The sequence below is a fragment of the Orcinus orca genome, chromosome 8 (genome assembly GCF_937001465.1).
Source record: "Orcinus orca chromosome 8, mOrcOrc1.1, whole genome shotgun sequence".
NCBI classification, from domain to species: Eukaryota; Metazoa; Chordata; class Mammalia; order Artiodactyla; family Delphinidae; genus Orcinus; species Orcinus orca.
The window spans coordinates 16,322,635-17,403,319 of NC_064566.1; the positions used below are offsets into that span (position 1 = coordinate 16,322,635).

The window sequence follows — 1,080,685 nt, forward strand, 5'->3', positions numbered from 1 at the left end:
CAGGTGAGGGGGAGGGCGTGAGATATTGGGCAAGGGGGAGGGGGGGTTCAAGAGAGCGACCTCTCCCAACACGACCGAAGCCAGAACATTCAGACGTAAAATGACAGGCCAAGATGAACATAAAATATACCCAAACTGCACGCTAGCAGCCTATTTCTAGCAAAATGAGGATGTCTCAATCCCACCCCCAAAAGTTCTGAATGCCCAATAGGAACGGTGAAGCTCCTCCCCCCGTAGCCTCCCCCAAACCCGTCTAGATGTTGTGTGTGGCCCACTTGCCCCGTGTGCCCTTTAATTGCTGCAGCCGCCCCCCCCCACTCCCTACCCATTCTGCAGAATATTGAGGGGAAAAACAAGAGGCGAGCCCCTCACTGACCGCCGGCTCCCACAACGTCGGGAGATTCCAGCCTCTGCAGGAAGAAGCAGAGGGGAGGGGAAGGGAGACTAGGGTGGAAGGAGGAGGGAGATCTCTTTCCTATGTTATCCCTCCTTCCCTCTTCCCTCTCTCCCTTTAGGCCCCCTCCGCCATCCAATGTATCCAAACTTTGAGGGGTTGCCCTTCTTCCCAGTGCAGCGCCACCCTTCCCCTCTCCTGTCTTCCTCCCCTCACCCCTCCCCCCGCTCCATCGTCCGAGAAGGGTTTGAGCAAAGGAACGTTCGGACCACCTCCCTCCCTAACGGTAGCCCCCGGTGGGGAAAAATTCAGTCTAAGAAGGATGCTGCAAACATTGCAAGAACTTGGGCCGGGGGGGTGGGGGGTGGGGAAAGTTGCCATATTTGTTCTTTGCCACCCTGGAATCGACGTGCTGGCGGGCGCGGGCGCACACGCACACTCTTGTTCAGCTTGCCCAGAGAAAACATATCTAGACTGTCTCCAAGTCTCTGTCAGCCCATCCCCTCCGCGCACCCATCACCCTCCGGCAGCTCTATTACCCACCCACCCTCCCACGGCATCCCCTCAGCTCGGCGACCGACAGACGCACGCACACACCCTCCGAGCGTCGGCGCGTCCGCCGCGCCAGAGGGGGCTCCACAGTCCGCGACCGCCGCCGCTGCGGCGCGGGCCACTGGGGAAAAAAAGTTCTACTCAGCCGACCGTTGAGCCTACCGACCGCCGGCCGACCTGTGCACCAAGCCCCTTCTCCTTACCTGGGTCCCGAAGGCCCTGGAGCGCGCCGGTCCGGTCCACACTGCAGCCAGCTTGAAGGAGCCCTCTCCAACCGGCCCGCTCCCTCCCGCCCTACCCCGCCCCCCACGGGTGTTGGCCCAGCGGCAAAGCAGGCTCTTCCAGGTAAGTATATAAGTTACTGTACTGTGTGGGAGGGTCACGATCTTGGTAATTGCGGCTTTCCGAGCTTAACCCCTGCGTTCCTGCCTTCCTCCAACTTGTTGAGGACTCGTCGGGTAGCGGGAGAGCGAGCGAGCGCGCCGGCCGGGAGGGGGCGGAGAGAGGTGCACCGGGCCGAGAGGGGAGGGCCAGACAGCGAGCGGCGGAGTTCAAAAGTCCCCCTGGCCGCGGTTTTCATTGGATAGGTCTTTTCCCCCCACCTCCGTCCCCAGTGGCTTGCCCCCCCGCCCCGCCGTCTCCCTTGTAGGGGACGTCTCCAGGCGAAGTCACGATTCCTTCTCAGTTCGGAATGAACTGTGACTAGAGCCATGACGCAGCCAGCGCGCATTACTCACTTTTTGCAGTCACGACTTGGGAATCCGTGCTGGTTCCAACCAAAATTACACCGCTACCATTGAATTATTTAATAGGATCCAGTTCGAGGGTAAACTTGTGCTTTGTGCCAAGCTATGAGGAGGGGGGACGGGGGGCAGTGAGGACAAGGGGCGTCCTCCCTTCCCCCTTAATGACCCTTGGACCCCCCTTCCCACCACTCCACGTGTTGCAAATGTGTTATTGCGCTGCCATCCCTCCAACACCCCGCCCCCCAGCTCTTGCCTTTGCAAATGTGGCAGAATTTGTAAACACAACCACGCAACTTGTGGGGCTGAGAGGGGCGAGGCTTGGGAAAGGGAATGAGTGGGTCCGGGTGAATGATGAGGAGGCCGAGGGGTGGACCGAGAGGCTGCGAGCAGCTTTGGTTTGAGCTGAATTGTCAAGACAAAGTGTGGGTTGCAGTTACTTGCGTTATTCTCCGCAACATCAGTAACAGTCCTTGTTACTATTATGAGTTGACGAATACTCAGTCTCAGCGAGGGAATCTACCCAAAGAGGGACTGCTTCTGAAGTAAAAATAACTCAATCCCCACCCCGCACCTCAGGACTGCGCCTCGGGTGCCCTGAGTGCGGGGTCAGGTCACTAAAGCCATAGGCTGTTAGCGGACTAGGATGGGGCAGAAGGAGCAGAGAGTACTGGGCTCTCCTCTTTCGCTTGAAGGCTACCCCCCGCAGATACTCACCTCACCGTCCTTTTTTTTTTTTTTTTTTAGTTACTATTACAGGTATATAGAAAATATCCCTGAATGTGCACAAGCTTACTGCAGCTCTACAAGACTACCTCATTCCCCCCCTCCCACTGTCTACAGCCCACACTTCTGGGCCAATTTGAGGGTGCATTTTTATTATTTCTCCCCGAGGAGTTAATCAGCATGAATGTCTTTGTGTGCGCGCGTGATGTTCATCCCCCCCTCTGGCCTCTGATAACCTTCCTCCCTCATCATCTGTCTGGCTACAGGTTTGGCCAAAGTATCAGGAGCTGACTGCAATGAGTCTCACTCTGGGTCAGACCCATAACCCCAGGGAGTTGATGGGCTCTCCAATAACATTTGGGAACTTGGAGAAGAACCCCCCCTCCCCAGTTTCCTTTAGAGCCGGTTTTCAGAAACCCTTTGGCTTGTGGCTTTACGGCGCCGTGCGATGTTCCCAAGCCTGGATTTTCTGCGCATCGCACCAGCAACTCCTGTGTTTTGGCTTCGAATTCATTCGTTCCACCAACTCATTTGGGGCTCCTATGACTAGGACGCGAAGGAGGGGGAATAGTAAGAAAAATGCCATAACGCACAGACACATCCTTACACACCTCCCGGGAACTGCAGAATGTGGGAACGTGGGGGCATGAAGTGGCAGCTACGAGGGTCCGAATACAGCAACCTATAGTCTCTTATTTTGAAAGTAACCATCGCTGGAGAGAAATCTTTCAAACCCACTGGCGGGAAGGTGCGGGCGCCTGGGAATGGAGACCCAGATAGTGCCTGGCCTCTGCGGAGAAAGCCGGTGAACCACCGGCTTGCGGTTCCTGGAGCGCTGGGCCTTGGCTCATCCTCGAATCTAACACTTTGCTCCCCCTCCTTTATTTTTTTTCCTTTCCTTCCCACTCACCCCTCCTTTTCCCCCAAAGCTCTCGCCGAAGTCACGACTATCCCCTTTGAACATCCTTAACCCTCTCCTCTCCGTATCCCTCTTCTGCATTCAGGGCGGGGCTGTCCGCAGCTGGCGCCAACCCCGCCCCCTGGCGCTCGGAGCTGAACTCGCCGAGGACCTAGGAATTTTTCAGCACCTGCCTTCCATGGACAGCTACCGCACCCTGGGCCAGCCGGGATCAGCCAGGGTCGCGGTCCTTGGGCTCCCGGACCGGAGCGAGCAGGGAAGTTTGTCAAAGGAATAGGGATTTTTCCTTCTCTTTATCTCCCAGCCCCATCCATGCAATTTTAATCTATATCGTATCGTCTCCATTAATCTCGCAGAGAGATGGCCCATTAAGTCGTATCTGGACACCCTTTAAGACAGAGAAAATGGGGAGGGAAGGGGGGCAGTCGAGAGAACTGGGCTCAACAGCGCCGACCCATAAAGAGAGAGAGAGTTGCAGCTATTGATTCAGAGATTGGTCGGGGTGATTCCCGGCTCAGCAAGAATTTCCCCTTTCAGTTCCTTTTCATGCAGCCCAAAATTCATTATGCACAAACACAGCTATACCCCTCACCCCCTACTCAGTCCCACCCTTCTCTTTAGAAAGGGGTGAAAGGCAGCCAGAAAAGAACCCCAGAGCAAGCACAAAGTCAGCCTCAGCTAATACTCACGGTCTGCGGCATGCACATGACATAATATTACTTACCCAAACGGGAACTCCTTAAGAGAGAGAAAGAGAAACATAGGGGGAGGGAAGAGAAAGTGGAGAGAGAGAGGGAGACAGGAGAGAGGAGAGGAAAAATCCAACAATTAATTTCCAGACATAGTTGGGGGCGGGGGGGGGGGAATGCGGTGATGTCCAGGTTTTCTTCCACCCGCGCTGGCTTTTTATCCCAGTGCAGCCCTCGGTCTATTTCTGGAACACGATCAAACACTGATGCTATTTTTAGCAAGTACTGAAAAAACCTCCACACACAAAGGCATTTCGCTGGAACGTTACGTCCAAAACATTAAATGTGCATTAAGCGCCCCCTCCCCTCCTCAGCACACTCACTTGCATTACTGCAGATGATGTTTTTCAAAGCAGAAAAATACTCAAATATTGCTTATATTCTCCCTCCCTCCCATTAACTCCCATCTGCCTCTGCCTGTTGCAAGCTCCTCGCTGTCTCCCTGAGCAGAAGGCTTTGGAGTGGATGTATTCTTTTAGAGCTTCATGTCTCCATTGACCAGATTCCCTACATGCTGGGGAAAAGGGGGGGTGGTGCTTAGGCCCCTTCCCCAGAGGAGCGTCCCAAGAAAGCTCTAGGGTCTAACGCTGTCCACGCTGGAGATTCCCAAATGAGGAAGGAAAATAAAAATTCCTCCATACCCTTCCCACATTTCCCACCCATGCTTTGCAAAATCGCGCTGTGTTTGCAACACACCGCCTTTGGAAATGTATATTTTGAAGGCTGCGTGTGTGTGTGTGTGTGTGTGTGTGTGTGTGTGTGTGTGTGTTTGTGCGTGTGTATGTATGTATGTATGTGTGTTGCGTTCTAGTAATTCACTACGAAGGGGTTGGAGAAAATAGACTCATGAAGGCAGCGCGGAGCAGCCGCCTTGAGTCTCCTTTGCCAGTCTGCGTCAGTCATCAGCTACTGACGTCACGTGCAGATTCTCCTCTTTGGTGGGTCTGGTTCAGCCGAGAAGAGGCTTCTGCTCGGAGACAGCGCTTTGTGTTCGGCGCAGCCACTGAGCAAGCGAGGCGGGCGCCACCCGAGGCTTGGGCTGGGCAGCTGCAGAGGAGGCTGCAGCCTGGTGTGCACCAGGCGTGCGGGGCCCCGAGGGTTTGCCCAGCAGGACAGCCCCCTCCCCAAACGCCCGGCGCAAACTCGGCTCGGCACAGACGCGGAGCGAGCGTCCTTTCCCCGCCCTTTCGCAGCTGGCCGCTGTAGCGGAGACAGCTATGGCTATAACTCGGATTAATTCTGTGTTTGTCGGTCAGATAGCCCCGGCTCCTCGAGTGACGCAAGTAACAGATTCTAAGGCTCCCGCTCTCTCTCCTGCTCCCTTTTTCTCCCTCCCTCCTTCTTTTCCCTCTTCTGTTTCCTGCGCCCACGCATCCTGCTCGGTCGCCCACGGAATCAGACAGCTACAGCTTCCCAGAGAGCAACCATCCAAGTTACAGACAGACAGACTCCCAGAGCAGGAAAAAATAAACGTGCAATTAAACACACACATACACACAGCCTTTTGCAAATGGCCAGCAGCGTTTAGGGGCTCCCCTGTGTGGGGGAGGGGAAAGCTGATTCACAAATCCACCGGCCTCCAGTCAGTGCCTCAGGCAGGGCGCGGGGAGCGGAGAGCGGACGGAGAGACGACGGACAGGGAGGGCTTGCTGCTGCAGCTTTGCCCTCGCGCCACCACCCGGAAAGGAAACCCACCTCTATAAATGCCCAGATGGCAGGGTATTAGCGAATAAACAACTTTTGTTGAAAGGTAGAAGGAGAAAATTGAACAAAGACTGCAAAGGCTTAGTCTCTAGCGACATTATCAGGACTTTTTAAGACTAGGTGACACTTTACCCTTTCTACCTCTCACAGACCAGGGGATCTTCTATTTTTCTTCTTAAAATAATGCCCCTGAAAAATGAGCTGAATGGATTAGTGCTATTTTAAAACCAGTTTGAAAGGAGCTTGTTTCATGAGAGTGACGAAGTGTGTGTGTGTGTGTGTGTCTGTCTCAGTGTGTGTTGTATCTGAATCTGAGATTTTCAGCAGAAGACATGCCACATCTCAGCATGACAGAGGGTTTATTGATTGGGGATGTGATGGAGGTGGGAAGAATTCTTGCAGATTGGAAGGTTTGAACAAAATCACATACACAGATCACCCTCCCCAAACATACACAGCATCCCAGATCCACCTCACATAACTTCTGCCTCGAGAAGTGGGAAAACCGGAAAGCAGAGAGCTATTTACATCGTGCCCTCATGCCCGGTCCATCTCCTTTATCAACGTTCCCTGTCAATGATTTTCCTTATGCCAATAAACAATTTTCCAGAGGTTACCGCTAGGATTTGGGGCACAAGGCCTGGGAGAGAGTGGTCATGGGGCTGACCTTTAATCAGTGTGATCTTAGAGATTTTGGTTTAAGCTTAAGCCCGTCCTGTATGCTCAACTCCTGTCTGTGACTTAAGCTTTGCCTACAAAAGGGAGACAGAGGACGGCTGCTCCGCACGGAGGACACCCTCTGGCAGCCCATCAGCAGCTGTTTATCTTTAGTTCCATGAATGCATGTATGTATACACATGAGAATGTCGCTGCAGTGGGGAGGTGGGCAGTCAGAAGAAACATCAATGAGACGGAGTCTGCCGGGGTTCTTGCACTGAACATGGCTTATCACATGGGATCATCAGATGTGGCCGGATGGACAGGAAAGCTTCCCCATCATGTGTTTCAGTGAAGTCTTTTTGGATTAATGAAAGTGTCAGGCCAAGTATGGTTTTAAAGGCACAGAGTAGGTATGTTTTTAGAGATATGAGCATAAATTCATGTGACCATACATTTTCTCTGTAGACTACATAAACTATACAGAGAAGAGACACTTTAGCATTGTGGGACCTGCTTTCTGTTTCTATGCTTTGTATGGTGGTTGGGTGCTATGGTGTCCAATGTCGAGGCCAAGGCAGCCTCATTCAAGATCACTTTGGGGGCCCCTAACAGCTTTCGGAAAACCCTGTATGTAACCCTAACAAAAGAGGCAGAGTTGGAAATAGAAGAAATGTGCTCAGACCCTGCATCTCAAAACTTTTGAGAGCGGCAGCCAAAATTACACTAACCCAGCTTTGGCGACCTGCTGGACTCAATGTCTGTGCTCCTTCCCACGTGCCCCCAGAAGGGGACCCCCTCTTTCCTGTCCCTGTCTTGCTACTCTAATCAAGCTGACTGGTTACACTGGGGGCCAGGAGGTGCCTAGGAAGCTCAGCAGAAATATTTGCAGAAAGTTAGTCCTCCACAGACAGCATCTGCAGTTTCCCTACACATCAGTCAGGTCTTCTGGTACAGGCCTGGACTGGAGCTGGTGACCTTGGCTTTTCAAGCTGTCCCGCCAGTCTTTGCTAAGGGTTGTGGTGCCCAATTCCGGTCTGAGCAACCAAGCTAAGGACCCAGGGAATTAATAGACTGACATGGAACCTGTCCAAGATGCAAACCGCCTTCTGCACTGCCAACCCGTCCCTGGGCACCCCAAGCATGAGAAGGACTCATTTCCCCTAATGCTCTCCCAGAGGGCCTATGGGGTAGGCTGCTGTCACGAAGCCCTTGAAAAGAACTGAGTCTCCTCTCTTTCAGGGTCAGTGAGGGCAAGAAATGTCCTGCCTGTGTCTCTTGTCTCCTCTCTGAGCACCAAGAAAAATGCCAGTAGGTAAAGTACTGGGTTTGCAAGAGGGAAAAAAAAAAAAAAAAAAAAATCGAGCTCTCAGGAAATCAACCAAGGGGAGACTATCAGGGAAGACGTCCAGGAAAGAGATTCCTCTTGGCCTAAAGATGTCTCCATCAGGGAAAAGAACTATTTTGGCCTAAGTAAGGGACAGGGTAGGGGGAGAATAAGCCAATAGTTTTTGAGCACCTATTATGTGCCAGACACTACACTGGATACTTTTACATGAATGATCTTATACTTAAAGGGCAATTTTATGGCTATCGTTATAGTAAGGTTACCTACCCCATTAGGTTGTTGAGCACATAAATCACTCCCAGAATATTAGTGGGTTTTTTTTTTCCATTTTAAAGCTAAGGAAATGGAAAGCAGACAATGTAAGCAACTTGTGCAAAAGTCTTAGAGCTTGAAGTTGTAGAATTAGGGATCTCTCCGATCGTATTCATAGCTGTGTGGCTCCCATACTCAGGCTCACATCACTCTATCATGTTGCTTCTATTCCAATCTCTGGTCTTTTATGTACCAGTTCTAGGCTCCATCATTAGGAATTAGAGATGCCTGGGACTTTCTCAGCAGTGACCTAAATAATGAAATTGATTTATTCCTCCAATATGACACCCCCTCCCACCCTGGTGAGGCTCTCTGCCTATGAAAAGAGACTCCCCACTCTCTACCAACAAAAGCCCCAGCCTGTTCAGCCTCACCAAAACTCAAGGGATTTGTCTGAAGCCAGCCAGTGTGAAGTAGACATGCAATGAACTTTCTGTCCATCCAGGCCGCTACACCCAACCATGTTTCCCCCCTCCACTGAGGAAGCCCCATGGGTGGTACCAGGAAGGAGTTAGGAACTCCCCAGTCCAGTCTCCCAAGAAAGCTGTTTGAAGGTGAGAACAGCAGTAAACCTGCATTTGGATTGGCTAGTCATCCGGGTCCTCCTTCACACCTTTAGAAACTGGCATCCCTGATCATTTTCCTGATTCTGAAAACTTTAGAGACGAAGCCATTAGCACGGTGGGGGAGAGAAGCCACAGCATGCATAATACAAGCTATTCCACCAACCCCTTCCTCTGTTAAGTACACGTTTCATCACTTACCCCGAACAAGAGGTACATTTGGTCCTGGAAAACACTTCTTACAAGCCAGCACATTGGGAGGTTTGAGGGTGATATGTTTAAGGATCACTTGCATGCTGAAAGAAAGTGACTAGAATTCCAGCCCCTCCCTTTCCTCTTGTTGCCATCAGCACTCAAAAGTCTCAACTCTCTATCTACCTGAAAGCCATGGCAGTGTTCAATATCAGAACAGTTAAGACAATATCTGCTCTTCGCTCTTTCAAATGCCCTCCTCCCCACCCTACGCCACTCTAACTGCTTGGAGAACCAGATGATAGGTTTTCCCCTGCCTCACCGGATGAAAAGCACGTTTGGGAGAATGGGGACCTAGAGGGTCACCCAAGAGTATCTAGAGTGGGTTACATGGTGAGGATCTAAGCAAAGACAAGGAAACCAGAGCAAGCACATGTTAGGGGGCTGCGGCTGAAGCAGTTGGGTGGGGTGGGGCTCGGGATACCGGAGTGCTTTAGTTTAGCAGAGGCTAAATAGAAAAGGATCAGAGCTTTGGATCACGGGGAGAAAGGAATCATGTGAGGGGTGCTTCAAGATAGCTGCGTGAGTCTGGCTTTAATCTTGTGGTTGATGGACCACCCACCTGAATTCAGTGGGCAGAGAGACCTCAATCACAGATTCATTTCGGGGGTGGGGGGGTGTCTAGTGGATCTGAATTAGCTGAACTTTTTATCCTTTCACTATTAAAGCAGCCTTAAATTAGCTGCTGGTCTGCTAGGCTTGGATCGCTATATCTGATAGTCCAACAGTAAAAAATGGGTATTGCATCTCTAATTCCTTGTCCAATAAATATAGGCAGTGGAACAGTGGAAGAATGGACTAACATGTCTGCTGATTGGCCAGTCTTTTTGTACTTATTGGCAAGGCTATGAGTTAAGTAATGAATTGAGTCTGAATCTTTTCATGAGAAGAGACCTTTAGCTCACATGTGAAAACCTGGCATCTTCCATTGGTTCTAGCTTACCCCTAAAAGTGGAAATAAAAGTAGGGGAGAGAAAATATACTTTCTAGGTATAGTGGGTTTTCCAAGAACCACGCTTTTTGAAGTGATTGTGAGAAAGAGAGCACTCTGACCTCAACAAATTCTGATTGGGTTAATCCTGGGGTCTGTTTTGTTTTGTAGTCCAGATTAACACTGTGAGACTGGACCAATGTCTGTGTCAGGGCTGGGATCCCCAAAGGGCATTCAGGTCAAAAGGAAGCAATAAATGACAAATCTTAACAAACCTAACAGGGTAGATCTATTTCATGAGCACTGGGTTTCTGAGATCATTACCAATCATCCTAGACAGGGCTGGTAAATGTCACTTACCTCACCATACAGGAACCTGTGGCTCAGAACCCATGAAGAAAAGCCTTGGATCTCAAATGAAAATGTCTAGAGTGAAGCCATAGCAATGTGGTAGGATGAAATGCAAATTTAACTGGAGAAAAAAAAATCTAGATGATTCCATCCTGTATTCGGGGGGCAATCCAATTCTGAGGATCTCTTTCTCTCCTCCTTACCCCGCATATTCTCAATCAGTCCTAAGTAAGCTCTTTCACTGTATGTGACTGGGATTAAGGGATTTCTGGTCTCTCCATCTGGTTTCAATTACATCACTCTCAGATACCTCGGGTACCTTCATTGAGTGTGACTGCTCTGGTAGAGAGTCTTGCAGCTTCATTTTGGAAGAGGTAGGATTTGCTGTGGTTTTCCTGACCTGGGGGCTGAGTGCTGGGCTGATTCTGGCATGAGGCAGGGGGAGGAGAGAGGGAAACTAATGTCAGCCATCTGGGTATAACTCAGAGAGGAACTTGCCAAAGAGAGAGCAAAGCCACTGCCCCTGTGAGGGGCACCTCAGAGAAAGAGCTGGGTGGGCAGTGAATGGAGGAAGGATGGTGATCAGGAAAGGGTGATGATGGCGAGGGTTGATAGGAAGGTGAATGCGAGCAGCAACATTGCAGAAAGCACGAGGCAAAGGATGAGGTGTGTCCTGGGTGTTTGAGGACTGCTTTGAAAACTCATCTGGTCTCCTCTTGGTCGCTGGCGCTCCTACAACAGCAAGAATGAAAGGGAAAGGGTGTCAGCAATCTACATTCCGTCACTCACAGCTCCCTGGGAGCACTCAGTTCCAGGCTCTCCCCTCCTCTCCTTTAGTGGTATCATTTTAGTTTCTCAGATCCTGGCAGGGACACAAGGGCCAGATGCTCAAGGCTACAGTTAGGTAAAGGGATGCTCAGCCTTACCAGCAGGTGGCCAAATAGTTCACTCCAAATTGGCAGATCTGAACCAACTATTCACCAAGAAGTCACATTTCTGGCAAAGCACAGTTTGTGATATTAACAGGTCAAATCAGAGAGAGATGCTTCCATTGGTAGCTGAGGGCCAGGAGGTTACATTATGGACAAATGGGTTTAACCCAACCACTCTGTTTAAGACAGGGACAGCCCAATTGCTCAGGAGGTGCTGCAGAAAGCCTGCTCTTGTATCTCCTGTGTTATTATCATCAGGTACCATTCTGGTCCCATTATGACATCACTCTGCCTATAGGGAAAGGATTAGCTAGTAGGACGTCTTGGGACAGGGGTGGGGAAGTAGGTAATATCCCATGTGACCGCTGTCCCACTGTGTAGATTTAGAGACACTGAAGTGAAACTGGAAACCATCACCCAGCCCAAAGAGAAATGGGAATCCTATGACTTACCCGTATCTCAAATCCCCAGGAAGAACCAATGTGGAAAAATGTTTTTAAGGTTCTCCTGCATGAAGTGAAAAGGATTACACCTTTGCATGGTACAGGAGAGTTGAAATAATATGTGAGATTCTTCCAGGGACCTAGATACCTTTAAAATGTGGGCTGGTGAGAGACCAACTTTACAAAGATAAGTGGCTTGTGTTAATTCCCAATTCTCAAATGACTTTGTATCAAGGGAGCTCAATTATGAACCAACCTGAAACAGGGAAAGGAGTGACTCAGGACAAGATCTGTGTGCAAACCAAGGAGGTGTTTTCACAATCTTTATTATCTGTGGTTAAAAAGCCCAACTGAGACCTCAATTTCAACCAACACCAACCATAAAGTCAGAACTTAAGCTGAGAGTGAAGATTCTGGTCTTGACTCTGCCATTTGCTCCTAACCGAAATCTGGCCACAGCACTCAGTATTTTAAATCCTCAACTTACAAAATGTGCGTACTGCTACCTGCCCTACCTACCTCATAGGATTTTATTTTTAAGAACATCGGTGTGAACATGTTCCACAAATTAAAATGGCCTCATCTCCATAATGGAAATTCTTCTTAGCCACTGTGGCAGTTACTCTGTTTTCTTCAGTCTGGGCTTCAGAGAGCACAGATTGGACAAGCATTGCTATGTAAGTAATTGCCTTATGTACTGAATTTAAAAACAAAAACAAAAACAGGATTGAAATGCTCTAGGATCCAGGAAGTTTATGGAGAAATCTTAGAACCAGATACGACCTATTTAAGTTAGGTGATAAGAACACGTTTCACTTCCAATTTCATGTTGTCCCTTGGTCCTTGCTTCTCTTGAGTTCTCTCTCTCTCTCTCAGGAAAATTCTAAGAACTATGAAGGTCACTGAGGGGCGGGCGTCTGCTAGTCTCTGGTGATGCCAGCAACTTATTTAATCTCCCCAGGTCTTGGCTTCATGCAGTTGTAGTATTTAATCAGATCATGCAAGTAAGATGCTTAGCACTGTGTTGGCACCCAGTAAATGTTAAATGAAATTATGAAGGAGGCAGAAGAAACCAGTCTTTGGAGTTTCATGTCCCTTGATGACTCAGGACATCTTATTTTCTCCTTGGTTCTAGGCACCAAGAAGCTGAGATGCCTCAATTTGCTACCCACAGGCCAGGGCAGAATGACTGCTATGGAATTTCTATCAAAGAGCCAGTAGAGGGAGCTCCTCAGTAAAACTACTCTGGTCTACATTTCCTTCATTTCTGTATAAGATAAATCTCTGCCCGGAGGCCCGGGACTTTTTCTCTACCAGAAATCTTTTACTTAGAGAAAACTGGAGCCCTCGTCCAAAGACCTGGACCCAGTCCTGCTTTCAGAGAACCCAGGGGTTCTTGTACTTTAGAGACAGCTTGAGTCCCATGCCAAGGTTCAGCTCTTGGGCTACGGTGGCAAGTTGGAATAGAAAGTTCCTATTGGGGCTGGATCCAGAAGATGTGGGGCTGAGACTTTTGAAGCTAACACTTCTCTGGCCCGTGGAATTTTGAGTATGCTCTAGCTTTAATAACCATCCTCTCCCCACAAAAATCTAGACTCACAGTCCCTAAAAGACCTTGTTGCAAATTTGTTATAAGGCAGTCGTGGAACCTGGATGCTGTGAAGCAGCAGAGTGAAGGGAATAGTCCTTGTCTGCTCTGAAGAACCTTTAAATGCAAGCCTCTGCGAAACTCAATGATGGCCGTGAAATCCTTCTCAGATAAAAGACCTAAGATGGCTGCCAAGAGGTGGCAAGACAGACTCTACTGAGGCTCTGAGCCATGTTTTTCCACAGTTCCTTCTCTGCTCAGATTCCTCAGGTCAACCAGGGGGCCCACTATCAGGGGACAAACTTTTATCCCCCACACTTATTTTCTGGTTCACAGTTAATCAGTGTCGTAGTCGGAGCCCCAAGAGACGGTGGGAGATCTTTCCAGTCTGTCTTACAATTAACATTTGCTCACAGTCTGGTTTTGATTAGCAGTGGCCTCCTTTCTTTTAGGGTACCCAAGGGGCTCTGTGCCTCACCTACTTCCAGGATGATGCATAGCTCAGGAGGAGCCCAGAATAAGATGAAGACTTGCCACTCAGGGAGCTTAAGAACATATGAGCGCTATTCTCCCTCCCCCTGCTGGTACAGTATCAAGAGTAACAACAGCTGAGATTTACTGAGTACTGACAAGCCTCAGGTGCTGTGCTAAGAGGTATGTATACATTATCCCATGTAGTCCTTACAGTAACTCAGTGAAATAGTTCCTTTACAATTTCCATTTTCAAGTTGAAAAGCTGGGCCTTGGCGAGGCTAATAACCTGGCCTAAGCCAGTGTGTTAGCTGTATTCTGAAATACAGAGCAGCCCCTCTTTGAGCCCTAGCCAGGTTCTCCAGAACAGACAATAGTGGAGTTCCCTTCAGCCTTAGGGGCTGTTTCCAAGGGTAAGAGGAGCCTGGGCAGTGGCCCACACCTTGTTAAGTCCCACCCAGGCCCAATGGAAACATCTGATGTTCCTTGTCATTCCATTGTCTCATTTCCATAGGGTAAGTGCAACCTGCCTTGGGAGGAAAAAATTACCACCATGATGAAGCTCTTTACCTCCTTTTCTATCTCTAAGATAGTCCCTCTAACACCTGGCCAAGCCACGGAGAACAAAAGGGACTCATTATATCTTTGGAAATTTCATTGGATTCAGAATTTGGGGATGAGCTGGAAGACTGATAGCTGGGGACCTAGTTCAAGAGTAGAATTCTTTAGGCCCTATGCTAGAAAAGAAAAGACTCTTTGGGAACTGTCACTAAGAATAATCTGGGGGCCAGGGGTAGGTAATGGATGTTAGCAGCAGCTCTCAAGCTATGACTCCATCTACCCTGATTTGTAACTTTGCTTGGCTCTGTTCACCCAACCCTGGCTAAGGGTCAGTGTTGGCTCCTTTGACATAGGGGCTTGGACCAGGTAGGAAAAGCAGAGGCTGTACAGCTAACACCAGAGGAGGCACTTCTCCTTAATCATAGATGATGAAGGCCCTGCCTTCAATCACTCCATGAGCTTGACCCTCCTACTACCCTCCACTCCTGAAGTCAACAGAGGGAAGCTGTCCAGTGAGAAGGTAGGTTTCTGATGACCAGAAGGAGAAAAGCCGATACCACCTTGAAGAGCCTGAGAACCACGGGCTACAGGAAGAAGGCCCAAGCTTGTCCCAGGTCCCTCCTACCCTGTCTTCTCATCCCCTCGTCTCTAGGGCTGACACCAAATGTTTTGACTCACAGAATAACTTGCTGCTCTGGGCCAACAGTATTAGCAAATTGGTTCCAATGGGTTTGAAAAATGTTCAGTTACAAATGAAGACAAAACTTTGGTCTGGGTTGTAACAGGAGAATGACTAATGTTTTGACTATGTCTGGAGGTCATGCCTATGAAGAGTTCATTCTGATTGGGGACTTGTGGCCCAGTTCACTTGAACACATAGGCGCCAGCCCTCAGCGGGGACCAGCTTTCATCGCGCTGCGGCTTGCCTTCTCTGCATCCTGGTTAGAGCCCTCCAGCGTCAAACGGGCTACAGGGTATTTATGTTTTCCTTGAAATCCTCTTCAAATGCATGACAGTCTCCCAAGGGACCCAAAGGGGTGGGGTATTAGGGACAGAGATGCCTTAAGAAAGGGGGAAACACTAATAATAATAGAAAGCATTCAGTGAACACTTGTTATACACCAGACAGTGTCCTAAAGCACTTCGCACATCTTCGTTTACTTCTTGTAGTAACCCTAGGAGGGGGTACTAGTATTATTCCCATCTTATAGATGAGGAAACAGGGAGGTGACCGAACTTGTCCAAGGTCTCAGAGTCTATTAAATAGGCAGGATTTTCATCCAGGCTATCTGGCTCATGCTCTGAGCCCTGTGCTAGATTCTCTCCTCTTCATGGAAGGATCTCCAAGGTGCTGGCAGGAGACTGGGCATGTATAGATCCCAAATGAAAAGGGATCCACATTCAGTCTGGTGTTATATTTGCTGTGGATAGTCTGCGGAAGGCCAGACATCACAGGGACTGATGGGCCCAGAGAAACCTGTTGCCTGAGGCCTGAGGAACCCCTGATCCCTCCATTCCAGGGCCATAGAAGAAGACTGTGATAACAGTACCTTTAACACATACATGCCCACTCCTCCAAACACCCGAGGAGCTCCTTACGGAAAAGAATTATTCAACTTGCTCTGAGCAACAGTCATGAGATTGCATAAATTACAGAGCGGGTGGACTCTGACCCCTTGTTTTAGAGATGAGGTCAAAAGAGGCCAAGTGAATTACCGACGTCCACTGGGTTAGGGCAGCAGAGCCTGGACTAGAACCGAACTGACTCCTGGTTCAGTCAGGCTTTCTGATCACAGCGTGTCAGATAAGAGAATACAGTGGTTGCTGATGCAGGAGGCTACTAGTACTCAAGACCCCACCTTCTAGAAAAGAAAGGGAGGTGTTTTTCTAATCTGTGTCGGGAACTAAAGCCGGGAGGGAGAGTCAGCTTGCACCAGCTCACAGGGCAAGTTAGGGAATGAGCTCATTGATTTCTGTTCCCAAATATGCAGCTCACCAGCTACATAGGTGGTGGGTGGTTAGCCTTTAAAAGTCTGAGAGCTTATACATCAGTAGGTTAATGTAGAGCAGGAGAAATCCTGTTGTCTTGGAGGAGGTGGCTGAAGAAACGTTTTTAGGGAGGGATAGTGCCTGTTTTGCTCTTTTCTCTTACATCACCTCCCTGAACGATTTTGTTTTCCAAATCTAAGTGAATTCAATGTAGAAAAATAAGTAGAAGCAAATCACCCTCGGAGTGAATTGGGATACTAACTGCTGCCCTAGAGTGAGGGTAGGTGAAGCCACTCCCCTCTCAGACTTGGTCATTCTTAATAGCCAAGATATGGTGGTATGGGTAAGTCCTATAATTCCGGGACCCAAGAACCCTAACATAATCAGCCTGTGAGCTTGCAATAGGATGAACTGCCATAAAAACCTGGCATCATCCCCCAATACTACCAAGTCTCTGGAACTAGAACCTGGATCTTAACGGATGAACTTTTTTCTTTCCACCTGGTACATCCACACCCCTCAACACGCTCATATAAACTCATGGATGAAAGGATTCCTGATATAGTGGGACACAGGACATACAAGTTGGCAACAGGGAAAGGAAGCCTATGGTGGCTTATTGGCCAGGCAAGGGCTTTATAAGTTCATAAGAAATCAGGGTGGGTGTAGGGCTTACTGAAAGAAGAATGTGGGCTGCTAAAGGCCTCTTTCACCTTTTGGACTATGAGTACCATGGTGGCAAGCAGGATCCATGTCTCATCTCTGAATCTGCAGAGACTAGTATATGGCCTGCTATCTAGTGGACCCTTCATGATGTTGATGAGGCCATGGGGACTGGGTAAGTTACTACTTTCTTCTGTTCTCTATTAGAGAATGAGGTCATTGAAAATCAAGACCTGGATGAGGAGTAGATAGTCATACTTGCCCCCAAGGAATCACTGAGGGACTCTCACAATGTCCAAGGAGAACTTGGAACATCTGCCCCAGTGGAGAGGAGGAGACTTGAGTCTTGTCCCTCGGCTCCAGTGAGTCAGACGCAGATGATCTTCTTACACCCATACTCTTGAGGTCCAGACTTGTGCTAAGTATTGACTAGGCCCCTTTCTACTTACCTGGGTGTCTCCAATTTCAGGACTGCGAGCTTCTGGGAGAAAAGGGTTATGGGCTGTGAGCTGAAGGGAAAGGTCCAGGAAAGCTTCCCAGGCCTGTCCCTTGCTTGGCAGGGTCAATGAGAATAGTTCCCTTGACTTTCAGTAGGGTAAGGAGAGGGGAGGTAGATTTTACCCAGCAACTCCCAAGAGGAGTACCTGAGTATGTGAAAAGGTCTAAGAACAACTCTTCTAGCTTCAGAAAAGGAAGAATCTACCCAGGAAAGAAAGGCATATGGTGGAAATGCCATCCCACAACATGCCATGAGAAGATGCTCCCAAGTCACTTTTCTGTTGCTTCCTTGGGCCCGTCAGTGGCCAGAGGTATAATCATCAAGACAACAATAACAAATATTAGTAATACATCAGATACTTGGTGTATGCCAGGCACTGTGCCAAGCCCTCTGCAAATAACTCAATAAATCATTATAAGAACTCTTTGAGGTGGGTACTATTATTACTCTCATTTTAAGTGTCAAGAAACCAAGACTTAGAGAGTTTAAATAACTGGTGAAAAGTTACATAACCAACCAAACACAGGAGTCAAGATTTGAGCCCAGCTATGTGTGGCTACACAGCCCGAACTATTCATCGCCATACTCAGGACGCTGTGAGAGTCTAGCCTATCAGAGACCTATGTCTACCTCTACGGCTGAGTGATGTGAGACAGACAGGAAGGCAGGGTTTTAAAAAATTTAACATCTTCCTCTGTGCACGCACATATGTGCAGACTCATGTATCACGTATGTAGAAGGGTGCTTTCGGATAAGCCACCTCATTTCCCATTTCATTCTCAATAGGCATTATAATGTGAATACTCCCACTTTTTAGGTGAGGTTAGCAGGTCACAAAGAAGCTACATAATTTGCCCGAGATCATACATCCACTTGGTTTCTTGAATCTGTGTGGTTTGATACCAAATCCCTGGCTCTTTCACTATAACATATTGCCACAATAATGAGACATACTCAGAGTCAGCTAGCATTTATTAAGCACCCAGCATGGGTTAAGCACTGTGCTAGGCTCATTCATAAACAGTAAGTAATCATTCATTGATTGGTCTTTCAATCCATTAACTTGGGCTGTCACTGCAGCAGCCTCGAAGTCTAGTCAAGGTTATATAAAAGAATAAATAAGAGTAACTCCTTTTCCTCTTTTCTCTAGGTATTCTCAGTAGCTAAGTCCAAGATAAATATTTCACAAAAGGGTGTTGCTGTCACCTGAAGGACCAGGAAGAAAGAAAAACTAGATTAAGGTTGAAAAACTCAAGTCTTAAAGTCCCCGATTCAGTGATGGAGGGTCCATAGTGTCTTTGTTCTCCATGTTGGATGCATTTTTAATGCCATCCTATTTCCATTCTAGTCCACCTCACATTCTGAGGCGCCCTCTAGCTTTGCTCCTTCGAGGTTAAGAAGTAGGGAGGCAGTTGATGATGGAAGAAAACATTCCCTTTCTTCTGGGGTCCATCAGGAATATAGGACTGTCTTCCTCCTGACCCTTTCAGTCTCAAACCCTAATTCTTCCATGTCGACATCAATTGAATGTAGTGCCAAAGTCATTGCTGAGAACCTATCATCCTAGACCAAGAGATCCCTGGGCAGACTTTGGAGCAGTGGTGAGATAAATAACAATTAATAAGTACTAAGTAATTAGCAAAATTACTCACAAAGCAAGCTAAGTATTTTTTGTATTTGTTTGTAGATGGTGAAACCTAAGTACCTATCAGGCAGAAGAGCTGCTTGATGGAGCCAAGCTCGAAAGTGGTGGGTGGGGATTGGATAGATGCTTCATTTCCAAGGCCCAGACTCTAACCCAAGGCTTCAGCAGACCAGGGAGAGATCTGCAGATGAATCCTCTCTTCAGAGCTGTGACACCCTCACCCGCAAACGGTGGACTTTTCACCGAGTGAGACTTAGTTAGAGGAGAAGAAAACCCCAGTGGATGAAAACTGGAGACTGCTGAAGTTTTTTGCTGCAGATGGGTTATTTGCTTGATGAGGGAAAATGAGCAACAGTGTTCTCAGTCTGGGATCTGGGTTACTTTTCACCTCTTCCTGCCTAGGCTGGCTTCATGGGTGTGCGACATGTGTACTCACATATGGCCCTGTGCTCAGAAGGGCCGAGTACTTGGTTTAATCCTCTGCTGTCATTGTCTTGAAATTCTTAATAATTTTATCTTTGCACTTGTGTTTTATAAGTAGAGTCTCTGGGACAATGGAGAATGCACGAGTAGAGAAGACACAAGCCATATATGTGTTTACCGTTTCTTGCTGCCCCATTGGTTTGGCAGTACCCCAAGAGCACAGAATTCCAGTGGGAGCCCAGTAAGATGCAAAGCAAGTCAAAGGTGAGTCTATGAGAAAGTGGGGCCATAGACAGCACCAAGAGGTCATGCTGTTGAAACCAGAACTTGCTTAAATGTAGAAAGAAGGCAGTGGGGGTTCTATGAAACACTAATGACCAAGGAACCCTACCCTATCATTTCTTACTCATGTTCCTTCCCTCTATTTGCCAACCACCTATGCTGAAAAGGATGACACGGAAGCAAAGGGCAGGAGAGAGCAGCCCATAGTTCCTTTTCCTCTCAGTCCTTCCTTACTCATAAGCAAGGTGAAGTCAGAGATGCTGGTAGAACGTTCACATATTCGAAGTCAGATAAAAGCAGTTGAGTTCATTTTGTTCAACGTGTCCATTGTTCTGCTAAGGACTGAATACGTATGCATGTATAACCTATGAAATACAAATTGTGTGATTTTGGTGACTCTGCAAATGAATTAAATGCTCTTACATTTGCATTTAAAACTAGCGTTGCACAATATAAAAATGGATGGTAAAATTCATGCTAATAATTGGAAATTTTTATTTTTATTTAGCATGACATTAAACAGCAAATAAAAAACATCATGACAAGATGAGAGAGAGAGACTCAAGGAAAAAAGCTTTATATTTTAGTACCTTTAACATCACTTTTTTCCTGCGTTTTGAACAAGGGGCCCTACATTTGTATTTTATACTGGGCCCCATGAATTATGTAGCTGGCCCTGCTCCTACCCTTATTTTTCTTTTGAGAAACAGAGGCGAAGCACTAGAGCTCATCCAAGGCAATGAAGGGAAAACTTGGACTTGATTCTCCTCCTAAGCGGGTGAGCATCTGCTTGCAGTAATGGCCTCCAACGTTGAGCGAAGGGGGAACTGACACTCCTGAATGAATATGAGGAAACCCCAGGCAAATTCAGGTTCACCACATACACTCAGGGACGTCAGATCCACCCCTAAACTGGAAGTGGCCTTTCTCCGTTGGCATCTTCACACTTGACAGAGATGAAGAGTCCAGTCTTTTGTGTGCTGTTCGTGAGCTCATGTGTGGAGAGAACTCTGCACACACACACACACACACACACACACACACACACACACACACACGCACATGCACATGTGGGTGCTGTTGTGGTCTTGGCACACACATGTGCATGTACATGCACATAAGTGTTTGCATGTGATGTGCGCTTGGGCACCTGGTAGAACCTGAGAGAGGCAGTCTTTACACGGATCTCTGGGACGGGGGTGGGGATAAGGAGGGTTGGCTGACCGACACGAAACACCTTTGAGGCTGGGGTGACGATGGTGTCTTTCTGGAACCTGGTCCTCAAGAGACCACAGCTAAGAGTGGAGAGCTATCCTGATGGGTTTGGGGGACTGTGGGGGACACATGGCTCTATTTCCAGGACAAGTTTTTCTTGTAACCACTCTCCTCTCCCTTTATATCAGAAGAAGACAAACACTTGTTGACTTAGGTAAAGAACAGAAACAATTTTGACTTCCTTCTGAAAGGAGTGACACAGTGACCCCACTGCCTCCTAGGCTGTGAAAGACTATTCCCTTCCACTACTGGACAGAAAATGAGGGGAGAGTCTCATGAACGAGGCACTTAAGTGATGTGGACAGTGGATGTTGGGCCTGCTGGCCTGCTTTTACTCCATACCAGCAGGTCCATAAGGATGGAGTCGCCATCCACTCTGCTTTCTTTAGCTTCATACCAACAGCAGGCTCAGTGCCAGTCTGTGCCCCCATCTCACCTCCAACCCCATTTCTTTGCCTTTGGGTTATTCTAGCTCTGGAGCCATGCGGTGACAAAGCCATTGCTGATTCTAACTTCCAAGTACCCTCCCCAGATCTCCCATCACCTCTGCTGAACAAGATTCACTTCTCATGTTAATTTGGTAACCCAGCCAGCTCCCCACGAGGAAAAAGCCACTAACTCACAGCTTCAGAATCACATCCCCATCTGGGTGGTCTTCGCCACCACCAGCCCACCACAGTATCTTTGCCTCTTATCTTTCCCATATTTCCAAGTGCATTTTAATCAGACATTCAAATGGCACCCCAACGTCTATATGTAAAGGCCATGGGGGGAGTGGATTCTCCCCTCTAAAGACACTTGTGTTCCACCTCCCAGAAGTGGCTGCTCATCGGAGTGGAGTTGATTCCGCTTTCCTAGAAGGTCATTTGCAGGGGAGAACACAGTACTACTGCTGAGAGTGCTGCCTGCTTCCCTAGATTAAAAAAAAGCCAAAAAAAGCCCTGCTCTCAGACACATGGAATTCCCATCGAGGACGTTTGACCGACACCGGGCGCAGAATTTTTCCCATTAAACTTAAAGCTCAGGATGAAAGATATGGGGGTGGGAGAAGGGGTACCGGTTCAGCATTTTCAGCCCTCTGGAGGATTTGAACTCTGGCCCCCAAAGTCAAATGGCTGATGTTCTAAAGTCCCCTCTCTCTGTCCCTCCACCTCTCTTCCCCAAGCTCCCTCCTAACAAAGAATGACTCTCTTTGCTACACACAATAAAGCCCTGGTGGATTTACCCAGATTAGAGAACCCCTTGAAGTCTGTCAAAACTAATCTTCTCAGGAGAAACACTTGTTGGTAACCACCCTGCTTTGTGCAGCAGTAGGGAAACCAGGGCTCTGCTGGAGAAACCGGCCTCTGACCCCGCCATCGCCACATGGCACCAGCCACCACCCAATCCCTGACCTCGCAGAACGTCCTCTCCCGCCCCCAGCACTACTACACACGCCCTGCAAGCCCGCGCCCCCATTTATTGACATTCTCCACTTCAAGCTGGGCCCATCCCAGCACCAGCCCCCCAAAGCAAGGAAGCCAGCACCGTGGCTTCCTAGACTCTGAGAGGCCCTGGCTGCGTGCCAGCCTCTCCCTCCGCCGCCGCCACGATTTAACCCTCCACCCTGCGGAGTTCAGCCTCTCTTGTCTTCAAGCTGCAAAGTTTGCCAGGCGCCTTTTCCGGCGGATTTTCTCCACACAACCGGCCCTAAGAAATCATGCACAGAGATTTCCCTCTACAGGTGGTTGTGAGCTGTAGCAGTTTTTGCTCTTGCAGTAGAAACGTGGTGTGTTTTTGTCTTTAATTTCATTTTACCCGCTGTTAAGGGTTTAAAACAATTATTTTCCTTGCACCCACTAAAGACTTAGCATTTCTCCAAATAATGGGAAGAGAGATTAAATTCTCTATGCAAGAAATGTTACCACTAGCATCACCACCACCATGCCCTGACTCTCTCCATCTCCCCTCGCTCCCCCACTTTGCTCTGACTTCACGAAGCCTTTTCGGAACTAAAATTTCATATGCAAAATAATTACAAGAATGAAAACACTTAGTGAATGAGAATCCATCCAAAATACGACAAAGTGGACAAATTGCCCACGACAGAATCCCCCTCCATCCCTCCACCACAAAACAGCAGGGTGGGGGGAGAGAGACACCACAGGATTGTCTTCCAGCTGGCATGACTCCTGCAAAAACCACACACACACCCAACCCCAGCAAAGCCTGCTCAAGAAGTCAAGGCGATTTGTACAATATAATTGTTCAATGAAAGAGACAGTAATCATGGCCAGTCATACAGCTCTAGTCCTCCAAACATCCATCAACTGACATCATAAACTTTGCAAAAGCCAAACACAAGACAGTGCACGGTATAACCTACCTTGGCGAGCTCCTTCACTTTTTGTGCAAATGTTTTCCCCTCCGCACGCTTCACAGAGATTTCTAGGGAAATTTGGAAGGACTGGTGAGGGGGTGGGAGAGGTGAGGGAATGAGGGTAATATAAATAAGGAAGCGTTTTAAATGCACCACGCAAAAAAGCTCGGGATTTCACGTTCTGTGTCTGCACTCTTCCCGGAGCAAAGCAAAACAGTTCGCGTTCAGTGCCAGACTTGGAGGGAGAGGGAGAAGAGAGAGGGAGGGGGAGAGAAGGAGAGGAGAGAGGGAGGGGGAGAGTAAGAAAGAGGGTGGGGGAGACTGGAGGAGAGAGGGAGAAGAAGAGAAAGAAAGGAAGTGAGGGAGAGATAGAGGGAGAAGAGAGGGGAGGTAAGCAGGGAGGGAGGGGGAGAGAGAGAAAGAGAAGAAAGGAGGGGGAGAGCCGGAGGAAAGGAGGAGAGAGAGGAGGCAGCCCCCTTCCCACGCTCCCACCCCCATACATTCAGGCACCTCCTGAGTAACTGATCAGAGCAAGAACTCATCACCCACGTTCGAAAACCCCGTTTGGGGACCAAGTCCCGATGCACACACTCTCGGGGGCTATATATAGACAGACCCTAATGATATGCATTGCATTCTGAGCGTAAATGTGTGTGTGTGTATTACATACGGTTCCTTTGACAGGTATGATTTTTTTTAAATTTTATTTATTTATTTATTTTGCACTGCAGTGCGTCTGATTATATCTGTTTGGATTTTTTTTCCTCTTTTTTTTCCATCAGGAAAACATGCATCAATTTTGAGGGCGTTCGGTAAAAATGGTGGGGGTCTCAATGCCTACCAAACCCTGGCTTTTTTTCCCCCTGCAAAGCTGGGATATTTGCAGAGTTGGGGCTGTTTGAAAAGGCTCCAGCTCTGGCTCGGTGTAGCACGCCCAGTTCCAGCAGTGTGTGCTATTGACCTGCATTGACGTCAGTGTGTCATTAGGTCTCCCTTAGAAACACTGACTTTCAAAAATAGTATCAAATTAATTCAGCTGGAGCCTGGTGAAGAAAGGCTACTAGCTGGAATCAGCCATAAAACTCCAGAATTTTCAGCCCTAGATCTCTTCTTTTTCTAGGAGCCAAATAGAAATCAGATTGTATGGAAAATGCCATTGATGGGATTTTTTTTTTCCTTAAGAAAAGAGACTAAATTAGATTGCAAAAACCCAGAACTGCTTCTCTTTTTTTTTTCTTTCCTCTCTTTTTTCTGATCTAAAAATAACCCCTTGCTTGAGCTGACTGCGGTATCTTTTGTGTTGCAGCTCTCTGCTTTCAGCAGTGTGGTCCTGGTGAAGGGTGGAACACAGTGCAGATATCGATCTATTGATATTTGCAAAGCCAGGAATTAATTTCAATGAAACAGGTGCGCCTCAGTGGTGGTGGGTAATAAAGAAGAGGGGGTGCCCAGGGGAGATTTATGCCATTCGCACTGTACCCTTTCATTTTTTCCAGTTCACCTTTTTAAGATATAATTCCCATCCCACGTGTCTCACGTGGCCTCTGACCAGCACATGTAACCCCCATTCATACAAACACAGAGCACCAAGGCATTCACACTTAGCAGAGACAGCACATTCATAAGCAAAGGCTCTGGGATCTTCCCTCCTCTCAGGGTTGCTTGGCAGAAAAGGCATAGCAGCCACCCACCGAAACAGGTTGAAGTTTAATTGGGGGGATTTAAATATTCAATCTGATAATTAGATTATATTATTAAAATCTGCATGTATTAAAAAATCTGCTTTTTATAGGGGAGCAATCGCCCCCCTCACATAGCTCACGATACAGTTCTAATTGGTCTATTTTACAACTATACAGTTTTCGACATACCTATGAATTATATACAGGAGTATAGAGAGGGCCTCCCCCATAGAAGCAAGGTGGGTGATAGATGCCACTCTCAAAACTCTGGGGAGGGGCATATTGGATTTCTCTATTTTCAGAGGAGGCAATTTACAGTAGTTTCAGAGTCTTCATTGCCCACATTTCTTGCTTCCCAACCCTCTCGCCCTGACCCACTCTCCTCCAATGTGCTGCACTTGTGCCTCTGAGTGAAAAAAGAATTCGGTTTCTCTGACCCATTCAGTCTTTGGCCTCTGCTGAGACTGTTAATGAGGGGACTAATTAGGGCCATTGTGTACAGGGGCCCTCCTGGGAAGCATCTGGATGACAAGGGATGTGGGGGGCCTTGGGTGGAGAAGAAGCAGCTTCCATGATGTACTTAAATAACGTGACAAAATTAAGAGGGCCCTCAATTTTTTTTGATACACCCACAAGGTCAGGTTTCCCATTCATCATCACCCGATCATTTGTGCTTATCACTATGTCCTAAAAGAATGAGGCCGTTCCTTTCATTCCCTGATATCTAGTCGAGAGAGAGACTGGGTAAGATCTTGTCATTCTCAACATTTTCAAACAAGGACAGAAAATGCATAATTCTATTATGCCAGGCTAGTAGGTCAGGGGAGTGCAGGGCAGAAAAAAACCAAACCCCATCTGCCCTTTGTCAGCCCCAAGGAGAAGCATTGAGGGCTAGTAGGGCTAAAGTTTATCTAAGGACAGTTTCTGGTTTTTGGAGGAAACTTCAACTGAGGACAGACTGACCATGTGATTTTCCTTGTCTCTTCCCCTCTTTCCTCTCTGAGGGGTCAGGGAGGACAAGACAATTGCCAATGGTTTGTGCTGCCACAGCAGCAGCAGCAGCAGCAGCAGCAAAAGGGAGATGCTGTGAGAAAACCCAGTGTTCCTCTCTCCCCCAACCCAGCACTTACAGACTTTGGTAAAGACACTGATCATGTGGATGCTTCCAGCCAACCAGGCACCTGCAAACCACTACCCCAGCTTGCAAAGGCTCCCAGACGCCCTTCATCACAAATGCACTCATTCACAGAAACTTACAGTCATTCGTGCACCTGCACACAACAACATTCATTCATATTTTAGCCGCAACTGCAGTCTCACGTTTGCCTGCAAAGGCTGAGCAAGTGTGCACAGCAGGAACGTGCCTTTAGAAGGCTGCATTCTACCCCTCCCTTCTTGCGTGCACGCACGCGCACACATGCGCGCTCACACACACACACATATACACACCGTCACTCCCGGCCCCACTTCCTTCCCTGAAACAGACACATTTCTGCTATTCAGACGGTTGAATCCCCAGCCTGTATAAAGACCTATTGACCTCGGAGGAGATGCCCAAGTGCTGGCAAAGCTGCAATTGCCTACGTGGATGAGGGGGCCAGTTCTTTTCCTGGCCTGGTTTCCCTCCCTTGGCAGCCTGGTGAACAAAGAGAGGGCCAAGGGAGGGGCTTGCAGTGTGGCCCAAGACTGCACAGTGCCCCACTTGGCCCGTTCAGATCTTGTACTCTGGGGAGAGGTGAGAGTTGTGGAGGGCTGTCAAGTCCTGCAGGAGCCAAGATTTGGCATTCCCAGGCTCTGGGACTCCGTGTTGGTCTGGACACTGAGGTTGGGGAGCTGGGGATTCTCCATTTGGCCCTCCAGAGGCATTTGGCAATTTCTCCCTTCTGTTCTGTGCCCCTGGAGGTTGACCTACAGGGCCCCCATGGACTCTGGATCTCTGGTTCAACCACTGGGGGGCCCTGCCAGGGAAATCTGAAGACGGAAGAACAGCACCATCTTCCTCCCTGCCAAGCTATGGGCTGTCTGTGGCCGTGTTCCTCTTTGGCAAGGCAAAAGTCCCCGACTCCACATTCCTCACTGGTTCCTACTGGCTACTGAAAAAATCTCCAGTCGGAAGGCTGGGTAAGTAGTACTTGTTTTATGGACAAAGAAAAGGTGAGCTTTTTCAGTTAAGTTCATTAAATTAAACAACATATGCTGCTGGAGATATTGTAGCATAGCAGTTAAGGAGAGTGCTGAAAGTGGACCATCAGCCCAACTGTTTACTGCCTTTGTGATCATGGGCAAGTTGCTTAATTTCTCGAAGCCTCAGTTTCCTCCCCTGTAAAATGGGAATAATAATGATAACAGCATCCTGCCCTTAGAATTGTTATAAGAACTGCATAAGGTAATGTATGTGAAAGTGTGTAACACACTGCCTGGCATAGAGTTAACCCACAGTAAATGTTAGCTATTTAACTATTAAGACTATAAGCATACATTCTACAGATGACCATCTATGGGGCATCTAGAACTTTCAAAGTTTTGGCCCATGGCCAACAGTAAGATTTTCATTTTATATCATAACCTGAAGATAACACACACAAAGCTGAAAGATTATAATACTTAGCCTTACAACTTGCGATGCACTCTGATATTCCTTCATTTGCTCTATTTCATCACACACAGACACAAAATGTGGGTCCCAACTCATCAGTGGAGAAACAGTGATCTGGTGGATATTCCGGGGGTCAATGCTCTGTCCTTAAAGGTGACAGAATAGGTAAAGACCATATCCTCATGTCTTCTAAACAGGTGTAGTCACATTAATGGGGGAAAAAAAAATCAGTTGGCGATACTCTCTACAGTATCTGAAATTCACTCAATGAGCATTTGAGTGGACTTACATGTACAGAAGCCAGGAGTTGGGGAAGGGGACCCAAGTATAAAACATGGTGCTTGCCCTCAAGGAGCTTATAGTTGAGTACCAGTTAAGATCCATTCACTCATTCATTTAACAAACTGAGCACCTACTATGTGCGAGGAAGCACTGTTCCGCATCAGTGAACAAGACAAGTTCCTGCCTCACCAATCTTATCTTCTCATGATAGTGCCAGACAATAAACAAATAACCAAAGAAGCATAATATGGTGCAGACAGTGGTAAAGGCTCTTAAGAAAAGGTAAGAAAAAAAAATTAAAAAAGCAAAGGTAAGGAAATGTAGAGTGACTGATAGGAAGTCCTATTCTAGATAAGGTAGTCAGGGAACACCTCTAAGAAAAAGGTATTTGACCAGAAACACGAAGTGAGGGAGTGAACCCTGTAAATTCTAAAAGAAAGACACTCCATTAAGAGGGGCCAACAAGAACAAAGGCTCTGAGGCAGAAATGGAATACTCCAGAAACAGGAAGAACAAGGTGGCTAGAAATCAGGGAGCCTATGAAAGGTAGATGGGGCCAGATGACGTAGGGTCATGAAGGTCATGTTAATCTTAAGTTACATCTGAATGTGATGGGGAACCATTGTAGACTTGGGGGCAGGAGAGTAACATGATCTGGTTTATGTTTTAAAAGGATCACGCTGCTGTGTGGAAAACCGACTGAAGAGGGCAAGAGGAAAGCAACTGAACGGGTCAGGAGGCTATCATGGCAGTCAAACAAGAGATGATGGTAGCTTGGGTAAGACTGACATTGATGGAGGTGGCAAGAAGTGGTGGGATCAGCAGCACCTAATCTGAAAGTCGCTGCCTCTCCATATCCGTAATACAACGTAGAACGTGAGGTGCCAAGATAGAGTACACTGTGTTGTGGGAACTCAGATGAAAATTACATCTGGCTGTGGGATGAGCTGGCACTTGAGCTGTGTCTTCAAGGATGAGTGGGTAGAAATGGCAAGGGAGGAGAAGACATTCCAAAGAAAGGGAAAAGCATATGAGTAAAGGCACAAAACAGGGAAGGCAGAAGGCGTGTTTGAGGCCCCGGGGCAGTTCTGTGGATTATGGCAGGCCTGAAAGGGCAGAATGGGAGGTAAGATTGAACAGGTTTGTTTGGGATAAGTCACAAAGGGCCCGGAGTGCCATGATAGAGTGTGGGCAATGGAGAGCCATAGCATGTTCCTAATGAGGGCTTTATGTGATCAGAGCTGAGCTTTAGTGTATTGGGTTAACGAGAGGCTGCAGGGGAACCTATAGTTTCTGCTTTGGGCCTCTGTAGATTCATTCATTAAGGCAATCTTTGACTTTAATCCTAAATCTTTTGTTCCAGCCAGACCAGCCTTCTCCCTGACCAGTGGGCTGCCCACAACCATCCCTTCCTCCTTGCCTTTACTCATGGAGTTCTCAGCACCTAGGACACCTTCCCCAGCTCCTGTCCATTTATTCAAAACCTCCCCATTCTTCTCTGGCTTCTTGGCCTCTACTGCTCTCCCCCTTCTATCAAAGCACTTGTCTACACCACTCATGTTGGCTCTTAACCTCATATAGTCACTCACATTTCCTGAAGTATGTATTTCAAGAATGTAGGGTAGGCCTTTCCCTAAGAGATGTAAACTCCTTTCAGTCAAGGACATTACCTGGCATTCCCTTTGGCTTCTCCACAGTGCCTGGCACTCAGTAGCTATTCAATTATATTGACCACCCTCATACCTAATAGTGAGTGTTGAGAGCCAAGTGGCCTCCTTAAAAGCCAAGAGTAGAAAGGCAATTGTCCAGATACACTGACATTTAGACACACAGCCCAAGGGGACCTATCTCCTTGTCTCCAAATGTCTTCCATTCCCTGATCATCCCAGAAACGAACACATTAAGAACTGGACACACTTAGGTTTTGCCTTCCATAAAAGAACCGTCCTGGGGAATTACCTCTGCTCTAGAGACTATAATCCACATTCAAGAGAACACACCAAGCCCATGATTTCCCACAGGGAAACAGGGAAGTGGGCCTGGGTCAGACGCAGGTCCTCTCCTCTCCCCCTCACACCTCTGCCCCTCCTCCAGCGCTTGGTGGTTTCCCTGCATCCGGCTCCCACCCTCTGGGCCACATCATCCATCACTTTTCCCTGAGATGGTTTACTTTAGGGATTTCCACTCTAGAGCCACCCTCCCACCCCGTTTCACCGGGCACGGGAACTAGCAAGCAGTGAGACACAAGTTTCAAGACAGCAACAAGCCCGCATGGACTCTCTCAACACCTGACACCCTGCAGGAACATGGGTCACTTAAGGACACCACGCAAAGGCACAGATGATGGGTTTCCTTCTGTGTTGCTGTGGACACTCAATTCGGTGCGTGCCCTGTCCTTGGCCTCCAGGGCTCACTGGTTCTCCCCAGGTGCTCGTCTGCCATTTCCGGGAGGGGTTTTGGGGCCGGGGGAGTCAGCGAGGTCACCGACCCGGGAAGGAGGCAGATATTACATTCTCGCCCGTGGGCGGAGCTCGGTGCTCGGCACAGGATCCAGTAAGCCAGGGCACCTGACCCAACCCAGCTCAGAGTCTGGCGGTCGAGACCAACCGAGGCGTCTACGCCACAGCGTCGGCACGGTAACGGAGGCCAAAGAGGGCTGCGGGCTCCCCCTCATTTCAAAACCTCTTCTCCCCGCCTCCCTCCCAAGCCAAGCTTAGGTTTAAATCTGGAACCGTCTCTTTCCTTACAGAAGAGTCCCCCTACTCTGCCTCCTTCTTGCATCCCTGAAACTCAGGGGGGTGGGGGTTAAGGAAGGGAGACCTCCTTTCACCGAGTTCCATCCCCTTCCCCCACAACCGGGCTAGCATGGAGCTCAGCAACCCTGGCCGGCAACCCTGGTCTCCAAGTCCGGGACAGAGAAGGGCGGCGGTGCCGGGGCCTCGGGCGGGGACGTGGCTGCACGACGCAGACTTCCCCTCCGCCTGCTCAGGCCGGCCCGCCCCCACCGCGGCGGCCTCCCTCCCACGCGTGGGAGCCGAGCAGCGGCGGCGGCCGGGTGGAGCCTGCCGGTCACGCGGGCGGCACGCGGCGCTGCGCCCCGGGCACGTGAGGGGGCGGGGCCTGCGCCCAGGATCCCCTCTCGCGGCTGCTTGCGTAGGAGCGCGGCGCCCGCCCCCGCCCGCGCCCGCGCCCGCGCCCGCGCCCGCGCCCGCTCCGCCCCGCCCGGCGCCACCGCCCTCGCGCCGCTTAACGCGCCGCCTCCGTCCCGAGAGCTCCCGCGCGTGGGCGAGCCCCGGAGCCGGGGGAGCTGGAGCTGTGCGACTAGGAGCTAGGGGAAGCGGGGGGGTCGGGGGGGGGAGGAGAGGGAGGCACGTGGGTAGGGGCTGGCGCCCGGCGCTGCACTAGGCCCTCCGACGGGGCAAGCCCCCTCCCCCAGTCCCTCCAAAGGCTCTCCCGTACCCTCCGGGGTTTTCCTACATTTGGGGCGAGGAGAAGTAGGGATGCGGAATACAGCTGCCGGCTGGTGGAGGCGAGCGATGCGGTCAGATGCGAGGATACCCCCTTAACACCCCGCCCCCCCATCCACCCACGCGCGCGTGTTCTCCCAGCGCTGATGATGCCCTGCCCGCTCCGCTGCTCTGGCTCGGCTCGTGACTCTGCTTCGTGCTGGCAAAATTCCGCAGCGTGCACTTGGGGGCGGGGGCGGGAGGTTGGCTCCCAGCCTTGCCCCTTGAGCTTGCCGCCCTCGGGCCTGCCCAACTGCCAGGCACCCCACTTACCTCCCTTCACCCCGCCTCCAATGACTGTGGCTTCCCACACCAGGTCATTGCCAGGCCCAGACCCCGTGTCCCCGTCCACCCTATGGGACATTCTTGTGTCTCCATCCTGCACCTGGTTGCCCTTGATGGCATTGAAATCTCCCATGTTTTCCTCAGGGCCCCACAACCCCACCTCCGGAGTCCACATGGTTGCTGGCGGCAGAGGGGGAGTAGGGCGGCCCACAGGCTATCCACACGGCCCCTGTGGTGTACACCCTCTTGGAACAGGGCAGTGGAAAAACAAACAGGAACTCCGCAGGAGGAGAGGGATCCTAAACACCAGCTCATTTCCACTCTTTGTTGATCACCCAAGCACGTGTCCCTCCCCCCCTCCCCGGAAGTAAATATTGTGGTTTGGTTCCATTCAGCACCGAAGAATACGCCTTCGCTGCCCCTGCTAACTGGGCAGCAAGGCCTAGCCCAGGTTTCTCTCCTCTGGGTTGCAGTGCGTCTGACGCAAGGTCTGAGGTAAGGTGGTGTGTGTTGGACACAGAGGTAGGGTGAGAAATAAATATGAAAGGCGAGAGATACCCAGAAGTCAGGTCCGGCCCTCGCCCAGTTGTTAACACCCTGCCCTGGAAGGTGTGGGCTCGCTTCTCTGAGGCCCGTCCCCTAGCTGGAGGATGATTCTGGATGTTGCGCTAAGAGACAGACCTGGGGCCCTCGCTTCCAGGTGGCGGTTGCCTGGGCTAAAGTTTCACCAAGAGAGAGGCAGCAGGGCTGGGGGTTGCAATTCCAGGTTCCAGCGTTACCTGCTAAGAGCTTGCCCTGGATGGGCTCTTGAAAACTGCCTTGTAAACAAGCTCTTTCAGACCCCAAAGAGAAGTCTGAGTGGACGGTTCAGTGTCCCCTGGGCCCTCTTCTGCTCCAGTCTACTGGGGTTGTTGAATCCGGTTGCCTTGGACATTAGAAACTTGAGGACGTCCTTCAGCAAGCCCTCTACGCTCCAGGTCAAGCTCCTCAGAATTCCTGTTATTCAGGATAGCAGTTTCATACAGTTTAGCAGCAGCTTGTTCTTTGAGTTAATTTTGTCACCAGGTATCACCTTGAAAACAGAGGTTTATGTGCAAACACGCAAAAGGCCTCAGGAGAGGGCTGCACTCCTGGAGGAGCAAAGGGCACTGCCGAGCTTTAGGAGTCTTTGACCATTTATTTACTCGTTCCTGTTTCTTGAGGGCTTACTGTGTTCTGCGCCTTACGCAAGGCACTGGGGAAACCTAGTTAAAATGACATGGCCTCTGTTGATGAGGAGTATTGGGTCCACTGAGAAGACAGTAAATGATTTTATCCCAGTGAAATGATATAACTGGATTGCTCATGAGATACAAGGGTAACATAAGGGGGAAGCTGCTGAAATCTGCACTGGGGAGTGTATCTGTCAGCTTGGGCTACATCATGTTGCAGTAACAATTGACTCCAATGGCTCAAGTAGCTAAAAACAATCGAGGTTTTTATTTTCTCACATGCATGTCCACCAGAGGTCTCCTGCGATTTTGCTGCATGCTCCCTTCATTCTGGAACCAAAGGTAAAGGTGCTGTCCCTACGTGGGTCTGGCTGGTCTTAATGGCAAAGAGAAAATAGAGATGGCAGAGCCGTGTAATGGCTTCTGCTCCAGAGTCGTATATGTCACTCTCACTCATGCCACATTGGCCAAAGCAAGTCATGTGATTAAGTTGGCCATAAATAGAGCAGAAAGTATAATCTTCCTACAGGGTCAGGTGGGGTGGTGACTATCTGGACCAATAATACAATCTACCACAGCTTTCCAGAGGTGGTGATGCTTGGACCGATTGCAAAAGTAAATTAGAACTTGGGCAGGCAAGCAGACAAGGCAGGGAAGGATATTCCTATAGAGAGAACCTCATTGGCCACAGTCATAGAGGCATGAAACTGGTACAACAACCTTTCCCCCTAAGTCTGCATAGTGTGGGGCAGCATTCCTCATCCACTGTCCCTTTCCATGTATGAATCTCTTTTTAGGGGCCTGCCTCCAGCCCTGTTTCAAAGGGTTGTCAGTGGGGGAAAGATGCTGATTGGTTGTTGTATGTCTTCCCAGAGGAAATGGACCCAAGTTACCCCAAAAGCCTCTTGTCCTCCATAAATACTGGAAAACAGAACAGCGACAAAAACAAATCAGCAAATTGCCATGAGATTCTTGTCATCTTGGAGGCTTGATAGTGATGGGTCTGGACAGCCATGCCTGGGAGGGGGTGCTGGGGGCTACCAGAGCGCCCCTGCAGGTGTCAAGCCTTCTAAGATTTCAGCCTTTGTTCATGGAGGAGTTTCAGGGGATGTCTCTAGATGGTTCTTATAGTCACCTGGGTCTCTGCAACCCTGCCTCTGTCTCCTGGTGAGCCAGATCAATAAAAGCCTCATTCCCACCCACTTCTTTCATTTTCTATCTTGATTTAAGTGTTAAAAGAGGGACCTGTTGGACTTCCCCAGTGGCGCAGTGGATAAGAATCCGCCTGCCAATGCAGGGGACGTGGGTTCAATCCCTGGTCCGGGAAGATCCCACATCCCGGGGAGCAACTACGCCCGTGGGCCACAGCTACTGAGCCTGTGCCCTGGAGCCCGTGAGCCACAACTACTGAAGCCTGCGTGCCTAGAGCCCATGCTCCACAGCAAGAGAAGCCACCACGAAGAGTAGCCCCCGCTCGCCACAACTAGAGAAAGCCTGTGCACAGCAACGAAGGCCCAAGGCAGCCAAAAATAAATAAAATTAAAAAAAAAAAAAGAGGGACCTGTTGACCAAGATGCCTAGGTGACAAACACACCGTCAGATGCTGCTAAGCAAGAACAAATGCATGTTATTGATTTCCAGAAGGATTAGGTAAACCTTTTGTAGTGGTTTGGCTTTTCCTTTATGGTAGTCTAGATGCTTGGGGGGCAGTGCTCAGGGCCTGATTCTTTTCCCCTCTGTAACCCCTAGAGCAGTATTTCCCTGAGTACCAGAGCCTTACCCAAGGGAGATTTGTTTCTGGGTTGATTCGTTGGAAGGCAACCCTTCTAAAGAGAGTCAGGAATATTTCAGTTGCAAGTAACTGAAAATTCAGCCTAACCAGCTTAATTTAAAGCGGATTTTTAATTTTTTTCGTTCACATAACTGGAAAGTACATAGGGCAGTGTCACCCTCAGGCGTGGCTTCGCGTAGGGGCTTAAAGCAGACATCTGGTTTCATTCTCTCTCCCTGTCTAGGCTCTGCTTTCTCCTGTCTCAGATAGGCTCCTTCAGTCTGGTTGTAAGATGGCTCCAGAACTTCCAATCTTGCACCTACCTGGATTCACGTCCATTGGGAAAGAATGTCTGTGCCTTTCCCAGCATTCCTGGCACAGGTCTCTCCTAAACCAATCGTGGTTTTGGGATTGTGATGCTCCATTGATAAAGGCCAAAGGCACATATATTTTGGGTGAGTTTCACCCCACTCAAAGCACGGGACTGAGAGATGGAGAGGAATGGTTCTCAGGAGGCATCCAAAGGTGGTGACGAGAGGAAAGGTGAATGGCAGGTGGGTGACAAAAACAGCAGATGTTCAATTCATTAACAGTAGTCTGTATCCGCCAGCTATTGCTACAGTAACGCTGTATAACAAACCACCCCAAAACTCAGTGGTTTACAATATTTAGCATTAACTTTTTTTCTCATTCACGGGGTTGTGGAGTGGTTGGCTCATTTCTGCTTTGGGCTGCAGATTGACTAAGCTTGGCCCCAGGATGTGGACTGGGTTCAGGTTTAGTCTATTTCCTCTCATCTTCCTGGGAACAGGAGCCACCTCGGGTATGTTCTTCTTGTGGTGAACGGCAGAAACACACCGCGCCTTTTAAGACCTTGGCTCAGAACTGGCACGCCTATTGGCTCTGCCCATATTCCTTTGGCCAAAACAAGTCAGGAGGCCAAGCCCAACATCAGTGGGGCAGAGAAATATACTGAAAAATAATCCAGTTCATCACAGTGTTGGAAAAAGTGAGCTCAGCAATAGGATTAGAATGGGCTGCTCCAGATTTCCCAAACTCCATCCCTGTGGCTTTATTGACAGTTGTCCCATGTTCACATGGACATGTGTGAAAAGTTTCTGCTGAGAAAATCATGTATCAAGTTCTTTTGTCTCCCTAACTTCCCTTTCCCCTGGCCTCAGCCTTCAGTCTGCCGCTAGATTTTCCTGCACCAACTATCTGTGATTCACTTCACCTCTTTTAGAGGCTGTGAGGGCTGATACAAGAGCTATGGTGGGTGAGTGTCAACAGCAGGTGAATGCCCACCTGTCTGGAACATTGTGGAAAGATTTCTTGCCGTGAGTGGGAGATTGGATAAGAAGAGATTACTTCTTGAGCCCTTTCCCACACTAAGATACTCTGATTCTGGGTATCCTATGTGTGGGTTTTACCCCACAGGCCTGTAAGTCTTGTAGTTGCCCAACCTAAAGACTGAAGAAAGAGCCCAGAGACAGTGACAGAGACATCAGTGATTTATTGGACAGAGGCTCTTACACAAAGGGTCCTGGAGTGACACCCAACCGTACACGGCAGATGGTGGGCAGGAGGTGGCATCAGTCTTCACTACTCATGGGAGAAGGAGGCTACCATTAATAGGGGGAGTTGACAGCCAGGTGGGCTCATCAGTTACCAGGGACTAATTAAGCCCTATAATTAAGAGGATTACATAGTCATGTGAGAGAAGCAGGGACTGGTTGAGCAGGGGATGTACAGAGAGCAAGAGAACAGCCATCTTGAATAGCCTAACCATACACTGTGTCAATTTCTGACCTGTGTAGTTGTATTTTAGGATACACGGTTTGACCTGTGAATCTTAGATCTCTTTGCCTCCAGCGTCCTCAGTCTGGGATCCATCAGGGCCTGAGACAATAAGCTCAAACACCCAGAAGACCATTATTCTGCCTCCTCTAGGGGACCCCATGAGGAAGAGGAATTGGAAGAAGGCAAGTTTCTCAGCAGCCACATTTCTTTATAAAGCTTTTCTTTGCCTCTGGATGGCTTCAGATGGAAGAGCCATCCGGAAACATTAGTCTCTCCCTCTCTCCCTCCCTGCCTTTCTTCCTTCTTTCCTTCCTTCCTTTCTTTTAAAAATGGATCTCCAAGAAACGAAGCACAACTTTTCATTCTGTATGCCAGGGGTGCAAAGGCCTCCACATCAGGAAGTTCTGCATAGTGTCTAACTTGATTCTCCATGGTTGGCCATCATTTCTCCCTTCTTATCTCTCACATCTTTGCGTATGGTGGAATCCATCTCTAACGTTGGTGTTATAGAGACCTGGTTCCAGAAGAAAGAACTAGTATTGTTTTCTTTTATTTCATGTCAACAGGCAATTGTTGAACGAGTGTGATTGTCTCCATAAACACTGCAGTGTTAAGGGCATCACCTTTGGAGTCAGACTGTCTGGGTTCCAGTTCTGGCTCTGCCACTTACTAGCTGTATGACCTTGGACAAGTTATTAATCATCACTTGTCCACAGTCTCCTTGTCTGTAAAATGTCTTTATGAGAGTGCCTCTCACAGGGTTCTCATGAGGGACAAGAGAGTTAACACATGTGGAGCACTTAGAATAGTGCTTCGGCTATATGTGTTCAGTAAACTTGGGCTGTTATTATCCTTACTTTGAGATGTAAGACTTAGTTGCTGGGGACTTCCCTGGTGGCGCAGTGGTTAAGAATCCACCTGCCAATGCAGGGGACACGGGTTCAATCCCTGGTCCAGGAAGATCCCACATGCCATGGAGCAACTAAGCCCGTGCACCACAACTATTGAGCCTGCGCTCTAGAGCCCGCGAGCCACAACTACTGTGGCCGCGTGCCACAACTACTGAAGCCCACGCGCCTAGAGCCCGTGCTCCGCAACAAGAGAAGCCGGCGCACCACAATGAAGAGTAGCCCCTGCTCACCGCAACTAGAGAAAGCCCGCACGCAGCAATGGAGATCCAACGCAGCCAAAAATAAATAAATAAATAAATAAATAAATAAATAAAAAATAAAGACTTAGTTGCTGTCCTCAAAGAACTAAAACTCCAGGGAAGAAAACTGCACTGATGACACTGGGGGGGTAGCTGTCCTCTTGTTTAAGATGGCAAGGGGACGTAGGTGGTTGTAGGAACAAAGTGAGAGAAAGTTACAAGGAGGTAGATTTTGTAAGATAAGATCTTCCTAACAATAGAATTGGTAAGTAATGAGCTCCCCTGTCATCAGAGGCATTCAGGCAAATCCTGAATAGACATCCAGGTAGATGGTATATGACTTTGCAAATGGGTAGTCCATGGGCTGGATGGATCTCACCTGCAAAGATGTATTATTTGGGTGGTCATGTATTTTTTAAAAGTTTCAATGAGTCGACAGTTGATTAGGAGAGAATTCTCTGGCAGTCCAGTGGTTAGGACCCCACGTTTCCACTGCAGGGGGCACGGGTTTGATCCCTGGTTGGGGAACTAAGATCCCGCAAGCTGCATGGTATGGCCAAATAAAAATTTTAAAAAATTAAAAATAAAAACAAACAAAAAACGATGGATTAGGAGATTTTTGTTAAAAAGTCTAGATTTTCAGCTTGTTTGTTTTTTGCAGAGTTGGAAGATCTGGCAACACTGAATCGACAGTCCTGCATATCAGTAATGCAGCTGAGCTGTGGCTACTCCATTAAGATAAAGCCTATTGTACATATATGTATGTCTTATACCCTCTTTTAGGGCCGCATCTCTCATTTATGGGAGACAACTGACTCCTGTGTATTTTTATTTTATTATTTTTTTGCGGTACACCGGCCTTTCACTGTTGTGGCCTCTCCTGTTGTGGAGCACAGGCTCCAGACGCACAGGCTCAGTAGCCATGGCTCACGGGCCCAGCCGCTCCGCGGCATGTGGGATCCTCCCAGACCAGGGCACGAACCCATGTCCCCTGCATCGGCAGGCGGACTCCCAACCACTGCGCCACCAGGGAAGCCCTCCTGTGTACTTTTAAATTTACAACACCTGTTGCAGAATGTCTGCATAGTGGGTGGGAGGCTAGATCAGATGAGATCACCTTTAGATCAGATGAGATTCACCTGATCCCAGATGAACTCCCTCCTAATTCTGAGAGCCTCTGTTCTGGATGCAAATCTGACCTCTGGCACAGCACCATTCATTAAGCGTACCCTGCACACCTACTCCTTGCTAAGCCCTATGATTCATACTAGAATACTAAACTGGCCTTCAGTGGGTCCTATTTTAAATATTGAAAGGAGAACACTTGTTTTCTTTATTCACTATTCACTGACTACTTCTTACACCAAATGTGTGTGGCTTTTTCCCCATCAAGCAGTTCTTCAACTCTTCAGACATCAGCTGGGTGTCCTACAGTTCAAACTCAATTCTGACAATAATGCCTGTAGTTCGCACAGGCCCCATGGGTTAAGGGCTCAGTTCCATGACTGCCCACCCTCCTCCCTCCCTTAGATGCCAGTCGCCAAGTCCAGGTTGTCACCTGTGCTTCTTACCTTCTGGCTATAAATTAGAGGCTCCCATGACCCCCTCCTTGGGTTTGATAGTTTGCTAGAACATCTCACAGGATGAGAGCTCAGGAAAACAGTTTACTTACTAGATAATTGGTTTATTATAAAAAGATACAACTCAGAACGGCCAGATCAAAGAGGTGCATAGGGCAAGGCATGTGGGGAAGGATGTGGAGCTTCCAAGCCTTCCTCTATGGTCAGGCCACCCGAGATGGCTGTTCTCTTGCTCTCTGTACATCCCCTGCTCGACCAGTGCCTGCTTCACCTGTACCCTACTCACATGACTGCCGGTACTACATACTTGCCTCCCACCCCAGCTAGAGATTGTTCTAACCTGACGTCACTGATTGATCCCACCTGACGTCAATTCCCTCTATAATTGATAACCTCCCACTCCCTCTGGGTAGTGAAGATTACCGCCCAGTCCAGCCCGCCTGTCTGCATCGTAGGGTGTTGCTCCAGGATCCTGCTTCAGACGCTTCAGATGTGTAAGCTCCCCCATTTATTAAACCATTGGCGTCTCTGTTGCTGACCCTAGGCTCTTTCTTCGGTCCTGAAGCTGGGCAAGTACAGGCACGGTAGGCCTGGGGGGTGCAGCCCAACAATTGGCGGCGCCTGCCAGGAGACCGAGGAAATTTCCGTGAGTGCAGAGATGTCGGGAGATAAGGAAGGGGAATGGAAAGTTGCGGGGCCATCCGCTAATATGTGGACCCAGGAGATCCCAGGGTGTCTGTCCACTAGTATGTGGGGTCCTGTGGTGGCTGTCCTTGAGGAAGGGGGGCTGCCAAGAGAGTATGGAAAACAGTGGCCCCTAATGGCTCTGCTATTGTGTCAAAGTGAGCCTTTGTCATTGGGTTGGCTTTTACCTTGGATGTGTGCATGGGCGCCTAGTACGTACGTGAGTCCAAATCCTGTTCTCTCTCTTTGGTCCTGACCTTCATTAAAAGGCCCTGGTAACTTGAATGCTGATTCATGTTTTTCTGAAGGTGAGGCAAGTGAATGTGAGGGAACGATATGTATTCTTGTCTACTGCTATTAATTGTTTAAACTGAGTTGGCTATTTAGAAACTGAAAATATAAATTCCTAAAGATGTCCTCTTTTGACATTCTAAAACTGTTTAAAGGGAGTTAGCTTCCTAGAAGGATTGGTATTTTTCTTGTGCCTTTGAGATGTAAATGACCTGCCTGGGCTCTCAGGAACGTTAATCACCTGGTCCCTGAGAGTGAAGAAAAAAAAAGAGGCCTTTTAGAACTCTATAGGAATAATTATGTTTTGGGAATGTCTGTCTAAAATTGTTTCTCCAGATTTTGGTAATTTGCAACTAAATTAAGTTAAATGAAGAGAATTCTTTGAAAATCTGGGTCATTTCAAATAGGATAAAATATTGGAACATTAATTGCTGGGGAGGTGTAAGTTTACCTACCTTTGCCTTTTTAGGAGAGAAAGACTAAAGCATAAGTTTTCCAATCAGGAAATGCTGGTAGGGCAAAAAGTTCACAATTACTTTCTTCTTGGTTTCTGCCAGAGATTAAGGTTGTTAAGGGTTAAGATTATAATCGGTCATAATCCTAGTTACTGTGACCAAGTTTCTTTATTGATTATGTTGTAATCAGGTGTTTAACAGTGCCTTTTTAGGTCTTTTGTGATTTATAGACGTATTGTTGTATTCTGATGCTTTTGCAAAAGTGCTTCATCTTCAAGAAGATTCATAGGAAGGAGCTTTTGACAAGTCCAGGTCTCTGATAAATTTCAGATCATACCACTGAACTGGGTAAGAAACTAAAGAATCCTAAGGGAAAAGCTGATGGCTTCATAAAAAGTTAACAAAAGGATTGGTTACTGAGTGAACTGGTAGATATGGTTATACTTTTTATGGTTTTTGTCTGGAATATTACTGGTTTTTGTGGGGTTTTTTTTGCGGTACGCGGGCCTCTCACTGTTGAGGCCTCTCCCGTTGCGGAGCACAGGCTCCGGACGTGCAGGCTCAGCGGCCATGGCTCATGGGCCCAGCCGCTCCGCGGCATGTGGGATCCTCCCGGACCAGGGCACGAACCCGCGTCCCCTGTATCAGCAGGCGGACTCTCAACCACTGCGCCACCAGGGAAGCCCTATTACTGGTTTTGATCTGTGTTTCCCAGGTCTAGGGAAGCCCTTCCCCTAAAGTTAGTTACGACTTACAACAATTTGGTAAACTACACCTGTGGGTAGAATTGAAACATTTTCTTCTCTCTGCCTGGTCGCTCCAGAAACTGGAGACTTTTGGGTTCTGAGCAGCCTTATCAAGTGAATGGGAAAGACTGTCTCCTGGCATGTGCAGGTATCTCGATATTTTGGGGACCTCTAGAAGAGAGAAATCCACTGACGTGGAGTCTGATGGCAGGCCCTTGGCATGGCTCTCCTGGCCTTGAGAGGTTTCCTGGGAATTCAGTCTGAGACTCCTGAGGAATTCTACCACAGCCAGTTTGGAGGAGCCTATGTGGTCAACTGACCAGACTTGTTTTGCAAACAAATTAGTTCTTCTTTGGCTGTGTTTGGTGGAGATGAGGGTAATTTCAGAGAGAAAAAAGGTTGTTTCAATAGATATTAAATTCTAGTTCTGCTAATTGAGGTCTGTATTTACGAAAGTTACTGTGTTAGCCATACTTTTGCCCTGATGTTCAGGCTGGAAAGAAAATTATCTAGTGAAGTTGTCCCAGAGTATAATTACTCAGAGTGTATCACTGCTTGCTTTATGTCTGCCGCTAAAAGCACATGTACAATGTTTGTGTAACACTTTGGTATAAGTAATAAAATGTATAGCCTATAAAATGTTTCCCCATACCTCTGAGCTTGTTCACAATATCTCATTAGTTTTCCCTCAAAGTGGACAACTCTACAAGCAAATAGGAAGGAGGCCTAGCACTGAGGCACGTGGTCTGGACCCAGGGTAGGCAGCGTTTACCCTGGCTCCCAGGAACATATACTTTGGTCTATCTAAAGATGTGCAGTCAAAAGGGGAAAATGATGGGAAAATCTTCATATATGGAGGTATGGGGAAGTCATTCTGGCTTATACGTGGTTTAATTTAAACTTTATGGACCAGCGTGGCCTGTTTGGTGGCCTGTCGAGCGTGAATTATGCATCTGCTTTGGCCATGTGGAGGGGAATGCATCTGAAAGTGAAAATGGAGTAGCTGTGGTTCAGACACCCAAGGTAAAACTGGGTGGCCATTGTTCAGAACTGTATTGCAGACCAGCACAAAAACCACAGACAGGTGTGGTATTATCTCAGAATGCAGGTACTGCTTGTATTTTGTTTAGTGGTCACGGTCACCCTTGTATTGTACCTGTTAGATGTCTTACATTTCGTCCCTAGCTTGAGCGAAGGGAATCTATTTGAGGACGGAACAGCAACACTGGCCTCACTACAAAATGAGTCTAATTGCTGGGTCAAGAGCGAGATGCCACTGTCATCTTCCTCTGGACTTCCATGAAAAACTGACCCAGCTAATGTGACCATGTGGGGATGACTGACAATGGGGCAGGGGAAGACTTTCACCATCTTCCTTTCCCATGGGCCAGTACATCAGAAGGACCCCTTTGGTAAATGTAAAAACCAAGGGTGGCCTTACCTTCCTTATAACTGGACAGGGCATTGCTGCCATTGACTCCATCTCCATTGACCTGGTAAGCGCTTGGCTCCAAAATTTGCCCACATCCTGGCAAACGACTGTTCTTAGCATACTAGGTATCTTACTGTTGACACTCTTTAGCTGCTGGTGTCTGTAGTGTATTTGTGGTATCTGGTGGCAATGCCCCTCTATATACCCAGGGATATCATGGAAGAGGGGTGGACCAAGACTGTAAGGGTCGTGCAGGGTCTGTAGGGGTGGAGTGTAAGGTCAGGCCCCCCAGGATGGCTGTTCTCTTGCTCTCTGTACATCCCCTGCTTCATACCAGTGCCTGCTTCACCTCTACCCTACTCACATGACTCGCCTTCCACCATACGTGCCTCTGCCCCCCAGCTAGTGATTGTTCTAACCTTTAGATCAGAACATCTCCACCATGACAGCTTATCAAAGGGGCAGTGAGGGGCATGCCCCTCAGCTGGTTTCCCTGGTAACCGATGAGCCAACCTGATGTCAATTCCCCCTGTAACCGGTAACCTACCCAACTCACTGCCGGCCAGGAGTGAAAACTGCCACCCTGCGTGGTACAGTGTTGCTCCTGGACCTTGCTTCAGACATGTAAGATCCCTCATCCGTTAAACCATTGATATCTCTGTCACTAACTCTGGACTTCTTGTTCGGTCTTCAAGCTGGGCAAGTACAGGCCTTGTAGGCCTGTGGGGTGCAGCCCAGCACTTACCCAGGTTCACCGCCCTCCCAGCACTTCTACATATTCTGCAACCTGGGAGCTCCCAGGACCCCATACTATTGCTTTTTTATGGAGACTTCATTACTTAGGCATGGTTGATCAAATCATTGGCCACTGGTGATTAATTCAACCTCCAGCCCTTCTCCCTTCCCTGGAGGTCAGGTCAGGGGCTGAAAGTTCCAACCCTCTAAATGGTTGGTTCCCCTGGCAACTAGGTGCCATCCTAAGAGGTTTTTCAAAGTCACCTCATTAACAAGCTCAGGTGAGGTTTATAGGGGCTTGTGATGAATAACAAAAGATGCTCCTTTCACCTTTATTCCTCTTTTAGGGAATTCCAAATGCTTTAGGAGCTATGTGCCTGAAGACCAAATACATATTATAAATCACAAGAGTACATATTTGAATTTTTGTGGTAAAATATACATAACATAAATTTATTATTTTAACTCTGTTTAAGTGTACAATGTATCGGCATTAAGAACATTAACGATGTTGTACAACCATCACCACTGTCCATTTCCAGAACTTTTCTGCCCCACACAGACTCTGTATCCATTAAAAAATAACTCCCGATTTCCTCCCCCGCCTCAGTCCCTGGTAACCTCCATTCTACTTTCTAAGAATTTGCTTATTCCAGAAACTTCATACAAGAGGAATCATACAAAATGTGGTTTTCTGTGTCTGATTTATTTAATTTAGCATAATGTTTTCAAGGGTTATCCATGTTAAACCATGGATATATCAGAATTTCCCTCCTTTTCATGGCTCTCATTGTACATATATACATTTCATTTATCCATTCCTCTGTTCATGGACACTTGGGTTACTTCCAGTTCTTGGCTATTGTAAATAATGCTGCTGTGAACAGTGGGGTACAATATCTGCTGGAGTTTCTGCTTCCAATTCTTTTGGGTATATATGGTCCTGTTATATTTTAATTCAAATTGAACAACGAACTTCCAGCTCTTTCTTCTTCTTGGTGGTCCGTAAGGCAATAGAGAACCTGGAACTTCCATTTTCCAGATGCAGAAACTGAGCAGGAGATTAAGGCTGCAAACTGGAACTGGAAACTAGATCCTTAGGGTGGAGTCTTTGGCACTAACATCCCCAAAGACAAGGTTTGTGCATCACCGATACATCCGCAGGACAAGTGGCCAGGAGGCAGTCCACATGGTGAAAGAATGGATGGATGTTTTTTGTGCTGACACTTTGAAGAGCCTCTCGAATAAGCTCCTGGTGTCTGTAACACTTCTTCCTCCCCTTTCCCAAATCTCACTCTCCATTTATTAGACACACTCCCCCCCCACTCCCACCCCACCCGCCCCGCCAAGGGACTTGGACAAACCAGCTGGTGCTGGTCCATATCTTAAGTCATAACAACTTCAGTCTCATTCAGGCCTGAGAGAGGTTGCTTTCCAAAGTGTTCTGTCCACAGTCCCAGGTGTACGTCTTTCCCTCCATCCTGTGTGGGGCTTCACTTGAGCTTCACCCCGAGTTCATTGCAATTCCCGAGCAACTGGTTCCTGGCTGCTGTGTGAGACCCACTGGGGGGCCCTCTGGCATAAGGTAGGGGTGGATTTGGATGCTTTCTAGTCAAGTTTTGTCAGAGAATCTCTAGCCTGCTGCGTGGTTGCAGGTCCTCTTATCTCGCCAAGCTGTCCTGGGGTTTTGGGAATCTCAACCCAAATTCCCTTTTGTCTAAAAATTGAGACAAATGTAATTTTAATGAAGTGGTGAAAATGCTTCTCTTGGTAAACTGTACTGTCGACTTGGCATTTGCTTTAGAAAATGGGGGCTCTGAAAGGATTCCCTGCTCTCTTCTCCTTGGAGGAGCCTGGCTTCAGGCTCTCAGAGGAGGTAAGGGGTGTGGCTTAAATCATCTGGGGTCCTTTGTCCACTTGCTTTCTGCCCACACGACAACAAAAGCTGTCACTAATGGCACAGAGATGGGATGCAGAAGGCGTGTGCCTGTCTCTCGCTATTGGGGAGAGTGTGTGTGAGAAAGAAGGCAAGTGATGGTGAGAAGCACACGCAAGGCATCCATTTCATGCCCCCAAAGTAGTATGGCTAAAGGTTCAGTTTCACCAGGGAAAATTCTCTGTCTGGTGGAGGAAGGAGGCACTGAGACAAAAGGTTTCGTGGTGAGGGTGGGGTGGAGATGAGCTCGTGCAGGTTTGGCAAAAATAGAGAACTAAATCCATCTATCTATAGCCCGACTACCGGCAAACAACCACCCATCTCCGCTGAAAGTGGGCGGGGCCGAGGGGAGCAGGGGAGGGAGCGGCCTCGCGGGCAGAAGAGGGTTAACCGCTCCGGGCGCCCAAGGACGTCAGAGCGGGTTCTTGTCTGCAGCTGGGATTGAGAGCTTTTATCCCTTGTTATTTTTCCTCCCGTCTTTGCTTTTTATTGTGTTAGGATTTCGGGATTTGGCTTTTTATTTTTTTAATGTTGAAAATATTTGGAAGGGGAGAAAAAAAAATCAATCCCAGTGAAAGGGTAGGAAGACAGCAGGCTGGAGGATGGGGCCATTGGGAGTCCGTGGTTCAGATCAAGAGCAGGGCAGCTACCCTTACGTGACCCCCTCCCATCCCTACATTCCCCTGAACCCCCAAAACCTCAACCTGGGCAAAGGGGCTTCCTGCTTTGGAGCCATTCATCCACAAGTCAGCTATGAGGCCCGCTGTTATTAACAGGGGCCACTGCCCCATGTGCCCTCCTCCTCGACACAGCCGTCCTTCCACCCAGCAGTCGTAGCCTGTGGTGGGCTGCGAGGTCAGGAGATGTCTCTGCAGCAGACTGTCCTCTGCTGACCCAGTGGGGAAGGGCATGGAGAAGGACACAATCTCTCTGAAAGTGAGGGGGGAGAATAGAGGAGATCAGGTTCCAGAAAGGAGGGAAGGAGTGGCATGCATTACTCAAGACAATTTAGAGCTGCTTAGATGTTTATAAGATACTTCTTTAGGAAGTTAATATGAAAACTCAGGGAGGCCATATTCAGCCGATGGCCATAGGGGTCAGAATTTTTCGTAGTCTGCAGGTTTCAGGACAGAGTTGTTGGTCTGAGGCAGAAGGTACTGAGCACAAAGGTCAGGCGAGAGAAAGGTAAGGTGGCCTGAGTGTGATGCCATGAAGCCAGAAATTGAGACAGAGATGTGGAGACAGAACCACTGAGCCCCAGGATCCTAGGGATGGAAAGGATGCCTGAGCATATCTGGGGGACCTGCTCCCCAGAGGAAGAATGATGTTGGCCCACATCCCTGATATGGAAGCCTCCAGTTGGCCTCCATGCTTTGGGTCCTAGGGAGACGACCCGGGAATGGGTATAGCTACTTCCCAATGGAACTTTGTCACTTGGTAGCCCTGAGAAGTTGCAGGAATTGCAGGGAGAGACGTGGGGACTCAAAGGGCAAGACCAAATAACCTTTGTCTCTTACTCTTGCTTATAGTCACACTGACAGAGAAAGCAAGCTGTGGGAAATGGTCACCTAGTGTTAAAGATCAGAACTGGGTCTTCTGAACTAAGACTTAACATTATAAAAGTGGACTTTCTCCCAAGGACAGAGTACATCTGAAGGGGATCATGACAATGGGGGTTGGCAGGAAAATCTCCCACCTGATCCAAATCACTTAAACTGAAACTTTGAGAGAAAGCGGGAGGGATAAATGTCCATCTGCAATGAAAACCGGGTATGGTGGAGAGTGAGCCTGGCCTCAGTGAAAAGTAGAAGCAAAGAAGTTCTTGGTTAAGTAACAGTGTTCGTGTGCTCTCAGATTGGGGCTGGAGATCTTTACTTTGTCCTCTCCACCCTGTCTTCAACATTCTGCCCCGAGTCCTGGAAGCCTGTCTTTATGGATGCATCAGTGGGCTCTCTGCTGGGTTCAGCCAATAAGAATCAACCAGTGGGAGACTGGAAGATGGGAGGAGAGTGAAGTCGGGATATTTATTTTCTGGCTCCCTCCCAGGTGGGTCTCCATGTGCTGGCTGCATCCCTCCTCTAAAAACCTCAGCTCTTGTCAGTGACGCGCTACAGCAACTCTGTTCAGATTCAGGTACCTACCTTTTCCCTTTGCCCCTCCAGGGCTTGGAATGGTAACAGATCCCCACCATTGTTAGCTCTATTCCTTGCTGGTTTCCCTTAACCCTGCTGACACTACTTAACCAGCCCCTTTATTAAACTCCGAATTACCCCATCTGAGATTGCCAACCACTTCCCACTGGGACCCTACCTAATACAATAATCTAATAAATGACATAAAGTTGAAACTGTAACATGAGGTTGGTATAAGCTCAATGTCATCAGCAACACTTGGTTGGATGAGGCTTATGATGTGAATTCTATGTTGGTAAGGATCCTATTTACCCAAATAAGTCTCATGGCAGTGGGTCAAGAACTCAGTTCATTTAATTATTTAAATAAATATTTATTGAGTATCTACTGCATGGCATGTACTACAGTAGGGACTGGGGAGTCAGTGATGGGCAAAACAAACATCCAGGTCTCAAGGTGTTTTCAATCTGGTGGGGGAGAAAGACATTAATCACACAGTCAGAAATATAAATATATAGGTAGAAACTGTGATAAATCCTTGGCAAGATAACTACATGTTTCTCTGAGAGCATCTAATAGGAGGTTAATAAGGGGTGGAGCATCAGAGAAAGTTCCTCTGAGGAAGTGACACTAAGCTTAGTCAGGCAAAGGGCAAGGGATGGGCAGAGGAGCGTAGTAAGCAGAGGGAATAGCACGTTCGAAGATTCTGAGGCTGGGGCTTCCCTGGCCATCCAGAGGTTGAGCCTCCGCGCTTCCACTGCAGGGGGCATGTGTTCGATCCCTGGTTGGGGAACTAAGATCCCGCACGTCACATGTGGTGTGGCCAAAAAATAAACTGTCAAAGATCCCGAGGCCGGAAGGGCCTTACAGGTGTTCAGTGAACCTGGGAGAGGCCGCTACAGCAAGTTGAGAGTTGGCTTTACGTGCAGTGGGGAGGCATCATAGAGTTTTGGGCAGGAGAACAGCATGACTTGATGTCACAAAAGCTGGTGATGGTACACCACGGGGAGCACTGGTGGGGATAAAAGGAGAAACAAGTGACGTTGCTATGGGAGGTCCCAACCACTGGCCTGGCTAACAGCGTTGTGATGCTCTCCTTGTCCAGGAAAGCCTCACTTGGAGGCAGTGAACTGGGCTGATGGGCACAACCATTGGGTGCCCTGTTCTTTCATAAGCATTGCAGTGATGCGGGGAGCTAGTACCTGGGATCTAATTCTGACTAGCAAGGAAGAACTTGTTGGTAAGGTAGAAGTGTCTGGAGGAAAAGGGGAAGTTCTTGGGAGAAAGGGATGGATGATCATATGATGTGTGTGTGTGTGTGTGTGTGTGTGTGTGTGTGTGTGTGTGTGAGTGTGTGACACAGACTGAGAAACAGAGGTAGAGAGATGTGCTAGAAAAGCAAATCTCTTGGACTCCAGAAAGAAAACAGGAGTTACTAGCTTATGGCTAGAGATTCAGACAAAGAAACTAGATTAACAGGCACAGGAAATCCTACTGTATTTATTTGCTTGGACTGCCATAACAAAGTTCCACAGACTGGGTATCTTAAATGACAGAAATTTATCATCATCTCACAGTTCTGGAGGCTAGACATCCAAAATTAAGGTGTCAGCAGAGTTGGTTCCTTCTGAGGATGTGAGGGAAGGAAGGACCTGTTCTAGGCCTCTCTCCTTGGCTTGTAGATGGCCATCATCTGCCTGTCTTTCTTCACATTGTCTTCTCTCTACTTGTGTCTGTCTCTGTGTCCAGATTTCCCCTTTTTATAAGGACATTAGTCCTACTGGATTAGGACCCACCCTCATGACCTCACTTTTCCTTGATTACGTCTGTAAAGATTCTATCTCCAAATAAGGTCACATTCTGAAGTACTGGGGGTTAGGACTCCAACATATTCTTTTTAGTAGAGCCAAGGGACCCATCACAACTACCAAATGAAATTCAAGCAGAACTTACTAATTCATCTATCAAACATGCACCAGATGCTTACTCTATACCAGGTACCTGCTAAGTGTGGGCTTGGCCCCAAAAGTACACTTGGTCTTGTGGTAGAATACGGACATTCAAAATATGTAATGCAGGTTAACAAGAGCTATGATAAGTATGTTTACTTCTAGGACACACTTGATATATGACACAGCTTAATGTAACATTACAGGGAAGCACAGGGGATACAAAGCATAGTGGTGGCACAAAGAGCAGAGTGGGGACTTCCCTGGTGGCGCAGTGGTTAAGAACCCGTCTGCCAATGCAGGGGACACGGGTTCAAGCCCTTGTCCAGAAAGATCCCACATGCCGCGGAGCGACTAAGCCTGTGCGCCACAACTACTGAGCCTGCACTCTAGAGCCCATGAGCCACAACTACTGAGCCCACGTGCCACAAGTGCTGAAGCCTGCATGCCTAGAGCCTGTGCTCTGCAACAAGAGAAGCCACCTCAATGAGAAGCCCGCGCACCGCAACGAAGAGTAGCCCCCACTCGCCACAACTAGAGAAAGCCCGCGCGCAGCAACGAAGACCCAACGCAGCCAAAAATAAATAAATAAAATAAATTTTTTAAAAAAAAGAGCAGAGTGGTCAGCGCTACTCAGGGGGGTCAGGGAAGGCTTCTTAGAAGAAGTGACATGACCTGAGTCTCTAAGGATGACAAAGGAGTGGCCCAAGGGGAGAAGAAGTGGAAGGGAGTTCCATGTGGAGGGAAATCCATAGAGTGAGTAAGTGCAGGTAGGTGTGGGTGAGAGTATGTCTGCAGGTCAGTGAAGGGAGATGAGGTTAGAGATGCCAGATCACGAAGGGCCTTGGGTCCAGGATAAGGAAAGTGAACTTACACATACACTTGACAAAGTTTTCAGGATGTGTGGGGAACATCATCTGGGAGATTTAAGGACAGAGTGGTATGATTAGATTTGGTTTTTGTGTGGAGGATGGATTGAGGGGGTTGTGAGGGGAGCCAGGGAGACTAGTGAGTGGGCAGAAGCAGAAATAAGAGAGTGAGAGGGAAAGAGAACAGAGGGCTGGACCAAGGCAGTAGGGATGGAGAGGGGAGAAACCATTATGCAGAGTCCTAGGGGTAGAATTGAAATCTGTTAGTGACAACTTAGTCGTGAGGGACAAGGGAGTAGGGAACTTAGGATGCTCCCTAGATATATGGTTTGAGTGTGAGTGGACAGTGGTGGCATTCACAAGACAGGGACTTCAGGAGGAAGAGTGGACGTTGGGGGAAGGTTAGTTCTGTTTTGGACATGTTGAGATTGAGATGTTTGTGGGACGTCAGGGAAGAGATCTGGGTTTGAGATATACATCTGGGAGCTGCCAGTAGTTGAAGTCATGGACTTAGATGAAGTTACCTGGAATGAACCTTTTTTTTTTTGGCTACACCATGTGACATGTGGGATCTTAGTTCCCCAACAAGGGATCGAACCTACACCCACAGCAGTGGAAGCACAGAGTCTTAAACACTGGGCTACCAGGGCAGGGAAGTCCCTAGCATGAACCTTTAGAGTGAAAAAAATGTAGGACTCAGGGACAAAACCTTGAGGAAAAGGAGAATGGTAAAGGTCAACCAGATGGTGCTGGAGAAGAGTCTGATGAACATCACAGAGGAGAGAGTTAACACCATTAGATGCCCCTCAGAAATCAGAAAAGAAAAAGGATGAAAGGGAAACTTTGGATTGGCTATTTGGTGGTCACTGACTACACCAGTGGGTCAGTTTTAGTGGAGTGAGTGCAGCAAAGTTTAAGTTGCATGGACAGAGGAATGAACAAAAGGGGAGGAAGTGGAGATGAATAGTGTGGGTGATTCTCTTAGAAAGCCTGGCAGTGAAGGGAAGGAGAAAAATAGACTGTAGCTAGAGGGGGACAGAGGATTTGGAGTTGCGTTTTTTTCCCCATGAGAGAGATTTTATGGTGTTTCTATAAAGAATGAGCAGAAGAGCAGGAGGAAGAGGTCAAATATACAGCGAGGAAAGAGAAGACTCCGGAGATGAAAAGGATGGATCCAGAGCAAAGGTGGTTGGGTTATCCTTGTAGGAAAGATGTAGTGGAGGTAGCAGTGAGTCTAGAAACCTTAGATGGATTGGCAGGAATTTAAGAAATTCCTCAATGATGTTGTCTTGTTTTTCCCCTAAAATGTAAGAGATGATTCATCTCTGGGGAGTGAGATGGGAGGTTATTGGATAGTAGAGATGACGCGGGGAAGAAAAACTTGAAAAGGGTGTATTAGTCAGAGTTCAGTTGCAGTTAACAATCCTTTGTAGCTATTTTAAGAAGAAGAGGACTTAATGCAGTGAATTGGGTGCTTACAAAAATCACTGGAAAGTCTAGAAGGCCAAACTCTAAACTGAGATTCCAGGAATGAATCCAGGGCATCTCATCACTAATCTTCCAGGGGGCCTACCATCTCTACCACAGTCAACAAATGGGGGAGGGACTTCCCTGGCAGTCCAGTGGTTAAGACTCCATGCTCCCACTGCAGGGGGCACAGGTTTGAAGTAAGATCCCATATGCTGCGCAGTATGGCCAAAAAAAAAAAAAAAAAAAGAATAAAAAGAAACTGGGGAGTTTGGAAGCCACTGCTGTTGAGCCTTGGAACACTTAGCTGTCATGCAGGGATCAGGAAGTTGGGACAGCAACTTTGGATACAGGGCCGAGTTCCCAAATTCAAGTCTTATCAAGTGTTACTTATTGGCAGAACCTAAGTCACAATCTAAAATCTAGCTGCAAAGCAGTCTGGGAAGTTTTTGGTTTTTCATTCTCTGCAGTATGGGAACATATACCCTTATCGCCACACTTAAATTCTAATAAACAACAGCAACAGCAACGTGCTCCCACCTAATATAACTATCCCTTCTTACAAAACACCATCCATCCATCCATGTTCAATTTCAGTTGAAATCAGATGTATGCCTAACATACAATTAAAGGATTTGATAAAGCTAATTAATAACAGTAGAATTTCATCCTTGAATAATATAATTGCCAAGATTCTCCATTTCAGTCTTGAGTATAGAAACCACCTAGTGTTAGCCTCTTCCATCTTTTAAGGCAGGGCACTGAAGTTTGCAGTGCTCTTTCACATATATGATTTCATTTGATTATCACATTTTGTGAACTGGACATTCATAGGGGTTACTGTTTTCATTTTACAGCTGACACAAAAGTCTCTATTGGCATAGTAGCATATAAATTTTAGTTATATTTATATTAACTGCAAAGGACTTTCGTATCCAAATGTATTTACAGTTCATCAAAGAGAATAAAGTTATGTATTATATTCACTAATAATACATGATGAACCGTACAGGTTATAGGTCAATTCAGTTTCATTGGACAGTGTGCTAATCTGTCTATATAAGACTGGAAGCAATTACCTTGACCTTGTTCATAATTATCTTTTTTCTTTTCAGCTTTATTGAGGTACAAGTAACAAATGCGAATGGTATATATTTAAGGTGTACAGCTTGATGTTTTGATTTAAGTATGCATTGTGAGATGCTCACCACAATCAAGCTAATTAACATATCCATCACTGTATATAGTTGCCTCTTTCTTCCTCCCTCCCTCCCTCCTTTCCCTCCCTCCTTCCCTCCATCCCTTCTTTCCAAATCTCAAGTAAATAGTGTATTGTTAACAGTAGTCACCATGCTGTACATTAGATCTCTAGAACTTATTCGTCTTGCATAACTGAAAATTTGTACCCTTTGACCAACACCTCCCCATTTCCACCCCACACCTACCCCCACCAACCTCCGTTCTACTCTCTGCTTATAGGAGCTCGACTACTTTAGATTCCACACATAAGTGAGATTATACAGTATTTGTCTTTCTGTGTCTGGCTTATTACACCATAATGCCCTCCAGGTTCATCCATGTTGTCACAAATGGCAGAATTTCCTTCTTTTTATGGCTGAATACTAATATTCCATTGTGTGTACCACATTCTCTTCATTCATTCATCATCGGATATTTAGGTTGTATCTTAGCTATTGTGAATAACACGCATTCATCTTCCATCATCCATCCATCCATCCATCCATCCAACCACAGTAGGCATCAGAAGCTGGGTTGATATGGTACAGTGAGTAGACCAGGTGTAGAACAGCAGCTGCAATTGAAATTACAGTCTGACCTTACATAATCTGTCATCATTCTCCAATTCCAAGGTACATCTGGTCAAGTCAAGTAAGTAGGTTAAATGAGGATGTGATGGAGATCACCTCTAGTTTGCTGGTAAACTGGCTCTCAGAAAGGACGAAAAAGCCCCGATTTGTAGCGTGTGCCAATTTCATGGTTTAAGTAGTCTCATCGTGGCCAATTTAAAGCTACCAAAGATGAGGTTTGGAGGTAATGTAAACAATCTTATATAATTCTTATGAATAAATGAGAACAATTCTCACCGATGGGTCACCAACCTTGCATTCTTCAAGTCTTCTGTGGTGATACTGAACTCCGTGATTCCCTAGAAATGTGGCATTGGTTTTGATTTACTATTTTGTTAAGGAGGGGCTCACCAGGAGTTCTCACTTGGTCCTTCCTGTCATGATGGCCCTTAATCCATAGGTCAGGCAGAATCCACTGGAGATTCTGCCTGTCGCTGAGTGTACATATTCCAACTGTACATTCAGGACCTGGAGAAACAACCACAGGGTGGATATGAATCTATTGGGCCCACTGTGAAATGGTTTGGGCCCAAACTCCATTTATTTTCTGACCTCCATTAATTTCATTTCAACCCATTCAACCCATTAGCTCAGCGCCAGTAATAAGCCCTGAAAAGTCTGCTATTTCTCTTTTCCCAGTGCATACTCACTCTACTAAATGACCACAATTCCCTTGGAGAAAAATCTGGAGGAAGATGTACAATATAAATTTGTAATATCATATGGTACAGAGTACACAGTTTTTCTACTCACCTGACTTAGGTCTGGGAATTTAGTGAAAACCTGTGACCCTCTGATGTCCTGCGACCTTGTCTGTCAGATCTTTAGAGCTCTAGTTTTTAAAAAAATTCTACAGATCTAGTAAGATGTTAATGCCGTGCTCTATATATTTCAGCCCCTGGTATCCATGATCACTTAGCCACCACGAAAGTTCCCTGTGTGTCACTCTATTCTGACTGTCATTCTGGTCCTGCTGCCTTCTTTTTTTTTTAGATGTTGGGGGTAGGAGTTTATTCATTTATTTATTTTTGCTGTGTTGGGTCTTCGTTTCTGTGCGAGGGCTTTCTCTACTTGTGGCAAGTGGGGGCCACTCTTCATCACGGTGCGCGGGCCTCTCACTATCGCGGCCTCTCCTGTTGCGGAGCACAGGCTCCAGACGCGCAGGCTCAGTAGTTGTGGCTCACGGGCCTCGTTGCTCCACGGCATGTGGGATCCTCCCAGACCAGGGCTTGAATCCGTGTCCCCTGCACTAGCAGGCAGACTCTCAACCACTGCGGCACCAGGGAAGCCCCCTTGCTGCCTTCTTTGTCCACCTTGCTTATGGTCACTAAGTGTCACTACAGAGCTGGGGTCTCATTATCACCATTAAAACCCAGGAACGTATTTCAATGGCATGTCTTCCATTATCACCCGGAACATAGAGAGGACTGCAGCTCTAGCACCTTTGGAGGAAGCTAGTGTTCTCCTCATCAATGAATTTCTTGATGTCTTGGTGAAGTGGGGAGTCCTCTGGTCCCTCTCAGGGGATGTCCAGATAGTACCTGACTTATAATGCTCCGAATTTAACAATTTTTTATTTTTATGGTGGTGCAAAAGCAATACATGTTCAGTAGAAACTATACCTCCAATTTTGACGTTGGGTCTTTTCCTGTGCTAATGGTATGCTTATGATACTCTCTTGTGATCCTAGGCATGGGTAGTAATCTGCAACCCCCAGTCAGCCACGTAATCATAAACAAGAGCGTAAACAGCTGATACACTTAACAACCATTCCAGTTTTTACTTTCAGTACACTATTCAATAAATTATGTGACATATTAAACACTTTATTATAAAATAGGCTTTGTGTTAGATAATTTTGCCCAACTGTAGGCTAACATAAGTGTTCTGAGCATTTTTTTAAAATTTTCTAATTTTATTTTATTTAGTTTTTATACAGCAGGTTCTTATTAGTCATCAATTTTATACACTTCAGTGTATACATGTCAATCCCAATCGCCCAATTCATCACACCACCATTCCCACCCCTGCCATGGCTTTCCCCCTTGGTGTCCATACATTTGTTCTCTACAACTGTGTCTCAACTTCTGCCCCGCAAACCAGTTCATCTGTTCCATTTTTCCAGGTTCCACATACATGTGTTAATATACGATATTTGCTTTTCTCTTTCTGACTTAATTCAGTCTGTGAAGTGGATCTAGACAGTCTCTAGATCCATCCACACCTCAACAAATGACCCAATTTCGTTCCTTTTTATGGCTGAGTAATATTCCATCGTATATATGTACCACAACTTCTTTATCCATTCATCTGTCGATGGGCATTTAGGTTGCTTCCATGACCTGGCTGTTGTAAATAGTGCTGCAATGAACATTGGGGTGCATGTGTCTTTTTGAATTATGGTTTTCTCTGGGTACATGCCCAGTAGTGGGATTGCTGGGTTGTATGGTAGTTCTATTTTTAGGTTTTTAAGGAACCTCCACACTGTTCTCAATAGTGGCTGTATCAGTTTACATTCTCACCAACAGTGCAAGAGGGTTCCCTTTTCTCCACACCCTCTCCGGCATTTGTTGTTTGTATATTTTCCGATGATGCTCATTCTAACTGGTGTGAGATGATACCTCATTGTAGTTTTGATTTGCATTTCTCTAATAATTAGTGATGTTGAGCATCTTTTCATGTGCCTCTTGGCCATCTGTATGTCTTCTTTGGAGTAATGTCTATTTAGGTCTTCTGCCCATTTTTAGATTGGGTTGTTTGTTTCTTTAATATTGAGCTGCATGAGCTGTTAATATATTTTGGAGGTTAATCCTTTGTCCATTGATTCGTTTGCAAATATTTTCTCCCATTCTGAGGGTTGTCTTTTTGTCTTGTTTATGGTTTCTTTTCCTCTGCAAAAGCTTTGAAGTTTCATTAGGTCCCATTTGTTTATTTTTGTTTTTATTTCCATTACTCTAGGATGTGGATAAAAAGACCTTGCTGTGATTTATGTCAAAGAGTGTTCTGCCTATGTTTTCCTCTAAGAGTTTTATAGTGTCCGGTCTTACATTTAGGTCTCTAATCCATTTTGAGTTTATTTTTGTGTATCGTGTTAGGGAGTGTTCTAATTTCATTCTTTTACATGTAGCTGTCCAGTTTTGCCAGCACCACTTATTGAAGAGACTGTCTTTTCTCCATTGTATATCCTTGCCACCTTTGTCATAGATTAGTTGACCATAGGTGCGTGGGTTTATCTCTGGGCTTTCTATCTTGTTCCACTGATCTATGTTTCTGTTTTTGTGCCAGTACCATATTGCTTTGATTACTGTAGCTTTGTAGTATAGTCTGAAGTCAGGGAGTCTGATTCCTCCAGCTCCTTTTTTTTTTCCCTCAAGACTGCTTTGGATATTTGGAGTCTTTTGTGTCTCCATACAAATTTTAAGATTTTTTGTTCTAGTTCTGTAAAAAATGCCATTGGTAATTTGATAGGGATTGCATTGAATCTGTAGATTGCTTGGGGTAGTGTAGTCATTTTCACAATATTGATTCTTCCAATTCAAGAACATGATATATCTCTCCATCTGTTGGTATCATCTTTAATTTCTTTCATCAGTGTCATATAGTTTTCTGCATACCAGTCTTTTGTCTTTCTGGGTAGGTTTATTCCTAGGTATTTTATTCTTTTTGTTGCAGTGGTAAATGGGAGTGTTTCCTTAATTTCTCTTTCAGATTTTTCATCATTAGTGTATAGGAATGCAAGAGATTTCTGTGCATTAATTAGGTTTACCAAGATAATTGATTAGCTCTAGTAGTTTTCTGGTGGCATTTTTAGGATTCTCTATGTATAGTATCATGTCATCTGCAAACAGTGACACTTTTACTTCTTCTTTTCCAATTTGTATTCCTTTTATTTCTTTTTCTTTTCTGATTGCCATGGCTAGGACTTCCAAAACTATGTTGAATAATAGTGGTGAGAGTGGACATCCGAGGCTTGTTCCTGATCTTAGAGGAAATGCTTTCAGTTTTTCACCATTGAGAATGATGTTTGCTGTGAGTTTGTCCTATATGGCCTTTATTATGTTGAGGTAGGTTCCCTCCATGCCCACTTTCTGGAGAGTTTTTATCATAAATGGGTGTTGAATTTTGTCAAAAGCTTTTTCTGCATCTATTGAGATGATCATATGGTTTTTATTCTTCAATTTGTTAATATGGTGTATCACATTGATTGATTTGTGTATATTGAAGAATCCTTGCATCCCTGGGATGAATCCCACTTGATCATGGTGTATGATGCTTTTAATGTATTGTTGGATTCTGTTTGCTAATATTTTGTTGAGGATTTTTGCATCTATATTCATCAGTGATATTGGTCTGTAATTTTCTTTTTTGTAGTATCTTTGTCTGGTTTTGGTATCAGGGTGATGGTGGCCTCATACAATGAGTTTGGGAGTGTTCCTTCCTCTGCAACTTTTTGGAAGAGTTTGAGAAGGATGGGTGTTAGCTCTTCTCTAAATGTTTGATAGAATTCACCTGTGAAGCCATCTGGTCCTGGACTTTTGTTTGTTGGAAGATTTTTAATCACAGTTTCAATTTCATTACTTGTGATTGGTCTGTTCATATTTTCTATTTCTTCCTGGTTCAGTCTTGGAAGCTTATACCTTTCTAAGAATTTGTCCATTTCTTCCAGGTTGTCCATTTTTATTGGCATGGAGTTGCTTTAGTAAACTCTTAGGATGGTTTGTTTTTCTGTGGTGTCTGTTGTAACTTCTCCTTTTTCATTTCTAATTTTATTGATTTGAGTCCTCTCCCTCTTTTTATTGATGAGTCTGGTTAATGGTTTATCAATTTTGCTTACCTTCTCAAAGAACCAGCTTTTAGTTTTATTGATCTTTGCTATTGTTTTCTTTGTTTCTATTTCATTTATTTCTGCTCTGATCTTTATGATTTCTTTCCTTGTGCTAACTTTGGGTTTTGTTTGTTCTTCTTTCTCTAGTTCCTTTAGGTGTAAGGTTAGATTGTTTATTTGAGATTTTTCTTGTTTCTTGAGGTAGGCTTGTATAGCTGTAAACTTCCCTCTTAGAACTGCTTTTGCTGCATCCCATAGGTTTTAGATCATCATGTTTTCATTGTCATTTGTCTCTAGGTATTTTTTGATTTCCTCTTTGATTTCTTCAGTGATCTCTTGGTTATTTAGTAACGTATTGTTTAGCCTCCATGTGTTTGTGTTTTTTACGTTTTTTTCCCTGTAATTCATTTCTAATCTCATGGCCTTGTGGTCAGAAAAGATGCTTGATATAATTTCAATTTTCTTAAATTTACTGAGGCTTGATTTGTGACCCAAGATGTGATCTATCCTGGAGAATGTTCTGTGTGCACTTGGGAAGAAAGTGTAATCTTATGTTTTTGGATGGAATGTCCTATAAATATCAATTAAATCTATCTGGTCTATTGTGTCATTTAAAGCTTTTGTTTCCTTATTTATTTTCATTTTGGATGATCTGTCCATTGGTGTAAGTGAAGCGTTAAAGTCCCCCACTATTATTGTGTTACTGTCGATTTCCTCTTTTATAGCTGTTAGCAGTTGCCCTATGTATTGAGGTGCTCCTATGTTGGGTGCATATACATATATATTTATAATTGTTATATCTTCTTCTTGGATTGATCCTTTGATCATTATGTAGTGTCCTTCCTTGTCTCTTGCAACATTCTTTATTTTAAAGCCTATTTTATCTGAGTATTGCTACTCCAGCTTTCTTTTGATTTCCATTTGCATGGAATATCTTTTTCCATCCCCTCACTTTCAGTCTGTATGTGTCCCTAGGTCTGAAGTGGGTCTCTTGTAGACAGCATGTATATGGGTCTTGTTTTTGTATCCATTCAGGAAGCCTGTGTCTTTTGTTTGGAGCATCTAATCCATTCACGTTTAAGGTAATTATCGATATGTATGTTCCTATGACCATTTTCTTAATTGTTTTAGGTTTGCTTTTGTAGGTCCTTTTCTTCTCTTGTGTTTCCCACTTAGAGAAATTCCTTTAGCATTTGTTGTAGAGCTGGCTTGGTGGTGTTGAATTCTCTGAACTTTTGCTTGTCTGTAAAGCTTTTGATTTCTCCATCAAATCTGAATGAGATCCTTGCTGGGTAGAGTAATCTTGGTTGTAGTTTCTTCCCTTTCATCACTTTAAGTATATCATGCCACTCCCTTCTGGCTTGTAGAGTTTCTGCTGAGAAATCAGCTCTTAACCTTATGGGAGTTCCCTTGTATGTTATTTGTCATTTTTCCCTTGATGCTTTCAGTAATTTTTCTTTCTCTCTAATTTTTGCCAATTTGATTACTATGTGTCTCAGCATGTTTCTCCTTGGGTTTATCCTCTATGGGACTTGCTGCGCTTCCTGGACTTGGGTGGCTATTTCCTTTCCCATGCTAGGGAAGTTTTCGACTATAATTTCTTCAAATATTTTCTCTGGTCCTTTCTCTCTCTCTTCTCCTCTGGGAACCCTATAATGTGAATGTTGTTGCGTTTAATGTTGTCCCAGAGGTCTCTTAGGTTGTCTTCATTTCTTTTCATTCTTTTTTCTTTATTCTGTTCTGCAGCAGTGAATTCTACCATTCTGTCTTCCAGGTCACTTATCCATTCTTCTGCCTCAGTTATTCTGCTCTTGATTCCTTCTAGTGTATTTTTCATTTCAGTTGTTGTATTGTTCATCTCTGTTTGTTCTTTAATTCTTCTAGGTCTTTGTTAAACGTCTCTTGCATCTTCTCGATCTTTGCCTCCATTCTTTTTCTGAGGTCCTAGATCATCTTCACTGTCATTATTCCGAATTCTTTTTCTGGAAGGTTGCCTATCTCTACTTCATTTAGTTGCTTTTCTTGGGTTTTGTCTTGTTCCTTCATCTGGTACATAGCCCTCTGCCTTTTCTTCTTGTCTCTCTTTCTGTGAATGTGGTTTTTGTTCCATTGGCTGCAGGATTGTAGTTCTTTCTTCTGCTGTCTGCCCTCTGGTGGATGAGGCTATCTAAGAGGCTTGTGCAAGTTTCCTGATGGGAGGGACTGGTGGTTCGTAGAGCTGACTGTTGCTCTGGTGGGCAGAGCTCAGTAATACTTTAATCCGCTTGTCTGCTGATGGGTAGGGCTGGGTTCCCTCCCTGTTGGTTGTTTGGCCTGAGGCAACCCAACACTGGAGCCTGCCTAGGCTCTTTGGTGGGGCTAATGACAGACTCTGGGAGGGCTCCCATCAAGGAGTACTTCCCAGAACTTCTGCTGCCAGTGTCCTTGTCCCCATGGTGAGCCACAGCCACTCCCCGCCTCTGCAGGAGCCCCTCCAACACTAGCAGGTAGGTCTGGTTCAGTCTCCCCTGGGGTCACTTCTCCTTCCCCTGGGTCCCAATGTGCACACTACTTTGTGTGTGCCCTCCAAGAGAGTCTCTGTTTCCCCCAGTCCTGTCGAAGTCCTGCAATCAAATCCCACTAGGCTTCAAAGTCTGATTCTCTAGGAATTCCTCCTCCCGTTGCCGGACCCCCAGGTTGGGAAGTCTGACGTTGGGCTCAGAACCTTCACTCCCGTGGATGGACTTCTGTGGTATAAGTGTTCTCCAATCTGTGAGTCACCCACCCAGCAGTTATGGGATTTGATTTTACTGTGATTGTGCCCCTCCTACTGTCTCATTGTGGCTTCTCCTTTGTCTTTTGATGTGGAGTATCTTTTTTGGTGAGTTCCAGTGTCTTCCTGTCAGTGATTGCCCAGCAGCTAGCTGTGATTCTGGTGTTCTCACAAGAGGGAGTGAGAGCACATCCTTCTACTCTGCCATCTTGGTTCCAGTCCCTGAGCATGTTTAAGATAGGCTAGGGTAATCTATGACGTTTGGTAGGTCAGATGTGTTAGAAGCATTTTCAACATATGATATTGTCAACTTACCATGGGTAAGTCAAGGAAGACCTGTAGTTAAAGCTTAGATAGACCAGTCACATGTGATAAATCCACTTCAACATACGTAGTTCCCTAAGTCTTTGGATTTCTCTTACATTATACCCAGAGACTTTTTGGCATGTCCGTTTCATTTGACTATCAGTGAGTCCAAATTTCAGTTTACCAACTGAAGTAACAATACAACTTTGATCAGATTCTTGAGCTGGTGCACCAGCTTCAGAATCTCTGGTAAGCAGGACATCCATACTGAAAAATTCAGCCAGATTTAAAACTACTCTCTCCTCTCTACTCTAGCGTGGTTCAAACCTATTCCTATGAATATTCCCCAGGTTTTCACTGATATATAAATTTGCACATTTTGGCATCTAAGCGTCTACTAGGCACACCTTTATAATTGGCTCCCTGGGTACATGCAGATTGTCTTTAGCCATGGATCTGGGACACATGTGAAGCTATGGGGGTGGGAGATGGTCATAGGATCATCAAGCAAGGCAAGACCAGCCTCCTTAGGGTCAGAGGAGTTGTTTCTACTGGTGAGAGAAGCCCGGTGGAGTTATGTTGTCCAGAGTCTTCAGATTTAACTGGATTCTCCTAAATATCACCATTCTAATACTTTGGGACTCTGGTCTTTCCTAATCATTGCCCTAAAATTTCACGTAAGAAATATGGTAGGCTGTGAATCCAGTCTATTTTGTAAATCAGCAACCAATAGGATAAGAATCTACACTTGACTACACTAGGCTACTCACTAGCTATGAGAGATAGGATATGATTTTAGGGTATTCATAAGACTGTTCTCTCAGGACAGTTATAGGAAGTCCTTGGTTCTCTGACTAATGAGCCATGAATTTAAAGCCCTGGGCTTGATATTCTATTTAAATTTTCTTGGATGGTGAGAAGCAACCAGCCTACCTTTTATTCCTCCTGACCGCCAAACTGTGCTACGGCCTTTGCCATTTGTTCTGTCAAAGCCATATCTTTAAAAATTCACTTTATGATCATAGATGACAAATTAGAACAGAAACTGCTCTATGAAGAGAGACTGAGGACAGAACTCCAGCACGACATTTGGTAGTAAAGGAAATAAGAGAGTTAGGAGATGGCATGACTCATGAAGGACTTTTTTTTTTTTTGGCCACACCGCACGGCATGTGGGATCTTTGTTCCCCGACCAGGGATCGAACACTCTCCCCCTGCAGTGGAAGTGCAGAGTCCTAACCACTGGACTGCCAGGGAAGTCCCATGAAGGACTTTTAGAATAGAGATATTTGTAGACTAAGGAAACAGCCTAATGGAAAGGAAGTGATGGAAGATGCAAAGAATATGGCAAGTAACGGAAGGAGCAAGTTCTTAGAGGTGGACTAAGTTTGAAAAGAAGAGCTTAAGTGAAGGACTGATACTGGTGCACGGTCTGGGGATGGAAGGAAAATATGAAAGTAAAGAGCAAGTTCAGATGGAGTGGGTGGATGATGGCAATGAAAGGCCCGGTCGTTATATAGGAGGGGGATGTCTGGAGCCTGAGACTCAGGGGCTGAGCAGTTGTGAAGGATGACACGGTCCAGATGCAGCCTTGCCTCCGGCTGGCTCAAGTGCAGTGTGGATGAGGCATCAATTCAAGCTGAGGCAGTGCAAGCTGAGAAGTCTTCCGCCTGGTTGTGGAAATCAGTGGAGGTGAGAACATGGAAAAGTGTGGGGCTGGAACCCATGAATGAGCCAGGTGTGCCCATTCTCGGGGAAGGTTGGGGTTGGAAGGGATCCTGCAGGCTGGTAGGTAACATGGAGGAAGCAGGGTGGTGGTGACGATGCAAGCAGGTGACCTGGTTTTGCTGGCAGAGGGGCCTGGAAGTAGCTATAGGAAACCAAGAAGTACCCCAGTCCTTCTTACCTCCTGCCCTGGGGCAAAAGGTGACCTCGGTTCGTGCGCTGTGTGAGCGAATGATCTCAGCAAGGGATTAAATGAAGATCACTTAGGACAGTGCCAAGCACATTGTCAGCACTCAGTAAATGTTGGCTCTGATTATTATTAAAGTCAGGGGCCAGTAGAAGAAATAGAAGATGGGCTGATGGGGGTGATAGAGAGAGATGGGGGTGATAGAGAGAGAGGTTAGATCTGACAGTAATAAGGGGACAGGAGGGAAGAGCGCTGACAATTCTTTCTCCATCACCAGGTTCGTGAAGAACCCCCTCCGCTTCTTCCTCCTCCTTATTCTTTCTCTCTCCCCCCATCCATAACAGCTTTATCAAAATATAACCCATATGTTATACAGTTCACCCATTTAAATTGCACACTTGATTTTTACTATATTCACATAGTTGTGCAACCAGCACTACAATCAATTATAGAACTTTTTTTTTTTTTTTTGCGGTACGCGGGCCTCTCACTGCTGTGGCCTCTCCCGTTGCGGAGCACAGGCTCCGGACGCGCAGGCTCAGTGGCCATGGCTCACGGGCCCAGCCGCTCCGTGGCACGTGGGATCTTCCCAGACCGGGGCACGAACCCGTGTCCCCTGTATCGCCAGGCGGGCTGTCAACCACTGCGCCACCAGGGAAGCCCTATAGAACATTTTAATCACCTCAAAACCCATATCCTTTCGCTATCAACCCAATCCCCCATCATTTCTGGCCCTGGGAAAACCACTCATCTACTTTCTGTCTCTGTGATTTGCCTGTTCTGGACATTTCATATACATGGATCAGAATATGCACAATAAGCAAATTCTCTTCTTAAATTCCTTTTACTTATAAGTTCAAAGGAATGAAGCACTAACAGTGGACTCTCAGGTACTAGCGATAGGTGTGTGTGTGGGGAGGGCGACAGGATTTGGAGACTCAGATCCTCCTTCCTCTGCATAAGTCTAGCCCGTTTGTTTTTCCTCTTATAACATGCTTGGAAAGGAAAATGTCAAAAGCCAACCAGCTACAGAATCCAGGAGGAGGCTGGCGCATCACTTCAGTGGCTGGTGCCCTGCTGAGAATTGCACAAAGGAAGGGCTGGGGGGATCTACTCCCTTGGGGAGACCGGCTGATTCTGCGGAGGCACCAGAGGGAACAGACCAGTCGGTGCTGAGGTGGCGGTGGCAGGTGGCGGGGGAGAGAGGGGATGCCATGGTGGAGCCCATAGCATTGCCCAGAGGGCTGCACGGGGAGGTCGTCCAGAAGCCCCTACTTTCCTTTAGTCCATGCAGCCCCTCCACGGGGACATAGTAATTCGCGCAGGGAGGGGCAGGACCCACCAGTGTGTGTCAAGTGCGGGCATAAATCCATGGTGCCTTAGATGACGTTAGGTGTTTCATGGCCCGCCAGCCCCTAAATAACGTTAAATCACCCACTAAGAAGGTTTCTCCCCTTTTAATTCTCTTTCAACCTTTTAAGTCAAAGAGAAGGCATCAACTTGGTGCCCATGTTTCCAACACCCTCACTGACGCTTGTGAATGTCCCTTTTAAGAGAGCGGGTCCTAGATCAGGGTCCCCTGGCAGCAACAGTGTCTCCCTAGAATTTAAACAATTTAACATTGTTTTGTTTACAATGAATTGACTTTCCCGTGGTCTTCCATGTCTGGTAGTGATATAAAGTTTCCATCTTACATAATCTTTTTAGAGCTTAATAAGAGAGTCAGTTTAAAGAAAGTTATTAGTGAAATAATGGCAAGTGATGTGTAGATATGGTAAACGTGGTGATGGTGGTACATGAAATGACCAAAGCGTAAGAACTGAACTAGAAGAATTTTATCATCTGTTTCTCTGCCTAGAGGGTCTGTGACTCGGTGATTCAGAAAATGAGAGATGCCGTTGCGGTCAGCCTGGCTTCCCCCGTTGTAGCTCTCACTCCACTGCACTGTAATGGGGAGTTTACTTGTCCGCCTCTCTCACCAGACTGGGAACCCGATATGTGTTGTTTCCCTTATGTCAGCAGTGCCCAGCACAGTGCCTGATACACAGAAGTCCTCAGTATTTATTTACTGAATGAATGTAAATGAATGAATAAATGAGTGAATGAACAGTTGCCCTTAGTACTCTGAAGAGAGTAGTTACTGAGAATCTGTTCATCCGTCCATCCACACGTGCCTTCCATACTTACTAAGCAAGACACTAAGATACCCTGCCATTAACTTCCTTGTAATGGCTTCATTTTTAGTTAATAATCAATCTACGTATTGTGCCCAGGGTAGTCAAGATACTGTCAGTGGTGGGGAGAATGTAATCTCTTATTCACTTAAAAGCAGCGATATTAGAGCCAGCCGGAGCTGAGATTAAATCGTGTCTCTGACACTTAATATTTCGGGCACTTTGGGCCATTTACCTCTTGGAGTAAGAGTTCTCCTTCTGTAAAGTGGTTTTAATAATATTGAAGTGGCCCTGAGTCAGCCCCAGGGAATGTTGTTGAATGAATGAGATAGAGCGAGTGAATGAGTGAATGGATGCGGACCACAGCCCCCAGCGCAGCCTGGGCGCCAGGACACAGCCTAGCTCCTCTCCCACAGCCCAGTCCCCGCCTGCCGGTGAAACTTCAGAATGGGTGGGAGAAAGCCTCAGCTCCAAGCTGTGCTTCACTGAGCAAAAATACAGCACACTGGGTGAAAAGCAGAGAGCTAGCGGAGTCTCTCCCACAGTGGACCCTGAGGCCTATGCTGGGCCAGCAGCAGGGGCCCTTGGCAGGTGACCCAAGGACAGACAAACCACTCCCTAGACTGCTGAATGTCGGAAGGCCCCAGCCCCTCCCCTCCCCCCAGGGATGTGGGCAATGTGTTGTTGGCATGGTGACCAGTCAGCCTGTCTCCCCCTCCTCTGCATCCTGCTGTGACAAAGAGGCCCTGAGGGGTAGAATGGGGCCCTGCGGGCTCCACTGGCTCAAGAACGGTAGGGAGAACCAGGTCCAGGAGCTAGGGGGGGCCTGCGTGCTGCCCTCCGGAGGCAGGAACAATGGAGCCGTTGCCCTGGCAACCAGGGGAGGCCTCTCCCTGGGCCTCCAGGCTGAGTCTGGGAGGAGGTGTCCTAAGAAAGGGAGGTTGGGAAGAGGGTGGGTGTGCCTGTTCTCAGAGCTGCCTGTCCCCCAAGGAAGGGCGGCAGGGGCTTCTTTCCAGAGAAGATGATCAGAGTCTCTGTGGACCCATTCTGCAGAGCCTCAGAGGGAGACAGGTGCGAGCAGTTTCCACCACACCAAGGCTGAGCGGGCCACGGACGCGTCACTGCAGTATCTCCTGAGCACCTTTCCCTAATGCCCACCTCTCCTCCTCTGAGGCCTCCTGAGGGCTGGTTTAGGGCAGGGACTGTGCAGTCAGGACAAGACGCTGATGGCCTGAGAGGCCCTCTAACCTTGGGGCTGTACTGCAAACTCTGGGATGTGTGTGATGCTGTGGGTGCAGGTGGGGCTTGGGGAGCTGGGCCACATTCTCCGAGCCTGAGGGCAGACCCTTGCCGTGAAAGGCCCCAGGGCTTTGTAAAGGCATCAGCTTCTGGAGCGAGACATCCCAGCTCCAGATCTGGGCTCCAGCAGCAGTTCACTGGCTGCGTGACCCAGAGGAAGTGATTTCGTCTGAGTCTCAGTTTCCCTAGCTGTAAAGCAGCACTGGTTAGCATGTGCGTATAGAATAGAGGAGATGGCTCCTGGGACGGACGTATGGGGTCACAGGGTGGCTCAGCGGGGATTAGCTTCCTTCCCTCCCCGGCCACGTGCTTCTCCCTCCAGGCACCTGTGGCTCGGAACCCTGGGGGTATCACCGGCTCTCCACAGACCGCTGAGTACCCCATCGACAAATGCACCCCCATTCTCCCTGAAAGGCTCCCCTATTCTTGTTACCCTCCTGAGGGTCCCAGGCAGGATGTACCTCTATCATGGTAACAAGGCTTGTCTTTGAGATGGGCTGGTGTCGGGTGTCCTTTGCTTGTCTGAATGTTCTCATTTTCCCCTTTGAGCTTGGGTTGCTTCTGCCATAAAGAAAAGAAAAATTTAAGAGAGGAGGAACCTTATAAAAGGTCTGAGAGCTCAGAGGCATTGGAAGTGGCTGTGTCCATTGCACCCACCTGGGTAGAAGCAGGTCACTGGGGGAGAATCTATCTCAGCCGGTGGCCACCTGCACCCCATGCTCTGTCCTCGCCTGCAGTCAGCACCTAACGCTACCCGGAGCCTGCGTGGGCGTCGGGGGATGAATGTGGGAGTCACGATCCCAGCCAGACGCCTGTCCTTTCAGGACAAATGGCTCCCTCTTGTGGCCACTAGGCCTCATGGCAGGCGTTTCCCGCCCCCGTGCCCTTGGCTGCTCAGAGCACCCTGACAGGTGCCTGAAGGGAGGGGCACCAAGGACACTGAAGCTGGTCTGGCCTGGCCCTTGAGCTCCCAAAGTAAAGCTCATTCCCAGCCTGGCCCCCCTGAACCCCTGAGTCTAATTGGAGCAGCAAGGCCCTTTCCTGCTTCTCCCCAAGCAAGAGCCTTGTGGAGGCTGAAACAGCCGTTCTGAGAAGGCTCACCACGCTCAGATGGCACTGCCGACCTGACAGGCGTTGAGGGGACAAGCTGGCCGCAGGGACCCCGCCCACAAAGATGATCTCAGAGTGAAGAAGGGCGTACCAGTAGTTCACATACTGTTTCTGGAGAATCTGTTATGTCCTGGGCCTGGCCTGGGCTCACTGTGAGGTGGGTAGGTAGAAACTAACAAACGAAGGAGACCATACTTGTTGCTCTCTGGTGCCTTCACACTAGTTAGTGTGTTCATTCCAAACAGAAGTTCTCACCTGGGATCCTTGGGTTGGCTTCAGGGGGTCCGTGGGCGCCCTGAAATTATATGCATGAAATGGGCATTTTTCTGGAGAGACGGTCTGGAGCTTTCGTCAGATTCTCAAAGGATTTAAAAGCATCAGAACCACAGCTAAAGTAAATGAGATGAAAACTTCTCATCCCATGGTGTATGTGGGCCCCTTCAATATAGTCACCTTGGGAGGAGGCTGACTGCTCAGATGACCGTTTTCTTTTCCACCTGGGCCTCCTGTGGGCTGTCCTCAGGGATAGCTTTGAAACTATGGAAAAATCTCAGGCTCATTTCTTCTTGATCACTTCTTTTTTTCCCCCCAGAATGACCCAGATTGATCACCCACCTTTGTCACCAGATTTGGATCTAAATGACTGTCAGCTGTTTCCAAAAATTCCATCCACCTTAACAAGGCAAAGATTTGTCACCCTCAGGAGTATTCAAGCGAACATGACAGCATTACTGCGGGAGTTCCTGAAACTTCCTTCAGAACTCAGGGTGGGGAAAGAGTATAGAAAAGTATAGTCTTTTGAGGTGACTGATTTGAATGCTCTGTCAGTAAAAAGACAGCCATGTGACTCTGTAACGATGAATTGTAAGCATAACAGATTAACCAGCAATAACCAGAAAATGAGATAAAGGGTGAAAATAATGTGTAGAGGAAGACAGAGAAGGGAGGGGTCATGGTGGCCAGGAATGTCCCGTCATTCACTCAGCGTTCAAGGGATGTTTATGGACATCCACTCTGGAACCTAGGTGAATAAGACAGGAGCACCCAGTGTAATAGAGGAGACAGACACACAACCCGCCAGAGAACCATGTGGGGTGTGTTATAACAGAAGGATAACTGCGGAAGTGACACCCCAAAAGCTCACCCCAACTGGCACTAAGTTCACCCCCAAAGTGACACATCCTTCCAGGGTTGTGTATCGAACAGAGCACAAAGCAAATATTCTGTTTATCTGGCCCCCTGAAGGTAAAACTTGGAAGAAGACTGTGGTAGGTTGTGTTATGGCCTCAATTCTTCACTCCTTGTATCCGTGTGACTTTGAGGGCAAGTTGTAATTCCCTGCCCGTGGACAGTGGATATTAGCAGACATGACACAAGCAGGGTATTTAAATGTGCTTGCATGACTGGGTTTGTTCTCTGGTGCTTCTGCCATTACCATGAGAATATTCTGGGTCCCAGGAAGAGGATGAGAGACGTGTGGAGCAGAGTTGCCCCAATGAAGGTGCCCAGCCAAGCCCAGCCTAGAGAACTACCCGCAAACCAACCTCTAGATACAGAAGTGACCCCAGTGAAGTCAGCAGACCCCTGAGCCCCATTTGAGCCCAGCCTTGATCAGCCTACTCTTAGTCAACCCAAAGACAGATAAGGTATGATAATAAGTAACTGTTGTTTCAGGCCACTGAGTTAGGGGTGGTTTGTTATGCAGTGATAGCTGACTGATACAAAGGCCCCTTTATCAGAGATTTCTGTAGATTTCCCCTTGACTAGTTTCCCCTTTCCCCCAGTCCCTGGAAGCCTCTATCTTCCTTTCTGCCTCTATGAATCAGACTATTCTAGGTATCTCACATAGGTGGACTCATACGATATTTTTCCTTTTGTGTCTGGCTTATTTTGCTTAGCATAACATCTTCAAGATTCATTCATGTTGTAGCAGGTATCAGAGTTCCATTCCTTTTTTTTTTTTGGATAATTTTATATATATATATATATATATACACATATATATATATATTTTTTTTTTTGTGGTACACGGGCCTCTCACTGTTGTGGCCTCTCCCGTTGCGGAGCACAGGCTCCGGATGCACAGGCTCGGCGGCCATGGCTCACGGGCGCAGCCGCTCTATGGCATGTGGGATCTTCCCAGACCGGGGCACGAACCCGTGTCCCCTGCATCGGCAGGTGGACTCTCAACCACCGTGCCACCAGGGAAGCCCCAATAATATATATATTTTTAATTGAAGTATAGTTGGTTTACAATGTCATGTTAGTTTCAGGTGTACAGCACAGTGATTCAGTTATATATAAATATATTTATTCTTTTTCAAATTGTTTTCCCGTATAGGTTATTACAAAATATTGAGTGTGGTTCCCTGTGCTATACAGTAGGTCCTTGTTTGTTATCTATTTTATATATAGTAGTGTGTATATTTTAATCCCAAACTCCTAATTTATCCCTCCTCCTTCCCCTTTGTTGACCATAAGTTTATTTTCTATTTTCATTCCTTTTTTAAGGTTGAATAATACTCCATCCTCTGTGTGTACCATATTTTATCATCCATTCATTTTTCAACGGACACTTGGGTTGTTTGCACCTCTTGGCTATTGTGAATAGTGCTGCTATGAACATGGATGTACAGCTGCTGCTTTGAATTCTTTTGGAAATTTAGTTCTAGAAGTGGAATTGCTGGGTCGAATGGTAATTCTCTGTTTAGTTTTTGAAGCTCTGACCCACCTCATTGCAGATGAGGCCATCAGAGGTTAAAGGCTGGCATTGAGAAGCATCCCATCAGCACTTTCCCATTGCTAGTCCCACTCCCGTCCGTTATGGGGCACGAGCTTTCCCGGTGCCCAGATGCCCTTTAAAAAGAGAGACAAGAGGAGGGGAATATGATGACACCCTGAATTACTGAGTATTTTTGTTAAAACTGCAGTCAAACTCTGAACTGCACAGTGATTGAGATAATATTTAAATTTATCTGAAAAACGCCTACTAAATTGGACCAACTGGGAGCACATTAGAACAGGGCCTTGAGAGCAAAGATGAATTCAATTAAAAGTTCAGCTGTGGGAAATCAAGTTGATTTTTCCTTTTGACATCAGGGTTGAAATGTACAAATTTTAAACTCGGCTACAGACACAGTGAAGATCATCGAGCTGGTGGTTAGTGCCATAGATACCAAGGAGCTGGACAAGGTACTGGGGTGGAGAGGCCAGAGGGGCCTGTTTTAAATCACATCATGGCCACGGGGAGTGCTTGGAGGAGGAGGTGACACTTGGGCTGAACATTGATGGACAAGCCCACCCGGAGGACAGCCATTGTGAGAGGGTTCCAGTCAGGAGGAAGTGCATGGAGGCCTGGAGGTAGGAAATAGCTCTATATGTTTGAGAAACAAAAGAAATTCCAGAGCGAATACAGCGTAATGATTAAGGAGAGAGCGTGACCTTTCATTCTTGATCATAACTTCCCACTCCTTCAAATTCTTTAACAATGCCTCATATGTTCCAAGGTCAAGTTTAAATTCTGTGGCCCTGAGCTCGGGCGCCTCGTAGATCTGGCTTCTCTGGCCTCCCCTTCCATCACTGCAGTGCGTCCACCTCCCATCAGCCGCGTTCTTTTCTCCACTCGGCCTTTCCTTCTGCCTGGGACACCGGTCTCCCTCTTCTCTACCCGTCTAATTCCCTTCCTGTGTTTAAAAAACCCCAGCTCCTGCCACCTCCTCCAAGCACCTTCCCCAGTCGAGGGGATCACCCCTCCTTTGCGCCTCCACTGTTCTGTGATGATTGTTTGTGTGCCTTTCTGTCTAAGTGACTGCGTGATCCTTGGGGGCAGGAACCCAGTCTAATTATTCATGTTTGTGTTCCCTGGGTTTACCTGGTAGGCACCTGTATCTACGCTGATGTCTCCCAAACGTTTTCTGCATCCTGGTCCTCTCTCTTGGGCTTTACACCCGTACATCTACCTGCCTACTAGATAAGTTCATGCAATTGGCCTCGAGCAGTGGCTCTGGGCCCACAGGTGTACCTCAGAACCCCCTGGAGCCAGTTCATACTGCCTGGGGGTGACAACTGCTGCATCTCTTCCCAGCTCTGTGTGGAGTGATGTCAGACGGGTGGCTTGAAATTGGCCATGGTGGGATTATTTCCACCGTTAGAACTGGCGAGTACTAAAATCAGGAATTCCTTCTCCCCAGGAGTGAGTTGTTACATGTTTCTCAGCCACCACTACTTGGAGGGCTAGAGGGTTTATTAAAGCCCAGATTGCTGGGCCCACCCGCCGAGTCCCTGATTTAGTAGGTCTGGGGTAGGGCCTGAGAAATTGCATTTCTAAAAGTTCCAGGGATGCTGAGGCTACTGGTCTCAGAGAATCAGAGGCCTACAGGCACCTCAGAGTCATGTCCAAAACAAAAGTCATCATCTTTCCCTCAAACCCACGCCTCCTGTGTTGTTTGTAGGGAATGGCAGCAGTACCACTGAGTTTCCTTAGCCAGGAATCTGGGATCATCTCCCTGGGCTTCCGGGGCTCAGTGACCACCAGGTCCAGGCAACCCTCCTTCATCAGCTCTCCTCTGACCCTTCACCTTCTGCCTGGGGCCTGGGCCCTGCCTGATTCACACCCCGTCTCTCCTTGTCTATTCCCACACCAGCCTCCAGGGTGGGCACCTGCTTCCATCCTCATCCGCTCTGTCCTTTCTCCACATCACCTTCAGCGTGATGAGATGTCAATCCCATCACATGATTCCCAGCGTGAAAGGTGTCAATGGTTCCCCATTCATGTCTTCAGGAGCGCTTCTGTCTGGAGTCTTCCTCCCTCCCTCGGCCTTCAGCACTCACCTTAACTCCCCCCACCCCATCCAGGCTGGGCGGCTGTCTCTCCGCAGGGAAGCCCTGCCCCCTCTCCTGCCCCATCACAGTGCTGTTCACGCCACCATCTCCCAATTGCCTCTTCACCCACCGGCTTCACCCATGTCACTGCAAGCTTACAAGGAAGGAACTGAATTTGTTTTATCAAATCTCTTTTCCCCTGTGCTTACCACTGAGTCTGGCACACGGTAGGCCCTGGTCTCGGCTTGCCTTGCGGGAAGGAGACTCTGAGAATTTTAGTGCAAGCCGTTTATTTGGGAAGTGATCTGAGGAAGCACCAGTAGGGAGTGAGGGGCACGATGGGGTGTCGGAAAGCCAGTAAAAGGCGTCTCTTCAGGCCAGTTGCCCCTGGGGACCCCACTGAAGCTCAGTCCTCTGGGGATTCTGGGAGCAAGTGTAGAAAAGGCCTCAGAGTCATCTTACTCGAGGGGTATCTATCCACCAACACCCCATCTGTTGGGGCATTAACTCTCCAGCACTGCCTGCCCGTGCAAGGGCCAAATGGCTCCCATAGCCAGGACAGTCCCCAGGCAGTAGCTGTGGGCACGTTGAAGCAGTGCTGAGGGCATATGGGCGGATACCGACAGCCCCGGCACAGTGCTCACTGTTTGGTACATAGACGTGAAGAAGAGAGCATCCCAGCATCCCGGGGAGAGGTGACAGCATGTTCAAAGGCACTGAGGCCTGAAGGAGCCTAAACCATCCCAGCTTAAGGAGAAATAATTATTTCCCAAGAAGAAAGGAGGGGGGAGCTGGATGAAGATGGTCAAAAGGTACAAACTTCCAGTTTTAAGATAAAAATGTACTGAGGATGTAACGTACCACACCGTGGCTATAGCTAACACTGCCGTGTGGTGGGTCTGAAACTTGTTGAGAGAGTAGATCCTAAGAGGTCTCATCACAGGAAAAAACCCGTTTTTTCTTTTCGTATCTATATGAGGTGATGGATATTCACTAAATTTATTGTGGTAATTAATTCACAATATATGTAAGTCAAGTTGTTAAGCTGTACACTTTAGACATATAGTGCTGTATGCCAATTGTATCTCGATAAAACTGGAAAGGAATAAAAAAGAAGGAGGTGAGGAGGGGTCTGCGTTAAGGACCTACTCTGGGGCCTTCTGAGTGGACGTTCTCTGGGGGTGATGCAGACTTGGCTGGTGTCTGGGTGTTACACACTTGGGGTGGGCTGGAGCTCACTGGCTGGGGCAGCGCTCCCCCTGGGACTCTGCTGATGGAGATGTTTCATATCTGTGCTGTCCAATACAGAAGACCCATGTGGCTGCTGAGCATTTGAAAATGTGGCTGGTGCAACCGAGGCACTGAATCTTTAATTTTATCCCATTGTGATGAATTTAAATGTCAGTGTCAGTGGGCAGGTTGGTTACTGGCTACCGTCGTGGACAGTGCGGGTCCTCCACCACCCTCTTGCCTCTCCATCCTCTGCAGCTAGGACTCCGAGCTGCCCTGATCAAGAGTATCCCTGCGCCTGGAGTGCCACGTGGTCCCGCCTTCGTTTGGTCCTCAGATCCTCAGCCTTGTGTCCGGCTGCCACCTGCAGGATTTGGAGAGCAATGGGCAGGAGCTGGCCTGGTCCCTTATCCCTGGGTCCCCTGATTTTCACTAGCCTCACCCCAAGGCATGTGACTATAGAGAGAAGGCTTGGTGAGAATGACTCTGGACACATTCTCAGAACTCTTGGAGAGGCCTTAGTGGAGAAGCTCCAGGTTCCCGTCTGCCATCTTTATGAAGTTAGCATGTGGTAAGGGTCTGGCTGGGCCTTACTTTCACTACTGGTCTGGGCTTGTTTTCAAATTATAAAAGGTACCTCCCTAATGCAGCTGGGTATTTTCAGAGAGGGTGGGCTTTCCGTGATAGGCCCTTGCAGAGATTTTGGGGTTGGAGGGCATGGAGGAGGTAAACTCTAGACAAAATGGGAGTCTGCTCTGAAGCCAGAGTGTCTGGATGCCCTTTCTATTTCATCCTGTATGAAGGATAAAATTCATGTCTTTCTGTAGCAATGCCTCTCACACAGGGATTCGTGTGCCCCAGGGGAAGGTTCCAGGTTTCTTGGAGGTAAGGTCATATGTAGCGTAGAGCTGGCCTCTCCAAACGTCCAGCCATGTTGGCCTATGGAACACACACACTGGAATCCTGCACCTCCAACTCCAGCGCATACAAAGGCACGATATGATATTTTAGAATATTGAGCAAACTCAAAATCAAGAAATTACCAGGTGCCAATGATGGAGTGGGAACTGGCACTGAGAATTCCTACAGGCCTGAAGAACTGTGGTCTTGGGTCCCCCGCAGGGACAGGGATAAGCCCTCATGGACAGTTGATTGATGGAACTGGGCTCTGTCTAAGGCCAGGAGCAGGGACAAGACCCAGATCAGACAGCCCCTGTCCACCAGGTAAAACTATTAGGACCTTGAGCCTCCTACCTGTGGGAAGGTAGGGTCCTAACTCACACCCTCCATACAGTGTGGAAACCCCAACTTCAGAAGCTAACAAACGTGTTGACCTTATGGGGTTTCCAGTAGAGGCCACTTCAAAAACTTCTGCGGAGGGAGGCGTCTTCAATCCCAGGTACTTGTGGGATTACCTCGAATGTTAACTCCTGCTAAATAAGGACAAAAAATATAAAATATATGAGGAAGTCTAGCATCACTCACTCGTTCATTCATCCATCCAGCCATTCATTCAGCAGTTTCCTCTGGACACCTACTCTGTACCAGGGGCTAGAGACACATCAGGGTACAAAACAGAGACAAGGGCTTCCCTGGTGGCACAGTGGTTGGGAGTCCGCCTGCCGATGCAGGGGACATGGGTTCGTGCCCCGGTCCGGGAAGATCCCACATGCCGCGGAGCGGCTAGGCCCATGAGCCATGGCCGCTGAGCCTGCGTGTCCGGAGCCTGTGCTCCGCAACGGGAGAGGCCACAACAGTGAGAGGCCCACGTACAGAAAAAAAAAAAAAACAAAACAGAGACAAATCTTGCATCGTTAGGACATATGTGTGGGAGTGACAGACAACAAATAACTTACACAGTAGACTCAATAATGGTAAGAGTTACTAGGAAAAGTAAAGCAGGAAAGGGGATTAGGAAATCGTGGAGGTAGATGTCACAATTTAAAATATCACGATTAGAGGAGCCTCCCAGGGAAGGTGGTGAGCCAAGTGGATATTTGGGGGAATTGAAGGTACGAAATTTCCATCACCCCGAAAGACTCCCTCACTCTGCCCCTTCGTAGTCAAACACCACCCTTAACCCTTGGCAACTGTTAATCTGTTCTCCCTATGGTTTTTCCTTTTCCATAATGTCATGTAAACGGAATTATACAGTCTATAGCTTTTTGAATCTGACTGCTTTCATTTACCATAGTGAACTTGAAATTCATCCGTGTTGTTGCATGAATCTGTAGTCCATTACTCTTTTTTTTTTAAGTTTTTATTTTATATTGGAGTATAGTTGATTTACAATGTGTGTCAGTTTCAGATGTACAGCAAAGTGATTCAGTTATATGTATACATGTATCAATTCTTTTTCAGATTCTTTTCCCATAAAGGTTATTATAGAATATTGAGTAGAGTTTCCTGTGCAATACAGTATGTCCTTGTTGACTATCTATTTTATATACAGTAGTTTGAAACTGCTAATCCCAACCTCCTAATTTATCCTCCCCCGACCTTTCCTCTTTGGTAACCATAGTTTGTTTTCTATGTCCGTGAGTCTGTTTCTGTTTTGTAAATATGTTCATTTATATCTTTTTTTTTTTTTAGATTCCACATGTAAGTGATATCATATATTTGTCTTTCTCTATCCAACTTACTTCACTTAGTATGGTAATCTCTAGGTCCATCCATGTTGCTGTAAATGGCATTATTTCATTCTTTTTTTTATGGCTGAGTAATATTCTGTTGTATAAACATACCATATCTTCTTTGTTCATTCATGTGTCAATGGGCATTTAGGTTGCTTCCATGTCTTGGCTATTGTAAATAGTGCTGCAGTGAACATTGGGGTGCATGTATCTTTTGGAATTGTGGATTTCTCTGGATATACGCCCTGGAGTGGGATTGCTGGATCATATGGAAACTAGTTTTTTAAGGAACCTCCATACTGTTCTCCATAGTGGCTGTACCAATTTACATTCCCATAATCCATTACTCTTTATTGCTGAGTAGTATTTCATCATTTATTCACCTGTTGGAAGACATTGGGATGTTTCTAGCTTTTGGAGATTATAAGTAAAGCTGCAATAGACATTCACATATTGATTTTTGTGTGCAGATAGGTTTTAATTTCTCTTGTGAAAATAATTCAGCCGTTGTTTTCCTGTTGTAAATGTATGTGTTGAGTTCTTGCTATGTTCCAAGATTATTCTAAAAGTTTCCCACTGGATAAAACTCATTGGAGCCTCACATCAACCCCACAGTGTAGGAGCTGCTGTTATTCTGATTTTAAGAATGGGAAAACCATAACTGAGATTAAGTAACTTGCCCAAGACAACAGCAGGGAAGCGTTGGAGTTGAGATCTGAGCCCAAGTAGCCTCGTTCTAGAGCCAGCACTCCCAAACACCATGCTATGTACATCCATTATCCCATTTAATCCTCCCAGCTACAAAATGAGATAGATGATGTTATCCCCATTTTACAGATAAGAGAACCAAGGCTCACAGGTGAAGTAACTGGTTCATAATCACACATATGTGGTGGAGTTCAGATTCAAACCAAGCTCAGATTTACCTAAATTAATGCACCAAGTTAGTGCTCTTAGCTGCTCTCCTACACTTCTTCCACATATAAATTATTTCTAGTAAGTACTTCATTCTTAACTGTTCTCTAGTTGCTTTCAGGTGTGTTGATCTTGTCTCTTCCATATGTGTTCTCCTTTGTGTGTCACATGTCTGTGCCTCCTAGCACTGAATGCAGCACCCAGTATGTAGTAAATACTTAGTAAATGCTGAATGAATGACAAACAGTGCAATTGATGTGTTCCTCTCCTTCCTGCTGTTGGAGTTTGGAGGGCTTTCCACCCATATCTCATGGTTTTTTAGGAAACCAATCTAAGGGAAACAAAATATCTTGCTTCTCTGCAATGGAACTTGCAACACACACACACACACACACACGCCTCAGACTCCCTACTCTCAATCTGGCTACTAGGCTGATAGAGGAAACCCAGTCTATTTCACTGCCCAAGAGCCCTGCACCACTAGTTAAGGAGAATGGGGCCAGTCTGGTGGGGCCAGCTTTGTGTGGATAATTCCTCTTTCCTGGATCCAGCGACTCTACTCAAGTCTATGCCTGTTGTTATCTTTCAAGCAGTGGATGAGCCAGCAGCAGGGGAGACTGGCTTCTAACTTCAGCTTTTGTGGTTCTCCTAACGGTCAGATCTAATCCCATGTTTTCCTTTTCTGTGGCGATGCAAACAGGCAAGTCCAGCTTTACCGACGAACATTTAATTCAGCACCTATTGATGTTCAACACTGTAAATGAGACATTATACATGGCTTCTTCCCTCAAGGAGTCACAGTCTAGTTAGAGATAAGACTGAGAGAATTAGGGGACACACAGTCTACTCCTGAATGTTGAAGACCCAGAAACAGAGGTCTCTGATGGATTCACTGTCCGAGTCCCCTAGGGTGGTGTAGCCTCTTCCAGGTGTACAAACCTTGGTTTGGACACTCCAAGCAGAGGCCCCCTGCCTGCCTTTCCATACTTTTCTTCTGCAACTCATTTCATATTCCACAAACATGTACTGAATACTTCCTATGTGCCAGGCACCGTGCTGGCCACTGCAGGTGATCCCATATGGTGGGAGGATAGAGTGCGGGTGGGGAAGGTGGTGAGAGATGAGGCAAGGTCCAGATCGTGAAAGTCATCATAAGCAGAGCCACGAACTTCGGGCTTTTTCCTGGTGGAAATGGAGAGCCACTCCCCAGCTTGCACTTGAAGCTACAACTTAGTGTTTCCCACATGCACAAAACTTCCCCATTTCCATGTCTGGGATTATGCTGCTGCCACTACCTGGATGCCAACTTCTCCCACTTCTCCCCCTTTTTTTCACTTACTTAATTCCACTGGTTTTCAGAGGCATTGTCCATGTGTCACACGATGCCACGTACCTACAGCACCTGTGATAACCCCTTTGGTGACACTCATCGCCTGTAGGGAAATGAGCTGACCATGTTTCTTTTTAAAAAAATTGAAGTAGGGGCTTCCCTGGTGGCGCAGTGGTTGAGAGTCTGCCTGCTGATGCAGGGGACACGGGTTCGTGCCCCGGTCCGGGAAGATCCCACATGCCGCGGAGTGGCTGGGCCCGCGAGCCACGGCCACTGAGCCTGCGCGTCCGGAGCCTGTGCTCCACAACGGAAGAGGCCACAACAGTGAGAGGCCCGCATATCGCAAAAAAAAAAAAAAAAAAAAAAATTGAAGTAGAGTTGATTTACAATGTATTATTTCTGGCGTACAGCAGAGTGATATATATATACATATATGTATTCTTTTTCAGGTTCTTTTCCATTATAGGTTATTACAAGATATTGAATATAGTTCCCTGTGCTATACAGTAGGACGTTGTTGTTTATCTATTTTAAAAATAGTGGTTCATATCTGCTAATCCCAAGCTCCTAATTTATCCCTCCCCTCCTCTTTCCCCTTTGGTTACCATAAGTTTGTTTTCTATGTCTGTGAGTCTGTTTCTGTTTTATAAATAAGTTCATTTGTGTCACTTTTTAGATTCCACATATAAGAGATATGATATTCGTCTGACTTCACTTAGTATGGTAATCTCTAGGTCCATCCATGTTGCTGCAAATGGCATTATTTCATTCTTTTTTATGGCTGAGTAATATTCCATTGTATATATGTACCACATCTTCTTTATCCATTCATCTGTCAATGGACATTTAGGCTACTCCATGTCTTGGCTACTGTAAATAGTGCTGCAATGAACATTGGGGTGCATGTATCTTTTTGAATTATGGTTTTCTCCAGATATATGCCCAGCAGTGGGATTGCTGGATCACATGGTAACTCTAGTTTTAGTTTTTTAAGGAACCTCCATACTATTTTCCATAGTGGCTGCACCAATTTACATTCCCACCAACAGTGTAGGAGGGTTCCCTTTTCTCCACACCCTCTCCTTTATCATTTGTAAACTTTTTAATGATGGCCATTCTGACCAGTGTGAGGTGATACCCCATTGTAGTTTTGATTTGCATTTCTCTAATAATTAGTGATTTTGAGCAACGTTTCACGTGCCTATTGGCCATCTGTATGTCTTCTTTGGAGAAATGTCTATTTAGGTCTTCTGCCATTTTTTGATTTTTAAATTTTTTTTGAGTTCTATGAGCTGATTGTATATCTTGGATATTAAGCCCTTGTTGATTGCATCATTTGCAAATACTTTCTCCCAGTCCCTAGGTTGTCTTTTTGTTTTGTTTATGGTTTCCTTTGCTGTGCAAAAGCTTATAAGTTTGAGTAAGTCCCATTTATTTTTGCTTTTATTTCTATTGCCTTGGGAGACTGACGTAAGAAAACATTGCTACAATTTATGTCAGAGAATGTTTTGCCTATGTTCTCTTCTAGTTTCATGGTGTCATGTCTTATATTTAAGTATTTAAGCCATTTTGTGTTCTTTTTGTGCATATGGTGTGAGGGTGTGTTCTATCTTTGTTGATTTACGTGTAGCTAGCTGTCCAGCTTTCCCAACACCATTTGCTGAAGAGACTACCCTTTCTCCTTTCTCCATTGTGTATTCTTGCCTCCTTTGTCGAAGATTAATTGACCATAGGTGTGTGGGTTTATTTCTGGGCTCTCTACTCTGTTCCATTGATCCATATGTCTGTTTTTGTGCCAATACCATGCTGTTTTGATTGCTGTAGCTTTGTAGTATTGTCTGAAGTTTGGAAAGGTTATGTCTCCAGCTTTGTTCTTTTTTCTTAGGATTGCTACGGCAATTCTCAGTCTGCTGACCACGTATCTTGTCCAATCAGATGCTTAGCTCCGTGTCTAGTAAATGCCTATATCCCCCGCTCTTTCAACATATGGACCTGGTGCAAAACAGTTGCTTGATTAAAAAAAAAAGTTACTGAACTATTGAATTAATAATGGTGAACAGACCCAGCAATACCCTAAAGCTATAGAAGCATCAGGGAGAAGAGACTGGAAATTGCAAGAGAGAGGGAAGACTAAATCAGGGACAGCTCCAGAGGACATGTGAAGCTGTTCTCACTTAATCTACAGAGGTGCAGTCTGGTCTCTCAGCTCTGCCCGAGTCACCCATTTCTCCTGATCCATGTAAAACACTTTGAACAGGGACAGGCACACACCATGCAACCGATAGATGTTAGTTGTTCTTATTAGCAGAGGTCTTCAATCCTGCCACCAACTCTTTTCCCAGTTCTAGAAATACATTAAGAGTTGTATTCTGTTTCTGGACCCTGATTCAAAAGCTTGACTGCTTAAGAAAGTGAGTTCTAGCCTGGAAAATGAGGAGTTTGCCCTATGAGAGCATTTAATACAAATATTTGAGGAAAAGTTTGTCCTTCTGTTTTTTGCTTTGGTGGATTTCTTTCATTCTATCTTACAAGTCACTAACTCTCTCTTCAGCTGTGTCTAGTCTGTTTAACCTATCCATTGAGATTTTTATTTCAATAATATTTTTCACTTGTAGGAGTCCTATGTGGTTCTTTTTCACCATATCTACCTGCTCGTGTTTCTTTCTTTTTTTTGGCTGCCTTGGGTCTTCGTTGTTGCGCGTGGGCTTTCTCTAGTTGCGGCGAGTGGGGGCTACTCTTTGTTGTGGTGCGTGGGCTTCTCATTGCAGTGGCTTCTCTTGTTGTGGAGCACGGGCTCTGGGCATGCAGGCTTCAGTAGTTGCAGCACGCGGGCTCAGTAGTTGCAGCATGCAGGCCCTAGAGCATGTGGGCTTCAGTAGTTGTGTCTCGCGGGCTCTAGAGTACAGGCTCAATAGTTGGGGCACACGGGCTTAGTTGCTCAGCGGCATGTGGGATCTTCCTGGACCAGGGATTGAACCCGTGTCCCCTGCACTGGCAGGTGGATTCTTAACCACTGTGGCCCCAGGGAAGTCCCTAACCTGCTCATGTTCCATAATCTCTGTTATGTGGATGATAGTCTTTTAACTACTTGAACATTTTCAGCATTCTTACTTTTCAAATTGCTCTATTATTTCTTGTACATTAGGAATGAATTCTGTTGTTGGACATGTGAACTCTTTGACCCCATAACACTGGAATTCCCCAGTTCTGTCTTTAAATCTGTGCTCTTGTCTATATTCTCTCATGTCCTTAGTGATCTCATCCACTCTCATGGGTTCAAATACTATCCCCATGTCTGTGACATCCAAATTTATATCTCCAGCATAGATATCCTCTATTAACCCTAATTTATCCAACTGTCTACCAAATATCTTCACATAGTCTGTACAAAACTGAATTCCTTAATCTTCCCCACAAAACTCTTATCTAACTTTGGTCTTCCCATCTGAGTTAATAGCAACTCCCTCCTTCTAATTGCTCAGGTCAAAAAATCCTAGAGTAATCTTGACTCCTGTTAAAACAGGTCAGATCATGTTATTTCTCTGCTTAAAACCAGTGACTTGCAGTGACATATAAAGCCCCACAACAAAAATAAACAAAACAAACACCCAAAAAGCTACACAATCTGGTTCACCTCTCTGGCTTCATCTCCTATTATTCTTCCTCTTGCTTACACCTCTTCAGCCAAAGTGGCCTCCTGTGTTTTGAAACTTTCAGTATGCTTCTGCCTTAGAGCATCTACCTTTGCTGTTCCATAATGCCATGTAAATAGAACCATACAGTATATAGCCTTTGGAGTCTGACTTCTTTCATTTACCGTATGGGGGAAAAGGAAAAGCTATAGAAAGAACAGATCAGAGGTGGCCAAGGCTTAAGGGTGGTGTTTGACTACAAAGGGGCAGAGTGAGGGAGTCTTTTGGGGGTGATGAAAGTTTTGTACCTTGATTGTTGTGGTGGCTGTATGACTCTATGCATTTGTCAACATTCACAGAACTGTACACTGAAGAATGAATTTCACTGTATGTAAATTTTAAAAAAAGCAAAACAAAATCACAAACAACGGTTGCAAGTTTCAGGAAAAACTAAATGCAACATTGTGGAGAGGTGGGGAAGCAGGAAATACAATCAGACACACACAAGGATTCTCAGTGAAAAGAGGTTCACTTTATCCAGCAATGAATGAGCTGCTTCTCAAAATACATCTATCTGATATAAAACTGTTAGAAATTAGCTGGACTCTAGCTGAATAAAAGACAGAAGGAGAGTTGACAGGCATGTCTGATTGCTCACCTGCTTCTAAGAAATTACAGTCTCTGCTAGAACCAAATGCTCCAGGTTTAGTGACCCAGTATTTGAGATGACTGGTGTCTGATAATGTTCTAGGAAACCCTGTGTTCAGTGGAGTCCTGTCCCAAAGGGAATGCTCAGTTTCACACTGGTACAACTCTCCCCAAAGCTCCACGAAGCTTACTTCGACGAACTTTAGGATCAGGGCTCACTGGAGGGCTGCCTTTGTGGTTTAGATTATTCTTCCTTTCCCAGGAAGGTCAATTATCAACTCTGAACATCTGCTGACTGTGCATCTTTCCTGGTCAAATGTATTGTGTTAATGAAGTTCTTCAACCATAAAACCTAGTGATGGATTGTTTCTCCCCACACCTTGCTGTGGTGGAAAGAAAGAAAGATAAAGACAGCCTAGGACTTGAGAAAATCTGACCCAGAGTTAGAGTTAGGCTTCAGAGCTGTCCAAATGAGCCTGGTTCTATAAAGAACCACACCACAGACCTATTCTCATAAACAACTTTTATTTTTGTCCTCAGTATGTGCCCTTGAAGACTCCCAAATGCCTGGAGTTTCTGACTCTCCTTGGACCAGAGGCATAAGCATTGTACGGAACACTCAACCTTGGCTCCCCACTCTCCTGAGGGGCTAAGTCTGAAGGCCTCAGAGAGAGGGAGCTGACACTCATGCCTCATTCCAAGATGGGTAACACAGTGAACAAAGAATTAGTAAAACACAGACTCAGTCTGTAGAGGGCTTCAAATATACATATTCTATATATATAAACCTGTTATATAGGATTTCAACTTATTGGTTTCCTTGTGATTTGTAATTAAAGTACAAATGATATCGATGTTGTACACTGCTGATTTCCCCTTCTCAGCCCCCCTCCCTCCCCAACATAAATAACATCACAAAGGTCAGGTGATCCTAAGAGTTTTTGTTGTAAATATTTTGTTTTTAAAATCATTTCCCCTTCCTCCCCCGCAAACTACCTGTGAGAGTTTGGATCGGAGCAGCATGGAACGGACAAGGCTGGGGGCAGCATGGAGATCTAGTGGGGGGAGCGTGGAACATTGCTTCTCACTGACTGGCACCAGATGGGTTTCTGCATTTCCACTGACAACAGAGGCTACGACGGGAAGCAGAGAATGTGCGATGCGGTTTCGCCCTCCTCCGAATCGGAGGAGGTTGGCTGGACCACTGAGAAAAGCCCTAAAGGCATCGAGGTTTTGGAGACAGAGCACAGCTCCAGAAATGTCTTGGCTCAGTATTTACACAATATCTTTAGGCTGCATTTTCCTTTTAAGAAATTTATGTTTCAGGTTGGCTGGGGGAAAGAAGGAACTTAAAAACCAAAACAAACCAATTCCCACATATGTAAAAGTCCTGTTATATGTCTTACTCAGTTACTGTCATACACATCATTAGAAGTAGATACTGACAATGATTGGTTTCTTATTCCTTTTCTGAAGAGCATGAGAAAAGAGAGACAGGAGAGAAGGGAGGAGTGAGCTAAGGAGAGCGCCGGCCCTTCTTCAGGATTAAGTGACACTGGATGGTCTGGATTCGGTTCTTGGCTGGGACAAACTCGGGCTGCAGCTTCAGTGTAGATTCGTACCACACCAGTGCCTTTTCAAACTCTTCCTGTGAGGGGCAGAGGGACAAAAGTGAGAGGGGTACTACCACCAGACTAAATATATATGGTGACTTCTTTTTCTGTGAAAAGCACATCTGTGGTAGTGACAGTCCTGCAGTATTTTCTCAGTGGATCTAAATCTCTGAGGAAAACTCTAAGGTCTGGAGGAAACAACTACCTCCATCCCCAAGGTATGAAATAACAAAGAAAATTATGGCAGAGCCCAAGAACCAGAGGGAAAGGGGATATCAAGTTTATAGAGGTTTGGCCCAACAATAGGAGTAACTGTGGTGGCAACAGTAAGAACCAACATTACTGAGTACCTGCTGTGTGCCAGGCACAGTGCTAGGTGCTTTATGGAATCCCTTCCTTTAATCCTCACAGAAACCTCTAGAACTATGTCTGGCAAAAGCTTATTGTGCATCTGTCTGAATTTTCTACTGTTAACTGGAAAGATGGAAGTCATGTCAGGTATCTCAATTAGACTTGGAAATTCTGAAACAGTTTCTTCTTCTCCCTAACACTTGAAAATACGAACACGGTTTGGAAATGATCACTGCCATAGTGAAGGCGTTAATCTTTTACTTAGACTAATACTCTCAAAGAAGAGCGCAAATCTACTGCTTAAATGGCTCCTTCTGGCCAAACGAGAGGCAGAATTCCTCATTCACAGCAGCAAATTTTGCATTTACTGGGGATGAAAATAGATTCTTCAATTTTAAGAAGCAGAGAGGGAAATCTGCACATTCAGCAAGACCTACCTGGCCAAAATTATATTTCCTGCCTTTGAAGTCACGGGTAACACATAAAACTTAGAGCCTGAAGCTGCTCATTCTATTAACCTTTACTGAGAGTACCGTGGGAAGAGCCCCATGTGGGACCCCAAGCTTTGGATGAAAGTGCATGGCACAATTCCTGTTAAATTCGGCTATGACAGATTCTGGGGGACCCCTGGGACTTTAAGTTCTGAAATCGGTCCTCGTTCTGAACAAGATGGCTTTGCCATTTTATCTGTAAATGGTATCCCATGAAACTAGTGGCATTCCATCATTCATCAAAGCTTTGGTGAGCACCTACTATATGCCAAACCCTGTGAAGTGCTAGGAACAGGGAGATGAAGAGGAGTCTCTTTCTAAGGAGCTCCTGGTCTAGGGGGAGAGACTAATACTTGAAACAAAAATTATAAAACAAGGTGAAAGTACAAGAGAAATCTGCACAGGGCATCATGAGTGCAACCGTAGGGACCTAGCCCAACCTTGCAGTAAGAAAGCACGAGAGTGTGTCCGTCCACGTGGAGGGTTAGGTAAGGTTTTCTGGAACAGGTGACGTCTCTAGAAAACTGCAGGTAAATCTGACTCTATTACTGTTAAAAACTTAAGGTGCGGAACTACATAGTTGCAAATACGTGGATGAATTTCCTGTATTACTTTAAAAACTCACAAACCCCTTACCTATAAAATATACCTTTGGTGGAGAGCTAACAATTTTAGATGCAAAACTTACAGGAAACTGGAGGACACTGACACAGTCAAAGAGGGTTTGAAATCAAAGATGTGCCCGAGAGAAGGTGGCAGAGCTGGTGTGCTCCGCTCACAGGCCAACCTCACCATCGCCACGTAGACGTTGCCCAGTGTGAAGTGGTTCACAGCAAAGTGTGGCGCGATCTCCACTGCCATGGTGGCCACAATGACGGCGTCGTTCCAGAGCTTGGCGTTGTGCAGGATGTTGGCTAGGCTAATGAGGGGCACGTCCTGTGGGAGGAAGGAGAAGGCGAGAAGGGAAGAGCTTTCATTCTCGGCTCTGGTGATCGTAAGTAATGTGGTCAGCGTTTCCTGGTGAATGGCAGGGTCGTGCAACTCAGCGCGGGAGGCTGCTGTTTGCTACGGGTCTGTGATAGGGAAGGAGCACGCACCAGCCTATCCATGCAGTACTTCTTTCACTGAGTGAGACTTGCCTCAAAAAACAAACAAACATGTCAGCTGCGTAAAAACCTGCTGAGTGCGGTTGTTGGCTTCCATCCTGGTGCAAGCTCCTAGTTGCGCTGCAGCTTGGTAAGGGAAGTCGGTGGCCCGATGCTCTGCACAGCCCATGCTCTGGGGCATGCCGTCACAGAGCCAACGGGTTTTCTGCAAGGACCGCCGCACTGCCTGAGGCAGGGGCTGGCAAGCTGTGGCCCACAGGCCAGTCCAGCCTGCTGCCTGCTTTTGTAACTTTTTATTGGACCACACCATTCCCATTCCCTTAGGTATTTCTGTGGCTGTTTTCACGCTATCATGGCAGAACTGAGTGGCTGCAACAGAGCCTGTCTGGCCTCAGACCCTAAATTTGTACCACCTGGCCCTTTACAGAAAAAGTTCCCTGACCCCCTGATCCAGAGTCTTCGCCCTTCCCTATCGCCTAGCAGTACAGAGCACAGAATGATGGGTTGATCAAGTAGCAGTATTATTATCACAAATATTTATTAATATCACAAATATTTATTCCCTTTAAATGTGTTACCTGAGCAACTGCTATCTATATTGCATTGTTCTGCATCACTGGGTTCTTCTATAGGAGATACAGAAGAAACAGAAGAAATGACCCATCTTTGTCCTTGCTGGACACCCACAGAGTGCATGTCATTAATAGGGTCACAGAGGTTTAAGAATTTGCCTAAGATCACAAACCCAGTGAGAGGCAGAGCTGCATTTAGAACTCGGCAATGCCTGCGCCTGATGTAATGTTTTACGGTGATCTTGAAGCCCCTCCCTGATGTTCCATCTTGCTGAGGTAGGGAAGGCACAACAGTGGGTGTAATTCACAGGCTTGTGGTGGCACAAGTGGGGTCATAAGTTTTTCCGCCCTATCTTAGCCTTTTGCCATTTTCTTATAGGCTGAGCATGAGGAAGGTTGTTGAAACCTTAGAATAAACCACTGTGGGCAAAGGAAAGGACTGAGGGATGGAAATTCACACCTCTGAGTTCCACTCACCTTCATTTGGTGTGGAGCATAGTGCAGGGCTTGGCGTAGGCAGTCAATCGCCTTCTTCCCTTGGCCTTTCACTCTCCAGTAGAGGGCTGCCATGCTGGAAAGGACCCAGGACGTCTGGTTCTACAAAGGAATGGTCAGCTAAGGCTGATGCTTCTTAAGTAACACACTAATTTACCACCAAGATTAAGAACAGTAACACAAGTAACACAAGTTAATGACCAATTAACTGAGTACTTACCTGGTCCCGGCGGTCTGCTATACACTCATGTTCATCCTCTTATTAATCCTAATAGCAACCCTATAAGCTTGATTCTACTATTACAGTCTTTTTATAGATAAGAAAACTGTGATCCAGAGAGGTTAAATATCTTGTCCAAATCCACTCAATTACTAAGTAGCAGAACTATATTGCATGCCCATGTTCTTTTATATTTAAATTTACTTAGCTTTTTGAACAGGTAATTCATTCACGTTTCAAAAACCAGAAATTATATAAAGTTATACAGTGAAAAACCTCCCTGCCATCCTTGTCACTATTATACACAAGTAAACACTATTTTTAGTTTCTTATGTGACCTTCCAGGATTTCTTTATGCTTTATCTAAGCAACTACGAATGCAGACCTCCCCCCTGCTTTAGAAGCCTATACTTATGTAGGAGATAACATTCATCGGCACCTTGCTTTTTCACTGAACAGTACCCCTTAGAGATCCTTCTACATCAGTGTGCAGAAAGCCTCTTCATCCCTTTGTTATCAGCTGCACAGTATTTCATTGTTTGGAAGTACCATTATTTATTTAACTAGGTCCTTATTAATGAATATTCCTCTCTCCTCCAATTCTTCACTATTAAAAACAATGCTGCAAACATGACTTTGTATAGGTGTAATTTTGTGTCTGTGCAGCGCATCTGTAGGATACACTTTCAGTGTGGACATGCTATATCAAGGGGATACACGTTAGTTTGATAGAAATCATCACACTGCCTTCCATAGGACTATAGCAATTTAATATCCCACCAGAAATATACATATGTCCCTGTTTCTTTATTGCCTCACCAAGGAGTCTGTTATTAAACTCTGGGATCTTTGATAGGTGAAAATGCGGTTTAAATCTACATTTCCCTTCTTATGAATGGAGCTGACCATCCTTTCATGTTTGACAGCCTTTTGATTTCTTTTCTGTGAACGACCTGTTCTTATACTGTTAATTTTTCTGTGAGGTCTTTAGCTTATCTATATGAGAAAGCTCTTTAGGTATAAGGGAGATTAGTCCCTTGCCTGTATATGAATTACAGATACATTCCCCCAGGCTTCTCAAGTCTGCCTTTGGACGTATGTTGCTTTGTGTGATATAAAGGTTTTAATTTCTGCATAGTTCAGTTCATTAATCTATTTCTGATGGCTTCTGGATTTTCAGTTAGGAAGGTCTTGTTTACTCCAAGGTTATTAAGAATTTTTACCATGTTTTTTTTCCCCAGAACATTTGTAGTTTCATTTTTCACATTTTAACCTTTGATCCACTTAAAATTTAACTTGCTGTAAAGTAAAAGATATGGCTCCAATTTAATTTTTCTCCAGATGGCTACTAAGTTGTCTCGATAATAGTTAATGAGTTAATTCCTCTCTCCCCCACTGTGATGCTACCTTTATCATATACAAAACTTTAGTACTTAATTTAGGTCGAATATTGGGTTAATTTAGGTTTAATTTTGCATTTTCCTGTCTATTTCATTCTGATGGGTGGTCTCTAACTCCCAGCCATTACAGATGAGGCCATCAGAAAACTTACCCTGCTTCCTATCTTCTTTCTGTCTTCCAATCTATTTTTTGGGTAATTTTATCATTTTTCATTGTCAGGGCACATAGCATTTATATTCTGTTCTATCACCCAGTTTCCTGCCTTTGTTTTTGTATTGGTTCTACAGTTAAATATAGTCCTTGATCACTGACATTACTTTTGTGCGGCTTCCCTAGTCACCTCCTGGTTGGCTGAAGTTTATCTTCTAGTACTTTTCTTACGAAGGGCTGATGGGAAAATTATTCTCTGAGATTGTTGTTATGGGCTGAACTGTGTCTCCCCAAATTCATATGTTGACGTCTCAAATCTCTAGTTCCTCAGAATGTAACTATTTAGAAATAAAGTATTTAAAGAGCTGATTAAGTTAAAATGAGGCCATTATTGTGGGGCCCTAATTTAATATAACTGGATTTATGTGAAGGATTTATAGAAGAGGAAGAGATACATCAGGGTCGTGTGTGCAGAGGGATGACGGCGAGAGGTGCCAACAGGGTGGCCAACTGCAAACCTAGGAGCGAGGCCTCAGAGGAAAACAACCCTGCCGGCACCTAGATCCCCGACTTGTAGCCTCCAGAACTGTGAGAAAATAAATTTCTGTTGTTTAAGCCACGCCGTCTATAGTATTTTGTTATGGCACCCCTAGCAAACAAATACAATCATGTAAGTTCAAAACTTTCTGTCTCTAGCCTTTATGCCTGAAGCACAGCTGGCTGGATATAAAACCATGGCTCATTCTTTCTTTCCTTGAATAATTTGCTGGTATTGCTCCATTGCCTCTTGGTTTGAATGGGGGCTGCACAGAAATCTGAAGCTAGCCTGATGTGTTCCTCCTTCTTTATGACTTGATTCTTCTGACTGGCTTCCCACAAGGATCCTTTTTTTAAGAAAATAAAATTACCTTTCTTTAATGCCAATATCTGACACATACTGAAGAACATATTTATATATATACACATACAACAAATATGTAATTATATAAAATATACATGTATGCTGTAAAGCATAAAATAGTGACTATTCCAGAAACCGCTACCCTACTAAAGAATGAACCTGCTTCTCCTGTATGTTCTTGACGCTATGCCATCCTCTTGACTTTTCTCCAGAGGCACACGCTATCCCAAGTGTTGTGTTTATTATTCCATTGCTTTTTTTTTTTTTTTTTTTTTTGCGGTACGTGGGCCTCTCACTGCTGTGGCCTCTCCCGCTGCGGAGCACAGGCTCCAGATGCGCAGGCCCAGCGGCCACGGCTCACGGGCCCAGCTGCTCCGCGGCATGTGGGATCTTCCCGGACCGGGGCACGAACCCGCATCCCCTGCATCGGCAGGCGGACTCTCAACTACTGTGCCACCAGGGAAGCCCTCCATTGCTCTTTTTAAACACCGTTCTATCACTTACACACACATATTCGCTCCAACAATACAATACGTAGTTTACTTCTTCCTGTGCGTTATAAACATGGTGTAAGCGGTCTTCTGGGACTTGGTGTTTTTATTCGGCCCTCTAAGATTCATCCATGTTGCTATATGTAGTTTCAGTTCATTAAATTTCCTTGCTGCACAATTAAATGTCCATTAAGTGAATATACTATAACATATTTATACATTTTCTGTAAATGGGAGGGTTTGAGTTATTTCTTGTTTTTAAGTTAGCTTCCCGTTGCCAATAGATGTACAAAGAGGTTCTCTAGCCTAGATACCTAGGAGTGGAACTGCTGGGTCAGAGGATGCGCAAATGTCCAACATAACAAGAGAAAGCCAAATTGCTTCCTAAAGGTGTTATGACAAGTTTCAGTGCTATCAGAAATGTTTAAAAGTGCCTCTTGCTCTATATCCTTTCTAACTCTTGTTATTATCAGTGGGGATAAAACAGCATCTTACTGTAAGCCTTTATTTGCATTTCCTGATTATTAGTGAGATTGAGAATTGTTTCTTGTGTTTATTGGTCATACATATCTTTTTTCTGTGAAATGTCTGTTAATATCTTTTATACATTTTTCTATTTTATTATTTATCTTTCTCATCACTTTATTTACATGCTCTGCATATTAATCCTTGTAGGTTAAATGTGTTAAATGAATTTTCTCTCACTCTGGCTACTTTCACTTAAAAAATGTCTTTAATTAAAAACTTTTAACCTTTAATATAGTTGAACTTAATAACGTTCTCTTCTCTAGCTTATGCTTGTATATCTTCTTTACGAAATCTTTTTGTACTTCAAGGCCAGAGAGATCATCTCCCACAGTTTATTTTAATTTTTAAAGTTTTGTTTTTGATACTTGAGTCCTTAATTCACATGGAGTTCATTTTTTGTGTATGATGTGAGGTGAGGATTGAAATTAACTAATTGCCCCAGCAAGCTTTCTGAATAGTCCCTCGTCTCCCCATTGATCTTCCACAGCTCTGTGTACACTAGAGACTTTCTGGGCTTCCTATTTAGTCCCCCTCATTACTTTTGCTTATTCCTTGAGCAAATGGCATAATGTCTTGTAATTTTTCATAAAAGTAAGGCAATTCTCACAACCTATTCTTCTTTTCAAGAGTGTTATGTCTGTTCTTTACCCTTCCATATTAATGTAAAGATCTGCTTTTTAAGTGCCATTAAAAAAAAAACCTGTTGTTATTTTGATTACAATAGGATTGACTCTATAAATCTAATTGGGGAAAACTGACATGTTTATGGTGTGTGTCTTCTTATCCATGAACATTACATATCTTTGTTTATTTAGGTCTTTTAAAATGTCTTTCAATAAAGTTTTATCACTTTCTCACCTTAGTCTCACAACTTTTTTGTTAGATTTAGTAGGAACTTTATATTTTTGTAACAAAGTAAATACATGTTAAAAATTATGTTTTCTAATATTTACTGCTGCTGTATAGAAATGCAACTTATTTTTATTTATTGACTTCACAGGCAGCCACCTCGATAGAAACATTGTTATTTCTAAATATTTGTCTGTAGCTTCTTTTAGGTTTGCTATGTAGATAATCACATCATTTCTGAATAACATTTTTTTTCTTCCTAATACTTATGCCATTACTTTCTTTTTCTTGATTTACTATACTTGTTAGGACTTTTAGTACAATGCTGAAAAGAAGTGGTAGTGGTGGGCATTCTTTTTCCTGATTTCAAAGAATTATTTTAAATATTTCCCCCATTAACAATTATCTTTGATGAAGATGTTTTGTTGATTCTTCTCATCAGATTAAGGAAATACTTTTCTATTCTTAATTTGCATTAGGTTTATATCATGAATGTACTGAATTTTATCAGATGCAATCTACTAAAATGATTTCATAATTTTTCTCCTTTAATTTGGCTGATGAAATTTAAGATTTCCCTAAAGTTAGACTGTTTACATTTGTATTTCTGGGATAAACCCAACTGGTCAAGGTGCATCTTTTATATATATATATATAAAATAAGATATAAAAAATTCAAAATTACAGCTGTAGATTTCAACATACCTCTCAATAATTGATAGAAGTAGACAAAAAAAATCGGTAAATATAAAGAATATATAGAGAGTATTATCAACCAACTAACTTGACTTAAATGACATTTCTAGAACAGTTTAACAACAGCAGAAGATGCATTCTTTTCTGGTGCTTATGGAACATTTATCAAGACAGATCATATTCTGGGGCATAAAACAAGTCTGAATAAGTTTAAAATAATTCAAATCATACAAAGTATACTGATTTACCACAGTGTAATTAAATTAGAAATCAATTAAAGCAAGACATCTGGAAAATACCCAATAGTTTGAAACCACATAACACACTTCTAAATAATTTATGGGTCAAAGAGGAGATCAGAAGGAAAATTATAAATCATTTTAAACTGAATGAAAATGAAAATATGACAAATAAAACATGTGATATGCAGCTGACACAGAATTTAGAGGGAACTATTAGCACTAAACCCCTACATTAGAAAAGCAAGGGATCAAATTAGTAACCTAAACTTCCATACTGAGAAACTAAAAACAAAACAAACAAAAAACTTGTCAAATTAAATCCTAAGCAAGCAGAATACAGGAGGTAACAAAGATAAGAGCAGATACCAATGAAAGAGAAAACAGAAAAACAATAGAGAAAAATCCATGGATCCAAAAACTCATTCTTTGGGAAGCTCAATAAAAACTGATAAACTGGAGGGGGGGGGGGCGGCCAGGGAGAGAAAAGATACAAAGTCCCAAGATAAGAATTGAGAAGGTACATTACTACAAATCCTACAGATATTAATGGAATGATAAGGAACTATTATGAACAACTTTATGCCAATAAATTCAATGACTTAGATAAACTAGACAAATTAAAGACACAACTAACAAAGCTCACTCAAGAACAAAGGGCTTCCCTGGTGGTGCAGTGGTTGAGAGTTCGCCTGCCGATGCAGGGGACACGGGTTTGTGCCCCGGTCCGGGAAGATCCCACATGCCACGGAGCGGCTGGGCCCGTGAGCCATGGCCGCTGAGCCTACGCGTCCGGAGCCTGTGCTCCACAACGGGAGAGGCCACAACAGTGAGAGGCCCGTGTACCGCAAAAAAAAAAAAAAAAAAAAAAAAGAAGAAAGACAATTTGAATACTCTCATTAAAGAAATTGAGTTTATAGTTAAAAATCTCTCACAAAGAAAACTCCCTGTTCAGATGGCCTCTAAGGTGAATTTTCTATCAAACATTTAAGGAAGATATAATACCAATCCTCTACAATCTTTTCCAGAAAAATAAGGGTAGGGAACACTTCCCAACACATTACACACAGTCATTATTATCCTGATACCAAAACTAGATAAAATATTACAAGAAAATCACAGACTAGTATACTTATGAATATAAATTCAGACAGACTGAATGGCTTATCAGCAGTAGACAAAGGTGTGTGTGTTGGTTTGTCAATTTCTCATTAAATCAATCATTTTCTGCTTTATATATTTTGAGGTTATTTTTATTGCATATGTATAAGGTTAGAAGCAGTATATATTGTTTTTCTGGTGAATTAAAGCTTTATCATTATGTGCTCATTCTCTCTGACCCTAATAATTTTTTCTGCTTTGAAATATATATTTCCAGGTAATTAATATAACTATAGCTACTTCCTTTTGATAGTATATTCCTTTTTGATTAGTATTTTCCCATTAACATTTCTACTATGCTTTAGGTATGACTTAAAAACATGTAGCTCCTTTAAAAAGTTTCCAATTTGACATTATTGTGACTGTTATATTACAGATTTGTTTAAAGACTGTTTATCATATTTCTTGGTTTCTTTTTATCCTGATTCTTGAATACATTTTTTCCTCTTTCTTTTTTTTTTGTGCCATTTCTTGGATTGATTTCTTTTTTCTTTTTTGGATTTTTTTTTTTTTTTGGTCCTCCTGTTCTTACTTCATTATTTTACCCTCAGAGGTTTGGGAGTTTGCACAGTTTTTTTAAAGGTTACCCTTAAATCTCTACTTAATATTTAACTTAACAAAGTCCAAGTAATATATTAACTCACTCCTCCTGAACATTAAAAGAGCATTTGAATACCTTAACTATGATCATCCCACTCTCAAATGTACATTTCTCCAGTATTTCGGTTTAGCCACTCCTGAGACTGAACCAGAAAAAGATAGAAAACATAAACAGACCAATCACAAGCACTGAAATTAAGACTGTGATTAAAACTCTTCCAACAAACAAAAGCCTAGGACCAGATGTCTTCACAGGCAAATTCTATCAAACACTTAGAGAAGAGCTAACACCTATCCTTCTCAAACTCTTCCAAAATATAGCAGAGAGAGGAAAACTCCCAAACTCATTCTACGAGGCCACCATCACCCTGATACCAAAAGCAGACAAAGATACCACAAAGAAAGAAAACTACAGGCCAATATCACTGATGAACACAGATGCAAAAATCCTCAACAAAATACTAGCAAACAGAATCCAGCAGCACATTAAAAGGATCATACACCATGATCAATGGGGTTCATCCCAGAAATGCAAGGATTCTTCAATGTACGCAAATCAATCAATGTGATACACCATATTAACAAATTGAAGAATAAAAACCATATGATCATCTCAATAGATGCAGAAAAAGCTTTTGACAAAATTCAACACCCATTTATGATAAAAACTCTCCAGAAAGTAGGCATAGAGGGAACTTACCTCAACATAATAAAGCCCATATATGACAAACCCACAGCCAACAAGGTTCTCAATGGTGAAAAACGGAAACCATTTCCTCTAAGATCAGGAAAAACACAAGGTTGTCCACTCTCACCACTATTATTCAACACAAGTTTGGAAGTTTTAGCCACATCAATGAGAGAAGAAAAAGAAATAAAAGGAATCCAAATTGGAAAAGAAGTAAAGGTGTCACTGTTTGCAGATGACATGATACTATACATAGAGAATCCTAAAGATGCTACCAGAAAACTACTAGAGATAATCAATGAATTTGGTAAAGTAGCAGGATAGAAAATTAATGCACAGAAATCTCTTGCATTCCTATACTCTAATGATGAAAAATCTGAAAGAGAAATTAAGGAAACACTCCCATTTACCACTGCAACAGGAAGAATAAAATACCTAGGAATAAACCTACCTAAGGAGACAAAAGACCTGTATGCAGAAAACTGTAAGACACTGATGAAAGAAATTAAAGATGATACAAACAGATGGAGAGATATACCATATTCTTGGATTGGAAGAATCAATATTGTGAAAATGACTATACTACCCAAAGCAATCTACAGATTCAGTGCAATCCTATCAAACTTTCAATGGCATTTTTCCCAGAACTAAAACAACAAATTTCACCAATTGTAAGGAAACACAAAAGACCCCGAATAACCAAAGCAATCTTGAGAAAGAAAAATCGAGCTGGAGGAATCAGGCTCCCGGACTTCAGACTATACTACAAAGCTACAGTAGTCAAGACAGTATGGTACTGGCACAAAAACAGAAATATAGATAAATGGAACAGTACAGAAAGCCCAGAGATAATCTCACGCACATATGGTCACCTTATATTAGATAAAGGAGGCAAGAATATACAATGGAGAAAAGACAGCCTCTTCAATAAGTGGTGCTGGGAAAACCGGACAGCTACATGTAAAAAAATGAAATTAGAACACTTCCTAACACCACACACAAAAATAAACTCAAAATGGATTGAAGACCTAAATGTAAGGCCAGACACTAGAGGACAACATAGGCAGAACACTCTGTGACATACATCACAGCAAGATCTTTTTTGATGCACCTCCTAGAGAAATGGAAATAAAAACAAAAATAAACAAATGGGACCTAATGAAGCTTAAAAGCTTTTGCACAGAAAAGGAAACCATAAGACAAAAAGACAACCCTCAGAATGGGAGAAAGTATTTGCAAATGAAGTAACAAAGGATTAATCTCCAAAATTTACAAGCAGCTCATGCAGCTCAATATCAAACAGAAAAACAACCCAATCCAAAAGTGGGCAGAAGACCTAAATAGACATTTCTCCAAAGAAGATATACAGATTGACAACAAGCAAATGAAAGGATGCTCAACGTCACTAATCATTAGAGAAATGCAAATCAAAACTACAATGAGGTATCATCTCACACCAGTCAGAATGGCCATCATCAAAAAACCTACAAACAATAATGCTGAAGAGGGTGTGGAAAAAAGAGAACCCTCTTGCACTGTTGGTTGGAATGTAAATTGATACAGCCACTATGGAGAACAGTATGGCGGTTCCTTAAGAACTAAAAATAGAACTACCATACGACCCAGCAATCCCACTACTGGGCATATACCCTGAGAAAACCATAATTCAAGAAGAGTCATGTACCACAATGTTCATTGCAGCTCTATTTACGAAAGCCAGGACATGGAAGCAACCTAAGTGTCCATCGACAGATGAATGGATAAAGAAGATGTGGCACATATATACAATGGAATATAACTCAGGCATAAAAGGAAACGAAATTGAGTTATTTGTAGTGAGGTGGATGGACCTAGAGTCTGTCATACAGAGTGAAGTAAGTCAGAAAGAGAAAAACAAATACCATATGCTAACACATATATATGGAATCTAAAAAAAAAAAGGTTCTGAAGAACCTAGGGACAGGACAGGAATAAAGGCACAGACGTATAGAATGGACTGGAGGACACGGGGAGGGGGAAGTGTAAGCTGGGACAAAGTGAGAAAGTGGCATGGACATATATACACTACCAAATGTAAAATAGATAGCTAGTGGGAAGCAGCCACATAGCACAGGGAGATCAGCTCGGTGCTTTGTGACCACCTAGGGGGGTGGGATAGGGAGGGTGGGAGGGAGACACAAGAGGGGGGAGATATGGGAATATATGTATATGTATAGCTGATACACTTTGTTATAAAGCAGAAACTAACACACCATTGTAAAGCAATTATACTCCAATAAAGATGTTAAAAAAATAAAACATTAACAATAAATAAATTTTAAAAACCCACAAATTGTTTTCTACAGACAGTGTTTGGGTTTGTATACCTGTATAATTTTATTTGCTTAGTGAATCTTCCTTTGTCTCAGACAGTCCTTCTCTAGCTATCATATAGAACAGTTCCTTCAGGATGGGGCTCTTGGTAAACTTTTTCCAGTTCTTTAAGTGCCTTTATTCTTCCCTCCTTGTAGGGTGCAGAATTCTAGCGGGCCCAGTATACTTCCAAAACTGTCATCTGGCTTAGATAGCTGCTATGAAAAACAGGCTGTCATTTAAGTCATCTCTTCTCTATAGGTGATCTGTCCTTTCTGGCCCCATGAGGGCAGAGATCTAGGTCTAAAGTTTTCTTCACTGATTGATGCCAAGCACCTGAAAAGTATTTGGCACAATACTTTGCTACCTATTTGTTGAATGAATGAATAAATGAATGAAAGGCTGCTGTCATATTTCTTAAGCTATTTTCTCTCAGATGCAAATTCAAAATTCTATAATCTGCTTTGTGATACTGTGGCTGGAACTCTGCAAACCACATTTCTCCTTTCCTAGCTGGCTTCTTGTTAGGTTCTGCAAACATATGTGCTAGGGGATTGGAAGGTAAGAGGGAAAGGGACTTTTTCTGCCCGTTTGCATGCTGCTCCTGTCACTGTCATTGTGGCAACAGCACTTTGTGGGCAGCACTCTGGTCTCCAGCTTCTTCCAGCACTCCCAGACCCAGCAGCCAGCCCATGCTCCCTCCTCAGAAGCAGGAAGTCTAGCTCGCTCAGAGCTCTCTCCTGTGGACTCTAGATTTTGAAAATCTCAAATGCTTACCTTCTCATTCCCTACAATTAATATCTCTGGTTTACCTGTTTCCTTTTTTCTTTTTCAGCCCTCCACCACAAGGTACTGTCATGCCTCAGAGATACTGCGGGTTCAGTTACAGACTACCACAATAAAGGGAATATTGCAATAAAGCGAGTCACACCAACTTTTTGGTTTCCCAGTGCATATAAAAGTTATGTTTACACTATACTGTAGTCTGTCAAGTGTGCAATAGCATTATGTCTAAAACACAATGTACATATCTTAATTAAAAATACTTTCTTGCTAAAAAATGCTAACAATCACCTGAGTCTTCAGTGAGTGGCAGTAGTAACGTCAAAGATCACTGGCTACAGAATCACCGTAACACAAATGATAATAATGAAAAAGTTCGAAATATTGTGAGAATTACCAAAATGTGACACAAAGAGACGAAGTGAGCAAATACTACTGGAAAAATGGCGCAAACAGACGTGCTCAAGACAGGGCTGCTGCAAACCTTCAATTTGCAAAAAATGCAGCATCTGCCAAGCGCAATAAAGCGAAGCACAATAAAACTAGGTACGCCTGTACTCGGTTCTCTAAATTCAGTGTGCTCTTCTGAAACACCTAGTGTTGTTTCTGTTTTCCTGACAGTACCCTGACTGAAACAGATGCTTTTAAGATATCTTTGTCTTTGTTATAATGTATCTTGGCGTGGATTTCTTTTTATTTACCCAGCTTGGGATACATGGTACTTCCTGAATCTGTTGATTCCTTTACCTCCTTGTCTCTATAATACTCCAGGTAATTTTTTACACAAAGCTTGCAATTCACTAATTATTTAACTGTGTCTGAATCTATCTAACTCATCCACGGGGTATCTGACTTAATTACTTAAAGAAATATATTTTTAGTTTAAGACATATCAATTAAAAATATTTACCAAAAAAAAAATATTTACCTACTCATTTTCTATGTCATTTCTTTGCTCACTTTTGTGATTACATCTCTGAGGTATTTTATAATGAAAAATTTCAAATACATATACAACTAAAGGGAACAGTATAATGAACTCCATGTGCTCATCACCTAGATTCAACATTTATCAACAACTCATGGCCAATCCTATTTCATCTAAACCCTCATCCATGCTAATCTGAAGCAAATCCCAGACTCTATATAATTTCACAAGTAAGTTTTTCAGTGTTACCTCTAAAAGATACAACCTCATGTTTAAAAAATAAACTTGAAAAACTTTGGCCTAAAATATTGAAAATTATTCTTTAATACCATCAAGTATTCATCTGGTGTGCCTATTTCCCCCAACTGTCTTATAAAACTTTGCTTTCCTTTTACAGTTTTCATCATAATCTAACTAAAGTTCATACACTGCAAATGGCTAATGTATTCCTTAAGTCTCTTTTGATCTCTAGAGTCCACCACCTAATTTTTAAAGTTTATTTCTGTACTAGAAATACAGGGTATTTACCCTGTAGTTTCACACTGACTGGACTCTGCTTACTGCATCCTCATGGAACCATCTGACATGTTCCTCTGTCCCCTGTATTTCCCGTAAGTTGGTAGTTAGGGGCTTGACTGGATTCAGGATTGACTTTTTTGGGGAGGAGTGGGGGCAAAACTATTTCATAGGTGGTAGTGAGAACTTCCAAGAGTACACACATACTGTCGCTCTATTTGTGATGGTAGCAGCCAGTGGTAATCACTGCCATAACTTAATTAGGGGCTGCAATGATCATTCCTAGTTTATTAGTTGGAATACTCCTGTAAAGAGACTTTTCTCATCAATTATTTATTTATCCTAAAGTACTGTTCATTTAGAAAGGAAGGATACATGTTTATTATCATCTTCGTCTTTCCTAGAAGGATCTAGAAGGTCATTTTTAAAAACTGTAGTATAGAGGTCAACCTTTCAACCCTTTACTCTGTGGTAAACTGCACAAAGGTTTTGGCAAGGATATATGAGATCAAGATCCATTCCATATGGGAAAAGAGTCAAGGAAGGACAGTCGAATTAAATAAATAAATCAAGCCTAAAGCCTGGAAAGGAGGCAGAGTCAAGACGGCGGACTAGGAGGATGAGGAATTTGTGTCTCCGCACAACTAGGGCACCTACCAGGCACTGGTGGGGGACCATGGACACCTAAAGGGACGGGAGGAACCCCCAGCGACCGGGTAGAAAGTGGGGTGTGGGGGAGGGAGGGGGGAGAAGAACTGGAGGCGGGACAGGACTGGCGCCCCTGAGGGGTGGCTGGGGGAGGGGAAGTGATCCTACACCCGAAGGGGGAAACTGGGGGACAACTGGGAGGACAGAGAACCAGAAGGGAGAGTGGCCAGGTTTCCCCTGCCCACGTGGGCGCCCGGGAGCCTGCTGAGATCCGGGCCTGATCCTCTGCCCACCGAGGCCCCCTCCAGCCATGCGGGTCCTGAGGGAGTGGGAGGGAGGGAAGGGGGAGCAAAAGTAAAGGCTGGATCTATGGGTCCGGCCTCCCTGAGGGGCGGCTGGGGTAGGGGAGGACTTCCTACACCCAGCGGGACCCACCCACGGTTAGGGGTCCAGTGGGGATGGGGGAGACCCTGGGGGAGAGGGCGGGGGGCAGGGCACAGAGGAATGGAGAGGAACCAGCCAGCACTTTCCCTGTCCACTTAAGCACCAGAGAGCCTACTGGGCTCTGGGGCCTAATCCTCTGCCCTTGGAGTCTCCCTCCTGCCACGCAGAGCCCAAGCCCCACCCCTACACCCAGGGCCCTACCTCTGTAGTGGGAGACCACCTCCAACCGTGCTGGGCGAAAACCCCACCCATATACCCTCACCCAGGGACTTACCTCCAAACTCTGGAACTCCATACTCCAGAGGCACCCCTTTGGACGTGCTGCCTCTCTGCTTCTGGGCAGGTCCTAAGCAGAGGCTCCGCCCCACACTTGAATGTCGACTCCCCCCCCCCCACACACTTAGGGCCTGCCCCCCAAGGCCTTTTCTGCCTGTGAGGGTCCTGAACCAGGTGCGGGTCCTGAACCAGGCCCTGTCCCATGCTCAAACATCACCTGCACCCCCACCCCCCTGCATAGGTCTCGCCCCACCCTAAACCGGCCCCTGCGTAAGTTCCACCTCCACCTAAACTCTCGCCACCACAGACAAGACTTTTCTGTTTTCCTCTTGGGGTTCTGCTTTACCTTGTTGTTGAGTGGCAGGACAAATTTAAAATGATGAAAGGGAAAAAGCTACAATCAAGATTACTCTACCCTACAAGGATATCATTCAGATTCGATGGAGAAATCAAAAGCTTTACAGACAAGCAAAAGCTACAAGAATTCAACACCACCAGACCAGCTTTACAACAAATGCAAAAGGAACTTCTCTAAGTGGGAAACACAAGAGGAGAAAAAGACCCATAAAAACAAACTCAATTAAGAAAATGATAATAGGAACATACATATCAATAATCACCTTGAAGGTAAATAGATTAAATGCTCCAACCAAAAGACAAAGACTGGCTGAATGGATACAAAAACAAGACCCATATATATGCTGTCTGTAAGAAACCCACTTCAGAACTAGGGACATATACAGACTGAAAGTGAGGGGATGGAAATAAATATTCCGTACAAATGGAAATCACAAGAAAGCTGGAGTAGCAATTCTCATATTAGATAAAATAGACTTTAAAATAAAGACAGTTACAAAAGAAAAGGAAGGACACTACATAATGATCAAGGGATCAATCCAAGAAGAAAACATAACTATCATAAATATTTATGCACCCAACATAGGAGCACCTCAATACATAAGACAAATGCTAACAGCTATGAAAGGAGAAATCAACAGTAACACAATAATAGTGGGGGACTTTAACAGCCCACTTACACCAATAGATAATCCAGAGAGAAAATAAATAAGCAAACATAAGCTTTAAATGACACAATAGACCAAATCAACTTAATTGATATTTTTAGGACATTCCACCCCAAAGCAGAAGAATACACTTTCTTCTCAAGTGCACATGGAACATTCTCCAGAATAGATCACATCTTGGGTCACAAATCAAGCCTTGGAGGACTTCCCTGGTGGCACAGTGGTTAAGAATCTGCCTGCCAATGCAGGGGACACGGGTTCCAGCCCTGGTCCAGGAAGATCCCACATGCTGCAGAGCAACTAAGCACGTGCACCACAACTACTGAGCCTGTGCTCTTGAGCCTGAGAGTCACAACTACTGAGCCTGCATGCCACAATTACTGAAGCCCACGTGCCTAGAGACCCATGCTCTGCAACAACAGAAGCCACTGCAGTGAGAAGCCCGCGCACCGCAACAAAGAGTAGCCCCTGCTCGCTGCAACTAGAGAAAGCCCACGCACAGCAACAAAGACCCAACGCAGCCAAAAATAAATATAAATAAAATAATAAATGTATATAAAAAAACAAATCAAGCCTTGGAAAATTTAAGAAAACTGAAATCGTATCAAGCATCTTCTGACCACAATGCTATGAGATTAGAAATCAGTTACAGGAAAAAACAGTAAAAACACAAACACATGGAGGCTAAACAGTGCACTGCTAAATAACCAAGAGATCACTGAAGAAATCAAAGAGGAAACAAAAAAATACCTAGAAACAAATGACAACAAAAATACCTGGATCCAAAACCTGTGGGATGCAGCAAATCAGTTCTAAGAGGGAAGTTTATAGCAATACAATCCTACCTCAAGAAACAAGACAAATCTCAAATAAACAATCTAACCTTACACTTAAACTAGAAAAAGAAGAAGAAAGAAAACCCAAAGTTAGTAGAAGGAAAGAAATCATAAAGATCAGAGCAGAAATAAATGAAATAGAAACAAAGAAAGATGTTAAAAAAAAGATGTTAAAAATCTTCCAAAAACTAAAAGTCCAGGACCAGATGGCTTCACAGGCAAATTCTATCAAACATTTAGAGAAGAGTTAACATCTATCCTTCTTAAACTCCTCCAAAATTGGAGAGGGAGGAACACACCCAAACTTGTTCTACGAGGCCACCATCACCCTGACACTAAACCGGACAAAGATATCACAAAAAAAGAAAATTATAGACCAATATCACTAATGAACATAGATGCAAAAATCCTCAACAAAATTCTAGCAAACAGAATCTAACAATGCATTAAAAGGATCATACACCATGATCAAGTGGGATTTATCCCAGGGATGCTGGGATTTTTCAATATACATAAAACAATCAATGTGACACACCATATTAACAAACTGAAAAATAAAAAACATATGATCATCTCAATAGATGAGGAAAAAGCTTTTGACAAAATTCAACACCCATTTATGATAAAAACCCTCCAGAAAGTGGGCACCGAGGGAAACTACCTCAACATAATAAAAGCCATATATGACCAACCCACAGCAAACACCACTCTCAATGGTGAAAAACTGAATGCATTTCCTTGCATTTCCTCATGTTCCTTGATCAGGAACAAGATAAGGATGTCCACTCTCGTCACTATTACTCAACAGAGTATTGGAAGTCCTAGCCACATCAATCAGAGAAGAAAAAGAAATAAAAGGAATACAAATTGGGAAAGAAGAAGTAAAAGTGTCACTGTTTGCAGATGACATGATACTACACATAGAGAATCCTAAAGATGCCACCAGAAAACTACTGGAACTAATCAACGAATTTGGTAAGGTTGCAGGATACAAAATTAATGCACTGAAATCTCTTGCATTCCTATACACTAACAACGAAAGATCAGAAAGAGAAATTAAGGAAACAATCCCATTTACCATTGCAACAAAAAGAATAAAATACCTAGGAATAAACCTACCTAAAGAGGCAAAAGACCTGTACTCAGAAAACTATAAAACACTGATGAAATAAATCAAAGATAACATAAACAGATGGAGAGATATACCATGCTCCTGGATTAGAAGAATCAATATTGTGTAAATGACTATACTACCCAAAGCAATCTACAGGTTCAATGCAATCCCTATCTAATTACCAATGGCATTTTTCACAGAACTAGAACAAGAAATTTTACAATTTGTATGGAGACAGAAAAGACCCCAAATAGCCAATCTTAGGAAATGAAAACAGAGCTGGAGGAATCATGCTCCCTGATTTCAGACTATACTACAAAGCTACAGTTATCAAGGCAGTATGGCACCGGCACAAAAATAGAAATATAGATCAATGGAACAGGATAGAAAGCCCAGAGATAAACCCACACACATATGGTCACCTTATCTTTAACAAAAGAGGCAAAAATATACAACAGAGAAAAGATAGTCTCTTCAATAAGTGGTGCTGGGAAAACTGGAGAGCTACATGTAAAAGAATGAAATTAGAACACACCCTACCACCATATACAAAAATGAAGTAAATGGATTAAAGATCTAAATGTAAGGTCAGACACCATAAAACTCTTAGAGGAAAACACAGGCAGAACACTCTATGACATACATTACAGCAAGATCCTTTTTGACCCACCTCCTAGAGTAAGGGAAATAAAAAACAAAAATAAACAAATGGGACTTAATGAAACTTAAAAGCTTTTGCACAGCAAAGGAACCCATAAATAAGATGAAAAGACAACCCTCAGAATGGGAGAAAATATTTGCAAACAAAGCAAATGACAAAGGATTAATCTCCAAAATATACAAGCAGCTCATGCAATTCAATACCACAAAAACAAACAACCCAATCCAAAAAGGGGCGCAAGACCTAAATAGACATTTCTCCAAAGAAGATATACAGATGGCCAACAAATACATGAAAAGATGCTCAACATCACTAATCATTAGAGAAATGCAAATCAAAACTACAATGAGGCATCATCTCACACCAGTCAGAGTGGTCATCATCAAAAAATCTACAAACAATAATGCTGGAGAGGGTGTGGAGAAAAGAGAACCCTCTTGCACTGTTGGTGGGAATGTCAATTGATACAGCCACTATGGAGAACAGTATGGAGGTTCCTTAAAAAACTAAAAATAGAACTATCATACGACCCAGCAATCCCACTACTGGGCATATACCCTGAGAAAACCGTAATTCAAAAGGAGTCATGTACCACAATGTTCACTGCAGCACCGTTTACAATAGCCAGGACATGGAAGCAACCTAAATGTCCATCAACAGATGAATGGATAAAGAAGATGTGGCACATATATACAATGGAATATTACTCAGCCATAGAAAGGAACGAAATTGAGTTATGTGTAGTGAGGTGGATGGACCTAGAATCTGTCATACAGAGTGAAGTAAGTTAGAGAAAAACAAATACTGTATGCTAACGCATACATATAGATTTTAAAAAGTGGTACTGATGAACCTAGTGGCAGGGCAGGAATAAAGACGCAGACGTAGAGAATGGACTTGAGGGCATGGTGGGGAAGGGGAAGCTGGGATGAAATGAGAGAGTAGCACTGACATATATACACTACCAAATGTAAAATGGATGGCTAGTGGGAAGCTGCTGCAGAGCACAGGGAGATCAGTTCGGTGCTTTGTGATGAGCTAGAGGGATGGGATAGGGAGGGTGGGAGGGAGGCGATATAGGGATATATGTATATGTATAGCTGATTCACTCTGTTGTACAGCAGAAACTAACACAACTTTGTAAAGCATTTATACTCCAATAAAGATGTGAATAAAAAACACTACAGAAAAAAACTGACAGCTTTTAATAGAGCTGTTATGGTCATATTCCATGGGTTTCCTCATGGTTCAACTTGCTGCAATGTAGTAAAAATCAGTTAAGACATAAAATTAAAGCATTATTTCCCAGAAAAAGAAAAAAAAATTGAAGTACAGTTGATTTACAATGTTATATTAGTTTCAGATATACAACATAGTGATTAGATGTTTTTACACATCACACTCTATTTAAAGTTATTGGGGGACTTCCCTGGTGGCGCAGTCGTTAAGAATTCACCTGCCAATGCAGGGGACATGGGTTTGAGCCCTGGTCCAGGAAGATCCCACATGCCACAGAGCAACTAAGCCCATGCGCCACAACTGAGGCTGAGCTCCAGAGCCCACGAGCCACAACTACTGAGTTCGCGTGCCACAACTATTGAAGCCTGCGTGCCTAGAGCCTGTGCTCCGTAACGAGAAGCCACCACAGTGAGAAGCCTGCGCACCGCAATGAAGAGCAGCTCTCACTTGCCGCAACTAGAGAAAGCCCGCACAGCAACGAAGACCCAACACAGCCATAAATAAATAAATAAACAAACATAAAAAGAAATATAGTTATTCAGTTGGCCAAAATGTTTGTTCAGTTTTTTCCGTAAGATGGCTTTAGCAGCACTTAGTTGCCTTTAACCTCATTCGAAACAATTTTGTTAGATTGTATTGTGACAGCTGTCATATCAGCGTGCATTTTTAAAAAAACTTATCAAAATTGGTGAATTTTTGTGTAGCCATTTTAATACTGAAGATGGAAGAAAAAAGCAACATTTTTGGCCTATTATGCTTTTTAAAAAATTTATTTATTTACTTATTTATTTTTGGCTGCGTTGGGTCTTTGTTGCTGCGTGTGGGCTTTTCTCTAGTTGTGGCAAGCGGGGGCTACTCTTCCTTGCGATGCGTGGGCTTCTCATTGCGGTGGCTTCTCTTGTTGTGGGGCATGGGCCCTAGTGTGCATGGGCTTCAGTAGTTGTGGCACGCGGGCTCCGTAGTGGTGGCTCGCAGGCTCTAGAGCACAGGCTCAGTAGTTGTGGCGCAAAGGCTTAGTTGCACCACGGCATGTGGGATCCTCCCAGACCAGGGTTCGAACCCGTGTCCCCTGCATTGGCAGGTGGATTCTTAACCACTGCACCACCAGGAAAGTCCCAATTATGCTTTATTATTTCCAGAAAGGTAAAAATGCAACTGAAATGCAAAAAAAGATTTGTGCAGTGTATGGAGAAGGTGCTGTGACTGATTGAACGTGTCAAAAGTGGTTTGCGAAGTTTTGTGCTGGAGATTTCTCGCTGGACGATGCTCCACTGTTGTATAGACCAGTTGAAGTTATAGCAATCAAATTGAGACATTAATTGAGAAAAATCAAAGTTATCATACAGGAGATAGCCGACATACTCAAAATATCCAAATCAAGTGCTGAAAATCATTTGCACCAGCTTGGTTATTTAATCGCTTTGATGTTTGGGTTCCACGTAAGTTTAGCGCAAAAAACCTTCTTGACCATGCAATTCTCTACTTAAACGTAACAAAAACATTCTGTTTTTAAAACAAATTGTGATGGGCGATGAAAAGTGGATACTGTACAATAATGTGGAATGGAAGAGATCGTGGAGCAAATGAAATGTACCACCACCAACCACACCAAAGGCCGGTCTTCATCCAAAGAAGGTGATGTTGTGTATATGGTGGGATTGGAAGGGAGTCCTTTATTATGAGTTCCTTCCGAAAAACCATACGATTAATTCCAACAAGTACTGCTCCCAATCAGACCAACTGAAAGCAGCACCTGATGAAAAGCGACCAAAATTAGTCAACAGAAAATGCATAATCTCCCATCAGGATACCGCAAGACCATACGTTTCCTTGATGACCAGGCAAAAACTGTTACAGCTTGGCTGGGAAGTTCTGATTCATCCACTGTATTCACCAGACATTGCACATTCGGACTCCCATTTATTTTGGTCTTTACAAAATTCTCTTAGTGGAAAAAATTTCAATTCCCTGGAAGACTGTAAAAGGCACCTGGAACAGTTCTTTGCTCAAAAAGATAAAAAGTTTTGGGAAGACAGAATTATGAAGTTGCCTGAAAAATGGCAGAAGGTAGTGGAACAAAAGGGTGAATATGTTGTTCAATAAAGTTCTTGGTGAAAATGAAAAATGTGTCTTTTATTTTTACTTAAAAAACGAAGGAACTTTTTGGCCAATCCAATATTATAAAATATTGGCTATATTCCTTGTGCTGTACATTAAAATGTCGTATCTTATTTATTTTATACCTAGTAGTCTGCACCTCTTAATCCCCTTCCTCGTGCTGCCCCTCTGCCCACCCCTCACCTCCCTGGTAACCACTAGTTGGTTCTTTGTATCTATGCAACTGCTTCTGTTTTGTTATATTCATTCACTTATTTTTTTAGATTCCACATATAAGTGAAAACATGCAGTATTTGTCTTTCTCTGATTTATGACACTAAGTATAATACCCTCCAAGTCCATCCATGTTGTTGCAAATGGCAAAATTTCATTCTTTTTTATGACTGAGTAATATTCCATCGTGTGTGTGTGTGTGTGTGTGTGTGTGTGTGTGTGTGTCTTCTTTAACCATTCATCTGTTGATAGACACTTAGGTTGCTTCCATATCTTGAATTAGTGTTTCCATTTTCTTTGGATATATACCCACGAGTAGAACTGCTGGATCATATGGTAGTTCTATTTCTAATTTTTTGAGGAACCTCTATAATGTTTCCCATGACAGCTGTGCCAATTTACATTCCCACCAACAGTGAACTAGGGTTTCCCCTTTCTCCACATCCTTGCCAACACTTATTTGTTAACTTTTTGCAGATAGCCAGGTGTGAGGTGATAGCTCATTGTGGTTCTGATTTGCATTTCCCTGATGATTAATGATGTTGAGCATCTTTACATATGCCTGTTGGCCATTTGTATGTCTTCTTTGGAAAAACGCCTATTCAGATCTTCTGCCCATTTTTAAATAAGGTTATTTGTTTTTCTAATATTGAGTTGAATGAGCTTTTTATAAATTTTGGATATTAACCCCTTATCAGACATATCATTTGCAAATACATTTTCCCATTCAGTAGGTTGCCTTTTTGTTTTGTTGATGGTTTCCTTTGTTGTGCAAAAGTTTTAAAGTTTATTTAGGCCTCATTTGTTTAGTTTTGCTTTTGTTTTCCTTGCCTGAGAAGACAGATCCAAAAATATATTGCTAAGAATTATGTCACAGAATATACTGCCTGTGTTTTCTTCTAGGAGTTTTATGGTTTCCAATTTTCCATTTAGATCTTTAATCCATTGAGTTATTTTTATATATGACGTGATAATATGTTCTAATTTCATTCTTTTCATGTAGCTGTCCAGTTTTCCCAACACCACTTACTGAAGAGACTGTCTTTTCCCCATTGTATATATCTGCCTCCTTTGTCATAAATTGACAATATGTGTATGGGTTTATTCCCAGGCTCTCTATTCTATTCCATTGATCTATGTGTCTGTTTTTGTGCCACTACCATACTGTTTTGATGACTATAGCTTTGTAGTATAGTCTGAAGTCAGGGAACATGATACCTCCAGCTTTGCTCTTTTTTCTCAAGATTGCTTTGGCAATTTGGGGTCTTTTGTGGTTCCATACAAAATTTAGAACTATTTGTTCTAGTTCTGTGAAAAATGTCATGGATATTTTGATAAGGGTTAAACTTAATCTCTAGATTGCTTTAAGTAGTATAGACATTTTAACAATATTAATTCTTCCAAACCATGAACATGGGATATCTTTCCATTTATTTGTATCATCTTCAATTTTGTTCATCAGCATCTTACAGTTTTCAGAGTATAGGTCTTTCATTTCCTTGGTTAAAATTATTAAGTATTTTATTATTTTTGATGCAACTGTTTCCTTGCTTCCTCTTTCTGATAGTTACTAGTGTATAGAAAAGCAACAGATTTCTGTATATTAATCTTGTATCCTGCAACTTTACTGAATTCATTCGTTAGTTCTAATAGTTTTTTGGTGGAGACTTCAGGGTTTTCTATATGTAGTATCATGTCATCTGCAGACAGTGACCATTTTACTTCATCCTTTCCAATTTGGATGCCTTTTCTGTTTCTTGTCTGATTGCTATGGCCAGGTCTCCTAATACTATGTTAAATAGAAATGGTGAGAGTGGACATCCTTGTCTTATTCCAATTTTAAATGAAAAACTTTCAGTTTTTCACCACTGAGTATGATGTTAGCTGGGTTTGTCATAAATGGCCTTTATTATGTTGAGATCTGTTCCCTCTATACCAACTTTGTTGAGAATATTTATCAAGAATGGGTGCTGAATTTTGTTAAATGCATTTTCTGCATCTATTGAGATGATTGTGTGATTTTTATCCTTTGTTTTGTTAATGTGGTGTATCACATTGATTGATTTGCAGATACTGAACGATTCTTACATCTCTGGAATAAATCTCACTTGATCACAGTGTATGACCTTTTTGTATATTGTTGAATCTGACTTGCTAATATATATATATATATATATATTTTAAATATTTATTTAGGCTGTGCCACATCTTTTTTTTTCAAATTAACATATTTATTGGAGTATAATTGCTTTACAATGGTGTGTTAGTTTCTGGACTTGCTAATATTTCATTGAGGTTCTTTGCATTTGTATTCATCACAGATACTAGCCTGTAATTTTCTTTTTCTTTGTAGTATCTTTGTCTGATTTGGGTATCAGGATAATGATGGTCCCACAGAATGAATTTGGGAGTACTGCCTTCTCTTCAAGTTTTTGTCATAGTTTGAGAGGGGTAAGTATTAACTTTTCTTCATATGTTTGGTGGAATTCCCCCATGAAGCCATCTGGTCCTGGACTTCTGTTTGTTGGGCGTTTTTTTATTATTGATTTAATTTTAATAAAAGTATCTGGTCTGTTCAGATTATCTATTTCTTCCTGATTCAGTCTTAGAAGATTGTATGTTTCTGGAAATTTATCCATTTCTTGTAGTTTGTCCAATTTGTTGGCATATAACTGTTCATAGTATTCTCTTATGACTGTATTTCTGTGATATGTTTTAATTTCTCCTCTTTCATTTCTTTTTTTAAAAAATATTTATTTATTTATTTGGCTGTGCCAGGTCTTTAGTTGTGGCATGCGGGATCTTTATTTACAGCATGCAGAATCTTTAGTTGCAGCATGCAAACTCTTAGTCACGGCATATGGGATCTAGTTCCCCGACCAGGGATCGCATCCAGGCCCCCTACACTGGGAGTGTGAAGTCTTAGCCACTGGACCACCAGAGAGGTCCCTTTCCTCTTTCATTTCTTATTTTATTTGGGTCCTCTCTCTTTCATTCTCAATGAGCCTGACTAAAGTCTTATCAATTCTGTTTATCTTTTTAAAAAACCAGCTCTTGGTTTCACTGATCTTTTCTACTGTTTTGTTTTGTCTTGTTTGGTCTCTATTTTACTTCCTTTCATATCTTTACTATTTCCTAACTTCTTCTAATTTTAAGCTTTATTTTTCTTTTTCTAATTCCTTTAGGGGGTAGGTTAGGTTATTTGAGATTTTTCTTGTTACTTGAGGTATGCCTGAATTGCTACCAACTTCCCTCTCAGAACTGTTTTTGCTGTGCCCTATAGATTTTAGAAAGTTTTTTGTTTTCATTTGTCTCAAGGTATTTTCTGATTTCATCTTTGACTTTTTCATTGATGCATTGGTTTTTAAGCATCATGTTGTTTAGTCTCCACGTGTTTGTGTTCTTCCCATTTTTCTTTTGTAACTGATCTCTAGTTTCATACTGTTGTGGTCGGAAAAGATGCTTGATGTAATTTCTGTCCTCTTAAATTTATTGGGAGTTGTTTTGTGGCCTAGCATGTGATCTGTCTGAAAAGAATGTGTATTCTGCTGGTTTTGGATGGAACGTCCTGTAGACATCTATTAAGGCCAAGTGGTCTAACATGTCATTTAAGACCACTGTTTCCTCATTGATTTTCTGTCTGGATGATTTGTCCACTGATGTAACTGGGGTATTAAAGTCCCCTATTATTATTGTATTACTGTCAACCTTTAGGTCTTTTAATATTTGCTTTATATATTTAAGTGCTCCTGTATTAGGTGCATATATGTTTATTAATGCTATATCCTCTTCTTGTGTTGATCCTTTTATCATTATATAATGCCCTTCTTTGTCTTTTATTACAGACTTTGTTTTAAAGTGGAAAACAGTATCTAAAGATCACAATCTGGGTACTAAGGGTGCCTACTAATAGTGGGCTAGTCATAGATTCTAGTCTTTTCAGTAAAATAAAGCTAGGAGATGTGTAAATATATCAATAAAATAGTTCAAGAATTCTTACTAATACTTCCAATTCAAGACTAGAGATGTTTACTTATCATCATTCTCACATCTCTATGTCCTTTCACCTATACTCAAAATTCCAGTTTTCAACATCACCAACAAAATTACTCATTTATTTTGCAATACATACACCTACAATCTCAAAAGAATAACATCAATATTATTAATACAATAGTATTACTGAAAACAGTATAAGGTTTTCTTTTGTTCTTAGGGTAAATTCCATTAGGGATGTACAGCCAAATAACTGTGTTTTAAAGTCACTTGGAATTCTTCCTCTTGATGTGGTTATACTACCAATGGAATGCAAAGTTAGGCTCATTTAATTTTACTTTTAATTCGGAATTCTCTTATTTAAAAATTCTTTGTAATTATGCAAAATATTTATTTGGTTCCAAAGTCAAACAACAACAACAAAAAACCAATGTAGATTCAAGGAAATCTAGCTTCATTCCGTGCCTTTTCTATCCTATTTCTGTCTTCCTTCGATGGGACACCATTTAAATTTTTTTTTCAAATTTAGTCTTTCATTTTAAAATATCTATTTCTCTCTACATATAATTCCCCTCCCCACAAGTTGCTATTTTAAAGAGATAAAGAGTAACCTAAGACGTAATATTTTTCTACTGTTCTTTTTTTTATTTGCTATATCCTGGAGATTACTCCATATAAGTTTATAGAGATGGTCCTCATTCATTTTGACAGCTTCAGAAGTCTCCATTGTGTGGATGTTCACACACAATGAGCAGCCACATGGGACTTTTTATTCAGTCAACCCCCTACTACTGGGCATTTGGATTGTTTTAGTTTACTATTACAAATCAGGCTATAATCAACAGCCTTATTCACAGGTATTTTTGTCAGGTAATTTTTTTTGCCATTGTATTTACAGGAAAGATTCCTAAAAGCAGGATTGCTGGCTGGATGGGTAAATGAATGTATAATTTTGCTAGATATTGTCAATTTTCTCTCCATAGAGATTATTCCATTTTGCATTTCTACCAGCAGTGTATGACACTGCCAGTTTTCCCATGGTCTCACCAAGGGTATCCTATCCTATCAAACTTCTAAATTTTTGCCAATGATATGGGCAGGAAATATCTGTGTAATTTTGTTCTTTTTTTTAGCTTTTTGAGGTAGAAGCACAGATCACTACGTTTCAGTCATTTTTTTTTTAAACTAACATATCCATTTAGGGCTATAAACTTCCCTCAAGCATTGCTTTAGTTGCATCCCATAAGTTTTGATATGCCAAATCTTTATTGTCATTCATTTCAAAATATTTTCTAATTTTGCTTTCTTCACTGAACCCTGAGTCATTCAGAGGTGTAGTATAATCTCATCAAAATCATTGGGAATTTTCTATCCTTTTTTTCTGATTTTTTTTCTAGGTTAATTCCACCATCGTCAGAAAGTAAACTCTAAATTGCTTCAGTGGTTTAATATTTAATTGAGGTTTAATTTATGATTCAGCTTATGATCAATATGGTAAATGTTCCATATGCATTTTAAAAATAAGAATATCCTCACAGTTGAATGTGGCATTATATAAATATCAGTTATGTCAAGTTTATTAGTAAGATCTTCTATATCTTAATTTTTTGTCTGCTTAGTTCTATCACCTATTAAGAGGTATGTTAAAGTCTATTTTGGTTGTGGATTCATCTATTTCTCCTTTTACATGTCAATATTTAATGCTTGTCTATATAATGTGAAACTATGGCATTGGTTTCATATAGATTTACAACTTTCAATATCCTGGTGGACTGACCACTTTATCATTATGAATTGTCTTTATCTGTAGTAATGCTTCTTGCTTTAAATTCCACATTGTCTGATATTAGTATAGTTACACCAGGTTCTTTTGATTAATGTTTGTATGATGTATCTTTTTTCCATCAGTTTAATTTCGACTGTTTTGTATCTTATTATATTATTAACATATTATTAAGATGTGTTACTTTAAACAGCACATAATTGGGTTCAAGATTTTAACCTAGTCTGATAATGTTAGCACTCTAATTGGGGTACCTAGTCCTTTTATATTTATTATGATTACTGATATATTGGGTTTATCACTATCATCTTACCATTTGTATTCTATTTCACCCACCTGTTTTATAATCCTTTGTCTTCCTTGCCTCCTTTATGAATTAATCAAATGTTTTTTATTATTCCATTTTCCCTTAATTATACTTTAACTGTTCTTTTAGTGGTTAGCCTAAAAGTATAACATGCATCTTTGAATTATTACAGACAAAAAATATAAATTATTAATTTTATTACTTTCCTGAAATGTTAAAGCCTAACACTTTGTCTATGTGTATTCCTGGGAAATTAATCTCATGTTAACTTTTCAGCTAAGTTGCCCTGGAAACATAATAAAGGTAGAATGTCACCCACATTACTAGGCAACATTGTTTATGGTAAAGATGACCTGACTGTAAACTGCTAGTGGACTGTGATGATCTGGTAGGAAGCCACAGCTCTGAGCTTTCCCCAGTGTGATGTTTCTTGTCCCTTGTTGGAACTCTTGGGCTCTAGGCCCATAGGACTGGTAAAGAGGCACTGGTTCTTACATGGAACTTGAGACTTCCAGGCCAGGGTGGTTCCCACACTCATCCATGTGGTCTTGATCCTTTATCCCTGAGCTATCAATTGGGTGGTTGGAGCAGAGAACAGTCCCCAAGACTGCTGCCAGAGAGCTATGGGGACTCCTGGAGAAATACATGAAAAGCTTCCCTGCTGGCCTGCTGTATGTCCTGTTCTATATCCTCCTGAGTGAAGGCAAGAAAGGTGCCCTACTGAGGTGTGCAAGTATGAAATATCTATCAAGCTGGTCTTAAAACCACAAACAGTGGGCACTGCAGAGCAGCAGTAGCAATGAAACAGACTTTCATATCCTTGGTTCAATATGGCCAAGGCACCAGGACACAAAGGGAATGGAGAGGAAGATGCTGATAAGACTGAAGCCTCAGTGGGGGCCAACTTGCCCCCAGTCTGATGGCAGAAGCTTGACACTGTGTGACAGGGGATAAAGCTTCCCCTTGTAGGAATGGATGAAAGCTGGAGACAAACTTATGCCGAGAGAAAATGCCCCACTGTCCATGAAATGGAGCTGACCAGAAACCTAGTTACAAATGGGCTGACTGGCAAGAATGATATTGCCTTGGTGTAGTTGATGCATTTGAGCCAAAGTAGGCATTGATGCCTGACAGGGGGCGGGGAGGAGACAAGCACATGAGCTTAAGACTCTATGTTTGTAACTAGGTCTGGATCAGAAAAGGAGGTGGAGCAGCTTGGTTCTGACCCAAGTTGGGTTGGCTGTAGATCTAACCAGCACAAAGTAGTGCCCACAAGCCACCACCTGAAGACCTGGGGAGACAAAAATGGGAGAACTATTTCTGCACTAGCCCACAAGGTCAAACAGGACAACGTGGCAACCTGGCATACAAACCAGCTGCGGGGTCAATGGTGGCAGCATGGTGTGCATCTGGGGCCAGAGGTGAGACCTCTGCAGAGGCTACCACGTGTGGCGAGTAACCTCAGCTGCAACCTGGGCAGCTTTCTGAGGGTTCTGGTAGTGCATAATGATTTAACCCTGAAATGGAGTCTGACCAATGTCATCTGCTGACACTTAGTGATAATTATGGTAATGCAAACTAAAAACTCCCTAAAGAGACAACTACAGATGGGCTCTTCAAGAAATAATAAAGGATAACGACTGAGCATTTTAAAAGTTGGAGCAGAGAGGATATGGAGATCCTTGTTTTCTGAAAGGTAAATGGGAAGGGCTGCTTCTGCTTTGTTATCACTGCCATTTTCTAAGTGTGGTCCTCAGATCAGCAGCATCACTCAGTATCAGCTGTGAACTTACTAGAAATGCAAATTCTCAAGCCCGGCCCTAGACCTACTAACTAAATCAGTAAGTCCTGTCATAGAAGCCTAGCAATCTGTTTTAACAAGTCCTCCAGGTGACTGTGGTGTACCCTAAAGTCTGAGAACTACTGTACTAAAGTTAATAACTCAAGGTCATGGAGGTCAGTCTGTGAGCCCACAATGGAAACTGATGTTGGATTACCTTCTAGCCCTATTTCCCTGAAGACCTAATAAAGGGGGAATGTTAGCTGTCACTAGGCAAGACAACTTACAGTAAAAATGGCCTTGGTTGGTAAACTGTATCTGGACTGATAAGACTGGGAAAAAACTATAAACACCAGGTAGGAAGCTTGGAGCCTCTAAGTGCCATGGTTCTTGTAGCTAGCCGTGTCCCTTTCTAGCACTCTATGCCCATGTGGCTATTACAAAAGATACTGGTTCTCATATGGAACTTGGAGCATCTAAGCCAGGGTAGTTCCCACACTTAATCATTTGATTTGTTCCCGAGCATGTGAACAGTCACTTGGCAGGAAAGAAGGGTGGGCAGAGAATGGTCCCTGGCCTAAGTGAGTGCTCATTCTGGAGGTATATGACTGATGCTGCTGTGGTGTCCTAGCCCCTTATCCTTCTGGGTGAAGCCCACTCTAAGTGAGGCCAATTACATGAGTGTGAAATGTCTAATTGGACCTGAGACCATCTACAGTGATCAGTGCAATTCCTTTCTGCCTTTTGTGTTGCTTTTGTCATGACCTGTAACCTCAGAAGACACTACTTATTATTTTGTACTGTCATACTCATTTACATATACTCTAATATTTTCTCTTTCTGTTGCTCTTCACTCTTTCTTGTATTTCTGAGTTTCTACCTGGAATAGTTTTCCTTCTGCCTGAAAAAATCCCTTTAGTGATTTTTAATGCAAGTCTGTTGATAACATATATCTTTCAGTTTCTTGTGGTCTAAAACCGTTATCTAAACTTCATTTTAAAAAAATCAAGGTATAATTTAAATACAGAGAAACGCTCAGACCTTAGGTATAACATTCCGTTTTGACTATTGCTTAAAGACACAGAAAACTTCCAACACTCCAGAAAGTCCTTTCAAGTTGCTTCCCAGTCAACCGCTTCCCCCCACAAAGCAATCACTGTTCTGATTTCTATCACCATAGGTTAGTTTTGCCTGTTCTAGAATTTCATATAGTTGAGATCATACACTATACACTTTTTTTGTGTCCAACGACTTTTATTAGCAATAATATTTTTGAGATTCATCAATATGGATATAGGGTCCTTCTTGCAGAATAGTATCCAGTGTATAAATATAACACTGTTTATCCCTTCTTCTACTGATGGGCATCTTACTGTTTCCAGATTTTTGGATGTTACGAATAAATCTGCTGTGAACATTTTTTTTTTTTTTTTTTTTTCGGTACACGGGCCTCTCACTGTTGTGGCCTCTCCCATTGCAGAGCACAGGCTCTGGACGCGCAGGCTCAGCAGCCATGGCTCACGGGCCCAGCCGCTCCGCGGCATGTGGGATCTTCCCGGATCAGGGCACGAACCCGCGTCCCCTGCATTGGCAGGCGGACTCTCAACCACTGCGCCACCAGGGAAGCCCCTACTGTGAACATTTTTTAACAAGTATTTTGTGGACATAGTTTTCATGTCTCTTTGATAAATACCTAGCAGTAAAATTACTGGGTCATATATGCTTAACTTTTTAATAGACTACCAGACTGTCTTCCAAAATGACTGTACCATTTTATACTCTCACCAGCAATGTATCAGAGTTCTGGTTTCTCCATATCATCTTGAACATCTGTATCATCAATCTTTTTCATTTTAGCCCTTCTAACTCTCATAATGTTTCTTGCTTCAAAGTTGTTTTTTTTTTAAAAAAGAGTGTAGCCATATCTGCCTTTTTTATTGTTTGCATGGTATATTATTTTCCATCTTTGTACTTTCAACCCTTCTGTATTCTAATATTTGAAGAATTTCTCTTATAAGCAGCATATAGCTGGATTAAAAAAAATCCATTCTATACAAAATGCTTAAATTATAAATCTTTTTTGTAGTTAACTACTGATATACTTTATTTACTATTTTACTATTTGTGTTCTATTTTTATGTGACTCTACCTTTCTCGATTTTCTTTGGATTAATCAAATGTTTCACATTACTCCATTTTCTTTCCACTGAATTATATTGTAAAACCATTTTTAGTAGTTAGCCTAGAGCTTAAAACATACATTCTTACTCATTACAGTCCAATGCAAATTATTTCTTTTACTACTTGGCTGATACCAATTAAACCTTAGAACTTTTAAACTACATTTATTTCCCTCCCATCATTTATGTTACTGTTACCATGAATTTTAGTTATATATAAAGGTGAAGCTCCTCAGGGCAGTACAGTTATCATTTTGTACAATTACTCTTCATTTATATTTTCTTTCCAGTGTTCTTCTTTCCCTCTGGCATGTCCATATTTCTATCTGGGATCGTTTTTCTGAAGAACTCCCTTTAATTTTTATTTCAGTGCAGGCCTACTGATGCCTAAGTCTCTGAATTTTATTGGTTTAAACACATCTTTACTTCACCTTAATTTTTGAACAGTATTTTTGCTGGTATAGAATTTTAGGCTTGCAGTTTTCTTCTTTAGTACTTTAAAGATGTCATTACATTGGCTTCTAGTTTCCATCATTTCCACTGAGAAGCTGTCAGTTTTATTGTTGCTCCTTTTAAAGGCACTGCGGTAGATAAAAGATAGGCCATAGTCTTTGCACTGCCAGCAGGCGGAGGATACTTCCCCTGCCCTGGGACTTTGCTTTGACAGATAGAAGGGGTGAAAGTGGTGCTGTTCCACCTCTGTGCATGGACTCTAAGCTTCTGCTTTCACCCTCTTGGAGCCCTGAGCCACCATGTAAAAAGGTCCAGCTTCTCTGCTAGAGAGACTACTTGGAGAGAGACGATATCCAACTGTGTCCCAGCTATTCCAATTGCTCCAGCCTTCTTTGGCGACCAGCCCCACTTAGGTCTCCCCATGTCTATAGTTGCATGAATGATTCCAAGTCAGATCAGAAGATAGTCCAGCTCAGGTTGTAGAATCTTGAGCAAATAATAGTTTTGTTTTAAGCCAGTAAATCCTGGCATGATTTATTAGGCAAAAAGATAACTGGAAATAGTATTTGGCATCAAGAATGGAGTGTGGCCGCAACAGAAACTTAAAGCATGTGACATAAGTCTGGGGAACGGGTTGAGGACACTTGACGAAGGAGCAGCAACGAGACCATTAATGAAGGTTGGAAGAGCACTGGGGATACTGCTACTGGACCCTGGAGAAGCGGCATTATAATCTATTGGCAAAACAAATAGTGTGGCTGTATCTTGGAATATAGGAAAATACCTAACAAAGCTGTGGATCTGGCCAGGAAGACCTCTAGGAAGAGCGCTAAAAGTGACAAATGGTTTTTTAAAAATCACCTATAATTTTTTTAGGTATTAAAAGAGAGAGGAGACCTAAACAAGGAACTATGCAGTTTTCAAGCAAAATTTAGAGAAAATGCTTCCAACCTGGGACTTGCAGGGTTAGAAAATGAAACTTTCTCAATTGCCAGCTTCTCTAGTCAGCACAAGGTTTCGACAAAAAGTCAAATCCAGGTGCTACCAGTAAAACTATGGCCTCAGGATTAAGATCAAATCAAAAGCACGGCAGTAAGACACTTTGTTACTACCACCTCAGAAAGATCTGAGTCTAGATTTAAGCCTCAGAGACTCTCCGTTAGACCAAAGGTGTCTAAGAATCTTAAAGGTATTGCCCTGGACTCATGTTCAAAGGAGACAGGGGCCTTCTTGAAGAGATCTGTGGGTGTGGCTTTTGTCTGATGGGATGGCTTATAATTTGAAAGTCCACAAAGTTTTTCCAAGAAGTTGTGCCAAGGATAGAGACAGGCAGCAAGCTGAGTAAGCTATTCAGCTACAAATACAGGACACTCCTAAGGAAAAGGAAAGACAGCTCAGAGAGAAGAGCTGAAAGCTGAGAAACAGATTAGGAAACCAACCCCAGGGAACCAAAACAGGCCCTATTCAAGGAATATATCCTTGGGCTTCCCTGGTGGCGCAGTGGTTAAGAATCTGCCTGCCAATGCAGGGGACACAGGTTAGAGCCCTGGTCTGGGAAGATCCCACATGCCGCGGAGCTACTAAGCCCGTGTGCCATAACTACTGAGCCTGCGCTCTAGAGCCCGCGAGTCACAACTACTGAAGCCTGCATGCCTAGAGCCCGTGCTCTGCAACAAGAGAAGCCACCGCAATGAGAAGCCCGCGCACTGCAATGAAGAGTAGCCCCCGCTTGCCGCAACTAGAGAAAACCTCTCACAGCAACGAAGACCCAATGCAGCAATAAATAAATAAATTAATTAATTAATTAAAAAGGAATATATCCTACCCTGGAATTGGGGGAACCGGTGACATATGGCCAGATGAATTTCAGAATTCTCATGGAATAGTGATTGCTGAGTGCCTTCCACTTCCTCTCTTTTAAACTGATGCGATTATCCTATCCCTACCTACTAGAAGTGGAGTCGACCCTTTTAATCACTATTTTATGTTACCTCTTCAATATCATTATAATAATAAAGTGGAGAGATTCTTAACCATAAAATAATTAAATTAAAATTTAAAAACTTCCTCTTTATACAAATATCACACAGAGGCAGATGAACAGTCTTAGAGACTCTTAATTATATTTTCTGTAGGCTGTATGAAAATATAGTTTTGCAAATATTTTTCATGATTTCAAAGAAAAAAAGATATTTCAAGATGTGATTCCCACCCACCATCCAAAATACCAAATATTCTTTATCACCAAAAAAGGAACACCTGACTTATTTCCCATACCTAGATTCCATAGTTCACAGTGGCATCACCTGAATATATCCACGCTGGACTATAAAAGAGAAAACTGACCATGTAAAGTTTAAGCACAGAAGGTCAACAAAGCAGCAAAAAAGAATACTAACCAACTGATGGAAAAAGTAATGGAAAAGTGATTGAAACATTTCATGTCATCCCTTCGGTACCAAGTATTAAGTAACTAACAGAACAGGTCAGAGCCACAGAGTGGCAAATAATCGGGAAAAGTTAGAAAGTGGGCAATAGTTTAGAGCTTTCCTACAGAGTGACTTACCTTTTCCAAAACTTTGGCAATTCGGGTGCCAATTTGTTCAAGTGACTGTTGTGGATATTGGTCTTTGCCAAGATTTTGCAATACCTGGTATAGGGAGAAAGATGGTAGATTAGAGGAATGAAAATGAGGTGAGGTCTGGTGACACTGCTGACGCTGAGTTGGGCACTGTACCACAGGTGCAGACTGCTTCTCTGGGGTACCTGCTGTGGTCCTGTTGGTAAAGCATTTTGTGGAAGATACACTGAAGGCCATTTTACCATCCCCTCAGCCTTCTCTCACTTAACAAAAATTATGGACATGTAAAACACATTCATTACAGTATTACAGAATATAGAGTAAGTAAAATAAAAAGCACTTGTAATCCTGTCACCCAGACACAACCACTGTTGATATCTCTTATGTATCTTTCAGATATTTTTCTATATACACATATATTATTTCTCTCACAGACTGTATACCATGGGATCACACTGTAAACGATTACCTACATTTTCACATAATATATTCTAAAAGTTTCTTCATGCCAATACATATATTTCTACTACATCTTTCTTAATGGCTCTTATTGTACACTATCTCACATCTATACCAGAACTTAGTTAACAAATCCTCTACTTATTTAACATGCCTCTGCTGTGGCATGTTTTCCAATTATTCTTCTATGTATATGCTGGGTCTGTCCTCTTTCCCTTCCTTCTTAAGAATGTCAATAGGAGGATTATCTGCCCCAAATATTTCTCACGAAGAGTCTCTGTCTGATGGCAAGCAGAATGCTACCCACCTCAAGGAATAAATCAGAATTAAAATTTCCTGCTCATAAAAAAAAGCATAAGCTCAGTCACAGGGCCTGAAAGAAATCAGGCTTTGCCTAAGCCACCTAGATGACAGCCATCTGAAAACAGGCAAAAAAATACGGCCTGGCTGCTTGTGCTTTCTGCTATCAGTTGCATCATGACTGTGGGACTAAAAACCACAGAGAGGCTGAATAACGCCGAGCACTCACCTCTGTTAACTGGCTCTCGCCCGTGTAATGGAGGCTGGCTCGGTTGGAAACCCCCTGCAAGTGGTCCAGGGTGTGCATGCTCGTGGGGAGATTGCCATTGCAAACAGGTTCCATGGCTGGCTGCTGTATTGGGGTGGCAAAGTCTATGTGTTCTGTGATGCTGAAAAATGGAGAGGACCACCTTAGCCGTGGAAAAATTGAGTGGGTGGGGAGAAAGAGTATTAATAATCAGCTGACCATAACTTCAACATATGCTTAGAAGTGTCTGGAACCACAGAATCTCACAATGGAAGAGACTTCAGAAGTTATTTAGCCTGATCTCTCATTTTACAGGCACAAGGACTCCAGTGCCTGGTAATGACCATCTGTTGAATGTATGAATAGACATCGTACCCCGGGTCAAAGCAGCAGTGTTGGGATCTGAGTCTTGAACTCAGTATTTTCTCAGTCTCCTCAAGCTGCCTCCTTTCTATGCACCGTGATGTCTGATTTCCTTACTGCTGCTTGGCCACTTTTTCTCACCGGGGAGGTTTTAAACCAGGTGGGTTTTCTTCTAGGACTTCTTCTTCCAGGGTACAGATAGTGATAAATACCCACAGGTGGTTCTTATCTTTTACTTTCCCTCTATGCACAAGTACACTTGTCCCCACAGAAAAAGTTAGCTAAAGTTTAGACAGTAAATGTCATACAGATCCAGCTATTCACTGTATCTATGTATAAGATATAAGTACTTCCCTTCATGGTTCCAAAGGGGTCATTTTCCTGCTATAGACAGGCTAAATGTTATACCCTATCATATATATATCATATATACTGATGTGGCAAATTGGCACTGCCAAATTTTGTTATAGCTACTTAAAAAGTTTAACACATATTATGCAAACATTCATTCATTCATTATTTATTCACAGCCTATTACACGTCAGATATCAGGGTTATAATAATTAACAAAACATACCCAGTTCCCACAGTTATGATGCTCATAGTCTTGTGATAGTCGGTTATTACAGGTGTGATGAATTGTAAAAGATAAAAACACAGTGCAATGTCAGTTTACTACAGGAGGGTATATATTTCCTCCATGCTGATGGAGGAAGGAGGTGGTTAATGAAGGACTTCCTGCGGAAGAGGTTTAAGTGGAGACCAGAAGGAGAAGTATGAATTAACCAGGAAGGGAGAAGGTGCTGAGAACACAGGCAAGGGAGATACTACATGTGAAGGGAGGGAGCGGGGAGGGCAGAGCTGAAGATGGAAAGACACGCAGGGAGCAAATCATGAAGGGCTCTGTGGGCCACTGTGAACAGCGATATTTATGTTACTAGAGTATTTTAAGAATTATTTGACTTATATTTGAGGAATAACGCTGAGTACTGTGGACAGCATGGACTGAAGAGATGCAAGAATGAATAAACCAAGAGGACCAGCTAGGAGGCCACTGAATGAATCTAAGCGGAGATGACGGTACTCTGGTTTAAGGAGGCCGCAATGGGGATGAAGAAAAGCAGGTGGTTTTGAAAAATATTCAAAAGTTCTGGGAGTAGAGCAGTCTGACTAGGAGTGATTGTAAAATAAGAAGGCTTAGTGGTAAATCTTGGGGAACTCCAATACTTAAAAGGTAGAAAAGGGGCCAACAAAAGAGACTGAGCATCCAGGCAGGAAAAAGCAGCTACAAGAGAGGCAACCTTGCTCGCCTGGGTCCCGGGAGGTGCTTGTAAATCTGGATTTGCTCTGGCTCCCTTTGTAAGCACACCATGTCAGGGAGGTTTTGTGCTTTGATTGAGAGAGATCCAGTCTTTAATTCAAACTAAGTAAGTTAGCCGTGACTTCTAGATAGCTTAGAAAGTATGGGTGAAGGCACTGAGAAGGGGGCACATCGACTGTTTCAGTACAATGGGCTGAGTCCAACTGTGGTATCCTCTGAACCACCAACCCTAGAGAGGACGACTCTTCTAGTAGCTGTTGACAAAGAAGGGCAGCCATGAGGTCAGCTGGGGCCCAGTGGGGTCACTGGTCACAAATGCCATGAAGGAGGGAGAGGTTTAAGATACTCACTCAATGTTTTTTGAAGAAACTGCAAGCCAGGTACTCACGATGGCCGTCAGCTCTACCCAGCGGAGTTTGAGGCACTCGTCTGGGCTGGGCCATCCCAGACTCTGGTAGTCACGCTTTTTTCCTGGAAGGAAAGTATGTCATCAGTCGACACGACTGCAAAGGAACAGAACGTATAGTGTCTTATGCCCTGGTGATTACTTCATCCAGATTGGTGTATTGGAGGTGCCAGTCATTCTTCTAGTCTAGAATTTCTACCACCTAGAGAACTAACTAAAATCTTGTCATTCACAGCTATGGGAATAACAATCATCTTTGAGTAAAGCCTTGTTTTCAAAGACACATGATGAAGTAAAAATAAATGTGCCCTTTATGGATTTCAGACTGAGATAAGGGTCAAAATACTGTTCAATGTTAACATTTTACCAACCTTAATTTTTACCTTTCTATTGCTTTCTATTCAAAATCAATACATTTTGATTTTATAGAGACAACTCTTAAGTCAGGAGAAACATATATCTCTAAAGCAGGGTTTCTTAAGCTGGTACTACTGACACTGTGAGAGCTGTCCTGTGTACTGGAGGAAGTTTGGCAGCATCCCTGGCCTCTACCCAACAGATGTCAGCAGCACCCTCCCTGACATAGGACAACCAAAAATGCCTCCAGATACTGTCAAATGCTCCCTGGGAGGGCGACATCACTCCTGGTAGAGAGCCCCTGCTGTAAAGAAAAGCAGTAGGTTAGAGAATAATGATGATAATGAAAGGTTATCATTTATTTCCAGAGTACTTACCATGTGTTCAGGTCCTGTGCTAAGGGCTTTATATCTGTATCCTCATGAGGCAGATTTTAATCCTCATTTCTCAGATGAGAAAACAGAGGCTCAGAGAAATCAACTGACTTGCCCAGGGTCACCTGCCTACTAGGTGGCAGAAATGGGATTCAGATCCAGGTCTGTTTGACTCTAACGTGCACGTTCCCAATCATGCTATTTAAGGCTTTACTGGGCTTTGAAAGCTCTGTTTATGGTACCCTTCAAAGGTACTACCTTTTGGGTGTAGGCCCTTTACTTAAATCAAGTCCCCAAGAAAAGAGCAGAATTAAGTCCTATCTAGGAAGGATTCTTCTGAAGAAATTCGACTGGAATGGACAGGAAGGAGAACTTTGGTTCTGTATAGCTCTTTTTATACTGTAGGAATTTACCAATGATAGAAAACTGTTTAAGACACAGGCAGGGCTTTAGAACAGAATAGAAAAAAACAGTTTGGAAGAGTTTCAAATGAACCCTGTTTAAATGAATAAGTTAAAGAGTTGAACCATAGGTTTCACAATAAGGATTATTTTTCTTTTATGTTTAAGAAATTCACTTGAAAAATGTTTATTGAGCATCTGTTATAAGAGACTGGGAACTGTGTTAAGACACTAGGGATACAGAGAGGAATAATAAAAGGGCCTGCCCTTGAGCTCACAGTCTACTGAGGAAGGTAAACAAACAAATTATTAGAACACAATAGGGTTAAGTGCTAGAGTGAAGGTACAGAACAGCTGCATAGAGGAGACAGCAACTAATGCTGCCTGAAGGTACCAAGGAAGAGATGGCATTGGAGTTTGAAGTGTAAAGATGAGTGACATTTTAGCACCGCTGAGGTGGCAGAAGGGCATTCCAGGCAGAGGGAACAGCATGTGCAAAGACAAGGAGGTAAAACAAGAGCAGGGTTGGTTCAGAGAATGGTACTGAAGGGGAGAGAAAGGCTGGGCTGTAAACAGTCTTGTGCACCACACTAGAAAGTTTGGCCTTTATGCTGCAGGCACTGGGGAGCCTTTGAGCACACCACTCTCCACCTTGTTCACAAGGATATCATAAGACACTCTGTTAAATGCTTTGCTTTAATCTAGTTACATTATGTCTGTGACACTTTCCTGGCCTTCCAGTCTACTAGCCCTCACCAAAGTAGGAAATGAAATTAGTTAGGCATTATTAATTTTATTAATTCTTAGAAAATCTACAATGGCCCTTAATGATCCCTACTCTTCCCCCATGGGCTCACAAAGTACTGGTTTAATAATTTGCTTTAGAACTTTGTCAGAATTTATCACAAACTCCTTATCATTTGGTAGTGGACAGAATCCATACTTATTGGAAAATTGGGATACTGAACCTCTCCAGTCTTCTCTTGCTTTAGAACTTTTCACTTTAGTGACAGTGACACTTTAGTTCCATGATCTCATTTGCAAGTATATTCAGTGCCCTACCCAGGCCCACCTCCTTGAATCCATTTAAAATTGTCTAAGTGCTCTCCTGTCATCTCAACCACCCTGAGCTTTAATTTTCACTTTTACAAGAAATTTTTAGTTTTTGTTTGTTAAAGTAATATAGGCTTATTACAAAACATTTAGAAAACGGAAAAGAATGTAGAAGAAAACAGAAAATCACCTGCAGCCCTATGAGCACCCAGAGATGATAATTTATGACATTTTAGTGTGTTCTCTCCTACACTCGTTTCTATGTGCTTGTTTATTTTAGCATATTTCATCAAATCTAAGATGTCATCAACTGTAAGGTACACATTATTTTACATGATTTAAGAAAGAAAAATGTTGCCAATTATTAGTTAAGATACTGTCAATTGTAAGATCTCAATTTCAGAGATACTGAAATGTGGAAAAAAAAGTAGTCAAAATATAGTATATTTACTATTTTACAAAAATTGAAGTATTCTCTCTATATGCTAGTCTATAAGCTGCGTTTGTTCACCTACTAAATTATAAACATCTTGGCTGCACAGTACATGGCAAGAACATGCTGTCATTTACTTAGGCAACTATCATCATTTAGGCATTTTTCAAATTTTTATTATGATAAGCAGCATGATGATCAATCTCTGTACTTCTATCTTTCACACTTGTAAGATTATTTATTTAGGGTAAATTACTAGAAGTAGAACTGTTGGCATTTTTAAAAATTTTCTGATACATCTAGTCAAACTATCCCAAAATTCACTTTATTAACTCTCACTGTGTATTACACAAATAATTTGACAAGCAAAACTGGCGGATCACATTTTATGTTTGCACTTCCTTGACTGCTAGCGAGGCTGAACATTTTATCACGTTTAGTGGCTGTGTGTGTGTGTGTGTGTGTGTGTGTGTGTATGTGTGAGTGTGTATGTGGTGAATTGCCTATGTACTTTGTACATATTTTATTGAAATGCTGTATTTTTTTCTATCAATTTGTAGGTGTTCTTTAAATGATGTTGATATCCTTTGCTTACCATATATTCTGTAAATATATATAAACATTCTGCAAAAATACTGTTTCAATCCTTTGTCTTTCTATTTTGTAGTGTTTTCTGATGCCAGAATTATTTTATTTTTCTTTTTCTCTCTGCTTTAGAAAGTCCTTTTTCACCTTAAAAGTATATAAATATCCATTTGAATTTTCCTCTTTTATGTTTTTATTACATTTACTACTTAATCCATTGAAAGTTTCATTGCTATAATCATGTTTTATAGTTTGAATATCTTCTTCCTTGCTACTGCAGACAGACCTACTAGAGGAAGTGTTGCTTTCTTTCCATAACATGTTAGCACATGCTCTTTTTCTTAAACAGTAAAGCTACTTCATACTTTCAACTCTAGTCATGACAAAGTATCCTTTTTGGTGTCCTTAGTACTTTTCTCAAATCACAGATCATTCTGGGATTTAGCCAAGTTGACCTCATTCTTTTTTTTTTTTTTTTTTAAATTATTTATTTTTGCTGTGTTGGGTCTTCGTTTCTGTGCGAGGGCTTTCTCTAGTTGTGGCAAGCGGGGGCCACTCTTCATCGCAGTGCGTGGGCCTCTCTTGTTGTGGAGCACAGGCTCCAGACATGCAGGCTCAGTAGTTGTGGCTCACGGGCCTAGTTGCTCCACGGCATGTGGGATCCTCCCAGACCAGGGCTCGAACCCGTGTCCCCTGCATTAGCAGGCAGATTCTCAACCACTGCGCCACCAGGGAAGCCCTGACCTCATTCTTTACATTTTATTATGTGTCCTTTGCTTTCAGCTTTGGTAAATACAACTTAAATAAGACACATTTTCATGAACTTACCTTGAATTTTTGAAGTCTAAGACAGTGAAAATATCCTTTTAAAAAAGGAGACTTCTTTTAAAAAAAGAAATTCTATCACCATTATTTCATTGTTGGAAAAGAAAGTCAACTGGACTCATGGCAATGGCCCGGAACCTGGAGTCCAAAGATAGACTTCGGGACAACTATGAACCCTGAAAGTACATGCCAAATTTTGATGTAAATGCATTTTTTTTTCCTGGGGAGTAGTTCCAAAGCATTTATCCAATACTTAAAGAGACATCTGACAAACAAAATGTTACTAAATAGTTAATACTTATCGAGTCCTATGTGCCCAGTTCATTTAAAGCACTTTACATGTATAAACTCATATAATACTCACAACCACCCTATAAGACAGATGCAATTATCGCCATTTTATAGATAAGGAAAATGAGGCACAGAGAACTAAATGGCAAAACTGGTGTGTGAAGCCAGGGAGTCTGTCTCAAACTTACAGTTTTACATATTAAACTAGACTGTTAGGAATTAATAGGATATTTAAGTTCAAGATGGTAAGATTGTAAGTCAAATGGCCAATGGTAAAAAAAAATCAAGTATATGTCAAACAAAACTTTTTATATCGATGACTGATTTCTTGCTCACTTGGTTCAATTACGTTCACATCTGATTTACTTCAAGCTGCAAACACACCCTTTGTGAGAACTGAGACAGTGAAATCTGAAAGAAGAAACTGGCATATTAAATATTCAAATTTACCTTGTGGCCCAGGAGATGCCACCTTTGGGCCAGTGATCTCCAGGTTTGCTTGGTTACGATGTACATTTTCTGCCTGATTCAATTCTACCTTTTTCCCAGGAGTTTTCTTATGATCTCCTTTGGGTTTCTTTACACGTTTGACTTGGAATGTGATCTGGGAAATGAAAACATGTTAGGGACAAATGAGACCAGTTATCACTTCTGTCCATGGCTGTGGGTATTGGTGGCTTTAAGAATAATCAGCCTTGTGCTAGGGTTAAGTTCTTTCCTTCAGTTTAATTCTTAAAGATCTAGATGAAAAATGTTTAGTGAAATAAATAAAATAACCTAGCCTTGAAGGGTATAGAGGAAACTGAAAAGTAAGATGTCTGAACTGGACTGTTCCCAAGTCTGCAGGCTTTGAGTGTGGTTTCACACCCATCCCACTTCCTTTGCCTCCTGGAAGAGCCAGCGATACCTAAGTAACATGAAATGCTTCTGGCAGTACAATTCCCATGTGAAGGCTGACTGGAACGTGGAGTAAAGTAGAGCCACTCACCCAATAGAACCCTTACACTTTGCAAACTAGAAGCACCTCCCATACCCCCAAAGACCTGGGCTACAGTTTGATAAGAATTGAGTTAGCAAACACTTACCCACTCTGTTGCTTCATCATCTTCACTTCTGCAGTCTCCATAGCAAGAGCTTCTGGCCACTCCATCCTGGGGACCTTTCTTCAGTACTCGTATCCCCTGTAAGTCCAGACGCCGTCCTTTCATCTCTAGTGCTCCCCCAAAGCCTTCCAGAGGCCATGCCTGTTGAAATTCATCCACCAAAGCTAAAATCTCTTCTGACATTTTTGTTTCATCTGAATTCTCCATCTCATCAGAACCATTGCTTTCCTCAACCACTGTACCTGCAATTCAAGTGCCAGCATGTTATTAAAAATTACAATCATTCAAGTACTTGAGGGACTCCAAGCATGCTTTCTGAGAGAAGTTCTGGCTCTGTTCAGAGGCACTTCTATAGTCCATCTTCATAAAAATACCATTCAACATCCTCAAAATTCATAATATAATATCATCTTTGTCATCTAGCTTTTGTAAAAAGCCTGGCTGAGCACAATGGCAGCAGCTAGATGGCAGGAGGTCATAGATTATGTCACTAGTGAGCACGAAGATGGCCATTTTTTAAAAAATTATTTTTAAAATAAATTTATTTATTTATTTATTTGGGCTGTGTTGGGTCTTCATTGCTACACGCAGGCTTTCTCTAGTTGCAGCGACCGGGGGCTACTCTTCGTTGTGGTGCGCGGGCTTCTCGTTGAGGTGGCTTCCCTTGTTGCAGAGCACAGGCTCTAGGTGTGCGGCCTTCAGTAGTTGTGGCACATGGGCTCAGTAGTTGTGGCTCGTGGGCTCTAGAGTGCAGGCTCAGTAGTTGTGGCGCATGGGCTTAGCTGCTCCGCAGCATGTGGGGTCTTCCCGGACCAGGGCTCGCACCCGTGTCCCCTGCGTTGGCAGGCAGATTCTTAACCAATGCGCCACCAGGGAAGTCCTGAAGATGGTTATTTTATATGTGTATTTTTTTGGGAAAAAACCCAACTTGCTCTAGACATGAGACAGAGATGGCAAAGATGAAGTTTATTATGAAATATTATTTACTAAATATATATATAGGATTCTTCAAGCTTTATTCAAATAGCATATGAAATATCATAGCTGTTCAGACCATACAGTCTGCCTCAACTGAACAATGATTTGTTTAGTGGAAAATTATCCTAATTCCACATGAAGGCTCCCATTTTCACTAATGGCTAATATAAGAAATAGCAATATACTAGTGTAATTTTTTTCTAAAATGGTTATCAAGATATTTATTACATTGCTCATGCTTCTTATATAAAGACTCTCATGGATGTTTCTCAGTGCAATGGCCTAGTAAAAATTCTCTCTTGAGAAGTCAATATGTTTCCATTATTATACACTGCAGGTTACACAACCTTACAAGCTCCTCTCTATGCTTACCTAGAAAGCTTAAGGCAAAATTAGTCTAAGTTTCTTAATAGAATGCCTTCCTTTCTTAAAAAAATTCTTTACTATTTAACTTTTGCTATTTTGAATTAATGGCTCAATCTTATATTGTGTGTTCTGTGAAAGTTATCTTCAATCCTTTTTGGAAGTGTACAGGGTATAAAAACAAACAACAAAATGGAATGCCTCCTTCTGTAATATGTACCCACTGGACAACCTGAGAGCTTGGGGTTGATTGTTCACAAAATGCCAGTCTACGTTATCCCAATAATCTTCAATTGGTAATTCTGGCTCGTTCAGTGATGTAGAACATGGCATTAATAAGGCCAACGTCAGGAATCTCATAACCATATCACCAGACCTATAGCCATAGTGAGTAACCCATTTTAGAAATGCATAGTTTTAGTCTCTGAGGAGGCTTGGGGTAAGAAAGATGGCTGATTACCATGGCTAAAAACAAAGCTTTGAGCCCCTCTCACAGAAGGTCTGCAGCGTCACCCTTAGCTCTCTGGTGGCATCTCTTACCTCCTATCCCACTTTCTATTCCAGAATGTGGGAAGGTCATTGCCAGGCTGAGAGTCCTGCAAGAAATCTCTTGTCATTCTTGAAAAAGCTATAGGGCTCTTCCGTTTGTTAACAGGTGACTACAAAACGTACTGCTGCCCTTTCAAGTAAGTTTCTTTTAGGTTTTCTGAGCCAATCTGCTAGATTCTATTGCTTAACATTGTCATTAATGTTCTGAAACAAGAATAAAGTAAAATAGGGGTGTGTAAAGTCTTTTTCTTTAGGGTATTTAGATAAAAATGGTTGATTACTTGCCAAAATTATGTGGCCAGTAGTATAAGTAGGCTGGACAAAGAGTTTTTATCTTTAGTTTCTATCTTGTTTGCTACTATATTCCAAATGTCCAACATTGCACCTGGCACACAGCAGGCACAAATAGCTGTAGAATCAATTAATGGGAACTCAGGAATACTTTGCTTTGTGAGATCCTTGAGGATCTGCTGTTCCTCTTTCTGCCCTGTCCTGCTGGAAATTCAAGACGTTTTAAACTCTAAAAAGTGTCATCTGTTAAAGCACTGTCAACCCAGATGAAAGGTAAGCAAACAGAAAGGCAGGCACCATGTTTTCAGCATAGTGTCTGGCATACTACGTGACTTACAAACGTCTCAGTAGCTAATCCCGGAAAGCAGCTGAAAAGGATTGCTGTAGGGATCCCAAACAGGAACTTAATTAGAATTGCCTGGCAACTGAGCTGTCTCTAAGTACTCCTCATGTTATTTTAGCTTCTTCTCCTTCTTTCTCCTATGGCCATGGGGTTCCTTGCACCTGGTCCTGAGACAGAAGAGGATTTTTGATAGATTTGGCCATAGCCAAGAATACGGGTTTAAAGAAAAGTGGCTTTTGGTCAAAGGTAGACAGCAGGTAACTAATTCCCCAGTGTATAGTTAGAGCTGCATAGGGATGCTGTGTGTGGAAGCCTTATTTCCATTCAGTAACTACTACTATCTAGAAAGCATTCATGTTTTTTAGTTGCAGAGAGGTCCCAAAGGTTGATACTTCCCCGTGCCCTTACCATATGGTAATAGATATCATTACCAAAAAGTTCTTAGAGAAGGGGCCTTTCATTGATGAAAATCAGCATTCAACTGAGAGACTATGGAACTTGCTGCAGTCTGCTGCGGCTGGCAGCCATTCGGCCTTTTCCAAGGCTGCTGGGGTCGGGGTGATAGCAATTCTTAGAGAACACCACCAAATAAAGGTGAGGAATGGGGAGATCATAAATGTGCTACGAGTGAGAAAACATAAACCAGTCTTTATTTATTGAGACCCTATTACATGCCCATCTCCATGCTGGGAGCAAAAGGAATCTGGTCCCAAGGAATTAAAGATAATCAAGCTGGAGACACAAAACTATACATCAATACATTAAACAATGAGAGAACAATTACATTAAATTTTTTTCTCTAAAGGAAAAACACAATTGAATGTGGTCACAAAATGCTTCTTACAGGAGAGTAGACTACCTGAGGCAGGATTCAGACAGAATAGAGGTTCAGGGAGGGCACTCCCCGAGTGATGAAACTAAAAAAGCAGGTATGTATATACTCACATACCCATATACACCCATATAGATACAGGCATAAGGAAGGTATATGTGAAGGCACTACTAATTTTAAATTAACTAGAACAAAAAACATATACAGAGTATATCAGCAAATAAGATATTTGGGGAAGGTGGGTGACACTGAGAGTATCTGGGAAAGTCAGGAAGAAGATTCATTGTAAAGGGAGCCTCTAGTATGTTAAGCAAAGAATAACAAGATGAGAGCCACAATATTTATAACGGTTAGATTAGTAAATCAGCTGGTGATTTAGGAGTTAGGGGGTGGAGGACAGAAGGAAGACAGAACACAGGACAATTATAAAGGTGCTTCAACAATCTCTATAGGAGTTATATAAAGAGAAGGTGACAGGCTGGGGGTAAATGGGAGATTTTAGAAAGGGAGGGAAAGAGGTATGAAGAAATTTCAATGAAGAAAAATTAATAGAATTTGGTAATTATATGGATATAATGGCAAACAGAATAAATCCAAAGATGATGTCAAGATTTTTTTACTATGTGAAATTTTAGCATCTGTGAATATGAAAACATAATATTATTTACAAAGATGATGGAACTGGTAGAGGACAATAGGATAGTGTTGGGATTTCAGAAGCTTATTCATTCATTAATTCATTTAAACACCTGTTGTTATGTGCTTAAGAATATGCTGAGGGCTCAGGATATAACGACCCATGGAGCTATGGTCTAGGCTAGAATGGATGGAGGAACATATCTCCAGACATTGTCCAATAAGCAGCTGGAAATACAGAAGTCAGGTCTGGAGAAAGGTCTGGACTAGAGAGGGATCTCAGAAGATTTTAAGTTATACTTGAAGTAGGAAGAAAAAGTAAATATTAGACTGCTGCTTGCGGGGCAGATGCTATGATGAAAACTGGAAACAGAGAGACTGAGACCCATATCTTTATTTTTTCTTTATCTTCTTCAACATGTACCATTTTCAAACTGGAAAAAGGAGAATAAATATTGTGAAGTGAAGAGACTGAGCACTCGCAGTGAGGCTTGTATGAGTTCATGTTTTTTCACTTTGATGAATCTTATCTCAGGGTACTGGGAAAACTCACAGCTGAGTCTGTGAGGTAATCTGGCAAGAATCACAGGGACAAGGAGAAGTGTTGAGAGATGGAGAGAAGCGTATGTAGTTCTGATTAGAAAAAGAAAAAAACAAACAAAAATCAGAGAGAAAAAAGAAAGAAAAAAAAAGGAAGAAAAAAAGAAGTCCAGGGCTTCCCTGGTGGCGCAGTGGTTGAGAGTCCACCTGCCGATGCAGGGGACATGGGTTCGTGCCCCGGTCCAGGAAAATCCCACATGCCGCGGAGCGGCTGGGCCCGTGAGCCATGGCCGCTGAGCCTGCGCGTCCAGAGCCTGTGCTCCGCAACGGGAGAGGCCACAACAGTGAGAGGCCCGCGTACCGCAAAAAAAAAAAAAAAAAAAAAGAAGTCCACTATAACTTTGCAACATTCTAGACACACCTGGAAATTCATGGTCTGGGTATCACAGTTTAAGAGATTTTCAAAGTGGACCATATTCACAGAAAAGTGACTTGGTGAAAGTACTCAAAACCATGTTAAATGAAGAAGGACTGAAGAAATCAAGGGTGTTCCCGTAGTAGGAAGAGTAGCTGATATACTGTGCGCGCGCACATGCGCGCGCGCACACAATCAGACTTGAAAAATATTTTGCTAGAAAGATTAAAAAAAAAATTCCAGAGTGAGTACTTCAAGGATGCTGAAGGGACTAAAAACTATAATAAAGAGAAATTATTGAAGAAAGTGCAGACATTTAGCTAAAAGAAACAAAAACATGGGGGGTGGGTAGACAGGAACAATACTCATCTTCAAATATCTAAGGAAATGTGACATTAGTGAGAGGCAAGACTTTGTTAGCCTCAGAGGGCAGGACTAGAAACGAGAAGTCATATTTTAGCTCAATATTAGGAAAGACTTATGAATGGTCAGAACTGGAATGGGCTACCCAGGGAGAGCCTGAGCTGCCCATGCCTGGAGGAGAAGCAGAAGCCAGACTATGCTGGGAACACTACTGAGAGGGAGAGGACCCTCAGAAGGTGATTAAAAAAGGTGACTGTGTTTGATAAGAAGCAGTATTAATAATCTCGGAAGAGAGGTTTCAAGAAGCGTTTTAGGGAGTAGAGTCTGAAAAGATAAGTGCTACATTCAAAATGAAATAGATCGAGAATAAACTGAGGTAAAAGTCACACCTTCAAAGAAATGACCAGCAAGACAAAATCCTTCCTTCAAAGTTTGGACTCAAAACATCTCCTCCAGAAAGTCTTACATGATTAATATCCATTTACTATTAGACTGTGGTTTCTGAAGGCAAGCAGGCACATTCTACCTTTAAGGATATGTTCCTTTGTCTCACAAAATAGAAAGTATACTATGGAATTAGACAAAGTTGGTTTCAAATTAGGACTCCACCACCATAGGACCTTGGGCAATTCTGCCTGGAGTTCTAGTGCCTTCTCTGCAGCAACATGGATTGACGTGGAGAGCATTATGCTAAGTGAAATAAGTCAGTCAGAAAAGGCAAATACTGTATGACATCACTTACATGTGGAATCTAAAAAATATAACAAACTAGTGAATATAACAAAAAAGCAGCAGACTTACAGATATAGAGAACATACTAGAGGTTACCAGTGGGGAGAGGGAAGGAGGGAGGGGCAATATAGGAGTAGGGGATTAAGAGGTACAAACTATTAAGTATAAAATAAGCTACAAGGATATATTGTACAACACGGAGAATGGCCAATATTTTATAACAACTATAAATGGAGGATAACCTTTAAGAATCACTATATCGTACACCTGTAACACATAACATTGTACAGCAATGTACAAAAAAAAGGCAGTGATCTCTTCTTTGAAGTCAGAGTATAAACCTGTGGACTGAAGACTTAATGCATAAACAATGGCATAAAATTTCAAGCCAGTAATCAGAAGGCACAAAAGGCTTAGATTAAATTACTCAGACTAAGGTAGGCAGGGAAATGATTCACTTCTGAGAAGAAAACAACAATCATGAGTTTTCATTTGCACCAGTGGTGCTCTTCCTTCTTTTATCTGGGTTAGGATAGTTAAGAGACTGAGAATTTGGAGAAAATAACCTAGAAAAGCAAATAGGGAATTGTTCCTGTAATAACTCTTGAGCAAAAATGTCAGGGCCCCCTTTACTGACGTTCATTGAGCAGATACTGTGTGTATGTATTTGTGAGGACTTTAGCTCACAAGCAGCCTCTAGGTCGGGAAGCAGCAGAGTCACACCTGTGTTTGCATTGATAGAAATGAACATTTCCTGAGTTCCATCTGTGTGCTAGTCCATCTCTGTACTGGTAGAAATGTTTCCCTAAGTTATTTCATTTAAATATTCAAGAGCACTCTGAGGCTTTTTTTTTTTTGAGGTAAGGAAGGCTCAGCTTGCCCAAGATTTAACAACTAAGTAGGTGGCGGAGCCAGGACATGATAACAATATCTCTGACTACAAAACCTACGCTCCACAGATCAGGTTTCTGGGGCAGAAATTCTGGAGTATATGATGAGCTATTAAAGCAGTGGTTTTTAAAATGTTAATCAGCTACACGATTTTCACCAATCCTTAGCAAAGTGAGAAGCAAAACAAGAACATATATCTAAAGTTATAATACACACACACAACTTATGTCCATCCAGATACACACTTGTTGGTGTAAAGTTGCCAACTGTCCATTTTTGAGAAAGACTGACCTTTATTCTAAGATTGCCTTTGTACTTTTTTGATATTAAATTGTTGTTTTATAAAATAATGGTAATAGCAGATGCTGGTTTTCTTTAAAAATTACCTTACAAATTAAAAACTAAAGTTCTCATCTATCAAACCCCTATTTCTTTTTTTAAAAAATTTTACTTTATTTTTTTATACAGCAGGTTCTTATTAGTTATCCATTTTACACATATTAGTGTGTTTATGTCAATCCCAATCGTCCACTTCATCACACCACCACCACCAACCCCCGCCAATTTCCCCTCTTAGTGTCCATACGTTTGTTCTCTACATCTGTGTCTCTATTTCTGCCCTGCAAACTGGTTCATCTGTACCATTTTTCTAGGTTCCACATATATACATTAGAGACGATATTTGTTTTTCTCTTTCTGACTTACTTCTTCACTCTGTATAACAGTCTCTAGATCCATCCATATCTCTGCAAATGACCCAATTTCGTTCCTTTTTGTGGCTGAGTAATATTCCATTGTATACATGTACCACATCTTCTTTATCCATTCGTCTGTCGATGGGCATTCAGGTTGCTTCCATGACCTGGCTATTGAAAATAGTGCTGCAATGAACAATGTGGTGCATGTGTCTTTTTGAATTATGGTTTTCTCAGGGTATATGCCCAGTAGTGGGACTCCTGTGTCATATGGTAAATCTATTTTTAGTTTTTTAAGGGATCTCCATACTGTTCTACATAGTGGCTGTATCAATTTACATTCCCACCAACAGTGCAAGTGGGTTCCCTTTTCTTCACACCCTCTCCAGAATTTGTTGTTTGTAGATTTTCTGATGCCCATTCTAACTGGTGTGAGGTGATACCTCATTGTAGTTTTGATTTCTATTTCTCTAATAATTAGTGATGCTGAGCAGTTCTTCATGTGTTTCTCGGCCATCTGTACGTCTTCTTTGGAGAAACGTCTATTTACGTCCTCTGCCCATTTTTTGATTGGGTTGTTTGTTTTTTTAATATTGAGCTGCATGAGCTGTTTATATATTTTGGAGATTAATCCTTTGTCCGTTGCTTCATTTGCAAATATATTCTCCCATTCTGAGAGCTGTCTTTTTGTCTTGTTTGTAGTTTCCTTTGCTTTGCAAAAGCTTTTAAGTATCATTAGGTCCCATTTGTTTATTTTTATTTCCATTACTCTAGGAGGTGGATCAAAAAAGATCTTGCTGTGATTTATGTCAAAGCGTGTTCTTCCTATGTTTACCTCTAAGAGTTTTATAGTGTCCGGTCTTACATTTAGGTCTCTAATCCATTTTGAGTTTATTTTTGTGTATGGTGTTAGGGAGTGTTCTAATTTTATTCTTTTACATGCAGCTGTCCAGTTTTCCCAGAACCACTTATTGAGACTCTTTTCTCCACTGTATATCCTTGCCTCCTTTGTCATAGATTAGTTGATCATAGGTGCGTGGACTTATCTCTGGGCTTTCTATCCTGTTCCATTGATCTATATTTCTGCTTTTGTGCCAGTACCATATTGTCTTGATTACTTTAGTTTTGTAGTATATAGTCTGAAGTCAGGGAGTCTGATTCCTCCCACTCCAGTGTTCTCCCTCAAGACTGCTTTGGCTATTCGGGGTCTTTTGTGTCTCCCTCTAGTTCTGTAAAAAATGCCATTGGTAATTTGATAGGGATTGCATTGAATCTGTAGCTTGCTTTGGGTAGTATAGTCATTTTCACAATATTGATTCTTCCAATCCAAGAACATGGTATATCTCTCCATCTGTTTGTATCATCTTTAATTTCTTTCATCAGTGTCTTATAGTTTTTTGCATACAGGTCTTTTGTCTCCCTAAGTAGGTTTATTCCTAGGTATTTTATACTTTCCGTTGCAATGGTAAATGGGAGTGTTTCCTTAATTTATCTTTCAGATTTTTCATCATTAGTGTATAGGAATGCAAGAGATTTCTGTGCATTAATTTTGTATCCTGCAACTTTACCAAATTCATTTTTTAGCTCTAGTAGTTTTCTGGTGGCATCTTTCAGATTCTCTATGTATAGTATCATGTCATCTGCAAACAGTGACAATTTGTATTCCTCTTATTTCTGTTTCTTCTCTGATTGCCGTGGCTAGGACTTCCAAAACTATATTGAATAATAGTGGCGAGAGTGGACATCCTTGTCTTGTCCCTGATCTAGACGAAATGGTTTCACTTTTTCACCAATGAGAATGATGTTGCCTTTGGGTTTGTCATATATGGCTTTTATTATCTTGAGGTAGTTCCCTTTGTGCCCACTTTCTGGAGAGTTTTTATCATAAATGGGTGTTGAATTTTGTCTAAAGCCTTTTCTGCATCTATTGAGATGATCATATGGTTTTTATTCTTCAATTTGTGAATATGGTGTATCACATTGATTGATTTGCATATATTGAAGAATCCTTGCATCCCTGGAGTAAACCCCACCTGATCATGGTGTATGATCCTTTTAATGTGCTGTTGGATTTTGTTTGCTAGTATTTTGTTGAGTGATATTGGTCTGTAATTTTCTTTTTTTGTAGTATCTTTGTCTGGTTTTGGTATCAGGGTGATGGTGGCCTCATAGAATGAGTTTGGGAGTGTTCCTTCCTCTGCAATTTTTTGGAAGAGTTTGAGAAGGATGGGTGTTAGCTCTTCTCTAAATGTTTGATAGAATTCACCTGTGAAGCCATCTGGTCCTGGACTTTTGTTTGTTGGAAGATTTTTAATCACAGTTTCAATTTCATTACTTGTGACTGGTCTCTTCATATTTTCTATTTCTTCCTGGTTCAGTCTTGGAAAGTTATATCTTTCTAAGAATTTTTCCATTTCTTCCAGGTTGTCAATTTTATTGGCATAGAGCTGCTTGTAGCAGTAGTCTCTTAGGATGGTTTGTATTTCTGTGGTGTCTGTTGTAACTTCTCCTTTTTCTTTTCTAATTTTATTGATTTGAGTCCTCTCCCTGTTTCTTGATGAGTCTGGCTAATGGCTTATCAATTTTGTTTATCTTCTCAAAGAACCAGCTTTTAGTTTTATTGATCTTTGCTATTGTTTTCTTTGTTTCTATTTTATTTATTTCTGCTCCGATCTTTATGATTTCTTTCCTTCTACTAGTTTTTGGTTTTGTTTGTTCTTCTTTCTCTAGTTCCTTTAGGTGTAAGGTTAGATTCTTTATTTGAGATTTTTCTTGTTTCTTGAGGTAGGCTTGTATTGCTATAAACTTCCCTCTTAGAACTGCTTTTGCTGCATCCCATAGGTCAAACCCCTATTTCTGAGAACCACAGGCAAATGACACACAGTGTACGGAAGCTGAAGGCCTGAGGATGAGTTTTAGTTATACGTCACCTACTGAAGATGTGAGGCAAGGTACCTAACTACTCTGAGTCTCAATTTTCTCAGCTACAAGATGGGGTTAATATCTATTTCACAAGGTTAATACACAATTCATAACTTTGTAAGGTATAAAGTACCACAAAAGGTAGTGATTATCATAATAATTTATGGTTACTGGAGCGGGCTTAACTATTTGTATTTCTTTAAAATTTCCTACAAAAATAGAGTTTTTAAAAATTCTTTAATGTCTATGCTTGACTTTTATTATACCATACTCTTTATATTAAAAAACAGAGTCTTTCTGACTCCTAACCACATACCATGACTGTGGTCCCTGTGGACTTGTCAGTATCTCAGAATTTACACACAGTAAAAAAAAAAAAAAAAAGTTAGTAGCTAAGAGTAAAACTAGTAAGAGTCATCATTATACTATAATTAAATTAGCAATGTGAAAAGGAATGCACCCTAAGAGACAATTTGCATAATGTTGAAGGGACTTGGCAAACACCTAGCCCTAGCCAGGGCAACCATTCAGTGTTCCCAGTATGGGGATGGAATGGAACTATGTGGGAAACATGAAACTAAAGAAACTTAAACACTAGGTTATCTGCCTCAAGCAATGATGTATTTGGAAAATGAAGAGACAAAGAATAAGATTTTGGTTGGGTTTTATTCTGGATTGTCGTAGGAAAAGACTCTAATATGGTAGCCATGAGTATTCCACTCATTAAGGAGTTGTATTGGAATAGGAAGTTTCTGTAAACTGAAAAAAATACCCCAGGACTTCCCTGGTGGTTCAGTGGTTAAGACTCCATGCTTCCACTGCAGGGGCCATGGGTCTGATCCCTGGTCGAGGAGCTAAGATCCCGCATGCCCCGTGGCGTGGCCAAAAAAAAAAAAACCAAACCAAAAAACCCGAAAACCCCTTAACATTACTCAGTATCAGCCTCCCTTATGATGTTCATTTGGTTGTGTGGGTACCTGATGTCAGTAAGAGACATGAGGCTGCCAGGCACTAGAGAGGAGTAGACCCACTGTGAATGAACAAAGTGGCCATCTGGTTTAAAAGTCAATTTCTTTTGAGTTGGTAAATGGAAAATTAATTTCCTTAAAGCCCAATGATTTCTGGTAGAACGGATGAAACTAATTCCCTAAACCTGCAAAAGTGAAGGTCACAACTTCCTCCTTTGAGGTCTAGCTTGCTTCTCTTAGACATTGTTTTTCATACACAATACCACTTAGAAGGAAACACAAAATTTTGTAATTGCTAAATATGTTAATCCAATCTACACAGGAGGGCAAAGGACACATTTCATTACTCTAACAAATATTTACTATACACAGGAATATAACGTTATAAAGGACACAATATATAAGAAGCTCACAGTCTGATGCAACATAAGACATACAAGCAATTAATATTGTATAAAATATGCCTTGACAAAAAGTAGGAACAGGACAGCAAATGGAGTAACTAAATGCTTGGAGACCTTTGTGAATGCTTCACAGAGGAGATGACATTTGAGCTGGATCTTGGAGATGCATTGGAGTTGTCTATAAAAAGCACAGAACATGCAGGGGTCCTTCTCAGCCTATGCAAAGACACGGAGGCTCAAAGCAGCATGGCACGTGAGGGAAATAGTGAAAGGTCTGTACTTCCTGCTATGCAGAGTACTAGTAGATGGTACAGTTCAGCTGGAGACAGAATCAAGGGCTAAATTGCCTCATATCCCACATTAAGACATTTGGACTCTTCCGATAGGTAACAGCCACTGAAAACTTCAAACGTAGCAACTTACCAGATCAGGTCTGATTTCAGAAACAACTCTTTGGACACACAAGAAAGTGGTAACAGGGGTTGTTTCTGCTTTTTAAATTGTATACCAATTTCTATGTATTATCTCTCTTTTTCTCCCCTACACACATACACAACCCCTGCCTCTCTCGCACTCTCCATACATAGACCGAAGTAAAGGACTAGATATAGGGAAGCCAATCGTGAACCTACTACAACAGCCCTGGCAGAAATGAAGAAAGTCTAAATTCAGACAGTGCCACAAAGAATAGATTAGATGAAGAGATGATATATTTAACAGGTCTTAGGGATTGATTGGACATAGTGATGACTGGATGAGTTGTGCCATTAACAGGGAGCAGGAATATAGGAACTAGAAACAGTTCAGGAAGTAGGGCAAAACGAAGACAAGTTCAATTTTAGATATGTTAAGTTTGAAATGGCTGTGGCACATCCAGATAAAGAGACCACTAAAAAGGTCACAAAGTCACAAAGAATGTCTTAGCTGAAAATACAGATTTAGAGTCATTGGTATACTCCAAAGTATCTGAAACACCAAGAGATAACACATGGAGGACTAAGAAAAGAAGACCAAGGTTAAGATCCTGGGTAAAAAAAATAAAGGGCAAAGTAAAGAATAAGTGAATGAAATTGAAGAAAGATATTCTGAGGACAAGGAAAAGAACCAAGAACAAGTGATATCCCAGAAGCCAAGAGGAGAAGAAGGAGAAAGTTTCAAGCGAGGAGTCGTGCACAGTTCCAAAGGCAGAAAAGAGGTTACGCAGGATGAGTACTTAAAAGAAGTCACTGGGCTTCCCTGGTGGCACAGTGGTTGAGAGTCCACCTGCCGATGCAGGGGACATGGGTTCGTGCCCCGGTCCGGGAAGATCCCACATGCCGGCTAGGCCCGTGAGCCATGGCCAATGAGCCTGCGCATCCGGAGCCTGTGCTCCGCAATGGAAGAGGCCATGACAGTGAGAGGCCCGTGTACCGCAAAAAAACAAACAAACAAAAAATAGAAGTCACTCATTTTGGCAATTATAAATTGATAATCTTAAAACTTTTTAGAACAGCATAGCTCAAAATGTGGTCATAAAATGGAATTTTAGGAAAGGGCCTGGTAGGCATGCCCGTTATTTCAAATCTTTAAATTTTATTGGGTTAGTATAAATACAACTTGCTTTTTTTCCCAATGACTTACTCAATAGACTAATGACATTAAGAAGAAAGACTAGTACATAAATCAAATTTGTTCTAGCAAATGAAGATGTTGAGGTGGAGAAAACAGAAAGAAGTGTGCAGAGCATTTTCACTTTATAGCTTGCCTTCTGCCTCCCAATCTTGAGGGTCACCTTCATGATCTACAATATAGTAAGTGACTGTTAAAAGAAAGAACAAACGCTTGAGAGTAGAGAAAGCCTAAGCTTCAAGTCTGAGAGTTGATTTTACTCCAGAAGCACAGCTCAGGTCAAATCAACTTACTTTCAAGTCTAAGGACATCTGAGTCCCTCCCTGAATTCTCAACAGAGAGCACAGGGTCTTCCTCTGTTCCTGTCTCAGAGGGCTCTTCTTCAGCAGCATCCAGTGACTGTGAGTTGTCAAAATATTTCTGTTTGTCATGGCTGTTGTCCAGGGTTTTCGCATGACAATTACCTCAATGACAAGAGACACAGATAGAGCACATTAGAAACCTCTCTTGTGTAGTCCCATAGCTCAAGGTCCCCAACTATCAAGAAGAGCAAAAAGGTGACTGTCAGTTTTTCTCCAGCAGAACATGCACAAATCAGTGAGGTGGAGTGCCCAAAGGCAGACCATAATTGTGATTCAAGGTTTTGCACTGAAGTTCAAGTTTCACCTGTTAGGCTATTTTAAGTATTTGGGGAAAAAACTATAACAACAAAGTTCAAGTCCCAAGATCTCCTTCCATTCATAATGAATGATTGTGAAACACTTCTCTGAAAGTCAGAAACATCATAAAAAAGTGGTTTTCCTTCTATTTGCCTTTTGAAGGTGAGAAATGACAGATTAGTACCTGAATAAGTCTGGAGATAGATGAATTATAGCTGAAAAATATACCATTCTTGCATCATAGTTTAAAATGAAAGATATACCAAAAGGTAAAGGACTATAAATTAAAAACCAAGGACTTAGAGGGGGATAGTGGTGGCAGAGAATCCACATTTAAGACTGTCAGATCACACAGGTGCCTGTTTTTTTCTTTTGAAACACAAGTTCTGATCATGTAATAAAGATTTACCTAAGCATAAAATGTCACATCTTGAATGTAATCATAGCACTCTGTGATACCTTCTGATATGTATAGTGAGCATGACCTTTTGCTACAGTTTTGCCCAGGAGTCGAAGAGCTTCGACCTTATTAGGGATTGTATGTTAACAGGGATAAAGAGCCACTACCCAGCTCCACCTGATGGACGTTCTCTGGGTAGGAGAATGTGTTACTAGGCTGTTGTGTATGCTGCAGTGGGAATCTGGCTGGCTGAACAGGTCTCCTCATGTTCCATGTGCGTTGCTACTGAAGGTGCATGTTCAGTGGAAGCCTACATTCACATTATAGGACAATTCTCTGGGTAAGAGTGTAAAAGTAACTTTCCTTCTTTATCAAAACGTCCAAACATTCTCTACAAGTTTTTTTTATTTTTTAAGAGAATGTTGCCCCAAAGAGATGTATGTACCCAATCAGGCTGTCTCTGCGGCAATGGAAATACAAGAAGTCTCTTTCTGGATCTGATGACTCCCTTTCAGATTCCATAATTTTGGAAAGCATTTCTCAGGCCATTTTCCTTATTGTGCCAAGAAAACACAATGGACTCAAAACCTTTCCCAACTTCCTAGGTGAGAGAAAGGGGACTGCCTACTTAGGGATTTACTTCCCATTTTCCAGTTCTATATTACCACACATCTGAGGCTACCGTTTTCCAGTTATACACTATCACACATCTGAGGCTACCATTTTCAACAAGGCTATGTCAGAAGCTTTAGCTCTCAGGAAGCTTACAAGACAATGAACGCAAGACAACAAACAATAATGATGTAGTCTACTGTGCCAAGTAAGTGCTTCAGAGAATAAGTTTTGAGTAGGTAGAACTTGAATTTTGAAGAATACGTAGGACTTAAAAACACAGAACTTCAAAAGGGGGAATTACAAGGAAGGGAATCAATATTTATTGAGTACTTCGGTATTTTTTCTTCCACTTACTCCTCAAACACACCTTGTGAAATATTATTAATTTCACAGATAAGGAAACTGATTATCAGTGAAACTAAGTAACTTGCCTATGGTCAAACAATAAGTAAGTGGTAGATCTGGGATTTGAATTAATTCTATTTTACCACAAAGCTTCTTGGCTTTCCCCTAGTCAATACTACCTCTTTAGCAGAAAAAGTAGAGAAGGTGGCATTCTAGGCAGGGAGGAATAATGTGTTGAGCAAAGCAATAGGAACAGGAATTCTCATTTGTGTTTGGGAGACAACGAGAAGTACGATTTGACAGAGACGGAAGGTGTGGAGTGTGTGGGCCCTGGAGGGCTAAGAAAAGAAGCCATGAGCAATGGTAGTTGCTTTCTTTCTCCAGATTCTCCTGAGAGGACAGAGGTTGCCGATTTGCCTCTAATTCTGTCTTCACCACCTAGTACGTGCAATTAAGTACGGGGAAACCAAGCATAAGAGCATTAAAATAAAACAGAGCAATGACAACAACTACTCTACACACCCGACCGACTAAAATTCACTATGAAGAACAGCATGCTTTTCAGAGGCAATTCTGAATTGGGAAATAAATAAGCATGACTATTAAAAGCAGAGAGGAAAAAAAGCTGACAATGATACTGATAATTTTAAACATGTTTTCCTAGTGAATATCCTCTCTGCCTTCAGCTTTGGTGAATTTGCCTCTAAAGCATTTTTTATCTTGACACAGGTCAAGTAAAGCAAAAAGATAAACCTTTAACACTGGAACCCAGTGAAATTCTAGCTGTGTTTCCTGCAGTTGATTTCCTCCTCCAACCTTTGCCATCTCTTATTTTTCTCTCCCACCCTTTCTATTATAAAAATTTAATTGGTTTCATCTTTTAAAATGTCTGCAATATTTTAAAATGCTTCATAGGTAACTTATAAGATACGATGTGCATAAGATCCGGAAGCTAAAATTAGTCCTCTTGCATGACCTCAAGCCCAGACACCCTCTTGAAGCAAGCCTTCTGCATTCTAAGAATGTCTTGCCCTCCAACTCAGGAAATTGGGGCCAATACCTCTGAGGGAGAGGGCAGGAAAGGGGATCAGGGAGAACTGGGGGAATTAAAGGAAGCATAAGAAGTTTATGTTAGGATATTTCTTGGAAATAGGGTCAAAATGATCATGTAAAAACTACATGCTTTAAAATGAGAACTATTAATATGAATTTTCTTAGGCTGACAGTTAAAAAGAGACTGGTTTAGCATTCTGGTGTGATTTCCATGATTATCTAGGCTAATCATAGAAAGTCATACTGCCTAATTTTTGAATTACTCCTTCCAGTTGCCTGAGGGAGAACTGAAGAATTTCAGAAAAAATAAGTTTCTATTCTTTGGACTATAGTACAGGTCCAGGGCTTCCCTGGTGGCGCAGTGGTTGAGAGTCCGCCTGCCGATGCAGGGGACACGGGTTCCCGCCCCGGTCCAGGAAGATCCCACATGCCGCGGAGCGGCTGGGCCCGTGAGCCATGGCCACTGAGCCTGCACGTCGGAGCCTGTGCTCCGCAACGGGAGAGGCCACAACAGTGAGAGGCCCGCGTACCGCAAAAAAAAAAAAAAGCACGTATAGTATAGGTCTACTCTAGCTCAAAGGGGAACTAAAAAAAAGTTGCCTATGTAGAAAAATATTGCTTGTCTTCCCAGCAAAGGCAGAGATGATGTTCTTATTAAAGAAACACAAGAAAATGGAGAAGGAAAAATGGAAAGACACCTAAAAAGTAAAAAGTCATCTTCCGTGCATAAGGCTATTATTTTTTGTTAATGCAAAAATGAGGAGATTCTATGGCTTGGACTAACCTTGAGAGGTATGTTGTTGTTGTTGTTGTTGTTTTGGGAACTACATGATTTAAATGAAATGCTTTAGACAACAAGGTTCCAGGTGAAAATGGAAACACTTTTCTCTGCTTAATGCTCTATACTTGCTTGCAAAGCATTTAGCAATTCAAATCTTGGCAGTCTGATTTTTCTTAGAAGTAAGAGAATACAAGGCAAAACCAACTGAGCATGAAACTCCAAAGAGGGTATTTCTGATTCTGGAACTGCTATGAGATCTTAGACATATCAACATCCTTTTCTGTGGTTAGAGTATTGACTGCATAAGTCAATACTTATGCACCTCCCCTACAAGGGTGTTCTGGAAAACAACTAAATATTTAATATACCTTGTCAAAGCATAAGTCTCCTAAGGGAGAAAGGCACAATTATTCTGTGGCTAAACAGATTTTCAGAGTAAACTAAGTTCTCAGGAACTCCTACCATGACTAAGGTTAAAGAAATCTCCTATCTTCTCATATAAATCCTGTTTACAAAGGTCCTAGAAGAATATTTATTTTCTAACTGGAGTTGGGTAACCACTTACTTGTTAAAAAGAATTATTCTCTTCTTTTTTTAAGAATTCTTCTCTTCTGAATCTCATAAGTTGGTAGGAAATTCCTGGTTGGGTTAGGAATCCTTTAGGGTTAGTTATAAGAAAGGAATGCCACAAAATTGAGAGGACTCAGAACTTTGTAAGAGCCAAGCAACTAATTTCATATTTATTTCTCTAGTAGGATATGTATCTTTTAGGAAAAATAGTAATATAAATTGTGAAGTGAATAAAAGTGTATCTTTCAGTTGTGCACCATTGTTATGCAAGATTGCTTTAAATTAATACCAGGAAACTTTAACTGTGGGTGGCATGTGGGGCCTGGTACTACACAGAGAAATAGGTATACGTGAAGCAGTAAGAAACCTCACTGGGAAAAGATTCCTTTATGATTTCCACCTCCACAGGCTGTGACAAAGTTTTGTAGACCTTGTTCTAAGAGGAGTTAAATTCTATCCTGGGTAACACTCTCTTCACACATGGTGGGGGAATGTGATTTGCCCAAGAGTTCAGAGGTGCATTGGTTTCTATAGACCTGTACTCCCTGCCTTCTCTTAGAGAAGAAAAAAGAGAACCACCAATAAATCTGGCCTCTTTGTCTTGCCACGTGGCCATCACTTAAGTGACTAAAGCACAGGGAGCGAAGTCAGCACCAGTTGAGACACAGACACCATGACATGGAGACTGTGGAAGACATGACTCCAGTGATGGAATTCAAGCTCTCCACAGCTGTAACTTCCTCCAGAAATGTGAAAGATCAGGCTAGATGTCTAAACAAGGGAATTTAAACATTTACTGGAAGTTTTACTAGGAAAGATTTTCCCATGTAGAAACAATATTGAGAAAGAAAGAAAATTAACTGCCATAGCTGCTGTTGAATATTTTGTTATTACTGTTATTGTTATTGTTAAATTTAAATCTCTTACTTCAGCCTAGGGAAATTTGTTTCAAGCAAGAATGTTGGGGAAACAAATCCAATAGATTCTCACACTTACTGATTTACCCATAAATGTCAGTTTTTCAATGAGGGTCAACAAGGACATTTGTAACTTTCATTAAAAACAGAGCAGACAGGAGAAAATACAGGCTATCTATTAGATGTGTCATCTTCTAGTGGACACAAATGAGATAATTCCTTTTCTATTCCCCCTCCTATTGTGCGGGAGCTGCAGACCTCAAAAGAAGATCTATATCTGTATATGTATGTTGAGTGGGGGTCTGGTATAAAGCATTCTGGATAAACAGTGGGTGGGTATGAGTTAATTACCCTCTATTACTAAGTATTTTCAGTAGTTCAAACCTGAAATGCCATTAGCTAATTTGCAGTTTAAGTACATTCTATGGGCTAAATATTGGGAGGATGGTGTGGAATGCATAGTGGGCCATGGTATGAAGATGAAAAAAAGGATTGGTCCCTGCTCTCAATGAGCTAGAGAAGTCCTGTAGGAGAGTAGTGCTTGTACACAAGTAACTGTAATGGCAAGTCACAGGAGCTGAAGGAGAGGCGCAGGTGGCATGACTGGTCATGCATTACTTATAATTAAGGGATCAGTAAGGCATATAGCAGAAGTGGGCCTTGAAGGATGGGCAAGATTAGAATTTTTGTGTGGGGGGAGGGCAGGAGGGAGGGTTATGGGGAAGAGCTACTGAAAACAATATAAGCCGACACAAGGAACCAGGAAAGCAGGGTGTATGTGGTAAAGAAAACAAGTATTCCACAATAGCATCATCATATGTCATGGTTTGGTATAATTTCCATTGACTTTGCAAAAGACAGAATGATATTAAAGTCCTTATGTGGTCAGTGAGCTTAAATTAAGCATGTCTATTCGCATCAACCACATATTCTTGCAGTGAGTTGGCTTCATTCAATTCTTAATACCTAGAATAAGCCTATAAACAGAGGGTTGGGATGAGGCAACAGGGGAGGGCTTAGATTTCCTAGCTACTCACAACCTCTGGAGTTTATATTTACCTCTCCTTTCTCTTGCTGCAAGTGATTGGTCACCTGCTGATGTCAAGGAAAAAAATCTGGTAGAAAAATCAATAGATTTAACTCTGCTCCCCCTCCTCAAACTATAAATGGAGGCCCAGAGATATGCATAATGGGGAAGGGACCTTCCATCAGAAGCATTTACTGCCATTAGGCTTGCGCTTTTTCCTAAATGCAATTTCCTAATGCAAGGCCAAGGCTAATAAAACGTCAAAGGCTACTTGGTCTTTTTTACTCCTCAGACTAAGTGGATTATAAGAACAGTACCTTTAAATGAGAACACAAGAGCCTAGTTATTCCATGATTGTTAAGGACTTGAGCCCAGTAATATCTCATAGGACTTAGATATGAGGACAAAGAGGGTTAGGCATTGTCCTTTACACTGGTTGGGTAATAAGTATGATATTTAAACAAAGGTTAACAAAAAAGGCCACTGAAGTCCCTCTACCACAGAACGTTTTGAGCAAGGCCTTGTGGCTTTCAGTAAGAAAGTTCCCTAGCTGCCTGATATCAGACCCACTTTAGGGGTTTGGGATTAAGACAGGAACTTTGATTTGAGTATATCTACCTAAATCTAAGTACATATTATCAGTGCACTAAATCAAGTGAAAAGCATAGAAAAATAAATGATAGTATCATACTGTTTCCTTTTGCTTTATATCACCAAAGTTGCCTGGAGGCATTCACCTCAGTGGCCACTTTGCACGTAATAAATAACACGGTTTCTTGCTCTCTCCCAGTTTTTAACATTTATGGTACTTAGGCAGTGTACGGTGAGGGAGGTGGTGAATTGTTTTGTTCATGTTAGGTTTTCCTCTAGCTGTATTTCACATCATCAAGGGAAATTGGCTATATTACTACAGGTATACCAGGACTCAGAAGACTTGATCAACACCACATACCCTATCAGCTGCTACTGACCTCTAGTTCCTTCTCCTGAAATTTGATATGCTTGTTTTATTATTTTTTAAAATTATCATTTTAGATATTTGTGATTTGACTGGGTTATTAAGTAATGCCTGACAGCTAAAGCAGTTTAAACTGCTTTCAGAGTGGCAAATTTTGAATGGCAAATTTAGATTTGTTGTTATATCAATAAAAATAAACTAAATGAGAAGAGAAATCCGAAGCTGTGTTCTTTTCAACAGCTATGAAATATGATTTAAATTTCTCCTGTATTTTCAAGATCCTAACTAAATAAACTTTGGTGGTTAAGAAAAAGTAACAGACTACTGAGATTTTCTTGGTCAAAGATCACAATAGTTTAGTATGAAATAAATCCGACTATTGTAACAACCAACACTGAAAGAAAAAAGGGGGGGAAAACCCAAAACCAGCATATACACGGACACACAGATACATGCCAGGTATCCTCAGCCATATGTATTTTAAATCTCACTAATGCTCTTTTCTACTGATTATCAGGCTCAACTGCTTTATTTCCATCAGCCCATGGAACTGAGTTTTAAAAAAAAAATCATTCAATGATTAAATCTGTAAAAGGGTTGAAATACTTGGTGCTCACTGTTTTTTGTTTTTCTTTAATAAATTTATTTTACTTATTTATTTTTGGCTAAGTTGGGTCATCATTGCTGCGTGCGGGCTTTTAGTTGCGGCGAGCAGGGGCTACTCTTTCGTTGAGGTGCGCGGGCTTCTCACCGCGGTGGCTTCTCTTGTTGCAGAGCATGGGCTCTAGGGGTGTGGGCTTCAGTAGTTGTGGCACACGGGCTCAGTAGTTGTGGATCACTGGCTCTAGAGCGCAGGCTCAGTAGTTGTGGTGCATAGGCTTATTTGCTCTGGGGTATGTGGGATCGTCCTGGACCTGGGATCGAACCCGTGTCCCCTGCATTGGCAGGCGGATTCTTAACCACTGCACCACCAGGGAAGCCCCTATTTTCTTGGTTTGTTTTCCATTTATTTTGGCTGCACCTTGCAGCTTGTGGGATTTTAGATCCCTGACCAGGGACTGAAGCTGGGCCCACGGCAATGAAAGCACCACGTCCTAACCACTGGACTGCCAGGGAACTGCTGGTACTCACTGTTTCAAACAAGAACTCCAAAACTGGGAATTCATTTCAACTAGTTGGTTTGCAGTGCACGTAAAGAATTTTCTGAGGCATAGGTCACTTAAAAAAGAGCCCACTCTAATGTAGCATGGATTTGTGTGTGTGTGTGTGTGTGTGTGTGAGAGAGAGAGAGAGAGAGAGAGAGAGAGAGAGAGAGAGAGAGAGAGAGAGGGAGGGAGGGAGAGAGGGAGAGAGGGAGAGAGGGAGAGAGGGAGAGAGGGAGGGAGAGAGAGAGAGAGAGAGAGAGGGAGAGAGGGGGAGAGAGAGAGGGAGGGAGGGAGGGAGGGAGGGAGGGAGCGAGGGAGGGAGGGAGCGAGGGAGGGAGGGAGGGAGGGAGGGAGAGTTCTGCCAATTAGAATAATCTTTTTGAATGGGAAGGAGTCATGCAAATGCTTGCTATATGAGATAGCAAAGCTTAACATCACAAACTGAAATATCTCCAAAAACATCTGCAACAATGAATGGAAACTGAAGATGTAAAAAGATAGCATCCAATGAACTTGCCTAACTTACTACACACAAAGTATTTATAACTAGAAGTTAGCCCCCTTCAGTTCCTATCAGGAGACATGTACTACTGCAGTGACAAACCATATTTAAAATATCTTGCTCAATAATTAGTGGGGGCTAGATAAAACAGACCCCATCTTGCTCATCCTTCATTTTTCTTGCTGGTGTGTACAATCACTGTGACCTCAGTGATGTGAATGCAGGAAACCACAGTAAGTTCCTGATGCAGAATGGCGCCTATACACAAAGAAAGATGTCTCAGTATAACTTTCCAACCCTATCTGTAGGTTAAGTGTTCACAAAATATGATTAACGATGCCTTCCAGTGGGTGTCCCGTACTACATACAGAGCATAAAGGAAGCAGAACCATGATCTTAATTTACAAACTCAAAAGTATAACTCACTTCCTACTGGAGACTCAAGATAGTAACCCTAACACTGGCAAAGACCATTCGCACACCTGAAGTGTTAAGCTCTGTAACTCAGATTATAAATTTGCAACTTCTTCTTTTTAAGGTAATGAACAAAAGAATTCCGTAACTGAGTAACAAGCTGCAGTGCTAACCTCCTAGCTGACTTCAAGAAGTGCTACTCAAATATCTAGAGTGACTGCTTAGTTGCTGCCCTTGGACACAGTCCTCTTGCAGCATCACAACCAAGCTGCAGTGAATCAGTTCCAAGAGTCCCAGAGACAGAATAAAACCACTTGCTCTGTGTGTATTACATGCTGGGCCTAATAAATGCCTTACTTCTTCACTCAGCTGCCAAAGTTTTCTACTATTTTATTCCAAACACAAATTACTTTTTCATGTTTCTAATAAGTGGATTTTTTTAAAGTCTTCCTTATTTGTGTCCTATTATATATTATCTAAAGAATGATTCCTGGTATCATTAACTATTTGCTTTAAGGTTATTTTAGTTACACAGTGACAGGATGAAACAAAAGTTATACAGTTTAGAATCTATGCCAGAAACTCTAAAAGTAATTCAACTATACATAGAGAGCTCACTTTAATATTTCTATTTTCCTAAAATTTATTCTTGTTTTAGTATAGATATTTCCCCATTTTACAGAAAATACTTTTGATGAAATGAGGTCACCAAATGATTTTCTAAACTGTTAAACCCAGAGCTTCCCACACTATTCATTCGTCCACTACTGTCGTGATTTTCCCATAGGTACCAGTACCATTATTTATGCAATGTTCTTCTTTAAATGGAGTCACTGTTTAATCTTACATTAATTTATGTTAAAAGGGAAAATCAGTACCACTTTTCATGAATTACAGATTTGATGTGCTGGTTATTTATTTCTTCTAATGCCCATTAGAATAAGCCACAAATACTAAAATCAAAAAATGTTACTCTAAGTACCACCTAAAAGCTTGTGTGCCTCTGGTGATATTTGTACCCTACTTTAGGAACCAATATAGGACATGCTACTGTTGATTTCTTTTTCCTTCTCAAACTCTCTGTTCTTCTGACCTTCAAGACCCAGCTCCCTCTTGGTTCTCCCAATACCTCTCTTTACTCACTTTCACTGCCTCTGCTCCTTAAATGCTAGTATTTTCTAAGATTCCATTCTAGGACTTTTCTTCTCACCCTGAACAATCTGAGGGAACCAGTGGCATCTCTGTATGAACATGTCTATCACTGAACTTATTTTCCAGCCACACATGAAGGCATAGGTAATTTCTTTTCCATATTCCTTCTCTAAATTAATGACATTGACATGATCCAGTTACCAAAATTAGAAACCTCTCTATTCAATTCACCTTCTGAGTCCATTGTTTTCAGCCCTTCCTCTCTCATTGTATTTCTAACCTCCTCTGCCCCTCTTCACACTCATCTGACAACTGGCCTCTTACTTCACTGAGAAGTAATCAAAAGTCGCACCAACATACCTACATCTATACCTATAAATTGTACCTTCTCCTATTCAAGGACAACCTCTACACTACACTTGTGCCTTGGAGCCCATCCCCTTCTGTTTATTCAAGAGTTTTGCTTCTACAATTTTTTCTGCATCCTCAATTTCCTCCTCTTTACTGGATATTTCCTACAGGAACACACTGCAATACCTCTTATTTTTAGAACAATAAAGCCAAAACCAAATATCTTCGATCCCACATTCCCCCACAACTACAATCCCATTTTTCTGCTCCTCACTACAGCAAAACTCCTTGAAAGAGCTGCTGGCCATCTCCACTTCACCTACTTCACAAGCCATTTAATACAAACTTTTAGAAGACTGCCAACAACCTCCATGTTCAGAAATCCGATGCTTTATTCTCTGTCCTCATCCAACTCAAGCTTAGGATATATCCACGTAGCATAAGAATAACGATATAACTGACCACTCCTTGGAACACTTTCTTCGCTTGGCTTCTGGAACAGAACACTTGCCTGGTTTCCCTACTGTCTTACTGGCTACTCCTGTAATGTTCTTCCTCTTCCCAATCACTAAATGTTGGCTGGAATGCCCTAGTAATTGATCGCTGACCTCTTTTCTTTTTATACTAATCACTGAGGTAAGTTCATCCAATTTTGTGATTTTAAAAGACATTCATATGTCCATGGTTCACAAATTTTCATCTCTAGCCTGGGGCTCTTCCTTGACCATAATGACATTCATATATACCCAACTGCCTACCCAATACCATCACTTAAACATTTAGAAGGCAACTGAAACTTGTTTAAAACTTGTTTTTCTCCCTAAGTCTGTTCCTTCCTCAGACTTTCTCTCATTAAATAGCACCACTGGTTATTAAAAATCTCATTAAATAGCACCTAGTTGATTAGGTCCCATATTTAGGAGTCACCCTGACCCCTGCTTCTTTCATTTCCCATACTTCCTCTGGTAGTGTCTTATTGGTTCCACCTTCAAAAATATACCCCAAATATGATGATCACTTCTCACCTTCTCCCCTCTCACCCCACTGGTCCAAGGCAACATCATCCTTCACCTACATTTTTTTGTGTGTGTGTGTGTGTTATGCGGGCCTCTCACTGTTGTGGCCTCTCCCGTTGCAGAGCACAGGCTCCGGACGCGCAGGCTCAGCGGCCATGGCTCACGGGCCCAGCCGCTCCGCGGCATGTGGGATCTTCCCAGACCGGGGCACGAACCCGTGTCCCCTGCCTCGGCAGGCCGACTCTCAACCACTGCGCCACCAGGGAAGCCCCACCTACATTTTTGCAACAGCATCCTAACTGGTCTTCCTGCTTGTGCCATTACCTGACTACAATCTATCTTCAACAGAGCAGCCAGAAGAATCCTGTTAAAACGTAAATCAGATAATTTTCCTCTAATGCTCAAAACCTTCCAAATCATACATCTTTCTCTTAGAATAAAAGCCCAAATTATTAGAATGGTCTGCAAGGCAGTAAAGATGCGGTTCTACCCTCCTCCCGTTCGTCTGTGCTTTCATTTCCTCCAACACCACCAAACCACAGAAAAGCTCTCCTTGCATAAGCTTTTGCAACAACTACTTTCTCTGCCTGAAATGCTCTTATGCTGTATGTCTGCATGGTCCAACCCTTTACCTCCTTCAAATCTTTGCTCAAGTGTCACTTTCTCAATGGGGCCTCCCTTAACAATCCAATTTAAATATCACACCAACCCTCCTGCTCTATTTATTTTTCCCCAGAGCACTTATTTGCTAACATACTAAATAACTTCTTTCGTATGTTTATCATCTGCTCTGTTTCTCTTTACTAGAATGGAGCTCCGTAAGACTTGGAGTTTTTTGCTTGCTTGTTTGGTTTCTAGTTCCTAGAATAGTAGACATTAGTTGAATAAATGAATGAATAAATAAGCCATACTCAGGTCCCTTTGCTTGAAAGAAAACAAATACTCTATTGCTTTAGAAGGTTATATCCACTATCAAATTTCATTTTTCTTAAATATTATTTGGCCAGGTTAACAATCTATAATGACTGGAGGACAACTGTAGAAAGACCTTAAGCAGGGGCCAACAGGCTCATTCCTCAAAAGAAAACAATTTTTTTTGCATGCTGGACAAAAAATTCATGTTAAAAACCAAGAAGTATTTATATACATATTAAATGTCTTTCGGAGGCTGAAGTGTAAAACCACTGGTTAACAAAACCTGCGTAAATGTCTTAACTTCTTATGAAAACAAAAGGTAACCATTTTGCTCATGAAACCAAAATGCTGGGAATCCCAAAAGACAAATATTACCTACTGAGTGAATATTACAAGTACGGCTACCAGATCTTCTGTGTAAAATCCAATGCTTTACAGCAATCTAATGATGCAAATACAGAAGAGATCAAAGTGACACGCTAAACTGAAAGGGACCATTTTAGGTGTGCTTTTAGGGTTTATTATGGCTGTCCCCCATAATACAGTTCAGAGGCATGTTTTATATAGGGATGTATGTATCTCTTTTGAGGGATGATATACGAAGTGCAGCGATTATACTACTTTCATAAAATGACTCAAGAATCTACAAATATGAATTCTTTCAGTCTTGGCAGTGGAATAGTTTATGGCTTGAGAATAAAAGAATTACACATGAGAGCCACACTGGCCTTAGAAGACAGAGGACTCAGATTTCAGTCTCTGTGCTACCAATGACTGACTCTGTGACTTGAGTAAATCATAACTTTTGCTTCTAGATTCATAAAAAAGGCACTTTTCTTATCCCTTCTCTTACCGTCATATAGATGCTTATCAAAGGATTGTTTGTTAACCAATAATTAAAGCCCTTTAAGTAAAGAAGTATAAAAATTTATACATATTACATATAGAGAGGTACATCTAGCTTTGTTGCAGGATGCACCTGCACCTACAGGATTCTGAGCCTGTAGAAAGTTAACCAGTTTTCATTCTTCCAACAAAAATAAATGGAGGTAAGCTAACTAGTAGCATATTAAAAATGCTATTAAAAACTGTGTCTTTCAGACTGTATTTTCTTTCTTTTTTTTTTGCGGTACGTGGGCCTCTCACTATTGTGGCCTCTCCCGCTGCGGAGCACAGGTTCCGGATGCACAGGCTCAGCGGCCATGGCTCACGGGCCCAGCCGCTCCGCGGCACGTGGGATCCTCCCAGACCGGGGCACAAACCCGTGTCCCCTGCATTGGCAGGCGGACTCTCAACCACTGCGTCACCAGGGAAGCCCTCTTTCTTTTTTTGTAAAGCAGGTATCTTCACTAATTCTCATCAAGAATGTGATAAAGCAGGTCCTTAACTGCAGGTAGAATGTGTTGGATAGTCCACAGGAGGGCAGCAAAATGCAGGATTTCTTTTCCTTCAAAATCTGAACTCCATGTAAAATTGCTTTAAGCTACAAGCTATAAATCTACAGAAATTTGGGTTGAAGAACACAGACTAAAACCACAGGCAAGAAACAAGTTATAAAACGAGATAAGATTTAGGTAAATAGTATGTAGATGCTATAAATACAGAAACATTATAAAGACAACACAGGGGCTTCCCTGGTGGTGCAGTGGTCGAGAGTCCGCCTGCTAATGCAGGGGACACGGGTTCGTGCCCCGGTCCGGGAAGATCCCACGTGCCGCGGAGCAGCTGGGCCCGTGAGACATGGCCGCTGGGCCTGCGCGTCTGGAGCCTGTGCTCCGCAACGGGAGAGGCCACAGCAGTGAGAGGCCCGCGTACTGCAAAAAACAACAACAACAAAAAAAACACAAAAAACAAAACAAACAAACAAAAGACAACACAGGATAATTCTTCTGCACATTGGAACAGATATTAAAGCTCATGTATGCGATTTGGAAATTCTATTTTTTTCTATGGTGGTGAAAGCTCTGAAATACACTTTATAGAGAAATGTATATAAAATTCTAACCATACCTAGTTAAAGTCTGAGTTCTGTATAACATTTATTCATAATTTCTAAAGATCTGGGCCAATAATTTTAAGTGGGTAGGTGCCTCAGCGGATTAAGAAAAGACCAATGTTCAGCGATTGTGGGGCTGATGCTTAATTATACTCAGTTAATAACAATGCCATTGTTAGCAGCATACCTATACACATGCAATGAAGTCTAACAAATATAACCTTCCGTTGGTCTTATCTTTTCTAATGTAAGAAAAGTAATACTGAGTGAAGAATACTAAAAGTAAAATTATGCATATCAGAGACATAATAATAGAACAATGTATATTGCTTAAGTAGTAGAAAGCATCTTTTTTAGATGTAACTTTTTAATTTTCAAATCAGTGAAACTGAAGAATGAAAGTATGTAGAAAATACTCTTAAGTAATAAACACTTGGAAAATCCACTATCATGAATATTACAGATTTAATATCCACGTTTTGCTTATTATAAATTATTTTCCATTTTTCATCATTAGAGAATATAATCATTATTGCTTCATGAAATCCCATTTTCTGTGACACCCTGTTATTTTCAATTTTTAAAAAGTCCTTTTTTAGTGTTGAGCACTCAAGAGACCTTACTTATACTCAAAAGCATTGTAAGTTTATTTAACAGGTTCCATTTTACTTTTAAAAAGGCCAAGTATGTTGTTATTGAAAAATGAGTTTGTTCAAGTGGCCAATTCAGTTCTATTTAAGTTGAATTGTAAAATAACAAGCCAATAAATGTGGACAAAAAGTATGTATTTAAAAACTGCCAAAATAAAATGTTTAATCAAAACTGGAAGCACTAGCTTCTCTTTCACAGTCAACTTGAGAGCTGGCAATTAAAAAATCTATTATGTTTTCCTTCCCAGCATCCTTGAAACTGTAATGCTGATATAAAAATACCTATAAAAGAAAAGAATTTATTAAGTACTATTCAAAGGAGAGAGAGAGATGATGATAAGCAGTTTCTGTAAGAACAAATGCAACTAATAAATGGCAGTAAATAAGAGGATTATCTAGATTAATCAAAGTTTGGGAAAACTGTCAGATAAATGATTCTGCACTAATTGACACATTTTTAGCTATAAAGTCTTTCAAGTAAGAAAAGTTTGTGAGCATAATGATTATGTACTTCTAAGCTGAATGAATCAGTATTCACAGCTAAATACATTACCTGTGCATATACTCCAAGAAACATAAACTAAAAATCTGTGTGAAAAATTTCCAAGATTATATATGAAAAGCAATACTTACTGATGTTAAAAGACTACTGATAATTTTACCATTCAGTTCATACTATCCAAGACATTACACTATATTACAGTTGCTATAAAAACAGTGTCTAATGTGGATCTTTAAAGAAAATAATTTAGGGAAGGTTAACAATAGTGGTCAGAAAAGTTGTTTTTAAAATGTTTTCCAAGAGTATTTAACTATTTTTGATCTTGAAAAGCTTACCTGAAAAGCTTTTAAATTGGTAGCTTTTCAAACAGGCTTTCATAAGAGAATTTTTTAGGTTGGAAAAAGGGTGTATAAGGGCAGCTTAAATCTTGTCCAAAAAAACCCAATTACAATATTAATTCCTTAAAATATCACTCAGCCATAAAAAAGGAACAAAACTGGGTCATTTGTAGAGATGTGGATGGACCTAGAGACTGTCATACAGAGTGAAGTCAGAAAGAGAAAACCAAATATTGCATATTAATGTATATATGGTGGAATCTGAAAAAATTGGTATAGACAATCTTATTTACAAAGCAGAAATAGAGACACAGACATAGAGAACAAATGTATGGATACCAAGGGGGAAAGGGGGCACTGGGATGAACTGGGAGATTGGGACTGACATATATACACTATTGATACTGTGTATAAAATAGATAACTAATGAGAACCTACTGTATAGCATAGGGAACTCAACTCAATGCTCTGTGGTGACCTAAATGTGAAGGAAATCCAAAAAAGAGTGCACATATGTATATGTATAGCTCATTCACTTTGCTGTACAGCAGAAACTAACACAACACTGTAAAGCAATTATACTCCAATAAAAATTTAAAAAAAGACCCTCTGGACACCAAAGGCTGGGGTGTGCTCCCTTGGTTGGCAATACTCCACGTGTACTGTCACACATCATAGCTGGGAGGAGGTAATGTTGTCCATGACTCCATGGGACGAGGACAACCGGAGGTTCTGTATTTGTACCCCTCAAGGACTCTGCCTTGGCTGATTTTAACTAGTATCTTTTCCCTGTAATAAACTGTAACTATGAGTATTACAAAACAAATATGAATTCCTTGATTATTGGAAACAGAATCACAAGCTTGCTTCTTGAAACCTTTCTAAAGTCATAATAAAAACTTTAGAAAGATATGTCAAACAAGATAACTTATGAAGCTTCTTTCAATATTGCAAAAATGAAAAAGTAAAGGGCAGACAGAATCATCTGAAGGTACAGAAATGCTAATCATTACTCAGAGGTTTTGTCTCCTTCTTCATCAACCGTTTAGTAAAGCTCAGAGATAACTGGAGTAAATGCAACTGTTAGGTTTTAAAATGTAAGAAGTTCATGGTTTTGACAGAGGTGTCTGCTTCTTTCAAGTTTCAGCTTTTCAAAGCTGGAACTCAGCAAAACAACCGTCAATAAATAGGATTATTGTGGAAACAAGTAATGCAAAAACACTGTTAAAGAAAAATTTAATACTGAAATTAGTTCAGTATTATCAATGAGTTTTTAAACCTAGAAAATGCACTTATTTCCATTAGGGGTAACTATTTATTTAGGAGTTAGCTGACATTGGATTCTTTTCTAAACTAATTAATTACAATGTAAAAAGGGATAATGTTTTTTGTTTTTTTATACTGCAGGTTCTTATTAGTCATCAATTTTATACACATCAGTGTATACATGTCAATCCCAATCGCCCAATTCAGCACACCACCATCACCACCCCACCACACTTTTCCCCCCTTGGTGTCCATATGTCTGTTCTCTACATCTATGTCTCAACTTCTGCCCTGCAAACTGGCTCATCTGTACCATTTTTCTAGGTTCCACATACATGTGTTAATATACGATATTTGTTTTTCTCTTTCCGACTTACTTCACTCTGTATGACAGTCTTTAGATCCATCCACGTCTCAGCAAATGACCCACTTCCGTTCCTTTTTATGGCTGAGTAATAATATTCCATTGTATATATGTACCACAATTTCTTTATCCATTTGTCTGTCGATGGGCATTTAGGTTGCTTCCATGACCTGGCTATTGTAAACAGTGCTGCAACGAACACTGGGGTGCATGTGTCTTTTTGAATTATGGTTTTCTCTGGGTATATGCCCAGTAGTGGGATTGCTGGATCATATGGTAAATCTATTTTTAGTTTTTGAAGGAACCTCCATACTGTTCTCCATAGTGGCTGTATCAATTTACATTCCCACCAACAGTGCAAGAGGGTTCCCTTTTCTCCACATCCTCTCCAGCATTTGTTGTAAGTAGATTTTCTGATGATGCCCATTCTAACTGGTGTGAGGTGATACCTCATTATAGTTGTGATTTGCATTTCTCTAATAATTAGTGATGTTGAAGAGCTTTTCATGTGCTTCTTGGCCATCTGTCTTCTTTGGAGAAATGTCTACTTAGGCCTTCTGCCCATTTTTGGATTGGGTTGTTTGTTTCTTTAATATTGAGCTGCATGAGCTGTTTATATATTTTGGAGATTAATCCTTTATCTGTTGATTTGTTTGTAAATATTTTGTCCTATTCTGAGTGTTCTCTTTTCGTCTTGTTTAAAGTTTCCTTTGCTGTGCAAAAGCTCTGAAGTTTCACTAGGTCCCATTTGTTTATTTTTGTTTTTATTTCCATTACTCTAGGAGGTGGATCAAAAAGATCTTGCTGTGATTTATGTCAAGAGTGTTCTTCCTATGTTTCCTCTAAGAGTTTTATAGTGTCCGGTCTTACATTTAGGTCTCAAATCCATTTTGAGATTATTTTTGTGTATGGTGTTAGGGAGTATTCTAATTTCATTCCTTTACATGTAGCTGTCCAGTTTTCCCAGCACCACTTACTGAAGAGACTGTCTTTTCTCCATTGTATATCTTCGCTTCCTTTGTCATAGATTAGTTGACCATAGGTGCGTGGGTTTATCTCTGGGCTTTCTATCTTGTTCCATTGATCTATGTTTCTGTTTTTGTGCCAGCACCATATTGTCTTGATTACTGTAGCTTTGTAGTATAGTCTGAAGTCAGGGAGTCTGATTTCTCCAGCTCCGTTTTTTCCCCTCAAGACTGCTTTGGCTTTTTGGGGTCTTTTGTGTCTCCATACAAATTTTAAGATGATTTGTTCTAATTCCATAAAATATGCCATTGGTAATTTGATAGGGATTGCACTGAATCTGTGGATTGCTTTGGGTAGTATAGTCATTTTCACAATATTGATTCTTCCAATCCAAAAACATGGTATATCTCTCCATCTGTTGGTATCGTCTTTAATTTCTTTCATCAGTGTCTTATAGTTTTCTGCATACAGGTCTTTTGTCTCCCTAGGTAGGTTTATTCCTAGGTATTTTATTCTTTTTGTTGCAATGGTAAATGGGAGTGTTTCCATAATTTCTTTTCAGATTTTCATCATTAGTGTATAGGAATGCAAGAGATTTCTGTGCATTAATTTTGTATCCTGCAACTTTACCAAATTCATTGATTAGCTCTAGTAGTTTTCTGGTGGCATTTTTAGGATTCTCTATGTATAGTATCATGTCATCTGCAAACAGTGACACTTTTACTTCTTCTTTTCCAATTTGTATTCCTTTTATTTCTTTTTCTTCTGTGATTGCCGTGGCTAGGACTTTCAAAACTATGTTGAATAATAGTGTGACAGTGGACATCCTTGTCTCGTTCCTGATCTTAGAGGAAATGCTATCAGTTTTCATCATTGAGAATGATGTTTGCTGTGGGTTTGTCGTGTATGGCCTTTATTATGTTGAGGTAGGTCCCCTCTATGCCCACTTTCTGGAGAGTTTTTATCATAAATGGGTGTTGAATTTTGTCAAAAGCTTTTTCTGCATCTGTTGAATGATCATATGGTTTTTACTCTTCAATTTGTTAATATGGTGTATCACATTGATTGATTTGCATATATTGAAGAATCCTTGCATCCCTGGGATAAATCCCACTTGATCATGGTGTATGATCCTTTTAATGTGTTGTTGGATTTTGTTTGCTAGTATTTTGTTGAGGAGTTTTGCCTCTATATTCATCAGTGGTATTAGTCTGTAGTTTCCTTTTTTTGTAGTATCTTTGTCTGGTTTTGGTATCAGGGTGATGGTGGCCTCATAGAATGAGTTTGGGAGTGTTCCTTCCTCTGCAATTTTTTGGAAGAGTTTGAGAAGGATGGGTGTTAGCTCTTCTCTAAATGTTTGATAGAATTTACCTGTGAAGCCATCTGGTCCTGGACTTTTGTTTGTTGGAAGATTTTTAATCACAGTTTCAGTTTCAATGCTTGTGATTGGTCTGTTCATATTTTCTGTTTCTTCCTGGTTCAGTCTCGGAAGGTTGTGCTTTCTAAGAATTTGTCCATTTCTTCCAGGTTGTCCATTTTATTGGCATAGAGTTGCTTGTATTAATCTCTCATGACTCTTTGTATTTCTGCAGTGTCAGTTGTTACTTCTCCTTTTTCATATCTAATTCTATTGATTTGAGTCTTCTCCCTTTTTTTCTTGATGAGTCTGGCTAATGGTTTATCAATTTTGTTTATCTTCTCAAAGAACCAGCTTTTAGTTTTATTGTTCTTTGCTACTGTTTTCTTTGTTTCTATTTCATTTATTTCTGCTCTGATCTTTATGATTTCTTTCCTTCTGCTAACTTTGGGTTTTGTTTATTCTTCTTCCTCTAGTTGCTTTAGGTGTAATGTTAGATTGTTTACTTGAGATTTTTCTTGTTTCTTGAGGTAGGCTTGTATTGCTATAAACTTCCCTCTTAGAACTGCTTTTGCTGCATCCCATAGGTTTTGGATCGTCATGTTTTCATTGTCATTTGTCTCTAGGTATTTTTAAATTTCCTCTTTGATTTCTTTATTGATCTCTTGGTTATTTAGTAACGTATTGTTTAGCTTCCATGTGTTTGTGTTTTTTACGTTTTTTTCCCTGTAATTCATTTCTAATCTCATAGCGTTATGGTCCGAAAAGATGCTTGGTAAGATTTCAATATTCTTAAATTTACTGACGTTGGATTCTTTTCTAAACTAATTAATTACAATGTAAAAAGGGCTAATGTTTTTTCATTAAAAAAAAAATTTTAAAAATGAGCTCTCTGAAAGAACCAAAAATGGTATTCCCTCTTCCCAAGTCAAATTATTTTCTTTTATAGTTATTGTATCAGATTCAATAATATTCTTGGGGACTTCCCTGGTGGCGCAGTGGTTAAGAGTCTGCCTGCCAATGCAGGGGACACGGGTTCTAGCCCTGGTCCAGGAAGATCCCACATGCCACAGAGCAACTAAGCATGCGAGCCACAACTACTGAAGCCCGCGTGCCTAGAGCCCGTGCTATGCAACAAGAGAAGCCACCGTAATGAGAAGCCCACACTCTGCAACGAAGGGTAGCCCCCGCTCGCCGCAACTAGAGAAAGCCTGTGCGCAGCAATGAAGACCCAATGCGGCCAAAAATTTAAAAATTATTTAAAAAAAAAAAGTGAGCAGGAAAAAAAAATATTCTTGGAATAACCTGGACTATCAGATACTACAATTTTGAGAAAGATCTGTTTCAAGTTAATAGTTCCCTGGGCTAGTTGAGATTATGTTCCAGGGGAAAAAGAGCTTAAGACAACTGAATTTCCTCTCTCAACATCAGTGACATAAAATAACAATAAATTTCAAGAAACTAAAATACTAAGCAAAAGCATGTAAAACAAATACAAGAGAAAAGGCTTTTAGAAAAGGATCACTATATACATACAAAACCCTTCTTCCCAATAACAGAAAAGAAGAGAAGTGAGGGAGATGATAGTAAAGAAAATAAGAAATTCTATTAATATAAACAGCTCATTGAAAAAAAATGAAATCCTGTTTATAAGGCTGTCCTTAGATATAACCTACAAAACTTTAAAGACCACAACATATTTTCTAGTATTATATAAGAAGATAAAGATCCTTAACTTTAGAGTCATATTCTGTATTCATTATGAATTTCTAATGGCTTACTTTTACATAACACCTACTCTGTGACAATAATCTCATTTAATCCTCCCAAAAAGTATATGAAATTTTACTGTCTTTCATTTTATAGATTAGGACACAAATTACTTTAATGGGAACAGAAAGATAGTAATGGCAAAGCCAGGGCTCAAACATGAATCTGTATGACTCTAGAACTAGCCACCCCACTATACTGCCTTGCTAAAAAAACACTGTTAGGCCTTCAGCATTCATGTACGAATTCTAGTTTAGATGCTGCTCAACAATGATCTACAACTGAGCTATAGAGTCTGAGAGATTTTTCGTTTCTTCACTAAAAAAAGGGCTCTGATATTTAAAATGACTTCCTGCCTTCCATTAAAATCCTAAGGCAGTCTGGTATAGTGAATCAGTTTCGGTGCCAAATCTAGTAATTACTGACGTCTTTTAGACAAGTCACTTAATGAAGTGTGTATCACTTTTTTTCTTCTTCTAAATACCTGAAGTGAAGGAGCTGAGCTAGTCTTCTGGTTGAACATTATAATCTAATTTGAACATTAAACACAGCATCTACTGTGTGCTCTACAAAAGCAAGGTACTGAGGATTCACATGTATATAAACTGAACCACTTATAATTCAAGTTAAACTCATTTTTCTTCTTCCAGTGAAGGTTAAATAATAATCAAATATCGTGGAACTACTATATTCAATATCCTATGATAAACCATAAATAAAAAATATTAAAAAAGAATGTATTCCTTATATTCAATGTGCTCATACAATGTGTTCCTTTAAAAGCTAAAAATAAAATTACCATATGACCCAGCAATCCCACTACTGGGCATATACCCAGAGAAAACCATAATTCAAAAAGACACATGCACCCCAATGCTCACTGCAGCACTATTTACAATAGCCAGGTCATGGAAGCAACCTAAATGCCCACCAACAGACGAATGGATAAAGAAGATGTGGAATATATATAAAATGGAATATTACTCAGCCATAAAAAGGAACGAAATTGGGTCATTTGTAGAGACATGGATGGATCTAGAGACTGTCATACAGAGTGAAGTAAGTCAGAAAGAGAAAAACAAATATCGTATATTAACTCATATATGTGGCATCTAGAAAAATGGTACAGATGAACCAGTTTGCAGGGCAGAAACTGAGCCACAGATGTAGAGAACAAACGTATGGACACCAAGGGGGGAAAGTGACGGGGGGTGGGGTGGGGGTGAGGATGTGATGAATTGGGTGATTGGGATTGACATGTATACACTGATGCGTATAAAACTGATGACTAACAAGAACCTGCTGTATAAAAAAATAAAAATTCAAAGAAAAAGAATGTATAAATATGTATAACTGAATCCCTTTGCTGTACAGCAGAAATTAATACATTGTAAATCAACTATACGTCAATAAAAAAATATTGAAGAAAAAATATCATGGAACTCTTAGAAATTTACAATAGTTGAGACATTAACTCAAGTAGCTCTGACCCAGGTGGACACACTGCTGCACACGTGTGTATGTATACACATATGTACACATGCGTGGTGCCTGTGGGAGGAAGTGGAAGAATGCAAAGTAGATAGCAGCTTCACGTCGGACGACTGCCTGAAAGGTGCGGTGAAGGTCCACACCACCTCCACTCAAAGACAAGGGGCTGTACTTCGGTGAATGAGGATAGAAACACTGCTTCAAATCTCATTACACCGTTTGAATTTGTGGCAGAAAAAAAAATCTTTTACCATAAATATCAGTTGTTGTAGAACATCAGAGATTTGGGGGAGAGAAAAAAATCTCACAGCTTATCAATCCCAGTCGAATATACTTTGATCAGCCTTTCTCAAACTAGGGTTCTGGGAGAGAATTAAGCCCAATGCTCCAAGGCATGTACACAGCAGTTATTAATTAATTTCTTTCCTATGTATCTAGTATTACACTGGTTATGTAAAAACCTTGGAAAAATAAAATCATTTTCTGTGTTCTGTTGATCAAAACAGGAATCCTGATTGAACTCATTGTTTTGCCAGCATTTAACAGCTGCTTACCACTGCAAACAGAAGAGGTGATGTTGTACAGAAAAGGATAAAACTGCATACAGCGAATCAACTTCAGGCTGTTTTCACACTCTGGGCATTTGGTAGTTAATTTCAAAGCCTGTCTAAAGGCCTCAAGTGCCCCACTGATATTCTTCAGAGCAAGGTAAGCATTTCCCAGGCTCAAAAAGGTCAGGGGCTGAAAAGAAAGAAAAAAAAAAATCAGAAAATGTTAATGAATTAATATTTTCTGAGAGTTACAAAACCTTTACAGTATATGTCTTTTGGCTTTTTTTAGGTTACCTCATAAAAGTTACCCCAACTGTCCATTTTATTTACATCAGCTAAACTGTTTAATATAAATTTATTTTTTACCTTTTTACTAAGATAAAAAATACATAAAGTATGTAACATGTACTAGTCTTAAGCTTACAGCTCAATGAGTTTTTTTATATGTATATACCCCTGTAACCACCACTCATCTAAAGATACAAAACATTTGGAACATTTCTGGTGCCCCAAGAGGTTCCCCTGGGCAACCCAACCCCAACCCCAGAGGTAACACCACTTGATGTGATGTTGTGACTATCACCATAGATCAGCTCTGCCTTGCCTGTTCTTGAACTCCATATAAATGGAATCAAACAGTCTGTTCTCTTACGTGTATAATATGTACCCTTTTGTACCTGCTTTCACTCAACACAACATCTAATATTCAAGAAACCAGATGTTTTTTGTGTACTATTTGTTCATTCTTCTTAAAAAAAATTGATGTGTAATGTTTCATCATGTGAATACACCACAATTTATTCATCCATTCTCCTACTGATAGGGAGTTTTTGGATTGTTTGCAGTTTTGGGTTACTATAAATAAAGCTACTATGAACAGTCATGTAAATGTCTTTTGATAGACATATGCACTCATTTTCCTTGGGTATACACTTAGCAGTGGTTCTTAAGGTAGGCATACATTTAGTTTTATGAGATACAACGAAACCATTTCCCATTGGACATACAGACTTGCACTCCTACCAACAACTGTGAGAATTCACTGACTTGTTATTGTCAGTTTTTTAAATTTAGCTGTTTTAGTGAGATGCTTAAGTGGCATCTCACTGTGATTTTAATGTGCATTTCCTTGATTAGTAATAATGTTGAATATTTTTTCATGTGCTTACTGGCCCTCTGGGTACCCTTATTGCTGAAGTGCTGTTGTTTTCCCCATTAAAAAAAAATTGGGTTGCCTTTTTCTTATTGATTTGAAGGAGTTCTTTATATATACACTAGACATGAGACCTCTGCTGGAAATATTTATTGCAAATATCTTCTCCAAGTCTGTTGTTTGCCTTTTTATTCTCTTAATGGTATCTTCTGATAAACAGAAATTCTTAATTTTAATGAAGTTCAGTTATATATTTTTTTCTTTTATAGTTAGTGCTTTTTGAAATCTTTGCCAGCTATGAGGTAACAAAGACTTCCTCCTATGTTTTCATCAAGAAGCTTTATTGTTTTATCTTTCACATTTTGGTACATGATCCACCTCAAATTCATCTTGTGTATGACATGGAGTAGGAGTCAGGGTTCATTTCTTTTTCCATAGGGGATATCCAAGTAGTCCATTACTACCTACTGAAAAACCAAAAGCTCCCACACACACTGAACTAGTGTGCCTTTGTCATAAATCAGGTGACCATATATGCAGGGGCCTATTTTTAATTTCTCTATTGTGTTCCACTGATATATTTGAGTATCTTTGTGCCAGTACCATACTGATTTAACTACAGTTAAGTCTTGAAATCTGGTAATATAAACCTTCCAACTCTGTTTTTTTCTTCCCCTCACACCCCAATTTTTGAGCTATTCTAGATCCATTTTTATGTAGATTTTTGACTCTCCTTATCAATTTACACACACATATACATGCAATTGCTGGGAGTTTGGGATCACATTGAATCTATAAATCAATCTGAAGAGAACTTACATCTTAACAATATTGAATGTTTCAATCCATGAACATGATGTATATCACCATTTATTTAGGTTTTCTTTCTCTTAGCAATGTTTTGTAATCACGATAGAAATCTTGTGCATCTTCCTTTAGATTTACTTCTAGATATCTGATTTTTGGGATGCTATTGTAAATAGTCTTAAAATTCTATTTTCCAATTGTTTGTTGAGACTTTGTTTTTATACGCAGCCCGAAGTATTCGGTTTAGGTCATTTTAGCAGAAATATACCTATGCTTAGTATTTGCTGCATACAAACCATTTATTCTACAAACCATCTATTTACTTTATCATTAAAAATATTTTAAAAGATCTAAGAATGTTTTATTCTCAAATTGCACAGTATATCCCCGTGAAAAGCAATTATCTCCTATAATTTATCAGCTACTTGCTTTTGATTCAGGCTGTTAGGTCATCAGAAATATCTCTCTATAACCAAACCAAGGTGTACAAAATATTCCAGATTAAAGAGGCCTAATCTAGGTAGCACTCAGGTTACATTTAAAGTATTACTTAGTGGTTCTCACTAAGATATACAATTAAATTCCATACATAGATTTCAAAAATGTCTTTATATTTTCCATAAGGAAACGAAGTATCGTAATTATCCTTACAACTAGAATGAAGGAAACGAAGTATCATGATTATCCCTATGACTAGAATGATAGTTGTGCAAATATCTTGTATTGAGACGAACTGGTTAGCATTTTGGAAAAAAAGAATAATTTTCGTGAATTCATTCTGAAAATAATTACTGAGTGTTTACCATGTTTCAAATACTGGTTTTGACACTGGGGATACAGCAGAAAATAAGAAAGATAAATCCTTGCCTTAGTGGATCTCATAGTCTCGTGTCACACAATTGTGAGTAAAATGTGATGAAGGACAGCAGGGAAGAGACATAAATAGTACTAACCATAGGGAAGAGAGTGCCGTTACAAACAGAGTAGTAAGGGAAAGACTCCCTGAGAAGTTAGTATTTGTAAAAGATTTTAAGGAGATGAGGAGCAAGCTATGAAGAATCTTAGTGGGATGAAGCATTCCAAGCAGAGAGAATAGAAAATGCAAAGGTCCTGAGGAGGGAGCACAGCTAGCATGTTCAAGGAACTGCAAGGCGGCCAAGTGAGGCTAGAATAGAATGACCAAAGGAACGATCTCATGGAGATATGGTCAGAAAAGTAACAAGGTCATGTAGGACCTTCTACATCATTATAAATTCTTGTTTCTTACTGTGAGTTACATGGAGAGTCACCGCAGAGATATGAACAAATAACAACATCTGACATTGAAAAAAAATTACTAACTTTGTTTCTTGTATTTTTTCAATGTAGAAGGTAATTTTTCAACTCTGGCTATGGGAATGGAGAGAATTTAGGTGAAAGGAGAGGGGAAGCGGCTCCCTTTAAGCAATACTCTACAGCTTCCTAAAGCTAAGGAACAGCATATAAGTTTAGCATATGCTGAGCACTACAGGCATTGTATTTATTCATAATGCAATTTCTTTCTTTCTTTTTTTTTTTTTGGCTGCGCTGCGCGGCACGTGGGATCTTAGTTCCCTAACCAGGGATTGGACCCGTGCCCCTGCAGTGGAAGTGTGGAGTCTTAACCACTGGACCAACAGGGAAGTCCCTGACAACATCTGACTTTTAAGAAGAATTTCATTGACTGCTGTACTGTGAATAGAGTGTAGGGTGACAAAGGCAGAAAGCCAAGAAGCTAGTTAGGAGGCTACTGAAATAATCTAGATAAAAGACAATGATGGTGTGGATAAGATAGCAGTGGAGATGATGGTAAATAGTGAAATTCTGGGTATATTTTAAAAACAGAACCAGCAAGATTACTTAATAGATTGAATCTGCCCTGAGAGAAGGAGAAAGGTACGAAGGATGGCTCTAAGTTTTTGTCCTGAGATACTGGCTTTACTGTTTCCTGAAATGGGAAAGACTGAGAACAAATTAGAACAATGTTAAGGAGCTTAGTTTTGGCCTGTAGTTTTAGACCGTGTTTTAGACATTCAAGTGGAGGTGTCATGTTAGCTGTTGGATAAAGGAGTCTGGAGTTCAGAGCAAAGGTGATAAGTGACTCAATAAGGAAAGTGTAATGTTCTTGAGATATGGTCCTGGAACAATCAGATATCCATTTGGATATGAACTTTGATGAATGAACTTTGATCCCTACCTCACACTGCAAAGAAAATTTAACTTGAAATGGATCATAGGCCTAAATGTGAAACCTGAAACTGTAAAACATCTAGAAGACAACATAGGAAAAGACCTTTGTATATCTGAGAGTCAACTATTTAAAGACAAACCAGAGAAAACAAAATAGAACTATTTTTTTTTCAGACTTCTTATGAGGACACCTTAAATCTAACAATAGAAATCAAAAGGGAAAAGATGGAAAATTAAGGTAAGTTTTAAAAGCTAAGATAAAAAGGCAAAGAGAGAAAATATTTTTAACATATGATAGATGGAGTTAAAGACTTTATTGTATAAAGAGTTCATGTAAAATTAAAAAAAAAACAAATTCTAACAAAATGAGCAAAATGCCTACATAAACTTTTACTTTAAAAATACAATAAAATAGGGGACTTTCCTGATGGCACAGTTGTTAAGAATCCACCTGCCAATGCAGGGGACATGGGTTTGAGCCCTGGCCTGGGAAGATCCCACATGCCATGGAGCAACTAAGCCCGTGCACCACAACTACTGAGCCTGCGCTCCAGAGCCTGCGAGCCAAAACTACTGAGCCCACACGCTGCAACTACTGAAGCCCATGTGCCTAGAGCCTGTGCTCCGCAACAAGAGAAGCCACTACAATGAGAAGCCCGCGCACAGCAACGAAAACCCAACGCAACCAGAAACACAAACAAACAAACAATAAACAGTAAAACAGGGACTTCCCTGGTGGTCCAGTGGTTAAGGCTTTGAGCTCCCAATGCAGAAAGCCCGGGTTCAATCCCTGGTCAGGGAAATAGATCCTACATGCCGCAACTAAGAGCCTGCATGCCGCAACTAAAGATCCTACATGCCCCACCTAAAAAGTAAAAAATAAAAAGATCCCGCACGCTGCAACTAAAAAAAAAAAGATCCCACATGCTGCGAAGATCCTGTGTGCCGCAACTAAGACCCGGCATAGCCAAATAAATAAACATTTTTAAAAAATACAATATCCTTAAAATAAGATTAAGAAATTTATGTTACAACAGAGAAATGGAATTTTTTAAAGTAAATCTATTTTACAAACGTTAATACAGAAGCAGTGTGACTTGACTATAAAGGTGTGAACTCTAATGGCCACTCTCCCTGAGTTCAAATCCAAGCTCTATGACTTTCTGTAAATCCCTTTGGCATTCTTTTTCTATCAAATGGGTAAATCTTATCTCATAGGGTTGTTCTGAGGATTAAATGAGTTATTACATGTAAAGTGCTTAGTATGATGCCTGGCTCTAGTAAACAATCAATAAAAGTTAGCAGTTACTTCAACTGATTCTGGTGATAATACAAGCAAAATGAATATTTATAGATCTTGATTATGGCAATATATATTGGCCCAAATCTTTTTGTGGATTGTTTGGTATTTTGTATCAAAGCCATCAAAATATTCATTCTCTTACTGACTTAGTAATTTCACTGCTACTAGCAGTCTTTCCTAAGAAAATTATCTGGAAAACAGAAAAGGTCGTATCCAGAAAATCATTACTGATATTAGCAACCTAAACATCCAGCAACAGAGGAGTAAGTTCTAACATATCAATTCATCAAACCTTTATACAACCACTTAAATTGATGGCTATAAAAACTAGGTAGTAAAAATTTTTTTTTATATAAGTTTTAAAGATCACCAGTACAGTAAAGTTGCAACACTATGAAATATTTACATAGAAGGAAAGCTTATAAGGAAATATTTCCAAATGTTGACAGCTGGGGGTAGGGTCTGATTAAGGTGTATTTTGGGGTATCTACCCTGATTCACTGATTTGTATTTTTATTCTTGTTGCAGTACTACAGTATTTAGCTAAAATTTTAGTATAATTTTCAAATATGAAAAGGCAGGGCTTCCCCGGTGGCGCAGTGGTTGACAGTCCGCCTGCCGATGCAGGGGACCTGGGTTTGTGCCCCGGTCCGGGAAGATCCCACATGCCGCGGAGCAGCTACGCCCGTGAGCCATGGCCAATGAGCCTGCGCATCCGGAGCCTGTGCTCCACAACGGGAGAGGCCACAACAGTGAGAGGCCCACGTACTGCAAAAAAAAAAATGAAAAGGCAGCTAATCTCTAAAGGAGCTTTTTTTTTTTTTTCCCCCAGAAGAAAACTGCCTAATTGCCTTGGCTGGTGGCAGAAAAAAGTGAACCATGAGAAGTATCAAGGGAATGCAGCTGTGCTGAACCTTCCATTTGGGTGTTCATTTTATCACATCTCATATAGACCATCTGTTCTACTATAGCCACACCTGGCACACAGTAAACATTTGATTAATATTTGATGTACTTCTCTGGCAACTTGGCCTGTTGTATAACAGTGATTATAAAGTTTTACTTAAAATCCAGTTGTGAATTGGTGTATTTCAAAGGAAACTCTTAACAGGCAACATTCTCTTCTAGTACCGAAAAAATCAGTTTTGGGACACCTCGAATAAACCTAGGCCATTCATGCACACTTCTTCTAAAAGTTTCTTTGCATATAAAACTCAGAAACATTTAGACGCTAAGTATAAAAGCAATTTAACTGTACATTTATTATAACTGCATTCATCAAACCTAAGATGTCATCAATTATAACATGCATCCTTATTTCAGAGATGTTAAAATATGAAAAAAAAAAAGTAAGTGGTACTTTAGAAACAATGAAATAAAGTATTTAACTACAAAGCAGTGACACAACTCTATGGATTGCATGTGGGAGATTCAGGGCATGAATATCAACCTACTTATCTATCCTTATCAAAACAACCTTTAAACTGTGCTCTGGCTTGGTTGGTATAAAGGTATCTATAAATTAACGCTGTAAAACAGTATAACATTATGCAATGTGCACGCTGTAATGAGCAGGATAAAGTGAGAAGCAGATGTTTCAGACATAAAGATGTGGCAGTATATTTTTAGCAGCTATGTCATTCTTATGTAAATGTAAGTTTCTAAAAAATAACTGTATAATTTATAAACTTCATTCATTTAAAATAGATGAACACATCAAAAATAAAACAAAGCCGTCTTACAATATGCAAATTCTACTAAAAAATAAAACGAGTTTTTTTTTATGCCCTCTCTATAAAAATACATATTATACTCTGAATTTGAGTTATCACTACTTAGTTTATATTGCTACAAAGAAACATAAAACCTCACCTCAGAGCTATTGATGGCCAAAGCTTGAAGCAGTAGTTTAGTGGCATCAAGATGAAGGCCATAGTGAATCAAAAGGTTGGCCAAGTTCACAAGAGGAACATCCTGGTATTGAAGCGGAGCCAAATTCAAAGCCCTCTGAAGACAAGCAATAGCAAAGGTGCTATTTCCTACTGCTCTCCAGTAGAGTCCAGCTTCATTGAGTATCAGCCAGACAGGAGCATTTGGCTGAAAAACCCCAAATACTTCAGTTAATACAAGAATACAGTACTCATTCTAAAAAGGATTTTTTAATACATGCATTTTAACTTTTAATTACAATTACTAAATGTCAGATATCTGAGGTAGGCAACTCACCTTGTTAATAGCATGAAATAAGAAAGACCCAATTTCTTCTTCTGGGATAGTATAGTTATTAATACGGGAAAGCAAAATCTGAAAACATCAAAACGAAGATTGAATCAATTGAAAATAACAGGGAAGACATTTGAAAAGAATTTCTATAGACAACAGTCTTGAGCTCCTCAGGAACAGCTAACTTGAAGAGATATTTATAATTATATACATAACATGCAGTCATTGACATTACAACAGGTGTTACCCTGCTCATGTATGCCTTAGTTTCCTTTAATTAAAAAAAGTTAAAAACATATACACCACATACATATTAAGGTGATCTATCATTCCCCCGTTCAAGTCAACCTAAGTGTCCAGAACCAAATGAGAAATAATTCAGAGAGCAAAGCATGCAACACCTGATGCAATGAAAATCTGCTACCCTTCCTAGCTGGAAAAGCACCAGATCCTCAATTAGTCTACTTTATATTCTTGCAGCATTTATATAACTGTGAGCAACTCTAAGTTAGGGATCATGGTCTATTTTTCTTTGTATTCCTAGCACTCCAAACTGTGCCTGGAACATAATGTTTTTTGCCTCAGTAAATGCTGAATGTAAGTAGTAACTGCTCATAGTTTTAAAATTAAGTTAAAAAAAGGTCATGGTGATGGTCTGTTTTCTCTGTAAAAAGTAAATTTTTTCATTTGTACCTACGGAATGGTAACTAATATAGGATTTATATTCAGTAATAAAACATTCCTAGTTATACATAGCTAATAGGAACTAAAGAAAACAGCGTAACAGAACATATTTATAATGTTTGCAAAGTAGTTATCAAATTCATACAAATTCCTAAGGACCTCATATGAGTGCAAAACAGGGTTGATAAGGCCAAGGAAAGAGAATCTTCAAGGTTTCAATTTATACAAACTTCTGGAAGCTTGGAGAATGTAAAGCTAAACTGCAGTGGTCAGAATGGCCTCCACTAGGTAAACAGAGTTCTGTGTTACTCATCTTTGCAGCCCTCTTAGAGGAACACTGCTTGGGTGGTCTATGTATATAGCAACCCAGGGGAACACTTTACTGGCATTCCTTCAATAGCATGACTGACTTCTTAATTATTTCACCAAATCTTTAACTCTATGTTTCAGTTTCATAAACTTAAAGCTCAACAACTGCCTTCTATCAAATTTTTGCTCCACCTATGAGGCTTGCGAAGTCAACCAGAATGGACGGCAATAAACACCAGCCTAAGTGAGCCTTACTTTTCGTGCATGGTCATCTGGCATTTTGGCTTTCAGATCCATGCGGACCTCTAATTCTTTGACTAAGTAGGACAGAGTCTGGCTTTTTCTGATGTCAGTTATGGAACAGTCAGGGGTTTGGGCCTCTTCTTCTGAAGCATAATCATCACTGTTGAGTTCGTGGATCCTGGCACAAGAAAAAGGAACAAAATTCATATTTTCAAAGTTTGGGTGACTTCAAAATAAAGACTTAACCTTTCAAGTCCAAGGCTGGTGCTCTCAAAGAACCGCCAGATGATAATCATGCAGAATCAAGTGCTTTGCCAAATCCATCAGCACTTGCCTGAGTCCTTTGTTTTCCGGAGGCAGAAAATACGTTGGCAATTCCCCGCCAACAGGGACTCTAGGATAGCTTTCTGCACAATCTGCTCTTTTAGGCCACAGAATATGCTGTTTGTCCTAATAAAAAAGAAAGTTTATCATAAATTTCTTCAGATTCAATGCTTCAATATGCTAAATGAACTTTTAAAAGAACATAAATATACTAGGATAACCTAAAAACAGTTTAGTATTTTAAGATATAGACATTGTGGTAGACTCTATAATATTCTTTCTACTGCAGATTATTAGTCTAAGTCAGTAATTCTACCTGCTTTACCACAGACTGGTTCAGGGTTGGGCAGGCCTAACTCAGCTGAGCCAGTAAGACACAAGGAGAGGTCTGCCTGGGGCTTCCAAGAAAGAAAAGCCAGTCTTAGTCTCTTATGCCCCATAGGAGCAAAAACCATGTTGCTCCAGCTACTGCTGGCTGTCGCCTCAGTACCATGAGGAAGACAGGCTTTAGGATGGAACCAATACAGTGGATGGCAAATTAAAGAAAAGGAAAGGAATGGGTCACCGGGCCACTGAATCAACCAAAGCCAAAGTTTGCTCTATCTTTGGATTTCCCATAATATGAGGTGAATTTTCTTTTGTTTAAGTCAATTTGAGGTGGAGTTTGTGACTTTTACCTGGAAGCATACATGCACTTAAAAAACTGGAACAGAAAACTATTTTTCCCTTAACTAAGACTTTTCTTTGCCTATGCTGAAGTTTAACAATTATTATTTTATTTGTAAAATTTCATCTTTCTAAATATAAATAACACATACCAGAGGTTTACTAAACTTATAGCCTGAAGCTTTCAAACTTGGGAATTTATATTAGACATAATTAAATAATAAGTGGCCGTATTAATTTTGTTAGAATAAAAACACAATTAAATTCTGAAAATTTAATGTTGAATAAAAAATACATGTTTTCTGTCTTCATATGTTGCTATCCCCATTGGCTAACACACAATTATTTCTTAGGTAGGTTAGAAATACATATTTATTTACTTGTTTATTATCTGTATCTTCTGCTAGAATGTGAGCTCCAGCAGAGCAAGGAACTTGTGTACTATATTCATAGTATCAGCCTGGTATACAGTTGGAAGCTCAATAAAAGAATGCTGATTAAATAAGTGAAGTACATACAAGCACGCACTTAGGTCAAGTTTAGAAACTCGTGAGGGTTGGTGATTATACTCAGAGCTTTGAACTGAAATCAGGGTGTCCATCTGCCCCACCTGACTGCCAAGAACTCAAGACAGACCCTGTGTCTTACCACCTAGCAGAATGCCTTCCATTTAATATAAGCTTAACAAATGCTTGCTGAACTAAGCTGAACAGTGACTGGGGCCATATTAATCAGTGGGGTTGAGGGCCACTGCTTTAAGAAATCTTGTCTGTTAGAGAAAACTCCTTAATCATCCTCTACTAACTTACCCTATATGCATCAGAGTCCCTGCCCCAGATCCAGAGAACAGAATGGGCTATGGGAGAAGACTTGACCAAATCACTGATATCACTCTGATTTGCTTGAACATCAAAGTTCACAGACATCATACTGGAGGTTGATGAATCCTCACCAAACTAGAAAATGAAAAGAAAAGTTCAATCAAATTGAAAGCAGAAAAGGAGTTGTAAATAAGATTTAACTCAACCCAAAAATGTTAATGAATACTCAAAATTAGAAGAAAATCACAAAGTAGGTCAGTTAAAAGGCAATCAGATCTTTAATTTTCAGAACTATGCCCCAACAGTATTCTCTCACAGATAATGCATAGCTAGCAACTTTCAATCAACTATGCCATTGATGTGTGAGAAAACTAGTGTGGGTTGTTTTCCTGTCCCACTACTTCCTTTCTATGATTTAGTCTCTTATAGGTTTAGTGATTAGCTGATTTAGATGTTTGATTCATTATTCCTCTCCCCTACCTAGACTAAAATGATCACTATTCTATAAAATTAGTGTGCTTAAGGGTTCTTAAGAGTTTAATATAGCTATCATTTAGGCATTAAAAACCACTGGACAGTCAATTTCAAATATGTATAGCCTTCAATGGTGAAAAATTAAAACCATTTCCTCCTCTAAGATCAGGAACAAGACAAGGTTGCCCACTCTCACCACTCTTATTCAACATAGTTTTGGAAGTTTTAGCCACAGCAATCAGAGAAGAAAAAGAAATAAAAGGAATACAAATTGGAAAAGAAGTAAAACTGTCACTGTTTGCAGATGACATGATACTATACATACAGAATCCTAAAGATGCTACCAGAAAACTACTAGAGCTAATCAATGAATTTGGTAAAGTAGCAGGATGCAAAATTAATTCACAGAAATCTCTTGCATTCCTATACACTAACAATGAAAAATCTGAAAGAGAAATTAAGGAGACACTCTCATTTACCATTACAACAAAAAAGAATAAAATACCTAGGAATAAATCTACCTAAGGAGACAAAAGACCTGTATGCAGAAAACTATAAGACACTGATGAAAGAAATTAAAGACAATACAAACAGATGAAGAGATATACCATGTTCTTGGATTGGAAGAATCAACACTGTGAAAATGACTATACTACCCAAAGCCATCTACAGATTCAATGCAATACCTATCCAACTACCAATGGCATTTTTCACAGAATTAGAACAGAAAATTTTACAATTTGTATGGAAACACAAAAGACCCAGAATAGCCAAAGAAATCTTAAGAAAGAAACACGGAGCTGGAGGAATCAGGCTCCCTGACTAGACTATAATACAAAGCTACAGTAATCAAGATAGTATGGTACTGGCCCCAAAACAGAACTATAGGTCATGGAACAGGATAGAAAGCCCAGAGATAAACCACACATATATCGTCACCTTATCTTTGATAAAGGAGGCAAGAATATACGATGGAGAAAAGACAGCCTCTTCAGTAAATGGTGCTGGAAAAACTGGACAGCTACATGTAAAAGAATGAAATTAGAACACTTCCTAACACATACACAAAAATAAACTCAAAATGGATTAAATACCTAAATGTAAGGCCAGACACTATAAAACTCTTAGAGGAAAACATAGGCGGAACACTCTGTGACATAAATCCCAGCAAGATCCTTTTTGACCCACCTCCTAGAGAAACGGAAATAAAAATGAAAATAAACAAATGGGACCTAATGGAACTTAAAAAGTTTTTGCACAGCAAAGGAAACCATAAACGAAATGAAAAGGCAACCCTCAGAATGGGAGAAAATATTTGCAAATGAAGCAAATGACAAAGGATTAATCTCCGAAATATATAAGCAGCACATGCAGCTCAATATCAAAAAAACAAACAGCCCAATCCAAAAATGGGTGGAAGACCTAAATAGACATTTCTCCAAAGAAGACATACAGATTGCCAACAAACACGTGAAAGGATGCTCCACATCACTAATCATTAGAGCAATGCAAATCAAAACCACAATGAGGTATCACTTCACACCAGTCAGAATGGCCATCATCAAAAATCTACAAACAATAAATGCTGGAGAGGGTATGGAGAAAAGGAAACCCTCTTGCACTGTTGGTGGGAATGTAAATTGGTACAGCCACTATGGAGAACAGTATGGAGGTTCCTTAGAAAACTAAAAATAGAACTACCATATGACCCAACAATCCCACTACTGGGCATATACCCTGAGAAATCCATAATTCAAAAAGGGTCATGTACCACAATGTTCACTGCAGCACTATCTATAATAGCCAGGACATGGAAGCAACCTAAGTGTCTATCAACAGATGAATGGATAAAGAAGATGTGGCTCATATATTCAATGGAATATTACTCAGCCATAAAAAGAAATGAAATTGATTTATTTGTAGTGAGGTAAATGGATTTAGAGTCGTCATACAGCGTGAAGTAAGTCAGAAAGATAAAAACAAATACTGTATGCTAATACATATATATGGAATCTAAAAAAAAAAAAAAAAGGTTCTGATGAACCTAGGGGCAGGACAGGAATAAAGACGTAAACAAAGAGAATGGACTTGAGGACACGGGGTGGGGGGAAGGGTAAGCTGGAACAAAGTGAGAGAGTAGCACAGACATATATACACTACCAAATGTAAAACAGAGATAGCTAGTGGGAAGCAGCTGCATTGCACAGGAAGATCAGCTCAGTGCTTTGTGACCACCTGCGGGGGGGATAGGCAGGGTGGGAGGGAGATGTAAGAGGGAGGGGATATGGGGACATATGTATACATATAGCTGATTCACTTTGTTATACAGCAGAAACTAACACAACATTGTAAAGCAATTATACTCCAATAAAGATGTTAAAAAATATATATGTATAGCCTACCTCCAAACCAAGGTACAACAATATTTGATATTCTCACAAGATACCATATAGTTCCTGTGTATTTCTGAAACCTTGTTAGATAAGAGAATGGGACTAGGATGGGATGGAGTAGGAAAGCGATGAGAAAAAGGAATGAATATAATGAATTTGTAGCTCTATGCCTTTAATAACAGGAACAGATTCTTTCACTATATAGCGGTGATGAAATTTATGGATATATAATGTTGGAAGCTACACTCACACATGGCAGTCTTCCAAATGGTCTGTCTTGAGACCATTATGATATCTAAAAGTTACACTGGGTTTCGGTATATTTCATTTCTAAATATTCCCTTTTTCCCCTTAAAATGCTTGGATTTAAGACAGGGAGCTAGAGTCCCAGAGGGTGTAAGTCTGTTCTTCCTTTACTACTCTTGAAAACCAAACATGGGATATTGCTAGGAGCTGGCTCACAAAAATGATAGGAAGCTTTTGGTCTCTATTACTACTTCTCCTCCTAAATGGCCTCTTAATTTTTATTTCTTACTCTTTCCCAATGTAATCTGGGTTTTTCTAAATTAAAGAGTTCTAATTTTCCATGGTTTGTCTTCCTATAGAAGTTTTCCTGATCTCTTATTTTAACTGCTTATTGCTAGAAATTTCTGTATCTATGATTAAGGAACATGATGGGTTTTCTATGGGACAGGATAAATGTTATTTTATTTCCAGTATCCTTTTGGATGAAAATTGGACTCTGATTGTGTTTACTGTCTATATCAGCATCAGTTACATGCTATCTGGTATCATTATATTTATGTATTATTTCTTCCCAACTAGATAGGCTAGGATTTTATGTATGTGTATGACTGTGTGTATATGTGTATGTACCTGTGTGGACATATACAGAGACAGAAAGAAAGAAAAAACATGCACACAGCAATGTGCTTAATAAACGTTTTTTGTAGATGATCATTTTGATGACGTTTTTGGTTGAAGCAACATAACTGGACTGATGACTTCAGGAAAGAGCATGGCTACTCTTTCCCAAATTTTAAATTATAGGTCTTACTAAAGTAAGTTAAAAGGGGAGGTAAAGGCTTTAATTCTAGCTCTCTTGGTAAAGAAGAAAAGAATTAAACACATATGAAAAGAAAATACAGCCAGTACTTTGGGAAATAAAAATGTCATTCATGGAGTAACTGAGTACTCTCTATAAAATCTGACTTCATAAACATAACAGATACTCAACACCTTAAATGATGGTCACACATTTTAGAGATCAATTATATAAGGAATTAAGGGGGGGAGTGATATTACTCTTAGATATGTGCAAGTTTATAATAACTAGAAGAGACTAAGAAAAAGACCTGAACATAGTCCACATTTTCAAAGATATCACCACGATGGTAGCGCACAGGTTGGTCCCACTGGCAATGTAAACTATGCTGCTGGTTGACCAGACGGCATATCTGATGATTTCCTGGAATAAGAAAGGAAATTTAAATTGATGAAAAAGATCAGCAATGCCAACATGATTTTCTTAGTCTAAGTCATGTACTATCAACCCTGTACTCTTCAGAGCCTGGCAGAGTACTTACAGAAGGGATACTTATCCAGGGGAAATCTCATTAACGGTTAATTAAATTAAATCATTCTTAAGAAGCCTGTTTCTCCACCTATAAAACAAATGGGCTCCACTAAATAATCACTGAGGTTCCTTCTGGCAATTGCATTCTATGATTGTAAAATCTATTGATTAAATTGTTTTAAGACTTTGCCCATCTCTCTGGAGAGAATTTGCTTTATATACTTCATGACTCTTTTTCAAATATATATAAGCGCTCTGGTTGCACTTCAGTACAGATTGAGCAGCAAATAATCCCAAGGACTGAACATACTCTTTACAATCAAAATAGCAAAGAAGGGCTTCCCTGGTGGCGCAGTGGTTGAGAGTCCACCTGCCGATGCAAGGGATATGGGTTCGTGCCCCGGTCCGGGAAGATCCCAAATGCCGCGGAGCGGCTAGGCCCGTGACCCATGGCCGCTGAGCCTGCGCGTCTGGAGCCTGTGCTCCGCAACGGGAGAGGCCACAAGAGTGAGAGGTCCGCGTACCGCAAAGAAAAAAAAAAAAAAGCAAAGAAAACTTGTCAGGTGGATTGTAAAATGGACTGTAAACGTTCACAGCTAAGGGTCAAAGATCAAGAGGCTGTACAGACCAATATATTTACCAAGGGAGAAGGATGTAATATAAGGGATTCAATTCATTTATTCTTTGGTGTCAAGTTGTCATATCTGCTCCCACAGGGTTTAATCAGAAATGAAACATTCTGGATACAATCAAATCACTGATATCCTGTCAACCCAAGTTCCTTTAGACCAGTGGTTCTACTTTGGGGTCAGAGACTGTAAAAGATTTAATAAGAGCTACATACCATTTTACCAGGAAAAAAAAATGTGCATATACACAATACTGTGTATAATTTTGGGGAGGATTTCAGAACCCCCGAAAGTATTCCATTGATTACTTTCCTACTTGAGACAAAGTCTAGTCTAAAATCTTACTTCTAAAATAAAACATTTGTTTTTAATGGGGCAAAAAAAAGAGGAGAACATTTAGCCTTATTGCCACTGTTGGCTGAAAAGTGTGGATGTTTTGATTCTAGGGTGTGTCTAGCTTGCGTTAAATTGGTGTAGGGCCATGTTACAGTGTGTTTTCAGACTAGCAACAACAGGCATCAAATAGGAGCTTGTTAGAATAACAGAATCTCAGGCCCCAACCCAGACCTACTGAATCAGAATCTGCATTTTAACAAGATCTCCATTTTAACAAGAGATTGATACGCATACCAAAGTTAGAGAAGCATCAATGTAGGCCATAGAGGACAAACTGTTAAGACTCTTAGGATACAAAAGATTTGGTTTTTACTTTAAAATTTGGTTTTTAGTTTAAAAATTTGGTTTTTACTTTTTACTAAAAAAAAGTTAGAAGGATCAAACCAGCTCCTCAGGCCTGCTGGTATACCCGTAGTAACGATTTCATTTTAAGACTGAGAGAAGTCATAAGCACAATTTTATACTGCTTTATGGCTACATGAAAGTTATGAAAGTAAAGCACACTAGAAGTGAATTTCCTAACCTGTCTTCAATTACTTGGAATCAGTACTTACCTAATTGTGCCTCTTTTGCCATCTGTGTCTCATGGATGATATTTCTTAAGATTTGCTCTTCCTGAATCAGCTTATGTTTTTCTAGGATCTCCTGCTGTCTCAGGTAGTGGTCATGTTGCTTTTGATATTCTTTCAACTCATTCAGTGTTCGCTGGAGGGATCTTAACATTTTTTAATAACAGGAAGGAGTTACAGAGCTTTAAAGTTACGGATTTTTAAACCCACTGAAATACATAGATTTTCTGGTTCTCAGCAAAAATTGCTAGATTTTGACTTTTAACATACAATCATTGTATCACAAGTTCAAGAACAATGGGGCTAAATAAATACTATTGTTTTATTAAAATTTGGGGGAAAAAAGATGGATGTGAAATTCTTCCCATAAACACAACAATTAATGACATTAAAAGGTGTATTAGACTCTTCAGGTGCCAAAAAAGATACATAGCAATAAATACTACTATAAAGCTTTATACATTTAACAAGTCTATTTCCCTCCACAAAGACTGTCAGTTCCATGGACATTCAAAGCCTTTCTAGAATCTTCCTTTTCGCCTTTTCCTTTGATTCTACTTAAAGACAAGGTTAAGAGAAGAGGCCACAATGCCTTGCTCTTGCACTGTAGCTTCTTGGTTTACAGATTTTGGGAAAAAAACCACAGAAACTGCTTATAAAGGAATATTCCCTACCACCTGGTATCAATAAATCAGCTGCTTGATTATATTTAGTCACAAAAATCTTATTGCCTATTATACTGTTAACATATGGAGGTTTAATAGCTGCACAGATTGTATAAGAAGAGCATAATATTGGAAGAAACTCAGCCAGGGCAAGTTCTGATCAGGTATAACAAAGCCAGGTATAAACAAGCTGTCATTCTTTCCTTTTTACTACATTAGGCTTTTAAACAGATTGGAAAATAGGCAAAAGTTTAATGAAATCCAAATCCCCACTTAATTCTGTAATAATCAAAGTACACTCAAAACATTAAGGCTAATTCTATAAGAGATGAACAATTCACTTCTGAGTTATGTCAAGTTCCTTTACTGGCCCTATTATTTATAGAATTAAATACAGGATATTTTTTAAGTATACTACAAGGACCAAGTACAACAGAATTCCATTACTGTACAACTTACACAAATCTGATTAAAATGTGGGCCAAATAATCTCTCTCAACATCACTTAACCAACATAACAACAGCCCAACCTTAGAAGTCAAAGGAGAGAAAGCTCAAATGTAGCATGCGCAAGTGATTTTACTGACAGTGTATTCTATGGAAATAAAAATGTAATCAATAGAATTACTGAGCATCTGGCAGCACCCCCTCCTCCATCTGACTTCATACAAGTAATTGACTGTCAATATTGTTAAGATTTAGATGACGGCATTTACTGTAAATATTCTCTAGTTTCTGGAATCCTTTATACAACCACTGACTTGTGCTAAACCTCCTGATTGGAGAAAAAGGACAGGGCTAGCATTAATGAAAAGGTGTTTTTCTTAATTCTAATGAACAAATTAACACTTATATCACCCTACACAAGTCTAACCTAAGGTTCTACAGTGTTGGTGCTTCAGTAATTTTTTCTCCTAGTTACCTATGTTGAGCTTCCAGTTTCTGCTCGAGTTTTTGCTGACACAGGACAGCATGCTTCCTCTTTATAGCTTGCTCAAACCCAGGTTTAGCCTGTAAAGCATGGTCATAACAGAGCACTGAGTGGTTATACTCCCCAAGCATCTGAAGAGACAAAAACAAACACACACACATACACAAACAAAGGGGGGGAAATGGTTAGCCTGGTTGTATCCGTCCAAATCCCCTTACGATTTATGAGATCACACTAATCTCATACAGTGAATATTATTTCGATCAGTAGTCAAATCTCCATAACATGAAGCAATGCTATACAGCATGGTTCAACTGGAAGTACTGCTATTTTAAGAAGAGTACGCTAAAGGAAAATAATATTTGTATCAATTTGATTATTTTCTTTGTGAAGAGGCTAAAACACTTATGATTCATTATTGCTATGAAGTTTTTTTCCCTTAATTTCTTCCTTTCTATCCCCTTGTTTGGACCAAAAGAAGGGAAAAGGGTATTTTTTATTGGAAAAAAAGAAAGAAAGAAAGAAAACAGCAACTGGATTGGTTCACATAAAAAAAAGTTGTATTTACTGCATATATATTTCCTAAAGTGTAATAGCTAGTGAAGAAGTCACTGTCGTCCAGAGCTGCGTGGACCACGACAGCAGCATCAGCAGAGAAGTGTGCTCTGTGCAGAACGTTCGCCAAGTTGACCAGGGCAATGTCTTTATTGTGCCTAAAAGAGAAGGGAAGATGTAATTAGATGTCAGGAAAGAAGCATGTGCTCCACAATTGCCTATAACTACCTGACAAGGGCAAATTACATTCAAAGTTATTGAGCTTAGGAAAATAACTTTGAGTTTACTTACAGATGGGGAAAATAATTTAAGAAAATCCTAATGTTTAATTTTACATAATTGACGGTGCTTACTCAATCTGATAACTACAAATTTTGCCACAAAAATAAGATCTGGCAGAGATTTTATGCTTTTAAAATGTATTTAGGGCTTATATTTGCTTTGAGAATAATTTAATTTCTGATAGTTCCTCCAACCAATTTCCCTAGTTTCAAGTCTCAAGTGAATCAGAGGGCATCTACATTATATATTTTTCCTTAACAGAAATCAGAAGTATGTTATGCCATCATCACTTTGAACTCTTTGACATCTAACATTTTTGTGATGGGACTAATTGCAACAGGGATGGAGGAGAATGCAAGTATAACACAATGCTTCCTCTTCTTGTTTTTTATGTATTTTAACAGTCCTGAGTTACATGGAAAATCAGGAGGTCCAGAAGAGGAGGAATCCTACCTGGATGAGAAGTGAAGGGCTCGCATAGCACATTCCACTACTTGATACGGCTCATTCTTTATTCTCCAGTAAAATGAAGCCATGTTATATAGCACCCACGAGGAAGAGTTCTAGAAGTTAAACAAATAAAATGACAACCAAATATAACTCAAGATAGTTTCTTCAACTCAGAATGTTCAAAATGAGCACCTTTACACTCTGTCTGGTCTGAAACTGATGAAGAAAATCAAGACTCATTACAGTAGCGACAAAGCAGAGGACAAAGTACAAATAAACTATCCCTGTCAAGACAGCATTCTGATCATTAGTTGATCAGGTGTATTAAGGTGTGATCTAAACACAGGGACAGTCCAACCCCAGACTATCTTCCGAAGGGGAAATAAAGCCGAAAAATCCCACCAAGTGGTCACAACTTGGGCCTTGTTTCAGGACTTTAGAAGTCAGGATCTAACCTACTTAGAAATGCTAGTTGTTCTAACATGAAATTCCTGAAATTAACATATTGCAAAATTTCCTATTTATTTAACATCTGAATGAAGGTATGTATGTAAACAAATGAAAGGCTTATGCTTTTGTGAAAGGTAAACGTTTGTCATTTCCTCGTGTGTGTTCAGAAACTAACTCAGACCTTCACACTGCTAAAAAGTAAGTCTTTAGTATGTAGTAATAAGTGCATTATTTAGTCAAATTAAACAGAAGTTCAGACAGGTTTTCTCCTTTTGTGGCTTGCATTTTTTGTCCCCTAACATATACTAAATTTCAACCACACAGAGGTCATAAGACTAAACTGAATCATGTCAAAAACTCAATGTAAGTGTAAACCCAAGAAAGAAATATCAAATTCAGCATGGAAAAAAAGTCATAAAGTTTAAGATAAAATGGGAAAAACATATGACAGCCAACACTTAATGTGTAGCTACCTCATAAAAAATCTAAACAGAGAAACCAAAAACCAAAAGAACAAGGGCCAAAAACATGGACAATTCAAAAATATGAAACAATGACTACTTAGCAGGCGAAAAACTTAACAACAACAACAAAGGAAATAAAGAGCTACAAGTTTTCCTTTTAAAAATTAGCAAAGATTAGAAAGAATGCCAGTATTCACTATTGGCTACAGTGTACACTAACTTCAGATATTAAGTGTAGAAATATTGGGTTAGTACAGCATCGCTGGGGGACAATTTGACAATATGTATTTGAAAAGGCTTAAAAATGTGATTATCCTTTCATCCCAAAATTTCACTAAAAAAATTTATCCTATGAGAATAAAGTTTTAACTATAAAGATATGTAAAAATAAAACTCCAAAAATATATAAAACAGCAATTATCTCTGACTTTTTAAATTATAATTTTTAATTTCCTTTTACATTTTTATATAGCTTTTTTTTTTTTTTCAAGGACCAATTATTTTATTTTAAAAAGTTATCTTTAAGACTAAAACTAGTATGGGATTCTCTGGTGGTGCAGTGGATAAGACGCTGAGGTCCCAACGCAGGGGGCCTGGGTTCGATCCCTGGTCAGGGAACTAGATCCCACATGCATGCCGCAACTAAAACTTTGTATGCCACGATTAAGGAGCCCTGGAGCCACAACTAAGAAGCCCTGGGGCCGCAACTAAGGAGCCCACCTGCTGCAACTAAGACTTGGCACAACCAAATAAATAAATATTAAGAAAAAAAGATTAAAACTAGTATAATTCTTTACTAAGCATCCTTAAGTATTCTATCTTCAAGGAAAAAATATGATTCTTGAGTGCTGCAATGAAAGACTTTAGCACTAAGTGTAGCTGGTTACAGAATACTATATTCTTTCACACTTGACTTATGACTTAGGCTTCAGTTGCCTTTTTAGTAGCCTTTTGAGAAAGTTTTCCTTTAAATCAACAAATGATTTTTAATCTCTTATTTTTAAACCTTATACTGTGAATTGGGACAAAAAGATCAATTAAAAATTCTACATGATCTCCCTGCCAATGCAGGGGGCATGGGTTTGACCCATGGTCTGGGAAGATCCCACGTGCTTCAGAACAACAAAGCCCGTGCACCACAACGACTGAGCATGCACTCTAGAGCCTGCAAGCTACAACTACTGAAGCCTGCGTGCCTAGAGCCTGTGTTCCACAACAAAGAGAAGCCACTGCAATAAGAAGCCCAGGCGCTGCATTGAAGAGTAGCTCCCACTCACTGCAACTAGAGAAAGCGCACGCGCAGCAACGAAGACCCAACGCAGCTAAAAATAAATAAATAACTTTATTTTTAAAAATACATATATAAAAATTAAAAATTCTACATGAACTACTAAAAGCATCATGATAAGCAGAATACTCTACTCATCATAGTATATTCAAAGAGAAAAATAAATCTTTAAATAAAAATCTATAAGATTTCTTGCCCCTGGACCAGGGATCAAACCTGTGTCCCCTGCCTTGGCAGGTGGATTCTAAAGCACTGCACCACCAGGGAAGTCCCTAGATTAATTTAAAGAGAGGGCAGACAGCAGAAGCAAGAAGAACTACAATTCTGCAGCCTGTGGAAGGAAAACCACATTCATAGAAGGATAGACAGAATGAAAAGACAGAGGACTTTGTACCAGATGAAGGAATAAGATAAAACCATAGGAAAAAAACTAAATGAAGTGGAGATAGGCAACCTTCCAGAAAAAGAATTCAGAATAATGATAGTCAAGATGATCCAGGATCTCAAAAAAGAATGGAGGCAAAGATTGAGAAGATGCAAGAAATGTTTAACGAAGACTACAAGAATTAAAGAAGAAACACCTAGAAGAATTAAAGAACAAACAAACAGAAATGAACAATACAATAACTGAAATGAAAAATACACTAGAAGGAATCAATAGCAGAATAACTGAGGCAGAAGAATGGAGGAGTGACCTGGAAGATAGAATGGTGGAATTCACTGCTGCGGAACAGAATAAAGAAAACAGAATGAAAAGAAATGAAGACACCCTAAGAGATCTTGGGGACAATATTAAACGCAACAACATTCGCATTATAGGGGTCTCAGAAGGAGAAGAGAGAAAGGACCGAGAAAATATCTGAAGAGATTATAGTTGAAAACTTCCCTAACATGGGAAAAGAAATAGACACCCAAGTCCAGGAAGCACAGAGAGCCCCAGACAGGTTAAACCCAAGAAGAAACACACCGGGACACACAGTAATCAAACTGACAAAATTTAAAGACAAAGAAAAATTATTGAAAGCCTCAAGGGAAAAATGACAAATAACATACAAAGGAACTCCCGTAAGGTTAACAGCTGATCTCTCAGGAGAAACTCTACAAGCCAGAAGGGAGTGGCATGACTTATTTAAAGTGATGAAAGGGAAGAACCTAAAACCAAGGTTACTCTCCCCAGCAAGGATCTCATTCAGATTCAACGGAGAAATCAAAAGCTCTACAGACAAGTAGAAGCTACGAGAATTCAACACCAACAAACCAGCTCAACAACAAACGCTAAAGGAACTTCTCTAAGTGGGAAACACAACAGAAGAAAAGGACATACAAAAACAAACCCATAACAATTAAGAAAATGGTAACAGGAACAAAAATATTGATAATTACCTTAAACGTGAATGGATTAAATGCTCCAATCAAAAGACACAGGCTCACTTAACAGATACAAAAACAAGACCCATATATATAATGTCTACAAGAGACCCATGTCAGACCTAGGGACACATACAGACTGAAAGTGAGGGGATAGAAATAGATATTCCATGCAAATGGAAATCAAAAGAAAGCTGGAGCAGCAATACTCATATCAGGTAAAATAGACTATAAAAAAAAAGATTGTCACAAGAGACAAGGAAGGATACTACATAATGATCAAGGGATCAATCCAAGAAGAAGATATAACAATAACAAATATATATGCACCCAACATGGTAGCACCTCAATACATAAGGCAACTGCTAACAGCTATAAAAAAGTAACCTGGGCTTCCCTGGTGGCACAGTGGTTGAGAGTCCGCCTGCCGATGCAGGGGACACGGGTTCGTGCCCCGGTCCGGGAGGATCCCGCGTGCCGCGGAGCGGCTGGGCCCGTGAGCCGTGGCCGCTGAGCCTGCGCGTCCGGAGCCTGTGCTCCGCGACGGGAGAGGCCACAGCAGTGAGAGGCCCGCGTACCGCAAAAAAAAAAAAAAAAAAAGTAACCCGACAGTAACACAATAATAGTGGGGGATTTTAAAACCTCACTTACACCAATGGACAGATCAACCAAACAAAAAATTAATAAGGAAACACAAGCTTTAAATGACACAATGGAACAGATAGATTTAATTGATATTTATAGGACTTTCCATCCAAAAACAGCAGATTACACTTTCTTCTCAAGTGCATATGGAACATTCTCCAGGATATATCACATCTTGGGTCACAAATCAAGCCTTGGTAAATTTAAGAAAACTGAAATCATATCAAGCATCGTTTCTGACAACAACGCTATCAAATTAGAAATCAGTTACAGGGGAAAAAAACGTAAAAAACACAAACACATGGAGGCTAAACAATACACTACTAAATAACCAAGAGATCACTGAAGAAATCAAAGAGGAAATCAAAAAATACCTAAAGACAAATGACAATGAAAACATGATGATCCAAAATCTACGGGATGCAGTAAAAGCAGTTCTAAGAGGGAAGTTTATAGCAATACAAGCCTACCTCAAGAAACAAGAAAAATCTCAAATAAAGAATCTAACCTTACACCCAAAGGAACTAGAGAAAGAAGAACAAACAAAACCAAAAGCTAGTAGAAGGAAAGAAATCATAAAGATCAGAACAGAAATAAATGAAATAGAAATAAAGCAAACAATAGCAAAGATCAATAAAACTAAAAGTTGGTTCTTTGAGAAGATAAACAAAATTGATAAGCCATTATCCAGACTCATCAAGAAAAATCGGGAGAGGACTCAAATCAATAAAATTAGAAATGAAAAAAGAGAAGTTACAACAGACACCACAGAAATACAAACCATCCTAAGAGACTACTACAAGCAACTCTATGCCAATAAAATGGACAACCTGGAAGAAATGGACAAATTCTTAGAAAGGTGTAACCTTCCAAGACTGAACCAGGAAGAAACAGAAAATATGAAGAGACCAGTCACAAGTAATGAAATTGAAACTGATTAAAAATCTTCCAACAAACAAAAATCCAGGACCAGATGGCTTCACAGTTGAATTCTATCAAACATTTAGAGAAGAACTAACAACCATCCTTCTCAAACTCTTCCAAAAAACTGCAGAGGAAGGAACACTCCCAAACTCATTCTATGAGGCCACCATCACCCTGATACCAAAACCAGACAAAGATATCACAAAAAAAGAAAATTACAGACCAATATCACTGATGAATATAGATGCAAAAATCCACAACAAAATACTAGCAAACAAAATCCAAGAACACAATAAAACGATCATACACCATGATCAAGTGGGATTTATCCCAGGGATGCAAGGATTCTTCAATATACGCAAATCAATGTGATACACCATATTAACAAATTGAAGAATAAGAACCATATGATCATCTTAACAGATGCAGAAAAAGCTTATGACAAAATTCAGCACCCATTTATGATAAAAACTCTCCAGAAAGTGGGCACAAAGGGAACCTACCTCAACATAATAAAGGCCATATATGACAAACCCACAGCAAACATCATTCTCAATGGTGAAAAACTGAAAGCATTTCCTCTAAGATCAGGAACAAGACATGGATGTCCACTCTCACCACTATTATTCAACATAGTTTTGGAAGTCCTAGCCATGGCAATCAGAGAAGAAAAAGAAATAAATGGAATACAAATTGGGAATGAAGTAAAACTCTCATTGTTTGCAGATGACATGATACTATATGTAGAGAATCTTAAAGATGCCACCAGAAAACTACTAGAGCTAATCAATGAACTTGGTAAAGTTGCAGGATACATAATTAATGCACAGAAATCTCTTGCATTCCTACACACTAACAACGAAAGATCAGAAAGAGGAATTAAGGAAACAATTCTAATCACCACTGCAAGAAAAAGAATAAAATACCCAGGACTAAACCTACCTAAGGAGGTAAAAGACCTGTACTCAGAAAACTGTAAGACACTGATGAAAGAAATCAACGATGACAAAAACAGATGGAGAAATATACCATGTTCTTGAATTGGAAGACTCAATATTGTGAAGATGACTATACTACCCAAAGCAACCTACAGATTCAATGCAATCCCTATCAAATTACCAGTGGTATTTTTTACAGAACTAGAAAAAAAACCCTTAAAATTTGTATGGAGGAACAAAAGACCCTGAATAGCCAAAGCAGTCTTGAGGGAAAAAAACGGAGCTGGAGGAATCAGACTCCCTGACTACAGACAATACTACAAGGCTACAGTAATCAAGATAATATGGTACTGGTACAAAAACAAATACAGATCAATGGAACAGGATAGAATGCCCAGAGATAAACCCATACATCTATGGTCAACTAATCTATGACAAAGGAGGCAAGGATATACAATGGAGAAAAGACACTCTCTTCAGTAAGTGGTGCTGGGAAAACTGGACAGCTACATGTAAAGGAATGAAATTAGAACACTCCGTAACACCATACACAAAGATAAACTCAAAATGGATTAGAGACCTAAATGTAAGACCAGACACTATAAAACTCTTAGAGGAAAACATAGGAAGAACACTCTGACATAAATCACAGCAAGATCTTTTTTGATCCACCTCCTAGAGTAATGGAAATAAAAACAAAAATAAACAAATGGGACCTAATGAAACTTCAAAGCTTTTGCAAAGCAAAGGAAACTACAAACAAGACGAAAAGAGAACCCTCAGAATGGGAGAAAATATTTGCAAACGAATCAATGGACAAAGGATTAATCTCCAAAATATTTAAACAGCTCATGCAGCTCAATATTAAAAAAACAAACAACCCAATGAAAAAGTGGGCAGAAGACCTAAATAGACATTTCTCCAAAGAAGACATACAGATGGCCGAGAAGCACACAAAAAGCTGCTCAACATCACTAATTATTAGAGAAATGCATATCAAAACTACAATGAGGTATCACCTCACACCAGTTAGAATGGGCATCATCAGAAAATCTACAAACAACAAATGCTGGAGAGGGTGTGGAGAAAAGGGAACCCTCTTGCACTGTTGGTGGCAATGTAAATTGATACAGCCACTGTGGAGAACAGTATGGAGGTTCCTTAAAAAACTAAAAATAGAATTACCATATGATCCAGTGATCCCACTACTGGGCATATACCCACAGAAAACTATAATTCAAAAAGACACATGCACCCCAATGTTCCTTGCAGCACTATTTACAACAGGCAGGTCATGGAAGCAACCTGAATGCCCATCAACAGATGAATGGATAAAGAAGATGTGGTACGTATATACAATGGAATATTACTCAGCCATAAAATGAACGAAATTGGGTCATTTTTAGAGACGTGGATGGATCTAGAGACTGTCATATAGAGTGACGTAAGTCAGAAAGAGAAAAACAAGTATCGTATATTAATTAACGTATATATGTGGCATCTAGAAAAATGGCACACATGAACCAGTTTGCAGGGCACAAAGAGAGACACAGACGTAGAGAACAAACATATGTACACCAAGGGGGAAAGTGGCGGTGGGGGTGGGGGTGTGATGAATTGGGAGATTGGGATTGACGTGTATACACTAATATGTATAAAATAGATAACTAATAAGAACCTGCTGTATAAAAAATAAAATAAAATTCAAAATAAAAAAAAGATTTCTCATAAAATCTACACTCTAATCTATAAATGTTCAAATGTCACTATTAATTATTCTCTCTCTTTTGAACACATTTTTTCCCTTGGCTCTTAGGATATCACATCCTTCTGGACATCCTTTGGATCTTTTCTGCTGGCCCTTCACCCTCTGCTTGACAGATAATGTAGGAGGACCCAGGACTTCTTCTCAAACTTCACTCTTCTCCAGATGACCATATGTAATCCCACGGCTACAGATACTCCCTACTTAACAATTATTCTCTATCTACATACCCAGCTCTGACCTCTACTGGAATTCCAGACTCATATAGGTATTTCAGATTTAACTTGACCAAAACAGAACTCTATCTCATCTTCTCTCACCCCAACCCTGCTCCTCCAAGTTGCTCAAGCCAAAAATTAAGGAATTACCCTTGATTCCTCTTTTTCTCTCATTCCCCATATCTAATTAATCAGCTTCTAAACTTCTAAACATTTCCTGAAATAGTTTAACTTCCTCCATTTCCACTACCAATCCTTCTAGTCCAAACCATCTTCATCTCTCTCGAGTTACTGCACTAGCCTCCTAATGGTCTATTTCGAATTTTGGCCTCCTTTAGTCCTTTCTCCATATAAGTTTGAGAGTGCACCTTAAAAAGTACTAATTAAATTATGTTACTCGTCTGCTCCAGCTTCTCAGCACACTTGTAATAAAATTCAAAGTCCTAACTTTGGCTTTCAGAGCCCCACATAGTCTGGCCCTGGTCTACTTCTTTGGCTTCATTCCCTATCATCCTCCCTTTTCTCACCAAGCTCCAGCCATACTGACCTGAATTTAATTACATAACACTTGTTATATACTGAATGTGTTTCTAACCATTCATATATGGACGCCCTAACCCTCAACGTGACTATATGTGAAGATAGGGCCTCTGAAGAGGTGATAAAGGTTAAAAATCCAATAGGGCCAGTCCCCTTATAAGAGGAAGATTTATCTCTCTATCTCTCCCTCCCTCCCTCCCCATGTACACACTGAGAAGAAGCCATGTGAGGACACAGCCAGAAGGTGAGTCCTCACCAGGAACCAAATCAGCCAGCAACATGATCTTGGACTTTCCAGCCTCCAGACTGTGAGAAATAGATTTCTGTTGTTTAAGCCACACAGTCTGTGGTATTTTGTGATGGCAGCCTGAGCTAACTAATATACTACCAAGCTCATTAAGGTTTCAGGGCCTTTGTTCATTCTTCAGCCTAGAATGTTCTTCCTTGATCTTTGACTTTTGGTTCCTTCTTGTCATTCAAGTATCAGCTTAAAATTCATCTTTCCAGAGAGGATAACCCCAACTGCTCAACCTAAAGAAGCCACTCAATTACCCTCTATTTTAATTTTCTATAGAGCATTTACCACGATGATCTACTTTCAACTAACAATTCTCTGAACGACATCTTAAATCCCAGGCCAGTTTTTCCTTATTACTTATCAATTCTGGGGATGCAATATTTTACATTACCTTCAGAAAAACAATATGAAGAAGGTAACTTAGCTACAAAAATAATCCTATAATATATAATGCATTTGAATAAACATATAAATATATATTTGAGTAAACTGTATATAAATGTTACAATTACACATTTTACTTAGTACCACTATAATAGTGCCTAGAAACTAGCCTGCATTTTACAAATCTCCTTAGGCACAGAGAAGAGCAAAAACTATTTTCTAAATTCCCATATGTTATCCTGAATGATACCTTTAAATTCTTGGGTCCTGTTATATAATTCCCCATTTCATTATTTTACAGTAGATGTTCCCTTAAAATTACATGAAGATTTTATTGTTAGTGGTGATTCTTTTACCTGTTCAGAGAACAGTGATAATCTATGTATTTCCTGTGTGTAGACATATATCAAAGACACTAATGTGAATGTTCCTTCACACTCAAAATATATAATCTAGCTTATAAGCCCTGTTGCTTATATTAGTTTATAATTTGTTTTTTTGTGAATTAGTTTAAATAAAACTTTTCAGCATCTTGTCCTGAAGGGGACAAAGGGGACTGGATTATCAATGCTTCTCTCTAACTTTGAACTATACAGTTTATATTACTGTAATCATGATTTAAAATCACTCTCCAGACAAAAACAAGCTAGGTAGGTATTTTCTGAGAGAAAAATATCTTCTGTTCACACAGGGCCTCCGGGCTCTTTAAGTCATTTACGACTTACCTTCTGTAGGCCTTCATGAATGAGGTGACCTATGTCATCTATACTCCTTCCTAACCGTTTAGATAGATACGTGAAGATTGGATCTTCTTTAGGTAGTAGAGGTGCAGAAAGATTAACTCTCTCTTGTACACCCTGAAGAGAAGAAAAAATAGAAAAAAACAGAAAAAGGAGATTATAAGACAATAGAAATCACAAATAATTTGGTATCTTATGGCATTATTTTGAAGGAATTTTAAGAAATAGGAGACGTTTGTTAAATTATAAAGCTGTTTGGAAGAAGAGAAGAAAGAAAAAGAGTATGTATAAGCAAGAGATTAAAGAAAAAAATGAAAACAAACAAAACCCCCCAAATTTCTCTACTTACTCGCAAGTGCTGAAAAGCATGTATACTATATGGAAGTTCTAAAATTTTAGTACAATCAGGCTGCTCAGGGTCTGGAGGGACAGGAGATTCTGTGTCTATATAATCTTCAGGGCTAAAATATCAAGAGGCAAGAAGTAATGAATGAATGAAAAGTGAAGATATGTCCAATTTTTCCCTAATTAAATCATATTCTCAAAGCATCTCACTTTACAACCAATTTTAGTCAACATGCATACTTTTTTCATACAGCTGTTGTTAGAGCAAAATTTTCTGAGAGCTCAACTTAAAGGAGATATATCAAGAGTTAGGGAGGGTCCAGGGTTCGATCCCTGGTCAGGGAACAAGATCCCACATGCATGCCGCAACTAAAAGATCCTGCACACTGCAAAGATCCCGCGTGCCACAACTAAGACCCAGAGCAGCCAAATAAACTTAAAAAAAAAATGGTTAGGGAGAAAATAGTTAAGTCACAAACCGTTAAGACTGTGGACTCTGGAGTTCCCCGGTGGCACAGTGGTTAAGAATCTGCCTGCCAGTGCAGAGGACATGGGTTCGAGCCCTGGTCCGGGAAGATCCCACATGCTGCGGAGCAACTAAGCCTGTGTGCACAACTACTGAGCCTGTGCTCTAGAACTCGTGAGCCACAACTACTGAAGCCCGCATGCCTAGAGCCTGTGCTCTGCAACAAGAAGCCCGCGCACTGCAATGAAGAGTAGCCCCCGCTCGCCGCAACTAGAGAAAGCCCACGCACAGCAATGAAGACCCAACGCAGCCAAAAACAAACAAATTAATTAATTAATTTTAAAAAAAGACTGTGGACTTTTCAAAAGCTAATATAACACTGCTTAACCCTTTCTAGAAATGTTAAACCAGTTTACACTTCTATATAGTCTTTCTACATTTTTACCAGTTATTGATTTTTAAACATTTTTTTCAATTTGAGAGAAGAAAAATATGTCTTAGTATGCACTTATCTGATCATTACTGAGAAATATTTTTTCCACGTGTTTACTGGCCATTTGCATTTTTTTTTACCATAAATTGTTCAATTTTCTACTATGGTATTAAATACTTTTAATTGATTTGTAAGAATTCTGTACATACTACACATTTTGAACTTTCAAATTTCAATAAAGTCAACAGTGACTGAAGCTTTTTCTCATTAGAGAAATAATTTCTAATTGATTCGAGAAAGGTCTGTTCAGGAAGACGCACTTTATTTTTGGAAAGAGAATTTCTTTACCTGATATCTTTGCTCTCCAAAGTTATGTATGTGCCATCATACAGATCTAGGTCCCCTAAGGGTACCTTGGCTTTGATGCAGTCTGGATCCTCTTTATTATGTCTCTGTTCCAGTCCTGTATCTCTGTCCTCATTCTCTTCTATATGAATTTTTTGAGCAACTAACTGCTTCTGTTGAGAAGAAAATAAGAACACAAAAGGATTTTTCTAATATTTCAACCTACATACCATGTAAGAGAAAGGAGAATTTAATGTGTTGAACAAGTCAGAGAAATCAAAATATGCCCTGGGTTACGCTAGTTGACATAAATAAGCTTCTCGAAACAGGTGTCCATATACAGAAAGTAACAGAACATGACATTTATAATACTGGCACATGAGTGCCTTATGATATGATCTCTGACTATCTATAAAGCTACATCAATCAACTTAACTGGCACAGAATAGCTCAGCAATTAGAAGTACCTTGAATTGTCCAAACACATCATATTTCAGTCCTTGAAGACATCTAGCGCATTGATAGTGCTACCTGAAGTAACTAGTGTTCCAGGGGAATTCCTGCCACTGACATTTTTTCCCCAAACATACAGAGGAATTATTAACAGCCATGTTTCCACCACCCTATCTATCTTAACATTTGGCCATACTCCAGATTTTTCTACAAGAAAAAAAAAATAGTTGAAGCCCCTCTTAACTGCCTTTGAGATCCCTCTCTCACTTCCAAAAGTTACCACTATCCTGGGAATGCCCTTGTGGTCCAGTGGTTAGGACTTGGAGCTTTCACTTCCATGGCCTGGGTTCAATCCCTGGTTGGGGAACTAAGATCCCACAAGCTGTGCGGTGCAGCCAAGAGAATAAATAAATAAATAATTAATTAAAAGAACAAAAGTTACCACTATCCTGAATGTTTTATGCATCATTTTCATGTATATTTTTATAAAATATTACTATATTGCCCTACTTTTCTTAAAATATTACTTTATACATAGATATATTAACAGCTATATCTCCAAAATGAACATACAGCATTGCTTTGCAAATTTTGAAATTTTATATAAATACTGTCATACTGTATGTATTATTCTACAACTTTCTTTTTTTTTTTAACTTAATATTATGTTTTTGACATTTATCTACATTGGTCGGTAAAGCTCTAAATTTTTCATTCTACCGGATGTATAAAAATGTATTTATTTGGGGCTTCCCTGGTGGCGCAGTGGTTGAGAGTCCACCTGCCGATGCAGGGGACACGGGTTCGTGCCCTGGTACGGGAGGATCCCACATGCCGCTGAGCGGCTAGTCCCGTGAGCCATGGCTGCTGAGCCTGCACGTCCGGAGCCTGTGCTCCGCAACAGGAGAGGCCACAACAGTGAGAAGCCCGCATACCTCAAAAAAAAAAAAAAAAAAAGTATTTATTTTCCTGTAAACCATTAGGTTGCTTCTTTTTAAATATTTTTTGGTATTAAATGTGCTATGGTATTCTTATAAAACTGTCATTGTGTAAGAGTTCCAGTAGGAGAAAAATATGGGGCTGTATGGGATACATTTTCAGTTTATTTAGTCACCGTCAATCTGCTCTTCAAAGTGGTTATAAAAACTAGAATTCTACCAACAGATTAGGATAATATCCATCTCCCCATGAACTTACCAACATTTGGTTTTGTCCTACATTTTTAAAAAATATTTTTAATTTTTTTTACACAGCAAGTTCTTATTAGTCATCAATTTTATACATATCAGTGTATACATGTCAATCCCAATTGCCCAATTCAGCACACCACCACCACCACCCACCTGCAGTTTTCACCCCTTGGTGTCCATACGTTGTTCTCTACATCTGTGTCTCAACTTCTGCCCTGCAAACTGGTTCATCTGTACCATTTTTCTAGGTTCCACATACATGCGTTAATATACAATATTTTTCTCTTTCTGACTTACTTCACTCTGTATGACAGTCTCTAGATCCATCCACGTCTCAGCAAATGACTCAATTCCATTCCTTTTTATGGCTGAGTAATATTCCACTGTATATATGTACCACATCTTCTTTATGCATTCATCTGTCGATGGGCATTTAGGTTGCTTCCATGACCTGGCTATCGTAAATAGTGCTGCAAGGAACACTGGAGTGCATGTGTCTTTTTGAATTATAGTTTTCTCTGGGTATGTGCCCAGTAGTGGGATTGCTGGATCATATGGTAATCCTATTTTTACTTTTTTAAAGAAGCTCCATACTGTTCTCCATAGTGGCTGTATCAATTTACATTCCCACCAACAGTACAAGAGGGTTCCCTTTTCTCCACACCCTCTCCAGCATTTGTTGTTTGTAGATTTTCTGATGATGCCCATTCTAACTGGTGTGAGGTGATACCTCCTTGTAGTTTTGATTCGCATTTCTCTAACTATTAGTGATGTTGAGCAGCTTTTCATGTGCTTCTTGGCCATCTGTATGTCTTCTTTGAAGAAATGTCTATTTAGGTCTTCTGCCCATTTTTGGATTGGGTTGTTTGTTTTTTTAATATTGAGCTGCAGGAGCAGTTTATCTATTTGGGAGATTAATCCTTTGTCCGTTGATTCGTTTGCAAATATTTTCTCCCATTCTGAGGGTTCTCTTTTCGTCTTGTTTATGGTTTCCTTTCCTGTGCAAAAGCTTTGAAGTGTCATTAGGTCCCATTGGTTTATTTTTGTTTTTATTTCCATTACTCTAGGAGGTGGATCAAAAAAGATCTTGCTGTGATTTATGTCAAAGAGTGTTCTTCCTATGTTTACCTCTAAGAGTTTTATAGTGTCTGGTCTTACACTTAGGTATCGAATGCATTTTGAGTTTATTTTTTTCTATGGTGTTAGGGAGTATTCTGATTTCATTCTTTTACTTGTAGCTGTCCAGTTATCCCAAAACCACTTATTGAAGAGACTGTCTTTTCTCCATTGTATGTCTTTGTCTCCTCTGTCATAGATTAGTTGACCACAGGTGCGTGGGTTTATCTCTGGGCTTTCTATCTTGTTCCATTGATCTATGTTTCTGTTTTTTGCCAACACCAAACTGTCTTGATTGCTGTAGCTTTGTAGTATAGTCTGAAGTCAGGGAGTCTGATGCCACCAGCTCCGTTTTTTTCCCTCAAGACTGCTTTGGCTCTTCGGGGTTTTTTGTGTCTCCATACAAATTTTAAGATGATTTGTTCTAGTTCCGTAAAAAATGCCATTGGTAATTTGATAGGAATTGCATTGAATCTGTAGGTTGCTTGGGTAGTATAGTCATTTTCACAGTATTGATTCTTCCAATCCAAGAACATGATATATCTCTCCATCTGTTGGTATCATCTTTAATTTCTTTCATCAGTGTCTTATAGTTTTCTGCATAGAGGTCTTTTGTCTCCCTAGGTAGGTTTATTCCTTGGTATTTCATACTTTCTGTTGCAATGGTAAATGGGAGCATTTCCTTAATTTCTCTTTCAGATTTTTCATCATTAGTGTATAGGAATGCAAGAGATTTCTGTGCATTAATTTTGTATCCTGCAACTTTACCAAATTCATTGATTAGCTCTAGTAGTTTTCTGGTGGCATCTTTAGGATTCTCTATGTATAGTATCATGTCATCTGCAAAGGGTGACACTTTTATTTCTTCTTTTCCAATTTGTATTCGTTTTATTTCTTTTTCTTGTCTGATTGCTGTGGCTAGGACTTCCATGACTATGTTGAATAATTGTGGTGAAAATGGACATCCTTGTCTTGTTCCTGATCTTAGAGGAAATGCTTTCAGTTTTTCACCATTGAGAATGATGTTTGCTGTGGGTTTATCATATATGGCCTTCATTATGTTGAGGTAGGTTCCCTCTGTGTCCACTTTCTGGAGAGTTTTTATCATAAATGGGTGCTGAATTTTGTCAAAAGCTTTTTCTGTGTCTATTGAGATGATCATATGGTTCTTATTCTTCAATTTGTTAATATGGTGTATCACACTGATTGATTTGCATATATTGAAGAATCCTTGCATCCCTGGGATAAATCCCACTTGATCATGGTGTATGATCCTTTTAATGTGTTTTTGGATTCTGTTTGCTAGTATTTTGTTGAGGATTTTTGCCTCTACATTCATCAGTGATATTGGTCTGTAATTCTCTTTTTTTGTATCTTTGTCTGGTTTTGATATCAGAGTGATGGTGGCCTCATAGAATGAGTTTGGGAGTGTTCCTTCCTCTGCAATTTTTTGGAAGAGTTTTAGAAGGATGGGTGTTAGCTCTTGTCTAAATGTTTAACAGAATTCACCTGTGAAGCCATCTGGTCCTGGATTTTTGTTTGCTGGAAGATTTGTAATCACAGTTTCAATTTCATTACTTGTGATTTCAATATCATTACTTGTGATTATTTTCTATTTCTTCCTGGTTCAGTCTTGGAAGGTTATACCTTTCTAAGAATTTGTCCATTTCTTCCAGGTTGTCCATTTTATTGGCATAGAGTTGCTTTAGTAGTCTCTTAGGATGGTTTGTATTTCTGTGGTGTATGTTGTAACTTTTCTTTTTTATATAATTCTATTGATTTGAGTCCTCTCCCTCTTTTTCTTGATGAGTCTGGCTAATGGTTTATCAATTTTGTTTATCTTCTCAAAGAACCATCTTTTAGTTTTATTGACCTTTGCTAGTGTTTTGTTTCTATTTCATTTATTTCTGCTCTGATCTATATGATTTCTTTCCTTCTGCTAACTTTGGGTTTTGTTTGTTCCTTTTTCTTTAGTTCCTTTAGGTGTAAGGTTAGATTGTTTACTTGAGATTTTTCTTGTTTCTTGAGGTAGGCTTGTGTAGCTATAAACTTCCCTCTTAGAACTGCTTTTGCTGCATCCTCTAGGTTTTGGATCATCTTGTTTTCATTGCCATTTGTCTCTAGGTATTTTTTGATTTCCTCTTTGATTTCTTCAGTGATCTCTTGGTCATTTAGTAACGTATTGTTTAGCCTCTGTGTATTTGTGTGTTTTGCATTTTTTTCCATGTTGATTTCTAATCTCATAGCGTTGTGGTCAGAAAAGATGCGTGATATGATTTCGATTTTCTTAAATTTACTGAGGCTTGATTTGTGCCTGAAGATGTGATCTATCCTGGAGAATGTTCCATGCGTACTCGAGAAGAAAGTATAATCTGCTGTTTTTGGATGGAATGTCCTATAAATATCAATTAAATCTATCTGGTCTATTGCGTCATTTAAAGCTTCTGTTTCTTTATTTATTTTCATTTTGGATGATCTGTCCGTTGGTGTAATTGAGGTGTTAAAGTCCTCCACTATTATTGTGTTACTGTCAATTTCCTCTTTTATAGCTTTTAGGAGTTGCCTTATGTATTGAGGTGGTCCTATGTTGGGTGCATATATATTTATAATTGTAATATCTTCTTAGATTGATCCCTTGATCATTATGTAGTACCCTTCCTTGTCTCTTGTAACATTATTTTAAAGTCTATTTTACCTGATATGAGCATTGCTACTCCAGCTTTCTTTTGATTTGCACAGAATATCTTTTTCCATCCACTCACTTTCAGTCTGTATGTGTCCCTAGGTTTGAAGTGGGTCTCTTGTAGACAGCATATATATGGGTCTTGTTTTGTATCCATTCAGCAAGCCTGTGTCTTTTGGTTGGAGCATTTAATCCATTCACGTTTAAGGTAATTATCGGTATGTTTGTTCCTATGACCATTTTCTTAATTGTTTCGGGTTTGTTTTTGTAGGTCCTTTTCTTCTCTTGTGTTTCCCACTTAGAGAAGTTCCTTTAGCATTTGTTGTAGAGCTGGTTTGGTGGTGCCGAATTTTCTTAGCTTTTGCTTGTCTGTAAAGCTTCTGATTTCTCCGTCGAATATGAATGAGATCCTCGCTGGGTAGAGTAATCTTGGTTGTAGTTTCTTCCCTTTCATCACTTTAAGTATATTGTGCCACTCCCTTCTGGCTTGTAGACTTTCTGCTGAGAAATCAGCTGTTAATCTTATGGGAGTTCCCGTGTATGTTATTTGTCGTTTTTGCCTTGCTGCTTTCAATAATTTTTCTTTGTCTTTAATTTTTGCCAATTTGATTACTATGTGTCTCAGTGTGTTTCTCCTTGGGTTTATCCTGTATGGAATTCGCTGCACTTCCTGCACTTGGGTGGCTATTTCCTTTCCCATGTTAGGAAAGTTTTCGACTGTAATCTCTTCAAATATTTTCTCTGGTCCTTTCTCCCTCTCTTCTCCTTCTGGGACCCCTATAATGCGAATGTTGTTGCATTTAACGTCGTCCCAGAGGTCTCTTAGTCTGTCTTCATTTCTTTTCATTCTTTTTTCTTTATTCTGTTCCACAGCAGTGAATTCCACCATTTTGTCTTCCAGGTCACTTATCTGTTCTTCTGCCTCAGTTATTCTGCTATTGATTCTTCTAATGTAGTATTCGTTTCAGTTATTGTATTTTTCATCTATGTTTGTTTGTTCTTTAATTCTTCTAGGTCTTTGTTAAACATTTCTTGCATCTTCTCGCTTTGCCTCTATTCTTTTCCCGAGGTCCTGGGTCATCTTCACTATGATTATTCTGAATTCTTTTTCTAGAAGTTTGCCTATCTCCACTTCTTTTAGTTGTTTTTCTGGGGTTTTATCTTGTTCCTTCATCTGGTACACAGCCCTCTGCCTTTTCATCTTGTCCATCTTTTTGTGAATGTGGTTTTTGTTCCACAGGCTGCAGGACTGTAGTTCTTCTTGCTTCTGCTGTCTGCCCTCTGTGTCCTACTTTTTAATTTATGTCAATCTCATGGGTATGAAATGTTATCCTGTTATAATTATTGGGGTAGACTGTATTACTATTAACAAATTTGTGCCCCTCCTTACAAGAGAATTCTACATCACTGTTCTGCTAGACTCCAATGTGACCAATATGACTTCCTTTGGTCAATGTAACATGAGAAGCGTCATCTGAGCCTTCTAGAGGGAAGCATTTTTAGAGCCAGTGTATGCTTCACCATGTTCTTTCTTTTCCCTCAGGTACTGAGAATGGCAATATCGAGGCTGTTGTAGGTATATTTCTCATATGTACTATACAGCTAAACTAAATAAGAAATCCAATCTGATATTCCACGTTTTAATCAGTTTGTTTAATCTGTTTATATTTATTGCGATTGCTGATCTTATGGATTTATTTTCACCATATTATTTTGCGTTTTCTGTTTATCTTACTTTTTCTTTGCTGCTTTTTTCTCATTTCCTGCCTGATACATTTTTTTTTTTTTTTTTTTGCGGTACACGGGCCTCTGACTGTTGTGGCCTCTCCTGTTGTGGAGCACAGGCTCCGGATGTGCAGGCTCAGCGGCCATGGCTCATGGGCCTAGCCACTCCGCGGCATGTGGGATCTTCCCAGACCACGGCACGAACCCGTGTCCCCTGCATCAGCAGGCAGACTCTCAACAACTGTGCCACCAGGGAACCCCTGATACAGTTTTGATACACTTTCTACATTCCCTCCCCTCCTCCTGTAACTTCTCTTTGTTTGTAGGTTTGAAAACTATAGATTGCATTTCCATTATTTTGGTTACTGTCCTTACTCTTTTTTTGGTTAAGTTTTTCATCAGTAAATATTTCAGTATGATTCTGAAAGATTCTCTTTTAAGAAAAATAATACCACAACACCATTATCACATGCAAGAAATAGTAATTCCTTAATATTACATATCCAGTCTGTGTTCATTCCCAACTGTTTCTTCCCTCTTTATTTTAAAATACAATTTGTTTGAGTCAAAATTCAGTAAGGTACACACACACTGCAATTGGTTGATTTGTCTTTTAAGTCTCTTTTAATCTTCCGGTTACCCCTCTATTTCATTTTTTTTAATCCCTGTAATTTATTTGAGAAAGAAATTGGGTCACTTATCCTGTAGAGTTTATTACTCTACAAGATTTTACTGACTGCATCCCACAGGTTTAACATGTTCCTCTGTCCTCTGTATTTCCTGAATACTGACACCAGGATCCAGGGGTTCTTAACTTTTTCATGTCATGGACTTCTTTGGCAGTCTGATGAAGCCTACAAACCCTTTCTTAGAATAATCTTTTAAATACACAGAATATATAAAATGACAAAAGAAACCAATTATAGTGAAAAGCAAATTATACTGTGGTTTGATTAGATTTATATTTCTTTTGGCAAGACTTCTGAAAGGTGGCGAAATTCTTTTTTTTTTTTTTTTGATATTCTTAAATTTTTAATATGTATACCTATACATTTTCCAACAGGATTTTAATTTATTCAGTTATTTTTGCCTCCTGAACATAACAAAAGAGTTAATATGCTTTAAGTAATCATTGAGCATGCCCCAACCCACCTATAGACTGGTAATTTTATTTAGTTTTACCTTTTAAACACAGAAAATAAATAAATAAATTTAGCAACTTTTTCATCAATGTTTTTACTCACCATTACACACCCTATGCACTTCCACTGGATTTACTTTTCTTCTTGCAGAAGTACTTCTTTAATTTTTTTTTTTTAAGTGAGGGTCTGTGGTTAGTAAACTGTCTGTGTATGTCAGAAAACTGCTTTGTCCTCACTCTTGAATGATGGTTTAAGAGAATATAAAATATTATATTTAAAAGAATACAAAATTCTAGACTTAACACTTTGATGCTATTCCTCCACTGTCTTTTGGTATCTAAGAAGTCATCCAGTTGTCACTACTTTGTAGACAAACTGTATTACCTAGTCTAATGGCTTTATGTCTATGTCAAGGCATAACAAATTTATCTCTCTAGCTCAGACCTTTACCCAGGAGTCCACACTAGAAGAACCAACTCCTCACTCAGTGTCTCCACTTAGATGCCTAATAGGTATCTCAAACTTAATATACCAAAGCTAAACTCCTCCCCAGTCTACACCTCCTTCAGTCTTCTATATCTCAGCTAACACCAACTCCATCCAACATCAGTCGCTCAGGTCAAAAATCTTGGAATCAACCTTCACCCCCTCTCCCTATCTGTCTGTCTCTTCCCAACTACTCCATGATCATCTCCTGTGTCTAACAGTTTTGTAGTTGTTTCCAGGTTCTATCCAGATCCCAAGCCCAAAATTACATCACATAATTTTAGTTTAGAGTTCCTACTCCAAAGTAATATTCTACCCTGAAATGGTGTTCAGTAAATTGAAGATGCAATTATTGAACCACTGGATGGTTTGGTTTGTTTTTTGGTCATTAGGTTTTGTTTTTTCTTCCTGCTTTTTTTTTTTTTTTCCCACCAGACTCTTTTCAAGCTCCATCCTAGTCTTCGAGCAGAAGTGAATTTGGTTATCTTCCTTTATCTTGCACGAAATATTGTCATCTCCTTTATTCCATAGAAATGAACAACCAGACACCAGAGCCTGTTCCTGGCCTTTGAGACCAGCAGGTTTAGTTTCAGCTACATTCTCAACTTAGTGTTTTGTTCTATTTCTGGTCTATGGAGATATTTATGTTGTGTTTAGGCCTGACTATATTTTATTTTGATTTCTGTTCTGTTTTTTATCTGTCATTGCTATGTATATGAAGCAGAAGTAAAAACTAAGTACTAAGTATAGACTCATTACACTACCTTAACCAAAAATTGGTGGAGTCAATATTTTTCATTTGCATTTTCAGTGACTTGGTAAATGGCATTTTCCCCCTACACATACTCTAATTTAAGTCTCCTTTCTTTATATTAAATAATACTGCCACTTAGAGAGATAACAATAAACATATATAATGGTGTCTATGCATCTGAAAATAAAAACTACTTTCTGCACCACTGCATCTTTCTGAACACTGTGTTTAAGCTTCCAAGCATGAAGCCCAATAAATATATCTATTGTCTTTTTCCTAGTATTCATAAAAATCAACATTTCCAAATTTATAAGTGACAAAACTGGTAGGAACAAGGTGAGATACTATTTAAAAAATGGTGAGGTGTTCAAGTTTTATAAATATTCCTAAAGTGCTACTACCTATACACAGCTGGTTAGTATGTGCTAAAAGCTCCTCCTTCTTAATTTACAGAAATTTTAAAAATATACAATTATAACTACTGCTGTTGATAAATGTACCAGTTTGAATTTATGTAAGTGAAATTCAGAACTTTTACATTAACTAGAAAATGAAAGGCTACCTGGTTTTACCTTTGGTTTAAGTCAAGAGATAAGGCGTTTGCCTCTGGTTCTGCCATAACTTTTGTGAAAATCAGGCAATTCACTGTCTTTAGGTCTAATTGTTTCCTTGCTTCTAAAATGAGGATCACCTTTATGATTCCTTCTAGCGCTCAAAGACTCTGACTCTTATAATTCCCAATAATTTTCTAAATCTTATTTTGCAAATTGGGTTACTTTTTCTGCAACTTAAAGTTTCCTTAAAATTTGGATTCAATTTACACTGTAACTTTTAAGAACAGGTTTTATGAGAGAAAAAAGAAAATATTTTTTAAATAGTTAATACTCTTTGCTACTTTTGTTAATACTCTTTTCAGTGTATGAAAATCAATGATAGAAACAAAAGGTCAGATGATAGAAACAAAAAGAAACAAAGAAACAAAAAGGTCAATGATAGAAACAAAAAGGTCAGATTTTATTAGCACTAATAAATATCAAGTTTTCAAGGTGTGGGTAAAGAATTTGAAAAAGAACAGCTATATGTATATGTATAACTGAATCACTCTGCTGTACACCTGAAACTAACACAACATTGTTAATCAACTATACTCCAATATAAAATAAAAATGAAAAAAAAAAGTTTTCAAGATGCAAATTGATGAATGCTCTTCACCGCAATCATAAGAACACAAAATACCAAGACCCTAGTTTTTACTACCTGGGAATTAACAAAATTATATTTTTATGAGGTATTCAAACCATTCTTCCTTTTGATATTTTACGCAAATTCTCCTTCCAAGTATATCCTGAGATAATGCCTTTTCATACTTGATGGTAAAATTTATACATGGAAACTTTGTTCAAGGATATAGTAAGTCAAGAACGAGGCATAAAAGAGAAAAACAAATATCGTATATTAACACATACATGTGGAATCTAGAAAAATGGTTCAGATGAACCGGTTTACAAGGAAGAAATAGAGACAGATGTAGAGAACAAACGTATGGACACCAAGGGGGGAAAGTGGGGTGGAGGGGGGTTGGTGGTGGTGGGATGAATTGGGCAATTGGGATTGACATGTATATATTAATATGTATAAAATAGATAACTAATAAGAACCTGCTGTATTAAAAAAATAAACAAAAGGTAATCATAAAAAAATAAAACAAAAACGAGACATAAAACCCAGGCTCTGGTAGTCTGTTTCTCTTACTATTGCTCAAATGGCATTCTGATTTTAAAAAAAAAAAAAAAAAAGGACAATCTACAAGTTGAATATTCCTGTAAAAGTCAGAAGATTTAAGAAATAGCATGCTTTACTTGTTCTTTGAACACAACAGCTCCTGTGAAATGCAACAAGTATCAGCTGCATATGACATGTCCAGTTGCCTCACCTCCAGTTCTTTGAGGTAGTTAACTGTTGTTTCTTGTCTCATTAATATGACTAAGTCATGGGGATGCTTCAAGTTCATAGGTGAATCCACCTGCAAGCAAGCAAACAATAGATAAATAAAGCTCAGATTTCATTAACGTTTCTTTGGATATGCCTTAAATTATTGTTCGATCACCATTATAATCAGTGTTAGGTGCTCAGTAAACTCAAGGGGTATTTATCTCAAAAGTGATGACATGTAAATTTCGGCAAAGAGAATGAGAGGTTCAATAGCTGTCCCTTGAACTCCAACTTGAAAGAGCAAGCTTTCAAAGTGAATATTCTGATTTGACTAGTCATGTAAGAAATATTCAAGAAGAGAAGTATTTGGAAATGAATGATAAAGTAAATTCCTTAAAATATATTTTATATCTATACTAATAAAAATAGATTGCTTTGTCTTGATAGCACATTCCATATCTGAACAGGTCTGGCGGCAATAAAAAGAAAAGTACGAAAAGCATCTATTTTTCAGGCTATTTGCAGAAGCCGTAAATCAGAGATAATATAAAATAACCTTGAGACTTACAGTTTACAATTCCTGTTTCTGAATCATAAACAAGCAACTATGTTGTTGAATATGCAGGAAAAATGAACCCTCATATGCTGGTAGCAGGCTTATAAACTTATTATTTGGAGGGTTCTTTGACAACATATATCAAAATTTTTAAAGTACATATCCTCTGACCTAGGAATATAAATTCTAGGAAGCTATCCTATAGGCGTTCTTTAAATGGGCAAAGATATATACAAGGCTGCTCACTGTATTACCTTTAGCTGCAAAAAACAAACAAACAAAAGACCCAACAAACCTAAGTCCAGCAATGAGGGAACAGAGAAAGCCACTGTCCAGTGGAATGGGATACAGAAAAATGAGATCTACTATCATGGAAAGATGTTCACAATGTATAATTAACTAAAAGTAATGAAGAATAATAAGTATGCTATACTTTTTTTAAGAAATTACATTTTTATAGATATAAACATATACATGTCTGTATATGCACAAAACTAAGTTGGTTTACAGTGATTTCTTTGGGGAAGTGGGATTAAGAAGAGAGGCACATTTATATCTTTTACTTTATACACTTGTATTTATTTATTTATTTTGCGGTACACGGGCCTCTCACTGTTGTGGCCTCTCGCATTGTGGAGCACAGGCTCCCGACGCGCAGGCTCAGCGGCCATGGCCCACAGGCCCAGCCGCTCCGTGGCACGTGGGATCCTCCCGGACCGGGGCACGAACCCATGTCCCCTACATTGGCAGGCGGACTCTCAACCACTGTGCCACCAGGGAAGCCCTATAAACTTGTATATTTTTAAATTGTCTATAATACACACATAATATGTTTATAATAAGGAAAAAACAACACACACGGGGTTTTTTGAATTTCAAGAAAATCTAAGACAGTGGCCTTGGAGTCTAAGAGATGAAATGAAGTTCCTGCTATCCCTTAGTGTTAGACTGTCAAATTATAAACTAGCTCTTCAAGAAGTCCTACTTTGAGAAGAAACTACTGGGTTGGCCAAAAAGTTCATTCGGGGTTTTCCATAACATCTCTAAGAATCTTTCTATAATCTCTAAGACCTTGACATCAGCTCAATTAATTTTAGAACTAGCTTTTTAAGTGCAAAAGATAGCCTTGCTTAGACCTTGGTGAATGCAAGTCTATTTAAAAAACAAAAATTTAAAAAGAAGGAATGGGAATTCCCTGATGGTCCAGTGGGTAGGACTTGGTGCTTTCACTTCCAGGGTGCAGGTTCAATCCCTGGTTGGGGAACTAAGATCCTACAAGCTGTGCGGCATGGCCAAGAGAATACATAAATAAATATTTAAAAAGAGGGAATAAAAACAACATGAAATAAGTTCAATGGTTGCTTTAATAATATGCACAATAACACTGGGCGATGTTGGGTGACTGCATATAAAACTCATCTGCCTTTCCTCATTCTATCATCTCAGAGATGCCACAAGAAAAAGAGATGCTAGTCTGGACTAACTTCCACTCATACTTTCATTGCAATTGTCTGAACTACATAATCATCATTATGCAGTTATGGATAATTACAATCTCCCGTGGTCTCTCTTTTATGACAAAATCCCTTCAGTGCTTCCCCTGGCCTTCCTACTATACTGGAATTAACATTAAAACTGCAGTCTGAACTTAAAAGGCACTAAAAATATAATAGTAAGGCCTATAGTTGACCACTTGAGCTGTGAATCTCCTCTATCAAACAGTCAAACCTGGCAAAGGCCTACAAGCAAAACGCTAGGTGTTTCTCAATGAGGTGTGGAAGCTTTTGCTTCTCTTTTCATTGTATCTCAGACATCGAGAGGTAGTGATTTAATACATCTCTCTTTATTTATTTATTTATTTATTATTATTTTTTGCGGTACGCGGGCCTCTCACCATTGTGGCCTCTCCCATTGCAGAGCACAGGCTCCTAGCTGCTCCGCAGCATGTGGGATCTACACCAGGGCACGAACCCGTGTCCCCTGCATCGGCAGGTGGACTCTCAACCACTGCGCCACCAGGGAAGCCTCATCTCTCTATACTTAAATGAGGTTTTTAGAACAAAATTGGGGGAGGGAGAAGGAATGTGGGAGTATGACATTCCCATTCCAAAATACCCAACCAGTCTGATTACCTAACATTTGGAGAACTGCAAGAGGAATGACAGAATGAGACAAATGAAGATTTACATTAGATAAATACTTAATCTTAGCTTTAGATTAAAAAGATACTACATAACCAGCATGGGTCTGGCCCATATTCAATTGTGAGAAAGTACTTTTTCATTTCCTTGAAGCGTTTAGTTCAACAAAGATACAGTAGCTAGAGAAGGTATAAAGATAAAATTATTAGCAGAAGGAAGGGATTCCACTGACAGTTTAACAGCTGTTTCTCTTTTTGACTTGGCAGCAAATGGCATGGATCTCTGCCAGATTAGGGTTGGTTACAGAAGATTTATAGCATTCACATATTTTTATTGAGATACTTTCAAGTTCTTAAATTTCAAGACTTTATGCTAATTATCTTTGGCAAATGCCAATCAGCTTGAATTTCTCTCCTTTCAAATACCTCTCCTCCTTAGAAGATTACGAAAGATGTTTGACATGTCTGCTAAGATGTTTGACAACTCTGTAAATACTACCACATCCATTCAACTAATAAAAATTTATTAAGCCTCTATGAACCAGGCGCACTAGGAGTCCATATCTGGAGTGTATGTACTCCTATTTTATATACAATGTGAGAAGGAATGGTAATATCCCTTCAAAACCGTTAGCATTTAGAAGTGGCTGCTGTAAGTCCAAGGGCAAAGAGTGATAGAAATTACAGAGAGGTAGGTTAAAAATGATATAATGCATACACAAGATCTCAAAGCACTATATGGCTTTTTCACAAAGGACAAACAAACTTCCATTGCTGCACAGCACAATAAATGGTGCTTATAATGATCTGAATAAAAAAGAAAAAGTGAAATTATTTTCAATTTGCTGTACTTAAGGAGAGAAAGCATGAAATACATTTTAGAGCAAAATTTAAACTGCAGGGAAAAACTGACCATGTATTTGGAAATTAGCTATAATGGAATTCAACTATTCAAAATGATTCATTTTCTTAAGACTTCCAGGTAAACAAAGTTTCACTGTTATCATAGCAATTTATTTTAATAAAGAAAATGGCAAATTATGTAAGACAATTCAATTTTATTTTCCTTTTAATATATTATATAAGCACATGTACCCAATTGTATATAACAATAAATATCTTACTCATATCAAGTTCATTTTCATATGCTGTCATCTCTAACCAAGATATTGGTAGTTCCTGCACTTCTAATCTGGAGTTCTACCTCTGTGAATTCAGTAAAATCACATGGTAATGGATGGAAATGTCACTATATAAAGGTAATGATTTCACTGCCAAGTTAAACAAAGGCTGAACAAATTAAATTTAAAAAACCAATCTAGGGAATTCCCCAGCAGTCCAGAGGTTAAGACTCTGAGCTTTCATTGCCGAGGGCATGGGTTCGATCCCCGGTCGGGGAACTAACATCCCACAAGCCACACAGTGCGGCCAAAAAACCCACACCAAATATAAAATAATCAATCTAACGAAATACACATTTTTGAGTTCTACAAAATCAATCACTTTCCACTGGTCCTTCATGATAAGAAACTGAACTTTTCTATTGTAACATTAGTTCTACCCTTCATATGCAACTTATTCTTCACATATGATGAATATTTTTATCTGTTATTTTAAAAAAATGGTATCCAAATGAGTACATGAAAGCACTGTTAATGGGGAACTCACTCTATTCCCATCAGCAGTTTGAAACTGACTAATGAAATCTTATATTATGCCATAATCATTAAAAAAGAATTTCCCTTAGGTTAAAAATGTGATGGAATATTTAAATATTTTATTCAGAGTTTTAGTTTATTTAAATATTGAGACAATACGATGGAAAACATAAATAAAAATATTCAAAGCAACCAAGATTTCACCTCTACCTTAAATGACCCCACTTAGTATTTACAGTTTTTCCTATCCAGTATCAGCAATCTCCTTCTTGTGGCAAAATACCTGCTTTGCTTGGCTGGAAGCATCCTTCCCCACATGGGAAGCCTGATCAGTGGATTGCTTCCCCTTGGTATCTTGGTGATTATTTCTGAGAAGGGACATTAACCAAGTAGTTAGCTTATACTAAAGAGTCCCTAATCGAGAACTTTTGTTTGAGCTATTGGGGAATAGCCATCCTGTACCCACAGTGGGCCTGAGAATGGGGTAAAAGAAGTAAACAAATGAAGACAGAGAAAAACCTATCCTGGTTATACTGTTTGAGCCCTGTATCAAGCTGTATCTGTAGCACTTAGAATTTGTCCAGAGGGGAGGAGCAGCGCCTGGACCCTGCGCTCACTGAGTGCCCTCCAAGGAAACCTACACAACCCACTGGACCAACCTTAGCCACTGGGGACAGACACCAAAAACAACGGGAACTACGAACCTGCAGTCTGTAAAAAGGAGACCCCCAAAAAAGTAAGATAAGCAAAATGAAAAGACAGAAAAGCACACAGCAGATGAAGGAGCAAGGTAAAAACCCACCAGACCTAACAAATGAAGAAGAAATAGGCAGTCTACCTGAAAAAGAATTCAGAATAATGATAGTAAAGATGATCCAAAATCTTGGAAATAGAATAGACAAAATGAAAGAAACATTTAACAAGGACCTAGAAGGACTAAGGAGGAAACAAGCAATGACGAACAACACAATAAATGAAATTAAAAATACTCTAAAAGGGATCAATAGCAGAATAATTGAGGCAGAAGAACGGATAAGTGACCTGGAAGATAAAATAGTGGAAATAACTACTGCAGAGCAGAATAAAGAAAAAAGAATGAAAAGAACTGAGGGCAGTCTCAGAGACGACTGGGACAATATTAAACACACCAACATTCGAATTATAGGGGTCCCAGAAGAAGAAGAGAAAAAGAAAGGGACAGAGAAAATATTTGAAGAGATTATAGTTGAAAACTTCCCTAATATGGGAAAGGAAATAGTTAATCAAGTCCAAGAAGCACAGAGAGTCCCATACAGGATAAATCCAAGGAGAAACATGCCGAGACACATATTAATCGAACTATCAAAAATTAAATACAAAGAAAACATATTAAAAGCAGCAAGGGAAAAACAACAAATAACACACAAGGGAATCCCCATAAGGTTAACAGCTAATCTTTCAGCAGAAACTCTGCAAGCCAGAAGGGACTGGCAGGACATATTTAAAGTGATGAAGGAGAAAAATCTACAACCAAGATTACTCTACCCAGCAAGGATCTCATTCAGATTTGATGGAGAAATTAAAACCTTTACAGACAAACAAAAGCTGAGAGAGTTCAGCACCACCAAACCAGCTTTACAACAAATGCTAAAGGAACTTCTCTAGGCAAGAAACACAAGAGAAGGAAAAGATCTACAATAACAAACCCAAAATAATTAAGAAAATGGGAATAGGAACATATATATCAATAATTACCTTAAATGTAAATGGATTAAACGCTCCCACCAAAAAACACAGACTGGCTGGATGGATACAAAAACAAGACCCATACATATGCTGTCTACAAGAGACCCACTTCAGACCTAGGGACACATACAGACTGAAAGTGAGGGGATGGAAAAAGATATTCCATGCAAATGGAAATCAACAGAAAGCTGGAGTAGCACTCCTCATATCAGACAAAATAGACTTTAAAATAAAGACTATTACAAGAGACAAAAAAGGACACTACGTAATGATCAAGGGATCGATCCAAAAAGATATAACAATTGTAAATATTTATGCACCCAACAATAGGAGCACCTCAATACATAAGGCAAATAAATACTTACAGCGATAAGAAATTGACAGTAATACAATCATAGTAGGGGACTTTAACACCACACTTTCACCAATGGACAGATCATCCAAAATGAAAATAAATAAGGAAACACAAGCTTTAAATGATACATTAAACAAGATGGACTTAATCAATATTTATAGGATATTCCATCCAAAACAACAGAATACACATTTTTCTCAAGTGCTCAGGGAACATACTCCAGGATAGAACATATCTTGGGTCACAAATCTAGCCTTGGTAAATTTAAGAAAATTGAAATCATATCAAGTATCTTTTCTGACCAGAACGCTACGAGACTAGCTAGATATCAATTACAGGAAAAGATCTGTAAAAAATACAAACACATGGAGGCTAAACAATACACTACTTAATAACGAAGTGATCACTGAAGAAATCAGAGGAAATCAAAAAATACCTAGAAACAAATGACAATGGAGACACGACAAACCAAAACCTACGGGATGCAGCAAAAGCAGTTCTAAGAGGGAAGTTTATAGCAATACAATCCTACCTTAAGAAACAGGAAACATTTCAAATAAACAACCTAACCTGCACCTAAAGCAATTAGAGAAAGAAGAACAAAAAAAACCCAAAGTAGGCAGAAGGAAAAATATCGTAAAGATCAGATCAAAAATAAATGAAAAAGAAATGAAGGAAATGATAGCAAAGATCAATAAAACTAAAAGATGGTTGTTTGAGAAGATAAACAAAATTGACAAACCATTAGCCAGACTCATCAAGAAAAAACGGGAGAAGACTCAAATCAACAGTATTAGAAATGAAAAAGGAGAAGTAACAACTGACACTGCAGAAATACAAAGGATCATGAGAGATTAATACAAGCAACTCTATGCCAATAAAATGGACAACCTGGAAGAAATGGACAAATTCTTAGAAATGCACAATCGGCCAAGACTGAACCAGGAAGAAACAGAAAATATGAACATACCAATCACAAGCACTGAAATTGAAACTGTGATTAAAAATCTTCCAACAAACAAAAGTCCAGGACCAGATGGCTCCACAAGCGAATTCTATCAAACCTTTAGAGAAGAGCTAACACCTATGCTTCTCAAACTCTTCCAAAATATAGCAGAGGGAGGAACACTCCCAAACTCATTCTACGAGGCCACCATCACCGTGATATCAAAACCAGACAAAGATGTCACAAAGAAAGAAAACTACAGGCCAATATCACTGATGAACATAGATGCAAAACTCCTCAACAAAATACTAGCAAACAGAATCTAACAGGACATTAAAAGGATCATACACCATGATCAAGTGGGGTTTATTCCAGGAATGCAAGGATTCTTCAATATATGCAAATCAATCAACGTGATACACCATATTAACAAATTGAAGGAGAAAAACCATATGATCATCTCAATAGATGCAGAGAAAGCTTTCAACAAAATTCAACACCCATTTATGATAAAAACTCTCCAGAAAGTAGGCATAGAGGGAACTTACCTCAACATAATACAGGCCATATTTGACAAACCCACAGCCAACATCGTCCTCAGTTGTGAAAAACTGAAACCATTTCCACTAAGATCAGGAACAAGACAAGGTTGCCCACTCTCACCACTCTTATTCAACATAGTTTTGGAAGTTTTAGCCTTAGCAATCAGAGAAGAAAAAGAAATAAAAGGAATCCAAATCGGAAAAGAAGAAGTAAAGCTGTCACTGTTTGCAGAGACATGATACTATACATAGAGAATCCTAAAGATGCTACCAGAAAACTACTAGAGCTAATCAAAGAATTTGGTAAAGTAACAGGATACAAAATTAATGCACAGAAATCTCTGGCATTCTTAAACACTAATGATGAAAAATCTGAAAGTGAAATTAAGAAAACACTCCCATTTACCACTGCAACAAAAAGAATAAAATATCTAGGAATAAACCTACCTAAGGAGACAGAAGACCTGTATGCAGAAAATTATAAGACACTGATGAAAGCAATTAAAGATGATACAAATAGATGGAGAGATATACCATGTTCTTGGATTGGAAGAATCAACATTGTGAAAATGACTCTACTTCCCAAAGCAATCTACAGATTCAATGCAGTCCCTATCAAACTACCACTGGCATTTTTCACAGAACTAGAACAAAAAATTTCTCAATTTGTATGGAAACACAAAAGACCCCGAATAGCCAAAGCAATCTTGACAATGAAAAATGGAGCTGGAGGAATCAGGCACCCTGACTTCAGACTATACTACAAAGCTACAGTAATCAAGACAGTATGGTACTGGCACAAAAACAGAAATACAGATCAATGGAACAGGATAGAAAGCCCAGAGATAAACCCACACTCTTATGGGCACCTTATCTTTGATAAAGGAGGCAAGAATATCCAGTGGAGAAAAGACAGCCTCTTCAATAAGTGGTGCTGGGAAAACTGGACAGCTACATGTAAAAGTATGAAATTAGAACACTCCCTAACACCATACACAAAAATAAACTCAAAATGGATTAAAGACCTAAATGTAAGGCCAGAAATGATCAAACTCTTAGAGGAAAACATAGGCAGAACACTCTATGACATAAATCACAGCAAGATCCTTTTTGACCCACCTCCTAGAGAAATGGAAATAAAAACAAAAATAAACAAAAGGGACCTAATGAAACTTAAAAGCTTTTGCACAGCAAAGGAATCCATAAACAAGACCAAAAGACAACACTCAGAATGGGAGAAAATAATTGCAAATGAAGCGATTGACAAAGGATTAATCTCCAAAATTTACAAGCAGCTCATGCAGCTCAATAACAAAGAACCCAATCCAAAAATGGGCAGAAGACCTAAACAGACATTTCTCCAAAGAAGATATACAGATTGCCAACAAACAGATGAAAGAATGCTCAACATCATTAATCATCAGAGAAATGCGAATCAAAACTACAATGAGATATCATCTCACACCGGTCAGAATGGCCATCACCAAAACATCTAGAAACAATAAATGCTGGAGAAGGTGTGGCGAAAAGGGAACACTCTTGCAGTGTTGGTGGGAATGTAAATTGATACAGCCACTATGGAGAACAGTATGGAGGTTCCTTAAAAAACTACAAATAGAACTACCATACGACCCAGCAATCCCACTACTGGGCATATACCCTGAGAAAACCATAATTCAGAAAGAGTCATGTACCAAAATGTTCATTGCAGCTCCATTTACAATAGCCAGGACATGGAAGCAACCTAAGTGTCCATCAACAGATGAATGGATAAAGAAGATGTGGCACATATATACAATGGAATATTACTCAGCCATAAAAAGAAACAAAATTGAGTTTTTTGTAGTTATTTGTAGTGAGTCTGTCATACAGAGTGAAGTTAAGTCACAAAGAGAAAAACAAATACCGTATGCTAACACATATCTATGGAATCTAAGAAAAAAATAAAAATTAAAAAAAAGGTCATAAAGAACCTAGGGGTAAGATGGGAATAAAGACACAGACCTACTAGAGCATGGAATTGAGGATATGGGGAGGGGGAAGAGTAAGCTGTGAGAAAGTGACAGAGTGGCATGGACATATGTACACTACCAAACATAAAATAGATAGCTAGTGAGAAGTAGCTGCATAGCACAGGGAGATCAGCTAGGTGGTTTGTGACCACCTAGAGGGGTGGGATAGGGAGGGTGGGAGGGAGGGAGACGCAAGAGGGCAGAGATATGGGAACATATGTATATGTATAACTGATTTCACTTTGTTATAAAGCAGAAACTAACACACCATTGTAAAGCAATTATACTCCAATAAAGATGTTAAAAAAAAAAAAAGAATTTGTCCAAACATTCCAATGAAAATTTTCAAAACTGAAAGTCTTAATGGTATTGATAAACCTCTGCCTAATTTTTTTGAGGCCCCCCTGTCTAGGGTATCTTCTTTTTTTTAATTAATTCATTAATTGAATAATTTATTTTTTGGCTGTGTCGGGTCTCAGTTGTGGCGCGCGGGCTCCAGAGCGTGTGGACTCTGTAGTTGCAGCTCGCGGGCTTAGTTGCCCCATGGCATATGGGATCTTAGTTCCCTGACAAGGATCGAACTGGCATCCCCTGCATTGCAAGATGGATTTTTAACCACTGGACCACCAGGGAAGTCCCTGTTTAGGGTATCTTATCCTCTTGGCTCTTGTATGAGCCTCTGTGCCTTTGCACATGCTAATTCCTCTACTTGGATAGCTTTTCTCTTCTTATGTTTTTGATGAAAGCCAAGTGACTTGGCTCAAATGACATTTCTTTTCTGAAACCATCCTTCTCTTGAGCTCCCATAGTATTTTATACATATTTCAGTATTAGCATTTATTACAGTGTTTAATTATTGTATGGCCATCTTTCCAAAAAAAAAAATTGGGGGCTTCCCTGGTGGTGCAGTTGTTGAGAGTCCGCCTGCCGATGCAGGGGACACGGGTTCGTGCCCCGGTCTGGGACGATCCCACATACTGCGGAGCAGCTCTGCCCGTGAGCCATGGTTGCTGAGCCTGCACGTCCAGAGCCTGTGCTCCGCAATGGGAGAGGCCACAACAGTGAGAGCCCCATGTACCGGAAAAAAAAAAAAAATTTTTTTTTTTTGTATTCCTCTTTCTACCCTCAGTACTTAATGTGCTTTCAGGTACAAGTGAGGTACATAAAACACTGATGATTGTTTGATGAAAGTGTCTGATATCACACTGTTAGATTCTCTATCTCCTAAGGCATTATGGCTCACTAATGACTATCTGGAAAGGAGGTAAAGAGGCTAAGCCACCAGGAATCAGGAAAAAATAAGTCCTTGACAGGACTATGACCAGCTGTGTGACCTTAAGCAAATCACCTTCCCTGTCAGGGCTTCTGTTTCCTCATCTATAAACTGAGGGCACCCAACCTAATGACTTCTAAAAATTCCTTATACTTTTCAAATCCTACCTCTATAAAAGATTTAACACTATTATAAAAGTATCACTTTTAACCAGCCTAACCTATGACACTGAAGTAATGTGATATTCAAATGAATGAATTTATCATTCTTTCAATTTGCCCATATAAACTTGTACTCACTTTAGGCAAGGGACTATTTCCAAAGCTACAGTTAAAAGCTTCTTTTAAACAATCTGTCAAATTAAACCAAGGCTCCAATTAGCAGTGGCTACTTATTTCTGAGAGTTAAGTTGTTCATTGTATCATAGACAAAGTTAGCCCTCTCTGTCCTTTCATTGCTAAATTCCAAGAAAGTTCAACTTAAAAATAATCTTTTTTTCTGATTTACAAGCTAAATATGTTACTATAAAAACAAACACATTATAGACAATATAAAGAAGCAAGTTAAATTACTTGAAATCTCACTTTCAGATATATCTGCTGTCATATACATATATCATGTCAGGATAACTTCTCTGTATTTATCAATATATACATATATAGCTATGTAGATAAATATTTTTATAAAAATCAGATAATATATCTACTGTGTTGTATCCTTCCCCTCTCCATTCTTCCCTAAATTTTATCAGCCTTATTTACCAGTAAATACAGATTTACATGATCATATTTAGTAGGTAACATTATATTAAAGTCATTTACCCAGGTTCCTACTAAAATTTATGCTTTTTAACAATATTGTGATGAATATCCTTACACTTAATTTTTTTGACAGCCGTCAAATTATTTCCTTCCCAGAACAAGAACTGTTAGGTTAAAGGGACTGAACTTTTTTAAATTTATATTTTTTACTAGCTTTTCTCCAGAATAGTTGAATCAACTGAAATTCCTAACAACAATCACTGAGTTTCTATACACTCTTAGGGAAACAGAAGAGCGTGAATATATTTTAATCTCTTTGTTGGTCATATATATTTCTTCTTTTGTGTACTTTTTTTTTTTTTTTTGCGGTATGCGGGCCTCTCACTGTTGTGGCCTCTCCCGTTGCGGAGCACAGGCTCAGCTGCCACGGCTCACGGGCACAGCCGCTCCGTGGCATGTGGGATCTTCCCGGACTGGGGCAAGAACCCGTGTCCGCTGCATCAGCAGGTGGACTCTCAACCACTGCGCCACCAAGGAAGCCCTCTTTTGTGTACTTATAAGAAAATCTTTCTCTTTTTAAATCCATCTGACAGTTTATACATCATATTTTACGAATGGTGGTTTCTAGTTGGTGGGACTCCAGATGATTATTCTCTTCTGGTTTGTGTTTTCTGACTTCTTCTGCAGCGAACGTACACTTAAATTTACAAAGTATTTTTTTTAAAGTGCTATGAACAGGTCACCTTGTTAAAATGAAACTTTAGAGTGCTATGCAACATGCTTTATTGTATTTAAAAACAAATAAACAAACTGACAAGTATAAGCTCAGATCTGAGAAACAATCCTGCAGCTTTTCCTTATATACTCATAGAGAAAAAAATTCCTCTCACAGATATGGGTCCAGGCAAACACTCAAAAAGGCAACATCTATTGTATTTTCTTGTTCCTTTCTCACCTCAAATTTTTACCCTTATCGCAAATCTAGTTCACTGCCATTTTCAAATGATTGTCTAAGGAGCCCTTACCTTTGTGACCCCTGTCAGCCTAATACAGTGGCGAGCAAGATGAGTTTTAGAGGAACAGAATGAGAGGGGCAGAAAAGTCTGTGGCCTTGACTTCGCATGCAACTCTCTCTTCAGGATTCAAGTCTAACTATCATGGACTTGCACCTTCTTCCAGGTTTAGAGAAGTGTTAAGTTCACAAAATACCAGTTCAGCCTCAGCTCTTAAGAGGAACTTAGGTTGCTGGCTGTAATAATTGCCAAAACTTTAATATGTAACTTAAACAGACCTTTTACTAGAAAAATTTAATTGTATCAGATCAATAAAACACTATTGTTATGAACTGTCAAGATTTGGAAATATTTTTATTAAAGATGACTTTTTCACTCTTAGAGCACTTGTATAGTATTTTAGTGAAAAGTTAAAAACCAGTCTCAATTTTATAGAATACCAAGTTACCAAACTAAAATTAAACTTTAAATAAACAAAAATGTTGAATCCTGACCATCACATGAATTTTTAATGTCCTTATATATTTTCTAAAGTCACCCTCAATTAGATTTTACTTTCTCATTTTCAGTTCTTGGAAGACATAGTTGTAAATACTTAAACTCACATAAAATAATCCAGGAATCTGAAGTATATTATATAGCTATAATCTAGATTTGAACACGTACAGTGTTGCAGCCAATTTTATTAGAACATTCATGTCAAATAATCACCATTTCCCCAACTGATTAGCAAATAAGTAACCATTTTCAACATGAATAACTAAGGAACAAGTTCTTATAAAAGTGTTATCAGTCTACATTTTATGATTTATGTTGCCAAGAAATATACAAATAACATAATGAATAAAGCAAACAGTTTACAACTTTACAAGGAAAGAAAATGAAACAGGACACCAGAGTCATGAATACTTCTCATTTGTGTACTTATCATATTCTTGTAAACATACACAGAAAAAATGTAGCTGTACAGTTAGAGTGGATTTATATGTAACTCAGAAGTAATTTTCATTCCAGCAGCAAATACTGAACACAGAACAATGGCCCGACAAAGACGTCTATGTTCTAAACTCCAGAACATGTGAACATGTTAGGTTACATGGCAAAAGGGAATTAGGTAGCTGGAGACTGGACCTTTGGGAAGTAAATAGATTTAGATGAGGTCATGAGGTTGGGGCCCTCCTGATGGGATTGGTGCTCCTGTAAGAGAAGATACCAGAGAGCTTGCTTTCTCTTTTTCTCTACCATGTGAGGACACAGCAAGATGCAGTTGTCTGCAAGCCAAAAAGAGAGCCCTCACTAGAACCCGACCATGCTGGCACTCTGATCTTGTATTTCCAGCCTCCAGAACTGTGAGAAAATAAACATCGGTTCTTTAAATCACCAGTTTACGGCATTTTGTTACGGCAGCCCAAGCTAAGACAGATTTGTCAATCAAATGTTGGAAAAGGAACACTAAAATTAGTGCCAGGAATTAAACCTTAGTAACTTTATCATTATTCAGATGATGGCAAACTCAACAGCCAGTAAATTACTCTGCTATTTCGTACTGGAAATCGCTGCTCTACAAGAGACAACTGAATAAAGTTCAACTTGATTAGTCATCAAAACACTGGTAGTATCAACTGTGGGGGAAAAGAAATCAGCTTGACTAATCTCTTTTATTGCAGTCCCAACAAGTGTGAAATAAATGTTAATGACAAAGGTTTAATTTTTTTCTATGAAGATAAAAAAACTTAACTGAAGCTTCCTTTCTGTTCATATTTCTACTGATAATCACAACACTGTTTAGCTAAGGGCAACTGATGGAACAGAGGTCTTTTACTAGCATTGGATTATGAAAAACTTTTTGCACATTCCAAGCAATGCTGAGCATTTTCAAACACTCCTGATGCAGTCCTTTAGGACAACAATTTAGTAAACCTAAGAAAATTAAATATATGCATTTTTAGAAACAGGAAATTCCAATTCAAAGAATTCATCTTACACTCAATATAGGCATAGAAGCATGCAAAGATGAATGTATTAGCACGTTTACTCTCTGCAACAATGTTTGCGATAGCAAAAACAGAGAAACAATCTAAATGTCTGCCACTAGGGAACTGGTTAAATAAACTACAGAACACCCATACAACCCAATACTATGCAATCTTAAGGGAGAAGAGGGTAGCTTTCTTATTTCCGATATGGACAGATGTCTAAGTTTTATGAAGTGGATAGAAGATAACGGTGAGACAAAATGTTTCCAGTTGTGCGTTTAAAAATAAAGAATTATGGGGGCTTCCCTGATGGCGCAGTGGCTGAGAGTCCGCCTGCCGATGCAGGGGACACGGGTTCGTGCCCCGATCCAGGAAGATCCCACATGCCGCGGAACGGCTGGGCCTGTGAGCCACGGTCGCTGACCCTGCGCGTCCAGAGCCTGTGCTCCACAACGCGAGAGGCCAAAGCAGTGAGAGGCTCGTGTACCGCAAAAAAAATGAAATAAAGAACTATGTATTTGCAAATGCATAGACACTTTTGGGAAGAATACACAAATAATTCTAGTTGTTTCCAGGAAGAAGGGCTGTGGGTAGTTATGAAACTTTCACTTTTCATTTTATAACATACTAAATAGTGTGAAAATTTTTTTCAACTATTATCATATATTTTATAGTTTAATTCAATTTTAAAATTAAAAAAACATTTTTAAAATAAAAATTTTAATTTTTGATTAGTATTTGTTTTACAAATAAAACTACAGAAATATTTTTCTTTATGTTAGTAGCAATGTTTAGCACTGCAGAGAAGAGAACAGGGTTCAGAATCAGACCTCAGCTTGAGTTCACACTCTGCCACTTCCTACTTGCATGGCTTGGGCAAGGAGTTTAACTACATTCTGCCCAAATTTATTTGATAGAAGATCAATACCCACATCTTACTGAGTCTGTATGATGACCAAATGAGATAATGAACATGAAAACACTGGATAAAGTGTTCAGTGAATTACAGACATTAAATTGTTTTTATTACAATAAAAGTTACCTGTTGATATCCTAAATTAGAGTCACTTCCATGTATGACTGTATAAAACACAAACTCTACTAAGGCAGGGACTATATCTCCCTCACAGCTGTATTTCAAGTACCTAACACAGAAAGCATCCAAGTATGTACTGAAGGAGTGAGCTAAGCTTACCCAATGCAGTAATAGGCACACAAAAAGCACTCAGCAAATACTTGCTCTAATAAAAACGTTCCTGACTCCATTTGACCACTTTTGTCATGTGTTGATACTATTCTCTTGGGTTCTACTAAAGATTAATTACCCATCTCAACTCCCCACCAAGCAATTAGACTGAAGGTGGAAAGGCCTGACCTTTGGAGACAGGACCTCTTGCCAGTCACCTGATTTCAACTGAAATAACCAAGTTCCTCAGAGGGAAAATGAAGACTGAAAACGTTAGTTAAAAATACATAAATGAGTTCTTTTCAAAAGTTAGACTCATGGGACTTCCCTGGTGGCACAGTGGTTAAGAATCCGCCTGCCAATGCAGGGGACACGGGTTCGAGCCTTGGTCCGGGAAGAACCTACATGCCGCGGAGCAACTAAGCCCGTGCGCCACAACTACTGAGCCCGTGCTAGAGCCACAAGCCACAACTACTGAAGCCCGTGCTCCTAGAGCCTCTGCTCCACAACAAGAGAAGCCACCTCAGTGAGAAGCACACGCACCACAACGAAGAGTAGTCCCTGCACGCAGCAACGAAGACCCAACGCAGCCAAAAATAAAATAAATTTATTAAAAAAAAAGTTAGACTCATTACTAACTGACTTTACTACTGACTAAATAAATATGGGAAGCACAACAGTGTGAATTCCTAATAGTATGTCTTGAAAGCAAAATATAAAGTGACAACCTAAATTTATACAATATTCAATTAATTTAAATAAGGTCACAATCTCAAACATGAGTTCTTTGAACATACCATAAAAGGTACGCTGTAGAGGTAAAATATCCAAAACAGCCAGTAGGAAAGTAGATTATCTTAGGCACCATTTTACAACTCTGGTTAGAGATACCATGTTCTTAGAAAAGTCTTAGGCTGTCTAGACCTTTTATTGGTAACAGGGAGAATGAATGAATCAGCTTGCCCCCTTTAAAGTAAATGCACCTCCCTCCTGCAGACTATTAAAACAATGGTGGGGGCTTCCCTGGTGGCACAGTGGTTAAGAATCCACCTGCCAATGCAGGAGACACGGGTTCGAGCCCTGGTCCGGGAAGATCCCACATGCTGCGGAGCAACTAAGCCCGTGCGCCACAACTACTGAGCCTGCGCTCTAGAGCCTGCAAGCCACAACTACTGAGCTCACGTGCTTCAGGCAGATGCTTCAGGCAGTGCTTCAGGCAGATGAAGGAGCAAAAGCAAAGGTCTTGGTGAACCAAAAACAAGTGAACTTGGTGCTTTAAAAACCACCCGAAGGCCAGTATGGCTGAAACACAGCACACAAGAAGGAAAGTAGTATCAGCGCAGAGAGGTGGCCAGGAGCCAGGTCCCAGATCCTGCAGGGCCTTACAGGCCATGGTGAAAACTAGGTTTTATTATTTAAGTGTGATGGGAAACCACTGAAGGTTTTCTGATACTCTTTGCTTCCCTTCCCCCAAGACCCCTCAAGAAGTGGCATGACCAAAACTTATGTTTTTTAAAAGACTGCTTTGGCTAATCTGGGGAGAACAGACCCTGTGGAGCAAACGTAAAAGCAAAGAGACCAGTTAGGGGGCTACTGCATAGGTTCAGGAGAGAGATGAAGATAGTCTGGACCAGGGTTGTAAAAGTACAGGCGGAAAGACATGGCGGGATTCAGAATACATTTTGGAAGTTAAGTTGACAGGTTGCTGAGAGACTGGGTATGAGATGTGAGAGAAGGAAGAGTCAAGGAAGATACCAAGATGTGGGGCCTGAAAAACTTGGTAACAGGTGTGGTGGAGTGGGAAATCAAGAGTCAGTTTAGCACATGATGTACTCGTGGTGTCTATTAGGCAGTTAGGTGGAGAGGTTGAGTAGGCAGTTGGATATATGAATCTAGAGTTCAGGGAGAGACTGCAGATTTATATATTTTATGCCATGAAACTGCATAAGATTGTCTGGTGAGCCACATGTACAGAGGGAAGAAAAGGGGCACATCAATATTTAAGACTCACGAATCAAAAAGGAATTCAGCAGAAGAGAATGAGAGGCAGGGGATTTAGAAGGAAAACCAGGAGTATATGTTCAGGAAGTCATGTAAAAAAATAGTTCAATAGAGTATGAAGACAAATGCTGGGCTGCTAAGAGGTTAAGTAAGATGACTGAGAACTGAGCACTGAATTCAGCAATGTGGAAGGCCCAGGGTATCTTGACAAGAGTTGTGGGGATGCAGGACTGATTGCAATGGGTTTAAAATAGACCTATATGAAGAGAGGAAGGAGAGTCTGTGAGCACAGACAACTCTGCTGAGGTGTCTGGCTATAAAAGAGCCATAGGGTAGAGGAATTCCTTTCACTCTTGCCATCATGGAGCACAGCTGGGATGCAGGCACTGCTCACACCCAGCTCCCTACATTTCCGAGTGCAAAGCTGTTCTAATTTTTGACCCGACCTGCTGGCAAGCCCTCTTATTCCTGACTGTCAGAGCGCCTTCTGTTCACTTCCACCAGAGCTGCTTCTAAACTGCAACAACTGCTGAAGCCCACAGCTGATCCTAATCCCTCCTCAACAGTGCAGCTGCCAGCTCCCACCTACCTTGCCTCAGCCCTTTCCGATCCTTTTTCTGTTTCTCTTGTTTATCATTTTCCTGTCTCTTCTCCATACATTTTATGTCTGAGCAAGAGCTGACCTTTAGATATATAATGTCAGCAGCGACACGATGACTTCCCTGGCAGGCACAACCTGATCACAACAGAGAGGCAAGAGTAATCTCTGAAATTATGGCTGTCACCTGTGTACAGCATGGTTTCTGAAGGCCTCAGGGCTGACTCACTGATGGGTTACTCGGAGATTTGAAGATCTCCTGGAAGGTCTGAGGGTTCCTTTAGGCTAGTCCCTGATGACAACCACATTGGTGAGTATCGTAAGGCTTCATTCAGACAATGGTAAATTCCTAAAAGGTATCAATAGGAGTCATTTCTCATACTTCCTTATATCATCCATTCAACAGATATTACTGTAGCCTATGTGATTAAGCAATGTGAGAGATGTTGGAGTTGCAGAGAAGATGGACACAGCTGCTCCTTTCATAGAGCATAATGTAGTCTAGTAGGGCATTTACATAAGTAAACAGACACAACATGGTATGGCAAATGCTTTCATAAGGGAATGCAGGATGCTCTGAAGGCACATTGAAAGAACAGCTTATTCAAATCTGTGCATCATAGAAGCTTCCCTGAGAAAGTGATGTTTAAGTTATGAAGAGTATGAGTTAGCCAGATTAAGATGTTTTGGGGGAAGAACATGTACAAAGGCCCAGAAATAAGTGCGAACAGAGCATATTTGGGGACACTGACAAAAGTTAAGTATGACTAAGTATATTACGTGTGTATATTCTGAGGTGAGAGTGGGGCACTCAAGAATGAGCAGAGACAGACTAGAGAGAAGGAAGGGCCAGATCTCAAGACAGTTTAATGAATTTGGACCATATTCTGGGATATGTACCAATCTGTTAAAGGTAGTTTTTCCTGGGGAGTAAGAATGCGTAGAGGTAGGATGACTTCATTTTGTTACTTCAAATACTACCATAGTGTTAGGTATTTATTTTTACAGTGCCACGCATCACTTTTGTAATTCAAATTTTTTAATTAAACAAAAAAACACAGAAGGTTTTAAAAGATTACTCTGCACTGTGGAAAAAATGGACTAGAAGTAGGACAAGACTAGAAGCAGGGAGTGCAGTTAAGAAGCTACGGCAATTAATTAGGTGGTTGGAATTATGAGTAATGGTAGTGGCTACTGAAAGAAGCAAGATATAATTAGAAAGTAAAACTGAAAGCTGTTGGTAAGGAAGAGGGAGAAATTAAAAAGGACAACCAGACTTCTGATGTGGACCAATAAGCAGATGAAGTATAGTGGTGTCTTTCATAAAGTTTGGGAAAACAGGGCATGACATAGGTATAGGTGTAAAACTGAGTTTAGATTTGGTCATATTAAGCTTGAAGTACCTAGAGGACATTCACATGGATATTCACACGGAAGTCTTGAATTTATAACTCGTGGAGAAAAAAAACTGAGTTGTAGAAAGAAATGTAGGTATTCCCAGCATACATATGGTAACTTAAGTTTTGGGAAAGGATGACATTTCCCAGGTATACAAAGAGAGTAAGAATAGAAGCCTGCAACAAAGGCTGGAGGAAGAGCAAGATCTAAAACTGAATTTCTCATAATGATCTGTGACCCATCTGCATCACACTCTCCTGAGGAGTTTGATAAAAATGTGGAAACCTTGGCTCCACCAGCAACCTACTGAATCACTCTCAGTGACCTGGGAATCTGAATTTTAAGCAGGCATCCCAGATTATTTTTGTGCAAAGTTTGAGAACCACTGATCTAGAAGATAAGCAGAGGTGGAAGAGCCAAAACAAAAGACAAAAAGACCCAGAAGGTTAAGAAGGAGCTGTGCTCTGCTCACCCCTAAAGAAAAATGAGAATTTTGTGTCACAGTAGCCAGTGGAAAAGAACATACCCTTCAAAGCACTGTGGGTTGGTGAAAAGGAAGCCATCAATAGATATGTGTTCAATAAATAATTGGGAAAAGTATTTAAAGTTACAATTTATCTCTGTATATTTCCAAACTCCTATTACTACTCTACCATATAAACAAACTTAATACCTGGGTAATTTATAAGAAGAAAAATAATAGTGGGAAATATCTTAAAAAATGGATTGAATGAGAATCACTTTTGATGTCAACGTCTAGTATGAACTGCAGGTGCCTAGCTACTGAATAACCAATATGACCTCCAGGTCCAAGTAAATCCCTTAAGTGTATAAACATAGAAACATGCTCTATGTCAAAAGATGGGTTCAGTTTTGAAAAGCACCAAAATGAAGCTGTCAGCTTCACAGTACAATATGGAGGCTCTCTCCCAGATTAACCAAATCACTTAACATGAGACCAAAATTAAACCACTCCTTCACTTATAAGCTGTTAAAAATCAACAAATAAAGATTTAGCCAGTTTGTCCAACTAAATATGATAGCTGTTCCCTAGGTCATAGTTGCTGAAATAGTTGCTTATCAAACAGTTTTTGCCAAGTTTGCTAAGCTTCAGAACATTAGTTTTGTCAGAAATCTCATTTGTTCTGAGCAGTTAAACAGATCTGTACTCTGAAGACATCTGCTTGACAGGAGGCAAAATGATTAAGTGACCCCCAAATTAATTCACACCTATTTGGGACCCTCCCCCATCCACCCACCCCCAATTTAAAGTTATCACAAAACATTCTGCAAAAGTAAAGCAAACTGGAAAAGAGAAGACATCTACTTCATTTGGTTTTGTTTTTCTTTCTGTTCCTTCCTTTGTAGGTGTTAAGCAGATAAAAAAACGCACTTCAAACTTAGTATAAAGTGCTGGCTTACACATTACTGCAGATAAATACATTTTTACTTATTGTTACCACTAAATGCCATTCATTAGTTGTGTCTTTGGGTGACCCTCTCTCCTATGAGTCGCACCATATATTCTTTAAGAATTTTTTCCAAATCTAAAATGCCATGGTTCTAAGACTGGAGGAGAGGGAAACAGCAGCAAAGAAAATAAATAATATAATGTTATGAGAGAGTTGATAATCTAAATTTTCAAGTTTTAGACCTAACTAACATTTTTCAAGAGTTCATCTGTTAGCTGGTAAGCTGTAACATGAAGCGTACATTTTTCCAAAGAAATGATGTGACAGATAGGCTCTTAGGCTAATTCACAAAAGTTTATTTAACCTTCAGTGCAAGAAAACTGCTAGGCACTTGTGATTAAAATAGAAAACAGGTGTTGCCACAAGAGTAATTAAGCAAAAACAATGTCAAAATGAAACAAACAAAAATTTATCTTGAAGTCAAACAAAAGATCTAGTTACTGTAGATCTTCCTAGCAACTAGATTATAAAAGCTCATACCTCAAGTCCATGGACTCCAAGTTAAGGACTCTTGCTTAAATAAGGTGAGAGGATCTTACTAGTTTTCAGGTACAGGGACATTAGGGGTTCAGAAGTATGCCAAAGCCCAAAGCTGGGAGAACGGCACAGAGCTGGAGAGGAGAAAGAGAGGAGGGGCTTTTCTTAGACGTCCTCTGACTGCAGTGGGAAATGAACTTAGTGACTGGAGCATTCTCTTCACATCCCAGCTCCAGTATTCCCTGTACAACACTCCTGGGAGTTCAGTGGCAGCTCAGTAAACACAGAGCCTAAAAACATGGATGGCATGCTTCCTAGATGGAGCCGGGACTGTGGAAAGGAACAACTAACTCCCTGAGTCGCCACACCAAGTACTGGACACCTGCTACTGCCAGAAGCAGCTCAGCTTGGACTGCGAGGAGGCTGCCTGTAGCAATGTCTGCTTCCCTGCTCTGACTGAAAGGCCCATTTCAACCCCCCAAAGATCTAAGGCTTCCAATATATATGCGTGTTCACAAGTCTGCAGTCTGTAACTTGTGGGTGCCTATCTTTATCATCTGCTAAGGCTTGAAATAGGAAAGCCAAACGAATGTTCTCTTCTTCTGGGAAGGACTGCTTACTGTACTTAAAACTTTAACTATTATGATGGAAAATGTCCCTATCTAAGTCTGTATTTTGGGCAATTCAGATTTTTAATTCATAAGTACTTACCCACATTCACTCTGGAAAACAATGATCTATTACACTTAATTTGGATAGGTTTAAATATCAAGTGAAGGACGTCCCTGGTGGCGCAGTGGTTAAGAATCCGCCTGCCAATGCAGGGAACACGGGTTCGAGCCCTGGTCCGGGAAGATCCCACATACCACGGAGCAACTAGCCTGTGTGCCATAACTACTGGGCCTACGCTCTAGAGCCCACGAGCCACAACCACTGACCCCACGCGCCACAACTACCGAAGCCCAAGTGCCTTGAGTCCATGCTCCGTAACGAGAAGCCACCACAATGAGAAGCCCATGCACCGCAACAAAGAGCAGCCCCCGCTCACCACACTAAAGAAAGCCCGCACACAGCAACGAAGACCCAGCACAGCCAGAAATAAATTAATTAATTAAGATAAAAGTTAAAAAAAAATTAAAATAAATATCGAGTGAAGAGTTTCAAAAGCTATTTTCTAAGACCTGCTATTTCAGTTTGCCCTTAACCCTTTCCCTAATATTAGGCAACTTTAAAAATGAAATCGGGGGATTTCCCTAGTGGCGCAGTGGTTAAGAATCTGCCTGCCATTGTAGGGGACACGGGTTTGAGCCCTGGTCTGGGAAGATCCCACATGCCGCGGAGCAACCAAGCCCGTGCGCCACAACTACTGAAGCCCGCGTGTGTAGAGCCCGTGCTCTGCAACAAGAGAAGCCACTGCAATGAGAAGCCCGCACACCCCAACGAAGAGTAGCCCGGGCTCAACACAACTAGAGAAAGCCCGCGCGCAGCAACGAAGACCCAATTAGCCAAAAATAAATATATAAATAAACGTATAAAATAAAAAAAAATTTTTTAAAAATGAAATCAGGGAGCTCCCTGGTGGCCTAGTGGTTACGATTCCAGGCTCTCATTGCCGTGGCCCAGGTTCAATCCCTGGTCAGGGAACTGAGATCCTGCAAGCCGTGCGGCACAGCCAAAAGAATGAAATACTTCTGTTCTCACTCAGAAGTTATAACTAAAAACAAGGAGCAAGGGATTTGGTACGCCTGGTAAGACACAGTACATATACTAAATTTTACTTTATTTTTTTTATGTGGACCATTTTTTAAGTCTTTATTGAATTTGTTACAATATTGCTTCTGTTTTATGTTTTGGTTTTTTGGCGGTGAGGCATGTGGGATCTTAGCTCCCTGACCAGGGATCGAACCCGCTCCCCATGCATTGGACAGCAAAGGTCTAACCACTACACCGCCAGGGAAGTTCCTATACTAAATTTTAATTAGTTATGTTTCTGAAAGCATGAATAGATCTGCAGTACACCCAAATCCACATACTAAAGAGACCTTTCAATTCTTTAATAAGTATACCCAAATGTGATAATTAAGCACAATGTAAATTAAGGTTTGGATTCTGCCTGCAGTCAAATTACTGCCAGGAAGGGCTGCATGGGTAATGTATGCAGAGCTATCAGAGTGGAACTCAGAAGCTGACTGTGAGGTCCAACTCTCTTACTTTATTTACATGCGCTTTTCCCCTCAGATTAAATCCAACTTCCCTCCCCTGGCCTCTTGTTACACTGTAGTCACCAACTTTATTTCTTCTGGTATAAAATTTTGTAGTTGCCTGGACTTAACACTGTAAATGTTATGTAGCAAAGTACTGGAAAATTCACCAAAGAGGATCACTAAAAAGGCATGTAGGAAAGAAATCTTGCTTTCCTAACTCTAAGCCTAACTACCTACTGTAGGAGTGACTTGGAAGAGATCCAGAAGATTCTGTAGATTTCTCCCTTTCTCAAGCAAGTTTTTAGTAACCCCTACCTTTCCCCCACCAAAACATATGTACCCAATGTGCAAAAAGAAGGAATGTGTTAAAAAACAAAAACCAAATCAGATTCTACTTTCCCTTTGCAATGTTCAGCATATAAATACATTTCTACCAGCTTTCTACCACTTTTCAGGTGGGCTACTTTCTCAGCTGAGTAGCTGGACATCAAAATGAGAAGAAGTCAACGTCAGGGAATATAAATAGCTGTGACCCAAAACAATACTGCAAAAGAGCCAATAGGAGAAGGGCTCCCCAAAATGCAGCAGGACTTAACGCCACATCTCCCTTCATAAGGGCCTCAGGGAAAACCATCATCTGGAGAGAGAAGAAGGACAGAAGCAACCAGGATTCACACAAGATTTCCAATCTTTTGTTAGAGGTGAATTTGTAAGTGTTGTCTAGGGTTTCTGAAACACACATGTATATTTTAAATCTCAGCTGGTATGGCCATGAAAAGGAAATTTTTTTCTAATGTAACTTAGGTATAGAGAAATGCCACCCCACAGAGTCAGTCTTTTCTCAGATATACACTGAAAACCACTGACTTTTAAATTGCTTTACTCATTCATTATATTTAAGACAAAATCTGCCATCACGTGGTGAATCTAAATGTGAACCTCACTTTACACAAAGGTAAGCCTAGCATTGTGTTCCTATCACCATTCATTACATACAACCCAGTACTTTCACAGGACAATGGTTAATACATTGCAGATCGGTGGGCTCAATTAAATTGCATGGGGCACACAGATCACTTTCTAAATGTTTGCTGGACTTTATAGGATTGTTCTCAGGTGTTGGAAGTCATTAAGTTTATCAAGTTTCTGTAGCAGAATACACACTCACGCATTCTTTAGGCATCAGCAGCATTCACAAAATACAGGCCATCAGAAAGTTATGTAAGAAAAGCAGCCTCTCCTCTGAAGAATTAATTCAACCTGACAAGAATCCGGGAAATCGCATATCCTCCCTGAGGGGCTGGGTCACAGCAACTAGGTAAAGAAACAATGCAAAGAACACTGGGATACTAGGGCGGTTGACTGCTGAAAAGATGCAGGCAACGCCACCAGAGGCATCCTCAAGCATTCCTTCGCAAAGAGAGTGTGCGTGTTGTGTCTAATGAGCCCCTGCTGACCTGGGTAACGGTACCAGCTGAAACCACCACAGCTTGACACGAACGCCAGCATGTGGGACAGGAGACTGGGGGAAGTAGCATTAGGTGACACACTGCCTAGGGGTGCCGAAGCTGTCACCTCCCTAGGACTCGCGCACACCCGGGCGCTGCCACCTGCTTTCTACTTCCTCGGGGAGGGCTGGTGACGCGTGGGCCAGAGAGGCACCAGAGGAGGGATAATGAATCCGGGTTTTAAAGCTAGGGAGCCAGATAATGTCCCCAGGACCCGAACTCCCGGGGAGAGTCGCCCGGCCCCAGGGGTGGAAGCCTGAGAACTTGCAGGCAGCCGAGGCCAGGTCCAGGACACAAGTGGGAAGGGGACCGGTTGGAGGGCGGAGGTCGGCCACACCGCGACACCGGGACCGTGGGACTGCAGGCTGGGGGCGGGGCCGCCCGGAGCCAAACAGCCAGGGGCCGGGCCGGGCCGGGGAATCCCCCCCGGGCGAGGGCGGGCGCGGGCGGAGAGGGACACCCTGGCCGCTACCTGCTGCTGGATCTTCCCGTCCTCCGTGACGACCCAGTGCGTGGTGGCGAAGGCCCCTCGAGCTGCCACACTCAGCAAGGCGGAAAGGCTGAGGAACCAGCCTGGACTGGAGCACGGCGGCAGCTCGCACCGTCCGCGGACCCCTACTGCCGCCGCCATCTTGCCCCCCCTAGCCCGGGCGCTCACACCGGAAGCGGAAATGGACCCCCGCCGTTCGCCATGTTGGGGAGGTCGACGCTGGAGGAGGAGGAGGAGGAGGAGGAGGAGGAGGAGCCGAGGGGGCGCTGCCCGCTGACTACCGGCTTCCTCGGCCTCGGGCTCGGTTTAGGCGGTGGGGAAGCGCGGCCTCTGACGCTGGCCCAATTTGGCTTCAGGTCGGAGACCGCTTTCTCATTATTGTTTTCCTGTGCGCGATACGATCTCGGAGCGTGAGAACCAGAGGGAGAGAAAAGTAGTGTTCCAGTTGGAGCCTAAGCCAAAATGAGAGGGCTCAGAGTATATACATGCAACTCTTTGGTTTAAAAAAAAATTATTTTTATTTCTGATTGTGTCAAATGGTTGGAAAATAAAAGGTGTGCTTTCGAAACATCTAAGGGAAGGGATAGGTTCTCTTTTATTCTTAAAACCTCACAATAGGGGGAGCTTCAGAATTGGAAGTGTTGTTGGTCTAGGGCAGCGCCGTCCAGTAGAAACGTAACGCCAGCCGTGAACCACAAAAAAAAAAATGAAATAACATCTTATTTAACCCATTATATACAGTATATTATTAGTTCAGTGTGAAATCTATTAGATTATTATTAACATCTAATTATTATTAGAAATTACTGAGATATTTATTTTTGTACCAAGTTTTCGAAATCCGTTTGCATTTTACGCTTATAGCTCATCTAAATTCGGACTAGCCAGATTTCAGGGGCTAAATAGCCACGTGTGGCTGGCTAGTGGCTACCTTACTGAACATCACAGGTCTAGATCTGGAGACCAGCAGCATTGGCATCACCTGGGAGCTTATTAAAAAAGCACATTCTTGGGCTACCCTGGTGGCGCAGTGGTTGAGAATCCGCCTGCCGCCTCTGCAGGGGACACGGGTTCACGCCCCAGTCCGGGAGGATCCTACATGCTGCGGAGCGGCTGGGCCCGTGAGCCACGGCCGCTGGGCCTGCGTGTCCGGAGCCTGTGCTCCGCAGCGGGAGAGGCCACAACAGTGAGAGGCCCGCGTACCGCAAAAAAAAAAAAAAAAAAGCACATTCTTGGCTCTTCTGTCTCTTCCCATCAGATTCTACCTTTTAACTAGAGCCCCGGGTGACTGGTATGTCCATTAAAGTTTGAGAAGCACTTCCTTCTAGTGCATCAACACGCAGGCCAAGCGGACTAGCCTGGCTTCTAGGTTCTAGCTAGCTATGTCGTTTTAGGTGCGTCAGGGCTGCCTTCTAGCTATATGTGTCATTTTATGTTTAGATTCATTATGCTTTGGGGTTTTTTCTTTGGGAAAAGGAAGATGAGAATTATGCCTGACCACTTCCCTACTCAGGTGTATTGCAAGAAAACAAATAATTGCCAAGTGTTTAAATATCACTTCATGCTATGGAAGCCGTTACCACAGTACTGGCTTTTTGTGTCTTCTTAGAGCAGCTTTTCTTAGGAGTACTGAAGTGATGAGCATTACTTTCATTAAAAATGCATGGCTTACCTGCTTTTTTTGCCTGATACTCTGCTAGACCCTGGGTATGAAAATCTGACCACTGAGCAATCTGGTGGGATATTGGCAAGGTAACAATTTACATATAGGATATTGGGGGTGTGTAAGGGCTCATGTGTAGAAGAGACAGACCAACCAAGTGAAAGTCTTAGAGCAAAGGTGCTGTTTTAGGCAGAATAAGCGCTAAGCATGAAAAGGTGAAATTGGTGGCAAATTGCAAAGGTTTCTTGTATGTTCTCAGCATCTTATTTTTAGGCATAGAAGTAAACCCTACTTGTGTATAAAGCTACTAAATAATGACAGTCACCATCATCTAACATTGGTTGAGTGTTTAATACATACTGGGCACTGTACACACATAGTTCTAATTAATCTTCACTAACTTACCAGGCGTAGGCTAGTTAAGTAATTTGGCCAAGATCATACAGCTAATAAGCAGCAGAACTCAGATTTGCATTCAGGTCTACCTAACTTTAGAGCCTGAGCAAGGATGAAGGACGGTGAGGAGTTTGAAAGAAGCTCCGGCATCACCTCTTTTGGCCATCAGCAATTTCTTTGACATGCACAAGTTAACTTGCAAAGGGGCGGAATAGTAACTTCTATAGCTTTAACGTACCACCCACCTTCGTTTTCCTTAAATGATAACCCTTGTCCTTTGGGATCCTGTGTGTGTTTTCTGTTGCTATGTAACAAATTACCACAAAATTTAGCAGCTTAACATAGTTATTATCTCAGTTTCCATGGGTCAAGAGTCTGGCATGGCGTGTGTGGGTTCTCTGCTCAGTGTCTCACATGGCTTATACCAAGGTTGCAATCTCACCTGAGGCTCAGGAGCTTTTCCCAAATGCTTTCAAGTTTTTACAGAGTTCAGTTCTTTGCTGTTATAGGACCGAGGTCCCAGTTTTCTTGCTGGCTACTGACTGTCCTCATTCTCAACTCCTAGGTCACCCACCATGCCTTGCCATGTGGCTTTCTCAGCACGGCAGATGTTTCTTCAAGGCAAGCAGGGAAATGTCTCCATCACTTATATCTCTGACTTCTTCCATCTCTGATCTCTAGGCCCAGATTTTAAGCATACATGTGATTAGATAAGGTCTACCTGGATAACCTCTCTTTTGAGTAGCCCCATATGAACTGATTAGTAACCTTAGTGACATCTGCAAAAATTCCCTTTGCCATATAACATAAAACTGAGGAATGATATCATATTCACGCATTTTCCCCACTTTCAAGGGAGAAGATTTTATGAGGGCAAGGATCATTGGGGGGTCATCTTAGAATCCTGCCTGCCACAGATCCTGACTGCCTAGTTCCACACCTCTAGTCTTACTGAACTATGTTTTAAGCATCACACAGTAACACTTAGAAGTGCTCTTGCTCATCTTGTTCCTTGCCTAAAATCCCTCTCTTGCTCTTTTAAAATATATTATTTAAGGTATAGCTTAAATCCCAGATTGTAAAAAAAAATCTGTCAACTTCTATTTGCCTCCTCTGAATTCTGTAACACTAATAGGACAATTAATACCATGTTGCTTTGTGATATTACTTTGTACATTTTGAACAGCTAAACTCTTGAGTAGCTCTTTGTTTAACTAGTTAGACTGTTAGCATCTGAGGGCAGGAAGCATTTCCTATACTAATGTATTTTTATCTTCCATAAAGCTTCCATACTTAAGTGGTTAGTTTGTTTAGTATTTTATACCCCCAAAAGGTAGCTTTCCCATTTTATGTGACTAAAACAATGAAAACTTCTAATCCAAATAAAATTGTTGCTACCAATTTTCTACATCCAAATAGATCACCTGTTACCCTTCTTTTATTCTGTTGTTCTAAGACCTGATATTTTTTCCATTTTAAGTACATATTTTCTCTTCATGCTTACATAAAACCTGTAGAAATATAAGATGGTAGTTACCAAAATTGCTGATAATCTCTAAATTGTGATTCAATTCTTAGTTGAACAAATGATAGGAAAACCCATAACTGCATGTAATTTGGTCTTTCAGCATAAAGTATTTTAGCACATAGGTCCTTTAATTTATCACTATCATTATAGATTTTTTTTTTTATAGATTTTTTTTGAAGTTGGGAATTGGACAATGATAAAATGATCTTTCTGGATTATTAATTTCCTCTCTTGGGCCACTTTATTTGAATGTTGTGAAGGATTTCTATACTGTTTATTTCTTAGAGAAAATACTTAAGATATAAATATTCCTGAGAGAGTTAACACCCCGGTTTAAATTCTGTTAAATGATTATCTTTTGCTTCATAGTAAACCAACGTAAATCTTTGTGGATTAAATTTTAAGCTTTAAACCATGATTTATTATATATTTTTTGGCTGGACTCAGTTGGTGGTTCTGCCCCTCCTGCTGTTAGCTGGGGTCACTCATAAGGCTTCATACAGCTGGGACCCTGGCTGGGTTTGGAACGTTCCCAAATGGCTTCACTCATGCCTAGTGCTTACCAGGAGTGGCTGAAATGGCTAGGGGTGGCTGGGCCTCTCTCTCTCAGTCCCAGTAGTTAGTTACAGAGGTTTCTTACGTGGTGGCTCAGGGCTCCAAAAGAGTGAAAGTAGAAGCTGTCAGGCTCCTTGAGGGCCAGGCCCAGAAAAGTGTCACTTCTGCATTCTGTTGATCAAAGAAAGTAACAAGGCTGGCCCAGATTTCAGGGGAAATGGAAACACTCATCTTGATAAGTGAAGCAGCATGTTTGATTGGGAATAGAAGGAATTATTGGCAGCCTGCTACATATAGTTAATTCCTTCAGTGATTTTGAACTGGTGGAGGTTGAAAGGGTGGATAGGGAGGGAGGCTGGTTATGGCAGGAGGGGCTATCCAGGTGTATCTCCCCAGCAGCCATACACAAAGTGAAGAGGGTTTTCAAAGAAGAGACAGGGGATACCTAAATATTAATTTCATTAGAAATTATGAAACGTAGTAATTTCATTTAGAAATTGTTCGCCAGTAGTGTGGCAGTCTGAAGCATGAGGACTACTTTGGATGAGACCAAGTGTCAAATCAGCCCAGGATTCTAACTCACAGTGACACTAGGGCTGCTCTGAGGATAACATGATGGTCAGCCTCAAAAGACTTTTCCTGATACAGACTTACCAGCCATTAATTTATACAAATCTTTGCAGCTGTTAATACATTTGGGGGCGACAGTTTCTATGGAGTAATTGTATTGTGACTGTTCAGTCTGTAAGTAGCTACAGGTCATACCCACCCCACCCCCAGCTTTTACTCCCTCACATACACCCAACTTTCAGTATCCTGATTTTATGATTAAATCCAAGTTCATTCTATTCAAACCTTTTAGTGCGTTTGTGCTTTTTGATCTTATCCATCACTTTATAGCATACCAAGTTTTAGTTTTTCCTTCTAGAAATACCATTCCTTCATCTTTTATTTGCTCTTGTTTCCTATTCTTACGTATTTCTTGAAGAATACAGACTGGAACTGTATGTAGTAGTCTGTCTAGGCTTTGTCTCAGATCTTGTTTCTCTTATCAACTCTTTATGATGACCAGAATTTTACTTTCTTATTTGTGGCTATATTAGTTTTAAATGTACAACTTCTAGGAATAAATCTACAGTTTCTTAGGATTTTGATAAATTAGATTTCATTTGTTTTAGTTTCCATCACACTTGCTAGAATTAAATCCCACTTGCTGTTTTCTACCCATCAGAACTGATTTGAGTTCCTCCTATGGTTTCCAAAATGGGGAGGAAGGATAGTGAGCTGAAGGAGCACCCTGTACATGGTCCTGTGCCCAGCATGGGCGGAAAGGCTTCCCAGGGAGAGTGAAATCTAGTGTGACCTGAAGAAGGAATGTTAGTCTGATGAATGGGAGAGGGAGAGTCAGGGAACAAAGATTTTCCAGACAGAGGAAACATGCCCCAGGATCAGAAAGAGCATGTCCCCTTTGAGTTACTGAAAGTAGTTCATCGAAGGTGAGTTTAGGAGTTCTGGGGTCGAGATTAGGAACCTAAGCACTTTGAGAACTCATTCTTTAGCACAGCCTGGTATTCTTAAAGCCAAGGGTTCTGCACGTTTTGTTGCCTCCATTTCAAATGCCTTTCCTTGAGATCTTCACTAGGCTGGCTCCAAATCATCGTCCAGGACTCAGCTCAAATGAATTCCTCAGAGACTTTTTCTAACCATTCTATGTGAGCTCTTACAAATGATCACCTTAGAATGCTTCAGTGTCCTCATAACACTCCTCTCTGAAATCAGCTTATTAATTAGCCTCTGCATAATAGAATGTAAACTCCATGAGAGTTTGCCTGTCTTGTTTACCACTATATCCTCAGCATAAAACACTGCCTCCTACTTATTATTTATTGAAAGCTTACTATGTACTAAGCATTGTTTTAGATGTATGGGATTATCAATGAATAAAATGCAAAAATCCTTACCTTTGTGGCATTTTAGCCATGTTACATTCTACCAGGGGGAGACACTAAAAATATGGTAAATTATTGGGTTGGCCAAAAGGCTCGTCCATTTTTTTCCGTAAGATGGCTCTAGTAGCACTTGTCTTTAACTTCATTCGAAACAATTTTGTTAGATTGTATGTGACAGCTGTCATGTCAGCATTTAAAAAAAGACTTATCAAAATTGGTGAATTTTTGTGTAGCCATTTTAATATTGAAGTTGGAAGAAAAAAAGCAACATTTTTGGCATATCATGCTTTATTATGTCAATAAAGGAAAAAATGCAACCGAAACGCAAACAAAGATTCGTGCAGTGTATGGAGAAGGTGCTGTGACTGATTGAACGTGTCAAAAGTGGTTTGCGACGTTTCGTGCTGGAGATCTCTCGCTGGACGATGCTCCATGGTCAGGTAGACCAGTTACAGTTGATAGCGATCAAATCGAGACATTAATTGAGAACAATTAACGTTAAACCATGCAGGAGATAGCTGACATACTCAAAAAATCCAAATCAAGTGTTGAAAATCATTTGCACCAGCTTGGTTACGTGAATCGCTTTGATGTTTGGATTCCACATAAGCAAAACCTTCTGGACCGTATTTCCGCATGTGATTCTCTACTGAAACGTAATGAAAATGTTCCGTTTTTAAAACAAACTGTGATGGGCGATGAAAAGTGGATACTGTACAATAATGTGGAACGGAAGAGATCGTGGGGCAAGCGAAATAAACCACCACCAACCACACCAAAGGCCGGTCTTCATCCAAAGGTGATGTGTACATGGTGGGATTGGGAGTCCTCTATTATGAGCTCCTTCTGGAAAACCAAGTGATTAATTCCAACAAGTACGGCTCCCAATTAGACCAACTGAAAGCAGCACCTGACAAAAAGCATCCAGAGCTAGTCAACAGAAAACGCATAAATTTCCATCAGGATAACATTAAGTCTGCATGTTTCTTTGATGACCAGGCAAAAACTGTTACAGCTTGGCTGGGAAGTTCTGATTCGTCCGCTGTATTCACCAGCCATTGCACGTTCGGCTTTCCACTTATTTCGGTCTTTACAAAATTCTCTTAATGGAAAAAATTTCAATTCCCTGGAAGGCTGTATAAGGCACCTGGAACAATTCTTTGTTTCGAAAAGATAAAAAGTTTTGGGAAGATGGAATTATGAAGTTGCCTGAAAAATGGCAGAAGGTAGTGGAATAAAAGGGTGAATACATTGTTCAATAAAGTTCTTGGTGAAAATGAAAAATGCCTTTGTTTTTACTTAAAAACTGAAAGCAATTTTTGGCTAACCCAATATACAGTATAATTAGGATAGTATGTTAGAAGTTGGCAAATGCTCCAGAGAACATTGAGTAGGGTAAGTGGGTTCTGAAGTCTTGGCAGGGTAGAAAGGGGCATTGCGGTATTAAACAGGATTCTTGAGAAGGTGATCTTTGAGGAATCGAAGGGGTGGAGTCAGACAGGCAGATATGTGGCTAGAAGGAACAGCCAGTGCAGATTCTAAGGTAGGAGTGTGTCTTTGCCTAGCTGCATGAAGCTGACTGACTGGGGCAGAGCAGCAGCTGAGGTCAGAAACTTTTAAGCCATGGCAGTGTTTTTGATTTTTATTCTAAAACGAGGAGTCATTGAACAGCTTCAAGTAGAAGAGTGTATGTTTCTTTGCTGCTGTGTTTAGAACAGGCTATAGTCAAGTGTAATAGCTGGGAGATCAATCAGGAGGCTATTATGAAACTCCAGGCAAGAAAGGATGGACATAGACATTTGGCAGTCCTCAGCATGTAGATGGTATTACAGACATAGGACTGGATGTGATCACCAAGAGAATTTAGGTAACTTTTTCTGATCCATCCTTGGTGCTACTTCAGGAAAACAAATAAAGGCTGGGAGTCAAAATAAGAAGTTGCTTTACATAATAACTTGAGGGAAGAAATTATTTCATAATGATTTGGCAAGTATCTGATGTTTTGCTTTGACAGAAAGAACCAAATCCTTTTTTCAGAAGGGTATTAGCTTCTAAAAATAAATCCAAAAGGTTGAAAATGAAAGATAACTTGTAATACTGAACCCTTGAAAGCAGAGCAGTATTTTTTCCATCTTTATATTTTCATGGTCTAACACACTGTTTGGCACATGAGAAGCAATGAATAAATGTTTAATGAATATCCAGGAATCTGAAGTTATAATCGTAACACAAGACACAAAACAAAATTACAAAAGGAAATTTATTTCAAAAGCATAAGGGAACATTTACATTTGAACAAGGGGATATACAGGTGTCTTGCAAAAGAAAAAAAATTCGTGGCATGAAGTTTTTCGTTCAAAGTTTTGAAGCAGAAATAACCTAAGTTGTGCACTATTGCCTTAGGAAAGGGAAGGGGAACAATGAGGTGGTAAAGGAAGGAACACAGTCAACTTAATATCAAACTTTAGAAAGTAAAGTCACTTCTGCTCAGCTTTGAGTTTACAAATATTAAAAAGAAAAAGAGGAAAAATTACACTTAATGTTCAAATTTATATAACTGTCCCAAAACAGCATCTATACTTGAAATGGCTTTAGGCCACTGGCTGATCTGCCGTTGGGGTCCAGGCTACCTGGTCACAGTTTTCAAATGGAAATTCCATGTTCCTGTGTCTGCTCAGATTCCAAGGGAGCTTAGGTTCAGCTCACTGTCTTTTGGAATGTTTAGAGATTATTGCCACCACTCCATAGTCAAGCTGACCAACTTCTTTTGCTCACTCGTATCATTCTAGTCTTCAAAAAAATATTTTCCCCATATACATGTGCAGTAATTCTAACAAAGGGGTTTTGCCTATACCCCCAGTATAGAGGTAACAGTAATGAAGACACCTGTATTGGAATCACAAACTATGCCTCAAAAAAAAGGTCAAACTACTAGAAAATGTCACTCAGGCATTGGATTTGAATAGCAAACTTGGGGAGGGAAGATTAACTGTGGAACAAAAATATATGAAACATTCAAATGCAGAGCAAAGGGCCTATGCTACTAAAAATGCCCATGACATTAAACACTCCACAAACCCCCCATCTGTTGTTTTAACCTAAAGACTCTATTGACTAACTTATACAATAATTTTGATTAATAACCTGAGAAGTTAAAATCTTGAAAGTGGCAAAAGCAAACTGAGAGAGCATCCCTTACTTACTGGTACACCATGTTACCAAGTCACTTTTTCTGGGCTGCCCTGGTTATCAAATCCCCAAATTCTAAATTATTCTATCTCATCCTGTAGAAACCTATATGTACATCAGATTCAATATTCTGGCTGTATTTCTCCAACAGGGATCTCCAAATTTATCTTTGAAAATGCAGCCTTTGTTTATTTTTAGTTTTAAATAACAATAATCATGTAAGTGCAACTGACTCAAAAGCCCTCACTACTGGAAGGAAAACCTAGATAACAAGTTAATAATGGATTCAGCCTCAAAAGGATAATCACCGTGTCAAAGACTACCCGTTCCTGGAATTTTAAAAAATGACTCATGTTGTGTAGTCAAGTTTCGCAGCATGCATATATATATATATATATACACACACACACACATACACAGATATATGCTCATGTATGTATGTATATTATACATACACATTTCTATGCAAATAGTAAGATCCCATATTCAAAAATTTATATCACAACATATGGAGAAGAGTTAAGTAAGCAGTGCAAAGCAACTTACTTCCTCCTAAAAATGTAATGTCATTTCTACATTTTAAGAAAGCTGGTAAGTATTTTGCTTTACTGACAGAAGCCAGGAATGCTGCACCATTGCCTAGCGGCTTTATTAAATAACAATGAAAATAAAATGTTAAGACTGACCATTACTCTTCTCCATATGTTGGCTGGGGGCAAGACAGAGAGGACAGGAAAGTCAGTAACCTTTCAGAACTGATGATCTTTACCAGTTATCAGAACTAGACTGAATTTTATTACATTTTAGATTTGAATAGCTCTCAATAACAAATTATCAAGATGTTTAAAAGATTCACAATATGAAGTCTGAATCATGGTGATATTGCAAAAACAAGTCAAGATTGCAGACAAAGCATCCAAAAATATCGCTGTGGTTTTACCTTGGACACAACCATGGTCTATTACAAAAGTAGATCATACATACAAAGGTATAAAGAACATTAAGTTTTTAGCTGAAGGCAGCAGTCTTTTTAAAGGGACATCCCCGGCAATCCAATGAGTAGAGTAGTAGAATTTAAGTATATTAAGCTCAAGACAATGCTGAAGACTGTGACTTCTCATTCAGTAGAGTCTTCCCCGACTACGATTTCCTCGTGCTCCCCAACCTCGGCCACCTCTACTTCCCCTGAAGGCTCCTCTCTGCTCTACGAAAAAGCGAACAAGGGTTTAGGTCTTGTTCAGGACTTCACGGGACAGCACACACAGAAGTAATGTAGCTCGCAGCTCTGAATGCAGCAGTAGGCTCTATACAAACAGCATCGGTATTCTGCTAGTCCATCTACAAATTCAGTCTTCACATAAAACCAGGGCATCATATACGCCAAAGCACATATCGCAAGGTGCCTACATTCACAGTAGGTACTCAATTAAATGTATCCCATTAATAAAGATATTTCAAGGTGACAATGTTATAACTACATTGTTAGTTCTTTATTTTGGGGTCTATCACTACCAAAGATAATTAACAAAACTAGAAAAATTTCTATACTTAATATGGAATTAAAGCCACTGGCCTTCAAAAGTTAGTGCCATATATGTAAAATATCTTAGACTATCAATGATCAATTCTGAAAAATCAGGCTAGAATGAAAAATGTACCTTTCAAATGCAACAAACAGGCAATTTGTTTTGCTCACCATATTTCAAAATAATGTTGATACAAATTCCGACGGCTTTCCTCACTGCTTTTTCAGCTATGTATGAGCTGCTCAGAGTGCTGCCAAAAAGGTGATATGTATATATTACAGTGTTTGGGTTACTGATGTAAATTAAGGATATCTTTTGCTGAAAAATCAAGTTACTTGTGTCATATGGTAGATTGAGTCCTTGATTTATTGGTCAGTCTGTTTTACAGCTCCAGAGAAATATTCCTCAAAGGAGTCTTTCCAGTGAAGAAAACTGATTGAAGTTATCAGCAAGGCAGGACTTTTCATCATGTATAAGTTAGTCTCAAACTTCTAATTCTGGAGATAGAATCTCCTCATTGGAACTTTTCAAACTTCCTCATTGCAGCAATCTTGTTAGGAGCAATAAAAAGAATCTGGTGTTGCCATTTTTGATCCATAATACTGGAGGCTTGAAAAATTCCTATCAAGTCAGTGTTGCAATCCATTTTTTGCCATTATGGCTAGAAATATAGTTACTGTATTTGGGTGATGTTTTGATTTCTTCTTTTTTTTTTTTCCCTCCAGAAACTCTTGAGTTAGAAAACTAACTAGACCTTTCCCCAGCTTAGCCAACATTTACCTGTGTAACAGAACAGAATCTGATTCAAAGTCACCTCTCATGTCATGACACATTTTTCTAAGTTGATTGGTATGCAAACTGTTTAAACGAAACCATCGTGAGCCAACACGTTCAGAAAATCAGAGGTCGTCTGTGGGTAAGATACTCCCAGTGATAGATGCAATGACTGTGGTGCATTCTGGGAGCATAGCAACCTTAATACAGCAACTTCTTGATGCTGTAACTCCTGCATTTTTGACTGTTTAAGACTTGGCTTTACCCATGCAGATGTCTGCATATTTTCCCCCTATCATACTCATTATATAACCTTCATTTCTCAGTTTACATCGACACACTTAACAAATCAACACCCCCATAGCTATCATTATTAGCTATAAGCTAACAGACTACTAAAATCTACCCTTTCAATTGTTTTTCAATCAATTTTAATATGAAGAACTCAGTTACCCTCAATTGTTCAGTATATCTAATAAGTATATTAAAAACATAGTATGAAGGTATTATTTGCTGTGATTATCTTTTCTATATTGGCTATTTCTTTCTGATCTGCAACCGAGGCAGCCATTTCTACAGTACAGGGAGTCACCAAACTTTCTTTTTTCTTCATCCTGAGGGACTATTCTGCACTTTAATGATCTTTTCAATGGTTTCAAGCTTACTAACACTGCTTACAGTTAAAATTATACTTTAAAAATTATTTTTATATTCTAAAAAGGTAAAAGTTGAAGGATACAAGTCACAAAACGTAGAATTAGTACTTGTGGGTTACCAGGGAACTCTGTTCCGCATGAAGGAAAACTAAACATGGGTATATGTTTGCAAATAATTTGACTGAAAATGCACCAGGAAGCTGAACTAAGTTACGGGAACAAATGCCATTTGATAAAGCAAATAACAGAGACATTGGTTAGTAAAGTGATAAACTTGGATAAGGAAAGAAGTCTAAGTATGCCTACATGGACTCAAAGAACAATCACAAATTCTGGCTCCTTCTCTGTAGTGAACAAGTTCAGGCCCATGACACTGGCACAATCTATTTTCTTTGCAGTAGACTTGTTCACTGTAATAAGAGCGATATTAGTATTACCTGGTTCCCTATAACACAAAAGGAGTAAATTTCCCAACCCTTCAGTGTGTATGACTCTTCAAAAACAAAACAAAAAACCCCCCATGCAACCAAGTCTTCCTTGGAAAAATAAAATTGAGCTTGGCTGATATAGAGAAGTGGAATTATGATGTTTTTGCCAAATGTGGGTAATAAAATCTATGTATTAAAGACTCAAGAACACAAAACATTTTTTCCCTCCAACTTTGAGACAACTCTGACATCCCAGGAAAAAAAATCCAACAGTTTCTCCTTCTTCCTGACCCACTGTCAGTTCCCTAAGGAAAGGACATAAAAAAGGTAGAAAAAATTTGAGGTAGATTGGTCCACCAATTCTCATCTATAGTACCAAGAATGGTTTTCAACCGAATGGGTGAAAGAAATCCAGGGAAACTCTCTGAATTGTTACTATGAGAATACTTACAATCTGACACATTCAACTCCCCAAAATAAAAGTACTAGCAGAAATTTTGTTCCTACTTTCCAATAAGAACAATCAGAGTTTAGTTTGCTTTGTAATTCAATTTATGACAAGCACTCCAATTACAAGGTTCACCCCTATAGGAATATTAAAGTACAAGAATACCAGACACAAAAGACAACAGTTTTGTCTGTTCTGCCATTCTGTTACTTTGACGACTATGGAACAACTCAGGTTGTGACTCCTGGATTTTTTTTTTCTTGGCTGCACTGTGCAGCTTGTGGGATCTTAGTTCCCTGACCAGGGATCGAACCCCCCGGCAGTGAAAGTGTGGAATCCTAACCACTGGACTGCCAGGGAATTCCCTGGATATTTGTCCTGAGTAAAACTGCTTTTTTCACATTGATAATTTTTTAAAAATCACATACAACCTAAGGCTTTGCATTTTCCACATCTCTTTTCCACATGCATCACATCATCTGATTCTCCCTATCAGGCAGGTAATGAATTTCACAGGGCAAAATGCTTACGGAAATTCAGAGTAACTGACTTGCTTAAGTGAAAATAAATACAATTTAATTCTCTATGTATTGCCATACCTCTTGATTACTTTCATCTATATCAAATGAAGATAGTATCTGAGAGAATAGTTGATTTTAAGAATGGTTTTGATAAACACCACATTAAATCATACAAATGACAGAGGACAATATTTCGTGCAATGAAGTAACAGCATCGTTTCCATTTAAAAAATGCTTTTGCAAATATTTTTTGAAGTTTTTAAGCTCTATGTTATCCCTTTATTTCAGGTAGGAAAAGAAGCTAAGAGATGCACATTTACTTATTATTATATAAGTAAAAGAGTTCAGTGATCTTTTCTACACTAAAGTTGCCTCAAAGAGTCTGACTGGAGTAGAAGGGTTCATTTCACAATCTAAAATTGCCTTTCTATAATCTGTTTGCTCAGATATTAGAGGAATTTAGCTATCGTAGGAGGAATTTACTTAACGTCACAATCATCTCACCCTGGAAACAATTATAGAGAGCATATTCTTCAGAATGTACTTTTTTGGGAATAATTACTGCAGAATCAATTCTGCTTGGTAACCAAAACCAATCACAAGTATGTTTGGTTTTGAATATTAAACTTGGTCTTCTTAAGCAAGATTAAGAATCTGAGTCAGTGAAATTTTTGTCCATTTTTCTTTATAAGCCAGTGAGACAAACTTCACTTCTGATTCAACAGTCCTGGGAGAGACTGGACTAGTGGGAAGCTCTCCTTGCACTAATGTCTAAAGTTGAAAGGAGGACTGCACTCTGGGTAGTGGGGGAGACTGCAACAGGACACATCTTCTTTGCTAGATGATGCTTTAACATCTCACTCTACCTTCTAGAACTTCTCCTTTTGAAGTAGTGCAGAAGATGGGAGGACAAGCAGTAGGCTGACTAAGGCCAAGAAGGATCATTAATACCACATCTGCCAAGAATGGAAGCTATATACATTCTTGAGGGAGAATGCACAAAATGTCTTGCCTTGAAGCTAAAACAGGGAAAACCAGGAATAGATGGTTCATGCCATCTTCCTTCCTTTTTTTTTCTGTTGGCTCCTCTGAATACAAGAGGCACATTTTTCAGGTTCTCAGTGTTACATGCTCAATTCAGTGAGCCCACAAGGGTGAGTCAGAAAGGAATGGGTTAAGTTGTTTCCCCAACAGTTCAGGTTCCCCAAACTAACTCGAAAAGTCACCTGAAAGAACTATGATAGTCTATTTAATTAGTAATTAAAATCAAGTACAACACAATTTCTGCCTAATCTCTCATATTGCTTGTACCCAAACGGAAACGCTCACCATAATTAAAGTTGCCCAAATTGCTGCTATATTTCCCACTAGGAGGATTATAAATCTGCCTGGCATCCCTTTTTGGTCCTGCTGAAGATTTCTTGGGTGGTGAGCCTGAAGTTGTATCTTCATTGGCTCTCTTTTGCCTATAATGGTAGGAAGAACAGCAATTAAAAAAAATTCTTTTATACCAGAGGCTATCAATATATTTATTATATCTGTTACAAAAGACATCCAAAAGATGACAGTCACATCAGAAAAAAGGAAATAACATTCTGATGTCATCAAATTAACTGTGCTTTAGTTATGCAGACATTGTCAGAGGGGCATTTACAAGGCTTTACAACAATCTGAAATATGTAGCTTCACAGATTATACACAAGTGACTCATTTTATAAAACTTGTCAGGAAAGTCTTATTAAGTTACAGCAATACGGACAAAAGCTTGAAAATTCCAGAGTTGTATTCTACCAGTTTATTTTATAAATACTAGATTAGATTTTATATTTTAAGGCATGCTTTTAATAATCATAGTTTAACATCTTATTAAGAATCGTTTAACTAATAACGTACCATTTTGTACAGGAAATGTAAAATCTGAATTCAGATTTTTTCGTATTTGTAAATCAAATATTAGAACACTTTAATCCCTTTAAATATGTTTCTTACCCAATTTCAACCTTCTGTACAGGTTTCCAGGATAATGTTACTGTGCTCTTATAAGAAGGAGGAATGTGGAAGAGATCCTGAAGAGAAAAAATTAGAGATTTCTAATGTGTTTGGTGGTGCGGGGAGTGGTGGTAAGGGTAGGAAACAGGGAGACACATTTTAATTTTAGGACGGGAAACTAATTTATCCTTCTTGCTTTTGTGCTGATGACTAAAATAATAACCTAAAAAATAAACTGCAAGAGAAAAGTAAACAAGGACAATTTTGTTTACAAATTACATCTACTACTTCAATGTTATTTTGCACACATCACTTAAGAAACTGCAGCTAACTTTTTTCAAATGTCATTTCAAGTTATAGGACAAAAATATCAATATTTATCAACTTTAATCAAATCCACAAGTAGTTTCTTTTGCACAGGAGCAGTCACTGACGTGCTTTAAGGAAGATACAATGGTGCACTCTGCATTTGCTTTTGCAGGTTTTTAAGTGGTTCAAAACTAGAACAAAACTAAAGGTCTGGCTAATCATGTTTTTCTTCCCCTCAAATATCTATATATTACCAATAAGGAAAAAACCCACAAGATTTAAGTACTAAATTATTAATATAAAGTAATGCAAATATTTGCTGAATTTAAATGTTAACATAATCTAGAACTGAAATAATCTAACCTCATAATACCCTCAAAACTATGAATGAATTTCTAAATATATTTATTCTTGGTATTTTACCTAACATTTCTTACCAGTTTTACTCTAATTTTTATATACAGGCAAAATCTGATAAAAGTAAACTAAGTTTCTTTCACAGTTAAAATGAATATGTGAATAAAAATCACCTCCTACTATATAAAACTTAAGTCCAGGGTACCAGATAAATGCAGGGAATTAGCCAATATAAAGTCCTTTGAAACAAAAATGCTTGAGGTTTCTAGCTGGAGTGATTTAGCATATAATAATGTTATTTATTAAGAAAGTGTCAACAGGAAGAAGAAGGGGGAAGTCTTCAATTTTAAACATGTTAAATCTCAGGTGACAATGGGAAACTGGAGTATAGTTTGTGGATTCACTGAAATAGAAGTGAAGGTAAATTTTGGAATTAGATGCGTCTGGTTAGGTAGGAACTAAAGATGGCAAGCAGATGCCATGGATGGACCAAAGCACACCAGTTTTTCTTGTGATTTCCCTAAAACAAAGAATTATGTCATATTAAAAAAATATTTCAGAATTTTTTGGTCAGGTACCCTACACATTGGTTGCTGACCCTATTCATCATTCTTCCCCATGCAACTTCCTACTGCAGTCATCTTTAAATCACTATGGTTTCCTGAACAGGAAACTGTCTCATCTCCATGTGTTGGGTCATAGTATTTGCTAAGTTTAAAATGTTCTTAACATCATAGTATATCTTCAACTTTGACTTATAGCATCAGTTCAAATAAAGTCAAATCTCACATTTTAATGTATTAATCCACCATTTGAAATTATTTATATTTAAGATTTGAAATAAATGGTGGCTATGATAAAAATTTTCTTTGAGATGTGAGTCAGTATTCTTACCTCTTCTGTTGTTAATGCCTTTTCACTTTTCCTGTTGGCAATGATACTCATCCCTCAATGTCTCACTGTTTTCTCTCAAAAGCTTCCCTTTCTCTTCTGATAAAAAGTAAGTATTCCATGGGATTTTTACCAGATTAGTTTTAAGGCATATCACTAGCCCTGATTTTGTTGCTGTTAAGCTTTGTCCTATAAGTGTTACAAATATTTCTTTCTCCCATCTGGCTACAATACTATCAACTTATAACAGTACTGTTAACTTACAGTATCAAATGATGGCTACTTTGTTGTGATTCCTTTTTTGTTCTCTCAGGTCATTAGTTTTTTGTTTAGGCTAACAGATACTTGGGGAGGGTAAACAGAACTGAAGGATATTTATGGCTTAATGGTAAGTATAGAAAACTCTCAATTTATTACATAGACAAGTTAACAGAAAAGACCACAGGACAACATTTCATGTGCCACATAAGACTGTTCATTCTTCGTGTAAGCAAAGCAGGGTATTATTGGTCATTCAAAAGGACCCGATAGTATTAAGACTACAAGAACTTAAGTCAGTGAAATTTCTGAGTCTAAATGTATCTGCTCCAATGCTCTGGGTCAGAAAAACTCTGCATGCCTCCCTTTCTTTGCAGTATCTTCTGCAATAACTTTTAAATAAATAAAACAATGTATTATTCTATAATAGCTACAAAAACATCACTCGGTGTTATAAAAGGCATAAAGCTTTAAAAGGCCAAACGTCTGGAATGTAATGGCATCTCTCCTTAACCAGTACCATTGCAGACATAAAGACATACGGAAAACCTCTTGCACTAACTTTCTAGCTGGCTGGGATGACTTGATAAGAAAGGAAGACTTACCTTGATTAAAACATTGATATTATTTGTTATTTTCAATGCAACAACTTTAATCTTGTTCTGCAAAAGGAAAACAAAATTAAATTAAAATGCCAATAACTTTCATGATGTATATTTCATTCCCGTATAGAACTTGAATAATTCCACTTCTCTTTCAGAATCATTTCTACAGTTAGAGAATTCCTTGGTTTATATTTACTGATAATGCTCAATCCTATTTCTTGACTCTAAACCAAGTGTAGAGATGGCAAAGAAAGCAAATAATCTTTATCTTCCCTTGACAGGTTAGAAGTGTTATATCTACAATTTACTTGAAAAACGAGTAGGGGACAGATCATGGGCACATAGCAGTTGTTTTAAAAAAATATCAGTTTATGTTACAGGAAGACACAATGAAAACTTAAAATATTTCATTAGGACCAAAATGAAGATTGATCAAAATAGATGAGATCAGAGAAAACCAAAAATCCCAACATAAACACATATAGTTTGGTATAGAATTGGCAGTTTAATATTTTTTTCTAATGTAAACTAATATTTGGGCTTCAAAAAGGTGAAATTAAAAATATCACAATTGCTAATCAAATATTTAAACAAAATATGCTGCTAATGAGACCCTAGTGAAAGACTGGTATGCATCAACATTTGATAACATTGTTCACAAACACTGGAAACATTCAAGACATTTCAACAATGATAAAGTTATCTATATAACTTAGCATATAACTAAATATGTAGTCTTCTAACATTGTACCTTCAACTTAGAGTTGTATCATCCTTCAAATAAAGTCGAATGTTACATTTCAATATATGAATTCAGTCTGAATTTGTAATAAATGGTGGCTATTATAAAAATTTCCCAACAAGATGTAACTGAGTATTCTTACCTCTTCTGTTTTTAAGGCCTCGCCTGTTTTACCCTGGAGAGCCAAGCGAAGTTGTCTGATATACACCTGCAGGCCCCGTGCAAAGTACTGCAGCCTAAATGAAGAAGTATTTGCTAATTAAGAAATCATCACTTCAACTTTGCTTTTATACCTCAACTGTGTTTTTAAATTCAAAGAATACTATAGCTAAATGGCCTTTACCAATAAAGAGTAAATTTTGAGGGGAACTTTCTTTTAATTATCAATGTATGATCATAAGAGATACACAAATAAGTAAAATAAAAGCAGTTTTTCTTCGTCAAAAATTGGAATAGATCCACACTCAACCTGGCAAGGGAAACACTTCTGGCACTGTGCTAAGGAAGCTTGTTATGTTAACCTGCAAGGTATGTGTCTAAATTAGAAACAACCAGGAGCCAGGGACTAGAATCAGGTGGCCTGGGTTCTTCTCTTCCACTAGCCAAATGAAGGTCAAGTGACACAGACAAGTCACTTAATCTCTATGTTTACCTGCTAAGGAGGGACAGTGTTTGACCCATTTGCACCTAAGGGTCCAGTTTAAAAATAAAACAAAACTGCAGATTTTGTGAAGGATGTTGAGTAATCTCTTTTTCAAATTTGTTCCCAGTTAATATGTGAAGAAAGGTGGTACCGTAACTCCATCCTGCCGACTTCTAGGAACTCTACTTAACAACGTGGCATCGCTGTTTTTTTCACTTTCAGAGTAATTTCCTAAGATGCCTGCTTCTAGTCAAACGTTTCACCAAGTATTAAACCTCTGCCTTACCAAAGCATAGAGGACAATAACAGATGATACAGTGGCCAAGCATCTCAAAACTTAAGATGTGAATTTGTTCATGCAATGATTTAATACAAAGTATCTTCAGGAAAATGACTTATATTGATTTCTCCAGTGCTGCTCCTCCAGCTGCACTGTAAGATATTAATAACACTATAAGATAGTAATAGCAGATACAGTTTACTGAATACCCACTATGTGCCAGGCATTGTGCTTAAAGCTTTTCATCCATTGTCTCATTTAATTCTCACAACTCTATAAGGCAGGTACTATTATCAATAAATTTAACAGCTGAGGACAATTTGGGGTGTTAGAGAGGTTAGGGAACCTGCCCAAGATCATGAAGCAAGTAGGGAGAGCCAGAGTCCATTTTTGAAAAAGGTCATCTTCTCCCATGCATTTGCTATGCCACAATAGTTGTATGTTTATATACACTCCTGTTTTGTAGATCTTCCATTCTTTTGCACTGCAGTAAGGCAGGGTGGGGAAAAAGCTCTTATAAAATGAAAACAAAATCTAGGGAGCTTCAAGATAGCTTTCACCTTTGTCAAAGACTGGCCACTTCAACCATACATCACCTTATTTTGAAATCTTTGAGCTTTTCTGCATTCAGCTTGGCTGTTAAGAAATCTGGAAGTTTTCGGCCCAACTGGTGAAAGCTATACAACAAACATTCCACATAACTGAACTGCAGCTTGGGTTCTTCATTACCAGCGTTCTCCCCGTTTTCCGCTTCTTCTGGAGGGAGAGGCATATACTCCTAAGAGATGAAAATAGAGAGATGTATGCAATCTGCTCTAGACACTCTAATTATAAGCATATACTCACGTAATTATAAGGCACGCTTTGAAGACATGAAGCATTAAAAACTGCCAAGATCAGAAATTTAAGTAAGATATCCCTTTTACATATTGGATCAATAACCCAGCCTGTCAACATTCCATATTAACCTATAGTATAGCTGCTACTACTACTACCACTACTAATGACAGTGAAAGTGACTAATATTTATTAGGTACTAGGCAGATGAACAAACTGAAGTTCTGAGAGCTTAGGTAAGTTTCCCAAAGTTAATAAGCTGAAGAGACAGGATTCAACCTGGGTTTGACATCAAAAGCTGATGTTCTTAAAAGAGTATGGAGGTTCCTTAAAAAACTAAAAATAGAGTTACCATATGATCCAACAATCCCACTCCTGGGCATATATCCAGAGAAAAATCTAATTCAAAAACATACATGCACCCCAATGTTCACAGCAGCACTATTTACAATAGCCAAGATATGGAAGCAACCTTAATGTCCATCAACAGATGAATGGGCAAAGATGTGGTATATATATATATGTACACACACACACATACACACAAACACAATGGAATACGACTCAGCCATAAAAAGGGATGCAATAATGCCATTTGCAGCAACATGGATGGACCTAGAGATAATCATACCACATGAAGTATGTCAGACAGAAAAACAAATTATCTTATGTCACTTATATGTGGAATCTAAAATATGATACAAATGAACTAGTTACAAAACAGAAACAGACTCACAGGCATAGAAAATAAACTTATGGTTACCAAAGGGGAAAGGAGGGGGAGGGATAAAAAGGAGTTTGGGATTAGCAGATACAAACTACTATATATAAAATTAAGATAAACAGCAAGATCCTACCATATAGCACAGGGAACTATATTCAATATCTTATAATAAACCATAATGGAAAAGAATATGAAAAAGAATATATATAACTGGATCACTCTGCTGTACACCAGAAACTAATACAACATTGTAAATCAACTATACTTAAAACAAAAAAAAAGTTGATGCTCCTAGGAAAAATACTCCTAAAAGTTATATGGAACCAGAAAAGACCCCAAATAGCCAAAGAAATCCTGAGAAAGAACAAAGCAACAGGCATCACACTTTCTGATTTCAAGCTAGGCTATAAAGTTACAGTCATCAAAACAGTATAGTACTGGCATAAAAAAAGAGAAACAGACCAATGGAACAGAATCAAGAGCCCAGAAATACACCCAAGCATAGATGGTCAACTAATATTTGACAAGGGAGCCAAGAATATTCAATGGAGAAAAGACAGTCTCTTCAGTAGATGGTGCTGGGAAACTAGATATGTACATGTAAAAGAATGAAACTGGACCCATATCTTACACCACTCACAAAAATTAACTTGAAATGGATTAAAGACTTAAGTGTAAGACCTGAAACCATGAAATTCCTAGAAGAAAACATAGGAATAAAGCTCCTTGATGTGGGTCATGGTAATGATTTTTTGGATATGACACCTAAATCACAAGCCACAAAATAAAAAAAAACAAATGGGACTACATCAAACTAAAAAGCTTCTATATAGCAAAGTGAAAAGATAACCTGTGAAACAGAAAAATATATTTGCAAACTATGCATCTGACAAAGGGTTAATATCCAAAATATATAAATACACATACAGCCCAACAGCAAAAAACCAAATAATCCAATCAAAAAATGTACAAAAGAACTTTAACAGACATTTCTCCAAAGAGATATACGAAAGGCCAACAAGCACATGAAAAGATGCTCAACATCACTAGTCATTAGGGAAATGCAAATTAAAACCACAATGAGATATTGGCTCATACCTGTTAGCATGGCCATCATCAAAAAGATAAAAGATAGGGGCAGTTTTGGAAGTTTTAGCCAAGGCAATCAGAGAAGGAAAAGAAATAAAAGGGATCCAAATCAGAAAAGAAAAAGTAAAACTTTCACTGTCTGCAGATGACATGATACTGTACATAGAGAATCCTAAAGATGCTACCAGAAAACTATTAGATCTAATCAATGAATTTCATAAAGTAGCAGAATACAAAATTAATGCACAGAAATCTCTTGCATTCCAAACACTAAAAACAAAAAATCTGAAAAAGAAATTAAGGAAACATTCCCATTTACCACTGCAACAAAAAGAATAAAATACCTAGGAATGAATCTACCTAAGGAGACAAAAGACCTGTATGCAGAAAACTATAAGACACTGATGAAAGAAATCAAAGATGATACAAACAGATGGAGAGATATACCATATTCTTGGATTGGAAGAATCAACATTGTGAAAATGACTCTACTACCCAAAGCAAGCTACAGGTTCAATGCAATCCCTATCAAACTACCAATGGCATTGTTCACAGAACTAGAACAAAAAACTTTACAATTTGTATGGAAATGCAAAAGACACTGAATAGCCAAAGCAATCTTGAGAAAGAAAAATGGAGCTGGAGGAATCAGGCTCCCTGACTTCAGACTAAACTACAAAGCGACAGTAATCAAGACAGTATGGTACTGGCACAAAAACAGAAATATAGATCAACGGAACAGTACAGAAAGCCCAGAGATAAACCCAAACACATATGGTCCCCTTATCTTTGACAAAGGAGGCAAAAATATACAACAGAGAAAAGACAGCCTCTTCAATAAGTGGTGCTGGGAAAACTGGACAGCTACATGTAAAACAATGAAATCAGAACACTTCCTAATACTATACACAAAAATAAACTCAAAATGGATTAAAGACCTAAATGTAAGGCCAGATACTATAAAACTTAGAGGAAAACACAGGCAGAACAGTCTATGACATAAATCACAGCAAGATCCTTTTTGACCCACCTCCTAGAGTAACGGAAATAAAAACGAAAATAAACAAATGGGACCTAATGAAACTTAAAAGCTTTTGCACAGCAAAGGAAAACATAAGATGAAAAGACACCCCTCAGAATGGAAGAAAATATTTGCAAACAAATCAAATGACAAAGGATTAATCTCCAAAATATACAAGTAGCTCATGCAGCTCAACATCAAAAAAACAAACAACCCATCCAAAAATGGGCAGAAGACCTAAACAGACATTTCTCCAAAGACATACAGATTGCCAACAAACACATGAAAGAATGCTCAACGTCACTAATCATTAGAGAAATGCAAATCAAAACCACAATGAGGTATCACCTCACATCTGTCAGAATGGCCATCATCAAAAAAATCTACAAATAATAAATGCTGGAGAGGGTGTGGAGAAAAGGGAACTCTCTTGCACTGCTGGTGGGAATGTAAATTGATACAGCCACTATGGAGAACAGTATGGAGGTTCCTTAAAAAACTAAAAATAGAACTACCATACGACCCAGCAATCCCACTACTGGGCATATACCCTGAGAAAACCATAATTCAAAAAGAGTCATGTATCACAATGTTCACTGCAGCACTATTTACAACAGCCAGGACATGGAAGCAACCTAAGTGTCCATCAACAGATGAATGGATAAAGGTGTAGCACATATATACAATGGAATATTACTCAGCCATAAAAATAAACGAAATTGAGTTACTTGTACTGAGGTGGATGGACCTAGATAGAGTCTGTCATACAAAGTGAAGTTAGCCAGAAAGAGAAAAACAAATATCACATACTAACGCATATATGTGGAATCCAGAAAAATGGTACAGATGAACCTATTTGTAGGGCAGGAATAGAGATGAAGAGGTAGAGAACGGACATGTGGACATGGTGGCTAAGGGAAGGGTGGGACGAATTGGGAGATTAGGTTTGACATAAATAACACTACCATGTGTAAAAGAGATAGCTAGTGGGAACCTGCTGTATAGCACAGGGAGCTCAGCTCAGTGCTCTGTGATGACTTAAACAGGTGGGATGGGGGGCATTGGCAGGAAGGTCCAAGAGTGAGGGGTTTTATGTATACATATAGCTTATTCACTTCATTGCACAGTGGAAACGAACACAACATTGTAAAGCAATTATACTCCAATTAAAAACTAAAAAAGATGGCTTATTTTCTCCACAATTATGATTAATGACTTTATTTCCAGGTTGCTAAAGCCATTTGGCCTTGAGCAGCAACCTTGATGGTGATCTGGTGCAAACATTTAAAATATTTTGATAAAGGAATAGCAGAAAGACTTACTATATAAATCCTGTATTATATTTTGTCTAAAGCATCAACAACAGAAGAAATGCGTAAGATTAAAACAGATTTTATTTTTAAAGTAGACGTGTTGTCTGAGCAGCTAACAACACTACAATTATTATCTAAATCATTTCAAAATCTGGTTCTCTATAATCTAGAAATTAATACTACACTATTAGACTTTGGGGCTCTATACTGACTATGCCATAAGGAAAGAAAAAAGTTCTTACCAATAACTTATCAAACAGTTTCCTTAAATTTGTTTCTAGCTTTTCCATGTCACCACAAAATGAACTCATTTCAGCCAACAGTTTCAATACCTAAAACACACAATTCACTGTTATTAGCATTCTTTTTGAATGAGCAAGGGTTATAAAATAATAATTATTCTACATAACTATTTAATACTGCTTATTTTTCAGTTAGGCTTTTACAGAATCATAACATTTGAACTGGAAAAAAAATTTAGAGATGCAGCCCTATTTTACTGTTGAGGAAACTGAAGGTCAGAGAGATTATGTGACTTGGCAAAGTCACAACGTATGTGAGTGGCAGGGCAGACTCTAAAACCCAGATCTCATGACTCTCAATATATCTGTGAGAATTGGTAAGGAAAAGAATATACACTTTCTGCTACAGGTTAACAATGTATAAGAAAGAGACAATGAGCAAGAACTCTTAACAGCAAAGAATTATTTACTAACATTTAGGATGGGCCTCCTTTGCTATCAAACTTAGTCTCTGGATACTAACTCAAAGTATCAGTAATTGCCACTATTCTTTAGGTTCATCTCTGCTTTACTCAATTCCAGTCTGATAAGCCAAACCCAGGACATGTGAAGGAAACCACAGTGTAAGTGCACAGTGAGACTCTTCTCTATCCTAAAGACCCATGAAGGAAATGGCACATACATTTCCATATTTCAATTCAATAATCATTACTAGGTGCTCTTCAGAATTCTACATTAGATTCTGAGGATTCAGAGAGGAATAAGGTTAAATTGGGGAGAAAAATGTGAGTATTTTATATGCTGCAAAAAAAATGTATATGTACATCACAGTTGAGATATAAAGGGGATAGAGAGTAGTCAATTCTATTGGAGAACGGATAAAGGACGTTTTGTGTTAATCAGTTAAATCTGGCTCTATCAGTCATAGAGATAGGAACTGTCATAATTGAACAACGTATTTAAAAGTATTAAGGCTACAAAGGCAGAGACTTAGACTATAATGAAAACTATAGGTGGTGCTTTCCTACTGTAGCAAACTCTCAATGAATCCATAAAGCATTCCTATGTAATTAATCCTGGGAGAGGTTACTAGCTAGCCACCGCCAGGCCTTAAATCTCTTAGAAATCAGATCAAAGTTAGTGGTTTACATTTATGTTGAAATACGGGAATGACTTTTCAGTGCTAAAAGCAGAAATTTTCTCTTACCTCCAACTGTATATCAAGACCCTCCACTGGGGTCGTCAAGGAACTGAGGTTAGGGAGAACTTGCTCACAGAAATAAGTCACAAACCTTGTGGAATGAACATTTTTCTGTAAAAATCCAAAGAACACTGAATTGTCAAAAAAAATATATAGATATACATACATTATATTCTCCCAAACAGTAGAATGTCAATAGACAAATGCTCAGTACCAAAGCACCAAGTACTGTGGCTAAAATACAACAGAGTGCATACCCCAAAGCACCCCAGGAGTAACCTCAATAGACAATGTATACTTTGTTGCAAAGTAATCTGGAGCATTGGGACTTTTATACATCTTTCAACTCTTATTTGATTCTCAGGTCAAATTTCGGGGGAAACTTTAGTGCTGAATTTTAGACTGTACATTCTCCCTTTAGAAGGACAGCTCCTTTATTTATTTATTTAAAAAACATTTATTTATCTATTTGGCTGTGCCGGGTCTTAGTTGCGGCAGACGGGCTCCTTAGTTGCAGCTCACAGGCTCCTTAGTTGCAGCTCACAGGCTCCTTGGTTGTGGTATGCACGTGGGATCTAGTTCCCTGACCAGGGATCGAACCCAGGTCCCCTGCGTTGGGAGTGCTGAGTCTTAACGACTGTACCACCAGGGAAGTACCAGGACAGCTCCTTTAAATTGTGTTTTTCAAACTGTGCTAGGCACATCTCAGAAGATTCATGGCCAGAGGAAGCACAAAGCCAGAGATAAAGAGCAAATACACCTACAACAACAATCCAAAAAATTTAAGGAAAAAAAAAGTTAAATTACTAAACTAAGTGTTTTAAAAACTCAGTGAAACTATAAAGTATGATGCAAAATCTCAAGACTTTTAAAAAGTCCCTAAGCAAGACTATATAGAAATTTCTTGCTGCTTTGGGCTCTTCACCTAGGCCTCCATAAAATAAATAATAGCTCCATTGGGTTAATACTTTTATACAAAGGTTTGAGAAGAATGCTCAAGTGTGTATCTATAGAATTTTAAGCTAATAGAGTAATCAAAATACCAGGTATATAAAACAAAGAGCTCACAGAGAAGAGGGGTACCGCCTGCCGAGTGCACTGTAAAAGCCTGTCCACACAGTCAGGATCCGAGGGGTTGAAGGTTTGTTCCAGATCAGCCTGTTCAGCCACCAACTCTACCAGTTGTTGCCTTCCACTCACTGTCTGTAAGCTTTTTAACCCAGATAGTATCTTCATAAACAGGACAAATTCCTCACCAGTCACGTCTTCTAGGACCTGGAAAGAGACGATTCAGAACAGTTATTAGTATCTTTATCATTTGAATGGGAAAGAAACATCAATACTGAAACAGCACAGCATATTTGTTTTGCAAAGTCAGTTTGCTGCTAATGTTCCTGAAATACTGAAGAGAGGACAACTTCAAGCTTCAGTCAAGTTAGCTTCAGAATAAGCCACGCATTTTCAATGGTGCGCTACACTGTTTCCAATGGAACAAAATTTGGTTCTTGGAAAATTTTACTCTTCTTTTACATATAAAGCACAGATATACATACAGTACATAAACAGATATACAGTATATCTGTGGTATTAAAGTTTCATGGGATAGTGGCTAAGGGAAAAAATATCTAAAAAGGCTCTTCAGGGGGTGATAGCCAAAAAAAGATGGAGAAAATGTGGCAATAAACTGTTAAATCAGACTCAGTTCCCTATATTTAAAAGCAGCCTCATTCACATTAATATGGTAATTGTATACAAAACAGGAGACCATGCAAATTTTAAGCGCTCCATATCAGTAGGTCTAAGCCTTTCTGTTCACTGACCAAAGGAGCAAGCAATCATGACGTATCCCACCAGATAACTAGCTGGGACATAGGTGAAATATGCTGCTCCTTTCTCTCTCACTAAAGAAATCTTATCAATAAGCAAGTGAGTGGTGCTATTAGAGAAAATTTTGAATTTTCCTCAACACATAAAAATAAATTATTCCCAAACGTTGGCACTGTATGAATGAAAAGTTAATTGTGACGCACCTTTCAAATCTTAGCAACTGTAACTATGCCAGCGCTGGGAGCACAAATAAGCATGGTCTCTAGAGCTTATAGGGTCATGGGATAGGATGAAACAACAGGTCATTTCAAGGTGACTTCAGTTTCATTCTGAAATGATCCAGAATACTATGGGAGAATATCCTAAAATCAGGGAGGAAGGGCGGGAATTAGGTAAAAATTCCTGAAGGAAATGATTCCTTCCTGATGAATGCATAAATTTTAAGGATAACACCACAAAGGATTTAAATGTGATCAAACCCTTTAAATTAACACATTGATTCATCACTACAAGTGACCAAAGTGCAAAGCACAACATAAGAAAATCTTGAAGTTCTACGGTGGTTCTTATGGGATATATCACCTTATACACAAGCTACATACAGCACTGATGAATACGGCTAATTTCAAATATGTTCTTGTGCATTAGAGAAGTTCACTAAAAGATAACCGAAGCTTACCTTCTTGGATTCAGTTAGTATAAGTTCCTCTACTTCCTTTGTTAAGACTTCATCCGGTAAAGTCTTAAGTTTTGTAGAAAGGAATTTAATTGCTCTTTCTCTAACAATGTCCTCTCCTTGAAGAATTTGGCTGAACAAGCCACCTAAAGTCCCTGCAGAACAAAACAGTTGCATGTAGCAAGTCAATTCTATATAGGAATGAAATTTTTCAAGTTAATTTGAATTACAGTATTTCTTTTCAAGTGAATTAATAAACTTCCTGAATATCACTGATACTGGTTAAACTGTCTGAAATTTCTAAAGCCCCAACCATAAGAGTGACCATATGCTTTGTTCACGGATTCAGAATCAGCTTGAGCATGACTTTCCTTTTCTATCACTATTAATAATAAATAAACTCAGGTATTTTGGAAGAATTTCTTTAAAGTGGCAAAGGGAGTTTTTCCAACAGACTTCTAAGGGAAAAGTTTGATCTGTTTTTGCAATTATTTCTGCTGGTTTTTCGAGTCACAAACATCTTGAGCTAAGCTTTTTTTGGAGACTACTTAGAATTTTTATGAAACAGACGTCTGGGTGAATCCCAGACTTTATCCTTAATGAGTACTACCAAACTCCCCAATTTTTTAGGACATCAAACACAATTCAGAACAAAAAGTGGCCTTACCTTTTGCATCCATCTTAAATATACTTAATAGGGCATTGTTCACTAAGTTAAATTCTGCAGAGTCATCTGGATAGAAAAAGAGTGGTACAATGTATGAAATAAATGAAAAATATCATCTGCTTCATTTTCAAACTTAAGACTCAACATAGTTTCTCACAGATTACATTGAGAGGAGACATATAACTAAGCATTTCTCTCAAGTACCAAGAAAATACATCTTTCTTGTAAGGGTAGAGAACCTGATCTAGTGTACCTGTAAAGTTCTTATGTTAAGATGGTACAATTGAGAAACTACACGAAATTAGGGGGCGGGGGGGGATGGTGGTGAATAAAAATTCCCCAAAGAATCCAGTCATTATACCTTTATAAACAGAATTCAAAACAAAACCAGAAATTAGATAATCACAAGTCTGTAAGCTTCAAACTACTGAATAAAAAAGAGAATTTAAATTTCTATCAGAGGTAGCACCTTCAGAAAAAAAAAAAAAAGCTAAGAAAAACAGAGTCATTATTTCAGAGAGAATTTATATTTAGATAAAAGAGTATTAATAAAATTCCTTACCTGTCTGCAAAAGTTGGGTTAATATATCTGCCACTCGGGGAAGATTTTCTCCAGTGGCAAATTGAGGCAGCTCTTTAATTGCTTGCCGTCGAATCTGAACATAATTTCAAACAAAAAATTAACCAAATACTATCATAAATAAAAACAACCTCAACCTTTAAAGAAAACAAAAACCACAGACAAACCATATAGGGGCATATGAGTCGCAAAAATATGAGATTTTTAGCAGTTTTAGAAATAATTTACTCCAATTTAATATTCAAAGCTTCACAGAATACTAAAACAAAATGTGGTGGAAAGGGACATTAAATACAATTATCTGGAGTAGGCAGATTTGAGATGATAAACAACAGTTTATATGCTGATTATACACAACTGTTGGGTTTTTACTACCTGTGGGTACGTAATACTGTATCCCTCAAGAATGGCTACAGTGTCAATGTCATATCTAATAACTATTTACTTTAGAACTTTCAGTACTACTTAATACTTAATACATTTGTGAATACATTCTGTGAACTTCATTCCAAATATGCGATCGTGGCTTATCTAGTTTAACATAAAAGTGCAAGGGAGTTAAATCTAACAAATTATGCATGAAATCATGATTCAATGATTTCATTTGAAAAGCCAGGGGCTAATAGTTGAAAATTCTTAGGAACCTGTATCAGCAGCCAGAAATGCTAATGGTTAACTCTGTTCCAAGCAAAAACTATTTCTTTTTAGTCTAGTAATCACATACAATTTTTTCACAGGTAAATTATTTTTCTGCTATGCAAAATATTTAGGGGTGTTAAAACTATATTTTATGCTGCAATACTATTATTATTTTAAATATCCAAGCAAGCATAAATTGACTACAGACTAACACTAGTCTGATTTCATATGCACAATGCGTAATAATCTTAGGAAAAGATGTGAGCCACAACCATTTTCAACAGTGGATAACAAATAAGCAAAACAAAGTATTATGTGATTCTACAGATTTTTCACAGTTGAAAGAACTAATATACTTTCTTACATGTAGGTTTAAGCCTTGGTATGTTGTCACACCAGGCCACACTGCAGTATTTTATTGTTCACTGATATGATTGGTACTTCGGTTATATTAGGTACACGCAGAAAATATCTGAAAATGGCAAAAGCAACGTCTGAAAACTTGTTGAAAAGTGTCAAACGTAAACTTACTGATACGTCTTCATCCTCACAGAGGTCTAACTGTGCATTGATAGCAGAATCAGCCAATTCTGGAAAATGCTTAAAGAATTTTGGAATAAACTGAGCTGCTAATCTTTTTTCCTTGGTACCACCTTTGACACCATCCAGTATCACTTGATAAGCATCTTTATGCTGAAAGAAAGAATGAAGTAGAAAAGAAACACAATTTTGAAGGATGGGAAGCTAAACAAACTTCTTTGAGTCTCCTTTAAATTAGTTAAATTTTACATAGGCTAAGAAATGGGCTTATTTTTGGAGTTTTACTGCTTAAATTTGACAGCTACCTTCCTACTATCTGCTCCCTGTCCCCCATGTTATTATTTGTGAGTTGGGAAAGGAGAAGAATGACTCTAATATTAAGTGGAAAAAGCAAGTAAGTTTGTTATGTACCAACACTTCTTTATTCTATTGATTACTGACCCTAGCCTTGTGATTGTATTATGCTTTAAAAATTTGTAATGAATATAATAGAATTCTCAAAGAATTGTGTTACATTTACTTAAATATATTTATCTGTTTCCAATTACCACCTTGCAGAAGGTAGAGAGAATACACTCTTGAAATTAAGCAATACGAGGAAGGTTAGGAAGCTTTATTTTGCCTCACATTTTAGGATATAAAAACAGTAATTCATTCTATATGGCCAACCAATTTCGATGAAGATAGATGCTAATATCACATATTTAACTTTTCATTAAAATAATACATTCAAAGCTCATTTGTTTCCTTTAAAAAAAATTTCAGAAGTGCTGTCCCTCAGATACTCATAATGTGAAGAATCAACAAGTTCCCAATCCCCCCTACACACTTGCCTCCAAACCAGTCCTTTTATTAAATGGATCAAGCTGGCAAACAAAGTAATAAATATCACAGCTACACAATACTTTTAATTCCTGGAAAACCTTAAACATAATACAAATACCAAATACGTATTTACTCTGTATAAAGAAATTCTCTAAATGCTTTAGATAAGTGAGCTTGCTTTATGCCATCAAGAGCGGAAAACTAAAGAACAGAAAATGGATTAGAGAATTACCACAAATTTAGTTTTGTGATAATTCTTCTCATGGACAATATACTGTGTTAAGTGAAAAAATATATTGCATGATGAAAAGTTATTTAGGTTCAGTGGGATCTCAATTAAGGACATTATTATCATTATTTTTGGCCACCCTACACGGCATGCAAGATCTTAGTTCCCCAACCAGGGATCGAACCCGTGCCCCCTGCAGTGGAAGCTCAAAGCCTTGACCACTGGACCACCAGGGAAGTCCCAAGGACATTATTTTAAAAAAATAATCAGAAATAAAGTGCTCCATGTATCAAAAGGCTATGATCACAATTAGATCTTCTAAAGGTACACATTTTAATATAATCTGCATAATTACTAGATTACTTTAAAAGTTCATATATTGCCAACCTATCTAAAAAAACAAATTCTAAAAATTATTTCTAATAAACAAATTCCATCAAACCGATTAATGACAACTCCTTCTACTATCTTAAACATTAATACCACCCCCTAAATAACAGAAATTTCTGTGAATAAGGTTAGCTTCCTTATGAAATGCAGACACAAAATCAGTCTTCAGGAGTTACTACTTCAAAAGTGTATTATACACTTTTGGGCTTCCCTGGTGGCGCATTGGTTAAGAATCCACCTGCCAATGCAGGGGACATGGGTTCAAGCCCTGGGCCGGGAAGATCCCACATGCCTCGGAGCAACTAAGCCTGTGCGCCACAACTACTTAGTCTGCGCTCTAGAGCCCACAAGGCACAACTACTGAGCCCACAAGCCACAACTACTGAAGCCCGTGCGCGTAGAGCCCATGCTCTGCAACAAGAGAAGCCACGGCAATGAGAAGCCCACGCACCACAACGAAGAGTAGCCCCCATCTGCCGCAACTAGAGAAAGCCCACACGCAGCAATGAAGACACAACGCAGCCCAAAATAAATAAGTTTATATTTTAAAAAGTGTATTATACACTTTTTAGTGCAAAGGTTCAAAAAAATCATGGCTGACTTCTCTACCAATGTACACTCCTGTGGCTTGCTTCATAGCTTCTAGCAGACTTCATAAAACTGAAGTATTGAGCAGTCTGACATCCTTAGTTTTTGCAGAGTATCACAATCCAATTTTCTGTAACTCAAAACTTCAGACTTTACTTATAAACCCCTTTGAATTGTCTAAAATTCACTGTCTAAAATTAAATGAAGGATCCCTGCTTAAAACAACCATCCCCCTACCAAGGGAAAAAAATGTGGAATAGAATAAAAAGGGATTATTAGTAACACTTACTGAAAGCCTACATGGAACTGTGGAATGCCTTCTGTACGTGCCTCACAATAATCCTGAATTAGGTGTTACTATGCTTGTTTTTCAGATGAGAAAACCAAGTCTTAGAGAAGTGAAATAATTTGTCCAGAACCACATATAGTTAGTTAAGTAGCAGATCCAGGACCTGAACGTGGTTCTGATAGCCTTTTAAGTCAAGATCTGTGCCTAATACCAAGCTTCTTTAATTGGAATCTTTCAAATTAGTGTCCTGAGATCTTAATTAACAAAGGAGGAGAGAAAGAAAAGCTTGCCAGATGGAGGATTGTCAAAGGCAAAATTTGAGTCCTAAATACAGTCTCCACACAGGCATATAAATTGAAATGTAGTATATTAAACAGCAAGACCTGTGGAAAGTTAAGACATTTTAACATAGTCATAATAGAAATCAAAGTTTTTATCATTAATAGGCATCAGTTCTATCAAATAATTTCACAGACATTACAATAGACTTCAACTAATTATCCTTTATGAAATGCAAAATAAAATTATATTCTTCCTTGCCAGCTTTTTGAATTATGTCCTTTAACTGTAGTACAGGGACAGGACTTTTTAACAGAAATCTCCTTAAAGTAATTACTACTTCTGCTTTTCAAAGTAGGAAACAAGATATAAGTGATATTTGCAGTGATCATAGTGATTTAGTAACAAGTAGGAATGTAACCATAATAAAATGTTTCAAATACTACACAGCACTGTGTATCTTTGCTTTTCCAACAGTTGTATTTATATTTTAGCTGGATAAATTAATGATCCTAATTAGAAGCTTTTTTTGTTGTTTTTCTTTTTTTGTGGTACGCGGGCCTCTCACTGTTGTGGCCTCTCCCATTGCGGAGCACAGGCTCCGGATGCACAGGCTCAGTGGCCATGGCTCACGGGCCCAGCCGCTCCGCACCATGTGGGATCTTCCCAGACCGGGGCACGAGCCCATGTCGCCTGCATCAGCAGGCGGACTCTCAACCACTGCGCCACCAGGGAAGCCCAAGAAACTTTAATTGTAAATACTTTTAATGGATTTCTAAAGCTGTGTATTTATGTGTGATTTTAATTTCTAATTAAAGGAGAAAACTCTAGAGCAATCTCTAAGATATTTTCAAGTAAAAAAGTCAGTTACAATTTGATCCACATTCAGCAGACACATTCTAAAAGAAAAACCTTGCAATTATGATTGTCAAATCACAACTGATATGCATAAGTGGTCACTGACGTGCCGGGTAAGCGACGTTTGGGTCCAGGATGCAGCCTTCATGAAATAAAGCAGAAGAAGAGGGGATGAGAAGAAAGAGAAGACAGGATGTAGTTTCAACAAATTTCTCAAGTATGACATAAAAAGAAAATGGGTAAGCTAAGCTATACTACTTCCTTCCTCAGACTCAATTAATAAACTTAGTTTGAATTTAATGTAAGTGTTAAACTGTTAACACTTCTACATTATTTTTGAGTGATTATGAACTTGGTTGGTCTGTGATTTTAGCTTAAGCATACCAAAAAAAAGTACCAAAAGAATGCTATTTCATGAAATATAAGTCAGTAAAGCTTACACTCTTCCACACTTAGGAGCCAATATACTCCTGTATAAGAGAACACAGGAGGAAGGAGGAGCTTCAAGATGGCAGAAGAGTAAGACGTGGAGATCACCTTCCCCCCCCCCATAAATACATCAGAAATACATCTACATGTGGAACAACTCCTACAGAACACCTACTGAATGCTGGCAGAAGACCTCAGACCTCGAAAAGGCAAGAAACTCCCCACGTACCTGGGTAGGGCAAAAGAAAAAAGGAAAAACAGACCCAAAAGAATAGGGACGGGACCTGCACCAGTGGGAGGGAGCTGTGAAGGAGGAAAGGTTTCCACACACTAGGAGCCCCTTCGCGGTCGGAGACTGCGGGTGGCGGAGTAGGGGAGCTTCAGAGCCGCGGAGGAGAGCGCAGCCACAGGGGTGTGGAGGGCAAAGTGGAGAGATTCCCGCACAGAGGATCGGTGCCGACCGGCACTCACCAGCCCAAGAGGCTTGTCTGCTCACCCGCCGGGGCGGGCGTGGCTGCGAGCTGAGGCTTGGGCTTCGGTCGGATGCAGGGAGAGGACTGGGGTTGGCGGCGTGATCACAGCCTGAAGGGGGCTAATGCACCACGGCTAGCTGGGAGGGAGTCTGGGGAAAAGTCTGGAGCTGCCGAAGGGGCAAGAGAGTTTTTCTTGCCTCTTTGTTTCCTGGTGCGCGAGGTGAGGGGATTAAGAGCACAGCTGAACGGAGCTCCAGAGATGGGCGCGCGAGCCGCGGCTAAAGCGTGCACCCCAGAGACGGGCATGAGACGCTAAGGCTGCTGCTGCTGCCACCAAGAAGCCTGTGTGCGAGCACAGGTCACTATCCACACCCCCCTTCCGGGAGCCTGTGCAGCCCACCACTGCCAGGGGTCCCGTGATCCAGGGACAACTTCCCTGGGAGAACACATGGCGAACCTAAGACTGATGGAACACACTGGCCTCTGCCGCCGCAGGCTCACCCCGAACTCTGTACCCCTCCCTCCTCCCAGCCCGAGTGAGCCCGAGCCCCCGAATCAGCTGCTCCTTTAACCCCATCCTGTCTGGGCGGGAACAGACGCCCTCAGGTGACCTACACGCAGAGGCAGGGGCAAATTCAAAGCTGAACCCCAGGAGCTGTGAAAACAAAGAAGAGAAAGGGAAATGTCTCCCAGCAGCCTCAGGAGCAGTGGATTAAATTTCCACAGTCAACTTGATGTACCCTGCATCTGTGGAATACCTGAATAGACAACGAATCATCCCAAATTGAGGAAGTGGACTTTGGAAGCAACAATATATATATTTTTTTCCCTTTTTCTTTTTTTGTGACTGTGTATGTGTATGCTTCTGTGTGTGATTTTGTCTGTATAGCTTTGCTTTTACCATTTATCCTAGGGTTCTGTCTGTCCATTTTTTGTGTTTTTTTTTAGTATACTTTTTAGTGCTTATCATTGCTGAATTTGTTTTTTGGCTTGGTTGCTCTCTTCTTTCTTTCTTTTTTTTAAATTACTTAAAAAATCTTTTTTAATAATTATTTTATATTTTAATAACTTTATTTTATTTTATCTTATCTTCTTCTTTCTTTTTTCTCCCTTTTATTCTGAGCCGTGTGGATGACAGGCTCTTGGTGCTCCAGCCAGGTGTTAGGGCTGTGACTCTGAGGTGGGACAGCCAAGTTTAGGACATTGGTCCACAAGAGACCCCCCAGCTCCACGTAATATCAAATGGCAAAAACCTCCCAGAGATCTCCATCTCAATGCCAAGACCCAGCTCCACTCAACGACCAGAAAGCTCCAGTGCTGGACATGCTATGCCAAACAACTAGCAAGACAGGAACACAACCCCATCCATTAGCAGAGAGGCTGCCTAAAATAATAAGGCCACAGACAACCCAAAACACACACCAGACGTGGACCAGCCCACCAGAAAAACAAGATCCAGCCTCATGCACCAGAACACAGGCACGAATCCCCTCCACCAGAAAGCACACACAACCCACTGAACCAACCTTAGCCACTGGGGGCAGACACCAAAAACAACGGGAACTATGAACCTGCAGTCTGTGCAAAGGAGACCCCCAAACACAGAAAGTTAAGCAAAATGAGAAGAGAGGAAACACACAGCAGATGAAGGAGCAAGGAAAGAACCCACCAGAACAAACAAATGAAGAGGAAATAGTATGCCTGGAAAAGGATTCAGAATAATGATAGTAAAGGTGATCCAAAATCTTGGAAATAGAATGGGGAAAATACAAGAAGTGTTTAACAGGGAACTAGAAGAACTAAAGAGCAAACAAACAGTGATGAACAACACAATAAATGAAATTAAAAATGCTCTAGAAGGGATCAGTAGCAGAATAACTGAGGCAGAAGAACGGATAAGTGACCTGGAAGATAAAATACTGGAAATAACGACTGCAGAGCAGAATAAAGAAAAAAAAATGAAAAGAATTGAGGACAGTCTCAGAGAACTCTGGGAGAACATTAAACGCACCAACATTCGAATTATAGGGGTCCCAGAAGAAGAAGACATGAGCAAAGAAACTGAGAAAATATTTGAAGAGATTATAGTTGAAAACTTCCCTAATATAGGAAAGGAAATAGTTAAGGAGTCCAGGAAGCAGAGGAAGCACAGAAAGTCCCATACAGGATAAATCCAAGGAGAAGTCCAGGAAGCACAGAAAGTCCCATACAGGATAAATCCAAGGAGAAACACGCCAAGACACATACTAATCAAACTATCAAAAATTAAATACAAAGAAAAAATATTAAAAGCAGCAAGGGAAAAACAACAAATAACATACAAGGGAATCCCCATAAGGTTAACAGCTGATCTTTCAGCATAAACTCTCCAAGCCAAAAGGAAGTGGCAGGACATATTTAAAGTGATGAAGGGGAAAAACCTACAACCAAGATTACTCTACCCAGCAAGGATCTCATTCAGATTTGACGGAGAAATTAAAACTTCTACAGACAACCAAAAGCTAAGAGAATTCAGCACCACCAAACCAGCTCTACAACAAATGCTAAAGGAATTTCTATAGGCAAGAAACACAAGAGAAGGAAAAGACTTACAATAACAAACCCAAAACAATTAAGAATATGGTAATAGGAACATACATATTGATAATTACCTTAAATGTAAATGGATTAAACGCTCCAACCAAAAGATACAGACTGCCTGAATGGATACAAAAACAAGACCTGTCTATATGCTGTCTACAAGAGACCCACTTCAGACCTAGGGACACACACAGACTGAAAATGAGGGGATGGAAAAAGATATTCCATGCAAATGGAAATCAAAAGAAAGCTGGAGTAGCAATTCTCATATCAGACAAAATAGACTTTAAAACAAAGACTATTACAAGAGACAAAGAAGGACACTATATAATAATCAAAGGATCAATCCAAGAAGAAGATATAACAGTTGTAAATATTTATGCACCCAACATAGGAGCATCTCAATACATAAGGCAAATACTAACAGCCATAAAAGGGGACATCGACAGTAACACAACAATAGTAGGGGACTTTTACACCCCACTTTCAACAATGGACAGACCCAAAATGAAAATAAATAAGGAAACACAAGCTTCAAATGATGCATTAAACAAGATGGACTTAATTGATACTTATAGGACATTCTATCCAAAAGGAACAGAATACACTTTCTTCTCAAGTGCTCATGGAACATCCTCCAGGATAGATCATATCTTGGGTCACAAATCAAGCCTTGGTAAATTTAAGAAAATTGAAATCGTATCAAGTATCTTTTCCGACCACAACGCTATGAGACTAGATACAAATTACAGGAAAAAACCTGTAAAAAAATACAAACACATGGAGGCTAAACAATACACTAGTTAATAACCAAGAGACCACTGAAGAAATCAAAGAGGAAATAAAAAATACCTAGAAACAAATGACAATGAAAACACAACGACCCAAAACCCATGGGATGCAGCAAAAGCAGTTCTAGAAGGGAAGTTTAGAGCAATACAATCCTACCTCAAGAAACAACAAACATCTCAAATAAACAACTTAACCTTACACCTAAAGCAAGTAAAGAAAGAACAAAAAAGCCCCGAAGTTACCAGAAGAAAAGAAATCATAAAGATCAGATCAGAAATAAATGAAAAAGAAATGAAGGAAACGATAGCAAACATCAATAAAACTAAAAGCTGGTTCTTTGAGAAGATAAACAAAATTGATAAACCGTTAGCCAGACTCATCAAGAAAAAAAGGGAGAAGACTCAAATCAACAGAATTACAAATGAAAAAGGAGAAGTAACAACTGACACTGCAGAAATACAAAGGATCATGAGAGATTAATACAAGCAACTATATGCCAACAAAATGGACAACCTGGATGAAATGGACAAATTCTTAGAAATGCACAACCTTCCGAGACTGAACCAGGAAGAAATAGAAAATATGAACAGACCAATCACAAGCACTAAAATTGAAACTGTGATTAAAAATCTTCCAACAAACAAAAGCCCAGGATCAGATGGCTTCACAGGCAAATTCTATCAAACATTTAGGGAGGAGCTAACACCTATCCTTCTCAAACACTTCCAAAATATAGCAGAGGGAGGAACACTCCCAAACTCACTCTACGAGGCCAATGTCACCCTGATACCAAAACCAGACAAAGGTGACATGAAGAAAGCAAACTACAGACCAATATCACGGATGAACATAGATGCAAAAATCATCAACAAAATACTGGCAAACAGAATCCAACAGCACATTAAAAGGTTCATACACCATGCTCAAGTGGGATTTATCCCAGGAATGCAAGGATTCTTCAATATATGCAAATCAATCAATGTGATACAGCATATTAAAAAATTGAAGGAGAAAAATCATATGATCAACTCAATAGATGCAGAGAAAGCTTTCAACAAAATTCAACACCCATTTATGATAAAAACCCTCAAGAAAGTAGGCATAGAGGGAACTTACCTCAACATAATAAAGGCCATATATGACAAACCCACAGCCAACATCGTCCTCAATGGTGAAAAACTGAAACCATCTCCACTAAGATCAGGAACAAGACAAGGTTGCCCACTCTCACCACTCTTATTCAACATAGTTTTGGAAGTTTTAGCCACAGAAGTCAGAGAAGAAAAAGAAATAAAACGAATCCAAATCGGAAAAGAAGTAGTAAAGCTGTCACTGTTTGCAGATGACATGATACTATACATTAGAGAATCCTAAAGATGCTACCAGAAAACTACTAGATCTAATCAATGAATTTGGTAAAGTTGCAGAATACAAAATTAATGCACAGAAATCTCTTGCATTCCTATACACTAATGATGAAAAAATCTGAAAGTGAAATTAAGAAAACACTCCCATTTACCACTGCAAGAAAAAGAATAAAATATCTAGAATAAACCTACTTAAGGAGACAAAAGACCTGTATGCAAAAAAAAAAAATTATAAGACACTGATGAAAGAAATTTAAGATGATACAAACAGATGGAGAGATATACCATGTTCTTGGATTGGAAGAATCAACATTGTGAAAATGACTCTACTACCCAAAGCAATCTACAGATTCAGTGCAATCCCTATCAAACTACCACTGGCATTTTTCACAGAACTAGAACAAAAAATCTCAGAATTTGTATGGAAACACAAAGACCCCGAATAGCCAAATCAATCTTGAGAAAGAAAAACGGAGCTGGAGGAATCAGGCTCCCTGACTTCAGACTATACTACAAAGCTACAGTAATCAAGACAGTATGGTACTGGCACAAAAACAGAAATACAGATCAACAGAACAGGATAGAAAGCCCAGAGATAAACCCACGCACATATGCTCACCTTATCTTTGATAAGGGAGGCAAGAATATCCAGTGGAGAAATGACAGCCTCTTCAATAAGTGGTGCTGGGAAAACTGGACAGCTACGTGTAAAAATATGAAATTAGAACACTTCCTAACACCATACTCAAAAATAAACTCAAAATGGATTAAATACCTAAATGTAAGGTCAGACACTATCAAACTCTTAGAGGAGGGCTTCCCTGGTGGCACAGTGGTTGAGAATCTGCCTGCCAATGCAGGGGACACGGGTTCGAGCCCTGGTCTGGGAAGATCCCACATGCCACGGAGCAACTAGCCCCGTGAGCCACAATTACTGAGCCTGTGCGTCTGGAGCCTGTGCTCCGCAACAAGAGAGGCCGCGATAGTGAGAGGCCTGCGCACCGCGATGAAGAGTGGCCCCCACTTGCCGCAGCTAGAGAAAGCCCTCACACAGAAACGGAGAGCCAACACAGCCATAAATAAATAAATAAATAAATAAAATTAAAAAAAAACTCTTAGAGGAAAACATACGCAGAACACTCTATGACATAAATCGCAGCAAGATCTCTTTGACCCACCTCCTAGAGAAATGGAAATAAAAACAAAAATAAACAAATGGGACCTAATGAAACTTAAAAGCTTTTGCACAGCAAAGGAAAACATCAACAAGACGAAAAGACAACCCTCAGAATGGGAGAAAATATTTGCAAATGAAGCAACTGACAAAGGATTAATCTCCAAAATTTACAAGCAGGTCATGCAGCTCAACATCAAAAAAACAAACAACCCAATCCAAAAATGGGCAGAAGACCTAAATAGACATTTCTCCAAAGAAGATATACAGATTGCCAACGAACACATGAAAGAATGCTCAACATCATTAATCATTAGAGAAATGCAAATCAAAACTACAAAGAGATATCATGTCACACCAGTCAGAATGGCCATCATCAAAAAATCTACGAACAATAAATTCTGGAGAGGGTGTGGAGAAAAGGGAGCACTCTTGCACTGTTGGTGGGAATGTAAATTGATACAGCCACTATGGAGAACAGTATGGAGGTTCCTTAAAAAACTACAAATAGAACTACCATATGACCCAGCAATCCCACTACTGGGCATATACCCTGAGAAAATTGATACAGCCACTATGGAGAACAGTATGGAGGTTCCTTAAAAAACTACAAACAGAACTACCATATGACCCAGCAATCCCACTACTGGGCATATACCCTGAGAAAACCATAATTCAAAAAGAGTCATGTACCAAAATGTTCATTGCAGTTCTATTTACAATAGCCAGCACATGGAAACAACCTAAGTGTCCATCATCGGATGAATGGATGAAGAAGATGTGGCACATATATACAATGGAATATTACTCAGCCATAAAAAGAAATGAAATTGAGTTATTTGTAGTGAGGTGGATGGACCTAGAGTCTGTCATACAGAGTGAAGTAAGTCAGAAAGAGAAAAACAAATACCGTATGCTAACACATATATATGGGATCTAAAAAAAAGAAAAAGGTCATGAAGAACTTAGGGGCAAGACGTGAATAAAGACACAGACGTAGTAGAGAATGGACTTGAGGACACAGGGAGGGGGAAGGGTAAGCTGGGACAAAGTGAGAGAGTGGTAGTGTATATATGGACATATATACATTACCAAACGTAAAATAGATAGCTAGTGGGAAGCAGTCGCATAGCACAGGGAGATCAGCTCGGTGCTTTGTAACTGCCTGGAGGGGTGGGATAGGGAAGGTAAGAGGGAGGGAGACGCAAGAGGAAAGAGATATGGGAACATATGTATATGTATAACTGATTCACTCTGTTATAAAGCAGAAACTAACACACCATTTTAAAGCAATTATACTCCAATAAAAATGTAAAAAAAATGTTCTTCAATAGGCTATATAAAAAAGTAAGCAGATATTCCTAATTAAAAAAATAAAATAAAATAAAATAAAATAAAAGGAGTACTGACAGTAGCAGAGAGGGCACTCCCTTCAGTGGTGGCTCTGTGAGCAGCATCTGTGGTACACATCTCTTTTTTAAAAAGGGCGAAAATCAAAATAAACTTAGAAGCAAGTTCTAGACTAAGAAACTCAAATATGGTTTCAGAAGTGTCCAGATAGGTACCCGCCAGGAAATTTAAAGTCTTGACTGTAAATCTTAACAAGGTGACATGAAAATCTGGCTGTGCTACACTATGAATGTAAATATTTTTTTCTCTCCTTAAAAAAACGTGAATGGTGTCACTTCCGTTAAGTTGGCTCTTGCTTTTGTTAATTAAATTCACATGCAGTATCTTGACGCTTAATACACCTTTTTGGGTGAGCAGTTTTAGGAATTTTCTCTAAAAGGAAAGAAGTATTACACAATAGAGCAGAATTAGTTGGCATTACGGTTTAGTCTAGCTTCAGTTCTCCCAGAATTCACTGTTTGAGACTGAGCAAATCACAACCTTTCATCACCCGAAGATTTTTTTTCCTTATTTAGTTGCTTGACAATTGTCATTACAGTGTCATGAAGGTACTGATCTCCCATCACCTAAGGGAACCGTGCTAAAATTTTACTGTCCAGCACAGTCTGGTACATGGTAGGCACTCAAGAAAACATACTGAATAAATGAAATTGTGGGTCCTCATGAAAGTCTGCATAAAAGGGTCCCTCCTGTTTTTCACAAAATTCTGTCTCCTAAGCACTCTTCCTAAATTAAAAGCAGATTTTTGCCTTGAGAAACACTACTGACCTCTTGAGAGAGAACTCTGAATCTAAACTGGTATTTATAATTAAAGACAATATAAGAGGGAAATGAGAGCAACTCTCCATTATTCATAGAATATAAAAACTCCCATTTGGCTTCTATTTGCTCTAACATACTGTAAGTAGGTGGCTGTCAACCTTTATCCTACTCCAGCAAAAAATGAGGGTGGGGTTATGGGCCAGCACTCTGCATACAGTTTCAAAGTTTCCCTAGAAGATTCCTGAATCACCTCTTTGGGAGAGCACCATATACAAACTGACTTGAGAATCACTGTTGTACCTTTTATTCCATCCATCCATCTGCTGATGTGCAACAAAGTCAATTTCAGGGAGAACAATTGGCTACAATCTCCCCCAACTCAGTCATAATGAATGAAACTATCTTCACTACTAGTTCTCTATAGGAACAAGGACAACAAACTCAAACTGAGTGACCGTAAGTTTTTCCCACCTTGCCTTAATAGGCAGAAAATGCCTCCTTCACAGCCAACTTAACACACACACCCTACATACATCTACAACAGACTGACTGTCAGTATATATTTCTCATTGATGATGTCAAAATTTCCTACTGAAATGAAAACGTGCAGGGAAGGAAAACCAACATATCTGAAAATGGTATATTCACAATTCTAGATTAAGCTAAAATAAGGTCCCAACATCAAAATTTTTTTTTGTTCGGCTCAGAAAGGTTCTACCTGAATGTCTGGAAAAGGGGATGGGAGAGGTAAAGCCACAGCTTTGCTCATGTTATCAGACTCTAGGATCTGCCACTCACTACTCCAAGAGATGGGTGAGCAGAAGAATCACATGACGTTCTAGGCACTGAAACGATACAGCATGGGATTTCCAACAATGGTCAAGATTACCGCGGGGAGAGCCTGGTTCTTTTCCCAAGAAAACACACAACCACTTGTCAATTCCGCAACTTCAAAGGACTCCAGTACTTGAAAATTCACAAAGAAGCAATGGCTCGTACAGCCAATTCAACACTTGCCAGACAACTCTATTTAAAACTGCACTCTCCCCCAACCCCCCCTACGGCCCTGTTATATTTTCTTCACGACACTCTTCATTGGGGGAAGGAGGGGAAGCATCTCTCTTTCTTATTTATCGCTAGTCTCCCTCACTAAAGGTGCTTTCTGGGAGCGCATGTGTTTTTCTGTCTCGTACCTCCAGCGCCCGGCGCAGAGCCTGGTCCATGACAGGCGCTCAAAAAATGTACTGAATAATGAAATCATAAGCCCTCGTTAAAGTCTGGACGAAAGGGCCTTTCTGTATTTCACAAACTTCTGTCTCCCAAATTCTCTTCGTAAATTAATTGCAGATTTTTGCCTCGAGAAAGACATTTTTGACCTCTCGAGGACTCTCAATCTAATCTTCCAAGGGACTGAGCGCCACCGAAAAGGAGAAAAACTTCAGTGGAATCTGGAGGACAAGGCTTGGAAAGAGACTGAACGGGGCGGGGACGGGGGGGCTGAAGAGGCTGAGTTGGGAAACGCCACGGTAAGAAAAGGCTAATCAAGGGAGGCAGAGGAGCCTGGAACCCGGGGACCGCGCTCTCCCTGGTGAAGCCCGAGTCTGCATTCCCGGCGAGGGGCCCACCCCGACGAAACAGCCGGGGCGGCTGGGAGCCCGCGGGAGGGCGAAGCAGTAGCCCCCGCCGGCCCAGGGAGCGCTTTCGAAAGGCCGCAGAGCGCCGGGCCCCGCAGGCCGCTAGGGAACTCACTTGGCCCACTTGCTCCGTGGCATCGGCTAAGATGCCATAGTTGCGGTAAAGCTCCTCTACGGTCGGCATGGTGAACGACAAGCCCAGGGCCTGTTACTGCTGTCTTCGTCGTCGCTGGTGCCACCGCCGCCTCTGAAGTTCTCCTAGCCTGCGACCCGCACTATTACGGCTCCAGCTGCCGCCAGTGCCGCCGCCAGTCACCGCGCACGGGACAGCTCCTCCCCCAACGTCCACGTAAAGACGTGCGCGTCGGGAGCGGCCTTCTTTGACTGCCAATGCTCCACCTGCTGTTTTATTGCCCTCTAGCGGTGGGAGGTGCAAAAAGCGGCAAGGACGATTGAACTAGCTCATGCCTTTTTTTTTTTTGGAAGGACTGTGCCTGTCTAGGAGATCTTGGTGCGGGTTGGAGGAAAATACAAAGCTAATTGCGTTTCTGCCCTTAAAAGACCTCACGTTGGCCAGAAAAGTGATTTTACGGGGAGAAAAACAGAATGAGGAATGAGAGTGCAAGCTGTATGGGAAGTCATAAACTCTATTTACAACTGCCTCAAGGAAGGTAACACAAATCTGTGGCAATTGGTTCAGTGTTGCTTTTATTATTTTTTATTTTGGGTTTTGTGGTTTTTTTGAGCAAAAATCACTCAGTTGTCATTAAACAAACAAACAAACAAAACTCAACGTCCAAACAAAACAGAAAAACCCAAAAAACAAAAAAAACTTCTGTCCACCAGGCTAAACAGGTCTAGGAGTGAAATTTGCCCTACTGGAAAAGTTTATCTTTGCTTGCTGCCAGAGTAGAGTTTGGGCCACCTGATTGTGTCTAATAACCAAGAGGGTAATAAATAACTGAAACCATATATACTTACTGATAAGAGTCTGCAAGATACAAGTTTAGATGAAAAAAATGGAAGTTGCAAAACAGGTATAAAAAGATTACATTTTTATTATAAAAAAAACCCCAAAGCGTACAAAACAAAGTTATGTGCATGTGTGTTCATATTGAAATGTCAAGATTGAAACATCAGCTGTAATAGATGGTAAATTTCAAAGCCAGATTCACTCGTGCAGAATATATGCAGGCAATGGTTACAAACCAGTTCCTTGGGTCTTGTACTCCTCGTTTAGATTAAGGGTATTAAAAAAATTAGGTAGTAGAAGGAGAGGGATTGGTGAGGGTGTTTTTGGAGAGAGATCTTGTGCTTGTGAGCAGCTTGGGGCAACTGTGACCTCGTTCCCTCAAGCCTGGGACCATACTGAGGAGCCTGAAATGTAATCCCTGTAGTTGGAAGACACGAAGGGCTGGTGCCTGATGTATGCCTGAAAAAGCTTGAGTTACCTGTGGCAGCAGAGTGGAGGTGGCCATGTTGGGATCTACCTGCCATCCCAGACTTTTCCTGGAAACAAGGGGGTCAGAGGGATTCCCTTGTACCAGAGATAGGCTTGTAAAAGAGAGAGAGAGGGAGAGATTCTGGATCCATTCCGAGTCCTGCTTCAGGGGGCATCTGTCTGAGCATGAGAAATCCCCCACGACAGGAATCAGTGGCAACAGAAACTGTGTGACGTTTGAGGGCAGCACATGAGCACCTCATGGGGGTCACAGTTGGGGGTCACCTCTGAAGGTCCCACAGAGTGGCCTATGGAAAAGACCTAGTCTCTACCAACCTGAGAAGGCATGTAGTACTGCACATGTACTAACGTATCCTCTCTTCTCACATCCCCCTCACAAAGCATATGCCCAGGAGGGCTTAGAAACTGCTTACCAGGTGGGGTGGGGAATAGAGAGCAGAAAGGCAGGATGGGAAGCAGGTCCCAGATGGAGCAGAGAAGATATGATTGTAACTCAAGTTTAGAGTTTGGGTTCACCTGTGAGAATGGACATTTTAATTTCTGAATTGAGGACTATTTTTTAACTAAGAGCAAGCAGAAAAGTTATGGATCTGCCAGAATTTCTCTCTAGGATCCGAATGAGATTCCTCTACTTCAATAAATTTTAAAGAGATAGTGAAAGACAAATAACAAAGGCAAAGACAAATAACAAAGGTGTATTTGGATCACATCCGCTAAGTTAGGTATTCAATGAAGTGTTAGGTGTATGTGTAAAAATGGGGAAGTGGGGCTTCCCTGGTGGTGAAGTGGTTGAGAATCTGCCTGCTAATGCAGGGGACACAGGTTCGAGCCCTGGTCTGGGAGGATCCCATATGCCGCGGAGCAACGAGGCCCGTGAGCCACAGCTACTGAGCCTGCACGTCTGGAGCCTGTGCTCTGCAACAGGAGAGGCCGCGATAGTGAGAGGCCCGTGCACCGCGATGAAGAGTGGCCCCCACTTGCCACAACTAGAGAAAGCCCTCGCACAGAAACAAAGACCCAACACAGCCATAAATAAATTAATTAATTAATTTTAAAAAAATGGGGAAGTGATCTGGGGCAGGAAGTGAGGCTCTAGATTTCTTAACTAACTAGGGAGTCTGTAAGACTGAAAGAAATAATTGAGAATGCCTCCCTAAACTAAAGAAAGTCTGTTTCATCTGAAGTATAGCACCTCCTGCAAAAAGCTTTGTATGTACTCTATCCAGTGCAAAAATGTTTCATAAATACAGTCCACCCTTAATCATCAGGACGTTTACGAGTTTGTGAATAACAGTGATAAAGGTGCAGTGGAGGCTGAAGCTGGTCCCACCTTCCCAGCTTGGATTGATTGCCAACCCTTTAGGGTTTCTGTGGGTGGAGAGCCCAGGAGGGAGGGAGGGAGGGAGAGAGCAGCTGAGATGATGTAGCAGTCACGGCTGACGATAATGGTAATGAGAGCCACAAAAGTGATAGCTAACATATTGAGCACTTTCTCTCTGCTTTTCCTTGTGGGATCTCCCTCTCTCCCTTCTGGCTTGTGAAGAAAAGGTTTAATTCTGTGTCACATCAGAGAGGTCAGGAGGTTACATAAATTTCCCAGAGTTGCTCAGCTAGATTGGTAACAGAAGTGGGATTTGAACCCAGACCCATCTGACTTCAAAACCTGAGCTCTTGGACTCTACAGCTTTATATATCTTTCCCACCATCCTCCATTGCAGCAACCAGCTGAAGCCCGTGAAGAAAAGTCTTCCCTCCATTAGCTTTCCCTTCACGGACAATGAACAGATTCTGTGCTTCTTTATTCCCTCCATGTTCCCCATTCATTAATCAAAACAGGTAGAAATGACTACTGTGTGCAAAGTGATACAGTTGATATTGGCTTAATTTTGTCCAGAGAAGGAGAAGCAGTGGAAGAGAATGACCCCAGAATTCATTCACAACCTCAAAGGCAAAGAGATGTTTAAAAAAAGTACCAATGGTTTTTATGTCTATTTTTTATTACAAATGTAATAGATGTTCACTGAAGAAAATGGGAACTGCAAAGAAAAGCACAAAGAAGGAAATAAAATTCTCCTACTAGCCTGCCCTGAGAGACAAACTCTGTTAACATTTTGGTATGTTTGCTGAAAAAGAATTTTTTTTCTTATTTATAGGTAAACATACAAATTCTAGTTTATATAAAACACTGGATTTTTTGCTATGTGAAAAGAAAAAAAATAATCATCCTAATTTTTTTAATGTCATTTAATCAGGTCGTTTGTGACTGGCGGCTGAAAGCGTTCTGATTTCCCACCTAACAGATCCAACCACTGTTACCTCAGTTCATGCTCCTCAACATGTTGGTTCATTCATGGCTGCACTAGGCACTGAGGGTGGGGGGGATATAAAACAGTAAACACGGCAAGCGCTGCTCCTGTGGTCCTGGAGCTGACGATCACATAAACCGAGGAAAACAATACAAAAATTAAAAGTATTAGCAACTTGCCATGGATTGTGATAGGTGCTGTGACCTAGCATGACAGAGGTGGATAACAGTGCCTGGGGAGAGTCTCTGTGAAGACAAAATATTTGTGTTAGGACCTGAAGGAGAGGGAACCGGTCATTGGAAGAGGGGTCCACAAGGGGGAGCTGTTTGCATGGCCAACTTAACTCCTCGATGCCTCAGTTCATTCATCTGCAAGATGAAAATAAGAGTACAGAATTTAAAGGTAATATTATGAGGATTTAACGCGCTCATTGTGTAAAGTGCTACATGGTGGTTACTTTGGAAGTGTCAGCTGCTGTTGCAGTGGGGCTGAGGCTGGGGCTGGTGAGGCCTACAAATTCCCATGGGCTTGCAGTTCTCCTTTATGGCGCTCTCTGCCCGCCCCCGATCCTTGCCTGCGGTGGCACGAGCTGTCTCTACTCCTCCCAGTGTCAACCCGTGTCTTGCAATTCAGCCTCTTAAGACCCAGCTTCCACCGAAACAAACAAAATTTTTGAAAAGCCACAAAAACCACAGCAAACAAGTGAACAAGAAAGAAAAGCATATTCATAAATGATCAAAACAATTCCGTTCTCTCTAAGCATTCCTAAACGTTTGAAGTCCACTTTACTGAAGACTTGTAGAGGTCGCAGGAGGAGGAGTCACATTAGCATATGCACATCCCCAGCATCCTGTGGGTTCCCCCTTCCCTTTCTTTTCTGTATCTCTCTCTCTGGAGTTTCTTTCCCCATCGGACACATAGATGTTTAGCTTATCTTTTGTTGCTTGAGCGTGTCAGAAAGGCTCCTTCTTTGCACTGAGAGCATGTCAGGGTACTTTACCCAAACAGATGCGGTGCTGTTTCTAAGAAATCTGGTTTTGTTAGGCTGGGTTTTGTTATGCTGCAGTAACAAACATCTCCATAATCTCAGTGGATAAAACAAGAAAGCTTGATTTCTTGCCCATACTAAGTTTTTTGTAGGTTTGGGTGACTTTTTAGGGCAGCCATCCTGCATGTGATGCCTCAGGTTGCACTTTTTATCTACATGTGCTGTCAAAAGTGAAGAGTGAGGGCTTCCCTGGTGGCGCAGTGGTTGAGAGTCCGCCTGCTGATGCAGGTGGCATGGGTTTGTGCCCCGGTCCGCGAAGATCCCACATGCCGCGGAGCGGCTGGGCCTGTGAGCCATGGCCGCTGAGCCTGCGCGTCCGGAGCCTGTGCTCCGCAACAGGAGAGGCCACAACACTGAGAGGCCCGCATACCGCAAAAAAACCCCAAAAAGGTAAACGTGAAGAGTGAGGAGTAGTGTTGAGCACTGGCAATTTCATACTTCCACCTGGTCTCTTCTACTCATAGTTCATTGGCCAGAGCGAGTTATACGGCTACACTTAACTACAAGTGGCAGAGAAGTACAAACTTCCCTTGTGCCCCAAAAGAGAGGGAAACAGGATGTTAGCAAAACGTGTGAATAGTGAAAAATTGATCTTGACTTCAGTACATTGACACAAAGTGAGGTACTGGTAGAGCCAGGATGAGAATCTAGAACTCTGGCCCTCGAGTCCAGGACCCTTCCCTCTGGAGGTGGCACTACTATAAGGACAACTAAATGCCTATTAAGAGCTTGAGGTCTGAAGCACGACTGAAATCAACACCACCCATGCTACACATCTGTTAGGAGGATTGAAATGGAAGCAGTCTTGTTTAGGCTTCAGAGGCAATATTAGGCCTCTAACTGACTCGTGACCTTGCCTGGACTATGTGCCTGCTTGTGAGCTGCCGCCAGCAAGACCGGCAGCACTTAAGATGAAGAAGGGAGTGGACTGTGGAATTTCTTGAGCCTCGGGGACCTGGCGAGTTCCCGGGGGCCTAGAAATTCTTATGATACACAAAATGAGATAAATAGCATTGTTGAAGAAACCCAGAGCTGCACGTTTGCACGCAAATGGATGATATCAGTCTGCAGCCTGGTATTATAAGCGGGACTCCCCTAAACTGCAATTTGAAGTCTCACCCGCAGAGTGTACGCACCGCCCAGGACCTTTCCCAGTTGGGACTCCAGATTGCTGTTTTCGGGACTTCTCCGCGCTAAGTCTGGCTGTAGGTGTCGGCCCAGTCTGAGGGTGTACATGCTTTTACTTTTCTTTCCCTTTTCATTTCTATTTCTTTCTTTTTAATGATTTTCTATTAAAGTTAAGTTGAAATTGTCTACTGGTGTGATGAGTGGTGTCTTTTTGTTAACGAGTCCTTCGAACCTGTAACGAAAGTAAAACTTTCGGCAAAACGGCATCGTGGTAACAAATGGAGAAGCTCCCACTTCTTTCACATATGTTTTCATTTCATAAACTGGACACGATAAAGATACAATTACTTTGGGTTCCTTTTTGGGAGGCATGTCATTCGCATTGAACTGAATGTTCTTAGAATACATTAAAATGTTTACATACTAGGTAAAACATCTAAGCGCAATATGTCTTCACTGCAAGAGAATCAATACAAATTTAGCTTTTGTGAAAAATATATCACCGACTCACTTTCAGATAAATCGTTGGACCAATGCAATCGTTTAGATCAGGCCCGGTGTAGGGTAGGGGCTCATTAAATCTTTGCTGAATGAGTGAATGAATAAACACTACTCTTCAGCCAGACCTATTGCACTTATTTATTCAACCAAAAAATATTGAAAGCCAATGTGGTACATGGTGCCTTGGTGTCTCCTGATGACCCACCCCTTCCAGGGTTCATGATCGCAGTGTTCATACCCTTCCACTTTAACCCTGGGCTTCCTCAGGTGACTTGCTTTGCCCAGTGGAACATCAACAAGCATGACGCAGGCAGAGGCTTGATAAGCACTTGTGTGCTGGGGCTTGTGCCACCACCACGTGGGGGAACTTGGTCTGGTCTCCTTGAGGATGGAGACCCCCGGGAGACCGAGGCTCAGTGTTCCCAGCCGTCTCAGCTGAGCTCCTCTTCCAGCTATCCCTTCAGCTGAATGTGGTTGCCCGAGTGAGATGGGAGAAACCAGCACAGACTGCATTATTGTGAGATACGAAAAATTGTTGTCAGACCAGGGGTCATCCGACTTTTTTCTGGAAAAGGCCAGATAGTAATTATTTTAGGTTTCTTGGGTCATACAGTTTCTATCACAATGACTCAATTCTGCCATTATCGTGTGAAAGCGGCCGTAGATGACAGAGAAACGAATAGGTGTGGCTGTCTTCCAAACAAACTTTATTTTCAAAAACAGGTGGCGAGCTGAATCGGTCCACGCGATGAGGTTTCCTGGCCCTGTTTTAGGCCACTAAGTTTTGGGGACAGTTTGTTTTGTTGCAGTAAATAATGGAAACTACCTGCCATCGTCTCTTCTGAGTTCCAGGCATCCTCATTCCCAAGAACATTCCACCGTGTGACTTCATTCCCAATGGCTCCCTGAGGTGGAATGCCCTCCTTTCTCAGACCTGGCCCTAGGAAAATTAGAAAGTCATCAGCGTGTGTTTTTAGCTTCTCATCAAAAGGTTCTAGAAGGGCCAGAAAGAAATGGTTGTGGAAGTGCTCCTTTCCCTGGGAGTGAAGGGTGCCTACTCCTAAGTTTCGGGTGAGTGGGGGCCACTCTCTCCTCCCGCCCTGGGACCCTGAGGCTCCGTGGAGTCTGAGCAGGACGGCTTCACACTGCGTAAGGCGCAGTGAAGGTGGTAAAATGGAAGACTCCTAGCCTGATAGTCTTATTATATCACTAGAAAGGCTCAGCTGTCCCCATACAACGGTGGCTTCTGACCGACCCATCCACATATTGTTGCCCAGAAGTCTCAGATTTCCTGGGATTTCGACCAGAATTCCTAGAACTCTTAAGTAATGGTCTTCAAAAATCAGAATGATTGCATAAGGGAATTCCCTGGTGGCGCAGTGGTTAAGAATCCGCCTGCCGGGCTTCCCTGGTGGCGCAGTGGTTGAGAATCTGCCTGCCAATGCAGGGGACACGGGTTCGAGCCCTGGTCTGGGAAGATCCCACATACCGTGGAGCAACTAGCCCCGTGAGCCACAATTACTGAGCCTGCGCGTCTGGAGCCTGTGCTCCGCAACAAGAGAGGCCGCGATAGAGAGAGGCCCGCGCACCGCGATGAGGAGTGGCCCCCACTTGCCGCAACTGGAGAAAGCCTCGCACAGAAACGAAGAGCCAACACAGCCATAAATAAATAAATAAAATTAAAAAAAAAAAAAGAATCCGCCTGCCAACGCAGGTGGCCTGGGTTTGATCTCTGGTCCGGGAAGATCTCACGTGCCACGGAGCAACTAAGCCCGTGAGCCACAACTACTGAGCCTGCGCTCTAGAGCCTGCAAGCCACAACTACTGAGCCCACGTGCCACAACTACCGAAGCCTGCATGCCTAAAGCCTGTGCTCCGCAACTAGAGAAAGCCCGCATGCAGCAATGCAGACCCAACACAGCCAAAAATAAATAAATAAATAAATCTACAGATAAGAAAAAAAGAATGATTGCATAATCATCAAGGAAATAGCCCTGCCCTGTTACCTGGTGGAGAAGGGTGCCGATTCTGGAATCAAGCTGCCGAGAAGCAAATCCTGCCTCCCATCCACTCCCACCATTTGGATGATGCCCTTGGGCAAACCACTTAGTACTCTAAGCCCAAGTTTCCTCAATTATAAAAGGGTGATAATAATAGCATTCACCTTTATGATTTTTGTGACAATTGAATGACAAACCATGTAAAGTATCACAGTGCCTGGCACATACTAAACATTCAGCAAATTGTTGCTATTATTAACTCACTGTCAGTCAATTCTGTAGTTTCTTAATTCCTTCGATTTTTATAGATTATTTATATTTTTACATAAAGTGTTCTCACTTCTATATCTCATTGATGTGCCTAAAAATATATATAGCACAGTAATAATTAATGTCAATTTAAAGGGGAGGAAAGTGAGATTGAGGTGTTAGGTTTTTTGGTTTGTTTTTGTCCCAGTTATCTTTATTCTTGCCCAATGAAGCTGGTAAGAGACAAGTGTACTTGTTCCAGTTTACAGATGGGGAAGAAAGAGGCAGGGAGTTGGGGGACTGTAAGAAAGAACTAACACTGAAGTGTCATGGAGCAATTCCGCAGGAAGCGGACTCTGAGAAGATTTGCATGAAGCAAGTTCATTGGGAAGTGCTTTCTGAATGACAGCTGTGGGGAAGTGTAGGAAGCAGAAATGGGCAGAGGGGGGAGTTGGGGTGTGATTCAGCCGCCTCAGTCATCCCACGGGGAGTTCTGAAGCTGGAATAACCCTGCAGAGTGGACCCAAATGAAGCGAGTGGTTTGGACCTTTTAAACGTCAGTTTAACCCACAAACTAACCATTCGTTGGGTGTGGACCACCCTGGTAAGGGATGTGACCTTGGTCAAGGCTGCTGTCTTCAGTCTAGAACAATTTCCAGAGGGAGACTCAGCTGTGAGCTCTCAGTTATCACCACTCAGTGCTGATGGTTTTGGGGGGATCTGGGTGGCACCCCAGAGCATCCACAACATACAGCATCTACTGTGGACCAGGCACTGTGCGATGAGCTTTCACATACATCTTGCCATTCAAACCTGACAGCAAACCGGCAGAGTAACTAATGAAGAAAGCTATGATATGTTTAGTGGTTTCTATATGCCAGGTGGTTTACAAACTTTCATTCATGCCATTTTCTTAACAGCTCATCAAGGTTGGAGTTATTTGTTGCATCTGGTGGAAGAGAAATCAGGAGTTCAGAAAAGCCAAATTGGTGCTCAAGACATGAACCCAGCTCTCTCACATGGGAGCTGGCGCTCTGCCCACACTGGGCAGTACAGGCAAATTTTACTGATGGGGCAGTTGTGGTTTAATGAAGTTAAATGACTTCCATGAAGTTCAGAGCTAGTGGAGGGGAGAGTTCGGGCTTGAACTCAGGTGTGAGACGATATTTCCCAGGCACCAAGTTGTACACTGGGAGAGATGAGAAAGACCATGACGTGGTGGGGAAGAAAACAGCTCAGATGAAGCTTAACTTCTCGGAGCTCCATTAACTCTGTCCCTAATGCTTCAAGGGCCTTCGAGACATTTCCTGATAGTAGCAGTTTATGGGTTTTGAGCATTTTAGTAGGGCTGGCCGAGAAGGCTTTAGAAAACTACCTGTCTGTTTTGCTTTTTTCCTCCTCTTCTACTCCTACATCAGCCTCTAGAGCCTGGACATGAAGAAGTGGGCAGGAAGAGGCTAGAAGATCTTCTTTCTTGGGAATATTAAATTAGAAATGAAGTCCTGTGCCTTTGACTGTGCTGTTTGCTGTACTTGGCCTTCAGTTGGAGGCCACTAGATGGCGCTCACCCTCCATTCCTGAAACTTCTGTCTGCCAGGGGCTTATCTTCCTCCCTTCCCTCTGCACTTTAGTAACCCTATTGATAGCTAACAGTGTTATTCACGTGCCCAATGCACAGCGAGGCCAAACAGACCGAAATGTCGGAGTCTGGAGCAGAGAAAGGACCATACAAGGAGAGCAGGTGGCTCATCAAAAGACACAAACTCCAATGGGTTTCAGGGAAGAAGATTTTATAGGCAAAACGTATGGGGAGGGCTGCGGGGCTTGTAACTGTCCTGTGATAGGCTGACGGTGAGGTAACAGGGTGGTGCTCCAGGAATTTCCATGTCAGCCTTCTGGTTCCAGCCAGTCTGAGGTCTGGGTGCTTGGGCTCAGCCTGAACTTAGCCTCCTCCATCCGGGTGCGGGGCCTTAGCTCCTAAGGAAGAACTCAGAGATAAGTATCAAAATGTTAGAGGAGGAACCAGGCCCAGGCCCCTGTAACTGTTTGAATCTGCCCTTTGCAACTCAGGGAAGGTCTAGGAGACTGAAAGCCTTCTTCCTGCAAACAAGAAACCAGGAGCCGGGAAAGGTTTTTATGCCCTGGAGTTCCCCACAGGATCCTGCCTGGTTTTAACTGTTATTGAGAAGTTACTCTGTGCCTAGCAAGTTACTATGCTAAGCGCTTTACAGAAATTGTCTCATTTAATCCTTACTAGGACTCTAAGGTAGGCGTTGTTATCCTTAACTTACAAATGAGGATACATGACTTGCCCAAGAAACGAAGCTAGTGCTGGCTGGGTCAAGGCAGGATTTAAACTAGGTCAGCTGACTTAGAGCTTTGACATTGTCGGGGAGGAAAAACACTTCCTCTCCCCTTCTCGGTTCTTCTGGATGGCCTAAGAATTAAATTGACACGAGACAGATTAACAGAAGGGAAAATCAAATTTAATTACACACATACAGGAGTTCCATAAGAATATGGGTCCTAAGAACAAGTTAGTCAATTGAAGCTGGTATGCCATCTGAGGGAAGGAAAGCGGGTAGAGGTTAGGACTGCAAAGGGAAGGAAGGCAAGTTACAGGAAAATGAACAAGAGCAAATGTTTGCTGGGCCATGCAGAGACCATGAGGTGGAGAGGACTTTGATGCCACAGGCCTTGCTAACTTTCCCCCGGATGACCACACCTGGTTCATATTATGCTTTAGTTACCCACGGTGATACTTCTTTTTCCTGAAACAGGCCCTTTATCTAAATTCTTCTGAACGGTTAAGGGGAGGAGGTAAAAGGGCTTGCTGAGCCTTTGTTTCTTAAAAACTATCAGTCTAAATTAATCCTCAAGCCAAAGAGACACATTTTGGGGTGGCAGGTTTTGTTCCCTTCTAACCTCTACCCATTCTACTGTCTCCCCAGCCATCCCATAATGATGACGACTGAGTGCTTACTATGGGTTAGACATTGTGGTAAGTGGTTCATAAAGTTTGCTTCATTTGAAACTCATAATGTTCTCACCAAAAAAAAAAAAAAAGATAAATACATGAGGTGATGAATGTGAAGGAATCCACATTTCAGTGGTGGGAATCCTTATGAAACAGGAGGGAAGGGGGGGCAGGGCACAACCTTTAAAAGAGTGACACAGCCATAGGACATGACAGAAACTGGTTAGAACCAACTAGGTCCAAGATGGTGGAAGCTTAGACTTCCAGTGGACCTTGAGCCTTGTTATACGCTCATTGTAATACATTAGCATATGCTAAATGTCACACCCACAGGCACCACAACAGTTCTGAGGCTAACCATCAAAGGTCAAAAAGTGCGTGGTGGCCCAGTCCCTGGAAATCTCCACCCCTTCCCCAAAATAGTTGGAATAATCCTCCCACCGGTTAGCCTAGGAAATTACCCAGCCCATAAAAACTAACCACGCCATACTTTGGGGTCTCTCACCTTTTTTTTTTTTTGCGGTACACGGGCCTCTCACTGCTGTGGCCTCTCCCGTTGTGTAGCACAGGCTCCGGACGTGCAGGCTCAGCGGCCATGGCTCACGGGCCCAGCCGCTCTGCGGCATGTGGGATCTTCCCAGACCGAGGTACGAACCCGTGTCCCCTGAATCGGCAGGTGGACTCTCAACCACTGCGCCACCAGGGAAGCCCCCTCTCACCTTTTGAGATGGCCCACACTGTGTCTGTGGAGTGTGTTTCTCCCAGGGCCGTTCTTACCTTTGGAGACGGACCCCGCATTCTGTCTATGGAATGTGTATCTCTCTAAATAAATCCACTTCTTACCTATCACTTTGTCTCTCCCTGAATTCCTTCTGCGATGAGACATAAAGAACCTGAGCTTCATGAAGTCCTGAGACCAGGTGTGTGATCTCAGTTAAAAGACTGTGGGTTTGGCACAGTGGTTAAGAATCCGCTTGTCAATGCAGGCTATATGGGTTCAAGCCCTGGCCCAGGAAGATCTCACATGCCTCAGAGTAACTAAGCCCGTGAGCCACAACTACTGAACCTGCGCTCTAGAGCCCGTGTGCCACAACTACTGAAGCCCACACGCCTAGAGCCCATGCTCCACAACAAGAGAAGCCACCACGATGAGAAGCCCACACACTGCAACGAAGAGTAGCCCCCGCTCGCCGCAACTAGAGAAAGCCCATGAGCAGCAACAAAGACCCAACGCAGCCAAAAATAAATAAAAATTAAAAACAAAAAAGACTGTGGGTTCAAGTCCCAAATCTGAGCTATGTGGTTTCACTTTCACACTATATATGTATACAAATCGTAACACAGTACACTTTAAATATCTTACCGTTTTATTTGTCAATTATCCCTATAAAAAAACAACCTCTTAAGACCCTAGGAGGTAAGTACGATTATTCTCCCTCACTTTAAAAGTGAGAAGATTGAGGGACAGAAAGGCTAAATTATTGCCAAGTTGCAGCTAATAAATAGTGGGAGTCAGACTAGAATGCAGATTTCCCAGGCTATGAATCCCGAGCAGGCTTACCTCCTGAGGGATGACGAAAAACGAGAATATTGGTCCACTCGGATTCAGTGGGGCCCTAGGATTCAGGAGCCACTGAAGATTCTCTCTGTCGTCACCTTCTGCCTCTTGGAAGAGAGCTCTTCTCAGTGGGCTTACACTGCTGGGAGGCAGCCCAGGCTTTGAGTCAAATCCAGCCTCTACTCCTGGCTCTGTGTGACGTCAACTTCCCTTCGGCATTACTTCTTTCCGCTTCTGCTCCCTCAGCTGTAAAAGTGCAGGTATCACAGTTCCAGTCCTGAAGTGTTGCTCTGAATCCAGAGTCCAGGCGGGAAAGGGGCTTTCAAGAAATGGTGTCCCCTTCCCCTCCCTCTCAGAGCCCCCATGTGTAAGGAGGCCCAGGAGGAGAATTGGGCACGACTTTTCCTAAGTGGGTCAGGGTTAGAGGCCCTTTAAGATTGACACCACCCTTTCTGGAGATGCTGAGAGAAGCAATTCTTGAATCCATTTATTTGTGGATTTGCTCACTGCCTCTCTCTCCTAGACCAGCATCCTCCAATAGAACATTCTGCAATAACGGCAATGTGCTATACCTGCACTGCCCAATGCAGTGGCCAAGAGTCACAAGTGTCTTTTGAGTACTTGGCTTGTGGCTAGTTAAACTGAGGAAATACATTTTAACTTTTATTTGGTTTCAGTTACTTTACATAGAAATAGCCACATGTAGCTAGTGGCTACCGGATTGGACAGCAAAGCTCTAGAGAGTGCAGAGTTCACTGCTGCACTGCCCAGAGGCTGGCATAGCATGTGCCCTTAGAAAATATTGGATAAATATCTTTCAAATGAATGAATGCGGATAATTCACTTTGAATCTTCCTAAACTACACCAGTAGGAAGAAATTCCTGTGCATGTAGGAAGGCTTGGTGTCTGTGATAGCCAGAGGACTGGTGAACACCATTTTCAGGAAAGACAGAGAAGAGGAGACCATCAGATTTGCAGGCATTGGACTTCCCTGGTAACACAGTGGTTAAGAATCCGCCTGCCAATGCAGGGGACACAGGATTGAGCCCTGGTCCAGGAAGATCCCACATGCCGCGGAGCAACTAAGCCCATGTGCCAAAACTACTGAAGCCCGAGTGCCTAGAGCCCGTGCTCCGCAACAAGAGAAGCTACCACAATGAGAAGGCTGCACACATGAAGAGTAGCTCCCACTCGCTGCAACTAGAGAAAGCCTGCATGCAGCAACGAAGACCCAACACAGCCAAAAATAAATAAATAAATAAATTTATTTTAAAACCCCAAGATTTTCAGGCATCCTCTAAGGGAGAGAGTCTGAAACAACAGACTGTGGTCTATGTCTGGGGGAAGTTGAGGAACAACTTATCTCCTCTCCAGTTTGTTGTATTTTACTTCTCCTTCAGAGATTAGGAATCAAGCCCTGAAAATGGAAAGGAAACTGTGGGCTTGATGGCAGAGACCCCAAGGAAGGAAGGAAGGAACTGGAGAGACTGTATCACTCATCACAGCAACCCTGAGCGAAAGAGACCCCAGGAGGTAGACCAGAAGGCAGGAAGACGACAGGGCCTTTGGGCTTGTGCAGGAAGGAAGGGAACAGAGGTGTCACCCTGGGGAGTTAACAGTCTGGAGACTCATCCAACTCAGTTACCGTCATAATCCCTACTTTGAAGTTAAAATCGGAGAACCGAGAATACTGACTCTTTATTTTCCTGCCTATGGAGTCTCTCTGGCCTAAGGCTCCAGCTGTTTCTCTCTTTCTCTTACAGGCCTAGTGTAAATTCATCATCATCATCAATATTTAGTGAGCAGGTACTGAGACCCATGGTCTCAATGGATTCCATCAGTTAATCCTTCAACAGAGCTCTGAGAGAGATGATCTTAGGTAACATTAGGTAACACTTATTGGCCATTTATTATGTGCCAAGCTCTGCTCTAACTCTTCAAATGTTCACAACCGCCCTGCTCCCCAATGGGTAGGTGTAATTATCATCCTCATCATTCCTCAATTTACAAATTAGGATCCTGTGACCTAGGAGTGTGGAGTAGCTTGCCCAAGACTGTAAAGCTAGTAAGCAACACAGCTGGGACTCAAACCCTAGGCAACTGGGCTTTAGAAATTACATCATACCGCCAGGTTCTGAGAGTTACCTTATACGTATTTTTTTTTTTTTTTTTTTTTTTTTTGCTGTACGCGGGCCTCTCACTGCTTTGGCCTCTCCTGTTGCGGAGCACAGGTTCCAGACGTGCAGGCTCAGCGGCCATGGCTCACGGGCCCAGCCGCTCCGCGGCATGTGGGATCCTCCCAGACCGGGGCACGAATCCACGTCCCCTGCATCGGCAGGCGGACTCTCAACCACTGTGCCACCAGGGAAGCCCTACCTTATATGTATTAACTCTTTTAATCTTCACAGTAAGCCTATGAGATGGACATAATTATTATCATACCCGTTTTATAGGTGAGGAAACTGATGTTTAACAAAGTTAGGTAGCTTGTCCCAAATTATACAGTAGGTTAGGGCTGGGGCCAGGATTTGAACCTAGGTAGTTGGACTTCAGTGGTCACTCTCAGTGCCACTAGGGTGGATCTACTGGGTTGAATGATACCCCCCTGCCCCACATCCCCATTCAAGTCCTTCCCAGAACCTCAGAATGTAACCTTATTTAGAAATAGAGTTGTTGCAGATGTAATTGGTTAAGATGAGGTTAAACTGGAGTGGCAGGGGGGCTTAATCCAACGTGACTGGTAATCTTATAAGAAGAGAAGTGACACACAGACACCCAGGGGAGACAGTCATGTGATGACGCAGGCAGATGGAGTGATGCATCTACTGGGTTGGCCAAAAAGTTCATTCGGGTGTTCCATGTTACCAAAGCCTGAACGAACTTTTTGGCCAACCCAATACAAACAAAGGAATGCAAGGATTTCTGGCAAACACGAAGCTAGGACAAGGCAAGGAAGTATCCTCCCCTAGAGCTTTCATAGGGAGCATGGCCCTGCTGATGCCTTGATTTCATACTTCTAGCCTCCAGAACTCTGACAGAATAAAGTTCTAAGTCACTCAGTTTGTGGTACTTTGTTAGAGCAGCCCTAGAAAACGAGTGCAGTGGGATATACATTCCAGGATGGAGAAGGTACTATTCTGTAGCTTGCTGACGAAAGAAGCCTCAGCTTTGGAGTGTTTCCAAAAACTAAGGTTAAGGATATAATTTGGTGATGATGGGGGAAGAGGTAAGAGAATAAAAGGGGGTTCCTGACTCCGCACTTTAGTGACTGTGCTTTCCCCACACAACCAGGAAGGCAGAGAGCCGGTTGGTCTGTGCCCGCCCTTAGTTATCTGTTAGGTTCAGACTTTGGAGCAAATACCTAATGCCTGGTGAACTTACATTTTTTAACTTCTCTAAGCCTCTGTTTCCTTCTCTGCAAAGGTGGTGATAACAGTATTCTTTAACTTGAGAGATGCTATGAGGATTAAATGAGATAATACAAATTATGTCCCCGGGTACCCATAGTAAGCCCTCAGTGAATTATAGCTGTTATTCTTCCCAGAATTGGCAAAAAGACTGAGGAAAGAGATGGCATCAGGCCTAGATGGTTTATGTTCTGGGATGAACTCAATGATTGGAGGGTTGAACCTACAGTCTCCAAGGTCTTTTCTGGTTTTATAATTCCCCTCCTTTTCCTGGCCCTTCTCAGATTTAAGAGCTGGGATCCGTGAAATATTTTACTATACATACCCTTACTTTTCTTTCCTCATCCAGTAGGTGGCGATAAGTCTCCATCATTTTTCTTAATCCAGCATTTACTCTTCAGCCCTGAGGCCGGCTGTGTTGTTCATGGGACCACCGGGAGCGGTGGAAACAATTGAGATTGAGGGGGCTCCCTTGGGAAAAATTCAGCGCCCCTCAGGGCACAAATAGGCATTCATTTCCAGGGGGACTTCTCTAGAGCTCTTCTGTTAGTGTTTATCCCCAACACAGTAAGCACAGATACAAAATTTGTAACAAAAGGCCTTCTATTTTGTTCCCAGAAGGAGGATACATTATTTCCCTAAATTCCAGAAGGTATGCAGTCCTAAGGGTCAACATGTGAACCCCATCTGACTGGTAAATCTCATGTCTCAGTGCATTTTGGGCCCACAGTGTGGTTATCAGTTGGGAGCTTCTTAGAAATGCAGAATGTCAGGCTTCATCCCAGACCTGTTGAATCAGAATCTGCAGTTTAACCAGCAACCCAGCTGACACATATACTCCTTAAAATTTGAGAAGTTCTGGCCTATAGACCTCAGAAGGAAACGATTCCTCCTGCCAGCCCCATAATTAGTTCTCTTTAATTCAGTGGAGAGTGAAAAGCTCTCATCGTTATCATGTGTCATATTTACAAAGAGCATTATTATTCCTAGAGTATATTTATACACATATATTGTCCTGTTTGATTGCAGCAATACTTTAGCTCAATCCCACTGATAGCTGAGGAAAGGAGGCTCAGAGGTGCAAGGATACCCAGGGGTAGAAATGAGAAGTGAGCTCAGGTTTTTCAAAGTCCATAGTGATTGGATTTCAAAGCAGTAATAGAAATAATAGCTCACCTTTAGTGCTCACTATGTACCAGGCTGTATGCTAAATGCTAAGTGCATTATTTCATATAATCCTCCTGGCAATTCTAAGGAGAGGGTACTATTATTATCACCATTTCACGAATGAAAAACTGAAGAGAGGTCAATACACTGGCCCAAGGCCACACAGCTGCTAAAGAAAGAACTGATTTAGAAGCCAGTATGACTCCAAGCCCCAGAGCTTAAACATGCAGTTTATAATCTCCCTGAGGGTTCTGTGAATTCCTTGTATATATGTCATTTTGAAACACTTGCCTATGATTATAATGTACATTTGAGTAAATCATTATTTTGAGCTTAAAATTAATAACTATACCAGAACAGTTTCTTCCCCAATATTTAGTTCCTTCTTTTAGCACCTATATTAGTTTCCTAGGGCAGCCGTAACAAAGTGCCATGAACTGGATGGCTTAAAACAACAGAGATGTATTCTCTCCCAGTTCTGGGGGCTAGAAGTATGCAATTAAGACATCTGCAGCACCATGCTCCCTCTGAAATCTGTAGGGGAGGATCCTCCCTCGCTTCGTCCTCGCCTCCAGTGATTGGCCGGTAGTCCTTGGAGTTCTGTGGCTTGCTGCAGCATAATCTCTGCCTCGGTCTTCACGTGGTGTTCTTTCCTCATGTGTCTTCTTTTAAGGACATCAGTCATGTTGGATTAAGAGGACTTCCTACTCTACAATGACCTCATTTTAACTCATTATATCTACAATGACCCTATACCCAAGAAAGGTCACTTTTTGAGGTACTGGGGGTTAGGACTTCAAAATCTTTTTTGGAGGGGACACAATTCAACCTATAACAGTACCTCGTAAAGTAGAACAGTGGCCAGGTGTGTGGGTTCCAGAACCAGAGTGCCAGGGTTCGTAACCTGGCTCTGTCACATAAGCTGGGTGATTGAGAGTAAGTTACTTAGACCATCTGAGCTTCATTTTGCCCCTCTGTAAGTCAGGAGAATCTCCTGGGATTGTCATGAATTCATACACCTAAAGCATCCGCCTAGAAAGGTGTTGTAGTATAAACCACTGGTGCCCCTCCCAGATCCTTCACTAGGTTGTGCACCCATTCTGATCCATGGCTAACAACTCCAACCTGTGAACTCCTGTGGAGAATTGTCTTTGGTTCCTCTTCTGACAGGAACCACCTTGTTGGAGATGCCTGGGAGGTTGACCTCTCTCCCTTCCCCCCTCCCCAGTTTACTGACCAAGCCTAGACTTCATCTGAGACCACATCCTTGCTCAGCTTTTTCCTATTGCCTCACTCCCATACGGGTCCTTCCTGAGCACATGGCCTCAACAAGTCACATGCATCTGAGTCCCTGCCTCAGGCTCTGCTTCTAGGGAACCCAACTTGACCCAAGTACCCAGGATAAAAGCATTAGATTGATGTTGCTATTATCATTTTCAAGGAGCCAGGACTTCACCTCCCAGTCTTCCTGCCTTTTCCATGATTTCGTACTGCGATTATGTCTTATTTTTCCTGCCATTTATCTTGTAATGCCGAGGATGGCAAAACTCTCCACACACACTGACTGATTTCTGGGCTGAGATCATCCCAGCTACACGCAGGGGAGGCTGCTTCTTCACGGCTCCTGGCCACCTCTGAGAGTGGAGTGCTTCTCTTCACTTTATCTCAATGCTGGATTGCTACAGGCTCTTCTTTACTTCACTATGACAGCCTATTCCTTAGTGCTCACTCCTCCGACGTTTGTATAGAGAACAAAGTCTGTTTTGTAATGGGATCAGGATTAGTAACTGTTGTTGGTTCAGGCTAACACTGTTCTACCTGTCTGTCCCCAGGTTGGCTGGGTACATGTTAGCCCTGCCCACATTATCATCATCATTATAATCACAGCTACCACTTAGAGAATGACTGTGCCAGTCAGGATATAGTATCCAATAAGTCCCCTACATACGGACATTCAAGTTGCAAACTTTCAAAAATGTGAACGTGGAGCTTACTAATCAAGACCTGATGGAATTGGAGGCCCAGAGAAAGGACGAAGAGAGACAAGAGGAAGAAGAAGTAACCGAAGAACCGAAAAGATTCACAACACAGGAAATAGCAAGGGCATTTTTCTTTATTTGAGGAGGCACTGATAGTTTTTGAGGCAAAGGACCCGAATGTAGAATGGTACACGAACGTTGCAGCTGCTGTTCAGAATGCAATCCAGTGCTACCGTGTCATCTATGATGAGAAAAAAAGAGCTACTACCCAGCTATCACTGGATCATTTTTTCAAGATGGTAGAACTGAATCCAGCAAGGAACCAGCATCTGTGCCATCCACGTCAGGCATGAGTGAAATTGCAGCTTGCCCTCCACCTCCTATTGCTGACGATCCTTCAGCTCTACCATCTCCCACCTCTTCTCCCTCCTCCAGTCAGTAACTCTTCTTGCCTGTTCACTTGATGCCAGCCCCTGTATGCCAGCTGTTGTACTGGACTACTGTACTTTTCAAGGTACTGTACTGTAAGATTAAAAATGGTTTTTTTTGGTTTGTTTGTATTTTATGTATTATTTGTGTGCAAAGTATTATCAACCTATTACAGTACAGTACCATATAGCTGATTGTGTTAGTTGGGTACCTAGGCTAACTTTGTTGGACGAACACATTGGACTTACATACGCACTCTTGGAACAGGACTCTTCGTATGTAGGGGACTTATTTGTGTATCACAATAACATGGATACTAGTTCTAACCCTCAAAATCTCCTTGGAGAGTGACATCTCGTTTTATTAATGAGGGGCAGAAGGTCAGAGAAGTTAGGTCACTTACCTGTGGTCACACAACGGTTGAGTCAGACCTTGAAGCACAGTCATGTGAGGGAACCAAGTGCAACTCTCAGGTTCCTTGTTGAAACTACATTCGCTGTAAGCACTCGAGCCAGGAACCCGCTGCTTTTGTCTCGGTGAATTGTACCTATTTTTGTTTCTTTTTTTATTCAGATATAGTTGAATTGCACTTTTTTTTTGCAGTACGCAGGCCTCTCACTGTTGTGGCCTCTCCCGTTGCGGAGCACAGGCTCCGGATGCGCAGGCTCAGCGGCCATGGCTCACGGGCCCAGCCGCTCCGTGGCATGTGGGATCTTCCCGGACCGGAGCACGAACCCATGTCCCCTGCATCGGCAGGCGGACTCTCAACCACTGCGCCACCAGGGAAGCCCTGAATTGCACTTTTAATAGCTGGTGTCCTAGTCCCTTTCCAGCAAGGTGAATTGATATTTTAACTCCTTGGATCTTTCTTTTCCTTTCCTCTCCAGCCTGATCTTGGAGTTTCCTCCAATCTTTTTACTTCTACCTGCCATCTGAAGCTTCTTTAAGCTTGTGCACCACCACCGCTGCTCCCCCTCCGATTCCTCAAGCCCCAGGAAAATTCACACATATTATTTACCCATTTCCTTTTGTCCCCAAGATTTCAGTTTCTCTAGCATTCCACTTATGTCACTCAAGTTCCATTAATCATAAAATCTGCATTTCAGACCTACATTTCAGTCAAAGCACATGAGGTTCTTGCTTGCCATAGACATTGAAAAGGGGGTTACAGTGGCCATGTCATTTATCGTAGTTTATTTATAATGATGCCTTGGGAAGGCTTCATTAATTAAGTTCCCAAACAAAGCCTCCTTCCTTCTCCTTCCTGGTAGCCCAACCACTCATTAGAATTAGATTATTTTGAAATCACCCCTTGGTAACAACCTGTGGTGGATATCTGAGTTACTTAACAAATCACAGGAATCCTATGAAATCGCACAGGAAAGGTTTTGCAAATGAAAATACTCACTAATGAACCTGCCAATTACAACAGTTCCCATCAGACAACCTTTCCAGATCCGCTCTGGTATCCTTCCTCTTGTATTACCCAATGTCTTTGTGGGTGGGTGTCAGGCTCTTGATGTTTTATGAAGGGTGAATATCTGATAACTGCAAAGCAAATTCAATGTAAGTCGACTGCAAAGTGAAACTGGAAATACCGTAAAAGGTGTAGGATATGGGCTTCCCTGGTGGCGCAGTGGTTGAGAGTCCGCCTGCCGACACAGGTTCGTGCCCCGGTCCGGGAAGATCCCACAGGCCATGGAGCGGCTGGGCCCGTGAGCCATGGCCGCTGAGCCTGCGCGTCCAGAGCCTGTGCCCCGCAACGGGAGAGGCCACAACAGTGAGAGGCCCGCGTACCGCAAAAAAAAAAAAAAAAAAGGTGTAGGATTTGATGAAGTCAGTGGAATTGAGGTTGGAAGGACATCTGAGTTGCATATATGCTGTTTGGCAAAACAAGACTGGGAAGAACCCTTAAAAATTAAAGCAGTCGACAAGGATAAGGACATCTGAGCTTCTGCAATAGACAGTGATTAGAATATCCAGTGCTTAAGAGAGTCCCTCGGGAAAAATGAGGAAGACTTTAAATATTTTTCAAAAATGATCCTCTCATTTGCTCTTGCTGTGAAAGTTAAATACGAAATCAAGAATGCCCTACTGTGCAGTCATACAATTGTGTGGAAAAATTATGCCAGAGGAATCAGCACATGATTTATTCTTGGTTCTGGAATAATAATGACCTAAATTTTATCAAATATACGCCAAAATAAATCAATTTTTATAACTTTCGATTTCAGTTTTTAATACAGAGCCTCCGATAAACCTGTTTTTCACTATTTACTATGACATTTTGTTCTCCTTTAAGTAGAGCCATTCCCTGGAGTCAGTTACCCTAGGAGATCAAGGGCCATCTAGGTACCAGAGTCCCTGCCCACAGGGAGCTTATGGTCTAACTGGCAAGGCTTCCCTAACACACTGGGGACAGGGCGGTGATGAGCGAGAGGGTTCCCTTTGCCACTTCCAGTCGAGATCTGCAGAATCTTTAGCCTTGTCCCGACCCCACCTGCTGCTGTCAGGGACATGTTGACAAGGCTCTTTTGTCGGCTTCCTGAGGGAGCTCGTGAAAAGCACATTGGGAATTCAGCAAAACACCGGGGCTCTCACTGTTCCTGAATGAGACAGAATTAGAAAATGGCTTCAAACTGAAAACTTAATTTTCAATTAGTGTACATTGGGGAAGGAGCAGGAGGGATTAAGGGATGGCAGCTTGTTTGGTTAACACGCTTTTTAGAAGACATGCTTGCGAGCTATTAGTGGGCTTCCTCTTTCCCTCCCCCCCCCCCACCGCCGCTCTCGTGCTGCTCCCTCTGTCATTTGGCAGTCCCTGTGGCTGGCCTGCTGCACCTCCGTCCCCGACTGACTCAGATGCAGATGGTAGCAGCAGCAGCCACAGGAAATGGGATGCAGGCTGTCACCTCTGAGGCTGGCTTATGTGTGTCATCCTCGCTGTGGACCCTGTGAGGCCACAGGTGAGCTTGTCACTTCTAAAGATGGATGGGCTCCTGATGGCTTTAAAAAACACATTCAGGGGAAAAAAATTTGTTTTCTCTCTCTCCAACATGTTGGATCCTGGTATGAGGCTCACCATGGGGCAAATCTACTCAGTGTGGCTTCAAACTGTGTGATGTGGGATGAGAGAGAGGGGCTGAAGGTGGGAAGGGTGAAGTCTGCAAGAGTGGGTGTGAAAAGGGTGGGAGGAGGCATGGGACGAATTGGGAGATTGGGATTGACATATAGACACTACCATGTATAAACTAGATAACTATAGACACTACCATGTATAAACTAGATAACTATAGACACTACTATGTATAAACTAGATAACTATAGACACTACTGTGTATAAACTAGATAACTATAGACACTACCATGTATAAACTGGATAATATAGACACTACCATGTATAAACTGGATAATATAGACACTACCATGTATAAACTAGATAACTATAGACACTACTATGTATAAACTAGATAACTAATGAGAACCTGCTGAATAGCACAGGGAACTCCACTCAGTACTCTGTGGGGACCTAAATGGGAAGGAAATCTAAAAAAGAGTGGATATATGTGTATATATATAGCTGAGTCACTTTGCTGTACAGCAGAAACTCACACAACATTGTAAATCAAGTACACGCCAATTAAAAAAAAAAAGAGTGGGTAGGAAGTTGGGTGGAGGAGATGGCAGAGGCTGCCCATGAAGGACAGGAGTGGCTTTATCTGTCCTCTGGCGCCTTCCTTCCCATCTTTAGATACAGTTCTCATCCTCTTCTCTCCCTTTCCCCCTTTTCCTAATGGGAAGCTCTCTTCCAGACTCAGTGTTATGGTACCCACAGCTGGTTCCCCTTGGTTAGCCCTTTCTCTTCCCAACACTTAGCTACCTGTGACGAGTTAGCCGTGGGGTCAGGGTCTCCACAATGTGGCCTCCGTTAACATGTGAACACGTAGCGCAGTGTGTTTACCAGCACCCTACCTGGAAATCATTAATTCAGCCAGCAGAGCAATAATTTCATTAGGGACTTCCTTCTGTCCTTAGGAGGCTAGAGAAAGTGCGCTGCAGTGATTAAACATGCCGTTTCCGATGTCGCAGGCAAGGCTGTGATCTGCTTGGCAGGCACCGTTCATCTTTTCATCTTCGTTCCCAGATACCGCGAAGCTGGCTGCAAGTGTTGGAAGCAAGTGGTTCATTTTTATAAGGCACGTGGCCGCTGGCTCTGCAGATCTGTCACTAGGGTTTTCCTGACTTCTTCCTCGACCTTGGCTCACATCCTGGCCTCAAGCTCCTGGTGACATCTGCTCCCCACAGATGGGCCTGAACAAATTCCAAGTGCCTTTCCTTAAAGCCCTCTGCCTCGCTGAGTGTAACCCTAGGCTAATTTCAGCAACCCTCTCTCAAAGGTACCAGCATCCTCAACCACCACAGGTGAAATCCTTCCCAAGGTTAAACTCCTCTCCAGAGAGGCAATCCCCACACGCTGTTTCTTCATTAGTCTTATTTCGCCAATGAGCTGCTCTTGTTAATCCTCTTTCTCCGTCATCTAAGCTGTAGCCTTCCAGCCAGTTTCCAGGAAGTGCTGGATTTAACTGAAGAAAGGATGAGTGAGAAAATTAGTGCTCAAATGCTAACACAAGCTTCCAGACTAACCAGAGGAGAATGGGAAGAAATTTTGAAAAACAACTTCTGCTAGACAGACACCTGTGAATCCTGATACCCCAGAAGCAGTTGACTTAGAGAAGTGAAACTGAAAGTTAGGAGCTTGAAGGAGTCTTAGAAGTCTTGTAATCTAATCCTTTTATTTTATGAATGCGGAAACCCTAGCTTAAATAGGCTAAAGGGCCTGCCCATGTTACTAGCTGGAGAACGGTGGAGGTAGTTCTCCAGCCCAAGGCCTGACACTCTTCCTCTTTCCTCCTTTATTCACCAAACCACACAGCCCGTCTCTTCTTTCCCTCGGTGAAAGCAATTGAGAAAGTTTTTGGTGAAGGTGTCAAAACCCACCTACATATGATTTTTAAAGATGACATTATGCTTCTTCTCAGGACTTAGGAGCAATCTAAAGAGAGCTCTTTTGGTTGCAAGAGATGGAAATAAAACTTATCAGAAAGGAGAATTGATTAGCCCATGAAATCTCAGGGAGGCTGGTTAATCAAATCCTAGAAATATGGGGAATAGAAAAGACTAGAACAAGGGCTGGAGCATCACCAGTCCTCTCTTTGTCACTGTGTCACCCGCATTCTTTCTCACTAGAAACTGCTTCTTTTTCTTTTCTTTTTTCTTTTTCTTTTTTTACAAAGGGAGGGGAAGCATTGCTGCCAGTGGTTCTAAGTTTTATGTCTTACAGCTCCTACCGCTGGAAACAACTTAATCACACAATCTATGGCTCAATCCTTAGAAAGCGCCTGATTGGCTGGGGGTGATAGGAGGAGTCAGGTGGCTTCCCCTGAGCCAATCAATTGCAGCCAGGTGGTTAGGATATCATCATGGCTCTGTTTGAGTCTGGGGCCCAATCTAAGACTAATCATTAGTGGTCTTAGGGTTGTGATCTGTAAGAATGTGGCTACTCCTATATAAACCTCATGGTTAGAGTTTGTATGTGGGGAGGGTGGGCAGGGAATGACATTCCCACCAGAAAGCAAAAGCTGGGTAGACAAAATGATAGCCATTCCACTGTAAAGCATAAACCTGTCCCCTCTCATTTAATGAATTCTGTTTCACCTTGATGTTCATCTCTATGGAGATTCTGAGATGTCACAATTTAAGACACAAATTTCTGTGTTTTTAGTGTTGCCAACCACCTTTCCAAATATAAGATAATAGAAGTTGGCAAAAATATAAGGCAAACAAAATACTCGTTGAAAGCGTTAGTACCACCACGAGGTGGGTGGTATAATCTCCATTTTAGTGAGGAAAAGAAGGCTTAGCTAGATTACATGATTGCCAAAGTCACAGGGAAATAAAGTGGGCAAGTCAGGATTTGAACCAGGCCTGCCTCACTCTCAGCATAGTGCTTGCTATCATACTTGCAAATAAAATGAATCTGTCAGATGCTTGCTGGTTGTCACCACAGGTTTAATAGGGAAGGAAGGTGGGAAGTCCATGACATTGGGTCCTTGCAGAGATCAAAGTGGGATCCCTTGAAAAATCTGAGGAGATTGGTGTATGAAGTACGAGAAGGGCAGATGTGAAAGGCTGTCCTAGAAAGTTCCAGTTCCCTCATTTTGCTGCCCAGAGAGAAGGGAAATATTTACTTAGCTAATATTTTTGGAAGGCTCTGGCAACTAAGGTGTTAATATTCTTTGTAGTCACAATTATGCTGTAACTATCAATTATGGGAAAACTCATCATTTTACTGTAATGTAATTACAGTAAACAGCACCAGTCATGTCACTGCAAAGACTGGGGCAGCCACTAATTATCTGCTGCGTCCAGACACCTCTGCCTGGATTAGAATAATTGGTGTGATGCAGTTTTGCCTTTCAGGGTTGGCCCCAGTTTTCCTCAGGAAAGGGTTTCTTGCTTGATCTTCCCTTGTGTGTGCAATTCAGCTGTGTTTGTGACCTGGAAGCAGATGAGATGTTAACATCCCCAATCTAGGTGTGACTCAGTATTTCCCTAAACAAGAAAGGATTTGGGAGGTACGTTTCTCTTCGTGAGCACTTTGAGGATCAGAAGTGTCTTTATTTGTCTCTCCTGTCACCGTTTCTCGGGACGGAGAATGAGAATAGATAACAAACATTGAGGGTCTCCCATATGCCAGGACTGTGCTAAATATTTTACATATGTTTTGTTATTAATTCCCAAAACAATTCTGTAAAGGAGATATTAAAATCCTCACTTAATAGAAGAGAAAACTATGGATCAGAGAGGTGAAGCAACTTGCCCAAAGCCATAGAAGTAGTAAGTCATAGAGCCCAGGTTCATTCTTTTTCCAAAGCCTGTGTTTTTTCCAGACCTCCCCACTCCTTCCCAGTAGGTGACTAATAAAAATTTATCGAATGAGGTTGGAGGAGGCTACACATTTTTGCATGTGTAGATGATCTTTTACTTTCTAGTCTTTTTCACCAACTTCTTCAGAATTAGATCCCTAGTTTGGTTAATTTCTAAAAAAATTCTTCTTTCCTTCCTACATGATAATCCAATACCAATTCTTTCCAGTATTTGGAGAGTGCCTTCCAGTGACACATGTGTGTGTGATGAATACATTTTTTTAAAAAGTCAGTCAGTTGTGAAGTTGATCTGAATAAATATCCTTAGGGAAGACCCAGGTCTTAGAAGGAAGAACTGAGCTGCTGTGGTGTGCAGAGGCCCAAAGGTATGAGAAAGCTCAAAAAGATCTTATTTTCTTCTTTCTTTGATGTTTGGATTTGGCAGTGATCTGATTTAAAAATCAGGGGAGTGCAGCAGATGGTATGATTTATAGTCACACATAAAATGCTTTCCCCAAGTGATTTGGAGGCCCTGGTGGGTTTTTAAGTTATAAGAGCTGCGATTATTTTATCGTATTTTATAGACACTTATGTAGTGTTTTGGTCATCCCTGACTGATTTCTTCCCCCAAAAAAAGCAGCAGAGGCAAGAATAATAGGCACCTCTATTTAAGAGATGGGGAAACTAGAATGGAAAAAACAGATTCACGGACTTCCTTGGTGACGCAGTGGATAAGAATCCGCCTGCCAATGAAGGGGACACGGGTTTGAGCCCTGGTCTGGGAAGATCCCACATGCCGCGGAGCAACTAAGCCCGTGTGCCACAACTACTGAGCCTGCGTGCCACAACTACTGAAGCCTGTGCGCCTAGAGCCCGTGCTCTGAAACAAGAGAAGCCACGGCAATGAGAAGCCTGCACACTGCAATGAAGAGTAGCCCCCGCTCGCCGCAACTAGAGAAAGCGTGCAGCAATGAAGGCCTAACACAGCCGAAAGAAAGAAAGGAAGACAGAAAGGAAGAAAGAAAGAAAGAAAGAGTACCCAAGCTGCTTTAACAAACTAACAAACAAAAGAAGAGATTCATCTCGGGAGGCATCAGCACAGGTCACCGCATCATGGACTGGGGCTCTGAGAGCCCAGCGTGATGGAATTTAGTTCCCTCTCCACAGAAACAGATATTATTACAGCGGAGGTAAGCACCCGGCATGTACCTGCTGCAGGATTGGGAGCTTCCTGCGGACTGATGGGCTTCACCTTTTCAAATGAATTTTCTTTGCTTATATGAAGTCTCCTCAGAGAGGCATTTTATTGGCCTCTGTGGAGTCAGAGAAGTTAGACTTTTCTGTTTGGACCTTAGGATAGTAAGTGAAGTGGCAACAGGACTCCTTAATTAATATCTAGAAGAGGGTATTGTTACTTTGGAAAATCCCTCAAGCAATTTCATGGAGAGGGTAAATTAGGTAAATGAGGATGCTGTGAAGTACCTACCCTTCTACCAGGAGAGGCTGAGGAGGACGGGCTGAGCTGGAGGCTGGAGGAGAAAGCATTTCGGGAAAATCCAAAACGTAAAGACGACCCCAATGGGAATGTTCTCAGCACTGCTGCGGACCCTGGAATAACCAGACATCTAGATAACAATGTGAAATTTTCAGAGTGAACAAAATTTTCTCTATATTTTGATCTTAATTCAAAAATTCTTATCTACTTTTTATTCTAACAATAATCAATGCTTATGATAAAATTCAAACAGTCACAAGGGATATAAAATAAAAGTGAGGGCTTCCCTGGTGGTGCAGTGGCTGAGAGTCTGCCTGCCTGAAACTAGCACAGGGGACACCGTTTCATGCCCCGGTCCGGGAAGATCCCACATAAAGCAGAGCGGCTAGGCCTGTGAGCCATGGCCGCTGAGTCTGCGCGTCCGGAGCCTGTGCTCCGCAACGGGAGAGGCCACAACAATGAGAGGCCCGCGTACTGCAAAAAAAAAAAAAAAAAAAAAAAAAGTGAGAGACTCCCTTCTTACCCCTTGTTCTTCCTTCACACCCTTTAGGACTAACACCTGTAAATAGTTTCTTGTGTTATCCATCTAAGATCATTAAAAAAAAAGCATATATTTATGAGTGTATAAATCATACTCACTTATTTCCACAGCTTGTTTTTTTTAACTTAACGCTATATCTTGGGCATTGTTCTATATCATTAACTATAGCTTTACCTTGTTCATTAAAAAATTATTACAAATGATTACTGTGCACGGATGTACCTTGATTTACTTCCGTTCCTTATCAAAGGGCATTTGGGTGATGGTCAGGGTTATTTTTTTTTAAATCATTTTTAAAAACAGTTGTTGTCATTGCAAACAATGTTACCCTGCACGCTTTTTTGTACCGGTCCATTTTAGAAAGAAAAAGAGGAGGAGGTCACATCCATGAGGAGTTTTCAGCGCGTTACATAGGAGCATCATTTCCCCATGTTTAGAAGCCTTCTTCTGTTTGGACTTCATTTTCTCCTAAATGTATTTTTCTGTGCTATAACTTTATTTTGAGTGCATTTCGATGGAGCCAGTGGTGCAGAAAGGAGAATTCACCTTTCCCCGACTGGGCTCCCACTCACCTCCTCTCACCCATCGCCTGCCACCTGCTCTTCATCCCGTGTGACACGTAATGAATCTCAATTGCACCATGTTTCATGTGCTGACTGCATTTACTTTCAAATTATTGTTTATTACTTGTAGAAACTTGCCTTCACTGTTCAACTGATGTATCATTCTATCTGTGCAAATTGGTTATCATTGGTTAGGATGCCGTATGTTCTATTTTTTTTCCATTAAAATTAATGAAAATATTCTTTTATTTAATGGTTTTTCACATAGAGGCAGGATTTTCAGGAGTAAATGAGAGTCGTTACGCAGGGGATGAGTGTGCTGGATCGTGGCCTGTTGAGCATGTCAGGGAATATGACTTTCCGTTTTTATATCAGTGGCCCTGTGTGCTAGCATGTAGTAGGCCTTCGGTAAATGTTTGTAGAATGAATAAACACATTCGTTTCACAGAACGGCAGGGGAAATATTTTCAAGTAGACATTGCAGAGATTGCATGGTACCATCTCTCATCTTCAAAATGGATATGGCTTTGGGCATTTCCTTATTTGAATTGGCCAGAAGCAATATTATTAAAAATGAACGTTAGAAATGCACATATTGGGGCTTCCCTGGTGGCGCAGTGGTTGAGAGTCTGCCTGCCGATGCAGGGGACGCGGGTTTGTGCCCCGGTCCGGGAAGATCCCACGTGCCGCGGAGCGGCTGGGCCCGTGAGCCATGGCCGCTGAGCCTGCGCGTCCGGAGCCTGTGCTCCGCAATGGGAGAGGCCACAACAGTGAGAGGCCCCCATACCGCAAAAAAAAAAAAAGAAATGCACATATTGGCTTTGCACTGGAATGGTTTAATGTTGCTCTGTGGTTTACTCAGGATTCTTGGGAAAGGAGAAGCATTGGGTGCCTCGATGGGTTGCTCCATGAGGCAGGTGAAAGAAATACTGGAGTGACTGGAGGAGGAGGGCTGGAGGAAGCCTGAGACCCTGGAGAACCGTTGTCAGGAGGGGCTAATCAAGGCTGCAGGGAGCAAGCACTGGAAAGCTGTGGAGCCTGAGAAGGGGAGCAAGGTCGAGGAGCAGGTCGGTGTGGGCCCCAGGAAGCCAGGAGCTGGTTCTGGATTTCTAGGGAGAAGGGAGAGGAGGGGTCAGAAAGGATGAACTTGTGGAGGTGTTGGGGGGCCGATGGAAAGGCGGCTCAGCCCCAACAGGAGGCAAGGTCTGGTCTTTGCTTTTCTTTCTTTCGTTTTTTTTCTGTAATTTTTTTTTTTTTTTTTTGCGGTATTTTTTTTTTTGCGGTATTATTAAAATTAAATATTTTAATATAAAAAATTAAAATTTTTTCTTTAATTTTTAGATTTTTTCAAGGCAAAATATATCTATATCTATTTTTTTTTCATATTGGAGTATAGCCGATTAACAATGTTGTGCTAGTTTCAGGTACAGCAAAGTGACTCAGCCATACATATACATGTATCCATTCTCTCCCAGACTCCACCCACCCACCCCCCATCCAGGCTTGGGCTTTGCTTTTCTAATGAGAGAGAAAAGTGGACACAGAGGAAATTAGAGACATGTGGAGAGGTAGGGACACAAAGAGGACAGAGAGCAAGAGATGACCAAGAGAGACCAAGAGAGAGAGAAAGAGACAAAAGGAGTGGGGGGAGGGAGGGAGGGAGAGACAGAGAGAGGATGAGAATAAAAGAAAGACAGAAAAAGAAACCAAACACAACAAAGACTGAGACAAAGAGACACAAGGAGTGTCAGAGAGGACGTCGCTTCTCTGATGAGAGCAGGATGTGATGGAACCAGGAAGTGAAGCCTATTAAGAACTTGATTAAACAGTGGGAGCCCCGCCAAACTTCATCTCCTAAAGAGGTTGTGTCCTTGTCCTCTAGCTGCCCGTTGGCCCTCGGATCTCTGCACACCGTGGTTACATGCTGTCATCCTCCAGCTGACTGACTGCGTAGACCCAGGCTAAAGAGCCGCAAGCCAAATAGAGGCACTTGAAAGAGGTGAAGGTGTGAGAAGCCAGGCAGCCGGGACCTTGCTCATAAGAAGGAAACACACAAGTCACCCGTCCACCCAGCCAGCCAACATCTGCTCCTTTGATGAGGTGGCAGGAAGTCCACAGCTGTGAAAATACCTCCAGAGCCCTGTGTGATGTTTCCCTGAATTTCTTTTTAAATTAACACCCACTATTAAGGCAGAGAGTTTCCTTCTTTCTGGGCATAGGTCAGGATGGGGATCTTCCTGTTAGATTTTGGGAGTTCAGATTCTTTCTTCTGCTTCAGCTGCTAACTGGCTGCCCTTTTCGCCACTCAATAAAAATGACAAATCAGAAACGCTCACAGGGAAAATCTAGTGCTTGACTTCATTAAAACGTGGCAGGACCCAGTGGTATGGAAGGCCCTGCTGCTCCCAGGTTCGGTGAGTGGGAAAAACATCCTGCCTCACCTGTCCTGCTGGTGACTCCATGACACTAGCCCAAAGCTCCTTCCATCCCAGCTGGAGACAGAGCTGCCCCGATTCTGGGGACAGTGGCACCAGCCCGCTCTCCAAATGGTTATGAAGAAATGTACCTCCCATCGCTCTGCCTCTCACGTCAGAGGAAGAATGGAGGATATTCGTAGGAATAAGCCATTTGTGGTTTTGTGAAAGTGAGTACTTCAGACGTGAAAGCTTATATTTTTTGGTGTATTCCTAAAAGTGGCTACAAACTGTTGGGTCTCATCTTTGGAGGTCAGCTGAGACCAAAAGGCCACAAAACACAGGCAAACATAAAACAAACATTTGCATTTTTGGCCTGAAAGTGGTGAAGGCTACTTTGTTTTGCACGGGCCAGAAATCATCTAAGGAAAGAGGCTTCACAGCCATTCACGTTTTTGTATCTTCAATTTCCATTATCAATGAAAAGACAGTAAACTCTTATCCTAAATAGAAGTGCAATTAGATCTAATAATGAAATCATCAAGTACTACTGAGGTGGAACTAGTCAGTAATTAGTTTTTTGATACATAAATACAATTTCCAAATGCAATTTGTCCCTAAGCCCAGGCTGCTGATTCAATTCACCGTGTCTGCTATTACAAGGGAATGTGCAGGGAGTGTATTCCGATTCCTCAGGGCTGTGTCTCTCCAAGGAGAACAGAGGGAGTTGGCTGACATCTGAAATTACTAGTCAGACATGGAGAGGAGGTGTTGTTTGTGTCTTCTGGGGATCAGGGGCATGGAGGTGTTTGCCCCCAGGATCTCATTGACACGCAAATCACTCTATCAGAAGGCAAGCAGATGCTCTCTGCCTGCCTTTTTTCCATGTCTGTCTGTCTCTCTCCCCTTTCTTTCTCTCCCTGATACTACTCCTTCATTCATCTATTTATGTGTTCCTTCATTCAATGATTATTGAGGGTCTACTGTACTGTGTTATGTGCTGGGATACAGCAGTCCACAAAGGAGACACAGTTCTTGGCCTCAAGGGACTGTTAGTCTAGTACTCAACATTAAAGAAATATTTGTTAGTTATAATTGTTGTAGTGCTATGAAGGTTCCTGTGAGAAAGTAAAAGAGGTCTCTATCCTAGTCTGAGGGTTCAAGGAAGATTTCCCTGAGGAACTGACAGCTGTGATCTGAAATATGAATAGGACTTAGGCAGAGAATCTAGAGAAAGCCATCCAGGAAGAGAGAAGTCCTAAAGGAAACTGAGTGCAGTAGAGAGACAGGGAGGATGCCAGGGAGGGAGGAGCAAGGAAAGGAGGAAACAAGTGGGCAGAGAGATGACCAGATCATTCAGGGCCTTGTAGCCCTTTTTCAAGGTTTTAAACTAGGAGTTCTTTGAATATTTTAAAAAGAGAGGAGCAAAATGATTCTCCTTTTTAGTTGCCAGTCTCCTTTAAAGTTCAGTAATGACATCCCTCTTAATTTGCAAGATCTCTTTGATCACTCTTCAAGTCAGTTTCCACCATCCCTCAGCATTTTCAGAGATTCCAGCTGGGAGGGAAGTATAGTGAGTGACAGACGTTCCATCAGTGCCTTGTGACATCAGAATTTCAACGTGCAGGTGCTTTGCAGCCCTAGCAGTCATAATCCAAAGTACTTCAGGCAAAGGTTAAAGATTCATGATGTGGATTCATCAGATAAGAAGAGTAGCAGCTTCTCGATGAATGAATATGTTTACAAAGTATAGGCAGAGAATGATACTTCCCCTCCCCACATTACTCTCTTCCTAACCCAAATCTACTCAGTAAAGAGTACTCAGATCATTGCTTTTTCTTCACTCTTAATAGAATATAATTGCTAGGTCAGTGGTTCTCAACAGGGGCAATTTTGCCCTGCAGGAGACATTTAGCAATGTCTGGAGATGTTTTTGGTTAGAGCTGGGGGAGATGTTACTGGCATCTAGTGGGTAGAGGGCAAGGGTGCTGCTTAACATTCTCCAATGCATAGGAAAGTTCTCCACAGCAAAGAATTATTCGACCCAAATATCACTAGTGCTAAGGTTGAGAATGCTGGCTTAGGTCAAGGTGATATTGGGGGTCTCTGAGGAATGAAGAAAAAGCGCTATGAGAGAAAGCCAGCTTTAAACATGTGCTAGGCTCAGAGAGCACAGAACCACCTGAGATGCATGCCAGTCATGTAGGAACATTCTTAGCCCCCTAACATCTCCTAACTGCCCTGCTCCACTGAGCAGAAATATCTTGAGATCTACTTGACAATTTATGCAGAGCATTATAAAAGGATAGAGGGGTGAAAAATAAAATAAAGTTGCTGATTACATTCCCTGGGCCCTGCTTGTTTTATATACCCGTTACCTTAACAGTTACTGAATAGCCACTGTAAAAGCTGGGGCTGTCCTAAATGTTATCTTATTTAATCAACAGAATTGAATAAAGCACATGTTTTTCTCCTAGTATTTGAAGTTGCATGATTCTTCTTACTTTACAGAGAGGAAACCAGGGCTTAGAGATGTGAAGTAACTTGACCAGATTGCATATCAAGGAAGGGCTGGGTGGTGGTATTGGTGATGGGGACAGAGCAGGAGGTGGTTTCAGTGATATCCATCTTGTTGAAACAGATTCATTTTCAGAACCCTGGAATCCTACAGAGAGAGTGCAGAGATCCCCAAAGTTAGACATCACAGTGTATTATTACATCTTCATGTCAGTGTGGTCAGCTAAGAGGGAGAGAACAAGAGTTTTTAATACGCTTCACGTCAACTGGCTCCAATAAATCATGTAGAGCCAATATTTTCAAGGTATGAGAATGTGGAGAGAGGAGTTAAGAGCTGAGACTTAATCCAAACCGGTCCCTCTGTGGCTGATTAAGTCAGACAGACGTATGCCCTTTCTCCTTGCAGGCCCACTGAAAGGCTTCTTCATGGCACTTTTTATAAACCTGCATTACAGCCTGTGTCACCTTGTTTTATAATAATTATTTTTCATGTTTTTTTCCTTGCCAGGTAGGTAAGCTCTTCAGACTGAGGCTTTTGCTTTATTTATTTTCATATCTGGTAGCACCTAATACATAGTAGATATTGGAATAAATAATTTATTGATCTAAAATCCCTGCCTTTAAAGAACTTACCATGTACATTGGGGAAACAGAAAAAAAGATAGTAGAAGTGGTATAATTTCTGTTTAAAGGTATGTATAAATCAGTCCATGGACCAAAAATAGTATCCGAAGAACTCTGCAGCAAGTGGTCACCTTTGTGAGGTCAGATTATGGGGGACTTTTTCTTTCTATGTAATGTATTTCTAGAAGATGTTGTAGAAAGCAGAAGTATTTTAGTCATTTAGTGCTTTAGTGTTCAGTCGGGGAAAATATTAGGTTATGAATAAGAGAACTGAAATTGTGTGTATAATGCAAAGTGTGTGTCATTAGGTTTAAAAATGAGTACAGCATGCAGCAAGGTAATAGGTGTTCAGAGGGAAATTCAGACCATGGACTGGGGTGGTCAGGGAAGCCTCCAGGAAAAGAACTTTGAATCTTACTCATTATTCTGGGCTTTGAAGTAGATTTCCAAAAAGCATCCAAATCCTGATATTCCCGTTTGATCTCAGGATCTTGTTGCTTTTAGAAAAGCCAATGCCGTCTGTTTTTGGAAGATGACACCCATATCCAGCTGCTAGTTGGTACTTCTAAACCATTTTAAAAATTGATGGCTTTATAAAGGTTTGCAACTCCCTCTTAAGAGTTTAATATCATGTTTATAGACTCAGTCCATGTTGAGTTCCAGCACATGGCAAATAATTTACAGTGTTGTCCTGCTCAGAGCTTAAATAATGTGGCTCCACAGCTGTGCAGATAACTTTTCCTATCGGTGGATGATAAAACTATAGTTGGCCCCATTTGCATGTGGGGAAATAGTCCAGATTTTAAAAGCTGCACTGGTGCAGCTGGGAGGGAACTTCTACAGCAATGGATTCTCTTACCTGGAAATTATCTCAATAGTAATAAGTACAGCCGGCCTCTGTGCTGCTAGTTATTATACCTAGGATGAGTGGGCTGGTCATGAAGTTTATGGCCCTTTGGTCTGACTGCACGAACACTTCCCTGAGCAGTTGCTAAATAGTTTGGAAAGTGGGTCAGCCAGCCCAGGGATCCTGAGGCAAGATCAGGAATGGCCAAATAGTTGGACTAAGGTTTGGGTCTGGGTCAGTTGCTCCATGAGGATAATTTGCGTCATGGGTATGTCTACATCTTTCACTTGTGCCTCAACATCTTAGTGATTTCTCAGTGTATTTTAGGATCCTGCAAACTAGCTCTGCTCTTCCCAACAAACCAAGTGTGAGGTTCTTGCCTTTAGGGTCATGAGTCCTGCACAAGACTACTTGCATCTTGAGAGCCCTAGTTATTGATACACTGACTCCATTGACAGCCTTTTGGATGAAGTACCAAGGGTGTTTGATGCTAAATTTAAATTGCAAACCTAGTTGAAAATTTGTTTTTAAATTTTTAAAAAATTAATTAATTAGTTAATTAATTTATTTTTGGCTGCATTGGGTCTTTGTTGCTGCTCACGGGCTTTCTCTAGTTGCAGCACGCAGGGGTTACTCTTTGTTGCAGTGCACAGGCTTCTCATTGTGATGGCTTCTCTTGTTGCGGAGCATGGGCTCTAGGAGCGTGGGCTTCAGTAGTTGTGGCACACGGGCTCAGTAGTTGTGGCTCGCAGGTTCTAGCGCACAGGCTCAGTAGTTGTGGCGCATGGGCTTAGTTGCTTCACGGCATGTGGAATCTTCATTGAACAGGGCTCGAACCCTTGTCTCCTGCATTGGCAGGCAGATTCTTATCCACTGAGCCACCAGGGAAATCCCCCTAACTGAACATTTTAGACACTGTTCTGTTCAGCCAGGGAGTCTGTGGTTGTTTTTTTATGGCGGTACGCGGGCCTCTCACTGTTGTGGCCTCTCCTGTTGCGGAGCACAGGCTCCGAACGCGCAGGCTCAGCGGCCATGGCTCACGGGCCCAGCCGCTCCGCGGCATGTGGGATCTTCCCAGACCGGGGCATGAACCTGTGTCCCCTGCATTGGCAGGTGGACTCTCAACCACTGCTCCACCAGGGAAGCCCAGGAGTCTGTGTTTTCACTATGATTTTTATTTGTTTTTGTCAAACATTGATTAATGAGTACCCACAATGTACTAAGGATGGTACTTGGTGTTAGGAATAAAATGTAAAAACAACAGCAATAACTGTCTTTGTTTATCCTGTTCTCTCAGCCTAGAATTCCCTCCCCACTCATGAAACTGGTACTTTGATATTGTATCCAGGACAAATCTAAGCACTGCTTTTATTTTTAAATTGTGTCCTGCAAGGTCCTGGTTTCTGATGAAGCATCTCAGGAAACACCATAGAAGGCAGGAGAGAGAAACCAGGTATCTAGAGAAGATTCTGGGCTGGCTTGTCCCAACCATCAACCAGGGCAGCTATAGCTCCTATTTTATATTTGGAGACTGATAGATTAGATTTTTGGGGAGCAAATATTCATTCCCTTACCACCTCTGCTTCTTGGGAGAAGAAGATTTACCCACACATTGATGTTGGGCCTGGCTCTATGACATGCATTGGCCAATGAAATGTGAGTAGAAGTGACAAGATACCTTTTCTGAACCTAAGCCTTAAAGAGGCATTGCTCTTTCTACTCACCCCTCCTGAGAGCTTTCAAATTCAGCTACAAGAAGAATATGCTCCAGGAAGCTGCAGCTCCTCCAGCCTGATGCCCAGAATGAGAGGCGTGAGGTATAGCCAGACACATGTTAATAAGAAACACATATTATTGTGTGACCCTGATACGTTTATGGTTATTTATAATGCAGTAGCAACTGACTGATACACACATCTAGCTAAGATCTCATTTGGAGTAAGGATTTATTCATTCATTTATTTATTCATTCATTCATTCATTTAAAAATACACTGAGTACCCTATATGTACCACGCAGAACACCACTGGAATAGGTGGATTTTAAAATCTGTTGGCTTTGCTTATCTTCTTGACTTCTACTCTTTATATTTGATGTAAAGGGGTTTATGGTCATATATATAAATATATATATATATATTTATATATATAGAATATAAGAAATAAAATCAAGACACAATCTCATAGGAAAAATAGTACCAAAAGATCAATTTGAGAAGTGACAAAGAACTGGCAACAAATAAATGTCAATTATGTCCCCCCAAAAAGGAAACCCTATGCAAATACAGGTAGCTCAAAACTATCTGTGGCAGAAGAGCTTCCCCAGGATGAGAAAACTGGCCACCAGGATCTACATTTCCAGTTCTTGCTCTGGGAATTGTGTGCCAAAGGAGTCCCTGACAGTCTTAGAGGCAAAGGGAGGCTCATATCAGAAAGCTAGCTTTCTTCTGCCCTGTGTGATGAGAGCCTATCTTTCAGGCCTGGGGAAAGTACCAGAGCTGGTCTGAATGTATTTAGAATGAATCTTCTTAATGATCTGTCAAGTTCAGTGAAATTGCCAGACCTGGGCTTTAATAACTTCCTTGTTTTTAGTACCTGAGCCTATAAAGATGATATACAGGCCACAGAGGATGGAGAGTGGCCAGGGTTTGGTGAAAAGGCAGGGTCAGGGGAGTTGGAGCTGCTATCAGAATATGTGGCACGTGTAAACTTATCCATCTGGGTCTCTTGGTTGCACACCTGTTTTTGCAGAGGGAGACAAGGGGATGGGGAGGGGAGAGGTGAAGCAACTAGGGACTTAATTAGGAAATATGGAAGCCCTCTGGCCTGCCTTTTTAAAAAGCTTCCTGAATCCTGCCTTCTCTTGTTTCCATACTCACTCCATTCTCATCCTCCTTCCAATCTATCCTACTTTCTTCTCTCAAAGGCACTGGTCTATCAGTTGTCTTATAAGTCACAGTATCTTAGGACTCAGTGGTGTTTCAGAGTTATAAGGACCAGCAGTCCAGACCCTTCATTTTATAGATAGGGAATCTGAGACCCCAAAATGGACTGACTTCAATTACATTGCCCAGCTGGTCACAGACCCAGGACTGGGTCTCTTGACCTCAGATGATGCTCTTTCCAGTACTCGAGTGGGAATTAATCTCTGTTAAAGACTTGAGACATTATCATCACCCTGAGACTCTTGAAGAAAAAAACATAATAATAGAGGTGCATCCTAGAGAAATGGAAATAAAAACAAAAATAAACAAATGGGACCTAATGAAACTTAAAAGCTTTTGCGCAGCAAAGGAAACCATAAACAAGACCAAAAGACAACCCTCAGAATGGGAGAAAATATTTGCAAATGAAGCAACTGACAAAGGATTAATCTCCAAAATTTATAAGCAGCTCATGCAGCTTAATAACAAAAAAACAAACAACCCAATCCAAAAATGGGCAGAAGACCTAAATAGACATTTCTCCAAAGAAGATATACAGACTGCCAACAAACACATGAAAGAATGCTCAACATCACTAATCATTAGAGAAATGCAAATCAAAACTACAATGAGATATCATCTCACACCAGTCAGAATGGCCATCATCAAAAAATCTAGAAACAATAAATGCTGGAGAGGGTGTGGAGAAAAGGGAGCACTCTTGCACTGCTGGTGGGAATGTAAATTGATACAGCCACTGTGGAGAACGGTATGGAGGTTCCTTAAAAAACTACAAATAGAACTACCATATGACCCAGCAATCCCACTACTGGGCATATACCCTGAGAAAACCATAATTCAAAAAGAGTCATGTACCAAAATGTTCATTGCAGCTCTATTTACAATAGCCCAGAGATGGAAACAACCTAAGCGCCCATCATCGGATGAATGGATAAAGAAGATGTGGCACATATATACAATGAAATATTACTCAGCCATAAAAAGAAACGAAATTGAGCTATTTGTAATGAGGTGGATAGACCTAGAGTCTGTCATACAGAGTGAAGTAAGTCAGAGAGAGACAAATACCGTATGCTAACACATATATATGGAATTTAAGGGAAAAAAAATGTCATGAAAAACCTAGGGGTGAAACAGGAATAAAGACACAGACTTACTAGAGAATGGACTTGAGGATATGGGGAGGGGGAAGGGTAAACGGTGACAAAGCGAGAAAGAGGCATGGACATATATACACTACCAAACGTAAGGTAGATAGCTAGTGGGAAGCAGCCGCATAGCACAGGGAGATCAGCTCGGTGCTTTGTGACCGCCTGGAGGGGTGGGATAGGGAGGGTGGGAGGGAGGGAGACGCAAGCGGGAAGAGATATGGGAACATATGTATATATATAACTGATTCATTTTGTTGTGAAGCTGAAGCTAACATACCATTGTAAAGCAATTATACTCCAATAAAGATGTTAAAATGAAAAAAAAAACTGGCAATCATGTTCTGAGCTTCTTTCCAGATGAATTATATGTTAAACTCTATTTCAATATTGATTTGTAATATACTTTAAAGCATGTTGATCTTCCTCTGGTCTCTTCTTACAGTTCTGAGCTACATGAATGCTAGAGTTCCTAAAGTTTGTGATTTTCTGAATGGCCATCTCTACTATGTCCACCAACCCAACAATAGTCACTGCTTGTTGCTAGACAGAAAAAAAAAAGTTAATAAATTTACAAGTGAAAAAAAAATAATAGAGGTGCAAAAGGATGAAAGTATAATCAAGAAATTTCAGGTTCCAAATATAGACAAGCAGAGAAGACATTTATGGAGTGAGGAGACCTCCAATCTCTCTCAAATTAAGCTCTGTCCACTCTCTCCTATTCTGCCTGGAGAAGAGGGGATCTCTTTAAATGAGAGAGCACCCAAATCTGCCTGTTGTGAAAGAGGGGCCATCTTTTCAGAAGTTCAATATGCACCAATACTTTGAGGGTTCTAGGCCATTATAGAAGTCCCATACTGGCAAATTCTACCATAGCAAATATGATTTGGGGAAATCATATATTCAAAACTATTTTGAAATGTTAAGGGAGATTTCCCCCTTCATCTCTTATTCCTTATATTCCTAGTCACCCCCATCCTCCCATTCATTCAGATAAGGCATTTCATGCTTGTTGCTTTAGTGAACGGCTAACCCATCAGAATTCAGTTAAAACAAGGAGTCTAGGTCTTGGGGGCCTAAATAATGAGTGAGGGCAAAATGTCTAGCCACAGCCTGGACAAGACCTTTTAGAACAGGAGAGAGGAAGACAGTTGGAGAGAAGAGAGGAAAATTTAGAAAATAACATTCCTTTGAGCTCTGCACCTTGTTCACACTTTACTGAGCTCTGGGGGCAAAAAAGTCCTATAGATAAGTTTGGAGTTCTGCCCAGAGAGATGAACTATAGTGTTATATTGGCTAACTAATGTTGCATAACAAAGTACCCCAAACTATGAGCATTTACTTAACTCAGGCATCCGTGGATTGGCTGGGAACTGGATGAAGCTGATTTGTCTTAGCTTGGTGGTTCTGCTGATCTCAGCTGGGCGTGTTTACTCACAGGTCTGGGTGTTGGCTGGGGATCAGATGATCTAAGCTGGACTCAGTGGAGAAGCTTGGCTCTGCCCCATATGTTTCTCATCCTCCTCAGGCCAGTGGTCTAGCCTGGGTATATTCTTCTCAGAGTGTAAGAGAGTGAGTGGAAACATGCACAGCCTCTTCAAGCCTATGCTTGGAACTGACACACTGTCCTTTTTATCTCATTCAATTCAAGGAAAGTCATGGGACCAAATCACAAATAAAGTACAGAGAAATATGATTGACTAAAGGAACTGCAAAGTCACTTGGCAAAAGATGTGACTACTGGGAGATATGAAGAATTGGGTCAGTCATGCAGCTTGACAGTATTCCCCTTTTGTGAGTAGAACCCAAAGAGAGGGCAAGACCTCAGCATGTCATGGGAGCAAGTAGTTGTATTATTTGTCTAGAAGATGGATAGGCTTTAAATAGTTTTACAATTTACTCATACCCCATAGGAATATTTTCTGTGATTTTGGCCATAGCATGGATGTGACACAAAGAGACTATTCAGTGGTTATAACCTTGTAATGACTCACTGAATTAAGGGATGAGGACCTCATGGAATGAGGATAGTCACAATGTGTGCCCATATGATTGTATGACAACCAAAGACTGGTTGCCCTCTTGCTCCACAGCCTTGGCACTATGACAACTTTCTGGAACTCAGATGTACTCTCTAGAAAAGAGGATGTGTACATGTGCATGTGCGTGTGGTTAGCTAGGGGGCTGGGGAGGCACGGATCCCAAACTGGCTAAAATTAAATTTTTTTAAACTTTGACATATACTAGAACATCTCACGATTCACCAGTTTTTAAGGCTCACTGAATAATTCGTTTGAGCGCTACAGCAACAAAGTCTTCCCAATAATATAGACCAGCACTATCCAGCAGAAATATAATGTGAGCCACATGTATAATTTTAAGTTTTCCAGCAGCCACATTAAAAATGTAAAAAGAGACAGGTGAAATTAATTTTAATAGTATTTTTTTAACTCAATATATCTACAATATTGTTTTTACCATTAATTGGAATTGGAGATTGAAATAGAAATTAAATTTAAAATCACATTTCTAGCATACCTGAGTTTCTGGTTTGCAATTGATCCCAGCTTTCTCTGCTCTTTAATTTATCCACAAGTTCTGTTTTCTGATGAAGTCATTGCTTTCTTAGATCTCTTTGTTTACAGCATCAGCACTAGTAGTTGGCTTTCTTGTTACTAGGCAGTATTTTTCTTTTCTAACTCCGTGAGAGTTACTGAATACAGAGCAGAAGCGGTGGCCTTGAGAGGCTGAGCTAGATGATCCATTAGGCTCACCCACTAAATGACTTGAGCCAGAACACCAGCTTTGTGACCCATGATTCAAATTCCGGCTGAATGGCCCTAAGAGTTATTCTACATTCTGGACCTTCTGGATTGCCCTCAAATATTAAATCCAGAAAATTCCAGAGTCTAATGTGCCATTTTTCTCCTTTGAGGCATCTCCCAAACCTCTACACTTCCCCCATCCCCTTCACAATGAAGAAATTCAAGGGTAGGTTGGGAAGATTTCAATGAGTATTGAAATATTGTTCCTTTTTTCCCTGCTTAAGGATGTTCTCAGTGCTAACATCGCACAGTTTCTAATGTGTTAATGCTAATATATCCTAATAAAGGAATCAAAAAATCGAATAAAACATTTCTTTGGACATTCTTTGTTTTCAAGTTTGTGAACAAGCTATCCTGTTTCACTCCTGGGACCACCAGGGTTGCCTTTTCTCCAACTCAAAAAGAAAAAGATATGCGTTTAGTTATAGATGGCATCACTTACTATCAGGGGGTAGGTCTGCTGAATTTAGTAGTTTCCTTGGTCATGGCAAAACTCAGGGTAGGTAATGTACAGATAAAGGAAGAAGATGTGAACAATCAAACAGACCTTGTCTCTTTGTCCCCTAGCTTATTCAAATCTTAAAAAGACCCTTTTAAGAGGGTCTTTAGGAGGAGGTCTTAAAAAGACACTTTTAAGGTGATGGGAATCCCCTGGCGGTCCAGTGGTTGGGACTCCGTGCTTCCATTGCTGGGGGCCCAGGTTCGATCCCTGGTCAGGGAACTAGGATCCTGCAGGCCATGCAGTGTGGCCAAAAAACAACACAACAACAACAAACACAGCAAAAAGGTGAAGGGACATAATTCTCTTTTGACAGCAACATTTACTAACCATTCTCACACTCGGGCGAGTTTCCTTCTAACAGAATTGGCTGCATTAAAACTTTGTAGGGAGACACCTACCTGCACAGGCTACGTGGACACCTGAGTAAGTCCTTGTGGAAATAGTCATCCATCATTCCTGTTGGGAGGACACCAGGCAAGGCTGCTACAGGGGGAACAGTTTTCCCCTTTCTTAGAGACTGGCTTTGATGGCAGGACTCATATGCCTACTATGAGTTCTCTGTTGAGTAAAAGTGGGCCAGTTGCCTGGCAAAGACTTCAGTCCAACATGGCCACTGGGCTCTCAGACCACACTCCTTGCATGTATATTGGGATGGGTAGTGGGAATGGAAGAGAGGCTTTCTGGAAAACTCTCCAGTATCAGACCAAACCACAGCAAACCACTCCAGATTGAGCGTGTTCCATTTCTCGCCTCCCTCCAAGTCCTCACGGTGCCCCAAAAGGAAAACCACACGCATTCTCTCTCTCTTGCAATTTCACGCACAATTGTGAACATCCCAAATCATTAGCACCTGGGGGAAAACCCCTCAATCTTAAAAACAAAATAAAAACTAAACAAACCTAAGACCATTCTCTTCGCTCCTAGAAGAAAAATATTTATTTCCTTCTGGAGGGAATAAATAGGGAGCAGTTAGGGAGAGAGCAGATTGCTCTTTTCTCATGACTAGGTTGTGCCACTATGAATGAAACAAAAATGAAGGAAGGAAAGTTCCCAAAGTTGGGTTTTCATAGTGAAACACTTTGGGTGGTCGTATCCTGCTGTGTTCCTTTTATGGAACTAAAATTGAAGCTCTCTGGTTCCTTGTTTACCCGAGATCCCACAGGGAGTAAGTAGCAAAATGTGGATTAAAAATTGGGGATTTTCTGATACTAACAGTCGTGATATTTCCATTGTACCAGAGCATACAGCTTTCAGGTCTGGCTCTAACTAATAAGTACAAATTGTGAGCAAAAGAGAAAAAAGGCCATTTAAATTTAACGCTGAGACTCGCTCAACACAGACATGGAGTGTGCTGTGCAGGAAGAAATAAATCGAAATGCCCTCTTTGTTCCTTACTCATGCCCCCTCCTCCCACATGAATGCTCACCCAGAGGTAAGGCCGTGGTTGGATTTGGGAGGGTTAAGGGGTGTTAACAAAAATGCTCAAGAAAAGATGGATTCCAATTTCATTAGCACTCAGCCTGAAAACACTTTCCTTCCTTTGTGGGAAGCAAAGATCAAGTGAAAGACAGTTGCAGGACACTTCACTTGTTTCCTGGAAGCTAGTGGACCACGACAGGAAGGATGTTCACATAACTCTAGACGCAGCCAAAGAAGGTGCTCTTATCTGCTGCTTGACGATTACAAATGTCTTTCTTTTATTATTTTATTTTATTTTAGGTTGTGCCGCATGGCATGTGGGATCTTAGTTCCCTGAACAGGGATCGAACCCGTGCCCTCTGCAGTGGAAGCAGGGAGTCCTAACCATTGGACCACTAGGGAAGTCCCGAAATGTCTTTCTTTTAAAACACACTTTGTCTGTGTGACCAAGTCAGGAATTTCAGAAGCCGGTTCCCTCCTTTTCTTCCAGCCTCCAGCTTTAGGCATGGGATTGATTGATTAATGGATTCATTTAATGGACAATAATTTATTAGCTCAGGAAGGAATTTCAGAAGTCAGTATGAGACCCTCCATCTCCCAGCTTGGTTCTTATTAGAGTCAGGCTCAGGGCTGATTGACTGATATACTCATACATTTATTCACTTGTTTTACAAATTGGCAAGTTTGTGTCCTTGGCATTGTACTAGGTTAATGCTTCCAAATATGTGGTTTGTATAACTCTTTTTTTAACATAGCACTAAGCTGAACATTATTTACTAACAGGGTATTAACTGTGTTAGAAAATTGTAGAACTATCACATCAAATTTTGAATTTCACGATTGTCATTTCTTAGAAGGTAGCAAAAATAGATAACTAAAAGAGGGTAAATTTAAAGAAAAAATTGAACAGTAATAGAGATGAGAGTACATGTCTGCCCATCAAATTGTGAGCCTTCACCATGTCTGTATTCTCCACGGTACCTAGCGCGGTGCCTGGCATACAATAGGTGCTCAATAAATGTTTCTTGAATAGACTGAGTTCCTATGCCTGGCAAACATACCACTGAGCTGGAGGGTCTCTTTGTTTAGTAGATCTGACTTTCCTCTCTGGCTTGTCACTGATCTCAAATTTGGAGCTGGGAACATTAGCTTATATTTTCTTGTAAGAATCATCAGAAGTTTAAAAGCTAACAAAAATAATAGTGGTGGTGATGATGATAATGAGATTTATTGAATGCTTCCTATTTTCTAGGCATCGTTTTAGGTGAGAACACATATCTCTTAATTTCTCATCTTCACTATGACCCTGTGATATGGGTTTCTGTTTACAGATGGGAAAATAGAGACTTGTTGGGGGGGAGGTGTTTAATATCACCCAGCTGCGTGTGCCAGAGCATGAAAAGGAATCCTGTGCGTCTGACAGCAAAGGAATTTGATTCTTCTGTGCAACACTGTCCATTGAGACTTTTTTCTCAAATGTGGCTAACAAAGCCATCCAAATGCTAATTTGTGCATCACTTATCTGATTACAGATCAGGACCGACTGCATCAGAATGGCAGTTCAAAATCGCTGAATTACCTTCCTGCTATAGTTGGGAAGACAGGAAATTGTGCTCATGCAGCCATCAAGCCTTCCAATTATATTTTTTCACTTCCTTCCACAAAAAAAAAGAAAAAAAAATCCAGTCAGCCTTGAGCTCTCTTGAAAAATCTTTGAACTGTGGATTTTACATTAAAGCTACATCTTGTAACTGAAGGGTGGGGCAATGGGAGAGGAAGGAGTGAGGAAAGATGCAGAGGTTTGTTAAAATGGGATCATGTGACCATCTGTTTGCCTGCAAGATAAGAAAAAAGGTAATTTAGAACTCTGTCCTTCTCCAAATTGTAATGACTTTGTGCTTGCATTTCTTTGTTATCCCAAGAGAGGGATAGTAAAGGTTGTGATCTTTCAGTAGGGCTCTGTAGGACATCCCTTGTCTACTAACCACTTCAAATCATCTCAAGCCTTTTATTCCAGCCATTGTGTGACAACCTGTTCTGCAGGCTGAGACCTGCTTCATGTGAGGGCAACCCAAGTGCTCCCCTCTCGTACTTCTTGCCATGGACCCCTCTGACTTAATGATGTCAGCCTCCTATGGGAGGATGCAACCCTCAAATGCAAAGGAGTCAATGCTCCCATGGTGCCCCTCATGATGAATTCGAGACAGAAACTGATAAATAAAATACTCCTCCTTTACTTTCCCGGAGGATGGTTCTGATAGGCACTTTGGTATGTGTCCAGGAAGGTTCTGGGGAAGCTAGTAACCAGTAGCGCATCGTGGTGGCCAACTCAAAACACATCTTTGTGTTGGTCTTCCCTTTTTTCCTATTATTTCACTTCCCCTGTCCCTTACTTCTTCCTGCTCTTAGGGATAATGTTTCCAAATAAACTATACACAGGTAATAAAACTTTGCTTTAGGCTCTTTCATGGGGCAACTCACACAAAGAAAGATTCTAAGAGTAATAATAAGGAATAACTCAAATTTGCATAGCATTTTATAATCCACTAAGCTTTTCCACACAATACCCCTTGTAGCTGCACAGCAACGAATTATACATACATATGCATACATGTGTGGTATGTAGGACATGGAGTATTATGGTTCTCATGTCCTAGATGAGACAACTGAGATTACAAGAGGTGAAGCACTTTACTCAAGGCCATCCAAGAGGCAACGGTAGAGCTAGAACCAGAATCTTGTCTCTGGAGCTCTCAATCCAGTGTTCTTTCTAATTTGACCTCATTCAGAGTCCTGGAACCACGTGTCTAGGATTTTGCAAACTGGAGCAGTATTGCAGAATTTTACTTTACTAGATTTCAATTGCCAGTATATTAAAGTTCACCGTATGTATCAATGAAATTAATCACCCAAATGATTAAACATGCCCACTTAAATACAGTGATATATTTCCTGAAAGTTTTCTTGAGCAAGTGCTCAGTTCCTTCCCTTCTGTAGGCTCTGGTTTGAGGCCAGCCTGTTGCATAAGCAGCCTCCCTCCTCAGAAAAACAGTAGGAGGAAGGTATGGTTCTAAATATAGCTACCATTTATTGAGAGCCAGCCAGGCTCTGAATGCTTTCTGTGGTTATCCTAATTGATTCTTAAAGATCCTGTGAGGCAGGTGTAAGGTCGGATCTTAACAAACGGCACCGCGAAACAGAGGAAAGCTTCAAGTGAGCTTTATTAGGGAGCGCTCCCGGGCGAGGTTCACTGGTCCGAAAGAAAGGGGCCAGAGAAGTCGCGCCCGGGCGAGGCTTTGGGCAGAATTTATAGGGGAAGAAGGGAAAGGGGTGTGGTGAATCCGGGAGGGCGCAGGTTATTCCTTATTTGGTGGTCTCTTCAGGTATCGCGCAATATCCGGTGCCGGTTGCATCAGTCTTGGGACCGTTAGTCCCGCCCCTCGAAAGGCGGGAAGGCTGGGCCGGGTGGAAAGTCCCCAGGTCAGTTCCTGGAACTGCGTGGTCCGGAAAGTCTCCAGGTCAGTTTCTGGAACTGGGTGGTCCGGAAAGTTTCGGTCTGATGCAACCTGTGAGTCTGATTGCGTTCCCCTGCCTCGGGCCAGTTGGCCTTACAGCAGGTACCATTAATATCTCCATTTTGAGATATGTGCACAGGGAAGTTAACTAATTTACAGGGTCACACAGCTAGTAAGTGGTGTAAGTCAGCGTTTGAACTCAGGCTGTCAGACTCCAGAGCCCGCTCTCTTAAATATTATACTGCCTGGGTGAAAAAGTGTGTTTAGTATTGCTCATTTTGTCATTTTGTATTAAATGATAACCCTACTGGACAGTTCTCCTGAGTCTGGGAGAGGGTCGTGAGAGGATATGTCTTTTGCTAGAATCCACTTCATCGACTCTGTTCTATAAAATATAGAATGTCATAACTAAATTGAAGTTATTCTGTGAAAAACACTAACATTTAACAAAGAACCAACGAGGAGGGTGAGTTGAGAAATGCTCAAATGTATAGAGTTTCTTATAGGTGATAGTATCTGATTTTATGAGAAAATATAGACATTGTGTTAAGAAATTAGTTCATCTCCTTTGAATCCTCATTAATGTGTATTAGAAGTTATTTCTAAAAAGGCTAATCATTTTTGGCTTTAAAAATTAAGCATCAAACTTCTTACGAACTAAAGTTTAAAAATTAAATGTAATTTTAGATTACACTTGTAATCCAATTTTGGATTAAATTTGTGTTTTTCCATTGCATTACATTGGATACGCCACTGGATTACAATAGATAAGAATTGTGGGATAGAGAAAATAGTAGAAAGTATATATGTATATATATATAGGCATACCTTGGAGAGACTGTGGATTCAGTTCCAGACCACTGCAATAAAGTGAATATCACAATAAAGTGAGAAGTTTTTGGTTTTCCAGTGCATGTAAAAGTTATGTTTACACTATACTGTAGTATATTAAGTGTGCAATAGCATTATGTCTAAAAAAAATAGACATCCCTTAATTAAAAGTAATGCTGTTGGGAAAATGGTGCCGTAGACTTGCTCAGTGCAGGGTTGCCACAGACTTTTAATTTGTACGAAACACAGTATCTGTGAAGGTCAATGAAGCAATATATATATATGCGTATATATATATGTATCTATATGTACATATATATGTATATATGTGTATATATGTATATATATGCATATATAGGTGTGTATATATATGTGTATATTCTGTATATATATCTGTATATATTCTGTATATATATCATTCTGTATATTCTGTATATATATCAGTGATTCTCGAACAGAGTTGGGAAAGAGGTAGATCAGAATCACATGGTAGATGGTGGCTCTTCAAGGTGATTATACCAATTTGTAATTTTTTTCAGTCACACGAAGGAGTTCCTACAGCTTCTGTAATGCTGGTGTTACCCAGACTATATAATTTTTCAAATCTGATAAATATGAAATGGTTCTCATCTCCATTCTAATATGGAATGTCTTAAATTAAGGAGTTTGGTTATAAAGTACCCTTTAATCTTGATAGCTTTATTGGTACTCCCACTTCTTTCCTTACATCCTGTCTGCCATTTAGGCTAAGCTGTGAGAGTTGGTGTTATGTGAGAGAAGAGAGGAAGGGCTGCCTGGGCAGCAATGTCCACAAAGTAAGAATGAAGGAAGGTATGATGTACGAGTAATTTCTACCCAATAAGAAGGGGAGGTAGAAGTCTTTCTTGTAGAGATTAGAGGGGACAGAGCAGAGAGGACAGAAACTCCTCTACTCCACTACTTCCTCAATCATTAATGGCATGGGGTCACCTAATATGATGCTACTTAATGTCCAATAAAGGAAAGCAAACTAATTATTTTTTTCTGTACATCTGATTTTCACTGTGTGAAAATGTTGCCCCATATCTCCAGTGCCAACATACCTGATTTCCATCTACTGAACCTCAGTGTCAGGTGCTATGCCAGCAAAGCACTTCATCTCTATTATTTCCTTTAATCATCCAAAACTATCCTATGGGAGGTGGGGCAATGTGATTTTTCCTCTTTTACATGTGAGGAAACTGAGGTTAGTGAGATAAAGGAGCCTGCCCAAAGGTGGAATTGCTATTTTAATCCAGGGGTGACTGATTCCAGACAGGCACACTTGACCACTGAATGGTCGAGACTCCATTTGGAGCACCTGTTGGTAATGACCTCACAGGAGACTGGTGGGCATTAGGAAGATAGGATACATGTGAATTCCGGCTCTGGACTTTGTGATCAGAAGAGCTAATGAGACCTTGAGCAAGATGTACTACCTTTTAGCAAGTGCTCCTATCATGATCTCCTGGATGGCAATAGCTGCTCTTGACAGAGGCAGGCAGTGGACTCAGGAAGCCATTATCCTTGGTGCATATTGAAGCTTGTTCTTCAAACATCTCTTCCTGAGATGGTGTGTCAGTTAGCTTCTGCTATGTAACAAACTACCCCCAATACACAGTGGCTTAAAACGACAACCATTTATTTACCTTATAATTCTATTGGTTGGAAATTTGGGCTGGGCTCATCTAGGTGGCTTTTCTATTCCCCGCTGGTCTCACTCATTTATCTTAACTGCCAGAATGTCCTGTGGCTGCTTAATTAGGATGGCCTCAGTGGGGAGAGCTTATCTCTGCTCCCTGTGGACTGTCATCCTACAGCAGATTAGCCCAGGCTAGCTCACCAGGCCTCTGGGTAAGATTCTGAGAGTTTGGCAGCTGCAAGGATTCTTAAGGTTTAGGCTCTAGAACTTACACAGTCTGTTCTGTGGCATTCTATTGATCAAAGCAAGTTTCAAGGCCAGCCCTGATTCGAGAGGTGGGGAAATAGAATCTACCTTTTGACAGAAGAACCTACAAAGGCACAATGCAAGGAGTGTGGATACAGGGAGGGGAGTAATTGAGACCATGTTTTTCAAGTAGTATTCCACAGACTGGAGAAGTCTTGGGACAGTTTTTCAAGCCAGTGGAGGCTGGGTCTCTGTGAGCCTGGGAAAAACACTAGACTTCATTTTTTAGAATTTCAAAATATAGCTTTAGAGTTTACCAGTCTCCATGGTACTGAGGGAAGTGCCCATTTTGTCACCAATTACCAATGCAATGCCCAATGCAAGTGCTTATGGAGCTGTGTTCCCATGGATGTTCTCTTTAGTTCTAATATCATTTCTGTTGCTTCTCTCAACCCACAACCAATACTGTGAAATATTGCCAAAGGACAACACATCCAAATCTTCATTACCTGTGTTTTGATTACATGTTTTGATTTATCTGTGGTAACTCAAGTGCTTGCTCTGTTGGTATTTCCATATTCGCTCTGTTAAAAAACAAAATTCATCCGAAGATCTAATTGGCTTTATGAATGATTCATGAATCGGGCAGCTTCCATATAGCAATTAGTAGGGTACTTGAGGGGTTGTACGAAAACGGAAAGGTTTATAGGAAGAAGGGGAGGGCAAGGGAGCTGTTAGCAAAAGGAAAGAAAGGGCTCTTTGAAGGCCAGGACATCTTTTTTGGGAAAGGGAAAGCAAGGGTTTTATCATGCAGATTACCTCTTCTTCTTCTGGGGGGATGGAGAAGGCTCAATTGATGTTATCTCATTGGTGCTGGCCAGAAAATTCCAAACTGGTTGATTAAGATTACGTTTCTGGGGATGTTTGAAACTGCAGTTAGGTTAGGTGTTTTTAACTGTAGGTTTGTTGTCCTGGTATTCAGCACAAGTGATCCCATTTTGGGCCTTTTCTCTTTAACAGTTCCATTTGCCCTTATCGTACATACAGATGTTATGCAGGGAATGAAGCTATCTCTATTGTTGGGGAAGTCTGAGTCAGTGAAGCCTGGCTTACACTGCTCTTTTTGAATCAGCTTCATTGAAGATCTGTTTAGTTCTTAGAGATGTAGGAAAATGCCATGGTCAGGCTGATTGTCCTGAGTCAGGATTTCGTATGGAAGACACATTAAAAATCCCTTTCCCCAAACACCACATGCATCTGAATTTACTGCAAATGTCAAGACAAACCTCGATGATTTTTCTAGATTACTCACTCTTTTGGAATGTCCCCATCTACTTTCTTTCCTTACATGAATTTTGAGAGTTGACTGCATAGTTCATGCATGTTTGCATATTTATGGGTTTTGATAGAGCCCCTTGAATCCTTCATTGTGCTTTATGAAACTCTAATCTACTCAGATTATAAATCTTCTCTTCTCATTTTTGGAGGCAGCTTCCTATAAGACTCAAAATGTAGCCAGTATTAAAATGGTAATTCCCTAAAAATATACTGTGGGGCTTAAGAGTTAATCTTCTAATAATAAGAGCCTACTATGAGACAGGCACTTCCACGGCACTTTAAATACATGAACACATAAATAAATTTTTCTCACTGTAACCCTTCCATGTAGTTTGATCATTCCTATTTCATATATGAGGAAACTAAGACTCATAGCAGTTAAGTAACTTACTTAGAAGAGCATGGAATCATTATGCCACTAAACCAGACTGGGGACCAAGGTCAGCCTGACTACAGAGCTAGTTCTTTGCATAATACAATGGGATTCTTAATGTGATAATGGCCTTTGACTGCTGAGTCACTGCTACTATCATTTGGAAGGAATGTACTACTTTTTCCTGGAAGCAGTAGGGATATTGATGCCCTCACTTCCCCATCATTATGATTTCATGGCATGGCTACAAGATAGAAGTCATCTTCTAAAAACTCACATGAGATTGGAATGATAGACATTGCATACACTTGGGGGAAAGGCACTGACCAAGTGAGGGATATGAAGTGGGTAGGAAGAATCAGAAAGGCGCTTCTCTGTTAATCTTGGAAGGGTGCAATTTCCTTAGAGGAGGAGGGATTTTGGTCCTTATTTAGCGTTGATTGGAAATGTCATGGCGTCAGCGCCTGATGGTTACTTCTTATTTGCAAGGCTAATTTTATTGTAATGAGAGCATAATGAGCAAAAGGTTACATTAAGATAATGGAGATTCCCTCGTTTTCCCACCTTTCTTTGCCTCCAGGACACTTGTCACCCCAAAATGTGTGGTTCCCTGTCAGTCCGGAGGTTCCTGCTTTTGTCTGCCCAAGGCCCCTCATTGTTTACAAGACATATGGTTTCCTGCCATTTGGCCCATGCCCTCCGCTCTCTGCTCATATCTAGCTATCTGCCTGCTCTAACGAAATTAAATACTTGATGATTATGAGCACGTAGTAGCCCCAAGACCTTCTGGTGCCTAAGGATTGACAATGTTAATTGCCTTGTTACCTCAACATCAATCAATGAGAGAATCGTGCATGAGGGGATCACATACCCTGGGGCATCCCTCCTCACCTTCCCTTTAAAAATGAATTGCTGAAACCCTTCAGGGAGTTCAGCGTTTTCTGGGACATCAGTCACCCGTTCTCCTCGCATGGCCCTGCAGTAAATCTTTCTTTGCTCCAAAGTCCGTCGTTTCTGTTTGTTTGGCCTCACTGTGTGTCAGGCACACTTGTGTTTGGTAACAATATCAGCCCAATGTAGGCAGTCCAGCTTCTCTCTGCCATGCTAATGCTTCTAGGAATGCCTTCACTCGAGAGGCACAAACTTGGCTTCTGTAGTTTAGTTCTCGTTGAAAATCATAGGTTTTGCGTCAAAGCTGTTTGGGTCCGGAACGACATTTCCCAAGGGTGTTCCAGAGCATCATTTCTCAACTGTAGTCCCAAGTCTGGAAAACTCTTGAAAAATAACACCATATTCTAGCTTATGAAGGGCTTGGAAAAATGCTGCACTTCACATACCTGATAAACTGTTTAATACTGGTAAGAAATCCAGAGCTCCATTTTGGACCTGTTACATTTGAATTGCTTAATATATATCTGAGTGGAGATGTCCAGGGAGCAAGTGAATCTGTGAGCCTGGCACTCAGGAGGAAGATGAGATTTAGGGGTAAATAAATATTAGGGAATTAGCAGCATATAGATACCATCTTTTAAAAAAATTATTATGAGGGGGAGGGAGACATAAATTAAGAGTTTGGGATTAATAGATACACACTACTATATATAAAAGAGATAAATAGCAAGGTCCTACTGTATAGCATAGGGAACTATATTCAATACCTTGTAATAACCTATAATGGAAAAGAATATGAAGAATATATATATATGTATAACTGAATCACTTTGCTGTACAACCAAAACTAACACAACATTGTAAATCAACTATACTTCAATTAAAAAATTATTATGATAAGAACATCTAACATGGGATCTATTCTTTTAGCAAACTTTAAGTCTACAATCCATTCTTGTTGACTATAGGTACAATGTTGTACAGCAGGTCTCTAGAACTTATTCATCTTAGCTGAAATTTTATGCCTGTTGATTAATAGCTCCCTATTCCCCCCTCCCCCTCAACTCCTGGTGACCATCATTCCAGCATTTGATTTTAGCATATAAACGTTTTCTAATACAATGAGTCTCTCCTTCGTGTAAATACAGAGAAGAGGGCTGAGCCTGAATCTGGAACACCTATGGGAAACAGATGGCTCAAAGTTATAATGAAGTCATATTAAATAATAGGGAAATCTTTAAAAAACACACATAAAAGGATTTACTAATTATGATTTAAAAACTTGAAAGTTGACCTAAATAATATTAATTTATATACAACTCTGCAAAATATTAAGTGCTTTTAATTTTGGACTTAATTTCAAAACAGTGACAGCTTTGTTGAAAATAATAATAATAATCTTAGATTAAATGTTTTTTATGCTTCTAATAGACCCTCGTCTCAACAGTCCATAAGATGGAATACACAGACCTCTTTTATTTATGGGTTCTTCTGTTTGGGCTGTCTGTGGAACCTCCAGAATTTTAGGTCTGGATAGGTGGCTTTGGCTTGAGAGGTTGAAAGGAAGACACAGGGCAGTAGAGGAAAGAAATAAAAATGCAACCTTAAATGCACAAGGGGACACGTTCATAGTCACACATACAAATGTAGAGGAAGTAGTGAGGTTACAATAATTAATACATTCATCATTGAAGAAAGCAATGTTAAAATACATTCATTGGGATCCACACTTGATGGGGGACAATTCATTATAATGGGTCATATCTATTGAAGATAGTCATGTCTTTTCCCTGATTTACAAAAACTGTGATTTTTAAGCAGTCCTATACAATGTTGGAAAAAATCTCACAACAAAAGATGTGAGCTGGGCTTTTCCGTTCTCTTCTCTCTATTTTTCAAATTCTTTTTCACATTACTTTCCCCAGGTTTCCAGATTCTTAATCTGCCTGATCTTCTCCACTAAAAAAAATTATACCGAATATATCATTCATTAATTTATTATTGGTTGATGATTAATTTATGCATGCAACAAATACTTATTGAATGCTTACTATGTGCTAGGCACAGTTCCATCTCTGAGAATATAAGTATAACCAAAATATATAAAGATTTATGCCTTCATGGAATTTATATTCAAGTTGGAAGTGGGGAGAAGGAGTTAGAAAAATAATTAAATATAAAAAAAAGGTGCACATGTGTCAGATGTTGGTAAGTGCTATGGAAAAATATAAAGCAAGAAAGGGGGGTTGTGGTAGAGTTGAATTTTAAATAGGGTCATCAGGGACAGTATCACTGACATTTGAGCAAAGATCAGGAGGTGAAGAAGAGAGTTGTGCAGATATCTTGGGGAAGGTACTCTATTATCTTTGCTTGAGAACTGGGGAGAAGGAAATCTTCAACTCGTAGAAATAAAATGTAAATAATGGCATTTCAGATGTCAATTAGGAAGATGGTTTTGGTGCAAAGACCTTCTTGGAGTCCTGTGAATCATGCCATGCACATCACTGCCAGAACTGCTAGTGGGAAAGGCCAACCTAGGAGAGGGGTTTTGAGTAGCTCTTCCAAAGGTGAAGGCTATACTACCTGGCAAGTGAGAGCCAATGAATGGATCTGCGGTAAAAAGTTGAAGGCTCCCAGGAACATGGTAGGATGCCAGAAGACATTTAAACATCAGGAAGAGAAAAAAAAAAAATCGACTTTATTTTACAGTCATCTTTCTAACTTTTAACTTGGCTTCAGCAATGTCTCTTTAGACCTTTGAATCTGTGCGGGGTCTGGGCATCATCTGGTTCTCTGTAAGTCTAATAATGATCCTATGTTCCCATGATTCAAACTTAAAAATAAAGGTTAGAAGTGTAACTAAGGAGGTCTCTCTGGGTTGATAGAGGAAGTGAGGAGGAACCATGAGTGGCTTCTAGTATTTCTTATATGATATCCTTACTTCTGGATGTCCAGTCTTTTTTTCATAAACTCTTGGTAATTATGTCTCTGACACCAAGGTGAGGGCTGGCATATTTCTTTGAACTATGTAGTGCTTGTAACTCTTAAGCTCTATCTGTCAACACTCATTGTCTGAATGCCCCCACTTGTTTCCCAGAGTGCCATGCCATTTCCTTAGTTCACTCTTTCTTCGTCTAATCTCCAGGACAATTAAATGTCCCCAGTCAGGGGCACCATGTATGCCGTGCAGATTGTACCACACACAAGGAGACCTAACCAAGGGTCAAGTGGGAACTAAACTTCACTCTCTGGTTTCCTTGCCAAGCCATGTTCCCTGTCATCGAGCAGTGTCCATCTGGGGAAAGAGATGTCCTTTTCTAATTTAGCCAGAAACAACTTATGTCAGTCAAGCCATGTTCCCTTGTGGCTGCAATCACCCAAAAGGGGCGCCTTTTCGAATTCACACAATGGAAACTTAGGGGCTAACAGTGGCCCAATTTCAGTTTTCAAGGCATATCTTCAATGAAAACCTCTCTCCCTCTATCTTTCTACATGCACAAGCAGACATACCCAAAAGATCTTGTGCATTTGTGTGGTTACAGGCACATTAAGAAAAATGTCGATCATTAAGAAAAACTCATTTTGTTCCTCAAATTTTGTTTCATCAACGCTGTGGGCTGTAATTATACTGGAAACAAGCCAAGGTTGTTGTCCACCGAAAGCACTTCAGAATGAGTAACTATCAATGAAGTAAAAGCAGGCCTGGTTTACACTCCCATTTTAATGTTGTCCAAATCTTAGGATTATAGGGACGTAGAGAGCCTTGACAGGTTATTCCACCTCTAGGAAGTGCTCTACCTAAATCATTACAAACAGGGTGGATTACTTTGCACAGGGTCAGAAAAAAATGGCTTGGCGTCAGAAACAGCGGTTGAGTCTGAAAGCCAGGCTCTGAGTGGTAGACATGAGGCAGGTTTGTTACAGAAACAGCTGGATTTGCTCCCATGGCAGTGAAGTGGGCTGCCTTCCACTTGTGTGAACTAGGAATTGTACTTAACTCATTGCTTTGCAGTTAAAAGCAAGGGCTTTGGAGCTAGATCTCTAAGATTCGAATTTAAATTCTACCTCTTTTTTTTTTTTTTGGCGGTACGCGGGCCTCTTACTGTTGTGGCCTCTCCCGTTGCGGAGCACAGGCTCCAGACGCGCAGGCTCAGCGGCCGTGGCTCACGGGCCCAGCCGCTCCGTGGCATGCGGGATCCTCCCGGACCGGGGCACGAACCCGTGTCCCCTGCATTGGCAGGCGGACTCTCAACCACTGCGCCACCAGGGACAGGGAAGCCCTAAATTCTACCTCTTACCTGCTGTATTAACTTGACCAATTCCCTTAACCGCTCTGTGATTCCGTTTTCTCATCACCATTGTTGACATCTTCTCCATCATCACCATAATCCTCACCCCCCTCATCACCATCATCTAATTCTTGCCCCTGTTCCTTCAGCAGCTTTCTCCTACAGCTGGACACTAGGCTGCTTTTGTCTGTAGTTCTTTTCCTTTCTATATATCACTGTACTTGCCAAGTTATTTCCAAGCACCAGATTGGGCTTTCCTCGGTGTCTGGGTTCCTCCTGAGTAGACATCCTGGATATCACCTGGATACAGACTGTTTCAATTCAATTGAATCCAAAGTTAACAGATGGTGTTCCCTACAGGAGGAGAGAGTTGGGGGTTTAAGGTGTTCAGAAAAATAGATTGGATGAAAAGAAAATATTACTCCTAACAATCTTTGTGAACTTATTTGGATTAGATTTAAAGAAAATATATAGGCTTTATGTGCATCATAAAAATGAGAGCTATCATTTTTTTTGAACAGACACTATGCACTAAGTACCAGGCTGGATTTTTAAAAATACAGATATTTTAGCTATCTTGCTGGATAAATATTCTGATGAGGAAATATGAGGAAACTGAAATGCACAGTAATGAGAGACTTATAAAAGCCAGTGCTAGTTCATGCTCTTTCTCTGACACAATTTTCTCCAGTATATTAGTTTGATCTTTTTTTCTGACCTCTGGATGCCCTAAACATGTGTATGAAGCATACCTCAGTCATAGATGATAAAGGAAGCTTTTTTCAGTTGACACATTTAATTATTTCTTACTATGAAAGTAATACATAATCAATATATGAAATTTTGAAACAGCAGATTTGTGACTTGCCTAAGGTCAGGCTGGTCTAATAAGTGGCACAGTCAAGGCTTAACCTTCCCTGAGAATCTGTGCTCTCAGCCACAGTTTTGTCTGAAACCATTTCCCTATGTTGGTCTCCTTTGGCTGACTCACATACAGGGTCAAATTCATTGTTATTTAACATACTGGCACATCTCAGTCCAGGGCATTTGTTTGTTTTGCACAGTTCCATCTGTCTTTAACATAGGTTAACAGTATGGAACTTCTCTTGGCCAAATAGGCAGCCAATAGTAGTAGTATTGGGGGATAGTAGTAACATCTTCATGATAGCAAATGTAACTGGAGAAGCCAGTGAGGCAAATGGAATGATACGTGATAAACTGTCTCCTTTCAGAGACTATCTAGTGATCTGAAAATGTATGTTTAGCTTGATGGCAATGCTGTCATATTATATGCAAATTAGTAAATTTTTGGTATACTGTTTGGCCAGGGGAGGTCCAAGGTCACCACCTCCTTTACTTGTGTTTCCCCAAGCTCTATTTCTGCTGATGGGGGTGTTTGCTTGCTTTGTTGAGAATCATACTTTAAGATGATGCCTGCATAAATACATCATCACATTAGTTTCCTTGGTAAATATTGGTTTACTTCTCTTTTTAGTTTACAATTAAGTTCAGAGTAAGCCCTATAAAGTGATGGAGAAAATACGTGTCAGGGTCTCAGCCCCTTCATCCATAATATTATGGGTTAGGTTAGATGATAACTGAAGACTTTTCCATCTCTCAGGTTTCTTAAACTTTCCATTAGTCACAACAGTGGAAGAAATTTCAGGACCTGGGATCACATTAACAATTTTTTTTTTCAGCAAATTTGGGTGTATTCCAGGAAATGTTGCTAGTTCATTTCCTGCCAGCTGCAGAGAGTGGAATTTGTGATTTTCATCAATTGATGAGTGTCAGGTAATATTCATGACAAACTGACATCAGGAGGGAAGCTGACTTTTAGTAAAAACATCAAAATGATAGGAGGTGAGGAACTGGACCCCATTTCTCATGTGTGAAGTGGAATAAAGTGAAATTAAGTTCTCTGCCACAAACAAGTTCAGTGAAGTATAAAAAAATCTCCAGTTACAATTCTGGCTTATAAAAATAATATTGCACTCCTTTCCTTTACTCTCGGAGCCTGAATGGAATGTAGACAGAATAATGACTGTCCAGTTAGGCGCCACAGCGGTTTTGAGGAGGTGTGGTAGGAAATGCACAGGTGGTAGATGCAGAGAGACTTCCTTAGGTTCTTGATTACCCCTCTTAATGGTGTGTGAGCTTAATCATGTTATTTAATTTCTCTGAGCCTACATTTTCTCATCTATAAAATGAAAATAATAAAATGCTCCTCAGAGGTTTTTTGAAAATATTAAATTTTAACATACAGGTGATGGTTACTGCTCAAACAGTCTAGGTCCACAGCTTCATACTCAAAATTTTGCAATCTAAAAGTTGTAAAAATTATTTTCTTGAAACCCCCTTGGTGGCAAAACCTCAACTGTCTGATCTGATTTCACTTGGTAGAAATTTTTACCTGATCATGTGAAGCTATTTACAGTCTTTACCTTACTCGGGGTGAATATTCATATACTTTACTGCATAAATATAAGTGTTTGATAATTTGTGCTGTCTCAGACCACTCTAGGGGGTATATAATGTACAATTTAATATCTTTTTAAAATTTAAAATTTGTTGAATTCTGAAATGTACATGGCCCCAAGGATTTCTGATAGGGGATTTTAGGCCTATATTTATTTCCTGCTTTCAGAATGAATGAATATGGAAACATTTTTGTATTGGCTTATTCTAGTTAATATCACATGTGGTCATTTTGGTAAAATAATCTCTAGGATTTTTTCCTATATTGTTTGAAGGAATATTTTCATATTATCTGAACTAAGATTTATGAGTAGAACCACATCAGAGGTCAAATTTGACAAAGACCTCAATACCTAGAACCCAGCGAGTCTTATGATAAGATAAAAAATATTCCACACTTTGGTTTAGTTTGACTAAGTTAACAAGGCATTGTTACCTATAGTAGTTGGTTAATTCACATTACCTATAGTAGTTGGTTAATAAACATTATTGAGAAGAGTTTAAATTCCAAAAAATATGCATGAACCTTATGATACTATGACAGTAGTTGGACAAATGAAATTTAATAGATTCTCAGCTTCTGGGAATATCTTTCAATTGGACATCTTTTCAAGAGAGTATAATTTCTGCAAGGCTTTTACATATTTGGCTCAGCTTTTGGTCTCTCTCTTTTTTTTTTATTTTAGAAAAGCTGCATTTGTTATTAAAAAAGGCAAATCAAGTACTCTCTTGACTCTTAAACTTCTTACTCACACCTAAATATTATTCTTACACTTAGTATTGAGTTTACACTTAGTATTGAGTTTCTGTATTTATTTATTTTTGCGGCACGCGATCTTCCCGGACCGGGGCACGAACCCCTGTCCCCTGCATCGGCAGGCGGACTCTCAACCACTGCACCACCAGGGAAGCCCAAGTTTCTGTATTTATTGCTAGAAGTTGTGGCAGCCTAAGAAAGCTATAGATATGGATATACAACCAAAGGTGGGAGCCAGGTTCTATCCATGGTATTGAAGCAGTCTTGTTCTGTTGCCAAGAGCAGAAGCCACAGGATCAAAACCAAAGGATCAATTGCCTGAAGTGCTCATAACTCATTTAAGACAAATTCCAGGTTTAAATGAGCCTGTATCAAATAGATTTTCCTGTATTAAGAGGATGTTTTTGTAGTTTAAGATGTGAAAGAGAGAAGACTATCAGTAATACTCCATATACACGGTGAACAGACCAGTATAATTCACAAGATACTAAAGAGAAATTATTTGTAGGCTACATAGTCACTGGGTAAAATGAAAGTAATGTATTTAATTATCCTTTGGAGGGCTCTTCACATTATTTTTATGAATGCAGTAGAAACATTGAAAAGCTGAAGAAAAAATAAGAAATTAACTTACACGAAAGTTGGCTTATTAATTGTCCTTTCATGTAGAAATGTGTTTTATTGTGTTTAGAACAATGTAATTTCAGAAGTAGTGAAAGTGTCTTAACTCATAAAAGGAAGCAAACAGAAATGGGATCAGAGAAAACATATTTTGAACCTTAGAAGAGATGAGAGTTTTGGCATGTCAAGGTGCTTGCTTTTTGTTCTCAGACCACTTTTGGTGCCATTCTCTTCTAAGACAGAGAAATGTACATGGTTAAAGGCACCAGGGTGAGAAGTGTGTTTTAATACCTCTACTTTATTCACCTTTTTTCTCCAATAGTGGAGAAAACCATCCTCAATTCTCTTCTCTCCCCTTTATGAAGCCAGCCCGCCCAGGTATGTTTTGAATTTGAAAGATTCCGTTGAATTATGGAATTAAAGACCTTTTTGTGTTTAACACGATTGCAGAAACTACAGATCAGGGGTTTTCTGAGCAAGAGGATTATCTTGGTGCCCATGAAGTCATTCAGTTGACTTGCTAAGAGCATCTCAGTTATGATATGGAAATTTTTGAGCTAATCGTTAGAAAATCTAGTAATGGCTGGAGTCTGCACCCCCTCTTGCCTTCCCAACACTCTATGTTACAGTGAGCCAGAGGAAGCTTTTAAAAATACAATTCATATTTAATTCTCTCACCTAGTTAAAACTGTTCAATGCTTTCTTTTACTCTCAGGAAAAACACAGAGGGTGGTAATATGGCTTACAAGGCTCTGTAATAACGTAGCCTCTGCGTACTACTCTCTAAACTCTGCAGTCCAGAAACACTGGCCGTGTTTTAGTTTTTTGGAAATTCCAGGATGGTAGACATTATGTTTCATTTATTTATTTATATTTTTTACATCTTTATTGGAGTATAATTTCTTTACAATGGTGTGTTAGTTTCTGCTTCATAACAAAGTGAATCAGTTATACATATGTTCCCATATCTCTTCCCTCTTACGTCTCCCTCCCTTCCACCCTCCCTATCCCACCCCTCCAGGTGGTCACAAAGCACCCAGCTGATCTCCCTGTGCTATGTGGCTGCTTCCCACTAGCTATCTACCTTACGTTTGGTAGTGTATATACGTCCATGCCTCTATCTCGCTTTCTCACAGCTTACCCTTCCCCCTCCCCATATCCTCAAGTCCATTCTCTAGTAGGTCTGTGTCTTTATTCCTGTCTTATCCCTAGGTTCTTCATAACACTTTTTTCCCTTAAATTCCATATATATGTGTTAGCATACAGTATTGTCTTTCTCTTTCTGACTTACTTCACTCTGTATGACAGACTCTAGGTCTATCTACCTCATTACAAATAGCTCAATTTCATTTCCTTTTATGGCTGAGTAATATTCCACTGTATATATGTGCCACATCTTCTTTATCCATTAATCTGATGATGGACACTTAGGTTGTTTCCATTTCCGGGCTATTGTAAATAGAGCTGCAATGAACATTTTGGTACATGACTCTTTTTGAATTTTGGTTTTCTCAGGGTATATACCCAGTAGTGGGATTGCTGGGTCATATGGTAGTTCTATTTGTAGTTTTTTAAGGAACCTGCATACTGTTCTCCATAGTGGCTGTACCAATTCACATTCCCACCAGCAGTGCAAGAGTGCTCCCTTTTCTCCACACCCTCTCCAGCATTTATTGTTTCTAGATTTTTTGATGATGGCCATTCTGACTGGTGTGAGATGATATCTCATTGTAGTTTTGATTTGCATTTCTCTAATGATTAATGATGTTGAGCATTCATTCATGTGTTTTTTGGCAGTCTGTATATCTTCTTTGGAGAAATGTCTATTTAGGTCTTCTGCCCATTTTTGGATTGGGTTGTTTGTATTTTTGTTATTGAGCTGCATGAGCTGCTTGTAAATTTTGGAGATTAATCCTTTGTCAGTTGCTTCATTTGCAAGTATTTTCTCCCATTCTGAGGGTTGTCTTTTGGTCTTGTTTATGGTTTCCTTTGCCGTGCAAAAGCTTTTAAGTTTCATTAGGTCCCATTTGTTTATTTTTGTTTTTATATCCATTTCTGTAGAAGGTGGGTCAAAAAGGATCTTGCTGTGATTTATGTCTTAGAGTGTTCTGCCTATGTTTTCCTCTAAGAGTTTGACAGTTTCTGGCCTTATATTTAGGTCTTTAATCCATTTTTAGCTTATTTTTGTGTATGGTGTTAGGCAGTGATCTAATCTCATACTTTTACATGTACCTGTCCAGTTATCCCAGCACCACTTATTGAAGAGGCTGTCCTTTCTCCACTGTACATTCCTGCCTCCTTTATCAAAGTTAAGGTGACCATATGTATGGGGGTTTATTTCTGGGCTTTCTATCCTCTTCAATTGATCTATCTTTCTGTTTTTGTGCTAGTACCATACTGTCTTGATTACTGTAGCTTTGTAGTATTGTCTGAAGTCAGGGAGCCTGATTCCTCCAGCTCCATTTATCGTTCTCAAGATTGCTTTGGCTATTCGGGGTCTTTTGTGTTTCTATACAAATTGTGAATTTTTTGTTCTAGTTCTGTGAAAAATACCAGTGGTAGTTTGATAGGGATTGCACTGAATCTGTAGATTGCTTTGGGTAGTAGAGTCATTTTCACAATGTTGATTCTTCCAATCCAAGAATATGGTATATCTCTCCATCTATTTGTATCATCTTTAATTTCTTTCATCAGTGTCTTATAACTTTCTGCATACAGGTTTTTTGTCTCCTTAGGTAGGTTTATTCCTAGGAACTTTATTCTTTTTGTTGCAATGGTAAATGGGAGTGTTTCCTCAATTTCTCTTTCGATTTTTCATCATTAGTGTATAGGAAAGCAAGAGATTTCTGTGCATTAATTTTGTATCCTGCTACTTTACCAAACTCATTGATTAGCTCTAGTAGTTTTCTCGTAGCATCTTTAGGATTTTCTATGTATAGTATCATGTCATCTGCAAACAGTGACAGCTTTACTTTTTCTTTTCTGATTTGGATTCCTTTTATTTCTTTTTCTTCTCTGATTACTGTGGCTAAAACTTCCAAAACTATGTTGAATAAGAGTGGTGAGAGTGGGCAACCTTGTCTTGTTCCTGATCTTAGTGGAAATGCTTTCAGTTTTTCACCATTGAGGATGATGTTGGCTGTGGGTTTGTCATATATGGCCTTTATTATGTTGAGGAAAGTTCCCTCTATGCCTACTTTCTGCAGTGTTTTTATCATAAATGGGTGTTGAATTTTGTCAAAAGCTCTCTCTGCATCTATTGAGATGATCATATGGTTTTTCTCCTTCAATTTGTTCATACGGTTTATCACATTGATTGATTTGTGTATATTGAAGAATCCTTGCATTCCTGGAATAAACCCCACTTGATCATGGTGTATGATCCTTTTAATGTGCTGTTGGATTCTGTTTCCTAGTAATTTGTTGAGGATTTTTGCATCTATGTTCATCAGTGATATTGGCCTGTAGTTTTCTTTCTTTGTGACATCCTTGTCTGGTTTTGGTATCAAGGTGATGGTGGCCTCGTAGAATGAATTTGGGAGTGTTCCTTCCTCTGCTATATTTTGGAAGAGTTTGACAAGGATAGGTGTTAGCTCTTCTCTAAATGTTTGATAGAATTCGCCTGTGAAGCCATCTGGTCCTGGGCTTTTGTTTGTTGTAAGATTTTTAATCACAGTTTCAATTTCAGTGCTTGTGATTGGTATGTTCATATTTTCTATTTCTTCCTGATTCAGTCTTGGCAGGTTGTGCCTTTCTAAGAATTTGTCCATTTCTTCCAGGTTGTCCATTTTATTGGCATAGAGTTGCTTGTAGTAATCTCTCATGATCTTTTGTATTTCTGCAGTGTCAGTTGTTACTTCTCCTTTTTCATTTCTAATTCTATAGATTTGAGTCTTCTCCCTTTTTTTCTTGATGAGTCTGGCTAATGGTTTATCTATTTTGTTTATCTTCTCAAAGAACCAGCTTTTAGTTTTATGGATCTTTGCTATCGTTTCCTTCATTTCTTTTTCATTTATTTCTGATCTGATTTTTATGATTTTTTTCCTTCTGCTAACTTTGGGGTTTTTTTCTTCTTCTTTCTCTAATTGCTTTAGGGGCAAGGTTAGGTTGTTTATTCAAGATGTTTCCTGTTTCTTAAGGTGGGCTTGTATTGCTATAAACTTCCCTCTTAGAACTGCTTTTGCTGCATCCCATAGGTTTTGGGTCATCGTGTCTCCATTGTCATTTGCTTCTAGGTATTTTTTTATTTCCTCTTTGATTTCTTCAGTGATCACTTTGTTATTAAGTGGTGTATTATTTAGCCTCCATGTGTTTGTATTTTTTACAGCTCTTTTCCTGTAATTGATATCTAGTCTCATGGCATTGTGGTCGGAAAAGATACTTGATACAATTTCAATTTTCTTAAATTTACCAAGGCTTCATTTGTGACCCAAGATATGATCTATCCTGGAGAACGTTCCATGAGCACTGGAGAAAAATGTGTATTCTGTTGTTTTTGGATGGAGTGTCCTATAAATATCAATTAAGTCCATCTTGTTTAATGTATCATTTAAAGCTTGTGTTTCCTTATTTATTTTCATTTTGGATGATCTGTCCATGGGTGAAAGTGGGGTGTTAAAGTCCCCTACTATGAATGTGTTACTGTCGATTTCCCCTTTTATGGCTGTTAGTATTTGCCTTATGTATTAAGGTGCTCCTATGTTGGGTGCATAAATATTTACAATTGTTATATCTTCTTCTTGGATCGATCCCTTGATCATTATGTAGTGTCCTTCTTTGTCTCTTTTAATAGTCTTTATTTTCAAGTCTATTTTGTCTGATATGAGAATTGCTATTTCAGCTTTCCTTTCATTTCTTTTTGCAAGGCATATCTTTTTCCATCCCCTTACTTTCAGTCTGTATGTGTCTCTAGGTCTGAAGTGGGTCTCTTGTAGACAGCATATATATGGGTCTTGTTTTTGTATCCATTCAGCCAATCTGTGTCTTTTGGTGGGAGCATTTAGTCCATTTACTTTTAAGGTAATTATCGATATGTATGTTCCTATTCCCATTTTCTAAATTGTTTTGGGTTCATTATTGTAGGTCTTTTCCTTCTCTTGTGTTTGCTGCCTAGAGAAGTTCCTTTAGCATTTGTTGTAAAGCCGGTTTGGTGGTGCTGAACTCTCTCAGCTTTTGCTTTTCTGTAAAGGTTTTAATTTCTCCATCAAATCTGAATGAGTTATTTGCTGGGTAGAGTAATCTTGGTTGCAGGTTTTTCTCCTTCATCACTTTCAGTATGCCACTCCCTTCTGGCTTGCAGAATTTCTGCTGAGAGATCAGCTGCTAACCTTATGGGGATTCCCTTGTGTGTTATTTGTTGTTTTTTCCTTGCTGCTTTTAATATGCTTTCTTTGTATTTAATTTTTGACAGTTTGATTAATATGTGTCTTGGCGTATTTCTCCTTGGATTTATCCTGTATGGGACTCTCTGTGCTTCCTGGACTTGATTAACTATTTCCTTTCCCATATTAGGGAAGTTTTCAACTATAATCTCTTCAAATATTTTCTCAGTCCCTTTCTTGTTCTCTTCTTCTTCTGGGACCCTTATAATTCGAATGTTGGTGCATTTAATGTTGTCCCAGAGGTCTCTGAGACTGTCCTCAGTTCTTTTCATTCTTTTTCCTTTATTCTGCTCTGCAGTAGTTATTTCCACTATGTTATCTTCCAGGTCACTTATCTGTTCTTCTGCCTCAGTTACTCTGCTATTGATCCCATCTAGAGTTTTTTAATTTCATTTATTGTGTTGTTTGTCATTGCTTGTTTCATCTTTAGTTCTTCTAGGTCCTTGTTAAATGTTTCTTGCATTTTGTCTATTCTATTTCCAAGATTTTGGATCATCTTTACTATCATTACTCTGAATTCTTTTTCAGGTAGACTGCCTATTTCCTCTTCATTTGTTAGGTCTGGTGGGTTTTTATCTTGCTCCTTCATCTGCTGTGTGTTTTTCTGTCTTCTCATTTTGCTTATCTTACTGTGTTTGGGGTCTCCTTTTCGCAGGCTGCAGGTTCGTAGTTCCCGTTGTTTTTGGTGTCTGTCCCCAGTGGCTAAGGTTGGTTCAGTGGGCTGTGTAGGCTTCCTGGTGGAGGGGACTAGTGCCTGTATTCTGGTGGATGAGGCTGGATCTTTTCTTTCTAGTGGGCAGGTCCACGTCTGGTGGTGTTTTTTGGGGTGTCTGTGGACTTTTTATGATTTTAGGCAGCCTCTCTGCTAATGGGTGGGGTTGTGTTCCTGTCTTGCTAGTTGTTTGGCATAGGGTGTTCAGCACTGTAGCTTGCTGGTCGTTGAGTGAAGCTGGGTGCTGGTGTTGAGATGGAGATCTCTGGGAGATTTTCGCCATTTGATATTATGTGGAGCTGGGATGTCTCTTGTGGACCAGTGTCCTGAAGTTTGCTCTCCCACCTCAGAGACACAGCACTGACTCCTGGCTGCAGCACCAAGAGCCTTTCATCCACACGGGTCAGAATAAAAGGGAGAAAAAGTAGAAAGAAAGAATTAGTAGAAGTAGAAAGAAAGAAAGAAAGGAGGGAAGGAGGGAGGGAGGAAGGACAGAAGGAAGGAGGGAAGGAAGGAAAAAAAGAATGAAAGAAAGAAGATAAAGTAAAATAAAATAAGGTAAGATAAAATAATTAAAATAAAAAATAATTATTACGAAAAAAAAATTTTTTTAAAAAAGGACGGATAGAACCCTAGGACAAATGGTGGAAGTAAAGCTATAAAGACAAAATCTCACACAGAAGCATACACATACACACTCACAAAAAGTGGAAAAGGGGAAAAAATCATAAATCTTGCTCTCAAAGTCCACCTCCTCTATGTGGGATGATTCGTTGTTTATTCATGTATTCCACAGATGCAGGGTACATCAAGTTGATTGTGGAGGTTTAATCCGCTGCTTCTGAGGCAGCTGGGAGAGATTTCCCGTTCTCTTCTTTGTTCTCACAGCTCCCGGGGCTCAGCTTTGGATTTGGCCCCGCCTCTGCGTGTAGGTTGCTGGAGGGCGTCTGTTGTTTGCTCAGACAGGACGGAGTTAAAGGAGCCGCTGATTCGCGGACTCTGGCTCACTCGGGTGGGGGGGGTGGGGGGGGTGGGGGGGGGTGGGGGGGGCGGGGGGGAGGGAGGGGCATGGAGTGCGGGGCGGGCCTGCGGCGGCAGAGGCCGGCATGACGTTGCACCAGCCTGAGGCACGCCGTGCGTGCTCCCGGGGAACTTGTCCCTAGATCCCGGGACCCTGACAGTGGCGGGCTGCACAGGTTCCCCAGAAGGGGGGTGTGGAGAGTGACCTGTGCTCGCACACAGGCTTCTTGGTGGTGGCAGCAGTAGCCTTAGCATCTCATGCCCGTCTCTGGGGTCCGCGCTTTTAGTCGTGGCTCGCGCTCGTCTCTGGAGCTCCTTTAAGCGGCGCTCTTAGTCCCCTTTCCTCGCGCACCAGGAAACAAAGAGGGAAGAAAATGTCTCTTGCCTCTTCGGCAGGTCCAGACTTTCCCGCGGACTTCCTCCCGGCCAGCCGTGCCGCACTAACCCCCTGCAGGCTGTGTTCACGCCGCCAACCCCAGTCCTCTTCCTGGGATCCGACGGAAGCCCCAGTCTCAGCTCCCAGCCCCGCCCTACCCGGCGAGTGAGCAGACAAGCCTCTCCAGCTGGTGAGTGCCGGTCGCTCTGTGCGGGAATCTCTCTGCTTTGCCCTCCGCACCCCTGCTGCTGTGCTCTCCTCCGTGGCTCCGAAGCTTCCCCCCTCCGCCACCCGCAGTCACCGCCCACGAAGGAGCTTCCTAGGGTGTGGGAAGCCTTTCCTCCTTCACATCTCCCTCCCACTGGTGCAGGCCCCGTCCCTATTCTTTTGTCTCTGTTTATTCTTTTTTCTTTTGCCCTACCCAGGTACGTGGGGAGTTTCTTGCCTTTTGGGAGGTCTGAGGTCTTCTGCCAGCGTTCAGTACGTGTTCTGTAGGAGTTGTTCCACGTGTAGATGTACTTCTGTTGTATCTGTGGGGAGAAAGGTGATCTCCGCCTCTTACTCTTCCGCCATCTTCCCGTCATCCTCTGTGTTTTCTTTACTGTTGTATTTCTGGTGCCTAGCACTGTGCCATGATTGACAAATATTTCTTAAATGAATGAATGAAAGAAGGAATGAGTGAAAATGTTGGTGCCATTCTAGTTAGTTTTGGTGAAACTTCCCCATTTCTGCTATTGTCCCTTATTACACAAAAATATATTGAGTACTTACTATGTGCCAGACACTGTGCTAGGCACTGCTAAACGACACTTACAATGTACAATAACCGAGCTGTTGAGAATTAAGGATGGCCTCAGAGTAGGTTACAGTTTCAGATAGATTTGGAGATCTAATATGCAGAATGGTGGAAAGTATAACTGTAAAACTCTACCTTTTTGCTGCTTTTAGACTAGACACAAGATTTAATTTCCAGGGAGGCAGAGATGCTTTATTATGTTTTAAAATTAATTAATTAGTTAATTTTGGCTGTGTTGAGTCTTCGTTGCAGTGTGCTGGCTTCTCATTGCGGTGGCTTCTCTTGTTGCGGAGCACGGGCTCTAGGCGCTTGGGCTTCAGTAGTTGCAGCACGTGGGCTCGTAGTTGCAGCACGTGGGCCCTAGAGGGCATGGACTTCAGTAGCTGTGGTTTGCGGGCTCTAGAGAGCAGACTCAGTAGTTGTGGTGCACAGGCTTAGTTGCTCCGCGGCATGTGGGATCTTCCAGGACCAGGGATCGAACCCGTGTCCTCTGCATTGGCAGTTGGGTTCTTAACCACTGCGCCCCCAGGGAAGTCCTAGAGATGATTTTAAAACAAAGGTGAAGCACAATGTTTACTAATGTCTGCCATATTCATGCTTGAAGAGTAGCATATGAAGAGATAACAGATGTCTGTGCTACCTTGAGGCTCTTAAGTGAAGAGATCTGAGACTACCCTCACTCATTTCCTGCCCCCTAATTTTTTTTATCTTGGGCATAAGAGGAATGAAACCATGGACTGTTATGAAAGCCTGTTCTAGGTCCGAAGGACTTTAGATGCTTCACTGTGTCATTTTATAAATGAAGTGCTCAAGTGTTCAAAGCTTCTTTGGCAAATAGTGGCAGAATTACCATCTCTTCTAGAGGGACCTGGTGTAGTAGAACAGAGGGGTATCTGGAAGAAGCTAAATTAGAACTGACCTATTCTGCAGAGGGATTATCATTGAAGAACAATTTACTGTTTCTTTTGTATCTGTTACATGATTTGATCCAAATTGGCTTTTGGGGAAAGTTTTTTATTCCCTCTTTTTTTTTTTTTTTGTATTGACAGCATGTACATGAAACAGGTAAATGTTTAGTAAATATATATATATTTACTGTTTGATTTGCTTCTTTATTTTTTTCTAAAAGACAACTAATTTGAGTGTGACTACCCTGAATATTATTTTCTGCTAATAACGGTAATAAATTGTCACAGGATTGGTCATTCACGCCAGACTTGTAACTTTATAACACCAATTTAAAAGTAGAGTTTTGAAATTTTAGGGAAGAAAAGTAGGGCTTAGGGTATGAGTGTTCCCCCATTCCCCCAGGAAAGGATAATTTGCATAGAAGTAACTTTATGATAAATCACCTCTTTTGTCCAATTCTTGAACTGCATGCAGTAGTCTCTCATCAAAGAGGCCTTCATTCTAGTGAGTTTTACAAAAAGAAGTCCAAGTTCCTCATCTGTATTAAGGGCTCTAATTGTCTGAACCTTTTAGTCAATCTCAGATCATTTCACATTATAGTAACAGTCTTTGAGGCTGTTCTCAGTTAAATTATCTTCTGTTTAAATATTATACTATCTCCACTTGACACATCAACAAACATTATGAGTCATAGAAATCATAAGTATGAGAGGCTTTTTAGCTCCCCTCCCCACTTTTCTTCTTTCTTTTCTTTTTCTTGTTTCTTTTTTGGTCAGTAAAGATGCCTTTTATCATCTGGTTATTACATCTACGATTAAACGCAAGCTTCAAGATAATAATTTTCTCTTTGAATCATGTTCAATTATTTCCCAGTGTTTCCTCAGAACAATTGAATAGAAACTTGCTCCATGTTAAAGGAATTTCCAAACAAGTTTTTATTTGGAAAATTCTGCATAAGATACCACCACTCTTGGAAATTCATAACAGGTGAACAGATTGGTCTCCAAGAAGTGCTTCAGTAAAAAAAAAAATAATTTCTTTAACCCAGGATTTCCTAAACTAAGTTGACCTTTGAACCACTTTCATTAATACCATATAGTATCCCATTATGGAAGTTGCTCTTTTAGTCCAAGCTATTGAATATAGGTTCTCCTAATACTCATAACTCAGCTTGGGATTTAATTCTGGGAATGAGAGTGTATGTCAGCTCATGATATCTGTGACCCTATGGATGACTTCCACTGTGGTTTGTTTCACTAGTCTGATAGCTAATGTAGATATTCTATTCTTTCTGCAATGCTTCAGGTACAACTTTCTATTCCACTGAGGAGGACAACTTTCTTAGAAGAAAACATTTCTTTGGAAAAAAGCATAAAATTGTTCTCTTTTCCTGCTAAAATCCAAATATGTTATTAGGCTCATTTTGGGAGAAACATGGAACTTTGATTCTGACATTTGTTCATAAGCTTGTTAGGAATGAATTGTTGTGATACCCTTGCCCAATAAGTGTCAAAGATTAGTATATTATAACATATAACATAATAGTATATGTTATACTATTATACTACAAAATATATACTATAATAGTATATATAGTATAATAATATCATATAATATAGTATAATGGTATAGTTAAAAGATAATCATGGTACAATTCTCAAGGAATAGTATAAGCACAGGACGTGATGACCCAGTGAAGGTTGGCTGGTTATAGTGGAGCTGGGGATCCATTAGCATGTGAACACTAGAGAAATTCTTTAAGACTGCTCTGGGTATGTTCTTACACATTTGTAGCTTGGCTTCACAATAGGTTGAATGTATTTACAGATCACTTGGTGAATTCATATAAAGCATTATCCTTTTCCAAAAAATGTCATCTTTGTTTTTCGTCTGTATCCCTGCCTGTCTTCACAATGTACCCTTATTTAACCTCATTTTTGTTCCCAGCGCTCCTTCCTCTGGCCTGATGAACTGTTTCTATAGTTTATGAAGGATGGAGAGTCACAATGAGCTTTCTATCAGAGTCTCAACTTCACTAGGTTTAAAGTACTCCTTGTGGTTTTAGTAAAATGGAAACAGTTGTTGCTTGCATAACTAATACAGATGAATCTGGTGCCACACCCTCCCCGGTCTTAGGTGCTGCTTGAACTCTACCAGAGGAGGAAGTGGTCAGCCCCTACGTCATGCTCTTCAAAATGCTTCTTAGAAAGATGCTTGACTCCTGTGCCAGTAAAGCCACCGAGGAACTTAAACAAACTGGTTTGGGCCTCACGGAGGAAGTAATCTGCACTGTCAAGGAAGAGAGAGAATGGCTTTCCCACAGGAAGGAGCTTGGATGGCATAAGGAAGATAAATTGCCCTGAATGAATGGGTGAATAAAACCCTCGACAGTTTGAATTCCTTTGGAGGAACCTGGGAGTTAAGCATTTTCTTTCTTCTCCCTTTATCTCTTGTCTGTCTCATATTTCAGTTTTATTGCCCCTCTTTCACTGCCCATGGTGCTGAATTATGATGAGACCCAGACTTCTAACCTTAACTATTTCCTGACCTCCACACCTTCTTTTAAGGTGGATAATGACTCAGTTTACTTCTTTCACTGCAGTCATGACTATTACTAAAATTTTTACAATAGTCACATCTAATTTCTTATTATGCTTCCCCTTCACCAATGCACTGGGTAATGTGTTTGGCAGGAAAAGTACAGGCAGTATCTCTGGCTAAAATAACATCAAAGGGCATAGCTAAGACCCAGTAAGTGTTCTTACTTAATCAGAGAAGTATGCTGGGATGGTTCAGAATGCTCATGGTTGGCCTTCTTCTCTGCAGAGACCAGCCTAAGCTGGACATGGGTTCCAATTCTCACTCTAAATTTACTAGTTATATTGCCTAAAGGCAATTACCTAATCTTAGTTTGATTTGCTCATCTGTCATTTGAGGGACTAACAATAGCTATCTCATAGGATTCTTCTGAGTATATGAGATAACATAAAAAGTTTAACACAGAGCCTGGCATAGATGTTCAATTAATGCTGTTTTCCTTCTCTTCTTTGAGTAGCAGTGGATGCTGTCTTAATGCTCCTGAGAGACATTGGTAATTCTTGATTACAAGGTTAGGAGTCTAGGTTCTTGTATTTTTTAAATGAAATTATTCCAAATTACAGCAGATCTAAGATCTGCTATTTGGGTTTTCTAAAGAAAGCATATAGTAGTGAGGGAACATTTTTATTTGAGAAAAAGCTCTATATCATCTGGGTTAAGAAACAAGGTAAGACAGCAGGTCAGGACTTCCCTGGCGGTCCAGTGGTTAGGACTCCATGCTTCCACTGTAGGGGGCACCAGTTCGATCCCTGGTCGGGGAACTAAGATCCTGTATGCCACATGTGGTGCAGCCAAAAATAAAATAAATTTTAAAAAAAGGCAAAAAGACATAGCAGGTCAAACAGTGGTGGCAGATACGAGCTGAATGACATCAGCATATGCTCAACAATGTAAGTGCACCTGAGATTGTAATGATCAGTCAGTCCCTGGTGGTGGTATTGGTGGTGTTTCTAAGAAGCAGCTACTCCAGTGACTGAGAGGGTTGAGACGGAGCTTGCACTTTGAACTAGGCCTAAATCAGTTTCTGTCTCCACCAAATAGGCTGATTTCTGGAGGAGCTCAAGTAGTTGGGAATATGGGTGCTGGGCAGAGGTGGGGGGCAGCAAGTCCAAGGCTGAGTTTCACAGACTGGGACAAACGCGCCTGTGTGGGGGTGTGTTGGAAGGATGTGAGCAAGTGCATATGCTTATGCCTCAGACATTCTAGAAATCTTCAGCACTCACAGGAAATACAGTGTCGTGGTTAATGGCTCCAGCACTGGAGATGGACAGACTGGTGTTCAAATCTCAGCTCTACCACTTGTTTTGTCAAATGCACTTAATAGGAAATCCACCTCAGATTGGATTTTTAGATAAGACTATTTATCGTCTCACACATCAAGAAATACAGAGGCAAGGTAGGCTGCAAGCCCAGTACGTCAGGACTCTGGCTCCACCTCTGTGATCTCTTTGTTCTGTCCTTCCCAAACAGTTGGCTTAATTTTCAAGAGGGTAGAAAGATGGCAGAAGTGATTCTGGGTACCACATCATCTCCAGAAGAAAAAGGCAGACTAGTTTATTTCTCTATCTCTTCTGTAGGAGTGATAACACCTTTCCTAAAAGCCTCAGAGTGAACTCCTCTTTTCATTCCACAGAATAAGCTTATATGCCCATTTCTAAACCAATCATGACAGGGGAACAAGATTACTGTGATGAACTTAGGCTAAAAATTTTCCCGTCTGGGAGCGTGAGATAAGGATCACACTGAGAAATTTGAGGGAGGAGTGGATACCTGAACAAAGTTGTTTCTGTGTTAGAAGAGACAGACAGCCAACAGTTTATGTTATAATTTGTTACCTCTTTTGAGTTTCAAATTTTCCATCAGTATCATATGCTTATGTCACATATTCAGAAAATATTAAATAAAATAATGTATGTAAAGCACTCAGCACAATACCTGTTTACAGAGTAAACATCTAGTAAAGTGACAGATGAACTTGGCAGTTGATATACCACAATTACTGGCTGCAAGATTGATTCAAAGCTCTTACTGCTTTACGTGACTCTTCCTGAGAAAACTTCTGAATTTGTCCTGACTGGTAATACACCAGAATAATCTTGAGATCCTAGACAAAGTTTTTAAATGACACCTTTTTTGAGTGTTGAGTCCAGATGGTAATGTCACTAAAGATGGCCTTTTCTCCATATCTTATGTAGGTATACTGAGTTTCCACTAACAACTAGGAAAATGGTTAAATACAATCACTGTGCCATTATGGTCGCGTGGACCTGTGTGTGTGCACGCACATGCACTGTGTATGAATATGTTCAGCTTTTATGTTGCTTCCAGCCACTTGGCTGAGCATTTCAAATATTTTTCAAGTACCAGTTAGGTGTGAGGAATATGGCAAGAAAGCAAGGTTGAACAAGGGGGTGTCAACAGGGTTGCCACACTCTACAGCTCCACGCAGTGCCATTCACATAAGTTAAAATGTGAACAGCATCCCCAAGGTTGTGTAGTACACAGCTTGTGCAGCTCTGTGTGATGGTCCTACATGCCAGTGACATTTATTTATTTATTTATTTTTAGGTTATTTTTACAATTTTATTTTTGTTTACAGATATGCTTAACAATCACACGTATATCCCCATATCCCCTCTCTCTTGCGTCTCTCTCTCCCCCTCTCTATCCCACCCCTCTAGGTGGTCACAAAGACTGATCTGCTCTCCCTGTGCTATGCAGCTACTTCCCACTAGCTATCTATTTCACACTTGGTAGTGTGTACATGTCAATGCCACTCTCTCACTTCATCCCAGCTTACCCTTCCCCCTCCCGTGTCCTCAAGTCCATTCCCTATGACAGGATCTTTATTCCTGTCCTGCCGCTATGTTCAGCAGAACCATCCCTCCCTTTCGATTGCATATATATATGTTAGCATATGGTATTTGTTTTTCTCTTTCTGACTTACTTCACTCTGTATGATAGACTTTAGGTCCATCCACCTCTTTACAAATAACGCAATTTCGTTTCTTTATATGAGTGAGTAATATTCCATTGTATATATGTGTCACATCTTCTTTATCCATTCATCTGTCAAAGGATATTTAGGTTGCTTCCATGTCCTGGCTGTTGTAAATAGAGCTGCAATGAACACTGTGGTACATGACTCTTTTTGAATTGTGGTTTTCTCAGGGTATATGCCCAGTAATGGGATTGCTGGGTTGTATGGTAGTTCTATTTGTAGTTTTTTAAGGAACCTCCATACTGTTCTCCATAGTGGCTGTATCAATTTACATTCCCACCAACAATGCAAGAGGGTTCCCTTTTCTCCACACCCTCTCCAGGGTTTATTGTTTGTAGATTTTTTGTTGATGGCCATACTGACTGGTGTGAGGTGAAATCTCATTGCAGTTTTGATTTGCCTTTCTCTAATGATTAGTGATGCTGAGCATTCTTTCATGTGTTTAATGGCTATCTGTATATCTTCTTTTGAGAACTGTCTATTTAGGTCTTCTGTCCATTTTTGGATTGGGTTGTTTGTTTTTTTGATATTGAGCTGCATGAGCTGCTTGTAAATTTTGGAGATTTATCCTTTGTTAGTTGCTTCATTTGCAAATATTTTCTCCCATGCTGAGGTTTGTCTTTTTGTCTTGTTTATGTTTTCCTTTGCTGTGCAAAAGATTTTAAGTTTCATTAGGTCCCATTTGTTTATTTTTGTTTTTATTTCCATTTCTCTAGAAGGTGGGTCCAAAAGGATCTTGCTGTGATTTATGTCATAGAGTGTTCTGCCTATGTTTTCCTTTAAGAGTTTGATAGTGTCTGGCCTTACATATAGGTCTTTAATCCATTTTGAGTTTATTTTTGTATATGGTGTTAGGGAATGTTCTAATTTCATTCTTTTACATTTAGCTGTCCAGTTTTCCCAGCACCACATATTGAAGAGGCTGTCTTTTCTCCACCTTATATTCTTGCCTCTTTTTTCAAAGATAAGGTGACCATATGTACGTGGGTTTATCTCTGAGCTTTCTATCCTGTTCCATTGATCTGTATTTCTGTTTTTGTGCCAGTACCATACTGTCTTGATTACTGTAGCTTTGTAGTATAGTCTGAAGTCAGGGAGCCTGATTTCTCTAGGTCCGGTTTTCTTTCTCAAGATTGCTTTGGCTATTCGGGGTTTTTTGTGTTTCCATACAAATTGTGAAATTTTTTGTTCTAGTTCTGTGAAAAACGCCATTGGTAGTTTGATAGGGATTGCACTGAATCTGTAGATTGCTTTGGGTAGTAGAGTCATTTTCACAATGTTGATTCTTCCAATCCAAGAACATGGTATATCTCTTTTGTATATATACAGAAGGTGTTTGTATCATCTTTAATTTCTTTCATCAGTGTCTTATAATTTTCTGCATACAGGTCTTTTTTCTCCTTAGGTAGCTTTATTCCTAGGTATTTTATTCTTTTTGTTTCAATGGTAAATGGGAATGTTTTCTTAATAGCACTTTCAGATTTTTCATCATTAGTGTATAGAAATGCGTGAGATTTCTGTGCATTAATTTTGTATCCTGCTACTTTACCAGATTCATTGATTAGCTCTAGTAGTTTTCTGGTAGCATCTTTAGGATTCTCTATGTATAGTATCATGTCATCTGCAAACAGTGACAGCTTTACTTCTTCTTTTCTGATTTGGATTCCTTTTATTTCTTTTTCTTCTCTGATTGCTGTGGCTAAAACTTCCAAAACTTTGTTGAATAAGAGTGGTCAGAGTGGGCAACCTTGTCTTGTTCCTGATCTTAGTGGAAATGGTTTCAGTTTTTCACCATTGAGGATGATGTTGGCTGTGGGTTTGTCATAAATGGCCTTTATTATGTTGAGGTAAGTTCCCTCTATGCCTAGTTTCTGGAGGGCTTTTACCATAAATGGGTGTTGAATTTTGTCAAAAGCTTTCTCTGCATCTATTGAGATGATCATATGATTTTTCCCCTTCAATTTGTTAATATGGTGTATCACATTGACTGATTTGCATATATTGAAGAATCCATGCATTTCTGTGATGAACCCCACTTGATCATGGTGTATGATCATTTTAATGTGCTGTTGGATTCCATTTGCTAGTATTTTGTTGAGGATTTTTGTATCTATGTTCATCAGTGATATTGGCCTGCTGTTCTCTTTCTTTGATATCTTTGTCTGGTTTTGGTATCAGGGTGATCGTGGCCTTGTAGAATGATTTTGGGAGTGTTCCTCCCTCTGCTATATTTTGGAAGAGTTTGAGTAAGATAGGTGTTAGCTCTACTTTAAATGTTTGTAGGTGTTAGCTCTTCTCTAAATGTTTGATAGAATTCGCCTGTGTAGCCATCTGGTCCTGGGCTTTTGTTTGTTGGAAGATTTTTAATCACAGTTTCAATTTCAGTGCTTGTGATTGGTCTATTTATATTTTCTATTTCTTCCTGTTTCAGTTTTGGAAGGTTGTGCTTTTCTAAGAGTTTGTCCATTTCTTCCATGTTGTCAATTTTATTGGCATAGAGTTATGTGTAGTAACGCATGATCCTTTGTATTTCTGCAGTGTCAGTTATTTCTTCTCCTTTTTCATTTGTAATTCTGTTGATTTGAGTCTTCTCCCTTTTTTTCTTGATGAGTCTGGCTAATGGTTTATCAATTTTGTTTATCTTCTCAAATAACCAGCTTTTAGTTTTATTGATCTTTGCTGTTGTTTCCTTCATTTCTTTTCCATTTTTTTCTGATCTGATCTTTATGATTTCTTTTCTTCTGCTAACGTTGGGGGTTTTTTGCTCTTCTTTCTCTAATTGCTAGGTGTAAGGTTAGGTTGTTTATTTGAGATTTTTCTTGTTTCTTGAGGTAGGATTGTATTGCTCTAAACTTCCCTCTTAGAACTGCTTTTGCTTCATCCCATACGTTTTGGGTTGTTGCTTTTTCATTGTCATTTGTTTCTAGGTATTTTTTTATTTCCTCTTTGATTTCTTCAGTGATCTCTTGGTTATTTAGTAACATATTGTTTAGCCTCCATGTGTTTGTATTTTTTACAATTTTTTCCCTGTAATTGATATCTAGTCTCACAGCTTTGTGGTCAGAAACGTTACTTGATATGATTTTAATTTTCTTAAATTTACCACTGCTTCATTTGTGACCTAAGATATGATTTATCCTGGAGAATGTCCCCTGAATACTTGAGAAGAAAGTGTATTCTGTTGTTTTTGGATGGAATGTCCTATAAATATCAGTTAAGCCCATCTTGTTTCATGTGTCATTTAAAGCTTGTGTTTCCTTATTTATTTTCATTTTGGATGATCTGTCCATGGGTGAAAGTGGGGTGTTAAAGTCCCCTGCTATTATTGTGTTACTGTCGATTTCCTCTTTTATGGCTGTTAGCCTTTGCCTTATGTATTGAGGTGCATCTATGTTGGGTGCATAAATATTTACAATTGTTATATCTTCTTCTTGGATTGATCCCTTGATCATTATGTAGTGTCCTTCTTTGTCTCTTGTAATAGCCTTTATGTTAAAGTGTATTTTGTCTGATATGAGGGTTGCTACTCCAGCTTTCTTCTGATTTCCTTTGGCATGGAATATCTTTTTCCATCCCCTTACTTTCAGTCTGTATGTGTCCCTAGGTCTGAAGTGGGTCTCTTGTAGACAGCATATGTACAGGTCTTGTTTTTGTATCCATTCAGCCAGTCGATGTCTTTTGGTTCGGGCATTTAATCCATTTACATTTAAGGTAGTTATCGATATGTATGTTTCTATTACCATTTTCTTAATTGTTTTGGGTTTGTTTCTGTAGTTTTTTTCCTTCTCTTGTGTTTCCTGCCTAGAGAAGTTCCTTTAGCATTTGTCATAAAGCTGGTTTGGTGGTGTTGAATTCTGTTAACTTTTTCATATCTGTAAAGGTTTTAATTTCTGCATCGAATCTAAATGAGATCCTTGCTGGGTAGAGTAATCTTGGTTGTAAGTTTTTCCCGTTCTTCACTTTAGATATGTCCTGCCACTCCCTTCTGGCTTGCAGAGTTTCTACTGAAAAATCAGCTGTTATGCGTTTGGGGATTCCATTTTATATTATTTGTTGCTTTTCCCTTGCTGCTTTTTATATTTTTTCTTTGTATTTAAGTTTTGATAGTTTCATTCGTATGTGTCTCTGTGTGTTCCTCTTTGGGTTTATCCTGTATTGGACTCTCTGCGCTTCCTGGCCTTGATTGACTATTTCCTTTCCTATGTTAGGGAAGTTTTGACTATAATCTCTTCAAATATTTTCTCAGACCCTTTCTTTTTCTCTTCTTCTTCTGGGACCCCTATAATTCTAATGTTGGTGCCTTTAGTGTTGTCCCAGAGGTCTCTGAGACCGTCCTCAATTCTTTTCATTCTTTTTTCTTTATTCTGCTCCCTGTCAGTTATTTCCACCTTTTTATCTTCCAGTTCACTTATCTGTTCTTCTGCCTCAGTTATTCTGCTGTTGATTCCTTCTAGAGTATTTTTAATTTCAGTTATTGTGCTCTTCATCACTGTTTGTTTGCTCTTTAGTTCTTCTAGATCCTTGTTAAATGTTTTTTGTGTTTTCTCCATTTTGTTTCCGAGATTTTGGATCATCTCTACTATCATTACTCTGAATTCTTTTTCAGGTAGATTGCCTATTTTTTTCTTCACTTTTTGGTCTTGCATTTTTTTACCTTATTGCTTCATCTGTAACAAAATTTTTTTGTCGTTTCATTATTATTATTTTTTTAATGGGTGGTGCTGTATTCCTGTCTTACTGGCTGTTTGGCCTGAGGTGTCCAGCACTGGAGTTTGCAGGCAGTTGGATAGAACCGGGTCTTGGTGCTGAGATTAGGACCTCCCGGAGGCCTCACTCCAATTAATATTTCCTGGGGTTTGAGGTTCTCTGTTAGTCCAGCGGAGCTTGGGCCCGACCTCCAGCCTGGGAACCAAGGTCCTGCAAGCCAGCTCCTGTGGGTTCCTCCCATCCCCTTAGGTATCTGTGGTTCCCCACTGGTGCCTGGTAGGTGCCAGGACGAATTCTGTGTCCTCCTAGTCCAGTATCTTGACTCCGCCCACCAGTGACTTTTAGAATAGGATACAAACTTTGCACAGATAGCATGGAAGAGCAGGGAGTATGGTTTATATACATTTGATTAGTTTTTTATAGTTAATTACTCCTTTATGAAATGTGTGGAATGTGGATTCATTCCTGCCTAGTAAAAGGCAGAATGAATCCCTATTTACCATTTATCTAGAGCAATTTTATCAGCACATAATGGGGACTGTGCTCTGATATTAACTGTCTCTTGAAGGACTTGGCTATTCTTACAATTAAAAGTCAAGCCTTACTCCTTTTTAAAAAATAAGTAGGACAATTACTTTTTAAAAAAGCTTTGCAGAGTGGTAGAATATTGTGGTGGCTGAATCCATTAATTCTAACAGAAGAGCGCCTTGATTCAAATACCAGCTACTCTACTATCTGTGCAACTTTTGCTGCCGTTAAATCACTTCCCTCCACCATAAAATGGAGATAGTCATAATGCTGACCTGGGGCTTTTTGGAAAATTAAATGAATTATTATATATAGTGCCTCAGAAAAAGCCTTGGGTCAAGGGAATCACTCCATTAGAGTTAGTTGTGATCAAGTGTTGGCAAAGATATGGAAAACTTGGAAGATGTACACACTGATTATGAGAATGCAAAATGGTGCAGCTGCTATGAAATACAGTATGGAGGTTCGTAAAAAAATTAAAAATAGAGCTACAATTTGATCCAGAAATCCCATTTCTGGGTATATATACAAAAGAATTGAAATCAGGATCTCAAAGAGATATTAGCACTCCCTTGTTCATTGAGGCACTGTTTATATTACCCAAGATGTGGAAACAACCTACATGTTCATCAACAGATGAATGGGTAAAGAAATGTGCTAAATACATACAATGGAATACTATTCCACCTTAACAAAGCAAGGAAATTCTGCAATATGGGACAACACGGATGGACCTTGAGAACATTATACTCAGCGAAATAAGCCAGACACAGAAAGACAAGTACCACATAACTCCCCTTACATGAAGTATCTAAAATGTAAAACTCATAAAATCAATGACTGGATGGTGATTACCAGGGGCTGAGGGAGAGGGAAGTGGGGAATTATTAATCAACAGGCATAAACTTTCAGTTAGGAAAGATAACTAAGCTTTAGAGATATGCTGTACAATGTTGTATATATGTTTATAGTCAACAATAATGTGTTACACATGAAATTTGTTAAGAGGATAGATTTCATGGTAAGTGTTCTTGCCACAAAAAAAAGAGTAAAAGTTATCTTAAACTCTATTTGTCAAATAAAGTAACAATGGAACATTTAAGGGAAGGGAGAGATATGCACTAAATTCATGTATTTTTAAAAAAGACTCCACCAAACAAATCAATGTTAATATCCTCCATCATAGAGGGAAAATAATTTCTATGAAGCATTTTCAAAAATTCTGATCATTTAACTTCAACTCATTATTGTTTTTGTTGTAACAAATACGTAGAGATATTCTTTATTTTTTATTAAAAATTTTTTTATTGGAGTATAATTGCTTTACAATGTTGTGTTAGTTTCTGCTGTACAACAAACTGAATCAGCTATATGTATACATATATCCCCTCCCTCTTCGACCTCCCTCCCATCCCCCATCCCACCCATCTAGGTCATCACACAGCACCAAGCTGAGCTCCCTGTGCTATACTGCATCTTCCCACTAGCTATCTATCTTACACATGGTAATGTATTTATGTCAAACCTAATCTCCCAATTCATCTCACCCTCCCCTTCCCCCACCATGTCCACACGTCCATTCTCTATGTTTGCATCTCTATTCCTGCCCTGGAAATAGGTTCATCTGTACTATTTTTCTAGATTCCACATATGTGCATTAATATATGATATATTTTTTTTTTTTCTGACTTAATTTGCTCTGTATGACAGACTCTAGGTCCATCGACAGCTCTACAAATGACCCAATTTCATTTCTTGTTATGGCTGAGTAATATTTCATTGTATATATATACCACATCTTCTTTATCCATTCATCTGTCAATGGACATTTAGGTTGTTTCCATGACCTGGCTATTGTAAATAGTGCTGCAGTGAATGTTGGGGTACATGTGTCTTTTTGAATTATGGTTTTCTCAGGGTATATGCTCAGTAGTGGGATTGCTGGGTCATATGGTAGTTCTATTTTTAGTTTTTTAAGGAACCTCCATAGTATTCTCTGAAATGGTTGTACCAATTTATATTCCTACCAACAGCTTACCAAGGTTCCATTTTCTCCACACCCTCTCCAGCATTTATTGTCTGTAGATTTTCTGATGATGGCCATTCTGTCAGGTGAGGTATTCTTTAAATGAAACAGTTAGCTGTGATCATCATTATTATCACATTACTCTCTTGTAGGCTTTTGGTATTTCTGGATATATGATGCCACTCAGATTTTAGTATCAGTATGACCTTTTATATTGAACTTCATATTTTTCTCAGCATTTTCGTATCTTTTCTTCTTTGTCCTTGCAGCAACCTGTCAGCTAGGTAAACTAATTACCTGCACCTCTATTATAGTAATTATTTAACTCTACAGCACTTTTCTAATGATTTGCCTACCTCCTCTACCAGTGGAAAACTCCCATGAGTGCAGTGTATCAGTCAGGAATGCAATTAGCTGTCAGTAACAAATACCCCAAGTAACAGAAGCTTAAATCATAATGATGTATATTATTTATTTAGTAAAAAGTTTTGAAGTAATATCCAGTGGCTCAATGATAGTATAAAAGGCCCAAGATTTTTCCATCATCCTGAATGGAATTGATTCATCATCCTTGTGTTTGTGACCTCATGGCCACAATATGGCTGCCACAGTTCCAGGTACTGTGTCTCTAGCATTCCAAGCAGGAAGGAGGGGAGTATGTGGGGAAAAGGTCTCCTTGTGAGTGAAGAAAATTTCTTACAGAAGCTCACTTGATGATCTCTTTTGCCTTATTTACAAGAACTGGATGATGTAGACACTGCTAGTTTCAAGAAAGGCTAGAAAAGAGAATATTGTGCAAAGGGGATGAGAATTGTCATGATTCGCGCAGAAAAAACCATGATTTGTCTTTTGGAGCTGGGTGGATTGATGCCTGAACAAAATAGGTTTTTTTCTGCCTCCCCCCCTTTCCTTCCTTCCTTCCTTCCTTCCTTCCTTCCTCCCTCCCTCCCTTTCTTCCTCTCTTCCTTCTTTTTTTAAATCTGGGAAGACTGTGGAGCAGAAAGGCCAGTGGTGGCAGGAAAGGAATCTAATAGTGTCATTCACAGGCATGGTAGTCCCTGATTCATTTTTTAGAAACTCATAAGTCTGACCAAAAAATCCATAAGTATTAGAATAAATGAAACTCTCTTTGACAGATAAACTGAGGCTCAGAGAGTAGAACATATATTTTTCCTAAGACCACACAACTAATTAGAATAAGTGGAACTTTAACTTACCTGTGCTGACTTCTGGCCTGGAGTTCTTCCTGGTTTTTTGTCTTATTACTTATAGAAAAATTAATGCAGCATGTTTTCTTTCTATTTGTTGGCTGTTTGATAGAATGGCTTAACTTAAAGAAGGTAAGTGTTTCTCCTGGAACTTAAGTGAGAAATAAAACATTTAAATGTTTCCCCTAATAAGAATCAATCGACGATGCCCCTCTTTGGATGATTTACAATTATGGAGTAAGATTACTGGCATGTAATAAATTGCAATTCAAAGCCACACTGACCTGTACTTTTTAATCTACTTACTAGTATTATTAAATACGAAGTAGAAATACTTTAGAACTTAAAGAACTGATATTGAGACTCATTATGTGCCAGACATAGAGCTAGCCATTTGAAATATAACTTAGATATTATTCTCTTCATTTTGCTGTTGAGGAAACTGAGGATTATGGAAATTGTGACTTGCTAAACATTGTAAAGCTATAAAGTGGCAGAGTTGGGATTCAAAGCTGGCAAAGCTGGACTTTAAAACTTGTGTTTTTCACACTGTCTCAAACTCCTGTCCAGTGCTTGGGTACTATAATAATTATATTTTAACCAGTACCCACTCTGTACTAAAAAGCCCTTAGTAGTTAGATAGGGAAATAATATATGTCTGAATAATTTTTTGCTTCTAAGTCATTTGGGAGTTAGCATTTTAGTATTTTGCATGTAAAAAATGTTTTATGTGTTTTATAGACTGAAAAGTTTCATATAACTATCGATTATCATTATCCTTACGTTAGAATTCAGGTTGCCTTCTTGGAATTTCAATGTAGGCCTTTAAAACAACTTTGTACGGCATTTTGAATTTTTCCACACTAACATAAAGAAGTAAAACATGCATTATAAGTTGTGTAAAGGTTCCAGCAGCTGTTATGCATCATAATGTGTACTGAAGTTAATTCTGAAGCATATCTATAGCTCATTTTATTGCTATGGTACCTTGTTTATAGTACAGTATATTTATGGCTTAGAATACCTTTAAATATTCTGGTCTTACGTAGTTGTTTTTTTCTTTCCTCATAAAATCTTAAAAGGACACTTTATGTTTTAAGAAACACTGCACTTGAGGTGCAAAGCTGTTTTATTATTTTGTTACAAGTTAGCTTTTTTCATAATCCTTAGTTTTTAGCTTGTAGATAGTTGGTTCACAAACTGGCCCCCGTACGTGGCGGGCAAGGAGAGACTGAAAAAAGAGGCAGGCCGCTCCAGATTGATAGGTGGAAGTTTTAATAAGCAAGGGAAATTACTTAGGAGGCTTGTCTTGGGCGTCCACAAGACAAGTAGATCTCTGCACCAGCCAGGCATCATCTTAAAAGTTTATATAGAGGCCTTAACTGGGTTCAGTCACACATCTGGTCCAGCCGGTCTCAACAACATCTTGTTGTCTCAAGGCAAGAGAGAGTGGGCAGAACATACATTGCAAGGACAGGGGAGGGGGTGGGAGGAGCTTCCAGTTACCTGGGTCCAGCTCTCCAGTCAACTAGCAGTCACGTCTTCTCAATGATCTCCCCCAACATAGGGGTTTATAGTAAGAATAAGATAAGTACTACATTAAATTTTAAAACTTTAAGTACATACTTTTATCTAACACATATAATGATTAGTCCTATGTACTGCTATTACACTGGGGTACCTCTTCACATATCGAAAGCTTCCTGTTAGGAGACAATTCTCCATAGGTCCCTTGCATTTCTGAAAATTTTATGAGCAAAAGCATTGGCTACCTTTGTCCTGGACTATCTTTTCAAGGATGCTTGTACAGTAAGTCCCCCACATACAAATAAGTTCCTTTCCGAGAACGCGTTCATAAGTCCACTTTGTTTGTAAGTCCAACAGGGTTAACCTAGGTACCCAACTACACAATCTGCTGTATAGTACTGTACTGTAATAGGCTTATAATATTTTCACACAAATAATACATAAAAAACAAAGACAAAAAATAAAGAAAACATTTTAAATCTTACAGTACCATACATTGAAAAGCACAGTAGTACAATACAACAGCTGGTGTCCAGGAGCTGACATTGAGTGAACAGGCAAGAAGAGTTACTGACTGGAGGTGGGAGAGGAGGTGGGAGATGGTAGAGCTGAATGATCATCAGCAATAAGAGACGGAGGGCAAACTGCAATTTCACTCATGCCTGACATTGATGGAATGTACGTTCGCATCTTTGAAAGCTTGCAACTTGAAGGTTCACATGTAGAGGACTTACAATATAGCAATCAGCCTTGGAGGATAGCTCTAACGTCTCCTTCTGGAGCAAGGGACAGATTTTCCTACAGACTTGGAACATAGAGATAGTATATAGAGCATGGGCCAAGCAGTCTTCTGCTCATTACAGAAAATTAGGGCTCCGTAAGTCAGTGTTAATCTCCTATAATACAACCTTCTTTTTATTGTCTTATGGGAACTAGGATTTTGGGAGCTGGCACAAGTGCTGATACTCTGGCTACTTTTATTATCATGAGTAATAAGTCCTTTATTTCTGACCCAGGAATCTCATGTGTTCTGTTAGCATACGTGAAACTGTGGCAGGCTACATTGTTAGCTTATAAATAGAATAAAATCTCAGACCCTTCATAGCTTTTGACTGAAGTATCCAAATTAAGTATCTTGGACCTACCACCTAGATTAGCAATTTTAATACATGGTAACTCACAGTTTTTTAAAATTTGAAGAGGATTTAAGCTTCAGAATATTCCAGACTAATATAGTAAAAAGCCATCAAAAATGTTAAAATGTCATCATATTTCCACCAGATTTAAAAAATAAAATGGTTGAAACATTACAAATAAAGTTGAATTCTACTTTGTCCTTTCTCAGAACACTGCTTTTCTCTTCTTTCCTGGAGGCAGTTACCATCTTGATTTTGGTGTGTGTCCTTACAGTCCATGATTTAATACTTTCACTATATATATGCAAAGATATGTAGTTCTAGTTTGTGTTTTTTAAAAAAGTTATATAATTTGTTTCATAGTGTAACGATCTTTTCTCGCTCAACATTGTTTTTAGATCTAGTCTTGTGGATGCATATTGATCCCATTTATTAATTTTCTTCTGCTTCACTATATGAATATAACATATTTTATTCATCTAAACATTACTGATTAGGCATTTGGGTTGTTTCCAGTATTTTACTATTGCAAACAATGCTGTGATGAACATCTTTATGTCTTGGGACAATGAGGGCACCTTTCTCTTGGATGAATAATAGAATGTGGCAGAATTGACATGGTGCCAGTCTGGGCCTAAGAAAACAAGGCAAGCTCTACTTTTGCTTTTTGGAGGAAGCCAGCTACTATGTTAGAGATCCAACCACTCTGAGACTGCCATGCTGTGAGGAAGTCCAATCTAGCTATGTGGAGAGGCCATGAGGAGAGATGTCCCTCTAGTCTCCCTGCTGTTCCAGCCATCCTAGCTGAAGTGCCAGACATATGAAGAAGTCACCTTTGACTTTCCAGCCATGGCAAGTGTCACAAGGAGTAGAGACAAGCTGTTTCCACTGGGGCCTGCCAAAATCGCAGACTCAAAAGCAAAGAAATGATGACTAGTTTTGAGCCACTAAGTTTAGATGATGAAAATACCCATTTTTCTCGTGGGCATTCTTTTCTTGTATTAATGAGAAAGTATTCTTTATATACTATGGATACACGTTTCTAGTGTTTTTGTGAGGAAACTTGACTCATCAAGGTATAAACTCAAATGCTTTTATTTTTTTCGTCAACTGCTACCAACTGTACTATGTTGAAGCCTCGTTTTCCACTAGGACAATATCTCAGCATCTGCATTCCTTTTCAGCCGCATTCCATTATTAGAAGACTCTTAACATTTTCTAAAATTTATTCCTGAGTGTTTTAAAATCAAAGTCTCTTATTCGATTAAAAAATTCTCTAGGAACTTCCCTGGTGGCACAGTAGTTAAGAATCTGCCTGCCAATGCAGGGGACACGGGTTCAAGCTCTGGTACTGGAAGATCCCACATGTCATGGAACAACTAAGCCCATGTGCCACAACTACTGAGCCTGCGCTCTAGAGCCCATGAACCACAACTACTGAGCCTGTGTGCTACAACTACTGAAGCCCACGTGCCTAGAGCCCGTGCTCCACAAGAGAAGCCAATGCAATGAGAAGCCCGTGCACCACAATGAAAAGTAGTCCCCGCTTGCCACAACTAGAGAAAGAGCGTGCAGCAACGCAGCCAATAAATAAATAAATAATCCTCTAGCTCTCCCTCCTAAATAGGTGAGACTTGCAGGGGGTAGGAGTTTGGAACAGTATGGGTAGGTGCGTATGGGACACGTGTAATCTCAACACACATGGGATGTTGGACAGGCAGGAGTGATGTGAGGCAGATTATTCCCTGCTTCATGCTCCTAAAGTGTTGAGGCTTAGTTCTTTCCTTGGTTGGCCTTAAATGGTGTTTGAGATTGATGTCTGTGGACTCCATAGGACAAGATAATGGTTCCCACAGATTCAGCTGATGATGGTCTCTTCTCAAGCAGCCTCTGAAGGCATTGTGGGTTCCTTTCATGATTGGCTATATCTTCCACTGATCCTCAATTGACAGCTTTACAGAATATTTTTTTGAACTGAGTCCCTGTTTGCTTTATGATGTAACCATCACCGGCAAGACTGTAGCCCCAAATCTGAGGAAACTGGAATGCAGGTTTGGGATCCAGGAGTCCTGAACTCCCTTCTTCTGCCCTGTGGGCTCCCACCGTGCCTTCACTCCCAATCGTCTCTTCTCCTACTCCACTAGTGCAAGGAAGATCATCAAGTTCAGTGGCTAAGTAAACATCCTACCAGAAGCAAAATATCAACATGACCTTCTTGCAGCCATCGTCAAACTACCAGTCATTGTCTTGAGTGTTCCCTTGGTTTGGGGGAGAGGAAGCCCCTCCTTCCCTTCCCTTAGAGAGAGGGGAAAGAAGGAAAAATAGCTTCTATTTACAAACAAAAGACAACTTATAACTTCCTTTCGTCCACATATCAGAGGTTTAGGGGAAAGGTGGTGTCAGTTTTGTTGAAACTGCGTCTCTGTACAAGCTCTGAAGGGAGTGACAGCTGGAGGTTTCTGATCTTGAATGTGTGTTTCTTGGATCTGTTTTTCTCAGCCAAGTATTGGTTTTCCTAACATCATCCTTTCATATAATTAACTCTTTGTTACATACGCTATAATGATCTATACCCAAACTGTGGGTTGACTTTTAATTTTGTTTATTGTGGCTTTGGTCTTACAGACGTTTTAATTTTGATGTGGTCAAGTTTATGTATAACCAAAGAAATACTTCCATAAAGTCATAGAAGCATGTATTTTCCTTAATAGCTGTAAAATTTTGCTTCTTTCATTAAGGTCTCTCATCCATCTGGAACTTATAAAAATTCATATATGATGTGATAAGGGGATATAATTTAATTTATATAGAAAGCCAATGGTTCCAACACAATTTATTGAATGTCTATTCTTTTCCCAGGAATCTGAAATACCAGTTTTGTCTTATATCACATTTCCATATGTGTATAGCTCTGTTTCTAATATTTTTGTTTCCTTAGTATATTGCTCCTCTTTGAAGCAAAACAGTACTGTCTTCATTACTATGGCTTTATATATCCTAAGATCTAGTAAGTCTCCCATCCTTTCTCCCAGAATAATTATGATTATTCTTGACCCTTTAGTCTTGCATATGAATTTTAGAATTGATATAAGTTCTGTAAAAAACTATGTTATGATTTTGATTAGCACTGTATTTGGATTTATAGATTAATTTGGGTATGAACGAACTCTTTAATGTAAAAAAAATGAAGTAGTTGCCTAGCAGTCTAAATCCATAAATGTTTCCATTTATTGTATAGCTAATATATCTTTCTTACTTGGCAATATTTTTATGCAAAGCTTTATCTATTGTCATGGTCAATGCCTAACACAAAGCTTCTCTCAATAAATATTTGTGGAATTAATGAATGAACCATGTAGACATTTGTGCTAGACATTTTTTAACTTAGAATGTGTTTTGGGAACTCTATGTCATTAGCTATAAATTTTCCAAATTACAAAAATGTCCTTCCTGATTTAGTTTGAGAATGTAGTCTCTCAACAAGAATGCCTAATTTGTAATTATTAAAGCTGCACTAAGTCTACATTTTGCATGTTGTGTGGTCCTATGTTAGTAATTATTGTATCATTTCTGCTTATTTGTTGAGGATGGTGGAGTGAGTTATATCTTCAGATTATATTTTTTAAACCCCTTATTGAAGTATGATTGATGTAAAAAATTTTTACATATTTAATATACACAACTTGATGAGTTTGGAGATATACATCGATAAAACCACCATCACAATATATGCCATAAACATGTCCATCACCTCCAAAAGTTTCCTTCTGCCTTCTTTATTTGTAATAATAGTAATAAAGGCTGTGTCAATTTACATTCCCTCTAACAGTGTACAAGACTTCGCTTTTCTCCACACCCTCCCAACACTTGTTATCTCTTGTCTTTCATAATAGCTATTCCAACAGGTGTGAGGTGTCTCATTGTGGTCTTGATTTGTATTTTCCTGATTAGTGGTACTGAGCACTTTTTCATATACCTGTTGGTCAGTTGTTTGTCATATCTATTCAGTTCCTTTACCCATTTTTAAATCAAATTGTTTTCTTTGCTATTGAGTAGTATGAGTTCCTTATATATTTTGGATATTAACCCTTTTTAGATATATTTTCTCCCATTTAGTAGGTTATCTTTTTATTTTGTTGGCTGATTCCTTTGCTGTGAAGAAACTTTTTAGTTTGATGTAGTCCACTTATCTACTTCTGATTTTGTTGCATGTGCTTTTGGTGTCATATCTAAGAAATCATCATCAAAATTAATGTCAAAACATTTCCCCCTTTGTTTTCTTCTAGGAGTTTTATGATTTCAGGTCTTTAATGCTTAAGTCTTTAATCCATTTTGAGTCGATTTTTGTGTATGGTAAGATAGGGGTCCAATTTCATTCTTTTGCATGTAGCTATTCAGTCTTCCAACACCATTTATTGCAAAGACTATCATTTCTCATTGTATATTCTTGGCTCTTTTGTTGTAAATTAATTGACCATATATGCATGGGTTTATTTCTGGGGTCTCTATTCTGTTCCATTGATTTTTGTGTCTGTTCTTATGCCAATACTATACTGTTTTGATTACTATAGCTTTGTACTATAGTTTGAAATCAGGACGTACAATGCTTCCAGCTTTGTTCTTCTTTCTTAAGATTGCTTTGCCCATTTGGGTTCTTCTGTGGTTCCATACAAATTTTAGATTTGTTAATTCTATTCTGTGAAAAATGCCATTGGAAACTTGATAGGGATTGCATAGAATCTGTGGATCACTTTAGGTGGTATGGAGGTTTTAACAATAATAATTCTTCTGATCCTTGAGCATGGAATATCTTTCCACTTATTTGTGTCATGTTCAACTACTTTTATTAATGTCTTGTTTTCAGTGTACAGATCTTTCACCATTTTGGTTGAATTTATTCCTAAGTATTTTATTCTATTGATCGTATTTCAAATGGGATTGTTTGCTTAATGTCTCTTTCTGATAGTTCATTGTTAGTATAGAAAAATGTGACTGATTTTTGTATATTGATTTTCTATGCTGCAACTTCAGTGGATTCAGGACTGTCATAACAAAGTACCAACAACTGAGTGGCCCAGAACAATAGAAATTTATTATCTCACAGTTCTGTAGGCTAGAAGACAGATTAAGGTGCTGACAAGGCCATGCCCTCTCTGAAGGTACTAGGGAAGGACTTTTTTTTTCCCCCCCAAAACAACATTTGATTTGAGAATAATGGGAAAATTAAGTAATGGGAATTGGACCCTCATCGGGGTCTTCTGGGAAATCAGAAGAACCACCGTCTTCTGCAGCTCTATGCTTCTTTACTTTAGCAATCAATTCTTTCGCTGGATGGAAGATGCCATTGGTCTGCTGGTCACAGACATAGCACGGGGTGGTACAGAAATGCTACAGTGCACAGCTCTCACAGAAATAATGCCTGTGTAAGGAACGGCACCAAAGACGGAGGAGAGCTTAAACAAGCTTTATTTGGGAACGCTCCCAGGCGAGGTTCACTGGTCCGAGAGAAAGGGGCCAGAGAAGTCGCACCCGGGCGAGGGTTTGGGCAGAATTTATAGGGGAAGAAGGGAAAGGGGTGTGTGAATCCGGGAGGGCACAGGTTATTCCTTATTTGGTGGTCTCTTCGGGTATCGTGGCAATATCTGGTGCCGGTTGCATCAGTCTTGGGACCGTTAGTCCCGCCCCTCGAAAGGCGGGAAGGCTGGGCCGGGTGGAAAGTCCCCAGGTCAGTTCCTGGAACTGCGTGGTCCGGAAAGTCTCCAGGTCAGTTTCTGGAACTGGGTGGTCCGGAAAGTTTCGGTCTGGTGCAACCTCTGAATCTGATTGCGTTCCCCTGCCTCGGGCCAGTTGGCCTTACATCCCGACATCTTTCGTGTAATGGGGCGGCGTTCTGATCTCTGGCTACTTCTTGCTGAATGGGGGCGTCGAAAGGGGAGTCGGGCGACCAGAGGTCCGAGGCTTAAGGGAGACCAGTGGGGGGTTCTGTAGGAAGCAAGGTGTAAGGGCCGAGGAGCATTTGGTTTGTGGCCACCCGAGAGACTTCCTCCATGCGCCTGCGAAGGCACCTAAGAAAACAGGGAGCAAGCATGAACAAGATACAGATGAGAATTAAGGGGGCTAAGATTGGTGTTAGCCAGGTATAGAGGGTGGATCGCCACCAATCGGGGGTTGGGGAGGCGGACTGTTGGTGTTTGCGTTGAAGTTCCTCTCTTAAGCGATGGAGGGCGTTTACGTTGTCTTCGACGAGTCCTGTTTCATTGATGTAATAGCAGCATTCCTCCCGTAGGAAGAGGCAGGTACCTCCTTTGTCGGCCGTCAGGAGATCCAGGGCTCATCGATTCTGGAGAGCGACTCGGGCTACTGAGGTGATCTGGCACTGGAGGGAGGTGATGGAGGCGGCAGAAGCCTCGATGGCTAGCTGGAGTTTCTGTTCTAGGTCACGGGATGTTGAGACACTGTGTGTTAGGGCTCCTCCCCCGATGCCCGCAGCAATGAGAGAGGAGGCGAGGGAAATGCCTGCAACCATAGGGAGAAAGATGGCCCTTTGGCCCTTAGAGAGGTCGAGGGCCCGCGTGAGTGCTATCAGTTCAGCCCTTTGAGAGGTTGTCCCTTCTGGGAGGCTGTTAGCCTCGATAATAGTTGAGATAGTTACCACCGCATAGGCTGCCCGTCGGCGTCCGTCAGGACCGAGTATTGAGCTGCTATCTACGAAGAGGGTGCGGTCCGGGTTTGAAAAGAGGGGTGTCAAAGAGTCCCTCTCTTGGCGGGCTGAGGGCCTCTACGACTTGGGGGCAGGAGTGGGAAGGGGAGGTCCCGGTATCGAAGATAGGCAAGAGGGAGGCCAGGTTTAGGCGGGGGGGAGAGGTCGAGGGAGATAGCAGGGCTTTCAATGAACAGTAGGTGGAACTCCTGGATGCGGGAGGGGCCCAGGAGGGAGAGAGACTTGTGGCCTAGAAGGTCGGCCAGCCGGTGGGAGGAAAACACGGTTAGTGGGTGGGCCAGAGTCAGTTTGAGTGTTTGGTCAGTTCGGCTGCGCTGCTAGGGCCCGAAGGCATGGTTGCCATCCCCGAATGGTTGGGTCTAGCTGTTGGGAGAGGTAAGCCACGGGGCGGTAGGAAGGCCCTACAGGCTGGGCAAGGAGTCCCGTGGCTATTCCGGCCCGTTCATCCACAAAAAGGTGAAAAGGTCGGTTTGGGTTGGGCAGAGAAAGGGGAGGAGAAGATATCAGAGCGTTACGGAGGGTGAGAAAGGCCTGTCGAACGGCGGAAGGAGAGGTGAGGGGTCCTTGAGGGGTTTCTTTAGCGGCTAGATATAAGGGTTTAGCGAGGAGAGCAAAGTTAGGGATCCAGTGCTGGAAAAATCCTATAAGGCCCAAAAAGGAGAGAACTCGTTCCGCTGTTTCCAGAGGCTGGAGTTCACGGATAATCCGGGTGCGGTCGGCTGTTAGACCTTTTGTGGTAGGCGTAAGGTGGAGCCCCAGGTAGGTTACAGAAGATACAGATAACAGCCTTGGCTGGGGAGACCCGATAACCGCGAGAGCCAAGGTAATTGAGGAGATCTGCAGTATGTTGTCTTGAGAGGTTGAGAGACAGGCTACAAAGGAGGAGGTCATCTGCATACTGAAGGAGTGTGCTGGGGGTAAGGGAGCAGGAAGTGAGGTCCCGTGCCAGCGCCTGACCGAAGAGGTGAGGACTGTCACGGAAGCCCTCGGGAAGAACTGTCCAGGTGAGCTGACTGGAAGTATGAGTATCCGGATCTGTCCAGGTAAAGGCGAAGAGGAAATAGGAGTCGGGATGTAGGGGAATAGTGAAAAAGGCATCTTTGAGATCCAGACCCGTAAAGTGGGTTGTGGATGGGGGGATATGGGAGAGCAAGGTGTATGGGTTTGGTTCTACTGGGTGGAGAGGAATTATGGCCTCATTCATTAGTCGGAGGTCCTGGACCAGGCAATAATCCCCAGAGGCCTTGCGGACAGGCAGGATGGGGGTGTTGCAGGGAGAATCAGTGGGGATAAGGAGTCCCTGGTTTAGGAGTCTGGTGATAATAGGTTGTAGGCCCCTAAGGTGAGTCTCAGAGATGGGAAATTGGGGCCTTGATGGAAATTTGGAGGGGTCCTTTAGGCAGATGAGGACGGGGGAATGGTATGTTCCTGTTATGGGCTTAGAAGTATCCCAAACTTGGGGATTAATTGGGTTCGGTGTGATTGGAAGAGGGGAATAGGAGGGGGAGGGTTCTAGAGACAGGCCGAGAAGAGGAAGCAGGAGTTGGGAGGAGGAGACCTTAGGGTCAAGTCTAACCAGCTGGAGGGAGGCCCCTAAGTGGAAAAGGACATCTTGGCCTAGCAAGGGAACTGGGCAGGATGGTATGACTAAGAAGGAATGAGTAAAAGGGACTCCTTCGATATGACATGGGAGTGGACCAGTCTGGAGTGGGAAGGATGGTTTGCCATCAATACCCATGACCGAGATCTGGGAAGGAGAAACTGGCCCGGAATAGGTAGGCAGGACCGAATAGGTAGCCCCCGTGTCCACCAGAAATGAGATGGACTTACCCGCTACCTGTAGCGTTACCCTGGGCTCGGCGAGGGTGATGGGGGTCTTCGAGTCCGGGCGCCGTCAGTCATCAGCCAATCCCAGCAGTTCGAGTGGTAATGCCATTGGGTCGGCCTGCCCCCCGCGTGGAGACGCTGAGGGAGGGCCAGTCGTAGGGCAGTCACTCTTCCAGTGGCCCGTTAGCCCGCAGCTGGGACAGGGCTTAGAAGGAGGTCGGGGATTGGGACATTGGCGAGCCCAGTGGCCTTCTTTTCCGCATTTGAAGCAGGCCCCCGGCGGGGTTGCCTTTTGCGGACCCCGTGGATGCTGTGATCCAGGGGAGATGGCCGGCCTTAGGGCGGCTACAAGAGCTTGGGCTTGGAGGGCCACCTTCTGGTGCATCCGAGCCTGTCGGCTGGATTCTGCCAAATCCTCACGGCCATTGTAGACTTTAAAGGCCATCTTTACCAGATCTCGAATAGGGGTCTGAGGGCCATCTTCTAACCGTTTTAATTTCTTTCGGATGTTCGGGGCTGATTGGGTAATAAAATGGGTGGCTAGGACCGTTGCCCCTGCCGGGGTGTCGGGATCCAGCCGGGTGTAGAGAGTTAAGGCCTCTGTAAGGCGATTGAGAAAGATAGCTGGATTTTCGTTAGGTTCTTGGGTTATCTCTTTTAGTTTTTCAAAATGGACTACCTTATGAGCGGCAGCCTGCATGCCAGCCAGGAGGCATTGGATCACGAGGTCGCGTTTACGACGGCCATCTTGGCCATCCTGATAAGTCCAGCCTGGATCGGTGCCAGGTATGGCAGTCGCTCCGACGGGCATGGAGTTGTCGGTAAGGGGAACCTGATCTGCATGGTTTCGGGCAGCAGTTTGAATTCTTTCCCTCTCGTCAGGGGTCAGTAGAAGATAGGATCACAAAGATATCGTGCCAGGTTAGGTCGTAAGCTTGAGAGAGGTAGCGAAATTCTTTGATGTAGCGGGAAGAGTCGGCAGAAAAGGAGCCTAATCGCTTTTCTATTTGAGAGAGACCTTGGAGGGAAAAGGGAACATGAACTCTAACTAATCCTTCTGCTCCTGCTGCCTCCCTCAGAGGGCAGAGGAGATTTGGATCTTGGGAGTCGTGAGAGCGTGTATGTGCACTAACTGGCGAAGCAAGGGGTATGGGAGGAGAAACCGTTGAGGGAGGCGGGGAAGCAGTTGGATGGGCCGGAGCAGGTTAGGGAGGAGGAGGGACCGCTTCAGGGTAGGGTGGAGGTTGGAGAGGAGCTCTGGAGGAGCTAGAGGCGAGAGATTCGGGTGGGTCGGCTAGTGGAGAGGGGTCATCGTCAAAGGAAATTAGGGCCTTGGATGTAGGAGATGTCTGTTTGGCAAGAAGGATCTGGGAAGTGGAACAATCGACGCAGAGGGAAGGCCGGGAGCGTAAATACCAGAAGGCCTGGACATAGGGGACCTCAGACCATTTACCCGTCCTGCGGCAGTAATTATCTAGATCACGGAGGATGTTAAAATGTAAAGTCCCTTCAGGAGGCCATTTGGATTGATTTTCTAGAGGATATTGTGGCCAGGCCACAGTGGAATAGAAAATAAGCCGTCGGAAACGGAGATCTTGGGAGAAGCCGAGGGCTGTAAAATTGGCTAGGAGACACCCCAGGGGCGTCTTAGGATCTGGTTTCGATTGTGAGGTTCCCATGACCTCTAGTCTGTCCCTGAGTGAATGGAGAGGGAGAGAGGCGTCCCTGGTCTCAGTCTCCAATTCACGGCAGGTCAGAGGGCGGTCAGGTGATTGGGACGTCTCCACAGTTGCCCGAGGCCCGGACAGAGGACGGAGGAGTCCCTGACGCGGCCGCGATTAAGGACAGGGAGTCCGGTGGGCAGGGACTCTGAGGGTCGGAGGGAACAAGGGAGGGGAACTTACCCTGTTTTCTGCCGGATCGGGTGGATGAGTAGAGGTTCCCTGGTTGTCTCCTGGGGGAGGGGAGGAGCGGCCCGCGCGGTAACCCGCGGGGCTTGGTACCCCTCCCGGGTTTCGGCACCAAATGTAAGGAACGGCACCAAAGATGGAGGAGAGCTTAAACAAGCTTTATTTGGGAACGCTCCCGGGCGAGGTTCACTGGTCCGAGAGAAAGGGGCCAGGGAAGTCGCACCCGGGCGAGGGTTTGGGCAGAATTTATAGGGGAAGAAGGGAAAGGGGTGTGGTGAATCCGGGAGGGCGCAGGTTATTCCTTATTTGGTGGTCTCTTCGGGTATCGTGGCAATATCTGGTGCCGGTTGCATCAGTCTTGGGACCGTTAGTCCCGCCCCTCGAAAGGCGGGAAGGCTGGGCCGGGTGGAAAGTCCCCAGGTCAGTTCCTGGAACTGCGTGGTCCGGAAAGTCTCCAGGTCAGTTTCTGGAACTGGGTGGTCCGGAAAGTTTCGGTCTGATGCAACCTGTGAGTCTGATTGCGTTCCCCTGCCTCGGGCCAGTTGGCCTTACAGCCTGCACTTGGTGACAACTGGGTTTTGGAAGGTCTGGCGACGGATGAAACACTTGAACGGTATTTACACCTCATCGCTTCCCACTTCATAGTTTTCATCCTTATGGACATCATAGCGACCCTTGTCAAGCTCACGTTCGATCTGCCAGCCATGTTTGTAATCTGAACGGTCATGGAGGAATTTGCAGCTGTCTCCAAAGCCGCAAAAGCCAGTCTCCTTGTAGTCCTTACAAACGTCGGGCTGGTAATCCCAGCGCACGGTGGCACGCAGATGCTCGGGAGCTCGGATGGGGCCTTTCCTCACCATCTTGGAGGAAGCATTGCCCATAGATGTATCCTTGGGTTTCATGTACTTCTGATAATTATTGATTCCCCGATAGATCTTGTCATCTTCCTTGTGCCTCAACTCCTCCTGGATCTTCTGGCTGCGCTCAAAGATGGCTTGTGCGTCGCGCTCCTTCTCTGTGTCTAGCTCGTAGACAGCAGTCGCACCCATATCCTCTGGCCCCACGGGTTTCCCTGAGCGAGTGGACTTATAGACCACGCCGAGACTCTCGGGCTCGTTCTCCTCCTCCTGGCTACTCTGGTCACCATAAGCTGCCTTCTGTTTACCACTGCCAGGGGTCTTCTGTATCATCGGATTGTGGGTCGCCCGCTTCTTTTTCCGGCTAACCACAGCGCTGCCTTCATCGCTGCTGCTGCTGCCGTCTCCGGACTCTTGGTGGCAGATCGGGCGCTTTCTGAGACCTGTAGCCCCTTTTCGCCCAGGCTTTTTGAAAAGAAAGGTGCACATCTGGTCTGTCATCTTTCCTGGAAAAAGTTGCTCTGCCGTTTTAAGAGTCTCGGGTTCCCAAACGGCTGTGGCCTGCTGGGTGGGGCGGGGCTTCTTCACGTCACTGCACGTAGTGCGCTCCACCGCACGTGCGTGCAAAATCGGTTGCGGAAAAAGGCGTGGCCATGGACACTGCGGGAGCACGAGTGGCCATAGTTCTTTGACTTGTGGTAACATAACTCCAGTGTTCACATGGCTTTCTCCCTGTGTGTTTGTTTGTCTTTTCACATGGTGTTCTTTTTATCAGGACAGCAGTCATATTGAATTAGGGACCCATCCTACTCCAGTTTGATCTCGTCTTAACTAATTACATCAGCAATGATCCCATTTCCAAATCAGGTCACATTCGGAAGTAATGGGAGCTAGGGCTTCAACATATAAATTTTGGGGGGGGTGGGCTCAATTCAACACATAGCACATCTGTTAGATCACCTGTTACAACTTACTATAATTAGTTTATTTATTTTTTATAATTAGTTTATTTACATGTCTTTATTCCTTAACTCCTTTGCAGAATATAAATTCTTTCAGGGATTCCTCATTAGTCATTAAAAAACAAAAAGAAAAAACTCCCAGTGCTTAGCACATAGCCTGATACAGAAGAAGGCAAAATACTAGTTGTATGGCTATTTTAAGTGGTAGACTCTGATAATCTAAGGTCTGGGATTTTTATTCTCCCTTTATTGTAATGACATCTAATATTTACCCCAAACTCTAGTTATTTGGTTGCCCCAAATAAGGTATTACTTATTTTTTTGGCAGGTAGTTGATACGGCTTTAATTAAATCTAATGGGACAATGTGATAGAGAGATTAAACCAGGCATTTCTTCATGCCATTTGGTGATCTGACCAAGGAAATCAGTCTTTAAAAATTCCTTAAGGCATTTTCATTTCATTTAATGATCAAATTAGATATTGATGTATTTAACCTCAATATCTTCTGTATTCTTACCTGCTTTAATTTGAATTTAGAAGTGATCAAACACAGGAGGTCATTAGATGCATGACTGCACATTCTGGTTTTGTGAATTCATGTTCAAGTCTGATGCTTGAAAATCAGTTCACTGTAAGCTTTGGATATGAGACTGTAGTATGTATTTATCTTTCCCTTATGGTTACCCATCAACTGACCCATTTTTTCTTATGTTTGGGGACTCTCCCTTGTTCCCATTCTGAGTCTTGTTGAGATGTTGAGATGCCTCCTACTACAGAAACTGAAAATGCCCAATCTTTACTTTCCTAGCCTTTACTGCAATTTAGGACTCTTGGGGAACTCTCTGGCTGCAGTGCTACAGGAAGATCAGAAACTGCGGTAATAATGGTGGCAGTCAGTGCTTGGTAATACAATGCTGTGTTTGGTGGAAGAACCAATGGTGTCTTCCCCAGGCCAATGATGTGGCATGTTTTGTATGTTGCTCCTGGCTGCAGATCTTCAACAGGGCAGCTGTGTTGCAATGCACACCATACATGGCTGGCCTTGAACCTGGTTCTTCAATCATCCTGGTGAGTCTGAGACATATGCTACCCTTTGAATAAATTCCTGGCCCCTATCATTCCCAGTCAATGATAACTTCTTCAATTTTCAGCTAAAATCCTTGACAAGTACAAGGATATTCAGTATTTAACTGATGTACCTATAATGAGATATTAGATGTGTAGACCAAAATAAGTTGTTCAGTCTTATGTTTGTCATGAAGATTAGTCTTGTACATCAGCTTCTATGCTGGCTTTGATTGATACTTTTTTTTCATTTTCTAAGTCTCATTTATTTTTCAATAAATGTTTTTTGAGTGCCTGAGTGTTAGTTCCTATGGCTACCATAACAAATTACCACAAACTTGGTGGCTTAAAGCAATATAAATTTATTCTCTTATATTTCTGGAAGCCAGAAGTCCAGAATCAGTTTCACTGGGCTCAAGTCAAGGTGTTGGCAGGGCTGGTTCCTTCTGGAAGCTCTAGAGAATGTGTTCCCTCATCTTTTCTAGCTTCTGAAAGCTGCCTGCATTGCTTGGCTTGTGAGCCCTTCCTTGCATTATTCCAACCTCTTGCTTTTGATGTCACATTGCCTTCTCGTATTACGTAGTCAAATCTCCCCTTGCCTTCCTCTTATAAGGACATTTGTGATTATATTTAGGGCCCACCCATATATCCAGGATAATCTTCCCATCTCAAGATCCTTAACTTAATCACATCTTTGGAGTTGCTTTTGCCATATAAGGTAACATTCACAGCTTCCAGGGATTAGGACCTGGGTATCCTTGGGAGCTATTAGTCAGCCTAATACACTATGCTATGCACTTACGCATTGAGAATATAAGGTGAAAAAGATAAATGTTTCTTCTGCCCTTATGAGGTTAGTGGGATACACACATTTAAGTAAAAATTACAGAAATAATTCTACAAGTTTACTTACGGTAAGTGCTCAAAGGAGAAATACAAGATGGGATGGGAGAATATAATGAACTAACCTGGCAAAGACTAGGGAGGTTATGGAAAATTTTTCTAAAAAATAATATTAGCTAACACTATGTGCTAGCACTTCGCTCAGTGGGTTACATATATTCATTAATTTAATCATCACCACTAACCTATGAGGCAGATACTTATACTACTATCTCAAGATTAATAAACTGAGACACAGATACTATAAATAGCCTGCTTAAGAGTCTGTGGCTACTAACTGGCAGAGGAAGAAACATTGAAGTGGTCCTTAAACGAAGTAGATTTCAGTTGTGTTGCCTGCCTACCATTATTGTGTAACTTGTGTCCTGATTTTCTTTGGAGAAATTTCTGTTCCCTCTTTGTACCCAAACACTCTGCCCTCCCCTAGTTAGGGGTGGGCACATGTCCTAACCTGGGAGTAACTCTCCAGAAAAACAAAACAAAACAAAACAAAAAGCTGAGGATGATCCCTTTTCCAGAATAGACTGCCCATCATTTCCTACCATCTTAATTGCTTAGGCTTCCTTGGCTTCTGTTATTTTCCAGTTGTGTCTTTAAAGTAATTATTATATTTTAAATTATTTATTTGGTTGCACCAGGTTTTAGTTGCCACATGCAGGCTCCTTAGTTGTGGCTCTTGGGCTCCTTAGTTGCAGCTCACCAGCTCCTTAGTTGCAGCATGCAAACTCTTAGTTTTGACATGCATGTGGGATCTAGTTCCCTGATCAGGGATCAAATCCAGGCCCCTTGCATTGGGAGCGTGGAGTCTTATCCACTGCACCACCAGGGGAGCCCCAAAGCAATTTTTTTTTTAATAGTCTTTGATTGTGTGAGCTACTTCCTACCTTTCCAATAAATTCATTTCCTGCTTAAGTTTCTGCTGGTGCCTGTTGCTTACAACCAGAGCATTCTAAGAACAAGGAGGAATTAGGCAGGTGAAGATGAGAGGGGGCAAACAATTCCAAGGTAGAGGGTAGAGTGTGTACCTGAGGTGATAAGCTACTTGTATTTCTAAAGCATTTTGAGAAAGCCATGTGGCTGAAGCTACTGTGGTAGAGAGTGGCATGAAATGAAATTCAAAAGCTTTGCAGGGGCCAGATACACAAACACATGCCATGTGAGGATTTGGGGCTTTATCCTCAGAGTAATATTTTGTTATTGTCTTATTTCATTTTTGTTTTTTTAAAGCGAGTCATTTATAACTAATGTATTTTGTCATCTGGACTCAGTAGGGTACAAGCGGAAAGCAAATTTATTCTTTCTTACCACTTTCTGTTAAACTTGCTCCATTAAGTCATTTTTTCCTAGATTCAGGATGAAATCTTGGCCAGGGAGCATGAGTTTTCTGATTCCTCTTAGAATGAATACATGTCTATCTCTTTTAGGTTATGAAATGTAAGGTTCAGTCTAATATCAGAACTCCACATTTTCATCCAATTATAAAATTCTCTCATTACCTTAGCCAAGGTCTAAGGCAGGCTTCAAACCTGCTTTAAGGGAAGGTGTGATCATCTGCTTCTTCACATAGCTTTTCTCCTCCCTCTCTTCCACTGAACGTGCCACCTCTGGCTCCTCCAGGGTTGCAGGTAGAGGAGGGATGAGGTTATCCCTTTCCTGGGAGGTTTCTGTAATGTACCTGCAATTTCTTTGTTGCCAACAGTGCTTCTCTTGCTGGAGGTTAATGATCTCCCCTACCCCTCTACTTCCAAGCCCTGACCTCTGCCAGTTCACATTCAGCTTCTTTCTGCTGGGCTTACCTTCACCCCTAAGTGGTCCTTTTCCAGGAGACTCAGGGCTGGTGGAGACAGCAGGCAGCCTGCAGCAGGAGGCAGGTTCACTGTGTCACTAAACTCTAGGAGTGTAATCATTTTTCAAACAGTCTCAACTACTCTCCACTCTGCCATTAGGCTGACCAAACTCTTGCTTTTAGACTTTTTTCAGGCATGTTTCCCATTAACTGTCTCTGTGTTATCCCAGACTCCAGGGGCCAGTGCCAAGCTCTCTAAATGCTTCTTCTGAAGCTCCCCCACGCTTGGAAATTGCCTGGGATTCACCAAAGTTTTCCTAATCACTCCTCAATTGGCCAGTCAACCTCATCGGGCCTATTGCAAGCCTTGTCTTGGACCATCATCTTTTCAAACCTAGCCCCTTGTTCTACAGTGTGAATGTAATTGACATCTATTATTCTTAGTTTGGAGGCTTCAGTCCAAACAGACAGTAGGAAAAGTGCCAGTTTAATATTCTCTTGCAAAGTGATATATATGATCAGATATTTATTATTCACATAATTTTAATGAATATAGTCTCCAGTCACATTACTTCCCCAGCCCCCATATAAGACAAACAAAACACTGATCATTCTTATATTTAAAAATCAGAATGTTTTCTAAATTGGACCAGATTTGAGTCCCTTTACCGTAGACAGTATTAAATTAGTCAAACAATGCCCTCCTCAGTATTCTGCAGGAAGTGGGAGCCCTTTATCTTCTTTTGGTTTGAAAAAAACTCAACTAGCTGTCAAACACTTGAATGTGGACCAAACATTTAAACATTCAGTGAAAATTTGGATGTGTTTCATACAGCACTAAGCAAAGTAGAGAGCCCTCTGACCACTTTCAAAATAATCCAAGCAAACAGCAATTAGGGATATATTCTACGTCTTTTTGCTCACAGCTCACCAGGACATAATGTGAGCTCCCATGCATATTGGGAGGGAAACGGAAGGCACTTAGGTTGTTCCGTACTTTGATATGTGACTGGCAGGGTTGCAAATAATGTGCCTGCAAAAGAAAGTTGCTTCCCTTTCTGACTTACTTCACTCTGTATGACAGACTCTAGGTCCATCCACCGTATGCTAACACATATATATGGAATCTAAGAAAAAAAAAAAAAAAAAAGGTCATGAAGAACCTAGGGGTAAGACGGGAATAAAGACACAGACCTACTAGAGAATGAATTTAAGGATATGGGGAGGGGGAAGGGTAAGCTGTGACAAAGTGAGAGAGTGGCATGGACATATATACACTACCAAACATAAAATAGATAGCTAGTGGGAAGCAGCCGCGTAGCACAGGCAGATCAGCTCAGTGCTTTGTCACCACCTAGAGGGGTGGGATAGGGAGGGTGGGAGGGAGGGAGACGCAAGAGGAAAGAGATATGGGAACATATGTATAACTGATTCTCTTTGTTATAAAGCAGAAACTAACACACCATTGTAAAGCAATTATACTCCAATAAAGATGTTAAAAAAAATAAAAATAAAGATAGGCCAAAGGAAAAAGAAAGTTGCTTCCTGGTGCACCTGAAGATGGAATTTAAAAAAATGTTTCTTCCTCCTTCCTTTTCTCTTTCCATTTACTCAGCATTACATGACCCTGCTTTTAAGCACCTGAGGAGAAAAAGCAGTTGTTTATGGTGGCCCCAGTGGGATGAGTCTGACCAAGAGAAAGTAGGCAACATAGCAAAGAAGTGTTTCCAACATTTATTTAGTATATATTTATTAAGCACCTATTGGGCACAAAGAACATAAAACATGGTGACTGCCTGCTAGAAACTTTTAATCTGGTTGTGAGGATAGGATATACACGCACCATAAGTTAAATTCAGTTTGTACTATCAAAGGCAGAGTCATCCCATACTGGGAACCTGCAAAAGGCAAAACTGCAGCGAAGAAAGTGGCAGAAGCTATAGAGAGAAAAGTCTGGGCTAAATGTAAGTTTCTAAAAGAACTGACCAAAGATAGGTTGGACCATCTTAAATAGAGGTGAGTTTAATGTCGAGCAAGGTATTTAAGCTAGTCTGAATAAGCACTCAGCAGGAGTGTTTGTAGAGGGTATTATTGCATCTGAGGAGTGGCTACCCTAGGTGATCTTTAAAATACTCACATGACTTTATGATGTCTTGATTCTGTGAGTGTTTAGGGCAGGGACCATGCATAGGCTCATAAAGTGACGAGGAAAGCGTTTGTTGAGGTTGAGGTATGAAAGAAGGAGCAGATGTGGGACAGAGGAAGGGAGGGAGGAGGGAGCTCCAGGCAGAGGGAATACTGTGAGACTAATGAAAAATCTGGGGCTTTTTCTTGACCATATATTGCAGGAGAAAGCTGTATTATCTCTAACCACATTTAGAGGAAGATTACACAGTTTAAGGAACAATATCTTAATGAACGTTTCTTCAGTGGCTGAAAATTTGCCAGAGTTGACCCATGAAGTCAAGCTTGAGGTATGGGCTAGGGAGTTTGTCTAGTTCACATAAACAATTTTGTTGAATTCCTACTGTGTTGTAGGCATCAGGAACTGGGAGTGCAGAGATGAAATGAGACACAATTTCTTCTCTTGAATAGCTTATTGTTGAGCAGGGGCAAAGATACTACAAAAAAAGAAAATTACAGACCAATATCACTGATGAATATAGATACAAAAGTCCTCAACAAAATACTAACAAACAGAATCCAACAACACATTAAAAGGATGATACACCATGATCAAGTGGGATTTATCCCAGGGATGCAAGGATTCTTCAATATATGCAAGTCAATCAATGTGATACACCATATGAACAAATTGAAGAATAAAAACCATATGATCATCTCAATAGGCACAGAAAAAGCTTTTGACAAAATTCAACACCCATTTATGATAAAAACTCTCTAGAAAGTGGGCATAGAGGGAACATACCTCAACATAATAAAGGCCATATATGACAAATCCACAGCAAACATCATTCTCAAAGGTGAAAAACTGAAAGCATTTCCTCTAAGATCAGGAAAAAGGCAAGGATGTCCACTCTCACCACTATTATTCAACATAGTTTTGGAAGTCCTAGCCACGGCAATCAGAGAAGAAACAGAAATAAAAGGAATACAAATTGGAAAAGAAGAAGTAAAAGTGTCACTGTTTGCAGATGACATGATACTATACATAGAAAATCCTAAAAATGCTACCAGAAAACTACTAGAGCTAATCAATGAATTTGGTAAAGTTGCAGGATACAAAATTAATGCACAGAAATCTCTTGCATTCCTATACAGTAATGATGAAAAATCTGAAAGAGAAATAAGGAAACACTCCCATTTACCATTACAACAAAAAGAATAAAATACCTAGGAATAAACCTACCTAAGGAGACAAAAGACTTGTAAGCAGAAAATTATAAGACACTGATGAAAGAAATTAAAGATGATATCAACAGATGGAGAGATATACCATGTTCTTGGATTGGAAGAACAATTATTGTGAAAAGGACTATACTACCCAAAGCAATCTACAGGTTCAGTACAATCTCTATCAAATTACCAATGGCATTTTTTTACAGAACTAGAATAAAAAATCTTAAAATTTGTATGGAGACACAAAAGACCCCGAATAGCCAAAGCAGTCTTGCGGGAAAAAAACGGAGCTGGAGGAATCAGACTCTCTGACTTCAAACTATGCTACAAAACTACGGTAATCAAGACAATATGGTACTGGCACAAAAACAGAAACATAGATCAGTGGAACAAGATAGAAAGCCCAGAGATAAACCCACACACGTATGATCAACTAATCTATGAAAAAGGAGGCAAGGATATACAATGGAGAAAAGACAGTCTCTTCAGTAAGTGGTGCTGTGAAAACTGGACAGCTACATGTAAAAGAATGAAATTAGAACACTCCCTAGCACCATACACAAAAATAAACTCAAAATGGATTTGAGACCTAAATGTAAGACTGGACCCTATAAAACTCTTAGAGGAAAACATAGGTAGAATACTCTACGACATAACTCACAGCAAGATCTTTTTTGATCTGCCTCGTAGAGTAATGGAAATAAAAACCAAAATAAACAAATGGGACCTAATGAAACTTAAAAGCTTTTGCACAGCAAAGGAAACCATAAAGACGAAAAGACAACCCTCAGAATGGGAGAAAATATTTGCAAACGAATCAATGGGCAAAGAATTAATCTCCAAAATATATAAACAGCTCATGCAGCTCAATATTAAAGAAACAAACAACCCAATCCAAAAATGGGCAGAAGACCTAAATAGACATTTCTCCAAAGATGGCCAAGAAGCACATGAAAAGCTGCTCAACATCACTAATTATTAGAGAAATGCAAATCAAAACTACAATGAGATATCACCTCATACCAGTAAGAATGGGCATCATCAGAAAATCTACAAACAACAAATGCTGGAGAGGGTGTGGAGAAAAGGGAACCCTCTTGCACTGTTGGTGGGAATGTAAATTGATACAGCCACTATGGAGAACAGTATGGAGGTTCCTTACAAATCTAAAAATAGAATTACCATATGATCCAGCAATCCCACTACTGGGCATATACCCTGAGAAAACCATAATTCAAAAAGACACATGCACCCCAATGTTCATTGCAGCACTATTTACAATAGCCAGGTCATGAAAGCAACCTAAATGCCCATCGACAGACGAATGGATAAAGAAGATGTGGTACGTATATACAATGGAATATTACTCAGCCATAAAAAGGAATGAAACTGAGTCATTTGTTGAGACGTGGATGGATCTAGAGGCTGTCCTACAGAGTGAAGTAAGTCAGAAAGAGAAAAACAAATATCGTATATTAACGCATGTATGTGGAACCTGGAAAAATGGTACAGATGAACCGGTTTGCAGGGCAGAAGTTGAGACACAGATGTAGGGAACAAATGTATGGACACCAAGTGGGGAAAGCCCCGGGGGGGTAGTGGTGGTGGTGTGCTGAATTGGGCGATTGGGATTGACATGTATACACTGATGTGTATAAAATTGATGACTAATAAGAACCTGCTGTATAAAAAATAAATTAAAAAAAAATAAAAAGCTCATCCTGGGGCTTCCCTGGTGGTGCAGTGGTTAAGAATCTGTCTGCCAATGCAGGGGACATGGGTTCGAGCCTTGGTCTGGGAAGATCCCACATGCTGCAGAGAAACTAAGTTTCTGCAGAGAAATTTAGTTTCTGCACTAAGCACAGGCTTAGTGCGCCACAACTACTGAGCCTGTGCTCTAGAGCCCGGGAGCAACAACTACTGAGCCCGTGCACCACAAGTACTGAAACCCGTGTGCCAAGAGCCCATGCTCCGCAACAAGAGAAGCCACCCCAATGAGAAGCCCGCGCACTGCAACAAAGAGTAGCTCCCGCTCGCCGCAACTAGAGGAAACCCATGTGCAGCAACAAAGACTCAACGCAGCCAAAAATAAATAAATTAAATAAATAAATTAAAATAAATAAATAAAAAGCTCATCCTAAAATGTCTCCTGATAAATACCTAGATTTAATTTCTCCAGTTTCATGACCACTCTAATAATAGCTATATTTATTGAGTACCTTCTAAGTGATAGATATGTTAGTCTCGTTCCAGTTCTCATGACAACCCTTCAGTGTAGGTCTCTTTTTTTTTAACATCTTTATTGGGGTATAATTGCTTTACAATGGTGTGTTAGTTTCTGCTTTATAACAAAGTGAATCAGTTATACATATACATATGTTCCCATATCTCTTCCCTCTTGTGTCTCCCTCCCTCCCACCCTCCCTATCACACCCCTCCAGGTGGTCACAAAGCACCGAGCTGATATCCCTGTGCCATGCGGCTGCTTCTCACTAGCTATCTACCGTACGTTTGTTAGTGTGTATATGTCCATGACTCTCTCTTGCCCTGTCACAGCTCACTCTTCCCCTCCCCATATCCTCAAGTCCATTCTCCAGTAGGTCTGTGTCTTTATTCCTGTCTTACCCCTAGGTTCTTCATGACACTTTTTTTTCTTAAATTCCATATATATGTGTTAGCATATGGTATTTGTCTTTTTCTTTCTGACTTACTTCACTCTGTATGGACTCTAGGTCTATCCACCTCATTACAAATAGCTCAATTTCGTTTCTTTTTATGGCTGAGTAATATTCCATTGTATATATGTGCCACATCTTCTTTATCCAGTGTAGGTCTTTTATTATCTCTGTTTTCCAAGGAGGAAAGCAAAGCTCAGAGAGACCACCTATATTGCCCAGCTATTAGTAAGTGGCTAATGGAAAATACAAAAGGTAGATAAATTAATGGAGTGGGTATCATGTCCTAGGCACTGCACTAGATGCAGGGCACACAGCATCTTATGGAATATTCTCATCACTGGAGAGGAGAAATACCACTGTCATCCCCATTTTATGGTCAGGATAACAGGCTCAGTAAAATTAAGCAAATCATCCAGAGTCTCACAGTCGGTGTTATGGACCGAACGCTTGTGTCCTCCCGAAATTCATGTGTTGAAATCCCATCCCCCAGTGTGCTGGTATTAAAAGGTCGGGGCATTTGGGAGGTGATTAAGTCATGAGGGTGGAGCTCCACTACTCCTTTATATCTTTTTTTTTTTTTTTTTTTTTTTTTTGGCGATACGCGGGCCTCTCACTGTTGTGGCCTCTCCCATTGCGGAGCACTGGCTCCAGACACGCAGGCTCAGCGGCCATAGCTCACGGGCCCAGCCGCTCCGTGGCATGTGGGATCTTCCCGGGCCGGGGCACGAACCCGTGTCCCCCCTGCATCGGCAGGCGGACTCCCAACCACTGCGCCACCAGGGAAGCCCCACGACTCCTTTATAATAGAGTCTCCAGATTGTTCTTTTGCCCTTTTGTGCCGTATGAAGATGCAGCCTGAAGTCAGCTATCTATGAACCAGGTTGCGGGCTCAACTTCCCAGCCTCCAGAACTGTGAGAGATACACTTCAGCTGTTCAGAAACCCCCCTAGTCTATGGTATTCTGTTGTAGCAGCCTGAGCTGACCAAGACAGTTAGTGTAGAGCAAGGATTCAGGCCCAGCCTGCTTGGCCCAAAAGCTGGTAGTCTTTAAATTTTTAAAAAATTTATTTGTATTTATTTTTATTTTTGTCTGTGTTGGGTCATCGTTGCTGTGCACGGGCTTTTTCTCTAGTTGGGGTGAGTGGGGCCTACTCTTCGTTGCGGTGCGTGGGCTTCTCATTGCGGTGGCTTCTCATGGCGGTGGCTTCTCGTTGCGGAGCACGGGCTCTAGGCATGCGGGCTGCAGTAGCTGTAGCACGCGGGCTCAGTAGTTGTGGCGCTCGGGCTTAGCTGCTCCGCGGCATGTGGGATCTTCCCGGACCAGAGCTCGAACCCATATCCCCTGCACTAGCAGGCAGATTCTTAACCACTGTGTCACCAGGGAAGCCCTAAAAGCTGACAGTCTTTAAAAGCTATGCTACCTTTCCTCTCCCCACTGTGTTGTACTAGGCAACAGCTTCACTCCAGCTCTGCTTTTCTCCTTGCTTAACCAGAAAACAGAGTGAATGACAAAACCATTTTGAGTATTTTCTTCAAAGGCCAGGAGTGAACTTGGCTGGAGGAGAAATTTCCATTAGAATTCTGAGGCTTGGTGTACAGCAGTGGCACCAGGAAGGAAAAAATGCCATGCTCATTAAGCAATTACTGAGACTCATGGTTAAAACATGAGGTTGCCTTTCTAAGAGAATCCCTGGAATAAGTGGTATTCTTCATTTTGCCTTGGAGCCTGGTTGATAGGTGTCTAAGAAATGCACCTTCTTTTACTGGAGAAGTAATGGGGAAGCAAGGACTGTTTCATCCATTATCTCTTTGGATCCTTACAACAACCCTTTGGAGACATATGGAGGATATTTGGTTTGGAATTTTAGTGGCCAGTTAATTAAGATCCATCCTGCTTTTGAATCCTGGATCATTTGCAAAATATATACAATAGTTAGGGATTCCAATTTCAGGTTTATCGCTTGGATTGGATCTCGTATCTTGGATCCAGATGCCCTTCCTCATTTACCCGCCAACACTTGCTGCAGCTAGACTTTGGGATCTGCATTTAGAAAGGGTTGGGCTGGTAGCCAACTGCCTCGTACCAGGTGAGTGCAGGGAGCCTGGGAGAGGAAGGTCTCCTAGGCGACACGTAGCAGGTTTGCCTTTCCCCAGTAGAGGTATATGGAGGACGGGATGTCTGTCTCTTACCACCTCCCATGTTAGATGAATCATTCCCTCTCCTGTGAGGAGAAACCAATGAAAGTACAGAGGGCAACAGTTTCTTACCAAATACATCTGAGAGGTGTTTTACTGGCTGAAAAATCATAGGGAGACGGAGCATATTTGTTTTCAGGGCACTCCCTGAGCTTGTTCTTTTAGTCCATTGCCCCCTCCTGATTTGACAGGTGGAGAATTTGAGTCTCAGAGAAGCTAAAGTTTTGAAAGTCACACTTTAATGACAAACATGAGGTTGTATCTCATAACGAGCTAGTGGATGGAAGCTTAGAGCTCAGGGGTTCAGAACTTTTATGTCAAAAATGTGCTAAGACCTTCACAGAGAAGACATGTGACTCACACAGGGTCAAAGTGGCAGGACTAGATATCAGGTCTTCGGACTCCTTCTGGCTTTTTCTAGTGTCTCACAGAAGTCTCCTTCGTAAGCTGGTGACATTTGTGCTGTTGGCTTGTAAGCATGGTCTTCTGGATACCTGGCACTATTCCCAAACCAATTAAATCAGAGTCTCTTGGTGGAGAAGCTCCATCATTGATGTATTTTTTAAAGCTCCCAAGGTATCCTGATCTACAGAAAGGTTGAAAGCCACAGCCTTGGTGATGTCACACTTTTGTTTCATCGCAGTGACACTTTCTTTGAATGTAGAGATGATGAGAAATTGCATTTCCAGGCAGATTATATGTTTATTAACATTTGAAACCTAAATCCAAGCCTCAGTAGGTCCCTGTGTGAGCTTCCTTAGCTTACTAACGGCAGTCCTTTACCTGCGGATAGGGCACAGGTATAAGGATAGACAGGGGCAGTTCTTGCCCTGTCTTGATGCCACTTGAGTTTTACAACAGCCCTGTGAAGTCAATAATTATTTACATCATGCACAAAATGAGAAAACTGGGTTCTTACCTAACCCTGCATGGAAGAAGGGTTCTGTGCTGGTCTTTAGAAAAGAGGTTCACACCAAGTGTGTTAGTAGCTGATCTTTATTCCCCACTCTAACAATGGCATCTTCCCATTTGAGAATTCATTGGGAAAACCCATTTTGATCTAGCAAGCTTGTTGTTAACCCCCAACCGGATCTGTGGTCAACGGTTATACAGTTTGTGCCCTATCCAACCCCAAGAAGTGCCGGTTGCTACAGTTTATGTGAATGGCATCCCTAGCTCTTAGGCAAATACCCTGGCTGGATAACTGTACAGGGTGAGCCTGCATATACTTAAAGAGGTGTTATCTTGCTCAGGAGGCAATCTCTCTAATAGGATGTAAAGGGTGCTGGAACAGCCCACAAATACTGCCCTTTCATGAGATAACATAAAATCAGTGGGTGGTCTATTTCTTAACACTATCTTCTCCAAGCTCTCTCATTTAAAATGCACATACTCAAAAAAATAAATAAATAAATAAAATGTACATACTCTTAGGAACAAGAAACTACTCTGAACTCTTAAACTGTTTTTCTCTAAGGTGTTAAGGATTGATAATTCGTATAGAATAGGGGGTTATGCTTTTCAAACAGCCTTCACGTTGTCTTCTGTGATGTAAGTATTATTATTCCCAATTTACATGTGAGCAAACTGAGATTCAAGAAAGATCACTGTCTCTCACAGATATAGGAGACAAACTTGTGGTTACCAAAGGGGAGAGGGAACGAGAGACAGATACAGTGTGTAAAATAGATAAGCAACAAGGTTATACTGAATAGCACAGGGAATTATAGCCATTATCTTGTAATAACCTATAATGGAGTATAATCTGCAAAAATAGTGAATTGCTATGCAGTACACCTGAAACTAACATGATATTGTAAATCAACTATACTTCACTTAAAAAAAGATCACTGTCTTTACCCACATTCCCAGTAATTAAGAGCTTGAACTCATTTTTTTTTGTCTCAAGATTTAAGACTTTTCCCACTATCCCCTACTAATGAGGATAAGGTTTTATTTTTATTCTCCTTGATTACGTGCTTTTAAGAAATGTGAGCATCAAAACAAACATTTGTTAGAGAAGTCTCAGAGGCTGTAGTCCTGTCAGCATTCAGCAGTATCCTTTGGGGTAATTTTTCCAGTTCAGATGCACCCTCACTTGAATCATTTATGCTATATTTTCTTTTTTTTTTTTTTAACATTGCAATAAAGCATTCATCAAGGAGTTATTAGAATTCTTCAAAGATGTTAGAATTCTTGGGAAACATTGCAAAACAAATATCCACAGGTTTGGAAATAGAAATTACAGTTAACCATTGTCAATGGAAAAAACCCACTATTTTTATGTGCACCACTTATTAATGAGGTATGCTCTATTTTCTAAGTAAGAAACTTTACATGATGGACAAGTTTCTTTTTTTAATTAGTATGGATGCTGAGGTAATAATGTATGTTAAACTATGTTGGTTTTCTTTGGAAAACTCATGTATCGAAACACGGCTAGACTATTTATGCAATTGGCTTCTCTTTGAAAATGATAGTCTCTGCTCAAAGAAAATAAGTATTTTTATTCATAGAATGTAGGCTATAGAGTAGAGGAAAGAGTATGCGCTTTGTTGTCAGACAGGCCTGAGTTCGAATACAGACTTCTCCTTACTGATGTCTTTGTGATTTGAAGTAAATTGCTTGTCGTCTCTTAGCCTCAGTTTTCTCATCTATAAAATGGGGGTAATGAGACTTGCATGATAATAAATCTAAAGCATATAGCACATAGAAATCCCTCAAAAATGTTCATTGATTTACATCCCTCTTGCGGTAAAAATCTACTATCCATTAGGTAATATAATTACCTATTTTTATTATTATATGAGAGGTTGGGAAAGTACATTCACCTAGCTTGCAGAAAAGAAAACCTCGATAGATGGGCTTTGGCAACGTTCATTCGTTTATTCATTTACTAATTCAGTCACACAGAGTAATTTCTTTAAAACACAAAACTTATTACTGGCTCCTCTACCTAAGACTGGTCAAAGGCTCCCTAGCCTCAGTCAGTTTCCTTATCTGAAATAGGACAAAACAATAGTATTTAAGAGAGCAGTTGGGCACATTAAATGTGAATCTTAATGTATATGAAGCACTCATTGTCTGGCACGAAGTAACTACTCAGAAAACTGTTGAGTGGTGTAGTTATTTATTATTTATTTTTTTGACCACGCCGTGTGGCATGTGGGATCTTAGTTCCTTGACCAGGGATCTAACCTGCGCCCCCTGCAGTGGAAATGCAGAGTCCTAATCACTGGACTGCCGGGGAACTCTGGTACAGTTATTTTTATTTTATTTTATTTTTTACATCTTTATTGAAGTATAATTGCTTTACAATGGTGTGCTATTTTTATTAAAAAAATAAAAACAATTATAAATATTTAAAAATTTTTTTTATCGTTACTGCAGCCAAAGCGTTTTCATATACATTAGCCTCATTTGTGCTTCACAGTAGTCCTATGTTATTTTTATTCTTCCTATTTTACAAATGAGAAATAAACTGATTTGAACAGGTCACAAGGTTAGCAGGTCATCAGACTTCAATTGGATGTTTTCCCTGCTACCATGGCTTCCTTTCTGATTCACGTACCTCTCAGGGACCCATCCCTGGGTCCTTGACAATTCCATCTCTTGGGTAAATCGTTCTTTTTGAAAGACTCCTGCTGAAATGTCTACCAAAGTGGAGTTAGTTACCTGCTATACCTTATCACCTATGAACACATCACAGCTTATTGTCAGAAGGGTTGGGTTGGGTTGTCAGGTGAGCTAGCTCATCCCTCACAGAGCAGAAGACAGTTAGTCAGTCCTGGTTGCAGTAGAGGAGATAAAAGAAGGTCCAGGAACTCTGGAATCCCACCCAGCAAAGGCAGGCTTGGGTGCAGTCTGCAGCAGGTAGGGAGGAGGGAGATTTCCCGCTCTTACCTATAAAATCGAGAGAATAATGGTTGCTTTACAGGGCTGTTGTGAGGATAAATGAGGTAACAGTCATAGCTCACATTTATTAAGCAAATGCCATCAACATGTATTACCTGAGTCCTCCCAACAAGTTTACTGAGCTCTAGTGTTATCCCATTTCTCAGAAAACTGAGGCAAAGAGAGGTTATTCTCCTAGCTGGTTCTCTGCCAGCTAGGTGAGTAAGAGCCCAGCCTCTGTTTTCTGAGATAGCATATGGAAAACCCCTGACCAGAGGGGGGATTAACTAGGAACTTGCCCTTTCAAGGCACGGAGTCTACTTTATATTCATAATTTTATAGCTTTTTTCTAAAAAAGGGTATCTGAAATCAGATAAGCTTCAAACCCGGGTCTGCCTGTGAGCCTGAGAGTAGTGGGTACTTAAAAGAAGTGAGCTGCCTTCTCGCCTAGATGGTGGAGTCTCAAAGCAGGAGAAAGTTGATGAGACAAAGTGTGACCTGGACCACTGGCGAGCAGTGGTCGGGAGTGGGGGGATATTAACCCCCTTCTTTTGCAGACCCTCTTTCTAACACAAGTTGTTACTCCCATCAAAGGGCGCTGTGAAAGCATGAACTGAAGCTTCTCTTCCAAGCAGTGCCTTGGGGCTGCCTGAAGGCTTCGCTGAGTTTTGCTGATTTTCTGGAGCTCAATTTATAGCCAGCCAGTGAGTGGAGCTAAAGCTTCATGAGAAGCTGCTAGTCCAGCAGACCTGCTTGGGAATTCTTGCCTGACCGTTTCCTCCATGTGTGTCCAGCTCCTTCCTCACCTCCCATAAACAGTCCTGCTGAGAAGCTTATCTCAGCCCAGTGGAGCGGAGTGTCACACTTCCAGATAGCCTCTTTGTGTCACATGCGGCCCACTCCTCCCCCACCCTGGTCTCCTTTCTCAGCCCCTGGCATTCTCAGGGCTAAATCCATGCAGTGTCTGCTGGGTTTTATTAAACTCCCTAGCCTGGAGAGAAGTGGAGCTGAAAAGATCCTTTCTCTTATTCTTGGAGTGAGCATACACAGGCATTTTAACTCCTTAAACTGAGCAGGTTGTTTAAACCGGTGGTTGCAAACTCAAATGCCTGGGGGGGCCAGGCAGGAAACATCCAGAGTGGTGAGCTGGGTGAAGACAATAGGGATGGGTAGGGACTATGGCTTTCTCTGCAGTTACCCAGCCCCAGTCGTTGTAGCCTGGTGGAAATGCAGGTTGAGGGTTGTCTGATTCTCTGATAGTCTAGGAGTAAGTGTAGAGCTGGATTTTGGGTGAAATTTCCCAATTTCTAAAACACTTTCTGAGTCAAACAAAATGCTTCTGTGGGCTTGTTTAGCGTATGGGCTGCTGGTATAAGAATGCTGATTTCAGCCATGAGGAGAAGTCCTGGCTTTGGCTACTTTTTCTTCACTTCTTGCTGCTGCTCTGCCCTATTTGATTTCAGTGCAAGTGGCTGTCAGCCAGGAGACCTTGCTGGGCTGAGGAGAAAGCTGTGTGGAAGGTGTTTGGATCTTTCTTGGTGAAACCTGAGCACAGCATTTGCTTGTTCTTTGACTCTGTCCATTCATTCATTCAATCATTCTTCAGCAAATACTGACGGGGTATTTTAGACTCATACTCTACTGTAGGGGTGCAGCAGTGAGCATGGCACTGCTCTCAAGGAGCTCACAGTCTCAGAGGAGAAGCCAGCAAAGCTGGTACTCTTTAATAATTCAGCGTGGTCTGGGCTTTAATAGCTGCCTTTGAGACACATAAGAACATGGACGACAGAATTCTAAGCTCCGCCTGAGGGAATGAGGAAAGAATCCTTGGAAGATGCAGGGAGGTGTGAAGGCGAAAGCAGGGCAGGACAGGGGCAATGGATCTGAAGGCTGACTGAACAGGTAGAGTAGGTATGGGGGGTTGGGAGGGCCTTCCCGATAAGGGGAGACAGGGTGAGCCGGGCTGAGTGGTGTGGTGGCGCATAGTACGTTGGGAAATATCAAGTGTTCAGTGCGGGGGATGCTGGTTTGGAGTGGCTGCAGAAGATGCTGGAAGGGTGGTCTGGGGCCAGGTTGGGAATGGTCCCGTGAGAATCTTAAGGACTCTACCTGGTAACCTCTGGGGAGCTACTGAAGTTGTATAAACAGGGAGTGCTGTGCCATATCTGTTTCAGAAAGATCATTCTGGTTCCAGTGAGAAGCATGATTTGGAAAGGCAGACTAGGGGAATTGTGGGCGTCATGGGATGGGATAAGAACTGGAGAAGGAGGAAGGTCAACATGTCAGGAGAGTGGTTCTCAGTCCTGGCTGCAACACCGACGGTTAAGCCCATCCCAGGCTAGGGAAATCAGAAGTTCTGGGTCCCAGCAGTGGGATTCAAAGTTGTCTGAGCGATTGGGTATCACTGAACTTGGAGACCATTGCCCGGTGTGGGGAACGTCTCCGGGAGAGAGCGAGCTGAAGTTACTTGGGAATCCTTTTGTCTCAGATGGAGCCCTTATTCAGTCCAATAGCTCAATTTGACAGATGAGCAATTGAAGTCCTAAAGAGGCATTTGCTGTTACATTAGATAAAAAAACTTTAAAAAAATTAAATAATTGATAAATACTTTGTGTAGGAAGGAGCCTGGGATTTGAATGGCTCTGTTTTAAATTCTGCCTGGGTTACTCATCAACTATGATAAGCTGGACAAGGCATTGACCTCTCAGTCTTATTTTCTCATCTATAAAACGGAATTATTAATACTTGCCTTTGAAAGTCATGGTGAGGACCCATTATCGTAAAACACGTAGCACAGTGCTTGGTCCACAGTGGTAAATGATGAATAAATGTTACTACTGTTCTGATGATTACAGTTATGAGAGATCAACTTCAGGTGTCAGCTGCGGTTTCTGGACTACTGTGCTAAAAAGCCTCCAGGGATAGGATGGTCAGAAGCAAGGAGCGGGGGAGTGTCAGAAAGAATTCTTAAGGGAGCTTTGTTATGAGCAGAGATTAAATGGAAAAAGCAGATTAGATTTAAATTCCCTTCCATAACTGATCCCCTACACTTAGTTTTCTAAAGTGTGTGCTATTAGTCATTATTCTATGCTGCCTCCTCATGCACAATTGCTTCTCTTTCTCTGAGACATAATATTAGTTTTGAAATAGTTTTAAGACTTACCAGAAGTTGCAAAAATGGTTATAGTTTCTGTGTACTTTTCACCCAGCTTCACCCTATGATAATATCTTGTATAACCATGGTTCTGCTTATTTATTTATTAATTCTTTTTACAGAACTGTACTCATACTACTATTGTTTCTTACTCCCCTCTCAACATAATAGTCTGCTCGCTTTCCTTTATCATAAATTCATGGTAAACATGTATTTCAATGTCTTGATGTTTCATCCTCTAATTTTCTTACTGTTGGACGGGTGATGCTATTCCAACCAATTACATAGGTCATGTCTGCTCTTTTGTCATAGTATTGCTGGTGAGCATCTTTGTGTATGAGGCTATTTTCATATTCAGGATTATTTCATTAGGATGGATTACTGAAGGTAGAATTGCTGGGTCAGAGAATCTGAATGGGTGAAAGTTTTGGGGTACATATTTATTGGTGGTTGCTGAAGAAGAGCTGCCTGGAACGGGCTCTCGGGGCTGCTGCTCCAGAAGCTGAGGGAGGGACTCCAGGAATGAGCTTGAACCGAAAAGTCTCTAAGTACGGGGGCAGTGAGTGACTGCAGCTGAAGCTTAGCAGGAACTGGAGCAGCAGATCCCTGCTGAGGCTCAGGCACGCGGCAGCCCCTCGACTCCTGGTTGAGAAGCCCAGAGCCCCTGAGGCTTTGCTCTTCTTGACTTGGCTGCCTGCTCAGTGCCATTGCTGAGACTGCCTCTCATCTCCTGTGCCCAAGCTCTGGGTTCTTTTTTCCTTACCCGTTTCAGACCATTTCACTGAAACGTGAGTAAATGATTGATCACTCTAAAGCAAGGAACAAATGGACTTGCTGGGCAATCAGACCTCCTTCCAGTCAGTGCATATTCGGGCACCCGGTGGTGGGTACAAGGTCATCAGCGTACGAGGGTTGGGATTTTCTACGTGGTGACCGGCAGAACGATCCCAGTGATTGGTCTGGGCTGCAGTTAAAGGCTGAACAGGAGCACTCTCAGGGTAGGGACTGGAAGTTTCGTCTCTTGTCAAGGGCTCAGAGTTCCCAGGCAGGAGGAGTGGGGGCCACCAGGAGCAAGTGCTGAGGTGGAGGAGAGCGTGAACTGAATTGATGGCTAAATTCCCTCCCACTGGCTAGAACCTGGCATTTACTTGTCTTCCATACAGCATATGATAATCTCTTACCCATGAATAGTGACAAACTGAAAATTACTACCAGCTCTGCCACATTTGCTGAGCACCTACTGTGTGCCAGGCTCTGTGATAAGTATTTTATGCGCATTAGTTCATATAATTGTACGTCAGTGTTTATCTCTTTTGGGAACAAGAAACCTGAGGCTCAGAGAAGGTGCCAGGGTTGATCAGGTCTACCTGTATTCTTGCCCTTGCTGCTTTAAGTTTGCTATTGCCCATGATAGGCTGATTGTTTCATGAATGCTCTTAAAAAAATGCAATGTATTTGTTTTTCTTTTCTTTTTTCCTTTAACATCTTTATTCAAGTATAATTGCTTTACAAGGTTGTGTTAGTTTCTGCTATATAACATAGTGAATCAGCTATATGCATACATATATCCTCATATCCCCTCCCTCTTGCATCTCCCTCCCACCTTCCTTATCCCACCCTTCTATGTGGCTGCAAAGCACCCAGCTGATTATCCAGTGCTATGCAGCTGCTTCCCACTAACTATCTATTTTACATTTGGTAGTGTATATATGTCAGTGTTACTTTCTCACTTCATCCCAGTTTACCCTTCCCCCTCCCTGTGTCCTCAAGTCCATTCTCTATGTCTGTGTCTTTATTCCCGTCCTGCCCCTAGGTTCTTCAGAACCATTCTTTTTTTTTTTTTTTTAGATTCCACAGATATGTGTTAGCATATGGTATTTGTTTTTCTCTTTCTGATTTACTTCACTCTGTATGACAGACTCTAGGTCCATCCACCTCACTACAAATAACTCAGTTTTGTGTCTTTTTAAGGCTGAGTAATATTCCATTGTATATATGTGCCACATCTTTATCCATTCATCTGTTGATGGACACTTAGGTTGCTTCCATGTCCTGGCTATTGTAAATAGAGCTGCAGTGAACATTGTGGTACATGACTCTTTTTGAATTATGGTTTTATCAGGGTATATGCCCAGTAGTGGGAGTGCTGGGTCTTATGGTAGTTCTATTTTTACATTTGTAAGGAACCTCCATACTGTTCTCCATAGCGGCTGTATCAATTTACATTCCCACCAACAGTGCAAGAGGGTTCCCTTTTCTCCACACCCTCTCCAGCATTTATTGTTTGTAGATATTGATGATGGCCATTCTGACTGGTGTGAAGTAATACCTCATTGTAGTTTTGACTTGCATTTCTCTAATGATTAGTGATGTTGAGCATCCTTTCATGTGTTTCTTGGCAGTCTGTATAGCTTCTTTGGAGAAATGTCTATTTAGGTCTTCTGCCCATTTTTGGATTGGGTTGTTTGTTTTTTTCATATTGAGCTGCATGAGCTGCTTGTATATTTTGGAGATTAATCCTTTGTCAGTTGCTTCATTTGCAAATATTTTCTCCCATTCTGAGGGTTGTCTTTTCATCTTGTTTATGGTTTCCTTTTCTGTGCAAAAGCTTTTAAGTTTCATTAGGTCCCATTTGTTTACTTTTGTTTTTATTTCCATTTCTCTAGGAGGTGGGTCTATGTTTCCTCTAAGAGTTTTATAGTGTCTGGCCTTACATTTAGGTCTTTAATCCATTTTCAGTTGTTTTTGTGCATGGTGTTAGGGAGTGTTCTCATTTCATTCTTTTACATGTAACTGTCCAGTTTTCCCAGCACCACTGATTGAAGAGGCAGTCTTTCCTTCATTGTATACTCTTGCCTCCTTTTTCAAAGATAAGGTGACCATAGGTGCATGGGTTTACCTCTGGGCTTTCTATCCTGTTCCATGGATCTATATTTCTGTTTTTGTGCCAGTACCATACTGTCTTGATTACTGTAGCTTTGTAGTATACTCTGAATTCAGGGAGTCTGATAACTCCAGCTCCATTTTTCTTTCTCAAGATTGCTTTGGCTATTCAGGATCTTTTGTGTTTCCATACAAATTGTGAAATTTTTGGTTCTACTTCTGTGAAAAATGCTAATGGTAGTTTGATAGGGATTGCATTGAATGTGTAGATTGCTTTGGGTAGTAGAGTCATTTTCACAATATTGATTCTTCCAATGCAAGGACATGGTATATCTCTCCATCTGTTTGTATCATCTTTAATTTCTTTCATCAGTGTCTTATACTTTTCTGCATACAGTTCTTTTGTCTCCTTAGGTAGGTTTATTTCTAGGTACTTTATCCTTTTTGTTGCATAGGTAAATGGGAGTGTTTCCCCATTTTTTCTTTCAGATTTTTCATCATTAGTTTATAGGAATGGCTGAGATTTCTATGCATTAATTTTGTATCCTGCTACTCTACCAATTCATTGATTAGCTCTAGTAGTTTTCTGGTAGCATCTTTAGGATTCTCTATGTATAGTATCATGTCATCTGCAAAAAGTGACAGTTTTACTTCTTCTTTTCCGATTTGGATTCCTTTTATTTCTTTTTCTTCTCTGATTGCTGTGGCTAAAACTTCCAAAACTATGTTGAATAGTAGTGGTGAGAGTGAGCGACTGTGTCTTTTTCCTGATCTTACAGGAAATGTTTTCTGTTTTTCAACATTGAGAACAATGCTGGCTGTGGGTTTGTCATATATGGCCTTTATTATGTTGAGGTAGATTTTCTCTATGCCTACTTTCTGGAGAGTTTTTATCATAAATGGCTGTTGAATTTTGTCGAAAGCTTTCTCTTCATCTGTTGAGATGGTCATATGGTTTTTCTCCTTCAGTTTGTTAATATGGTTTATCACACTGATTGATTTACATATATTGAAAAATCCTTGCATTCCTGGGAAAACCCCCACTTGATCATGGTGTATGATCCTTTTAATGTGCTGTTGCGTTCTGTTTGCTAGTATTTCGTTGAAGATTTTTGCATCTATGATCATCAGAGATATTGGCCTACAGCTTTTTTTTTTGTGATATCTTTGTCTGCTTTTGGTATCTGGGTGATGGTGGCCTCATAGAATGAGTTTGGGAGTGTTCCTCCCTCCGCTATATTTTGGAAAAGTTTGAGAAGGATAGGTGTTCGCTCTTCTCTAAATGTTTGATAGAATTCACCTGTGAAGCCATCTGGTCCTGGGCTTTTGTTTGTTGGAAGATTTTTAATCACAGTTTCAATTTCAGTGCTTGTGTTTGGTCTGTTTATATTTTCTATTTCTTCCTGGTTCAGTCTCAGAAGGTTGTGCTTTTCTAAGAATTTGTCTATTTCTTCCAGGTTGTCCATTTTATTGGCTTATAGTTGCTTGTAGCAATCTCTCAGGATCCTTTGTATTTCTGCAGTGTCAGTTGTTATTTCTCCTTTTTCATTTGTAATTCTGTTGAATTGAGTCTTCTCCCTTTTTTTCTTGATGAGTCTGGCTGATGGTTTATCAACTTTGTTTATCTTCTCAAAGAAACAGCTTTTAGTTTTATTGATCTTTGCCATTGTTTCCTTCATTTCTTTTCCATTTATGTCTGATCTGATCTTTATGATATATTTCCTTCTGCTAACTTTGGGGTTTTTCTTCTTCTTTCTCTAACTGCTTTAGGTGTAATGTTAGGTTGTTTATTTGAGATTTTTCTTGTTTCTTGAGGTAGGATTGTATTGCTCTAAACTTCCCTCTTAGAACTGCTTTTGCTTCATCCCATAGGTTGTGGGTTGTTGTGTTTTGATTGTCATTTGTTTCTAGGTATTTTTTGATTTACTCTTCAATTTCTTCAGTGATCTCTTGGTTATTTAGTAGCATATTGTTTAGCCTCCATGTGTTTGTATTTTTACAGTTTTTTTCCTGTAATTGATAACTAGTCTCATAATGTTTGGTTGGAAAAAATACTTGGTATGATGTCAATTTTCTTACACTTATCGAAGCTTGATTTCTGACCCAAAATATGGTCTATCCCGGAGAACATTCCATGAGCACTTGGGAAGAAAGTGTATTATGTTGTTTTTGTATGGAATGTCCTATAAATATCAATTAAGTCCATCATGTTTAATATGTCATTTAAAGCTTGTGTTTCCTTGTTTATTTTCATCTTGGATGATCTGTCCATTGGTGAAAGTGGGGTGTTAAAGTCCCCTACTCTTATTGTGTTGCTGTTGATTTCCCCTTTTATGGCTGTTAGCCTTTGCCTTATGTACTGAGGTGCCCCTATGTTGGGTGCATAAATGTTTACAATTGTTATATCTTCTTCTTGGATTGATCCCTTGATCATTATGTAGTGTCCTTCTTTGTCTTTTGTAATAGTCTTTGTTTTAGAGTCTATTTTTTCTGATATGAGGAGTGCTACTCTAGCTTTCTTTTGATTTCCATTTGCATGGAATATATTTTTTCATCCCTTCACTTTCAGTCTGTATGTGTCCCTAGCTGGGAAGTCGGTCTCTTGTAGACAGCATATATACGGGTCTTGTTTTTGTATCCATTCAGCCAGTCTATATCTTTTGGTTGGAGCATTTAATCCGTTTACATTGAAGGTAATTATCAATATGTATGTTCCTATTACAATTTTCTTAACTGTTTTGGGTTTGTTTTTGTAGGTCTTTTCTTTCTCTTGTGTTTCCTGCCTAGAGAAGTTCCTTTAGCATTTGTTGTAAAGCTGGTTTGGTGGTGCTGAATTCTCTTAGCTTTTGCTTGTCTGTAAAGGTTTAATTTCTCCATCAGATCTGAATGAGATCCTTGCTGGGTAGAGTAATCTTTGCTGTAGGTTTTCCCCTTTCTTCACTTTCAATATGTCCTGCCACTCCCTTCTGGCTTGCAGAGTTTCTACTGAAAAATCAGCTGTTATCCTCATGGGGATTCCCTTTTAAGTTTTTTTTTTTTTTTTTGCGGTACGCGGGCCTCTCACTGTTGTGGCCTCTCCCGTTGCAGAGCACAGGCTCCAGATGCGCAGGCTCAGCGGCTATGGCTCACGGGCCCAGCCGCTCTGCGGCATGTGGGATCTTCCCAGACCGGGGCACGAACCCACGTCCCCTGCATCGGCAGTGGGACTCTCAACCACTGCGCCACCAGGGAAGCCCCACCCCTTTTATGTTATTTGTTGCTTTTCCCTTGCTGCCTTTTATATTTTTTCTTCGTATTTAATTTTTGATAGTTTCATTAATATGTGTCTCGGTGTGTTTCTCTGGGTTTATCATGTATGGTACTCTCTGTGCTTTCTGGAGTTGATTGACTATTTCCTTTCCCATGTTAAGCACGTTTTTGACTATAATCTCTTTAAATATTTTCTCAGGCCCTTTCTTTTTCTCTTCTTCTTCTGGGACCCCTATAATTCGAATGTTGGTGCGTTTAATGTTGTTCCAGAGGTCTCTGAGACTGCCCTCAATTCTTTTCATTCTTTTTTCTTTATTCTGCTCTGTGGTAGTTATTTCCACCATTTTATCTTCCAGGTTATTTATCTGTTCTTCTGCGTCAGTTATTCTGCTATTGATTCCTTCTAGAGTATTTTTAATTGCAGTTATTGTGTTGTTCATCACTATTTGTTTGCTCTTTAGTTCTTCTAGTCCTTGTTAAATGTTTCTTGTATTTTCTCCATTCTGTTTCTGAGATTTTGGATCCTTTTTGCTACCATTACTCTGAATTCTTTTTCAGGTAGTTTGCCTATTTCATCTTCATTTATTTGGTCTTGTAGTTTTTTTACCTTGGTCCTTTGTTTGTAACCTATTTTTTTGTCGTTTCAATTTTTTTTTTTTTGTCTTTTTGTTGGGTGGTGCTGTGTTCCTGTCTGTTGTTTGGCCTGAGACGTCCAGCACTGGAATTTTCAGGCAGTTGGATAGAGCCAGGTCTTGGTGCTGAGATGAGGACCTCCAGGAGACCTCACTCTGATTAATATTCCCTGGGATCTGAGGTTCTCTGTTAGTCCAGCGGTTTGTACTCGGAGCTCCCACCACAGGAGCTCAGGCCTGACCTGTGGCCTGGGAACCAAGATCTTGGAAGCTTTGTGGCATGGTTAAAAAAAATTAAAGAAAAAGAAAGAAAGAGAGAAAGGAGCAGTACAATATCAAAGAATAAAAAAACAAAATAAAATTAGAAAGATAAAATATATTAGGAAAAATAAAACTCTAATTGAAAGAACTGCAACAAGGTAAAATAAAACCACAACAGAAAAAAAATGGTGGGAGGGTGGAACAAGCCCAAAGAAGAGAACAATGACAAAGTGTAAAGAGTAAAATTAAATTCGAAAAATAAAACATTTATTAGGCAAAATAAAAATATAAAAGAATCAACAACAATGAATCAACAAGGTTAAACAGAACCCCAATCTAAAAGAGGAAAAAAGAAAAAAAAGTCTTGGCTATGGGGGTGGAGTTTAGGTGGGATGGCACTTAGGCAGGGGTGGGGTTTAGGGAGGGGCAGGACCTAGGGAGGGTGAGGGGGTAATGTTTGAGCGTGGGGTGGGGCCTAGGTGGGGCGACATTCAGGCGTGTGGCAGGGCCTCTGCTTAGGACCTGCGCAGAAGGGGAGAGGCAGCATGTGGAAAGGAGGGCCTCTGGAGAGTGGGATTCCGGAGTTTGGAGGTAGGGCCCTGAGTGAGGGTTTGTGGGTGGGGTTTAGGCCCAGCTCGTTGGAGGTGGTCTCTGAGTGTAGAGGTAGGACCCTGGGTGGGGGTGTAGGGGCGGGGCTTGGGTTCTGTGCTGCGGGAGGGAGGCTCTGAGGGCAGAGGATTAGGCCTGGGAGCCTAACAGGCTTCTCAGTGCCTAAGTGGACAGGGAAAGCACTGGCCCCGTTCCCTTCTGTTCCTTTGTGTCCCTCCCCCACCATCTCCCCCAGGGTCTCCCCCATCACTGCTGGACCCCTAACCATGGGTGGGTCCCACTGGGTGTAGGAACTCCTTCCCTCCCCCAACCACCCCTCAGGGATGCCAGTCCTGTCCCACCTTCACTTCTCCTCCCGCTTCACTCCCCACCATGCCCCATGTCCTACCCAGTTTCTGGGGGTTCCTGCCATCCCCTTAGGTGTCTGTGGTCCCCCATTGGTGCCTGGTAGGTGCCCTAGTTGTGTGGAGATGTGAATTCCACATCCTCCTAATCTGCCATCTTGACCTGTGTTCTCTGTTCTTGAGCACACTGGTAGACTACATTTCCCAACTTCCCTTGCAGGTAGATGCACCCATGTGACTGAGTTCTGACCAATGGAAGATTGCACAAGTAATGTGCATCATTTCCAAGTTCTCTTCTCCTAGTGGCTAGTTGCCATGAAGATTTTCTTTGGGGGTGATGGAACCTACCTGTGAAAGAAGGCAGTCTGTGTCAGTGTAGTTCCCTGAATGACTGTGTGGAGCAGAACCTTAACCCACCTCCCCATCCCCACCCGACAATCCATTTACCTCCCTATACTGTTATGTAAACAGCATGTAAACTTCTTTTATGTTTAACCATCATACATTTTGGGTCTTTTTTTTTTTTTTTTTTTTTTTTTGGTACGCAGGCCTCTCACTGTTGTGGCCTCTCCCGTTGCGGAGCATGGGCTCCGGACGTGCAGGCTCAGCAGCCATGGCTCACGGGCCTAGCCGCTCCGCGGCATGTGGAATCTTCCCAGACCGGGGCACGAACCCATGTCCCCTGCATCGGCAGGCGGACTCTCAACCACTGCACCACCAGGGAAGCGCACATTTTGGGTCTATTTTTACATTTGTTAGGTTATCCACATAATACAGAATGCCAATGCCATTATCTTAAAAATTCAAGAGGACTCAGCAGGGCTGTTCCAAATACAGGTTGGGAGTGGTTCAAAGGGATTTGCAGATGGAAACAAAGCCTGTATACATGGCAAGGGATGGGTATCCTCCTGTCTCATTGCCAACAAAATTACTTAGTAGTTTTTGAAATGCATCTTGCTCTTTCTCACCTCCCTGTCTTTGCCCATGCTAATCCTCTTGCCTTTAACAGGCACCGTCTGCCCTGCCAAATCTCAATTCTCCTATGAACTTAAGTAATTTTTTGGCATTGGAAGCGGAGGAAATGAAGGCAACACTTTGTAATTATTGAATTTTTGTATCTATCTTGCTAGTGTTTGAGTTCAGGGATCATGCTTTGTATATCTTTATAAGCGGCTATCTGGAACAACAGGGGTTTCAGTAAGTTTTTGCTGAATGAATGAGAGTTGGCTGATGTTGAGTCACTGATATCTGCTGGTCTCAACTCTCAGAGCTGCTGGTCTGGGCTTCTCTAGTGGCGCAGTGGTTGAGAGTCCACCTGCCAATGCAGGGGACATGGGTTCGTGCCCTGGTCCGGGAGGATCCCACATCCCATGGAGCGGCTGGGCCTGTGAGCCATGGCCGCTGAGGCTGCGCGTCCGGAGCCTGTGCTCCACAACGGGAGAGGCCACAACAGTGAGAGGCCTGCGTACCGCAAAAAAAAAAAAAAAGCTGCTGGTCTGATGTTCAACCCTGTAGGCCCTCAAGACAGGATGGGCGTAGATTCCTCCATCTATGAAACAGCTGGAAGCTTATTTGCAAATGACAAGGAGGAACACTAAATATTTGATGCTTAAAAGTTAAATGTTATTATAAAAGTAATTTAATATAAATGGCTTTCAGCAAATCTGTATCAGTATTTCATGACGGCAGTCGGTGTCTGGGTTCGAATGTTTGTGAGTAATTAATTTTAATGGTTATATACCCTCAATTTCTCTCTATTTTTCTCCTCAGCAGACCCCTCAGGTCCATGAGGAAAGTGAAGAGCTATACGTCAGATGTCACTGTGGACTGAAAGAGACACAGAGCTCTGAGATGAGGTGTCCAAATGACAAGTTAATAGGCATTTGGGAGTTGCTAAGTGGTACCTAAGCAGTGATGTTGTAAAACTCTGAAGTGTGGTGCTGACTTGGTGACATGATGCCTTTATTGCCCCACTGAATAGTTGCCAGAGTTAGGTATACCCTCCTCTGTGATTCCATAGTACCTTCATGATATTCCCTTATAACAGTAATAATTATGATGATGACTGTCATTCATTGAGTACCTACTATGTGTTAGAAACCACAGTGAGGCTGTTATATTCTATTACAACAACCATGGAAAATTGACATTTTATTCTCCATTTATTCAGATGAAGAAACTGAGGCTTAATGGACGAAGCTGCTCAAGTTCATGTGGTCTATTGTTGCTTTTTGTCTCTTTGGATTGTGAGTTCTGTATCAATAAAGATCTCATCATATTCTCCCCTGTAACTCCAGTAGCACAGTGAAGAGGATAGGGTACTCAGGGCATGCTCAACGAATATTTGTTGAATGAATAAATGAACTGCAAATATTATCTTGGTACTTTGCAAGGGGTTTGGAGTGCAAAAGTGAGCCCTGTGTCTTCTGCTCTAGCTTTCAGCTTTCATAGAGTAGGAGTAGGGATACGGGATGCTGACTGATTTTCTTGATTTTTGATCTTCAACTCTGACCTTGGCTTCCCCTCCTTCTCACGATGACAAGGGTCGTCTTTTGATAGTATGGACTCCCCAGCTTTGGCTGTGATGGGGAGGAGGGCTGTAGAATTGCATGGTTTTCTAACAAACACTTGCATTGCATGTTGTGGGAAATCACGCTTATCTTTGGTATCGTGCATCTGCAACTTCTTTGCCTTGAATAAGTATATCATAGATTGATTCATAACATATGCAAAGTTATGCAAATATAGTCAGTCCTGTTAAATGAGTCACTGGGGTCACACAGACAACTTGCCCTTTGCAGTTTTCCACTGAGTGCCCTCAGTCGCCTAATAGGAGAGATCAATAAGGGTCAGTGTGGCTCTTGTTAGGGGAGGGGGGTGTTGGCTGAATACCAGAGCCCAACCCAAATTCCCAAATTATGTAACATATCCCGCTGGGAGGCCATACTGTTCAATTCAATGGACATTGACTGCTTACTTTGGTCCCAAATCTGTGCTAGGTGCTGAGGGTCTCTGGCTAAGATTTGAAGTGTTCCATTGTAAGATGGCCAGGGCAGGTAGCAGAGAGATGCAATGAATTTGAGATCTAATAACTCTTAGTGGAAAAAGTATGGGGGAGGGGAGAGCTGGGGTGGGCAAAAGACTCTTTACAGAGAGGGACCTGGGATTCAGAGAAGTTAAATAACTCACCCCAAGTCACGCAGCTTGTAAAGGGCAGGACTGGGGTTGAAACCTTGGTTTTTCTAAGGGACAGTGTTACAACTGCTTATAGATGAAGAACATGGGCTGTGGAATCATAAGATCTGGGTGTAGACCCTGAGCTGTCTCCTATTAGCCTTGGGACCTTGGATATCTTACATAACTTTTTATTTTATTTTATTTTGCAGTACGTGGGTCTCTCACTGTTGTGGCCTCTCCCGTTGCGGAGCACAGGCTCCGGACGCGCAGGCTCAGCGGCCATGGCTCACGGGCCTAGCCGCTCCGCGGCATGTGGGATCGTCCCGGACCGGGGCACGAACCCACGTCCCCTGCATCGGCAGGCAGACTCTCAACCACTGTACCACCAGGGAAGCCCTTACATAACTTTTTTGAGCCAGAGTTTTCTCAGCCTCTCTTGATACTGTTATTTCAGAGGGTGGTTATGATGGTAAAATGAAGGAATATTGGCAATGTATTGATGACCTTGCCGGGCATCTGGTAAGCACCAATTAAACGAAAGCTCTTAGAGTCTGCTGGAAGGTATGTATTCCTTTGTCAAAGCCCAACTTAGTGTGGACTGGGAAGCAGGAGGTCCCACAGGGTCCTAAACAAGGTAAACTGTGGCAGGTAAGACAGTGGGTTAGGGCCTGTGGTTCTCAACCCTGGCTGCCATTAGCATCCCTTGGAGAGATTTAAAAGCCTAATGGTCTCTGAACTCTACACACAGAGATTCTTATCTCTGCAACCTTAGTTTTTAAAAAGCTACCAGTGATTACAGCTGTGCCACGAAGTTGAGAATGGCTGGATTGGGTAGTCTTAGGAAGCAAACAGTTTTGATGGTGAAACACTGTCCACCCCTACATCTGTCTCAATGTGACTGAGTTCCCAGATAGTGGGTCACCAGTGAGTGTCCTGCAATGGCCACTGTTGGGAAATATTGATCATTTGAGAGTTCTGACAGCGGAGTCAGGGTGCTAACTAACCCAGGAGCCATGGACTCTGCCCTGCAGGGACCTGATCCAGTGGCATTGCTGGGGTCAGGCCCCAGGCTATGTGTGGTGGCAAGAGATGACAAATCCAGTAACAGGCTAGGAGAGGCCGGCAAAGCAGTCATACCTACAGGACCAAAAGGGCATGTGTGTAAACCCCAGGCTTCCTAGGTCTCTTCTTGGCCTGCCCCACCAGGGTAAATTTCTCCAGAGCAACTTTTTGGCAGTCACATGTCACAGCAGGCTTGTATGTCCTAATCAGTATGATTCATTTTGTTACTGTAATGAAGAACTCAGATTTGCAAGTGATTTATTTTAAAACATCATAATAATATATATCAGAATGAAATGAAGTTATCTCTAGTTTTCTTTTTTGCCTTTGTAACCAGCCAAGGACAAAGCATGAGCCGTCATCTAACTGCAACAGCCCCCTTACTGCTCTGTCACATCAAGTCTTGCCCTTCCTTTCATTCTCCACCCAGCAGCCAGAGTAATTTTCTTAACATGTAGATCAGATCGTGTCATTCTCCTGTTTAAATCTGCTGGTACCTTCCATTGTACTAAAAATAAAATGCAAAGCCCTTCCCCGAGCCTCAAGACCCTGCAGGAAATGAATGCACTTCTCTGCCGACTTCTCTTTCTCTCCCCCTGGACCACCACCCCTGAGCTCTAGAGAGTGCTGAACTCTTTCTTACCTCAGGGAGTTTGTGTTTTCTGTTCCCTCTGCCTCGAATTCCCAGCTCTTCATGGAATCTCAAATTTTACTTTATGGGAAAGGCCTTCCCTGACCGCCTGAGCTGAAATTCCTTCCACACTTCCTGCCCTGGGTCATTTTCTATCGCATCACTTCTAGGTTTCCCCCATAGCAATGATTACCATTCCTAATAACTAAATCTTACTTTTGATTGGTATATCAATGTACAGCAGCTATTCTCACTAGTATAATGGAACTGCCACGAGGCCGGGCCTGTCTAACTTCTTTACCATTTTATTGCCAGCACCTAGCACAGTACCTGACGTGTAGTAAACATGCAGTAAATATTTGTTGAAACAAAGAATGAATAGTTCGATAATTCTGTCACTCTTACACATTCTGAGATACTTTCTAGAGAGGGAAAGAAAGAGGGGGAAATGATAATTGACTTGCTGTAAGTTGTACATAAACTGAGTAAGCCTATGGAAACATTCCTTTATTCAGTCAACAAATGCATACAGAATATTTGCTCTGTCCAGACACTGTTCTAGGCAATGAAAATACAGGCAAAAGTAAGGCACCAAGTTCCCTGCTCTTAATAAGCTTTTAGCAAATATTAGCAAACAAATAAACAAGATTATTCCAGCAAGTAATAAATTCTATGAAGACATTCGTTAACAGGATGATGTGGTCAAGAATGATTGGGGGCTCTGGTCAGGGAAGGCTTCACCAAGGAAGGGGCATGTACGGAATTCCCCAGGCAATGTCGCCTCCTATATGGATATCAAATATCTTGTGCGTATGAAAAAAAGTAACTTTCAAAGTCACTGCTCTAGAAGATAGTACTCAAGTTTTAATTAGAATCCACTTAAGTCAGACACTAGTTTGTTCCCTAATAGTGATTAGCACTGTGTTGGGTAATTAACAGCTCTTAGATTTGGAGGGGAAAATACTTAATTATCTGCCTGACCTTGATTTTGTGAGTGCTGAGTCAAAAGGTACGAAAATGGCCAGTATCTAGCTGGGTAGTGGAGACAGATGTAGTCCAAGCTTAACCTGGGTATGAAAGAATCCACGGGGAAAATGGTGAATGGACTTTCTGAAGGGAGGTGAGATTCCAAGGACTGGGCTTGTTGGACTCTCTTTTTTTCACACTAGAAGTCATGGTCCAGACAGCTTTTCTCATGCTATTTCGGGTTTGACCTAGACCAAGAAATCTGCATGCGACTCATTGGCTTTGCTTGGTTCCCTCATGCCCACCCACTTTTCTAGAGACTGTAGCTAAGTCTAACTGTAGCTAAGCTCTTCTTCCCTTTAGCTTCCCTGGCTAAGGGAGGCTTGATCACAACCCGAAGCTAAGAGGTCCCCTTCTAATAGAAGCGACAATTTTCCACACCGTCATTTTCTCCTACTCATCATCTCAGTCTCTCCTTAGCCAAAGACAGACTCTGGAAAGTTGTGTATGAAAGAAACCGGCTTTTTCAATTACAAGTCAGGCAAATTAATGTGTGTTCTTTAATTTTTTTCCCTACTCCATGTCTACCTCGCCGTCCCTCTTCCCCTTCCACTTCCATTCAAGTCAGTTTTAGATTAGAGTTTCAGACCAACTTTCAATTCTCTTTCAGCAGATTTTTAATTCTCCTGAAGCCACGCTGAGAGGAGGCTGGTTCAGAGGCTCCAGGCAGCTTTGGTCACATCTGCAGAACACGTAGGTACAATCTCTATGGCAACTGACCCATGCTGGGTAGGAGCAAATAAAGCTCAGAACCAAAGGTTAATTGCTGTTTCATTTCTGCTTTTTTTCCCCCTTGCAATTCCAGCATTGTGGATGGAGGTTCTAATTAGAATCAAATTATCAGCAGATTGAACAACTTCTCTATTATTTCGGTGGCTGAAAAATTACTATGGCTGGCTTGGAAAAGGAAAGTGATAGATGGTTTTTATTGGCCTCGATGGCTCCTTTTCCCACCTCCCAGCGGGACAGATAGCTTACCTGATCCAGCGAAATGGCCTGGATCTTTGCAGCACCAAGAAGTAGCATTTTTCTTCATTCTTATGCTATTTTGACATTGATAATATTACTGATACTGTCAACCATTTATTGGGAATTTACTTGTGCCAGACACTCTGCTAAGCACATATGTACATGATCTCATTTAAACTGTAAAGCAATGCTAGGAAGTTGAGCTTCTGAACCTCAATTTACAAATGAGGAAATAGCCTCAGGGATATTAAGTAACTTGCCCATGGTCACGTAACTAGCAAGTTGCAGAGCTAAGGCTTGAACCCAACTTATCTAATTCTAAAGCTCTTAACCATTAGCCAGATACCACCATACGCTCTGTGCGGCTCTGACTTGGTTAGAGAACCAGGGAGATTCCTAGAGAAGGTAACTTGGCTCTCCTGGTTAGCTGTTCCAACTCAAATGTGCCCAGGGATTGGGCTAAACTCATTTTCTTCCCATTAGTGTTCTGAAACAGTAATTACAGAGTAAAGGTATCATGGTGCACATTAAATCTTATGTAGTTCCTCTGTTTCCCTAGAATTAAAAAAATCAATATAAGGTCTTTATTCATCCTCCCCAACACAGTACTGTTGTGCTCATTTCTTATTTTTATTTTGTTTTACATCTTTATTGGAGTATAATTGCTTTACAATGGTGTGTTAGTTCCTGCTTTATAACAAAGTGAATCAGTTATACATATACATATGTTCCCATATCTCTTCCCTCTTGTGGCTCCCTCCCTCCCACCCTCCCTATCCCACCCCTCTAGGTGGTCACAAAGCACCGAGCTGATCTCCTGGTGCTATGCGACTGCTTCCCACTAGCTATCTATTTTACGTTTGGTAGTGTATATATGTCCATATATACTACCACTCTCTAACTTTTTCCCAGCTTACCCTTCCCCCTCCCTGTGTCCTCAAGTCCATTCTCTAGTACGTTTGTGTCTTTATTCACGTCTTGCCCCTAAGTTCTTCATGACCTTTTTTTTTTTAGATTCCATATATATGTGTTAGCATACGGTATTTGTTTTTCTCTTTCTGACTTACTTCACTCTGTATGACAGACTCTAGGTCCATCCACCTCACTACAAATAACTCAATTTCATTTCTTTTTATGGCTGAGTAATATTCCATTGTATATATGTGCCACATCATCTTTTTGAATTATGGTTTTCTCAGGGTATATGCCCAGCAGTGGGATTGCTGGGTCGTATGGTAGTTCTACTTTTAGTTTTTTAAGGAACCTCCATACTGTTCTCTATAGTGGCTTTATCAATTTACATTCCCACCAACAGTGCAATAGGGTTCCCTTTTCACCACACCCTCTCCAGGGTTTATTGTCTGTAGATTTTTTGATGATGGCCATTCTGACTGGTGTGAGATGATATCACACTGTAGTTTTGATTTGCATTTCTCTAATGATTAATGATGTTGAGCATTCTTTCATCTGTTTGTTGGCAATCCGTATATCTTCTTTGGAGAAATGTCTATTTAGGTTTTCTGCCGATTTTTGGATTGGGTTGTTTGTTTTTTTGATATTGAGCTGCATGAGCTGCATGTAAATTTTGGAGATTAATCCTTTGTCAGTTGCTTCATTTGCAAATATTTTCTGCCACTCTGAGGGTTGTCTTTTTGTTTTGTTTATGGTTTCCTTTGCTGTGGAAAACCTTTTGAGTTTCATTAGGTCCCATTTGTTTATTTTTGTTTTTATTTCCATTTCTCTAGGAGGTGGGTCAGAAAGGATCTTGCTGTGATTTATGTCATAGAGTGTTCTGCCTATGTTTTCCTCTGTGAGTTTGATAGTGTCTAGCCTTACATTTAGGTCTTTAATCCATTTTGACTTTATTTTTGTGTATTAGGGAGTGTTCTAATTTCATTCTTTTACATGTAGCTGTCCAGTTTTGCCAGCACCACTTATTGAAGAGGCTGTCTTTTTTCCATTGTATATTCTTGCCTCCTCTATAAAAGATAAGGTGACCGTATGTGCGTGGGTTTATCTCTGGGCTTTCTATCCTGTTCCATTGATCTATATTTCTGTTTTTGTGCCAGTACCATACTGTCTTGATTACTGCATCTTTCTAGTATAAAGTCAGGGAGCCTGATTCCTCCAGCTCCGTTTTTCTTTCTCAAGAGTGCTTTGGCTCTTCAGGGTCTTTTGTTTTTCCATACAAATTGTGAAATTTTCTGTTCTAGTTCTGTGAAAAATGCCCATGGTAGTTTGATAGGGATTGCACTGAATGTGTAGATTGCTTTGGGTAGTAGAGTCATTTTCACCATATTGATTCTTCCAATCCAAGGACATGGTATATCTCTCCATCTGTTTGTATCATCTTTAATTTCTTTCATCAGTGTCTTATAATATTCTGCATACAGGTATTTTGTCCCCTTACGTAGGTTTATTCCTAGGTATTTTATTCTTTTTGGTGCAATGGCAAATGGGAGTGTTTTCTTAATTTCAGTTTGAGATTTTTTATCATTAGAGTATAGTAATGCAAGAGATTTCTGTGCATTAATTTTGTTTCCTGCTACTTTACCAAATTCATTGATTAGCTCTAGTAGTTTTCTGGTAGCATCTTTAGGATTCTCTACCTATAGTATCATGTCATCCGCAGTGACAGCTTTACTTCTTTTCTGATTTGGATTCCTTTTATTTCTTTTTCTTCTGTGATTTCTGTGGCTAAAACTTCCAAAACGATGTTGAATAATAGTGTTGAGAGTGGGCAACGTTGTCTTTTTCCTGATCATAGTGGAAATGGTTTCAGTTTTTCACCATTGAGGATGATGTCGGCTGTGGGTTTGTCATATATGGTCTTTATTATGTTAAGGTAAGTTCCCTCTATGCCTACTTTCTTTTTATCATAAATGGGTGTTGAATTTTGTCGAAAGCTTTCTCTGCATCTATTGAGATGATCATATGGTTTTTCTCCTTCAATTTGTTAACATGGTGTATTATTGATTGATTTGCATATATTGAAGAATCCTTGCATTCCTGGGATAAACCCTACTTGATCATGGTGTATGATCCATTTAATGTGCTGCTGGATTCTGTTTGCTAGTATTTTGTTGATGATTTTTGCATCTATGTTCATCAGTGATATTGGTCTGTAGCTTTCTTTTTTTGTGATATCTTTGTCTGGTTTAGGTATCAGGGTGATGGTGGCCTCATAGAATGAGTTTGGGAGTGTTCCTCCCTCTGCTATATTTTGGAAGTGTTTGAGTAGGATACGTGTTAACTCTTCTCTAAATGTTTGAGAGAATTCTCCTGTGAAGGCTTCTGGTCCTGTGCTTTTGTTTGTTGGAAGATTTTTAATCACAGTTTCAATTTCAGTGCTTGTGTTTGGTCTGTTCATATTTTCTATTTCTTCCTGGTTCAGTCTCGGAAGGTTGTGCATTTCTAAGAATTGGTCCATTTCTTCCAGGTTGTCCATTTTATTGGCATAGAGTTGCTTGTAGTAATCTCTCATGATCCTTTGTATTTCTCCAGTGTCAGTTGTTACTTCTCCTTTTTCATTTCTAATTGTATTGATTTGAGTCTTCTCCCTTTTTTTCTTGATGAGTCTGGCTAATGGTTTATCAATTTTGTTTATCTTCTCAAAGAACTAGCTTTTAGTTTTATTGATCTTTGCTATAATTTCCTTCATTTCTTTTCCATTTATTTTTGATCTGATCTTATGATTTCTTCCCTTCTGCTAACTTGGGTTTTTTTTTGTTCTTCTTTCTCTAATTGCTTTAGGTGTAAGTTTAGGTTGTTTATTTGAGATGTTTCTTGTTTCTTTAGATAGGGTTGTATTGCTATAACCTTCTCTCTTAGAACTTCTTTTGCTGCATCCCATAGGTTTTGGGTCTTCGTGTTTTCATTGCCATTTGTTTCTAGGTATATTTTGATTTCCTCTTTGATTTCTTCAGTGATCTCTTGGTTATTAAGTAGTGTATTGTTTAGCCTCCATGTGTTTTTATTTTTTACAGATTTTTGCCCGTAATTGATATCTGGTCTCATAGCGTTGTGGTTGGAAAAGATACTTGGTACGATTTCAAATTTCTTAAATTTACGAAGGCTTGATTTGTGACCCAAGATATGATCTATCCTGGAGAATGTTCCATGAGCACTTGAGAAGAAAGTGTATTCTGTTCCTTTTGGATGGAATGTCCTATAAATATCAATTAAGTCCATCTTGTTTAATGTATCATCTAAAGCTTGAGTTTCCTTATTTAGTTTCATTTTGGATGATCTGTTCATTGGTGAAAGTGGGGTGTTAAAGTCCCCTAGTATGATTGTGTTACTGTCAATTTCCCCTTTTATGGCTGTTAGCATTTGCCTTATGTATTGAGGTACTCCTATGTTGGGTGCATAAATATTTACAGTTGTTATATCTTCTTCTTGGTTTGATCCCTTGATCATTATGTAGCATGGTTCTTTGTCTCTTGTAATAGTCTTTGTTTTAAAGTCTATTTTTTCTGATATGAGAATTGCTACTCCAGCTTTCTTTTGATTTCCATTTGCATGGAATATCTTTTTCCATCCCCTCACTTTCAGTCTGTATGTGTCCCTAGGTTTGAAGTGGGTCTTTTGTAGACAGCATATATATGGGTCTTGTTTTTGTATCCATTTAGTCAGTCAATGTCTTTTGGTTGGATCATTTAATCCATTTACATTCAAGGTAATTATCGATATGTATGTTCCTATTACCATTTTCTTAATTGTTTGGGGTTTGGTATTATAGGTCTTTTCCTTCTCTTGTGTTTGCTGCCTAGAGAAGTTCCTTTAGCATTTGTTGTAGAGCTGGTTAGGTGGTACTGTATTGTCTTTGCTTTTGCTTGTCTGTAAAGTTTTTAATTTCTTTGTCATATCTGAATGAGATCCTTGCTGGGTAGAGTAATCTTGGTTGTAGGTTTTCCCCTTTCTTCACTTTAAATATGTCCTGCTACTCCCTTCTGGCTTCAGAGTTTCTGCTGATAGATCAGCTGTTACCTTAATGGGATTCCCTTGTATGTTATTTGTTGTTTTTCCCTTGCTGCTTTTAATATATTTTCTTTGTATTTAATTTTTGATAGTTTGGTTAATATGTGCCTTGGTGTGTTTCTCCTTGGATTTATCCTGTATTAGACTCTCTGTGCTTCCTGGACTCGATTAACTATTTCCTTTCCCATATTAGGGAAGTTTTCAACTATAATCTCTTCAAATATTCTCTCAGTCCCTTTCTTTTTCTCTTCTTCTTCTGGGACCCCTATAATTCGAATGTTGGTGCATTTACTGTTGTCCCAGAGGTCTCTGAGACTGTCCTATTTAAAAAGTTATTAAAATAAAAAACAAAGAATAATTATTAAAAAATATTTTAAATAATTAAAAAAAGAAAGAGGAGAACAACCAAACCAAAAATCAAATCCACCAATGGTAACAAGCACTGAAAACTATACTAAAAAAAATAAAAGAAACGGACAGACAGAACCCTAGGACAAATGGTAAAAGCAAAGCTATAGAGACAAAGTCACACACAGAAGCATATGCATACACACTCACAAAAAGAGAAAAATGGGGAAAAAAATATATATCATTGCTCCCAAAGTCCACCTCCTCAATTTGGGATGATTCGTTTTCTATTCAGGTATTCCACAGATACAGGGTACATCAGGTTGACTGTGGAGATTTAATCCGCTGCTCCTGAGGCTGCTGGGAGAGATTTCCCTTTCTCTTCTTTGTTCTCACAGCTCCCAGGGGCTCAGCTTTGGATTTGGCCCCGCCTCTGCGTGTAGGTCGCCTGAGGGCGTCTGTGCTTCGCTCAGACAGGACGGGGTTAAAGGAGCCGCTGATTCGGGGGCTCTGGCTCACTCAGGCCAGGGGGAGGGAGGGGCACGGAGGGTGGGGGGGGAGGGAGGGGCACGGAGGGTGGGGGGGAGGGAGGGGCACGGAGGGTGGGGGGGAGGGAGGGGCACGGAGGGTGGGGGGGAGGGAGGGGCACGGAGGGTGGGGGGGGAGGGAGGGGCACGGAGGGTGGGGGGGGGAGGGAGGGGCACGGAGGGTGGGGGGGAGGGAGGGGCGTGGGGGGGAGGGAGGGGCGTGGGGGGGGAGGGAGGGGCACGGAGGGTGGGGGGAGGGAGGGGCACGGAGGGTGGGGGGGGAGGGAGGGGCACGGAGGGTGGGGGGGGAGGGAGGGGCACGGAGGGTGGGGCGAGCCTGTGGCGGCAGAGGCCGGCGTGACGTTGCACCAACCTGAGGTGCGCCGTGCGTGCTCCCGGGGAAGTTGTCCCTGGATCACGGGACCCTGGCAGTGGCGGGCTGCACAGGCTCCCCAGAAGAGAGGTGTGGAGAGTGACCTGTGCTTGCACACAGGCTTCTTGGTGGTGGCAGCAGCAGCCTTAGCGTCTCATGCCCGTCTCGGGGGTCCATGCTGATCGCCGCGGCTCACGCCCGTCTCTGGAGCTCCTTTAAGCAGCGCTCTTAATCCCCTCTCCTCGCGCACCAGGTAACAAAGAGGGAAGAAAAAGTCTTCCCTCTTCGGCAGGTCCAGGCTTTTCCCCGGACTCCCTCCCGGCTAGCCGTGGCGCACTAGTTTCTTCAGGCTGTGTTCACGCCGCCAACCCCAGTCCTCTCACTGCCTCCGACCGAAGCCCGAGCCTCAGCTCCCAGCCCCAACCCGTCCCGGCGGGTGAGCAGACAAGCCTCTCGCGCAGGTGAGTGCCGGTCGGCCCTGATCCTCTGTGCGAGAATCTCTCCGCTTTGCCCTCCGCATCCCTGTTGCTGTGCTCTCCTCCGCGGCCCCGAAGCTTCCCCCCTGCACCACCCGCAGTCTCCGCCCGCGAAGGGGCTCCTAATGTGTGGAAACATTTCCTCCTTCACGGCTCCCTCCCACTGGTGCAGGTCCCGTCCCTATTCTTTGTCTCTGTTTTTTCTTTTGCCCTACTCAGGTACGTGGGGAGTTTCTTGCCTTTTGGGAGGTCTGAGGTCTTCTGCCAGCGTTCAGTCGGTGTTCTGTAGGAGTTGTTCCAAATGTAGATGTATTTCTGATGTATCTGTGGGGAGGAAGGTGATCTCCACGTCTTACTCTTCCACCATCTTGAAGCTCCCCTCCTGTTGTGTCCCTTTCTTTCCCGCTGCTCAAGTCTTCGCTCTCCTGGAATTCTCCTTCCCTTTCCATGTCTGTCATTTTATGCTTCTCAACCTTTAAAGCCCAGTTAAAAAAACCACAATATCCTATATGGAAAGTATCTTTTTATTTTTGGTAACTATGTTTCATATTTTTTCTTTTATCATGAATTCCTATAACCATTCATTTTCTGAATTGTGCAGTAATGGTTAACTATTTAGATTCCAACTTAGGTTTCCTGGATTTGAATCACAGCTCTGCCGTTGAATACTTCAGTGTTCCAGAGCTTCTGGAACTTCTCTGTGCTCAATTTCCTGTCTGTAACTAGAGACCATCGTAGAACCTATACCTTAAAGTGTTCTTGTGAGGATTAAATGAGTTTCTACAAGTAAAATGCCTAGAAGAATGCAGTGTTCATAGTAAGAACGACATAAGTGCTTGCTGTTGTTATGTCCTGTCTTGCTCATTAAGTGTTTTGCTTTATATTATTCAGGACAGAAATTCAACTCCAACACATGTAAGCATAGCAAGGGAATTTATTGGCCCATTAACTGGGAAGTCCATTGATAGACTAAACACCAGGGACTCAGTGATGTCAGTCAGCAATGTTCTTTTCTCTGTGCTGCTTTGATTCCCAGGCAGGTGCTCTATTTGTGGTGCCCCTCCAGCATTAGGCTTACATCCTTCCACTCCAGCAATTAGGTAGCACTTCTTTTCTGGTAGCCCCAGTAAAATTCTGGGGCTTGCTTTAATTAGCCTAATTCAGATTACATGTCTACCAGTGAGCCAAAGTTTGTAGCCAGGGGGATCCTCATTGGTCAGGCCCTGGAGGCAGAGCATAGTTAGCCCTAGTCAAACATTGTGGCCAAGAGGTTCCCCAAAGAGAAATCAGGGCATATGTCTATCTCAATGTCTGTCATCCCATTTTGATGATAAGCTCTATGGGGAGGAAAATGTTGGACTCCTCTTTTATGCTTAACATTGGGCAGAAGCTCAAAAATGACTTCGAAATGGGCTTATATGTGATGTCAGACCTAAGACTAGAAAGTGATCAGCATGAGAAACCTAGACTCATTCAAAGCTGTCTTCGAAAGTTAGCACTTGGGGAGGGAGGGAGAAGAATGAGGTGGATGGGGATGGGTGAATCCTTCATCTGCATTTGTAATGTTTTATTTTTAAGAATGAGGTGGATGGGGATGGGAGAAGCCTTCATCTGCATTTGTAATGTTTTATTTTTCAACAAAAGGATATGAAGCAAATATAGAAAGTTGTTCATATTGGTTAAAACTGAGAGATGGGAACTTTGGTGTTCTAATAGTCTTTGCCTTTTTCTGCATGTCTGATGTATTTCATTTGAAAACAACAAAGTGACAAAACAAAGCAAAAAGCAGTAGCTACTTAGCCAGGCAATGATTTTTTCCCCTCTGGGTCTCCTGGATACCAAAGGAGAGCTCAGCAATCACAGAATCCCTGGTGGTTTTCTGACGAATGTCATTCATGAAAATCAACCCTTCCTTCCTGCTCCCTCATCTGATAAAAAGCACAAAGTTCAGAGTCATCTCAAAGGGAAGTTCAGCAGCCTCCGGACATGGTTTCGAGAAAGAGCTTTACCTGAAACCCATATGAGAAGTAACACTGTCATACATAACGATCATAGTAATAATAGCCTTAACCCTTAAATAATAGCCTTAAACATAATTCCTTATTGAGGGTTATTTCTCAGGTATTATGCCAAGCACTTAGTATACATGATCTCATTTAATTCTCCCCACAGCCCTCTGAGGTGGGTAGTACTATTGTTCCTACACTGTAGATGAGGAAGCAGAGGCTCACACTGGTTAAGTCACTTGTCCAAAGTCACATAACTATAATTTGTGGAACTTGGTCTCTAATCCAGATCTGTCTGATTCCAAGGTCCGTCTCACCCCTTCTGTTTACCCTCCCCAAGGGGTGTCATTAAGAACATGGGCCCTGAAGCTCTGGACTGTGCTGCTTACTAGCCAGGTGACTCTGAGAAATCCCTAAAACTCTTTGAGCCTCAGTTGTACATGAATGAAATGGAGGGAAAGAAGCACTCACTTCAGAGACTTCCCTGAGGGTTAAATGAGACTGTGCATGTCAAATGCTCAGCACAGTGGTTAGCAAATAACAAGTGCTCAATAAATGTTAGTATTTTTTTCCATTAGGAAAAGGTGACACCTCGTAAGTCCATTCCACTTTAGTCTCTTTCATCACAATAGTATTTTGCAGCACTTAAAAAAATTAATTATCAACACACAATTCAATAAATTTAGATGGGTCTACAAGGTTTTTAATGGAAATGAGTAACCCCTTTCCCTATCCTTCTCCACCCTCAATATCTGCTTCTAAGAGTAAATCACTTTTGATTCTATTGGCTTGTTTTTTTGGGGGGGGGATTTTACCTCCTTATCTCTTTTAAGTTAAACTTTTTATTTTGATATACCTGTAGATTCACATACAATTTATTTCATATAATAAATAGTATAGAGAGGTCCTATGTACACCTTATCTGCCCCCCCCCAGTGGTAACAGTAGTACGATATTATGACTAGGATATTGTCATGGATGCAGTTAAGATATAGAACATTCCCGCCACCACAAGGATCCCCCATGTTGCCCTTTTATAGCCATACCCCCTTCCCTCCTGTCTCTACCTTCTCCTTAACCTCTGACTTCCACTAATCTGTTGTCCATTTCTATAATCTTGTGATTTCAAGCAGTTTGTATAAAAGGAATTGTATAGTGTGTAACTTTTGAGTTTGGCTGTTTTCAATCAGCCTAATTCTCTGAAGCTTGTTGTGTGTTTCAATAGTTTCCTTTTTATTGCTGGGCAGGGTTCTATGGTTAAGTGTACCACTCATTCTCAGCACTTTTTATATTAATGCTCAGCTATGTATTCACATGTGGTCCCTGCATTTAGTTTTAGGGCAAATACCACTTTTCTTTATTCTCTCCCTTCTCCCTGTCAACGCATGTTAGTCATCTTCAAAGTGATGCCTCCCAGCAGACTTACATGTTTGCGTCCTGCTTTTGCAACCCTTTGTCATTCTGACAACAATTCAAATTACCCTCTAAGAAAACAAGGAAGGATATCTACAAATGTCCTCATATATAATTTCCCCCTGGTAATGTTTTCATTGTCAGGTGCAGAAGTTATTTTGTACATTTGCGCAGAACATGTGAAGAATCATAAGTGACCCATGTTAGTGAAAAAACAAAAGGTTTGATGGGGTTAAAGCTCTGACTCAGAGATCATTAGCTACCTCGGTGCAGGCAGAGCCACGTCCTGAGCTCTATTGCCCAGAGAATCCTTTAGCTGCTCTCTCAAGGATGACATTATCGGTAACATCAGGAAATGACTTCCCTGCATAATTGCTTCTACCATTCACTTTTAGTTGTAAAACATCTAATAAAGTGTGTGAAGTGTCTGTGCCTGTGTGTGTGCGCGCATGTGTGTTTAGGGTAGAGGTAAGGAGGGAAATGGGTTTGCATGCACAAACAGTAGATTTTCTAAATTAGTTTGTCTTTCTCCTTCTCCATTTGGGTTCTTACTGCCTGTTTCTTTGCAAACTTCTCCTACCTAGCTTTATACAGAGTTCTTTTCAAGGCCATGGTAGCAGCAAGAATCAAAAAAGCCTTGTTTTCCCTATTGAAGATTGTAAACACTTTCAGGGAAAAGGACTACTCTTTCCCATTTTTAATTGTCTCCAGCATAGTGTCTTCCACATAGTAATAGCTCAGTAAATACTTTTTGGTTTGATGTATCGTTGAGTCATGAAAGTGTGAATTTAAATGATCCACCTTTTGGGTTAGGCTGTTTCTAGGGCTTTGAGAAGACATTTTTCATATTTGCCACTTTCTGTTTTTTTCTCTCTGACATTTTGCCAGATCTTGGTTTGTCCCCATACTTTCCATTCCTATAGAAGAATGGACTGGGAGTCAGAAAGCCTATTTTGAGTGTTGGATCCGTCATTTACTAACTGCAAGATTTTAAGCAAGTCAACTAATCTTTGTAAAATGGTATTGTAATGAATACTCAGGTCTGCTGGGGCAACCTAGAGATCATTCTGCCCAGAATTTTCTGATACAGTGTAAAATACTGTCATTGCCTATTTTGAGGGGGTGAAGGGAGTACAGGAGAGAGAGAACTCTTTCTATCTGTATATATAGAGATGGGTATTCCAAAAATGTGGACACTGACATTATTCCTCAGTGCATGGGTTTTAGGGCCCTTATTAACAGGTCTTTGATATCTTTCACTTCAGTTATCCCAAAAAGGTTTGCCATATATTTTCCCCTTTCATAAGGCAGAATCTCTTTATGTAATTTGTTGCAATTAAAAATTCTTTTGGCTTTCCGGCAGAGCTCTGGGGATATTGCTTTTTCTTAGAGATCTCAGTGGAGTGAATTAATCTACATTCAAGCAAGATTAGAGATTCAATTATATGATAACCTTTAAAAGGATAATTATGTTCTTAATGCCTTCAGCTTTTGTTGTCAGAGCCGATTTCTGAACATTCCTTTCCAGTTTGGCCTCTAACTGTATGTCCGAGGTCAGTGGTGATTCCCCTTTTGCGATATGTGGTTTTCGTAATTTGTAAGGCATAATTGCTACCCCCAGGAAGGCATTGGGACACCAAGATGGCTGAAACATTGGCCATTAACCTAGATACTTCAAGATGATGGATTGAGTAAGAGCAAGTATAAACAATGGCAACTAAGTAGAACTATTGTTGCTGAAATGTCAAACCAAGAGGAAGGCCAACTGGTCAACCATCACTTCTTGAAAATCAAATCACAGGGGAAAGAGACTAACATTTCTGCAAAACCTATCATGTGCTACACACTGGGCAAAGTGTTTGAAATATATTATTTCATTTATTTTTCACAACTAGTACCATTTTATAAACAAGGAATAGAGACTCAGAAATACTGATTCTGTAGCATGCACAAGATTGCACTTGTAAGGGGCAGATTTGAACACAAATCTCTGAGTCCAAAGCTGATGATCTTTCAGTAGGACCTGCTGCTTTGTGATGGAAGAAACAGGTTCACTAGGATGTAGGGTTGGATGAAGATGCTGATTGTAGAGGGGCTTCTGGAAAGATAGCAACATGAAACTCACCCTCTTTTCCTTTCAGTATCAATCAACTCCAATATATCTTCCACTTTTGAGTCAACTAGTTGGGCCTGAAGGTTGCTAGGTGGAAATGAGCCCATGGATTCTGTGGCAATCCCAGTAGAGAGAACTTGTACAGGGTTTTCTGCTCTGCAGGTTGGGCCAATGTCTAGCTACTGGTGACAGAGAGCCCTGAGGGAGGGGCTATAAAATGAGGATGCTATGAAGAGTTTGGCCCAAAGAGATGTGTGGATTTGGGGAAGAAGTTTGATGGCCCTCCATGTGTGTGTGCCAGGTTTCCACGACACCTGAGATGGCAAGGAATAGCCAAAAGTACAGGCTTAGTCCTCCCTGCCTTTGAGGAACAGGGAGGCTGCTACAGAGCAACATTTTGCCTTCCTCCACTGTGGACTGCTACCTTGTAGGATAGTCCAACAACAACACCTGAGTCTAAGTTATCCAGAAAAATCACAATGTATCCAAATCAGAGATAGCCAGATCCAGCAGAGCATACTGAATTCAGCCATAAATAGAACTGCTGAAGGAAACATGACAATATGGACAGAAAAGTAAGTGTATTTAAAAAGATTCAAGTACAGTTTGAAAGGACTTTTTAGAGCTAAAAATATACTTCCTACAGTCATAGCTGAGTTAAGGCAAAATGACCACTTTTAAGATGACACAGCAGGCATGGAAGAGCAAGTCCATTGACATGAAAAGTTCAAATTCAAATGTAAATTAGGAAAATGCAAATTAAAATAGCAATTGGATATCACTTTACAATGTTTTAAAAAAATTAAAAAGACAGATAACATTTAACGTTGGTTGGGATGTAAGAAATGGGCACTCCCATACATTGTGCTGGAAATGTAAATTGTTATGGCCATTTTGAGGAGCCATGGCAACATCTATTAAATTAAAAATACAAAAAGCCTTTGAGTCCAATATTCTAAACTTGGAACTCTATCCTATACAAATAAAATCACCACTACACAAGCACGTATGTATGAAATTATTTATTGCAACAACACGAGGTGGTGAAAAATTGGAAACCTAGTGAATTCCCATTAGTCAGGGACTGCCCCATATAAATTATTGTAGGTGCACATTATGGGGCTATTACATAGCTTTTGAGAAGCTTGGGAGAGAGCTGTACTATATCTCTCATTGTGGAAGAATTTACATGAAGTATGAGTAAAACAAGGTATGTGTGTGAAAGTATGTGTATTTGATTATCTCACCATGGAGAAAAATATACTAGGTTATTTACATGCATTATCTGAGTGGGTGTAGGGAAGAAGAGGGAGGTAGGAATCAAGAAAAGAAAAAGGAAAAGGAGAAGTAAAATATGGAACTAAAAAAATACCTAGTGCGTACATGAATTTATCTTGTTTGTGCATTTTTGAATACATATGTGTATATGTGAAAAGAAATAACAGAAAGGAAAAATATCAGATGCTGAATTTGAACAGTTAATGCCCTCCCTTTTCTCTGCTGCACTATGCTGTCCACTAGTTGCAGACTCCTTGGTTGCCATCTGACAGTTCAATGGAAGAATCCAGTGAAAAGTTCAGATGTCTGGGTCAGAGACAGCACAAAAGTTCAGCTTCAGCCTAGTCTAGGGGCAGGGATCAAAGGTTCTCAATTGTAGACCCCTGAGAGTTTTTAGAATATTACTCACAATTTAGTTCTGCTTTTTGCTTATATTTTTGGACTTGCCTTGTCTTCAAATGAATTTGTTCTTATCAGGTCCTTTTCTGCAGATCCATAGGACAACTAGAAAGGAGTCAGAGACCTGGGTTCGAGTCCTGACTAAGCCACTTACTTTTTGCTGTGAAACTCTGATAGAGCCAGTGGCTTACAAACTTGAGCATGCATTGGAATTACTTGGAGGTCTCGTTAATACACCGATTTCTGGATCTTACCTCCAGAGTTTCTGATTCTGTGGATCTGCAGTGAGGCCTGATAATTTGCATTCCTAATAATTTTGGTGTGATGCCGCTGCTTCTCCTCCAGGAACCATAACTTGGAAAGCATTTAATTAAGCTAGTTAATCTCTTGTAACTTCCTTCCCCCTCCCCACCCCATAGGAAGAGTGAAAATAATAATAGACTTAGGATCTGCTGGGATTTGAACGACCTTATGAATTCAACCCTCCCCCTTTTGTAGATGAAACTGAGGCTCAGACAAGTGAGACGGATGCTTTTTGGCAGAGCCAGGGTGAAAACCCACGTCTTTTGAGTTCTGGTGCAGTGTCTGTAGCGTCCAGCTATTTAATGCTGTCTGGGTCATAGTCTTGATGGGGGAGCAAATGAAATGCTGATGAAAGTGTCCCTACTGAACCCTTACAAAAGCAAAGGGTTATTATTATCATTTATTTATGTCCTAACCGTTGAGTGGCGGTGGGGCAGGGAGGTGTCTCTGAAGGGGTCTAATAAGCAGCATCCTTTTTTTCATGGCTCAGTTCTAAACCAATTGATAAATAACATAAAACACATGGAGGATGAAAATATCATTTCATTATTGACAAAGATCCTTTGAAGGATGAAGCTTTTATTTATTGGTGAAGGATTTCCAAATGTCAAACCCATGAATTAAAATGGGAAATAAAGGTTTTCTCCCTATTACCTATGTTTTAAAAAATAAATTTATTTATTTGTTTTTGGCTGTGTTGGTTCTTCACTGCTGCGTGCAGTCTTTCTCTAGTTGCGGTGAGCGGGAATTACTCTTCGTTGTGGTGCACGGGCTTCTCATTGCGGTGGCTTCTCTTGTTGCAGAGCACGGGCTCTAGGCACATGGGCTTCAGTAGCTGTGGCCCACGGGCTCAGCTGTTGCGGCTCACAGGCTTTAGAGCGCAGGCTCAGTAGCTGTGGCGCACGGGCTTAGTTGCTGCGCGGCATGTGGGATCTTCCCGCACCAGGGCTCGAACCCATGTCCCCTGCATTGGCAGGCGGATTCTTAACCACTGGGCCAGCAGGGAAGCCTGTCTCCCTATTACTTTTAATGAATCTCATTTAACCATTTCCATTGGCCAATGAAATAAATCATATTATTATCACCACTTTACAGCTGAGGAAACTGAGTCTCAGAAGGACTAAGTGATTTGGCCAAAGTGGAGTTTGGATTGGAACCAAAAGTTAATACCTTCAACAACTGTCTATGCTTAAATCATGCCAGTGTTTCCTTTTGTGAGCATTAGGTTTGCTTGGGAAACAGAACCTCTCTGAGTCATAGGCGATCAAGGATTTATTACTGGGATTAGGCTTTGCATGCTTGTGGAGCTGGAGAAGGGCATGGGAGGCTGTTGTCACCACCACTGGTGATGAGCCTGAAGCCACTATGGGTTGGGAGAGTGGGCAGCTGGGGAGAGAGAGGACAAACTGGAATCGTGTCTGTCTTTCCCCTCTACCCCACTGGTGATGTGGGTGACCGGCAGAAGTGGCTGGCATGTGTTCTGGCCTGAGACTCAAAGAAGCTGAAGAGTAGTCCAGACTACAACACCCAACAAATCAACAACCACGTGGGTGGGCTGCAGTGGTGCCTGGCACCCAATTGCTTCAGAGCCAATTGCTGCTGCTTCACTTTTTTTTTTGGGTGTCATGCCGCTTGCGGGATCTTAGTTCCCCCACCAGCCGTAGAATCCGTGCCCCCTGCAGTGGAAGCACAGAGTCCTAACCACTGGATGGCCAGGGAATCCCTACTTCACTTCTACTCTCCAAATCTCACACTAGCTAACCCAGGGCCAGGCAGGGACAGGAATTCTGAGAAACATAGTTCTAGCTTGGCTGAATTGATTGTACAAAACCACCACACACTTTGAAAATTATTTTGCATATATTCTTCATTTATCTTCAAAGCAACCTTCTAAGGCAGGACCTCCAGTTTACAGATGGGGAAACTAAGTTTGAAGAAGTTACATAATTTTTTAAAGGTATAAACTGTCTTAAGGTACATTCTAGTAAGTGTTTTGAACTCAGATCTGAGTGACTTTAAGCCCATGCTCTTACCCCCTGCATGACACTATCTGCTGATTTTCCTCTAAGTGTCCGTCTGTGCTACTCTTGTGGAAACTGATGTCACTGACATAAAGTAAGAGACTTCACACAGGACTCCTCCAGGCATATTTGGAGCCCCAAATGCTTTTCTCACCTTTCCTCATTCCCTAGACTAGGACTTCCTAGACTGGGAGCTTCTGTTAGAGGATAGGCCTGCTTGGGATGGGCTTGGGACAGCAGGAGGCCCAGGAAGGTCACCTCCAACTCTTAGCAACCTCATCTGTTTACCTCAGTGCGTGTCATGACTTCATGACTTGAAGGCTATGATCTCCCAGGATATGACTTGCTTCACAGGGAAGGAATTTGTTGGCCTCTGTGAAATGAACCTAAGAGAGGAATGGGGAGGACTTCTGAGCAGCCTGTTAAATGAGAGATACTGGCTAAAGGATGTGGAGGAGAAAGCCTTCATGTGACACTATCAGGGTCCCCGGTGGCAGCCAGGTGTCTTGGTTTTGATTTTCGTTTTATAAATATTTTTCCTACCTGTCAGTTCTCCAAATGGAGGCAAACTCACCTCCGTGGCAGCTGAAGCATAAGAGCCCCAGTGAATATGTCAGAGCTGAGGAGAAAGTTTCACTCTAAAACAGGCATAAAAGGAAGAAAAGATAGAGGTTCTCTTTTATCACAGAGTCTGGACAATACTAAGGGGGAAAATCACATAACAGGGTGTTAAGTAGAAAATGTCCTGCTCTTTCTGGAGCTTCAGTTGAGCCCCTGAAGCTGAGGACATTGGTTGATAAGTGCTCACACCTTCTACTAAGAAAGTTGTCAATCATATCTATGCAAGGCTTGCTAAGAGATGCCCACCAATTTCGGTCACTATTAGCAAGTGCATTTAAGAAGAGCCTAGAAAGTCATTGAGACAAAATAAAACCAAAATTCTCTCTTAGGTTGGGTTCTTTCAGAAGCAGACCCTGAACCAAAGATTCATGTACAAGTAATTTATTAAGAAAGTGTTCCCTGGAGAAACCAGCGAGGGAGAGGGAGGATGGACAGAGAGGGGAAGACCAAGGAGGGTGCTATTTCGGCTGAGTTCCCTGGGTCAGGCTGATCCCCGAGGGAACTCTAGAAAGTAAGTTACACGTCAGTGTTTGCTCTGTCTGGAAGCAAAGGAGCTGGGTTTCTGTACTCTCACACAGGGTCTGCTCTTAGCTCTCGGTGCCCAAGGCCATCCTCTGGAGGTCCCAGCTGCCCTATTAGCAGCAAAGCATTGCAGAAATTGGAGGATGAGCTGATAAAAGAGATCCCAAGGGACTTACTGCAGTGATGGCAGCAGTGTCTTCTACAGAAGGAATATTGGGGGGTAGAAGGAGGTTCTTCTCTCCACCACAGCACTTCAGGCCAAAAGAGGGGCCCTAGGAGAGCCAGTCATGGAGATCGGGGCTGCCTGCATTTGGAGAGCCTGGCTTCTCCCGCATCTCTGATCTAGTCTGGTGGGATGCTTGCTGAGCTGAAGGAGCTCCTCGGCTCACCTGACGCTGCCACTGGGCCAGAGTGGAGTGTGGTGAGAGTTCTGGGGACAACTTGATTTGTGCCTCCTAGACTTTGGCATCAAGGCTGGAGAAGCAACAAAGCAGCTGCAGCTCCCAAGGACATGGGGAGGAGCCAGGGCAGAAGTGGAGCATCCACACATAGTGGCAGCTGAATGGTGTGGTGGTCAAGGGTATGGACTCTGGAACTAAACTGCCCAAGTCTGAAACTTGTCTCTGCCATTTACTAGCTATGTAATCTTGAACAAGTTTCTTGACCTCTTGTGTCTCACTTTCCCCGTTAGTAAAGTGGGGATGATGCTATTACCTTCCTCGTGGGGTTGTTGTGATTATTAAAATCAGATTGGGCATATATATATTCACACACATATATATGTATGTATATACATATATACACATATATATACACAGACACACACATATATCTACATAAGTAAAATCTACTTTGTATATATCTACTATATATAAAATATATCTCACACATATATTATATATTATTATTAATATATTAATGTGTATTATATATATAACATATACTACCTATAATATATTACATATGAGCCATATTATATACATATAATATAATCTACTGTACATTATCATATATCTTAGATATTACTAAGTGATGGCTCGAAGTCATTCTATAAAAGCAGATCTAGGATTCAAACCAGGCATCTGACTCCAGAGCCTATAGTCTCAACCACTGTGCCATACTGATCTTGAATATACTTTATACTCTAAAGGTTAAACTGCTAGGGAGCTTTGAGGTCAGCCAGCTTGGATCTAAATCCCAGCTCTGCTATTACTGTTAACTGTGTGACCTTGGCAAATTGTTGAAACTTCCTAAGATTAAAACAGTATCTCCTTCATTGAATTGTTAGGATTAGATGAGGTAACACGTGTAAAGTACATAGCAGGGTGCTTAGCACAGAGTAAGTGCTCAATAAATTATTATTGTGTCATTTTCCCAGGCCTGTTTCTACATCTGCTTCCTGCCTGCATATTCATCCCTCACTTTTGGCTTTCTGTCCATGTTGAAGAGCTGTAGACTTGGGTTGAGGAGAAGGGGGAAAAGAGACAGCAAAGCCAGGCTAAGGAGGGCATCTCTCCATGACAGGGTCTAAGATTAAAAACAGAGAGAGAGGGCTTCCCTGGTGGCGCAGTGGTTGAGAGTCCGCCTGCCGATGCTAGGGGACGCGGGTTCGTGCCCCGGTCCGGGAAGATCCCACATGCCGCGGAGCGGCTGGGCCCGTGAGCCATGGCCGCTGAGCCTGTGCGGGAGAGGCCGCAACAGTGAGAGGCCGCAACAGTGAGAGGCCCGTGTACCGCAAAAACAAACAGAGAGAGAAAGGAATTGGCAGTGATGGAAATGTCACCGACTATGCATTAGTGCCTCAGGACTTTAAATATTAGTCATTTGACTTTCCTTTTGTGTTTTATTTATTTTTCTACACAGCATGATCAAGCCCCGAGTTAGGTTTTAAAATTGAATGAATCATCCCGTTATCCTTGAGAAACGCATCAGGGACAGGAAGTATTATTCTCATTTCACCAGTGAGAAGCTGATAAACAGAGAGGCTAAGTGATTGGTTCAAGGTCACAAAGCCAGAAATAGTATTTGTGGTCAGTGTTCTGGCCTTCAGATATTACTGTGTCCCCAGGTTACAGGACACTAGTTATGTCAGGAGATGAACAAGAAAGTGACTTTATGAACATGGAAGAGATGGGGAAAGAAATTATGTTGGTTGATCACCTACCCTGTGCTAGGTACTATGGGAGGCATTTTATATTAGTATTTTGTCAAATTCTCACAACTACCATACGAACCAACATGTGAATCATATTGGTGCTATAGTCCCAATTTATAGATGAGCAAACTGAGACCCATTTGGATTTGAACTAATGTTTCTGATTCCAGAATTTGTGTTGTTTCTCATTATGTCAAGCTGCTCCTGGATGTTTGGTTCTTGTTTCTATTTCATAAGGAACCTGAAGGCCAGTGGGGCTTCCTCCTGGACACCTCTCTCTATCTAAAGCCAATGCTCCCCGCTACTCTCCCAGATTCTATTCTGTAGCAATAGGATGCCCCCATTCCTATTTGATTGCTGCTGCTTCCTGTCCTCCCCCTTCCCCTCTCCCTAAAACCTGAGAATTGGAACCTTAGTGATGTTTTCTGGGAATGACAAACCCTGTGCAACCTCCGATAGTGGTTACACAATCCAATTCTTTTCTATAGATTGTTAGTGACTCCTTGCTCAGGCCAATATATTGTTAGATTTATTTCTTTATCTCTGGAACCTGGCAATAGCTCTGTTCTAGCATATACCTCAGTTCAAAGCAACTTAATGATGATGATATAATAATAATAATAATACTGTAAAGCAAATACAGTGGTTCCCACATTTCTCATTGACTCTCCAGAAGAATTCAGGGTATGGTTATGTTTATTTTCCCAGTTTTACAGATAAAGAAATGTAGAGTCAGAGAAATTAAATTAATTGTCTAGAGCCTCACACCTAGTAAGAGGAAAAGCTGGAATTTTGAACGCAGGCATTTTTTATTCCGAAACGTTTCCCTTTAATAATTTATCTCCTTGCTTCAGTTAGCATTTGCTGGGTAACAAACCATTCCAAAGCTTAGAGACTTAAAAGAATAACTTTTATTTAGCTCATGATTTTGTGTATCAGCTGGAAGGTTTTTCTGGTCTTAGCCATATCAGTGCATACGTGCCCTCCCATGCATCTGTGGTCAGCTGGTGGGTGGCTGGGAACTACGTGATCTAGGATGGTCTCAGTTACATGTCTGAAGGTTGACTGTCCATTTGTTGAGGCTCCCTGGTTCTCCTCTCCTTGGCTTCTCATCCTTCAGCAGCTGTTCTGGTCTTGTTCACATGGTGGTCTCAGGGTTCTGAGCTCTCTTGCAAGAGAGCAAGCCCCCACGCACCATCACTTTTTTGTTTACCCCTTCTTTCCTCCCTGTTAGCCAATGGCTTCTTGGCCAAAGCAAGTCACATGGCCAACCCAGATTCAGGGATAGAGAATTAGACTCCACCACTTGGCTGTGGAGGAGGTATTTGTAGCCAATTTTGCAGTCCACCACACTTATTTTCTGCTAGGTCACTCAGTCTGTGAGGTAGAGAGATAGGCAAACAGGTAAGTGACAGGGTATTTTCAGAACTGCTTGTAAATATAAAGACCGCTTATTTTATTGGCTTCTAAAATGCCCTGGGCAGCACGGAGCTTGGGGGTCTCCTCAAGTACAAGAGATTTCCTTGAGAAAAGAGCCAATACAGGTCCTGGACTGCCTGAGCACTGAGCAGATTCGGTGGGGAGAAGCTGTCATGGAGGTGGTGACCTAGCCTTGGAAACTTCGTTTTTTTCTGAGTAGGACTTTGCATCACTCCTGCATCATTGCCCCACGCCCTTCCCCTGCAGAACCTGGCACAGCTGGCAGTTCGGCTGGGTATCTGTTTCAGGAAACTCAAAATTAACTTTATGGCCAGGAAGTGCCAAGCATGGCTCAATGTAGTTTCTATCTACTTTGGATATTTAACAGCACCAGATCTAGTTCAGCTGTCTTTGATCATGTTTGGAAAAATGCTTCTTCATGGTTAATGCTCTTCAAGAGGCATTTTATTCCAGCTTGTTATGATATGTCGTAGGTTTTTCTGTAAGTGAACAAGGGTGGGTGGGACACTTATGGGAACTCAGGCTGTGACGGAGCCCTGATCGTCCCCTAGTTGGCTCCAGTTCCACTTGTCACTTCCCTTCCACTGTCAATGGAGGCAGAATAGTGTGGTTAAGTGTATGGACTCTGAGAAAGACTGGGTCCAAATCCTGGCTCAACTACTTACTCTGTGATTGGGGAAAATGACTGAAGCTTTTGTGTTTCAGTTTTTTTAATTGGTAAAATGAAGATGATAAAAGTAACAATTCATAGGGTTATTGTGAGGATTAAGTTAGTTAATGGCATAAAGTGCTTAGACCCATGCCAGGCACAGAGTAAGGCTAAATACATGTAGTTGTCATTGTTAATGACAACAAAAACTTATTAGTATTAGTACTGTTACTCGGCAATGGTTCTAAAACCTTAGCAGCATATCAGCTTTATCTCAGAGAGCTTATTAAAAATACAGTGCCATACGCTGGGAGATTCTATTTGTGGGACACTTAGGAATCCACACGTTTTACTAAGAGTCAGATGATTTTAAAGCTGCCAGTGCCCAGAGCAGCATGTGGGAATAACTGCTTACCGTATAAAGCTTGACACATTTTCTTCAACACTCAACACAAAGATATACTGAGATCACTTTAAGAGACTATTTGGAAAAAACATATATGTAAAAACATCTTTTCCTGTCCCTACAGATCCTGCATGCAAAATATACTCACCCCTTCTGCAAGAGAAAATCCAAGACACAGTCCTTGCCCTCTGTCCTTCCTAAAAGAATGCCGTAATGAGGAAATGATGTTTCTAATTACTGATAATAATAGTTTACATTATTGAGTACTTACTAAGTGCCAAGAATTACGCTGAGAAATTTACTTGGATTAGTGGTTTTAATTCCTTCAATAATCTGATGAAATAGGCACTATATTATGAGGAAACTGCAGCTTAGTGAGATGAATGTCTTTGCCAAGGTCACCCAGGGAATTGAGAGCTAATCCACATACTTAATTGCTATTCCATGACTCATACCCAGGCTCTCAGCCTGCAAGGCCTGTATCCTCAACTACCAATCTAAATTGCCTTTTAAATAGAGTTTGCTAGTTGTTTCTTATTATGTTTTCTCATTTAATTTCCATATTAACAGAACTCCAAGCTTTAGCTGGGCACTTTGCCACCCAAAACAAAGATAACATTTCCCAGCCTCCTTTGCAGGTAAGTGTGCATGTGGCTAAGTTCTGGCTGATGGGATATGAGTGGAAGTGACATATATAAATTCTGGGTCATGCCTCTAAAGGAAAGAAGTGTGACCTTCTTCTCCTTTAACTCTTCTGCTGGAGTGAGACCATCATGGTGTGCCATCCTGGAATTAAAGATGACAGTAATATTGTAGGGAATGTGGAGCAAAAACACAGAAAGCACTTGGGTCTCTGACACTGACAACTGCAATGGACTGCTTATGTAAATTCAGATTATTAAATGAGAGATAAATAAATTTTGGGTGTCAACAGCAACTGGATCCTAACTAATACAACCCTCTATCAACACATCGTTTTAAAAGGCTGCAGTTATGAGTGACCTGTACCTATTCTGGATCTCAAGCAAAGTTTTATAAAGTTTCTCTCCCCCCACCCCCGACTTGGTGAACTGATCTGCTGGGTTCTAGGAGATCTCACCTCCAGGATGCCCATAATGCTAGGTGCATTTGTGTGTGCAATTGTTTCCATGATCTATTTCAAGGTGTCAATAAAGTATCAACATTATAAGAAGTTGCAATTCCACAGTCTGAGTCTACTAACTGGGTTGCTGGACACTCTGGCCCCTAAAATCTCCTCTTTTGTCTGGCCAAAGTTGAAAAGGGAAGTTTCAGTGGTGTCATGCAAACTCTAATCTTGGCACTCAGGTACTGGTTATCAACTTCCCACTTACAGTGTCCTGTTTCTGTAGGTAACAGCTTCTGAGATGTTACAAGAGATACATTTGAAGTTGATAAGAGGTCCTTTCAACACTGTATATAGCCATCTCCTTACAGTTTTAGGTAAAGCTAAGTTTGGGGCTTATTCAGTGCTGGTTTTAGTTCTTGAGATGTAAGATACTGAGAACTCAACTCGTGGTGAGTATTTGAATAAAAGTATTACTTGATTTACATTTAATCAGAGTAAAAAGTAGTAATAATCATGATAATGACTAAATATAATGAGTGCGTAGTATGTATCAGTCACAATTCCATATGTTTACATACATTATGTCATTTAATTCTCACTGTAGCCCTACAAAAGAGGTAATACTCTTATCCCATTTTCCAGATAAGAAAATTGCTGTCCTACCACTGGGTTTCTATCCAATTCACTGAAGGCAGAGGAACCTGGTATAAAATCTATGACAATAGCTACTATTTTAAAAGTACTTCCCATGCATGTATGCATTGAGTCCTTTATTTTATTTTATTATCATTTTAAATTTATTTAATTTTTATTTTATTATTTTATTTTATTTTATTTTTACAACAGTCCTATGAAATAAATCTTAGTACTATGAAGGATATTAGGGCCTGGAAAAGCCAAATAACTTGGCCATGGTCACATGGCTTAGAAGTGTCATGGCCAGTATTCAAGTTCAAGTCTGACTTCAAGTCCTGGACTCATTAAACTATCCAAGCTACCTTGAACTTATACCATAAAAATGCTTCTGATTACCAGCATGCCGTTCCTAATAACATGTGATATTATGGTGGATTTTGTTTTTAGGGTTGTGTGATCCAGTATTATTTTGTATAAAGTGAAATTCTGTGGAGCTAAAGAGACTTTCTCTATATCCATTACATCTTTTAATTTCTACTGTATAAAATGTCATTTTTAGCGAAACATGGGAAAATATTAGAAAAGATCTAATTTGCTTAATAAATCGAGTACTCAGAAAATGCAAAACACATACACAGAATCCAACAAGAAAGAGGCAAGAATCTTCAAAATGGATAAATTAGGAGAGTCATGTGGAATTCTACAAACGTGATAAACACATTAGAAAAATGAAACTTAGACAGATGTGCCCTTAGACTAATTGGACAAAAATCCTTGAAAAGCTCAGTGGTAGGCATAACTGGAAAAGACAGCTGAATGAATGAATAGACAAAAGGGACTATACTCAATGTTTTGTATATAAAATTCATTGTATCCTTTAAACAATTAGGAGCCATATGATCTAAATGTGAAAATGCCCTCAGATAAATTGAGGAAATTTCCTTGAACATTGCAGAAGAAAAAAAAGAAACCTAAAAGAATGATCACTCTCAAAACGGGCTGAAAGTGTCACATCAGTTTTGAAATGTTGTTTTGTTATTTAGATTTTAGGCGAATGTATCATTATGAGAATTGGCTTCAGGTAAATCGTTTTGCTCCCCTTTTGCTTCTCAATCTCTCAAATTTGTCCCCTCCTTTCCACCTTGCCACTGTCAGTGTTAAAAATGCTCATTATTCTTAGAGCAGTAGTCTGCATGTCGCTTCCTCTCTTCTTATCTGTCTTCCTCATTGCACAATACTGACTTTTTTTAAAATGGGAGATTGATAGTGAAACAGGAGGGAAGGGGGCACAACACAACCTTTAAAAGAATGACATAGCCATAGGACATGACAAAAATTGGTTAGAACCAACTAGATCCAAGATGGCGGAAGATTTGCCTTCCAGTGGACCTTGAGCCTCATTATACGCTCATTGTAACACATTAGCATAAGCTAAGTGACACACCCGCCAGTGCCATGACAGTTCCGAGGCTGACCATCAAAGATCAAAAAGTAGGCTGTGGCCCAATTCCTGGAAATCTCCGCCCCTTCTCCAAAACAGTTGGAATACTCCTCCTTCTCGCTAGCCTATGAAATTACCCAACCCATAAAAACTAACCACCCCCATATTCTGGGGCCTCTCACCTTCTGAGATGACCCATACTCTGTGGAGTGTGTTTCTCTCTAAAGAAATCCACTTCTTACCTATCACTTTGTCTCTCACTGAATTTTTTCTGCAATGAGACATCAAGAACCTGAGTTTCATTAAGTCCTGAGACCAGGTGTGTGATCTAATAATTAGAAGACGGTGGGTTCAAGTCCCAATCTGAGTTACACAGTTTCAGTAGGACACTACTTTTCTTAAACTCCTATAATGGTTTCCCATCACCTTTGTGATAAAATCAACCTCCTTGGCTGTTGCCTATTTTCTATTCTCCTGGCTTGCTTCTTCCTCACATGTGACTTCAGTCCAGCCTTAATGAACTCGTATGAACGTCTATTTCCACTATAAAGACATGCTGCACACTCTGAGGGGGAAGTGAAAATATGCCAGATCCTGGATAAATTACAACAAATACATACTGTAAATGCACTGCTGGGCTCCAAGGGTTAAGAAAAAAAAGTGGGTTGAAATCTGAAGAGTGAAGGATTATCTGACATAGTTATTAATGGCACCTCTGTTTCATTCTCAGATATGTTCTAGTTTGGATAATAAACTATATGATCATTTTATTAATAGGCTATAGTATAACCAGTTGTTTCACAATCAAGGAACAAAGACACCAAATTCCCAGTTTGAGATCAATGGGTTCTCACTCGCCTTCTCTTTACTGTCTCTATCCAGCCAATTCCACACTTATAGGTTTATTACTTCCATAACTCCACTTTTGGTACCATATTCTGTATCTGTTGGGAAACAATATCAAAACTTACACTGTCTTAGATAATGATTTACTGACTCACATAGTAGGAAAATCCAGACACAAGTTTGGCTGATCTAGCAATTTAGTGCTGTTATTGAGGACCCAGTTTCATTCTTTCCTTTTTCTTCATTCTGCCTTTTACTATGTCAGCTTCATCCCACACTGGGCCTGCCACTTGATAGTAAAAAGGCTACAGCAGTTCCAGCCTTTGCATCTGCACACCAGGTCCCACCAGCATTCCAAGCAAGAATCCTGAAATTCACCTTCATAGACTTGTTTGGATCACATGCCCTCCTCCCTCATCCAGGCATTCTGGCCAGGATGATGGAATGTGCTGATTGGCTTGAGTAGTTTAGGGTTAAGCCCTGGAGCTGTGGGATGGAGTCAGCCTTTCCTCAAGTACATGGGCTACTTGGAGGTGTAATCAGGAAGAGGGAAAGAGGACTGGATACTGGATCAAAAAACAAGTTTTCAGACCATGGTAGAAGCCTTGGTGTTCCTACCAAACCAACCTAGCCATGTTATGAGAGACTCAAGCTTAACACTCACTGTGGAGGTTACACTACAATACAGTTGATTTGCAGCTATTTAGGCCATGAGAGGAGTTTGGGAGCCAAAGTGGTGAGTGGGTGTAAAGAGCATTTATTCTGTTCCTGAAGCCAAACAGAGCTGAATCTTGAATCTGGGTATGAACCTCTTAACTGGCTTTGAATCTGAGTCAAGATAATTACTTTTGATCCTCATTTTTCCTTATCTGCAATTTGGGGATAATTTTCCTATCTTAAAGATATTCAGTTTTGTGAGAAATAATGAGATTATGCGTATAATGTGCCCAGCATAGTACATGGTACAGAGTAGATAAGTTCCCTTTTAGTTTAGAGTCACTAAATTGACACTGAAATCATCAGCATTAATGTTTTTTTCTTGGGTCATTTAGTCCACTTGCCAAGCTGTGCCTGCTTTTTTGTACCTCCTTATATAGTAGGTGGAGGTAAACTGTGAGAAAACTTGGTCTCATTCTCAGTATCTCTTCTTTAAATAGTGGGAAAAACCTGATTTCTTGAAATAAGTAATAAATATATTTTAATATTAATAATAAACACTAAGCATACCCCGATCTTGCTGACCTAGAGTCATTTTCCTCTCATCCAGGAAGCTTCAACCATTGTATTTGGTCCAAGTGTTGATCCTTTTCTGATGCCTCAGGAAACTAGCTGTTCCTTCATTTCTCACCAAGACCAAAAGCTATTTTGCTCCAGGGGAGCCCATTAGCTCATTTGAATTAAGTTTCCAGATTCTAAGACAAGAATCTCAAGGTCGGAAGGCCAGGGAGCATCAGCAAGGTATCTGACTCATTCTTTTCTTTTTTTTCTTTTTTTTTAAACATCTTTATTGGGGTATAATTGCTTTGCAATGGTGTGTTAGTTTCTGCTTTATAACAAAGTGAATCAGTTATACATATGTTCCCATATCTCTTCCCTCTTGCGTCTCCCTCCCTCCCACCCTCCCTATCCCACCCCTCCAGGCGGTCACAAAGCACCGAGCTGATCTCCCTGAGCCGCTTTCATCACCGTATTCTGACAATGTTTATGTTCACTGCTACCCCTTTCCCCCAACCTATTATAAGCTGATTGGTCACCTCAGACTTGCAGGAAATAGCAGCATAAACAATGCTTCAGTGAACCCCTCCAAGCAGTCAAGACCACGAATATTTCATCAGCTTGCATTTGCTGTCTTTGCCCCGGTGGCCCCACACTGGGTTCCAAGTGACTAAGCTCTGGGGAAACCCTTTCCCCAGATGAGTGTTTCTTCAGCTCCACTGAATTAGCCTTCCTATTTTATTGTGCCCCTGGGTTACAGGAGCTTAAAAGTTATAAAACAGCAAATTATTGCTGAAGGCCTGCAGCATGTTATTCTGAAGCCCCCGCCACTATATGAATGGGGCTAAAGTCATCAGGGAAGTCTAGTCTGTGGCTTCATGTTTGGGGGATATTTAGCGTTTTTAATTTTCAAAGATAAAAATAGACATACTTCTTTCCAATCATAGAGATTATAAAGATAAATGTTTGCCTATCAAACAATATAGAAAATCATAGTGAAGAAAGCAAATATAATCCTAAATTCCAAGCCCAGAGATAATTATTGGTAGCAGTTTGCTGTATGTGGTCCAGACCTCTTACTCCCTTTTTCTCTTTCATTTTACATAAATGGAATCATATTCTAAATGCCATTTAACAGTTGCTGAGTATATCTTTTACACCCATAAATATAGGTCTGTATCATTATTTTTATGACTGAACAGCATCATGTTGCATTTGTATACCAGATTTTATTTACCCAATCCCCTGTTGATGAATACTCAGTTGTTTCCAAATTGTTCCTATTAGCAATAACACCGCAGTAGATGATCTTATACACTTTTGCATACATATCAGCTTATCTCCTCAGGATACATTTCTAAAAAGTGGAATTGCTAAGCACATCTGAAGGCTTTGGTTCATATGGCTAAATTGCTTCTCAAACACAATTTGCATGTTGACTAATCATACCTGAAAGCTGGCCAAAACGTCTGTTACAAGAAACCCACTGAGGAGATGGGCTTCCAGGTCCTAAAAATAAGCAAACCAGCATGGGCTTCCGGCAACGAACTCCAAAATCAACCTTAGAGAATCTATAGCTGGTAATTATCCAGGATAGTGGAATCTAGGAACAAACAAAACAAAGCGTGAGAAGCCCTGGGGAACTGAGGACTATCTTGAGTGGTGAGCCTAAGAGGTGGGTGGCTGTCTCGAGACGTAGGGAAGCCAGAGGCTGGAGAAAATCTTTGGGGTTCAGCTCCCCACACCCCACCCCCGACCTCCGCCTTAAGACAAATCAATGTCTAATTCTTCCAGTGCTAGGCTACTAGTGCTAGTGTCTGTCCTGCTGTGGTGAAGAATTGGTGGGAATAGGTGTGGACTGACTGATCTTGGGAACTTGCTCCTCCATTCCCCCCACCCTGGGGGCTACTATATAGCAAGAGAGGATATGCTTTCTCCCTGTGTTGCTTCTCCCTGTAGGGGAGGAAAAACTTTTACCTTTCTTGGTTCTTTGGCTGGTCTAATAGTCAAATTAACGTAGGATAGATTAACAGGGGAAAAATTAGTTACATACATATGGGGTCCCATAAGAATAGGGGATCCCTAGGCAGTCAGACAATTGAGGCTTATATGCCATTCTGAGCTAAGGAAAAGGGGATAGGGGTCTGAGACTGCAAAGGAGAGGAAGACAATTCACAGGAAGTTGGAAAGAGCAAAGGTTTGGTAAACAAATGTTTGCTGTTCCATGCAGAGACAATGGGACACAGAGACTTTGATCCTTAGGCCCTGCAGAGCTCCCCACCTTACAACACCTCACCCATGTTCTTCGTGGTTATTTCTGGAGATGGTTCTCTTCCCAGACAAGGCCCTCTATCTGAATTCCTTTAGGCAATTAAAGGAAAGGTAAATATCTCTTGCGGAGTCTTTTGGGCTTTCATAGACTTCAGCTTAAAGTAATCCACATGTTAAAGTGGCACATTTTGGCGTGAGGGGAGGGGAGAACTTGTTTTAAACTCCTTCATCCCTAACTAAGGATTTAAAGGGGAAAGTCTGGCTAGAGTTCTCTGGTGAGGTGGCAGCAATCAAGAGTGGTGCTTGTAGTACTGGGGTTCTCTACCCTGTGACTCATAATCTCCCCATCCTTAATCTTTGTAGTGACAAAGATAGGGCCTGGCTTTTGGACCTTTTTCAGTATGCATGGCCAGATGAGCTGGCTGATACCCCTAGGAGAACACAAGATCACCAGCCGAAATAACCAGACACCAAAGTAGAACAACTTCCCCAAATGAGAGATGACACAAAACTGGATAACCTTTACCAGCTGAAGCAAAATTATTCGCACAGATGGAAAGAAAATTTAACATAAGTATGAAAATATTAGATTTGAAAAAATATAAAAGTTGCAAAAAAGGGAAGCTATCACTAGCTTTTACAGCAGAACCTGAGTAAAGAGATTAAGGAGTGGGGAGAGGAGGAAAACCAGGGTAGGGAAACCAGGCACCACACAACCACTAATCCTTTTGTTGCCTCCTTCCAGGAGGTATACACACCAACCAGAGGTATTTTTCTTTTTTAACATCTTTATTGGAGTATAATTGCTTCACCATGCTGTGTTAGTTTCTGCTTTATAACAAAGTGAATCAGCTATACATATACATATATCCCCATATCCCTTCCCTCTTGCATCTCCCTCCCTCCCACCCTCCATAACCCACCCCTCTAGGTGGTCACAAAACACCGAGCTGATCTCCCTGTGCTATGCGGCTGGTTCCACCTAGCTATCTATTTTACATTTCGTAGAGTATATACGTCCATGCCACTCTCTAACTTCGTCCCAGCTTACCCTTCCCCCTCCCCGTGTCCTCAAGTTCATTCTCTAGTAGATCTGTGTCTTTATTCCCATCCTGCCCCTAGGTTCTTCATAACCATTTTTTTCTTTTAGATTCCATATATATGTGTTAGCATACAGTATTTGTTTTTCTCTTTCTGACTTACTTCACTCTGTATGAAAGACTCTAGGTCCATCCACCTCAGTACAAATAACTCAATTTCGTTTCTTTTTATGGCTGAGTAATATTCCATTGTATATATGTGCCACATCTTCTTTATCCATTCATCTGTTCACGGACACTTAGGTTGCTTCCATATCCTGGCTATTGTAAATAGAGCTGCAATGAACATTGTGGTACATGACTCTTTTTGAATTATGGTTTCCTCAGGGTATGTGCCCAGTAATGGGATTGCTGGGTCGTATGGTAGTTCTATTTTTAGTTTTTTAAGGAACCTCCATACTGTTCTCTATAGTGGCTGTATCAATTTACCTTCCCACCAACAGTGCAATAGGGTTCCCTTTTCACCACACCCTCTCCAGCATTTACTGTTTGTAGATTTTTTGATGATGGCCATTCTGACTGGTGTGAGGTGATACCTCATTGTAGTTTTGATTTGCATTTCTCTAACGATTAGTGATGTTAAGCATCCTTTCATGTGTTTGTTGGCAATCTGTATATCTTCTTTGGAGAAATGTCTATTTAGGTCTTCTGCCCATTTTTGGATTGGGTTGTTTGTTTTTTTGATACTGAGCTGCATGAACTGCTTGTAAATTTTGGAGATTAATCCTTTGTCAGTTGCTTCATTTGCAAATATTTTCTCCCATGCTGAGGGTTGTCTTTTGGTCTTGTTTATGGTTTCCTTTGCTGTGCAAAAGCTTTTAAGTTTCATTAGGTCCCATTTGTCTATTTTTGTTTTTATTTCCATTTCTCTAGGAGGTGGGTCAAAAAGGATCTTACTGTGGTTTATATCATAGAGCTGTCTGCCTATGTTTTCCTCTATGAGTTTTATGGTGTCTGGCCTTATATTTAGGTCTTTAATCCATTTTGAGTTTATTTTTGTATATGGTGTTAGGGAGTGTTCTAATTTCATTCTTTTACATGTGGCTGTCCAGTTTTCGCAGGACCACTTACTGAAGAGGCTGTCTTTTTTCCATAGTATATTCTTGCCTCCTTTTTCAAAAATAAGGTGACCATATGTGTGTGGGTTTATCACTGGGCTTTCTATCCTGTTCCATGGATCTATAGTTCTGTTTTTGTGCCAGTACCATACTGTCTTGATTATTGTAGCTTTGTAGTATAGTCTGAAGTCTGGGAGCCTGATTCCTCCAGCTCCGTTTTCCTTTCCCAAGATTGCTTTGGGGTCTTTTGTGTTTCCATACATATTGTAAAATTTTTCGTTCTAGTTCTGTGAAAAATGCCAGTGGTAGTTTGATAGGGATTGCACTGAATCTGTAGATTGCTTTGGGTAGTATAGTTATTTTCACAGTGTTGATTCTTCCAATCCAAGAACATGGTATATCTCTCCATCTGTTTGTATCATCTTTAATTTCTTTCATCAGTGTCTTATAATTTTCTGCATACAGGACTTCTGTCTCCTTAGGTAGGTTTATTCCTTGGTACTTTTTTCTCTTTGTTGCAATGGTAAGTGGGAGTGTTTCCTTAATTGCTCTTTCAGATTTTCCATCATTACTGTATAGTAATGCAAGAGATTTCTGTGCATTAATTTTGTATCCTGCTACTTTACCAAAATCATTGATTAGCTCTAGCAGTTTTCTGGTAGCATCTTTAGGATTTTCTATGTATAGTATCATGTCATCTGCAAACAGTGACAGCTTTACTTCTTCTTTTTGGATTTGTATTCCTTTTATTTCTTTTTCTTCTCTGACTGCTGTGGCTAAAACTTCCAAAACAATATTGAATAATAGTGGTGAGAGTGGGCAACCTTGTCTTTTTCCTGATCTTAGTGGAAATGGTTTCAGTTTTTCACCATTGAGGACGATGTTGGCTGTGGGTTTCTCATATATGGCCTCTGTGCCTACTTTCTGGAGAGTTTTTATCATAAATGGGTGTTGAATTTTGTCGAAAGCTTTTTCTGCATCTATTGAGTTGACCATATGGTTTTTATTCTTCAGTTTATTAATATGATGTAGCACATTGACTGATTTGTGTATATTGAAGAATCCTTGCATTCCTGGGATAAACCCCACTTGATCATGGTGTATGATCCTTTTAATGTGCTGTTAGATTCTGTTTCCTAGTACTTTGTTGAGGATTTTTGCATCGATGTTCACCAGTGATATTGGCCTGTAGTTTTCTTTCTTTGTGACATCTTTCTCTGGTTTGGTATCAGGGTGATGGTGGCTTCATAGGGTGAGTTTGGGAGTGTTCCTCCCTCTGCTATATTTTGGAAGAGTTTGAGAAGGATAAGTGTTAGCTCTTCTCTAAATGTTTGATAGAATTTGCCTGTGAAGCCATCTGGTCCTAGGCTTTTGTTTGCTGGAAGATTTTTAATCACAGTCTCAATTTCAGTACTTCTGATTGGTCTGCTTATATTTTCTAGTTCTTCCTGGTTTGGTCTCGGAAGGTTGTGCTTTTCTAAGAATCTGTCCATTTCTTCCAGGCTGTCCATTTTATTGGTGTAGAGTTGCTTGTATTAATGTCTTGTGATCCTTTGTATTTCTGCAGTGTCAGCTGTTACTTCTTTTTAATTTCTAATTCTATTGATTTGATTCTTCTCCCTTTTTTTCTTGATGAGTCAGGCTAATGGTTTATCAATTTTGTTTACCTTTCAAAGAACAAGCTTTTAGTTTTATTGATCTTTGCTATTGTTTCCTTCATTTGTTTTTCATTTATTTCTGAGCTGATCTTTATGATTTCTTTCCTTCTGGTACCTTTGGGGTTTTTTTGTTCTTCTTTCTCTAATTGCTTTAGGTGTAAGTTTAGGTTGTTTATTTGAGGTGTTTCTTGTTTATTGACTTAGGATTGTGTTGCTATAAACTTCCCTCTTAGAACTGCTTTTGCTGCATCCCATACGTTTTGGGTTGTCATGTTTTCATTGTCATTTGTTTCTAGGTATTATTTGATTTCCTCTTTGATTTTTTCAGTGATCTCTTGGATATTAAGTAGTGTATTGTTTAGCATCCATGTGTTTTTATTTTTTACAGATTTTTCCTGTAATTGATATCTAGTCTCATAGCGTTGTGGTCAGAAAAGATACTTGATTCAATTTCAACTTTCTTAAATTTACCAAGGCTTGATTCATGACCCAAGATATGATCTATCCTGGAGAATGTTCCATGAACACTTGAGAAGAAAATGTATTCTGTTCCTTTTGGATGGAATGTCCTATGAGTATCAATTAAGTCCATCTTTTTTAATGTATCATTTAAAGCTTGTGTTTCCTTATATATTTTCATTTTGGACGATCTGTCCATTGGTGAAAGCGGTGTGTTAAAGTCCCCTACTATGATTGTGTTACTGTCAATTTCCCCTTTTATGGCTGTTTATGTATTCAGGTGCTCCTATGTTGCTGCATAAATATTTACAATTGTTATCTCTTCTTCCTGATTGATCCCTTGATCATTATATAGCGTCCTTCTTTGTCTCTTGTAATAGTCTTTGTTTTAAAGTCTATTTTGTCTGATAGAGAATTGCTACCCCAGCTTTCTTTTGATTTCCATTTGCCTGGAATATCTGTTTCTATCCCCTCACTTTCAGTCTGTGTCCCTAGGTCTGAAGTGGGTCTCTTGTAGACAGCATATATATGGGTCTAGTTTTTGTATCCATTCAGCCAGTCTATGTCTTTTGGTTGGGGCATTTAATCCATTTACATTTAAGGTAGTTATTGATATGTATGTCCCTATGACCATTTTCTTAATTGTTCTGGGTTTGTTATTGTAGGTCTTTTCCTTCTCTTGTGTTTGCTGCCTAGAGAAGTTCCTTTAGCATTTGTTGTAAAGCTGGTTTGGTGGTGCTGAACTCTCTCAGCTTTTGGTTGTCTGTAAAGGTTTTAATTTCCCCATCAAGTCTGAATGAGATCCTTGCTGGGTAGTGTAATCTTGATTGTAGTTTTTCTCCTTCATCACTTTAAATATGTCCTGCCACTCCTTTCTGGCTTGCAGAGTTTCTGCTGAAAGAGCAGCTGTTAACCTTATGGGGATTCCCTTGTGTGTTATTTGTTGTTTTTTCCTTGCTGCTTTTAATATGCTTTCTTTGTATGTAATTTTTGACAGTTTGATTAATATGTGTCTTGGTGTGTTTCGCCTTTGATTTATCCTGTATGGGACTCTCTGCACTTCCTGGACTTGACTGACTGTTTCCTTTCCCATATTAGAGAAGTTTTCAACTATAATCTCTTCAAATATTTTCTCAGTCCCTTTCTTTTTCTCTTCTTCTTCTGGGATCCCTATAATTCGAATGTTGCTGAGTTTAATGTTGTCTCAGAGATCTCTGAGACTGTCCTCAATTCTTTTCTTTCTTTTTTCTTTATTCTGCTCTGTGGTAGTTATTTCTACTATTTTATCTTCCAGGTCACTTATCTGTTCTTCTGCCTCAGTTATTCTGCTATTGATTCCTTCTAGAGAAGTTTTAATTTCATTTATTGTGTTGTTCATCATTTTTGGTTTGCTCTTTAGTTTCTCTATTTCTTTGTTAAATGTTTCTTATATTTTCTCCATTCTATTTCCAAGATTTTGGATCATCTTTACTATCATTACTCTGAGTTCTTTTTCAGGTAGACTACCTATTTCCTCTTCATTTGTTTGTTTTGGTGGGTTTTTTTACCTTGCTCCTTCATCTGCTGTGTGTTTCTCTGTCTTTTCATTTTGCTTAACTTACTTAACTTTTCATTTGCTTAACTTACTGTGCTCCTTTTTGCAGGCTGCAGGTTCGGAGTTCCCGTTGTTTTTCGTGTCTGTCCCCCGTGGCTAAGTTTGGTTCAGTGGGTTGTGTAGGCTTCCTTGTGGAGGGAACTAGTGCCTGTGTTCTAGTGGGTAAGGCTGGCTCTTGTCTTTCTGGTGGGCAGTTCTGCCTCCGGTCGTTTGTTTTGGGGTGTCTGTGACCTTATTATGATTTTAGGCAGCCTTTCTGCTAGTGAGTGGGGTTGTGTTCCTGTCTTGCTAGTTGTTTGTCATAGGGTGTCCAGCAGTGTAGCTTGCTGGTCGTTGAGTGGAGCTGGGTCTTAGCGTTGAGATGGAGATCTCTGGGAGAGCTTTCACCATTTGATATTACATGGAGCTGGGAGGTCTCTGGTAGACCAGTGTCCTGATCTCAGCTCTCCCACCTCAGAGGCACAGGCCTGACACCCGGCCAGAGCACCAAGATCCTGTCATCCACATGGCTCAGAATAAAAGGGAGAAAAAAAGAAAGGAAGGAAGAAAAAAAAAAATTAAAAAGTTATTAAAATAAAGAATAATTGTTAAAAATTTTTAAAAAAGAAATAAAAGAAAGAAGAGAGCAACCAAATCAGAAAAAAAATCCACCAATGATAAGAAGTGCTAAAAACTATACTAAAAACAAACAAACAAAAAAAAAGGGCAGACAGAACCCTAGGACAAATGGTAAAAGCAGGCTTCCCTGGTGGCGCAGTGGTTGAGAATCTGCCTGCCAATGCAGGGGACACGGGTTCGAGCCGTGGTCTGGGAAGATCCCACATGCCGTGGAGCAACTAAGCCCGTGCGCCACAGCTACTGAGCCTGCGCGACTGGAGCCTGTGCTTCACAACAAGAGAAGGCCGCAACAGTGAGAGGCCCGTGCACCGTGATGAAGAGTGGCCCCCGCTCGCCACAAGTAGAGAAAGCCCTCGCACAGAAACGAAGACCCAACACAGCCAAAAATAAATAAATAAATAAATTTATTTTTAAAAATATGGTAAAAGCAAAGCTATACAGAGAAAATTACACACAGAAGCATACACATACATACTGACAAAAAGTGAAAAAAAAAAAAAATATCATTGCTCCCAAAGTCCACCTCCTCAATTTGGGATGATTCGTTGTCTATTCAGGTATTCCACAGATGCAGGGTACATCAAGTTGATTGTGGAGATTTAATCCGCTGTTCCTGAGGCTGCTGGAGAGATTTCCCTTTCTCTTCTTTGTTCGCACAGCTTCCGGGATTCAGCTTTGGATGTGGCCCTGCCTCTGTGTGTAGGTCGCCTGAGTGAGTCTGTGCTTCGCTCAGACAGGACGGGGTTAAAGGAGCCGCTGATTCGGGGGCTCTGACTTACTCAGGCCACGGGGAGGGAGGGATATGGAGTGCGGGGCGAGCCTGCGGCGGCAGAGGCCGGCTTGACGTTGCACCAGCCTGCTGCGTGCTGTGCGTTCTCCCGGGGAAGTTGTCCCTGGATCACGTGACGCTGGCAGTGGCGGGCTGCACAGGCTCCCGGGAGGGGAGGTATGGAGAGTGACCTGTGCTCGCACACAGGCTTCTTGGTGGTGGCAGCAGCAGCCTTAGCGTCTCATGCCCGTGTCTGGGGTCTGCGCTGTTAGCCGCGGCTCGCGCCCGTCTCTGGAGCTCCTTTAAGCAGCACTGTTAATCCCCTCTCCTCGAGCACCAGGAAACAAAAAGGTAAGAAAAAGTCTCTTGCCTTTTTGGCAGCTCCAGACTTTTCCCGGACTTCCTCCCCACTAGCTGTGGCGCACTAGCCCCCTTCAGGCTGTGTTCATGCAGCTAACCCCAGTCCTCTCCCTGGGATCCGACCTACGAAGCCCGAGCCTCAGCTCCCAGCCCCCGCCCGCCCCGGCGGGGCAGACAAGCCTCTCCGGCTGGTGAGTGCTGGTCGGCCCTGATCCTCTGTGCGGGAATCTCTCCTCTTTGTCCTCCGCACCCCTGTTGCTGCGCTCTCCTCCGCGGCCCCGAAGCTACCCCCTCTGCCACCCGCAGTCTTTGCCTGCGAAGGGGCTTCCTAGTGTGTGGAAAAGTTTCCTCCTTCACAGCTCCCTCCCACTGGTGCAGGTCCCGTCCCTATTCTTTTTTTTTTTTTTTTTTTTTTTGGTGGTACGCGGGCCTCTCACTGTTGTGGCCTGTCCCGTTGCGGAGCACAGGGTCCGGACGTGCAGGACCAGCAGCCATGGCTCACAGGCCTAGCCGCTCCATGGCATGTGGGAGCTTCCCAGACCAGGGCACGAACCCGTGTCCCCTGCATCGTCAGGCGGACTCTCAATCACTGTGCCACCAGGGAAGCCTGCATTATCCTTTTTTTAAACTCATAGAGGTTAAAATATTTGCCCAAGTTCATATAGCTAAGAAGAGGAAGAACTGGAGTTTGAAACAGTACTAACTAACTTCAAAGTCCATGTCCTTTCCTCTATGCCTTGCTTCAACCCAATAGCAGAGGCAAACTCACATGTGGCTATCGTCAAATGGGGTGAGAGCTCTGGGAAACATAAGTATGAAGTATTTGGGAACCCTAGGGGAACTCAGAGCGGGGTACCATTAACTGACCTCAGGAATGTTTGTTAAGGCTTCCCAGAGGGAAGGCTGATGTGCCTTGAAGGATGATTAGGAAAAAAAAAATTAAAACAGTGTCTATTCAGTGAAAAGTGGTCAAGTGTTCTTGTGGGGCCAGAGGTGCTTTTGTAAAAAGTATACAGAGCAGAGTAGATAGGACAGAAGCCTGGGCCCTGGGAACTAACAATCTGGGTTCAAATTCCAACTCTGTCACATACAAGCTTGTCAAGTGCTTGAAATGCTATAAACTTGTTTCCTCAGATGCAAAAGGAGAGCAACAATAGTTCATACCTCATAGGTATTAGAAGGAATAAATGAAAGGAGATGATGCATATAAAGCATTTAGCACACTGCCTGGTCCCAAGTCTTGACATTCCCCCCCTTCCCTCGCCCGGTTTCTTCCCCAGCTGCCAGGAATCAGAGCAGTGGGTCCCAAAGTGTGGTCTGTAAGCCAGCAGCCTCAGCAGAACCTGGGAACCTGTTAGAAATGCAGTCTCCTCTCTCCCCTACATCTACTGAATCAGAATATCTGGGGAGAGGGACAAAAGCGGGCTGAAATTTAATGAGCCCTCAGATAATTCTCAGGTATGCAAAAACCTGAGAAGCATTGCTTGAGTTCTTTCGAGGCTTAGTTAACACATCACTACGGAGAGGACGGTCACTGGCTGTCTGCAAGGTCCTCTTTTTCATTAGCCCACTGTAAAGACATTCTCCGAACAGAAAGTGTCATCCAGCGCTATAAACCACAGGACTAGAGCCTGCCCAGTGCCCCCAGGGGAAGTAACTAAACTACCCCGCAGGGTAAAAATTCGTCAAACTGAGCCGCATGCGCAGGCGCAGTGCTCCGCGGGGCGGGCTGGGGGCGGTGTTTCTAGGGCCTTGGCAGGAAACGGGAAGCGGAAGCTAAACGTCATCTGCTCGGAGGCCGCGGCACAGGCGGGGGAGAGCCGCAGCAGGTAAAGGACGCTCTTGTGTGGGGAAAGGGGAATTACCCCTGTGGTATCTAATTATTTTCCTCGTAGCCTTTCTGACTGGGTGTAAACTACTTTCCATGAACATAAACACTGCCGCTAGTGAGGCCTCCATAGATGTCAGTATAGTGTCAGAAGTGACAAACGTTCAGTTTGAGTTCCGAGAACTCTCTCGTCTCACCGGAGATGAGAAATTTCAGGAGGTAGTGAGGAAAGTGACAAAGTATATACATTCCCTGCCTGGGAAGAATGATGGGTTAGTGCCCATATTCATTTATACCAACAGTGGCTTCTTCCCTTCAGTGGATCTTCCCTCTTGGAACCAGAGCTCTGCTGAAGCGGTGGATCCAAGGAAGAAAGAAAGAAATTCAGTTGCTACACGACTATGTTGAAGCCGTAGAGGAATAAAAGAGCACCTGCTTCAGCAGTCTGAGCCCAGCAAGCTGAGTTTTGTGGGAAAGTTGTGGATGGCAAGTTCTGAGTCAAGATGCATTGAGTGTGTTTTTTGCTTGGGAACCGGGTGTAAGCTGTGGTCTGACCGCTGACCACATGGAGCTAGCTGAAGCCTTTATGGTGACCTGTTACTAGATGTATCATCAGTTTAGGAGTGGGGTGAGTCCAGAAATTTTGTACTTCAGCGTTAACCCCAAAGTTAGCCATAAGGCTATGGGGATCTGGCCTGAAGAGAATGTCAATCTGCTTTGACTGGAGACAGTGGAGAGTCTGTTCTGTCTGTACTGTTCAGTGGGGACAAGGAATACCAGGATCAGGGGTGGGAGATTCTGCAGTATTTCAACAGATATACCAACATCCAGTCAGGTGTCTATTTTTTTGTGTGGCTGCGTTGGGTCTTCGTCGCTGCGCGCAGGCTTTCTCCAGTTGCTGCGAGCGGGGACTACTTTTTGTTGCGGTGCGCGGGCTTCTCATTGCGGTGGCTTCTCTTGTTGCGGAGCACCGGCTCTGGGCGCGCGGGCTTCAGTAGTTGTGCCTCGCGGGCGCAGTAGTTGTGGCTCACGGGCTTAGTTGCTCTGCGGCATGTGGGATCTTCCCGGACCAGGGCTCGAACCCGTGTCCCCTGCCCTGGCAGGTGGATTCTTAACCACTCCGCCACCAGGGAAGTCCCCAGGTGTCTATTCTTCAATCAATAATGTTCAGAATCAAATCCCAAGAGACAAGATGAAAAGTTTCTCTCTATGATAAACTCTAGGTACATATATCTTCTCTTTTCAGATGACATGGCCTTCCTCAACCTTGACAAATATGTATTTAATATAGAGGGTCATCCCCTGGCCATCTGGACTTCAGCTTAAAAAGCTTGGAACAACACCCAATCGTGGGACTTTTCTGGATTGAACATCGTGTATAGTAGACTTTTCTTTTAAGTTATAGATAGGCAAGCCAATTGCTTATGCATAAAATGAGTCATCCGTTGACCTTTAGCCATGAGGATGTGCAGCCCAGTTGGCTACTGTGAGCCAGACAAATTCCAAATTCTGGGCTGAAGAGGTCAAGTCCAATGGGACAGCTGGGGTCCAGGACTCCTTGGAAGGCAAGGTACCTGTGGGTTTTTCAGGGCAGATGCTGGTGGTTTTGAATCTATCCTCATGTATTTCTTTAGGTGGTAATTCAGATTGACTTTAGGGTTTCTTTTAGTCTGTGCTTTCTAGATCAGGACCAATGTAAGAAGGAGGAATAAAGTCAGCAAAGTTCTGATTTATAGGAAACAAAACAAAAATCTACCAACAACACAAAATCCTGCCAAACAGCCTGATTTGTGTTGTCAATTAGCTCCTTTTGGGGGAAACTGCACTGCTGTTCGGAGAAGAGAGAGGCTTATAACTGGTGACGTAGTTGATGGACGCTGGCAATGGAGGCTAATAGGGAAGGCAGAGACAGACTAAATATGCCCTGTGGAAGGACAGGGCTCCTGTTGAGCTTGGTCAACTTGTGATTTAAAAAGATATTAAGGAAAAAATAATTGGTTGCAATTCCAGTGACACTTGCCAGTGTCATCCTCACTATTAATTGAGTTACCATACTGTGCCCAATAAAGTTTTAACAGAGCGAAGCATGGCGAATTTGTAGACCCAGCAGGTTGCTTATTGGGGCTGCACAGTCTGGCTTCTGCTATGAACATGGAAAGATGGGCTATCAACTTTACATTTACCCTCCAGCTGGGCTCTCTCAGCTGTTTGGAAGAGCCAAATATAGGCAGTAAGTAAAAGGAACAACCTAGGAACCCATGCAGTTAATGGTGAGAGAGAGGTTTAATAATGGTTATTTGGTTAGAGAGGTACTGTCTCAGAACAGTAGAGAAGCATTGTAGGACAGTGAATAAGAGCTTAGATTCTAGAGTCGGTGAGACCTGATTGGATAGTTTGAATTATTGTTCTGAAAATATTCCTCCTTCATACAGCACTGTGGAGTTCTATACTTCCCTTCTACACTGATGTTGGGTGTAGTCATGTGACCTGCTTTGGGATGTTAGCAGGGGTGATGGGAGCAGAGGCTTGAAATGTGTGAGGCTTGTGTGGTTGGCCTGCCCCCTTGTGCTTTGGTTATCCATCACAGGAAGGACGTGCTTCTGGTAGCCACTCTCCTTTCAGCCTGGGATCCAGAGTAAGATAATGGAGTTGACCTAACAATCTGCAGCTGAGGGTAACTTATCAGCTGAATCATAGTTGACCTGCGCATTCCTGAGCCTGAACATAAATGCTGTTGTAAGTCACTGAGCATGGGAGTGGTTTGTTATGTAGCTGGCCTAGACACTTGGCTACAAATACTCCCTCTGCTGCCTTCTAGTAGTACAGTTCTGGCAACATACCACTCTCTTTAAGCCTTAATTGTGTTATCTACAGTATGGGCAGTGTTATAACTATCACACGGGTAGCATTAAATGAACTAATACATATACATGTGTTTCATTATATCATGTACTTAATGAACATTAGGTATAGTTTAGAGCTATAAGTATAATAATCATGGCTACAATTTATTGAGCACTTACTACGCTATGCCTGAATCTAATTCAGATAATTTGCCTCTTTAATTTTTTGATTGATATTCCTTGCAACTCCAAGAGATAATTATCAATATTATGTTATCGATGTAGCATATTAATATTATTATTAATTCCCATTTTACAAATGAATGCTCAGAGAGGTTAAGTAACTTGCACAAAGTTGCATATATAGGAAATGGCAGAGTTGGGTTCTTTTCCTAGTCTGCTTTACCCTGTGGGTTATATTCTTTGCAGTGTGCTAAAATTTTTCATCCAAGTTTATGACTACAACTAATGTCAGTATAGTGCACCATGATTAATGAGGCACTTTGACATTATCACATGCAGTCCCTCCAATAGCAAAGGTGGACATACAGTGTTGTGGCCCCCAAGAAATGTTTTCTTCTTTCTGGCTGCCAGGAAATCACCTTGGAATCAACACATGGCAGATCCCCCTCATTCAGTAGGATGGGTGTGACCACTTTAATATCACGTAGGGAGCATCCTTTTAGAAGGATTAATGTGTTTAAAGCCACAGAGGCTAGTTCTACTTAGAATGGTGGGGTGTGCATTTCTCAAATCCCTGGGGAGCCACTCTTACAAGGGTAGACAAGCAGCCCCATATTCTGAAGGCAGAGGCTGTAATCAGACCTTGTTAGTTTTGAGGGCATCAAAAGAAAAGCAGCCTGTTCCCCTGGTCAGGAAAGAAGGTGGATAGGTGGTTTTGGATCTGAGAGGCAGAGGATAAACAAACAAGAGTGATCCAGTCCTCCTGGGGCCGGATAGTTCCCTGGAAAGTGGCTGTACACAGGAACTACAAGTGTTGGTCGTTAGATCTATAACTGGCAGAAGTCCAACTTTGGGGCTTTGTTGGTTGAGCCTGACTTTAAAGGGACTGAGACTCACTTCTTTCGAAGAATGACTGCAGGCTGTGCTGGAATCTGGAGCAGTGAAATATCACAGCAGTAGATCCACACAACTTTGGTAAAGAACCAGCTCCAGCAAAGAAACTAGAGCAGGCCTGTTGACTAATCAGACTCGATTTTCTATTTCCCTGGGTAAGAAAAAACCTTTTTATGGGTCTCTAAAGCCCTTGAATTTCTTGAATGATTCATGGGAATAAGGAGCTTCAAGAGGGAGACACTGGCTTTATTGCTAATAAAGCTAATAGAAGTGATATGACTGTATTTGTGTCTCACGTATGTGTAGCTCTTTGTATCTGTGATGTATAGTCAGGAAAACCAAAGCTTGGAGACATGCCCAGAGATTTACAGTTAAGAAGTGCTGGCACCAGAACTCAGATTCTGGTCTTTTGATTGTACTTCCTGCCCCTCCTGCCTGGTTCCCTCAATCTGCCTAGGTGGAGGAGCTCTGTACTTAGAGTTGCTGCCCTGCCTACGTAAGACTCACATAAGGCAATGTACAAGTTTAACAAGATTGATGCATTGAGGAGACATGAGAAGTTTATCAAAACAACTTCAAACTGAACATTGGATACCTCTGTTTATAATAGTTTTTGTTTTTCACGTTATAGGGTTTTTTCCACTGGCCGCTTTACCTCACTTGGTCCTCATATTCACACCATTTCCATACCCTCCTCCCCCCCCCCGCCCACTTATCTGTCCCTTCTTTTGCCTCTCCATTTCTCTCAAGAAGAAAAAACAAATTCCTCTTATCTCATGGTTTTCTTCTTTGTTCCCTTGGCTCTTGCTCATACCCATGTCCCCAAGGCTTCACCTTCTATCCCAAAGACTTATATCATTTTGCCAGCAAAGTCATTTCTCTTTCTAAGAGAGATACTGTCACCAGCTTTTTTTTTTTAACATCTTTATTGGAGTATAATTGCTTTACCATGCTGTGTTAGTTTCTGCTTTATAACAAAGTGAATCAGCTATACGTATACATATATCCCCATATCCCCTCCCTCTTCTTACATCTCCCTCCCACCCTGCCTATCCCAGCCCTCTAGGTGGTCGCAAAGCACCGAGCTGATCTCCCTGTGCTATGCGGGTGCTTCCTACTAGCTATCTATTTTACATTTGGTAGTGTATATATGTCCATGCCACGCTCTCACTTCATCCCAGCTTACCCTTCCCCCTCCCCGTGTCCTCAAGTCCATTCTCTATGTCTGTGTCTGTATTCCTGTCCTGCCCCTAGGTTCTTTAGAACCTTTTTTTTTTTTTTTTAGATTCCATACATATGTGTTAGCATACAATATTTGTTTTTCTCTTTCTGACTTACTTCACTCTGTATGACAGACTCTAGGTCCATCCACCTCACCACAAATAACTCAATTTCGTTTCTTTTTATGGCTGAGTAATATTCCATTGTATATATGTGCCACATCTTCTTTATCCATTCATCTGTCAATGGACACTTAGGTTGCTTCCATGTCCTGGCTATTGTAAATAGAGCTGCAGTGAACATTGTGGTGCATGACTCTTTTTGAATTATGGTTTTATCGGGGTATATGCCCAGTAGTGGATTTGCTGGGTCGTATGGTAGTTCTATTTTTAGTTTTTTAAGGAACCTCCATACTGTTCTCCATAGTGGCTGTATGTTACCAGCTTTTAAGACAGTTTATTCATGCATCAAGTGGTGCATGCATTTCCCTTATTGAGGAATTACTATGTGTCAAGGGCTGTTCTAGGTGTTAGGAATACACCAGCGAATGAAACAAAGTGTATGCTTTTATGGAGAGAAATAAACGAGAGCACTTTGGTATGTAATATGGTGAAAATATAAGGAAAAAATACAGCAAAGGGAAAAATAAAGCATGGTAATGGAGTAAGGAGTCTTGGGGGAGAGTAGTTATTTCATATAAAATGTTTATATATATATATATACACACACACACATATACACATATATGTATGTATATATATGTATCTATATAAACTGACATATCAGAAGGAAGTGAGGAAATGAGCCATACTGATACTTTAGAGAACAGCATTCCTGGAAGAGGAAGCATCAAGTGCAAAGGCCTTGAAGTAGAAGTCTGCTTAGCTGTTTCAAGGAAGAGCAGAGACCAATATGGCTGTATTAAAGCGAATGAATAGGAGTGGGGTGGAGTGTGACTGCTGTAATTCATAGTATTAAGAACCTTAAGGGTCATTGGAGGAATTACGGTCTTATTTGTATCTCTAGTATGTGTACTATTTGTATCTGTTATGTACAGCTGGGGACACCAAAGCTGTGAATGAAATAGGAAGCCATTGGAAGGTTTGGAACAGAGGAGTGAGCTGAACTGACTTATATTTCTAAAGGATCTCTCTGGTTGCTGTCTTGAGAATAGATGCTAAGAAGCCAAGGGCAGAATGGGGGAGCTAAGGTGGGACACAGAATAATCCATGCGAGAATTGAAGGTGCCTTGGTCCAGGGATGTTTGGTGGTGAGAGGGGTAAGAAGTAGTTGGAGTCTCTATATAGTTTGAATGTAATGCTGGAAGAATTTGATGATTGGTTACCTGTGGTAACCTAAGGCAGAAGTGATAAGGACGTCTGAAGCTTTTTGGATGAGCACTTTGAAGGATGGGGATACCATTCGTCAAATAGGAAAGACCATGGAAGGAACATGCTTGGTGGAAGGTGATCAGCAGCTTAGTTTTGGGCTTATGTAGCCTGGAGACATAAGCATGTAGATGTCAGTCAGGGAGTGGAACATTCTAGGCTCAAGTTCATTGGGGAGATCTGAGCTAGAGATATAAATGTTGGAAGCATCTGAAACTGATGGCTTTGAAAACCATGAAATTAGGTGACATCACCCAAGGAATGGTGATCATATTCAGAGAAGGAGAATGGAATGGAAAGGAGATGAGAAGACAGCAAAGGAATGGCCTCTTTTCTCCCCTAATTACCTACTTTAAAAATAGTCATTCATAAATATAAAAATGAACATATTATTCAGTCTATAAATGATTCTTGGTGCATATGTTGTTAGTAGAACTTTTATAATAACTGGAGGCATGTAGTAGACACTTAATAACTATTAGTTGAATGAAGAGCGAATAAAAGAATGACTGAATTACTTCATCATCTTTCCCACATTGTCTGAGGCCCACAGAAGTCTTTTTAGCATATGATTTTGGGGTGCTTATTGCCGCTTTCTGTGTGCACTGGAGTGTACCCCAGACTACTAGAGGAGAATATTGTCCCTGAATGGTGCACTTCCTTATCCCTGGCCTCTGTGGACATGGGGTGATCTGTTCAGGCAGAGCTCTTTGTGCGTCAAGAGCCCATTTAGAACTAGTAATATCACCACTTTGGGCAAATGCCAAGACAAATCACTCAGACCATAAGTAGAGAAGGAATTTTTTTGCAGGGGATGTTCAGGGAGTTGAGCTCTTTTGCTGAGAGCCCTGCAGCCTGCCCAAGACAGGGCAAATAGGCAGCTGCCTCACCGCATAGATTTCAATTTAGAAGCAAAAGGAAATTACAGTAGGATTCTTATTATATAGAGTTTTAAATATCACTGAACAGTCTCCCTCCTGCTCTCTGGCCCTGTTCTGACTTCGTTTGGAAAATAAGATTTTCATTTCTCTGTGGGTACTGGAAGCACAAAAGCCAGGGAGCTTCTGCCTCCAGTCCCTGGTCAATCAGTAGAGGGGAGCCCTTCTCTTTTTCAGCCCACATTTCTAACCAGCATGTCTGTTCCCTCTGAAGGGAGGGCCTGGTAGCATCTATGAGCCCCTATGGAGATACTAGAAGACTGTTTATTTCATATTTCACAAAGCCTACATGACTCCTTCCTGATAGTTCTACCTGGGGGTGAATCTAATTGTCCTCCTATGATACAGAGTCAAGTCCATTTATTTGTAAGGCCTCTTCAGAGAAACCTTTGAGTTACAAAGAAAAAAAAAATCCCCTTCGACTAGCTCAAGTGAAAGGGTAGTTTGAGGTAAAGATCCTGTGACAGCTCATGGAAATCCAGGGAAGGCTGAGCAAACATAGCTCAACAATAGCAGAAGCTGAAGTAGCTCTCTGTATCCATCGTCCCCTCAGCTTCCTGCTTGCCTCTTTCTCTCCTGAAGTCTCCTCATTTTTCACTTCTTTCCCAATCACATTTCCCTGAGTACCATTCCCTCAATAGTTGGTATGTATGTGTCCCCATAATGACCATCCCAAAGCAAATGTTACGTGACCTTTAAGTACAAATGCTACTGCTCCATGAATGTTTCCAGTTAGTGAAATCCTCCCTGGGTGACTATAGCCAGTGTCAAGGTTATAAAAAAAAATTGTTGGCATTGGAAGTCACAGAAATGTAGCACAAATCTGGAATTAGTGGTAAAATCATGTGTACTTTGTGTCAGAGACTGACTAGTTGTTCATGAAACCATTTTCCGTTTCCCCCAGAGCATAGCTAGACTACATCCCCAGCCTTCCATGCAGGTAAGTGGGGCCGTAGGACTGAGTTCTGGCCAATGGACTGTGGGCAGATTCTAGGCAAATCTAGGCTTGGCCCACCTCCTGTGAGTGATTCTCCATTCTTTGTCCCCAGTTTACAGCTGAACTGAGAGGATTCCAAGGACTTAGAGCACTGTGGAGCCCAAGATGGAAGGAGCTTGAGTCACTGAATGACCCATTTCCCTGTGGTTAACTCGTACTGGACTGTGGTATGAGAACTTGCCTATTTCTATGTTACGTTACTTACATTTTGGAGTCGTTACAGCATTAAACCTCCTCTGACTGATATTTAAGTGTTACAGGGGTGGTTATCAAAACCAAAATATTTCCCTCCTGACTGGTCTCCATAACAGACACACATGGGAATGTCATCTGTGCAAAAATAGGCCCAGGCAGACAAGATTATATTTAATGGGCCTTTTATTTCCTACAACAATCCCCTTTCATCCCTGATGGGGAAGGTTTCTGAGAGCAATTGATGGGGAAGTTTGCTAAAAGCAGTTTCCGTGGGCCCAAGGGAATGTTTTATGATTATAGCAAGGGGTTAGTGGGTACCTGTGCAAGTATGTGTGGGAGTGTGTGTGTGTGTGTGTGTGTATGTGTGGTAAGCACTGAAATAATCCTCTCCAACCATTATAAAACCTTCAACTCACCAACCTTTTCCTCCTTTCTTCCCCCTCCTCCTTCCTTTTCCTCCCTCCCTCCCTCCTTCCTAGATGCTTAATCTATGCTAGGCAATAGAATCTACTGGCTTAGAGTCTAGATGTTTCAAGCAACAGGAGCCCTTCCTGTTTTTACCAGTAATTATAGTTCATTGGAGTCATGAGATAAATAAGGTACTTATTTGGCAGATAGAATTTTAGGAGATCTTATTGGTACCATTTCCTAATCCAAGCTTGACTCAGAGAATAAGGCTTTCACAAGATTACATAAGCTTTAAAATTACAATAACTTCTCACACTCTCATCACAACACCATACCCATTCACATCCATATGTCAAGATGTGGGTGTCGGGAACATTATTTCTATCTCGTGAGAATAGCATCATCTCCGTTTTTGATATCCGGATAGGCTAGGATCAAACTCCCACAGCATTTTCACTCCCTCCATCCCCCTCACTATGTCATAGTGAGTCTCAATTATTTATATTATGGAGAGATAAATTAATTTTTGTAAGGAATACTGAGTACTGTATACTTATACTGTATAGATATTTAAAAAGTAAAGATTTGGAGCAGAGTAGTGACATGGTCTGATGTCTTCATTTTACAAATGAGGGAGGACACTCTCAGATAATATGAAGAGAGGTCACACAGTGAACAAGTTGCTTTTCTGGGTCTAGAACTCTGATCCTTGAGACAAAATAGTAGTGGATGTACATTGTCCCTTTATGTCCTTTTCCTTATTTGTAAAACAAAGACATCAGACCATGTCATTTCATTTCCCTGCTCAAAATCTTTTTCTTTTCCAATAGGTGTAACGTACTGATACATACACAGACCCTGACTGCCTGCATGGAGCAGGGATCCCCTCTGCCAATTAGGAACATCTGTTCTGAACTCCTGCTTGATCAAGAAAGAAAATTCTCTTCTGTTACGTTTCTGAGATTTCAGTGTTGTTATGATACCCTGTTACAAGGGTGTTACCTTTAATAATAAAGGTGGGCAGTCTCGACCCCTTCTGACTGACCATAGTGATTGATTCAAGGAGTGGTCACATGTTTTAAGCGTGACCAATCAGAGCATTCCAGGAAACTTGCTATGTGACACAACAGAGATATAGTATTTTAATTTGGGGGGGGAATCATAAGTTATAAAGGTAATATAAGCTGGAATTGCTGTGGCTATTCTTATTCCTTGTGAAAATAATGAAGCCAACCCAGAGAAAAGCAGAGATGAGTGATGGTAACAATGGACTGTGACACCATTTGAACACCTGGAATTATTTATGTCTAAATTCCTAGGCGTTGCAGCTATGTGAGTTAATTAATTTCTTTCTGTTTAAGTTAGTTTGAGTTGAGTTTCTGTGGCTTATAGCTGCAAGAGCCCTGGCTAATATAACCAGAAGCTAAAGTGGGAGTTGTATATAATTGCAATGCTTTATGAAGTCTTAGAGTTCTCTGACTTTTTACCCTTACATAATTTTTATTTAATTAGCTACAATGTGAAAGAGTGAGTAACTGCTCATGGGGGAACCTGATTTGGTAACCTCTGGGTAGATTTCATGAATCCCTTTCAATTTCTAAATCCTTGAAGGGCCTGCCTCAGTAGTAACTGGATTTTGTGTCTTGGTAGTTTGAGAGAACAAAACATTTCTGTATTTCCTTAAAATGATCTGAGCCATGTTACCACCCTTGCAATTTTCCTCTGAGCTTGCCTTCTCATCTTGTCAAGCCCTTGAAGCAGCAATAAATTAAAGTAAGCATCAATAAACATATTTCCCTTCAACTCTAGTTGCCGGAAGTCATTTCTCTTTGGTCTGTTGACAAGTAGCAGGCATGATTCCAGCATGGAATATACTGTAGAGTTATTGATTTTTCTGTGTTAATAGTAATAGAAACCTGTTAAACTATCACCCTCTACTGGGACCTCTGCCTTACTCACAAAGATTACTTTCCCTTAAGAAGCACTCCTAGGCTTCTTGTGAATATCCACACTAATTAAAGTCTAAATCCCTTAGCTTGTTTGAAGTTTAAAATTCTCTACAAGCTGACCTGCACCTTACCTTCCAACCTTATTCCTGTCTCTGTCCTTTAGTCAGATTGCATTGCTTGTGTTTCCAGTACATACTTCTTAAATTCCCATTACTTTGCTTTTATTCGTGATGTTTCTTTTGCCTGCAGTGCCCCTTCTCTGGTCTTCCTCCTTTTGTCCATATTTACTCATCTTTCCGGGTCAAGCTGGAATGCCGCATTTTCCATGAGGCCTTTCTTGATAGCCTCAACTGAAATGAACCCCTCCCTGCTTGGAACTTGGCAGCACTTTGTGTGTGCTCCCCTTTTTTCAGTCACCACAGTCATCACAGCGCTCGCACAACCCTAACCTCCGCAACCCCACGGTCAACCATCCCAATCTGATTCTCCCCAGTACAATGACAGCTGTCACCACTCTCCTCCCAGTAGCAACGCTGTGCAGTTCCAGAGGCAGAATTCAGCTTTAAGCTGTCTGAATCCCAAACTGGAGGTTTTTTTTTTTTTTTTTTGCGGTACGCGGGCCTCTCACTGTTGTGGCCTCTCCTGTTGCGGAGCACAGGCTCCGGACGCGCAGGCTCAGCGGCCATGGCTCACGGACCCAGCCGGTCCGCGGCATGTGGGATCTTCCCGGACCAGGGCACGAACCCGCGTCCCCTGCATCGGCAGGCGGACTCTCAACCACGGAGCCACCAGGGAGGCCCCCAAACTGGAGGTTTTAACCGCTGGGCTTTACTACTTTTTCCCATAGTACATAAATTGGTATTGATGAATATGTCTTATTTTCAAGATTGCATTATAACCTTCCAAAAAGCAGGGTCTTCATTTAACCTCGTGAATGCTTAGTGGAGGACCAGGCAAATGGTAGATGCTTAATAAATATTTGGATGGATGAATGGTGAAATGGAGATGTCCATTTCGGCAATGGTATTTTTTGCAGGAACTGAAAAATTTTTTTTCATTGGCTTTAGAATCCTGGGAGCAGTAGAAGAGTCTCTTTTCTAATTATATGTGATGTGGATATAATAATTAAATAATCTTCAACTGCGGGTTGGAGAAGAAAACTTAGAAGTACAGTGGGTATAAGAGGAAAAATAGTGTGAGAATAGTATTTGAAACCTAATCCATAGCCTGGATATGTAGTTAATTAAATTATTATGTGTTTATTTGAATTAATATATTAGAAGAGTGCATGGTGATATTAAATGATGTCATATATATTATATATATCTTGGTATCCTGGTTCAGGATAAATATCCCTTTCACTTTTTTCCCAAAGCTGGGAAAAAAGACTCCAAAGATCATTAATTCTCAAACTAATTTTCTGACATGACATCTATGCTGGATGATCCTCATGTGAACAATTTCTAGTGGGCAGACCATAATTCCACCCTTCTCCCACACAGCAAAATATGTCAGAAAGCTAACAATAAGATTTATACTGGGCTTCCCTGGTGGCGCAGTGGTTGAGTCCGCCTGCCGATGCAGGGGACACGGGTTCGTGCCCCGGTCTGGGAAGATCCCACATGCCACGGAGCGGCTGGGCCCGTGAGCCATGGCCACTGAGCCTGCGCGTCCGAAGCCTATGCTCCGCAACGGGAGAGGCCACAACAGTGAGAGGCCCGTGTACCGCAAAAAAAAAAAAAAAAAAAAAAAAAAAATTTATACTATTTTAATTGTTATAATGATGTTCACATTCATGAAAAAAGCAATTGGTGATTTTGGTATTTTAACTATTTTTTTTTTGTTTTTGTGTTTGTTTTTGCGGTAAGCGGACCTCTCACTGCTGTGGCCTCTCCCGTTGCGGAGCAAAGGCTCCCGACGCGCAGGCCTAGCGGCCATGGCTCACGGGCCCAGCCGCTCCGCGGCATGTGGGATCCTCCCGGACCTGGGCACGAACCCATGTCCCCTGCATCGGCAGGCGGACTCCCAACCACCGCGCCACCAGGGAAGCCCTATTTTAACTATTATTGATAACAAATGGATTGTGACTGTATCTTCACAAGAATGGGGACATACTGCATTTCAGAACTTCTACTCTCAGCATTTAAAGCCCAAGCATGGCACTTCCCTGGTGGTCCAGTGGTTGAGACTTTGCCTTCCAATGCAGGGGGTGCGGGTTCGGTCCCTGGTCAGGGAGCTAAGATCCCACATGCCTTGCGACCAAAAAACCAAAACATGAAACAGAAGCAATATTGTAAAAAATTCAATAAAGACTTTAAAAATGGTCCACATCAAAAAAAAAAAAAAAAAAAAAAAAGCCCAAGCAAGCAGTATCTACTTTTTTCCAGGAAGATTCCTGGCAGAGGTCATGGTTGTGCTGGGAAGTTTGGTGCATTTCCATTGACTGAGACTAAGTCTTAGAGCAAGATTTTGAAAAGTCTTTTCCTTCAGAGGTACAAAACTGATGAAGGGAGGGCATCATACAAGCTAAAGAACTAATGACAAATGAAATGTCCCATTGGATCAGATCAGTACATCATCTAGCCCAGAATTTTGCCCTAATGTGGATATCAAGTCACAGCTAGTAATTTTAGAATAGTTGCTCCTCATTATGGGTAACATGAAAATGATTATAAACATTTTAAGGGCAAGGGCTGGGCTTTATTATAATTTTGGAGTTTCACGTTACTACCTAGTACAGCTATGTACAATGGGAGCTAACACTTATTAAAATCCTACAATGAGATAAGCCTGTATTGGGCTATGGTTTCATGTAATTCTCTCAACAGCCCAAAGAGGCAAATGCTCTTTATCCACACTTTGAAGATGAAGAAGTTGAGGGTCCATAACAATTCCCCAAATTCCCACATCTAGGAAGTACATTGGATGAGAATGAGAGCTGTGTGGGAAGGATAGAGAGGAAGGAATCCAGCCTCTCTGGAAGTGCTAGGATATCCCAGGCATCTGTTTGAAGGTGTTTCTGGTGTGAAGAATAGGTTTTAAAGTCAGACAGACCTGGATAAGAATCACTCACTACCTGTGTGTCCTTTATGAGAACATAAGTCAAATACTTATTACAGTGCTTGACACACACTAAATCAATGTTAGCAATAGTAATTGTAATTATTATTGCTAACAAGACGAGATATTGGGTCGGTTTGGTTCTAAGGTCTGCACACTTTTGTATTATACTATGTATATACTACGACTCCCACATATTTGTTTAAATGATATTTAAATATTTGTTAAATTAGGATTCCCCCTAATTTCTTTTTAACAGTTTCTTTTAATCACTTAGCATGGCTGTATTCTCTGCGTATTTATCTACAGCTATAACCCTGGTGGTAGTAGAGCCTCAGCTGAGCCCTAGGCTCAGAGTTTGATTCCCCTCATTGCAGATGGTCTCTATTTAGTTTTGTGATGGGTGAATTTTATGGATTCCTGTAAAGGCTCCGTTTTAGAAACTGGATCACTGGCTGTCAGTCAGGAGCTTGAAAGTGGTCTCCTTGCTCACTTTTCTGCCTCTGTAAATGCAGTGACTTGCCAGTCACCATTAAGACATAATGAGTTTGGAGAATCTATTAACATAGTTTGCTGCTGATTCACACTTGTCAGTTTGCTTTTTTGTTCCCTGTCAGGAAGTTTAAAAATTTGTGGTCATTTATCTGGTATGGTAGTAAAACTTTGGTCCTCTCCCATATAGTCTCATGGGCTTTTATAAGTCAAACACCAATTAGATTTATAGGCTATAAAGACCCCTACTTTGATTCTTCCCCAAAGTAAAGCTAAGTTGATATTGGCTAGTCTAGACCTAGATTTGGTAGTTAGGAGAATAATATTCTTGGGTTATATTCTATATTTGAGCCTATCCAAAACATTTCTTGAACTTAAAGGGGATGGATGACTTTAAAGATCCTGTGTTTAATTCTCGATTATTGTTGATTGGAATACTTGCTTGGAAGAGAGAGTAAGCAAGAGACAATATGGTGTAATGACAAAGAGGAAGGATTTTGGAGTAAGACTGACCTAAGGTCTGATCCAGGGTCTGCCACTTAGGAGCTGGGCCACCTTAGGAAAGTACCTTAACCCATGGAAACTTGAGTTTTCTCATCTGTAAATGGAAATAAAAATAGTACTTACCTCATATGGTTAGCATGAAGATTCAATGAGAAATTCCTTGTAACTGGCTTATATTATGCCTGGCAGAAGATAGGTTCTCAATAATTAGAAGCTACTGTTATTACTGTGGAACAAGAGAGACCATTGTGTACCAATTACAATTGAGTACCAGTAACCCCTTTAAAATGAACAGTCATATCTACAAGGGTAGAAGCTAGGCCTTCAAGCAAGTGTTAGGTTAGTTTTGTTATAACCTAGCTTCTCTCCCCATGTGAGCTTTTGACCTTGGGAGTGTTTCCATAGGTAGTGTGACCAACTGTCCTGGTTTGCCTAGGACTGAGGGGTTTCCTGATATTTGGGACTTTCAGTAAACCGGGGGAAAGTTTGAGCTTGTCACTCTATCACAGGTTCTGTATCTCAGCTTTGCTGGATCTTGGTCTTAGTCTTGTTGCTCTTTCTGTATCTTGGTTTTCTTCTCCAACTTTACAACTTCCCCACAGACTTATATAGAAAAGGCAGGACAACTGCTTAATTTTTTCCTTTTATTTACCAGTTGTTAACAGAATGAGTTGGTTCTCTACCATTCTTTGAAAGTTACCCATGAACTTTTTTTGTGTAAAATTACGATCTCATGCATTTAAATGTATATGATGTGTCTAAAATAATTGCAGTTATTATCTTTGTTAATACTCAGATGGTCCCAAATTTGGACAGTGGAAGCTTATTCAAATTTGGTTCTTTAATCTTTTCAACACGATCCATGACAAAATCCATGTTTCCATGCCATGGAAATTCTTGTTTTCAATGACAAGATGGGAATTTTATGCCCTAGATCTAGATTCAGCCATTTCTCCAAGAATACCTGTTTTCTTTTAGTGGGAAAGTTTTGTGGGGCCACTGTGTGGATACTAGGAGTGCTCATTACTACCGGTTGGGCTGTTGCTTCTGGACCTTTATAGAAACTTAGGGAGTACATAGTTTAGAAAAAGTATTTCATAGTCTTGTATCGATTCTTTCAATTCAAATTTAGGATTACAGCATTTTTGCTTAATCTTATCAATTTTACATCTGTGTGTTTTCATCCAATGTGCAAATCCTTGTGCTCAATATCACCAATACAATAAGTTGTTAACTTTATCCTGCACTACACAGAAATCAGTCTCAGAATAACAGTACCAAAACTACTATCAATGATAGGATGACTCAAAATAATTTTAAAAATTATTTTTGTATATTTCCACTTGGAATGCACAGCAAAGTTACTATAATTTAAAGTCACTTGTAATTATTATTCTTTGATGGTTGTACCACTAATTGTGTATAGTTAGGCTAATTTATTTAATTAAATTTTAGGACTTGTTCTTAGTTTAATTTTCTTTTATAATTAGGTAAAATTTTTACACTATTCCAAAGTATAATCTGTAATACAACGTGTTTTCCAAGAATTCTAGCTTCAAATCCTGTCTCTTGCAGTCTATTCCTTCTCAACTCTATAAGTAATCTTTTAAAAAAAATGTTGACTTGAAAATTTTTTAACTTAAAAAATTTTTAACATAAGCATTTATATAAGTACATAAATAAGCACACACACGTATAAAGTGATTCATTATATGTTTAATTTTTTTACTCGATCTGTTTTGTCTCTTTTTTGGGGTAAGTTTTTCATTAATTTTGGGAGGTTTGTATTTTTGTTCTGACGGTAACCTTTTACTGAAATACATTTCTGTAATACTCCTAGTCTCCTCTTTCCTTGGTCTGTTTCTTATTTGTTCCTAACTATAAGCATTATTGATATCAGGTGGTAACCTTTTCTTTCCACTCCCCCTTTACATCAAGCATCTGATTTGAAGTAGTGTTCTTTTATTCTCACTTAATATCTATAAGACAATCAGTGGGTTTAATCTACTTTTCAAGCACTCTTTCCATTCTATGCTAGTTTTTGATAATTGTACTATGTCTACATTGTAAGAGCATATACCCATTATACTGTCTTCTTTATAAATATCGTTTAATCTTAGTTTTACAGGTAACTACATATTTATGCTCACCTTTAGGCCTTGGGTCCATTTATTTCTATCAATAGTTATTTTGATATCTGAATCTTAGTCCATAAGAGGTTCCTCAGGAAAGGATTAAAGGAACAGCATTCCCTTAATTATTGCATGTTCATGTAATTCTGTGTCTACCTTTATACTTAAATTGTTTTACTGAACATAAAAATCAATTTTTGACCCAGTGTTTTACCTTGCGAGTCTTAAATATGCCAGTTTTGTCATCTAGCAACCTGTTTTGCTATTGAGAAGTTTGATGCCTTCCTGAATCTCATTCCTCTGTAAGTGACACATTTCTTTCTGGAAACTTGTAGGATCATCTCTTTATGACTGATGTTTTGAAATTTCACACTAATGTGCCACGATGTAGATCTTTTGTCATTTACTGTGTTGGGCGCTCAGTGTGCCCTTTCAATGTGGAAACTCAAGTCTTCTTTGCAAGGGAGTGTGTGTGTGTGTGTGTGTGTGTGTTGGGGAGATTGACTATTCCGAATGCTGACATTTAGCCAATCTTCCTGTTTTCAGACCTGCAGCTCTTTGCTAACATCATTTGTATCTGTGACTCTCAGCTCTGACTGAGCCTCTCTGGGGTTCAGTGAAAAATCAGCCCTTTTAACCTCCACTTTTCCTTCTGCATGCACTTAAGCAGTGACCTCTTCCCCTCCTAACTTCCCTGTCTCTTCCTCTTTCTATCTTCCAGGAATTTATTGCACTATTATGTTTGGTGCTATCTCTCTTATTCTCTTTGTCATTATGAATTTATGTTTTTTGATTCCTTTACTATAATTTTGAGAGTCCTGAGAGAGACAGTAATTAAAGGTATGTTGCCAGTCCTCCATCGTTAGCTGCAAGTACTAGGGTTCTTTGGATTTATTTTGAAAGCCACGAGGAAGTCAAAACTCTTGAATGATGTTTATAGGTAAAAAAGCTTTTAACTTATATTAACTAAAATCTGGAAGAAAAGAGAGAACAGAATACAACTTTTAATCATTTGTTTAAAGAGAGAAAAACGGACATATGCGTTAGATTTCAGGAAGAGAGTGAGTAAGGGGGCAGGAGAAATGTAAGTCTGATTGTGTAAAATGACACTCATAATGCTGTGACTGCCTCCCAGGGAGATGAACTCTTGAGCAGTGAGTTTCAAGTCTGTGTCTGAAAACCAAGCCTGTTTCTTAATTTGGACTTAGTGTGTTGGTTGTTTATGTCAGGCATGTAGCAGTTGATGGTTCCATTATAGAATATTGATTGCACTTAATGAGCTTGAATGAATAGGCTCTGGCTCCATGGGACAATGAATAAAGTTCAATCCAGTTCAGTCTTGTTCTGTTGTGTCCCTGCTAATTTTCCACTCTCATAGCTGAGATCTATTGGGAAGTAGATTTTCTAAAAATGTAGTAGATTCATTTATCTGGCTTTCTTCTTTGCCTTTTTTTTTTTTTTTTCTTGCAGTAAACCTGTGTCAAGGCTTGGGACTGGGGAAGGAGTAGTAATAGGAGCCTGTTTTCCTTGAATGAGAATTTTCATGTTTGGCATTTTGGCAATTTTTAGGAACTCCACATCGGAGATCATAGGCTTTCTAGTAAGTACAACTAGGAATTCTTACAGCATGAGAGTACATTTATTTTGGAGGTAGGTTGTAGAGAGTTGGAGGGCATGTTCATATGTAAGAATGATTTAAGGTTGGTAAGACCTGGAATAAGTGTTTACTTTGTCCCTGCATGATAGCGAAGACAAACTAGAGGGTTTTTGCTTATTGTTTTCAAATTGTTGTTGGTCTAGACTAAGGGTGGGATGTGCCTTTTAGAGATGATTAGTGCTTTTGATGGAGGTTCATTCTTTAATGGGTTAACGTCTGATGGACATTTTAGAGATAAATAAGTTTTTAAGGACTTACATGTGCCAAGAAGTGTCCTAACCTTGAATACATTAACTAATTTAATCCCAAAGAAGGAGTTACCATTATTATTAGTCCCATTTGACAGATGAGGAAACTGAGATGTTGAGGATTTAAATAACTTGTCTAACACCTCATGGAGCTAGATTAGAAATGAGGAGGCCTGCCTCCAGAGCCTGTGCTCCTAAGCATTAGGAGCACCTCTCTAGCATCTGGAGATGGTAATTGCCTTAATGAAATGTTAGGGAGGCATTCACATCTTCTATCCTAAGGTGTTTTTATTTGACTCTAATGATGTTGTGAACTTCAGTAGAGGTTTTGGTTTGACAAACCTCCCTCTCTCTGTTTTATAATAGGGGAAGGTAAAATGGCAGGGTATATGTATTCATTAAAAATAGTCAAATATGCACAGATATTTATATGTATGCATTTATTATAATTGGTTATTAGAGTGAATAAGTACTCAATATACTTTAAAAAAATAAAGATGACAATGGCACTAAGAAATGAGCAGACTATAATAGAGGGCCAGGAGTGGTGCTATGGGGAGATAATATGGCACAACAGAGGTTGATTAACACTGTGACTTTGGATAAATGTCATTCTTCTCTTGGCCCTTGGTCTTATAGAATGAGGGGATTGGATTAGATTATTTACAACACTTGTCTTAAAACTGTTCTGTAGAGCTCCAGGGTTCTGGGGTAAACTTTTGTGGCTACAGGGAAAGAAAGCCATAGGGAAATTGAACAGAAAGAACTGTCTTCCCTTCCCCCAGTCCAGGACTCACTCAGGACAGTTCTGCTTTTAGTAAATTTATAAACTGAGATTATCTGTAGGATTCTGTATGACCAAAGAGTTTTGTTGCTAAAATAAGTTTAAAAACCACCAAATTCATAATTTATATGTTCTTCTAGTTCTAAAATGTTACAAATTTATGTTACCTAGACTGTGGTTGACAAAACTCATGTGGGCCTCCGTCTGCCCTTGCTTCCACAAATACACTTTTGTTATGACTTTCCTTTCTCTTTTGGGCATGGTTAATTTTTACCATTGTTTAGAATGGTGAAGTCAACAGTTACAAAAGAATTATTATCCTTGTAAATCTATCAGTTTACTTTTCCCTACACATCCATGAAAGAACTTGGCCAAATCTTTCATGGTTATTGTTATGTCTATTTTTAGATGAAAGAACTAAAAATAGAGAAAACTACTTTCCCACATTTATATTTCTAATGAGTTGTGAAGTTTGAACAGCAACACCATGCTGCATTTACTTATAGTGGGCCTTTGAAATAACCATGGTTTCTGGTCAGTGTGCCCTGTGTTTCTGTACTGCTTCTGGTTTTGTTGAAGTTCAAGTGCCTGCCCATTGGTGATAAATGGGACATTTTTACTTCATTTCTTATCACTTCTATCTTTTTATTTCATGAGCCTGAACCATCAAACTTCTTGAAGTTTTCTGAAACCTTCCATGCTGTTTCACTTCTCCATGTTGTCACATATACTGTATTTTCTGCTCTGAATTCACTTCCTCTCTCTCTACCACTTCATCTGCCTTTAAAACTCCTATTCATTCTTCAAAGACCTTGTGCTATCATCTTGTTCTTGATGGGACCACCACTGAAGTTGTACACATCAAAATGCACTGTCACTAGTTGGTTATTTGTCTGTGGCTGTTGAAAGGGCTTGAACTATTACCTGTACTCCTAGAACTTGGCATTCAATATGTGCTGGACAGATCGCTATTGGTGCATCCTTTTAGCTGAATGTAAAATCTCATAGTGGTATACATTCTCATTATTTTAAACACCATGTTTATGCTGGCAACAACCAAATTTATTTCTTCTCACTCTTAAACTCCAGATTCATATATCATCTGTTTACTTGACATCTACACTTGGGATGTCAGATAGACATTACAAACTTAACATGTCCCAAACTTAACATCCCCTGTAGGATGATCAACTGTCCTAGTTTGCCTGGAGCTGGGGAGTTTTGTGGGCCACAGGACTTTTAGTATTAAACCCAGGAAAGTCTCAGGTAAACCAGGGTGGTTGCACCCTAACTCCCCTTGGGTGTAACTTCTACTGTGCCATATTGTCTCTTCACAGCACCATTCATGGCCCTCTGCTAGAGTCTGCTCATTTCTTCATGTCATGTGGTCATATTTATTTTAAAAAAGCATACCGAGTACTTATTACTTCAAATAACCAGTTAGTAGTACATGCACATGTTTAGATACCTGTGTATATTTGACTGTTTTTAATGCATATGTATACCTTGCCATTTTACCTTCTTCCATTATAAAACAGAAATAGGGAGGTTTGTCAAACCAGAACCTTTACTGAGGTAATACAATGAAACATCCCTCAGAGCCAAATCACATCATAGAATGGAAGATCTGGATGTTTCCCTAACATTTTATTAAAGCAGCTGCCATCTCTGGATGCTAGGGAGGTGGTATAGCACACAGACACTCACCATCCAACTGGCACAACTTCCAGTCTTTCCCATCTCTATTGGTGGCAACTCCATCCTTGCAGTTGCTTAGGCCAGAAACTTTAGAGTCATTCTTAACTCCTCTTTCTCTCACATCTCATATCCACACACACAGACACTCACCATCCAACTGGCAATACTTTCAGTCTGTCCCGTGTCAATTGGCTGCAACTCAATCTTTGCAGTTAAACTGCTCAAGCCAAAAACTTTGGAGTCATCCTTAACGCCTCTCTTTCTCTCACATCCCACATTCAATCCTTCAGTAAATCTTTTTGGTTCTGCCTTCAAAATCTAGAATTCAATCTGGTTACACTGTTTAAAATTGCAACCAACAAACCATCTCCAGCTACCCCCTTCCCAATCTCCCTTACCTGGCTCTATTTTTATTTCTCTTTTGGGGCACTTACTACATGATTTACCTGTTTATTATGTTTATTATTTATTGTTTATCTCCCCAGAGATTTTCCAGGGGTCTTTTTTCTTCTCTGATGTATCTCAAGTGTCTAGAACACTTTCTGATACATATTGAGTGTTCAGTGCATATTTATTGAATTAATAGATAGTTCATAAGTTTTAAAGTCAGAGTTAAGGTTCCTTTTCTCTCTACTGTTTATTGAACACATTTTTCAGCCATTGTTCTAGGTGTTTTGTACATACATATATGTGTATATATATGTGTGTATATATATCTCTAATTTAATTCTCACAATAGTTCTCAGAGGTTGCTTTCATCTTCCTTCATGGAGATTAATTAACAGAGATAATAAGTGGTGAAGCCAGGCTTTGAACCTAGGTCTGTGACTTCAGAACACAGATGTTCAACCACTGTCATGTTGCCTAACACATAGGCCAGCTTGATCTGACCGGATAATTCTAGGATTCTGCTTCATTAAATCACAGTATCTTCTGTTGTTGCTTAAATCAACATGTTCTAATTAGAGGGCAGAATGGTGTCACTTACAAGATCTGTCTTTGTGAGGAACTATGGTGGATGGGAACCTGTTAAAATGCCATAGAGCAAACAGAATGCTTATTTGGAATAAGTTTCCAACTTACTAAATAGTACTGCTAATGAAAAAGAAAAAACACATTTAACAATTTTCACAGTAGTTTAAAACCTATTGAGCACAATAAGACAAGCATTTAGCTATATAGAGGGACAGCTTGAGCAGTGTTGTGGAAAGGGGAAACTATTTAAAAATATGACCATTTAAAAAATTTAGTTTGTCTCTCCTTCTCTTTTCCCATCAGTAATTAAAGTTCTTGACTTGTTTGAAAATGGCTCAGATATAATTTCATTTTGTTAAGCACCTCAATTTTTCAGCTCAGGAAAAAAGGCTATTAGCAATTTGCATTATCCATTATAACCTCCTTCATAGTATGAAATTTATATGGGAAATGCTAATTGGACATTCATCGTCGTAAAGATAATGATTTCTGTACTTTTGGTGGTGCTAATTAAGATGAAAGATGAAAATGATATGGGGTGAAAGTCAGATTTTTAAAAATTTTCCACTGGTTGGAGTCTGGGGAAGGCATTCTGTTCTTTGTTTCCGATGGGTTACAGTGGAGGGCAGAGCCATAGGGTCATGGAAGGGTATGTAAATTGGAACCGCCTTGATGTCTGGGAAGTCCTCAATTACCTAATCCCAGGCAGTTAATCCAGTACCAGATGAAAAAGGTGAGAAATGCTGTGCCTCTCAAAGACAGGTGTATCTGAAAATATCTCTTCTGTTTTAGCCTGTTGCTTTATGGATAAGAGTTGCACCGAGGTGCTCTCTCATCAGTCCTGTTCCTTGCTCAGTGATGGGAATAGATAGTTGAAATTGACTAACATTATTAAGAGTAATAAGCGTGACTCCAGTAGGCTTTTCTATCAAGCATCGTTGCGTCCCTTGGCTTGCCAACGTACTCAAGATTTACCTTTTGGAATTGACTCCTGATGAACAAGGTATGGTCAGGGTGGAAAAAGAACCTTGTTTTATTTGCCCATCACATTCCTAAAATGGTTTTAAGTGAAGCAGAAGTCACTGAATTTTCTATATGCAGGGAATTGGATGGGAGTTGTATTTATTGGAACTTGAGGAAAATGACACGGGCATTCTTTTAAATAGAATTCCATTCATAGGCTTTTCAACTAAATTGGCAGATGTTTATTGGGCATCTGCTATAGTCTAGGCACTGGCCTTGTGTAGGTATTATTGTACTTATTGTAGGTATTATTCTTTTTTAAATTTTATTTATTTATTTTTGGCTGCGTTGGGTCTTCTTTGCCGCATGCGGGCTTTCTCTAGTTGCGGGGAGTGGGGACTACACTTCGTTGTGGTGCGCAGACTTCCCACTGTGGTGGCTTCTCTTGTTGCACAGCACAGGCTCTAGGCGCGTGGGCTTCAGTAGTTGTGGCTCGTAGGCTCTAGAGCGCAGGCTTAGTAGTTGTGGCACACGGCCTTAGTTGCTCTGTGGCATGTGGGATCTTTCTGGACCAGGGCTCGAACTCGTGTCCCCTGCATTGGCAGGCAGATTCTCACCCCTGTGCCACCAGGGAAGCCCTAGGTATTATTCTTAATATTAAGGAGAATTATCTCCATCTACGAAACCATGATCGATTAAAATTCATTTTAAAGGTGTATAGCCAAGTGTTGATCTTACACCAATCACTTTGATTTCCTGAACTCTAGAAATAAACCATCAAGAAGAGACTCTGTACTTCTACCAATTGTAAGATAAACAGCCCCAAAGGGACAAATTAATAATTTCTTTAGGCTCTTTGTCTCCACACTGCAGTTTGTTCTAAGATTATTTATTCATTCATTTTTCAATAGATATTTGCTGATTACCTACCATGTATTCCAGGCACTGGGCTATGAAGCTGGTTTATGCTTAAAACTTAGCGAGAAGCACAACTCTTGAAACTCTCTAATATTTTCTTGATCTACTGGGGTCATTTTAAGTTGATACCATTTTATTTATTTATTTATTATTTATTTTTGTCTGCATCAGGCCTTAGTTGCACTTCTTTGAGGCACGTGGGATCTTTCGTTGCGGTGTGCAGGCTTCTCTCCTCTAGTTGTGGCTTGCAGGCTCCAGGGTGCATGGGCTCCATAGTTTCCAGCAGGTGGGCTCTGCACCTGGGAACCCACCAAAATTATTCAAACTAGTCAATCTTAAACTTGTCAAGCCTGCTTACTCTGCCTTGCCTATCTTTCCTGAGGAAACCACAGTAAAGGCTTTGGCGCACATTTTCCTACTGCTCCTCTGCCTCCTGACTGGCCCTGGTGCTACCCTGTGTGACCCTGCATGATGTGGCATGCCCCTTCCTCTTGGGAACTGTGAGTAACAGTCTTTTCAATGGCAGTGATCTCCTGGTCTGTTGATCCACCATACCTGACTAAACCCAAAGTCCTGGGAACATTTAACAGGGTAGCCTCCTTAGTTCCCTATATACGCTGCCCTGCCCTTTATAAATAGTCCCTTTAGTGAATACTCCTTTAATTATCTTATGTGATATGCAGCCTCTCTCCTACTATCACTCTGACTGGTGTACTGTGCATGTTTTCTTGACTTTGAGAGTCAATAAAAGGCATAGGGAAGACAGCCAGGTCCATACCAGGGGCTTATGTTTTGATGTACATAGACTCGACCCACTGTCCTCCTTTTACTGACCTGGACAAATAGTTAGTGCCTAGCACAATGCCTGGCACCCATTAAGTGCTCAGCAGATACTTGAATTAATATCTTCCCCTTGATGCCCTGCTCCATGCCACACTGGCTTGAATATATCACACTTAACTGAGTGTGATATATTTGTCATAATACTTTAGTGCTGGAAGGAATTTTAGAGAAATTCAACTCTCACTTTTTATCTTACTCCTCTAGTTTACAAATTTAAAGACACAGAAGGGAATGGCCTCAGATAAGAGGTAGAGCTGCAACTGGAATTTCAATTTCCTGATCAGTATTTTTATCACTGGTCAGTGATAGTAATTGTAATAATACTCTTCAAATTTAGTGCAAATAGACTTGTTCTAGGCCCCATGTTAAATTATTCTCATATAAATTTATTTAATCCTCACCCAACCTTCTTAAATACTTACTGGTATTAGCCTTGTCTTACATATGAGGCATAGAGAGGTTAAGTACTAATTCAAGGACATCCAGCTAGTAAGTGGTAGACGAGAGTGCAAATCAGGCAATCTGGCTGCAGTGTCTGTGTTATTAACTTTCCTGACCTATAAATTTATATTATGTATCCTTTTCGTTTAGCCAGTCTTTCTCTTTTACGCAAGAACTTGACACCAAGATCCTTTTTTCATGCACAGGGACTTAATAACTTAATATATTACATGTAGACACCAGGTGCTCAATTATTACTGACCAGTTGTTTGCACAAAATCCTCTGAGCTTCTCTGTTGAATTCTTGGATCCGGTCAGCAATCAGCCCTTATTTGGTGGCCCTTGTTTTTCTGTTGTTAACCACCAGCCCTGAGTAATGTTCACTGACTGAGTGGAAGAAGCCTCCCTGGAGTAGCGGGAAATCCAGCCAGCTGATCCGAGCATACACCCTCTCCCCAGGCTGCTGTCTGCCTTGGAGTCAAATGTGAACATAAGTAGAAGGGTTTATTTCCTCTTGCCAGAGACGGAGACTGGCATTTTTACTTGCCTTGTATTACAAAATTTGTTGCAATAAGGCAGTTTAATTAGCACAGCAGTTTGAGGTTTTAGTAGATACTATATTTAAGCAATTTCTCTGGCACTCCTACTGTTTTATGAGGCTATAATTTGGCTCCCAAATGGAGAAAAAATAAGGCCAAATAAAGCAAAAAGATGGCAGTGTTATTCTGGAGGTTAAGCTCCCGTACAGCCCAAGGCAAGGTACCAGTGAAGCAGGACAGCCATCTTTGCTGCGTCCAGCAAAGATGCCCTTGCTGCCTTGGAGCTTCCTCCAAGGACACTCTAACTGTTCAGTGTGTTTCATTGGGTCATTCGCTAAGAATTACATTGTGCAGCCACTGCATTCAAAGCTCAGGGATGATAAGGGGACTTGCTAGGAATTGAATCCAGGTTGGTTTGTCTCTATATAACCAAACAAGGCACGAATGTCAGCGATGATGCAAATGTAGGAACCGTCTGGTACCCATGCTTGTAATAGTAAAGTGAAGATGAAGTTAAAACTTAAAGTATCTTCCAAGTAATAGATGATAAAGGAGTGCTGGTTCCCTTCCCCCTCTGCTGCTTTGAGGTTCCGAATGCCTCTGCTTCAATATTTCTAGGTTATGTTGGATTTGACAAAATGCGGCTTCCATGCCCCTAGCACTTTTCTTAGGTTCTACTTTATCCTCATTTTCCAACCAAGACATCTAATGGCCTCAAACTTCACTTCTCCACGAACTCCACAGATTCCATTGAATCTGTGAAAAGGGTCTTTTTTCTTTTGGTAATTTGTGTTGTGTTAGGCAAATTTCTAAGATGTCCTCCAATGATCCCCACCTCCTGGTCCTTATTTCCTTTTATAATCTCCTTTCCTTGAGTGTGGACTGGATATAGTGACTTGTTTTAACCAACAGAATCTGGCAAAGGTGATGAGATGTCATTTCTGTGATTAGTTTACAGAAGATTATGACTTTCATCCTGTTAGCAGGCTCTCTATTACCTTTTCGTCTTGTACTTCAATGAAGCAAGCTGCCATGTTGGAGAAATCCACATGGCAGGGAATTGAGGTGGCTTCTAGCCAGTGGTCCTTGAAGAACTCAGTCCTGCCAACTGCCATGTGAGTGATTTTGGAAGATGATCCTGCTCTAGTTGAACCTTTAGATTACCACAGCTCAGTGGGCACTGATTGCAGCCTATGAGAGACTCTGAAGTGGAGGACCAGCTATGCTGTGTCCAGATTCCTGATCCACATAAACTCTGAGATGATAAATGTGTGTTGTCTTAGCCCCTCAGTTTTGGGGATAATTGCTCATAAGCAATAAATAACAAATACATGCACTTTTAAAATAGGGGACAAAAAATGTGTTAAAGGAGTCAATTTCTAATATTTAAATCTTTAAAAAAATTGAGATATAAATGACATATAACATTGTGTAAGTTTAAGATGTAGAATGTATTCACTTGATACATTTATACTAATATTTAAATCTTTAGGCATTAGCTGGCCATGTAGAAAAGTAGTTTTATTTTTTGTTTTTGTTTTGCTACTGCATGCTTTCAAAGAAGCCATACAGTTTTACTCTGAACCTCAATTAAGTTTCCACATTCCTGAATCTAACTCTGCTTTCCTGATCCACTGACTTTTCTTTGAATCAGGAGTGTCTTTGAGGATGGTCAGTATAACTAAAAGGCATACAAGACAGATAAATCTTATAATTTCAGTTCACTAACATACATTAAAAATAATCTTGATGTCCATGATGGTCATAAAACCAGGTATTTCTTTTCCTTTATGACTAAGTCACTTGGAAGCCACATAATAATCAGATGGTTCATTCACTGATTCACTTACTTGACAAATATTTGTTGAACACTGAGCAAGGCAGTGGGTATATAATGGTGAACTGAGCAGGCTGTATCTCAGCTCTGACGGAGCTTATACTGTAGGTTGCCTTGATAAGTTTGGAATTCAAGTATGAGGAAGTGATATGATCTTACTAATAGTCCCATGGGCAAGCTAGGTTCAGGTACTGTTCTACAGTGAGAGTTGTCTTAACTGAGGGGCCCGATACTTGAAACCATTGGCCAAGGCTTCATCTCTTCTGTGTTGTACTTGCTGAACCTCTATATCATTTTACCTTTCTGTATGTATTTTCTGTATGTATTTTCTTATCTTCTGTGGAAGCTTTTGTATTTCCTCAGATACACTATTATTGTCAATGCCATAGCTTGCATTCATTCATTTGAGAAATATTCTTTGAGTGTGTACTAAGGTTCAACACTGTTCTTGGTAGAGAGGGGTGTAGCGGTAAACAAGACAGATAATATCCTCCCCTTGTGGAATTTACATTGCAGTGGGTTAAATATGCTTTAATGTGGTAATTTTGCCCAATTTTGTCCACAGACTTCTTGTATCAGTCACGGTCTAGGTAGGAAAGGGATAGCACACTAAAATTGGATTATTTGAGAAAAGTTTGGTGAAGGGACTATTAGCAGAAGTGTGGAAAGGTTTAGATCAGTTGTCCTCAACTGGGGGTGATTTTTGTCCTCTAGGGGATATTTGGAAATGTCTGAATACATTTTTGGCTGTCATAGCTGGGAGGTAGGGTGTTACTGGCATCTAGTGGGCAAAGGTTGGGGATACTGCTAAACAGGACAGCCTCCCACAATTTTCTGCCCTAATGTTAATAGTACTAAAGTTGACAACCCTTGATTTAAAGAAATCAGCAAGGGATAGTACAGTACACTGAGGCTACCACCTGGAGATCCCTTATCACTCTTAGGCCTGGAGGGACAAGTGGAGGGAAGAGTTACCAGAATCAGGAGAGGGCTGCTTGGCAGGAGCTGTGACCTTCAGTAAAGCGGTAGCAAATCTGGTGCAGAGAAAAAGCCAGGGTAATAAATACCTTTACCTCACTCTCCTGCTGCCCTCTGATCGCTTGTTAGTTGATTCATCAAGGGAGCTTATTGATAAAGTTTATTCAGGTTGACCTCACAGGGAATAGGATAGGGTAGAGAAAGGTAGAGAATAGATCAGGAGGGGTGAGTGGAAGAAAGCTAGCAGGATGCTCCGTTTGGGTGTCTGAATTTAGATAATGCTTCTGTTAGTTACTTACAAATTTTTGTTTAAGAAGATGCTAACCACCCCCATGAAATATAAATTTCATAAGCCAATTTTGTTTTTTTTTACTTCCATGTTTTTATTTCTGAGTGCCAGTGGTGGACTTTTGGATCATCTCAGGTGTGGGTACAAATACAGTGAGAGTTTGGGATTTTAAGGTATCTGTTAGAAAGGTGGTTAGGATGTGAGAGGGTGCAGCAAAGACAGAAAAAGAAGTGGACAAGAGCCACAGATGGTTTGCTCCAAAATTTAGCTCTGGGCTGGACCTAGTCCTTCTCCGTATTATAAGGGTAAGCCAGCTAGTTTAATTCTTGTTGATCTGGCATAGGAGAGAGGTAGGGATGTCTGGGGTTAAATTAGACCAGACTCTCAAAGAATGGACCTGATACCAGCTGTCTATAGGAATCAAGAGGTAGGCACAGAAGTTTAGATGTTGGGCAAAGAGGTAGATTTATTTTTTACTTTGTGTTTCAGATTTAAGGTCATCTTGCCTATCTCTCTTCCAAGACTGATTAGGTTCCCTGACATGTGTTTACTTGCAGGTATTATATACTATGATACATGTTTTCATTGATCTTTTTGAGGGCAGGGATCATCCATGAGCCTTTGACCATTGTATCCTCAGTGAATGGAAATTGTAAATACTGTAGTCAATATATATTTGTTGAATGAATGGATAGAGGTATATCTGAGCCCGTTTCTAAACTAGGGAGAATGATGCGGGTCATTTATCTCCCCTTTTTCTCAGTGTGTATGAATGTCATTTTTGCTTGTTCAGCATCTAGCACTTTCTTCCTGTTAGTATCTATTTACATCTCCCTTCTGGGGAATTCCTCATTGTGTTGGTAGGATGGTTATTCCTGACATTGCCTGTCCCCTTTTTCTTTGGAAGCAAAGGAGGTCAGATCCTTCCTCTATGCATGTCCTTTATGCCAGGGGCAGGCATGTGCTCCAAGTGCTGTTAGATCTAGGGACACTGAGCCTTGAGTGAGGGACCTGCAGATGGAGGGAGATTGGAAGATCAGATTCACTGTGGTAGCATGGTACCCACTGTGTGACTCTTGTCAGTGCGTCCTGTTGTGAAGCCTGTAGCAATCTTGGTTCCTGCCTGGTTTTCAGGCCTGGACCTTAGAATCTCTAATTGACCCTTTCAATAAATTCCTTTACTTAAATGTTTAAAAGTGTCAGTTTCTTAAGTGTCAGTTTCTGCCACTTGCAACAAGAGCCCTTCCTAGTATGTGTTGGGAAAAACTTGAGGATGTGTGGAAGGATATTGAATGTATTATTTCCATGTGATGATAAGGATCACATAACTGATCTAATTTCCTTCCATAGATTCTGGAGAAGACTTAATACTTATGTTGAATAGAGGAGGAGAGTTAGAGAATTGGGTGCCTTGGTGTATCAGGCACCATATAAAAGCTCTGTAGTCTATGTCAACCATTCTAGCTCAGTAAGGTATTATTTCCATTTTTCTGTTGGGAAAACTGAGAGTCAATGAAAGCAAATATGTTACCCAAGTTCTCACAGACAATAGGTGTTAGAACAACAGATTTCAAACCAGGAAGCCTGTGCAAACTCCTCCCCTTGTATCATTCCAGGTGGACAGTCAGCTGCACCTCCCTCCTGTGTCCAGCAAGTCCTAGGTGAGACTGGGAGCCCTTTGGCCTCATGCGTGTCTTTGTGTGCCCTTATAAGCTGTAGCAGACTTAGTAGTAGACTTAGAAGTAGCAGAATTAGCCTCCATTCCCTTATTCTAATACGTAGCTATTTAAAAATTGTCATTCTGTGATAATGCCCTGTAGGTTTGCTGTGTCTTTTCTTCCCACTCTTGGTGGTGGTTAGTAATCCTCAAATAAATAAGAGATCATTTAGGATGAAAGAGGCATTTAAGACCCAGTTATCAAAGGTGCTCCGTGGTGGTGTTAATATTTCCTGGCCGAAACTTGGTCTCAGAGGAATGGCGGGTAACTGGATAAAACAGGATATTTTGATGCCAGTGTTTTGACACTTTATAAATGTTAGCTTTTGTGTAACTTTTTCTTCCTGAGAAAACAAAGATTTCTGATCTTTGTCAGTAATATTTGATGAAGGTTAATGGTACCAATTTCCATTTCTAGTAAAAAAAATAAATTGAAATATTTTTGGCACTGGTAGAATTATCTATTTTGTTATCTTAAAAAAGAACCCCCCCAAATTTCAGCTTTTGACAGCTGTCATGAGACATTTGCTGCCATCAGCAAAATAAGCACACAATATTGTATTTATTTTACTTAACAAACATTTGTATAGTGTTTATTATGTGCCAGGGCCTCTTCTCTGTTTATGCATTAACATTTGTTGACTCTTAATCTTCCCAACAACTTTATGAGTTGGGACCTATTATTATACCCATTTTACATAGGAAAAAAATTGAGGCACAAAGAAATGAAATAATGTGCCGCAGGTCATATATCTCCTAAATGGCAGAGCCAGGACTCAACCCAGTCAGTTTGTCTCCCGAGCTTATACTGCTAACACCATCCTTGGTTGCCTCTCTGATATGCCAAGAAATGATACAACACAAACTCCCTATAGCCAGAGGGATCTCTTCTTACATTACCAGAGCTGACCAACCAGATCATTCCTTTCATCTTGATTAGGATTCCCAGTTCGTGCTTAGCTGCTCTTGGTTGGTATGCTGTGTTCAAAGTGAGCTGAAGTATAAGGACGATTTGAATGAGTGAGCTCAGACGCTGCAGGCATTCTCAACTGCAGAGCTTGATGTTCTAGTAAAGTTAAATGATAAGTCCCATAGATGTCAGAATGGATGGGAAATTGGTTATGATCTAAAACAGGGCATAGAAGAACTGGTCACTATAAAGGTCTTTCTCTGGTTTGTTGATTTGACATGACTGAAAGGTGAGCAAAATATATAATCATCGCAGAGTCTGTTGAATTACAGTCAGAATGGCTGACCATGAAATGGTTGACTCAAAGAGGTAATGTGTAAACTATCTTGGGTCTAAGGAGGGAGGTGATGAATTGACAATGAGATTTGGCAGGACTGGAGTATAGGTTGTGGATATAGTGGGGAGGATGGCAAAAGGTGAGGCTGAAGAAGGGCAGTGAGGGAGGGTGAGTTAGGGTGGATTTTACCTTATGGGAGATGGGGAGCCACTGAAGGATCTTAAAGAGAAAGTGACATAATTAAGTATGGATTTTGAGGCATCCCTTCAGAGCCAGTGTTGGGGATCGATGATTTTCTAGAGACAGAAAATCAGGTGTTCTTTTCTGCACTCTGGTTTATTTTGTGACTGCACCTGGCTTGGTTTGCCCTTAAGAATCCTCTGGATAAAGATGGTAGATCCTAATCAGCCCTGCCTCCCACATTCCAGAAGGCCCCAGGTAATGCTGTTGGGAGGAATTCAGTATCTGAACAATGGTCAGTTTTTATCGATGTGATAATTTCCTGCCATTACAAAGCAATGTCTGTCGACCTTTGCGACTCACAGATGTGGTAAATCGGATTTGTTTGGAACCCCAGAATGCCGGGAGTCTGCCACAGAAATAATGAAGGGTCATTTATCCTGCTGAGAGCCTCCTTAAAGGGAATCAATAACCTTATTGTAAAAAAAAATTGCATTATTTCTGTGAGGCCCCTTTCCAGGTGAATAATGCTCTGTGGGTGTTTTTTAGCTGCCATTTATAGAATGCTTCCTCATGACAGGCCCTGACTACATGCTGATAGACAGGAGCTCATTTTATTTATGATGGGTTTTATTGCTCCCATTTTAAGATGAGGATATTGAGGCCAGCAAATTTAACAATTTGCCCATTATCACACAGTTAGTAAATGGTAGGGGATTTGAACCTGGGTTTATCAGACACAAAAGACCTTACACTTTACTGGTGTGTGTGTGTGTGTGTGCATATGGTCAGAAAAGGCTTCAGAGCAAATCATGAGTCAATACCAGACAATACTGCTAAAAACTATCGTGCCCACAAGGAAGCTGTCATATTTCTTAAGGTGGCAGGCTTTAGCAGGCTTAAAGGAGGTAAATAACTTGCTTTGGAGTGATCATTTGAATTGCGTATTGGGAGTAATTATTTGAAGAGTCAAATGTAATGAATTTAATTGATTATATGACATGATTTTGAAGCAGGTCAGAGTGATTGAGTCCCTCTAACCCTCAGCATTGACATATAAAAGTATCTAACACTTAAATGGTGCTTATTATGTGCCAGGCATTATTCTAAGTGCTTGGCATTTTTAAATGAACTCTTTTAATCCTTACAACACTCTTTGAAGTAGGCACTATTATTAAGCATCCTCATTTTACAGATGAGAAAACAGTCACAAGAGATGAAATAACTTGCCCAAGGTCATAAAATTAAGTGGCAGAGGTGAGATTCAAACCAGTGCAGTTTGGCCTCAAATCTGTGCTCTGTGCTGCCTCTGTTTATCATTCCCCCTCCCCCCCAAATCAGCACATCTAAGGTTCCCCCTTATCCTCTCTAGAACAAGGCCACAATCTTGAGCAGATCCATAAAGACTGGCTATAGGTACCTATCTCTAAGATGGTTCTTCTGCTGTTTTCTCTTTAACCACCAAGAGGTTAGCCCCGTGACCCCTGGAGCCTGGGACTGCCTAGGCATATAGTTGTTGTGGAGGATTCCTGACACCCAGGGGGTGGGCCATCTTTCTGCCTTCATTTCTTTTCACCAACCTGGATTCCAGATCTAGGTTGATGGTAATAAATTCGAAGTGACTTACTGGCCATTCCTTTGCAGTGACTAATGTGTTTAATGGATGGAGAAGAGCTGGTGGCTAAAATGGAGTGCCCACTGAGGATTTAAGCTGTACTGTATCCACAGATCACAGGTGGAATTTGAGGTGACCCTGGCATGCCTTGTCTTCCATTAGAATATAAGTCGCTGGAGGGCACGGATGGCATCTGCCTTGCATTTGTGTGTCAACGTCTCAAGCATAGTGCTCAGCTCGTAGTAGATATTTTATACATTACTTATTTGATCCATCAGACTTTTGCTGGTCCTTTAAAAAACCCAGAACGTCATCATTCTCTGTAGGTTTTCCTGATCTCTCATACTTCTACTCCATCTTTGCAGAACTAATTGTTCCTTCATCTAGGTTCTCAATACTATGAGACTTTTGGCAAACGGTATTACTTGTCTTTGTCTTAGTATCTTTACCCATAAGTTGGGGATAAAAGTGCTATTTATCTCTCATGGTTGTGAACATTTTAATGAAATTATATGAAAAGTATTTTGTTAACTTTAGCATGATACAGAAATGATAATAATTTTTATCTATTAAATAGTGAGTTTCCTAAGGGATAGGGACCATTATTTTACATTTCTGTATCTACATATCTTTGCCTTAAATAACTCTAAAAGAGACTTACAAGTTGAAGGTATAACTAATTTGATTATTTTAAGGGAAATAATGGCACAAAGACTCTGTGGTTCTAGAGACATTTTAATAATTCCTCAGTAATTTTCTATCAGCTGAGAAATATGAGTAGCCTAAGAAGACTCTGAAAAGGTTAATCATAAAGTAAGTGCTTCTGTTCTCACATTGCCAAGTCAGATCAAGATACACTTTCTCTTGGCTAATTCTGAGGGCTGGTTAATTTAGTGACACTAATGGTTTGAATAACAATCCTAAAGTTGAGGTTCCCAGACTCCCTACTGAGGAAGGCAGAGACCTAAGAAATCATTTACCACTCCAGGTGAGACCTGTAACATTCTTGGCCATGTAATTAGGGAATTTGCATATTAATTCTCAAACTGGGGGATTACTGTAGGCTGCAGAAATGATGTCTGATCTGGAGGAAGGGGCGTGAAGAAGGAAGAAGCTGTGTGCCTATTGCCTTTGTTGGTTGAATCTTTTAGAAATTGCCCTGAGGTCATTCTGAAAAAAGAAATCCATTCTCATCCTTGATGCCTTGACCTTTTTGCCTCACATTTAAGCAGGACACACACACCAGTTTGGTGGAATAGCCTTTGTTAATAAGACTGATAATGGCTACCATTATTTAGAACAGCTGGGATCATTTAAAAAGGCTTGCATTAACCCTTGGGCTTGCTCTCAGCATGCATGGCTGATCTTTAGAATTTTGGTCTGGCTCTTCCCATCAGAGGAAATAGCAGGAGAAAGATTGAAGATGGGAAATAAGCATCGTGCTAGCTTTAATTACACAAGCTAAATATTGTCTCTGCAGAATTTCAACTTGGGGAAGTTTTGTAAGCAATTTTATGTGACTATTCTTTAAGCAAATCAGCCCCAGTTTAGCAGAGGAATGTATTGGATGAGGGAGAAAATATTCTAAAACTTTTCAGTGTATCTGAGGTTGTAGACCTTTGGGTTATCTTATCCCAGCATCACTATAATCAGAGAAGTAGGTATTAACTTTCATTAACAGGGGCTCAGAGGTGAAGAGACTTATCCAGCATCCCATGGCTGGTAAACCAGGCTTGGAACACAGGTCCCTCTCTGATCTTTTCCACTAGGCTCTGTTGGGAGCTTGGAGTTCTGGGAGGTACATTAAGCTCCTCCCCTCTCACTACTTTTCCTTCCAGCCTAGTGGATGTGGAAAGATGGGAAGGGCTCAGAGTGGAGAAATAGCAGACCCATCCTCCCCAGCATCTGAGTGCTTAAGACCAGTGGAGGGCTGTTTCATCTGCAGGTAACTGTCGACTGGTGTCTCTTCAGATGATGTTCAAGTGAAGTGTCAGTACAGTTAGGAGTTTTTGCTCTCTGATGCTGTGCACTTCCAAGCGCAGGTTCTGCCTCTGGGTTCATTGTTGCCTTTCTTTCATTACTCCCCATCACAGGGGAGCTGGAGTGCGTAAACACTGCAAGTGTCTTTTCATAGGCATTAGCTGTGTGTTTGGAGAATTAATTTATGTCCTCTAAAGGGGTATTGATTTGAGTTAGGTGATTAAAAGCACTCCATAAAGAACCTGCTCCACCTATTCACCTGTGTTCCATTGAGTATGGAAACGGCTTTACCAATCTTTTCTCATCAAACAACTCTTCCTTTGCCTAAACCCCTCTTCTGTTCTGCTGCTCTAGGACATTCAGTTAGGCTAAGAGGCAGAATTCTTTGTCTCCTGAGTAGATGTGGAAAGGAGGAGCAGTAGTGCTGGGTGCTCTGGAAAGCAGAAAGAAGAAATGGCTTAACCTTTTAACTAGCTGTATAAGTTTGGAAAATAATAATTCCAGCCCCCGTCGTCTTCCTCCTCTTTCTCATCTAATCATTTTCCAATGCTACATCCAAAATATTTTCCAGATTGACTCTTTTTCCTTCCTTGCTTCTGCTGCTGTCCTGGTTCAGGTCCTGATGGTTCTGCCTGAACTACTGCCATAGCCCCTTAACTGACCTTCCCACCTCCAATCTCCCCCATCCCTCCAGTCTCTCCTCCACCCTGCCACTGGGTGTCTTTTCAAAATCAAGTTCTGGTGATATTTGGGATAACTCTTGCTCCTCTCTTTGGAATCTATCAGCCTCCTCATTGCCAACAGGATGAATTCTGAGCTTATCAGTAAGGTCCGTAAGGCTTTTCATAACCTGAACTTCACTTAGAGGACCGATTTTGTCCTCAGCCACCCTCACACATGCTGGGTTCTAGTCATACTGTAAGATGTGTCATTCACTGAAGAGACCATTTACTCTGGTACTTCTGCATCTTTATCTTTTCTCTGGGAAACTCATATTTATCTCTAAATTCTACCTCAGACACTCAAACGTAAAGCCTTTGCTGGTTCTCTCAGCTCAAGAAGCATTAGACTCCCTCATTTGTCCCCCTTCTCACATAGTATTTTGGATGGACCTTTACTTAGCAGTTTTAACATTGTCTTTTTAGTACTATTTTTTTTCCTGAAATGTGAGTTCCTTGAGGACAGAAATCATGACTTATTCATTCTGGTATTTCCAGAGTCTGCTGGAGAGTCTAATGCATATTAAATGATAGACTAGAGTATTTTTTAGTAAAAGTTTGCCTTCATTGTTTCCTTCTGGGGGGAGGTGCTATATACTTTTTGCCTCGCTGACTTTGAGCTTGACAGTGTGACTTCCTTAGCCAGTGGGATGTGAGCAGACATGATGTAAGCAGAGATTTTAAATGTGCCTGGATGGCTTGGCTTGTCTTCTTTTGCTCCTGTAATCCCCTGAAGCTACTAGTCCAAGGCAACTGGAGGCACACATGGAGCAGAATTGAACAAGATCAAAAGCTTGACCCAAGTTCAGCCAATTTGAGGATCTGTGAGCAAGAAATAAGTGCTGTTGCTTTCAGTCATTGGGTTTCAAGGTAGATTGTCACTCAGTATTATTACAGGGATGGCTGACTACTACAGGTACTCAAACGTTTTAACTAATACATGGATGAGTAATACAGAGTTAAATAGGATGATGCTATGGTCTGAATGTTTGTGTCCTCTCCAGATTCATATGTTGAAATTCTAACCCCCGAAGATGATGGTGGAGCCCTCATGAATGGGATTGGTGCCTTATAAAAGAGGCCCCACAGAAGTCCCTAGTGCCTTCCACTAGAAGGCACCAGCTATGAACTAGGAAAAGAGCCCTTATCAAAATGTGACCATGCCGGTGCCTTGATCCTGGATTTGACAGCCTCCAGAACTGCGAAAAAGAAATGTTTATTGTTACCCGTCTGTGGTATTTTGTTGTAGTAGCCCAAACAGACTAAGCAAGATGAGTTAAAAGGATGAGAGAAGAAGAGCTCAAATGTTATGAGTTGAATCCCTGTGCATTTATTTCTTGGGAAAGCATGACATTAGGAACCCCATGAAACTCATCATCCGTGGGATGTTCAGGATGGGATCATTTGAAGTTGTGGTAGTATCGTAGACTTTAGTGAAAGACGTTTTCATCTTAGTTTTATAAGCCAGGCATAGAGGCTGAAGCTTACAATTTTTAAAACTTTTAAGATAGAAATTAAGTTTCTCACTTGAATATTTTTCATGGAAAACATAATCAGAAGGCAAATCTTCTGGTAAGAAGGTCACATAATGAATTCCAAATCCTAATAGAAATTATTATTGGGGATTGTAAACTTTTTCAGATTAACCATACCACTGTTCCTCTTCATTAAAAGTGTGGATAATTAAAAGCTAACAGTGTATCATTTCTTGATATATATGGATATTGCTGTACAAATGGTGTGATTGGTATAGTCTATGACTAGTTATTTTCTTTAGTTAGGGCATTCAGTTAACGAGTTCAGTACTAGAGTACCGAGACGTAAATGGATCTATTAAGTCTTCATAGTCTCAAATGCATGCCAGTGAAAACGTGTGACTGAACAAACGTAGCACTTATTTTATCTACAGAAATCATGTAGCATCTAACACATAGTAGGAATTAAGTGTTCATATGAAAGAGAGATTCAAATTATATAGAATAAGAGAAATGAAAGACGGAGAACTGAATCGGCACTTGCATGTGGGGTAGTTCTTGAGTTCACAGGCCTCTATTCCTGGCAGTGAGTCTGGCAGGAGAAATTAGGTTTGACCACCCACCCTGGGAGAACTCATGATGTAGTGAGGTGACTAATGAATCACAATCTGTCCTGCATTGTGTTTCCTGCCGCAAAGGACCCAGGGTTCTTGAACCCTGCAGGGCTAAGTTCTTGATTCTTGAATTCAGGGTCGGAAATTAAGTTGCCTGCTTGAATATTAATCTTTCAAATGAGAAAAATGTCACAAGTTGTTGGTTTGATTTGGATTAATAGGGTCATGTTTGTATTTTGAGTAGAGAAAATTGCATGCTTGAAGGTGTAAATTTGTTCTTTCTGTTCTTAGCTTGTTGAGATATTGTGACATTAGGAATTGGGCTAGTGTATCATTTGACCTGTTGACCTCCACTTCTCACTGTGAGGCTATTGCATCTCCTCTCGAGTTGGCCTGCTCTTAACTTAGGGCATAAAAGTTGTCATATGGTACTACCATGATGTTTCCTCCATAGCAGTTGCTCCTGTGGCTCTCTCTTCTCTGTCCACCTAGCCCATCTCCCCAGTAACCCTGAGCAGCTCTTTGGTCACTGGAAACTCCATTAGAAACTTCAAGAAAACTTTACTGAAGTCTGGGGAAGATGGTGCCTTTGGTAAAATAGGGTTTCTTCCACTTGAGAGCCTAGTACTTATCCCATTCCATGAAGATACTCCCCCAAAGCATAATCTCCACAGAGCGTTTAAGTTCCCACTCCTTAACAGCTTCAGAATATGTACATCATTCAATCAAGTGCTGGACAGAGGTGCATTCACACATGACTTAGTAATTACCTAAAACATTGGCTGTAATACAGAGAAGATTATTATGCAACAGCACAACTGGATTCTGTAATGTGTCTCTAATAGGAGCTCTGTTCCTCATCTGCTTTCCTGGGTTGCTGTAAACAGGATAGACCTGGTGTATAGTATAGGTTGTAAGAAAATGGCCCCAATAAGGCATCACACAACAAACATGTTCAAATGCTGAGGTACAGAGGCTGAAGATAGAGAGAGCCTCCTGGAAAAAAGTTAATTCTTCATCCTTGGGCAATTAGTCAGGGAAAGAATCTAGAGAAATCTGAGCTGATGGAAGAAGGAGTTAGCTTCTTACATCTCATTACAGAAATTCTTTGATATCTTCTTTTTTTTTTGGCACTGTTGGAGGCCGGATACCATTCTCTTAGTATATGCAGAACATCAAAAGAGAGTAAACAGCTCTTCCACTGGCCTAAGGTATTTATAAAGAGATCTGGAGAAATGAACTAAAATAAATACCTATGCAGTTGTTATTAATGCATGAGGACCATAAATTCCTTTTTAAGTCTTTTATTGTCAATTTCAGCATAAGTTATGGTTTGTCTGAAGCACTTTGAAGTCTGGTTATACTAATAATTGTTCTGTTGCTAAATACATTATCCCTTGCATTATCTCCCTCTCCTTCCAGATTTCATGAATTTTAGAATCACTCCTGACTGGTTGAAGGAGGCGATAAAGAGTTTCCTTTTGAGCCTGAATGATGGTGGTGAGGATAATGCTGTCATTGCCTTTGAATGACCACTTTGATGTATAAATTTCAGTCTTCCAAGTAGAGACAGCTAGACATGTCTCTCTGGTATCTTGTTCTGTTTTCATACGAATCCAGATCCTCACATATAACCACTCCTTTGAGAACAAGTTTCTTCATATCACAAACTTTGTATTTGCTTTTTTATCTTTTTTGCGTTATAGAAAAACCAGTCTCTATTTGCACACCCATATTCATGGCAACATTATTCACAATAACCCAAAGGTGAAAGCAACCCAACTATACACTGACAGATGAATGGATAAAGAAAATGTGGTATATACTTATGATGTAATATTACGCAACCTTAAAAAGGAAGGAAATCCTGTCACATGCTACAGCATGGATGAACCTCAAGGATATTATGATAAACAAAATAAGCCAGTCATAAAAGAAGACATACTGTTCTTTTACTCATACTGATATAAACCATTTATATGAAGTATCTAAAGTAGTCACAATGATAGAAACAGAAAGTAGAAAGGTGGTTACCAAGGGCAGGGGGATGAGTGTTTAATACGTATAGAGTTTTAGTTTTTTTTTTTTTTTTTTTTTTGTGGTACGCGGGCCTCTCACTGTTGTGGCCTCTCCCGTTGAGGCGGAGCACAGGCTCCGGACGCACAGGCTCAGCAGCCATGGCTCACGGGCCCAGCCGCTCCGCGGCATGTGGGATCTTCCCGGACCAGGGCACAAACCCGTGTCCCCTGCATCGGCAGGCACTCTCTCAACCACTGCGCCACCAGGGAAGCCCGAGTTTTAGTTTTTAAGATGAAAAAGTTTTAGAAATCTATTGCATAACAATGTAAATATACTTAACACCACTGAATTGTACACCTAAAAGTGGTTAAGATAGCAAATACAATGTTATGGTTTTTTGCCATTAAAAAAAAAGACTTAACAAAAACAAACAAAAAAATAGTCTCTCCTCTGATGATAGTATAACCCTTGAAATCCCTCCCCTTGATTTCCCTGCTGCACATGGCTGAATTGGTACAGTCCTTGTTCATAACATGCATCTGGATCTTCACCCTATCCTCTCTTGAATCTCGCATCCTTTAATTACACCATCCTCTTTGCAACCTTAGTGATGTCGGCTGTTCACCGCCAGGACACTCTTCTCCCATTCCCTCTGTCTTAAGTGGCTGCCCCAACCTTCCTTGCCCATACCTCCAGCCAGTGTATAGATTATTTTACCTCTACCAAAATAATGCATTTGTCATTTAGAAAAAGGATAAACAAAAGGAAGAAAAATTTTAAAAATGGATTTACAGTTCAGAACTGACCACCGTTAGCAAAAGTGGGATCACACTCATCTCCTGCCCTGTAAATTATATGTTACTATTCAGCAACATTCCAGGACCATCTTCCCACATGGCTTACTTTTCTGCTTTATCAGGTTTGGCCTTCTCCATTCCAGGGGGATCTCTGCATTTGTTTGACCATATCTTTGACCTCCTCCGCATCGCATCACAGTCAATCTTCTTTCCCCTCATCGCAACCTTCTGTCGTTTCCTTTGCCTCATAATCTCACCCCTGCGTGTCCCACTTAATCTGACCAAAGAGAAAGAAGGCTGGGCTTGCTGCCTTATCAGGGCTTCCTTCACTGGGCACAAGGTCTCAGCGGCAGTATTGGGATATGACATGGCTTTCCCCTCTGTATTCCCAGGCGTGAGTTTAGTTCAAACCCTGGTAATATGGGTAGTGGTTATGTACGTCGACTCTGGATCAAATATCTCAGACTGAGTTCCAGCTTTTCCACTCAACAGACATTTCAGTGTCCTCGTCTGCTCTTTGGTTGCTGTAAATGACAAACACATTAATACCCAGAAAGCACTTGAAACAGGGCCCAGCATACAGCAAGCAGTTAGTGAACATTGTTAGCTAATATCTTCATTTAAATAGAGACTTAGAGTTGACTATGATTCCTTAACACCACTCAGATCTGTATGTTCCACCCTCACTGACATTATCTTAGTTCAGATGCCTTGTCTCCATGGCAGCCTCATAACTGCTCCTGTCTGCACTGTTTATGCCTCTGCTTCGTCCTTCATACTGCGGTCAGAGTGAGTTTTCTACAGTACAGATCTAATTAGGATCCTCCTCGGGCTGAGACCCTTCAGTGGAACGTACTTCTACTCTTTCTCTGAGGCCCCGTGAATGGCCAGCTACACATCTGCAAGACGCAGAGGAAGCTCTCACCCTCTCCGGAATTCTCCCCAGAACCTCTCCCTTCCCCCCTGAAGCCTGGGTTAAGTGCCCACCCAGGCGCTTGATAGCATCCTGTGCTTGCCTCTTCCTTGGCAGGTACTGCATTGTATTGTGATGTCCTCGTTTGTCCCGCCCCCCAACCCCGGCAATCTGCAAACTTCCTGACGGCAAAAGACAGTTGTTTTCCATCCTTAACATCTGGTATAGCAGCTGGACTGTGATCTTTGATAAGAATTAAGTTCATTTCTCAGATTCTTTTTTTTTTCCATTTGGCTGATCTTACTTCTTACAAGTTGACTTTTGATAATTTCAGTCTCAGAGGGTGGATTTTTGTGGACCACCTTGTCCCCACATTCTACTCCACTGTCCCTCTTTTCTGCTACCTTTATGTTCAGAACCTTCCATCTGTTCCCTTTGTTCTCTTCTCTTACAGTACTCTGTCTCCTTCCCTATAATTATACTTATCACCCTCTAGGCAGAGATTAGTGAATTGTTCCGGTATTTCCCCTTGGGGTTGTGAGCAGCTTGTGAGCAGGGACATTGCTTCTTGGCCTCCTATCTTCTATAGCGCCTGGGTTTACAAGGATTTTGGTAAGTAGTAGTCAACTTAAATCCAAAGCTTTGAGGAGGGAGATCAGAGAAACACATTTTTTAGGACTCCCCTCTCTGGAAGCCCTTTATTAATGCAGTAGTGAAATCGGCAATTGTAGGAGAAATCTTATATAGAAAAAGTGCCGAGAAGACGTTGACCCTTTGGGTAGAACTGAGGGAGGTCACTTCCTTCCCATGTAGACCTTTGTTTAAGTTTTAAAGCTGGTAAGTATCCTGTGTGACTTTTTGTAGACTGGGGAGGTAGAAACTGGACTGTGTCTAAGGTCTAGGTAAAGCTCAAATGTGTAATGAAAGTTTAATATATATTTTGGTGTTGCATGAGGATGATGAGGGTTGGTTCTGGAGGACAGCTTCTCTTCTAGATTCTTCTTCTGTAAAATGGGTATAATAATAGCCCCTACCACATAAGGTCGTTGTGAGGATTATGTAGGTTAATTCTTACGAAGCACTTAGAGAAACAGCTGGCACGTAGTTAGCATTAAAAAAACGATTAGCTGTTATTACTCTATGGCAGTTGTTTTATGTGCAGTATCTTACTTATCCACATACTAACTCAAGGTGTTGCCCCTCAGTTTTCTGAAGCTCACGAATGTCAAATAACTGCTTTAAGATCACACAGCTATAGGAACTTCCCTGGTGGTCCAGTGGTTAAGACTCCGTGCTCCCAATGCAGGGAGCCCGGGTTCAATCCCTGGTCAGGGAACTAGATCCCACATTCCGCAACTAAAGATCCTGCACGCTGCAACTAAGACCCGGCGCAGCCAAATAAATAAATAAATATTAAAAAAAAAAAAAGATCACACAGCTCTAAAGTGGCAGAATTGGAGTTTGAACTCAGTATTATTTGACTCCAAGTCTGTGTTCTTTTCATTATGCTGCCCTTTTAGAAGGACAGCAGCATGGTGAAGGTTGACATTGTTTTGAACATGAATCTCTGGATAAAATTGTTCAGTCTTGTCTTTGTGGCTCCCAGTCTTCACAGATTTTTGTTACCTGCAAACCCATGTATCAGAACCTGACTTTGTGTTAAGAATGTGATTCTCATCCGCCTAGAGCAGGGTTTTGCATCCTCAATGCTACTGATATTTTGGGCTGGATAATTCTTTGCTGTGGAGGCTGTCCTGTGCATTGTAGGATGCTTAGCAGTATCCTTGGTGTCTATGCGCTAGATACCCATAGCAACTTCTCTCCACCAGGTGTGACAACCAGAAATGTCTCCAGATGTTGCCACATGTCTCCTGTGGGTCAAAATTGCCCCTGATTGAGGACCATTAAGACCAGAAGTATAAATGTAATATTCATTATGTCATCTGTCCCCAGTACGTTTGTATGTAAGAGGGGACAAGCCCTCAATGAAACAATCCTAAAGAGCAGCTATTTTCAACTTTTACCAGTCTTTCTAAGCTCAAGCAACTGCCACTGCTGCTTCCCTTGACTCTCACATCACATCATCTTCTAAGTCACTAAGAAACCTTGCTCTGCCCACCCTGAATTAGCTTTCTAGGGCTGCCATAACAAAATACCACAAACTGGGTAGATTAAACAACAGAAATGAGTTTCATTACAGTTCTAGAGGCTGGAAGTCCAAGATCTGCCTGGAAGAGTTGGTTTCCTTTTGAGTATTCTTTCCTGGGCTTGCAGATAGCTGACCTCTTGCTGCCTCTTCACATAGTTGTCCCTCTGTGCATGCGTACCCCTGTGTCTCTTTGTGGGTCCAGCTTTCCTCTTCTTCTAAGGATGCCAGTCAGTTTGGATTAAGGCTCACCCTGTTGGCCATATTTTAAGTTCATCACCTCTTCAAAGGCCCTATCTCTGAATACAGTCACATTCTTAAGTACGGGGGGTGAAGGCTTCAACGTACAGAATTTGGTGGCACAGTTCAACCCGTACTCCCACCCACGGAACCCATCTGTCCATCTCGGTATCCACCCTTCTTTCCTCCAGTCTCAGAAGATGAACCATATCTCCTGCTAGTTTTAGTCACGACCAAATCCGCCTCTAAGCTCCCAATCCCCAGTCTCCTCTGAGACCTTTCTCCAGCAGTTACCTCCCACTACTCTGAAACGCCATGTCCCCTACATCTTCATCCTCTCTCTCATCACTGGATCTTTTTCTTCTCTTTTTTTTTTAATGGCTCTTTCTTCTTTGTTCAATAATATGCTCCTGTCTTCCATTCTTGGCCACGTTGCCCTGGGGTTTTTGCTCTTCTGTCTTCTTCTGTCGCGACTGTTCCCGGGGATCCAAAGGTTCTTATCTCCTCACAGAAAGAATTCAGAAATGAGACAGGGAGATCAAGAAAGTAAAGTGAGGATTTATTTAAGCAAGAATACGCTCTCAGAGGGAGAGTGGGCAGACAGGTGAGTAGCTGCCCTGGGTTTCTTTGGCAAGCCGGTTATGAGGGGCAGACAAATGAAGGGGCCAAATATTGATTGGGAAGGAGGAACTTGGGGGTCATATTCCCTGATTTTCATCCCAGCTCCACCTTCCCAAGGGAAGGAGGGATTTCTGTCCTTATTTAGCTTTGATCGGAAGTGTCATAGCGTTGGTACATTATGGGTACTTCTTATCTGCAAGGCTAATTTTATTGTAATGAGAGCATAATGAGCAACAGGTTACATTCAGGCAGAAGAGATTCCCGCCTTTCCCCACCTTTCTTTGCCTCCATGACACTTGTCAGCCCAAAATGTGTGGTTTCCTGTCAGTCTGAAGGTTCCTGCTTTTCTTCGTCTGCCCATGGCCTCCTGCTGTTTACAAGATGCGGTGATTTCCTGCCACCTGGCCCGTGACCCCCTTTCTCTGCTCATATCTAGCAACCTGCCTGCTGTAACACAACTATATTGCTTTTTTTTAAGAAATACACTTTCTTAAATAAATTTAAGAAATTTGCTATTTCCACCTTTTCACTTTCTGTTCTTTCCTTGCTTCATTTCAGTTTTGGTTTCTACCTCTACCATCCTTCATCATTATCATCAGATAAGCTCCTTTTGGCTAAATTCAGTGGAAACATTTTGGCCTCTATTTTATTTGATTTCTTTCCTAATTGATAAAGTCGAACATTCTTATTCATTTGATATCTAGATCTATATATCTATCGATCATCTGTTTATATCAAACTTGTACTTGTGTGTAGCTTAAAATCAAATGATTTGAGTCCTGTATTGAAAAGGAGCAGTCTATATGTTAACACTCTTTAGCTGCAAGCCACTGTCAATTGAAATTAATACTCTGACTTTTAGCTTTTTCATCAGTTTTTTTGTATGTACTTTTTAAACAACAAGCTTATACAAATATTTCTTGATTTTTTTCATTTTAAATGTTATTTACTCTTTTGCTGTTGAAGATGGGGATTTAGTCTCTTACACCCTATTCTATTTCACACAATACTTATCCTCCCTAACCTTCCCAATATTGTAATACCATAATAATTATGCTTATATTTATTTCTTACATTATTGTAACTATGTATTAATTTCCTATGACTATTTCCTTTCTTGGGACATTTCTTGTTTTACCAGAGCCTTTATTTTGCTTGGTTTTCTATGTGCACACGCACGCACGCACACACACACACACACACACACACACACACACGCATGCACACACTTTCCAAGCCTCTCTCTCCCTTTCTCTTTCTCCTCTCTCCCTGTCTCCCTCCCCCTCTTGCCCCCACTTTCTCCTCACACCTCTAATCCTCCTTTCCTGTCCTCACCCTCAGATGATGACCTTGCTTCCTATTTCCCTGAGAATGTGGAAGAAATTAAAAGAGAATGTATTCACTCTCTATCACTTTGAATAAACTCTTTGCATCTGTTGTTTCTTTCTTCTCCTTCTGGTATCCCCATTATGCATATGTTACACCTTTTGTAATTATCCCATAGTTCTTGGGTTTTCTGTTCCATCATTTTCATTTGTTTTTCTCTTTGCATTTTAAGTTTGCAAGTTTCTATTAACCTTTTCAAGCTCACTGATCTTTCCTTAACTGTGTCCAGTCCATTGATAAGCCTATTAAAGGCAGTCTTCATTTCTGTTATAGTGTTTTCTATTTCGAGCATTTTCTTTTGATTTTTTTCTTTTGATTCTTTTCTAACATTCCATTTCTCTCTTTACATTACATCTCTGTTCTTGCACATTTTCCACTTTCTCCCATTATAGCCCTTAGCATATTAATCATAGTTGTTTTAAATTCTTGGTCTGATAATTTCAAAATCTCTGAGTTTCGTTCTGATGCCTGCTCTGTCTACTCAAATCATGTTTTTGTGTTTTAGTATCACTTGTAATTTTTTGTTGAAAGCTGGGCATATTTACTGGGTAAAATGAACTGAGGTGGCTACGCCTTTAACGTGAGGTTTTATGTTTATCTGGCTTGGAGTTAGGCTGTGTTTATTGTGTGCTGTAGCTATAGGCGTCACAGGTAAAATGTCCTCTGAAGTCCTTGATTTTGTCTCTCCTAGTGCCTTTGAGTTTTCCTAGAAACTTCTTCTTAAATGAGAGCTGAGATGTGCAGTTCTTTCTGTTGTATTTCTCTGTTTTATCCAGGAGCCCTGCTGATGTGCCAGTAAGGTGTCAGGGTAGGAGAAGTGTTCTATAGTTCTGTGATTAGGTATGTCTTTTAGTGAGCTGTGTCCCTAGGTTGTGACCTTCAAAACTGCTGCTCAGTTTTTTTTTTTTTTCTCCCTTAGGTGAGACAGGAAGGATATAGGGGGCTGGAGTTGGGTATTTCCCTTGCCTCAAGTGGTTTAGGTTCTGGTAAAATAGTTTCCCTTGAGGGAAAGCCTTGTTAAGAAAAAAATGTTCTGAGCATATTTCAATATGGTTACTTTTCCCTTCTCACTGCCAGAAGCACAGGACCTTGTAGGGCTTCTGTCGGCAAATCACGTGAACGATGGGGGCATCTTAAGTGTGGGCCCTTCTGGGGTTTTTAACTCCCAGCCTAGTCCACACAGAGTTGCCAGCATTTTGTCACTTACAGTTTAAGTTTCTCAATCCTGTTACTGGTTCCAGTGATTTCTGCTTCTGGGTTCTGCTTTGGTAAGCTGTGATTCTCTGTATCTACCTATCTGTCTCCCCAGTTTTGGGGACAGTGGTTTGCCCTCCGACCTCAGTTCTCTGATGGACCCAAGAAGAGTTGTTGGTTTTCAGGTTTTTTTCAGCTTTTTTCCTGTCGTGAGGACAGGAGTGATGACTTCCAAGCTACTTACATGCTGGACTGGCAACCAGAAGTCCCTGCATCTGTATCACATACTCTAACTTCCCTTTTGCTACTAAAAACTATCTCTGTTCCTATCTAAGGACAGCCCTCCTCTTGTGCATTACATCTCATCCCCTTTCCACTATCACAGGATATTACTTCAGCAAGAGTCCCCTCTTTCTCCTACATCATAACATTTCCCTTTTCCTGAGTCATTCGCATCGACTGAAAAATGCTCTAAAAGTTCCTATCTTAAAACAACAGACAAAACAAATACACAAAACAAAGCCCACACCTTCACTTGAGCACACATCTTAAACCAGCTACTGATCTAGGGTGACCATGGTATGCAGCAACTTGAAGTCGGATCTCAGTTCCCTGTCCGGGAATCAATCCCGAGCCGTGGCAGTGAGAGTGCTGAATCCTAACCATTAGACCACCAGGGACTAGTGGCTAGAAGCGGGACCCTGGCTCTTGTCTTCTTTACAAAAAGAATTTTAACAAAGTGATGGAAACTAGTGAAATGGGTGAAGTGTTTATTAGAAAAGTACCTGCGGATAGACACATGGGCAGGGCTCAGAGAAAGAGTCGAGGGCAACGGGGGTGGCTTAGATTGCTCATATAGGGGCAGTTTTCTGGGTCTTTGATTTTCTCTGGCCAATCATCTCGCTTCGTTCCCGTATCTGATCTGACTCAAGGCCCTCCCCTGTGTGCACATGCACATCTTTTAGCCAAGATGGACTCCAGCACATGGGTCTTGGGGAGGTTGACAGGACATATTATGGGCTAGTGCCCCCTCCTCTGAGGAACCTCTCTGTGCATGTGTAGTCTGGGAGGTCTCCTTGACCCCAAGAATGAGAAATATGTGGCCTCCTAATCTTTTACCTAAGCAGGGCTTAGCTCCTGTGTGCTCCTGCCATTACCATTACCTTGAAGTGTCCACAGGAGACAAAGTCCAGCTGCTTTTCCTGTTCCTGTTATTATCTTTGTCTCAAATCATAAACCGGAAGCTAGTTGTAAATGTCTAACCTAGGGCCCATCTATCTTCTGCCTCACTACCGCCCCATTTATGTCCTCTCCTTCACCACAGAATTGTCTAGAAGACTTACCCATGCTCACTGTCCAGTCCCTCCTCACCCAGGCTTTCATCTTCCTTTCTTCCTGGAAAATTCTTTTGTGAAGTGCAGTGGTGATCTCTGTGTTGTTATATTCAATACTTGGTTTTCATTCTTCATCTTACCTGACCTATTATCAGCATTTTGTAAATGTTGATCTCTATTTGCCTAGAAAAGCTGTCTTCGCTTTGCTTCCGAGAGCCCTTAACTTCCTCGATTTTTCTCCTAACTCACCTTTGTTTCTTTTAGGTCTCATTTGCAGATCCCTCTTTACCTTCCTGACCTTTAAATTCTGGAGTGCCCCAGGGTTCAGTCTTCAGATGTCTTCTTAATCTCTAATTATTCCAGTAACCTCCTAACAAGGCTCTGCTTTGACCATTGCTTCCTTTAGTCTATTCTTGGTACTGCAGCAAGAGCAGATTTTTTAAAAGGTAAGGCAGATTATATAAGTCCTTTGCTCAAAACCTTTTCATAGCTGCTCTGCCCAATTAGAGTAAAATTCAAAGTCCTAAGGTATTCCTGGATCTTCCCCCTCTAGTCCTCTGACCTCACCCCTTCTCACTCTGCCTCTGACCAGTCTGTTCTGACCACGCTGGCTTCTGTACTGGACATCAAGCATGCCAAGAACACTTCCATCTCAGGTCCTTTGCACTTGCTATTCTCTCTGCTTGATATCTCTCTCTTTTTTTTTTTTAACATCCTTATTGGAGTATAATTGCTTTACAATGTTGTGTTAGTTTCTGCTGTATAACAAAGTGAATCAGCTATATGTATGCATATATCCCCATATCCCCTCCCTCTTGCGTCTCTCTCCCACCCGCCCTATCCCACCCCTCTAGGTGGTCTCCATAAAGCTCACTCCCAAATTTCCTTCTGATCTGCAATCTTAAGTCACTTTATGAATAAGTTCCGTACATAATAGGTCCTCAATTAATGTTTGATACATGAATAAACAGATGACATGTTTTATCTCTGGAATTTTTTAGGCTCTATTCTGGTATTCTGAAATTTCACAGTGATGTACTGATGTACCTTAGTGTGGTGATTCTTTTTTTTTTTTTGGCCACGCCAGGCGGCTTTCAGGATCTTAATTCCCCAACCAGGGACTGTGAACCCAGGCCCTGGCAGTGAAAGCGCTGAGTCCTAACCACTGGACCACCAGGGAATTCCCAGATTCTTTATGCTTTGTGCTGGGCACTTGGTGGACCATCTCATTCTGGAAGCTCATGTCCTTCAGTTCTGAAAAGTTTTTTTCATCATTTTTTGGTAATCTCTCTTGTGTTTCCTTAGTTCTCTATGTCTGGAAGTTTTTGTATTTTGGGTTATTTTTCTACTGTCACAGAGACTTTATTTACTTCAACTTCTAATTCGATCTCATACATTTTAAAATTTCTTCCATCATGTGTACTGTTTTCAGTTACCATTTGTTTTATTAATAAGAAACCACATTGTTCTTGCGTCACAGGTGAAGTATCTTCTTTCATCTTTTGAAGATACTAATTATATCCTTTAAAAGCTTTGCTGCGTTGCCTCTGTTTCCCCCAGCATACCTTTTAAAAACACTGTTTAGACCCTGTTTTTTTACATTAGGTGCTTTCCTCTAGTGTGTGGTGATCACTGACTGCACATTCCAATTATGGAAAAGTGCTTGGAAGTGACTGGAAGTTCCTGTGAATAGCAGAGGTTCAGTGAAGGCTGATAAGGTGATGACTTGGCATTTTCACTGGTGCATCTCCAATTATCAGTATGTATAATTCTTTTCTCCTATGCAGATCAGTTTCTCACCAAAGAAGAGTCTTCCATCTCCTGCCTGAGATGTGGCAGGTATGTGTAGGGGGTGGAGGTGAGGAAAGCTGCCAGCATTCTGGGAGCCAGGGAAGAGAGGAAGATAGGAGTCTTGATGTTCAGTACTAGAGTTCTACTGGTTTGTCCTCTTTGCAACGATTCCTTGCTCCTACTCGCATCTGGACCTGATGACCCTCAGACCAGAAGCTCTCTTGTTCAACCTCGCCAGAGGTCCAGTCTTGGGTTGGGGTTGGGCAGGGCAGTCATCAGCTATGGGGCATAAATTTAATTCTTCTTTATACACATTTTCAAGCTATCTTTCCATTTCAGCCCAAAAGTACTTGCTTTGCAAGCTAAGTGTCCATCCACAGATGAATGGATAAAGACGATGTGGCACATATATACAATGGAATATTACTCAGCCATAAAAAGAAATGAAATTGAGTTATTTGTGGTGAGGTGGGTGGACCTAGAGTCTGTCATAGAGAGTGAAGTAAGTCAGAAAGAGAAAAACAAATGCCGTATGCTAACACATATATATGGAATCTTAAAAAAAGGTCTGAAGAACCTAGGGGGAGGACAGGAATAAAGACACAGATGTAGAGAATGGACTTGAGGACATGGGGAGGGGGAAGGGTAAGCTGGGACGAAGTGAGAGAGTGACATGGACATATATACACTACCAAATGTAAAATAGATAGCTAGTGGGAAGCGGCTGCATAGCACAGGGAGATCAGCTTGGTGCTTTGTGACCACCTAGAGGGGTGGGATAAGGAGGGTCAGAGGGAGATGCAAGAGGGAGGAGATGTAGGGATATATGTATAGCTGATTCACTTTGTTATAAAGCAGAAACTAACACACCACTGTAAAGCAATTATACTCCAATAAAGATGTTAAAAAAAAAGTACTCGCTTTCCAGTTCTTGACCATGCTATAGAAAGAGAGTTTTTTTCTCTATTTTTTGAACCCCACCCCAAAACTCTTGTAAACCTGTTTTCGTTTTTTTCCAGTCGGCTAAGTCATTGACACTTGTTTTAGTTTCCAAAACTTTGTCAACATGTCCAATCTGCTGGTATTTCCTAGTCTGTATTTTTGTGCATTTATAAGTTAAAAAACATTTTCATGGTCCTTTGTGTGTGTGTGTGTGTGTGTGTGTGCATGTGCGTGCATGTGTTTTGAGAGGGAAGTGGTAAATATCTGTATGTATATATGTGGGATTTGCTTTGTTTTTCCACAAATCCATTCTTATTCCTGCAACTCTGAACCTCCCTAGTTTCTATTCTGTCCCTCTCCCCTGATTTATCTTCCTCTGGCTCTGTCTGTTCCTCCTCTCTGCTTTTCATGCACTGCCCTTATCTTGCTTTCCCCTTCAGTAGTGGTCTTTCCCAGCCATCCCTCCCTGGTTCTACTCCTATTCTTGTGTTATACATTTTGATAAAGTGAACTGCACATTGTCTCACGGTTTTAATAACTCCTGTAGGTGAATAACTCACACCCTTCTGTCTCCTGCCTGACCTCTTCCCCCAGTTCCACATTCCAATAACCAATTATTGTCCAGACATATCCACTGAGTTGTCCCATAGTGTCATCTAAAACACGGTGTGCACAAAACGGGACATAGTATCTATTCTCCTCCTCATACCAACTCCTTCTTCTATATTTGCATCCATAGTCACAGAAGTCACAGACGTGGGAGTCTTCTTAATCTCCTGCTTCTTTTTCACTCCATAGATCCAGATAATCACCAAACCCTGCCAGTTTTCCTCCCACATTTTTTCTTGAATCCATCTCCTTCTGCCTCCATGATAACTGCCTGCATCACTTCCTTTCTGCTCTGTTGCCACAGCCTCCTAACTGACAGCTTCTTCTATCTTTTCCCTCTTAAATTCATCCGTTGCTCAGGTACCAGAGTGACCTATCCAAAGCATAAATCTCATCATATACCTTCAACTGCTCCCCTGCGTGGAATAAAATCTATGTTCCTTGGCATGGTATACAAGGGCTTCTACGACCTGGCCCTAGTTTGTCTCTCTTGCTTCATCTGATTTCACTCTTGGCCTCACATGTTCACTCTTGTGGTACAGAACTGCCTTTTTTTCCCCCTCCCCTTAGTTTTCTTGCTTCTGCACCTTTCCTCCTGTGAGTTCCTCTGCCCTCTTCCTTTTTTTCACATGACTAAAAAGGATCTTACACATCCTTCAGTATATAACGCATCATGTTTATTCTTCACAAGGAAGCAGCTCCTAATTTCTCTGATTTTGTGAAGTGTCCCTTCCCTGTGCTCCCATGTATCCATCTATGCACACCATTATCCTAGCATTTAACATATGTATACGTCCCTGAAACATTCTATATATACATATATATATATACACACACACATTATATACATATACACACATTATATATATACACGCATTATATATATATACACACATTATATATATACACACATTATATATATACACGCATTATATATATGTGTGTGTGTATATATATATGATTTGTCTTCATGACCCTGCTGCACTGCAGGTTTCCCCAGAGAAGGGATTCTTCCATGCTTTTGGTGTCCGGCACATAGTTGGTATTCAATAACTAGAGACTGAATGGAAATGAACTGGCTTATGAATTACTTCTTGGTGGCTTGGAATCAGCAACAGCTCAGAACTCATGAAGAGTGTGGCAAGAAGCATTGGTATTACAGTTATTATGGGAGCAGATTGTGAGTCAAAGGTGATTATTTGGCCTTTGTTTCTCTTGCTACTTTGAGTTTTTCATGTGGTAAATGTTGGGGAAAGGCGTTTCCTGATCTCGAGGTGAGGGATGGCAGGGTAGAGAGAAAAAGTCAGAGACAGTTCTTATTCCAAGTTAATGAGCTGAACGTGCAAAGAAAAGCTGGATATGACTTGGGTCATCACCATGGGTTAAAACATAAGATTTTACACTGTCAACTGATCTAGAAGAGGTATAATGAAGGGTGGGTCCTACACGTGCCTGGTGAGTGAGAGTGGATTGGTGGAGAGGCAGGCAGGTTGAAATAAATGAAAAGTGACATCTGCTTTCACCTTCCTCACATATCACAGTTCTCCTGGTCTGTTCCCAAATGTCTCTGGGCCATGTCCAGTTTGCACATGGTAGTGGACATCCTAATGTTGCATGTGGGCTCTTCAAGACAAGCTCTCATAAATAGTTCCCATGCCCTGGGAGGTGTGCCAAAACACATTTCCATGGTGACTGCAAAGATACTTGCTAAAAAACAAACAGCACATTAGTGGCCTTCTGAGTTCTTGTGCAAATAGAGTGTGAAACTGGCTTGATGCTGCAAAGCTATACTTTTTTGTCTCGCTGATGATGATTAAGAGAAGTCCGGTTTGATTTGATAGGGAGGGTGTACATGGGTGGAGGTGTGGCGAGTCAGATGGGCAGCGAAAGAATGACTAGTGAAAGGGAAGGAGAGGAATGCACATACCCGCTTCAACTCAGTGCTTCAATTGACCTTCAGGAAATTGGAATAGAGATCACATGACTTAACGTTTGCCTGGAAATGAACTGCCTCTGTTTGTTCCAGGGCCTGGGATTGATGAGAGAGTCTGGGGATTCTGACCATAGAATTATAATAAGAGGAATTGTCTCAAGCAATTATTAAATATTTAAAGAACTACCTCAACACTAACTTATCAGATGAAATGAATGAAATTGAAATGATTTTTTTTTTTTTTTTTTTTTTGCGGTACGCGGTCCTCTCGCTGTTGTGGCCTCTCCCATTGCGGAGCACAGGCTCTGGACGCGCAGGCTTAGCGGCCATGGCCCACGGGCCCAGCCGCTCTGCGGCATGTGGGATCTTCCCGGACCAGGGCACGAACCCGTGTCTGCTGCATCGGCAGATGGACTCTCAACCACTGCGCCACCAGGGAAGCCCTGAAATGATTTTTAAACATTATTTCCAATGCAATGGATAGAAATTCAGGGATGAAAATTACTCTGTGCCATAAAGAAAATACTTTTAGTTTGCTTTTGTAACATGGTGTTTCTGTATCACCTTTCATCCCAAATGTTAATTAAGGAACAGTGTGCCCAGGAGGTGGATCAAATGAGGAATCCAAAAGAAAAGGACATGGTCAAGGTTTTTTTTCTTTTCCTTTGCAGTATTATTAAACAAAGGTATGCAGAGGACAAGGGGACATTAATCCCCAGGGCAGTTGAGATATTCTCTATCAAAGTAAAGGGAAACAAGAGTTTTGTTTACAGTTGCTTTTCTTGTCTAGACGGGACAATATAAGATGAATAGGTGGTAAAATAAAATTATTCATCAGAGACGCTATAGAGGTTTTTCTTCACTGGATATATAGTAAGTATTGCAGATCATCTACCCAGTCCTCATTCCCTCTTTCTTTTGATCAAAACCCTGATTTTGTTCAAGGATCCACCTCCGGCAGAGACTTCTAGTTGCCTACCCAATGTCAATTTTCACTTATTCATAGTAATTTGACTGTAAGAAGTAAAAATGCCCAGCTATTTTTCTGCCTCCCTTTTTCAAGCTTCTTTTTAAAAAATTGAAATACATTTGATATATAATATTTTGTATACTTAAGGTGTACAACATGTTCATTTGCTACATTTACATACTGTAATATGATTTTCATTGTAGCAACAGTTAGCACCTCTATCAGGTCAGGGAATTACATTTCTTTTTTGTGGTGGGAATAAGATCTAATCTCTTAGCCTGTTTGACAACTATAATAAGATATTGTTTTCCGTGTTCAGTATATGTGCCCTAGATCTCCAAGACTTATTGTCTACTACTTGCAAGTTTGTACCCTTAAACAACATCTCTCCTATTCCCCCATCCTCTAGCCACTAATAAACACCGTTTTACTCTGTTTTTATGAGTTTGAATTTTTTATTTTATTTTTTATTTTTTGCGGTACGTGGGCCTCTCACTGTTGTGGCCCCTCCCGTTGCGGAGCACAGGCTCCGGACGTGCAGGCTCAGCGGCCATGGCTTACGGGCCCAGCCACTCCGCAGCATGTGGGATCTTCCCGGACCGGGGCACGAACCCGTGTCCCCTGCATCGGCAGGCAGACTCTCAACCACTGCGCCACCAGGGATGCCCCGAGTTTGAATTTTTTAGAGTCCACATATAAGTGATGTCATACAGTATTAGCCTTTCTTTGTCTTACTTATCTCACTTAGCATAATGTCCTCAACATCCATCCATGTTGTAGCAAATGGCAGAATTTCCTTCCTTCTCATGGCTGAATAATAGTCTATTGTGTGTGTGTGTGTGTGTGTGTGTGTGTATGTGTATCTCACATCTTTATCCATTCACCTGTTGACAGGCACTTAGGTTGTTTTCATATCTTGGCTATTGTGAGTCATGCTGCAATAAACATGGGCATGCCTGTTTCTCTTTGATATCCTGTTTTCATTTCCTTTGGGTATATACCAGACGGTGGAATTGCTAGAACATGTGGTAGTTCTATTTTTAATTTTTTGAGGAACCTCCATGTTGTTTCCATAGTGGCTGAGCCAGTTTCCATTCCCACCAGCAGTGCACCAGGTTCTCTTTTCTGTACATCCTCCCTGACATTTAGGTCTTGTCTTCTTTATGACAGCCATTCTAACAGATGTGAGGTGATATCTCATGGTTTTGATTTGCATTTTCCTCATGATTAGTGATGTTGAACACCTTTTCATGCACCTGTTGGCCATTTGGATGTCTTTTTTGGAGACATGTCTATTTAGTTCCTCTGCCCATTTTTCATTGGGAGTATTTATTCTTTTTCTTATAGAGTTGTATGTGTTCTTTATAAAATTTGGATATTAATTCCATATCTGATATATGGTTTGCAAATATTTCCTCACTTTCTGTAGGAAAGTTGATTGTTTCTTTTGCCAGGCAGAAGCTTTTAAGTTTGATGTAGTCCCGTTTGTTGATTTTTGCTTTTGTTGTTTGTGCTTTTGCTGTTATATCTAAGAAATCATTGCCAGTGTCAAGGGGCTTCTTCCTTATGTTTTCTACTAGGATTTTTTTGGTATCAGGTCTTATGTTTAATTTTTGGATCCATTTCAAGTTCATTTTCATGAGTGGTGTGAGATAAGGTTCTAATTTCATTTTTCTGCATGTGTTTATCCAGTTTTCCCAACAAGATTTTTTGAAGAGACAACTTTCCCCATTGGGTGTTCTTGGATGTCTTGTCAAATATTAGTTGAGTGAATATGTCAGAGTTTAATCTAGGCACTTTAATCTATTCCGTTGAGGTATCTTTTTGAATGCCAGTACCACACTGTTTTAATTACTATAGCTTTTTAGTGTAGTTTGAAATCAGGAAGAGTGATGCCTCTGGCTTTGTTCTTTCTCAGTAATGCTTTGGTTATTTAGGGTCTTTTGTGGTTTTACACAAATTTTAGGGTTTCTTTTTTCTATTTTTGTGAAGAACACCATTGGAATTTTGATAGGGATTGCATTGAATCTATAGATGGATTTGGGTCATATGGACATTTTAAAAACATTAATTCTTCCAATACTTGAGCATAGAAGTCTTTCCATTTGTTTGTGTCTCCTTCAATTTTTTTTCAAAGAAGTATTATAGTTTTTATTGTATAGATCTCTCACTTCCTTGGTTAAATTTATTCCTAGGTAGTCTGCTGTTTTTGATGCAGTTGTGAATAGGATAGTTTTCTTTTTTTTCAGATGTTTCATTATAACTGTATAGAAATGTAGCTGATTTCTGTAAGTTGATTTTATATCCTGCAACTTAACTGAATTCATTGCTTAGTTCCAACAGGTTTTTTTGGGGGGTGGGGTGGGTTGAGTCTTCAGATTTTCTATACAGAAAATTATACCATTTGCAAAGAATGACAATTTTACTTCTTCCTTTCCAATTTGGATGCCTTTATATTTCTGTCTTGCCTAATTGCTCTAGCTAGGACGTCCAGCGTTATATTAAATAAGAGTGGTGAGAGTGGGTGCCCTTGTCTTGTTCCTGATCTTATAGGAAAAGCTTTCAGTTTTTCACTGTTAAGTATAATGTTAGCTGTGGGTTTGTGGTGTATGATAGGGGCAATCATGGAACATAATTCTGGCCAGTGAGAAGAAAGGGAACTCGTTATGTGGGATTCTAGAAAAGCTCTTAAAAAGGGAGGAGAGTCATTGGCCTTTTTCCCCCTTTTTCATTCTTCCTCCATAAATTGTGGATATGATGCATGGGGCTTCAGAAACCACCTTGTGACAGATGGTTAGGTAAAGACTAAGAGAAATGCAGCCTGTTGGGTGTGAGAAATGCCCAATGTCTGTTGGGCATTATAGTTTTAAGCCTTTGAACCAGTCCTGAATCTCTTTTGGACTTCTTGTAACATGAAAGAATAATGGGCTCTACTTCAGGTCAGTGTGATTTGGGTACTATGTTACACAAAGCCAAGCCCAGTCCCTGAGAGATACTTCACCTGTGACAGCACATCTCCATCTCTAGCTCATTTGTAAACTGATTAGTCTAAGCCATATAAAATTGCAGTCTCTTGAGTGATTGGTTTAGGCATGAGCATGTGATGGTAGCTGATGAAATTTGACGAATGAGATATGAGGAGGAATATGCTTTCCCCCAGACAGAAAAGCTTCCCCACTCTTGAAAGAATATCAGAAGGGATATCTTCTTTTGTGGACACTGTCTAGGTCAGAATGTGATGCCTATAACCACTATAGCCATCTTGTAACTATGAGGGGAGCTGGTCTGGGGATAAAGCTGATACAGTGAGGATGGCATAGTGGATACTGGGAAAGAATCAGATCGTTGATGACATCATTGACCTGCCAAACCAACCAGTCCTGTAGTTGCCCATCTTTGAGATTCTGGCTTTGTAAGTTAATCTACTTTTGTTGTTGTTTAGACCAGGAGTTGGCAAATTTTTTCTGTAAAGGGCCACACAGTAAATACTTCAGGCTTTGCAGTCCAACTCTGCCACTATAGTGTGAAAGCAGGCATAGATAATATGTAAACAAATGAGCATGTCTGGCTTCCCATAAAACTTTACTTACAAAAACAGGCAGATGGCAGTATTTGTCACTCAGGCAGCAGTTTGCCGAGCCATGGTTTAGACATTGAGTTGAGGTTTTCTGCTTCTTAACTGATCTATATCTTACCTGCTACTCAGTTGGAGGGTAGAATGCATAAAATCTAAGGCCTCTCTCAGCTCAGAGATTGGATGATTTGGAGAATGACATAAGAAAAGACCAGAAAAGAGAGAAACAAGTTAAAAGTAGGAATGATGAAAGACACTCATAAAAGAGCTAGAGGTAAAGCAGATTGAAAAGTTACACCTACCTCAGTTGAATAGGAAAGGAGGAAATATCCAGTCCGTAGCAGAAGCCTGCTAGAAGAAGAAAGTCCACAGATGTAGATGCATTAAATTTTTAAAATTTTAAATTTCTAGCACTTTTAGCTCATAAATAAAAAGTTAGGAATGTATTTAAAATATGTGCTTATTATCCTACTACCCAGACACAAGTCTTGTTATAAAGATATAAATATAAACTTTTCCGTTTTATAAAAAGGAATTGTACTACATATACTGATTTGTAGTTTATCTTTTCCACCTTAACCATGGATTCTGAACAACTTATTAGATTTATAAATTTATACAACCATCATTTTGAAGGTTGCTTAGAAGCCCATTGTATAGAAGTAGCAATTTATTCACCTGGTCCCTATTATTCTTTCATTTTGGTTGTCTTCCCCGCCACTTCTCCTTTTGTTATTATATAATAATCTTGAAATGTTCTATTTGCTGTTAGATAGACCTGTCCCATTCCCTCCCTAAACCCTTGTTTCAGATGAGGCCTTTTCTCTTCCCTGGTAATGTCAAGCAGCTGGTAAAGGGCAATTTTAAAATGTTTCAGTTTAGCAATAAGAGACATCATCTTTTATTCCACTCTGAGTGAAATCCTAATGAGGTCATTTGTACAGATTTGAAACTCGAGTCTTCGGGGGTTTCAGCAGTGGCTTCTGCTGTTATGTTTAGTCTTCTGGCTGTACCTCTCCATATTATACAGTCCTTAAGTTGTGGGGTAGGGCTGCTGTTTGGCTGTTGGTCAGAAGTAGTAACAGAAATGGGCTTCAGATTTACCTCCCTGCTTTCCCCCTATACCCCCCATGCCCACATCTGAAAATTGTCAGAATCATTCTCAGGGGCAATTCAGCTTATACTGTTTTGGTCTGGAATCTTCTAGTCAATTTGTATCTGTCATTAGTGAGTACTCATGTTCATTGGACCAGATGGAACAGAAAAGCTGTCTTTTATAATTGGGGGATACATACTCTTAAGTTTTCCACAGTATTAGGAAGGATAATACAAATATCATTCATATTTAACTTTAGAATGGAATCTGAGACCCAGAGAGGGAAAGCAGCTTACCCAATGATGCACAGCTAGATAGAGGTGGGATTGAAGACCTAAGTATTCCTGGGGTTTCTCTGCAGTTCCCCAGTGAAGAGGGAAATCTACTAAGAGGGAAGTCTCTTTTAGGAAGTGCTCATCCAATGTCTCAGAATTGTGGGTGGGGTGGGAATTGAAGAGCATAAGCACAGAACAGCAGGTGTAATGCACAAAGAAGGAAGGCTCTGAGGGAAAACTAGCAAATATAATATTAAAATATTTTGTAGGTAAACATTTATTGATATAAAAAGTTATCTCCTATATATAAAATGAAAAACTTAGGTTACAAGGTAACATGTCGAGCATGACTCCATTGTTGTTAACAAATTAACATCATATAGATGTGTCTGTCTACCTAACTATCTATTTATCATCTGTCTATCTACCTTAAAAGTATTTCAGGGAGTTCACAGTGGTTATTTTTGGGAGTGAGAAACTGGAGTGTTATTATTTCCTTCTTACTGATAAACAGTATTTTCTAATTCTTTTATAATTAACATGGATAGCCTTTCCATGTTATAATTAAAGAAATGCACTTATAGATAAAGTTATGGGTTGTGTTTTGAAAGCATACCTATGTGTCACTAAGACTTATAAGGAAGAAGTATTTCAAATGTTCTTGTTAGTGAAGAACATTCCTTTCATTGGGAGCACCATTCACATGGGACCTTTTACATATCACACTCCTTTGCAGTCTTCACAGTCCCTCATAGTTCTTGAGGACAAGAGTCTAAGTCGCAATTACCTGGTGGGCAGTGGCCTATTAATTTTTTATTTTTAGTTTTTGCTTTGAATGAATGAATAAGAAACTTTTAATAACTGTATTTGAATGTCACTGAGGCTGAAATTAGTCAATGAAAGGACATCAATAACGAAACCACTTTGCTGTATGCCTGAAAGTAACACACCATTATAAATCAACTGTACTCCAATATGAAATGAAAATTAAAAAAAGAAAGGACATCAATGAAAGGGCAACAAATGGGACAATATGTATGATTCTTAAGGCTTGGATGGGGGGCAGGGGGAAGCAAGAGGCTAAATAGGCAATGTAAACTTTTTCCCGAATATCATATATGAAGCGAAAGTTATCACCAACCTGGCTGAGAATCATTAAAATGCAGTCATGTTGAGACCTTCAAGATGGCAGAGGAGTAAGACGTGGAGATCACCTTCCTCCCCACAAATACACCAGAAATACATCTACATGTGGAACAACTCCTACAGAATACCTACTGAATGCTGGCAGAAGACCTCAGACTTCTCAAAGGCAAGAAACTCCCCATGTACCTGGATAGGGCAAAAGAAAAAACAGAGACAAAAGAATAGGGACGGGACCTGCACCAGTGGGAGGGAGCTGTGAAGGAGGAAAAGTTTCCACACACTAGGAAGCCCCTTCACTGGTTGAGAAAAGGGGTGGGCGCGGGGGAAGCTTCAGAGCCACAGAGGAGAGTGCGACAACAGGGGTGCAGAGGGCAAAGTGGAGAGATTCCCGCACAGAGGATCAGTGCCAATCAGCACTCACCAGCCCAAGAGGCTTGTCTGCTCACCTGCCAGGGCGGGCGGGGGCTGGGGGCTGAGGCTCGGACTACAGAAGTCAAATCCCAGGGAGAGGACTGGGGTTGGCTGTATGAACACAGCCTGAAGGGGGCTAGTGTGCCACAGCTAGCCGGGAGGGAGTCCAGGAGAAAGTCTGGAACTGCCTAAGAGGCAAGAGACCATTGTTTTGGGGTGCACGAGGAGAGAGGATTCAGAGCACCGCCTAAACGAGCTCCAGAGATAGGCGTGAGCCGCGACTATCAGCACGGACCCCAAAGATGGGCATGAGAATCTAAGGCTGCTGCTGCAGCCACCAAGAAGCCTGTGTGCGAGCACAGGTCACCATCCACACCTCCTCTCCCGGGAGCCTGTGCAGCCCACCACTGCCAGGGGCCCATGACGCAGGGACAATTTCCCCGGGAGAACACACGGCATGCCTCAGGCTGTTGCAACATCACGCCGGCCTCTGCCACTGCAGGCTTGCCCCGCATTCTGTACCCCTCCCTCCCCTAGGCCTGAGTGAACCAGAGCCCCCTAATCAGCTGCTCCTTTAACCCCGCCCTGTCTGAGTGAAGAACAGACGCCCTCAGGCGACCTGCGTGCAGAGGCCAAAATTTAAATTTGGGGCCAAATGCAAAGCTGAACCCCAGGAGCTGTGAGAACAAAGAAGAGAAAGGGAAATTTCTCCCAACAGCCTCAGGAGCAGCGGATTAAATCTCCACAATCAACTTGATGTACCCTGCATCTCTGGAATTTGAAATAGACAGCGAATCATCCCAAAATTGAGGTGGTCGACTTTGGGAGCAACTGCACACTTGGGGTTTGCTTTCTACATCTAATTTGTTTCTGGTTTTATGTTTATCTTAGTTTAGTATTTAGAGTTTATTATTGGTAGATTTTTTTACTGATTTGATACTCTCTTCCTTTTTTAAAAAAAAAATATATATTCTTTTCTTTTTCTCTTTTTGTGAGTGTGTATGTGTATGCTTTTTTGTGTTATTTTGTGTGTATAGATTTGCTTTTACCATTTGTCCTAGCGTTCTGACTGTCCTTTTCTTTTTTTGTATAGCTTTTAGCGCTTGTTATCATTGGTGGATTTGTTTATTGGTTTGATTCCTCTCTTCTTTCTTTCTTTCTTTTTCTTATGAGTTTAAAATTTTTTTATTGTAATAATTTTATTTTATTTTATTATTTCTTCCTTTCTTTCTTTCTTTTTCTCCCTTTTATTCTGAGCCATGTGGTTGACAGGGTCTTGGTGCTCTGGCCGGGTGTCAGGCCTGTACCTCTGAAGTGGGAGAGCCGAATTCAGGACCTTGGTCCATCAGAGACCTCCCACTCCATGTAATATCAAACGGTGAAAGATCTCCCAGAGATCTCCAACTAGCAAGACAGGAACACAACACAACCCACTAGCAGAAAGGCTGCCTAAAATCATAATAAGGTCACAGACACCCCAGAACAAACCACCGGAGGTGGAACTGCCCACCAGAAAGACAAGATCCAGCCTAATCCACCAGAACACAGGCACTAGTCCCCTCCACCAGGAAGCCTACACAACCCACTGAACCAAAGTTAGCCGCTGGGGGCAGACACGAAAAACAACGGGAACTACGAACATGCAGCCTGCGAAAAGGAGACCCCAAACACAGTAAGTTAAGAAATATGAGAAGACAGAGAAACACACAGCAGATGAAGGAGCAAGGTAAAAACCCAGAAGAAGAAACAAATGAAGAGGAAATAGGCAGTCTACCTGAAAAAGAGTTCAGAGTAATGATAGTAAAGATGATACAAAATCTTGGAAATAGAATGGAGAAAATACAAGAAACATTTAACAAGGACCTAGAAAAACTAAAGAGCAAACAAAAAGTGATGAACAACACAATAAATGAAATTAAAACTTCTCTAGAAGAAATCAATAGCAGAATAACTGAGGCAGAAGAACGGATAAGTGACCTGGAACATAAAATAGTGGAAATAACTACTGCAGAGCAGAATAAAGGAAAAAGAAAGAAAAGAATTGAGGACAGTCTCAGAGATCTCTGAGACGACATTAAATGCAGCAACATTCGAATTCAGGAATCCCAGAAGAAGAAGAGAAAAAGAAAGGGACTGAGAGAATATTTGAAGACATTATAGTTGAAAACTTCCTTAATATGGGAAAGGAAATAGTTAATCAAGTCCAGGAAGCACAGAGAGCCCCATACAGGATAAATCAAAGGAGAAACACGCCAAGACACATATTAATCAAACTGTCAAAAATTAAATGCGAAGAAAAAATAGTAAAAGCAGCAAGGTAAAAACAACAAATAACATACAAGGGAATCCCCATAAGGTTAACAGCTGATCTTTCAGCAGAGACTCTGCAAACCAGAAGGGAGTGGCAGGACATATTTAAACAGAGGAAAGGGAAAAACCTACAAACAAGATTACTCTACCCAGCAAGGATTTCATTCAGATTTGATTGAGAAATTAAAACCTTTACAGACAAGCAAAAGCTAAGAGAATTCAGCACCACCAAACCAGCTTTACAACAAATGCTACAGGAACTTCTCTAGGCAGGAAACACAAGAGAAGGAAAAGACCAATAACAAACCCAAAACAATTAAGAAAATGATAATAGGAACATACATATTGATAACTACCTTAAATGTAAATGGATTAAATGCCCCAACCAAAAGACATAGACTGGCTGAATGGATACAAAAACAAGACCCATATATATGCTGTCTACAAGAGACCCGCTTCAGACCTAGAGACACATACAGACTGAAACTGAGGGGATGGAAAAAGACATTTCATGCAAATGGAAATCAGAAGAAAACTGGAGTAGCAATTCTCATATCAGACAAAAAATAGACTTTAAAAACTATTATAAGAGACAAAGAAGGACACTACATAATGATCAAGAGCTTAATCCAAGAAGAAGAGATAACAATTGTAAATATTTATGCACCCAACATAGGAGCACCTCAATACATAAACAAGCCATAAAAGGGAAAGTCGACAGTAACACAATCATCATAGGGGACTTTAACATCCCACTTTCACCAATGGACAGATCATCCAAAATGAAAATAAATAAGAAAACACAAGCTTTAAATGATACATTAAACAAGATGGAATTAATTGATATTTACAGGATATTCCATCCAAAGACAACAGAATACACTTTTTTCTCAAGTGTTCATGGAACATTCTCCGGGATAGATCATATCTTGGGTCACAAATCAAGCCTTGGTAAATTTAAGAAAATTGAAATTGTACCAAGTATCTTTTCTGACCAAAACACTATGAGACTAGATATCAATTACTGGAAAAATCTGTAAAATAATACAAACACATGGAGGCTAAACAATACACTACTTAATAACCAAGAGATCACTGATAAAATCAAAGAGGAAATCAAATAATACCTAAAAACAAATGACAGTGAAAACACAGTGACCCAAAACCTATGGGATGCAGCAAAAGCAGTTCTAAGAGGGAAGTTTACAGCAATACAATCCTACCTTAAGAAACAAGAAACATCTCAAATAAACAACCTAACCTTACACCTACAGCAATTAGAGAAAGAAGAAAAAAAAAAACCCAAAGTTAGCAGAAGGAAAGAAATCATAAAGATCAGATCAGAAATAAAAGAAAAATAAATGAAGGAAATGATACCAAAGATCAATAAAACTAAATGCTGGTTCTTTGAAAGATAAACAAAATTGATAAACCATTAGCCTGACTCATCAAGAAATAAAGGGAGAAGAATCAAATCAATAGAATTAGAAATTAAAAAGAAGTAACTGACACTGCAGAAGTCAAAGGATCATGAGAGATTACTACAAGCAACTCTATGCCAATAAAATTGACAACATGGAAGAAATGGACAGATTCTTAGAAAAGCACAACCTTCCAAGGAAGAAATAGAAAATATAAACAGACTAATCAGAAATACTGAAATTGAGACTGTGATTAAAAATCTTCCAACAAACAAAAGCCTAGGACCAGATGGCTTCACAGGCAAATTCTATCAAACTTTTAGAGAAGAGCTAACACCTATCCTTCTCAAACTCTTCCAAAATATAGCAGAGGGAAGAACACTCCCAAACTCATCCTACAAGGCCACCATCACCCTGATACCAAACCAGAGAAAGATGTCACAAAGAAAGAAAACTACAGGCCAATATCACTGATGAACATCGATGCAAAAATCCTCAACAAAATACTAGGAAACAGAATCCAAAAGCACATTAAAGGGATCATACACCATGATCAAGTGGGGTTTATTCCAGGAATACAAGGATTCTTCAATATACGCAAATCAGTCAATGTGATACATCATATTAATAAACTGAAGAATAAAAACCATATGATCATCTCAATAGATGCAGAAAAAGCTTTCGACAAAATTCAACACTCTTTATGAAAAAAACCCTCCAGAAAGTAGGCATAGAGGCCATATATGAGAAACCCACAGCCAATATCATCCTCAATGGTGAAAAACTGAAACCATTTCCACTAAGATTAGGGACAAGACAAGGTTGCCCACTCTCACCACTATTATTCAATATTGTTTTGGAAGTTTTAGCCACAGCAATCAGAGAAGAAAAAGAAATAAAAGAAATCCAAATCAGAAAAGAAGTAAAGCTGTCACTGTTTGCAGATGACATGATACTATACATAGAGAATCCTAAAGATGCTACCAGAAAACTACTAGAGCTAATCAATGAATTTGGTAAAGTAGCAGGATACAAAATTAATGCATAGAAATCTCTTGCATTCCTATACAGTAATGATCAAAAATCTGAAAGAGCAATTAAGGAAACACTCCCACTTACCATTGCAACAAAAAGAAAAAATACCGAGGAATAAACCTACCTAAGGAGACAGAAGACCTGTATGCAGAAAATTATAAGACCCTGATGAAAGAAATTAAAGATGAAACAAACAGATGGAGAGATATACCATGTTCTTGGATTGGAAGAATCAACACTGTAAAAATAACTATACTACCCAAAGCAATCTACAGATTCAATGCAATCCCTATCAAACTACCAGTGGCATTTTTGACATAACTAGAACAAAAAATTTCACAATTTGTATGGAAACATAAAAGGCCCCGAATAGCCAAAGCAATCTTGGGAAAGAAAGATGGAGCTGGAGGAATCAGGCTCCTGGACTTCAGACTATACTACAAAGCTACAGTAATCGAGGCAGTATGGTACTTGCACAAAAACAGAAATATGGATCCATGGAACAGGATAGAAAGCCCAGAGATATAACCCACACACATGCTCACCTTAGTTTTGATACAGGAGGCACGAATAAACAATGGAGAAAAGACAGCCTCTTCAGTAAGTGGTGCTGGGAAAACTGGACAGCTACATGTAAAGGAATAAAATTAGAACACTCCCTATACACAAAAATAAACTCAAAATGGATTGAAGACTTAAGTGTAAGGCCAGACACTGTCAAACTCTTAGAGGAAAACATAGGCAGAACACTCTATGACATAAATCACAGCAAGATCCTTTTTGACTCACCTCCTAGAGAAATGGAAATAAAAAGAAAAATAAACAAATGGACCTAATGAAACTTAACAGCTTTTGCACCACAAAGGAAACCATAAACAAGATGTAAAGACAACCCTCAGAATTGGAGAAAATATTTGCAAATGAAGCAACTGACAAAGGATTAATCTCCAAAATATACCAACAGCTCATGCAGCTCAATATCAAAAAAACAAATAATGCAATCCAAAAATGGGCAGAAGAGCTAAACTGACATTTCTCCAAAGAAGATACACAGATTGTCAACAAACACATGAAAAGATGCTCAACATCGCTAATCATTAGAGAAATGCAAATCAAAACTACAATGAGGTATCACCTCACACTGGTTAGAATGGCCATCACCAAAAGCTCTACAAACAATAAATGCTGGAGAGGGTGTGAAGAAAAGAGAACCCTCTTGCACTGTTGATGGGAATGTAAATTGATACAGCCACTATGGAGAACAGTATGGAGGTTCCTTCAAAAAGCAAAAGTAGAACTACCATATGACCCAGCAATCCCACTACTGGGCATATACCCTGAGAAAACCATAAGTCAAAAAGAGTCACATACGACAATATTCATTGCAGCTCTCTTCACAATAGCCAGGACATGGAAGCAACCTAAGTGTCCATCAACAGATGAATGGATAAAGATGTGGCACATATATACAATGGAATATTACTCAGCCTTAAAAAGAAACAAAACTGAGTTATTTGTAGCATGGTAGATGGACCTAGAGTCTGTCATACAGAGTGAAGTAAGTCAGAAAGAGAAAAACAAATACCATATGCTAACACATATATATGGAATTAAAAAAACAAAAAGGTTCTGAAGAACCAGGGGCAGGATAGGAATAAAGACCCAAACGCAGAAAATGGACTTGAGGATACGGGGTGGGGAAGGGTAAGCTGGGACAAAGTGAGAGAGTGGCATGGACATTTATACACTGTGAAATGTAAAATAGATAGCTAGTGGAAGCAGCCGCATAGCACAGGGAGGTCACCTCGGTGCTTTGTGACCACCTCGAGGGGTGGGATAGGGAGGGTGGGAGGGAGACACAAGGTGGAGGAGATATGGTGATATATGTATATGTATAGCTGATTCACTCTGTTATATAGCAGATACTAACACACCATTGTAAAGCAATTATACTCCACTAAAGATGTTAAAAATAAAAGGCATTTTCCAAGTGAGTTGAAAATCATACTGTTGTTCAAATAGTCAATAAATATGTATTAAGTTCATACTGAAGAAAAATGCAGTCATGTTTCAGATGCTTTGGTGCTTTCTAGGGCAGTTAGTGACTGTCAGTGTTGAGTTGGTGAAGGGAGGGACTTTCTAGAGAAATGGAAAAAAGATATTGAGAAAATATTTCAGGGGACCTTTTATAAACCCTTTGTCCTGGGCCATGTGTGAGAAAAAGGTTCCTGGTAGAACTGAATGAACTCAGGCTGGCTTACATACAAAGGCAGCATGGAGAAATCAGAGAGAAAAGGCTTCCTGTGTTATCAGAAGTATGGCATGGGTTGGTAATTAAAGTGATTGGAATGTGCTGTGTAGAAAACTCCCATGAGCCACTGGAGGGAAGCGTGAGCTCTTACCTTCCTGCAATATTTTCTCCAAATAGCAAGTAGTATTGTCACTCAGAAATTTAAAAGCGTCTGAAAAGCCTTCAGATGTTTAAGAAAAAAATCCAAACTCCTCCCCTTGGCATAGCTACAGAGGTTGGCATGATGTGTTACCAACCTCTCTCCTGCCTATCTTTGTTATTTAAGTGCCAGCTACAAGGGACTTCTTTCTGTTTCAAGACAGGCCAAACGTGTCCCCACTTTGAAGCATTGCATTAATTTTCTGCCTGAAAACCACTGCCATGGATCTTGGCATGCTTACCTCTTCCTTGCTTTTTATTTTTTTAATTAATTAATTTTTTTTTTGCGGTACGGGGGCCTCTCACTGTTGTGGCCTCTCCCGTTGCGGAGCACAGGCTCCGGACGCGCAGGCTCAGCAGCCGTGGCTCACGGGCCTAGCCGCTCCACGGCATGTGGGATCTTCCCGGACGGGGGCACAAACCCATGTCCCCTGCATCGGCAGGTGGACTCTCAACCACTGCGCCACCAGCGAAGCCCTCTTCCTTGCTTTTTAAATCACAGCTTAATGTCACCTCCCCAGAGAAGATTTTCTTCATCACCCAATCTCAAATATGTCACCAGCCACTTTCTATCATTTCAACCAAGCATTTATCCATTTATCATTACCTGACACTTTTTTTTTGTCTTTTTATCTCTGTTCTTCTGTTAGAATGTAAACTATGAGAAAATAAATATGGTCTGTCTCATTTAATGTCTAGAATAGTGCCCAGCACAAGGTAGTTATTAACAATATGTAGAATGAATGAACATATCTACTCTAAGATCTTAATATCTTTATTCTGGGAAGACCTCCGTGTCCCTTTAGTCTAACATAGGTATCATTCTATTATACGTCGAGCACAGCCTCTGTCTTTGAGTTGTAAATAATGGCGGGCACAATGTCTTTTTTGTTTTGCATTCTTAGTGCTCCGTTATGTACCAGGAACTATTCATTGAGTGAATGAATGAATGTATGAATGAATGAATGTTGTACTGCATAGATGGTTGATCCTTAGGCATAGCCTCTGAGGTAGAAAATCTCATCTTGGTGGGCAGGAAGGGAAAGGGGGAGAGACATTCAAAGTAATATACAAATTTTGTTTGAGGCTAAATTCACACTTAAAAAATAAGTTACAGAAACAGAAATAAGACTGAAAGGGCTAGGAGAAAGTATTTGAGGTAATTTCTAGGACTGGAAATCTGGAATGTTGATTTTAGGAGACTCTCAGCTTAGACTTCCCGCAGTCTCTCACTTCTATTAAATATGATGGCCATCATTCCTATTCAGCTACCTTGGAGATCTGATTAAATATCAGATTCTTGGCCAAGAGAGAAAGAAAGAATGTGGAACCTCAAGAGATATCAAAAGGGATATATTTGGAATAGGAGAAGGAAAAAAATTAGGAAATATTCCAGTTAGTGAAATAGCCTTCTATTCTGTCTTTGCATCCCAGTGTATTTCTAGAGCGTTAAGATTTAGTGGCTACTGAGAATATTAATGGCCCAGGGAAGCTGGGGGTTCACTTTTTTATGACAGTAACTTGTGAATTTCACTAGATAGTTTACATAGAATGAAATTCCTGTTATTCAATTTCTATGAAGAGTTAAGGGATTTGGAGGCTTATTAACATGGTAGAGAGGAAGATGTCCCACATGCTGTGCCCTCTGCCAGATAACTGGTGTTCTTCTCTGAGATCTAAGACAAGGTGTTTACTAAGATGTGGGGTGATAGAACACGCTATTTGTTAAAGTCTGCTTTGTGGAACAATGGTCCCATGAGATGCTCCATGAACAAAAGATTCTGTAAAATTAGTTTGGAAAATGCCACTTAATCTCAGTGTATTCTTGGAGATTTACTCTTTACATTAGCATGGAAGATCTGAGAAGATCTGCAGTAAAGAAAACAATATTCTTGAACTATTTTGACTATCAACCTCTGTGTGTGTGTGTATGTGTGTTTAAGTGTGTGGGTGTGTATGACTGCTACTAACACTTTTGGGGAAATACATGGTAGAGGAAAAACTATGGACATCTGAGTCAGACAGACCTGGGTTCAGATTTAATTCTTGCTACTCATTGCTGTGTGACCTAGAGAAATCAGAACAACTGACTTAACTTCTCTAAGTTCTGATTTCTCTTTGTAAATTGGGTATAGTACTTTGCCCAGTAAGATTATCATGATTATTATATGAGATAATGTATATTTCAATGTCTAACTCAGATCATGGAATATAAATACTTAATAGTACTGGTGACCAGACAGGTGAACAATTATTATACCAAAAAAACACCATAGTAGATATGTGTGGGTTAAAAAGCTGAATAAAGTAGTGTGTCATATCAGAGAGGCTCAGTATTTAAACAATACTTATGGGCCTCTGAACCAACACTGTGTCAGGCACCTGGGGTATAACATTGGATGAGGCAGAGATGACCTTCATCCCCGTGGAGCTTACTGGCTTGCTCTGGTGACACATGTGTTCTCAGAGCCTAATTCATGCTAGAGCTTGTCACTCAACCTATCTTTCCCCCATTATCTTTTCAGGTATAGCCTCCTGAGGGGGATATTTTGCTGCTGGAGTGATTCTCCAAGTACTGCCTGTAAATTGAATCCATAAAAAATGAGGAAGGTCTCACAGGTGACAGTCAAGTGCTTAGGAGCTTGGTGGGGAGAGGAATTGAATGGCAGTGGGGGCAGTACTTAGAAAGCATCATGTAAACTATACAATAGACATTAAACTTTGGTTTTCCCTTCCATCAGGTAAAAAGAGAATCACCCTTCCTACATTCTGGGGAGAGCATTTATAATGGTAGCTTTTAAGGATAATTTATAGGAATGTTTAGTTACTGCTAGAAAAATGATTTCAGGATATAAGATTTACAAGGATTATGAAAATAATAGCTAACTGTCCTTTTTTGTACATTTTCCCTAGGTTGGTTTGAGTGCTAGCATTGGCATTTATCTGGAGAATAATGGCGAATGCTCAAAATTACTGATAAACGTATTTGAGAAGATTTTCAAGTTTCTCAAATATGTTAAAAGGTGGAAAATGATTTTGTATTACTTCTTGGTTCCTTTATGTATATGTTTAAAGAACAGGGTGTTTTATGAATCATTTGGAATAGCGACAGTGGTTTCCTGAGCCCCAGGCACCCAACAGTCAGTATCTTCTACCTACAGCACAATCTTTGAAGGCAAAAAAATCTCACTCAGTAGACTTCAGGGGCCTTGCAGATAAAAGAAAGGAAATGTCAGTTATGTGACTGCTGAGGGACAATTTCCTATCTGACGAAGTGACCTTGAAATGCTGTTCAACGTGGCTGTGAGGGAGGCATGGCTCATTTTGTTTGGCGAACACGTGGGCTTGGAAATGAACTGCCCTCTTGGGTTGAGCCTGCCTTCCAGTATGGGGGCATTAATGCATTTTAATGGAATTGCCCGCACTAGGTTTAGTTGGTAAAGAAGACCCGCTGTTGCTTAGCTGTTTTCAGTCTTTTTGTCTTGCAAAATTATGTATCTTTTTGAGGCTTGGGGAAAGGATGTAGCTGAAATAAAACAAGTGAAGTGGGAGTGAGGTGAGAAATCAGATCATCTGTATTTAAAAGTGGCCTTTTTTTTTTTTTTTTTGGTTTCACTCAGCCAGGGACAGTGCTAAATGCGTTATATTAATTTTCTAATTTAATCTATGTAGCAATTCTATGACAGTTATATGATTACCTCCAATTTTTAGATTGTCTTCAATTTACTGAGGTTTAGAGAGGTAAAGTGAGTTCTCCAAAGTCACAAAGCTACTTAGAAATGGAACTAGAGTTTGAATCCAGGTCAGTTTGTACTGACTGGAAAGTCTGTTTACTTTGTTATACCTATCACAATGCCTATACAACAATGGCTATTACCGTTAACCATTAAGTATTACCGTTAAGACCCACTTTGAACTGAGAGAGTGTTAGTTCTCTTTTTTCCTGGGAGTGGTGCTCTCTAGAAGATGAGAGCTATGTCCATCCTCACCTCCTCCTTGGCTCTGGATCAAGGAGGACATCTGAGTTTGACACAAATGTTCCACAGTCTTTCTTTTCAGATGCGGCTCTAAAGGGTCCCCCCAGATCCTGAAGGGGATTAGCTATGGATCAGTTTAGCTGTCACTAGAGGGCTCAGAATGGACCCTGACTGCCAGAAGCTGTTCTCTGGATGTGATGCCAAGAGATGAACAAGCTAATGGGTAGCGGAAAGACCTAGAGGCTGTTTGATGACATAGGGAACAGCTAGGAGAGATCACTGAGAGAAGCCGGAGTCATAGAGAGACTGTCTGGGGGATATTCTGTTTGTGTTAAGGAATCCTTCCTCGCAACATTGGAGGGTGTTAGGCTCTTCATAGAAACGAACTGGGGATTAGGACTGGAGATCTATAAACTCCCGATACACACAGTTTCTCCTAAGCACATGGACTCGACCTTCCTAAAGAGGGTTTTAATTCTAGGGTAGGACACTTCTCCATGCTTCTGTATCCTTAGCCACCCCCCCCCCCCACACACACACTTCACTTTCATTCATGTTTAAATTACTACCAGCTAGTGGAGCCAAAGATCCACATACAAATCCTTGAAGGAAAATGACATTTTTTCTTCTCAAGCTAGGACAGATAACGAGAACTAAGGTCAAAGAGGATTTTTTGCATGTGAACGTGCAGATTTTGGTTAGCTCTGTATCTATTCAATACAAAGAATATGTTATACCTGAAAGAAACATTGTGGTCTATTGTTATTTAATAAACTAACCTGTCTATTTTGATCTCTAAAATATAAACTTTGATGGCAAAGCTGGGTTTCATTTGTAATTTCTTTTGAAGGCAGCTGGAAGTTGCAGAGGTAGGATTTAATCTCCCTCCTTGGGGCATCGTTTGAGTGACAGCTATTCACTAGTAGCCTATGGTGTAGGCTTCTAGGAAGCAGTAGCAATTTTGTCTTCTCTTGGTTCACAGGCTGCTCTCTTAAGAGAACTGACTGACACTGTTTTTTGCTATGGAGGGGAAATTGTCCACAGATATAGGTGTGTAGGGAAGAGCTCAAACCTGTAATTTCTCACTGTTCCCAAAACCTCATTTCAGCGGTAAGGCTGAGGGTCTCTCCATTTTGCCTTTTTCGTGATTAAGTCTGGATGGCATTAATAGTCAGTGGGGAAGCAGACTCTTCCTCCATCGTTTGCTCCAGTGTGGCCTAGCTTGGGGTCGGGAGGAGGGTTTGCAGAGCCCAGGAGCTGCCTTGCTGGGACACAGCTTGAACCCTGGCCCTTCTGAGCCTCCCACTTTAACTGATTGCCTGCTCACATACTGGTTGAGTGGTCTGCCTATTTCAGTGCTGCTTGTGCACTTGTGAGACATAACTGTTCTCCACCTGGATATCACTGTATGCAATGGGAGGTCTTAATGAACTTGGATCCTAGTTTCTTGGGAATGAGTTCCTGACAGTCTCAGTCTGGGGTTGGTGTCCCTTTTATGTGCCCTCAGAGTGTCCTATGCTTCCTCTATCACTCTATGTATTACACTTAATGCCTGTTTTATAAGTTAAAATTTTATTCTTAAAAAACTGAACTCGTCCACTTAATTGATTTATCAAACATATCTTTATATGTACCATGTGCCAGGCACTGTGCAAAGGACTGAGGATTCAGTGGTGGACAAAATATTCAAACAAAACCGAAGTATGTGGGGTAAAGTGAAAGTTCTCTTTTAAATCCTCCATCTCTCCCTCAAGTCTCACTCCTCTGAAGGGACCTACTTTTAGTAATTTAGAGCAGGGGTTGGCAAACTGCCACCTGAGACTCAAATGTGACCTGCCACCTGTTTTTGTAAATAAAGTTTTATTGGAACAGAACCATGCTCATTTGTTTACATATGGAAGCTCTGTGATTGATGTCACACTATAACCCCAGAGTTGAGTGGCTGTGGTAGCATCTGTATGGCTCACAAAGCTGAAAATATTTACTATCTAGCCCTTTACAAAAATAGTTTGCTCACCACTAATTTAGAGGGTATTTTCCCAGAACTTTAAAAATGTATTTTATATGCACATATATGTGGATGTTTTGTGTATTTTTCCTTAAACAAGAGTATGTTCCATTATTTTTTAACCTGTCTTTTTTTTTCTAATTGCTTGCATAATTGGCCCTCAAACAGAGAGAACAGAGAACCTGCTCACTGTTTCTGGTTCAACCCTTGGCATGGTCTCTGGCACATAAGGGTGCTCCAAAAATATTTTTTGAATGATTAATGAAAAATATATTGCTATTTTTGATAAAGTTCCAAAATTGTAAATGATTTAGTTAAGAGCATACTGAAGGTTATTCATATTATAATAGCCCTCTTCCAACCTATATTCCATTGTGATTTCTAGGGTCAGAGAGAAAAATGAACAATATCCACTTGTCCCTGGAGAATTGTGCAAGGACATAAGTCTTAGAGATGTGAGCCACCTGTGAAATAGGTTGAAATGGAAGGCAGGTTGACAACTGGCCATCCTTGGGAACACAGGGCTTTCCATGTTAGCACAGTAAGCTCTTTGCTGAAGCATGAGTGAATATAGGCAGCCCTCTTCATTAGGTAATTTTATATGTCATGGGTTGAGTACCTGGAATTGTGCTGGTGCAATGCCCATGGCATTGCAACATTTAGATACACTGCTCAGAAGGTATGGCTTTTATTACTGTTTTGTAGCTTGCACTTTTAAGGAGGTTTATTCTCCATCAGACAGTATGAATCATGTATTTAGGTATTCACAGGGATCTTTATTTCTACTAAAGGTGGGACGGTCTGCTTTCTTATCAAGTTTATCATTTTCTATAATTTTGGCAAATCTCCTTTCTTGGATATTGAGGAAACAGTTTGGAGTGGCTTTATTTTATGTCGATGGCTTTCTTTTCTTTTTGCATCCTCCGCCACCGCCATGTCTCAAACCTTCCTCATCTAACCTTGGCAAAGCATGAGGTACGAGTAGAGCAGGTGTGTTGCCAGGTGAGGTGAGGTGCGTGGGCACGTGGGAGCCTAGCTGCTGAAGCCTTTCCTGGATTTCTGTGTGGGAGGAAAACGCGTGCATTTCCCACCATCTGATTTAGGCTCGCTGTTGATCCTTCTCTCTCCCAGGCATTTATTTGGTTTAGGGGCACAAAGTGGGTCTCAGGAGCGAAAGTGTGATTCCAGGTAGATTCTTCCTTAGCAGCTGGGACCTGGAGTGGGATTGTGGCTGCCCGGCGCAGCCAGCTTCTCGCTCCCCTCACCTCCCGTCAGTGAGCACTCTTGGGCAGCCACAACACAAAGTGGATGCTTATAGTTACAGGAATGGAGACCGTTTCACATCATCTCAGGAAAAGCTGTTTATTATGAGGATACTGCTGAACTGGAACTAAACTGGGAAGGTGGACGACATTAAGGCAACTCTAGAGATCAGCTACTTTTTATTATTTCTCTCTCTCTCTGTTTACCTCTTTCTGCTTATCTGCATAGTTCTTTTTATATAGTTATCTTCTGCTTTTCCATATCTTCAGCTTGCCATGCCTATCATACTTTCCTTAGCAGCCTCTCTCAATTTCAGCTTTATAAAACTATTTTCCACGCCCTACACTGAGGAACACAACATATTCTCATTGGTAGCAGTGATTCTTACGTTCTGAGATCTCTGGGTGTCTCTATAAATAGGTTGAGAAAACTCCTTGGTTCTGATGAATTCCCTTTAGGTAGAGCAGACCTCCCTGGTCAAGAATCATTACTTTCAATTTTGGCTATTTTAACTTCTTTCATTGAAATTCATTATTTTTTTTCTTCTGTATTTCTCAGTACTTCGTGTGCATACCAGTTGTCTGGAGATATGAAAATGCTGATTAACTCCAGGTTGGGGCAGAATATTCTGTTTCTGGCAAGTTTCCAGGTGATTCCAATGCTGCTGGTTGATGGAGCACACTTTGAGCAGCAGAGCTTTAGGGCTGTGGTGCTCAGACTTTAGTGTGCATCAGAATGATTTGGAGGGCTTGTTTAAATGTAGATTGCTGGGTACCACCACCAGAGTTTCTAATCCAGTAGGTCTGGAGTGGAGCCTGAGAATCTGTATTTCTGACAGGTTTCCAAGAGATGCTGATGCTTCTGTTTTGGAGACCTCACACTGAGAACCACTGTTCTAAGGCCATGACACTCACCCTCACTCACCCTTGACTTCATAGCGGAATCAACAAGAGTGCTTTGTAGAATATGTATATCCAGTTCCCCTAATCCCCAGCCTGATTTAATTGGTCTGTGGTGAACCCTGGTACCTGAATGTTTAAAAAGGTCACCAGGTGATTCTAACGTGTAGCCTGGCGAGAGAAAGCCTAGAGAATTTAATTGGCCATGTTGACCTTTTTCAGCCAGTGCATGAATTGACTGCCCTAGATTATGTTCTTGTCTATGGTCTAAACAGCTGTCATCAGGAGGAATTCGTATGGAATAAGTGTAGGCCCTTAGGCTAAAAAAGCTGGGAGTGAGCTGGTTGCTATTAGAAGAAGCCATAGCAGGAAGGTGGTTGATGTTTGCAGCCCACTGAGTATAACGATACCTAATTCAAAGGATTGTTGTAGAGGGTTCAGTATAGGGTTGGTACAGAGTAGACATTTAAGTACTGATAATAGTAGGAGCAGCTCTAATTATAGGAGTTGTAGTGGTTGCTATTCTTAAGTCTTGGGGTCCATGAAGGACATCACCAACGTCTTTTATGGCACTGGCAGCAAAACAAATATCCCCACTGCCTGACACTTCCAGTCTCTGCACTCATTAGTGACCTGACTTGGTTCTGTTACTGGTCTGTGAGACTTTTGGTTCTGGGGCCACGTCTCACTCATTTAAACATCCTGGCTACCTTGGCATCTCAGTTAGTATCCAGCACCTGGTAATAACCTTCCTGCTAGATGCGGGAATGAAAGGATATACAGACAGTACCAAGTAAAGTAGTATGATGGAGTTCCTGTTTGTGCAGGATAGGGCTTGCTCCCCACCTCAGCTTGCAAGAGGGGGTCTTTGGGGGTTTGCTTGCATCCTTGGAGCATTGCCCAACAATATCTAGACAGTTCCTATTGGAACTGAGAAGGTCTTTGTGAGCAATTTAATACAATACCTCATTTTACAGACAGGGATGCTGAGGCTCAGAGAGTGGAGAAACAAGTCATCTTTGGGTGTTGAATTATACTATTAATCACCTGATAACTTAATATTAAAACGTACAAAAACTTGAAAAATTTGCTTCCTTTTTTATTTACGACTAGGGAGCTCTGCATGGCAGGATAGTAGTAGTTTTTACATGTGCCAGGCATCGTGCTAAGCCCTTTATATGCATTATCTTATTTCATTATCACAGTAACCTTAGAAGTTGGTGCTTTCATTCACCACAGTTCATGAATAAATAAAGCCAAAAGAAGCTATGATTTCTCCAAGACCACATTGCTAGTGTCAGAGCCCAAGATATCTGATTGCAGAGTTTATGTTCTTAACCAATGCACCTTCTCCTGTGCTTTGAATGAGAGCATTTAGAACACACCCTGCAAAAGAGGCTAGATGTGAACAGTGAGCAAAATCCAGCATTTAGCTTCTGGTAGAACCTGGCTTCTTCATTGCACCTGAGTGGATGAGGATCATAAAGTCTTCAGTACCAGGGCAAGATGGGATCTGTGACTGCCTAGGTCCAAGAGTGAAAGGAACACACTCCTTGCACATGCTCTTTTCACTCCAGTCCCCTCTTGTCTGGACGTGGAAGGTCTTGGTGTTGTGTTTGGAAGAGGCAGAACTGGAAAGAACCACTTGGTGAGTTATTGTAATTTTACAGCTCATAAAATATTTCTGAAAGCTTTTCTCAGAGTCAGTATTGAAACATTTCTTGATTCCCAGGCCCTGAATCACACCACGGGGCCAATAATATTTCTTGGAAGAAATAATATTTCTTCTGACTCAACTTTTTTTGTCTTAATTGGTGTTACTTTAGGATGCTGAGGGGCATGAGTGAAAAGAGTCTGGTTGGCTGTTGCCTGATATAATTTCATTACTTATCAGAATCCCTGCCATTTCCTGTGGTAACGTAATAACAAATGAACTTGGTAGCATCTGTCTTCATAATAGTGCAAATTACATTGGAATGTTGCTGGTGGGGAAAAATCAGCTACAGAGAGTCAGAAGGAACCCAATGAGAGGAGAAAGACTACAAATATTCTAACAAACATAAGTAAACTAGGCCTCCCTCTTCTCTGGATAAATTTGGGAGTTTAAATAGATTGCAGAAGAACTTAGCCTTCAAACTGGACCTGGAGCCACACAACAGATTTATCCTGACTCCTTTTGATTCAGGAGGAGGAAGAAGAAAATAGAGGCATTCATTCCTCTTGGTGATTAGCTGGCTGCCAGCAGAATGTGCAGAAAGGATTTACAGTCCCAGGAGCCCTGGGAAGCTGCTTTCAATAGCTTTTATAGTCTCAGTGCTTGAGACTTTAATTTGTTTGACATTTGGTTGTTGAAGACGATTTATTGTCCCCGGCTTGTTTTCATTATCTCAGGCACTGGAGAGGGGAAATTTAGAGACTAGGAAATGGGAAAGCAGCTGTTTAGGTCTTGGTTACTCAAAGTGTGGTCTCTGGGCCAGTGCTTCACCTGGGAGTTTGCTAGAAATGTAGACTCTCAGGTCCCAGCCCAGAATTACTGAATCAGAATCTGCATTTTAACAAGATTCCCAAGTGATTTGTGTGCACCTTACATTTTGAGAAGCACTGCTCTAGAATGTCTTCTCCTGGTCTTTGAGATGCGCAAGGAGGGGTGTAGGCCGTGCTGGCCTTATGTATGTTTGTTCAGGCTGGTATAATTTCTTAATACCACATCCAGCACAGTGCCTGGAGTGTCTTCTCTTCATCCTTGCTATGTCATCAATCAACAGTACTGATAACTGGGTGTTTACTGTGTGCCCAAGCACAGTTCTTAGCACTTTACAAACATTCTAATCTTCAGAACAACTGTGAGGAAAAAACTACTGTTATCCCTATTTTATAGATGGGGAGATGAAGACAAGAGATTGGGCAAATTTTTTTTTGGCACAATGGAATTAAAATTGAAGAGCTGAACTTAACAGGAGGCAGCATGCGGGTAATGGAAAGAGCTTAGGCTTTGAGCTTGGATAGACACTTGCTTAATTTTGATTTGTTTTGCATGCTAGCAAGATAATCTTGGGGATTTCATTACATCCTCCATAGGTTGTTATGAGGGTAAAGTGCAATAACATATGTAGACTGTCTAGCAGAATTCTTGGAATGTAGTAGGTACTCAATAGATGTCTTCCTCCTCCTTTGTTATTTCCTCTCTGTCCTTTCCCTTTCCTTCTCTTCCACTCCCCTACCCTGTGGTACCCTCCTGCTAGCTAACTCTGGGCTATCATTTAAGTCCTAAGCACCTCTGCCTGGAAACCCCCAGGTGTGTGGAACTGAGGTTTTGTAATGCATGTATCTTTTTAAATATACAGCTTAGAAAGGAGTGAATATGAAGCCTTAAGTCAGTTGTCATTGATTGTAAGCATCTAAGATTTAAGTGCTTGGCTTAGATGATTCCTGTGGTCCATATCTATGCTGTGAAAGAATTTAAATTCTGATCTGAACTGAAAGCAAGTGGCTTCAAGTGAGATGTGTGGAAACATATATAGAGTCAGTACCCTACCTGGAGTCTTGCTGAGTTAGAATCCATCTTCATTAACTACTATCTCCCTAACCGTAGGCCATTCATGAGTGAGACAGAGTCACGGTTAACCACACAGACTCTGGAGCCAGATTGCCTGGTTCTGATTCTTGGCTCTGGTGCTGACTAGCAGCGTGAAACTGCAAAGCTGTCTAACTTGCTTCTGCCTCAGTGTGCTCATCCTAACATGGGGATAATGAAGCCTATTCATAAGTTGTTGTGAGGACTAAATGAGTTGATGCATGTAAAGCTCCTAGAACAGGCCTGGCCCCTATTAAGGGCTTTGGTATGTGGTATTTTCCATCATACTTATCAGTCTGAGCCCCAATTTCCTCACCTGTGTATGGGATAATCCACCCTTGCATAGGGCCAGAGGCTTAAATGTGGTGGCATAATGGGTCTAGCACAGTGCCGGGCGTGAACAGGTACTCAGCTCACGTTCGTCCTGCTGCTGAACTAGCGAGACATGCAGAGTATCCATCACTTTGAAGAGTTGGCTACGTACTTGTATATACGTTTGTGCATAAGTTGGGTGTCTAACTGGGAATTTTTCCTAGGTTCAATTTAAGTTACTCATGGATCTTATCATATAAAACTTTAACAGGAGAAAGAGACTTCATATGAGCTGAAAACTACACAATGAAATGATGATGATGATGATGATTTTAATGATCATGATAAAGAAACAGGCAGAGATGTTTCCAGAGTTCTCCTTGGAGAGAGAACTCACACCCCTTTCCAGGGGTAGTGACAGAGCAGATGTTGACTGAAATGTCATTTAGATAAGGAGATGCATCCATGGCAACTAAAGAGACCGGAAACAGGCTGGGAAGACTCAACTGGCAGTGGGTCAGGTAACAAAATGACGGAAATGGCATTCTTTAAATGCTCTCCCGCCAATCATCAGCTTAACTTGGCAGTCAAACTGCCCTAGGTGAGAGGCGGTCAGAGTGGATCTATACAGCTACTTTCTCCATAAAACTGGAACGCATTATGACAACATCAACTGTAACCTTGCAAGCCTTCCGAGAAGTGGGAAGGTGCAGCATGACATTTTTCTTATCTTATGGATTGACAAGCTTGTTCTCAGGAAATACTGCGAGGCGGAACTTGTTGACTTTCACTGTTCAGCCCTCCGTGGTTGCATGCCAATCTCTCTTTCTTTTAGAGTCCTTCTTTTACCTTGTTATCAGGGTGAGGAGTTTAGATGATAATATAGCTTAAGATGTTATTTACTACCTTTGAAAGTATTTGTATTTTACAGTTTTTTAAAGACTAAAAAGTAGCAGAGCACCATTTGAGGACCTCTTGGTATGAGATGCCTCAACATCCATAGGAGAAGTCTATGTTTTGGTGCAGGAGAAAGAACCGTTTTCCTCTAAGTACATTTTGTTTATCCTCAGAGCCGACTGTGGCTTCCAGTTTCTGTCTTGGTCCTGAGAAAAGCAGCCTTTGCTCCATGTGAACGGCTGTTTGTCCTTGCTCTCTTGCTCCAGTGGCTCTTGACTTTTCATTTTTTTTCTCCTTTCTGCTCAGCTTAGCCTGCCAGTGGCTCACACAGGCTCCATGTAGCTGCACGATTGGGTCTGAAGACAAAAAAGACTACCAAACTCAGCTTAAGTAAAGTGACCTTAACAAATACTCGAAACTACATCTTGTCTCAGAATTCTACATATAGCTACAAAGTCAGTTAGTTAAAAGTATTATGAATTTGCCATTTTTAGTCAAATGCAAGGCTGTACCTTGAATTTCTTCTTGTAGGTTTGGATGATCACATCTTAAACCTGGAGGTAATCTAGGCTAATGGCTCGCAAACCTGATCCTTTGTGAACTTTAAAAAGTCGATTCCTGGGCCCTACCCCAGCCCCACTAAATCAGACTCTTGGTGGTTGGAGTCCAGGGATCCCGGGAATCTGTATTAGAAGGAATGACAACAACAACAACTCCTCCTGTGATACCTGTGCTACAGTCAATTGGCCTTTAGTCCAAGGACCAGCACTTGGGAACCAGTCCAACACGTTTTAGTTTGTGAATGTTGAAACTTAGGCCCAAGAGACTTGGCCAGTCACAGAGCAAGGCTGTAAGCAAATTGCCTCCAGGACTGTCTTTATGATTATCTTTAGCCTTTCCTTCGCAGTGACCACTTAGGGATGTTGACAGGCTAGCTGTGTTTCAAGTGAGAAGGGGCCGACATGTTTCTCCTTAACCAGCTGAGTAGCAGCTTTGCCTGCGGTTGGTACTCACGAGCCTCATCCTGTTCTATCAGTAATGGCTTTTAGTTTTCTAATGCCCCACTGGGCCTACTTTTTATTTAAAGGGCTTTCTATTATGGTTAAAGAATACTCCATTGTTGCTTAATTTCTAACTCAAGTGTGCACAAATAATTTATTGATGCAATGTTGCACTCAGACAATTTTTTGAAATTGCCCTGTGTAACTTTATTAAGTGCAGAACCCAGAATGCTAATTTGTCTGATTGGAAAGGGGAAAAAAAGAATCTATATATTATTAAACCATTTGGGTGATAAACAGCATTGCCCCTCAAAAGTCCTAATCACTGTTTTTAGTCATCAGATTTAAATTGTAATTGAAACAGGGTCAGTGCCTTGGAAAAGCACACGCCATGTTTTGTTAACATGATCAGAAAAACAGAGTTGCTACAAACCTTTTCCCCATCTGTCAGTCATTGTATTAAATGCTTCTGCAATTTTATTAGAATTCTCTGTCTCTGCAGATGCCAGTCAGCTGTGAAATTGAAATTGCAATAGAAATATTACATTTTCATCCACAGTGGAAACTGAGAAAGTCCATTTTTTTGACAGGCAAAGAAATGGCATGACCTTGTCAACTGGGTCTTTTCTCAGTTTGGGTTTGAAGGCAGTTTTTGGTTCCTGTCTGGAAAGGGAGAAAGGAAGGTGGCTCTGCCTTTCTGTTGGCTTTCTCTGGCAATTTGATCAACAAGTATCCTCCACGGTTCACAGATGGAGAGCTTTTGAGCTTTTCTGAATGCAACCCATTTTTCTTTCTCTCTCTTCCTCTGAGCAAATTGAGGTTGTGCTGGAGAAGCTTTAGTGCTTGAGAGGTCCAGAAATTTCAACAAGATGTTAGCTCTAACATTTTAAAGTTTTCTAGTGCGTAGGGAGGATTAATGGCAGTGATAAATAGTTCTTGTTGTACTCTGAGTTGGGCCTGAAGTAGCGGTCAAGAATGATAGTTGGATTGTCTTTCCTTGAGACACTTTTTCTTTTCTTATTTTCATGAGTAATTCCCTATCATTTGTTTGGCTTTGCTTAAATGTCACTATCTCTTGGAAGAGTTCCTTGATCAACCTTATCCACTCCCTCGAGACCAGGTTATTTGCACCTGCTTTGAGCTGTGATTACTATTACTACTGTTACCCACCTACTGGTTTTAATGCCTGCCTTCCTTCAGAGCTTGTAGACTTTCTGAGGGGCAGAGACCCTGTTTATCTTGCTCATTATTATATCTCCAGGCTTAGAATGGTGTGGGTTCATGAGAGTTGGATAGGTCAGTATTTGTTAAAAGAATGAATGATGAAATAAAAGGTACCTCCAAAAACAACTTAGGTGAGAGGTACTGGGAAATTAATAAGACCAGAACTAGGATAAGGGAATACAGGATGGAATTCCATAGAATGGAATGTAGAATAGGAGCCAGAGAAATTATAGTAAAGACATAATGGGAACTCTCCATAACAGCAGTTATAAACTCTCCAAGGTTTTGAGGCGGAGGGGAAAAGTTGAGGTGGATCCTTCACCTTCAGTTTCAACTGTAAATATTTTGTGGTTTGGAAGGAAATGATAAGGAGATATTTATTCACATAGGTATGTTGTAGTACCCTGAATATCAACTTGAGTTGAAGAGACCTGGCCTAGCACCTTTTATATTCAGCACAGAGCCCAGCTTAGGCTAGTTACTGTGAATTTGTGCTATCACATGCTAGACCCTGTGTTGAGTGCCTCTTGAACATTATCTCATTTAATCCTCAGAATAATTCTATGACTCTAGGTATAGTTTTTAATCCTCCTTCTACAGATATGGAAACTGAAGCATACAGAGACTATCTGACTTGCCCAGGGTCACATAGCTAATTAGTGGTGAAGCTGCAGTTTGAATCTATGACTATTGAATTTCAAAGCTCAACAAACTTCTAACCATGATGATGTGCTATATCTCCATGCAGACCAGGATAGGTGTTTGATAAATCCCTATTTAATTGCCTGAAGAAAGACTATGGGGATACAGGAAGGATTGTCCACTGGATGAGCCAGATGGTTCTTACAAGGTTGCCTGGAAATGAGGTAGCTGGAAGGGTGGTCCCCCTTTCAGCAAAGGGAGCAGCTGTGCCTCTACTTTACACAAGCTTTTTAGGTGCTTTCAGCTGGGGCTTCTAGACTGTTGTGCAACTCCCCTAAGCAGCTGGTGCCCCAGTCATGCTGGTTTTCCAAACTTGGAAGGCTGCTTCCTTGAAAACCCTGTAAAGAGAGAAAGCAGCAGGGAAGGGGTCCATTTCGTGGCGCACAACCGGTGATGTGTCCAGCTGTGCCTGATGCTAGCATATCTGTGGGATGCTCAGAGAATGGGGGACCATATGCACTGTCCTGCTGCTGAGTTCTTGCCTGAGAGTTCCAGCCTGCACTGTGTGACAGTTATGTGATCTTTGTCTACCCTCCTTGCTTGCCAAGACCTGATGAAAGGAGCAAGCATCCCTCAGACTTGAGGCAACAGGATAAAAGCTATAATACAGACGACAAGTTTGCCGATGCTCCTTCCCTTCTTGTGAGTTTCTATGCATGATGGCCTTCAGTGTTTGCTCTTCAGTCTGTTTAAGCATCATTATCTCAAAAGTGACTACTGTTTATTGAACACTTTTATCATGTGCCATACTATGAGCTAATTGTGTTGTTACAGCATCGCTTATTCTCTACAGTCATGCTCTAAGAAATATTACAATCTCTATTCACAGATGAAAAACACCTGTAGCTTGTGGAGGCTTAGTAACTTCCCTAAGTTCACATGCTGGTAAGCTGTAGAGCTAGACGCCATCTAGGTCCGTCTGACTCCAGAGTTCAGTTTTAAAATCAGTTTATCATGCTGCCACTCTATGCAATGCTGAAGAATTGGCTGGATCACTTTAATGGGCATTGTCTTTGAAGTTCATCTTTCTGGTTCAGCTTTGAGATGCACAATAGCTGGGAGGTATATTAATGCAGCAGGTGGGCAGTTCATTTCATTGCCAGGACTGCTCCATGTCTGGGACTGCCCCTTCATCAACAAAGTCCATGCATAGGACCACAGAGGCAATTAAATCTACTTAGGAGCCAGTACTTCCCCAGGGGTTATAAAAGCCTCTCCAGAACATTCCAGTCTCCTCTGTAGAGCTAGCTGGATACTTAGCTTCAGTGTTTTCGTCCCCTAGGCGATAAGCCCTATGGCTTCCAAAAGCCTCTCTGGCAAAAATCTCTGGGAAGCACCTGCTATTTTTGAGTACCGTCTTCCTTTGCTGGCAAGCTTCCAGAATTTAATTATGGCGCCTGGATTAGTGTAAGACCATCATGTTCCATCTGCTACTGTACTTAGTTCTTTTCCCCCTCAAGAGAAGATGCCATTTCCACATCCCTCTTCCAATTTCTATTTGGAGTCAGGCTTGTCCAAGGGCTTAACTGCTGTCTGGTGGGTGCCTTTGGGCTGGTGTATTGCTTCTGATATCTGCCGAAACTGGCTGCCACCAGCCTTGGAATTTGCTTTCTGCGTTTTGCCAGAGCCCTACCCTGCACACACTTTCTTTTTATAAAGTCCACGGTAGACTCGATTATAAGAAAGGTTGGGGTAGACTGACTTTTGAGCATTGGCAAACCGCTGCCATTCCTCCTGATCAAAGGTAACCAGAGATCAGCGGCACATTTAAGAAGCTGAAAATTGTCATTGTGCTTAATACCCTTAAGCATTCCTGGAAGTCTACTTACATGGTGGCAGCTCATGCCTCAAAGCCTCAGTCTGTTCAGAAGGATGGCCTGCCTGAAGTGCATGGTCTGGGTTATCCCAGCAGAGGGGGTGGGCTGCTCACTGTGAGGGGGCAAAACAGGTGCCTCTTATTCATGGACTTGGAAAGTTTCTGAAAAAGTGTGAAATTTGGGTTTGGGAAAGTTGGACTGTCCCAGTGGCAAGAAAGGGCTTTTGTCTTTATAGGATCCTTGCACTAATGATTTCGTCTAGCAAACATCTTTTCCTGTAAATGTGATTTGTTGGACTTCTTAAAGTGGGGTCCACCTGCAACAGGGAGCTTTTACTGCCTGTGGAATGCTCTGCACCCCCTCCCCAAAGATATCCATGTCAAACCCCTGGAACCTGTGGATGTTACCCTATTTGGCAAAAGGGTTTTTGCAGATGTGATTAATTAAGGATTATGGGATGAGGAGATCATCTTGGATTAGCAGGTGGGCCCCAAATACCATCACCAGCATTCTCGTAAGAGAGAAGAGACAGAGGAAGAGGAGGAGGCAAATGTGATCACAGAGGCAGAGATTGGAGTGATGTGGCCACAACTCAAGGAATGCCTGCAGTCACCAGAAGCTGGAAGAAAGAACGGATTCTCCTCAGGAGCCTCCAGAGGGAATGTGGCCCTGTGGACACCTTGATTTCAGACTTAAGACATGATAAATTTCTATTGTTTTAAGCCACCCAGTTAGTGGTCATTTGTTATAGCAGCCACAGGAAACGAATACACTATCTTTATCAGTGTAAATAAGTTCTTACTTATATTTCCCTCCTTTCAAGAGAGTTTATGCCTTGTTTGCCTGTGTTACAAATTCTTTGCTGTGTGCATGTGTATTAATAACTGTCGACTGTAAGACACTCAACAGTTTTAAAAGTTCTTTGAGCAAATCTGTGAAGGTGAACAAGGTTTATGTACTCAGTTCACTCTTGAGGTTAAGTGCCTTGCTCTGGAGTCCACCTAACCTTGAATTGGCAACCTAGCTTAGTAGTTAAGCAGTAGTATCCTTCTGTCTCTTCTCTGCATGTGCCCTCATTGGACATTGTCCTGTTTAAAATGTAGCGAGGGAAGTGAAACACCGTGGAGTAGTTAAGAAGAGGTTCTCAAATCAGAATGGTTGGGTCTAAACCTTGTCTCCCTTTTTTATTAGCTGTGTGACTTTGAGCAAGTTATTTGAACTCTCTGTGCCTCAGTTTCCTTTAACAACACCTACCTGATAGGGTTTTTGTGAAGTTTAAATTACTTAGTTCATGTGATACACTTGTTCATGTAGTAGGAGGAGACCCTTAAACACATGATAAATCTTAAACAATGTGAAGTTATTAGTATTTCTATTAGTGCTAGGCCTGGAACCAGTGGGAGACAAATAAATGGTTGGTATGTCGAACTACAGGTGAGGAAATCCGAGCTCAGGAAGTTGAAATAATGCACCAGTGTTGACATAGCTGGTGAATGGCAGATCAGGGAGCACCCAGTTTACAAACATGATTGTGTGAATTCCCAGAGGAGAAAATCTTTCTAGATGAAATGTTGAGTTGGGTGTGATTTTGAAAATGTGTATTATCTAGCTTCCCAGTTTCCTCAGTGTGGACGACATGCCAAGTCTGCCTTTAGGTTTCTTGTTCCAGATCTTTCTCACCTATCCATTAAACTTAGCCTGGCTTGTGCCCTTTTTTCTAGGGACACAATTTTTTTCCAGGTGGCAGCTATCTACTCTGAGACTCATCATCTCTAATAAGTATGTGGATATTAATGTGTTAATATCAGTTTTCCCAGGTGAAATGTTTGCATTTTAACAAGAATGTTCAGTTGATTATGCCTGAATATTGTTGGTTGGGCTTGGGGAGAATGTATAAATATCACCCCTTTCTTTTGTCTCTGAGTGTGGATCCAAGTGACTCAGACAAATGATTGCCATTGTTCCTAATAAGCTGTGTTGTGGCACACACTTTGAGACCTGTAGGTACATGAGCTTGCTAACATCTCACGTCAGGATTCAATAGCTTTATCTACCCAGTGCATTGCGGGCATTTGTGCAGGGACAATTTTTCTATTATTATTATATTTCATGGCAGAGAACAGACTAGAATACATGTTCTTGGCAAGAGGCCTGATTGTTCAAAGAGAACTCAGAATGGGCCGAACCTTGCTTTCTGTATTTGTAAATTGAGAAGTGGAACTAGATAGCTTATAAATGTCTCTTCCCTCCCTCTTAATATTCAGTACATTTCAATTATGAAGATGTTCCATGTAACCTGCCCATGTCCATGCCAAGTCATGTCAGATTTGAGTCTAGAATCTAGGATTCTTGACCTCCCCAGTGCAGTTTCCTTTTACTCCTCAATGCCCCGACCTTCCCATCCATGCCCATTTTTTTGGTAGAATGAAAATCAGTGTCATTGCCCTGAAACGATATATTCAAAGGTGCCATATAGTATTTATGATGTTTATTGGAAATGCACAATGTTTTGTCCAGAGATATACTTCTGATCATTAGACTGATGTAAACAACTGTCCATTTGGGAGAGGTTTAATTACCAACTCCAGATGTCAGGAGAAGCTGGTTCCAGGACTCCAGCAACCTGGCTCTTTCTCTCTGCTAGCAGGTATCTTCCACCCCCCAAGCAGACTTGCACACTGGACACCTCACATCTCAGCAGTGAGAACAGATGCTCCAGACACCTAGAAATAAAGAGGAGATGGCTGGCGACCAAATATGCAGGGATTCCTAGGCCACATGCTTTGCACATTTTCTCCCTTTTCTCTGGTTTCTGGGAAGGGTCTGTATGACTCTCCTTTTTGACGTGCTGAGGAAATTGGAATATTTTGGCACTTTGCTCTATATAACCTCCTCTTTTGGTAACATCCCCATTTTTCTTATTTTTCTCTCAAAAGGATTAATTGTGATAAAACCCAGTGAATCTTTTACTCAAGTGCTAGACACATTATACAACTGTAGCATGGTATGGGTGTTCGTTGCTCTGTAACGGGGTGCTGGCAGAAGCAAGTATGCTTTAGATTACAGATACAGTGCTGGTGTCACTCATAAGATATGTGTATATGTACACATTTGCTACTACAGAATTATGTATCATCTACCTCTACTCACTCTTTATGTAATTGCAGCTCCATGGCTTTAAACACCATCTCTATGGTGACAGTTTTCAAATTAATATCTCTAGTTCCAACCTCTTTCTTGAATTTCAAACTCAATATTCAATTGCATACAATGTTGTACATGGTCCATAACATATACTTTTCAATGAGGACTCTGCTACAGCCCCATAAACCTCTTAACAGGTACACAGATAACTCCTTCCACATAGCTGTGTTTACTCAGTTCACATAGTTGCATGCCTCATTGACTTCATTTCTTCATGTCTCTGCTAAAATGTCAATTTAAAAAAAAGTATTTGTGATCAGAAAACTTGCACAAGCCTCTTAGATAGCCTCATCCAACAGAGGGCAGACAGCAGAAGAAAGAAGAACTACAGTCCTGCACCCTGTGGAACAAAAACCACATTCACAGAAAGATAGACAAGACGAAAAGGCAGAGGACTATGTACCAGATGAAGGAACAAGATAAAACCCCAGAAAAACAAGCAAATGAAGTGGAGATAGGCAGCCTTCCAGAAAAAGAATTCAGAATAATGATAGTGAAGATGATCCAGGACCTCGGAAAAAGAATGGAGGCAAAGATCAAGAAGATGCAAGAAATGTTTAAGAAAGACCTAGAAGAATTAAAGAACAAACAAACAGAGATGAACTATACAATAACTGAAATGAAAACTACACTAGAAGGAATCAATAGCAGAATAACTGAGGCAGAAGAACAGATAAGTGACCTGGAAGACAGAATGCTGGAATTCACTACTGCAGAAGAGAATAAAAAAAAAAAAAAATGAAAAGAAATGAAGACAGCCTAAGAGACCTCTGGGACAACATTAAATGCACCAACATTTGCATTATAGGGGTCCCAGAAGGAGAAGAGAGAGAAAGGACCCGAGAAAATATTTGAAGAGATTATAGTCGAAAACTTCCCCAACATGGGAAAGGAAATAGCCACCCAAGTCCAGGAAGCACAGAGAGTCCCATACAGGATAAACCCAAGGAGAAACATGCCGAGACACATAGTAATCAAATTGGCAAAAATTAAAGACAAAGAAAAATTATTGAAAGCAGCAAGGGAAAAAATGACAAATAACATACAGGAGAACTCCCATAAGGTTAACAGCTGATTTCTCAGGAGAAACTCTACAAGCCAGAAGGGAGTGGCATGATATACTTAAAGTGATGAAAGGGAAGAACCTACAACCAAGATTACTCTACCTGGCAAGGATCTCATTCAGGTTCCATGGAGAAATCGAAAGCTTTACAGATAAGCAAAAGCTAAGAGAATTCAGCACCACCAAACCAGCTCTACAACAAATGCTAAAGGAACTTCTCTAAGTGGGAAACACAAGAGAAGAAAAGAACCTACAAAAACAAACCCAAAACAATTAAGAAAATGGTAATAGGAACATACGTATCGATAATTACCTTAAATGTGAATGGATTAAATGCCCCAGCCAAAAGACACAGGCTTGCTGAATGGATACAAAAACAAGACCCATATATATGCTGTCTACAAAAGACCCACTTCAGACCTAGGGACACATACAGACTGAAAGTGAGGTGATGGAAAAAGATATTCCATGCAAATGGTAATCAAAAGAAAGCTGGAGTAGCAATTCTCATATCAGAAAAAATAGACTTTAAAACAAAGACTATTACAAGAGACAAAGAAGGACACTATATAATGATCAAGGGATCAATCCAAGAAGAAGATATAACAATTGTAAATATTTATGCACCCAACATAGGAGAACCTCAATACATAAGGCAAATACTAACAGCCATAAAAGGGGAAATCGACAGTAACACAATCATTGTAGGGGACTTTAATACCGCACTTTCACCCATGGACAGATCATCCAAAATGAAAATAAATAAGGAAACTCAAGCTTTAAATGATACATTAAACAAGATGGAGTTAATTGATATTTATAGGACATTCCATCCAAAAGGAACAGAATACACTTTCTTCTCAAGTGCTCATGGAACATTCTCCAGGATAGATCATATCTTGGGTCACAAATCAAGCCTTCGTAAATTTAAGAAAATTGAAATCATACCAAGTATCTTTTCCAACCACAACGCTATGAGACCAGATATCAATTACAGGAAAAAATCTGTAAAAAATAAAAACACATGGAGGCTAAACAATACACTACTTAATAACCAAGAGATCACTGAAGAAATCAAAGAGGAAATCAAAAAATACCTAGAACAAATGACAATGGAGACACGATGACCCAAAACCTATGGGATGCAGCAAAAGCAGTTTTAAGAGGGAAGTTTATAGCAATACAATCCTACCTTAAGAAACAGGAAACATCTCAGATAAACAACCTAACCTTGCACCTAAAGCAATTAGAGAAAGAAGAACCAAAACACCCCAAAGTTAGCAGAAGGAAAGAAATCATAAAGATCAGATCAGAAATAAATGAAAAAGAAATAAAGGAAACAATAGCAAAGATCAATAAAACTAAAAGCTGGTTCTTTGAGAAGGTAAACAAAATTGATAAACCATTAGCCAGACTCATCAACAAAAAAAGGGAGAACACTCAGACTGTATTGTGCTGGTTCTGTCACTCCATATTGATGTTCTTTATTTTTAAAAACTACTGCAATTTGGATACAGCATAGCTTAATTATCCATTTTCCTACTTATGGATAATTAGTCTCTAATATTTTGTATTACTACAATGCTATAATAAATGCTTTTATTCATATCTTCTTTAGAAGTGGATATAAGCATTTAAGATTTTAATCAGTACTGCTAAATTGCTCTCCAAGGTGGCTGTACACATTTTGTGTGATGGTACCCATTTCCCCATAGCCTCACTAATGCTTAATATTGAATATTATCACACTTTAATACTTTTTGCCAATCTAATAGGTAAAAAACGTATATCATCATAGTTTCAATTTGCATTTCCACATTCACAAGATTAAATATCTTTTTATATTTTTATTAACTATTCATAATTCCTCTTTTATGATTTATCTGTCATATATTTGCCCATTTTTCTATTGTATTGTTTTTATTGTTGATTTCTAGGGGTCCTTTGTATAGCCTAGACATTAATCTCCTATTATGTATACTATAATAAACTGTATACAGTTTATTTTATACCTATAAGCTATGTTTATTTTGTGTTTCATCATGCAGAAGTTTTAAATTTCAATCTACTCAGGTAATCTTTTCCTTTTTCTAAAAGGATTTTTTTGTCTTTAAGAAAGTTTTTCAACTTCAAGGACATAATATATTCACCCATAATTTCTTTTATTATTATGGATTTGTTTCTTACATTTAGATCTTTAATCCACCTGAAAACTTTACCTAATTTTCACATCTCATTCACTAAATTATTTCATGTAGCTATTCCCTCACTATTACTGCATGTTGTACATATCTCCCTTTACACAATAGGCAGACTTCTGAGCAGATAAGCCCATATTATTCGGGTCAGTTGAGTAACTTTTAAAATGATGTACAAAGAATGCAGGTGGTTCATTTTCTGTCATGTGAAGGTATTTTATAAAGTGAGCACCCTAGCTCCTAATTTCTTTTGCATAAATCCCTATCTTCATGTACTGTGGTTGGTTTCTTTTTAGTTAGGTCTGGCTGCAAGTCCGAGTGCTTTTAATTATTGTTTGCTGAGTTGATTTGAATGTGTTCTTTTTCAGTCAGCTTTAAATCATTGACTCTTCTGTGTTTCACTTTTTCTTCTTTCTTCTACCCATTTCAAGTATCTGATTGATTTAAAAAAGGAAAGAAAATCAGAAATAAGGCTCTGCAAGGTGATAAAATACAGGCCTTGCCTTGCAGGGAGGCAAAATCATACACAGTAGGATTTCAGAATCGACCCAACATCATTCCCATTTTCCAAATGCTGTGTCTGCTGATGCCTGGAATTCCTTTAACAGAGGGCAACATATTGCATTGCCCAGCTGGAGGGGAGTTAAAGTGCACATTATCCTGAGAGAGCCAGTTCATCAAACTGAGTTCTTAGTGAGGTGTTACTGTTTCTTTGCTGGAAATGGATATGAATTAAATGTGGAAGAGAGAAATGACAACCTGAAAGAGGGGAGACCTTGGCGAAGGGGCCAAGGTCTTTGTTTCTTTATCTTTAAAATGGAGATAATTATAGAATCTACCTCGTGGCATGATTGTGAGGACTAAATAAGATAATGCTTGCCCGGAACCATAGCACAGTGCCTGGGACATAATTTACTATCAGACGGAAGTTAGCTACTATCATTTTTAAGAAAGGTAGCAGGTATCTTTTGTGGTACATGTATGATTATCCCTCCATCTGTGTAGTTCTGATGAGGCTGACCCAGGTGGGACACAAGGGACCGAGGCCTGGCCAGTCAGAGTATTCCATTCCCTTAGACACATTGTTGGGTCAGGGACCCAAGTTAGTCTAATGAGCACCAGCTCTAAGATTTTAACCGGAACTATTGGGAAGGAAGCACTCTTTTTGCCTGGTGTTGCTAATCTGGTAGAGCGAAAGCCTGGAGCTGTTGGCTTACCCTTGCTTAAGAAGAGCCTGCTTTATAATAAACCAACACAGGAGGAAGCAGAGCTGAAAGACACATTTCTGCTGGCACTGTGTGAGTCCTAGATCCAGGCATACCTGAAGCAGGAAACCTCTGGGCTTCTTTGTAACAGGAGGCTATACATTTCCTTTTTTGCTAAGCCAATCTGAGTTGAGTTTTTGTCATAGAAAATGTTAAGGTTGCTGTCCTTTATTCCTGTGAGAGTTCAAGTAAATTGATTTGAAGCAAGCATGGATCTTTTTAAACCACATCTGTATGCAAATTCCCTGCCAAATGTAAGCCCGTGCCTTCCATTTCTGCAAGGGTGGCTGCTGTGCTTCTGGGGGGGTTGGTTGGAAAAAAGAGTGTTAAATGAAACTGGATTCTTGTGGCTTTCTAATATCTGTTCATTTACTTAGAACATAAGACTCCTCCTTGGCAGGGAAATCACAAAAGTAGAAACAGCAGGGATTTTCTTAAAGCATAGTACTGTGCCGTTTCCAATTAATTCACTGCCTAACCACCCACTGTCCATTAGGAAATGCTTTTATTAACCTATAGCACCTCAGGACTTCTTGAAGGTGTTAGGGCTTAAAAGTGATTCATGAGAAAAAGAATGAGGGGAAAACCTTCATATAAAAAAAAAAAAACCCTACCTTAATTTAAAGTACCCACACAGTGAGTTAGTATGGGACACCCAGGTTGCATTAATACATGTCAGAAAGCAGGTGCCTTTAAACTGAAGGCTCAGAAGTTGGCTCATTCCCAGACTTCTGTAGTACACCACAGGAAGCCCAAACCTTGAAAAAATATAAATTGAGGCCTTGATGTTGCTCCCAAGAATAAATTTTGGGTTAAGGGCAGCTAAATCTGATGACGGTAGCTTTTGTGCTAATAGACTCCAAATACTCTAGAACTCCATTTACTTCTCCCAGTCTTCATCCTTGTCCTTAGGTATACATGATGATTTCTGTATGTCAGATGTATTGTGTTTCTCCAGGTGTGTGTGTGTGTGTGTGTGTGTCTGTGTGAATTCAGCTGAGATAGAAATGTCCCTGGTCTTCCCCTGCCTCTCCCCTTAGATTGGTAGGAATCTTGCCCTCTCTGTTCCTTAACGTGTTGTGTGTACCACATCATATTATCATTGTGCTTGATATTCACCAGATTTCAATTGCTTTTCAGCAAAATTGCCCTGGGATTGTATCTTCCATGAATGTAGGGGTTGCATCTGTTTTGTTTAACCATGAGTCCCTAGACCTTGATTCAGTGCCTGAACCAGAGTAAGGTTTTAGGAAGCATGAAAGAGATTGTTTCTCGATGCTAGGTGTCATCCTAGCCCTTCTGAGTTTTCCCTTGTATTAGAGAGTGTGAGCCTAGAAACTGGACTCCCTTATCCACAGGATTCTAGTTAGATTCCATCAGTGAGTGGCCGTCATGTGAGATTTGACAGGTGGAAGAGAAAAGAAGCCAGTATTCCTCTGGTGACACCTGTGGACAGGGCTGTGGGCATTGGAAATGGCAGGGGTGACGTTTTGCCCATAACTTTCGAGCATTCTCTTGAGAATCACCTACTTTGGTGCTGTAGGTAGCCAAGACTACAGGTAATAGCTTCCTTATGATCCTGCACTTCTGAATTTGCTGAAAGCAGCCTTCCCTGCCCTTTATTCCTGCAACCTTTGAATGGTTATGCAAGTGTCTGTTTTTCTGTAGTAATGCGCTTCCTACTTTAAATACCTATAGTAATTGTTTTTTGTCTGATTAAACACTGATTGATAAGATGACAGTTGATTGCCTGACCTTAAACTTTGTGGCATGTGGTTTTAATCTTCTAATTTGAATTATTTATATTGAAAAATGTGTATATTACTAGCCAGTGAGTGTATCTCGTGGACAGACCAGCATCCACATCTTAGACTGGCTTTGTTGTAAACTGGTGGTGGTCTTATACACAATAGCTCTGATAAAGAGATGAAATTTTGTTTCTTGGTGAGGTATTGTCCCCAGTTGGAAAGCAATAGCCCCTGCCTGAAAGTGGAAGTGGAATATAACTAGTTCTAAGAAAATGAGAGTTATGTACTGTTCCATTTTGACTGTACAACAAACAATTTAAAAATCTGAGTGGCTTACAACAACAAACATTTATTTTCTTGTTCCCAGGCCTGCAGGTTGGCTGTAACTGTGCTGGGCTCAGCTGGGAACTGGCTGGGCTTGGCTGCAGCTTTTGAGCTGGGTTCAGGTCAGTTCTGCACGTTTCTCCATTTCTTTGGACTAGCAGCTCTCCTACGCAGGTTCTTCTCATGACAAATCACAGGAGCATCATAGCGCAGGGCAAAACAGGAAAGACATTTAGAGCTGCTGTTCACATCATGTCTGCTCACATTCCATTTGCTAAAGCAAGTTATATGACCAACCACACCATCAACCCATGGTTGGAAGCCTCACACAGGCTCCTAGCCAAAACGGAGAGCTTTTAGGATAAATTATAATAGAATGCTCAGTCAAGTCATGGCTTCAATCTGTAACATGGACTCAATCATCTAATGCTTTATAGAGGAAAAAGAATAAGCAACTCAACTTTCTGGATAAAAGATACTTGTCAAGTGAAATTTAACACTAGGGTGAAGGTGGGGTGTGAGGAGAATCAGAAAATTCTCAATAAAAATGTGATTTGGAAGGTATTCAGATGCCAGGGTCCTCCGCATCATTGTGTTCCTAGTGCCTGGACCATAATGTATATTACATAAATATTTGTTGGGAAGTGAATTATTGAACTAATGGTATTGGTTGACTAATAGGCTGTGTTGAGAAGGGTTCTGATGTATAGACTTGTGGTTGATTAGTGATGTCTGCTTAGAGGAGGGTCCAGAGGAGGGACATGTATTTACCATTGCTGCATAACTCTACTTTTCCTTAGATCAGATGGATCTCTTTCAGCTTTAACTCTGTGACTGAGGTTCCTTGAAGGAAAAGACTCAAGTTCATCTATGAATATGCCACAAAACCTAAAAAAGAAGAGGGACGCAGAGTTTCTAAATGCCATGAGTGGTTCAGCATATGTTTTTTTTGAAGTCAGGTCAGGATTTAGCATCAGCAGACACTTCAGGGCCCCCATCCATAGTCCCTCAGCACTTTCCATTTCCTTGCACTTTTAGGATGCTGTATTACATGATATAATGCATGCTAAGTTCTTAGCATCAGAAATGCTTGCTATTATTATTAGCTATTTTATGATAATTGCAGTCATTTATTGCTGGAAAGATGAAATGGATTTACAGATCTACTGATGAGTAGAAAAGTACTGTGGTACAAAAAGCTTGCAGATCTTCAAGGGATGGTACCAGTCCTCAGCCTTCCCCTTGAAGTCTCTGATAATAGTTATATGCTTTAAGCAAAAAACAGAACAAAATAAAATCAAAACAGAACAATGTATTCTTTTGAATGTCTGGTTTAGCCTAGGAGCTAAGAACAGGCTCACTTAATCGCTGTGGTAACATTTTCTGGCCTCCTCTCTCTTTCTTGTTCCTTTTCTCCCTCTCCTCCCACTTAACATTGGCTGAAGAAAACAGAAGTGGAGAAATTCTCCCCCAAGTAATCAAACATGCCAACCAGAAAGGAGAGACTGCCAGGTCCCAGGAGCTGGGTGGCAGTTTGTAAGCACCAGTTGCATCAAGGCACATGTGATGTCGCTGGAAGCCAGGCATGCTCAGGGAAGGCCAGTTTGATGTGTTATCCAATTCATAGGCATGAACGCCTGGCCTGCTGAGTCTGGTTTTCCTCTATCGACACTTGAGAGCAAAGCACAGAAATCAAAGTGCCTACCGTGCTGATATCAGCCAGATGTTTGCAGAGTTGTCTCCCTTAATGGGAAGCTAATGGTGGCAGGAAGGAAACTACTCAGGAATCCTCTTGGTATAAAGTATGGTGCTTGGCGGGAGCCTGATAGACTTGGGTACAAATTTGGCTCCACTGGTCCATAGCTTTCTGACATTGGTTGATTTACTAAACCACACTGAGCCTCTGTTGCCTTGCTGGTGAAACGGGGACAACATTGCCTTTCTTATGAGGTTATTGTAAGAGTCATGTTATTTCTTGCTTATAACTCTCCAGTGGTTTCTCACAGAATTTAGAATAAAATTCCAACTCTTTATCCTGGATTAAGTATTTCTGTGTGATCTGGCCACTGCCTACCTTTTTGACATTATTACCTACCACTCCCCTCTTGCCCAGCATGGTCTGAACACTCTAGTCTTCTTTTTCTTCCTCCAACATGTCAGACTTCTTCCAGGTTATCAAGGCCTTTGTACCTGCTGTTCCCTCTGCCTGGAGTGCTCTTGCCCCCAGTTTTTGCATGCTGCGTTCTCACCAAACATGTCTTAGCTCAGTTGACCCCCTCCACCACCGTCATCACCATTATTGTCATCGCCACCAGCCCCATCACCATCATCATCATTATTAACATTTAGTAAGTACTTACCATGTGCTCAGAACTATTCTTTAGCATTATATGTGTCCTGACTCATTTAATCTTCACATCAACTTTCTGAGGTGGGTTAAATTATTATCTCCACTTAACAAATGAGGGAACTGAGGCACTGCAAAGTCTAGTAACTTGTTCAAGGTTACACAGCTAATACAGAGCTGGTATGTGAATCTAAACAAATACCAGAAGCTAGTATTTAATCATTGTGTCTCTCTAGCCACTCAAATTTAAGAAGGCATCTAGTCACCTTCTCGAACTTCACCCAGTTTCAATTCTTTGCACAGCAATTATCTCTAATTTTTTCTTATCTGTTTAACTTGTTGACTTGTTTATTATGTATTTTGTTATTTATGTAGCCATGAAAATGAGGTAGACTGTTTTGTTCACTTCTTTATCTGCAGTGACTTGAAAAAAACCTGGCACTTAAGATGTGTTCAATAAATATTGGTTGAATGAATGTGTGAATGTTGTGATTCTAATTTCAGGTCTGAGCTTGGAAAATAACAGGCTTTTAATACATGTTACTTTCTCTCATCCCCATGGCCTCCATTATGGTTGAAAGGGCTCCATTTGGACTATGATAGGGCCCCCAATTTTTCAGTACCCCATTTTCTTTCCTGTGGCTTATTAGGATTCCCTATGGGAATAGGCCATGACCCCCTCAGGCACTGAATGCCCTCTTGGGTCCCATTTCTCCCATCCTCCAAATCAGTAACTTTAATATGTAGCCTGTCTTTAGGTTTAGACTCTGGAGAAAGCTGAAGTAGCTCTTAATCAGGAAAGGTTCAGATATACTTGTGTGTTTTGACAAGCTCAAGCTCCTTGTCTGAATTTTAGCCCCCTGCATAAAGTGACGTGAATCAGAAGATAGAATCCCTGTTTGTTTTGTACCTCAGGTGCAGAGGGTGGACAGGACTATTCTTCAGCACTGTATGTGTACTAACATACGTCATTGTCATTGACCATACAAAGCCTCTCTCATTTTTATTTAATTTATCCATTTCCTTTCAACTTTTTTCCAAACTCTCATTTCCTTTCCTCCTCATAGACAACCATTCTAATGTTTTTAATGTACGTATTGATACTTTTGTACGTGATCTTGTAAAGTGTGCTTTCTTGTTTTATATTTTTGTATTATTAATTTATATAAATGGTATTGTGTGACATATCCTTCTGTTCCTGCCTCTTTTCCCAGTCTGTATTATGTTGTAATATTCATTTCCGTGTAGCTATCTGTGCATCTAGTCCAGTGCTTCTAACTGCTGCAGGGACCTCTGTGGTGTGTACCCAACACATTCTAATGAGACTCCCGGGGATAAACCGTTCCTGTCCGGGGCCTCCTCACAGTGCACTGGGACACCAGAGATCTCTTCATCTTATCCTTGTCTTCCTTTTGTTCTTCTGCATCCTTCTTTTCTCCCCATTCCACCTCACCCCAACTCAGCTTTATCAGTGCCATGCCCCCACTTTGCCCACCGATTTTCAGCACCTAGACTACAGGTTGCAACTAAATATTGATAGCATACTCATGTATTTATTCATTTAGCAAATATTTATTCATTTTATACTATGTACCAGGGCACTATTCTAGGAAATGGTGATTTAGCAGTGAACAAGACAGTCAAGTTTCCTATTTCCATGGAGTTTAGGCTTTAGAGGAGGGAGACAAGCAATAAATGATTGTGCAGATAAGTAACATGTTTTCAGAGAACACCCCCTTTAAGAGATGAATTTGATCTGAATTCCAAATGACAAGAAATAGTCACGCAAACATCTGGGGCCTGAGGGGATCTGGAAACTGGAACAGCAAGTGCAAATGCCACATGGTGGGCAGAAGCTTGATCTGTTCAAGAAACAGCAAGAAGATTAGTGCGGCTAGAGGAGAGTGGGGGAGGGGGAGAGTGGGAAGAGACGAGGCTGGAGAGACTAGGCCAGGTAAGACAGGACATGGTGAGAAGAGTGATTTTATTCTAAGTGCAGTGGGAAACCTATGGAAGATTTAAAGTAGGTATTATAGTATTTGCAATATGTAGATGATATCCCTCTTCCCTCTCACTCTAGTAGATCTTGGAGGGGGGAGAGTTCTAGTTTGGTTTCTACATGGGCACTGGGGGCTTTCTTACTCTGGGCCATCCTTCCCAGGGAAGGATGCAGTTGTCTCTGGCATAGGTACTAAACTATATGTGCCCTGTGTCATGACCCTGGGCTTGTTAGAACTATACCATGCCGTGCACCATTCAAGACTGATGGCCCTGAACTTCTTTGTCTCATATACGTTTGAATCGGGAGTCAGCCTCAAAATCCGCCCAGAGTATACACTGAAGACAATGGCTGTTTCCCTAGAATCCAGAGCTTTTCCTTGGGGTGTACCCCCAGCCTGTCACCAGAAGATGATGAATCCTGCCTGAACGGGAAGATTCAGGGGCAGATGTATAGAGGTCTGTTTGTTCATATCTCATAGCTATCTCAGGCTGAAGTTTCCATTGTTTAGTCAGTTGAGCTCAAGTTTTAAATCACTAGATAATTCATCAAATATTCTAAATATTTTCTTCTGGGGGTAACACCCTACTTCTACAGCTGTGTAAGCCTTAGCATTCACCTTTAACTGGGCCCCAAAGCTACCTTTTCATCTTTTTTGGCTGCGTTGGGTCTTTGTTGCTCCGCGCATGCTTTCTCTAGTTGTGGCGAGCGGGGGCTACTCTTCATTGCGGTGCGCGGGCTTCTCATTGCGGTGGCTTCTCTTGTTACGGAGCACGGGCTCTGGGCCCGCGGGCTTCAGTAGTTGTGGCACACGGGCTTAGTTGCTCCACGGCATGTGGGAACTTCCCTGCCCAGGGCTCGAACCCTTGTCTCCTGCATTGGCAGGCGGATTCTTAACCACTGCACCACCAGGGAAGTCCCAAAGCTACCTTTAAGATTATGCTGCAGGTTGTGCAGATGTGGTGGATTCTCTCCTCACTGGTGTGCTCACTCCAGCCCACTTCTCCTGATGTCAGTTGTCTTACATCAGTGCCATAGACCCCACACTTCCCTGTTTTCAGCCTTGGAATAGCCAGCCCTCTAGTTTGTTTCTCTCCACCATAGTGTTCAAGTGGTTAATGGCTCGTAAACAAGGAATGAGCTTTCAGTGTACGTTTAAAGGAGTCCTGGGTGAGTAATCCTTTGTGTTGTGAATAATCACCCAATAATTTACCTCCTTACAAGTATGGATTTGGAGTTTTTATTAAAGAATGTCCTTGTAGCAGTATTAAGGGGAATTAAATGAGTGTTTTTAGAAACTATTTGACTAGGGGGAGAGGAATAAAAAGGGTAATCAAGGTGAGCGAAGTGAGATCATCGGCTGTGTAAAACTGTTTGTAGGGGAAGTCTTTTGTGAACCTAAAGGAATGAATGTCTTTTTTTTTTTTTTTTAACATCTTTATTGGGGTATAATTGCTTTACAATGGTGTGTTAGTTTCTGCTTTATAACAAAGTGAATCAGTCATACATAAACATATGTTCCCATATGTCTTCCCTGTTGCGTCTCCCTCCCTCCCACCCTCCCTATCCCACCCCTCCAGGCTGTCACAAAGCACCGAGCCAATATCCCTGTGCCATGTGGCTGCTTCCCACTAGCTATCTACCTTACTGCCTTTGTTAGTGTGTATATGCCCATGACTCTCTCTCGCCCTGTCACAGCTCACCCTTCCCCCTCCCCATAACCTCAAGTCCGTTCTCTAAGAGGTCTGCGTCTTTATTCCTGCTTTACCCCAGGTTCTTCATGACATTTTTTTCTTAAATTCCATATATATGTGTTAGCATACGGTATTTGTCTTTTTCTTTCTGACTTACTTCACTCTGTATGACAGACTCTAGGTCTATCCACCTCATCACAAATAGCTCAATTTCGTTTCTTTTTATGGCTGAGTAATATTCCATTGTATATATGTGCCACATCTTCTTTATCCATTCATCCGATGACGGGCACTTAGGTTGTTTCCATCTCCGGGCTATTGTAAATAGAGCTGCAATGAACATTTTGGTACATGACTCTTTTTGAATTTTGGTTTTCTCAGGGTATATGCCCAGTAGTGGGATTGCTGGGTCATATGGTAGTTCTATTTGTGGAATGAATGTCTTGAGGTAGTATTTTGGGGGAAAATATTGAGAAGTAGATTTTTAACTAGAAAAACTCACACCATGCACATATAGCTGCCCCCCACATTTGTGAAACAGAAACCTAGTTGTACGAACGGTTAAGTCAAACTTCCAAAATGCTTTACATATGAGTACATTCAGGACCAGCTACATGATTTGTGGGGGGGCCAGTGCAAACTGAAAATGCAAGGTCTCTTGTTTATATTCAGAATTTCAAGCAATGACAGTGGAGCTTTAAACCAAGCATGGGTCCTCCTATGAGTGGGACCCTGTGTAGGGCACATGCCCATGAAGCTGGCCCTAAGCACAGTTGCTTTTACTGGCAATTTGTAACAGATGCACTCAGTGTGAAGAGGTGAAAAGACTATGGACTCCGCAAAGATAAACCTGGGTTTTAATCATAAGTATCTGCAATTTAATAATGTAGTGGCCAATGGCAAGTCACATGACCTCTTTGAGCTTCAACGGAGGTGTTACTCTTTAGCTTTCAGTATTCCTGAAAGGATAAGTAATGCTTTACTACAGTGCCTTGCAAGGAGAAAGCGTGCAATATATACTGGCTATGATGGTGATTGGATACGTGAGTTAAAAAGCTGAAACTCTTTAGTAATTACCATCTTTGTTTTCCAGTGCCTGTTCCTTTGACAGATCTTATGACATTTATAGATTTCAAGCTTCTATTTAAGACCAATTCTAGGGACACTAATAGAGCCACTGCTACTTATAGAGGAAGTGGGAGTGGGATTAAAAAGTTGAATATGAGACTTTCCTCTTCTTGAGATGCTTGTAATCTAGTGAATGGGATAAGACAAGAATACAAGTGGCTGTACTGTAATGTAGAGTAAGATAAGAAGTATTGGAGAGTTACTTGACCCAAGTACTGAAGATATGTAAAGAAAAATGAAGCCAAATATGGCTAGAGAATAGCTGCAAGATTGAGGTGGCTCCTTTATTGCTGCAGAAGATGAAATTGTTAAAGTTGAAGGAACAAGTGCTGCCACAAATTGAACTAGGCTCCACTCTTTTTGTGAGGAGTAAACTGTGTGGGGTGAACTATGATTTTGGGGGTAAACTGTGGTTTTTGTGGCCCCAGTGAACTATGCCTCATAGTATTCATGTACTTATGTGGATCCCTCCCTTTGAATCTGAATGACCTTGTGACCTGCTATACTCATAAAATATGACGAAAGTGACAGTGTTCTAGTTTAAGCCCAAGCCTAAAGAAATCCAGGTAGCTTTTACTTTTGTACACTTGGGGACCTTGAACAACAGTTCTGGAGAAATCATCTGGAGAGACCACAAAGAGAGTCTGAGAATCTTGGAGGAGAACTAAGGAGCCCAGCCAATAGTGAGAACTGTGACTCAGATATATGACCTTAGTGGAGCTGTTGCAACCAGTGTCCAGATGTTTGAGCCATCCTAGCTGAGGTGCTAGATACGTCAAGAGAGCATCTAGAATACCGTGTGGAGCAGAGATGGGCAAACCCTACTGTACCTTGTCTGAGTTCCTGACCCATAGAATGGTGAAATAGAATAAGAGAGTTGTTTTAAGTCACTAAGTTTTGGGATAGTTTGTTTTATAGCAATAAAGAATTGAAACAAAAATTGGTGCCCAAATGTAGTCTGCTGCTGTAACAAAAAGTGTAAAACATGGAGCACTGGCTTTGGCAATGGGTGGTGGCAGGGAACAGAAAGCACTACACAAGACTGGAGTGGGGACTAGAAGAGTGGTGAAAATTACTGCTGGAGGCTGGGGAATATGAGACTGGTATTACATATTGCCAGAACAGTTGGCCAAACTGTTGCCTTGGTCACATGGAAGACAGAATGAGTATCTAATAAGTTTATGGATTTGGTAAGGAGATATCCAGGGAGAATGTGGAAAGTGCCAACTGGCTCCTTTTAACTGCCTATCATAAAGTAAAAGGAAGATCAAGATGAGCTAAAGAAAGAACTTTTAAGTTTTCAAACAGAATTTAGAGAAAGTGTGAGGAAGTTAGAACTTCCTGGGTTTGCAAATAAAACTATTTCTCCTTCCCAGCTTCCACAGCCTGCAAAAGTTAAAAAAAAAAAAAAATTACCTACAATGCTTTTTGCATTCACTTTAAATTGATGATCACAAATCTTAAATGGACACTCAACACTACCAGCTAATCCTAATATAATTTCCTAACCGACTCTTTTTCCCAGTCAGCCAGAATATTTCATAACTCCTCTTCTATCTTCAAGTCTCTAGCACCCCTCCTCCATCACTGACAACTTTATTTCAGACCTTATAGAGAAAAAAAGATGCAATTAAATAAAAATGAATTCACCTACCTGGCACTAACTCTGATTAACCTCCTGTATCTATAGCCACACATTTTGCCTTTCCTCCTAACAAGAAGTGTCTCTGCTCTTGTCCAAAGCCAATCCCTCCACTTGTGCATTGGTTCACTCTCTTATTTACTTAAGGATTTTGGTCCTGCAACGATCTCTATCTTGTCTAGCAAACCCCACCTACTCTACTGGATTATTTCCACTGGCATTTAAGCATGTCTTTGGGTGTTTTTTTATAAATTTATTTATTTATATTTTTGGCTTCATTGGGTCTTCGTTGCTGCGCACGGGCTTTCTCTAGTTGCAGTGAGTGGGGGCTACTCTTCGTTGTGGTGCACGGGCTTCTCATTGTGGTAGCTTCTCTTGTTGCGGAGCACAGGCTCTAGGGGTGCGGGCTTCAGTGGTTGTGGCACATGGGCTCAGTAGTTGTGGCTCGCGGGCTCTAGAGCGCAGTCTCAGTAGTTGTGGCGCACAGGCTTCATTGCTCCACGGTGTGTGGGATCTTTCTGGACCAGGCCTCGAACCCGTGTCCCCTGCATTGGCAGGCAGATTCTTTTTTTTCAACATCTTTATTGGAGTATAATTGCTTTACATTGTTGTGTTAGTTTCTGCTGTATAACAAAGTGAATCAGCTATACGTATACATATATCCCCATATCCCCTCCCTGTTGCGTCTCCCTCCCACCCTCCCTATCCCACCCCTCTAGGTGGTCACAAAGCACCGAGCTGGTCTCCCTGTGCTATGTGGCTGCTTCCCACTAGCCATCTATTTTACATTTGGTTATGTATATATGTCCATGCCACTCTCTCACTTCGTCCCAGCTTACCCTTCCTGGCAGGCGGATTCTTAACCAGTGCACCACCAGGGAAGTCCCCAAGCGTGTCTTAGTATGGCTTTAAAACATCTTCCCTTGACCCCCTATTTTTGCTAAGTTTCACAAGTGCTAATCTTATTTATCTGTTCTCTCTCATAGAAAAACTTCTTGAATGAGTTGTTAAAAGTCACCCTCTCTACTTTTTCACTTTCCATTCTCTTCCTAACTCTTTCTAAAGAACTTTTATGTTCACACCATTGAAACGATTCTTATCTAGGTCCCCAATGACCCACATCTTGCCCAAGCCAATGATGACTTCTGTCCTTATCTTACAGGATCTCAGCAGGCTTTGACACATTGACTACTCCTTCTTTTGATTCGACACTGTCTTTTCTAGGCTATTATAATGCAAACTTTATGTAATTGTCCTCTCACATACTGGTCACTCCTCGTCAGCCTGTTTTACTGACTCATCCTCTTTAACCAGACCTCTTGAATGTGGGAGAAGCTCTTCTTTATTGACGTCTTTACCCTGGCTTATAACTCTGAGTACCATTCATCTACTGATGACCCTTAAAGACTAACCTTTTTTTTCTTTTAGCAGGGGAGGGGAGCAGAATTCAGATTTATATATCCAGCAACTGTCCTGAATTCTCCACTTGGATATCTAATAAATACCTCAAAAATAGGGCCAGAATAGGAATATCGATTCTTGCCTCCTCCATCCACTCTTTTCCATGTCAAGAAATGGTGTCACTATCCAGGAATTCACACGTCGACACATGATACCCAGACATTTCACATGTTCTCTTCAAATGCTTCTAATTGGTCTAGTCTGCGTTCTTTGTCATCTAGGCTGTGTTCCTTACTAGTGACTCATCACTATTGCTCATCTGGCGAGTGTTTTAACTTTCATTGCCTTCCATTTTGGATTAGTCTAGAATGGAAAATCAGGAGTAATTTGTGTCACTGAAATGACATGAATAATCTCTTGGGGAGACAGAATAGCAGCACTCTTCTGAAATTAGGCCACTAAGTAATCCTCTTCTGATTACCAGCACCATGAGCTCATTAGTGACCACACGGTGTCAGGACCTTGATTTCCTCTCTTAGAGGCCCGAAGACAGGCAGACTCAATCACTGCAACACCAGCAAGGACTCCACTGCAGAGAGAAGTCATGATGATACTGCTGTCAGTGTCCAGAGAAGAGCAGCTTAGTTCTAATTGTCTCTTTTCTCATTCCCAGAATCTGAGGACAGAAGAGACTTGATTAGAATGACTGTATGCCCTATTTTAAAATAGGCATGTTTAATAGATAATCTGTAGCTATGATCATCTAGGATTTGGTTATGTACTCTTCCAGGGAAAATCGCATATGTAGGCCAATCAGAATGATGGATTCTTTCCTGTTGTTAAGTAGCATTCACACTGCAGTTCACATAAAGGATGTCCCCTGGCCAGACTAGCCACTGGGATCACTGATCACTGATCGCTTTAGATTAGAAGGTACAAATGTTTTCCTTGTTCCCAGGTTTTTAATTCCACATCCTTTCTTCTTTGTACCTCACTACCAATCACACTATAGTTATGTTGGACAGTCTGTGGTAAACAGAATGCTCTGGAGAGAAATGAGGAAATGTCCAGCAGTGGGGAATTGGAAAATTATCTCCCTGTTCATTGTGTGTCAAATATGGTGTTTCCTTTTCAGCTGGAGTCATCTGGCAATTAAATTCTGTGCCATTCTTGAGTAATGGGAGAAGGTCCCAGGGAATGTGTGGAAGTCTCTAGCAACATGTGCCCCTGGGGTCCCCACGTGCACATCTTACCTGAGGTTTACTTCTCCGTTGTCATCAGTCTCATCTTTTTGGTCTCTTATCCTTCCAGTTTCATTAGAAGGTGAGCTGACTCCTCAAAGGCAGGCTCCGGGCCTTCTTTTTTTGTGTGTTCCTAGTGCCTGGCACAGAGTAGTCATTAAGGAAGTTTGACTGAATTAATGAAAAAGAAAAAAAAAAAAGAGAAAGAAAAAAAGCAAGCAAGCTAATTTATACATGAAAAAATACAAAGGCAGTTACCGCATCCCTTTTGGGAGACAGCTACTCTGGTACAGTGGTGTCTTGTGGATATCCCAGGTTTGTTTCAATACTATAAGATTATTATCTCATTTAAGCATCAACATGAGTTCAATTATCTTATTCTAACTTTTTGATGAATAAGAGTCATTGAGATTACATAGTTAAGAAGTGATGTTGCCAATACTCAAATATATTTCTCTCTCATAGCTTATAATTTTTTAAGCCAAACCCCGCTTACAATAGAGATACTGGGTTTGCATGAAGTGTGCTGTGTTAATGTGTTGCAAGGTGCTTTTGGTGTTCAGGGGGTCTCTGCACACAGATGTGGACATGATGCCTACTTTGGGCACTCAACGGCACCAGCTATCAAATTGGCAAGGGGAGAAACCCATCTAGTCATCAATTTGGAGGCTTCTAATTTATTCTGAAGAATTGGTAAGAAATTCTTATTCCTGTATTTCCAGTTTTGCTACACTTCACCACAGAGAGATTTTTAGTGGTTGGCAAAAGCTTTCTTATTGGTTCCTCTTTTCCGTCTTAGGATCTGCACTAATTAGAGTTTGCTTTTGGCTGCATGTCATTACAACCCCAAACAATGGTAGTTATATCACATTGGCGTTTAGTTCCCCTGATTATCAAAAACGCCTGTCTATTCCATCATTCGATTACATTGTCAAAGACTGAAGCTCCTTTCTTTTTTCACTCTGCCATATAGATGGTGTGGTTTTCATTCTCAGGGTCACAAGGTAGCTCCTTTATCTTCTAGGCCTCACACTCACATTCCAGACAGGAAAGAGGAGGAAGGGAAAAAGGAAAACAAAAAGCAATTGAAACAGTACAAATGATTCTGTTTTCTTTTTAAAAACAGTATATCCATGGCCAGGAGAATGGCACAGGGCCACCTTGAAATGCCATAGAATCTGGTACACTGTTGCCTCATACAAAATAGAGTCCTATGACTAAGGAAGAATGGAGAGTGGATGCTGCATAGGTAATGACCAGTGTTTGCCACTGGTATTGCCTGGTGTCCACCCTTGTTAAACAACATCCATACCCTTCTTTTCAGACATAGGTCAACATCCCTGAAGTCTCTTTCAATTATAGCATTCACCTCAAAGTCCCAATGTATTTGTCAGGTTCTTGAGTTCCCATAATGAGTAATTTGATGACAATTTTTGTGTGCCTCCTACACAGCCAATATACAGTTGTGGAGAAAGACGAAGATAATAAACAATAAAACAACAGTAAAACTACAATTCAAAAAAGAGGAGAATTGGAGGCACACCAGTCCAGAACAGTGATGAGACCCTCTGGGTAGTATGAGTGATGCCTTCGTGCCCTAGCGCACTTGGTGGACTAAGTGCCTTGGATGTTGACTGGCAGCCTCTGGCTCTACTCCCTGGGATGATAATCCTGTCCCTTATCCTGCAAAGCCAAACTTGAGAATGACATTGAGAAGGATGTCATTCACTGCCTCTAGAGCCCACTTCTTGTTGAGGGAAGCTAAGGGCCTGGGAATTATTTTAGGGGTTAAATTGTCACAGAGCATTAGTGATCAGGCCTGGAGTTTCTTTGGCAAAAAGTTCCCTCAGAATTCTTGGCAGGCATGCAGTCTGTTCATTACCTTTGAGCATGATAAGAGCACACATCTTGTTTAGATGATTTTAAGCCTGAAGCTGCTTCCCTGCTACCTATTACTCTTCGTGCTGTGGCCACCACCCTGCATCTTAGCTTAAAGGCATCTGTTCTGAGGCAGTTCAGGCAGTGAGCTTCAGTGGCAGGACAACCTCTTCACCTCCTCTTTGATAGCAGGTTAGCCACCACCCCCTTGCAGAGAACTATTAATGAAAGGTGTTTGGGGAAGGCCTGCAGCTTTGCGGCTGCCCTTTCTAATGTTTTATTTTAGGATTATTGAAGAGCCTGTCTTTTTCAACCGCAGGGTTTCAAATTATGGGACTTCCACTTAAATTACAAGCTGCTAGCAGAGGGTTTCCTTAGGAAATTGGTGTTCCTGTCCCACTCTCCTGATAGTCTTACTAGCTCCAGACAAATTGCATCTGTCTCTTTCTGAACATTGCTGAATGTGGCAAGAAGGACCCTGTGCGAGTCACTCTATTGGACACATTTTATGTGCCATCTCAGATGTTCATGGCCTAACCTACATCCCAGACTCTCAGTTTAGAGAGTCTGACACCTCCGTGACCTCAGTTAACCTCAGCCACCTCCATTAGCAACCAGCTACATGCCTAGGTCTTGGGCTCCTCCTGACACTTGTGCATTGTCCTGAAATGTTACACCATAGGATGTGGGATGTGACTTCTTGGGTGCCACTGAAGGGGCCATATGATGTATCCCAGAAATATAGGGGGATTAAATTTTCATGGGTGAATTTTGTCCAAGGAGGCACAGGAGGCAGGAGGGAGAAAGGCACGTAAATTCCCTCTCCTTCCTCTTTTCAGTGGATACGTCGGGGTCACCCTTGTGACCTCGTTTTGCCATAATTACCTCCTAAAGACCCTATCTTCAGATACAATTACATTGGGGTTAGGGCTTCAACATATGAATTTGCGGGGGGGACACCCTTCAGTCCATAGCATTCTGTGTCACCATATTCAGCATATGTGGTTAGCTATTACAGGGAAGTAACAGGAGTCAGAAAGGGTATGATAGGGTTCCTTGGTTTTCATTCATTTTTCTTAGAATGCCATTGCCTTCTTTCTACATTTAAAGCAAATTCTTGTTCGAATAGAAAGGGTGGACTTTTGGGGCTCTCAGTGCCTCCCTCTCAACCTACTTATTCAGTCTTAGCTGTAACACATTTTCCTTGTACATCTTGTATGCCTCCCTGAACTTGGATGCATTGTGGGTCCACTGGAATCCTGTGCTCATGGGGCATCATGAATGCTTATGCAAATGGTTGGCAAGAAACAACACATACATTTTTGTCTCCTCTGCTTTCACGCATGCTTTATTGTCTCATTAGTCTTCACTTACAAAACATAAGTTCAAATAAAATTATTAAAAATTTCAAGACAAGGGTAGCAGAACATTTAACCAAGCATCGGGCACTTCTGAGCTCCCTTGAAGCCAGTGCTTCTTAGCCAAATTCAACAAAGCTAAATTTTAGGTTCTGTTTCTTGCTACATCATTTTCTTTTTGGTACCAAGTGTGTTGGGCTGTGTGTACCAGAAAATGCTGATTAAAAATTCCTTAATCACGGAGGAATTTATTTTTCTTACATAACAATAAGTCTGAGGTGGGCAGTTCAGTATGGTTAATGGTACCACAAAATCATCATGAAATCTGTGTGTTTGTGTCATTTTGCAACCCCATTTCTAGACTGTGGCTTTCAACCTCCTGGTAGCAAGATGGTTCCTGCCCTTCTAGGCATCAGAACTGTATGCCTGGCAGGAAGAGTGAGGAAAGTAAAGAAAGGCGAAGGGTCAAAGAAACTAGCCATTTCACCTGTCTCCTAAAAGAACTTTATTTTATTTTATTTTATCGTTTTGAAGCTCCAACTAGCAACGTCTGCTCACTTCTCACTGGCCATGATTGTATTACTTGGCCATATTTTGCTGCATAGTAAGCTAGGAGATTTAGTATTTTTAACAGAGCTCTCAAAACAAAATCAGGGTTCTGTTGTTAAGGAAGAAGGGCAGAATGGATAATGGGTAAGACACAAGTACCATCTGTTTATCAAACCATCCCCAAATTTATAGAATACTACAGTAACCATATTATAATGCTCATGGAATCTGTGGGCTAGGAATTCAGATAGGGCACAGGGATCGGGCTTGCTTTTGGTTCCATGCTACCTTCCTCAGTTGGGAAGACTCAAATATCTGGAGTGACTCAAAAAGCAGGAAGCTGGAACTTTCAGGAGTTCCTGCTTGGGATATGTATTGAGATGGTTTTCCAGAGAAATAGAATTAATAGGATCTATCTATCTATCTATCTATCTATCTATCTATCTAACTAACTAATGAGGTTTATTATAGGGAATTGGCTCGTGTGATTCTGGAAGCTGAGAAGTCCCACAGCCTGCCATATGCAATATGGAGACCCAGGAAAGCCAGTGGTATAGTTTGAAGGCTTGAAAGCTGGGGAACCAATGGTGTAGATTGCAGTCTGAGTCTGAAGGCCTGAGAACCAGGAGCATGGAGGACAGGAGACGATCAATGTTCCAGCTCATCCAGTCAGAAGGTAGAAGGTGAATTCAACCTTCCTCCACCTTTGTGTTCTATTCAGACCCTCAGCGGATTGGATGATGCCCACACACATTGGGAAGCATCATCTGCTTTGCTTGCTCCACCAGTTCAAATGCTGTTTCTTCCAGAAACACCCAGAAATAATCTTTAACCAGATATCTGAGCACCCCGTCATCCAGTCAAGTTAACACATAAAATTAGCCTTTATAGGATGGGATGACTCCAAGCTGGCCTCATCTGGGACTGTCAACTAGACATAAAGCTAGTCTATGTGGCTCCCTGAGTGCCTTAGGCTTTTCTCAGTATGGGGGCTGTTTTCTGAGAGAAAATGGTCTAAGAGATTTGGACAGAAGCTGTATGACCTATTCTGACATAGCCTGTAAGTTCATGTATGTATAGCCTGTAAGTTCATGTATGTTATCAGTCGTAAGTGAGTCATTAAGGCCAGACTAGATTCAAGGGGAGGGGAACTGCACCTCTTGAGGAGGTGGCAAGGTCACATTGCAGAAGAGCATGCGTAGTGGGAGATATTGTTGTAGCCATCTGCCATAGTTGGCTATAGAGTTCAAGAATTAATGAGGTGGCTATAAAGGTACATAGTTTCCTGTGCTTTGATGTGACTCTGATCTCTAGAGGTAACATGGGAACATGGAGGGAAATGTGGGTTTTTACAGCATTTATCACTGGTCAGAAAAATAAAATGCTCAATGTCTAACTACTCTTAGGATTCCTTTTTTGTTTGTTTTCTCAGCATTACTTAGTGCCTTGTACTTAGCGCCTCTCCTACCACTAACTCCTGGCAACTTCTATCTCTAGGTAAAAATTCCTGTGTTTAGTGGTCTTCAAAATATGCTGTACATACTCTAGGGGGTATACAAGATGATCTAAAGGGGGAAAAAGGAAAAAAGGTTTTTTAAAAAAAATTTTTTTAATTGAAAACTTTTTAAATAATGGTGTGTTAGTTTCAAGTGTACAGTAAAGTGAATCCATTATACATACACATATATTCTTTTTCAGATTGTTTTCCATTGTAAGTTATTATAAGACATTGAGTATAGTTCCTGTGCTATACAGTAGTTCCTTGTTGTTTACCTATTTTATATATAGTAGCGTGTATATGTTAATCCCAAACTCCTAATTTATCTGTCCCCCACCCCACTATCCCCTTTGGTAACCATAAACTTGAAAAACCAGAATTTATATTTCTATTTTTATCTCATCTGTTTATGTTTCAATTTTTGGTAATGTTTTTAAAATGCACACAATACATTAGCACTGTGATACTACATATAATTTATAAATAAATAAACATATATCGGGAGGGTTGTTAAAAAATTGATTAATGATAAAGATAGATGACCAAAAAAAGTGTTTAGACTACTGGCGCAGATTTAGCACCAAAGGCAGTTTTCTCTGGGGTGAAAGTGCCCTAGTTGTTTACACATGGACTTTTTCATAGCCAAATGGAATAGTGAATGAAGAACGAAGAGGCTACTGGAAAAGTATGGTCTCTGAGTTGGCGTTTGGATTCCCCAAATGAGATTCTAAAAGATTCTGCAATTACTACTCAGTTTTTGCCTTCTTAGTTAGGTTGTATGCTCCATGGAAACAGGGGCCATTTCTGTCATTCATTCAAGTACATGCGTGGCAGAGTTTTAGGATCTGTGGACACAGGAGAGAACAAGACACTTAACATCTTGTTTCTTCTGAAGTGTATTTTCTACAATAAGGACGAAATAGTAAACAAGTAAACAAGTAAGAAAATTTCAGATAGTGGTAAGTTCTATGAAGAAATAAAAGAGGGTAATAGGAGACGGGGTACAATATTACCTTAGATATCCATGGAAGACCTCTCTGAGAAGGTCCCATATGAGCTGAAACCTGATTGATAATAAGTCAGCCACATGAATATCAAATAGGTTTGGAAATTTGATAGAAGGTAGGAATAATGCATGGATTTTCATTTGTTTCACTGATGGATTTTTATTTTTATTTTTGATTCTCCAGGGTCTTGCTTTATTTATTTATTTATTTATTTGGCTATGTGGCATGTGGGATCCTAGTTGCCTGACCAGGGATCTAACCCATGCCCCCTGCATTGGCAGCATGGAGTCCTAACCACTGGACCACCAGGGAGGTCCCTGATTGAGTTTTAAAATCAAATAAAGCCTGGGGGTGGGGGGCAAGTGTTATGGAAAGCCTCCATGCCCAGAAATATGGGGATTGGTGGAGGGCAGTGAGCAGTGGTGACACGGTGTCTAGGTAGAGAGGGCCTGAAACTGCTACAGTGGCCTTTCTGTGGCTCCAGGGTATAGTGGGAAAAGAGCCAACAAGTTTTCATACCTTTCTAAAAAGGGCCTGGAAGTAACTGGTGGATCTGGAGAGACCTTGGGGTCACTACGTGGATGACTTGGTGACCTGAGTGGCTTGATCCCAGATGGGAACTCGTGTCTCAATGGATATCAATGGATATCAGTGTGGCATCCACCCATTATCACACTTTGGAGCCTGTGGCCCATGAATGTCATATTCATTCTACTGGGCACTGAGGATAAAATGGTATATGAGTCAGTGCCCTTACAGCCTTTCTAGTTCTCTCCTCACCCGAGAGGGTCACCATCTCCTTGTATGTCGGTTTGGGATCTACAGATCCCAAAGAAGCAGATACAGAGACAAAATTAAAAATGCAAAAATGTTTTTGGAGGTCAAGCCCACAAAAGATAGAAGAGGAGAGGGAACAGGAGTAGGAAGAGGAAGTCTTCAGACCATGATGCTGGTCTGACCCTGTGAATGGAGAGGGGAAAGAAAGGAGGATTGGGTGGAAAGGTCCTCAGACCTCAGTGCAATTCTCAGAACGTCTCATCTAGCCCAAGGGGGAGCTATAGACAATGATTATTTGTTGGAGGAATCCTGTGCTGGGCAAAAATTATGAGGTTCTAGAACTGCTGTGCTCAGGGAGAGCATGGAGCATAGCCTTGGCCCAAAGACACTGAAGCTGGGGGCTGTCCGCTAACAGCACTCCTCCCACCTTTCTCTCTCCCTCTTTTTAAAATTTAAAAATTTTTGTTGGAGTATAGTTGATACACAATGTTGTGTTAGTTTCAGGTGTACAGCGAAGTGAATCAGCTATAGGCCATACAGAGTACTGAGTAGAGTGTTCTCATATAGGCCATTACAGAGTACTGAGTAGAGCTCCCTGTGCTGTACAGTAGGTTCTTATTAGTTATCTTTTTTATATAGAGTAGTGTTTATATGTCAGTCCCAATCTCCCAATTTGTCCCTCCCCGCCCTTATCCCCTGGTAACCATAAGTTTGTTTTCTACAGCGCCTTTCTCTTGGAAGGAGAACTGAGGTGTGTCTTCAGGGCTGCTGTGCGTTGTTCTTGGCAAGCATCCCTCTTGCCAGCTTCTGTGGGTATTTTCATTTGAGAATGCCACCCCAGGGCCCTGCCCCTTATCCAAATTAATTTAATGAGTTCTTTAGAAAAGAAATGTGGAGCAGTTTTATTCTTACTGATACTTATCTCAAGGAATGTCATTAATTATCAAGACAAAATTCATGGCCATTAACGTTTATTAATTAATTAGTTTTTGTGTGTGCGGTTTGGAATCCTGGAGGATGAAGATTCTGACTATGAACTCAAATCAGCGAATGCAAACTGTGACTGATGTGAGTGGGCTGGAAACTTCTGTGATGGGAGCTGAGGCCCAAAGATGGTAAAGGGACACAGACACATGCGCTGCGGAGAACAGGGGAATGAAGGCACCTGGGATCACCTGGAAGTGTTGCAGCCGTACTTATAGGATGTCTAAGTCCTGAGGAGTAAAGCAAACGGGCAGAGGATTAGGGTTCAGTGAGTGTTAGAGTCTCAGCTGCATTGAGCCCCTGGAAGTGGTCGAAGCAGCCCGGGTTATGGATCAGGAATGACTGCACGCCCTTCACTTGTACCCAGAAACCATCACCCATCCTGGAGCACAGTGGGAGTGCCTCTCCCATAGGTCCAAGTAAACTCTCCCTGTTGAAAGTGTTCCTTAAAGTTGCTGCCTACTTGAGATACACTTTTAGCGCCTGATTACTCTGGTTTGACTTTCTTTTTTCCTGAAATCGATGGCCAAGTTATTACTTACTCTCTTCTCTTTTTTCAGATGCCATTAGTGATTCTCTGAGGTAACACATGCTTGACCCACTGGTGACCAGGAGTCTCCAACCAGCTTTCTGACCTAGCTTGAGAAATACATGGATTTTTCAAGAGTGAGTAGCAAGTCACCAGAGTGGCACTGGAAAGGGAAAGGGGAGGGAAGAAAATAAATTGAGTTTGAATGGCGGCAAAACAAATTCCATATTCACTCAGGCATTCAATATATAGAGGAAGTTGTCTGATTCCTTGGTAATTAAACTTTAAAGAATGGCTTGTTTGGCCCTAAGTAAACAAACATAATGATCCTTTGTCCACAATAAGACTGGTACATGTGATTTCTCACTGAGACTTTCTGTTTTAAGCCGTCGCTGAGTCCTGAGTAGGAAAATTGGGCTTCCTTTTAGTCCATTTTCTTGGATTAGAAGAGAGTGAGCATGATGTGGAAGAGAGGAATATCCGTGTTTGCTGTGACAAGGGGGGGTCTGAGCTAGGGTGGGATGCTACTAGAAGGAAAAGAAATTATAGCATTTGAGGTGTTAGCGACCTTAGCATCTACTCCAACCTCTCATTTAGCAGATGTGGAAACAGAGACTTAGAGAAGCTAAGAGGCAGACTGGTGGAGCAGAAAGAAAACTGGAGTCAAGAGATCAGAGTTCAAGTACCACCTGTGACAGTTAATGATCTCTGTGACTTAGCTTTGATAAGCGCCTTCCCCCTGTAACCTGACCTTCCTAGGCTTCTGGAGGCAATGTGGAAAACGCAGAAACCAAATGTGACTTCCAGAATCTTAGGCAAAGTTCCTGATATTTGCTGGCATTTTGAATGTAAATATAGGTATAGGTTAAACCCTGCTGGCAGATTGCTACATTCCTTGCAGTTCAGTCCCTCAGATCCTCATAACAACCCTCATCTCCTAACACATAGTGGTCATGACAGCCTGGCAAATTCAGTCCTTATTCCTGTTCTGGAAGTGCTTCTCTTGATGTTCTCATCTGGTGATTCTTGGATGTTGATATGCATAGGGCAGTTAACATTCGAGAGCTTCCATCTGGCTTCTTGGCTTTAAAATCATAAGTATTTCCTCACACCTAGCACCACTAGGTAGGCCTACATACACATGGAGGGACAACAAAAAAATTGAGATTAAGCCATCTAACTCAAACGTTATAAAAATTGGAGCTTAATGTGAAATAACTGAAATATATTAAAGTGATAACAGTACCTTGGAGAGCAAAGAAGAAGAGACACTAGGCTAGGGCAGACCTCTGCTCTGTCCGGGGGACAGTGACTGTTGCTCACCCAATCACATACAGTCCTCAGAGTTTTAAGTCTTTCCCGCATACGTAGCTTCTCGCAGCTGATGTTTCTTCATCTTCTAGGCGGCAGTCATATCTAACCTTGCTCTTAAGGCTGTTGAGGGGACCCAAATTAATGGTGGCTTTATAAACCTTGAAAGTACTATTAAAATATTAAGTGGTTTACTAGCTAGTTAGTAGCATTGGGCTAGAACTGAGGATTCCTGACAGCTAACTCAGGTCTTTTTCCGTGGCTCTGGGGAGAAAGTTGTAAATAAAGGTAGGTTGTAGAGAAGACAACTAATGTTTAGAGACAAAAGGAAGTCAGCACTAGTACCATCCTTCTTGAAAAGACAGTTAAAAAAATCATAGTATATAATTTTATTCAAGTCATAGTTAAGGGCGTAGAAACCACATGAACCTATGTTCCGAAGGGGAAGGACAGTAACTAAACTGTTCCTTTTGAGTGGAGACGTTCCCCAAGTCCAGGTACAGAGCTGATTTGCTTCTCCTCTGTCTCCTGAGTGAAGGTGAGGCAGAGGGTGGCCACGGACTAACTTAACAGCTGAGGATAGCAAAGCGTGAATTCTCATAAATAAAACTCAAAGATTTCCTGAGACCAGAAGGCAGGATCAACCTGCAAGAGAAAAAGAGAGTCTCAGAAATTGGTCTCTTTACTAATGCTTTTGTCCTAAGTAATATTTCTCCAATTATCATCCAGATAGCGTCATATTTCATTTTTCTGCTTCAACTTCTAATTCTTTAGAGAGGCCCCTAGAAATCCATGTGCCATTTTGTGAGATGGAACCCAGGATATGATCATCATTATTATTATTATCACCGAAGATAAAGAAGTCTATCAATTTCCCTGTTTCCTGCTGCCTGCATAATAATTCAAGCTCTGTCTTGGTCATCTACTTTAAGGCACAATATAATGACATTGCTGGGAACTGCATATATCCACTCACTCCAAAGCCACCTGCTTTTGGTTCAGCTTTAATCGATCAAATTCTATTCAAAAAAGTTATGAGAACAATGACTGTATTTCTTTGAGAGCTAGGGAATCTTATCTCTACAAAAGCGGGTCTGAAGAGTTTGCTACTCAGTGAGTACCAATTTGTTTATGGGAAATGACATGTGATTTCTAAATGGTATTCCATCTTATAAAACTTTAGCAAAGTATTCTGAGTTATTAAACAAGGACCCAAGGCATGTCAGCAGTTGATTTGCTCCATATTTGCTTATTTGGGAAGACTGTGAGAGCATAGTTCATAGGAACATCATGACCTTTCATCTCCAAAAGTTCCTCCAGCCCACACTCATTGAACACCTTGTGCGTGCAAAGCACCAGGTCCAGCACTGAGCGTGCAAAATAAATAAGACCTTGTCTTCATACTTGAGCATGTCCAGCAGATGAAAATAATCTCTCTTCTCCTCTTCTCTTCATGGGGTGTGTGAGAGGGGTTCACAGAGCTTCCGTGAATGATGCTAAATTCCCAGAAGTCTTGTGTAAAGATCTGGCCACTTTTTCAACACCTTTATCTGTGTGGTTTTTAAGCCAAGTATACAGACAGAACTGCCCTTGATTGTATCTGTTTGCCAATGTGACTATAGCTATTGGATCCAGAAGCCTGCAATGAATAATCAAGTCTATGTAATGTGGTGTATGGTAAATGCTACAAGAGATGTATTTATAAAGACCAGTGGAAGCAGAGAAGAGAGTTTAGTAATAGAGGAAATAGTAGTTGAGCCTGACCTTAAAAGGAGAGTTAGATTTTTCCAGGTAAAAACGTGGACGAAGGTATCCAGGGAGGAAGCAGCCTGGTGGAGGCACAGAGGTGTGAGAGAGTATGGCACTTTGGGACATTTCCGTAGTAACTGTAATGTACGGTAGTAGGAAGAGCTGACCTGGATGAGTAGGCTGGGCCAGTTTGTGAAGGGGATGCTCTTTCTATATTAGGTTATCTCTGTCTTGTTCAGTCTGTTCGTATCTTCCTGGGTGATGGGCAAATTGAGCAATTAGTATCTTGTTCATACTTCTCTTCTGATATTGTAACTCAAGATAAACATGTGCTTCTAAATATCAGTGTGTCTGAAATTCCAGATGGAACTCGACTTCCCCACTCTCTTGTCCACTCCTCCCCCATCCATAGAAACCCTTCTTCTATGCAAGTCATAGGACATTCAAAGTTGTTTTTATTTACTCTTGGACACTGCTTTTGTCAGGAATCACATTTCTGCTTAAAACCGTATCCTACGAATTAAAGTGTTAAAGCAGAAAAAAAAAGTTAATAAATTCACAGCTTTTTCTAATTAATGATTATATGCTGAAATAAAAGTTGTTAAAATATTGATAAAAAGAAATTTGAGGAAGCAGATTGAAAGCAAGACTGATGAGACAGGTAGAGAGGTTCTTCAAAGGGAAGTGCTATTTCCCTACCAAACTTGGTAAAGCCTTCCCCCAATGCTTGCTTGCCCTGACGCTAGAAAGTTGTGCCTGTGACATGGCTACAGTACTTTCAGTTAAATGTGTACTTGGCTTTTTTTTAGGTGTGTGTGTTTAGTCTTTCCCAACATGCCAATCATCTAAGGGGGTTGATAAACAAATTTTATCATGTTTATACCTCTCACATTTTATAAATTAAGGATATTTAAGCCATGTATAATATGAGTTCACTCATATGGGTTTATCATACTTATGTGACACTTCCGTGGCTCAGTAATAGTGGGAAAGATGAAAGCTTAACTCGTGTGTTATCTCTCTTCTGTTGAGGGCCTGGGACTGCCATCCGTGAGACTTGCATATCACAGTCCTCGGCTGGACTTCTGTGCTATCATACATAATGTATAACCCATAACATGTAATATTTGGTATGTGATATATAATATGTATCTTTTAGTCAAATGATGTATAATACTATTACATGATGTATTATATATAACAATCATCTTTCCCTTTGCTCACCTCATCAGAGCTATTGCTGATCCCCGAGTTGACAGCCTATGGGGTTATGGACATCCTTAGTCATGTCTAATTTTGGTCTTGATTTCATAACTGCTTAAAAATGAAAGACTCACTTCCTCTTCTTGTGCCATGCCCCATTTTACAACAATCTGAGACTGGTTAAGTGTTGTGGCTCAAAGTCCCCCCAGACCTGGCTATAAATTTCTGTTCTGCCACTCACTTGTTAAATAAATCTTGAGCAGATTACTTGTGTAAACTTTATTTTGCTTCTCTGGAGAATGAGAAATAATAACTAATTTAGGGTGGATTCCCTAACCTGTTTTATAGGATTGTTGTGAAGACCGAGACAATTTTTTATAGTATATTTGCCTGGTGCCTGGCTCATGGTAACTGATCAATAAATTCTAACTGTTATTATTGTCATCTATTGGGATGTTCAGTGCATTGCTGTTGTCTCATTTGCAGACATCAGGGTAGATCATGTATCATAAAACATTATAAAACAAAGGGGGATTGAATGAAGTGCTGATAACCCCTGGGTGTGGTAGTTACTCTTACAATTTGATCACCTTTAAGTTGGTGAATATATTATTTCTAAATCCATTAATTTAATTCCTTGTAGTAGCTATATCATGTTACTGTTGGCTTGGGTTTGGAAACCGGACCCTCGTGTGCCTCCTAAATTCATCCTAAGAAATTAGCCTGTGATTTAGGTGAATGCTGACAGGTTGGTGGTGTGGCCTGGTTGTGAATGCAGCCCTGAACCTTACGGAAAGCTAGGAGTTCAAAAACACTCCTATCTTTTTCAGAAAACACCTGAACTTTCTATGAATGATGCTACATCACCAGAAGTCTCATGTTGGCATCTGGCTTCTTTCTCAATGTTTTTCTCCATATGCTTCCTAACAGAGCACTGAGATAGAATCATCCTTGATGGTGTTTATCTGCATGAATGTGGGAGGTGGGGAGAGAGAGAGAGAGAGAGAGAGAGAAACGAGAGAGAGAGGCTGAATATAGCCATTGAGGTCAGAGGAGACCCTACAAAGAATAATGAAGCTCATTAAGCTCATAGCCTTTTGGTTCTGATCCACGAGGTGTGCGTATGCTGCCACTAGAAGACACTGGTGTATACATACAGTTGACCCTTGAAGAACACAGGTTTTGAATTGTGTGGGTCCACATATATGTCGATTTTTTTTTTTTTTGTGGTACGCGGGCCTCTCACTGTTGTGGCCTCTCCCGTTGCGGAGCACAGGCTCCGGACGCGCAGGCTCAGTGGCCATGGCTCACGGGCCCAGCCGCTCCGCGGCATGTGGGATCTTCCCAGACCTGGGCACGAATCCGTATCCCCTGCATCGGCAGGTGGACTCTCAACCACTGCGCCACCACGGAAGCCCGATTTTTTTTTTTTTTTTTTTGATAAGTACGTACCACAGAACTATATGATCTGCAGTTGGTTGAATCTGCAGATGGTGGAAACTCGGATGCAGAGGGCCGCCTGTAAAGTGATACGTGGATTCTTGACTGTATGGGGGTCAGCACCCCAAACCCCCATATTGTTCAAGCATTAGATTTGGATAGAAAACTAAAGACCTTTGATGGATTCAGCTCTTCTAGTAGAAGGTCACAATTTTGGGAGAGAAGGAAGGATACAGGGTGTGAACACCTGGTCTTTGTTCATTTGGGCTGCTATGACAAAATACCACAGCCTGGGTGGCTTATAAACAACAAAAATTTATTTCTCACAGTTCTGGAGTCTGAAATTCTGATATCAGGGTGCCAGCATGGTCAAGTTCTGATGAGGACCCTGAGACTGCAAGCTACTTGTTGTATTCTCCCATGGTGGAGATCAGGGAGATGAAACGAGTTTTCTTGTGACTCTTTTTTTTTTCTTTTGCGGTATGCGGGCCTCTCACTGTTGTGGCCTCTCCCGTCGCGGAGCACAGGCTCCAGACGCACAGGCTCAGCGGCCGTGGCTCACGGGCCTAGCCACTCCGCGGCATGTGGGATCTTCCCGGACCGGGGCACGAACCCACGTCCTCTGCATCGGCAGGCGGAGTCTCAACCACTGCGTCACTAGGGGAGCCCTCTTGTGACTCTTTTGAAGACACTAATTCTATTCATGAGGGCTTCACCCTCAGGACTTCATCTAATCCTTCCTTAACTCCCAAAGGCCCCACCTCCCAGTATTACCACACTGGGGAGTAGGGCTTCAACATAGATATTTTGGTGGGAAACATTCAGTCCATAACTTCTGGTAACCTAGGTCATATTGAAGAATAGGATTTGTTTTTCTGGATTGTGATTTTATATCATAATGATGATCTCCTTGGGGGAAAAAAGTCACCTTATGAAGTCCCAGAAGAATACATTTATTAGAATGTTTATTGGCTTAAGAAAAGGAGAGAGGCAAATACTCAGAAACTTGATACCAAGGAGGATAATAGATGAAGTAAAGGAACAATAATATGATAATGTCTTATATATGGCATTTACAGTTTTCAAACTGTTTTCGTATGATGTTGTAAGATTCTAATAACAATACTCTGAAGTTTTCAGAAATAATGAAGATCTACATTTCTCAGATGAAGATATTCTTCATGAGTCCCAGAGAGTTTAGCTGGTTTGTTTTAGGTCCCACAGTCATTAAAGAATATGTCTGAGATTAGGATCTAGATCTCTTGATTATAGCCATTATTGTAGAATATACTAGTATTTTTTGATAATAATTTTTTCCACATATGAGACTTGCTTGTGATTTTGGAAGCAGTCTTTTAGGCCATAAGGAATTTAAAATTTTTCATAGTTTTCTTCATGGTTTCTTTCTACGTATTTGACATTAGAATATCTTCCCCAGTTTCTGATGAACTCTTGACTTGTCCTGTTGAGCAGGGGTCCCCAACCTTTTTGGCACCAGGGACCGGTTTCGTGGAAGACAGTTTTTCCACGGTCCGGGGTGGGGAGCGGCAGATGAAGCTTCACTTGCTAGCCCACCGCTCACCTCCTGCTGTGTGGCCCGGTTCCTAACAGGCCGCAGACCGGTATCGGTCTGTGGCCCGGGGTTTGAGGACGCCTGCTGAGGATTTCATCCCTTGAAAGGTAATAAAAAAGATGAAGGAAGATTTCTAATTTTAGACTCATTTCTGACCAAGACAATTGAAGTAGAATTGAAGGACAACTTGGAAGAATATTAACAACAGTATTCATAATAGCGATGAGAGCAAATGGCGATCATAGTCAGGCATTTATCTTAGATCCTAGGAGGGATATATTTCAAATAGTTCACATAAAAGATGGTTAAGAGCAGCAGGAGAGTTTAGAAAAGAGAAAAGGCTGACATTGAGGTCACATATTGTTCCTTTGAAAAAGAAAGTAGTGGTGGTGTGACTTCATGGACATCTCTGAGCTTGGATTTAATTTGTTACAAAAGGAGTATATACAGCTGACCCTTGAACAATATGGGTTTGAACTGTACAAGTCCACTTATACATGGATTTTTTTCAATAACTATACAGTTGGCCCTTTGTATTCGTGGGATGGATACCAAAGAGTGGAATAAACTTGCAAGGACAACATTGACAAAACTATGAAGAATCAGTGCAGCTCAATGAAATGTGTGCTACAGAAAATGAAGTGTTTCATTTATCCATATTTAAAGCAAGAAGAACCAGGAAAGGATGGGCTTACCTCTTGGGCAGATGGTGTATAGTTAACTGATGAAAGGAAGGAGAATGATTCAATGTCTATTTTGTTTCCATCCTCTACATGAAAGAAATGACCTTCATGTTGGAAAGGGCAGGAAGGTGTGGTTACCAGCCTGAATTTTAATAGATGTAAATACTTAAGACAGTGCCAGCAACATAATAAGTACTCAACACATGCGTTAAAATTTCTCTTTTCCTTTTTAAAGAGAATTGCCAGAAATAAAAAAGGTGCTGGATGATTGAAATGGGAAAATCACCAATTTTCAAAAAGGGAAGTAAGATGAATTCTGAAAAGAACACATCAATTAATGTGACATCAATCCCTGGTCAAATTCAGGGACAAAATATTTAGAGAAGGATTGTGAGTAGTTTGGAAAGGAAGTTGAGATTATTGAAAATAATGAGTTCCAAATGACGAAGTCTGACTAAACTTATCTGATTTCCTTTGTTTGTTCTTTTCATTGAGGGTTTTTATTATGGGAATGTACTAGATGGAAAATATCCGTATTTTAGTAAAATATCGGAAAAATTGCCCATAAGTTGTGCTTTCTCATGCATTTTGCCCATGCTCTAATCTCTGTTTGGAAGCTCGTCCTCTCCTCATCTGCTGATAATTGCCTCCTTGTGTGAGGCAGGATAATACTTTTGGAATATTAACCAACATTTAAAAAAAGTCCTTTCCAACCTTGGCCCTCCTTGAGTCAACTAGGCTGTCTGCAAACATTACTTTAGGTAAGAAAAGACACATCAAAAAGAAGCTGTGGAAAAAGATAGTCTGTTGTTGGCTTTGGATTTCAAAAATCTAAGTCTTCAGGGAAACAGAAAAAACTCTGGGCTAGAAAAATGATGTGGAAGAATACTTTGATGAATTAAAATAAAACCTTTCCTCGTGGAGACTAGATAATGAAAAGTAGAGGCCTGAAATGAGAGAACTAGATCTAGTGAGCACCTGGCACTTGGCATTGCTACTTGACCTTCCCATTGTCCTTTATGACCTACCTTTCTGACAGTAGTATTGTCCACTGATAGCCTGGCATGAATGATGCCTGTCTGCTCCATGTATATCTCACTCTATGTGTACAACTCTCCCTTTAATACCTATGACAGTTACAAGCCTAGAGCTGGAGGATGGGAAACTGAGACCCTAGTCTAGAGGGGAGGTAATCATGTGAAAGGGACCTGTCCTTGGGTAGTCCTAAGCAGAGTCAATCTTTTTCCTCCTTTACTACCCTTGCTGTTACACTATGGTAAAAGTCTACCTTTTCACATTCTTGAGACATAACTAAAAAAAAAAAATGGCAGAGGGGAAGGAAGAATCTTACATTCTTTTCTGAGGTTTCCTCAACAACCCCAGGTAGAGTCCAGTGCTCCTTCTTGAGCTCCTCTTGGACTGTAAGTCCACTTGTAGCATAGGACCCATCATAGGGAACTGCTTTATTGACTGCATGATCATTTCCTCATTTGACTGTGAGCCTCTCCAGGGCAGGGAATAGATTATATTATATTTGTATTTCTTGGCACACAGTAGAGACTATAAGCAAGTGTTTTATGGGTTGAATTGAAGATGGTTAAATGTGTGGAATTACCTAGGTTCATAAGTGCTGAAATATGTACTCAAAGAATGTTGACTAATGTGTTAATGTGGGCTTTGAACTCTCTCTCTATGAGGTTTCTAGGTTCAGAGCCTTACTTTTTTGTTTCTATTAATGACCAGAATGAGATTATAACTCACTGATTACATTTTGGAGTGATAGGAAGCTGGAAGGGAACGTTAATACACTGATGAGAGTCAGAAGCAGAATAGTTGAAACAATGAACCAAATATAATTTAATTAGGAGTAAATATAAAATACTACAGTAAGGGTAAAAAAACAACAACTGAGTTACAAACTAGAGGGATATATAGCTTAAAATAAAGTATTTATTAAAGATCTTTCCAGAGCTTTAGTTTATAAGCTTATATGGACCAAAGTATGATGCAGCTTTTACTATACTATATATTATTTAATGCAATTTTGGGTATTATTTATAGAAATAAAAGGAAGAGATGCACTAAGACAAGGGTCCTACTGTATGCCTCATTGATGAAATCATGGCTGAAATATTGGGTACAGTTTCATATATAATATTTAAAAAGGATAATGCTGGATAATTTAGGAGAAAATATTTGTGGAAACTACATTTTTATGATAATTGAGAAGGGGTTGGGGCTAGACCAATCCTATAAAATTAGATATTTCCATCAATGAAGTGACAGCTTTGGGACAGTCTTTACCTCCCTCCACTGGAAGAGTTTAAACTGAGAAAAGGACGACCATCAGCATATGGGATCCCTGAAATGCACAGGTGATTGGATTCAGATGAGCTATAAGGTGGTCTCCAATTCGAAGACAAGGCACTCTTTCCATGTATGCTGCATGGTTTAGTTGGAGAGTACTCTGTGGATGTGGATGGATGGAAGGGCCTTTTGACCAAATGGCAGAAATGATGGAGAGACCTGCTTAGCTCAGAACAGAGCTTCCCAGACTTCTTTTATCCTTCACTCCATATGCAGGCCACACAGAAGGCAAAGATCTGGGCTGTTGGACAGTAACTCATGTGAAAGGGAAGGATATAATTCCTTGGTGGATAGGAACCGTGAGGAAGAATGATGATGCTACTCTATGTTCTGTGACTCGGTACCAGGAGAAATAACGGGACTTGATCAATGGGAATATTTGGGGGAGGGGAAGGGATACCGATGATGAAGAGGTAAGTGTGGGTCTCATCTGAGAGAATGATGATGTTTTAGCCCCACAGTCCAACTCTGAGTTCAGCAGGTGAGTCTGGGACAATTGATGACTTCTGACACCCAGGCAGTTGCAGGAATTCTGAGCTATGTGCCGTGGCCAAGCAGCTCTCAGTGCTGGAGACAGCTTCATTACTGGGGACCCAGCCTTCACTGAGCAGCAGACCTTCTTCCATCAGTCAAAGATGAATGAGGAAATCACCCAGGCTCTACATGTTTTTAATATTCCCCTCTCTCTTTTGTCCAGACCAGCTTTGGTTTATGTACTCTGCTGCCTCCCCTGCGGAAGACCTCTGGCATCACCCACCCCTCTAATGATATGTGAAACATGGGAAAGAGGATCTTATCAAAGGACTCGAAAGATTGGGTATCTCTGCAGCAATCAAAGAGTGACAGAGTGTGCCCTGGCTTGCCCAGGAATAGGCAGAGGTTCACTGCTGCTTTAATTCATCAATAGGGTTCCAATCCCATTTCTGAGCATGGAGTGAATAGAACTTCCAAGAATCAGAAAGGACAAATTAAGCAAAGCTTAATTTCCTGCCAGAAGAAAGCAAAATGTTATCCTTATGTTAGAGGCAACATGAAATGGTGTACAGCTATGTAGCACTTAGTCAAATTCAGTGTCCTTTATCTTCAAATTACAGAGAAGTACAGTCCCTGAAAATCTCTAAATCACAAAGCATACTTACTGTTTTCTTCCTAGTGAGTTCAAAGAGAAAATGTAGTAAGTGAATGTAAACCTCGTGCAATTTTTTCTGGTATCCTTCTTTCCAAAGCTGCCAACTGCCTCCCAGGCTGTGCTGCAGGTGCCGCCTCTCCTAGCATCCTTGCCAAGCACCCCGTGTAGGTGGGGGTGTGCCGAGAAGCCCTGATGCTCCAAGATGAAGCCACACTGAGCAATCCCTTCACCTCTGAACTTAGATAAAATGGCACACCCTGGGGAACAGAACCAGCTTTCCTGGGCAACCATCAAAGGGTCAGATAACAGAATTCAGAAGCGTGGAAAAGCCAGCTCTCATGGAGTAAATTTTCACCAGTGGAAATGGAAACTGGGAAGATAAATTTCCTGTCATTTCCCCTCTGAGGTGGACTGCTCCAAGGTGCACTTTCTTCTTGCCAGCCTTCTGGAGAAGTCCTGCCTGCTGAGGGAATGTGCCTGGCGAGGGGTGTGCAGCACCTCCTCATGGCTCACTGTGAAGTGCTGACTGGCGTGTCAGCACACTGCCTCTCACTGCCCATCTTTCCTTAGCTTGCTTCCCCTTATTTCCTTCCCTGTACCACTCTGGATTTGCACCTTTTCAATGAAGTATCAGCTCTTTAGTCCTTGCCTCAGGTTCTGCTTTTTTAGATGACCTGGGCTAAGGCAGATAAACAAATCAGGAAGCTCACTCATTCATTCACTCACTCACTCACTCATTATTTTATTTTATTTTATTTATTTTTTTTTTTTGCGGTACGCGGGCCTCTCACTGTTGTGGCCCCTCCCGCTGCGGAGCACAGGCTCCGGACGCGCAGGCTCAGCGGCCATGGCTCACGGGCCCAGCCGCTCCGCAGCATGTGGGATCTTCCCGGACCGGGGCACGAACCCGTGTCCCCTGCATTGGCAGGCGGACTCTCAACCACTGTGCCACCAGGGAACCCCTATTTTATTTTTTTAATAGATCTTTATTGGAGTATAATTGCTTCACAATACTGTGTTAGTTTCTGTTGTACACCAAAGTGAATCAGCCATATGCATACATATGTCCCCATATCCCCTCCCTCTTGAGCCTCCCTCCCATCCTCCCTATCCCACCCTCATCGCAAAGCACCAAGCCGATCACCCTGTGCTATGCTGCTGCTTCTCACCAGCCAAGTATTTTACATTCGGTAGTGTGTGTATGTCGATGCTACTCTCACTTCGTCCCAGCTTCCCCCTGCTACCCCGTGTCCTCAAGTCCATTCTCTATATCTACATCTTTATTCCTGCCCTGCAACTAGGTTCATCAGTACCATTTTTTTTTTTTTGGATTCCATATATATGTGTTAGCATACGTTATTTGTTTTTCTCTTTCTGACTTACTTCACTCTGTATGACAGACTCTAGGTCTATCCTCCTCACTACAAATAACTCAATTTCTTTCCTTTTTATGGCTGAGTAATATTCCATTGTATATATGTGCCACATCTTCTTTATCCATTCATCTGTCAATGGACATTTAGGTTGGTTCCATGTCCTGGCTATTGTAAATAGTGCTGCAATGAACACTGTGGTACATGTCTCTTTTTGAATTATGGTTTTCTCAGGGTATATGCCCAGTAGTGGGATTGCTGGGTCATATGGTAATTCTATTTTTAGTTTTTTAAGGAACCTCCACATTGTTTTCCATAATAGTTGTATCAATTTATATTCCCACCAACAGTGCAGGAGGGTTCCCTTTTCAACACATCCTTTCCAGCATTTATTGTTTCTAGATTTTTTTTTTTTTTTAATTAATTTATTTATTTTTGTTGTGTTGGGTCTTCGTTTCTGTGCGAGGGCTTTCTCTAGCTGTGGCAAGCGGAGGCCACTCTTCATCGCGGTGCGCAGGCCTCTCACTATCGCGGTCTCTCTTTGCGGAGCACAGGCTCCAGACGCGCAGGCTCAGTAGTTGTGGCTCACGGGCCTAGTTGCTCCGCGGCATGTGGGATCCTCCCAGACCAGGGCTCGAACCCGTGTCCCCTGCATTAGCAGGCAGATTCTCAACCACTGCGCCACCAAGGAAGCCCTAGATTTTTTGATAATGGCCATTCTGATCAGTGACTCACTAATAATTGAAGGTTTATTGAGTAGCTACTGAGTGTTGAGCATTTGCTAATTTCTGGGGACATAATGATGGGTATAATATGGTTCCTACCTTTAAATAACTCATAGTCCAGTTTAGAGAGAGAGACATGAGATCAGATAAAAACCCTCCAAATTAGGAAGAAAGATCTTTATGATAAAATGTTTGAGATAAAGTGTTGTTCTTGTCCTAGAAATCTGGCTTCAAGAATGCTGCATATGACTTAGTATTGAAGTCCCAAGCTAACAGAATCTTGAATCAGTTTTCTGCTGTTGTACCAGAATTGGACTAAGGCAAAAGCTGAAAACAGAAGTCTTCAAGTCTGCATCTTCTTAGGAGAGCCACAGGGCATTACCCATCTTTGGGCAAGACACTTGCTTGAAGGTTTTTGAGAGTCGGAAGAAATGCTTCCTCTTTCATTGCTTCCCCACATCCCCACTTGAATCTAAACGAGAAGGGGACTGGAGTAGTGACTAGAACCATCATGTGGCTGGCCTTATGGTGAGAGTTGTGTTCTTAGAGAGAAGACTTTTCCCCTATCCTGTTGGAATGCAGCAGAGCCAAGTGAAGCAGCAAGAGAATCGCCTATAAAAATCAGGAGCGCTTGAAAGAAGGGCCATCTGATTCCTTGGTGAAATACTTGCTGAGCTAAAAATTCAGCTGGCCCACACCGGTGCTGCCTCCAAAACACACAGGGCGAGCTCTTGGGTGAGTGGGCATGGGTGTTGATAACCATGAGGACTCATACGTGACTTAGCTGTGGGGATTTGGAGGTGGGAGACCATTGGTGCAGTGCACAGCCACAGGCTTGAAAGGACTACGATGAAGTGTGTTTGAGAAGAATATGAGGGGACTCCACCTCATTCCATTCATTTTTGCCCTCAGAGTGGTCAGACCTAACAGTTCCGGGGCTCTCCATAGACAAGTTCAGATGCTAGAGAAGAACCAGCAGCTGAGGGCTTCCTGGGTCCCCTAGGCCTGGCAAAGAGACAGCCAACCTGAAGAAGGGAGAGGGGCATTGTGTAGCTGGCAAGGTTTATGCAAGAAATAGTTGCTCCACTGAACAGGTGAGACAGCCAGAGAAGAGAAGCCAAGAAAATCGTGCGCTGATGTGAAGACAAACACAGGAAAGGAGGCAATGAACATCAGACAAAACCCAAACCAACCAGAGTGAGGCCAGACAAAACCCAAACCAACCAGAGTGAGGGACTTAATCCTCACCAGTGACAGACAAATGGACATCTATTGAAGAAGACCCCATACTCCACCCTTCCTCCCCGAGCGCAACATCAATGTCTCTACCTAGAGGAGGGAGGGGGGTGCAGCCATTCATTCTCATGATCTTTCTCCACTCTGGGAGGCCAAGGCCACAGTAGCTTGTGTTGGGGAAGGGGGTAGGGAATTTTTGAATGCTGAAGTTTTAAACTGGATTGGATTATGTTTTAACAATTTAAAATAATTGGAAAGTTTAGAATCTGCAAAAGACATTACCAAGGGGTGGAAAAAGAATTTTACATAGCAGGGTGGAAAAACAGTGACTGAAAGATGTAATTCTGTTTCCACAAGGGATTTTAAGGGCAGGACTGGAAGTGGCATATTCTTTCTGCCTGCATCTAATTGGCCAGAACCCAGTCCCATCACTTCAGCCTAATTTTATACGAGGCTTGGAAACCTCCTTCTGTGTGTCCAGGAAGAATGCCTTGAACACAGAGCATTGTGTCTGTCACAGGCAGCCACTTTGAAATCCAGAACACTGCACAATTTAGTTAGAAGACAAGTTTCTAGCAGTTTTGTAGTGGCGAGAATATTAACGAAGAAAACCTATGATGTGATTGCCGCTATTCAGTAGTTCTTACTTGTTTCCTCAAACAACCAACAATGTTTTACAGGTTGAGTCTCTGAGAGAGTGTGCTCTGACTTAGAAGAATCTAATATTTAATCCTGGCAACTCTATGACGTGCGTGCCTTGACTCTTAGGTTCTAGAAGAAACAAAAGAGCTAACAATTTAATGCCACAACTAATAGGTGGTAGGTTTATTGTTAGTATCTGGCTCTATCCCACTTTAACATTCCTGCTGTTTCTATTACACCCATATCATCTTGTCATCTTGACTTCTTAAAATTCAAGGCCTTTCTTCTCTTTGTTCAGGGTGAATTTCCTGAGCCTCGTTTAGATGATTCTATGATGACCCCCTATTGACTTTCCACATGACATATACTCACTGTGCCAAGGATCAGGTTGCCAAGCATCAGAGTTTATTGTTCCATCTGGCTATTATTATTCCATTTGCACCAGATCACGGTGTGTATGGTTCTTTCTGGTATAAAGTTGCAGTTTTAATGGTTTGATGATCTGTTGAGCTGCATTTCGTTCGTTGGGTAATTTCTTTCATTTGACTCTGATGTTTGTGAAGATTGGGTATTCACTAGTTCATGCAGTTTTGATTTTTGACTCATAAAACTGGAGCAGAAGGGCCTGGGGCTCAATAATTCAGCTACTGCTGATCAGTTTCACATCCTTGTTCATTTGTTAATGGGACTATTGCTAGTGAATCTTTCTCTACAATTTTCTTTTAGTCTCCTAAAACAATTTTTTGATATTAATATACTGTCATTTTAATCTCAGATTGTCCTTTTCAGGTTTCATGGAAGCTCAGTAAAAACACTTTAAAATAATCTGTATTATTTTAAATAAGCATAACGATATCATAATTAGATGTTGTAGGCTTTGGAACCCAAAATATGATCTTCTTTTTAATAAGTTTAAACAACAGCAACACATGTTCTTGTTTACCAATTGTGTGGAGCAATCAGAAGTAGTTTAAATGGGGGAAGGACACATAGAGAACATTTGGGTGTGATTTTAGTTACTGGATTGAAATGGAGAAATTAGTAAAAGCAACTTTGTCTTTCCCTTGGTTGTCCTTAAAGAGTGACCATTGGCAAGTCTCCTTACAAAATCATATATCCAACAAATATGCATCAATAACATGTCATCTTTATGCCAGTCTCTGTGAGCAAAAATGATGAATTCCTGAACTTTTTGAAGTGCTCTGAGTCTTCTTGGGGTAGAGTATATATATATAAACACAGAGTGATAAAAGCAATAGCATAATATGTTCGATATATAGTGATAGCGCAAAAAAGGGAGGATTAATTGCACCGGATATCGGGTTTCGTAAATGTTTGATTGATATTTGATCTCTCAGAGAACTGTTTATATTACCATTTCCTCTGCTTAAATAATGCATTAGGGTAATCAATCACGACTTTCTTTCTTTGATCCCTAAGTCTTTCTCTATGAGTCTAGAGGGCTGTATCTTAGGGCTTCGGTCTAAAGAGATCATCAGTATTTCAGAAGCTGGACTTGGCTGTGCTTTCTCTATCATGCTTGTTATTTTTCTTTCCTATTGGGTGCTAATCATGTGTATAGAATAACTTCTCTCCCATGTACAGAGGAGTTCTTTTACTGAGTGTTGCTGCATGTAGATCTCTGAATGGCCAGGAAATGGGAAATAAAGTTCCTTTCAGGTTTATTTGCCACTTCACAGGTTTGTCAGAATTTGCAAGTAGATCAATCCTTGCGAAGAGTGGAGTGTTTTGTATTTTAATGCCTTTTTTTTTGTAATTAGGATACATTTTTTTATTAAAAGCTGCTAGAAACCAACATTTTTGCACCCATAAATTTAGCATCTTGTGACACAGTAAGAATTACAATGGTAGGAAGAAAGGGAACTGTGCAAACAAAACAAAGACATAAAATGTAATGAGGGAAAAGCAGCCAGCTTGCTGCAACTGTAAAGAAGAAGAAAACTTCCGGGAGGTCTGATTTATAGGGAATAATTATTATTGGTTGATTTAGAAAACTGGGGCAGAGATAGGAAGCTGCTGAAGTGGCTGTTTTCGCAAACTGATTTGAAGAACCCTTCTCTTACATGCCATTATAAACTAATAACTCTTGAATGTGTCTCCTTTCACTTAACAATTTGCAAGTACTGGAAAAATACTGCTTGAATAGAATTATGATGCCTGAGAAGCACGTTCAGACCACTATTCCAAATGTAAAAGCAAAGATCAGGAGGAGGTCAGGGATTTGTGAAAAGTTGCCAAAGGGATCAGAGCAAGAGAAGAGATCCAGTTCCCAACTTTTGATTTCCCAAATTTAGAAACAGTTGTTCCCACAGTAAAACTTTAAATTCTAATTAGGAAAACTGAATCTTCATTATAGCTTTCACCCATTAATTCATTATTCACTTGTTCATCAGATATTTATTGAGCACCAACTATGTAGCAGGTACAGGTTCATGTGCTAAGAATACATGGATGAGTAAGACATGCTCTCTTTCCTCAAAGAGTTCATATATTTAAGGGATGAATTTAAATGAACATGGTAAATTAAGATATGCATTTCCCTAACTGTGAAATACTGATTAATAAAATGCTCAGACTCAGAAACCGAGATATTATCTTTCTGTTGTTGACAGTGCATTTTTCCCCCCAAAATGTAGGGTGATTTGCCTGGTTATTCATACACATTTTTTTCTGAATTTAATGTGTATGACACCAAATTTTATTAATTTCCAAACATAATTTTTGTTGCTCCCCAAACTGGTATTTCTTTTTTTAAAAAAACATATTTATTGGAGTATAATTGCTCTACAATAGTGTGTTAGTTTCTGCTTTATAACAAAGTGAATCAACCGTACATATACATATATCCCCATATCTCCTCCCTCTTGTGTCTCCCTCCCACCCTCCCTATCCCATCCCTCTAGGTGGTCACAAAGCACCAAGCTGAACTCCCTGTGCTATGTGGCTATCGATTTTACGTTGGATAGTGTATATATGTCCATGCCAATCTCTCACTTTGTCCCAGCTTACCGTTCCCCACAACCGTGTCCTCAAGTCCATTGTCTAGTAGGTCTGTGTCTTTATTCCGCCTGCCCCTAGGTTCTTCTTAACCATTTTTTTTTCTTTTTAGATTCCATATATATGTGTTAGCACACGGTATTTGTTTTTCTCTTTCTGACTTACTTCACTCTGTATGACTCTAGGTCCATCCACCTCACTACAAATAACTCAATTTCGTTTCCTTTTATGGCTGAGTAATATTCCATTGTATATATGTGCCACATCTTCTTTATCCATTCATCTGTCGATGGACACTTAGGTTGCTTCCATGTCCTGGCTATTGTAGATAGAGCTGCAATGAACATTGTGGTACATGACTCTTTTTGAATTATGGTTTTCTCAGGGTATATGCCCAGTAGTGGGATTGCTGGGTGCAAAAAGACAACCCTCAGAACGGGAGAAGATATTTGCAAATGAAGCAACTGACAAAGGATTAATCTCCAAAATTTACAAGCAGCTCATGCAGCTCAATATCAAAAAAACAACCCAATCCAAAAATGGGCAGAAGACCTAAATAGACATTTCTCCAAAGAAGATATACACATTGCCAACAAACACATGAAAGAATGCTCAACATCACTAATCATTAGAGAAATGCAAATCAAAACTACAATGAGGTATCACCTCACACCAGTCAGAATGGCCATCATCAAAAAATCTACAAGCAATAAATGCTGGAGAGGGTGTGGAGAGAAGGGAACCCTCTTGCACTGTTGGTGGGAATGTAAATTGCTACAGGTACTATGGATAACAGTACAGAGGTTCCTTAAAAATCTAAAAATATGCAGCTCTTTTTAATGTTATAAAGAGAGATACCAAACATCATAGGGCACACTCACTTTAAGTTCCAAGTAGAATAATTATCAGTAATGAGAAAATGTCTTTACCCCTCAAAATGTTTTTTGACTTAGAGTATAATTTGTATAATATTAATATAATCACACCAGCTTTCTTTAGGCTAGAGTTTGATTGTTAGGCTTTTTCTATTCTTTCTTTGTACTTTTATTTTTACGTTAATCCTTTGTCGTCTATATTTGTAGTGAAACATTTTTTTTTATTGAACTCTACTTGATTTACAATATCATGTTAGTTTCAGGTGTACAGCAAAGTGATTCAGTTTTATGTATGTATGTATATATATATATATTCTTTTTCAGATTGATTTCCCTTGTAGGTTATTATAAGATATTGAATATAGTTCCCTGTTCTATATACAGTAGGACCTTGTTTTTTGTATATTTTATGTATAGTAATTTGTATCTGCTAATCCCAAACCCCAATTTATTCCTTCCCTCCTTTCCCCTCCGGTAACTATTGTTTTGTTTTCCTTGTCTATGAGTCTGTTTCTGTTTTGTAAATAAGTTCACTTGTCTTATTTTTTAGATTCCATGTATGTGATATCATATAATATTTGTCTTTCTCTGTCTGACTTACTTCACTTAGTATAATAATCTCCAGGCCCATCCATGTTGCTGCAAATGGCATTGTTTCATTCTTTTTAATGGCTGAGTAATATTCCATTGTGTGTGTGTGTGTGTGTGTGTGTGTGTGTGTGTGTGTGTGTGTGTGTATACCACATCTTTATACATTCATCTCTCAATGGACATTTAGGTTACTTCCATGTCTTGGCTGTTCTAAATAGTGCTGCTATGAACATTGGGGTGCATGCATCTTTTGGAATTAGAGTTTTCTCTGAGTATATGCCCAGGAGTGGGATCACTGGCTCATATGGTAACTCTATTTTAGTTTTTTAAGGAAGCTTTATACTGTTCTCCATAGTGGCTGCACCAATATACATTCCCACCAACCGTGTAGGAGCATTCTTTTTTCTCCAGTCCCTCTCTAGCATTTATTATTTGTAGACTTTTTAATGATGGCCATTCTGACTGGTGTGAGGTGATACCTCATTGTAGTTTTGATTTGCATTTCTCTTATAATTAGTGATGTTGAGCATCTTTTCACGTGGCTTTGGCCATCCATATGTCTTCTTCGGAGAAATGTCTATTTAGGTCTTCTGCCCATGTTTTGATTGTGTTTGTTTTTCTGATATTGAGTTGTATGAGCTGTTTATATATTTTAGAAATTAAGCCCCTGTTGGTTGCAGCATTTGCAAATATTTTCTCCCAGTCTGTAAGTTGTCTTTTTATTTTGTTTATGGTTTCCTTTGCTGTGCAAAAGCTTTTGAGTTTAATTAGGTCCCATTTGTTTATTTTTGTTTTTGTTTCAGTTTCTCTAGGAGACAGAGCCCAAAAATATTGCTGCAATTTATGTCAAAGGGTGTCCTGCGTATGTTTTCCTCTAGGAGTTTTATAGTATCTTTTCCTTTGTTGTGCAAAAGCTCATAAGTTTGATTAGGTCTCATTTGTTTATTTTTGCTTTTATTTCTTTTGCCTTGGAAGAGTGAGCTAAGAAAATATTGCTATGATTTATATCAGAGAATGTTTTGCCTATGTTCTCTTCTAGGAGTTTTATGGTGTCAGATCTTATATTTAAGTCCTTAAGCCATTTTGAGTTTATTTTTGTGTATGGTGTGAGGGAGTGTTCTAACTTCATTGATTTACAGGAGGCAGTCCAGCTTTTTCAACAACACTTACTGAAGAGACTGTCATTTTTCCATTGTATATTCTTGCCTCCATTGTTGAAGATTAATTGACTTCAGGTGTGCAGGTTTATTTCTGGGCTCTTTATTTTGTTCCATTGATCTATGTGTTTTTTGTGTGTGTGTGGGAGTACCACGCTCTTGATTACTGTAGTTTTGTAGTGTTATCTGAAGTCTGGGAGGGTTGTGCCTCCAGCTTTTTTCTTTTTCCTCAGAATTGTTTTGGCAATTCTGGGTCTTTTGTGGTTCCATATAAATTTTAGGATTTTTGTTCTAGTTCTGTGAAAAATGTCATGGGAAATTTGATAGGGATTGCATTAAATCTGTAGATTGCTTTGGGTAGTATGGTTATTTTACTTATGTATTTTAATTGGCAGTTTTAGGGGCTTCCCTGGTGGCGCAGTGGTTGAGAGTCCGCCTGCCGATGCAGGGGACATGGGTTCTTGCCCCAGTCCGGGAAGATCCCACATGCCGCAGAGCGGCTGGGCCCATGAGCCATGGCTGCTGAGCCTACACGTCCGGAGCCTGTGCTCCACAACGGGAGAGGCCACAACAGTGAGAGGCCCGCCTACTGCAAAAAAAAAAAAAAAAAATTGGCAGTTTTAAGTCTTTTATATTTAATTATTTTATTTGAATATTTATTTAAATATTTTATGAATATTTAGATTAATTTATACATGTTATTTTGTGTTTTCTATTTTTTGTTTGCAATGTGATTTTGAACAAAAATTCACATGAAAGCTGCTTTTGCTTAAGAATTCTCATAATAGGCATTTTAAGAAAAAAACAGTTTTATTGAGCTATAAATGACATACAATAACTTGCACATATTAAATTTTATAAATTTTATAAATTTTGATATATGTGTACACCCATGGAACCATGACCACAATCGAGATAATGAACATATTTGTCACATCAAAAGATTCCTGATGACACTTGTAAATTCCTCTCTTTTATCCCTCTCTTTGGATAGAGAGATTTTCCTGGATTGCACCTCTGAAGTCTTGCTAGTGGTTCCCAGATGGTGATCTGTGAGCCAGTACTGACTGGACTGTCAGAATTCTCTCAGAGAACTCATTGAAAAAGCCCACAATTCTAGGATGCTTCTGTAGAATTTCAGGTAAATTTTTTCTGGGGTAAGGCTTGTGTTTCAAAGGGGCTCTTTAGGATATTCTTATATGAAGCTGGGTTGAGAAGCACTGCTCTAAATGGTAGGCATCCCATTTAGGTTTGATGGGATTTGGGATTTCAACACAATAATAACAACTAATTATAATAATACTTATTGGACACATAACACCAGACATTTTAAGTGTCTGTGGAGCATGTATGTCACTTTTATGAAGATTACTTTAACTTTTGAGCTAAATACAGTTATCACCCTTATATGAGGAAACTGAGTCTTACTCAGAATCACATAGCTAATGACTGGGAACCTAAGCCTATACAGACAACCATACAATGTAAATGGTGTGCTACCTAAACTAGGAGGCAAGCACTGGTTCCAACCCTATCTCTTGCAGGGTCACCTTGGATAAGACATTCAAATATGCAGGAAATCTTCTTTTTTTTTTTTTCATTTGTAAAATGAGAGGGTTAGATTAGGTAATTTTCTAGCTCTTTTTAGCTCAAAAATTATGCTTTTTGTATGAAAATGCAATTAGCTTTAAAGAAGTATAACAATGAACTAATCTCTAACATATGAAGCATTTATACCCAGTTTAGAGCAATATTCAAGGACATACAAAAATGCATACAATTTGGCACCTTTTAACACTAATCTTCCATTTTATCAACACAATATATACATTTTCTGCTTTAAATATTGAACTGTGATTCTTTCTTTTGCTGCAGTGTGGGGATCTAGCCATTGGGCTTAACTACAGGTCAGCTGTTCCTGGAATAAAAGTACCTTTTGGTTTTTCTTTTGCCATTTCAAAGTGTCCTAGTGAAGAGCCTTCCCAGAATTATTGTCGTTTTAAAACATTTGCATCTCAAGAGGGGTCCTATCTGGTTTTGTCCTTCACTGCAATCACTCTATTCTGGGGGTTAGAAATGGAATGGGATGATTATGTACTTATGCACTATACTTCCTAGCATGGCTGTTATTTTTTTAATCAGCAGAATCTTTCTTTTTTATACCTGACCTACTGTTTCTGCCAAGCTTTCTATCCATGGAAGGCAGGGCTTGACAAAATAAGGATACTTACTAACACTTTTTTATTAAGCTGTGCTGGCTCTATTGAAATCTACTGCTAAATTATTAAAGGTGGCTATCATTTTCCTGTGATTCAGATTTTAAAACATTTATTCAGGAAAACATGCAGTAGTTTATAGGCTTTGCTCACATAATTTCATGTTGAATTTTGTAATAATTAATACAGAGCATATTATATAGTAGTGTATGTGAGCAATCTGAAATCATATATGCACACACAGTTTACATATATGTGTGTGTATATATGTAAATTTAAAATTATAATTTTCTGTTAATATTTACTACTAATGTTTTTTATTTTCTGATAGACTCATGGCACAAGTTGTTCTGGAAAGTTTCCGCTGCAAAAGAGATATTTATTGCTGCTTTCGTTTCTCTGTTCAAGGAGACATGCTTCCTCTATGTTTCCAGGTTCTGTGAAATGAAATGCTGCAAGATGTATCTATCTGCAGCAGAACATTCTGAGCATTGCTTTCCACTCAGTGCTCATGAAAAGAAAGTACAAAGAGTAAAGAGAGTCAAGGTAACATTTAAAATTCTTTATTAAATACATTCATTTATTTATTTATTTTTGGCTGTGTTGGGTCTTCATTGCTGCGCGCAGGCTTTCTCTAGTTGTGGTGAGCAGGGGCTACTCATCATTGTGGTGCGTGGGCTTCTCATTGCAATGGCTTGTCTTTGTTGCAGAGCACGGACTCTAGGCTCACGGGCTTCAGTAGTTGTGGCACGTGGGGTCAGTAGTTGTGGCTCATGGGCTCTAGAGCGCAGGCTCTATAGTTGTGGCCCATGGGCTTAGTTGCTCCGCGGCATGTGGGATCTTCCCGGACCAGGGCTCGAGCCTGTGTTCTCTGCATTGGCAGGTGGATTCTTAACCACCGTACCACCAGGGAAGCCCCTGGTCTTTAATTTTCTTAAAAAACAAACAAACAAAGCTTAGTGTACATAAGTTAAATCTTACCTGGTCAAATAAGGAAAGTCTGATTGTTTTGGTGATAGAAGTCTTACCAATCATTCCTTTAAAATACTGCTCTACATAGTTATGGGCTTTGGAGCTGTATTTGAAATTATCATTAATTCAAAAGATCATTGGGACCACTAAAGTTTACATTAGACATATCACCAGAGAAGTTTTGTGAAAATAAATTTCTCCTCAACCCCAGGAGAATGAACTTTTCCATCTGTCCCATTTGCAAACATTATCTAATATAACATTATTTCCAGATCTATTATATAGAGGACTTGAAGAGACAAAATTAGCATTGGAAAGAACATCTGATTTAAGATTCAGCATTAGAGTATTGCTGTTTACTTCATTCTTTTACTAGAAATAGAATTTCTTTCACACAAATTTTATAGAGTCTTGTGTTAAGTGAGCTCAAAAAGGAAGCCAGTCTCTATCCCCAAAGAGGATGGCATTCTTATGGCCTTGTGTTGTGAGTTTTTTTAAAAATACAGTTCTGATTTCAAATAGTCTATGCCATATTCCCCACCAAAACACAAAATATTTTAGAAACCTCTGTTTACCACATCCAAACTACTTCTCTGAGTCTTCCTTATACAACTGACATAGACTTGAAAATCCTTTGGGAAACCGATTGCAGTTTCGGGTTAAAAAAAATTGTGATTACGGGAAATGTGACTATACAGTAAAACATAAAATTGTAAGTACCTTAAAAGAGGCACAGATGCAATGCTATTGCTTTTTATTGATAGAAATAACTTAATATCTTGTAGGACCAGGGAGAACCTTATGGAAGCAATGGCACTTGAAGTAGACCTTAAATAGTATTGATGGTGACAGTTGATGATTACCTTACACCAGTTGTCTGCCTAACTGTTTGTATACATTATCTAAATTTGTTCTTCAAATCCTGTGAAGTAGTTTCTCTTATTGCCCCAGTTTAATAAGTGAAGAAAACAGACATTAAAAAGATATGTCATATACCTAACTGGGGATGGAACTAGGATTTGAACTCAGGTATGTTTGGCTTTACCTCTGTGTTTAAATTCACTGTGTTATATTTTGTCTTGGTGGAATTAAATGTGCAATGATGAGGGTGTGAAAAAAGAGTGTTTGAGATAATGGGAGCAACATGAGCAAAGACATAGAGACTGGAAAGCACAGGACACAGTCAACAGAGAACAGTTGATTTTGTTGGAGCTACTGGTATATGGGGAATGAGAAACAAGTTTGGAAATACCACTTGGGGCCAGATGGTGAAAAGCCCTAAATGACAGGCTCAAGAATGCTGACTCTTATCTTGGGTGATAGAAAGAGTTATTGGTCATTAAGGCTAAAGAAGAATTGGGATAAGCATATAAGATTCTGGAGACTGAGAGATTAGTCACAAGGTTAGGACTGTAATCCCGGAAAGCTACAATGAGGATCTGAGCTGTAGAGGTGAATGGAAAAGACCAGGATGTGGAATGAACTACCCAGATGCAAAGATGAGGCCACATGACCCAGCAAGTGGACACAGCTTCCTGAGGAAGAGAAGCCTGTTTAAGATAGAACATTGTGATTTCGGATACACTAATTGGGATACCCAGGTGGACATTTCCAGGAGGCATTTGTAAGATTTTGCCTGTAGTCCATCAGCCACCTCTCTGGTTAGAAGGAGAAGAATGTTGTACCAAGCTTTATGAGTGAATTAAAATGAGGCAGAAATAAAATCTTTTTTTTTCTAGGAAAGACACTTTTCTAGGTGCTTTACTATAATAATCTTATGAGATAAGCCATATTAACTCTATTTTAAAGGTAAAGAATTGGCTTAAATGAAGTTATGATTTGCCCAAAGTATAAGTGAGTAGTAGAGCCAATGTTCAAACTTAAATTTGCTTCACTGAGGAGTGTGAAATCATTAATCTTTGAAATTATCATTTACTTATTCATTCAGTTATTATTATTTATTTGTATATTGGGTATTTATTTTGCACAAAGCATTGCTCAATTCCAAGAAAAAAATTATTTTGTGAAAAAAGCAGCAGTCCAATATGATGCTATTTATGTATTTTTTAAAAAGAAAATCTGTAAAATAATACTGCATATTTTCTGTGACAACATGTAAAAAACACACAGTAAATTGGTCACAGTGTTTACATCTGAGGAATAAATTAAGATAGGTAGAGAGGTTAAAGAAAATGTATGTCTAATGTTTTAATTATACAGAGGATATTTTCATGTATTATTTGTGTAGTTAAAATTTAATATTAAAATGAATATTTCTGCCCACAAAATGGCTTCCCATACAACATGATTATGTTATAAGGAGTTTGAATTAAGTAAATAGGATTTAAAACAAATTAAGTAAATAGGATTTAGAACAAATTTAGAAATTATTTAGAACAAAATTTGGGTTAAGTGAGAGACATATTTTTTTCCCATGACTGGTTGCTGGTCTCTTCTGAAGAAAGTCAGGCAAGCTTCCATTAACAGCTCCATGAGCCACAGCCGGCTGGGCACACCTCATTTTTCTGAGGAATGTGTCAGGCTGTAGGTAGTAGGCTGAGGGGGAATTTCCCAAGGAGGAATTTGGATATAACTTGCTCATTCTTGTGGTTGAAGGCAACTGAATTCCTTTGTAAGTGGGCTCAAGCATGAATCTGGGGCTCTCTTCTGTTGAGTTTCCTCCCTGGGGAACCTTTAACTATCTTCAGCCCTACTCATCCCCAGTGTGATCAAAGCTCCAATCATAATTAGCTTCTGCCAGGTATTCTTATTTAAGTCCTTTGGCTTTTCAAATATACTGTTTTCTTTACAGTGTTTGCTCTTAGCTACTTAACGTTCCTCGTCCTTCAAGTCTCAGCTTCAATTCCACATTCACCAAAAACTCATCTGTATCCCACCTCCCAAACCAGATTGGGTGTTCCTTCATGTACCCCCATGGCCCTCTACTTCCCACGCCATTTCACCACCCCCTCACTCATCTAAGGCAATTCTCCACCCTGGCTGGACATCAAAATCATAATTAAGCTCTAAAAATATAAATGTCTGGGTTCTACTTCAGATTTATGGCATATGAATCTTCAGGATTATATCTAGATGTTTATTTTTGTAAATAGTGCTCGTTATATAATTGCAACTAATATTTCTTGATATTGATAAGTGCATTAAGAAGAGAGGCTCTGGGATGGGAGGGGAGTTTGGGGGAGAATGGGTACATGTATATGTATGGCTGAGTCGCATTGCTGTGCACCTGAAATTATCACAACATTGTTAATCGGCTATACTCCAATATAAAATAAAAAGTTAAAAAAAAAAAAAGAAGAGAGGCTCTGGTTCTGCAGCTGTTTGTTTTACTGATACTGAAGACTTTTTTTCACCCTCATCAGTAACTCTGGCCTTACTGGAATCACTAGGATAATGTCATAAAGACAGAGATCAATTTGGCTTGCTTAATTTAAAGAAAAATATTTTGACATCATAAGTGATGTTTTCTGGGTCCTAGAAGTAGACAATGGGGCATCTCAAATGAGACTAAAAAATGTAAATATTCAATAGCTTATGCAAAGCAGTCTCTCATTGCATCATCTTTCACTGTCCATTCTAGTTCAGCTCCTTCCCATTACCGTATCAACTCATATCTAGTAATAGCAGTGGGATGGGGCATTACCTGGACAGGATGTAACACACTCAGTGTTGTTTTCTGGAGTCTTATTCTTGATCTCATGGGCTCTAAATGTGCAGCATCTGCCGATCAACATTTGACTAGGTGTTCTTGGACCCAGACGCTCCTGAGACCTTGGTGCCTAGAATACTGCTCCAAATCTTATGTGTCCTTCCAACCCTCAACATCCATAAATCAGAGAGAAGCAGAAGAGTATAGTGTTTGAGAATCCAGGGTTCTGGAGCCTGGTTCTGGGTTTGGAGGCAAGCTCTGCCATTTCAACACGCTGTATGCTTCTCTATGCTTCAGTGTTTCCATCTTTAAAATGTGGAAAACGTAGTATGGTATCTACTTCGTAAAGTTTTAGTAGGATTAAATGAGCTAATATACATGAAGAACTTTAGGAGGTTATCTAGTACATTGTAAATGCTGAAAAAATATTGGCTATTTTACTTTTAAAGATTAGGCATTCACCCTAGGTACACAGATGTTACAGAAATGTATAGGGAAGATAAAGAATAAACTAAGCACAGATAATATAAAATCACTGATGATAAAATGGAGTAGAAAATGTCATTACATAGACTGAAGAAGATTTTTAAAAATGCAATTTGGTAAAGAGGATATCAACAAGAGCAGATTTACCATTTTCACTGGCCCCTTAGAAGGTTCTGGAAATGTCTTAGTATTCTTTTTCTTAAAGAGACTAACTTAAGTTATATAAACTTTAGGATTTGTAAAACCTGGATCTTCTAAATCAAAATGAAAACACTGTTCAGGAAGACAAAATAAAAGAATTTAGGCCAAATTGGTGAGGTAGATATATGAAGTATCCATTGATTGCTGACTTTTGCCTTGTGAGCTGGGCCTCAGAATAACTTACCACAGTTCCATTTTCATATGCCTTTTTTGAAACTCTCCTAACAACCTCCTAAAGGAATCAGTTTGCCCCATGTGTGGGCACATTAACTATTATTTTTTTTCCCCTTAATTGCCTTAATCTTAAAATATAAGGAAGAATTAATTAACTATCCTGATGGGGGAAGAAAAGTTAATAGCAATTTTAATGAGGGTAACCTTAGCAGGATTTGTAATAACCCTGAAAAGATGGTTAAGTCCTTTCTCCACTTGACTCTTGCCTTCTGCAAATAGCTGTAAGGGCTGATTACAAGTGATTAATTACCTACTGGAAGGCTTGTCTCCAGCTCATCTTCTTATCCCCAAACCAACTGCAGTCTGAAGAATATAGTGAGAATTCTAAACATAAAAAAGGTAAAATGGCTTTTTCTACAATATAAAGTGCTTATAAGACAGAATTTGATGAAGAACATCTGGATAGAGATTTTACACCAGCACAGTGAAAGGCAAATAAGTTATATTAGGCTGGCCTTGGAAATTTCATCTAAAATGACAGAGAATGTGGTAGCCACGCCATGAATGAGACATTTGTATTACTACAAGGCAGTGGATTTTTACCTGGAACCACTCTCTGGACTGCGGTGCAGGAAGGAAGAACCCAGATTGAACCTACTGGTATCATTAAACTGAGTATTCAGAGTTCAGAGTTTGAGGCTCATGAGGAAATTGGAATTTGTAGGTCAGAAGGGCAGCTGTGGAGAAGAGAGCCATATGGGGAAGAAAGAACATAAATCTGACAGGGGTATACTTGACTATCTGGCCAAATAATAATCTGTGCACATTCAGAGTGAGATTCCATATGTTCCAGCAAAGAACAACTACTGGGGAAAAAAAAAAAACTACTGGGGAAAAAAAAAAACTACTGGAGAGTTGTGAGCTGACTTGAGATTGTATAGTGCTGAGAGGCACTCAAGTTCCATCCAGTCAAAGTAGAAGGACCTTGTTGAACATCCTCAGCATTCAGTAGAGAGCCTAGAAAGGCCATGCTCTAGAAGTAGGACTAATTTAGCCCTAGAATAAATGATACTCTAGAACCACTATGATATATCACAAAGTAAGACTTAAAAGAATCAAGCAGGCTCCAAGTAAATGCACTGCCTTATGGAATAAAACCCACTATTCTATTCAGGAAGATGACAAAGTCCAGGTGCCCAACAATGTAGCATCCATTATTCCATATTACAACCAAAATATATGAGACATGTGAAGAAGCGGAAACATACGTTCCATAACCAGAAGAATAATCATTTATTAGAAACCTGTCCCCAAATTACAGATATGATAGAATTATCAGATAAGGACTTTAAAAGTTACTATAAATATGTTCAAGGATATTAAAAAATACTGACATATAGCTATAATTAGAAAAAATAATTGCAATAGAGAAATAGAAGATATAAAAAGGATCCTAATGAGACATATAAATGAAAAACAATATCGGAAAAAAAATTTGATAGGTTTAACAACAGATTATTCACTGCAGAGTAAAATATTAGTAAATTAGTAGAAAGGGGCAAAATAAACTATGCAAACTGAAGCCAAAAGAAGAAAGCTGAAAATAAATGAACAGAGCTTCAGTGACTTGTCAGTCTATACCTGACCATATATAAATGGTCCTATATATGTGTAATTTGGAGTCACAATAGGAGGGAGGGAGAGATTTGGGGAAGAAAAAAAAACTTTGAAAATATCAGGGTTGAAAAAATTCCAAATTTGGTAAAAAAAAATAGAGAGCACATATTTATGAATATCACAGAAAAGCAAGAGGGATGAACTCAAATAAAACCGTATCCAAGCACATTATGATCAAACTACTGAAAATAGATTGATAAAGAGAAAATATTAAAAGCAGCCAGACAAAAATAACACATTACATACAGGGAAATAGTAAGAATGATTCTATCTACTCATCAGAAAAAATGTAAGCCAGAAGACAATGAAATGACAACCTTAAAGTAGTGAAAGAAAATTATAGTCTAGAATCTTATATAGAGTGAAAATATTCTTCAAATATGAAGGCTAATGAAAGCAAATAAAAGCCATTTTCAGAAAAAACAAAAGTTAAAAGACTATTTCACCAGCAAATCCGCACGACATGGAGTGTTAAAGGAAGTTCTTCAGGTTGAAAGTAAATGATACCAGATGGAAATTGGGATCTATATAAAGGAAAGAAGAGGGCTTCCCTGGTGGCGCAGTGTTTGAGAGTCCACCTGCCGATGCAGGGGTTGCGGGTTCGTGCCCTGGTCTGGAGGATCCCACGGGCCGCGGAGCGGCTGGACCCGTGAGCCATGGCCACTGAGCCTGCGCGTCCGGAGCCTGTGCTCCACAACGGGAGAGGCCACAACAGTGAGAGGCCCACGTACCGCAAAAAAAAAAAAAAAAAAAAAAAAAAAAAGGAAAGAAGAGCAATGGAAATGGTAAATAGGTGGGTAAATTAATTTTTTATCTTATTTAAAAATTTATCTAAATTATTTTGACTATTAAAGAAAAACTATAAAATTGTACTTAATCATGCTTATGTGCAGAAGTAAAACTTATAAGACTAACAGAAAGAATGGGAGTGTTGAAAATAGAAGTATACCTTATAAAGTTATTATAACTGAAGTGGTATATTGTTAACTGAAGTGGTATGATGTTATTTGAAGGTAGAATCTGATACGTTAAAGACACACGTTAAAGCTAATAAAACATTCCAAGGCAAGGTAGATTGCTAAATATTGCTTAATTAATAAAAGGAAAACCAGAAAAAGAGAGAAATAAAGAATCAGAAAAAATCAGGACAAAAGAATCCCCAGGATAGTAGCCTTAAAAGTCAATCATATAAACAACCATTTTAAATATCAATAAATTTATCACTTAAACTAAAAAACAGAGTCTAAAACTAGATATCAATTTTTTTTGGTTGAAATATAGTCGATTTACAGTGTTGTGTTAATTTCTGCTGTACAGCGAAGTGATGCAGTTATACATATGTATACGTTCTTTTTTTAAATATTCTTTTCCATTATGGTTTATCATAGCATATTGAATATAGTTCTGTGCTATACAGTAGGACCTTGTAAACCTGAATAAAAAAGCAAGACTCAACTATATGCTATATATTTACAAGAGGTGCACATTAAAGATACAGATAGGTTAAAATTAAAAGGACGAGAGAAAGTTATACTATGCAAATACTAAAAATAGGAAAGCTGGACTGGCTATATTAATATTATACAAAATATTCCTCAGGATGAGGATTATTATAAGAGATAAAGGGAAATATTTTATAATGATAAAATGGTTCACTTATTAATTTATAACAATGCAAAATGTGTATGGGTCTAATAATAGTGTTTCAAAATACATGAAGCAAAACTGATAGAAAAAAAGGAGAAATAGGCAATACCACAATTATAGTTGTGCATTTCAATATTTACCTCTCAGTACGTGATCCGGTAAGAATATAGAGATATGAATAGTAGTATAAATCCATTTAATCTGACCACTGCAGAATACACATTTTTGCCAAGCTCACGTGAAACATTCACCAAGAAATACCATATGCTGAGTCATAATACAAGCTTAAATAAATTTAAAATGATTAAAATAATTCAGAGCATGTTAGCTAATGAACCTGAAAATTAATGAGAAAGTATCTGGAAAGTCTCCAAATATTTGTAAATAAAAAGCACACTGAATCAGTTATACACATACATATATCCACTCTTTTTTAGATTCTATTTCCATATAGGTCATTACAGAATATTGAGTAGTGTTCCCTGTGCTATACAGTAGGTTCTTCTTAGTTATCTATTTTATATATAGTAGTGTGTATATGTCAATTCCAATCTCCCAGTTTCTCTCTCCCTCCCCCCTTTCCCCCTTGGTAACCATAAGTTTGTTTTCTACATCTGTGACTCTATTTCTGTTTTGTAAATAGGTTCATTTGTACCATTTTTAAGATTCCACATATAAGCAGTATTATGATATTTGTCTTTCTCTGTCTGTTGAAATTCTCCTTATATGAATTACCTATTAATGTATTTTATTTTTTTTGAAACTTGTTTTTCCTGTCTTTTTTTCTTGTTGGTTTGCAGTAGTTCCTTGTTTATTCCAGTTATTAATTTTTGTCAGTTTTTTTGTCATTATTAGTAGAATGAAAATCTATCATCTTGATTTGTCATTTTTGAAAATCCTATACAAGACTTTATTTGTAGTTACATCTATCAATTTTGGTGGGTCTTGCTTAAGACATCTTCCTTAACCCTTAAGTCACAAAGATATTTTTAATTTTTTTCTTTTAGCTTTGTAGTTTTTCTTTAAATTTAGAACATTGCTCCTTTTGGAGTCCACCTTCTTATAGAGGAGAAAATAAGGAGTGACTTAAGTTTTTCTTTTTAAAAGAAAATTTTGTGTAGTAAGACTACATTTTTAATTCTGTCTACTAAAATATTCACTATTTCTTCATAGATGTACAGTGACACTTTCATCATATTTGAAGTCTCCGTACATGTTTGTTGTTGCAATGCTGGATTTGTTGGTTCCTATACAAACACCATACTTTAAAAATCATTGATAGAAATGTTCTTTTAAATGAAATAATTTTTAATCAGAGAAATGGAAGTCCCATAGTTGTGTGGATAAATAATGCAAAATAGTCTGATAGACTTCCAATTCACATTACCAAGAGGCAAACATTTTTCTTTTAGCTTTTTCTTTTGTTATTTATCTCCTTATTCTTAAATGTACTTACTACCATTTCCTGGTTTTCTCCTGTGCCAGGTACTTTTCCTATCATCCTTTCAACTCCTTCCATTAAACCAGGGATTGATAAACTTTTTCTGTAAAGGGATAAGTAGTAAACATTTTAGGCCTCATGGGGCATATAGCTTCTGTTGCAACTACTCACTTCTGCCATGTAGTGCAGAAGCAGTTGTAGATGAATGGGGGTAGCTTTATTTACAATAAAATTTTATTTACAAAAACAGGTAGTGAGTTGAATTTGTCAACTCCTGCAGTAAACCATATTGCCTCTCTTTAAAAATAAAATTTTCAAGATGAAGACATATTTAAATATAACTATTACTTTTTTAGAAGTATTCTCTATATATAGATTATGTTGTATGTGAAAATAACTTCATAACTAATAGTTAATGATGCTGGTCAGGTATGTCACTAGGTTCTCCAGTGACTTATTTCTTTGTGCTTTAGGTTTTGACTGGGACTCAAGCAACTAGAATAGACTATTACTAGATACTAGAATAGACTTGGCCACCCAGTCTATGTTTGAATACCTTTAGTTCTATTTCTAGATTTAATCATTGATAGTTTCCTATACTCTTCAACAATTATTTACACACATCCCAAAGGAGATTATACTCTGTATTTGTTCTGTACCCTCCCTCCCCCTTTGCTTTTTTCCTTCTTTCATTGCTTTCTTTGTTCCTTCCTTCATTGCTTTCTTTTTTCCTTACACCCTTTATTTCTATCTCTTTTCTCTTGGAATTCCTATATTATACCAGAACAAATGAATTAAAGTTAGAAGAATATGAATTATATTTTATTCATGAAAACATTACTTAACATAAAAAATGTAGCATCCTAAATACAATTTGGTTTTGACAAAAATTTTTTTAATTGCAAATTTAATTTGTATGAGATCAGTTCACTAGAAAATTAAGCACATTTTCTGTAAAACACAGTAATGAATATCACTGTACCACTCAAGCATAATTACAATATAATTGTATTTAATACAATTAAATATATTTTCTATTAAAGGTCAATAGCAGAGTCCATTGTTACACTACTCAGGCAGAAGTGCCATGCGATTAGGGCTTTGTATCTAAATGAGCTGTAGAAGAAACCAAACTCATTACTACTTCATAGAAACATTTCATTACATTCCAATTATAGACTGGAGGCCTTTTCCCTCTTTCTTTTTCATCATATTTTCATCTCTTTTGAAAACTGACGACTAGTGGAAGGATCATACCCTATTGTGGAGATTATGGATCAGTATAAAACTTGATTCTTCCTTAAATAGTACTATCCATCTCACAGATGTCACTCTAGACTTCTCCTTGGTATATTCAGTTAGTGCTTCTACCGGTTGTTTCAGGTTGCACACCCAGGAAAGGATAAAATAAACTTTGGCCAGAGGAAATTTTGGCTTCACTATAGGTTCTTCTTAATTATGGTGTCTTGCATCTCTTTCCTGCCTCTCTCTTTGCCTTTGGTCTGAACTTCCTGTATGCCTGGTTTGTTACATTTTTCAATACCCTAAAATATCTCAGATTCAATCTGCTGCAAGCATAGCTCCTTTTCATACATTCCTTTTGCTTTCTCTGTACACCTGTTCTTTTACCTTTACCCCTGTATCTTTACTTCTCTGCCAACCATAGTTTTGTGATTATCACTCATGATGAGAAAGAGGTTTAAAAAATATCTAAGCAGCATAAATTCTGAGGTTATCTTTATGTAGACTATGTAGTATATGTTTGTATGTGCATGAATTACCTAGGTAGGTAAGTTAATCCACAATCACTAAAATAGATGTGCGTAATAGATTGATTGTGTTACTGCTCCCAGTTAACGGCTTCTCTGTATCCATACTTTTGCCTTGAAATTTTTAAAATTTTGTAGTCCCTTCCCACTCTGAGATTGGCCATGTGACTTTCTTTAGATGATGGGATGTTAGTAAATGTAACACAAGCAGGGGCTTGAAAAATGACTGTGCATTTCTGTTTTCTTTTTGCACAATTGAGATTCCTCAGTCTTAGACCTCTGCCATGTCATGAGAATAAGCCCAGGTTGGCCTGCTAGAGGGAACTTACGGATAAAGTTAAGCCCTCTGTGCTGAGGCAATCCTAGGTTAGCTAATTGCTAAATTGACTAGCCAGCTAGTTGCAGATGCACAACTGAGCTCACCAAGATCAGCCAAGCATGGCCTAGAACAGTTGAACTATCTAAATGACACATACCCAAAAGAAGTAAATAATTGTTTTAAACCATTAAGTTTTAGGGTGGTTTATTACTCAGCAGCAGCAGCTAAATGATGTGGATTATCCATCCATATTTCAATTAATTAAAAAAATAAAAGACTCATATATCTGCCTATATATTTACTATTTCTTGTGTTATTCAGATTTCTATTTAGTGTCATTTTCTTTCTGTCTAAAGGACTTTAACATTTCTTATAGTGATGATCTATTGATGATGAATTCTTGCAGCTTTTGTATGTCAAAATTTTTTTTCATTTTGTCTTAATTATTGGAAAATATCTGCTAGTTTTTCATCCACTACTTTAAAGATGTTGCTACACTGTCTTTTGGCCTGCACTGTTTCTGATAAGAAGTCTTCTATCATTCTTATCTTTGTTCCTCTGTTCCTCTTCTTTTTCTTTTTTTTTTAACCCCTAATTGCTTTTAAGATTTTCTCTTTAACTGGTTTTGAGCAATTTGATTACAGTAGGCCTTGGTGTAGTTTTCATCATAGTTGTTGTGCTTGAGGTTCACTGAACTTCTTGGATATATGAATTTATAATTTTCATTAAATTGTGATAATTTGGGGCTATTATTTCTTCAAAAATTTTTTTCTTTTCCTGTTTCTCCTTTCCCTCTGGACTCCAGTTAAATGTATTTTAGTCTGATTTTCTGTTTTCTCACAGCTCACTGATGTGCTCTGTTCATTTATTTTCAGTATTTTTCCCTCTGTGTTTTATTTCATACAATTTCAATTGTCATGTCCTCAAGGGCACTAGTCATTCTTCTACACTGTCTAAATGCTATTAAACTTATCAAGTGAATTTGTTAAGATATTGAATTTTTCATCTCTAAATGATTGATTTTTTTCATAGGCCATATCTTATGCTCATTTTTCTTAACCTTCTAGAACATATGAGGTATGTTTATAATAGCTGCTTTGTTGTCACTGCTAATTCTATCATCTGTGTTATTTCTGGGTCTATATAGATTGATTTTTCTCTCATTATGATTTTATATTTTCCTGCTTTGTTGCATATCTGGTAATTTTTGTTGGATACCCAGCATCGTAAATTTTACTTTGCAGGGTGATGGAGTTTTTATTTTCTTAAGTATTTTGGGAGCTTTCTTATGGGATGCAGCAATCAAGTTACTTGGAAACAGTTTGGTCCATTTGAGCTGTTAGGCAGTTTCTCCATGACTAATTTGGCCCTATCTTGAGGTAATACTCTTCTGAGGACTCTACTTGATGCTTCATGTGTTAGGAAGAAGGAATACAAACTATTCTTGTCCTGTGTGAGCTCCAAGAACTATTACATCTTATCCTTCTGATGATTCTTTCCCATGCCTTGCATAGTCATTATTCAGATGAAGACTCATTAGGTACTCTTTGCAGATCTCTGGAATTCTCTTTATGCAGCTTTATTTTTTTCCAATTATCTGTCTTTTAAATTCTAGCTACCAAAAAAAAAAATTCCAGCTAACATATACCTCTTGAATTCTGAACTGTCTTCTCAACTCAGGAGGTTTGCCAGGCTTTATTAATGCCATTCAGTAAACTGGGACAATTATTGATGCTTTAGATGGAATGTTTGTGTCTTCCCCAAATCCATATGTTGAAGCTGTAGTGCCTAATGTGACAATATTTAGAGATGGGGTCATTGGAAGGTACTTAGGTTTAGATGAGGTCAGGAGAGTTGGACTCCCATGATGGGATTAGTGGCCTTATGAGGAGAGAAAGAGACCAGAGCTCTCTTTCCCTCTCTCTGCCATGTGAGGACACAACATGAAAGTGGCTATCTGAAAGCCAGGAAGAGGGCCCTTACCAGAATTCAACCATGCTGGCACCCTGATCTTGGACTTCCAGCCTTGAGAACTGTGAGAAATACATTTCTGTTTCTTAAGCCACTCAATCTATGGTATTTTGTTATAGGAGCTCAAGCTGACTAATATAGTTGGTCTCACCTTATTTATTTTCCTTTCTTCGGGACCAATGGCCACCTTGCCTATTGTCTAATGTGTAAAAAGTGTTGTTTCAGTATTTTGTCAATTTTTTAAAATTGTTTAAGGCGGGAAGATAAATATCTTCCCTGTTACTCCTTCATAGATGGAAGCAGAAGTCTCTTTCAATTATATTTTGTTGAGCAAGTGCAAATTCATTGTAATAAAACTTGTGTTGAACTCTGATATACAGAAACCTGATATTAATTATGAAGAAGTCTAAGAGGTTATAGGCTTTCAGATCTGACAGCATTTTCTCTTCCTCAACATTTATTGATTTGAATGGCATAAAGGTTTTTAAAAAATTAATATCAGCTAATTGAATTAAAATATTATTCTTGAATAAAATTTATTCTTTCTCCTATTTGGTATGCAAGTTGGAGATTTTTGAAGATTCTTGCGACGCCAAGGAGTCTTGCTATGATCTATGAAGAAATTAGAGTATAGTAAAATATTTCTTAATTCCTGTGGCATTGAGGATACCATGAAGTCAATAAATTCTCTTAACATTTTGGCAAATAGGTTAATTTGTTATTTTGTTTCTCATTGAATCCTATGGACCAGAGTTATACCAGAAAACAGTCCTGGATAGGTATAATTTTAATGATAAACAATGCATTCGCAGGCCAGACAATAATGACTGTGTCATTTTCTGCAATTTAAAATTATCCCTACCTCCTTTCTTTTCCCTGATAGTAGAAAAGCAAGTATTGTGTTTTATCAAGTTTTACTTTTTTATTTTTTTTTATAATTCTACAGCATTTCTATTGATTGATTGATTGATTGATTGGCTGTGTTGGGTCTTAGTTTCTGTGCGAGGGCTTTCTCTAGTTGCGACGAGCGGCGGCCACTCTTCATCGTGGTGCGCGGGCCTCTCACTGTCGCGGCCTCTCTTGCTGTGGGACACAGGTTCCAGACGCGCAGGCTCAGCAGTTGTGGCTCACAGGCCCAGTTACTCCGTGGCATGTGGGATCTTCCCAGACCAGGGCTTGAACCCGTGTCCCCTGCACTGGCAGGCAGACTCTCAACCACTGTGCCACCAGGGAAGCCCTATCAAGTTTTTTTAAGCAAAGTGTCAACAGTCAATAATAAGGCCATCAGTGCAATCCTTCCATGACAGATTGGAGAAGACAGAAAAAAAATTAGAAGGTTTTTCCTGAAATTGCATTTTCATTTTTCACCTCGAGAGAAAACTTCTTTTAAACATTGCTTTATATCTCTGAGAATGATTGTGTATTACATCTTCAAGTGTGTTTTTTTTTCAAACTCCCCTGAAGGGGTTTCGGTGACAGTAAGCAACCTGATAGAATTCTTATGCATTCACATCCCAGACATTGTCTACCATTAGAAGAAGGCTGCCTTGCCTAAGAGACCTCTGGGACAACATTAAACACAATGATTTTCCACTATAGAGGTCCCAGAAAGAGAAGAGACAGAGAAAGGACCTGAGAAAATATTTGAAGAGATTATAGTCGAAAACTTTCCTAACTTGGGAAAGGAAATAGCCACCCAAGTCCAGGGAGTGCAGAGAGTTCCATACAGGATAAACCCAAGGAGAAACACCATGAGACAAATAGAAATCAAATTGGCAAAAATTAAAAACAAAGATTATTGAAAGCAGCAAGGGAAAAATGGCAAATAATATACAAGGGAACTCCCATAAGGTTAACAGCTGATTTCTCAGAAGAAACACTACAAGCCAGAAGGGAGTGGCATGATATATTTAAAGTGATGAAAGAGAAGAACCTACAACTAAGATTACTCTACTCAGCAAGGATATCATTCAGATTCAATGGAGAAATCAAAAACTTTACAAACAAGCAAAAGATAAGAGAATTCAGCACCACCAAACCAGCTCTACAGCAAATGCTAAAGGAACTTCTCTAAGTGGAAACACAAAAGAAGAAAAGGACCTACAAAAACAAACCCAAAACAATTAAGAAAATGATAATAGGAACATACATATCAATAATTAACTTAAACGTGAATGAAATAAATGCTCCAACCAAAAGACACAGGCTTGCTGAATGGATACAAAAACAAGACCCATATATATGCTGTCTACAAGAGACCCACTTCAGACCTAGGGACACATACAGACTGAAAGTGAAGGATGGAAAAAGATATTCCATGCAAATGGAAATCAAAAGAAAGCTGGAGTAGCAATACTCATATCAGATAAAATTGACTTTAAAATAAACAATGTTACAAGAGACAAGGAAGGACACTACATAATGATCAAGGGATCAATCCAAGAAGAAGATATAACAATTATAAATATATAAGCACCCAACATAGGAGCACCTCAATACATAAGGCAACTGCTAACAGCTATAAAAGAGGAAATCGACAGTAACACAATAATAGTGGGGGACTTTAACACCTCATTTATACCAATGGACAGATCATCCAAACAGAAAATTAATAAGGAAACACAAGCTTTAAATGACACAATAGAGCAGATAGATTTAATTGATATATATAGGATATTCCATCCAAAAACAGCAGATTACACTTTCTTCTCAAGTGTTCATGGAACATTCTCCAGGATAGATCACACCTTGGGTCACAAATCAAGCCTCAGTAACTTTAAGAAAATTGAAATTGTATCAAGTATCTTTTCTGACCACAACACTATGAGATTAGATAAAAACGTAAAAACCACAAACACATGAGGCTAAACAATACGTTACTAAATAACCAAGAGATCATTGAAGAAATCAAAGAGGAAATAAAAAAATACCTAGAGACAAATGACAATGAAAACACAACAATCCGAAACCTATGGGATGCAGCAAAAGCAGTTCTAAGAGGGAAGTTTATAGCTATACAAGCCTACCTCAAGAAACAAGAAAAATCTCAAATAAACAATCTAACCTTACACCTAAAGGAACTAGAGAAAGACGAACAAACAAAACCCAAAGTTACCAGAAGGAAAGAAATCATAAAGATCAGAGCAGAACTAAATGAAATAGAAACAAAGAAAACAATAGCGAAGATCAATAAAACTAAAAGCTGGTTCCTTGAGAAGATAAACAAAATTGATAAACCATTAACCAGACTCATCAAGAAACAGAGGGAGTGGATTCAAATCAATAAAATTACAAATGAAAAAGGAGAAGTTACAACAGACTGCAGAAATACAAAGCATCTTAAGACTACTACAAGCAACTCTATGCCAATAAAATGGACAAGCTGGAAGAAATGGACAAATTCTTAGAAAGGTATAACCTTCCAAGATTGAACCAGGAAGAAATAGAAAATATGAACAGACCAATCACAAGTAATGAAATTGAAACTGTGATTAAAAATCTTCCAACAAACAAAAGTCCAGGACCAGATGGCTTCACAGGCGAATTCTAGCAAATATTTAGAGAAGAGCTAACACCCATCCTTCTCAAACTCTTCCAAAAAATTACAGAGGAAGGAAAACTCCCAAACTCATTCTATGAGGCCACCATCACCCAGATACCAAAACCAGACAAAGATACTACAAAAAAAGAAAATTACAGACCAATAGCACTGATGAATATAGATGCAAAAATCCTCAAAAAAATATTAGCAAAGAAAATCCAACAGCACATTAAAAGGATCATATACTTTGATCAAGTGGGGTTTATCCCAGGAATGCAAGGATTCTTCAATATATACAAATCAATCAATGTGATACACCATATTAACAAACTGAAGGAGAAAAACCATATGATCATCTCAATAGATGCAGAGAAAGCTTTCAACAAAATACAATACCCACTTATGATAAAGACCCTCCAGAAAGTAGGCACAGAGGGAACTTTCCTCAACCTAGTAAAGGCCATATGTGACAAACTCACAGCCAACATCATCCTCAATGGTGAAAAAATGAAACCATTTCCACTAAGATCAGGAACAAGAAAAGGTTGCCCACTCTCACCAGTCTTATTCAACATAGTTTTGTAAGTTTTAGCCACTGCAATCAGAGAAGAAAAAGAAATAAAAGGAATACAAATTGGAAAAGAAGTAAAGCTATCACTGTTTGCATATGACATGATTCTATACATAGAGAATCCTAAAGATGCTACCAGAAAACTACTAGAGCTAATCAATGAATTTGGTAAAGTAACAGGTTAGATAATTAATGCACAGAAATCTCTTGCATTCCTATACATTAATGTTGAAAAATGTGAAAATGAAATTAAGAAAATATTCCCATTTACCATTGCAACAAAAAGAATAAAATATCTAGGAATAAACCTACCTAAGGAGACAAAAGACCTGTATGCAGAAAACTATAAGACACTGATGAAAGAAATTAAAGATGATACAAACTGATGGAGAGATATACCACATTCTTGGATTGGAAGAATCAACATTGTAAAAAAGACTTTACTACCCAAAACAAACTACAGATTCAATGAAATACCTATCAAACTACCACTGGCATTTTTCAAAGAACTAGGAAAAAAAAAATTGCGCTATTTGTATGGAAACAAAAAAGACCCCGAATAGCCAAAGCAATCTTGAGAACGAAAAACGGAGCTGGAGGAATCAGGCTTACTGACTTTAGACTATACTACAAAGATGCAGTAATCAAGACAGTATGGTACTGGCACAGAAACAGAAAGATAGATCAATGGAACAGGATAGAAAGCCCAGAGGTAAACCCATGCACATACAGTCACCTTATTTTTGATAAAGGAGGCAAGAATATACAGTGGAGAAAAGACAGACTCATCAATAAGTGGTGCTGGGAAAACTGGACAGCTACATATAAAAGAATGAAATTAGAACACTCCCTAACACCATATACCAAAAAAAACTCAAAATAGATTAAAGACCAAAATGTAAGGCCAGACACCATCAAACTCTTAGAGGTAAACATAGGCAGAACACTGTATGACATAAATCACAGCAAGATCCTTTCTGACCCACCCCCTAGAGAAATGGAAATAAAAACAAAAATAGACAAATGGGACCTAATGAAACTTAAAAGCTTTTGCACAGCAAAGGAAACCATAAACATGATGAAAAGACAACCCTCAGAATGGGAGAAAATATTTGCAATTGAAGCAACTGACAAAGGATTAATCTCCAAAATTTACAAGCAGCTCATGCAGCTCAATATCAAAAAAAAGAAACAACCCAATACAAAGTGGGCAGAAGACCTAAATAGACATTTCTCCAAAGAAGATATATGGATTGCCAACAGACACATGAAAGAATGCTCAACATCATTAGTCATTAGAGAAATGCAAATCAAAACTACAGTGACGTATCATCTCACACTGGTCAGAAAGGCCTTCATCAAAAAATCTACAAACAATAAATGCTGGAGAGGGTGTGGAGTAAAGGGAACACTCTTGCACTGTTGGTGGGAATGTAAATTGATACAGATACTATTGAGAACAGTATGGAAGTTCCTTAAAAAACTAAAAATAGAACTACCATATGACCCAGCACTCCCACTACTGGGCATATACCCTGAGAAAGCCATAATTCAAAAAGAGTCATGTACCCAAATGTTCACTGCAGCTCTATTTACAATAGCCAGGACATGGAAGCAACCTAAGTGTCCATCAACAGATGAATGGGTAAAGAAGATGTGGCACATATATACAATGGAATATTACTCAGCTATAAAAAGAAACGAAAGTGAGCTATTTGTAGTGAGGTGGATGGACCTAGAGTCTGTCATACAGAGTGAAGTAAGTCAGAAAGAGAAAAACAAATACTGTATGCTAACCCATATATATGGAATCTAAAAAAAGAAGAAAAAAAAGTCATGAAGATCCTAGAGGCAAGACGGGAGTAAAGACGCAGACCTACTAGAGAATGGACTTGAGCATACGGGGAGGGGGGAAGGGTAAGGTGGGACAAAGTGAGAGACGGGCATGGACATATATACACTACCAAAAGTAAAATAGTTAGCTAGTGGGAAGCAGCCGCATAGCACAGGGAGATCAGCTTGATGCTTTGGGACCACCTGGAGGGATGGGATAGGGAGGGTTGGAGGGACGGAGATGCAAGAGGGAATAGATATGGGGACATATGTATATTTATAACTGATTCACTTTGTTATAAAGCAGAAACTAACACACCATTGTAAAGCAATTATTCTCCAATAAAGATGTTAAAAATAAAAAGTACTAGCAAACAGAATCCAACAACTCATTAAAAGGATCTTACACCATGATCAGGTGGGATTTATCCCAGGGATGCAAGGATTCTTTAATATACGCCAATCAATATGATTTACCATATTAACAAATTGAAGAACAAAATCCATATGATCATCTCAATAAATGCAGAAAAAGCTTTTGACAAAAATCAACACCCGTTTATGAAAAATACTCTCCAGAAAGTGGGCATAGAGGCAACCTACCTCAACTTAATAAAGGCCAAATATGACAAACCCACAGCAAACATAATTCTCAATTGTGAAGAACTGAAAGCATTTCATCTAAGATCAGGAACAAGACAAGGATGTCCACTCTTGCCACTATTATTCAACATAGTTTTGCAAGTCCTAGCCATGGCAATCAGAGAAGAAAAAGAAATAAAAGGAATACAAATTGGAAAGGAAGAAGTAAAACTGTCACTCTTTGCAGATGACATGATACTATACATAGAGAATCCTAAAGATGCTACCAGAAAACTACTAGAGCTAATAAATGATTTTGGTAAAGTTGCAGGATACACAATTAATGCACAGAAATCTCTTGCATTTATACACTAATTATGAAAAATCTGGAAGAGAAATTAAGGAAACACTCCCATTTACCATTGCAACAAAAAGAATAAAATACCTAGGAATAAACCTACCTAGGGAGACAAAAGACCTGTATGCAGAAAACTCTAAGACACTGATGAAAGAATTAAAAATGATAGCAGCAGATGGAGAGATATACCATGTTCTTGGGTTGGAAGAATCAATATTGTGAAAATGACTATACTACCCAAAGCAATCTACAGATTTAATGCAATCCCTATCAAATTACCAATGGCATTTTTTACAGAACTAGAACAAAAAATCTTAAAATTTGTATGGAGACACAAAAGACCCCGAACAGCCAAAGCAGTCTTGAGGGAAAAAAACGCAGCTGGAGGAATCAGATTCCCTGACTTCAGACTATACTACAAAGCTACAGTAATCAAGACAATATGGTACTGGCACAAAAAGAGAAATATAGGTCAATGGAACAGGATAGAAAGCCCAGAGATAAACCCATGCACCTATGGTCAACTAATCTATGACAAAGGAGGCAAGGATATACAATGAAGAAAAGACAGTCTCTTCAATAAGTGGTGCTGGGGAAACTGTACAGCTACATGTAAATGAATGAAGTTAGAACACTCCCTAACACCATACACAAAAATAAACTCAAACTGGATTAGAGACCTAAATGTAAGACCAGGCACTATAAAACTCTGACAGGAAAACATAGGAAGAATAGTCTTTGACATAAATCACAGCAAGATCTGTTTTGAGCCACCTCATAGGGTTATGGAAATAAAATCAAACATAAACAAATGGGACCTAATGAAACTTCAAAGCTTTTGCACAGCAAAGGAAACCATAAACAAGATGAAAAGGCAACCCTCAAAATGGGAGAAACTATTTGCAAACGAATCAGTGGACAAAGGATGAGTCTCCAAAATATATAAACAGCTCATGCAGCTCAATATTAAAAAAACAAACAACCCAATCCAAAAATGGGCAGAAGACCTAAATAGACATTTCTCCAAAGAAGACATATAGATGGCCAAGGGGCACATGGAAAGCTGCTCAACATCACTAATTAGAGAAATGCAAATCAAAACTACAATGTGGTATCACCTCACACCAGTTAGAATGGGCATCATCAGAAAATCTACAAATAACTAATCCTGGAGGGGCTGTGGAGAAAAGGGAACCCTCTTGCACTGTTGGTGGGAATGTTAATTGATACAGCCACTATGGTGAACAGTATGGAGGTTCCTTGAAAAACTAAAAATAGAATTACCATATGATCCAGCAGTCCCACTACTGGGCATATACCCAGAGAAAACCATAATTCAAAAAGACACATGCACCCCAATGTTCATTGCAGTACTATTTACAATAGCCAGGTCATGGAAGCAACCTAAATGCCCATCGACATACGAATGGACAAAGAAGAAGTCATACATATATACCATGGAATATTACTCAGCCATAAAAAGGAACAAAATTGAGTCATTTGTAGAGACGTGGATGGATCTAGATACTGTCATACAGAGTGAAGTTAGAAAGAGAAAAACATATCGTATATTAAAGCATATATGTGGAACCTGGAAAAATGGTACAGATGAATTGGTTTGCCGGGCAGAAATAGAGGCACAGATGTAGAGAACAAATGTATGGACACCAAGGAGGGAAAGTGCCAGGGGGGTGTGGGTGGTGGTGTGATGAATTGGGAGATTGGGATTGACATGTATACACTGATGTGTATAAAATTGATGACTAATAAGAACCTGCTGTATGAAAAAATGAATAAAATTAAATTAAAAATTTTAAAATAAAATAAAATACTAAAAAAAAAAAATAGAAGAAGGCCGTCTTTCTGATACCTTTCACAGCCCTTAAACAACTTATGATCTGAGAGATGATGAAAAGAAGCAATTGTGCAAACAAAGACTTTGGGCTTCAGGCATTGACTAGCTGTTTTCAGTGTCCCCTTTCAATTTTGCCACCTTTCAGGGTTTTGTTTGGTATTTGTTACCGCTTTTCGGAGACTTAGTAGCCTTTTAGTAACCAGTGTAAGAAAAGGAACTTTTCCAGGATTGACTGTGTTTGTGCTGGCTGGACTCAAAAGCACATGAAACCTCCTGCCTTACCTAGCACTTTAATCCTTTGTAGTAAAAATACCATGACCTCTTGTTACAAATCAAACTTACCTATATAACCAGTTCCAGATCAAGGGGACAGATCTATTTGTAGCTCATTGTGACCTTTGTCACATTTCTTTGTGAATGTTGATATTTGGAGAATGCTGAGGGAATTCAGAAGAACTGGAAATCATAGTGTGGTAAATTCAGAAGGAGCTACCACTTTGGTGCTTTAATTTCATCACTCCCTGAATTCCAGGGTTCTTGATCTAGACCCCATGTAGCCACATTAATACTTCCCTTCTCTCCAGTCCTCATAGATACTACAGCCTTGCTTTCTAACAGCTCTGCCAACATTTTTTTCCTCAATCTCACTAGGAACACCAAATGACAAATTGAGAGAGGCTAGACGATTTTTCCCCTTTCTTTTCTTTCATGGGAAATGCAATGTGAGCTACCTAGCACAGATTTTGGTAATAGTTTTTCAGTGCCTCTATCTGTTCTATATATTGAGATTGGATGGTTTGTTCCGATGTACCTGATTTGACAGATACATGCAGCTACCATAAATGTTGAGCAACATATGAACATACAATATATGTTGAGTAACATTCCTTTGTGGGTGATAATTACATATGGTACCCAGTGACATCAAGCTCATATACACAGAACAGTGGTCCACAGTGTGTGATTTCAGTAGAAAACCACAAGAATATCTTAAAATGAAGGAAGGCTGCATTGACAGGGGAGAAAATATTGTGTGGAAAGAGGAGAGAAGTTTTCTTTTAGTGATTGTGATGCTGCAGTTCACGTTTCTTGTAAATAGGTTCCTGGGTTCAATGAGTACAGCAATGTATGGGTAATTGACTTCTTCAAGAATGCAAATTAATAGCCATACGGAGTATGCGGAAAACATTAAAACTCAACAACGTGAGGGAGATTAACTACAGCATTAAAGCAGGCTAATAATCCCGTTTGAGAAAGTAATCACTGTAGAAGACAGAAATAAGCAAATGTGAATTTGTACAAGGGTCTCACAGTGTCCCCACAAAAGACAGCCTCACCTTTTAGAAAGATTTTCTTGATGAATGATTATTTTGCGTCACATATGTGAATATGTGCCCGTGAATTTGTGTTGGGATCAAGAATCTACACATATTACTGCTTAGATATATGAGCACATTTAGTTTTCTTGATTTTCTAAAATGAAATAAATCTCTCCTATGAACCCCATCTCACTGGGTAGTAGGGTGCTTGTGTTTATGTGTATAGGGGTTTAGAGGGCTGTATATTTATTAGAGAGCTTGGGGGAAAATCTGAAATTTACCAATTAGTTGATGGTATTTCAGTCTCTTTCAGTTTAAACAGTCCCTTTTGGATTTTTGATTATGTTGGCTACATTCACTCTTTCAGATTGCCTTTCTCCTTTTCTGCTTTTCTCCAGGTTGATATCTGGAAATGGAAAGGTTTATGTTACTTTGTGGTATTAGAGGAAAGAGTGGTCTGCTATCTACTAGTCATCCCACAGATTCTTACGGACTTTGTGCGGTTGGTTGTTCTGGTCTCCCGGTGATGTTGTCTGGCCTTCTGAGACTTGGTGATATATCTGAATGGGGTCCATGGTTGTGGCCATTTGCCTCCATTTACATGTGGACTCTTTGTTCTAGACCCAGGCCTTTGATATTTTTCCTACCTGTTCTGCTCCTCTTTGTTTCCTCAGTGGGACACACGGCCATTTCTGGATCACCCTTATGTTATACATAGGCTGTGAAATCCAAGAGCGGTACCTCAAACTCCTATGCTCAGCTTAATATATCTGTCTCCAGTGATCTACATTTTGCAGCATGTTGAACATAGTTGGAACTTCTACAGACTTACAGCCTCCTCCAAGCTGAACTGGTGAATCCTGCCATCATCCCACCAGTGCTGAGGATCTCCCACAACTACTGTGGTACTTCCATCCCTTTCTCCCTGTGGTTCCATTCTAATGAGACTATGAAGATCTGCACATGTGACCCCTTCACTTCCCCTTTATCTCTCCTCCGGTATTCTCCAGGGCCAGTGGAGACCGTTTTTCTGTATCTCTGGCAAGGACTTCTATGTATGTATTCTACTTTTGCCTCTTTGCCCAGGTCCTCAATGGCAAAGAGATCCTGGAGCTGCTGGCTTACTAACAAAGGAAGATTTAAAAATAGTATCTCTGTTCCTCATGGAATACACGGCTTAGGAGTAAGAAAAATCTGGATTGAGAGTCCTTTCTGAAACAAGGCAGAGAAAAAGTAAATGAATATCCAGCCAATACAGGAATCTTTCCTACAGTATAGCTGAGAGGTGGGCATTCAGCTTTTACCTGTATCTCTCTAGTGACCAGCTGTTCCTTGCTCCATGGCTCAGTCCATTCCAGAGTTGGACAGTTATATTTATTCTTGTGCATTATGTGGCCATAATAGGTTGTAAAGGACTTGAGAGCAGGGACTTTTAATTCGTTTTTCGTTGCATCCTCCACGGGTCCAAAATAATGCTTTCTATGTAGACTGCTCTCAATAACTACTGAAATAATGAATGAATTCTGTTGAGGCACATTCTGCCACTATAATTCTTATCTCTTGTCCTGGTTCTGCTCCTCAGGGATACAGTTTGACAATCCTTCAGATACCTGTAAGCAGATATTATGTTTTTATTTAAGCCTTTTGTGGGCAGGCCCACTATTTCTGTTTCCTTCAGTTACCCTCAAGATGATTTCTACAGCATTCTGGTCACTTTAATTTGGATTTTTTAAACAGAAAAGCAGAGCACAGCTCTGTGGTCATATCAAGTGGCATGATCTATTACCATCAGAAAACATAGCAGGGAGGTTAAAAGAGAAGAGGAAAAATTTTACATATATATTAAAGAAAAAGCCTTGGAAAATAAGTTCTCTAGTAAATAAAGAACAGCATGAATTTAAGGCTGAGTCTAGAATATATATTTGGAAATTAATAAAGCATTTGATACAGCTTCTCATGAAATTTTACTTGCAAATTTGAGTGAAATAGGCTTGGCTAAAAACAGAATCCCGTTGTCTCAAAAAAGTCACTTAGAAGTCTGTTAATAAAAGGTAATGAGAAATAGCAGGGATTCGGGATTAGGGCAATATCCAGAAACCACTGGATACGGTCTCAGAGAAGGCAGAGAAAGTCCTGTGTACAATTCTGTGAATGTTTGGAAGGTTGAAGTAGAGAGTAATAAATGCATGAAATAACTGCTCTTTAAAAGTTCAGAGCTGCAAGAATGAGCAAACACTGAGGTAAGACAAAAAGGATGCTACTAAGACATAATAAAAGCAGACAGCCATAAATTCAGACGCACAAAATGACAATTCAAGCTGCCTCAAGATTTTACCAAATGCTAGGATTCAGCACTTCCCACTTTGGTTTGTGTGTAGTTTAATGGAATATCTGTTCAATGAGGGATATGAATGTTAGAGTCTGGTTCAGGCAGATCAGAATCTCCAAAAGGGTTAAAGCCAAGCAGTTTGTTTCACCTCACTTATAGTATCTGATCTGGTGCCTCTGGTAATCTCAGGACCTTTTCTAAAAAGTTAAAACCAATGGTAATAATAAAAAAAATTGCAGAGTTTTCATTTTCATCTTCTTGGTGTGTTCTTTAGAGTCTCATAAAATCTTTGCAGACTTGATTTACTTTGGCTGTGTGGACCTAAAGCTCTGAATACTTCTTTCAGTTCTTATTTTTAATGCTTCCTAGGCTCAGCATCAAATGTCAGTTGACTTCCTTATACCTGTTTGTTCCCAGATGCACCATTGCACTTGAAATTTTCGCCTCTTTCTCAGTGGTGCTGGCTTCCATTAACTCACGTTTTGGAGGACTGTTTCTTTGAAGTAATACTTGTATGACTTTAAAACTGGCTAAATTGGAAAATTTTTGACATTTAACTGGTTGGGAGATTTGTGATATTCTTTGTCTGAGATGACCAAATAATTTGTTGCTCAAATTAGGACACATTTGAGAGAGAAATGGGATGCTACCATTGGAACACTGAACTACTTCAACAACAGGCATTAACTGATATTGTCTTGGGAAAACTAAGATGTGTAGTCAACTACCTTTGATGAATGGAATGGATCCCTCTAGATGCTTTGGGGATTATACCAACAGCTATAGGCTTTTAGGCTCTGAGGGAAGATGAGAAATTTTTCTAGGTCATTTGTCTCTACCTTTCAGCCAAACTGCATACAATAAACTATATACGTTTTGGGAAACTATTTCCCAGTTTTGAACTCTCAGATCTTCTTTGCTTGCAACAGAGTTTAAATTGTATATTTAACCTGTGTATTATGGCAGACTGGAGTTCCAGCAGAATTCCACAGGTAGGTTGCCCAACTGAAGAAATATAGCGTTATGATGATATCTTGGACGTGGATCACTGAGATGAAGGGCTGTAGAGTAGGGTACATTTTGGCAAGTAAGATCTAAAAGTGCAACTCAGTGTCAGGGCAAAGCTGAACTGCCTGTGTACTGACATGTGAGAGGATCTTGCCTTAGGGGTGTATGTATATGAATGTGATTAGTATAAAAAACTGCTTAATTCAAATCGTAATAGAAAGCCTAAGGACAGCCAACTAAATAGAGTAGTGACAATACATTTTTATTTCAGTTTTGAATGTATATGTAAATGCTGACGTTTTAATCAGCGATTACATTTTAATCCCTCTGAGTGTGCCACCATAACTTCTCGTATATTTGGTCATGAAAATCACAGACAGTAAGGCTGAGAACCATGAATTTGGTGGTTTACCTCCTTGGAGTTAAACCAGTCAACAAAGTAAGAGATTGAAGGCCAATGAGCGTTTGGAGACAGGGCTTACCGTGATTTGGGGGCAAAATTAAGAGTATGTGACTTGTGCCTTTTGACTATAAGAGAAACAAGCAGGATCTTGAGGGAGACACAAGTCTACCAGATGCCTTAGAGTTCCATAGGGGACACAGTGATATTTCTAATGTGCGAAGCGTACTGAGCATTAATGAAAGGGCCTGCTGTATGTACTTAGGCTAATGCAGATATCCTCACACTGCAGGAAAGAGCATATGCTGTGCGGGGACTGCGGGGACACAACTGGTCCAATAGTCTCTGAAGACACAAAAAGACAGTCAACCTGCTTAGGCAGCTACCTCCATCATAGTCAGTGTGGACATGACTTGTGCTATTATTTGACTTTTAAGAAACCCAGACATTGATGAGAGAATACTTGAATCTCGAGTGATGCTTAAAATCTTTCCAGAATATTGACTCTGTATCCCCTCTCTTCTTACCTTAGAGCTGAGCTTGTTAAAAGAATTTACTTCCACTGTCTTCCTTTTCTCTTATACCTTTAACTCTGGTTTCTGTCCCCACTGATTCTTTGAAAGGTCTCTTAGTGGACTTGTTCAACTACCTGTTTATACCTGAATTATCTCCTGGACAGGAAGCCTCATGCAGGTAGAATCTGGATTATGCTGTTCCTCACTGTATCCCCACCTAGCATAATGCCTGGCTTATAGTAAGCACAATCTAAGTATTAGTTGAATGAGTGAATGAATGAATTATCCATTGGTTGTGGCCAATTTACTGAGTAGTCCTTAATTCTTTCCAATGAAACAGTTTGTCTCTTTCATTTTTTTTTTTCCACCTACCCCATAAATCTTGGCATTTATAGTGTCTAATCCTCTGTCTTTTTGCCTAACTTTCCTTGGGTGACCTATCCTTGGAGGGATATTAGTATTAATAGATGCTCCAGAACACTGTGTCCAGCCAAGTTCTAAGACCTTTCTCTTCCACGTATTGGATCAACCTAGTCAACTGTCTGCTGGACATTTCCACCCGAATAAGTGATCCCCCAGCTTGTATTTGGAAATATGCTGTAGCAGAGAACTCCTCCAGATTCTTCAGGCTTCTGCATATTTCAGTGAACTAAATACATCTTCCTGTACCATCTATTCTTCATCCTGGTTTTCCTTAGGACTATTCTGGGTAAGCTTAATCCTTTGTCACTTTTTGCCAGCATAGTCTTTGTATGTCCTAGTTATTAAATAACCATTTAAGATTTATATTTATGAAAAATGCAAAAAAGAAAGTTGGAGCATCTTAGAAAACATGGGTGCTACAAGACTAGTTCTTTGGCTAAATAATACCTATAACTGGGCTCCTACTATGTGTCAAGCAGTGTGTTAAGCACTTCTACACGGATAATCTTTAATCCTCATGAAAGCTCTGTGAAATTATTATTATTATCCATATTTTACAAATGAAGAAACTAAAGCTCAGAAAAATTAAATGTCTTATCCCAGGCCATACGACTAGAACATGCCAGTGCTCTGGCAGATCAGATTTGCTCCAGCTGTAGCTATTTCTCCACTATGTACACATTTACTGGGCCTCTCTGTGTTTAATGAAGTCAGGGGTCTTAGCATGTTTGTTAGCAATATTTTTTCTTTGGTGAAGCTTCTGTGTTCTTCTCTGAATCTACCGTCCCTGCTTGCACATTATCTCTGAATCTCTTGCTTTTTCTGACTCTTCCTCTTGAGATCCTGGAATGACTAATAGAACAATCCTGATTCAGAGCCAGAAGGCATTGCCATTTCAAGGGCTTTTGGTTCATCACCGAGGTGATAAACGGGAAGTCTTGAACAAGAATATGAACTTCTGGAGGTGGGGAGAGAATGAGTCTGTTCTGATATAATCAGGTTTGCTTTTCTGTTATGCTGGACTGGCAGGAAATGGACAGGATAAAGAGACAGAGGGCTGAGAGATGACATCCAAGGACACAAACACGGGGATAAAAGAAAAATGTTCTTGAATTCATGGAAAAACACATCACTGTCCTAGTGTTTTGTTCATGGACTGGGCTACGTTCATCTTGAAAGGGGGGCAAAGTCAGTGAAAAGATGTCAGGAGAAGAGAACTTTAGCATTGAGTTTGAGGTGAAATCCCATGGGAAGTGATTCAGATGCTTCCAAATTACTGTTTCTTTGAAGCGTCCTCTTAAAATGGAATCAGACCATTTAGGAAACAGGGTGTTAGAAAAAATACTGCTGTGAACAATAGGTAATTGTTGTTGTTGTTGTTACAAAGTGCTTTCTCTGTGACAGGCATTGAAATAGGACCGTCGTATCCATACTTCAGTGATCCTCAAAACTCCTATGCAGAGTGTATCATTTCCCCTATTTCAAAGCTGAAGAAACTTAAGCTAAAAGAGGTAAAATGACTTGTGCAAAGAACAGCAAGAACGTGGCAGAGCTCTACAGAACTCCCACTGCATTAGATTCCCTGGTATTTTCCTTGGAATATTCACTGCTTTGGTCACTTACATGCTTCATGAAACCTGGAAGGATCATTTAGATGTTCTCCTGGGTTTCTCCAGGTGTTCTTCCGGGTTCCTTGCTGGAAATTGGTACTCTCAACACTACTGAAGGCTGCTGGGCTTAGCCCCACATTCACACACACTGATGTTACCGTGCTCTCCCTGGCTGATTAATAGTGAGGATACGTTATCAGAGCTAATAGGACTCAAATGAAGAAAACTGGTCAAGTGAAACCCTGTAAATTGGTTTGCGTGCTTCCTCTGTCTCTTTTAATACCTGATGCTGGGGATTTTCATCCTTGTCTGGCCAGGCTACAAGGGAAAGGATTAGCGTGAATAACTCCCATGGCAGTTATGAGAGTGCAGCCAGCTGCTTTGATGGCCCATTTATTAGCACGACAGTAATTCAAACCTACCCATGGGAATCTTCTTTTCTCCGAAAACACCTCTTTGCTTCAGAAGAAGGATGATCACCACCACCCCCCCACCCCCACCCTCTTCATTTTGTTCTTTTCCTGCTGTTTCCTTCTGTCACAGGGAATTTGCCACCCTCTTCCTAGTCTCACCCCCACAAGCTTTTTGCCTTGTGATGAATGAAGTGTGAAGTACAAGGTGTAAACCTCCCTGGAATACCTGTCTCTTTAAGCAGCAGCACTGTGTAGTGAGAACCACAAAGCCTGGGTTCTCAGCCTGGCTTCTCCACTTACTACCTGTGTAATCTTGGCTTTGTTGCTTCACTTCTCTGTGCCTAAATCCTCTCCCCCCACCCACACCGGTAAATGGGGGTCATAAAAACACACGCCTCGTAGGTAAATATAAAGGTTGAGAGCAATGCCTGGCACAGATTTAAGTGGTTCATTCATGACAACTGTTATTAGTGGAGAGAGGGCTATGCATATAGCATGGAAGGCTGGTCGGGGTGACCTCTCTGCAGTGCTCATCTAGTCTGTGCTCTTATTTCCCATCAGATGCTGCAGCAGCTTCACTCTGCTTATACGATCTGATTTTGCATTTGAGCTGCCATAGCTTCAGGGTCACTGAGTGACCTCAGCCATCGTCTTCCCTCCAGACTGTTGGTTTGTGGGGCAGACACCACAGACTAGCCCAGGATTGTCTCTGTCTGCTGCAGATGTAGCTCAGTTGGAAAAGAATCCCTCCAAGGGGCAGCTAAAATGGCACTAGAGCTTGAGGCTAGCTGTACAAAAGCTGTATTTCCTCTGTTTCTAGTGTTTCTAAAATAATATATATGGTAGTTGACCAGGGGTCACGTGTTTTGGACTTGCCTTACTCATGCCCTGGAGAGGTCCCCAAGAAGGGACAAAGCTGAGTAAATGCATGTTCTTTATGGCAATTTTTGTAAGTTTTGCTTTATCCTCCATGTGGTCTCCTGATGTTGGATTATAAGGCTGGAGGTGAGTTTTCCTGGGCCCTCACTCACTTACTCCTTTAATATCAGGGTGGAGGGTGGAGCCAATCCTGGAAAGCTCTTTAAAGGAAAATCGTATCAATGAAGGAAGAATTTTGCCTCATTGCCCAGAGCAGAACTGAGATGGGCCATCCACCCAAGGCCTTCTTAAGGTGAGCTAGGGAAGAGTAGAGGGCAGTCTTTGGCCCTACTACCTTCTTAAATATTGTGAATGAAAATTTTAAAAATTTACACACACACACACACACACACACACACACACACACACACACACGCATACCAAATAAAATCTGAAGAGAGAGATCCTGGTCATAAGTCAGGAGTTTATTGGATGTCCTTAGCCTTGACAGGTCACATCAACACTTTTTGGGGATAAATAAGTAGGGGATGGTCTAGAGCAGATAGGAGGAGTGAGCAGAGCTTTGTGGGAAAAGAAACAAATTGCCCGCAGAGCAAAAAAAGGGTGTAGCAGGTAGATTCTGGGACAGAGCAATATTTCTCAAACTAAGGGATAAAGATGTATTCTCGGATGGCCATGGGCTCTTTTTGAAAATTGTTTAATTTTATGTGATGACCCAAAAAGAACACAGAAACATATTCTAGACCATCTGTGTAACTGTTTCAGGATCCCTTTTTGCATTTGTGCTGCATCAAATAGTACCTTAAAAAATGTTCAAGTTATAACGATAAGGAACAGAAGTGAACATCGTGCATGTGATGTATTTGCTCCAAAGGAAAGCCCAGTGACGGCATGGTGGTCTGTGCAGTGGTTTGAGTAAGGAAATGATCGGGGAAAAATGAACAATTCCATGATAAATCATGTTAAAAAACCTAATTCAGAGCCACGTTAATTCCTTGCTTAAAACTCTCCAGCAAACTCCCCTCACAGTTAGGATAACATTCACACACTGACTGTGGCCTGTGAAGTCCTGCATGATCTGGTGTATGGCCTCTTCACCAGTGTAAACTCTGGCCATTTCCTCCTTACTCATTCTAGTCACACTAGCCTCTAGCTGTTCCGCATCTCACCAAGCTTGCTCCTGCCTCAGGGCCTTTGCACTTGCTTCTTCCTCTGCTTGTAAAGCTCTTCTCCTAGGTCTTCAAAGAGCTGGCTTCTTAATTTCAAGTCTCTGAGAAGCCAAGCTCTCCCTGACCTCCCAACCTAAACCACCTCTGATTCCTATCTGCATCATTCCATGAATTGTCACTTGCTGTCCCTTTACCCTGCTATACTTTTTTTTTAATAACACTTACCACCATCAGAAATTATATGTTTATGCATGTGCTCTTACTTCTTTGTTTGTTTTATTGATTCATCTAGACTATAAGCTCCATGAGGGCTGGAAGTTTTCTTATTCACTGCTGAATCCCCAACACCTCCATGGTACTGATACAGAGTAAGCATTAAATAGATATTTGTTAAATAATAAATACATAATGTTAGATGGTGAAAACAATGATTCCAACTGCAATGATTGTTTTTATAGAATCCCGGGATTTTCAATCTGCAAAATAATAAAGTGTCAATAGAAGTTTGTGCAAAGCGAAAAACAAAAAAATCATGTTTAAAAAACCAGCAAAACTGCCAGACTCAAAAGAACCAGCTCTGGAGCAGTTTGAGCTGTTATAGTGAGCACTGGCTTCATTTATTAAAAAACACATTATCCATCACACTAAGTCGATTCTGACGATTTGAATTTGTTGGATTTTAAATATAATGTGTAAATTTACTTTAATTCTAAAGATTTATAAGCAATATAAGCATGCAGATATTTTACCTAGTTTTTTGTTTGTTCATATTCAGATAACATTGTTTTATTTAGCTAACGTCTAGATTGTTCTTATACTAGCCAGATGCTATTCCAATGAGTTTATGTGTATTAACTCATTTAGACCTCATAAATTACTCCATGAGGTTGGTATTATTATTGTCTTAAATGAAAAAATGGAGAAAGAGAGGGGCCCAAGGATGTGTGGCCAGCAGGCACTGGATGGAGCTGGGATTTGAAGCCAGGTTTTCAAGATCTAGAGCCTATGCCTTTAATCACTATTTTTTATAGCCCTTGAATTACCTTTTATTTTTTTTCTTTTAAAGGTGGTCTGTTCATTACTCAAGTTTCAGAAACACTAGAAAGATGTTGCTAAGAACACCCAAAGCATTTATTATTGTCCCTTCAGTTTCCCATCATGTGCATAGTTTTCTCTTATTCTCTATTCACTTTTCTTCAACCATTTATTTTTCTCTGACTCATTTCATCTTTCACATTAAGCTTCATACTGTGAAGTTCTACTAGTGACTTCAGGTCTGGATAGAATTATTAACTACTGTGTCTTCATCACCGCGTCTACCTGCCCTCATTGTGTGCCATCAATATACTTCGGGAACATCCTCCTGTTCCAGAAGTGAAACTGATTGTTTTAATCCAATCAAGGTAATCTTATACCCCTTTCTATAGTGACTGTACCACCTGGCACATAGCAGTCCTCCGCCCAAAGGAATTTGTTCAGGAGCAGGCTTATAGCAAAGAATGGGCTGATAAGATGTGAGGACAAGTTTGAGGGACCCACAAAAAGCCAGAGCTCGCTTCTTCTGAATATTGTAGTTTTGCCGCCATGAGGGAAGCCAACTTTGGAATGAAATGGTCACTGCAAAAAGCAGAGAAAAGATACTCTGATGACTTTGATGAACAACTGAATCAATAATACCAGAGGCCACGTTTTGTTTGAATTCTTTGTTACATGGCCAACAAGTCTTCTGTTAGTTTAAACCAATTGGATCAAAGAGTTCTGAGACATGTGTCATAGTTGGATGAACTTGTAATGAATTCTGATTGTTTTATCCAGTTCTAGTTCCAGATAATTTTCGCTTACCTATATTTGTCAGTGGGTTGCGGTTTGATTATAAAATTTTCTCCAATATCTATGACTTAACCCTGTATTTAAATAACTAATTTAGGCTGTGTATTAGTTTCTTTGTAGTGCTGTGTAACAAATTACTACAAACTTGGTGGCTTAAAATAACATACATTTATTATCTTACAGTAGGTCAGAAGTCCTGTGTGGGTTTCAGTGGGCTTAAATCAAGGTGTTGGCAGGGCTGTGGTCATTTCTGTAGATGGTAGGGAAGGATCTATTTCTTTGCCTTTTCCGGCTTCCATAGGCTACCCATTTCCCTTGGTTCTTGGCCGGCTCCCTCCACCTTTAAAATGGGGAAACTTATGTACTCTGCATCGGAATTGTGAGGATCAAACTTACTGGGGGTTACTTCTGTCACACCATGTGGTATGCAGAAAAATGCCCCTGCAAGACGTCCATATCCTGATCCTCAGAACCTGCTAATATGTTACTTTACATTGCAAAAGGGCTTTGAAATGGGGAGAGTATTCTGGATTATCCAGGCAGGCCCAATCGAATCCCATGACTCCTTAAAATATAGAACCCTTCTTGGCTGTAGTTAGAGAAAGATGGGACAAATAAAGAAGGATCATATATATGATGGTCTTATTTCAGTGCCTGTCACAGAGAAAGCACTTTGTAACAACAACAACAACAACAATTACCTATTGTTCACAGTGGTATTTTTTCTAACACCCTGTTTCCTAAATGGCTTGATTGCATTTTAAGAGGACGCTTCAAAGAAACAGTAATTTGGAAGCATCTGAATCACTTCCCATGACCTTTCACCTCAGACTCAATGCTAAAGTTCTCTTCTCCTGACATCTTTTCACTGAAGTTGCCCTCTTTCGCTGGGACAGTGATGTGTCTTTCCATGAATTCAAGAACACTTTCTTTTATCCCCGTGTTTGTGTCCTTGGATGTCATCTCTCAGCCCTCTGTCTCTTTATCCTGTCCATTTCCTGCCAGTCCAGCATAACAGAAAAGTGATATTAACTGAGCAGTTACTATATGCCAGACACTTTGATCTTGGACTTCTAGCCTCTAGAACTGGGAGGAAATATCTGTTATTTAAGCCATCCAGTCTATGGCATTTTGTTATGACAAGCCGGGATGACTAAGACATGGCCAATCATTTGGCATTACATAAATACTCTATAGAGGATACAGAGAGAAATAGAAGGTGGGGAAATTTTCATATAAGCATTTTCACATTCATTTTATATTCTAATGGTCTAATGGTTTGAAATCTGAAAGCTCTAGACTTGCTTCTGAAAGGGAAAAAATTGTTTCAAGCTAATTGTTAAAATCTCTGCTGCAGCTATATTGTTTTCCTTGCTGTTTATAGAACCCACTAGGAATTCTCTTCGTCACGTTTTTGTACTAGCTTTTCCCTTTGCCTAACATGCCTTTTTCCCAGGGATTCACATGACTCACTCTGTTATCTCCTTCATATCTTTACAAGGATATCACCTTCTCAGTGAGGCTTTCCTCATCCACTCTATTTAGAATTACAACACTCCACCCCAACTACTTTCTGTACTACTTTTTTTTTTTTTTTGCGGTACGCAGGCCTCTCACTGTTGTGGCCTCTCCCGTTGCGGAGCACAGGCTCCGGACGCACAGGCTCAGCGGCCATGGCTCATGGGCCTAGCCGCTCCGCGGCATGTGGGATCTTCCCGGACCAGGGCACGAACCCGTGTCCCCTGCATCGGCAGGCGGACTCTCAACCACTGCGCCGCCAGGGAAGCCCTGGCTTATTCATTTTTAATAGCTCTTATCTTCTGTCTAACACACTGTATATTTTTCTTTCTAATGTTGTTTACTGTCTATTTTCTCTCAGTAGGATGCATGCTCCATAAGAATGAGGCTTGTTGTCTATTTTGTCCACTATTACAGTCCTAGTACCTAGAACAGGGTCTGGTACATGGTGGTGTGTTCAATGGTTCTTGGATGAAGAAATGTTGAGTCCTAGGCTCATTTTCTCCCCCACATGGATTGTCTCATTAAATTCTCATAGTAACTCTTTGGAGTAGATTTATTTTTTTATCATTCCAATTTTACCTGGAAGCCAAGGCCTAAAGAAATTAAGTAACAGCTAAAATCCTACTGCTTGCAAAAGGCAGAGTTAGCTTTCAAACCCAGGCAATCTGTTTCCAGAGCCCATACCTTTATCTACTCATTATACTCTTCCCAATCTTTAATTTGTTTTGTCTTCTACCACTTACAGCTAAGGATGGAGTCAGCACCTTTGCAGCTCATGAAGGAGCAGGGCAGAGGCCAGAATACAATTTCTTATTCTGTTAGAAGGAAAGAGAGGAAGATAACAGTTGGACAATCAATAGTATCTGTTAAAATAATTATAATTTTGAAAACTCTAATTTGGTTCATTATTTTTCAGCTGATTTTTGAGTTATAACTTCCTTGAAGATGAATTTATGACAGATTTGTAAAAATGCTAAAACTGTTAGAGCACTATGAATCTGAGGCTTGGATAAATTTTAACTTATAATCTTTGATCACATTTCTGCAGCAATTCTGCACTTGGCTGGCATAGTATCTCTGGGGGTGATGATTGTGGAGGGTGAAAAAAATTTGGGAACCCTTCCAAAGAAGGGCAAATCAATGTCTTCCTGTCTTCCTGTCCTCCTTGTAATTCAGGATTGTTTCTGTGTTAGTCCTGTAATGTTCTCTTTTTGTGAGTGATGTCATGAAAACAGTTCGTCATTGCAGCCATCAGATTCTCCAGGACAACTCCATATAGCCTGAAATATTTTGCAGGGAAATTGATTTCCCAATTTAAGCTTCATGTTTGACTGGTTGTGCTGTTTGTAAACAAATAGCTTGAATAATTTAGTTGAAGATTTACTGTGAGTTACAGATATCATTCTTTCTATTTTTTTAAAGCTTTCTAAATATGCTGTTATCAAGGAAAGAGAATCTTAAAAATCAGAGAAGGCACTATTAGAGTTTAGTGCTGATTTTATTGGAGTTTGCTGCATTTGATGGAAGTTTATATCAGGCCTAGATCAATTTCAAATGAAATGAAAGTAACACTAACAAGTGTGTTCTGTGAGCAGGGTATTGTCCTAGACTTTTTGGCATATGTTATCTTATAAGTCACAACACCTCCTTTTATATAGATGAAGAGGTTCAGAGAGTTTTAAGTAATTTGATCTACGATAAAGGTTAAAAAACTGAGATTCAAACACAGTGCCAATGTGAAAATCCATGCTGTTTTCACACCACTATGCACCAAGTTTCAAATGCACAGACAAAACCAGTCATTTCCATCTCCCTGTGGAGTGGAGGATTCTAGCATGTCTTCCATACAACACCAGGCCTACAAGATTCTCTGTGAACCAAAGGGTTTCATGGACAAGCCAATTTGGGAACAAAGGCATTCTAAGTCACCACTTCTGATGATTTGTCATGCATGATCACATAGTGCAATCTCTGAGAAGTTCTTCAGTTAAGAAATCTGTTAAACTTTGTATAACCAAAAGTTTCCCAAACTTAATTGACTGCTGAATACCTTCACCAAACTCTGTTGTTGACTTAAATGTCCTAAAAAGTGAGCTCCTTTGTTTGGAATACTCTTTGAGAGATTCTGTGGTAGAAATTAAATGTAAAACTTGATGAAATGTTGGAATCAAACATAACCATTACATCCTGGGTAGGAAACTAATATCTGTGTTTCCTTCTTGCTGACTTAACACACAGAGTATTTTGACTTTACCCACACAGTTCTCGGTCTAGATTCATTTTCTAAGGATCGTCAGAAAGACTGCACCATGTTGCTTTGATGGCTTTTGCTTTATTACTAACATAGGGGCATATGTTGTTTTGCTTTTTCCTTTTCTATTATGTCAACAGAATCCTTCTCCTATGGCTCTTGGTTCATTTCAGAGTATGTGACCAATGTAAACCAATGAGAATCCTCCCTGGGACTTTTCCACCAGTGCTATTGGAGATGTTCTTTGTCCTCTGATACTGCTAAGATCTAGAATGTGAGTCTTGTGCTGCCAGCGATCATAATGTTTATACACATGGCTGGAGCCTAAGAATTGATTTCTGATGAAAATGCTTGAGTTTATGGATCCTGATGTGCCTGAAGCCACAAGTTTTATCCCAAGATTTTTTGGTTATATGAGCAAATTCCCCCTCCCTCCCTCTCTCCCTTCCTCCCTCCCTCCCTTTCTTTCTTCCCTCCTTCCTTCCTTACTTCTTTCCTTCCTTCCGCCCTTCCTTTCTTCTCTCTCTAACTTACTCTCTGTCTCTGTTTCTCCTCTTCTCTCCATCTCTCTTCCTTGCTAGTAGTTTGAGTAAGATTGCCACTGCTGCTATGAACTGAAAGAGTGCTGATTAATATACCTACTTTCAATAAACGCAGTAAATCAGTGTTTTCCCCCCCCCAAAGCTCTGGATATTACCAAACTGCCAAATAATAGAGGGTGTACAAGTAAGTGCTATAAAGACTAGGAAAACTCTTCCAGTGCCAGTGGAACCGGGGAGTTTCAAAATATATCATCATTTTCACTGTTGTAGTCCTAACGGCTAACACAGTTCCTGGCTATGATGAAAGATGTTCAAGGAATATTTGTTGACTGATTTACTGAACACATTTGACATCATCTTTCAGGAAAGATCAACCCCCTTTTCCTTCTTTAAGTACTGAATGCTAATTATCAACCAGAGACTTAGAATTGTGAAAGAACTCTGTTTTCAAGGAGCTTATACTCTAATGGGATAGACATTTAGAAACAAATATAAAAAATATTGAAAAGTAAATCTGTAAGAGAAACACGTTATCTGGGAAGACAAAGAAATTCTGACTTTTGGCAGATGTGAGAGCTCAAAACACAGACACCCAAGTTAAAAAACAGGCTAGCGGGGCTTCCCTGGTGGCGCAGTGGTTGAGAGTCCGCCTGCCGATGCAGGGGACACGGGTTCATGCCCCGGTCCGGGAAGATCCCACATGCCGCGGAGCGGCTGGGCCCGTGAGCCATGGCCACTGAGCCTGCGCATCCGGAGCCTGTGCTCCGCAACGGGAGATGCCACAACAGTGAGAGGCCCACGTACCGCTAAAAAAATAAATAAATATACTTGGGAGGTAAAAAAAAAAAAAAAAACAGGCTAGCTTTAGAATGACAATATGTTTGAAAATTTGGAAAATTATACATAAAATTTCATGTTTACATTGTTTCTTTTTTCTAGTTTTATTGAGATGTAATTGACATACAGCACTGTATAAGTTTAAGGTGTACAGCATAATGATTTGACTTACATACATCATGAAATGATTCCTACAACAAGTTTAGTGAACATCACCTCACATAGATACAAAATAAAAGAAAAAGAAAAAAATGTTTTTCCTTGTGATGAGAACCCTTAGGATTTACTCCCTTAACAATTTTCATATATAATATACAACAATGTTAATTATATTACTCATGTTGTACATTTCATCCCTTGTACTTATTTATCTTATAACTGGAAGTTTGTACCTTTGGACCACCTTCATCCAATCCCCTCTCCCTCACCATATTTACATTGTTTCTTTCTTTTCCAATCTTTTTTTATTAGTTATTTATTTTTTAAAAATTGTTTCTTTAAACACTAGAATATCTGGCAACATGGGCTTGTGTGTCCCTTTGGGAACAAAGGGCAAGAACTGAGTAACTGCTCACCCCTTCGTGTGATATGAAACACGCACACACCAATTTTGCACAGCTTTTATGATACTATTGTCTGGTACCCAGTCCACATCACTCATCTGTGTCACCTGCCTTTCTCGTAAAGGCATTTGTGTTAGTGACCCTGGTGTTCACTCTCCTCTTAGTGACTGCCAAGTAACCGCACAGGGGTTCAAGGATCTCATAACCCATCTGCTGATCAAAATGCCTTTTGAAGGGTATTAGTAAACAGAAAATAGAAAAATGAATGTTCTAGGATTGAGGTAGGCAGTAGATGGGCCCCTGGGCTGGACAGCTGGTGTTTGTCAACTTGTCTCCAAGGACAAAGTTAATGGCAAGAGCTGAGCTCTGCTGGAGTAAAGAGATAAGATGACCAGTCCTGAGGTCAAGGAGATCCCTCCACCCCGACTGTACATGCACAGAAAGGCTCCTTGGGGGTTACAATGGAGGGGGCATCACCCCATAATAGGTAATGCTAAGCCTCCCACAGGCCTCTGTGCTGGAATCCATCTTGGAAAAAAGATGCGCATGCATGTTGGGGAGGGACCTACCACAGGTCAGATGTGGGAAGAGAAGTGAGATAATTGGCCAAAGGTAAACAAAGACCCAGAAGAACTGCCCTATATAACTGATTTAGCTGCCTCTTTACTGTGCTTCTCCTTATTAGGGAGGACACCCATACCCTTTCTCTCTGGATGTGTATTTCTGCCTTGCTTCTGATTCTTTTTGTGTGCTCCCACATGTTGAGCTGTGTCTCTAATAATAAACTTTGTACCTGTTTTTACAGTTTTTGCCTTTTTTGAGAATTTATTTTTCAAATGGGGCAAGAGCCAGGGGACCTTTGCTTCTAGCCTCTAGCCCCTAGTGGCTAGGATTCTTGGTTTTCATCCAGGCTGCCCACGTTCAATTCCTGGGCAAAGAATTAAGATCTCTCTTCACGACTGCTCACTGCTGTCTCTCCGAGATCAGGATTATGAGTGTTAGCTGGACAGTCCAATCAGAGGAGGCATATTATCCCTGCATTTTCTTTCATCAGTTTTGTTTGAGGCCATGGGAATGTGATTGTTAAATGCTATGCAGACCACGTGGTTTGGTAAGGCAGGGAATCTACTATGGGTGGAAATTTGAGTTGAATATCTGTTCTAATCATATAGGCTACCCAGGCCTATTTAACATGCTTCCGTCAGGATAGATTTCATTAAACAAACTGGGATCCAATGTTGCATAATGGAAGAGCTCTGACCAGAAGTCAGGGAGCCCAGGTTTGAATCCCGGATCTGTTAAAGACGTGGGTGATGTTAGTCACGCTACTTTGCATTCCTTGGTCTGTTTATTCCTTTATATAATGAGGAACTTCAATTAGATAATATCTAAATTTCTGCTCCAAAAATATAGATTTCCTACAACACTTTGCTGCATAAGGAGGGAATATAGTATAGCAGTCTAATTCATCCTCTGGAATTGGGGTTTAAATCCCAGTTCTACCGTGTATTCCTCATATATCTTTGGACACATTTCCAAACTAAGTCTGTTGTTGCACATTTCTCAGAAGTGGGATCATTGTAATGCCTATGTCATAGGGTGGAAGGGAAGATTCAATGTAAGGAACACAGCACAGTGCCTGGCATACAGTAAGCACTCAGTAAGTGATAACTTCTTTAAAATTACAAAATTCTGCTTTCTGAAAGCAATTCTGTGCCCCTCCCTTTATTTTTTTTTATTTATTTATTTTTTTGTGGTACGCGGGCCTCTCACTGTTGTGGCCTCTCCCGTTGCGGAGCACAGGCTCCGGAAGCGCAGGCTCAGCGGCCATGGCTCACGGGCCCAGCCGCTCCGCGGCATGTGGGATCCTCCCAGACCGGGGCACGAACCCGTGTCCCCTGCATCGGCAGGCGGACTCTCAACCACTGCGCCACCAGGGAAGCCCTCTCCCTTTATTTTTAATTGTTCTCTGTTTCTCTACTTTTCATGCACATGCTTTACTCGATACCAAATCGATACTGGTGAGTCTGGCACAGGAAACAAACATCCTTCCTTTCAAGTACATTGATTTATTACCAGTGAGAATGTAGAATTTAATAGAGTTAATGATTGGTCTAAGCAGCAGTAATTCAGACAACTGAGAAATTTGAAAGTAGGATTACCCAGCTCTGTGGCTTGTCCATCTCTGGGTCTCCAGTGTCTGCACTCTGCTTGGTGTGTACTGAATGATCAATAGATGCTACCTGACTACATCCCTCAGGGTGCACTGGCAGGTTAATTTTAGTAATAACTAACATTTATTAAGTACTTAACTGTGTTTAACAATCTGTGCTAAAAGTTTATATATACTATCTCATTTAATTCTGATATTTTTCCCATTTTACATGTGAGGAAATTAAGGCTTAAAGAAGAGCAAATAAGTCATTTGCTCAAGCTCATACAACTGGTGCAGTGGCAGAGATAGAATTAAGCCCCAGGATTGTCTTCTTCTAGAACCTATGTTCTTTACCCCTGTAGCATGCCATACAGACACACTACTTTCTACTTTGGTCTCATGGATAGATAAGATGATGATGGCCAGGAATTGAGTCTTGCCTCAGTTACTGGACTAGTAGATATTGTAGCTGTTGGGTTTTCAGTCCCTTGAAATTCAATGTCATTCTTGCAATTGTCAATGCTAGTACTTATTTAGAATTCTCATTCATATAGTCTATCAGATGTTGGTAAGCAGTTCCTGTGAAACTGTCATTGCCACAATGATGCTCCTGGTTAGTGAGGTTGTAATGGTGACAGCAAAAGTAGGGTACTTTACTTTGAGAATAGGCTGTCAGGCATATATATGAAAACAAATGAATTCCCTCAAAACTCCAGTGTCAGCTGAGCTGTGTGAGAGAGCACAGCTCTCTCTCTTTCTCTGTTCTTACTTTATTCAGTAGTCTTTGCCTTTTAAGACAGCTAGTGACTCATCTAGAGATCATCAAACATGTGATGTTTGGAATATTGAGAGGAAGCGAAGGCTCCTCTTATGCCATGATCTAACCTTTTCTATTTTTTCTAATCTGACTGGAACATGACACAATTTTCCCCCCATTTGCATTAGCCAATGCTACAAAGATTCCCAATATGTCTGCCCTGATTAAGGATACCTATTAGCTTCAGAAATCACTACCCTTTCCCTCTCCTCAACTATATTTAATGAACAAGCATATCTTGTTTGTGTGACATTTAATTTTATACAATGTTAATTTAAGAAATGTATTAGTACAATGGATATATTAATGGCTATGTCTCTTCAATCTATTACTGAGCTGTCGGTTTATCCCTGAGAAAATATTACTGGGCCAGGACCATTGCTCAATAAGAGTAATTTTGCACTGCCGATGGCAGTGCCCTTGTTTTGTCAAGGCTACATTACAGACATTCTTTATTTTCTAGAAGTCCAGATTGTATTGTTTGGGGGATGCAGCTGATTCAGACTAGATCAGCCCCTACCTTTCCTGCACAGATCTCTTTATCATGATCATTTTCATTGTTTGGATATCCTTTGGATGGAAGGCATTTGTTCTTCTTCTTTTTTTTTTTTTTCCTTCTGTTTTCTTTCTTAGACCTCAGTTTCAGTGGATTGAATAGTGACACGTAGCAGTTCAGGTGCATATGGTCCTTATTACTTGCAAGACCACTGCTGTTTTATTGCTTTTCTCCTTCACTTTTATCCCTACTCCCACTTCCCTCCCTTCCTCATAACAACCATTCTAATCATCTAATTCATATTTCTTTGTTGTGTCTCTGTCTTCCAAAATGTGCATTGCAGTTTTACACACATGTGCTTTTAAATTATGTAAGTGATATGATGTCAAGTATTTCACCTGCTCTTTTTTTTTTTTTAAATCAATACTGTGCTTTTAAGATCTGCCCATGTTGCCATGCGAAATCTAATCCTTTGCCTTTAACTGCTCTCTTTCTTCTTCCTAAGGCCTTGAAAGGGACTGTCAGTGTCTGGCATGCTGACCCACTCAGATCATTCTGCTTGTTTATACTAGGTTGACATCAGAGTCAGATGATGATGTGATGATCTCAGAGAAGCTCCTTTGTAGTTTATGGAGGGCCCCAAGCTCATGACAGGAGACATAGCTTAAGAATTGCTTGTTGCTTCTTGAAGGTACAGTGATTTTTCTTGCAGGGAGGTAAAGCAAAACCCTACACTGTCATGGAAGCAGTAGAAAAAAACTTTTTCTGAGGGCAAGCCTCAGTTTCTTAATTACTATATGGAGACGATAATAGTACTCCCATCATGAAGTTGCTGAGGTGAATAGGAGATAATTTACACTATCTGTTTAGTACTGTGCCTGATGCATTGATAAATGGCTTGCAATTAATATTCTAAGTCCAGTGTTCCATTCCCATTACAGTATGCTGCCTTACAGCAGGAAGATTTGTTCTTTTATTGGTGTGACACTGTATGGATTATCTGAAAAGTGTGAGAGAAAACGAGGGATGGGGACTGATGCTCTGTATCATATTTAATTGTGAGCGGACACACTCATGCTTCATGCGCAACAAACTGTGAAAGCTGAGAGCAGGAACACAGCTCATTGTTGTAATCAAATGCAACGTACAACAAAGTTCTTATCTCCCAATCAATATTCATAATTGTTATTGTGTTGTAAGGTCATTACACATAAATGGTAAATGGTGTATACACACACATCTACTAACTATTATTACTCTCACCGTCAGGGCATGCTTTACTTTTCCAGTTGTTCTTCCTTTTTTGTTTTGTATTTCTAGTGTCGCTGACCTTCATCCACACGAGGGATAAGTGTACAGGGAGAATGGGAGCCTGACTGGGGCCCTATGGTAAAAGGCTCAGGGGACATTTTAGAAGGGAGGTGATGATGGCAGCGCTTGAGGCCCCGAGTTTGGCACAGGGGCCTGGCAGTGAGAGGAAACGATGAGTCTGTAATCTGTCTTCTCAGTGATAGATGTGCAGGAGCCTCATTGAGCCCATCTCAGTCATGCCCTGCTCAGGGCAGCAGGAGTTTGGAGTTGGCTGTGGAAAAGATGCAGAACCTGTGCCTCCTGGGGCTGGTCCCACAGAAACCCCAGACAACTGAGGCAAGTCAGCCTTTCTCCCGAGCCTGACAGCCTTTACCGGTTGGCTTGACATTCCTGTGACTCAGAGTTTTGCAGAGATGGTCCACAGGCTAAATCCATCCCACTGCCAGTTTCTGTAAATAAAGTTTTAAGGGAACACAGCCACCCCGCCCACATGATTTCCTATCACCTCCGGCTGTTTCATGCTAAACAGCGGAGCTCCATAGTCATGATAGAGACCCTAGAATGGGCAAAATCTAACGTATTTGCTATCTGGACCTTTACAGAAAAACTTTGCTGACAGCTGCTCTAACTCAACGTAACACTTTCCTTCTCACAGATCAGTCTGGAGAGGCAGTGCAGGACGGGGTGGAGAGCGTGTGCAAGCCTAAGTCAGATGGAGCAAAAGCTGCAGCTCTCTTGCTCTATGATGTTAGGTCCGCGTTTCCTGAAGTCTGATTTGGGAAGCATTTCCCAAGATAGAGCGTGAGAAATTAAAACTCCAAATTAGAAGATCTCCCTACCCTTAAGTGGCAATATGGCCATTTTCTGCCCGTGTTTCTCCAAAAGCCACGCTTCCTGCACAGCTGCTGTTGAGTGCTGTGAAACAGATAGGTTAGCTCATATGCAAGGACTTGACTATTTCCTTCCCATCACACTTTTATTCTGTTAATAAAATAGGCTGCTGCTATTGTTGTCTGAAATATTATTTTCAACGTACTGTTGTTTGCCCTTTATGACTTGCTGATGTACCTGCCATTTACAACAGGCTCTTAAAAGTGAGTCACTGATCTTAGCTGCTGCTGCCGCTGCTGCTGAAAAAGTTTTGAGCATGAATTCTTCTAGACATTGAGTTAAGCAGTGTATCCTCATTTGGATCTAGTGTGAAGTCTGACACATATTAATAATTATTTGTTGAATGATGATAAAGCAATAAATATATTAGATATTGTTCCTGTCTTTATGGATTTCAAGGTATAAGAGGGGAAGGTAGACATTAATACTATTATATATATAATGATCAGCTCTCTGAGGTAGGTGTTTATGGATAAGTAAGTTATTATGACCTGATTAACATCATATACCAATAAGTGGCAAAACCAGGCTTTGATCCCAGGTCCAACCCTGCCGTCTTCATCTTTAAACTCTATTGCACCTCATAGATAAGTAATTGCTCAGAGATAACATGTATGTGGTGAGTGAGTAATTTGAAGAATATGATGAGAGCACTTTCAGATAGGAATAAACTTTGTTTGGGCCTCTAGGTTGCAAAGTGTGCTGCCTCCCTGAGGTGATTGATTTGGGCATCAGAATATGCTCCAATACGAGTCCACATAGATCAGGGGTCCTCACCTGTATATTAAAGCAGCATTTCTGGGCTTCCCTGGTGGTGCAGTGGTTGAGAATCTGCCTGCCAATGCAGGGGACACGGGTTCGAGCCCTGGTCTGGGAAGATCCCACATGCCGCGGAGCAGTTAGGCCCGTGAGCCACAACTACTGAGCCTGCACATCTGGAGCCTGTGCTCCGCAGCAAGAGAGGCCGTGATAGTGAGAGGCCCGTGCACTGCGATGAAGAGTGGCCCCCGCTTGCCACAACTAGAGAAAGCCCTCGCACAGAAACGAAGACCCAACACAGCCATAAATAAATAAATAAATAAAGCAGCGTTTCTCAGTGTAGACTCAGGCCACCGCGTCAGAGTCACCTGGAATGCTTGATAAAAATGCAGCTTTCTGGGTTCATTCCAGAACTGCTGCATCTGAAGTTTTACACAGCCCTCCGAGAAATTTTATGCACACTTAAGTTTGGGAACCACTATTTAAAAGGATGTACCAGGCAGTTCAGTCAAGATAGCATAAGCCATCTTAAGCATTTTGAGTGAGAAACCATTTAACGAAGGAGATTAGAAGGTTACACTCCTATTGAAAAGGCTAGGGAGCAGAGGTCAGTGTGGCTACTGCAGACTTTCAAGAAATCCTGAAGTGCAGAAATTATAGGTAAGCTGCTGTCCGTTCTCTCTCCTGGCTGTAGCTTCTAAGTGGATGGGTCTCAGGGAGACTGCTGGAAGACTCCAGCAAAACCCACATCTGACATATGCCACCTGCACGTGACTTCTATACCTACTGTCAGAGAAAACTGGTTCCACCTTCTCTCCCTTCTGAATCTCACATGAGGCTCTTGGATTCTTGACTCAATCTTACTAGAACTCTGCTGATAAGTGATTCTGAGCAATGTAGTTTCCAAGCTTTCAGCCTCTTTGGTACAGGGAAGAACATGGTATGGAAAATTAACAAGTAGGATCTGGCACTGAAGGTCTTTAAACTCAGGGCTCTATTAAATCAAGCCAAAGAATTAGTTGAGAATTTAGTTTATGAAAAAGTCTCCAGGTGGTCTGCTAATAGATAATTTGCAAAAAGAGATACTAGCAATTTACCAAAACCAAAACCAAACCCAAATAATAATACCAAGTAAAAGAAGAGTCTGGTTCTGATATATTACCTCTCCACCGCTTGGGGCAGATCACTTTTGTTCCTGGTCCAGATCCACCTCTGTCCTCATCTTTGGGCACCCTGACTGTGTCTTCCATCTTGTCCTTGTAAGCTTTCCTTTTCTAATCCATGCTAGTTCTACTCCCCTTCCTTCTGGCTGATTCAGTCAGTTGGACATCTGACTGAAACTGGGACAAGTGTGCTCTCTCTCTTGGGAATTTGAAAGTAAAACAAGCAATTGACCCAATCAGATAGAATTGGGCTTGCACTTCAATGTCATTTTGAATTGTGGCTTGAATACCTGGCAACCCAGAGCCTTCTTTAACCTGGAGTCATAGAGAAACAGAAAATATCATTAAGTGAAAGACATTGTCAACTATAAGTCTATGTCTCAGAGAGATACAACCTGCCACTTACACTATGACATGATAGCTTTTCATCATTTAGAATTTTTATTTGATGGTTATCGGAAGAACTCTTTTCCCTATTTCTCACAAATAGGGAAATATAAGTAAAATAAATTGTTAAGATGCTCCTAAAACTTCATATTCAGAGTCCAGCTCTTTAAAATTAGCTTTTCTGGATTGTGTCATCTGCTGTGCCATTGAGAGCATTGGTGATAGAGCATGTCTTCAAAAAAAATGTTGCTCTACTGTGGCCTTCAAAATTTTACTCTAATGTAGTGGTTCCATTCTCAAGTCTGCGTGCAAACTCATGGCCCCAACTGCATCAGATGTCACTGGAAGTTAAGAAATTTATGAGATATAACAGACCCACAGCTAACATCATACTCAATGGTGAAAAGCTGAAAGCATTCTCTTTAAGATCAGAAGCAAGACAAGGATTCCCACTCTTGCCACTTTTATTCAACATAGTTTTGGAAGTCCTAGCTACAGCAATCAGAGAAGAAAAGGAAATAAAAGGAATCCAAATTGGAAAGGAAGAAGTAAAACTGTCACTGTTTGCAGAAAACATTACATAGAAAATCCTAAAGGTGCCACCAGGAACTACTAGAGCTCATCAATGAATCTGGTAAATTTGTAGGATCCAAAATTAATATACAGAAGTCTGTTGCATTTCTGTACACCAACAATGAAAGGGAAGAAGGAGAAATTAAGGAAACAATCCCATTTACCATTGCATCAGAAAGAATAAAATACCTAGGAATAAAAAAAAAAAAAAAATACCTAGGAATAAACCTACCTAAGGAGGCAAAAGACCTGTTCTCTGAAAACTATAAGATGCTGATGAAAAAAATTGAAGACCACACAAACAGATGGAAAGATATACCATGTTCTTGGATTGGAAGAATTAATATTGTTAAAATGACCATACTACCCAAGGCAATCTATAGATTCAGTGCAATCCCTCTCAAATTACCAATGGCATTTTTCATGGGACTAGAACAAAATTTTTAAAAATTTGTGTGGAAACACAAAAGACCCTGAATGGCCAAAATAATCTTGAGAAAGAAGAATGGAGCTGGAGGAATAAGGCTCCCTGACCTCAGACTATACTACAAAGCTACAGTAATTAAAACAGTATGGTACTGGCACAAAAACAGACACCTTGATCAACAGAACAGGACAGAAAGCTCAGAAATAAACCCACGCACTTATGGTAAATTAATCTATGACGAAGGAGGCAAGAATATACAATGGAGAAAAGATAATCTCTTCAATAAACAGTGCTGGGAAAACTGGACAGCTACATGTAAAAGAATGAAATTAGAACATTCTCTAACACTGTATAAAAAATAAACTCAAAATGGATTAAAGACCTAAATGTAAGACCAGACACTGTAAAACTCCTAGAGGAAAACATAGGCAGAACACTCTTTGACGTAAATCACAGCAGTATTTTTTGGATCCATCTCCTAGAGTAATGGAAATGAAAACAAAAATAAACAAATGGGACCTAATTAAACTTAAAAGCTTTTGCACAGCAAAGGGAACTGTAAATTAAATGAAAACACAACCTACAGAATGGGAGAAAAAGACAACCTACAGAATGGGAGAAAATATTTGCAAATGATGCGACCAACAAGGGGGTAAATTCCAAAATATACAAGCAGCTCATGTATCTCAATATCAAAAAAACAACCCAATCAAAAGATGGGCAGAAGACCTAAATAGACCAATTCTACAAAGACATACAGATGGCCAATAGGCACATGAAAAATGTTCAACATTGTTAATTATTAGAGAAATACAAACCAAAACTACAATGAGGTATCACCTCACACCAGTCAGAATGGCCATCATCAGCAAGTCTACAAATAATAAATGCTGGAGAGGGTGTGGAGAAAAGGGAACACTCCTACACTGTTGGTGAGAAAGTAAATTTGTATAGCCACTATGGAGAACAGTATGAAGGTTCCTTAAAAAACTAAAAATAGAGTTACCATATGATCCAGAAATCCCACTCCTGGATATATATCTGGACAAAACTCTAACTCATAAAGATACATGCACCCCTATGTTCATAGCAGCACTCTTCACAATAGCCAAGGCAAGGAGGCAACCTAAAGATCCATCAACAGCTGAATGGATAAAGAAGACATGGTGCATATATACATATATATATAATGGAATATTATTCAGCCATAAAAAACAATGAAATAATGCCATTTGCAGCAACATGGATGGGCCTACAGATGATCATACTAAGTGAAGTAAGTCAGCCAGAAAAAGACAAATATCATATGATATCACTTATGTGCAGAATCTAAAAAAAACTGATACAAATGAACTTATTTCCAAAACAGAAATAGACTCACAGACATAGAAAACAAACTTATGGTTACTAAAGGGGAAAGGAGAGGGAGGGATAAATGTGGAATTTGGGACTAACAGATACTAACTACTGACTACTATATATAAAATAAATAAACAACAAGGACCTACTGTATATAGGTCCACAGAGAACTATGCTCGATATCTTATAATAGCCTATAATGGAAAATAATCAGAAAAAGAATAGATATATATGTATAATTGAATCACTTTACTGTATATCAGAAACATTGTAAATCAACTACACTTCAATAAAAAAATAATTTTTTAAAAAAGAAAGAAATTTATGTGATACAGAGATGTTAAGTCTGGGAAAATGTGAATTCTGGAATCTATTAAATATGGTTTGTCTTGGAAAAGAAGGTGAGTTTCAGAGGAGTGGGAGGACCAAAGTTATGGAGCTTGGTGGATGTGAAACACGCCAGACTGCAGGAAGAGAGACTGAAGTCTTCACAGTTCTGGAAAGGACTGCCTGTACTCCCCTAAGTTGTGGTCCATATGAAGCTACTGCAACCTTAAGATAAGTTTCTCTTAAACTTAAACAAATATTGGGCTCTTTTTTTCTCCTGTAATTAAACAATCCATGACTAAGGTATCCTGAAGAAGTTCATGCCTAGTGGGGAATATGAACATGTAAACAGAGACAATTACAACAGTGCATGGTTTGTGCTATGAAGAAGATTATGTATGAAGTCCTGTGGGAGACCACAGGGTGAGTGGATTTGTATTCACCTTCCCATCATTTCTGAGCTGGGGACCAGCTTCATTCAAATAGCTTACAAATGATGCTCATTAAGACGCAGAGTGTGCAGAAGTGAGCTGATAGTGTTCCACTGTAGAATTCTAAACAAGCTGTCAACTAAGGCATATGCTGGTTGGTCATTGCTGTTTTGGGAACTCAGCCCAGGCTCCTTCTTTTTTTTTTTTTTTTTTTTTTTTTTGCGATACGCGGGCCTCTCACTGTTGTGGCCTCTTCCGTTGCAGAGCACAGGCTGCAGACGCGCAGGCTCAGCAGCCATGGCTCACGGGCCCAGCCACTCCGCAGCATGTGGGATCTTCCCGGACCGGGGCACGAACCCGTGTCCCCTGCATCGGCAGGCGGACTCTCAACCACTGTGCCACCAGGGAAGCCCCCAGGCTCCTTTTTTTGTGATTGTATTATTGTTTTGCGAGGTCTTACATTTTTCTGGCCATACCCAATCTCTTTTTCTTTTCATACCCAGTCTCTTTGTATGTTTCGCTCTCCTGCTTGAGCTCACCCTCTACCTTGTCAAGATCTTTCTTCACTGTGTTAAACAAAGCTGTGCACTTTCCATCCTTCTGTCTTTGTTGCTGCCTTCCACCTATTATCTCTCTGTGCAGTTCAAAATCACCTTTTTAGTCCCAGTTCAGTTCCTCCTCTTTCAAGAAGCTTTCCCTGATTATACCAGTCCAACCCATAGCTTCCTTCTCTTAACAATTCTTATATCCAAACTATACTTAGTTGTTTTAATGTGATGTGTTATTTCCCTCAACTAGGTTGTCCATTCTTGGAGCTTAGGGACTATATTTTAATACTTTTATTCAGCAAATATATACTGAGTTATGTGTTTAAGTGCTAGATAGTGAGCTCAGTGATGTGAAATAAACATGGTCTAGAAGATGAGAAAAAGATACTTTATTAAACACATACATGTAAAAAATGGGAGAAATGGAGGCAGTATTAAGAAAAATGGGGATCAAGATCTGTGGGGGGGGGGCTTCCCTGGTGGCGCAGTGGTTGAGAGTCCGCCTGCCGATGCTGGAGACACGGGTTTGTGCCCCGGTCCGGGAAGATCCCACATGCCGCAGAGCGGCTGGGCCCATGAGCCATGGCCGCTGAGCCTGCGCGTCCGGAGCCTGTGCTCCGAAACGGGAGAGGCCACAACAGTGAGAGGCCCGCGTACAGCCAAAAAAAAAAAAAAAAAAAAAAGATCTGTGGGGGATTAGAAGAGGAAGAGCTGCCTTCCAGTTGGGAATATGAGAGGAAGATTTTCTGATGTGGCAGTGATTGTATTGGTCCTTGAAAGATGGGTAGGATGTGGGCAGATGGAGAATGCAGGGGAGGTAGGAATTCCAATGCACCTCACAGTTGATACATTCAGTGACCATTTGCCTAGGGCTGGTGCTGATAAACTTTTTCTGCAAAGGTCTGGATAGTTAAGTATTTTAGGCTTCCCAGACCGAATGGTCTCTGTGTCAACTACTCAATTCTCAATCCATTGTAGTATGGATGCAACCATAGGCAATATGTAAATGAATAGACATGGCTGTGTTATAATAAAATTTTAGTTACAAGAACAGGCAGTGGTCCAGAGCATACAATGCATGCTGTAGTTTGCCAACCCTTTGTTTAGGGTGTTACATGATTGAATATGTAATGGAATGTATAACAACCTCATCAATGCTCAAAATTAATAAAAACTGAAATAATTTACTGAAATGCTGACGGTAGTTGTCTTTGATTATGGAGAACAAATAACATTTTGTTCTTCTGTCTACTTTTTGAGTTTTCCAGACATTTTATGAGGACCATGAATTAATTTTTATTGAGAACAAGCAAACTTTATTTACAGAATTAAAGTATAGACATTGGGCAGTATACATAACCTAGACCTTGGCACATAGATGTTCAGGGCATACTTGAGCTCGGCTGATCAGTACCATTTCTGCAAGTATTACCCCTAGTGCTAAAGAAACTATTGTCCTTGGAATGCCAGCTTAGATACGACAGACAAGCTTGGATCAAAACCAGGCTGTTTCTTCTGCTGCCCTCTGTCATCAGCTCCACAGAGCCATTATGTTGTTCAAGAAACAGTATAGCAAAAGGCTGCCTAGGCGGAAGCTAAATTGATTTTGATTCCACCCTTAACCCTCTTTTTTGTGGTCTCTGAAGGGAGCCCAGGGTTTTTAAAGCACTCTGTGTGACATGCTGCCAAGTCAGATAGGAGATGGAATAATTGTAGACTTAGCCTTCACCTCAGGTCACAGCAATGTCAATGAAATATGGTCAAACAACAACAGTTGTCTGATTATAAGTGAGCTTAGGAAGCAGACATTAGGCTTTAAATTCTAAGGTGGAAGTGCTGCTAATGATAAGAGCTATGACTTCTTAAATACCTTCACTGTGCTTTACTTTGCACGTTTCCTTGACTTTCAAAACAATGTTTCAAGATAGGTATGGCTATCCCCATTTTACAGGTAGGGAAATTGAGGTTCAGAGACTTATAGTGATTTGCTCAAGGTTATAACTTTATGTATGTGGTAAAGTCAAGATATGAACCCAGATCTGCCTGATTGCAAAGGCTGCTCTTTCTACTTTACTGCTCTGCTTCCTCTTAGCCCTACTTTTTCTCCCATACTGCAAGAGACGCGTACCCACAGTTGAATTTCAAAGTGGCCTTGACATGCTAGAGCAGTCTTCCCTAAAGTCTCCCTGCCTAGGGAAGAGAGCATATGATAAGCTAAATAACTAGATAGCACATGACAAATCACATAGGTTTGGAGGGCAGGATTCAAAGGCATTTGATTGAGCTTAATTAAATTTAGGCTGTGGGCAACAGAAATAAATTCTTTAGGAGAAAATGATAGAATACCTCTCATGTTTTTTTTTTTAAACCAATGCTACTGCCAGTTTTCAGACAATAGTATCAAGGCCCCATAAAGAATGATAATGGCTAAAAAAAATTTTATGAGTTGAAGAAAACCTTGGGGTGTGCTTTGTAATAAGATTGTCTTAGTTTAGTTTCAAACTTTTCCAGTTACTATGTGTATGTGTGTATTAGGGTTCTCCAGAGGAACAGAACCATTAGCATATATATGTATATACATGTACATGAAAGACAAGGAGAGAAAGAGAGAGAGTCTCTAAGGAATTGGGTATATGATTGTGGGGCATGGCAAGTGTGAATTCTACTGGACAGGTCAGCAGGCTGGAGACCCAGGGAAGAGTTGATATTGCAGCCCAAGTCTGCAGGCAGTCTGGAGGCAGAATTCTATCTTCCTTCAGGGATCTCAGTCTATTTTCTCCTAATACCTTCAGTTGATGAGATGAGCCCTCCCTCCAATTGTGATGAATAATCTGCTTGACTCAAACTCTACTGATCTAAATGTTAATATCATCTAAAAAATACTTTCACAGCAACACCTAGACTGATGTTTGACCAGATATCTGGGCACTATAGCATAGCCAAGTTGACACGTAAAACTAATCATCACACTATATAAACATCCACAAGATTTTAGGTGCTCAAATCTTGTATCCTCACCTGTTGAATGGGAATAATAGTATCTGCAATGTAAGGATTGCTGTGAGGCTTGAATGAACTAATGCATACACATTTCAGAGCGCTGGCACCTTGTAAGTGCTCAGTAGATTGTAGCTAATATTATTATTGTTATTAATATTATTATTTTATCTTTTGGCCACCCTTTTTCAAATTTGGAAGCAACAAGAGTTTTTCTCTAACATCAAGCTGTATTAAACTTCTGAGTTTAGAAGTCGTAAGAATTTTTATTTGATCTGTAAGTGCTCTGTTCCTAGAGTGTCTCCACAACTTGGTTTCTCTTTCTACCTGAAACCTTCTATTTTATTTTCCTGGATGGCCTGTAATTTATTCTGTTATTTATTAGTGTGTACCCAGGATCCCCTGCTCTGAACCAAAGATTTCTTTTCTTTTTTATTGATACATAATTGACCTACAATATTATATTAGCTTCAGGGGTATGACGTAGTGACTTGTTATTTTTGTATATTATGAAATGATCCTAGTAATGTCTAGTTATCATCCATTATCCTACAACAGTATTACAATATTATTGACTGTATTCCCTATGCTGTATATTGCCCTCCCGTGGTGACTTACGTATTTTGTAACTGAGCTTTGTACCTCTTAATCCCCTTCCCCTATTTTTCCCATTCCCCATCCTCCTCCCCTTGGGCAACCACCAGTTTGTACTCTGTATCTGTGAGTTTGTTTCTGTTTTTTTGTTTTTGTTTTGTGGTACGCGGACCTCTCACTGTTGTGGCCTCTCCCGTTGCGGAGCACAGGCTCCAGACGCGCAGACTCAGCGGCCATGGCTCACGGGCCCAGCCGCCCCGCGGCATGTGGGATCCTCCCGGACCGGGGCACGAACCCATGTCCCCTGCATCGGCAGGCGGACTCTCAACCACTGTGCCACCAGGGAAACCCCTGTTTCTGTTTTATGTTTGTTCATTTGTTTTGTTTTTCAGATTCCAAACATACGTGAAATATGGTATTTGTCTTTCTCTGTTCGACTTATTTCACTTGTAGTAATACTCTCTGGGTCCATCCATGTTGTTGCAAATGGCAAGATGTGATTCTTTTTATGACTGAGTAACATTCCATTGTGTGTGTGTATATATATATATATATATATATATATATATATATATATACACACCACATCTTCTTTATCCATTCATCTATTGATGGACTCTTAGGTTGCTTCTGTATCTTGGTTATTGTAAATAATGTTGCAGTGAACATAGGGGTGCATATATCTTTTCAAATAAGTTTTTGTTTTCTTCACATAAGTACCCAGAAGTGTAATTGCTGGATTGTATGGTAGTTCTATTCTTAATTTTTTGAGGAAACTTCACACTGTTTTCTACAGTGGCTGCACCAACTTACATTCCCACCAACAGTGCACAAGTGTTCACTTCTCTCCACATCCTCGCCAGTACTTGTTATTTCTTGTCTTTTTTATAATAGCCGTTATGACAGGCGTGAGGTGATGTCTCATTGTGGTTTTGATTTGCATTTCCCTGATGATTAGTGCTGTTGAGCAGCTTTTCATGTGCCTGTTGGCCATCTGTGTGTCTTCCTTGGAAAAATGTCTATTCGGGTCCTCTGCCCATTTTTTAATTGGATTATTGTTTTATATTGAGTTGTATGAATTCTTTACATTTTAGCTAATATTTTTGCAGTGAGATTACAAATTTTTCTCTTTAAAATCTTAAGAAACATGGAGAATTTTATGCATTGCTCATATCCCTTAAAATGCCCTCTTTCTATTGTGAGGAGACATTGAAAATTACCATTTATTAAATCTGAAATAAACAGAGCCCAGAGAGGTCAAGGGTGGAATGACTGGCTCTAGGTCAAACCACAAGTCAAGCAGAAATAGTTCAGGGTTTTCAGCCTCTGTAGGGCACTTCCCATTAGACTGTCATCATTTATCATGTTTTCTTACAGATGGAGCTGTTTCCTCAGGGTATTTTCCAAGAAATTCACACATAAATCCCAGTAGTGAAGTGAGGCTCCTTTCACTAAGATCTGAAATGTCAAAGCAGTTGGAATGTTCAGAAGGTCAAACATTCTCAAAGTTGAGAGTGATTTTGGTCTCTGTGCTTTAATTAAAAGGATATGTTGTTAATGTTACCAACCCTACCGAGAATGTCCCCAACAAGGGTCCTTCTGCCTGCTGTCATTCGAGCCAATTGAATGAGACCGAGTTTGGTTCGGAGCAAAGGAAAGTTTTACTCTTTGATCAAGGAGTGGAGAGATGGAGCTCACAGTCTAGCGTACGTGCTCTCCCTGAAAGGCCGCGGTCGGGGCCGCCTTGCTGGGTTCTCGTCAGCGGGGAGAGGGCAGAGTAGAGCTGCTCACGCTCCAGATCACAGCGCAGGCGCAGCGTCTCTGCACCGCCATCTTGAATTGCCGTGTAGTGTGCAGTGCTTCGGTACGCGGTCCAAGCTGAGGCATAAAATGAGGTGTTTGTTGGGTGCAGCTGTTTCGCACTAGAAACGCCGGTCTGAAGTGCCGGGAGCAAGGCCTCTGCAAGCCACACCCTGTGAACGAGTGAAACTAGACTAAGCATCAAGGAAAAAAAAAGGTTAGACTTTATTTTATTACCCAGATTCTGTTTTTATTTTCTGGGAATTGTTAATGAGCTCTGTCAGTGGCATTAAGGGACCAGTTAACTGACTTGTTGTGATGAGGAAGAAGATTATAGTGGTTTAAAGTGTGGGCCGTGGAGCCAGGGTGCCAAGGTTCAAATCCTGGCTGTGTGGCTTTTCAGCTGTGCCGTCCTGGGCACGTTACCTCACATCTGTTTCCTGAGATATAACGATGGTGAGAACATTACAGTACCTCTCTCATAGGCACTGTGGTGGTACTAAAACAGTGCATGGGAGGTAGTCATTGTTCACCACTTTGTTTATTTTCATCATCATTGCCACTGCAACCACCACTATTCAGGTAGTATTTTCCATATATAGTGTCTCTCAAGCCTGTTTTTTTGCCCTCCAGAGTTTACAATTTAAAACAGAATATGAATTAACAAGGCCCTCTTGTTCGGAAGCAGCAAAATTCCAACTCAATCCAGTTCAAAACTGGTTTAAGGTAAAAGGGGAATTTACAGGCTTGCTTATAATGAAAACCCCAAATCCCTTCAGGATTCTCTCTTTTCCTCCTTAATCTCCATTTTTTCCTCTGTACAACAGCTTTATTTTCTTAGCCTGGCTTATCCCTGGAGTGGAGGACATGCTCTCCAGAAGCTTTGCTTTTATGTGTTTATACTTTCATGACCAGAGTGGAAAAGGCACTTTCATACTAGCTTCACCTTGAAAAAAAGCCCAGGGAAGCACTGTGACTGGCTGGTCACTGGCCCAGAGGGGTGACTGGCCTAATGTAGGTCATGTACCAATTGCTGTAGTGGGGACAGGCCCTATTTCCACTAAAGAATTATAGAAATTATCAAATGGAAAAGGGCCTTAAAAGTCATGTTTCCCCAGCATTGTCCCAAATTCAACTTGTATAGAATTGTTCCTTTTGGCCTGATGTTGATATTGCGTAGTGATGTCGTTCTTAGCCTATTTTCTGCTCCTCCACACTTACACGTTCATTACATTTTTGAAGGATGTGTGGTGACTTTCTACTAGGAGGTAGTTGAAGGGTCTGAGAGTTTTTGGAGGCAGGGCTGTATATGTGTAATTTAAGAAGGGCCTCTTTGGGTTCCTGGTTCACACTTTGGCTGGGAGTTGAGGAGATAGTTGGGGTGGGGATGAGGTGACTCCTTCCTCAGCATTCCCAGATTGAGAACCACTAATGTAGACTCTCCTAATACAATGATTTTAATGCAGACCAACTGGGAGAAGACAAATGAGGGTCAGTGGAAGGTGTAAACTATGAACTGTATTATAAGACATGCCATGCAACTTAAGTGTATAATTTAAAAAGTTAATATCAAGTATAGTGTTTCCAGATAGACCTCCAGAAGAATCAGCACTAACAAAGCTGTAAACCTTTACAAAGATTATGAAAGCTGTTTGTAAAGAGTGCCATTAAATAATTAAAACACATATTCTTTAGCAGGCTAAACATTTTCTCTGAGATTTTGTTTAAACTTTAAATTTGCCAAACAAAAGAATTTTGAAGAAACTGATGCTGAGTGAAGCTGTAAGACCAAGCTGGAAAGAATTTGAGACAAGCATTTTCGTAGGTGATTGGAGGAAGGGGGCCAGGGACTTCATGTTTCAGTATTTAAAATCTCATTTAATCCGCGTATTTTTAGTATGGTACTTTAACCTCACTTGTGCCAAGTGACCCCAAGTTCAGAATGTTTTTGACTTAACCTCCTCAGAGAGTAATCCCTAGTTTTCTGTAGGAATGGTAGTGAGGTTTGAGCGTGATCCAAACAGTTTTCCTTCAGAACTATATATACCTCCTCTTTCAGAGTTAGGTGGCATTTCTTATTCTCGAGCATTTCTGAGAGTTTGTATCATGAACCCTCTACTTCTAAGGCTTCCCAGAGCCGGCTTAAATTTTAGATTTATTTGGGTTACAAGAAACTGCTACATGGCAATTTACTTTCCATCTTCCACAAGATGTATCCTCTCCTATAACCTTTGCCTCTGTGGGTCTTTGATTTAAAAATCACTTTACTGTCTTTTTAGTGATGATAACTAGAAGTTGTAACCAGCTTCTTTCATTTAGCAATATAGTTTGAAAATATTTTCATGTATTTGGATACTCTTTGATAATGTGGTTTAATAGCTATACAGATTTATAATTGGGGTAAACTATAATTCATTTAATTACTATATTTTATGTATATTTATATTTAAATAAATATAAATATGTATATTTACCTTATGTATATATATTCCCATTTTTATGATTATGAAAATAATGTGATAAAAATCCTTGTGACCGCATTTTTGTGCATCTGATTATGTCCCTGGGATAAAATATGACCCTTGAAAACATTTGGTACATGTGTGGGAGTGAGTGTATTTATCCATGCTCTTGAATCCCCCAGGGACACTCAAATCATTCTCTTCTGCCAGTTGAAGAATCTGGATGAGAGTTTTAGAATCATGGCTCTGTCAGGCTGTCATGAAATCATTTTAGATTTGTTTGGACTTATATTTTAATGATAAACCCTTTTTATGAGGTGAGAGAACTCACAAGTTTTCAGAAAATAAATCATGCTGTTGATGTTTAGAGATGCAGCCCCGAAGTCTTTTTTTTTAAAACAGTCTTATTAAGATAAAATTGACATACAAAAAACTGCACATGTTTAAAGTATACATTTGATGAGTTTAGACATGTGCATACACTCCTGATTTAATAAGGTAATGAACGTACTGATCATCTCTCAAAGTTTTCTTGTGCTCCCCCTTTTTTAAGAATAAAGCCTTACATGAGATGTACCCTCTTAACAAAATTTTTAAGTGTACAGCACCACGTTGTTAACTATAGGTACTATGTTGCCCCAGATCTTTTGATGTACTTTAGAAAATTGGAAAGCCTTACTTAAGGAGTCAGAGGTGGTGGTCATGTTAACAAAGTAGGTAGAATCAATGAACAGCTGTCCTCAATCTAACTCAAACTTAATTGACATGAACTCAAAGGTGTTTGCATTCATTCATTCATCCATCATTTAATCAACAATTTTGTACTGAGCATTTGCCATGTGACAGGCACTGTTCTAGGAGCAAGATCTATAAAAGTGAATAGAACAGGCCTGGTCCATATTTTCATAGAGTGTATTATTTAACCATAGAGCAGTTGGCAAGTGGAAGGAATTCTAGCAGACAGAGAATAAGAATTCATTGCATATGGGTAAGATTGCAGAGAGAACTACCTTATCATGTTAGAGAATTCATTTGTCAGGTGCTACTGTGAGCCAAAGACTGTGCTAAGTGCTCCAAAATCTAGTGAAACACTTCAAAGAAGACTATGAATCAGATATTATCCTCATCTACTTTTTTAGAAGGGGAAATAGAATTTGAGAGTTTAAGAAAAATTTTCAAGGCCCATAATTAACAAGTGGCATAGTCAGGTTCACCCTGATTGACGCCAAGACTATACTTGAACCTGCACTGCCTCCCCATCAACCCCAAGGTATAAGAAATTAGAAAGGGTCCAAACATATGAAATCCACTGGAATAGTCATGCCTCACACAAACTTATTTTGCAGGTGCCTGAAGTTACCTCTTGACTGCAGTGAGATTTTATAATGTAAACACAACTTTCTAAATGAGCCCAACAAAGACCAGGTTTTTAAAAAAAAGTTTTTAATTTTTGTTTTTTTAGCATCTTTATTGGAGTATAACTGCTTTTGAATGGTGTATTAGTTTCTGCTGTATAACAAAGTGAATTAGCTATACATATACATATACATCTATCCCCATATCTCCTCCCTCTTGTGCACTTTGTGACCACCTAGAGGGGTGGGATAGGGAGGGTGGGAAGGAGACGCAAGAAGGAGAGACCAGATTTTTTACTGAACTTATACTCTGGCAAAGGCACATTGCTAGTCCTTAAAACTATGTCAAAGTTAATAATTATGCCCGTTTTACAGATGAGAAGCAGTTTTGGGGGAAAAAAGTAAACCTTTCTTTCTTTTGTTTTCTTTTTTTCCCCAAACTCCCACAGAGAGGCGAGGTAGGATTTAGCCGCAGGTGTGTTTGGCCCCAAACTCATACCACCTTCAACAAATTAGGATTGGTGACTCAGGACCACCTAAAGGTTCAAGGACCTTAGAAATAATAGAAAAAATCTGGAAGGTTAAGTTTATTACATGATAGAGTTGCTATTCTTTATTTTGTCAGGTAAGGGCAAATGGATGTGTTTCAACCCTTCATTATGCCTCCCGAAGCTTTTAAAATCCAGTCCCACATGTCACATTCATCAAGAAACTGAGAAAATAGAGTTTAGCGTATTTTACTATTAAGTGCACCTGGCTCAAATTGAAAGTATTTGTCAGCAGGTCGTTGTGACTTCAAAGTAGGGAGAGAAGACACTTTGAGAGAAGTACTGTTGTGGTGCTTAGAAATTTCATTAATGTCTTGGATAGTAGAATGAGTGTGCTTATTAAATATCCCATTGACAGGAAGTTGGATGTGTTGGTTAATGCCTTGGAAAGAGGATTGAAATTGAAAATGACCTTAACAATTGGGAGAAGTGGGAAGATAGAAAAAGGGTGAAATTCAGTAGCTTGAAAAACTGACGGTAGAAAGAAACATCAATATGCTTCACTGTTCCATTAAATTTATCAAATGGAAGAATATCAGGGCTGTTGGCCTGTGGTGGTAACGATGATGATTATTAAAAGTAACATCCTGAGTTTTCTAGGAGATAACAGTAGAAATCAGTGGAGGAATAGTTGATTTTCATGCCTGTGTGAAAGTCTAGGTGATTTAAATGTTGGTACAAATTTGTCTTGAATGGCAGCATGTGACTGAATCATATTTAACCAGGTCCTTCTAGCTAGGATACTTAAGTTGAATTCTTTATTCCTTTTTCCCCCGAGAAAGCTACGTATCTAAACACCAGGTAGTGGGAGAAGGAGAATCCATTTTAAAAATGGACTTTACAGGAAGCGTAGGTTGGGGGTCCAAGGTTATGAGTAAGCCTCTTTTAAAACGTAAGGTGGCACATAATCTTAGTGTGTGATAATAAAGCAAAAAATGGCAGTTCATACAGCACAAAGATAAGCAATGGTGTGTACCAGGGTATTTCTGACAGGCTAAGTAATAATCTTCATTCATGATTGTCTTTCCTTTATATCCGTTTCTATCCATTGAGATATATAGCAGGTTCTGTTTTGTAACTGGTCAAGAAGGAGGAATTTTTTCTTTGGGAGGGGGTCAGGTTGGTACCAGAAGAGAACAGAATGATGTTTCAGTGTCTGTTTTGGGTCAAGACAACTGGGTTGGCTTTGACATTCTATGGTTAGGAAAATTAGGACCAAAATATGATCAGATTTTTGTTAAGACCCTAAGCATAGGCAGAGATTTATCAAGCCCTAATAACTAAGTTGGGCATAGAGTTTAAAAGGAAGACCTTCTCCCTCCCTTCTGTATGAAGCCCAGAAAGACTCTGGCACTCCAGAGATTAGATGAATTATCATCCAGAATGCTTTCAGTTTCAGATGACAGTAAAAGCCAACCCAAACTGATTAAAGCAAAAAGTATGTCTGTTAGCTCTCTTAATAGAAATATTCTGGGCTGTCTCTTCTAGCTTTAGGCATAGTTGTATGCAGAGGCTCAAATGAGGTCATCACCACTTGGTATTTTTCCAGCCCTCCAACTGGTCTTCTCTGTATTGGCTCCCTACTTAGTTTGACTCCTTTGTGATGGCAAGGTGGCTGCCAGAAATTGTAGCTTTTCATTTTAATCCCTTATTTTCATCTACAGTTATCACAAAGGTCTTGGGTCTCACTCTTGCTAGTCTGAAAGGGGTCACATGCTGTTATTGGTGTCAGGCCACCCAAACTACCCAGATTGACAATGATGGAGGCATGGTCACCAGGAGGACCATGAGGTACTATGACTAGAGGCAGAAAACAGAAATATCGACAAACAAATGTCCACCAAAGACGTGAGCTTTGGAGGCATGTAGGGGCACCACCCTTTGCATGCATATGAGACTTCACATGTTGGATATGGGCTCCAGGAGACCAAGGCTTCCCCAAATGGCTCCTCAGGCAGGAACACGGACTAAAAGGAAGCAGAGGAGGAAGGGATGTTGTGGTGGGTATGCCTCACAAACGAAGATGTTTTCATGTGCCTCTTTAAGGTCTCCAAGAAAGAAGGGGGCTCAGGGCTCTTTGAGGAGAAATTATTTTTTGGAAGTTGGGTTAAAGGGGTCTGACACTGCACGAAATTGATCATTGAAAGAAAATGTAGCTCTAGTTTGCATTTACAGGTTGATGAATTGCATAGAATTTGGATTACAACGTAGTTCTTTTTGTGGGATTTAGTGTGAAATAAATTGAACATGTATGGATTAACCACTTGAAGAAGGAGAGTAGAAATAAGAGACCCAGAAAGCTATTTCCTTTCAAGAATTGTTGGTGAGACAATTTGATGACTATGTGAGATGATGCTAATTTTGACACCAAGACCTGGGATGATTTGCAAGTTCCTCATACTTGATCTAAAATTATTACAATAATAGTAGCTCAAAGTTTATTGCTATGTACTAGGCACTGTTTTAAGCACTTTCCATGAATTATCTCAATCAGATTCTTGTGGTAACTCTAGGAGTAGATAGTATTGTTATTACCATTTTGTGATGGGGAAACTGGCATACAGACAGGTTAAATCCTGTCTAGGACCAGGACCCCCATGTCTGGTAAGTAGCTGAGTCAAGATATAAACTCCAGGCTGTCTAATTCTAGCACCCAGGCTCTTAATGAAGCCATGTGTTCTCTCTTAGAGAACAAAGGCAGGACTGCTGCTTGTGACATAATTCTGCTTAGGCTAGAATGGGGCAGGGGTTCATTCTTTGTCCTTCCTTTCCTTCCTTCCTTCCTTTCTTCCTTTCTCCCTCCCTCCTTTCCTTTCTTCTTTCCTCCCTTCCTTCCTTCCCTCCCTCCCTCCCACTTCCTTCCTTTCCATTCTCTTTCTCTCATTATTCATTGGCCTAAAAACTCTGTGCAATTCCTACACTGAAGGTATACCTCTCCCCTCCCCAGTTATAAAATAGATTTACTTGCTTGGATACCTACATACTTCAGAATTCTGGATGGGAAGTATAAAGGCTCATTCTTATATAAAATTAGAGTGACGTATTAATGTAGCATGAAATGGGATATAGTTCAACTCCTGCCTTTTGAACTCTTGATGTATTTTGCTATTTTTCATTTGTGGTGGTACATTTTTTTCACTGTAACTCATTTTGGGGGGCACTTCAGGTTTGGAGACTAATGGGCACTTACAGCAGTCTGCCTGTGTGTGTTCCAAACACAGATGCCTTTGGGCAATTGCTTGTGGAAAGAAGGGTCATTGTACTTAAAGGCTTTAAACTAGCACAGTATGACAGGTTTAATGAAAACTTTAACCTCTTCATAGTGTCAAAGTTTCTTGTAAGGCATGAACAGAAGTCCTTTTAAAACTGCCTGGTCGTCTGATGTCCAGAGATACATCCTCTCAGTTTCAGACGTACACAAAACCTGTGTTTGCGTTTGGGAGCAGAGTAGGCTCTACAAGAAGAATGAGGAGAATGGACTAGGGTTTTCTGTGTTTAACAGCATAAGTGGCATACAAAGAGCGAAGCTGTGGGCATAGAAAATCTGCAAGAATAGCACAGCCATGTACCCTTAACTTAGAGTCACCGGCTGTTACCACTGTCTACTTTTCCTTCCTCCCTCCTCTTTCTGTCTGTCTGTCTCCACTCACAACACACATGCACACCATATACAATAACGTGTGTGTATGTTGAACCTTTGAGAGCACTTTGCCCATAAATGCTTTAACAACTACATCCTAAGGACAAAGAAGTTCTCCTGCGTAATCACGATGCGATGATCACGCTCAGGAAGTTCAACAGTGACATAATACTGTTTCCAATACACAATTTATATTCAAAATTTTCCAATTATCAATATTCTCTTTTATATTTTTCTTCTGATCCAGGATGCAACCAGAGGTCACACATGGCCATTTACTCATCATGCCTCTTTAATTTCCTTCAACTGAGAACAGTTCCCTAGTCTTTTATTATCTTTCTTGATTATGACTTTTTGAAGAGCCAAGGCTGGTTTTTGGCAGAACGTTTTTTGATTTGAATGCATCTGATGGTTTACTTACGAGTTAATTATGGTTAAATAGGTTTTTTTTAAACATCTTTATTGGAGTATAATTGCTTTACAATGGTGTGTTAGTTTCTGCTTTATAACAAAGTGAATCAGCTATATGTATACATATATCCCCATATCTCCTCCCTCTTGCGTCTCCCTCCCACCCTCCCTATCCCACCCCTCTAGGTGGTCACAAAGCACCGAGCTGATCTCCCTGTGCTATGCGGCTGCTTCCCACTAGCTATCTGTTTTACATTTGGTAGTGTATATATGTCCATGCCACTCTCTCACTTTGTCCCAGCTTACCCTTCCCCCTCCCCGTGTCCTCAAGTCCATTCTCTACGTCTGCGTTTTTATTCCTGTCCTGCCCCTAGGCTCTTCAGAACCTTTTTTTTTTTTTTAGATTCCACATATGTGTGTTAACATATGGTATTTGTTTTTCTCTTTCTGATTTACTTCACTCTGTATGACAGACTAGGTCCATCCACCTCATGGTTAAACAGTTTTGACTGGAGTATTCCATGGGTGATATTATCTCCTCCATCTCTGACATCTGAAGGTTTATAAGGTTCCTTTGCCCTGTTTTTGGTGATATTAAGTTTAACAACTCGGTTAAGATGGTGTCTGTCAGATTTCTCCATTCCAAATGTACCTTTTCCTAGTAGCTCAAGCTTTGAAGTCTGAGATGCCTGATTTTGCATTTTGGCTCTGCCACTCACTAGTCATATAGAATTTGTCAAATTAGGCCATCACTCATCTTTCAGTTTTTTATGTGTAAAGTGGGGATAACCATACCTTCTTATATGGCTGTCGTCAGAATTAGACATTATGACACAGATACGTACCCAACAAATGGCAGTTACTGTCATTATGCTACGAGTACCGTGTGAGTTTTGGAGTCATGCAGATCTGAGTTCAAATTCTATCTCTAAGGTACTTAGGTTTTTAAAGCTTTGGTTTGCTATTAATGTCAGGGAGATAATAGTAGTATCTATTTCAGAGGTCAGCAAACTTTCTCTGAAGGGCTGGGTAGTAGTTATTTTAGTCTTTGCAGGCCAAATGGTCCATGTTGTGACTACTCAGTTCTGCTGTGGTAGTATAAAAACAGATAGATAATATATAATCAAATGGGCACACTGTGTTCCCAGTAACCTATTTATGGACACTGAAATTTGAATTTCACATAATTTTCATGTGTCATGAAATGTTATTTTGCTTTTGAATTTTCCCCCTCAACTATTTAAAAACATAAAAAACTTTCTTAGCTTGCAGGCTGTACAAAAACAGGTTCAGGCAGCAGGCTGGCTTTGGTCCATAGGTCATAATTTGCCAGAGCCTTACTTATTTCATTAAGAATGAAATACTGTGTATTATGTAAAGTGCTTAATGCCTGGCACTGGCATTAAAGAAACTGTAACAACTCTTCGGTAAAACTTTTACTATTTTCAATTGTGCTTAAAGCTTGTAGATTTTTTAAAAATCAAACATGTAACAAATTGTAAAAAGAAAAAAAAAATGACCACCAATTACTTGCATCTCCCCCCCGGCAAGAGATTGAGTCTATTTTTCTCATCCCTGAATGTGGGCTGTCTGGTGGCTTTTTTTTTTTTTTTTTTTTTTTTGCGGTACGCGGGCCTCTCACTGTTGTGGTCTCTTCCGTTGCGGAGCACAGGCTCCGGATGCGCAGGCTCAGCGGCCATGGCTCACGGGCCCAGCCGCTCCGCGGCATGTGGGATCTTCCCAGACCGGGGCACGAACCCGTGTCCCCTGCATCGGCAGGCGGACTCTCAACCACTGCGCCACCAGGGAAGCCCCTGGTGGCTTCTTTTAACCAATAAAATGTGTCAGAAGAGATGTTGGGCAGTTTCCAAGCCTAGGCAGCCATGGAAGTTTTGTAGCATTCACTTTTGTCAGAAAATTGTGAGATTCTATGCAGAAGCCTGTGCTACCCTGGTGGATTATGAGACTGTGTGGAGAGAGGCCCCAGATGTCCCAGACATCTCAGCTTTACCACCTGAGGTTCAGGCCAGCTGACATTATATGAAGTGGAGATGAGTTATCCTGGCTGAGCCCTGATCAGATTGCCAACCCACAAAATCATGAGCAATTAAATTATTATTATTTTTAAATCACCTGGTTTTGGAGTCATTTGTTATGCCAGCAAAAGCTAACTGTACGAGATGCTACTTGTATCAGAAAGGAAGGTATTGAAGGTTGCAATAAAGTGAGACACTTGAGCTGACTCTTCTCCTATTTAGTCTAGTTCAGACAGAGTATCCTAAAAAGCAGAAAAGGACTAAGAGGAAGACATGCAGTGAGAGAAAAAGGCATTTCAGGGCATGAGAAGTGGGCAGAGGTACATGCTGGCCAAAGTGAGCATCACTTTGTTACAAGTGTTTGAAAACTATAGGACTAATAGTGTAAGCAACTAGTAAGAAAAATATGGTCAAGATGAATAGTTCTAAATTTGAGTTAGCATTGGTCATACATTTCAGGCTATGAAAAGCATTGATGACCTAAATAGCCGTATCTGACTTAAATTGTGAGTGTGCTATGCATATAGAGCTTTTTTTTTTCATTGCATTGTAGTTAAGAAATCAAACTAGGCATACATGGGAACTGTGATTGATATAAGGAGATGAGTATATGGTGAAAGCAGAAGCATCACAGGTGCAGACTGGGACTCAGACTATACCTTTGGAAGATGAGAACACATTGCAGCTTTCACCAGAGAGAGCACAATTCAGAGAACTGAAGCTCTAGGGAGAGTAGTTAAGGAACATTTACTCTCCAGCCTCACTAACTCATGTTTACATGATATGGCTCCAGGCTGCAAGTTGGAGTCCTTGACTGTTACCTTGAAGCTGACTCCATTTTCACGTGGTCATCTCACTCTTAACTATGCCTGCTGCCATCTTGTTTATTCCATTGTTGAATCCCAGGGATTCTGTTTCTCTCATTTTAATGATTTATTATTTAGAAACATGCAAATCAATTCACTTATTTTTACCTTGAGCTCTTTACTTGTGAATTGTCAGTAAAATATTCCTTGTTACTGCTCAGGATCAGATACAGGGCTGGATTGGAGTCTGTTCATTACTAGTGAATAGTAAGACATATTGCTGTTCATGTCGTCCATTCATGAAATAAATAATTACTGCTAAGCATCCTTCTGGATGCAAGAGATGGCGCAGTGATCACAGACTTTAGGAACTTTACAGTTTGTTATTTATTTAACAAATATTTATTCAACAACTTAGTACTATGTTTTAGTTCTCTAACTGGAGCTTCAAAATAGGTTTGAGACTTGGCTAAATGGCATGGTATGTTAAGTTTCACGAAAATTTTTTTCTTTCTTCGTCAAGACAAGAAGAGATTTTTTTTTTAACAACCAAAGCCTAATCTATAATCAGCCATATTGGCAAAACTGCATAGATTTCCCTCAAAATCTTTCTTTTTTTAAATTATTTTTGTCCTCTCTCGTCCTTTCCAAGTGCCTCTGAACAGTTCTCCTCCTGCCGTGTCTGAAATGTAAGAGAGATAGCCAGTCTAATTCTATCTATAAAGCCATTTCCCTGCATTCCCCTTAGACTTTATGCAGCAATATAAATCTCAGATAATGTGTCCAGGTTAGCAGAGTTACTTAAAAGAGCGTACAGTCAGTGTGGCACATTTATTAATATAATATATAACAGGGCTGTAACTGTACAGTAACTTCTATTTAGTCAAAAAGGTGGGGAAAAAGTGCTGCTGAGGTTTACGGGGCCGACTGTGGGCCTGCAAGGTGAGTTATGTACCCAGATAGCTCTTGTGTATCATAAGCTGGAAGCTAATAAACCATCTTTAAACTCTACAGTGTCTCTCCTTTAGAAGAAATGAAGAAACACACACGCGCGCGCGCGCGCACACACACACACACACACACACACACACACACACACACACACACACACACACACACACACACACACACACACACACACACACACACACACACACACATTCCTGATCTGCTTCCTGGCTACTCTCAACAAAAAGTTTTCTGCCTACATGTGACACTAGGCAGGTCATTTAGGGAAAAGAAAAGGCTTTTTAGGTTGGACAGGAGCTGGTGGGATGTCAGCACCAAGGAAGTTGTAGATCATAAATTGTCATTTCCATTCTACAACAGTAAGTGTCCTTGGCTAGGTAAATTAGTGAGGCAGTTAGCATTTATTACAACACAGTGCTATACTGAAATGACCTGTTAGTGTATCTGCCTCTCTCCCTGGACTGTGAACCTTTTTTCTTTAAAATAAATATATTTATTTATTTGTTTTTATTTTGGGCTCTGTTGGGTCTTCGTCGCTTTGCATGGGCTTTCTCTAGTTGCGGCAAATGGGGACTACTCTTTGCTGAGGTGTGCGGGCCTCTCATTGCCTTGGCCTCACCTGCTGCAGAGCATGGGCTCTAGAGCGCAGGCTCAGCAATTGTGGCGCACAGGCCCAGTTGCTCCACGGCATGTGGGATCTTCCCGGGCCAGGGATCGAACCCGTGTTCCCTGCACTGGCAGGCAGACTCCCAATCCCTGTGCCACCAGGGAAGCCCTGGACTGTGAACCTTTTGAAGACGTGCATTGTTTCTTATTCATCTTTGTGTTTCCAGTGACTCAAGACATTTATGTACTTAAAAAAAAAAAATCATTGTAACTATCCTAAGTCTGCTTTTTGTTTTCTTTCTCCCTCCCAACCCCGTTCCCTGTGGTGACAGCTACCATGCCTAATGCACTGTAGAATCCTAATTCCAATGTGGAATATCTTTCCTATAAGAGGGGAAACATAAGTATGTATTGACTCAAATGAAATGTATATCTATCAGTAAAATCTTTACAAAGAGAAGGGACAGTCCTTTCCTTTGAGGGTACCAAGAAAGGGGAAAGCTGATCTTGGTCTCTGTAACAACAACAAGTAATAGTAATAAAAGCATCCCGAACAAGGTGACTTCTAAGTGCCCTTGGTAGATGACATTAGTAGAGGAAACTCATGGGCCCTCTGCATTCTAAGTTCTCAGACACACAAGCCATATTCTCCAGTCCTCCCCTTCCTCTTTCTGGTTACAGGTTTTAGAAAACTTGTGTCCTTCACTGTACTCAGTTGCACCAATGAGCATCATGTCATGAAATCCTGATATATGAGACAGCAAAGCATGCAATATGATAAAATATGATTACTCGTATCAAAGAGAGATTCTTTGTACTTTTAAGAGATATTTCCAAGAAATTCTTGTATATAATTCCCGTAGCATGTTTATAATATTGCTTAACGTAGATTTACATATAATCATCCCCAACTTATCAAACAACTTTTACTATTTTCCATAATATAATCCTAAAATAACTTATAAACATTTTCTCAAACGATGAAAAAATAAAACCATGTTCAGAAGCTGGTTCTTCAAGCCCACTGATCTAGTTACAAGACCTGTGGCCTGTAGTTGAAGAGTCTGCATCATGTTGGGGCTCAGTATCACGCAGTGAATGCTTCCTTCTTCACACTTGACTTGTGCTTGTACATACATATAAAATAATCTGTATGCGTGATGTTTTGCATTCTCTAATGTGCTCTAAAAGTGATAAAAACATGACTGGTGCTTCTGTTAAAATACACTAAAGCAGAAAGACATCTTGGGAAGTTATTTCTAAAGTACTAGAAGAAGGATAGAGAGCCAGCCAGCATAAGAGAGCGCACCAGCCAGGGAGAGCATCTATTTTCATCGTCATATTAGGGAGTTATTGAGAATGAATTTTAAGGTTAGACTTTGCTAAAGAAAAAAACGATTTAGTAGTTTTACTCAGACTATTTTTGTGCTGAAATTTTCTTTGCACTTGGCACATCTTTGACTTATGCCTATTCTTTTTCCTTTTCCTTTTTTAGGTTGGTTCACAAGTACTAAGCTGCTGGTAGGTAGGTGTGTTACTTTCTAAGAACATGGAAAAGACACACTGTGAGGTTTTCATGTTCAGGAATTTTAGCAGAATTTTTTACATTTCAAGTGTAGAAAGAAGGCTCCCATAAAATGAACTGATTTATTAATCTTTCTTTAAAAAAAGTCCCCTTATAGGAGAGGCTAAGGATTTTTTGGTGAGCATGTTTTGGTTTGCTAGATAAAATCTCAGGTCCTTTCAAGCTTGGACTTTAGGCTTTACTGAGATTTATTAGATTCCAGAGGACAGTTCAGCCCTCAAACAAATATGTGGGTGGTTCCCCCTTATTATGTGGCCAGAGCTCTGACTCTTTAGTGGGTTAGGAGAACCTCTGTTTTCTCTAATCAGAGAAGTCAAGATTCAGTGGTAACAACAGACATGAAAGGGAGAAACACAGACCAGAGTTGGTTGGGGGAGCTTCTTCTGAGACCAGGGAAAGGATGCAAAGAGGCAGGCTCCGTGAGAGGCACAGGGGTGAAAATGACACCCTGCATTCTTGCAGTGCCCCGGGGCAATAGTGTGTTCATCTAGGGAGCTCCGTGGTGTGACTAGGGAGTTATAACATCATGGCTCTTACCTTCCTTGCTTTGATGGTGACTTCTGTGTCCAAGTTTGACATAAGAGCACAGGAATCACCCACTTTCAAGGAACTGTGCAGGCATGAGCAAATAAGCACTCTGGCAGTGGCCACTGTGAGTTAAAGAACACAGGGTCTTTTTCATAGAATCTGTACAGTAAAGGACCTCAGATTCTTATATGTCATTAGAGAGGTAAAAGGCTCCCCCAGCCCTCCTTTCCCCCACCAATGGAAATTGAATTTTCCTCCAGTGAAGCAGATTTCACTAATTTAAGAGAAATAAATGGGCCATTTCTCACCCTAGTATTACAAAGTAAAATCCATGCTTACAAAAATATATTTATAAAGTGTTCAATACGATGCCTAAAAGATGAGTAATCAACAGATTATTTCTATTATTCTTAATTAATAAATCAGCCGCAGTGCGTTCAAGTCGTTTGTAAAAGTAAGATAAAAATACTACTTTATAAAGTTGTTCTAAGAATTTAAAGAAGATTAGAAATGTCTGTAACGGTGATTACTATATATAATGCAGACGTAAAAGGTAGTCAATAAACTGGAGCTACTCTTAATATTTATGTATATTTCTTCTACTATATTTTTTATTTAGGAGCTGATATATATATAAAGTTCTGGAAGAAAATCATACAACAAACTGTGTCCCGTAGCTAGTTTGCTTACTGAATTAATTATCAGTATGAAATCCAATGAACAAAGTGATGGGATTTTTCTTTTTCAGTTGGATGATTCAGATGTATTCTTTTCACAAGCTCTCTTCACTTTCTCTTAAGGTTTCTTGTTTTATTTCTAGGGAAATAGGATCTTGGCTCTTTGCTTTTTCTTAATGTCCCTCGTGGATATGTCATGAGTATTACAATAATGCCTCACAAAAACACTAAGTCCTTTTTCTCAGTCTGAAGCCATGGGCTTCTGTTTCCATAGACTGAGTTGATCAAACTCAGATTTGGGTCCTACCAAGATGAGAGGTTCAGAGTGGAAGCTTCTGAGCTTCAGCAATACTATGATCCTGTTTCTTTCCACAAAGAATGATGGGCCTTGAACCATCTGAAGGAGGTGTTTTGATGTGGTATTAACTCCTTTTAGAAAGCATCCATAATCTGGGTGCTACACTCCTGGACTGTTGAGACTGCTGATTCCTTATTCCTGTAACATGGCTGTGTACATCAGAGGCTGGAGCTGTTTGGAGTGTATGGGAGAAACTACATAATTGTATACTAATTGTGCAGTAAAACACTTTTTATGATATAAATTTGAGTCAAGAAATATGTTAAAGGTCAGTAGGGGAAATTCTGCAGCCTGCTCAAGTAAGTCATCTGAATTGATAATAATCTTTAAACATTTTAAAGTCAACTAGTAATTTATGAATACTTTCTGGTAAAGAGATTCAAGCAATATAGATAAAATGAAAGTTATTTTTGAACATCATTAGAAATTTCAGTTTCCTCCCCTAAGGCAACTACTGTTACCATTTTGTTAATTACCTTGGGATTTTCTAGTGTGTGTGTGTGTGTGTGTGTGTGTGTGTGTGTGTGATATATCATTTTATTTTGTGAAATTTCTTCCTACAAATAGGTCATACTTTATCACTTTATTTTACAAATTTAATTTCATTGAACACATTTAATATTTCTGTACTCCACAGTATAGATTTCCATTGTTTAATTATACCTCTTTTGGTGGACATTTAAACTCTCTAATAGTTTGCTATTATGGACATCTGGAGGCAGCTCTGTGCAACTGTTAGGAACAGAGACTATGCAGCCAGCTCCTGAATTAGTTTCGGTAAGTTACTTACCACTGTGCCTCAGTTTCTTGATATGAAAACAAGCCATTGTTTTGTATTAAATAAGTTAATATATGTAAGGTGCTTGGAATCATACTAGCCACACAAGTTTTAGAATAGTAATTGCTATTTGTAATTTGCTTTGTTTTGTTTTGTTTTTGCGGTACGCGTGCCTCTCACTGTTGTGGCCTCTCCCGTTGTGGAGCACAGGCTCTGGACGCGCAGGCTCAGAGGCCATGGCTCACGGGCCCAGCTGCTCCGCAGCATGTGGGGTCTTCCCGGACCGGGGCACGAACCCGTGTCCCCTGCATCGGCAGGCAGACTCTCAACCGCTGCGCCACCAGGGAAGCCCCGCTATTTGTAATTTTATAATGACTGTCTTAATATGTGCTTCCTTTCTTTTTCTTTCTTTCTCTTTCTTCCCACTTTCCTTCCTCCCCTCCCCCTTCTCTTGCTCATCTTCTCTCTTCTTTTGGCTAGATATGAAGAAGTGGAATAACTGTGTCCAAGTGTATGTTTATTTAATTTTTAAAATAGATACTCTAAAACATACTCCAAAAAATGGCATACCAATTTATATGACCACCAGAAGAGTATTATAGTAAATGCTTCCTCTTTCCTTCTCTAACACTTGTTATTATCAACCTTCTTAATTTTTGCCAATCTGTTTTGGCTAAAAAGGCTTTTTTAGTATACATTCGATCCTTGAACAACACGAGGGTTAGGAGGCCAGCCGTCCACACAGTGGAAAATCCGTATAACTTATAGTTGGCCTTCTTCTGTATCTGTGGCTCTTTCACATCCACAATTCCACGTCCACACACTTGGAAAAAAAATCTGAGTGTAAGTGGACCTGCGCAGTTCAAACCCTTGTTGTTCAAGGGTCAACTGTAGTCTTAATTTACATGTCCCTAAGTACTGTGGGTTTTTGTGTGTGTGTTTTCAATTAAACTTTAATTTTGAGACGCATTGTAGAGTTCCATGAACTTGTAAGAAATAATAGAGATCCATGTATCCTTTATCCATTTTCCCCCAATGGTAACATCTTATAAAATTACAGTATAATTTCACAGTCAGGATGCTTGCATTAATTCAGTCAAGATACAAAATCTTCTATCATTCTAAGTCTCCTTCATGTTACACTTTTATAGCCACTTCCAGTTCTACCCCACAAACTTAACTCCTGGCAAACAGTAATCTGTTCTCCATTTTTAAGATTTTGTCATTTTTTTAAAAATAATTAATTAATTAATTTATTTATTTTGGCTGTGCCGGGTCTGAGTTGCGGCATGCGGGATCTTTAGTGGCGGCATGCAGATTCTTAGTTGCGGCAGGTGGACTTCATACTTGCGGCATGAGGACTTCTTAGTTGTGGCATGCGTGCACTATCTAGTTCCTTGACCAGGGATTGAACCGGGGCCCCCTGCATTGGGAGCGTGGAGTCTTTGCCACTGGACCACCAGGGAAGTCCCAATTTTGTCATTTTTAAGAATGTTATATAAATGGAGTCATACAGTATATAACCTTTTGGGATTGGTGTTTGGCATGGCCTGATTCTCTGGAGAATAGTGTGTATTTTTAGTACTATTTTCATTTCTTCTTCAAGTTACTTGTTTATAACATTTGTGTATTTTTTTCTCCTGAATTGTTTATATTTTACTTATTGATTTTTGAAGCTATTATATATTTTGTATGTTAATCTTTGTTTTGTTACAAATACTATAAATGTTTCCTCATTTGTCACTTGTCATTTAATTCTGTTTATAGTCTTTTGTGTTTAGAAATTTTACATGCTGAGAAAGTCAAGTTTGTTAATGCATCTTTCTCTGAAATTTCCATTTATTTTAGAATTTTATTTTATTTATTTTTTATAGCAGGGTCTTATTAGTTATTGATTTTATACATATTAGTGTATACATGTCAATCAAAATCTCCCAGTTCATCCCACCACCACCTCCCCACCACTTTTTCCCCTTGGTGTCCATATGTTTGTTTTCTACTTTGTCTCATATTCTGCCCTGCAAACCGGTTCATCTGTACCATTTTTCTAGGTTCCACATATATGTGTTAATATATGATATTTGTTTTTCTCTTTCTGGCTTACTTCACTCTGTATGACAGTCTCTAGATCTATCCATGTCTCTACAAATGACCCAATTATGACCCAATTTCGTTCTTTTTATGGCTGAGTAATATTCCATTGTATATATGTACCACATCTTTATCCATTCATCTGTTAATGGGCATTTAGGTTGCTTCCATGACCTGGCTATTGTAAATAATGCTGCAGTGAAATTGGGGTGCTTGTGTCTTTTTGAATTACAGTTTTCTCTGGGTATATGCCCAGTAGTGGGATTGCTGGGTCATATGGTAATTATATTTTTACTTTTTTTTTTTTTTTTTGCAGTACGTGGGCCTCTCACTGCCGTGGCCTCTCCCATTGCGGAGCACAGGCTCCGGACGTGCAGGCTCAGCGGCCATGGCTCACGGGCCCAGCCGCTCTGCGGCATGTGGGATCTTCCCAGACAGGGGCACGAACCTGTGTCCCCTGCGTCAGCAGGCGGACTCTCAACCACTGTGCCACCAGGGAAGCCCTACTTTTACTTTTTTAAGGAACCTCCATACTGTTCTCCATAGTGGCTGTATCAATTTACATTCCCAGGAAAAGTGCAAGAGGGTTCCCTTTTCTCCACACCCTCTCCAGCATTTGTTGTTTGTAGATTTTCTGTTGATGCCCATTCTAACTGGTGTGAGGTGATACCTCATTGTAGTTTTGATTTGCATTTCTCTAAAAATTAGTGATGTTGAGCAACTTTTCATGTGCTTCTTGGCCATCTGTATGTCTTCTTTGGAGAAATGTCTCTTTAGGTCTTCTGCCCATTTTTGGATTGGATTGTTTGTTTTTCTAACATTGAGCTTCATGAGCTGTTTATATATTTTGGAGATTAATACTTTGTCCATTGATTTGTTTGCAAATATTTTCTCCCATTCTGAGGGTTGTCTTTTCGTCTTGCTTGTAGTTTCCTTTGCTTTGCAAAAGCTTTTAAGTTTCATTAGGTCCCATTTGTTTATTTCTGTTTTTATTTCCTTTACTCTAGGAGTTGGATCAAAAAAGATCTTGCTGTGATTTATGTCAAAGAGTGTTCTTCCTATGTTTTCCTCTAATAGTTTTACAGTGTCCAGTCTTATATTTAGGTCTCTAATCCATTTTGAGTTTATTTTTGTGTATGGTGTTAGGGAGTGTTCTAATTTCATTCTTTTACATGTAACTGTCCAGTTTTCCCAGCACCACTTATTGAAGAGACTGTCTCTTATTCATTGTAGATCCTTGGCTCCTTTGTCATAGATTAGTTGACCATAGGTTTGTGGGTTTATCTTTGGGTTTTCTATCCTGTTCCATTGATCTGTATTTGTTTTTGTGCCAGTACCATACTGTCTTGATTACTGTAGCTTTGTAGTATAGTCTGAAGTCAGGGAGTCTGATTCCTCCAGCTCCATTTTTTTCCTTCAAGACTGCTTTGACTATTTGGGGTCTTTGTGTCACCATACAAATTTTAAGATTTTTCTAGTTCTGTAAAAAATGCCATTGGTAATTTGATAGGGATTGCATTGAACCTGTAGATTGCTTGGGTAGTGTAGTTATTTTCACAATATTGATTCTTCCAATACAGGAACATGGTATATCTCTCCATCTGTTGGTATCATCTTTAATTTCTTTCATCAGTCTTACAGTTTTCTGCATACAGGTCTTTTGTCTCCCTAGGTAGATTTATTCCTAGGTATTTTATTTTTGTTGCAATGGTAAATGGGAGTGTATCCTTAATTTCACTTTTAGACTTTTCATCAAGAGATTTCTGTGCATTAATTTTGTATCCTGCACCTTTACCAAATTCATTGATTAGCTCTAGGATTTTTCTGTTGGCATCTTCAGGATTCTCTATGTATAGTATCATGTCATCTGCAAAGAGTGACAGTTTTACTTCTTCTTTTCCAATTTGTATTCCTTTTATTTCTTTTTTTTCCTCTAATTGCCGTGGCTAGGACTTCCAAAACTATGTTAAATAATAGTGGCAAGAGTGGACATCCTTGTCTTGTTCCTGATCTTAGAGGAAATGCTTTCAGTTTTTCACCATTGAGAATGATGTTTGCTGTGGGTTTGTCATATATGGCCTTTATTATGTTGAGGTACGTTCCCTCTATGCCCACTTTCTGGAGAGTTTTTATCATAAACGGGTGTTGATTTTTGTCAAAAGTTTTTTCTGCATCTATTGAGATAATGATCATATGGTTTTTATTCTTCAGTTTGTTAATATGGTGTATCACATTGATTGATTTGCATGTATCGAAGAATCCTTGCATCCCTGGGATAAATCCCACTTGTTCATGGTGTATGTTCCTTTTAATATGTTGTTGGATTCTGTTTGCTAGTATTTTGTTGAGGATTTTTGCATCTATATTCATCAGTGATATTGGTCTGTAATTTTCTTTTTTTGTAGTATCTTTGTCTCATTTTGGTATCAGGGTGATGGTGGCCTCATAGATGAGTTTGGGAGTTTTCCTTCCTCTGTAATTTTTTGGAAGAGTTTGAGAAGGATGGGTGTTAGCTCTTCTCTAAATGTTTGATAGAATTCTCCTGTGAAGCCATCTGGTCCTGGACTTCTGTTTGTTGGAAGATTTTTAATCACAGTTTCAATTTCATTACTTGTGATTGGTCTGTTCATATTTTCTGTTTCTTCCTGGTTCAGTCTTGGAAGGTTATACCTTTAAGAATTTGTCCATTTCTTGCAGGTTGTCTATTTTATTGGCATAGAGTTGCTTGTAGTAGTCTCTTAGGATGCTTTGTATTTCTGCGGTGTCTGTTGTATCTTCTCCTTTTTCTTTTCTAATTTTATTGATTTGAGTCCTCTCCCTCCTTGATGAGTCTGGCTAATGGTTTATCAATTTTGTTTATCTTCTCAAAGAACCAGCTTTTAGTTTTATTGATCTTTGCTATTGTTTTCTTTGTTTCTGTTTCATTTATTTCTGCTCTGATCTTTATGATTTCTTTCCTTCTACTAACTTTGGGTTTTGTTTGTTCATCTTTCTCTAGTTCCTTTAGGTGTAAGGTTAGATTGTTTATTTGAGATTTTTCTTGTTTCTTGAGGTAGGCTTGTATTGCTATAAACTTCCGTCTTAGAACTGCTTTTGCTGCATCCCATAGGTTTTGGATCATCGTGTTTTCATTGTCATTTGTCTCTAGGTATTTTTTGATTTCCTCTTTGATTTCTTCAGTGATCTCTTGGTTAGTTAGTAACGTATTGTTTAGCCTCTGTGTGTTTGTGTGTTTTCCATTTTTTCCCATGTAGTTGATTTCTAATCTCCTAGCGTTGTGGTCAGAAAAGATGCTTGATATGATTTCAATTTTCTTAAATTTACTGAGGCTTGATTTGTGACGCAATATGTGGTCTGTCCTGGATAATGTTCCATGTGCACTTGAGAAGAAAGTGTAATCTGCTTTTTTTTTGATGTAATGTCCTACAAATATCAATTAAATCTGTCTGGTCTATTGTATCATTTAAAGCTTGTGTTTTCTTGATAGTTTTCTGTTTGGATGATCTGTCCATAGGTGTAATTGAGGTGTTAAAGTTCCCCAGTATTATTGTGTTACTGTCAATTTCCTCTTTTATCGCTGTTAGTATTTATTTGCCTTATGTATTGAGGTGGTCGTATGTTGGGTGCATAAATATTTACAATTCGTATATCTTCTTCGATCGATCCCTTGATCATTATATAGTGTCCTTCCTTGTCTTTTGTAACATTCTTTATTTTAAAATCAATTTTATCTGATATGAGTATTGGTACTCCAGCTTTCTTTTGATTTCCATTTGCATGGAATATCTTTTTCTATCCTCTCAATTTCAGTCTATATGTGTCCCTAGGTCTGAAGTGGGTCTCCTGTAAACAGCATATATATGGGTCTTGTTTTTGTATCCATTCAGCAAGACTGTGTCTTTTTGTTTGAGCATTTAGTCCATTCACTTTTAAGGTAATTATCGATATGTGTATTCCTATTATCATTTTCTTAATTGTTATGGGTTTGTTTTTGTGTTTCTTCTCTTGTGTTTCCACTTAGAGAAGTTCCTTTAGCATTTGTTGTAGAGCTGGTTTGGTGGTGCTGAATTCTCTTAGCTTTTGATTGTCTGTAAAACTTTTCATTTTTCCGTCGAATCTGAATGAGATTCTTGCAGGGTAGAGTAATCTTGGTTGTAGGTTCTTCCCTTTCATCACTTTAAGTATGTCATGCCACTCCCTTTTGGCTTGTAGAGTTTCTGCTCAGAAATCAGCTGTTAACCTTATGGGAGTTCCCTTGTATGTTATTTGTCGTTTTTCCCTTGCTGCTTTCAATAATTTTTCTTTGTTTTTAATTTTTGCCAATTTGATTACTATATGTGTGGGCATGTTTCTCCTTGGGTTTATCCTGCCTGGGACTCTCTGTGCTTCCTGTATCTTGGTGGCTATTTCCTTTCCCATGTTAGGAAAGTTTTCAACTATAATCTTTTCAAATATTTTCTTGAGTCCTTCCTCTCTCTCTTCTCCTTCTGGGACCCCTGTAATGCAAATGTTGTTGTGTTTAATGTTGTCCCAGACGTCTCTTTGGCTGTCTTCATTTCTTTTCATTCTTTTTTCTTTATTCTGTTCACAGTAGTGAATTCCACCATTCTGTCTTCCAGGTCACTTATTCGTTTTCTGCCTCAGTTTTTCTGCTATTGATTCCTTCTAGTGTATATTTCATTTCAGTTATTGTATTGTTCATCTCTGTTTGTTTGTTCTTTAATTCTTCTAGGTCTTTGTTAAACATTTCTTACATCTTCTCGATCTTTGCCTACATTCTTTTTCCAAGGTCCTGGATCATCTTCACTATCATTATTCTGAATTCTTTTTCTGGAAGGTTGCCTACCTCCACTTCGTTTAGTTTTTTTTCTGGGTTTTTATCCTATTCCTTCATCTGGTACATAGCCCTCTGCCTTTTCATCTTGTCTATCTTTCTGTGAATGTGGTTTTAGTTCCACAGGCTGCCAGGATTGTAGTTCTTCTTGCTTCTGTTGTCTCCCCTCTGGTGGGTGAGGCTATCTATCAGGAGACTTATGCAAGTTTCCTGATGGGAGGGACTGGTGGTTGGTAGAGCTAGCTGTTGCTCTGGTGGGCAGAGCTCAGTAAAACTTTAATCCACTTGTCTGCTGATGGATGGGGCTGGGTTCCTTCCCTATTGGTTGTTTGGCCTGAGGCAACTCAACACTGGAGCCTACCCGGGCTCTTTAGTGGGGCTAATGGTGGACCTGGGAGGGCTCATGCCAAGGAGTACTTCCCAGAACTTATGCTGCCAGTGTCCTTGTTCCCACGGTGAGCCACAGCCACCCCCGCCTCTGCATGAGACCCTCCAACACTAGCAGGTAGGTCTAGTTCAGTCTCCTATGGGATCACTGCTCCTTCCCCTGGGCCTGGATGTGAACACTACTTTGTGTGTGCCCTCCAAGAGTGGAGTGTCTGTCTCCCCAGTCCTGTCGAAGTCCTGCAATCAAATCCCTCTACCCTTCAAATTCTGATTCTCTAGATATTCCTCCTCCTGTTGCCGGACCTCCAGCTTGGAAAGCCTGACATGAGGTTCCCAACCTTCACTCCAGTGGGTGGACTTCTGTGATATAAATGTTCTCCAGTCTGTGAGTCACCCACCCAGCAGTAATGGGATTTGCTTTTATTGTGGTTGCACCCCTTCTACCATCTCATTGTGGCTTCTACTTTGTCTTTGGATGTGGGGTATCTTTTTTGGTGACTTCCAGTGTCTCCTGTTGATAATTGTTGCAGTTAGTTGTGATTCTGTTGCTTTCGCAAGAGGGAGTGAGAGCACGTCCTTCTACTCTGCCATCTTGAAACAATCTCTGAAATTTCCATTTTTATCTCCTAAAACAAGTCTTTCCTACCCCCACGTTTTGTGTGTGCATGTGTGTGTGTGTGTGTATATACACACATATATAAATGTAGCTAACTAAACAAATACATGTATATGTATCTTCTGTGTTTTATGCTTTTATACTTCATTTCAGGGATCACAAAACAGATTATGGTGTATTTGTTATGACCACCAATACTTTAAAAGGCAGTGTAAGAATGGACTAGGCAGTTATGCTCAAATATTATATAATCATTTTAGCATCTACTTTTTTTATACTAGGCTAATATCACAGGTCTGTATTAAAGGCATACCCCTTGCAAGCATTTGAGTTTGAACCTCTGTGGTTTTTTTTTTTAATGGTTAGCTGTTAATGTATCTTTAAGCTATTTGTTTTCCAAAAAGATAACCCATTTTCCCAACACAGTTTATACTATTTAATATACTTATCTTTTAACGTTAAGAAATTCAAGCTTAAGTATCTCTCATTATATTTGAGCTATTTCCTTCTGCGTTGGTGTCAGGACATATTGAAATATTTATAATAGTTTAAATTTCTCCTTACAACTGTTTCATAGTTACAGTAATATGGAGAGATAGCAGTTAGTCACAGTTGTGATATCTAGAGGAGAATACACTGAAGCTATAGAATGTCAGATTTGGGTATATTAGAGACAATTTTGTGGAAAGTTCAACCCTTGCAATTTGGGATTTTACTGAGAAAATTAGACCTAGTCAGAAATAAGATTAGATCTCAACTCCTCTGATGTCTAATCTGTATTTATTCCCAAGTTACCTGGACATTAACATCTGAGCAAGGACCTCAGGGAATAGGGTCAACTCCCTGCTAGAGTGACTCTTAGGATACTGGCAAAAGTGATGACTAATGGCCAGGGAAGTGGAAATACTTGAATTTCCCTGGAAAAGGGTTGAGGAAGAGACTGGTAGGAAAAAAGGGGAGGAAAAGAGATTGAGAGATGTCATCATACTCAAATTAGTGCATAATGTTGGGCTAGGAGACCCAGCAGAGGATTATGATCTGAGGTAGGGCCTGGGGACCTACCATTCACCAAGACATCAGGAATATGCTGGTGTGAAGTGCACCAGACTCACTAACTCACTAAGAAGTTCAGTGGTGGGTGGCTCTCCTCTGCAGGCCAAGGCTGACATGGCAGGTGTCACAAACTGGGCTCATTATTATCAACAGGACAATGGGCCCAAGTAATGGAGGTAGGGTGATGTTTAACTGCCTGAAGTCAGGAGATCACAATTATGATAACTGCTGGAAGGGTGGAAGGGCAGCAAATGGGGTTTGACTCAGAGAGGGTTATAGATACAGTTAAGGGAGCATGGTTCCCTAGGTGCAGAAGAGTCCGGCCAACCACAGTGCCTCTTAATATCTGTAGCCCCAAAAGCAGAAAGCTGAGGGTGTTTGCCCCCATAAAAAGTCAACAATCCCTTGCTCAGTCTCAGACTAAAGCCAATTTTTTATCTGGAACCATTGGCCCATGAGGTAGCCACGTCCTTCTGAGGAAGGACCTGAAGCACTGTGGCAAGTATATACTATTGTGATTCCTATATTCCTTCCCAAAAAGGAAATATCGCTATTACTCAGGTGACTGTAAACTGTGGAAAGGGCAATATCTATGTATTTCAAGGGTCCAGGCACAGGTCTGAATTGACATTGATACTTGAAAACTGAAAGCCTCATAACTGTCCCCTTAGTTGGAGTAGGGACTTACAGGGACCAGGTAATAAATGGAATCCTGGCTAAAGTCTGGCTCACAGTGTATCCACTGTATCTGTGGACAAGCCCTATGGTCATTTCCCCTGTAACCAAGTGTATATTGGAATTGATGTACTTGGCAGTTGGAACAACCCTCATATGAAGGCCCAGGTGATGACATCATAGTGGGGAAGGCCAAGTGGAAACCTCTGAACCTTCACCCCCTGGCCAAAGTAGTTCATAACAAACAAAGCAAAGCAATGTTGTATCTTTAGGCAGAGATTAGTGCCAGGTTTTAGACCTAAAGATTTAGGATGCTGGTTCCTGTCACATCTCTATTTGATTCACTGGTCTAACCCCTGCAGAAATGTAATGAATCCTAAAGGTTGACTATAGTGTTGACCACCACAGTCTTAATCAAGTTTCAGCCCTGATTACACCTGCTTTGTTGGACATGGTGTTATTGTTAGAGCAGATTAATAAGGCCTCAGGTACATGATATTGATTTGGTGAATGTGTTCTTTTCCATGTCCATTATAAGTAAGGATTAGAAACAATACATATTTATGGAAGAGAGACAAAATTATTAATTTACATTTTTGTCTCAGGGCTATGTTAACTTTCCTGCCCTCTGTCATAGAATAGTCTGAAGAGATCTGGATATCCCACAGAACGTTACACTGGTCCGTGGCATTGATGACATCATGATAATCAAAGAGGATGGGCAAGAGGTGGCTAGGATGCTAGATGCTTTTAGACTCATGCACTCCAGAGAGTGGGTAATAAACACTATGAAGGTTTAGGGACCTGCCATTTCAATGCAGTTTTTAGGGTTTTAGGGGTGAGGACCATCTGGGATGTCTGCTTCAATGTAAAAGAAAAATTGCTATGCCTTTTATTTCCTTCCACAAAGAGGTACCTGTTAAACCTCGTTGGGTTCTTTTTTTTTTAAATAAATTTATTTATTTTTGGCTGTGTTGGGTGTTTGTTGCTGCGCTCAGGCTTTCTCCAGTTGTGGTGAGCGGGGGCTACTCTTCATTGTGGTGTGCGGGCTTCTCATTGCGGTGGTTTCTCTTGTTGCAGAACACGGGTTCTAGGCTCATGGGCTTCAGTAGTTGTGGCACGTGGGCTCAGTAGTTGTGGCTCGCGGGCTCTAGAGCGCAGGCTCAATAGTTCTGGCACACGGGTTTAGTTGCTCCGTGGTTTGTGAGATCTTCCTGGACCAGGGCTCGAACCCGTGTCCCCTGCGTTGGCAGGTGGATTCTTAACCACTGCACCACCAGGGAAGCCCCTTTGTTGGGTTCTGAAGGCAACACATTAGACACCTTTTAGCTGGTGACATGGAGGGCTTCAAGCTTTGAGTGGTCCCTGGAGCAGGAAAGGGCTCTGCACCAGAGCCAGGCTGCAGTACAAAAAGCCATGCTGCTTGGACCATATGATCCAGCACAACCCATGATTTTGGAGGTGTTGGTGGTAAGAAAATTTGCAGTGTGGAGTTTTTTGGCAAGGCCCTCATGGAGAATCACAACACAGTCCCTGGGAGACTGGAGTAAGGTGATGACATTCTCAGCATAGAAATATATGCCTTTTTAGGAACAGTTTCCTGATAGAGGGCCCAGTAACACTTGGCCATGGGGCACCAAGTGACCAAATGGCTGGAACTGAGTTCGATTCTGTTGGACACGCCAGGTCAAAATTCAGATGGGCTAGCAGCAGTAACTCCTTGGATGGAAATGGTAAAGTATTGGGCCCAAGCAGGACCAGAAGGCCTGAATAATGTATACCAGCGCCCCATTCTTTATTCATGCTTATGTCCACGTGGGAGGTCTCAAAAGACCAGTTGAAGGAGGATGAAATACTCTGAGTTTGCTGTGTGGATGGGATCATTTAGTATTTGGGTTGAAATAGATGGTAACTGAAAATACATGGTAAGCCACATTACCATTATAGCTACATTCAGGGATAAGAATTTGATGGGAACCCCAATGCAGACCTGTGGCCCCATTTTATTCAGCTCTCTGATCTCTGGAACTGTTTTCTCACAAATTATAGTTGTTTAATCTGCTCCAAACTCTGATTCTTGCTTCTTCAGCTCAGTGAGAAGTCCATGTTCTACTTTGCTTCTACTCCCTGTACCCTGGTTCTGAAAGTGCTCCCAAATAGGAAGTTGCAGGAATATGGGCTCGGCTTCTCTATTTCCTTTCTCTCAGTGGTCACAATACTGTTCTGTTGTTCGATTCCTGAAAACAGTTGCATTATACAGTTTTTCCAGTTTTATCTCCGATATGGCAGAAAGGCAAGTTCAATTCTGGTCACTCCATCATCATTAGACCGGAAGCCCCTCTCTCCTCTGTTTTAAACTGAGTTAATATAAAGACATAGATGACTAGTCTGAAACAGTTCATGGCAGTCAGGTTTCAAATTTAGATCTAATTCACAATCCATTGTTATATTCAATACATCCAGGATGTCAGGTTTTTATATATACAATAAATTCTGTTTGATACATATACCATTTAGGCTTTTAATAATTTGTTTGATTACAAATACCATTTAGGCTTGTGGGGCAAGTTTGGGCTCATGGAAAAGTGTGCTGTACTCAGCTTTTGATGGCTGTCATGGTTATGCAAGGGGAATATCATGGCCAGAATGGTTTACTCTCTAAGCCCTGTATTAAACTGATGTTTTTAAGAAACCAGTAGAGAAGTGATTTGATAGAACTGAAGAGTCCTGACTTCAGTAAGTGATTTGGGATTCCCCTTGTGGGTTTCACCTCCTGTTTTTCCCATCATGAAGAAACACATGGATGTCTCCTGGATAGAGATGGTTTGAATTGAGTTGGCATGGGTGGGTGTGGGTCCATTTACTATCCTGGTAGATTTTTGGTTCACCCTTTGGTGCACTACACTCCTCAGTTCTCATCCTTGGCGTTTAATAATGGGTCTGAAGTGAGACAGTGTGGAAGTTCATATGTTAGACTGTATGGGTGACAAATGCCTGCAGTTTCCTTTGGGCCAGTTATATTTTACTGAAGGCTTCTATCCCTGAAAAATGAGAACCGAAGATCCAAACGGCTCAATTAGCAATTGTTTTAAGCATACATTTTTGGATCCAAGGATGTTTGGCTAATTTTACAGTTGGCTTATTTGGAGTCATTATTGAATGTCTCCTGCATGAATTATACTATATTCAAAATGTGAAAATTCTCATTTCGGCAGCAGCCACTCAAGTGAAAAAATGAAAATCCCCAAACAGAAAATTAGCAAACATTTGTTCTGTCATAGCTCAAACACGTGGTGTTCTTTTCCCCACCTGAAGAAAATTATCCTGGCCTCCTAGCCAATATATGCAACTATTTTACAACATCCCAGGGGAAAGGCACCCTGTGGCAACCAGTGAGCTGATTATTTAATCATAAAAGACAAGGGTTTAAATAAGAGAGATAAAAATGTCTTCAGGAGAGTCACTGGGGACACCAGGATTTAGCTCTCCACATAACTCAGCCCTGATCACTATTCTGAACATCACTGATTCTGGAAAGCTGGGAATGGAAGGAGGCACAGTTGAATGCAGCTTGGTGGAGACCCCCCCCCCACCCGCCAGGAGAGCTGCCCTCCCATCTCAGCATCACATTTTGTTCAGTGAGTTGATATTATGCAAGTTGAACCAAATGTATAGACCAGGGGAAACTTCTAAATATCAGACCTTCTCCCCCCGCCCCCTTTTCATCCCTGGGAGGCAGCTAAGGGTTGGTGCTGATGGGAGGAGATAAGGAGAAATAGTTAGGATCTAGTGAGTCCCTGTTCCCTTCCCACTGCCAGAGTCTCCCAACTATGGAGTGGGGATTGATAGAAACCGCAGCGAGGTTTGGGGAGGGGGGAATTTGTGGGCAGAAAGGACCGGTGTTCAGTCCCTGAGTGAGGCCCAGGAGAGTGAGCGAAGTCCTCTGAGATGGCAGTCGTTTATGGAAATGGCAGTGTGCCGGGTCTAGGAATTAGAGGGACGAGGGCAGCCCCCTGAGCCTTTCACATGCCCAGACATTCTCATGGGGCAGGGGCAAGAAGGTAGCCCAGAGAGGCTGGCAGCCCTGAAGGAGCCTAAACAAGGAAGAGGCAGCATGGCCTCCGTCAGGGATCTGATGACTGGAGGGCATGGTAGGACTGTGGACATCAGCACCAGATGCAGCAGGATGTGCAGATTGTGGGGACAAGTTACATATTAGTGGAAGGCCACAGAGGTCCTAGGATGGCTGTGGACCTGCTGTCTTACCCTAGCACTGCTTGATGCTAACAAAGACCTTCCTCTGGCCGGCCCTTTATAGGGCTGAAAATCTTGAACTTCCCCATCTAAAACCTATGTTGACTGAATTTGCCCGACATAGACTGAGTTCACCTGGAAATACTAGGTAAAATTTCTATTATTAGGTAGAAAAGTTGCTATTTCAGACAGATACTAAGTTCCGTGGTAAGGAAAGTATAAGAAAATTGAACTTTTTATATTTGTATTTGCGGCTTTTGAAATTCATAACAATTTTCACTAGGTTTAATATCCAGACTGTGTTTTTCCCATGGAAAACTTCAGCCTTATTCAGAAAGCTAAATTGGCTACATCCCTCTAAAACCCTTCCTCTGGTTTCTGCCCCAAGGTGGCAGTGTAAATTCTTTTACCTACTGAGGGACACCGAGATTCAAATTATTCTTTTTATGGTGCTTATCACGTCTCATCTTTTACTGTAGTTATTTATAAATATGGTAAATACATTATTTGTGTATTATAATAAGGATACTTATTCAGAGAGGTTAGGTTATTGATAAATAGTGAATTTCAATTCACATCTTCAGGATTTTTTGGTTTCAAATACTCTTTTTTTTAAAGATTTTTTTTTTGATGTGGACCATTTTAATTTTAACATCTTTATTGGAGTATAATTGCTTTACAGTGGTGTGTTAGTTTCTACTTTATAGCAAAGTGAATCAGCTATACATATATCCCCATATCTCCTCCTTCTTGCGTCTCCCTCCCACTCTCCCTATCCCACCCCTCTAGAGAAGAACCGAGCTGATTTCCCTGTGCTATGCAGCTGCTTCCCACTAGCTATCTATTTTACATTTGGTAGTATATATAAGTCCATGACACGCTCTCACTTCGTGCCAGCTTACCCTTCCCTCTCCCCATATCCTCGAGTCCATCTCTACATTTGCTTCTTTATTCCTGTCCTGCCCCTAGGTTCTTCTGAACCTTTTTTTTTTTTTTTTTTAGATTCTGTATATATGTGTTAGCATACGGTATTTGTTTTTCTCTTTCTGACTTACTTCACTCTGTATGACAGGCCCTAGGTCCATCCACCTTACTAAAAATAGCTCAGTTTCGTTCCTTTTTATGGCTGAGTAATATTCCATTGTATATATGTGCCACATCTTCTTTATCTATTCATCTGTTGATGGACACTTAGGTTGGTTCCATGTTCTGGCTATTGTAAATAGAGCTGCAATGAACATTGTGGTACATGACTCTTTGAATTATGGTTTTCTCAGGGTATATGCCCAGTAGTGGGATTGCTGGGTTATACGGTAACTCTATACTTAGTTTTTTAAGGAACCTCCATACTGTTCTCCATAGTGGCTGTATCAATTTACATTCCCACCAACAGTGCAAGAGGGTTCCCTTTACTCCATACCCCCTCCAGCATTATTGTTTGTAGATTTTTTGATGATGGCCATTCTGACTGGTGTGAGGTGATACCTCATTGTAGTTTGATTTGCATTTCTCTAATGATTAGTGATATTGAGCATTCTTTCATGTGCCTGTTGGCTATCTGTATATCTTCTTTGGAGAAATGTCTATTTAGGTCCACTGCCCATTTTTGGATTGGGTTGTTTGTTTTTTTGATATTTAGTTGCATGAGCTGCTGGTATATTATGGAGATTAATCCTTTGTCAGTTGCTTCATTTGCAAATATTTTCTCCCATTCTGAGACGTTGTCTTTTCATCTTGTTTATGGTTTCCTTTGCTGTGCAAAAGCTGTTAAGTTTCATTAGGTCCCATTTGTTTATTTTTTTTTTATTTCCATTTGTCTAGGAGGTGGATCAAAAAGGATCTTGCTGTGATTTATGTCACAGAGTGTTCTGCCTACGTTTTCCTCTAAGGAAAAACTCTAAGAGTTTTATAGTGTCTGGCATTACATTTAAGTCTTCAATCCATTCTGAGTTTATTTTTGTGTGTGGTGTTAGAGAGTGTTCTAATTTTATTCTTTTACATGTAGCTGTCCAGTTTTCCCAGCACCACTTATTGAAGAGGCTGTCTTTTCTCCATTATACATTCTTGCCTCCTTTATCAAAAAAAAGGTGACCATATGTGTGTGGGTTTATCTCCGGGCTTTCTATCCTGTTCCATTGATCTGTATTTCTGTTTTTGTGCCAGTACCATACTGTCTTGATTACTATAGCTTTTTAGTATAGTCTGAAGTATGGGAGCCTGACTTCTCCAGCTCCGTTTTTCTTTCCCAAGATTGCTTTGGTTATTTGGGGTCCTTTGTGTTTCCATACAAATTGTGAAATTTTTTGTTCTAGTTCTGTCAAAAATGCCATTGGTGGTCTGATAGGGATTGCATTGAATCTGTAGATTGCTTTGGGTAGTATAGTCATTTTCACATTGTTGATTCTTCCAATCCAAGAACATGGTATATCTCTCCATCTGTTTGTTTCGTCTTTAATTTCTTTCATAAGTGTCTTATAGTTTTCTGCATACAGGATTTTTGTCTCCTTAGGTAGGCTTATTCCTAGGTATTTTATTCTTTTTGTTGCAGTGGTAAATGGGAGTGTTTCCTTAATTTCTCTTTCAGATTTTTCATCATTAGTGTATAGGAATGCAAGAGATTTCTGTGCATTAATTTTGTATCCTGCTACTTTACAAAATTCATTGATTAGCTCTAGTAGTTTTCTGGTTATATCTTTAGGATTCTCTAGGTATAGTATGTCATCTGCAAACAGTGACAGCTTTACTTCTTCTTTTCCAATTTGGATTCCTTTTATTTCTTTTTCTTCTCTGATTGCTGTGTCTAAAACTTCCAAAACTATGTTGAATAATAGTGGCTAGAGTGGGGCAACATTGTCTTGTTCCTGATCTTAGGGGAAATGGTTTCAGTTTTTTGCCATTGAGAACAATGTTGGCTGTGGGTTTGTCATATATGGCCTTTATTATGTTGAGGTAAGTTCCCTCTATGCCTACTTTCTAGAGGGTTTTTATCATAAATGGGTGTTGAATTTTGTTGAAAGCTTTTTCTGCATCTATCGAGATGATCATATGGTTTTTATTCTTCAATTTGTTAATATGGTTTATCACATTGATTGATTTGCGTATATTAAAGAATCCTTGCATTCCTGGGATAAACCCCATACATCATGGTGTATGATCCTTTTAATGTGCTGTTGGATTTTGTTTCCTAGTATTCTGTTGAGGATTTTTGCATCTATGTTCATCAGTGATATTGGCCTGTAGTTTTCTTTCTTTGTGACATATTTGTCTGGTTTTGGTATCAGGGTGATGGTGGCCTCATAGAATGAGTTTGGAAGTGTTCCTCCCTTTGCTGTATTTTGGAAGAGTTTGACAAGGATAGGTGTTAGCTCTTGTCTAAATGTTTGATAGATTTCGCCTGTGAAGCCATCTGGTCCTGGGCTTTTGTTTGTTGGAAGATTTTTAATCATAGTCTCAATCAGTGCTTGTGATTGGTCTGTTTATATTTTCTATTTCTTCCTGGTTCAATCTTGGAAGCTTGTGCTTTTCTAAGAATGTGTCCATTTCTTCCAGGTTGTCCATTTTATTGGCATAGAGTTGCTTGCAGGAATTTCTCATGATTCTTTGTATTTCTACAGTGTCAGTTGTTACTTCTCCTTTTTCATTTCTAATTCTATTGATTTGAGTCATCTCCCTTTTTTTTCTTGATGAGTCTGGCTAATGGTTTATCTGTTTGGTTTATCTTTAGTTTTATTGATTTTTGCTATTGTTTTCTTCATTTCTTTTTCATTTTTTTCTGATCTGATCTTTATGATTTCTTTCCTTGTGCTAACTTTGGGGTTTTTTTTGTTCTTCTTTCTCTAATTGCTGTAGGTGTAAGGTTAGGTTGTTTATTTGAGATGTTTCTTGTTTCTTGAGGTAGGATTGTATTGCTGTAAACGCCCTTCTTAGAACTGCTTTTGCTGCATCCCATAGGTTTTGGGTCATCGTGTTTTCACTGTCATTTGTTTCTAGGTAATTTTTGATATCCTCTTTGATTTCTTCAGTGATTTCTTGGTTATTAAGTAATGTATTGTTTAGCCCCCATGTGTTTGTAATTTTTTCCTGTAATTGATATCTAGTCTCATAGTGTTGTGGTCCGAAAAGATACTTGATACGATTTCAATTTTCTTAAATTTACCAAGGCTTGATTTGTGACCTAACATATGATCTATCCTGTAGAATGTTCCATGAACACTTGAGACAAACCTGTATTCTGTTGTTTTTGAATGGAATGTCCTATAAATCTCAATTAAGTCCATCTTGTTTAATGTGCCATTTAATGCTTGTGTTTCCTTATTTGTTTTCAATTTGGATACCTGTCCATTGATGAAAGTGGGGTGTTAAAGTCCCCTATTGTGATTGTGTTACTGTCGATTTCCCCTTTTATGGCTGTTAGCATTTGCCCTACGTATTGAGGTGCTCCTATGTTGGGTGCATATATATTTACAATTGTTATCTCTTCTTCTTGGATTGATCGCTTGGTCATTATATAGTGCCCTTCTTTGTCTCTTGTAAGAGTCTTTATTTTAAAGTCTATTTTGTCTGATATGAGAATTGCTACTCCAGCTTTCTTTTGATTTCCATTTGCATGGAATATCTTTTTCCATCACCTCACTTTCAGTCTGTATGTGTCCCTAGGTCTGAAGTGGGTCTCTTGTAGACAGCATATATATGGGTCTTGTTTTTGTATCTATTCAGCCAGTCTGTGTCTTTTGTTTGGAGCATTTAATCCATTTACATTTAAGGTAATTATCAGTATGTATGTTCCTATTACCATTTTCTTAATTGTTTTGGGTTTGTTAATGTCGGTCTTTTCCCTCTCTTGTGTTTCCTGCCTAGAGAATTTCCTTTAACATTTGTTGTAAAGCTGGTTTGGTGGTGCTGAATTCTCTTAGCTTTTGCTTGTCTGTAAAGGTTTTAATTTCTCCCTCGAATCTGAATGAGATCCTTCCTGGGTAGAGTAACTTGGTTGTAGGTTTTTCCTTTTCATCACTTTAAATATGTCCTGCCAGTCCCTTCTGGCTTGCAGAGTTTCTGCTGAAAGATCAGCTATTAACCTTACGGGGATTCCCTGTATGTTATTTTGTTGCTTCTCCCTTTCTGCTTTTAATATATTTTCATTGTATTTAATTTTTGATAATTTTATTAATATGTGTCCTGATGTGTTTCTCCTTGGATTTATCCTGTATGGCCGTGTCTGTGCTTCCTGGATTTGATGAACTATTTTCTTTCCCATATTAGGGAAGTTTTCAACTATAATCTCTTGAAATATTTTCTCAGTCACTTTCTTTTTCTCTTCTGCTTCTGGGACCCCTATAATTCGAATGTTGAGACCTCTCAGAGGTCTCTGAGAGTGTCCTCAATTCTTTTCATTCTTTTTTCTTTATTCTGCTCTGCAGTAGTTTCCACTCTTTTATCGTCCAGGTCACTTATCCGTTCTTCTGCCTCAGTTATTCTGCTATTGATTCTTTCCAGAGAATTTTTAATTTCATTTATTTTGTTGTTCATCATTGTTTGCTTGCTCTTTAGTTCTTGTAGGTCCTTGTTAAACGTTTCTTGTATTTTGTCCATTCTATTCACAAGAGTTTGCATCATCTTTACTATCATTATTCTGAATTATTTTTCAAGTAGACTGCCTATTTCCTCTTCATTTGTTTGGTCTGGTGGGTTTTTACCTTGCTCCTTCATCTGCTGTGTGTTTTTCTGTCTTCTCATTTTGCTTATCTTACTGTGTTTGGGGTCTCCTTTTCTCAAGCTGCAGGTTCATAGTTCCCGTTGTTTTTGGTGTCTGTCCCCAGTGGCTAAGGTTGGTTCAGTGGGTTGTGTAGGCTTCCTGTTGGAGGGGACTAGTGCCTGTGTTCTGGTGGATGCCGCTGGATCTTGTCTTTCTGGTGGGTAGGACCGCATGCCGGTGGTGTGTTTTGGCGTATCTGTGACCGTATTATGATTTTAGGCAGCCAGTCTGCTAATGGGTGGGGTTATGTTCCTGTCTTGCTGGTTGTTTGGCATAGGTGTCCAGCACTGTAGCTTGCTGGTCGTTGAGTGGAGCTGGGTCTTATCATTGAGATGGAAATCTCTGGGATAGCTTGTGCTGTTTGTTATTACATGGAACCAGGAGGTCTCTGGTGGACCAATGTTCTGAACTTGGCTCTCCCACCTCAGAGGTACAGGCCTGACCCCCGGCCGGAGTGCCAAGACCCTGTCAGCCACACAGCTCAGAAGAAAAGAGAGGAAAAAAGAAAGAAAGAAAGAAAAAATAATAATAAAATAAAGTTATTAAAATAAAAAATTATTATTAAAAATTAAAAAGTTATAAAAAAAGAAAGAGGAGAGCTACCAAACCAAAAAATAAATCCACCCATGATAACAAGTGTTAAAAACTATACTAAAAAAAAGGAAACAAAACAAAAACAAAAAAAGAGACAGAACCCTAGGACAAATGGTAAAAGCAAAGCTATACAGACAGAATCACACAAAGAAGCATACACACACTCACAAAAAGAGAAAAAGGAAAAAAATATATATGTTGTTGCTTCCAAAGTCCACCTCCTCAATTTGGGATGATTCGTTGTCTATTCAGGTATTCCACAGATGCAGGTACCTCAAGTTGACTGTGGAGGTTCAGTCCGCTGCTCCTGAGGCTGCACAGAGAGATTCCCCTTTCTCTTCTCTGTTCGCACAGCTCCCGGGCTTCAGCATTGGATTTGGCCCCGCCTCTGCGTGTAGGTCTCCTGAGGGCATCTGTTCTTCACTCAGACAGGACGGGGTTAAAGGAGCAGCTGATTAGGGGGCTCTGGCTCACTCAGGCCGGGGAGAGGGAGGGGTACGGTATGCCGGCTGAACCTAAGGCGGCAGAGGCCGGCATGACGTTGCAACAGCCTGAGGCACACCATGTGTTCTCCCGGGGAAGTTGTCCCTGCGTCACGGGACACTGGCAGTGGCGGGCTGCACAGGCTCCCGGGAGGGGAGGTGTGGAGAGTGACCTGTGCTCGCACGCAGGCTTCTTGGTGGCTGCAGCAGCATCCTTAGCGTCTCATGCCCGTCTCTGGCGTCCGCGCTGATAACCACTGCTCACACCCGTCTCTGGAGCTCGTTTAGGCGGTGCTCTGAATCCCCTCTCCTCGCGCACCCCAAAACAATGGTCTCTTGCCTCTTAGGCAGGTCTAGGCTTTTTCTGGGACTCCCTCTTGTCTAGCTGTGGTACACTGGCCCCTTCAGGCTCTGTTCACACAGCCAACCCCAGTCCTCTCCCTGGGATCTGACCTACGAAGCCTGAGCCTCAGCTCCCAGCCCCCACCTGCCCCAGCAGGTGAGCAGACAAGCCTCTTGGGCTGGTGGGTGCTGGTCAGCACCCATCCTCTGTGCGGGAATCTCTCTGCTTTGCCCTCTGCACCCCTGTTGCTGCGCTCTCCTCCAAGGCTCTGAAGCTTCCCCCCCCGGCCACCACCCATCTCCACCAGTGAAGGGGTTTAGTGTGTGGAAACTTTCCCTCCTTCACAGCTCCCTCTCAGAGGTGCACGTCCCAATTCTTTTGTCTCTGTTTTTTCTTTTGCCCTACCCAGTTACGTGGGGAGTTTCTTGCCTTTTGGGAAGTCTGAGGTCTTTTGCCAGCATTCAGTAGGTGTTCTGTAGGAGTTGTTCCACAGTTAGATGTATTTCTGATGTACTTGTGGGGAGGAAGGCGATCTCCATGTCTCAGTCCTCCACCTCTTGAAGGTCTCCCTGATGTGGACCATTTTTAAAGTCTTTATTTAATTTGTTACAATATTGCCTCTGTTTTATGTTTTTGGGGGTTTTTTTTGGCCCCGAGGCATGTGGGATCTTGGCTCCCTGATCATGGATCAGACCTGTACCCTGGCATTGAAAGGCAAAGTCTTAACTACTGGCCTACCAGGGAAGTCCCTCAAATACTCTATTTTTGTTGTTTCCTTTCAGTGGTTCTCAATCCTGGTGTGTATTAGAACCACTCTAGATTCTTTTAAAAAAGTACCAAATGTCCTGGCCCTATCTGGAACCAAGTAAGTCAGTATCCCAGGACAGAATTAATATTCTTCCCTCCTCCTCTCTCTCTTTCCTTTCCTTTATTTCTTCCTCTCTTCCTTTGTCTCTTCTTTAATGCACAAGGCCTCCCTCCCTATTTCTCTCTCTCTTGTGTGTCCAGGAGATACATCCCACTGCCTCCTTCAACAGCTCTTTCCCTTGTTTGTTCCTGTGACTGCCATGCAGCCTAAAGCTGCCTCCATCAGCTTTTTAGGTAAACCAAGGACAAGATAGCTAGCGAATAATCCAGTTTAAGCCACTGGCAATATTGGGTCCCATTTGATAGAGGCACTTCTGGGTAATTGATTTTCAACTCTTTTGTTCCCTTATTACACGATGAAACCAAAGGTAGAGGAAGAACAATGTTTCTGAATAATGAATAAAAATATTAGATGAGGGAGTAAGCAAGCTACAAACTTCTAATGATTGTCACCCTGGAGGCCGCAAGGAGGGAAGCTGTTGTTCGTCTATATTGACCCTAGTGGATGCACCAGAGGACTCTACTGCCCCAACGTCCTGTCTGGCAGCTGATAATTAATAAAAGTAATCTACAAACATTACCATTCAGGGATTGTTTTATCTGATGACTATATTTCTAGTGAAGGGGTCAAGAACTATATCATTTGGAAGGAACATCAAAAAGGCCTATGGTTTGTCTCTGAGTAGGCAGAAAATAGTGCTGGACTGGCAGGATCTCTCTGCACACTGAGCTTTTGTGTCTTTAATATGACTTGTTTCTAACTTCCAGAGTTGCTATACAAGTGTGTGTGGGGGACCAGTGCATATGGGATGAGCTAGAGGGGGGTGCTGAGCAGCAAAGGAAGGAGGGAATGACAGCAGATGAATGGTCACCATCTGACGATGAGCTCTATCCCTCTTGCCCCTCTATTTCTTACAGCCATCCCTTCCCTTACTGTCCCAGAACTCTACGTCTTGGGAATATAGAGCTTATTTGTTAGCACTTTGTTGACAGTCTCTCTCCTGGGCCCTGGAGCCTGGGTGTGCTTTTCTAGGAGTTGTGGGTCAGGGTGTCATTGCTTGATTTCAGGTCCAATCTTGTCTGCCTTACATATTAGCCTTGTACCTTTGAACAAATCATTTCCCACCTGTAAATCTCAGTTTCCTCAGTTATCCGGTCAGGATGATAATAATGGCTCTCTGACTTTGTGACCTGGGAACTCTGTTTTCACCTTTGCCATTGGAGCAAAGCCTCATTTTCTTGGTCTGTGTGAGATTCTGGTTGCAGACTGCACTGAAGTGCATGGTGTCAAATTCTTCCACGAAGCTTTTCATTCTTAGAATCATCTTGATGTAGATCAAATTCTTGCTGTGGTCTCATGTTTCATATTATTCCACATACATGTAGAGTTTTTATGTTAAAAATATTCATATTTTATGAAAGAAAAAAGGATCTCAACCCCATTGGAATGTTATTACCATTTGTACCAACTTGTTCAACCTCTAAATAAGCGGCAAAATTGTGACTATGGATGCTGCTACTAGCACCAAATATTTCTGTTTTACTAGGGTAAAGCTGGAGTTTCTAGGGCTTATAGTAGATAGTTATGAATATATATATATATTTATGTTACCAGACTGATGCTGGATGTTATGTTTCCAACTATAGATACACTACAGATTATACCTTATTTTAATGAAACTGAATGGTCACATTCTATTCTTTTCTGCTTCAAGAAAACCTTTTGCAGTCAATTATGTGGATAAACAGCATGGCTTGAAAATTTGTAGGGTGGGAGAGAATGCATTGAAATCATCCTGCACAGAATGAGATGCTCAGTACATGGTAGGTATGATGATGATTATTAAGCACAAACATATACTCAGTGCCAGCTCTGTGCCTAGGACTGGTTAGTTCCTGGGAATAGGAGTGGATATCTTCCCTATCCTCAGGGAATTTAAAGACTGCTTTATTTATTAAATGGCTTTAAGCCCCTTTTTTGTTACATGCCTGCCTGTGGGGACAACCTCTTTATTGGCTTAGAGTGGGTGCCTAGCCTGAAGTTGAGTTAGACCCTGTGTTATCTTGTCCTCCAGCCCATCTTCCTCCTGTCCCAGGGCACCCATGCCCTAGACAGTTTACTGGGCTTCTCAGCTGCAGTGCAGCAACTGGTCTCTTAAAAACTAGGTTTCAAAACTTCCTCTTTTACTATAATATTTCCCAATTAAAATTCATATACTGAAATCAGTAGCTTTATCTAAGTAGCAGGAAAATAATCTTATTGAACAAATTCATCTTAAGAATTTACTAAAGGAGCAGGAAGGGGAGATTGCTCAGTTTCTATAATATATTCATTTCTTTTTTAATTAGGTTATTCAACAATCATTTACTGACCCCGACAGATAGTAGAGATACAAAATAAGACAGTAGTTTCTGATTTCAAGTAATTTACATTTAAAAGCTTTCAAGACCTTTTTGGGCTATGTCAGAGAACCACAAAATGATTACTTTCTCCCTGCTCAAGCCAGTTCATCTCTGGATATTTCAAACATGGTAATTTCATAAATGAACTTATATGTTTTATATATCATAAATTATATATTATATAATTTTATGAACAAGTTGTATATTTTCTGTGTCCATCCTAGCAAAGTGACCTTAAATCCATCCATAATGGATATAAAAATAAATATTACCTATATTTAAATTTACCCCAAATATCCATATAAAAGACTTCCTTTTTTTCTATGCCCTCAAAATCTTTGGAAATTCTTTATCTTAAAGTGTGGCCTACTCATCTATATGAGCAATTCAAAAAATCCATGTTAACTAAAAATAAAAAACCCAAATTTCAGGTAGAATGGGGAATGTGTATTTGAGTCCTCAGATGGGAGAGTGATGGAAATAGAAGAAATTCTCAAGGATGGTTGTGGTTAAGAGCTCAAGCTTTGGAGTCACAGGCAAGGATTATCTCCCACTCCATCACTAAATCATTGTGTGATCTCTGACAATTGGATTGACCCCTTTGAACTTAGAACTTGTTAAATAGGGGCTATAATATCTACCTCAAAGGATTGTATTAAGTGTGAAATGCTTGTAAAACATTTAGTACAATGCTTGGCATGTGGAAAGTGCCCCATAAATGTTTACTTTCCCATTTTATGGATGAGGAGACTGAGAACAAGAGAGGCTGATTACCTGCCTGAGATCACACAGCAAGCCAGTGGCACAAAGCCTACAGTCCTTTTTTATACTGATACATACAGAGACAGTTTCACTATTTCTTAAGTCAGGTACTGTTCCTGGACTCTTGAGCCTACACAAAGATCCCTGGGACTTTTGAACCTGCCTTGAACCTAGACAGTGTTCCCTTAGTGCTTGTGTGTTTGGGTGTTTCTGTATATGTATGAGTGTGTCTGTGTCTGTGTTCACAGATGCCCATGATTCTGGTTCCAACCCTTCAATCCCTCCTAGGGGAGGGCAGGGGCTCTTTGTTCTGTAGGGACTTTTTGACAGAATTAAAGTCCTTCTGCTTAAGGAAAAGAACAGACAAATTTAGACTTGGCTCTTTCTTAATCATTTGAATTCAGAGGCTTGATTAATGCTTTCTGCATAGACCTTTCAGAAGGATGTTTCAGGGTCTGAGAGACTTACAGGAAGACTCACGGGAGTTTTTCCTATAGATCAGTGATTCTCAAACTTGACCCTGGCATAGAATCACAGACAGGGCTTTTTAAATCACAGATCACTGGGCCCCAGCCTCCCCAAGTTTCTGATTTAGCAGGTCTGCAACAAAACTCTAGAATATGCATTTCTAGTAAGTTCCCAAGTGATGCTGATGCTGCTTGGCTGGTGACCGCACTTTTAAAACCATTGCTTAGATCTTTACCAAAGAGTACTTCCCAGCCTGAAGAATGGTGACACTGGGCAAGGAGAGCTCAGCAGATTTAGTGTTTTCAGAATGAATTCAACTGTTCAGAAAGTGCCAACAAAAAGGAGAAATACTTCTTTATAGATGGGTTCACGTACTAGGATAAATCATATGATGATTTACTCTTTGTGACTAGTGACACCTTCATTGAAAACCAGAAGAGTTATTTATCAGATGTAGGAAATTCAAATCCCATTTACAAAGGATAGACTTTCTTTAGACTGTTAGGAAGGGCATGAACTTTAGCCTTCCGGGCTCAAATTGTGGTCTACAATTTATTTGCTTCAAAACCTTGAACAAAGTTAGTTAATTTCTCTAAGCTCAACTATAAAATGGACATATTAAAACCTAATCTTGAAAGACTGTTGTGAGGGCTTAACTAAGTGCTTGGCTGACAGTAGGAATTGAAGCATATATTTATGGTATTATTCAAAAAAGTGGTAGTTTTCCTGTTACTTGACTTCAGAGTGCTGAATCAGAGAATATGAGCCCATAAATGTCTCTAAACTAAACCTCTAGATACCTTTTCCCTTCAGGCTATCACTGCAACTAAAATTCATACAATTCTATTTAAAAATCTTCATTGATTTAATGTCAAGTTAAATAGGATTAGTGGTTCTATACTTCATTCAACTCAGTGTGCACATGTTGTAGGCAAACACGTCCAAAAGAGTTAATTCTACCGAAAAGTGTTGTTTGATCATTCAAAGATATGAAAACCACTGGTTGACCAATTGTTGACATTTTTGAGGGCTACAAAAATAAAACAAAACAAACAAAAAACAAAATATTGGCTGAGAGTTAGAAAATTATTTGTAGGATTATATATAAAATGTTTTCTGTAATTTATTGACAATTTATGGCGTTTTCAAGATCACTTTTGCTTACATAGATTTTATCTAACATGGTAACCTCAGTACCTGATGACTATGTAAGAGGCAACTCTGCCCAACTTCGCTGACTCCATAGTTTGCTATTTAAAGCTGGTTTTCATGAATCGATGGTTAATGTGTGTATATAACTTTCATGATTGGGTAAACAATCACATGACTTAAATGATCAGTGCTTTCTCTGATTTTTAAGACTTCATTATTCTTAGAATCATGTCAGGGTCAGTGTAGAGAAATGACATTGAACTTATTATTTATTCCTAATTAGGTGACCCCTTGTGGAGGACTGTAACTTCACTGGATAATTGATTCTATTTGACAACCAGACAATGTGACTCTACTCTCATTCGTCTGTGACTGAATGGGTTTCAGCAATAGTCATAGACTATCAAGATTGGAAAAGATAACAAAACTAAGTTGTCACCCTGGTTAACCTCTAGAGGAAGCTCAAAACGTCACTGCCCCCTTCACCCCATACATTCAAAGATGAGCAAGTTGCAAGTAAAGGAATAAAAAGAGAAAATCTTTAAGTGGAGAAACAAAAGAGTTTTATCTAAAACATGAATGTGACTCTTTCTGCTCTTTCATAAGTTTCCTATAGTTGGGTAGTTTAGCATTTTCTCCAATAGAACAGGAAATTTTCTCCAATAGAACAGGGAATGGTTCTCTTAAGCCCATCTATTTCAGGTCTTGACTTTCTTATTTAGACTCATTTTATGTAATCCTTTCAATATCTAAGTGCTGAGGTCCAGGAAGGCCACACCAATGTGTGATTCTGGAGGAGAGAGGCCAAGGAGAAGACTGCTTGACTCCCCTAGAATGTACATCATGTGACACAACAAGTGAAAAAGCTAAATAGAATACCAGCAGCTGATATGGGGCCAAGGCTCATCCAATAATGGTGGGCATCCATTGGGGCATATATACCACTTGAGAAGCTTCTGTAGTTGCTGGTAACATAATATGGATTCTGGAGGCCAATAATGTCCTCCAATCTCTATGTCTTATTAGAAGTAGGGCTTATCAATAAAAATATTACGTCACTCTCACATGGTGCATTTGCCAACGTTAAAACGTGCTTTAAAATACATTTAAATGACGTATAAGATATACAAATTTATGTATAATGCTTATACTTGCATAGTAAAATTTTGGATGGCTAAACAAGAAACTGTTGACATTTGTTGCCATCCAATAACTTTGAGTTCTGTCTACCCTGGGCTCTGGGGGCAAAAGAAAGGCTTACTGTTCATTGTACCATTGGTTTTTTTGGTTTTGTGTGTGTGTGTGTGTGTGTGTGTACGTGTACCAAGTGCTTCTATTCCTTTTCAGTAAATGTTATGCACTAAAATGGTCATTGTAGTTATTTCTAGGTTGTAGGTTTAGAAGTGATTTCTCTCTCCCTCTCTTTTAAAATGTCTTTCTGTTTTCTGATGATTTTTTTTGCAATGATCATCTATTACTTTAAAACCAAGCAAAAATAATTGAAAGAGATTCATTGTTTAATGCTTAAAAACATCTCTATGATATGAATGATATTAATCTCTCTGGGTTTGAATTTCTAGTAGGATTAAATAATTTGTTTAAGATCTTATCTGGCAAAACTGGGATTTCTGACGCATCCTACCATGCCAAACAAGCCTAATTATGATAAGGAGAACAAAGGATTAAGTCTTTTTAACGTCCACTCCCTGTACGGCCCCCACTAGTCACAGCACCATTTCACGGTGTTTTCTTCAAATGCCTCATCAAGATGAGTTCATTTGGACTTTGTGGATGCCTGTAAGTCAAAAATTGGGGAGAAAGGGTTTTAAAGATAGGACTGACCTTCTTTTACTTATATTATTCAAGGGGTTTCATTCTTTATCTTTTAAAGTTATATTTCTCTGGGTACATTCATAGTGACCAGAAAGACTTATTAGAATTCAGTTCCTACTGTCTGCAAAAAGGCAATTAACAAGTGGCACCAGCTCAGACATGCTTCTTCTAATTCATCTGAACGGTACTGAAGGAGAGCAGCAGAATCTACTATTCTCCTGCAGCCTCACTGTTGCTCGTTAAGGTGGCTTTATAGTCTCATTTTTGGCCTGGCTACTTTCCAGAAGGATTTACCAGAGTTCTTATGGAGAAGCCACTGTGAGGCTGAGGTGAAAGTGAGCCCAAGGCCCAGAATTGAATTTCTGCTAGTCAAAGGATGTTGCTGATTAGGCGGGAATGGCCAACACCTTGGATAAGTACCACCACTCCTGTTCCCGTGGCTGTGGCAGTCACTGCTAATTGATTTCTTGGCTGAGTTTGCATATAGTTTCTGCACCCCCTTGTCACATCACTCTAGGAAGTTACAACCAGTTGACGATTGTTTGTCATGCAACAAGTTGAAACCTGTTTGCCACCCCTGAAATAAAATGGGCACGCAATAAGAAACCACTTAGCTGAGACATTCCGTGTGTCCATGCTTAGAGCACCATCACCGCCAGATTTATTTTATTGGGTTGGCCAAAATGTTCGTTCGGATTTTTCATAAGATCTTACAGAAATACCCGAACGAACTTTTTGGCTAAGCCAATATTTCCTGGTTCAAGTTTACAACAATCCCAGTTACTTTTCTTTGATTATGCTCTACTTTCCCTTGATCTCTTTAGCTTGTCTCATGAGGAAGTGAACACAACACATCATTCCAAGAATGATCTGATTAGACCAGAGGAGAAAGAGTAGGATGCTTACCTTCCTCAACCTGAGAAGGTTCTCTATCTGTTGATGCAGCAACATTTATCACCTCCTAGATCATGTGTCACTGTGGCTCTATATCTACTCCATCCTGTAGAAGAGTGTTTAGAATAAAAAAAATTTCAAGATATTCCATGTAAATGGGAATCAAAAGAAAGCTGGAGTAGCAATACTCATATCAGATAAGATAGACTTTAAAATAAAGACTATTACAAGAGACAAGGAAGGACACTACATAATGATCAAAGGATCAATCCAAGAAGAGGATATAGGAGCACCTCAATACAAAAGGCAAATGCTAACAGCTGTAAAAGGAGAAACCAACAGTAACACAATAATAGTGGGGGACTTTAACACCCCACTTACACCAATGGGCAGTTCATCCAAACAGAAAATAAATAAGGAAACACAGGTTTTAAATGACACAATAGACCAAATAGACTTAGTTGATATTTACAGAACATTCCACCCAAAAGTGGCAGAATACAGTTTCTTCTCAAGTGCTCATGAAACATTCTCCATGATAGTTCACATCTTGGGTCACATATCAAGCCTTTTAAAGAAAGGAAAATTTAAGAAAATTGAAATCATATCAAGCATCTTCTCCAACCACAGTGCTACGAAGTTAGAAATCAATTACAGGAAAAAACCTGTAAAAAATACAAACACATGGAGGCTAAACAATATGCTACTAAATAACCAAGATATCACTGAAGAAATCAAAGAGGAAATCAAAAAATACGTAGAAACAAATGACAACGAAAACACGATGACCCAAAACCTGTGGAATACAGCAAGAGCAGTTCTATGAGGGAAGTTTATAGCAATACAATCCTACCTCAAGAAACAAGAAAAATCTCAAATAAACATCCTAACCTTACATCTAAAGCTACTAGAGAAAAAAGAACAAACAAAACCCAAAGTTAGTAGAAGGAAAGAAATCATAAAGATCAGAGCAGAAATAAATGAAATAGAAATGAAGAAAACAATATCAAAGATCAATAAAACTAAAACCAGGTTCTTTGAGAAGATAAACAAAATTGATAAACCATTAGCCAGACTCATCAAGAAAAGAAGGGAGAGGACACAAATCAGTAAAATTAGAAATGAAAAAGGAGAACTTACACTGACATCATAGAAATACAAAGGATCATAAGAGAGTACTACAAGCAACTATATGCCAATAAAATGGACAACCTGGATGAAATGGACAAATTTTTAGAAATGTACAACCTTCCAAGAGGAACCAAGAAGAAATAGAAAATATGAACAGACCAATCACAAGTAATGAAATTGAAACTGTAATTTAAAATCTTCCAACAAACAAAAGTTCAGGACCAGATGGCTTCACAGGTGAATTCTGTCAAACATTTAGAGAAGAGTTAGAACGTATCCTTCTCAAACTCTTCCAAATAATTGCAGAGGGTGGAACACTCCTAAACTCATTCTGCAAGGCTACCATCACCCTGATACCAAAACCAGACAAAGATATCACAAAAAAAGAAAATCACAGGCCAGTATCACTGATGAACATAGATGCAAAAATCCTCAACAGAATACTAGCAAACAGAATCCAACAACACAGTAAAAGGATCGTACACCATGATCAAGTGGGATTTATTCCAGGGATGCAAGGATTCTTCAATATATGCAAATCAATCAGTGTGACACACCATATTAATAAATAAAGAATAAAAACCGTATGATCATCTCAATAGATGCAGAAAAAGCTTTCAACAAAATTCAACACCCATTTATGATAAAAACTCTCCAGAAAGTTGGCAAAGAGGGAACCTACCTCAACATAATAAAGGCCATATATGACAAACTCACAGCAAACATTATTCTCAATGATGAAAACTGAAAGCATTTTCTCTAAGATCAAGAAAAAAAGAAAAAAAAAAGAACAAGACAAAGGTTTCCACTCTCACCACTATTATTCAACATAGTTTTGGAAGTCCTAGCCATGGCAGTCAGAGAAGAAAAAGAAATAAAAGGAATCCAAATTGGAAAAGAAGAAGTAAACCTGTCACTGTTTGCAGATGACATGATACTATACATAGAAAATCCTAAAGATGCCACCAGAAAACTACTAGAGCTAATCAGTGAATTTGGTAAAATTGCAGGATACAAAATGCACAGAAATCTCTTGCATTCCTATACACTAACAATGAATGGGCAGAAAGAGAAATTAAGGAAACAATCCCATTTACCATTGCAACAAAAAGAATAGAATCCCTAGGAATAAACCTACCGAAGGGGAAAAAAAGACCTGTATGCAGAAAACTAAAAGACACTCTTGAAAGAAATCAAAGATGACACAAACAGATGGAGAGATATACCATATCTTGGATTGGAATAATCAGTATTGTGAAAATGACTGTACTACCCAAAGCAATCTACAGATTCAGTGCAATCCCTATCAAAATACCAATGGCATTTTTCACAGAACTAGAACAAAAAATTTCACAATTTGTATGGAAACACAAAAGACCCTGAATAGCCAAAGCAATCTAGAGAAAGAAAAATGGAGCTCCCTGGCTTCAGACTGTACTACAAAGCAACAGTAATCAAGACAGTATGGTACTGGCACAAAAACAGAGATATAGATCAATGGAACAGGATAGAAAGCCCAGAGATAAACCCATGCACCTATGGTCACCTAATCTATGACAAAGGAGGCAAAAATATACAATAGAGAAAAGACAGTCTCTTCAATAAGTGCTACTTGGAAAACTGGACAGCTACATGTAAATGAATGAAATTAGAACACTCCCTAACCCCATACACAAAAATAAACTCAAAATGGGTTAAAAACCTAAATGTAAGGCCAGACACTATAAAACTCTTAGAGGAAAACATAGGCAGAACACTCTTTGACATAAATCACAGCAAGATCCTTTTTGTTCCACCTCCTAGAGTAATGAAAATTAAAACAAAGGGGACCTAATTAAACTTCAAAGCTTTTGCACAGCAAAGGAAAACATAAACAAGGTGAAAAGACAACCCTCAGAATGGGAGAAAATATTTGCAAATGACAAAGGATTAATTTCCAAAATATACAAGCAGCTCATGCAGCTCAATATCAAAAAAACAAACAACCCAATCCAAAAATGGGGTGAAGACCTAAATAGACATTTCTCCAAAGAAGACATACAGATGGCCAACAAACACATGAAACGATGCTCAACATCACTAATTATTAGAGAAATGCAAATCAAAACTACAATGAGGTATCACCTCACACCAGTTAGAATGGACATCAACAGAAAATCTACAAAGAATAAATGCTGGAGAGCGTGTGGAGAAAAGGGAACCCTCATACACTGTTGGTGGGAATGTAAATTGATACAGCCACTATGGAAAAAAGTATGGAGGTTTCTTAAATAACTAAAAATAGAACTACCATATGACCCAACAATCCCACTACTGGGCATATATGCCAGAGAAATAGAAATCTATAATTCAAAAACCCAGAGAAATCTATAATTCAAAAAAACACATGCACCCCAGTGTTCATTGCAGCACCGTTTACAGTAGCCAGGTCATGGAAGCAACCTAAATGTCCATTGACAGACAAATGGATAAAGAAGATGTGGTACATATATACAATGGAGTATTACTCAGCTATCAAAAGGAGTGAAATTGGGTCATTTTCAGAGACATGGATGGACCCAGAGAGTGTCATACTGAGTGAAGCAAGTCAGAAACAGAAAAGCAAATATCGTATAATAACGCATGTATGTGGAATCTAGAAAAATGGTATAGATGATCTTATTTGCAAAGCAGAAACAGAGACACAGAACATAGAGGACAAATGTATGGATAGCAAGGGGGAGAGGGGAGGGGTGGGAGGAATTGGGAGGCTGGGATTTACACATATACATTATTGATACTATGTATTAAATAGATAACTGATGGGAACATACTGTAAAGCACAGGGAACTTTACCTAATACACTGTGGTAACCTAAATGAGAGGGAATCCAAAAGGGAGGGTATATCTGTATGTGTATGGCTGATTGATTCTGTTGTGCAGTGGAGGCTAACACAACATTGTAAAGCAACCATACTCCAATAAAAATTAATAAAAAATAATTTCTTTTGGAACCCACATGTAGGGTTATACTTTTATCCCTATTAAATTTTATTGTAAGATTTGAGTCATCACTCAACCTTTGGTAATCATTTGGTGCAGAATTCTGTTGTAAAACATGTTTTCTCTTCCTCAAAGCTTTTCTCACCCACGGATTTGATGAGCAATATCCTCTATCTTTATTTATGAAGAATCCATGATATTTAGTGTCTCTCCATCTCTGCACAAGAGGAGAGTACAGTAGGCCCTTCTCCTTCTCTGATTATCCATCTATTCTTCAGTTCTCAGCTGCTGTGTTTCTGGGAAGACTTTCTTAATCCCCAACTCTGTTACTTTTCTCAGACTCCTGACCTTGATTGGTCGAGTGACTCATCTGTGAATTGGAGGATTAAGATTCTATTTAAAGTCTCAGGATGCTACCCTGGGTTAACTGGCAAACATCTTGGCTACATTTATTGCCCTCTCTGTTTAAAGTGCCATATTGGTTTGTCAAAAACTTTTCCTATTAAATTACTACACAAAGCATAGATCTGCTCTGATCTTAAAAAACAAAACCAAAAAACTCTACCATAAGTACTAGGATTCTTTATTGTTTAAGTCTAAAGCAGATTAAATAATAACTGAGAGGAAGGAATTGTTTATATATGGAAATTATTTGCCACTTATGGCGCATTGATCCCTGGTTACTCTTTCCCACCCTCCTTCCGTCTTGCCTTTACTGACTTTGGTGACTGCTAAATGTATATGTGTGTGTGTGTGTGTGTGTGTGTGTGTGTGTGTATATATATATATATATATATAAAATATAAAATCAGCTCAGCTACTAAATAAAGATATAGGAGATCAGTACTTTTCTTCCCAGGGGATGTATCAACCATCATTAAAGATGCAGACAGCAAAACAGCAATTTGAGCCTCAGAGAGCAGCTTGGAAAAAAAAAAATTTGCAGTTGTGTTTTTGCTGCTGGCATTACACTAAATCACACCCAGTCCCTTCATTTGTTAGGCATGCTTTCAGTCTGGGATCAGAACAATTCGATCGTGGTAGATTCACCCCCCCCCCCCGACCTTTTTTGCAAATAACATTTTATTTTTCAGAAATCTAGGGCCAAGAAAAAGAGAGCGTTGCCTGCTCAGATACAAATGCCTTATCTGTACTTGGACCACAGACAGAGGAATGCAGGCAAGGTTGGATGTGAAGGCATGGCTTGGGGCAGTTGAGTGGGAGAACAAGTCTGTTTTCCATTTTTCGTTTTCAGAAAGCCTCAATCAATACTCCACTTGTAACTGCACCAAGGGGCACAGGAGCAGAGAATCCAATACAAATGCATTAAAACCTTTTAAATTTGACACAGCACAAAGGCAGAAGTATTCTTGACATTGAATTTCTTGCATCAGGACAATTATTTCAAATTACCTGGGCAGGAGGGCTTTTGGAATAGAGTTTATATCAATGTAGCATTACCCTTTTTCTTCTCAGAATTTTAAGCTGTTTATTTTTTAATTAATATTTTGTGATTTGGTTGAAATTATCAACAGTAGTGAAACCAAATCCCCCTAAAACTGAGTTCCCTTACTGAGTTTATGATTAATCTTTGTATCCAAAACTTTATTCCTTTTCTTTGTTCCCTCTGACTTCAGTCCTGTGCTAACTGAATGCTAATCAACCAGATGATTAAGATTGCCATTGTTGATAACACTGTTAATGTACTAAAACTGTGGTTGTAGATATCATCGTTAATGTAAAAACTTAGGTTGTTTCTCCAGGGCAAGATGAGCTCACAGATCCCTGAGCCAGGGACCACCTGGCCTGAGAATCATAAACCAGAGACACCCTGACTCCCCAAACTATGATTAGGAAATGTCACAGAAATGTCACTAGATGATGATTAATCCCAATTTCTTTGTTCTTCCCCTTTTAAAAAACCCCTAACTCAAAGACCAAGTTGGAGTGGATCTGAGATTTGTCTCCCACTCCCTTGCGTGGTGCCCTGCAAATAAATAAATCCTTCCTTTGCTGCAAATACCTGCTGTCACAGTTTGGCTTTCAGTGCCACGGGCACATGGACCCTTGTTTGATAACAATAATAATGCTGCATTGGAAGTTCTATGGACCTTTGATATAGAACTTGAAAATCAACTAGACTAATATTTCCTATTTTAAAAATGAGGATTTTGAGGTTTGGACAGGAGAATACCTTGCCAATTAATGGCAGAGTTAGGACTAGGAAAGTTCTGCTGGATCTCAGTCCAGATTGAGCCTCAGGGTAAATCCTTTTCAATCTGACCACATTTGTATGAGGTCCTCAGCTGTCTGTCGTAGCTGCCACGGATATTTTCATAATTAAAAGGGTAGGAGCCCTGGAAGTCTTGGTATCCTGTCCTGAGCAGGTAATGGTACCTCTCACATGTTCACACTTTCTTGATTCATGGGTCTATTCTGAACTGAACATTTTTTTAAGGCAAAAGGTCTCATGGCTTAAGAAAGCTAAAAAAGAGAAAAGAAAAACAAAAGGAAATGGCTTGGAGGGGAGAACAACACATAAGCAATCAGTGAGCATTTTGCTTTGAGGATGTCAAGGTCGCTTTTAAGTGTTTAGGTATAGTTCATTTATTGTGAACAATCAGATGCTTTTTCTTTTGGCATTTATGCTAGTCCATCTCTCTTGGTAGTGTTGATTGATTATTGGTATATGATCCAGTGCAAGTATGAGTAAATGAGATCACTTGCTGCACATAAGAATAACAGATGGCTATTTTCAAAAGAAGAAAGTTAATTTTTCAATGATAAATGCCCTTTAGTTCATTTTGCTCTCTCCCTAACACTCTTATTCTTTGCTAGATTCTGTAGTATGCAATGCCGGTTTCTCCATATATTAAGATATTGTTTTTCTTTGCCTTAATTTGATAATCAAGTTCCTAACTTTAGTATCAACAGCACTACCTGCAAACCAACTAAACCATCCTACTTGTCTTCCTTTTTCTATTTTCAATTTTGAGTGACCATTCTTGGTTCCTGATCAGGAAGAATAGCTGAAGTGTCAGGACTGAGAAAACAAACCAAAAAGAGATTCACAGCCACCTACTCTGTGAGTCTTGGCTTCTGAGATGAAAGTTGAGCCTGCTAAGAGCTGACTCACTGCTTTGTTGACTGCTCCCTTCATGGACAGAGAGCTTTGCAGATTAGTGAGGCTCTTCCGCTGTCGCCACAGTCTTCACATCTGCTATTTTGCTCCCTTGTAGACTTTAGTGCTATGAAACAAAGTTTTCCTAACACCAGGGAACTGCCTTACTCCCTCTGAAGCTAGAATCCAAAGGAAGGAAAGGCTCAAACTGAGCCCCACAGAACCCCTCACAGTGACATCAACATCTCCGTGCTGTCCTTTTTTATTCAAAGTAAGAGTGCCACTCTGTTGAAGTAAGTAAGGAGAGTTGCTGAGAAGTCAGTTTCTGCCCAACTCCCTTAGGATTCCCTGGATTTTCGGGCAGAGCCTCAGCAGAGCTTTCTAAAGAGACAGCCACATCCTCCACCTGGGTTTGGAAAATCATGCTACATTTTTTCTAACTCTTCCATCTGCCATCTACTGTTCTGTAATCCTAATTGTAGCTATCAATTATCTTATTGATGTGAAAGGCAAAGGAGAGCTCAGACCTTCTGGAGTTGTTTCGGGAGCTCTAGGTCGGACATGACAGTAAAAATGCAGTTTCCCTCCTGAAAATCAGGAATTTTTTTTTTGTATGTGAAATTCCTTTGTAAATTCTCCCCTGACAGTTGTCACAACAAGTCATTTGTAGTAACATGAGTAAAGTTCCTGTGCAGAGTTACCTTTTAAATGACATGGTTTTAAAGATATCAGAGATAAATAAGTAATTTGAGGGGAGGAGAAAGTTAGAAAATTTACAAAGCATGGAGAATGTTGAAATGGTTTTATTCCAAGTTAGAATTTTGTTTTCCAGACTCTTGCAGTTGGGGGTCTAGCTTTGGATGTAAAGACTACTGTCATTGACAAAGAGATTGGAACATTTGATATTTACTGAAATTCATTTTATGTATACCCTTAAGATCACAGACAGCAGTTCCTTTATATTATATTTGGACATAGATCAACTATTTAACCCCCACTTATTCTCCATCTTCACATGGGCATGGATACACACACACACACACACATACATCCTGCCCATTCCAGGCAAACTTTTGAAGGAAAATATGACCTTGAAAATGAATTTAAAAATATACAAATTGCAAATGTGATATTGAATATAGAAAAAAACAAGACCAGACAATAGATAGTATTCTTCAGAATATGTTATTGTCAGTTAATTCTCTCCTGTGACTGTTCATTTCACAACTAAAAAAAAGACAAACACAAAAACAAAAAAACAGCAGTGTCATCTCAGCATCAAACAAATCTAATAAAATCTTTTCATACAGAATATCTGTGATACATAGTAGCAGCTGTTGCCCATATTTAGCAATTATAAGCATATTATTTAGTATTTACTGAGCACCATAATAGCAGAGTGCTATAAAGTGAATTCTCTTCCTTCCAGGCCAAAAAAAAAAAAGAAAGAAAGAAAGAAAAAGGAACAAAAAGTAGACAGAGAAAGAAAAAAGGCAAATACCTTTGGGAGAATGCTAAAACAGTTTTGCAAGGTTCAGTAATACATGATATGTTCCAGTTAATTCTGACCATGTTGAAAGTATCCTGAGGATAAAGTATCTTGATGGTAAGGATACATTTCTAGGAAATAATGAGTCTTAAGTCTGTATGATGAAGTAAAAACAGGCCTCAAAATCAGATACACTAGAGATTTGAATATATTGAGTCATAACTTCTAGGACTCCATAGGTGCAGAGTAACCAGAATCCTTAATATTGCAGAAGTTTTGTGCAACTTTTATTCATCACTTAGTTTGACATGGGCATTCAGGGAGTGTTTCTCAGCTCCTGCCTCAGCGCACAGGGTGATGCAACTTCAACTCTACCCATGTATACTTCGTAGCTAGGCCCAGTACAGTATAATAAGATGAACTGATTTTGTATGTCAGAGCCTCCTAAACACATCCCAGATTCCTCTTACGTTTTCAACACAGAATCACATTTCCAATCTCAACGGGGCTAACTTTTTCTCTTCAAAGACTCTGTGGTAGGGGCTTCCCTGGTGGCGCAGTGGTTGAGAGTCCGCCTGCTGATGCAGGGGACACGGGTTCATGCCCCAGTCCAGGAAGATCCCACATGCCGTGGAGTGGCTGGGCCCGTGAGCCATGGCCGCTGAGCCTGCGCGTCCGGAGCCTGTGCTCTGCAACGGGAGAGGCCACAACAGTGAGAGGCCCGCGTACCGCAAAACAAACAAACAAACAAACAAACAAAAAAACTCTGTGGTAAAGATGTCTAGTCCTGATTTGCCATTTTCTCTACCTTCTCTACCTTCTACCCTTTCTAACTCCCAGAGTTTCTCCTTGCCTAATAATTTCCCCATAGAATTCTGGCTTCTCTACTTCCTAGCTATATAATCTCAATTAACTTCTCTAAAACTCTGCAGTCTCATTGGACAAATGGGTGCGGCAATATCTGCTTCAACACAGTAGTGAGTATGAAATGACAATTGTACTTGGCAAAGAGTAGATGTTCATTAAATGTTAGTCTTATTTTTTCTTCTCCACATCCTCTGACTCTGAAATATGTCATAAGGAGACCAGAGAGTTTGTAGGAGAAAAAGACCTAAGAGACCTCCTGTTGTTCAGTCCCAGGAATATCCTTTCTCAGAATATTGCCATAATTCAGGACCATAGATATTCTTTTAAAAAATATACTGATTTATTTCTTTAAATTATTTGTATCATTGTATGCACAAAACAGTAGGCTAGGGGCTATAAAGAGAGGTGGCTTGTGCCCTCAAGAAATTTACAATCTGAAAGGGATAGGCAGATACATAAACACAACTATATTATAAGAAAGAATAAATTAAAAGTGCAGCATTATCCTAAAGCTTCCACAAAAAAAACTATTACAACCAATAAATTAATTCAGTAATTGCAGGATACAAAGACAGCTCACAAAAAATCAGTTACATTCCTATACAAGTAACAATGAACAATCCCCAAAAAGAAATTAAGAAAACATTCATTTACAATGACAGTGAAGAAAATATGAGTGAATAAACTTAACCAAGGAGGCTTGTACAATGAAAACTACAAAATGTTGCTAAAGGAAATTAAAGAAGGCATTAATAATTTGAAAGACATCTTGTGTTCATGGTTTAGAAGACTTAATGTTGTTAAGATATCAATTCCACTCAAAGTACTCTACGAATTTCATGCAATCCATAAAAAAATCCTAACTACATTTCTTTTGCAGAAATAGAAAAATCCATTCTAAAATTCATATGGAGTCTGAAGGAACCCCAAATTGCCCAAGTAATCTTGAAAAAGAACAAAGTTGGAGGATTCAAAACTCTTGATTTAAAAACTTACTTTAAAACTATAGTAATCAAAACAGTGTGGTACTGGCACAAAGGCAGGCATATAGATCAATGGAATAAAATAGAGAACCCACAAATAAACCCTCATGAATATGGTCATATGATTTTAGACAAGGGTGCCAAAGCCATCCAATGGAGAAAGGAGTCTTTACAACAAATGGTGCTGGGAAAAGTGGATATCCACATGCAAAAGAATGAAGTTGAATTCTTACCTTATGCCATATACAAAAATAAATTCAAAATGGATCAAAGATCTAAATGTAAGAGCCCAAACTAGAAATCTCTCAGAAAAAAATAGGGGAGAAGCTTCATGACATTGAGTTTAGTGATAATTTCTTGGATGTGACACCAAAAACAAAGGCGACAAAAAAAAAAAAAGATAAATTGAACCTCATCAAAATTAAAAATTTTGTGTATCAAAGGACACCATCAACAGAGTGAAAAGGCCAACCACAGAATGGGAGAAATATTAGCAAATAATATATTTGATAATGGATTGATAGCCAGAATATATAAAGAACTCCTATAACTCAACAATAAGAAAACAACCCAATTGAAAAAGGGACAAAGGACTTGATAGACTTTTCTCCAAAGACATACAGATGGCCAATAAGCACATGAAAAGATGCTCAACATCATTAATCTTTAGAGAAATGCAAATGAAAACCATAATGGGATACCACTTCATACCTGTTAGGATGGCTATTATCAAAACAAACAAACAAACAACACCAGAAAATACAAGTGTTGGTGAGGCTGTGGAGAGAGTGGAACCCTTACGCATCACTGGTGAACGTAAAATGGGGCAGCTGCTGTGGAGAATATTATGGTGGTTCCTCAAAAAAATTAAACAACAAATTACCATATAATCCAGCAATTCCACTTCTGGGTATTTCAGTACCCAAAACAGTTAAAAGCAGAGGCTCAAACAGGTATTTGCACACCCATGTTCATAGCAGCCTTATTCACCATAACCAGAAGATGGAAACAACGCAAATGTCCATTGATGGATGAATGAATAAACAATGTGGTGAGTATGTGTGTGTGTATGCAATGGAATATTATTCAGCCTTAAAAAAGAATGAAATTCTGACACATGCTGTGACATGGATGGACCTTGAAGATGTTATGCTAAGTGAAATAAGCCAGACACAAAGGACAAATATTATATGATTCCACTGATACGAGGTACCTAGAGTAGTCAAATTCATAGAGACAGAAAGGAGAATGGTAGTTGCCAGGGACTGGAGGAGGGGGAAACAAGAATTTATTTTTTAAGGGTACAGAGTGTCAGTTTGGGATGATGAAAAAGTTCTGGAGATGATGATTGTGGTGGTTGCACAATGATGTGAACATACTTAATGCCATTGAAGTGTACACTTAAAATGATAAAAATGGAAAATTTATGTTTTGTATATTTTAACACAATAAAAAAGTGTAATATGAAAGAGATATTAAGGTCCTTTGGGAACAAATGAGATACTAAGGGTGTCAACAATACTTCTCAGAGGAGGCGTTGTTTAAAGAAAATTTTGGAAGATTGCTGGGAATTTTTTGATCAATATAATTGGAACCCAGGACTTTCAAAGCTGAGTGTAATTGTGCAGTGGCTTGTTTAGTATAAGGTGAGAGCAGGCTGCATTCATTCCTGAGTTCAACAAATATTTACTGAGCATCTACTAAGTACCAGGCATTGTGTTTAAGCATTGGAGATTTTGTAGAGAACAAAACAGCCCTAAATCTCCACCATAAAGCTTATATGCTAATGTGTGTGTGTGTGTGTGTGTGTGTGTGTGTCGGGGTGCGGGGGAGGTGTGGTTAGTGGAAAGTAAGCTTGGTAGAAGAGGGACAAATGGGAGATGGCTTTGAATGCACGCCTAAGGAATTTAGACTTCAGGGAAACACTAAGACCTTCTTGGCTGAAAATGTGAGTTAGCTAGTGTGAGACAAGATCAGACAAAGACCTGTTGAAACGAATGAGTTACACTAAGGTAGAAGTAATGAAGGCTTGGACTAAGGAAATGGCTGTGGAAAATGAAGAAGGGATTTGAAGGTGAAATAGACCAGGAATGGCAAGTGGATAGACAGAGTGGGTTAAAGATGAAAATGACTGATAATTTTAGCCTGGATGCCTGGGAAGAATCTGGAATCTAATCCCTTAAGTAGAGCCTTCTCTTTGGAAGGCCAACAAGATCCTGAAAGAAAGCTCAGTCATTTATAATAATTGACAAGGAGAAAGCAACATGAAATCCTTTCTGTAAATTTCAGCATAGGATTAATGAAGATCCCTCTATTTATTAATGAAGAGCCCTCTATGAGGTTCTATCATTTAACTACCATTTATTGTGGTAAAAGGTTGTTTCTTTGACTCTCCCTACATATCTTGTTACTTCTCTTATTGTTGAAAATGTCTTGCGAGTTTAAGTAAAAATGTTGTATTTGATGAAGATACTTTTATTTCATTTGAAGTATTTGATGACTGACTCTACCATTGTAGTGAGATCATAGTTTCATCAAGATGACAGATCAGTCAGGGAACTGTGTCGGACTCTTGTATGATAATTAGGTAATTTATTTAATCCGACTCTGGGAAAATGATTTAGATAAGAAAATAATGAATTCCGATCAGTCCTGTGTATGATATCACACCGTGTGCTTGCTTAATGATTTAACAGCCATGCTAAACAACTGAGCTTTTTAAAGAAGCCATGTAAGATGAATGTTCTGACTCAGTAAAAATGAGCACCAAAGTGGGAGCCAAGGGACAGGATTCTAATCTTGGTTTTGCCTCTTTTTGATCTTGGAGAAGTTATAAAATCCCTGGGCCTCAATTTTCCTACTTGCAAAGTGGGAGAGTAGATGACCTCTCTGATAGGGTGTAAACTTCGTATATGGTGACTACAAACAGACGGCATGACTGAGGATGAGATGGCGGTAGCAATTAAAATTAACCCATTAGGACAAAGTTCGTATCTAACAGTTGGCTTTAGAGTTTTGCTTTTAAGCCATTAGACTGCAAACTCCCTGATTTCAAGGACTGAATTCTTTTTCATCTTTGTGTCCCCAATGCCAGTCTCATAATATGTACTTGTCTGAGTTTCATTCAATAATAATTTATTGAATATTTTCTTTGTGCTCAGTAGTTTAGCCAGTGGTTAAGAGCCCAGGCGCTGGAATAAAACTGTGTGGTCCCCTAATGGAGAATGCTGGCTTGTCACTTACTAGATGTGCAACATTGGGCAAGTTAACTTCTCTGTGCCCCCGTTTTCTTATCTGTAAAATGGAAGTAATAAAATACTTATGCCGTTGTTGTATTAAGTGACATTATTTGTGTAAAGCTTTTGACATAGAATACTGCACAGAGTAATTGCTTAATGATTTTTTGTTGTGATGGTGATGAGGATGAGAAGGGAGAGGGGGAGCAGAAGGTGGAGAAGGGGAGGAGGAGGAGGGAGGAGGGGGGAAGGAAGGAGAGATGCCCTGGGGGCACAGCAGATGTTTATTGAATGAATGCAAGTCTTTAACTATGTATTTCCATCTGTACCCCAGATCTGCCCTAGTGTTATCTTGATTTTGTCCCTTGAACCAACACTCTTCTAGGTTCATGCTTTCTTGATTTGGTATATGGACAGGCAAGTGCCCTTTCTGGCCTATTTTGTCTCCCTTGGTTTTCATTTCTATTTGCTTTTTTTAAAAAAAAATCAAAATTGTACATGTTTTAAAGAGGAAAATTTACAAGTTACCTAACAATTCTTGTTATGAGAACAATCCCTTAAAACCTTCTTGTATCTCCAGTTCTACAGAGGCAACCAATTTCAACTCTTTCAGCTGATTCTTTTGAGTCATGCTTTTATTGCAATTTCTGGATAGTCCACTTTTAGGCATAATCTATTGATTTCCCACAATGCAAGATGAAGATTTAGCTGTCTTTGACAGCTGCCACCTCATATACACGTGCACGCCTCATCTCTTTACCCTCCGTAGTAGCTACCCTTAGCTACTGTACTTGGGTCACTATTCAGTGTTCACACTATCATCAATAGCAAATACTATTCATAGCTCAGCCATGTAGTGTACATGATTTCTCTTCCTTTCATACACAACATTTTTTCCCTTGGACTTAGTGATTATTGTCTTTGTTTTATGTTGTTTCATAGTTGGCTTATTTTTTTGTGACTCAGTAGTTAACTCATCCCTGCACTCTTCCCCCATTGAGTAAATTTCCTCTGAATATGGTCAAATACATTAAGAATTAGTTTTAGTCTTATTTCTTTTTTATTATTATTTTTTTGCGGTACGCGGGCCTCTCACGGCTGTGGCCTCTCCCGTTGCAGAGCACAGGCTCCGGACACGCAGGCCCAGCGGCCATGGCTCACGGGCCCAGCTGCTCTGCGGCATGTGGGATCTTCCCGGACCGGGGCACGAACCCGTGTCCCCTGCATCGGCAGGCGGACTCCCAACCACTGCCGACTAGGGAAGCCCTAGTCTTATTTCTTGAAATAATTTTTCTGAAACCTTTTGATCAGTCTGCTCCCCAGCTGTTGCATTAGGAATCTGTTTTCACCATTAGCCTATTATTCATCTGCCCTCTCTTTTATTAATTCCATATGTTCCTTTTTCTTGCTTTACTTCCTAATTTTGGTGAAGTGTGGTCTCCAGTACTTTATTGTGGAAGGGAGCTTAGGAAGCAAATTTTTGAGACCTTGCATGTCTAGAAATACCTTCATAATATTCTCACACTTAATTGATAGTTTGGTTAGATGTACAGTTCTGGGCTGGAAATTATTTTTTCCTCAGAATCTGAAGCATTTCTCTATTCTTTCTTTTCGCTTCCAGTGTTGCCATTGAGAAGTCCAGAGCCATTCTAATTCTGAAATCTTTGCAGGAAAGTGTTCTTTTCCCTCTCTGGAAGCTTATAGGGTGTGTTCTTTATTCTCAGTGTTCTCAAACTTGATGTTTATATGTCTTGGAATGGGTCTGTTTTCATTTACTATGTTGGTCATGTAATGGCGCATTTATTCTGCAAACTTCTTTCCTTGAGTTCTGGAAATTTTTCTTTAATTATTCCTTTAATGATTCCCTACTCTCTCTCCCTACTTCTTCCTCTCTCTTTCTTCTCTTCCTTTTCTTTCTGGAATACCTACTACTCTGACATTAAATCTAGTGGATAGGTCTTCTAATATTTAAAATCTTTTTTTCTCCTATTTTCTATTTCTTTGTTTTCCTATGGCTGTTCAAACAAACAAACAAACAAACAACTTCCATTATTCTATTGAGTTGTTTTCATTTCTGCCACATAATTTTTATTTCCAAAGAATATTTCTTTTCGTTCTTTAAATGTTCTGGTGTTTTATATCACTCTTTTCTTGATTTTTTAATGCAATATCTACTATTATAAACTTATTATTTAAATGCTAGATTTTTGTTTGGTAGTTTAATTTTTCCCCATTACTTATTCTTCCTCCGAGTGTTTTTTTTTCCCCCTTTTTCTTTCTTCCTGTCTGGTTTCTGTCAGTTATTTTAGAGTCATACCGTTAATAGCTTGAGACAATTGGCTGTCTGCTTATATTTAGAGTGAGACACTCAGAAGCTGCTTGGAAGCTGTATGTATAAATAAGGCTTTTCAACTCTGTGTTTGAATAGAGGACTATCTGGCTGAAGTATTTCCTTGAGGAACCTCCTATGTCCATACCCTTAGTTCTTTTCTTTTGGGCTGGTCAGATTCCTCAGAAAAAGGTCTTCCAGTCTCTTGGTTAGTGTGGTTATGGCTGGCTTCCAGCATTATAGACGAGGCAGATGCAGGGAAAAGGCTGAGGCCTCAATATTCGTTATGGACACTTTTACTTCTCCTGGCCCCATTTCAACATGGTAGTCCTGACTTGACCATGCCTGAGTTCTCTGAGTCCAGAAACCCCGTATTTTAGTGTTTTCAGAGAATAAACCTCACCTTTATTTTGAGATAAGAGAACATCTTGGGACCTAACTACTGTTTAAATACTCTCAACAAATTTTTTTTTAAATCGTACCTCCACCTTTATTTTCAAAGATACCTAGTGCTTTCGAATTGTTGAGCCTTTTGGAGGATCATGAGGTGTAAAGTGATTTGCTTCTTACCTTTCGCTACTGCTGGCTGAATCCCCCCCACTCCCTGTTCTGCTAAATCAGTTATCTCTCACGTATCCACTTTACAGCTTCTAAAATCATGAAATTTTGTTGCCATTGCCTCTTCTTCCACATTATTTGTCCTTGCGGGCTATGTCTTTTAAATGTCTAGTTACTGTTGTTTTAATAGGGTTTCAGGAGTGAGTAGAGAGTATTGCTTGAGGTTAATTTGTTGTTTAAATTGGAAGACCAAATATGTATTCTTTCCTTAGTGATCGATTCAACCCAAGTCTCTTCACAGCAGCCTCTACGTACATAGTTCTCTCCTAAGACATCAGACCCTTGGAAACTACTTACAAATTCCTTTCAGTTTTGGACATCATAACATTATAACTTTCTTAACATCTCACATGGGCCTCAGACCAGGTGCTAACATGGAATCTGTCTTCATTTAACACACTCATCTGCTCCAGACTTTTCTCCAACTGGTGAATGTCAGTGACACAGTCTGTATTTCAAAACTAGCTAAAAGGAAAACCATGTTTGGTTTTTTTCTTTTAATCAGTTTTACACAATTGGAGAGTAACTGGTTATTTGATTGAATTCAGCTCTATCAATTTGGACTCTTTCTGGGCTTAAGAGAGAAAATACACAATTTAAAGTGCCTTAAGTATTTGTTGGTTCACAATATTAAAAGGCTTAGAGTAGTTCTGGTGTCAGTCTTGGTTTGGTCAGGGGCTCAGATGATATCAGAATTTTTTTTCTTTGATGAAGCTTGCTTGAATCCATTTTGAAATGATTGATTCCTAAGACAGAAGTTCATGAGAATAAATAATGTTAAAAGTAATAAAAGCATATGTATTAATATTATATGCTTAAAAAGTAAGTATAATGCCTAATCCATAGCGTGTACTTAATAAGTTATTATCATTATTATTATTAGTGCTAGTCATTCTATTACTACCTTAATCTTTGCAGCAACCCTATGTGGTATTTCTACTACATTTTATAGTTCAGAAAACCAAGGTACAAGACCATTAGTAAACTTGTTCAAAGTCACAGAGCCATAAAGTAACAAAGCTGAGGTTTGAACTGAGGCAAACTGTTTTCACAGTTGAACGCTTAGTGTCGAGCACCAACAACTTTAAGAACAGCAATCTCTCATTCGTTGACATTCACTACACTTTAGAAACAGGCCCATTTCATCTCATTTGACTATCCTAATATATGCAGGCTGGTAGTATTGTTCCTCTCGGGAGATGGGAAGACTGAGTTTTAAAGCATTTAGGTGATTTTCCCAAGCTCTCCAGCTCTACATGGCAGAACTAGGACTTGGACTCAAGTTGCATTTTTTCCTACTCTACACTGTGCTACTTTAATGCTGAGTTGATGTTTTTAACTTTCAGATGAGCATCTAATTGGTATGGTATTGGGAGCATTTTTAATCCTTATTAATAGATGAGTTCTTGGTGGCTGTATATTTTATTGCTATCTGCTGGACAAAACTAAGCAAGCTGGAAACTAACGAGAGATGGCAGAACGTGAACTGACCTTCCAGCCTTTTTGAGATGCTGTTGTACCTGCTCTGGCAGAAGATCAGAGGCAGGAAAAGGCAGGACTGATGGGATGGGGCTGTCAGTAAGAAAGTTCACCTGATTGCAAGAGGCTTGGTGTCAGGAACAGAGACTGGCATTCCGTAGGGCATCTTTGTTACCTAAATTAGATTCCAAAGAGGCCCAGCGTGGAGAGGGTATATGAGTTTACACATTACACATAGGCTTGGGTTTGAAACCTGGTTTTGCTGTTTATTAGCTGTGTGAGCTTTGAGCTTGTTTCTTAACCAGCCTGAGCTTCATTTTTCTCATTATACAACGGAGGTAAAAAAGTATCCTGAGCTCATAGGGTTGTTGGGTGGATTAAATACTACAGTGGAGTTAAGTACTTAAGACTGTGCCTGGCACTTAAAAGGGGTCAGTAAATGCTAGCTGTTATTAATACTAATACTCAGATATAAAAAAAATGTTTATTGTCGATCCTCAGAGTCTCATGACACAGATATTTTCTAGAAAACAGATCCCAGTCTGCACACTGAAGAATGGCTTATTCCTTTCCCCTACTGTAAATTTCTTTTGTTTCTCTCCGTCCTTCACCTCCACCCTCAGCCATACTACATGCATAATTTAGCCACAAGTTACCGTCTTTGACCTTTTTTTAATAAGGTAATTTTATTCTTTGACATTAGACTTGAGTGTATGCTGAGGCTTTGTCTGAAATTAAGGTTTGATTACAACTGTTATCAATATCTCAGACTCCAAATCACCTTTGAGCATTTACACAACACAATCGGTTCCTACCCGACTGATTACTTTTCAGGTTGCTGAGGTTTTATCAAAAGGTTAAGGCTAGGCAGAAGCTGCTCTTACGTTATAGGCCCATGATGTCAGGTGGGAGGGAATGAGTGGAATCTCAGGTTGAAGCATATCTTTTTATTCCCATGCTCCAGATCAAAGTCTGTCTTTCCTGCACAAAACAATGTTATATTTCTCTGAGGCTTCAGGGGATAAAATTCTGTCTTGTGTTGGATATCCCAGAATTGTGGAATGTGCAAACTGGGAAGAGGAACCTTTCAGATCATTGTCGCTGGCGTCCTGGTGATCTGTGCAAGTGCTGTGAGGGCAAGGGGTGGATGAGGGACAGCTTCTCAGCCTTCTTGTTTTCACCCTCCACTTTTTCTATTTTATATATTGGAATTCAACATAGCATAAGGGTTTTTAAAGAATAATGAGGTTAGCTGCTAAACAAAACCCTTAGCTACTCAGTGTTTTTCAGTTAAGAAAATTAGGGTCAGAAAGATAGCTGTCTTTTAATTTATGCAACAAATATTAATTGAACGTCTTCTGAAGGCTAGATGTTGATCTAGCTCCTGGGAATACAGTGACACACCTAAAGTAGAACAGAGTCTTACTAAGGCATTGGCCCTTGGAGGTACTGGTGACGTTCTCTATCCACTCTGGAAAATAAATAGAATTTTGTAAAATCATCTATATTTTGCAAAATATAAATCAGGTCTTTCTGGTCACCCTTATTGTTACCTTTCTTAAGAATATTTATTGAGGGGTGGGATGGGGAGGGTGGGAGGGAGGGAGATGCAAGAGGGAAGAGATATGGGGATGTGTGTGTATGTGTAACTGATTCACTTTGTTATAAAGCAGAAACTAAACACCATTGTAAAGCAATTATACTCCAGTAAAGGTGTTAAAATAAAGTTATGCTAGTACACTAAAAAAAAAGAATATTTATTGAAACTTGATATGATCAACGGCTAACCAGATTTTTTGCTTACTTTTGTCCTTTTTTTTTTTGCGGTACGTGGGCCTCTCACTGTTGTGGCCTCTCCCGTTGCGGAGCACAGGCTCCGGACGCGCAGGCTCAGCGGCCATGGCTCACGGGCCCAGCCGCTCCGTGGCATGTGGGATCCTCCCGGACCAGGGCACGAACCCGTGTCCCCTGCATCGGCAGGCGGACTCTCAACCACTGTGCCACCAGGGGAGCCCTGTCCTATTTTTATGTTCTAACTTCCCAGGGAAGGGGTTGGTGAGGAGAGGTGAAACTAATAGTTGTGAGGGTTTTGGTGGGTGTGGGAAATTTGAATTTTAAATTTGGTAGGAGGAAGTGGTTTGGTAGAACCAGAGGCAGCCTTGTGGGGAAGAGATTAAGGTTATGCTTGGTTGAACCCTAGGGAGGATTCTTATATCTGCCCAAACCATTCTTAATGATATTGCATTATAGAATTAACTATTTACAGTTAACTTAAGCACAGATAGGAACACATCTATAATTACTTAGTAACCACAAATAGGATTTTCTGCTGGGTTCTGATGAAATCCTCAGGTAGGTATAGATAAGGAGAAATTCCTTGTCTTATTTCCAATCTAAATGCTTTTCATCTATAATCCTGATCTTAGGAGTTCTCTTCTTTGTCCTTGTTTTGCATCTTATCCAGATTAGTGAATTCTTCACTGGGCCTGGCCATTTTATTTTTGATAGTTAATTCAGTTGCAGAAGGTTCTCAGTCTTTTAATTACTCAAAGTTTGGATTTTAAAAATATGACAGCTTTGTTAATGGACTCTGTTTGCTTTTGGTTTTCATCCTGTGTGATGTCAGATCTCTAAGGATGCAGTCTTCCTTCAGTTAAGTGAGCATTTTTGCTGTAGCTGCTTTGGAAGCTCTGGGACTGGAAGGGCAAGAGGTGAGAACAGAAAGAAAGGGAAGAGGGAAATAAAAAGATGGTCATTATAGACCATCTTGGCTTTTGGCCAGCAAAAAATACCCTGAGGCCTGAGAGTGACCACAAAGTTATGTCTTCTACTACTAAAAACACATAACAACACCCTTTGATTAGTTCTTGTATCCCACTCTGAGATGTCATCCCTGTGAGAAACAGCCTGGGAATTTGTGGTTTGACTATTATGCACACACAGATATGTGGACTACAGGAAGAGAAAAACAAATATGTATATAGTTTTTTTTTTAATAGAGATGAAGGTCTTAATAAGTGTTGCTTCATTCACAGTCTGAACACTCTCCATTCTCTACTTGTTAGATCCCAGAGAAAAATCAAAGCAGCTAGAAGGCTCATCACATAATATATACAGTTTTAGGCCACACACTGTTATAGCCTTGTCTATTTCAAATGTGTTTGACCTTCATTTATGCAAAGGAAAAAGTCACAATGACAGCTGAACATTAAAACAATTTCAAGACATTGTGATGTGGAGAGTCAAAGGAGAGATTTTGGAGGCAGAATTTGTGGGTGACTGATAATAGCACTGAGGTCCCAGGGACTGACTTTGCAAAGTAATTCTACAGTTACAAGGATTCTTCTATCTGTACAGCAAAGCAGTAACTGCTTTCCTTGCAATCAGACAGGGAAAAGTCTATAATACATTAATCACCCAGGTTCACAGGGATAGGAGATTGTTGCCCATACTCTACTCCTTTGTGAAATGGGGCATGTATTTCCCCCACTATTCTTCTTTTCCAAGCTACTGATAAAAAACATGTCATTTCTGCTTTTATGCCTTATATCAAAGATGAATGTTCTTCAAATAAGAATTCTAAGAGAGTTGAAATTTGGTATCCTCTAATATATTGGATGGTTCTATATCTGTATCTATACCTATATGTCCAATATGTCATCTATAACTATACGTATATGTATACCTATATCTATCTGTATCAATATCTATATACAAAACACAAGGCAAAGAAGAAATGAAATAATCCACATTTATCATTTTAGTTGTGGTTTTCTATCTTGCCAGTTTAGTAGTTGGACAGAAATGAAGTTACCAAGACTTTTGCCACAAAAAGTCTTGATCATTGAGCTGAATGTCTTCCATTGCTTAAAGAAATACAGATTTTTTGGTCTTAATTTGGGAGGCAGTGAGGTAGAGTAAAATAGGATCACATCATTAGGATCATCTGTCCGTGGATTCAAACTCTACATTATTCCCCTTGCTGGCTAACCTTGGGAAAGCTAGGTTTCTGAGCCTCAGATTTCTCATGTGCAAAATGAGGACATTGCTGACATAGTAAGATTGTTGTAAACTTCAGAAGGAAGTCAGAATGTTCCAGAAGGGAACAAGGAAACTGATAACAGAGTTAAACAGATCCTGGAGAGCTGATACCTTGAGTCTGGTGTTTAGGTAAAAGGCTCAGGTGTTGCTTTCTCTTATTTTATCCAAATAGGTTTTCCTATTCTTTGTTATTGCTGGCCTTCCCAGTCATCTCTCCAGCATCACTACTGCATTACTCTTCACCATGGCTTTGCATTTTAGAACGTGCTCTTTTCTCAGATGGTTGGAGTTAATTTAAGACACGATAGCTTCAACAGCTCAGCAGAAAACAGGCTGCTGAAGAAGACAATGTAGTTAGAAAAGCAAACATTAAAAGACAAGAAAACAGACCACTAGAAATCTTCAGCCTGAATCAAAGCTTAGGTAAGGAGGGCAACTGTGAAAATAAAACAGATGACAGCAGAATGCAAAGATGCTGTAGTTGCTGGTCAGAATATTTTAAGTATCTGTTTAGAAGTTTAATTAAATGGGAAGCAAGACTGTCCTCTGGGTCAACATTTGAAAACTTAAAATTTGCTTCCCCCCTCCCTTTTGGAACAATGCCTGCCCATTCTGTATTCAGTTAATTCAACCATTATTAAAATATGATCCCATCTGGGACAAATCCATTTCTCTAAATAGACCTAGAGTGAGAAAGTAACCAGGAATATGGTCTTCCTTTGAAAGAGGGTAGTGCTGTGTTCTTATTTTTAGAGAGAGGAGACTTGGTTGCTATTAACCTGTGAAAGTAAATTAACATCCAGAACAACTCTCTTAAGTGGGCAGGTCAAGAAAGAATAAAACTTCTTTCATTCTATCCAGTGCAAACATACCAAAACTTTGCCCTTATACAACATCTTTCATGCAGGACTCTGTTGGTGATTTCACTTATTTCCCCAAGATTTATTGTGGGAGGGAAAGGGGTTATGTATCTTTAAGAGTAGACCCACCTGTGTTCTTGCCATTGTCTCTGTCAAAAGAACATTAATTTGGTACCACTGTCTACTTCCATTATAATCCTTGTCCTGTGAACAGATTCATTACGGACCATTTCTGGTTCCTTTTTACCATGTTTGTCAAAAACTGGAGATTGCACAATAAGGGTAAGAATAAAACTTTTATCAAAGTCAATGAAAACTTAGCTTCCATGACAGTGGTGATAATGACATTGTAAAAGGGATCAGGGCTCAATCCTGCTGCACAGGTTCATGGGAGGGGGCATGTTGGGGGCTACCTGGGGGCCTGGGGGAGGCATCGTTGGGGAGGAGTGTAGACATATAGAGTGCAGAGGGCATCTACGAGTTTTCTTATGGATGGAGCTTATCAGTTATGTTCCAGTTGCTAGAACTAACACCTGCTTCTACTCATGAAAATTAACATTAATTGTTTTTCTTTCAGAGGTAGTGTTATATCAGGAAAAGGATGCAGGCTGACCCCGTTCGGCATGTGAGCTCTGACTTAAACACTTTGTGGCTCAGTTTCCTCATCTGTAGAATGAAGATAATAATAGAACCTCCTTCATAGGCTTATTGTGGGAAGAAGTGAGTTGTGAGGCTGAAGCATTTGAAAAAGTGCTAGGCACACAGTATGCATTCATACTGTGCAAGTTGCTTTGCATCGTTGGTCCTCAGTTTTTTCCATTTGTAAATTAGAGATAATAGCTGCTTTTCAGTGTTGTTGTAGAGATTAGCAATAATGAATGTAGAGGACTCCCGCTTTATAATGGGTTAAGTGTGGGCATTGGCTTCTGTGAAGGTACAAAGTAGGTGTAGGAATCATTAAAGAAGGATAACGTTTGTGCATAGCCTCCACCGTTAGTCTGTTAACCATCTTTAAACTCTAGCCGTGGTAGAGATAACAGAGGCCCTCCATTGTTAAGCTCCTGTGGCCATCTCTGAGTTCTGAGCTGACTTCTGTGCTTTTCTCTTTTTCACCTTTGTCACAGGCCCTAGAAATCGTTTTGACTCCCCTACTATTTTAGTCTCCTCTTCTGCAAGTCTGGCTGCAGATAGACTTATCCTCATAGGGCCCCCAAGGATAATCACACAAGCCCTTCCTTTTAAATGCTTTACCTCTGATTCTTGGAAGGAGGCAAGAAAAACACACAAGTAGCGTGGATTTAGGAATATCACAGAGTAGTACATAGACTCCTGAATTCTGTTCGATATTCTCTAAATCCTTCTTTTATTGCCCAAACACCCTTCTGCTTCTTTTGTTTTATTCCTGATTCTGAAATTTAAACAACTAGAACTCTTGATGCTGAGGCCTGGAGATGTAATGTAGGCACCCGTAAGTGAACTCATGTCCTCTCAGGGGCTACCTGTGCCCAGCAGGCCATATGCACTTCTGAGACCTGGGTAATATTCAATAACGGATGATCCTTAAGTTCCTCACCCTCCAGATCATGCCAAGATGCTCCCTTAGGTTTTTGCTGTTTCCCCATTTGGGGAACTTCTTTTTCCTGTTCCTCTCTATCTATTTGGAGGCAAATCATTCTTCAAGGTTCAACCGAACACACCTATATCATAATACTTCTCCTGAGTATTTCAGCCTATCAATAAATATGGTATACATCAGGCCTTGTGCCTACCCTGATGAATCCCCTTACCAAATCCCAGCCAAATTTCAGCCCCCGAATCCTATAAGATTTAGCATTTGTCCATAATGGGTAATTTCTTAATAGTGGATAATTACATTGTGTAGTACTTTTTTCTCAAAACTCTTTCATATCTATGAATTTATTTTATCCTCTTAGTAACCTTACCAAACAGAGAAGTTATTTTTATTCTCATTTGACATATAAAGAAACCAAGCCCCAAGGAATGTGTGTGTGTTTATGTGTTTGTAGGGAGCTAGTAAATAACTTACTTGGGTAAGATCCCATTGCTAATTTGTGGTTGAGCTGGGACTGAAAGCCTTCTTTTCTTCAAACCTGCACTTTACCCACGAACTCATCTTACCTTTTTATACTCTATTGTGCCCTTTATGTTTTAATCTATAAATATGATTAGTTCCAAATTCCACCCCCCCACACACCTGCAGGTAAAAGCTTTTATCAGTGATCTTTTAATTCTCATTATAATTAATATAAAAACTGTTGTGTTTAATTAATGAAAAATAGGTTCAGTATTAAACTGGTAATGTCAGTAATATGCGTGCATAATTATATATAGTAGAAAAATGTAAGATCTGTCATTACACTCACAAAATAATCAACTTTTCTGAAGTAGACGGAGCTTATTGGAGCTGCAGTAGCAGTTCTTGTTATCTTGCCAGTTGATTAGAGACTGAAAATCAGGACAAACTGGCTGAAGCATTCTGAGGGTATAGGAGCTGCATCTGAACAACTTTTTTGAGATAAAACACTGACATTTTTGCTGAAATAGTATTTCAGTGTGAGAGCATGAAGAATTAAGAGTACTAGAACCACAGAGTGAGACTAGCAACATGAGCCTGATGGACTTGATGTTTCCTTCCTTTGTGAGAACTTAACCAGGTTCCTCCCTTATGCTGCTCAGACAGCAGTACCGGTTATATACATTGTAAGGGCAAATTAAAAATTCTTCCTGTTGATTGTGGTGAACATTTTGCAATGTATACATATATCAAATCAAGTTGTACATCTTAATGTATGCTCATCTTTGGTTGTCAATTATAAGTCAATAAAGTTGGGAAAGAAAAAAGGAAAACAATTCTCCCTATTCAGAATAGGGAAGAGACTTACCCTCCCCCTGCCCCACTCCTTCCCTTTTCTTTAGGAAATCTGTAATTGAAAATCCTTTCCCTGTCTCTCTGAAATGTATATAAACCTTTTTAAAAGTTAAATAAGCCTCTTGTCAGCTTCACAGCCCAGGAATGTCTTTCTCAAGGACCTGGGATCTATCTCTTTGAAATGTAAGCATCAAGAAGATAATGCCCCCATCTCCCACTTTCCCTGGGAAGGTAGAAATCTAACTTGTGCAGGTGCTTTGATCGAAGTTGCAAAAATACACTTGTCATAAACATATGAGAAGTTTATATTTCCTTTGGATAAAGCCAATTAGCTAACATAGACGGTCACCTCAGTTACCAAGTAAATTTATGATAAACTACGTGTGACAAATGGCGCTGTCAAGTTCTCTTGAGAGCATGTATGTAATGGGTTGTATCTGCTTGGCTATATAAAAGGGTGAGATTTCTTCCTGTTTTTACAATTGCTTAGTGGATTGCCTATGATCACATTCTGGTTTAAGCTTATTCAATAATAACATTATTTTCTTCTTAGGAGATTTTTTTTTTAATTTCCAATAATGTGTACACCTTACACGAACAAAAACTTTTGAGGACATCATCTGCATTGCATGTCTCCAAACAAAGTATTAGTTCCTTAAGAACTATGTCTTCTGTCCATATTTTTGTATGCCACAAAACACTGAAAGTATCATGATCCGGGACCCTTAGTTAAATCTTTTGTGGTTACCTCTGTGGTGTGACCAACAGAAGGCCGTGGCTAAATATTTCATCTGATTTGTTATATGGTCAACTTGCTATATAACAAAATTATGCTACAGGAATTTTGTTTAGTAGTGAGTAGAACACAGCAGCATTGAGCTAGTGTGGGCATTTAAAGCTGTCCCTGGCATGCTCACAAGAGCTGAAAAATTGAGGCATTAGGTTCAAACCTCACCACTTCAACTTGTGTTGATACAACTTGAAGAAGACTATCTGGGTTCAATAATCCTCAGTGTTTTGAGACCTGTTCTGTAACCTCTGACATATCATCAGTTATACATTGATTTCTCTCAAGGGAAGTGGATAAACCAACCAGCCAATTCCAGTTTTCTTTTTCCTGGTGTTGCCATGTTATCTTCTCCCATACACAAACATCATTCTTCCTTCTGTGGGTATTTTTCTTGGCAGAGAGATACCTCTGGTCTTCCTTAAGGCTTTAACTCCTTAGTAGACCCACTCATCCATCCTCCCTCACTTAATACAAAGAGCGGTGGCAGACAAAACTTAGGCTGTGCACCTTTTTGAATTGTTGGCCGATTGTCTAGTGGGTATCAGAAAAACATATCAAGGCAAGGCTGCAGCCACATCTAGATCTGAGAGTCAAGGCTAAAGCCCTCAAGCTGTGTTATTAAGGATATAGGACTTGCACAGCCTGAACTGGGAAAGTGAGTCCTCTGTAGGATGGGAAGGAGTGAAAAAGATTGTCAGCATTGGTTTCTGTAACTGACTTACCATAAATAGTAAACTAGGGGCTTTGAAAATGCCTATACATCTACTGTTCACTTTCTTCGGGCCATAAAATGTGGGTTTAGTTGAATTTCACAGCCAAGGAGAAAAATGAAATCAGACGTAATAGAACATATGCAGGTCAACACATTGCCTTCAGGATAACTGGGCTAATAGGGGGTCAAGCCCATGTGGAAAATTTACAAATGAGATGACACTGGAGAAATCTGGGTGCAATAAGAACCTGATTAGTGAGCACAGCTGCTCAGGATCCAGAATCGTTCTGTGTCAGTCTCCATTTCAAGCTTATCGTTGCCTTCTTAAAGTTTGGTGTCTCATCACGGTGCTCCTCAGTCCTGTTCAAAAGTAGCAAAGGGGCAAATCTAACATCTGTACATTCTCAAATGATTAGCTCAGATTTTAGGGGTTTTTTTTTGAAAGGCTTAAACATCTCATCAGTTTTCTGATTATGCTGATTTCTCTTCTCACCTCTGCCTCTGCTTCTTTCTTGATGGTATTGTGAGTACTGAAATGAGTTAATAACAGGAGTATTTCTACCTGTGTTTACTCCTCAGAAACATAGAGAAAGCAGGACTACCAGAAAGTCCATTGGGCTTAGAATTAGACAGATGTGGCTCTAAATCCCAGTTCCAACCCTTAAGAGCTGTGTGAACTTGGGTAACTTAGTAACTGAAGCTTTCTATGGCAGTTTCCTTTCTAGTGATGCAGGGTTAATGGAGATAATGTTCTGACCGATAGGAAACACTGGGCGAGCGTTAGGCACATTTAATTCTGAAAGATGAGGTGTGGGGAATAAAAGCAAAAGGTTTTCCAGATGGATTAGGATTTGTATATTTCAGAGCAGTGGTCCCCAAGGAAATGCTTCCTGGGGATATATCAGAATATAGAGAGAAGGGGTATGTGTATTTCTTTAAATATCTTTAAATTTTCTGTCATTAAAAAAGTCAAAACATAAGGGGAAAAAGTTCCACAGCATCTTCTTAACTATGGTAGGATACCCAGAAGATAAATTAAAAACACAAAGTTAGAAAGAAGGGAAAAAAATAACCATTAGAAAGGAAAACAGATAGAAAGTACAAAATAAGATGATAGAAGTAAGTCAAAATATAAAGAGAATAATTGCAAATTGTCTGGACTTGCCAGTTACAGACAGAGTTTGTTGTGTTGCATTAAAACAAAAATCCAGAAATTGACTGCTTATAAGAGACCCAAAATATTTTAAAATGGGAAAAAAGTTGAAAGTGAAAGATGGGAGAAGATACACCAAATATTAATCTAAAGAAAAAATATATTTACAAACACAGTTTTGAAAACTTAAAAAGAATTATTGGATCAGAGAATATGATTTATGGATCAGAGAATAGAGCATAATGGACATGAGAAAAATACTTAAAATTGAACCATAAATAAAAGTACTGCACATGAAACAACTAATTCAATATAGTAAACCCTCAATGATTATATAGGAAAAGAAGGAAGACTGGAAATTAATGAATTAAGTTTGCAACTCAGTGTTAGAAAAAGAAAAACAGAGTAAGCTTAAGGAATATAAAAGGGTATAATTAATATATGTACAGATATTAATGAATAAGAAAAAAGGTACAGTAGAGTAGCTCAAGGTCAAAATCAGGTTATTTGAAAAGGATAATTTTATTATACTTTTTTAAAGATGTATTTTTGGAAAGATTGATCAAGAATAAAAAGGAGAAGGCTCACAATAAAAATATTAGAAATTTAACAAATGGAACATACATAAGTATAGCAGAAATTTAAAAATAATGCAATCTATTAAGAAGTCTATGACAATAAATTTGAATATAAGTAAATTGACAATGTCCTGGAAAGCTATGCCTTATTAATACTCAAAAGCAAATAGAAAACTTGAATAGATATACAGCCATTAAAGAAATTAAATGAGTGGTTAAAATAAATCTGAAAAATGAAAAAGTCAAAATCATATTGCCCAGATGACTTTCCATAGGTGAATTCTAGCAAACATTAAATTATAGCTAATTCCAAGTTTGTGCAAGCTATTCTAGATGACAGAAAAAGACAGTGCTTTCCAGCTCATTTTAAGAGTCAAGTATAAACTTGTTATTGAAATCAGAGGTGAGAAAGAAAAATTAGAGACCAATCTCATTAATAAATCAAGCCCTAAATTTAAGAAGAAGCAAGCTGAACCCAGCTATATTTAAGAAAAGAATACATTGTAAGCCATTCGTGTTCATTTCAAGAATGTTTTAGAAAATCTATTAATGCAATTTACATTAACAGATGAAAAGAGACAAATCATGTTAGATATAGAAAAACAAGTCAAACAACAACAATGACCCCAAACTTCTTAGCAAACTAGCAATAGTAATAGGAACTTAGTAACAGTGATAGTAATAGTAATAGGAACTTCCTAAACCATGTGAAGGTACATAACAGAAACAGAGAACACGTTTAATGCCTGATGGGAAAATATCAGATGTATTTCTTCTAAAGACCAGGACAAACCAATGATGCATTTATCACAGCTTTCATTTTGTATTGTATGAGAGGCTCTAACATGTGTAATAAGACACAAAAATGAAGTAGGGGCTTCCCTGGTGGCGCAGTGGTTGAGAGTCCGCCTGCCGATGAAGGGGACGCGGGTTCGTGCCCCGGTCTGGGAAGATCCCACATGCCGCGGAGCGGCTGGGCCCGTGAGCCATGGCCGCTGAGCCTGCGCGACCGGAGCCTGTGCTCTGCAACGGGAGAGGCCACAACAGTGGGAGTCCCGCATACCACACACACAAAAAAAACATGAAGTAGAAGGTATAAAAATTCAAAAGGAAGAAACAAAACTACTGTTCCTTTCAGAGTCTATTATTGCCTATGTAGAAAATCCAAGGAACCTGTGGATGAACTAATAGAATTAATGAGTTCAAAACAGTGACTGAGTACAAGACCAATATATAAACGTCTTTAATGTTTTTTTTTACATCAGCCACAAACAGCAAATATAACATAGAAAGATAATATTTAAAACATCAAAATTAAAAATGTGTCATATTTTTGTAGAGAAAGTTTTAAATCTTTGTTGAAAGATGTTAATGGCCTAAAGAAGTAGAGAGATATGATATGACTGTGGATGGGAAATCTCAAATCATAAAGATCCTCATTCTCTAAAAATTAATTCATAGACTCATATCGTTTGCATTTAAAGTCCCAGTAGGATTTTCCATGGACCTTGGCAAGCTCATTCTAAAGTTTATATGGAAAAACAAGGGATCAAGAATGATCAGGGGACTTTTGAAGAAGACGACCAAAATAGGGGGACTAAACTTACCAGATATCAAGAATCCTTACAGTGTTTCATTAATTAAAACAAAGTTCTATTAACTCAGAGATAGAAATGTTGAACACAGTAGGAAGCCTATACAGAGTTTATACATAACGAAACTTGATATGTGACAGAAATAATATTGCAGATCAGGGAGAAAGGAGAGACTATTTAAGAAATGATTCTAGGACCACTCGTTACCCTCATGAAAAAAGTGGAATTGGATTCATTCCTTACAACCTATTCTAAGATCAGTTCTATTTGGATTAAAAATCTGCATGAAAAACAAAATTTAACAGTTTTTAGAACACAGTATTGGAAAATATCAGCAGGACTGTGGTATAGAGAAGAATTTCTTTAGAAAATGGAACACAAAACTATAAAGGCAAAGATTGATAAAATGAACTGTGTTAAATATTTAAATCTCTGCATCAAAAGATATGAAAAAACAGTGAGAATGTATGTGTCACAGAATGAGAGATTTTTGAAACAAAAATAACATATAGGATCATTGTGCAGCATACTTAGAGAACTCCTAGAACACAAGAAGATAAAGACAATTCAATTTAATAATAGACAAAGAATATGGGAAGATAGATCACCATGTTAAAAAACTCAGAAGGCCAACAAATGTGAACAAGGCATACTATCAATAGTATTCAGGAGAATGCAAATTAGAACTACAGTGAGGTATCATTTAGTACCAATGAGACGGACACAATTAGAATGATTAACAATTTCAATTGTTGCAAGAAAGTGGAACCTTGGGCTCTCTCATACACTGCTGGGAGAAGTATGAATTGATCCAGTAACTTGGGAGAGCAATTGACAATAGCTGGTAAAGGAGAGCCTACGCTATGACCTACGTATTAGAATGTTCATTGAAGCATTGCTTGCAATGGTGAAAAAATTGGAAACAACATAAATGTCCATTAAAAGGAGAAAGGATAAATCAATTCTGTATTCATACAACAGAATCCTTTACAGTGGTTAAAATTAATGAAGTAGAGATAAATGTATCCATATGCATAAATCACAAAAACATAATGCTAACTGAAGAAAGCAAATTGTAAAAGAATGCTGTTAGTTCAGGTGCTCTAAAATGCAGGCACCAAGACAAAATTAGACACGCACATAATTTATTGGGGGGAACCATCTGTGAAGGAGAAAGGGAAGGAGCTGGAGAAGGTGGGGAGGGTTTTCAGACCATGATGCAGATCTAAGTCCTATGGAGGAGCTGTACAAACTTGGGCAACTTTCTTAAACTCTTTGTGTTTTTATTTTCAAAAATGTAAAATCAGTATATTATTTAATTATGAAGGCAGTAAGTTAGGAAATGTAAAATATTTACAACAATCCCTGGCACATACTGAGAGCTATAAAGCATTTTTCTATTTCTACCGCAATACATAATACCCTTGATTCCTTATGATATCATGGGCTGGAGTTTAGATGCCTAAACAATAGAATTTAATAACCAAAGTTGTCCATTAAAGTAGATCTGCATTTTGCAGGAATGTATCTGCATTAGCAATCCTGTTGTCCTCAGTTATTGGCTAGGAGTAGCACCAGGCAGGGGAGGACCCAGAGGGAAGCAGCTGTTGTCATCAGGAAATTGCTCTCCACTAGAGCAAGGAGATTGGAGTGGCGCGTTATCATGGCTGCCACAAAGATGTACAATACGATTCTGATTATATAAAGTCTGTGATACAGTTCTACGTATTGTTTGTGGATACATAGATATACAGGAAACATTTTAGAACATGCTTTGGAATAAGGGCCAAATTCAGGGTAATGGTTTACTACAGGGACCAGGGAAGGAGGAAAATGGGAACAAAGAGGGCACTTCATTTCATAAATCTTTATTGTTAAAAATCTAAATAGTGGTTACACTGGTATTTACCATATTACACTCTCTATTGTTTTCATTATCCTAATGTATTTTTTAATAATAATGCACTAAAGCTAATTAAGAAGCAATGTAGTGGGTGTGAGTTACAAAAAGTGGTTGGGAAATCTTGTTTTAATTGAAAAGCAGAAGTCAGGGAGATAGGCACAAGTCTCGTAAGTTTCCATTTAAGACCACTACTGTGAATCATGTTACATGAAACAAAGTAATCACCCAATGAAGAACAATTTTACTGCAGGTCAGCTTCTTTTTCCATTTTGGGGCATTGCAGAGGAAGATTTTTTTAACAGATGATACAGTCACAGATTAGTCTGTGTAACAATTGCAAATGTCCTAAAGCACAGAAGGGACTTTTCTTGTCTTCATGGGAGGGAAAGATGAAGTAATGCCATTGCTGTTATTTTTCTGTCACTGTTTCATTATTTATATTTGGTCACTGGTATGAGCATTTTAAGGAGATAGCTAAGAGTTTAAATAGTTCCTACTGAGAATGGAAAAAGAGTATTTAATTTTTTAAGTTCTGAAGTTAAGACATCTAAATTCCAGCTCATGATATTGAATGGATTTTAGGGTGTTATGTATTATAGTGGAAACAATAGAACAAATGTTTTACATCTCTTACTATGTGCCAAGGACTATTGTAAACATTTTACATTTCCTAACTCACTACCCTATGAGTTAAATAATATACTGATTTTGACTTTTTGAAAATAAAGGCACAAGAGTTTAAGAAAGTTGACCAAGTTTGTTCAGCTAGCAAATTCTCTACAATGGCCTCAAGGTCCTGTATGATCCTGCCCCTTGCCTACCTCAGCCTTGTACAATGCACTACCTCCCATAAAATGCTCCAGTGACATAGGTCTCTTTTCCAGTCCCATAAACACATCAAGCCCTTTCTTGCCTCAGGGTGTTCACACGTAATGATTCCACCCTGGAATGTTATTTCTCCCACTATTCCCTTGGTGAAATATTTGTTCAAAACTTTAACCAAATTTTATTTTTTGTTATTACTTAGTTGTAAGAATTTTAATATATTTTTGATACTAATCCTTTTCATTTTTGTAACAGTGTCTTTTGAAGAACAAAGTTTTTAATATCTGTAAACATCCATCTGATGAAGGATTTGTACCTAGGATTCACCAAAGAAGATATACAGATGGCAAATGAGCACTAAAAACTGCTCAACATCATTAGTCATTAGGGAAATGCAAACTAAAACCACTAGAATGGAGAAGATAAAAATGACTGACATATGAAATGCTAGTGAGGGTGTGGAACAACTGGAACTCTCATAATCTGCTGATAGGTATATAAAATATCCTTTTATTGAAATATACTTTCCAAATACACTTTGGAAAACAATTTGGTGGTTTCTTTAAAAGTTAAACATACATCTACCATATGATTCAGCCATTCCATTCCTAGGCATTTTTCCGATTGAAAATAAACCAAATGTCTAAAAAAAAAAATCCTACACAATGCTCATAGCAGCTTTATTTGCATTGGTCCCATATGAGAAACAACCCGAATGCTCATAAACGGGTGAATGGATAAAAAAATTGGGGGTATATTATATAGTGGAATACATGCAACAACACGGATTGATTTCGAAATTTTTTCCATACTTCCCTGTCTTCTCCAACTTTTGTCTCATTTATTCTAATAGCTTTGATATAGATGTCAGAGAATTTTTTCATAGATGATCATGTCATCTGTAAATAATGACATTTTTGCTTCTTTTCCAATCTGAATATTTTTAATTTCCTTGGCTTGATATATTGCACTGGCCAGAATCTTCAATACAATATTTACAGAAGTGGTGAGGTTAAGATGCTTGCCTGATTCCTGATTTTAGTGGAAAAGCACAGGAAGTTCATTTATATTCCTAGTTTGCTAAGAATTATTATTAGGAATGAGTGTTGGACTTTGTTAAATATTTTTTTCTGCATTTATTGATTATCATATTTTTTCATTTTTTAGTTCATAATATAATGAATTACATTGATTGACTTTCGCATGTTAAATAAAACTGGCAGTCTTACATGTATTATCCTTCTTATATATTGTATTTGGATTTGATCAGGTGAAATTTAGTTAGGAAGTTTTTTATCTATGTTCCTGAGGGATTTGATGTGTAGCTTTCTTTGTCTGCTTTTGGTGTGAGGGTGTGATAGTGGCCTCATTAGATAGGTTGGCAAGCATTCCCTCATCTTCTATTTTTTGGAAGAGTTTGTGAGGAACTGGTATTTTTTTCTCCTTTAAATGTTTGGTCAAGTTCCCCAGTGAAGTCATCTGTATCGGGAGGTTTTTTTTTTTTTTTTTTTTTTGTGGAGAGATTTTTAATTACAAATTCAATTTCTTTAAGATATAGATGGTTGTTCAGGTTATGTATTAGTCTTAGTGCGATCATGCTACTGTAACAAAGTACCATAGGCCAGGTGGCTTATAAACAGCAGAAATTTATTTTATTTAGTTCTGAAGATTGAAGTCCAAGATTAGGGTACCAGCATAGTCGAGCTGTGGTGAGAGTCCTCTTCTGGATTGCAACTGCCAACTTCTTATTGGATCCTCACATGCTGGAGAGCAGGGAGGGAAAGACAGCTTTACTGTGACTCTTATAATGGCACTGATCCCATTCATGAGGGCTCCACTCTCAAGACCTTATCTGATCCTAATTACCTCCCAACCCACCTCCTAACACCACATTTGGGGTAATGTTTCAACATACGAACTTTTCGGAGACAAAAACTTTCAATCCATACAATATTTTTTCATGAAGGCGTTTGATAGTTTGCATCTTTCAAGTAATTTGTTTATTTCATTTCTGTTATTCAATTTGTTGGCCTAAATTTTTTTAAAAAATTCTCCTGTTATTTTTAAAATATCTCTAGGAGTCTCCTCTGTCATTCCATATTTTGATAATTGGTATCTTTACTCCTTTTTCCCCTATCATTCTGGCTAGAGATTTGTTGATTTTATTAATCTTCTTAAATAACTAACTTTTCGTTTCATTGACTTTCTATTTTCCTGTTTTGTATTTGTTTTCAGTTCTTCTTTGTATTACTTTCATTCTTACGATTAATCTAGGTATAACTTGCTATTATTTTTCTAGTTTCCTAAGGTGGAAGCTGAGATCATTGTTTTGCAACCTTTTCTATTTTTTTAGTATATATGTTCAATGCTATACATTTTACTTTATGGAATGGTTTATATGCATCTGACACTTTTGATATGCTGTTTTCATCTTAATTCAGTTCAAAGTATTTTCCCTTTTCCCTTTTGATTTCTTCTTTGTCTCCTGGGTTACTAAGAAATCTTTTCTTTTGTTTATAAAAATTGAGGGTTTTCCAAAAATTTTTTTTTTTTTTTTTTTTTTTTTTTGTGGTACGCGGGCCTCTCACTGTTGTGGCGTCTCCCGTTGCGGAGCACAGGCTGCGGACCCACAGGCTCAGCGGCCACGGCTCACGGGCCCAGCCGCTCCACAGCATGTGGGATCTTCCCGGACCGGGGCACGAACCCGTGTCCCCTGCATCAGCAGGCGGACTCTCAACCACTGCGCCACCAGGGAAGCCCCAAAAATATTTTTGTTTTTGACTTTTACTTTAATTGCATTGTAGTTCAAGAACATACTTTGTATGATTTGAATCATTTCAAATTTACTTGAATTCATTTTATGATTCAGAATATGATCTATCATGGTAAATGTGTGCATTTGAAGATTTTGTATATTCAGTTATTGTTGGATGGAGTGTTTCATAAATATCAATTAGGTCAAGTTGTTTGATAGTGTTATTCATCTTTAATATCCTTACTGATTTGCTGCCCATTTGTTCTATCAGTTACTGAGAGAAGGGTGTTAAAATTTCCAACTGTAATTATAGATTTGTTTATTGCTTCTTATTGTCCTATCAGTTTTTGCTGAAGCTCTATTATTAGGGGCATAAACATTTAAGATACGTCCTCTTGCTGCATTGATCCCTTTAACATTATGAAATGACACTCTTTGCACCTGAACATATTTGTTGCTTCAAAATACTCTTCGTCTGAGAGAAATGTAGCCCCTCCAGCTTTCTTTTTTATTAATGATAGTATGGTATATTTGTTTCCATTCTTTTACTTCTTACATGTTTGTTTCTTATAGGAAGCATACAATTTGTTCTTACTTTTAAGAATCCAGTCTGACAATCTGTCTTTTAATTGAGTTGTTTAGACCATTTACATTAAATGCGGTTATCAGTATAGTTGAGCTTAAGTCACCATCTTACTATTTGCTTCTACTTTTCCACCTGCTTTTTGTTCCCTTTTTCCTTTTTTTCTGCCTTCTCTTGGATTATTTAAAATATCTTGATTAAACCATTTTATTCATTGTTGGTTTGTTAGGTGTTGTTTTAGGGTATATGTCTGTAATTTATCATACTGTATTTTTGAGTAATATACCACTTTGGGTATTATGTAAGAACTTTATAATGGTGTACTTCCATATTCCTCCTCTATTTCTGTCATTTTGGTCATACACTTCACTTCTCCTTTTTGCTATTTCCAGTGCTCTTCATGCCTTTGTGTTGATGCAGATTTCTATCTGGTATCATTTTCCTTCTGCCCCAAGGAGTTTTTACAAACATTTTTGTAGTACATGTCTGCTGGTGATGAATCCTTTCTGCTTTTATTTATTTTCCTTCATTTATGAAAGATATTCTTTTGCTGGGAATATAATGAACAACTGACAGTTTTTTCTTTTAATAATTTAAAGATGTTTTACTATCTCATTATGAGTTATATTTTTCTGCTTCTTTGTATGCCTTCTAATTTTTTATGAAAGATTCTTTTGCTGGGAATATAATAAACAACTGACAGTTTTTTCTTTTAATAATTCAAAGATGTTGTTTTACTATCTCATTATGAGATATTTTTCTGCTGCTTTGTATGCCTTCTAATTTTTTGATTTGATGATAGGCATATTTAATTTTACCTCAGTAAGTACTGGATATTTTTGTATTCCTATAAATTTTCTTGAATTTTGTTCTGAGGTGTATTTAATTGACCTTAAAATAGTTTCATCCCTTCAAAGCATTCTGTTAAACTTTGTTAGGCAGGACCAAAAGAGCCTTTATTCCAGAACTAAGTTTGTTTCATTATAAGCCAATATCCTTTTGAATACCTTACACCATCCTAGTTAATTACAAAGTTTTTTCTTTCTGGCTTATAGGAACAGAAATATTTCTGGCTTTCTGTGTTCCGTAGGGTTGGTTCCCTATGTTTCTTTTAGGTGATTCTTTATCTGCTGTTGAATAGTTTCCTCACCTCCATGCTCTAGTCAGTACTCAGATGAAGACTTGAGGGGAACTTTTTGCAGATCTCTGGGGTTCTCTCTCTCTGCAGCTTTTCCCTCTATGTGCTCTGCTCAGTGAACTCTAGCCTTCTTGGCCTCTCCAAACTCCAAGATCTCTTTTCTCAGTTCAGTAGGGTCACTGGACTCCACCTAGTTCCCTCTTCCTCTTCTGATAACTGAAAACTCTCTCAGGACAGTAAGCTGGGGCAATCAAAGGTCACACCTCATTTATTTCCCCTCTCTCATGGATAATTTTCCCATGCTACCTTAGGTTCAGTGCTTGAAAATAACTGTCTGGTTTGTAAATTACTTCAGGCCAGAGGTAAAACTCGTCCCTATTACATCGTCTTTGCCAGAAGAAGTAGTATTTACTTGGCTAATTCTTAATTGTAATTTTAGTCTCTGGTTAAATCTCTCTTCCCTAGGTATGCCTCTCCTGATCACTCTATGTAAGGTAGGCTCCCCCTGTTCTCATAACATTTGGCTATTTTGCTTCAGAATTCTTACACAATTAAAAGGTTATAGTTGGGCTTCCTTGGTGGCGCAGTGGTTGAGAGTCCGCCTGCCGATGCAGGGGACACAGGTTCGTGCCCCGGTCCGGGAAGATCCCACATGCCGTGGAGCCGCTGGGCCCGTGGGCCATGGCCGCTGAGCCAGCGCGTCCGGAGCCTGTGCTCTGCAACGGGAGAGGCCTCAACAGTGAGAGGCCCGCGTACCGCAAAAAAAAAAAAAAAAAATAGGTTATAGTTATTTGTGGGTTGATTTGTTCAGTAACTACAACCACTACTAAATAATAAGCCTTGAGCAAAGACTATACTGTTAGATTCATCTTTGTATCCTTAACACCTAATACTATGCTTAGCGTATGGTATAATTCCAAATATTTGTTGAACAAATAAATGGTTGTAGGACAGCAACAGTGAACCTCTTTGTGTCACATCTGTGCCAATGTATTCTTATTTGCATTTTGTTGGAATGAAAGTAATATTGAAAATACATGCAGTTTATCTCAGAGTATTTTCATCTACTTAGCTAACAAAGAGCAACATTAACTTAGTAGACATATGAGGCTGTTAACATTTTGTTCTTCCAATATGTGAAATTCTAGTTTGTGTGCATTTCTACCTATCATAGCAGTTGTATGTGTATGTGTGTTTTTGTGTGTATGTGTGTGGAGGCTGGTTCATTTGGACTTACTTAGTATCATCAAAGTCAGTTCCCTCATCATTGTCACAGATAGAGCCACTATTATGAATAGATTTTGTAGACTTCCAGATTTTTTTCTATGATTTTATATATAAAATTTGGCTTTGTATATTTCAACACTGTGTTGCTAGGAGAATATACATTTATGCTTCTTATAACTTGTATAATTATTCTTTATCATATGAAATATCCATATTTCCACCTTTTAACTTTTCTTTGCTTTAATTTTATGTTGATTTATATTAGTATTGCTACAGGATTTTTTTTGAGGAGATGATTTGCCTATTTCTTTTTGTAATACATTTGTTTTCAATCTCCTGATGACTAGTTTTTCTTATCCATTTAATAAATAAATCCATTCATTGTGATTTTTGATGTGTTTGGACTTGTTCTGGCCATCTAATTCTGCATCTTTATTTTCTCTGTTCTATGAGTTATCTATTGCCATGTATCTAATGCCCCCCCCCCCAACTTCATGGCTTTCAACAACAATAATTTTTTAATTATCTTCCTTAGTTTCTATGGGTAAGGAATTTAGATGAGCAGAGAAGAGATGGCTTTTCTCTGTTCTATGCTGTTTTGATTATCAACTGGATTCATTTGGAAACTCATTCACTCATACGTTTGGTAGTTAATGCTAGTGTTGGCTAGGAATCTAGCTGGGGCTTTTGACTGAACATCCTTGTGTGGCTTCTCCGTTTGGCTTGGGCTTCCTTACAGTATGCTGACTGGGTTTGAAAGTCAAGTGTACTGAGAGAGCCAGGTAGAAGCCATTTTGTCTCTTATGACCTAGCCTCAGAAGTCAGGAAGCATCACATTCACTGAATCCTATTAGTTGAGGTATTTATAAAGTTCTATCTAGGTTCAAGGGAGGGAACGTAGACTTCATCCCTCAGTGGAGTTGTGTCAACTACACAGTTTAAGAAGAACATGTGGCATGGTATGTATAGTGGCGTGACCACCTTTAGAAAATACAAATCTGCTGCATCTTGTTTACGTTTTTACCTTTTTTCCTATTTTTGTTGAATTGATACAGTTTGCTTTGTTCTATTTTCCCTCACTGCTGGCTTCAAAGTTATACATTTTATACTTTTAGCTTACCAGTGATTGCTTAACATTTTTAATATGCATATGTAAACTTACATTTTTCTAACAAACTTGGAGTTAATTCATATCTAGTTCTATCAAACAAGGCAAAAAGTAGCACACTTTTACTTCCCTCTGCCTGCCTTACTCTACCAAAAAACATGTTGTAATTGACTGGATTTTAATATATGTTTGTTATTAAAATACATTTTAAAAATCAGTATTTACTTTATGTTCTATTTTCCTTTTGCTTGCTGAGAGGTGATAGAGTGAAATGCTTAATTTCACTGAGGGGTGAGACAATCTGGTCTTGTTAGACTCTTACTAGAAGTATGACTGGACAATTACTTTGTCTGAGCATTTTGTCTTTAAAATGGGAGAATATCTAGACCTATTTCTACCTAATAGGTAGAAAAGATATGAGATGATATACATAAAGCACTTAGCACAATGCCTGACACTTAGTAAACTTTCAGTATTGTTTGAAGTATTATCAATGGTTTCTAAATATTTAAATATAAAAACTTCTTGGGAGTTTCCTGGTGGTCCAGTGGGTAAGAATCTGCGCTCCCAATGCAGGGGGCCCAGGTTGGATCCCTGGTCGGGGAACTAGATCCCACGTGCATGCCACAACTAAGAAGCCCACATGCGACAATGAAGAGTTTGCATGCCACAACTAAGAAGCCCACATGCTGCAACGAAGATCCTGCGTACTGCAACTAAGACCCAGCACAACCAAAATAAATAAATAAAATATATATATTTTTAAAATATAAAAACTTCTTGTGTGTTTCTTCTTATTAGTATCTTTTACTGCTAAAGATCTTCCAGCTTTTTTCTTTATTACCCTTGTCTTTCTCCCCAGGCATTACATGACAAGTATATTGGGTACATGGCTTGGATTTGTTGTGCAAGCATTGACATTCCTAAATACCGGTTTATACTTTGATTACTCTTATGTCAGTTAAATAAGGCCATTCTCAGTGAAAACTGAAAAAAAATTTTAAAAATCACATGAGATTGATTCTAACATTGACAGTGTGAACCAGTATTCATCATATATCCTTGCTACAAGATTAGAATATCTTGAATGGCATCTAGGCATGTGTCATAAATGGAATAATATATGTCAGGATGAGGGAGTAGACTATAAATTGGTGGTCCTTTTATTCTCCCTGGAAGTTTGTTTTTACCACCGGTTATTATCCAAGAACCTTACCCCTTTTATTTCTATTTTAATCTCTTACTCTTTCCTCTTTTTGGTGTTTAATGAGCACTCAATTTTCACCTAGCTAAGAATACGTGGTAAAGTTGGGTAGCAATGATTAGAGGTTCAGGTTTAAAAGAATCAGAAATATTGTAAGCTACAGAGATGATTCAAAGTCATAGGTAACAGCACATGTACCTATCAGAGATGAAAGTGGGAAGGTAAGGATTTGGGTGGTACAGCAATAGGTAGGTGGGCTTTGTGGTGGCAATTGTAGCATAGCTATACTAAGGCAAAGGGGCGTCATGACTCACCATTATATCTCTAGAAATAAATCGTGAGGTTACAAAATAGCTTTAGATATTTTCCCATTTTGAAAAATAACGTATGGAACCAGTCAAATTATTCCTCCTAAGCAGTGACTCTAGGCTGATTGGTTACAGTTGGTTGCAATCAGGAGGATAACTCTGTTAGAAATTCTGCTTGCATGTGGATTTGGAAGCGTTTGTAGGTGTTCTGAGAAGACTGCATGGGTCATCTGGAAAGTCATCGATCCCTTGAGGCATGTGGGAAAAGAGGAGCATACTACACATCATATATATGAGCAAACCTCCTTATTAGCACAAAACCCATTTCTGTGACACATCTATTCTGAAGAAATTTCTGGGCAAAGAACAAAAATATAGAATAGTGGTTAAACAATTGAGTCCTCGATTAAGACTGCCTGGGTGTGAAATCTAACTCTAAAACCTGCTAGCCATGTCTGTATGAGAAAGTTATTTACCTTTTCTCTGCCTCACTTTTCTCATCCATAAAATGGAGTTAATATTAGCTAACTTATAAGGCTGTTGTGAGGATTTAACAAGGTAATACAGGTGAAATACTTATAACAGTGATAGTCACATCCTAGGCACTCAATAAATATTAGCCATGATTCTTAACACTTGAGAGATTGAGAGTGGGGATGTGGAGAGTAAGTACAAAATATTTGGAATATGTTCTCATACTTGTGATGATTTTTTTAAAATTATTGTATCTCAGGATGTCCTTAAGGATTGCTGTTGGTACACAGATTGTTAGAGGAGATAGTCCAGTGCAAGTGAAAGAACACAGCTCAAGGCTTTTTGAGTTCTGGATATGGGCTTGGAGAAGTCAACCTAGTTTTTTAAGCCTCATGTTTTCCTTTTCTTCCTGACAAGATTATTAATCTTTGTTCTTACTGCCTCACAGGGTTGTCAGAAGATGGAATGCTTTATAAATTATAAAGGGTTGTAGGTGTCTCACATCCTTTTTGGGAGCAGCTGTATATAAATTATAAATAAAAAGTACTATGCAAATACAAGGAATTATTACTGTTGTATATTCTGGATGTGCCATTCTGAGATATGCATCCACTTAACATTAGTTGTGTGTGTGTGTGTGTGTGTTTGCCTATGTAGGAAGGTACCTGGTTCTAAATAACTCAGCGTGTGTGTGTGAATGAAATGCATATATATTGAAAAATGCCTTGTGACAAGTTGATTGTCCTAGAAGGAGAAGGAAAAGAAAACTCTTAAGTTGTGCTAAAAAATCGAATCATCTGACAGTCACAGTCCGCCAGAATGCCCGAGCACAGCTGGCCGAAAGTACAGCAGCCATTCATCACTCAGTCCTGGGAGACAGTGACCAATACAAAGTGCAGGTTGCTTGGAAGAGCAGTTCTTTGGACACAGAGTGGTCTTGGGAATATATTGTCAGGTTAATATATAATTATCATTTAAACTGAAATGCTCTTCTCAGGCAAACAGGGGGTAACCTTGTTATGGTACCCCAATCTTGACTCTTTGGGGACTGTATTCTAGTCGTGTTCTGCTTTGGTTTGGGTTTAAGAGGGAAAGAGGCATTGACATATTATATTTGACTTGATTTGATGAGAGACGGTCTTATGAAGTCTCCATATGTTCTTAATGAAGCCCGTATTCTTATACTTGAAGGAAAAAAGGCCGTACTGTTTGGTCCTTGCTTATTTCCCCAGTCTCATCTCTTCCTGCTCAATGCTAGCAATTTGCACTCCAGCCCTCTGGACAATTTGTGGTTCCCTGAACAATTTTTTCTCCTGCTTTGAACAGATTGTTCCTTTTGCCTCCAGCATTTAAACCTTAAAATTCATCTCTTCTGTCTCCTCCAGCAAGTCTTCTCTAACTCCACAAGATTAGATCACGAGTCCCTACTATGTGTTCTCCCAAGGTGGCCGTTATGGTGTCTGTGATCTGGACCATCATTTCTTGTTTATTTGTCTGTCTCTCTTACTAGGCCGTAAGCAACTTGAGGGCGGGTTATTGGGTAAATTGAATTTCAGTTTTAACTGTGCTGTGGTCTGTATAATCTTGATCATGACTGCTTCTCTAAAACTTGTTTTCTTTATCCATAAAATTATTAGACTAATACCTGCTCTTTTAACCTTGCAGAATATTATGAGGATGAAAAACAGATACAAATGTGAAAGCAAATTGAAAGCAAAACCAACATAAATGTAATTTTTAAAAAGTGCCGTGGAAATAGGGCATTTAAAATTTTTTGTCTTTTTGATATAAAAAGTAAACATTGGTGTTCGCCCTCAGAAGAAGACCTGAGAAAGAGTTTGGTAGAATGGGTTACTGTTGAGATAGAAGAGATTATATAGTCCTTAGAGATTAGGAATAAAATCTTTATGCTTCTGGATCTTGGGCTTAGCTAGCTAGAGATCGGTGCTGCTTCCATGGCAAACTGACTAATAAACGTAGCAGATACTAAGTTACTCTGTTAAAAAATTGTGAAATCTCTTTTGGGGGAATCATTGTAATTAGGAACTTGGAAATGGTTTTGATGCAGTGAGTGCGTTTTGTGATGAGGTCTTATTTATAAAAACATACTGTTGAAGTTTGAGAGGGCCCCCCAAATAACGTTCCTCTTTCTGGTCTAGGTGCTGTATCCATTGAGAATTAAGACAAAGGAGTAAGGCAGATGAGAGAGAAAACCATCACCTTTGTTATTCATAAAACTGATAGTGGAAATTAAAGCTTATAAATATAGATGAATGAGCTTATTAACACTGAACCTAGAGTTAAATAGATGTTTTCACCCAGTCACAGATAGTACTGGACCCCTGTGAAACTATCAAAAATGTAGAGGGACAGAGCTATACACACATTCTTTTTGGGAGGACTGGCACCTAATGGGATGAGAAGATATGCCCAGATACTTTTTCCCAACTCACTGATCAGATTAAGCAGTTTTGCCTCTTCTAGAGGCAAAGAGACTGGGATGAGGGCAGGAATATTATTCTGGTTAAACTTTCTCCTCATTTGAGCATAATAAAAACCAAACAAACCAAAAGGCAACAACAGGAGTGGGAAAGAAGCAGTACCTACTTAACAAGAATCTATCCATTTGTTGCACCTGGGGAGTGCCATTTCTAAAGGATTATTTGTTCACAGGCTTTAGCTGAGTGATTGACTTAGCAGGGAGCTACATTGTGATACCATCACCTATCTCAGAACTCAAGACTGTGAAAGAAACACCTGATATAATAGGAATGAAGAAGCCTCTTGCTGCCACCACTATAAAAGAAAACTAAGCTTTTCTGTAATAGAAAACTAAGCTCCCAATTTTTAAAGCCATCTGATGATTTGTAATACTAAACATTGACTTTGTGCCACAAATTTTGCATACCTCACAACACAGAGACAGTTGCTATTATTCCCACTTATTTTGAATATAGGAGCCAAGGCTCAGAGAGGTGAAGTAACTTGCTCAAAATCATAAAGACAGCAAGTGAGATTCAAAGTCAAGATTGTCTAAATCTAAAGCTCATTATTGTGAAAATGAAACAAAATATACAGAAAACGGAGAACTCAGGTTTTTCTTACAGCTGTTCTCTGATTTGGATGGGCACGGCTAGTGCGATTTCATGTTAAAGTCAGGTCCATGTTAAAGCTTTATTTGTGGGTTCTGTTTTGCTTCTCTGGAAGTGTGTTGATTTCTCCATCAGTCTTTGTGAGATGAATAACAGTCTGGACATTTGGATGAAAGTGATAGTGGGTTAGAATGGAAAAATATTGGCAGCCACGGGAATTGTTTTACAGCTATAATTATGCCACTCTTGGCTGCTAAAATGATAATAAATGAAATGCATCTTTTAGAAAGAACTGGAAAGAACTCCACCTTAATCACAGAGATCACTTAGAAAATTTGTCTCTGTATTTTGAACTTTAAGCAAGATAAGTTTGAGCAACTGTGAAGATGTATCCGGTATACATTTGTGTATTAAAGCATAAACTGTTCTTTTGTAGTCCACTCTAGGGTCCCCATATATCCTGACCTAAATGGCGTCTCCTCTCCCATGATGCTGGGTATACTCAGCTATAAAAGAAAAAGCTAGTGTTCTCCTCCTACGCATTTCTCCTTTACTTTTACACTACTACCACGTTTACAACACTTATGACACTTTCGGTCACCAAATGTGTGGAGCTTTTTCCCCACAACAAGCAGTTCTCTGTGACACCAGCTGGGTGTCCTGCAATTTAACTCAATTCTGACACTATTTACCTGGCACTGTTAGGGGCTCAGTCCCACAAGACTCCTCTCACCTACTTCAGGTGCCAATCTCAGGTAGGATACTTTTATGGAGGCTTCATCATGAAGGCATGATTGACCATAACACCATTTTCAGCTTTTCTCTCCTCTCAAGAAAATGGGGAGCGGGGTTGAAAATGCCAAGCTTCTAATCATGGCTTGTTCTTTCCAGTAACTAGCCCTCCTCCAGGAGCCACCCAGGAGCCCACCCAAAGTTGCCTCATTAGAACAAAATATACTCCTGTCACTCAAGAAATTACAAGGGTTTCAGGACCCCTGTGTCAAGAACCAGGAACAAGGACAAATATTAGAACAAAAGATGTTCCCAGTTCTCTTATCACCCAGGAAATTACAAGAGTTTCAGGAACTCTGTGCCAGGAATTAGGGGCAGAGACCAATATATATTGCTGTATTATGTCACACCAGCTTAAAGGAAAACTCTCTTTTGTCATTACTTAAATATTTTATGCTTCAAAATGATTTTTAACAAAGAGGTGTAAAGGTGGCACCCTGGTGAAATAGAACAATTTGAGGATTTGGAGTCAAATCTGGGTTTGAATCATGGGCTTTCTGTTTACTGGCTAAGTAATTTTGAAAGGCTCAGTTTCCTTATTTGTGACATGAGAATCCTAACAGGTACTGTTGGCTCTGTCTCTGGAGTATTAATAAGTCAGATACAAGCACAGGGTACTAATATTTATTGAGCTGCCATCTCTGTGAGTACTTTGAAGGATATCACTTAATATTCACAATAAGACAGCTTCAGATTGGCTGCATACACTAAAATTTAAACTGTAGTGCATATTCAGGATTTCTCTTCCCCATCTCTTTCTACCCCAAAAAATGTGAGGAAGAGATCCAGTATGGGTCAAGGGTGAAATGGATTTCAAGAAGAGCCAGAATTCATCATAATCTACTCCACATCTGTCATGATTGTTGCCATCTCCCGGTGCTGTTGTCACTCACCTCCTTAAAGGAGATGAGCAGGGAAGGCATTCCAGGGAAGTAAATACTAATTATTCTTAGCTAGAAGTTTGGCTTCAAATCCCCACATAATCTCCCAAGCTGCTGAATGTGATACAGGACACCAAGACTCCATTTGCCTTTGCGATGCAAGGTTCAGAATCAAAGTAGCCTTAAATATTTGAATCTCCCGTGGGAAAAGAGACTACCCAAGAAGGAAGCCAACAGAGGAAACCACAGCCTGAGAAAGGAGATGACACAGGAGAGAAAGACTTAATTCCTAACGAAATGATCCAACCATAGCTGAAGACATAATTTCTCTGGAGTTTTCAGTTAATGAGCTAATAAGTATCTTTTATTGCTTAAGTCGGTTTGAGCTGGTCTCTGCCCCTTGTAATCAAGAGATTCCTGCCTAATATATGCATGAACAGGGACAGAGGACATGGATTTCAGGAGATGGATGTGACAGAAATAGCAGAGAGAAGGTTAAGATGATTTCATAACTGAGTTGAAATGGAGCTTTGGAGAGGAAAAGTAGAATATGGCTTTGGGGATGATATTCTGAGTGACAGAATAATCATAATGAAGATTGTTTCCCACTGTGCTGGATTTCTGCCTTTGTCCCTCCAGATACACTTTGTCCCTTTCCACCTTGCTCTTTGCCCTAGGATCCTGACCCGTGTGAGTTATGTAAACAAAAGCATCTGTATCTCCTGGCTGCTGGTAGGGTGTAGCCAATGAGGAGAAACCAGAATACATCTCTCTAGTTCCTTTGCTGGCTGTGTCTGTGAAAGACCTTGGCTCTTCTCAGTATAGCCTGATCTTCACGATTCTGTCATGCTGGGTTCTTTATGTAATTCCTCCCACCTTACATCTTTTCAGGCTTATTGTAATCACAGTCATGATGCTGCTAGCCTCAGGTTCCTGCACTATCTCTTGTGGTTCCTCTGCTCTCACCCACACCTTTGTCGTTAGTCCCTTGGTAAATCAACACACCTGGAATTATTTTAATTTGAGTGTTTCGTCTGTTTCCACTTGGAATACCAAACAGATACACCTTGATAATTAATTCATAAAAGGACATGTTTATGTTGTAACAGTTTCCTCATCTATATCGAGTGCTTTAACATTTTCCAGTTTTCATTAGTCTCACAATAACCTCAGAAAGTAAGCAGGTCAGGTGATGTTATTCAATTTTGTAAAGGAAACCAAGCCTTGGATAAGAAATAGATGTCCTGGGTCACACAACCAACAGGCTACTCTTGAACCAATGTCTTTTGACTCCAAAAGCTGTGTATTTATTCTGTCACACCTTGATTTATCAGGAATAAACTAATTTGATTAAAGTGATTGCATTTTACTCTTTCTCTTTTATCTCTAAACCAATAACTAGGTGTTATAGGAATAAGTGTAAACAGATATAGTTCTCCGTTAGATAGATGCAACAGACATGTGGTAACATCCAAACAGAGAAAAATTGTGTAAGTGGGCAAATAATGAATCTATATTCCGCATATGAAGAGCCACCTTTACATAGGCTGAAAAACTGGGGGGCAAAAATGATTATAGATATGTTTGTACATCTTAAAACAATCAACAGTTCAATATGATTTATGTAGTTGAGATAGGCTAAAACCTCACTAGTATAACAGCTGAGTCATTTGTCTTAGCAAGAATCTTGTTATTGGCAATCAATAATGCAGCCAAGATGACTGATGGCTTTGTTTTCTTGCAGTGCCTCAGCTAGTCTAAATTATTTATTTGACATCTTGCCTCTTGGTGGATGTAAGGAAACCACTGATAATATGTTTGCATTGCTTGGGTGTACATCTGAGAAGGAAAAATGGGTGTTTTCTTCCTGTCCCTGATCTTGGGGCATATTATATAGGTAGTGATACGTTTTGTAGAATTGTCATGTCATCCACTACATGTATTGGGAAGAATGAGACAAAGAAGTTTTAAAAGTGCCATTCTGGTTGTCCTAAAATGGAATAAACTTCATTACTGTCAAGAGCACAATTCATTGGCAGATATCTGACTTCTTTCCAGCCACAGTGAATATATATGGGCCCAGGGCTCTATATACCACACTCTATTGTGATTTATACGGTAAGATGTCTTTCTTTCCCAATAGACAGGGAGGTCTTTGAGGACAAGAACTGCATCTTATTTGGCTTGGTAATCCCAGTGCCTGGCGCAGAGTCCCACATACAGTAGTTACTTAATAAATGTTTGCTGATGATTGAAATTCAAGAATGAATTAATCAGGCAAAGAATGTGTAGCCTTTGCCTTAGGTTTAGAAGTTATTAACCTCATTCAATAAAGTACTGCTTTGGAGAGAGGCATAAACTAGAAGTCAGATTTTTTTTTTTTTCTTTTTGAATCTCAGTGACAATAGGCAAGTTATTTAACCACCTCAAGCTTCAGTCTTCTTTAGGCAAAGTAAGACAATACTTTCTTCATAGTGTTAAAATTAACTTGAAGAACTTTGTAAACTCTAAATGATGATATAAATAAGAAATTTACACGAGGGTAGTGTTTTACTGTTAAACTGGCTTTACCAAAACAATAGCAACAAAAACCCAGCTCTGACTTGTAGCATTTGCCAATTTGTATGGTATAAATACTCCCACTGTGGCAGATTTCAAACTTACAAAGATTTGAAAACTAGCTAACAAAATTCCTGAATATTTAACAACTGGCTCTTATGAGCTGGCTGCTAGACACCACTGGGTGAGAAGAAGGGATTTGGCTTAGATGAGTAAGAAATGTGATGCCCTTAGTATCTGTTGACATATGGAGGAGAGTTCTGTATTTTGAGAGGGAAAAGCAGCAGGATATTTCTGGCAAGGACAGACTGAGGCTTCAGTTCTGTACTGAGTTGATTAATATGACACCATTGTAGTGATTATCTTAGTCACAGAGAGGTACCCAGATATTCTTTCACCCTTAACAGAATTTTTGGGCGCCAAAATTGAATGACTCATTTAACAAATATTTATTTATCTTGGGTGGGCAGAGGGTCCCTGCTGGAAAAGTACTAAACGTGGTGAATCATTAGGTGATTTGGGATTCAAGGAACAGGTTCACATTGGCCTTTTTTTAGGGAAAGGAGGTTTAATGGAAGTGTAACAGGGAAGAGCCAAGTCTGACTACATGTTGAATCTGTTTCTTTTACTTTAACCTTTGCTTCCCGGTTGCTTTTGTTCACTAAAAGGATACTGTCTATACACAATGGCCTGCCTCAGGGAACCCTGCCCCCTGCCTGAATGTTAAACCGAAGTGCCTTTGTTCAGGGAAGCATCCTGACCCTGTCCACCTGTGGATGGCTGCAAGAAAGAAGAAATTACCACATCCCCTCCCCGAGGCAGTCATTCCAGGGGATACTTGCAAAACTTAAGGCCTTTTTACTTTGCTTCCTCATCACCTCCCCCTCTCTGTGCTATAAAAGAAACTGGCATCCAAAGCCCGAGAAGATGGTTATTTAGAGACACTAGTCTGCCATCTTCTTGGTCTGCTGGCTTTCCAAGTAAAGTCATATTCACTGCCTCCACACCTCGTCGCTGAGCAGAGCAAGCTTGGACTCGATAACAGAAGGACACCCTGGACCTGACCAGGAGATATCAGAATTTGGGACAGCTCTATAGGTATCTCTTCTCTTGGTCTTCATGATCTCTCATGGCATCTTGGTTTCTCTCTATTCGTCTGCTTCATCCTTTCCACACTTTTAGTAATGCAACAGACACGCAATTACGTTTTAGGTCACATTTTTGTCTGATGGGGTTAACGTACCCTAACCCATATTCATAGGGACATATCAAAAGTTTAGTGTGACTAAGTTAACGTGCAAATCAGGAAGTGATTTTCAACTTTTAGTGTACATTAGAGTCACCTGGAGAGTTAGTGAAAATCAGATTCTGGGAATGCAGCTGGAGTCACTATAATTCAATCTCCTGGGGTGGAGCCCAGGAAAATAAGCAACGTAGATGATCTGACGCAGGTGGTTGGAAAGAGACATGTGCAAAAAACATGCCAAGTTTTAAGTACCTTACCTTTCATGGTTGGACTTTATCTTCCAGGTCAGTGGTTCTCAACTAAGGCTGCACACTGGAATCACTTGGGAACTTTAAAAAATGTACTGGTGCTTGACATTCAAAAAATTCGAATTCACTTGATCTGGTATGTGGTGTAGCATGAGGGTTTTTTTTTGCGGTATGCAGGCCTCTCACTGTTGTGGCCTCTCCCGTTGCAGAGCACAGGCTCCGGACGCGCAGGCTCAGCGGCCCCCAGCCGCTCCGCGGCATGTGGGATCTTCCCGGACCGGGGCACGAACCCGTGTCCCCTGCATCGGCAGGCGGACTCTCAACCACTGCGCCACCAGGGAAGCCCGCATCAGGACTTTTTAAAAGCTCCTCAAGTGACTCTAAATGTGCAGCTAAGATTGAAAACCATTGTGCTATGGGGAGCTTCCGAAGGGCTTTAAGCAGGTAAACTGTTTAAGAGGGAGGTGTTTGAATTACTCTAACAGCCGAAGAGAGAAGGGAACGAGAGCTATAATACTGGTAGTCTCAAACAGGAATGAAAGGACAGGATATTTTGACCAGAAAGTGGGATAATCAAATTTAAGATTTCAAAGGTAGAGGACAAGTTCCAGGTGAATACAAGAATTGCAGTGTGGCCAGGGGCTTGAGTGGTTGAATTAGAACATAAGTAAAGGTCGCTGGAGTTAAGAAGGTCAATGAACAGAGAAGCTGGGCTAGAAGGTAGTGAGTAACAAGGAGGGATAGAAGGGATATTGTCGTGTTTAAGAACCTCAGAGAAAGATGGTTTTTACAGAAAGATGGGAGAGTAATAAAGGTCTGGAGGTAGGATATCATGAAACGAAGTATTCTGACCCTACATGGTGACTCTGGGAAGAAAAGGGGGTGACTGTGTGCATGAGAGAGAAAGGAAAAAAGAATAGGAAAGGAAAAATTTGGAAAGGGGTTACTGGGGGCATGGTTATCTAAGAGATAACAGGTATTGGTTAAGTCAGGGGTTGGAGAGAATATTCCGGGATCAGCTACACCATTCAACAATTGAAAGAGTTGTAGAGGATGCATTAGGAATGTCAGAATGAAGATTGAGTTTGGCGCTGGGGTAGAATAGAGCTGGTAGTCGTTGGGGCTGCCCACAGTATTACAGTCCTCTCTTCTTCAGGGTGCATGGCATAACTGCACTTTCCATCCTTCTGGAATCGAGGGTTTTCCTTTGGCTTGCAAGGACCAACGTGACAGGTGAACAGAAGTGATGTGTGTTACTTCCAGATAGAAGCTTTAAGAGCTTGTTCAGGATGTACCATATCCGCTTCGATCTGCCTTGGCAGACATTGACATTTTAAATACTGAAGCCGTATCAACCTGGGGTCCTGGACCAGGGCCCTCCTGCTGATCCATGATAGACACAAAGCAGGAACAGGATTGAGCCTTTGTGTTATTTAAACCACTGAAATTTTGAATTTGTTGGTTACCTCAGCATAACCTAGTTTGTTCTGACTGATATAGAAATTAGTGCCTCAAAATGGTGCTGCTGTTAAAAAAATTAAATATATGGCATTTGCTTAGGGACTTAATGGTAAAAAACAAGGAGCTGCTTCAAAGACTGGAAAAGTGATCATCCGTGCTGTTCTGTGCTGAAGCATTTGCTCAAATTGGCACTTGAGGTGACTTGGGAGGCAGACTAATGAGTGCAGGTCCATGGTAAAAGTTCAGAGAACAAAGCATTAGTATCATGTGCTAGTTGTAGATGGCTGTATTGGGGGAAAAAAGGGCAGATTTGCAAGCAGGAATGAAAGGAAATAAAATATATACACAAAAAAGTACTTCACAGAAAAGTAAAATACTTCACATTTCCAAACAGAAAAAGATACAATTGAGAAAACTTTGGAACAGATAAGAACAATGAAAACAGGATTCGAGCAAGCATCAATTTAAAAGTATGGCTATCACTCCCATTGTAGATTGGTTTACCTCAAAGTAGAGGTCCAACTAAGAATGTGTTGCCCAATTATGTGGCATAACATGGTACAGAGCTCTCTAGCAATTGTCCTAGTTTTCTGGCACTTTCAGTGCAAAAACTGTGAAGGTCCAAGGCAAACTGGAAAGAGTCTGTGATGGACATTTTGCCTAAATGAGAAATGAGCCTTGTGGTTTTAAGCTGCTGAACATGTTGGCATAGCTTGTTAGTACAACATAAACTAGCCTATTTTGACTGCTGCAGGAAGAGAGGGATCACAGTATGGGGAATAGATGTGGGGAGCTGACCAGAGTACTCTATTTTTACTCCTAATGAAGTATGAGGAAGTGAGGCCAATGGGATTAGCTAGGCTCAGAATTCTAATGGTACTCTGGGTCAGAGTGCTGCCAGTTGAGGCTGGTGGCACGTGTAGGCAGAAGGCATATTTACTTTGACAGTTTTTCAAGCGAACTCCCTAAGGACCCTTAAAATAACTTAACCCACCCCTTAAATTCACACACAAACTTTTGGATGCACATCTATTGCATGGTATGTGGTATTCTTATCCTGTGAATTTTTGGGGGGGGGGGTCTCAGCACTTGTGGTCAGCTAGAGGTTTCTAGACCAGTTTGAACTGATTAGGGAAAGCCTTAGTTGTTGCCTTTCTATCCTCCCTTTGGAGGATAACCTTAGGCTCAGAATTATAGTGATTGAATGTGAATGAGATCTGGGACTTTTTATTTTTATTTACTTTTCTTGTTCAAATGAAATGAATATGCATTGTACTGGGAAGGCAGACGGGGCTCTTACCAGTGCAGCTGAGAACAATTAGTTCTTATTTGCCTAACACCATTTCTTAATGTGCAATTGTAAAACTTTTCATAGGATGTTTTAAATGTAATCAATTTTTCATTGCTGTTCCTAATAATTCAAAGAGCCTGACATTTGCGATCAAGCCAACTGTGGTCGATACCCATTTTCCCTTAGTTAAATAGGAATTTAACTCAGTGACACACGTGGAAGCTTCTGGAACGAATTCTGTGTATTTATTCTTTTGGCTACCCGAGATGCATGAGTTTGCAGGACAGACTGTCAAGTATCACAGGGCCAGTGGGGCTTACTGTCACCAGCCCCCTCAGAACTCACAACCCGGCCCTACTACTTCCCAGAAGTGTACACTTTGGTAACTAGCTTCTCTACACCTCTGTTTCCTCACTTATAAAATGAGAAATAATTTCTTTAGTAGAATTGTATTAAGAGTAATTGAAATAATGCATATTGTTAATCAGGATATATTACTCGCTGTTAGCTGCCAGTGACAAAGATCCAACCCAAACCAACAAAAACTGAAAGGGAATTTGGGGCCTTGAGAGGATTCAGCATATGTTACAGCCAAATGTGGCACCTTGGCATGTTGAATATTTTAAACTGAAGGAATTTGAGAAATGGCAGGTGTAGGAAGGACTTTCTGAAATTCCCCTGAAGCAAGTCAAAAGACCCTCATGTGGGAGGTACCCTCCCTATACCTGGAGGAAAGGAGCATCCTTGTCTCCAAAGATGGAGGGACACTGAGAGGAATTTGAGCGAACAGGGTTTGCTAAGTTCCCGCCGGGTTACTGCTCTTAGCTCATACTTTTCTGTCCTATCACATTTTCTCATGACTTTGCACTCTTCATCAAAACTACTATAAAAAACACTCAGGTTGAGTTGTTTCTTTGGGTCTTCATTTCCTTACGAAGGCCCGTGTCAGGTAAAACTTACATTAAATAAATCTGTGTGCTTTTCCCCTAGTTATTGTCTTCTGTTATAGGGGTCCAGCTGAGATGGGCATAAGAAAGATACTTTCCTTTCCTTCGACTCATGTAGGAAGCGTATGTACAGTTTTGCTGATTTCAGGGATAGCGGGATCCAGGCACTCAAATAATGCAGGTGTCTTCTTTCTGCTGTTTGTATCAATATGTGGTCTCATCCTTTCCTTTTCAGATCCAGGTTCTAAGTCAGGGGCGCACCAAACAGATTTTGAACCCTGAGGAAGAAAAGAGTTTGGGGAGAATAAACAGAGAAAAATGGCAGGTTAATGACTTTTTCAATAGTTTTCATGAGTTTACCTTCACACTACTTCCTTGAACATCTCTTCATCATATTCTAAGCCAGGGATCTGTAAGCTACAGCCAGCCAGTGGGGCCATATCTGGCGGCTGCCTGTTTTTGTAAAAGGAATGTCATTGGAATACAACCACACTTGCTCATTTATGTACTGTCTCTGGCTGCTGTTATGCTACGATGACATTGTTGATTAGCTGTGATAGCGATCACATGGCCTGCAAAGCCTAAAATGTTTACTCTCTGGCCATTTCCAGAAAAAGTTTGCTGGCCCTTTACAGAAAAGTGTTTAAACTAGTGATCTTCGAAGTGGCTTGGTTACCAGATAGTATGCAAGACAGCCCATTGAGAAAACAGAAAAATATATTTCAGCTTGTACTTATTCTCATTTTCTTTTTTTTTTAATTTCAGCTTTATTAAGGTATAATTGACAAAAAATTGGAAGATATTTAAATTGTACATTGCAGTGATTTGATATATATTTATATTCATTGTGAAAGGATCTAGTTAACATTCATCACCTCACATATTTATCTTTTTCTGTGTGTGTGTGAGAACACTTAAGTTCTACTCTTAGCAAATTTCAATTATACAACACAGTGTTACCATTTATAGTCAACATGCTATACATTAGATCCTCAGACCTTATTCCTCTTATAGCTGAAAATTTGCACCCTTTAACCAATCTCTCATCTCTCCCACCCCTTCAGTCACTGGCAATCACTTTCTACCCTCTGTTTCTAGGAGTTTTTTTTTTAGATTCCACGTATGTTACCATGCAGTATTTGGATTTGTCTGTCTGGCTTATTTCATTTAACATAAGGCCCCAGGTCCATCCATGTTTTTGCAAACGGCAGGATTTCCTTCTTTTCCATGGTTGAGTAATATTCCATTGTATTTGTATACCACACCTTCTTTATCTCTTTTTCTCATTTTCTTTCTAAAATATTTGAAGAGTAAACTTTCCTAATATTTACTATATATCTTGACAGTATTTAGTGAATGTATATAACTAAAATATATATTTTATATAATATATATTTGTATGTGACATTAATATATTAAATATATATTATATTCATATTAAACTAAATATATAACATAATATTTATATTAAATATATGTTATGTTTATAAGTATTTAACAATATATATTATATAAGCATATTAACATGTAATATTTATATACTTAATCTAATATACAAACATATACGTATATATACTGTATTAGACAGAAAGAAAAGAACTCAAAATTCTGTACTCTTTGGAACATCACTTTAGGACCGTACACCTGTGTTTAACTCTACTCTCCTTCCCATCCCAGCTGGCTCTATGTATTTGTTCCTGTGCCTCTCACTCTGCTTGATGAGGTGGTATGCTAAATCTGTTCATTTAGAGATAGATGTAAAATAATAAAAACGTAGCAGAAGGAAGAGGAAAGGAGGCAGGCTGTGTCTCTGATTATTGAAGCCAGGCACATTGTAGAAGCATCAAAAGAATAAGCAGTAAGATCTGTCTTATTTCTGAATTTTAAAAGAGAATGGTATTTCTACTCATTTATCTTTGCCTGGGATCTGAACAAATACAGGCTTTCTGGCAGCAATTATTGATTTTTCAATATTTGTAGAAAATGACACATGTTCTGCCACATGTGATATTTAGGAAGTGAGGTGAGTTCTGTAAATCCAGAGGATTGGTGATCATGCTACCAGGGCAATTTGTAAAATATGTTAAAGCTGATTAATAAGAAATAGAAATGTCAATGAGTTTGTTAAAGTGAAAGAATAAAGGGGTGTTGGAACTCAGTGGGAATACCTCAGGCTTGATTCTACAAGGACTGGCTGGGCTCAGAGTGTGGCAGCCTGGATCAACCTTTCATCCTCCTGGGAAGATTTGGTTATGGGGCAAAGAAACCTTTACTGAGGAGCAGTAGGTGTATTCGATGTATTCGAAACATCATGTTTCCTGATGTTCTTTCTGTCAATCTGGCCCTCTTTTTTGTAGGTTTTGCTGCTTGGATCTGTTGTATTTCTCCTCCACTTAAAACATACATATGTGCATGAGAGAGAAAAACTGTTGTTATGTGGGGAAGGTTGCTTACGAAATATGGACCTATTTGCATAAGGGGTTGGAAGAAAGGATGGAGGTCCTAAATCTTCATTCTAAGATAGGAGGTTCCTGGAACCTCTTGAAGTGGGTGGACCAGATTAACTCTAACCAATGCCAGGGCAGGCATTGGCCCCAAGTTTTCTGCTATAAAATTTCCACTGGAGAGAAGAGATGGGGCCAGCAAACTGGCTTCCGCACTGAATCTGTTGAAAGGGGAGGAAGGAAGAATGAGTCTGCGTCTTGGACAAAATGATGGTCCAAGTTCTTCCCTATCCCTGCCCACCACCTTCCTATAGCAAGTTTGTGCCGTGGGGAAATGCAGAGAGAAACCTGTTCCAGAGTTGTGGTACTGGAAACCTGGGTCCGTTTTGGTGTGGGTCAGACTTGACTGAGTATTACAAGTGAGGGAACATTCTTCTCTCATAATTTGAGGAACATTTACTTTCTTGGCAAGGAGTTGCATGAGGGAATAGAGCAGGAGATCTGACCTCAGCGTCCTTGCTTCAGATGAGACAGGCAGCCCAGAGCAACGAGCCAATGACTCTTTCCCAAGCAACCAATTTCCTGTAGTTGTTGTGGGATGTACCAACCACAAGGGGGCACCACTGGGCAGTGAATCCCGGTCTGAGGCAAAAGAAATTAACTAGCCTTTTTGAGATTGGGGGGGGGGAGTTCTGGAAGGAGCAGGGGAAAGGAGTGCTGCCTAGGGAAAGACTAGATTTCTTGCTTATATGGGTGGGTTGGGGGCATGAGTTGAAGCCATTGTTCCCACCCCATTTGTGAAGTGGGGGACGGTAACCACTCTTGCAGTGTGCCATGCAGTGCTGTGCTAGCTTTTGAGGTCATAGAGGTGAATTAGACATGTGATGTCTGTGATGATCGGCTTACTCAAGTGTGCAATGAGACAGATAAGAAGAACCCGTGATCTTGGGACATAGTCAAGAAAGGCTTCTTGGAATAGAATGTGGGAACTGATTCTTAGCAGGAAGTGAGGGGACTAAGGTTGTGTCTGTGCAGAAAGCCCACTTGTGAGAAAGAGTAGAGGTATCATAAAGCAGTGTAACCCAGTGAAAGCAATTTGGTATGACTGGGGAGAGGGCTCTGTGGGAGCGTAGCACCCAACTGGAGTTCTTACAAGGTAGAAAAACTTCAGGTCATCAGATGAAAGGCCTTGAATGCCAAGCTAAGAAGTTTGGATGTTAGACAAAATGCAGTGAGGAACCATTAAAAGATTTTGTAAAAGGGTAATATCATTGCGTTTCTGTTTCATCAGGTTCATTTTATTATGAGTTAAGATATATTGAAGATCTAGAGGCAAAGTAATCCTGTGGGTGAGAATTGTAGCAATCAGGATTTGTTATCAAACCTTATGCACACCATCTGTAGCAGTCATCGTGTGACCTGGAATTTGGACAAATAATATGCTTGCCTTTGCAGATAAAGTCCTGTGTACCAATCTCAGACCAGATAATTGAGATAACTCAGATGTGAAATCCAATGTCTTTAACTTTTTGACCTATTCAGCCCTAATTGATGTCCTTTCTTCTCAGCCACTCATATGTCTACTTTTGTTCCTCCACAGTATTAACTTGGGTATTGATCACTCACTGTATGTGCTTGTTGGGTCCCAGAGTTTAGGATAAGTCCCAAATTATGAATGTGCAGTAAACAATGTTGTCATCTATTCAGTGGTGTAGTATGATTTCTCCCTTTATGCCTCATGAGACTGTAATTGCAAGTCTTACTTCTAACCCAGTAGTGTGCTCGTTTCTTCCTGGTCATTTTATGAAAAGCTATTTTCTGAGGTCAGTCTAGAAGAATCACGGTACACATTAATGCATGCTAAAGGCTCTGAGAAGCCCTGAAGGAAAGACTCTGGCATTGCTTTTTAAATCGGGATTTCTCAAACTTACTGGATCAAGGAATCTCTTACATAAGTAATCTATTAAATTCTGCAGAACCAGTGTTTCAGATAATGCATGTAAGACAGAAAGTCTCAAACAATGGGGCTTTCTGTCTTACATGACTATATTTATAATTTAAATGTTAAGTGTTAGATACCCAAGTGTCAATCAGGCCTTTCTTGCATGGAACCTCTTGGTTATTCAGTAATCCTTCCAGGCTCTTGGGTAACATTGAACTCTCTGGCACCTAGGAAACAGATAAATAATATTCTGAATAACTGAAGGCAGCTCCAGTCTTACAGAAATGCAAGTGATAGTACTAAGCATTCATGGGAAAAGCCAAAGAGGTGATGACGAAAATGAGTGCTGAGTTGTTGATGGAGACGGGAAAGAGGCACAGACTCTGAGCTTTGGATTTTGTTTTCTGGCCTGAACACTCTGGACGAGGTACATTCCTTGGCTGTATGTATGTGGACAGGGCACCTGTTTTGTGGAAGCAGGGCTGTGGCACGCTGTGAGCTGAAAGTGTGAAAAATGCAACCTTCAGATGTTGTTGATTTCAAAGGCAGAATAATTCAGGGTTTAAAAGCACAAACTCTGGACCCAGCGTGCCCAGGTCTCCCACGTATTACCTATGTGACCCTGGACACACTGATTAACTTTTGTGTGTCTCAGTTTACTTCTCCATAAAATGGTGCAAATTATAGCGCCTATATCATAGGGTTGTTGAGAGGACTGAATGAGTTAATCCACGTGAATTTCTGGATATAGAGCCTGGTACATAATAAGCGTTCTGTACATGTTTGCCACCATTTTATGCTTGGTAACAGTGTGAGGTGGGAGTGATACAAAAATGAATAAGACGTCACCCTGGTCCTAAAGCTCACAGACTAATACGAGCAAATTATAATGATTTAGGGTGAGAAATAGATGTATAAAAGCATCCAGGAGAGATGTAGTATAATGTTTGTTAAGAGAACAATTTCCAGGGTCAAAGAGATGTGGGTTCAAATTCTGACTCTGCTACTGGCAGGAGCTTAGACGGTGATAAACTTTCTGGGCCTTAGTTAATCACGTGGAAGATAGACTAATACTACCATTAAAGTTACAGATGTTGGTTGTTTTATTATTATTAGTGAGCTAGCTCAGGGGAGAGGAGAGAGATCTTTGTGGAGGAGATACCTTCTTGATTTGGCCCACCTGCCTACTGTGGGGAATTCTTTCCACCAGGGTCTGCATCTTTACCTGCCTCTCTCCTCACACAGTGAAGAAAATGAGGTTGATGGTGTGAAGTGGGTGCCAGAAAGGGCCTCCCCAAGTTGGTTCTAACACTCTCTAGACAGATGAACACAAGATGCTTTCCTATCCTGCCACACCATTTCCTCCAGGTTCTGCATCCTCAGTCACTCAGGACTGAATTCAGTCCAGGAAACCACATATGGATGACCTAATAGCTTCCTCTCCATCTCTCCGATCCCTGTAACCCTCCCCTTGTCGCAAACGTGACCGAGGCTATCCTTAGCACTGATGTAAGCTTGGGTTGATAATTTTTCATGAGACACCGGGGAGTCATCTCCTGGCCTTCTTGAGTTTCACTGTGGCAGGTCCTCAACATCTGGACTCCATGGCTGGGAGATTTGAAGTCTTGTCAGGTGGATGCCATCTAACTGAGCAGTTGCAAGGGCACATCTGGAAGGGCAGTGCCATCCTGTGGCTTCAAAGGGGGCCAGGAGGTAGTAAGCAATTTTTTAGCCCTTCTGGTGTGGAGCTAGTACAGACAGATATCCTGCAGTGTGGCCCCGACCTTTTCTCACTGTGTGAGGGGCACTCGACCTTGCTTTCAGTGCTACAGATTGGCCTCTTCCTCAGTGGAGGATGCTTCTGAAATGAAACACTATCCCAGGCTGCTGACTAGAACAGAAGTGTCACCTTAGGGGAAGAGAAGACCAGTGTGGCCAGAGCTCTCTCCTGTAGTTTCTCACCTCTCACTACTCCCTCCCACCCTGCACCTGGGAGCCTGGGAATCTTCACACAGATGAAGGAGGGGGTAAAGGCAGAAACCCTAAATGCAGGACTACAGGCAGGAAGAAGAGTGAAAGCATTGGTTTGTTTAATGACTTTTTTCTTGTTCTCTTTGTGGGTTTGTTTGTTTTGTTTTTGTCACTGGCTCCCTTTGGAGGGATAAAGCTTTCATCTAGCCAGGAAAACCTTACCTTCAGGGATATGACTATATGATTAGCTCTGTCTGAGAGAAGTCCCAATTGCTACCTCTGCTACTGCACACCTGAGCCATCTACTCTTCGCGTTCACCCCATCCTGTGGAGGTATAGGAACCCAGATGAATTCCTGATAGAAGCGAGAACTGGTGCAGATAGATATTCAGGGTAGGAATTTGGCAGCATCTAACCAAGTATATATACATATGCCTTATGATCCAGCAAGTCATCTTCTGAATATACATTCAAACAAATTCTTGCATGGACCTGTAAGAGGACATGTATGGGGATATTTATTGTAGTATTGTTTGTAAAGATTTGGAAGTAATTCTGGGTGATTTGGATATCCATCCCTGGAGAAATAAGTAGGTACAATGTAGTAGGCTCCACTAAGGAGCACTAAACAGCATTTAGAAGTGAGATGTACCCATAGCAACATGTGTAAATCTTAAAAATGCAATACTAGATTTTTTCAAAAGAACAAACTGAGATTTATAGCATAACACTATAAAAATGCATTCAGAGAAAACAATAATACATGTTTTATAAGAACCCATACAAATAAAAGGGTAAACATCAAGTATATTATAATATTTGGGATAAATGAGAATAAATAATGCAGGAAAAAAATCTTATGCAAACCAATGATGATGGTGCCGCAAGAAATGAAGAATGTATTAATGCACTGAAAATTAGGTGAACAAAATCTGATCAAATCAATTACTGCTTGGTCATGTCAAGTTAAATAAGTAAAAGGGAAGCTGTTGTTCCTGTCTGTCACTAATTTATCCCCAAACCTGATTGATTGGAGCATTAACTCACAGTTGAACTCTTGCAAGGCAAACTGCTCTTCTCTAGAAAACCCCTGGGACAACTAGAAGATCTGGCTCATAACATTTTTCAGTTCTTTTGTAGATCATTCCAGACATTCTAGTCTTTTGTGCCAGCAAGTTCCCAGCCATTGTCACCTCTTCCTTCTCTTTATGCTTTTTCAAAACAAATAGTTCCTCTCCCTGCACCATTGCTGATCCCACCAGCTCAGGTTAGGTTCCATCTCAGGAATGTTCAGGATCCCTTATGATATTACTCACACCTCTATCACTCCTGTCTTTGGCTTCCAGTCTTCATATTACAGGACAGCATTTCTTCCTTCATCTAATAGTTTTTTTTTTTTTAACTGAATATGTATTTTGTGCAAGCTCTTGGGTTAGGTGTTAGGGAAGAAATATGGTTGAGTCTGTATTAGTTTCCTATTGCTACGGCAAGAAGTTACCATAAATTTGATGGGTTAAAACAACAGAAATTTATTATTTTATAGTTTTGGAGGTCAGAAGTCCAAAACCAGTTTCACTGGGCTAACATCAAGGCATCAGCATGCCTGTGACCCTTCTGGAGGCTCTGGGGTAGAATCTGTAACCTTGTCTTTTTCAGCTTCTAGAGGCCACCTGTGTTCTTTGTCTTATGACCTCTTCTTTCATCTTCAAAGCCAGAAGCTTAGCATCTACTTTCCTCTCTGACCTCTGCTTCCATCATTACATCTTCTCTCTCTGACTCTGATCCTCCTGCTGCTCTCTTAAATCTGCTGTTATGATTACATTGGGCTCATCCAGATATTCCAGGATCATCTCCCAATATGAAGATCCTTAATCACATCTGCAAAGTCCCTTTTACTATGTAAGGTCACATGTTTATAGGTTCTGGGAATTAGGACATGGACATCTTTCAGAGGGCAGTTATTCAGCCTACAACAGAGTCCTTGCTCTTAAGCCATTCATAGCCTAGTGGGGTACACCAACCAAACAGGTTGATAGCAGTTAGAGTAGAGAGGGGTGAATGTCATGACCAGGAAAGCACAGGATAAAAGAAGCAAACTTAGTCTGGTCTAGGGTTCAGACTGACTCCCCAGGGTTATGTTCAAGAGAGGTATAAGCTAGTAGGGTGTGGCTATGTGAAGAGAAGAGGGGGTGAGCACCACGTGCAAAGACCTAGAGGGGAGAGAGAATCGGCAGAGGCAAAGCTGACCCACTTGCTGCTCTCTCTACACATCCTCTTTGTTCCACCTCACTGCCTTTGCTGATCTTCTTTCTTTTGTTTGTAATGCCTTTCTCACCACTCTACCTATCCTTCAATATTCCTTCAGAAAGTCTACATCTGTATTCCACAAGTAGCACGATCACTCCGATGAATTCCCGTAGCTTTTTATCTGTACCCTTCTTATACTCGTTTTAACGTTGGCATATAGGTTACAGGCTCTGAAACACTTGATAAAAGTGTTTTTATGTATCTTTTCTTTTCTCTTCTGAACTTGAGACTGGAATCAGTAGGAGACTGTAAATTCTGCCTCCCCACACTTCCTCCCCTTTCCAAGCTGTTTATGTTTACTATAGCATCAAGAGCATTATAGACTACCAGCAAGTACTGAATGATTAAACAAACAAATAATACATCTAAATTCAATTATGTATCAGTGTCTCTGGCTCCAGCCACACTGGGCATACCTGAGAAACATGGTTTCTCACACTGACGAGGTTTTTAATTTGATTTTTAAAGATACGGTGAGGACAAATTGAACCAAACTATCCATCTATTTACTTAAAAGTGACCATTGTAATAAGTATACAGACAGAGTCAAAACAATATTTTGGGTTTATTGATAATGATTAATTGTTGACTCAATATTAACCTGAGGAAGTGGTGGTGATAAGAGTATATTCACTGTTTCGGTGGAGACATACAGAGGGGATATGAAGGATCGGATTGAGATAACTTTTTTTTTTTTTTTTTTGCGGTACGCGGGCCTCTCACTGTTGTGGTGGCCTCTCCCGTTGCGGAGCCACAGGCTCCAGACGCGCAGGCTCAGCGGCCATGGCTCACGGGCCCAGCCGCTCCGCGGCATGTGGGATCTTCCCAGACCGGGGCACGAACCCCTGTCCCCTGCATCGGCAGGCGGACTCCCAACCACGGCGCCACCAGGGAAGCCCTGAGATAACTTTTTAAACTACATTTTTTCTTTGTTTGCAGTGGGTATAATCAACATGTTCTCAGCACTTTCATGTGTGTCTGGTTGTTGCAGCCTTTGAGACTAGACTCTCCACTGGGACGTTTATATCACCTGCGTGTCCTCTGAGAGAGTCCCCAGCCTACCCTGTCTCCGCCTTTGAGATCCTCCAGGTTTTCTCTCCTGATCTGGGGAGCCAGATGAACCCCCATGCTCAACGACCTGCTTAAGTTCACTGTCACCTCAGGTGGCTCTTGTTCATTTCTCATTCACTCTGACAACTTTGGGATTTGAGGTTTTGCCAGAGGTTGCAAAGTTATCAGGCAGATTATCTGGGCTATAAATCCTTTTCTGCATGAGACTGTCAGAATGAATCCCATCATGACTGTCTTTCCTTTTTATCTTAGGCATTATCACATGATCATGGCTTTCAGATAATCTGTCACCTGAACAATTGGAATTGAGACTAAGAACTTGATGAGACAAGCTTTGGAGAATTGAAAAAAATTGGGGTTGGGGTACATCTGATTTACAGAGTATGCATTTTCAATCCCATTTCACAGATATCCAGTTGCGTAGTTGACTTCTCTTGGACATCTCAAAGGTCCACCAAACTTAAAAGATCCTCAGTCAAACCATGTCCTCCCCTCAAAGCCTGGTCCTAAAGCTCTGCTCTTCATTTAGTGAATAGCACCACCATCTATCCAGTTGCACAGTCCAGAAATCTGGGGTGAATCCTTATCCCCTTCCTCTCCCTACTCCCCTCATCCAGTACAGCACCACCTCATGTTGAGTTTACCTCCTAAATGTGTCTTGAATTCATCATCTTTTCTTCATCTTGTCTTCTACCACACCAGCTACCTGTCACCTCTGAGCCTTTCTATTTGTGAAAGAAGTGATTACGTCCCTCTCCTCAGCTATTGAAGTAGTTTCCTAAAGTTCCATCCTTTATTCAGCCCCTTCTCTAATCCATTCATTGATATTTAGGCAGACTGGTCTTTAAACTCTGTAAATATGATCATGCCAGTATCCTTTGAAACAGTGTTCTGTGACTTTCGACTGCTTTTAGGACTAAACAAAATGCTGACATGACTTACACTGTCATGTGCGGTTTGGTCACTTCCTACATCACACCATTCAACATCCTCACTCTACCCACCACCACCACTACCTCGCTCTAACCATGTACTTTGTAGCTCTTTCTGTTTACCATTATCTTCCTCCTAGCTCTCCACCGAATTATATTACACTTTCTGTATTCGCTCTAAGTGATACCCTTTCCTCTCCTCTTGACTAATTTCATTATCCTTACACTTTTATCACTCAGGGAAATCTCTAATGTTTTTGAGTGGGTCAGACGTTCCTATATGAACTGGCAGAGTATCCCGAATTTCTTCCTAGCCCTTGTCACAGTTGAAGTTTTACATTTCCTTGTTTAAATATTTAATTCATGCCAATTTTCCCTATTAAATTGTAAGTTCCATGAGGGTAGGGCCACGTCTCATCATGGTTTTCCCCAGAGTTTGGTACAGAGTCAGAACGTAATAAATATTTGTTGAATGAATGAATTAAAGTCTGCTACATACAGTCAACTCTGCATGTACCCTGTCTGAAATAAAATAAGATTTACTCCTGAAAGTGGCAAACAACAGTCCCTACATATTTTGAAATGCATAGTTACATATAACCATAGAAATGGGGAGAAAAAGAGAAGCTAAAGAGACTTAATTCAAAGTGCATTTCTGAAGGTAGCCTGAGACAGTCTGGTTTGGTCAGGAAGACAGAACCACTATCAAAAATATAGATGTAAAGGCTTTAAATCAGGAATTAGCACGCATAGGAATGTAGGAGGAGCTGGGGAGTGAAAGCTATAGTAAGAGAACTGGAGAAATAGTCACTAACCACTTCAAAGCATTGGCATGGGTAGAATCATGGGAGCTTTTGAGAAAGTTTGAGAAACCACTGAGTCTGGCTATTACAAAGAGGGACCCCATGGCAAGTCCTGCTAGGCTGCTGTGACTGCAAAGTGGGGAGCGTCTGGGGAGGTCTGGAAAATTGCCAAGTCAGGAGAAGCTGCCTTGCCTGACCCTTACGACTTCTTAATATTAATGACAGTTTCATTTGTACTTTGCAAATCTCCTGGGAAGTCCTCTCATTGGCGATCCCTAACTTAAAACTACATAGGAAAGGGATTCTGGGAAGCAACAAAAGTGGTGGTGGTGCTGACAGTTTGGCAATAGATCACATAGCCCAGGAAGGTTTTTGCTTGATTCCTTTCTGGGGCTATCTCTAGGCAAAATGATTTTTGAACTGGACCTGCTAAACTCAGTCCTGAGGTCCACTCCAGAATTTGACTTTTTTTTTTTAAGGTGTCATGGTATAGATAAAAATAAAGGTAAGTTTTAACATGTACTGATGAATCTTCTGGTGGAATCCAGATTTTCTGGTCTCTGGGATAATTTTCAAAAGAACAGATACTAAATGTATGATCTGAGTCTAAATAGTCATTAGACAGTGTATGAGCCTGACCAGTCTTGTAAGTATATGCAACCATTTCTCCTCTTTGGTCTGGAGCTTTCCCATCCACAAAAGAAATGAAAGCCCCCTCCACCATGGTACAATAATGGTAATAATAACTATTGTTTGTTTATGGAATGCTTATCATGTATCATGTTCATGATTTATGTACATTAGCTCTTATCCATACTACTACCCAGGAAGAATGAAGGTACAGAAGCAGTAATGCGTATTTGGGTTGTTATGAATTTTGAATGAGATATCTGTTATACACCTAGAATACTGCCTAATACAGAATTGGCATTCAAGTGACCTGTGCTACTGTCAGTAAATGTCAGTATAGGGATTCAACACTTTGTTCATAATACAGATTTTTATTTTAAAGGTAGACATCATTATTATATAATCCTCATAAATAAGAGTGATTAACTGTAAAAAAAAATTACAAATGCTTTATTTAGTGTTTTGGTTCTCATCTGTTCTTGGCATTCATCTGTCACTGATATCTCCATATACAAATTAATAAAGAATATAAAGGATAGCATACTACCCTAATCTTTGTGATTAACTTTCATTTTTCAGAGTATTTTCACATAGGTAGCATCATGTTATCCCCTCAATAACCCTTTAAGATAGGTTGTCCAATAATTATTCACTTCATTTTATAGGTGTAGAAACTAAAACTCTTGGCTGGTTAATGAAAAAAGAAGAAATTGTATTTATTGGGTTCTTACAATGTACAGGGAATTTTTAGCCTCTATTGCAGTCATGTGAGTTTCCCCTTTTACAGATATAAAACAGAGACTAATAATTTAAATACATAAATAAAGGTCTACAACTGATGAAGACATTCCAATCTGGTAATTCAAACCCAGGGCTCTTTGGCTGCAAAGCTGTTAGTCTTTCCATTGTATCTTTGAAGTCTTATAACCAGTCAAGGACATAGCCTAAACCAGGACCTTGAACCCCAGATCCTTTTCCAAACTTGTAATCTAATCAATAAGGTATTGTTCTACAAAAAAAACTCTAGTTACAGTAAGTGTTATGAAATTAACTCTTAGAAAGAGAATTGGAACTGTACTTTACTGGTATTTTATTTAACACAGTGTTGTAGAAAGGATGCCATTCAAATGATTAGGCATATTCCTTTCTCTTCAATGAAAACATTAGATAAAATAATTTTAGCTATTTCATGTTTGCTTTTTAAAATTAATTAATTTACTATTTTTGTTTCTTCTCAACAGTGTTCTGTTGTTTGTATGTTTGTGTATGTGCACAGACACATATATACATCACACATATGCACATCTCATTGGTCTCTATCTAAACAAAGGTGTCTATTTTGTATGCTGAGAGTTCTAGCTATAATAGATTACAGGGGATTAAGATGGTGATTACATCTGCTTTCCATCTGGGAACTGAGACCATTACATCCCAGCCTCTGGAATGGACTTCGCAATTTCTCCTTATCTGAAACGTCACTCATTCTTACCTTTAAACTTGCTGAGCAGTTTTCCTCAATAATACCCCTTCATTCAGAGCTCCATAGGTTAATTTTACATTATGTAAAGATCACTTTCCTTTGATTTAAACACTGTCATAATCTTGTATTATGGAACAAGGTTAATCGGATTATACCATATCATTCTCATTATTTCATATATCTTTGTCTCATCTCCTCTTATTATTCCCCTTTTCTGAGTCTCTTAAATCACATGCCACATGTAGAATGTATTTTAAAAGTTTTTTAAAAAGCTAAATTGCTCTGAGTTTAAAAATTGGCATAAAGACTATAATAACAGTTTCTCCATGCTATAAAGAAGTCTGCCTTAAATATGGTAACACAAACAATGAAAGGAGCTTAAAGTCACAGCATTATAGTTAGAAATGATCTTAGAAGGGTGTTTTCTGTGGGAGTGGGTTCAAAAAATGCTTTTGCATTTGAAAATTAGAGTGTTACTGGTGTCCAGGAAAGAACAATTTTTGTGGAGTGATGGAGCTGAAGGCAGATTCCCATATCCTGAATAGGACCAGTAGAAGTAAAAGTAGAGCTGGGGGCTTCCCTGGTGGCGCAGTGGTTGAGAGTCCGCCTGCCTATGCAGGGGACGCGGGTTCGTGCCCCTGTCCGGGAGGATCCCACATGCCGTGGAGTGGCTGGGCCCATGAGCCATGGCCGTGCGTCCGGAGCCTGTGCTCCGCAACGGGAGAGGCCACAACAGTGAGAGGCCTGCGTACCGCAAAAAAAAAAAAAAAGTAGAGCTGGATGGTAGACTATACTTTCAGAGTATTTAATAGAAAAGATATGGCAGCTTTCAGGAGAATTAGGGTTGATAGAAGGGCCTTGAAAGAATTAGAAGATACATATGCTAAGTTGAACAGATTGGTATTATTTCATAAATGAAATGTTTTCAGTATGGTTATTTGGTCATTTATTGATTCACCTAAATAAACTGCTGAATACTTTTCAAAATCTCATGCCAGCACACAGCCCTCTTCCCTTCCCTCCCTCCCTCCCTCCCTCCCTTTCTCCCTTCCTTCCTGCCTTTCACCCTTCCTTCTCTCCCTCTCCTTCTCTCATTAACAATAGCTATTGAGCACCCATAATATCCCTGCAGAGTATTAGTGTTTGATAGCATATGATGAGGACATACTTTATGTCCTCAATGAGTAGAAACACTGCAACGCTACCATTATCTGTCAACCTAAAACCACCTGTCTAAACAAGAGAAGATGACAGGGAACCATGACTTGTTTTCAGTGAGCTGTTTCGGCTCCAGATCATCGCTAGTCATTTCAAAATGCTTCAAGTCATATCCTTAATAGCCTGTTCCAAAATGTTGCTTGGGATAAGTATCAGGCTTACAGGTTTGTAATTTCCAAATCCACAATGGAGTGGGAGAGAGGATTTCCCCATCTGTAATCCGGCATTTCTCCAACTCCCTATGAATATTCAGAGACTTCAAAACACGACAACTCTGCAAATATATCTGGGTTTCAGCATTCTGTTGTCTAATTTTTTATGGCTGAGAGACTCTTACCATCTTTTCATCTATCTTAGCCTCTATTTTTCAATTCAGTTTAAAGACCATTCTCTTTACAAAATCAAAAACAAAAACTGAAAGAAAATAAAATTACAATAGTACAATAATTCGGCTGTTTTTTCTATTTCTTTTAAAATGCTTTTAAACTTTCAGAAATGCTGCAAAAATAGTTCAAAGAAATTTTTCTGAACCATTTGAGAGGAAGTTGTATTCATGATGCTTCAACACCCTTGAATATTTTAGTGTGTAATCCCTACAAACAAGGACATTCTCTTATAACCTCAATGCAACTATCAAAATAAGGAAATTAACATGGATAATTACTTCTACCTAATCCACAGAACTCATTCAAGTTTTGCCAGTTTTCCCCATCACGTTCTTTAGGATCCAATCCAAAATCATGTGTTTCATTTATTTGTCACAGTTATTTTAATCATCTTTTTTTAATTTGGAAAAATATCTTTAGTTTTTCCTGGGCTTTTATAATCTTCACATTTTTAAAGATTACAAGCCAGTTATTTTGTACGTTTCTCAGTTTGGGTTTTTATGATGCTTCCTCATGATTAGTTTGAGGTTATGCAGTTTGGGCATGGTTATCAATGTGGTCTTTTCATTCATTGCATCCTATCAGGTTGCGTGCAATTTCAATTTGTCTAGTTATTAGCCGTGTTAACTTTTTTTTTTTTTTTTCGCGGTATGCGGGCCTCTCACTGTTGTGGCCTCTCCCGTTGCGGAGCACAGGCTCTGGACGTGCAGGCTCAGCGGCCATGGCTCACGGGCCTAGCCGGTCCGCGGCATGTGGGATCTTCCTGGACTGGGGCATGAACCCGCGTCCCCTGCATCGGCAGGCGGACTCTCAACCACTGCTCCACCAGCGAAGCCTGCCCTGTTAACTTTGATCACTTCCACCACTAACTTTTTTACCTCTACATTAATAAGTATTTTTGGAAGGTACCGTGAGACTGTAAATATCCCATCTGTATCCAAATTTCACCCATAAGTCATAGCATGTATTGGTGGGTTTTGGCTAAATTATTATGATGATGATTGTCGAGTGATGATTTTCTAATATTATTCCTTCAACATTTGTTAGTTGCTATTCCATTGTAAATATATAATTTATATAATCTCATTGTTTAATTTGCTTATTTATATCAGTTTGACCCATGGATTTCCACTTTATTTAATTGGTTATCATCTGTGGTTATTGTTACCAAAATCTTTGGCATCATTCTTCAGTTTTTTTTCTTTTCCTCATACCCCATAATCTAATCCATCATTAAGACCTGGTGGAGGTACCTTCAAATCACATTTAGAATCTATTGACATCTTTCATTTTTGTTATTACCAACATAGTTTAACCTATCTTTATCTTTCTTCTAATTTATTTTAGTGACCTCTTGACTGGTCTCCTTGCCCCACCCTACTTGCCTGTCTCTGAAAAACAATCAGTTTTTCACAAAGCAGCTGAATGATCTCTCCAAAATGCAAATCATATCATGTCACTCACTTCTTTGCTTAAAGTCACATTGTGACTTCCTGTTGCCCTCAGAGTAAAATCCAAATTCTTTACCCTAGACAATTCTAAATGATCTAGCCCTATCTAACTCTCTGACTTTATTTCATTCATTTCTATGCTTTACTTGTCATACTTCAGCTATTTACGGTAATAAACTTTTTTGGATACATGCCCAGTATATTACTTTCCTAGGCTTTGGGCTTGCTGATCACATTTCTTCATTTGATTTGCTTCTCTTTCCTTTAAGGCAGCAGGTTAAGCCTTGCTCATAGGAAAAGTCTGCTTTGACCACCTAAATTAAAATAGCTCCAGTTGCTAGAATGTAACACACTGCAAATGTTTCTGTATCCCCTGTTGCTGTATCCCCAGGGCTGAGCAAAGGGCCTGGCACAAAGCAGGTGTACAATGAGCATTTGTTGGATTTTTTTTTTTTTGACATTTTCTGTTACCATTACACCACCTTCCTTGAGTAGATGAGTAGTTCTTATTTTGTTTATGTAAATATAAATAAAACAAACGTAAATGTAAAATAAATAATAAGTATAAATTAAAAGTACTACCTCCTGTCTTCAGCATTTTTAATAGGCTCAGATTTTTGAAAGCTGTGTATAAAGATGACAGGATGGTCCTGTTATCAATGATGTCAAAAAGATTGGTATAAAGCTATAAGAATATGTGGAGGATTGAAGTACATACACTACATGCTATAGTGAGGAAAATAAAAGATTCAAAGAAATTTCTTGGTTTTTTAGTTCTACTACATAGCTGGATGTTCATTTTAAAAATTCTCTCATCTCTTATGAGTAATTTTTCTCTTGAGAGTTTCTGACCCTAGCATCATATATTTTTTCATTGAAACTTTAGAAATCTACCTTCCTAAATTCTAGGTTAAGTAGCTGATAATCTCATATCTTTTATTTGTTTGTTGATTGTATAATTTCGCTTACAAAATCCCATGCTGACCCCACTAACTCCCCAATTTCCTGTGATTTACATAACACTAATGGTTTCCCCACAATCCAGTCCAGATAGTCCTATTGCCTCCTCCCATTTCCAAAAGATGGAATGGCCAAAAAGGAAGGGAAACATTTACCAGGGTTCTACTTCTAGGAGAATGGACTTGCAGATGTCAGGAGAATTGTTTTTATATTGTATTTTATACATTTTCAAACTGTGACCATTGTTAAAGCCTCGGAAATCAGAAATACAGACAAATATGCCATAAAAATATTTTGAATTCTTTCTTATTAAACAAACTTTGCAAATTTGGTGAGAACCCCAGATGTGTGCTGTCCTTGTAGGTTTGAGTTTTCTCAACTAGCAACACATTAGTGGCTCTGTCCAATTAATATTAGGTTGCACATTCATTTTGTAAATTCTTCTGATTTATAATACATTTTTAAAAAAATGTGCACATGCACACAGGTATATTCATAAATCATTTTGCTTACCATTGTATAAGATTCTTTACTAACTGCCTTATTTACTATATTAGACACATGAGTGAATAGATGAGTAAGTATTTTAAAAGCATTACGCCTTCTTCTTGTAGATGCTGGGCAGAATATAACTTCATTTCTTAACTGAGTTTTAAAGTGATTTCTTGACATAAGTGCATACTGCCCTTTGAATTAGACTAACAATAATATTGCCAAGGGAAAGTTTGGAAACAACTTTGGCTGTTGGATGAAAAATGACTTGGCAGACAAGCAAGAGTGGAGGCAAGGAGGTCAGTTATGAGACTGTTGAAATCATGCTGGTGAGAGATGATGGTGGCTTGAACTAGGATGGCAGCAGTGGAGCTGAAGAATAGCGAACAGTTTCAAAATACGCTTTTGAGGTGCTACCAATTGGATGTGCTCATGGGTTGAATGTAGGTGCTGAGGAAAAAAGGGGACATGTTAAATTGTTAAAAATTATTTGCAAAGCAAAATAGATACATTTTTTTCTCCTCTGCATAGAATTCTAAGTTGAAATGCCAGTTTACTCAGATAACTTTTTATTTAGGCATATGGTAAAGCAAATATACTTAATAATCATGTCTCCTTGGGCAATTAGGAGGTCAATGAATCCTCTAAAACTGCATGCAAAATTTTAAATTTATGCCTGTGCTTTTACTGGGAAGAAAGTCCACAGCTTTCCTCATATTATCAAAGAAGTCTTTGAACAAGAACAGATTAAAAGCTTCGTCTATTATCCCATAAAATGCCATGTAACAGATCACTCCAAAACTCAGTAACGTAAATCACCATTGTTTGTTCTTACTCCATGCTTGTGTGCCAGCCAGAATCATTCTGCTGATTTTGGTTGGGCCCAGCTGGACCCTGCTCCAGGTCATAGGTTCAGATCAGAGCTACTCCTTTGTCATTCATCTTTCTGGGTCCAGTGAGCCCCCTGGGATATGTTGTTTTCATGATGGAAGAAGTACAAGAGTGAAAGCCCAGTCCCACAAGCACATTTCGAGCTTCTGCTTGCATAGTCTCTGCTGACATTCCATTGGTCAAAGTAAATCACATGACAAATTCCAAAGACAAGGGATAGGAAAGTTCACTGCATCTCTAAGTGGGAGGGACAGTAAAGTCGAATGGTAAAGGACATCCAAAAGTTAAAAGGCAAACTAATATCTTGTTTGTTTATTTCTGATTTTTTAATTTCCCTTTCCAAACTTGTACTACCAAACAAAGTCAAGTTGGCATTTTATGGAGAATGAATATACCAGTTTCTCTCACTCTTGCAGCACCTCCTCTCTGGGCTATGTTTTGTATTTGAGATCTTCCTCAACTAAAGCTCTTATCTTTGGATGTGGCTTGATGGGGACTAATGTGAGATCCTGGAGGTTTATCTTTCTAAATGAGCTTAACTCAATATCCAACCCTAGGACTTGCTAAGATGAATGGTTTTTGCACTGCTTGACTTTATGCGTCATTCTGACAGTTTGTAGTCGGATCTCAAAGAAACAAAAATCCAATAAAACCAACATACAGGTGCGCGTGCGTGCACACACACACACACACACACACACACACACACACACACACACACACACACACACACACACACACACACACACACACACACACACACACACACACACACACACACACCCCACTATCTATAAAGAGATATTTCTTTTCCTTGCAATGCCATTTCAGTTTTCTAGCAGTTAGGTATCCCTGGAGCATTTAATAAAGGGTCTCAAAACTCAGAATATCTTCCCTTTTCCTCCAACTTCAACTCATTCCAAGAAGGAAATATCTTAATTTGCATCTTTTAAATAAAAACACAAGGAGTGAGATGATCTACTTACAAAATCAGCTAGCAAACGGTGTTCCTGTCAACCTCAGCTGACAGGATTAAAACTCATCTGTGGAATCAGGAGCTCCCTGCAATCACATCCAACCAGACTTCAATCAGAACTCAGGCATATGTAAGCTTCTTGATTTCAGATGTTTTTAAAAAACATTTCCTTTCATCCTCTAGATCTTTGCTGAAGAATTTACTTTGCCTTTTCTTGAAAGCATCTCCTTTGGTATGCACACGCAGTTTTTAATCTTTTCCTCTCACCAGCGCAAAGATTGAAGCAATCTGTAATTAATGACTTGAAAAATATTTAGCTGGATTTAAAGAAAGAGACCCAAACAGTAAAAAGCTACACATAGTCATGACTCCTTTAATTGAGGGAATGCTAGAGAATTCTGCAAAATTTGCTAAAATACTGAGGCAGTTCCACATTGACCCATACAAGGGATATGAAAGCCTGCATAATACTATTTTAGTGGCTCTCCAGACACTGGTTACATAGTCAAAATGTCTAAAGATGATCAATAATTAATCCTGAATATTTAAAGTGTGTTTTTATTTGATGGCAGGGGACTTACCTAGATGACCTCTTTGCATGTCTGCCGATTTAGACCAAATCAAGTTGACTTTATTAAATAGGATTCTCTTTCTCCCTCAAAGCTATCTGTGTTTACGGAGAAAGCATATAAGTCAATCTCTGCCTACTGATTTCTCTCCTTGTAGAACACGTGAAGGAGAAACATCCTGCAAGGTCTTTCTCTGGCAAAGGAGTAAGTAGACAATCTAATCTTAAAGGCATCAAAACATATGTGGGGCTCTGGAGTCAGAATGCTTTGCATTTTGATCCTGGCTTACTTTGTGACCTTGAGTTAGTGGGTCAACTGGTTTAGTCTCAGTTTCCTTCAAAGGTTTCTGTGGGGACCATGGGAAATAGCGTGTGTAAAATCAGTTCTCAGTCCAATTCCTGACAAAAAGTAAGCATTTTAAAACACTGTTTAATAATGAATTACTCTATCTACTGGCTTTGTTTAAATCTTCAGAAATAAGCGGTGAATGAAGTGTTAGTTCAAATTGTTGGTCAAAATTAACATTTGAATGTACTATGCACAAAGGTTTATTCTACCTTCTGGGTGACATGGAACATTCTTCTTAAATGGCTTTCTAATGAAATAACATCCTCAAAGCAACTTGTCAATAAGTGCTTGTCACTGAGTTCTAATCAAAGTATGAGAATGGAGACCACATAGTCAAAGGTCGATAAGTCAGACGGATTAGTCTTAAAAGAGTTCCTGGAGGGGGATGATTTAGAAACAGATTTTAGATAGGTAGAAAGGAACAAGGAGACATTCCCTCTCTTGATCATTTATCTTTTATTTACCCTTTATGTACTAGGCCCTATCCTCTGTGAAATGAGGGAAACGAAGGTGAAAAGACAAAGTCTCTGAGCAAGCAGAGCCTCTGGTCTAATGCATGATTGTGCTGGAACTTAGTGCTTTGGAGAGAATGCCTGAAAACTCTACTCTTTCCTTGTAGTGGCAGGTTTGACTTGGGATGTTAGAAATGATGCTGGTGATCTGGGTGGGGGGAGCACTGGGGAAAGATTTCAGAGGCCATCCTGAGAAATTTGAGAAAAATTTAGTAGGCAAAATAAGAGGAAACCCTAATAGGTTCTTGATATTTTTGTAGGAGGAAGTGCAATGATCTAAATAGTATTGTAGCATGCTAACTTTGGTAGCTATAAGTGCAATTGATTAGATAAGGGAGAGAATGGGGTTCATTGGGTTATATATATACATTTAATATATGATATATGTGTATATATATAATATATATGTGTATATAATATAGTAGGAACAACCTCATATTATACATATGTTCTCTAGAGAACAGAATTATTCTCTTCATTTGTGGAGTGTGAGAGAATAATTATAATAGTGAATGAAACCTAGAAGAATCAGCAGATCACCCAGTAGGTCACTACAGAAGCTGGTTATGTGAATCTTACTCACATTTTACCAATATTTGAACTTATCACTAAGTACCTCTCTGTCCTTCAATTCTTAGTTTATTGGCAAGACTTTAAAAAAGGAAATGATTAGGTTCTTACCTCCAGTGGGAGGATGTATAGTCAACTTAACTATTTCTAGGATGGTTCACAGTTAGAGCCAGATATTCAAGTGTCTTAGAAACCAAAAATGACACTTACTTTGCAGAAACAGAGATAAGGTGGGGACAAACATGCTTTACTCTTGTTCAGAGAAAAACTAGATTTGCTGTTTTATATTTTCTCGTGAATTTCTCGAAAAGGTACAGAAAGGTTTTTTAAAAAATCTTAAAATGGTATTCATATATTATATGATGGTATTTATAATATCTCTCTAATGAACTCAATTGTGTCTCCCCCCCCATTCATATGTTAAAGCCCTAATCCCCAGTGTAAATGTACTTGGAGACAGGGCCTTTAAAGAGGTAGCTAAGGTTAAATGAGGTCATAATGATGGGGCTCTAATCCAATTAAAACTAGTGCCCTTATAAGAACAGAGAGACATCAGGAATGCATGTGCAGAGAGAAAAAGTCATGCGAGGACACAGAAAGAAGGGCCATTTGCAAGCCAAGGACAGAGGCCTCAAGAGAATCCAAACTTGCCAGCACTTTGATCTTGAACTTCAAGCTTCAAAAACTGCAAGAAAGTTTCTGTTGTTTAAGCCACCCAGTCTGTGGTATTTTGTTATGCGAGCCCTAGCAGACTAATACAACCTCTATATACAAGACATAAATATGATTTTTTTTTTTTTTTTTTTTTTTTTGCGGTATGTGGGCCTCTCACTGTTGTGGCCTCTCCCGTTGCGGAGCGCAGGCTCAGTGGCCATGGCTCACGGGCCCAGCCACTCCGCGGCATGTGGGATCTTCCCGGACTGGGGCATGAACCTGTGTCCCCTGCATCGGCAGGCAGATTCTCAACCACTGCGCCACCAGGGAAGCCATAAATATGATATTTAAACAAAATATTACAATGTCTGTTTCACATTATTTTAGGCAAACAGCCTTTATTGAGCAGGTACTGGGCAGTGTCTCTCTATATCCATTATTTTGTCACAGTTTTGCTATGTGATAATTATTCTTCTTTCGTGAGGTCAATTAGCTGGAAAGTAGCAAATCCCTATCCAATTCAATCCCCAGTCTTGGTTTACAAGTATAATTATTTTTCCATAATTCTATGCTAGTTCTACTGAGTGGAATCTAAAACTCACTGCATTTTAACTCAGCACCATTATTGTGTGGCCTCTGGAGATAGAATTATCATTCTGTCCCTTTAATTCTTTCTTGAGTTCAGACATGTACTCTCTACCTCACAGCAACACTGATCAGCTGAAAACAGAGAGCATGTGGTTTTGCTGCAGGCAGCAAGCACATCACTTTTTATGAACACACGTACTACGAACTCATGGTTAGGAAACCTTTGCATTGTGTTTCACTTTAACAGCTATTACTTCTTGTTCAAAGGTCTTGCTGTGTGTTCAGTTTTCCCTCCAAATACCAGAGGGGAATGGGAAACTGAAGTGCCATGAAACACTTGGAGCCTTCATTTATTGCAGATTAATTAGAGAATCAAAGGGGCGGAAAGAGCAGTTCTGCTGCCAAACTGTGGGGAACTAGAGTGTCACAGAATAAGCCAAATAGACACTACGGATTGAGATTTGTTTTCATGTTCAGAAGAATAAGGTTCATCGGATGTGAAACCTATCATGTCATGAATCATGTAGATTAGGATAATATAAAAACAGGGATTTGTTCACTAAATGCTGAGCCTCTAGAATGAGGACTTTTATGAAACTCTTCTGATAATGTGCAGCCAGTTTGGAAGTTTAATCTAAAAGATACCTCTCATTTCCAGGCAATTAACATTCTAACTTACCAGTCATTGACTACAGGGTTGAGACCTTCTCCTTCATACTGTTCCAATTCTTCTACTCTCTCTCTCATCCTCCACCCACCCCAACACAACAAAGACAGTGTGTATGTAACAAGAAGTATACCCAGAGAGTAGGAGGGAAGCTTTTTCCTTTCTCATCCATGGGATCATAATTAAACATCTGGAGGCCCATTTGTAAGGGAAGAGAACACGTGTCTTATGCATGGAATTGCCTCTGAACCACTGAACTTTTCACACAGTTGTCAATGCACTGTTGACTTCCTAATGAACTTGCAACTTCTTAACTTCTTGTTTATTGGGAAAGCTCAGCTTATGGTACATGAGAAATTGGAATTAGAGATTCCCAGACACTGTTTCTTCAGCTCCATTAAGGAAACATTTGGAGAGATGGCAGGAGGGGTTTCTGTGATGTTGGGGAATGTGCCAGAAAGGGAGACTTACAAAATCCTCTAGGTCTGTCATCTTTTCCTTTATGTTGTTCCCACTGTGAGATTAGGTGGGCATCCCAGGGACTCATTTTCAGTCCACACAATGTCTTTTACGTCTGTTTTTCTCTCATGCTCTTGATTCCGTGGATATGATAGTTGGGAATATGGCAAATGGTTGCCTTTGGATTCATGAAAGAAAATTCTATCCGAAGAAGGGCCAAAAGGCAGTCTATAAAGGGTGCTGGATTAGCATTTTGGAATGATTTGTTGGAAAGGTAAATAGCATTTTCATTTCTGATGAGATGGATCTGTCACAGCCCCAGGAAATATGTGTGTTTGTGTGTGTCTGTGTGTGTGTGTGTGTGTGAGAGAGAGAGAGAGAGAGAGAGAGAGAGAGAGACAGAAAGACAGAGACACAGAGACACAGAGAATTCCATACTGGTAAAAGGCTTCTGACCAATATATTGTTTGTATAGGAATAGAAGTCTGTAGTTTATACAGTGCTTTCCATGTAGATTATGTCGTTTCATTCTTATAACATCCCTATGATATAAATACTACCGTAGGTTGACAAATAAGAAAGCTGAATGGTTAAGTGGCTTTGCCCTGCTGGTAGGAGGCATAAATATGGTTTGAATCTATTTTCAGGCAAACATCACACTCCAGCAATGGTGCTACACTGAACATTTACATAGGGTCTGACCTAAGCCATAGAATGCAGTACCCCTACTTACAGAAATTTAGTATAAAAATAAAAATAGTTAATTTTTTATCCCTAACAGTTAAGTTAAGATTGGGCATAAGGGCTTCGGTAAACCAGTGTTTACAGTGAAAGTTTTTTTTTTCTTTCTTTTAACATTGTTCCTGATTACAAAAGCAATATACAGATATTTGGTTTTGACTCCAACATGGAAAGAGCTTCGAAGCCATCACTCCCGTCTTTTTAACAGGAAAAAACTTACCAAGTAGAAAATGATGACACTTATGGACCCTTCAAAGAATTGAGGCAGTAGGACAAAGCGTCACCCTGGAATCTGGAGAGACTGGTGAAAACCAAGAGCCGTACGTGGTAGCAACACTTCACTGATAGTTTTGATAAGTTGCTGGAGGCTGAGTATACTCTAGTGTGAAATGAGAAACTCCTGGAAGACCAGTTTTGTAGATTTTACCTCCAGGAACTCCACCGGAATCTCATGGTAAGAACTGAGAAATACCCCCTTAAAAGGGCTCTGACAGGGGAAGGGATAAAGTAACCATTGTGAAATATGTTCAGGAAAACAAAGGACTACTCTTCAGAAGGAAGGACTTTACAAGAGCCTCATCACAGCTGGGAAAAGTTCATTTCTCCTACTTTAGCACCCTTTAAACTTCTTGTCTCACCTGAGGTGGCAGTGGGGAGTGGGGACACATACCACTGGATCAACACTTGTGAAGGTGACAACCCAAGAAGACAGACCCACTAAAGACTAGGATTTAATCATAAGAATATAGAATTATTCTTTCTCCAATACCTTACGCCTACATCAGTAGGGCTCTAGTGTAACATCAGCATATTCCAGCTGAAAGAGCTGTAAGCCACAAACTCTTTCCGAGGAGGAGTACTTAGGGTAGGCCAAAGTCAAGAGGAGAGACAAAAGCAAGGACATTTGAGGAATTTTAAGCCTCTGGCACTTATGGATTCTAAAAACATTAAATCCTAGCCAGATTTATGTAAATTCTCACACTAAAGGCCTGTTTACCTAAATTTTTTTATTACCTAATGTGTTCAGCATTTAACGAAAAATTATAAGGCAAGAAGAAACCAGTCATAAGAAACAAAGCAAACATCAGAACCAGACTCAGATATGACACGGATGTTGGACATGTTAAATGAGGAATTTACAATAACTGTCATGAATATATTAAGGGCTCTAATGGAAAAAGTAGATAGCATGAAGAATAGATGGGCAATACAGACACAGAGATGGAAGAAATAATAAAAAGAAATGCTAGAAATGAAAAACTATAACGCAAATGAGGGCCTTTGATGGACTAATCAGTAGAGTAGACATTGCTGAGGAAACAACCCGTGAGCTTGAAGATAAGTCAGTAGAAACTTTGCAAACTGAAATGCAAAGAAAGAAAGAGAAAAAAGAAAGAATGGAAGAAAAGAAAAAACAGCCTGGAACATCCAAGAACTGTAGGATGAATTCAAAAGGTGTATATGCCAAAAGGAGAAGAAAGAGAGAAGGAAGCAGAAGAAATATTGACTAATGGCTGAAAATATTTCAAAATCACTGAAGCACAAACTCAGGAAGCTCAGAGAATACTTTGTAGAATCAATGTCAAAACATAACAAAACTACTGCTAGCATATCTATTCAGTCTTTGGAAAACCAAAGAGAAAGAGAATATCTTGAAAGAAGCTGGAGAAAAAAAAAACCTTAACTATAGAGAAACAAGGATAAGAATTATAGTGGACTTCTTATAAGAAAATATGCAAGCAAGAAGAGAGTGGAGTGAACTATTTAAAGTGTTGAAAATAAAACCCACCAATCTAGAATTCTATATCCAGTTAAATGATTCTTTGAAAGTAAAGGAGAAACAAAGACTTTCACTTTTATCATCGGCAGATCTCCCCGGCAAGAACTGTTGATTAATGCTCTTCAGGGGGAAGGAAAATTATATAGGTCAGAAATATGGATCTATATAAAGAAAGGAAGAATATCAGAGAACTAATAAATGAGAGTAAAATAAACTATTTAAATTTTTTTGGCCTTAATTGATCTAAAAATAACCATTTAATGATAGTAATATTGAGTTGGGTGGTTATAGCATATGGATAAGTGAAATAAGTGACAGTAATGTCACAAAAAATGAATGGGAGGAATTAGGAATATTCTGTTTTGAGATACCTGCATTACACGTGAAGTAGTATAGTGTTATTTCAAAGTAGGATTAGATTAGTCCAAAATGTATATTGGAAACCCTATAGCAGCCACCAAAAACTTTAAGAGAGAAGTATAAGTGATATGCTAAGAGAAAAGATAAAAATGGAATCATATAAAATGCTTTATTAAAATAAGAGAAGGCAAAAGAAGAGGGCATGGAGGAAAAGCAAACAGAATAGAAAATAGTTACAAACATGGTGGATATTAAACCCACTATATCAATAATCACTTTAATATAAATGGTCTAAATATTCCATTTAAAAGACAGAGACTCTCAGAATGGATAAAATGGCTGATTCTAGGACTATGGCAGGACATATATGAAACTGGAGCATCTTTTAGTACCAGAAAGTAAACAATTGCTCTAAAATACAAAACAAAATACCTGCAATGATGGAATATGTCCAAGGGACACAGGAGCCAACTGAAGAGCTCCCAGTGGCTAAAGCTTGAAACCATTTCAGCAACAAAATAAAGTAGTATTGAATTACATCCTAAAGTATGAAGTAAACATCCATGAATGTATACCAATATAAGTAGGTGATTAAATAAATAAATAAATGGTGGAAAACAGACACATTTCTCATGAAGAATTCCAAATAGTTTATATAGATACTCGGCCCTCAAGAAGGTAGGACTTAACTCCCCACTCTCTAAGTGCAAGCTACTCACAGTGACTTCCTTCCAAAGAGCACAGTACGGAAAGGGGGGAAAAAGAGTAACTTTACAGTGGAAAAATCTGACAAATGCCACCTCAAAATCAACAAAGTCACGATGATAGTATGTACCCTAGATATGGTGTGATAGAAATGCCAAATTTCCTCAGTTTTCTTTCTCCCCAAAACACATAACGCCAACCCAATCATGAAAGAACATCAGACATATTTCTTTTTTATTTTTTGTATAAATACATAATTATTTTAATGTATTTAGGATGATTCTTCCCTTAGTATATAATTAAAAATAGCACACCATTAGATAATTCATATGTAATAGCTGTTGAATTTGCATTGTTTTCTTTTTAATTTTGAAATTTTATTTACTTTTTTATACAGTAGGTTCTTATTAGTCATCAATTTTATACACATCAGTGTATACATGTCAATCCCAATCGCCCAATCCATCCCCACCCCCCCACAGCTTTCCCCCCTTGGTGTACATACGTTTGTTCTTTACATCTATGTCTCAACTTCTGCCCTGCCAACCGGTTCATCTGTACCATTTTTCTAGGTTCCACATACATGCGTTAATATACAATATTTGTTTTTCTCTTTCTGACTTACTTCACTCTTTATGACAGTCTCTAGATACATCCACATCTCAACAAATGACCCAATTTCGTTCCTTTTTATGGCTGAGTAATATTCCATTGTATATATGTACCACATCTTCTTTATGCATTCGTCTGTCAATGGGCATTTAGGAAGCTTCCATGACCTGGCTATTGTAAATAGTGCTGCAGTGAACATTGGGGTCCCTGTGTCTTTTTGAATTATGGTTTTCTCTGGGTATATGCCCAGTAATGGGATTGCTGGATCATATGGTAATTCTATTTTTAGATTTTTAAGGAACCTCCATACTGTTCTCCATAGTGACTGTATCAATTTACGTTCCCACCAACAGTGCAAGAGGGTTCCCTTTTCTCCACACCCTCTCCAGCATTTGTTGTTTGTAGATTTTCTGATGCTGCCCATTCTAAGTGCTGTGAGGTGATACCTCATTGTACTTTTGATTTGCATTTCTCTAATAATTAGTGATGTTGAGCAGCTTTTCATGTGCTTCTTGGCCATCTGTATGTCTTTGGAGAAATGTCTATTTAGGTCTTCTGCCCATTTTTGAATTGGGTTGTTTGTTTTTTTAATATTGAGCTGCATGAGCTGTTTGTATATTTTGGAGATTAATCCTTTGTCCGATGATTCATTTGCAAATATTTTCTCCCATTCTGAGGATTGTCTTTTTGTCTTGTTTATGGTTTCCTTTGCTGTGCAAAAGCTTTGAAGTTTCATTAGGTCCCATTTGTTTATTTTTGTTTTTATTTCTGTTACTCTAGGAGGTGGATCATAAGAGATCTTGCTGTGATATATGTTAAAGAGTGTTCTTCCTATGTTTTCCTCTAAGAGTTTTATAGTGTCCGGACTTATATTTAGGTCTCAAATCCATTTTGAGTTTATTTTACTGTTTGGTGTTAAGGAGTGTTCTAATTTCATCCTTTTACATGTAGCTGTCCAGTTTTCCCAGCACCACTTATTGAAGAGACTGTCTTTTCTCCATTGTATATCCTTGCCTCCTTTGTCATAGATTAGTTGACCATAGGTGCGTAGGTTTATAAATGGGCTTTCTATCTTGTTCCATTGAACTGTGGTTCTGTTTTTGTGCCAGTACCATTTTGTCTTGATTACTGTAGCTTTATAGTATAGTCTGAAATCAGGGAGTCTGAATCCTCCAGCTCCTTTTTTTTCCCTCAAGACTGCTTTGGCTATTCCGGGTCTTTTGTGTCTCCATACGAATTGTAAGATTATTTGTTCTAGTTCTGTAAAAAAAATGCCATTGGTAATTTGATAGGGATTGCATTGAATCTGTAGATTGCTTTGCATAGTATAGTCATTTTCACAATATTGATTCTTCCAGTAAAAGAACATGGTATATCTCTCCATCTGTTGGTATCATCTTTAATTTCTTTCATCAGTGTCTTACAGTTTTCTGCCTACAGGTCTTTTGTCTCCCTAGGTAGGTTTATTCCTAGATATTTTATTCTTTTTGTTGCAGTGGTAAATGGGAGTGTTTCCTTAATTTTTCTTTCAGATTTTTCATCATTAGTGTATAGGAATGCAAGAGATATCTGTGCATTAATTTTGTATCCTGCAACTTTACCAAATTCATTGATTAGCTCTAGTAGTTTTCTGGTGACATTTTTAGGATTCTCTATGTATAGTATCATGTCATCTACAAACAGTGGCAGATTTACTTCTTCTTTTCCAATTTGTATTCCTTTTAAATCTTTTTCTTCTCTGATTGCTGTGGCTAGGACTTCCAAAACTATGTTGAATAATAGTGGTGAGAATGGACATCCTTCTCTTGTTCCTGATCTCGAGGAAATGCTTTCAGTTTTTCATCATTGAGAATGATGTTTGCTGTGGGTTTGTCGTATATGGCCTTTATTATGTTGAGGTAGGGTCCCTCTATGCCCACTTTCTGGAGAGTTTTTATCATAAATCGGTGTTGAATTTTGTCAGAAGCTTTTTCTGCATCTATTGAGATAATGATCATATGGTTTTTATTCTTCAATTTGTTAATATGGTGAATCACATTGATTGATTTGCATATATTGAAGAATCCTTGCATCCCTGGGATAAATCCCACTTGATCATGGTGTATTATCCTTTTAATGTGTTGTTGGATTCTGTTTGCTACTATTTTGTTCAGGATTTTTGCATCTATATTCATCAGTGATATTGGTCTGTAAGTTTCTTTTTTGGTAGTATCTCTGTCTGATTTTGGTATCAGGGTGATGGTGGCCTCATAGAATGTGTTTGGGAGTGTTCCTTCCTCTGCAATTTTTTGGAAGAGTTTGAGAAGGATGAGTGTTAGCTCTTCTCTAAATGTTTCATAGAATTCACCTGTGAAGCCATCTGGTCCTGGACTTTTGTTTGTTGGAAGATTTTTAGTCACAGTTTCAATTTCGTTACTTGTGAGTGGTCTGTTCATATTTTCTATTTCTTCCTGGTTCAATCTTGCAAGGTTATACCTTTCTAAGAATTTGCCCATGTCTTCCAGGTTGTCTGTTTTATTGGCATTGAGTTGCTTGTAGTAGTGTCTTAGGATGCTTTGTATTAAGGCGGTGTCTGTTGTGACTTCTCCTTTTTCATTTCTAATTTTATTGATTTGAGTCCTCTCCCTCTTTTTCTTGATGAGTCTGGCTAATGGTTTATCAATTTTGTTTATCTTCTCAAAGAACCAACTTTTAGTTTTATTGATCTTTGCTACTGTTTCCTTCATTTCTTTTTCATTTATTTCTGTTCTGATCTTTATGATTTCTTTCCTTCTGCTAACTTTGGGTTTTGTTTGTTCTTCTTTCTCTAGTTCCTTTAGGTGTAAGGTTAGATTGTTTATTTGAGATTCTTCTTGTTTCTTGAGGTAGGCTTGTATAGCTATAAACTTCCCTTAGAACTGTTTTTGCTGCATCCCATACGTTCTGGATCATTGTGTTTTCATTGTCATTTGTCTCTAGATATTTTTTGATTTCCTCTTTGATTTCTTCAGTGATCTCTTGCTTATTTAGTAACATATTGTTTAGCCTCCATGTATTTGTGTTTTTTACGTTTTTTTCCCTGTAATTCATTTCTAATCTCATAGCGTTGTGGTCAGAAAAGATGCTTGATATTATTTCAATTTTCTTAAATTTACTGAGGCTTGATTGGTGACCCAAGATGTGATCTATCCTGGAGAATGTTCCGTGCGCACTTGAGAAGAAAGTGTAATCTGCTGTTTTTGGATGGAATGTCCTATAAATATCAATTAAATCTATCTGGTCTGTTGTGTCATTTAAAGCTTATGTTTCCTTATTTATTTTCATTTTGGATGATCTGTCCATTAGTGTAAGTGAGGTGTTAAAGTCCCCCACTATTATTGTGTATTATTGTCGATTTCCTCTTTTATAGCTGTTAGCAGTTGCCTTATGTATTGTGGTGCTCCTCTGTTGGGTGCATATTTATTTATAATTGTTATATCTTCTTCTTGGATTGATCCCCTGATCATTATGTAGTGTCCTTCCTTATCTCTTGTAACATTCTTTATTTTAAAGTCTATTTTATCTGTTATGAGTATTGCTACTCCAGCTTTCTTTTGATTTCCATTTGCATGGAATATCTTTTTCCATCCCCTCACTTTCAGTCTGTATGTGTCTCTAGGTCTGAAGTGGGTCTCTTGTAGACAGCATATATATGGGTCTTGTTTTGTATCCATTCAGCCAGTCTGTGTCTTTTGGTTGGAGCATTTAATACATTCATGTTTAAGGTAATTATTGATATGTATGTTCCTATGACCATTTTCTTAATTGTTTTGGGTTTGTTTTTGTAGATCCTTTTCTTCTCTTGTGTTTCCCACTTAGAGAAGTTCCTTTAGCATTTGTTGTAGAGCTGGTTTGGTGGTGCTGAATTCTCTTAGCTTTTGCTTGTCTGTAAAGCTTTTGATTTCTCCATTAAATCTGAATGAGATCCTTGTGGGGTAGAGTAATCTTGGTTGTAGGTTCTTCCCTTTCATCACTTTAAGTATATCATGCTACTCCCTTCTGGCTTGTAGAGTTTCCGCTGAGAAATCAGCTGTTAACCTTATGGGAGTTCCCTCGTATGTTATTTGTCATTTTTTCCTTGCTGCTTTCAATAATTTTTCTTTGTTTTTAATTTCTCAGCGTGTTTCTCCTTGGGTTTATACTGTATGGGACTTGCTGTGCTTCCTGGACTTGGGTGGCTATTTCCTTTCCCATGTTAGGTAAGTTTTCGTCTATAATCTTTTCAAATATTTTCTCTGGTCCTTTCTCTCTCTCTTCTCCTTCTGGGACCCTATAATGTGAATGTTGTTGTGTTTAATGTTGTCCCAGAGGTCTCTTAGGCTGTCTTCATGTCTTTTCGTTCTTTTTTCTTTATTCTGTTGCGCAGCACTGAATTCCACCATTCTGTCTTCCAGGTCACTTATCTGTTCTTCTGCCTCAGTTATTCTGCTATTGATTCTTTCTAGTGTAGTTTTCATTTCAGTTATTGTATAGTTCATCTCTGTTTGTTTGTTCTTTAATTTTTCTAGGTCTTTGTTTAACATATCTTGCATCTTCTCGATGTTTGCCTCCATTCTTTTTCCGAGGTGCTGGATCATCTCACTATCATTATTCTGAATTCTTTTTCTGGAAGGTTGCCTATTTCCACTTCATTTAATTGTGTTTCTGGGGTATTGTCTTGTTCCTTCATCTGGTACATAGCCCTCTGCCTGTTTATCTTGTCTGTCTTTTTGTGAATGTGGTTTTTGTTTCACAGGCTGCAGGATTGTAGTTCTTGCTTCTGCTGTCTGCCCTCTGGTAGATGAGGCTATATAAGAGGCTTGTGTAAGTTTCCTGACGGGAGGGATTGGTGGTGGGTAGAGGTGACTGTTGCTCTGGTGGGCAGATCTCAGTAAAACTTTAAACTGCTTGTCTGCTGTTGGGTGGGGATGGGTTCCCTCCCTGTTGGTTGTTTGGCCTGAGGCAACCCAATACTGGAGCCTACTGGGCTCCTTGGTGGGGCCAATGACAGACTTTGGGAGGGCTTACATCAAGTAGCACCCCCCAGAACCTCTGCCGCCAGTGTCCCCGTCCCCACGGCGAGCCACAGCCACCCCCCACCTCCGCAGGAGGCCCTCCAACACCAGCAGGTGGGTTTGGCTCCGTCTCCCCGTGGGTCACTGCCCCTTCCCCTGGGTCCTGATGCACACACTGCTTTGTGTGTGCCCTCCAAGAGTGGACTCTCTGTTTTACCCAGTCCTGTCGAAGTTCTGCAATCACATCCCACTAGGCTTCAAAGTCTGATTCTCTAGGAATTCCTCCTCCCGTTGCCGGACCCCCATGTTGTGAAGCCTGACCTGGGGCTCAGAACCTTCAGTCCAGTGAGTGGACTTCTGTGGTATAAGTGTTCTCCAGTCTGTGAGTCACCCACCCACCAGTTATGGGATTTAATTTTACTGTGATTGCGTTCCTCCTACCATCTCATTGTGGCTTCTCCTTTGTCTTTGGATGTGGGGTACCCTTTGTGGTGAGCTCCAGTGTCCTCCTGTTGATGACTGTCCAGCAGCTAGCCGTGACTCTGGCGTTCTCACAAGAGGGAGTGAGAGCATGTCCTTCTACTTTACCATCCTGGTTCCTTATCCTCCGTTCTGCCTATGTTGAATGTTGCCTTATTGTTCAGAGTTGTGGCAGAATTCTACTTGTAAAGGGCCTTGCTCTAGTTCCAAAGGGAAAGACACTTTATTCTTCTGTCTGTAACATGATGCTCACATCTGACAAGAATTAAGAGAAATGGCACCTCTTCGCCTCTTGAACTGCTAGTGTTCGAGGGTCTCCCGCAGTGGCGGGGGTGGCTCTGGCTCACTGTGGGGACCATGACACCGGCAGCAGAAGTTCTAGGAAGTACTCACTGGTGCGAGCCCTCCCAGAGTCCGCCATCAACCCCAACAAAGAGCCCAGGTAGTCTCCAGTCCAGACATATTTCTGTTGAGGAACATTCTGCAAAATACTTGAGCAATACCCAAAGCCATTAAGCTCATCTAAAACGAGAGAAATCTGGGAGTCTGTCAGTCAGGAGGAGCCTAGAGACACATGGTCACTAAATGTAATGTGATACCCTGGATGGAATCCTAGAACAGAGAAAAAAAGACATTTAAGTTTAAACTGAAGAAATCTGATTAATGTATGAATCTCAGGGTTATAGTTATAGAGAACACTGAAAGTATGAAAAGGAACAAAGAAATTTCCTACAAATAAACATTTTGGTGTATTTCTTTCCTCTCTTACTTGTATGAATATGTATATATCTAAATGCATACCATGAGAGGTATCTTTTCCCTGAAATAATGTCAGGTGAATGTCAGATAAATTTAATGAATATATACATGGAATCATAGTTTTTAAAAAGTTGCATATGTTGCTTTTCACTTATAATACTTCCCCCATGTTAATTAGGTATTCCTAAAGAGGTGATTAAGTTCTCCAGGATACTTGACTGATCATACTTTGTTTGATCAGAGCACTTTCTTTTGCTTGCTTGTCCTGTGTGTGTTTCAGGTGAGCAGCTCACTGTGCCAGGCTGCACGTCCTACGCACATAGGCTTACCTCCTAGGCGTCATGTGGATCATGCTAAATGATGACTCTGTAGTCCATGAGATCTGGGTTCCACTGCGTAACTGTTGTGTGTTCTTAGTCAAGCCCCTTTACTTTTCTGAGTGGCAATAATCTTCACAGAGTTGTTTTAAGAATGAGATGATGAGCTTGGGAGTTCTCATTGCAGTATCCTGTATGTAGAAGGTGCTTGATTAATGAGGGTTCTCTCACCCACTTCTTACTTTTGACTGAAAAGGCCTCTGCTATTTCCCAGGTGGCCTAGCTTCAGTAGATTCCTGGTACCTGGGCGTATGCATCCTCAACATAATAGTTGCTTAGGATGTCAGTGGGAAGGTGCTGAGAGATAACAGTTATTAACTCTGTGCCAGTCACCATGCTAAGCCCTCAGTAGTCAATAAATATTAAATATACCCCCAAACTGTCCAAGGTATCATTATACCTTGCCTAAGATAACATTACTCCTGTATTAGTCTGCTCAGGCTGCCATAACAAGATACCATAGACTGGGTGTCTTAAGTAACGGACACTTATTTTCTTACAGTTCTGGAGGCTGGAAGTCCACGATCAAGGTGCTGGTAGAGTTGAGTTCTAGAGATGCCTGTCTTCCTGGGTTGCAGATGACCATCATCCCTGTGTGTCCTCACATGGCCTTTCCTCTTTGTGTGTGTGAAGAGAGAGAGAGAGATCTCCATCACATCTTCCTTTTCTCATAATGACACTGGTCCTGTCAGATTAGGGCCATACTCTTATGACCTCATTTAACCTTAATTTTCTCCTAAAAGGTTCTGTCTCTAAATACAGTCACACTGGGGGTTAGGTCTTGAACATATGAATCTTGGGGAAACACAATTTAGTCCATAATAGCTCCTAAGGGGCAGAGTCAGGATCTAAACACAATTTCATGTACAATTTTAAAGCCACATCTGTCAACTGGCATTGCTTATAATGAGAAGAAAAACAAGCCATTTGGTCAGCATCATGGGTTGTCATTATCATCCTCGTCGTCATTATTTAAAACTTATGAACTGCTCTGTATCTGCAACCATCATTCTTTTCCTCTTTTTTTTTTGCGGTATGCGGGCCTCTCACTGTTGTGGCCTCTCCCGTTGCGGAGCACAGGCTCCGGACACGCAGGCTCAGCAGCCATGGCTCACGGGCCCAGCCGCTCCGCGGCACGTGGGATCCTCCCAGACCGGGGCACGAACCCGCGTCCCCCACATCGGCAGGCGGACCCTCAACCACTGCGCCACCAGGGAAGCCCCCCATCATTCTTTTCAAAGTCTCTTTCTTTTCTTTAGGCTGTGATTAGGTCCCTTTCCTGAAATGATGTCAAATGAATGTCAGAAGGAGCTAATGAATTGTGACAACAGACTGAAAGGGGCTGCCTGATAGTGGGAGGGTTTTGTCAGCTCCAGCTGTGCACATCTCTCCTAACAATACCAAACTTTTGCTCCCAGGAATTTCCATGCAGTCTGTTAGGATCCAGGAATTCAATCTTGTGAGGGTTGGGGTCATTTTGGGGCTGTTCTGAAGACTGAAGTTTATTTCTTCTTATCCTTTTATAATCTTTGGTCACTCTGTGTCTCTGTCTGTTCTTCCCTTGGCTTTACATCATAATCCCCTCCCTGTCTTTTTTGGTATCAGGTGCAATTTGTGGTCTTGTTTGAAGCCACCAGCTCACTTCACAGATGGCAAATTGCAGTTGAGAGTAATGGGCCTACTCTGTTCAGCCCAGAGAGTATATTAGTGGCTGATAGCCTATAACTGCTGAACATTAGACATCATTCACACTGCTCCAAGGTCATCTGTAGGGGCACTTCTCCCTCCTCTTTCTCACTCTCCTCCATTCCTCTCTCTGCCTCCATCAGATATGAATTACACGAAAGTCATGAGGCCATTAGGAGTTAGTTCTGGGACTACGGAACGACGAGTCTTTGTTCCGGCTCAGTTTTGCTCCAACTAACTGGGAAGACTGACTGAGCACTTGAACGAAAACTCAATGAAACAGTAAAGCCAGATTTAGCTGCTAAGAAGACATGGGTCGTCCCTTACAGGACGTACTGGACCCATGCTCTAGGAAGCATCATTTCAAATAGAAAATCAGAAATCAATTAGCTGGTGGAGTGTGTTCATGGACCATTTGAAATATTAGTTACTATATGTACAACAGGGTGCTGGCAATTCTGATGCTACACTCCAGGCTTAATCTTAATTAAATGAAACAAAGTATGTGAATGTGCCTAGCTTAATACCTGTAAATGTAATGGTATAAATGTTGCCTGCCTCCCTTCCTTCTTCCTTCCTCCCTCCCTCCCTTCCTCCCTCCCTCCCTTCCTTCCTTCCTTCCTTCCTCCCTCCCTCCCTCCCTCCCTCTTTTTCCTTCCTTCTTTTTCTTCTTCCCTCTCACTTTCCTTGCTTCCTGAGCCATTCGTATTTACTAGAGAGCACTGAGTAGCTGAGAAGAGACTTCATCATAGTCTGAGCTATATTTGATATGTGATTGGGCTTTTTCAAATATGTATTTTTCCTTGGTTTTAGAGCTTTGACATACCTTCCCAGGAAGCATTGAGAATCTTTTTAGAAATATTTTGAAATTTTATTTAAGACAGCCATAGTATGACAACTTTCAGACTATAGGAATGCCCAGGCCCAGCCTTATGAAAGGCTGCATTCCCTTTCATAGCTAAGACTGAGAGGTTATAGTCAGAGTTGAAGAGAAAGAATGAAGATAGAATAAAGAAACTTATGAATCCAAAGCTAGAGGTCTTTCTCAGCGATGGGCATGGGGTCCCTGGGTGGGAAACTTGTTTACCTAGGTTTTGAGAACTATTAGAAAAAGGAGGAAAGGAGAATCCAGTAATTATCAAAATTAATAAGCAGGTCAAATGGCAGCTAACCTTGGGATCCTGAATTATTGGAGCTCAACAAGACACATGGAAATCATCTAGTTCAGAGACTGAAATAAATTTATCTCATTTGTTCTCATTCGCTCTGGGTAGGGGCAAAATTGATAAAGGCAACACTGAGCTTGTTTAAAACTCAGGTTTTCTGGCTCCTGGTCTAGAGTTTTTTTTGTTTTTTTTTGTTTTTTTTTGTTTTTTTTTAGAAGTACCCCACATGGACTCTGCTGAGATGCCACTCTTTGCCTACAGTCCCAAAATGTTCCAAACATTTTCTTTCACCTCCCCACCTCCCCAGAGCCAGTATCCTATATTTAATGATAGATTTTGAGGGGGCTGGTTAAATAGTACTTTTCTTTCCCACCTGAATATTAAGCCAACTGAGAGGTAAGACGAAATAAGAGGCAAATGGAGACCACTATCAATTTGATAATAATAGAGCTGATATTGAATAATGAGGTTTAGGTGTGAGGCAACATGGACCTTTCTAATATTGAATCCCTGTCCTTACTCTGGAACTCTCATCAAGCATGTCTGTACCTCTAAGGAAGAGCAAGGGAATTGGAAAAGAAGCCAAGAAAATTTAGGGAAAATCATTTTCATGGAAACCAGAGGATTGAGGAATAATTATCCCCCTGCATACCTCCTCTCTCTTCCCAGCACATAAGATAACAATCAAACCCCAAGTCAGAATATATTGTCTGATAATAGAATGTGTTATTTCAAACCTGGCTAAACCTTATAACTTCAAAGTACCTGCTGTGGTTTTCTTTTAACATTTCCTAATCCTTATACACATCCTAGAGCAAAATCTTCTCCTTATAAAATGACAGTAAATTAATATGATAAATTTAGTGTGTGCTACTGATCAAGTTGGAGACGACCAAGAGAGAAATACATGGTTATCGAGGGCTTACACTCCCTTTGAATAACTTTAACAAAATAATAGCTTTCGGGAAATGCTATCTCTGCCTTTAGTTGTGTCTCAAAGAGTCACCATAATATATTATGGATGGCTTCAGTTGGAGTTAGCAATATATTTGACCCTTAGATAGCAGTGGCCTGGATTCAAAGTTTAATATTTCTGTCTTATGTTCTTTAGACATTATATTTCTTTATTACAGTCACTGATGGAAAACTCTAGTACCTTTCATCATAGAATACCTTGTCTTGCTTTTCCTTTGGTTGATTTGTAGCATCTGCTTTTTCGTTCTCAGTTTTTGATGCTAATCACTGGAGACATTTCCAAGCACTAAGATGGAAAGATGAATGTAACAGGATACTGAGAGCTGCTCACAAAGAGAACCTGGGAGAAGATCTCCCAACACAAACATCTCCAAATTCGGGTGGAGCTCAGAGGGGCAAGGTGTGGGAAGGAAGTTTTTATTTCTAAAAATAGGATTTGTCCAGAATGTCCATTTAAGAGGTGAGTGGAATAGTGTGCTATCCATACCACCTCCTACGGCTCTGTTAATCACATTGATATTTGTATTTATTAAATTATATTAATAAAGTATTAGGCATTTTTTATGTTATGTCAGCATATAAAAGAGCCATAGAAAAAGAGCTACAGAAAAGGAAGACTTCACATCAGTAACAAAATGATGATAATTTTGTATCAGGTCAGAGGAAAGAGCAGTGGAATGACAAGGCATGTGATAAGATCTTGTCTGAGCAGAGGAGGGAGTGTGCACAGAGAAGAACCACATCATACATCTAAGGGACATCTGTCTTCACAAATGTCAAGTCCTGTTGGAGTTTAAAGCCCAGTTGCTGCCATGAATTCCTTAGTCCCTGAGTTTCACGATCTTCTCAGCAACTTGTTCCTAAACTTCACCAGTCACTGTTGTGGAAGTCTCACTTTCAGGCTCTGCCTAAACTCAGTGGAACCCCCCTCCCAAAGTGGATGGTAGATCCAGAGCTCAGGGGCTCAGTTTCTTTAGCCATTTTACTTATTCCATTCTGCCTTGCTTTCCTTTCCCAACAATCAGCTTCTTGCATGAGGAAAGCTACCTCCTGATGTAGCAGCTTGTTCTTGTTCTTTTTCTTGTTCTGCAAAAGCTAAGTCATTGGACTTGCCTAGGACGTCAGGTCACTCATGCCTGAGGCAATCACTTGCCCCTTCATTTCTCTCAGGGATTGAGATCTTACTGTTGAAAGACAGTTTTTCCGTCTAGTCCTCTATTACCTGCTGAACTTGAGGCCTCTCATGAACCTGCGCTTACTTGCCATTTCTCCTTATTGTGATTCTCCAACCGCTTTCTTAAGAATTCATCTGTTGGCCATTGACTCACACATCTTGGCTTTATGTGTCTCTGGAGGCAATACAGTCACAGATCAAGTTTTCCAGAGCATAGTCTAGTTTGGAGACTTGTATGCAAGAAGTTTACTAGAGAAGCCCTTGTTGGGGCATGAAGGAAGCAGGATCAGACACAGTTAAATTGTGGTCCATTCTCAACAAAGGCCTCAGCTCATTCCACAGAAGCTCTGATGCTGGGACTGCTCTTCAGAGTTTCACTGAAAGGAGGCACTGGGGCCAAGGCTTTATATGTTTGCATTTTTCGGTCATTGGACTGAGGCTGTCCCCAGGGAGGAGGATGTATGATCTTGGGGAGAAGGACTCTCTTCAGAGGACAGACTCTCCTGATTGCTGTTGGCTGACAACACTGAGCAGCTGGAGAATGAGTCCTGAAGGGAGGTCCAGTAGAGCACAGTGCAGACTGAAGGCCTGAGATTAGATGAGGGGGGCCCATTGCACATATTTTAAGCACTTTTCTTAGGTTATCTCATTCCGTACTGGCAATGATCCTGTAAAGTAGGTATCGTTATTATTATTTTAATTTTATTTTATTGTAATAAGAACACTGAACATGAGATCTACCCTCCTGACAAATTTTTAAGTGTACATTTTTGTTGACTGTAGGTACAGTGTTGCACAACAGATCTCTCTAGAGCTTATTGATCTTGCTTAACTGGAAATTTAAGCTCATTGATGAATAACTCCCCATTTCCCACTCCCCCAAGCCCCTGACACCCATCGTTCATCACTCCACTCTTTAATCTATAAATTTGACCATTTTAGATACTTCATATCAGTGGAATCAGGCAGTATTTGTCTTTCTGTGACTGGCTTATTTCACTTAGCATAACATTTTCAAGGTTCGTCCGTGCCATACTATTATTATCTCTATTTTGCTAACAAGAACACTTAGGGAGGTTGTACTATATGAAGGAATTCTGAGTCTGTGGCCCTTTTCCTGTGAGGATCTTTGGGGACTCAGGGGTTTCTGCAAAATTCATAAAACTCTTGGGGACTCTACAAAATAATGTGTGTATGGTTCATGACCACCAAAAGATTAACCCCACACTAGAGGACTTCAAAGATCTCATCTAGCTTGGAAATTCAAAATCTGGTGGCCTGTTTTCTTTCTATTGTAGGATTGCAGTCTACAATATATTCTATACCACACTTTAAAAAAACTGCTAATATTAAGTACAGATTGAAAGCATGGGGTCTCAGTGTTTGTCATACTTTCTTGCCTTTATAATACAGAGAGAATAAACTATGAATCATCATTAATTGATGTCACATGATCTATGGGCAGTGGCCAAGTTGGAAGGATCTAGGAGTCTTCTAATGTTTTGAAACCTAGCTAATGAAAGTCAGGAATTTCTTCTATAGATAGAACGTGAATCTTTTAGGGACCCCAGCTTGTGTTTTGGTGAGACCTACAGCTGTCTGCCTCCTTCCTCCTTCTCTCTTTCTTTCTCCTCCCTTTCTTTCTTCCTTTCCTTCTTTTCTTTTCCCCTTCCTCCCTTCTTCCCTTCCTCCCTCTCTTTCCCTTCCTTTCTTCCTTTCTTCCTTCTTTCCTTCCTCCCTCCCTCCCTCTCTTTCTGTCTTTCTTTTCTTTTCTTCCTTCCTTCCTACCTCTTTCTTTCTTCCTTCCTTCCTTCCTTCCTTCCTTCCTTTCTTCCTTTCTTCTTTCCTTCCTTTCTTTCTCCCTCCTCCCTTCCTTCCTCCCTTCCTTTCTCCCTCCCTCCTTTCCTCTTTCTTTCTTAGACCTCAACTTGCTTTAGCAGTAAGCTGCCTGGAATTGATAGAGACATTTAAACAGTAACAAGGTATGCAAAGAAATTGAAAGAAATTGCCTCTTGACACTGCCTGTCAGCTGAATATGGCAGGTAAACATGTAAAACTCCCTCTGTTTACAAAAGAGGGTAGGGAAGGGTCATTGTCTTGCTCATTAAGGTTTTGCCTGATCAGCTTTAATTAGCTTGAAGTTGGAACAAGTCTATTTCACTTGTCTGTGTAAGTTTTTCTAGTACAGCAGAGAGCAGAAAGAGGAGGCCAGGGTCCAATCACAGAGTTCAGACCTCTGTGAAAGGCTGGCTTCACAGGGCCTGCCACTAAGGGTCCTGTGCTTGGTTTCATACTCCTCTGTTGACATCTTATAATTCTTAATGATATTTGAACAAAGAGCCCCACATTTTCAGTTCACACTAAGCCCTGCAAATTATGTAGCTGTTTTAGTAACCCTGAATCATTCATTCACCCTAGATTCAGAGTTTTTTGCATGTCAAACCCTAGGGATATCACTCTGTCCTTGAAAATATGATAGTTTTTTTTTCTTCCTGCTTTATAATCTTTATAATAAGATATAATTAACATATAATGTGCAAGTTTAGGGTGTACAGTGTGATGACTTGATACACATATGTATTGTGGAATGTTTACAACAGCAAGATTATTTGTGCATCATTCATCTCTCAGTTACCTTTGTTGTGGTGGTGGTGGTGGTGGTGAGAACATTTAGTATCTACTCTCATAGCAACTTTGAAGTATACGATATAGTATTGTTATGTATAGTCACCATGCTGTACATTACATCCCCAAAACTTATTCATTCCTCTTATAACTGGAAGTTTATACCCTTTAATCAATATTTCCTTATTTTCCCCACTTCTCAGGCCCTGGCAACCACCATTTTACTCTCTGTTTTCATGAGTTTGGCTTTTTTAGATTCCACACGTATGTGAGATCATACGGTATTTGTCTTTGTCTGAATAATTTCACTAAGCATAATGTCCTCAAGGTCCATCCATGTTGTGCCAGGTGGCAGGATTTCCTACTTTTTCATGGCTGAGTAATTTTCCATTGTATATATACGACATTTGCAATATCCATTCATCCATTGATGGACACTTAGTTTCCATTTCTTGGCTATTGTTAATAATGCTGCAATAAACATGCGAGTGCAGATACCTCATTGAGATTTTCTTTGGACATATACCCAGCAATGGGATTGCTGGATCATATGGTATTTCTATTTTTAATTTTTTGAGGAACTTCCATACTGTTTTCCATAGTGGCTATGCCAAGTTACATTTCTACTAACAGTGCACAAGGATTCCCTTTTCTCCATGGCCTCTCCAACATTTTTTTATCTTTTGTCTTCAGCAGTAGCTGTTCTAACAGGTGGGAGGTGATATCTCATTGTAGTTTCGATTTGTATTTCCCTGATGATTAGTGATGTTGAACATTTTTTCATGTGCTTGTTGGCTATTTGTATGACTTCTTTGGAAAATGTCTATTCAGCTTGTTTGCTTATTTTGTAAATTAGATTATTGTGTGTGTGTGTTTTGCTGTTGAGTTTTATGAGTTCCTTATATATTTTGGATATTAACCTCTTGTTAGATATATGGTTTAGAAATGTTTTCTCTCATTCCATAGGTTACCTTTACATTTTGTTGACTGTTTTTTTTTTTTTTTTGCAGTGTACAAATTTTTAAATTTGATATATTCCCACTTGTTTGTTTTTGCTTTTGTTACTTGTGCTCTTGGTGTCATATCCAAAAAAATCATTGCCAAGACTGATGTCAAGGAGCTTTTTCCCTTACATTTTCTTTCAGTAGTTTAAAGGTTTCAGGTCTTACATTTATTATTTAATCCATTTCTGCTTAATTTTTGTGTGTAGGTGTAAGCTAGGGATCCAATTTCATTCTTTTCCATGTGAGTATTCAATTTTTCCAACATCATTTACTAGAGGATCAGTTCTTTCCCAACTGAGTGTTCATGACTCCTTTGTCAAACATTAGTTGACTATATATGTGTGGGTTTATTTCTGTGCTCTCAATTTTATTCTATTGGTCTATATGTATGGTTTTATGCCAGTACCATACTGGCATAATATAGTAATATAGTTTTTATTACTATAGCTTTGTAATGTAGTTTGAAATCAGAAAATGTGGTGCCTACAGCTTTGTTCTTTCAAAAGATTGCTTTGGCAAAATCCCACTTGATCATGGTGAATGATCCTTTTAATGTGCTGTTGAATTTGGTTTGCTAATATTTTGTTGAGGATTTTTGCATCTGTATTCATCAGGGATATTGACCTGTAGTTTTGTTTCTTGTAGTATCCTTATCTGGCTTTGGTATCAGGGTAATGCTGCCCTCATAAATATGTTTGGAAGTGTTTCCTCCTCCTCTTTAATTTTTTGGGAAGAGTTTGAGAAGGATTGGCATTAATTCTTCTTTAAATGTTTGGTATAATTCACCAGTGAAACCATATGGTCCTGGGCTTTTCTTTGTTGGGAGGTTTTTGATTACTGATTCGATCTCCTTACTTTAATTGGTCTCTTCAGATTTTCTGTTTCTTCGTGATTCAGTCTTGATAGGTTGTATGTTTCTAGGAATTTATCCATTTCCTCTAGGTTGCACAATTTTGGGGAGGTATCATTGCTCATGGTAGTCTGTTATAAACCTTTGTATTTCTTTGGTATCAGTTTCAACATCTTCTCTTTCATTTGTAATTTTATTTATTTGAGTCCTCTCTCTTTTTTTCCTGATAAGTCACTGGGAAATGTGATTGCTCCCACTCTGTGGCTGATACTGGTTGCTCTTGCCCTGTTTCCTAACCATCTCTATACATCTCAGCTTTGCTGATCTCTGGGTGGGTTGAAACTAAAGTGGGTTCTTGTGCAGTGCCCCAAAAGGCCAAGGAAGCTAGTCTCATACCCCTTTCTCCCTTTCCCATGAGGGGAGCTCTTTCTAGCTGGGGAGTTTCCTCTTGGCACTGAGCAGTGCCAACCTTGGGGATGAGGTGATGCAGGTAAAATGAAGCTGTTCTTTCTTCAGTTTTTGTGCAGTTATGCTAAGGCTTTTTGTTCCACTGTGTTGCAGAAGTTTATTAAATGGGATCCTGAGCTCTCTCAGAGCTGGTTGTGTTTGTAGATAGCTGTCATATGGTTGATCTTTGTGGGGGTATGGAAGCTGGCGTCTCCTACCCCCCTGTCTTGGTGACATCACTCTTGAAAATAGGTTATTGGTTTCCAATTGCTGTGTGGCAGATGGCAAGGAAAAAGATACTAGGATTTGACTGGAATCTACATGGCAAAAACAACCTGAAGGAAAATTGTGGGTAAAGTTAAGAAAGGACCCTAATATCTGTTGAGCCTCTACTATGTACCTGTATTTTATAACTATTATATCATTTAATCATCACAATAATTCTCTAAGGCAGGTGTTTTACAGATGAGGGTCAATGAGGCTAAGTAGCTTACCTAAGATCACATAACTTGACAGAGCCTGGAATTGATCTTAGGTCACTCTGGTCTCAATGTGGGCAAATACATTATTTTCTGAATATAGCTAGTTATTTAATAAGTCTACTTAGAACTGGGTTTAAGAGAGGTGAAATGATTGGATGAAAAAGTTACTTAGAGAACTGAGGAAAGGGCATGATTTTAGAATATCAATTTTGAGAGAGAGCTGAAGAGGTCAGACCTGGAACTAAAATCTGGATGTGACAATATGTTAAACTAAAAGTGTTACACAAATGCTGAGATACAGAGGACACCATATTCAAAGTGAAGTGCAAATTACAGGTGTACTTTTAAAAGATTTAACCAAAACTGATTATAAAACTGTTGGACCATTTACCCACATTAGAATTTATAAAACAAGTCAGAAAAAGTGAACGGGGAGCTAAGCTTTGTAAAGAGGAATTCTGGAGAAGCTTTTGGTGTGCTGTGAATCTCATCACTCAACCCAACTGAGATGCAGAACGTCCCTGCCTTGTATCTCAAACCTAATGCCTGGCTTCAATGATCAATACTTAATAGGTGTCCTCTGTGGTCCGGAGGACAGAGAGGCCTGTTTCTAAAATCTGCTTGAGAAATTTAAATGGCAAGAGCCTGATCAACTGCCTGGTTTGGGGTGGAGCAAAGGAGTTTATTGTAGCAAAGGGATATCTTACATTCTCAGCGTTTGGGGGAAACAGTGAGGGAGTGTTTCCCCTGGGCCAAATGCAGGAGAGAGAGCTGGAATTTGGTTCACATTAGAGCTATCTAGAAGGCTGAACATTCTTCAGGCAACAGGAACTGACATTATCACCAGCTTCCTAGGGACTGACAAAGGAGTAAGTGACTAACTGAAGTGAGGTTTATTTGTCAAGATCAAGAAAATTGCAGATAAGAGCTTTCAGTGGTGAATGATGTGTTTTTGAAAAACCCATGAAAGTACCTCCCAGAGAAAGAGTCAGCTCTTCTATACACTCAGCCCAGTGAATACAAAGTAACCCATAATAGTACCAGCCAAGTAAGAATGCTCCTGCCTTACCTTCTTAACTTCTCTTCCATCCTCAGCACCAACCTGGGAAGAGAAACCAACCACACTTTCATTTTCCCCAAATGTAGGGAGCCAAACAAAGGAAGAGGAGAGTCTTGAACTTTATAGCAAGTTTGTAATTTTGACTGTTGGGTTGGGTATTTTAATTTCTAGTCTGCCTAAGAAGAGTGAGGAAAATCATAGGGTTCACCTGAGTTTGCATTTAGTTGAAAAGTTCTCCCCACTGAGCACATTTAGAAGGGAAAGGGTTACAAAGTAAAATAACTTCTGTTACCTCCCATGACTCACATTTGTACACCATACTGGCTGATGAGACACGTTCTCTGATTACGGCAGGTGCTAAAGATGTTGACACCAGGCAGTACTCAACAACAGACAGTGGCTGATGTTTGGGAAGATGGTGAAGGTCACATGTGGCAGTCCAGGCAGATAGCCAGCAGGATAGTTGATTACTTGACTCCTGGGTAGAGTACTGTGATAGGTATCTTGGAACTCATGTTTTCTGCAGTAACCTCTTTTGGTGGCCCATCCAGATATCCTTCACTACAGTGGTGCACCCATCCCACACCCACACCTATATTCATCTCCTAAGAATTTTCCTTGGCTGACATGAGACTCTTCACACAGAAATGTTTGGGAGATTGTGCCCACCCTCCTGGGGTGTGGTCCTTTGCCAATGCCTGACAAATATGGGGGTTCAAAAGTCTGACCACTTTCATTAAAATGGGACAACTTGTAGGTCTACATGTACTCTAGAGCTCTCTAAGAGATCAATCTAACGATAGATTTCATCAAAATCACAACTTTGCTTAGATTTTTGCTCTGCTCTATCCTGCTTTCTTATCTTTTTACAATTTTGAGAACATTCTCTCAATAAAGCACTTGCACAAAAATCCCATCTCAGACTCTGCTTTTAGGGAATCTGCCAGAAGACCAGGAGTGATCCGAGAAAGCTGGATGTAAAGAATGGGATTCTGAAGTGGGATCATCTCCTGACTGAATGCCAATGAGCACCCCATTACTGGTGGTAGGTGAAGTATTAATGATTCCTGGCATAGTGTTGCAGCAGTGAAATTGCTTAGGTTTTTACCTGCGAGGAACTGGGACAGGAAACAGGTGGAGGGGACATATTAGCTTTTGCAATCTCACTGGAATTTTATTGGAATAATAATTATAGGGCTTTTCGAATTGGGTGCCAGTGCAAAGCAGCATTTAATGCATTGAAGAGAGAAAATTACAAGTTTTTATCTATTAATCACCAATTTGAAGCAAAGTGTGAAATTCAGAGGGCCTCCTTGGCCACTTTTAAAGAGATATAATCTCCTGAAACACGGAGGGCAGTCTGAGCTGATGACTAGAATTCTTTAGGTTTTAGAAGAGCATGTTCTGTAAATGTGAATACTGCTTTCATCCAGTTACTGGGTGATGTCAAAGGCTCCTTATTTTGAGTGACATTCAGAGAAAGAAAATCCTCTGCAGCAGGTGCAGGCCATTGCTTTGTCACTTGAACCACACGACTCGGCTGATCCCATGTTACTAGAGGTATTTGTACTGAGCAGAGGTGCCATGTGGTGTCTCTGCCAAGCCCCGGCAGGAGAGTCACAGCACAGACCTCTAAGATTCTGGGGAAAGGCCACACCATCTGCAGAAAAGAACTATACATTATTCAAAAAGTAGCCTCTAGAAAGATACTGGGCCCTGGTAGACACTGGTCATGTGACCATGGGGCATCAAGAGAGCGTGCAGCCAGCAGTGTTCATTATGAACTACATGCTGTTACACCCACCAAGTCTACGGTTTAGTGGACCCAGCAGCAATCCGTTGCAAGATGGTATAGGAATTCTCCAATTAGGTTCAGAGGTCACAGAGTAGCCACGTGAACAAGTGGCCCTGACTCCCATGTCACTCACTATTATTGCACTGATGATGTTCCCTCAGTTCACACCTGTGGCCTTATGGTGAGTTCCTTATGATGGACTGATAAGGAGAGAGAACAAACAAACTCTGCTTGGTCTATGCAGAAAGCAGCTCTAATATACTGGTACAAACCAAAAATAGAGTGTGGTTTCAGGACAGCCCTACTCATGAGTGGCCCTCTAAAACGGTGGTGAGTGGAAATCCTCCCGGTGGGAAGAGTGGAGGAGCTTTAATGGGTTTTCTTGGTCATCTATTCTGTATGGAAAACTAAGTGGCTTGAGTTACACAAACACAGGTGCAATGATGAATTGCTTTACTGGTTGGTTAGGAGCCTGAAAGGAGCAAGATTGGAAGATCTATGACAGGGAGGTCTGGGGGAGAGTCATGTTGAAGGACTTATTGAGGGAACAGATACAAAGTATGAAGATTTTTATATCACATAATAAATACTTACCACAGGCTATCTATTGCAGAAGCACCTAGAATTGAGTATATAGGATGACTTGGCCAGTAGATGTTAGCCAGTCTTTGTCCTCAGTCACCCCTTGATTGAACAATGGACTAATGAAAGAAGAAGCCACCATTACAGTGATGGAGACTATGCACGGGTGATAGCCTGGGCTTCCTCTTACCAAGGCTCACCTAGTTACCGCCATTGCTGAATGTCAACTTTCCAGGAACAGAGACCAACACTGAGTCTTCAATAATGTACCTTCTCTGGAGGAGACCATACACTTGGTGTAAAGTTGTAAAAAGACCACTTGCCGTTCTGGAAAAGGTAGCAATTCACCCAGGTTTGGACTGACATGTATTCCAGGGATGGTTTTCCTTTTCTGGCTACAGGGCTCAGTCAGCATCACTGAGAGCACTTCCAACATGGATTCTGTATAACTTCTTCTTGAACTAAGGGACCCACTTTATAGCAATGAAGGTATGACATTGGGCATATGACCATGGATCCAGACCCACTGGACCTGTTTTATGACACACCATCTAGAAACTATTGGCTTCATAGAGCAATGGAACGGCCACTTGAAGGTACAGCTGTGGTGCCAGCTGGGAGAGAGCATCCTGTGAGGATGTTGCACTATCCTTCAGCATGTAATAATAGATCTCCTCAAACCAACAGCCGCTGTACAGGGGTGTCCACAAGAGGTAGAATATTGAGTGTAGGAACCAAGAAATGGAAGAAGGAATGTCCTATTTATTATCACTCCCAGTGACCCACTGGGGGAATTTGTTTTTCCCATTCCTACAACTTCAGGCTCTATGGGTCTAGAGTACTTATTTTTAGTGAAGAGATGCTTCCAACAGGAGACCTATTAAGAGTCTCACTACAGCTAAAGTTACAGTTGTTGTGTGGTCAATTTGGGCTTTCCATGTCAATAGATAAGAAGGCACAGAGCAGAGTTACTACACTGGAAGAGGTAATTGACCCTGATCACCATGAGGAGCTAAGGCTGCCGCTATGTCATGGGAGCAGGCAAGAATATATTTGACATATTTTTGGCACTACCATGCCAAGTTTTAACTGTAAATGGCAAGTATAGCAACCCTGGTCTGATCAGGGCATGATAAAACAAGTGTTCAGATCCCTCAGGGGTGAGGGTCTGGGTCTTCCATCCAGGCAAGCCACCAGCAGAGGTGAGGGGCATCTCTGTGGGGTGTAGAAGATGATGAGTATTAGTTACCACCTCAGGACCAACTTCAGTAGCTGAGGCTGGAGTTCATCCCACTGACCCCCTCTGCTTATACTTTTACCCAGAAATTATGACCAGCCAGAGATCTAGAGAATGTGCGTCTGGATGGAATAAACTTAATGTAAGACAAGGAAGATATTACATATAGATAGATAGGTAAGTAGATAGAGAGGTAGAGTATACAAAACTATGTATAAAACTCTTAGTACTGATCTTGGCATATAATGTGTTCAATAAATGATAGATACTTTTTATCAGTAGAAGTATAACTAGTCTGTGCTCAGCATTATCCATAAACTTCTTTGTGTTTATTCACTCCTTTAAATAATTATATCCAATTATGGGGAATAGAATCCCAGCTTTATTACTTAGAGCCAATTTGGAGAATGTACCATATATGTGTGTGTGTGTGTGTGTGTGTGTGTACACACAGTCAAGCTTTCTATGACTTTTCCTTGATTTAAACATAATCACAATTAATAGGCACTGTTAAGCAATTGTAGTACTTTCTGAAGTGTAGGAATTATTCACACTGCGGAGAAGACTCTTCTAAATCCCTTGCATTATTTTCTGTCTCTCTCCAACTATGTCATAAAATATGATTTTCTGCTTCTTTTCTGTGGGCTAGTCATGTCTTCTAATTTCGATGCTTGAAAGCTAGAGACACGTCTCTTATATTGACTGTATCTTTAGCCTAGTACCTGGCACTGAGTGTATAGCCAATAAAAGCTTGTAGAATAAGTAATAAACGTAATAATATTAAATCAATTCTTGCTGCTACTCATCAGGGAGTAATCTAACATAGGATTGTCTGCGTGAGAAGTAACTCAATCACAAATCACTGTCGAGAGTCTGGAGCATTTATCCTCAACTTTGAACTAATATTTAAAACCAATCTTTATTTTCTCTAACCCTGGCAATCTCCCCCTTTTACTCTCTCTCCTCTCGTCAATCTATCCAACCTTTTTCTCTCCAGTCTTCAGTCACAATAACATTTTTCTGTACTTTTGTCAGTTGCCATGGAAAATAAATGACTATCCCATTTGAACTATCCCCATGTGATTTTATGTGAGACTGTTATACATCAGACTATTATAAACAGACTAAATTTTGTAAAATCCATTGAGCTACTTTTGTAAGATGCTGTGACAGTCTTTTTCAAGGTCTCACAACTGGTAAGAGAAGGGTAAAGACTCTAGTCCTGGTTTGGATAGTTCCAAAGCCCATAGTACATTATTCAGCAGCTGTACTCTATTACTACTACTCCAGTAGCCAAATACATGGTTTGCTTTGGTCATCAGCTTTCTTATCGCATTCCTAGTTTTCTGTGGTAAGATATGAGAAACACTTTTTCTTCCTTGCTCACGTTTCTCACAAGGGGCTTCTGCTTCACTTCTTAAGAGGAAACAGTATTAGAAGGAAACCCAAAGATTTTGTCTTCCTCATCTCAGTTGCTACTGCATGTAAGAAGAGAGGAGGTTTCTTTTTTTAGCTGATTGGTGAGATGTGCTTCTCATCCATCCATTACCTGATGTTAATGACAGAATAGACTATCTCTCTACTCAAGAGGCAGACCTAGAAGTCTCTCCTTTTTCTTTTTCTCACTCACTTGCTTTTGTTTTTCTTTTTTAAAATAATCTTTATTGGAGTATAATTGCTTTACAATGCTGTATTAGTTTCGGCTGTATAACAAAGTGAATCAGCTATACATATACATATATCCGCATATTCCCACACTTCTGCGGCTCCCTCCCACCCTCCCTATCCCACCCCTCTAGGTGGTCACAAAGCACCGAGCTGATCTCCTTGTGCCATGTGACTGCTTCCCACTAGCTATATATTTTACATTTGGTAGTGTATATATGTCCATGCCACTCTCTCACTTCGTCCCATCATACCTTTCCCCCTCCCCGTGTCAAGTTCATTCTCTACGTCTGCGTCTCTATTCCTGTCCTTCCCCTAGGTTCCTCAGAACCATTTTTTTTTTGATGCCATATATATGTGTTAACATACGGTATTTATTTTTCTCTTTCTGACTTACTTTGCTCTGTGAGACATACTCTAGGTCCATCCACCTCACTACAAATAACTCAATTTCATATCTTCTGTGGCTGAGTAATATTCCATTATATATATGTGCCACATCTTCTTTATCCATTCATCTGTCGATGGACACTTAGGTTGCTTCCATATCCTGGCTATTGTAAATAGTGCTGCAGTGAACATGGTGGTACATGACTCTTTGAATTAGGATATATGCCCAGTAGTGGGATTGCTGGGTCGTACAGTAGTTCTATTTTTAGTTTTTTAAGGAATATCCATACTGTTCTCCATAGTGGCTGTATCAGTTTACATTCCCACCAACAGTGCAAGAGGGTTCCCTTTTCTCCACACCCTCTCCAGCATTTATTGTTTGTAGATTTTTTTGATGATGGCCATTCTGACTGGTGTGAAGTGATACCTCATTGTGGTTTTGATTTGCATTTCTCTAATGATTAGTGATGCTGAGCATCCTTTCATGTGTTTGTTGGCAATCTGTATGTCTCCTTTGGAGAAATGTCTACTTCGGTCTTCTGCCCATTTTTGGATTGGGTTGTTTGTTTTCTTGAGTGAGCTGCATGAGCTGCTTGTATATTTTGGAGATTAATGCTTTGTCAGTTGCTTCGTTTGCAAATATTTTCTCCCATTCTGAGAGTTGTCTTCGTCTTATTTATGGTTTCCTTTGCTGTGCAAAAGCTTTTAATTTCATTAGGTCCCATTTGTTTATTTTTGTTTTTATTTCCATTTATCTAGGAGGTGGGTCCAAAAGGATCTTGCTGTGATTTATGTCATAGAATGTTCTGGCTTTGTGTTCCTCTGAGAGTTTTATAGTGTCTGGCGTTACATTTAGGTCTTTAATCCATTTTGAGTTTATTTGGGTGTATGGTGTTAAGGAGTGTTCTAATTTCATCCTTTTACATGTAGCTGTCCAGTTTTCCCAGCACCACTTACTGAAGAAGCTGTCTTTTCTCCACTGTATATTCTTGCCTCCTTTATCAAAGATAAGACGACCATATGTGCATGGGTTTATCTCTGGGCTTTCTATCCTGTTCCATTGATTTATATTTCTGTTTTTGTGCCAGTACCATATTGTCTTGATTACTGTAGCTTTCTAGTATAGTCTGAAGTCAGGGAGCCTGATTCCTCCAGCTCTGTTTTTCTTTCTCAAGATTGTGTTGGCTATTCAGGGTCTTTTGTGTTTCCATACAAATTGTGAAATTTTTTGTTCTAGTTCTGTCAAAAATGCCATTGGCAGTTTGATAGGGATTGCACTGAATCTGTAGATAGCTTTGCGGAGTGTAGTCATTTTCACAACGTTGATTCTTCCAATCCAAGAACATGGTATATCTTTCCATCTGTTTCTGGCATCTTTAATTTCTTTCATTGGTATATTATAGTTGTATGCAAACAGGCCTTTTGTCTCCTTAGGTAGGTTTATTCCTAGGTATTTTATTCTCTTTGTTGCAGTGGTAAATGGGAGTATTTCCTTAATTTCTCTTTCAGATTTTTCATCATTAGTGTATAGGAATGCAAGAGATTTCTGTGCATTAATTTTGTATCCTGCTACTTTACAAAATTCATTGATTAGCTCTAGTAGTTTTCTGGTTATATCTTTAGGATTCTCTAGGTATAGTATGTCATCTGCAAACAGTGACAGCTTTACTTCTTCTTTTCCAATTTGGATTCCTTTTATTTCTTTTTCTTCTCTGTGGCTCAAACTTCTAAAACTATGTTGAATAATAGTGGTGAGAGTGGGCAACCTTGTCTTGTTCCTGATCTTAGTGGGAATGGTTTCAGTTTTTCACCATTGAGAAAATGGCGTTTGTCATATATGGCCTTTATTATGTTGAGGTAAGTTCCCTCTGTGCCTACTTTCTGGAGAGTTTTTATCATAAATGGGTGTTGAATTTTGTCAAAAGCTTTTTCTGCATCTGTTGAGATGATCATATGGTTTTTATTCTTCAGTTTGTTAATATAATGTATTACGTTGATTGATTTGTGTATATTGAAGAATTCTTGCATTCCTGGGATAAACCCACTTGATCATGGTGTATAATCCTTTTAATGTGCTGTTGGATTCCGTTTGTTATTATTTTGTTGAGGACGTTTGCATCTATATTCATCAGTGATATTGGCCTGTAGTTTTCTTGTTTTGTGACATCTTTGTCTGGTTTTGGTATCAAGGTGATGGTGGCCTTGTAGAATGAGTTGGGAGTGTTCCTCCTTCAGCTGTATTTTGGAAGAGTTTGAGAAGGATAGGTGTTAGCTCTTCTCTAAGTGCTTGATAGAATTTACCTGTGAAGCCATCTGGTCCTGGGCTTTTCTTTCTTGGAAGATTTTTAATCACAGTTTCAATTTCAGTGCTTGTAATTGGTCTGTTTACATTTTCTATTTCTTCCTGGGTCAGTCTTGGAATGTTGTGCTTTTCTAAGAATTTGTCCATTTCTTCCAGGTTGTCCATTTTATTGGCATATAGTTGCTTGTAGTAATCTCTCATGATTCTTTGTATTTCTGCAGTGTCAGTTTCTTCTGTTTTTCATTTCTAATTCTGTTGATTTGAGTATTTTCCCTTTTTTTCTTGATGAGTCTGGCTAATGGTTTATCAATTTTGTTTATCTTCTCAAGAACCAGCTTTTAGTTTTATTGATCTTTGGTATTGTTTCCTTCATTTCTTTTTCACTTATTTCTGATATGATTTTTATGATTTCTTTCCTTCTGCTTACTTCGGGGTTCTTTTGTTTTCTTTCTCTAATTTCTTTAGGTATAAGGTTAGGTTGATTATTTGAGATTTTTGTTGTTTCTTGAGTTAGGATTGTATTGCTCTAAACTTCCCTCTTAGAACTGCTTTTGCTGCATGTCATAGGTTTGGGGTCATCGTGTTTTCATTGTCATTTGTTTCTAGGTATTTTTGATTTCCTCTTTGATTTCTTCACTGATCTCTTGGTTATTTAGTAGTGTATTGTTTAGCCCCCATGTGTTTGTATTTTTTACAGTTTTTTTCCTGTAATTGATATCTAGTCTCAGAGCATTGTAGTCAGAAAAGATACTTGATACAATTTCAATTTTGTTAAATTTACCAAGGCTTGATTTGTGACCCAAGTTATGATGTATCCTGGAGAATGTTCGATGAGCACTTGAGAACAGTGTATTCTGTTGTTTTTGGATGGAATATCCTATAAATATCAATTAAGTCCATCTTGTTTAATGTGTCATTTAAAGCTTGTGTTTCCTTATTTGTTTTCATTTTGCATGATCTGTCCATTGGTGAAAGTGGGGTTTTACAGTCCCCTACTATTATTGTGTTACTGTCGATTTCCCCTTTTATGGCTGTTAGCATTTGCCTTATGTATTGAGGTGCTCCTGTGTTGGGTGCATAAGTATTTACAATTGTTATATCTTCTTGGATTGATCCCTTGATCATTATGTAGTGTCTTTCTTTGTCTCTTTTAATAGTATTTATTTTAAAGTCTATTTTTTCTGATATGAGAATTGCTGCTCCAGCTTTCTTTTGATTTCCATTTGCATGGAATATCTTTCTCCATCCCCTCACTTTCAGTCTGTATGTGTCCTAAGTCTGAAGTGGGTCTCTCATAGACAGCATATAGACAGGTCTTCTTTTTGTATCCATTCAGCCAGTCTATGTCTTTTGGTTGGTGCATTTACTTTTAAGGTAATTATTGATATGTATGTTCTTGTTACCATTTTCTTAATTATTTTGGGTTTGTTATTATAGGTCTTTTCCTTCTTTTCTGTTTCCTGCCTAGAGAAGTTCCTTTAGCGTTTGTTGTAAAGCTGGTTTGGTGGTGCTGAATTTTCTTGGCTTTTCCTTGTCTGTAAAGGTTTTAATTTCTCTGTTGAATCTGAATGAGATCCTTGCTGGGTATAGTAATCTTGGTTGTAGTTTTTTCCCTTTCATCACTTTAAATATGTCCTGCCACTCTCTTTTGGCTTGCAGAGTTTCTGCTGAAAGATCAGCTGTTAACGTTATGGGGATTCCCTTGTATGTTATTTGTTGCTTTTTCCTTGCTGCTTTTAATAGTTTTGCCTTGTATTTAATTTTTTATAGTTTGATTAATATGTGTCTTTGCGTGTTTCTCCTTGGATTTATCCTGTATCGGACTCTCTGTGCTTCCTGGAGTTGATTGACTATTTTCTTTCCCATCTTAGGGAAGTTTTCAACTATAATCTCTTGAAATATTTTCTCAGTCCCTTTCTTTTTCTCTTCTGCTTCTGGGACCCCTATAATTCAAATGTTGGTGTGCTTAATGTTGTCCCAGAGGTCTGAGACTGTCCTTAATTCTTTTGATTCTTTTTTATTTATTCTGCTCTGTGGTAGTTAGTTCCACTCTTCTGTCTTCCAGGTCACTTATCCGTTCTTTTGCCTCAGTTATTCTGCTATTGATTCCTTCTAGAGAATTTTTAATTTCTTTTATTGTGTTGTTCATCATTGTTTGTTTGCTGTTTAGTACTTCTAGGTCCTTGTTAAACGTTTCTTCTGTTTTCTCCATTCTATTTCCAAGATTTTGGATCATCTTTATTATCATTGCTCTGAATTCTTTTTCAGGTAGACTGCCTATTTCCTCTTCATTTGTTTGATCTGGTGGATTTTTACTTTGCTGCTTCATCTGCTGCATATTCCTCTGTCTTCTCATTTTGCTTAACTTACTGTGTTTGGGGTCTCCTTTTCGCGGCTGCAGGTTTGTAGTTCCCATTGTTTTTGGTGTCTGTCCCCAGTGGCTAAGGTTGGTTCAGTGGATTGTGTACGCTTCCTTGTGGAGGGGACTGGTGCCCGTGTTCTGGTGGATGAGGCTGGGTCTTTTGTTTCTGGTGAGCAGCACCACGTCTGGTGGTGTGTTTTAGTGTGTCTGTGAACTTATGATTTTAGCAGCCTCTCTGCTAATGGGTGCGGTTGTGTTCCTGTCTTGCTAGTTATTTGGCATGGGGTGTGCAGCACTGGAGTTTGCTGGTCCTGTGTGGAGCTTGAGCTTAGCGTTGAGATGGAGATCTCTGGGAGAGCTCTCACTGATCTTTATTATGTGGGGCCTCTGGTCTGTGGTGGTCCAATGTCCTGAACTCGGCTGTCCCACCTCAGAGGCTCGTACCTGACACCTGGCCGGAGCACCAAGACCCTGTTAGCCACATGGCTTACATGTAGATGTGTTAAATTCTCCAATCCAAAGGCACAGGGTGGCTGGGCTTCTGTACTCTGCTCAGTCATCCAGCCAGGAGCCGTCCTTCGGGCCTTGTCAATAGGGAGAGCCTGCTTTGGATCCAGGTCCAGCTGCCTTCCCTAGCATCTAGAAGAAGCAGCCAACACCCCCATCGTCCCCTATCCCCGCCGCAACTCTGTCAGGATCCTGGAGTGCCTGAGGCTCCGCTGCTCTTGTTTTTATTCTTGCCCTTACCCTATCACTGTGTCTTTTGTAGCTGTCTGCCACATGAACTGGTAAAAAGTGTGGAGGAATCTTTATTGGTGTCTTCCTCCATGTGAAAAGCAGATTAAGCTGTGTTTCATCAGGAACATGGTTTTTTCAATTTCTCAGACTACAACTAGGTGGTTAATTTCACTGCTTAAAGTTTTGGAGAGAGTATGAGGCCTGTCATGATTTCCAATGTGAACTCACTACTAATAAGCAACTCTCTGTACCCTCAATTAGCTAAAATCTGAAGAATCCCCTGTACCTCCTATTGTATTATTTTGTTGAAAAATTCACCAGTGAAGCTATTTAAACATAAAATTGAAGATTTTAAATATTACAGATTTATTTCTTTAATAGGTATGAGACATTCAATATCTAATACTTCTCGTATTAGTTTAGATAGATTATGTTTTTTAAAGCAATTTATTCTGTCAACTGACTTTAAACGTTTATTGGCATAGAGTTATTCATATTTAAATATCTGCCGAATCTACTGTTATATCTTCTTTTTCATATAATTAGTAGATCATTGATTTATATCTCTTCTCCTTTTCTAATATATGCATAAAATGCTATGAAATTCCTTCAAAGCACTGCTTCAGCTGCATCCCACAATTTGGACATGTCATATTTATATTATCATTCAGTTAAATTGTCTAATTCTCCTTGTGATTCCTTTTTCAATTCCATGTGCTATTTAGAAGTATGTTGCTTAGTTCCGAAATATTTGGATATTTTCTGGGTTTTGTTTTTAGCTTAGCTTTTACTGTGGTAAAAGAACATATTTAAATGATATGACTACTTAAAATTTCATGGAAGTTGCTATTTTGTTATAAGTTTTGTGTGTGTCTGAAAATAAAGTTTTGTCATTTTTGTTTGCAGTGTTTTCTATGTCTGTTAAGTCAGTTTTTAAAGCAATGTTTAGATTTTCTATATTATTACTGATTTCTTGTCAGTTATTGAAGATTGTATTAAAATTTCTCAATATGATTGTAACTTTATTATGCTTTAGGTTCTGTCAAGTTTTGCCTTATAGATATTAAAGTTATATTATTAGGTACATACATATAAGAACAGTTGTATGTTTCTCATTGATTTATCCTTTTGTTATGAAATGTTCCTCTTTATCTCTAATAATTTTCTTTTTTTTTTTGATGTGGACCATCTTTAAAGACTTTATTGAATTTGTTACAATATTGCTCCTGCTCCATGATTTGATCTTTTGGCCATGAGGCATGTGGGATCCCAGCTCCCCGACCAGGGATCGAACCCACACCCCCCACATTAGAAGGTGAAATCCCAACCACTGGACCACCAGGGAAGTCCCAGTTTTCTTTTTTTAACATCTACTTCGTCTTATGCTAGTGGGACTATAATAGCTTTCTTTTGGTTAATGTTTATGTGGCTCATTCCTTTACCTTTCTGTTAATTTTTAAAGAGGTCTCTTATAAGCAACAAAAAGTGGGTTTTTTTCCTTTTAAATAAAATCTCATAGTCAAATGGTGTTTTAAACTAGTCTTTTAATTGGAATGTTTGTCCATTTACATGCTGTGCAATTATTGACATATTTGTGTTCATAGATATCATTTTACCGTTTGTCTTCCATTTGTCCCATGATTTTTATAATCATTTTCCTCTACCTTTCTTCTGTTAGATGTATACATTATTTTGTTTAAAAATTGTCCCTCTATTGTTTTATTAATTATGTATTCTTTTGTTATGCTTGTAGTATTTGCTTTAGAGACATTACAACACACATTCTTGACTCATTAAAATTAGTTCTTTTACTACTACACAGACTGGCTGGATGTTACAAATTTTCAATTACATTTACTCTGCTGCTTTATGTGCTATCCTACATTTTACTTCTATGTATATTTAAAAATCCCACATGACACTTATGTATCACATATATTTATCTATATATTAGCACTGTTGTTATTTTTAATTCCTTCTTAGACCTCTTACTTTTGTCTGAGGTCATTTTCCTTCTTTCTGAAAAATTAGTTTTCTTAGTATTTCTGTTAGTGAGAGATAGCTAGTGATTAATTCCCTCAGTCTTTGTTTTTCTGGGAAAGTTTTAATTTTGCTATTACTTTTGAAATATATTTTCAATGGATGTGGAATTCTAAATTGACACTTACCTTCAATATGTTAAAAATGTTACTGTCTTCCTCATATCATAATTTTGGTCTAGAGGTCAATTTGTAATTCTTATTGTTGCTTCTGTGTAGGTAATGTCTTTCACGTCTAATGATTTTTAAATTTTTCTTTTTTCTTTTGAATTTTCAGCAATTATGATGTATCTGGTTGTGATTTTATTTATATTTATTTATTTATTTTAAAAATTTTATTTATTTATTTTTCACTGCATTGGGTCTTCATTGCTGCACACAGGCTTTCTTTACTTGTGGTGAGTGGGGGCTACTCTTCATTGTGGTGCATGGACTTCTCATTGTGGTGGCTTCTCTTGTTGCAGAGCACGGGCTCTAGGCGTACGGGCTTCAGTAATTGTGGCACATGGGCTCAGTAGTTGTGGCTCACAGGCTCTAGAGCACAGGCTTGGTAGTTGTGGCACACAGGCTTAGTTGCTCTGCGGCATGTGGGATCTTGCCACACCAGGGCTTGAACCCGTGTCACCTGCATTGGCAGGCAGATTCTTAACCACTGTGCCACCAGGGAAACCCTATTTATATTTATTTATATTTATTTATATTTATCCTGCTGGGGTTTCATAGTTGTTCTTTAATCTGTGAGTTGATATCTTTTGTAAATTTTATAAGATTCTTGGCCATCATCTCTCCAAAAATTGTTTCTTGCCCTCTCTTATAATCCACTCTTTATCAAACTCCAATTTACATGTATGTTAAGTTTTTTCACTATACCCATTTGTCTCTTTTTCTCCTTTCTACACTTGTTTCTCTCTGTGTTTTAATTTGGACATTATGTATGGACCTTTTAAAAATTTAATTAAGCCACACTTCAGCTGTGCCAAGCTATTCAGAACTCTTAATTTTAATTATGATATTTTTCAGTTCTGTGAATTCCATTTGATTTTTTAAAAATAATTCTTGCTTTTCTGGCAAAATTCTCTTTGTTTTCTCAAGTAACAATTTATTAATTAAAAACTTTTTCAAAGTCAATTTCTGATTAGCTCCAATTTTGGATCATCTGAGAGTTTGTTTTTATTGTGTGTTTTTCTCTTGATCTTGTCTTTTGGTGTGAATACATGGATGATAGAAAACTGCGTGGAAAAAAATCTCAAAATAATTATGCTGCATGAAAGAAGCCAGAATAAAAAGAGTACCTACTCTTTGATTCCATTTATATAAAGTTCTAGAAAATGCATACTAGTCTATACTGAGAGAAAGCAAACCATTGGTGGCCTGGAAATAGGGCAGAAATCAGTCTGTAGACATTTGAAACTTCATAACAGCAAATCTAATGAATAATATGATATAAAAAGGAAAGTTTGGACAGGGTCATAAAAGGATTATTTTGGGAAGTTACCTTTAGTCTGATGTGGTGGCAGACAATGTGAGGAGTGAAGGAAGAAAACAGGAGTGATAACATGGGTAGCTATTTTGGTGATGGTGCCGTCTATTGAGGTAACACAGGGTAAGAACAGGGTTTTTGAAGACAAAATGTTGAAAATACTTTCAAACATTTAGTGTTTGTACAGTCATATTTATTGATTGGGAGCTTGAGAGAGATCTGGGAGATAAAGAGAAGGCAGTGCAAACCAAGGCAAAGTGTTGTAGAGAAAGAACAGAGGGCTGACCACAGAGCCGATAAGAGCACCAAATGCTACGCAGAGAAAGGGGCAGTAACGAGGTGCTGCGGAAACCAAAAATAAGGAGATTGTAAATAAGCTAATGTGTCATCAAAGGTCAAAAAGTGGGGCCAACTCTGTAGCTTCTCAAGTCTCCTATCCCATTTGTGTGATATTCTGTCTGCCTCCTATGCTCTTCCCCATTTCATTCCTTGTAAACTCTTCCTCCTTCAAGGAGGCCACCTTTTTTGGAAAGTTCCCCCTGAGCCCCTCAGGTAGACTTTGGAGCACACTTCTTATGGTTCCATTTGTTTTGATTCCGCTCATCACATTACATTTAAATTATCACTCTGCAAGCCTGTCTCCTTGTCAGACTGTGACTTTTGATTTTGTATTCCCGGCGCCACTACATTTCAACCTTGGCTGAATCCCTAGTGCCTAGAGTAGTAATTTTATTGAAGACACTAGAAAGTTATTTGTTGAATGAATAAAAAGCTACTCCAAAAAATCAGGGAATCTAAATTGCTAATGATGAAAAAAAAACAAACAGTGTTTTAGGGCATATTTTAGGGATTGGCCACAAACTAGCTTAGGCAAGTTGCTGCATTTTCAAGGGAATTGGCCTCCTCAGTAAAATTAGGATGTTCGTTAATGATGATATTCTATGTTCTATGACCAGTTCTGTTTCAGCAATTATTTTTATTCTGGATTTAAATAAATATTTTGATTGAAAAACAATCTTTCTCTTTCTGCCTGTCTCAGTTCTTCCTCTGGTTTGTAAGTGGGTGTGGCCTGAGTCTAGAAATCATTGGATCTCAGTCTCCTTTATGCCTTTGTCACTTTTATGTTCCATGAGAATTTCTGAAGACAGTTTGGTTAAGACTTACAATTCCAGCAATGTCCTAAATACGTGTCAGCAGGTGTTGAAAGGCTGTGGGTGAGAAAGTGCCATCACTTCCTGGGTAATTGGAACAAGGAAGAGGACACTGTGCACAAGGATTTGACAGGATTAACCTGTCTCCTCTACTGTAAAGCAGTAATGGGCTCATTCGTTACTCATGGCACTGCTTGTCACCACATGATAGGGTTAACACAGTTTCTAGCACACTTGCCTGGGTTCCCTGACCAAATAGCTGAAAGCAGAGATGTGAAGACAGGACCTGGAAATCGGTCTATTCATAGCACACACTTCAAAGTTCCTGGGATGTATTGCTAGCCATGGATATGTGTACCAATCCATGTGCCTAGTGCTCGTTAAACTCTAGGTAGATAAAGGAGATTAGATGGCAGGACTAAAAGTCATGCTTTTTATTTCGTATCCCTTTTTTCTATGATTTTCATGGTAATTCATGATTAGGGAAACCCTGAGGCTAATTGCCTGTGTGGTATTGGTGAAACAGGGCTAATCACATAACCAAATGGAAAGAATATATGCTCTAGTTCCTGGCATAGAACCTGACACTGTGAAACTAGAATCAAGACTTTATGATAGTAGGTATTAATACATAAATGCTGACTGATTAAAAATGAACATTTTGTGGACTGTATTCATTTTTGCATCATAATGAATCGAAAATGGTTAGCATGCCAAGCATATAATTGAAAATGTATTTAAAATATATACATAAGATGTTCATTACAGAATTATTTATAACAAGAAACAGTTTGACATAAACAAAATACCTTTCATCATGGGGTTGGCTAAAAACCTCTGGCGTGCCAATCCAAAGCAATATCATGAAGTCATGTTTTAAAAAGTATAGTATGACTACTGAGCAAAGTTATTACATGTACATGGTTATTATAACCATATAACTATGTGTATACGAAGAAAAGCCCATAAAAATAATTGTGTGAGGATAGTGGTCTTTGGATAAATATTTTTCTTACATCTAATTTCCAAATTTAGGGATTAAATATCTCACATGTTTAAAATTGTTTAAAGAAGGTTTCTAATTACCTCAAACACTGACATTTCAGAAAGGAAATACATATAACTTATCTCTGGTGGGTGTGATCCAGGAAAATCAGAGGATCCTGAACAAAGACAGTGTTTTGACATTTAAAAGACAAAAAATAGTAATGGTGGATTTATGTGGTTTCCTTTGCTGGTGAGCTCCAGATAGGTAGGGGTTTGGATAATTGTCTTTGGATTCGGAGAGGAGTAGACTTAAATTGTAGCTCTGGCCTCTGGAGAAATTGCATAACTTCTTTGAGCCTTGGTTCTCCTCTCTGTGACCTGGAGATAATGTTGTCTCTTTCACAAGGTTTTTTGTAAATAATGGATGAAATGGAATAATATATGTTAAATACTTAGCACAGTGTTTTCTAATAAGTGCTTGGAAAATTATCTTACTTATATTGTTTGATGTAATGCACTCCTTGGTTCTTTCAATGTTCTTGTGAGATGGAAAGGGGTAACCATTCATTATGTTTCCTTTGCAGATGGGGAAATGGAATCCCTAGGCTTGGATGCACTAATTCAGTGTCATCACCAAGCCAGGTAAAAAACACTGAAAACGTGAATACAGTTGACCCTTGAACAACACAGGTTTGAACTGTGTGGGTCCACTTATACGAGGATTTTTTTCACTAAATGCCTACTACAGTACCGCAGGATCTGTGGTTGGTTGAATCCTCAAATGTGGCACTGCAGATATGGAGGACTGACTGTAAAGTTACATGAGGATCTGCCACTGCATGGAGGGTCAGCACTCCTAATCTCTGTGTTGTTCAAGGGTCAACTGTATACAGCTCTAGCTTCTCTACATATATTGAGCTTCTCTCAACCAGGGCAGGGACCAGGGTACATTCAAAAGCCAACAGATTTATTTTTCTCATATCAGGGATAAGTATATGGAACCAGGATGTACCATCTTAAAATTTACAATAAGAATACTATCTCAGAGTAGTATCTCAAACACAAAACTTGAAACCTACGCACTCCGTTAACATGAAGTTTAGTTTCTTTCCATGGATTCTGTCTTTCTACTACCAAAAGAACCTTTCAGAGGCTCACTCATGTGCAACAAAATCATTATTGTTCCTTAATCTCTGATATGATCATGAGACCAGAGAACTTTACAGCTGTGGTATGAAGCCGGTACCTCAAGAATAATGTGCCACATCCTTATTTCTGTTGCCAAATCCAGCTGTGTGGAGTCCCAGCAGAGGCCTGCACAGAGCAACAGAGGTCCCAGAAGACATACCTCTACTTGATCTTATCACCTGTCACATCCGAAGCAAAATGATGAGCCTCCTTCTCCACCCGCTTTTAACACTGTGCATGCTTCATTGGTAATTTAAGGCCTAAGAGAAAGTCCGTATCTTGTCCAACTTAGCCAAGTGTGCCCCATCCCAAAATTATCTTGGATTCTCAATGATAAAGCTGGTACTATGAACTAATAGGATGATTTCTGGAGTGAAGAAGCTGATAACTAGGATGGCTACGTCAGAATAGGTTCTGGTGTCTGAGTCCTCATGAAGCCAGAACTACCATTATCTTCCATGTTCTAGTGCCAACCTGCCCATCGTGCCACCTTCTTCCTTCATACTGATTTCATATTAGGAGACTGATAGCCCTTCTGTGTCCCTGGGTCTATATCATGGTCAAGCCAATACACCTGGATAAGTTTTAATGACTTTGAATCTTGGGAACAATAACTTAGGGTCTTAATCTTTTCCTCTGGAAGAATACCTTGGTTTCCTTACAGAGTTTTCCATTTTCTTCCTAAGAAATAAAACTGCATATTTACAGTTTTTCTCGTGAAAAAAAAAATATGTATCCAAACTACAACCTCAAATAAACCCTGCCGTACATAAACTTTGAATAAAGGCTTTACTTCATTCAAAGCCTTATAACCCATCACATTTATTATTCATTTAACTTACTTTTTAATATTTATCATAATAACTTGGTTACATAATTTTAAAAAGCAAAATAGTAATTATAAAAGTTAATATTTATTATTTACTATGAGCCAAATATTGTTCCGGGTATTTTACATATATTATCTTATTTAATCCTCACAATTACCCTTGCAAAACAGGACTCTTGTTATGCTCATTATAAAGATGAAGAAATTGAGGATGAGAGTGGTTAAATAACTCGTCCAGGTCACACAGCTACTAGGGCTCAGAATGATAAGTTAAATCCAAGCAGTCTGATGCCAGACCCCATGCTCTTAATACCAGCAATACTCAGCCTACAAGGCTTTCATGAAAGAAACATAGCAATCCTCTACTCCCCTATGAGACAAGCTCTTCAATTACTTCAATTGTTTCTTCTGGTACTTACATTCTTATTGTAAGTAATATTCTTTGTTTTACAATTTTAGATGTTATATATTGTGTTTTAGTTAGGGAGGATATTGCCATCACCACTCTCCTCAATATTTTCCTCCTAGTGTAGTTATATCACCTGTGGCAGAAATCACTATTCATTGTTTACAGTATTATTATTACTAAATGAGTATTTTTCACTGACTTCACGTCTTTTTTGTGCATAGCTATTCATTAGTTGGTGTTAATAATTCTTTCTTTTATTCATTCTCTTAATTTTCTGTTTCTATCACTAATGCTTTTCGCCCAAGCCCTGTTTTTCCTCAAATTGTATAATTTCTACTAAATACATGAAGAATATGTTGGTTCCTTTTCATTTTTTCTTCAAGCACTACCTTCTGGGATCCCCCAACTTCCTGCCCTTTTCCTGGGACTTCCTGTCACTTCCAGCCAGGGTTAGGGCCACTGTTTTTTCACGATCCTCTTTCATGATTTGCTTCCTCATCTTAGTGAAGCACATGTCTGAGGATCTTCCTGTGGAAAAATGCATGAGCTGTAAATTTTGTGCTCCATGGGTATCATTTAGGGGTTGCATCATCTCTATTGACAGATTGTATACATTTTTTCTTAAGTCTGCATCCAATGACATTACATTAGTAATTTGAAATTGACCATAGTATATTTGCTTCATGGAAATCAGCAAACACTATAAATCAGTGCTTTGTTTGTTTGATTGATTTTCCAGGAAAGCCTGTTGCTAAACATTTACCAGCATGCCAGTGCTGCTACCTGTTACTTATAAGCCTTTCGGGCGGGGTGGGGGTGGTTTACAGCGAAAATTGCTGAATCAACTGGTTTCTGGTCAGTATTCTTCTCTGCCAGCACCGGCTAATTGGCTTTCTCCAATCTGCTTACTTTTTCAATGTCTTCCCCTCTTGTAGAAGTTTGTGATTTCTTAGTCATACATCTTTATCTTTCGACTCTTGGTTAAGACAGATTTGAATAGAGGGAAGCAACAAATATATTTTTGTAATCCCACCACACATATCCAGAAATCCCACATTTAAATAGAAAACTCCCTGAGTTCATTGCTGAGGACAGCAGCCCAGGCAAGAGATAGTGTTGCCTTGGATCAGACAGGTGGCAGTAGAGATGGAGAGAAGTAGATTCACTTGTGAGATTTATAAAAATAGGAATGGAGTTTCAAGAATGTCTCCCAAGTGTCTGAATGGATGGGTTCACAAAGTGCCATTTGTCATTTAAGGAGAAGATGAAATCTGAAGGAGGAGCAGAGTAGGCGGAGATGAAAAATCTGTATTTGGATGTGTTAAGTCTGACACGCCTCTGGGACATACAAGTAAAGATGTCAAGTTGGCAGGTGGTTATATGAAAATGGAGCACAACAGAGAGGCCTACTGCATTTCCAACTCTCCAACTCTGATTTATTTTTCTTCTAGATAAGCTGCTGGCTTAGTGTAGTTGCATACATGTGTATTCTCATGACCAAGTGTGGGAAAAGGTGAGCAGATCCATGTGTAATTTATTATGCAGTCTTGGGGGTCCTTGGTAAATTCAGTGGAGATGGAATTTTAGTCCACCTGATCATTGGGCATCCTAATGGCCTCTGGTACTGAGGCATGCTGCTAATGAAGCAAAAAGTCTCTTATTATGGCATTGTCAGGGCTCATACCATTCCTCTTGCCTCCATCTCTGGCTGGTATAGCAGATAATCTAAACCTTGGCAATATCTTTCATCCCATGCATGGACAGAGCTATCACCCTTCAACTTCCATTATAAGATACTTTTCTACGATAGTCCCATGACAGACCTCTACACTACTGACTCAGCTACCTTTTGCTTCCCGCATTGAGTAGATGGGAATTTCTAGATGCCATCCGTGTCCATGGATGATGAGGCAGACTCTAGTGGCACTACCTTTGATTCTTTCTCTTAGCTTTATCCCTCAGCTGTCTGTTAGCCTACCACCTAGATAGCATCTTATTGAAATCAGTACTTCTTCAAAGGAAATAGAAATTTCCCCAATATGTGGCCAGAAAAGTAAGAAACAAGCCCTAATTTACTCTTAGCCCAAACTTTATGATTATTTTAAACAGCTTTATCTACTCGGTTTTGACTCAGAATGGAGAGCTAGGACATGTATCTTTCACTGCTTCACTGTCCCTCACTGCTATCTGTTTCCTATCCAGAACCTGCTAGACTGGCTTTTGTCTTCTAGTTCCTAACAGGTGGGGAGATAAACACTTGCTCACATAATATCCTCCATCTCTCCAATCCATGATTCCTGGTAAGACTCCACTTTCAGACCATGATAAGCTTTGTTTTCTATAGAGGTAATTTCTAGAATTTGAAAATTCAATTTCTTTCTTGACCAATTCTGCCCTTTAAAACTAATATATGTTTATATGCTCTAAAAATGTCAGCCTTTAGAATTGATACAAGCAATATTTTCTTTCTTTCTCTGGATTTTTTTGCTTTAACAATAGGAATCCTTCCGAAAGCAAAGTCTAACTTTTAAAACAATGAAGGAAATGCCATAATGTAAGAGAGAAACAAAAGTACAACTACCTGTCTTTATCTATCTATCTGTCTGTCTTGTCTGTCTGAATGGTAATTGAAGTAGTAGGGTATGTGTGTGGGGGCGTGCCCACAAACTCTTTTAAGAAGCGTAATAGAAAGAAATCAGTACCCTGTAGAGGGCAATGTGGACTGGACAAATGGATAGTTTTTTTTTTTTTAAGTAAGAAATAGTAGAGCATGTTTGATTGCTAATGGGAATAAATGATTCAGTAGAGAGACTTAAGAGATAAGAAAGAGAGAGAATAATTTAAGAACTGAGATTACTGAGGAGTCAAGGAAGAAGGGGAGCCAATGCTTCTGATAGGAGGTTGGGTGATTTCTCTTGTTAAAAACAAAAGGTAAGGTGAAGGTACTGACATGTTTATAGATTCAGTAGTGAGACCTGTGAGAGTTCATGGTTAACAGCTCCTCTTTCTCATGAAGTATGATGTAAGGTCATTAATATGAAAGAGAGGATAGAAGGAGGTGAGAGTGTGAAGAGAATTTAGAAGATATGAAATCATATTTGCAGATAAAAGAGGAAGAAAAATACAAGACCCTGATTTGGTGATCCTTAGGGTCTTGTTGAGTTTTAGACCTTTGTAATTATTTTACTGGTCCATTGGATATGTTGAGTGTGTTTCTGATCAACAAGAGCTGAAGCAAGCATCTTCAGAATTTCCCCTACCCCGTAATCTCATGCACCTTTGCAAATTCTGAAGTCTTGTTGTTAGAAGCCAGGAAACACTCTGCCTGTGGTCTTCCTGACAATGGATAGAGGAAATGGGTTGCTCTCTAAGATTCCATCAGTGCACAAATCACTGCTCTGTTCTTCTATTCTGATTCCTGTGTCCTTTTCAGATTTTCCTGTTCCTCTCTCGTCTCCTAATATCCAAATTGATGGAATAGCTCATGACCTACTCTGAAGCTCAGGGGGTACGTGAAGAAGATCTTTTCTTTGCAGTCATGCAGAGGAAGCTATGTTCAGACTGTAGAAGAGGCATATTTGTGCCAGCTTGTTTCTTCACTAGCACTGACACATTGTTCGTTTAATCTGCTCAGTCTACTACTCCATTAGCTTTATCCTATGATGGGGCTGGCCCATTTATCCCTGCTTAAAATTTAATCAGACATTTCACTGCTCATCAACATTCTAACGGGACCATTTAGAGCACTGAAACTCCACACATCTCTGCTAATTACTGCTAGCTGACAGATGTCACTTTCACTGCCCTCTCTTCCCTGTCTCCTCCAGTTGCACAGACCGGGAGAAGCTTATTCTTTAAATAAACCTTAAAGCAGAAACACAATCAGAGATTAATGGAGAGACGCCAGTTCATGTTTCTGCTTGATTGGAATCTAGTCATTTAGGGAGGTTAAAGGCTTCATCTGGTACTTCATCAGGACTTGAAGCCCACTCTCAAGTTTTTTGTTGTACAGAGTGAAAGGGTCATAGGAAGTAGAAGGGATGCAGAAGAATGACTAGACTCCCTGATCGGCCATGCTTGTCATGCCTTTCTTAGGCTACTGTCTGCTCATGCTTGTTCCTTATTCAGCTGTGAAATTGGAATCACAAGAGGAATGTTGAGTTTTCATCGCCAAGATTCCTCCCATCATGGAGCACAAAGAAAGGAGGGCTGCTTTTGGAGCTGGAGAAAAACATGGCAGATGACAAGCACTCTTGGCATGTAACAGTAGGCCAAATTTATTTGGTATTAAATCCTGGTTCTCTCCAACCACATACTCCCTCCCCCTACCACACACATATAAATGCTGTTTTCAAGGACACTGTAAATGTTATTGCAGGAGCATCTGAATATGAAAAATTCATTTAAAATGAGATATTAACAGCTCATGCCCTTTTCTCTGAAACAGTTGCAGGAAGACTAGGGCTATGTTTTATGCTTCAAGAGTATGGAAGAATTTCAGATGACTAATTGGTATTCTTAGATTGAACAAAATGGGATTTACACAGGCTGATTCTAATTTATATCAGTTTTCTAGTGCCATAACAATCCTGCATAACAAACAGTCATAAAATTTCAGTGGCATAGAGCAATAAATGTGTTTGCAAGCTATAGCTGCTCTGACCAGGCTCAGGTAATCTCAGATAGCCTTGTTCATGAACCTGCAGTCAGCTGCAACTCGACTGGGTGGTTTGGCTGTTTGGGGCTGGGCTTGCTTATAAGTCTGGAGGTCTCTAAATGATGGGGTTGATCTGTGATAGACTTGGCTAGGATGATTGGGTCAACTTGACTCTGAACCACATATCTTTCATTTCTGAAAGGCTAGCTCAGAAATGTTTTTATTGAAATAAGAGAGGGCAAGAGAGCAAGTAGAAATGTAGAAACACTTTTTCCAACCTCTTCTTGAATCATATCTATTGAAACCCATTGGCCAATGTAAGTCTCATAGCCAGGTCCAGAGTCAAATTAGTAGGGTACTATAAGATTATATAGAAAAGGTTGTAGATAGAGGGAAGTGTGAAGAATCAGGCAAGGAATACAATAAATCTACTATGCCTAAAGATAAAAGACTGAATGATTCCTACCTAATAACAGGAACAGGGCAAGGAAATTCACTCTCACTGCTTTTATTTAACAGTGCCATGCAATAAGGTAAGGAGAAAAAAGGAATAATATTGGAAAGGAAGAAGCAAACCTGTGTTGTTTTAGGATGAGAGGGTCAAATTTATAGAAAATCTTAAGGAATTTACTAAAATATTATAATTAATAAGTGGATTTAGCAAGGTCATAGGGTACCAGATTAATATACAAAAATCTATTGTATTTGTGGATACTAGCAACTAAAAATTTGAAAATAAAAGTAAACATGAAACACTTAGAAATAAATTTTGATGTGTAAGCTCTCATCACTTCATACTACAAGATACTACTAAGGTTAATTAAAGAAGACCTAAATAGATGGAGAGTTACCTGATGTTCTTGGAATGACAGACTTTGATATTATCATTAAGATAGCAATTTCCTCAAACTTTGTCTTTAGATTTAATATAATCCATACTAAAATCCCAGCATTTTTTCATAAATTGACAAATTGATCCTAAAATTTATATGGAATTGCAAAACACCTGGAATACACAAAACAACTGGGGAAAAAATAAGAAAGTTGGAGAACTAACACTATCTGATTTTAAAACTAATAAAGCTACTGTAATCAACACCATAAGGTTTTTTTTAATGTTTGATTTTGTATTTTTTTGAAGTATAGTTGATTTACAATGTTGTGTTAATTTCTGCTGTACAGCAAACTGACTCACTTCTACACATATATATATTATTTTTTATATTCTTTTCCATTATGGTTTATCCCAGGGTATTGAATGTAGTTCTCAGTGCTATATAATAGGACCTTGTTGTTTATCCATTTTATATGTAATAGTTTGCATCTACTAACCCCAAACTCCCAGTCCATCCCTCTGCAACCCACCCTACCCCTTGACAAGCACAAGTCTGTTCTCTATGTCTGTGAGTCTGTTTCTGTTTCATAGATAAGTTCATTTGTGCCATATTTTAGATTCCACACATAAGTGATATCATATGGTATTTGTCTTTCTCTTTCTGACTTACTTCACTTAGTATGATAATCTAGCTGCATCCAAGTTACTGCAAAAGGCATTATTTTGTTCTTTTTTATGTTCTTTACATATATACAATGGAATATATGCAATATTCCATTGTATATATGTAACACATCTTTATCCATTCATCTGTTGATGGACATTTAGGTTGTTTCCATGTCTTGGCTATTGTGAATGGTGCTGCTATGAACATAGGGGTGTATGTATCTTTTTTTTTTTTTTTTGTGGTACGCAGGCCTCTCACTGTTGTGGCCTCTCCCGTTGCGGAGCACAGGCTCCGAACGCGCAGGCTCAGCGGCCATGGCTCATGGGCCCAGCCACCCCGCAGCATGCGGGATCTTCCCAGACCGGGGCACGAACCCGTGTCCCCTGCATCGGCAGGCAGACTCTCAACCACTGCGCCACCAGGGAAGCCCTATGTATCTTTCTGAATTACAGTTTTGTCCAGATATATGCCCAGGAGTGGGATTGCTGGATCATATGGTAATTCTATTTTTAGTTTTCTGAGGAACTTCCAAGACTGTTTTCCTAGAGGCTGCACCAACTTACTTACATTCCCACGAACACTGTAGGAGGGTTCCCTTTTCTCCACACCCTCTCCAGCATTTGTTATTTGTAGACTTTTTAATGATGGCCTTTCTGAATGGTGTGAGGTGGTACCGCATTGTGGTATTGATTTGCATTTTTCTAATAATTAGCAATGTTGAACATATTTTCATGTGCCTGTTGCCCATTTGTATGTCTTCTTTGGAGAAATGTCTGTTTAGATCTTCCACCCATTTTTCGATTGGATTGTTTTGTTTTTTGTTGAGTTGTATGAGCTATTTGTATATTTTGGAAATTTAGCCCTTGTCAGTCACATTATTCGCAAATATTTTCTCCCAGTCTGTAGGTTGTCTTTTTGTTTTGTTTACGGTTTCGTTTTCTGTACAAATCTTGTAAGTTTGATTAGGTCCCATTTGTTTATTTTTGCTTTTGTTTCTATTGCCTTAGGAGATTGACCTAAGAAAACATTGGTACAATTTATGTCAGAGAAAGTTTTGTGTACGTTTTCTTCTAGGAATTTTATGGTGTCATGTCTTACATTTAAGTCTTCAAGCCATCTTTAGCTTATTTTTGTGTATCGTGTGAGGGTAAATTCTAACTTCATTGATTTACATGTGGCTGTTCAACTTTCCCAGTACCACTTGCTGAAGAGACTGTCTTTTTTCCATTGTATATTCTTGTCTCATTTGTTGAAGATTAATTGACTGTAGGTGTGTGGGTTTATTTCTAGGCTCTCTGTTCTGTTCCATTGATCCATATGTCTGTTTTTGTGCCAATACCATGCTCTTTTGACTATTGTAACTTTGTGGTACTGTGTAAAGTCTGGGAGGGTTCTGCCTCCTGCTTTGTTCTTTTTCCTCAGGATTGCTTTGGCAGTTCTCGGTCTTCTATGGTTCCATATAAGGTTCAGGATTTTTTGTTCTAGTTCTGTGAAAAATGTCATGGGTAATTTAGGTATTACCTAAATGATAGGTATCACATTAAATCTGTAGAATGCTTTGGGTAGTATAGCCATTTTAGCAATATTAATCTTTCCAGTCCAAGAGCATGGGATATCTTACCAGTTCTTTGAATGATCTTCACTTTCCTTTATTAATGTTTTATAGTTCTCAGCATATAGGTCTTTCACCTCCTTGGTCATGTTTACTCCTAAATATTTTATTATTTTGGATGCGATTTTAAAAGGGATTGTTTTTTCACGTTCCCTTTCTGGTATTTCATTGTTCGTATAAAAAAATGCAACTGTCTTCTATATTTAATCTTCCATTTTGCTATTTTGCTGAATTCGTTTATCAGTTCTAGTTTTTGTGTGGAGTCTTTAGGGTTTTCTATATGTAATATCATGTCACCTGGATATAGTGACAATTTTACCTCTTCCCTTCCAATTTGGATGCCTTTTATTTCTTTTGTTGTCTGATTGCTGTGGCTAGGACTTCCAATACTATGTTGAATAGAAATGGTGAGAGTGGGCATTCTTGTCTTGATCCAAATTGTAGCGGGAAGGCTTTCAACTTTTCACTGTTGAGTATTATATTGGCTAATATAATATATTATAATATACATTATAATGTATATTATATCATATTAATTATATTAGGGAGGGTTAATACCATGCTGTATATCATAAACAGCTTTTATTATGTTGAGGTATGTTCCCTCTATACCCACTTTGTTAAGAGTTTTTATCATGAATGGATGTTGAATTTTATCAAACACTTTTTCTGCATCTATTGAAATGATCATGTGTTTTTTGTCTTTTCTTTTGTTTATGTGGTGTATCACATTGATTGATTTGCATATGTTGAAAAAAGATTATATTTTTGGTAAATGGTGCTGGAATAACTGTATATCCATATGGAAAAGAAGACCCTTCATTCTTTTATTACACCTTACAGAAAAATTAAAAGTGGGTCATAGATTAAACATAATAGTTAAAACCATAAAAATTCTAAATTTAAAATTTTTCTAGAAGAAATCAGGATAAAATCTTTGTTTCCTTGAGTTAGACAAAGGTTTCTTAGTTTGGACCCAAAAAGCACAAACCATAAAAGCAGAAGAAAGATGAAATGGACTTCATCAAAATTAAAACTTGATTGTCGAAAGCTACTGTTAAGAAAATGAAAAAGTAAGCCACAGGTTTGGAGAAAACATTTGCAAAACAAAACATACCAGACCAAGAAATTGTGTCAAGAATGTATACAGAAATTCTATGGCTCAAAAATAAGTCATAGAACGCCATTTTAGAAAAGAACAGAAGATTTTAACAGACACTTCACACACACACAAAAGGAATACAAATTACAAGCAGCATATGAAAAGATGTTCAGCATCATTGGTCATTAGGGGAATTCAAACTAAAAGCACCATGAGTTACTATTAGACACTCACTAGAAAAGCTGAAATTAAGAAGATTGAAAATTATAAGTATTTTCAGGGATGTAGAACAACTGAAACTTTCACATACTGTTGGTGGGAATAAAAAATACTGTGGCCACTTTGGAAAGCAGTTTGACCGTTTCTTACAAAGTTAAACTTGAACTTATCAAATGACCTAGCCACATCACTTTTTGATGTCTGCCTATGAAAAGTGAAAACATATGTCCACATAAAGACAAGATTTGTTCACAGCAACATTATTCATAAGAGCCCCAAATTGGAACCAGACCAAATATTCACCAACTAGCAAATGAATAAATAAATTTTGTCATAGTAATACTGTGGAATTTTGTTTGGTAGTAAAAGAAAGAAAAATAATATTACTCATAATATAGTATGGATTAATCTTAAAAAGTATGCTACATGAAAGATGATTGAAGTAAAATTAAATACTGGATGATTATTCCATTTATAGGAAACTCTAGAAAGGGCAAAATCATAGTGACAGTGGATCACTGGTTTTCTGGGGGTGAGGATAGGGATTGTCTACAAAGGGATATAAGGGAATTTGGGGGGTGATAGAAGTGTTCCAAACTTGATTGTGGTGGTGGTGGCACTGTCGTGGATATTTGTCAACACTCATCAATACTTACAATTGGTGAATTGTATAGCTTATGCTTCAGTAAACCTGAATATTTTTAAATTTATAAACTTGTTTTCTGCCATGGGACCAGAGGATCCAAAGTCCTTTATATGCCTTCTTCCAGACCTCAGTGTACCAGGAAATATTGCTGTTATGATATCCTTGTTCCTAAACTTATGAAAGTGGGTCTAATGATGTTAATGGACATCCCCGTGGTCATGTGGGCCTACAAGCTTCCTGTTCCCCAAAGAGATCTGTATTTATCAGGACCTTCTGCCTCCCACTCAGGGCCTGTGTTTGGGTCACTTATGTCTTATAAGAAAATATATCAAAATGGACTACAATCCTCTGGTGTTCTAGTGCCAAACAAAATTATCTAGTGCTGTGGATGGGTCTCTCAGAAAACCAAAGAGCCCAGGGATTATGCTGGCCAGGGCTGTAGGAAAAATGATACATTCTTGACTTGCTTTGCCTTACCTTGCCAGTCCTTGCCTTTTCTTTTCTTTCTGTGTCAAGGGGAAACGTACTTACCTATTGATAAGATTGTATATCTCTATTGGGTTTTTGGCACAAAATCTCCTTGATACTTGTCTGCTTACCTGTGGTTTGGTTTGGCAGTGCCGACCATATTAGAATCTGTAGTTTGAGATTCAGGGTAGGGAATACATCCTAACACATACTGTGAACAGGAAGAAAGGAGCCATCTGTTGATTTTTGCCAAAGGTCTGGTTATTTTATCTAGCGATTGGAGATTTACCCATTACGAATTGCTCATTTGACTGAATTTAAATGTCTATTTGTAAAGCCACATTTTGCCACAGTTCAAACTGTGTTCCCAAATAGGTGTTGCTCAATTGATACATCTTACTTTGGAGAATGCTCACTAAAGTACATGCACAGGCAATACCTAAAATATGTTTCTCCATAGTGGATGTGGTGTTGAGAAGACAGGCTGGTACCTAGTAGTTTGTACTGATTGGTAAATACAGAGTCAACTAATATAGAACCTAAATAAAAGGCTTTTGGAGGTCATTTAATCCAAACTTACAGTATATATTGGGCTGGCCAAAAAGTTCGTTCGGGGTTTCTGCAACATTACAGAAAAACCCGAACGAACTTTTTGGCCAACCCAATACCTTAGGAAAATTAGGTGTGGAAAATTTAAATAATTTGTTCAAGGTAACAAAGTATGCTAGTGATTGACCTGGGGCTAAAACTAATGTTTTCTGACTCTTATTCTATATTCTTACCACTATACATGCTTCAAAGCTGATAAGGATTCAAATACCACATTCAGTAGAGGAGACTTTCCCTAAACAAGAGTGATGCCAGGACCCTATATTCTAATGATATGTGTTGATTTTAGCCAATATCTGTGGTATTCAAAGGGACTCATGTTTGCAGGCTCACAGTGTTATTTGAGTTGGTACGAGGCAGAAAGTAACTGGGTGGGGATTTTAATAGTTCCTTGTAATAAAAAGAGTGACAGCCTCATAGAATGTGATTCTGTTTTCAGTATTTTATAACAAGTTCATGTTACTCCAAATGAATGGTGGTTTATGTGGTTCCAGGATGAATTTCTTTTATAAAGGTTCTTACTCTTTAAGAAATATAAACATGGCCATAAAAACAATTCAGCCTTTTACCTCATTGCCTCCTTTTTCAACTAGTAATAAATTGTTGGCTGAGGCTAGATAGTCATATAATAGGCAGTGGGAAAACCCTCCATCAGTGTAGAGATTTATCTCTGAATAGTCTGGGAAACATTCCTTTATGCAATAAATACTAGAGGTGGGAGATATGGGCCAAAAAGGAATGAATAGACTATAAAGAGGCATTTATCAGGATGATGGTAAATAGCAACCTTCAAAAAAGGGGAATTCTATAAACCACAGTCAGTACCTAAGTTTTTTATGTGCTACTTTTGGCAGGATCTGCCTTAAGCTTATCTCCTTAAACAAATTTATTCTAGACTTCTATAGAGATTTTGCCCACTACTCTTCTTTGTGTCTTATGTTGAAGACATATTGCTATGTAACATTAACTACATTTCTTGGTGATTTGATTGATTTTATTAGTTTAGCAGAGTTCAGTTTATTCCATTTATTATACCTGATACCTGTTCAGGTTGTTACCCTCAGGTACAGAGAATTTCCAAGGTTATTCTCAGATAATCTTTTGGAAAATGCTTATTGCATAGAAGGTACTCAATAATTAACTACTGATTGCTTGTTGGAACTGGCTGTACGCCCCCCTCAAGCACTCTTGACTTATTTTTTCAAATGATGATTTTTAAGATGTTACTAATTTTCTGTGAAGTCTTCATTGTAGATTTACGTGATTCACCCTTCTGGAACTGTTACTGTTTTTACAGTTTCTTACATCGCGGAGGAGACCTCTGGTGGACATGCACCCTGTGCATTTTGTATTATATCCCTAAACGTCTGCTCATTTTACTGTAATTGCAAGGACTGAGACTGTGTCTAAATATTTAGACTGGGTCTAAATAATGGAGGATGCAATTTGATTACCAAGAACTATATTCTGATTCGTCATTCAAGTTGTATTTTCTTTAACCAGAAATTGAAATTGTGGACTTTCAGACTGCTTGTTTATTGTCATCTTAACTTTATATGAATAGAAATACAGTTGACACTTGAAGAATACGGGGGTTGGTTTGGGGTGCTAATTTTTGGCACAGTTGAAAATCTGCCTATACCTTATGTCAGCCCTCCCTATCCACAGTTCCTCCATGTCTGAAGTTCCACATGCATGGATTCAACCATCCGTGGATGGTGTAGTGCTGTAGTACATATTTATTGAAAAAAATCCGTGCATAAGTGAACCCATGCAGTTCAAACCCGTGTTGTTCAAGGGTCAACTGTAATTTGAGGTTGGTGTTAATGTGAGAATTTGGACGTCAATACGCAAGTTACATACTCATCCCCTCACCTACCTACCCTCAAATACTCTTTGAACTTCCCAGCTTAGGTTGAGAATCCTCACTTTAATGTCTGATGTTGCATCGACTGACTACATTGGAATATAGTGGAATATTTGGACTGGCTTTAGTCAACAAACATTTATTGGGAAACTTCTATGTTTTTAATCTAGTAAGTTAGCATAACTGAGGCAAGATCAGCATATATCTAGACCTAAAATTTATTGAGCACTTATACTATGTCTCTGACATCTGATTAGCACTTTACCTGCAGTATTTCATTTAAAGTTCACAAAAATCTTGAGGCAGGTATTGCTAGTGCCCATATATTGTAGATAGGAGAAATGAGACTCGAATAGGTCAGGTAATTTGCCTGAGGTCACTCACCTTATAGCAAAACTGGGACTTGAACTCACACTTACATGATTTTAGCATCCCTGGTCTGAACCTAAATGCTGTGCTACATCACAACTGAAGGCTTTGTTAGGCCTGATTCCCCTCTGCAATTTCACCCAGCTTTAGCATTAGGATACCTGGATTTTGTTCTCTCTTTATTCCCAGTAATTGACGACCTTATTTGGCATTTAGTTTCTGTTCAATAAATGTTTGCTGGATGAATGTGTGGGTAGGAAGGGATGCTCCTCCTCAGGGTTTTTGCACTGACCTTAGACGGCTTCTCATTTCATTTGTTAAAACACAGATGATAATGCAGAGGCACTAAGGAGGACAAAGAGGATCAAATAACCAAGCTAAAATGTTTTATTCCAAACACTAATAACACAACATTGTAATGAAAGTACTGAACATAAGAGATTTTCCCCCTCCTCCAGAGAGTCCAATTAATTATTCATGAAGTAAAGGACAAAGACATTTTATAGTATTTTTTAGAGACAGAGAAACATAAATCAGGGGGCATAATGAAATTTTTGATAATGGAGTTTTGCTTTTCTTCACCAAGCCTGCCTTGCAACATACATTCTTAATGAAAGAATACAAAGCTACAACAAGCTACAAAAGCTCTTTTCTGGGACAGATAAAGCAACTAGGAAATACAAAAGAAAGGAAAGAGAAAAGCTCCAACAAACCGGAACAATTGCAAGCATTATAAGAAAATCAATGAAATCAAACCTACTCTTAAGGCAACAGCAGCTACAGACTGTCGGATCATTACAAAGAAATCTCAGCTTGGAAGATTACAGTGGAATTAAACAAAACCAAAAATGTTAGGACCAAGCAAAGCATGCAAGCGGCAGCTTTTATGCTTCACAAAGATGTCACCTCATGAAATATGTCCTCAAATGTGGAGGGAGATCTGTGGAGGTCCTCAAATTAACTGAATCAGAGGAGGAAAGGTAGAGTTGAGATTCACTTCCTTTCAACTAAGTTACTGGCTAGTCATTTTAGTCTTATTCATAAGTCAATAATATTGAGTTACAATGGAAAGCATAGAACTGTGCTAGCTAATGTGGGAAGAAACTCATTTTCAGGTGTTCCGTCCTCCTGGTTCGTTTCAAAAGCTCTTACTCATCCTTTAAGAGTCAGATCAATTGCCTCCTCCTCTGTGACATTGTCCCTGACTCCTTTAGGCAGAGTGACTCACTTCCTTTCCTGGGCCTGGCAGCAATTTATTTAATCCTGAACTCTTCCCTGCATATCTCTTATAGCCCTTAGTCATTGCATTGTTATGGTTTGCTTATAGCTGTTCCTCAGATTAAGACTGATCTTTTAATTTTTTTAACATCTTTATTAGAGTATAATTGCTTTACATTGTTGTGTTAGTTTCTGCTGTATAACAAAGTGAATCAGCTATACATATACATATATCCCCATATCCCCTCCCTCTTGCGTATCCCTCCCACCCTCCCTATCCTACCCCTCTAGGTGGACACAAAGCATGGAGCTGATCTCCCCATGCTATGCAGCTGCTTCCCACTAGCTATCTATTTTACATTTGTAAAATAGTGTATATATGTCAATGTAGTGTACATATGTCAATGCCACTCTCTCACTTCATCCCAGCTTACCCTTCCCCCTCCCCATATTCTCAAGTCCATTCTCTATGTCTGTGTCCTTATTCCTGTCCTGCCCCTAGGTTCTTCAGAACCATTTTCTTTTTTTTTTTTAGATTCCATATATATGTGTTAGCATACGGTATTTGTTTTTCTCTTTCTGACTTACTTCACTCTGGACAGAGATGGACAGAGTCTAGGTCCATCCAACTCACTACAAATAACTCAATTTCATTTCCTTTTATGGCTGAGTAATATGTCATTGTATATATGTGCCACATCTTCTTTATCCATTCATCTGTCAGTGGACACTTAGGTTGCTTCCACGTCTGGCTATTGTAAATAATGCTGCAGTGAACATGGTGGTACCTGACTCTTTTTGAATTATGGTTTTCTCAGGGTATATGCCCAGTAGTGGGATTGCTGGGTCGTATGGTAGTTCTATTTTCAGTTTTTTAAGGAACCTCCATACTGTTCTCCATAGTGGCTGTATCAATTTACATCCCCACTAACAGTGCAAGAGGGTTCCCATTTCTCCACACCCTCTCGAGCATTTATTGTTTGTAGATTTTTTGACGATGGCCATTTTGACTGGTGTGAAGTAATACCTCACTGTGGTTTTGATTTTAATTTCTGTAATGATTAGTGATGTTGAGCATCCTTTCATGTGTTTGTTGGCAATCTGTATGTCTCCTATGTGGAAGTGCCTACTTAAGTCTTCTGCCCATTTTTGGATTGGGCTGTTTGTTTTTTGATATTGAGCTGCATGAGCTGCTTGTATATTTTGGAGATTAATCCTTTGTCAGTTGCTTCATTTGCAAATATTTTCTCCTATTCTGAGAGTTGTCTTTTCGTCTTGTTTATGGTTTCCTTTGCTGTGCAAAAGCTTTTAAGTTTCATTAGGTCCTATTTGTTTATTTTTGTTTTTATTTCCATTTATCTAGGAGGTGGATCCAAAAGGATATTACTGTGATTTATGTCATGGAGTGTTCTGCCTATGTTTTCCTCTAAGAGTTTTATAGTGTCTGGTTTAACATTTAGGTCTTTAATCCATTTGGAGTTTATTTTTGTGTGTGGTGTTATGGAGTGTTCTAATTTCATTCTTTTACATGTACCTGTCCAGTTTTCCCAGCACCACTTATTGAAGAGGCTGTCTTTTCTCCACTGTATATTCTTGCCTCCTTTATCAAAGATAAGAGGACCATATGTGCATGGGTTTACCTATGGGCTTTCTATCCTGTTCCATTGATCTATATTACTGTTTCTGTGCCAGTACCATACTTTCTTGATTGTTGTAGCTTTGTAGTAGAGCCTGAAGTCAGGGAGCCTGATTCCTCCAGCTCTGTTTTTCTTTCTCAAGATTGCTTTGGCTATTTGGGGTCTTTTGTGTTTCCATACAAATTGTGAAATGTTTTGTTCTAGTTCTGTGAAAAATGCCATTGGTAGTTTGATAGGGATTGCACTGAATCTGTAGGTTGCTTTGGGTAGTAGAGTCATTTTCACAATGTTGGTTCTTCCAATCCAAGAAGATGGTATATCTCTCCATCTGTTTGTATCATCTTTAATTTCTTTCATCAGTGTCTTATAGTTTTCTGCATACAGTTCTTTTGTCTCTTTAGGTAGGTTTATTCCTAGGTATTTTATTCTTTTTGTTGCAGTGGTAAATGGGAGTATTTCCTTAATTTCTCTTTCAGATTTTTCATCATTAGTGTATAGGAATGCAAGAGATTTCTGTGCATTAATTTTGTATCTTGCTACTTTACCAAATTCATTGATTAGCTCTAATAGTTTTCTGGTACCATCTTTAGGATTCTCTATATATAGTATCATGTCATCTGCAGACAGTGACAGTTTCACTTCTGCTTCTCTGATTTGGATTCCTTTTATTTCTTTTTCTTCTCTGACTGCTGTGGCTAAAGCTGCTAAAACTATGTTGAGTAGTAGTGGTGAGAGTGGGCAATCTTTTCTTATTGCTGATCTTAGTGGGAATGGTTTCAGTTTTTCACCATTGAGAATGATGTTGGCTGTGGGTTTGTCATATATGGCCTTTATTATGTTGAAGTAAGTTCCCTCTATGCCTACTTTGTGGAGAGTTTTTATCGTAAATATGTATTGAATTTTCTCAAAAGCTTTTTCTGCATCTATTGAGATTATCATATGTTTTTTATCCTTCAGTTTGTTAATATTGTGTATCACATTGATTGATTTGCATATATTGAAGAATACTTGCATTCCTGGGATAAACCCCACTTGACCATGGTGTATGATCCTTTTAATGTGCCATTGGATTCTGTTTGCTAGTATTTTGTTGAGGATTTTTGCATCTGTGTTCATCAGTGATACTGACCTGTAGTTTTCTTTTTTTGTGACATCTTTGTCTGGTTTTGGTATCAGGGTGCTGTTGGCCTCGTAGAATGAGTTTAGGAGTGTTCTTCCCTCTGCTGTATTTTGGAAGAGTTTGAGAAGGGTAGATGTTAGCTCTTCTCTAATTCTTTGATAGAATTTGCCTGTGAAGCCATCTGGTCCTTGGCTTTTGTTTCTTGGAAGATTTTTAATCACAGTTTCAATTTCAGTGCTTGTGATTTGTCTGTTCATATTATCTATTTCTTTCTGGTTGAGTCTCGAAAGTTTGTGCTTTGTTAAGAATTTGTCCATTTCTTCCAGGTTGTCCATTATATTGGCATATAGAAGCTTGTAATCTCATGATCCTTTGTTTTGTGCAGTGTCAGTTGTTACTTCTCCTTTTTCATATCTAATTCTGTTGATTTGAGCCTTCTTTCTGTTTTCTTCATGAGTCTGGCTAATGGTTTATAAATTCTGTTAATCTCAGAGAATCAGCTTTTAGTTTTTTTGAACTTTGGTATTGTTTCCTTCATTTCTTTTTCATTTATTTCTGATCTGATCTTTATGATTTCTTTCCTTCTGCTAACTTTGGGGTTTTTTTTTTCTTTCTTTAATTGCTTTAGGTGTAAAGTTAGGTTGTTTATTTGATATTTTTCGTGTTTTGTGGTAGGATTGTATTGCTATAAACTTTCCTTTTAGAACTGCTTTTGCTTCATCCCATAGGTTTGTGGTCATCGTGTGTTCATTTTCATTTGTTTCTAGGTATTTTTTGATTCCTTCAGTAATCTGTTGGTTATTTAGTAGCATATTGTTTAGCCTCCATGTGTTATATTTTTTACAGTTTTTTCCTGTAATTGATATATAGTGTCATAGTGTTGTAGTCAAAAAAGATACTTGATATGATTTCAATTTTGTTCAATTTACCAAGGCTTTATTTGTGACCCAAGATATGATCTATCCTCAAGAATGTTCCATGAGCACTTGAGAAGAAAGTGTATTCTATTGTTTTTGGATGGAATGTCCTATAAATATCAATTAAGTCCATCTTGTTTAATGTTTCTAACAGAAGTACAATAAAGGAAGGGTATTGTAATGATATTAAGCTTCTTATAAATGCAACGAGTTTCAACAAAAGTGAGGGGACTCCAACAACTGATAATAGGCCAAATGTCCTTAATTGTGCCCTGTAGTAGTTGACCTCCTTCAGAATCAACTAAATGACCTCTTAAAAATGTCTGTTTCTGGGCTTCACCTCAGACTCAGCATTTGAAAATGTCTTCAGGGGCTAGAATCTGAGTTCCCTCAGAAAATCTTTTATAGTTTAAGGACCACTCTTAGATAGTTATGCTAGGATGATGTTCAAAGATACTTTTCAATTCTGGGAATTTGTGGTTTAGGTTCTGAACTGCTTGTGCTATTGACAAGATATGCATCTTTCAACAAATCATTTAATTCTTCAGTTCCCTTATCTATTTGGAAGATCTCAGATGCATTTGGAGACTTAAAAATTAATACATATTTCTGGCTTCTCCCCCTGAAAATTCAGATTCAGTAAGTCTAGGGTAATTTGTATGGTCAACCAGTTTTGGGAACCAATGAACTAAATTATCTCCAAGGATTTTCTATCATCAAAATTTCATGAGTCTATATTATTTAAAGTTATCAAAAGGTGTTGTGCCCCATATTATCTGTATCTTCTCCAGGTAGGATATTTGAGGAGCTGGCTCCCTTTTCTAGACCAAATTTTGATTATTTATTTTTCAAAATCACAGTGAGGTAGACATTAGCCAGAAATATGCTTCCCTCCCACCCCACTTTAGCAAATGTAGAATCAAATTACTGTAATACCAAAAGATGTCCAATTGTTACCTCCATTGTGCCTACCTTCTTCCAGAGATGGTTTTATTTAACTGTATGGGGACTGGACCCCTGAACTCCCATGGCTCCCTGGTAACAGGGTGATGATAGAGGGTCACCTGCTCTTTGTACCGTACTCTGTGGACTACACTGAGGGATTGTTATGGAATCAAGAGGTCTTCTGACCCCTTTTAATTTTCTCTCCTAGAGCAGAAACTATGGGCCAAAATGCATTCTAATCATGATACGCTCTACCTTATTTACAATACCATGAGGCAGAAATTTCCCTACTCTTTTATAGAAACACACAAGTCAGGCATACATGGCTTCTTAACACAGGAAAACTATGAGGGAGGAAATTTTTAGATCACACATGTTTTTCTAAGTATCACAGATATGTAGCTTATATTTTAGAAAGAGTCCAGAGAACATAGTATATGTTATATAGAAAAAATAACTACAGTTATACAAGACATCTACTCTTGGGAGGAGGAAAAATCATTATCTGCTAACTCCAGGGGTCCCATAAAGGAAAATTTCCTATCCACACTTCTGTCAGAATAGTCTCAGCAAGATCCAAGTGAGTTATTAAATATAAACTATATGCTGGTGGATCTATCCTAAACAAAGAGAGAGCAGATGTCCAAAGATAACCCTGTGTGCTGAGCCTCTAATTTAAACTGAGATTACTTTATTATGCTGGAAATGTTTTTGGAAGGGATTGCCAGGCCTGAAGTTGGGACAGTAAATGGCTTCCAACTTCAGCTCTAGTGTAGAGTGTTTCTATGTAATGCCTTTGATTATCCAAAATAATCTTTCTTGTTTAGGAATTTGCCTCTTCTAGGAGAAGGAGGTGCTTGTTAACAATTAACATTATATCTGCTACCATAATGAGTCCTTTGAAATTAGGGTGTTGCCATGCTTCCCTTTGTCCCTCCAGTCAAAGAAATTCACAGCAATCCTCATTCTTAATGAACACAAAATTCACCTGGGGATAACTGGAAAAAAAAAGGGAGGGAGCAAGAGAGAGAATTTCTGACACTGCCAGAGATCTGAGTCCGTGGACATAGTTCTGGTACATGGCTAAGGAGTCAGCATTTTAACAGCAACCCTATGCACGTTTCACTCCGAGGGACGCAGTTCTCATTCTCTCTTGTCAATGAATATGGCTTGTGGGTTAGAATAGGGCGACACTTTTCCTCTGAATTTCCTCCAGACAGTAAGTCTACACGCCGGTTGCCTTGTTTTGAGAAGCCATGGACATATATCCTACAGATGTTACTGGAGTAAGAAAAATCATTTGATTCTTAAAAGATGAAAATGGAAGTCAAGAGAACGGAGCTGGAGAAGGTGCTTGAGTTTTAAACAGATTCAGACAGAAAAATAAACTTCTTACATAGGTATTACTTTGGAGACTCAAAAGTATTAGAGAGTTATTTTAAATAAGGACAAGGAAGGGAAAAACAGGATCAAGCCAAAAGATAAGTGGGATTTGATAAAGTGTTATTTATACAATGATCTTAATAATTAGATGGTATTTGTTCTTTCATTCGACTTCCATTCCTCCATTTATTCATTAAGTATTCATTGAGAATCCACTATATATATAGTCCTATGCTAGGCACTGTTAGGAATTTTAAAAGAGCATCATGCATAGTCAGTACTTTCTTTTAGGAGCTTAGAATGTAGTAGGAGATTCAGGGCACGTTCGCATGAAAATTTACCTAACAACACAAGACATGATATAAACAATGTCACCAGGCAGTATATGATTACGTGCCAAGTAAGTGGGACAGGTGTATGTCAGGATGTTCCTGTCTCTCTTCTGCCTGATGCCTCCTACCAACCAGTTCTGTTGTATTCTGTTCTATCTGCCCTTGGTGTTAGGTCCAACCCCAAAAGACCATCTTTAGAAAATATCTTGTTAGTAGAAGCTGGTTTGAGAATCATGTTTCCTTTTTCTGGCCCTTCAAGCTTGTTCACATGCCCACTTTGCTTGAAATTTCTGATGCTTGTGCGTCAATCACGTTGGCAACATGCTTGGCGTTTTGTCCCGTGGACTTATCTTGAATATTGGTCAGAGATAGTTTTGTTGCTAGAAACCTAATCTGATTTAGGTGTGGATGAATCCAAAATTCAAATTATATCAGCATTCAGTCTCACCCTTTATTTCTCAGACCTGTTGTTTTTCTTCATTGGATTGAAACATTGGTAAGCTCTTGTCTCAAGGTAGCAAAGAAGGCTCATGGCAGCAACAAGCTTACGTTTTTGCACTGTCATCGTTTTAAAAGGGGAGTGCTTGTTTTACTCACACTACCAGCAAATATCATGAAGGGGAGGTAATAACCAAAGCTCAGCTAACAACTATGATATCAGTGATTGGTTTTGTTTTCACTTCTGGAGCTGGTGGGTGATAGAAACTCAAAGACCTGGTGGGCAGATAACAATTATTACATGGTCCCTATACCTAGCCCTTCAGATTATGATAAAAGAGGTATAATTTAATAAATATGCTAATAGCTTTTATTGCTGTATACTTTCAGTCTCCTTGAAAACACACATGCCTTTTAATAAATACATGTCTGGCTGCATACCACACTCCCCAAATAAAATTCAGCAGTGCTCCAAGATGTAGCAAGAAAGACATAGGAATGATAACTGATACTGTCAAATTAACAGAAGAGAACTCTACTTAAACACTCCACGTTCCCATGGTTGTTAGGACAAATGTCTGCTTTACTTCTTTTACATTAGAACAAACCACCTTAACTCTCTTTTACAATGGAAAACTTGCGGTTGTTGTTTTTTTATTATTATTTACAGCTGACAATGATTATTTACTGCATGGGAAAGTAAACTGCTGTCAAGAGAATCCTGTAATTATTAGTTTCAAAGGTTTATGTGCACATGAATGGGAAGGAAGTAATTATGAGTAAATTTGCAGGTTGTCATCCAAGAAATTTGTTTTAGGGTAAATTATTTATTTTTAAAAATTCCATGGGAAATATATCAAAGCTATATTTTCTCTTGTAATTGAGTTTACCAGCACGCATCCCTAGGACCATTCATGGGCTCTGCTCACAATACAGTGACTTGCAGTATACTATATTATTTGAAACATAGTTCAAGGAGCAAAATTGAGATGGTCATTTTAGAAAGAGAGAAGAAAACTGTAACAACTTAAGGAGACTGAAAGAGAATCAGTGATCTGGTAGGTCAAGAATAACTGAAAATACTCTTCATTTGTTTCCTTAGCTCCTAATGGGGTGTCCTTCAGATATCTTCTGTGATATGGTCACATGAGATATGAGAAAGAACTGTGGTTTTGGACTTAGGCAGACACAGATTCAAATCCTGCTTCTACCACCAACTGGCCAAGTGACTGTGACAAGGTCTGTTTTCTTATCCATACAGTAGAATTCAAATAGATACTCCCCGTTATCAATGAGAGCATCAGTTGAGACAGTGTTTGTAAACTGCTCACTGAAGTACCTGGCAAACATAAATACTCAGTAAGTGTCAGTTCCTCTGCTTAACTTTTGGAAGCACCAAAGCAAATCTGAGGCATGGATGGAAATATAGATTTCTGTAGTACGTCATCTAGCTTCTTCTTTGAAATGCTTCCTTTCTTAGACAAGTGCTTCGTGGTCATCAGGGAACACCTCAGGAAAAGGGTGGTATTTCAAAATGATTTTGGCACTACTCTTGTTTGTTCTTGCAAGTGATGAACATAGAAAATCTCAACCACCTCTCTTCTGGAAGGAGGCTGTGCCTGTAGGACCCTAATAAAAAGCAAATTTAATTTTTACGAAAGCAAAAAGATAATTCAATGGAAAAAGTAAAATATTTTCAACATACCTGCTGAAACCACTGGATAGCCATATAGAAAAACAAAATCAAACTTTAAACTCAATTCTTTTCTCACACCGTACACAATAATTAATTTGAGATGAATAGTATACGTAAAGGAAAATATAGTTTACAACATTGAGGTAGACAGAAATTTCTTAGAACTCAAAAAGCACTAAATAAAAAAGAAAGATATGATATGTTTGATCTCATCAAAATAAAAATCTCTGCTTATCACAAGACACCATTAAAAAATGGCAAGCCACTGTCTGGAGAAAATATTTGCAATGCATGTTTCTGACAAATGGTTTGTATCTAGAATACAAACAAATGAAAACCAAAAGTCAATTCCTCAAGAAACAAACAACCCAATAAAAGTAGAATGGACATTTCACAGAAGATATACAAATGGCCAAGAAGCAAATATATTCAATATCATAAGATATCACTTTTTGCCTAGTATAATGGCTAAAACTAAGAAGACTGACAATATGAAATGTTTGTGAAGATATAGAGTAACTGATATTTTTAAAAATTAATTAATGTATTTAAAATTTATTTTTTATTGAGGTAACATTGGTTTATAACATTATGTACGTTTCATGTGTACAACATACTTTTACTTCTGTATGCACTGCAGAGTGCTCACCACCTAGTTTCCATCCATCACCATACTGCTGAAAGAAGCTCTTCTACCAGAAACACAAAGGCAAAAGTACACAAAATTCTAAGTAAGGCAATAAATAGAAAGAATCAGAAAATTGCAACTGGATTTTTTTTTTTTTTTTACATTTCTAGGAGGACTATAACATAGTATAACCTGTGGAAGACACTTTGGCAATTTCTTAAAAAGCTCAACATCCACCTACCCTACTGCACAGCAATTTCATTTCTAAATATTTAATGAAAAGAAATGAAGACATAACACCCACAAAAGGACATGTACAACATTTTCATAGCAGTGGTTTTTTTCATAATAGGTCAAACTGGAAAGTATCCAAGTAGCCATCAGCAAATTGTGGTATATTCCAGTAATGTAATACTAATCAGCAATAAAAAGAAGAACAAGCTGTTAGTAATGCAGGCAACAAGATGGATAAATATCGAAAATATTATACTGAGCAAAAGAATCCAGTCAAGGAAAGAAGGCGTACTGTGCATTTGCATTTATATAAAGGTCTTTAACAGGCAGAAATAAACTGTGATGATAGATGTTAACTGCAGTGATTTCCTAGGGCAGTGATGGATTGCCTGAAAGGAACATAACGGAACTTGCTGGGTGATGGAAATGCTCCATGTCCTGATTGGGGCGATGATTACTCCAGCATATGCATTGATCAAAACACATCAAAGTGTTAACTTAATGGGTGCATTTTATTGTTTGTAAATTGTACTTTAAAGGTAGAGAAAATGGAATGCAGAGGAGTATGTGTAATTACACAGTTATCAGGGCAATCCCTTAAGAAAATAACATTCAGTTTGTTCAGAATGGCCTGATATAGTCTTTAGCTCCCAAGGCACAAAGTTCCTGTAATCCACACTGCTGTCTACTTGGAGGAGGTACGGAGAGAAGGGTCCATAGCTTGGACCAGTCAGGCTCCTGCTTCTGCTCATGGGGTCATGGTTGATACTGGGGCTCGAGGCAGGCCACCCCAAAGTATGCCGCAATGGAATATTGATTATTTTGGATTAAAGTTACTTAAGATGGCCAGTGCAAGAGGGACACTCTGACCCTCCTTTCTGTCTCCCTGAAAGCAGGAAATAAGTCTCCCATGGGAAAGGTGCCCTCCTACATCTGAAGGTAGAACTCCCTTATCAACAGAGATAGGGAATTTGGGCAATAAGGCTATGTAAACAAACCTTGTTAATTTAATTTACTACACTAAGCCCAAACTCTGTTTAGATTCTCCACTAATTGAGCACCCCAAACCTAAGTTTCTTTGTCTTGTCAATTCCTCACAAATGTATTATTTCTCTGTCTAAAAAGTATAAAAGCTGCCTGCTTTGGCTGCTTCTTATGTGCTATTTCTATGCAACATCTGTGTGCACAAATTAAAATTTGTTTCTTTTTCTCCTGTTAATCTGTCTTGTGTCAATTTTATTATTAGTTCAGCCACAAGGACTCAAGTGGGGTTGAGAGGAAGACTTGCCTCTCCCGGACAGACAGTGATTTCCACCTTGTCCTGCCCCTCCTCCTCTGTTCCCCGGTCCCACTTCTCCCACCCTTGTCTTTCCCCTTTCTCTTTTGCCCCCTCCTGTTCTTCTAACCTTCCTCCCTTTTATATTTTAACAATTTTAGAAAACACGAATATACACATGAAAAGCAGCAGGGGAAAAAACTCATATTTCACCATTTATAATCCAGAAATTTCCATTATTCAGTTAATTTCTCTTCTACTTCAGTTAATTTTCTCCTATTTAAGATGATGCTGATTGTATACTTTTGAAGCCTGCTGCTCTCTATTAACTTTTAAGCATATATTTACTAAAACTCGCTCTAAAGATTATTTCATTAATAGTACATTCCTTTATATAGCAAATAGTAACTTAGCTCTTCATTTTGTGAATATGGATATTAGATAGTGTTAATTTAAAAAACTTTTATAAAGAACTCTGTGATGACCATCTTTGTGTATAAATCTTTTGCATTCATTTTAAAATTTTAATCAAGGTTATGCATGAATATATTTTGAAGAATCAGGTACTTGTATAAGGCATATTTAAAAAACCAAAAAACAAAAAAACCCACTGTTCTATACCCCCTCCCTCATCACCACAAGCTTTCTCTCCCTAGAGGCAACCACTTTCTATTATTGTAGCTTTTCCTTTTGGTATTTACTTCTGTATTTCTAATTAATGTACTTATTTTGGCACATGTTAATTTTCAAATTTCAGCACGGTCTGTTGAAGTTACACTATAGAAAATGAGATTAAATTATCTTTTATACCACCTCTCACGATGCACCACACATTTACCCGTCTATACACCATCTTAATAGAGTTGTGAAAGTCCATAATCCATGAAATATTACTTTATCTCTCTTTGAAAAGGTGGTTGTGTCTAAGAGTAGGATTTGAACATCCCTTGTTCTTCTGATGAAATACTATCATCATGAAATCTTGATACGCCTCAGTCTCATATGGCTTTTGACACAGATGGACATATATAAAGCTGTTATGTATTGGCAGACAAATTTGCTTTCTATGGTCTTGTATGACCTCAGGTTTTCTAATGGAGTTTCTACAAAAAAGGCGCTATGGGGGTTTCTCACTGTCTAGGCTTCGTGTTGATAATAATACACATCATGCAGACTTCAATCAGAGAAGCAGAACCATGAGCAGAAATATATATAAACATTGGTCTCCTGGGTCTCTAGCTTGCCAACTGCAGACCTAGGGACTTTTCAACCTCCATAATCACTTGAGCCTATTCCTTATAATACATCTCTTTATTTGCTATAAAGAATAGTTATATATTTATGATAAAGAATATAGCCAGGTGTTTCTTTCTTTTGGAGCACCTGTTCATCTTTATGAGACACTCTAACTCCATCATTTGCTCCAAGACCACATGCTGGTGTTGGCAGCCACATGCATGCTCAGGATCAACACATGGAGAATTGTTTTCAGTTTCTCATAATGATGTGTAGGTGGCTTCACTGTCCCACTTCACTATCTTTCTTCTAAGCTTTACATTTACAAAACCCAAAAGGTCTGTGGGCCCATAATAGTAAGCCTTGCTGCCTCAGAAATGACAAGGTTAGTAAAACATTTTCGGAAATTCTCTTGAAACTCCTTTAACACATGATAACATGCCACTGCACTTTGCCAGTTAAAACTTTTTTAGAGACCCTAATTTCAAGCTAACCTTTGTTGAGAACTTATTATATGTCAGCTACTGTGCAAGGCACTTGTATATATAATATCATCTAGTCTTCAAAACACATGAGAGATGGGTGGCAATAATCCCATTTAAAAATGAATTAATTTGAGTCCTTCCATGGCTAAAATCCATCCCTAAGGCCTACATCTAATAAGTGTCCATTACCAGGATTTAAACTGAGTCTACCCGATTTTGCTTCATGGGATATGAGTACATCTTTTGTCCATGTGAATAAACTGATAAACCTTTTAATAATATAATAAATGAGGAATTTAATTCATTATGTAATTTTTCAAAATTGCTTTTTAAGATCATTAATTTAGCCAATTCCAGCTAGCAAGGACTTTTAAAGGATTAGATGTATTTATCTTTTGTTTATGACCCAGAATACAATATACATTTACTTCAAGAGTTTCAATAAATCCAAATTTTCTTTCTAATGTCTTGGCCAGTGTTGGAACTGAAATAGAGGCTGCTGTTGAAAGTTTCATAACATGTAATTTTCCTATGTTTATACCCAGATGAGTGACTTTAAATGAGCAATTGCAGTTATTTTTGTTCTTGTCATTTATAGAGAGGAGCCTTGCCCTTACAACCCAAAGGATGTCAAAACATTCATTATCTGGATCTTTCAATAATGCCTCTTCGTCATGGTGGCCACCATCAGGACCACCAAGAAGATTCCATCTCTGGATGGAGCTGAGTACAAATGAAGCAGAGACTTGAGGGAGGCAGTGTAGGGTAGAGGCTAAGATCTTGGGTTCTGGAGTTGGGCAGATCTCAGCTCCTAACCCAGCTCTGCAACTAATTAGCTGTATAAACTCTCATATTGCTTAATTTTGCTAAGTATTGTGTTCATCTGTAAAAAATGATTAATAATAGTAGCTGCCAAACAGATTTGTTGTGGGAATTAAATGAGATAGTGCAAAGAGAAGTTCTTAGTACGAAGGCCGATGAATGGTAAACACTTAAAAAAATGTTAGCTAGTGCTATGACATTATCATCATCATTGTCATCATCACATTTGACACAAGTAGCAGGAAAACTCTTGAAGGAAATGGGAGATCCCTGTACCTCTGATGTGGCTGCAGATTATGAAACAGCCCTGGAGGGTCAGTCCGTATAGACCAATTCTCGGGAAGCACCCAGAGGTATGGAGAGAGACACTTTGAACAGGATGATTTTGGAGATCATGGCGTACTATAGTTGTTTTATCCTTGGTCTTTAAGTAAATATGTCATGCTATTAAATATGAAGGGGGTAAGTGTGGAAGGAATTCATTCATTTATACAAAATCCATTTATTGGGTGCCTATTCTGGATCTGACATGCATTGTTTTAGGAACTGGGGCACAGCCTTGAATTAAGAAGATAAAACCTGACTCCATGGAATTTGCATACATAGGAGGAGACAGACAATATATCAAAAAAGATAAAATGTATGGTGTGTCAAATGCCAAAAAATGTTAGGAAGAAAAATGAAAAAGCATAGAAGAGCGACAGGTAATTCTGGGTGGGTGTTGTAATTTAAAATAGGAAGGTCGGAGAAGTTCTCACAGAGAAGGTGACATTTTAATCAAAGAACTGAACGAGGTGAGGGATGCAGGAAAGAACATTCTGGGCAGAGGAAAGGGCAAATGCAACGTTCTGAAATTGGACCTGACTGTTGTGCTTAGCGAAAAGCAAGAAGGGGCTATTGTGCTAGAGTTGAGTGAGCTAGTGACAGAACCTCTGGATCTCGGAAAGGATCCAAGAGGTGGGTTGGGAGGGGGAAAAATTATTTAAAGCCTTCTGAGCCATTAAGGACTTTGGCTTTTACTCTGAGTGAGAGTGAAGACCATTAGTAGGTTTTGAGTAGAAGAATAACATAATTTGACTTACTTTTTAAAGGTATCACTTTACTTGTACTGAGAATAGAGTATAGGGAAACAAAGCCAAAAATAGATGTGTTAAGCTAATGCAGGTAAGCAGGTGAGTTGCCTGGATCTGGGTGGTAGTGATGGATGTGGAAAAAGTGATACGTTTCTGGATGTACTTTAAAGGGTAAACCATCAATATTTGTTGCTGGGTTGGATTTGGAGTGTAAGAGAAAGTGATGAAACTAGGGTGATTCCAAGGTTTTTGCTGGAGCTCCTGAGGGTGTGTTGCCGTTTACTGTGAGGGGGATAGGAAGAGAACTAGATGAAGAGTGTAAGATAACATGTTTGCAGATACAGATAGTAGGCATAGAGAAATGGTATAAAATTTTAATATACATATTAAATTTCAGATGCCATCTAAGTAAAGATGTTGAGTAGGCAGTAGGCTCACTGAGTCTGGAGCTCAGGAGTTAGTAGATCAAGCCTGGAGAAATACATTTGTGAATGTATTGAAATGGCATTTAAAACTATGAGATTAGGTAAGATCACCAATGGAGTGAATGCAGATAGAAAAGATACGAAGCTCAGTACATGAGACCTAAAACACTCCAAAATTTAGAGTGAAGATTGAAGAGGAGGAATCAGTAAAGAATTCTGGGAGCCAGAGGGGTAGGGGGAAAACCAAGGGAGTTAGGGATCCTCGATGTCAAGTGAAAAATGTGTTTTAAGGACCAGGAACTGTCCATTAGATTTAACAACATGAAAGTCATTGGTGATCTTGACACTAAATGAATAGAAAGCTGATATGATTTGGAAATTAAGCTGAACTTGCCCCTGTTCATTAATAGAACCCCAGGTGGAAACACTGAACTAAAGGTTTGGATGCAGACAGAAATAGGACATGGCATATGAAGATGCACCAGCCATATTGGGTAAAGTAATGGGAAATTTGCCCAGGGGAGCTCACTGATGAACAGGAGCTAAGAGAACTGCAGAGCTCATATTGCATCCATATCACATCCTGGTGAGACAATGACAGCTAAAAATAAGCTCACTTCCCACTTATACTGAGGAATTTTAAAAAATTAGCTTCATTTTTAAAATGTAAAGGTATGGCCTATATGTGTAATTCTATATAGAATGCTTTTGAGTCTCGTTTAAGGTCTTTAAGTGTCCCTTATGTCTTCTCAGAGCGCTTCCTTTTAGAACTCATAGCATCAAACCACCATCTTGGTAATTATGGGTTTTTTTCTTAACATCATTATCGGAATATAATTGTTTTACAATGTTGTGTTAGTTTCTGCTGTATAACAAAGTGAATCAGCTATATGTGTAAATATTTCCTCATATCCCCTTCTTCTTGCGCCTCCCTCCCACCCTCCCTATCCCACCCCTCTAGGTGGTCATAAAGCATGGAGCTGATCTCCCTGTGCTATGCAGCTGCTTCCCACTAGCTACCTATTTTACATTTGGTAGTGTATATATGTCCATGCCACTCTCTCACTTCATCCCAGCTTATACTTCCCCCTCCCTGTGTCCTCAAGTCCATTCTCTCTGTCTGCGTCTTTATTCCTGTCCTGCCCCTAGGTTCATCAGAAACATTTTTTTGTTTTTGGATTCCATATATATGTGTTAGCATACAGTATTTGTTTTTATCTTTCTGACTTACTTCACAATGTATGACAGATTCTAGGTCCATCCACCTCACTACAAAAAACTCAGTTTTGTTTCATTATATGGCTAGGTAATATTCCATTGTATATATGTGCCACATCTTCTTTATCCATTCATTTGTCGATGGACACTTAGGTTGCTTCCATGTCCTGGTTATTGTAAATGGTGCTGCAATGAACATTGTGGTACATGTCTCTTTTTGAATTATGTTGTTCTCAGGGTATATGCCCAGTAGTGGGATTGATGTGTCATATGGTAGCTCTATTTTTAGTTTTTAGAGGAACTTCCATACTGTTCTCCATAGTGGCTGTATCAATTTACATCCCCACCAACAGTGCAAGAGGGTTCCCTTTTCTCCACACCCTCACCAGCATTTACTGTTTGTAGATTTTTTGATGATGGCCATTCTGACCGGTGTGAGGAGATACCTCACTGTGGTTTTGATTTGCATTTATCTAATGATTAGTGATGCTGAGCATCCTTTCATGTGTTTGTTGGCAATCCTTATGTCTTCTTTGGAGAAATGTCTATTTACGTCTTCTGCCCATTTTTGGATTGGGTTGTTTGTTTTTTGATATTGAGCTGCATGAGTTGCCTGTATATTTTGGAGATTAATCCTTTGTCAGTTGCTTCATTTGCAAATATTTTCTCCCATTCTGAGGGTTGTCTTTTCGTCTTGGTTATGGTTTCCTGCTGTGCAAAAGCTTTTAAATTTCATTAGGTCTGACTTGTTTATTTTTGCTTTTATTTCCATTTCTCTAGGAGGTGGGTCCAAAAGGATCTAGCTGTGATATATGTCATAGAGTGTTCTGCATATGTTTTCCTCTAAGAGTTTTATAGTGTCTGGCCTTACATTTAGGTCTTTAATCCATTGTGAGTTTATTTTTGTGTATGGTGTTAGGGATTGTTCTCATTTCATTCTTTTACACATGGCTGGCCAGTTTTCCTAGTACCTTTCATTGAAGAGGCTGTCTTTTCTCCACTGTATATTCTTGCCTCCTTTATCAAAGATAAGATGACCATATGTGCATGGGTTTATCTCTGGGCTTTCTCTCCTGTTCCATTGATCTATATTTCTGTTTTTGTACCAGTACCATACTTTCTTGATTATTGTACCTTTGTACTATAGCCTGAAGTCACGGAGCCTGATTCTTTCAGCTCCGTTTTTCTTTCTCAAGTTTGCTTTGACTATTCGGGGTCTTTTGTGTTTCCATACAAATTGTGAAATGTTTTGTTCTAGTTCTGTGAAAAATGCCAGTGGTAGTTTGATAGGGATTGCACTGAATCTGTAGATGGCTTTGGGTAGTATAGTCTTTTTCACAATGTTGATTCTTCCAATCTAAGAACATGGTATATGTCTCCATATGTCTGTAGCATCTTTAATTTCTTTCGTAAGTGTCTTATAGTTTTTTGCATACAGTTCTTTTGTCTCTTTAGGTAGGTTTATTCCTAGGTATTTTATTCCTTTTGATGCAATGGTAAATGGGAGTGTTTCCTTAATTTCTCTTTCAGATTTTTCATCCTTAGTGTATAGGAATGCAAGAGATTTCTGTGCATTAATTTTGTATCCTGGTACTTTACCAAATTCATTGATTAGCTCTAGTAGTTTTCTGGTAGCATCTTTAGGATTCTCTATGTATAACATGTCATCTGCAAAGAGTGACAGTTTTACTTCTGCTTTTCCAATTTGAATTCCTTTTATTTTTTTCTTCTCTAATTGCTGTGGCTAAAACTTCCAAAACTATGTTGGATAGTAGTGGTGAGATTGGGCAGCCTTGTCTCGTTCCTGATCTTAGTGGAAAGGGTTTCAGTTTTTCACCATTGTGAATGATGTTGGCTGTGGGTTTGTCATATATGGGCTTTATTATGTTGAAGGAAGCTCCCTCTATGCCCACTTTGTGGAGAGTTTTTGTCATAAGTATGTATTGAAGTTTGTCAAAAGCTTTTTCTGCATCTATTGAGGTTATCATATGGTTTTTATCCTTCAGTTTGTTAATATGGTGTGTCACATTGATTATTCACATATATTGATGAATCCGTGCATTCCTGGGATAAACTCCACTTGATCATGGTGTATGATCCTTTTAATGTGCCATTGGATTCTGTTTGCTAGTATTTTGTTGAGGATTTTTGTATCTATGTTCATCAGTGATATTGGCCTGTAGTTTGCTTTTTTTAATGACATCTTTGTCTGGTTTTGGTATCAGGGTGATGTTGGCCTCGGAGAATGAGTCTGTGGGTGTTCTTCCCTCTGATCTATTTTGGAAGAGTTTGAGAAGGGTAGGTGTTAGCTCTTCTCTCTATGTTTGATAGAATTTGCATGTGAAGCCATCCTGTCCTGGGCTTTTGTTTCTCAGAAGATTTTTAATCACAGTTTCAATTTCAGTGCTTGTGATTGATCTGCTCATATTTTCTATTTCTTTCTGGTTTAGTCTTGGAAGGTTGTGGCTTATTAAGAATTTGTCCATTTCTTCCAGGTTGTCCATTATATGGCATATAGATGCTTGTAGTAATCTCTCATGATCCTTTGTATTTGTGCGGTGTCAGTTGTTACTTCTTTTTCATTTCTAATTCTGTTGATTTGAGTCTTCTCTCTATTTTCTTGATGAGTCTGGCTAACGCTTTATCAATTTTGTTTATCTTCTCGGAGAATCAGCTTTTAGTTTTTTTGAACTTTGCTATTGCTTCCTTCATTTCTTTTTCATTTATTTCTGATCTGATCTTTATGATTTCTTTCCTTCTGCTAATTTTGGGTTTCTTTTTTGTTCTTCTTTCTTTAATTGCTTTAGGTGTAAGGTTAGATTGTTTATTTGAGATTTTTCGTGTTTTGAGGTAGGATTGTATTGCTATAAACTTCCCTCTTAGAACTGCTTTTGCTTCATTCCATAGGTTTTTGGTTGTCGTGTATTCATTGTCATTTTTTTCTAGGTATTTTTTGATTTCTTCAGTGATCTCTTGGTTATTTAGTAATATCATTTAGCCTCCATGTGTTTGTATTTTTTACAGTTTTTTCCTGTAATTGATATATAGTCTCATACTGCTGTAGTCAAAAAAGATACTTGACCCAAGATAGGATCTATCCTGGAGAATGTTCCATGAGCATTTGAGAAGAAAGTGTATTCTATTGTTTTTGGATGGAATGTCCTATAAATATCAATTAAGTCCATCTTGTTTAATGTGTCATTTAAAACTTGTGTTTCCTTATTTATTTTCATTTTGGATGATCTGTCCATTGGTGAAAGTGAGGTGTTAAAGTGTCCTATGATTATCATGTTACTGTCGATTTCCCCTTTTATGGCTGTTAGCATTTGCCTTATGTATTGAGGTACTCCTATGTTTGGCGCATAAATACTTACAATTGTTATGTATTCTTCTTGGATTGATCCCTTGATCATTATGTAGTGTCCTTCTTTGTCTCTTGTAATAGTCTTTATTTTAAAGTCTATTTTGTCTGATATGAGAATTGCTACTCCAGCTTTCTTTTGATTTCCATTTTCATGGAATATATTTCTCCATCCCCTCACTTTCAGTCTGTATGTGTCCTAGGTCTTAAGTGGGTCTCTTGTAGACAGCATATAGACAGCTCTTGTTTTTGTATCCATTCAGCCAGTCTATGTCTTTTGGTTAATGCATTTACATTTAAGGTAATTATCGATACGTATGTTCTTATTACCGTTTTCTTAATTATTTGGGGTTTGTTATTGTAGGTCTTTTCCTTGTCTTCTGTTTCCTTCCTAGAGAAGTTCTGTTAGTATTTGTTGTAAAGCTAGTTTGGTGGTGCTGAATTCTCTTAGCTTTTGCTTGTTTGTAAAAGTTTTAATTTCTCCATTGAATCTGAATGAGATCCTTGCTGGGTAAAGTTATCTTGGTTATAGGTTTTTCCCTTTCATCACTTTCAATATGTCCTGCCACTCCCTTCTGGCTTGCAGAGTTTCTGCTGAAAGATCAGCTGTTAACTTTATGGGGGTTCCCTTGTATGTTATTTGTTGCTTTTTCCTTGTTGCTTTTAATATTTTTTCTTTGTATTTAATTTTTGATAGTTTGATTAATATGTGTCTTGGCATGTTTCTCTTTGGATTTATCCTGTATGAGTCTCTCTGCGCTTCCTGGACTTGATTGACTATTTCCTTCCTATATTAGGGAAGTTTTCAGCTATAATCTATTCAAATATTTTTTCAGTCCCTTTCTTTTTCTCTTCTTCTTCTGGGACCCCTATAATTCGAATGGTGGTATGTTTAATGTTGTTCCAGAGGTCTCTGAGACTGTCCTCAAATTCTTTTCATTCTTTTTTCTTTATTCTGTTCTGTGGTAGTTAGGTTCACTCTTTTATCTTCCAGGTCATAATAACTACCTCAGTTATTCTGCTACTGATTCCTTCTAGAGAATTTTTAATTTCTTTTATTGTGTTGTTCATCATTGTTTGTTTGCTCTTTTGTCTTTCTAGGTCCTTTTTAAATGTTTCTTGTATTGTCTCCATTCTTTTTCCAAGATTCTGGATCATCTTTACTATCATTACTCTGAATTCTTGTTCAGGTAGACTGCCTGTTTCCTTTTTTTTTTTTTTGAGATTTTATTTTATTTATTTTTTTTTAACATCTTTATTGGGGTATAATTGCTTTACAATGGTGTGTTAGTTTCTGCTTTATAACAAAGTGAATCAGTTATACATATACATATGTTCCCATATCTCTTCCCTCTTGCGTCTCCCTCCCTCCCACCCTCCCTATCCCACCCCTCCAGGCTGTCACAAAGCACTGAGCCAATATCCCTGTGCCATGCGGCTGCTTCCCATTAGCTATCTACCTTACTATGTTTGTTAGTGTGTATATGTCCATGACTCTCTCTCGCCCCGTCACAGCTCACCCTTCCCCCTCCCCATAACCTCAAGTCCGTTCTCTAGGAGGTCTGCGTCTTCATTCCTGCCTTACCCCTAGGTTCTTCATGACATTTTTTTTTTTCTTAAATTCCATATATATGTGTTAGCATACAGTATTTGTCTTTTTCTTTCTGACTTACTTCACTGTGTATGACAGACTCTAGGTCTATCCACCTCATTACAAATAGCTCAATTTCGTTTCTTTTTATGGCTGAGTAATATTCCATTGTATATATGTGCCACATCTTCTTTATCCATTCATCCGATGATGGGCACTTAGGTTGTTTCCATCTCCGGGCTATTGTAAATAGAGCTGCAATGAACATTTTGGTACATGACTCTTTTTGAATTTCGGTTTTCTCAGGGTATATGCCCAGTAGTGGGATTGCTGGGTCATATGGTAGTTCTATTTGTAGTTTTTTAAGGAACCTCCATACTGTTCTCCATAGTGGCTGAACCAATTCACATTCCCACCAGCAGTGCAAGAGGGTTCCCTTTTCTCCACACCCTCTCCAGCATTTATTGTTTCTAGATTTTTTGATGATGGCCATTCTGACCGGTGTGAGATGATATCTCATTGTAGTTTTGATTTGCATTTCTCTAATGATTAATGATGTTGCGCATTCTTTCATGTGTTTGTTGGCAGTCTGTATATCTTCTTTGGAGAAATGTCTATTTAGGTCTTCTGCCCATTTTTGGATTGGGTTGTTTGTTTTTTTGTTATTGAGCTGCATGAGCTGCTTGTAAATTTTGGAGATTAATCCTTTGTCGGTTGCTTCATTTGCAAATATTTTCTCCCATTCTGAGGGTTGTCTTTTGGTCTTGTTTATGGTTTCCTTTGCTGTGCAAAAGCTTTGAAGTTTCATTAGGTCCCATTTGTTTATTTTTGTTTTTATTTCCATTACTCTAGGAGGTGGGTCAGAAAGGATCTTGCTGTGATTTATGTCATAGAGTGTTCTGCCTATGTTTTCCTCTAAGAGTTTGATAGTTTCTGGCCTTACATTTAGGTCTTTAATCCATTTTGAGCTTATTTTTGTGTATGGTGTTAGGGAGTGATCTAATCTCATACTTTTACATGTACCTGTCCAGTTTTCCCAGCACCACTTATTGAAGAGGCTGTCCTTTCTCCACTGTACATTCCTGCCACCTTTATCAAAGATAAGGTGTCCATATGTGCATGGGTTTATCTCTGGGCTTTCTATCCTGTTCCATTGATCTATCTTTCTGCTTTTGTGCCAGTACCATACCGTCTTGATAACTGTAGCTTTGTAGTATAGTCTGAAGTCAGGGAGCCTGATTCCTCCAGTTTCTTTTTTTGTTCTCAAGATTGCTTTGGCTATTCGGGGTCTTTTGTGTTTCCATACAAATTGTGAAATTTTTTGTTCTAGTTCTGTGAAAAATGCCAGTGGTAGTTTGATAGGGATTGCATTGAATCTATAGATTGCTTTGGGTAGTAGAGTCATTTTCACAATGTTGATTCTTCCAATCCAAGAACATGGTATATCTCTCCATCTATTTGTATCATCTTTAATTTCTTTCATCAGTGTCTTATAATTTTCTTCATACAGGTCTTTTGTCTCCTTAGGTAGGTTTAGGATCTTTAGGATCTCTATGGATTCTCTATGGATTCATCTTTAGGATTCTCTATGTATAGGATCATGTCATCTGCAAACAGTGACAGCTTTACTTCTTCTTTTCCGATTTGGATTCCTTTTATTTCCTTTTCTTCTCTGATTGCTGTGGCTAAAACTTCCAAAACTATGTTGAATAAGAGTGGTGAGAGTGGGCACCCTTGTCTTGTTCCTGATCTTAGTGGAAATGCTTTCAGTTTTTCACCATTGAGGATGATGTTTGCTGTGGGCTTGTCATATATGGCCTTTATTATGTTGAGGAAAGTTCCCTCTATGCCTACTTTCTGCAGGGTTTTTATCATAAATGGGTGTTGAATTTTGTCAAAAGCTTTCTCTGCATCTATTGAGATGATCATATGGTTTTTCTCCTTCAATTTGTTAATATGGTTTATCACATTGATAGATTTGCATATATTGAAGAATCCTTGCATTCCTGGAATAAACCCCACTTGATCATGGTGTATGATCCTTTTAATGTGCTGTTGGATTCTGTTTGCTAGTATTTTGTTCAGGATTTTTGCATCTATGTTCATCAGTGATATTGGTCTGTAGTTTTCTTTGTGACATCCTTGTCTGGTTTTGGTATCATGGTGATGGTGGCCTCGTAGAAGGAGTTTGGGAGTGTTCCTCCCTCTGCTATATTTTGGAAGAGTTTGAGAGGGATAGGTGTTAGCTCTTCTCTAAATGTTTGATAGAATTCGCCTGTGAAGCCATCTGGTCCTGGGCTTTTCTTTGTTGGAAGATTTTTAATCACAGTTTCAATTTCAGTGCTTGTGATTGGTCTGTTCATATTTTCTATTTCTTCCTGATTCAGTCTTGGCAGGTTGTGCATTTCTAAGAATTTGTCCATTTCTTCCAGATTGTCCATTTTATTGGCATAGAGTTGCTTGTAGTAATCTCTCATGATCTCTTTTATCTCTGCAGTGTCAGTTGTTACCTCTCCTTTTTCATTTCTAATTCTATTGATTTGAGTCTTCTCCCTTTTTTTCTTGATGAGTCTGGCTAATGGTTTATCTATTTTGTTTATCTTCTCAAAGAACCAGCTTTTAGTTTTATTGATCTTTGCTATTGTTTCCTTCATTTCTTTTTCATTTATTTCTGATCTGATTTTTATGATTTCTTTCCTTCTGCTAGCTTTGGGGTTTTTTTGTTCTTCTTTCTCTAATTGCTTTAGGTGCAAGGTTAGGTTGTTTATTCTAGATGTTTCCTGCTTCTTAAGGTGGGCTTGTATTGCTATAAACTTCCCCCTTAGAACTGCTTTTGCTGCATCCCATAGATTTTGGGACGTTGTGTCTCCATTGTCATTTGTTTCTAGGTATTTTTTGATTTCCTCTTTGATTTCTTCAGTGATCACTTCATTATTAAGTAGTGTATTGTTTAGCCTCCATGTGTTTGTATTTTTTACAGATCTTTTCCTGTAATTGATATCTAGTCTCATGGCGTTGTGGTCAGAAAAGATACTTGATACAATTTCAATTTTCTTAAATTTACCAAGGCTTGATTTGTGACCCAAGATATGATCTATCCTGGAGAATGGTCCATGAGCACTTGAGAAAAATGTGTATTCTGTTGTTTTTGGATGGAGTGTCCTATAAATATCAATTAAGTCCATCTTGTTTAATGTATCATTTAAAGCTTGTGTTTCCTTATTTATTTTCATTTTGGATGATCTGTCCATGGGTGAAAGTGGGGTGTTTAAGTCCCCTACTATGAATGTGTTACTGTCGATTTCCCCTTTTATGGCTGTTAGCATTTGCCTTATGTATTGAGGTGCTCCTATGTTGGGTGCATAAATATTTACAATTGTTATATCTTCTTCTTGGATCGATCCCTTGATCATTATGTAGTGTCCTTCTTTGTCTCTTTTAATAGTCCTTATTTTAAAGTCTATTTTGTCTGATATGAGAATTGCTACTCCAGCTGTCTTTTGGTTTCCATTTGCATGGAATATCTTTTTCCATCCCCTTACTTTCAGTCTGTATGTGTCTCTAGGTCTGAAGTGGGTCTCTTGTAGACAGCATATAAGGGTCTTGTTTTTGTATCCATTCAGCTAATCTGTGTCTTTTGGTGGGAGCGTTTAGTCCATTTACATTTAAGGTAATTATCGATATGTATGTTCCTATTCCCATTTTCTAAATTGTTTTGGGTTCGTTATTATAGGTCTTTTCCTTCTCTTGTGTTTCTTGCCTAGAGAAGATCCTTTAGCATTTGTTGTAAAGCTGGTTTGGTGGTGCTGAACTCTCTCAGCTTTTGCTTGTCTGTAAAGGTTTTAATTTCTCCGTCAAATCTGAATGAGATCCTTGCTGGGTAGAGTAGTCTTGGGTGCAGGTTTTCCTCCTTCATCACTTTCAGTATGTCCTGCCACTCCCTTCTGGCTTGTAGGGTTTCGGCTGGGAGATCAGCTGTTAACCTTATGGGGATTCCCTTATATGTTATTTGTTGTTTTTCCCTTGCTGCTTTTAATATGCTTTCTTTGTATTTAATTTTTGACAGTTTGATTAATATGTGTCTTGGCGTATTTCTCCTTGTATTTATCCTGTATGGGACTCTCTGTGCTTCCTGGACTTGATTAACTATTTCCTTTCCCATATTAGGGAAGTTTTCAACTATAATCTCTTCAAATATTTTCTCAGTCCCTTTCTTTTTCTCTTCTTCTTCTGGAACCCCTATAATTCGAATGTTGGTGCGTTTAATGTTGTCCCAGAGGTCTCTGAGACTGTCCTCAGTTCTTTTCATTCTTTTTTCTTTATTCTGCTCTGCAGTAGTTATTTCCAGTATTTTATTTTCCAGGTCACTTATCCGTTCTTCTGCCTCAGTTATTCTGCTATTGATCCCATCTACAGTATTTTTAATTTCATTTATTGTGTTGTTCATCGTTGCTTGTTTCATCTTTAGTTCTTCTAGGTCCTTGTTAACTGATTCTTGCATTTTGTCCATTCTATTGTCCATTCTATCTCCAAGATTTCGGATCAACCTTACTATCATTATTCTGAATTCTTTTTCAGGTAGACTGCCTATTTCCTCTTCATTTGTTAGGTCTGGTGCATTTTTATCTTGCTCCTTTATCTGCTGTGTGTTTTTCTGTTTTCTCATTTTGCTTATCTTACTGTGTTTGGGGTCTCCTTTTTGCAGGCTGCAGGTTCGTAGTTCCTCCTGTTTTTGATGTCTGTCTCCAGTGGCTAAGGTTGGTTCAGTGGGTTGTGTAGGCTTCCTGGTGGAGGGGACTAGTGCCTGTGTTGTGGTGGATGAGGCTGGATCTTGTCTCTCTAGTGGGCAGGTTCACGTCTGGTGGTGTGTTTTGGGGTGTATGTGGCCTTATTATGATTTTAGGCAGCCTCTCTGCTAATGGGTGGGGTTGTGTTCCTGTTTTGCTAGTTGTTTGGCACAGGTTGTCCAGCACTGTGGCTTGCTGGTCGTTGAGTGAAGCTGGGTGCTGGTGTTAAGATGGAGGTCTCTGGGAGATTTTCGCCGTTTGATATTATGTGGAGCTGGGAGGTCTCTTGTGGACCAGTGTCCTGAAGTTGGCTCTCCTACCTCAGAGGCAGAGCACTGACTCCTGGCTGGAGCACCAAGAGCCTTTCATCCACACGGCTCAGAATAAAAGGGAGAAAAAGTAGAGGGAATTAGTAGAAGTATGAGGAAAGAAAGAAGGAAAGGAGGGAAGGAAGGAGGGAAGGAATGAAGGAAGGAAGGAAGAAAAAGAAAGAAGCAAAGAAGGAAAGAATTCAAGAAGGAAAGAAACGAGGGAGGGAGGGAGGGAGGAAGGAAGGAAGGAGGGAAAGAAGGAAAAACAGAAAGAAAGAAGATACAGTAAAAATAAAATAAAGTATAATAAAGTTATTGAATTAAAAAATTCTTATTTAGAAAAAAAAAAAAAAGGGACGGATAGAACCTTAGGACAAATGTTGGAAGCAAAGCTATACAGACAAAATCTTACACAGAAGCGTACACATACACCCTCACTAAAAGAGGTAAATGGGGAAAAATCCTAAATCTTGCTGTCAGAGACCACCTCCTCAATTTGGGATGATTCGTTGTCTAAAGGAGGGAAGGAAGGAAGGAAAGAAAGAAGGAAAGAAATAAAGGAAGGACGAAGGTAAAGTATAATAACGTTCTTAAAATTAAAATTGATTATTAAGAAAAAAATTTTAAGAAAAAACCATGGACGGATAGAACCCTAGGACAAATGGTGGAAGCAAGACTATACAGACAAGATCTCACACAGAAGCATACACATACACATTCACAAAAAGAGGAATAGGGAAAAAAATCATAGATCTTGCTCCCGAAGTCCACCTCCTTAATTTGGGATGATTGGCTGTCTATTCATGTATTCCACAGATGCAGGGTACATCAAGTTGATTGTGGAGGTTTAATCCGTTGCTTCTGAGGCTGCTGCGAGAGATTTCCCTTTCTCTTCTTTGTTTTCACAGCTCACAGGGGCTCAGCTTTGGATTTGGCCCTGCCTCTGCGTGTAGGTCGCTGGAGGGCGTCTGTTTTTTGCTCAGACAGGACGGGGTTAAAGGAGCCGCTGATTCGGGGGTTCTGGCGTACTGAGGCCGGCGGGGAAGGAGGGGCACGGAATGCGGGGCGGGCCTGCGGCGGCAAAGTCCGGCGTGACCCTGCACCAGCCCGAGGCCCGCCGTGCGCTTTCCCGGGGAAGTCGTCCCCGGATCCCGGGAACCCGGCAGTGGCGGGCTGCACAGGCTCCGCGGAAGAGGGGCGTGGAGAGCGACCTGCGCTCGCACACAGGCCCCTTGGTGGCGGCAGCAGCAGCCCCAACGTCTCCCGCCCGCCTCTGGGGTCCGCGCCTCCAGCCGCGGCTTGCGCCCGTCTCTGGAGTCCGCGCCCTCAGCCGCGGCTCGCGCCCGTCTCTGGGGTCCGCGCTTTCAGCCGCGGCTCGCGCCCGTCTCTGGAGTCCGCGCCCGTCTCTGGGGTCCGCGCTTTCAGCCGCGGCTCGCGCCCGTCTCTGGGGTTCCTTTAAGCAGCGTTCTTAAACCCCTCTCCTCACGCACCAGGAAACAAAGAGGGAAGAAAAAGTCTCTTGCCTCTTCGGCAGGTGCAGACTTTTCCCCGGACTCCCTCCCGGCTAGCTGTGGTGCACTAACCCCTTCAGGCTGTGTTCAAGCCGCCAACCCCAGTCCTCTCCCTGCGCTCCATCCGAAACCGAAACCCGAGCCTCAGAGCCTCAGCTCGCAGCCCCGCCCGCCCCGGCGGGTGAGCAGACAAGCCTCTCGGGCTGGTGAGTGCCGGTCGGCACCGATCCTCTGTGCGGGAATCTCTCTGCTTTCCCCTCCGCACCCGTTGCTGTGCACTCCTCCGCGGCTTCGAAGTTCCCCCCTCCGCCTCCCGCAGTCTCCGCCCGCGAAGGGGCTTCCTAGTGTGTGGAAACTTTTCCTCCTTCACAGCTCCCTCCCACTGGTGCAGGTGCCGTCCCTATCCTTTTGTCTCTGTTTATTCTTTTTTTCTTTTGCCCTACCCAGGTACGTGGGGAGTTTCTTGCCTTTTGGGAGGTCTGAGGTCTTCTGCCAGCCTTCAGTAGGTGTTCTGTAGGAGTTGTTCCACGTGTAGATGTGTTTCTGGTGTATCTGTGGGGAGGAAGGTGATCTCCGCGTCTTACTCTTCCGCCATCTTCCTGCTCTCCCCGCCTGTTTGCTTTTCATTTGTTTGGTCTGGTGGGTTTTTACTGTGCTTCTTCATCTGCTGCATATTTCTCTGTCTTCTCATTTTGCTTAACTTACTGTGTTTGGGGCCTCCTTTTTGTAGACTGCAGATTCATAGTTCCTGTTGTTTTTGGTGTCTGCCCCCTGTGGGTGAGGTTGGTTCAGGGGCTTGTGTAGGCTTCCTGGTGGAGGGGACTGGTGCCAGTGTTCTGTTGGGTGGGGCTGGATCTTGTCATTCTATTGGGCAGGCTCATGTCTGGTGGTGTGTTTTGGGGTGTTTGTGAACTTAGTATGACTTTCGGCAGCCTCTCTGCTAATGGGTGGGGTTATGCTCCTGTCTTGCTAGTTGTTTGGCATGGGGCATCCAGCACTGGAGCATGTTGACCATTGGGTGGAGCTGGGTCTTAGCGTTGAGACAGAGATCTCTGAGAGAGCTCTTGCCTATTGATATTATGTGGGGCCAGGAGGTCTCTGATGGTCCAATGTCCTGGACTCGGGTCTCCCACCTTGGAGGCTCAGGCCGGACATCCGGCTGTAGCACCAAGACCCTGACAGCCACACCATCGGAAGAAAAGGTAGAAAAAAAAAGGAAAAAGAAACTAAAACTAACTGAACAGATAGAACCGCAAACCAAATGGTAAAAGCAAAACTAAACAGACAAAATCACACAAATAAACACACACACTCATAAAAAGAAAACAAAGAAACAAACAAAAAATGAATAGTCAGAACACTAGGACAAGTGGTCAAAGCAAACGTCAACAGAAAAAATCACTCAAAGAAATATACACATACACACAAAAAGAGAAAAAAGGAAAAAAAATAATAAAATTTAAATAAGAGAGCAACCAAACCAATAAACAAATCCACCAATGATAACAAGCATTAAAAAGTAGATGAAGATAAACATAAAAACTAGAAACAAATCAGACTCAGAAAGTAAACCCCAAGTCTACAGTTGCTCCCAAAGTCCACTTCCTCAATTTTGGGAACATTTGTTGTCTTTTCAGGTATCCCACAGATGGAGGTACATCAAGTTGATTGTGGGTGTTTAATCCGCTGCTTCTGAGGCTGCATGGAGAAATTTCCTTTTCTCTTTGTTTGCACAGCTCCCGGGGTTCAGCTTTGGTTTTGTCCCCGCCTCTGCATGTAGGTCACCCTCAGCCATCTGTTCCCACCCAGACAGGAGGGGGTTAAAGCAGAGGCTGATTAGGGTGCTCTTGCTCACTCAGGCTGGTGAGAGGGAGGGGTACGGTAGTCATGATTGGAATGCGAGGTGAGCCTGTGGTGGCAGAGGCTGACATGACAGCAGCCTGAAGCACACTGTGTGTTCTCCTGGGGAAGTTGTCCCTGGATCTTGGGGCCCTGGCAGTGGTGGGCTGCACAGGCTCCCAGGGAGGGTGGGTTGTGGGTATGACCTGTGCTTGCACACAGGATTCTTGGTGGCAGCAGCGGCAGTGTTAGCATTTCATGCCTGTCTCTGGGGTCCAAGCTGTTAGCTGCAGCTCGCGCCTATCTCTGGAGCTCGTTTAAGGCGGTGCTCTGAATCCCCTCTCCTCACACACCCCGAAACAATGGTCTCTTGCCTCTTTGGCAGGTCCTGACTTTCTCCCGGACTCCCTGCTGGCTACCTGTGGCGCACTAGCCCCCTTCAGTCTGCGTTCGCGCAGCCAACCCCAGTCCTCTACCTGGCGTCTGACCTCCGAAGCCTGAGCCTCAGCTCCCAGCCCCCACCTACTCCTGCAGGTGAGCAGGCAAGCATCTCAGGTTGGTGAGTGCTGGTCGGCACCGATCTTCTGTGCGGAATCTCTTCACTTTGCCCTCTGCACCCCTGTTGCTGCATTCTCCTCCATGGCTCTAAAAGCTCCCCCCCCCACCCCCCGCTACCCCACCATCCCCTCCAGTGAAGGGGCTTCCTAGTGTGTGGAAACTTTTCCTCCTTCAAAGCTCCCTCCCAGAGGTGTAGGTCCCGTCCCTATTCTTTTGCCTCTGTTTTTTCTTTTTTCTTTTGCCCTACCCAGGTACGTGGGGATTTTCTTGCCTTTTGGGAAGTCTGAGGTCTTCTGCCAGCATTCAGTAGGTGTTCTACAGGAGTTGTTCCACATGTAGATGTATTTTTGATGTATTTGTGGGGAGGAAGGTGATCTCTATGTCTTACTCCTCTGCCATCTTGAAGGTCTCCTGGTAATTATGTTTATTAAATGAATTAGTGAGTGGGGAAAATTGTAGTCATTCATTTTTCCTCAGGGGCAATCTTAAACTTCAGTTTATTCTGCTTATTCATTCTGCTCTACAGCTTGGGATATTTCAACAAAGCTGATTTGATCTTATAATTCTTCCTGTGATACTGTCTAAATTGCTGGGAGATGCCTATGGAAAAGAAGGGTCAGCCTTCTTACTGTCTGGATTATCCCTGAGATACAGCTTCTTCCATTTCCTATTATAGCAAATGTCTGTGCTTTGTAATTACCTAAGGCCATTAAAATATCTCTTCTTAGCCTACCCCAGGGTCCCTGGCAATTTGCAGCTATGATGTATGGCTTTTATTATTAGTGAAACTAGAGATAGAAGTTCACCTTGGTGTTCTCTGGAAGTGGGTTATCTCTGGGGGTGTTGCTGGGATCAGACACCAAGGCAGAAGCATGTAATCATATTATTAGCAAAAGGATGGGAAGTCCAAAGTAGTAGTGGAGCTGCAAAAAGCTTCTGATTATAACATTCAGGCTGGTCAGAAGTTTCCTAAACAACACTGTGTCCTTTTCTGTTCCTTCAGTCAATACAATTATATCTCAATAAAAAATAAAATAAAATAATTAAAAATACATATTTTGCACCTATTGTGAGCAATATTACCTTGCTACCTACAAATGCATCACTACACACTTTTTTCCTAATGATGCATCTACTGTTCATTCACTCTTCTGAAGCAATGTATCAACCAAGTAAGAATAATATCACAAGGTGTTTTCGCAAGCCCAGTATTATAAGTTTGAAGATGAAGGCGTGAGGTTTTTCTCTGCTGGTAGTAGCAGTATGACTCTAAATTAGATATTTATTCTTTCAGAGACTCAGGTTACTTATAAAATGGAAACAACATTTACCTCCCATGATGTAGACTAACAGTGTTTTGGACTCCACAGACATTTTAATACATGGTATGATTCCCCCTTAAAATTTTTATTTATTCTCAATCCTACCTGAAGTACCAGACTCAGTTGTAAGTCATCAGCAATATTTTCAATAAAATAGAATTCTCTTTTCAAAGATTTGTCTTACAAGCAATCATATTAAAAAGTATGTATCATGAGCACCTGATGAGTGTGACACTTCTCTGTATGTAACAGAGAATCCACTTAGCAGACAAGGTTGTTGACTGCAGCCCTTTCAAGTATGGGTTTGAAGCTTTCCCCTTTGACCCCACCTGGTCCCATAGCACCTCTCGTAGAATACTCTTCAGTCTTAAAATTGTGCTTGGAGTGATGCTGGAAGGGACATCCTCAGGGTGCATCCAGGTAGTGGCAGAGTTATTTCTTGACTTGCTCTTGTTCTCAGTGAGGGATTGGTGTGGACAGAGGGGAGGTCCTGTCCGTGTGATGTCTGGACACAGGTGCAGTTCTATCGGGTTGGCCATCAAGGACACTAAGTAGTGCTGAGGAACTCACAATAAACCCTGTCTTGTCCACCCACCAACATACTCATATCAGATTTTCCCCTCTTGGATGACTTTTCCAGCTCTGGTATCCTAGAATTTTTTAATGCCTGCCTCTTTCAAACTCTTACAGCTTCCAATCTATACTTCCTTTATTCCTCCACACCAGGAACTCTCCCTGATATTCTCTCAGTCTGTTATACAAACACATTCTCTCTTTCCCTTTCACAGTAGCCTTTAACGGCCAACCAACAAGGGTCTGAGCTTGAATCATTTCCAAGCTCAAACTATCTACCCTGGAATAAATGTTTCCCCTTAACTCCAGGGTCAGTTTTGAAATAAATAAAATGGTTACCTAATTACCTTCCTGTTTTCTGAGAGAAGGGATTATTTTCATCCTTTCCTGGAGAAGGTGGCCTTCTTTAACAGAATGTGTCTAATGACTTTCTGTAATGTATCATAGACAAGTATAACTTTGTAGTTTTTATGTCAGAAAATAGTTGGAACTTTCGTATCCTGATGTATTTACTGTGATACAGTAGAACAGCAGGGGAAAAAAAACTTCTGTAAAATAAAATAACTATTGTGTATTATTTCTCCCTCCTCCATTTTCTGTAGCAAAGTGTTTGATTTAACATATTTTTTAGCCTCATTCTTATCTGAAGAATAAGACAGTTAAGGATATTGTTTCCATATTAGGTGGATAATTTCTGGAAGAAATATATTTCCCCACTGGGAAATATCACTCTGTCTTCAGATTTCTGAAACAAATGTAAAATAATGTAAGTGAGAAAATGGTCCATTGTCTTGACTTGGAGGTTTATAAGTCAGACTCATGCCTGAATTCTTTTTTTTCCCTTTATTCAGGTATTCACGTACCATACAGTTCAATGGCTTTTTACTGTATTCACAGAATTATGCAGACACCACTACAATCAATTTTAGAATATTTTCATCACCCGCCAAAAAAACCTCTTATCCATTAGTGTCATTTCTATTTTCTTCCCTTTCCCCAAATGTAGGCAACCACTAATCTACCTTCTATCTTTATATATTTGCCTATTTTGGACATTTCATATAAATTGAATCATACAATATGTGATGACTACCTTTATTCTCTTTGAATACTGTTTTCAAGGTTTATCCATGTTGTAACATGTACTAAGCCTTCATTTTTTTATTGCTAAATAGTATATTATTGTATGGATAGACCATGTTTTATTTATCCATTCGTCAGTTTGGGAACATTGGTTCTTCTAAGTTTTGGCTACGGTGAATAATGCTGCTGTGGACATTTCTGTACAAGTTTTAGTGTGGACATATGTTTTCATTTAAGTTAGATATATACTTAGGAGTTGAATTGATGGGTCATGTGGCAACTCTTATGTTTAATCTTTTGAGGAACTGCTAGACTTTTCCGAAGTGGCTGCACCATTTCACAGTACCAATACCAGTGTATGAGTGTTCAAATTTCTCTGTTTCCTCATTAACGCTTGTTACCATTTATCTTTTTGATTATAGCCAACCTAGTGGGATTGAATTGATATGTCTTTTTATTTACATTTCCCCAACAGCTAATGCTGCTGAGCATCTTTTCATGTGTTTATTGACAATTTATGTATCTTCTTTGCAGAAATGTTCATTTAGATATTTTGCTCATTTTAAAATTAGGTTATTTGTCTTTTATTGTTGAATTATAAGAGTTCCTTATGCATTCTAGATACAAATTCCTTAGCAGATATATGATTTGCAAATATTTTCTCCCATTTTCTGGGTTATCTTTTTACTTTATATTTTATGCATTTATTGGAGGTGTCCTTTGAAGCACAAAAGTTTATTTTGATACAGTCCAATCTACTTATTTTTTCTTTCACACTCGTATTTTTAGTATCATCTCTATGAAGACCAAGGTCACGAAGATTTACTCCTATATTTATTTCCTTCTAAGAGTTTTATAGTTTTAGTTCTTACTGGTAGGTCTCTCATCTGTTTTGAGTTAATTTTTGTAAAAGTTGAGGTCTAGCTTTATTCCTTTTCATATGGGTAAATAGTTGTCCCAGCACCATTTCTTGAAAAGACTTTCTTTACCATTGAATTGTCTTGATACCTTTGTCAAAAATCAGTTGAGGATCATTGTAATGGTTTATTTCTGGACTCTCAGTTCTACTCCAATGATGTAATTATCTACCCTTATGCTAGTATCACATTGTCTTGATTACTGTAGACTTCCAACAAGTTTTGAAATTGGGGATTGTGAGACCCAACGTTTTTTTTTCAGAATTATTATGAGTACTCTGGTCTTTTGCATGTCTATAGAATTGAGGGTCAGCTTCTCAATTTCTGAAAAATGTCAGCTGAGATTTGGTAGATTGAATTGAATTGGTAGATCGATATGAGGAGTACTGCCATCTTAATATTAAGACTTTGGATTCATGAATGTAGACATCTTCCTATTTACTTAAGTCTTTAATTTCTTTCAGCAGTGTTTTGGAGTTTTCATAATATAAATTTTGTACTTCTTTTGTTAAGTTTATTCCTAAGTATATGATTCTTTTTGATGTTATTATAAATGGAATTGTTTCCTTAATTTCATTTGGGATTATTCATTGCTAGTGAATACCATTGATTTTTATGTATTGATCTTATACCCTGCCACCGTGCTGCATATTTAAATTAGTTCTAATAGATTTTTAGTAGATTTCTTCGGATTCTCTATATGCAGAACCATGCTGTTTGCAAGTAGGGATAGCTTTACTTCTTTCTTTCCAATCTGGATGCCTTTTATGTCATTGTCTTTCCTGATTGTCCTAACTAGAACCTCCAGTACCGTGTTGAATAGAAATGGTAAGAACAGACATCCTTGTCTTGGTCCTGATCTTAGGGAGAAATTATTCAGTATTTCACTATCAAATGTGATGCTAGTTGTGGCTTTTCCGTAAATGCCTTTTATTCAACTGTAGAAGTGTTCTCTATTCCTAGATTACTAATGTTTTTATCATGAATAGGTGTAGAATTTGGCAAATGCTTTTTCTGCATTTATTGAGATGATTACATGCATTTTGTCCTATATTCTATTAATACAGTTTATCACATTAGTTGATTTTCAGATGTTAAAACAACCTTGCATTCTGGTATAAATCCCACTTGGTCACTGTGCAGTCATTTTTATATGTTCCTGGACTTAGTTTGCTTATATTTTGTTGAGGACTGCTTAAAGTTATCAGAAAAAATATAGGGAGGAAACAGTTCATCTTTCAATATTTTTCTCATCTTTTCCACCGGAAGAAAGATAGATGCGCATGCACACACACACACACACACACACACATACAAAATGTACTAGCAAAACACATCCTTGGTGTTTTTATTCACTTTGATGAAAAAAATAATTTCTTCTTTTCTGTTCTATGGCTTTGGTCCCATTATCAGTAGAGTATCTTTGTATCACATTCTTCTTTCAGGGCATAATGGTGTGAAGTAAGTGAGCAGAATTGGTACCAAGAGCCAGAAATTGACAGAGAATGAAATGCTGAATGCCCAAGCAAACTTTCAAAAAAAGGGAATAAGATAAACTATATGGGTAGGTATCTTAAATGATTCCTACTTCCATAGGGCTTTACATTTATAAACCTTAGTACTTATTTGACCCAATGATACAGGATCATGGGAAAGAGTGGAAGAAGGGTGCTGGAGCATTGTGAAGTGGGAACAGGGCTGAGAGTAGAGGGTGGGTTTAGTTTTGAATCTCATTTTTTCCATCATTATGTCTTAGTCTTCTTGATGTTACAGCATTGGACTCAGCAACTCCCTGCTATGTTAGAGAATCAAACATTAGCCACATTGAAAATTTTAGTAAAAATCTGTTATAATAACTCATTCCTATCCTATTATCAGGCTTTCCTAGCCATAAAATAAAATTGCTATAATAACTTGCCAAACAAATCCTGAAGTCCTGAATACATGTGACTCTCTCTTCTTCAATAACTATAGGTAAGGTTCACATGTTTTGATTAACACTATCTAATTGAATCCTCCACAACATGATGAGGTTTCTTATGAGATGAGATATCATTATCCCCATTTTATAGATGGTGAAACTGAAGTATAGTATGCACTTTGCAATCATCCAGCTAATATGACAGAGCCTGAACCTGTCTGACTCCAGAGGTAGTGTTCTTACCATTATGCTGTCAGAGATTTGATTCCTTTGTGCCTGGGAAGCAGTATATGAAAAATAGCTGCTACCTAGATTAGTCAAATAAGTTAATTGCATCATGGAGATCTGAGAAGATTGTGGTGATTTGTCTTCTCAAACCAAGCCACATTTCATCTTGATTACCCTAATCAAAGAGAAGATGGTAACTACAATCTCTTTTTTATAACATCCTACATGGAAATAAGTCTCATTTCTTTCATCTTCTGGTGGAATTTATTTATACTCCCCTTTTGGTCCATCATATGCCATGGTGAGGGGAGAAAAACCAATTCCCATCTCGGCTCTCACAAAATCCAGCACTGATGACTTCAAGTTGATGTATGAACACTGGCAATGGAGGGGGAGGGGTAGAAAATACAATTCACAATCTATATGATTTGTTCTGGTGTGGACACAGCCTGATAACTAAAGTTCAGACATCCACACATTCACGTTTAATATTTGTCATGCCATCACATGGTCACTTCACTGTAAGAAACTGTTTATTCACTGTTTATTACCACAGATTCTAAAACCATATCACATATTAGTATCCTCTGTCACATGTTGAGTCTGATATTGGCGGCTGTGTTTGTATTTGCAGTGACTCAAGTTTGCCCTTCTCTCCTTTTCATCCAACATAAAAAGTGACCCAAAATTAAGCAGCAAAATGTGCTTCTAATATGAGTTGGAAGTAGGTATTAAAAAACTGGTAATGCTTAGCTGTTTAAAAATTAAGTGAGGTTAGGGATGATTATAAAGAAGGTCACAGTGTAGTGGAATTAACTCTGGACCTGAAGCCAGGAGCTGCAGGATACCCAGTATCACAGCCAGACTTGGTTCTGAGACGTGACAAAATGTGGGGGTGAGCCAGGGAGAGGGGGGCATGATCCATTGGAATAGAAGACCTGTGCTGATTGTAGGACTTGCCCCCAAAGCGGGTATCCAAAAGTTCAAGTAATACTTTAAAATGAAGTATGGAAAACTCACACTTATTAAAAATTAATGATATTTAATCCTAGTGAGTATTCATGGAAATGGACACTCATATATTGCTGACATGAGTAACAATTAATACTTTCCTGGAGCATAATTTGGCAGTATTGTTCAAGGGCTGCTTATTTTTCACTATATTATCATCGGCATGTCCATATATCATTTTATTCACTAAAATATTATTTCTAATGGCTAGATTGTATTCTATTATGTAGACGCACCATAGTTTCTTAAAATCACATATCCCATTATTGTACTGTTGGGTTGTTTCCAATTTTCTACCGTCATAAATGAACCTGTTAATAAGGGATGGTAAAACATATTTGTAATCTTTGTGAAATATCTGCATACATGTGAAAAAAATAAAATGAAATAAAACAACCACAGTTAACCTCTGACAGGTGACATAGGGCTAATTTTAAATTTTTTGTCCTAATTTTTTTTAGTTTTTCAATTTTCCCAAAATGAGCGTATAATATTTGTAAATAATTTAAAAAATTGTTAAAATGCATTTTGTGTCTTAGCAACTTTCAAGTATGTCATATAGTACAGTTAGCTATAATTACAATGCTGTGCCTTAGATCCGTGAGACTTATTCATCTTTTAACTGAAGGTTTATAACCTTTTACCAACCTCTCCCTACTTTCCCCATCTCCTAGCCTTTGGCAGCCACTTTTCTACTCTCTGTTTCTATGAGTTTTTAACCTTTTGTTTGTTTGTTCTATGAATTTTTAGCTTTTTTTTTATATTCCACATATCAAGTGTTACCATGTAATATTTGTCTTTCTCTGTGTAGCTTGTTTCATTTAGCATAATGCTCTTAAGTTCCATCCATGTTGTTGTAAATGGTGGGATTTCCTTTCTCATGGCTAAATGATGTTCCATTGTATATATATAGTACATCTTCTTAATCTCTTCATCCATTAACAGAGACATAGGTTGTTTCCATATCTTAGCTATTATGAATAATGCTGCAGTAAATATGGGAATATGGGAATGCAGATATCTTTCAGATGTCCTGTTTTCATTTCCTTTGAATATATACACAGGAATAAGATTGCTGGATCATATGGTAGTTCTATTTAATTTTTTAAGGAACCTCCATACTGCTTTCCCTAGTGGCTTAACCAATTTACGTTCTCACCAACAGTGCACAAGGGTTCCGTTTTCTTCATATCCTCTCCACTTGTTATCTCTTGTCTTTCATTTAACTCTTGAATGTTCTCACCACACACACAAAGAAATGATAATTATGTGACACAATAAAGGTGTTAGCTAACACTATGCAGGTAATCATATTGTAATATATAAAAATATATCATCATGTTGTACACCTTAACTTTACATAATTTGATATGTCAGTTATATTTAAATTTTAAAAATTAAATATTACATTTAAAAATGCATCTTGTATAAAGAATAATAAAGCTATTGAAGACTTCTAGAGCTGCATCAAAAGGATTCAGGAACCAAGTTGAAGAGGCTCCTACTGGCTAAATTTAAGATAACTTAAGCATTAGTAAGAATCACAGAAATAGACTGTACAAATCAAATACATTTACATCCATGAATTCATAATGATACTGTAAATTAAAATCTCATTGATATTCTTTGGATGATTCTAGGAGCCAAATAATTATTTTGAAAACTGATAAATTTGACAAAATAATTAAGCAGCTATCCTCATTTTTCTTTAGGAACTATATAAGAGAAAAACCAATAGGTACTGAATAGTGATTTTTATTTAGCATTCTAGCTAATAAATGAAGAAGGAATTGTATTAGAATACTACCATTTTGCAACCTCAGATGAAATAATAGATATAGACAATGATCATCGATGGCTTCTAACATTACAAAAAGGAAGACAGCCTATAATATGTGTCTTCTAATGGAAGTTCACTTGGCCTGTGAATTATTCTTGACAAAGTATCAACCCTAATTTTGGCTGAGTCTCTAGATTCAATGATCAATTTGGAAGGAAATTAGAGGAGAAAAAGGAACATGTTAAATGATACCACATTGATTTATAGCACCCATAACCTAGGTTCTTCACAAAGAAAAAAGAAGAGGGAAACTATAAGTTAAAAGTGACTTAAAGGACACAGCAATCATTCATAGTTTATGTGAATCCTGATTTGAACAAATAATTGTAGATTTGCTCTTTGGGACAATTGGTTAACTTTGAACATGGACTGGATGTTCAATTATATTAAGAAATAATTTAAAAATTTTATTAGGCATGACAATAGTATTATAATTCATCTTTAAGGAAAAGTCTTTACATTTATACGTGCACCCTGAAATATTGCTTTATTAAATAATATGTCTGGGATTTGTTTCACAATAACCCAGTGGGGGTGAGATAAATGATGGGGAATATTGATGAGATAAGATTGGTCAGAAGATGATAATTGTTAAACCTAGAAGTTAGCTACATTAAGATTTATTATATGAGTCTTCTACTTTTGTGTGTGCTTGACATTTTTTATAATAATTTTTAAATAATTCAACTTGATTAGTGGTTACATTATATAAAGTGGGGAGGGAAGAGTGAACTCTCGTTATGGGGCTCAGAATCAAAAGTCAGCAGACTATGGAAATATTCAAAGTTATATGTGTTGGTGCACTGGGATGTGAGCAACTGCACTTCTGTACTTTAACTGGCTTTGAGAATTAGCCTATTAGCACCCCAGAACTCAGAAGAAACTGACTTCAGACACATCCCTTGGAAAGACGATTGACCCTGATATAAAAATGTGTCCTGGCATAGAATGTCATATTCTTGACTGGGACAGCCTGGGTCTCAGTGTCTGTTGCTATTCCTAAAACTGGTTGGCTATGGGATCTTAGGACTGAGCCAGTTAATTTCCTGACTTCCAATTCTCCCACTTTCCACTCTCCTCCATTGCCTTGGAGGTAGAAATTCCTGGAACCCCTTTCAGGGAAGTGTTATTAGTCCTCTCAAGGGGTGGGCTCACACCCAGGAAATCAAATCATGTCAGGGATTAAACTAATTGAAAACAAGTCTCTGAGGTCTTGGCAAATTAACAACTCCTTGGCTGGCACAGGTTGCCTCTCTTTGTACAACAGGTTGTCCCTCTGAAACTGTGTGCTAATTGAGCTTAGAGAAATCCAATGATGTGTTAATAGTTCTTTGGAAGAAATTTAGAAGTTAACCATCTTTTAACACATTTTTAACACAATGAATCACCTCACCCTCCTTTCATTTCTTTGTAAATCAGGATGTGGGATATGGTATATCAAAAGTGTATAGATAGAGTTGGCTTTTTGAGAACAATATCTCAACAGCATCAACTCACCTCCACCTCGACTTTTCCAGGTAGTTTTATAAAGAGCAAACTACAAGCATCATCCTAGCTTTCAAGAAAAGTCTGGGGAGAATAAGCGATATAGTGAATGATAGTGGGTGCTTTTGAGCCAGAAAGACTTGAGTCTGAATTCCTTTCCTTATCAGCTAGGTAAATTTAGGAGCTAACTCCCTTCTAATCTGAAACAACTGGATCTCAGTGTCCTCATCTGTAAAGAGGTCTAATAATATCCTTGGAAAATTATGAGGATTAATAACAATATCCTAAGTAGCTGGTGCTTGATAAGTGGTAGACTTCAGGGTCTTATGGTGTTTGTGAGTTTTAGCAAAGTAAATTAATAATGTAATTGTTCATGTAATTTTGATTGTTAAATTAATTGTTAATGTATTGATAAATTTTTGTTATTAATTGTTAGATCTGAGGGAACTGAGAGCTCATGTGGTTCATTTCTCTGTTTGCTTTGAAGCTGACGCCCAAGTGACAAAGTTACTCAAGCAAAGTCATATAACTAATTCAGATTTAGATTCAACCAGCATTTATTGACCCAGACGCTATTCTGATACATTCATATAACAATGCCAAGAGTAAAAATAAACATTTATGACTAAGAACCAAGTACTAGATTTTGCGCTTTACTGGTATTACTGTCCATACCAGAACCCTTGGGAATATATTTTGTTATTATTTCCATTTCATATATTAGGAAGGTAGAAGTTATGAGAATAGTCATTTTATTCAAGATCATGATGCACTAAGAGGCCAAAACCTGCGATTCTACCAGTCTACCCTCTGAGCTCATGTTCCTTGGGGACTACCTCTAAACGTTTCTTCTGAAATGCTCCTCAAATTTTCTACATGTGGGGGAGTGATGAAAATATAGTATGCATAATGAAGCAAAAAGCCTTGCAGGCCCTGGACTCATGCTACTTGATTCAAATATCATTTAGTTTATCCTTTCAGTAGCTGTGTGACTCTCAGTAAATTAACTAACCTCTCTGTGTCTAGGTTTGGGAATAATCATAATATCTTCTATTCTGAGAATTGAATGAGTTAACACACAAAAGCCACCTTAAAAGAGTACCAGGTGGTGGGAGATACTCTATAAATGGGACACAACTATAAATAGTAACAGATGAGGAAACTGAAGCTCAAAGGTGGATGACAGAGATATTTGAATTCAGGTCATCCAATTCCAAGTCTGGCTTTCTACCCACTGTAGCAAACTGCTTTTCTAACAGCTTAACCCAACTTTAAATACAGATCTGCTTTCTTATCTATGAGGCAGTCTTAGGTCATTTTGCCTAGGAATGTCCTAATCCAGTTTGAAAGCTGTTCCTGCTGTTTATATTTTGAATGTCCTTTCCAGATGGTCTGACCTCTGAAATAATTCGTTTCCTCACTTAGTCTTGTTCATCAGAGAATGTGCCCTGTTCTACTTGCCTTTTTCTTAAAACGGAATCTGGGAAGCTTCTAAACAACTTTATTGAGGTATAATTTCAATACCATAAAATCTATCTTTCACCTGGTTTAATTATATAATTCACTGGATTTAGTATATTTATAGAGTTGTACAACTGTCCTCACAATCTAAGTAGAACGTTTCCATCAACCTAAAATGAAACCTCTTGCCCACTTATAGTCATTCCCCATTTCCATCCTCAGACGTAGACAACCACTATTTCTGTCTCTATAGATTTTCCTTTTCTGGACGTTTTATATACACAGATCATGTAATATGTGTTTTTTTTAATGTCTTCCTTTTTTCACTGAGCATGGTGTATTTGAAGTCCATCATGTTTTAGTGTATATCAATATTTCTGTTGCTTTTTATTGCCAAATAGTATTCCATTGAATGGATATACATTTTGTTTGTTCACTTACCAATTGATGGACATTTGGATTGTTTCTACTTTTGGACTATTGTGAATCTTTGTGTAGACATATCTTTTTATTTCTCCTGGGTAGATATTTAGGAGTGGAATTCTTGTGTCACATGGTAACTGTGTATTTAAATTTTAAAGAAACTGCCAAGGAGTTTTCCAAAGTGGTAGCACCATTTTACATTCTCAACAGCAATATATGATGGTATTAATTTCTCTATGCCATTGCTGACTCTAGTACTGTCTGATACTCACTTCAGTGGATAATGGTGAGGTGGGCATTTCTACAAAGGCTCTGATCTAAACTAGAATATAGATGGGTCTTAGCATCTTTATGTTTTCATTTTAACCTTTTTACTGCTTAGGACACTTAGGAGGGTTCAAGAGCCACCGGGACCAGTCAATCACACTTTTAACCTATTTTGCTTTTATAAAATATTTAATTAAATTCTTCAGTAAATTCAAGTAAAACATTAATTTTAGCTTATGGAGATTATTTTCATGGTTTTTGATAGCTGACTTAGATATTCACTAGTAAAGAGTCTTGAAATTAATGGAAGAAAGAAAGTCTGAGATTGTTCAACACTCATTTGTGAGAACTGAGGAGAGGAATAGGATGTTTGGATCAGCTGGTGGCTCTTCTGGCAGGAAATGAGTCACACTTCGAGAGTCATTTCATCTTTCTCTAACACAGCTTTACCAAAAGACAGTAAAATTTTTAACATTTTTTTCCAGCAAGAATTGCAAATTGAATGACCCAGTTTCCCTCTGTATCTTGTGTGCACACATACCACACAAACCTGGCCTCCTCACCCACAGGGAATGTCAAAACCCTACTGTCAATTCATCAAAGCTGCTCAGTGCTTGGTGCCATGGAGCACAGAAGAGAAATAAAAGTTGTAGCCTTACCCTTAAATCATGAACAATTTAGGTGGGAAGACACAAGTTAGGGCAGTAAATCACAATGCTTTAAAATCAATTGCCAAACTGAATATATTCTAGGAACACAAGGGTAGACCCTAGGATGTGATGGTTAGAACCATGAGGGACAGCTTCATGGTCTAAATTGGAGAAAATACAGAATAGAAAAATTTCTAGAATTCCTACTTATGTAGAATTGGAAAGAACCTAAGATATCCTGATATCTGGCTGAGCAGACATCATATTTTCTGTCATAGGTTTAAAAATTGCAAGTCTCTCAACAATGGTAGGAAAGGAAATTTGGATAGTGGAAGATGGTGGGTATCTTTATGCCTGTCTTTTTAAAAAAAATTATTTTATATTGGAGTATAGTTGATCAACAATGTTGTGTCAGTTTCAGGTGTACAGCAAAGTGATTCAGTTATACATATACATGTATCTATTCTTTTTCAAGTTCTTTTCCCATTTAGGTTATTACAGAATATTGAGCAGAGTTCCCTGTGCTATACAGTAGGTCCTTGTTGGTTATCTACTTTAAATATAGCAATGTGTATATGTCAGTCCAAAACTCCCAATCTATCCCTTCCCCCCAACCCTTCCCCCCAGTAACCATAAGTTCCTTCTCTAAGTCTGTGAGTCTGTTTCTGTTTTATAAGTAAGTTAATTTGTATCATTTTTTTATATTCCACACATAAATGATTTCATATGATGTTTGTCTTTCTCTGTCTGACTTAACTTCACTTAGTATGATAATCTCCAGGTCCATCCATGTTGCTGCAAATGGCATTATTTTATTCTTTTTAATGGCTGAGTAATATTCTATTGTATATATGGTACCACTGTCTTAGGTAAGAGAAAGAGAAGGGAGGGAGGAGTCTCAGTCCAGGACACCTTCAGTTATGAGTTGCTTCTGTCTATGACTGAACATTGTTCCTTAAATGGGTAGTTCAGCATACTTCTCTAATTACTTTTAATTACTTTTTTTTTTTTTTTTTTTTTTTTTTTGGTGGTACGTGGGCCTCTCACTGTTGTGGCCTCTCCTGTTGCGGAGCACAGGCTCAGCGGCCATGGCTCACGGGCCGAGCCGCTCCACAGCATGTGGGATCCTCCCAGACCAGGGCACGAACCTGTGTCCACTGCATCGGCAGGCGGACTCTCAACCACTGCACCACCAGGGAAGCCCCTCACTTCTAATTACCTTTAACCCAGTCCCTACTTCATGTAAACCAAAGACATGTTTTGTTTGGGAACTAAGACAGAGGTTGAAAAAATTCTGACAGTTACATCAATTAATAACAAAACTAACCAAACAACAAACAAACCTAAAAATTTAACTTTTTACTCCTGTAACTTGAATCCCTTGCATGTTCAAAAATTTACAAAGATATTATTTTCATTTGATTTTTTAAAAAAGCCATGATTACTGGCTGGTTTCAGATAGTTATACCTGAAAGTATGTTTTAGGAGAGAATGAAAAAGTCCTCCAGTAGTTAAATTTAACATGTTCTTTGCGATCATTTTGTTTTCAATATAAAGTTATTTAAGATACACTTATTTTTCTCCTGGGCTCCTTAGGTCAAAGCATACACTTTAAAATTTTATCTACAGAAATGTCATAAGCCCATCATAAAATTAGAAGCAGGCATTTATTAATTTCATAAAATAACAAAAAGTTTGTATTCTTTTAGACACTGGTAATAACTAGATCATATATAGAACCTTAACTAAATGTGAAGATGAGAAAACTGTATCTTAGAGAAGTAAATTCTCCCAAGATCACACAGCTAGTTAGAGGCAGAGTCTACATTCAAAATGAGATCAGTCTGCTCCAAACTGTAATATTTTGTCTCATTTATTCCAAAGTTAAAATACCCTCATAATCTAAAAATGTGACTATGCTCCTATATGTTATCACATAAGAAAAATATAAAATTAGCAATAAGTATTTTCTAAATATTGTTTATAACATATTCTCATAGAATGCCCATCATTTACAGTTGATTTGTACTTTTTTAGGTTTAGCTTTATCTAAATTATTATTGTTCAAAATAAACCAAAGCAAGGAATTATATAAAAATATTAAAATTGGTTATTTATAGCCAGTAGGGTTATGGGTTTTAAAAAACTTCCCTTTTTTCTATTACCCAAATTTCTGTATTTGTTGTGTTTTTTAAAATAACTGCTGTTGAGGGCCTGAACCAAGATGGTGGAGTAGAAGGATGTGCTCTCACTCCCTCTTGTGAGAACACCAGAATCACAACTAGCTGCTGGAAAATCATCAACAGGAAGACACTGGAACTCACCAAAAAAGATACCCCACATCCAAAGACAAAGGAGAAGCCACAATGAGACAGTAGGAGGGGCACAATCACAGTAAAATCAAGTCCCATAACTGCTGGGTGGGTGACTCACAGACTGGAGAACACTTATACCACAAAAGTCCACCCACTAGACTGAAGGTTCTGAGCCCCACGTCAGGCTTCCCAACCTGGTGGTCCGGCAACGGGAGGAGGAATTCCTAGACAATCAGACTTTGAAGGCTAGTGGGATTTGATTGGAGGACTTCGACAGGACTGGGGGAAACAGAGACTCCATTCTTCGAGGGCACACACAAAGCAGTGTGTGCATCGGGACCCAGGGGAAGGAGCAGTGACCCCAGGGGAGACTGAAGCAGACCTACCTTCTAGTGTTGGAGGGTCTCCTGCAGAGGCGGGGCATGGCTGTGGCTAAATGTGGGGACAAGAACACTGGCAGCAGAAGTTCTGGGAAGTACTCCTTGGCCTGAGCCCTCCCAGAGTCTGCCATTAGCCCCACCAAAGAGCCCAGGTAGGCTCCAGGCTAGGGTTGCCTAAGGCCAAACAACCAAAAGGGAGGGAACCCAGTCCCACCCATCAGCAGTCAAGCAGATTAAAGTTTTACTAAGCTCTGCCCACCGGAGCAACAGTCAGCTGTACCCACCACCAGTCTCTCCCATCAGGAAACTTGCACAAACCTCTTAGATAGCCTCGTCCACCAGAGCGTAAACAGCAGAAGCAAGAAGAACTGCAGTCCTGGAGCCTGTGAAACAAAAACCACATTCACAGAAAGACAAGATGAAAATGCAGAGTGCTATGTACCACATGAAGGAACAAGATAAAACCCCAGAAAAACAACTAAATGAAGTGGAAATAGGCAACCTTCCAGAAAAAGAATTCAGAATAATGATAGTGAAGATGATCTAGGACCTTGGAAAAAGAATGGAGGCAAAGATCAAGAACATGCAAGAAATGATTAACAAAGACCTAGAAGAATTAAAGAACAAACAAACAGAGATGAGCAATACAATAACTGAAATGAAAACTACACTAGAAGGAATCAATAGCAGAATAACTGAGGCAGAAGAATGGATAAGTGACCTGGAAGACAGAATGGTGGAATTCACTGCTGCGGAACAGAATAAAGAAAAAAGAATGAGAAGACATGAAGACAGCCTAAGAGACCTCTGGGACAACCTTAAACGCAACAACATTCGCACTATAGGGGTCCCAGAAGGAGAATAGAGAGAGAAAGGACCAGAGAAAATATTTGAAGAGATTATAGTCGATAACTTCCCTAACATGGGAAAGGAAATAGCCACCAAAGTCCAGGAAGCACATTGAGTCCCATACAGGATAAACCTAAGGAGAAACACGCCGAGACACCTAGTAATCAAATTGGCAAAAATTAAAGACAATGAAAAATTATTGAAAGCAGCAAGGGAAAAACGCCAAATAACATACAAGGGAACTTCCATAAGGTTAACAGCTGATTTCTCAGCAGAAATTCTACAAGCCAGAAGGGAATGGCATGATATACTTAAAGTGATGAAAGGGAAGAATCTACAACCAAGATTACTCTACCTGGCAAGGATCTCATTCAGATTCGATGGAGAAATCGAAAGCTTTACAGACAAGCAAATTCTTGGAGAATTATCACCACCAAACCAGCTCTACAGCAAATGCTAAAGGAAATAAAGAATATTACAAGAGACAAGGAAGGACACTACATAATGATCAAGGGATCAATCCAAGAAGAACAACAAATATAAATATATATGCACCCAAAATAGCAGCACCTCAATACATAAGGCCACTGCTAACAGCTATAAAAGAGGAAATCGACAGTAACATAATAATAGTGGGGGACGTTAACACCTCACTTACACCAATGGACAGATCATCCAAAATGAAAATAAATAAGGAAAGAGAAGCTTTAAATGACACAACAGACCAGATAGATTTAGTTGATATTTATAGGACATTCCATCCAAAAACAGCAGATTACACTTTCTCCTCAAGTGCACTGGAACATTCTCCAGAATAGATCACATCTTGGGTCACATATCAAGCCTCAGTAAATTTAAGAAAATTGAAATAATATCAAGCATCTTTTCTGACCACAACGCTATGAGATTAGAAATGAATTACAGGGAAAAAGACACATGGAGGCTAAACAATATGTTACTAAATAAGCAAGAGATCACTGAAGAAATCAAAGAGGAAATCAAAAAAATACCTAGAGACGGGCTTCCCTGGTGGCGCAGTGGTTGGGGGTCTGCCTGCCGATGCAGGGGACACGGGTTCGTGCCCCGGTCTGGGAGGGTCCCACATGCCGCGGAGTGGCTGGGCCCGTGAGCCATGGCCACTGAGCCTGCATGTCCAGAGCCTGTGCTCCACAACAGGAGGGGCCACAACAGTGAGAGGCCCGCGTACCCCCCAAAAAAACAAAAGAAAAACAAACGTAGAGACAAATGACAATTAAAACATGACAATCCAAAGCCTATGGGATGCAGCAGAAGCAGTTCTAAGAGAGAAGTTTATAGCTATACAAGCCTACCTCAAGAAACAAGAACAATCTCAAATAAACAATCTAAGCTTACACCTAAAGGAACTAGAGAAAGAACAACAAACAAAACTGAAAGTTAGCAGAAGGAAAGAAATCAAGATCAGAGCAGAAGTAAATGAAATAGAAACAAAGAGAACAATAGCAAAGATCAATAAAACTAAAAGCTGGTTCTTTGAGAAGATAAACAAAATTGATAAACCATTAGCCAGACTCATTAAGATAAAGAGGGAGAGGACTCAAATCAATAAAATTAGAAATGAAAAAGGAGAAGTTACAACAGACACTGCAGAAATACAAAGCATCCTAAGAGACTACTACAGGCAACTCTATGCCAATAAAATGGACAAGCTGGAAGAAATGGACAAATTCTTAGAAAGGTATAACCTTCCAAGACCGAACCAGGAAGAAATAGAAAATGTTAACAGACCAATCACAAGTAATGAAATTGAGAGTGTGATTAAAAATCTTCCAACAGGGCCTTCCCTGGTGGCGCAGTGGTTGAGAGTCCGCCTGCCGATGCAGGGGACACGGGTTCGTGCCCCAGTCTGGGAGGATCCCACATGCCACGGAGTGGCTGGGCCCGTGAGCCATGGCCGCTGAGCCTGCGCGTCCGGAGCCTTGTTCTGCAATGGGAGAGGCCACAACACTGAGAGGACCATGTACGGGAAAAAAAAAAAAAAAAATCTTCCAATAAACAAAAGTCCAGGACCAGATGGCTTCACAGGTGAATTCTATCAAACATTTAGAGAAGAGCTAACACCCATACTTCTCAAACTCTTCCAAAAAATTGCAGAGGAAGGAACACTCCGAAATACATTCTATGAGGCCACCATCACCCTGATACCAAAACCATACAAAGATGTCACAAAAAAAGAAATCTACAGACCAATATCACTGATGAACATAGATGCAAAAATCCTCAGAAAAATACTAGCAAACAGAATCCAACAATACATTAAAAGGATCATACACCATGATCAAGTGGGATTTATCCCAGGGATGCAAGGATTCTTCAATATATGCAAATCAATCAGTGTGATACACTACATTAACAAATTCAAAAATAAAAACCATATGATCATCTCAATAGATGCAGAAAAAGCTTTTCACAAAATTCAACACCATTTATGATAAAAACTTTCCAGAAGGTGGGCATAGAGGGAACCTACCTCAACATAATAAAGGCCATATATGACAAACCCACAGGAAACATCATTCTCCATGGTGAAAAACTGAAAGCATTTCCTCTAAGATCAGGAACAAGACAAGGATGTCCACTCTCACCACTATTATTCAACATAATTTTGGAAGTCCTAGCCGCGGCAATTAGAGAAGAAAAAGAAATAAAAGTAATTCAAATCGGAAAAGCAGAAGTAAAACTGTCACTGTTTGCAGATGACATGATACTATACGTAGGGAGTCCTCAAAATGCTATCCGAAAACTACTAGGGTTAATCATTGAATTTGGTAAAGTTGCAGGATACAAAATTAATGCACAGAAATCTCTTGCATTCCTATACACTAATGATGAAAAATCTGAAACAGAAATTAAGGAAACCCTCCCACTTAACCATTGAAACAAAAGGAATAAAATAACTAGGAATAAACCTACCTAAGGAGACAAAAGACCTGTATGCAGAAAACTGTAAGACACTGATGAAAGAAATTAAAGATGATACCAACAGATGGAGAGATATAGCATGTTTTTGCATTGGAAGAATCAATATTGTGAAAATGCCTATACTACCCAAAGCAATCTACAGATTCAATGCAATCCCTATCAAATTACCAATGGCATTTTTTACCGAACTAGAACAAAAAATCTTAAAATTTGTATGGAGACACAAAAGACCCCGAATAGCAAAAGCAGTCTTGAGGGAAAAATACGGAGCTGGAGGAATTAGACTCCCTGACTTCAGACTATACTACAAAGGTACAGTAATCAAGACAATATGGTACTGGCACAAAAGCAGAAACATAGATCAATGGAACAAGATAGAAAGCCCAGAGATAAATGTACGCACCTATGGTCAACTAATCTATGACAAAGGAGGCAAGGATATACAATGGAGAAAAGACAGTCTCTTCAATAAGCAGTTCTGGGAAAACTGGACAGCTACAGGTAAAAGAATGAAATTAGGACACTCCCTAACACCATATACAAAAATAAACTCAAAATGGATTAGAGACCTAAATGTAAGACTGCACACTATAAAACTTTTAGAGGAAAACATAGGAAGAACACTTTTTGACATAAATCACAGCAAGATCTTTTTTGATCCACCTCCTAGAGTAATTGAAATAAAAACAAAAATTATTAAATAAACAAAAATAAACAAATTGAAATAAAAACAAAAATAAACAAACCTAATGAAACTTCAAAGCTTTTGCACAGCAAAGGAAACCATAAACAAGACGTAAAGGCAACCCTCAGAATGGGAGAAAATATTTGCAACGGAATCAACAGACAAGGATTAGTCTCCAAAATATATAAACAGCTCATGCAGCTCCATATTAAGGAAACAAACAACCCAATCCAAAAATGGGCAGAAGACCTAAAGAGACATTTCTCCAAAGACATACAGATGGCCAAGAAGCATGTGAAAAGCTGCTCAACATCACTAATTATTAGAGAAATGCAAATTAAAAGTTCAATGAAGTATCACCTCACACCAGTTCAAATGGGCATCATCAGAAAATCTGCAAAGAACAAATGCTGGAGAGGGTGTGGAGAGAAAGGAACCCTCTTGCGCTGCTAGTGGGAATTTAACTTGATACAACCAATATGGAGAACAGTATGTAGGTTCCTTAAAAAACTAAAAATAGAATTTCCATATGATCCAGCAATCCCACTACTGGGCATATAACCTGAGAAACCATAATTCAAAAAGACACATGCACCCCAGTGTTCATTGCAGCACTATTTACAATAGCCAGGTCATGGAAGCAACCTAAATGCCCATCAACAGAGGAATGGCTAAAGAAGATGTGGTACATATATACAATAGAATATTACTCAGCCATGAAAATGAATGAAATTGGGTCATTTGTTGAGGCATGGATGGATCTAGAGATTGTCATGCAGCATGAAGTGAGTCAGAAGGAGAAAAATAAATATCGTATATTAACGCATGTATGTGGAATCTAGAAAAATGGTACAGATGAACTTGTTTGCAGGGCAGAAGTTGATACACAGATGTAGAAAACAAACATATGGACACCAAGGGGGGAATGCGGCTGGGGGTGTGGGGGTGGGGGTATGGTGAATTGCGTGATTGGGTTTGACATGTATACACTGATGTGTATAAAATTGATGCCTAATAAGAACCTGCTGTATAAAAAATAAATAAAATAAAATTCAGAACTTTAAGAAAAGAAAAGCACTGTCAAATACTCAACGTTTGGCAAAATGAAAATAGGAAAGAAACATTCTACTGCAGATATCAGCAAGTTCTTACTAGTCCCAGAAGAAATGTCTTCGTATAACGTTTTGCAGAGGTTATATTGGGACTTGCCAGTATTCAATGCTACTTACTTTTCATGAACATGCCATATCAGGGTAGCCTCCCTTGGAAATGTACCAGAAGTTGAATTTTATGCCCAGGGGCTGTTCCTGGTGCAATAGCTTGTTTAGTTAATGCAACAATTCTTCCCATAAATATATTTATAACCCTGGTCTGTCAACATCAGTATAGTCTAAATGATATGTCAGTTTTTAGAGAAAATCAAAACGTAACTAAAAATTCAAAAAAACAAAATAAAATAACTGCTGTTATTTAGTTGCTTATTATAAGCTAGTATACTACGTATCTTTTCACTGCTATGACATTATTGCCTGGCACAGAGTTGGTACCCAGTGAACGCATGTTGACAAAATGAGTGGATGAAAATAATGAATGAACTGTGCTTTCTTACATAAATTGTTTGTTTTTTAAGTCATCTTTTAACATGAAGACACTATCATTATCATCTTTTAACATGAAGCAACTATAGGTCAGAATGGTTAAGTAAACTGTCTGAAATCAAACTGCTAGTAAGTAAGGCGCTGACATTTAAAACCATTCTGTCCCATTATTGTGATGATGGAGATTTTTATTTTTACATTTAGAAACTGAATATTTCCAAAAGTTTAACATGAACTCTTCAGGAAGTTGGGTAATACTGATTGGAACCAAGTTGTGAGGGTGTTTGATAAACTCGGATGAGTAGATTGCCTTTTGCTCCGGTGGATGCCCAGAGCCAGGCCTCTCTCACACCCTACCATGGGGACACCACCTCAGATGGAAGGAGCGGGGGGTTCTGGAAACTTTGCCTCCTGTGAAACTGGGAAATGTGTACCTGGACGAGTCCTAAATTTTCTGTTTACTTTCCTATCTATGAAAATGTACCCAGTTTTTAAAATTTTAAAAAGGTAGAAGAAAATAATTAAGTTTTTGCCTTCTCCAAACCAGCATGTTTCTGTGTCAGTGAAAGGCTGTCAGAACCAGCAGGCCTCCAACTAAATGACGGTGTTGTGTTCTGGGCTCTCACTGGCTTTTTCACTAAGGCGTAAGAACAGGCCCCAGATGGTTCCTCTAAAACTAACCTCTGTGCTCCAGGCCTTGGCCAGCCCATCTGGCCTTCCATGCCTATTAATAGATTTTTTCACCCGAGCCCAAGAAGTCAGAAATGGAAACGTGCTTGTTTCATTGGTTCTTGTGTTGCCAAGATATAAATCATTGAAGACCATCAGGAAGATGTAAACCAAACAGTGTCTTTTCCCAAATACAGCAGCAGTTCCTGGCTCTTTAGACTTGTGCTAACTCCTTCATCTTGCAGGGCTAAGCAGAACTCTGAAAGAAATTTGTTAGACCATATTTTAAGCTCTTTCCTTCTCATACTGCATCCAAGCTTCTCTTATTTGCCTCTACTATTTCCTCCTTTCACAACCTTGTTTTCACCATGATAATGTTAAATCTTGTGAGTTATTTGCTCTTCAGTGGACAGATGTTACAGGAAATAAATATTATGTTATAATATTCATGATAACAGTTTACATTTATCTAGTACCACCAATCCTGCAAAGATACGTATAAAGTATCTCTATTTTATAGATGATTATACTATGTCTAAGAAAGAGTAACTAACTTGCCCACTTAGCACACAGCCATGTTAATGACAGATCCAAAATATGAACCTTCTTCCATCATCAAACCCATGCTTATGTAAAACTATACCAAATCCTCTGTTAACTAAAATTCATAGCCATGGCTGTTGCTCTAGCCATGGACATGATGCTTAGTATTTTGTTACTCTTTTGAAGCTGACTGTGGTTGCAGCAAAGAGAATCACATGGTGTCCTGGAAAGAGCAGGGTAAGGGGACATTGTGGGTGTGTGTATTTTGACCATTTAATATTCCCATTAAAATGCCAGCAGGATAAAAACTATAAGAATAAAACAAACAAAACTACGACAACAACAACAAAAAACTAGTGTCAACATGGAAGTCACAGAAGGATCACGTTCAAAGCAAGAACAAACAACTAGAAGCCAGCCAACCAGAGAACACATGTTCTAGCCAAATAAAATGATTTGGAAATTGGCCATATTTTTCATGCTCTAAAACATATTATATCACATAAGAATTATCTATTTCTTGAAGGTTTGGGCCTTTTCTCATAGTGTTAGGTAAAGAGTTTTGTACTATTAACTCAGCAATCTCTAAACTTTTTTCTCATACATTTATAGTAAAGAATTTTGGAACATGTATCGCAACATATGAATATACAGTATATGAATTTTGGATTGAGTCCTCACCTGCATTGACCTGCTATAGTGACAAGAGCGCTCCCATTGAATATATATTAAACATTAGCAAACATGCTTTTGTCTGTTATTTCACATACTGATAAATGTAGTAGTAGTTCTAACATTGTCTTCTCACATCCTATTGATTTACCTTTTACTAATACTGCCCTTGGGCTTAGGCAATCTGAATTTTTCCTCCCTAGTTATCATATCCCTGCCTGGCCATAACTTAGTTGCTTGCCAGATCAAAGATGTTGAATAGCCATCCTCTGAGGGTCCTGATGCATACAGAGGGTGTGAGGTAGGGAAATCGTTTATGGGGAGTGACATTAACTTCTTCCTAATTCCTAGGGCTTCCTCACTGCCTTCCAAGGACCGGTTTTTCTTTTTCTCTGAGTTTCTTAAGACTAAACAGAAACCACTGATTTTAAAACTAGTCATCTCGTCTACGAGTTTGTCTCAGGAATTTGTTGTAAATGATGCAATGAATAAACACAATAAAGAAAAGCATGATTTTTTTTTTGTAGTTTCATATAGCAGACCATAAAAAATATATATACTTGGCTGGCAGTAAAATCTATCAAAGTTTTTCAACAGCCCCATATTTTTTACATTCCTTCGCTGCCACCAGCAGCTGCCTCTGCATATGTTCCTTGATTTTATGGGTGCATTACAACAGCATCAAAGCTGTTGTAACATTGCAGGCACGTTTTTATGGGGAGTGATTTCAGCACCGTGCCATCCAGCTGGCCCACCCCAGCCTTCTGTTGCTGGAATGGAATGGCAAAGGCATTTAATGAAAGGGATAAAGTGTAAGATAGGGAGTGGGTAGCCCAAGATGAATATTGCCTTTCCTCTGTGCTAGGGGAAGGAGCTCGGAGTTTATTTTCTTTAGCAGCTCATCAGGGTAACCAACTTCCTTAGGGATGGCCAGGAGGATAAAGCATTGGAGCGTCCTCATTTCTGTGAGGAAATAGTCAGTGAAGAAGCAATTTATGACCTCCATAATGACAGCATGCTATGTGTACGTGGCTGAAAGAGGGTGTTTGTGTTCCAGGATGCTGGTCAGAAGGATTATATCATTATTATCATCACATGTAATAATTATGTAATGATGTCATTAACGTTGAATATTTAGGCTGCATCTACAGGAGGGACACATCTCTGAGGATATTGCATCTGGGAGCTCCATTTTTCTTTTTCCTTAGATCTATATAGCAAATGAACAGATGGTGTGTGGGTTGCCTTGTATTCATATCCTTAAGGCCTCCAGACATCAAGCCCTTCCCCCAGACTCATCTCTGCTTTCTGCACAGGACACAAACTTGAACATATCCAGCCTCTGCCTCATGATAAAGAAGCGCTAGGCACTGAGACTAGGGAGGAAGGATGGGGGGATGCATGTGAAAGAGGAGATGAAGACTTCCTTCTTGGCTTAGAGGACAGTAGCTCATGTTGCCACCTTTGAGACTGAATAAAGACCCTTTTAAAAGAAGAAGTGAGGAGACTCACTTACGTTCTTGGGGAAGTTACACTTTATCCAAGAGTTTCTGGATCTGGGTTTCAGTCTGTACTGGTTCCAATGTAGTAAAAGCCAGTGTCCTCAAAGTAATCTTAGGTTTCAATTAACCAGATGTTAACTAGCCACTTTGAGCATTAACTGGACATTCATTGATTGATTTTAATTTTGAAGCATTACACATCCAGGCATATATTTTCATTCAGCTTCTACTGTTCCCAGGCTCTATGCTGGGAGCTGCCTGGCAATTTGCTGGGTTTTTGATGCTAATCATTCTTGAATACTTTTTTTTTGCAACTTTCCTGTAACTCTATTTTTTTATTCTTTATACAATTTTTTTAACATCTTTATTGGAGTATAATTGCTTTACAGTGGTGTGTTAGTTTCTGCTTTATGACAAAGTGGATCAGCTATACATATACATATGTTCCCATATCTCTTCCCTCTTGCGTCTCCCTCCCTCCCACCCTCCCTATCCCACCCCTCTAGGTGGTCACAAACCAACTAGCTGATACTTTTGACAGAAAAGAAACATAACGTTTGTTGGTGCTGAAAGGGAACCCAGAAATTAGCCAGTGAGCCCTCACTCCATCTCACATCTTACACTGAGGCGTAAAGAGAGGGAAAAGTGATTTGTTCAGGGTGCAAAGCAGACTGTGAAACAGGTCAGAAGTGAAATCTTCTGATACCTTTTCCACTGTATGTTTTCAGAGTTGCTTTTAAATTTAGACTTGGAAGTCATGGTGTCCTTATCCTACTGGTTGTTACTTCTGATTTGCCTTCCATGCACTCAGACAGTCCTTGAAAGTAGATGTGTTTTGGGCATATTTTTTCAGAGGCAGTGATGGATTGGCATCCAGCCCATTGTAATCATCTTTCTGTTACATCTGTTAGGCAGGAGCACACCTCTTGAATAGAAGATATACGCCCTGTATATAGGCTCCATGTGCTCTTTCTGCCTTTTCTTTGCACCATCCAGAATATTTGACATTCTTCCCAGTTATCCAAACACTATCTGGCTTCATTCCTGTGAATTCCTTTGCTGACATTTTAAACTAAAAAAAAAAAAAAAAAATCACAGAGTCACTGGTATCCTGTTTTATCACAGTTGTGACCCTCTTGGTCTCTTTTTGAACATAAATATGTAAAAAAAATCAGAATGTATATTGTCTTGGCATTATTGTTTTATTTTCCGTAAATTTTTTACTTTTTAGGGGAAGCATCTCGATTTTTCTTCATGTTTTATGAATTTATGTTTGGCATCTTTTTTTTTCCACAACATCCATTCCTCTCACCACCACCTCAGTAAAAACCCCAAATTAGCAGATTACACTGGTTTGCATCTTCTAAGGGGATTCCATGGAAGTGAAAGGAAAAAGAAAATTAAAAAAAAATAAGAACAACTCAAGAAACAGTCTCTGCTCTAGCACAAATAATATTTATCCTCTTTACAATAAAGTTGCAAATTCAGTGTTGTTTGGTGTATGACAGATGAGGAAAATGAAACTCAGAATACCTCAGTTACTCCTACAAATTTTCATGGATAAGCAGTAGCACAGCTCGGATTCCAACTCTTCCATCCAGATTCCAAGCTCATGTTCTTTCTATTGCATCATGTGGCCAGGCTGCACACTGAGCACATTCACGCCATTTCTCACATTTAATCCTCACAGTAACCCTCTGGGATGCATGTTTTAAGTCCACTTTTACAGACAAGGATACTGAGGCTGAGAGACGTTACGTAATCTGTCTAAGGTCACTCAGCAAGTAAGTAGCAGAGCTGAGGTTCAAATTCACGTTGGTCTAACTCCAAAGTCCATGCTCTTCCTATAAAACTATCTGCCTTTTAAGTGACATGTATTTATGGACTCTGTTTGATCATCCTGACAACTCTCAATTATTTGTTTAGGAATTAAACCATATTATTATTATTATTTTATTTCAAAGTCAGTTAGCTATTTAGATACTTTCAAGTTATTTCTCTGATCTCCCTGAATGGTGGGAAACAAATGAAGAACTGAGGAAAGATATGGAGTTGTCTAGCCAGAAGAAGTGGTAACCAAGGGAAGATGTGACTGAGGTTTCCAATTTTTTTCAAGGGTTGCCATATGGAGAAAATGTTCCCTTTTGTTCTAAATGACTTAATAGATTAGAAGTATAACAAATGATGAACATAAGCTACTGGGAAAATATTTTGGCTGAGTGTAAAGAAAAGCTTTCTAGAAGTTGGAGCTGTCAAAATATGGAAAGGCCATCTTGGATGTAGCAATGTTCAGGAGAAGCAGGGCAACCACTTGGCAAGGTTGCTGTAGCAGGGATCTAGTGACATTTAAGGTCCTTGAGGTTGGACGATTTTCTGACAAGCTTTGCATTCCTGAGTATTCATCGCTGGATGCTTGCCTGCTACTTCTGCAGAATCTGGGATGTGTTCCCTAACAGTTGGCACAGGTGGCTTAGGAAAATGTAGAGCCAGGAAGGGTGGATCTCTGTCTCAGTCTTCATCAACCCTGGGAGTGTCAGAGTACAGCCCAAAGGAATGAAGTGCCTTGGTGCCAGGTGTCTTCAAAGTCCTAGACAGAGAGAAAGGGGGTACAGTTTGCAGTGCTCCTTTTCATTTGTGTGTTTCCCTGTCTTGGTGTTACGATGATCAGAAAAGAAGAAAAAAACACTCCCTGGGTATTGTTTTGAAAGAGCACAGTGTAGCTAAAACTCAAGTTTTGAGTGCGTTTATCATTTGCAGCATGATAATTTTCTTTTTTGTTTGAATGACAATCACAAAATTATTATATATAACAATGATAATAGTGATAAGATTATAAAGATAATTTATTGGGAGGTTACTGTATTTTAGGTATATTCCTGATTTCTTACAGATGAGCAAAGGAAGGTGTAAAGAGCTTCTGCATCAAGGTCACACAGCCACAAAATGGCAGAACTAGGGTTCAAATCTAGGTCCATTTGATATCAGAGCTTGTGTTCTTATTTTTGTTGATAATAATTTCCATCACCTATGATATTTCTTTTCCTTTATGTAATGGGGTTTATTAATATTTCTCTATTGCTGGGTTATATCTTTTTGGATGAGATGCTAAGAAGGAATCATGGTAGGTCTCTTCTGGGTATGTTTTGCAACTGGACTGTCCATCTGTACACAGGGGAGTGGGAATACACTGCCCTTGGTCTAGTTACACCATTTAAAAAACTTTCTTGTTTTTAAACTGAAAGGGTGTCTTAGTTTGTGTTCCCTGAAAGGAGAACCTGAGACAAGTACGTGAGTGGAAGGAGTTTTTTAAGAGGTGAACTTAGGAAGCAGATATGAAGGACTAAGGAAGGAAGAAAAGCCCAAATAAGGTAACATTATTGAGGTCACTGCCGTAGGCAACAGGGTTCACTTCTTCTGGGACTCCTGAGCAGCCTACCAGATGTGGCCCAGAATCATTTACCTGGAAGATGGGAGACTGGAGCAACTCACCCACACACTCTTATCTCCTGTTTGTTGAGAGTTGCACCCAATGGCTCTACTTGCATGATGCTTAGTGAGCTGGCCATGGAGCAGAATGTGGAAAGGAGGGACACCTGCTTGAGGTGGGAAATGGGCAGTGCAAAGGAAGCATAAGCTTTCCCCGAACTGTCCACCACACTTGCAGCTGAAATCGGAGGTGGGCTTAGGGGATATCTGTGACACAGAATTAGAATAAATGCTCTTTAAAATATCTTTCAACATAGAATTTATAAATCCATGCAGGTTTTGATCTGGAGTTACATGCAACCACTTAATCTAACTCCATTTTTCAGTGGTGGAAGCTGAGGTCCATAAGAAACATCATTTATCTAAGACCGACAGCAAAGTAGTGGATAAACTGAGCCTCAAATTCGTATCCCCTGAACTCTGGGCACTGTACCTCTTGGCCCACTTCCTAGCTGATGTTAATTAATGCCTAATTAATGACTACTTCCCCTTTGTAGCCTGGAAGTTCTGCAGACGGTTATCTCCACTGGCTTAGTTGAGGCTTTTCAGAAACTTCCCCAGCAGGGTTGCCTTATCCGTATTTGCTAACTCCTCCTGAACCTCCAAGATGAGAGGTATCAGGATGATAGTTAGGGAGAGGCAAGCATCTCCTTCTCCAGAACTGTGCATCTCTCGTATCCTCACCTCTGCCCCTTGTAATCCTCTCACACTGCCATTGCCAGCTGCATTTGCATATATCTATTGTGCACAGCAAAGGCTCTGAGAGTGATGAGGAGAGATTGCCAGAACATGAAATCCAATAAGGATACTGAGTTCCATCTTCTGAACTAAGGAGCATGGTAATTAAAGCAGTATTTACAAAGCAATAAAGGCAGAGCTAATTACTGGCAAATGAGATTGAGATGATGCTGTTTCCCAGTGAAACTAGACTGGGATCAGCCTCCACTAAATCCTCCAACTGTCTCCTTTGTTAATTATGGTCTTCATAATTCCCTTCTTGGCAATACTTGCCTAACTGATTGCTACTCAGTAGAGAAGAATTAATGGAAACTGAGGTAGGAGTGATAGAGCTCAGGATGACTGTTTGAGCCCTAGAATCACTAACACAGAAATAAAGACCTGGAGGAGAAGAGGGCTGTTGGTAATAACCTTAAGACAAAAATGAGGTCATTCTTCTCAGTAAGCCCCAAGACTTGATCCTTTGCTAAGGTGCATGGGGATTTATGTTTGCTACCTTCTTCCTATTCACAGACAGGCCTGGCATCTTAGGAGCTGTCTGTTCTTCATCTTCATTGTTAAAAACATATCCTGTGTTAGGGGCCTTTTGCATGGTGCTGACTCACCAGTGTTATCTGTCGCCATCGCCATCCCTGTTCTCAAAATGCTTGAAGTACAAATTATTAATACAGAGCTCAGCAAACGTTTTCTGTAAAGACCCAGATGGTAAATATTTTAGGCATTGTGAAGCCACAGAGGACCTTTGTCACACAGCCTCCTTTCCCTCCATTCCCTCTTTCTCCTCCTCTGTGTTCTTCTTAACCCTTTAAAAATGTAAAAAGCATTCCTAGCCTCTGGGTCACACAAAAACAGGGCATGGCTGAATGTGGCCTCCAGGCCACGGCATGCTGACCACTGTAATACAGTATATACTCAAATAGCCAAAAAGTACCTCTGTTGGTGCAGAACCAGGTAATTGAACAGTGATATTCTATCCATCTACACCTATCAAGGATTAACTTTGGGATTGAAGGTAAGATGTCGTATTAGGGGAGGATGCCAGAAAGATAGCTCTAGGACAGTGATGAACAATACTGTTTTTTGTATGATGATCTTTTCTAGGTTGAGCCTTCTTATTTTTTAAACGTTATATTTAAAACCAAGAAACGTGATATCTGCAACTTGTATTAAGAATTCTTGTATTGTTTCTCCCATTGAGTCTTTTCCCCCCCATTGTTTATCATTTATGGCTAAATTTTTAGAACATACCTAATATTAATTTCAATATCTGAGGCAGTGTTGGTTTTAGTAACACCTTTTGGATGAGAGCAGTATAATTGAGGGACAGAGGGGCAAGGAAGTATTTTGGCATCAGAGTTCAACCACAGGCTTGGGACCAAACAACAGTTCTATGACAGTAGTTCCCAAAAAAGGAATTGATATCTTGGTATTTTGCAGGATAGCCTCATATATCTCCTTTAGATTTCTCATCCCTTCCCATTAAAGGACAGACCAACTCTCCAAGCCCTGTGACAAGAGCAACACTTCTCACACTCCACACACATATTCAAATCCCATCACCAATACTAGTACCCCAGGGAAGGGGGTGAGCCGTATCTTCCATGGTTGAGAACCATTGCATTATCTAGTTCTTAGGTGCCGGGGATGCGGTGTGAAGGGGTATCTCATAGGTCATTGGGAATATGGCTACAGGGAGAAGACTTGGAAGTGGTGGATGCAGAGCTCTGTGCTAAGGACATATCCCCCTTCTTCAGTCCCACTCTATGTTACAGTCAGAAGAGAATATTCTTGCTGCAATCCCTCCTCAGAGGAGTAGGGCCAATTTTCTTACATCTGTGCACCTCTCATCCATGTTGTCATATGCTAGGTGATTAAGGTTTGAAAAATCACATCACTGGTGGCCTGTCCATAGCTCAGTCCAGTGTGGCTCCAGAGGTGTACATGTGGGAGAACTGCCAGAATCAACGGATGGCCTTCTCAGTGCGTATAAAGAGTGAGCGGGTTACAAGATATTGAAATGCATGTTTTGATTTCCTATTTCTGAAAGGAGATTGTATTCTCAGAGCCAGGTGAGTCAGAGGTGGCTATGCTAGGGCATTCTAAATTCCATATGTGCTTTCGTGTCTCTCACTCGTTAGGAGAGATCAAATGTGGCCATGCACTGAGCCTTCTGTTCTCCTTCAGTAATGGCTCAAGTGTAAGTGCTGTGAATAATAGATGGCCCTTATTCAATGCCAGCAATAGCTCTGTATTTGATAGTTTCGGCATGATGTATGGAAAGAACATGCGTTTTGGAGTTAGATAATTGTATATTTAAATCCCTTCTCTACCACTTGCTAGTAGAGGAACCCTATGAAATTTACTCAATATCTCTGAATCTTAGAGATGGTAATGCTTTTATTGCGGGGTACAGGGGAAGACAGTTCACTGTAAGTGAAGTGTCCATCACAAAGCCTAGGCTATAGTAGCTGCTCAGCATTCCACTGCAATTGATAACAATAAAAATAAATCAGATGACACTATGCACAGAAGCATGGCCTATGGACTATTCATTACTGAATGCTAATAGTGATAAGCAAGATGGGTGTTTTGCACACATATAGGAGTGCAAAATGAGGGCCGCTCTTTTTTCCAGGCCAGCATCCTTTTGCATGTGACTTTAAGCACAGGGCTGTGTGACACAGTGCAGCATAGTGTGCGGGAGAAACCTGTCTCTGTCCTACCTAATTCCAGGTTTGCCTCTTCCCAATTCGATATCTTTTTGTTTTTTAAAACATCTTTATTGGAGTACAATTGCTTTACAATGGTGTGTTAGTTTCTGCTGTATAACAAAGTGAATCAACTATACATATACATATATCCCCATATCTCCTCCCTCTGCATCTCCCTCCCACCCTCCCTATCCCACCCCTCTAGGTGGTCACAAAGCACCGAGCGGGTCTCCTTGTGCTGTGCGGCTGCTTCCCACTAGCTATCTGTTTTACATTAGATAGTGTATATATGTCCATGCCACTCTCTCACTTTGTCCCAGCTTACCCTTCCCCATCCCCGTGTCCTCAAGTCCATTCTCTACGTCTGTGTCTTTATTCCTATCCTGCCCGTAGGTTCTTCAGAACCATTTATTTATTTATTTTAGATTCCATATATATGTGTTAGCATACAGTATTTGTTTTTCTCTTTCTGACTTACTTCACTCTGTATGACAGTCTCTAGGTCCATCCACCTCACTACAAATAACTCAATTTTGTTTCTTTTTATGGCTGAGTAATATTCCATTGTCCAATTCTATATCTTTAGGGGAAGTTTTTCAATCCTAATATACCTTTCCTTCTTCTCTGTAAAATAAAGGTATCTAAATAGATCTCTCTGGGTAATTGTGAGGGTTAAATGTAACAACAAATCATCGGCTGCAGCATCTAATAAATACTAGCTGCTCAGTACAAGTAGATTTTCTTTATCTTCCTGTTCAGGGTTTGTCTTTGGCAAGATTTTCAATAGACAATGTTTGTCCTTGACTTGACTTCCTTGCTTCTCTTCACTTTTCTCTTTCAAGGTATTGAATTATCTGGTCTCTGAGGCACCCTACAATAGTCCGTTCACTTTAAGGTGAAGGTAATTTCTTACTTTGCTGCCTCTTTCCATTTGGCACGCAGAGGGTGAACCCTGCTTCCATTACTACGAAAGAGGTATTATACAGTTTATGATCACTAAAACAGTGACAATATATCAGGTTCAGGTATGAGAAGTACCTTTGGTCATTTGGAGCCAATATTGGGCCCCTGGATAGGTCCACCACAAGGGGGGGATGTCTGGACTGGTGGGGTGACAATAATTCAGGACCACAATAAGGCAACACACCAACCTGTACTGAGTTTGGCATAAGACAAGCCCCGAACAATAAGCCAGAAGGAAATAAAGAAGCAAAAGTTTATAGGATCTGTAAGTTTCATCAGGTTTATTGTAATGTTTTACAGGTCTACAATTTTTAATCTAAAACTCTTGGGGGCAAATGTGTTTTGGAATTCAAAATTTTTCAGGTTTAGAAAGGTGCTACAGTCCATGTAGTGCATATTATACACCACCCCCAGCAAGGTCTGGGGCAGCACCCCATTATCAAACACACTATTACTTTCTCAGCAGAGTGGATACATATTCACAGTAGACTAAACAAAGATTAAAAGTAGCCTTATGTCAGTCCAAGCCAGGTCTTTTCCACTGGATGAGATCAAGTCAGGTTATATCTTGACACCAAATGAGTCAGAAAAATACTTCTGGCTTTCAGAAGTTTTTGTATTTTGGTATTGCTACTAGTGGAGTGTGAACCTGCATTAGAAGGTGGACAGATAGAAAATTATGGTCAAATATGAGTCAAGATGACAGAACTTCTCACATTCTGTTATCCTTGTACCAGAGTTCATCTGCATGTCCAATAAATATTTATTGAGTGACAGCGACAGCTTGCCAGGCAGTGGATATCACAGCAAACAAGATGGACAGAATCCGTACTTATGTGCATCTTCTGCCACAGGCCCAGGCCCTTTCTCTTTCTCTTTCCTTTCTCCTTCAGGTAAAGGAACTGTTATCTTTCATCTGCTTTCACCTTTTCTGTAAGATTATTTCTGCAAGATTTCACCTTTCTTGGGCTTATCCAGGAAGAAAAAGTAGTTTCCTCCTGTGCAAGGCTAGGGTACTTGGTACATATCTCTACTGTGGCCTGTAACACAGTGTGACCTATTATTTTCTCATCTGACTCCCCAGATAACCTTGGGCACTTGAGAAAAGGGAGTTTTGGAGCCTGGATGCCGAATCTAGGGCCCTGCACATAGTAGGTGCTCAGCAAATGTTTGATGAACAAACATCTGTTCCTCTGGATGATTGAAACACCTTCATAGCTCAGTTTTATTGAATTATGCAGGAGGAAAACAGAGAGAATTTAGCTACTCCCCCTTTTTCTGGCTCTCTGGTTGATTGGCTTCTTTTCTCTTCCGAATTATTAAGTTAGAACCAAGAATAAAGCATATTTTTAGCATCACCCACCAGCAGTGAATCACCAATAGTGATGCTAATTTTCTTTTCCTCCTGTCTTAGCTCTACAACATTATTACCCTTTTGCACTATCAGATATTAAAATTGTGTTAATAATCAGGAACTGTATTAAAATGTCTAAAAGTTAAATAATACGGTAGCACATTTGGAAGTTAGTTGCACGCTTTGAATATAATTCACCAAGAACAAACTTAGCCCCTTGCTTTTCTGGAGATTCAAAGACTATATTGTTGTTCTAGAAGATTAATTATTATTATGATACCTTGGAATATGCAATAGAATCATTGTCATTTGGCTGACTAGGCTTTTTAAGTTACAAATTAAAAGTTAAACTGATGGAATCACTCACCAGATGCAGGGTATAAGGGCTCCTTACTTTGGAGAGAATGTCTTCTTGCTTTCCACACTTCGCTATTGTTTTGTTTGGTGTGGTTAGGAATAAGGGTCTAAGAAGGAGCTCAGATGCTGAGATTCTGGGGTCTCACTTTTTGGCATCTGACTGGCTGGACATCTTTGGGGCCTTAACCTCTGTAGGCTGGAGTTTTCTATTTATAATGGAACAGAAGTATGTTCCCTCTCTTTTCACTCATGGTAATATGGTGAAGTTGAATGTAGTTGTTTCCTGAGAATGAGAGGTATATCCATTCAGATGTAGAGTGGAGAGAATTCAGGGTCTGCTCTGATGCTCATTGTGCTATCTTAGGTAAAAGCTTTGAATTCTCTTTCCCAAGTTTATTGAATTTTAATAAAGGAAGAACAGTTTTTACCCTCTCTGTCTTGAAGGGCTGTAAAAAGCACAATTGTTTGCAAAAGCACTTTGTAAGAATCAGTTACTAAGCAAATGGTAACTGTATTTTTTTTTTTTTTTTTTTTTTTTGCGGTACGCGGGCCTCTCACTGCCGTGGCCTCTCCCGTTGCGGAGCACAGGCTCTGGACTCACAGGCTCAGTGGCCATGGCTCACAGGCCCAGCCGCTCCACGGCATGTGGGATCTTCCCGGACCGGGGCACGAACCCGCGTCCCCTGCATCGGCAGGCGGACTCTCAACCACTGCGCCACCAGGGAAGCCCTGTATTTTTTAATTATAATGATAAGGTGGGTGGTTCACATCACTACTGTTCATTTCATACTCATGAAACCTAGACCAGAGTCTATGTGACTGGTAGGAGTTGACTCTTTCACACATGATGTGACTCTCTGAGTGACCTTGAGAGCTGAAGACTGTCTGATCCCTATGAGAATTCAGATGGACTTCAAGGCCCTAAGGTATGCGTTATGTCCTCCAGGACTCCAATCATGCGAGTACTTAAAGCCCTGGTTAGCACACTTTCTGGGACTGCTTACTGCATCATGAACTGTAAAAGAAGACACTAGGAACTGATAATTTAACCTTGCTCTTTGTGAGCTCAGAAGAAATTTTTCCTAATAGAAGGCAAGGGCAGGCTTGGCCTTTGTGCTCTCACATATGCAGTCCCTCTTCCTGGAGGGTTACCTCCTCCTAATGTGTTCATCTATATAGCTTCTATTTTTCCTTAAAATTATCAGCTGAGATATTACTATCTCAGCAAAATCTTCACTGAATCTTGATACTCTTCCTTTGCCTTCCAAGTCCATCTGTATTTCTGCTAGAGCCCTTGTCTTACTTTACTGTGATTGCATGAAAGTTGACTTTTTTTTTTTTTAAATCAGCCCTAATAGAAAGGCCTTGAAGGCAGGAATTATATTCTCCATAGTTCTAGCATCTAGCATTGGGCCTGGAATACATTAAAAACACAGCAAGTATTTGTTGAATGGAAGAATATAAGAATAAATGAGGCTGAGTATAGAGAGTAAAGGTGATAACTCGTATTGATTTTTTTTTTTTTTTGCTATTTGTAAATTGCTTCAGTAAAAAATTTGCTAGAGAAGTGCATACTGCGAAATTGAGAGATTTTCCTGAGATTGCAATTATCTCTGCTAACCAAATCTTTCATTCACATGGATTAGGAGAGATGACTGAGGAATGAGCTTTCTCCAAGGATTGATTCACTCTTCAGTGTGTTATTCCACTTACCAAAAATACAGTGTACAATCAACTCTCTTAGTGAAAGTTAGTTTAGTGGTGAAAGACGCTACTTGCAAAAGAAAAGTGAGTGGAAAAACCGATTCATATCATCAAGAAGTTTATATGGTAAGGGGAATACAGTCTGTTCTTGGATAACTATATAAAATGCTATATGTTACAAGTGATGTAGTGATTCATTAAAAAGAAGGAGAATTCCTTGTCATAAGAGGTCAGGGAAGATGTTTGTAAAGGAGCTATTTTTATAGCTGGGGTTTGAAGAATGGACTAACAGAGGGATAGAAACCAACTAATAGGCAGTACACATGTGGAAGGGCCTGCAAATGAACAATGCAGGTCATTTTCTGGAAATGGCAAATAGCACAACCTTTTGAATTATAAAGTTCAGAGTAGGATACTGGGGGGGACAACGCTGGAAAGATGGGTCTGGTCTAGATTACAGAAGACACAGAGTATTAAATTAAGGAACTTGGATCTTTATAGGATTATGGGACTTATCAGAAACCTTTGATAAAAGGAGTAACATTACCAGAATCATGTTTTAAGGGCCTTTGATCTATTAGAAGGGGGAAATACATACCAGTGTGGCAGACACGGGAGGCAAGGACGTCTCTAAAGAGATCTTTATGGAAGTCTAGGTAACAGAGGATAAATGAACAAAGAGCACAAAGGAGAAAGGAGAGAATGGAGAGAAATCATAGGACTTGGTGCTGTGGCTTTGAGCATGAGGCAAAGATGACTGAGGCATTTTGATTGTATGAGACAATGATTGTTGTGATTGTTCAAATCATGAGGGGAGATAAGGAAGCAAAGATAAACATGAGGATAAAGATTATGATTTATACACAATTGATAAAAGATCAATCAAGCCCAATAAAAATTCAGTGCAATAGATTGGAGGTGACAGTTAGAGTCACAGTTTTGGAATCGTATGGATCCCGATTGAACTCCGTGGTGGCAGAAGAAGAATAGCACTGTGTCGTAGTGCGTACTCACCTTGACCAGAAAGCCCAAAACCAGGCTCGGTGTCTTCCCGGGCTATAAAGAGTGAGGTAACCTAGATTTATGACACGGTGACTGTGGCCATGCTACTAACCACTATTGTGACTCCTCAACTAGGCAGAACACAATTTTTAAATCCAGGATGGATCCTTAACATACTCAGAACATCTTCTCCATCCAAACACTCACCTTGGGTTTGCCGTGGAAATCTTTGACTCAGCCTCATCCCCTTTGATCCATGAAATTTTAGCTCTTGCCTCTGTCATTGACTGGAGCAACTTCCTGTCGCTCACACTGGCTCACACTTACTTTAACTACCCTGTGCATTACTTGCCTTGTGGTACATCGTCACTTGGGTCCTCTGGTCCTCCTGTGCTGGTGTTGGGATTTTGCAGTTCCATTATTTCTCTTCTTGCACTCATCTGACTACAGCCTGTTTCTGAATGATTCTTATATATTCAATATCCCTCTCCCAACTATATTGTGACAATCAACATACAAACAAAAGCTAAAAGCAGAAGGGGACTCAATTGCTTAGGACGAGAGAGTCAATACATTTTACTTTGCATGCTAGCTCAAGTAAAACGGAAGTGGCATTTTAGAGCACTGGGTTGAGAAGTATTTCTGTACTCAGTGGAAAAGAGTACCATAATTGATTAATGTGTTCCTGTATACATGAAGACAGAGAGATTACATTCATGCAGAAGCATCTCATTCTCATCCTAAAGAGCTAAGGGTAAAATATGAAAACAGAACCCAGGGAGGTCCTTTTGCAAATAGGTATGATGGTTAAATTTTATGTTCTCTTGGCTAGGCTGTGGTATCCAACTGTGGTCAAAACTTTGTCTAGATATTGCTGTGAAGGTATTTTGTAGATGTCATTAACATCTACAATCAGTTGACTTTAATTAAAAGAGATTACTCTCAATAATGTGGGTAGGTCTTATCCAATCAGTTGAAGGCCTTAAGAGCAGAAACGGGTTTCTCAGAAAAGAAATTTTTTGCAAAATTTAACATAGAAATCCTTCCTGAATTTCCAGCCGGCCAGGCTCCCTGACTGATACCACAAGGAAAACAGGCTAGAGTATGGCAAGTCTGATGCCAGTTATCCCTTTAATAAAGAAATAGTTATACCTGCTACTATTTTGGACAACACAAGAAGATTAGCATTTACTATCCAAGAAGCAGCTGCATCCAGGGACTAAAGTTCTTCTTTGTTTGCCTTGAAGCCACGGTGGTACCATGTTATGGGGAAATAGGATTTATTGAGCCAGAGTGGACCCTGGTCTGCAAGTACTTCCTGCAGTTGCCCATGCACCCTGTACTGGTAACATTAGTGATAAAGTTCAGAGGTGTTGGTTAGATGAAATATGACAGATGGCAGACTTCCTTTCCTTCTACATAATGCCTTCCTAAAGACTTAAATGCAGCTTGGAGTTCTCGGCAAAGTTTGCCATTTTCTGTTACTCAATCATATTCTTTCCATGTGACCTGCAACAGCTGTTCTGTCACCAATTATACCATTTCTTCCTGATAAATTAAAAACAGCTCTAATTAAATGGTATAATGAAATCATCAATCTATGTTCTTGAGGCAGAACTGTAATGTAATTAGTTATTGATACCGCAAGGCAGGGCTTAGCTAGAATGAGAGTAGGGTGGTGGGTGGCTCTGGGATTCTCACAAGGCACATGGTCATTGTTGGAGGTACATACCCAATTCATCTGGTTGTTTCCCCAAAGGATGATTGTTATGTTAATATGGTCCATGAGAGCAGAATAATAATATTGTTTTTAAATGTAACACAACTGTTCTCAGTACTGCCAGTGAGGTCTATAGGGACAGGATAGGTCATTTTCCTTGGGTAGTCTTAGTAATAAATAATTTCCAGGGAAAGAACAATTGATTTGAGGAATAAATAGAAATTATGGAAGTATAATGAGAACTTTTCTAGTATGGATATCAGTCTTTTCCCAAGGAAATTATGATAGAGCTACTTGATAACTGGGACTATCTCCTATTATTAATTTTGTGCATTCCATCTTTGCTTCCCACTGTAATTGCTCATAGAATGAATGCCTTGGTGTTTAGAGTAATTGTATTAGGCAGCTTAGTTTCATCTTTCATAGAACTGTATTAAAACGAATCACCATAATAAAAACTATACCTGTAAGCACTCCCTCCTATTAACAACTCAAAAATATTAGAAAGGAAAGAAGTGGAAAATCTATTCGTATACTAAGATTGGCTTACCATGTCCCCTGGACTATACAACAAACGGCTGGTGTTTAAATGTTTGGGGTTTTTTTCCCCTAAGAATCTCAGTAACAGTGTTAACATATCAACATGAATGAAATTAGTTTTTTTAACATATAACTGTAATACTGTCTGATTGATTGATTATTTGTTCAGTAACTATAAACGTGTTTTGCGCTGTAAACAACAGCCAGTTTAACCAGAAAAGGAACTTAGGAAAGGTTACTTTTAACTTATGACTCTCTAGGAGGGCATGAGAACTGGATTCTTGAGCCACAAGTGCAGGGACAATTCTTAGTTCCACTAAAGGACTTTTTGCAGGGAAAATGCTGCTCCATCACTGCTTGGCCTATGATAGTCTATAATACTTAGGTCTGGATGCCAGAAGCTCCGCCACGGCCATCCACAAGGAACCAGGTGGCTCTCTCACCACAATCACCAGAATATTAATTCTCATATTAATTATGAGAGTATGTGTATGTCACAGTGTATGTCTACCACTTCCTTCAGAACCCAGGTGTGCTAAGGTACATGTGAGTAGCAGAACCATGTCACATATCTGCACCATAGTAGCAGGGATGTCCAGTTATGCAAGTCCTCTGGCTCTTCCTTGGAATGGCAAGATTCGTTAAAGTTGAAAATGACCAAAATATAAGGAGGGTGTTCAGGCCTGTTGCAGAGCCACAAATTATGCATGTTTACTACACAGAGGCAGTCCAGGTGCACAATTTGTACACAGTATTAGAGGCTTACGGGCTTTTGAAATGTCTGAACTATTTTCAAATAAAAGGGAACATTCACTAATCTATAAATGACAGTGTTGTCAAGCTATTTATAGTCCTCCCAGGCTAGTGCAGGTTTGGATTGTTATTGTAACGGATGTGTGACAGAATGACTAGTCAATAAAAAATTTCTGGTATTGCATGATGCAAGGAACACACATAGACGTTGCTTATTTTTAGTGACACTTCCTTTGTGAAGGGATTTATAAACTCTGAAGGAAAACAGCTGAATAGATTACATTGGTTTGGAAAGGATTAATTTATTAAGGAGTTTGAAATAAACTTATATGCATGACTTAGAAAGACATCCAAGGGCAAGCCGAGGATGACCAGTTAGTGGTATTGGATATATTTTTTAGAGGGAAAAGTTTCTTCAAAAAAAAACCCAAAGCTTTATCCCTAGAGATGTTTCAGGGTGTACCACCAAGTCTATAGAAGAATGCGTAATAGGAAATAATGCTTTTGTCACAAATTTCTCCATTTGAAAGAGATTCAAAGTTCATTTCTGTAGGATTGCTTGGAGGCAAAGAGATCAGCAAAAGCAGTACTTTATTCTAACTTATGCTAATTTCTTTCATCTAACCTCAACTTTATGCTAATTTTCTTCCATATACCCTCAGGCATTTTTCCTATTTCCTGGGAAAGTTTTGAAGTATTAAACAATGTTTGGGTTTTTTTCACTCCTCCTGATAGTTTTGTCCCTCTGAACTTTCTTCTTATTCAAGCAGCTAAGGCCTCCTGGGCCATTGCCTCAGGAGAAGGATGTAGCAAGCCAGAAAGAAAAAAGAATTAGCATGCCAATTTTTTCCCTGACTTTGGTTTCCAGCCTAAAGCACTTAATAGAATTGAGAGGGCTCCAAGCCCAAACAGAATGTTTGGAGAAACATATTGAGATGGAGGAAAAGTGTTCCACCTCCCCTGCTGACTCTGCACGTTCCACAGTTCCATCCCTTCTATCACGGTATCCATCTTCTCTAGAATAGACTCACCTAAACTGAACTCTAGGAAGCAGCAGTATCCCCGGAAATGGTTGCTTGTCGAGTTCGACCAAAGGGGTCTTTCCAAAGCCTCAGAGAGAGTGCCCCAGAGTGACCTAGAAGTTGGATGGTTTCTCTAAAGCCAAGCATTGCACAGAAGCAGCAAAAACGACACCTGCAGGGCTCATGTGAATGGGAATGGGGCCTATTGCTATAGCTATGTGTGGACCTATGAGCAAAGACAAAACAGGATGATGGACTTACCAATCATGCCTGCATGGAGAAATGACACCGAGGAACAGAATCCTCATCTTGACCCATGTAGCCTATACAAACCCTCTCCGGAACTCAGAAGGTTCCCCAGGGAGAAGAGAGGAGAAGCATCAGATTGGCTGAGATTTCAAGACATTATCCAGATCTTGAGAGATAATGTATGCTTCTGTGGAAGAAAAAATAGAGCTTCTTTTGTATGCCTGAACTGTGGACTGGGATACCTCCTACACAGAGAAATGGAAGAAAAAAAAAAAATGGAAGAAAAAGTTTTGTTGTTTTTTATTAGAATGAATTCAAATACAGTTATTTTGTTGAATACAAATGTATTTACTTGCTATTTATAGAATTAAGGATTCTACTTGCAGAATTAAGAATAATAAATATTTTTCTTTGTACTTTACTGGGGGGGGTATGTGATTTTGTAATATTTATTTATATGAATGGGAGCAAACTCAAAGGAAAGTGTTTTTTTTTCTCTTCACAAGGTAATTATATTAGAAAAACTCCTAAGAGTTTTACACACAGTTTTTTTCAGCTTTATTGAGCTTTAATTGACAGGAAATTGTTCTTTATCACTAACTGCACATTGACTAACATTTTAGGATCTCTTAGTCATCTATCACCATTATTGGCCTCTTGCTTTTCAATTCCATTACACTGCATGTAGTAATTTCTTTTTGAGTGTGAACAAGGTAAAATAACAAATAAATACAACCACATTTTCCCAGTAGAAAAGTGTAGACTTTGAAGATAACAATGTATTAAACTATTTATGTATTTTAAATAGGTTTGAGTGAAACCAGTGAACAAGGTACAACTTGCTAATCATATCACACTAATTTTTGACTGCTCTTAATTCAGGTTTTCATGTTTTTCAGATAAGCTACTAGGCTTGAAAGGAATACTTCTTTTGTTAAAATGGTCTTTTCATCTCAGCTCTGAAGGCTTTCTGGGACGCACTCATAATTCTGTCTTGTTCTTTGGAAATTTAGAGAAGTTCTACATTCTCTTTCTCTCTCTCTCTCTCTCAGGTTTTTTCTCTTCTAGGTTTCAATTTCCCTACCACAAAAGCAAACAAACAACACTTTAATTTTCTTTACATAACTTGCTAGGGGAAAAGCTACTTTTCATTTGAAAATTCTCTACTCTTTTATCATCCTGCCTTTCTCTTATATCCTAATTAAACAAAAAGATTGATAAAATGAATTCCATGATGTCACTGCATAAAATACTGAAATCTGGAAAAACGGAGCAGTTTTCCATCTCTCTGTGGAATTAGCTTGTTCTAATTTTTATTCGATTCTTAGTTTTATCAATAGCTTCTAAAAATATTAGTTCAGTTAATGAATGAGTTTATATGTATGAATAAACAACTGAGTTTCTATGAAGAACCAATTTCTTTACCAAACTTTGAGCTGCAACTCTTTATCAATTTTTACAACTTGCTTCTAACCAATCTCTTTTAGCAAGTGAAAAAAGCTTTTTGTTTCCATCCAGGTTTACCCTGATTTTAAAAACACAAACATTTTTTCACTTTTCTAATATTTATGGAAGACCCGGTATCTGCAAGCTGCTGTGTTATGTCATGTCTGAGATACAAGGATAAACAAGCTCCCTCCCCTCAAGGAGTCTGAATTCTTGTAGAAAAGATAAGACTTATACTACACATATAACAATAATAAAAGTAGCAAATGCTAAATTCCACAAGAGAGGTGCAGATAAATTGCTATGGGTACGAGAGGCTAGGGAGGTTACAGAACATAACAAGGTTTTAAAATAGATGAAAAGTGTTCCCTTCAAAATGTAAATACTGTAAAACAGTGTGTATATTTGTTCAGTATCCCTCTTGAATATATCTGACTGCATTATTATTCTCTTTGCTTTAGTTTTCAGACATGGTCTTCTGATGCCTTTCTTTGATACAAAGTGTCTTTTCATCTGGGAAAGGCTCCGTCACATGGGTCCATGGCAGAGATGGCTGGAGATATTATAGCACTTTGCCTGGGGTAGGGGAGGAGCAGGTACTACCATTTTGATGTGCTGAGGGAGTCTGATCCCTAACAGGACATAGAATTTACTAACAAAAGGAGTTATTTTTTGTGTTAGGTAGTTGTTAAGCTTGATGAGGACAGGTGGGGAAATAACTTGTCATTTTGGACCACAAATCTCTTTTCCAAGTGCAACCGTCTCATGAGCAAACTTTTATAATCTGGTTGTAAGATTTTCTTCCCTGATTGATGTTCATCAAAATTTTATAGTTTCTGTTTGCTTGTTGAGCTTGAGGAATTAGAACAACTTTTGGCATTTAGAGATCCACGACACAGTTTGAAACATACAGAAAAAAAGCCTTTCCAGCAGGAGACACATGGGATGATCTGTTCTAATGGGCCATGTGTTCTTGGCTGGTCTAAGTCTGAGTGCACCGACTCCCTCTTCCCATTAATTTATAGTGAAAAGGAATTTCTTTTTAAGAAAAAGGGACATAGGGGAGACATTAGAACTAAAACTCAAGTTTGGCTTCTATGATTTGTGCTTGTAACAGTTAAGATTACTTCTGTTGCACATAAGCAAAACTTTACCCAAATCAGCTATATTAAGAACAGGAATTTATTTGATTACGTGATTGAGGAGGCCAGAGTGCAAATGTACTCAGATATTGATCTAGGGACTCAAAACTTACCATAAATTCTTGGAGTTTTCACTGTATCTCATCAAATCTGGCCCTTGTTAGTTTCATTCACCGGCTCCACGTGGTAGCTTCAGGTCTAACAGAAAAAAGGAACTCTTACACTTAGTCTTGAGATGCATTCTTATTGGACCAATGTGGGTCACATGTCCATGTTTCTGAACCAATCATGGTGGCAAGTTAAATCCTTTTGCTGGGTGGCTGGGACTGGGTGATGTGCTCTCCATCTGGAAATAAGAGTGATGCCCTACCTGAAGTTGATGGACTAAACATGGAAAGTTTAGTGGGTAGTCAGAAAAATCAGTGTCCTCTGCAGTGTTCTAGAGGCCTTGCTACTTTTTATCCTGGATCAGATGCTTGCTAATAGCAAGGAGGTCTAAGGACCTATTTATACACATAAACAGAATTATTTAGAACCATAAAAACATACAACCCTAAAAATAGAGTATGTGGTTATGTTTGTGTGTGCATGTATGTGTGTATGGGGGGAAGAGAGAAATATATACATTTGATAGGAAGATTCTGAAAGGATATATGTGATTCAAGTAATAGCTTGGTAACATGAAATAGTAACTAATAGTAACTAAATACTAAAAACTAAATTTAGCAATGCTAAATACTAAATAGTAACACTAAACTATATATATATATGCACATACATATAAAAACATCCACGTGTAATTCATAAAATTATTTAATATTAAATAATTTTAATTTTGTTTTTTCATTTTGTTTATCTGAATTTTCTAAAGTTTCTGCAATCTATTGTAATTAAAATAGTAACTAGGTATTTTAGAACTATGTATTTGAAATAAACCAAATAGCAGTGTTATTAAAATATTATTTTAAGTAATTTTTTTTCCTCAAATGATTTTTATATATAAGCCAATCTAAATCTGATAATTAACCTAGATCATACCTAGGAGACGCTGAATTGAAGATATGCCACACTGAGTTGTCGTCACACCTCTGAACTCTCTATTGGCCACTCTATTGGGAGGCAGGAAAATAATCTCCCCCTTTTTCCTCTATGGATTCTTTCCAGTGACTAGACTTATATTTTGGGCTTTACTATGTATCTATATATTTTTTCTCTCCTATAATAAATAGCCATGACAAAAGCTAGAATGATGATAATGGCAATAAGAATAATAACACAGCAGCTACCATTTATTGAGCAGTCACTGTGTTCCAGGTACAGAACTAAGTGCTTTGTAGGCATTATCTAATTTGATCCATTCAACAACTCTAGCATTCTGTTCACTTAAGAGATGTTTATTGAGCAAGTTTGATTTTAAGAAATAACCTGAAAGATGGATATCTGAATAGAAAACTGAATTGTTCAATGTGGAGAAAAGGGTGGCACTATTGGTGGCAATGTAAACTGGTGCAGCCACTATGGAAAACAGTATGAAGGTTCCTCAAAAAACTAAAAATAGAATTACCACATGGTCCAGCAATCCCACTCCTGGATATATATTCAAAGAAAATGAAAACACTAATTTAAAAAGATTCAGGGCTTCCCTGGTGGTGCAGTGGTTGAGAGTCTGCCTGCCGATGCAGGGGACACGTCGGGTTCGTGTCCCGGTCCGGGAGGATCCCACATGCCGCGGAGCAGCTAGGCCCGTGAGCCATGGCCGCTGAGCCTGCGCGTCCGGAGCCTATGCTCCGCAACGGGAGAGGCCACGGCAGTGGGAGGTCCGTGTACTGCAAAAAAAAAAAGATTCATAACACCCCAGTGTTCATAGCAGCATGTTTTACAATAGCCAAGATATGGAGGCAACCTAAGTGTCCATCAACAGATGAATGGATAAAGATGTGGTATATAAGCAGTGGAATGCTACTCAGCCACAAAAAAGCATGGCATTTTGCCTTTTGCAACAACATGGATGGACCTGCAAGGTATTACGCTTAGTGAAATAAGTCAGACAGAGAAAGATAAATGCTCTATGTTATCACTTACATGTGGAATCTAAAAACAAAATAACAAATGAATGAATATAACAAAACAAAAACAGATAGATATAGAGAACAAACTAGTGGTTACCAGTGGGGAGAAGGAAGGGAAGAAGGGCAAGATAGGGGTAGGGGATGAAGAGGTACAAACTACTACGTATGAAATAAATATGCTACAAGGATACATTGTACAGCACAGGGAATATAGCCATTATTTTATAATAACTTTAAATGGAGTATAATGTATAAACGTTTTGAATCACTATGTTGTACACTTGAAATGAATGTGATGCTATAAATCAACTATACCTTAATAAAAATAAAATTAATTAAACCTGAATTGTTCAAAAAGCGAAACCACTAAAAAATAGAGTGGTTCATTCTAAGAATGAGATGGTTCCTTGGAAGGATAGCAGGGTATCAGGTGCTAAGAGTGGTGGAGACCTACACCCGACTCCACAAAGTCCACAGGAGAAATAAAGAGGAATTGGCATTTGCTTTGAAGAGCAAGGCCATGGTATGTTTTAGCTAAAGCCTTGATCTGAATTCTGTTTCTCTCTCTGCCATTAATTTAGAGAGGTGTGATCAGAAAATCATATTTTCTCTTATAATTTTGGCTTCTCTCCCTATATCTTGCTGATTATGGTATTTGCTTAATATTTAAGAGTGAAAACACTGGTGTTTGAGAGACTTGGGTTCAAAACACATAGATCTGCCACTGACTGTCCAAGTGATCCTGGTGAAGTAACCTAACCCTTTCAAGGATCAGTTCCCTCATTTGTAAAATTAGCTTAGTGTAATCGTTAATAACACTTGGGAAATGCCTGTAGCTATACAGAAGCAATATAATTCAGTGGTAAATTGCACAGAATGGAGTCAGATTGCCAGGTCCAAACCCTGGATCCACCTCTTAACTAGCCGTGTGACTTTGGACAGTCTACTTAAAGTTTCCCTGCCTCAGTTTCTTCATCTATAAAATGAGGATGGTAATATGAACAGTTCCTATCTTATGAGTTAATTTATGTAAAGTGCTTAAACAGGGCTGGATTCACAGTGAGCACTATATCCATGTTTATTCTTCATATACTAGTACTTCCTTATAGGCTAGTTGAGAGGACTAGAGTGTTGATTAAAGAGAGTGTTGATTAAAAAGCACTTAGCATAATGCTTCTACACACTAAGTGCTCCGTTAACTTATATTAAGGTTAAGGAACCGTAATATTAAACAGATTGACACAAACATTGCAGGCTAACAAGCACACTCCAGGATTCACCCTCATTTCTGTTCTCAGATTAGGTATCTGGTAGCTTTCTTAAGGAAGAGTTGTTTCAATGATGAGATATCTGCATAAACTGTTCCTTTTGTACCTTCCTTAAGTTTGGCAGTTTATTTCAGGGTGTTCCTGATAATCCTATATTTTTTCAGCCACCTTGACTCTCTTTCTCAGTCTTCATGGCTAGTTCTTTCTCATTCTTCCTTTATTTTCTCTATCTTTTAGGCTCCAACTCTAAATCTTGGTGAGACCTGTTTTATCCTGGGTCCCTTTATTTTGTCTTTCAAGTGAGTCTCCATAGATGGATTAATCCAGACCTATGACTTAAATACTATTTAATAAGTAAGATAATATTCCCGAACTCTACGTCTAATTCTGACCTTTCCCTGGAACTTCAACTGCATATGTGGTACTTTCACCTGTATGTCTAATAGGCATCTCAGATTTAACATAGGCAAACTAAAACTCTTAGCTCTGAGTCTCTTCCCTCCACTCTATTCTCAGTGTTTTCAACAACCGTTCATTCTCTTGTTCCAGACAGTAAAAGGAGGGAGGAGGGATGATATTTCTGTATCTTCCCTATCACATTCAATCCATCAGCAAGTTCTGACAAACATATCATTTATTCATTCACTCAAACAATTCATTTTTCTCCATCCCTACCTATAGCATCTTCTTCCAAGCCACCATTATTTTTCCATTGAAATACTGCATCAGTTTTCCAACTCTCTAGTTTTCTTGCTTTTACTCTTAGCTCTCTATAGTCCGCCTTGTACATAGCAGACTACTCTGCTTGAAGCCTTCCAGTGGATGCCCACTGCACGGTTTGCCTGATCAAACCTCTGTTTTCTTCCATGACTTCACTTTAAACTACTCTCTCTTTTCTCATTCTGTCCAATGTGACCTTCTTGACCCTGGAACCATTTAAGCTTTTAGCTGTCTCGGAGGCTTTGCTCTAGATTCACTCTGTACTCAGAATACTGTTTTCCATAATCTTCGTTCTTGACATTCAGGTCTCAGTTTAGATGCTAGCTCCTCAAAGAGGTCATCTTGACCACCCAACCTAAAGTAGCCACACAGTTGTTTCCTAAAATATCACTATTTTTTAATACTTTACAGAACACTTTTTCACTATGTGATGCTTTGTATCTTTTACTGATTTATTTCTTCATTTATTTTCAATTTGATTTATACTAGAACAGTGGTTCTGGGGGTGGTTTTGCCCCCCCAGGGAATATTTAGCGATATCTAGAGGCATATTTGGTGGTCATAATCAGAGACATGCTAAACATTCGAAAATGGATTAGCCAGCTCTTCACAAGAATAGTAATCTGCCCCAAAATGTTCATAGTGGCTGAGGTTGAGAAGCCCTGCACCAGAAGGAAACACTAAAAGAGCAGAGGCTTTGCCAGGATTATTCACATTCTATGCCCAGTGCCTGGAACAAGACCAGGCATATATTGAATATTCAGTAAATATATTGAATAAGTAAATATATGAACATAGGATTGGTAAGGCCTTAATAGGATCCAGAATCCTAGTATACAATCCTAAATATAATTATATATAATAATTATATAATAATTAGGATTATATAATCTAATTATAGGATTATAATTAAAATGCTAATTATAGGATAATAATTAGGATTATTATATAATCCTATTTATAATTTAGGATGATTATATAATCCTAAATATAATGTCTGACACATTATATTTAAGCAATTTTTGATCTCAAAAGCTTGATGAATATCATGATCTTAGAAGAAGCCAAATTGCTGGCATTTGTCATTGGTGGGATAAAAATTACATGACTTAGGAAATGATGGTCATCAGAATCCCTACCTCTGCTGCACTTTGGCTACAAGGGGTCTCTGTGAACAATATAAATCTAGGTCAAAATGTTCTCCTTCGAAAGAGCTTCCCTCTCCTGTGAAGGCAGTTTGCGTGGCAGTTATGAGTAAGCACTTAAAACCAGACTGCCATGGCTCAAGTTCCCCTCCACCACTTCACAGCTGTGTGACCTTGTATAGCTTCCTGGATTTCATGCCTCAGTTTCTCTTTTGTGAAATAGAGGCTTAATTAAAATACCTTCCCCATGGAGTTATTCTGAGAATTACATGAGTTAATATACATAAAGGACTTAGAACAGAGCCTGGTACTTAAACATGACATGTGTTAAGTTTCTTGACATGTTATAAGAAACTGGTCCTATCTATTATTGACATCTAAGGGATCCTCTGAAAACCTTGGCTGCTCAGGGGAGAGCTCCCTGATGATGGAAGCAAATGTTAGCTATGATAATCATTCATCGTCAAAAATAGTGAGCTGGAATTGTGATAATACTTGTATACATGCTAACATGTATAGCAACAATAACAGGATGATGGTGATAATGACGGAATTCTCAATCCAGTAATCTGCCCTCAAATTCTTTTGAACTTTGAGCACATAGAATTCCTGCTCTCACAGGATCAACTTGGAGTCAGTGAATTGACTACACAGAAAAGTGAGCTACAAGTTGAAAGCTTTACATGCCTATCTGCTATCACATCCGTGGAGCTGTGCAGTATTCCCCACTCCTTTTGCCCTCTCTGGTCTCACCTTCTTTGGTTATAACTCCTATTCTTGCTCTGCCTCTTGACAGATGGTGAAAATCAATAGGAAATAATAGGTGGGAAATGGTTGTGTTCCTTGGAGAAATTTCTGAGATAAGCAGGAGGCCATGTAGTTATTATATGACTAATAAATACTGTTTTTCCTCACTGCACTCATATGTGGGCAGCAGTATTAAACCCAGCCTTGGTCAACTGTGGTATTGATTTCCTTTTGTGATTTCAGATTCTCTTCTCAAGTAACCTTAACTAAAGACTCAAAATAGGAAGACCAATTCAAATTAGACACAGTGTGCACTGAATTTCAGACCTAGATTTTAATTAATGATTTTTAATAAAATCTTATGTTGATTTCTATCATATACTTATTTTTTACTTATTTTAATTTTTAATGCTTTTTGATTATTCTTTTTACTATAAAGTGCCACTTTTTGATCTCATTAGTATGTGGTAAATCATCTTTCCTTTTAACAACTTTATCTAGATATAATTTATATACCATAAAAGTCACCCATTCAAAGTGTGCAATTTGATGTTTTCGGTGTATTTAAAAAGTCAAGCAGCCATCACTGTAATCTAATTTTAGAATATTTTGACACCTTAAAATGAGACCTTGTGCCAATTAGCAGTTGCTCTTTATCCCCTGACCAAGCCCTTGGCAACCACTAATCTACTTTCTGTGTCTATAGATTTGTTTATTTAGGACGTTTCCTGTCAATGGACTCATACAATGTGTCCTGTTTTGTATCTGGGTTCTTTCACATGGTGTATCATGAGTCAGCTTTATTAAGGTCTCAGATTTTAGACAGATTGTGGCAAAACCCTGAAATCATGACCAATCTTCCATTCATTCTGGTTCACCTGCTCCTTGAATTGCTGTTTTGAAGTCATCTTTCAGAGACCTCATCCTGGTAAATGTTGGAAAGGGCTATGATATACAAATATTATTTCCCCTGGATCTCTCCTCAGGGGCAAGTAGAGATTTATATGTATTTGGGGTCATTCTAAGGAGTTATACTGGGGCCCCAAGGACTCTAGTAACCCAGTGATAGGTTCAGTAAGTATTACAGACATTTCATTGAACTTTCCCTCTCCCATCTGTACTCTTCCACAGGACTTTCATGGGTACTGGTGAGTCTCTCAATGGCTCTGTACAGTGAAGACTATCTTCCTTGAGAATTCTGAGGTTTCTCTAGAGACCCAGAGGTCTGTGTTCCTAAAGGCTTACAAGTCAACTTCAGTCTAGAGGAGAGGATACCAATCATTAAAATCTGGTTTACTGCTGAAATACACGAGCCCATTGGCCTCTGACATTAAACTGTCTATGTAGTAGTTAACGTTGACCGTATCTGATGACTTCTCCTGTAGATTTTACTGATGTATGAACATTCCTATGTGAGTTTTCTGAGCCCTCTATTTCCTCACCAAGGAGACAGACTGTGAGACAGAGTGGAAGGGATATAGGCTCAGGGAACTGTCAGACTTAGGACTGAATCCTGGCATGGTCACTTATCAGCTCACTGATTCTTAGCAAGTTTTCTTACCCCCATTTTCCGCGTGGGAAAATCAGGCAATAATAAATGTCATGGGGCTGTTGTAAACATTCAGTTAAGTAATATATGTAAAGAACTTTACACTTTGTAGGCGCTGATAAGTAATTACTGTTTTTAAAAGTAGTGTGGTATAGGAGAGAGAGCTTCAGCTGAAGGGGCCAGATGACCAGTATTTGAACTGTAGCTGTCAACTCACTAGCTATATAACCATGAGCAGGATTTTCTCTCCTTTCTGGCCTCTGTTTACTAATCTATAAAAGAGGAATAGGGCTTCCCTGGTGCCGCAGTGGTTGAGAGTCCTCCTGCCAATGCAGGGGACATGGGGTTCATGCCCCGGTCCGGGAGGATCCCACATGCCGCGGAGCGGCTGGGCCCGTGAGCCATGGCCGCTGAGCCTGCGCGTCCGGAGCCTGTGCTCCGCAACGGGAGAGGCCACAACAGTGAGAGGCCCGTGTACTGCAAAAAAAAAAAAAAAAGAGGAATAATATCTGTTTTGAAGGGTTGATATTAGAATTAAAGACAATATTTGCAAATTGCCCAGTTCAGTACCTGCCATTATAGAAAGTGGTCAATAATTGATAACTATGACTATTTTTTTTTGTTATCAAGGCGGCCATGGCCAGTGATGATCTCTTTAAGTCAGTGGTATAAAATGCTGGCAATAATATGCTGACATAGGTTAGAGTGATATTAGTAATGGTACCCAAACACATTCATTCCTTAGAGTTGGGGTGCCACTCACCTCTCTCTTCTCTCCTCTGGCATTCTGGCTGATGGACATACATAGAAGGATATCAAAGAGTTAGCAAAGTAGCAAAAAAAAAAAAAAAAAAATCTAACTCCAATGCGGGACTTTCTGGTAAATGCTGAAACAAGATGATAGACCTAATGCCAAAGTGGGACTGCTTGTCTTTCATTTTGAATTTACACTTAGGGACCTGCAAATTCAGGCATGCCCAGGAAAGAGTGAGAGTAGAGCAAGAGTGAATCAGAGGTGGAGATGAGACCACGATAGGGAAGTGTGACTGAATGTGACCATACAGTAGCCTGAGTCCACTTCCCCGTGTCATTGCATGGGGGAGTGAGTGTTGCCTCATCTACCCAATCAGAGCTTCAGCCAGGAAAAAATGGCAGAGTAGGCCCAGCCCTGTATGCTTACTGCATGGGAGCAAGGTATAAAGCAGGTTTGGCCGTAGACAGGTCCAGAAAGTGAGAAGAGGAAGGAGTTAGTGGAAACCAGCATCTTTGCTGTAGGTAAACCGTATTCATCGACTGGCAGATGTGGGTCATAAGGCTTGGCCCCCTTGCCCCAGTTTGGAACAGCTCTCAAGGGCCATCCCAGTTCCAAAGCTCCCTGTGAGGTCTGCTGAAGCCATTTGTTGTGGCTGCGTGTTGCTTCTGCATCTCCTCTCCCCAGTCCTGCTTCTTTCACTCCCCCACAGGAATTGATCCTGACAGCATCCTTAGTCAGTCACCTGCATACAAATATCCATCTGCTCCCAGAGAAGGGGACCTAAGAAACCTCTTTCACAGAGCTCTCCCTCACCCATTCGCAGTGGACATGGGTTTCCCTGTCTCTGAAATCCCTTTTCGATACCCCTCTTAACAATGTTCGTACATTTCTGCCTTGAAATTTCCATTCACGTTTTATCTTCCTTATTAGGCCAGTGACTTTCCAAGGGTGGGATATATGCCGAAGCCATTCCTGTATATTCTCCAGGCCCCAGCCTTTTGCCTAGCATATAATATAACAAATATTTGAGGAAATAATTAAGACCAGGTTACAGTATGAATTGTCATCGCAGGGTTGTCTCAATAACTAAATTTTAAGGTGTGATTATGAAGCATCTGGAGAAAAACAGCCTATTTAAGGTAAGGATGGTAGTATCTCTGCACAGATTAAAACCAGGGTTTCAAGCTTGATTACTTCCAGAGGTGAGCAGCTTATGTAAATAGGGTAAGTGTAGCAGATGGAGGAAAATAGGTGAACTGTGTATCCTGTACCCAGTAAAGAGGAGAGAGCTGCTCTCAGATGCAGCCAATTACTGCCATGAGGGATGTGGGCTCAGTGTTGCCAAATGCCTCAACTTTTTCAAGGGGAGATGGAAACCCAGACTTATGTGAAATTGTCTAATCTTTCAAACACTTGGAGGCTAAGCAAACAGCATCCCTGAATTGGATTCAGTCCTGGGGTTCTGCAAGCCTGAAACACATGGGAATGACCTCTTAGGTTTCACACACCTTTGGTTTTCTGAATTGTGTGTATCTGTATCTCTCATGTGTGTATTTCATGAGAGAATGATGAACTGTATTTATTTGGAGGGTCATTTTTATGCACTGTTATGTACTTGTATTTCTCACTGAGAGGACCAGAGGAGGATGGTTATGTGCTGAGCACAGTATTTGGACTATAATTTCCAGAATGTTTTAAGAGTCTTGGAGGAAATGTGTAATACAACTCTAAGATAATTGTGTCTTTTTATTGCTTCTCTTTTCACCTTTAAGATAATCTTGTGAAATGAGTTGGCTAACAGTCTTGCTGTTTATTGAAAAACACAGGTCATTTTGTGCAGCATAACTGCATTTGTATTTTAAGGATGCATAAATAGAAAATTCAGACCCAAATCCAGATCCTTTCTTCTGCAGTACAGAAAAATATATCTCCTTTTTCTTCCATCTAATCACTCCTGACATCGGTGCAGTAAATATGGATTAGATAAGGGCACAAGCACTGAATTTCTTTTGTTGCTTCTCACTCATGAAATAAGATTATTAGTGTGGGTAAGAAAAGAGCTTTTTCTTTGAACACACAGTTACTTAAGGGTGATATTGAAAATGAAAGAGGTGTGTGTGTGTGTTTGTGTGTGAATTATCCAAGCTCAGAATATGGGGGATGAGGTGATGCAGCACTCTTTTGTACAAATGATGGGAAATTCATTGGCCTATTTGCAAAATGCTCGGAAATTCTAGTATCTTGCTGGTGGGGAATTCAGCTCAAAGAGTTACACTTTATTTGCTAAAGAGAGAATTATTAGGTTAAAAATCTGACTTACTTAACTTGAGGCATAAGAGTGGACTAAGAAAATAAACTAAGAGACAAATTAATATCAATATTTATGACTTAATGTGCTAAAATTTTCTGTGGAAAATGCACAGAGAAGCTCCCATTTAAGGTATGCTCTTATTTGTTCAGAAGGGAGAGAAGTCACACATATGTGGTGTTAGAGTCTGGCTAGTAAACATCACTCTTAGGTAGAGGATAGAAATCAGAGGTAAAGGACAAGTATGTCTTTTTAATCAGTCATAATCACATGCCTATTTGGATTAAGATGTCTAACATTCAATAGAGCAAAATTCAATAAAGTAAATTTAATATATTATTATCCAGAGGTGTTCTTAAACTTTACATCTTACTTTGGATTTGGTCTCCATTGGTATTCTTTAAAAACCATTCTTTATCAGTAGTTTAAAGGCAATAATTCAACTAACAGAATTGTAAATTGTATGATAATAAAGCTATTGCGTTAACTCTAACTGGTGATCACGCTATATGTCCTCACTTGTTTCATACACAATTTCACTGATTTTGAAGAAGAGATGGATACACATGTATGAAATAAATCTATAAATGTTATTTTAAAATTGTCTTTTAAAAGCAGCAAGCACTTGATCTAATGGGGTTTTGTTACGTCCTCCATTTTAGTAATTTGGGGAATAGGCACAAAGAAAGAACGAAATCAAGCATTTCAGAGCTGATGGAAACAGAACCCCTCAGATTTCAATGGCCTTCCGTTTACACTGGTCAACACCCAAGCAGCATTGTTTACTGAATCGTATTCTTATGGAAAGAAAAGCCTATCTTTTCTCCCATGAATATTTTTCACTGAACAGGAGGAGGAGTGGGATGGGACTATGTCAGTTTTTCTCTGACAAGAGTCCTTGTACAATCCTCAGGGCTTGCTTTTTTTTTTTTTTTTTTTGTGGTACGCGGGCCTCTCACTCCTGTGGCATCTCCCGTTGCGGAGCACAGGCTCCGGATGCGCAGGCTCAGCGGCCATGGCTCACGGGCCCAGCCGCTCCGTGGCATGTGGGATCTTTCCGGACTGGGGCACGAACCCGTGTCTCTTGCATCGGCAGGCGGACTCTCAACCACTGCGCCACCAGGGAAGCCCCAATCCTCAGAGTTTTATAGCTATTATAAAGGGGGAACTTGAAGCCTGTGGTTTCAGTTCTACATGCCCCTTGCATTATTCCAGGCTAGCCTATTGTCTTAAAGATGTAGCTCTGTCTAAAGACACTGACGATAAGGTACACTGGCTGCAGACCAACAGAAGCCGTTCAGCTTCTGAAGAGCTTGCTCATTGATGCCTATGTTTTCTGTATTAAATGCCAACAGAAATACACTGTTAGCAATTACTGCCTTGGATCTCTGTTACAGGTTCCTGAATTCAATGATCTATGAAGCATGACTACTTACTTAGTCCCATCCTCACGGCTCCCTTAAACAACCTAGACATTTGTTTAGATCTTCCATGAGGAACTATAGCTCTTAGCTCTCACTGCTAAGAACTTGTCTGACTCATCCTAAGTAACCATGCTCCATCCTGATCACATCGCTGAAACGCCTTTCCCCATAATCAGCACCTCTAGCATAATATTTCTCAAAAGTGTCTCACCAAAGTACTCATAAATAAAGAGGAGAGTGAACATATATTTTTAGATAGGATGGGGGAAGAAAAACAAGAAATTGGGAGAATAACAGAAAAGGTGATACTAATGATATCTGAAGTTTTATCCCAAAGCCTGATATTTTGATAATTGTTGCAATTTATCTTATAAATTCCCATCACAATTCATCATTCCATTCTACAATATACAGTGCCAAACTGTATAAAACTGTATGTAAATTTAGTATTTGATATCATTTTAATAATAATATAGAATACATTAGCATGTAAAATAATATGATTCTTATTGGTTTCTTATAAAATATTTCCCCCAAATATTTGAGGAAAAATGCTTGCCCAGGATGTTGTGTTAACTTCATCCAGTGGTTTCTCCTTTTATTGAAGATTTCTCCCCAACCTCATATCCATCACTGCCTAGAGGTATACGCGACATGTGATGACAAACATTGTTTTATCAGGTATGCTAGCTAGTTACCCCAAAATTGCCTTAAATATTCACTCAGGGGCCTGAGAGTTTACATTTTTTCTTGTTTTTATTTTTTTTTAATTTTTATTGGAGTATAGTTGCTTTATAGTGTTGTGTTAGTTTCTACTGTACAGCAAAGTGAATCAGCTATATGTATATATATATATATCCCCTATTTTTTGGATTTCCTTCCCATTTAGATCACCACAGAGCATCAAGTAGAGTTCCCTGTGCTATACAGTAGGTTCTCATTAGTCATCTATTTTATATATAGTATCAATAGTGTATATATATTAATACCAATCTCCCAGTTCATCCCACCCCCCCTCCTTGGTATCCATATGTTTGTTCTCTACATCTGTGTCTCTATTTCTGCTTTGTAAATAAAATCATCTATACCAATTTTTTCAGATTCCACATATATGCATTAATATACAATATTTGTTTTCTGAGAGTCTACATTTTTAATGCCGTTTTTAGTTTTAATGTAGCACATCCATTTCATCCCTCCTGTCTTTAAAACTGCCTAGGAGGAGCAACAAAATCAAGTCACATTTTGCAGTGTTGTCAAATGTAATTTCCCCAGAATTGGCGGCCAGGTAAAAGATATAGAAGAAGGACCTCAGAAAGGGTTCTTGGAAGTGAGCTACTTTATCTTTTTATAAACTGCATGGAGGTTAAAATTTCAGGAAAAATAAAAAATAAATCTAAAAAATAACAGGATATAGATAAATCCATAGTGATTATTTAGAGTGAAAATGCTTTATGGGAGGCAGTAAAATCTTTTAGGATCCTGAGGGAAAAATAGGGGTATAAAAGCAGAATAAATTACTACAGTCTAATCACTTGGTAAATATCTAAAATACTATTGCTGGATTTATGGTGTCAGAGAGCAACCTTCTACTAAATATAGAACATGTTGGTGATTCAGTTGTGATGGATTTTAGAGAAATTGTGCAAGAGCCATTGCTGTCTTCACAGCTTACCTTTAGTATTTCTCTTCATTATTTTCCCCTGCATGTGAGTCCATTTTAAAATACCCTGTGTTTGTAAAACCATAAATTCTCATTTAAAGGGAATCTGTCTGATTCTGAAACATCCATTTAAGAGCCTTACTTCCCTGTGCTACTCACATTGCTGATGATTTTCATCGAAACTGTTTATGACTCGAGTTTACTTTTCTCCATTACAGCCAGGGTTGGCCTTTTGGCTTCAACCTTATGGCTGTACTTGACTCCACAGTGTTTTGAGGTGACGGCTATAGTTATAATATTGTAAAAGGTGACAAAAAGAATGGATCTTCAGATATTTTAACATTTTCTGGCTTCCACTAGCATTCTGATGGTAAAGCGTTGATCTGAAGAAGTAGAGAAACTAGGATAACAAGAGAGTAAGAGGGTCTCTTGTCAAAACTATCCATTTGGTAAAGTGAGACATCGGCTGCAACAACAAGGGAAGTACCACATTTCCATTATCCTTGTCACCAAAACACTTTGCCAAGGTCGCTCTTTCCTGAGCAATTCTGACATTTTGAAAACCTTTTCTTAACCTTATCAAAATGTATGTGGCCTTTGTCCCATTTTTTATTATTTGACTAGGAAATGGTGACATAGATTAAACCTCACTGAATAATAAGTAATTAATCATAGTTTTAAGTATGTTTTATATTTACTACATATATTCAGGTATTTATATTAAAATACCAAGTATAAGGAAGTACAAAATGTTAACAACATAATATACAGAGACGGTAATATTCAGTTACAACATAACAGCTTCCTCATACTCATTTTAAAGTAATTTTCTCATTTTCAGTAAACTTTACATTTTTCTCATATATATTTCCTTTGCCAAATGACCTTCTATCAGATTGAACCACATGAGATTGCTGATATCTGAGTGCACTAGTTAGGCTTAAATTGAGAAAGAGAACCTGTAGTGACATAAATTAAGACGTTTATTGCAAAAAAAATTGGCTTATGTGATTGTGGGGACTGGCTAGGAAAATTCCAAATCATAGGATGGGCAACCAGGAAAGGCAGGCTGGAACTCTCAACCATGCTACAGCTGCTGTCTGCAGGCGAAATTTCTTTATCGGTGAAGCCTCAGCCCTCTGGTAAAGCCTTTTAACTGACTGAATGAAGCCCATCCTGAATATCTAGGATAATCTTCCTTACTTCAAGTCAACCAATTATGGACTTATTCACATATACCTAATGTCTTCAAGCAGCGCCCACATGAGTGTTTGGATTATGGTGGTGGTGGGTGTCGCCTAGCCAACTTGACACATCAAAGGACCACAACATGGACCTGTTCTGACTATGAGAAAAGGCAGTGGAATGTGGTTTGACCTCATGGCTGAACACAACTTCCCAGATTCTTTCTATATCTAGATGACTTACCTATTTTAGGACTTCAGAAAATTGTTCTGAAATTACCTTGGACTCATCAGTGGGAAGACATTCAGTACCTTCTTAGAGTTTTCCAAGCTCCCCTGAATCATATTAGAATGTTGCTCTTGTCGTTGTTATTCCACGTGGAACCCCTTTTATTATTTGAAGGTCTGCCTTTATTCTTTTCTTCCAGAAATGGCTGGCTTCATTAATTGGGCTTATTTTTTTCTATGTCATTCACAAAAAATAATAAAACAGTATCTGTTAAATACCTTACAGAAAATACAGAGAATTTTTTTCTATAGGATTTCTTTGCCCCTCAGCCTAGGAACACAACAATAAACAAAGCGATAGTTTCGATTATTTTCTAATCTTGAGCTAACCAGGTATCATATTCTGTTCACATACACAGAAGAACCCAAGATTTTTTTCCTTTTTAAGTAAGCAATATGCTGCCTTGACAGTACTCACAAAAACAAACCGCAAAGCAAATCCTTGTCCTAAGTTACCAGAGTCAGTCTTCCCACAACAGAGCTACAAGCTGTTTCTTAAAGGAGGGTGGGGAGTAGAGTGTTGTATGTTGCTCTTTGCATTGTCCCTAGAAACTCTGAAGAGCTACCTGTGCTTTTTGTATTAAACAAGCCAAGGTAGTAGATTAGCCAAGGAGAGCTTGGTGAATGTGTCAGTATAGTCAGTGAAAAATAGCAGTCTTAAACTTCAAAATCTTAAAACAGATGTTAGAAAAATGTCAACCGTGTAAGCAATTGATTGCCGGGATAGAGTTTTGCCTTATACACTTGAGTCAGTATGTTTTCAGCATCATCGAAGTTATGAAATTTTCAGAGAGCAAATCTGCATTATTTATGACAAAGGACACACCTGTATTCTTTTTTTTTCTGCCATGTTCCGTGATGAATCCAATCCCCTTGTACTCTGAGTCAATAGAGACCTTAATGGCTTTCAGTCACCAATTCTCACTGCAGCAAGTGGGGGGAAAAAGTAGTATCGGTGGCTAGAAAGACAAAGAGGAGTCAATTTTTCTTTGCTTTCTTTCCTTTGGATTTTGGGGCACTTAAAACCACCATGTCATGATGGAACCCATGTGAATCTAGCTGAAGATCTTAAGCTGTGTTACTGAGGTGAAAGTTCTAGCAGCGGGGTGAAGAGATGAAGTTTATTGGACCTTTAGCATTTGCAGATCCCAATAGCTGCTTCAGAACAAGGGGTTCCCCACAGGGGCAGTAGACCATCCTAGGACTCAAGATGATGTGACACCCTTTTGCCATCCTACTGTTTCTGTGGTAGTCTGTGGTGAACTTCACCTTCCCTAAGATGTGGACGGTTTCTCTTCAGAAATGAAGGGAGACAGCAGGCTAAAGGAAAACCATTTTGCTTTAAGGGACGACCCCAGAACCATGGATCAGTGGCGTTCAATACTAGTAATACTATTTAACAAAACTTACTATCAAGTTTATTGAGTTTTTGAATCTACTATGGGCCAGCACCCTATGAGAAGGCTGCTACTCTTACCTGCTTTCTCCACATAAAGAAACTAAGGCTCAAGGAGGTTAAGTAATTTGCCCAAAGCTATGAGCTATTAGGTGATGTATGGAGGATTTGGACCCAGGGCTAACTCTGGCTATGTTCTCCATACTGTGTTGCATGACACAAAGTGAGAGTGACTCCTCCAAACCACCCTGCCCTCAAAAGCCCTCTTTATTCCAGCTGTGAGAATGTATCTTATTCGGTCTTGTACATTCTGCCATCTCTGTGTGTCTCCGGCCTTGTTGAAGTGGTGAACTTCCACCAGCTCTGAGCTTCTGAGAGGCACAGGACTTCATCTTCTATGTTAAACTCCAGGGCTTAGCAGAATTCCTAGTACCTAGTAGATACTCAGGAATGTTAGTCAAATGGCCAGCAAAACCATGACCAAATCCTTCACTTATCTGATACGGGCTTTCTTCCTTGAGAATATTATATGTATATATTATACACATATTTTAATTTATTATGTACACCCACATCTGTATCTGTTTTCTCAGTGTTGTTTTATTCTCTGTTTGTTTTGGTCTTTTAGTGACTTTTGCTCACTGCCTAAAAGGAAATTAGATGAATATACAAATTAGTTTTTTAATGATGCTGAACCACAGAGCAGAGGATTTACCAAGGACTTCTCTTGCCTTTTCTATTTCAATTCCTAGCAGAGGCTTTTGTGCTCTTATCTTGGCTGCTGTATTTTCCTCTTACCCCTGACCTTTCCCCTTTCTTGAAGCTGCCATTTCTAATCCAGCATGAAGATATACAACCCTGATGAATTGGTGTGTCAAATCAGTCATCATCACACCGTATAAACTTGGTTACCATTTATTAATCAATTCCTCTCTCCAATCAAAGGTACCTATGCTGCCACATTTGCTGCCACTTCTGGTGAGCCAGTGAAATCCTGGGCAGGGGTCTGTGGAACCTTGGAACATTTGTTCATGGTCTTTAGCCGAAACTCTCAGTGGATTAATACTGTGCCAGGAAACATCAGAGAGCAATAGCTATTATATCTTATCCCTTCCTCCTAACAGACTGCCTTGTTTCACATTCTTATTGCCATTGACCTGATTATGAATTGTTCTTGGAGTAGAAGATAATCTTCATGAAATTTCATGATAAATGAGAAAAAGTCTATAAATACACAAATAAATGAAGATGAAAATATATAACATAGATGAAACAAGTTAACTTAAAACTTTCATTGATTTAAGGATACTTATGAACAGCATTAAGACTTTTTCCTATTAGTTGACAAAACACTTTCATGCAATCTGGCATTTTTTTGCAGAATTCAAGGAGTGTTCAGGTTTTAGATGTGCAATTACCATACTGAAAAGCAAGGAGCAACATCTGGAGTGAGGAAGGGGCAATGGTGAACAGAAATAGAAGCTCATTTATTTCCAAGCTGAAAGGTGGTAAAAGGAAAAGTACAACATTCACACCTGGGTGTGCAAATCAATATCTATTACATTCCATTCAAAATTGGCAGCCCCTATTATAAGGCTACTATGAGTATAAGATAACAACTCTGCTGTAGAGTTGTTATCTTTTGGTGACAGCTGTATGATAGAGCACCTAGTATCTAGGGTACAGTGAGGCACTTTTAACAAGATTTAACTATATATGTTTTGAGTCAACTAATAAAATACAACTTCATATCATCCAATCATCATTTCTGCTGCTGACAGAATACCTTTTGCCTTGGGAAACACATTGCTAGAATCCACTGCCGGCCTTGTGTTTAGGGACCAGTGATTGAATTGGGCTTGTAATACAGGTTACTATAAATTACAGATAACTAGATAAAGGTGTAAGTAATGATATTCATTTGGGACATGCATCGCTAAAGGTTGGGGGCCTCTGCCGGGAAAAAGAACTGCCAGACTGCTTGTCTGGTTTTATTAAAAAGTAGTTGTCAAACTAAAATAACAGACACATTCTGTCATTACACTAAATTATTGAAATACTTTTAAGTTCCCTGAATATTCCAGTTCTTTCTTTGCTGCTGAACATCTTCACACGCTTTCTATCTTTTGGGACCGTTCCCCATGCCCCAGTTGGTCTTCCATAACACTCTCCCCCATATTTATGGTTACACATTTTACTTGACTAATTCCTACTCATCTTTCAATTCTCACTTTAGGTCACTACATTTAAGTGATGTAATTATTTGTTCACTTCTCTATAGTTCCCATTAATGGGAAATATATGAATGTAGGGATAGTGTATGTCATGTATTACTGTATCCTAGCATCAGACACAGGTCTGGTACACAACAGATGTTCAATAACTCCTTTCTGAATGCATGGATAGATGAAATCATGAATGAGTGAACAAAATAAGTAGATTAATCCTTCCAGCAGTTAAAGAATTCACTTTAAACCCTTTGCACTTAAAACTGCTAAGTGTTTGTTTTAAATATTTGCTGGATACAGTCGAAGAGTCATAATTTAGAAAACCTCAGATCCCTGTTCATGTTAGCAATAATCATGATTTGTTGTTCTGACTTTAGGCTGTCCCCCATGACCCCTCCTAGAGATAACTACACAGTTATAGCCACCACACAGCATGGAATGGACTTCCACCCCAAATTTGGCTTGGATATCAAGACTGATGACACCACACACACCCCAAGGGAGTATGCAAATATTTATTACTAACATAATGAGGCTTTCTGGGGAGGCCAAGGTGGCTCCCAAGAATGTCTAAAGTGGCTTGAGGTTTTTATGGTGTTTAAGGGGTAGGGCAGGAGTGAAGGTTCCTGTGTATTGCCAGAGGCTTGTGTGATTTGAACTTCCTGCCAGGGTCAAATGAGAGAGCACCCAGGCTTTCTTATCAGCTTGCACAGATATGGGGCAGAAAGGAAAGAGGAAGGGATGAGGCGCAAAAGCTGTCATAAGTCAAACATCAAAAAATGGAGGCAGACTCTTTATACACACATCCCTGTATAATCCCATCCACTTGAGTGGAGGTGGGATTTGACTTATTTCTACCAATAGAATATGACAAAGGCAATGGATGGTCTCCTTTAAAATCACTCCAGTGATTATGTTACACTGAATAAGACTCCATCATAGTGCATTGCATAGAGGCTTGGTGAAGTGGGTGACCAGGTTGGAGAAGCCCACCTGACAAAGAATTGTTGGTGGCCTCTCAGAACCTCAGGTGGCCTTCACAACCTAATGGTGGCCTCCAGCCCACAACCAACAAGAAGCCAGGTCCTGAATCCTCTGGCCACAAAGAAATGAATTCTGTCAGCAACCTGAATGAGTGCAAAGATGGATTCTTCCTTAGTCAAGCCTTCAGATGAGAACACAGACCAAACCAAACCTTGATTACAGCTTTGGGACACTGAGCAGAGGACTCAGCTAAGCCATGCCCAGACTCATGACCCAAAAAAACTGTGAGAGAATAAAGGTGTGTGTTGTTCTAAGCTGCTGCATCTGTGGTAATTTACTGTGTAGCAAGAGCAAACTAACATGCACTCCAACCAAATAATATGTCACACAGTTTTCTCTAGAACTGCCTTTCCAACTGATATACAACTATCATGAATTCTTTCTAGCTAGTTTACTTTTCAGAATCACTCAACTATTCCACCACTATGGTGGTCTGGTATATCACGTGATTTTTTTAGACTTTTCCAAGCCTTAAAGGCTGACCCAAAATCATGCAGCAGGGTAAATAACACCTTAATAATGCCTCATAATTATTGAAAGCTTTTTATGGCCATTACTTCCCAGAATATCTTTAATCAATGACCCCATTTAATCTTCACAATAAAGCTATGAGATGTGTAACATTATTTCCCCCATTGTACAGATAGGGAAATAGAGATTCACAGACTTTGAGGTACCTGTGAGACATAACCCAGCCCAACCTCAGGTCCAGAATTCAAGCCTAGAGCTGTGCTTAGCACAAACACCAATTTCCTTCTGTTGGAAGGCTCTGGCAAATTGTATCTCCTGGTGACACTGTAACTTTAAAATATACCTTTTTTTAAATCTTTTATTTTCCAGAACCAGTTATAATTATAATAAATCAAGGCTTCCCACACTCAGAAGAGTCCACTGCCATGAATAAAGCACAAAAAACCAAGAGTAGGACTTCTGAGTCATTACTTAGGAAAAAGCTACAGATGTGTCCACGTGCTTACCTTTTACCCAATGACCTATTCTCATGACATTAGGAAATACAACATCCTGTTCAAAGAAAAATGTGAAGCAGAAAAAAGCACAACACTTTTTTTATAAGAATTATTAAAGGAAACCAGCTGGAACCAGAAAATCTGGATGCAGATTAATTTTTTTCAAGTTATGCCTAATGCTGACTTATGCCTGGGCTGGAGGTCTATATGTTAGGTAGCATTAATTCAGAAGGTAATCCAGACCTCCTTTTGAGTCTCTGGGAAGCAATATATCTCTTTGTTTACCCCTTGTGTAATGAATTCAGGCTTTAATTGTACTAAATAAGGGGTGGAGAATTTAAAAATAAAAAGGTTTCGGTGGTTCTGGGAACGTGCCTTTATTCCTGTGATAAAAGAGCCGTCTCTCCCAGTCTCCATTTGCTGCATTGTTTCATTGCTTTGCATCTCCAGTAAATCACAGAGGCTGGGATCTTGTCCCTTAGCTGAGAACAGTGCCTAAAATGGCTGCTGTAGGTTTGCCTAATAAAGCTTTCAGCTTAGGGCTTCCATTTTTGACTATCATCTAGAATGGCTATATCTTCCTGTGAACTAATATCCTTTATCGGACATTGGCTTGCCTTCTACCTGGGACTCAAGGAGAATATATGTATTTTTCCCGGTATGCCTGTAAATGAGGCACATAAAAGAAAGATGCCAGTTCCATCCTATTAAAAGGTAATAATAATGATGATGATGATGATGATGCTAATGTAGCAGACACTGCCTCATCCAGCCCAGGCCCTAGGATCTCCCTCTGTTTGTTCATACATCCTCTCCTTCCAGCTCCACTCCTGCCCCTGATGTTGTCCTGTAACTCTGCCCTTAGGGTACTCCAGCTACTTTGCCTGCAAGTGTATAGAGCCAGAAGGTTCTATGATTTTGCATCCCATCTTTCCTCACCATTCTGGCCACGAGTTTTATTCAGTGACTTGCGTGGTACAGGAGTATGAAAGGTGGGGAGCACGGCAAATCTGAGATATAATTTACTCTCTAGTCTTTTTCTGCAGGACTAGGTGATAGCTGGTTTTTTTCCTGGAAGTGCACCTTAGCTTGGCTCCTTTCCCTTCCCTGTCCTGCATCTCCCACTCCCTTTCGATTTTCTCCTGGGGGCACACATCCTCTTTTCATGGTCTGCTTCTGAAGAACCCTACCTAAGACAACCACCAGCTTTCAATTAAGCACTTACTGCTGCCCAGTCACATTAAAATATTTAATTCTCACCAAAAAAACCTTTGCAGTAGATATCATTAACCCTGTACTATAGAAGAACACATTAAACAATTTTCCCAAATAGCTCATTAACCCTGTACTACAGAAGAACACATTAAACAATTTTCCCAAATAGCTAATAAATATTCCAGCCCAGATTTGAACACAGATTCACGCAACTATTAAGACCTGTTGTCTGAACATGTGACATATGCCTCTCAGTAGAAAAAGTCTGATGTTAAGAGTCAGTATTTTCATTATAAAATAGTAGCTGAGGAACTGATTTACCAGTCAGGAACATCTGGATTCACACCACTCTTTTTACTTGGTGTGTGAATTTGGGGAAGTTGCTAAATTTTCCTAAACATTAGTTCCTTTTTTTAATAAAAACAGGGAAACTAATATCTGCCCTCTTTATCCTTATCTTTTAAAAATTAGGGTAGGATAATATGATGAAGGTGAGAATGGCTTTGGAGTTGTAAGGTAGTATTAGAGGAAAGAACATGAACTTTGGATCCGGATTTGATGGTTGATTTGACAACTAACTAGCAGTGTGGTCTTGGGCAAAATATTCACCCCTGTGAGCAATGGTTGCTTTTAAAAAATGGGGATAACCATGCCTTCTTCATAAAGGTGTTAAGATGAGTTGGGCTGGGCTGCTCTGTAAATTGCTGTGAAAGTCAGCTATGTCCAAGGTCTAGCCCAGGGTAGTTCCTTGATAACTGTTAGCCAGACCCCCTTTTTTCTTTACTTTTCTTCTTCAAATAGGTGCCTGGACTCAGAAATAATCTAGAATTTTCACTTTTTTTTTCTGTTTGCTCATAGAAGGAGCATGTCTTTGGGGGTGTGTGTGTGTGTGTGTGTGTGTGTGTGTGTGTTACATACAAGCGCATATTTTGATTAAGCTTTTCTTTGCTTTTATCACTTGATACACTTTCATTTTTTGCCGTCTTTTCATGTATATTTTATTCCCAATCTGTGTCAGAAATCTTATGCAAATGTCTTGTTTGTTTCTATTTTCTTCCTTTATCTACCCAGCTCTGCACTTTTATGGAGCTTATTTTTCTCTTACTGACTTCTTTTAATTGTTATGTGTTTTAAATCAGGCACTATGAAAAGAAAATGTGTGTTCAGTGTGTGTGTGATTTCAGAGTGTGTGTGTGTGTGTGTGTGTGTGTGTGTGGTTCCCAGTGGCAGGGGCTCTGGGACAGGCTCACGGTAGGATACTGCACATTTGAGTATCAGTCCCCAGTGACAGAGGCTTGCTCCCTGGGAAGTATCATAAACACTCAGAAAGAGTGACCTGAAAGACCATTTGAGTTTCCCATTTACAAATGGGAAAGCTGAGAGCAGGGGAATGGTTCATTCAGTACTGGAGCCCAGGACCTATTATTTCTGATCCAAAGCTTTTTCACCACACTTTTGAGAAGAGTTAGAGATATACAGTACCTGTAGAAAGGATTTAATCTATATCGACACTTGTTATTCAGAGTATACTTGTAAAATTTGTTTCTTCTGTCCTCTTGCCAGCTGTTCAGGCTTTCTGACGATACTGTTTTGGTTCAGTTAAAATCCAGTCCTTTTGCAGTTCCGGACATTCCCAGTTTTGTTAAAGATTAGGCAGACTCAGAAGAGAGTTAGAGTGGCTTTGAATTATAACTATGCCTATTACTGGGTGCACAGACTTAGAAGGTTATTTCATCTCCCAGTTTCTTCATCAGTAGATTCAGAATGATAATATATGTCTTAAAGAGTTGTTGAGAAGATGAGATTTTATAATATAGGTAAATGGCCTAATCTAGAGCCACATGCATTAATTACTAATAAATGGGTCTTAGAACACTAAGAATACGAAGCCTTTCTCTGAGTTACAGAATATATTTGGTTCTTTGTGGAAGTAAGGATGCATATAATAAATTCCAGAGTAAGATGGGTTGTTTGGGGGAAGTTTTAGTGAAAAATTGCTATGTACTTCTTTCTTAGGTAAATAAGGTAAAAGAATATCAAAATGGGCTGATTTACCTTATAACAGTGATATCAAGATAATGGAAGGCCCCCTTCTCGATCTCCCTACCTTCTGCAGGAGTACAGCTAATATTAGACAGTGTTCATGTTTTAGAAACAGACTCACAGACATAGGAAACAAACATGTTTACCAAAGGGGAAAGAAGATGGGGGACAGATAAATTAGAAGCATGGGATTAGCAGGTACAAGCTACTCTATATAAAATAGATAAACAACAAGGTCCTACTATATAACACAGGGAACAATATTCAATATCCTATAATAAACCATAATGGAAAAGAATATGAAAAAGAATATACATATATGTATAACTGAATCACTTTGGTATATACCAGAAACTAACACAACATTGTAAATCAACTACACTTCAGTTAGAAAAAAGAAAGTGTTCACATTTTGTTTCCTTTGCTCTTTTAGTCCTGGAGCTGCACGTGAGTTGGGGGGCGCAGTGAGAGGGTTATTCCTTAAAGAGTGTTACTTCTGTATATGTCACATTGAATTTGTGTGTCCCTGAGCCTCTGCACTCCAGCCACCCAAATGTATCCCAATACAACACTTGAGACAAGAAACCCCCTACTTAGCGAAGATCTATTTTGTGTTTGGAATTGCCCCAGGTACTTTTTATACACTATTTTATTTAATTCTCACCACAGCTTTGTGTTAGAATTACCTGCACTTAACAGATGAAGAAGCTGAGATCTGCAATATTTTTTGTAAGAGGACAAACGATAGACATCTGTGGCTTTGCAGGCCGCATGCGTCCTGCCCAAGTCTGCTGTTGGAGTGTGCAAGTAGCCACAGACAGCATGTAAACAAATGTGTGTGGCCATGTTCCAATACAACTTTATTTTCAAAAGCAGATGGTGAGATGGATTTGGTTCATAGATTGAAGTGATTATGAGGTAAAACCACTATTTGAAATGAGTTTTGTCTGCCTTCAGAGCATATGTACTCTGCATTAATATCTACTCTCTCCCAGCAGGTTTTGAGATTAGAAAGAAACCCAAATGTATCCTGCTGCTAGATGGAAGTTCTCAGATTCCAAAGTCCACAGCTTATAAACTGGCACAACAGCTAACTCAGGAGAAGTTCCTTGAATTAGAGGCTTCGTGTCTGGAAAGAAATGGCTGTGTCTCTCAGACAGGCCTTTCATGTTTGGTCCAATTTCGTGAGGACAGGCATGACACCAGTGGGCCAGATGTGCTCTGATCGGGCCTTGGCACTCTCTAGCTCGGACCGTGAACCATGTCAACGCTTTGGGTTTACATTCAGGGTTCCAGAAGGGCTTCTCTCTGAATCACTCTAAATTCACCTCCAAGTAGGTGAAGATCCGAATATTACCCAAAGGTGAAGAAAGAACCTAAATCAGGACCAAGAGCAAGTAAAGAGGAACCTGAATGTGGCCAATGCCTCTCAGTAAAGCTACACTCCATTGGCTTTGAAAAATAGCCCAATTATCTTCAATTTCAGTGTGCAGAAAAATGATGAAGCAATGTGACCTCATACCATAAATCCAGCACACATAAACACTCCCTGTATAATTAGTTGCTGCTCTAAATTGTTCTTGTCTAAGGGAAATGAACGGTCAGTTCTATCTGTCACCCAGGGGAGACATGAAACAGTCACAGAGTAAGACCATTCCTGGTGATCTCAGCCTTCAAAGAATAGAAAGCTTGGGTTTCGAGTTCAATGCATGTGCTATCAGACCACCTGTAATAAAGCACAGCACAGTGATGGAAAGAACCCTACCATTTAGAATTCATCAGCATGAATTTGCCAGCCAGAAAGGGTGGGAGAAAAGATCCTGGAATTCCAAATTAGAGCACCTGGCTGCTGTTTTCATGTAGGACCTTGGGCAATTGTAGAGGGAAGAGTTCTGGGCCTGGAGCCAGATGACTTGCTTTGAAGTTCCAGCTCTCACAATTATCATCTGGTGGACCTGTGCAAAGTCACTTCCTGTGGCACAGATGGCTCTGTGTTCATTCAAAGCGATTCTCTGCTCTTCCTAAATCCAATTAGGCTGTGTTTCCTAGGCTCATTATAGTCAGTTTGGCCATGTGGCTGAGTTCTAGTTAATGGAATGCGGGTGGAAGGAAAGAAGGCCACTTCCAAGCCTAGACTGTAGAAACCTCCCTTCATTCTCTCTCCTTTTCCTCATGTAGGCCAAGTATAGGGGATCTCTCTAGGGACACCAAGAGGCTGACAGAGAACCCTGGCTTCCTGAGTGGAGCCAAGATCATTTCTATCTCCCTCCTCTGCCCACCCGCCTCAGCCTGCCAACAGGACTTTAAATAAGAGGGTAAAACCACTGAGATTCCAGGATTTATCTGTTAGATAAATGTGTTAACATCTTAATTACAATGGTGATAAGAAAAGCTAATATCTGAGCCCTTACGTTAAGATAGGCATTGAGATCCCGTGAACTGTCTCTCCTGGTCTTCAAAACAGCAACTTTGTAAGTTTTATTGATGTTCCTATTTCAGATTTGAAGCTGAGACATACAGAGCTAAGATACCTTGTCTGCTTTCACACAGTTAATGTGTGGTAGAGCAGTGACTTGCTTGAAACCTTAGTTTCCTCTGCATAATAAAGATGGCAATCTCCGCCCCATTTACCAAAAATGTTATCACGTGTGTCACATGACTTAGGTGGCAGAAAGGCCCTTGGAAGACTAAAAGCATCACATAAATGTCAGATGTTATTATTATTGATCTCTTGGAGCCTCAATTTTCATAACTATAACATTTGTTTTACTTAATCACTGTTTTTAACACAGTAACATGATGTTCCACAGAGGCGGGGGATGGTGACAAGCTAACATTCCTTGTCATGTGTGCAATACAGAGTAGGGAGCATGAGAGGTGAGTATAAGCAGGAAGAGGTATTTATAAGGATTCTTCTCTTATCTTGTCCTCTTCTCCTCTATTCCCTCCAACTAACTATTTCCTCTGGTCTGTAATTAGGCATGCTATTACTAACTAGTACATGACATCCTAAGTAACCTTGACATTTCTCAAGTGGCTGATATAATACATACAGAAGTCCAGATCATAGGACTTAAAGAAATGGGAAAATTTGGCTTTTATGAATTTTCATTTAAAGAAAATACAAAAATTGTTATAGCACATGCTAGTTGATACTGATATTCAATTCTGATATAATTCTCAGTCCAGGCCAGATCTCGGGACATAAAGAAATGGGAAAAATCAGGTTTTACGGTTTTTCCTTTAGAAAAATAGTAAGTCATTATACCACATACCAGTTGACTCTGAAGTTTAATTCAAACTTAGAAGGGAGAAATTCATGACAGATTATTGAAGTACATTTTTAGTATGTCTGTCATCTAAGTCTTAATTCAAACATCACAAGCTATAGGGCTCCAATATGTTTCTGACTTGCAGAAGTGTTTTGCTTAACTTAAAGAGTGACATTCATGGAGTGTTAAATTGGTATCAGGAAATTTCTTAGACACACGCAATCTGTATCTGCTTGGCAATAAGAAAGATCTAGAAACTTTGAGGCTATGTTCCTGCATGACAACAATTGTTTGGAACTGAAGAGTGCTGTATATCTAGATAGGCCCTGCACTATATCTGCTTGGCCACAGTCTTTGCCACTCCCTGTTGCCTCTCAACATGGTAGCCAAGTGCCAGTTCCCATTTAACCCCATCCATCTTGACTGTTTGCCTCGTTTACACTGATTTTATGCTTCTTGTACTGAATCTGCTACCTGTGCTTTAGAATATAGCTTCTCTGGGAAGACAATATTTAGTGCTAATGAAATTGCACCCTCCTCTCCGTTGCTTCTGGAGCAGAGAGAATGTAATAATTCTGGTTATTGAGTAAGGCAAGCTTTCCAATGTTTGTTCAGGTACTCTGCATTTTGCGTGAAAATCCTCCCTTACCATCCCTTCTCTACTTGAATATCCTCTATCATTCACACTCACCTATAGTGTCACCTCCTCCAGGAAATCTTCCATAACATTAACCACCTGAACACGCTGGGTTGGTTTTCCTTTATATGTTTTTGTTTGTTTGTTTGTTTGTTTTGTTTTGTTTTTGTGGTATGCGGACCTCTCACTGTTGTGGCCTCTCCCGTTGCGGAGCACAGGCTCCGGACGCGCAGGCCCAGAGGCCATGGCTCACGGGCCCAGCCGCTCCGCGGCATGTGGGATCTTCCCGGACCGGGGCACGAACCCATGTCCCCTGCATCGGCAGGCGGACTCTCAACCACTGCGCCACCAGGGAAGCCCTCCTTCATATGTTTTTACATAGGACTACATGCTCATTTCTGTCAAAGGACTTAGCGCAATTGTTGATTTACCTGTTTACCTATCCCACTGAAACATAAACTTGGAAGACTTACCACCCTTTCTGAATATGCCATGTTCTATCCAGTCACCATGCCTTTGCATATGCTGTTTTCTCTTCCTGGAATGCCCTCTCCCATCTACAGCACTATCCTTAGCACAGGTAAAATCTACTCACCTTTTAGGTCTTCTCAAGCAGTGCCTTTTCAGTGAAACTTTCCATGGAATCTTTACACTGGCTTGGTTCCCCTAACCAGCACTCCCATAATGCAATTCTAGACCATAATACCTATCACAAAGTACTCTACCTCTCACACCAGATTCTCATCTCCTCGACATGAGAAAGATCCTTGAGGGAAAGGGAGACTTTATTCTCCATAACTTTAGCATTAAGTAGTATACCTGGCACATAATATTGATATAAAGATATTATATATACGTGTGTGGAAGGAAGGAAAAAAGGAAGGAAATTCTTTGCGACAAGGTAGGCTCTTATCCAAGTTCTTAGTGCTATTCTCTACCCTCGTCTCTTTCATTCCAAATCCAGTTGGGCTACTGCTAACTTTTTATTGAATACCACTGATATGATCTGGCCTGGGTTGCTTTCTCTACTGCTTAGTAATTTTTTAAATGAAACTATCATGCAGTGTCTTATTTTGTCAGACAACATCTCAGTGGCTTTCCTTATTGTTTGAGTCTCTCTGTCTTAGAAAAGTCCTAGGTAAATGTCTATAGTTCTGTAGTGTAATTTAGTGTTAGTTATTCTTCCTATTCTCCAGGCTCTATCATCACCTGTGTCTTTTACCAGAATGGTCTCTGCAATCATTAAGGCTCTTTTGGAAGTAAGTGACAAAAATCCATCTTGAACAGTTTGAGGAAAAAAAAAAAAAGCATGAGGTGTTTGTTTGCCCAGATATCATACAGCACAACTACGTCATAGAGAGGACAAATTTGCAATTTAACTTAAGGGACAATTGCACTCAAAAACTTTGGGGTCATCATGACTACCTCTTACCTTAATTTCTTCATCTAACAGCTCTAGCTAATCAACTTGATTCATTGTGTCTTAAGTCCAAAAATTCTAGGAAAGAGCCAGAATTGGTAGTTTGATTATGGTTTCTCTTCCTTGGATCCACCAACTCCAGCTGGGAGAAAATCACACATTTCATAAAGTGTCTACTTCTGCAGTTACCATGCAGGGAGTGGAGAAAGGGTCAGAAGAGCAGGGGCAGGTCAGGCAAACAGTATGTCCATTTAATTCTGTGACTAGATATTTGGGGATTAGCATCCATTTACTTTACAGTCATTTATTGAATATCTACCATGTCTAGATACAAAAAATGCAGCAATGAATAAACTAGATAAAATCATTCCTATCTTATAATGGACAGTTTTCCATTCGTCAAAAAATATTTTCCGGGCACTTACTGTATACAAAGGCTGTACTAGGAACTATGGTGAGGTGAAAGTGAAAGACGCCAAGATATACATATAGTCTCAGGTCTCACAAAGCTTTCAAACTGAATGGGAAATAGCATGTTTGAACAAGCAAATGTTACACAAGACTGGTCAGTCCATTCATTTTAGCAGACATTCACTGAGAATGCAGCACATGCCATTGTGTTAGGCACTGAGGATATGAAGATGGATGAGAAACTGTTGTGGTTATTAAGATGTTCATAGGCTAGGACAAGGACTCTGAGATATAAACAGTTAATTCCAACCAAGGATAATTCAATATTTTTTGACAGAGCTGTATGAGAAAGAAGATATCTTTATGAAGCAAAATGTTTTAGAAGAATCCAGGAGAAACCGTACAGGTGGCAGAAAAGCCTAAATAGAAAGAATAAATCTAATCCCAATGGAAGTAGCTGGAGCAAAAATGCAGAGGCAGGAGGGAACAGAATAGAGTTTATAAATGGTGACAACCAGGCAGGAATTTTAAAAGAGATGCAGGGCATAAACCTGGAAATGCAGGTGGGACCAAATTTTAGCATCTTAATGAGTTCAGAGATTTTTGCTTAATGATGAGAAGTCACTGAATGTTTTTAAACATTCAGAAGTCACTGAATGTTCTGGGGCTCAGGGTGGACTGCCCCAAAATATGCCACAACAGTATATTGATTATTTCGATTTAAAGTTACTTAAAAAATGGCCAATGCAAAAGGGATGTTCCGACCCTCCCTGAAGGCAGGAAAGAAATCTCTCATGTGAAAGGTGTACTCCCTGCATCTGGAGGTAGAAGGACACTCTTATTGAGAGAGACAGGGAATTCAGTCCAAAAAACCTGTATAAACAGACCTTGTTACTTTAATTTACTACCCCAAACCCAAACTCTGTTTAGATTCATCACTAATTGAGCACCCAAAACCCAAGTTTCTTTGTCCTGTCAGTTCCTCACAAATGTATCATGTCTCTGCCTAAAAAGTATAAAAGCTGTCTGCTTTGGCCACTTCTCAGGTCCTATTTCTATGAGACCTCCGTGTGCACAAATTGAAATTTGTTTCTTTATTTTCTGTTACTGTGTCTTATGTTAATTTTATTATTAGTTCAGCCAGAAGAATTTAAGAGGGGTAGAGGGGAAAATTTTCCCCTCCCTGACAACAGGCAGTACCTTGATGAAAATACATTTTAAGTGTTTAAATAAAAAGATGTGTGGGCTTCCCTGGTGGCGCAGTGGTTAAGAACCTGCCTGCCAATGCAGGGGACACGGGTTCGATCCCTGGTCCGGGAAGATCCCACATGCCGCGGAGCAACTAAGCCCGTGTGCCACAACTACTGAGCCTGTGCTCTAGAGCCTGCGAGCCACAACTACTGAGTCCACATGCCACAACTACTGAAGCCCACGCACCTAGAGCTTTTGCTCCAGAACAAGAGAAGCCCCTGCAATGAGAAGCCTGTGCACCGCAACGAAGAGCAGCCCCCGCTCGCCGCAACTAAAGCCCGCATGCAGCAACGAAGACCCAACACAGCCAAAAATAAATAAATAAAAAAAAAATTAAAAAAAAAAAAGATGTGCTACTGCTTGGATTCCTGCTGGTGGAGCAGGTGGGGTACCATTTGGGGGTGGAAAGAGACAAAGGGTCTGTTTAAAAACTGTGATTGAGATTATTTTCTCCTTTAATTTCTTTTACATTTCATAGCTTTTGAGGGATTTAACTTATATTGCAGCTCTCTGTCATCATCTTTCCAACTAAACAGCAAACTCTTTGAAAATAAGGGGTGTTGTTCATTTTGCATCCTCTGGAGCCTCACACAGAGCCCCATTTAAAGTAGGTTCTAAATAAATACTTAATGGATACGAAACTGGTGGATGGATGAATGAATGAAAAAAATAAATAGCTTCAAGAGAGGAATTTAAATATTCTATACTCTGAGTGCCCCTAGCATTTGTTCACATCTTGACTATCATAGGGAGACAACACATTGTGATGCAAATCTTGACTGTTACTTCCTAAACGTGTGAACTTGTGTAAGTGTCTCTATTTCCCAAGCCTCTAATTATTTTTTTTTCCTGCTGAAATGAGGCTAATAATTTTTACTATCTCACAGTGGTGGTGTGAAGATGAAAAGGAACACTCTATGTAAAGCACTTAGCTTGTTACTAGCACAAAGTGAGAACTCATTAAATGGTATGGCTTAATATGTTGTCAAGAGCCTACTAGTGATAGGGTCAGAAACAGCAACCTTTCCTCATTCTTTTATTTATTCATTCATGCACTTAGCATTCAGTGCAAAATGTTAATAAATACCTATTATCAGGCACTAAAGACACAAGAATGAAAAAGATCCAGCTCAAAGAACTCACCATATCCTAGAGAATAGGGGTTAAAAAGCAGGCATTTACAATGCAGTGGGATAAGTGCTACTAAGAGGGAATATATTTGGAGGACACAATTGTTGAGCTAACCTGTAATGTGAGAGCAGGCAGGGCTAGTTCAAGGAGCTGTAATTCAATTGGCTGGAGCTTCAAGGGCAGACTGGAGAAGTGAGCTAAGTCAAGTCATGGTAGACTTTTCAGTTTCTCACAGCATTGAGAAGGGAGTCCTAAACTCCCTACTCTTCATCTAATTCAACCCCAAATATCTTTTTACTCAGGTCTAACCTATAGTTCCCTTTCTGACTCTGTAGACTGACCCATGTCTTAGGAAGTACAGGGGATTCTCAGAAAGCCGTGGCCGCACTGGATGGCAGATTGCTCTTTGCTGGAGTCCAGGCTGCCTGTCTGGGCTTGCCTTTTCAGCAGGAGAAGGGATCCAGCTGGGACTGACTTGAGTCAACTTGCAAAACTCATTCCACACGTGTGTTCTCTAGAGCTGACTAAGAAGTCCTTCACTGGTGGCGTTAAAAATCATTATTTGTCAGTCTGTTTGAATATGGGAGGTCTGGTGCTGGCTGTGCAAAGAGAGTCTGAATAGAGCAGAAGAATCAGAGGCATCAATTGGTTTCACTGAGCACTAGAAGTCTTTAAAAATTAAAGTTTAGTTTTCTCCCCCCAGGGTTTTGTTTTAGTTCCCTGAACAAAACCATCATTCTCTGTTTTTAAAGACAGGAAAGATGGGGTTGCATTGTTGTGTTTCACCGTCCACCCTTTTACTTTCCAAGATGTCACAGTATAACCGGTTTGGCACCGTAGTGCTCTTCTGTTCATCCTTTCTTCCTTTGGAGTGCTAGCTGGGAAAATTGATTTTTTTTTTTTTTTTTTTTCAGACTGAGTGAGGTAAGCAAAACATGATTGGGCTGGGGAGACGGGGGAGAAATGACTTCATCAGACTCAACTTTCCAACCCTGATGGTGTCAACTGAAAAAAATGCATAACGTGGGAGCTGTGAATTAAGTTTTACTTGGGGCAGAATGCGAACTGTAGCCCAGGAGACAGCCTCTCAGATAGCTCTGAGGAGCTACTCTGAAGAGGTAAGGGAGAGGGTCAATACACATGTGATTTTGGTGAAGCGGGAGGTGTGCAGTCAAGCACACATGCTGACAGAGGCTGGCGGCTGGTCACGAGGGACACATGTCCCCGTTCATGATTTTAGTGTTCTTCTAGATATGAGAAGATGCAAGAAATTGGGCTCATAAAATCTTCTCCCCCAAATATCTAATCCTCTCAAGGCCCATTCTGCCAGTTTTTCCAGAGCACAAAGGGTGTCATTCCTGATCTCCTCCCTGAACTCCTTTGAGGGTGTGCTGAAGGCCAGTGACTGCAATGACTAGTGGCTTCATTCTTATAGAGCCCGATGTCAAGTGACAGTTTTTAGTTGGCAATAGAAAGAGATGAAAAATGAAGTCCAAATTAGAATCTATCCAGTCTGATACTTTCCCTGAGCAATGGACACTGTCCTCTGGTTGGTCACACTGATTCTGCTCTGGCCGCATTAGTGGTCTTTGCCGAGTGACGTTTATTTTCAGAAAGGATGCTGTCATTAGCCTATGGCCATCCAGCGTCAGTATTTTGGAATATGCCCCAAATAAGGTTGGATAAACAAATGCTCAGGTTTTTCATTCTGGATTAATTCAAGCCAAGAGGGCAACTTCAGTTGGCAGCCCGTGATCTGGCTGAGACATGCCAAAAGTAAATTGTGTTTTCTAAGGTGGTAACTAGCTCATCAAGTAAGGGCTACTGATATATTTGTTTGGTTCTTCACCTGTGCCAGGGGCTTTACCTACACAAGCTTATTTAATCCTCACTACCATCCAGTGAAGCAGGTGGTATTATTTCTCTTTTATTGGATGATAAAAATCGCTCAGAGAGACCAGTGGTTTGTCAAGGATCACAAGCCAGCACAATAAGTGGGGAGTTGGATGTAAATCTGGATTTATTTGATTCCTGTGCTTATTCTGCTGCACCCATAGGGCAAAAGGTAGAAAATTCGGTTTGCATTCTCACCAGTTTCTTTCTGAGATGAATGCCCTTCTTTTTGTGTGTCTGTAGCAGTGAAAGTTTCAGAGATTTTTAGAGAAATGGCAACATACTGATCTGCTGCTGAGGGGAACATTGCTATGGGTGGAACTCAGGGCGGCTCTCTGTTCACATTTCCTCTACATCTCACAGACTGTTTTGGAAAGAGGCCAGGTTCAAATAAATATACCAGCAACTTCTCCAGTGCTCAGATACTCAGTATGATGATCCTGGAGTCTAACAGCAACTTGAGAGAATTGGAACTGGGATTTCAATTACAAGAATTGGCTTTGGGGTAGGGATTTAGGCTCCATTTCTGGATAAACATTTTACTTGCTGTGTTTTCTCGGGCAAGTTACTGCATGTCTCTGAGGTTCAGATTCCTCGCCTATAAAATGGTGATATAAGATTTTTTCCTCTCAGTTATTTTGATGATTTAATGTGATAATTAATGTAGGTGACTGGCACATAATAGGCTATTATTAAATGGTAATAATTTAATAAATTATTAAATGGTGACGATTATTTATTATTAACATGAAGTCAGAACATTAGGGATCTGATTCTGGTTCTTCTATTTGCTTACTCTTAAACCTTTGCTTAGTTACTTAATATTTATGGGCCTAATCTAACGCAAAACCAATACACAAAACCCACAAAAGACAAAACAAAGCAACAAATAAAAACAACTCCATAAAATAAGGGGTTTGGATTAGATCCCAGCATTTTCACTACCAAGTATTCCTTCTCTTAATCTTCATCTACTACTTGAACTGCATTAATACTAAATTTGTTTTCCTATTCTTAATTAAAGATATATATATATATCTGAGCATGCAGCATGAACAATAAGAATTAAGCCAACGATAGGAACAAAACAGTAGTAAATATCTTTAATGAGTCCATGTTTTCATTAGTATATGAGGCCTTGTATAAACATTCAATTTCCGATAGTTAGTTTTTGAATATCTAAAATAATTCACAGATCCTTCTTGGTGCTTTCTTGGACCCCTGGAAAATTGAGAACTGCAGGTATGGCACTACTGGCCTTGTCTAAGGTTCCTTCAGCTAAGTTAGGTCTTCAAAACCCTGGGCCTGTCCTTAAATTTTAAGGCTGTTTTCCCCTAATTTTCTACTATTTTGCCCTCAAATTGCTTTTTTTAAAAAACATTTTTATTGGAGTATAATTGCTTTACAATGTTGTGTTAGTTTCTGCTGTATAACAAACTGAATCAGCTATATGTATACATATATCCCCATACCGCTCCCTCTGGCGTCTCCCTCCCACCCTCCCTAACCCACCCCTCTGGGTGGTCACAAAGCATCGAGATGATCTCCCTGTGTTATGCGGCTGCTTCCCACTAGCTATATATTTTACATTTGGTAGTGTATATATGTCCATGACACTCTCTCACTTCATCCCAGCTTACCCTTCCCCCTCCCCGTGTCCTCAAGTCCATTTTCTACGTCTGCGTCTTTATTCCTGTCCTGCCCCTAGGTTCATTGGAACCATTTTTTTTTTAGATTCCGTATATATGTGTTAATACACAGTATTTTTTTTTCTCTTTCTGACTTACTTCACTCTGTATGACAGACTCTAAGTCCATCCTCCTCACTACAAATAACTCAATTTCGTTTCTTTTTATGGCTGGGTAATATTCCATTGTATATATGTGCCACACCTTCTTGATCCATTCATCTGTCGATGGACACTTAGGTTGCTTCCATGTCCTGGCTATTGTAAATACAGCTGCAATGAACATTGTGGTACACGTCTCTTTTTGAATTATGGTTTTCTCAGGGTATATGCCCAGTAGTGGGATTGCTGGGTCATATGGTAGCTCTACTTTTAGTTTTGTAAGGAACCTCCATATTGTTCTCCATAGTGGCTGTATCAATTTACATTCCCACCAACAGTACAAGAGACTTCCCTTCTCTCCACACCCTCTCGAGCATTTATTGTTTGTAGATTTTTTGATGATGGCCATTCTGACTGATGTGAGGTGATACCTTATTGTAGGTATCACCTACATTTCTCTAATGATTAGTGATTTGCATTTCTCTAATGATTAGTGATGTTGAGCATCCTTTCATGTGTTTGTTGGCAATCTGTATATCTTCTTTGGAGAAATGTCTATTTAGGTCTTCTGCCCATTTTCGGATTGGGTTGTTTGTTTTTTTTATATTGAGCTGCATGAGCTGCTTGAATATTTTGGAGATTAATCCTTTGTCTGTTGCTTCGTTTGCAAATATTTTCTCCCATTCTGAGGGTTGTCTTTTCATCTTGTTTATGCTTTCCTTTGCTGTGCAAAAGCTTTGAAGTTTCATTAGGTCCCATTTGTTTATTTTTGTTTTTATTTCCATTTCTCTAGGCAGTGGTCAAAAAGGATCTTGCTGTGATTTATGTCACAGAGTGTTCTGCCTATGTTTTCCTCTAAGAGTTTTATAGTGTCTGGCCTTACATTTAGGTCCTTAATGCATTTTGAGTTTATTTTTGTGTATGGTGTTAGGAAGTGTTCTCATTTCATTCTTTTACATGTAGCTGTCCAGTTTTCCCAGCACCACTTATTGAAGGGGCTGTCTTTTCCCCATTGTATATTCTTATTGTATATGGTCACCTTATCAAAGATAAGGTGACCATATGTGCATGGGTTTATCTCTGGGCTTTCTATCCTGTTCCAATGATGTATATTTCTGTTTTTGTGCCAGTACCATAGTGTCTTGATTACTGTAGCTTTGTAGTATAGTCTGAAGTCAGGGAGCCTGATTCTTCCAGCCCCATTTTTCTTTCTCAAGATTGCTTTCACTATTCAGGGTCTTTTGTGTTTCTGTACAAATTGTAAAGTTTTTCGTTTTAGTTCTGTGAAAGATGCCATTCATAGTTTGATAGGGATTGCACTGAATCTATAGATTGCTTTGGGTAATATAGTTATTTTCACACTGTTGATTCTTCCAATCCAAGAACATGGTATATCTCTCCATCTGTTTGTATCTTCTTTAATTTCTTTCATCAGTGTCTTGTAGTTTTCTGCATACAGGTCTTTTGTCTCCTTAGGTAGGTTTATTCCTAGGTATTTTATTCTTTTTCTTGCAATGCTGAATGCGATTGTTTCCTTAATTTCTCTTTCAGATTTTTCGTTGTTAGTGTATAGGAATGCAAGAGATTTCCATGCATTAATTTTGTATCCTGAAACTTTACCAGATTCATTGATTAGCTCTAGTAGTTTTCTGGTAGCATCTTTAGGATACTCTATGTATAGTATCATGTCATCTGCAAACAGTGACAGTTTTACTTCTTCTTTTCTGATTTGTATTCCTTTTATTTCTTTTTCTTCTCTGATTGCCATGGCTAAAACTTCCAAAACTATGTTGAATAATAGTAGTGAGAGTGGGCAACCTTGTCTTGTTCCTTATCTAGAGGAAATGGTCTCACTTTTTCACCATTGAGAATGATGTTGCCTGTTGGTTTGTCATATATGATCTTTATTATGTTGAGGTAGGTTCCCTCTATGCCCACTTTCTGGAGTTTTTATCATAAATGGGTGTTGAATTTTGTCCAAAGATTTTTCTGCATCTATTGAGATGATATTATGGTTTTTATCCTTCAGTTTGGTAATATGGTATATCACATTGATTGATTTGCCTATATTGAAGAATCCTTGCGTTCCTGGGATAAACCCCATTGATCATGGTGTATGATCCTTTTAATGTGATGTTGGATTCTGTTTGCTAGTATTTTGTTGATGATTTTTGCATCTATGTTCATCAGTGATATTGGTCTGTAGTTTTCTTTTTTTGTGATATCTTTGTCTGGTTTTGGTATTAGGGTGATGGTGGCCTCGAAGAATGACTTTGGGAGTGTTCCTCCTTCAGCTATATTTTGGAAGAGTTTGAGAAGGATAGGTGTTAGCTCTTCTCTAAATGTTTGATAGAATTTGCCTGTGAAGCCATCTGGTCCTGGGCTTTTGTTTGTTGGAAGATTTTTAATCACAGTTTCAACTTCAGTGCTTGTGATTGGTCTCTTTATATTTTCTGTATCTTCCTGGTTCAGTCTTGGAAGGTTGTGCTTTTCAAAGAATCTGTCCATTTCTTCCAGGTTTTCCATTTTATAGGCATATAGTTGCTTGTAGTAATCTCTGATGGTCCTTTGTATTTCTGTGGTGTCAGATATTACTTCTCCTTTTTCATTTCTAAATCTGTTGATTTGAGTCTTCTTCCTTTTTTTTTGGAAGAGTCTTCATCCTTTTTTTCTTGATGAGTCTGGCTATGGTTCATCTATTTTATCGTCTCAAATAACCAGCTTTTAGTTTTATTGATCCTTGCTATCGTTTCCTTCATTTCTTTTTCATTTATTTCTGATCAGATCTTTATGATTTCCTTCCTTCTGATAACTTTGGGGTTTTTTTGTTCTTTTTCTCTAATTGCTTAGGTGTAAGGTTAGGTTGTTTATTTGAGATTTTTCTTGTTTCTTGAGGTAGGATTGTGTTGCTACTAACGTCCCTCTTAGAACTTCTTTTGCTGCATCCCGTAGGTTTTGGGTGGTCATGTTTTCATTGTCATTTGTTTCTCGGTATTTTTTGATTTCCTCTTTGATTTATTCAGTGATCTCTTGGTTATTGAGTAGTGTATTATTTAGCCTCCATGTGTTTGTATTTTTTACAGTTTTTCTCCTGTAATTGAGATATAGTCTCATAGTGCTGTGGTCACAAAAGGTACTTGATATGATTTCAATTTTCTTAAATTTACCAAGGCTTGATTTCTGACCCAGGATATGATCTATCCTGGAGAATGTTCCATGAGCACTTGAGAAGAAAGTGTATTCTGTTATTTTTGGATGGAATGTCCTATAAATATCAATTAAGTCCACCTTGTTTAATGTGTCATTTAAAGCTTGTGTTTCCTTATTTACTTTCATTTTGGATGATCTGTCCATTGGTGAAAATGGGGTGAATGTGTTACTGTGATTTCTGTGAATGTGAATGTGTTACTGTGTTACATACTGTGAATGTGTTACATACTGTGAATGTGTTACTGTGAATGTGTTACTGTTGATTTCCCCTTTTATGGCTGTTAGCATTTGCGTTATGTATTGAGGTGATCCTATGTTGGGTGCATAAATATTTACAATTGTTATATCTTCTTCTTGGATTGATCCCTTGATCATTATGTAGTGTCCTTCTTTGTCTCTTGTAATAGTCTTTATTTTAAACTCTACTTTGTCTGATATGAGAATTGCTACTCCAGCTTTCTTTTGATTTCCATTTGCATGGAATATCTTTTTCCATCCTCTCACTTGCAGTCTCTATGTGTCCGTAGGTCTTAAGTGGGTCTTTTGTAGACAGCACATATATGGGTCTTGTTTTTGTATCCATTCAGCCAGTCTATGTCTTTTGGTTGGAGCATTTAATCCATTTACATTAAGGTAATGTTCGATATGTATGTTCCTATTCCCAGTTTCTTAATTGTTTTGGGTTTGTTATTGTAGGTCTTTTCCTTCTCTTGTGTTTCCTGCCTAGAGAAGTTCCTTTAGCATTTGTTGTAAAGCTGGTTTGGTGGTGCTGAATTCTTTTAGCTTTTCCCTGTCTGAAAAGGTTTTAATTTCTCCTTCGAAACTGAATGAGATCCTTGCTGGGTAGAGTAATCTTGGTTGTAGGTTTTTCCCTTTTATCACTTTCAATATGTCCTGGCACCCCTTTCTGGCTTGCAGAGTTTCTGCTGAAAGATCAGCTGTTAACCTTATGGGGATTCCCTTGTTTGTATTTGTTGCTTTTCCCTTACTGCTTTTAATAGTTGTTCTTTGTTTTTAATTTTTGATAGTTTGATTAATATGTGTCTTGGCATTTTTCTCTTTGGATTTATCCTGTAGGGGACTCTCTGCACGTTCTGGACTTGATTGACTATTTCCTTTCCATTTGTTAGGGAAGTTTTCAACTATAATCTCTTTAAATATTTTCTCAGTCCCTTTGTTATTCTCTTCTTTTTCTGGGACCCCTATAATTTGAATGTTGGTGCATTTAATGTTGTCCCAGAGGTGTCTGAGACTGTCCTCAATTCCTTTCATTCTTTTTTCTTTATTCTGCTCTGCGGCCGTTATTTCTACTATTTTGTCTTCCAGGTCACCTTTCCATTCTTCTTCCTCAGTTATTTTGCTAGTGATTCGTTCTAGAGAAATTTTAATTTCATTTATTGTGTTGTTCATCATTGTTTCTTTGCCCTTTAGTTCTTCTAGGTCCTTGTTAAACGTTTCTTCTATTTTCTCCAATCTATTTCCAAGATTTTGGATCATCTTTACTATCATTACTCTGAATTCCTTTTCAGGTAGACTGCCTATTTCCTCTTCATTTGTTTGGTCTGGTGGGTTTTTACCTTTCTTCTTCATCTGCTGCATATTTCTCTGTCTTCTCATTTTGTTTAACTCACTGTGTTTGGGGTCTCCTTTTCACAGACTGCATGTTTGTATTTCCCATTGTTTTTGGTTTCTGCCCCCAGTGGGTGAGGTTGGTTCAGTGGCTTGTGTTGTCTTCCTGGTGGAGGGGATTGGTGCCTGTGTTCTGGTGGGTGGGGCTGGATCTTGTCTCTCTGGTGGGCAGGACCACGTCCAGTGGTGTGTTTTTGGGTGTCTGTGAACTTAGTATGATTTTAGGCAACCTCTCTGCTATTGGGTGGGGTTGTGTTCCTTTGTTGCTAGTTGTTTGGCCTGGGGCATCCAGCACTGGAGCTTGCTGGCTGTTGGGTGGAGCTGGGTCTTAGCGTTGAGATGGAGATCTCTGCGAGAGCTCTCACTGATTGTAGTTACTAGGGCTGGGAGTTCTGTGGTGGTTCAATGTCCTGAACTTGTCTCTCCCACTCAGAGGCTCAGGCCTGATACCAGGCCAGAGCACCAAGACCCTTTCAGCCACACGGCTCAGAAGAAAAGGGAGAAAAAAAAATAAAGAAAGAAAGAAAAATTATTTAAATAATGAAAAAGAAGAGAGCAACCAAACTAATAAACAAATCCACCAATGATAACAAGAGCTAAAAACTAAACTAAGATAAATATAAAAATCAGAAACAAATCAGTCACAGAAAGCAAACTCCAAGTCTACAATTGCTCCCAAAGTCCACCACCTCAATTTTGGGATGATTCATTGTCTCTTCAGGTATTCCACAGATGCAGCATACATCAAGTTGATTGTGGGCATTTAGTCTGCTGCTCCTGAGGCTGCACGGAGAGATTTCCCTTTCTCTTCTTTGTTCGCACAGCTCCTGGGGTTCAGCTTTGGTTTTGGCCCCACCTCTGCCTGTAAGTTGCCCTCGGGCATCTGTTCCCACCCAGACAAGATGGGGTTAAAGCAGAGGCTGATTAGGGTGCTCTTGCTTGCTCAGGCCAGGGTGAGGGAGGGATACGGTAGTCATAATTGTAATGTGGGGCGAGCCTGTAGTGGCAGAGGCTGGCATGACATTGCAACAGCCTGAGACGCGCCGTGTGTTCTCCCAAGGAAGTTGTCCCTGGATCATGGGACCCTGGCAGTGACGGGCTGCACAGTCTCCCGGGAGGCGAGGTGTGGATAGTGACCTGTGCTCGCACACAGGCTTCTTGGTGGCAGCAGCAGTGTTAGCGTTTCATGCCCGTCTCTGGGGTCCATCCTGATAGCTGGGGCTCGTGCCCATCTCTGGAGCTCACTTAGGCGGTGCTCTGCCTTCTGTGGGCACACAGGGAAGGAATCCCCTCTCCTTGTGCACCCTGAAACAATGGTCTCTTGCCTCTTCGGCAGTTCCAGACTTTTTCCCGGACCCCCTCCCAGCTAGCTGCAGCTCACTAGCCTCCTTCAGGCTGTGTTCACACAGCCATCCCCGGTCCTCTCCCTGGGATCGGACCTCTGTAGCCCGAGCCTCAGCTCCCAGCCCCTGCCTGCCCCGGAGGGTGAGCAGACAAGCCTCTCAGGCTGGTGAGTGCTGGTTGGCACCGATCCTCTGTGCGGGAATCTCTCCGCTTTGCCCTCTGCACCCCTGTTGCTGTGCTCTCCTCTGTGGCTCCGAAGCTTCCCCCATGCCCACACCCTGTCTCCACCAGCGAAGGGGCTTCCTAGTGTGTGGAAACTTTTCCTCCTTCACAGCTCCCTCCCAGAGGCACAGGTCCCGTCCCTATTCTTTTGTCTCTGTTTTTTCTTTTTTCTTTTGCCCTACCCAGGTACGTGGGGAGTTTCTTGCCTTTTGGGAGGTCTGAGGTCTTCTGCCAGCATTCAGTAGGTGTTCTGTAGGAGTTTTTCCACATGTAGATGTGTCTTTGATGTATTTGTGGGGAGGAAGGTGATCTCCACGTCTTACTCCTTCGCCATCTTGAAGGTCCCCCCTTCCCTCTGATTTCTGATAAACCAATTCACTGTTGTTAGCATTCATGCACGCTGATTGTGCCCCCCACCCCGCCTTTTTATAATACACACATGTAGGGCAAAGACATCACTCTGGATCCTTGTTACTCAAAGCCAGGTCCATGGACCAGCAGCAGCAGCATCACCAGGCAGCTTGTTAGAAACGCTGACTTTCAGACCCCACTCCAGACTGACAAACCTGAATCTGTAATTGAACAAGATCCCCAAGTGGTTTTTATATTCATTAAATTTGAGAAGCACTGGATTAGAATCCAGGTTTGAACTGAGCATCAGCAATTCCCTAGTAAATTCGAATTTCTGACCTGTTGCCTTGCACAAGCCATTCAACTTCCGTGAGCCTCTGTAAGATAAGGATAACAGTGCCTGCTTGTCTTACCTGGAGGTTTTGTTGTTAGTCTTAAATAAGCAATAATAAAATATTTCATAAGCTTATTAACTAATCTTAGAACTTAAAGTGCATAGTTTCATAATTATAACTTTTTCTAAGAATCGGAATGAAAAGTTTACTTAAATTCTTTTTACCATTTAGAAAACTCTTCAGAATCACATCACTGCTCCCCTTGGGGATTATGAATACCTCCCTCTCAGTTCTGTCAAGATTGAATTAGAGTTATCGGTTTACCCTTCTGCCTCCTCTTGAGATTAACTCTTTGAAAACATTCACATGGAGGCCATATTTGACTCTCCTCCGCTTTCTCTCCTTCCTTCTGTGTGCCCCTCCATCTTCTCCGAGTGCCTGGAACAGAGCGGACCCTGCATACGAGCTTGCTGAACCAACAAATAGATACAATACTACTTGATAGCATCACTCTGAAAAACAAAATGCAGCCAGTGCAGTGAGTCCCTGTACCACATGTTTAATAGTGTTGTTAAGAGAATCCAATGAGACGGGGCATGCGGTGGCCCTATGTGAGCTGTAAAATACTGGGTAAAAATGAGAGACCATTATTAGGCATATGTGGTCTGACAGGGTCTTACAGATGGTAGTCACCTGTCATGATGAAAATTGTCTTTAGCCAAAGCTGGAATGGTAGTGACTTCAGAGGCTCTTGAGGCAGTGAATTATAAGCTGTTGTTTCTGCTCCATCCTTAGCCAGAGTTTTCATTTGCCATGTCTGTTTGCTCCTGGACTGTGTGTCTGCTGTTGCGCTGGGGTAGGGCAGCCACCTTGTTAAGCTGGTGTGCACACCCTGCTCTCAGCAGCTGTGGGTGGCCTTCTGGGGTGTTGCGTTTGGTTGGCAAGGACTCTGTGCCTGTGCCGTATACTTGATGTGTTTATATGCTGGGTTGCTTCATTAGGAGGCTGGCTCAGATTGTTTCACTAAAAACAATAAAGCCCACACTGGAATAGAACAGAGTTGAATAGACGTTTATCTTTTCTACAGGTCAAATCCATGAGTAATTTTCTGGTTTGAAGGCAATATTTAACATTCTGTCTGGGGAAATGCTGTCAACCATGTCCTATCCCAAGCTGGCTTCATTTAAAGAGATTGTAAAAAAAAAATCTGAAGATTCTTAGACTATACCTTTTTCTTTGTTTAAACATTTCCAGGGAGTAGTTGCTCTCCATGTCTTGATCCTGATGTGCAATCCTCTTAGAAGTGGGCTATGTGCTGCCGACACACACTTGTGCAGGTAAGCTTTCTTTGAGTGCTGTGAAGCAGGAAGGCTGACAGACTCTTTACTCCATCAAATTCAAAGCTGTCTCCCATACTGCATGTCAAAGGCAAGGATGGAAAGATGCTTCCACCTGTCAATAATTGGGGCCTACTGCCCAGAGCAGAGGAGAGAGGTGGGCTGGGGGAGTGGTCCAGGGATGACCAGTGCCTTGTGTTGTCATAAACAGTGGAATAGTCCAGTCGTATCTGACTCCTTTCAATCACTGAGTCGCTTCCAGTTTGCAAGCTAAGAGACCTCAAGCTTCCGTATCTTTTTTAAAAATGTTCAACTTCTATTCTAGCATCCCAAAGTTAATCCATTCACCCAGCTTTATCAGTGTACAGACAAAAAAGAGGGGAGGCTCAGAGAGGTCAAGTGACTGGTTCAAAGTCACACAGCTAATACTAGCAGAGCTGGGATGACATCTTCTGCTGGTGAATTAGCCCCATTGTCCTCATAGAGAAATCGCATTCATGGAGCATGGGAGGATGCCTTTATTTCATTGATTGAACCAAAGTTTGAAGGAAATTTGTAGCTGTGGGACCTTGAGGGAGCTACCTAGATATTTTGAAAACCTCTCATCTGAATTATTCTCATCTGTAAAATGGGGATACCTGTATTGTCTACAACAGGTTTTGTGTGTATGAGATGAGATCATGTACACAAACTCTTAATACACTTTAGGAACACTGTTCAGGAAAAGAGACTCCAAATAGACCCTTCCATTCCTGACATATTAGAATTTTGGGCTGTACAAATACTGAGTTGTTTGTTATTCATCATGTATTAGAAAGTATTCAGGTGTTAAACATAATGCAACTTGGAGAATATGACTCTATGACCTTAAAACTGAAATTTCCTTACATCGAATATAGTAGCATAAAGAGATTTTAACACTGACTTCAGAAAAATTTTTAAACTGTTTTCAAAGAAAGGTCCGATGCAGCAACCCTCTCTAACTGGGTAAATTGCGAATATGGGTACAGGCTGTTGTTTTTGCTCTAGGGACAAAAGAGCTCATTCAAATGATTTCATGGGAATCCGTTCTTTATGGCCCGTTTCCATGGTCACTAGCTAAACCTTGTGCAGGACGACACGCTGTAGGGCCAAGCACCAAAGAAGGCAGCCCAGTGTCATCGAAGCCAATGCTGTCCTGCCTCCCTGGCCAGCGCACGGACTTGCTAAAGCCACTGGATTTGCCAGTGCTCTGATTGCTGGGCCTTTCTGGAGCTCAGCGGTTCCCTCGGAGCAGTTTACACAGTTAGCTGTAGATGGCGATGTGCACCAAGCACCTCCACAGAGCCGGTGTGTGGGGGGCGGGTGGTGGCGCATCCAGCTGTGGCCTGCTGAGGCTCAACTCTGTGAGTCCTGTTTTAAGTTCCTCGTTGGTCATAACCCAGCAGTTCCCCTCCTGGGCCCCCTGCTTACCCATCATCCTCCCCCGCTACAAGCCGGGAAGGACAGCTCTCTCCCCTACCTCCCCACTACTCGCCTTTTCTTTGCAGCAGTCTGTGATTAATGGCAGCGCCGGCGAACAGCTGAGAGGGAGAAGGTACTTGCGTAATGGAACGGCAGATAGATTAAATGCAACTGGGTGCCGAACCTCTTTAGCGAGAGCATCCTTGCAATTTTCTTGTCCCTTCCCTCCCCCAGCGGCCCCCTCCTCAGAGCGGAGGCAGGCACAGCGACTTCATTAATCAAGGCGCTTTGCAGGCGCCGATGAATTTTAACAGCAAATTGTCACTTACAATCCTTTGCCGTCGCATGTATCCCTGAGCACTGGTTATTTCATTGTCACCAATTAATCAAGGCAGCCACAAAAGCCACCCTAGAGTTTATTAGCAGAAAACAGGTTGTCTGTTCCCCAGTGACAAGCTTTTTCTGTTACTTCAAATGTGAAGAGTACCTTTGCTTTAGTTTTTTGGTTGAGGACCAACACCCGCGTTGCTTATATTCCTTATCTTTCTAAGATGATTATTTATCAGACTGTCCCCAAATCTTATTATGTTCCTTGCTGTGAGGACTGGAGCACCTTAAATGGAAGGTTGACAGGAACAAACCTGAGACAAGATACTTTTTACCTATAACGGTTCTCAGGAAACCTGGATGCGTGTTAGAATTATTTAGCGAGCTTTTCAAAAAACACCCATACTCTTGGGCCACATTAAAAGCAAATTTATGACAGATAAAATACGGGGACAGGCTGGGCATGGATATTTTAAAATTTCCTCAAGTAATTTGCAGTCTGACAACTCTTGAAAAAATTCCTTGCTCCCTTGGAGTTGATATGTTTATCTATAAAACAAGAAATTTAGATCAGAGATTTTCATAGTAAGACCATAATCCTCTTTAATTTTCAACATAGATATTTTGAGAAGCTGCACTGGCTGAAGCAGTTACATGTATATGGAGTTTCAGAGCTGCTTTAGTGAGGTTACTTGTCCCTTTCCTCGTCAGCTTTCCCCAAAACAGAACAACTTTGTGGCCAGGTATTTGCATAATGCATTTATTCTCTTCTTCTGTTTATTCATTCACTGTTTTAACAAACATTTATTGAACATTTGCCTCTGAACCAGATTAAATCTCTGCCATGATGGATCTTAAAATTCAACAGATACACAAATTACATTTTGTTACAGTCATGATAAGTGCTACGAAGGAAATAGGCAGGGTGCTGTGAGAGCATTTGATGGAGAGACTGAATCTAACTTGTGAGTCAGAGAAGGCTCCCCAGGAAGTGGCATTTACTGTGAGACCTGGGAGATCGGAGTTAGTTGATAGGCATGGGACTGGAATGAGGAGAGGGAGAGGGTTATGGGCGAAGGAATAATCTGTGCAAAAGGACAGCGGGAAGAAGTTTATTATAGGTATTGAAAGGAAGTCTAGGGGGAGAATGTGAAGTTTGAGGCTAAGAGGGAGCGAGGGGCCAGATTATGTGGGGCTTTGTAGGTAATTTTTGGGATTTTATTTGAAAGTTAAAGGGAAGCTATTACATAATTTTAAGAAGAGGAATTAAATACTTAGACTATGCGTTTAAAGATATTGCTTTAGGAGAAGAATTTCCAGAGTGGCAAGGTAAGAACATCAAAAACACACTCCTTTATGAAAACAATAGTGGCAAGAATTGAAAAAATCAGCTTTTTCAGAACTCTAGAAATTAACCAAAGGCTTGCAAAAATTTAAGGACTGTTTTATTAAGAAAAATAGTTGAAACAGTAAGAACAATGAATTTGTGGTGTTTTAACTTGCTGTATTGCTATCTCTGGCTCCCCACCTCTCCAGTAGTTTTGAAAAGTAGCAGCCTTGCACCGTGGTAGCTATGAAATCCAGAAGGCTAACAGCCACTGGAAGGGGCGTCAAGGTTATGGAGCTTCTCAAAAAGCCTTATCCTCAGTTGTCAATATTTGACCTGCCTGGCAGCTCCCTGGAAAAACTGATTCACAGGGCTTGTTTTCTTTTGATCTGACTCAGAGATCACTCAGTGTGAAAAGCCCCTTTTTACAGGGCATCTGCTGACAATCATTGGCATTTGTTTAACACCACAACTGCCCAAGGCAGTTTTGCAAGAGACTGACAAAAAAAAAAAAAAAGAAAAAAAAAATCTGGGAATAAGATGTCTATAGGGGCTTTGAAAAGCTCTAACATATTCCTGGGGATTTAGAAGGCCATGCACATGTACAGGCCAGTGCACATACCCAAAAGAGACCTAAGAAGGCCCTTTCACCTCTGCTGACCTTAAGGGTCTGTGCAAGCCGGAAATAAAGGCTGACGCAGATTTGTAAACTTTTGGAATGTGGAAGATGTGCCCTACCACACAAACAGAGCCCCATAGCAAAGAGTGAGGGACTTCCTGGTTCAAGGCATTTAAGAAAATCTCTGTCCAATCATTAGCTGACCACTGAGATATAATTAAGCAGAGACTTCAGTCAGTGGTTAGACATAACAAGGAATACAGAGTTTGCAGAATCTGACCAAGAAATTCACTAAATGAACAGTAGCAAAAGCAGCAACGGCAACACAAAAACCCTGCATGAGTGGGGGTTCTGATTTCCAGAGTTGCCACAATATACTTATTTATATGCCAAATTGTTTATAATGACCAATTTTAAACAAAAAAATTTAGAAGACATGTAAAGAAACAGGGAAGTGTGGCCTATACACAAGGAAAAAAAGCAGTCAATAAGAACTGTCCCTGAGGAAGTCCAGATACTAGGCTTATTACAAAGCCTGTAAACCAGCTATTATGAATATGTTCGAAGAACCAAAGGAAACCATGTCTAATGAATTAAAGAAAAGTATAAGAACAATGATAGAAATGGCTTCTACAAGAGACACATTTTAAATTCAAACAGAAAAATAGGTTGGAATGTAACACAACGGAAAAAATATGTCATCACGGTAACAGAGTAAGTGGCAGAAATAATATTGGACAAAATAGATATTATGATAAAAATGGTTACTAAGGATGAAGAAGGACATTTTATAACAGTTACAGGGTCAATTCATCAGAACAACAAATATTGTAAATATATATGTCCCTAACAACAAAACCCCAAAATATATGAAGAAAAAATTGACACAATTGAAAGGAAAAAAAAGTTCATTTTTTGAAAAGATCAACAAGGTTGACAAAACTTTAGCCAAACTGAACAAGGGAAAATGAAGAAATAATAAATGGAGAATTAAATACCACACTTTTAGTAATGGATATAACAAGTAGGCAGAAGATCAACAAGGAAATAGAAGACTCATAAAACACTATAACCTGAATGTACCTAACAGATATTTATAGAAGACTCCACCTAACGACAACAGAATACACATTGCTCTCAAGTGCATAAGGTAAATTCTCCAGGATAAACAATGTGTTAGACCATAATACAAGTATCAATAAATGTAAAAGGATTGAAACCATAAAAAGTAAAATCACAAAGGAATGAAATCAAAAAGAAATCATGAAAATTCACAAGTATGTGAATACTTCACACACTCTTCCAAAAATAGAAGAGGAGGGAACACTTTGTAACTCATTCTATGAGGCCAGTATTACCTTGATATCAAAACACAACAAAGACATCACAAGAGAAGAAAACTACAGGTCAATATCTCTTTTAAATGTAGATGCAAAAATCCTTTGAAAAATGCTAGAAAACCAAATCAAGCAACATACATAAAACAAAATTTTTACCACACCATGTAGGATTTATCCTAGGAATAAAAGGTAGTTTAACATCTAAAAACTAATTAATGTAATACACTATACAAATAGAATAAAAGACAAAAACCATATGATCATATCAGTAAATGCAGAAAAAGCATTAAAAAAATTCATGAAGAAAAAGCTCAATCAACTAGGAAAAGAAAGGACTTTCTTCAACACAATAAAGGGCAACTGTAAAACACCTACAGCTAACATCATACTTAATAGTAAAAGGTTGTTTCCCCCTAAAATCAGGAGCAACACAGTGATGTACATTCTCATCACATGTAATCATCACTGCACTGGAGATTCTAGTCAGAGCAATTAATAAAATGAAATAAAACAAATCCCAAAGAAAAAGAAAGAAGTAAAACTATCCTTAGTCACAGATGACATGCAGTTGTACATAGAGAATCCTAAGAAATCCACTAAAAACTATTAAAACTAATAAATGAGTTCAGAAAGATTAGAAGATACAGGCTCAATATACAGAAATTAATTGCAATTTTGTACACTAGCTACAAAAAATTTAACATGAAATTAATTCCCCTTTACAATAGCATCAAAAAGAATAAAATCCTTAGGAACAAATTTCACACACACTATAAATGAAAAATGTATACTCTGAAACCTACAAAAAAGAGTGTTAAAAGAAATTAAAGATGACCTAAATTAATGTAAAGACATCCTGTGTTCAGGGATAAGAAGAATTAGTATGGTTAAGATGGCAGTAGTCTCCAAATTGATCTATAGATTCAATGCAATCCATATGAAAAATCCCAGCCAGCTTTCATGTAGAAATTAATAAGCTGATCCTAAAATTCACATGGAAATGTATGATACCCAGAATAGCTAAAAAAAAATTGGAAAAGAACAAACTTTGAGGACTTACACTTCCCAGTTTGAAAACTTACTAAAAAGTGACAGAACACAAAACTGTGTGGTACTTGTATAAGGGTAGACATGTAGATCAGTGAAGTAGACTTGAGAGTCCAGAAATAAATCTTTATGGTCAACTGATTTTTGACAAGGGTGCCAAGACCATGTTAAGAGAAAAGAAGTGTCTTTTGAACAAATGGTGCAGAAACAATTGGATAATCACATACAAAAGGATGAAGTGCATCCCTATGTTATACTCTATTCAAAAATTAATTAAAAATGGATTATAGACCTAAATATGAACTAGAAGTATAAAACCCTTAGAAGAAAACATAGAAGTAGCTCCTCATGCCCTTTGATAGGCAACAGTTTCTTAATTCTGACACCAAAAGCACAAGTGACAAGAAAGCAAATAGACAAATCAGATTTCATAAAAATTAAAAAAACTATTTACCTCAAAGGACAGCACTGAGGAAGTGAAAAGACAAAATATTTGAAAATCATGTATCTGATAAGGGACACTGATCCAGAATACATAGAAATATTTATAACTCAACAATAAAGACAACCCAACTACAAAATGGGCAACAATTCAAATAGACATTTCTATAGTCAGTCAGACATTTCTATATAGCTTACATGGTCAGTAAGCTCATAAAAGATGGTCAACATCATCAGTCATTAGAGAAATACATAAATGTGCAGTAAGATATCACACCCACTGAGATGGCTAAAACCAAAAAGATGATAAGAAGTGTTGACAAGACCATGAGAAAATTGGAATTATCATACATTTTTGATGGCATTGGAAAATGCTGCTGCCACTTCGGTTCCTCAGAATGTTAAGAAAGTTATATCAGTGTGAAATTCCACTTTTAGGTACATACCTAAGATAAATAAAAACGTATGCCACACAAAAACTTGTAGATGAATGTCATAGCACCATTATATATAATAGTAAAAAAGTGGAAACATCCGAAATATCTCTAAACTGGTCAATGGAACTGTGGTTTATCCATACAAGAGAATGTTATTTTGACAATAAAAAGGAGTGAAGTACTGATATACACTAAAATATGGAGGAACCTTGAAAATAATATTTTAAGAAGCCAGTCACAGATGACCACATATTATATGATTCCATTCAGTTCAGAATAAGCAAATCTATAGAGATAGGAAGTGGGTGAATAGTTTCCAGGGCTGTGTCAGGGGGCAATGGGGAATGGCTGCTAATGGGTATGCGGTTTCTTTTGGGAGTAATGTCAATGTCCTAAAATTAGATGGTGGTGATATTTGCACATCTCTGTGAGTATATTAAAAACATGTGAGTTGTACAATTTGAATCAGCTGATGGTATAGGGATATCTCAAAGATGTTATCAAAAATATTACTTTACATACTTCATGGAGGTATTTGAGGCGAGAGTGTACATACTAAGAGCCAATTTAGAGACAAAATTGCAGCAATTCAGGATGAGTGATGATGGTGGCCAGGACTAGGGTGACAGCAGTAGAAGTCTATAGACTTGGAAAAGTGGCAGATTTGAAAAGTATTTAGGTGGGATATATAATATCAAGAATACTAACATTGTAGATCTTTTAAAATTTTCTGGCTTTGTGCTAGATTCTTTGTGAATACCAATTCATAATCCTCCCAACAACCCTTTGTGGTAGATTCTATTTTAAACTGCATTTTACTATTGGGGAAGCTGATGTACATAGAGATGAAGTCAGTCTAGGCTTAGTACCTCTGTGTAAAGAAGTTAATAAAATATTGGTATTATCTATTAATGGAGCATAGTTTTAGGAAATGTCAGATGACCCTGCTCTCAACTTGGAGGCTGCTTAGCTAGTTAATCATTTCATGCTGTTTCAACTGGGTACTTCAGTGCCTTCTAAATATATACTCTTAGCTAATGTCTCTCAGATTTATGCCCTCCATAATAATAGATCAGTAGTAAGCCCACAGTCTGGGACTAAGCCCACAATCTGGGACTAAGCCCACTTCCCCAATGGAAAGGATCAAGAGAAAAACTCCAGAGACTCACCGAACTCTTGACTTCACAATACTCTCAACTTACCACGCTGTATGCTTTCAATTGACCAGCACTGATTTCATCATACACCTTATCATTTATGTCAATCATAACAAGAAGCGCCAAACAACCTGGTTACTCCTTACCTCCCTGTTCTTTTTACTCGAAGGCTCTGCATATCCTTTTTTTCCCCCTAGCTCTCCACCTTCCCTAACTGCTGAATCTTTTCCACTATCGCATTGGGAATTTGTGGTCTATCATCAGCAAAACCCCTATTTCTAAAACCTCTTCTTTGAGTATTTTCTTTATTTTCTTACTTTGAATAAAACCTAGTTTCTCATCTCTTCTTTCTCTCTACTCTCTTTTTAATGATTTCATCCAGAATTATATCAACAATTCTATACTCATGACTCAAATTTATATATTTATTCAAGACCTCTTTTCCAAAGTCTAGATGTCTATATCTATCTATCTTCGTGTCTCCCTCTTTCTCTGTTTCTCTGTCTCCTCTGCTTCCAATATGCTCTGAGCCATTATTATCTGTCTTCCAAAGTAGTCTCACTACATTTTTGCTTTGTCCCTTACACTCTATTCACGTGACTGCTGAAGAGATCCTTTAAAAACTTAAGTTAAATCTTGTCACTTCCCTACTCAAATCCTGCATTGATTCCCCATTTCAACCAACATGTAAGTCATTGCTTGTAATAGCTTTCTACCAATCTATAACCTTTCCGACTTCATTACCTCTCACTCTTCATCTTGGTCATTCCCCTCTCTGTAAAGACTCAGGACACATACATCTGCCCAGAACTCTATTCCCTTAAATATCTATGTAGCTCACTAATTCAGTTTCTTCAGACATTTTAACATTTTTGTTTTTGTATGGAATATCAGGTTTCCTTGCTATAATTTTCTTCTTTGCATTGTAGATTCTCTTCATTTTATGGCTTTTAAAAAGATCTTCCTGTTCTTTTTAATTTTATATTGAACTCTATCTGCCCACTGCCTGTGTTCTTTCTTCTAACGGTATTGGGTCTTCTGGACTCTGCCTTTCTCCCTGCTCATCTCAGTTTAATCCAGATTAATGTATTAGTTACCTATGGTTTAGATATCTTCTGTGTCTCAGTCTCTGTCTTAGATTCTGGGGGACTTTCCAAAGGAAACAAAACATGTGATCCATATTTGTTAAGATAACATATTTGTTATTGTAAATGATATCAAACCCAAAGGAAGGTTGAATAATCAGTTGATTGTATAGGGCAGTTCTGGGACTCAGAAACAACTTAACTAGGGACTCCAGTACCATCAATCCTCTCTTCATCTATTACATTTACTATTCTTGGGAACTTTGCTTCATTTTCTTTCCCTGCAGTTTTGCTTTATTCACATGGCAGGAAACCTAGTTTTTGACAACTCACAAATTTTATGTTTTATAGTTTTATCACTGAAAGGAGACTATTTTGCTATTCTTTCTGGCCCAAATACTATATGCACCCGGAGGAAGGGTCTCATCATCCTAGCCAGGGTCTGCTGCTTACCTGTGTGCAAAATGTGGTAGGATGGTATTGTACAAAAATTGCTGCTTCCATGGAAGCCAAGTGGATGGGAGCTTGCATTTCCCATAAAAGCAGGTGCTGTTTAGATGAATCAATATATCCTCTACCTGAACCCTATAATCTGAGAGTTTGTGTTTGCAGAGAAATACCAAATGGTAATTGACAGAAATGTACATTTAGAGGAAAGTTTATATTCAATCAAACTGCATGGAAGGGTTGATTTAAGAAAATGAAGCAACTATGAGCTGATGGCATCAATCTGAAGACTTTGGGGAGGTTAATATTAAACCAGTATCATGTACAGTTGAATTTTAGAAAGATTAAGGGACCCAGGATTATTTACTCCAGTTATTCCCATAACTGGAGTGTCTGGGCCCTTCAGAATCTTGGAAACGGAGAGAGAGTTTTCTGTGAACTATGTTTTAAACATATTTTTCCTATTAAATTTCTCTCCCATGGTACAAAACAACAGCAACAACATCAACAAAAAAGCTTTATTTACTGAAACTGCAGATATAACACGAAGCTGCAAATAAACAAAATCTTCCCCTACCCCATTTTCATTGCCTCCCCCGTCACATTATGTAATTATATAGAGACACCTGGGGATTATTTCTCTTGAAAAAAACAGTATCATATTTTACATGTTACTTTGAAAATTTATTTTCTCTCTTAATAACCATCCCTTCAAGTCAGTAACTGTAACTCTAAAGCATTGTATTTCAAGGAGCTGCTTAAGTTTTCACAGCCATAAAGTACCACACTTTATTTAACCATTCATTTATTGATGTTACTCATATTCTTTCCAGTTTTTCTCCTTTGATGATTCAATAAAACTTCCCTTAATACTTTGGCTTGACAACTTGTAGTTTTATTTCAACACCACAGAGTCCTAAAACTGTTATTTCTCTATCAAAGGTTATATCTATTTTAAATTTTAATGGATATCACTAGATAATTTACCAAGAAGTTGTAGGAGTTCATTTTCAAACCAGAAATATATATATAAGAATAGCCATTTCTCCATGTCTTCAAAGATGTGATATTGTGTTCCATTTTAAGTGTGGAAATATAATTTCATTATTTACTTGCTTTGTTTTGATGACTATTGCAGTTGAATATATTATTATATGTTTATTGCCTGTTGAAAGTTTTCTTTTGTGAATTGCAAATACATACTCTTATCAGCTGTCCATTGATTTATCATTTTTCTGATCAATTTGGATGAGTTATTTGTATATTATGTAGTGATAATTATCTTTCTGTTACATATGTTGCAAATTTTCTCTAGCTTAATATATGTGGATTTGACTTTTTGTTATTTTTTCTATAAACACAAGCACACATAGTTTGCCATTATATATATACCCATATCTATCTATCTATATATAGATATACTTTTCCTTTATAACATTTGAGTTTTTGTGTTTTGAAAACTCTAGCAAGAAGATCCCACATAGCTTATTAGAAGCGCTCATTTTGAGACTACAAATACGATTTTGATGAATAAAATATTATGAAGTGAGATAGCTGCTTAATAAATGGTGTTTTCTTAGTAGTGTTCATCTTTCAAAATACGGAGATTATGGTGACTTCAACAAAAGATGTTTGCAAGTTTCTGGTCTAATACAAGTGACCCATTTTTAAAGCAAAAAAGATAGAATAGTGAAATGGCTTGTATCTGTCTCTGTTTTTGAAGATGAGCAAATTTAATGAATTTGTGAAGTAAAATATCTGAAAATACATTTAATGAGAAGATGAAACTGGCTACGTATACCTTCCAACTGACTTTTGCCTTGTTACATACTTCTTTCCACTGACTCCTGCGTTGCTTTACAGAAAAGAGCTAGCCCAACAAAGTAGTAGTGGGGAGGGTTAATCCTTTGAGGGCACACTTGCATTAACCCAGATACAGCCAACCTTAAGAGCAGATAAGATTTCTCTTAATCCACACTGTTATCACCGTAACAATGTAGCCTAATGATAAGACAACAGCATTGCAATTAAGAGAAAGACTGTATAACGTGAACCAAGAAACTAACTTGACAACACCTTCCAGATTTCTGGCAATGAGGACATGAGTGTTATAGGGATGATCCAGAGGAAGGGAAGACAACTTATTTGAACAGCAGAAGTAAAAATCCCAGACCTTAAAAGACACAGTGCTTAGCTATAAAGTCATACATTTAAAGCACAACAGTACTAACAGAGTATTTTTGAAACTTTATCGCTCTTGTCATCTTTGACAGGACCTATCACTATGAGCAAGTCAACAGGGCCTGCTTCCCTTGCCAGCATCCTGAATGTTTGAATCAGGTTTCTAAGAGTTCCTTATCTACCGGCTGCAAGTGTAAGAACAGCTCAGCATGTCCCAGTGGAACAGTCTTAAGATTTGAGTTCAATAGGAAGCAGAGCTTGAAATAAGATCTAAGCCTCTCAAATCAGTCCAACACTAATGATCAATCTCAAAAGGATCTGGAGGCTGCTCAAAATTTCACCTGAATTATGAGTTACTTCCCTATAACGCATCGCTTCCTTGGTGTGATCTACTTGATGCACTCATATAATTGTCAGAGACACCATTTTCAGCAATTGTCCATGAGTTCAGTCTTTTCCATTGTTGAGGGGCCATTTTTATCTTATGCTACTTACTGAGTTTGCTATGGTTGTTTTGTCAGAATCCAAATCCAAAGTTGTGATGTTGAGGACATTTAAGCTGGTAATATAATTTTTTTCCCACTAAGGATTACATGTCTCTCAAATTTGTCCCTATGTCTCCACACTATCTCTTCAGAGCCTCCAAGAATCTCTGTTTCAGAGCTTCCATTATCTCTCACCTATATCACTTCAATAGTCTAAATATTCTCCTGGTCTTCTGTCTCATGCCCCTGTTACTTTCTCCGAAGTGCAGCCAGATCCATGTTTCTAAAATATAAGTCTCATCATGCTTAAAATCCTTCAAGAGTGTCTCATGCACACCTTTTAACACTGTTTGAACACTTTGGGGTGGTGTTCTGTAATAGAGTCTAACTCCGTTTTTTGCTTTTGGACTTCTAATAAGCTTTAAGCCTCATCCCTCCCTCTTCTCCTTCTGCTTCTATCTGGTCACATTTATAAGAAAGCCTGGGTGCTACCTCCTTCGGTGATACAAGATTCAATCCATGTAAGCCCCTATCCACATGCGAGAATCTTTACTCCAGTCCTGCATCCTAACCACAATGAAAACCCCAAGCAGGTCTCCTTACCTTGGTCTCTCAAGCCATTTTGGACCAGCTTGGGAAGCCTTCTCTGTTCTCCCTCAGAAGTCTCATTATATCATTAATAAACATTTTCATACCCATTTGGGGTGTGTGGAATCATCAGTCTTGACATCTGAACCACATTTTGGTTGGGGGGGTCTGTCCTACTTATCAGCATGACTACAACATATACCAGGCTTTCCTATCTAGTACTAGCCTACTTTTCTACATTTTCATTCAGCAAATACTTATTGAGGATCTCCTATATGTCATGTACTCTCTAGGCATTTGGGAGATGGTAGAAAACAACATAAATAAGATGTTGTGTTCTAGCACAGTGAAACAAATAATAAGTAAACAAATTAATAAATGAATCTATGTGGTGATAATTGTTATATCAATATTAAAGAAGAGGGTGATGTGACATAATCTGGGCAGACAGTATTAGATTGAATTGTTAGGTAAGGATTCATTGAGAAGGTGATGAGACCTGAACAGTACGAGCAAGAAATTCTCACCCATACAAATATTTAGGATAAAGTCATTCCAGGGAAGGAAAATAATAAGTATAAAGTCCCTATGGTGTGAAAGAAAGGATATGTTGTGTTTCAGAAATAGAGTAAAGGCTATGTATTCTGAACATAGTGAACAAGGGAAAGAAAAGCAAGAGGAAGGGACGAGATCACAGAGTCTGGTGGGTCATGTCAAGGATTATGAATTTTATTCTAAGTTCAGTGGAAAGCCAATGAAGGGTTTGAGCATGATCTGATTTGCTTTTTAACCAATAATCCTGGCTGCTGAGAGGAGAATAAATTGCACCGAGTAAGAGTGGAGACAGAGAACAATTAATATGCTAAGGAAAATAACTCAGGTAAGAGATGATGGAGGTTTGGACAACAGTAATAGTATTAGGGAAGAGAAGTGGTAGATTTTGAATATATTTAGCAAGTAGAATAAAGAAGGATTACTATTTTATTGATAAAGGTGGAAGGCATCCTGTCCCTGGGCCTATGGAACATCATGCAGTTCCTGAACACCCCTCTTCTATGATTTATACCTGATGTGCCCTGTAAAGGTTACACGGCTGCGCTGAGAACCCTTACTTGCCTGGCCCTGTCGTGTTGGGCTCGCACAGAAGCCTGTGAATACTTTTATCACAGCACGTATCAGGACATATTGTAATTGTTGTTTCCCTCTCTCTAAATAGGAGGTTAACACAGTGGTGAACACAGTGCTTGACAGTGTCGGCATTTAATAAATCTCTGTCGAATAAATAAGTGAGAGCATGCCTTATGAGCCACTGCCATGGAGGGGTATATATAAGGCCTTTGAGCCTTGCACCAGTCCTATAGCATTTGATGAGTATTGCCAAAGGCCTGGGACCCCTCTGGAGGATTTCTTTTAATTACTTCAGGAATTCTCAAGAAGAATGATCAGAACATCTTAAATGGTAATGATCTGGAAAAGGGAAAGGGGCTTACAAATTGGAAAATGAAAATAGTAACCTCAGATGCTACAAAATTAGCTGAAAAGGCAAACTAATCAGAGGGAGGAAAGCAAGTCATCCCAAGAGAAAAATTAAATTCATCTGAGTACAGGTCAAGTCCTATTTTTTAATACACTAATCTTGCAGAGTGTTTTTTAATTTCCAAAAATTACTTTTTAAACTCTGATGTCCTATTATTTCAAGGTGTATTTCATACTACAAGAGTCCCACAGGAAAAAAAAAAAAACAGATTTTTGAATAATATGGTAATGGAAAGTTACACAGAACTGGTAAATATTTCTGATTCAGGTCTTATCTTTGCCTTGCTCTGTTGAGTAAGGGGGTCTCTGGGACTCAATCTCCTCATGCATCAAAGAAAAGTAATATAGAAGTAATATTTGACATTCTTTCCAACTCTAATATTCCATAGATTTTAGACGTTCATTGTTTTAGAATTTGTCTTATTGGTTTGGTGATACTGCAATAAGGAGCAGAGAACCATAATTCCACTTAAGATATATATAAAATATTGGTATAAATATAGTAAGTATAGAAATGTAATAATTGGATTTCTGGCGAGAACACAGACATTGAAATATATCAGCTGAATAGTCGCTGTTCTTTGCATGAATGTTACCTTGAATTTGTGACTAACATTTTTACAGTTAATGAAGTGCTTCCATATCCATCATTTAAGTATATTATCAAAACCAACACCATACATAAAAATAAACTCAAAATGGATTAAAGACCGAAATGTAAGGACAGGCACTATCAAACTCTTAGAGGAAAACATAGGTAGAACACTGTATGACATAAATCACAGCAAGATCCTTTTGGACCCACCCCCTAGAGAAATGGAAATAAAAACAAAAATAAACAAATGGGACCTAATAAAACTTAAAAGCTTTTGCACAGCAAACGAAACCATAAACAAGACGAAAAGACAACCCTCAGAATGGGAGAAAATATTTGCAAATGAAGCAACTGACAAAGGATTAATCTCCAAAATATACTAACAGCTCATGCAGCTCAATATCAAAAAAACAAACAACCCAATCCAAAAATGGGCAGGAGACCTAAATAGACATTTCTCAAAGAAGATATACAGATTGCCAACGAACACATGAAAGGATGCTCAACATCACTAATCCTTAGAGAAATGCAAATCAAAACCACAGTGAGGTATCACCTCACACCAGTCAGAATGGCCATCATCAAAAAATCTACAAACAATAAATGCTGGAGAGGGTGTGGAGAAAAGGGAACCCTCTTGCACTGTTAGTGGGAATGTAAATTGATACAGCCACTATGGAGAACAGTATGGAGGGTCCTTACAAAACTAAAAATAGAACTACCATACAACCCAGCAGTCCCACTACTGGGCTCTCCCTGGTCTGAGAGCTAAGATCTTACCACATGCCTCGCAGCCAAAAAACCAAAACATAAAATAGAAGCAATATTGTAACAAATTCAAAAAAGACTTAAGAAAAAAAGAAATTCAAATAAGAAAAAAGAATGAATGTGTTCTGTATAGCCCTAACAGAATGTGACCTAACGCTTATGTTGATGGTGTGTAAACGAGGGTTTAAGAGTTGAAAAGAGTAATAGTGTTTGCCCCATGCAGTTGTAGGAGGCTTATTGCACATAGGAAAGCTAAAAATAAGGATCTTACCTGAAATAATGGAAAGAGGTAGTTATCTTTTGTCTTGGGATATGAGGAATATAGGTACAAAGAGTAAAAGTATAATGATATATTTTCCAGAACAAGTATGAATAACACATGTAACTAAAAGAAAAAGTAGCTTTTGGATTTTGATGACACCAATTAATACCATACGGTTAACATGTTTAATTTCAATATTTCTCCTTTCCCCTTGGATGAAGGAACCATATATCCTCTTTCCAATGCCTTAACCCATTCCCCAAGCCCAGCACAGTGCTTTGTTGCTAGTGAGAATTCCTCACTAGATGTATATTGAGTATTGCCATGTTCTATTGTTTCTCATCATTAAATCTGTTTATCAGCACATTCACACAAAATTAGAAAGAAACAACAACAAAAGGATTCCTACCTGGTTTTCTTCCCAGGAAAAAGGAATGACACTAATGAGATACTTTTCAAGGATAAAAATTAACTGGCAAAAAATCTGTTCTGTGTCTCTCTAGGCACAGTATAGTTATCAGCCCTGAGAGGAATGACACTCAGTTTTGTGTAGATGGTGGAATCTGAAATCGCAACTGTTGACAAGTTTGGGGAAATTAGATGCTTATGAGCAGACTTCACTTTTCGACCCACAAATGTAAGCTAGATGGGAGATGGTGAATGAAATCTTTCAAGGTGGGAAAGTTATACCATAGACTGAGGTGAGCTTAGCAATTTATACCTGTTTAGGAAGAGTCACTTTCATTTCAACCATCAGATTCATGTGCAAAAAATAAGTTTATATTCCAGTGGTAGTCAGAGATGGCATTCACAAATACAACCTACCCCTCTGGATGTTCCTGTGCAGTCAGCTGCATGTGCACGAGTGTATACACACACACACACACACTCACACACATACACAAATTATGTATTGAAATATGTGCTTTGTTTTTGGTGAGAAAATTTATAGCTTCTATTGGATTCTCAAAGGGCTGTCACCCATATAAAGAGCCGTTATTCCTCCATGTTTTTTTCCCACTTAATAAGATATATGAAAATTCAAGTAAATGAGAGTTGACATAATGAATGGGATAACCTTGAATAAATTTTAAATATTTCACTCCTATGAAGTTTTAGCTATTCCTCATAAAAGACCTCAAAGTTGATTGTTAGCCCCCAGTTTGTAGCTATTAAGGTTGAGAATCCCTGCTCTAGGAAGCTACACAGAATCAGAGAAGCACAGACTTTCAGAGTTGACTCCCAGAATTCATTTATTATAAATAATTTTTAAATTCATTTTCTGTAAAAAACACAGCACAACCCTCTTCTCAAATAAAATATGCAAAAATCCCAAATGTATAAGACACTCAGCAAAGAAACCGCTTTGACTGGAGTCTGTGCCCTTGGATTGTTCCTGTTCAGCCCCCTCCCCACTCTCCACAGCACAGCTAGAGAGGCTCCCAAAGTTTTAGTTCCTTTATAGTCAGTTATTTTCTATGTTCTCTGTTGTAATTATTTCAGTGTTTTGCTAGTGAATTTCAAAGTGTGAATTACGCCATGTAGCTTCTTAAGAAAGAGTTAGAAACTGAAGGTCTTGGTTGACTCCCTGTTAAGTTAAAGTAATTAAAGTAATTATGGTGATGATGATACTAATGCCAATGATGATAATAACAATGATGGTGATAATGGTAATACATACGCACAGGGTTGTCATGAGGTTTACATGAAAGAGTGCTCATGACGGTTCACTTTCTTAATAACCTAAATCCACTCCTGATAACCCTGCCTTTAGCTGAAAACTATTAAATACAAATACAGTTCTATTAATTTTAATGGGAAAGTTATGATGCTTTTGGTTCCAACCTAAGGCAATTTTCAGAAAGAGAAGAATATATCAATTGCATAATGAAAAAAAGTAATAACAATTTGGAAGTAAATTAACATGATTTGTAGGTAAAATTTAATGTAACAAAGATTTTCTTTCTCACTGAAGGAGTAAGGGAAAGGTGAATGGGTAATAGATAGTTGTAAAAGGAAGTGCAAAGAGTTGTTCATTATATTTGTTTATTTATATTTCGGCTTTATTGAGATATAACTGACATACAATATAGTAAGAAATTTGAAGTGCACATGGTGATGATTTGATATACATTTTCAAAGGATTCCCCCATCTAGTTCATTAACATATGCTTCACCTCACATATTTTTTTCTTTTTCTTTTGGTGAGAATATTTAATTTACACTCAGTAAATTTCAATTATACAATACAGTGTTATCAACTATACTCACGTGTTTTACATTAGCTCCTCAGTCCTTATTCATCCTATAGCTGAAAGTTTGTACCCTTTTATCAGTCTCTCACTATTTCCCCCACTCCTCAGTCCCTGACAACTACTTTACTCTGTGTTTTTATGAGTTTGACATTTTTTTAAAGATTCCACACATAAGCGATACAATGTAGTATTTTGTCTTTCTCTGTCTGGCTTATTTCATTTAGCATAATGCCCTCAAATTCCATCCATGTTGTTGCAAGTGGCAGGATTTCCTTCTTTCTCATGGCTGAGTTATATTTATATATAACTAAATATATATAAATAATATAAATATGTAGATAGATACACAGTTACATAGATATATAGAGATATGTACCTCATATCTTCCTTATCCATTCATCCATTGATACACACTTAGGTTGCTTCTGTAACTTGGCTGTTGTGAATAATGCTGCAGTGAACATGGGGGTTCAGATATCTCTTCAATATCCTGTTTTCATTTCCTTTGGAGATATATATATCTCCAAATACATTATTTTAAACCTGTTTTCTTCAACAAATTTTTATTCTTTTGGGGCTTTTGGTGACTTTGCCCTCAAGCTACACTTAAGTTTATAGCACAATATCAAACCCTTTGATACAAAAATAAAAGCTACAACAATGGTACATTGAAACACATGAGAACAACATACATGTAGAGAAAACTGAAGAGTCTTAGTGCCTTGTCATCACACTTGCTGGGCATTTATATGCAAATAAAACCCATTTAAGTTTATTCAAAATGTAACTCATCAAATTTATTCCTTACAATATTCTCTAACTGGAAACTTTGGTTCAAGTAAATTGGTGAATATGTCTGCCTGAAGCCATAATGTTGAAGTATTACCTTCTTTCTATACTGTGTTTATTTAACGTGTTTTGGGGAAAAAATCATCATACAGAAAAAAAGAGAGTCAGTGTCCAAATAGCCATATCACTTAGGATGGTGCTTATTCTTTAACTGAACTGTCATCATGTGCGGTTAAGTCTGTATTTCACACAGTTCCAGGCACCAGAGTAGGAAATCAACAAATCTAATTGTCTCCTTCTTCAGCACTCTTTCCCTTTCTCTTTTTCCTCCTGTATTCCTTCCAGCTCTAGCTACTCTATTTAAAACTTCAGCTTCACAGAATAACTCGAACAGGACCTGGAGTTTCCATGAACTGCAAAACCATGTCTCAAAACCATGCAAAACAATGTCTCCCTTTCATCGCTGGGAAAACTCCATCTGACTTCAAATCTGCATCTAGGCTCTGTCTTTTTCCTAAGAATATTGAAATATTTCATAGGCATGTCATGTTGTTTTTCAACATCCCTGTGAGGTATAGTGATACATATATACTATTTTTCAGATGAAGAATCCCAGCAAGGTAAAGTGAGCTGTCCAGGTTTACAAAAGCTCGATTCCAATAGTGTCACTGCCCATCTGTATTACCTTGTTTTCTCATTTATGCTTTTCTCAAAATGAGCACGTTGACTAGAGACAGCAGAAGTGCAAACAAACATATCTTTCCCCATAGTATTCTCAGCCTCAGAAGATAAAATTACTAGAAGCATCGGTTTGATATATTCTCCCATTAGAAACTCACAACTTATTGCTCATTCTACCTTCTGGTCACGTATTCACAGACTCACATAAGCAAGTATCCATACCTAGAGGCTGTTCACCTTCTGCCAACTCTACACAACTATCCCTAGTAGTGGCTCATTGCTGCTATTGTATTGGATGTGGTGGATGGAGGAGTCCTAAATGGCTCAGGAATTATAGTTTGAAACACATTGTAGCAGCCATAAGTATATGCTTTGAAGACTTCAGCTTCAGGGTGCATAACTGACTCACAAGGGCCCCGGCCGTGCACTCTGAAATCCATGCTTCCCATGGCTGCTCCCAGCCAGTGGTGGAGCACAGCATGGTTCCTATGGCAGGCTTGTTACTGGGAGCCATGCCTGACGTGATGGCAAACTTTCCTCAGATTGCAGAAAACTCTAGGATGCTTCCATCCCACCTATCCTTCTTTCCTTCCCTCTCTTCTTCACTTTGGGGCAGACTTCCATCCTGGTGTATTGGCTCTCCCAGTCTTATTTGTGTGAAAGAAGAAATAAATCCAGACTTAAATAAGGAGAGACTTATTCAAAAAAGACTATTGCAGTAAGGGAGATGGAGCTATTGAAATAAGGAGAGGTTTCTGACCATGAGATTTACAGGGTCAGGCAAAAAGGCTTTAAAAAAAATTTTTTTTTAAGGGAGAGCAGTAAGTAAAGCTAGAAAGAACCATTTATGGGCATGTGGAAGGAGTAAATGGTGTGATCAGACAATTAATCAGGAAATATTTTCCCCTGAAATCAGCTGATTCTTGGAGGGGGTTCTGAGAAAGGGGTCTTTCTGCATTCCAGTGCTCAGTGGTAAGCCAAAGTTCAGGGACTGGGGGAAGGCTGACTCAAGTATGGTTAAGTCAAGTTAATGGGCATTTTATCCAGTTGGACAGTGGTGCCAGTAGTTTAGGTGACAAAGAAATTGTACTCTGTCTGGTTTTGTCATAAATAAACAAGCGGTTCATCTACCAGTCTTGTCTAAGTCAAGGATGTGTTTTTCTTGCAGGAAGCCATTTCTTGAACACAAAAGCGGGGTGGGTTTCTTAACCATCACAGTTTTCCAGGAGCACAGAGCTCAGCTAAAGTTCAACACCGTCACTTGGCTTCCTGCCCATTTTGTATCAGGTTTTTCACCAAATAAAAATTCTTGTACATTTAATCCTCTCTTGCTGTCTGCTTCTTGCAGAACCTGGATTAACACATGTTTCTTATATGCCTTTTCTTACCTTTCCCATTAGTGTAACACTCTTTATACCAGTGGTTCTCAAATTTTATTATGTGTAGAAGTGTTATGTAAATCTTGCTACAATGTAGATTCCTACGGACCAGTACACAAAGATTTCCTGGATCTGGGGTGGAGCAAGGGATTAAACATGCAGGTTAATTAATTGGGAGAGGTCTTCAAACCACACATTGAATAATACTGCTGTAATCAGTCTATGCACTGTAGGAAAGTTTATATAATTTTGTGAATTTATATGTTGATAAAGCTTTATGTAATTTTCGTGTCGCATAGGAGTGTCTATTTGATACATTTCCTTGATTGTGGCTATTTTGGCCTTGCTGCTCATCCATGGAAATTCTTTTGGATGCAGCTCTATTCGTACTGTGGAAATAACGTAACATTATGTAACTGGCCTTGAGTTTGCTGTGTTCTAATTCAGGGGAAGAGTTTCATGAATGAAAAAGTTTCTCAGCCTCTGTTAATCATAATATGAATTGCACAGATTATTCCCTACACCTCTGAGAATATTTCAGTACAGTAAATGAAGGGCTGGGACTTCCCTGGTGGCGCAGTGGTTAAGAATCTGCCTGCCGATGCAGGGGAAACGGGTTCGATCCCTGGTCTGGGAAGATCCCACATGCCGTGGAGCAACTAAGCCTGTATGCTGCAACTACTGAGCCTGCTCTCTATAGTCCGCAAGCCACAACTACTGAGCCCACGTGCCACAACTACTGAAGCCCACACGCCTAGGGCCTGTGCTCCGCAACAAGAGAAGCCACCACAATGAGGAGCCTGTGCACTGCAACGAAGAGTAGCCCCTGCTTGCAGCAACTAGAGAAAGCCCACGCACAGCAATGAAGACCCAATGCAGCCAAAAAATAAAACAAATTTTTTTAAAAATGAAGGGCGATCCATTCTACACTCCAGAAATTTATATTATGATTAGTTTAGCTCATGACAGTGAAGAATTTCATAGTTATATGCCAAATTTAATGAGTTTGTGGGGTAAAAATGTTTCTCTTTGTGGGTTATGTAAATCTGTTCAATGCTAATTCAAGAAACCCGAGTATTCAGATCAAGATATGTTCCAGCAACAACATGAAATGAGTCACACACTTATCACGGAGGTGGGAAGGCATTAGATTAAGAGCCAAAGACATTAAATCTAGAAGAGTCAGCTACTCCACAAAAATTCAGATAAGGAAAACAATGATCACAGTTTATGAGTAAGCATAGTTATGCTATTTAACACTTAGCATCAATTCTGGAATGGCATAAATAGTGACTGGGGATTCTCAAAACTTTTGCCCTTCTCATGATGTGACCTAGGACACTTAAGGAATAAGTGCAATGCTAAGGTCAAACAAAATCAAATATAAACAAACAAACAAACATTTTCATGTACATATTTACATATACTTTAAACAATTAACCTGGATCCTCTTTAAAATTATGGAGAAATTAATTAATGATGATTTATTTCTCATTGATCCTACTATCAAAATTTACCTCTGATATAATTGCAAATACCAAATAATACCCAGAAGTATGTTGGCATGCACAAATCTGTCCACTTGAAACTCATAAATAATAAGACAATTCTTCTGTCTTTTCTTGATTTCCTCAGACAACTTAGAGCTTCCCAGAAGTACAACTAGCACTGGACATCAGTGAAGCTCACTGTTTAAAACTTGATTAAAGGAGTAGGTCTGTTGTTTTAGGGGGGTCACCTCTGAGGTTTTAGCCTTTTTTGGGGGTATCCATCTAAATAAAAAGATTTCCTGACTTAGGTCATTACTTCTTTAACGGTTGACCCATCCTAGGAATGCCCACCAGCCACCTTCATACTTTCATATCTTTTGATGTAAAACTAAAGAGAATAGAGTAGATGATAGTCATTCCTGGGTGGGACTGGGAAATTGCCTTCCTGCCTTAGCTTCCTTTCATATTCTTAGCCATCATGAGAATACTAAGAAACCTCTTATGAGACTTAGGGAATGACACATGTATCTTCACATGCCCTTTGAAACTCCTAGAGAACAGAGTAGGTGCTATCTTACCCCCAAGAAAATCTTATTCTTGGATAGTCTCTTCTGAAATTTGTGTACATCTTATGTGTTCCAGTTTTCCCTTATTTTGCTTATATCCTCAGTATTATCTTGACGTCCTTTCACCTCTATTTAAACTGCAAAAATAAACAAATAAACAAAAAATAAATGATGATTGATTCCCAGGTGGAAATCTTGCCCTTTGTCCTATAATGACCTTTTAAATCTTTACTTGTCATTGCAGGAGCCATTGGCTGTCTGTCTAACAGTCAATCTAGAGTTGCATGTGGCTGAGAGCCTTTCCTGACATAGGACTATCACCATTATCCCAACATCACTAATTTTCCTTTCTTCTTAAAACTCCTGCGTAGCAATGTTGCTTTAAGTTTTTCTGCTTTGAAATCTTGACATCTCAGAGGAACATGCATATCTATGGGCCTCCATACAATGTTAGGCAATTGTCATCTGAGAATCTTGTGTGTATTTCAGTTTTAATTTTGCAAGAAGGATACTGGGTAATTGCTACTCCTAGGAACTCCTCCTTTATTAGAATCATCTTCCTTGAGATATAAATTCATCTCAGGGAATACCATAGAGCCCAGAGTTATTGATTGTTTCAGCTTGTTTCTACTGATATTCTTTTTTTTTAATTAATTTTTATTGGAGTAGAGTTGATTTATAATGTTGTGTTACTTTCAGGAATACAGCAATGTGAATCAGTTATACATATACATATATCCACTATTTTTTAGATTCTATTCCCATATAGGTCATTACAGAGTATTGAGTACAGTGCTATACAGTAGGTTCTTATTAGTTATCTGTTTTATATATAGTAGTATGTATATATCAATCCCAGTCTCCAAGTTTATCCTTCCGCCTCCTTACACCCTGGTAACCATAAGTTTGTTTTCTACATCTGTAACTCTATTTCTGTTTTGTAGATAAGTTCATTTGTACCCTTTTTTTAGAGTCCACGTATAAGCAGTATCATATAATATTTGCCTTTCTCTATCTGACTTACTTCACTCAGTATGACAATATCTAGGTCCATCCATGTTGCTGTAAATGGCATTATTTCATTCTTTTTTATGGCTGAGTAATATTCCATTGTATATATGTACCACATCTTCTTTACCCATTCCTCCATTGATGGACATTTAGGTTTCCTCCATGTCCTGGCTATTGTAAATAGTGCTGCAATGAACATTGGGATGCATTTATCTTTTCAAATTATGGTTTTCTCTGGATATATGCCCAGGGGTGGGATTACTGGATCATATGGTACCTCTATTTTTAGTTTTTTTAAGGAACCCCCGTACTATTCTCCATAGTGGCTGTATCAATTTCCATTCCCACCAGCAGTGTACGAGGGTCCCATTTTCTCCACTCCCTCTCCAGCATTTATTGTTTGCAGATTTTTTGATGATGCCCATTCTGACTGGTGTGAGGTGATAACCTCATTAAAGTTTTGTTTTTCATTTTCTAATAATTAGTGATGTTGAGCATCTTTTCATGTGCTTTTTGGCCATCTGTATATCTTCTTTGGAGAAATGTCTATTTAGATCTTCCAACTATTTTTGTATTGACTTGTTTGTTTCTTTGATATTGAACTGCATGTGCTGTTTGAATATTTTGGAGATTGATCCTTTGTCAGTTGCTTCATTTGCAAATATTTCTCCCATTCTGAGGGTTGTCTTTTCATTTTGTTTATAGTTTCCTTTACTGTGCAAAAGCTTTTAAGTTTCATTAGGTCCCATTTATTTATTTTTGTTTTTATTTTCATTACTTTAGGAGGTGGATTGAAAAATACCTTGCTGTGCTTTATGTCAGACAGTGTTCTGCCTATGTTTTCCGCAAAGATTTTTATAGTATCTGGCCTTACATTTAGGTCTTTAATCCATTTTGAGTTTATCTTTGTGTATAGTGTCAGGGAGTATTCTAATTTCATTCTTTTACATGCAGCTGTCCAGTTTTCCAGCAGCATTTATTGAAGAGACTGTCTTTTCTCCGTTGTATATCCTTGCCTCCTTTATCATAGATTAGTTGACCATAGGTGTATGGGTTTATCTCTGGACTTTCTATCCTGTTCCATTGATCTATATTTATGTTTTTGTGCCAGTACCATACTGTTTTGATGACTGTAGCTTTGCAGTATAGTTTGAAGTCAGGAAGCCTGATTTTTCTAGCTCCGTTTTTCTTCCCCAAGATTGCTTTGGCTATTCGGAGTCCTTTGTGTTTCCATACAAATTGTGAAATTTCTTGTTCTGGTTCTGTGAAAAATGGCATTGGTGATTTAATAGGGATTGCATTGAATCTGTAGATTGCTTTGGGTAGTATAGTCATTTTCATAATACTGATTCTTCTAATCCAAGAACATGGTATATCTCTCCATCTGTTTGTGTCATCTTTTATTTCTTTCATCAGTATCTTATAGTTTTCTGAGTACAGGTCTTTTACCTCCTTAGGTAGGTTTATTCCTAGGTTTTTTGTTTTTTTTTTTTTTTTGATGCGGTGGTAAATGGGTTTTTTCTACTGATAGTCTTAACTGTTATGGGAGTGTCTGTATGGCTACTGTATATCATCCCATTTAAATCTCCTTAGAGCAATGGGATATATTTTACTTTGAGGTTTACTTCATAATTAGGTTGGTCCCCTATGAGATCCTTGGTCATTATGGGAGTGACCATCAGCACCATGACTCCCAAGGGTCATTCTATTTTAATCAATTTGAAAGAAGAGTTGTAAGAAAATGTAACCATTTTCTTACCCGATTTACTAATTTGTAAAAGTATCAAAAAATTTTTGTAAATGGAATGATCACAACTGAATACTGAATTAGCATTCTAAAGGACAAAGGATGAAATATCTGAAAGTCAAATCTAAAGGGAGAAATGAAAACACATACTCAATACAAAAAGTAGCTCACAACTCTTCTCTCTTTTTAATCTTGATGTGATTTTTATCTTAGGGACATTATTTCTTCCCCTGCATTAGTATATTGACCATGTCCATTCCTCCCTTCCCCAGACCCTTTCCCATAGGTTTCAACAATTTGAATTCAACGGGAGATATGCTGATGTCTCTATTTGTTCATTTCCACACACACCCTGGACTCCACACATGAGTATGACTGTTTCTTCCTCTGCATGCTTCTAATGCTGCATCTTCAACATTTCTTCTCTCACCTTTACCAAAATAATATTTTTATTTTGTAGGACACGATCTTACTTTGGATTTACAGCATCATCGTTTTCAAAAGAATATTAAGACTGTGTGGTGCACTATAGCTAGATTCTCCATGGCACTGAGGGAGTAACCTGAAGACAAAACCAACTGTATTTAGGAGTTTTCAACTTTTCTACTTTTATCAGTTCATGTTACATAAAAGAGAATAAATGGCACTTTAATTAAACTCTCAGATGATACTAAATTGGGAATGTTGCAAACTACAGGAAAGATAGAGGAATGACACTGCAAGGACTAAAGAGGTTTAGCTATGCAGGTGGGTAGAACCAAGAGAGCACAAATCACCCCAGAAAACGTTCCAAGTAATTTAAAACTACGCTGTGCACTGCACACGTGTATATATGTGGGTTTCTGTGTGCACTTGTTCTATTACACTATTTAAGTTTAAACACATACAGTTTCATGGAGGAAAGGCAAGTCAGGACAGCCATAATAATCTAGGGTACCTACTGCTTCCTCTTTGCAGTGAATTGGCCTTGGTATTAGCCTGTATCAAATAAGAAATTCTGTTTTTTGTTTATAAAATGAGGAGCTTGCATAAAATTTATGAGCCCTCCAGCTTTCAAAAGTACATGAATAAATGTTTGAGTCATGGTTTTATGGCAACTAGATTATAGAACATGGAGCCATTTGAAAATAAATAAAATATTAACTAAATTGTCTCCTGTTGCTCTTATTTTTCAAGTGAGTGCCCCTTATGACTTCTCTACATCATCCCACCTTTCATCAGCAATCAACTTTGTTCAGGCTCAAGCCACACTGATGACTTCCACCAAAAGGCTCACAAATATTTTGACCTTATGATACCTATGGAATGGAGGGCATTCTTAGGCATTATTTGGGGGAAAAAGAGGGTACCAAAGCCAATATCCACAAGTTGACCTAAGGATGATCTGCCTAATTGTAGACTTCCTCTGAGTCACTGCCTGATGAGGTTAGGACAGATTAGGCTAGGAATCAACAGACTAGAAGGGGACGTGCTGGCTGGACTTGTGTATCTAAAAGCTAGGGTGTGAGAGGTTCTGATATACCAGAAAATGAAATCTTTGTGACTGACCTGTGTTTGCAGATGGGACCTTGTCTGCCAAAAGGTACTTGAGTCTTGTGGAACAAAATGGTTTGGGTTTTGTCCTTTCTCTTACTAAGTGGTCTGTAGGAAAGCCTACTCAGAAGGAGCTACCAATTTCCTCTAGTCCAGGGGATGGCCAGTAATTAGTGCTGCCTCCGAGGGGCTGTAGGAGCTTTGACCTCTGTAATATAAGGCTGACAGGGATCTTCAGAACTGAGGACTTGGCAGGTTTCTATGCCCATTGCTCCCAGTAGTTGGCATTTCACATCTTTCACAGGCTGAGAGCATGAAGAAAGGAACCAGATATAAGCAGGCTTCTCTTTTGTGTGCTTTTTTGCCTTTCTCCCACAAGTAGGCTCTTATTTTTGCTACAATCACTGTGGGTTGAGTCCATCATCTCAGGAATTATTGGTTCTTTCAATCCCTTTATATTCTATCATTGAGTAGCCCATCTTGAGGTTGTCCTAGCCTTAAAAGTGTTTTGGGCATATCAAACCTCTGTTTCCACTGTCTTACTGTACCTTTGAACACTGCCATCTGTCTATGACCAATAGAGAGAGGAGTGAATAAATGCATCCATATTGGCTTATTAGTCTGTAACATTTTTCAAAGCAGGTGTAAAATAGGAGGATGTGATGATGGTGATGGTGATCATGACGATCACGTGATGACAGATAATTCTTACTGGCTACATATTATGTGTGAGACACATCTTCATTGAAAACCCACTTACTTAAATACTAGGAAGCAACACTATTCTTGCTTCCATTTTACAGATGAGGAAGCTAATTCGATTCAAAGAAATCAGCCAGATTTTTCAGGATCACACTTTTTTATTTGCAAGTGATAATGACCATCTCAAATTGGCCTAAGCAATTGGGAGTACCTTAGCCCACATTATTGCAGTGTCTATTGGTGGTTCTGTCTACAGCCTAAGATGGATTCAGAAGCTCAAATAATTCAGTCAGATTTACTTTCCCTCCAAATCTTGGTCTGATTTCCTCTGTGTTTTTTATGTGTCATTTTAGCGTAGACTCCCTCAGTATATTGTCTGTAATGGCCAGTGTAGCTCTAAGCTTGTATTGCACTTTTAGCATGCAATCACAAGGAAAGACAGAGCACCTCAATCTCTACAGCTTCAGAAAAGGCCTCGGGAAGGACCCTGACTGACCAGGTTTGGATCCAATCCATGATCCAATCACCATGGCATGAGTGGTATAGAACTTCAGTTTAGTAGGTCATAGTTACACACCCGCCTCTGAAGTACAAGACTGGGGAGGAGTCACCTTCACCCAAATTACATCCTTTTGTTCCCCATCAAAACAGGGCTTTCCATACAGGAAGGGATGGAGGAAGGGAACGCATGTGGGAAGTCACAAATTTATACATTTCAACATCCTCTACTCTCAGTCAGATGGTGTGAGATCCAGGATTTAGACACAAATAATCTGTCCCTGGATTCAGCACTATTCTGAGCAGAGCAGGCCTTCCGCTTGTTGGTTTGTAGAAATTATCTCATTTAAGACTCATCACAACTCATCACAACTGGGGGCAAATATTAGTTGCCTCATGTTATGGGTAAGGAGCTAATGTAAAGCAAGGCGAAGTGACTTGCCTGATTCCATAGAATTTCTAAGTGACCAAGCCAAGAACTAAATTTAAGGCTATTTGACTTTGTTTCTGGATTCTTTTCACTGAACCATGGCATTATAACCAGCATCATCTGAATGGTTTTGAATGTCAGCAGGGGACAGGGGTTGTGGTCTATATTCATCAATTTTGCTATTTAACAAACAACTACAATATCTCAGAGGCTTACAACACAAATATTTATTTTTATCACTCATGATCTGCTGGTCAGTCGGGGCAGCTCTGCTTTGGCATGGGGGGGTGGGGTTGAAGTCTGCTCTATCTGTTGCATTCTTGAGCCCAGGCTAGAGTAACAGAAGCCATCCAGAGGCCACTCTTTTCACGGTGGATCAATGAAATGTCAGAAGGCACTTCCATCCATGCAAGCGCATTTTAAGTCTTTGCTTGCATCTTGTCCACTCACATTCCATTGGTGAGATATGTGATCCAGCTCTGCATTCATGAGCTAGGGAAACACACTCTTTCCACAGTGGGAGGAGGAGATGGAATGGTCTGACTAATCGTGAGGTACTTTGAAGAACCTATAGAGTAAGGGTCCTCAGTTCAGACTTGTGCTATTTGTTGTTGTTTCAGAATGCAACTTATTAGAAAAGCATTGGCAACTAGTAAACCTAGAAACATAGAGGTCACAAGTCAAATTTAGGAAGTACTGGTAGTGGAATTGATACCATATAATGGTAAATCTATGAAGTAGTACTCTTTCTACCAGTCTTTTGAAATGTGGTTGATACATCTTTACATATTACTGTCTAACAAGGATATGGTAATCACAATACTCTTTTGTATATTGGTGGCAGTGGGGGGGGGCAGAAATATGGTACACTTTGGGGCAATATTTTAAGCTGAAATTGAAGGAGACGTGCAACTCTGGAGTGAAAAGTGGTTGTGACCACTGACAGCTGGGGAGCTAAATGCAACTGTTTCTTGAGGTGTGAAGTAATAGCTATCAAAGTCTTTTTATTCTAGCATCAGTTCAGGACATTAGAGCTTCATAGATAAATTATGTTCTACTGGCTTTATGCATGGCTAATAGTTTAAATTCATTCCTTTCAAAAGTTCGCTCTAGGGCTTCCCTCGTGGCTCAGTGGTTGGGAGTCTGCCTGCCGATGCAGGGGACGTGGGTTCGTGCCCCGGTCTGGGAAGATCCCACATGCCGCAGAGCTGCTGGTCCTGTGCTCCACAGTGGGAGAGACCACAGCAGTGAGAGGCCCACATACCGCAAAAAAAAAAAAAAAAAGTTCGCTCTATTCATGAAGAGCTACAACCTGATTTTCCTACCAGTAATACTTCCCCATCCTACCCCAAAGCCATGGAAAGCCGGTGGAAGTGATTCTTACATTATTTGTGTTAAAAAAAAAAAGGCAATATTGTTTCTATAATTGAAAATGCAGACGCTATTATTAAGAGAAAAAGGGTCAGAATTTCAGGTGGAATCGAAATAGGTAAGTTGGTTTAATCCTTGAGGGTGAGAGATGTTGAATACATTTGATTGTTTGTTCATTAAGAAGTAAACATTCAGTGCACCAGTGTATCTAATATGGTTATAGGAAAAGTGGAAGAGAAAAAAATAGACAAAATAGAAGGTATGATTTCTAACCATGGTGGAAGAAATCAGAAATCCTGGAGTTTACTATTAACTAGCTTTTGAACTTTAAAGGGATCATAAAACCTTTCTAGGATGTTATTTCTTTATCTTGAAAATAAGAAAGTTTATCTAGACGTGCTACAGTGACAGCTCTGATTCAAACATTACAGAATATTAAGGAGTTTTCTACCTAACTGGAAAGGCCCAAAATATGTGAAGACTTCATAACTTTCAATAACTATGTGTTGACTGCCTACTACTTTATGTTAGGTTTGTTCTTGGTGTTGGGAATATAGTCATGAAAGAGAAAAAGCCTCTGACCCTGGAGAGCTTAAATTCTGGTGGATAGACAGTCAATAAACAAGTAAACAAATAATTTTATGATTTAATTTTATATATTAAAAAATGCTGTAAAACAATTAAAACAGGTTTTGGTGGGGGCGGGAGAGAGAGAGAGAGAGTCTGGGCAGGATAGTTTATTTTAGATAGTTAGGAAAGTTCTATTTGAGAGATAACAATGGAGACTTGAATTAAATTATTGTGTTAGTTTTGCAATTATTTTGGAAAAAATCGTCTCTCTAGCAAATGTAATGAGCCTGAGGTCGGACAGCATTTGGAATGTTTAAGGAAAAGCAAAAACAATACCTTAATTATACAGCACAATCTATGTGTAACAAGATAAAAAAAGTATAAACTGTATTCCATGGCATGACATGAAGGTGTGCTGAATTAATCAGAGGAGGAGGTGAACTGAATAATTCCTGTGATCAAGTCTTGGCTTCATTTCTTGTTTTATTGGTCACCAAGTTCTTGATATTTTACCTTCTTAACTTCTTGTATCTACCCCTCATTTTTATTCCAATATCTGGACTTGATACAGGCAGAGAGTTGCTTTGAGCCATCTTCTACCAAAAAGTAAAGCTGATCATATAATTCCACTTCTAAAAATATATATATTTTTAGATGCATCCCTATCAGCCTCAGAAAAAGAGTCAACTCAAAGTATACTTGTCACGAGATGACTTTGTGATTTGTCCCTACCGACTTCTTTAACCTCCTCCAGTTCCAAGCTTCCCTATTTTAATTCTGTGGCCATGCCAAACTAGTAAATTTAGTGTCACTCTAGTAAATCTAGACAGTTTATCTAGATTTACTCCAGTGACAGCTCTGAATTCCAGAATGCCACGCTCCCCCATATCTTTATCTAAGACCTCTATCTACCCTTCTGTCTAACTTCCTTCATGTGTTTTAGGAATCAGTTAGGGTGTATCTCTGCTGGGGTCTTTGCCTTAATGTTGCAGTCTGTTTCTATAGCACTTAGCGTGCTATAGAAGTATGTGATGGAATTGTCTTCTTCATTGCCTCTTTGCCCCACTAGACTGTGAGTTCCCTGAGGGTCTGGGAAATGTTATTAATTTCTGCATTTCTGGCATCCAGTTCAATGCTTGGCACTTGGTTCAATAAATGTTTCTAAAAATAATGAATGTGGGACATAATATATGGATTATTTAATTTTAAGAGCCAGGCTGTGTCTTTAAACCAGTCAATTATTTTACCCCATTTGCTTCTCTTCCCTTCTTTCTGCCTTTCATATCTAAATTCATGTTTTTACATAAATCCAAGTGACTGTTCCAAAACTGGTATTTCAGGCTAAATGAGAGAACAACATACCATGTGAAAGAGTGGACTTTGTTAAGGACTAATAAAGAATTATTTTTTATTTAAACTCTACTCATGGATATCCCATTGGTCGTCATTATTATTGCATTAGCAATTCTTTTAGTTATTCCCACCTCATTTGCTTCCACGAACAATGAATTTTTTGCTTTAGTATTTTCATTTGTAGTCCAGATCTCGTGAAATGCGGCGGGACTGTTTTTCTCCCTAAGGTAAACAGCCATAGATCTTAATCTAGATTAAGAAAAATTTCATCATCTTTTGGATTACTATCACCATAGTAATCTTTTTAGATTGTTTTCCCCTCTCCTTTAATCACTGAGTATTGTATCTTTTTCAAAGAAGGGAGAAAGAAGGGCATTGAGAGACAGGTTGTAGGTCTTTTCTACTGATCTTCACAACCAGTGAGGTAGGTGGCTTTATCTCCATTTCCAGCTGACAAAAATGAGATTCGAAGTTTACTGTTTTGTCTGGGCAAGCTAACTGGTGGAAGAGGTGGAATTGAGCCTAAAACGTGTCCCCTCATTAAACAGTGACCTAAGGCAAAGGATCTATATGTTCTGATTTACAGTGCCACATAAAAATGAACATACACAGGTATATGCAAAAATTAACTACATTCTCTAAATGGCAGAAATAGCTATTGGAAAGTCTGGAAAACAATTAAGCAGACTTTCTGGTATTAGTGTAGGCAAAGGCTCTGAGAACTGCTCCATAGACACCTGTAATTCCTCTGACCCAAGTATGAACTCATATTTATAACAGAAAGCAGATTTAGAAGCATGATGTAAGCAATATCTATGGCTGGAAGAATGAAATTAATGCCTTACTTTGAAATTACCTTTTCTGATTCATTATTCATAGTAATAAAAACACATGGGGGCTTCCCTGGTGGCGCAATGGTTGAGAATCAGCCTGCTAATCAGGGGACACGGGTTCGAGCCCTGGTCTGGGAGGATCCCACATGCCGCGGAGCAACTGGGCCTGTGAGCCACAACTACTGATCCTGTGCATCTGGAGCCTGTGTTCCGCAATAAGAGCGGCCGCGATAGTGAGAGGCCCGCGCACCGTGATGAAGAGTGGCCCCCGCTTGCCACTAAAGAAGCCCTCGCACAGAAACGAAGACCCAACACAGCCATAAATAAATAAATAAACAAATGTGGGGTTTAAAAACAAAGAAAAGAAAAACGTGGCGATCTTTGTTCCTGGCTGATTCACAGTGATCAATGGCATCATTATTGTCAAGATTTCATTCTTGAATATCAGCTTGTTAGTGAATATGCTAACATCTAATATTTACTGATCTCTTACAATGTTCCAGGCAGTGTGTTAGGGTCTTTACTTCTATTTATTATCAGCATAGTCCTTAAGATAGGTGCCATTTTCTTACAAAATAAATATGGGTTAAAAATAAATAAGTAGTACAGGGTTGTACCTACTGAAAAGTGGCAAAGCAAGACTTGAATCCAGTTTATCTGACTAGGCAGGCTGTGCTCTAAATTTCCATCCTTTGTTAGAGTTCTTGAGAATGCACTCGGACTGGAGTCAAATGCTTTAGTTCCAGGTTTGGTACTGACAAACTATGTAAACTCAGGCAAATCACTTTCCTTCTCTGAGCCTGTTTTCTCATTTGTTAAGGGGAATGGATGATGAGAACAATGATTTCTGATGTATCTTGCCACTGAAGAATTAAATGATTGAAATGCCAGAAATGGAAGCTCATTAACTCACAGCAGGATATAGTAATTTCCCAGGATCATCCTGGCATAAATATCAGTACCTGCTGCACCACAGTACTTTTTAAATTAAATTTTATTTTTACTTAATATTTATGTTATTCTCCTTATTATCATTCCCTATAAAATTCCTTCACAGTGCTCATTATAATTTATTAATTCCAAATTAGGATGCACAACATAGAGTGTGGAAATGTATTTATGGAAACTGCAGGACTGGATATTTAAAAGAGAACTGTCCTTCTGAAGTAGGTATTCTATTCCATATTTTGCCAATGAAGAAACCACATCTTCAAAGGCTCAGAGGATGACATGTGAAATCTACAGATAGATAATCTGACTACTTACAACACTGATTTCCCAAGTCTGGACTTGCCATGTTCTGGGGAGTAAATACGTTTATTTTACTGGAGCTTCAGATTCAGCAGCACCTTCCTCTGTGAATTAGGAGAAAGATGATTAGTATCTTGTGAAGTTTTATAAATCCAAGAAGAAGAAATTTGACAATGACCCTAATGGCTTGGAAGGTACTGATATAAGATGATTTTTTTAAATGCCAAAATCTCTAAATATAGTTACAGTCTCTTGATAGTTATTTTTCCTTGACTCTGCATAGATACGTTCATAATGTACTGCATTTGTTACCTATGTAATTATTTTTGCTTCCAACTCTGACCAAAATTAATCAGAAAAGGAGTTTCTGAGGGTGTGGGTACAGATAACAGTAACAAAGAGTTCACCTGGCCATGTTTTCAGATGAACTGAAATATCCTCGGCATCTTACCCTCCTCCTTTCTCCCTTCCTCCCCATCCTCTTAACGACAGTGTGGAAAAGGTTTGCTTGCATAAATTATTGAGTTGTACTAGTCTTTGTTGAGTCCCTCTATAGATATTATTTCATTAATTCTTCACCAGAATACTAAAAGATAAATATGATTATCCTAGCTACAAATGAGGAAACTGATTCTGAGAGAGATTAAGAATTTACCTAAGAACACATAGCTAGCTAGCCAGCAAAAAACATATCGAGTTCCTTTTGACTTAAAAACTTATGATCTTTCTGTGATGCTACATTATCTGGGAACTGAAACTCTTCACATCACCATGATAATTTTGCTGTCTTAGGAATATCAGTCTTCATAGTATGTATGTCTATATTTGTATGTCTATAATGTATATCTATATGTCTATATAGATTGTATGTCTATAATGTATTTTATACATTTTTGTATATGTATATATACAATTGTATGTCTATAATGTATTTTATACATTTTTATTGATGTATCTATCTATGCATCTTATTTATCTATTGTAATGTACACAAATACATTACATCTGCAGCTCAGGAAAATTTTATAAAGTCAACACATACATGCAACTAACACTCATATCAACATATAGAAACTATCCTCATTCAGTGGAGTCATATGGACAGTGCTTAGTTCTCAAGCAATGATGTGTAATGACATCTACAAAATATTGCTAACCAAGGGAGCTCCCCCGAGCCATAGTGGTATAGGGTTTTTAGTAGGAATGAGTCAGTAGGCATGGACCCATGTGACTGGCCTTGGTTACTCAATTTCCAGCCCTACCAGAGGTCAAACTATTATAGTGTGTTCCAGAGCCCCAGTCATAAATCACATTGTTAACATAAGCTATCTGGCATGGCTCAAGACCCTAGGTATAAAAAGACACTCTAATCAGGTAGAATATTCCAAGGACTTAGAGGTTACCTCCCAAGAGCCAGATCTGTCTTTGGGATGTGCAAGGTTTGAACACCCAAGTCAACTGAATTAACTGTTTACTGCTGAGTTAATTCTTAATTGCATACCAGGTCTCCCAGCAAGGAATTTTCTTTCTTTGTTTAACTGAAAAAGTCTGCTTTATTTTTGAAAGTTATTTCCACCGGATATAGAATCCTGGGCTGACGGTGTTTTCCCCTCTGTACTCTCAACATATTACTCCTTTCTTTTGCATGATTTTGAATGATGAATCGACTGTAATTCTTATCATTGTCCTTCTGTAGTTAATGTTTCTTTTTTCTTTGGGTGCCTTCAAGATTTAAAAAAAATCTTGCAATGTGATAATGATGTATCTAGATGTGTGTGTGCGTGTGTGTGTGTGTGTGCTCACATGCCTGTACATGCACTATTTATCCTGCCTGGAATTTTCTAAAATTCTTGAAGTAATATTTACATCCCCAACTTTCCCACCTCCTTGGCTACTCTTAAGATTTTCTCTTTGTTTTTGTTTTTCAGTAACTTTACTATGATATGATACGATATGTCTAGATGTCTTTAGTTATGTGTATATACTGCTCTGGTTCACAATGAGTCTTGAGTCTGTGGTTTTATCATGTTTTGTAGCAATCTCATCATGCTGTGCCTTGTCGTCTTCTTGCAGTTTATCCCGATTGGGGTTTGCTGAGCTTCCTGAAACGGTAGCTGTATAAGTTTTATAAAAGATTGAAAATTTTGATACATTAGTGACAAATATTATTTGACCTTTCCTTCCCTTTCTCTTCTCTACTTCTTGGACTCTCATGTTTCAGACCACTTTACATTGTCCCACAGGTCACTGAGACTCTGTTCATTTTTTTCAGCCTTTTATTTCTTGTTCTTTATTTCAAATATAACTTCTATTGCCTTGTTTTCAAGGTTACTGATCTTTTCTTCTGCAGAAGCTACCCTGCCATTAAGCCCTTCCGATGAATTTTCAGTTTTATGTATTGTGTCTCTGAGCTCTGTATGTTCCTTTTGATTCTTTCTCAGAGTTTGCATCTTTCTGTCTGTTAGGTTTCATATTTTTACTTTACATCTTTGAACATATTTACAATAGCAGTTTTAGAGTCCTTGTCTACTACTTCCATCATTTCTGTCATCTTGGAACCTGTTTGTACTCACTGACTTTTATTTGTTTATTTATAAATAATATTTTGTGAATAATTTGATATTTATAGTAACATTTGTCTGATTCTTTGCATGTTACTAATTGTTTTGAATACTTGACGTTGTGCATATAATATTGAGGGTTTGGATGTTTTGGGCTTCCCTTATAGATTGTGGGAGTTCGTTTTGACAAGTAGCTTAATTCAACTGCAATTCAGCTTCATACTTTCAAATGCTCCTTTTGGAGCTCTCTGAATTTGTGTATAAAGTAGGTCTGCCATGTCCTGTAAGAACTTTCATGATCTGGTTTATAACTGTGTCTTTTCCTCCATATCCCATATTCATTTGCCTTTGTTCCATCTGTTTCAGGCACATTTGTCTATTTTGCTATTCTTTTTTTTTTTTTTTGCCGCGCTGCACAGCTTGCGGGAATCTTAGTTGCCCTACCAGGGATTGAACCTGGGCCCCGGCAGTGAAAACACTGAGTCCTAACCACTGGACCACCAAGGAATTCCCCTTTTTGCTGTTCTTAAAACATGCAAAGTTTGCTACAGGCTTGGGCCTTTATTCTTGCTTCTCCCCTGCCTACAATGCTCTTGTTCAATTTGTTTGTAATGCTTGTACCCTCACTTGAAGATTTATTTTGTTGTCACCTCTTCAGAGAGTACTTCTCTGACTGCCATTTTTAAAATAGATGACTTTCATTCTCCCACCTTAATCACACTTTCCTTACCCTACTTATGTTTTCTTCAGAGCAAATGTGACTATCTGATATAACAAATTCCTTTACATAAAGCACCCTGACTGCAATATGCACTCCTGAATTTTATCTTCATAAGCATCCCAAGTGGCTAACAGAATGCCTGGCATGCTCAAAAACTATTTGTTGAATGAGTTAATAAACGATTCCTAGTTTTTTATACATCAGATAGTTATGATAATACCTACCCTGGAAATCTCATGTTTATTTTTTCTGAGTGTTAAATAAAAATATTATCTGTGCTGTACATGTTATTTATTTATTTATACTTTTCGCGGTACGCGCGCCTCTCACTGTTGTGGCCTCTCCCGCCGCGGAGCACAGGCCCCGGACGTGCAGGCTCAGCGGCCATGGCTCACGGGCCCAGCCACTCCGCGGCATGTGGGATCTTCCCGGGCCAGGGCACGAACCCATGTCCCCTGCATCGGCAGGCGGACTCTCAACCACTGCGCCACCAGGGAAGCCCTGTTAATTTTTAAAATTCTCTTACTATGTTTGGGGAAATCTTTGATTTACATGTCTCGGGGGTATACAAGCACCTCCCTACTGCTCTTGAAAGCAAAAAAATCGATATCTTAGATGGCATAACCACAGTTCTCATTTGATTGGGACTAAAGAGTTCCCTGATTTGTGGGATTTTTAGTGCACATATACTTGGCCAGTCATATGCCATTACCTCAGAGTCTGACTGTGGTGAGTGATGTAAAAAGTCGGGAGAATTCGTTCCAACCACAGCAGGGATATCCAGAATCCTAGTGCCTGCTGTCTGGTGTTCAGTGCCAGTGGTGTTCTGACCAAACTCACCCTATATCACACTCTTTCTGTGAATTAAGTCATCTGCCTCCCTAATATTTACCCCCAAACCTTCATTTCTGGTTAATTTATTAAAGAGAAGTGTCTCTTGCTTGTAGGCAAGAACCCTGGCTGATACGCTCTTTAATCAATTTATAAGAGGTTAAGCTGTTAAAAACTATAAAAACATTCATTATCATTTTTTATGAGTGCAGAACAGAGCTCAGCTGAACATCTAGATAGCCAGTGGGAAACACCTGCAAATACAAGGAGTTATGCTGAAATGAGTATTGTATGTGCTTTAAGGAGTTTGATTATAGCAAATCTCAGGCTGTGTAGGAAGATCACGTTATTTTCTAGTTGTTATACTTGTTGTGTTCTGTTCAAATATGTTTCCATTGTATAAGAGGTAGAGATGAATTTAGTTCCCTTAAAACGTGAAGGCTGTTTAGTTCCCTTAAAGCATATAGCAGTGGCTGATCATTTATGAGCCATTTGAGAAGAAAATCAAATATATTTTAAATGGCAAGAGGACCAGGGACATGACCTTCAGAGTTGAGCAATAAGGCATCTGTTGTCTCCAGGGTGGGAAGTGGAGCTCATCATAGCATTTCTTGTAAACTGGAAGATCTTCCTGTTCTACAATTTTATTTTTTCCTCTTTGTCATAAAGAGAAGCTTGAAGAACATTTTAGAGGGAATTTGAAAGGTTGTGTTTATCAGTTTGCATTTGATATTAAGTGAACAACCACATAAGCTCAGTGACATATAACGGAAAGTGTTAATTGCACATGTATATGTATTCAGTATGGATTGGATAGGTGGCTCTGCATTTTGGCTGGTCTCTGTTGGAATGACTGGGGTGACCCAATTCTGTTCTGTGTGTCTTGAAACCCAATTTAGACCTGGCACATGGTCAATCTCACCTCATTCTCTAGGCTTAGGTAAATCACATAGGCAAGCTCCAAATCCAGAGGCAATGCAGGTCACCCTGTGCACAGGGAGAAACATTGAACAGTTTTGTGGCAAAGGGCCATCATGGATCTAGAGATGCATGAAGAATTTGGGTCAATATTTCAATCTACCATAATGTGTTTTATACCATCTTGGATGTATAAAACAGGCTTATGCTGGGCAGTTATTTAAATAAGTGAAGGTAAGGGCTGTCACACTGCCTGATGTTTCCATGGCTGTACCAATTTATGTATCCTATATAAGTTACCATGAAATCTTTGTCCTAAAGTTCTCCTCATGGGAAAACTAGACAAGCCAGACTATCAGCCCTCAGCCACCCTCAGTCATCCCTTATTTATTTCTCCTTCCTTTCTTCCACTTGTCTATAAAATAAAACTTACCTCATTAATGTAAATTTTGTGCAAACCATCTTTTGGGGATGGGGATGAAGCGGTACAAAAGATCAACACGGTTCATGTCCTCATAGGCTTTAAATTCTAGTGACGAAGACAGGCACTAATATGTAATAAACACAATTAAATTTTAATGAGAATTATTTCCAGTTTTTCTCTTACTCACTCCTCTCTACTGTTGCCTTAATGCAATCAGTAGACTTTCTCTGCAAGGCCTTTGTACTTAGTGCTTATGTTTCATCCTACAGATTTCCGTATGGGTTACTCCTAAATGCCATAGGCCTCCGCTCAAAAGTCAGAGGGGCTTTCCCTGCTCCCCTGTCTTGAATGACACACCTGCAACCACTCACTTCGCCTCATCCCTGCTTTAGGAATCTCATTATAGAGACCGTATGTGTGTGTTCGTCATCTCTGTCCACCATCCTGCCCAGATAATAAACTCCATGAGAGCAGGGAGTTAAGCTGTTTTGTGCTCTGATCTTTTGTGTACTTTCAACAGTGAGTAACATGTACAGTAAGTCCCCTACATAGGAACGTTCAAGTCGCGAACTTTCAAAGATGTGCCCGTGCCTTCGCATGTCCAATCACGTTAGTTAGTTAGTTCACGTGTCTAGCGTACATTGTCACGTGCGTGCATCCTCTACAAGTGGTTGCTCTTTTGTGTACTTTACTGTACAGTGCTGTATAGAGTACAGTAGTGCAGTATCTTTATTTCAAGCCCAGGATGTCCTGAAGCAAGCGTAAAAGCAGTGGTGATGTAGCTGGTACTAAGAAGTACCAAGCGATAACGATGGAAACGAGGTACAATACTGTGAGATTAAAAATGTTTTCTTTATTGTTTGTGTTTGTTTGCTTTTTGTGTATTATTTGTGTGAAAAGTATTATAAACCTATAACAGTACAGTACTATATAGCCGATGGTGTTAGTGGGGTACCTAGGCTAACTTTGTGGGACTTAACGAACAAATGGACTTATGAACATGCTCTTGGAATGGAACTCGTTCATATGTAGGGAACTTACTATAGTAGCCTTCAATATTTTAAAAGTACCTTATGCCCATATATCATCATTACTAAACTTATAAACACTGCATTCTTATTCTTTTCCTTACTCAGTGATTATGGCTACTAAATTTGTGAGGTGACTACCATAATGTTCCTTCTTTGCTAATGTCTTATGAGTCCATGAGAACCAGGCAAGAAGAGATTCCCTAGCTTTGGTTGTAGAGTCCTTGGACCTTCTGGCTCCCACATCCGACTTTAATTACTACCTATGTAAGAATAAACAGACATATCAATATTAAATCGTTGTTTAGGGCTATACTAGAAATGTACTCCTCTGATGCATTTTGAACCAAATCTCCTAGCTAACAGTGAGTAGAAAGAACTTTGTGCAGGTTCTTCAGGCTTCTAAACACTTACAGTGAACCAGCAGTCTGCTCAGTACTTCACTGAAATGATTTATTCATTGTAAGAGCTGTGTAAATTAGGCACTGATATGATTCTTCTTACAGATGAGGAAATGGAAGTTCAAATGGTTAACAAGTTTATTCAAGGTCACACAGCTCTTAGGCAGTGGAGTTGGTGTTCAAGAACAGACAATGTTACTCTGCCAGAGCCAGTATTCTAACCATGACCTTAACTGTCCTCTTTACGTCCAGGGAAAGAAAACCAAGCTGCTTTCCCATGGCTAAAGATCATTGTGTAAGTGGAACAAAAAACGCAGTTCCTTACAATTGTAATTAACCAATCAACCTTTCTGAGCAAGGAAAAGTATATTCAGCAATGAGACACGACACTTCAAACAAATTTGGCACAGTCTGACACCAAAGGCACGGGCAACAGAGAAAAAGCAAACAAATTGGACTTCATGAAAACAAAAACATTTCTGTACCTCAAAAGACGTTATCAACAGAGTACAAAAGCAGCTCACAGCAGGGGGGGAAATATTTGTAAATCGTATATCTGAAAAGAGATTGATACTCAGAATATATTGAGAACTTCTAAAAACAACAACAATTCTGATTTAAAATGGGCAAAAGACTTGAATGGACATTTTTCCAAAGAAGATATACAAATGGCCGATAAGCACATGAAAAGATGCTCACTAATCATTAGGGAAATGTAAATAAAATCTCCAATGAAATATCACCTCACACCCATTAAGATGGTCACTATCAAAAAAAAGTAAAGTTTTGTCAAGGATGTGGAGAAAACGCAGGCATACCTCGTTTTATTGCACTTCACTTTATTGCACTTTGCAGATATTGTGTTTTCTACAATTGAAGGTTTTGATATATTGCTTGGCCAAAAAGTTCGTTTGGTTTTTTCTGTAAGATGTTATGGGAAACCCAAATGAAGTTTTTGGCCAACCCAATAAAAAATGGTCAACTCCGCCTACCAAAGTAGCAGTGTCGAGCGTGGCTTGCATGGGATTCATCCCCCATAATCTCAGTAGCCCTTCATCTATCCTTTATATGAAAAATTAGTGTTTTGTCCATTTGTACAGGGCTATACAAACAGAGTAGCTCCCTTACCAATCATATAACCCCTCCTTTGTCCCTCTGCTTATATATTATGTTCACTGTTTTTATTTGTAATTAGCAAGAGAGGAATAGGGGAAAGTATATAAACTCTATCTTACTGGAAGTGGAAGTTCCAGAATTATTTTTTAAAAATAGTTTTTAATGGTGACCCAGCATTCCATTGTATGAGTTACCATAGCTAAATACACCATTCTTTACTCACCTTACCATTTGGATGTTTCTAGTTCTCCCCTATTCATGATGACCTTCCTTTTACAGATATTGATGGGTAACATATGTTTCTGAGGGCCATCCCTAGGCCCTTTCAAATGAATAACTAGTGGTTTTCCTTGACTTAAGTAAGCAACTGCCAGAATGGTGCTGTTTATGTGATCCTAGAAAGTTCATTAAATATTTTACTCACATGCTGCGGGATGCCTAAAATTTCACTGAGCTTCATGGCCTTGGTGCCTATTAAAAAATACAGGGCTTCCCTGGTGGCGCAGTGGTTGAGAGTCTACCTGCCGATGCAGGGGACACGGGTTCGTGCCCCGGTCTGGGAAGATCTCACATGCCGTGGAGTGGCTGGGTCCATGAGCCATGGCTGCTGAGCCTGTGCATCCGGAGCCCGTGCTCCGCAACGGGAGAGGCCACAACAGTGAGAGGCCCGCGTACCGCAAAAAAAAACAAAAAAACCCCATATCTTCTGGCAGAGTAAATATCAGAACACTACTAGCACTTGTATTTTTATAAAAAGTGGTTGTGATATGTCTAGACCAGCACCATGCGACAGAACTTTCTATCATAATGGGAATGTTTTATTCTGCTTTGTCCAATATGGTAGCTATTAGTGGCATGTGGCTACAGATCACTTGAAATGTGGCTAGGGAGAACTGATAAGATAAATTTTATAATTTGTTTATTTTTAGTTAATTTAAATTCAAATAGCCAGTGGCTACCACATTGGATAGCAGAGCCATAACGTATAAGGACATCAGACATGTGAGAAGCAGGAAGCTTGGGATAGAGGAGATGCTGTTGTCCTTTATCACAATTTTGACTTTGGTACATTTGGAATACCTACTTTTCTTTCCGGATATGGCCCTGTCATTAAGGAGTGTTCAAGACAGCGAAAACACTGAGAAATTATCCTTTGAGCTAGTATTTTAAAAGAAGTCTCAGGTTAACTTTTGAAGCTAACTTTCTCAGGTCTCAAAAACCACTCTTGCCCTGCTTTGGAGGCATGCTTCCTTTACAGAGCCCAAGTCCTGCAGGATTTTTTTTTTTTTTTTTGCGGTACGCAGGCCTCTCACTGTTGTGGCCTCTCCCGTTGTGGAGCACAGGCTCCGGACGCGCAGGCTCAGCGGCCGTGGCTTACGGGCCCAGCCGCTCTGCGGCATGTGGGATCTTCCCGGACCGGGGCCCGAACCCACGTCCCCTGCATCGGCAGGTGGACTCTCAACCACTGCGCCACCCGGGAAGCCCCCTGCAGGATCTTAAAGGAGTTTCATCATCATATTAATAAATAACAACAATAATAGCATGTGTAATTATAGCAGTTAACATTTGTTTGGTGAGAGCCATGTGCTATAATCTCTATGCATTATCTTGTTTAATACAAGAATCCTGTGAGGTTGGTGCAATTATTACTTGAGAGAATAAGAAACAAAGGTACAAAAGAACTAAGCCACTTAACCAAATTCACATAGCCAGAAAAAGTAGGGGGACTGGGATTCACACTCCTACACACTCCTGCTTCATGTGGGCCCATCATTGTCATCATTCAGATTGTGTCAAAAGGGAAAAATCAAAGGGCCAGGGATGCTCTATCAAGCGTTTTATTTAGAGTCGGGCGGATCTCAGACTCCCACTGTGATTCTATTACTATCTAATTTTGCTGCATTTAATTTCTTTGGACCTCAACTGCATGATCTCGAAAATGGGCATAATAACCTCTACCTCACAGTATACTTGGAAGAGTTGAACAAGACACTGAGGAAGGTCACATAAGTGAAAGTGGTTTGTGAAATATTAAAAAAATGCATGTTTTGTTTCTGCTATCACTACTGTTGTTAGGTTTAATATGTAGCCAGATACACAGATTATATAGGTATCTACACTGCCATTGCCGGACATGACATCGTGGTTTTGCTGGTCTGTCTTCACTTTTAATCTCTCCATGGTACACACTAAATACAGGGCTGATAATCTAGTTTGGCTTCTCTGGTGCCTCAGCCTTCGGGTTTTCCACAATTCTCTGTTCTTTATGAAATTTCCCTCTCTGGTTCATGTTACGCTTCACCACCTTATTATCACTTGGAGGAAAGAAGTGGGAAAGCAGGGGTGTCTAGACATGAGAAAATTAACAATATGTTTACTCAGGGCAGTTTGAGTCAGTAGCATGGCAAGGAGGACTTGGGTTGAGGTCAAAATGTATCCTTGAAGATGTGTAAGGTAGAAAGCATGAAAGGCAGGGAGTGCGGGGGTGGAGGAAGAAGGAGGATCCACAGCAGGATAGAAGGTGGGCCCAACAAAGGCATCGGGGTTCCAGGCGGTGAAGGGTGAAGGCAACAGCAGTGGGACCCACAGTCTCCTTTTCAGTTGGTGATGTCTGGTGCAAGGATAGAAGAATTGTGAGAATTAGAGTGGCTTTAAATGAACTTTGCTGGACCTGACTGTTTCCTGATAGCAGCTTTAAAAGAGGCTGTTTGAATTTTAAGGGAAAACAAACCTCAAGTTAAAGGGACAAGTGTGAGGGTTTCAGTTCAGCAACAGGAAGCACATATCACTTGAGGTCTGTAGTCCTAGCAGTCCTGAAATTCCACCCCTGGGTGGTCTGCTGCCCTGGGTGGTACCTGTGTGGGGGCCAGCTCTTAGAATGCAGGGGCTCTGAAGTTCTGAGTAAACGTTGAGTGTGCCTGGATGCTCAAGCAGAAGATTGAAATACCTTTGGGTCCAGTTCGAACCCTTCCCGCTTTTCAGCTGCCTTACTTTTGCTGAAACAAATTCAGGATCTTAGAGAGTTTGCCCATCTGCTCAGCTATATTCAGGCCAAAGACCTTTGACTGATTTCGCACAAGCTGAACTCATTCTCCCAAGTCAGCTAGAATGTGAGAGCTGAGAGCATCCTCAAATGCAAATGGCTTCCTCACTTTTATTATGTTCATTAGAAGGTTCTATAAGTCACTGGGGCATCCAAATTGTCTTTTAATGATGAACTCCAATAACAAAACCTAAAAGAGTGGGTGGAAGGGGAGTGGAATGAAACCACGGGATTCCTGCCTGACATCCCCACATAGTCAGTCATTTACTGGTGCTCGAAGAAGGAAGAGATCTGTGTGGGAGCAAAACGGAGAGTGGGTGGATACATACTGGAAGTACATATACCAAAGTTAGAAAGATTTGGTTTGAATCCACGTGTCCAATCTGTGTGACGCTGGGCAAGTACTTTATTTGACTCCATTTCTTTAGGTGTAAAATGCAATGATTACATAAAGCCTGTGAAACTATTAATTGTGCTAAATGTATGTAAAGTATTTAGCACATCTTCTGGCACTTAATACCTATGACTGATTATTGTTATTCCTGAATTGTGTTCTTTTGTGGGTTTTTTTCAAGTTTATACTAATTCATCAGCTTGATTCCCCCTGCCTTGTCCCCTCCCACTCCCCTCCACCATCATATCGTATCTACTCTTATCTAATGCAAACTGAATCCTTATCCATCATGAGAAACATCTCAGTACTGGGGGTCAAATCAGCATATGGTCAGGATATGATAGAAATCCTAGCTAATTCCTCAATCTGATTAAAATTCATATTTTGGGGTGATACCTTAGGACTGGAAGTCTGAACTACACTGTGAAATGTGGATCACGGCTTTCAGCAGTGGAAGGAATTTGCGTAAACGGTGCCAGGTGACAGACTCCTCATGCACACGGCATGATGATTCACCTTCTTCTCTGTAGACATGCTCCTCTCGGGGACATTAAGGCTCACTAAATTTTATTTTAAACATATATTTTTTCTCCCTTTTCCATAACAACTGTATTTTCTAGTTCTCATTATTTTAGTTCTGGCCTTTGGTTAACATGAAACAAAACTGTCAAAAAGATGAAGGTCATTTTAACGGTTTTCTGAGGTCACCCACAAAAGGCCTGGAAGATAGCAGCCATTCAAAAGTATCTGCTTTTCCTTCCTTCCCTTTGGTGAGTCACTGTGGGGCTCATGAGGAAGAGAACTGGTCTTTAAAGTCAGAGAACTAGATTCCTGTCTTACCACTCAGAAATTATGTGGCCCGAGCCAACTGTGTAATCTTTTATATTTAGTGCTCTCATCTGTAAATGCAAAATGATAAACTTATGTCTAAGTGTTGAGGTAAGGGGAGCCTGTCACGGAGTAATCCAATGTGTCTCACTTCCCATGTGCTCAAATATTTGTATTTTTTAAAAGCTCTACAGGTGGTTCTGCTGTCTGCCCAAGATCGAGAACCTGTGATTTAGATGGAAATAACATTAATTCCTTTTCCTTTATTTCTATTTAGACTGAAAAGGATCTAATATTGTAACTCACACTAAGGCATAATTTATTTAAATAGAATCATATTAATTAGGAATTAGAATATGCCTTGAAGGTCATTGGTTCAGAGTCTCCTTGATTTATGTTTTTTTTTTTACAACTTTCCTGACAAATTGTTATTCAACTTTTCTTTAAATACCTTCAGTTATAAAAGTCTATTGTATCCATTACTTATAATAACCTATAATGGAGTATAATCTGCAAAAATATGGAATCACTATTCTGTGGACATGAAACTAACATAGTATTATAAACCAACTAAAATTCAATTTAAAAATCTGTTCTGTTAGAATTATCTTTATTTCATTTTTGTTTTATAATTTGGTCAGAGCTCCCTCCTCTTTATAGCTACTCAGAAAAAGTTGAATCTCATTTCTATAGGTAAAATTTCATATATTTGAAGATGGCTGTAAGGTCCCTTTGAGTCATTTCTTGTCCATGGTTAGGAACCAAAAAGGGAATTCCAAACTGGCTGGTCATCAGACCTTTGAGGAACTTTTAAAGCATACAGTTTTCTATTCCTGTTGGGTCAGAATCACCACAGTGGATCCTTGGGGTCAATAATTTTAAATAAGTTCTTCAGGTAATTCTGTGAGGAATATTTACTTTCCAGCGATTCTCAACTGGGAACAATTTTGTACTCCAGAGGACATTTGGCAATGTCTGGAGACATTTCTGGTTGTTATAACTGGGGAGGGGAGTGCCACTGGCATCTAGAGAGTAGAGGCCAGCGATGCTGCTAAGCTTTAAAATGTGCATAGGACAGCTCCCACAATAAAGAATTATCCAGTCCAAAATGTCAGCAGTGCTGAGGTTAAGAAATCCTATTGCATTCTAATATGACATAGCTTTGAGTCTCCTTACCATCATGGCTGACTCCTTACCCTCTGTGTAAATGTCTCCTAAATGTAATGCATAGAAAGGACTGAACACAATAAAGACCAGACTTCTGTTTTTTTTTTTTTTTTTTTTTTAAGAGGAGGTGAAGAAGCAATGCATCCCTTTACAGGATGATTTATTAATAGTAGCAGTTCAGGTGTTCTTGAGGATGGAAGGAACTGAGAATCCTCTAGGTGCCATTAAATATCATATGATTTCAGTTCAACAAGTATGTTCATGACCCTAGGATGCCCGAGCAACTTGGCAGAAAGCTTTCTCTCTTCTTTTTTGTCTTTTTTATTATCTCCCCCTGGAAAAAAACTGCAAAAGGACTTTTCACATCGAGCCATGAGGATTTCCTTGATCTGAGTAATTTGGGATCACATCTTGACGTGAAGAAGTCTTTTGGAATTTAGAGATCTCTTGTCTCTCTTTGCAAAAGCTGCTATTCTAGAGACTATTGTCTTTAGAGTAATTAAATTTAAAATACCTTTAAATTTTAATTTAAAAACAAAAGTTGAGCAATAGCCTCAGTGTTCCTGCCTATTTCTACCCTTTCCCTGAAGCACTGAAACAGATGGTAAGATTTGGGGGGAGAGGTCTAGGTAGTCATTTACTTAAGAGAAGTGAAAACTACAGAAGTGAGAGACTGAATATACAAACAGACATTGGCCAGACCATACGTAAAAAAGAACTCTGATCCACAATCTGCAACAAGTATCCCAGGAAATTAACTCCTTATCTATAGTAACCAGCCCAGGAAGCCAGCCTGCTAGAAGTCAGTCTTGCAGGAAGTCAGACCACTATCTCTAGCAACAAGCCCAAGGAAGCTAAACAATAACCCTGTAACAATTGGCCTAAAATAGCTGGAGTTTGATTAGTAACTGAGAGCTTTACAACTTTTGTCCCTGCTTCCAACTTAGGAACAATTAGAAATAGTTAAATATGTCCTGTAACTAATCATGTAGGATGCCCAGCTCCTAGCTAGCTCACCTCCAGTTTCCCCATGCCAACAGACTTCAGAGCATACCTGAAGTCTTCCTTTTTACAATTATAAAGCTTTTCCACTCCTCTGGCTGCCTTTGAGTCTCTGCCAAATGGAAGTGATGGGGCTTCCCTGGTGGCACAGTGGTTGAGAGTCCGACTGCCGATGCAGAGGGGACACGGGTTCGTGCCCAGGTCCGGGAAGCTCCCACATGCCACAGAGCGGCTGGGCCCATGAGCCATGGCTGCTGAGCCTGCGCGTCCAGAGCCTGTGCTCCGCAACGGGAGAGGCCACAACAGTGAGAGGCCCGCGTACCGCAAAAAAAAAAAAAAAAAGGAAGTGATGGTGGCTGACCCCCCTGATAGAGTAAGCTCTGATTAAATAGCTTTTGCTTATTCTCATTTGACTGGTCTTCCTTTATTTCCATAGGAGTTTAGTATTTTAAACAATACTCATGCCAGTAAGTACCCATTAATTCATTTAATCCTCATCTTGACATTAGAGGAAGATAACACTGAACTCAGATAAATGGTGAAAAAATGGAGGATTATAGTAGTTTAGGAAAGTTACCAAAGCCTCCAGTCAGTCAATACCTGTGCTGGAATTTGAACCCAGAACGTATGACCTCCCCCTCACCCCAAACACCTGTCTCACACAGTTGATTCTTTACCTTCTAACTTCTGGTTTTATATCACATTTGCAGCTGTATACTTATCCCTAGGATCTGAGGCTTGGCTTTACTTCCTCTCTAATGATTTTGAATTCTTTGCCCCAACTCAGTTCCCACCATGTCCAAGTTACGCCACAGCCCAAGCTTGCTTCTTGTGACCTGGATAACAGCGGCCTGTCCCCTGGGACAGGTGGGGTGGGTGTTCTTTACAGGTTTGCCTTCACTTCAGGGGAGAGAGGGAACATTGGAACGCGCGCATGTGTGTGTGTGTGTGTGTGTGTGTGTGTGTGTGTGTGTGATTCTGTGGTTAACAAGGCCACATCTGGGGAGAGGTGGCTCACTCAGTAATCTAGTACCCTGTTGCCTGACGTTCTGGTATAAGCTATGCTGAGCATGCATTTCACAATTACACTTCAATCACTCTCCATCCACAACAGTTTTGTTGAGATCTTTTTCCTGCCACATGAAAATTCCTAAAGGAAATGTGCAATTGTGAAGTTTGATATGGGACAGAGAAGAAATGAACAGATCTGATTTTCAGAAAGGAAGGGTGGGAAATCTTGGCATCCTGCAGGGACAGTAAATCAAAGTGGAAGTCAAAACTGAGAGGTGTCCTGGAATGTCAAAGAAATGGGCAATGGGGTCTGGGAAGATGGAAAAGACTTTAACAGAATGACTACAAGCTGTGGCTCTGGAGAAGAGATTTCCTTTTCATGTTCTATAATGATATGGAAATGGATCTGTTCAGTGAGGCTCGCGCTGGGGAAGAGAAACGAAATGGGGAACTTTTTGAAAGATCACAAGTCCTTCAGCTTGTAGTCAGCCTGGAAGTACGCCTCAAATTCATCACTATGTAGCAATCTTGCCTTTTACAATTTTTCTCAGTGCTGATGGCTAAACTTGACCTTTTATGTAAGCATATGTGAAACTGCTAGGACTCTGCTCTGTTGACTAAAGAAATAACAGAGATGGGATTTAAAAAAGTAGATGTACCTTTAATCATTTTGCATTTTACAAGCTCACATAATAAAAACTGTAATCAATCCTCAGAGAAAGCACACCCTGGAAAGAGGGGCTGCATTAAGGAGTAAATATCACTGGTTTTATTAGACTCCAACTTGTGTTACAACCTGGTTCTAGAATCAGTCTCAAAGACAAGACTTTGTGACGTACCAACTAATTGTGTCTGCGAAAGAAATTCAGCCATTTTGGTGGAATTCAGATGCTGTGGTGCTGTCTGGGGGAATTTTCTTTCGTACTGGATCAGCAGAATTGAGAGGGAAAGGTAACCTTATGGTCTTTAAAAGAGAAGTTCAAAGCACAGCAATTGCCCTGCTGTGGAAGGTTTGCATTCCCTGTTTTCATCTAGATCCATGTCTCTTACCATTTAATGAATGATTTTTCAAGGCTTACAGCCATAGAGAAAGGTTCTAAAGTTGAGATCTCATGCAGAAGAGCATTTTGAGACCAACGAGTGATTTGAGTACTACAATTGACTTTCTTGGAACACAGCTAAAGGAAAAGTCAGCTTGGAAATAATAGAGAGTTTCGCAGGGTATTCAGCAGTAGTAGTAATAGCTGACATTTATTGAACACTCACTGTAGGTCAGGAACTAGAACAAGCACCTTCTAGTCATTGTTTAGATTGACGTGTCTGTGAATTTATCTAGTGAATTATCATTTAGGAGCACGTATCTACTGCTTTGAAAGCTCACATCATGAGCGGGGATTCACGAGCTGGCTGGTAGAGCCAAGAAGCTGCATAATCAGAAGTATAGTGAAAAGAATACCATTTGAAACCTGAAGACTTGCATCCTAAACTATTCCAGCTCTTCCACAGATCGCATTTTTCCTTGCTTACCTGGTTTACTTTAGACAGGTGAGGAGAAGTTCATATGAATGAATACATGTAAAAGTGTTTTCAAAGCATGAAAGGCTAAAGAAATATAAGGGTGACACTAAGTTTTAAGATATTCATTTAACTAACCTGAATGCCGACTTATTCTTTTCCCTTCTTATATTGATTATAGCCATTATATATCTTTAACTATGACTGTGGATTCACTATTTTCTTCTTTAATGTCTATCAGTGTTTGCTTAATGTATTTTGAAATTATATAGTTAATGCCTAATGATTGGTGATTGCTGTATCATCACACTCATTGAGCTTACATTCCAATGTTTATGGGTAACCCCACTCACTGTTCCAATTTTGATGTCTGTTAGGGTTTTTTTGGGTTTGTCTTGAAGAAATAGAAAATGGTGCTATGGTGAGCAGCAACAACAAATCAAAACTAAAAAGTAGCTTACAGAATCAAAGGAAACACTCTGAAAAACCCTGTTTGGGAAAGCTTAGGATAAAGGTGCTGGAGAAGATTTAAGTGTTAGATGTTGCAGGGTACCAACATCAGGAAATATGAAGACCAAAAATAATTTTCATCTTTGTGTCACTCTTCTTGTGATTAAATCCCATAGAAAAAACATTTTTGGCCTCGATCAAGTAAAATATCCACCTCTTGGCCAAAAAAAGTAAAGGGGTCTTTGGTTGACAGTCCCAGAATACTGTATCCAAAGGGAGAAGGGTGAATTCTTAAAGAAAAAAGTCAGTTTGCTATTAACAGAAGGAGAAACGGATACCGAGGAGGCCAAAATCAACAGAACTCTGCAGCTACTAAACATAATAAACCTTCCCCAAATTATAATTTTATCATGTAAATCATATAAGATCCCAAATATATGTTATATGGGCTGCTGTAACAAAATACCATAGCCTGGGTGGCTTAGACAACAGAAATTTATTTTCTCACAGTTCTGGAAGCTGTGAAGTCCAAGATCAAGGTGCCAGCTGATCTGGTTCCTGGTAAGGACTTTCCTCCTGGCTTGGAGAGGGCTATTTTATCCTCACATGGCCTTTCCTGAGTGTACACAGATGGGGGGAGCGGGCGTGGGGAGAGAGAGAGCAAGAGAGTGAGAGGGTCTTCTTATAAGGCCACTAGTCCTATTGGATTAGGGCCCCATTCTTGCAACCTTACTTAAACTTAATTACTTCCTAAAGACCTTATTTCCAAATATTGTCACATTGGGGGTTAAGGCTTCATCATATGAATTTGGATTGGGGAGGTGAGGGGGACACAGTTCAGCACATGAATTTTAGGTTTTGGAGGGGAAAAGACTGGCAACTGTACTAAGCAAGGATGTTATCAAGATTTTCCATGAATTCTATTTACATTCTAAATCATTTCATTGTATTGTTACCTTGCGCATAAGCTGTAGGTACTGTGGTGGAGTAAAAGTGGATGCAGCTTCTTAGCTACTCCTCCCTTTGAGAGAGCTTCGTTAAGCTCTCCTTGAATCTGTGCAGGCCTTAATTATGTACTTGAATAAAAGAATATGGGGCAAGGGACACCCTGGAACTTCTAAGATGCAGCTTCTCTCCGTCCCTTGGAATGACTTTCTATGAAAGAAGTTCATCTACACTGTGGCCATCCCGTTCTGAGAAGCCCAAACCACAGAGCAGGTTCTGAGGGATGAGTCACTGTGTGGAGTAAGACAACCGACAGGCACTAAGTTGCTAGACATGTGCATGAAGAGGCCCTCTTGGGAGTGGACCCTGCATTTCTGGCTGCTTCCATGTACCAGCTGTGGTACATGGCACACAGGCAAACCAGCCAGCCAAGCCCATCCCCAAATCCTTACCCACAAAATCGTGAGTGAAAACAATGTTTTGTTCTTAAGCTACTAAGCTTCAGGGGCAATTTTTTATCGGACACCACATAAATAAAGCACTGAAGACTTAAGAAAACTATCTGTGTGAGAAAAAAAAAATGTTACTATTTAATTCCTAAACTGTTTTTTTTTTTTCCAAGAAGAATGGGCTTAAGTCTAGAAGAGCTCTTAAAATGATAGTATAATGTTAAAATCTCATTTGAGAATTCTTGTGTCTTCATGATTTTTAAGGTTTCCTATGTTTATGACAGTTAAAACTGGGGGGACATTTCCCAAGGATATCCAGTGACAGAGGAACGGAAAACCAGTAGTCTACGGTGGATGAGATAATTGCCTCAAGGGAAAGATTTTACTTCCACATGAGTAGAAGAACAGCAGAAAGAAGCTGGAGGAAAAAAACCCAGAACAATTCTATTGATATATTCTCTTGATTACAAGCTGTTTCCTCCCTTTTTTAATGATGAATTTCTTCAGAGAGGTGAAACATAAATGATGCCTCTTAGATCTCATTAATGAAAACTCTACCTGGCATTCAGATGGAAAAGGACTCTTCTGTGGAACCATAACTACCCATGAATTTACATTTGGCATGACAACAAAGTTAAAAGTTTCTTTTTATTAAAAAGTAAATAGGAACTACCACTACCTTCCAAATAGGATAAAAAGAAACAAATGCATTTGCCTCAAACTGCAGAAAATACGGGGGCTATAAATGTTTTCTTTATTAGGCCTTTCAAGTGGAATATTTTGAAGAAAACAAACAGCAATTGTAACATTATAAAGAGAAATTAGTATTTTGCTTGAAAGAAATGGCAATTAACAATGATGACAACGTGATTTATACTAATTGAGATTAAGTCAGACAAAATGGCAACATTAGTAATCATTTGAAGTGCTGTATTACTCATTATACTGTGCTTTGTAAACATCTCTCTTGAAATTAAAAAGTAATTAGTAGCATTTTAGTCATTTAATTCAGTCTAATTAGGGTTTTTGAAAATCTACAGACCTGCTGTTGAAAGCCTTTCCCATTTCGAATTGAGAGAACACATTCCTTAAAAAAAATCAACTTCTAGTGCTCTTTCTTTCTTGATCTCTAGTCTCCATAAAAAAATAAGAGGAAAATGGTATAATTAGAAGAAAGAGGTAGGAATTTACTTGAATTGGGCTAAATTAAAATTTTTCAATCCATCATAATTTATGAAAGATGCATTTTAATCTAAATTCTGTTTTTTTTTTTTTTTTAGTGTGAGTGGAAAGCATGTATGTTTCATCAGTTGCTAAAAGGAAGGAGATATTATTTTTTTACTGGTCTAGTCTAGCTACCTCTTCAGAATATGTGTCTAGAGAAAGGGGGAAAAAATAAATAAAAGCTTTAGCCAGAGTTGTTATTTGGATGGCATTTGGAATATAGAAAATAGTTTATCACCAAAACTTTATGATTGGTGATAACATTTGCTTTATGTACGTGATGAAAATAGGGACTCAAATCTCACCCTTTGGGGCATATGTAAGTTGAATGACAGAACCAGTAAAGATTGCCTTTCTCTCTGTCAAATGCTGTAGCAGAACTGTACACTTTCGGGCTGGATCTTCTTTTGATGGTAGTGCTAATTATGAAGGCATTAGTTAGAAATGATGGTAGGTATATTAGTTTCTTATTGCCACTATAACGAATTACCACCAAATTGATGGCTTCAAACAACACAAGTTTATTATTTTACATATCTACAAGTCAGAAGTCTGAAATGCACGACTCACTGGGCTAATCTCACTGGGCTAAGATCAAGATATGAGTAGGGCTGTGCTCCTTCTGGAGACTTTAGGGGAGAATATGGTTTCTTGTCTTTTCTGGTTTGTAGGGTCACTTGAAGTCCTTAGCTTATGGCCTCTTTCTTCAAAGTCAGCAGTTGCATCACTCTGACCTCAAGTGCTTCCATTGTTATATCTCTCTGACTCTGACACTCCTTTCCTCTTTACTTATAAGGACTCTTGTGATAACATTGAGCCCACCTGGATAACCCAGTATACTCTCTCATATCTCCAGTTAATTAAGAGTCTTAATTCCATGTGCAGCCTGAATTTCCTCTTGCCATGTGTCACAACATATTCACAGGCTTCAGAGATTAGGGTGTGGACATCTTTAGACATCTTTTTTGTTTACTACAGTAGAGAACTACTGGGTAGCATTGAGGCTAAGGAAAGCAGGAATTCCTAGATCCTGCTCAGATCAAATCTATGCCTGTCTATCTTAGAATTTTCCAAGGATGCTCTATACAGTCCTTAAGTGAAATGGGAATCAGAAGGTAGAGGAATGATAACATCATCTGACCTAGTTTTCAAAAGGATCACTCTGGCTGGTGCTTTGAAAAAAGGCTGTGGAATATGAGAATACAAGAGGGAGGTGAGTTAGGGCCTATTATGTAATGCAGGAGAGGTGATAATGGACCAGTTTGACAGAAGAGGAGGTGATGAAAAATGCTCACAAGGAAGGACCAGATGGAAGAGAGCCAAAAGTGAGGGTAGTCACATGGGCTGAAGCGAAAGCACCAAGCTGGAGCTAGATATAGTTATTTGCCCACTTGTAAAAGGAGCCCAATCAATGCTCTGGAATCTGATCAATGCTGATTAGTATTTTTCCTCCCTGAGGGTGGATTAAAAGAGGTGGTAGTATGGAAGGCATGGGGAAGAAAGAAGACTAACATACAGTAAACTCCCATTACAAGTTCGTAGAATTTATTTAGATGCTTTCCTGGTGTAACCTACTTGCCCTCAGTTGCATCCCTGCAGGGCCAAGTCTTTCAACGTACTTGCCAGTGAACGTGTAAGATTCATCGGCATTGTTTACAAAGGAGAGAAAGGTCCGAGAGGCCAGTGAAAGAACTGAACTTTACAAATCAAAAGCTGTGCATTCTTATTCTGGTGTATTCAGTAATTAAAAAAATATTTGGCAAATCCTATCTTCCTCTGTATAGCATCTTGTATTTTCTAAAGATGATTGCAACAGTATCTGCCATCCCCTGTGCTTTGCTGCTCCTTCATCAAGAGGTGGGGTTTCATCTCCCTCTCCTTGGATCTGGACAGTCTTGTAATTAGCTGCAAACAGCAGAATGTGGCTGGACGTATGCTGTGTGACTTTCAAGAATAGGTCATAAAAAAGGTAAGGCCGCTTCCATCCTGATCCCTGAGCTCTGAGGCTGCCTTGCTGTGGAGGGAGCCCAAGCCACAGAGAGAGGCCACGACCCACAGCCCAGCTCAGGTCTCAGCCAACAGCCAGCTTCAGCCTCAGGTATGTGATGAAGATGCCTCCAGATTCCATCCTCCAGACGTTGAGTCACTCCTAGCCTTCTAGTCTTCTCAGCTGAGGCTACAGGCCATGTGGAGCAGAGACAAGACTCCTCTGCTGTGCCTTGTCCAAAATCCTGATCCAAAATCTCTGTGCGCGTAACAAAATGACTGTTTTATGCCACTGCTTTTTGGAGTGGTTAATGCAGAAATAGTAACTGGCATCTCAGTTCTCTTAACAGTATATAAAATAAGGATAATTTTACTCACTTCCTTGTAAGCATAAAAGCTTACGTGTTAAATTACCTTATACTAGTAAAGCTTGAAAAATAAAAAGAAAACTTAAGGCTTATTGAGTGTTCATAAGGAACGCATTAGAAATCTTTAAAGCCTAACATTAACTCTTGCATTAACTCTTAATCCTCACCACAACCCTATGAGGTAAGTCCTATTATTTAACCCACTTTACAAATGAGCAAACTGAAGAAGATAAGTAACTTCCCTGAGGTCTGATACTTAGCAAGTAGGTGTGCTGGGGTTTGAACCCAGGTAATGTTAGGAATCTGCACCCTTAGCATATAGAGTATATAGTTTCTCAAGTAGAAATAGGAGGATGGGAATGGCTTTTAAGAGCAGTAGATTTGAGTTATAGTTTTACCCATGCCCTTAGTGTGTGACTTGAAGTCACTATACTCAGAGTGTTAGTTTCCAGATTCTTTAAATTGGGAGTGTGATTGCTTGAACCTCTGATCTCACGGGTTTTGTCGAGGATCAAATGAGACAATACAAGTGATAGCTGTCTGAAGTGTGTATAACTATAAGGTGGCACTATCCTTATCATTCCTATTAGAGAACCTGGCATTTGATGTACCTGGAAACAGAACTTGGACCTTTGAAATGCAGCTTTTAATCTAAAGCAAAATTATCCTTCCTGCTCTTGTGATTAATAAACCATGTCTGGTTGAAAATCCAGGAGCTCACAATTTCTTTTAGTTTCTTTGCACCAGAGATGGCTTTAATAATGTGCCCTCCTGGATGTGGGGAGGGGTGATGGGTCCCCTCTGACTCTCTTCTGCACTCAGAGTCTCTGTTTCTCAGCTCTGACTTTGTGCTTTAAACACAGAGCAAGACATCCATTCAACACTTAGACTATGAGAAAGAGACCCGAGCAACACAGACCTGCTGTCGCAGCAGTTCTTGAAGCTTTTGCCTCCCACATTCTGATTGGTTCTTGCATATCTCTCCCTCTTGTCCAGTGTCACCTCCTTCACAGGTGTTCCTCCCTTGTTTCTTGATACTAACAAGACCCAACTCCTTTGGTTTAATCCTAAATGCTCTTCAATCTTATCATATTCTAGCATTGCCACTCAGTTTTAAACATTCAGTGAAGTTCCAGGTTTCTTTCCTGTCCTTTGGAGCTCACCTGTGAACTATCCAGTGTGGCTGACCCTGTCCATCAGTTCAGCTCAATGTGGGGACGCTGAGCAATAATCTTGGTAACTAGTAGCTCCTATAGGAGAGTGCGTCAGATGGGTAATGCGATCTTCACTGCTTTCTTTACTGTTTCAGTTTTAATAAGACTATGCTAGTTAGTTGTAGTTAGATGTCAACTTTATTAACTTCACTGTTGTAACGGGATAGCAAAAGAAAGAATACATGCTATAAATGCTAACTTCTATGGTGTGTTATTTAGATTCCCAAAATAAATTAAGGCTAATATATTAACTTCAATTAGTGAGTGGTAGAAGTGAGAGGAGGGACTGAGTCTGAGAAAGAATTAAAGGGACTTGCTGTTACAGAGGAGTGGAGGAATATAAAGGCAATTTAACCCAGTTAAATTGGATTTTAAAGACCGTAAGGAGACAGACTGGGGCCTTGGGGAGGGAAGGAATACAGTCCCTGCAACAGTGAAGAACATGGACAGTCCAGATACAGAAGGAAAAGGGCTTGGAGGTGCTGTGGCAAAGGAGTGATGTAATTTGAATGGTAAACACAGGGCACGCCAAATAGACGTTGTAGTGCTTGAGAAAAAGAAGGGAAGATTTCTAAGTATATCTTCCTAGATTGTGTCTGTATGTCTATATGTGCTGTCAGAATGTACTCTTTAAGTTCCTCTGTCTCCGACCATGAGATATTGGATTTCAGAAACTAGGGACTAAAGCAGGGTTTTTTAACCTTAGCACTGTTGACACTGAGCCAGATAATTCTTTGTTGTGGGACCGTCCTCTGCATCGTGGATGTTTAGCGGCTTCCCTGGCCTCTACTCACTGTATGCCAGCATTACGCACCCTCCCAAACTGTGACAACCAAAAATGTCTCCACACATTGCCTAGTTTCCCCGGGGGACAAAATTGCCCTTGGTTGAGAACCACTGGGATACAGGAATAAATACTGTTAGCATTATTGATATTTTGGGTGCCTCCTATGTGCCAGTCACTGCTCCAGGCACTTCTCTTACGTTAAATTATCTCATTCTTAAATGTAAAATAGGTATTATTGGAAATAAGAAAATACAATTTGAGAAATTAAGCAACTCACAGCATACATGCTGTTTTAATTGACAACATTTATTTAAGTAACTGTAGAAGATGGTTTGGGTCCTGACTTTCTCTTGTCAAACTTGATTATTCTATTGACATTCTGTTACCAAGATATCTTTTCTTTTTCCTACTGTTTCTCTTCTTCCTTCTCCATACCGTCTACCTAGAATACAGTGGCCACTGACAACAAACTTAATATAGAAATAATAATATGAATAAGGAAGAGGGGCTCAATTTGAAGCATCAGTGATCCTTCCTATAAATGAATCCCTAGATTACATGACTGAACCAGTGATTGCTTGTGGTTCAACCACTTTTCAGATTACTGGGCCAACATAAAATATACCGAAAAAAATCCTGATCACTTTAATTCAATTAAACAGACAAAAGCTGAGAGTTTGCTGTGTCTCAGGCGTGGTAAAATGTATCACCATTATTTATATTAGTGAACATTCAATCCTAAAGAATTGGGAACCATAAATGAGTTGGGAAGATTGGATACATTTACTGCACCTTCTGCTCCGTTCCAAGTTAAATTAATATTTTTATAGTACTTGCTTCTGAAACAGGTCAAGGCGCTATCTCTGACTCACCCTTAAATTGCACAAATGTAATGAGAAGCTGACATTATCACTATGATTTTGATAAAGAGACTTGAGGCTACAGAGATGCCCCTGTGTCAACACGAACTCTTCAGTGATGGTGGCTAACACAGTACTGAGATTGGTCTCCAGGACCATATTTATGGTTAGGTTTTAATGTATTTTCTAATGCTGAGTGGTGCTGTAAAGTAAAAATAATATACTGTAAAAAAAAATTGGTGAAATCTCAGTATAATCTCACTTTCAGATTGAATTACCAATACTAGATTTCCATAAAGGTATTCAAAGTATTGATTTGGTGTGCACTATTTCAAATATTTTCATGTTATAAATACTGTTCTCTAACTTCCTCACATTGCTCTTCTTCGGTTTCCTTTACTTTTACTGACTTCAGAAAACGTTTTCAATAAAAAATTTGAAATAAAAACCTCTAAAACGCAGAAAGAGAAGAGTGCTGCTATCCTATGCCCCAAAGATAAGCGCTGGTAACATTTTGGTTTATATCTTTTCACATATTTTTATGTTATATGTACACACCCACCACACACACTGACACACCCTTACGTATGTGTGTGTATTTCTTTTCAAAAATGAGATTGTACTTTTCTTCAGCGTGCTTATTTCATATTTTCAAGTGGTTCATATGCATTTATTCTGCATGATTTTTAACACGTAGTGATGGACACGGAAGAGATTTCCAGTTTTTCTCTACTATATGCATTGCTTCAGTAAGTAATTTTTTTCTCAATTCATATATATATTTGTGTAGATGTATCTTTAGAATAGATTACTAGAACTGAAGATGGTATGTGAAAGGACAGAACCACGTAAAAATTGAAATTGGAAAATTATTGCCTTGAAATATATTGTACTAATTTGTGTCCCCACCAACTTTATACCAATGACTTTTCCTCTCTACTCTCATCAGTTCTCTTCAGAAATGGCACCTAATTATTGTTTTAATTTACGTAGAGTTTGTTTATGAATGATGTTAATCTTGTATTTATGTTATACTTCATCTTCTGCAACTCTATTCTGCCTCTCTTTTCTTCAGTTTCTTCTTAGGTTTTTATAATTTTTCTTGTTATATTATAGGCATGGTTTACCCCAACAGTGCTTTTCTTTTATTTTTTATTTAAATTACAAATTTTTTTTCTCATTTTAAAAATTTTACACACTTTGATGGCCTTGGGCTTTATTATTTTCTATAATAGCATTAAAAATTTTTTCTATATAGTCCCTAGACTTAATGTCAAGCTAAATTAACCACACCCACCCTGAGATCATAAGATAATTCTCCAATATTTTCTTCTACGACTTTTAAGGCTTTAAAAAATTTTTAAATCTTGCATCTCTATGGACTTCTCTTTGGTATAGGGTATAAGATAAATAGCTGTGATTAATTTTCATGTCCAAATGTAATCAACACTAATCCCATTTGTTATTTTTTATTCCATTATGTTTTATTTCCAAAATTTTAAAATGACTCTACTTTAATAGTTTACTTTTGAACCTAGTGGAGATGGTTCTAATTCATTATGCTTCTTTTCTAATATTGTTAGTGTGTTTCCAAAACTTCTTTGTGGTGTAGGTATGAGAAGGCAGGTTTAATGAGGAAGATATAATCAGGAGCCTAAAGTTAAAAGTTTACTATCTTTCTTCAAATGACTGTTTTGAGTGTACATATAGGGTATGTTTGGCTATAAACATTTTACCTACTCCCACTTGATATTTGTGGGATGAATCGAGTCACATGATTTGGGGATATTCCTGTGGCGTGTTTCATGGTAGAATGCTTAACTGTAGGTCACAGAGCAAAGAGGCCAGTATAAACTAGCAATTCAGCCCCTGGTCTGAATGTTGACTTCCAGTGGTTGACTATCAATGATCGCAAAGAATCATGTGATGCAGGGTTAAATTCCAGAGTCAAGGCAGCAGGCTGGAAGGAAGATGGAAAGTGTAGCCAAGGTTTGGTTACTAGGATAACTTCAGTGGGAGTCTTTGCATTAGATAAGGCAGAATTAGTGGACACAGTCAAGATTTCAAGTCAGAGCTATGCCAACAGTTCAGATGAGAAAGCTTGGATTCAAGAGCAGTGTACTTTAGATTGATTTCTGAAATAATGCTGTGCTGGGGTAGGATTCATTTTGAAGGACTAAGGTCATGTTTACATATTTGCAGGATTTTTTTTTTTTTTTTAATTTGGACTGTCTTAAGGGAACAGCTTGTTTTATGGAGGGTAGACGCACCATATAAAACTGCAAGAATACGGAATGGAATTCCATATCAAACCATGCCTCATCCTTGTTTAGTTTGGAAATCAACCTGGTGGTTTTCCTCATTGACTTGTGATTTTCCACAACATTTTGAGTGTCTGACCCAGTGTCTGTCTCCTGTTCTGCTCAATGGACTGACCTCAAAGTACTTTATATCTCAAAGCACCCTTTGAATCAATTTCAGTGCTTTTTGTGCCCCTGATGGAAGCAGTGGCTTTAGATCGCTGGAGGCTCTGAAGAATCAATGACTGTATGTGCAGTGACTGCTTCATCTCAGCTTTTGTTGAATGATTCTTGTTTGTGCTTCAAGTTTTGCAAACCACTTCAGGATCCCTCTGGGCTGAAAAGGGCGAGAGGAATATAAGATATCACTGGCAATGGTAATAACCTTTTATTTATCAAACACCTTCCTTCCAGGGAGCTTCATGTGCCTTATGGATGTTATCTCCTGAATCCTCCTGACATCCTTATGAGGCCAGGAGCAAATACTCTGCTATCCTGAGTGGCAGGAGAGAAAATGGTAAGGAGGGAAGGTAGAACACACAAAAGTCTTCGAAGAAGGATTAGGGTAGCTTCTAATGGAGCAGTGATATGGTATATTTTGATAGGTAATGCAAAACCTCTCTTCCCAGCAATGTAATTTCTATCAATGTTGATAGCTAATATTGATTGAATGCTTATATGCCACATACTTCTATAAGCACATTGATTATATTAACAAATTGAATCCTCTCAACACTACAGTGAGATTATTAACATTATTATACCCATTTTACAGATAAGGAAAATGTGTAAAGAGGAGTTAAGTGACTTGCTCAGAACTAAGAAGTTTGAGTCAATAATCAGAACAAAATAATGAATCAAATTTAGCTCTAAATCTCAAACTCAACTGCTCACTATACTGTGGAAATTATGCTATATTAAGATCTGAAGTAAATACAGTTAGTGATACATTCCTTTGTCTCATGTATGCTTTCCCCTATAAGTCTCAAAATACAGGTAGTCTGAGGTAGTGGGATTTTCAGTAAGCACTGACATTACTTATTCCTCCTGGAATACTCAAGTAGAAAAGTGAGTAGCTATGATTTTGTACAACTTCCACATCAAGTGACGGGATTTGCAGAAGATTTTCAAGGCATGCATCGACAGAAGAGGGAACTAAAATGGGTTTCATGCTTGATATATTCCGCATACAGCACTAGGCACTGCATGTAGATTTTCTCGTTTCATATTTCCAACAAATGTTTGAAGTCAGTAGTAGCGTCCTGATTTTGCTCATGAAGACGTGGTGAATTAGGCCATACAGGAGTGAGTAGCAGAGGTCAGATCAAGACCCAGGACTCCCAGCTCTGAAATTTCTGCTCTTACTAACTCTACCTGTCTCACAAGGGAGAGGTATAGAGAGAAGAGAGCCCGGGTTGGGACCTTAGGCAAAGTAGGCAATCTGTGCAGGAGAAGAAGAAAGAAGAGGAGCTGGAAGGGAAGCTTTTGGTGAGGTAGCAGGCACAGAGTCATAAGCCTTGGAGGGAGAGGAAAGAATTTCAGCATGGGAGTGGTCAGTGATGGTGAATGATAAGTCAAGAAGGCTAAGGACTAAGTAGTGTCCTCTTGGCAAATAAGTGGTCACTGTGATGTTAAATGAAGCAGGAGAATGGTGGAGAAAAATCGGATTTCAATGGATGTTATATAGAATTGGAACAGAGGAAATAGATCAAACGATTCAAGATAAAACCTAAAATGGATTAAACAATTCTATGGATTAGATGCTCTGCTTTATATATGTTGTCTCTGATTTTTGCAGTGATCCTTTGAGGCTCTATTATTATCACCATATTTCTGATGACGAATCAGAGGGCCAAAAATTTGAAAATAATTAGTCTGAGATAATATAGTTACTATGTAGCAAAGCCAAGATCCAAATCTAGGTCTCACAGATTCCTAAGCCCATGTCTTTTTTGATCTCTTCCCTCCAGGAGGAGCAGACTGCTCGTTGGGGAAGCCTGCTTGTACTAAACTCTTTTATTGCTCACTAATATTTACTACCCCTCCTTTTAAGAGGATTAAACTTCTCTGCACCATTGATGGCAGGCCTGTGCATGTAATTTGTTTTGGCCAGTTGATGTGGGTGAGAGCAACATGTGTGACTTTGGAGCAGCACGCTTTATTAGCCAAGTCATATCACTGGGCTCTTTTTCCCCCTAACACAAGACCAGCACTATTCCAGATGAAGGCTGCTTAGTCAACTTGGATTCCAAGGTGAAGCTAATGGGAAACAGCAGCCAGCCTGTGATGGAGTGAGAAATAAACCGTTGGTATAAACTACTTATATTCTGGGGTTACTTGTTACTACAGCATAACTTCATCTATGCTGACTGATTTGCTGTCTGTGACTGGGAAGAGGGGAACCAGTGGAAGCCAGAGGTGAAGGCAGTTATGATGCAAAGGGTGTACACCTGTCATCTAACCATTATCAAATCAGCTAGGCAGAATGTCATAGGATCAAACCCAGCATCTCAAGAAAAAAATCACCAGCTTGATAAAATACCCAACAAGAGAAGAATATAGCTGAGAATACCCCCAGGATAATTCTAGACTTTTAAAAAAATTATTACTCTGATGAGTAGGACAGATATCCTCATCTCATATTAAATAGGCTGTTGAAAGTGATTTATTCTGAAAAGATATAGTCCCTAAGCAATCTGAGAAACTCAACAGCAAATGCATATTTAATGTGACCACTTTTAAAACAGTGCCCTTGGCAGAGAAAGCAACTGCCTCCCAGACCTTGGAGGTTGGGGTTAGGAAGAAAGCATTTCATCCTGATTATAAAAAAATAAATAAAACCATAACCTACATACAGATATGCATGTGTGTGTGTGTGTGTGTGTGTGTGTGTGTGTGTGTGTGTGAGAGAGAGAGAGAGAGAGGAGGTTTGTGAGATGTTAACTTGAGCATTATATTCCTTCTCCCAGTATTTTTTTTTTTTTCTGAAGATGAATACCGTTAAATAGAAAAGGCCACTAATTACTTTGGTGAAATTCAGTTCTCTAGAGACCTCAACAAGTCAAGATTCTCTTCAAGGGCTTCCCTGGTGGCACAGTCATTAAGAATCCACCTGCCGGGCTTCCCTGGTGGGGCAGTGGTTGAGGGTCCGCCTGCTGATGCAGGGGAGATGGGCTCGTGCCCCAGTCTGGGAGCATCCCACATGCTGCGGAACGGCTGGGCCCGTGGGCCATGGCCGCTGAGCCTGCGTGTCCGGAGCCAGTGCTCCGCAACGGGAGAGGCCGTGACAGTGAGAGGCCCGCGTACCGCAAAAAAAAAAAAAAAAAAAAAAAAAAAAAAAAAAAGAAAAAGAATCCACCTGCCAATGCAGGGGACATGGGTTTGAGCCCTGGTCCACAAAGATCCCACGTGCTGCAGACTAAACCCGTGCACCACAACTACTGAGCCTGTGCTCTAGAGCCTGCAAGCCACAACTATTGAGCCCACACACCATAACTACTGAAGCTTGCGTGCCTAGAGCCTGTGCTCTGCAATAAGAGAAGCCACCACAATGAGAAGCCCGTGCACCACAATGAAGAGTAGCCCTTGCTCGCTCCAACTAGAGAAAGCCCACGTGCGGCAACAAAGACCCAACGCAGCGAAGATAAGTAAATAAAAATAAATAAGTTTATAAAATAAAAAAAAAGATTCTCTTCAAATAGAGACCAAGCCACCTCTTCAGAGGATTGTGCCAGTTCCAGTACCTTGTTATCTATCTGCTGTCTTCTTGGGATTATTGAAAAAGATAATTGTGACCCTAACAGCTCCTATGTATTGAGCTCTCCTCATGTGCCTACTCCCTCCTTGAAGTGCTTTCACATACATTTCTCAGCTGACTCGCGTGGTATCTTGAGCAGGCAGCCCACAAAGTTCTGCATAATTGTGCCCCTGACTATCTGTCATTTTATGCCACATTCTCTTATACTCACTACATTGTCATTTTCTTTCAGCTCCCTGAATTTTTTTTTTAGACTCAAAGCATTTGCCCATTTTATTTCTTCTGCTTAGACTTTTTTCTCTCACAAACTCTTTCTCAACTTTCAGGTCTGTTTCAATTTTCATTCACCAGAGATGTCTTTTCTCACCACTCTGTATAATGTAGGTACCCCCTGGTTAGGCTCTATCTCAGCTCCTAATATGGAAGCTTCATAGTGCTTATCACAATTGTATTTGTCTGTTTACTTGTATTCTGTCTGTCTCCCCGGTGAGAACCTAATTTCAATGAGTATATGAGTTATTTTTAACTTTGAACCACTGAATCCCCAGCTCTAAACACAGCACTAGGGATGTAGAGATATTCAATTATTATTTGTTATGTAAACAGATTAATTATTGTTATTTGCTCGTTATGGATGAAGAAACTGAGGCTCAGAGAAGAAAAGTGAGTTGTCCAAAGAGACTTAGCTAATTAGTGGCAAAGAAAGATCCAAACTCAGATCTGTCCAACTCCAAATCGCATGCCTTTGATGCTGCACTGTACATTCATTGGTTTATTCATTCACCCACTTACCAAATATTTGTTCATTGCCAGACATTGCTTTTGGGCATTAAGAATATAATGGTCAGCAAAAACAAACAAACAAACAGAAATAACAAAGTTCCTACCTTCAGGGACGTTATATTCTAGTGGTGCAGACAGCCATTAATCAATGAATAAGGGAAATAAATGTAAAAAAATACAACTGTATTAAATACTATGAAGGGGAAGAATATGGTAGGGCAGTTAAGAGATTTGACCTAGTTTGGGGATGGGGAAAGGAAACTGCCTCCTAAGAAATGACAACTAAGTAAAGATTTGAAGGAGACATAGGTATTTAAGTTACAAGGGGAAGGAAGAGCATTCAGGATAGAAGGAAGAAAATTCACTGAAGCCCTATGATGAGAAGCAGCCTACAGCCAAAGATTTAAAATAAAGCAATATTGTTGGAACCAGGAAAGCAAGGTAAAGTTAGGGAGGTAAGTGGGGGCTTGTTACGCTCAACCTTGTAGGCCTCATTAAGAATGAAGGCCAGGGCTTCTCTGGTGGCGCAGTGGTTGAGAGTGCGCCTGCAGATGCAGGGGACACGGGTTCGTGCCCCGGTCCGGGAAGATCCCACATGCCGCGGAGCTGTTGGACCCGTGAGCCATGGCCGCTGAGCCTACGCGTCTGGAGCCTGTGCTCCGCAACGCGAGAGGCCACAACAGTGAGAGGCGCGCGTACCGCAAAAAAAAGAAAAAATGAAGGCCATCCACTGAAGGTTTTTAAGAAGAGAGGGTATCATGATCAGATTTTCTAAAAGAAAAGAATGTCTGGTAGTTATGTGGGAAAATGAGTTGAGAGGAGACAAAGGTGTACAGGTGGAGCCACTGGTGCCCAGGGTAGTAGATGTTGGTAGTTTGGACGAGGAATGGGTCTCTCTATTTTTCCATCAAAGCTGGCAAGCTGTTTGCTGCCTTTTGTACTTTAGTTGTATAAATTGGTGTGTCGTTGCTGCTGTCATCATCATGACTCAGTAAACAGGAACTTTAGGTAGCAGGAGCTTCATGTAGAATGTGACTCATGCTACAAATGGAAATAGTCCTAATCTTTAGAGACATAGCATCAAAAGTAGTGGTTCTCAAAGTGTGGTCCAGGAATCCCTGGAGTCTCCATGACATCTATTTTTGTGTCAAAGGGGAACCACAAGGTCAAAAAAAATTTCATAATAATATTGAAACATTGTCTTTTTATTTTCATTCTCTCACAAGTATAAAAAGGTGTTTTCCAGAGGCAGTATGTATTATTGCAACAGGTTGAATGAAGAAGCAGATAAGAAAACTCAATTGGTTTCTATTAATCTAGACTAGAGTTATACAAAACTAAAAAAAAAAGCCACTTTTCTTCCTAATTATAATTACTTTTTGTTTTGGAAAATGTATTCTTCATAAATATATTATTTATACTGACATAGAATGGGTTTGTTATTATTTTAAGTGAACTTATAAATATTTAAAAATTTCCCAGCTTTAGTTTTTAATATCATAAATATAGATTGATATAATTTCACACAAATGAAAGTTTTGGGGAGGGGTACTCAATGATTTTTTGGAATATAAAAGGGCCCTGAAGCCAGAAGATTGACAACTGTAGACATGAAAAATTACTACAGTGACACAAGAGAACACGTATGTATAACTTGATGGAGGGACTTTATTAACAACTAAAAGAGTGGTTAGTATTTAATCTTCTATCACTAAGAGCTAGTCAAGGGTATCTGATTAATCCAGGGCCAGTTTCTAGCCAGATTGGATTCTTGCAGAAGCAAATAATATATGCTAGTGACTAAATGAGTATATTTATTTGTACCCTGTCTTATTGCCCCAAAGATGAGTTGGAGATACTGAATGCATTTTTGGTGCATGAAATTGTACCATGGCAGTGCCTAAATTCATAACTTACACATAAAATGTTCCCAAGACATATTTCTTGAATGAATAAAAAACCTTCATGAGTACTATAAAAGATATGGTTTAGAAAGCTATGATATTGGGTTAGTCTGAGAGAGTATATGAAGCATGATGATAAGAGACTTTTTAAATTTACTGAAGTGGTATCAGATCCTCCTACCTCTACATAGTGTAAAGAAGAGCTAATTCAGACAAAGCTCAGTCTTCAGAAACAAAATGTACATTATTATATTTCTAATATTTACAATCAAGGGGGAGGTTTTTCTTGACTTTAATTCCTTGGTAGTTTCTTAGAAAAAGAAAATAATATTCTTATTTATGCACAAATATATACGCAAACATACCATCTGCAAGGCTATTTTTTTTCTTCAGGCTTCTGGAATTATTGAGATACTGTTATATTTGATTTTAACTAGTAGTTTAGGAGTTAGGTAGGATTTCTTGGTTGGAGTTTCCTTATTCTTTAGGCCAGAGAGACATTTTTAAAATGACAATTAATAGTAAGGCTATGAGGGGAATTGATGTTTAAAGACCAAAGAAAAGTTCTCTGAAGTTCAGAAGCAGCATAAGAGTATTAAGGAAAAATACTAACGTGTTTTTGAAAGGAATTGCTTGTCTAATTCATCATGTATCCTTGTAGATCCTCCATGAATGTCTGATGTTTCCATATATGATCTCCATGTCTCTCCTTACACTCTTCCCTCTTGTCATTGAGGTTCATCATTCACTTGCACACCCCACTCATATTTCCAGGCCTGGTTCTTTTATATCATCTATGCTAGGAAGGCTTCTTTACTTTTAATTCTCCAATTTCTGCTGGGTAGAACTGAACATTTGTCCCTTAGGATTTCTGCTGTTCCCTGTAGAGTACTTGTTTATCTGTTCATTGTTTCCATTATTCTTTTATTCTGTTATACATGTATGTATTACATACATGTATGCAATGTATTACAATCTTAAGCAATTTTCAACATGTTGATTTTGTTTTATTTTATTACTACCTTTTTTTTTCCACTCAAGAAATTATATCAGAATATAAATTGGTATAAGCAATGTAATTTTAGATATAAACTTGTATCTCCAGTATTGAAGCACTAACAAGAACTTAGTAGGTGGTCAATTGTGGTTTATTAAATAAATGAATGTATGAGTGCCTTCTGGAGAGGTTTGCTGGAATCCTGGCTCTGTTATTTAGTTGCTATATGGCAACTCTAAGTTCACCTTAAAGTGAAGTAAAGTTCACCTCTCTGTATTTCAGTTTCTACATCATAACATGGACACAGTATCTTTCTTCCTATCCAACTCTCAGGACTGTTTTCAAATTTAATATCCCTGAAGGTCCTTTTTAAATACTAACATACAAAGTGATTGTAACATTTTTAAAGGCTTCCTTTCTCCTTATTTCCATATAAACAGTGAATAAGCAGGTGCTTCCCTTGGAAGAATTAATTACTGCTTAAACACTTTTTCACCCTAAGGACTCTGTTGAGAGAACTGTTTCTCTGAGCCACCTGAGGGGATATGGAAATAGCTACATTATCCAGAAACTTTTATAAGGGAGCTTCATCTGTAATATTATGTAGCTCTTCTTTCCCCAAAGAAGTCAGTGCCTCAGACTAAACATCTTCTGCTGCTGAGTCAATGACCAAGAGAGATTTTATTGACTCTCTGCTGGCCTTGTATTGGAGAACCAGGATATGACTGAAGGGAGGTGACTTCCATAAACTGCCTCAAGGAGGGTTTTAGGACACTGCCTGGTAAGAGATGCTCTGGGATTCTTTCTCATTTCCTTATGTAATAGTGATTAAAACAAACAGGAACAGATCCTGGGCACACCTCCCACAAACAATGAACACCCAAGCCTGATAATAACTTGAAATGTACACAGGGCCATCCAATAAGAGAAGCACTGGGGACAAATGGGGAAAAATTGCATCTAGTGTTGTTTTATGGGAAGCAGGTTCCTCTCTTCTTCCTCCCTTTCCTCTCATTTCATTGGAATTGTCAGGCTTTGTAAGATCATGATTAGCTAGCTCTCCACAAACTTTCCTGTTACCCGTGAACGTATGCATGGCACAAATTGAGTTCACTTGCTTCTTGCTGGAATTAATCATTTCTTATTCTATGTGGCCTATGGTCAGATCATGCTTCTCCTGTATATTTCCTATGTATTTTGTGTTTTTTGTTTTTTCTGAGACATTTCTTGCATGGAGAGGCTCTCATACTTTCTTATATAACCATTTCGAAGTCTTGGCTGGGAGTGCTTTCCCTTGAGATATATGTTGAGTTTGTAATTTCAGGGAATGATGCATTCAGTTCTTGATCAAGCAGGTTAATGTGTGCAGAGTGGATGTGGTGGCTACCAAGATCCTAAAGTCATGATATATTTGTTAGAAATCATAGTTGTAGGAGACGGAGACACAATTGAAACTGCATGAGGTTTTAAAGGGGATTTATTGGCTCACATATCTGGAAAGTCTATTGGCACAAAAGCTTCAGCCAGGACTGAATCCAGGGACTTAAATGATATTATCAGGGCACTTTGTTTCCCTCCATCTTTTGTACAGGCTCTCTCACAAATAATAGGTAAGATGGCTCCAGATGCCTTAAACTCACATCTTACTAGTTTAGTAACCCAGTGGAAAAGGACAGTCTTTCTTAGTAAATACTGCAGAGGACTCCTATAGAAGACTGCTTTGCATAGGTTGGGAAATATATATATATATATATATTCCTGAACCAGTTAGGGGTATGGGGTATTCTGATTGGCCAAGCCTGGATTTTATGCTCACTTCTGTGGAGTTCATCTCTACTCAAATATTAGAGAATGAATCCCCCACTGAAAGTAGAGAGAGCAAAAAACAGGATGAATCCCGAGTCAGTAAAAATAACAGGTGTCCTTAACATATGGTCAAAAACAAAATATGGTGTAAACATATGTGATAATTATACCAATATTTAAAAACACATTTACAGGTCTTTAGTCAGACATATTCCAGAAACGTCGTAGTGTCAGAAAGAATAATTCAGGAATACAAAACATCAAATAAATTTATTGCAAAAAGTATGGCAAAAGAGTATACCTGTAAAATAATCTTTTCCTGAGTTAGGTAAGGTTTCACTTCCACATTTTAGAATGGGATGCAAATAGGGCAGAAATTCAGTCCCTGTTGCCCCATCACTCTCCATCTCACTTTGCTTTTCCTGATGCCCTCACCTTTGCAGCCCTTACTCCCTGGTATTATTAACTATAGCTACATGATTTTTTCCATTCTTGCCCCTCTGAAAAGACAATTAGCAGAGGAAATGACTGATCTAGGATGGTTTGGTTCAGTTAACTTTCCTGTACTCTATGTGTCTATCATCTTCCAGCAAGCTCACTTAGGCAGAAGTGTAGGAGAGAAGGTGGAACTGTGCAATGCCTCTTAAAGACTACCCTCAGAACTGCCACATCTTCACTTTGCCATGTCTTATTGTCTAAAGCAAGCCACAAGCCCAACCCAGATTTAAGAGGCAAAGAAAGACAATCAAATTTATTATGGGAGGAGCTTCAAGGTCTTATTGAAATGGTAAGGGTACAAAGGGGTAGAGAATAATCACAAGTTCCCCGAAATAGATGCCTTCCCCATGCAGTTTCTTCATGATGATTTCTGCCAATAAACCACTTTTAATTTTTTATTAAAAGTGCATAATTGGAGGGACATCTGGTTTCTGGTTCTACATGTAAGTTGCCCCTCTGTCCTACAAGAAATAAAAAGCTGAACAGACTTAAAAATCAATCCCACCTCTTGGATACATAAGAGAGAAGAGGATACAGGTAGCTGGCTGCTTCTGAGATTGGAGAGATGAACAAATACAGGGAGTCACAGCTTAACAGAGCAGACCCACAAGCAGAAATTGCCACAGAAATCACTACAGAATCCAGTGCTGGGATAGAAAAACCAGAACTATAATTGACAAATTGCTGGAGGCTCAGTGTGGACAACTCTTGGAGTTAAAAACTCCAGGGGGGGATGGGGGGTTTCCCTGGTGGCGCAGTGGTTGAGAGTCCACCTGCCGATGCAGGGGACACGGGTTCGTGCCCCGGTCTGGGAAGATCCCACATGCCGCGGAGCGGCTGGGCCCGTGAGCCATGGCTGCTGAGCCTGCACATCTGGAGCCTGTGCTCCACAACAGGAGAGGCCACAACAGTGAGAGGCCTGCATACCACAAAAAAAAAAAAAAAAAAAAAAAAAAAACCTCCAGGGGGGCACAGTCATCAGAGGGCCTCCACAATACTGTGTGATTTACCTCTCCACCAGAGATGGAGCTCCACCAGAGTCCCACATTAAATATCTGGTAAAAATTCCCTCATCCTTCCAGCAGTAGGAGGGGAAAGGAATCATTTTGTAATAAGCTAGAGCACTCTGTTCTTCTTAATAAGGCCTGTCTCCAGGGAAACTAGTTAACTAGAGCCTAAACTGCTGAGATATTATCAGAGCCTAACTGACTTGGGGAAGGGAAATACCCAACTCCAGGCCACTCTAGCCATATTGTCCCACTTAAGCAGGAAGGAAAAACCTGAGAAATGAATGTGAAGTTCACAGTCCTGGGGCATAGGCTCACTAAAAACTGAGACCAAATTATAGGACATAGAACACTTTCCCTCTCCGCACATCTTACTGCCACATTACTAAAGGCATATTTACAACAGTTCCTTTTGCTCAGTACATCGTCTGACTATCAGGAAAAAATTACAGGACAAACCAAAAGCAAAAAGCATAATTTGCAAAGGCAGAGCAAGCATCAGAAAGAAACAGACCTGGCAAGGATATTGGAAATATCAGGCAGGGAATTTAAAACAAATCTGATTAATATGCTAAGCGCTGTAATAGATAAAATAGACTGCATGCAGAAACTGATGGACAATACAGGCAGAGAGATGGAAATCCTAAGAAAGAACTGGAAAGAAATACAAGAGATAAAAAATGAATGTAACAGAAATGAAGTATATTATTAATGGGATTATTAGTAGACTGGACATGGCTGAGGGAGTAAACTCTGATTTAGAGGACATATCAATGGAACAGAAAAGCAAAGAGAAAAAGACTGAAAATATGACCAGAACTGAATATACAATGACTGTGGTACAACTACAAAAGTCATAACATACACATAATGGAAATATCAGAAGAAAAAAGAGAAAAAGAAACAGAAGAAATATTTGAAACTATAATGACTGATAATTTCCCCAGATAATATCCACACCAAATCACAGATCTAGGAAACTCAGAGAACACCAAGCAGTATAAATGAAAACAAAACAAACAAACAAACAAACAGAAACCTCAAAACCAACTACACCTAGGTATATCTTTTTTTTTTTTTTTTTTTTTTGCAGTGCTCTGGCCTCTCACTGCTGTGGCCTCTCCCGCTGTGGAGCACAGACTCCGGATGCGCAGGTTCAGCAGCCATGGCTCACGGGCCCAGCCACTCTGTGGCATGTGGGATCCTCCCAGACTGGGGCACGAACCCGTGTCCCCTGCATTGGCAGGCGGACTCTCAACCACTGCGCCACCAGGGAAGCCCTAGGCATATCATTTTTAAACTATAGAAAACCAAAGATAAAGAAAAAATCTTGAAAGAAGCCAGAGGAAAAAGACACCTTACCTATAGAGGAAGAAAGTTAAGAATTACGTTCCACATCTCCTTAGAAATAATGCAAGCAAGAAGACAGTGGAGTGAAATATTTAAAAAGTGCTAGGAGAAAACCCCACCAACCTAGAATTCTGTACCATGCAAACTTATCCTTCAAAAGGGAAGGAGAAGTGAAGACTTTATCAGACAAGCAACAACTGAGGTAATTTATTGCCAATAGACTTGCCTTGCAAGAAATTTCAAAAGAAATTCTTTAGAGAGAAGGAAAATATTATAGGTCAGAAACCTAGATCTACATAAAGAAAGAAACAACATTGAAGAAGGCACAGGTGAAGGTAAAAAACTAAAAGCAAATAAAAAACCCTTCTATTGTTTTTATTCTCAATTGATCTACCAGATAACATTTTTCAAAATAATAATAGCACTAATGTATTCTATTATGTATATATATACACATAATATATGTGTATTTATGCTTGCATAAATTAAGTAACAGCAATGATATAAGGGACAGGAGGAAGGAATTAGGTTTATTTCACTATTATAAGGTTCTCATACTACTTGTGAAGTGGTGTAGTGTTATTTGACAGTGAACTTGATTAGTTATGAAAGTATACTGCAAACTGCAGAGCAAGCACTAAAAGAAGTTAAAAACAGAAATACAACTGATATGCTAAGAAAGGAGAGGAAATGGAATCATATAATATGCTCAGTTAAAACCACAAAAGACAGAAAAACAGTGGAAGACAAAGATAAAAACAAAGAACAAGAGCAACAAATAGAAAACAGTAATGAATAAGGTAGATGTTAATCCAACTACATCAGTAATTACTTAGAATGCCAATGGTCTAAATTAAAAGACAGAGATTGTCAGAGTGGATCAAAAGACATGACCCAACTATATGTCTACATATAACTTGTTGTCTACAAGTAACTCACTTTAAATATAAAGACACATATGGATTAAAAGTAAATGGAGAAAAATATGCCATAGTAACACTAATCAAAAGCAAATGGATGTACTATATTAATTTCAGACAAAGCAGACTTCAAAGTAAAGAAAGTTATCAAGTATATAGAAGGGCATTGCAGAATAATGAAGGGGTCAATTCTCCAAGATGATGTAACAATTCTTAATATGTATGTATTTAACAATAGAACACCAAACTACATGAGGCAAAAACTGATAGAACTACAAGGGGAAATAGATGAATCTACTATCACAGAAGGGAATGTCAACACCCTTTTCTGAGAAATGAACAGATTTAGCGGGCAGAAACTTAGTAAGGACATAGTTGAGCTCAACACCACCATTAATCAACTGGATATAATTGACATCTATTGAGTACCTTATCCAACAACAGCAGAATATGTATTTTTCTCCAGCTCACATGAAACATTCACCAGAACTACCACATTTGGAAGCATAGAATGCATCTTAGCAAATTTAAAAGAATAGAAATTATATAAAGTCTGCTTTTAGACCACAGTAGAAGTAAACTTGAAATTAATAACAGAAAGCTAACTGGAAAATACCAATATATGTGGAGATTAAACAGCACACTTTGAGATAACACATGGGTCAAACAAGAAATCTCAAGAGAAATTTTAAAATATTTTGAATGAAATGAAAATGAAAACATACCTTATCAGAACTTGTGAGATGCAGCAAAAACAGAGCCTAGATGGAAATTTACAGAATTGAATGCAAATATTAGAAAAGAGGAAAGATCTAAAATCAATAATCTAAATTTCCACCTTAGGAAGCCAGAAAAAGAAGAGCAGATTAAATCCAGAGTAAGCAGAAGATACATAACTATAAGAATCAGAAGGAAAGTAATGAAATTGAAAACAGGAAATGGATAAAGTCAGTGAAACCAAGAGCTAGTTCATTGTAAAGATCAACAAAATTGATACACCTCTAGCTATTTATCTAGGATATAAAAAAGAAAGAGAACACAAATTACTAATACCAGAAAAAAGGAGGAGGAATTATTATAGATCTTATGGATATTAAAAAGATCTTAAAGGAATACTATAACGTCTCTATGTCCACAAATTTGAAAATCTAGGAAATGGACCAATTCCTTAAAAGACATAAGGCTCCAAAACTCACACAAGAAGAAATAGAGAATCTAAATAGGCCTATATCTATGAAAGAAATTGAACTGATAATTAATAACCTTCCAAAACAGAAAGCACTAGGCTTAGGTAGGTTAACTGGTGAATTCTACCAAACATTTAAGGAAGAAATTATATCGATTCTCTACAATCTCTTTCAGAGGTTAGCAGCAGAGGAAATACTCCCTAACTCATTCTATGAGGCCAGTCTTACCTTAAAATCAAAACCAGACAAAAACATTACAAAAAAAATAAACTACAGACCAGTTTCTCTCATGAACAAAGATGCAAAAATCCTCAACAAAATGTTAGGTAATTGAATCCAACAGTGTGCAAAAAGGATTATACACTACAACTTAGTGGGATTTATCCCAGGAATGCAAGGCTGGGTCAACATTTGAAAATCAATTACTGTATTCCATCCCATCAATAGGATAAAAAAGAAAAATTACAAGATTGTATCAATAGTTGTAGAAAAAGCATTTGACAAAATCCAATACCCATTTGTGATTAAAAACTGTCATCAACCTACAAACAGAGGGGAACTTCCTTAAATTGATAAAGAATGTTTACAAAACTCTACAGCTATTTTCATACTTAATAGTGAGAAACTTAAAGTTTTCCTACTAAGATCAGGTGCAAGGCAAGGTGTCCCCTCTCACCACTCCTTTCCAACATTGTTCTGGAAGTTCTAGCTTATGCAATAAAGCAAGAAAAGAAAACAAAAAGGTATACACATTGGGAAGGAAGAAGTAAAACTGTCTTTGTTCACAGATTACATGTTTGTCCATGTAGAGCAGCAGTCCCCAACCTTTTTGTCATCAGGGACTGGTTTCGTGGAAGACAGTTTTTCCATGGACCAGCGGGTGGGGGATGGTTCAGGCGGTAATGCAAGCAATGGGGAGCGATGGGGAGTGACAGATGAAGCTTCACTCGCTCGCCCGCCCCTCACCTCCTGCTGTGTGGCCCAGTTTCTAACAGGCCATGGGCGGGTACCAGTCTGTGGCCCAGGGGTTGGGGATCCCTGATGTAGAGAACCCAAAATACTAGATTCAAAAAAACTCCTGGAATTAATAAGTGATTATAGCAACTCTGGAGGATACAAGGTTAAAATATAAAAGTCAATTGCTTTCCTCTACTGGCAATGAATAAGTTGAATTTGAATTAAAGGTAAAATATCATTTACATTAGAACGCTAGATAAGGAAATACTTAGGAATAAATCTAACAAAATATGTGTAAGATCTATGTGAGGAGAACTACAAACTCTGATGAATAAAACCAAATAAGGAGGAAATAAACGGAGAGATATGTCATGTTCATGAATAAGAAGACTCAATGTTGTCAGATATCAGTTCTTCCCACATTTATCTATAGATTCAGTGAAATCTTAACCAAAATCCTGGAAAGTTTTTTTTGTGGATATCAGCAAATTGATCCTAAGTTTATATGGAAAGGCAAAAGGCCCAGAATAGCCAGCACAGTACTGAAGGAACAGAACAACTTTGGCAGATGGACACTACCCAACTTTAAAACTTACTATAAACCTACAGTAATCAAGACAATGTGGTACTGGCAAAAGAATAGACAAGTCAGTCAATGGAACAAAATAGAGAGCACTGAAATAGACACATGTAAATATAGTCAACTGATCTTTGACAAAGGAGCAAGGCAATATAGTGGAGAAAAGATAGTCTTTTCAACAAATGATACTGGAACAACTGGATGTCTACATGCAAAAACAAAAAAGAATCTAGACACAGATCTTACCCCCTTCACAGAAATTAACTACAGTGGATCATAGACCTAAATGTAAAATGAAAAACTATAAAACTCTTAAATGATAATGTAGGAGAAAATCTAGATGACCTTGGACACAGCAATAACTTTTTAGATACAAAACCAAAGGCACAATCTGTGAAAGAAGTAACTGATAAACTGGACTTCATTAAAAACTTCTGCTCTGCAAAAGAGAATAACAAGAGAAAGAGGAGACAAGGCAAAGATTGGGAGAAAATAATTTCAAAAGACACATTTGATAAAGCACTGATATCCAAAATATACAAAGAACTCTTAAAATGCAATGGTATGAAAACAAATAACCTGTTTAAAAATGGGCCAAAGACTTTAATAGACACCCTATCAAAGAAAATATAGAGTTGGAAAAAATCATGAAAGGATGTTCCACATCATATGTCATCAGGGAAGTGCAAATAAGAACAACAATGAGGTACCACTATGCAATGATTAGAGTGGCCAAATTCCATATCATGATCCATGAAAACACCAAACGCAGTTGAGGATGTAGAGTAACAGGCACTCTCACACATTGCTGGGGGAATACAAAATGACACAGCCATGTTGAAAGACATTTTGGAGGTCTCTTATAAAACTAAACATACTCTTACCATTCCATCTAGCAATCATGCTCCTTGGTATTTACCCACAGGAGTTGAAAACTTATGTCAACATAAAAACCCACACACAGATGTTTATAGCAGCTTTATTCATAATTGCCAATACTTGGACGCTACCAAGATGTCCTTCAGTAAGTGAATGGATAAGTAATCTGCAGTATATCCAGACAATGGAATATTATTCAGTGCTAAAAATAAATGAGCTATCAAGCCATGAGAAACAGAGGAATCTTACATGCATGTTATTAAGTGATAAAAGACAATCTGAAAAGGCTACATACTGTATGATCCTGACTACATGAGGTTCTCAAAAAGGCGAAAGAATGGTGACAGTAGAAAGATCAGTGGTTGCCAGAGTTGGGGTGGGGTAAGGGGAGAGAGAGAGGAATAGGTAGAGCACAGAGTTTTTAGGGCACTAAAAATACTCTCTTTGATGCTATAATGATGGACATATGTCATGACACATTTTCCAAACACAAAGAATGTGCGTGAAACCCAAGGTAAACAGCTATGGACTTTGCCTGATTATGATGTGTCAATGTAGGTTCATCCTTAGGAAAAAATGTATGATTTTGGTGAGTGAAGTTGATAGGGGAGGCTATACATGTGTGGAGGCAGCAGGTATCTGGAAAATCTTTGTATCTTCCTCTCAAGTTTGTTGTAAACCTAAAACTGCTCTAAAAATAAAGTCTTTATTAAAAAGTACGTTATTGTACTTGTGATTTTATCACACTTACAATAAAAATGAGAGGTAGAAAAAGACTAAATATTCAAGATTGGACTCTGTTTTAACTTTTCCATAACATAACCTTAAGAGAAGGAATCAATTATTAAATATTCAAACATTCATTTGTAAGGAACTGATTTTCCATGGCTTGTTTTTTTGTTTTGTTTTGTTTTTTTGTGGTATGTGTGCCTCTCATGGTTGTGGCCTCTCCCGTTGTGGAGCGCAGGCTCCGGACGCACAGGCTCAGCGGCCATGGCTCACGGGCCCAGCCGCTCCGTGGCATGTGGGGTCTTCCCGGAGCGGGGCACGAACCCGTGTCCCCTGCATCAGCAGGCGAACTCTCAGCCACTGCGCCACCAGGGAAGCCCTCCATGGCTTGTTTTACTGAATCCCTTCAAGTATTTATAAAATTATTATAGTTGTTAAAGTTCAATCCTTTCTTCAATTTGACTTCTTTGTGAAAACATACTTGTAATCTATCTCGTGTCAATGCCTTTGCCCAGTATTCTTCCATCAACCTATCATGGGGAAACAATAACTAATCCAATGCAGCTGTTTACCATTTCAGTGCCAATCCATCTCTGGCTGACCAAGTACTGCTGGAAAAAAATAACAAAATCATGCAGATAGGTACCTCTGCGAAATCGTGGCCTCCAATCTCTTTTACACCATCAGTGTTGCCAGGTGATCCTTCTAAGTTTCTTTAATCACTCACTTAATAGTAGTTTCCTGAGGGCTTACTCTCTGACAAGCACTCTGCTTGAATGCTACTGGGAACACAGAAGTTAGTAAAAATAGAATAAACTTTCCTTTCATAGAGATCATCATCTACTTTATTGGGTGAGTAATATGTAAAACCAACAATCATACAGATACATGTAAAGTAACAACAGTGGCACATATTATGAAGGAATAGTAGAAGATGATATGATAACTTGTAAAAAGAGAATTTGTCATTTGCATGGAAATCAGGGAAGATTACCCTGGAGAAACACTGCCATTGTTTCCATTTTATATAGTGGTTATGTCCAACTTCTTCCTATAGTTTCCATTATCTCCCTTAGACTTCACAGTTTATAGAGAAAATATGAAAGGAAAGAAAGAAACTCTATTAGCTATTCACTACAAAACACACCCATGTATGTCTGGTATATTCTCTTTTCTTCCTGTAATACTGGAAAAAAAATTGACCCTAATCCAATCATGTCCAATTCCCTCACCCATCTCACATTTTTCTTATGCTCTTTATCCTCTTCTTTTTAAAAATTAAGTCTAATTGACATATGATAAGTTGAACATTTAAAGAGTACAATTTGATGTTTTCACCATAATCAAGACAGAGAACGTATCTATCACCTTCAATACTTTCCTTGAACCCCTTTATAATCTCTCCTCTCCTCCTCCTCCTGGATTACACCCCCTCTATGTTGCTATCCCCAAGCAACCATTGATGTGCTTCCTATTACTTTAGATTAATTCACATTTTCTTGAATTTTATGTCAGTTGAACCACACAGTAATAACTCTTCTTAGTTGACTTCTTTCACTGAGCATAATTAATTGGAGATTCATCAATGTTGCTAGGAACATTTATGTATAAGTTATTGTGTGATCGTATGCTTTTTTTGTCTCTGGGTTAAATACCTAGGAGTAGAATGGCTAGATTATATTTTTGAAGAAACTACCAAACTGTTTTCCAAACTGACAGTAGCATTTTATATTCCCACCAGTAATGTATGGGTTCTCATAGCTCTACATCTTTGCCAACATTTGGTATGGTCATGTTTTCAATATTAGTCTTTCTGATAAAATCATGATTATATATCACGGAGGTTTTAATTTTTGTTTTCCTGGTGATTAATGATGTTGGATATCTTCTCTTGAGTTACTTGTCACCCGTACATCTTCTTTGATAATGTTTCTGTTCAAGTATTTTGCCCAGTTTTTTTATTGAGTTGTTTGAATACTTATTATTGAATTGTAAGTAATTTATATATATATCCTTTATCATACATGTGATTGCAAATATTTTTCTCCCAGTCCATGGCTTATCTTTGTATTCTTTTGTCAGTATGTTTGGTACAGTAGGGGTCTTTAATTTTGATGAACACTGATTTGTCATTTTTTCTTTCTGAACTGTGTGTTTTGTGCTGTTTCCTAGAAGTCTTTGCTTTACCCAAGGTAGCAAATATATTTTCTTATGTTCTGTACTTGAAGTTTTGTGGTGTTAGATACTGTGTTTAAGTCAATGATCCATTTGAGTTAATTTTTACATAAAGTGAGAACTATGGATAGAATTAATTTCTTTCTCTCTCCTTCCTTCCGTCTTTCCTTCCTTCCTTCTCTCTTTCTTTCCTTCCTTCCTTTCTTCCTCCCTCCTTCCCTCCATCTCTCTCTCTCTTTCTCTCTCTTCCTTTCTTCCTTTCTTTCTTCTTTCTTTCTTCCTTCCTTTCCTTCCTTCCTTCCTTCCCTCCCGCCCTCCCTCCCTCCCTCCCTCCTTTCTTTCTTTCTTTTTCTTTCTTTCTTTCTTTCTTTCTTTCTTTCTTTCTTTCTTTCTTTCTTTCTTTCTTTCTTTCTTTCTTTCTTTCTTTCTTTCTTTCTTATTGATATCCAATTGCTTAAGCACACTTTGTTGAAGAAACTAGCCCTTCTCCACTGAATCGCTTTTGCATTAAGTTTTGGACATGCCCAGTTTGTAATGACTATATGATATCCAAGGGGTATGACTAGTCAGTAGTTGAGTTTAGAGTTTCAAGAGAAGAGTGAGTACATGTTTGGAAAACTTATACATGGTAATTGAATCTATGAGAACAGATGATATAATCAAAGAGGAATATATGCAATGACAAAAAGAAGAGGGAAGAAAAGAGTGAGAAGAGCAGACAGACAGGCGGTGGGAGGGAATTAAGAAGGTTTCATTTTTTTTTCAACTTGCAATTTATTTGTTACTGTACAATTGATAAACTATTGGTATCTTTCTATTTTTTTGTTAAAACTTTTTTTTAAAATTAATTTATTTTTGGCTATGTTGGGTCTTCATTTCTGTGCGAGGGCTTTCTCTAGTTGCGGCGAGCGGGGGCCACTCTTCTTCGCGGTGCGCGGGCCTCACTGTCGCGGCCTCTCTTGTTGCAGAGCACAGGCTCCAGACGCGCAGGCTCAGTAGTTGTGGCTCACGGGCCTAGTTGCTCTGCGACATGTGGGACCTTCCCAGACCAGGGCTCGAACCCCTGTCCCCTGCATTGGCAGGCAGACTCTCAACCACTGCGCCACCAGGGAAGCCCCTTAAACTTTTTATTTTGAGATAATCGTGGATTCACATGTAGTCATAAGTAATGATATTGAGAGATCCCATATACCTTTTATCCAGTTTTCACCGATGATAATAAATATCTTGCACCATCACAGCCGGGATATTGATACTGATAGTCAAGATACAGGACACCTTAATGGTTTCCTTTTGTAGCCACATCTGCTTTTTCCCATCTCCATCTATTCCTTAATCCCTGGCAACCACTGATATATTTGCATTTCTATAATGTTCACATTTCAAGAACTTTATATAAATGGAATTACACAGTAGGTAACCTTTGGGATTGGATTCTTTCACTCAGCATAACTCTATGGAGATTTATCCAGGTTGTTGCATGTATTGATAGTTTCTTCATTTTTATTGCTGAGTAATAGTCCATGGCATGGATTTATCACAGTTTGTTTAACCATTCAGCCATTGAAGGATGCCTGGGATGTTTCCAGATTTGAGCTATTATAGATAAAGCTGGTATAAATATTCTTGTGCAGGTTTTCGTGTGAACATAAATTTTCATTTTTCTGGGATAAATGTCCAGGAGTGCAATTGCTGGGTCATATAGTAGTTGCATATTTAGTTTTTTTATGCATAAAGAAATCTTGATTTTTCTTTTTTAAGGGAAGAGTAGGGAAAAGGTTTTAAGAATTAGATGGTGATTAGTGTGATAATGCTGATGGAAAAACACTGTTCCAAATTCTTGTGCTAATTACAATATATTGTTTACAGACAAGACACAATATAAGTTTCATTTTTATTAATAACATTTGCCATCATTTAAGTACAATCAACAAAACAATAAACTCTGATTTGTAGTATTTGCCAATCCCCATGGTGGAAATACACCTGCTGTGGTCTATTTCAGGCTATCAATTTGGTGCGACTGAAAGTAGAGTTGGGAAGAGATACTCAGGAGTAAGCATTGTCTAGTATTTCCACCATACAAGTACAACCAACATAACCTCCAGATTATATAATTTAATTTTTAATAATGGCTGTGCTTGACAAACTGGCTTAGAAGTTCCCCAAGATTTAGCAATCAGCTTTCAAGCACTGGTAGGAGTAGACTTCAGAAAACTACCTAATGTTTCTCTCCTCTTCAGCCTCACTAATTTTCTCCATAGTTTCTATGCGTTCTAGTCCAATTAGCTAAGTACACTATACTTAATTTTTCTACCAGCTTAGCTCTTAAAGAGTTCTAGTTCTTTTCCCCAAGCAATAATTTTACTGGGAACTGTTCCTTTTAAAATATTATAATATTTGGTTTTTTTCTAGATAATATTACTAATATATGTTCACTCTAGAAAATTTGGAAATATGAAGAGGAACATAAAAATCTCCAATAATTTTATCATTTCTATTTAATAATTTTGGAACTACATTGGAATTTTATTCTATGCCTAGTCTTAGCTACAGAGAACTAAAGAATAATTTGATTTTAGATCATTTCTTCTTTAGCCTGAAACTATTTCCCACATATTTCCTCCCAACATTACTGAGATTAAATTTGCAGCCGCAACTTGCCTGTCTCTAGTGTTGGGATACTTCGTCTAAACAAGTTATGACAATTCTGTTCTCCATTTTATCAGTCTCCTTTGTGACTGGGCATGGCTAAGGGACCCATATCTGGCCAATGAATCAAGCGGGTAAGGAGGGAGATGTTATTCTGGGAAAGCTTTTGTTTTCCTGATAAAAGCTAGTTGATGTATATCATAAATGCAATTTCTCCATTTTCCTGTCTTCAGTGGGTGTCTGGAGCTGCCCCAGAAACCTAGAACGGTTGGGGTGACAAACACGAAGGAAAAGGCTAAGAGAATTTCAGAAATGCCAACCTTGACAGCTTTCAGCTACTAAAATGAAGCCAGAAGCTTCCTACCTCCAGAATTCTTTTTCAGAGAGAAGAAAAGGCCTTATGTGTTTAATCCACTATTAGTAAGGTATTCCTCCCTAATATGCCTGCCTGGCTTGTTGGCTGCTTTCCCTTTTACAGCCTAAACTCCAGTCCTGCTGAGGTATACTCTTCGATGCTTCCAAGATTTGCTCATGTGGCCCCTCTGACCAGGATGTGCTTTTTCTGCTTGACTTCTTAGCTTTCAGAATAAGATACAGTATCATTTTCTACCTAACTGGTTTGACTCTTCAGTCAGTCCTCTGTCCCTATAGGTTTGAAAATGTCTTCTCTTTTGGCCTTTATTGTACCTTGTATATTTCTCTATCACAGTGCCTATTGCGTTCACATTTGTTTGTATGTGCATCTCTCAATTTCCTTTGCCACGGTGTTACTCAACGTTTTTTGAAAATTATTGCCCTCCTAAGAATTTGTTCTGGACAGATCCCCACCTGCCCCCAACTGTCCCTTTCCCCCATGAAATTCTAATACCAACAATATACTCTATGTTTGTGTATTCATTGTGTGCACTGTGTTTTGTACATAAAATAGAACAAGATTTTTCCACTCGCAGAAGTACTGCTTTTTATCCCTTTCGGGGCAATAACACCCCTGTGGAGAATGCATGCTGTAGCACAATATCTGATTCCATTACGTATTTTGTAGGCATTTGTTGAATTAATTAGGTAATCTTGACTTTTAGAAACTTAACACAGACACCCTATCTGCATAGAGCAAACAGATGAAAGCATGAGGAAACTTTCCTAATTTATTCTTGCAGCCGGTTCCTGAGGGTCACTCCTCTCTTTCATCTATATGAGACTGTTATTTCAGTTAGGATTCTTTGCGTTAAGAATTACAGGTAGTCAGACTCCAAATGGCTAAAGCAACGGATATTGTTGTGATGGGAAAAACTGGGCATAATTTTAACTCCAGACACAGTTTGTTCCAGAGCCTCAAAAAGTGTCACCAACATGCTATTCTCTCAGTCTTTCAGGTCCACTCTGCTCTCCAACTTTATTTGACTTATTCTCAGACTTGCCCTTCTTGGCTGTAAAATCTCTTCACTGGCCCACTGGATTTTTTTTTTTTTTTTCCAAGAGGCAAGAGTAGGAGGCTTTATTCTGCTAGGGAAAATTATATTACATTTTATTTTATTGCTTGGGGCATATGCTAATCCCTGGACCAAACCCTGTAATCTGGGAGTACAAGACAGCATAGCACTGGACTTTATCACTATATTCGGGAGCAGGATTGGGGTTTCAGGTTGGGAAGACTTGTTGAATGGCAAGAATAGGCTTTTATGTAAGAACTGAAATTTTCAGAGGCGCTGGGATAGAACAATACCAAATGAGAATTATTTTAATTGGGCTGTGTTATGGGCTGAATTGTATTCCTTCCTCCCTCCCTCCATAATTCATATCTTAAAGTCCTAACCCCCAGTACTTCAGAGTATGACTGAATTTGGAGATAGGACCTTTAAAGAGATAATTAAGGTAAAATGAAGGTATATGAATGGACCCTAATCTTATATGACACAAGTCCTTATGAGAAGAGGAGATTAGGACCCAAACACACACAGAAGCAAGAACCAGTGAAGACACAGGGAGAAGTCAGTCATCTACAAGCCAAGGAAAAAGGCCTTAGAAAAAATCAACCCTGCCAACACCTTGATCTTGGACTTCTAGCTTCCAGGATTGTGAAAAAATAAAAATCGTGTTGCTTAAGCCACCCAGTCTGTGACTCTTTGTTATGGCAGCCCTGGCAAACTAATACAGGCTGAGTATATCCAGAGAGGAAGACAGCATGCTCTCTGACTGCAGAATTAATTTTGCTCTTTAGTGTCTGTGAAACGAAGAGACATTAACAGTGGTTCAGAGAAGCTCTTAGCTAAGGAAGGTTATTGTCCTGGGATATGTTCTCAATTTTTTTTTTTTTTTTTTACATCTTTATTGGAGTATAATTGCTTTACAATGTGTGTTAGTTTCTGCTGTATAACAAAGTGAATCAGTTATACATATACATATGTTCCCATATCTCTTCCCTCTTGCGTCTCCCTCCCTCCCACCCTCCCTATCCCACCCCTCCAGGCGGTCACAAAGCACCGAGCTGATCTCCCTGTGCTATGCGGCTGCTTCCCACTAGCTATCTACCTTACGTTTGGTAGTGTATATATGTCCATACCTCTCTCTCGCTTTGTCACAGCTTACCCTTCCCCCTCCCCATATCCTCAAGTCCATTCTCTAGTAGGTCTGTGTCTTTATTCCTGTCTTACCCCTAGGTCCTTCATGACATTTTTTTCCCCTTAAATTCCATATATATGTGTTAGCATACGGCATTTGTCTTTCGCTTTCTGACTTCACTCTCTATGACAGACTCTAGGTCTATCCACCTCATTACAAATAGCTCAATTTCGTTTCTTTTTATGGCTGAGTACTATTCCATTGTATATATGTGCCAAATCTTCTTTATCCATTCATCTGTTGATGGACACTTAGGTTGTTTCCATCTCCGGGCTATTGTAAATAGAGCTGCAATGAACATTTTGCTACATGACTCTTTTTGAATTATGGTTTTCTCAGGGTATATGCCCAGTAGTGGGATTGCTGGGTAATATGGTAGTTCTATTTGTAGTTTTTTAAGGAACCTCCATACTGTTCTCCACAGTGGCTTTATCAATTTACATTCCCACCAACAGTGCAAGAGGGTTCCCTTTTCTCCACACTCTCTCCAGCATTTATTGTTTATAGAATTTTTGATGATGGCCATTCTGACTGGTGTGAGATGATATCTCATTGTAGTTTTGATTTGCATTTCTCTAATGATTAATGATGTTGAGCATTCTTTCATGTGTTTGTTGGCAGACTGTATATCTTCTTTGGAGAAATGTCTGTTTAGGTCTTCTGCCCATTTTTGGATTGGGTTGTTTTTTTGTTATTGACCTGCATGAGCTGCTTATAAATTTTGGAGATTAATCCTTTGTCAGTTGCTTCATTAGCAAATATTTTCTCCCATTCTGAGAGTTGTCTTTTGGTCTTGTTTATGGTTTCCTTTGCTCTGCAAAAGCTTTGAAGTTTCATTAGGTCCCATTTGTTTATTTTAGTTTTTATTTCCATTTCCCTAGGAGGTGGGTCAGAAAGGATCTTGCTGTGATTTATATCATAGAGTGTTCTGCCTATGTTTTCCTCTAAGAGTTTGATAGATTCTGGTCTTACATTTAGGTCTTTAATCCATTTTGAGCTTATTTTTGTGTATGTATTTTTGTGTATTTTCTTCACTTCTTGAAGAGGCTGTCCTTTCTCCACTGTACATTCCTGCCTCCTTTATCAAAGATAAGGTGACCATATGTGTATGGGTTTATTTCTGGGCTTTCTATCCTGTTCCATTGATCTTTCTGTTTTTGTGCCAGTACCATACTGTCTTGATTACTGTAGCTTTGTAGTATAGTTTGAAGACAGGGAGCCTGATTCCTCCAGCTCCGTTTTTCTTTCTCAAGAGTGCTTTGGCTATTCGGGGTCTTTTGTGTTTCCATACAAATTGTGAAATTTTTTGTTCTAGTTCTGTGAAAAATGCCAGTGGTAGTTTGATAGGGATTGTATTGAATTTGTAGATTGCTTTGGGTAGTATAGTTATTTTCAGAGTGTTGATTCTTACAATCCAAATACATGGTATATCTCTCCATCTATTTGTATCATCTTTAATTTCTTTCATCAGTGTCTTATAATTTTCTGCATACAGGTCTTTTGTCTCCTTAGGTAGGTTTATTCCTAGGTACTTTATTCTTTTTGTTGCAATGGTAAATGGGAGTGTTTTCTTGACTTCACTTTCAGATTTTTCATCATTAGTGTATAGGAATGCCAGAGATTTCTGTGCATTAATTTTGTATCCTGCTACTTTACCAAATTCAATGATTAACCCTAGTAGTTTTCTAATAGCATTTTGAGTATTCCCTATGTATAGTATCATGTCATCTGCAAACAGTGACAGTTTTACTTCTGCTTTTCCGATTTGAATTACTTTTATTTCTTTTTCTTCTCTAATTGCCATGGCTAGGACTTCCAAAATTATGTTGAATAACAGTGGTGAGAGTGGACATCCTTGTCTTGTTCCTGACCTTAGAGGAAATGCTTTCAGTTTTTCACCATTGAGAATGATGTTTCCTGTGGGTTTGTCATATATGGCCTTTATTATGTTGAGGTAGGTTCCCTCTATGCCCACCTTCTGGAAAGTTTTTATCATAAATGGGTGTTGAATTTTGTCAAAAGCTTTTTCTGCATCTATTGAGATGATCATATGGTTTTTCTCCTTCAATTTCTTAATATGGTGTATCACGTTGATTGATTTGCATATATTGAAGAATCCTTGCATTCCTGGAATAAACCCCACTTGATCATGGTGTATGATCCGTTTAATGTGCTGTTGGATTCTGTTTACTAGTAATTTGTTGAGGATTTTTGCATCTATGTTCATCAGTGATATTGGCCTGTAGTTTTCTTTCTTCGTGACATCCTTGTCTGGTTTTGGTATCAGGGTGATGGTGGCCTCGTAGAATGAGTTTGGGAGTGTTCCTCCCTCTGCTATATTTTGGAAGAGTTTGAGAAGGATAGGTGTTAGCTCTTCTCTAAATGTTTGATAGAATTCGCCTGTGAAGCCATCTGGGCCTCGGCTTTTGTTTGTTGGAAGATTTTTAATCACAGTATCAATATCAGTGCTTGTGATTGGTCTGTTCATATTTTCTATTTCTTCCTGATTCAGTCTTGGCAGGTTGTGCATTTCTAAGAATTTGTCCATTTCTTCCAGGTTGTCCATTTTATTGGCATAGAGTTGCTTGTCGTAATCTCTCATAATCTTTTGTATTTCTGCAGTGGCAGTTGTTACTTCTTTCTCATTTCTAATTCTATTGATTTGGGTCTTCTCCCTTTTTTTCTTGATGACTCTGGCTAATGGTTTATCAATTTTGTTTATCTTTTCAAAGAACCAGCTTTTAGTTTTATTGATCTTTGCTATCGTTTCCTTCATTTCTTTTTCATTTATTTCTGATCTGATTTTTATGATTTCTTTCCTTCTGCTAGCTTTGGGGTTTTTTTGTTCTTCTTTCTCTAATTGCTTTAGGTGCAAGGTTTGGTTGTTTATTCGAGATGTTTACTGTTTCTTAAGGTAGGATTGTACTGCTATAAACTTCTCTCTTAGAACTGCTTTTGCTGCATCCCATAGATTTTGGGTTGTCGTGTCTCCATTGCCATTTGTTTCTAGGTATTTTTTAATTTCCTCTTTGATTTCTTCAGTGATCACTTTGTTATTAAGTAGTGTATTGTTTAGCCTCCATGTGTTTGTAGTTTTTACAGATCTTTTCCTGTAATTGATATCTAGTCTCATAGTGTTGTGGTCAGAAAAGGTACTTGATACAATTGCAATTTTCTTAAATTTACCAAGGCTTGATTTGTGACCCAAGATGTGATCTATCCTGGAGAATATTCCATGAGCACTTGAGAAGAATGTGTATTCTGTTGTTTTTGGATGGAGTGTCCTATAAATATAAGTCCATATTTTTTAATGTATCATTTAAAGCTTGTATTTCCTTATTTATTTTCATTTTGGATGATCTGTCCATTGGTGAAAGTGGGGTGTTAAAGTCCCCTGCTATGATTGTGTTGCTGTCGATTTCCCCTTTTATGGCTGTTAGTATTTGCCTTATGTATTGAGGTGCTCCTATGTTGGGTGCATAAATATTTACAATTGTTATATCTTCTTCTTGGATCGATCCCTTGATCATTATGTAGTGTACTTCTTTGTCTCTTCTGATAGTCTTTATTTTAAAGTCTATTTTGTCTGATATGAGAATTGCTACTCCAGCTTTCTTTTGGTTTCCATTTGCATGAAATACCTTTTTCCATCCCCTTACTTTCAGTCTGTATGTGTCTCTAGGTCTGAAGTGGGTCTCTTGTAGACAGCATATATACGGGTCTTATATTTGTATCCATTCAGCCAATCTGTGTCTTTTGGTGGGAGCATTTAGTCCATTTACATTTAAGGTAATTATCGATATGTATGTTCCTATTCCCATTTTCTTAATTGTTTTGGGTTCGTTATTGTAGGTCTTTTCCTTCTCTTGTGTTTCTTGCCTAGAGAAGTTCCTTTAGCAGTTGTTGTAAAGCTGGTTTGGTGGTGCTGAACTCTCTCAGCTTTTGCTTGTCTGTAAAGGTTTTAATTTCTCCATCAAATCTGAATGAGGTCCTTGCTGGGTAGAGTAATCTTGGTTGCAGGTTTTTCTCCTTCATCACTTTAAATATGTCCTGCCAGTCCCGTCTCGCTTGCAGAATTTCTGCTGAAAGATCAGTTGTCAACCTTATGGGGATTCCCTTGTCTGTTATTTGTTGTTTTTCCCTTGCTGCTTTTAATATGTTTCCTTTGTATTTAATTTTTGACAGTTTGATTAATATGTGTCTTGGCGTATTTCTCCTTGGATTTATCCTGTATGGGACTCCCTGTGCTTCCTGGACTTGATTAACTATTTCCTTTCCCATATTAGGGAAGTTTTCAACTGTAATCTCTTCAAATATTTTCTCAGTCCCTTTCTTTTTCTCTTCTTCTTCTGGCACCCCTATAATTCGAATGTTGGTGCATTTAATGTTGTCCCAGAGGTCTCTGAGACTGTCCTCAGTTCTTTTCATTCTTTTTTCTTTATTCTGCTCTGCAGTAGTTATTTACATGATTTTATCTTCCAGGTCACTTATCCGTTCTTCTGCCTCAGTTACTCTGCTATTGATCCCATCTAGGGTATTTTTAATGTCATTTATTGTGTTGTTCATCATTGTTTGTTTCATCTTTAGTTCTTCTAGGTCCTTGTTAAATGTTTCTTGCATTTTGTCTATTCTATTTCCAAGATTTTGGATCATCTTTACTATCATTATTCTGAATTCTTTTTCAGGTAGACTGCCTATTTCCTCTTCATTTGTTAGGTCTGGTGTGTTTTTATCTTGCTCCTTCATCTGCTGTGTGTTTTTCTGTCTTCTCATTTTGCTTATCTTATTGTGTTTGGGGTCTCCTTTTAGCTGGCTGCAGGTTCGTAGTTCCTGTTGTTTCTGGTGTCTGTCCCCAGTGGCTAAGGTTGGTTCAGTGGGTTGTGTAGGTTTCCTGGCGGAGGGGACTAGTGCCTGTGTTCTGGTGGATGAGGCTGGATCCTGTCTTTCTGGTGGGCAGGTCCACGTCTGGTGCTGTGTTTTGGGGTGTTTGTGGACTTATTATGATTTTAGGCAGCCTTTCTGCTAATGGGTGGGGTTTTGTTCCTGTCTTGCTAGTTGTTTGGCATAGGATGTCCAGCACTGTAGCTTGCTGGTCGTTGAGTGAAGCTGGGTGCTGGTGTTGAGATGGAGATCTCTAGGAGATTTTCGCCATTTGATATTATGTGGAGCTGGGATGTCTCTTGTGGACCAGTGTCCTGAAGTTTGCTCTCCCACCTCAGAGGCACAGCACTGACTCCTGGCTGCAGCACCAAGAGCCTTTCATCCACACGGCTCAGAATAAAAGGGAGGTAAAGTAGAAAGAAAGAATTAGTAGAAGAAAGAAAGGAAGGAAGGAAGGAAGAAAGGAAGGAAGGAAGGAAGGAAGGAGGGAGGGAGGGAGGGAGGGAGGGAGGAAGGAAGGAAAAAAGAAAGAAAGAAGATAAAGTGGAATACAATAAAGTAAGATAAAATAAAAAAAATAATTTTTAAGAGAAAAAATAGGAAAAAATTAAACCAAAAAATGGACGGATAGAACCCTAGGACAAATGGTGGAAGCAAAGCTATACAGACAAAATCTCACACAGAAGCATACACATACACACTCACAAAAAGAGAAAATGGGGAAAAAAATCATAAATCTTCCTCTGCGAGTCCACCTCCTTAATTTTGGATGATTCATTGTCTATTCATATATTCCACAGATGCAGGGTACATCAAGTTGATTGGCGAGCTTTAATCCGCTGCTTCTGAAGCTGCTGCGAGAGATTTCCCTTTCTCTTCTTTGTTCTCACAGCTCCCGGGGCTCAGTTTTGGATTTGGCCCAGCCTCTGCGTGTAGGTCGGCCGGAGGGCGTCTGTTCTTTGCTAGAGAGGACGGGGTTAAAGGAGCTGCTGATTCGGGGGCTCTGGCTCACTCAGGCCGGGGGGGAGGGAGGGGCATCGAGTGCGGCGCTAGCCTGCGGCGGCGGAGGCCGGCGTGACGTTGCACCAGCCTGAGGCGCGCCGTGCGTGCTCCCGGGGAAGTTGTCCCTGGATCCCGGGACCCTGGCAGTGGCGGGCTGCACAGGCTCCCCGGAAGTGGGGTGTGGATAGTGACCTGTGTTCGCACACAGGCTTCTTGGCGGCGGCAGCAGCAGCCTTAGCGGCCCATTCCCGCCTCTGGGGTCTGCGCTTAGCCGCAGCTTGCGCCCGTCTCTGGAGCTCCTTTAAGCAGCGCTCTTAATCCCCTCTCCTCGCGCACCAGGAAGCAAAGAGGGAAGAAAAAGTGTCTTGCCTCTTCGGCAGGTCCAGACCTTCCTCCGGACTCCCTCCCGGCTAGCCGCGGCGCACCAACCCCCCGCAGGCTGTGGTCACGCTGCCAACCCCAGTTCTCTCCCGGCGCTCCGACCGAAGCCCGAGCCTCAGTTCCCAGCCCCCTCCCATCCCGGCGGGTGAGCAGATAAGCCTCTCAGCCTGGTGAGTGCCGGTCGGCCCTGATCCTCTGTGCGGGAATCTCTCCGCTTTGCCCTCTGTACCTCTGTGGCTGCGCTCTCCTCTGTTGCTGTGCACTCCTCCGCGGCTTCGAAGCTTCCCCCCTCTGCCACCCGCAGTCTCCGCCCGCGAAGGGGCTTCCTACTGTGTGGAAACTTTTCCTCCTTCACAGCTCCCTCCCAGTGGCGCAGGTCCCGTCCCTATTCTTTTGTCTTTGTCTCTGTTTTTCCTTTCTTCTTTTACCCTACCCAGGTACGTGGGGGGTTTCTTGCCTTTTGGGAGGTCTGAGGTCTTCTGCCAGCATTCAGTAGGTGTTCTGTAGGAGTTGTTCCACGTGTAGATGTATTTCTGGTGTATCTGTGGGGAGGAAGGTGATCTCCGCATCTTTCTCTTCCGCCATCTTCCCCAGCAATCTGTTCTCAATTTTTGCTCTAAGGTACTCTCACTGCAAAGATAAACTGACGTTTAAGGCCTTTTCTGAGGTGAATTGTAATGATGAATTTTGACACCTCAATCCACTTAAACTGGATCCCATAAAAGCTGCCATAGTGGAGATTATTTTCGCTCAGCTTCACTTTTATAATTCCCCAAGGGTCGAACCCGGTGCCTGGGAGAGTAGGTACAGCTACCAGGTTTAAGGGTAAGGCCGTAGTCCAATGGCTGAGAAGGGATGAAGGGGTTCTCTTTGCTTTAAAACTCAGAGCAGAGGCAGAACAGAGAGCATCTTCCAAAATGCTGCAAATTGTCTTTCATGGCAGTTTTCTTTATTGTGTGTTTAATTGAAAGCTGCATTTCTAAGCTTCTTTTTTGAACGAGGGTTTTCTCCAGGTAGTGTCTCTGGTGGTTAAACACACAGCCTTTGGCATAAAATAGGCCTTGGTTTATTACCTCATTTGACACTAGTCAGTTGTGCAAATGGTAAGAAAGTTGTTTGAACTCTGTATTCGTCTTTATTCATTTCTAAAATTGTGATCCTGATAAGACTGACCTCACAGAGCTTTTGGAAGGACTAAATATGATAATGCTCACAAAGTATCCAGCCTGATATGAGGTTTATATGAAGGGCTCTATGGTGCTTGTGTGCTGGGCTAGTATTAAATAATTAATTAATAAAAAATAGCATAGAATACCATAGACCATTTTGATCCAAGTGGTAAAAGAATGTGACTTTTTTATTTAGTAAGCACTGTTCAATAAGGAGCACAGAGAAGGATGCCCATCAAGCATGTATTACGGCCAGCTGTATGTCAAACTCTTCTAAGTGTAGAACAATCATCTCTTATTATTTCAAGGACACAACCAGATGATGCTACAATAGACCCACGCTTGACATATTTTTGGTTGGTTTGGACTTGTTTGTTCTCCCTGTTATTAGCTGATCATGTTTTCCTGAACACCAGTTTTCTTAATTTGTTTCCCTGGGACTCAGGAAGGATTCCCTCAGGGCTTTCTGACCTGCCCTACCACCCATTTCAATCTCTTTTGTGGTGGAGTCTGGTGGTGAAGGTTTTAGTCTTCTATTCTGCTAGTTTTCAGGTGTGGAGCAACTTCTTGCTTCTTGCTGTCAGCCATTTTCTGCTTTTCAAAGCTCACAGGGAAGCCTAATTTAATTTCATTGTCTCTTGATCTTGAATAATATGTAAAAGCAAGATAAGAAGTTAACTCTAGTACCTGTAGTTTAAGAAAGCAAAACTTTGGAGGGTATATAAAAGATTGTTTAGTTGGACAGATTTGTCTAATGTTTCTCACTGTCATAAGTATTTTATGTCAACTATTTCAAATTAACCCTTTTTACGTATTAATTTGATGTAACAATTTTGAAGAAAGGGATCATATGACATGCTATGGGCATATGAGGAGATATATTTGTGTTTCTTAAATATTATGAAGGTATACATCTCTGTGTATGTGTATATAAAATATATAAATATACACACATATCTGTCTACACATATATATATACTGGTATACAAGATACACGGCAAGTACTGAATGCATGTTTACTAAATATGGTATAAATCTTGGGGTACATATCACTGCCATGTGGTTGATAGCTAATTGATATTGAATGGCAATAAATCTAGAGCCAATGAATCTAACGAAGAATACTGTGGTTCTAAACAGTAGAGAGACAGCTGTAGCAAAGTGGAAACAACACTGAGTTTGAAGTCATTAGAGCTGGGGTTTTAATGACCCTGAATTCAAAAATTAAGCATAATATGTTTTTCATGAGTCGTTTTGAACATTCAATGTGAAAATATAAGGTGGGAAATTAGTCACATATGATCTAATACATGTCATTTCTGGTAAACAGTTTATTATATATGGGATGATGTAGGAAGCAGGAAGTGGAAGAAATTATCTCCCAATTAGCTACCATATATATATAGATAGATAGATAGATAGATATAGATAGATAGATATATGTATGTATGTATATATGATTTTGCAACACATCTTTTGCTTTTCTAGGCCTCAGTCTTCCCATGTATATAAAACAAGTCTGGGGAGCAAAGGGTTTTCTAAGAACATTTCTCCTCTCGTGTTCAAAGGTTCTGTCTTTGGTTTGTAGTGAATGTGTTGATGTGCAATGACAGGTCATGTGACTGGGAGATTGTAAAAGGATGGAGGAGATGAAGGAGGCCTTAGAATCAGGTGTATCCAGGTGTGGTTATACAGAAAGCATATAGGTCCTAGAGTTTAGAGTATTTAGGCTCTAATCCAAGCTATGCATATTAGGAGGAATCACTTGATTTCTCCAGCCTCACTTTTCTTATGTATAACTGGACTATTTCCAGTGACATATTTCCCATCTCATTCCAAATTCAGTAGTCATGGCATCCCTTAATAGTTGAGGGAACTGGGTCATATGATAAAAAGAGGCTAAACTGGCCCACAGATGCATTGTTCATACTTATTGTGCATCTTAGATCCTTTTTTCTGTGTCCCACAATTTTACTGCCCTGTGTAATATAGCATCATATTTGAGAGTGAGGCTCTGGAGCCAGTCTGCCTCGGTTTGAATTTCTGCTTCATAACTTACGAGCATATGATGTGACTGGACATTTTACTTAAGAAATCTTTGCCTCATTTGTCTCACATTTAAAGTGGCCATGATTATAGTACCACCTCCCAGGACTGTAATGAGGAGTAAATGAGTTAAAACGTGAAGAGCTTACATCATAAGTGCTTAATAAATGCTAGCTATTACTGTGTTCCTTTCTATATCCATGCTTTGTCTTGAGCTAGGACACAGTCGTTTCACACCCCTCTGGGTATGTCCTTAATCTCTCCTAAGAATTTTGATCCAGGTGAGGAAAGAAAAGGAAAAAGCACAATGGGCTAGAGATAGAGATTGGGAGGGAGACATGGATAAAGGATTAAGACGGATAGTCTCTATAACGGCCTTGAGGAAAACAAAAAGTAAACGGAACCACACTGCCCGCATAGCTAATTTCATATTATTTGGCAATTCCGTTATATTTCTCGCAATCACTGATTTTCCTGACAAAGATAAGGGGGTAATGGCTTGCTCCTCCCATCATCCCTTCTCTTGATGCTATAATTCTTTAAGTTATTACATTATCTTTTTACTAGGCACATGTAGATACATGTTTTATACCATTATTTATTCTTATCTTCCAGAAGGTCAAATGCATATCTCATCCATCTCATATGCATAAGAATCCCCAGCATTCTGACATGTATATATAGATGCTCAGTACATGTTTATTGAATAATACATTGGATAAAAATTATGCAAAGGTCTCATGAAACGCTACATAAGCGTATATTTTAAACCAGATTAAGGATAGATTATTTCCCATTTTGGTTATTTCCAAAGTGTCAAACATTCAGAAGTCTATGTTTTAAGTGAATTTTTTTTTTTTTTTTGCATTCACATAACAGACATAATAGTTCCCCTGCTTCTGTTTTCTACATAGAAATTTTCAAAGCATTCTAATAATAAATCCTGTGAAAGGTTTTGACTATAATGGCTTTTCAAAGCTTCCACACAAAGAAACTCAGTTAAGACCAGGCCATAAATATGATCTCAGTGCTGAAGCAAGGGAAGGCCCTGTATATCTAAACCCATTAAATGAATCATTTATTTTGCTACTCATCTGTTATGTTTTGAAGGTCACATAACAATGCTTATTTCTTATGGCCCATCGGCAAGCTGTAGAATCAGAGGCTGAACCAAGCCCTTGAGTCAAATACTTGTGATGGTTCATTGTATTTCCAGGACTAATACCTACAGTTATGTTCACTGGGTAAAATCGAATCTCATGCCCTGGGAGGGCACAGCATGCCTGCAAGGGCAGTAAAAGGATTTCTCCACATTGTATCTAGCCTCTGAATTGTTAAGTCACATTGAAATATTTTTGGAATGTGGTCAGCCTTTTTGTCTCCCCAGATACATGACTAGGAGATTCTTACAAGTTGAGGTGGCATAATAGTGTGGCAGGGATGTGCCTATGAGGCAGATGGAGCTGGGTTTGCAACTCCATTTGGCCACTCACTTACTATCCATCATTAGACAAGTTGCTTGACCTCTCTGGACCTCCTTTTCCTTATCTATAAATTGAGGCTAGTTCTATCTATATTAGAAGGTTGCTGGGAAGATTTAATGATTTAGAACAGGTAAAATGATTTCCAAGGTGCCTGACACACAGTAGATACTCTCAGGGCATGTTAGTTTCCACCATTCTGTGTTCTTTCTTACAGCTGGAGTCACTTTTGTTAGAATCCTCCCCAGAGCTATGCAGGAAGGCCTCTGGTAATCCTAGTAAGGTTGCTCTTCACATTACTATATATTCTATTTATTCTCTTACATTTTTGTTAAAATTTAATTTATTAACTTATAACTTACATAAAGTGCACAAGTCTTATGTGTATAGCTTAGTAGATTTTAGCATATACATACACCCATGTAACTACCTCCTCAATCAAGATATAGAAAACTTCCAACACCTCGGAGGTTCTCTTATGCCTTTGTCTAGTCGATTACATGTGAGCTGTGTGATTTGCAGCTCACAGTCCAAAATGAAAACCTGGTGCTCCTTGTTCAAGAATATTAAGAATTTCCAGGGGCTTCTCTGGTGGTGCAGTGGTTGGGAGTCCACCTGCCGATGCAGGGGACGCGGGTTTGTGCCCCAGTCCGGGAGGATCCCACATGCCGCGGAGAGGCTGGGCCCGTGAGCCACGGCCGCTAAGCCGGTGCGTCCTGCTCCGCAACGGGAGAGGCCACAACAGTGAGAGGCCCGCGTACCGCAAAAAAAAAAAAAAAAAAAGAATTTCCAGATAGTGAGAGCAGAGCATTAAAGTAAGCAAAGGGCCTTTCTAAATGTGGAACCTTATGAGACATGTGCCCATGAAGCCTGCCCCAATTACATGCTCCGCCAGCAAAGCTAACTACTATTCCAACTTCGATTGCTATCTGAAGTTGTAATATGTTATGTTCATGTACTTTATATAAATGGAATTATACAGCACATACTCATTTGTGTCTGCTTTTTTTATCCCGCAACATATCTATGAGAGCCATCCATGATGTTACATGTTTTAGTAGTTTTTCTTTTTCTTGCGGTGTATATTCCATTGCCTAAAAATTACCTTATTTATTCTCCTGTTGATAGATATTTGGATGGTGTCCAGTTTGCTGTATAAATAAAACAGCTTGTGTATGTCTTTTGGTGGACATATGCACTCACTTCTCTTGGGCATATACTTTGGAATGAAATTGATGAGTTATGGGCAAAACGCTCTAATAGGCACTTCATGTGAAATGATTACACATCAGGGAAATGCAAATTTACTACCACAATGAGATCCCACTAAACAGTCTCCAGAATGGCTAAAATTAAAAAGACTGAAAAGTCCGTATCGTGGTGGTAAGGATGTAGAAGAATTGGAACTCTCATACCTGCTGGAGAGAGTACAAATTGGTTCAGTTGCCTTGGAAAACTTAAAAGTTTTTGCCTAAGCTAAACATATACCTGACTTATGATCCAGCAGTTCCACTCCTGGATGTATTTACTTTCTACCTTCTGAAGTTACTTTGAGGAAAAATCTAAAAAAACTTCAACCTGATTCACGGTTTATTAATATGCTGCCGTGGCCCTTTGCAGGGGAAGTCAAACAATCACACCTAAGTTGCTAGTCATGATAACTAGGTGTTTTTTATATACCTGCTTAAAAGCTCCTGCTGCATTACTTCTGTTTTCCCATTTGTAGGCAAGAGATGGGTCAAGACAAAGGAGGCCTGATGGGATGTCAGTAAGTTGTCATTAGGAACCATCATTTTAAACCATCCATTTTTAAAAATAGCTTATTAGTGGAGGAAAGCACGAAGAAGACACATAAGCACTTGGTGTCTTGTGAAGTGAATGTTAATGGGCCTCAGATACATCCCTATGAGACATGAGTGCAAGCTGACAAGTAGAATGTATTCAGAAAGGTCCCCATCACCAAGGTGACATTTGACTACAGCAGGCTCAGTCTCACCTACTTCCTTAGCTCACTGGTTTCTGAACAGTAGCCCACAGAATGCGTCCTGTGCCATGTGCCTGAGGAAATTTTAGGAAAGTCATATTGCATGGCATAACCCCTTAGAGATTCTGATTCAGCAGATCTGGATTAGGACCCAGGATCTGCGTTTTTCAGAAGCTCTTGTGATTCAGCAGCCAATCCTGGCCAAGGCAGAGCATGTAACAACAACTATGAGAACTGTAGATCTCTGATGAAGTGCTGCCTATTTCAGCTGGAGCACAGATACTCATTGGAGCTTTCCCAACTCCCTTTCCAGATGGCTGTACCATTTTCTTAATCTCTGTGAAAGCCAAAAATTAAAGTCCTAAGAACAGATTGATGTCACCACTCACCTAACAGGAGCATAATTCATCTTCTTTGGAAGGATCTACTACTCCTTGGATGGATCCTTCTTGAATAATAAGTGCCTAAACTCTTAAGCTAATCACCTTGCCCTTGGCCCTCTCAGGTGTCTCTTTCAGAGCCAGCTTCTGTAGCTGAGCCAGGTAATAATTATGACCATCTATTGTACATTCACTATAGCCTAGTCTCTTTGCACACTTATTGTCTCATTTAATCCTTACAACAACTTTTGGGAGCTTGATTCTGTGATAATGCTTATTTTAGAAGACAAAGTCCTAGAACAGTTAGGTAACTTGCCTAATTAGTCTCCTAATAAATAATGGGAGAGCCGTAGCACCACACAACTCTTACCCTTTGGGGTGGGTGTATTTGGGATTACTAAGGAGAAACCAGGATTTGAACACACGTCATTCTGATTTTCGAGATAATGTTTTAGTGTCTATCCCAGCCTCCTTTGCCCCTTACTGAAATACATTGTTTAGGTAACAACATGTATTACATTAGAACATAGATTTTATTTGTTCTCTTATAATATTTGACTTGCAGTTCTGGGGCACCAAGGAAAGGGGTCTTCGCTCTCTGTCGCAGAGCTAATCTGTTTTCCACCAGGCATGGAGAAGTGCAGGATCGGGGGTGTTTCATAACGAAGCCCTGTTGCAGGCTATACCTAAAGGGAATTGCTCTTCTTAGTTACGTTTTCCTGATGCCCGCAGTAGTCTGACCTAAATGAATACATAATTACTTAGGCTGTTATAAACATTCCAATCCATTTGGTGATCCCTTTATTAAATGAAACAGGTCCTTTTATTCCTTTTCTGATACTGCCTGTTTATAGAATAATCTCAAAGCTATTAGCATTTAAAGAGGAATTAGACAAAGATGTCCTAAATCGTCCCTTCTCCTGGCTCTTGGTGTTCATGGGACCCTTGCATTAGCTAATTAGCCTGAAATGAATGTTAAGTGCATTGATCTCTATCAAGCATATCCTGGAAGGAAAGCTTTTGTGAAAGTCATTTCAGTTGCAGACTTAGGTCGCCCATACCTAAGTATCCAGCCCAAAACAATAGACACTGGGAACATTCCAGAATTCAAACAAAACCTATAAAAGATAACATGGGAAAGGCTCTTAGCTTTCTCGAAATGCCCTTGCTTAAGCTCCAAACTCACATGGTTTAGCTTTATTTCCATGGGAAGCAACAGAAGAAGTTTAAGATCCCTTTCCTTTTTCTCCTATCTCCCAGAAAGCTCATAAGAGCTGTGCCTTATGTCACAGCATAGGGAGTAAGTGCTCCGCTCTGGAAACAGACAGACCTCGGTTTAGATCCGAACTCAGACCTCTATAAACTGTAGAACCTTTGGCGAATATTCTCCTTAAGCCTAAATTTGCATACCTTTAATAGGAATAAAATTCTTAAACATATTCCTTATGCTATAGTGCTATGAATGGACATAGTAAAATCATTCAACAAATACTGGTTATTATTAATAATAAAGATTAGGATAAGCATCCTGGGACAAGGCATCAAAAATAAGCAAGATTCTAACTCTTGCCAATTAAATGTCAAAATTACCAGAGGGGAGAAGAGAACATTTTCTTTCTTCTGTTTGAGGGACACTGTTTCTTTCTTCTGTTTGAGAAAGACGATGTAAATTCTGTTGTGCCCTCTGGGTCACTCCTGTGCTTTTCCTGCAGATGGAAGAGTTGGTGGGAAAGTAAAGGAGATTTTAGAACAACATGTATGCTTCTCTTGAGGTTGGGAAAGCACCTTTTCTAATCAACCATAACAAATCTGGAGCCTGTGCCTCCAGACGGGTCTCTTTAAGCTTCCATCCAGGCAAAGCTACGTGGGGTGGAGGTGGGAGGCTGCCTCAGGAACTGACTTGGATTCCTGCACTTCCTCAGCCTTCTCAATCCTCTAACCACTGCTTAGAGCACCACAGGATCCAGAGCCCTCCTGCTGGAGCTGAGGGCTCCTGGCTGATTCTCTTTCATTCCCGTCATCATTGGAGTCACATGTGTCTCAGTTGCATTAAGGCACCTGCACAGGCATTGCCCTTGTCACCATGACAACCAGCTCAGGACAGGGATTAGGCAGGCAGCACCAGAGAAGATGGTACTCCTGCTGTCCTGCTGGCGGTGCTGCTGACATGCACTCTTTGCCACAGCTGCTATGACTCTGTGTGGGTGGCCTTTCCCTTCCACTTCAGGGGTGAGGTGGAGGGGTGGGGGTGAGGCTGAAAGCTGAATTCCAGAAGCAAAGCAGCTGTTGGAAGGCAAAGTTCCCAGGCACTAGGCAGCAGGGCAGCAGGCCACCTTTCCTTCTTTCTTTCTTCTTTTTTTTTTTTTTTACTGTTAGCACTGTCTGAGCTGCAATCTTTTTTACACATGAGGTGCTTTCCTCAAGAGCAGGAAGAGGACAAAAGAAATTCAATCAATTATTTATTGAGGCTTCCTGATGCTTAACAAGCCACTCATGTCACAGGCCTTCACCTCCAAACACCACCATCAAATGAACCGGTCTCAGCAATAAAATGAAAAATACAAAATTTTGGGGATAAGAGGTTTGAATCCCAGCTCTACACCTTTCAAGCTGTTTGCATTGTGTCAACTCATGACCTCTCTGAGCCTCTTAAATCAGGCATTGATTATTGATTAACAAATCTATCTTTGATTAATTCTGAGGGTAAAAAGATGGTGATAAATATAATGTTCCCAGCACATCTATGGCTTAGATAAACAAATAACTGTGGCCTTTGTTATATTACCGTGAACGTAGAGGTACCAATAAGATTAAGATTTTGAGCTTCTTTTTTTGGAAACAGTGGAGATTGACAGAAAATATTCTCCCAGGAGACTGAAGAAGCTAGTACTTTAATACTGTAACACAGTCACTCTCTTAAGTGTGCACTTGGGACCTGTAGCATCAGCATCCCCTGGGGGCTTGTAGAAGATGCAGATTCGTTGGCGCCACCGTACTGATCTACAGAATCGGAACTCTGGTGGTGGGACTCAGCGATCTGTCTTTTAATAAAGCCCCTGTTTAGGATTGAGAGTTGACTGTTCTAACAGAAGTAGAGAATGCTTGACTCAGAGCTTCCTGAGGACAGAGAGGGCATCTTGCCTATTTTTACATTTCTAGGGTTTAACAGACAACTGACATGCTGTTTTGCTCTGCAAACGGAGTGAATGGATTCCATATATATGTGTTAGCATACGGTGTTTGTTTTTCTCTTTCTGACTTACTTCACTCTGTATGACAGACTCTAGGTCCATCCACCTCACTACAAATAACTCAATTTCTTTTTTTCATGGCTGAGTAATATTCCACTGTATATATGTGCCACATCTTTATCCATTCATCTGTCAGTGGACACTTAGGTTGCTTCCATGTCCTGGCTATTGTAACAAGAACCTAGGGGCAGGACAGGAATAAAGACGCAGACATAGAGAATGGACTTGAGGACATGGGGAGGAGGAAGGGTAAGCTGGGACGAAGTGAGAGAGTGGCATGGACATATATACACTACCAAATGCAAAATAAATAGCTAGTGGGAAGCAGCCGCATAGCACAGGGAGATCAGCTCTGTGCTTTGTGACCACCTAGAGGGGTGGGATAGGGAGGGTGGGAGGGAGACGCAAGAGGGGGGAGATATGGGGATATATGTATATGTATAGCTGATTCACTTCTTTATAAAGCAGAAACTAACACACCATTTTAAAGCAATTATACTCCAATAAAGATGTTAAAAAAAAAACCTAAAAAACTGAGTGAATGGATCTTCTGTTGCCCTGCTGATGTTGGTCCAGCACAGGTTCACCATCACTTTGTTTTCTTTGTTCTCCATCTCCCATGTAACCACAGCCACTGCAGAAACTTGCCCCCCACTCCCCACCTACAGTCCCTAAACTGTCTTGATATTTCCATTCTAGAATCAAAGACACTTGTAGGAAACACTGTTAAATACAGTTAAACAGGTATCTTTACCTCTGACCTGATCTCTCAGAGCCTTTAATTTTCAATATGCTTCTGCACTATGACTCTTCACAAGGATACAGGTACAGGCTTAGGCATCATGCCACCCTCAACACTCCTTAGCCATGTGACCTTGGGCAAACTTAACACCTCTCAGCCTGTTTTTTTAAATCATTATTTAAATATTTTTTATATTCAAAACATTATAGTTTTTGGTGTACAGATTACAACAAACTTAGTGAAAATATACTGATAGTAAGCATTCAACAAATGGATTCTCTTATTATTATTTAAAATAAATATTGATAAGAGGGATTTGAGGCTTTATATTTTTAAAAATATGCCTAAGTTTTTTTTGAGTGGCATAATCACTTAGCTTGTTATGAGAAGGGAAGTTCTTCCTTGTTCTATTTACTTTTCCGTAGAGGAAAAGTGTTATGAGGCAGTGTTTGGGGAATAGACAGACCTGGGTATAGAGGAGGCTCTCAATAAGTATGAGCTCTTATTATTTTTATTAGTATATGGATGATAACATTTTTGAAAATCTTAGTTTTCCTGGTTGTCCTGCAGCTGCTTCTCTAGCCACTGTAGTGAAGGGATTGATTATTTTGGGAGGGGGGAATGCAGCCTAGAACCCAGCCCTGATCTTACAAATCGAGTTTCTAAGTCTACAAGGAGACTTAGGAAATGCTTTTGGTGTGGATAAAACAGAAACAAAACCTGACTTTGGTGAGAGAGAAAGGGATTTTCCAGGAACTCTCATAACTGGGTTTAAATGTTAATATTCATACCTAAAAGAGAAGAGCATTATGTTAGGAAAGAAGCATTATGGTACGTTAAGAGCTTTATGTTATAAAAAGGAGGACATAGGAGGGACAGAGAGGGTGAGGGTAGAGAGAGAATGAAGGAGAGAGGGGAGAAGAGCAGGGAGAGAAGAAGAAGGAGAGAGAAGAGAAAAAAGAGAAAAAGAATGAGAGAATAACATTGGGAATTCTGAAAACATTGGGTAAGCCCTCCATTCCCTGAGCTTAGGCAGAAGATTGGAAGACTGAAACACTGCAATTGGCACCGTGAGAAAATAGAGTATGATGTCTAGGGGAGATCTTTAAGAGTATGGACTTGAGATTAGCCTCATATTGTCCTACACATTTTAGCCAGGTTTGGAGAGAGAAGTCAAGATTTCCTTGTTGCCTTTGGGGACAGAGAAGTGCTCAGAACATTGGACGATAAGGACAGGCATACATATTATGTATCAACCTAAGGCCTGAGGCAGTGGCAGAGACCATCACCATCATCGTCATGTGTTAGCATCATGTCCACGAGACCGAACAGAACTTGCCACACTTCAATAAATACCACTGCAGACCAATTATGCCCAAGGATGACAACCAGACAGAGACCTATACCTAGGAAAACAAACTCCACGAGTCACCCTAAATGAAGGCCATTTAGAACCAGAGGTAATTTTCCCAAATCAAGACAATGCAAAAACTGGGAAGAGAAGTCTCTTCCTCTCAGTTCACCCTTGACATATTTTAATGAGTGATGAAGGGAGGGGAGGAAAGAGAGAAAGAAATACTGAAAATAAGAGAGTGATTAGATAGTAAAGGAGATAATAATGCCTGAATTTGGTGAAAATAAAAATAAAACAAGCAACAGTAAGCACTGAAGTTGAAGTAAGGTAGAATGATTTGTCTTCTCTAAGCAGATGGTTGAGTTTGGTGAGAGTTCCAGGTAGAAACTATTATGATTTCCTTTTTTCACATATAAATCATAGAATGTCACCCTCTCTCCCATTACCTAAGCATGGCATGTTTAACTGAACTTTCTTTGCAGGAGGAAAGGTAAGACCCTATGTCACCTCAGAACACCCATATAATGGGGGTTTTCCCAAATAAGAAGGAATTATAGATGCTGGAGAATCCAAATGTGACAAAATACTACTCATTTCTTATTTCCAATTCCTGTAAGAGAGCTGATGTTCAGTAAATGTGGTTGAATGAATACATGAATGTTTACGAAGTACGCAGGTGAGACAGCTCCTTTGAGATGGCAGTATCAGGTAAGGCTTCCTAGAAGATACAACACTTGATATTATTTCATCCCTGCACCCAGAGTGATTCTTTAACAGATAATTCAGACGGCACTGCTCCTCTACCCCAAACTCTTCTTTGGCTCCTTATTTTCTCAGAGTGAAAACCAAAATCCTAACAGTAACCTCATGGCACTCCTGACCTGTCTGACCTCATGTCCTGCTACTTTCCTCCTCCTTCACTCTGCTTCAGACATGCTAGCTGTTTTGCTGTTCTCCATGTGGCTCTTCTCACACGGAGTCTTTCTGAGATGTGAACACTGAGGACCTTGGGTCCTTGGGATACTTTTGTTGCTAAAGAAACTGAATTCCTTTCAAGTGGCTATATGGAAAAGAGGAACAATGTTGGGGGGCCATTGTTATGTCCTCCCAGAGCAAATGTGCACAGCTTTCAAGTTAAAACTGGATATTTGAAAATCTAAAAGCAGATCAGGCGTGCTTTTGTCTAAGGCCTTGGCGCTGGTTGCCCCCTCTGCTTGAAAATTCTGCCAAATACCTGCACTTCTAACGCACTATATACTTATGTGTTTTATGTTTATTATTTTCTGTCTTCTTTTGGACTGGATGCTTCACAAAGGCAGGAATTATTTTTACCTGTTGTTGTTTTTTTAATGTTTTTGATTCACTAGAATAGTACCTGTCTCATAGTAGACACTCAGTAAATATATGCTGAATGAATGAATAAATGAATGAGTGAAAGGTGGATAGGATAACCACTCAATGAATCTCATTAGGGCATCTTTTGAAATGGAGGTAGTAGTTAGTTCATACAGGATTGTGCATGCTTTTAAAAAAATGAATTCAGAGAGTAGATATTTTGACCTATTCTCCCCAAAGAAAAGATGAAATTTCCTTCATGGAAAAAAGTTTTCTGTTCACCAGCCTTAGTACCTGACTAGAGGAAATTCTGATTGTGAGTTCACATTTGCTTCTCAAAGCTGTTGCAAGCTCCCATTGGGATCTGAGGCAAGATTTACCTATAAAAACCAACTAATGAAGAAATTTCCCAGTGAGATACTCACTGGAGACCAAAGTCTCCAAGATCTCATTAAATTGTTACGCATGCAGTATGCTTCTTAACTGCCTCGGTCACTTTGCTGCCAGGGTACATCACGAAGGGAAGGTGAAAAATCTCATTGGTTTTTCTCCTGTCTCACCCCACGTCTCAAGTTAGAAAGATTGTCCTCCACTCAACACTGATCCAGATGGGCTGAGAGGCAACGATGATGTTCAAAAGAAGCCACAGCGGCTCTTCTCACATGGAGTCTTTCTGAGATGTGAACATTGAGGACCTTGGGTCCTTGGGATACTTTTGTTGCTAAAGAAACTGAATTCCTTTCAAGTGTGGCTATATTGAAAAGGGGAACAATGTTGGGGAGTCATTGTTATGTCCTTCCAGAGCAAATGTGCACAGCTTTCAAGTTAAAACTGGATATTTGAAAATCTAAAAGCACTCTCTATGGACTTTTGTATTAGAAGCTGTCTGTAATACATAGATCAGTGGGATCCTTTGGAACCTACGTGCATTGTGCCCACATGAATTAGGCCAGACCCCACTGGGAATAAAAAAAAAATAGTAAACTGCTCATTCATTTGGCGGAACTGGGTGGGATTGGGGAGGGGAAGATTAACTCTTTTAGGAGACTAAGTATAGATGCAGACATAGGTATATAAGATATGAGGTGGGGAAGAGAAGAAGAGTTGTTTATAATTCATATGTCAGCTATATAAATATTTTCCTTCCATAGAAAAATCAATGTACTTAATGTAATTTTCAGTGTCCCTCTTCACATGTAGATATGGACTTAAGTTTAATTTTATGAAAGCAGTTCTTTTGCAAAAACTTGCGTACTCCAAATTCAAAGTACCTGAAAGAAAATGGAAAAAAAATTGTATTTACAAAAGTATGTTGTCTTGGTGAGGTCCAAAAGGAAATATTTTGTCACATATATTTCTGACAGGCTTTTCTTTGTTTTTTACTTTTTATTTAGATATTCTGGCATTAAGAAGACTTTCTGGATGGTATTTTTGTGACCTGAAATTGGTTGCTGCCAAAATATGAAAAACAAAACAAACCAAAATTATTATTTCTTGAACATTTATGATAGGCCATAAACTTTGCTAAGAGATTAAGACTAGATTTCACTGAATCTCCACGGCTATAAAAAATGATTATCTCCATCTTACATAAGAGTAAACTGACACTTAGATAGTGTAAATTACTTTTCCAAGGTCTCACAGCTTCCAAGGGAAGGGGCAGCCTCAAGCTCAGCTGCTCTCCTGACTCCTAAACCTCTGCGCCTTAACATCTGCATACACAGCCTCTACAATGAGAAATCATTTTATTTCTTGTCAGTAGAATCTGGCTTTGTCTATTTTTCCCATTTTAATTGAGAAAATAACAATACTAAAAATTTAAAAGAAAATTAAAAAGCATTCCTGATGCCAGCAGTTTAATTAAAGGATATTATATTTATATAAAAATTTAGGCAAATATATCTTTGCATGGTTGTAGTTAGTATGAACATAGAATTTTATACTTTGCTCTCTTAATTTTATGTCACATATACTTTGCATAATGTTGCAAATTTCAAAAAGGTTTTAAAATATTTGTATAACATTCCAATGAGTGAGCATACCCTAATGCTGGACATTTTAATTATTTCTAATTTGGGGGTATTATAGATAATATTGCAGTGAACATCCTAATTGAAAGAAAAAAAAGCTTAAATGAATGCTTTCTCCAGAATAATTTCTGAGAATGGGATTACTGAGATATCTTTATTTCTATAGATATGCGCTGATATATTGCTTTTGAAAGTGGTAGACTCACATTGCAATTACATCCCGAATTGTTTGAGCTTATACTTTACCATCTTCACTATCATTGGTAATTGTGATTTATTTTAAAAGTTCATCTGTGCAATAGCAATGAAATGTAACCTTATTGTTTTAATTTGCATTGTTATTTGTAAAACTAAATATTCCCCATGTATTCATTTAGAATGTTCATTTTCTCTTTTGATTATGCAAATCAGTGGCATCGCTTAAATATATTCTGTTTCTAGTATTCACAAAGGATATAGACATATATCTCAATCTAACTAATTATATAGGTATACACAAATACCTGTAGATATATAAATATGCATATTTCACTTTCATGTTAGATAAAATCACTGCAGGACACATAAAATATCAAGTGATTCTTTTCTCTGAGAGGGTATCAAAAAGTCCAGTATCTTTATCATGTACTACCGGGAACTTAAATTATTTACTTTAATGAGATAATCTATATTACCTTCCCTTGACTCTTATGCTTCCAGTAACTCAATGAAATAGTCACCCCAGCCTCATTAAGGAGTTGTCATTAGAACCTTGTGGCTTGCAGACTGGTGACCCCTCTAGATATGAAGGATATGACGCAGGAATGCAGATGATAGATGCAAGGCCTCGAGTACCAGTGATACCTGTACCCTGTGTCCCTGTGCCATGTATTGGCCCCTGAGAGGGGGCTCTAGGATTAAGGCCAAGATCTTAGTTCTGGCTTTTGGCCCAATGCACCATACAAAGAGTATGTTCTGCGTGTCATTCACAGCAGCTACTACCTAGAAACCCACTATTTAGTTGTAAGCATTTTTTGGTCTCATAAATTTCCATGAAACTGTGGCTTTGGATTTAAAACTGTAAAACTCATCTTTGAAGTAAAAACAATAGAGTATGTTTTCTTGTTTGAAGTGTTTCAGCCAAGAATCAAGTTCGGATGATTCCAGGGAGGGTGAAATTCTGTCTGTCTGCGTCAAGAGAGACAGAACTTGTCTCTCCGAGTTCTCTGAAAGCACCACTGCATGTTGGGCCATGTTTCAGAGACTCTTTGACTAGAAAATGGGCAATAAAATGCCGTGATGTTTGGGGAAAAGTAATGAGATCACGTGGCTCTCATTCTTTCTTTTTCCCTCATGGTTAAAACCCTCTTTGATATTAATCAGGAACAGAGCATCTACTCATCACTAGGCATCCCCAGAAGGTTAGATGGTCTGATAATGACTAACATGATTCATTTTAAAAATCAGTTCATGTATCTTATCATTCATTCACTAATCAGGGAAAGGGCACGCAACATGGTACAATAGAAAATTTAAACTTCAGCGTTTTAAGTCCTAAGTTCTCTGCCACTTTTTAAACGTGTTCCTGGGCTATGAAATAAGAGATTGGACCAGATTACCAGGTTTTCTTCCCGCTATCACAGTTTGTGATTCTTTCGTAACACAGGCATCAAGCACCTACTTCTGGCACAATGCCTTTCTGGCTTAGGAAAGTAAGAAAGAAATGTCAGATATATTTCCTGCTATGCAGGGACTCTCAATCTTGTGAATTCCAATCCATGTACCCACAGGAGAGGTGATACAATAGTAATGCTGTGAGGGTGTCTTGATGATGGATGAGACAATACAATGTGTGGAGCTTGGAGAAAGAATATGATGGGCTTGAAGCTGTACAGTGCTATGTTCCAAATTCTACTACGGCACCTGCTCTCTGTGCTGCTGGGTTTAAGTGATCATACTTCTAGGTTTTAGTTTGCTTATCCATCACACGGGAAAGTAATAATTCCCTTGAGTGATTTATTGTTCTAAGAGTTAGAGACAGTGTGTGTAGTGTCGCTTGTTCCGTGATGTGTTGTAGAGACTACAAAAAATTGGTAGACAAGATATGGAGAAGGAAGAAGAGGTAGGAAAAGGAGAGAGGTGGGCAGAATAAACAAGACCTTTGGACTGAATATTAGATAATTTTTTTATTTTTGCACTTCCAGTTGAGTAAAGGAATTTGCAAAATGTGGCTTACGTGTATGTCATTTACATTATGGAGCATGGTGTTGTAGTGAGAAAAAAAACAAACAAAAAGAAATGAAAATATGTCATTACTGTGATGAATGCTTTTATGTTCAGTGTACATTGAGAACTTACAGCAAGATGTGTTAGAAGATGATTCTCTACGGAAGTGACCTCTGTACTGAAATCTGAAAGATGCTGCATAGGAATTGATTAATTGAAGGGAACTACACACATAAAGTCCTGAGATAGGAAGGAGGATGGCACATCTGAGCAACTGAAATGTTAACAGAACTGGAGTAAGATATGCAGCAAGAATGGTGCCAGAGGGTCCAGTGGATGGAAAGTTACTAAATATCAGGCAGGGGTAAGAGGGGATTCTTGCTAAACAGATTTAACAGAATTCTTGCTGAAGACAGTTCAGGCTGACCAGATATCAGCTGGGGGGATGGTGAAGGACGAGGAATTTGATCTGATACTGAGGTAGGGATGGGATGGGGCGGATTCTCACTAACCTGACTTAGTAAGATTCTTGCCACAGTGGACATCAAGGTCTAGGCTTAGAGGGCTTAGAGGAGCCTGACTAAAGTCTAGAAAAGAACAGCATCTGTGTGAAGCATAATTATAATCTATTTTCAATTAATATATCTGATTAGATAAGGATTAATTGAATAACTTTTTTTCTAAAAGTATATATGCATGTCAAGCTATAACATCTTCTAAAATGATGCTTTTTTCTATCTTTCACATACTAAGTTCAAAATAATCAACATCTATAAAGAAGTTTCCTTAAAGAGTAGGTACTTTTTATGTGTGCTAAACCTTTAAGAATAATGATGTCACCGCCTTTACAGGGCTTAGTCTTGAAATAGGTACTTGTCAAATGTTCTCTTTCCTTTGATAGGTGTTGGTTATATGTCATCCTTTCAACAAATACATATAATAAGCCAGCATTATGCATTGTGGAGCTAGGGATACAGCATTGAACAAAAGAAATATCTTTTGTACTCTAATAGAGCTCTTTCTTTTTTCTTCAAATCACTACCAAAAGCCTTTAGTTCTGATTGTAAAGTCCTGGATCTATCTTGGCAGACTCTAAAATTTATATTTATATTCTTGCATTTGTATGTGATCTTCATGACAATTCTCTGTAAAAATAGAGGCAATAGAGGGTAAAGATTAAGAACTTGGCTTTTGTAGTCAGAACAGCTGGGGTTCAAATCCTGGCTCTGCTATTTATTAGCTCTTTTTTCACTAAGTGCTTTACATGTGTCATTTTAAACTCAAAAATACTTCTCTGTGAGACATGCTTTTATTTTCATTTGTAGAGGACAAAGTGAAGCTCAGAGAGGTGAAGGTGTTTTCCCAGGGTCACACACCTAGCTCTAAGACGTAAGACAATGCTGATTACCTAAGGTTAGCAACTTTCTCTTCTATAATAATTAGAAACACTTCATATTTTCCTGACTCTGAAATCCCACAAACCTCTTGAGGTGGACCAGTCTCCAGGTTTCTAAACACTGTGCTTTATTAAAAACCAACAGAATCTCCTGTTGAAAGAGTTGCCTGGCCAGGGAAAACATTTTGTCTTGTTTCTTAATAGAAAATCAAGCCTGCTGATTAAAACAAAGTAATAGTCTCAAAAACTTCCTCTTGACAGAACATTTGCTTTCTCATTTCCTAATGAATTACTCCCCAAAGAAACTCATTCTATTTCAAGGCACAAGAATCCCTGGAGACCTCGCCACCTCCACCATTCACTTACTAAAATGTTCGTAATTTAGCAACCCATGAGCCTTGCCAAATTCCCTGAGTCCTTTGAATCCTTTGCTTATCAATAATTATTTGCTTTATGTTATGATCAAAAGGAGCTTTGTCCTTAGATAAAACAGGAAAGGAAGCCTTCTCTTACTTACAGATAAGGAACATTTCGCTGATAAGATGAAAAGATACAGTGATGAATATTATTACATTATTGTTGTGTTATTATTATTATGTTTACAGTTTAGTTAGGGAGTCTTGGCTTATTGTGGTGTAAACATAAAACTGGTTTTTTTTGTTTCCAATAAATGCTCAATTGACCCCTGTCTCTCCCACCGGGGAGCAGGTGCCTTTCACGGTATCTAATTTCATAACATTTTAGTCTCTTTAGGTTATTAAAACAGTTCTATTTTAGTTCTTAAGGTTCAGAACTTTCCATTTTAAAACTTCAGTTTCATATCTGAAAGAAAGCTCTCCCTTTCCTCTCCTACTCTGTGGTTGAGGTATGGGATTCTGCTCTCCTTTACGCATCCTTCCTTCACTATGGTAATCTCTTGGGTATAGGGGTGAGAGGAAAACGAGGGGAAAATGTGCAGGTTGGCTTTTTTTTCCTGGGTAGCTTAGATTACTTTCCTACATTGTTGATTATGAGCTTGATGTGGATAGCTGGTGGTTTTAAGAGACTTTGCACTGATGGGGGTTGAAATCTAAGCAGTCCCACTAGACCCTGGTGCCCCCTGGTGAGCTCAGCCCCTTAGTCGTGCTGAGGATGTCATGCCATCTTTCTTTGCTGTGCATGTCTCCTTGGTCCACACTCTGGGGTTCTAATCTCACCTACGCACTGTGACCTCACCTCTAGTATCTGTGGGCACTACTAGAAACCATCTTCTATGCCTGTCCGTTCTACCATACCGTTCCTCCGCAAGCCTTTTCCCCCTGCTCTGGGAGCATTGGGCAGGTTTGTCCAACTGGTAGCCTTCTGGACATCTACCCCTCTCCCCTTGTATTAGTTTCCTAGATCTACTATAACAAAGTACCACAGACTGCATGGCTTAAAGCAACAGAAATTTATTCTCTCACCAAACTAGAAGTCCAAAATCAAGGTGTTGATAGGGCCATGCTCCCTCTGAGACTCTGAATAGAATCCTTCCTTGTCCTGTCCTAGCTTCTGATGGTGGCCATTGTTCCCTGGGATTTCTTGGCTGGCATCCCTCCGATCTCTCCCTCATTGTCACATGGCGTTCTCCCTGTGTGTCTCCACAGTATCTTCTTATGAAGACTTATGAAATTTAGGGCCTACCTGCTCCAGTATGACCTCATCTGACTTAACTAATTACATCTACAAATGTTAACCCAAATAAGATCACATTCTGAGGTACTCAGGGTTAGGACTTCAACACATCTTTCGAGGAGGGACATGATTCCACCCATAACACCCCTCTTTTCAGGCACTGCCAAATTTGACAAGTGATTCCCTTGATTTTGAGAAGCAGAACTAGTCACATGATCTCATACTTCCCCAAATGGAATGTGAAGAGAAGAGGTAGAATTTGTTCATGAATACTGCATGGTTCAAAAATGATAAACTTTGCCCCCACCCAGTCTTTTTAAATTATCTTGGGGTAAGTGGAGGTGATAGCTAGGTCTGCTGAAATGCTGCTTCTCTGCAAGATGTGAGGTGAAGTGGCTGCCCCAGGAACTAAAACGTCTGAGCTCACAATGTTGTAAACATCGCTTTTGTCCTCAGCGATGGGCATTTGTTGTCAACCTAGGTGAACAGAAGAATTCTTTGTAGTACCTCACACCATCTTATTATATTAATAATACTGATAATAATGATATGATGATAATGATGTTCACTTTTTTGTGTGTAATAATTCTAGGCACTGCCATTAATGCTTTATATACACTGTCATATTTAATATATTTGACCAAGGTATTCACTTCTTTATTTATAAAATTTTAAACTAATTTTAGCCTTACAGAAACACAGAAAAGGAAAACAAAACAGTTTCCATCTGTCTCTCATCCCTCTTCCCTTAATATAAATACATTATATAACTTTAGTACAATTATCAAGAACAAGAAATTAACCTTGTACAATATTATTAACTAAACTACAAAATTTATTTGTATTTCACCAGTTTTTCCACTAATGTCCTTTTGCTATTCCAGAGTCTTATCCAGGATCCCAAAGAGCATTTAATTTTTCTTTCTTTGTAATCTCCTACACTCGGTAATAGTCTTCAGTCTTTCCTTGTTTTTTATGACCTGAACATTTTTGAGTAATAGTGACCAGTTATTTTGTCAAATGTCCTTCAATTTTGGTTTGTCTGATGTTTTCTCTTGATTGTACTGACTGCAGGTATGTATTTTGGGCAAAAATGCTGCAGAAATGGTGCTATATCCTCAGTGCGTCCTATCATAGGATTCATTATATTGATATGTGTTATTACTGGTGATCTCGACCTTAGTCACTTGCTGAAGGTGGTTTTTTTTTTTTTTCCTTTTATTTTATTTTATTTTTTTTTTATTTTTATTTTTTAAAACATCTTTATTGGAGTATAACTGCTTTACAATGGTGTGTTAGTTTCTGCTGTATAACAAAGTGAATCAGCTATATGTATACATACATCCCCATATATCCTCTCCCTCTTGCGTCTCCCTCCCCCAGAGTAACTGTTAATTCAGAGCCAGGCTGTGGAGTCTTCCTTGAGGGTTGTTATAGCTTGTAATTGGTCTGTTCATATTTTCTATTTCTTCCTGATTCAGTCTTGGCATGTTGTGCCTTTCTAAGAATTTGTCCATTTCTTCCAGGTTGTCCATTTTATTGGCATAGAGTTGCTTGTAGTAATCTCTCATGATCTTTTGTATTTCTGCAGTGTCAGTTGTTACTTCTCCTTTTTCATTTCTAATTCTATTGATTTGAGTCTTCTCCCTTTTTTTCTTGATGAGTCTGGCTAATGGTTTATCAATTTTGTTTATCCTTTCAAAGAACCAGCTTTTAGTTTTATTGATCTTTGCTATCGTTTCCTTCATTTCTTTTTCATTTATTTCTGATCTGATTTTTATGATTTCTTTCCTCCTGCTAACTTTGGGGTTTTTTTGTTCTTCTTTCTCTAATTGCTTTAGGTGCAAGGTTAGGTTGTTTATTCGAGATGTTTCCTGTTTCTTAAGGTAAGATTGTATTGCTATAAACTTCCCTCTTAGAACTGCTTTTGCTGCATCCCATAGATTTTGAGTCGTCGTGTCTCCATTGTCATTTGTTTCTAGGTATTTTTTGATTTCCTCTTTGATTTCTTCAGTGATCACTTCGTTATTAAGTAGTGTATTGTTTAGCCTCCATGTGTTTGTATTTTTTACAGATCTTCTCCTGTAATTGATATCAAGTCTCATAGCGTTGTGGTCGGAAAAGATACTTGATACAATTTCAATTTTCTTAAATTTACCAAGGCTTGATTTGTGACCCAAGATATGATCTATCCTGGAGAATGTTCCATGAGCACTTGAGAAAAATGTGTATTCTGTTGTTTTTGGATGGAATGTCCTATAAATATCAATTAACTCCATCTCGTTTAATGTATCATTTAAAGCTTGTGTTTCCTTATTTATTTTCATTTTGGATGATCTGTCCATTGGTGAAAGTGGGGTGTTAAAGTCCCCTACTATGAATGTGTTACTGTCGATTTCCCCTTTTATGGTTGTCAGTATTTGCCTTATGTATTGAGGTGCACCTATGTTGGGTGCATAAATATTTACAATTGTTATATCTTCCTCTTGGATCGATCCCTTGATCATTATGTAGTGTCCTTCTTTGTCTCTTCTAATAGTCTTTATTTTAAAGTCTATTTTGTCTGATATGAGAATTGCTACTCCAGCTTTCTTTTGGTTTCCATTTGCATGAAATACCTTTTTCCATCCCCTTACTTTCAGTCTGTATGTGTCTCTAGGTCTGAAATGGGTCTCTTGTAGACAGCAAATATATGGGTCTTGTTTTTGTATCCATTCAGCCAATCTGTGTCTTTTGGTGGGAGCATTTAGTCCATTTACATTTAAGGTAATTATCGATATGTGTGTTCCTATTCCCATTTTCTTAATTGTTTTGGGTTCGTTATTGTAGGTCTTTTCCTTCTTTTGTGTTTCTTGCCTAGAGAAGTTCCTTTAGCAGTTGTTGTAGAGCTGGTTTGGTGGTGCTGAACTCTCTCAGCTTTTGCTTGTCTGTAAAGGTTTTAATTTCTCCATCAAATCTGAATGAGATCCTTGCTGGGTAGAGTAATCTTGGTTGCAGGTTTTTCTCCTTCAACACTTTCAATATGTCCTGCCACTCCCTTCTGGCTTGCAGAGTTTCTGCTGAAAGATCAGCTGTTAACCTTATGGGGATTCCCTTGTGTGTTATTTGTTGTTTTTCCCTTGCTGCTTTTAATATGTTTTCTTTGTATTTAATTTTTGACAGTTTGATTAATATGTGTCTTGGCGTATTTCTCCTTGGATTTATCCTGTATGGGACTCTCTGTGCTTCCTGGACTTGATTAACTATTTCCTTTCCCATATTAGGGAAGTTTTCAACTATAATCTCTTCAAATATTTTCTCAGTCCCTTTCTTTTTCTCTTCTTCTTCTGGAACCCCTATAATTCGAATGTTGGTGCGTTTAATGTTGTCCCAGAGGTCTCTGAGACTGTCCTCAATTCTTTTCATTCTTTTTTCTTTATTTTGCTCTGCAGTAGTTATTTCCACTATTTTATCTTCCAGGTCACTTATCCGTTCTTCTGCCTCAGTTATTCTGCTATTGATCCCATCTAGAGTACTTTTAATTTCATTTATTGTGTTGTTCATCATTGCTTGTTTCATCTTTAGTTCTTCTAGGTCCTTGTTAACTGATTCTTGCATTTTGTCCATTCTATTGTCCATTCTATCTCCAAGATTTTGGATCAACCTTACTATCATTATTCTGAATTCTTTCTCAGGTAGACTGCCTATTTCCTCTTCATTTGTTAGGTCTGGTGGGTTTTTATCTTGCTCCTTCATCTGCTGTGTGTTTTTCTGTCTTTTCATTTTGCTTATCTTACTGTGTTTGGGGTCTCCTTTTTTGCAGGCTGAAGGTTCGTAGTTCCTGTTGTTTTTTGTGTCTGTCCCCAGTGGCTAAGGTTGGTTCAGTGGGTTGTGTAGGCTTCCTGGTGGAGGGTACTAGTGCCTGTGTTCTGGTGGATGAGGCTGGATCTTGTCTTTCTGGTGGGCAGGTCCACGTCTGGTGCTGTGTTTTGGGGTGTCTGTAGACTTATTATGATTTGGGGCAGCCTCTCTGCTAATGGGTGGGGTTTGTTCCTGTCTTGCTAGTTGTTTGGCATAGGATGTCCAGCACTGTAGCTTGCTGGTCGTTGAGTGAAGCTGGGTGCTGGCGTTGAGATGGAGATCTCTCGGAGATTTTTGCTGTTTGATATTATGTGCAGCTGGGAGGCCTCTTGTGGACCAGTGTCCTGAAGTTGGCTCTCCCACCTCAGAGGCACAGCACTGACTCCTGGCTGCAGCACCAAGAGCCTTTCATCCACAGGGCTCCTTAATTTGGGATGATTCGTTGTCTATTCAGGTATTCCACAGATGCAGGGTATATCAAATTGATTGTGGAGCTTTAATCCGCTGCTTCTGAGGCTGCTGGGAGAGATTTCCCTTTCTCTTCTTTGTTCTCACAGTTCCCAGGGGCTCAGCTTTGGATTTGGCCCCGCCTGTGCATGTAGGTCGCTGGAGGGCGTCTGTTCTTTGCTCAGACAGGACGGGGTTAAAGGAGCCGCCGACTCGGAGGCTCTGGCTCACCCAGGCCGCGGGGCAGGGAGGGTCACGGAGTGTGGGGCGGGCCCGCAGCGGCAGAGGCCGGCGCGACGCCGCAGCCCGAGGTGCGCCATGCGCTCCCCCGGGGGAGCCGTCCCCGGATCCCGGGACCCCGGCAGCGGCGGGCTGCACAGGCTCCCCGGAAGGGCGCGCGGCCAGCGACCTGCGCTCGCACACAGGCCCCCCGGCGGCGGCAGCAGCGGCCCCAGCGTCCCATGTCTGTCTCTGGGCTCCGCACCCCCAGCCACGGCTCGCGCCCGTCCCCGGAGCCCTCCCAAGCAGCGTTCCCAATCCCCTCCCCCCGCGCACCAGGAAACAAAGAGGGACGCAAAAGTCTCCCGCCTCCTCGGCAGGTCCAGACCCCTCCCGGACTCTCTCCCGGCTAGCCGCGGTGCACCAACGCCCCGCAGGCTGTGTTCACGCCGCCAACCTCAGTCCTCTCCCGGCGCTCCGACAAAACCCGGAGCCTCAGCTCCCAGTCCCGCCCGCCCCGGCGGGCGAGCAGACAAGCCTCTCGGCTGGTGAGTGCCGGTCGGCCCGATCCTCTGCGCTGGAATCTCTCCGCTTTGCCCTCCGCACCCCTGTTGCTGTGCTCTCTTCCGCGGATCCCAAGGTCCCCCACTCCGCCTCCCAAAGTCTCCACCCGCGAAGGGGCTTCCTAGTGTGTGGACACTTTTCCTCCTTCACAGCTCTCTCCCGCTGGTGCAGGACCCGTCCCTATCCTTTTGTCTCTGTTTAGTTTTTTCTTTTGCCCTAACCAGGTACGTGGGGGGTTCCTTGCCTTTTGGGAGGTCTGAGGTCTTCTGCCAGCGTTCAGTAGGTGCTCCGTAGCAGTTGTTCCACGCGTAGATGTATTTCTGGTGTATCTGTGGGGAGGAAGGTGATCTCCGCGTCTTACTCTTCCGCCATCTTCCCGGAAGTCTGAAGGTGGTTTTGGCACCTTTCTCCACTGCAAAGTTAGTATCTTTTCCTTTATAGTTATAAATATTGTGAGGGAGATACTTTGAGACTATACTAATCCTGTTTCTCCTCAAACTTTTGCTTTCTAATTTTAACATCCATCATGGATCTTGTTCACGGCAGTTACACTGTGGTGTTTATGCAATGATTATTTTCTACTTCCTTCTGTTCTTCTACATTTACTAATTGAAAATCAACTGTAAAAAATGCTGCCTTTCTCCCCCATTTATTTATTTAATTATTTATTAAATCAGAATGGACTCAGGGATGGTTATTTTTAATTTATGTGATATAATTCAATATTATCATTATTTATGTTCACATTGTTACAGCTTTGACATAGATGCATGCGTATGGGTAATTCACCCTTGAGAGAAAAACGTGTTGAGACTATCTGGACTGAATATGTGATTGAATCAATCCAGTTAAGACCTCTATAAAACTTGCGTGCAGAAATCTATCTTGCAGACACTCAAGACAAGCCTGGTATGTAAGTTCCTTTGCTTATTAAATCTGCATCCTGTCAGTCTGGAGTGGTCTGCCTGTCCTTACCCTTTTTCTAGGGAAGTCAGTTTCAGATTTTACCCAGTAAGTTCCTGAGGTTGTGACCCAAAGGCAACAAGGGATCTTTTGACTGTTTTCATAGTTTTATCTTTTTTAGAATATCATGTAATTGGATTTATAAAATATGTAGCCTTTTCAGACTGGCTTCTTTTCACTTAGTAATGTGCATTTAAGGTTACTCAACGTCTTTTGTAGCTTGATAATGCATTTCTTTTCATCAGTGAATATTACATTGTATGGATGTACCAACTTGTTAACTCATTCACCTATTGAAGGATATCTTGGTGGCTTCCAGTTTGGGCAATTATGAATAAAGTTACAGTAAACATTTACATACAGGTTTTTGTGTGGACATAAGTTTTAAAGTAAGTTGGGTAAATACCTAGGAGTGAGATTGCTGGATAGGACTATATTTAGCTTTGTAATCAGTAGCCAAATTGTCTTCCTAACTGGCTCTGCCATTTTACATTCCCACCAGCAATGAGTGAGAGTTCCTCTGCTGCTCTGCATCTCCTCCAAAATTGTTATTGACAGTTTTCTGGATTTTAGCCATTTTAATGGGTATATAATATCTGATTATTGTTTTAATTTGCAACTCTGCAATGACAAATGATGTTGATCATCTGTTGATATGCTTACTTGCTATCTGTATATCTTCTTTGGTGAATCATCTGTTCAGATAATTGCTTGTTTTTTTTTTTGTTTTGTTTTGTTTTTGCGGTATGCGGGCCTCTCACTGTTGTGACCTCTCCCGTTGCGGAGCACAGGCTCCGGACGCGCAGGCTCAGCGGCCATGGCTCACGGGCCCAGCCGCTCCGCGGCATGTGGGATCTTCCCGGACCGGGGCACGAACCCGTGTCCCCTGCATCGGCAGGCAGACTCTCAACCACTGCGCCACCAGGGAAGCCCTGCTTGTTTTTTTTAAATAGACTTTAATTTTTAGAGTTTATAGAAAATTTGGGCTGAAAATATCAAGGGTTCCTATAAAATGCCCTCTCCTCCGCATCAGTTCCCCCTGTTTAACATGTTACATTAGTGTGGTACATTTGTTACAGTGTGAACCAATGTTGATACATTGTTATTAACTAAAGTCCATAGTTTATATTAACATTCACTCTTCATGTAATACAGTTCTATGAGTTTTGATAAATGTATAATGTATCCACCATTATAATATCATGCAGAATAGTTTCACTGCCCCCAAAATGCCCTGTTATCTATTACTCCCCCTCTCCTCCGCCTGAACTCCAAGCAACCACTGATATTTTTCCTGTCTCCATAGTTTTGCCTCTTCCAGAATTTCACAAAGTTGGAATCATACATCATTTAGCCGTTTCATATTGGCTTCTTTCATTTAGCAGTATGCATTTAAGGCTCTCCTCTATGTATTTTTGTGACTTGATAGCACTTTTTTTTTTAACATCTTCATTGGAGTATAATTGCTTTATATTGTTGTGTTAGTTGCTGCTGTATAACAAAGTGAATCACCTATGCGTATACATATATCCCCATACCCAGCACATCTGTTTTTATTGCTGAAGAATATTCCGTTTTATGGAGGTACAAGAGTTTGTTATCCATTCATCTATTGAAGTGCATCTTGAGTACTTCCAAATTTTGTCAGTTAGAAATAAAACCGATATAAGTATACTTGTTAAGGTTTCTGTGTGGACATAAGTGTTCAGATCCTTTGGGTAAATACCTAGGAACACGATGGTTGAATTGTATGGTAAGCTTGTGTTAAATTTTGAAAGAAACTGCCAAACTGTCTTCTGAAGTGTATTATTTTGCATTCCCACCAGCAATGAATGAGACTTCCTGTTGGTCCACATCCTTGCCAGCATTTGCTGACAGTATATATATATATATATATATATATATATATTTGGCTGCATTAGGTCTTTGTTGCTGCGCTTTCTCTAGTTGGGGTGAACTGGGTCTACTCTTCGTTGTGTCTGCGGGCTTCTCCTTGTGTTGACGTCTCTCGTTGTGGAGCACAGGCTCTAGGCATGCGGGCTTCAGTAGTTGCAACACACAAGCTCAGTAGTTGCGGTGTGGGCTTCTTGGGTGCAAGGGCTTCAGTAGTTGTGGCACACGGGCTTAGTTGCTCCCTGGCATGTGGGATCTTCCCAGACCAGGGCTCAAACCCATGTGCCCTGCATTGGCAGGCGGATTCTTAACCACTGCGCCACCAGGGAAGTCCCTGTCAGTATATTTCTGATTCAAAGTTTCATCTTCACATTTCCAAATGTTTGCTGAGGTTTTTAATTCATTTTTGAGTTTAGTGTTATAGTTTTCTCAAGTTCAAGGTTATTTGAGGAGGAAAGGAGAAATTTAGTGGGATTGGGGGAAGAAGGGTTGATGTGCCTTATTTCTCTTTTGTTTGTGTGATCTTTAATTCCCCCCCACTTTGCTCCTTATTTCCTTTTGCTATCTCACTGCTAAGGAGTACCATCCATCCTCTACGTATCCAATTATCCTCTAAAAGCAATTCTTCTGTGTGGTTGCCACTACCTGCCAAGCTCCTTTGCTGTAGCCAGTACTGCGAACCACCAAGTTCTGACTTGTGTTCACCATATTGACATTTAATACTGGACTTTCACTTTATCAGGTGATTTTGTCTGTGCTTTTCCTGTGTCCTCTTCATTAAGCCCCTTAAGTCTCTTCTATCCCATTCTCCATATCTACAAGCCTGAAGCAATGTGTGGGAGCCCTTTGGAATTTTGGGATTGAAATTTTTAAACTTACTTATAATTAATTTAAAGGTGGTCCTGCTTTTTTATTTTCTAGTAATGTTAAGGCATATTATTTTTGTTGATGCTACAAGTTTTTTTTTTTTTTTTTTGATGCTACAAGTTTTGTGGAGAGGGTGTTGGGAAGATATGAAATCGGGAAGTTACCATTGTGTTCAAACAACTAGCTTTGAATTAAAAACAAAAAATTCAAAACTTTAGAAATGATATGGCCTGGATGCAGTTTTATAAGAAGGTAATGTCTTGAGCTTTCAAAGACTGAGTCTGTAAGCCCTATATTTCAGTACAATGCATGGAAAAGTGATACAATTGAAATGAAGATAGATGCTTAGATGAATAGATGGGTAGACAGAAATATATGTATGTATGTATAGATAGATAGATAGACAGATAGATAGACACATTGTTAGGATGTATATTAGAGGCAGAGGGATAATGGGGAACTTTTCTTCTTTGTGCAGGATTAGCTGGTCCTGTCTGTTGACTAAACAGAAAGCAATTAAAAAGGAGGGAATTTCCTGCCAGTGAAAGAGTAATTTGTGGTGTCTCTCTGTCTACGTGTTCCAGTGAAGCTGGACTAGATTGGCAACTACTGCAAAGAAAAAGGTGAAAGCAATTAGCCAAAAGTCAAAGAAAAGTTATTTTCTTAGGGAAAGCAAAAATTTTGAAGCACTTATCCCTCTGTATGGGTGGTATGTAGTGAGTAAGGGGATAAAGGTGTTAGATCTAACTTGTGTCCCATCTCACAGACCTTTTCCAAAAGTTTCAGAGCTAAATTGGTAGCCTTTCCTGGTATTGTCAGTGAGTGGCAACGTGTATGTGTGCGCTCACATAAAAGAGAGAGGAATAGAGACAGAGACAGAGAGAGATAAGAAAAAAGGGACCCAGGGCAGCCTGCTTTCCCACAACTTGGCAAGGACACAGGAGTTTTCTCTGGGTAGAAAGGATACTTTGAAAGCAGCAGAGCTTAAGGCCCTTTGGGAGTCCCCTAAATGAGCAGCCATATACCCAAGCAAGGGAATTTAGGCAGAAAATTAAGCAGATCTTCTGTGACATGGAGAGACAGAGGAATCATTTCTTTCCAGGGTCACCAATGCTGGGCATCTACTCTAAGAGCAGCTTCCATGAACCCTCAAATAACCCTAATATGTGTCCCACAAGATTCTAGTATTTTTTTTGCCAGGAGCTTAAATGAGAAATTGGAAAGGGGGGAGGAGATAGAGAAGCAGATAACAAGCTTGCCAACTGGGTAGTTATTCTCAAGAGCAGTCATTGTGTTTCACAGGAAGAGGGGAAAGTATTCAGGACTGTTCCCTCCATTTGCCATCTCAGCACACACACACACACACACACACACACACACACACACACACACACACACGCGCGCACACACGCGCACACATTTCTGCTGGTAAGTCTTCCAAAAGTTCTGGTAGTGAACAATTGGAGTGCAAAAGATAATAGTAATACCTAGAGCTGACTAAATAACTGCCCAAAATGAGACCACTTTAAGCGAGAAGGAAATAGTTTGGGATTGATATTTATCAGAATAGACTGATATCCAGTCAGTTACTGTTCTTCTCCACTCTCTTCCCAGGTAGTTTTCAGAGAGTGGAAGCAAAAAAGAAGTATATAACTTGTTACTAATAAATAAATAAGTAAAATCTTTCCTGTATATTACATCACAGAATTGACTCTCCCACTCGTTGCTACTAAGCCTAAAATTCTGCCACCAAAGATTCATTTCCTTCAGGTTGTAAAAATGGCTAAAACCTGTCTTGTCTCCCCTACCAGGTTTGTTGAGAAGATTGAAAACAATGCATGTGATTACCATTTTAAGTTGTAAAATAATTGTATCACTATCAAACATTAATGAAAATGTTAATAGAAATAAATTATAATCTGTAACTATCAATTAAACCCTGACATCTGGCTTAAAAGATAGATGCCTTATGCAGATTTCTATAAGATACTTTCCTTTCTGTTTCACCTACTCTGTTTCTAACCCCTTTGACTAATGCGAACTAAGGGGGAAGACTCAAAGAGCCAGAGGAAGAGAAGAAAAAATAAAGTTGATCAAGAGTGGATTATAGGTGGAAGAACGTTTCAAGGACTATGTGGTGGATAACAAAAGAATAACTCAGTTTAAAGCCAAAACACAACAAACAGAAACAATAAACTGTTAGCTCTCTTTCCATTTTAATCAATCCAGCAAGAAACAACTCTTATTACCTGACTGCCTAGAGCTATTGGCTCACCTGTATTGGGTATGTTTGAGGGGCCCTTAAACTTCTCCTTTGCATTATATGTTTGTTTTCTGAGTGCTAGGCACCCTTTTAAGAACTTTACATGTGCTGTATTATTTTAATACCTACAACAAGTAGGTACGATTAATTTTCCACCTTTAGGGAGGAGAAACTGAGTCATGGAGAGATTAAATAACTTGCTTGTCACATAGCTGTAAGTTGTAGAGGTAAGAAAGATTCAAACTTAAGAAGTCTGGCTTCAGGCCATGCATGCTCTTAATTACTAACTTAAACTGGTAACTTTTGGGGTCCACTCTCCTGTTTTGGGGCAGAGACATTTGTAAATCATCCTATTTAGGTGATAATCTGATTGCTTCTAAAATGGAAATTTGTGTCTACTCTTGCTTAGTTATTTACACACACACACAGACACACACACATATACACTCATGCATTGACAACTTGCCAACTTCTTTTAATTTGGGGAAAGATGACTAGGTCTTTTGGTGCTTAATCCTTCTGTGCTCATGAGTTATGTGTCTTTTACCCCTGGATTTATTTTATCTTGAAAAATGGCACAACTTAATGATTCTGATAGCCATCCACTGAGAGCACTGAAGTAAGAATTATTCTGTCCAAGGGTACCATTTATTAGCTCTGTGTGTCCTTGGTCTTGTGTAAATATTTTGAGTTTCAATTTCTTTTTCCTTAAGAAAAAGTAATTCTACCCACCTCTCAGGTGGCATGAAGATTGTATAAGATGCTGTACATAAACTCTAAAGACCTTTGTAAATGGATGGTGCTACGGGTAACTAACTTGTCTTCTATTTTCTGTATCATCTCTTCATCTCTCCTTGAAAAATGAGATTTCCCTTGGTCTTCCATCCCCTGCCAATTCTCTAGAGTTTAAGTAGATAACCCACGTTTCTCATATAGCAACTTCATCAGAGAAGTAAGAAATATGTGTTTGAAAGTGGAGAAAAATGAGGCCAAAGAGTCACACAGGGGAATTAGAACCAGAAGCAGTTCTAACTCACAGTCTAAATCCATTTTCTTGAGATTACAGTGTTCACTTTTTCTCACCCGTGCTTTTTCTCTCATTTCATCACACAGTATTTTCACCTCTTTTCAGAGCTAAGGAATGAAGAAATGAAAACAAAAATTCATTCAAATCTCAATTCAGCAGGGTCTTTTTTCATCAATTTTCAGGTTCCTAGTTCTGTGTATATATACGGGATATAAACTGGCAGCAATTTAAATTTCTACAGGACTGCATAGTTATGTGTTTTACGACACTCATGTTCAGTATTCAATATGATTCCTCTCAGTACCTTGTTTAAAGATATATCAAGTAGTGGAATCATTCCTGTTTTACAGATAAGGATACAGAAGCTCAAGGAAATTGGACAGGAAAAACTGCTGGCTAAGGATTCACAGTTGGTTAAAGGAAGAGAGGGAGTGAAAGGAAAAAGGATCCTTTAATCTTTGATCTTTAAGATTAAATCAGAATGCAACTCCCATTTCACCTCGTTACTATTTACTGCTTGATAAGAAATATTCAACTAAGAGTGTCCAAATTTCGATCAGAGAATTTATAACCCATGAAACCCAACAGCTTGTGTATTGCTTGTTTATTGCACTGGAGTCCGTAGCACTCATGGTCAGTCATTTCTGACCCTGGCTAGGACTTTGAAGGCCGATTTGAGATGGTATTCTGGTTGGTAAGTGGTACGTGTGGGGTCCTGCATCTGTTGGAAATACCCTGGGGAGAAGAGAATTCTGTAAAAAGGAAGTGATTTCCATTGTGTGGTGGTGAATGATCACATACACATACATTTGAACATTTACATATATTATTTTGTAATTAGCATATCTAATTGCTTTCTGACATGGGAATTCGCTTGCCTGTTTGCTCTGTGTCTCTGCTTAGTGCCATTATCAAATGTGTAGAATCCACCAGTCCCTGAAGACCTATGCCTATGGTATGGGTCTCCCTTAACTCCCAAAGGGCTTATCATATAAAAGAGATGATTTTAGGATTTCAGTATTATTTCTGACCTGGAAGGGATAGCTCATTCTATTTTGGTAATTTCTGGAGAGATTATAGATCATGATGATTACAGTGCATGGCAATAGTCAGAAAATAGAGTTTACAGTTAATGAGAATACATACCATGTTGGTAT

The 1,080,685-nt window shown here is 40.0% G+C and overlaps 3 protein-coding genes, 2 long non-coding RNA genes and 1 pseudogene across 8 annotated transcripts; 2 read left to right on the forward strand and 4 right to left on the reverse strand.

Annotated features, from left to right (window-relative positions):
• Positions 1 to 8,184: 8,184 nt before the first annotated feature.
• LOC125965137 (uncharacterized) lies at positions 8,185 to 10,649 on the reverse strand. The gene is made up of 4 exons (XR_007478689.1): positions 10,211 to 10,649; positions 8,869 to 8,963; positions 8,677 to 8,760; positions 8,185 to 8,354 (listed from the first exon to the last, which is right to left on the reverse strand). It is a non-coding gene; the product is annotated as an uncharacterized LOC125965137 (long non-coding RNA).
• Positions 10,650 to 13,583: 2,934 nt separating this feature from the next.
• On the forward strand, positions 13,584 to 24,696 carry LOC125965138 (uncharacterized). Its single transcript, XR_007478690.1, has 3 exons — positions 13,584 to 13,818; positions 19,534 to 19,679; positions 24,638 to 24,696. It is a non-coding gene; the product is annotated as an uncharacterized LOC125965138 (long non-coding RNA).
• Positions 24,697 to 83,849: 59,153 nt separating this feature from the next.
• Positions 83,850 to 237,470, reverse strand: TTC17 (tetratricopeptide repeat domain 17). 3 transcript variants are annotated; one of them, XM_004264024.3, is made up of 25 exons: positions 237,276 to 237,470; positions 211,004 to 211,093; positions 199,525 to 199,694; positions 198,282 to 198,393; positions 197,918 to 198,049; positions 187,914 to 188,023; positions 187,192 to 187,336; positions 186,615 to 186,754; positions 185,013 to 185,173; positions 183,213 to 183,325; positions 178,979 to 179,125; positions 177,514 to 177,629; positions 177,192 to 177,357; positions 175,947 to 176,024; positions 175,593 to 175,817; positions 168,253 to 168,439; positions 144,472 to 144,642; positions 130,631 to 130,890; positions 129,996 to 130,149; positions 125,171 to 125,291; positions 123,119 to 123,278; positions 122,116 to 122,199; positions 87,956 to 88,075; positions 86,593 to 86,736; positions 83,850 to 84,993 (listed from the first exon to the last, which is right to left on the reverse strand). In XM_004264024.3, exons 1-25 carry the CDS (start codon positions 237,432 to 237,434, stop codon positions 84,862 to 84,864), a joined length of 3,597 nt encoding a protein of 1,198 aa, XP_004264072.1. In that variant the 5' UTR covers positions 237,435 to 237,470; the 3' UTR covers positions 83,850 to 84,861. The 3 variants fall into 3 exon arrangements, with proteins under 3 accessions (XP_004264072.1, XP_033266917.1, XP_004264073.1); XM_033411026.2 differs by having other exon boundaries at positions 186,615 to 186,703; positions 237,276 to 237,449; XM_004264025.4 differs by lacking the exon at positions 144,472 to 144,642.
• An 8,156-nt stretch (positions 237,471 to 245,626) lies between these two features.
• Positions 245,627 to 282,765, reverse strand: API5 (apoptosis inhibitor 5). Of its 2 annotated transcripts, none has more exons than XM_004264021.3 (14): positions 282,551 to 282,765; positions 268,348 to 268,509; positions 267,160 to 267,253; positions 266,598 to 266,663; positions 265,934 to 266,085; positions 264,496 to 264,702; positions 263,434 to 263,538; positions 262,227 to 262,316; positions 257,597 to 257,778; positions 256,220 to 256,313; positions 255,336 to 255,392; positions 252,916 to 252,992; positions 252,256 to 252,392; positions 245,627 to 247,777 (listed from the first exon to the last, which is right to left on the reverse strand). In XM_004264021.3, the coding sequence occupies exons 1-14, from the start codon at positions 282,617 to 282,619 to the stop codon at positions 247,695 to 247,697; spliced, it is 1,575 nt and encodes a 524-aa protein (XP_004264069.1). In that variant the 5' UTR covers positions 282,620 to 282,765; the 3' UTR covers positions 245,627 to 247,694. The 2 variants fall into 2 exon arrangements, with proteins under 2 accessions (XP_004264069.1, XP_012392764.1); XM_012537310.3 differs by having other exon boundaries at positions 245,627 to 247,772; positions 282,551 to 282,764.
• Positions 282,766 to 381,377: 98,612 nt separating this feature from the next.
• Positions 381,378 to 382,202, reverse strand: LOC101287192 (E3 ubiquitin-protein ligase RNF113A-like). Its single transcript, XM_012536972.2, has one exon. The coding sequence runs from the start codon at positions 382,150 to 382,152 to the stop codon at positions 381,412 to 381,414; it is 741 nt and encodes a 246-aa protein (XP_012392426.2). The 5' UTR covers positions 382,153 to 382,202; the 3' UTR covers positions 381,378 to 381,411.
• A 73,358-nt stretch (positions 382,203 to 455,560) lies between these two features.
• LOC101286936 (endoplasmic reticulum mannosyl-oligosaccharide 1,2-alpha-mannosidase-like) lies at positions 455,561 to 953,376 on the forward strand (annotated as a pseudogene).
• Positions 953,377 to 1,080,685: the final 127,309 nt, after the last annotated feature.

Coding starts and splice junctions, on each gene's coding strand:
- API5 (XM_004264021.3), bottom strand. CDS start 282,619: ATGCCGACCGTAGAGGAGCTTTACCGCAACTATGGCATCTTAGCCGAT. Junction 263,539..264,495: donor AGGCGGTACCCCTCTTCTCT/GTGAGCTCTTTG, acceptor GGATTTTTACAG/AAAAATGTTCATTCCACAAG. Junction 252,393..252,915: donor GTACAGAAGGTTGAAATTGG/GTAAGAAACATA, acceptor CTACCATTATAG/GCAAAAGAGAGCCAATGAAG.
- LOC101287192 (XM_012536972.2), bottom strand. CDS start 382,152: ATGACAGACCAGATGTGCACCTTTCTTTTCAAAAAGCCTGGGCGAAAA.
- TTC17 (XM_004264024.3), bottom strand. CDS start 237,434: ATGGCGGCGGCAGTAGGGGTCCGCGGACGGTGCGAGCTGCCGCCGTGC. Junction 177,630..178,978: donor GGGACTCTGATGCATATAGG/GTAAGTTAGTAG, acceptor CTTTTTTATTAG/GACAAACAGCATATTCTGTG. Junction 175,818..175,946: donor TATTTCATGCTATTAACAAG/GTGAGTTGCCTA, acceptor GGGGTTTTTCAG/CCAAATGCTCCTGTCTGGCT.